Source organism: Schistocerca cancellata, chromosome 12 (assembly GCF_023864275.1).
Source record: "Schistocerca cancellata isolate TAMUIC-IGC-003103 chromosome 12, iqSchCanc2.1, whole genome shotgun sequence".
Lineage (NCBI taxonomy): Eukaryota > Metazoa > Arthropoda > Insecta > Orthoptera > Acrididae > Schistocerca > Schistocerca cancellata.
Window position 1 is genome coordinate 18074235 of NC_064637.1, and position 1153433 is coordinate 19227667.

Sequence of the window (1153433 nt, forward strand, 5' to 3'; positions counted from 1 at the left end):
TGTGGAATACTTAACTTTAATCCATAAATGGTGAACATCGCTCTTGATGGTACATGTTTTACAGCATCAATAGTAACTGGTAATGGCGCCTTGCTAGGTCGTAGCAAATGACGTAGCTGAAGGCTATGCTAACTATCGTCTCGGCAAATGAGAGCGTATTTTGACAGTGAACCATCGCTAGCAAAGTCTGTTGAACAACTGGGGCGAGTGCTAGGAAGTCTCTCTAGACCTGCCGTGTGGCGGCGCTCGGTCTGCAATCACTGATAGTGGCGACACGCGGGTCCGACGTATACTAACGGACCGCGGCCGATTTAAAGGCTACCACCTAGCAAGTGTGCTGTCTGGCGGTGACACCACAATCAGTCCCCTAGACTTAGAACTACTTAAACCTAACTAACCTAAGGACACCACACACATCCATGCCCGAGGTAGGATTCGAACCTGCGACCGTAGCAGCCCCGTGGTTCCGGACTGAAGCGCCAAGAACCACAGCGGCCGGCGACGAGGTAGGCTTGGTGCTTATGAATCTACTACAAAACGACAAACTACGGTATGGCTATGTGATGGTTCACCAAGATCAAAGGAAGTGCGATGCGACCGAGTTGAACATCCCAAAGGAGGACTCTTCTGACAGTTTCACATGGCTGTGTGAACGCCTGTGCTTTCTAATGAAGTGGGTATTGGAGGGGGGACACACTATGTAGAACACCTGATGCGCTGAAGCCGCCATCTTGATTTGCTCTATATTTTATTAATCCAGTCTCGAAACTCTTTGAACTCACAGTGTAGTCACGACTGGTCCCTTCTCACGTGACGTTATGTTCCGCCTGTAACTGGAGAAGACGCGTCCCAGACTTTGAAACTGATCCTGTATGTTTCAGGTGCTGCAGACAGCCATGCGGGCCCAGGGTGTCGCAGTGAGGCTGCAGCTGCTGCTGCTGGCGCTCCTGACGCAGTCGGCGGTGCGTATCCTGTCCGACAGCAGCTGCGCCGGTAAGTAGGCCACTCCCCATACTCTCTCTCCCGGCAGTGTCAACTCAAGAGTTGCGCAGGAGGCACACCACCGCCGTGTTTGCGCTGGAGAAACAACGAGGGCACGGAGGGAGATAGTAACAGCGCCCAGTTCACGGGCATACGAGGCGAATCAAAAGTCCTTGGACACCTTCTTAAGTTGGAAGATTAAAGACAAAATTGAAATGTGATCATGGGAACATAGGTCTGATGTGGGGCCGCAACTTTTGGAGTGAATGTCATTCATGGACGCCATCTTGAAATCCGCCATTTTGGATTCAAGTCATTATTTTTACATGGGAGGGGGTGTATGACACATCAAATAACACTCATTTGAGCACTGGAATTTAGTGGTGTAATTTGTTTTTGTCGTCTTGTACAGTTTAGAGGTTATTAATGTTCAAAGTTGGGAAATTACCTTCATACCGACTGGTACAACACATGTTCTACGTGTTGTCCATCCTGTGCAATGCACAACTGCAGTCGCCGCAACCACATTAATCACTTGTAAACCGTACAAGATATACAAGCCGGCCTGTGTGGCCGAGCGGTTCTAGGCGCTACAGTCTGGAACCGCGCGACCGCTACGGTTGCAGGTTCGAATCCTGCCTCGGGCATGGATGTGTGTGATGTCCGTAGGTTAGTTAGGTTTAAATACTTCTAAGTTCTAGGGAACTGATGACCTCAGAAGTTAAGTCCCATAGTGCACAGAGCCATTTGAACCATTTTGAAGATAGACAAAAACAAATTACACCACTAAATTCCAGAGCTCAAGCGAGTGTTGTTTGATATGTCATACACCCCCCTCCCCATGTAAAAATAATGACTTGAATCCAAAATGGCGGATTTCAGGATAGCGGCCATGAATGACATTCACTCCAAAAGTTGCGGCCCCACGTCAAACCTATGTTCCCATCATCACATTTCAATTTTCCCTTTAATCTTCCAACTTATGAAGATGTCCAAGGACTTTTGACTCGCCCTGTATTTACATTCTAATGACCTTGACAAAACCTGAGGTGATTTGTGATAAATGACTCGCAAAAATAGCATTTTACAACAGTTTTCGGATTAAAAGCCTGTAATACAGCAATTGAGGCTCATTATACAGCATGGTTCGAAATTCATGTTACCCACTTCTAGAGATCAAGTTTTACGTAGGGACCCATGTCTGCAAACATCATCCAACGAGGGTACCGAGCGTGTGTTGGAGGCGCCGGCGCCTCTAGACCAGGTGTCACCAAACTTTTTAGTCCGCGGGCCACATTGACTCCTCCAAGAAGTCATAAGGGCAGTGGGATTAAAGCACCCTAGCACTCCATGGTCACCGTAATGTAAGGCTAAGGGAGGATGAAATCACCAAAATCTAAGGTTGTGGGAATAGCTAGCACTGAAACGAACTACGATTTTTATTTAATTCCATAATTTTGATTGGTGGACGTACCTGACCGAAATTCTGGGGTATTTTATTCTCGCGAATTTCACCGACAAAGTATGTCACTGGATATTCTTCACGAAAGCGTCCTGCAAAGTTAACGAAGTCTCAAAATCATTGTTAGCACCAGTATTACTGCAAGACGTAACAGAGGTAGAGTATGTCAACGCTATGTTATTTCAAGCGGCGCAACAATAATTTTATTTATGTAGTCTTGTAACGAGTAGCAGAGCCAGAGCATATATTTGATAGTTCTGTTGCGTGATTGTGTCTATGTTTCGAGTGTCTCACGAGTTTTTTTAGTGTTTTTGCGGTGTACTAGTAGGTGAGACGACAAGTGTAGGACAATTCAAAGTTTGAATTCGAAGAGAAAAGGAAAATCTGAAACTCGAAATACGTATAGCACGATTTGAGTATTTTTCACTATTTTTTAGTGGAACTACAGTGTAAGTGTGAGTATTTTAGTTAGTAATTAAAGTACCTTAAAAATAAATTCATTGCATTTTGTTTAGACAGCTACTCCCTACTTTTATTAGTATTAAATAGCACAGTTTTATTTTCAGGTTATAATCTTTTGTGAAGTTCTGTACAAATATGGAAAAGAAACGAAAGGTTGACAGCGAATGTAGAATTTTTAAAGTGCAGTCGGGATGTCAGTATTTCGTGGTGGAGTCAAGGAACAAACCAATGTGTATTATTTGCAATGAAGCAATATCAGTCTTCAAAGAATACAATATAAAACGTCATTATGAGACTAAGCACTCTCAGAATTACTCCAAGTTTACAGGATGCGAACGATTAGAAATGTATGAGTCTCTGAAACGCCAGCTAATCATCCAGCAGTCGCTGTTTAAGAAAGTAAATGCTGAAGAACATGCAGCAACTCGTGCTAGTTTTCGTGTGGCTCATTTAGTAGCGAAACAGCGTAAGCCATTTACCGACGGTGAATTAATTAAGAACTGCATTATTGCAACAGCAGAAGAAATGTGTCCAGAAAAAGTTAATTTATGTAAAAACATAAGTTTGTCGGCAAACACTGTGGTCGAATAATATATGACATTGCACAAAATATATCAGCACAACTGCGTGACTAAAATCAAGACTTAGACTGGTTCTCTTTAGCCGTGGATGAATCAACAGATGTATCAGATACTGCTCAAGTATTACTTTTTATTCGAGGGATTGACAAAAATTATGAAGTGTATGAAGAGCTCCTTCACGTTCACAGTATTCACGGGACGATCACTGGCGAAGATATTTTTAAACGAGTTGAAAGGGCAGTTCAGAAAAACAATCTTCAGTGGAATAAATTAAAATGTATTACAACTGATGGTGGCAAAAACATGTGTGGGAAAAATAAAGGTGTTGTTGCTCTCCTTTCTAAGGCCGTAGAAAATGACGGTGGCTCAAAACCATTAGTAGTGCAATGTATTATTCACCAACAGTCTTTGTGTGGAAAACATTTAGATACGTCAGAAGTTTTAAAGCCAGTCATTTCAGTTGTTAATTATATCAGATCCCATGCACTCAGTCATCGCCAGTGTCTTGAAGATATTGAGGAAAGCGACTTGCCGTATTATACTGCAGTACGCTGGCTTAGCTGCGGTAAAGTTCCGACCAGTTTTTTTGATCTCCGAACAGTAATTGAAATTTTTTTGAACGAAAGGAATCGCCCTCTGGCTGAGTTACGGAACGGTGAGTGGTTATGGAAGCTAGCATTTTATACAGACTTAACTAAACATATGAATGACCTTAATTTAAAATTGCAAGGTGAAAACCAGCTTCTACCTATTTTATACACGCATGTTAAGTCCTTTCGATAAAAGATTGCTTTGTTTCAATCTCAGTTGAACAAAGTATGCTTCACGCATTTTAAAACATGCCAAACATTCAGTCAACAAACTGAGAGTGCGTTTCCTGTAACTTTCGCAATTGAAGCTTTGGGCGCTTTAAAAATTAATTTTGAATCACGTTTTTCAGATATCGATCCAAATTCAAACGATATCAAGATATTTCAAAATCCCTTTGACGTCGATATAGAAGCGTTACCCCCAGAACTTCAGTTTGAAATTATTGATTTGCAATGTAGCGACTTTTTTAAAGAAAAACATCCAAAGTCAACATTACTGGAATTTTATAAGTGTCTTCCATCCACACGGTTTCCAAATTTACATTTTTCCGCTTTTGGCACTACTTATTTGTGTGAAAAAACTTTCTCCAAAGTGAAACATGCAAAAAGTATTTACAGATCAAAACTAAGTGATGAGCATTTGAAGTCGCTGATGATTATCTCCACCAGTAAACTTGATCCACAACTGAAGGTAATTATGAAAGGAAGGTTACAGCTACATAAAAGTCCCTAATTATCACTAAGATGTTAAATTTCTTTACGTGAATACTCTAACACTGTGAGTTTTCAAGATATACAGTTATTTTTCTACAACCAATATCACTATGTACACCAGGTATTGTATTTTATTTAAATAGCCTGTAAATAAAAATATTTTATACGATTTACTTGCTATGTATTTTACAACGTAATCAAAAGAAAGTGAAACCTCGCTTAAGAAGCATCTTCCATAATGATCGATTACTAAGGCTAGTCGCCGAAGTGGCGTCCATTTGAAAGACTTGCACCAGACTCGTGAGTAGAATAAAATGCAAAGAATTTTTTTACTTAAAATGTTTTCGCCAAACTAGTCTGTTAACCGTTCTTTTTTTCCCCTATCGCACGGAGAATGGTCTGTCTGTTTATTGTGGATAGCCACAAGTTTAACCATGACCTTCCGCTTTCTAAAGACAGAGCTCCGACAATTTCGCGGTGTATTGGTCGTGATAGGCCTCGAAACTCAGTTGTTGCCAGTATAGGTGCCACCTCAAATATTTTGGGGGCCGGATACCGGGGGTGTCCGGACAGCTAACGCGGGCCGGTTTGCCGGCCCTCGCGGGAGACCCCTGCTCTAGACGTATGTATACGCTGGGGGATTCCGTGACTCAAACTTTCAAGGATGATGGTCAAGGATAAATGCATGAATTTGAGGTAAGAGGCCCTGTACCAGGAACGAACGAGTCGCAAGTTATACGCGAAAACCATTCTGATACCTCTTGACAGTGGTTCTGTTGATGCTAAGATTGTAGGGTAGGCAAATTTCAGAGTTGGTGGTACGGACAAAAACTACAAAAAAGGTCTGGTAAGGAATGGCTCTAACATGCATATCTCAAGAGCGACGTGGGGTTGTTAAGTAGAGGAGATACGTTTCACACCAGCGAAGACGAGTAAGTGTTCCACAAGCCGGCCCGGTTACCCGTGCTGTCTGACGCACGGCTTTCCGGGCGGGAAGGCATGCCGGTCGCCGGCACGAATCCGCCCGGCGGACTAGTGTCGAGATCCGTGTGCCGCAAAGTCTGTGGATGGTGGTTTTCCATCTGCGTCGGCGAATGCGGGCTGGTTCCCCTTATTCCGCCTCAGTTACTCCATGTCGACGACTGCTGCGCAAACGCTGCCTCCACGTACGCGTACACCACCATTACTCTACCACGCAAACACTGGGGCTACACTCGTCTGGTGTGAGACGTTCCCGGGGAGGTGCTGCGGAGGCCCAACCGCACAATAACCCTGGGTTCGGTGTGGGGCGGTGGTGGGGTGAGTGGACTGCTGTAGCCTGTTGTGGGGTTGTTAACCGCTGAGGGCTACGGCCGGGACGAAGCTTCTCCGTCGTTTCTAGGCCCCCAGTTCCATACAGCACAATAGAAGTGTGTCCACAGCTCCTCATGTATGCATTTTAGAGCCCGTGCTTACTGGACATTTTTTTCTTGTGGTGCATACTACTACCTCACAAAGTTGCCTACCCTACAATCTTAGCAAGAACATGTATTCCACTGTCAGAGGTATCAGAATGATTTTCGCTTATAACTTTCGACTCGTTCCTTTGTGGTACAGGGACGCTTACCTCGAACTGATACATTTATCGTTCTCCAACACGTTACAAGGTTTGTAACATCATCAACGAATCACCCTCTATATATATATATATATATATATATATATATATATATATATATATATATATATATATATATATATATATATATACACACATGTATTTACAGGCGCCGGCCCCAATAACTTTGACGCTCTGTAGCGTCGTAGGGTGACGTTTCCGGGCGTCAGTTTCTGTGTATAATTTCATCTACGAAATCTCTTCTACAACCTCTAGAACTGTGTGACATGATTTGTAGAACATCCTGTGTAATTGTATAAAATTTTATTATACAATTGAAAACTTAATAAATGGATAACATTTTAAAAATTCAGAACTACAGAAATCATTAAGATGTTCAACTACGTTTATTAACATCGTTATGAGCAATTACGTTATTAAAAAAAAAAAAAAAATTAGTTGTGTCCTGCCCACTCGTCTAATATCGGGTGCCTAGGAAACCTGCTTTCTCACATCGTTAGACAACAATTCAAGCAAATCGTATTAATGGATTTTTATTATAGTAAAATAAATGACAATACTTTGACAGTTTACAACGGTGTCGGAAGTAAATGGCGACATACAAATATGAAGTCTCTTCAGTATATACAATTCCAATACAGTGAAACAACACATTTCATAAATCGCTGCTGTCGAGTTCGTTGCCTGCCTAGACTTCAACTGGTCCGCTACCAGCTGATCTGCCTCACTTAAGAAACAGGACTAAAGCAGTTGCTGCAGAACTATTACTCCAGACACACTGATCAATGTCTGGGAAGAACTCGCCTATCGACCTGATGTGGGCCGTCTGACGAATGGTGCTCATATTGAACACCTATAAGAAAATCTATTTGAGTTGCTCTTTCTTTTGATGTATAATCTGTAATTATATGTTGAATGTAATAAATACTGGAACACCTTTAAAACATGTTGTGTACACAGTTCAGCGTAGTCAGCGCGTACACAACTTCCCCACTAGAGCGCGCCCCGCTCAGCACAACAGCGCAGGCGCAGCGCTCGTCCGTCTCCACACTACGAGATGGCGCTGCCTTAGAGACGGACCAAATTCTGCTTCCGCCGATCCGCGTATTAATATGTAACACAGCCAATGAGATTGCTGCTAACGTAGAACCTTTTCTGCTCGCGGATCACACTCACGCAGTGATGCCTGAACACGCGAGGTATTATAACGAGTGTACAGACCTCCGATTAGTCAGTCTGCATCAGTCTGTACCAGTCTGTACGAGTCTGCATTAGTCTGTACCAGTCTGCATTAGTCTGTACCGGTCTGCATTAGTCTATAGTCAAGTTTCAGTCTGCACCTAATAAGATTACCATATCCCTGTATGTAGCCATGAAGAGAAATGAACAGACACATTGTCAAGTATCAGAGATATGTGAGAATAAGATTAACGTACCAAGACCAAAGGAACTTCAGACTGTCAATTGTAAACAGCATCCAGAATCAAGTTACGTAATGTCTATATTTTTTATTATTTTAATAAATGTGTGTGAAAATTAATCAAGTTCTGTTTAAAGTTGGTCACCGTCAATCTGCTACTCTAAGCGTGCAAGTGGCATTTCTATCGTCTGACCTAATGGCAGAAGATAAACACACCACGATAAGACCACGAGACATATTGCTGACACTCGCCTACTTTGCTAGGGCGACAAGTCAAATAATCTGATGGTGTGTGTACCAAAGGTCTTACAGTACGCACACCACAAACTACGATACTGATTTTGAAACGCACCTTACTTTCCCAAACAATCAGCCGTTAAATGATAGTTTCCGCTAATCATAATGCTTCATTCTTTTGTCTTGTACTTTCTACTAATGAACACCATTATAATATTTTTATAACCTAGTTGTCTGAAAAGTTACTTTCAATACAGAGTGAAGCCAAAAGTTACGACTAAAATGCTCACGATCGTCGCTTCAGCTAGTAAGATGTCACGAATCACTAAGCTATACTTTGGGCGCTCTGGATCTTAATAAATCTTTTGCGTTGACCAAAATATCACCTTAACCAATAATATTAGCCGAAAATCTTTTCCCCAGGAGGAAAACCCGCGTACGGTGACAGGAAGTAAAGACATTTATGGGCACCTGTTTCAATGAAATGAACTGAATGAGGAAGAAATTAAATTTCCACGACAGCGAACACATTTCAAAACTCCGAAATTCTGTTAAATATAACCTGGAAAGCCGTTGCGATTTTGCCAACCCAACCGTCGTGTTTGACCGAGTGTCACTGAGCGTTTAACGCTAGGGAACGTAATGTCTGAGAGGCGAATGCTGACTCAATTCACACCTGCTGACCCCGCATCAGCTGAGCATTGGAAAATTCAGCCGAATAAGGACATACAAAGTAATTACGTCTACCTTCTTTTAAGATTATAAGGGGCCCAAACCACAGTTTCAAAATAAACATGTTTTTAGGGTTCCATACCGCAATCGGCACAAACGGAAGCTTTCTATGATCACTTTGTGTCCGTCTGTCTGTCGGACTGTTAATAACCCTTTTTCTCAGGAACGTAAGATCTATGAAGTTGAAACTGTCACATAGTAAGATCTATGGACCACTGACGATTTAGAAAAATTTAAGCATCTACCTCAATACAATCAAAAAATACGATCACGAGTCATGTATTTTGACACTTGCAAACTTACTCATCTAAGTCCCTTGGCCTAGAATGATGAAATTTGGAAAGAAGTAAGGTTTAGTACAGATACGGGAAAAAATCCGGTGCAAAACTATGCTTAGCGACAACGGTAGATCTTTGGAAATACAAAATCTGAAAATGCTCTTTGTGATCCAGTGCAACTCTGCAGAAACTGACGACTGACAGGGCGTGTTAACTAATTTGGGATGCAGTACTTTCAATAAGTGGTGTGCAGTAGGTAAAAATCGCGTTTTCTTCTCGCACTGTATTTATTTCTCCCAGACGCGTTTTGCCTTTTTTACTTTTAAGGTTGTATCAGTGGAATCTAGAATGATACAGTTTTGTTTTTATGTGTGTTATTTGTGGATTATAAAACAGTTCAAGTCTCATTTTTTATGTAAATAAGTGATTACTCACAGTTCTTCGTATTTTTGCTTGGCGCCTCTTGTCTGACCACACGCTGGAGCGTCGCACTACAGCTCTGTTCACGAAACATAACCATGTTTTTATGTTCCGAACTTTTTTCTTTCCATTTCTCATCTTGTTTGCCCTTATTGGAATGATGCACTATCAACCACTAATTATAGATATTTGATCGAAAAATGTGATTTCAAGACGTAACCTCTGTCATGTTTATTTAAACAAACATGACAGAAATTGGTAGACATTATTTTTCAGCGCATACTTCGCTAAGTTGGCAACATGTACCTAAAGAAACCAAACAGTAGTTACGTCTTAAAATCACAGTTTTCGATCAAATATCTAAAATTGGTGACAGAAGACTGATAGTGCATCACTACAATAAGGGCAAACGAAATGACAATAGACAACGAAAAAAGGTCGGAACATAAAAGTATGCTTAGAGCTGCAGTGCGGCCGCCAGCAGGTGACCAGATGAGAGGAAATGCAAATGTCAACAAAAAACACGAAGAGCTGTAAGTAAGCCCTTATTTACATATAAAATGAGATGTGAAGTATTTCTTAAACTACAAATAACACACATCAAAACAAAATTGTATCATTCTAGATCCCATTGATGACGCTTTAAAGTGAAAAAGGCGAAACGCGTCTGGGAGAGATAAAATAGAGTGCAACAAATATTTCTGTGCTTTCTGCGGAGGATGAGCAAACAAACATGGTTTTGTTGTTTAGCTAGTTGTTATTGTTTTCACAGTACTTGATGTTTTTTTCCAGACACATGCAGACATTGTTAAAATAAGTCCTAGTAAGTCTTAAAGACTTGGTCAGAAGCGAATTTTGTATTAAATGTTTTTAAATAAACGTATGTTGTTGTTGTTGTGGTCTTCAGTCCTGAGACTGGTTTGATGCAGCTCTCCATGCTACTCTATCCTGTGCAAGCTCCTTCATCTCCCAGTATCTACTGCAACCTACATCCTTCTGAATCTGCTTAGTGTATTCATCTCTTGGTCTCCCTCTACGATTTTTACCCTCCACACTGCCCTCCAATGCTAAATTTGTGATCCCTTGATGCCTCAAAACATGTCCTACCAACCGATCCCTTCTTCTAGTCAAGTTGTGCCACAAACTTCTCTTCTCCCCAATCCTATTCAATACCTCCTCATTAGTTACGTGATCTACCCACCTTATCTTCAGCATTCTTCTGTAGCACCACATTCGAAAGCTTCTATTCTCTTCTTGTCCAAACTAGTTATCGTCCATGTTTCACTTCCATACATGGCTACACTCCATACAAATACTTTCAGAAACGACTTCCTGACACTTAAATCTATACTTGATGTTAACAAAGTCCTCTTCTTGAGAAACGCTTTCCTTGCCATTGCCAGTCTACATTTTATATCCTCTCTACTTCGACCATCATCGGTTATTTTACTCCCTAAATAGCAAAAGTCCTTTACTACTTTAAGTTTCTCATTTCCTAATCTAATATTAAGTCATATTTTATTTTTATGGTCATATTCATCTAAGTTTTAAACAAATATGTTTTTAAATAAACGTATATAAAGTCATATTTTATTTTTAAGGTCATATTCATCTAAGGTTTAGGTCATAAATGCTTGCATATTTCGCTGTTTTTTTATTTCATTAGGACGAATTACCCAGTACTTCAGTCCCTTTAAACACATAATCATCATCATCAATTCATGTCATTAGAAACCGGGCCCTAATGATGGAGAAGTAGCCCACATGCAGTACTTTCGCATCGTTTGAATGTTGTCGCTTTACTGTGTGTTGTGTCACAGTCTAATATATACAGTCGCGGCACTCACTGCTGTGAAAGTTGTTACCATTTGACAGTTCAAGCGACACTAGCGCCCCTAGCGGCCAGAAAGCTCGCCTTCCTCTGACGGCAGATGCGACGTAAAAATAATGTTTGTTTTTAATTAGTCTTGTACGTAATTTACAAATTAGTTAGTATATTTTTGCGTCACAAGTGTTAGGAGAACAGCAAGTGACATAAAAAATCGTGAAATATAAGTAAACAGAGCACAAACTATTGAATGAAGTGAAATAAGCTGCAACATATTCTTGAAGAAATAATTAAGAAGTAGCATACAGTCGCACTTATTCCACTGAAAGTAAGAGAATACACACTGTATATCCCACATATAAAGTATATAGATGCTCTTCCTTGTGTAAAAATGAAGCGACACATCTCTTTTCATTACGTTCTGCTTTGCAGGAAGCCTGCTTACAAAAATACAATTTCCATCTTATTCTTTGTGGTATCAGGTTATCTCAATAAAAAAGCATGAATGTTTTAAAACTTTATTATATCCCATTGATACATTTAACGAAAATAAAATTAAATGAATTAGCCAGTCCTAACACTTTAGCAACCCAAATGAACCAGCTTCATCACTTTTTTATTTCTTCTCTTGCTCCTACAGACTAAGTCTTGATTCCTGAATTTAATAATATAAACAGTCTTATTAACAGCACCTTGGTTTCAGCACAGCACCCAGGTGGAAAATTGGGATGTCCATCAACATGTTCACAAAGGAAGCACCACAATTACTTATGTGAGCATATTCATCAAAAGTGGAAGTCATCTTAGTCTCACGATGAGTTAAAAATTCTTTGACATCTTCTGTACAAATAAATAGGCTTCTAAAGTTGCATTCATAACGTTTAAAATGACAAACTTTGTCATTTGCATCTAAGTCTTGGCTGCCATCTACAAGTACTGTCCTACATTTGTAACAGTTATGAATTGGAAGCAGTTTCTTTAATACATAACCAAACACATATCTCATGCTGTTTGCTTCTCCGAGGTCTGTTTGGACTTCCACATTTAGTAGTCTGATCACTGAACTCTTGTCACTGATGTCCAACAGAGGTGAAACAAGTAATTTGGGCGCTGCTTTCTTGTCCACTATTGTCTGACCGCAGTTGATCCGCTCACAATTGGAGGTAGCTACACTGTGTGTGTTCATTAATTTGCTTAAAGCACAATTATTGAATGCAGCACAAAACTGTCGTGGTGATGGGTTGCTACAAAAACAACCTTTATGCTTTATCGCTGAGATAACGTTTTCCAGTGGATCTTGATTAATTTTGCGTGTTAATAAATATAACTTGGTTCCATCCAAACCATCATCAACAAACACGTTCAAAGCGCTTATGTTACCTAGAAGTCCTAGATGAAAAATCTTTCCCATCAACATCTACAAATTTCCGTGACTGTATCCTTGGCTTCAGTGTCTTTAATATTTCTAAATGTCTTGAGGCACTTGTAATGCAGTTTCTTAAGGATACAGGCCCTTTAACACTAATGCATCAAATATGCCAAAAATATCATTTGCTTTTTGGCAATAATCTGCAGTAGCAGTAGCAGATGATATGGTGCCACAAGTAACAATTGTTTCAATGCCGTCTGCTACTGTATGACTCAACACACGAACTGCAGTGCTAACCTTCATTTTTGAAAATGCTGGCAGTTGGACAGCTCTTTTAGTGAGCTTGGGGGCCAACTCGTACTTCCTTTCACAATCACTTGAGTACAACTGACAAATGTCCTTCCATGAAGCAGTGCCAATCCATCCTTCATCTGTTGTGTGGATAATGTTATACCTGAATAAATTATTATGTAGGCTTTTTATCAAGTGTGGGGTGTCATAAAAAAAGTAGATCTTACTCCCTTCATGTACTAGGCATGGATTAACTGGTGTGATAACCCAGTCTGTGCCTCCACTCCACAAAATTCGAGCCTTGGTCAGTCACACATGTTTTTACAACCAAACCAATCACTGTGAGTTTTTTAACAACTTCAAAAATATGCGCGTCAGATGGGTGGCTCGTACTGGTCCTTTGGAGAAATAATATACTAATGCCTGTTTAAAATTTGAGAAGATGCCGTTAATCGTTATAACTAATGCAGTATTGGCAACCACAGATGTACGTATGAAACCCATGTCTTCAAATCCAATAACACAATCCCTAGAGCCGTCATATATTTTCCATTAGTGACATCTCATCCATAGGCAAATTAAGAATTATATCAGTTTCTGGTAACTGCTGAACTTTCTGCTTTAAAAGATGAAATATGTTATTATTTACCGCACAGTTTAATTGTATATCTTCCACATCCCTTTGTAAGGTATGTACTGATGGAAGGCTAAAACAGTGTGATAAAAAACTGTATGCCTGAGTACTATAATACAACAAATTAAGTGCAAATAATTCAGTTTCATCTTTCCATCTCGCACCACGTTTTCCATTCAATGGTATACTGATTTGGCTTATCAATAAATCGAGAGCATCTTTTTTCAAGTACTTGGAAGCAATACTTTTTAAAATGAGCTTGTCCTTTTGTACTTGTGTCCTGTGACGCTGCGGTTGAAGTTTATTCTTACGATGGGCACTTTCCTTGTCATGTAGTAATTTTGTACGAAGTCTAACGATTTGCACGTTTTTATATTTCACACGATTTTCCAACACGCGAATAATTTCACGAAATCTAAGCGTTTCATCTTCAAAAGATGTCTGTGTTGCAGATTCCGTTGTTAGTGATTTTATATATGTCTCTCGTGTAGGAACACTTGTGGTAGCTGTTTCTTCTGTGTCAGGAGACAGTTTTATTGTTTTTGCAGTAACACTTTCACGTTTGTATGGCAATTTTCTCTTCATCGTCGCTAGTTGTGGCTTATTCGGCACGTCAAATAACGTAGGAACTGCATTCCATACTAATGTCTTCTTTTCCGCGCTCATGAACCGGTTTGACTCGAAATGTAATAACTTCACGTTATTGTGCAAATGACATCTTTTTGCAGCAGGTCCTGTCTTCTACTATTTATTAACCATTTCTTGATCCTAAAAAAGAAAAACAAATTTAGTAATTCAATACAGTTCAGAAAAAAATCGTAAATAAAGAGCGCTCTAATGTGATGTTTCATACCTCTCAGGGTCCTTAGGAAACCTGAAAAATGACAAATGACAAATGTGGTGTCGTCTTCCTATTATTACTGCAGCTGATTGCGCTACATACGCTGCCTTTCGTAAAAACCATGTTAAAAATGAATATAAACGATACTGTTTACATTTACTGAGTACCGTATTCAGCAGCGTAGCTTGTACACCGCTTGGGGCGCTGTTGTCGCGGTGTAAAACAAAAATCAGCGAGACTGTCGCGACTGTATATATTAGACTGTGGTTGTGTGTTGTACGTTCCAATTGTTGCATGTTACAGCCTTCTTCACTGTTGTGCCGATGTTTGCACAACAAAGGTAAATGGGGCAACAAGCATAGTAAGTGGTAATTATATTATTACGTTAGAGCGAACCTCCGCAGACCGTAGGTCCCTTACACCAAGACACTCGGAATGGGTCCTTGAACCACCTTTTGTCGGTGGAGTTCTGGTTCACTCCGTATTATAAAAATGCCTTCTAACAAAGGCAAGTGAAATGGGCTATTCATGTAAACATTTACTCATAGGGAAAATAGTACTTAATTTTTAAAATACTGTCCAGTGAAATTGTTAGTTGGTGAGTATGTTAATCGACTACTTTTGAGTACTAGATACATTTCTAGACTCATCGAAATACTCTGTATCTAAATGAGAATACCGTAATTGGCTGTTTTCCTCGGGTCCACCGAGATTATGTTTAGTGTTAGCTTACAACTTGCGGGTCTAGTTTGGCACTCATGGACCGCTTGCCGTCTAGTCCACTTCTAGTGCACGTCTGCCTTACCTACACCACTAGTTACAGATTTTATTTTCTGGTTTTCTCGTGTATAGCTCACAGTTAATTATATGTGGGATTTTTTTTTATCTAATATTTACGATTGAAGAGTTGCAAGCTTTATATATTCCGCAGTTAACTGCAGGTTTCAGTTCCACCAACCAGAGCAATGGTCTGTAAAGATTGTTAGTGCCACTCTCTCGTCCTGATCTCTTCTGTGTAACGTATGTAAGTTGGTGCATCTGTGTGTAGTCATTTTTAATTTAGTTTCCTAGGATTTTAATGTCCTTTTTTTTGTATCTTCACAGATCATCAAGGTTGGGAAAATATTCTTTTTTGTCATTAATGTACCAGAACTTACACCTCTTTAATAAAAACGTTACAACCTATGAGGCACCGGAGGGATTCGAACCCTCGATCTCCTGTTTACTAGACAGGCGCTTTAACCAACTAAGCCACGGCGCCGCACATGGATCCGAACTTCCTGCACAGCAGACAGTTAAAATCGATACGCTATCGTGTTTTCATACATTAAAAATTTTCGCCCAACGTGGGGCTCGAACCCACGACCCTGAGATTAAGAGTCTCATGCTCTACCGACTGAGCTAGCCGGGCGGCTGGGAGTGCGAATGTTTGTAGCGCATAAGAGTTAATGAGATGCGCAAGTTGTATTTCCAAAGATGAAAGGATGTTGCATGCTAAATTACATGCAGTTGACTGTATAAATTAGGCTCCTCCCAAGGAACGAAAAGAAACATGAGAACGATACATAAACAATTATTAATGGTACAATATCATTTACATCAGCATCTCATAAACGTCGCCTGAAAAATGTATGTACCAAAGATATACTGCCGCCGCATTATCATGTATTTTGTCCTTAAAAACTAACATCACATTCATGTACTGATTATTAAACTCTGCTACTACTCGAAACAGAAGTTACAAAAGTATATGGACAACCGGTACCGTAACACTTCCTGCTGACAACACCCGTTTTAGCTGTCACGATCTATTTATCAACAGAATTAGGCATATATTGTAAAAACCACATCGTACTGCAACTAATGGAATAGTCTTTTAAATCTATACGAAGGTAATGTGATCGAGGAGCCGAATCCAAGATTTCGATTGGAAAAGGGGGGGGGGGGGCGGCAGCTGAACTAATACAAATATTCTATCACTGTACGGCAACCAAAATCTCTAAACTAAGGTGTTTTCTTAATCTACACTCTATTCAAAGACAAGTCGTCGTTCAGCTTTGTTACCGGTACCAAAAATCTCCAAGAATTTTTTTATATATTTACTTCGGAATGCTTACAGGATGCTTCAAGAATCGTTTTATTTGCAAAAATCTCGAAAAGTTCTTGAACGATTAACTCCATATTTTTACACGATGCTCTAAAGGTTCAGATCAACATAGGCTAATATTCATATTATATAAAACATGTAAAATATATAAAGGGGAAACACTGTTGGCAAAATACTCGGAAAAGTTATTGGCCGGTTACTGCAAATTTTTACACGATTTAACATTCAGATGGGCATAACCTATATATTCCTTTAAATAAGAATTTAAAGGTTGTCTGTTGAAATCGGCTGTGAGAAAGAAAATCCTATGATTTGCTGTGCTGTGAAAATGGGTAGTGACGTTTTCTTTCTTCTAGACAGTTTTAACTACAGTAGGAGCGCATTTAAACCATGAAATAATTGTTTTTGTCACTTATATATTCAGTCTCTTTTTATGTAACTTCAAACGAGAATTGTATGCACAACTATATGCTGTTTTGTGTTCATACTAGCAGTTAGTTTCAATAGAAAACAGGAAAGTAGCATTTATGGCTTATTGGCTTATGATGAGAATACTGCTAAGGAGTCTCAATCGTCAGATACTTCGTAATACTCCGCATTTGTAGATTAAAGCTATGCGAAATATTGTCACTGAATTCATTATTTCGGTTCTAGGCGCTTCAGTCTGGAACCGCGTGACCGCTACGGCCGCAGGTTCGATCCTGCCTCGGACATGGATGTGTGTGATGTCCTTACGTCAGTTAGGTTTAAGTAGTTCTGAGTTCTAGCGGACTGATGACCACAGATGTTAAGTCCCATAGTGCTCAGAGCCATTTTTTTGAATTACAAAGATGCAGCAGCAGAAGAGGTCTGTCATATCCCAATACCAATGATCCCAATCCGTTTACCCACTCAGTTTAATTGACTTCAATACCCAACCACAGTTTCGTCGCAGTAACAACAAACGAGGCTCCAGGTCAGACGAGGGGGGGGGGGGGGGGGAAGGTGGAGGAAATAGGTACTGAGAGGGGCGGGAAGTGGTGCAGCAAGGTAGAGGAGAGGAGGAGATGGGTAAAGGAGGGGAGGGGGAGAAAAAAGAGAGGGGGAGGAGATTATAAACCGACAGGAAGACAGAAAAAGATTAGATATCTAATTCCCATACATATTTAGCTATTGTGAAGCATTGCTGGGTTCGCTAGTCTGTAGTAATACCAATTACAACTTTAAGTATGAAAGAATTTTTTTATGAGTGGGGCGAAAATGGATGTAGTTATGAGGGGCAAATGGATGTAGTTATGAAGGGGAGGGGGAGGGGGCGGGACTGCAATCCCACATCCCCCACCTCCCACTAGATTCGATCTATTGTGACTAGGGCAATGCAAGGATTCTTCTTCAACGCTGCAGCAAATGGATTGAACAGAGTATAACGAACAACAGAACTCGTCTCTATAAACCGACAGTACTATGTGACATTTGGACAAAGTGGAACAGAACATTGATAGTAAGAAACAAGTGAATTCAGATTGTGTTTAATGAAATTTTCATAAACAGATAATACTTACGGCCATATTATGCTATTCTATTAGCTGCTGCATGGTGTAGGTTTTGCAGTCTATAACGTAGTTGTCTCGATAAATCAGTGTTTCCCAACCCGGAGCTAATTACCTCATAAGGGGTAACGCGAAATTTTGCAAAGGGTAAAAACAAAAGGGTTCGAACGCGTTTCACTCAGAAGACTAAAAATATTGTTAAAGATTGTTATCATTAGCGTTATTTCTTAAAATTGTAAAGTTACCAGTAATTCATTTTTTCACTTGTTGTCATCTAATGCGGTGGAGGTTACAGCTTGTGAAACGAATGTGTGAAACCGTGTGTATAGGACTTTGTCCAGGACGCGAACTTCGCAGAAGTGACACGGAACTTGATTGCGAGTCGCTACTGGGACCAGGTGCAGCACCTTCGCTCACATTTGTAAATAACATTAAACAGTCACTACGCACAACACAGCTCACGGTTCAATACTATATTCACAATGGCTGGTTATTCTTGCGGCGCACAATACAAACACGTGCGTAGCTAGTGTAGGCAACGACCGTAAACATTTCAGAGCGGCACGAAGTCAGCCGATTTCCACCCACCACAGAGGGGACAGGTAAAAATGCGCGATTGTGCAAAAATGCATTGTGTTCAGATTTGCAAAAACTTTCTTACACCAACAGCAGCAATACTATTTGCTAGAAACTAAAATTGAAATATTTGGAGAAAAATAACAGCCATAAATTTTAGATTCATAAGTACTTGAAATAACTTACACCGTCTTGACATCTAGAATGAAACAATATTCATTTACAGATATCTTCCGCTCTTTACAAATTCCAGCGATCTTTCTTACATTCCATCCCCCTTATAATATTTCATTTTCTAGGAAATCATTTCAATGTACAAATCTCTCTTATCATCAATCCACAAGGGTTCAGAACAACTTTCTCCACAAAAGAAAAAAGAAAAATGGGAAATTAGTAATAATTCTACTGCTCGTATAAAAGGCAAAGAATCATTATATCCCCATAATTACATAGTTGCCGCTTCACATTTAAACCTCTTTGATCCACTTTCACTCATAGATGTCACAGGCATGACAGAGGGCAATGCCATCGTCGATCTCTCTCTCTCTCTCTCTCTCTCTCTCTCTCTCTCTCTCTCTGTCTAGAGCGTGTATTATACATTTCGTTGCGCCATGGAAAATAAAAAAAAATTAACTTGCACCCCCTCATTTTCGCACACAGTTTTAAAAGCGTTTTACTTATATTTAGTTTGTGCACTGCGAGCAATTAACTGTATTTCTTTGGAGACTACCGTATTTACCTGAAAAATGAGACTCGAAATCAAGGGAAAAAAAATTCCCGAATCTAAATCTCGAAATCCAAGGGGAGAGAAAAGTTTTAGACCGCACCTCCAAATCGAAACAAAGTTGGTCCATTGTAACATTAGACACAATTTAGGTCGAATGGATGAAGAGACAGCCAGAGTAGTTTGGTTCGAGTCGTTAAGCTTTACCACGTAATTGCTATGCGTCAGGCCCTCCGTCCGTATTTATGCGAGTACCCTTCATTTTTGACGTGCTTCGTCTGGTTTGAATCGATTGCTTATTTTGCTTTGATCTGGTAAGTGCCGTTCTCTTTGTTATAGGCGTTTGCGTCACTCCAAGCTGAAAGTGCATTATTGTACTGTGTCATGCACTGTTTGTCGCATTCTGATGATGAGTTTACGGCCTGTCAGCTCGCGGCACGGCTTGTTTTGTGCGCACTACTGCCGCTAACAATAAAAAAAAGGAGGAATTGTCTCATTAGCGAAACAATGGCCACTTACACTGCTGCTTTTTTTTTTATAATGATCAACAAGAACCGAATAATAGGCTGCGTATGATAGAAGATGTTCTGAACGAGAGTTTAGCGAAAATTTTTCTCCGTTTGAAAATCTTTGCAGACGCCTCTTTAGTACATTACATTCTGCATTCATCTTAGATTTAAAAATCTAGTCAGTTGCCGCGATTCATTTTTGACTGCATCACTATTCAGCATAAGAATAGTAGAAATATAAACGTGACATGATATGTATATTCTTCCGCGTTTGCTGTTGTCTCACTCTAGTTTCGTAGTTTATTAGGCAGACAGGATTTAAATGAGATAGCAGCAAACACGAAAGAATGCATGCCATAATGTTTACATTCATATTATCCTTATGGTGAAGAGAATACTGCATGTGATTCACGATTCATAAAAGTTCCTATTAGCAACCGTCTCTTGTTACAGGTAGAAAAAAATTCAGAACGTAGAGTTGGCCATATTGACAAACATCCCAAACAGTCTTGCCCGTCGGATTTTAGTAGTAGATTTTTTGTGATGACGTCAAACGTAGAATGTGTTGTTGTCGTCAGTCCGTAGACAGGTTTGATGCAGCTCGCCATGCTTTTCTGTCCTGTGCAATGCAGAGTAGCAACACTTATAAAACAAGAGTGAAATTAAATTAGAAATTAAACGCTGAAATTTAAAACAACATTTTATTAGGTTTGTAATACATCTTATACGAAGTGTTTAAAATATCAGTCATGATTCTGAATCACTATCGCTACATTCTTTGTTGCTCATTTCTTCATACAGAGCATCGTCCTCCGTACCATATAGTGCATTGGATATCGAACATTTTTTAAATGCTTGTTGCACAGTCTGATTTGGAACACACTTCCATGCATCATAAATCCATTGACACACTTGCGACAAACTTGCGCGTTTTACACGTCCTGTCGGTGTCAGTTGTCTGTCGCTTTTCGAAAGCCAGTCCAAGCTTGTCCTTAAATGATTTATTCAAACAGACGTCAAGTGGTTGCAGAATTGACGTCATCCTGCCTGGAATTACTGCCGAGTCCGTTTTGCTTTCGTCTAATTTTCGTTTTACTGCAGGTGTTGTATGGCCTGCTTACGCATCTAATACCAACAGACTGCGTAAGCCAAGCATTGCGCCAGGACGACGATTCCACACACGCCTAATCTATTCCAGCACCGTATCCTCCGAAAACCACCCAGTTTTGTTTGCTCGTACAATTACAGTTTCTGGAAACACTCCCGATTTCGGTAAAGTCTTTCGCTTGAAAAATATGAATGGGGGTAACTTATGCGAATATTCTGTGCAAGCAAACACGACGGACATCCGCTGTTTCTCACCCCCTGATGTAAGAACACTTATGTCTTTCTTTACTTTGGCGTCAACCGTATAATTTGACGACATGTCTAAGTATACGGGAGTTTGGTCACCATATCCTGTCTGACCAAGAACGTATTGCTTTTCTGTGCGCCGCCTAATTATGAAGCGCTGAAATTCCACAAGTTTTTCTTCATAATTTTTCGGCAGCTTCTGTGCAACTGAAGTTCGCCTTCGAAGTGAAAAACCCCAGCGCTTCATAAACAGATCAATCCAGCTGCGCCTAACCTTAAAATTTTCGATTTTTTGCTCTCTAGCAATTTCATGTGGCTTAATTTTTAAAATTTCGGCATTCACAGACAGGAATTTCTGACGTTGTTCTTTAACAAATTCATTTAAAATCACTTCTAGTGCATGATATCGGCCACACTTTTGCCCACTAAATGCTTTCCTGCTACTTGAACATTCAAATAATTTGTCTCTCTGCAGTCGCCATCGGCTGACGTTGCTCTCATCAATCCCGTATCGCTGACCTGCAGCACGATTAGAGCTTTTTTCCGCAAAAGAAATAACTCCCGTCTTGAATTTGGCACTATAATGAAAACGCCTCGTTATGGTTCACTAACACCAACAAGCACTTCACAAAATTCCACGAAGCAATAGGTGCCGCTATGTGAAATCTTAATGAGCCCTAGCGAATCAACTCGTGGAACGCCTAAAGCCTTGCTGGTATTTCTGTGTAAAGATATTTATTTTTGCTGCTACGAATATTTGAAAGGCTGCTACATTCGAAGATGAACAATACGGAATTTCTATTTACTTCGTTGGATAATGTATGAAAACGTAGTGGTCGAAACTCGGGGCTGAGGAAAAAAGCTAGTTTTCTACCTTTCTTTTTAGTTATTTACTGACGCAGAGGTTTTGGCCCCAGTATTTATCTTTGTGCCTGCAAAGCATGCCTTTATAGGGCTGCATGCAGATATTCGACGGCAAAAGTTAGTTGTGGCGGCACCTACCAACATTTTTCAGAACTTCCGCTCACTTTGCAGTCGATTCTAAGCTGCAGGCAGTTTTTTGGATTACAAAAATCGGAAAAAAGTGCGGCTTAGATTGAGTAAATACGGTAAAACTAGCAACTTGCGAACGTGAATCGCGTAAAGGTTTCACTTACTTATCTATGAAATGCAAAATTGTGACATGCGATACACATACTAGTTGAAAAACATGATTAGTTGGTGTACGCAGCGTTGAACTACCGTCAACATTCCCGGAACTGGGATTTTCCCTATTTCCGGCGACGCTGCTAGTCTTTATATTCGGACTCGCTCGTATCCGTTCAGTTATACTGGGCGGCCGATTAGCTCGCCTAAACAAGCACAACGCTACACTATGACGTATCCGTGCCCAATTTCGATCGTTTGGGAGTCTATCGATTTTCATCGTCGTATTGTGCCGGAGAGTGGGGTCTGCCGTGTGCCGTGGCACGAAGCTAACATTTGTTATACGTGGTGCCGTAACTTTAGTGCGATTAAAGTTAGTTGACATTTGGCACACTAGAGGGAGACGTGACGCCGTTGTCCGGGGAACACCAATGGCGAGCAGGCTTTTCCCTACCACGCCACAAGCGGTTCGGCTGGTAAAGCGCCCCTGTTGCCACACCAAGAGTAAACAGTACCACACGGCATCACGTCAACGTTCGTCAGCTCTCGTTGTAAAGTCATATCTTGTGGCATTGAAATATTCTGTAGGAGTCAGGTATCGTGAAGAAGTGGGATTAACAACAACAGCGCAGTACATCTGAATAAGAGATCTGCAATAAAAGTGTCGTCCAGGATCACTTTTCACTGGCTGCAAAACATTCCTCGGAATTCGACAATACTAACGGACAAAACGCCATACCACACTGTTGTGATGCATAAATCTCCAACAATAAAGTGGAGGAAAGCTAGTGTTTTTTGCCCTGGGTCCAAAGAAATGTTCCATGACATAAAGTTGGACCCGCCATGTATAAAGCAAAGGGAATTTGTAGTGCTATATAAGCAGAAATTTCACGTTACCAGGTCAACTGGATAACCGCAAAGGACGTAGTTTAATGAGGCTTCCTTCGTATCATGGTCATTTAAATCCGACAGAGTATATGGGCCTAAGTGAATAGTAATGTGGCAAAAGGCAACAAGATCGTTCACTGAGATTGAAATGCTGGCACAAGAAGCCACTGCAAGTGTTACATAGCAGGACTGTTCTAGATTTTTCACCCATATCAAGAAGGTAGCTGAGCAGCCATTGAGGAATATGTAACTTCTCTTGTTGCCATGTTAGAATCTGCTGCCGGCCGCGGTGGCCGAGCGGTTCTAGGCGCTTCAGTCCGGAACCGCGCGACTGCTACAGTCGCAGCTTCGAATCCTGCTTGGGGCATGGATGTGTGTGATGTCCTTGGGTTAGTTAGGTTTAAGTAGTTCTAAGTTCTAGGGGACTGATGACCTCATATGTTAAGTCCCATAGTGGTCAGAGCCTTTTGAACCATTGAGAATCTGCTTTTTTTTTTTTTTGTCAAAACAGAGCAGAGTTTAGACATATTCATCTCAATAACTTTCTAATGCAGTTGAAATTGCAACAGAATATAGAAACTGTGTATTTTTGAACTACCAACTGGGTGTTAGTCAGGTCAATAGTTTATGAAACAGCCCATTTTCAGTATAAACATAAGCATGCAAGTTCTTCACTTACACTGTTGCTAAATCCACAGCGATTCTCGTTTCACCAGTTGTCGATGGCCCTCAATAATTACACTATTTCATTGAAAAAATGTGCAGTCGCTTGAATATCGCGATAGATACGGAAGTTTCGCATATTAATCATACGGCAAAACACTCTCGTATTACGTTTCAGGAATTACTGCAACCATTCGCCGTTTTTTCTTCAGTTTTTATTTATTCATGACCGGTTTCGATTCATCATGAGATGATACAATTTAGTTTGGAGTACTGTGGGGTCGTGCATCTGTGGCAAATACAGAGACGAAAAAGTGAGCACTGCATGTTGAAAGAATATTACGATTGTAATATTAATTTGATAGTATTACTCACTGTTTTTATTCTTGTGGCAGGCACTGCTCTGGAAAACATAATGTGTGCTTACCAGTGTCGTTAAATATCAAGTGAAACAGGCACTTTTCCACCGATGGCGACTCCCACATACTTCACAAAATATAAACAAACCAAAGAGTGTGACTGTTGTCTCCAAAGAGTTTTGTGGAGGCAGAGATTTTCTTTGCTCATTTATCGTTTTGTGTGGCATTCGTAATAAAATACATATTTGTTACGTTACTTTCTTTATAAAAAATATTATGTTTTTACATTGCAAAATTTTCTTTTGCTATTTACAGAACCTACAACAAAGTTTTTAGGACAATATTTCTGGTAGTGAAGTTATGTTTGGCATGTTTCTCATTGCTCAATAAAAAGGATAATATACATATGGGGAGGGGTGGGGAGGAAGGAAGGAGGGGGGGGGGGGAGAAGAGAGAGAGAGAGAGGGAGCCATGTAGCCCAAAATAGTCATTCAATCACAGATATAAAAACCAACCTTCACATTCTACACAATGTAGACAAAGGAATAATAATGGACCTCTTGGAACAATTAGAAATTTTCATACATAACAATAAAACACCCCACAGCATCTTAAATGAACAAATTGATTTAGCAAACAACCCATTCTTCCAAAATTTTAAAGAATCCTTAAATTTGAAAAACTAATAAATACTGTACTCATCCACTCCCATACCCATTCCGCATCTCGTTCATACCACACCTAACACCATCCTCTACCTCTTTTTACACACACACACACACACACACACACACACACACAATCTCTCTCTCTCTCTCTCTCTCTCTCTCTCTCTCTCTCTCTCTCTCTCCCCCTCCCTTCCTTCCCCCCTCCCATTTAATACGCAGGAACATGCAACCTAACACTCTCAACATAGATATTCATAGCGAAACCTATTTTTCACAGTAAACAAGGATTTTTTGGAATAGTTTTCCTGCTATCGAAATGCCACAGTAACTATAACCATTGGCGAAATGATAAGGGGGAGGGGGAGAGGTTCGTCATGAAGCTGACGAATTAAACTATGAGATGTGCGAGAATCAGAGTCTATTACGGAACAGTTTCTTTAAAATCGTTTGAGAAAGATCGCAGATCAGCTGGCTCGTGCGACTTGATGTTCCCGCAGTCAAGCGAGGCTGCGAGGTTCGGCGCCGAGTAGGCCTGCCGTCACCAGCCGATGCGCTCGGCACGCGCTGGCAACGGCGCTTCCCTCCACTCGCCCCGTACTGAACCGTCAAAAGTCGCAAGTTATTCTAAACTCACTATAATAACTCTTAGAAATAATGTTCTGATTGCTATTTTTAATATCTGATTAAGTCCAAGCGTGAAAGCATTGTGAGGCTAACCAGGTTACGATTATTTCTGAATTGCCATCTACAAATGCTCAGTCATTGTGCGTGCACCTCATAAGCGTTAATAAGTGGAAACGTTTTTACAGGTCGCGCATCGGCGGATAACTGACATCTTGAGTCATCTTATTTAATTTGACGTTTTATTGACTTCATTTCAGTTGATCTGTTTAGACATTCGAGGACCATATGCATAACGTAATGCCGCCTAATTACTATACAAAATTGAACGTCGTGCGCACACCAGGGCAATAAACGTAGTACTACCATAACACTCTTTTGAAACTATGAAAGGATTGTAAATACGGAGTATCGTTGTAGCATTCTTGTATACGAATTAAAGCAGCAACTCATTACCTTGGTGTACTCATTGTGATTTTGGACACTGTTGTTGCCTTTTTCTTTATTTCAAAGTGAGAACCTGCCAACTACGCACTCGTTATTTACAGATTTATTACATACCCGCCAGGGTAGCCGAGAGCGCTAATGCACTGCTTCCTGGACTAGGGTAGGCGCGCCGGCCCCGAATCGAATCCGCCCAGCGGATTAACGACGATGGCCGCTATGCTGGCCAGCCCGGATGTGGTTTTCAGGCGGTTTTCCACATCCCACTAGGTGAATACTGGGTTGGTCCCTGCATTCCGCCTCAGTTACACGTCTTGCAGACATTTGAACACATTCGCACTATTTCATGACTTACACTAGATGCAGAAAGCTGGGTTACAACACTTCCGTCCCACGGGGTTCGGGGTGGCGGCAGGAAGGGCATCCGGGCACCCTCTGCAGCTAACACTGCCAGATCCGTGATAACAAGGCCGACCCCGCGCTGGAGCTGGACAAAGGACCAAAGAAAGAAAGAAAGATTTACATATGTATTACGGAAAGTGCTTCATAATAATCCCTCTAAATGGTTATAGCGTGGTGGTTGTGTGAAGTATGTTCTAATTTTCACTGCGAGAAAAATAAGGTCCTTCCTTTGCTCTTGAAACTAACTCAAGGGGAAAAAGCATCAGCTGGAACATTCTTGTAGTAATACGAGAATACATTTCGTCTGAATATGCATTTTAACTGAAGATGTCCTTGCTTGGAAAATAAATCTAAAATTACTACCTCCTAAATTCTCTTTTACACTTTCTGGACGGCTAACACTAAGTTCCCTTTTTTGTTCTTTTCAAATGTATCAATCTTCCTTACCCTTTTTATTCTGAGTGGTACCTAGTTTGTTTTAGCAGATGATCAATGTCTTTGAGATCGCTACTGGAACTGACGTGTTTCATGCTTAACTTGTATATTACTGACAACGAAAACTCTCTCACAGGACAGAGCACTCTTACATGTATGATACATAACATCAAATATTACAGAACATACTTTCATGGAATTAAAGATAAGGTCACAACACGTAATAGAAAAAGGAAGGTAAAGAAAAAATATTTGAATTAGTAGACCGTGAACCAGTGCTGTTGCTTTCCCTTTCGTCGAAACATGACATCCCGACCAGTAGTCCTTCGTGGACGCTCCAAACTCGTGAGTTAGTTCCATACTAATACCTGCTGAAGACTTTACTCACCGATATATCTTCATTTTACATTTAATTATAACAGGATATACCAGTAACGACGAGAATACGAGACATTCCCAATATTTTGAAGCAGCATATATTCGTAGGACATACGTTGTAATTCAAAACCTATTGAACAACAAATTCAACTACACTACTGGCCATTGAAATTGCTACACCGCGAAGATGATGTGCTACAGACGTGAAATTTAACCTACAGCAAGAAGATGCTGTGATATGCAAATGATTAGCTTTTCAGAGCATTCACACAATGTTGGCCCCGGTGCTGACATGAAGAAGGTTTCCCACCGATTTCTCATACACAAACAGCAGCTGACCGCCGTTGCCGGGTGAAACGTTGTTGTGATGCCTCGTGCAAGGAGGAGAAATGCGTACCATCACGCTTCCGACTTTGACAAAGGTCGGATTGTAGCCTATCGCGATTGCGCTTTATCGTATCGCGACATTGCTGCTCGCGTTGGTCGAGATCCAATGACTGTTAGCAGAATATGGAATAGGTGCGTTCAGGAGGGTAATACGGAACGCCGTGCTGGATCCCAACGGCCTCGTATCACTAGCAGTCGAGATGACAGGCGTCTTATCCGAATAGCTATAACGGATCCTGCAGCCACGTCTCGATCCCTGAGTCAACAGATGGGGACGTTTGCAAGACAACAACCATCTGCACGAACAGTTCGACAACGTTTGCAGCAGCGTGGACTATCAGCTCGGAGACCATGGCTGCGGTTACCCTTGACGCTGTATCACAGACAGGAACGCCTGCGATGGTGTAATCGACGACGAACCTGGGTGCACGAATGGCAAAAGTGATTTTTTCGGATGCATCCAGGTTCTGTTTACAGCATCTGTGTTTGGCGACATCGCGGTGAACGCACATTGGAAGCGTGATGGTATGGGGTGCCATTGGTTACACGTCTCGGTCAGCTCTTGTTCGCATTGACGGCACTTTGAACAGTGAACGTTACATTTCAGGTGTGTTACGACCCGTGGCTCTACCCTTCATTCGATCCCTGCGAAACCCTACATTTCAGCAGGTTAATGCACGACCGCATGTTGCAGGTCCTGTACGGGTCTTTCTGGATACAGAAAATGTTCGACTGCTGCCCTGGCAAGCATATTCTCCAGATGTCTCACCAATTGAAAATGTCTGGTCAATGGTGGCCGAGCAACTGGCTCGTCACAATACGCCAGTCACTACTCTTGATGAACTGTGGTATCGTGTTGAAGCTGCATGGGCAGCTGAACCTGTACACGCCATCCGAGCTCTCTTTGACTAATTGCCCAGGCGTATCAAGGCCGTTATTGCGGCTAGAGGTGGTTGTTCTGGGTACTGATTTCTCAGGATCTATGCACCCAAACTGCGTGGAAAAGTGATCACATGCCAGTTTTAGTATAATATATTTGTCCAATGAATACCTGTTTATCATCTGCATTTATTCTCGGTATAGCAATTTTAATGGCCAGCAGTGTAAAGACACAAAAATCCAATATTGCTTCTCCCAGTTTTTCGAACTCGATACGACCACGAAAACCGATAGACATCCCAAATGGCCGAAACTTGGCATGTATGTACACGTCGCAGTGATGTGACCGAGGCGAATCTAACGTCTTCCGTTCTGTTGCTGTCGCGAGTAGGGTTCCACCTTTGGCAAGTAAAAAGCCAGGATACTTCAAACAAAAGGTAGTAAGTACTTAATCAGTAAATGTGCAGTTCTTATTAACGTTTGTCAGATTTTTTCGTCACACCAGAACGTAGCTACAAACACCATGTTCGAACCTTAAAATATTTAAAAATTGACTGTGTTTAATTTACACACTGGTGAAAATCAGTGGAGCTAGGCCTGGAACGTATAGATGTATTTATTGTCTAGTGTTGCGGCCTATAGAAGTTTCTTCTAATGTAGAACGTGCTGACAGAACTTTGAGAGAAGCTCATATTATAGTCTGTTTTTACAAGAAGTTCATTTTCAATACATATCACCAACAGTTTGTTTCCCTCATCAGTCCACAAGTCTTTATCAGGGAGAACACTCATTCTGCGTGTGCGCTGCTCAAAGGAATAGGAAAAACAAATCCCATTGTCTTTCGTAAGTTTGGAGCTGCAGTTTTACCAAAGAAATATCATTTTTGGTTCGCTGGTAAATCTAAAGTTTTAAAAGTTTGAATGACAGTTCTTAACGCAGCATAAAATAGTAGAATTTATCACCGTTTACTTTTGTACTATTGTCATTTACAATATCTATAACGCTATCCAAAGCCATCTCTCATTGCATGCATAGGACAGCGAATTCCTTAAAAGGCGAGGTTCGAATTAATTATTTAAATATGGGTCGTACTTGGAAAAACCATAAAATCAGCTTAATAGTAATAATGTTCTGCTCCTACGGAACGGCCGAAGGACGAAACAAGTCAGAACTCCTTGACTCGGTCGCTTGATAAATACACAACTGGTCATTAAAAGTGCTATGCCAAGAAGAAATGCAGATGATAAACGGGTATTCATTGGACAAATATTTAATACTAGAACTGACATGCGATTACATTTTCACACAATTTGGGTGCATAGATCCTGAGAAATCAGTACCCAGAACAACCACCTCTGGCCGTAATAACAGCCTTGATACACCTGGGCATTGAGTGAGAGCTTGGGTGGCGTGTACAGGTACAGCTGCCCATGCAGCTTCAACAAGATATCACAGTTCATCAAGAGTAGTGACTGGCGTATTGTGACGAGCCAGTTGCTCGGCCACCATTGACGAGACGTTTTCGATTGGTGAGAGATGTGGAGAATGTGCTGGCCAGGGCAGCAGTCGAACATTTTCTGTATCCAGAAAGGCCCGTACAGGACCTGCAACATGCAGTCGTGTATTATCCTGCTGAAAGGTAGGGTTTCGCAGGTATCGAATGAAGGGTAGAGCCGCGGGTCATAACAAATCTGAAATGTAACGTCCACTGTTCAAAGTTCCGTCACTGCGAACAAGAGATGACCAGGACGTGTTACCAATGGCACCCCATACCATCACGCCGGGTGATACGCCAGTGTGGCGATGACGAATACACGCTTCCAATGTGCGTTCACCGCGATGTCGCCAAACACGGATGCGAACATCATGATGCTGTAAACAGAACCAGGATTCACCCGAAAAAAATACGTTTTGACATTGGTGCACCCAGGTTCGTTGTCGAGACACCATCGCAGGCTCTCCTGTCTGTGATGTAGCGTCAAGGGCAACCGCAGCCATGGTCTCCGAGCTGATAGTCCGTGCTGCTGCAAACGTCGTCGAACTGTTGGTGCAGATGGTTGTTGTCTTGCAAACGTCCACATCTGTTGATTCAGGGATCGAGACGTGGCTGCACGATCCGTTACAGCCTTGCGGATAAGATGCCTGTCCTCTCGACTGCTAGTGATATGAGGCCGTTGTGAACCCACCGATTCCATATTCTGTTGACAGTCATTGGATCTCGACCAACCCGAGCAGCAGTGTCGCGGTACGATAAACCGCAATCGCGATAGGCTACAATCCGACCTTTATCAAAGTCGGAAACGTGATGGTACGCATTTCTCCTCCTTACACGAGGCATCACAACAATGTTTTAGCAGGCAACGCCGGTCAACTGCTGTTTGTGTATGAGAAATCGGTTGGAAACTTTCCTCATGTCAGCACGTTGTAGGTGTCGACACCGGCGCCAACCTAGTGTGAATGGTGTGAAAAGCTAATCATTTGCATATCACAGCATCTTCTTCCTATCGGTTAAATTTCGCGTGTGCAGCACGTCATCTTCGTGCTGTAGCAATTTTAATGGCCAGTAGTGTAAATAATTTAACTTTAGGACTCTGTATCTCAGAATGAAGAAAATGGACTTGTACCACTCTCGAAATAAGCCCTTCATGTGATCTGAATAGTGATGCCCTTCATACAACGTAGTGGTGAAGCATATACGCCTAACTGTGTGCAGTTTGCATCATTCAGGTCATTTGATAGCATATTTTTTCTCTAAGTATAGAAATCGCGACCTGCTGTACACATAACCTCACCTTTTCGCAGTCAGTACGCGGTTAACAACTTCGTGTGATAGTTGACGGTTTAGTACGCTCGGCCAAGTCTAAGCAGTACACCAATACCCAGAATCTTAAGATTCTTTAATCCATCGGAAAAATTCGCAATTTTTTTCTAAAATCCCAAAACGTCCGGAAAGGATCTCACCAGTTTCCGGGCTAGTACCTGTCTGTGCAGAAACAGATTACACCATTTTTACGAACTTACTAGAAGACCGAGCAACAGGTTCTGCGCCAGTAATGCTCAGTCACGACTCCTCGAGACGAGCGATCTGCTTCCAGAACACATGAAAGTTCTCCTTTTTGATTGGCTGAAATATAATTTAGCCAGGCATCTTCAGAGTTTTTCACGGACAGCACAATAATTTCCCTCGTTGACCAATCGAGAACTCTGAATTTTATTTCATTATTTCCCAAGCTTTGTATTTTTTGAAAAGCAAACACTCAAAACAACGTGATCTTTGTGTTCTTCTATAATCCTTAAACTAGCTACCTTACAGTAATTTCATGCATGTATGTGACTCTACACAATGTGATTCCTACTCTCATTCATCATTAACACATCTCAAAATTCACACGCCAAAGACGTGCTTCACTCCTCCTGATAGCTGTATAAATGAAAATTATAGTGTCAAACAACTGGAAGTAGTAATAACTGTTTGAAAACTCAAACCATCACATAACTTAACTATTTAGCAAAATGTTTAGTGTAGTTCTTGATCTGATGTATATGTAAGAAAAATATTAACGTTCAGGAGGTTGGCTTAAATAGGAAGATACAAAAAAATGGTTCAAATGGCTCTGAGCACTATGGGACTCAACTGCTGAGGTCATAAGTCCCCTAGAACTTACAACTACTTAAACGTAACTAACCTAAGGACATCACACACATCCATGCCCGAGGCAGGATGCGAACCTGCGACCGTAGCGGTCGTGCGGTTCCAGACTGTAGCGCCTTTAACCGCTCGGCCACTCCGGCCGGCGAAGATACAAAATTGAGGTTTTAGGTAATTTTGAATATCTCCCAGGAGGAGTGGTCAGTATTCCCGGATATGACAAGTACGATCATGAGAAGCCTACCCTATGGTGCTACTTCATCTTCGATAGTGTGACACAAATGGTTTCTACTGCAAGCTCTTTGCTTTCCATATTTTCAGAGGTGGCAGTATAGACTAAACCAAAAAAAAATACTTCAGTAAACATGGGTTTTGTAGTGCATGCCTTAAGAGTTGGGAGCACTTGTTCAGCTCTGATACTGTGAAACGCGTCTCGCCTACTGAACAGTTGCTTATAGCTTTTAAGACAGGCGTATTACAGCCATTTTCAGATAATTTTTTTCTGTTTTGGTCGATAGCAGCACCTCTCAAAATGTAGGGAGATTTGTTTCACGTTATCGAAGGCGTTGAAGTGCTCATAGCTCTTAAAGTATGCATTTTAGAAGCCATGACCCTGTTGCTTCAAATGAGCGTTCCTGACATGTCCCTGAATATTGACCTTTCCCCTGAAACACGCTGTATAACCGAAAAGTACAGGGTGCATACCTGTTGCTATACGTGAAATGATTTTATTAATTTGCCGTTTGGCGTGGGATTTAAAAGGATCTGCGAAGCCTACACGGACGTGGCTCGGCCTGCAATGTGCGGGCACAGGGAGGAGGCGCGCTGTGTATTGCACTGGGACGAACCGTCAGTAGCATATTGCTACGCCACACTCATTATTGTCCATGCTACATGTTTGTTCCGGTTCGTCGTGTTAACAATGAGGGGCGCAAAAGATTGGGTGCACTTCCTCTAAATGCGATGCACGTGTTTAATCCAATATCGAGGTTGTGATCCGGATGAATATGTATAGTCATTTTTACTGAATTTCATATGAAAAAAACTGATCTGAACAAATTTAAAACTATTTTCAGTTGATGCTATAGGCTGTTCCGGAAGTTGCTGTGCAGTTAGCACATACGTTTGAAATGATTCCCCCAGGCGACTATACAGGTCTGAACCCGTTAAATTTTATTGCAAAACACTTCCTGTACATCTGACTGTGATACACTATGTGATCAAAAGTATCCGGACACCCCCAAAAACATACGTTTTTCGTATTAGATGCACTGTGCTGCCACCTACTGCCAGGCACTCCATATCAGCGACCTCTGTAGTCATTAGACATCGTGAGAGACCACAATGGTGCGCTCCGCGGAACTCACGGACTTCGAACATGGTCAGGTGATTGGGTATAGCTCGTGTCAACCGTCTGTTCGCGAGATTTCCACACTGCTAAACATCCCTAGATCCACTGTTTCCGATGTGACAGCGAAGTGGAAACGCGAAGGGACACGTACAGCACAAAAGCATACAGGCCGACCTCGTCTGCTGACTGACAGAGACCGCCGACAGTTGAAGAGGGTCGTAATGTGTAACAGGCAGACATCTATCCAGACCATCACACAGGAATTCCAAACTGCATCTGGATTCACTGCAACTACTATCACAGTTAGGCGGGAGGTGACAAAACTTGGATTTCATGGCCGACCGGCTACTCAGAAGCCACACATCACGCTGGTAAATGCGAAACGACACCTCGCTTGGTGTAAGGAGCGTAAACATTGGACGCCTGAACAGTGGAAAAACATTCTGTGGAGTGCCGAATCACGGTACACAATGTGGCGATCCGATGGCAGGGTGTGGGTATGGCGAATGCCCGGTGAACGTCATCTGCCAGCGTGTGTAGTGCCGACAGTAAAATTTGGAGGCGGTGGTGTTATGGTGTAGTCGTGTTTTTCATGTAGGAGGCATGCACCTTGTTGTTTTGCATGGCACTATCACAGCACAGGCCTACATTGATGTTTTAAGGACCTTATTGCTTCCCACTGTTGAAGAGCAATTCGGGGATGGCGGTTGCATCTGTCAATACGATCGAGCACCTGTTTATAATGCACGGCCTGTGGCGGAGTGGTTACACGTCAATAACATCCCTGTAAGTGTGCTGACCTGAATCCTATATAACATATTTGGGATGTTTTGGAACGCCGACTTCGTGCCAGGCCTCACCGACCGACGTCGATACCTCTCCTCAGTGCAGCACTCCATGAAGAATGGACTGCCATTCCCCAAGAAACCGTCCAGCACCTGACTGAGCGTAACCCTGGAACAGTGGAAGCTTTCATAAAGGCTAAGGGTGGGCCAATACCATACTGAATTCCAGCATTGCCGATGGAGGGCGCCACGAATTTGTAAGTCATTTTCAGCCAGGTGTCCTGATATTTTTGATCACATAGTATATGCAGTTATGCAAAGCGTCCGTTGTTGATTGCAGTACATTGAGGATTTTTCGGGTCCCCAATGAAAAATATCTGGTGGATTAAGGTCCGGTGAGCGAAGGGGCGTAGGTTTTTTGAGATGACATTGATCGGAGAGATGGAACCTGGCCTCGTCTGTATAGGAGGTGACAGCTGTTGCCTTTATTAAGAGATGTAAATTATTTGCAGTAACGGTATCGCTTTCCATGACCAGCATCTTTCAATGCTTGCACTGCTGTCCATTTCTAGGCCTTACATGAATAGTTTTAATGTTTGCCTAACCGCTTTACGCTACGCCGGTATCTTTTCCTTTTGCCAATTTGTGCAATGGTTTTGCTGGGTTCTGCTTCATAGTCAGAAATATGCCACAACCTTCTTTTTCGATTACTTTTAGTGCGTTCGTTCGGCATCCAACACTAAGCCAGTCACTCGAAATTACTCAATAAATCGGAGAACCGTATTACGATCAGATAAAACAGTTTCCGGTAATTTTTCAGCAAATGTCTCCTACACTAAATTTGTGTACTCATCGCCTTATCGACTGAAGGTAAATACACTGAAGCGCCAAAGACTGGCACACCCGCCTAATATCGTGTAGGACCCCTGCGAGCACGCAGAAGTGCCGCAACACGACGTGGCATGGACTCGACTGATGTCTGCAGTAGTGCTGGAGGGAACTGACACCATGAATCCTGCAGGGCTGTCCGTAAATCCGTACGAGGGGGTGGAGATCTCTTCTGAACAGCACGTTGCCAGGCATCCCAGATACGATCAATAACGTTCATGTGTGGGGAGTTTGCTCGCCAGCGGAAGTGTTTAAACTCAGAAGAGTGTTCTGGAGCCACTCTGCAGCAATTCTGGACGTGTTTGGAGACGCATTGTCGTGCTGGAATTGCCCAAGCCCGTCGGAATGCACAATGGACATGAATGGATGCAGGTGATGAGACAGTATGGTTACGTACGAGTCGTATCTAGAGACGTACCAAGGGTCGCGTATCACTCCAACCGCACACGCCCCACACCGCTACAGAGCCTCGACCAGCTTGAACAGTCCCCTGATGACATGCAGGGTCCACGGATTCCTGAGGTTGTCTCCATTCCGGTAGACGTCCATCCACTTGATACAATCTGAAACCACCAAGCAACTTGTTTCCAGTCATGAACAGTTAAGTGTCAGTGTTGACGGGCCCAGGCGAGACGTAAAGCTGTGTGGCGTGCAGTCATCAAGGGTACACGAGTGGGCCTTCGGCTCCGAAAGTCAATATCGATGATGTTTCGTAGAATCGTTCGCACAGTAACACTTTTTGATGTGCAAGCGTTGAAATCTGCAGCACTTCTGTCACGTTGAACGATTCTCTTCAGTCGTCGTTGCTCCGTTCTTGCAGGATCTTTTTCCAGCCGCAGTGATGTCAGAGATTTGGTTTTTTACCGGGTTGCTGATATTCACCGTACACCCGTGAAATGGTTGTACGGGAAAATCCCAACTCCATCGGTACCTCGGTAGATGGTGTGGCCCATAGATCGTGCGCGACTATAACATCACGCTCAAACTCACTTGATAACCTGTCATTGTGGCAGCAGTAACCCATCTAACAACTGCGTCAAATACATGTTTGGCCGGCCGCGGTGGTCTAGCGGTTCTGGCGCTGCAGTCCGGAACCGCGCGACTGCTACGGTCGCAGGTTCGAATCCTGCCTCGGGCATGGGTGTGTGTGATGTCCTTAGGTTAGTTAGGTTTAAGTAGTTCTAAGTTCTAGGGGACTTATGACCTAAGATGTTGAGTCCCATAGTGCTCAGAGCCATTTCAACCATTTGAAACACATGTTTGTTTTCTTGTATAGCCGTTGCCGACGCCAACGCCGTATTCTGCCTGTTTACATATCTCTGTATTTGAATACGCACGCCAATACCAATTTGGTTGGGGCTTCAGTGTATATTCCTCTGTTGCTACCAGTATAATTTAAAAACAAATTGAACATTTAAACACCACACATCCCATTCAGTAGCTTTCATTAAGTGAAACAAACAGTTAAATGTTACGCAACAGTAGAACACATAAAAAAGCTTATCTATGAAAAAACTGTTCTGCCAACTTGTGTTCTACGAACTTTGTTTCCAGGTTTCGACGTAATGTACATCCGTATTCCGTAGTGCAGTGCACAGCGGCTTTCAGTGCACACTGTAGTTACATTAATTCAGACTGTCAGGGGACGAAATTCGTATTGATGACTGCTGTAAATAAAATTGTTGAGAGTACACTGTGTATTGCCGGCACTTTCCAAGAGAACACTTCGTTTCCAAAAACAGTGGCTTCACAGGTACTCTTGACTGGTGTATTCTGAACACATACGATGAGCGTTTTGTAAACGTTGCCTGCTTTCTAAACCTAACAAAGTCGAGAAAGATGGGTCATACACTATCTGGTAGAAAGCTCTCGAAGATTTTTTGAGTCTTGCAGAAACAATGTAGCATCTAAAATGTGTCGAATCCGATGACAGTTTTTTGAAGACACCAACGAAGGGAGAACAAACTATCGTGCATCAATTGAACAAGTAAAAGACACGTAAAGATGTTGACCGATGGAGAGTGCTTCAGTCGCTTGTGAAAAGTGCGAGTTGTAAGGACGGCAGGAGCTGGATCTTCGCGCTAAACACTACTCTGGGAATTAAAAGTAGGTGACAGAGGGCCAAATGATGCGAATCTTCGTTCTATCCTGAGTTTCCAGGCCGAAGTTGGCGATTTAATTTTGCAAGGCCATCTTCAAAATGGTGTGGGAACCAACAATACATCAGCGCTGGTATTTAAAACCAGATGGTACTAGAAATGAGTAGTGATGTTTGACCACAGTGTGTACAAGTGCTTCGCCGTACTTGCTGGCAAAATGACAGGCATCGCAAGAATTGAGCAACTAACTGTGTGTGATCGATTTACAGATTTGGAATTAAATATGATTCGTGAAGACTCACAGATGTCTTTTGTAACTGATTCAGACTTAACAGGACATGGGCTGTCAAACTTAGTATTGTCAAAATCGTGAATTTTTGATTCAGGACACGATGGAGTAGCGGCAATGATCAGTCATTTACGCGACGCGTTAACTTTCATTAGAAAAGAAAATCCAATGGCAGTTAATGTACGCTGCGGTCTCCACTGTTTAAACCCAACGTTAGGCCGAGCGGTTCTAGGCGCTTCAGTCCGGAATCGCGCTGCTGCTACGGTCGCAGGTTCGAATCCTGCCTCGGGCATGGATGTGTGTGATGTCCTTAGGTTAGTCAGGTTTAAGTAGTTCTAAGTTCTAGGGGACTTATGACCTCAGATGTTAAGTCCCACAGTGCTCAGAGCCATTTGAACCATTTTTGGACAGTACAAATCATAACAGACTCAGTGCTCTTGCTCTCCACTTTGCGCTGTAGTGAATCTCCGAACTAGTGAATCTTTTTTGCGAACTACCACGACAGATAAATACTTGCTGAAGATGAGCGCTAACAGCTACTCTTCGTTTGTTTGCTTTATACCGATAAATTTTTGGGATGAAATGAAGTAGCGGATTTGGCAGACAACCACCACCAGAAAAAATCCCGAATGCGTCCATGTACTATGACGCCAGACGACACACGAAATTCATAACAATTACGGTATTTGGCTCCTAGGGAGCTAATATAAAGCCTGACAGTTTGGTAAATTCACTAAACTGCTCTTGTCACAATGTGGCTATTTGCTAATCAGTTGAGTGCCTTGGACCTGAGCGTGAGATTATGCTGCAACACAAGAAAATTGTCTTCTTAAAATAATTTTAACCTATTTGATTGTCAGTTCTGATCCGTCGATTGTAATTATTACAAAAGAAAATTTACTTCATTTTCTAAGTATCAACTGTATTTCACGCGATCTCGATCTCGGACTCCAAGCAAAACACCAGAAAATCGGCTTTGAACGTGAAACGTAGATCGTGTGAAATAAAAAAAATGTTGTGCACCGTAGTCGGACAAATGTGTAGAGTTGTTGTTGTTGTCGTCGTCTTCAAACTGAAGGCATGTTTGATGCAGCTCTAAACGCTGGTATATATTATGCAGGTATCTTTATCTCTGCGGACCTATTGCAACCTACATCTAGTTGAAACCTTTTCTGTAGTAAAGCCTTGGTATCCCTCCGCAATTCTCCCCCCCCCCTCTCTCCACACACACACACACACACACACACACACACACACACACACCTCCCTTACGAGCCTTAGGATTCCATAATGCCTCAGTAAGTGTCAAATCAACGTATCCCCTCTTTTATTCAAGTTGTGCCATGAAGTTATTTTCTCTCGAATTCGATTCAGTACATTTTCAATAGTTACTCGATAGGTGTTCGTGAAGCAAAACAAGCGTCACACAAGGAATCAAGACGGATAAAGAAAGTGTACGAAGATGCAGAGTTGCTTCTGAGGGAGTTAGTTGCTACGTTCTACAAATAAACGTAGGTTTCCCCTTGCTTAACCCATCTTCTAAGGTAACTAGTGTTTCTACTACTCTCCGGAACCCATCCTCTTCTTCCCCGAGGGCGGCCCTACCGGTTGCTGTGTTCTCCCGTAAATACTTCGTATTGGTATTTTGCAGTCGTGACTTCATAGGCAGATAGTTCGGTAATATTCACATGTTTCACCATCTACCTTTTTTGCAACTCGATTATTACATTCTTTTTGAGGTCTGATGGTATTTCACCTACCTCATACACAGTGATTGCACAAAAATATGGAAACCGACGAAAACGAAAACGCATGCATGAAGGGAAACGCAGACGCTAATCAAGTCTGCAGGTTGCGCTTTTATACTCGATCACGAACGGCGCGCGAGCAATGTCCTCATTGTTTCAAGTGTGAGTCCTGTCAGAACAGTGTTCTGTGTTGTTGCGACTGCTTTATGTCGGAGCTAAGTGAATTCGAACACTGGGCAAACAGCTGTTGCACTTGTGGCGGGTGCTTCCGTAACCAAGGCAGCCGAAGTGTTTGCAGTTTCAAGAGGCGCCGTATCGAACATCGAACATTTTCATCGCGCTAGCAGCGGTTACACAGTCAGCTGTAAGGAAGCGTTAACGCCGAAACTTGCCGCCCATGCGTATGCGCCACCACAAAAGTTCTCTTGCGGCGCAAGCCACTTGCGGCCCAGCAAAACGGTGACAGAGCTCCGGTCCCTTAAAACTCGCTAGTTTACATTACGAAAAAAATTGTACGCCGATCGGTTTGCAAAGTACAAAATGTACAAGGAAAGGGAGTAAATATTTGCTCGACTTTTTGCGACATGGCTAGCCCGGAAAATATAATTATTTTGGTATGTATGGAGAGCCAGGAATGTGCTCCAATACGTCTCTGTAAACAACCGCCGGCAGGAGTGGCCGAGCGGTTCTAGGCGCTGCAGTCTGGAACCGCGCGACCGCTACGGTCGCAGGTTCGAATCCTGCCTCGGGCATGGATGTGTGTGATGTCCTTAGGTTAGTTAGGTTTAAGTAGTTGTAAGTTCTAGGGGACTGATGACCACAGCAGTTAAGTCCCATAGTGCTCAGAGCCATTTGAACCATTTTGTAAACTACGATTCGGGACTTGTTTTCCATGTATATGTATAGGTGTCCGGTTCTTGATTCACACGAGCAGCCAATGTAGAGGTGTCCGTGAGAGAAACATGGGGTCCCAAGATGATGAATACCTGCTACTTTTAACGTATGTACTTTAAAACTTTGAGCATAGCTGTTCAGTGACCGTGTCAGAATTATATTAGAACAAATAAGCCCTCGGTCACAAATATTAAGTCAAAATTGACCTGGTTTCGACGCTACTGTGAGCGTCGTCTTCAGAATTAAACTAACTGTTCTTAAACATTTTAGGTATATAATACATTAATAAAATTAAAGTTTGTACTGACTGGAAAGAGGTGCAGTACTTACAAGTCACATTTTAAAAAATCTAAGCCGGAAAGGCGACGTCATGAATAGTTGTAAATAAGATGGCGAGCCGCTGCTCGTACTCGAGTGAACAAAGGTTGCAACGAGACTGGTATTAATACTGTCTCTCTCTTGGCCCCACCGGTGGTGATGGAGGACTGCGCGGTATAGCTTCTCAGGTGCCGCCACTGCACAAAGATGGTGCATCCAGGTTACGCATCAATAAAACAGGCAAACCAACGTTCAGCTCCAACTTGTGGGACGGCATCCCGCTGTGCAACTGTCTCGGCAATTATTTATCAACCTCTTCAACCCGTTACGTCAAAGCGGTAGTGTAACACCTAGACAACGTAAGAAAAGGAAACGAGTGACGACAGAAGAGCGGGAAATTAACGTTCTTGCTGCTGTTGCACTCGATCCTCGAGTTAGCTCCCTCGCAATCGCACGAGGAGCCGGCATGAGTCAGGCAAGTGTCCTACGCATCGGCATAAGTTTCCACTCCTATCGCATCTCTCTCCATTAAGAGCTGCATGGAAATGATTATGAGGAGCGTGTTAACTTATGCACCTGGGCATTAAGACAGGGTATTCTAGATGTATGATGTATCTTTTTAGCGATGAAGTCACATTCCATCGTGGCCAGGTAAACCGCTTAAACATTACCAATGGCCTGTTGACGGTCCCATTGGCTTCGACAGGTGGAACGTCGGCGTCTATGGAAAATGTGGTGTGGGACAGTGAACCACCAGCTCATCGGCCCGTTTTTCATAGACGGAACATTGAACGCGCAAAAGTGTCGCAGCCCCCTAACGGACTATCTTCCACGGATACTGGAAGATGTTCCTCTGTAGACTAAGTGGAACCTGTGGTAGCAGCATGATGGCTGTCCAGACCACAGTGCACGAACTGTTTGCAGATAGTTGGATTCGATGCAGAGGGCCTGTACTTGGCCGGCCCCTTCTCCGGATTTGACGCCTGTAGATTTTTTCTGTGGAGAAAGCTGAAAGACGCTGTCTACAAGGACCTACCAACTACATCCGATCATATGCAACGCTGTATTACTGCAGCCTGCTCGGGAATCTCCGCTGAAATGGTAACAAGTGTGCAGCAGTCGTTCAATACCAGACTGGAAGCGTGTATTGCCGCTGCCGGTGGTCGTTTTGAACACAACCTGTCGTGGTGAGTTGTCCCGTCACTGGTCAGAATGCTCGTAACTAGTGTGTGAACCTGTGTTGTTCTTTAGTGTGTGCTACCACAGATAATGTACAAGTGGCGGTGCGGAAACTTTTCAAAATATAATATCTCGTAAACGACTCGCTTAAGAATGTTGCAGCACCATGGACATTCTAATTTACCATCATTTTAGTTTATTAATGTCAATAGGCATCGGTCCATTTAGAGAAGCGTGTGTCTGCACAAAAAGTTTATCTTTCATAACAAATGCTACTATCCCTATCACCTGCAGTCCCATGAATGCCACTTTGTTGTGACGTGGACGCTGTGCAGCTCTGTACTGTATTCCAGGACGATTTGTTGTCGTTGCACGCACACCGTTGATTTCCTGACACATGTCCAATGGACCTTTTTTCTTCCATTTCCAGTCAGGAATCCATCCTTGAAGTTTGTCGGTTTTGTTAATGATTACCGTGTATTTTAAGGGAGTGCTGAAGCTTATGGAGGACAAAGCTTTCCCGATGGTGGGAATGTGGCTCTCTGATTTCGGCATGCCCATCCCACAACGAGCGGGAGAGATGTCAACTTACTTGCTCAGGGAACTCAGTTACGACACGGGAGCCCTGAAAGCCCTAGTTCCGCAAACAGAGTTCCTGCTATTACCAGATCAAGGCACATTTTCTATAAAATTTTGAGCCGCGTGGAGAAAGGAGAAGGGCGGTCTTCATTTCTTGGACGCACCTGGGGCACTGGCAAGACATTCCTATTGACTTAGTTGCTGGCCCAGTTGCGCAAGGAGAGGAACGTCGCGCTGGCTGTTGCGTCCTCTAGAAGAGCTGCGACCTTGCGCAGCGGAGGAAGAACTGTAGAAGGTTCCTCTGAACTTTGCAAGTGAGGAAACGCCGACTTGCAATATAAGCCAGTGGTCGCGACACTCCATTGCGGTAGTGCGAACTGATGGTGTGCCACGAATGCTCGAGGTCACACAAGCGTGTGATCAGGTGCAGCGTGCAGAACACCTGCTGTAACCGAATGTCGATGCGCGGAGTCGTCGTCTCGCTCGCAGACGACTTCCGACAGACGCTGCCGGGCACTGCGGCGGGCGATATCAACGCGTGCCTCGGATCTTCGCCACTGTGGGCACACGTAGAAGGTATCCAGCTGATGACTAACATGAGAGTCCAACTCTACAACGACCGAGAGTCTGCAATCCTTGCTCAATGCTTCATCGAGATCGGCGAGAGCCACATGCCAATAACGCGGAAGGGCTAATAAAATTTGAAAGCCGCTTCCGCAATGCTGCAAGCTCGGATGATAATCTAATTAACGATATTGTTACCAGTTTACAGGAGTGGTTATGTGAAAGAGTTATCTTGGCGCCTGAGAATGGATCGGTGGGAAGCATGAATAAAAAATTGGAAATTTGTGGTAACGTCTTATGGGACCACACTGGTGAGATCATTGGTCCCTAAACTTACACACTACTTAATCTAACTTAAACTAACTTACGCTATGGACAACACACACACCCATGCCCGAGGGAGGACTCGAAGCTCCGACGCGGGGAGCCACGCGAACCGTGACAAGACGCCCTAAACCACGCGGCTACCCCGCGGCCATGAATAAAAAAATTATTGGTCAAGTACCTGGTGAGGTGACCACCTACATGTCAGTCGATACAGTGATTACGACGAAACGTCATGCCATGTAGAGTTTCTAAACTCTAATGAGTTGACGTTTATTGCTGCATAGACAGTACAAGATCGGACTACATTCTTCCTACACGCTCCGTACACTGTGTTCATGACTGCTTTTTCTGCGTTGGTAAATCCCACCGCCCACTCACGACCTAGTGCTTGGACTGACACACACTGACTGACTAGCAGTCGCAGAACACTCAAGGAACACACAAGCACACTGTAAGCAAACGTAACTTCGTACCTAGCAACTATGCAGGTTGAAACAAGTGTAGGTGCGGATCTCGTAAATGACTCTCACTGGAATCCTGAAAGAAACATCACTGACGTTCTAATTTTACTCTGCTTCTAGTCTGGTAATATCAATAGACATTGCTCACTTTAAAAAAAAGTGTCTGTTTGCACAAAAAATACTCTTTCTAAGTACCATTAAAATCTGTGTATTGGCTAAACAATATGAGAGCCTGAGTACCAGTCCATTCTGTGAAAGCCGCACATGAACAGCACGTTCCATTTCCGCAATATCTGCGGTGCTAGTTTTAGGTGATTCACACTGTACATTCATAACGCGATACATAAAAACGTGCAAATATAAGTACAAAGGCTTATTTCATCGTTTTTATCTGCATCCCGCAAGGCAACGGCGTTGCCGCAGTGGATACACCTGTTCCCGTCAGATCACCGAAGTTAAGCGCTGTCGGGAGCGGTCTGCACTTGGATGGGTGACCGTCCAGCCGCCATGCGGCGTTGCCATTTTTCGGGGTACACTCAGCCTCGTGATGCCAATTGAGGAGCTACTCGACCGAATAGTAGCGGCTCCGGTCACAGAAAACCATCATAACGGCCGGGAGAGCGGTGTGCTGACCACACGCCCCTCCTATCCGCATCCTCAGCTGAGGATGACACGGCGGTCGGATGGTCCCAATGGGCCACTTGTGGCCTGAAGACGGAGTGCTTTTATATCCCGCAAGCCACCTTACGGAGTGTGACCGAGGGTACGTTGAGTACCTTTTCCACTTTCCCCTTTTCCTGTTCCACTCGTGAATGTTTTGCTGGTGAGCCTCCGTGTGGGCTCCAATCTCTCTAGTTTTGTCTTCGTGCTGTTCCCGCGGGACGTGCGTAGGAGGAATCAGTGTATTAGTTGACTCCTGTGGAAATGTACGCTCCCGGAATTTTAACAGTAAATCACGCCTTGCTGGAGAACGCCTGCCTTGCAGCGAATGGCACAGGAGTTGGTTGATCGTATCTCAGACGCTTTCGCGCTTACTAAATGAACCTGTGACGAAACGTGCCGCTCTTCTTTGGATCTTCTGTATTTTCTCTATGCATGCTATGGGGTGCGGATCTCATGCTGACGAGCAATATCGACCGGTGCGAGACAGCAGACGGACCAATATTTTCGAAAAAGCTGCACGCGAGATCTAATTTTTCAGAGGGTCTTGTGTTCTGTTGATTTCAGAGATTAGGGGTCAAGTGCTGTGGATAGTCCGTGGCATAGTGACCATTTGTGTACGTATCGGAAGAACAGGCACTCTGTAGCTATGCTACAGCACAGCGCTAAAATTTAAACATTGCACACTTCCTCCGACCCAGGCAAATTGAGTACTTCGGTTGGTTCTCTTGCATTACGTGTGGTCTAGGATGGACCTTAGACGGCTTATACAATAAAACCACCATTTGTTCATTGACAGTTTCTGAGAAAACCCCGGAAACCCATGATTTTTCGGTACGAGAAGTACCAATTGTGGGAACAGCCACTTCTATTACGTCTATCCATGGTAGATTGTCGAAATTTTTACCATTTATCCTTAAGATAATATTCTCGGGGAATGTCGAAACTTTCTTCGATATTATCCGTTACCGAGATTCAGAAGCTCAAAGTTACCGTACTTATGAACGTAGAATATGCACGTAAGTTCCTGTCTCAGGCTAGATGTCGTTTTAACTGGCTTAGTGAAAATGTGGCAAAGGTTATAGGGACATCGCAGAGGTTGTAGGGACATTGCAAGGGTTCTGAGGTTACCGGACTATGTATTAGTCATCAAATTTCCATCAGTATTACTTCACGGCACTCTGCCTCTGTATGTTGGACACTTCAGGCCTGTACAAATATGCCCAAAGTGGTAAAAACTGGACTAAGAGGGTCTTAACGTGCCTGAAAAAGAACTTAAAATGACTGCCAAGTATTACGTAAAACTGGAAAGACACTAAATTCAGTAGAATATTTCTAATAACACTTTTACTGTTTTAATATGCGAGTCATAAGCGACGTGTTTTCTATAACTTGCAAACAGATGATCAAAGTATTCAGAAGAAAATGTAGAGCCAACGATCTTATGTTAACGTTATATTAAGAATACTTACTTGTTGTTGTTATGTATCAAAGTATATAAATTTATCGAAGAATATAAATTAAGTATAAAAAATTTAAACCACTGTAACATTCACACAAATTATAGAAATGTGTGTATGATTATTCCACATGTCCTCGTAAACCGTTTGACCGATTTCAACCAAACGTGGTACACGTTTCACACACTGTGGGCAAAGAATCTTTGGCTGCTAAGAACCACTTAGCTTTCAAAGAGGTAGCGGTATGGTTGAAAAAGAAGACTTTACTCATCCAGTATTAGAGAAAGGTAGTTAGTGGCTTGCAACAAAACTTTACACACAATTTCAGATCATTACGAAACTTTTTCTCGCTGACGACCCCCGCAATATGAAGAAAGCCTGAAATTTTATCGCTTACTACTTTTTCGGTGTTCATGGAAGAAAACTGCCACATTCGGCATGATGTCTTAATTTATTAATTCTTTAGTACTAACTGCATTCGTGACACATTGTGCAGACAGTATTCACATATATCACTGAATGTACCTGCAAAATTATGTCATTGTGCGACGTATAGTTCAAGAGATACGACGTCTCAATATTGAGATGCTTCAAAAACTGCCACATCATGCATGACGATTAAATTTGGTACTTCTTTGCTACTAAATGTATCCGAAACACATGTCGCACACAGCAACCAAATACACCGCTGCTAGCGCCTACAAATTTCATTGTACAGCACATAGTTTGGCAGATATGAACTACAGGGCTAAATTCACTAGAGATATACGGAAATATGTGTAAAATGTGTATGAAATATATTAAATATATGTGAAATTTATCTGACATGTGTGTATGCTGGTAAAGGTGCGGGTTAAAAATCCTCCTAAACACTTTAATCGAATTCAAACTTGGTACACATATTACTTAGTTTACTTAGTATATGGAAGAAACACGATGGGGTAAGAAGCAGCAACCTCCTATTAGGATGGGCGTGATAACGTGGAAAGAGAAGGGGAGAGGAAGAGATGGACGGACAGAGAGGGGGAAGCAGGACATGGACAAGGAGTTAGTCAGGAGGAGAGGGCAGAGAGAAGGGAGAAGGAGATGGCGTGATACAACAATGCCGGGTACTCAGCTGGCTCGTATTATACAGCATAAGCAGTGCACCCTGCTGCAGAAGGGAAAGGTAGTAACCAGCGGAAAAATGCGCCTGTCAGAACAGAAAAAAGGCTAATATACTCCTCTTTAAATGACTCTGACAGAAAAGTGGAGAACCAGCTGCCTCAATCCCCATTCCACCCTCTTCACCAAAAGTCTTGGCGAGCGAACACATTAGCGCTATTTGTCCTGAAGGAGAGCAGCAGAAAGACAGTGACAATGTGTGTGTGTGTGTGTGTGTGTGTGTGTGTGTGTGTATGTGTGTGAGAGAGAGAGAGAGGAGGCACTGATGGTGGGAGAGAGATAGTGGCAGTGAAAGAGAGAGGCTGATGGATGAAGACCATAGCAGTGGGAGCCAGAAAACGATGGGCTATTGATAGTCTGCGATAAGCAGTGACAGCAAGAGAGATGACTGGAGATAGTAGCAGTGGGAGCAAAAGAGATAGGCCGCAGCAGAAATAAAAAGAGAGACGGGTGGAGACCGTGCGCTTACATATAGGGGAGCGACCATTTTGGACCGAAATTTTGAACGCGTGGATATAGCGGAAAAAGTAAGTTGGATCTCCAAGAGTTTTTGAGCTGCTGAGGTGTGGTGAAGACAGTGGCAGCGGGAAATAAAGACAAAAGGAGACAGTGTAAGTGAGAGAGGAGACAACTGCACCGGGATATACTGGAAACCAATGGGAGAAAACGCAGACAGTGTGAGAGAGACATGTATAGACAGTTGCAGTGAGATGGGTATGCTGTGTATGAAGGCTTAACTACAAGGAGAGTCCAGATAAAAAGTTTTACAATATTCTTTGTGAAGAATGCGAATATATGCGCACGCAAAAGCTGTTGACTGGGAAAGGCGGAATGGGGAATGGGCCATCTGGTCGTACACTTCCCCGTCAGTCTTTTAAAGAGGATCATATTCGCCTTTTTTGTGCTCCGAGAGTACTGGTTGAATGAGTTTTACAATCTACCTCTTCTGTGCGTGTGCTTTATTTCCAGGGGACTGTATTGTAAAGACGTTGAAAAGTGGTATTTTTGACGCTGAATGTTACATATCGATCTGTGTCTTATCACAGCTTACTTGTTAAAAATGTTCTTTTAAAAACTTCCGGCTACAGACATGATCATGGCTGGCACATCACTACATGTGGCTTCTTGCCGTAATCATCTGTTTTGCAGCACTGGCGAGCCGTTATTCCTTTACTTTTCCGTAGATACAATATGTGATCAAAAGTATCCGGACACCCCCAAAAGCCGGCCTGGGTGGCCAAGCGGTTCTAGGCGCTACAGTCTGGAGCCGCGCGACCGCTACGGTCGCAGTTTCGAATCCTGCCTCGGGCATGGATGTGTGTGATGTCCTTAGGTTAGTTAGGTTTAAAGTTCTGAGTTCTAGGGGACTGATGACCTCAGAAGTTAAGTCCCATAGTGCTCAGAGCCATTTGAACCATTTATGAACACCCCCAAAAACACACATTTTTCATATTAGGTGCATTGTGCTGCCACCTGTTGCCAGGCACTCGATATCAGAGACCTCAGTTGTCATCAGACATCGTGAGAGAGCAGAATGGGCGCTCCGCGTAACTCACAGACTTCGAGCGTGCTCAGGTGATCGGGTGTCACTTGCGTCATACGCCTGTACGCGAGATTTCCACACTCCTAAACATCCCTAGGACCACTGTTTTCGATGTAATAGTGAAGTGGAAACGTGAAGGGACACGTACAGCACAAAATCGTACAGGCCGACCTCGTCTATTGACTGACGGAGACTGCCTACAGTTGAATAGGGCCGTAATGTGTAATAGGCAGACATCTATGCAGACCATCACACATGAATTCGAAACTGCATCAGGATCCACTGCAAATACTATAACAGTTAGGCAAGAGGTGAGAAACCTTGGATTTCATGGTCGAGCGGCTGCTCATAACCCACACATCTCGCCGGTAAATGCCAAACGACGTCTCCCTTGGTGTGAGGCGAGTAAACATTGGACGATTGAACAGTGGAAAAACGTTGTATGGAGTGACGAATCTCGATACACAATGTGGCAATCCCATGGCAGGATGTGGGTATGGCGAATGCCCGGTGAACGTTATCTGCCTGCGTGTGTAGTAAAATTCGGAAGCGGTGGTTTTCTGGTCTGATCGTGTTTTTCATGGAGGGGGCTTGCACACCTAGTTGTTTTGCGTGGCACTATCACAGCACAGGCCTACACTGATGTTTTAAGCACCGTCTTGCTTCCCACTGTTGAAGAGCAATTGGGGGATGGCTATTGCATCTTTCAACGCGATCGAGCACCTGTTCATAATGCACGGCCTGTGGCGGAGTGGTTACACGGCAATAACATACCTATAATGGACTGACCTGCACAGAGTCTTGGCGTGAATCCTATAGAACACCTCTGGGATGTTTTGGAACGCCGACTTCGTGCCAGGCCTCACCGACCGACGTCGATACCTCTCCTCAGTGCAGCACTCTGTGAAGAATGGACTGCCTTCCCCAATAAACATTCGAGCACCTGATTGAACGTATGCCTACGAGAGTGGAAGTTGTCATGAAGGCTGAGGGTGGGCCAACACCACACTGAATTCCAGGATTACCGATGGAGGGCGTCACGAACTTGTTAAGTCATTTTCAGCAAGGTGTCTGGATACTTTTGATCACGTAGTGTAGTTCTTCCACAGTTTTTCGAATTTCTCACGCTATGTCCCCATATTTTTTTTTTTTTTACGTATACAAAAGCTACTTGCAGTGTTCAGTTATACGGCCTACAACCAGTAAGTTTGCTTTTTTTCTGGATTACTTACAATATTTTTTAAGTGGCAATGCTAATGTCAAGTGCCATCCCAAGGTTGGGAGACCATATTGTCCCAATGGCCTATTGTTAAATTAGCTGTGTTAGTATTTCACGTTATCTTCTTCTGGTTTAGCTACCTGTAATTTTTATTAATTTGCTCCTATTCCACATTGTACGTTTTTGTAGATTTTTCACCTGATGATGCGACTCCATTATCGCGAAACCGACCATGTAGAATCTTAGATTATCAACAGTGAACGCAACTTCCAGAAATTATTTTCTCTGCTGTTAATATGTGCTGTTAAAATTACTGTTGAGATTAGTATGAAGTCGATTTGATGTTGCTTTACTTTCTTTTGCAATACTGAGTTTAATTCGTCGTATGACATACGACAAAGCTATTCCTCAAACTGAATTTTACTGAACTGGAGATCAGGCAAATAATTCTTTTAAATATATGAACTGTGAATACCGTTTTATTACTTCAGTCTTACATCAGGATATGAGTCGCATGAAGCGAATAGAAAGCTCGCACTTCAGAGCACACACGAAAAATGGCTCTGAGCACTATGGGACTTAACTTCTGAGGTCATCAGTCCCCTAGAACTTAGGACTACTTAAACCTAACTAACCTAAGGACATCACACATATCCATGCCCGAGGCAGGATTCGAACCTGCGACCGTAGCGGTCGCGCGGTTCCAGACTGTAGCGCCTAGAACCGCTCGGCCACCCCGGCCGGCAGAGCACAGACGTTACGAATCTCAGGCTGGGAAGCAGACTGCTCGATACTGTTGTTCGACGATGGTTCGCAACCGTCGTATTGTCGTTTGAATTGATAGAAAATTTTCTGGGCGCAGGTAGGCTTTTCCGAAGTGCAGGCTCTAACTTGCCACACTACTTTCTGACAATTCTTCCGTACCGTAAGCTAGGTTTCCTTTTAACAAGGATGAGAAAACCTGAAACTTCCTGGCAGATTAAAACTGTGTGCCGGACCGAGACTCGAACTCGGGACCTTTGCCTTTCGCGGGCAAGTGCTCTACCATCTGAGCTAACCGAGCACGACTCACGCCCCGTCCTCACAGCTTTACTTCTGCCTGTACCTCGCCTCCTACCTTCCAAACTTCTCATTCTAGAAACATCCCCGAGGCTGTGTCTAAGCCATGTCTCCGCAACATCCTTTCTTTCAGGAGTGCTAGTTCTGCAAGGTTCGCAGGACAGCTTCTGCAAAGTTTGGAAGGTAGGAGACGAGATACTGGCAGACGTAAAGCTTTGAGGACGGGGCGTGAGTCGTGCTTGGTTAGCTCAGATGGTAGAGCACTTGCCCGCGAAAGGCAAAGGTCACGAGTTCGAGTCTCGGTGCGTCACACAGTTTTAATCTGCCTGGTAGTTTCATATTTGCGCACACTCCACTGCAACGTGGAAATCTCATTCATGAGGATATCTCTTTGTGATTCGATGTAAGTTTTAAGTCAACTTGAATTTTTATTTTTGTTGAAATAGAATTATTATTCCATCACATGAATTTCCCCTTACTAATCAATTACAAGTGTGGGTAACATTTCATTTGCATACAACTGTTTTCGATCAGTTATCAGAACAAGAGTTTCAAACGTGTCTTACGCTAGAAACCCGGCTTCTTTCCTTTTCTCTCTCAAAAGCCACAGAGTAAGGAATGGTGCAAAGCAGAAAACAAAGACCGAGCACAATGCCCTCTCACAGACACCTCTCCATAAACATTGTGAGCGTGTGGGTGCTATTCTGTCATTCTGCACAAGGGATTAATCTGAGATGTATTCTTTACCCTGTGGGTCCTGCAAGATGCAATTTCCACCCCCACACTACTACAGAAGTCAGACAGACGCTCCTAACGTTCTAAAGAGAAAAGCCTGAAAAACTTTCAGCAATAAGTACCTTCTGGAGTCGTTCGCTGTAAGAAAATGACACAAAAATTCACAAAATTTCTTACGTAACTAGTGGGATACTTGGGTACTGGAGTAGTGCTGGTTAGTGTAAGAAAAACATGCAACTAACGAAAATTATTATTTATTTTGCAAAAATTCTGAGAAATCACAATGACACTTTTAGTTATGAACTGAACAACTTATTTCCGGGTTCTTTTCGGAATGTTAAGTTACCTCTTAAGGATGTTGTTGTTGTTGTGGTCTTCAGTCCTGAGACTGGTTTGATGCAGCTCTCCGTGCTACTCTATCCTGTGCAAGCTTCTTCATCTCCCAGTACCTACTGCAACCTACATCCTTCTGAATCTGCTTAGTGTATTCATCTCTTGGTCTCCCCCTACGATTTTTACCCTCCACGCTGCCCTCCAAAACTAAATTGGTGATCCCTTGATGCCTCAGAACATGTCCTACCAACCGATCCCTTCTTCTGGTCAAGTTGTGCCACAGACTTCTCTTCTCACCAATCCTATTCAATACTTCCTCATTAGTTATGTGATCTACCCATCTAATCTTCAGCATTCTTCTGTAGCACCACATTTCGAAAGCTTCTATTCTCTTCTTGTCCAAACTATTTACCGTCCATGTTTCACTTCCATACATGGCTACACTCCATACAAATACTTTCAGAAACGACTTCCTGACACTTAAATCAATACTCGATGTTAACAAATTTCTCTTCTTCAGAAACGCTTTCCTTGCCATTGCCAGTCTACATTTTATATCCTCTCTACTTCGACCATCATCAGTTATTTTGCTCCCCAAATAGCAAAACTCCTTTACTACTTTAAGTGCCTCATTTCCTAATCTAATTCCCTCAGCATCACCCGACTTAATTCGACTACATTCCATTATCCTCGTTTTGCTTTTGTTGATGTTCATCTTATATCCTCCTTTTAAGACACTGTCCATTCCATTCAACTGCTCTTCCAGGTCCTTTGCTGTCTCTGACAGAATTACAATGTCATCGGCAAACCTCAAGGTTTTTATTTCTTCTCCATGGATTTTAATACCTACTCCGAATTTTTCTTTTGTTTCCTTTACTGCTTGCTCAATATACAGATTGAATAACATCGGGGAGAGGCTACAACCCTGCCTTACTCCCTTCCCAACCACTGCTTCCCTTTCATGTCCCTCGACTCTTATAACTGCCATCTGGTTTCTGTACAAGTTGTAAATAGCCTTTCGCTCCCTGTATTTTACCCCTGCCACCTTTAGAATTTGAAAGAGAGTATTCCAGTCAACATTATCAAAAGCTTTCTCTAAGTCTACAAATGCTAGAAACGTAGGTTTGCCTTTCCTTAATCTTTCTTCTAAGATAAGTCGTAAGGTCAGTATTGCCTCACGTGTTCCAGTATTTCTACGGAATCCAAACTGATCTTCCCCGAGGTTGGCTTCTACTAGTTTTTCCATTCGTCTGTAAAGAATTCGTGTTAGTACTTTGCAGCTGTGGCTTATTAAACTGATTGTTCGGTAATTTTCACATCTGTCAACACCTGCTTTCTTTGGGATTGGAATTATTATATTCTTCTTGAAGTCTGAGGGTATTTCGCCTGTTTCATACATCTTGCTCACCAGGTGGTAGAGTTTTGTCAGGACTGGCTCTCCCAAGGCCGTCAGTAGTTCTAATGGAATGTTGTCTACTCCGGGGGCCTTGTTTCGACTCAGGTCTTTCAGTGCTCTGTCAAACTCTTCACGCAGTACCGTATCTCCCATTTCATCTTCATCTACATCCTCTTCCATTTCCATAATATTGTCCTCAAGTGCGTCGCTCTTGTATAGACCCTCTATATACTCCTTCCACCTTTCTGCTTTCCCTTCTTTGCTTAGAACTGGGTTTCCATCTGAGCTCTTGATGTTCATACATGTGGTTCTCTTATCTCCAAAGGTCTCTTTAATTTTCCTGTAGGCAGTATCTATCTTACCCCTAGTGAGATAAGCCTCTACATCCTTACATTTGTCCTCTAGCCATCCCTGCTTAGCCATTTTGCACTTCCTGTCGATCTCATTTTTGAGACGTTTGTATTCCTTTTTGCCTGCTTCATTTACTGCATTTTTATATTTTCTCCTTTCATCAATTAAATTCAATATTTCTTCTGTTACCCAAGGATTTCTACTAACCCTCTTCATTTTACCTACTTGATCCTCTGCTGCCTTCACTACTTCATCCCTCAGAGCTACCCATTCTTCTTCTACTGTATTTCTTTCCCCCATTCCTTTCAATTGTTCCCTTATGCTCTCCCTGAAACTCTGTACAACCTCTGGTTCTTTCAGTTTATCCAGGTCCCATCTCCTTAAATTCCCACTTTTTTGCAGTTTCTTCAGTTTTACTCTACAGGTCATAACCAATAGATTGTGGTCAGAGTCCACATCTGCCCCTGGAAATGTCTTACAATTTAAAACCTGGTTCCTAAATCTCTGTCTTACCATTATATAATCTATCTGATACCTTTTAGTATCTCCAGGGTTCTTCCATGTATACAACCTCTTAAGGATAGGATTCGCTAATGAAATTTCTATACAAAGTTTAAGATCGTTATTGACTTGGCAGAATGGCTGATAGGCGCGTCTACTCAACTTGAATAATTATCCGTTAGAATGTTGCTAAGTACAGTCGAGGCTGTCGCGTGTGAAATGCAATGAAGTGTACAGTTGTGGAGGTTCAAAAATGGTTCAAATGGCTCTGATCACTATGGGACTTAACAGCTGAGGTCATCAGTCCTCTAGGACTTAGAACTACTTAAACCTAACTAACCTAAGGACGTCACACACATACATGCCCGAGGCAGGATTCGAACCTGCGACCGTAGCAGTCGCGTGGTTCCGGGCTGAAGCGCCAAGAACTGCTCGGCCACCGTGGTCGGCTGTTGTGGAGGAAATATGGGGCTTGCAAGATCTGTAGCGCACAATACTGTAAGCTGCGATAACTGCTGTCTGTGCCGCTCGCTGCTGACAAATAAGATAACTCTCGTTCTAGGTGGATTGACCTTCGCCAATCACTCTCCTTACGCCTTCATGAAGTCAAGGACTCCTGTTCGCCCCTAGTCTAACTATTGGCGTGGTACACCGGTCAGATTAACCAGTCCACTGCAATGACAAAAATTAGCTCCCAGGCGTTTAACTATAACTCTGTCCATTCACACCGCACAATAAGTGTGGCGGCTAACACAGTGAACAACGCTTAATCACAAGGACTCGATACAGAGTCGCACACCAATTCACGCTTGACAGAGGTGCTCTCCCAGTGAAGTACTGAGGAGAGACTTGTTCCTCTCTCCAAGAGCGACAATGGAATGGCCCCTCTCCACGCCAGACGTGAAGGGGTATATCTTTTGGTCTCTTCCATTACTCCTTCAGCTCAAGGCGTCAGGAATATCGTCTGCCAATCAGCATTGCTCTTCTAAAACGGGAGAATGACGTTTCGTTTCAGGCGACCAATCCGGAAATCTGTAGCATCGGCGTCTGGCGTTTGCTGTCTCCCTGTGAAAACCTCTGGAACTGCGTGCTATGTTTGTAAAGAATGCGTAGGCTGGGCGCTCCCAAACAATGTAGCGGAATTTGCTTTTAAGCTGAACACTCTGTCCTTCTCCCTTTCACTTGGGCAAATGCTGTCTGCTCTATGGGCATTCGCCGGCTGACGTAGATAGGTTGACTCGTCCTTTGAAGGGACCGGCCCCCCGGCGTGTGGTTTACTTCTCCCGAACTAAAAGCCCCTGCGACCGTTGTGTCTTGAATGTGTGTGTGTGTGTGTGTGTGTGTGTGTGTGTGTGTGTACGACAGCCTCGAGTATTTCAATCTCGGTGCGCACTTGCGATTTACTAGTTACTTGCATATCGTTTACATGAATTCATACAACATTGGCTTTATCTTATCGAGTTTGGGTTAGAATGAAGCGTCTTGTGTGGAATATGATTGTGAGGGCGGAATATGTAAGCAATGAACATCAGGAGACCACGACGCCTTACAACATCATCTCTGGCGCATCGTTTACCTGATAATTCATTAACAATGTAGTACAAGATTCCTCTAGTGAGTCTCAATCTGCCATCTGTATTAACTTCCATTACCTCTATGCAGTCGTTTCGCTGTAAATATCCCGGTACATATACTCCTAAATACACCGAGGCGCCAAGGAAATAGGAATGCGTATTCAAATACAGAGATATGTAAACAGGCAAAATACGGCAGTGCGGTCGGCAATGCCTATATAAGACAAGTGTCTGACGCACTTGTTAGATCGGTTAGTGCAGCTACAGTGGCAGGTTATCAAGAGTTGAGTGAGTTTGAACGTGGAGTTATAGTCGGCGCACAAGCGATGGGACAGAGCATCTCGATAAAGTGGGGATTTTCCCGTACGACCTTTTCACAAGTGTGTGGCGAATATCAGGAATCCGGCAAAACATAAAATCTGTGACATCGTTGTGGCTGGAAAAAGATCCTGCAAGAACGGAACCAACGACGACTGAACAGAATCGTTCAACGCTACAGAAGTGCAAGCCTTTCCACAAATCGCTGCAGATATCAATGGTCACCAACAACAAGTGTCAGCATGCAAACCATTCAACGAAGCATGATCGATAGTGGCTTTCGGAGCCGAAGGTCCACTCGTGTACCCTCTACGACTGCACGAGACAAAGCTTTACGCCTCGCTTGGGCCCATCAACACCGACATTTGACTATTGATGACTGGAAACATGTTGCCTGGTCGTATGAGTCTCGTTTCAAATTGTATCGAGCGGATGGACGTGTATGGGTATGGAGACAACTTCATGAATCCATGGACCCTACATGTCAGCAGGGGACTCTTCCAAGTTGGTGGAGGCTCTTTAATGGTGAGGGGCGTGTGCAGTTTTACTGATATGGGGCCCCTGATACGTCTAGTTACGTCTCTGACAGGTGACACGTACGTAAGCAACCTGCCTGATCACCCGCATTCATTAATGTCTATTTTGCGTTCCGACGGACTTGGGCAATTCCAGCAGTACAATGCGACACCCCACACGTTCGGAATCACTACACAGCGGCTCCAGGAACACTCTTCTGAGTTGAAACACTTCCGCTGGCCACCAAACTCCCCAGACATGAACATTATTTCTGCATATCTGGGATGCCTTGCAACGTGCTGTTCAGATGTGGATCTCCACCCCCTCGTACTCTTACGGATTTATGGAGAGCCCTGCAGGATTCGTGGTGTCAGTGGCGGAATTCCCTCCAGCAGTACTTCAGATAGTAGTCCAGTCCATGCCACGTCGCGCTGCAGCACTTCTACGGGCTCGCGAGGACTTACACGATGTTAGGCAGGTGCAGCAGCTTCCTTGCCTCCTCAGTGTATTTTGTGGATGCAGCTGTTTTCAATGGTTATTTTCCAATTATGTAATCATACAAAATTGTGGTTTCCTAAGTATTTCCGAGATACGATACATTCGATGACGTTGGGGGTGAATTGCCACTTCCTGCACCAATCGTTGATCCTCTGCAGCTCTTCCTGCATTTCACTAGAATTTCCTAGCATCGCGACTTCGCTGTATACATCAGCATCATCCATAAAAGCCACGTGGAGCTTCCGACGTTATCCACTAGGACATTTAGTGATATTGTGAAAGCTAATGGGCCTACAACACTCCCCTGAGGTATGGACGAAGTTACTTTCACATCTGAAAATTTCTCCCCGTTGCAAATGCCATGCTGTGTTCTGTTTGCCACAAACTCTTCAGTCTAGTCAAACAGCTGATGTGACATTCCGTACATTCGTGTTAAAGACCTAACATTAAAAACTTTGAATCGGTACATCCCGTCTCCTCTATTATCGCTCCCCTCTCTAAATCTTTCCGACCGCTGCACACACACACACACACACACACACACACACACACACACACACAAAAGTTAATGAAAGATTCTTACCGACCGCTGTTTCCAACTTCCAGAGACAGTACTTGTGCTTCAGCTCGAGAAACCGCTCATCAGCTGTCGGCAGTATGTGGTAATTCGCAACAGATAACACCCGCGCAGAAACAACTGTACGTTAAGTCAGTTTTTCCTGCTTGTCGGCCTCCCTGCTTGCGCACCAGAAGGAAAGGAATATGCGGACTGTGTAAGAGACCGTGCGGTACACAATTCCCTGCCACAAAAGGATACCTGTTCTCTAGTCCTACATTCATTCCGAAACTTACTTCTGGATTAATCGTCAGCTCAAAAATAGTTCAAATGGGTCTGAGCACTATGGGACTTAACTGCTGAGGTCATCAGTCCCCTAGAACTTAGAACTACTTAAACCTAACTAACCTAAGGACATCACACAAATCCATGCCCGAGGCAAGATTCGGACCTACGACCGTAGCAGTCACGCGGTTCCAGGCTGTAGCGCCTAGAACCGCTCGGCCACTCCGGCCGGCAATCGTCAGCTCAGCTGAACACCCGAAAGCACGCCATTAATCAATCACACCGAGAAATCATGACAGCCACCGCATGATTTCGTGGCGCCTGAGTGTGCATTATAGCGTCGAAGAAGCACTTGATGGATTCTCGTCGGCCGATGGCAACGGCGGCTGCATTCTCGTTGTTTTCGATTCACAAGCAGCTATAATAGTTTCAGCGCGGAAAGGCTATAGCGAATATAGAGAGTGAAAAGCCGCGCACATAATCGCGGTTTAAGGAGGTCCGGGTGCTCGGTTCCTATTTGAGATAGCGACATGGGGTAAAAAAGTTTTGCTTTAAACCAGACCAGCGGCAATTTGTATAGCCATTCGAACGCCTTACTGACGCTGCGTTACAGCACATTAAGCAAGACTTGAAACACGAACCAGATCTGACGCCCAGTCAAATTGTGTGAATCGATTAATTCCTTTTGAAAAAGATTTTAATTAGGCTGAAATTAACACTCAGCTAACGGCACCATTTCCAAGTAGTCCGTTCGGATTTTACGTACAAAATCATGCAAAAATAAAAACATGTTTTTCTGGGATGTTTTGGGAGCGCCCACACTTTAAACTTGTACGAATAAGTTCAAACTTTACGCGAAGGTAGATAAATGGATAAGTCAAAACAATATCTTTAACCGGTAATCTTTATCCCTTGTCGAAATACAATGGTATAAAGTCGAACTAAATGCAGCACGTACAATTCGTTCTTACGTGAACTGAATTCGCGGAAAGGGTTTAAAGCGAATCAAATCAATTTAAAAAAATGCATTCTTACAATAAACTTTAAAACTCACGTTGAAAAATCTAGCTTCATTCATTTTACGCGCAAAAAACTTTTTTTTTCTTTTTTTTTGCGCAGAGTGCTTCTACGTTTCAAACTTGCGAATTGGTTCAAAATTCGTAGGAAAGTGGACATACATGTAGTTAATAGGCGTCCTGTTGCTTTGTGCAGCTTCATCCGTTGCCACGACATAAACAACATGGCTGGAAATAATCCTATACCGCATCAGTCGGCGCCCAAGTCAACAAAAATCTGCATCTGTTGCCAAACTGTGGCGGTCTAATGTCAAAATTATAGTAGAGTAAAAGCTGGGAACCAGAATGAAAACTGCTCCTATCATAGCGCAAAAAAAGGAGAACATAACCTGGGCAGAGTTAGGGATATAAAAGAAGGAAACTAAGCCGGCCGGTGTAGCCGGGCGGTTCTAGGTGCTTCAGTCTGAAACCGCGTGACCGCTACGGTCGCAGGTTTGAATCCTGCCTCGGGCATGGATGTGTGTGATGTCCTTAGGTTAGTTAGGTTTAAGTAGTTCTAAGTTCTAGGGTACTGATGACCTCAGATGTTAAGTCCCATAGTGCTCAGAGCCATTTGAACCATTTTTGAAGAAGGGAACTAACCTTTCGACTTATCTGGCAGCTTTAAAGAAATTTAAATCCAAACATGCTGACATGTTCGCACTTTTTTACGCCTTAACCCTACTTCAGTGAGCTTTATTAGCTGCAATGACTTGGTAAACCTGCATTTGCAATTTATAGGCTAAAGTCGCTGATCTTGGGCCGAAAATCCAGAATATTTGCCAGCCACAGTAAACAGTACATAATATATGGATGAAGATCATACATGTAATAGCTAAAATAGTTTTTCTAAGGGAATAAAATTTCTGAGGGTGGATTAGTTCCTGGGGAAACGCTAAAACAATTTTTTTATTTCTCTTTTTTTTGGCGGGGGGGGGGGGGGAGATTGATTTTTTTCCCTGAGGGGACTCTTTGTCCCCCAAACCCAATCCATGCCACATATATGGTGATGAGTGTAAGAACAAATACACAAATTGATGTGCTTCTTGAGAGTAGGATGCATCTAAAATAGGAAGTATCGAGAGTGGAGGTGAATCTATAAGATGAAGTATCGCAGAGTGGGGATGCATGCATCCTAAACTTTAATGACGCATTGTGTCATAATGCACGATATGACAAATCCTTTGTTGGACGGCGTGATGTTATATGACATGACATCATGTATCAGATTACTTTACGTGACACGATGCAATGTGTTACTTGATACGGGTACTAACACTAACAGGTAAAAAAGAGCCAAGTGGTAAGATGTTTTGAATTATATGCATTTGAAGCTGCCATATAAGTCGAAAAGCTAGTTCCCTTTTACATGCCTAACTCTGCCCAGGACTTGCCTTTCTTGTGCTGTGAAAGGAGCGTATTTAATTCTGATAACGTGTATAGTGTAATTAAAACGAAATGCTACTCTAGATGACCTTGGGTGTTGCAGGTGCTGGAGACGTCCGCTGTGTAGTGGACCATGCGGCGGACAACGGCAACGGCGTCGCTTCCAGTTCAGGTGAGCTGCCGCCACGGGCGTGCCACACCGCGCCTTACGTAAGGGAGCTACGCACGCGACTTGGCAGTCGTAAACAGCAGGTTGGGGCTTAGAAATCTCACTGCTATTATCATTCACTCGTATGAAATTACGGTAGAGGGCAACAACCAAACACGCTTTGCCCTTGCGTGACTGTGTGTGTGTGTGGGGGGGGGGAGGTTATTTTACTCCTGGAACGTGTAAAAAGTGTTAGATCAGAGATCGGCAACAGCAGGACCGTATACGGACCGCGGAAGGTCGAACCTCGGACCGCCAAATACGTTCCGACGTCCAACTAAGTATCCCGGCGCCTCGTTCGCACTAGGCTAGTAATTTAGTCGAGTACTGAGTAATTTAGTAAGTAAACGTGTCTGAAAAACGAAAGTAGATTAGCAAATCATTTAATCGAGCCGATCCATTTCATTCTATTTTTCTCGGCGTGTAGCGCCTCCCGCCAAGCGTCACCGCTCACTCGTTCATTTGTTAAACAAGTCCGGACCTGCCGTTTCAGTCAAAGAGAGCGCCGTGGGCGGTGGTCGGTCTTCACTTCGTTTCGTCAGTCGCACGCACGCCGCGAGGCAATTATTCAGTTGTTTTACGATTTGTCGTGTGAAAAACCTTTTCGTACATGCATACCTACGTTAATAATGGGTCCTAAAAAGGCCAAAAGTGGACACTCAAAATAGTAAATTTTTGACTGAATGGACTGAACAATATTGTTTTACGCTGCTTGATAGTCTTCAAGCGGTTCCAGTTTGCTTAATATGTAATAAAACTGTCGCTGTTATTAAAAGTGGCAATTTAAAGCGACAGTATGAAACAAGGAGGTGAAAACTCGAATTGCCATAGCGAAGGAGGCATTTAACAGAAAGAGGAGACTCTTACGTGGCAAATTAGATAAAGGACTAAGAAAAAGGCTTGGCAAACGTTTTTGTGGATTGTGGCACTATGTGGGGCAGAAACATGGACACTGAGACGAGAGGATGAAAAAAGGTTAGAAGCATTTGAGATGTGGATGTGGAGGCGAGTGGAGAGAATAAGCTGGATGGAAAGAGTGAGTAATGAAAGAGTATTGGAAAGGGTTAGTGAGAGGAGACGTCTGCTGAAGGTTGTAAGAGAAAGGAAAAAGAACTGGTTGGGACATTCATTGAGAAGGGAGTGTTTGCTAGCAGATGCTTTCGAAGGATTGGTTTGTGGGAGAAGACTGAGAGAAAGAAGGAGATACAAGGTGACAGACGACATAAAGGGAAGAGGAAATTGTGCGGACCTGATGGCAGAAGACCAGACAGCCTGGAGAACTACCATGTGAAAACCCGCCTTTAGGCAGAACACTGATGATGATGATGATGATGGTGGAACAACTCATCAGCAATTCCACAAAAACTTTCCTCTTGGCAATGAGGCTCGTAAAGAAAAACTTCAGGTAATATAATTCTATCATATAATGTATAAATGTGATATGTATAACTGCTCTGTAAACTTATCACGATAAAATTTAAATTTAAATTACAGGAAAATCTCACTTCTTACGAAAAAAGCACGAAATTGCTGATTCGCTGCATGAGTGAGCAAGAAAAATCGGCAGAAGCAGCGTTACGTGTGTGCTGGACACTTAGTAAACACCAAAAACCATTTTCAGATTCTGAAATAATGAAAGAATGTATGTTGGAAGTAGCCTCGGCACGTTTTGAAGAAAAAAAGGATGTTGTCGCTGCAATTCAAAGTATTCCAATGTCGGCAAGAAGTAATACAAGAAGAACGGAAATTTTAGCTACTGATATTAAAAGCACTGTGCTTGAACTTTTGGTTGGTTGTTTTGCGGAAGGAGACGAGACAGCGAGGTCATCGGTCTCATCAGATTACGGAAGGACGGGGAAGGAAGTCGGCCGTGCCCTGTGAAAGGAACCATCCCGGCATTTGCCTGGAGTGATTTAGGGAAATCACGGAAAACCTAAATCAGGATGGCCGGACGCGGGATTGAACCGTCGTCCTCCCGAATGCGAACTTTTGGAAAAGGCACCAATCTACGCCATTGCACTTGACGAATCATGTAACATTGTTGATAATGAACAAATATCTATTCTCGTGACATTTTTCGACACTGAAAATAAGATATTCAGGGAAGAATTGTTCCCAATATTGCCTTTGAAATGTAACACTCGAGGAGAAGATTTATTCAAAGCTGTTGACGAATTTATTAATAATTCCCACATTCGTTATGATAAAATAGAGTCGCTTTCAACTGACGGCGCCCCCGCGATGATTGGCAAAGAAAACGGTGTAGGAAAGAAAATCACGGATCAGAGTCCAGGTCTAATGTCGTATCAGTGTACAATTCGTCAGACTGCCGTTTGTGTAAAACTCAGTGCTACACTGAAAGAAGTAACGGACAGCTTGGTGCAGTTGATTAATTTGATGAGATATCATTCTTCTCTTTAGCTCTGAAAGTTCAAGAAGTTTCTTTCAGAATGTGATGCAGCGTATTCTGACTCGTTGCAATACAACAATGTTCGTTGGTTAAGTAAAGGTCAAGTTGTTGAACGTTTCTGGCTAATAAAGGAAGAAGTAACCTCCTCCTTGCAAATCTTGGATACGCAGGGAGCAAAGAAGCATAACAGACGAGCGCAATATGCTACCTGTGGCTTTTCTGAAGGATATTCTGAAATATTTAAATGCGCTCAACATAGAGTTACAAGGGCATGGGAAATTAATATGTGGTCTGATACAAAGCGTGTCTGCGTTTCCTCGTAAGCTGGATATTTTTGAGAAAGATATTGCAAGGCACGAAGTTATTGATTTCCCAACAATTTTTGAGTATAAAAAAGAGAATTCTGAAAACGACATTGCAGTGTTTGTAAGATTTCTGTCCGATCTAAGGGACTAATTTGCTACAAGATTTCAAGACTTCCCAGAAATTGGAAAGCTGTCTCAGTTCCTAAAAATTCGTTATGACGTTGAGGAATCGGCAGAATGGACGGATGTGGCTGGCTAAGTTGTTCAGCGTTTCAAAGTCTTCACTTCAAATGGAGATAATCGACTTGCAAGAAGATATTTCTTTGCAAATGTATAAAAAAGAATCCACTGAAGAACTTTGAGGTAAACATGTTTCAGAAAAATATGAAAATTGTAAGAAAGTAACTATCAATGTGGTCACTATGTTTAGTTCGACATATATATGCGCGAATCGTCGTTCTCGAAAATGAATTTTTCGAAGAACACATATCGGTCAAGGATGACGGACGCCCACCTCGGAGACATTCTTCGCATTTGCTGTACCCCTCGTACACCGAACTTTAAAAAACTGGCTCAAGACGGGCGATGTAATTTCTCACATTGAATATATTACAACATTAACTGAGATTAACGGCCGTCTTTATCAGGTACCACACCAGATTTCCGTCCTTTTTTTTCTTTTTTTTTTTTCTCCAACGGTATCACCTCAGAGTAGCACGTCCTCAATTAATTGCTGGATGTATTCCAATCTCTGTCTACCTCTACAGTTCTCACTCTTTACGGTTCCCTCCAGTACCATGGAAGTCATTCCCTGATGTCTTAACAGATGTCCTACCATCCTGTTTCTTCTTGACAGTGTTTTCCATGTATTCCTTAGCTCGCCGATTCTGCAAAAAACCTCCTCATTCCTACCATATGCGTCCATATAATTTTCAACATCCTTCTGTTGCACCACGTCTCAAAATGCTTCGATTCCCTTCTGTTCCGGTTTTCCACAGTCCTTGTGCCACTGCCATACAATGATGTGCTCAAAACGTACATTCTCAGAAATGTATTCCTCAACTTAAGACTTGCGTTCTTAACTAGTAGACGTCTCTTGGCCAGGTATACCCTTTTCCCCAGTGCTTCTCTATTTTTTATGTCCTCATTGCTCCGTCTATCATGGGTTATTTTGCTATGGAGGTAGCATAATTCCTGAACTTCGTCTACTTGATCCTCAATTCTGGTAAGTTTCTCGTTGTTGTCAGTTCTGTCGCTTCTCATTACCTTCGTCTTTCTTCGAATGACTCGGTTCGTATTCTCTATTCATTAGACTGTTTTTTTTTCTATTCAACAAGTCATGCAGTTATTTTTCATTACCACTGAGGATAGCAATGACATCAGCGATACTTATAACTGATGTCCTTTCATCTTGAATTTTAATCCCATTCTTGAAACTTTCTTTTATTTCCGTCATTACTTCTTCGATGGGTAGATTGAGCAATAGGGGTGGAAGGCTGTATCCCTGTCTTACACTATATCTAATGCGAGCATTTAGTTCTTGGTCTTCCAGTTTTACTGTTCCCTCATGCTTATCACTCGTAACAGAGGGGAATCCTCGGACTTAAAAGTATCTTCGGGCATTCCTTAATGCAATGTAGGAGCATTATTGATCGCTGTATATGTGAATGACCTAGTGGATGACGTCATCTCACGCCTTTCCTGATAAGTCAGGAAGTTGTGACAGTCCTGCCTGTTAATTAGTGCGCCTGACCTCGCAAGATAATGGAACAGTGTTAATAGGACTTGGCGATAGTTGTACCGAGTTACTCGGAGCTCGTAGCCTCTCCTTACTGAACACACAAACCGAGTCAATCCAACAAGTGTAACGCCGCCTGCGCGAGAAAATCTACCCTAGTGGCAAGATTGAAAGAAAATTGTCCTAACAGTCCTCTTGTAAAATTACTGTCGCTTGTGGCTACAGGCTATCAACACATTACTATATAAGATGAATATCATTGTTCAGCAGCCCAGCACCGTACATCCAGCACTGGAAACTCAGCAATAAGAAAGGCAAAGTATAAGTGTAATAGGTTTATTCGTAATTCCGACTACGAACGGCCGGCCGCGGTGACCGAGCGGTTCTAGGCGCTTCAGTCCGGAACCGCGCGACTTTTACGGTCGCAGGTTCGAATCCTGCCTCGGGCATGGATGTGTGTGATGTCCTTAGGTTAGTTAGGTTTAAGTAGTTCTAAGTTCTAGGGGACTGATGACCTCAGATGTTAAGCCCCATAGTGCTCAGAGCCATTTGAACTTTTTTTTTACTACGAACGTGCAGTTCGGTCGTACTAAGAGGACGTGGTGAAAAGAAATTCCTCCGATTTTTTTGCGTGAAAACTCTTAAAGCGTTTTAAAAAAGCACAAATGTTATTAACACTCAATATATTTATTCTTCGTGTGTACACATTTGTAGCACTCTACCGCTAGAAGTCTCTGAAGCGATGCGTGTAACATGGCAATGTGTAACGTAATTACACACATAAAAAAAATTAGGGTCACCCGGTTCCCTGAACTCCTGAAGATAGACGTTGACTGTGAATACTGTATCACAGACACATTTCGTTTGACTGTTCAGAAATGTCACTAAACCGGCCCAAAGACGTAAACAACCACGCATGAGCAGCGCCTATTAGACGGATGAGGTCCACAGTCGATCAGTTCCAGTCATTCCACCAGGAAGGAGGTAGACAGCTCTTGTTGTCTGTAGTTCAACCATGCCTAGACGGTCAATACCGCGGTTCGATCGCGTCCGCATTGTTACTTTGTGGCAGGAAGGGCTCTCAACAAGGGAAGTGTCCAGCCGTCTCGGAGTGAACCATAGCGATGTTGTTCGGACATGGAGGAGATACAGTGATACAGGAACTGTCGATGACATGCCTCGCTCAGGCCGTCCAAGGGCTACTACTGCAGTGGATGACCGCTACCTACGGAGTATGGCTCAGAGGAACCCTGACAGCAACGCCACCGTGTTGAACAATGCTATTCGTGCAGCCACAGTACGTCGTGTTACGACTCAAACTGTGCGCAATAGGCTGCATGATGCGCAACTTCACTCCCGCCGTCCATGGCGAGGTCCATCTTTGCAACCACGAGACCATGCAGCGCGGTACAGATGTGTCCAACAACATGCCGAATGGACCGCTCAGGATTGGCATCAGGTTCTCTTCACTGATGAATGTCGCATATGCCTTCAACCAGACAAGCGTCGTATTTGGAGGCAACCCGGTCAGGCTGAACGCCTTACAGACACTGTCCAGCGAGTGCAGCAAGGTGGAGGTTGCCTGCTGTTTTAGGGTGGCATTGGAAGGCGCGGTAACAGCTATATGATACGTGAATGCCATTCTCCTACCGATAGTGCAACCATATCGGAAGCGTATTGGCGAGGCATTCGTCTTCATGGACGGCAATTCACGCCCCCATTGTCCACATCTTGTGAATGACTTCCTTCAGGATAACGACATCGCTCGACTAGAGTGGCCAGCATTTTTTCCAGACATGAACACGCCTGGAATAGATTGAAAAGGGCTGTTTATCACGACGTGACCCACTAACCGCTCTGAGGAATCTACGCCCAATCGCCGTTGAGGAGTGGGACAATCTGGACCGACAGTGCCTTGATGAACTTGTGGATAGTATGCCACGACGAATACAGGCCTGCATCAATCCAAGAGGACGTGACACTGGGTATTAGAGGTACCGGCGTGTACAGCAGTCTGGACCACCACCTCTGAAGGTCTCGGTGTGTGGTGGTACAACATGCAATGTGTGGTTTTCATGAGCAATAAAAAGGAAATGATGTTGATCTCTTTTCCAATTTTCTGTACATGTTCTGGAACTCTCGGAACCGCGGTGACGCAAAACTTTTTTTGATGTGTGTATATCGATGCTTGAGAAACATAATTTTGTAATAGTGTTTTGCATGCGAAGAGTTGGCCCACACTTGCAGCACCACCCTCTTCAGCATGACAGTGCCAGGCCACACACAAACGCTTTGACATCTGTGAAAATCCAACGCTGTGGGTTCGCTGTCATCGATTATATTCCGCATAGTCCCGACTTGGCCCCATCCGATATTCATGTGCTTCCAAAACTTAAAGAGCACCTACATGCCTCCGTATGAGCCCTAATATCTCGTATCTTACCTTCGTGGCCCTTACACGCAGTGTTATGAAGACGACAGCAGAATGATTCGGCAGTCAACTTCTATTGCCGGTTCTCTAATTTTTCTCAGTAGTGTTCCTCGAATAGAACGTCGTCTTCCCTCCAGGGGCTCAGGGCTCACATTTGAGCTCACGAAGCATCTGTGTAACACTTGTGTGTTGGACCCCGTCACTGAATTACTTCGATGTCTTCTTTAATCCGACTTGGTTCGGATCCCAAACACTCGAGCATACACGAGACTAGGTCGCTCCAGCTTCCCATATGCGATCTCCTTTACAGATGAACCGTACTTTCCCAGAATTCTCCCGACAGGTCGAAGTCGACCATTCGCCTTTCCTACCACAGTCCTCACGTGCTCGTTCCAGGTACTTAACCGACGCGACTGTGCCAGGCAGGTCACTACTAATGCTGTAACCGAAAATTATGGGTTTTTCTGCACATCTCCATTAACTTTTCTTCTGCGTTCTTCTGCTTCTATTTAAAAAATTCTACCCTATTTTCTATACTGTGTATGGTCCACGTTTCACTTGTGTACAAGCCTACAGACAAATACGAGACAAGATTTCCTAACACTTAAATTTACATTCCATGTTAACAAATTTATCTTTTTCGGTTTCGCTTTTCTTGCTGTTGCAGTCTGCATTTTATATCCTATTTATTTCCGCCATCGACAGTTATTTTATTGATTGGCGACTCCATGTTGTCTTGTGCACTACGACCAGATAACAGGTATACTTGAAAAAAGAGACAGCATTGGTCGTATATTTTTTACTATCGCAAAATCGATTTTCTGTCACTGAGTGACCATCTTCAGTGCTATATTGTATAACTTAAATTAGGATGCACTGTTGTCACTAAGCTTACGGCAATCACATAGACTCACATAGACTATGTGATTGCCGTAAGCTTAGTGACAACAGTGCATCCTAATCTAAGTTATACAATATAGCACTGAAGATGGTCACTCGTGACAGAAAATCGATTTTGCGATAGTAAAAAATATACGACCAATGCTGTCTCTTTTTTCAAGTATGACAGTTATTTTGCTACTAAATAACAAGATCTATCCACTGGAGTTCCCCAAGATAGTCTTATAAGCACTTTGCTGTTCCTTACCTATATAAACGATTTGGGAGACAATCTGAGCAGCCGTCTTCGGTTGTTTGCAGATCGACTAATAAAATCGTCAGAAGATCAAAACAAACTGCAAAACGATTTAGAAAAAAATATCTGAATGGTGCGAAAAGTGGCAGGTGACCCTAAATAACGGAAAGTATGAGATCATCCACATGAGTGCTAAAAGGAACTCGTTAAACTTCGGTTACACGATAAATCAATCCAATCTAAAAGCCGTAAATTCAACTAAATAACTAGGTATTACAATTATGAACAATTTAAACTGGAACACATAAGGAACACACAAGGAACACATAGAAAATGTTGTGGGGAAGGCTAACCATGGCTGCGTTTTATTCGCAGGACACTTGGAAAATGTAACAGACTCACTAAGGAGACTGCCTACACTACGCTTGTCCGTCCTCTTTTAGAATACTGCTGCGGGGTGTGGGATCCTTACCAGATAGGACTCATGGAGTACATCGAAAAAGTTCAAAGAAAGGCAGCACGTTTTGTATTATCGCGAAATATGGGAGAGAGTGCCGCAGAAATGATACGGGATTTGTGCTGGACATCATTAAAAGAAAGGCGTTTCTCGTTGCGACGGAATCTTCTCACGAAATTCCAATCACCAACTTTCTCCTCCAAATGCGAAAATGTTTTGTTGACACCGACCTACATAGGGAGGAACGATCAACACGATACAATAAGGGAAATCAGAGCTCGTACAGAAATATATAGATGTTCATTCTTCCCGCGCGCTATACGAGATTGGAATAATAGAAAATTGTGAAGGTGGTTCGATGAACTCTCTGGCAGGCACTTAAATGTGATTTGCAGAGTATCCATGGAGATGTAGATGTATTTTTAGTCTCTTATTTCCTAATATAATTCCGTTAACATCGCCTGATCTTACTCGATTATATTGCATTACCCTTCTTTTAGTATTGTTGTCTTTTCAAAACAATTCCCATTCCGTTCGATTGATCTAAGTCCTTTGTTGTTACAACGTCATCGGTAAACCACGGAGTTTTATTTCTTGTTCCTTTAATTCCCATTCGGAAATCTTCCATGGTTCCTTTGCTGACTGCTCAGTGTACAGAGTGAATAAAATCGGGAATAAACTAAAATCCTTTCTCACTCTGTTGTCAACCACTGCTTCTCTTTCGGTTACTTCAGTTCTTATAATTGCAGTTGGTTTCTTTACAAGTTGTAAGTAATCCTCCGCTCTTTCCATTTTATAATTGCTACCTTTAAAATGCTGTAGGTTGCAGTAGGTACTGGGAGATGAAGAAGCTTGCACAGGATAGAGTAGCATGGAGGGCTGCATCAAACCAGTCTCAGGACTGAAGACCACAACAACAACACCTTTAAAATTCCAGCCAACATTGTGAGAGGTCTGCTCGAAAACTAATTTTTTTTCATGTGTGTATAAACTATATACACCTAGGTCTTCTTTTCTTCCGTCTGTTGTGTGATGAATTTCGTTAAGCTTGTATTATGTAAATAGTAATATTATTCTGATTAAGCAAATGGATCATCTTTTTAGTACCTAGGCATTGTATGACATAGTAGCGAAACAAAAAAAAAGTTTTCTTGTTTTTTCATTTGACCTTCAGCGTGAGTACACCATGTGACCATAAATGATTTCACTATTTAGCCATCAATAATAACAAAAAATTAACATTCTTAACATAGAAACGTGTTGCTTTAAAGTAATCAAAGAATTTGTATTCACTATTATCAAAGAAGGAAAAGTGTCGTAATTTCTAAGGACAGATGTAGTAATTAAATATTTCTCTACGAAAAAGGTCACAAAGAGATGTGCTAGATTAATTTTTTTTGATTGGCTACAGAAATAGTGATCGCAACCTCTCTGTAGGTTAGTATCAAATTTAGAAATTGGTAAGAAAAATTAATCTTATCAGGCATCTAAGAAATGCCTCATCGTTCTTTATTAGAAGATTTTTTAATGCTTGTATGAAATGACAATCTAAGTTTTCTTTGTTATGATAGAAATTGTTCTCTAGAATTTGGAAAAAGCCAAGAGTAGATGATTAATATTTTGAAAGTCTGAATTAATGCGATCAGAGTAAGTGTCTGAATATGTTATTTGAAAGCAGTGCAAATAAACAGCGGAGTTGCCGCGATTGAATCTCATCTGGGTGATTGTGAGACAGGCCTGCAGTGTACTTACCTGTTACGACGCTAAGGAAAGCGACCTGTGTGTAGTTGAATCCACCCCTAATACTGTACTTTCCTTTATTGCTTTTGTGTTTCCCCATTCTTCTTCCCACTGGGACCTAACCTCCATTGTTACTTGATATAAGTAACCTGTGAATGGTAACTGGATAACAAGGTAGGCACTCGATATAGCAGGCACGTTGGTCAACTGGTCTACTGATTCATTGTGCAAAATGCCTGTGTGAGCTTTTAACGAAAGCAAAATCAATATTTGTGTCATCTAGAACAATTCGTTACTTCGTGGGCCAAGTTTAATACTGTGTTTCCCCCAGTTCCTGCTCTCCATGGCACTGAGAATAGTTTTTGAACGAGAGATAATAAAACCTTCTCGTCGTTATGAGTTAGAGAATACTTGACGCCTTTCGTGAATGAATGAATGAGTGAGTTAGTAAGTAAGGATAGCAGAAAACTGGACGCCGTGTGACATCACATGTTTTCCTTGCAGATTTGCCCCACAACGAATCCAGCCATGACGTGGGCGCATTGCCAGACCTGGTGCGTCACTGGGGCTACGACGAGGACAACGGTGAGTCAGCTTAAAGCCGTGCTCACTTCCCTTCTTTTACTGATTCCAGTAACTACTACTGTTCGGTGAAGACTGTTTTATGAAAAAATGAAGGGACAGTCATTCTGCTGCGCGTTGTATAACGATTTCCACAATGTCCTACAAGTAATTACGCAGCTGATACCTTCCCCCACCTGGTCAATTAGCTTGTAGCGTCCGAAAGCTACTTACCTTATGCAACTTCAAGATTCTGTGGCAAAACGTTCACCAGAACACCTGGTAAACCGTTACAATTAAAGCACCACCTACCTTTCCATTTAATCCAACCCTGTACTATTAAGTCTCCTATATTTTCTAGTAGGCCACGTCTATCTCTGTTAGACTGACTGAGATTGCTGATATGGCTCATAACCGTTCGTCAGTCAAATAAAAACTGAATACATATAAGCCAGTCACATAAACAGATGAAATACATACAAATATTAACTCGCTATTTCTGAGGGTATTTCTCATCAGTTGTCACAACTGCAAGAAAATGCGTCGTTTTCTCACCAGACTCGTTTCGCTTGATTGATGTAAGTAGTAGAACAGTATGTTCTGCCCCACTTTCCATTGTTGCCAAATTTATTCAAGATGGCAGCGATAGGTATGGCAACATCACAATGACGTCATGGCGGGTAGTTCAAATTTTGGCGGGAAAGTACGTCAATTCTACTATTTCCACTAACGTAACCCCCTCCCCTCCGCACTCCCCTCCCCACAAAATGGCACGAAGTTCAAATTCCAGCAGGACAATGCAACACATCACAGCTACCTCCACCAACCTAAGAAAATGGTGGGAAGAAAGGTCACTTGGGCAACCTCCACTAACCTAAGTCATTCGACTGCCACCTCTTCCTAGGAATTGGCAGGAAAAGGACTCAACCTGTGGTGGATAGGATGGATGTAAGTCTTTATTTAGCAGGCAGACGTTAACTTAAACAATTTGAGACAGTAGCTCCATCCAATGTGTTCACCATGAGGTCTGGAGTCCAACTGTCCTGGTACACAGTACTGCCATCAGAAGGCGCCATTGTCCATCCTGTGACGTAATCCAAGATGGCGGTCTGGAGGGGGAAAAATGGCAGGAACCAATAGGAACCTTTAATCCAGTCATGTGTTAGACTTCAGCCAGTAAGTTGGCGGTATCTGGTAATGTCATTGGAGGGGGTGCAGCGCAGCTTCAGCAGCTCTGGGGCCTCAGTCTTGCTCAGCTCAGCCAGCAGCAGCAGCAGAAGAAGAAGAAGAACCATGAAGTATCAACAGCAGGCGCAATCCAACACAGCCTTGCAGAACAGGAAGAAACAGAAAAGTGAGTATCCCATATCATAGCTCTCTCTGTGGTTAGCATTACCATTACTATTATTATTATTGTTATTGTTTTTTTTTTCGCGTGTTGGTCCACGTGTAGCCTTGATGCATCCAAGCCCGCAGGCTTGAGCGCCAACATGCTGATCTCTGCTGCGTCCGGACCTGTAGCAACCTCAGCTGCTATCTTCTCAAGGCCTGCACGGACTCTGGTCCTGTGGCAGCGACAGCTTCCAGCATGTCTGAACCTGTAGCAACCACATGGGATCCTGTAGTGCACACAGCCCACGTGGTGCTGGAGCAGAACAAGGAGCTGTTGTTGTCTGTCCCACTCATCGATTTGTGTGATGAGGGCATGCAATCTGCTCCCAAGACATCGAATGCTGCTGGTGGTCCCAAACAACAGCAACATTGAGGACAGTACTGGTCACCAACATATGACCCATCCCAGCAGCACATCCCTGTACTAGTGCAGCCACAGAGTGGAACAAAATGTGTAAACGTTGGTATAGAAGCACATCATGTCTGGGAGTTGCATGCAAGAATAGAAATTGAAAATGCAACGAGCGCCAATTTCCGAGTTGGACTGGGACGAAATATGTCGTGCAGAGCGCTACATCGATCAGCAGATGGCTACAGATTATTATCCAATTCGGTCTGCTCCAGACATTCGCCTTACTTGTGTGACACTATACTTACAACAGTGTATGATGACTGTGCACTATGTGTGAAATTGGGTGACAACTGTGTTTCTCTAAGGCACACCTCAGTTATGAAGTTATACGATCTGGATACTGCACTACGTCTTGCTTTGGAGAGATTGAACCGTTGGTTGCCAAGCATAGACTCTGCATACAATGATGTTGTAAACTTCCTACGTGTGCATAGTGTACGTGTTGATGCTTTGAAGCAGTACCTTTGTTTGCACATGAACGCTGAACCGAAAGAGAAACAGATTAAATGTGCATGTGAAAAACCTGAGTACTGTGAGGCATCCATTGGCCTGAGGGAGATACGCGCGGAATTTACTGCATGTCAAATAGCTTTGTTTGGGAAATACTGTACAGGTGCAAAGCAGAGGATAAAGAAAAAGTCTGATGATTTGCTTGAAATATCGCATCCTATGTATGATATTTAAATCAATAAATAAATAATGTATATATAATCTCAAACCGTGTTTCTGTTTTGTTTCATACCTCTCTCATTATAGTAAAAGAATTACACTTATTAATATCATTATTTTTTCAATGCTACACCAGTTATTCACATACTGAATGATCAAGTTACTCTTCATGGGGAGTATATGTCTCAGTCGGTTAAGTGATGAGCTATAATGGCTACACATACTATTACTGTCCCTTCAAGAGTATCTTTTTATATATGTCAACTACTTGTAAGTACCTAGCATAGTTAGTATCATGGCAGGGTGGGTGAAACATCCTCATTACAAGGACTTTGTTGTTGGTGACTGGTCCTGTGAAGACGCAAAAGAAGACTTGGGCAGGAAGAAGAAGAACGGAATTCTCCTTCCTGATCATATACATGCAGTTATTGTAGGTCCATCCAGTTGTGGCAAGACTAATTTCATCATGACACTGTATGACATATAGATGGAGTCCGATTTGAACATGTTTATATATTCTCAAAAACACTGTTTCAGCCCAAGTAGCAGCTATTGCTGAAGATATTGCGTGGCATAGATGGTGTTACATACATGACATTCAGTGAAAGCACTGATATCCCTCCAATTGAAAAAGCGTATCCAAACACGGTCTTCATATGTGACGACGTTTCGAAAATATTTCTATTTAGGTCGTTATATGGGTGCTAAAAGGTATCAGATAGATTATATAATGGTAAGACATAGATTTAGGAACCAGGTTTTAAATTGTAAGACATTTCCAGTGGCAGATGTGGACTCTGACCACAATCTATTGGTTATGAACTGTAGATTAAAACTGAAGAAACTGCAAAAAGGTGGGAATTTAAGGAGATGGGACCTGGATAAACTGAAAGAACCAGAGACTGCACAGAGTTTCAGGGAGAGCATAAGGGAACAATTGACAGGAATGGGGGAAAGAAATACAGTAGAAGAAGAATGGGTAGGTTTGAGGGATGAAATAGTGAAGGCAGCAGAGGATCAAATAAGTAAAAAGATGAGGGCTAGTAGAAACGAGGATAATGGAATGTAGTCGAATTAAATCGGGTGATGCTGAGGGAATTAGATTAGGAAATGAGACACTTAAAGTAGTAAAGGAGTTTTGCTATTTGGGGAGCAAAATAAATGATGATGGTTGAAGTAGAGAGGATATAAAATGTAGACTGGCAATGGCAAGGAAAGCGTTTCTGAAGAAGAAAAATTTGTTAACATCGAGTGTAGATTTAAATATCAGGAAGTCATTTCTGAAAGTATTTGTATGGAGTGTAGCAATGTATGGAAGTGAAACGTGGACGATAAATAGCTTAGACAAGAAGAGAATAGAAGCTTTCGAAATGTGGTGCTACAGAAGAATGCTGAAGATTAGATGGGTTGATCACATAACTAATGAGGAGGTATTGAATAGAATTGGGGAGAAGAGGAGCTTGTGGCACAACTTGACTTGAAGAAGGGATCTGTTGATAGGACATGTTCTGAGACATCGAGGGATCACCAATTTAGTATTGGAGGGCAGCGTGGAGGGTAAAAATCATAGAGGGAGACCAAGAGATGAATACACTAAGCAGATTCAGAAGGATGTAGGCTGCAGTAGGTACTGGGAGATGAAGAAGCTTGCACAGGATAGACTAGCATGGAGAGCTGCATCAAACCAGTCTCAGGACTGAAGACCACAACAACAACAACATCAACATGGGTGCTGATGTATTTTATCTAAGCCTAACACATTCCATAATCCCGAAACCGTTGGTTGGGGATAACCCAAACTTCATTATAGCCTTCAAACAAAACATTCTCAATTTAAAACACATTTACCATGCATATGTCGGAACTCACATGTCGTTCAGTGATTTTGTAAAGATATGTGCTGATTGCTGGAATCATTCACAGTATGGGTTTCTCGTTATTGATAAAACAAGAAAACTGTATAATGGTGGGTACAGGCAAAACGTTCAAGAGGTTCTGCATTGTAAGACAGGTCAGTACATCAGTATATGCTGCACCATGGTCAAATTCGCGCTCATGTCTAGCCATCAACCTGAGAGAATGGGTGGGAGACAGAACATTCACCTGTACATGGATGCAAAAATTCTGGCTATTGTGCACAAAGTTGGAGGTATGCGCATGGAACTAGAGACATATTATCAGACTCTTTTGAGAATCGTGAATGCGTTAAATGAGTTGGTTAATGAAGTCGGTAAGAAAGAAATGGACTCAACTGAAAAGGTCGAGGGTGTTGAGGGGAAAAAGGATGTAGAGTTCCTTGTAGTTGAGAAGGGAGAGCAGGCACGTAATAAGAGGAAGAAGAAGAGAATATGTTTGTCTTGCTCATCTGACTTGCTTTTCTTCTCCAGGCCATAAACATGAACCGATATGCTGGTATTCTGTGCCTCAAATTTAAGTATGTCCTGGATCTTGCCAGGGAACTCTATACCATCAAAGTTATAACACGAACAAATATTATGTATGTATGTATTGGGACGCTCAGGATGATCCCTACAATCGTAATTTCTTTCACAAGCCATGATTGACCATGCAAAACAAGCCTGATCGTTTCTGTTTTCTAAATTAGCTTTTCTTCTATTAGCTTTATCTTTAGGGAGCTGACATGGCTTGATCCTCCATTTACTGGATCATAGACGTGTGTATGGATGTCCAGATGTAGCATTCAGCTGAGTGCTTCAGGTGACCCTCTGACCTCAATCACAGAAAACCGGACCAGTACAGCACTTAAGGTGGATTTACGAAACCACTCGGCGATTGATGTACTCCGTGTACCATTTTGAGTCCACCTCGTTGATGATGGTATTGAGTAGGGGCAAGCTGGTATGTGGTGAGGTGCACAGACCTTACGTATACATCGATTCCAGCTAGGCTCATGTGATGATGATGATGATGATGATGATGATGATGACAGAGTAGGATGTTGCGGTGTTACCGGGTCAGCACGATGGGAACAGCCAGGCTGTGGCAGTGGCTCTTGATGCTGTTGTAGACCCGACCCGGTAACTTGAGGGGTGGTGGTTCATTGCTCGGCCCGTGGACGCCACAGTGGCAGTTTCAGGGTGGTGGTGGCGGCGGCGGCTTCCCACACAGCGAGTAGCAACGCCCTTGTAGGTGAGGCGTGCCTTACCGGGCGCCACTTTGGTGAGGAAGACGGTTTGGCTGCCACCGGTATGCGTGCCACACCGTGTTGAGGTTGCTGTAGAAGAAGAGATAAAATAAATAATAGTTCAGTACATTGCTTACCGCTGTTGGCATGGTGAAAGAAAGAATTCTGACAATCACATGGTTATAAGCAGAGTGAGTAATTACCTTTTTCGCTCTGGCTCCAGGGCATTAACACTTGATTGGGCGACTCCACCGCACCCTCAAAAAAGTCATCATAATCATCATCTAATAGGGCCAGACCAGAGCGCCTTTGTCAGTCCTCGTCAGAATCTTGCAATCGGTCTGTCTCACCTACAACAACAACAACAACATTACTACTAACACTAATAGCAGAGGCACATACAAACATAATCTTTTTTTAAACTTACAAGTATGCTGCTCAGGCATCTCATTATTTGCTGATGGATGTGAACTCACCACTGGCGGCTGTCGCGATCCAGTCCCCTCCTGTCTCTCCTCACACCCCAAGACAAAATCCTAGAGTTGCACTATAACAAGAAGACGGAATTAATAAAGCGTATTTAACATACACACATGAAAATTTCCACTCAAAATAGAAATTAGTTACTCACTTGGTAATTCTGTCTACAGAACTCTAAGCCTCTTGCCGCTACACTCTAAAGCGTTGCTGCAGCTACCTCTCTTTATCTTGCGGAGAGTAAAGAACAAGTACACACGCAGAGAGACGGTGGAATGCACAATAAGGCGGACGGCAGCGGTCTGAGGACGATGGAGGCTGCTTGTGGGTTTATGTATAGACCAAGGCGACCAATGAGAAAGTTGCATTTGAATGTACAGCCAATAAAAAGCTTTTATCGAACTTCACTATTTCTGGAAGGGCATGATGCTACCATCATCTCTCTCTCTCTCTCTCTCTCTCTCTCTCTCTCTCTGTCGAAGTAACAAAAAATGCTTTTATGATTAATTATGTTTTCACAAGCGTGCACATACATGATGAAGGCTTTTAGCGGTGAGAAGTTTATCATTTCTGAGACTATGCTGAAAGCAGGTATTACGATTTCTGGGAAGGGTAACACATGATGCCTCGTTAGGACCATCAGGAAGAATGCAATCGGTGTTATTGTGGGCTATTTTCGTGAACAGGCCCTGTTAGGACGAGAATTTCCATTCAGAAAAGCTGAGACGTCACGAAAGCTACAACAAAAGCAACGGTTAACTATTTCTGTGACACTTTACCAAACCCTGTGACGTCAATATCCACAGATAGGGAGGTTTTGCGGCAGCAACAGTAAACACGTGCGTGCGCAGCTTATTGGCGCTTATTTTCATGGACATGTGACACAATAATACTCGAACTCTAACTGTAGACATGAATTTTGCTAGCTGTTGGCAGCAGTGTGACAGTGATGGCTTGCGTATAGCTGGCCGTGCAAAGCACGTGCATGCATTGGGACAGTTTGCTGACACATTGCTATTTTTAAGTACACTGAGTGCTTGAGCAATGCATTATTTTCGGGTGTTTAAGTGTTGTGAGCGTGTTTGCATAACGTTACATATGCATGATCTACGAGTAGTTTGCACGTCTATATGCTGTGTACTGCATTATTTCGGTAATTTACGAGTTGTTTGTGTGTCTGCACATGAGTGTACTCCATTATTTATGAGTAGTTTGATGGTCTGTAGGTTGTTTAGCACGACCTCAAGTACATCAGGGTGAGTGTTTTGTGTCAGTGTAGTAAATATACTATGTCAAATCAGATCCTAAATAAATTGTTTCGAAATAAATAAAGTACACTCCTTCCTCCAGCCCAGAACAAGCTGAGTCCTTTTCCCGTCATTTTTCCCCCTCCAGACCACCATCTCGGATTATGTCATGGGAGGGATGACAGTGCCCTCTGGTGGCAGTACTATGTACTAGGTCAGTTGGACTCCAGACCTCATGGTGAACACACTGGATGGAGCTACTGCCTCTAATTGCTTAAATAAAGACTGCCTGCAAAATAAAGACTTAAGTCCATCCTATCCAGCACAGGCTATGTCCATTTCCAGCCAATTCCTAGGAAGAGATGGTAGTCGGATGACTTAGGTTAGTGGAGGTAGCCCAAGTGATCTTTTTTCCCGCCATTTTCTTGGGTTAGTGGAGGTAGCCATAGTATGTTGCATTAGCCTGCTGGAATTTGAACTTGCCGCCATTTTCTGGGGATGGGAGGGGGCTAGGTTAGTGGAGGTAGCCCAACTGACCTATTTTCCCGCTAAAATTTGAACTTCCCACCACGACATCATTGCGATGTTGCCACATCTATTACCGTCATCTTGAATAAATTTGGCAACAATGGAGAGTGGGGCAGAACATACTCTGTTCTACTACTGAAGCAGAGCATCATCAGTGGTCTTTAATCAAAAATATTTACAATCTCATTTGTTTTCTAGGTCGGAAAACAGTTCATAATCAAATTGTTGGTATTTACTTACGGCAATTTCTGCTTGGTTTTTCGCCTACATCATGAAATGCAGACTGATAGCACGGTTTTGGTCCACTTCTTCGTTAGGCTTTGATAATTGTGCTCTAATTTTATACTGCTTTGCAGAACTTTACATTTGTGATTTTTCACACATCCGTATTTCATACATGAGTGTTCACTGTTTATTTGTGTACTTCTACGTACTGGTATGTGTCGTGTTTTGTGGTGCTCCCAACATCGCCTCTAGTTTTTCTTTGTTCTATGTATTTTTTCACTATTTCTAGTTTATTGTACGTGTGTTATTCTGTTTAATTATGTTAATGTGTAGTTCTGTGCTGTGCAAGAGTATTGAAGGAGCAGTAATGGAGACTAAATTTTGTGTAGTGGATAGGGGTGGGGAGAAACAAAGATGACTGGACAGGAAGTACATGTTTGTGTGAAGGAGAGTGTGTTGCAGAAAAAGGTGAGGGGCAAGACGTGAACTGAAATTAATGGGATGGGAGGGTTTAAGTGAGAAAGAGTGAGGGATGGAAAATACACTTTTTGTATGATTTTTTCAGTTACTTTATATATAGTTTTGTTTCCAACATTTAATTGGCCATTAAGCAATTTTTTTTTGTGTTAATTCTTTCTGGATGTTAGTCTTCCTGAACATTATAAGAATCAGCAAAGAGAAACAACTCCTCCCTTTCCAAGTAAACTTCCATATATAAAAAGCGTTAACACAAAACAAACAGTTGCTCATTGGCCAATTAAACACTGGGAACCAGACACTGTATAAATTAACTGAAAAAATCCTTCAATTCTCTTGCATAGAAATACACAGTAATAGAATTAAATAGAATAACACATATGTAATGAACTACAGATAGCGAGAGAAAAGATAGACCAAAGAAAAACTACTGGCGATGCTTGAACACTACAAAACACAATACACATTTAGAAGTACACAAATAAGCAGTGAACAATGGTGTACGAAATTGTGTTCTGTTATAATGCATAGTTGTGAAAAGCAGCGTAAAATTAGACCACAATTAGCAGAGCCTAACGAAGATGTGGACCAAAAACGTGCTAGCAGACTGCATTTCCTGATATAGGTGAAAACCAAGCAGAAATTACCGTAAGTAAAAACCAACAAATTGTTGACAAACTGTTTCTAGAAAACAAATCAAGTTATGACTATCTTTAATTACAGAACACCGATGATACTTTACTCCAAACAACAGGAAAGTGTCTTATGAGAAAAACACGCACTTTTTGTAGTTGTGACGATACACCAAAAATGCTGTCATAAACTGTAAAGCAGTTACTGGTAATTAATTAGCAAGTGCTGCTATAAAAATAAATTGCTCGGCGTTAGTGTTTGCTAATGAAGGTTGATATATGGGTAGGCAGTGCAACTTTGTTGCACGAAAACATCCCCCACTAAACTAGTAAATTTGATATGTATTGGCTTGTTAGTGTTAGCAGCTTAGACCTGTTAGTATTCAGTATGTCCTTAGTGAGGAACTTTAATTATTAAGCAACTCAATCAGGGAAATATATGATTCTTACTTAGAGTGAAGTTAATGTCAGTCCTAAATAACGAGTGTAGATCTGATTCGAAATGACGCACCTGTAAACAGGTATGCTTTAAGTAGCTGTTAACTGAAAATAAATGTCTCTATTACTTGCCGGGCACTAGCTTTAATAACCCGAATTCAAAGTATCACTAGAGCGAAATATTTCAGTCTTTATTCCCAGTGTCTTCACACACTATTAGTTAAATTATGGCTTTGGTGTTAATACGAATTAACTAACAGAGAACTAGTATCAGTTACGTCAACACACTTTGTCTGTGACAACTACGTAAAGTTCATTTATCGAAGTAGCTTTTAAGAGCACAAATGTTATTTTAATTAGAGGTGTAATTGGACAGGAACGGTTGAAAGGTAAGTCGAAAACAGCCTTGACCCTATGTAACACGCTTGAATAACATTTGTCTATCAGGAGTTTGTTTGTATTGATGCCCCGCTGCGTTGAAATGTCGGTTGACAGTGTGTGTGCAGAGATGTGCGTTCTACAGCTTCCTACCTGAGACGATTGCTGAAAGATCTCTGGTGCTGACGCTCCTTTGTCTCGTTGATCGCGCGTATGTCAGGATAAAATTTCGCTAGTTCAAAAGCAGAACGGGACAGGCCAATCGAATTAATTTAATTCGATGAACTAAAGACGATTTCCAGAAGCAACAGTGGGCGGCTGGCCGAATTCAACCCTGACGTGCCATCCGCCCGTTTATATTTTTCACATCACCGAAATTAAATTGTTTATGAACTCATCCTTTGCGCAGATTCCGTACAGTTCTGAGCACACGCAACCAGACAATACACAGTTTATTCCCCTAATGACAACAGAGTCCGTTTTTGCGCGTAGTATTTAACTCCATTTAGTTGCCACTCACATAGCTGATTATCGCTCCTCAACTGTCTCTCTTCGTAACGTTGTTCACAGATATTAATTTTCGTATAGAGGACAAGCTCTTTAAATTATAACGAAATTGTATGCATACATGAAAATACCATTAAACAATAAACAACAATATTGATTCTACATAATACATTACATTGCATCTATACTCTCGAAATCATTACAATCCAAGTAAGCAATGTCGACAGAGAAAAGGAAAATAAAATAAATAGAAAAAAAATACATATGAGAAATGATAATGTCGCTGATAGCTGGTAGAACTTGTATTTTTAATTGATCACACTACCGGCCTCGCGACTTACAGACGTATTTTCAGGTGCAACTTACATATTTATAACCTGATATATAATTGTGTACTGTTTTGGAAATTTGTGCTATTAAGTAAAGATTATTTGAAGACTTGTACTCACAAAATTATGAAATTAATCCATCATAAGTGAACCTAACGTTCTCGGTACCATTCAAATAATATTGTCGTTATTAAAAAAAAGTTGACGAACAAAGCAACTTTGGAAGGTGGCCCACGTACTATCGTCTACAGACAGATCGTACCGATATACTGACCATCCATTGCATGTTCAAATACCTATAAAAAGGTGCTGAATGCTAATACAGGTATCGAAGATATAGTTCAAACGTAATTTACGGCGAAATAGTGTCAGACTGTAGGTACAAAGTCTTAAACCAGACACGAAGGAGCAGCTTGCAAAGGTAGGCTCTGCCTACACCTTAGGTTAGTTTTAGCGTAAAATCGGTATGCAACGTCGAAAGCAGGTCTGTCTGACAATACCTCCTTGATCCCTGTGCGATTAGTGTGTGTTGAGATAAAAGGAGGTTGACTTGAGAAGTAGTATACAAGATATTCTCTGAATGCCAATACCTTGACTAGGAACATTGGATTTCTGCGTGTACAAGTCTTCAGATAATCTTTATATAATAGTAAAAATTTCCTATACAGTTTATAATTATATTCCGGTTTTTGAATAAATAGATTGCACCTGATAATGCGGCTCTGAGCCGTGAATCCGGCAGTACGGTCCACTAAACCCAAGCTTTACCAGCTTTCCGCGGTGTTTCCATTCATCATGACTTTCAGCAGCTGCGCTTTCTCTACATATAAAATTTTTTGCGAAAAAATTCATACATACTTCATTAATGTTTTACAGAACTCTAAACGATTAGCAGTATTAAATGCACAACACATATGCCAAATAAGTTCGTTCCAAGCCCTTCCTGTCACTCTCTACCAAAATCCCTTCTAATAGGCCTCATAGAGGTGCCTCTTCACACCTGTACAGAACTACTAGGTAATGATATTTCGAAGTAACAGGGCGCCCCGTGGAGCGAAACCAAGTTTGTATCTGGAGGTGGCGCAGCGGTGACACATAGGGTTGGTATTAGAGATGGGTCGTTCGCGAGCGACGAACAAATTCTAAGGAACGGTCTTGCATAGTTCACTTCTGTCGAGGCTTTCTACTTATAGTTCCCGGGAAAGGGAAACGGTCGGTCTCGTTCCCGAACGGCACATCGGCCGGTCTCGTTCCAGCCTCGGTGCCGTACCCGTCTGTCTCGGTCTCGCTCGGCCGGACTCGTCCTTCTTCACGTGACCACTCGTCGCAGTTCCACTGCCGACTGCTCACAGATAGTTCAGTATCCAGTTGTTATTCGTTTCGTTCAATGTACACGCCCATTCTAGATCTGTTTCAAATCTTGTTTGAACTCTGGACTTCTGGTTCTTTTCGTATTCTGTTCAGCGTCCACGACCGGTTATTACAATGTATTTTATAATTACGTAAATTACATAAACATTTCGTGGTATGTAATTCATAGATCCTTTCAGGTAACAAAACGGCATATCAGCTTATATCACCATTTCGATAAACGGCAGAAGAAATACTTGTAAAAAGGCAAGATTTTGTTGTTGTTACACATGCAAAGGAAGTCGGCACGGCATACACGAGTGTCCATTTTCCGTATTTTTTTTCCAAGGTAAAAGAGCATGTTCATTGTTATGGGATGCCGACCGACTCACAACCGAATGAAGCCCGCGTTCCATAATCGAGTGTCTGGTGTCACATTTTGTAAAAGGACTCCGTCGTCTCAGTCTAGGCAAAATAAAAGTTGCAGAAAATCACATGGTCCCAGCTGAAGAACTAAACCGATTCTTCACATCACCTACAACGAAAATTGAACCCAAAAAAAAAAAAAAACAGAATCATTGATTACTTCAGGGGGATGAACGACTGTAGCAAAGAAAAATTCTATCTACAGCACGTCACTTGCAGTACTGTCAAGAAAGCCATAATGCGGATTAGATCAGCATCTACTGGGCATGATGGTATCACTATCCAGATGGTAAAACTTATTATTGACCAACTACTGCCCTCTATAACAGACATTTTCAACGATTCATTAATCATAAGTGTTTTCCCTGAGGCCTGGAAACGGACAAATTAAGCCACTGCCTAAAAAGGACATCGCCACAGCACCCTCCGACTACCGCCCCATCTGCCTTCTTCCTGTACTATCAAAGGCCTTAGAATATATAGTCCATGACCAGCACACCAACTACGTAACTACTAACAACCTACTAGACGAATACCAATCAGGTTTCCGTAAACATCGAAGCACAACATCCGCTCTGATAAAGGTGACAGATGACCTGAAACTTGCCATGGACAGACAAGAAGCGACTATCATTTGCTTCTTAGATTTCAGCAAAGCATTTGATACTGTCGACTTCGACATCTTACTAGCCAAACTTAGCTGTCTAAATTTCTCACCAAATGCAATGCAACGGTTTCGCTCATACATGACGTCTCGTCAGCAACGCGTCCTGTCCGGGAATATAAAATCACAATGGCGGCAGGTAGTGTTCAGGCGTTCCCCCAAGGCTCAGTATTAGGTCCTACGCTCTTCTCTCTGTATGTCAAGGATGTGTCATCGATATTGCAAATATCATATGTGTGCTGATGACCTTCAGTTGTATCTGAGTGCGAAACCAAGCAATCTCAAGAAAGCTATTGAAAATTTCAATACTGACCTCGATGAACTGTCAAAATGGGCACAGGACGTAGGTCTAAAACTAAACCCATCTAAAACTCAAGCGGTACTTGTTGGTCACTCTAAGCTCATTAGCCCAAAACATCGGGAATCCGTACCACCTCTTATCCTAAATGGAACAAATATTAACTTCTCTCCCTCAGCAAAGAGTTTGGGAGTAATAATAGATGAAAATCTAAATTGGACAGAGCACGTAACTGCAGTGTGCAAAAAAGCATCAGCATCCCTTCATGTCCTACAAAAATATAAAAAACTCTTCCCTTTCGATCTGAAAAGGAAATTAGTACAAACGCTTATACTCCCAATCATTGACTACAGCGATATTATCCTACAAGGCCTCTCTCAGGAAAATTCCCGACGTCTAGAACTGGTCATGAATGCCTGCGTCCGATATGTCTGTGACGCTCGACTTGTTGATCACATTTCACCAGCATATGCAAAATTGTCCTGGCTGCGTGCAGACAAACGCAGAGATTTCCATACACTCTGTCTCATCTACTGCCTTATAAATGTACACTGTCCCTCATACCTCTCCTCGTCCTTAACGCTTATGTCGGAACAACGTGACAGAAACACACGTTCCCATTATAATAAAATCCTCTCCGTTCCACCGCATCGCTGAGTCACCTTCTCCAAGTCCTTTACAGTAGCGGGAACCCGACTCTGGAATAACCTCCCTCGTTATGTTAGAGAACTTAAAAACATGTTCGGCTTCAAAAAACAGTTAATGACGTATCTACTTAAGCAACAGTAATGCCTTGCTCTGTACATGAATGCACTTCACCTCATTACTTCCCTCTTTCCCTCTCCTTAAATCTCCCTTCCCCAAAATTCGCTATACTAGTAAACATCTACTTTACACACACCAAGATGTTATGTACATCTGCACAAACCTTCATTACTATTGCCAATCCTTCTCGTGTTTGTCATTATTATTTGATTTTTTTTTACTGTTATTATTATTGCTTTAATCATAATCTGTATGTATAGCACCTGTTGTAAAAATACTGCCGCATTTACTTTATTAGGTGTTAGTCACTACTCTTTACTCATATTGTCACTAGAGTAATCTAATTTTCTCATTTAAACTATGTTCATGATGTAACTCTGATGTGTGAAATGCTGCATGTGTGGAACACTGGTCTGATGTAAGAGAGGGCCTGATGGCCCTAATCTGATCAGGTTAAATAAATAAATACATAAATAATTCCTACAATATTATTTCAGTGGTGCATGAAAAATCGGCCCCGAGTACTACTCATTGTCGCCCACCAATCGTCATCTATTGTTTGGAAGTTGTTGTTTGCGTTAGCTTATTTGTTATTTCTTCACTGCCTAATTATTACATGTTTATCTATTCTGCTCGTAGCGGTCAACAAATCGTGCGTAATTGGCGTACTTGGGGCAGGTTTTTCGTGCGCCACCATATACTGTTTCACTGTGATCAGCCACATAACGCTACAGCTGACTAAACGATAGGTTGTGCAGAATCACGAAAATTACAAGTCTGTGAGAATTCTGTTATGAATAAAACTCTGTACTCTAGGGGGGAGGCAAATGCTCCCTCTTGGAGCCTTCCATCTTCAGTCACCTAGGCTACTAATTTTCAGTTTTCATAAGAACCATATACCAAGCACAAATGAACGGTGAACGAGTAAAAATGAACGGTTTCCAAAAAAGAGCGATCACCAGTGAACTAGTTACCAAGGATGAACGAGTTTGCCCATCTCTAGTTGGTATTCAGGATGACGGGGGTTCGTTTCTTCTCGCGGGCACTCAGATTTAGCATTCCTCTGGTCTCCTTAGGCCGGTTAAGGCGAATGCTGACATGTTTCGTTGTGCTCCATATCTGCCTCGTCGTCCGCGGGACATTAAACGCTGATCTCCCGTCCTTTCACTTCCAAACACGATTCACCATACAAAGTTGTTGAGGTTTTCGTGGTCACTTGCTTTTGTCTAATGATTTTCCTGATGTTTAGTCAGCGTGGGTGGCTGGCATCGTTAAAGGTTTGCCGCCCATTGCTGGTGGCTGATTGGAATCAAGCCCGCACCAGAGATGATTGGTCGGAGCACGAGAGTGCACGGACTAATACGTTCCAAAAAGCCGCGCGAGAAAACGCGATTATGCAGCGGGGTGAAATCTCGGGTGCAGTTGATCACAGAGATAAAAGGTCAATTGTTTTGGATGGCTCTTGGCCTAGCGACCAGTTGTATACCTATCAGGAGAACGGGCGTCCTGTACCTAACCGACAGCAGAGGGTCAGACGTTAAATACTACACACTTCTTCCAGCGCAAGTAAAGTGATCCAATCGGTTTGGTTCTTTTGCATTTGGTGTGGTCAAGTGTGAATCATAGACAAAATAAAAGCACCATGTGTTCACAGACAATTCTTGAGAAAACGCCGAAAAAAATCATTTTTTTGGGTAGAAAAAGTAGCAATTGTAGGAATGGCCACATCTATAATATCTATTCATGGCGGACCGTAGAAATGTCTATCATTTGTCCTTAAGACAGTACTATCGGAACTTCGAAACATTTTTCGATATCCATTGTCGAGATCCAGAAATTGAAAATCATCGCACTTGTGTTCGCAAAATATGCAGGTAATACGCGGTCCGAGTCGTAAATGTTGTTTAAACTGACGCATTGAACATATGGAAAGAGTTCTATGGTCATCACAAGGATTCTCAGGCCACCAAACTTTGTTTCAGTCAGCATTTTTTCAGCAGTAAAACTTAATGACGCGGTGTCTCCATATAAAAGGCACTTCAGGCTTATACAAATATGCAGAATGTGCTACTGAAGTGACAAAAATTTGGCTAAAAGGTGTTTTAACATGCCTGAAAAGAACTTAAAATGACTGCCAAATATTATTTAAAACTGAAAAGACCGAAATGTTAGTAAAATATTTGTATTAAAAATTTCAGTCTGAAGATTTGTATCGTAAGTTTTCGGTGAATTGCGATCAATGAGCAAAGTATCCAGAAAAGAAGGTAAAGCACACGATTTTATTTTGATCTTATAGTATGTGTACTCATCTGGTTTTTATATGTGTCAAAGTACATAAATGTGTAGAGATATATAAATAAATTGTCAGAACTTTATTGATATATATAATTCGTTTTACGTAGTCAGCACACTGTGAAGAAGCGAACCAATGGAAAAATACTCCTGTTGAAAAAAAGACTATGTTCTTCTTTAAAAGATGAAGCAGTACGCTGAATCCCATCCCGTCTTCATCATCAAAAATTTTGGCATGGAAAAGTATTCGCTAGTAACAGGGAGACAGTGACGGTGGAAGAGAGAAGACACAGTGTCACTGGGACATAAAGAGAGAGGAGACTGCGATGGCGGTAGAGAGAAAGTGGCAGTGAAAGAATAGGAGAGGTGGTTTTTGGGCAGTAGCAGTGGGAACAAAAGAGAGAGGAGATATTGATACTCAGTGAGAGATAGTGGCAGTAAAAGAGAAAGAGAGATGGATAGAGGAAGAAGCAGTGGCAAAAAAAGGGGGCCTAACATAGGTATAGGATGAGGACGCATTGTGTACCGAAAATTTAAACATGTGGGTTCGGGGGAAAAGTAAGTGGTATTTCCTAGAATTTTTGAGCTGCCGAGGTATGGTGGAGTGGCAGTGGGAAAGAAAGATACGAAATCTGTACGAATGAAGACAGTGACTGTGGAATATACTGGGATACAAAGGATACAGTAGAAGAACACATATAGACAGAGTAGTAACGAGAGGGAGATGCTGAGTATGAATGCTTAACTACAACGAGAGAACGGATAAATGCTGTGTCACAAGAGCATACATGCCAAATTTTTTGCTGAGGCAGCTGGTCCCCACTTTCCTGTCAGAGTCTTTTAAAGCGAAACAGATTCGCATTTTTGTGCTCTGACACGAGCATCCCACTGGTATGTAGGCTAGTGGCAATTAAAATTGCTACACCAAGAAGAAATGCAGATGATAAACGGGTATTCATTGGACAAATACATTATACTAGAACTGACACGTGATTATATTTTCACGCAGTTTGGTTGCATAGATCCTGAGAAACCAGTACCCGGAACAACCACCTCTGGCCGTAATAACGGCCTCGATACGCCTGGACATTGAGTTAAACAGACCTTGGATGGCGTGTACAGGTACAGCTGCCCATGCAGCTTCAACACGATACCACAGTTCATCAAGAGTAGTGGCTGGCGTATTGTGACGAGCCAGTTGCTCGGCCACCATTGACCAGACGTTTTCAATTGGTGAGAGATCTGGAGAATATGCTTGCCAGGGCAGCAGTCGAACATTTTCTGTACCCAGAAACGCCCGTACTGGACCTGCAACATGCGGTCGTGCATTATCCTGCTGAAATGTAGGGTTTCGCAGGGATCGAATGAAGGGTAAAGCCACGGGTCGTAACACATCTGAAATGTAACGTCCACTGTTCAGAGTGCCGTCAATGCGAACAAGAGGTGACCGAGACGCGTAACCAATGGCACCCCATACCATCACGCCGGGTGATACGCCAGTATGGCGATGACGAATATACGCTTCCAACGTGCGTTCACCGCGATATCGCCAAACACGGATGCGACCATCATGATGCTGTAAACAGAACCTGGTTTCATCCGAAAAAATTACGTTTTGCCATTCGTGCACCCAGGTTCATCGTTGAGCACACCATCGCAGACGCTCCTGTCTGTGATGCAGCTCAAGGGTTACGGTCTCCGAGCTGATAGTCCATGCTGCTGCAAACGTCGTCGAACTGTTCGTGCAGATGGTTGTTGTCTTGCAAACGTCCCCATCTGTTGACTCAGGGATCGAGACGTGGCTGCACGATCCGTTACAGCCATGCGGATAAGATGCCTGTCATCTCGACTGCTAGTGATACGAGGCCTTTGGGATCCAGCACGGCGTTCCGTATTACCCTCCTGAACCCACCGATTTCATATTCTGCTAACAGTCATCGGATCTCGACCAACGCGAGCAGCAATGTCGCGATACGATGAACCGCAATCGCGATAGGCTACAATCCGACCTTTATCAAAGTCGGAAACTTGATGGTACGCATTTGTCCTCCTTACACGAGGCATCACAACAACGTTTCGCCAGGCAGCACCTGTCAACTGCTGTTTGTGTATGAGAAATCGGTTGGAAGCTTCCCTCGTGTCAGCACGTTGTAGGTGTCGCTACCGGCGCCAACCTTGTCGAATGCTCTGAAAAGCTAATCATTTGCATATCACAGCATCTTCTTCCTGTCGGTTAAATTTCGCGTCTGTAGCACGTCATCTTCGTGGTGTAGCAATTTTAATGGCCAGTAGTGTATTTGGCGCGCCAATTTCATGTGATTCACGTCCAAACAGGGAGGTATCTGGGATCGACATCCATCTTCCCATCCTCCATTTCTTCGATAGTTCATTTGTGAATATCAGGTAGCGCTATACTCATAATTTGATAAAATGTGGTGACTGGAGTTGTCGTAGAAAGTCAGTGACAATGCGTTCAGTCTCACTCAACGCCGTATTCGCCTGTTGGGCCTGTGCGAAATAAGTAAATATCATTTGGAGAACGAATGGTGGAACATACTTAAACAATTATCCAAGAATCCTGTAGTGTGGAAAACATTTGTCGGACCATAGTTGAGCAATTCATTACACAACTATGTGCCAAATTTAATTATTTTCTGTGATTGCAATCATTGTTAATGTCAAGTGCTTCGCTTAGTCTAAATAGATTGCATAAATAAAGCACTCATCTTCTCTGGAAAAAGGTCAAACGTTTTTTGAAACGATTTGTCTTAAAGTAAGAAATAAAATAGGCTAGAGAAACATTTGCTGGACATGAGTTCTAGCATCGTTCAAAGGCACATCGAACGTTTCTTTAATGTGTTTTATTTCTTTTTGACAAATCATTTCACAAAATATTTGACCTATTTCTTTATCATTTTCTTTTATTTTCAAGGTTTACCTAGAAAGCATGATCTTAAATTTAGTACCTGATTTGAAAGAAGCCTTTTTGACAGTTAAATATCACACCAATGTGTCTTTTTATGTACAAAGTAGCTAGATCTGGAAGTGATGAACCTTTCGAGACTTCATTAACATAGCTTTCAGCAGCTGTTCGTGAAATATTTCAACTTTACCTCAACTCCGGAAGGTTTTATTAATTACTCTGATTACTTTCAAATAATTGAATGTATACAAACAGTCCTGTTGGAGGAACATCCACAACTGACAATTATACCAGAGCTTAAAAATACCGCTTCGGTTAGTTGTAAAGTTCTTTTATTATCGCACGACCGGTTCCGGGCTCTTATAAGCCCATATTCAGGTGTCGTAACTTGGTGCTGTGGCCCCCGAGTGCCGCGGTGGACGTGTACTACACGCTGAGCACAGCGTGCTGGCAAAACTAGGCACCAAGCTGGTCAGTACCATACCTCGATCTACTATTGGTTTGCCTGCGAAAATTCGGATAAAAACATAGGCACTAGAAAGGTAAACGCAAAGAACTGTGGGCGCCAGGAGAAATACTTCAGCTGGTCGACGAAATATGTTCAATAACGTTCAGGGATATAGCAATATAAGTCCTTTAAGCGAAATGGGGAAAGATCAGTTTGGATTTCGTAGAAATATTGGAACACATGAGACAATACTGACCCTACGAATTATCGTAGAAGCTAGATTAAGAAAAGGCAAACCTACGTTTATAGCATTTGTAGGCTTAGAGAAAGCTTTTGACAATGTTGACTGGAATACTCTCTTTCAAAGTCTGCAGGTGGCAGGGATAAAATACGGGAAGCGAAAGGCTATTTACAATTTGTACAGAAACCAGATGCCAGTTATAAGAATCGAGGGACATGAAAGGGAAGCAGTGGTTAAGAAGGGAGTAAGACAGGGTTGTAGCCTCTCCCAAATGTTATTCAATCTGTATACCGAGCAAGCAGTTAAGGAAACAAAAGAAAAATTCGGAGTAGGAATTGAAATCCATGGAGAAGAAATAAAAACTTTGAGGTTCGGCGATGACATTGTAATTCTGTCAGAGACAGCAAAGGACTTGGAAGAGCAGGTGAACGGAATGGATGGTGTCTTGAAGGGAGGATATAAGATGAACATTAACAAAAGCAAAACGAGGATAATGGAATGTAGTCGAATTAAGTCGGGTGATGCTGAGGGAATTAGATTAGGAAATGAGACACTTAAAGTAGTAAAGGAGTTTTGCTATTTGGGGAGCAAAATAACTGATGATGGTCGAAGTAGAGAGGATATAAAATGTAGACTGGCAATGGCAAGGAAAGCGTTTCTGAAGAATAGAAATTTGTTAACATCGAGTATAGATTTAAGTGTCAGTAAGTGTCGTTTCTGAAAGTATTAGTATGGACTGTAGCCATGTATGGAAGTGAAACATGGACGATAAATAGTTTAGACAAGAAGAGAATAGAAGCTTTCGAAATGTGGTGCTACAGAAGAATGCTGAAGATTAGATGGGTAGATCACATAACTAATGATGAGGTATTGAATAGAATGGGGGAGAAGAGGAGTTTGTGGTACAACTTGACTAGAGGAAGGGATCAGTTGGTAGGACATATTCTGAGGCATCAAGGGATCACCAGTTTAGTATTGGAGAGCAGCGTTGGGGGTAAAAATCGCAGAGGGAGACCAAGAGATGAATACACTAAGCAGATTCAGAAGTATGTAGGCTGCAGTACGTACTGGGAGATGAAGCAGCTTGCACAGGGTAGAGTAGCATGGACAGCTGCATCAAACCAGTCTCAGGACTGAATACCAAAACAACAACAACAAGCGAAATGGCTGTAGAAAAGATGCGAAGAAATCAAGAAAAAACAGAAAAGCCAAAAAACCCTCGGTGAAATTAAAACAATGGGTGGTGACGCCAAACTGCAATGGATTTCTATTGTTAAATGCTGACGAGAGTTCTGATAGGCTTAAAGAATACACTGAAGGCCTCTAACTGTAACAGAGGAAGGACTTGCCTGATTACGTGATGGAAGGAGAAATTGCACTCGACATGGAAAAGATAGGGGATCGACTATTAGAATTTAAAAGAGGTCTGGAAGATTTCAGGTCAAATAAGGCAGAAAGGCAATAACATTCCATCCGATTTTCTACAGTCATTGGTGGAACTGGCAACCAAACAACTATTCAAGTTGGTGTGTGCAATTTATGAGACTGGCGACGTACCATAAGAGTTTCGGAGAAATATGACCTATACAATTCCGAATACAGCAAATGCAGGTAAGTGCGAGAAGTACAGCGCAATTAGCTTAACAGCTCTTGCGTCCAAGCTGCTGACAAGAATAATTTACAGAAGGATGGAAAAGGAAACTGAGGATTTGTTAGTAAGACGATCAGTTTGGCTTTAGGAAAGATAAAGGCATCAGAGAGGCAGCTCTGACGTTGCATATGATAATGGAATCAAAACACGCTCATAGGATATGTCGTCCTGTAAAATGGTGCAAGATGTTCGAAATCCTGAGAAAAATAGGAGTAAGCTATAGGGAATGGCGGGTCATATACAATATGTACAAGAACCAAGAGGGAACAATAAGAGTGGAAGACCAAGAACGAAGTGCTCCGATTAAAAAGGATGCAGTATTTCTACCCTATAGTTCAGTATATAAATCGAAGAAACTCTGACGGAAAAAAAAGAAAGGTTCAAGGGTGGGATTGAAATTCAAGAAGAAAAGTTATCAATTTAAGAACCTTCAACATCGCAGTGCGTCAGCAATCGTTGGTTAATATATTAAAAAACTAAAAACCCGCCTCGATTGCGAAAAAAAGCACCTAGTGTTAAGTGTTAACCCAGGTTTCGGCGTAGATAACTACACCTTCTTCAGAACAACAATAAAACCCACAAGTTCCTAAGAATACCTTTGTCAATGATTAAAAGAACACCATAGCTATACATTTATAAACGAGAAAAAAATGAAAACACAAACAGTACATATGTACAAAGTCAAAACCATTACTTAACTTAATGGAGTTTATGGCGGGTCATGGCCCATCGAACATAGGCCGGTGTGAGGGGGAGCGTACTCCATTAAGTTAAGTAGTGGTTTTGACTTTGTAAATATGTACTGTTTGTGTTTCCTTTTTTTTCTCGTTTATAAATGCATAGCTATGGTGTTCTTTTAATCATTGACAAAGGTCTTCTTAGGAACTTGTGGGTTTTATTGTTGTTTTGAAGGTGGTGTAGTTATCTACGCCGAAACCTGGGTTAACACTTAACACTAGGTGCTTTTTTTCACAATCGAGGCGGGTTTTTAGTTTTTTAATAAAAGATATCAATGATAAGATTCGTTGATGACATTGCAATTCATAATGAAAGTGAAGATGAATTACAGGATCTGCTCAATGGAATGAACATGGTAGTGAGCACAGGATATGGATTCAGCGTAAACGGGAAAATAGACACGTAATGAGATATAGGAAAAATGACAGTGGCGAGAAACTTAAAATCAGAACTGGTGATAGTCTTCTAGTATCTAGTATCTTAACTTGAAGAAATTCCTCAGAAGGTACGAAGGTACGTTTTGAGCACAGCAGTGAAACATGGACCGTCTGAAAAGCGGAACATAATGGAATCGTTTGAAATATGGTGATACAGAATACTGTAGAGAGTTAGGTGGACTAATAAAATAAAGAATGGGGAATTTCTCTGCAGAATCTGCGAAGAAATGAACACATGGAAAACTTTGAGAAGAAGGGGACGTTTGATGATAAGACATGTGTTACGACATCAAGAATAAGCTCCAAACTATTGCGGAAGTCAGAGATTGGAAAACATTCAATAAATAACAGAGGACGCAGGATGCAGTGCTACTCTAAGATGAGGAGGTTATCGCAGGATAGGAATTCATGGCGGGTCACATCAAAACAGTTATAAGACTGTTGACTGAAAAGAAAAAAAAAAGAGTGCAGTTAATATGAAAGGAAGATACTTAGCCGGCCAGGGTGGCCGAGCGGTTATAGGCGCTACAGTCTGGAACCGCGCGACCGCTACGGTCGCAGGTTCGAATCCTGCCTCGGTCACGGATGTGTGTGATGTCCTTAGGTTAGTCAGGTTTAAGTAGTTCTAAGTTCTAGAGGACTGATGACCTCAGAAGTTAAGTCCCATAGTGCTCAGAGCCATTTGAACCTTTCTTTTTTTTTTCTTTTTTCTTTTTTTTTTTTTTTTTTTTTTTTTTTTTTTTTTTTTTTGAAGATACCGAAAATTATTGTAATTTAAAGACGTATTTAATACATGAAAAAAATACATTTCATATTTAATTAAAATCTGTGGCAGCTATACAGTGAAATATGTGAAAGTGGACCATTGTTGTTTGTTTATTCAGTATACGGCATCACTTTTTCTTTTTTTGTTTCTTTCTTTGAGTTGGCAGTCTTCTGACTGGTTTGATCCGTCCCGCATCGAATTCATTTCCTGTGCCAATCTCTTTATCTCAGTGCAGCACATACAATCTACGTCCTCAACTATTTTCTGGATGTATTCCAATCTCTTTCTTCCCGTACAGTTCTTACTCTCTATAGCTCCCTCTAGTACCATGAAAGTTATTCCTCGTGTCTTAACAGATGTCCTACCATCCTGTTCCCTCTTCTTGTCATCGTTTTCCACATATTCCTTTCCTCTCCGATTCTGCGCAGAACCTCCTCATTCCTTACCTTATCAGTTCACCTAATTTTCAACATTCGTCTGCAGCACCATATCTCAAATGCTTCGATTCTCTTCTGTTCCGGTTTTCTCATAGTCCATGTTTCACTACCATACAGTGCTGTGCCCCAAACGTACATTCTCAGAAATTTCTTCCTCAACGTAAGGCCTATGTTTGACACTAGTAGACTTCTCTCGGCCAGGAATGCCCTTTTTGCCAGTGCTAGTCCGTTTTTTATGTCCTCCTTGCTCCGCCCGTCATTGGTTATTTTGCTGCCTACGTAGTAGAATTCCTTAACTTTATCTACTTCGTGACCATCGAGCCTGATGTTAAGTTTCTTGCTGTTTTCTTTTCTGCTACTTCTCATCACTTTTGTCTGTTCGATTTATGCGCAATCCACATTCTCTACTCATTAGCCGGTTCATTCCACTCAGCAGATCGTGTAATTCTTCTTGGCTTTCAGTGAGGATAGCAACGTCATAAGCGAATCGTATCATTGATATCCTTTCACGTTGAATTTTAATTCCGCTCTTGAACGTTTCTTTAATTTCTGTATTGCTTCTTCGATCTGTAGGTTCAACAGTACGGGCGAAAAACTACAGCCCTGTCTTACACCCTTTTTAATCGGAGCACCTCGTTCTTGTTCTCCCACTTCTATTGTTCCCTCTGGTTTCTTATATGTTCTGTATATTACTCGTCTTTCCCTATAGCTTACCACAATTTTTCTCAGAATTTCTAACATCTTGCATCATTGGAGACTGTCGAGCGCTTTTTCCATGTCGACAAATCCGATGAACGTGTCTTGATTTTCCTTTAGTCTTGCTTCCATTATCTTCAGCAACGTCTGGTGCCTTTACCTTCGCTAAAGCCAAACTGATCCTTATCTAATAATATCCTCAATTTTCTTTTCCATTCTTCTGTATATTATTCTTGTCAGCATCTTGGATGCATGAGCTGTTAAGCTGATTGTGCGATAATTCTCGCACTTGTCGACTCCTGCAATTCTGTGAAATTGTGTGGATGGTGTTTTTTCGAAAGTCAGATGGTATGTCTGCCAGACACATGCATTCGACACACCCAATGATTTTAGAAATTCTGATAGAATATCTGTCCCTTTTGCCTTATTCGTTCTTAAGTCTTCCAAAGCTCCTTTAAATTCTGATTTTAATACTGAATCCCTGTCTCTTCTAAATGTACTTCTGCCTCTTCTTCTATCACATCAGACAAATTCTGATACAGGTCTTCAGTGTATTCTTTCCACGTATCCGCTTTCTTTCTCCTCTGCATTTAACAGTTGAACTTCGTTGCGCACGTAATGATACCACCCTGGCTTTAATTTTGTCGGAGGTTGTGTTGACTTTTCTGTATGCTGTTCTCACAACAATCATTTCTTTCTCGATTTCTTCACAGTCATCATGCAGTCCTTCATCTTAGCTCCCCTGCACTTCCGATTTATTTCTTTCCTAATTTACTCGTAGTACTGTATTCCTGAACTTCCCGGAACATATTTGTACTTCCTTCTTTGATCGATCAACTGAAGAATTTCTTCTGTTACCAATGGTTTTTTCGCAGTTACCATCTTCGTACCTATGTTTTTCTTTCCCACTTTTGTGATGGGCCTCTTTAGAGATGTCCATTCCTCTTCAGCCGTACTGCCTACTGAGCCATTCATTACTGCAGTATCTATAGCCATAGAGAACTTCAAGCGTCTCTCTTCATGCCTTAACCTCAGTTCTTCCGTATCCGACTTCTTTGTGTATTGATTCTTCCTGCCCAATCTCTTAGACTTCAGCCTGCTCTGCACAACTGCTACATTGTGATCAGAGCCTATCCCTGCTCCTGGGTACGCCTTACAATCCAGTATCTCATTTCAGAACCTCTGTCTGACCATTATGTAATCTGACTCAAATCTTCCCGTTCCTCCCGGCCTTTTCCCAGTATATCACCTCCTCTTGTGATTCTTGAACAGAGTGGTTGCTATTACTAGCTGAAATTTATTACAGAACTCAGTTAATCTTTCCCCTCTCTCATTCCTAGTACCAAACCCACATTCTGCCGTAACCCTTTGTTCTACTCCTTGCCATACAACCGCATTCCAGTTAGCCATGACTATTAGATTTTATCTCCCTTTACGTACTGTATTAGCCGTTCAATATCCTGATATAATTTCTCTATATCATCTTCAGCTTGCGATGTAGGCATGTATGCTTGAACTATCGGTGTCAGTGTTGTTTTGCTGACGATTCAGGTGAGAAAAACCCTATTACTTAACTCTTCACAATAGCACACTATGTGCCCTAAATTCCTATTGATAATGAATTCTACTTACGTTATGCAATTTTCTGCTGCTGTTGATATTACTGTATACTCATCCTACCAGAAATCCTTGTCTTCTTTCCAATTCACTTCACTGACTCCCGCTAAATCTACTTTACACGATTTCTGATCAAGAACAAACATCTAGGCCCTGTATAAATGACGTGTTGGATAGGCTGTCTCGGTGCGCCATACTCGTACGTTAGTGAGGGCAGCGTTCCCCGTGTAACAAGTGTATCTGAACGTCTTCCATGTCGCGTACCCAGTCGACTGAGAGCTAATTATACGTGGAAGGAAAGGAGAGATACTGGGGGTGAGAGACGAATATAGTTATAAATGAGGGGGTTCCAAGGAGTACCCATCAAGCAAAATGTTAACTGAACTGAGTACTGAAAATGACAGACTGTTGTCTGTGTCCAGATCCGCACTCCTTCCCCACATTAATTCTTCCTTAACTTAACTCCTCCGTGTTACCGCCGTCTCCGTTGATATTGAACATAGACCACATGCCGTGGGCCTAGTCGTGTTCTGCCGCTTCAAAGCAGAGCAGAGAGATTCTGTTACACTTCATTAACTCTGTATCTTGTGCGGATGTGGGTGTCGCACCACTGTTGTGGTGCACGGGGTCGCGAGTTCGTTGCTATTCGAGTGAGGCTGTAAAATAACTGCTGAGGTGGCTAAGGCTGTCAGTTCTACTAAATGATATGGTAAGTTCGAAATGGCCGGCCGCTGTGGCCGAGCGGTTCTAAGCGCTTCAAGTCCGGAACCGCGTGACTGCTACGGTCGCAGGTTCGAATCCTGCCTCGGCCATGGATGTGTGTGATGTCCTTAGGTTAGTTAGGTTTAAGTAGTTCTAAGTTCTAGGGGACTGATGAGTTCAGAGCCATTTGAACTAATTCGAAATTAAGGTTGCCAGAAGCTCTTCTGCTGGCGACACCTGAATCAGATAAAGTTATAAACAGCTAATAAGACGTTTTGCATATGTTCGATTACAAAGTGACACGGTTCACAGTTCATCAATATTTTTTTGTATTATAAAAGTAAGTGGACAAAAAGTTAAACTCAGAAACGAGTCCCGGTACGATCAAGGGAGTTGCGTGGTGTGGTAGTCCTCTATCCCCCTTTCATGAAGAATGTTCCCGTTTTCACCTGAAGGGCGTGCTTTCGAAAATATGGGGGCTGGGAAGTTTCGGCCTCTTGAAATTTCTAGAGCATTCCACAATATTTGAGAGCATTCGAGAACATTCCAGAACATTCGAGAGTATGCGAGAGCATTCCACAACATTTCAGAATGTTCCGTAATGTTCCACGATGATCCGGGATGTTCTGGAATGCTTGGGAATAGTATGGAACATTCGGAAAAAACTCCAGAATGTAGGGAACATTCCAGAACGTTGTAGAACATTCCAGAAGACACTCAAATGTTGTGGAATGTTCTGGAACATTGTGGACCAGCCTTTTGTGGATAGGCCTTGAAAAACTGAACACAGATCACTCGAGAAAACAGGAAGAAGTTGTGTGGAACTATGAATAAATAAGCGAAATATTCAAACTGAGTAGTCCATGCGTAAGATAGGCAACATTAAGGATGCTATGAGCTCAGCAGCGCCGTGGTCCCGTGGTTAGCGTGAGCAGCTGCGGAACGAGAGGTCCTTGGTTCAAGTCTTCCCTCGAGGAAAAAGTTTACTTTCTTTATTGTCGCAAAGTTATGATCTGTGCGTTCGTTCATTGACGTCTCTGTTCACTGTAATAAGTTTAGTGTCTGTGTTTTGCGACCGCACCGCAAAACCGTGCGATTAGTAGACGAAAGGACGTGCGTCTCCAATGGGAACCGAAAACATTTGATCGCAAGGTCATAGGTCAACCGATTCCTCCACAGGAAAACACGTCTGATATATTCTATACGACACTGGTGACGGCATGTGCGTCACATGAGTGGAATATGTTGTCGACCCAGCTAACTTGTACACTTGGCGAATGGGTAAAAAGATTCTCCTACCTTGCCCGATTTAGGTTTTCTTGTGGATGTGATAATCACTCTCGAAAAAGTGATGAAAACATAAGAGTTTGTCACTTAAACTGCAAGAAATGAATGCAACAGTTTCACAGTCGCACAGTTTTCCCTGTGGTCTGTCAAAACATATGTTTTTAACGTTTTCAAATTTTTCCATGTGTAGACTGTCAAATCCTGCATATGTCCAAGCAAATCTGAACATGTCCTAGAATTTTGGAGATCGAAGTTGATTGTGTGTGAGTGCCTGAAGTCTGATAATTGTCTGAAAATAAAAAATTAAACTTTTCACTCGAAGGAAGACTTCAACCAAGGACCTCTCATTCCCCAGCTGCTCACGCTAACCACGGGACCACGGCGCTCTGAGGTCACACTCTCCTTGATGGTGCTTATCTTGCACATGGAGTACTCAGTTTGTATATTTTGCTTATTTTTTTCATAGTTCCACACAACTTCTTCCTGTTTTCTCGATTGATCTGTGCCAACTTATAACCAAATCTGAGGGGGGTGCGATGGGGAGGTTCCCTTGTTAGTGTCCAAGGACCACCTCTGCTCCGGTACCGACTTTGTCGCCTTCCACTGTTGTGATGCTGCAGCAACAAAATTCTAACGGTTCGTATGCGTGTTTGGCGCCGTGCAGGTGAGCGCCACAATCAGGACTGCATACGACCGAGGCACACAGGGCCAACACCCGGCATCATGGTGTGGGGAGCGATCTCCTACACTGGCCGTACACCACTGGTGATCGTCGAGGGGACACTGAATAGTGCACGGTACATCCAAACCGTCATCGAACCCATCGTTCTACCATTCCTAGACCGGCAAGGGAACTTGCTGTTCCAACAGGACAATGCACGTCCGCATGTATCCCGTGCCACCCAACGTGCTCTAGAAGGTGTAAGTCAACTACCCTGGCCAGCAAGATCTCCGGATCTGTCCCCCATTGAGCATGTTTGGGACTGGATGAAGCGTCGTCTCACGCGGTCTGCACGTCCAGCACGAACGCTGGTCCAACTGAGGCGCCAGGTGGAAATGGCATGGCAAGCCGTTCCACAGGACTACATCCAGCATCTCTACGATCGTCTCCATGGGAGAATAGCAGCCTGTATTGCTGCGAAAGGTGGATATACACTGTACTAGTGCCGACATTGTGCATGCTCTGTTGCCTGTGTCTATGTGCCTGTGGTTCTGTCAGTGTGATCATGTGATGTATCTGACCCCAGGAATGTGTCAATAAAGTTTCCCCTTCCTGGGACAATGAATTCACGGTGTTCTTATTTCAATTTCCAGGAGTGTATTTGTCCAATGAATATCCGTTTATCACGTGCATTTCTTGTTGGTGTAGCAATTTTAGTGGCCAGTATTGTATTTTGGCATCAAGTGTTTGTGACATTCTCTTATCTCTCACTGGACTAAATAAACAGCCGTGCAAAACTTAAGGTTGAAAGTAAGGTTTGCAAGGTTTGTGAATGCCAAGTGACATAGCCCAGTGAACCTTGGACCATAAATAGAAAAAAATAGTACTGAATGTAACGAAAGATATAAACAATGATTACACTTTTATTCAAAGACAATAGTTGTACTGAAGATTTATGATGGTCCCGTGGACATCACTGGAGATAGGACACGGTTCATAATAGTGTGCATGATCACCAGAGACGACAATGCATTCTGTGCAACGTTTCCCCATCCTGACCACAGAGTTGGTAAAGAGTTCTTGTACTAGGGAATTCCATACCTTCACCAACGCAGTTGACAAACCTTGAACTGTGGTTGGTGCATGTTTAAGTTCTGCAGTACATCTCCACAATGCATCCCACATGTGCTTGAGAGGAATTGGGTTGGCCACTCCAGTCACCGAATATCCTCTTTTTCAAAGAGCTTCTCCAACTGTTTTGTTCGATGTGGTAGCGCCTTCTCATGCATAAAAATGAAATCAGGAGTGAATGCACCACTGAGATGAACCGCACAGGGAAGAACAACTGTGTCACAATAACTTGGACTGGTGACTGTACGGTACTCAAAGATCCGAAGGTCGGTACGCCAATCTAGCATTATGCCTACCCATATCATAACACCTGGACCACGTAAACGGTTATGTTTGGCAACATCCATATGTGCATTACATACCCTCATAAGGCGAGAGGTGGAAACCTGTAATGCACACAGGATCAATGTCCAGTTATGATCCTTTTGGTGCCTCGGGTGTGAGGCATAATGTTGCATGGTCCTATGGTTTCCTGATCTTTGAACGTGGCACACTCACTGGTCAGAGCTACTGTCACACTATGCTGCTTCCCCCTGTGAATATTTTCAGAAGTGCGTTCGGGCTCCAGAGTTTGTTATGGTGGGTGCAATTGGGGGAGAGAGAGAGAGAGAGAGAGAGAGAGAGAGTCCGTTTTTATCTTAGCTTGCCTTTTAGTTGTTTTATCGCATTTTCTACGTTTTAACAACATTCGTTTCAGTTGATCTTCGTATGCGCGCTGATAAGCTCGATGTTGAGTGTCGCTATTTCACAAACACACACATTCGGCCACCACTTCATTATTGTGCATGAAAGTCTTCGACCTCAACCACATCGAATAGCGCAGCTGGTGGAGCTCCAGCAATGAGCCCATATGTGACGAATGGGCCGACCTGCTCGTTCTCACAGCTTCAATCCCATCGAGAGTGGTGGTGAGATGCGGTGGGGAGACACATTGCAGCACCAGCGACCACCCAGCAATTATCAACAGCGCTGGTGGAGGAGTAGAAAGCCGTACCACAAGAACTCCTTGGCAAACCATGTCACCAACATGGTAGCTCGTTGCAGAGCATGCAGTACCGTTCGTGGTGATCAGTTTATTCCATTTATGCTCCAGATTTTATTGAGCTATGTTACTTGGTATTGACACATTATGGGAAAGTTACTTTCATCCTCAAGTGTTGTACACCAGTATGTTGGTCACACGTCATGTCCAATTCACTAGAATCTCTCAAAACCACACACCTCACCCTGAAAGAGAACTTAGCAATAAATCCTAAACTAAAATTAAACCCTCTATCAGGTAGAAGAATCGTAGTAACAAGATGTTTAGGGGCATCCTGAACGAACGTCGTAACTTTTTACGTCATATGGAGAAGACTGGCTGATAAAATACAACCACGGTGCACAAAATTATAACTATTGCAAAGAGACCATTTCAGCTTCCCTTGAAAACAGACATAACGTACCACTAATCTATTATAAGCATCAGTTGTAGGATACGGTGCGAGCGTTTGAGCTGATAGACTGCACCTTCTGATATCAACTTTACTATTCAGAAGAGTTCAACGAGGAGAGCACTCTCCCAAATGATGCATTGTTAGTAATTCTAGAAATATTCCCATTAGGCTTAGATATAAGGAGAAGGGGAACCTTTATTGGTTAAAGAAAGGCAATAAAAACTTCTGAAGCATACCTGCAACTAAGTCCAATACGAAAAACTTAATACAAAATCGCATATTACAACTTTGGCTAACTAAATGCTAGACTACAGGTACAGACAGAGGAACATACGAATTTCTGACATCAAGGAGAGACTAAAACCGAGATGTCTTCAGCCATCGAGTGGAGTGACACATTATATGACCGGTCGTGGCCCGTATGTTACGTATCCAGACAAAATCAAAAGAGAGACGAATGAGGGCGTCGCCTGCGGCAGTGTGGGCACGTCAGAGCTCAGGCTGCGTATCTGTGCGCTCTGCGAAGGCGCAGCGGGTACTGGCCGTGAGGCGTTGAGGTCGCTGGAGCCCAAAGCAGCTCTGAGGAACAAGGCAGCTGGCCGCTTGTGGGACGATACTGCAGCTGCGGTATCCAGGAAGGCCGCGGAAGACTTCAAGAGGCGTTCAACCGCACGGCAGCATGCTGCCATCCCAGCTAGACAACATGCTTTTCAGATGGTGAGAACAAGACCGAGGTCGGCGACCGCGAAATAAAATGGTTTCTCAAGACTTTACATTGCGCTGCTGCGAGTGACCACGGAAGTGTGGACTCGTAAGATGTTACAATGAGTTGTGGGATGATTCTTTACAGTGAAAACGCCGCTGACGTCCTGCCCTATGCCCAAGATATGCACCAGACAAAGGCTTTTGACCAGGTCAGTATAAGGGTGGATCCAGTAGCGGAAACAACGATCTACAGTTTTAATGCACCTCGAGAAATGAAGAAAACAACATCTTCGACTGTTGTTTTGTAATGGTAGAGAGTTGTAGTATTAGCAGTTCTGTAGGATTGGCATTTTTTTCCAAAATTTTGTTTCTATGGGGATCCACAGCCTCTAAATGTTTAATAAAAGAAAACATCGCCCACAATAGGCTGTAATGCAAACGAGCTTTATTTAAATCGTGCGATTAGCAAATTTCGTCAACTCTTCATTTTCAAGCACCTGTAAAAGCAACTTGGAAGGGTATCAGATTGCCTGCATACATGTCCATACATAGCCATCTGTAAATAACGCATTACACCACTCACAACTGTGGAGTACTTCTACTTCTATCCATGATATTACGTACTGCACATCGTAATTGTCAAATTATTTTTCCCTATACATAAAGAGTAGACTTTATATTCGATCCTTACATTGGGAATGGGTCCACGACAACGTTACGACCTTAAATGGCATATCTGTGACTTTGCTGTCAGTACTACAGCTTGACAACTAGCAGCAGCTGATATGATGTCGAAAATACATGTAGATGCACATACGGTAGAACTGTCGGTAGGAAGTGCCAGAGGCACATTACATACCAGGTGGTTATAATTAAACTTGCCCTGTTTAACACGTTGTAACAAGGAAACTAATTACCATACAAGGACCAAAGTTAGTAGCATTAATGTCAAGGACATGGGCAAGAGAAATAATACAGAATAAATACAGTTGAAACACTTTTAATACGCTGGTACGGTACATCACACCATCACATGCCGGCACCACTACTGCTACAAAAAGGGGCTCAATATGGCGCCCATCAGTGTCGAGAAGAGTCTGAAAGTGCAGGATTACATTCTGCACAGCAGAACGAAACATTTCGCTAGGTAAGCTGGCTACCTTTCTTGATATTCTCAACACACGCAGCTCATGTGTGAATGATTCCCTGGTAAGCCCTGTTTTTTGCATGAGGTACATCGAATAAAAAATATGAGCTGTTACAGTTTCCGTAACAGGAGAAACTAGGTGTTAAAGTGACAATCACTAACATTTTTTAGATAATACATCGAAGGTACCAGAAGATATGAAAACCTGTTAACATCTATCAAGCAGTATACAGTAAGAGGTAGGATGGCAAAAGAAATGGCACTTGCTATAGAAACATAGGAACCAGTACTGGGCACATCATGAAATTAAGGACTTACAGTATGTGACACTACCGTATAATAAAACAAACCAAAATACCTTAGGGATCAACTCAGTGTAAATATAAAACAACAAGGGAAGATAGCGTTGAAAAATGAAAACGAACGTCTATGCAGCAGAAGAGTTTGAACGAAGAATATGAGGCTATGTAAATTAACTGATTGCACGATTTAAATAGAGATCATTTATACACAGCATATTATGGACCATGTTTTCTTTTATTTTTGCAAAATGTTTGTAAACACCAGGAATCAACAATTAATACATTTATTAGTATCCACAAAAGGTGCCTGTGTGGTGTATAATAATTCCCTACAAAATAGGCTGTCATTGTGGAGATTAAATAAATAGTCCCTGTTGAAAGCGCACGTAGGTTTCTCTGGGTGGCGAGAAATGGAAAAATGTGCACAATTGGTACCAGCTGTCACGTGATACTCCACTGCTGACGTGAGCCGTGGCAGTTAAATACGAGGGCTATCCACAAAGTACATTACGTTTTGGAACTAAAAATGAATAAAGTATTGGAAATTTTTCTTTTTTTATATACAGATGAAAGCCACACTTAAATACTGCTTTTCTACATAGTTGCCATTTAAATTAAGGCACTTATCGTAGAGATGGACGAGCTTGGAAATTCCTTCGTCGTAAAATTCGGCCGCCTGCGCCTTCAACCACGTGGTTACCTCTTCTCGAAGCTGTGCGTCGTCATCAAAACGCTGCATAGCCAACCACTTCTTCATTGCTGAGAATAAGTGGAAGTCGCTCGGTGCCAGGCCAGGACTGTACGGCGGATGAGGAAACAACTCCCACTTAAAAGATTTGAGAACTTCACGAGTGGCATTTGCCGTGTGAGCCCGGGCGTTGTCGTGAATCGGCAAGATCTTTGAGCCCAACTTTCCCCTGCGCTTGTTTTGTATTGCTCTTCTGAGGTTGTGCAGAGTTTGGCAATACCTTTGAGAGTTTATTGTAGTGCCTCTTTCCAGGAAATCCACAAAAATCACACCTTTTGTGTCCCAAAAGACAGTCGCCATCACCTTCCTTGCCGACATTGTCTGCACGAATTTCTTGGGTTTTTGAGGGGAATTTGTGTGCCCCCACTGCATTGACTGCAATTTCGTCTCGCAGTTCATATGCTCAACCCATGTTTCGTCACCAGTAACGATGCGATCGAGTAATGAGTGGCCATCTTTCTGGTAAGCGTCAAAAACGTTAACGCTGCAGCCATTCGCTGATTTTTCTGAATCTCTGTAAAGATTTTTGGTATCCATCTTGCACAAAACTTGTGGTAACCGAGCTTTTCGGTAATGATTTCGTGCAACAAACTTCGTGAAATTTGTGGAAAACTCATAGAGAGTTCCGTTATTGTGAAATTACAGTTTTCACGGACCGCGGCATCGACTTTTTCGACAAGTTCGGCAGTCACTATGCTGGGTCTTCCACTTCGCTCTTCGTCGTGAACGTTAGTTCGGCCATTTGTAAATTTTATGACCCATTGACGCACTCCACCTTCAGTGATTATGTTGTCCCCATACGCTTCACAAAGCTGCCGACGGTGTACAGTTTTTTGCAGTCGGAAACCTTATTACAGCACGCACTTCACACTTCGCGGCATTTTCAATTACCGCTGACATTTCAAACTGTCACAGTAACTCAACGGAGTACAGCACGAATCTCTCACTAGCACAGCAGGATGCCGACTGAGCGGCTGAATGCCGTGACACCAAGATGGCCGCGCTAGCCCCGCCCCTAACGAACAGAAACGAAAACGTAATGTACTTTGTGGATAGCCCTCGTATCATGTGTGGAATCAGTGTAATAAGACGATTCGACGTACAGACGTGACACAGTGGCGCAAAAGAGCTGTCGTGTTTGGACGTGTCCACGACCACACGAACTTCTGACGTGTCTACAAATGCTGTACCACTCGCAGCCTTGTGACAAGTAGAGATGGGGGATCCGCTCTTGAACTAATTCATAGAGTTGAATCTTTCAAAGGAGTGAACAATCAGTGATTCAGAAAAAAAGAACGGTAGCTCCAAACGTTTCCCACGGCAGAGAGAGAGAGAGAGAGAGAGAGAGAGACGGAGCATATCAGCAGCGCCTCTGCTGGTCAGAGCACAGTGCACGCCACACAACACAGCCAGCGCCGGCCTCTGCCCTGCTTCTACCTTGGCCGCCTGCATCGTACAGTGCCCCATTGGATTTTGTGTTTCACATATGCCGTGCCGTCTCTGTGCGTCGTCTGCCGCGTGCAGTGTCTGGCGCAGCTTAAATTCGCATCGCACTCTGTCGGCGATCGTTTCAGTCGCACGTCCTGCCCTCTGGGCAGTTGATGCGAGCAACAGGACAGAGAGCCACCTAGCGGATAACGTAGGAACTACTTGCAACAATCTGCTCGCAAGGGAACGGACGATTTGTCTCGGAGCGGGTGAGTTCACCGCTCCCCCCACCCTCGGAACTCGCCCGCTCAACGCTCACCCCACCGTCTCGTCTCTAGCCAGAGCGTTGAGCAAAGCGACTCAGGTGTCACTCTGGTCTCTGCGGTCTCAGCTCACGCAGTAATACAGCTCGCGGCTCGACCTGCTCGACTCAGGGCCTCTGCATTGGAGTTCGTCCCTACTGGATATTGTTCTTTGTAGTAATACCGCTATGTATATTACATTATTATGTTATGTATACATCAATTGTTTTTATTTTATTTTTATTTGTTAAACTGATTAGATTAGGCTCCTGATGACTCCTCTTACTATAGGATTTTTATTATGGACACTCGAATTTACGCTTTAATTACGAGCGAACCGATAAACGTATCGCAAAATGTGATACACCAATATTTTCCTTGTTTTATTCTGCGTAAGGCTATATGCAGCACTTTCGTTTTACAGTCAAATGTATATATTTTTTTCTTATTCTGGTACGGATTTTGCGATTTTAGGCGTCTTCGGAAGGAAACGTTCACTTTAAAAATATATGGCTTGCGATGTATTTGTATGAGGTTAATGAAATTTTAATACATTATAGCCAAATATATTGTTAATGTAAATCTCAAGTTACAACATTTTCTGATCACCCAAAAAACCACGATAGTGCAAAATAAATCAATAATCAAAAACTTTGTCATATCGTGGAAATTTCAATTAACAATACAAAATTCTTACTCATTATCTGTGTTACTTCAAAATAGGATCAAATAAGATCAAAATACAGGTATAGTACTGGAATAAACCAAGTTTAAAGGGCAATGTGCCTTCTATTTATTTTCTATTGTAAATGAGTGGTGAGTCATGAAAAAGAGCTAATTCATTTCAGGGAGTGAACAGTTCTGATCCCATCTCTGAAAAGAACAGTTTCACCCATCTCTAGTGACAAGGCGCAAAAATAGCGAATGTAAAAAGACGCTGACCGACAGGGGGCGGGGACGATGAGAACTGCAGGTGTCAGTGGCTGCAGGCCCGTCTCGACCACTGTCCCAGTGAACGCTGCGAGGGTAACTGCGTGCAGCGGATATTTGGAGCCGGGGACCTCGCAAAAGGCACACACCGACAGACAAATCTGCACCTCATTATTAGGCCAAACAACAGCGGTGGCTGACCGTAGTCTTGTAGAGTGGTGCGAGGACCTGCAGTTAAGACTCTTTCCAAATGCTGAAAGGCACTGTGTGCAGAGACAGCCCACACAGCCGTTTAGTTAACAGCGTGTGGACGGTGTAGCTTAGGCCGCCGGTGTTTCTATCATGTTTTGAGGTTTTTTCGTACTACGATTTGGGTGCACATTCAAATTACCTAGAACTTGAACAAGGGTGTTCTTCTTTAACATTCTTGAAGGTCACGTGTTGCCTTTCGTTAGACAACTTGATGAGTAATTCGTGCCACCTTCCAAGATAACAGCTGTGTTAACAGGACTGCGATGCACTGGCTTCACACAGACTCAGGCACCCACCCTACCACACCTCGGCTGACCAGTTAAATCAGCCGATGTTACTCACACACAAAATGTCACGGACTTTTAACAACAATGCCTGAAACATAGCAATCAATACCCCTGCAATTTGGTAGTTGTGGTGGGATTTAATCATCAAGGAGTACATTCGGCATACCTCAATAATAATGCGGCATACCTGAATAATAATAATAATAGTATTTCTAGTTACTCGAATGCACAAAATTTGTAACCCTGTAACGGGTTTGGAGCTGCATTACTCGAATGAAATTAGCATTTTGCTATATGCATTTCATTTTGGCAAACACGTAACTGTTACGCTAATAACATGTGGATTGTAAAAAGAATATGAAGTTTGAGAAATTTTAATGGATTAGGAAATGAATTTAAATCACTGTACCGTGTTCTTCACTACAAAGGGGGGATGTACCGCTGATCACGCTGTCATAGAGCGGTAGTGTGGAGGTAGTGAGCTGTGTAGGAGGGCAGGTGTGTGTGTGGTGCTGCAGTGTCGGTGAAGTCGACGTACCTGAGCGAGAAGGAGGTGCCGCTGGTGTGGCTGTCCGACTCGCAGCGCCGCTACAGGCTGGACAGCGCGCACTTCCACTGGGGCGGCAGCGAGCACACCCTCAACGGAGAGAGGTACGTAGCTCAGCAGGGGCTCAGCGCGTGGTGGTTGATTAGCGAAGACACGCTAGTGTGTGCAGCAGTGGGCGCAACTTGAGGTCCGAAGTAACTTCTTGCGTGATGTGTCACTCCCAAGTAATATAGCTTGATGAAACTTCGGCCATACACAGAAAGAAGTGCTCGAGTACGGTACAGAAGATAACAGATAGAAATATGCAATAATACCAACAGAAATGACACTTCACAGATAAAGAAAAATACTGAGGGCAGTGCGATTCAAGATGATATCCAGGACATTACAAAAGACGGCCACGGTTCTTCAGAGGGTCTGCATTCTCTGCAACGTGCTCCCGTTTTGGGCACGATGTAGGTAAGGAGTTCTTGTGGCGGGCCCTACACTTCTCGGATGGCACGTGTGGGCGTGCTGCAGTACGCGTCATCAATCCACCCCACGTGTGCACGATACCGGGTGAATGCGCAGGCCACGCCATCCGCCGAGTACACTACCGTTCCAGGAGCTCCTCCACCTGTGCTCTGTGATGCGGCCGCGCATTGTCATCCTTAAAAATGAAGTGAGGGCCGAATGCACCATTTAAAAGACGCACACTGGGATGGAGTACAATGACTACTTAACGACGACCGGTGACTGTATCATTTTCCAAGAGGAGGTCAGTATGGCCGTACAACATTACACGGAGGTGACAAAAGTCTTCGGATACCTCGAAATATCGTGTCAGGCCTCTTTTTGTCCGGTGTAGTGCAGCAGCTCCATGTGGTGTGGACAAGTTACTGCCCTGCAGAAATACTGGGTGATCAAAAAGTCAGTATACATTTGAAAACTGAATAAATCACGGAATAATGTTGATAGAGAGGTACAAATTGGCACACATGCTTGGAATGACATGGGGTTTTATTAAAACCAAAAAAATACAAAAGTGCAAAAAATGTCCTACATATGGCGCTTCATCTGATCAGAATAGCAATAATTAGCATAACAAAGTAAGACAAAGCAAAGATGATGTTCTTTGCAGGAAATGCTCAATATGTCCACCATCATTCCTCAACAATAGCTGTAGTCGAGGAATAATGTTGTGAACAGCACTGTAAAGCATGTCCGGAGTTATGGTGAGGCATTGGCGTCGGATGTTGTCTTTCAGCATCCGTAGAGATGTCGGTCGATCACGATACACTTGCCACTTCAGGTAATCCCGAAGCCAATAATCGCACGGACTGAGGTCTGGGGACCTGGGAGGCCAAACACACGATCATCATCAAACGACGCGGGCAAGAGATCTTTCACGCGTCTTGCAATATGGTTTTTTTTATTCTAATAAAACCCCATGTCATTCCAAGCACGTGTGTCAATTTCTACCTCTCTATCTACATTATTCCGTGCTTTATTAAGTTTTCAAATTTATACTGACTTTTTGATCACACGGTATTTAGCCATGCTCCCTCTACAGCCGTCCGTAACACCGAAAGTGTTATGGATGCAGAATTTTCGGCACGAAATGACCTGTCACTTATGTGCCATAAATGTTCGATGGGACTCATGCCGATATGGTTGCCCAAATCAGTCACTCGAACTGCCCAGAATGTTCTTCACGCCAATACGAAGAATTCTGGCCCAGAGACATGGTGCATTGTCATCCACAAAAATTCAATGGTTGTTTCGGAATATGAAACCCATGAATGGCTGCAAATGGTCTCCCAGTAGCTGCACATAACCATTTCCAGTCGATGATAGGTTCAGTTAGACCAAAGGACCCAGTGCATTCCATGTAAACGCAGCACACACCATAACGAAGCGACCACCAAATTGGACAGTGCCTGGTTGATAACTTGGGCCCATGGCTTGGTGCGTTCTGCGCCACACTCTGACCCTACCGTCACCTCTTACCAACTGAAATCGAGACTCTTCTGGCCACGCCACGGTTCTCCAGTCTTCTAGGGTCCAACCTGTTGTGTCTAGACAAGACAGCCTAGATACAATGAGAGGGAGCCGAAAGGCACGCGCTTAAACTCACGCAGGCTGGCGTGAGGTCTGAAACAGGATACGTAATGAATGCTATAAAGAAAAGTACGTAGCTTCTGGAATACTTAACTTTAATCCGCATTTGTAGAACATCGCTTTTGATGATACATTAATAGAATCTCAATATCTATACTGCTAATGGCGCCTTGCTAGGTCGTAGCAAATGTAGCTGAAGGCTATGCTAACTATCGTCTCGGCAAATGAGAGCGTAATTCTCAGTGAACCATGGTTAGCGACGTCGGCTGTACAACTGGGGCGAGAGCTAGTACGTCTCACTAGACCTGCCGTGTGGCGGCGCTCGGTCTGCCATCACTGACGGTGGCGACACGCGGGTCCGTCGTATACTAGCGGACCGCGGCCGATTTAAAAGCTACCACCTAGCAAGTGTGGTGTCTGGCGGTGACACCACACAACCAATATGGCCACGAGTCCAGAACAGACACCGCAGGCGATGTCGTGCTGTTAGCAAAGGCATTCGCGTCAGTCGTCTGCTGCTGCTGCTGTAGCCCACTAACGCCTAATGTTTTCTATGTATTTTGTTCCTTGCAATGTTAAACTATTAATTATAAATTGTAAACATATTTAAACAGTTTAGTATCTATATATAAAATTAATATATTACATTTAGTTAAGATTACTACCCTCGAAGTCAAAAGACTGAATGTGATGGCAGAAAAAACGAGTATATGGTGAATTTAGTACGAAAATGTACGAAAAGAGTAGCATCTGCCACCTCAGTTCTCGCAAGAACAATTAACTATGTGGCTGTTTCGTTTCTCCTCTGTTGGAGCTCAACGATGCTACAGCTAATATCTAGCTGAATGTCAGCCGAAGTGAACGGAGCATTCACACAAATTCCTCCTCTGTGTCATACAGAGAATTATGCACCCCGTTCTGCACTTGACGCCAGTTTAGAGGAGAGTCCCCGAATTTTTCGGCCGTGTCTCTCTCGTAGCAAAACTGTCACCCCCACCTGGGTCCTTTCATGCTGCACGTCATGGCTTTTTTCCGACCAATAGGAACATTCCTCTTACTTTGTGGAAACTCTGTCAATCGCAAACGGCCTACCATTAAACTGCGCCGAAATTTCCGCACTTTACTCCTTCCTGATTCGTGTCAGCCAATTGGACATTTTGTGCCCGCTCCAGACGCCGAAAAGTTACATGCTTACATCACGAGCGTACTATGCGCAGTTCACGTGATCGACTGCGTCACTTGTTTGTTCATATCCATCTGTAAATTCCCCAGTGCAGTTTTCTAAAGCTTCTTTCCATACCGCTCTGGTGGCCCGCTACTTGCCCTTTCTGGGTGAGTCACCTGGCGCGTTCATTGTCTCTCGTCACGGGTCACTTTTAACAGCTTTCCATAGTACTCCACTTGTGACACACCCAAAACGTCGCCCTTTGCTTCCCAAACGAAACATTTCCTCCAGCAGCTTGTTTCATCTCTTGCTCATTGACATGCAGGATATAGGTTCAATGTCTTAATAGAGCCGATTCAGTGTCATGCCTTTGCATTGCATACTGTACATTTTTATAGGTAAATCTGCTCATTTTCGCCGAAGTATGTCAGGTGACATATTCACCTTCCCGTTACAATGTATAAAGACTCTCATGTAAGGTGTGAAACTGACCATCATTTAATCAGCCGCCTTACAACTTGACTTCGAATTTTTGTGTTCAAATCGTTTACGACCTTATTTTTTGCTGGCAAAATGGCTAGCTGGCTCAATGAAAAACGCTTTTTATATTCTGCAGCAGTATTTGGGACCACTTTATGATGTTGCGAATTGAAAAAAAAAAAACATTAGGTGGAAACCAGACGAGGCCAGTGAAATCGTCAACTGAAATTTTTCTATTGCCAGTATCGAATAATTGCCTGGTAAACACTTCCACCGACCCATCATTTTGTAGATTCGCATATTCGTTGTTAGCTTGAGAGTTTTTGCATATCTCCACAAAGTCGATGAATTTAATCACGTGTTTATTTCATCAGCAAGTGTTGACCTTCGAATAACTGGAAGCATTTGGCAAATCTCGCCGACCAGCATAATCATCTAGATTATTGTGGGTAAGCTCCAACATAGCGACTGTAACTCGACTGTCCGACATACTTGTCGTAAAGGAGTGTTACTATAAGTTAAATGTTCGACACTACAATAGTGAAGCCATATCACAGGACATAAAATTTTCCTTTAAAGAAAAATGGGGTTACTTTACTGGTTTCAATGAACTACATCGGCATTTTCAAATGTAAAACATCTGTTGTAGAATATATAACGTATGCTCACAATTCCCTATATATATTCTCAAACTGATGCTTTAGATTTTAAAATGACGCCGAAGTTCGTTGGAACAGGTAATGAAACACTTTAAAAAAAAAAATAAAAAGAAAAATTTGTGTACTGTGACTATGGCTTCAATGTTTTAGTGTTAAACATTCGACTGTATCCATTTTTCCTGAATCATAGTGGATCCCACTTCAGAGTTCCTTATTCGACTTGTCCCCCAAACACTGTCCACGCTCTTCTGCAGTCTCACTGACTCGACGATCACGTACTTGTAGTTGGCTTTTGTTGCGCATACGTCGACCAGTATTTCGAGTAAGTGGTGACTTTTTTCCAGAGAGATAAAGCACGAACTGAAATCAGGTGAATATTTGCAACAAAGCAAATTACCAGGAACAGATATCATTTCAATCTTAGCAACACACCAAAGATATGATCACCACCAATAACTCACTGAAATATCGCTTTCAACTGTCGTAAAACATGAATATTCGGTGTGGAATTTGTTATTAAAACAGGCGGCATCAAAACTGTCGAGCTGAACGTCACATTTGTATCGTTGAGATTTTCATACAAAAATACCGTCAAACTTCCGTCTTTTTTGGTGAATTTTCCAAAAATTTTCTTTCGTGCAAACCTTGTCCTAACAATTACGAACAAAATAAGAAAGAAATCAGCCAGATTGGTGGAGTCCTTCGCAAATTGATGTGCTTTCACACGTGCGGCAGTTTATTTTTATTTACATAATAGATACGGCATGCAGTTCAAAAGGAATTGCGTCATAAACATTGAGCTGCGTGAAAACGAAACTGCATGGCGAATTTTGGTACATATGCTGGTGATATATGTGTACGAATATGTGTGCAATATGTTAAATATATGTGGCAGTGGGTACGCGAGCAAAACTATGGGTAAAAAGGTCCTCCTAAACAGTGGATCGATCTCAGCCAAATTCGGTACACATCTTACTTACTAAGTGGAATAAATAGTGTGAGAGTAAGGATCGGCAACCTCCTATTGGTGTGAGGGCTATACCGTGGAGAGAGAATAGGGGGCAAGAGGTGGACTGAAAGAGAGGGATAAGGAGGAACTGGAGACAGATATGGGGGAGGAGGAGACAGAAAGAGAGAGGCGGAGGGGAAAGTTGTCAGAGAGAGGGGAGAAAAACATCAACAGAGAGAGGAGGAGGAGGATAGGGACTGGGAGAGATGGTCAGGGAGTGGGGGAGAAGGAAGTGGAAGGAAAAAGAAGATTAGAAGACGGACATAGAGAGAGGAGAAGAGGAGATAGACAGTGCGAGGAGAATGAGGAGATGGCTGGAAAGAGGTGGGAGCTGGAGATGGACAAAGAAAGAGAGAAGGAGGAATTGGTAAGAGGGGAGGGCAGGAAATGGACATAGAAAGGAAATGAACGAAGGGAATGGGAAGGAACAGATAAAGGGACAGAAGGAAATGAATGAAGAGATGGGCAGAAGCAGATGAACAGGAAGTTGGGGGTGGAGGTAGTGGCGAGAGAGGGGATGGGGAAGATAGAGGAAGCAGAAGATGGATTAAGAGGAGACTGGAATAAATACACACTCTAGCAACGCCAAGTACTCAGGCTGTTACATTTATAAAAGTTTTAAGAGAAATATTACCTGAAAAAATGTATACATTACTGTTACATATTTCTGTTCGTGTTGCAGTACATCGAATATGAAATTGATTTTGTTGCCATTATTGTGCATTTTTTGTCAACAAAGGTTCATCGTTTCCTCTCTTGGACTATCACTTTTTTAGATTAAACTACTAGTTTTAGAAAATGTGAGGGAGAATATGCTGATAGAGAACAGAGTTTGTGAAATGGTGCAGTAGGGGGCACTGGGGAGGGCCTGGGGGGGGGGTGGAGGGGTGGGGGAGGAGGTGGGTGGAATGTTTGTAAATTGTAAACACGCCGATTTTAAACTTTCAATTTGGGACACATTGAAAGCTTAGTTTTTGGAAACCATATTTAGATTAGCTATACAAAATCATACCATTTTTCTCTTCTCCTGAGTTAAATGTGACAATTGGACTGGTTGTGCAGGTTCGCTATGGAGATGCACGTGGTGACATTTGACAGGCGCTACCCATCGCTGGAGAAAGCCAAGAGCCAGAAGAACGGCATACTCGTGCTCGGCTACTTCTTCCGGGTGAGTAGCCCTGCTCTGTGTGTACGTTGATCGGGCAGCAACTCAGTGCCGGTCTCTGCCAACCGAGTCACTGGGGTGTTTGTCGAGACTAAAGCAGTAGGTAATACTTATTGATATTGTATGTTCACTGAGTTTATAGTCTTCAAAGTACACGATGATTTAGCTCATATGTTCACTTCAGATACTTCCTGAATCCTCTAAGATGTCGTAACTCTGTCTTCATCCAAATTAATTGTAGAAAAATCGTCACAAAATTATTTAAAATCTCTTTTCATAGCTCTATTTATTTCAAAGATATCGATATCTATTCCACTTTTTCGAATGGAACTACAGTCGTTTTCGCTGCTAAACAGCATAGTTCTTCTGCAAGAAAGAAATGCGGACGAGAGACAGACCCAGACTAACTTGGCTGACCAGCGGGCCAGACTCGCCCAGACTGCCAGGCAGCCCTGGCCGACCGGCTGCCTCCCACTGACTGACTGGCTGGCAGACTCCTCCTGCCGGGTTTTTTTTTCCTTTATTGAATTTCGATTCCCCCCCGAAGGGGGCGGGCTGGCAGCAGCTTAGTATGCCGCTCTTCAGCCTACAGACTTTGTTAAAAAGATGAAGACCATAAAAAATAAAAACAGACGATAAAATCGGAGACATAAAGAGTAACATGGCGAAAAAATCGTGGAACTTAAAACGTAGAACAAAGGGATGATGATGCTAATGAAATACATACGAAGCAGACAGGTAAAACAATAGACAGACAATTAAAAAACACGGCGACAGTCTGGTTTCTGTTCTCAATAGACATAAAATTCACACCCAGCGACAGCACGGTTTCTGTCCGCAACACGGGAAAAGATGAAACAACACTGAACATTCACTGGAACACTGCACTAAAAAGTTGGCAAATGTGACATACCACAGCCGAGAGCAGGTGGGGGGAAACTGGACAGATGATGGGAAAATGAAAAAGGGGGGGAAGGAGAGGAAAAGCGAAGGGGGGATGCGGGAAAGGAGCCAATGGAGGATGAGGACCCATAAGAGGGGAGGGGGTGCTGGGCAGACGCGACAGGGAGTGGGGAAGGCAGAGGAGGGGAATACAAAAGGACTCGGGGGGGGGGGGGGGGAGAAGGGAGGTAGGGAGAGGTTTGGTGGGGAGAAAACAGGATGGAAGGGGGGAAGAGGGAGCCCAGGGAAAGGACAGAGGAAAGGAGGGGGGGATGAGGATCACAGTTGATAGGAGGGATAGATGGAGGGAGTGAGGGAGTCATCCGGGAGGGGGAGTTGATGGAAACCACCTTGGGAAAGAATATGAAGGGTCTAGAGGTGGAGGGTAGGGGGGACACAACAGTGAAGGCGTGGCAGGGGGCAGGGGTTGGAGAGGAGACGAGCAACCAGGGGGTGAGGGGGATCAAGGCGGCGGGAGGTGTAGAGTATGCGGATATGTTCGAGGAACAGGAGCAGATGGGGGAAAGGAATGAGATCGTAGAGGATCCGCGTGGGGGACGGGAGGCGTATACGGAAGGTGAGGTGGAGTGCATGACACTCAAGGATCTAGAGGGACTTTGAGGAGTCGGAGGCGGTTGTGGGCTTTGGATTGGATGGAGCGTGGGGTTTGGATTGGATGGAGCGGAGATGAGGGATCCAGGTGAGGTGACGGTCAATGGTGAGGCCAAGGTAGGTGAGGGTGGGGGTGAGGCAGACAGGACGGGCGCAGATGGTAAGGGAGAAATCCAGGAGCCGGAAGGAGCGAGTGGTGCGACCTACGACGATTGTCTGGGTCTCAGAAGGATTGATTTTCAGGAGGCACTGGTTACACCGTGCGGCAAAAAGGTCAAGGTGATTCTGGAGAAGGCGTTGGGACCGTTGGAGGGTAGGAGCGAGGGCGAGGAATGTGGTGTCATCAGCATATTGCAAGAGGTGTACTTGAGGGGGAGAGGGGTTGGGGGATATCTGCCGTGTACAGGAGGTAGAGGGGAGGGGAGAGGACAGAGCCCTGGGGCACACCTACAGAGGAGTATAAGGTATGGGAATTGGCATTATGGATGGTAACATAGGAGGGGCGGCGGGAGAGGAAGGAGGCCACCAGACGGATGTAGTTGATAGGAAGGGCATAGGTTAGGAGAGTAAACTGGAGACTGGGATACCAGACACGGTCGTAGGCCTTTTCGAGGTCGAGGGAGACAAAAATGGCAGAGCGACAGGAGTTAAGCTGGAGGGAGAGGAGATGCGTGAGGCGCAGGAGTTGGTCATCGGCAGAGAAGGAAGGTCAAAAGCCACAATGGGTGTCGGGGAGGAGGTGGTGTTGGTGGAGGTGGTGATGGATGTGCCGGTAAAGGCTGGATTCCAAGAGCTTGCTGAACACCGATGTGAGACTAATAGGATGATAGGAAGAGGCATCAGATGGAGGCTTGTTGGGTTTGGAGAACATCAGGATATGGGAGGTTTTCCACAGGTGGGGATAGAAGCCAGTAGCAAGGATGACATTGTAGAAGATGGCAAGGACTGAAAGGAAGGAGGGAGGGAAGTGTTTGAGGTGGCAGTAGGTAATGCAGTTGTGGCCGGGAGCAGTGTTGCGTTTAGTGCGGAGTGTGAGGCTGATGTCCTGTGTAGTGATGGGAGTGTTGAGTTCAGATGGTGGTGTGTGGCGCAAGTACTGGAAGCTATGAGCAAGGGGAGGAACAGAGGTATTCGTTTGGTCCATGACGTCAGGGAAGAGGGAATAATCAAAGTGGGGATCATCTGGGAAAGAAAAAACATCTGAGAGGTGAGGCAAAGTGGTTGGCCTTACTGAGGCTGTCAGGAAAGAGACAGTGATCAAGGAGGAGAGGGTACTGGGGGTGGGGCGGTTCCCAGTAAGGCGGTGGAAAGCAGACCAATACTTGGAAGAGTTTATGGGGAGCATGGTGTTGAGTTGTGTACATGCGCCAGGCACGGCGTTTCTTCGCAGTAAGCAGGTTGCGGATGTGTCGTTGTAATTTCTGGTGGCAGGTAAGTGTACCCGGTCACGAGTGCGGAGAAAAGAGCGGTAGAGGCGGCAGGACTCTCGAAGAAGGAGGACAGCCTGTGGAAGCCAGGTGGGGTGGTGAGGGTGGATGGCTTTGGTGGGGATATGGGTGGCGACGGCGTCAGACAAGGTCTGGTGCAGGAAGGCAGCAGTGCGAGAGATGTCATCAGGAGATTGGAGGGTAAGGTCGTGACTGTCAACCTGGGTGTGAATGGAGTACCGGTAGGCATCCCAGTTGGCACGGGAGTAATCGTGGACAATTTTAGGAGGGATGTCAGGGCGAGGAGCGTTGCGGGGATGGCAACCATTAGAGAGAGTGAGGAGAACAGGAGCATGGTCACTGCCAGTGAGGTGAAGGACATCTGCGGTGATGCGCCCAAGGAGGTTGGGAGAGGCAAGGACCACATCGCGAGTGGTGTTGGATTCGGGTTGGGTGTGCTGAGGCAGGGGAACCAGGTCTCCCTGGAGAGTGGTGAGAAACTGATGCCACCGTTGGAGGTAGGCAGGGTCACGGCTGTGGATATTGAGGTCGGCGGCGATCACGTAGGTGGAGAAGGTGCGGTCAGTGTGGGCCAGGAAATCGTATGGGATGGGGGTGCGAGGGCGGACATAAATGGTGGCACAGGTGACGGTAAGGGTAGGGAAGAAGAGGTTGAGGGTGAGATGCTCGGCAGGATTGTTAAGGAGAGGGAGGTGCTCGAGGTGGCCTATAGCGACTCTGCCACACACCAGAGGGTACGGGTTATCGGTGTGGTGAAGGGTGTAAGGAGCCGTGGAGATGCGGGGTTGAAGGAAGGTTTCATTTAGGACGAAGGCATCCATGCAGTGGTGATGGAGGGTGTGGAGGAAGAAGAGTTTGTGGGTGGGCAGGGAGCGAATATTGTGGTACAGGATACGGTAGGGTTGTTGTACCATGGGAGGGGAGAGTTAGGCGAGGGTGGTGAGGGGGGTGAAGGTGAAGTGGGTCTGGTTGTGGGCTCCTGCCGAGCTCATGGCGCCCCCTAAATGCACGTGAACAGGCGTCTTTTCCCCTTTCCCACCAGAGAGAGACACCAGAGCCGCGATTGCCACAGTGGCGCCACCGCCAGCAACGGAGGGCGACTGCTTTACACTACGCGCTGCGGCGCGCTTTTCGAAACAGCAATTTTTACTACGGCTCACTAGCTTAAAGTAACTTACGCTAACGACGACACACACGCACACCCGTGCCCGAGGGAGGACTCGTACCTCCGACGGGGGCAGCCGCACGAACCTCGGCGAGGTGCCCTTCACCGCGCGGCGGACGTGAGAGGAGATGGGTGCGACGCGTTGCAGGCGGCGGCGACGGGCAGCGCGGCGCTGCAGCAGCTGGTGTCGCGGCACCTGCCCGCCGTGGTGCGGCCGCAGTCCTCGCGGCTGGTGGCGCGGCCGCTGCGCCTGTCGCGGCTCGCCCACCCCTTCGAGAAGTCCTTCCTGCTCTACCAGGGCTCGCTCACCACGCCGCCCTGCAGCCAGGTCGTCCGCTGGGTCCTCTCCAAGGACGTGCACTCCGTCTCCTGGCAGCAGGTAAGCACACCAAAAATACACTCCAAAAAAAAAAAAAAAAGGCTCAACGGTACCGACCGGCCGCCGTGTCACCCTCAACCCGTAGGCGTCACTGGATGCGAACATGGAGGGCGTGTGGTCACCATATCGCTCTCCCGGCTGTATGTCCGTTTACGAGACCGGAGCCGCTGCTTCTCGATCGAGGGCTGAGTGCATCCCGCTTGCCATCAGCGCTCGGCAGATCGGATGGTCACCCATCCGAGTGCTAGCCCAGCCTGACAACCCTTAACTTCGGTGATCTGACGGAAACCAATGTTACCACTGCTGCAAGGCCTTTGGCAAAAATACACTCTATGGATTCCATTTTCCACAGTATCTGTTCGCCAGGCCGTAAAAATTTAATGACTACACTTTGCACCGTCTTTATTCGCCATTGTCGAGATACATCGGTGTTGGTTACTCGTTACATTCGATAGCGAACGTCATTACTCATGCAGCCATTACAGTGGCATACTCTTGCTACTCACTGCACTGGCAAGTCACATTAATGTGAATACCAGCCTGAATATCACCTTTTACAGCAAGAACTGGTGCGAGATATGCAGGAAGAGTGTTCGTGAGGTTCTGGAAGGTAGCGACAGGGATGTGGAGACATGATGACTCCAGTACCGTGGCTAGTTGCCCTAGGTTTGTCGTTTCAGGATCCGTGGCGCGAGCAACCCCTTCGAGGTGCCGGCACAGATTCTCGGCAGAGATTAAATCCGGGGAGCTCGGTGACCGGGGTGGTATGGTATAGCTATGCTGCTGCTGTTCCAACCACCCGCCGATGAACAGCAGTCAGCAAGTGTGCGTGAACAGGGCTCCAGCTGCGGATGTCCACGTGGACGAACGGTCGTCGAGGGGAGCCTGTTGGTAGCCCTTTGGCGCCTCTACGTGGTCAGTTCCTCAAGAGTTGGACGTCTGTTCGCGGATACACATCTCCGCAGCCATCGTTCACCCCTTCCGTCTGTGGCCCGTGGTGCAACACATTTGCCTTCGGCTCCTTTATGGATAGTTCCATTTTGCCATGCGCGGTATACTTTAACCACAGTGGCAAGCGAACAGTTTGAAACTTAGCATTTCGGAAATATTTCCACCCTTGGCCCAAAAGTTAACGATCTTGCCCTTTTGGACTACAGATACATTGCTACCTTTCTGCATTACGAAAGCGACTGCACTGTTTCCCGTGGTACTGGGACGCTCCGTATAACCTCCATTGCTACTGCTGCCACGTGCCGCCTGTGAGTGTTTGCACGTTGACGTCGAACGCGGGCCGTTGTCACGTTAATGTCACTGGGTTGTGTGTGCACAACAGTCCTGATCGTATAAAAACACTTGTATTCATAGGTGGTGACAGGTTTCGATCCAATGTCGATCATTTTCGGCCCACATTCCGTAACTTAGAGTACAACAGAATACGGGAAAACATATGATTGTTCAATTTCTCCAGGCGTATTTTATGACGAAATAAATTTCGGGTGAACAGCCTGGTATGAGTGTGCATAGGACACAATATTTCGGCAATGGACCATCAGGTGCGCTGATGTACTGACCGGCGGTGGGCCGCCGCCAAGTATATATAGGACAATCCCCCTCCCGCTCCTCCGTCAGGCGCTTCCTGTGAGTCTGCGCGGTCCAGGTACAGCGTCCGTTCTCCCTCCGTCTGGTCGCTGCGCCCTAGGTCTTCTCGTTCAGGAGGGTCTGCCGCCACCGCTCTCGTTATTCTTCCCTCCTCCCCCGAAGTCGATACACTCTGGCAAATATCCTTCTTCTTCTTAATCCGGGTGATCGCGGGTTCCCACGCGTTGCTAAGGATGTAACCGCTGTCACGATTTACATTTGTCAGAGAAAGGTAGCCACAACTAAATCGTGACAGCGGTTACATCCTTAGCAACGCCAGAGTGTACCGACTTCGGGGGAGGAGGGAAGAATAACGAGAGCGGTGCCGGCAGCCACCCTCCTGAACGAGAAGACCTAGGACGCAGCGCCCAGACGGCGGCAGAACGGTCGCTGTACCTGGACCGCGCAGACTCACAGGAAGCGCCTGACGGAGGAGCGGGAGGGGGATTGTCCTATATATACTTGGCGGCGGCCCACCGCCGGTCAGTACATCAGCGCACCTGATGATGGCAACGTGGTCCATTGCCGAAATATTATGTCCTATGCACTCTCATACCAGGCTGTTCACCCGAGACTTATTTCGTCACGGGGAAACATGTTTTCTGATAAGTATTAAGTTAAAAATAAATTATACGATTTTATACCTAGTGATAACGTCTGGACACGATGCCTCGGAGTAGTAACTGTGGATGCTACCCACTGATGTCGAATGCTGATTATGTGGCGGTGCCACTCAGGAACCCCGCCCCTTTGCTTCTCACCAGACGCCGTATGCAGTCATTAGGCTATAGCGTAAGTTTCACCAGCTGCGACATATTCGCGAATATAAACACTGATCCAGGTACTGTCAAAGCCTGGAATAAAAAAAACATATAAGTTAACTTATATCTAAATAACAATTTATTTACGTTGTTGTTGTTTTTGTGGTCTTTGGTCCAGAGACTGGTTTGATGCAGCTCTCCATGCTACCCTATCCTGTGCAAGCTTCTTCATCTCCCAGTACCTACTGCAGCCTACATCCTTCTGAATCTGCTTAGTGTATTCATCTCTTGGTCTCCCTCTACCATTTTCACCCTCCACGCTGCCCTCCAGAACTAAATTGGCGATCCCTCGATGCCTCAGAACATGTCCTACCAACCGATCCCTTCTTCCAGTCAAGTTGTGCCACAAGCTCCTCCCCAATCCTATTCAATACCTCCTCATTAGTTATGTGATCTACCCATCTAATCTTCAGCATTCTTCTGTAGCACCACATTCGAAAGCTTCTATTCTCTTCTTGTCTAAACTATTTATCGTCCACCTTTCACTTCCATACATGGCTACACTCCATAGAAATACTTTCAGAAACGACTTCCTGACACTTAAATCTATACTCGATGTTAACAAATTTCTCTTCTTCAGAAACGCTTTCCTCGGCATTGCCAGTCTACATTTTATATCCTCTCTACTTCGACCATCATGAGTTATTTTGCTCCCCAAATAGCAAAACTCCTTTACTACTTTAAGTGTCTCATTTCCTAATCTAATTCCTCAGCATCACCTGGGTTAATTCGACTACACTCCATTACCTAGCATGTACGAATCTAATGCGCACAAGCTCTTTCCTTGAGAGTTAGAAACGTTTTCATGCCAATAATGAAGCTGAAGATGATAGGAGTTTCATTTATCGTATTATTGTGTTGCAGCTTTTGCTACTGTCACGCCTACAGAACGACAAGGGCAAACCGCTAGTGCGCAACTGGAGGCCCCTGCAGCCGCTCAATGGCAGGACTGTTACCAACGTCTTCTCACCTGCCCTGCCCAGAGGCATCTGGTGCTAACTCAACAGCAGGACTGTCACCAACGTCTTCTCACCTGATCTGACCTGGCCAGGGGCACTTGATGCCAACTCAGCAGCAGCACTGTTACCAACGTCTTCTCACCTGATCTAGCCAGAGGTGGCTGGTGCCAGTTCAATGTTAGTGCTGCCCAACATTTTCTGACCCAACCCAGCCAGAGGCACTTGGTACTGCCTGGACTGTCACCAACATCTTCTGACCCAATGTGGCCAGAGGTGGCTGGTGCCAGCTGAACAGCAGGGCTGGCACCGACGTCTTCTGACCTGACCCGGCCAGAGGCAGCTGAAGCCAGCTCAGTCGTGGTTCCACCATAAACGTCTCGTGATTTGAACTGTTATAACCAGGCAAGAAGAGCAAAGCAAGCATCATTTCAACAAGAACGGCATATTTCTTGTATGCATATACCAGACCTCTGCAGCAGCTAAATGGATACACTGTCACCTATGGCTGCAGACCTGAACTGATGACTGGCAGCTGCAGCCTCTAAATGAGCAGGCCATCACCCATGTCTTCAGGCCGAATCTCAATGCCTGGGCTGGAGCTGCTCGAAATCTGCACCAACACCTCCCTTCTCCTGATGTGAAATGACCTTGGGCCTTTTCAGCTACTGGCCTGACCTTCGCAGCCGCTGAATGGAGATGCCACCACCAACATTTACCGATCTGACTAGACCAGAGACACCTGTATCCTCTCAGACTTGGTCTGGACAAGGTTTGCGGCAGCCACTCGACAGAACACCTTCACCCATGAATGATGTAGTCTGGGGTCTCTACATTAGCTTCTACTCTCAACAAGGCCGCTGTTAGATGCTTGTCCCAAGCCTTATCAAAAATTTGGGATTGGTAATTGTGGTTGGTTAGGCAGACTCACCCCACAACTATGCCTGTAGTATAACTACTGCATTTAGTAAATAAGGAGACCGATTCGTGAACACGAGAGGGAATCTTGAAAAATTTGTCATTTTTCTAAGCAACTTAGCGCAAAGAATAAGAATTGCAAGCTCATGTAATGCTTAGCATCAGATCTTTTGGGAACGTTTTTGGTCCCACACTTTTGTAGTTTGTGTTGCAGGTGAAATCAAGCATGTTAATTATTTATGCACAGCGTAGGTACATATAACTCTAAATAAGAACAAAGTAGAAGTGTGATTTTTTTTCTGGAAGTTCTTCACACTAACGTATTTAAAGCAGACTTTTGAAAAGCTGTTGCTATCTTAAATTTTAATTCAAAACATTTTTAATAACGATTACCAAAAACTTCTGTAATTAACTCATGAGTTTCTTTAAAAAAGTCTTTAATTTTTTTAATTTAAGACAGAAAATAGTCTGATTTTTAGTTAAGAATGATTTAAGATTGTATACAAAATTTCAGCCGTCTGGCCTCACTAATATTTAACCATTGTGTACCAGGACATCGAAAAAGTGAGTTTACAGTAAATTCAAGTTAAATTTAAAACTTTTTTCTCTATCTGATGTGCATAACGCTAACGTATCCTAGGTCCAAATTCATCTTATTTCTGATGTTGGTCTTCCTCCCTTTTCTTTTCATACGCTTCTTGTTCTTGCTTCTATGTTGGCTTCCAAAACTCGGTTCTCTGCTTCAAAGAGTCTTCTCAGGTCAATGACAATTAAAGCTCTTTGCATATTTAGTGCATCAGACACACACATTAATTCCATAATCTGTGTCATCACTGAACCATAGGAGAGCATCCAGCACACTTATTTTCAAATTTTTACAAGAGTTTTTGGTATTCATTCCCATATACAGTTGTTAAAACTCTCATTTGGGTTTTGAGCCCTACTTTTCTAATAATCTTATGCCACTAAGCCCCCTATATACAGGTTTACACCTCTGTTTATAGCAAGAGGCAAAGACTGCTTATGTGTGTAGGTCTTACCTTGAATAATAGCCCTCTGGTAGCCACACCATGACTCACTGCCTGGTGGACAGAGTACGTGACACAGGTGGGTGTTTTGTGAAAGAAGATAGCCCATACTGCCTTTCTCAAACGTTAATTTTGAAAATTTGATAATTTCATCTACTACTAAAATACACATAAAATATTCTGAAGCTTGATGTAGGCCCATTCAGAACTACCACAAATAATTCCATAACTGTTAGCGGCAAAATAACGACTAAATTCTCTGTATACACAAAAGTGAAGCAACATTAAAGACTAAAAATTCGTAAAAAGACAGACAAGTGAGGACCAAATACTGTTCTTAAAAAACCTGTCTGCGTGACATGGGACGCCGTCATGTGTGCAGCCACTTTTAAATTCGTCAAATTTTGGGGCTTCCGATTGTTCCAACTTCCTCGAAGTAAACATGTCCTGGTTCAGAAAACTTAAGAGTATTTCTTAAGATAAAAATTTAAAAACTGTTTTTTACACTTTTCGCGTACCAGACCGTAAAGGGGACATATGTATGTGGACCAGTAAAGATATGTGTAGACAATCTCCTGAACACTCATGCTATGAGGACTGCTGTTGGTCAGTGCATGTACTGTGTATGCACCTGGTCTGTCGTAACACGCTCAGCCACATGCTCCGAGCAGGAGCATGCTTTCTTGTAATTAATTAATGTCTATAGTTCAGGGATAAAGGCTCAGCTAGAAATCATTAAAACAGATCTCAGGTAAAAGGTGTTTTATTGAGAGCAGGAGAAAATAAATGTGGCTTGCACTGTTAAGTCTATAGCCATCAATGCTTTAACCGTAATAACTAATAGACACAGTTTTGCAAATAACACGTAATTTTAATTTTGGTGTGTGTGAAGAATTCACAAAAATTGCTTAACACACGGTTATTGTTCACGAAAGAGCACATACCTATCATAACGTTGATGAATGTAGTCTCCTTGAGGCAATAATGAAGTGAATGTTCAGCCCCCCGACTAATAGTTTCTGTTGATCCATTGTGGACGTGGGACAGCGGCTGGTCAAATATTTAACAAAGAAATTCGCCAAACAGACGTGCAAATTGAGAAGTTATTTTATTTTCGCTACCAGTTTCGGTAATCTAGTATGCCATCTTCAGGCCCCATATGCGTCTCTCAAAAATTATCGGTATTGGCATACTGGGGCCATCTGTTTCTGGATGTTGTGAATTCTCAAGTGCTTCCTTCGAAGACTTGACTACAGTCACGGAAGCAGCAGTCAAATCTTGGAAGGAAGCACTTAATTCACGACATCCAGAGACAGATGGTCCCAGTTTCCCAATACCGATAACACTGTTCTACCAAAAAAAATTGTTTGTATCTCTGAAAAAATACATTGCGCTCATAGCTGTACTTCGAGTGCTGAATTCAAAACTGTTTTTAGTTTTTTCTGTCAGGGATTGTTTGTGAGTAATCGCAATTTTATTTCTCTTTTCCGTTTCTGATATAGTGCAGTAAACATGAGGTGAAATTCGATAAACAAATTCACGTTTTTATGGTCTTATCAGTTCATCTCATTAATGGAGGGTGAGACTAACACATAACACAGTAATCTTTGTGTATACGCTTTGTAGCATTCATTTGACATGAGAAATTACAGAAAATTGACAAAAAAAATGAGTCATTGTATTGTAATGTACACCACTTTTTTCTCTTGTATTGTGAATCTTTCTTCTCTTGAATGATATTCCAGCAATAATCTGCCAACGTAGAAGATACCCACTTCCCTTCATAACGCCTTTCTATGGTAGAAATGTCTTTATGGAATCTTTCGCCATGTTCATCCGATACGTCACTACAACTCTCTGTGAAGTAGTCCAGATGAGAGCCCATCATATGTACCTTCAGAGACATATTGCACCCCAGATCTCGATATGCTTTGATCTCGTCATTCACCATTGCTTTGTAGTTAATAGCTCTTCTTCTTCCGAGGAAGTTTTCTGACACCATCTTGAAACAGTCCCATGCTCTCTTTTCTTTGTCAGTTAAACGTGCATCAAAATTGGCATCTTTCTGCAGCTCCTTGATTTGTGGGTCAACAAATACACCTTCCTTTATTTTTGCAGCTGAAAGACGGGAATCTGGTAGCTAGGTATGCAAACCCACTGCCTGTTGGATCCATGGCCTTCAAGGATTGTTTCATTAGACCGAGTCTGATGTCAAGCTGTGGAAGTAGTATATCTTCACGAGCTACCAGACTTTCACTTTGTACATTCTTTTCGCCCACTTTCCATCTCCACCTAGGCCATTTAGTTTTTAAAATAGAGTGAATTTCTCTCTCGATCATTCCACTCGCAAAGAAAACAGGCATACCGCGTGTAGTTTTGTTGCTTTCCCAGTACCACAGCAATTACTTTGAAATGTGCACATAGTTTCCATTTATGTTCCTTGTATTGTAACGAATTTAGCATCCTTTGTACGAATTCGTGATTCACTGTGGTCAAGCTGGCGCAAGCTACGGGTACAGAGGGTATTTCATTTCCATTATGCAGCAAAACACCCTTGACACTAGTTTTCGATGTATGTATGAGAAGTCTCTACTCCTGTGAAATGCAGGTGAAGTTCAGTACTTTCATTAGGCCAGCAACGTCATTACAAAATGTCAGTGCACTGTCAGTTGCAGAATAGGAAATAGAGGCATCTCTCTGTGCCTGAACAAACTGATTTTAGTACATTGGTGGAGTAGATTATACTCTTGTAATCTTGAACTAAACAGCTGCGCCTTTTGTTTACTTAGTCACGTACTAAATCATTTAAATCTGCTTGTGTTAACAAATGTGGCGATAACTCATTTGTGCAGTGATATAAAGGATCACCACCTGTGCCTTCTTCAGTATCACAGTCTGTCTGTAAACTGAAGAGCGAGCAGCGCTTTTGGTGGGGGAAGTGGACTTTCCCGGAAAAACGCTGCCACCGGACTACAGGGGCGCCGAAAATCAGTTGCCCGTTCCCTGTCTAGCGGTGTAGATAGGCGTGCAGTGATATACGTCGTTTGTGTTCGTGGGATCTTAGTTGCCAGTGTCAGTTAACTTTGTATACTTACTGATATTCTTCGATATCCGGAAGTGGTGGATAATCGTCTAGCATTGCAAGAAAATGTGCAGAATACCAAGAAGAGGAGGTATCTGGGGAGTAACGAGCGTTCGATCGTCTCTAATGTTAGTACAGCGTGTATTAAAGAGGCGACCCAAAAGGAACTGTTGGCTTATATTACCAGTCCCAATCAAAGGGCTGCAATTTATGTAAACGTCTGCCTCATCCAGTTGGATGCATAAGTAAGGAACGGAAATAAGCCGCATGGTTTACTGGAATCGCCACGAAGGAAAACTAATAACTTTGGGCGGAAATCCATCGTTGTAGACAGGGAGCACTAAATCTCTATCTCACTCGCTATTCACCTGATTCGAAGACATATTGCTTAAAACATGTGCGCAATACCTATTCTAAACACTGCTGAAATTTCCTTCAAAACACATACCCCGATTGTGGACTTCTAAGCAAAAAGCTTGACATACGAGGTGCATTCACTTATTAATTTTAATTTTTTGGTAAGAACTTTATTTGTTAATCTGCAGCAATCTTATCCTCTTCAAAATATTCCCTATTACATAATATACAATTGCGCCAGTGCTTTTTCCAGTACCCGGAACATTTTAGCAACTGTTTCTTCAATATAGTTTATAGGTCTCTTAACTGTGCATTTTTAATCTCATCCATGCTTGTGAAACTGCTGTCCTTTAAGGCCTGCTTTGAAATGCTTATACCACTTGTCTGCCCTTGGTTCACTCATAACAGGCTCACCAAAAGCAATATTTACCATTTCATATACTTTATTCCATTCTTATAACAAAATTTAATACAGATTCTCTAATTTATTTTTATGCTACCAAAACACATGTAACCTTTCTGACAGCGGACAACAGAGTAAATACCCAATATGCATAACATTGTACACATACTTTTGAGGCATGTTTACGAAGACAGTGATAAAAAAGTAGTGCAAATCGGACTAATACAACACACAAAATTATAAATTTCTGCTTACTTTTTAAACACACTTCGTGTTGTAAGAATTGTTAAGTTTCGATGCAGTCCTTCAAAGAAAACTTCTACCTTTTAGTAGAAATACAAAATAAAAAGCAGCCTTAAATTCTACAGACTGATTGCATTATATGGGGTTCGTTTTACGAACAGCAATAGAGGCACATACACTCACATGAACAGGCATTTGGTTCTGTTTGTAGTAGAATCCTGACCTCCGTTCTTATGTTAGTATTATTTAATCTATGATGTTGTGTTTCGGAAGAATTTATTGTTTTTTGTTTTCCTTACGGTCTTAATGCATTTGTCTAAAAATAAACGCAGCCGAGACGTATCTGTACACGGCGTCGCCACAGATTTGAAGCGCGCGCCGCGGCAGAGGCGGCACTACGTTGTGAAACAGCCTGTAGAAGCGCCCTGTGACGTAGTTGGGTTGGCAGAGTGGGGACTCGCTCGCTCGCTCTTCAGTTTACTGACAGACTTATTCTTACTTCACTGTCACTCCGAATTTGACTTGGAGCTCTTGAAGGTTCTGGAAGGCTGTCAGAATGCTGGACTGGTATTCTCGCTGAAAGCAGATCTGGCTAAACAATGTGCCTCTTCGATTTTTTTCCTTGTAAAACCCTGAATTTTTGTTAGACAGAAATAACAATCAGTAACGCGGCCCTTGGGCTCTCTCCACACCACACCACATTCTCTTTACCTTTCCACCACTGAATTAGTTTGCAGCAACATGTAGCACAACAGAAATGTGGTGCCCATTCTTTATCTTGGTCTGCTACCTCTACTCCAAAGTAATGTTTATATGCTTTCTTGATCACTGTTGAAGTTTTCTTCCTATTTCTGACAAAGGTGAACTTCCCACAGATATAGCAGAAGTTATCTGGGTTATATTGACATCCACGGCGATGTGGCATTTCTGAAAATTTAAAAATACCTGTTCAGTAATAAACCTGTACTGCATTCATACTAGAGAAGCACTGTTATGTAAAAGCAAGCAGGAAATTTACCTTCAGCACCAGGCTAAATCAATTTAAACACAGGAACTCATAAGTTCAACCGTGCTGAGAAATATGACAGAGACGGTTACTTGTCAGCCAAAACACCCACTCGTTAAGATTGACACAAATTACGGCCAACACCGTTGTTGTAAACTTGATGCATCTGCCTCTGGGAAGTGTGAAATGTTTACTGCCGAGGCAGTGACCGGATGTCGCCGCTCGAGTTAATGAGCTATTGCAGGTGGTCTTTGACATAGGTGTGGTGGGGGATAACCCAATGACATCTGATTCTTCCCACCTGCTGTTGAACAAGAAATTTTCTCGTTGCATCGCTACTGGATGTGCCAACATCCCCATATTTCTCTATAACGTCCCTGTGTTTCCCTAAATATATTACATAAAAAGTATCCCTGACAACGATATTTTGTTTACATATTTGAATTTCCCACGGTAAACTGGTTTAGAAGCACACACTTTAATATCAGAAATAGAACCCTTGTCTAACAGTGTAATTTTTGAGAGGGGCATATGGGGCCTGAAGATGTCATACCGAATTCCCGAAACTGGTACTGAAAATAAAATGAAATAACTTCTGAGTCTGCATGGCTGTTCGGCGAGTTTCTTTGTTAAATACCCAACTAATACTCTCTCCCTTGCATTGATCTTGTACGGACTGAACCTTCAAGCCAGCACATGATCACGTCTCCTGAAAACCATCCCCACGCACCACGACATTACTCAAACATCTGAAAGTCAGTAACACTTGTATTACTATTGGTACGCATATTCCAGATGGACCACATAAATTGATTTCTTAGTATTATTACCTACCCTAAAAATAAGTTTGGTTGCTGAGCTGTTAGATTGGCGATCTGTGCGTGAGTAGTACTTTCTTGTGTGAATGAATGATTTGTGTTTCTCTCATTCTGACGGAGGCTGTGGCCGAAAGCTTGAGTGTAAGCGTATTCAGTAGCGCCTGTTTGCAACCTAACGTGTCGTCTTTAGGGTAAGTAGCAATCTCTCTTTTCCTACATTGTTGATATTCCTTCGAAGAGTTTCCATTGTTCCATTTCTTAGTATTATATTCTTCAGCATGGTTGGGACTGTTTGGAAATGATTGCATAATTCATTATCCCCTACCTACACAATAATGCACTCACTAGTTAATAATAATAATAATAATAATAATAATAATCGACACAGCTGCTTCAACAAACTCACTCGCCATTTAAATAACGAAAAACTGCAGCACTTACTTATTTTTTCATGCTTAGCACAACGCATTTGTTTGCATGAATATTTTTGTATGTTTGTGTGTGATATTTTACTTGTCTTGCGCTGTAGATGCATTTTGTCCAGTTTATCGATTGCAGCTTAACCTGAAAAAGACATTTGCATTGCGAGTGAGGCAGGAAATCACATACGTAGGCATTAAGAAAACTACTCATGTAAACAAATGCACTTAAAAAAATAAAAATAAATTCTCGGAATGCGTTGTGCTAGGCATGAAAAAACAAGTAATTGGTGCAGTTTTTCATTACTTAAATCATGAATGAGACAGTTGCAGGCTTTCCTAAAACAAAGATTATGACGGACGAAATTAAATCACATTCACTGTACCACAACATGGTATGAGTATATATAATGGACAGTGATATGCCTACATGCTTGTACACATAACTGATACATATTTATTGTCACTAGTGTTTCTGGTGTTCCTGTACGGTGTGCTTACATAGACCATCACAGAGTCTGATCATGGAAAAGTATTCTTTTGGTATCTGGACATACAGAAAATTATTCTGAATTTTGAGAATTGAAAGAAGAACTGAGTTCTATAAAAATTAAAGATAGAAGTAGGGCTGGAAATAACATACTATCACAAACTCCTCAACGTTATCTGAATATGTAATTCAGGGGCAAATATACCACTTAGAGGAAAACATAATCCGACATCCAGGAAGTTGAATGGGGCCTGGTGAAAAAGAAAACCAACATCTAAACACTAGGGCAACTAATGAGAGAGGTTGAAGAGGCTAATAATCTAGGAGAAATTTGTATTAATTTGTGATGAGATTCCAACTTCCAATACTAAATAAGCAATTTAAATAACTAAAGACTTGTTCTCCCTGTTTTTTATTATTAATTATTGTGTAGCATTGTTCTGTAAAACTATGTGATAATTAACTTGATATTTGAATGCTAGTGCATTAGAAGTAATTTGTGATCATGTAATGTAAACTATACAAGACACAGAAGAAATTTGTCATAATTATAATACTTATATGTGTTTCAAAATAAATAGCTCTGCTTATGGAAACAAAGTTGGGATAAGAACAACATTTCAATTACTTTGGTCCACCATTATTTCTCTTGTTCAGCAACATATATTATTAATAATTCCCCAACAATCATAAAATGTGTAGCCCCACAAATAATGTTGTGATCGCCAACACCTTGTAATCCATTAAATAATTTTTAGCAGAAGCAATTGATGTCTATATAATCAACTCTTACCATGTAAAACCTCATGTATCAATGCTAGACTCACAGTCGGTTGAATAATTTATGTCTTTGGAATGATACATAAAATTTGCTTACATTTTTCTACATTATTCATTGAGTAAAGTAATGTCTGCAGTATTATTAGCACATAATACTTTAACGATACTAATTTTTGTGTCATTCATTCCACTATTTCTAAAACACTGTGAAACTGAAATTTTTGTTATTATTGTCTTTTTAGTTGGTAATGGGTTTGTTTGCAAGCTTTATATTTTGTTTCTTTCACACATTTCTAAACGAACCATTTACATGAAATATAGTGACAGTAATGCTCATTCACTGTGTTTCTCTTCAATGACTTTGACAGTTAGCATTCTTGAACTTAATCAACCAATTACAAGTTTGCCAACTACAGAAGAATAGTTTCTAATATCTGAAGACTCATTGAAAACTTAGCAAGCTTTTGTAACTTATGTATTAATCTACACAATATTTAGTTATTTGAATTGTTGAAAGCGTAATTTTATGCTTAAAGTGTGTGTGCAATAGTGTTTCAGGTATATACCATATTTTTTGTGGTGAAACAGAAATAATTATGCAAAGTAAACATTACATAACTTTTATGACGTTGTATCAAGATTTTTATAAATGAATATAAAAAAAATGAGGAAAAGTCTTTCGTTTCACCAACTAAGTACAAAAAGAAATCGTTCACCTTCATATTCATAACTTGAAAACATCTATGGGAATACCTATTAAACATATCCTTGTGTTTATTTTACAGATGATAGCTCTAAAAGTGATTAATGACTGATAACTACAGTCACAATGTATCTTAGAAGATGAATACAATAAATTAATCAATAAAAGTCAAAATTTAACGTTCCTTAAAAAAGCTAGTGTATCTCTCATTGCACTCAAAGTGGATGTTAGTTGCCGACAAGGGAATCTTTCAATCTGACACGTCAAAATCTGCCCAGTGATATATCACACAGAAAGATTACACCGAAATAAATGCACTGTTGGGCGCACATTTTTTCCGCAGTCCTTCCTGCCAAGCGCGCGAATCGGCGAATAACCAGAAACAGCTGTCACAAGAGAACGTAGTGCCACATAGCATGAACTCTAAAATGTATTACACGACTTTTAATAAGATAAACCATACCAAAAATCTATCAAATCATTAATTTTCGTAATAACTTCAGATAATATTGACATCTAAACAGTGACTAGCAGATAAAAGAAAATCAAGGCAGTGTATGGTGTTACATTACAGATAACTTCTATTGATCGGTAGATTAATTTGTTGACATGAAATAGTTTACAATAATTCATGTAGCACAGTTCTTACGGTTTTATAATAATGTCTATTTTACTAACATTGAAACAGATCCTGTATGCATCACAAAAAATGCAAAGTGTCTGTTGGATGCCAAAAACAAATATTTTCTTTACATCAGGCACACCTAATAACAGAAAATTTGATGCATTCAGGCACTTCACACTAATTACTAGTTCTATTTAGGCAGAACAGAGATGGAGAAAGAAATTGTCGTTGCTATTGTTCCGAATATTGTGCTGCGTACCAGGCGTACTTGATCAGATTAATAGAACGTTGTGATACAGATTGACAATGCAGCGTAATGTCTGAGGTGTAATAACACTGTTCCGCAGATGAAACCTGAAATGACAAAGATCCACCGGAAGTTATACAGTCGGATAATTTTCTGAACAATGCTTTTTACACTAATGAAAAATTTCTTTATCAAGATGCTGAATCACACTATTACGTCTGGTGGGAATCCGAAATCTATTAAGCCTTTTGGGCGTCCACCTAGAGACAAATGTGTCATGTCCAGACCAAGAGCCCAGCAAAAGCAATGCATTACTTTCTGCTCCTGTTAAGAAGACGTTCCGGATGTAATCAGTGATCTACTCTAAGCACATCACGGGAATGCAGCCTGTTAAATCCTGCCAAGTCGTCGAATGTGGGGCGTCTGGGAAAATTGCTTTCTCGGATCGCTAGACAACATTCAAACAAATCGCATTAAGGTATTTTATTAAAAATGAAAAAATACAGTGTAACCTCCCAACAGTAAAAAAGAATACGTATGTATCATTAATTCACATTCAGCGTAACACAGTTAAAAATACCTCCCAACAGTAAAAAATAAGTATATATAACATTCATATTCAGTGTAACCTCTCCACAAAAAGTGTAACCTCCCGACAAAAAAAAAATACGTAACCTACCAATAGTTTATTATTCCGTAACCTCGCAATAATAACGTGATTAATCTTCCAATAAAAAATGTGACTCGTGTATAACATTTCAATAATTAAGTGACTGTGAATCTAAACTGGTAAATTTAGACGTCAGCAGTGCTGCGTCATGGCCCTGAAAGATCATACTGAATAAATTGAAAATTCTTTCCTCAATGAAGTCGCCGGATAACGCGTATCTATCTGCTCCTATAAGAAATTTTTCTGGCACAGCCGAGTGCAATGCTGGCCGCTAGATTTGTCATGTATAAAAAAAACTGATTTTTCTTTACAATAATCGGGATGGCCATGGATTGGAGAAATTAGTAAATTCTTTAAATTGAGATGAATGATTGTCAAAAGTTAATTTTTATAAGAAAGATTGTTATGAAGAGATTTTTTTAAAACATTTACATGGGACTTGATATAACAATAGTACCGGGTGATCAAAAAATCAGTATAAATTTGAAAACGGAATAAATCACGGAATAATGTAGATAGAGGGGTACAAATTGACACACATGCTTGGAATGACATGGGGTTTTATTAGAACCAAAAAAATACAAAAGTTCAAAAAATGTCCGACAAATGGCGCTTCATCTGATCAGAATAGCAATAATTAGCATAACAAAGTAAGACAAAGCAAAGGTGATGTTCTTTACAGGAAATGCTCAATATGTCCACCATCATTCCTCAGCAATAGCTGTAGTCGAGGAATAATGTTGTGAACAGCACTGTAAAGCATGTCCGGAGTTATGGTGAGGCATTGGCGTCGGATGTTGTCTTTCAGCATCCCTAGAGATGTCGGTCGATCACGATACACTTGCGACTTCAGGTAACCCCAAAGCCAATAATCGCACGGACTGAGGTCTGGGGACCTGGGAGGCCAAGCATGACGAAAGTGGCGGCTGAGCACACGATCGTCACCAAACGACACGCACAAGTCATCTTTCACGCGTCCAGCAATACTTTTTTTTTGGTTCTAATAAAACCCCTTGTTATTCTAAGCATGTGTGTAAATTTTTACCTCTCTATCTACATTATTCCATGGTTTATTAAGTTTTCCAATTTCTACTGACTTTTTGATCACCCAGTACATATGCACGAGGCTGCTTTTACCTCATACTACATCGCTCAGGCACCGCCATCGCTCCCCACGACCGGCCGAGCCAACTCCATACACCAGACTGCTCGCTATTACAACTGCTACACAGTTCCTAATGCAGCCAATACTGCTCTCTGGTCTGAGACTCTCTTACAGCTTACATATTGCAGGCAGCGCGTGAGCAATCCATCGATATTACATGTGCTCGAGTGCGCTAGCAATAAATTCCTTAATCATGGAACTCTTACAACAGTACTTAACTTTTTGTTACACAAATGTGTCGCAAGCAAAGGGCGACAGACAAAATAATAAAGTTTCTTCAGTATAGCAATTACTAATTATGATACATATAGCGTTCAGGCAAAGTAATGAGCCTTGACGCTTCTGTGGAAGTCGCTAGTCTTGCGGTTCGAGTGGGCCGCGACCAGCTGGGCGTGGCGCTTATGTCGTCTTCACACAGAGGCCGCTGCCGTCGCGTTGTCGTCCTGGAGAGGGGTCGGTCAGCGTGCGATTGGCTGACGCCTTCTCCACGGCCCTCTCTGCTCTATCGTTCCCATCTGGCGTGCCGCCGCTTCACTTTACGCCCTAACATAGCTGTAGTGTGACTGCAATTTTTGCTCTCGTGTACAGGTTGGAACCACCGTACAATGTTTCAGATGGACCTTGTAACGGAACCTATTAAAGGCTTTACTTTACCTAAGTATGCGATACACTCCAAATTCAACCATTTTAACGAGTATTTATGATTATAGAAAAGTTATTGTGTATGTTAACAATGATTGCATAACATGTCTCCATAAACAGTCAGCCAATTAAATTATACTGAACAACTGACCCACACAAAAGTTAATATCACTTGATCACTGATACAGCAAATGTCATCATGTAGAAACACTAAGTTCATCTTAAATAATTAATATGAAGTACGAAAAATAGTGGCCAACTTACGTATTTTGGATCTCCTTAAATAAAAATCCCCCAGTGAAACCTATTTGTTCGCTAGGACCGTTTTCACGCAGTATTCACGTAAACACTCCCATTTTAGACGAAAACCAATGTAATTCTTAATAAGTCATGTTATTTACTTATTTATGCAAATTAGAGAAGTCAAGTGACAAACTTCTAAAAAACGGCGTTTTTCTAACAAAGAATTATTCTTTTAAGTCCAGAAATCTGTCTGTCGTTTTAATAACCTGTTAAATTATGTCATTCGATATAAATTAATAACTTTTCTTCACAAATTACGATAAAAGATGCACATGTGACTTATAAACTATATCTCTTTTTAGTAGTTCTTTGACAAGGTTATAAATACAAGCAGCAAGAAGGGTCGGGAGCGGAGTCTGAAGGTCACTTTGGTAAAGTGTATGTGTGTTATTGTTCGAGGTGGATAAACATTGCAAAGAACATGTAAAAGAAGTGCTACTTTATGTTGTGTCATTATCTTTGGTGGACAGTGGAATTAAGATGGCCACCAGAGTAATAAATATTTGAAGTTTAAATATTTGTTGGTTTCGCTCATTATTTATCATCAAAAGCACATCAAAAACACAGGACCTCGTCTTTTTACCCCTAGACAACCTGATTTAGAGCCAGCATTAGCATCGAGACAGCAGCAGCGATCCAGCAAGCAGCAGCAATTACCACAATGCATTTTAATGTCGCCAACCTAACATCAAGTGCTAACAAGCTCCGTAAATGGGAGTGAAATAGTGCGATTATAGCAATATCTACGACTAGGCGACCATTATAACGGAGACAACCTGTGAAGTAATCCCAGGCGCCTGCAGGCAGCAATCTGGAGTTGGTGGGGTGTCAAGGGAGTTCCTGCCTGCAAGCGTCCAGGCGTCTCCGTACAGGTCCACTTCTAACACTCTCGATAGAATCTGGGCGGGTGTCACTGTGGCTTTTGTCGAAGTAGGGGGAGGGCGTCTTAGAGGGGCCCTCCGCCGTGTTACTCAGGCATGTGTCAACGCCGCACGTCGCCGTCATCACGCCACAGGAGGGCGCCATGACCTTGGCTCTCTGCTCTCAGTAGCATCGCCCCACCACATTTGAGACGACAAGAAGCAGCGTCCCGCGAACGGGAAAAGACTAATAACGTAAAGCCTTCCCAAAGGCTACCCGCCCAGGAAATACTGCTCAATCCACCCTGCACGCGTCTCAAATCAAGAAAACCATTCTGGACAGCTCGAGAACCCGAACCATTCACGATTGAAGATGTGTGGAAGGAGACATGGAAAAACTACACCAGCATACTTCGCCGTGGCCTCGAAGACCCTACTTGCGTACCAGGCTTCGAACTAGCTAGAAGAACCTGGTGTGTGCTCAACAGAATCTGATGTGGACGTGTAAGAACTACGTCCTTCACGTACAAATTGGGGTTCTCAGACTCCCCGTTCTGCGACTGTGTATTCCAACAGATATTTTACTGGAGACCGGAACGACATAATTAACGCCTCTTCAGCAGCACTGGGTTGGATAGACTCTTTGGATATCAGTTTGTGAGATAATTAGCGACCATACCCCTTGTACATTCCCTTTGTTATGTACAAATATCGCCGTAATTTGCCTGTGCATTTCCATACGACAGATAATAAATACAAATAAGGAGGACGCTAAACATAGGACTGAAAAAGTATAGGCACCCTTTGCTGCTTTGGATCGCGTTCAGAATTCGTCGAATAATATTGGACGGTCCCTAGTGGTTCCACCCTGTACACAACAATTGCGATCGCGCTGCAGTTCAAATGGGTGAGGGTCTGGTTCAGTGGTGTTGCAGCCCCGTGATGCCCATCGACAAGGTTCAGTCGCCCAGGAGGCATCAACTGTTAAAGGTTGTCGAGAACGTCGTCCTCTTGCATATCGCACTGCAAAATGTCGTTTTCGACCGCGAAAAGTGTGGGAATCAAAGCCGCAGGGAAAGCGGTGGTTTCATTGACGATCCTGAGCTCTCATCGTGTCGATACTGGTCCGCGGGGGTCTGACATGTTTCCATCGGCCATTCATAAGAAAATCGTGTGATTTCAACACTGGGTGTCGTGGTTCTGACCTCCACCGCAGAGGCGCCAAATGAAGGGGTGAAATGTGAATAAGAGGGTGCCCATTACTGAAACTTCCATGGCGGCGTTGGGCAGAATTGTGGTAAAATTTGGGGGAATGTGTCATCGCTAGCTCATCTTACAGCTCACATGAACTTCCGAGCTCTCGCCTTTTTCTCGCATGTGTCGACACCTTGCTATATGACGTGTTGCTGAGCCCGAAGGCGAAGTCGCAGGGCGCCATGCTTTTGGACCGTTATAGAGAAAGGGGGTTGGTACCTATGAGCCAAATTTCAGACTTCAGTGTCGCAGTTACAGGGTTTCCAAAAAGTTATCCTTTAATGCAGTTGCGCAACGTGTTTCGCTTTTTCGGAAACTCTCTTCTTACTATTGCCAGTCTGCGTTTTGTATCGCTCCTCATTCCTCCATTGCCGGTTATTTTGCCACCGAAGCAGCGATTTCATCCACTACTTTTCTCTCATGCCCTTACGTAATTTAGTTCGATGGGACTATGTTACTATTATTTTGCCTTTCTGGAGGTTCATCTTATAACTGCAAGGCACTATCCATTCCGTTCAACTAACCTCGTAACTACTTTACTATCTCCGACACAATTAAAATGCCATCGACAAAACTCAAAGAGTTGTTATTTATTTTCGCTGAACTTTTTAATTGCCTTGCCACATTTCGCGTTCGGTTCCTGCACTGCTTGGTCCACATACAAACTGAATGAAACTGGGCGTAGGTCGCAACAGTGTCTTGCAGCTTTCTCACCTACCACCTCCCTCCTTCTCTTAAACTGCAGTACGCTTTCCGCAAAAATTTCAGATATCCTTTCGCTCCCTGTGTTTTTATCCGTGTTATCTTGAGACTTTCCAGGTCAATGAATTTGAAACAATGATATTACCTGCTGAGTAGTCAACAAACTCTGAAAATTTTTGGTTCTATGTAAAATGAGTCGATCGAACAAAGTTCTCTGTCCGAGCACTCGTTGATCGTGATGTCACCAAAAAAGAAGACAATAAATGGAAGGCCGAAATACTAAATTCCGTTTTTCGAAATTGTTTCACAGAAGACAACTATGCTCTTTCTACGTGCGACCGTAGTACTGACCCAAAAGTGATTCAGAAGTAATAGCTGGAAAGCATCTCTGTCGCTCGATACAGGACGTGATGCGGCGCCCGATAGATTCCGTACGGAACATGCGAAGAAGTCACAGTTTGCCATAGCCCGCTGAAACAGCAGAGCGTGCCGAGTAAGTGGAAGAAGTAGCGGCGCGTTTCACTCTGCACAACTGTCTCACTGACGCCGATAAGTTTCAGAGTTATTGAACATAACGTTCTGTTTAAGTATGGTTACTTTCCTGGAAGTCGACCAACTACTGTGCATCAACATGCTTTCTGCAGGCACCGCCCGCTCGTACGAAGCTGAGCTTCCTCTGTTCGCTCATGAGGTTCAGGAGGCAGCAGGTAGGGGAGCTCAGGTTGATGCCGAGTTTCTTTGACTTCGAGAAAGCCCACAATACAGCTGGCACACAAAATGCGCACGTACGACCACCGGAAAAAATTCAAGAATTTCTAGTAAACAGAACTCAGTATAAGACACCTAATCGAGACTATATATGACCGTAGTATCTGTTCCCGAAAGAACAGTTACCGTTAAAGACCATGCAAGTTTGCTAGAATGATATGATAAGTAAATGGACACCCTCGCTGCAAACAGGCGCTTATATACTTCATTGGGTACATGTTGAAAATGTGTGCCCCGACCGGGACTCGAACCCAGGATCTCCTGCTTACATGGCAGACAGACGGTCTATCCATCTGAGCCATCGAGGGCACAGAGGATAGTGCGTCTGCAGGGACTTATCGAATGTAGTGGTGTGGACAGTTGGGAATGTGGGCCTCACGGGGAGCGTGCAAGGGATAAGTCCCTGCAGACGCACTATCCTCTGTGCCCGCGGTGGCTCAGATGGATAGACCGTCTGTCTGCCATGTAAGCAGGAGATCCCGGGTTCGAGTCCCGGTCGGGGCACACATTTTCAACATGTACCCAATGAAGTATATAAGCGCCTGTTTGCAGCGAGGGTGTCCATTTAATTATTTCAACCTAATCGCGAGTTATCATCGAAAGCGAAGGTTGCGTTTATCGTACCTCAAGGCATTGTGGAAAGGTCGGAACTATTCCCTATGAATATTGTGCAAAGTAAATAACTTAGAGAAGTATTTTTATGGATTTTGGTATTCTTACTTGCTAGTACATCTGCTCCTTAACTGTTTCTGTTAACCTAAAAAAAAATCAGACTCTGCCGAACCGTGATTTAAACAGTCACTATACAAGGCACAAATATAATTTTCTTGTCGACTCTCCCTCCTTGTCTACGGCCCACAGTGGAATTATGGACTCTTACGACGAGGCTCTCAACGATGTCTCATCCAACATGAAGTGAGAAGTACAGTTCGAAGGAGAAATAAAAGCACTCATTACCCGCTCTTTCTACAAATTACTTCAGTGTCTTGATTCAAGGATTGAAAAATTATGTTAGCTACATGTCAACTAGCAGTGTTTATTGAAATCTGCATTGGGAGTAGTAGTATACTGAAACAAAAATCAGTGTTTATAGATTTAAAAATACACTATGTGATGAAAAGTATCTGAGCACGTGGCTGAAAATGACTTACAAGTTCGTGGAGCCCTCCACCGGTAATGCTGGAATATGGTGTTAGCTCACCCTTAGCTTTAATGACAGCTTCAACTCTCGATAGCATACGTTCAGTCAGGCGCTGGAAGGTTTCTCGGCGAATGGTAGCCCATTCTTCACGGAGTGCTGCACTGAGCAGAGGTATCGAGGTAGGTCGGCGAGGCCTGGCACGAAGTCGGCGTTCCAAAACATCCCAAAGGTGTTCTATAGGATTCAGGTCAGGACTCTGCGCAGGCCAGTCCATTACAGGAATGTTGTTGTCGTGTAACCACTCCGCCACAGGCCGTGCATTGTGAACAGGTGCTCGATCGTGCTGAAAGATGCAGTGGGAAGCAAGAAGGTGCTTAAAACATGAATGTGGGCCTGTGCTGTGATAGTGCCACGCAAAACAATAAGGGGTGCAAGCCCCTCTTATGAAAAACACGACCACACCATAACACCACCGCCTCCGAATTTTACTGTTGGCACTACACACGCTGGCAGACGACGTTCACCCAGCATTCGCCATACTCATACACTGCCATCGGATCGCCACATTGTGTACCGTGATTCGTCACTCCACACAACGTTTTTCCACTGTTCAATCGTCCAATGTTTACGCTCCTTACACCGAGCAAGCTGTCGTTTGGCGTTTACCGGCGTGATGTGTGACTTATGAGCAGTCGCTCGACCATGAAATGAAAGTTTCCTCACCTCCCGCCTAAGTGTCACAGTACTTGCAGTGTATCCTGATGCAGTTTGGAATTCCTGTGTTATGGTCTGGATAGATGTCAGCCTATTACACATTACGATCGTCTTCAATTGTCGGCGGTCTCTGTCAGTCAACAGACGAGATCGGCCTGTACCCTTTTGTGCTGTACGTGTCCCTTCACGTTTCTACTTGACTATCACATCGGAAGCAGTGGACCTAGGGATGTTTAGGAGTGTGAAAATCTCGCGTACAGATGTATGACACGAGTGACACCCAATCACCTGACCACGTTCGAAGCCCGTGAGTTCTGCGGAGCGCCCCATTCTGCTCTCCCACGATGTCTAACGACTACTGAGGTCGGTGATGTGGAGTACCTGGCACCACAATGCACCTAATATGAAAAACGTATGTTTTTGGGGGTGCTCGGATACTTTCGAACACAGTGTATTTTATTGGAAAAACACCATTGTCATCAAGCGGATATTAAGCTATCGGTGGAAGATAAATGGCAGCTCTTGAATATGCACGGTAAGTTCACATTAATTTGACCACCTGTCAGAAAACTGAATAACAACCTTCTGTAGAGAGAGAGTAAGGTAGCGACAAGGATGTGGAGCCACGGTCGGCTAAGCGAGTTTCCTGGGTTACAGCCACACAGAAATGGTCCCACAGATTCTCGACTGGGTTTAAATGCCGGGAGTTTGGTGGCCAGGGGAGTCCGGTAAACTCAACGTGCTGCTCTTCAAACCAGGCACGTTCACTGCGAGGTGTGTGACACGTTGCATTCTCCTGATGGTAGATGCCACCGTACCGAGGAAAAACAAACTGCATGTAGGTATGGTCATGGTGCCCACGGATAAATGCAAACTTGTGTTGATCCATTGTACCTTCCACAATGACGATATCAGGCAGAGAACGCCACGAAAACACAGACCGTAACACTCCCTCCTGGTTAAAGCAATGAGCGATCGATAGTTTGGACAAAATAATACTTTGTAATACCTATATTCTTTTTGAAACATCCTGTATATATTGTAATAATTGAACAACAGACTTTTTGGTAAGCACCAAGTTTGCTGCAAAACCAGACATTCTAAAAATATACGTCGATAGAGTAAGAAAAATTATGCTAAATCTACATCTACATCCATACTCCGCAAGCCACCTGACGGTGTGTGGCGGAGGGTACCTTGAGTACCTCTATCGGTTCTCCCTTCTATTCCGGTCTCGTATTGTTCGTGGAAAGAAGGATTGTCGGTATGACTCTGTGTGGGCTCTAATCTCTGATTTTATCCTCACGGTCTCTTCGCGAGATATACGTATGAGGGAGCAATATACTGCTTGACTCTTCAGTGAAGGTATGTTCTCGAAACTTTGACAAAAGCCCGTACCGAGCTACTGAGCGTCTCTCCTGCAGAGTCTTCCACTGGAGTTTATCTATCATCTCCGTAACGCTTTCGCGATTACTAAATGATCCTGTAACGAAGCGCGCTGCTCTCCGTTGGATCTTCTCTATGTCTTGTACCAACCCTATTTAGTACGGATCCCACACTGCTCAGCAGTATTCAAGCAGTGGGCGAACAAGTGTACTGTAACCTACTTCCTTTGTTTTCGGATTGCACTTCCTTGGGATTCTTCCAATGAATCTCAGTCTGGCATCTGCTTTACCGACGATGAACTTTATATGATCATTCCATTTTAAATCACTCCTAATAATTTATGGAATTAACTGATTCCAGTTGCTGACCTGCTATATTGTAGCTAAATGATAAGGGATCTTTCTTTCTGTGTATTCACAGCACATTACACTTGTCTACATTGAGATTCAATTGCCATTCCTTGCACCATGCGTCAATTCGCCACAGATCCTCCTGCATTTCAGTACAATTTTCCATTCTTACAACCTCTCGATATACTACAGCATCATCCGCAAAAAGTCTCAGTGAACTTCCGATGTCATCCACAAGGTCATTTATGTATATTGTGAATATCAACGGTCCTACGACACTCCCCTGCGGCACACCTGAAATGACTCTTACTTCGGAAGACTTCTCTCCATTGAGAATGACATACTGCGTTCTGTTATCTAGGAACTCTTCAATCCAATCACACAATTGGTCCGATAGTCCATATGCTCTTACTTTGTTCATTAAACGACTGTGTGGGACTGTATCGAACGCCTTGCGGAAGTCAAGAAACACGGCAACTACCTGGGAACCCGTGTCTATGGCCCTCTGAGTCTCGTGGACGAATAGCGCGAGCTGGGTTTCACACGATCGTCTTTTTCGAAACCCATGCTGATTCCTGCAGAGTAGATTTCTAGTCTCCAGAAAAGTCATTATACTCGAACATTATTCATTTTTGCGCCTTCAGTAATTGTACGTTGGAATGTACTTTTCCTACACTGCGAGGAAGACTTCATGGCACCAGTTTAGTTTCAAGAAGAATACGTGCTTAAATTCCAGTACTCGAAATAATAATTACGTCTCATTACGTAACATTCATGCCGATTCAGACTCTTATGTTAGGTGTTGGGCTGCCTCCCACTACGGTTATTCCAAAATTGAACAACAGACGTACACACCTTCCTCTATAAGTTCTTCAAAGCAGGTCAGAATTAATTAAATAAAACATCCACAACTCTACGGCAACAGTAATCAAGCAGTACAAGAAACAGAGTTGCCCTCTTGAGCCTAGTCTGGATCTTCCGGTTTCTGTCTGGCGCTCAGTTTTGCCGCGGACGTGACTTTCGGCAGGTGGGTCGGGTCTTTGTCGGGGCGGGCAGACCTCGCCGCCTTGTTAGGACGAACTTTGCGGCGCTCGTTATTGGTTTGCGGATGCAATATTCAGGCCGTCTGGCGAACTTGCTTCTGCTCTCTCCTCTTACCCTCGCCTTCTCATACCCAGACCGCAGGTCGCCGCCCAGCAGAATGGTTCCGCGCCTAACACAACACCCTCCCCCCCCCTCCCCCCTCCCCCTCCCTCCCATTGTATCTCGTGTCCGCCCCCCGGTAGCTGAGTGGATCCCGTGGTTAGCGTGAGCAGCTGCGGAACGAGAGGTCCCTGGTTCAAGTCATGCCTCGAGTGAAAAATTAACGCCGGCACGGTAGCTCAGCGTGTTCGGTCAGAGGGCTACCTGCCCTCTGTAATAAAAAAAAACTCAGTTAATGGATCAACAATGAATTGAAATGGGTGTCTTTCGACCTCCGCCCAGAACAGATGTAACGAACGGAAACGAACAAAATGAGATAAAAAAAAGTGGTCAGCGCGACAGAATGTCAATCCAAAGGGCCCGGGTGCGATTCCCGGCTGGGTCGGAGATTTTCTCCGCTCAGGGACTGGGTGTTGTGTTGTCCTGACCATCATCATTTCATCCCCATCGACGCGCAAGTCGCCTTTTTTTTTTGGTCATCAGTCTACTGACTGGTTTGATGCGGCCCGCCACGAATTCCTTTCCTGTGCTAACCCCTTCATCTCAGAGTAGCACTTGCAACCTACGTCCTCAATTATTTGCTTGACGTATTCCAATCTCTGTCTTCCTCTACAGTTTTTGCCCTCTACAGCTCCCTCTAGTACCATGGAAGTCATTCCCTCATGTCTTAGCAGATGTCCTATCATCCTGTCCCTTCTCCTTATCAGTGTTTTCCACATATTCGTTTCCTCTCCGATTCTGCGTAGAACCTCCTCATTCCTTACCTTATCAGTCCACCTAATTTTCAACATTCGTCTATAGCACCACATCTCAAATGCTTCGATTCTCATCTGTTCCGGTTTTCCCACAGTCCATGTTTCACTAGCATTCAATGCTGTACTCCAGACGTACATCCTCAGAAATTTCTTCCTCAAATTAAGGCCGGTATTTGATATTAGTAGACTTCTCTTGGCCAGAAATGCCTCTTTTGCCATAGCGAGTCTGCTTTTGATGTCCTCCTTGCTCCGTCCGTCATTGGTTATTTTACTGCCTAGGTAGTCGCCTAAGTGGCGTCAAATCGAAAGAGTCGCACCCGGCGAACGGTCTACCCGACGGGAGGCCCTAGTCACACGGCATTTTTTTATTGTATCTCCTTAACTCTCTTTACGGTGTATGGCGGAGGGCAGCCACTACTAACATCTTCACAGTTCCTCAAAAGTATTTTACCCGTTGAATCATAATAACTTTTAATTGAACTGGAGTATTATGGTGCACCGGGAAATACTACGAACTGTTTCAGATAGCACCTCTCTGACACGAATCGAGGGGTGTCATCAGGGTAGGGTTCTGTATTAAGCTGTCATCATCATCCAACTGGCCACTAATGACATGTGGTGTCCCACGAGGTTCCAGACTAGAGTCCTTGGTGTTTCTTGTGTATATTAATAACCTACATCAGTAACATTGCCAGGTGCCAAGTTCGTTTTGCGAAATGTCGTTTACGAGCGTAACAGATCTGCACCAACTGGACCTACCGACAGGCAGTTCACTCCTTGGAATCCAGATGCTTGATGAAGCTACACAACGGAATTAATTTTAACACCGTCTGATAGTAAAATGGTCCCAGCATCGAATTCCAAGCTACCGAAATTTCTCTAACTTTTATACTGATTAAGCTAACGGAAGGGATCTACGTATTACGAAATTAAATACATGGTACAGTTAAAACTCTGTTTTATTGTAAGCTATTCTGTTTGCACAGATTAATAGAAAACATCGCAATGTTTAGTTAAACAAACTTCAAGAACATTTAACTGTTACATACAATTGCGTGCAAGAGAATGAAAAATAAGGGATTGTTGTCTGTTGAGGGTACATGCACTTCCCGACAGATTCATTAAACATAATGGAGCCACGTGACTTCAGTGATTGCATGAACAAAAGAAGGAAGAAGAACTACACGTGCACTAGGCTTTTGAATTCAGTCGTGGTGAGCCTGTGTGAATTTACTAGAGTCTAGAAGAACCCGTACCTTGTTGAGACCTAATATGCCGAAACTGCTGTACGATCTTACTACAATTGTAAGCTGGCGTGTATGTGGAGGTCCCCAGAATTCAGACTGTTAGTGTTATAACTGCATATACCGCCTTCGCCTCTCTCCATCTCCAAGTCCAAGACTGTCCTGCGATATCAGGAAGAGAATGAGTTTGGCACTGCCTAGCCTGTGAAGTGAACATTTCCCTGCCAACGTCGGCTCGCGCTTGTTGCCAATGGCCAGATGTTTCTTGGCTTACACCAACAGTATGCTTGTAAGTTTGCAGCTTTTCTTCCGACAAGATTGTACAAAACATAACTTGCGATCCGATGTCCGTCAGCGAGCTCCGTTCCGAGAATTCTGGCTCTCGGACGTCCGTCATGAAGGCGGTGGGCCAATGACAGGTCGTTTCGCATGGAACGATACAACAAAACGTCACTTTCTTCTTCAAGAGTTCCCAGGACGTTTTCTTCTATATGTGGGTGGCTATATTCCTCCCACATACTGTGGTGGTGGCGGCAAACAGTCGCCTCTGCACCTGGTGGTGAAAATGACACACAGGAAGTCCGTCAGAATGCTTTACTTGCTTACAGACTAGCAGAAAAATAGGCATATGTAGAAATGGACCTCCAGCTCCAGTCTTCCGCAAATTCGCCGAACGTACAACGAACTCCAAAAGACAGACCACAGCTGAACAGTGAAGCCCCTCATTCACGGTCAACCCCCCCCCCTCTCTCCCCCACCTAGCAGGTCGCTAACCTGTCTGACTGTGTCTGTATGTCTGTGCACGCTGTGACTATGTGGTGGATGCCACCTACACCGAGTCACGTGCCAGCTTCCACAGTGCTAAAACAGAGGGGAAAAGGGCAGAATGTGGAGTGGCAGGTAGCAGTCAGGTCTAGGAGGTACCGGTATGCCAGCGGAGCTGAGGCATCTGGACCGTCGACCCGACCAGCTGTCCACACAAAGGAGAATGTGTCGGGGCAGACGCACTCAGCAGGGGGGCTGGTGCGCTGGTTGGCCTGTGAATGGGCAGCTGCTTGGGTCATTCGCTACAGTCACGTTTAAATTGGTGGGATGGAGGTGAAAGTCTGCCAGTATTGTTGTTTAGCTGGCAGAAGTTGGCCCAAGGCGCCACAGTATGCCACACCAGAAAACATTCACTGGGCACGTACCTGACCTGTTCGACCCCGCCACTGGCCTCTGCCCTTTGTCGTCACATCTTCGAGCCGTGCTCGTACTCCACTGTAGATCCGTGCACGTGGGAGGATTATGGGGTTGCTACGCTACTCACGTTCTGCTTTCGCTGTTCTCCCAAGACAGCATTTCACAAGAAAAATACAGTGTCTACATAAGCCCATATTGTTAATTAGAGAGGAAGAAGAAGGTGACCTGGCCTTACAATCACTGCTATTACTCTCTTATTAAATCAGAAAAAGATTCGATTTATCTGAATATGATTTGTCAAATTATTAATTGGATTTGCAAATCAATAAAAAATGAGAAGAGCCAGCGACAGTAGCATGTCTCAGATCAGTTGGTGCGGTTTTTTTTTGTTTTTTGTTTTTTTTTAGATATATACATCTCTTCTTGTTCCATGACATGTTCTGCATCGTTGAGGATTTCTTCCCTGTCGACTTATGGAGCAATAATTAGCTTTTATCTAATCTAATCAAATCTTCCATACACGAATGATGTGCAGGAAGGATGCTTTTGGGAGGCAGCCCAACAGCTAACATAAGAGTGTGAATGGGCACGAAATTTACGTAATGAGAGATAATTATTATTTGCTGTACTGGAATTTAAGCATGGATTCTTGTTGAAACTGAATTGGTGCCATGAAGTCTTCCTCACAGTGTAGGAAAAGTACATTGCAACGTACAAATACCGAAGGCGCAGAAATGAATAATGTATCTAAGATAATTTCTCTTACTCTATCGACGTAGATTTTTAGGATGTCTGGTTTTGCAGCAAACTTGGTGCTTAGCAAAAAGTCAATAGTTCAATTATTACACATATATATACAGGGTGTTTCAAAAAGAATATTGGTATTACAAAGTATTGTGTTGTCCAAACTCTCGATCGCTGCGCCTCGGCTGGGCTATTGGAGTTCTAATATCTTGTATTTTCCTGTCATACATGTCTCGTGAGTTGTATGTAGTTGTAGAAGGAAGCAATGTGTTGCCTGTCTGTTTGTAATGTCTCCACTGGACTTACATAGTACGACCTAAGATGCCATCGATCTCTTCTTGAAATATACACTCCTGGAAATGGAAAAAAGAACACATTGACACCGGTGTGTCAGACCCACCATACTTGCTCCGGACACTGCGAGAGGGCTGTACAAGCAATGATCACACGCACGGCACAGCGGACACACCAGGAACCGCGGTGTTGGCCGTCGAATGGCGCTAGCTGCGCAGCATTTGTGCACCGCCGCCGTCTGTGTCAGCCAGTTTGCCGTGGCATACGGAGCTCCATCGCAGTCTTTAACACTGGTAGCATGCCGCGACAGCGTGGACGTGAACCGTATGTGCAGTTGACGGACTTTGAGCGAGGGCGTATAGTGGGCATGCGGGAGGCCGGGTGGACGTACCGCCGAATTGCTCAACACGTGGGGCGTGAGGTCTCCACAGTACATCGATGTTGCCGCCAGTGGTCGGCGGAAGGTGCACGTGCCCGTCGACCTGGGACCGGACCGCAGCGACGCACGGATGCACGCCATGGCCGTAGGATCCTACGCAGTGCCGTAGGGGACCGCACCGCCACTTCCCAGCAAATTAGGGACACTGTTGCTCCTGGGGTATCGGCGAGGACCATTCGCAACCGTCTCCATGAAGCTGGGCTACGGTCCCGCACACCGTTAGGCCGTCTTCCGCTCACGCCCCAACATCGTGCAGCCCGCCTCCAGTGGTGTCGCGACAGGCGTGAATGGAGGGACGAATGGAGACGTGTCGTCTTCAGCGATGAGAGTCGCTTCTGCCTTGGTGCCAATGATGGTCGTATGCGTGTTTGGCGCCGTGCAGGTGAGCGCCACAATCAGGACTGCATACGACCGAGGCACACAGGGCCAACACCTGGCATCATGGTGTGGGGAGCGATCTCCTACACTGGCCGTACACCACTGGTGATCGTCGAGGGGACACTGAATAGTGCACGGTACATCCAAACCGTCATCGAACCCATCGTTCTACCATTCCTAGACCGGCAAGGGAACTTGCTGGTCCAACAGGACAATGCACGTCCGCATGTATCCCGTGCCACCCAACGTGCTCTAGAAGGTGTAAGTCAACTACCCTGGCCAGCAAGATCTCCGGATCTGTCCCCCATTGAGCATGTTTGGGACTGGATGAAGCGTCGTCTCTCGCGGTCTGCACGTCCAGCACGAACGCTGGTCCAACTGAAGCGCCAGGTAGAAATGGCATGGCAAGCCGTTCCACAGGACTACATCCAGCATCTCTACGATCGTCTCCATGTGAGAATAGCAGCCTGCATTGCTGCGAAAGGTGGATATACACTGTACTAGTGCCGACATTGTGCATGCTCTGTTGCCTGTGTCTATGTGCCTGTGGTTCTGTCAGTGTGATCATGTGATGTATCTGACCCCAGGAATGTGTCAATAAAGTTTCCCCTTCCTGGGACAATGAATTCACGGTGTTCTTATTTCAATTTCCAAGAGTGTATGATATTGGAAAAGAAATAAGAGACATTCTAAAATTAATTGTAGAGCAAATGTTGTTACCACATAACAATCAGTTCTGCTCACAACTAGATGGGCTCCCCAAGCAGTAACCAGTCAGTGGACTCCTAGCCATTACCTTCCTTAATCACTCTGTGGACAAAATATTTGAAACCACTGCAAGACCCAAAAAATACTGAATAATACACTCATGTTCAGAAAAACCAGAACACCTTGAACGACTACACATAAGTCGTTGATATTCACAGGACATGTACATTAGTATGTTCTGCAGAAATGATTAGCATTTGAACCACGTTGACATGCAGTTTCAAGGTCAACATTGATATCATGGCGCAACACCACCAACTGGTAAAATTCCCTGCAGATCTGTAAACCGAATGTTGTGAGTCAATGTGACTTGAGCAGATGTTGAAGATGCCTCACAGATTTATGTGCAAACTGTACCATCAGATCAGTGAATCTGAAAGAGGGCGCAACGTTGGCATGAGAAAATGTGTAGCATTCATCGGGAAAATTGCTGCTCATGAAGGACAAAGGGTTTGGCAGTGAAATATGTGTGTGCAGGATGACACTGAAATTATGGAACAAATGGTAAATTTGCTAAAATTGATCACGCTATTAACTGCGGCGCATATTACAGTATATCATCCCATATCGATGGTGTCTTTCGCATCCCATCCGTCCATTAGTATGTTGTTGAATACCACATATTCATTGACTGACACCACTCGCTTGAGATGGAAAGAGCCTTGGAGGGACATTGGATATCTGCTACTTGTCACTCTTGAGCATAGGGTTAAATGTAGAGGCCATCACATTCAGACAGTTGTTTGGAATCTCTCTGCAATGCTGCAGACTTGTCCTGTTTCCATACGCTGTGATGCCCTGCACAGTTTTTTAACCAATAAGATACCAGTACCTCTTTCTATTTCTACTGCCTCACGCATGTTGTGAACAGCACCTTCCAGTGATGGTCAACACTGGAGCAGTAATCATGTACAAGATTGCAAAATGAGGAAACAATGCTGTTCATAATGGAACACCGAGACACCTGCTAACCCCATCACTGTGTGCGATGTGATTAGTTGTATACGTCATCAACTTCGGATAGCTGTTTGGAAACGCTCTACAATGCCACAAACTCATCCAGGTCCATATGTTGTGACGTCTTCCACATTTTTGTCAATGAGAAACGTTGCGACTGTGTTTTATTTCTGCCAGCCTGTGTGTTGTGGGAGTTGTGTAGTTTACACCATGCTATATTCAGCTTTCTGTGAAAGCCAATGGACAGAAACTTGTTAATGCTGTTTTAGCATCTGACACAAACCTCGCAGACATGGTGGAAAAACGAAGTGTATTGCAGTGTACAAGGCTGTAGTCATACACAGCTTAGATGTGTTACAGCTGGAAAAACAATGTATTAAACTGCTTATGAAAGAACAACACAGGACTCCTCTCTTCTGATTGATAGTCTGTTGGATATGGTCTTCTTCCAGTACAGTTGACAAACCTTTACGTAGGTTTGTGCAAACGACTTTGACGACTAGTCAACTGCTACAGTGGACTGATACGTGTATATGTAGTTGTGGTGTCACCGCCAGACACCACAGTTGCTAGGTGGTAGCCTTTAAATCGGCCGCGGTCCGTTAGTATACGTCGGACCCCCGTGTCGCCACTATCAGTGATTGCAGACCGAGCGCCGCCACACGGCAGGTCTAGTCTAGAGACACTCCCTAGCACTCGCCCCAGTTGTACAGCCGACTTTGCTAGCGATGGTTCACTGACTACATACGCTCTCATTTGCAGAGACAACAGTTTAGCATAGCCTTCAGCTACGTCATTTGCTACGACCTAGCAAGGCGCCATATTCAGTTACTATTGATAATGAATCATGTACCGTCAAGAGCGACGTTCACCATTAATGGATTAAAGTTAAGTATTCCACCAGCTACGTCCGTTTTTTTCTAAATTCAAATTTCCTTGTCCTGTTCCAGACCTCACGCCAGCCTGCGTGAGCTAAAACGCGTGCCTTTCGGCTTCCTCTAGTAACACGGTGTCGGCTAACCACAACACTAGTGTGCTCTATCTCAACATGCAGACGGCGTTTGTTCTTCGATATACACACTCTCATGCCCGAGGCAGGACTCGAACCTCCGGCGGGCAGGACCACGCAGTCCGTGAGATGGCGCCTCAAAACGAGCGGCCACTGCGAGCGGCAAGTCCTGCTTCGTCGGCTCTCGGGCAGGAAACGTTTGTTAATTCTCTGCAGAAGTCTGCTATGCAATGTGCACGTGTAGCAGGGGTAACAATGCAAGTGTACGAAGAATTCTGAAAGCTACAAAGTGGAAACTTTACATTCTACAATTCCTGCACGCGAATGATGATGATGATCCTGATCGACGAATGCAGTTTTGCGGATGGCATCAGCAAATGGAAACTGATGACGAACAATTTGTGACGGAGGTAGTGTGGAGTGACGAGGCACAATTTAAACTTAATGGAACCGTGAATCGGCATAGCAGTGTGCACTGGGCACCGGAAGATCCGCATGTTTATGTGGGTATAGCGGTCGATCTACCAGGCGTTCTTGTGTGGTGTGGACTATCGTCTAGGGGCTTAGTAAGACACTTTTTCTTTGATGCTATTGTCGCTGGAGAAGTGTACCTGGAAATGTTACGTATATCAGTTTTGCCAGACATACGTGCGCTTTATGGAGCTGATGAACAGGTCTTCTACCAACAGGATGGGCGCCACCACACACTACCACCTAGCCGCACGAGCTTTCCTGGATGAGAATTTTCCGGGGCATTGGATTGGACAATTAGGGCCCGTTGAGTTCCCTCCACAGTCGCCAGATCTAACACCTATGGACTTTCATTTGTGGGGAACTGTGAGAGATAACGCCTATCGACGTAAGCCACGCACGCTGGAGGAACTTCGCCAGGACATTACAGCGACGTGTGCCGCGATCTCCACTGTAACATTGAACGACATAGTTACGGCGACCGCTCGTCGCCAACGGTGAACATTTCGAACATTTAAAGTAACGATGTGCTAAACTGAAAGTTGTACAACATGTGTGATGAATTATTAAATGTAAAATAAACGTGTAAGTAATACTTTTCGTTCGTTAAAGTGGGTATACATTCTTCTGGCGGCCTCTGTGCTCTTACCAATGCTAGTATGACAATTGCCAAGACTACAGAAGAAGAAGAGATGTGTCAATGACCAGACGGATTGTTTATAATTTTGTGAAGAAAAAAAAATTGAGCACGTTGACGTTTTGAACACGTATCTCCTGAGTGACAATCCAACACCGTAACCACCCAACCACAATGCACGGTTTCTCGAATTCTTCACTGTTTCTGTTTCTATTTTGGTTCTTTTCCACAGTTCAGTACACCTTCCTCCTGTTTTCATGCTTGATCTGTGTTCAGTTTTTGACGGACAGTCCACTGGGCTATCTTGCAACTAAATCCGACGGGGGTGCGATCGGGAGTTTCCATTCTTAAGAGTTTCAGTTCTCTGCGACCGGTAGAACGGCCACCAGATCACGTTAGTGTTGTTCGTGTTTAGTGTTGTTACCGCGGCTGGTAGGATATACAAGGAGCGTGAACAGCGTCAGATGCTGAGTGATCACTGTGAAGGACACTCGTGTGAGACGGCAGTATCAGCACCTGACAGAGCCTGAAAGGGGTCTCATTGTGGGGCTCCATTTGGCCAGTCGAATTTTGCTGTAACCAGATTTGCGGAGCAATTAGATGTGGGAGTGGTCTGACTTCAGACTGCACGGGAATGTGAGGGCAGGCACATTCATCACCAAGAGCCTGATAGACCTCATCCGACAACCTCAAACGAGGGTCGCCATATTTGGCACCAAACATATCCTAACCTCTTCACCTCTGCACCTCCCATCCGAGGACAACTCGTGGACTCCCCACAACATTCTGTGCCAGCCCACACCACTACTCGGTGACTAGCATCAGTCGCCGGCCGCGGTGGTCTAGCGGTTCTGGCGCTGCAGTCCGGAACCGCGGGACTGCTACGATCGCAGGTTCGAATCCTGCCTCGGGCATGGGTGTGTGTGATGTCCTTAGGTTAGTTAGGTTTAAGTAGTTCTAAGTTCTAGGGGACTTATGACCTAAGCTGTTGAGTCCCATAGTGCTCAGAGCCATTTGATTTTGAACTAGCACCAGTCTGGCTGGGAGTTAGCGTCCTCTGCGTAGGCTCCCATTAACACCACAACACAAACGGCTGCGTTTGGAGTGGTGCCGTGACCGGGAAGCGTGGGCTGCCGATGAATAGCATCGCACTGTGTCCGGCAATGCATCGCAGTTCTGCACTCCCGTGGATGATCATAGTCGGTGGGTACAGCAGCAAGGTAGGGAGAAGTTCAATCCTTCCGGTGTTTTCGAGAGGCACAATGGTGTTACTCCTGGCACTGCAGTATGAGCAACCGTTGGGAGTGACTTCAGGTCACAGCTGGTAGCAAGGGCGCCCATACGACAGCTTGTAGTGAAAGCCTAGACCTAGCACTCTTTAATATTTTGGAAGATGAAAGTCACCGAGTGTGGTGTCACAGTGGTTAGCACACTAGACTCGCATTCGGGAGGATGATGATTCAAACCCACGTTTATCTGTCCTGATTTAGATTTTCTGTAATTTCCCTAAATCACTTCAGGTAAATTCTGGGATGGCTCCTGTGAACGGGCATGTCCAGCCTCCCTACCCACCTGATAGGACCAATGACCTCGCTGTTTGCTCCCCTCCCCTTAAGATCAACCAACCAACCAAGATGGACGTCAACTTGTAAGTAGCTATGCAAATTTTCAAATCCGACTATGTTCAAAACCTGTGTAATACGGACTTTTAAATTGTTTTCTTGAAACAAAACGCTTGACTGCATTTTTTTTTCTTTTGTATGGGGAGTACAGGTGCCCCTTGCCCACAGGTATGGCCCCGCTTAGCTGGTAGTGTTTAAGTGAACCCTGATGGCACAGTGATATGCCACAGACATCCTGCATCCTCATGTTTTACCTCTCATGCGAAAGTATCGTGGGGCCATTTTTCAACAGCATAATGCTCGTCCACACATGGTGCATGTCTCTATGAACTGTCTGCACGGTGCTGAGGACCTCCCACAGCCAGCGAGATGCGTAGATATTTCCCCAATAGAACACGAGTAAGATCAGTTTGGGTTACCAACTCTGCCCCAGTGCCGGCATCCAAGGTATCGAGGACCAGTTACAACAGTTCGATTGGAGGTCTGGGGGCTATGGCCGTTCACTATCTGTAGGAAAATGAAACGCCTACAGCGGTCCTTATGGTGTCATTTATTGTCTAGCTACCAGTTTCAGCACTTCAATGCGCCATCTTCAGGCCTTATTTGGTGCTGAATGGGTTATCACATTCCACATATATTATGGTTCAAATGGCTCTGAGCACTATGGGACTCAACTTCTGAGGTCATCAGTCCCCTAGAACTTAGAACTACTTAAGCCTAACTAACCTAACGACATCACACACATCCATGCCCGAGGCAGTATTCGAACCTGCGACCGTAGCGGTCGCAAACTGTAGCGCCTAGAACCGCTCGGCCACCCCGGCCGGCCCACATATATGGTGTATCAGTGGCCAACACAATTTGTTTAGGCAGACTACCTGTAACTGTGATGTCGTTTCTCCAACCACTAACTGTCAACTGACTGCAGAAACATTCGAAATAGAGCATACCTTCTTTTCATGACTGGTAACAACACTTTGCAACATTATTTACTATATTACGCATTGTCCTGTCACGTTGGTGGGGATTTAAGGTCTTACTAAGCTGTAGGTGATCTAAGTAAACCTGTTTTGAAAGGCAATCATATTTCTGATGTAAGTTCTTAAGCTCAAGTTTATCCTTAACCTGTCACTATTCTGGCCTATTTTCTATCCGATGTCGTTATCTCCTTTTATTCTCACTTGAGCGTAGTTGGGAGTGACGCTTCAGAGATACATCTCTTCTTGAAGTAGATGGCTGCTGCTACCTTCATTAGCTCGGTCCCGTTACGAATAAATCTTCTGGGCTGTGCCATTACGCGTTAAGGTTCGTCAAGTTTTTGTATGTCCATCCTTTGGACTGAACGTGGGGGACTACGGATGCTCACTATTTGTAAGAAAATAAACATCTACAGCCGCCCTTATGACGTCATTTACGAGGTGCATTCAAGTTCTAAGGCCTCCGATTTTTTTTCTAATTAACTACTCACCCGAAATCGATGAAACTGGCGTTACTTCTCGACGTAATCGCCCTGCAGACGTACACATTCTTCACAACGCTGACGCCATGATTCCAGGCGAAGGCTTTTTTAGGAGTCTGTTTCGACCACTGGAAAATCGCTGAGGCAATAGCAGCACGGGTAGTGAATGTGCGGCCACGGAGTGTGTCTTTCATTGTTGGAAAAAGCCGAAAGTCACTAGGAGCCAGGTCAGGTGAGTGGGGAACATGAGGAATCACTTCAAAGTTGTTATCACGAAGAAACTGTTGCGTAACGTTAGCTCGATGTGCGGGTGCGTTGTCTCGGTGAAACAGCACACGCGCAGCCCTTCCCGGACGCTTTTGTTGCAGTGCAGGAAGGAATTTGTTCTTCAAAACATTTTCGTAGGATGCACCTGTTACCGTAGTGCCCTTTGGAACGCAATGGATAAGGATTACGCCCTCGCTGTCCCAGAACATGGACACCATCATTTTTTCAGCACTGGCGGTTACCCGAAATTTTTTTGGTGGCTGTGAATCTGTGTGCTTCCATTGAGCTGACTGGCGCTTTGTTTCTGGATTGAAAAATGGCATCCACGTCTCATCCATTGTCACAATTGACGAAAACAAAGTCCCATTCGTGCTGTCGTTGTGCGTCAACATTGCTCGGCAACGTGCCACACGGGCAGCCGTGTGGTCGTCCGTCAGCATTCGTGGCACCCACCTGGATGACACTTTTCGCATTTTCAGGTCGTCATGCAGGATTGTGTGCACTGAATCCACAGAAATGCCAACTCTGGAGGCGATCTGTTCAACAGTCATTCGGCGATCCCCCAAAACAATTCTCTCCACTTTCTCGATCGTGTCGTCAGACCGGCTTGTGCGAGCCCGAGGTTGTTTCGGTTTGTTGTCACACAATGTTGTGCCTTCATTAAACTGTCGCACCCACGAACGCACTTTCGACACATCCATAACTCCATCACCACACGTCTCCTTCAACTGTCGATGAATTTCAATTGGTTTCACACCACGCAAATTCAGAAAACGAATGATTGCACGCTGTTCAAGTAAGGAAAATGTCGCCATTTTAAGTATTTAAAACAGTTCTCATTCTCGCCGCTGGCGGTAAAATTCCATCTGCCGTACGGTGCTGCCATCTCTGGGACGTATTGACAATGAATGCGGCCTCATTTTAAAACAATGCGCATGTTTCTATCTATTTCCAGTCCGGAGAAAAAAATCGGAGGCCTTAGAACTTGAATGCACCTCGTACTGTGCAGCTACCAGTTTCGGTGCTTCAATGCACCCACTTCAGGCCTAGTTGATGCTGTTCTACTTTGAATGTTTCTCCAGTTGACAGTTGATGGCTGGAGAAACGATATCACAGTTACAGGTAGTCTGTGAAAATCAGCCGTGTTAGCCACTGATGCATCACATATATGGATCAGCATCATCTAAGCCTTGAGGATGGTGCACTGAAGCGCCGAAACTGGTAGCTAGTCAATACATGTCATCATAAGCACGGCTGTAGGTGTTTCATTTTCTTACAAAAAGCTACAGCAATTGTGGGCAGCTTGCCTCAGGAGAGGATACGACGGGCTTCTGAAGCGAATCCAGGCCAGAGCACTGCCAACGTTGTACTGATAACTGGGCTCACATTGCCAAGTTCTCTGTAAATCTGACTCGATACTGTAATCGTGAAATGGCAATACGTACCCTCTCAACCCATAGAATCTCATTTCGATTTCCCTTACCTGTCTGCGTCCTTCACTTGTACTGTCAGGTAGGTTGGTATCCCACGTCTCCAGACACGTCTTCGCTGGTCGGGGGCACAGATGGAACCTGGACTCATCACTGAAAACAATTCTACCGCAGCCAATGAGATTCCAGTCCGAAGACGTGTTGGAGACGCACCAGACAGCTGTGGATACCAACCTGACTGTCACCTTCCATGTGGCCCGACAACCAGAAGTGTTGGCTGCCATTGCTTTGACAGAAAGGCCCGTTTGGTCGTCATCCGTGGCCCCCATACAGCACAGCAGTACGTCGATGTTGTTCTACTCCCCTACTACTTCGTGGCAAGCCATCCGGGGCTTACATTTCAGCAAGATAATGCCTGCCCGCACATGGCGAGAGTTCTGCTGCTTGTCTTCGTATTTGCCAAACCCTTCTTTAACCAGCAAGGTCGCCATATCTCTCCCCGACTGAGGACGTTCGGAGCAATATGGGCATGGCCGTCCAACCAGTTCTGAATTTTAACAAACTAACGCGCGATTTGGGCAGAATTTGGCACGATTTTGCTCAGGAGGACATCCGGTGACTCTATGAATCTGTGCCTAGCCGACTAAGTGCCTGCTTAAGGGCCAGAAGTGGACCAATGCGTTATTGGTTCAAATGCCTCTGAGCACTATGGGACCTAGAACTTAGAACTACTTAAACCTAACTAACCCAAGGACATCACACACATCCATGCCCGAGGCTGGATTCGAACCTGCGACCGTAGCAGCAGCGAGATTCCGGACTGAAGCGCCTAGAACCGCTCGGCCACACTGGCCGGCCAATGCGTTATTAACGTGCTCAATTTGGGAAGCTCTTTCTCGCGAATAAATCATCCAATTCCCATGAAATTGCAATCATTTTTTTGTCCATCTACATCACATTTACCGATTTTCGTCCCATTCCGATAATTCCTTCGTGGCGCCTCGTCTTTTTTTTTCTTAGAGTGTATATACACTTCACACATACGCAACACTGTAATTTTCGGCTAGGGCAGCGTTCACAACAAAGAACGATGTCCCAGTAATAACTCAGTAGGGTTTCAATTCCCCAGATCCGACCAGGGTTTTTGGGCGATTTCCCTCTGTGGTGTAGATGGTAGGCGTAGCGCTGGCACCTGCTCCCGACACTACAGAGGTGCTCCCCGCTGTCTGAGCATCGCTGGCCACGTCAGTGAGACGGCAGTAGCGAGCCACCGCCACGGAAGTTCGCACCACCTCGGCGGCCTGTCTTCAAACAGACCTACATACGGACCCGAGAGCAGTTCTGCGCCAGGCTATGTCCCAGTGAACGGCTAGTGCACAGCAAGCAGCGAGAAGGGTACCGTGTCCAGCCACAACGGAGACAACCGTTTACACTCTCCATCTTAAAGTCCTTGCCTATGATTGTGAACTGTGTCTTTAAAACAGTGCTACAAGGAAGAGTTTGTGTTAAACGGACAGAGCTGGGAGAAACAGTTTCTACTGAATAGTGCTTCGAGTTGTATTACCATCGACAGCCTATTTCAACTGGTTCTGACAATGTGAGACCTTAACTTTTCCCGGCGAATTGAATGTTCAAATAACTTACGGGTTTCCTGCCGGGTGACGTCTTCAACCACCGCCGATATTTCGACAGGGGCACACCCTGCCACTCTCAAGGCACAACTCCTAGGCACAAAAATTGTGCCAGTCGTTGATTTTATTAGTTCTATTGAACTGGCTGTTTATAAACAATCTTCCGAGGCTGCTGAAGAGGTTAAGAGGGAAGCTTGTCGTGTGTTGACTGCGGCCCGTCCACCCAAGTGTAACATCACAGCACCTGAGGCGGCTGCTTTACGTTCACTCAGAATGGATCCTGATATTATTTTAGCTGCGGATCAGGGAAATGCCACTGTTTTGTTGAACAAGCACGGTTACATTCAAAAGATGCAGTATCTACTTTCTGATTCGGCGTATCGCAAAATAGGTGCTGACCCTACTAAGAGTGTTGAGAGAAAGACTAATAACCTCCTGAAGAAATGTTCTTTGTCACAGGAGACTATCCAGAGTCTTAATTCTTACTGTGCTGTACCATCAAGATTATATGGTCTCCCTAAGATCCATAAAGAGACTGTCCCGTTAAGGCCTATTGTTTCTAATATTGGTGCTCCGACATATCGTGTAGCTAAACATCTTGCTAGTTTTTTGGGCCCACTAGTAGGTAGGTGTGAACACCACCTTAAGAACTCTGCAGATTTCTTACGCCGATTGCAGGGATTGCGTTTGAATGACTCTGATATTTTAGCCACTTTTGATGTGGTTTCTCTTTTCACTCGCGTTCCTCTCTCTGATTCGTTGTAGCTAATTGAGGTAAGTTTGGTGTCGAGTTAACAAATTTGTTTCGACATGTGCTAACTTCCACTTACTTTTTATTCAATGGTCAGTACTACGAACAGACTGATGGAGTTGCAATGGGAAGCCCGTTGTCACCTAGTGCGGCCAATTTGTCTATGGAGGACTTTGAGGAACGTGCATTGGAGTCAGCCACCTTGAAACCTGCGTGTTTTTTCAGATATGTAGACGATACTTTTGTTGTTTGGCCCCATGGTATGTGAGAATTTAAACCGGTTTTTGGAACACCTGAATTCAATCCACCAGAATATTCAGATCAGATGGAAAAGAATGGATGCCTTCCCTACCATGATGTTTTGGTGAGAAGAAAGACTGATGGCACGTTGGGACATTCTGTTTATAGGAAGCCTACCCACACTGACTTGTATCTGCGAGCTGATAGTTGTCACCATCCAGCTCAGCGTGAAGGAGTACTTCGCACCTTGGTTCACAGGGCCTACGTTATGTCTGACCCTGAAAGTTTGGCAGCTGAGCTAGCACATCTCGAAGTCACGCTTCGTCAGAATGGTTATAGACAGAGGCAGATCAAACGCGCGTTGCGCTATCAGCCTTCTGTGCAACGGGTGAGTGACGATAGCAACGAAGTGGCACCCAAGTCTACGGCCTTTTTGCCTTACGCAGGAAGCATTTCCAACAGGATTGGCCGTAATTTGCGGAAATGTGATGTGAAATGTGTTTTTCGATCTCCTAAGATTAAGGCCCTGTTGGCGTCCGTAAAAGATGATCTTGGTTTGCGTAAGGCTGGTGTCTATCATATTCCGTGCAGTTGTGCCATGTCATATATTGCTCAGACAATCAGGACTGTGGAACGCTTGAACACAAGCGTCACACACGCTTGCAACACCCGAGCAAATCCGCTATTGCAGAACATTGCCTTGACACCGGTCATCCTATGGAATACAACAACGCGGAGATTCTGGCTTGCACGTCCAGCTATTGGGATAGTGTTATTAAGGAAGCTGTTGAAATCTAACTATCAAGTAACCTTATAAACAGAGATGGTGGATTTTGTTTAACTGCTGCTTGGAATCCGGCTCCGTCTCTCATAAAAAAACAGAGGGACAGAATTAGTGCTACCTCACTTGTTGATTAATAGTCACTATCGATATTTCTTATGTTGGTTATCTTTGGTTGTGTGTTGACTCTGCGGTTACTTATTCTGTGTGTGGTATCTTCCTTGTGTCTCATCTGTGAGCCGAGGTATTAAATTCCCTTGCACATTGCTTGCTCCCTGCTAGTGATGGGCTAAACTGCGATTTTCCGATATCAGTGATTTCTGTGGATGCTACTTTTCAGTATCTGTTATTCTTAACTGTGATTTGTCGCAGTTAAGAGTCGCAGTTAAGGAACATTGGTCGTGTATCCCTCCGCCACTGCTATTTCTGCGATTTCTGCTACTTCCGCGATTTCTGCTACTTCTGCCATTTCTGTGACTTCTGCTACTTCTGCGATTTCTGCTACTTCTGCGATTTCTGTGACTTCTGCTACTTCTGCGATTTCTGTGATTCCTGCGATTTCTGCGACTTACCACCGTATGAAAAAGTTACATCTGTCAACACAGAAAATTGCATCTCAACAAACCTGTCATTGGCAAGTATGTTTTACGTTTTTTCTTCCGTTGGCTTTAATTTTGTATTAAAGAAACAACTGTGAAAATATTAATAGTGTAATTAATATGTAACTAGCCGTACAGTACCGTAATAGTTCATATTTAGAAAATGAATTCTAACATATTGTTATGTTCACAGGTACCTGAACTACATTTCAGTCACTCAGTAAAGTGATAACTCAAAATATCATTGTCAACAGATCTGAAGAAATTGCCACTGCGTCTTTAGACCGTTTTCGCCAGACGAGAGGTTAGTTTCTAAGCGTTTCGATGGACTTAATGACTTCAGTGAGACCGTTCTTGCAAATGTGATATTCATTATAGCAAATATTAGCAATCTACTCTGTCAGTTATATTGCTAGTAATTAATGACAGCAAAAATTGTTTAATAATCCTTGTGTTTTTGCAGACACAGTTCTGACTCTGAATACTGGTTGCTGTATGTATCTATCCACATCAAGGCTGTTTTTGAGAGAGACTCGTGAAGATTCAAGACAGCTGTTAGAGGATTTGCAGTTTAAAAGTGAAATAATTGTGAAATAAGTGTGTGAATGATTAAACTGTGTTTTATTGAAGTTGTTGTGCGATTTTAAAGGAATAATAAATGTCAAATACAGTGAGTGAATAATAAAAATCTCATTTTCCACATGTTTAAGCCGTCCTATACCCATAATTTTCCACCACTTACTTATTGGTAAACACTTGTTGGAGAGTGACATGCCGCCCCCCCCCCCCTTTCTCCACAATCTTGGTGTGACACTGACCTGTAACATATCCCGAAGTCTACAATATGCATTTTGAGGCTGTTGATATGAAAGTGGGAAGTACAGATCTTCCAGTTAAATCAGGAATAGCTTAAGTGCATTACTTGAAAGTACCACAGGAAAAGCTTACTTATGTAGGTGGTAGTAGTGTCGGCACAAAGTTCTTGTGTGTGAAGTTGCCATGTAGAACACCAGGTGTAAAACTTTTCTCCCGAGTCTTGAACTGTGTCGGAACAAAAGTGAGGCATTCATATGACTGTTTTCATTTCTCTACACTTATACAGATGTCTGAGTTCTGCTGTGTTAATATTGCAAAGTCCTGTAGGCATGTGGAGTATTAACCAAAACTGTCATATTGGAAGCAGAATCAAACACATTTGTTACATTACTTGATATTTTCAGGAGAAAAAGGCAATGTCGCTTCTTATTAATATAATACATTCAGAGTCACAGCAGTATTTGACCAACCATAACTGATGCTGAATGTGCATGTCGTCATATAATTTGAAGGGCTTATTTCAATAGTGGTACAAGTCCATTACCTCCACTTTTCTGTCTATAATGCTTCTGAAATTAGTGATCCAAACAAACATAAATAAAGGTTCATCTCTAGCAAGAAGCCATATGCTTGAATATTTCTGGTATCTCAAATGCAGATTTGTCAGCGCTCATTACACTTTACGACTCTGTATCTCAAAATGAACAAAAATGGACTTGTACCACTATTGAAATAAGCCCTTCATATGCACACACAGCACATCGATCTCGTTAGGCACGAGGCTCTCATAACGAAGTACATACGTTGGTCAACAGATGACACTAGGAAAAGTATGTTAACTGCGCTTTTTAGTTGCTACTTGCGACTCTTAGTTGCGATTTGTCACGGAAATCGCAGTTTGACTCGGTAGCGAATAGCGTAGTATGAACTTTGCTCAACAGATGGCAGTGCTAACTGCGCTTTTTAGTTGCTACTTGCGACTCTTAGTTGCGACTTGTCACGGAAATCGCAGTTGGACTCAATAGTGTATCGCAGAGATGGGCGTAGTACGAACTTTGACCCACAGATGGCACTGTTAACCGCGCTTTCTAGTTGCTACTTGCGACTCTTAGTTGCGACTTGTCACGGAAATCGCAGTTGGACTCCATAGCGTACCGCAGAGATGGACGTAGTACGAACTTTGGCCAACAGATGCCACTGTTAACCGCGCTTTTTAGTTGCTACTTGCGACTCTTAGTTGCGACTTGTCACTGAAATCGCAGAAAGCAGTGCTAAATTCGACCAATAGATGGCTCACGTCTTTGAATATGAAATACTACTTGCGACTGCTAACTGTGACTGAAATCGCAGTTAGATTCTGTAAAGTTGCTACTGTGATATCTGTGACTTCTCAGTCACTGTGATTTCTAACAGATACGCGATTTCCTGCCCACCACTACTCCCTGCAGTTGTGCCTTGAGAACGGCAGGGTGTGCTCCTGTCGAGATATCGGCGGTGGTCGACGACGTTACCCGGCAGCAAATCCGTAAGTTATTTGAAGGTTCTGACAATGTACATAAATGAACCTTTGCTATGAACTATTGTCACAGCAAAGAAGAAGTTGTATAACAAAAGATAGGTGTTCATTTTGACTGTATATTACAATTCTTACATTTTACAAGTGCAATAATCATTTATCACGCGGTATCCCTTGCGACAACCCATCACAACACCCTCGGTTGTAAGGCAAAAGCTCGGTTTGGTTAAGTCCCTGTCATTTATTCCCATTTACAATCCCTCATCTGCCCCATTATGAGCTTTTCCGATAATTGCGTTAAATGTATTCGCAATTGCGAATGTGGACAACAATCAGCTATATAATGGAATGATGACAATGAGAATTTGTGCCGGACTGGACTAGAAACCGAATTTCCCCCTCATGGCGAGCGCTCGCCTTACCGTCTGGCTGTGCGTGCACCACTCACGACCAGACCCAAACTTCTAAACAGGGTGAGCACAAAGTCTTGCCATGATTATAACAATTTGTAACAGAACAACCGTTTCACATAATAATTTACATTTGATGCCGTTACATAGGTTAATGTTAGTAGTTTTTTTTAAGACCACTTACGTTAGTGCCCGCATCTCGTGGTCGTGCAGTAGCGTTCTCGCTTCCCACACTCGGGTTCGATTCCCGGCGGGGTCAGGGATTTTCTCTGCCTCGTGATGGCTGGGTGTTGTGTGCTATCCTTAGGTTAGTTAGGTTTAAGTAGTTCTAAGTTCTAGGGGACTGATGACCATAGCTGTTAAGTCTCATAGTGCTCAGAGCCACTTAGGTTAGTAAACCTCAACGTGTGCTCCCTTGGTAGCTCGGAGAACGTCGAGGCGGTATTCCAGTTCCCGCCAGGTGTTTCGTAACATGTGTTCCGTCACGGTACCCACAGCAGCTTGTATCATAGCCTTCAGTTCGTCGACGTCAGCAACTGGTGTGACGAAGACTGTCCTTGATATAACCCCTGAAAAAAAAAGTCAAGAGGCATAATATCTGGAGAGCGGGGTGGCCAGGGTGTTGGACCGTTCCTTCCAATCCACCGATCCCGACATTACTCCCCTCTCCAGACATTACGCCCCTTGACTTTTATTTCTGGGGCCACATCAAGGACAGAGTCTTCGTCACACCAGTTGCTGACGTCGGCGAACTGAAGGCTGGGATACAAGCTGCTGTGGGTACTGTGACGGAACATATGTTATGAAACACCTGGCGGGAACTGCAATACCGCCTCGACATTCGCCGAGCTACCAAAGGAGCACACGAAAAAATAGTTCAAATGGCTCTGAGCACTATGCGACTTAACTTCTGAGGTCATCAGTGGCCTAGAACTTAGAACTAATTAAACCCAAGTAACCTAAGGACATCACACACATCCATGCCCGAGGCACGATTCGAACCTCCGACCGTAGCGGTCGCTCGGCTCCAGACTGTAGCGCCTAGAACCGCATGGCCACTGCGGCCGGCAAAGGAGCACACGTTGAGATTTACTAACGTAAGTGGTCTTTTAAAAAAATAAAAAAACAAAACAAAACAAAAAAACTACACTACTGGCCATTAAAATTGCTACATCACGGAAATGACGTGCTACAGACGCGAAATTTAACCCACCGGAAGAAGATGCTGTGATTTGCGAATGATTAGCTTTTCAGAGCATTCACACAAAGTTGGCGCCAGTGTCGACACCTACAACGTGCTGACATGAGGAAACTTTCCAACCGATTTCTCATAAACAAACAGCAGTTGACCGGCGTTGCCTGATGAAACGTTGTTGTGATGCCTCGTGTAAGGAGGAGAAATGCGTACCGTCAGGTTTCGACTTTGATAAAGGTCTGATTGTAGCCTATCACGATTGCGGTTTATCGTATCGCGACATTGCTGCTCGCGTTGCTCGAGATCCAATGACAGCAGAATATGGAATCGGTGCTTTCAGGAGTGTAATACGGAACGCCATGCTGGATCCTATCGGCCTGGTATCACTAGAAGTCGAGATAGGCATCTTATCCGCACGGCTGTAACGGATCGTGCAGCCACGTCTCGATCCCTGAGTCAACAGATGGGGACGTTTGCAAGACGACAACCATCTGCACGAACAGTTCGACGACGTTTGCAGCAGCATGGACTATCGGCTCGGAGACCGTGGCTGCGGTTACCTTTGACGCTGCATCACGGACAGGAGCGACTGCGATGGTGAACTCGACAACGAACCAGAGTGCACGAATGGCAAAACGTCATTTATTCGGATGAATCCAGGTTCTGCTTACAGCATCATGATGGTCGCATCGCGGTGAACGCACATTGGAAGCGTGTACTCGTCATCGCCATACTGGCGTGGTGTTATGAGGTGCCATTGGTTACACGTCTTGGTCACCGCTGGTTCGCATTGACGGCACTTTGAACAGTGGACGTTACATTTCAGATGTGTTACGACCCGTGGCTCTACCCTACCCTTCATCCGATCCCTGCGAAATCCTACATTTCAGCAGGTTAATGCACGACCGCATGTTGCAGGTCCTGTACGGACCTTTCTGGATACAGAAAATGTTCGACTGCTGCCTTGGCCAGCACATTCTCCAGATATCTCACCAATTGAAAACGTCTGGTCAATGGTGCCCGAGCATCTGGCTCGTCACAATACGGCAGTCACTACTCTTGATGAACTGTGCTATCGTGTTGAAGCTGCATGGGCCGCTGTACCTGTTCGCGCCATCCAAGCTCTGTTTCACTGAATGCCCAGGCGTATCAAGGTCGTTAGTACGGCCAGAGGTGGTTGTTCTGGGGACTGATTTCTCAGGATCTATGCACTCAAATTGCGTGAAAATGTAATCTCATGTCAGTTCTAGAATAATATATTTGTCCAATGAATACCCGTTTATCATCTGCATTTCTTCTTGAAGTAGTAATTTTAATGGCCAGTAGTGTAGTAACACTAACCAATGTAACGGCATCAAATGTAAATTATTATGTCAAACAGTTATTCTGTAATAAATTGTTATAATCAGGGCAACACTTTGTGCTCACCCTATATGTCGCCAACCATGCGTTCTCGACCTATGCTCGTACATCCATCATGTATATTCTGGTACAGGTGAGACATTGTCCAGCGTCGGCGAGTAAATACGACACTGCAGTGCATGTGTTATTCTGAATTCAAAGTTCGTTTAGATGTGAATGGTTGCTATATTGTATTTATCTATCTGTACGGGAATATGCTTGATGGATGTCGGAGCGCAGTCTGCAGACGCATGGTTGACGACGTATGGGCGTATGGGTTTGCCCGTGAGACATGCTCGGGTAGCCAAATGGCAAGGAGATAGCTCGCGATAAGCGGCAAATCCACGTTCGATTCCCTGCCCCACACAAATGTTCTTTGTCGCCATTCCATTCTACAGCCGACAATTCGCAATTGCGAATACATTAAATGTATTTCATACCGCCTGTAGTCGCCGCAGAACCTGTTCCTCTGAATATGCATGCACGTCTGAAGAAGCTTTGCATCGTAATTCAGACTAACACGGGCACTGCAGTATCGTATTTGTCCGATAATTGGCTGAACGGAACATCGACTTATTAACATACCGTATCTTTGCGCGGAGTGGAGAATGAAAAGAATAAAAAGTACAGCATCGCTGCATCGATCGAGCCAAGTGAAGCTGAGAACTGCAGTAGGCGTTACACAATTAAATTTAGGTGTGTGAGATCAGCCCAACCGATACTTCCATCTGTTCCATGTCACGTGCAGAAAAAAGAGCATGTTAAAGCCTAGCACAGGTACTGGGACTGTAACCCAGAGGTCCACGGGTCGAAACCACTCTCTGCTAGAATTATTTGCCCCCGTTTGCTTCGACGTTGATTATTAAGCCAACCATATGGGCTGATGTGTGTGCGCGTGGCTAGGGCTTCCCATTGGGTGGAACGTTGGTCTGGTGCAAATCTTTTTTGTTGACGCCGCTTTGGCGACTTGCAGGTCGATGAGAGTCGTATGATGAAGACAACACGACATCCACTCCCCGAGCGGAGACAAATCTTCGGTCCGCTGGGGAATCGAACCCGTGGCTCACATCTGGTATTCTGTCACGTTGACCACTTTTTTCTTATCTCATTTTGTTCGCTAAGGCTCGTTGCATTTTTTCGGGGTGGACATCCCATGACTTCCAGTCAAGTTCAGCTTAAATTTGTTCGTTCAGTTTTTTTATTACAGAGGGCAGCTAACCCTCTGACCGAACAGTCTGCTATCGTACCGGCGTTGTTGGTGTTGCCAGGGACGCCCGCAGGTTTTCATCTCAGCAAGGCCAAAAGATTTTCCCCATAGACGTGATTTAGAAAATTTTAGAGCATTGTTGTCTGCTCAACATTTTCTCCTAGTATGCTATACCTGTTACAAACATGTCAGTGTTATTAACATAAACAAGCTAGCTGTATAACTATAGTAAGATCTGTTTTTACTATCTCAGATCTCACGTTTTTATTTTGTTTCTCTTGTCTTAACCACTATCATCTCAGATAATTGTTTTCCTGTTCTTATAAATTTCATATCGATAACATTTCCCACATTTTGCGCTTTTGAATAACTACTAAAGTCTTCAACATCGATTTTCGGATATGTTTATGTGGAAATTACACCGTGTACCCGGTCTTACACAACGCGCAGCATAATGCACAACATGTAACCTTACAAATTGTTTCAAAATCTAAATAATTTTAGTTTTTATGAGAAATAAAGGTGGCATTTTTAAAGACACTTTCAATACCTTTGCTGCGATATTTCGTCAGCTGACTGTACTCTAAATTGTAAAGAATCATCAAAAACTACATTTGAATTTGTTTTTCCGCTTAAAGACAAGTCCTGTAATGCTCCGAACAGCATGCAGGTGAGTTCAAGTTGGCATGAATAGTTTGTCCTAATTTCGCAAGATTCTGATTGACTAGATCGTCTGTATTCTTACAATTAGTTTTGTTTGTAATCATATCAGAAAATTACTCGGTCTTTCAACTGCATCTTTGTGTCATTCGAAATTTATGCGTCGTGCCTGATTCATGAAACTTTTGCTGATTGGTACATGGACGGCTTAAAAATGCGCCATGATAACTGCCATGCATTCTACGTGACCAGAGTCTTTAACTGCGTTAGAAGAAACCAACTATGGATATAATGGCAGCCAGTCCAATAGACATTTTATCTTTATGCGATCCACGTCATTCCTGAAATTTTAATTTTTGTCAGATTGCCATGGGATCAGTGAAATTTATTTTTATTTTACTTGGTTATTTATTTAACCTGGTCAATCGTATTATAGAGACGTTCTTGCTCGGATGTGAAACTTATTTGCAGTAGTCATTATGAAATAATTAAATGAAGGCTGTTCTACAACAATCGCTTAATGAGTGTACCCCATGTTAGAGCGCATAAGCCGGTAGCAGTTGACCACGATGAGTTTCTACTTCTACCGACAAGTATTGATCAGCGACAACACGGTACAGCTACACAATACTTCAGGAAACGGAAAGAAACTTAACATAGTATGATATTCCAACATTTTTTCACCATTATTTGAATTCTGAAGGAGTAACGTTTTGTTGAGTGTGTGTTCTCGTTCAACTGCTTTGTTGCGTCATTAGCCATTTGAGGTTTATCAATAATTGCGCGTTCCAAGACGGAGGTGTCACCATGGATATCCTTTCAGTCGATCGGCACCTTCATTTAATTTCATTATTGCTTATCAGTATTGCTCACTATTTGTTAACGTGTAACCTTCCTTTCCTTACGAGCTGTCTATTGTTCACAAGCACTAAAACGCCGGCTATTCTGGCTATAGAAATGTGTACTTAATTTTTCATATTTCGTCATATAGTTACTGTACCCTACATTTTTACATGTTTTTGTTTAATGTCAATTTATGATGCAGCAATTTCTTCTTGTAACGTTGACAAAAACGTCAGTGCATTTGCCTCTAGGGCAAACGCAATAATGTATTAAAACATGTAAATAAATGGATGGTTCATCTGCCTATTTTCGTTGTCGCGTCGCATAACCAGTTATGCATACTGAAATGTACATATCGATATATTTATATCGATATTGTATCAAAAACAATGTTCATTTGTGAAATACCGAGTGTCGATTTTTTGGATTCATCCACGAAACTAAAGGAAAATATCAAAATGCACGCTCCTATTGTTTCGATAAATATTAAAAATATTTTATAACTACAAGCACTTGTCCGACAACAGACGTTTCTCACTTTCCAGAAGCACCGCATCCTATGATACACATTAATTGCTCTAAGATGATTATCCAACGATTTTCGTACATCTTCGAGGAATGAGTGCCCTTAAAGAAAAACATAGCAATTATAAATTGTCCTTCCAACCTCCTATGAAGTTAGCGTAATTATTTAGGCTTCTGCGGCCGGTGTTCGGTGATTAATCATATCCTATGACGTTTTCAGTTACTGTAGTTCCGTTTCATAACTCACTGTACATATATATAATATTTTACCTCCTTTTATCGATGTTTTCAGGTCATTTTAGCGGTAATTTTCAAAGTATTTTAGATCACAAATGTCCGGACCCTGCGGTTACAGGTCCTTCTTCATACTCGTAAACTAGAGAAATTCTCACAAGGCGCAGCTGCCTCACTCCTCCCCCAAATACCTTCCTCTGCAGGCAACCCTGGGTGTTGCCCAAACAAACCGTTTACTACGAGCACAGCATAGCATAATTCTGAAATAACGCCGTCTTGGAGACCGCAGTTCGAAAAACACTTTCGAAACTGAAACTATTTTTGTTAGTGTGCAGCGACTACACTCCTTCATCGTAAAGTTAATGCCCATGGTGTATAGCAACCAACCAAATACTTTTTTAGGTAACTTTATTCAAAAAATACTGTTACCGATTTCGAATTTGTACAGTTCATCAAAGACAGATTTTATGCTTTCTTGAAAGCATTTGTTGCGTTGGCTTACTTTTATGTTGCCGTGAAACGAGTACACTACGTATCATATCTTTTGACGAAAACATGAAAGCCTTCTGTTGAACTGTATAAATTTGAAAACGGTAACTGTTCTAATTGGACCAAGTAACCTACAACCAATGTGTGGCTGGTGCTCTGCACTACCAACAAGTTATTTCACTTAAGAGCCACGTTCGCCAACCATGCTCTTATTTGACAAAATTTCATTTAGTTAATAGTCTTTCAGGCCACACCTGCAACATTTAATGCTGTCTTGTGAAATAAAAATGGCGTCTCCCCGGCGGGGAATCGAACCCCGGTCTCCCGCGTGACAGGCGGGGATACTGACCACTATACTACCGAGGATTGGCCAACAGGCAATAATTGTCACCTGTACACATAGACTTTATATCTGTACACGTCAAATGAGTTTACCATGTGCTTGATTTGTGAGTAATTAAAAATCATACGCACCGTCCCGACGGGGAATCAGATCCCGATCTCTCGATAACATGCTGGGATACCCATCGCTATTTTGTCAACGGCGACGCAGCTTGGTGCATGAATTTGCCTATATAATAATTATATATTAATATATATAATAATTAGTGATAACAAAATAGCACATGGACAGGTCAGTGACACTGCAAATCAGCAAACAGCGGGAAGAAGCGTCAGTCAGTGCGAATTGAAGTGAGTCGTATATGACAGCCACAGAACTACAGTTGTCGTCTGTTGTCAGTCAGCGAGCATTATGTCAAAATTATTGTAATGTTACCGTCAAAACTTCCAACATATCCTTACTGTATGAGATAATACAGGAGCAGCGGATAAAAATCTCGGTACATTATCTGCGTATTTGGGGAGGAAGATATATTAGGGAAAAAAAAAAAAAAAACAGAATAGTCGAGCTTGTCTCGAAATACTTTAAATTCGAAACAAAACAAATAAATTATTAAAGCATATCAGCAGGAACAGTCCACAGTTGAATGTTTCAAATGAGGCAAAAAAAGGGCATGTAAATTGTAGAGAGCCTGGTATTACCAAGATTATGCTGAGCACATGACCTTTGAAACAGACTGATTAATTAATGACATAAAATTGAATCGTAGTACCGGTACGAAAGTGTTGATTAGCAAGGGTACTGAAACGGAATGAACTGTTGTAGGAGACATCAAACTAGAGACTTTTGATGGAGAGCAGTGTTATGACATAGTTTTTGGGTACATATACGTTTTTTATAACTATCTATTCCATGTAGCCTATTGTGTCAAATATCCACAGAGGTGACAGAACGCATGGGATACCTCCTAGTACCATATGATACCTCCTTTTGCCCAGTGTAGTGCATCAACTGGATGTGGCATGGAGTCAATAAGTAATTAAAAGAAATATTCAGCCATGCTGTTTCTTTAGGCATCCATTAATTGCAAAAGTGTTGCCGGTGCAGTATGATGTGCATGAAGAGTCCTCCTGATTACATCCCATTAATGTTTGATGGGATAGCATGGGTGTAGCAAAGCCTAGAAATTATTTAAGCCCAACAAAAAATCAGTGCGAGGAAGTCTAACGGGCAATACGCAACGTGATTTGTCTCACACACTGCACAGCTCTAGAAGATCAGGGTCTCTGTTCACGTTCAGAAGGGACTTCACCAGACGCTTCAGAAACCGAGAGATGATGGATATGGAGGAATCTTTCAGCAGGACTAGATGCTCAGAAGCTTTTAGTTCTGCGAGATGTTATGGGACTATGTCGTAGTCATGTAAGTGATGATCAGACAGTGTTTGTATACAGTGATCAGCAAGAAGAAATGAACATGAATCAACATGACAGATTCAGCTATGGTGCAAATAGAGTCTAAAGAAGAGTTTATACGACCTGAAACAAGCTCCTAAGAATTTTCTATTGACACTGCGATTTGTAAATTCTGATGATGATCCTTGTGTCCAAAACGGTGAAGACAGAAGCATCATTATAGCAGTGTTTATTGATGATGGACTAGTTATGGAAAGGAAGATAGAGAGCATTATCGAATTTTTAAACAAGCTAAATCAAAACTTTGAAATTACATTTGAAAGCATATTTTGGGATCGAATGTCGTATCTTGGAACTAAAATTAAAGTAAGTTTGTACTCGATTTTTGTAAATCAAAATATGTGTACAGCAGAAGTCCTAAGACATTTAAAAAAAAAGTTTGACATGTTTAAATCTAGTACTACACATATGGAATTCGTCATGGTAAGAGATGAAGAAGAACTTGTGATCAGTGAGCTGTTGGCAATATGTTGTACCCTGTAATAATATGTTTACTAGATATCAGTTTTTTAATTCATTACTAAGCAGATTTAGTAATAAATCATTGATGAGCCACTGGAAAGGGGCGAACCACATTTTTCAGTATGGTACCTAACTGAGGTCCAAAGTCTGGTATGCAGGTATTCTTTGTTGGAGGCTCAACACAACTTGCGTACACTGATACAAATAATGGAGCTGATATCTCAAACAGATGCTCCATAGTACATGGGATTACCACTGCACAGTACACTCAAAAGCCACATCTTATGGCAACTTTGACAGCTGAAGCGGAATACTTATCCACCATCTCATCAGTCGACCATACGTGTGCATACCACTCAGAGAAGAAATTGGAATTTCAGGCTTGAACAACCATTAGAACAACTGACAACTGTGCTGCCAGACATATATTGAAGAATACCTAAGATAGCAAGAGTAGAAAAGCATGTTGAAATTGCGAAATAGTTCATTCAACAATAAATCGTAAAGACTATGAAAGTAAAAAATTTGAGAGCCCAAATCACCTTGTTGGTACTATTACAAAAATATTGATACTTAAAAGTGTTTGAAGAATTAAGAAGGAGAAATAATGAAGGAGGACTGTTGAGAGTTAATTATTTTTTGAATATTGAATAAAATAATTTTGGGTGTTGGGCCACATCATTATAAACAACTAAAGCAACTAAATTGCTGATTTGCTGTGGTCATTTTCAGGGCAGTCGATGCATTTTCCTCTTTCCTTGTCTTTATTCCTAGTTTTTTATTTTATTTCATACATATTGTTCTTGGTACTTTAGTGTTATAATAACTACTCTTTAGTCAGTTTTATTAAGTAGGTATGCCGCAAGAAAATGTGCTCAGTCAAAGTGTTCTCCATTGAATATTGGATCATCAAAGTCAAACATGCTAAAATCTGTATGTGATCAATCTTGGGAAAACAGAAACTTTTAACAATATACAAGTCAATATTTTTGTATCAGTGAGACCCAAAAAAAGTCTAGAGTTCATAGTTCATAAAGTACAACAAATGATGCATTTGAAATTAAATAAACTGTTATATTTCAGTATAATTCCATTTACAGTTTCAGAAATATAAAATAACTAAGTTTTATTTTACACTATAGACAGATTTCATTCCTTTCCTGATCTAGTAAAAGATTGAGACACATAAGTAACTGAACAATGCTGGGCAATCAGCCACTATTAAGTAAAAAGAGTGGCACATTTATTGAGATCTGACATGTTTATATTTGACAAAAATATTTTTATATATTTATATGGGTACGGTGTCTGTTCTTTCGGAAATGTCCAAAAGAACAGACACCATATCCATATAAGTATATAGTTCTGGCAATACCGGCCATGACCTTCTTCTTCTGTGCAGATGCACACATATTCTCTGAATTCTTACAGGACTTGGTAAGAATCTCTTCCACGAGTAATGAGTGTGTTGGGGTGGAACACTATGAATGTTTTGAAGACAACTGGCACGTGTGTCAAATTCACAATATTTGATGTCACTGGGCTGAACGGAGAAGGTAAGTTTGCAGTTTCAGACGTTAATAGTTGTATTTGAAACTTTTATTCTATTTTAAACTTTTATTGTTACATTCCATCCTGGATTTTCGATTGTTTGATTTAAACTTTTATCAAGATATTTGTCATCAGTTATAAATTTGTATCACTAAAACGTGTACCTGTAAACATTTCACCTCCAGTGTCCAATAATCAAAGGGATAGAAAGAAAAAAAGAGAGAAGGGTAGGAGTGTTACTTGTAGAAACTAACAGCAGTTCACTGAGTATTACATATGTAACAGTGCTCAAAGATGACAGTTTTCTTACGAAAGCCATTCATAAAATGGAAATTGTAGATTATGGAGATGAAAGACCTGCACTTACAGCTCTGTATTCAGAGTATGCAATGGGGATGCAAGTCGTAATGTACAGCACACAATACGACGAACGGGAGTCTGCGTTGGAGCAGCCTGGAGTCACCCTATTGCTGGCACACCTGTTGCAGGTGAGCACTCTGTACTCTACATCAGAGGAAAATGTGTTCACAGTTAACAAGAAGCTGCAGGATGTGAGAGTAGCTTCCTGCACATCTACCTACTACATGCTTAAAAATATTTTGAAATTAGAATTAATTTAATACCTTCAGCTGCTGACGGGCATTGATATATATCATCGGGGACAGGTTAAAATGTGTGCCCTGACCGACACTTGAACCTGGGATCTCCTGCTTACGTGGCAGACGCTATATCCATCTGAGCCACTGAGGACAGAGAGGATAGTGCAGCTGCAGGGACTATCTCACGCACACCTCCCACGAGACCCACATTCTCACCTAGTATGTCGACACACTACATTCGAAGTGTCCCACCCCAACACACTTATTACTCGTGGAAGAGATTCTTACCGAGTCCTGTAAGAGTTCAGAGAATATGTGTGCATCCGCACAGAAGAAGAAGGCCATGGCCGTGTCGTCAGAACTTATATGGATATGGTGTCTGTTCTTTCGGACATGTCTTTCGGACATGTCTGAAAGAACAGACACCATATCCATATAAGTATATAAAAATATTTTTGTAAAATATAAACATGTCAGATCTCAATAAATGTGCCACTCGTTTTACTTAATAGTAGCTGATTGTCCAGCATTGTTCAGTTACTTATGTGTCTCAATCTTTTATTAGGTCGGGAAAGGAATGAAATCTGTCTATAGAGTAAAATAAAACTTAGTTATTTTATGTTTCTAAAACTGTAAATGCAGCATATAAATTATAAGATACCTATCATAAATTCATAGTGATATTAATTTAACACACAACTTGACAATAATCACTATTTTCAGTTTCCTGTTCATTTGCAAGAGTAAATAAATTCATTGACATTTCACCTCTTGCATGAGAGAAGCAAAATTGCCTGTAGAAGAAACATGACAATCTAAAAGCCACTCCCCAGTACTTAATTGACTGTGCCTGCAGTTCATTGATTTTGATTGAGAATACAATTCTCACTGGAAATTGTATTTGTATTTCTTTATTGGTCCTGTAAATTGTGTTTAGGTACATATTTTGCACAAACAAGGGACGACAAATCAGGTTGGTGTAGTACATACAACATCATACACATTTTTATTTTGAAAAGATAAATAATTAAAAATTATTCAATACATGTTGAATATTGATGACAAAATTAATATAATGAAATAAAATTATGGACTGGTTAAGAATATTTGAGCAGTTACACTATACTCCTCTGGTACTCTAAAAACTCTGAAACAGAATAGAAGCAGTGGTCAAGCAAGTACTCTTTCAGTTACACTTTAAACTTTTGTAAATTTTGCATCTGTTTCGAATAGGATGCCATGTGAGTGTACAGCATTATGCCAGTGTGATACACTCCTCTCTTACAAATGTTTGTACTTGCTGTATTAACATGCAAATAATGCTTCTGCCTAGTATCATGAGGGTGGTAATCACAGTTGTACTTGAAGATATTTCCAGCTTTTAAAATACTTCCTTTTGTGAAATTTAGTATTTAATACATATATAAGCAAGGAAGAGGCAGTATATTGAGATTTTTAAATATTGGTCTACAAGAGTCTCTGTACTTAGCTCGGTTTATTATTCTAACAATCTTGTTGTTTCTTACAGTTGAAAGGAAGAGTAGTATCTGTGGGTAAAGACTGTTTCACTCCCTCTCTGCCATGTTAAGACTGTCACTTCAGTTAATTTGTCCATTATCTGCTTTACACACAGAGTGGTCCAGTGTCGTGTGAGTGTGAACGTTTTGTAGTGGAGTGAAAGCTCGCGCAGTCGTCACTGACACGGATGAAGTGGAGCTAAGGAACTCTGCTCGGCAAGTGAACACACTAGTGTCTAGTAATAATGTTGTATCAACTGTGGCCACACCTGGTATCGTGGCAAGTATGTGATGGCTGATTCTGTGGATGTCATCATTTTCAGCTTCAAGAATGTCCATCACTTAAAACTGGTTCATAACTTTACAGTGCAACAGTACAGATGGCATCAGTTAACTCTTTGGTAGATGTCACCAGATTATAAAACTGGGATGATAGCTAATTATATTTGCTAAATGACCTGACTGCAAACTTACCTTCTCTATTCAGCTCAGTGACACCAAATATTGTGAATTTGACACAAGTGCCAGATGCCTTCAGGTATTTGTATACATCACTCCATTATCACCACTTCCCTCTATCCCAAGAGTTAAACCTCATCAGGACCATCACAAATCAGCCAAACAACACAAAAAATTATATATTTGACACTAAAATTTACCATTTTTTATGCTCTTACATGCTACCACTTCCATCTCCACTCCCAGCGGTTTTAGGCACATCTTGCCTCACAGTATTTTTTCATATATAGTAAGTAATATGTGTGCTAACTTCGGCTGAAATTTGTACAGGCATTCCGGAGTTACACTTATCTGTCTCATCCCTAAAGGATGCCTGGGTTGTCTCGTCCCAACAGTATAATTTCCCACATAGTAAGTCACGTATGTATGAATGTGTGTATCAGTCCGCTATGTCAGCCAAGCACCTACCTGTCATTTTGAAGTGCTGAAATCGACTCGTGACATTTGGTGTCAGGTGGCTGGCAGTTCCCAGGCCGAAAAGATGAGCTCAAGCGATGACCAGTTGCCTTCATCACTGGAACTGGATGCTATCTAATATATTAAAAGGTGAGAAAAATAGACCATCAAGTGGGCTGTGTAGTCCAGAGGCACAAAATACTGAAGTCCTCTTCTCATCAGCGAGAGCAGTGCCAGTTCTTATGCCTTTCTTGTATCTGGCCTCCCAGGTCCCCAGACCTCAGTCCGTGCGATTATTGGCTTTGGGGTTACCTGAAATCGCAGGTGTATCGTGCTCGACCGACATCTCTAGGGATGCTGAAAGACGACATCCGACGCCAATGCCTCACCGTAACTCCGGACGTGCTTTACAGTGCTGTTCACAACATTATTCCTCGACTACAGCTATTGTTGAGGAATGATGGTGGACATATTGAGCATTTCCTGTAAAGAACATCATCTTTCCTTTGCCTTACTTTGTTATGCTAATTATTGCTATTCTGATCAGATGAAGCGCCAACTGTCAGACAGTTTTTGAACTTTTGTATTTTTTTTGGTTTTAATAAAACCCCATGTCATTCCAAGCGTGTATGTCAGTTTGTACCTCTCTATCTACATTATTCCATGATTTATTCAGTTTTCAAATTTATACTGACTTTTTGATCAACCAGTATATTAAGTTTCCTGAGGAATATTGTGCCACCTGTGGGCAGTATTCACAGTATCCTTGTCACTCACTCACATTCTTAGTAGAAGTGCATCCTCTTGGCTTCTTTATCTTTGCTGTTGTGTTTATTGTTCAGGTCAAGGAACAAAGGAATGACTATGTAAAATATAGAACAGAAGTGAAGAAAGTACAGAAGAATGCAAAGAATAAAGTATGGAATAGTAGATGTAGACACACTGATCAGTGTACTAGAGGTGAGTGAAGCAGTGTAGCAGAGAGAACTCATTCCATTGGAAAACTGGAGGAAGTTATCTATTTACTGTTAACTGTCCAGAATTCTCTTAAAAAAAAAATGAGTTGTTTATCTCATATGCATCTCATTTGAGGACAAAATAATTATGACTGTAGAGGTCAAAAAATGGATGAGCTTTAGGTCTAAATGGATTGCCCATCAAATTGCTCAAAAGGGGTTGAAAAAAATTCTGGAATTAATAGTCTATGTTTTCAGTTGCTTCCTATGGGGGGAACAAGTATCAAACAAATGGAAAGCATATATATCCAACTTAAGTACCTAGGGTGACAGGAAGAAAAATGTTCAGATTATAGAGGAGTAAATTTAACAAATTCAGCCTCTAGATTTTAATGGAAAATCATCAAGGTGAGAATCGAATCACAGATAGTGGATGAAGAAGATCAGAATGGGTTCTGTGCTAGAAGACTGTGCACAGTAATATGTTTTGGGTAAAGCAGCTCGTGGAAAAAAGACTGGCCAGGAATTTAGAGAGCCATATTGTTTTCATTGATCTGAGCAAAGCCTATAATAATGTTTGCCTCTGTAAATTTTGGACTGCAGTATTAGAGAGTAAAGTGAGTAGTTTGTGTGTTCAAGTTGCTAGAACTTTATGCAGTAGCACAACTTTCAGAATTAAAGTAAGTACAAAAATATCTGAAGAGATTCCAGTGACCAAAGGATTATGACAAGGATGCACAACAGTGCCCACATTATTTAAAATATATTTGAATTCCATCTTATAGTTATCGAATCTTACTTGTTGTATGGGTGTGCCTATAAATAATGACAAGCTATTCACTTTGCATTCTGCTGATGATCAGGTCGTTTTTGCAGAGTATGAGAATGATGCGAAAAACATGGTGAGAAAGTTGGACAGAGAATATCAGAAATGGAATTTAACTTTTAATTTAGAGAAAGCAGAGCATTTGGTTTCAGGAGGAGTAGGCCAAGACCAGACTTTACATTTATGGGGTAGTAATGACTGTGGACTCATATAAATATTTGGGGGTAATTATTAACAAAGAAGGATGTTGTAAGAATGAAATTAAGAACCACATTGGCCAAGGTAGGTAAGGAACCAAATGTTTAAACGGACTTTTATGGTGTGCACTTATTAGATCATAAATGAAGATTATGATATTGAGCAGTATTGTAGAAACTACAGCAATGAATCTGGGAATCACTGTGGTGTATACAACAGAAACAAAATGACTGAGTTGATAGAGGCATGTAAGGAGTTTGGTTGAGGCCAAATGGCCTTCAAAGATGATGGAATGGATTCCAAATATTAGAGGAAGAAGAGGATGTGCAGAAACAACTTGGGAAGAAGGAATCAGAAGAGCCGTGATGGAGAGGAATTTATCAGTGGAAGACTGGAAAAAAAGATGACTCTGGAAGCTAGGATGCAAGAAACAACTATAATGTTGTACCAAATTGCAATGAAAAACTGCTAACTATCTCTAGACAGTGTACAGTGTATTAATGTCGTAGGACAGGCATCGAACATGAAGTAATAGTTGGAGCCAGGCACTTGGGGCATTCCATTTCGGAAATCATTAGGGATTAAATATTCCGAGATCCCCATTGTGGAGAGTGTGCCAAGAAAACCAAATTTCAGGCATTACCTCTCACCATAGAAGATGCAGTGGCCGACAGCTTTCACTTGTAACTGAGAGCAGGGGTGTTTGTGTAGAGTTACTGATGTAACAGACTAGCAATACTGCACGAAATAGACACAGAAATCAATGCAGGACATATGGCGAATGTGTCTGTTAGGTCAGTGTGGCAAAATTTTGGTGTTAACAGGCTACGGTGTGTGACAGCTGATGCGAGTGCATTTGCTAACAGCGCAATATCATCCACAGCACCTCACCTGGGGTCGTGACCGTGTCCGTTGGCCCCGAGATGTCTGTAAGAGCTGATGGTAGGATCTGAGTGTGGTGTAGACCCCATGAAGTGGTGGATCCAAGTTGTCAACAAGACGCTGTGCAAGCTGGTGGTGGCTCCACAATGGTGTGGGCTGTGTTTGCGTGGAATGGACTGGGTCATCTGGTTCAACTGAACCGATCATTGATTGGAAATGGTTATATTTGGCTACTTGGAGACCATTTGCAACCTTTTGTGGATGTCGTGTTCCCAATCGATGACGGAATTTTTGTCGATGACAGTGCACCGTGTCACCAGGCTACAATTGTTCATCATTGGCCTCAAGAACATTCTGGACAATTCATGTGAATGATTTGGCAACCCAGTTCAACGTAACTGAGAGGTCAGTTCGTGAACAAAATCCTGCACTGGCAACACTTTTGCAATTATGGATGTCTGTAGAGGCAACACGGCTCAGTATTTCCGCAGGGGACTTCCAACAACTTCTTGAGTCTGTGCCGTGTCGAGTCACTGCACTGCGCCCGTCAAAAGGAGGTCTGACACGACATAGGTTATATCCCATGACTTTGGGCATCTCAGTGTAAATAGATATCTTAATAACTAAGTCATCTACACAGGTGTTCTCATTAGTTTCGTATAATTTTATTAAGATCCTCAACTACGGCATAATTAGAAGTTTTGCTGAAGTAATGTGTGTGATTTCTTTGATTTCCTGTGATTTTATTATACAGTTTTACATCTTGATACAATACCTGTTTTGGGTCTTCCATTTATTTTTCCTGTCTAGATGAAGACAATGGTTTGATATTGTCCTATGGTTGTGAATACTGCTGTTTGTCCTATAATTTCACTATTTTTATTGGTGCACACTATGGTCTGGGATCTGAAATAATTCTTTGCAGTGAACCCATTTAGTGAAACTTTCCTAGCAGATTAAAACTGTGTGTCGGACCGAGACTCAAACTCGGGACCTTTGCCTTTCACAGGAAAGTGCTCTGTTGTCTGTTGGTAGAGCACTTGCCCGCGAAAGGCAAAGGTCCCGAGTTCGCGTCTCGGACCGGCACACAGTTTTAATCTGCCAGGAAAGTTTCATATCAGTGCGAACTCCGCTGCACAGTGAAAATCTCATTCTGAAAACATCTCCCAGACTGTGGCTAAGCCATGCCTCCGCAATATCCGTTCTTACAGGAGTGCTAGTTCTGCAAGGTTCACAGGAGAGCTTCTTAAAGTTTGGAAGGTAGGAGACTAGATACTGGCAGAAGTAAAGCTGTGAGGACGGGGCGTGAGTCGTGCTTAGGTAGCTCTGTTGGTAGAGCACTTGCCCGCGAAAGGCAAAGGTCCCGAGTTCGAGTCTCAGTCCGCCACACAGTTTTACTCTGCCAGGAAAGTTTCATATCAGTGCACACTCTACTGCAGAGTGAAAATCTCATTCGGAACCCATTTTCATAAGAATTTCCTCTGCTCTTTTGCATTTTGAAAACTGTTTGTAAGTTATGGATATTGCATCCATCACCAAAGACTGTATATCAGAGAATCTAAAGTCACAACTCTCATACGCCTCTCAAAATACACGCTATGCATGCTATATTTTGTAAGTAGCAAAGAAAAGTGAACAAGCACATGTTTATTTGTACATTTCCGGATCGTATGAATGAAGACACATGTGACACGCAAAGCGCTGGAACAACAAGATACGAATGCTAAGTTACACTGCCTGCCAGAGAAAACCCAGAAGAGGAGGAGGAAATAAAATCAAACTTATCAGTTTCAGGGGGTATGTAATGTTATTTGAGTGATTACAAAACTGAGCCAAATTTACAGTCCCATGCAGTCCGACATCGGGCCATCAGATTGCGCTGCAAATGTGGATGTTGCACAATTCAGGCAGTAGTCCAAATGGTGACCCTCAATGAGGCCTTTTTCAAACGCTTGTCAGTTGCTGATCATGCTGTCTCACACAGGTACCTGGCATCCCTGCATTCTTCGGTGATCGTTCATCGTCTGTTGCTGTTCACGCCCCTCATATATCTACCAAACCTGGTAACAGCAGTAAACAGGCATAATGTCAATATACTCTAGTGGTGTTTCTACTTGTCACAGGTCATTGCAACTCTAATCATTCACATAACTGCTGGAGGCATGTTAGTGTACGAAGTTAACGAGTCTTCCGGGTGCTTCAATTGTTTTGTCAGGCAGTGTACAATAAATGACCATAGAACTGTATAGCTCCGAAGAGTGAACTGTAGAATTGGCAGTCTTGGTCACATTTCGATTTATTTCAACAGATGAAGCATATTGTCTTTATTGCTCATCATCAGATCTTGAAAGAGTAGGGACACACAGGTAGTGTGGTCATTAACTTACAAAACTGCTGCCTCTTTAAAATCTGAGTGTGGTTGTAGAGCCAAACCCAGCCATCTGATCAAATAAATGAAAATGTAATCAAGATAACAATTATTACTACTTATTAAGATAGCGAGGTTATCACTTAGTTAGTTATTTCATTATCTGCATGTTTGATGGATGGATCCTAACCAAGTCAGATTTACAATTATAGACTACTTACTCATAAAAGTGCTGACCACTTATATGAGTTCTTAAGTTATGTATTATTTAGTGTGCATACAGTGGTTTTTAGTGAATTATATTCATTCTCACCATATATATGGTGAGTAGCAACTTTCCTCTCTAATATATATGAGAGAGGAGAATTAATATAATTCACTACAAACCACTGTATGCATGCTAAAAAATACATAACTTAAGAACTCATGTAAGTGGTCAGCACATTTCTGAGAAGGTGTTCTATAATTGTAAATATAAATATATTATATTCTGCAAATTTTAGAGAGGAAAGTTGCTACTCACCATATAGCGGAGATGCTGAGTCGCGATAGGCACAACAAAAAGATTAACACAGTTATAGCTTTCGGTCATTAAGGCCTTTGTCAGCAACCGACACACACACACACACACACACACACACACACACACACACACTGCTCTACACATGCAAGGATTATTCTATTGTTTTATATAGCAAGGTGATGTTACAAGTCAGCTTGTGGTTAATGAAGAGCACTTTCTTTCCCTCTTTAGTATCAGGTTCTTAGTCCTCTTTCATCAGTGTTCCTTTGTTTTTGTGTCACTTTTGTTGGTACTATTACTGCAGTCATGTATCCACATATTTTCATTCACAGCTTAACAAAGTGAGCTAATATAATGATCACTTAACATAAATTTTACACGCTGACACAACTACTTATATTAATAGTGAACAAAGGTATGCATATTTTTGGTACACAGCAATGTAGTTCTGAATAAAAAATCACAAGAAAAAATCTTTTCCTTTTAACATTGCTTTTATTTTGTAGATACCGTATCACAGACTTTTTTGTGTAAATTTAACAAGAAAAAACTTTCTGAAATTATAACAAGTGCAAAAAGTATAACAGGTGCAAAAAACAACATACGTACTTTGTACTATTTTGATATATAACATATAATAAATCAATTAACAAACAAAAGGATATTATAACATGATTCTATGACAGACAACTTATAACCAAACCAACAGTCAACAAATATAGAACAGGGTTAGTAGCTGCACAAATGAAATGACTGGATGTCTCATTCAAAGCTTCACTATAACCTAGGAACTAATGACCATTACTGAAATTTGTAGAAAAAATTATGTTTCTGTGCACTAAGTGGAAAATTCCATGCATCTCTTTTGTTTTGTTACTTCATGCCGCTTGTAATATAACAAGGTATTGTGTACTTCGTTTAGCAAGCATTACTTGTCACTGATACATCAATCCGTGAAGGAAAGGGTGCGCTCTACCCTTCCCACATTTTCAGTGATTTTAATCTTCCATTTTTGTTTTCTGTTTTATCCCATTACTACCAAAACAAGAATTAAATTTACAGACAATGAAATAAATACTGCATTCTTTTGGAACTGATATGCAAGTTAGGACATAACATGTCCACTTTCTAATGAATTACTGTGAATAGCTTCAAGAAAAGGAATTCACTACTGTACAGTGAAATGGTTGTGTGACTAAGCTGCAACATTGATGTAAACATAAGTAAGTAAAAGAAGACTCAAGTTTAACAACAATGACAAGGCAGTAATAATCAAAGCTCCTAGCAGTTCTTAAAAACTATGGAATACAAGACTGTGTTTCTATGGAATATATTGCCAGCTCTCAAACTGCTCCCTGACTCTTTTAAGCACCAATCAACCTCTCCCTTCAATGATGATAAACTTGATGTTTACATAATTCAGTAACCACCACCACCACCACCACCACCACCACCACCACAATATTCCTCCAATTTTTAATCCACTCCACCCTTCCCTTCCCCAAGAAACACAAACCCTCTCCTACCTTGATCATATGGTTTCCTTTCAATCTCTCCTCTTCCAGTACCTTATTTCCTAGTCCTTTATGCCAGTTAATTTCCTACTGTCTAAATTATTCTCTTCTCTAATTTCATATGCCCGAGTCCTATATTTCTGCCTCCTGTCCCCTTTATATCTCATGAGCTTCTCTTCACTTGGGTTCTGTGGGTGTTGCTTCCCCCTATCCCATGTCCCCTAAACATTGTCTCTTTTTGCTGCTTCAGAACAATCCTATGGTCCTGAACATTAATGATGCAGCTTTTTAAAAACATTATTTTTATTGCCTGTACAAGGAGCTGCACACCGTGAAGTATTCAAGTGCCCATATACATATCATAAAACATAACAAAGCTCCCAATTTAATTTTTATTTTTATACAATTCCTCTTGTGTAACTTGGTGAGTTAGTGGGTAAGCATCATACTACAATGTGAGACTTTAATTTCTCTCAGCATATACAATGTTCAAATAACTTACGAGAGTGCAGCCAGTGCTGCCAATATCTTGACAGGGGCACACCCTGCCACTTTCAGGGCAAAACTGCTGCAAGTGACCTCGGTTCACAGCGCCCGTGTCGTCTCGGAGCAGGAAGAGGAGGAAGGGATTAGTGGTTTGACGCACTATCGACAATGAGGTCACTATAGACTGAGCACCAGCTCAGATTAGGGAAGGATGGAGAAGGTAAGCGGCCTTGCCCCTTCGAAGGAACAATCCCGGCATTTGTATTAAGCGATTTAGGGAAATCATGAAAAACGTAAATCGGGATGGCCAGACACAGGTTTGAACCCTTGTCGTCCTGAATCTAAGTCCAGTATGCTAATTGCTGCCCTCACCTGCTTGTTTGCCACCTCGGACCCTGACAATTTGTCAGCTGAGTTAGTCCATCTCAGTCACCTTCCCATCAGAATGGTTATAACAGAAAACAGATCAGACATGCAGTGCACTATCGACCAACTGTGCACTCGACAAATGATGATATCGAGGTGGCACCAAAGTCTACGGCCTCTTTGCCTTACACAGGGGGAATTTCGAACAGGATTGGTCATACTTTGGGGAAATGCGATGTGAAGTGTGTATTTCGGTCACCATTGAACATCAGGGTCCTTTAAGGTTCTGTAAAGCATGATCTCGATTTATGTAAGGCTGGTGTCTACTGTATTCCTTGTAGTTGTGACATGTCATGTATTGGTCAGACCATCAGGACTGTTGTACTTAGCCCAAGTGGCATACACCCTTACAACAGCCATGCAAATCTGCCATTGCAGAAAATTGTCTTTGCAGTGGTCACCCTGTGGAAAACAACACTGAAATTCTGGCATGCACTTCCAGCTATTGGGATAGCGTTATTAATGAAGATGTTGAAATTAAGTGAGCAAGTAACCTTATAAATAGAAATGGTGAGTTTTGTTTAAATTCTGCAAGGAATCTAGCTCTCTCCCTTGCCAAAAAACATTTGTTAACTATTAATTTCGTTATCAATAACTTCCGACGATGACCATCTTGGTTTGTGATGGCACTAGTGTTTATAGTGTGTGAGGTTTTAAATTCCCTGGCACAGTTTTTACTTGTTGCAGTTTTGCACTGAAAATGGCAGGGTGTGCTCCTTTCGAAACATCGTCGGTTACCGATGATGTCATCCGGCTGCATTTCCATAAGTTATTTAATCGTAATACAAATCCAAAGGTTTGGGGTACAATTTTCAGTTGGTTCTAGCATTTTCTCTGTCATCTCTGGAAATGTCGATTTGAAAAATGCAAGTTTCATTGCGGTTCAGTGTCTATGTTAAAGTGTAGGTCCACCTACAACTAGCTGGAGCAATCAGTTCAAAGGTGAGACGAGAGCATTGCCATACCATCTCCATTAGGACAATGCCCAGTAAAACACAGTGGTGTTCAAACCAGCCTTTGGGCTTGAATGCTTTTACAATTCCTCTACAACAGTTTATGATAGATAAAGGCTACCTACACAATGCACCACTGGAGAAATTGCACTTATTAGCTGCCTGCAACCACTGGCCCCTCCATAGCTTGAATGTCAGCCAATACAGCAGGGTGCCTCGCATCAAATATTCGATTTCCTAATGCGTTAAAGACATTTGCATAAATGCTGCAGCAAGTTGCGAGCAAGAGCATGGAGTATTTATCAGCAGCTGACACTGGGAAAGAAGCTTCCTCCAACACACACGGATTGTGTGACATCATCACGAGATGCAGAGACAACTTTAAAATGGGAGATTTCAGTGTGAAGTGCAGAGAAAAGCACGCAGTAGACTGCCTAAATCATGTCCTGTGACTGCCACAGACCTCCTCACACTATCACCACACACAGTTCATGTGGCCATGTTTTGATCAAAGGTAAAAAAAAAATCATTAAATTCAGTTCATTTAAAATTTTCTTTCATAGCCGATTGTACAAATTTTGATGTTTGTCTTTAGTTAACTTCCAACAAAATAAATGAGGCTGCTTGACCTACACATTGTCCTCTCTAGTTATTCACCATCACATAAACATCTGTTTTGTACCTAAGAAATAAAACTATGGAATAAAGCTTAATATTCTTACTCTTTTGCAATGTTACAGTACAGCAATACCTAAATGTTTTGCCTAGTGAAGCTTTGTCAATGATTACCACCAGTCTTTTTCTTATCACAATACGTATTTCACGTGACCCATAAAGCATTCCTGGATAGCCGAGTCAGTAAGAGGTTTGTGCAATGCAGGCCTGAGCTTGATTCTGAGTCTCTAGATATAGTTTTGATCTGTCAGAGGAATTCAATGTGCATTTCGTTAAAATCTCATGTAAAATTTTGTCACCACACATTGAATGATCGAAATCAACACCTCTAATATATCTCTTGACTTTGGCTGCGACATGAAAGAAGAGTTTCTTTAGAATCAAAATGAAATGTCATGTGACTAGGGCCTCCCATCGGGTAGATCTATCACCTGATGCAGGACTTTTTAGTTCATGCCATTTCGGCGACTTGCGTGATAACGAGGATGATAGAATGATGCAGACAACACAACACTCAGTCCCCGAGCAGAGAAAATCTCCAACCAGTCGGGAATCCAACCCAGGCCACTCAGCTATTGCAGCAGATGGAGCTAATACGAATATAGCCCGGTGAAAGTAAAAGTTTGGCTATTTGAAAAATACCCCTCCACCGCCATGCACACACATAACCTGACTCCCACTTATAATACACTAATAACTGTAGGAGACTGATGACCTCAGATGTTAAGTCCCTTAGTGCTTAGAGCCATTTGAACCAATAACTGTAACTATTGACACAACAAATGATGTCTGTATTAACAACAAAAATAATTTAATACAGATAGACACTAATGATAATTTCATTAAAATAACAATTAATTCAAAATAAAAAAATATTCCTATTATTAAATAACATCAAATTCTGATATGGTCATAAATTCATTCTAACGAAAGAAATAAAAAGTTAAAACAACATTAAAATAATACAAGCAGGAACCAAGTGTCTGGACATGAAACTGAGACAGTGAACATAAACAACAGATCACACCTATCCTGAACATTGTATTTATTGTGCAGAGTGCTAATGAACAAAAACATACTACAGCATAACTCAAATCAGTGTAACAATTGGTTAATATATATTTATTTCTTGTGCTTTACTTTCATTGAGAATGTTATTCAAGTGTAAAAACTTCATATTTTGACTATAATTCTTTTTGTAACAGTTCCCAGTTTAACAAATCATGGCAGTTTTTGTGCAAAATTTTTCTACTTTAGTTCTTAGACTTCTAATATTGCACTCAGTTTCTTCTTCACTGTGCAGCTACTGTTGCTCATATGCACTATGTGATGTACTAACCTATTTAAAATGTGCATTTAAAATATTACTTAGTAAACAAAAACTAATCTGCAATGCAAGATGTCCTGTCATAAGGTAGATTATTAACAATTTACCACAGGTTAACAAACAATAATATAAAAATCACTTCTGTCCACAAGTAAATTTTATGTATGACAAAATAGAAAACTTAGAACTTTAAAAAGAAAGTACCCATTTGGCTCACTGAGGATTTGCAGTCGATGAAGTGAATGTTGCCTACTTTTTGCAAGTGAAAATGTTTTGTGCTTGTTGCACAGTGTCTTCCAGTTTTATTATCATTAATGTCTTATGCAACAGAAAGTTTGTCACGTGGTTGCAGATGGTGATGTCGGAGGGGAAGGTGGAGAAATATAAGAGGAGAGCAACAACGGGGCACAACTGTATAAGGAGCTGGGAACACAGGCTGTGCTAGTTTTCTGAACATAGTTTTTACTACACCACCACCAATCATTACTTCACGCTATGAGAAACTCAATCATTCAGTGGCACCAGAACACAATGAATGTCCCCTAAAGGCGTTTTTTTTTTTCCTCTGAAAATGAGCAATGGTTAACGAAAACTAGACAACCTTCACATCTATTCATCACTTGCAGACCCTCCACAAAATCAGTCACAACCTGCTTTTCTGCATTTTCTTCTTCATAAATCAAATAGATTTTTTTCTGTAGATTATCATTTAAATCAAGTCATGTACATGCATTATTTTTATTTTAAACATCATAGTAATATCAAAAACAATATGGAATTATATTTATTTTTACAGGAAAAACCATCATCAAATAACTCCATTTGCAAAATAAATGCATCTTAGAAAATTTTATATGCCCATTATACATATCTATTGACAGTTCAGTAAAAGCATCAAGTTTTTGTCACAGATAGTTTTAATGAACATTACAAATACAATACTTATTTTCAAACTATTTGAAATGGCTACAAGCAGGTTTTGCAAAAGTCATATATTTTTCTACTACAATGTACAGCAGAATACATGTGTGTCATCATGGGGCAGAGTCCAAAACTGTCACTAGCCAAAATTGCCTCAAATTTTAATTCTTACCCTGCTACAGACATACTCTCTACAGTCCGTGCTAAGCGTAGCTTTGTTGTGGCTGCACTGATCACCAAAAGCTGAAACCTGATTTTAAGAAAATTATTCACTGAAAAAATTTCATTTTTGCACATCTTACAGTCTAATATCTTTGCTTGATAAAGAACTGAATTACTTTTTATTATTGTCATGGTTACTGTGCTGCATCAAATTAAGTAAAACATTGCACGCTATTTTAAAGAGTTTGCAAAGGTAAAAGCAAACTGCGTAAACTTTGTGTATGGTTGATTTTAGGTCATACATTGCAGTGTATGAAAAGTAGATGAGGTATAAAACTTTTATTTGAAATTGAGAGCTGAATGATCTCCTTTTGTTCTCGAGTTATTGACTCTTACATCCAACAGAGTCACACACATTGCACCCATTTCCATCACTGAAATTTGGAAATTGTGTGGTTGTCACAATCATCATATTTCATAAACAGTTCAAGGTATTGAAACAAGGTTTTTGCAAATGGTAGCATGCAAAGATGCACATATATTACATGATAAATACTTGAAACTTTTTTATTCACAAAGGTAATTGTGGAAGTAGCTCATAAGCAACAGTGAGAGTTTGGCATGTGCTTACACACTTACATGCAGTAGCAGTGTAGGAAACCCCAGGCAGTGCATGTAAACGTGTCAACAGCACCTGGGGAACAGCGAAGCAAGACACTTATACATGTCCGCAGCAGCTAAAAGGTTAAATACTCTTGATGCAACCTGTTATAAATGAATTCACTTATTCTTCATATGAAATGTCATGGCACATTAAAACTGTGTGCTCAATAAGGGCTCAAATCCAGACCTTTATCCCGCACAGAAAATGCTTGTATGAAGATATCCAAGCCCTGGCCCACCCTCACATTTCCAATACTTAATTTTTAATTTTCAAATTTTACATACGCTCTACTGCATACTTTATACATTACCACTCCACAGAAGAAAGGATATCATGAAGAAATTACTTAGCCAAAGCCTGTGATTTGTTTCTAGAATGAAACGTCCACTCTGTTATGGAGCGGGCATTTTGTTCCATGGTATAAAGTAAAAATCAGTGCATAAATAAAAAATTGTAAGTAGCTCCAAACACCCATAAATAATTAAAGAATTAAAAGCATAAGAAGTCACATAACCAAACACTTTCTATATAAATCATGTACGTAACAGACAATGGATCCAAAAATAATAGTTTCAGATCTCACAAAATAATAATATCCTGCACCATGGGAAGTAATACAGGAGAAACAAAACAGACACACAAGAGATTCCATACAAAAATAAATGTCACTGAAAATCTATTCTTACTGTCCTATTACACAGCCGTCTCAAATGGTTCAAATGGCTCTGAGCACTATGGGACTTAACATCTGAGGTCATCAGCCCCCTAGAACTCAGAACTACTTAAACCTAACTAACCTAAGGACATCACACACACCCATGCCCGAGGCAGGATTAAAACCTGCGACCGTAGCGGTCACGCGGTTCCAGACTGAAGCGCCTAGAACAGCTCAGCCGGCCACAGCGGTCTCAATGGCATAACTTGCCCAGAAAGTGAATCTTACTTTTACTCATATTACTACATTGTGATGTAATTATTTTTGTACTTGTGTTTTCTACACTCTCTTAGATGTCAACGTTGAAACGTGTTTCCCTCACAATGTTACAATTGAGGTAACTATACCGCACCTACAAAATATAAAATAGTGACTGGTAGATATTTTAATTATTTCGAGGATAGTTGTTGTTTCAAAACCAAGTAAGCATTCCGGGAATAGTGTGATGGTGACCTTAGTATAAGGAGGTGATAGGAACAAGTTTCACAATAACAAAAACAGCAATGTCACAATATGTGAGGAATAAGGCACTTAAAACACAAATTGCAAAATAGGAATCAGTACGTGAAGCACTAGTACGCCAGTAGCTGCTCGCCGTTGTGCTAGTCACACACTAATACTGAAGAGCCTACGGTACAGGAACGATGACTCTGTCACCGACAGAGATCACAGTGCTCGCACTGTCGTGGTGGAGCTGGCTGAGGTATACACCGAATCTCATCTTGCCACAGAACACCTCGGACAGAGTCCTCAGCGGCTCCCTCGTCTTCTCGCCTGTCGCCTGGTCGATGCATATCACTTGGCAGCGTGTGCAGGGCCCGTCCACCTGTACAGAATTGACTATCTTGAAAATGACAAAAAAAGCTAATGGGCATTACAGGCTGGCTCTTATGTTTTCTTCATGTTTATAGGATGTGAAGGTCAATGCCCAGTGAACTATTAACAGGAGAGATAAACACAATTCCCAAACAAACTTGAAAAAATCTCCTTTGAAGGTTTTCGAGCACTGTTAAATACAACACAATTAGATGTTTTTAAAAAATCAGTTAGTAGCCAAGAGCATAGGTCTTGTAGTAATGCAGACACCAGTTTGATTCTCAGAAGTACATTTACATCTACACCTGCATGATTACTCTGCAATTCACATTTAAGTGCCCGGCAGAGGGTTCATCAAATCACTTTCACGATATATGTCTACCATCCTGCTCTCCAACAGCACATGGGAAAAATGAACACTTAAATCTTTCAATGCAAGCTCTGATTTCTCAAATTTTATTAAAATGATCATTTCTCCCTATGTAGAAGGGTATAAACAGAATATCTGGAGGAGGAAGTTGGTGATTAAAATTTCATGAAAACACTTCACTGCAACAAAAATGCCTTTCTTCTAATGATTCCCACCCCAACTTGAGTATCACATCCATTACACACTTTCCCATATTTCCCGGTAGTAAGAAATGAGCTATCATTCTTTGAACTTTTTCGATGTCCTCTGTCAATTCTATCTGGTAAGAATCCCACACTGCACAGAAATACTCCTGCAGAGTACATACAAGCATAGTGTAAGCAGTCTCTTTAGTGGATTTGCAGCATCTTCTAAGTGTTCTGCCAATAAAATGCAGTTTTTGTTTCACCTTATCCTCAACATTATCTGTGTAATCACCACCATGTAAGTAGTTCACTATTGCAATCTCTAAGTACTTAGGTGAATTGACAGCCTTTAGATTTGTGTGTTTTTATCGTGTAACCAAAATTCAATGGGTTCCTTTTAGTACTGATGGGGATGACCTCACACTTTTCATTATTTAGAATGAATTACCACTTTTCACACTATACAAATATCGTGTCAATCATATTGCAATTGGTTCAGCATAATCAACAAAAAATTTAAGATGGCTGTCCTAAATGATTTACACAGATTTTGAGATGACTTACACAGATTTTGAGCAGCAAAGAGCATACAACACATCTTTGGGAAATGATAGTTATCACTTCTGTTTTACTCAATGACTGTCTGTCAGTTACTATGAACTGTGACCTTTCTGACAGGAAATCATGAATCCAGTCTCGCAACTGAGACAACACTGCATAGGTACGGCTTGACTGGATGTAACTTTTTTTACTTTTGTTACAACTCTATTTTCAAACAGAATGTTAATCAACAAATACTTAAAAAGATGTTGTTATTGCTATTATTAAACAAGGTTATGATTATTTTTAAGTACCAATCAAATGAAAATGTAAAATGTCAAATAGAAAGTAAAATACTGCTCTATGGACGTTTAACAGTGTTGTTGGGATAGATAATTTTTTCATTTATGAATAAGGCATTTCACATATGTGTAACAAATTTTAATTTATACTTGTGTGATTAGTAATTAAGAATAATAAGAGTGTTATTTTTGTGAAAAAATTATGCAATATTTATTAATAAACATTTCCATTTGAAAAGAAATATATAGTTCAAATAAAAGTAAAAAATAAATCAAAGCAGTTACAAAACCCACATGCTATGCATTCCACAACTGGCAGCTCTGTTAAAATTCTCAAAATTTGTTTATGTAACAGTGCTCCAAAATCTTCAAACACAATTTTTTTTAAGTTCATTTGAGAACTGCATTGTACTGCTTTAGAAAATTTCTGTCTGGGCACTGAACTTTAAATCCCAAATTATGAGGAAATCAAAGATGGCAGAGCAGTTCATGAGATTCACTTGTAGGACAGTATCCAATAAAAGCTGTCATGCATAGAGAAACTGGAGATAAAGAGCAGAAGTTTAATATAGCTAAGGAAGCAGCAACTAAACATTATAATGGTAGTTTGGGGTTAATACAGTATACAGATCAAATTTCTAAAGAGTTTTTGAGGTGTTTGAGAGTAGCCAGGCATATAAACAACACTGAAAAACACTGCTGAGCTAATGGACAATGTCCTCCCTAGACCTAACTAATAAGAAACAAAATACACAAAAAAGAGTTAGCAGAGGAGGAGAACATTCTCTGAAAACTCAGTGATGTTTTTTTTTTATTAGTTTGTTACATGGTTTTTTACATATAGTCATCAAATCAATGGTGTTTGTATGCCAACAATGGAAAATCCAGGATAGAATAATGACAATATTATGAAAAGGATAGATTGCTACTTACCATCACACACACACACACACACACACACACACACACACACACACACACACACACACACAAAAACCACGCTCTCTGGCTGCCGAAGCTTGGTTATACACTATCTAATAAAAATTATCTGCACATCTATTAGTTGACATTAAAGTGGGATGTGTCCACCTTCCACTTTTATGATAGCTTCAAAACTGCTAGCAATACTTTCAATGAGGTGTCTGTTATGTCCCCAGAGGAATGGCGAATGGCAGGGCATCCTATCTCAATGGTAGTGAACTTAAAAAATGTTAACTTGTCCCAAAAAAGTTCCGCTGGTTCAGGTCTGGAGTCTGGGCAGGCCAGTCCAATTCAGGAATGTTTCTGTCCACAAACCACTGACTCATATGTGCTGCTTTATGACAGGATGCAGTGGCCATGCTGATACAACCAGTCATAATCTCCAAACTGTTTCTTTACTGGTGGCAGTACACGATGCTGTAAAATGTGTTCGTATCCTCCTGTATTTAGTATTTTATTAAACACAATAAGGGAGCTGCACACTAACCGTAGAAAATAACACCACCTTCTCTGTACTTCACTAATGGCACTACATACGGTGGCAGACATTCGCCAAACACAAACCCTCCCACTGGATGCTACAGGGTAGAGTGTGATTCACCTCTCCGAGTCACTCGTTCACAGTCTTTCACTGTCCAGTTGTTCTTTACACCACCTCACGCATTACTTAGCCCTACAACAGAAATGTGCCAATCGAATGTCGCACCTCATTCTCCTTAGCTGCCTACGGGTATTCACTGTGCGAGCTCGGCTGTTGGTAGCACTTCGGAACACACGAGTTATTCCTTCCACTGGTTTCGTTCAATTTTTTTATAACAACCCTCTGCAATGTTCGAGGACCCTGTCCGTCAGTAAGTGAGGTGCGTCTCTTGCCTCGATTTAGATGCAGTCGTTCCTTCACATTTCCACTTCCCCATCAAATCACGAACAGCCAACTTGAGCAATGTTAGAAGAGTTGAAATGCCCCTGACAGACCTGTTACTCACATGTTACTGACCAGCCCCCATAAAAAATCACTCAGGTTTCGTGACCCTGAGCCATTCTGCTGAACAGCTTCTCTACTGACAACACAATACTCCCTGCTCCCCCTTATATTAGCAGGTCCACCTCATGTTGGTTGGTTTGGGGGAAGAGACCAAACAGCGAGGTCATCGGTCTCATCGGATTAGGGAAGGACGGAGAAGGTAGTCGGCCGTGCCCTTTCAAAGGAACCATCCCGGCATTTGCCTGGAGTGATTTAGGAAAATCACGGAAAACCTAAATCAGGATGGCCGGACGCGGGATTGAACCGTCGTCCTCCTGAATGCAAGTCCAGTGTGCTAGCCACTGCGCCACCTCGCTCGTCCACCTCACGTTATATAGTGGTCAGTTTTGCATTACATACGGGTGCCCTGTTACTTCTTATCTGATAGTGTAAGCGCGAAAACTGCTGAGTACCTCAACTGTATGCAAGTGATTACTTTCCATTATTTGCATTCTATCCAGCACTTTCCAGTATCATATTAAGATTTGTTCATCTTTTGTAAATGCACACCTATACTTGTTCCTCTTACCAAAGGCTTCTCCTTCCCTCCTTCCTGGGAGTATCTATAGAACACGATGAATGAACAAAAGTCAGAATGATGGCACTCACAACAGGCATGTATACGGTGCCCCGGGAAGAATGGCCAGTACTGAGGGATATAACAGGAACAATCATTTGAAGCAAAACAGTGTAGTACATGTGGGCTCTAAAATGCATTGCTTAAGAGCTATGAGCTCCTCTTCATCTTCAATACTGTACCACATATCTCCTCTTCTTTAAACACTTTGCTTTCCATTTCTTGAGACGTGGTAGTATGGACCAAAGCAAGAAAACAAGTGTCCAGTGGACTCTAAACTGCATACCTTAAGAGCTATGGGCACTTGTCCCTCTTTACTACAAAGAAACTTTTCTATTCAGCAAGTGCTCTTAGCTTTTATGGTATGTTTCGTCAACTTTTTTACTTTGAATGATCACTCCTGTCATATCCCTGAATATTCACCATTTCTCCTGGGACATCCTGCATAAAAACACTATCATAGCTTTCAGAATTAACAGTTCCTTATGCTGAGGTGAGGGATAGGCTGGAGAAGGTTATGAAGGAAACAAAACAGGTGGGTCTCCACTCATCTTTACTGTCCCCAAACTATCCTTCTCTCCTTTCTGACTGAGGAAATACTAGTTATGAAAGCTAAGATGGTGTTGTGTATTTTTACAAACCATCCATCCAAAAAGTTAAAAGACTGATATTGTTTCTTGGTGCTTAAGTGAAATCTGGACAGCAACTACAATGGCAGCATGAACCAATAACTGTAAACAACACGTCACAGATCACAATGGAGCAACATCTCTTAATCGTGTGTTCTAGACATTCTCCAAAATGTTTTGAAAATGAGAAAAGTGTGAGCGAAATTCTCCCTGTACACCTCAGCTTCTGAACGAAAACAAAGACTTGTGAACACCTGCTGCAGCTAGGCTGAAATGAAAATGTGTACAATTCTTTTCGGAAAAAAAATCAACACGGTTCCCCAGACTTGGTGTTATCAATACAAATCTACACAAAATAACAAAGTGCAGAAATTCACATGAAGGACAATACTTTGACAACAAAACTGACATTCGAGCCAATGTCACGCACAAGTTGAACAATGTCCTGAAAAAGGACTTTTCTGGCAATGTCACATGGTTGTGTGATCATCCTGTGCATCATACTCACTTGGGGGAAGACTTTAGAATACCCGAAGCATTAAAACCACCATCCTAAGTTTTCTGTAATTTTTTAAAATTATTAATCCAATCTGAAACCTTCTGGACTGTCGGAGTATGTGGCTATCAGCAGTACCGATATTTTGCCTTCTGTCTCAAAATTGTATAGTTTTCTCCACGAATTTTTCCTTTTGACATACCTGAATGAGCTGATTGAAAATAAAATGATAAAAATTCAAACTTTATCTGAAGACATAAGATTAGTGGGGGTATAACAAAGCCAACAGGAATTCCAACACACATGTATCTCTACTAATTTTATGATTTTTCAAACACGACTATTTGCCAACCATCATTCATCTACTCGGTCTCACAGTTTTATGTAAAATATAGCAGACTGATGTGCAGAGTACACAAACACTATTCACACTTGCTTTTGAGCTCTCTCTCTTTTTCTAGTAAAAGTACACTCACATTTGCATATACAAGCACACAGACATCCAAATGCACTGTCTCTGTGTGGTTTATGCACAAATGTGCGTACTTCTGCTAGGAGAAGAGCAAGAGCTGGAAAGCTAGTGTGACTAGTGCTTCTATGCTCCACACATCAGTCAGCTATAGGCCAGTGGTTCCCTCTCTCTTATTTTACCTGTTGTTCCATCCAGAATTTCCGTAATTTTTTATAATGTTCTCAATTCTCCTTTTTTACATAATTTTAATGGAATCAGTAAATAAGAGTAAAAAACAAAGCTTTAAATAAAGCTAAATGAAATAGGGCAGCAGATAACATTAGCTTACAGAAAATAAATCGACATTTAACTGCAATTTAACACAATGCATGCAGTTTCTGACATGGAAATCTTACAGATTCAAAACTATACTGTTCCAAGGTTATCAAACAACCAGTGGAGTCAAACATCTTAAATTCTTAGGACTGAAAATAGATATTAAAAGCTCTCTTGTCAGTATCACAGTCAGGGTCTTGTGAAGAAACTAGATACTGCCTTCTTTACTATGAGTAATGTCCCCCCCCCCCCCCCACCCCCACCTTCTCTCTCTCTCTCTCTCTCTCTGACACTCAAATCAATAAGTTCGTTTACTTCAAGTATTTTCCCTCTATTATGTTCTATGGTATGAAAAGGACAGACTATTATTCAGTTGGGTTCCGGTGTCAAGAGACATTAGCCATGAGTGTGTCAGTTGTGTGTGTGAATGTGTGTGTTTTCTATTTCGGAAGGAGAACATTTTTGTCTGAAAGCTTACATGTCTAGCAGTCTTTTTCATTGTGCCTGTCTGCAGCTCAATGCTTCCTGCATGCAGCGAGTAGGAATGTATCCTCTTCATATTGTTGTTTTTTCTATTGTTTGATACTCTATGGAAGCAGTTTTCAAAGTGGAGGGCAGAGAATAGCAGAAGAGGGCACCATCTTTCACTGAAATATTTATATTTCAGATTATGTAAGAAAAAAATTTCCAGTGAACAAATGTTGCAGTGTCAGATTCTCATCTCCATGAACCATCATTAACTTGCCGTCTTGTTTCACAGGAACTGACCAGTAGATCCTGTCAGCAGGAATTCTGAGAAAAGCTATGAGTAATATTTCATCACACCGCCACTGTCAATGATCACTGCACAGTTAGCTAGCTACTTTTAACAACCAGTAATGACAATAAGTCAATCAAAAATATGCCCGCCACTGCCTTGCAACAACAACTGCAAGAATAGATTTTTAATCACGTCATTGTGACTGTCCACTCCATTTCTGGCAGACTTCCAGAGCCAGTTTAAAGGTAGTGAGATAACTAGAAGTTGAATTCTTGTGCATGTTCATTGGAAGTAGGTAATCGGATTTAAAATAAAGGGATACAAGTTCTGGCATTCTCATGGACGAGTGGCTGGTTGACAGTGGTAACAAGACATCCCATGGAAGTGATTCACCTAGTGTCTCTTCTCCTCAAAAGGATGCACTTCTGATAAAGAAAAAGATGCAATTCTAAAAAGGAAAACGACTCAAATTTAATCAACAAACATTCTTTCGCATCTTTCTCTGTTCATGTCAGTAATGTTAGTTCTAGATGCAAAACTATGTGTAAGTGTGTAAATATCAAGTTCATTATTTGACATACGCTTTACCAGCACACTTTTGAATGAATTACCACAGTGTGTTCTTTGTTGAGAGATTTTTGCCAACAATCGCTTGAAACCTTAATTAAGAGACATCTGCAGACAAAACTTCCAGATGACGTAAATACATCCATCGAATTTTTTTAAGTGTCATGAGCAACAACTAAAATGAAATATTAGGTACTTCAATAAAAGGGCACCAGTTACTAAAAAAGCCCTAAGAACATCCCTAGAGGTAGCCTGTTTATTTGCTAAACACAAATCATCACATAATACTGGTGAAAAGTTACATCCTCCTGCAGCTGTCAAAGTGTGCAAAATTGTACACAGAGAAAGGTTTGCCAAGAGTCTGAAGTTGAGACTACTCTCAGATGATAATATGGCTCATTGTATTGATGCAACAGCTGCTGACATGAAAAATCAGTTGCTGCTGCATCTTTGTGGTAGCCCAAAATTCGCCCTCCAATTTGGTGACAGCACTGCTATCAGTAATCCTCCCCATCTACCTGTTTTTGAATACTACCGTTATGAAAATGAAATGTTTGAGAACTACCTATTATGTTAAGTTCTGGAAGGAAGGACTACAGGTGAAGGTAATTTCTTTCTTGTGAATTCCATTTTTACTGGCAACGATGGGCAAGTTGTGTTTATATATGAACAGATGGGCGGCAGCATTTACCAGAACTAAAAGTGGGTTCATTGCAAGTGGGTGTACTGTTTCTCCCTCTGTAAAATTTACCCACTGCTTGATACACAGGAAAGCATTGATTTCTAAATAGTACAACCGGAAGTCAACAGGCTGATGAGTAATACAGTTAGTGTTGTAGATTTTGTGAAACCACGAGCTTCAAACACTAAGTTATTTTCCAATCTTTACAAGGATATGGGTTCTACCCACGATTGGCTCCCACTAATACTCTGTCTTGTGGTACAGTTCTTCGGTGTGTTTGGAGCTCAAGGATGAACTTGGTCTTTATCTATTGAACAGCAGTCCTAGTACACACATCAAAAAAAAGTCTTGCATCATCACGGTTCAGAGAGTTCCGGAACATGTACAGAAAATTGGAATAGAGAACAATATAGACATCATTTCCACCCTTTTTATTGCTCATGAAAACCACACACTGCATGTTGTACCACCATACAGCGAGACCTTCAGAGGTGGTGGTCCAGATTGTTGTACACACCGATACCTCTAATACCCAGTCCGGTTAAAGGTACATGCGACACTCATCGGTGAACAGAACGTGATGCCAATCTCGAACAGTCCATTCGCCATGTTGTTGGGGCTATCTGTACCATGCTGCATGGTGCTGTGGCTGCAAAGATGGACCACGCCATGGACATCGGGAGTGAAGTTGCACATCATGCAGCCTACTGTGCACAGTCTGAGTCGTAACACGACGTCCTGTGACTGTACGAAAAGCATTATTCAATATGGTGGCGTTGCTGTGAAGGTTCCTCTGAGTCGTAATCCGTAGGTAGCGGTCATCCACTGCAGTAGTAGCCCTTTGGCGGACTGAGCGAGGCATGTCATTGACAGTTCCTGCCTCTCTGTAGCTCCTCGATGTCCGAACAACATCACTTTGGTTCACTCCGGGACGCCTGGACACTTCCCTTGTTGAGAGCCCTTCCTGGCACAAAGTAACAATGCGGACACGATCGGACCACGGTATTGACCTTCTAGGCACGGTTGAACTACAGATAACACGAGCCGTGTACCTACCTCCTGGTGGAATGACTGGAACTGATTGGCTGTCAGACCGACTCCATATAATATGTGCTGTTCATGCATGATTGTTTACATCTTTGGGCGGGTTTAGTGACCTCTCTGAACAGTCAAAGGGACTGTGTCTGTGATACAATATCCACAGTCAACATTTATCTTCAGGAGTTCTGAGAACCAGGATGATGCAAAACTTTTTTTGATGTATGTATAGTGGCTTTGTTTCTGGATGAGAAATGGTTTCTAGTAACGTGTTACTTGTCGACGTTTTTGAGGAACCGAATGTCCTTATAGTATCACTTCAAGGCCGAAACAGAATTGTCAGAGTCAACATTTTTGACAATGGCATTATTTAAGATGAAATGTCAATGTCGATTGCAGCTGGAAAGGGATCTGTGAGTTGCAGGCTCAAAGATTCATTTAAGAATGAAATTTATTTCTTCACAAATTCAGGCATGCGCATAACACTAACTGTGAATATGTCTGAAAATTTCCAAATTTTGAACTTTGTACATTTTTACTCTTGTTTATTTCCTTTTTGGATGATCAGTTTGAATCAGATTTTAAACTGGCATTTAAAAGTTGACTATTGTCCTATTATCATTCATATGTTGTTATCTTTCAAATATTCAAACATTCTAAGCGAATTAAAAGAAATATAGATAGAAACAGTTAAACTTTAACTTACCAACTAATTTCTGAACTAATAATGCTCTGTTCCAATAACTATACATGCAGGCATGGTTATTTATGAACTAGTTATGGTTGTTAACTTTAATCCTCCATGAATAATGCAAATGCATGCTAATTAAAAACAATTAATTCTGACATCATCAAAAGACTCCCTCTCATCATTAACATTATTGTTGTAGCTGATAGTTTCAATAATTAGACAGAAGTAAATAGATACTGTGGACCATATTAAAAATACGTGATTGGGGGTGGGGGGGGGGGCAGCTGCAAAATAATTTATGTTTCAGAAAGTTTCTGCAGCAACTCTATGCATTCCCAAAGATTATTACTGGCCCAGAAAAGGGCAATCAGAAAGATCCATGGTGTCAGCTTGCAAACTTTGTGCACTCTGTGACAAAGCAAGCTGGGATAATTTTCTTCCCCTCTTGTTTAGCCATCTGTCTCCTTAAAATTCATTTTTTCATTTTGACTAATTACCATTAACATAAGTGAGTATAATCTGCATTTCCATAGTAGAGAAATGTTGGCCCTCAGTTTTAAATTTTGTGCTTAGTTTTATGTATGTAATTTATTTTCTAATTTATTTTGACTGTTCCTATTTAGTGTCTTTTATAGGGCAAAATCAGTAATTATTTTGTAACTTAAATTCTATTGTTAATGTATAAACAAATATAAATTCTGTATTAATTATAAACATTTGGAGGAACAACTATTAGTAATCTTACAGTACCTATTTGGCTCTCTTCAAAAACATGTTAGCAAAAGTAATTAACAGTTTTGTGAAAAGTATTGTTTGCATAATTTGTTAATTTCATGATTTAAACAAATAATTCAGCTTAACCTTCATAGTACAAGAAACTGTTGAAAATTGGAATTTTTCGATATATTCTGTTAATTTAATGAGTTAAGTTTTAATTGTAATTTTTGTAAATCAAACATCGAACAATGTGAAGATTCAGTACCTCTTATTGCGAGGATATATAAGGGCCCAATTTTTGGTCACGACACAGTCCACGGCCAAGTTTCAGACGATAAATCTGTGTCGGTTAGAATGACAACAATGTCTCAACTTAACTGTGAAATACATGTTACACGATTATGCCGGGTGCTTAAACAATAACAGTGTCTGCTCCATACGTACCTTTCTATTCTTCAAGAAACGTGAACTTTGTGGTTAGGTTTTTACTGCTCGTAGATGTTCAATAGTAAACTATTTTAGCAGTATGTGGAGGTTTGCCTGTTAACTATTAATGAGGCTTCTGGAAAGTTTAAACAATAGTGCACTGGTAATACATATATAACTGCGTGTTATTGGAGAGATGTGAACAGTGAAAGTAAGAGACTGTGAAACACAACTGTGCGTCTGTCGGCTACATCATTTACAGCAGACAGTAGTTGCACTCCCACAATCCATTTTTCAGCCAGTACATCGACACCGTGGAAAACGAACGAAGAAAGAAAGCATCCTTCATTTAAGCATCCCAGATTTACAACTGTAATTCTTATGCATACACTCCCAAACTTGTGGTTAATAATATGAACACATTCAAAAGGAGCTGCCACATTCATCGTCTGTATCACAAAACATTGACATTTTAAAGGTGCAGTGATTTCCTCATCCATTGTGGTGTCTTTGTGCTGCCTATCAGTCATCCATGTGTCACTGTTGCCTTTACTTTGTTTTTGTTGATATTCAAGCTGCCTTTGATTTCACAAGGTCTTCAATCTGTGCTGTCATATCCACCAATACGCTATTTAGTGGACTACTACACTTCTACTATTAGTCTTTTTGTCTGTTATATTTACCCTTTTTTTATAATTTTTGCTCATTTCTTATTCAGTTGTACAATGCTTCTTTGACCGCTGTACAGAATGGTGAGCACTATTCTGCAAGTTTTGTTTTACATAAGCTGCCAGCAGAATTGAAAAATCTCTGTGATGAGCCACAGATTTTTTCAAATCTGTGTTCAAAGGCTTCCTTGCAGCACTCTCCTTTTGATTTGTACAGGCCTAGCTTGGTGTAGCTTAAAGGGTTGCACTGTAACACATTATTTATTGTATATGGCCCCCACGAACCGTGGACCTTGCCGTTGGTGGGGAGGCTTGCGTGCCTCAATGATACAGATAGCCGTACCAGAGATGCAACCACAATGGAGGGGTATCTGTTGAGAGGTCAGACAAACGTGTGGTTCCTGAAGAGGGGCAGCAGCCTTTTCAGTAGTGGCAGGGGCAACGGTCTGGATGATTGACTGATCTGGCCTTGTAACACTAACCAAAATGGCCTTGCTGTTCTGGTACTGCGAACAGCTGAAAGCAAGGGGAAACTACAGCCGTAATTTTTCCCGAGGACATGCAGCTTTACTGTATGATTAAATAATGATGGCATCCTCTTGAGTAAAATATTCTGGAGGTAAAATAGTCCCCCATTTGGATCTCTGGGCAGGGACTACTCAGGAGGACATCGTTATCAGGAGAAAGAAAACTGGCGTTTTACTAATCGGAGTGTGGAATGTCAGATCCCTTAATCGGGCAGGTAGGTTAGAAAATTTAAAAAGGGAAATGGATAGGTTAAAGTTAGATATAGTAGGAATTAGTGAATTTCTGTGGCAGGAGGAACAAGACTTTTGATCAGGTGAATACAGGGTTATAAATACAAAATCAAATAGGGGTAATGCAGGAGTAGGTTTAATAATGAATAAAAACATAGGAGTACAGGTAGGCTACTACAAACAGCATAGTGAACGCATTATTGTGGCCAAGATAGACATGAAGCCCACGCCTACTACAGTAGTACAAGTTTATATGCCAACTAGCTCTACAGATGATGAAGAAATTGATGAAATGTATGATGAGATAAAAAATTATTCAGGTAGTGAAGGGAGATGAAAATTTAATAGTCATGGGTGACTGGAATTCGAGAGTAGGAAAAGGGAGAGAAGGAAACATAGTAGGTGAATATGGATTGGGGCTAAGAAATGAAAGAGGAAGCCGCCTGGTAGAATTTTGCACATAGCATAACTTAATCATAGCTAACACTCGGTTCAAGAATCATGAAAGAAGGCTGTATACATGGAAGAACCCTGGAGATACTAAAAGGTATCAGATAGATTATATAATGGTAAGTCAGAGATTTAGAAACCAGGTTTTAAATTGTAAGACATTTCCAGGGGCAGACGTGGACTCTGACCACAATCTATTGGTTATGAACTGTAGATTAAAACTGAAGAAACTGCAAAAAGGTGGGAATTTAAGGAGATGGGACCTGGATAAACTGAAAGAACCAGAGGTTGTACAGAGTTTCAGGGAGAGCATAAGGGAACAATTGACAGGAATGGGGGAAAGAAATACAGTAGAAGACGAATGAGTAGCTTTGAGGGATGAAGTAGTGAAGGCAGCAGAGGATCAAGTAGGTAAAAAGACGAGGGCTAGTAGAAATCCTTGGGTAACAGAAGAAATATTGAATTTAATTCACGAAAGGACAAAATATAAAAATGCAGTAAATGAAGCAGGCAAAAATGAATACAAATGCCTCAAAAATGATATTGACAGGAAGTGCAAAATGGCTAAGCAGGGATGGCTAGAGGACAAATGTAACACTGTAGAGGCTTATTTCACTAGGGGTAAGATAGATACTGCCTACAGGAAAATTAAAGAGACCTTTGGAGAAAGGAGATCCACTTGCATGAATATCAAGAGCTTTGATGGAAACACAGTTCTAAGCAAAGAAGGGAAAGCAGAAAGGTGGAAGGAGTATATAGAGGGTCTATACAAGGGCGATGTACTTGTGGACAATATTATGGAAATGGAAGAGCATGTAGATGAAGATGAAATGGGAGATACAATACTGCGTGAAGAGTTTGACAGAGCACTGAAAGACCTAAGTCAAAACAAGGCCCCTGGAGTAGACAATATTCCATTAGAACTACTGACAGCCTTGGGAGAGCCAGTCCTGACAAAACTCTACCATCTGGTGAACAAGATGTATGAGACAGGCGAAATACCCTCAGACTTCAAGAAGAATATAATAATTCCAATCCCAAAGAAAGCAGGTGTTGACAGATGTGAAAATTACCGAACTATCAGTTTAATAAATCACAGCTGCAAAATACTAACGCGAATTCTTTACAGACGAATGGAAAAACTGATAGAAGCCGACCTCGGGAAGATCAGTTTGGATTCCGTAGAAATGTTGGAACACGTTAGGCAATACTGACCCTACGACTTATCTTAGAAGAAAGATTAAGGAAAGGCAAACCTACATTTCTAGCATTTGTAGACTTGGAGAAAGCTTTTGACAATGTTGATTGGAATACTCTCTTTCAAATTCTGAAGGTGGCAGGGGTAAAATATAGCGATCGAAAGGCTATTTACAATTTGTACAGAAACCAGATGGCAGTTACAAGAGTCGAGGGGTATGAAAGGGAAGCAGTGGTTGGGAATGGAGTGAGACAGGGTTATAGCCTATCCCCAATGTTATTCAATCTTTATATTGAGCAAGCAGTAAAGGAAACAAAAGAAAAGTTCGGAGTAGGTATTAAAATCCATGGAGAAGAAATAAAAACTTTGAGGTTTGGCGATGACATTGTAATTCTGTCAGAGACAGCAAAGGACTTGGAAGAGCAGCTGAACGGAATGGACAGTGTCTTGAAAGGAGGGTATAAGATGAACATCAACAAAAGCAAAACGAGGATAATGGAATGTAGTCGAATTAACTCGGGTGATGCTGAGGGAATTAGATTAGGAAATGAGACACTTATAGTAGTAAAGGAGTTTTGCTATTTGGGGAGCAAAATAACTGATGATGGTCGAAGTAGAGAGGATATAAAATGTAGATTGGCAATGGCAAGGAAAGCGTTTCTGAAAAAGAAAAATTTGTTAACATCGAGTATAGATTTAAATGTCAGGAAGTCGTTTCTCAAAGTATTTGTGTGGAGTGTAGCCATGTATGGAAGTGAAATGTGGACGATAAATAGTTTAGACAAGAAGAGAATAGAAGCTTTCGATATGTGGTGCTACAGAAGAATGCTGAAGATTAGATGGGTAGATCACATAACCAATGAGGAGGTACTAAATAGAATTGGGGAGAAGAGGAGTTTGTGGCACAACTTGACTAGAAGAAGGGATCGGTTGGTAGGACATGTTCTGAGATATCAAGGGATCACCAATTTAGTATTGGAGGGCAGCGTGGAGGGTAAAAATAGTAGAGGGAGACCAAGAGATGAATACACTAAGCAGATTCAGAAGGATGTAGGCTGCAGCAGGTACTGGAAGATGAAGAAGCTTGCACAGGATAGAGTAGCATGGAGAGCTGCATCAAACCAGTCTAAGGACTGAAGACTGCAACAACAACAACAACTACATGGCACTGAATTATGTAGTGAATTGTTGCATGAACAAATGGCTTTGGCTTACATTGTCCCAAAGAATGTGCTGAACTAAATTAAAATTATAGCTTCTTCCACTCCTGTTTGGCAAGACAAATCCACATTGAAGAATGAGAAGAAAAATATAGGTATGAAACAAATTATGAGAAGTTTTACTGCTACAAATATCTCCTCAGAAAGCAGAGAAATTAAATGCAGCTGCCTTTATGATCAGAATATAGTCCATCACCATGCTTTACTTTGCATACTGACATTCCATGATGTAATATGGGGTATTAACTCATAAGCCTCATATAGTGCACTACTTAATGGGTGCTGTTAAAATCACATTCCCAAATATTATCTCTCTCATGAGATTTGTTGTTGATGACATACTTTTGTTTAGAAGTCACAACTGCAGCTATTCACAGTACAACATACAGAGAAACAGTCTAAAAGTGGGAAACACATCCTTCTTGGCCACTCAGCAAAGAATGTGTTACTCTTCAGAATACACTGATACACTTAATAATAAGCTGGATAGGTTGAGCCTAAATTTAACAATGCTGTTGGCTAAATCCTCTTATTTTCTACAGGGCATGCTCAAGATACATTTAATGCTTACTGTTATTACTGCAATTTACTAAAATTAAGAAAATCAAGGTAATATTGTCCTTGTAACAAGGACAAGGTAACTGGATTAAGGCATCATGAATCAAAATAATTCTACACAGAAATCATTATAGTTACTAATAGGCCACGGCTACTACCTTCACATTGACACTAATTTGAAATAAAAATTTTATTCGTATAGTGGCATATTCCAAACACATACCTTAAAATCCACTGATCCTATACGCAACGTTTTCCACTCATTTTCCTCAAATGCATCTGTACTTTCTACAACCAAGTTGCTGCGAAATCTTTCCAATAGACCTCCCTGGAACATGAAGTGAGCACATTGTCCCTTAGAAATACTATCTGACAGTAACACAAAGTATTTCAGCAATAGAATCAGGTTAAAACAATCACAATGAAACTTTTCTTTGAGTGTTATTTGAAACAGACCATTGATATGAGACTCAAAAAAGAAAATAAAAAAAAAACAAGTAGGAAAATAAACATAGCATTAAGCAACATTTGCAGATAATAAATATACAACTGAACTGCACCAGCATATCCAAGTAAGTATAGCTGAGGAGAAACAGAAAAATGAGGAAAATGGGAGCACCAGGCACTGCAGTCCTCAATGGTACATACATTGTTCAGGTGTGCTCTTGTACATAGAATGCTTTTAAATATATGCAGTGATGGGATTGGGAGTATTTGTAATTATTTAAAGAGGGTCCCACTGTGAATTCTTGCAGAGTAGTGCGTTATAATTTGAATAGTTCTTTTTTGTAGTTTGAAGGTATCTATTAAGTGTGATTTAGTTTTACCCCAGAATACTATACCATAAGACACAACAGACTGAAAGTAACCAAAATATACTAATCTAGCACACTCTAGATATTGCCCTCAATGCGAAACATACTGAACGGAACCTGTGGGATAAAAACTTGATACGGTCTTTCTGGCTTAAGTTTTAATCAATGTGCATACCCAGAAACTTTGTGGATTGCACAATCTCTATCTCTTTGTCACTCACTTTTAACCAGAGATCATTTCCTTGGTTTGCTTTGCCATGCTGTATACGATTTGTTTTACTTAAGTGTTAACTCGTGTGCAAAAAAATGTTCAAATATGTGTGAAATCTTATGGGACTTAACTGCTAAGGTCATCAGTTCCGAAGCGTACACACTACTTAACCTAAATTATCCTAAGAACAAACACACACACCCATGCCCGAGGGAGGACTCGAACCTCCACCGGGATCAGCCGCACAGTCCATGACTGCAATGCCTTAGACCGCTCGGCTAATCCCAATTCGTGTGCGTTAAATCCCTGTTGTATATATTTCAGACTATGTTAGTTGTAGTGGATAGTGATTTTTTTCATCATCACTTATAATTATGCTATTGTCATCTATGAACAACATAATTTTGGTAGCAATATTTGGATTCTTTGCCACTTATACAAAGCAAGAATAATAAGGGACCAAGAACACTGCCCCGTGGGATGCCTATTTCCACTTTTTTGCATCTGAAAACTATTTGATTTTATGGTTATTATGATCTGAGATGATTTCCACAAACTAAGCTCTGTCTTGAAGGTAAGATTCAATCCATTTCCACACAACTCCTCTTACTCCTATTGCCTCAATCTTGTTTAACAAAATTTGGTGATTTACTGTATCGAATGCTTTCAATAGATCTAAGTTAATTCCCACTGAACATTTTTTATCATCAAAATTCTTGGCAATCTCCTCAGTATAAGCACGGATGGCTGATTCTGCACTGTGGCCTGAATGGAAGCCATGTTGATTGCAGTTTAGAAGTTTGTATGCATCTAAGTAATTTATGAGTCTGATTTTTATTGATGTCTCTAAAATTTGGATAATAATTGGAGAAAGGAAATTGATCTGTAATTTTTTACCTTACATGGCCCTCCTTTTTAAACAGATGTCTAACCTTTGAGATTTTGAAACTCTGTGGAAACACCCCTTTATTGAATGACAAATTAGCGATATATACTCCTTTATAATTTGTTGTGCAACATTTCTAATTAGTGACACGGGCACTTCATCCAAACCTGCAGACATTTTTGGTTTTAGACTCTTTATCACATTTAATATTTCATTTTCATCTATGGGAGTTAACATCATACTTATGTCTACTTTTAAAGCTGTTAATTTCTTATGTTTGGTTACGTTAAAAATTGTTGGTAATGAATTTTGTCATCTTGTAATTCAATATTTTCACTATTTTCAAGTACTATTTCTTGATCTAAGAGGCTCTTACATGTTTCCCTTTCCACTGTTTCCCAAGTAGTTCTTGATTTATTGCCTGATCTTGTTATTAATCTAGTGTAATTTTATATATATATATATATATATATATATATATATATATATATATATATAGAGGGAAACATTCCACGTGGGAAAAATATATTTAAAAAGAAAGATGATGAGACTTACCCAACAAAAGCGCTGGCAGGTCGATAGACACACCAAATAAACACAAACATACACACAAAACTCTAGCTTTCGCAACCAACGGTTGCCTCGTCAGGAAAGAGGGAAGGAGAAGGAAAGACAAAAGGATTGGGTTTTAAGGGAGAGGGTAAGGAGTCATTCCAATTCCGGGAGCGGAAAGGTCTGTGTATGTGTGGATGGATATGTGTGTGTGTGCTAGTGTAAACCTGTCCTTTTTTCCCCCTAAGGTAAGTCTTTCCGCTCCCGGGATTGGAATGACTCCTTACCCTCTCCCTTAAAACCCAATCCTTTTGTCTTTCCTTCTCCTTCCCTCTTTCCTGACGAGGCAACCGTTGGTTGCGAAAGCTAGAGTTTTGTGTGTATGTTTGTGTTTATTTGGTGTGTCTATCGACCTGCCAGCGCTTTTGTTGGGTAAGTCTCATCATCTTTCTTTTTAAATATATATATATATATATATATAGTTATAATAGAAGGAAACATTCCATGAAGGAAAAATATACCTAAAAACAAAGATGATGTGACTTACCAATGAAAGTGCTGGCAGGTCGACAAACACACATGTTTGTGTTCGTTTGTGTGTCTGTCGACCTGCCAGCACTTTCATTGGTAAGTCACATCATCTTTGTTTATATATATATATATATATATATATATATATATACACACACACAAAGATTCCATGACTTACCAAATGGGAAAGCGCTGGTAGATAGGCACAATAAAAAACACACAAACACACACCTCTCACAGAAGAACCCCAAAAATGCCCCACTTGTGACAGGATACTTCCCGGGATTGGATCAGACTCTGAATGTGGCTCTCCAGCAGGGATACGACTTCCTCAAATCCTGCCCCGAAATGAGATCCATCCTTCATGAAATCCTCCCCACTCCACCAAGAGTGTCTTTCCGCCGTCCACCTAACCTCCGTAACCTCTCGGTTCTCCCCTGTGAAATCCCCAAACCACCTTCCCTACCCTCTGGCTCCTACCTTTGTAACTGCCCCCGGTGTAAAACCTATCCCGTGCACCCTCCCACCACCACCTACTCCAGTCCTGTAACCCGGAAGGTGTACACGATCAAAGGCAGAGCCACGTGTGAAAGCACCCACCTGATTTACCAACTGACCTGCCTACACTGTGACGCTTTCTGTGTGGGAATGACCGGCAACAAACTGTCCATTCGCATGAATGGACACAGGCAGACAGTATTTATTGGTAATGAGGATCACCCTGTGGCTAAACATGCCTTGGTGCACAGCTAGCACAGCCTGGCACAGTGTTACACCGTCCGGGTTATCTGGATACTTCCCACTAACACCAACCTATCCGAACTCTGGAGATGGGAACTTGCCCTTCAATATATCCTCTCTTCCCGTTATCCAATCTCCGCTAATTTCAAGTTGCCGCCACTCATACCTCACCTGTCATTCAACAACATCTTTGCCTCTGCACTTCCGCCTCGACTGACATCTCTGCCCAAACTCTTTGTCTTTAAATATGTCTGCTTGTGTCTGTATATGTGTGGATGTATAAGTGTGTGTGTGCGCAAGTGTATACCTGTCCTTTTTTCCCCCTAAGGCAAGTCTTTCTGCTCCCGGGATTGGAATGACTCCTTACCCTCTCCCTTAAAACCCACATCCTTTCATCTTTCCCTCTCCTTCCCTCTTTCCTGACGAAGCAACCAGGGGTTGCGAAAGCTCGAAATTTTGTGTGTGTGTGTGTGTGTGTTTTTTATTGTGCCTATCTACCAGCGCTTTCCCGTTTGGTAAGTCATGGAATCTTTGTTTTTAATATATTTTTCCCATGTGGAATGTTTCTTTCTATTATATATATATAAAGAAAGATGATGAGACTTACCAAACAAAAGCGCTGGCAGGTCGATAGACACACAAACAAACACAAACATACACACAAAATTCTAGCTTTCGCAACCAATGGTTGCCTCGTCAGGAAAGAGGGAAGGAGAGGGAAAGACAAAAGGATTTGGGTTTTAATGGAGAGGGTAAGGAGTCATTCCAATCCCGGGAGCGGAAAGACTTACCTTAGGGGGAAAAAGGACAGGTATACACTCGCACACACACACACACACACATATCCATCCGCATATACACAGACACAAGCAGACATAAAGAGAAAAAAAAAATGTCTGCTTGTGTCTGTGTATATGCGGATGGATATGTGTGTGTGTGCGAGTGTATACCTGTCCTTTTTCCCCCTAAGGTAAGTCTTTCCGCTCTTTCGTTTGATGTGGAATGGGTGGCAGCTGTCATAATGGAGGTACTGTTGCTTGTTGGTGGGTTTGATGTGGACGGACATGTGAAGCTGGCTATTGGACAGATGGAGGTCAACGTCAAGGAAAGTGGCATGGGATTTGGAGTAGGACCAGGTGAATCTGATGGAACCAAAGGAGTTGAGGTTGGAGAGGAAATTCTGGAGTTCTTCTTCGCTGTGAGTCCAGATCATGAAGATGTCATCAATAAATCTGTACCAAACTTTGGGTTGGCAGGCCTGGGTAACCAAGAAGGTTTCCTCTAAGCGACCCATGAATAGGTTGTCGTACGAGGGGGCCATCTTGATACCCATGGCTGTTTCCTTTAATTGTTGGTATGTCTGGCCTTCAAAAGGGAAGAAGTTGTGGGTCAGGATGAAGCTGGCTAAGGTAATGAGGAAAGAGATTTTAGGTAGGGTGGCAGGTGATTGGCGTGAAAGGAAGTGCTCCATCGCAGCGAGGCCCTGGACGTGCGGAATATTTGTGTATAAGGAAGTGGCATCAATGGTTACAAGGATGGTTTCCGGAGGTAACAGATTGGGTAAGGATTCCAGGCATTCGAGAAAGTGGTTGGTGTCTTTGATGAAGGATGGGAGACTGCATGTAATGGGTTGAAGGTGTTGATCTACGTAGGCAGAGATACGTTCTGTGAGGGCTTGGTAACCAGCTACAATGGGGTGGCCGGGGTGATTGGGTTTGTGAATTTTAGGAAGAAGGTAGAAGGTAGGAGTGCGGGGTGTCGGTGGGGTCAGGAGGTTGATGGAGTCAGGTGAAAGGTTTTGTAGGGGGCCTAAGGTTCTGAGGATTCCTTGAAGCTCCGCCTGGACATCAGAACTCCGGAGATGGGAACTTGCCCTTCAGTATATCCTCTCTTCTCGTTATCTGCCAGGCCTCAACCTCCACTAATTTCAAGTTGCTGCCGCTCATACCTCACCTGTCTTTCAACAACATCTTTGCCTCTGTACATCTGCCTCGACTGACATCTCTGTCGAAACTCTTTGCCTTTACAAATGTCTGCTTGTGTCTGTGTATGTGCGGTTGGATATGGGTGTGTGTGCGAGTGTATACCTGTCCTTTTTTCCCCCTAAGGTAAGTCTTTCCACTCCCGGGATTGGAATGACTCCTTACCCTCTCCCTTAAAACCCACATCCTTTCGTCTTTCCCTCTCCTTCCCTCTTTCCTGATGAAGCAACCGTTGGTTGCGAAAGCTTGAATTTTGTGTGTATGTTTGTGTGTCTATTGACCTGCCAGCACTTTCGTTTGGCAAGTCACATCATCTTTGTTTATATATATATATATATATATATATATATATATATATATATATATATATTTAAAAACAAAGATGATGTGACTTACCAAATGAAAGTGCTGGCAGGTCGACAGACACACAAACAAACACAAACATACACACAAAATCCAAGCTTTCGCAACCAACGGTTGCCTCGTCAGGAAAGAGGGAAGGAGAAGGAAAGACAAAAGGATATGGGTTTTAAGGGAGAGGGTAAGGAGTCATTCCAATCCCGGGAGCGGAAAGACTTACCTTAGGGGGAAAAAAGGACAGGTATACACTCGCACACACACACATATCCATCCACACATACACAGACACCAGCAGACATTTGTAAAGGCAAAGAGTTTGGGCAGAGATGTCAGTCGGGACGGAAGTACAGAGGCAAAGATGATGTTGAAAGACAGGTGAGGTATGAGCGGCGGCAGATTGAAATTAGAAATTAGCGGAGATTGAGGCCTGGCGGATAGCGAGAAGAGAGGATATGCTGAAGGGCAAGTTCCCATCTCCGGAGTTCTGACAGGTTGGTGTTAGTGGGAAGTATCCAGATAACCCGGACGGTGTAACACTGTGCCAAGATGTGCTGGCCGTGCACCAAGGCATGTTTAGCCACAGGGTGATCCTCATTACCAACAAACACTGTCTGCCTGTGTCCATTCATGCGAATGGACAGTTTGTTGCTGGTCATTCCCACATAGAATGCATCACAGTGTAGGCAGGTCAGTTGGTAGATCACGTGGGTGCTTTCACACGTGGCTCTGCCTTTGATTGTGTACACCTTCCGGGTTACAGGACTGGAGTAGGTGGTGGTGGGAGGGTGCATGGGACAGGTTTTACACTGGGGGCGGTTACAAGGGTAGGAGCCAGAGGGTAGGGAAGGTGGTTTGGGGATTTCATAGGGATGAACCAAGAGGTTACGAAGGTTCATCCCTATGAAATCCCCAAACCACCTTCCCTACCCTCTGGCTCCTACCCTTGTAACCGCCCCCGGTGTAAAACCTGTCCCATGCACCCTCCCACCACCACCACCTACTCCAGTCCTGTAACCCGGAAGGTGTACACAATCAAAGGCAGAGCCAGCATATCCTCTCTTCTCGCTATCCGCCAGGCCTCAATCTCCGCTAATTTCTAATTTCAATCTGCCGCCGCTCATACCTCACCTGTCTTTCAACATCATCTTTGCCTCTGTACTTCCGTCCCGACTGACATCTCTGCCCAAACTCTTTGCCTTTACAAATGTCTGCTTGTGTCTGTGTATGTGTGGATGGATATGTGTGTGTGTGCGAGTGTATACCTGTCCTTTTTTCCCCCTAAGGTAAGTCTTTCCGCTCCCGGGATTGGAATGACTCCTTACCCTCTCCCTTAAAACCCATATCCTTTTGTCTTTCCTTCTCCTTCCCTCTTTCCTGACGAGGCAACCGTTGGTTGCGAAAGCTTGGATTTTGTGTGTATGTTTGTGTTTGTTTGTGTGTCTGTCGACCTGCCAGCACTTTCATTTGGTAAGTCACATCATCTTTGTTTTTAAATATATTTTTCCTTCGTGGAATGTTTCCTTCTATTATAACCGTATATATATATATATATATATATATATATATATATATATATAGAGAGAGAGAGAGAGAGAGAGAGAGAGAGAGAGAGAGAGAGAGAGATGATGAGACTTACCAAACAAAAGCGCTGGCAGGTCAATAGGCACACAAACAAACACAAACATACACACAAAATTCAAGCTTTCGCAACCAACGGTTGCCTCATCGGGAAAGAGGGAAGGAGAGGGAAAGACAAAAGGATTTGGGTTTTAAGGGAGAGGGTAAGGAGTCATTCCAATTCCGGGAGTGGAAAGACTTACCTTAGGGGGAAAAAAGGACAGGTATACACTCGCACACACACACATATCCATCCGCATATACACAGACACAAGCAGACATTTCACATTTTCTTTTACCAGAGCTACAAAAATTTCTAAACAAGGTCAGCTTTTGAGCAAAGGAAATGGAACCTTATGAAGGTCTTTCTCTAACTCAAAGGCAGTACTAAATAAATTCATTTTTACTGACCTTTGGGAATGCTGCTCTCTCCTGCAGGATGTCTGCAAACCAGTTAATACTGGCCAGGTTAATCATCAGGTACTGTGCTTGATTTGACAGTGACAGTCCAGATGTATCTGAAAAATGTCAAAAGAATATTGTAATCTGATTGTTAAAGCATGGGCACATTTTTTAATCAGAAGGTGAAAACAATCTAATAAATGGATGATGTATAACAGAATACTAATTTTTTAATCCATTCTACAATGAAATGAGAAGAAAATGTTTAGAATTTCAGTATTTATACAATGTAAAAAATGAGTGAAGATATCCAATCCACTAGTAACACAAGAAAAACCACTCTACTGGAAAGTTACTACAATACTTGCTGCTTTGGAACTGTAAATTCTCAGTACATCTTGCTGTTTGATACTGATCTATTGACCATAAACTTTATGTAATGACCCTGCTAACAGTGACCATTGTTACATATTGATCTCAAAGATAAAGATGTAATGAAGCTCACTGAGTTATAAATAACACAATGGAAATGCCTTGGACAAATATAAATTATTTGTGGAGTAAAAATAGCAACTTGCCAAATAATTGAGGCACCACGCTGTCAAAACAAACATAAACAGGACTGAGAACACTGCTAGCTAATGGATGATTCTTTCCTTGAAGGTATAGAGTGTGCACACATGCATGCAGTGCCCCCCCCCTCCCTCCCCCACACACATACACAGATAAATTACATACCATGTAGCTGTAGTGCGAGTAATGTCTGTAATTGACCTTCAGAATTTCCCCATAAAATGGAAATTGTCCTATCCATCAAACAATGGAAAGTTCAGGATGGTATAACAACAAATTTATCAAAAACAGACATTGCTACTCACCATACAGAGGAGACGCTGAATTTCAGACTGGCACAACAAAGAGACTGCCATAGATTTAAGTTTCTGACAAAAGGCCTTCTACAGAAGTCGAAAACCCACACAAGCACAACATGACCAATACTTCTGGCCACAGTAGCCAGTGGCCATGAGTATGTGAATTGTGCTTGTGTGAATGTATGTGTGTTTTCAACTTCAGCAGAAGGCCATTTGGTGCAAAGGAGTCTTTTCACTGTGCCTGTCTGACTCGTGTCATCCATACAGTGAATATCAATGTATCCTTTTCACAATAGAATTATTCTTCCTATGCTGGAAATAAGTATTGTTTGCACCATTCAGGCACAGATAGAGAGATACCACTTGTGATAAGCGGGACATCTGGGTTCGAGTCCTTGTCCCGCAAAAATTTTCATTGACGTCATTCCAATATATAGCTGATGCTCATCCATATTCACAACTGTGAATACATTTCATGTATTTAGGCACAGGGTCCATAGATAATATTAATCATTTCAGTTGATCTGTAATATTACAATAATTTTCAGAATTTCACTGGGTGCAGAGTGTATTCTCTCGGAGAACTCTGCAACATAATGTGCTAAAAAGACATTTGCTACTTGTTTTACTAAGCAGTATGTGTACTCTGTAATTCCTATGGTTACTGTCTTGTGTTTCATACGTTAGCAATAATAATTAGAAATTTTAACATAATTCACCACATTGAAACTACGTGAATTCATAAACCACAGGAATATGAGACCACTCAGGAAAACTTACAAATAAATTAAATAATGAAATTGTAAGGCAACTGAATAGATAAAAAAAGTCTACTAACCAAGCAATGGCAAGAGAAGACACGTATAAATGCTGAAGAGGTTTTTTCCTGCCACTGCATGGTGAGTAGACTTCTTTTAATGTATCCAGTTACATTACATTTTCAAAAATTAATTATTTTCATTGATAAATAATGAAATTAGTTACTCATAATGGAATAAAAACTGGTTGTGTCAGGCATCCCTACCAGGTCAGATTAAAAGAGAGATCAAAGCAATTCAGAGGCATGCTGCTAGAACTCTTAACAATAGTTTGATGAAGACGCAAGTGTTGGGGAAATGCTCCACGAACTCAATACTGCCACCAACACCTACCTCGTGTAAGGCTAGTGCTGACCAGCTAAGAGAAATCAGGACTCTTAAGGAAGCATACAGACAGTAATGTTTTCCCTTGTTCCACTTGCTAGTGGAATATCCAAAGGGAGTTATTACCAGTGATACGAAGTACCCTCTGCCATGCACCATATCCTAACTTGTACAGTATGGACATAGACATAGACATAGACATAGACATAGATATATTCACATACTGCACTCCATAAATCCCACCATGAGGAAGAGCCTTTAGGGATGTGGGGTAAGTCAAATTATACATTACATGGCAGAAGCAGCAACTGACAGCTACTTCTGTAAAGTATACTAACAATCAATAATGACTTTACTAACACGGAATGATATCGCTTCTCTTCTTTGTCGTACTCTACTCAAATGCTGTTTGACAAGTTAAACACCTTCAGTCTTCAAGAAGAATGCAGGGTTCTCAATACAAAAAAGCAGTTGCTGTCAAATGTATTATAAAGTCATACATTTAAAAAGTCACTATTGTAAAATACGAACATGAATTTAGTGAGTGCAGTCTTTGTCTGTGAAGAACAGTGGCTGTTAGAAATTGAAATTGCAGAGCCGCCTAAGAGTCCTGTAACTTTTCTTTATTTTGATACGTTTCACTCGACAAACGTGCTATCTTGTGAATTGTGGAAATACTATGTGTTATACCACTACAGAATAAAATAAATTCACACATTCAACTTATAATGTGATAATCCACACTAAAAATATCAGGCTGTGTATAGTGCTGGTATGGCATCTACAAGCAGTAAATTGCTTGTGTGCACTTAATGTAAACTCTTTGGTCAGGAACACTGTGAGATTAAACAGCAAGACATATTATTTCTTGTTGAGTTAGTCAAAACCCCATCAATATGTGCTTTGGTTGAAACTTCCATAAGAGTGGTAGTTATAATTTCAATTTGTAATTTTACTATGTCTTTTCAAAACTATTTTAATAACCACATATGATGTTTAGATTTGTATTTGTGAATGCCCAAAAAAGCAGCAGTTATTTGCCATAGTTTAGTGATACTATTTTTTTATTACATTGTATTACAACGAGGACCATGAGGTAGTTTTAATCAACATCAACAAAAAGTAATATGGCTTGGTATTTACTCTTAGAATGTGCCTGATCAGAGAGTTTATATTATCTGTACACATCCTGCAGCTTACTTCACTTTATGTATGACAGAAGCACTATATACAGTCCGATGTTTGTAATGTGTGGCTCTTGGCTACCTAATGTACGTTACCACACTGTACGATGAATCTGTGAATTTTATTTTATTGTATGGTGGTGTCAAATTAACATCTGCATCTGAATCTACACCTACATCTGTATCTATATTTTGCATGACAGAGGGTGCATTTCATTTTACCAGTTATTAGAGTTTCTTCTCGTAGCATTCACATATGGAGTGTGGGAAGAATGACTGATCAAATGCCTCTGTGCCTGCAGTAATTATTGTAATCTTATCCTCATGATCCCTATGTGAGCAATGTGTAGGATGTTGCAGTATATTACTAGAATCATCATTTAAAGCCGGTTCTTGATACTTTATTAATAGACTTTCTCAGGACATTTTACGTGTCATCAAGAGCCTCCCAGTTCGATTTTTTCAGTATCTCTGTGATACTTTCCAATGAATCAAACAAACCTGTGAACATTTGTGCTGTCCTCCTCCATATACATTCCTATAGTCCTATTTGGAACAGGAACCATACACTTGAGCAATAGTCTAGAACCAGTTGCATGAGTGATCTGTAGGCAATCTCCTTTGTAAGCTGATTGCACTTTCCTAGTATTCTACTAGACCTGCTTTACTTACAGTTGACCCTATGTGACCATTCCATTTCATATCCCTACAAAGTGTTACACCCATGTATTTATATGAGCTCCCCGATTTCAGCAGTGACTCATTGATATTACAGTCACAGGATACTACATTTTTTCATTTTAGGAAGTGCATAATTTTACATTTTTGAACATTTAAAGCAAGTTGCCAATCTTTGCACCACTTTAGAATTTTACCGAGGTCTGATTGAATATTTATGCAGTTTCTTTCAGACAGTTCTCCACCATAGATAAGTATATCATCTACAAAAAGGGTCACTATTAATATTGTCTGCAAGGTCATTAACATACAACATGAACAGCAAGGGTCCCAACACACTTCCCTGGGGCACATCCAAAGTTAGTTCTCTCTCCATCCAAGATAACGTGCTGCGTCCTCCCTACCATAAAATCCTCAATCCAACCACAAATTTCACTTGATACCCCGTATGGCCATACTTTAGTCAATAATAATAGCTGTGGTACTAAGTCAAATGTTTTTCGGAAATCGAGAGATACTGCATCTACCTGATGCCTTTGATTGAAAGGTTTCAGTATCTCATGTAAGAAAAGTGCAAGTTGGGTTTCACATGATCAATGTTTTTGGAATCCATGCTGTTTGACCTCACTGTGTTTGCGCTCAGAATACATTCTAAGATTCTACAACAAACTGACGTCAAAGATACTGGGTGGTAGTTTTGTGGATTACTTCCAGTACCCTTCATGTAGACGGGTGTGACGTTTGCTTTTTTTTTTTCGAAGAATTAGACATGGTTTTTTGTTCAACAGGCCCATGATAGACTATAGTTAGAAGAGAAGCTGACTCAGCCACAAATTCAGTATAGAATCTGATAGGGATTACATCAAGCCCTGGAGCTTTGTTTAATTTTAATGATTTCAGCTGTTTCTCAACACCACTGACACTAATAATTATTTAGTTCCTCTTTTAAATGAGGATTAAATTGGGGCAATTCTCCTGAGTTTTCCTTTGTATTTCCACAGTTATGAAGCTGTTCACATTGGTAGAGTGAAACACATCAACATAAAGTTATATGCAACTTGTGGCTTCTCTGCTGTTTTAATTTACTAACAAAAACCCTCTACAGAAGAGTGGTATAATTGCTAAAAGATGAATTGGCGAGAAAATCAGTTTGGGTTCCATAGGAATGTGAGAACTCGTGCAGCAATATTGATCCTGAAACTTATCTTTGAACATGGACTGGAAAGAAATCTCTATTTACTGCATTTATAAATTCAGAGAAAATTTTGACAGTGTTAAGTGGAATGCATTTTTTGAAATTATGAAGGTATCTGAAATAAAATACAGGGAGAGAAACATCATCTGAAACTTTCACTGGAAACAGACTGCAGATATAGATGACATAGGACATGAAAGGAAGGTGGTCATCGAGAAAGGTTAGACAGAGTTATAGCCCATCCCTCACATCATTCAGTCTGTGTACAGAGTGAGGAGTGAAGGACGGAGTACTCTGGAATAACCCAGATTAAAGTGTGCTGGTAACATTGTAATTCTATCAGATAAGGCAAAGCACTTGGAGAACCAGAAGTTGTACGGACACTGTTGAAAGTAAAAAAGAAAATGATAATGGGGTTTATTCAGTTACGTCATATGATACTGTAGGAATTAGATTAGGATATGAGGCACTACAAGTGCTAAATGAGTTTGGCTTTTTGGTAGCTAAATAATGGCTGACTGCAAAAGTGAAACAATGGAAAATCCAGGAAATTGCACATTCTATGTGTGCAGAACAACAAACAAGCTGTCTGTCCACACAAATGGCCACCAGCAAACAATGGAATAATGATAATTTTATGAAAAGGATAGATTGCTACTCCCACTTAATAAAAATTTTGAGTCACAGACAGGGACAATAAAAGCACTGCTAATCAAGGAAGCTTTCAGCCAAAAGGCCTCATTCTACAGGAGACAACACACAAATTAACACAAGCACGATTCATAAATACATGACCACTGTCTCTGGCCACCGAGGCCGGACTATGAGTAACTGCGCATAATGGAAGAAGCAATCTGGGGGGTGGAAATACGGAGGATGCTGGGGTGGGGATGTGGAGGGATAGCAGGCTAGGGGTGGGGGAAGTAAAGTGTTGCATGCGGGAGTGTGCAGTAACTAAGAGGGACAGCTATGTGCACTTACGAGATTAGGCAGGGGTGGGGGTGGTGGGGGGGAGGGTAAGGATGAGGGGAGGGGGGGAGGGAACCGTCACCTGCATCACCCATCCCCTGTGAAAGCAGTCACGCGATTTACAAGCTAAGCTGCAACCACTGTGCTGCGTTCTACCTGGGCACAACAAGAGAGAAGCTGTCCATCCATACGAATGGCCACCAACAAACTGTAGCCAAGAGATGATTCACTTCAATGACTGCTTCACAACCTGTGCCATCTAGATCCTTCCTACTAAGACCAGTTTTTCTGAGTTCCACAAGTAGGAACTCTCCCTTCAATATATCCTCTGTTCCCATAACTCCCCCCCCCCCCCCCTCTACCTTCAACCTTTGTTAGTCCCTTCCTTCACCCACCTACACTCTCCCTTGCTCTCACTCTAGCACTATACAGCCTTCTACTCCACTAACACACCCACAGTCCTTTTACTTCTCTGCTTTCCTCTTTCCCCCCTCCCATCTCACCACCTGACTGCACCTAGCTTCCTACACTCTCCCCACCTTGTCCCTGTGTGCTTTCACAAGCAGCACTTTACACCACCCCGCCCCTACCCTACTATCCCACCCCATCCCCACCCTATCCTCCTCCTTACCCCCACCACCCAGATTGCTTCTCCCACCAGTTACTTGCACACCAGCCTTGGCGGCCTGCAACAGTAGTCATACGTGTGTGTGTGTGTGTGTGTGTGTGTGTGTGTGTGTGTGTGTGTGTGTGTGTGTGTGTGTCTTTTTGACCGCAAGCTCACTTGTTAAGCAGTCTTTTTGTTGCACCTGTTCGCAACTTAACTTTCCACCTATACATATTGCAGAAGTGACATACATATAAAATGTAGATTGACTATAGCAAGGCAAGATTTTCTGAAAAAGAAAAATACATTACTACTGAATAAAAATTTGTGTGTCTGGAAGTCTGAAAGTATTAGTCTGTGGTCTAGCCTTATACGGAAATGAAACATGGATAATAAACAATACAGATGAGAAGACAATAGAAGCATTTGAGATGTGGTATCACAAAAGAATGCTCACAATTAAAGGGGAATGTCAGCTAACTAATGAACGGCACAGAGGAAATTTATGACACAACTTAAGAGAAGAGACTGGTGATAGAGTACATCCAGGAGCACCAGAGAATCCTCAGTTTGGTAATGAAGTGGGAATGGGGTTAAAAATTCTGGAGACAATGTAAGCAGATTCAAACACGTGCAGGTTGGACTAGTTACACAGAGATGAAGAGACTACCGGAGAACAGACAGACTACCATGGAGAGCTCCTTCAACAACAATTAACTGCAAACTAAACATTTATCTAACACTGCACAGAACTCTATCAGCTACCACATACTGGTCATGATAAACACATTTTTAATTACCTGTAGTTTATATATGAAGAACTTAGTTGTAAACAACGATAAGGGGTAGTCGAGTTACTGCATGTAAAACATGGTATATGATGTGCTTTACACATATTAATTGATAGTTCCACTATGAACTGAGGAAGTGCAGCTGTATCTCTAATTTTAAATGCTATTCAGGGATTATTTGCACAAATTCGAGGGTGATGTGGATAACTATGACTCAGATAAGGGTCTGAATGTGTTCTTGAATGCAAATGCACTTCAAAAGTTGTTGCTTATCATGTAAATATGAATAATTTTGAGTAAGTAACAGTGTTAAGTTGTGCCCAATATGATTATTTATGTGAATTTACATGACAATGTGTTGATAAAAATGTTAAGGGCCATCCTTTACATTGTTTGTCTGCTGCAGTAAGTTGACAATAAAATTAATTTTCTATTGTGCAGAATTATAGGTTCGTTTTTGAGATTCTGATACTGTATTGTTGCCAGTGGCAAGTCAATGGTAACGCATGCTAAGAGTGATCAGTTTGCAATTAAACAACCTTAAATAGCATCTGATGTATTTTTAAGAATAAAATTTTGGATAGAATTTACGATTTTAAAAATATATCATTGCTCCACAAATATATGAAAACAATGACTTGTCTGCATAAAAAATCACAATGGGTGTACTTGAAGTATCTTATTTACAACATTTTATTGAAATTTTTCTCGCAATTTCTCAAAAAAAACCAACCTATCCCTTATCCTTGTTTTATAGCAGAGGTCTTTATATATTCCACTAAATTATAAGATGAGTGACTATAGTCCAATTAAAATGACTTGGCAGTTGATGTCCTTGCCACTGCAGTATTCCCACATCAGCTGCCGGCTACAGGCGACACACAAACATGGTGAGTCACTTACACGTGCTGTTAATGTGTAACAGTGAGCAATGTTGGAAGCAGCCGTCGAAAGGGATGTTGGAAATTCGAGATCTCTATCAACAGCTAATTTTAAGTGACCAACAACTGAACTGTGGCATACTACGCGCTTTGTAGTCCTGAATTTAAACTTGTGTTGTAAGTTAACGACAACATTGTGATGTGCACTGTATCTGAGAAAACAGTGGTTAACAATATTCGAGAGAAATAAAATTGTGATCATTTTATTCACTGTGATTCAGGCTAACACATACAAGTAAACTCAAGACAGAAAAAATTCAGTGCTAAAGGCAAACTGTAATTTCTGTGTGTCATTGGTCACCTGAATCTATCCTCACACTGACTACATGGACTACCTCATTACCAACCAATGAGCAGTCCTGGTTGGCATTTGGTTGCAGAGTATATGCGACACAGAGACATTCTGGGGAGGGGGGGGAGGGGGAGGGAGAAGATAGGAAGAAAAATAAGAGCAAATAAAATGGTCAATATGATGATGAAAATGATATGGCAATGAATTAGAAATGAAAAGAAACTACATTTAAAATAATTAATTGATAAAAAATAATACATCCTTTTAATCAGATTTAGAGATAAAAAAATTCAATACATTTGATGAGATTCGAACCTACAGCCTTCTACATGTCATGTCAGGTTTATACGCTAACCATTGCACTATGATGCAACACTGGGTTAAGTAATTATACTTATGACTGTGGTGACCAAGTCACAATGATGATTTGTAGCCTTCACAAATTAGGCTTCACACAATGTTCTGCAGGACTAACTTTGTGCGTGACACCAAATCGCATTTTGTGCAGAAGTATCATGTATTGTTTGGTAAGTACTGTGTATGAAACGTGTATGTCATTGGTTTCATCACATGTACGTGTTTTTAGTGTGGCTACAATGTCTGATGAAATATGAGATAGCAGTGGCACACCCATGATTTGGTATCCAAAGACATAAAAAAAAAAAAAAGTCGCTCAAGGAACTGGAAGTGAAGTGACCAATTTTTGTTGCAGTCTGGCAAAGGGAAACAATTTTGTCATCACACTGAGTGCTATGATTGGAGGAAAACAGCTCCAACACATGAAGGGTCAACTATCACATAATTTTAAACAACTACAGTAAGGTTCTCCTCTACTTTAGGTTTGAATATTTGAGGATTTCCAATTTTCTATTAAAGATTTATAAAACAGAATACACCTCATTTTGCTAAGATCTGAAGCTCCTCTTTTCATTCTTCCATGTTTGCGATTTAAAAACTGGGTTGTGTTTGCATAAGGGTGATTTCCAAAACAACCTAATTTTCAGTACTGTGGTTACAAATTGCACAGTTCCTGTAATTTTTAAAATGTTGGGTTACCAACTCTATACAATACTAGCTTAGCATCTGCTGCTTCGCACACATAGACTGTGTAGCCTGCACAGATTCTTTCCTTTTTTTTGCTTTTTTTTCTCTTTCATCAAATTTTTATATTGTTCACAAATTGCAACATCTTTTAAACTTTTTATGCCAATTAAGGCCACAGAACCATGGTCTTTTCCGATTGTACTTCTGACCAAAAAGTAATTGTGGTAGCTGAAGTTAAAGGCTTTTATTAGTCATACCTTTTGCATTTCTGTGGTGATATCCCATAGCAACTTTCATCTCCTAACACATATTTCTCTGTATCTAACTGAGAAGTGAAATACCAATTTTCATACATTTATCTTTAAAAAAATTTTAACATAACGAAAAAGTTTCTTACGAATTTTCACCCCTACTTCACCACCTTAGGGGTTGAATTACCAAAAATTACCAAAAACAGTGAAATACATTTTTTCTTATTTCTAATCAAGAAGTCAAATACCAGTTTTCATAGACATAGCTTAAAATGTTTTAGTAGTTCTTTAATAATGATTTCTTTTTCAAAAAGCTTTGACCTATTATTTTACTCCCTTAGTGGTTGAATTTGCAAAAATGCTGAAACACACATTTTTTATGACTAACTGAGAAACAAAATACCAATTGCCTTAGTAGCAACATATTTTCAAAAGTCCTTTCGTCCTGTATTTCACCTCATTAGGAGTGGAATTTCAAAACATTCTGTCATAAACAATGCCTACCATATAAGATCCACACCCTTTGCAAATTTCAAGTTTCTGTCTTTAGTGGTTTGGATACCGTGATGATGAGTCAGTGAAACAGTGTGGCCCTATTTCACACCCTTATGCGCTGAATTCCCAAAAACAGTAATACATGTCATTTTTACTTCTAGCCAAGAAATCCAACTGAAATTTTCATAAATTTAGCTTTAAAAATGCTTTCATAATGAAATATTTCATAAAATATTCATCCCCTACTTCACCCCCTTAAGGATGGAATTTTGAAAAATCTTGAAACACATATTTTTTAATTTCTAACTGAGAATTCAAATACCAATTTCCATAGATGTAGCCTTAAAAATACTTTTGTAGTCCTTTAATAATGACTTATTTTCAAAATAATCGCTCATTATTTTATCCCAAGAGGGGTATTTTTTTTTTCATCTGACTGAGAAACCAAATACCAATTTTCATAGGACTGTGTTCAAAATTGTTTTAATAGCTACATATTTGCCCCTATTTCACCCCCATATGTCTGTAATTTCGAAAAATCCCTTCTTAAACAATGTCTACTCCTATAAAATCAACGCCATCTGCAAATTTCAAGTTTCTATCCTCAGTCGTTTGATAATGAGTCAGCGAGTGAGTGAGTCAGTTGGGACATTTTCTTTATTTATGTATTCTTACTGCACATTTCTGTGAAATAAACTCATTTTCTTGAACATTAGTTGCATTGCTTGAGAAGATTATACTGTATGGCACTAGTGAGCGAAAGTATACTAGCAATCCCATCTGCATGGCAACACAATGAGAGAGATTGTAAATGCAAAGCAGGCAGACTCAGCTATTTGGCTAACTCATCCCCACGTTGATGTACCTCAGTTCACTATCAGGCCTCCAAGGTCTGGGCAGTCGCAGAGGGTGGGCTTATTGGTAGCTGGGAGCTCCAATGTTAGGCGCGTAATGGGGCCCCTTGGGGATATGGCGGCTAAGAAGGGGAAGAAATCCAGTGTGCACTCCGTGTGCATTCCGGGTGGAGTCATTCCTGATGTGGAAAGGGTCCTTCCGGATGCCATGAAGAGCACAGGGTGCAGCCAGCTGCAGGTGGTGGCACATGTCGGCACTAATGACGTGTGTCGCTTTGGATCTGAGGAAATTCTCTCTGGATTCCAGCGGCTATCTGATTTGGTGAAGGCTGCCAGTCTTGCTTACGAGATGAAGGCAGAGCTCACCATCTGCAGCATCATTGACAAAACCGACTGCGGACCTTTGGTGCAGAGCCGGGTGGAGGGCCTGAATCAGAGGCTCAGACGGTTTTGCAACCGTGTTGGCTGCAGATTCCTTGACTTGCGCCATAGGGTGGTGGGATTTCGGATTCAGGTCAGGAGTTCACTACACTCAGCTGGTGGCTACAAGGGTAGCAGAGGCTGTGTGGTGTGGTCTGGGCAGTTTTTTACGTTAGAAGGCCTTGGGAAAGTACGGGGTGGGCTGCAATCTCAAAGGGTGCATGGCAAATACAGGATGTGCTTGGATCAAGGAACAGTCGGAATTGTAGTTGTAAATTGTTGTAGTTGTGCTGGGAAAGTCCTGAGCTTCAAGCGCTAATAGAAAGCACACAAGCTGAAATCGTTGTAGGTGCAGAAAGCTGGCTAAAGCCTGAAAAAATGTCTAAAGAAATTTTTACGAAGTCTCAGACGGTGTTCAGGAAAGATAGATTAGGCAGAATTGGTGGTGGAGTGTTTGTGTCTGTCAATAGTGGTTTATCTTGTAGTGAAGTCGAAGTAGATACTCCGTGCAAATTGGTATGGGTGGAGGTTATACTTAACAGCCGACTTAAGTTAATAACTGGCTCCTTCTACCGACCCCTAGACTCCAATGATATAGTTGCTGAACAGTTCAGAGAAAATTTGAGTCTCGTAACAAATAAATACCCCACTCAAACAGTTATAGTTGGTGGGGACTTCAACCTTCCCTCGATATGTTGGCAAAAATACTTGTTCAAAACCGGTGGTAGGCAGAAAACATCTTCCGAGATTGTCCTAAATGCTTTCTCCGAAAATTATTTCGAACAGTTAGTCCACGAACCCACGTGAATTGTAAATGGTTGTGAAAACACACTTGACCTCTTAGCCACAAACAATCCAGAGCTAATAGAGAGCATTATGACTGATACAGGGATTAGTGATCACAAGGTCATTGTAGCTAGGCTCAATACCGTTTCTTCCAAATCCATCAGAAACAAATGCAAAATAATTTTATTTAAAAAGTGAATAAAGTGTCACTAGAAGCCTTCCTAAGAGACAATCTCCATTCCTTCCGAACTGACTATGCAAATGTAGACGAAATGTGGCTCAAATTCAAAGATATAGTAGCAACAGCAATTGAGAGATTCATACCTCATAAATTGGTAAGAGATGGAACTGATCCCCCATGGTACAAAAAACAGGTCCGAACACTGTTGCAGAGGCAACGGAAAAAGCATGTGAAGTTCAGAAGAACACGAAATCCCGAAGATTGGCTAAAATTTACAGACGCGCGAAATTTGGCAAGGACTTCAATGCGAGATGCCTTTAATAGGTTCCACAACGAAACATTGTCTCGAAATTTGGTAGAAAATCCGAAGAAATTCTGGTTGTATGTAAAGTACACAAGCAGCAAGACGCAGTCAATACCTTCGTTGCGCAGTGCCGACGGTACTGTTACTGACGACTGTGCCACTAAAGCGGAGTTATTGAACGCAGTTTTCCGAAATTCCTTCACCAGGGAAGACGAATGGAATATTCCAGAATTTGAAACATGAACAGCTGCTAGCATGAGTTTCTTAGAAGTAGATACCTTAGGGGTTGCGAAGCAACTCAAATCTCTTGATACGGGCAAGTCTTCAGGTCCAGATTGTATACCGATTAGGTTCCTTTGAGATTACGCTGATACAATAGCTCCCTACTTAGCAATCATATACAACCGCTCGCTCACCGATAGATCTGTACCTACAGATTGTAAAATTGCGCAGGTCGCACCAGTGTTTAAGAAGGGTAGTAGGAGTAATCGATCAAACTACAGACCTATATCATTGACGTCTGTTTGCAGCAGGGGAGCATATACTGTATTCAAACATTATGAATCACCTCGAAGGGAACGATCTATTGATATGTAATCAGCACGGTTTCAGAAAACATCGTTCTTGTGCAACGCAGCTAGTTCTTTATTTGCACGAAGTAATGGTTGCTATCGACAGGGGACCTCAAGTTGATTCCGTATTTCTAGGTTTCCGGAAAGCTTTTGACACCGTTCCTCACAAGTGACTTCTAATCAAACTGTGGGCCTATGGGGTATCGTCTCAGTTGTGCGACTGGATTCATGATTTCCTGTCAGGAAGGTCGCAGTTCGTAGTAATAGATGGAAAATCATCGAGTAAAACTGAAGTGATATCAGGTGTTCCTCAGGGAAGTGTCCTGGGACCTCTGCTGTTCCCGATCTATATAAATGACCTGAGTTACAATCTGAGGAGTTCTCCGAGGTTGTTCGCAGATGATGCTGTAATTTACCGTCTAGTAAGGTCATCCGAAGACCAGTATCAGTTGCAAAGCGATTTAGAAAAGATTGCTGTATGGTATGGCAGGTGGCAGTTGACACTAAATAACAAAAAGTGTGAGGTGATCCACACGAGCTCCAAAAGAAATCCGTCGGAATTCAATTACTCGATAAATAGTACAATTCTCAAGGCTGACAATTCAACTAAGTACCTGGATGTTAAAATTACAAACAACTTCAGTTGGAAAGACCACATAGATAATGTTGTGGGGAAGGCGAGCCAAAGGTTGCGTTTCATTGGCAGGACACTTAGAAGATGCAACAAGTCCACTAAAGAGACAGCTTACACTAGACTCGTTCGTCCTCTATTAGAATATTGCTGCGTGGTGTGGGATTGACGGAGGACATCGAAAGGGTGCAAAAAAGGGCAGCTCGTATTGTATTATCACGTAATAGGGGAGAGAGTGTGGCAGATATGATACGCGAGTCGGGATGGAAGTCATTAAAGCAAAGACTTTTTCGTTGCGACGAGATCTATTTACGAAATTTCAGTCACCAACTTTCTCTTCTGAATGCTAAAATATTTTGTTGAGCCCAACCTACATAGGTAGGAATGATCATAAGAATAAAATAAGAGAAATCAGAGCTCGAACAGAAAGGTTTAGGTGTTCGTTTTTCCCGCGCGCTGTTCAGGAGTGGAATGGTAGGGAGATAGTACGATTGTGGTTCGATGAACCCTCTGCCAAGCACTTAAATGTGAATTGCAGAGTAATCATGTAGATGTAGATGTAGATGCTTAGGATCTCGACACAAGGTGCCTCATCTAATGTGCTGCCACTGATCTGCATTTCTCCCACTAACATCTGTTTGTCCACCTCCACACCTGAGTGGACAGTGTGTGTGGAGGACCTGGATTTAATTCCAAATGCTGCCAGGGATTTTTCCTCACCTACTGTGATTTCATCTGAAGAGTGAGGTTCCAAAGTAAGGTCGATACTTCGCACTAAGAGAAGACGGTCACTGCAAGCCACGTCGACAAACTAGTGACGCTGGTGCAGCTGTGCCCGCAAATGTATCGCTACACCACTGTGACCGCTCTACTTGTGGCCGAACACAGTACCACTCGACCCCAGTTCGGGAGTGTCTACTAAGACGAAAGCATCATCTTCTAGTAGGCCAGATGTGTGATCAATCTCTTAGGCACAACTCTATGTCAAAGTTCTTGTTAAATGTAATCTGCACGAGAGACTTGTGTTTTGTCTGTATCAAGTGATACATTAATGTTCATAGACTGTTGTAAATACTCTTGACTTTAATGTGCAGAAAGTTAGGTAAATCATCTTATTTACTAATTTTTTATGAGTTGTAGCATCTACTCACTCTTCTTCTGGAGTAAAGTAAAGAACCCGCCACGGTAATGACGAGGGTATTTTCAACTGTTACAACACTGGGCGACTGGAACAGAGCACACTGGCCCTAGTGATGCCAACTGAGGAGCTACTCAAATGAGTTCTAGTGGTATGCTGACCACGTGCCTCTTGTACCGCGGCACACTGAAGCCGATGACAAACTGGCTGCTCAGCACTGAACGGTCCGTCGAGATTGGAGCACAGAGTTTGTATTTTTATTTTGTTGGAACTGCACAATTACATCTCTTTAGGGTTAAGGGTTAAACTGTTTGCTGTGAACTGGTTGTAACCTCATTAATCTCTGGTACGGATATGTTTAAGTTCTTTATCAGTATACTTCTATCATCCACAAACGTGACAGTGTCGGAGAGGAACTTCCTCGAAGATTAAAACTGTGTGCCAGGCCGAGACTGAAACTCACGATGTTTGCCTTTCACAGGCTCGTGCTCTACCAAATGAGCTTCCCGGACACTACTCACAACTTGTCCTCACAGCTTCACTTCCACCAGTTCCCCGTCTGCGACCTTCCGAACTTCACTGAAGCTCTCCTGCGAAACTTGCGGGTTGAACACTGCTGGAAGAAAGGATATTGTGGAAACACGTTGCACGCTCTGCTGTAGAGTGAAAATGTAATTCTGGAAACATCCCCCAGCCTGTGGTTAAGCCACGTCTTTGCAGTATCCTATCTTCCAGCGATGCTAGTCCGGCAAGTTATGCAGGAGAGCTTCTGAGAAATTTAGAAGGTAGGAGACGAAGTGCTGGTCAATTACAGCTGTGAGAGCAGGTCCCGAGTCTCTCTCAGATAGTTGAATCGGTAGAGCACTTGCCCACGAAAGGCAAAGGTCCCGAGTTCGAGTCTCTGTCTGACACACAATTCTAATCTGCCAGGAAGTTTCATATCAGTGCACACTCCATTGGAAAGTGAAAATTTCATTCAGTTTTAGAAGAGTCTTCCAATATACTTGATAAATCATTTACGTAGGTCAAGAACAAGAGTAGACCACGTACTGAACTGTGCGATACTCCGTCTGCGACATTTCCATTACAGTGACTGTGTTTTCTGTTGTTGAAATATGACCGCACAGCATTTTAATGTTCCTAGTAGAATTTTAAGATCAACAAAATAAGAACTCACCAGATGCCTCACGGTGATCCCTGCCTAGTTGTGTCACCACACCCCACCCCCGGCCACCGGCACTACGTACCTGCGCTGCCCTTCCCGTGGCGCCCGTCGTCGGCGCTCTGCCTGACCAGCCGCAGGCCGGGCCGGCCCAGAGCCTCCTGCAGCCAGCCGGCCGCCCCTTCGCCGCAGTCCTCGGCCCGCACGCGGTCGCCGCACACTTTGCTCTGGCACACCGACACTTGGCGCGGCACGCGACTCGCGTCGGTGTCTCCGATGCTGACGTCGAGACGCTCCATTCCTGGAACGCGATAAAACGATTCTGACTGAGACAGAAAAGAAGTGTACAGAATTTTCAGTAATTATGCAGAAGCCATAAATATCAGCACAGTTGAACAAAACGAGTTCCAAAAATAGGTGCAAAGAGAGGCCGAGAGTGCCTTGTTATCAACTATTAAGATACCTGAATACACTAAACGTTTTGTCCCCATACATAAGTGAACTAATTCTCTTTACATAAAACTATTGTGATCTTTTTTTATTAAATAATTTCCAGCATATGCACAGTACTAAGAGCCGGGCCACAGTGCACTGTTGCCATTTTTCGGGGTGCACTCAGCCTCGTAATGCCAATTGAGGAGCTACTCAACTGAATAATAGCGAATTCGGTCAAGAATACCGTCGTAACGACCGGGAGAGCGGTGTGCTGACCCCATGCCCCTCCTATCTGCATCCTCAGCTGAGGATGACGCAGCGGTCGGATGGTCCCGGTAGGCCACTCGTGGCCTGAAGACGGAGTGACTATGCACAGTACTAAGAGTAAAGAGAAATGCTTGCATCCTAGGTGTACAGCTTCTTGACCAAACTCCCAATACATGGGAATGAAGATTTGTAACAAACTAAGAGGGGAAAATATAAATAAAATTGAGAGTATTTTCTGAAGATAAAATAGTACTGCACCCTATTATTCAGTGAAGGGGGTTATTAAATGATATTTGAGCAGGAAACAGTAAAAGGAAATGAAATGTGTAGCTCTACAAAGAATTCTTTTTTTACAATGATTCAGTTTTCATGTAGTACGCAATATTAAATGATGTAATGTAGTTAGATTACACAACACCAGAACACTCTAAGACTATACTGCAGATGAATATCCCATAAGCCAATAAGTTTCTAATATAACTCAAATGTTGTGAGGCAATAAATTTCTGACACTGCCACATTCAGCGTGCAACATAGGTGCCATCAATACAATTTGGCCCTTATCACATTCACTGATTAAATAAAAGTGTTCACTAGAACTGTAAGACAAAGTCTCTGGGACATAATTTCTGACAAGAATTTTTTTCTTCATAAATCAGTCATTCACACATCCTATTTCACAATGACAGAGAGCCTTTTGGGGAGAGGGAATGAGTCACGTTATACATAGCTGACTACATCTGTAAAGTACAGTAACAACAAAGTGTGACTAGTGTTAATATGCTCACACTAATAATTATTTTTTGAATTAATTTACAGCAACGTATGGAGCAGGACAACATATGGTGGAGGGCACCTCGTACCACTGCTAGTCATTCACTCTACTCCCATTGCAAACAGAATGAGGAAAAACAACTGTCTATGTTCTTCTGTACAAGCCCCGATTTCTCATATCTCCTCATACCTTATGAAGTATGTTTGTCGGTGGCAGTAGGATCGCACTGCAGTCTGTCACAAATCCCAGTTCTCCAAACTTTCTCAATATTATTTCATGAAACGAACATCTTCTTCCATCCAGAGACTTCCTTTTCAGTTCACAAAGCATTTTCATAATACTCACATTTTCAAAGTAACAGATGTTTTAGTATATCGTAGACTAAAATGTGTAATATTTCTTACGGGTACCGGTCACTATTCCATCTGACAGTATGTCGAGAATATATCACTCACATATTGATCGAACCCGCTGGTAACAAATCTAGCAGGACACCTCTCAATTGCTTCAATGTCTTCTATTAATTTGAACTAGAAGCTGTCATAAATATGTACATATGCAAGCTATTTTAATAAACAATGATACTTAAGAGATTAATAGATTCATAATACCATGTTCAATAACATTAAAGTGACTCCCTGTCGAAAGAATGAATAACCACGTTTTGCAGTGCAAACTACAGTGACATGTGCAGGAAGAGGGTCAGCGAGGTTCTGGAAGGTACTGACAGATCGTGGAGCCACTCCTACTCCAGTGCCGTAGCCAGCTGCATTAGGTTTCCCAGTTGAGGATCCACGACACGAGCAGCCTCACCGAGGTGGTCCCAAAGATTCCCTACGTCCTGGTGCTGTTCGAACCACGTCCTGCTGGTAGATGCCATTGTGAAATGAAAAACAAACTCTGTGTAACAGACAACACGGTTTCCAAGAATAGATGCATACTTGTGTTGATCCATTGTGTCTTCCCAAATGACAAGTTCACCCAGGGAATGCAACAAAAACATTCCCCAGACCGTACTGCCCCTCCTGCACCCTGGTCCTTTCTGATGAATGGTATAGGGTGTTTGCTGTAAAGATGTTTCACGCCATACATGCCAATGGCCAACTGTCCAATGGTGTGTAAAACGTGATTCATCTGAAAAGGCCCCCTCTCACCATTCAGTGGACATCAGGTTGTGGTACTGGCATGCAAATGTCAGCCTTTGTCACCTATTAGGAGCAGTCAGGCACCCACTGCCGAGGCACATAAAAAGTGACGTTCACCGAACAGTCGTGGAGGTGACACTGTCGTTAGCCCTGTTGCTGGTCTCGACAGTCAGTTGCTCAACAGCTGCGCACATCTATCGGCCCGTAAGCGTATCGGCAGCTGTCATTCACCCCTGTCATCTGCGGCCCGGGGTACACCACAGTTGCCTTGGAGCCAGTTTTGGGTAGTGCCATTTTGCCATGCATACTTGAACCGTGGCAGCACACTAACAGTTTACAAAATTATCCATTTTGGAAATGCTTCCACACTCGGTCTGAAAGCCAATGATCCTGCCCTTTTGGACATCAGATAAATCCCTCCATTTCTGTGTTATGACAATGACTGCACTCTTTTCCACCTTCCTCCCTGATACGCTTTATATACCCTCCACTCTAGTGCTTTCTTCCATCCGTGAGTGGTTATTGTCTACTGACATCGAATATAGGTGGTGGTCATATTAATGTGATAGGACCGTGTAACACTCCAACGGATTATCCAAGTCTACAGTCAGTCACTGGTATTGTTTCCTTTATATGTTGGTAGCAAAATTAAATGACAGTACAGCATTATTGACTGGGACACCCAGTCTAGAGTTGTTCAGCCACCTAGTGCAAGTCTTTCCACTGATGCTACTTCAGTAATTTGCGTGTCACTGTGATGAAGTTGAGATGGAATGATTAGGACAACATAAAGAGTTATTCCCTGAGGAAAAAAAGTCTTTGAACCAGCCAGGAATGGAACCCAGGGCCCCAGGGTCTGGAGGCAGTAATGCTAACCAGTACACCACGAGCTGCAGGTACTGGTGGTTATCACTTGACAATGGAAAGCAGAAATACCTTCTGGGATTCATCTAAGTCAGAAGCCAGCGAATATCTACTTATTTATAGGGGGCGAGTGAGAAGTCGCTACCTAGTTTTAAATGTTCTTAAATTTTGTGATTGTTGACATTTATTACCGAATGAGGGTACATTTTGTTACAGGGTCCTTGAGAATATTTTGACTGTCTATAGCATCTTCTTATGGTGAATGCCAAGATGACAGGAAAGTTAACTTTACAAGAGAGCATTCAGATTGCTTCGTGGTCTAAAGTACGGTGACCAGTAGCCCTCGTTCAGTGATGGTGGCGGGATGTTTGTGGCCACTGTGCCACACTTGATGACAAAACCATTAGGAATTGTCGGATGACATCTGGGTCAGTTGTGGATGAACCGTGAGGATGATGACCTTTGTTCACTGAAAGAACATCAGGGAGTAAATTACAACCCATTTCTAAAGTGTTGTTCAATAAATGTGCAATCTTCTCATGTGATGAAGCATTCTATATTAATGTATTAATTCAGTAGAAGTGAGCATTAAGAATAATGAGTATAGTTGGTAACAGTGTATTTTGTTGAAGCTGTTAATACATTTACTCCTTACTGTTTTTAGTTCATGAGGGTAAAAATTCTTTTTGCAGTTAAGTCCCATAGTGCTCAGAGCCATTTGAACGGAAATAATTTTCATTCAGACATTCCTCCTTGTCCACGGTTCAGAGTGGAGTCATGTAGAGTCAGCCCGTCGTTCAACATTAAGGGGGATAGACCTTTTTGAAAATTTCTCCAAAATCATCTTTTTGGTTTAAAATGTTCTCTGGAATGTCTACTTTATTGTGGTGTTCATTCCAAGTTTGCCATAAACTCTGTTGTCAAGTTACAAGGCAACTGTGTGTCCAAAAACCATTCCCAACAGCAACAAAATAGTCAACACGTAATTTCAGTGACTGCCTAATAAGCACTATGGGAATTATGTATATGCCTGAAAGTGAGATCAAAGCAGCATGATACAGCTTCTCCACAAACGTGGACGAAAAGCATTTTGAGCAAACAGAGATCCATATGTCAGAAGCTGCCAAAGAGGGCTGCAGGACAACAGTGGACAAAAGGAAGATGGAGGAGAACCTCCTTTGGGATCTGAAATGGTTGCTGTATAGTCCAGGGATTGCTGACTAGAGGTATGTTTAACTTAACCACAAAAAAATGTAATCCAAAACTTTAAACACATTTTTCTCGAAACTGTCATTTTCAAGTTTGTGGGAAACATAAGTTGAGAATGGTACATATTATTTCAATCAGAATTTGATACCAGCATTCTAAATGGACTTCACTATCAGTGTAAATCGCCATTTTGTCATATCTTCAAAAGTCTATTTTCGGAGCACATTTTTGTCCTAATTCTTTGGGCGAAGAAAATGACGCCCCATCCCCACCACCCTCCCATTTTTTTTAATACGTCACCATTTTGCTAGAACATAATATTCAATATATGCTGATACAAAATGGAATAAAACTATATCATAAGATTTAGCATTACTCTCTTTTACTTGAAAAAGAAAATCACAAAAATGACCTATTTTTTTTGCCTTCAAAGAGAGCTACCCCCTTAAGTGGCAAATATAGAATCCTCACCATATTAAAAGAAAATTGAAAACATACTTCATTAGTTAATCTTTCTAAAAATTAACAGAAAATGTAATTGAGATACTGACAATATAAGGAACAGTTATATTGCTACTTACCATAAAGATGAGACGTTAAGTTGTAAACAGGCAGAACTGAGAGACACTTACACAATAGCTTTTGTCCACAGCCTTAATCACAAATGAAAAACACACTCATTCATTCACACAAGAAAGCGCACATCATGCGCAACTGACCACTATTTGCGGCAGCTCGGACCGGATACAACTCTCGTGTGAAGCAAAGCAGCAATCTAGAGAGGGCAGAAAAGGGGAAGGTTCAAAAATGGCACTGTGGGAGTTAACACCTGAGGTCATCATTCCCCTAGAACTTAGAACTACTTAAACCTAACTAACCTAAGGACATCACACACATCCACGTTCGGGGCAGGATTCGAACCTGCGACCGTAGCGGTCACGCGGTTCCAGCCGAAGTGCCTAGAACCGCTAGGCCACAGCGGCTGGCAGAAGGGAAAGGGATAGCAGTGTATGGATGTGGGGAGAGAGGAATACTATCTGGTGGAGCATTATCAGGAGATTGTCAGGCAGGGATGTGGGGGGAAAAGGTGCAAAAAAGGAGAGGAGCAGGGAAAGAGGGCCGGGTATTGGAAGAGAGAGTGGGAGATGAGAATAGGGAGGACAGGACAGGACAGAGGGGGCAGAAACTGGTGGATGGAGGGTAAGAGAACAGTATGTCACATCACTGTAGGTCGAGGCCAGAATAATTTTGAGAGTGGAGAATGTGTTGTAATAACACCTACCTGCACAATCCAGAAAATCTGGTGGTGCAAGAGAGGATCCAGATGGCTCTGTTAGTGAAGCAGTCATTGAAATCAAACTTCACTACCCAAGCCATCTGGATCCTCCCCTCTGATGTGTACAGATGGGATTTTTCCTTACAATACATCCTCCACTTTGAAATTCTCCCGGTCCCAGTGTACTGTAACCTACTGTCACCACACCCTCCACCCAACAGTTTACACTCCCCATGTCTTATTATCTCCTCTGTATTCTTGTCCCGTCACCCTCTGCCGACACACCTGCCTGACTTCACTTCCCCACCCTACAGCCTCCTGACACTGCGCCTGTTGGCATTCTAGTCACTGCACATTCCACCAGACAGTGTTCCTTCCCCTTACCAACCCCCACCCTCCACCCCCCTCCCCCAGTACAGGTTGCTGCTTCTGTTCCACATAACTGCTGCATTACAGTCCTAGATGCCAGAGATGGAGGTCATGTGTGCATGAGGTGTGCTTGCTTGTATGAATGAATGAGAGAGAGAGAGTGTGTGTGTGTGTGTGTGTGTGTGTGTGTGTGTGTGTGTGTGTGTGTGTGTTTCCTTTTCTGACAAAGGCTGTAGCCAAAAGCTAATGTGTTTCTTTTAGTTGTGCCTGTCTCCAACATAATGTGTCATCTTTACAGTAAGTAGCAGTCTATTTTTTCCTTACATGTTGATATTCCAATACGGAGTTTCTATTGTGTCGTTGAAAGATTGAGAAGTTCTGTTAGTTTCATGGCAAGTATCTGTGTTCACTGTAAAGCTGCTTATAATATTAATGTACTATACACATAACTCAATATTTACAGATGTCGCTAACTATTTTCTTTGATAAATACCAGTGTTGTCAGACAGGTATCAAGCTGTCAATAAAAGATGAACAGCGGCTGTTTAGTACAACTGAAGAGGTAGCAGGATTTTTTCCCAAAGCAGCAGCTTCCTTCCAAATTTACTAGAACAACTTCAAGCAGTGTAGTAACCTGCCCGGATAGCTACACACGTTAACATACCACTTCTGCGATTTGGGGGTGCACGCCAGCCCCAGATTGAATCCAATCGGCAGATTAACAACGAGTGCCAGTGTCCCAGCCAGCCTGCATGTGAATTTTAGGTTGTTTCTCATATCTGACTTGGTGAATACTGGGTTGCTGGCCACGGCCAACCTCAGATACACAACTCAGTACGATTTCAAAAATGTGCTCACACTTTGACAGGAATTACGCCACAGATGAAAGGAGTGAATCAGAGCTGCAGAAATATGTACAGGCAAATAGACACACATGTGTCGAACGCACGACCACCCAGGCAAACTGAGATGCTACCGACAGTGAATTCTCGATGACCGTTCAGTGAATGTTGCTCTGTTCGGGCCTCCGCTGCACGTGCCCGGTTCACCCGTGCTGTCAGCTCCTCATCAGTGACAAAGGCTGGAATTTGCACACTGATACTGCTACTATATGTACACCGAGTGATGACAGGTGGCCGTTTCAGATCAGTCACATTTTACGTTCCACCGGACAGATGGCCGTCGGTGTGGTCGGCCCTGCGACAATCGTCGGAAGAGTCTAGGCTGGAGTGGGGAGCATTATGCTCTGGGGAATGTTTTTGTGGCATTCCCTGTCATTCTGAAAGGCACAGTTGATTAACACAAATACACATCTATCACTGGAGACCGTGCTGACCCATAAACAAAATTCACGTTTCCTCTGCACAAAGACATCTACCAGCAGGACAATGCAATGTGTCACACAGCTCGCAGTGTACACGAGTGGTTCGCAGAGCCCCACAATGAGTTTACTGTACTCCCCTCGCCACCAAACTCCCAAATTTAAACACGACTGACAATCTTTGGGACCACCGATTGAGCTTTTCGTGCCATGGATCCTCACCTGAGCTGGCCACAGCACTGGAGTCAGCTTAGCTCCACACCCCTGTCGGTACCTTCCAGAACTTCACTGACTTATCCTTCGTTTCTCATAAAGTAATCTGCACAGCAAAAGAATTTGACAGGTAGTCATATTAATGTGACTCAGCAGTGTAGGCTGACCCTACGTATGTACTGTGCTATGTGTTTTTCTCCTTTTATGTAGCAGACAATTGAAAACTGATACAAAATCTGACAGACAATCATGCACCTCAAAGTAAAAATAAATAAACTACAGCAAACATGTTAGGACGACGTTGTTGTTGTTGTTGTTGTTGTGGTCTTCAGTCCTGAGACTGGTTTGATGCAGCTCTCCATGCAACTCTATCCTGTGAAAGCTTCTTCATCTCCCAGTACTTACTGCAACCTACATCCTTCGGGATCTGCTTAGTGTATTCATCTCTTAGTCTCCCTCTACGATTTTTACCCTCCACACTGCCCTCCAATGCTAAATTGGTGATCCCTTGATGCCTCACAATATGCCCTACCAACTGATCCCTTCTTTTAGTCAAGTTTTGCCACAAATTTCTCTTCTCTCCAATTCTATTCAACACCTCCTCATTACTCATGTGATCTACACAAATAATCTTCAACATTCTTCTGTAGCACCACATTTCAAAAGCTTTTATCGTCCACGTTTCACTTCCATACATGGCTACACTCCATACAAATACTTTCAGAAATGTCTTCCTGACACTTAAATCTATACTCGATGTTAACAAATTTCTCTTCTTCAGAAACGCTTTCCTTGCCATTGCCAGCCTACATTTTATATCCTCTCTACTTCGACCATCATCAGTTATTTTGGTCCCCAAATAGCAAAACTCCTTTACTACTTTAAGTGTCTCATTTCCTAATCTAATTTCCTCAGCATCACCCGACTTAATTCGACTACATTCCATTATCCTCGTTTTGCTTGTTTTGATGATCATCTTATATCCTCCTTTCAAGACATTGTCTATTCCGTTCAACTGCTCTTCCAAGTCCTTTGCTGTCTCTGACAGAATTACAATGTCATCGGTGAACGTCAGTTTTTATTTCTTCTCCATGGATTTTAATACGTACTCTGAATTTTTCTTTCATTTCCTTCACTGCTTGCTCAATATACAGAATGAATAACATCGGGGAGAGGCTACAACTCTGTCACACTCTTTTCCAAACCACTGCTTCCTTTTCATGCCCCTCGACTTTTATAACTGCCATCTGCTTTCTGTACAAATTGTAAATAGCCTTTCGCTCCCTGTATTTTACCCCTGCCACCTTTAGAATTTGAAAGAGAGTAATCCAGTCAACATTGTCAAAAACTTTCTCTAAATCAACAAGTGCTAGAGATGTAGGTTTGCCTTTCCTTAATCTTTCTTCTAAGATAAGTCATAATGTCACTATTGCCTCGCGTGCTCCAATTATTCACGATATTATTCATGAAAAAATGCTAATTTGTATTTTCCATGGTTGCTCCAAAATGTTCCAGGCAAATGCAAGACATCTTGTTGTCAGAGGTCTCCTTTCCCTTCCCTCACCCGTAGCTAAAAAGAGTATGCACACAGAAATGTTGTGCATGCAAGTAGGTAAAAACTTTTGTACTACTACCACCTTTGTCACACACTGCACACTCAAGCTGTTCCCTTTCATGACAACTAACAATGCTGGGGTATGTGGCTTGAAAGATACTGTTTCCATTTACCACCATCTCTCAAAATATGTATGAACATGGACTGATTCTGGTATCACTTATTAATATAATATTTATTGTGGTCACTTTATATCACCTGTTGTGAACATGTGAACAATACAACGGCAAAATCACCACCACACGCTTACTCTCACGAAAGTCAATGCCACAAAGCAGTCAGGAACAGCACAGTGACGCTACTGGTTGCGCCATCACACAGGATACTCCCTGTTCCTGCTGTGCATCTCGACATCACTTGCCTTCTCAGAAGTATGCTACTCTAAAACTTTTAAAATGTAGGAAATTTTTATACATACACAAGTTATTGCCATTATCAGTTAATTTCACTACATAATTTCATTGTTCTGCATTTTATTAATGTTTCTTTTTCTTTCAGTGCATTACAAGGAACCATTTGGGAATCATGAATGAAAATATACAATTTTGTCTGGGTGTCTTAGTTCTCAGTTTCAACTAAATCCATATTAACTGTTTCCAAGAATTGAGGCATCAATCCAATCGATATTACTACACAGAAAAGTACAGTGTTCACAATGAGATTTAGTGTCACCTAGTGGAACTGTGACTCACTGAGGAAAGTACAAGGGCCATTGTATAAAGAATGATGGTACTTCTCAAAGTAGTCTCCCATGAATGTAATGCACTTGGAAACCATTTTTTGAGAGGTCCTTCAAAATCGCCTCCACAGCCTTTATCACTGCTTCCGATGACTGATAATGCCTCCAATGAAGGTGTTTCTTCATGTTAGGGAATAGAAAAAAGTCGCATGGGGCTAAATCTGGACTATAAGGAGGGTGAGGGATGAACTTCACATTGATTTTTGCAAGATATTCAGAAACAACATTGGCAAAATGCGACTGTGCATTATCATGGTGCAGCATCCACCCTGCTTCATGCAAATGTGGTCTTTTGCGCCTGATATGGACTTGCAATGTTTTCAGGACATCCCTGTAGTATTGTCCAGTTACTGATCTGTGTGCAGGTACAACATGCTGATAAACCATTCCATGAAGATCAAAGAATGAAATAACCATAACTTGCCCAGAAGAAGCAATGAATTTTGCTTTTTTCGGAGTTGGTGATGAAGGAGATTTCCACTCTGAGCTTTGCTGTTTGCTCTCAGGATCAAAATGATGTAGCCAAGTTTCATCAGCAGTGATTACATTTGAATGAAACTCTGGAACTTCCTCTAACATCAACTTTAACTGCACGCAGACCTGCACGTGAATGTCCTTTTTGTTCAGGAATCGACAGTCTTGGAACCCATCGCACACAAACACGTGCCGTGTGTAATTTCTCTGTCACCAACGTGTGGGTGGCACCCATTGAAATGTTCAGTACTTGAGAAAGTGATCTTAAGGTAATTCATCAATCCTCTCTCACAATGACAGCATCATTGTTGATGTTTTCTTCCATAAGAGCAGAAATTGGAGCACCGGGTCCATCTTCCTTTGAAATTGATTGTCTCTCCTCTTCAAACATTTTAAACCACCTCCGAGCTGTGCTATAGGGAGGAACAGACTCTCCATAGGCCTCCTGTAACATTGTATAGGACTCAGTTGAAGATTTGTTGAGACAAAAGCAGAGTTTCAAAGCCGCATTTTGTTCCACGCGTGTTACCTCCATTGCAGTGGTAGGCGATACTGAACATGTCTGACCTTCACAGGTGGGAACCAGGAGTCCCAACAATGAGACTACTACAGCATGTTTGTTGCACATTAAACTAACAGACTATTGTAAGATTAAATTTTTGCGGAAGAAATTATTACCGCAAAACAATTATGATCATTCTTTACTGAACAGCCCTCGTATATTAAAAACAGCAGAGAGGAACGAGGAATCATTCTAGTGTCAGTACAGATCCCAAATGGCGAAATCTGTGACTCTGACATAGGGCATATAGTTGTGACCCAGCACCTGCAAATGAGCATCTCAGAAACAATGAAGCTAGTCCACTGTCTGTGCGCTGCTGTTTTGAGAGTCTATGAAAAATGTTTGAATAACAATCAAACCACAAGTCAGTGACACGGTATCAGACATCCAGACGCCATCACAGAATGTAGAGGTCGGAAGCTTTCCTGCTCAATAAAGTGGAATGGGCAATGATCTGGTGAAGGTACAAGCGTTTCACAGCACACCATACAGCACACACTGTTGAACACGGGCCTCTCTGCAGCATACCTACATGTCAATCTAATGACACAGTCAATTACTACTGCAGTCAGCACGGAAGAAGAGTGGCGCGTTTCGTCACAGGGTTATTTGGTAACCGTGATAGCGTTACGGAGATGTTTAACAAACTCAAGTGGCAGACTCTGCAAGAGAGGCGCTCTGCATCGCGGTGTAGCTTGCTCGCCAGGTTTCGAGAGGGTGCGTTTCTGGATGAGGTATCGAATATATTGCTTCCCCCTACTTATACCTCCCGAGGAGATCACAAATGTAAAATTAGAGAGATTAGAGCGCGCACAGAGGCTTTCAGACAGTCGTTCTTCCCGCGAAACATACGCGACTGGAACAGGAAAGGGAGGTAATGACAGTGGCACGTAAAGTGCCCTCCGTCACACACCGTTGGGTGGCTTGCGGAGTATAAATGTAGCTGTAGATGTAGATGTAGAATCATCGAGATTAGACTGTGGAGCAATCGAAATGAGTCACCCAGTCAGACAACACCATGTTGACAGTCGAGTCCGGATATGCCATTGTCGAGGCAAGTGGCCCTTCAAAGCGTGCAGCGTGCTATCGATGCAGGCCGGCGGCAGTAGTACTGCGGTACAAGTGACAGTCACCTGAGCTTCCACAGGACCTGTGGTAGTAATTGAAGGAACCGTGACAGCTGTGGACTGCATGAATATTATTGCGGATGACCTGCATCCCTTCACACTCTACTTCTTCCCTACGGCGAAGGCATCTCCCAACCTGATGATAACTGTCCATGTCACAAGACCAGAATCATGCTACAGGGGTTTGAAGAGCATAGTATTTGACTCACACTGATGTCTTGGCCACCAAATTCACCTGATGGAACACGTCTCATGACCCACCTGTTGACAATTTATGGAAATTGTGAGATCTGTGCATAGACATCTATATAGACATCTACATCTACATCTACAACCATACTCTGGAAACCACTGTGAAGTGTATGGCAGAGCGTACATCAAATTGTGCTACTTAAATTAGGGTTTCCTCCAATTCTACTCACATATGAAGGGTGGGCAGAATGAGTGTTTGAATACCTCCTGTGCATGCCATAATTAATGTTACCTTGCCCCACGACACCTATGTGAGCAGTATGTGACAGCTTGCAGTATATTCCTAGTTATTATTTAAAGTTGGTTCTCAAAACTGAGTAAGTAAACTTCCTAGTGACGGTTTACGTCTATGTTCATGAGAGTGCCAGTTGAGTTCCCCTGTTAGTGCTGTTTGGTGTGGGTCCTACACACTTTTCAAAGGCGGACTGACACACTATTAAGCAGGTGGCATTAAGAGATATTTGAAACTGAAAGCAACAACAGGCACGGAGATTCCATGCCACCAAAGTTTTTCACAGTGGTCCTACTAGAGATACTTTCAAAACATTACACTGGGAAAACAAAAAAGGCATGTGTGTTAATGGCACAAATCTGACCCACCTTCATTTTACAGATGACACTGTGCTATCTGCCCCTAATTCTGATAAGCTTCAATAATAACTTAAAACAGTTAAAAGAACTAATTACAGAAAAAGGCCTGAAAATGTAACAGTAAAATAAAGTATAACCAGATTAGAAAACTGCAGAAATGAAGTGCTACAACAGGGTGATAAGTTTTTGTACATATTGAAGCAGGAGGCAACAACTGGATGGAGAACAAAATAAATCAACAACCAGAAGAGAAAAAATGGTCTTGATTGTTTTTGGTAAAATTTCAAACGTCTGAAAAAAGTAATTACAACAGTAATGAGTTATGGCACTGAGCCATGACCTTTTAATGTGAAAATCAATCAAAACCTGATGGTTGCTGAGTAACAGAAAGTGGCATGTTGGTAATTATTAGGAGGTACAGAAAAGCAAAAAATGAATCTGGGAACAGACTCAAATAGAAAATGCACTGAAACATCTCGGAGGCATCCTTTATCCGGCGTTCAATGTCCAATAATGATGATGATGCAATAACAGAGTTAATGATGATTTGTTTACAGGGAGTTCTCTTTGGCACCGGCTCCTTACATAGCTCTCATTTATCTCAAATCTCATGCCTGACACAAAGACACGAGCAACTGCGAAAAAAAAAAGAAAAAGAAAAAAACACTGGTGACTCCTGCATATAAGAAGGGTAAAATAATGGACCCAAAAAATTACAGTCCAATATCCTTATCTATGGTTTGCTGCAGAATTCCTGAGCATATTGTAAGTTCAAATATAATCAGTTCCCTTCAGACTTCCATCCACAAATCTGCATGGTTTTAGAAAGTATCAATTGTGGCTGAGAATTTCTATTTTGTGTGACAAATGGCAGCTTCCACAAATCAGCATGGATTTAGGAAGCATTGTTTATGACTGTTGGAGGAAACAGGAGAATTTCTGCTTGGTCTGAAAAATGGCAGCTCCCTCTACATCTAGAAAAATGCAAATTAATACAAGTAAGTAGGAAAAATTATCCCATAATTTTCAAATACAGTATTAGTGGTGTGCTGCTTGACAGAGTCACGGTGAGATAAAACATCAACGTGTGACACTGCACAGCGATATGAAATGGAATGAGCATGTAAGGTTGGTAGTATGGAAGGCTAATGCTTGCATCAGTTTATTGGGAGAATTTTAGGGAAGTGTGGCTCAACCGTGAAGGAGACTGCATCGTAACACTAAAGCAACCCGTTCTTCAGTACTTGTCTAGTGTTTGGGATCCCCAGCAGGTCTGACTGAAAGAAAGACATCGAAGAATTCAAGTGCATGCTGCTAGATTTGTTAGGAGTATGTTCAATCAACACAAGAGTACTATGGAGATGCTTCGTGAACTTAAATGGGAATCCCTGGAGGGATGAAATTGTTCTTTTCACAAAATACTATTGAGAAGATTTTGAGTACCAGTACTTGCAGCTGACTCCAGAATGATTCTACTGCTGCTAACGTGCACTGCATGCGAGGAATGTGAATGCAAGGTAAGAAAAATTAGAGCTCATAATGGGGCATACAGACAATTGTTCTTTCCTTTCTCCATTTTTGAGTGAAACAGAATAGTAATAGCGCCACATGCCATGCACCGTACACGGTTCACAGAGTACATATGTAGCTCTTGATGTAGAATGATTGTGTGTACGTTGTAATGTGTCCTACGACACTTCATGGTTAACACAGATGTCCAGCTGAAATATACTGGAAATCAGCTCAGCCTAGATGCACACACCTGGAAAGTGAAGCTGCAGGATCCTCCCGTCGACATCGACGTGAGGCACGATGAGGCACAGCCGGGGTTCCGTCTTCTGCGTGAGGGCCACCCCCGCAGACGTCACCACCATCCACTGCCGGTCGTAGGCCAGGCCGCGCGCACTCACCTGCCACGTCGGGACGGCCATGGCGCCGCACGACTTCACTGGGTACACGAAGATGTGCCTCAGTGTTGTGACTGTTTCAGATTTCCTGGGCAGAAAAGTGAGTCCTGCTTTATGTTTAACCACACATAACTGATCAGTACCTTCATCTATACTCTAATGACCACGACAAAGTGCATTATTGTACCGTACATTCTATTCACATATGGAGGAAGTTAAGAATGACAGCTTATATGTCTCTGTCACCACACTGCTGCCTCAAACTAAACCTGTTCCAAGCCAACTGCTTCATAGTTTGGTACAGTATGTGATCAAAAGTATCTGGACATCCTCCAAAAAATACATTTTTCATATTAAGTGCACTGTGCTGCCACCTACTACCAGGTACTCCATATCGGCGCCTCAGTAGACATCGTGAGAGAGCACAGACTTTGAACGTGGTCAGGTGATTGGGTGTCACTTGTGTCATACGTCTGTACGTGAGATTTCCACCCCTAAACATCCCTAGGTCCACTGCTTCCATTGTGATAGTGAAGTGAAAACATGAAGGGACATGTACAGCACAAAAGTGTACAGGCCGACTTCATCTGCTGACTGACAGAGACTGGTGACAGTTAAAGAGGGTTGTAATGTGTAATAGGCAGATATCTATCCAGACCATCACACAGGAATTCCAAACTGCATCAGGATACACTGCAAGTACTATGACAGTTAGGCGGGATGTGAAAAAAACTTTGATTTTGTAGTTGAGCAACTGCTCATAAGCCACACATCGTGCCAGTAAGCGCCAAACGATGCCTCACTCAGTTTACGGAGCATAAATATTGGACAATTGAACAGTGGAAAAACATTGTGTGGAGTGACGAATCACGGTACACAATGTGACGATCCGATGACAGGGTGTGGCTATGGCGAATGCCCGGTGAACATCATCTGCCAGTGTGTGTAGTGCCAACAGTAACATTCGGAGGTGGTGGTGTTATGGTGTGATCATGTTTCATATGGAGGGGGCTTGCATCCCTTGTTGTTTTGTGTGACACTATCACAGTACAGGCCTACATTGATGTTTTAAGCACCTTCTTGCTTCCCACTGTTGAAGACTAATTCGGGGATGGCAATTGCACCTTTCAATACCATCGAGCACCTGTTCATAATGCACAGCTTACGGCGGAGTGGTTACACGACAATAACATCCCTGTAATGGACTGGCCTGCACAGTGTCCTGACCTGAATCCTACAGAACATCTTTGGGATGTTTTGGAATGCCGACCGACATTGATACCTCTCCTCAGTGCAGTACGCTGTGAAGAATGGGCTTCCATTCCCCAAGAAACCTTCCAGCCCCTGATCGAATGTATGCCTGCGAGAGTGGAAGCTGTCATCAAGGCCAACACCATATTGAATTCCAGCATTACCGTTGGCGAGCACCACGAACTTGTAAGTCATTTTCAGCCAGGTGTCCGGATACTTTTGATCACATAGTGTATCTTCCTCTTTTCACTCAAACCAGTATTTTTATTATTCTCCTTTCTATTTTTCTTCTGTCCAGTTGTGTCTTTGATAACTATTACTAGAATTCCTTGTCATCACAGTATTTGTCCCACAACAGTTTTCTTAAGAAGGTTTAGGAGAGTTCTGTGTTCCCTTACCCATTCATTACTTGCCTGTCTTTCATTTATCTACACATTTAATTTCTTCATTCTGCCCAAAACCCACATCTCGAATACTTAAATTTTGTTCATTTCTCACTCCTTCATTGTCTGGTTTTCACAGCCATACAGAAAAACACTCCACACAAAGAAATTACTCAACCTTTGCCTGAACTCCACCACCATTTTGGTACATAATAATCATATCGTTTTCTGGAAAGCTTGCTTTGCTACAGCAATTCTTGATCTTATTTGTCTTTCACTTGCCCAGTTTTCAGTTATCTGTACTTACAGCCTGTTCAATTTGACCATATGTTGTTTCCACTTTTTCAATCCTCCTTCAAGTCTGGATGGTGTTCTTCAAAGACAGATTGATATACTGTGCATCCACACGGTGTCTCCGCAGTAGTGAGCCTCAGAAGTATCTCCTTTGAGGGGTGTAAGATTGGCAGCATGTTAAAATCTTGCCTGCACGTGTTCTGTGGACGGGGGTAGTAGTACTGCGTGTGCATTTCAGGTATCAGTTGTGTTACTGTCTAGTTCTTGGGTACGCCGAGTGTAGTGAGAATGCTTACTATTGTGAAGAGAGTATTTTTAGTGGAAGGGGTTTTCCGTGCAAGGGGAAACTTGATGGAGAAACATTATGGAGCGTGTGAGGTGGCAATTTAGATTGCATCTTCCTGCTTCACAGTGTCCGCACCGTGACACTGTGGGTGATTTAATTCGTAAATTCCAGACGACAGGTTCAGTTCGTCATGAACTGTGAACTGGTAAGTCCAAAATTTTAACAGAACAGAAGCTTGATGACACGTCAGATATTGTATTGCAGAGTCCAAAAAAATTAGTGAGGAGATTATTGCAAGAGACTTAAGTCCGTAAACTAAAGAACTCAGAATATATCTGTATAAAATTAGTGCTGTGCAACAATTACATTGTATGCACTGTGAGAAATGAATAGCATACCGTGAATGGTTTAAGAAATTTGTTAACTGACATGGAGTTGGTGTTTTAGATCAAACCTTTTCCACCGATGAGGCTTGACTTCACCTATCTGGCTACATTAGTTCCCAAAATTCATGAATTTCGTCACCAGGAAATCCACATGCCATTCCATACAGAGAAAATTCGAGTGGGCTGCCACAATGCAAGCAAACATTATAGAGCCGATCTTTTTCAATACTACCATCACTTCTTATGTCTATTGTTCCGAGATAATTTACCCATTTATTGCTCTGCTGAATGAAAATGAGATTAATCATTCATTTTTCCAACAAGACAATGCTACTGATCATACAGCACACCAGTTCCTATAACTTTTAGATGAAATATCTGGAGACAGAGTAATTACAAAAAAGTCTCTGGCCCCTTCACTCAGTCCCTCCCTGAATCTTTCCTTTGGGGCACAGCTAAAACATTTGTGTATGAAAATAACCCAAAGATGATAGATGAACTGAAGACAAAAATAATTGATTATCTGTATTCGATTACACAAGAAACACTGGCAAAGGTGTTTGCAAATAAATGTAAACGTGTTGAACTATGCTTCGAGAATGAGGAAAACATTTCCAGCATCTACTGTGATATTGGTGAGTACAGAGTATTTAATTGTAATGGATATAATCAGTTAATTTCATTGTTTTAATTGTAATAATTTTGAACACCATCTCCCAACATAACTGCAGCCACTAGTAGTGAATATCAGACCCTAGCTTATACAGCAACACAAACATTCTGTCAACATTACGCACCCTGCAAGTTGAGACACAGGGAGCTCACTGGTGCAGAGAGACTTTGCGGATGCACTGTACCTCCGAGCAATAACACGTCATTGGCAAATGTGATGCTGTTGATCTTCTGGCTTCTTAAGCTTACTCCTTCCTTCTCTACTATAGTGTCCTCATTATCAAGTATTCAGTATACACAGTAAACAGAATTGGTAAAAATATAACATCACTGTCTTACTCCTCTTTTGATTTCAGACAGGTTTGTTTTACCATTTATTAGCTTCAAAGACTCTGTGTAAGATGTTATGACCCTATGGCTGCAGTGGACTGCTACAGCAATCTAACTGCATCCTGCCCTGACTGCAGTTGATTGCTACAGCAGTTGAGCACTGAGCTGCCTGTGGAATGGTTGATAGCTATGGATGTTTTGACACTTATGCTTATAGACGTTTGGACACTCATGCTTGTTCATATGTTCACAGTTACACTGTGACTGAATATGAGGCCCATTTCATCGTAGTACCACTGGCGGACTTTCACCATACTGCATAAGTTCTTCCAAATGTAACATATGGCACTTCAATGTGCCGAATATGATATCATTGTCGGACATCAGCACTTGTGGCAGAATTATACAGTGCTTCGTAGTTTGCTATAAATCAAACCCACGTTGCTTATAACATAACCAGCTCTGCCTTATACATGTTTCGGAATATTCATTTCAAACCAAAGCACTTTTTCACTGTGTTAATGGAACTGCAAAAATAGTGCTTTATCTTATTCGTAGAGAGACCCATTTACAAACACAAAAGAAATGCTGCATAGTTAATGCTGCTGTAGTGAGAAAACAGTTAGGGAGTGTACGTCATGCCTAATTTCAGTATCACCCAAAATATGGGATCACATTTTCAGGAACTCAAAAGCAGCTATCAGCAAATTCAAACTGCAAAAAAGGGCCATCAGAATCATGTTTGGATTTAAACCTAGAGACTCATGTAAAGTATTGTTTAAGATATCTGGTATTTCTCCTTTACCATGCATCTACACTACGTAAATACTTGTATTCTTTAAAATAAATGTAATAGGTGAGGACGGTAAATTCCAAAAGAACTGCTATGTTCATGATCATTTTGCCTGATGAAATGAAAACTTACATACAACTCAACACAAACACACCACTGTGCCAAAACAGTGCTTTCCACACAGCAGTTAAATTTTGTTAACAAACTTCCTGAGAACATAAAAGCAAATACTGAGGCAAAAATCTTTGGAAATTCTTTAACACTACTGTGTGCGCCTATGTATAAAGTGCACTGACTACAAATAACTTTGTTTTTTAGTGTTTCATTGTTGTTTTATAACTGCAAGCCCATACTTTTCCTTCATTATTTCTTCAGCTAACTCAGTGATAAGTTGTGTTGTCATATGTCCAAGTGAGCAGCAGTAATATAAAATAAACAGTGAGTTATGACAGAGAAAATTTATGATCCAGTATTATGAAAAGAATAGTTGCTACTCACCATATAGCAGAGATGCTGAATCACAGATGGGCACAACAAAAAAAACTGCCACAAAATAAGCTTTCGGCCAACAAGGTCTTTGTCAAAAATAGACAAAATATACACACACACACACACACACACACACACACACACACACACACACACACACCATCACAGTCTCTGACAGCTGCAAGGAAATGACCCATATTCTGAACCAGTAGGAGAATACCACACTGAAGCAATTGTCTACATGATGATTAGTAATCAAATAAGCAGTTGGTTTGGACCTGATGCAACTATTCTGTTTAATGCTCTGAGTGGGTCATTTCTGTTTGGTAACACTCTTATGTGACATCAGAATGATACAGTGAAAGTTTATTTATATGTAAGTAGTGTACCACAGCTGTATGTGTCTAGTGTAATCCATGAAATAGTGCTAACATGTTCAAATGACTGTGAGCTGTGTAACTGAGGCAGAATGTGGGGAACAGCCCGGTATTCACTGCCTAAAAACCACACCCAGGCTGGTCGACATACTTTCCCTTGTTAATTCGCCGGGTGATTCGATACGGGGCCAGCACGCCTACCGAGTCCGGGAAGCAGTGCATTAGCAGTCTCGGCTACCCTGGCAGGTATTAACAACATAAAAATAACTATTATTTATGTGTGTATGTAATGTGTCAAGTACCCACTCGTGTTATAGAAAGTATCATGCCTGCTCCATTGAAGAACATTTAAAAGTATGAAGTGTATTATATAAATATTTACAGTTATTAAGTTTATTACCTATACTTAACAACAAAGATGCTGTAACTTACCAAACAAAAGCGTTGGTATGTTGATAGGAGACAATAAAAAAGACACAAACACACACACAAATTTCAAGCTTTCGCAACCCAAGGTTGCTTCATCAGGAAAGAGGGAAGGAGAGGGAAAGACGAAAGGATGTGGGTTTTAAGGGAGAGGGTCAGGAGTCATTCCAATTAGATATATTTTTCCCACATGGAATGTTTCCCTCTATTATATTTATTACATATACTCCTATTCTAATCCCACTCCACATCCCCTGCCACAGGGATCATAGCTCTGTGGAAAACACTGGTGCAAAACTTGTCCAATTCACCCACCCAGTACTTTCCACTCCAGTTCTGCCACAAGCTTATCCTACCCCATCAAACGATGGGCTTCCGGTGAAAGCAGCCGTGCCGTATACCAATTCTGCTGCAGAAGCTGTACAACCTTTTATGTTGTTCTGACTACCGACCAGCTGCCCACCAGCATAAATGGCCACCTCCAAACTGTTGCCAAGAACAAAGTTGACCACCCAGTTTCCCCTTCCTCTCTCCTGTCACCCACCAGCTCCTAATTCACTGCTCCACATTATCATCACTGTGTACTCCCCGCACCCCCCAACCAGTGCACTGCTAACTGCATTTCCAACTTTGTGCATCCAACCAGTACCATGTAGTGTGTGTGTGTGTGTGTGTGTGTGTGTGTGTGTGTACTCTAATCTGAGAAAGGATTTGCTCCAAAAGCTACCAAATTTTCTTTCTCTTTTATGTGCGCCTGTTGACGATTCAATATTTCTGCTATTCTGCGAGTGGTCTCTTTTACTCCAAAATTATTTAATTTCGTTGTTTCTATGGTAATGTGTACAGAGAAGACAGTTGCACTGTCAAGAAACTGGATAAAAATACATGAATATATAATCAATCAATCAATCTTTAACACACACACACACACACACACACACACACACACACACACACACACACATTATTCTGTGATGAAAGGCAAGTAAAACATTTCTCAAAATCTCAACTTACACTACAACTGGAGTGTCAGATGTTCTACTATTTGGCATGCAGGCTACAGCTCATTTGCAAGGCCAAAAAGAGAAAATTTTACTTACCCACTCACGGTCTGTAGCAGTTTTTCTGGCTGTACAGTCAGCTTACAACAGTTCTCTTCAGTTTCATTATTAGCATCAATACTGCTGGCACCTCTGAACACTTTGTTCCTCGGAGGTCGGAAAGAGGAAGCTACTACTTTCTGCTGAAAAATCACGCTGTCTCCATTTGCTTCTTCTTCAGAAGTGTTATTGTTTGTATCACTGCAAGACCGTGTGAGGTTTTCAGTGGTGGGCAAAGGGGAGAGATGTTTACAAGTTTCTGGACACAACACAATTTCCTGTTTAGGATCCTCCACACCACATATCCCTCTCGGACTGTCAAGCCTGTCAGCAAAACCTTGCACGTCACTGAAAGAGTCCGGAAGTACTCGAGGTTTCTCATCACTAAGAAGAGGAAGTGACTTCAGTTTTTTGACTTCACAGATCATTTCACCTGAGCATTTCTCACGATCCTGCTCAGGTACATCTGTGCACCAACTGCTCCCATTAACCAGGTTAAATTCTTTACCTGCACCACCATTTCCCTCTTCTCGGAAGCGACTAGATACTACTTTGTCTTTTTCACGTCTAGTAACGTAACTTGTGAAACTGTACTTTTCCACCTTCCCTGCTTCCTGAGCACTAATTAAGCTACGTGACAAAGGTTCTGTAGAATTCGGCACTGTGATGTCAAAACTGTTGGGTACACAACTGGAATCCACCTGGAATTTTTGCCTGTACAATGTAACAAACTCTGGCCACCATTTCGGAGTCTCGAAAATCGCCGGGCCTCGTACAAAAGCTGACTCCACCATCTCCAGAAACCTGTCGACATCGTGCTCGGTTGACATGTAGCCAAAGGATATGCGAACGGATCCGGTCGGCTGACCGTCTATAAGGTCTCTTTCGTCACCACATACGTGGCCTGCCTGAAATGGAGGTCAAACAATAAAATTACAGATTTTCCAGAAATGAGTAACATGACATAATTTTTATTACACACGCACACACACACACACACACACACACACACACACACACACACACACACACACACAAAGACACAGCACAAAGGAATTATCTGAATGAGACAGAAATCAGTAGACGTGATTTGAATGTACAGACAAACAAACAGTTACAGTTCCAGAAAAAATGAACGGTTTATTCAAGAGAAAGAGCTTCACAAATTGAGCAAGTCAGTAACATGTTTGTTCACCTCTGGCCTAATGCAAGCAGTTATTTGGCTTGACATGGATCAACAGAGTTGCTGGATGTCCACCTGAGGAATATCGTGCCAAATTCTATCCAACTGGCATGTTGGATCATCAAAATTCCCAGCTAGTTAGAGTGCTCTGCCCATAGTGCTCTAAATGTTTTCAATTGCGGAGAGATATAGTGATCTTGCTGGTCGAGGTACGGCTTGACAAGAATGAAAACGGCTTGACAAGCATGAAAACAGCTGGCCGAGCTACGTCTTGACAAGCATGAAAACAATCAGTAGAAACTCTCGTCAAGTGCGGGTGGACTTTATCTTTCTGAAATGTAAGTCCACAATAGCATGCCATTAAGGGCAAAAAAAAAATGGGGCATTGAATATCATCAATGTACTGCTGTGCTGTAAGGGTGACGCAGATGACAACCATAGAGATCCTGCTATGAAAAGAAATGTCACTCCACACCATCACAACTGCTTGTCAGGCGTAGGGTGCACGATAGTTATACTGGTATCCCACCACTGTCTAGCACATCTTCAGAAACGACTTTGGCCTCGATCTCACTGACTGTAGCAAAATTCTCTCATCATTTTGCAAGCTTTCTGTCACTCCATCTTGTCCTGTTAGGCAGAGCACAGTCAAATTATAAATGCTACTGCTAAGTGGCTTGAAATCCTCAGACTGCTGTCAATTCTAAATTCAGGAGCCAAATATTCGAGCTAAAGTTTACAGTTCATGAAGGATCCTGTAATTTTTCTTCAAAAGTACTCAAACTATGTACTACAAAGATAATAACAACAATGAAGTAGGGCTTAACTCTGGTTCTTCAAATTGAAGTGCAGAACCCAACACACACAGCTGGATGGTTGAAGGACTCTGTGAATCCTACAGTACTCAAAGTCGATCACAAAGTGGCTGCTCTCGTGACATCGGGCCTCATGTTACTCCCCTATTTGGAGTCTGGCCTTATTCTGCATGTATTTTCCTCTACAATAGATGCGTATGTGTCACAACTGGAGGCACATTACTTACATTATTATTATTATTATTATTATTATTACTACTACTACTACTGAGAATTTGATGTTATCCAGTTTCTGATCATTTTTCTTCAGCAGCGCTGGCATAAACATGATCACAGGATAATCTTTATCCGACTCTTTACACATACAGGCAAAGTTGAAGGTATTGGTGGCTAAGACTCTTGTCTGCATTTGCACTGAACAATGAATTTTTAGACAGTTTCAACAATATTTAAAGCAGGTGACATTAAAAATGATGTGGTAACAATGCTTCTCACTTCATTTTTAGGTATTAATCTCATCATCTTAACCGTATGATTATTTTTTGTCACTAGCAAAAAGGGGCAAGTCGGCTGAAAACTGGATGACTGGTATTGTGGGCCTCTGGGACAATTATACTGTTTCATCCTGTAAGTGCCAAAACCACACTAACTGCAATATGCCTATACCTGCATAATGTGCTACAGTGACCAAAGTCATGAGAGCCGTAGCACGGTGATGAACACAAGTTGCAAATATTCTAAGAGAATTTACTCATCCCATACAGATCATGGACAAGTAACAAGATCTCTTCTCAAAAGATGATGAAGAGATGTATAATTTATGGCATAGTACAAGACTTCTCTTTTGACAATGGTTGACTATGAAGGAACACTTTCTGAGCTCCTATGTTGCTGCTGGATGATACTATTCACTTGCCACTGTAGACCACCAGGAAAAGTTAACGTTCAATAGCAACAAAGGCATAAGCATGGTCATGGGTAATGTTTGTGTATAATGTGTTGACATTATCTCCCTATACACTGACATACCCACACCCACGGACTGGCTACTACTGAACACTATGTTTCCCAACATCTTATGGACTCCAGACCCTCCAATCTCATTTCTAATACACTTGACAAATTATATACTTATTTACGAGGTCTGTCTAAAAAGTAATCGACCTTTGGCCAGAAAAACATTTTGAATGCCTGACAGGGTTGGGACCCTAATCCCCTGCAAAGTGCTTGCACACACGTAGCCCACTGATCCTTCCACAGCTGGAAACACCTCTAGAAGTCTCCTTTTGGAATGGTGTTCAGCTCCGTCATCGTGTTCCGCATTATCTCTTCTTTACTCTCAAAATGAGATCCTTTCGGTATCAGTGGCTTCTTCAACTTTGGAAACAACCAGAAGTCGCAAGGAGCCATGTCTGGAGAGTAGAAGGTTGGCGAATGGCTGTAATTCCAGGTTTGGCCAAGAAATTTTTGATCAAATGGAATGAATGTGCAGGGGCACATTCTTGATGCAGTTGCCAGTTTTTTGCCACCCACATGTCTGGTCTTTTGCACTCAACTGCATCACAAAGTCGCCAGAGAACATCTTGATAGTACTCCTTTGTCACTGTTTGTCCTTCCAGTGTGTATTCATGATGCACATTTCCATGGATATCACAGAAGACAGTCAGCATCACACCTGCTGCACTTTCTCTGGCCTTGGAGACTTGGCATGCTTCCATTGCAATGACTGTCTTTTTGTTTCAGGGTCATACCCGTACAGCTGTGACTCATCTCCAGTTATCACAGTGTTCAGAAACCCAGGATCATTGTTGGTGGTGTCCAGAAGGTCCTGTGCAATGTCAAAACGGAGGTCTTTTTGTTCCGGCGACAACAACAGGGGCACAAATTTCGCAGACACTCGGCACATGTTGATGCTGTATCTTTGCTCAACACATTCATTCATCTTGAGAGAATCGGTAATCTGATGAACACATGGTGTAGCAACTCACTCAGTGACCGACAGGCAGCAACTGACATGCTGGAAGGCCAGGACAAAATTCACGCATGCGCATAAAGGTCTCTTCCTTTACTGTGTACAGTGGCGCCACACTATCATCTCTATTTTGTGCGGGAAAATCAAAGGTCAGATACTTTTTAGACAGATCTCGTATAACTATTTCTCCTGTGAGAGTAAGATATACAAATATATCTGCAGCTTGGCGATAGGCACCTCAGGGCCATGAAAGGCAACTGCCATTCCTCCACATCCCTAACACAATCTCTCTCACCTGCTTCACATTGTCCAATTCAGCCCAATGTGCCACTTTCCTGGAATTTGACCTCCTATCTGATCGGGTGGGACATGTTCTGAGACATCGAGGGATCACCAATTTAATATTGGAGGGCAGCGTGGAGGGTAAAAATCGTAGAGGGAGACCAAGAGATGAATACACTAAGCAGATTCAGAAGGATGTAGGCTGCAGTAGGTACTGGGAGATGAAGAAGCTTGCACAGGATAGAGTAGCATCGAGAGCTGCATCAAACCAGTCTCAGGACTGAAGACCACAACAACAACAACAACAACAACTGATTGCTGCATAAAAACCTCTAACCATTAACAGTACTACACATTGACAGCTGCCATACCCTGTACAGTAAAAAGTCTCTCCCATGTAGTCTGGCCAACCGTAGATGGTCCACCTGCAGTGACACATAACCCTTTTCCTAGAATGCTGAAAGTCCTACTAACACCATCACAGGACATTAGCTACAAATCCAGTCCACAAACAGATTTCAAATGTCTTTATCCTCCCACCAACCCCACGAACTAGCTGCAATGGAGCACACAGCTGTCTGCAATCGATGAGGGAGGGAAAGTGGGGGCACTGACTCCCCTGGAATTTGCAATAAAGAGTTTTTTATTCATTGCAGAATTCTCATACATTTTCACCAAATACAGTAATGCTTTCACCCCACACTCTTCACACCCACTTCAACCTTGTGACGGCCGGGACCTAGGCTGTGCTAGTCTGCAAATCACCATCCTTATCGATGGCATATCCAGACATTTTAATTTCTATGGCTGCTTTTATTATGCTGTACCCAAAATCCCTTCATTCTCATAGTGACAGACGTTTTATCAAATATAATTTGATGTCAATTTTCAAAAGTGTGTTCTGCTACAGCTGATCTTTGTGGATAGCATAGGCATAAGCACCTCTCATGTTCCATCCGGCTTTGCTCCACAGTGCATACTGTTTGGCCAGCTTAGCAGCAGCCACATTGACACGATATCTTATACTCTCCAGGCATTGTGGTGTGAGCCCTACATCGTTCTTCACAGGCCTCACGAACTGTTGTATTTTTGCTAGGAGCCTGAACACTGATGAAATATTATGTCTCTTTAGGAGCTGGCTGATCTTTCCTGACGCCGTGCCACATAAAGGCAAAAATGCAATTTTTTTGCTCTCTTCTTTGTCAGTGTGCATCTCACTAGAAATAGCCTGTGACACTTGGTGGTGACTGTAGCTATTTTCCTGGAAGCCTTTTCAAAGGTGGTGTAGTTCCAGTGGCAGATTTTCAGCATATGAGATGACTTCGGCACAGTGGATGAGGATCTCCAGAGCACCATGTTTTTGCGCCAGTAGGCGGTGGCTGAGAGCGTGCAGATTCCAATCTGTGTGCGCATAGTTTCTGAAGACACTGTGGCTTAGATGCCTATTCATTTTCAGTGAATTAGGAGATCAAGTCAAGGGAATGCACCATTTATCACTACTTCCATTGTAAACATAATGTGAATGCCATTCAGTTGATCTAAGAATTCTCCCAATTTATCACATCCATGCGGCTGGATGATAAATGTGTCATCAACATAATGCTAAAAGCAATTTGGCTTATTTTTGTCCAAAGTGATGTCTTCAGCTTTCTGCACGACTGGGTACAGATGGAGATAATGTACTTCCCATTGCCATGCCATTCAGCTGGTCGTCATACAGGAAATACGACAATGTCAGTGTGTGCTTAAACAGTCACATGATTTTCCTACCAAATAACTGGGAGAGAAGATCTATACAGTCTTTGACAGGAACACATGTAATAGGTAGACCACATCAAAATTGACTATTGTATGACCTCACCCAAGACACTGATATTTCATTCGGTTGATAAAATTGATGGTGTTCTTGATGTGATACTCACAGTGATCCACATGCAATGAAAGGAGGTTGGCCAGATGTTTTGTTTGTTGGTGTTCACAATAACGTGAAGACGACACTCCATTTTTGTGGATCTTTGGGAGCCCACAAAGTGTAGGTGGTCTCAGTGGCTGAGGGAGGAGATTCTTATTGGTGGCCTCTTCCAGTGATGACTGTTTTAGGAGCTTTGATGCCTTTCTCATTATTTTCAACACTGAATCCTGAGGTAGTTTCTGTTAGACATCTTCCTCGAGAATCGACTGAATTTTAGTGTTCTATTCAGTTCTGTTCGTTCAGAATGTCAGATGCACTGCCCTTGTGTGCTGGCAGAGTCACAGTGTGGGGGTCACTGAGGAGTGCGTGAAGTCTGTTGCGCTCAGCCCTAGTCAAGTTAGTCGCAGGTCATTTAGATTTTGAAATAATCCAACACGTTTCGTGACAAATTTTGTCGGCACTCTCACTAGGCACCTTGCGGATCACTTGTTCAGTGCCACTTATAATATCACAGTAGGTACTGCTGTGAACTTCAGACCTTTCTTAAGTGGCAAAATGGCACCCACGTCAGTATCTCTCTTCTTTTTACCCAATGTGGCCGGAAGCCCGAAATGATTTTATTAACTCGTATTGCCGCAAGACCACGCGTTTGTCCACTATGTACCTCTGTGGGGAAGAAACGTGATGCAGCATTAAAGGGCAGGGGAAGCTGCATGCTAAGAAGGCTAACTGTTAGGCTCTCTAACCTTCCTGCTGCACTGCAGAGACGAGGATACGATTCCACAATCTACACGTTGAGCCATCACATCGACACCTCGGTGGCCAGAAGAATCTATCACTGTGCCAGTTTCGCCCTGCTGCGGGGAAGGTTACATTTCACTAGGAGGCAGCTGGATTCAAAAGGTCACGAGCTGCTGGCTGTCCATCTGCAACAGACAGAGGAACTCTAGGAAACAGACTGGAAGTGGATAGACGTTGCCACTATCGCACAAAAGGTGTCAATGCAGAAGAAAACCACAGAGAAACAGAAAGAGAAATTCATCCAACCCTCTCAACAATAACATTGTGCAGAACAAAAACAGAGCGAACTGTCATCAACATGACGGAGAGAAATATCGATGCAGTTGCCATTTTGATACCGGTGCCTCGGAGTACCCCTATCTGTGCTATTATAAATGAGGTCGGACAAGCGATCTGCAAGACGCCTAGTGAGAGTGGGGTCAAAATTCGTAATGAAGCGTGCCAGATTATCTCTAAATCTAAACCACCACCAATTCGACTAGCACTGAATGCGGCACACTTCAAGCACTCCATAACGACCCCTTCGTCACGGTTCTGCCGACTCACAGGGACAGAGCACCCGACATTCTGAATAAAGCTGACTACGATGCTAAAATTCGGTGCATCCTCGAGGAGGATACCTACTGGAAACTGGCAAGGGACCCGACATTGAGAATAATGAAAAAGATGTCAGAGCTCCTAAAACAAGACTGTATAGATCACCTCTCTCTGTTTTTTGATAGTACTATAGTGGGATTGTTTAGGCACACACTGACATCGTCATATTTCCTACGTGACGAACAGTACGGTGATGGGAAGTCTGTTAGCTCATCCGTAGCCAACCTTCGTGGAGAAATTTGAAGATGTGGCTTTGTATTATATCAAAGACACTTTTATCAACTGGCCCCACGGACATGATAAACTGAGAGAACTCTTAGATCATCTGAACGGCATTTGTGATGGAAGTACTGATAGATGGTGCATTCCCCTTTCTTGAAATCCTCATTTGCTGGAAAACCGATGAGCACCTCAGCCATAGTGTCTACAGAAAATCCACATGCACTGATCAGTAGGTGCACACTTTCAGCCACCAGCATACAGCCCAAAAACAAAGCATTCAGAAGACCTGCTGAAACTGCCACTGGAACTGAGCCACCTCCAAAAAGGCCTCCAGGAAAATGGCTACAACACTGCCAAAGAAGAGAGCAACAAACTTGCATTTTTGTCTCTGTGTTGCACAGCATCAGGAAAGATTAGCCACTCCTGAAGAGAGACAATATTTCGTAAGTGTTCAGGCTTCCAGCAAAACTACGACAGCTCACGAGGCTATCTAGGATCGTCACAAGGCCTGGAATGTATGAGATACCGTGTCAATGTGGCTGCTACTATGCTGGCCAACCAGTATGCACTGCAGAAAAATTCTGAATGGAACACGATGTACAATATGAATAACACCGGGGGTAAGCTACAACCCTGTCTCACTGCCTTCTCCACCACTGCTTCCCTTTCATGACCCCCCAAATCTCATACACATTGTAAACAGGCTTCACTCCCTATATTTTACACTTGCTACCTTCAGAATTTTAAAGAGAGTATTCCACTCAATACTGTCAAATACTTTCTCTAAGTCTGTAAATGCTATAAATATAGATTTTCCTTTCTTAGCCTATCTTGTAAGAGAAGTCGTTGGGTTAGAATTGCCTCATGTTTTCCTACCTTTCTCCAGACTCCAAACTGATCTACCCCGAGCTCGAATCCTACCAAGAATTCTTGTTAGTATTTTGCTACCATGATTCATTAAACTGACAGTTCAGTAATTTTCACAACTGTCAGCAACTGCTTTCTTTGGAATTGGAATTATTACATTATTCTTGAAGTCTAATGATATTTTGCCTACTCATACCATCTTGCACAGCAGACAGAATAGTTTAGTCATGGCTGTCTCTCCCAAGGCTACCAGTAGTTCTGACAGAATGTCATCCATCCCCAGGGCCTCGTTTCAACATATGTCCTTCACAGCTCTGTCAAATTCTTCTTGCAATTATCATATCTAGGTCATCTTCCCTGTCTACAACATTGTCTTCAAGTTAATCTCTCTTGTGTAGACTCCTCTATACTCATTTCACCTTCCATCTTTCCCTTCTTTGCTTAGGGCTGGTTTTCCATCTGAGCTCTTGATATTTATGCAGCTGCTTCTCTTTTCCCCAAGAGCCACTTTAATTTTCCTGTAGGTGGTATATATATTATCGCTAGTGAAATATGCTTCTAAATCTTTACATTTGTCCTCTAGCCATTCCTGCTTAGCCTTTTTGCATTTTCTGTCAATCTCGTTGTTTTTGACATTTGTAGTCCCTTTTGCTGCTCATTTGCTGCATTTCATATTTTCTCCATGCATCAATTAAATTCAATATCTCTTGTGTTACCCAAGGATTTCTACTAGGTCTCATTTTTCTACCTGTTTGAGCCTCTCGCTGGCTTCACTGTTACATCTCTCACAGCTACCCAGTCCTCTTCTACTCCATTCCTTTCCCCTTTCTTGTCAATCATTCCTCAATACTCTCACTGGAACTCTCAAGCACCTCTGGTTCTTTCAGTTTATCCAGGTCTCATCTCCTTCATTTCCTACTGTTCTGCAATTTCTTCAGTTTTAATCTACTGCTCATAACCAATGAATTGTGGACAGAGGCCACATCTGTGTGTGGAAATGTCTTATAATTTAAAATATGGTTACAGAATCTGTGTCTTAACATCATATAATCAATCTGAAACCTTCCGGTGCATCCAGGGCTCCTCCATATATACAACCTTCTTTCATTGTTCTTAAACCGAGTGTCGCCGATTATTAAAATATGCTCGGTGCAAAATTTTACCACATAGTTTCCTCTTCCATTTCTTTCCCCCAGTCCATATTCAACTACTATATTTCTTTCTCCTCTTTCTTCTACTAGCAAATTCCAGTCCCCATCATAATTAAATTTTCACCTCCATTCACTATCTCAATAATTTCTTTTATTCATCATATGTTATAGTACTAAGTAATAAAGCTACATGCGACAGAAGTTCAAGAAAAAGTATACAACAAAGTTTTGTGAAAGTTGGTAGTACTGACGTCATACCTGGAAATGTTTTCTGACATCATCTGAAGAGAGCTTGAGATGCACCTGACATGCCCCTGGATTGCAAAAGCATCCTGTCCTTAGCTGAATGTTGTGCAGATTTGCCATGTTGAGTACCTGTAACACAATAAGCGATGTGCTAATGAGAAGCTATCAGCTGTCTTACATAACATGTTTATTTATTGCAAGTGAAGAGTATGTTACATTTATGAAATCCTAGCTCTGTTATTTTAAATCTGCAAGAGCCTAGCTTCAGTCTACATTGAAGTCATGTAGAAATAATCATAAATGACTTCTGCTTTATCATCATACCATATGTTCCTAACAAGAAAAAAATATTTATTTGTGTTAATAAAAAATGAAGATGCCCGAAATGTACGAAACTGCCAAAAACAATGGTGCAAATGAGTGTCTTAAAGGAAACATTGCTTATTACCTAACCAATGAATAAAATTATATTAATACAGACTTTTCTGCTACTAAATACTAATCAAGACTCTACAATGGGCACATAAAAAAGAAGCACGTTTTCTCAATACCAGCAAACATCTGGAAGTGTAAGACTACCGTAAAACGGGGTGATTTCGGACAGTTTTGTCGTTATTTTGATTGTAACTTTCGTATATATTGTTAGATTAAATTGATTGTTATGGAAGTGGTAGGGTATATGTGTAACAAATAAAATATCCCAGAACCAGAAAGTGTATGTGTAGGTAAATTTATCTGAGGCAGTCAAATAAAGTATCCAAAGTCACCCCATGGATTGGGGTGATTTCGGACACATGTGTTTTTTAAATCTCTGTCTGAAGTTACAATATATATATGGCGAATTTGGACAGTTGCTGCCTTTTTTTAATATTCTACAAGTTTTTTATTTGATTTTGGTGACATTTTACACATTTTAAGGCAGCCCTTTGTTATGAATAAGTGATATGGAATGATATAATGAATTTTATATATTACAGATAAGTTTTTATTTTGCAAGAATTTAAATAAACAGTCTCTTTGCTCACTTCTGCTGCTCTCATTTAATATTTTCGCTTAAGCAAAGGGAAAGATCTTCTGACTGTCATTCGAGGAATAAAAGCACCCATTCTTCTCCTGGCAAATTATTACAAAATTTCTTCTCCTTTCGGCTAGATTTATCAAGGTAGCCTTTAACTAAAAATCTAATATCCAATTTAGTGAAGGGAAATCCCCAATGTGCAGCCCTCAAGATACCTTGCTTCAACATTTCTTCTTTATTTAACACTGGCTGTCCTCCCATTTTTTTCGGATGTGCTTCATGCACTTTATTTTGTAGGGTTGATTTAGGTATACCATACAAATCAAATGCTTTTCTGTACAATAATTTACGACTCTGAATATCACGAACAGCTTTATTTAAAAGTTGCAGATCATAATTACACCATACCGTAGCACATCTCCTGCTCTTATATGTTCTTGGCACTGTCCGAAATCACCCCACACAGTACACAGTTTTACAAAAACCGTTGTTATTTTATAACCTTGCATGAGAATCTCGACAAACTTGTTCAGAAATTGTCTCAATGCTGTTAGCTACTGAGTGCATTGAAAATTATGGTTACAATAACTTCCTGCTCGGCGCAACAACAGAAAGTTTCCTCTTTACAATAATGCATGGATTTTTAACACTGAGACTGTTCGTCAATTATTCACCTAGGGAAACAACTGATGCAAAATAAAAGTTGTGGAAAGCGATAAATACAATCTTGCGCTTAAAATAACTGGCGCACAGACGTTAAAATAAGTAACTCTTTGTTTCTATGCAGTAACAAAGAGCAAATAGCCATACTGTCCGAATTCACCCGGTGTCCAAAATCACCTCGTTTGATGGTACTCTGAAATTCACACTTCAGTGTTTGGCAAAATCACTTTCAGGCTATTCCACTCTCAAGTGACAAGAGGGAAAAATGAACACCTAAATCTTTCCATTTGAACTCTCATTTCTCTTATTTTATTACTACGGCCATTTCTCCCAATGTTGTAGGGAGCCAACAATATATTTACACATTCGAAGAAGAAAGTTGGTGATAGATATTTCATAAAAATATCTTGCCACAATCAGAAATGCCTGTGTTTTAATGGCTGCCACTCTAAATCGTGTATCTTATCTGCCACACTCTCTCCCCTATTTCATGATAACACAAAATGAGTACTGGTCGAATAAGAAGGATGATCCATTCTTTTCATGGAATTGAGCAGAAGTCATAATGAAGAATATACACCAAGCTCATTCTTTGATAAAACTGTCCCTGTTATTAATGAGAAGTAAAACCAATACTTTTAGAAATAAAGCACAAGACGTAGCAAAAAAAGACACTTTTTATGCCCTTGATGAGTACTTTAATAAAAACATGCATTTTATTTTTGTTAATTTCTCCAACATGTTCCTCAAATCACACAGAGGACATATGCAACTATTATTATCAATGGCCGGGATCCTGAAACTGATAGCAAAAATAAATACTGAAGTTGGTTTTAATCAAACTTTAGTTTTGAAATGACCACAAAATTGTGTAGCGACTGTCGCACATAGACCTATTCAGTTTCTTTTTCCTTTTTAAATTCTACACTTTCTTGAAAACAAATTACTAAAACACACTCACAGCAAAATCGTACACAAAAAACTAATGAAAGAAACAAAATTAACCCAATCTTCCTTCACCTCGACAAAACCAACGAATTCCCCCGTAGGCCGCAGCAGATTAAAGTTGACGACCGCTCCTTGGGTCTCGACGCTGCTGTAGTCTGTGTCTCCGTACAAGACGGCCACCGGTGCTCCGTTTGCATGGTGCAGGCGCAAGAGGTGGTAAAACACCCGACGGGCCAACGAGAGCGAATGGCGTGCCGCCGAGGCCCCTCCGCAGCCTCCCGGGACGAGGCGCTCCGCCGCTTCCAGGCCGTGCCGCACTGCTACGATTGACAGGAATGGCAGAGTACCGTCTTCAAACCTAGTTTTTACCATAGGAATCAGAATTATCATAACTGGTATTTTGAGAAAATGATATTTAAATCAAAGAAAATTTGTTTTAGTAGACTTCTAGGATTTTATACCAACACTTCAAACAGATATATTTCCAGATGTTACACAAAACAAAGAAATTTTTCGAACTGTCTTAGACACCGAGAAATAATTTTCTATCCTACAAGTTCCACAAACTGTAATCTCACAGTGTAGATTTCCTTGGAAAATAATATTTTTCTTTCTCTTTGTTGATTAAGTACAAGAAAATTGTTTTACTCATACATATGACTCATTTGGGGGTCCCCACAAATTTCCCAGGCGGAGGATGGGGGCTAAACTGTAAAATTTCCAGTTTTGGCATAAATGAGTTGGTCACTTGGTGATAAGAATTATATTTTATAGCTTATTATGTCTCAGTGAAATAATGACCATTCAGTTGATATATGAATAAAAACTCTGTATTCTAGAGTCTACAATCCATGGGGAAGTTGTAAATACCCCCTGTTGTGCCTACGCTTACAAAAGAAACAAGAAAAACTTGACAGTTCCCACCCATTAACTCAAACTGTATGTCCAGACACTCAACACACAAGAATAGGTATTTTAAATTAATTAAAAGGAAACAATTTCAGGCAGATAAAATCAGGTACACTGTACAGGAAGTTATATAGCACACCTGCATAGATGTGCTATTAGTCAGCAGAAGAACTTATGAAAGACTGACTGATAACTTGAGTTGTATCAAACTTGTTATTTATCCCACTAAGTAAATATAGCTATTTATTCCTAGAAACTGGGCTCGATATGTGATGGTATGTGCAGGTGTCTCGTACCGGTACCTCTGGGAAAAAAAATGTTAAAATAATGTACTACCACACCTAAATTTCAAAAAAATGTTCGCCGGTAGGTCACAGTACCATATCCTCTTTTTTATACAAATCAAGCGCTGTCTAGAAACATATTTTTATTGTTATTTAATTCTTTATTAGCATAAAAATTATGAGAACTAAAATGTAAATTTCTGATATGTCTCTTGTATATAAACCAGTTAGTTTGTAACTGTATCACATAAGGTAAATAAACTATGAAGGCTGTACACACAAGTGTATTTACAATGTAAGTACAGCTGACCTCAATCCAAATGCTGGTATGAATACCACAGTTCTTTATTAGGCCAGGCCTTTTAGAGCCGGCATGGTATTGCCTCTCTCCAAGCTCTGAACTGTTGAACAGGATCTACAGTTTAACACGGACTCTGGAACACGGCGCAATTCGGCCTCTGACATGTCGACAAACTCTGTCAGAGGTGAAAGCAGTTAGAAGTGACAGCCAAAACCGTAAAACTGACTGCGAATCGAACCTGAGCATTTGGGTCCAAATTCTGGCAATTCAGCATTGAGCTACTGATCCACATCTAGAAAATTAAAAACAGTAAAGATGGAAGACTTAAAGATCTCTATTGATCTTGCACAGTCATAGGGTTTTTCAGTCAAGTGAGTGTCTTAGTGGACGTACGTATGGACGTACTGGATGCAGATGTATAAAAAAAAAAAAAGAGACCAAAGAAAAACAAAGATGACAAACAGAAATATACATTCAAATTTAATAAATGAATTAATTAATAGACAAACATACATTTCTTAACTTTTATTGGTACTTCTCTGAAGATCCAATTTTATGTAGCAGAGTAGGCTCGCTTAGTACTGGGAAGTTCTTTCAATTTGTACTGAACCGTCAACAAACCTTTAACAGATTCGAGATTCAACCTGTTCCAGTCATCAATCCACTGTGTTGTAATGAGTGAAAATTGCTTTCTGCATTTGCCTTGTGCCCCAATATACTGAAAAAGTATTCTGCAAGTTATAATGATTCTGAATGACAATCAACAGGCTTACTTTCACAAAAATACTTGGCCCAATTTTTTTTTTAAAAAAGAAAAGAGCAATAGAATGAAAATAGTTGCAGATATAATTTTATTATGGGCAACTTTGCGAAAAAGGAGGACAATATAAAAATCTGCCAGGACTCCGAACAAAGAGATAAAAAGGAGGACATGTCCAGATTTATCCGGACGTCTGATCACCCTACATATGTATGATCCAGCTCTTCCACTGAATGCCTTTACAATGTGTGCCATGGCTTCACTCCAGTGTGTTAGTCACAAGAATGAGATTCTCACATGACCCACTGATGTAGAGTGTTATAACGTCAAGTTGAACGCATGTATTTCAAATACGACACAATACATGTAAGTCACAGAGCGAGTAGACAATGTAAGACACGTGTACACGGTAACAGTCAAATCAGCACTGAGTCCAAGTCTAGCAGACGCTGGCTGGCTGGCCGCTTAGGTGGCGCTGCTGCTGCATCGCTGGCAGACAGCGCCGCATGTAGAGGACGCGCGTAACTGCGCGGTGGCACTTTGAAAGATTGGAGAGTCACAAAACTTTTCCCCCCTTTGAATTTTTTGCACTGGTCTTGATGGAGGTGGCCTGTAGATTGCTAACATCCATAGGTGTTGTTTGACTGGCCGTAATGCCTCGAGGAGGCGGCTTCCTGTACGGACGGAAGTATCCCCGATGATAAAGCGGCCAGATGACAGGAGACGTGGGGGTCGAATCTGCTGGGGGCCCGTGCCCCAATCTGCCCGTTGTGGTGAGTCCGGTTGTTATAACAGGAGACACGGGCGATGTGTCCGCATCCGTAGGAGAAGGAGGCGAGTAGAGTTGCTCCGACAGATTATGGTCATCTGGTTCCTGCATGGGCACGTCTCCTGGTGGCGTCAGTTCTTGTGCTGGCACCGATATGATGGTGAGAGGGCTGCGTTGTGAGTAATGAGAGATGCCAAGATCCCGAGCATCAGGTAGAGCCGAAGGTGGTGTAGCGGCATTCGGAACAGGCATTGCCGGGACACGAGGCCGAAGCTGGTCCGAATGATGCACTGCAACACCTGTGTCTGTCTGGATTTCGTACAGGCGTCGGCCACGGTGTTGTAAGATGCGGCCAGGACTCCATTTTGGCTGCCTGCCATATCTCCATACCCATACAAGGTCACCGGCAGTGAACCGGTCGAGCAAAGGCACCCGCAGCTGTGAGGTGGAAGACCACAGAAGATGAAGTGGCGTGCGGGGCTGTCGGCCGTGTAAGAGCTCAGCCGGGCTGCAGTCGCCCATGGGGGTGAAACGGTAAGAAGCCAGAAATTGGAAAAGCGCATCATCAGCAGCAGCAGAAGTCAGGAGTTTCCTCGTCTGAGACTTAAATGTGCAGACCAGTCGTTCAGCCTCACCGTTTGACTGTGGATGGAACGTAGGGGCCGTGATGTGCATGACGCTGTGACAGGCACAAAAATCTGCAAATTCAGAAGAGGAAAATTGCGGACCAATATCAGTGACAAGAGTAGAGGGAAGGTCTTCCAAAGAGAAAATGCAAGCTAGAGCATTTGTGGTTGCCGTGGTGGTAGGCGACGTGCAACGGACAATGAAAGGAAAGTTAGAGTAGGCGTCAATTACGAGTGGCCAATAAGTACCTAAAAAAGGTCCCACGAAGTCAGTATGAATACGCTCCCAGGGCTTCTCAGGCAAAGGCCACAGTGACAAAGATGACTTCGGGGCGGTGGCCTGTGACGCAAAAGGGCCGCAGGCAGCGACCGTGTGTACGATTTCAGAGTCGATGCCGGGCCAGTACACATGACGGCGTGCGAGAGATTTTGTGCGAGAGACACCCCAGTGCCCTGGGTGAAGGAGGCGCAAGACTGAAGCACAAAACGACACAGGTACCACAACACGTGGCGAAGCATTGTCAGTGGAAAGGAGGATAACACTATCCCTAGCCGTGAGGCGGTAGCACAAAGCGTAGTAGTTCCGCAACGGGTCAGAAGTCTTAGCGGACGGACAATCTGGCCAACCCTTCTGAATACAGTGTAAAACCTGGGAGAGGGTAGGATCAGAACCCTTAGCAGCCGCCAGCCAGTCCCCGGTGATGGGGAACCCGACCACAACTCACTGCTCGGCAACATCCAGGTGGAAACACAAAAGTTTGTCCCTGTCGAATGCCAGATCAGGACCCATGGGAAGGCGAGACAGTGCATCAGCATTCGCAAGTTGAGCCGTCGGCCAGAAATGAATCTCATAACTGAAACAAGACAAGTAAAGAGCCCAATGCTGGAGGCGGTGTGCAGCCTTGTCGGGAAGTGACGTTGATGGGTGAAACAAGGAAACAAGTGGTTTGCGGTCCGAACAAGATGAAATTTGGATCCATAAAGAAAAACACCAAACTTATGAAGAGCATAAATAATAGCCAAAGCTTCTTTTTCAATTTTAAAATTTTTCCGTTGGGCATCCGTGAGCATTTTGGAGGCATAAGCATTGGGTTGTTCAGAACCATCAGAAAAACGGTGCGCAAGGACTGCACCGACCCCGTATTGAGAGGCGTCCGTGGCAAGAACAAGATGTTGGCCAGGTCGGTAAGTAGACAGCACGGGGCCTGTTTCAGCATAGTCTTCAATTTCTGGAAAGCCGCATCGCATGACGCGGACCAGTGAAAGGGCACGTTTTTATGCAACAGGCGATGCAATGGCTGAGCCACCGAAGCTGCAGACAGTAAAAAACTGTGATAGTATGCTATTTTCCCCAAGAAGGCCTGCACTTCCTTAACAGACGTAGGGCGAGGAAGAGCATCGATCACAGCAACAGTTTGATGAAGCGGACAAATAACATCCCGAGAGAGTTGGAACCCCAAGTACGTGATAGATTCCTGAAAAAATTTTGATTTCTGAAGATGACACTTAAGACCGGCAGTCTGTAAGACATGAAAAAGTGTGCGGAGATTCTGAAGATGTTCTTCAGTGGTGGAGCAAGTGACAACAATGTCGTCCATGTAATTTATACACCCAGGGACAGGGAGCAATAATTGTTCCGAGAATTGCTGAAAGAGAACAGGGGCAGTGGCAACCCCGAATGGCAATCATTGGTACTGATAGAGGCCAAAAGGCGTGTTAAGGACCAGAAACTGGTGGGAAGCAGCGTCGAGAGGAAGTTGATGATAAGCTTCTGACAGGTCAGTTTTAGAAAAATACTGGCCTCCAGCAAGTTCAGTAAACAATTCTTCAGGTCGGGGCATAGGGTAAGTGTCGATGAGGCATTGAGCATTTACAGTGGCTTTAAAATCGCCACAGAGATGAATATCACCATTGGACTTAGCAACGACAACGACAAGAGAGGACCATTCACTGGAAGTGACAGGAAGCAAGACCCCTGAAGCAGTGAGACGATCCAGCTCCCATTTGACCCGATCACGAAGGGCCACAGGAATGGGCCGAGTGCGAAAAAACTTAGGCCGAGCAGTGGGTTTGAGCATGATGTGAGCTTCAAAGTCGTTTGCATGGCCTAACCCAGGAGAAAAAAGGGACGAAAATGTCGTCGACAAGTAATCCAAGTGAGCATAAGGAACAGCATCAGAGATGATATTGACAGAGTCATCTATGGAGAACCCAAAAACGTGAAAGGCATCGAAACCAAAAAGATTCTCCACGTTACTATGGTCGACCACAAATATGGGAACAGTGCGAACAACAGATTTGTAAGATACCTCAGCATCAAATTGTCCCAAGAGAGAAATCTTCTGTTTATTGTAAGTCCGTAATTGCCTAGAGACAGGATTGGAGAACCCAACTGAAGATACATCTGAGAATTGATGATAGTGGCAGCAGAACCAGTATCCACCTGCATGCGAACATCTTGACCAAGTATTTGGACAGTGTGGAATAACTTCCCTGAAAGGGAAGAAGTACAATTGACAGACAATGCAGAATCAGAATCAGCATCATGTTCATGAACATTATGTATGCGGTCGGATTTGCAAACGGATGACACATGACCCTTCTTTTTGCAGTTGTGACAAACAGCACAATGTTTGGGACAATCCTCCCGTGAATGTTTCGTAAAACACTGCGGACATGAAGGAAGTTGCCAGGGGTTTTGCTGCAGTTTCTTACAGGTTTGTTTACGGTTAGGCTGAGGCTGCACTTGGGAGTGTATTGCGGCCACATCGGCCGGCGGGGACACATCGCACGCCTCGTCAACAGCGCGCAGATGCTGTATTTCCCCGACGTCACCCCATGCCTCTATTTGCGCTCCAGCGGCACGAGAAATTTCAAAAGACTGTGCGATGGATAGGACTTCATCTAAAGTCAGATTTGCCAACTGAAGGGCACACTGCCTAACTTCTTTGTCGGACGCTGACTGGATAATAGCATCCTGTACCATGGAACCGGCGTAGGATTCTTTCTGAACTTCAGTAACAAATTGACACTTTTGACTGAGGCCGTGAAGTTCAGCAGCCCAAGCGCGATAGGATTGATTCAGTTGTTTTTGACAATGATAAAAGCAACACGAGAGGCTACCACATGCGTATGCTTTTGAAAATATACGGACAGAAGGGAGCACATGTCAGCAAAGGATAAAGATGCAGGATCTTTCAAAGGAGCCAATTACGACAACAACCAATACATTTGAGGTGAAGTCCATGAAAGGAACAGAGACTTACATGTTTGTTCGTCGATGACGTGAAATGCCAAGAAGTGCTGTCGAAGACGTTTTTCGTAATCAGACCAGTCTTCCGCCGTCTCGTCGTAAGGAGGAAAAGGAGGTATAGACATCGATGAGAGACACCCCACATTGGATGCAGCGACAAAATCACGGATCGCCGATGTGAGAAGTGTTTGCTGTTCAATGAGACCTCGCAACAGTTGCTCTAAAGTAGCCACGGAAACCTGTGGGTCAACGATGAAAAGAAAAAATCCACTACCTCGTCACCAATTGTTATAACGTCAAGTTGAACACATATATTTCAAAGACGGCACAATACATGTAAGTCACAGAGCGAGTAGACAATGTAAGACACGTGTACACGGTAACAGTCAAATCAGCACTGAGTCCAAGGCTAGCAGCTGCTGGCTGGTTGGCCACTTAGGTGGCGCGGCTGCCTCACCGTTGGCAGAGAGCGCCGCACGTAGAGGACGTGTGTAACTGCGCGGCGGCACTTTGAAAGACCGGTGAGTCACAACATAGAGCACTTCTTTCTACATCACAGCATATTCTATTAAGTTTGGGCCAATGTAGCTAGGGAGAAGCAAGTCTGTTTAGCAAAAAGGTCACGGATGTTGTCACGATCAAAAGGATGTAACAGACTACCTTCATCGCCACGTTTTAGTAGGTGAAAAATACAATCAGCTAATTCTCGTACATCTTTGGCCGGGATTATTACATTTCAATCTTGTGGGAGCACTTTCTTCTGTTGCCTTACGGATGCAAGGAGAGCAGTTCTCCAGTCTCCTGGACATAATCTGAAATGGACATTTTGTCAAACCTATACTGTGGACCTAACTGTTATTTTTAAACAAACTTTTGATGTGTTCGGTTCCTAGTAGCTTAATTTTAAATTGGTGTCGCAATGAAGAAAATCATTACGGTGGGCAAATTTGAGACTTTCGTGCATTTATTTAGTGACCAGTTTCTCGCTATCCGACATGGCAAGCCAAGCTGAGGTAACAAAAATGGCTGAAATGCTGATTTTGGTGTCCTGGAGGCTTTCCCATGTGGACAGATATGAGCTGGAGAGGGAAATACTGACTGCTTCTCAGACAATGCACAAATTGTGTACAAGTGGGTGCACTCGTGACAAGACTGTACTTTACATGTTTCTGAGATAATTTCAATCAAATCAGTGAGACAGGAACACAGTTTGAGAAATTCTCTGTTTTCTAATCATTGTACTATCAGCACTCATTCTGATAACTCTTGTACCCCTACTCGAGCCAACAGCGTTTCCATTACGGTAACACCGGTTCCCGTCACACCACCACAGTTAAGCAGCATCAGGCTCGGCTGGCTCTCGTACGGGTGACTGTCCGGGTCTGCCGACTGCGGTTGGAAAGCGGGGTGCATTCAGTCCTTATGAGGAACTACTGAGGAGCTACTCGATCAAGCAGTAGCCGCTATGGTCATCAAAATTGACAAAAGGGAAAGCCCCTCCATATCCACATCCGATAGCATCTACGAGCTGAAGATAACACGGCAGTCGGTCAGTACCGTTGTGCCTTCAAGGCTCATTTGAATGGAGTTTGCCTGTTTGTTTGTTTATACCCCTACTTGAGGGACAATAACCCATTGCTAGGGTTACATAACTTAAAAGGGAACTGTAACTGTGGATTTACAGATGGTATACTTAATTATATCAAATAAGTGCACATTCACATGGTGCATGAACTTGTAAAATATGCCTCCGCTCTTTGAATTGTCTCCTTTTGCTAGCTTTAAGAGATGTAACTGCCACTAAGAGCGTCTGGCAGTGCCTGGTCAGTCCAGAAAAGTACACTGAGAGAAGTGTCAATATACAGTACTGTTAACGTTTCATATCTTCCGACAACTGACTGCTGCAGAAAAAGTCTTAAAGGTATCCTGAGCTTGTCAGAGGTCTGTCAGTGGACGCTCTATGAGTAGCCATGGTACAGGGGTGGGGATCAATGTACCAAGTATAATTCTAATTGTGACATATGGGCACCATTCAGCCATACACAAGAGCAATATTCAGTTTACGAATATACTAATGATAAAGTAATTGTTCGTAGCCTACTCGTATCTGCTTTCCAGAAAGTTTTGGCTCATCTGCCTCGGAATTCATCACAGCTTCAGAAGTTTAATAGTCGGTTTCTGAAGATAGTGCTGGTATGATAAGGTTATGTCTAAGGTTACACCCAGTTACTTTCAGACAGTACTGTACCGTAATGTGCAACTCCTGAACCTGACTCTAGGCTAGTAGTTTGACCCACTATTACAGAGCTATTTCTATCTTTAGTGGACAAAGTTCCAGGGCTGATTTTTGAAGTGATCTTTTGAAGGTAATAGTATAGGATGTCCTCCATGACAGTAAAATCTCTTCTTTCGATGAGACTGATGTTGTGAAGTTGATGAATTTGTGAGCTGCAGTTTCTGATAGGTCACAAATGTACGAGTTGAAGACAATCAAAGGAGGACTAAAGTATGTGGCAAGCCACTATGGAGTTTACTGAATCTGCTATGGACATTTTCTGCTTGGGTTTGCAAGAAAGCATTACTGATGTATGTGTGTGTGTGTGTGTGTGTGTGTGTGTGTGTGTGTGTGTGTGTGTGTGTGTGTGTTTTTCTTCTTTTTTTTCCACTGGACTCTATTTTCCAGGAAGGTCCTCAACAAAATAATCAAGAGTTCACAAAGAAAAAAACCACAGACTGTAATGGCACCTTTAACAAAATTACTATATTTTCTATATTAAAAACAGAGATTCCATGACTTACCAAACGGGAAAGCACTGGTAGATAGGCACAATAAAAAACACACAAAAACGCACACAAAATTTCGAGCTTTCGCAACCCCCGGTTGCTTTGTCGGGAAAGAGGGAAGGAGAGGGAAAGATGAAAGGATGTGGGTTTTAAGGGAGAGGGTAAGGAGTCATTCCAATCCCAGGAGCGGAAAGACTTACCTTAGGGGGAAAAAAGGACAGGTATACACTCACGCACACACACATATCCATCCACACATATACAGACACAAGCAGACATATTTAAAGGCAAAGAGTTTGGGCAGAGATGTCAGTCGAGGCGGAAGTACAGAGGCAAAGATGTTATTGAATGACAGGTGAGGTATGAGCGGCGGCAACTTGAAATTAGCAGAGGTGGAGGCCTGGTGGGTAACAGGAAGAGAGGATATACTGAAGGGCAAGTTCCCATCTCCGGAGTTCTGATAGGTTGGTGACAGTTGGTAATATATATATATTATTTTTTATTATTTATTAAATATAAGTATCTACATTTGTACTGCGCAAACCACTGTGAAGTGCATGGCAGAGGGTGCATCCCACTGTACCAGTTATTAGTTTTTCCTATTCCCTTCACATATGGAGCATGGCAAAAACAATTTTAAATGCCTCTGTGCATGCTGTAATTAATTTAATCTTATCCTCACAATCCCTACGGGAGTAATATTTAGGAGTTTGTTGTTATTGCTAGAGTCATCATTGAAAGCCAGTTCTTGAAACTTTATTAATAGGCTTTCTCAGGATAATTTCTGTCTGTCTTCAAGAGTTTGCCAGTTCAGTCTCTTCAGTATCTCTGTGACACTCTCCCATACATCAAAAATCCTGTGACCATTTATGCTGTCCTTCTCTGTATACATTCAATATCCACTGTTAGTCTTATTTGGTATCATGAAAAACCAAGACTAGAAGTCAAAGGTGAAACTTGAAGAAGAAACAAATGTGGATAAATGTACTCAACTGAGTGCTCCTAACACAAAAATATTCATAGAACATAAGCTTCAGAAAACACAGATTTCTCTATCAGGAACTAAGATGATATATGAGGAGAAAACAGAAATATGTGAAAAACAGAAAAGTACATTATAGAAAAGGGCTAGTGATGGCAAATATGCAAATACATATCAAAATGTATGCACAGTAACTGTCCTCAACAAATGCTGATGTCTTTCCTCGGGAATCAGAGTAATATTGGGAGAGTCGAGAAGTTTCAGCATACCAGGTGAGTGATACAGAAAACAATTAACATTGAGGATGAAACAGCACACAAAAATTGAGGTTGTTTAGTAAAAGTGGAGATTACAGTAAGAAGTTCATCTGGGGGAATAGAGTATCTATAATTTTTAATTCCTGTGTGTTGTGAAATAGAATTACATACTGAATACGTTAAAACACACACACACACACACACAGACCACCACCACCACCACCACCACCACCAACAACAACAACAACAACCCATTATTTCACACAACAAGGAGATTCTTGTGCTTCTACGGCTTGGAGGACCACAACCTGAGGAAAGTATGAGGATAGTTCAATAATTAAAGAGACAAATTGGTCTGAAAAAAAGTGTTTATTTTTACAAAACAATACTTCTTCTACTTTTCAACATAATCCCATTGAACATTTATGCACTTGTTCCAACGGGCCACAAGCTTTTTTATTCTGGTTACAAAGAGCTCTTTATCTTGATGTTTGAACCAATTTTCCACAAACTTTTTCACACCCTCGTTGTCCTGGACCCTCTTCCCACGTAATGTCTCCTTCAGTGCACCAAACAAATGGAAATCATTATGTGCTAAATCAGGGGGATGAGGCAGTACTTCCCAGCCCATTATGTTGATGGTTTCCTAGGTTAGTCGAGCAATATGAGGACATGCATTGTCTTGCTGGAGTATCACACCTTTCCTCTGAGATCCATGACGTCTCTCTCTCATGGCTTGTTTCACCTTGTTTAAAAGCAAATCCAAGTAGAATTTGGTGTTCATTGTACACTGCTCTTCGAGAAAATCACAAAAAACTGGACCTTCAGCATCCCAAAACTCCGTCAACATCACTTTTCCTGCTGATACTTGGCTTTTGAATTTTTTCTTGACATGTGAGTTGGTGTGCTTCCACTCCATGTTTTGTCTTTTTAATTCTGGCTCATAATAGTGAAGCCTAGTTTCATCACAAGTTAAAATTTTGTTGAGGAAGTGCTCACTTTCTCTTTCATAATGTTCCTTTAGCTCTGTGCACACTCTCAACCTTCTTTCGTGGTGTAGCCGCGTAAACTCATTTGGGACCCATCTTGCACATGTTTTGCAGTACTTTAGCTTGTTACAGATAATGTTATTAACTGTACCAGTACTAACTTGAACCTTATCAACTATCATTTCCACAGTCACACAGCGGTCGGTATGAATAAAGTCAGCAATTCGACTATCAAGTGATGGAGTTGAAACTGCAATGGTTGGCCAGAATGGTGTTTGTCAGTCACCAAGTTGCGACCATTTTTGGTGGTTTCTCGCCTTCAGCAAGTAAAAAACGAATAACAGAATGTTGTTCAACTAATGAGGCCATTTCAAGTGGACTTGAAATGTATTTTTGAGGCTATAAACAAAGCAATGTCGATACATCGGCTGATCAGGGCTCATCCCTGTGATGCCAGCTTAAAGCCATAACTAACAGTTTTCCCCAGACCAATTTATCTCTTCAGTTTTTGAATGACCCTCATATATGTCTGGCTAATGGAGCTCCCTAGTTTGCAACATGTCCAGTTGAAAGAGATTTTTGCAAGAGTGCTACACATTATCATACTGATAGCTGTTTAAGAAACTATTGATACAACAAATGTCAAGTCACTGGGAGCACAGATTTAACATTAAGATGTAGATTCTAAACTCCTTCCACCAAATTAAAGTATCCCTTTGTGGGAGAATATGGTAATGAATTGTATACAGCTGTAGCTGTACTCACCGCTCACTGATCTCTACTCGAGGCACGTGAAATCTCTCACTCGATAATGCAATCTGAACAGTCCCTCCTCCAAAGTAATCCCTTCTGAGGGCATCAGAACTGGAATTGCGTACAAGCAGAGCACCGAGACCAGTAGGGTAACCGAACATCTGCAAACAATGAAAATAATTTTCCAAGTGCAGTGAAACTGCTGTTTCCCACTATAAATGGTTATGAATGCTTAATAAGACCCTTCTCTTCTCTATAACACAAATAAAATCTTTCAGCACCTAACCTCATAACATGACGGACCATTCATTTGTGAAGTACATCCATTATATGTCAGGGTTCACAGAGAAATATGATTCAGTACTACTTTACCTGCTCTCTTTCGAAATTTGGAAGGTAGGAGATGAGGTATTGGTGAAAGTGAAGCTCTGAGGGAGGGTCACGAATTGTGCTCGAGTAGCTCAGTCCCTGCAAAAGGCAGAGGTTCCTTGTTTTAGTCCGACACACAGTCAGGGTGTAAACGAGGATAAGGAAAAAAAATTCCCGGATTTTTCCCGGATTTCCCAGCTAAAAATACACTTACTCCCGGGTGGAAATACACTTTTTCTGTATTAAGTTATTCTTCGGCACTGTCAAACTCATCAATCCTTTGAATGTTTATGGTTTTATATACAGACAGGATTTCCTGGCACTTTTGAAAACGAGACTCGGGGGAGAGGGGGGGGGGGGGGGGGGACACACGTTTATTAAGACCTTTGATGTGCAGCTACAAATTTTCGTATTACGAAGGTATAATAAACAATGCATGTCACTTTCCGAAGCATTGAAATCGAGATTATGATGCGCTTTTGTAGACCAGTCATAGCTCATGTCACGTGATGTCGGCAGCTGATGCCAGCATAGGTCACGTGATATAGTCAGCCAATAGCAAGATAACTCTTCAGTAGTGCAAACACACAAATAAGAAAAGTTAATGGTTTAAATTAATATACATAGCATTCACATATAATATTGGTCTCAAAGATTAATAAGCTGGAAGAGAAGTTAAGCTTCCATATATAATGTTGATCTTTTTTGCGCGTGATACACTTTTAGATACAGCACACAAATGTGACAGTAAAATTTTTAATTGCAACGTAAATGTCTGATTTGGGCTCGAAATTCTTCTATATGGTTGTCGTCAAAGAGTTGATTTTTAAATCAGAGGCAAACTCTTTGTGATTTAAGAAATTCATCATAGATTCTCGCACTTAGTTCATGTTGCGTAAAAGGAAATTTGCCTTGAATGTAACTATTTGATACCACCATTCGCAATATTCTCCCGCGACCTGTTAGAAATAGGTTCGTTTGATAAGTTGCAAGAGAGCTCCAGATAACAGGCGTCACCGCGCTTGCGCAGTTACGATGTCGCAGAAAGCCCATATATATGTTTGTATGTGTAAAACATTAAAAGATCTTACATTGCGTCATACAAGGATCAAGACATCAGAGGATACTTCAGGAGCATTGGAATTCCGTGAACCACACTAAAATGCATAATTCGGCTTAAAATGCACACTCGTATGTAAATTTTCTTGGAGTACCAGTACTGTATTATCTCATGTTTGGTTCTTTATTATGGCATAATGCCATACGTGCACTTAAAATGCAGCGAACAGTTGAAACTAACCAATAGTGTGAAATTAAATACTTCATTTCAAATAAATTGACTGCCTCAGCAGAAAAGATTAATGGAATCTCTTTTGCAAACCAGCAAAAATAACTTCATTGTTCTGCAAGGCGATTTTTGCTTGACTGTCAGAAAGGTGGAAATAATATCTGAAATTAATAACATATTTTGGCCTTCCATAATTATTCAAACGTATTTTAACTCATTTGATAGCTCCCAGCCACAAAAATCCGTTTTGTTATCATTTAACGTGAGAGCAACAAATGATGAGGAAACAACAAAGTCACTGAACGTAAACACAGGTCACATGGAGACGACCCACGTCCCCACCGCAACTCAGACTGCTCTGTGCATCAGCCCCAGATTTACTATTATTTCCCAACTGGGACAATATTAAGTAGTAGCACCCAGCTACACTTCTGTAACCAGAAGCGGGAGAAGGTACTACTCATACGTGACTCAACTGCGCATGTGCAAGAGCCAGCCCGCAACTGCTCAAATGAATCTAATTTAAACAGTTGACACATCACGCTCACCGGAGGCAATTTGTTGTTATGAAGCACTAAAGTCTTCCTAAAGCCTTTGACACACTTTGCAGTTGGCAGACACTTGTATGAGCACTGTTTTGTTGTTGTATATGGCGCATTTCCTTTGCAACTCAAGTTTTATTTATTTATTTATTTTTGTTTTTATTTTTTTTTCCATGTTTTGTTGCTGCAGTATTATTCTGCAGTAGTGGGATACAGTAATATCCTTTGTTAGAGTATTGGTTCTTACCAGTCAAAATCACAAAAATTTAACTGAAAACTAAAACAATGAAAAATTCCCAGAATACTAAACAATTCCCGGGTTTTTTCCCAATTTTCTCCCGGATGAAAAAATTCCCGGGTTTTTCCTGGTTGTCCCGGGTCGTATACACCCTGACAGTTTTAATCTGCCAGGAATTGTTTGTCCTATATATATTCTTTCTCCTTATATAAAATTTTAAATGAAATCTGTACACACAACAACATGTTATTCCATTTTATTCCTCGCAGTCAGTTTTAACAGAAGACAGGAAATTTTTATTTACAGTTTATCGGCTTATGATTAGAATCCTACTATAGAATCTGAATTGCCAAAAACTTTATAATCCTACCTGTCAGCAGATTAAAATTATGCAAAATATTGTCCTGAAGCTACTATCCTCATAGACACAGCAGCTGGAGAGTTCTCTCTTGTGCCCTGTTTACCAATGATTCCAACCAATTTAAACATTTGTTTTAACCAACTTCAGTTGCCAATCTAGGTTTACTTTGCAACACTAATAAAGAAGGCTCCAAGTCGTAAAGAGGAGGAAAAGTGGAGGTGAACACAGAGAGTGGGAAGGAAAAGATGGACAGACGGAGGGAGAGTAGGAGGATAGGGACAGAGAGAGGGGGAGGAGGAGAATGACAGAGAGAGAGAGAGGGGAGGAGGAGAGCCGGCCACTGTGGTTGAGCAGTTCTAGGTGCTCAGTCCAGAACCATGCAGCTGCTACGGTCACAGGTTCAAATCCTGCCTTGGGCACGGATGTGTGTGATGTCCTTAGGCTAGTTAGGTTTATCTAGTTCTAAGTCTAGGGGACTGATAACCTCAGAAGTTAAGTCCCATAGTGCTTAGAGCCATTTGAGGAGGAGAATGACAGAGAGGGGTGGAGGATGAGAATGACACAGTGACGGGGGAGGTGGTGGTAAAGAACACAGAAAGGGGGAGGGGGAGGAATGGAGAAAGAGAGGAGGGACAGAGGGAGGGCAGATACAGAGATTCGGATATACATTCAATTCCTATACAAATTTAGCAACTGCGAAGCATTTCTCGGTTGGATAGTAATAAATTTAATTAAATTTAATAAAAAATAATAAATTGAATTAACCAGTAGCATAAAAAGAGTAAACTGATTGCCAGATCAAACACCAGTGGTGCTGAACATATTTAATGGTTGTGCAGGTGGGCCCAAAGAAATCAGTCATGCATCATAGTTCCATTTTGGAACTGACAGTGATTTTATCTAAGAAAGCCCACAAACACTTGCATAAAAAATCATCTTAGATAATGAAATAATTGCCGTAAATGTGTTGAGTCTGTAAATGTTACAGGAGGGAAGATGAACAATGATCAGCACTTTTTTCTGTTTTTAAATATGTCCAGTGGTACTATTGCAATTTCACCTTTTGAAGCTAAATACTTGCCAGCCATTTGTCATTTTACAATTTTTTCAAATGAATTCTCCATTTGACACAATACATATAATGAGACATACGTAAAATGGTCTACTACCACACAAGTAAACTTCTGATATTAAAAGAACCGTAAAGCTACATAATTGCCACCAACAGTGTTTGCAACATCCAACAAGACAGGTGAATTTAAGATAACACCCATTAAATTTCAGCTGGTAAGGCTAAAATATGTTCAACAAACACTGTCTGCAAACTTTTGACTGTTAAAAAAAATATCTATTCTGTGATTTGTTTAAAGCCCTGATCTCAGTTTTTTGTGTTTCTTCTTAGTGGCCTATGAAAGAACACTGTACACTTCATAGAAGTTCTGACATACAGCCTCGCCTGTCTGTCTTTATCCAGTCAACAAGTACAGAAACAAAATTTCATTCAAATATGTGTTATGTGACAAATGTTGATGAAACTGAAGTTTATTATGAAAAGGGCTGAGACCTATCTAAGGTAAAAGGACAAAATATTATTCACCCCTAAAGAGAGCACACTGTTCTCTTTGGAACACTGGGCACAGCACAGAACTGGTTCCAGGCAGCCGCGTCCCCCTCACCTCAGACATAACTCACAAAAGTTAAGTGGCGTGTTCGTGCCGGTCGCTCGTATCGAGTCAGTATAGAAAGACAGGTAGACACCGAGACGTAACGGAACGGCAGAAAGGAGCTATCGCATTTCGACGTGCCCGTTACCGCACCGGCTACAAAACTATTCGATCTGTTGTCGTATCGACACGGACTATCCGACGTATCTACGAGGAACGGTGTACTGCCCACAAGCTGCGTAACGAGGCACGAGAACGTCGGTCACAACTGACCGTGGCCTGCAGATGAGAGTCACACCTTGTCAACGAGCACCAGTTTCGAACTTGAAAGGACTGTTACTGTGAGTGAATATAGGTCCATCTCTACGGGTTTACGACCAAACACTGTGAAAGCAACTGCAAGCAACTGGCGCTCGGAGCTGTGTATCTCAGAAAAGGCCACAGGCCACAGCTGCACACTTTCAGTCAGCTAAACAACACAGAGTGGACAGTAGACTGGAGGTCCGTAGTGCGGGCCGACGAGTCGTTACTCTGCCAGCTCACGAATGACGTGAAGCACCGAGTGCACAGCAGGAGCTGCGGTATGTGGAGGCTGCAGTTCAGGTCGGAGGCAGTACCATGACGACCCTCCATTCAGGTTACGATGAAAAAGAACATTCTCGGTAACTTTTATTTTATTTAATCGTACGGCTGGGGACCCCCGTCGGGCAGACCGTTTGCCGGGTGCCGGTCTTTCAATTTGGTGCCACTTCGGTGACCTGCAGTCGACGAGGACGGTAGGACGGTGGTGAGGACAGCACGACACCCAGTCCCTGGGTGGAGAAAATTCCCCGACCCAGCCACGAATCGAACCCGGGCCCAGAGGACTGACAATCCGTCACACTGACCGTTCGGCAATGGGGGCTCAGTAACTGAGTGTTGCCTTTCTTTCTGTATCTTCATTACGAGTACGTTTTTGATACCCCTCTGTTCCCAGAGCTCACACGTGTGTCCGGTTCGACGAACGATCGGACACACTGTCGTATCTCGACTGGCTCGCAAAATCGTCCGATCTTAATCGTGTAGAAAATGTGTGGGACTATTTGGAACAGAGGGTGAAACACTGCAGTGAATGTGTTTACAGTCTGGTAGTCCTACCAGATCTAATCACTGGTGGGTTTCTTCAGCTACACACAACATATCTGACGAAACTCACGGACAGCCTCGCTCGTCAATCTGTTATCGGGGTTTAGAGATGTGTGACTTCAAAATTAATTTAACAGTTCCAATTCCAAAGAAAACAGCTGCTCGCAGGTGTGAATATTATTGAACTATCAGTTGTTATTGTTGCAAAATACTGACACAAATTATTTACAGAAGAATACAAAAATTGGTAGAAACTGACTCTGGGGAAGGTCAGTTTCGATTCTGGAGAAATATAGCAACATGCGAGGCATTACTGACTATGAATTATCTTAGAAGATAGGTTTATAGCTACTGCGGATTTGAAAAAAAGCTTTTGAAAATGCTGACTGCAATATTCTCTTTGAAATTCTGAAGGTAGGAGAGGTAAAATAAAGCAAACGAAAGATTATTTATGCTTGTACACAAATCAGATGGCAGTTATAAGAGTCAGGGAGCACGAAAGAAAAGCAGTGGTTGAGAAGGGAGTGAGACAGGGTTGTAACATATCAAAGAGGATATAAGATGAATGTCAACAAAAGCAAAACAAGGGTACTGGAACATAGTCAATTAAGATCAGGTGATGCTGAAGGAATTAGATCAGGAAACAAGTCATAAAGGTAGTACACAAGCTTTGTTATTTGGGCAGTAAGATAACTGATGGTGCCTGAACTACAGAGGATATGACATTTAGACAGGCAACAAAAAGAAAAGTGTTTATGAAGAAGAGAAATTTGTCAACATCTGACTTTGCTACAGTTATTTAACTGGATTGTAGCTAGGGATTGGAGTGAAATGTGGGCGAGCAACAGTTTAGAGAAGAAGAGAATAGAGGCTTTTAAAACTTTATGCTACAGAAGAATGCTGGAGATTAGATGGCTATATAGTGTAACTAATGCGGAAGTACTGAATAGAAGCATGCAGAAAAGAAATTTGTGGCAGAACCTGGGTAGAAGAAGTGGTCAATTGATAGGATACATTCTGAGATATCAAAGGATCACCAGTTGAGTACTGGAGGGAAGAGTGGGGGGAAAAAATTGTAGAGGGAGTCCAAGAGGTGCATACAGCAAGCGGATTCAGAAGGATATAGGCAGCAGTAGTTATTTGGATGTGAAGAGATTAGCACAGGATAGAGTAGCACAGAGAGATTTGCATCAAACCAGTCTTTGGACTGCAGACCTCAACAACAACAACAACAACAACAATGAGGCTACAGGTGATGGTACATGGTATTATTGCAATGTTTCCTGGAGGGGGGGGGGGGGCTGTTATTTGTCCACTATGCTTACGCTTTGCTAGTACTCTTTTTACAAAAAATAAAGATTCAATTAATACACACTTCATTAATATATGTACTACATTACAGAACCAAGCGTGCAGCAAAAAAAAGAGAGAGAGAGAGAGAGAGAGAGAGAGAGTCAGTCTTCTCCCCCTTGACTTTATGAGTGAGACTTTGAGAGTACCTTGTAAAATGACACAGAAACAAAATCTGGTGCCACGTGCGACAAATCCAGTGATGGCATTGCTGCAGCATCCAGGAAACAGAACCACTTTGAAGAACCATTTGACCTGATACCAGGAAGCTTATTCAAACTGCCACCGTGCACACTTTCAACCCAAGATAGTGGGTAGCGCACACCACAGAAATTGCTCTGTGCTGGATACACAAAAAGGGAATTGCTGCTTGGTACCTCAGCTCCATGTATCTGTAAGAAAGAGCACTAAAATAATTCAGAGTGTCTAAAATAACTTTCCTGTAATGACCTCACTGGCAGAGAGGCAAATATATTGCAAGAGGTGTAGATCTGTAAACAATTGGAATTGCCTTTTTGTTCTACATTCATAGATGGTAATAAAACATGTCACAACATTAAGTGAGTAATAATTAAATGTATTTAACAATAAAAACAAAAAACAACAACTATACAAAATAACAACATTTTTCATCATATTATTATACAAGGTGATTCTTATTAACATACAAAAACCCCTAAGTGACATACATGGCGCTGAGAAAAGTAATTTAAGACACGTCGGGATGAAAATGTCAGGAAATACCCCAAAAGTGGATGACATACGTTGGACATGTGACGTCACCACCCATGAACTGGTGGAGCCTATCAGTCTGTTGCATCTGACCATCCCAACTCAAGTCAAGTATTCACATCAGTGTGGCTCTGGGCCTGCATGCAGGACTTCAGCGCGTGGCGGCTCAGGGTTCGAGTCTTGTGTCTAGCAGGCAGTATTTTTTGTATTGTGTTACACAATTGTGTGTTTACATTGAAGTAATATTTAGTATTGTATTTACCGGTCTCACAGTCTCTGCTGGTTAGTTGCAAAGTACAGAACAGAAACCTGCCATATTGTGTGACAAGAAAATAAGTATAAGCTTCTAAATTGCATCGCTAGCAGTAAATGATGTACATGTTCTTTGTAAATAAAGTCTGTAAACAAAAAAGAAGGGACAAAAGGAAAGAAAAACACAGAATTAGGACCAATTTTCTTGGTTCCAGTGAGGACAATAATGCTGTAACTTTTACTATGTTTTCAACACATAACATTCACCAAACGTGTTTGAAGACAAAGTAGCCTACCAGAGCAATGTGTAGTGCTGCCCCTACTGTCAATCGTAGGTAGATAAGCCCACTTGCTGCATGTGTGGTGAGGTATGTCATATGGTGACAGCACATGTTCAGCATTTGTCATCCACTTTTGGGGTATTTCCTAACATTTGCAGCTCCATGTGTCTCGTATAAAATTTCTTGTCTCAGTGTCTTCTACACTGTTTTGGAGCTTCCTAAACATTAATAAGAACCAACCTGTATAAAATGTTAATTTCAAACTGCTAATGACAAAAAATAAATGGGGAAAAGAACACTAATGGACTATTGTTAAAAGCCATCACACCATTCTCTTGAAATGATTTGAGAAAATCGAAAATCAGGGTAGCCACACCAATATCTTTAACTGCATTCATTTTTAAATCATAACCACAAACAAAGATAATTGCACATTAGATATACATGCACAGAGTAGAATGAAATCACTGTTGGACTGACAATTTGGTTAATGGTGACTAATCGATTAAATTTCAGGTGTGCAACACATAAACCTTGTTTCTTTTTTTTAATATTTCAGCTGTATACTAACCAGCCATCTTCTGAGTGAGCTGACAACCTGAAGCTACAGCACTCTGAAGATGGCTAAAAGGCATACTGCCCAAATATTAAAGTAACAAATAGCGTTTATGTGGTTGCAGAACCAAAATTTAATAATTCAGTCACTAAACTATGAAAAGATGAAGATGCACATAATATGACTAGTTTCAAACATCTTTGTCCATTATTGAGCTAATTCTGAGTGATTCTGAAATGTTTAGTGAAATAATATTTTTACATTTTGAGCTATTGACAGCTGTTCAACTACGAAAATTTGTGTCCTAAATGTAAGTCCCTGCAATACACCGAGCAATATCAATGCACATGGCTGAACATACAAATGCTTAGAAAAGTCTGGAGATTTTATGCACATGCAGATGTCAGATGAGCAATGGTTGTCTCTTTTATTTTTAAGGGAGCAAAACGTATACAGTGTGAGCCAAGAGGAAAGGTACATGCTTTGAGAGGTGATAGTATTAGTGATTCTGGACAGAAATGTCCAAAAATGTCATATGGATATATGTCCTATTCCAAATGGTTTTCAAGATTTAATATCATCAGAACCTCCAGTGAAAACGTGGCACAGTACAAAATTTCCTACAGAAAAGGTCCTACTTATTTTTTCTCTACGACTAACAGTTTGCATGTCATGAATTTTCTGTAGCTTAAGTAAGCTTCTGCTGGCCAATTTGAGGTAGTTCCCCAATTTGGTAGCCCACAAGTGCTCTGTATCATTGTTCGTCTCAACTTCCTCTATGTTACTCTAGTACACTATAAAAAACCACAATGTTTGAGTAAATACAAAAACAAATAACAATGTAAAGGGTGGATGAGAAGTCCCCATACCCCTGTAACCCCTGTTTAGTACAAAATATTATTGCGCAGGGTGGTAGCTATGTTACTTCTTATCAATTGTTGGAATTCATGTTGAACAGTTTTTTCACAGTCTCAGTCAAGTTTTAATTTGTAGCCATGGCAGATGTGAATGGTCATATTGAGGTGCGCTTAGGAACAAATGTTTGGGTGTATGAATAACAACACACAGGGGAGACAATGAGATAGTTAATGGGAGCATTCCAAGAAATATTTAATAATGCTCCCCCTTGAAAGGCAATACATCTGGATTGGGAAAGACAAGCTTTGGGTTTTGGTAGTGTTAAAGACAACAGAGTAGAAGGAAGAAGCCACGAGGAGAAATGTGCCAGAGTCTCTATGTGAAGTCGACACACAAATGTGCTTCAGAGCTTGGTATACTGAGGATGAAAATGCAAGAGTGCATGAAAAAAGACCTTATGGTCATAACTTTCATAAATAACATTCATAAATGATTTATCGGATGCAGACCGGAATGAGCATGTTTTAGCATGCTGCACTTTGTTTTCAGATGAATGTGTCATTTATCACACGTGTGCTAGAAATATTGTCATTTGGGTCAAAGAGAATCCTCGTTAGACAGAAAAGTTAGAAAGGAACTCGCCTCATGTAATGATATTGGCAGTGATGATATAACATCAGATGTTACACTATGTGAATGGTGCAAATTACTTCCAAATGTTATAAACATAGTTCGTACTGCAACTTGAGGAAAGAGGTCTCTCAGAATGCAGCAAGACATAGCACCTCCTCACTACACTCTTGCAGCGTGCGAATTCCTAAATGAACATCCATGGTTCCTCAGCAACACCAGCTCCCTTGAAATGACCACTGTAGTGTCGCGGAATAGTAAATAGTTGGAAACGTGGAATATTGTCAAAGTTTCATTGCCTATGACGAGAGCCAGAGGCAGTAGGTTAGCTAAGAGGTAAGAGGATTGCACATATATTGGAATGTGTCATCACGCAGGGGCAATGGCCTGGTTACACACAACAGGGAAGAGAGAATTGCTCAGCATGCGGAGACTGTCGTAGAGTGTGAGACAGAGGTATAGCGTCAACTGTACTGCATTTCACAACTTCGCGTAAGTCTACCGTAACAACACGTAACTCTGTCACAAGAACACCTAAGGGGCGAGTACGACAGGTAAATCAGCAGTATAAGTGGAACGAATGCATTCATTACAAACGAGCATGATGTCAGGACATCGCTCGTGCTTCCTTTAAATACGCCAGCTTTGATAGCAACAAGGACTCACAGTTAGACTTGCAGTTAGATGTGATGCATACCACTCAGCTCGGTGATCGACATATTAATCTTTATTAAGGAGATGTTGCAGTAAGGGCAGCCCATCCAGCAGCAGACATGAGGGGACAGTACCAGCTCTGGTCCTCTCTGCTGCCGCTATCAATCATCGACCTAGGATTAGCAGACATCGCAGCGAACTTGCTTGCCGCCAATGCTGACCACACAGGTGAGCCGTCGTCGAGATCGTGCGGGACCTAGGCCCCGTGCATCCACCGTCACAACCGGGTTAGCCGACGACGCTGGGGGACTGCAGCCCGTTCCGTCCGTCCACCGCAGACGAGCCACTAGGAGGAGCAGGGAAGAAGACAGGGTGGGATAGAGTACACTCCGCACTACGAGAACGCCTCTCGTGCCGACAGCGCCGGGACTCCAACCCGGAGCCTCCAACCTCGCAGCAGCCTGCTGTCCGCCGCTGAGCCGTCCGGCCAGCCGGGCACCGCCAGCCACGCATGCCCGAAGTAAGGGCATTCCACGCTACGTCACAGCACGCGGTGCAGCGTTAGCAAGACTGGTGCGGCCCGGAGCTGGTGTCATCGCTACGAGATAGCAAGGACTCGGGGAAGGTCGTTGATATCACCAAGCTCAGCCAGCCTGTGTTATGTGGGGCACATTGTACTCGGCAGAATAAAGGTGTCACGAATTAATAACGTTTCTTTGGTGTTTCTGACACATCCGCAGTCATTTCCTAGCATCCTGACAACTGGAGAGGTCACCGCTCAGCTTCCAGTCCACCGTAGGCGACCGGGACCACCGGGGCGCCTACACCACCAAGAACATCTGAACACACCACAACTGACAACTCATTACGGGGAGTCATTAAGACAAACGTATTTGTATATCGTTATACTACAAACAGACAACTGTGCAGTGCTCTTGTGGATGCGTTTCACACTGTAACACTAGACACAATTAAAAATATGTCATAAAGAACATGGTGGTGTATGGAAATGTGTTTACAGCACAGTGGGGAACATATCGATATATTGGACATTTAATACAGAGGGCACAGGAAGTGGACAGACGGACACCACCATTTTGACAGTGTCGCCCATTTGTTACTCAGGAACCGACTGGCGGCAAACACGTCTGATCTCACCTCTCTGTTAGCCTTGCTGAAGACAGAAAAAGCTTCCTCCTGGCTGATGCACGTGACTGAAGCACCTCGAGATGCTGCTAGTTCCCTCATCCCCAGTACGGACGTGTGGTTGTCCTGGAGGTAGGCGAAGGTGCCAGCCTGACCGTCCTCTCCCCAGACAAAGGACTCCGCTACCAGCTTCAGGGCTGCTGTTGCCCCAGATGTGAATATTACGCTGTACTCGTCTGGGTTGGCACTGTAATGCTGCAACACTCTGCAAAAGCACAACACAATAAACACTGAATGGCATAACTTACAACAACTATAATATAAAAAGTGTAACCCGTATTCTTACAGAAGATAGTACTGGTTAAAACTAGAAAAACTACACAGAAGAAGGCAAATAAACTGGTACATCTGTCTAGTATCTCGTAGGGCCCCTGCGAGCACACAGAAGTGCCGCATCACGACGTGGCACGGACTCGACTAATGTCTGCTAGAGGAAATTGACACCACAAATCCTGCAGGGCTGTTGATAAATCCGTAAGAGTATGAGGGGGTGGAAAATCTTCTGAACAGCACATTGCAAGCCATCCCATATATGCTCAATAATGTTCATGTCTGAGGAGTTTGGTGGCCAGCAGAAGTGCTTAAACTTAGAAGAGTGTTCCTGGGGCCACTCTGTAGCAATTCTGCACCTGTGGGTTGTCACAGTGTCATGCTGGAACTGAACTGGAAGTCCGACGGGATGCACAATTGACACGAATGCATACAGGTTATCAGATAGGATGCTTACGTATGTGTCACCTGTCAGAGTCGTATCTAGACATACAAGGGGTTTGATAGCACTTCAACTACATATGCCCCACACCATTACAGAGTCTCCACCAGCTTGAACAGTCCACTGCCGACATGCGAGATCCACGGATTCGTGAGGTTGTCTCCATACCCGTACATGTCCGTCCACTTGATACAATTTGAAATGAGACTCATCCGACCAGGCAACATGTTTCCAGTCATCAACAGTCCAATGTCAGAGCTGATGGGCCCAGGCAAGGTGTAAAGCTTTGTATCGTGCAGTCATCAGGGGTACACGAGTGGACCTTCGGCTCCGAAAGCCTATACCGATGATGTTTTGCTGAATGGTTCACACGCTGACACTTGTTGATGGCCCACCATTGACATCTGGAGCAATTTGCAAAAGGGTTGCACTTCTGTCATGTTGAACAATTGTCTTCAGTCGTCGTCGGTCCCATTCTTGCAGGACCTTTTCCTGTTTTCCTGATATTCACAGTACACTCACGAAATGGTCATACGGGAAAATCCCCACTTCATCGCTGTGTCCCATCACTCATGCATCGACTATAACACCACGTTCAAACTCACTTAAATCTTGATAACCTGCTATTGAAGCAGCATTAACCGATCTAACAATGGCGCCAGACACTTGTTATATGGGCATTGCCAACTGCAGTGCCATATTCTGCCAGTTTACATATCTCTGTATTCAAATACCCATGCCTGTACCAGTTTCTTAGGCACTTCAGTATACAAACACGTGTCCGGAATCTAATACTTATTGAGTACTGTCCATGTTCTTCCTGCTGATCCATTGCTCATTTCTTATTGCTTTTGTTTGTCTCTGTGCTTAATTCTCTGGCTGTGACACTGTTATTAGACATAGCAATATGTCATATTCCAACTATGAAATTAAATCTAAATATGAAAACTAGTGACTGTGTGTTCTGCTTCAGAGCAAAGTTTATTACACGTGAGATTAAATGGCACCGTGGAATGTACAATTCAAACTATATACAGCTAACATTTTGTCAGCGAATAATGTAGGCGTACTAAATGTTGCTTTTAACCAAAAAATTGCCAAGATTCCATTTGTGTGTAGTAATAACTGACAGGTGACATAAAACTTGGACACATTTTCAGAATTGCAACTTCTATTCTTGATGAACTTTATAAACACATTGGGAAAACAAGAAATACAGGACTTGTCCGAAAAACATGCAATCTGAAACTGAAACATTACTACAGATTTTCATATGAAACTGTGTTACAATTCGATGAACAGCATAATCAGTATATACATATTAACTACACTGGTTTACAAAATATATGACACTTACAGAAAAATCAAAAGGTTTATAATTATATGAATATAATAGAGGGAAACATTCCACGTGGGAAAAATATATCTAAAAACAAAGATGATGTGACTTACCAAACGAAAGCGCTGGCACGTCGATAGACACACAAACCAACACAAACATACACACAAAATTCTAACTTTTGCAACCAACGGTTGCTTCATCAGGAAAGAGGGAAGGAGAGGGAAAGACGAAAGGATGTGGGTTTTAAGGGAGAGGGTAAGGAGTCATTCCAATCCCGGGAGTGGAAAGACTTACCTTAGGGGGGAATTTTGTGTGTATGTTTGTGTTTGTTTGTGTGTCTATCGAAGTGCCAGCGCTTTCGTTTGGTAAGTCACATCATCTTTGTTTTTAGATATGGTTTATAATTATAACAATATTTAAATGTTGTTTTTAATTAAATGGCAATCACTGAATGATTAATGATATTACATTGTATTATTATATGCTTGAGCTTAGTGTAGTAAAAGATAGTGTCACAAATTACATTTGAGACAGAAAATACAAGTATGTTTTCGGTACATTCGACTCTAATTCTTGTATTTTCAATGAAACATTATCGGAATTAAAATGAACTTGTCATATTCACAAATAAACAACATATAAAAATGAGCAAAAACAGAAACTTTCAAATTTGATGGTAAAACATAATGCATCATCGTGTAGTTTCATAACTAAGTTATTGATCTCTTCACTATGGTATGTCTAGGTCTGCTACATCACGAGTGACCACTGTCTCCCATAGCAACCATTCTGTATGTATCACTCTGAGGTCTTAGGGTTGTGCTGGCATTATAATAAGACTATTGACTCCATTGCAAGAGAACAAACATGTAAACCATGAAATGGAGTTCTTGCCTGAGTAGACATGGACAATGGATGTGGCTTATGGACAATCAGGCACTGCTCCATTTTCTACACCTCACGCAGCAGTAGCTATCACAGACATTTAGCGAGCTATGGATTGCTAAAAAAGGTCCTGTAGTGTGGCCTCCATGTTCAGTTGACCCTAATGCCCTAAATTTTTTTCTACGGAAAAATTCATACGCAATAGTTTATTCCACAATCGTTGACAGTGTACACATTACAGCTACATCCACATTGTGCATCTGACTAAAACCGAGCTCCACCAAGAGTGTTCAGATGAGTTCATTTTTATTTGAGAAGCATGTGTAAGAATGATTAGTAACCATGTTGAGCATTTCCTGTAATGTCAACAGCCAGAGGCTATGAAAGGACAGAATGGTACATGTCTAAATGAGTACTTTTTTTCACATGCATGTTTATAGGACTTATTTTCTAGTTTCGACCAGTGCCGTCTTCTGTAAAAATGTAGGACACTTTTTTCTTAGCCCTGCGAAGATGTGGTAGAGTCAACTTGACCCCGCTCATTTTGTTTTGTTGTCAGTTCTTTGTTGCGCAGTTGCACATTGTCGAAGTTCTCAGTAGCTCTACTTATTGAACTCCCCTCCATAATGTGTGCGCGCACTCAGATGGCTGCCATTCGGGAAAGGAGAAAAATGAGTGCAAACGGTAGGAGGGTATTTTTGACCTTTCCACACCAACGAAGTAGTATTTCTGTGCCAATTTTCAATTTATCTTTTTTCATGAATGTTTTTTGGTGTTCATGAATGGTTTTTGGTGTTTTTAGTCAAAATGGACAACGAAGAATGGGAGGCTAAGGATATGTGAGAATAACTTTATGACAGATGACAGTGAAAATAAAGATTGTGTACGTGAGCGTAGCAGCAGTAGTGGGGCTGAGCAAGATGGAAGTGAAGGCAGTGACAAAGAAGATAATACACAACCAAATGGGCTACAAATGCTGCCCACAATGCTGCGTTACCAGAATTAGTCGAGCGATCGGAAAATCAGGTACGCAGTTCATTTTATTTTGGTGAAGATGGATCCAAGTGGCGCAAAAATCCACCTCGACAACAAGTTCAGACATGTTCTGAAAATATCATCATGCAGGTACCTGGTGTGAGTTTAGTGGCAAGATTAGCAATGACTGAGCTTGAATGCTGGAGTCTATTTTGCAATGAAAATATGCTTAGTATTATCTAGAAATACACAAACTTGCAAACTGCAAAAATGAAAGCAGCTTGTGAAGTAGTTGCAAATTACTATTTTATGAAGGAAATGACCATGAGTGAGCTGAAGGCTTATATAGGTTTGTTGTACATTGCTGAATTTTACCAATCTGGGAGGAAAAACACGATTGACCTTCAGGCTTCAGATGGAACAGGTGTTTAAAAATCATAAAAGTGAGTTGTGTTAATGGAAGACAGATGGAGATTAACGGTAAGACAGACTTTGAAACCAGATACAAAACTGGAATACATTTTCAGGTGCAGATGTTGACTCTGACCATGAATTACTGGTTTTGAACTGCAGATTAAAACTGAAGAAATTTCAGAAATGTAAGAATTTAAGCACATGGAACCTGGATAAAGGGAAAGAACCATAGGTCATTGACAGTTTCAAAGAAAGCATTAAGCAACAACTAACTGAAATAGAGATAAGGAACACAATAGTAGATGAGTAGATAGACTTGAGAGATGAAAATGTGAAGACAGCAGAAGGTCAAACACACAAAATGACAAGGCCCAGCAGAAATTCTCAGATAATGCATGTGATATTAAGTCTAAATGTTGAAAGGAGAAAATATAAAAATGTAAAGAGTGAAACAGCAGAAGGGAACACAGACATCCAAAAAATGAGATTGCTGGGAAGTGTAAACTGACAGAGCAGGAATGACTAGACAAGAAATGCTAAGCTGTAAAAGTATGCATGACTAGGGAAAACTAAACAAACCTATGGAGAAAAGAGAAGTAACTATATGAATATCAACACCTCAGTTGGTATGCCAGTACTAAGCAAAGGAGGGAAAGCTGAAAGGTGGGAGGAGTATATAGAAAAATTATACAAAAGATACAAGGTGTCCCACATACAACCAGCACACCTCACATACCATGTGATCATCTGTACTCGAATTGCTTGTGAAGTGACAACACTGTCTCAAAAGTTGGCTACACTGTGTTTTATCAAACAGTTGAGTGTTGCTGTATGTTCATGTGCCAGTTGCCATCAGGAGCTCATACTGCTAAGTTGTTACAGAAATGGGGTAGTTGGCATTAGAATGACAAACTGATATTGTGAAATGTGACATAAAGACAGGCTACATCAAGGAACGTAAATAAATAATTTCAAGTGGAGTATACTGGTAGGAAGCTCCCGACAACCAGCACTATTCAAGATCTGCACAAGAAATAGAGGACTTTAGGATCCATTCAGAATATGCAGAGGAATAGGCACCAACAGCAAGGACCCCTGAAACTGTAAAAAGAATTTACACGGACATTATGAGAAGTCCCCGCAAGTCAGTATGGGGGTTACGACACCAGGTTGGTGTATCTCGTACACCGTGTTGTCATGTGCTAACTGAGGATCAGGAGGGGGGGGGGAGTTGTTATTGTAACTGGCTATTAACATAAATTACTAACAGTTATTTGAACTCCTTGCTTTGCTCTTCATGACAGAGGCCTGGTTTCATTTGTCAGGTTATGTAAACTCCCAGAAAGGCAGATACCGGTCGCAGGACACCCCACATATTCTGCAAGATGGACCTCTCCACTCAGAGAAGATAGGTGTTTGGTACGCACTGTCCAGAATGTGCGTTATTCACTCCATATTTTTCAGTTACAGCTTAAACAGTGCCCAATATCTAGAGATGTTTCTATGCACATTAAAGACACGTAGGGAAGCTGCATGCAATATTCTAAAAATATGTAACAGCCGCTCTCACATCCAAAGTATAGCCCATGTCACCAACGTGTCCCCTGAAGACAGGCTTGTCGGTAGACACATCTGGCCCCTGAGGTTTCTGAACTTAACACTGTGTGAGTTTTATTTATGGGGCACACTAAAAAGCAAAGTGTATGCTGACAATCCCCACACAATAGATGATCTTAAATGGAACATTACTAGATAAATTAACATCACACCTGCAGAATTACAATGTGTTGCTCGTAACATCATCACATGAAGGCAGTGATGCCTGGATGCCCTTGGCCACCACTTACGGAACCTCTTATAAACAGTAACTACACGTTTTTTAACGTTACTATTATCTATTCTTGTTTAGTTAGTTGACTGATACTTGAATCTCTGGCATGAGTCGTATCGGTTTTATGTGAATATTACCAAACTATCAGTTTAAAAAGTGATGGTTGCAAAATACAGACAAAATTTATTTAGAGAAGAATGGAAAAACTGGCAAAAGCTGATCCCAGGGAAGATCGGTTCAAGTTTCAGAAACGTACAAAAACATCTGAACTCATACTGACACTACAACTTATCTTAGAAGATAGCCTGAAGAGAGGCAAACCTACATTTATAGCATTTGTAAAATTAAGGAAATCTTTTGACAATGCTGAATGGAATAAACTTTTTGAACTTCTGAACGTAGCAGGGGTAAAATACAAGAAGCAACAAGTTATCTACAACTTACACAGAAACCAGACTGCCTTGAAGAGCATGTTAGTCAGTCAGTCAGTTCGTTTGTTTCATGTTCCATGAATCATTTCAATGATAAATCCTAGACATGTGGAACAAATCATTTTACATTCACATCACAAATTAATTTGTAAATGTTGCTACATGAGTTAGTAACTCCCACCCACTACTTTTTACACATTACAGCAACAGAAATTATTACTGCAGGATAAAATGAGTTGTCAAGGAGAAAATACCTCAGTCTGTTTTCAAATTTTACTCTGCTGTCTGTCAAACATTGTATCACTGGGTATCAAAAATTTTAGCTGCAGCATTTGAACCCCTTTCTGTGCTAAGAACAACATTAATGTGGAGTAATGAACACCATTTTCCTTCTGGTATTTTAATTTTGTACATCATTGTACCTTTTCAACTGCAGTGGAACAAAAAATTTCATGAGGGAATAAATATCAGAACACCAAACTCCTTAAATAGATGTCTACAAGATAATCATGGGGGAGTGCCACATATTCTTATAACATATTTTTGAGCAATGAAGACTTTATTTCTTAAAGATGAGTTACCCCAAAAGATTTGCAATGATTCTAAGTGCAAATGTTCTAAGATTTCTACAAGTTTCATAAGGTTTTTTTTAGTTTAAATTCTCATCAATATTAACACCTAAGAATTTTGAAGTTTCCATCCTATTTAATATTTGCTCAGCATTTGTTGCACTTATCACTGGTGTAGTACTCCTACATGTACAGAACTGAATATGTTGTGTCTTTTTAAAATTGAGGGCAAAAGTATTCACAGAAAACCAGTCAATGATACTTTTAAGAGTTTGTTTGCCATTTCTTGTTTCTGTATGTATGCTGGGGTTGATTACAATACTAGTGTCATCAGCAAAAAAGAATTAATTATTCTTATTGTACATTAGATGGAAGATAGTTTACATGTATGAAGAACAATGGCGGACCCAAGACTGAGCCTTGGGGAACTCATATGCGATTTCTCCCCAGTTAGAATGATGTCCCCAGACTATATTGCTTTAATTATTAAGTACAACTTTCTGCATTCTTTTGGTTAGATATTACATTATCCATTGGTTGGCTATACTATCAATCCCATAAAACCTCAATTTATCTAGGAGAATACTGTGAGTCCCACAGTTAAATGCCTTAGTTAGATCACAGAAAATACCATCCAACACTATTTTACAATTTAATGCTTGTAAAATTTGTGAGTGAACATGTAAATGGCATTCTCAGTAGAGCAACTCACCTGAAATCCAATCTGTTATTTGCTGAGAATATTATTGTTGTTCAGGTGAGATACTATTTTAGAATACATCACCTTCTCAAAAATGTTGAAAAATGATATTGGCAGTGAAACATGTCAGTAGTTAATGACATCTCTCCTATCACTTCTCTTAAAGAGGTGTTTGACAATGGCATATTTCAGTCTTTCTTGAAAAATGCCTTCTGTTAGTGCTGCATTACATATTTTGGACAAGACAGGGTTTATTATACAGGAACAATCTTTAACAGTCTATTGGAAAAACTATCAAAATGAATTTTGGGTTGTCCAATCTCTTGTTTCAGTACACTCCATATAGCCTTAAGTCTGTTGCAAACTTACTGATTTCTGATATTATGTGCATGTTTCTTGATTTTTTCATAACTTTTTCTAGTAGTTTTGAGTAGTTTTGTAGTGTGCAACTACCGCTGGATCTCTACTTGCTCTTGCCAACAGATACACTTCCCTTTTCCTTTCACAAGATACTTTAATCCCTCTACTGATCGATGGCTTTTTTACATGGATGTTCAATGTCCTTTCACATTAGCTTATGTGAAAAGCTGTTCTCAAATAATGATATGAAGTTATCATGGAATAGATTAAATTTTATGTTAGTATTTGATTCATTATAAAAGTCATCCTGGGTCATCTCATGTAAACTGTTCTTAAAAGCATTTGTGTTGGAGTCACTAATTATTCCAACTGATTGCCACTGAGGAGTATCCATACTGCAAGGCACTATCTTATTTATCCTAACAGAGCACCATGATCAGAAAGTATTTGTTACTGGGTAAACAGTTATTTTCTTGCTTTGAGTTTTGCCAAACAAAACATTATCAGTCAAGATCCTTTACCCACCTGTGTTGGAAAGTTAATTACTGAGATCAAACTGTAGGACTCAAATAAGGTTTTCCTATTAAACTCCTCTAGAAAATTTACAGTGGCATCACCACAGACTATTAACTGCTTGCTGCTCTACAACAGATAGCATAATAAGTGAAATAGTAGTAGTTGAGAAGGAAAAGAGACACGACTCTAGCCTCTCTCTCATGTTATTCAGTCTGTACATCAGCAGGCAGAAGAGGAAACCAATGCATTTGTGCAGCAAAATAAGTGACGAAGGCCTTCGGTATCTGCCTAGCGCCTCATAATCCAGCCACACAACAGGGTGCTGTCAGCTGCCACCCTGTTAAGATGCCTGAAACTCAACTGCAGCCCATTCAGCTGGTGACAGGCACTACAGTATCTGCAGACACCACATCTGCCAGATACGGCGCCACTATGCCGGCACTAGCTTGCCTCGGCCAGCCGCGTCGTACTAGACAATTTCCTAGTTCTCCTCTGCTAGACGGTCTTTACAGAACACCGCATAGCAGCCAACATGAATTCCCATCCCGACAGTGACGTCTCGACTCACCAGCACGAGCGCAGCCAACCTACTTGTCAGAGTGCAGCACTCACCAGGGGAACTGCACGCAGTGCCCGTATCTCCGTACACAGACTCCGCCCACGGCAGTGTTACTCGAGCTGAAAACTTCACAACTGTAACTGTGTCAGTGACAGACTTTCATTGTATTGGGACAATCTTTCATTGCCTTCACTTGAAAGTGGTTTTCTGTTGTTACCCAGCACCAATGTTGGGGCAAACTGTCTGTGTCAGAAATAAAGTTCTATTTTTTTAGGGTATCTGAGCACATTTCTCTTCTAATGTGTGTATCACCTGTGATGGGATACTATGTGGCTGAAGTAAAGAGAATTTAAAATGCAGACTGGGAGTAGAGAGAAAATAATTTTTCAGGAGAGGGAAATTTGTTAACGTCGAAAAAGTGTAAGGGAATCTTTTTGACAGTATTTGCATGGAGTGTAGCCTTGTGTGAAAGTGAAATGTGGACAATAAGCAGTTCAGAAAACAAGAGAATATACGTTTTTGAAATGTGGTGCAACAGACAAATGCTGCACATTAGATGGGAAGATCGAATAACTAATGATGAGGTACTGAATTAAATTAAGGAAAACAGAAGTATGTAGCACAATTTGACTAAAGTAAGGGATCGATTAATAGGAAACATCTTGAGGCATCAAGGAATTGTCAGCTTGGTAAAGAAAGGAAGTGTAAGGATTAAAAATTGCAGAGGGGGACCATGGCCTGAATAGATTAAGCAGGTCCAAATTGAGTTAGATTGCAATAGTTATGTGAAGGTAAAGACATTAGCATGGACAATCACATTAAACCAGTATTCAGACTGAAGACGACAACAATATTTGTATTCTGTTGCTCTGCCCAATTTCAAAATAAATAAATAAATAAAAATAAAAAAAGCAGATTATTATCATATCACAGCTACCAAAAATAAATTGTGACACACAATGTTTCGTACTTACCTGAATCGTACTTGATCCACAACATCTGTACAATAGCGGCTGCATGTACTTAAAGAATGAGGATTTCCATACACGTTGGACAAAAGATCCTCTTGCACAGCTTTAATTTGACTCTCTGAGTATAGTGTCGCTCCCACATGGTCCAAGTAGCAAACATCTGCAATTTTCAAAACAGTGTCATTGGAAACGAAGTATTTTTTTTAAGTTTATACCCAAATTAATCATTATGAAGGTGATTTTACCGTGCCAAAGTCTATTCTTTGCTGTTTTAATACCTGATGCATGACAAAGGATTTAGGGTAAGCCAAAAAGAAATAATGGTGGAACTGGTGACATGTAAACCCAACTTTAATGTGATGGACACCAAAGCGGTCACAGATTTCATTAGTTTTGTTTGGCAATGGAAGTTCTGGTGGAAAATAAATAATTTAGGAGTAAAAATAACAACTCACCAACAAAACCATATCCCAAGGTTGTTTACATGCATTTGTTGACTTATCACTTCTATTATTAGGTGAGTCGTTTGTTACTCTTACTCTTAAATAAGTTTTGTTTGATGGAATATGATACTGGAATTCTGTGGATGGAATACTAATAATGCAGAGGACTTAAAAAAAAAACACTTAACATATAAAAGGTACAGGGGCGGCTGACAGGTTTACAGCTAAGGTTTTGGGCAATGTTCTTCTTCAGATGTAATTAATCCAAAACAAACATACATATGCACAGCTACGTCATTATCTCTGAACAGAGCCACTGTCTGGAAGCTCAGCTGCATTATCAGTCTAGTTTATATGCTCGGTGGCTGCTCCATGCCCCAGCTTTTGTTTGGTGTGTTACCTGATTCGCGGACTACTGTATATGCACAACAGTTCATTATGATGTATCAATTTGTTACATAATACACGAGAGACATATTACAGGTGTTTCCATGGTACCTTCTGACCATTACGATGTTTCTGCATCTACATCTACAGTCGTACTCTGCAAATCACTGCAAAGTGCATTACAGAGAGCATGTCCCATTGTACCAGTTATTAGGGTTTCTTCCCATTCCGTTCACATACGGAAGGTGGGAAGACTGATTGTCGGAATGCCTCTGTGTGCTATAATTATTCTACTCTTGTCTTCACAATCCCTATGTGAGTAATACGTGGTTGTAGTATACTGCTAGTCATCATTTAAAGCCGGTTCTTGAAACTTTGTTAGTAGATTGACTTGGGAAAGTTTAGCCCTGTCTTCAAGAAACTGCCAGTTCAGATTCTTCAGCATCACTGTAACATTCTCCCAGGGGGTGAAACAAACCTGCGACTATTAGCGCTACCCTCCTCTGTATACATTCAATATCCTCTGGTAATCCTACTTGGTTCACGTACACCTGAGCAACATTCTAGCGTGTTAGTAAGCGATCTCCTTTGCAGGCTTACTGTGCTTCCCTAGCATTCTACTAGTAAACCGAGGTCTACCATCAGCTCCAATGGTGACTCATTGATATTATAGTCATAGGACACTACGTTTTTTTCATTTTGTAAAGTGCACAGTCTTATGTTTCTGAACATTTAAAGCAAGTTGTCAATCTTTGCACCACTTTGAAATCTTATCAAGATCTGACTGAATATTTATGCAGGTTCCTTCAGATAGCACTTCATTGTAGATAAAGCACCATCTTCCAAAAGTCTGAGGTTACTATTAATATTATCTGCAAGATATTAATTTATAACATGAACAGTAAGGGCCCCAACACATTTCCCTGCGGCACACCCAAAGTTACTTCTACATCTGACAATGACTCTCCACCCGAGATAACATGCTGTGTCCTCCCTACCAAAAGATCCTCAATCCAGGTCACAAATTTTGCCTGATACCCTGTATGATTGAACTTTTGACAGTAAACATAGCTGTGATACTGAGTCAAATGCTTTTCAGAAATCAACAAATACTGCAACTACCTGACTGTCTCAATCCAAAGCTTTCAACATGTCATATGAGAAAACTGCAAGTTGAGTTTCACATGTTAAAGGGGGGCAGGACGTACTTAGTACGATATCGTCATATTAGTGTTTCTTCCTGTTCCAATTGTAAACCCTATGGCACCTGAGAAGAATGACTACTTAAATGTATCTGAGTTTGCCATAAATAGTCTAACTTTGTCTTCACAGTGCCTTTGAGAGCAATATGCAAGTGGCTGAAGAACATACGTACATTTTTCGATTAATATGGTAGGTAGGTTAAAGTTCAACGTCCTTTCAGCCGTGAAGTCATTAGAGATGGAGCACAAGTTCAGATTGACAAGGGGTGGGGGAGGAAATCAGCCATGTTCTTTTCAATGGGACTGGCCCAGCATTTGCCTGGAGGAAAATCATGGAAAACCTAATTCAGGATGGCCAGCTGGGGATGTGAACCATTGTCCTCCCGAATACCAGCCTAGTTGCTGACCACTGCACCTCCAATATTGATTTGACAAATTTTGATAGTAGGTACAAAGTTTAGAGCTTGGGGGAAGGGATGCCCTAAAAACAATAGCAAAAGAGTCCATGTGTTGTGACAAATTCATTTTAGCCAGGAGATCTTCAACATTATCTGGCTGCTTCTGCTTCTTGCCTCTAGATACTTGCCTCACAGCAACTGTTCTTTAGCACCATCCAGAGGACACAAGAGACTTAAGACAGATTACTGATAACTTTGAACTTCTAGAATTGAACAATATATTCCCCGTCCAGCAAATAAGATTTACAATCAAAGAATCCACTCTTTCACGACCAGGATTCCTCCTGAAAATGACTTCACTGCTATCGATGAATGCAAATGCTGTTGGCAACAAAAATGTCCTGCACAATACCTGAAACTGCCCTGCATCCAGTCAATGCCCCCTGGACTTGACCAGGCTCGCGCAATTTGCATTACCCTGAATCACGTCCAAACAGGCCATGGAAGATGTGCAGAAACATTCCACAAGTGAGGCAAATCAAGATCACCATTCTGTGACTGTGGTGTGTAACAATAAATAGTTGCTCATGTTGTATTAACATGTCCTGCATGTGACTACAAGAGTCCAAAGTGTGATAAACTATATATGAAATGCTTTGTATTAACTTACAAATATTGTCATTTGTATTATAACAGGCTGTATAGCTGTGCTGAAATCCTGATATTAGTAGTTTAGTAATGTTTGATTATAACTATTCTTGTGATCTGAGAAGCCTTAATATATGCCGCACCATAAATAAATAAATAACTACTGCACCACCTCGCTCAGTTTCAGTTAATACTGGGTCTTGAAATTTTGCATGTGGTGTTGTGATCTTCAGTCCAAAGACTAGTTTGATGCAGCTCTCCACACTACTCTATCCTGTGCAAGGCTCTCCATCTCCTAATACATCTCCTAATAACTACTGCAGCCTGCATCCTTCTGACTCTGCTTACTAAATTCAGTTCTTGGACTCCCTTACACACACACACACACACACACACACACAAACACAAACACACACACACACACACACACACACACACACACACACTCTCTCTCTCTCTCTCTCTCTCTCTCTCTCTCTCTCTCTTGCTCACTCACTCTCACTACATTGGTGATCCATTGATGCCTCAGTATCTGCCCTATCAACTGATTCCTTCTTATAGTCACGTTGTGTCACAAATTTATTTTCTCTCCAATTCTATTCAGTACCTACTCATTAGTTACATGATCTACTCATCTAAGCTTCAACATTAGCTTCTGTTCTCTTCTCGTCTAAAAACCTTATCGACCACGAATCACTTTCCTATATGACTACACTCCACACAAATGCCTTCAGAAAAGGCTTCCTAACACTTAAATCTATACTGATGTTGACAAATTTCTTTTCTTCAGAAATGTTTTTCTCACCAATGACATTCTATGTTTTATATCCTCTCTACTTTGGCCATCATCAGTTAATTTTGCTGCCCAAATAACAAAACTGATTACTACTGTAAGTGTCTTGTTTTATAATGTAATTCACTTAGCATCACCTGGTTTAATTCAACTACATTCCATTAACCTTGTTTTTCTTTTGTTAATGTTCATCTTATATCCTCCTTTCAAGACATTGTCATTCTGTTCAAACGCTATTCGAAGTCCTTTGCTGTCTCTGACAGAATTATAATGTCATCTGCACACCTCAAAGTTTTTATTTCTTCTCCCTGAACTTTAATTCCTACCCCAAATTTTTCTTTGGTTTCCTTTACTGCCTGCTCAGTGTACAGGTTAAATAACATTGGGGATAGGCTGTATCCCTGTCACTTCTCTTATCAACCACTGCTTTACTTTCGCACCCCTCTACTCTTGTAACTGCTGTAAATAGCCTTTCCTCCCAGTATTTTACCCTTGTCATCTTCAGAATTTCAAAGACAGTACTCGACTCAACATTGTCAAAAGTTTTCTGTAAGTCTGCAAATATTATAAAATTATATTTTCCCTTCCTTAACCTATCTTTTCCGGTATGTTGTAGGATCAGTATTGCCTCACATGTTCCTACATTTCTCCGGACTCCAAGCTTAACTTCCCCTAGGTTATTATTGCTTACTCCCCCAAGGCTATCAGTAGGCCTGAAGGAATGCCGTCTGCTCCCAGGGCCTTTCTTCAAGTTAGGTCTTTCACAGCTCTATCAAATTCTTTTCGCAGTGTGATATCTCCCATCTCATCCTCATCTACATCCTCTTCCAGTTCTACAATATTGCCTTCAAGTTCATCTCCCTTGTATAGACCCTCTATATACTCCTTCCATCTTCCAGCTTTCCCTTCTTCGCATAAGACTGGTTTTCCATATGACCTCTTCATTTTCATACAGCTGCTTCCCTTTACTACAAAGGCCTCTTTAATTTTCCTGTAGGTGGTATCTATCTTGCACCTAGTGATATATGCTTTAAATCTTCACATTTGTCCTCTAACCATTCCTGCTTAACAATTTTGCAATTCATACCAGTCTCATTTTTTAGTCACTTGTATTCCCTTTCACCTGCTTCACTTTTACATTTTCTCTTTGGATAAGTTGAATTCAATATCTCTTGTGTTATCCAAGGATTTCTACTAGGCCTGTCTTTTCATCTATTTTATCATCTGCTGCCTTCACTATTTCATCTCTCAAAGCTACCGATTCATCTTCTATTGTAGTCCTTTCCACTGTTATAGTCAATTGTTGCCTAATTCTCCCTCCGAAACTCTCAACAATCTCTGGTACTTTCAACTTATCCAGACCCATTTTCTTAATTTCCTACCTTTTTGAAATTTCTTCAGTTTTAATCACAGTTCATAACCAATAAATTGTGGCCACAGACCACATCTGCCTCTGGAAATGCCTTATCATTTAAAAACTGGTTCCAAAACCTCTGACCATTATACAATCATTCTGAAACCTTCCTGTGTATACATATCCCTTCCACACATACAACCTCATTTCATGGTTCTTAAAATGAGTGTCAGTGATGATTAAATTATGCTCTGTACAAAATTCTGCCAGGTGGATTTCTCTTTCATTCCTTTCCCCCAACCCATGTTCGTCAAGTATTTTTGCTTCTCTTCCTTTTCTGCTATCGAATTCCAGTCCCTCATCACAATCAAATTTTTGTCTCTCTTAGCAATGTGAATAATTTCTTTTACCCCATCCCAGATTTCTAAAATCTCTTCATCATCTGTAGAGCTAGCTGATATGCAAACTTGTACTGCTGTGGTGGGTGTTGACTTTGTGTCTATCTTGGCTACAACAACAAATTCACTATGCTGTTCATAGTAGCACATCCATATTACTATTTTTATATTCATTATTAAATCTACTCCTGCATTACCTATATTTCATTCTATATTTATAGCCCTGTATTCACCAGACCAGAAATCCTGTTCCTCCTGCCACCAAACTTCCCTAATTCCCACTATAACTTCAACTTATCCATTTCCCTTTGTAAATTTTTCTAACCTATCTGCCTAATTAAGGCATCTAACACTCCACCACTTCAGTCCTTAGAATGCATTGTTTCTCTTGATGATGACTTCCTCCTGAGTAGTCTCCACCCAGAGATCCAAATGGGGGACTTCTTTATCTCTGGAATATTTTACCCAAGAGGATGCCGTCTTCATTTAACCACACAATAGAACTGCATGCCTTCAGGGAAAATTACGTCCTTAGTTTCCCCTTGCTTTCAGCTGTTTACTATACCGGCACAGCGAGGACATTTTGGTTGCTGTTACAAAGGCAGATCAGTCAATCATCCAGACTGTAGCCCCTGCAGCTATTGAAAAGGCTGCTGCCCCTCTTCAGGAACCACACATTTGTCTGGCACCTCAACAGATACCCCTCCATTGTGATTGTGCCTATGGTACAGCTATCTGTATCTGACACACACACACACACACACACACACACACACACACACAAGCCACCTCACCAACGGCAACGTCCGTGGTTCGTGGTTGCGTCTACCTTCAAATATATCCAAATTCAGGGTTTTCAACATTTCCACGAAGATTTCTTTTGGGTCCAACAAACCTGTGACAATTTGCTTCATCTTTTCATGTACATGATCAATACATCTGTTAGTCCTATTTCAGCAGTATTCTAAGATGGAACATACAAGTAATTTGTCTGGAGTCTTTTTTTGCAGTATTTTGCCAGTGAACCGAAGTCTGCCATGTGCCTTACCTAAGAATTAGCCTTGTCACAATTCCATTTAATGTTCTTAAAAATGCAATACAGCAATCTACGTCCTTAAAGAATGAAATTATTACAAAATGCAGAGAAGCCATGGCAAAACGGCTGGTGGAAAAACTGTGAAAACATTGAAAAAGAAATGGTCATTGGGATAAATGATTCAGCAAACACAAAAGTCAAAACAAACTTTGGTGAAATTGATAGCAAGTGCAGCAACATTAATAGTGCAAGAAGAATTCACCATTAAATACAGAGGAGAGGATGAGGAACTGTCTGATCTAACGACAGAGAAAGAGAATCAATTTGGAAAACATAGGGGATCCAGTATTAGAATCAGAGATTAACAGAGCTTTGCAAAACATATGATCAAATTAGATGGAATACACCAATAACATTCCATCATAGTTTCTAATATCATTGAAGCAAGGGGTGGGGGCAGCCAAATGACTATTCATGCTGCTGTGTACAATCTATGAGCAATCTGGAGACATATCATAAGAGATATGGAAACCTTTAGCTACACACTGCCAAAGATGGCAAGGGCAGATAAGCACGAGAACTATCTCACAATCTGCCTAAGAGATCGTTGCATAAAAAGTTGCTGCAAGAATAGCGTACAGAGAAATGGAAAAGAAAATAAGGCTCTAATTATAGTAGGAAAGTTCTGGTAGAAAATGTGAATACTTCAGGAGTAAAGGGAACCACTCACTAGAGAGCAGAAAGCAAGGAGTTCTTGACAGCCACACAAAGAAAAGATGGAAAACTTGCTATCATTTGAAGTAAATCATTTCTTCAGCCATTTGAAGTAAATCATTTCTTCAGCTAGAGTACAAAAACACACACACATCCAACTAGGGTCCTACATAATGCCAGCTGGACACACAATGACTGGCCAACCAATTGTTTTTTTGTTCAGTTGTATTTTTTTTTAGTCAAATGAAATTAGCCTCTGCGGCCATGTCAGCTACACGAATGTTTTCACTCATTCACTGGGTTCATGTGGTTTCACTCAATGCAAGACAATTAACTGAAACAAGTCTCCATCGGTTGCAGCCATTATATGAATGTTTTCAATCAGTCTCTGGGTTTGAGACTGACATACATTTTCACCTTTTTCTGTGGGGCCATTGTCACCGTAACCTCCTCCGGTGGCTACCGAGGCCAGGGCCGCATCCACACGAGGTGGTGACGCGGTAGCCAGCGCAAGCACTCCACTGTCGGGACCTGCGCTAGTGGCGCCACCTCCTCGCACTGGCTGCCATCCCGGCCCTGGCAACTGTAGGACGCCGATGTGGAGCGTACACGACACGGGCGCTAATTTTAATTTCATTTAAGGACATCGTGACTTTTCAGTAAAACATAATGCAAACAGTCGGAAAAATGTGTCGACGTTCCTTTCCTCTTCACGTACCCCTAAGAGAAAGTCTGTGCTTGCTCAGTATTTTACTCACAATGAAGATTTATTAGTGTTGTGTTAATTGCAACTAGAACAATTTAATGCCTAGTAGTCTATTTATCAGTTTTAAATACTGAGAAAAAGAATGACTCTTTCAGTAAATAATGAAATGACTGTGTTTATTGCTCGTATTCATGTACAACTGAGGGTATGTGCACCCCAGTTTGTATTGTATACCTCTGATTTACTTCACCTAATTAAAGTATTACAGACTGGTTTCACTCAGAAGAATAAGTGGATAAGTCAGTCAGTTAAACCACTAAGCAGTGCTTTCAATTGAATGACCGAACAAATGCAAGCTTCAATAGACAGAAAAAACTGAAGTGTTTTCTCTTGAAAAGAAAAGAATAAATGACTTAGTCAGTAGCACGCAAAATGCCACTGGGCAGTGTTGACTGTTTTCATTTGGTTGCTCCCCGAGACTGGTTTCACATGAAAGGAATGAATGAATAAAAATCTCACTGATATGTAAAACTACAATCCACTCAGTCTAAGGCCACAAGTGAGCCATCAGGACCGTCCGACCACCGTGTCATCCTCAGAGGAGGATGCAGATAGGAGGGCGTGTGGTCAGCACACCGCTCTCCCGGTCATTACGACGGTATTCTTGACCGAAGCCGCTACTATTCGGTCGAGTAGCTCCTCAATTGGCATCGCGAGGCCGAGTGCACCCCAAAAATGGCAACGGTGCGTGGCGGCCCGGACGGTCACCCGTCCAGGTGCCGACCGTGCCCGACAGCGCTCAACTTCGGTGATCTCACAGGAACCGGTGCATCCACTGCGACAAGGCCGTTGTCTTAAACTACAACCCACTGATTTAATTGTTTTCATTTGGCCACTGTCATCATTAGGATGGGTAGAGCAGGAGAGAGACAGGAGGCAGGAAGAATGTTAGAAGGTGGGTGGCTAGCAGCTCACAGGGAGGCAACCAGTGTGCCGGCTGGGAATGTGCGAGGGGTGCGAGATGCGGAGGCTAACCGTGTGATGTGGGGAGCAGAATGTGATAGTGACACGGGGATGTGAAATGAAACGGGGCCTTTAAAGAGACTGCACAGGAAGTTGAAGATTTCGCTATGGTCTTCCCAGACAGGCACTACCCCCAAAACTAGTCTGCAAACAGGTTTTCTGTGCCGTATTCTTGTACAGACCCCAAATCCTCCTACCACCACCAAGAATCGAGCTACAAAGGAGCACTACCTCATCACTCAATATTTCCATTGGCTGGAAGAACTGAACTATATTCTTTATCAGGGCTCTGATTATTTATCATCGTGCCCTGAAATGAGGGGCATCCTACCCGAGGTCCTTCCCACACCTCCTAAAGTGTGAGACTTGCCCAATCCACCCACCCAGCAGATCCTATTCCAATCTTGTTACAGGCTTACCCTATCCCATTAGAGGCCAGGCCACCTGTGAAAGCAGCCACATCTTGTACCAACTCTGCTGCAAACACTGCACAGATTTTTATGTCAGCACGGGAACCAATTGACTGCGCATCAGGATGAATGGCCTCTGCCAAACTAAGACTGAGAACAAAGTTTAACATCCAGTGTCACAACGTGGAGCTCGCATAACACGCTCGGTTTCAATGGTTGCTTCACAACCCGTGCTATATGCTTTCTTCCCTCCACCGGCGTTTCTGAATTATGCCGATGGGAGTTATCCTTGCAGCACATCCTTCACTCCTGTATCCCTCCTGGCCACAATCTCTGGTAACCCACTACCCCTACACCCTCCACTGATCAGTTTCCTCTTCATCCGTCTGCTTTTGATGTCCTGCTCGCTCCATCCATCATTGGTTATTTTGCTGCCTAGATGCAGAATTTCTTAACTTCACCTCCTTCGAACCCTCAATTCTGACGTTAAGTTTTTTGCTGTTCTCATTTTTGCTACTTCTCATTACTTTCATCTTTCTTGAATTTACTCTCAATTCATATTCTGTACTCATTAGACTGTCCATTCCATTCAACAGATCACGTAATTCTTCTTCACTTTCACTCAGGATAGCAAGCTCGTCAGTGAATCGTTTCATTGATACCCTTTCGCTCTGAATTTTAATTCCAGTCCTGAATCTTTTTTTTATTTCCATCATTGCTTCTTTGATGTAAAGATTGAACAGTAGGGGCGAAAGACTACATCCCTGTCTTTTTAATCTGAGCACTTTATTCTTGGTTGTCCACTATTGTCATTCTCACTCGGTTCTGGTACATATCGTGTATTACCTGACCCTCCCTATAGCTTATCCCTATTTTTCTCAGAATTTGAACATCTTGCACCATTTTACATTGTCCGTTGCTTTTCCTAGGTCGACAAATTCTATGAACGTTTCCTAAGGCCAAACTGACCGTCATCTAACATATCCTCAGTTTTCTTTTCCATTTTTATGATATTACTCTTATCAGTAACTTGGATGCATGAGCTGTTAAGTTTATTGTGCAATAATTCTCACACTTTTCATCTCTTGCAGTCTTCGGAACTGTATGGATGATATTTTTCCAGAAGTCTGACCATATATTGCCAGGCTCATACATTCTACACACCAAAGAGTAAAGTCATTTTGTTGCCACTTCCCCAAATGATTTTAGGAATTCTGATGGAATATTACTGATACCTTCTGCCTTATTTGATCCTATGTCCTCCAAAGCTCTCTTAAATTCTGATTCTAATACTGGATCCCCTATCTCTTCTAAATCAACTTCTGTTTCTTCTTCTGTCACATCAGACAAATCTTCCCCCTCATACAGGCTTTCAATGTACTCTTTCCACCTCTCTGCTCTATCATCTGCATTTAAAAATGGAATTCCAGTTGCACTCTTAATGTTACCACCCTTCCTTTTCATTTCACCAAAGGTTGTTTTGACTTTCCTATATGCTGAGTCAGTTCTTCTGACTATCATTTCTTTTTCAATTTCTTCACATTTTTTTATGCAACCATTTTGTCTTAGCTCCCCTGCACCTCCTACTTAATTCATTTCTCAGTGACTTGTATTTCTGTATTCCTGAATTTCCCTGAATATTTTTGTACTTCCCTCTTTCATCGGTCAGCTAAAGTATTTCTTCTGTTACCCATGGTTTCTTTACAGTTACCTTCTTTGTACCTATGGTTTCCTTTCTAGCTTCTGTGATCGCCCTTTTTAGAGATTTCCACTCCTCTTTAACTGTACTGCCTACTGGACTATTCTTTACTGCTGTATCTACAGCCTCGGAGAACTTCCAGCATATCTCATCGTTCCTCAGTACTTCTGTACCCAACTTCTTTGTGTATTGATTCTTTGTATTGATTCTTCCTGACTAATCTCTTTGTCACTACCGCATTGTGAAGTGAGTCTATATCTGCCCCTGGGTATGCCTTACAATCCAGAATCTGATTTCGGAATCTCTGTCTGACCATAACGTAATCCAACTGAAATCTTCCCATATCATAGGGCCTTTTCCAAGTATACCTCATCCTCCTCTTGTGATTCTTGAACAGAGTATTTGCTGTTACTAGCTGAGGAGCTGAAATTTATTACAGAACTCAATTAGTCTTTCTCCTCTCTCATTCCTTGCCCCACGCCCATGTTCTCCTGTAACCTTTACTTCTATTCCTCCCCTCTACTGCATTCCAGCCCCCCCATGACTGTTACATTTTCATCTCCCTTTATGCACTGTATTACGCTTCCAATGTCATCATATACTTTAGTCATCTCCACATCTTCATCTTGTGACATCGTTGTCAGTGTAGGTTTGTTGTCAACGGATAAGAATAACCATATCACTGAACTGTTTACAGTAAGACACTCTCTGCCCTACTTCTGTTATACCATTTTTTTCTGCTGTTGGTATTACCCTATACTCATCTGACCAGAAATCTTTGTCTTCTTTCCATTTCACTTCATTGACCCCCTACTACATCTAGATTGAGCATATGCATTTCTCTTTTCAGACTTTTGGCTTCCCTATCACATTCAAGCTTCTGACATACCATACCCCAACTCATAGAACATCATCTTTTTGTCGATTATCCAATCTTTTCTCGTGGTCACCTCTCACTTGGTAGTCCCCTCCCGGAGATCCAAATGTGGGCTATTCTGGAATCTTTTGACAATGGAGAGATCATCGTGACACTTTTTCAATTACAGGCTACACGTCCTGTGGATATACGTTGTGTGTCTTTAATGCAGTAGTTTCCATTGCCTTCTGTGTCCTCATGCTGTTGATCATTGCTGATTGCCTTTAGGGGCAGTTTCCCACCCCAAGGGCAAAAGAGGGATCATATCCCTGTGGAAGAGCCAGGTGCAAGAACTGCCCAATCCACTTACCCAGTCCTACCACAGGCTTACCCTACCCCACCACAGGCAGGGCTACCTGTGAAAGCAGACTTCTCATGTACCAAAGCTGGTGCAATCACTGCACAGCTTTTTATGTCAGCACGACAGCCAACCAGCTGTCCACCAGGATAAAAAGGCACCGCCAAACTTTTGCCAATAACACGGCTGATCAACTGGTGGCACAACCTGCAGCTGAGCATAACATGCTCTACTTCAGTGGCTGCTTCAGAAATGGGACCATCTGGAGCTTCCCTCCACCACCAGCTTATCTGACCTACGCTGAAGGGATTTGTTCTTGTAACACACCTTTGCTCCCATATCCTCCCGGCCTCTCTCTCCAGTGACCCACTGACACAACAGTTTCTCCTTCCTCTATCCTATTATCCCCTCTCGACTCATGTTTCCACATCACCAGCATTGTGCTGTGTCCCCAATGGGACATGGCTAGCCCTTGCACCTGCCACCCCTCCCTCCCTCATTCCTAGCCAGCAAACAGTCTCCTCTACCTGAGCTGCTTGCCACCAGACCCCAACTGCTCTTACTGTCTCTCGCCTCTCTCTCCTTCTATCTGTTGTTGTTGTGGTCTTCAGTCCTGAGACTGGTTTGATGCAGCTCTCCATGCTACTCTATCCTGTGCAAGCTTCTTCATCTCCCAGTATCTACTGCAACCTACATCTTTCTGAATCTGCTTAGTGTATTCATCTCTTGGTCTCCCTCTACGATTTTTACCCTCCACACTGCCCTCCAATGCTAAATTTGTGATCCCTTGATGCCTCAAAACATGTCCTACCAACCGATCCCTTCTTCTAGTCAAGTTGTGCCACAAACTTCTCTTCTCCCCAATCCTATTCAATACCTCCTCATTAGTTACGTGATCTACCCACCTTATCTTCAGCATTCTTCTGTAGCACCACATTTCGAAAGCTTCTATTCTCTTCTTGTCCAAACTAGTTATCGTCCATGTTTCACTTCCATACATGGCTACACTCCATACAAATACTTTCAGAAACGACTTCCTGACACTTAAATCTATACTCGATGTTAACAAATTCCTCTTCTTGAGAAACGCTTTCCTTGCCATTGCCAGTCTACATTTTATATCCTCTCTACTTCGACCATCATCGGTTATTTTACTCCCTAAATAGCAAAACTCCTTTACTACTTTAAGTGTCTCATTTCCTAATCTAATTCCCTCAGCATCACCCGACTTAATTTGACCACATTCCATTATCCTCGTTTTGCTTTTGTTGATGTTCATCTTATATCCTTCTTTCAAGACACTGTCCATTCCGTTCAACTGCTCTTCCAAGTCCTTTGCTGTCTCTGACAGAACTACAATGTCATCGGCGAACCTCAAAGTTTTTATTTCTTCTCCATGGATTTTAATACCTACTCCGAATTTTTCTTTTGTTTCCTTTACTGCTTGTTCAATATACAGATTGAATAACATCGGGGAGAGGCTACAACCCTGTCTTACTCCTTTCCCAACCACTGCTTCCCTTTCATGCCCCTCGACTCTTATAACTGCCATCTGGTTTCTGTACAAACTGTAAATAGCCTTTCGCTCCCTGTATTTTACCCCTGCCACCTTCAGAATTTGAAAGAGAGTATTCCAGTTAACATTGTCAAAAGCTTTCTCTAAGTCTACAAATGCTAGAAATGTAGGTTTGCCTTTTCTTAATCTTTCTTCTAAGATAAGTCGTAAGGTCAGTATTGCCTCACGTGTTCCAACATTTCTACGGAATCCAAACTGATCTTCCCCGAGGTCGGCTTCTACCAGTTTTTCCATTCGTCTGTAAAGAATTCGCGTTAGTATTTTGCAGCTGTGAGTTATTAAACTGATTGTTCGGTAATTTTCACATCTGTCAACACCTGCTTTCTTTGGGATTGGAATTATTATATTCTTTTTGAAGTCTGAGGGTATTTCGCCTGTCTCATACATCGTGCTCACCAGATGGTAGAGTTTTTTCATGACTGGCTCTCCCGAGGCCATCAGTAGTTCAAATGGAATGTTGTCTACTCCCGGGGCCTTGTTTCGACTCAGGTCTTTCAGTGCTCTGTCAAACTCTTCACGCAGTATCTTATCTCCCATTTCGTCTTCATCTACATCCTCTTCCATTTCCATAATACTGTCCTCAAGTACATCGCCCTTGTATAAACCCTCTATATACTCCTTCCACCTTTCTGCCTTCCCTTCTTTGCTTAGAACTGGGTTCCCATCTGAGCTCTTGATATTCATACAAGTGGTTCTCTTCTCTCCAAACGTCTCTTTAATTTTCCTGTAGGCAGTATCTATCTTACCCCTAGTGAGACAAGCCTCTACATCCTTACATTTGTCCTCTAGCCATCCCTGCTTAGCCATTTTGCACTTCCTGTCGATATCATTTTTGAGACGTTTGTATTCTTTTTTGCCTGCTTCATTTTCTGCATTTTTATATTTTCTCCTTTCATCAATTAAATTCAATATTTCTTCTGTTACCCAAGGATTTCTATTAGCCCTCGTCTTTTTACCTACTTGATCCTCTGCTGCCTTCACTACTTCATCCCTCAGAGCTACCCATTCTTCTTCTACTGTATTTCTTTCCCCCATTCCTGTCAATTGTTCCCTTATATTCTCCCTGAAACTCTCTACAACCTCTGGTTCTTTCAGTTTATCCAGGTCCCATCTCCTTAAATTCCCACCTTTTTGCAGTTTCTTCAGTTTCAATCTGCATTTCATAACCAATAGATTGTGGTCAGAATCCACATCTGCCCCAGGAAATGTCTTACAATTTAAAACCTGGTTCCTAAATCTCTGTCTTACCATTATATAATCTATCTGATACCTTTTAGTATCTCCAGGATTCTTCCAGGTATACAACCTTCTTTTATGATTCTTGAACCAAGTGTTGGCTATGATTAAGTTATGTCCTTCTATCTACGCCACCCAATACAACTCGCACACCACCCTAGCCCACTTGCTGCACTGCAAGCCTGGAATTGTGCATGCAGCTGACACTATGTAGGAGATCAGAAGTGAGCGCGCGCGCGCGCTCGCGTGCGTTCGTGTGTGTGTGTGTGTGTGTGTGTGTGTGTGTGTGTGTGTGTGTGTGTGTGCGTGTGTGTGTGTGTAGCACTGTCAGAGCATTTGTGTGTGGTCTGCCATTGTCACATTCTGAAGCAGAGGGTGCTCCACATGTGGATGAACTCTGAATTTGTGCTTTCAGTTTACTGTGAATCTCACAGTATCTTACCAAGTTTATTGTGGTGTCTTTAGGCACGGATTCTAAATGCACCCACACTCTTGTTTTTGTTGTCAAAATTGTGAACCTAGCTTCCATCACCTGTCTCAGTGTTGTTAAGGAACACTCATTCTCACACCCAAAATGCAAATGAAATGCATATTTTCTGCAGTTAAAAACTCGATTACAACAAACTGTTTCTCACACGCCGACACAGTTACATTACACACCGCGATGTTACACCCTACAGTTTGGAGCCATCTAGTAGCAGAGGGTTGCAAATTGTGTGGGAAAGTCAATCAATTAATATGCACGACACGTAATACGTCAACCGATATCGAGAAAAGAATAAAAAAACTAGGGACATTACTTTTCCAGACATGCTGCCTCTATAGCCATCCACAATTGTGAAAGCGTTGTCATTGCAGGATTATGTACACAAATCGATCTCTCGATTACGCCCCACAAATGTTCGACGGGATTCGTGAACGGGCGATCCGGATAGCCAAACCATTTGCTCAAATCAACCATAATGTTCTTCAAACTGATCACAAACAATTGTGGCCCAGTGACGCGACATCATTGTTTGGGAACATTGAAGTCCAGGAATGCCTGCAAATTGTTTTCAAGTGCTGAACATAACAATTCCAGACAGTGACCAGTTCAGCTGGACCAGTGGACCCCGCCCATTCCACGTAAACGCAGTCCACACCATTACACTGCCGTAACAAGTTTGCACAGGTGCCTTGCTGACAACTTAGGTCCCTGGCTTCAAAGGGTCTACACTCTACCCATACCATCAGCTCTTACTGACTCACCTGGCCAGGCCACAGTTTCCACTCATCCAGGGTCCAACATATTTGGTCACAAGCTCAGGAGAGGTGCTGCCATTAGAAAAGGCACTCGCATCGGTCGTCTCCCGCCACGGTCCATTGACACCAAATTTTACCGCACAGCTCTGACAGATGAGTTCGTTATATGTCACACATTTATTTCTGTAGTTATTTCACACAGTGTTGCTTATCTGTTAGCACTGGAAACACTATGCATACGAGACTGTCCTCGGTCATTAAGTAACAGCCGTCGACCGCTGCATTACCCGTGGTGAGAAGTAATGCCCAAAATTTGGTATTCTCTACACACTCTCGACATTGTCAGTCTCGGAATACTGAATCCCCTAATGGCTCCCAAAATGGAATGTCCCACACATCTAACACAAAGTACCATCCCGCATTCAAAGTCTATTAATTCCTGTCGTGTGGTCGTAATCGCGTCGGAAACATTTTCACACGAATCATCTGAGTACAAATTACAGCTCTGGAAATGAAATGCCTTTCATATCTTACGTATACAATACCACTACCATCTTATATGTGCATATCACTACCCCCGACTTTTCTCACCTCGGTGTATATTTTCGTGTTGACATTCGTTGGCTTCACCAGCTCAAAACCAAACTGTCTCATTCCAACTTAATCTAGGCCTCGGGCTACGATATAGCTCAGTGTTTCGGCACATCTAATTTTCTTTAGTCACATTCATTGGCCCTCAACACATTGTCGTATTTCAATCTAACCTACGCCTCGGACTTCGCTACAAGTCAGTCTATCGGCACATTGAGTTTTTCTTCCATTCGGTACATAGTTACAGAAAATCAGTAACTGACCTTAAAACTCATAATACCTACATCTGCAAAAATTGTTCTGGGACTCACCTTATCAAAAACAAAAGTAATCAATTTGTATCTTCTGCTGTAATAAATCATTAGATTCAATGATTCTCATGTGTGCTATGACCTGACTGGCTACAACCAGTGTCAACAGATTGCCAACATCAGCCTGCATCAGGAAGAGCTGCTAACATTGTAAATGAAATGTAGCCCACTTCCATACTTCTAGTGCAATTGGCACTCCACTGAAGGAGAGAACAGCTCGAATCGTGTAGTACACGTACATAGGTCTAGTGGAGATTGTGAGTGTATTGAACATTGTGATACAGCCATCCCATTTTGACCAGGAACATCAGCAACGGTATTAATCAAAACTTCCTCACTATTTGACTATGGTCGATGAATAAAACTTTTTCCTAATGTTTCCTCTTCGACTGCAGGAAATGTCTTCAGAGGTAAAATGGCAGTTTCCCATTTTATCTCTGGAGATGACTGCCATCACTTAAAACTTCTGAGCTATTAGGCTGTGGTTGATGTATAAAACTTTCTCCTAAAATTTCGTCTCCGACTGTGTGAGACATCTTCAGGGGTAAAGTAGCATTTTAACTCTGAAGATGAACGTTAGGAGACAGTTTTATACATCAAACACGGCCTAGTAGCCTGGAAGTTTTAAGTGATGTCAGTACCAGCCGTGAAAGTTTACACTGTATGATCAACAACAGCATTTTTTTTTTTAATTTTTAACACAGGCTGCGTCTAGAACCTACTTTGCACTAACATTCACAAACAATATCTTCTGCAAAATACCTGGTAATTCATTAACAGAAAATGTCTTTCAAGCCAAACATCATTATCAGGGAAAGCTTCCAAATTTTCATATTCACCACAAGAATTGGCCACAGTTGGCCATGTACTTCCACTAACTGTAGCATTAAATAGTTTTGCAAAACCAGATACAGAGGTTGCTTTGGACAATCATGCATTAGTTGTGAGCTGACAAAGCCAACAAATGTAGCATGATTTTTTTTTTTTTGCATTGCACATTCCATAGTTACACCTGTGTTCCTGATTAAAATCCTGTATTTTCCAACTGTGACCCGATACTATATGACTTTTAATATGTTTGAAGGTGTCAATAACAAGAACATCCCACTGAAAACCCTCTACTCCTCTGGAAGGTTCCACAGGTCATTTCTTGAGACTTATCTCTGTCATGTTGATGGCATTATTGTCTGTTGGCAGACAATTGCGTTGTTTAATAATCCCATCTAACCTCATTAACTCCATCTGAAAATAGATTTCATGGTGGCCATGCAAAAATTACGTGTGTGCAAAGAACAGGTTTTAAGCAATTTCCTGAAATATTACTACCACCATGGGTATTTTTGCTTTTGAGGAAGCCAATAATGCATTTTATTCAAACAGTGGAAAATCTAGAATGGGATGTAATAATATTATGAGAAGGAAAGTACTCACGGTATAGTGGAGATGCTGAATTGTAGATAGGGACAACAAAAAGGCTGTTCCAAATAAAGCTTTCGGCCATTAAGGCCTTCATCAACAAAACACACACACACACACACACACACACACACACACACACACACACCTGCAGTCCCAGTTGGTCCTATAGGATTTTTTTCTGTTTCTTATCACTTATTTCACCTTTGACAATTATTCGTACAGGGTAATTCCTTATTAAATCAACACAATTTTGAACCTAACATTACTTTGACCTCTTAGTGTACCTAGTGTGCCTACACAACAGTGAATCAAAATCACAAAAAAGTATTCATTTCATTACAAATTTATTAAGCATGCAATCATCAAATTTTGGTTAAAAATTGCTGCACCGTAAACTAGTAAACTGCCATTTTCTCTGGAACCAGATAGGATACAGACATGGAAAATGTGTCTTTTTAAAGATATTTATATGGACTTTCATTTAGAATCAATCATGGTGTTTAATTTTTTTTTAATTTTAAATAAATTTTGAATTTGAAATTTCCAAAAAAGCCATGTTCTTAGAATTTTGAAAAATCACAAAATTCCTTGCCCTCGCAAAGTTTCATTTTGGGATCATCATGTGATAAACTCATACAAGGAGTAAAGGTTAACATGCATAGGGAGAAATAGGAACAGCAGATCTAGCATTGCCACAAAATTTAGCTCATGGTTAACATGAATTTCATTGTATATTTTCTAAAGTGCTTTTATTTATTTATTTATTTATTTGTTTAAATTCCAGGTGTTGAGGATTTAAGACAATAAGATAACAATATGAAGAAAAGTGACGTGTAATTTTACATTGCTTGAATCCTTTGGGTACAGTGAATCACAGCTGCCAAACAAAAGAACTTAGAACTGTTTCACAATGAATATGTGTACTTTTTCCTGAAATGCCAAAAATTGCAAAAATCTGTGACAGTTGTAGAAAAAAAATAAGAAAAGTAATTGGTAAACTTCAGAAAGAACATACAGCTGCACCAGCTGAAATGGGTGGTGGCCACAATACAGTGTCAGACTCCACTCAAGAATGAACTTTTACTTGTCACACACATTTTCCAATCCCTTCGAATGTTATGAGAATCTCCTGTAAATAAGAAAAAGATAACAAATACACACCACACACACACACACACACACACACACACACACACACACACACACACATCTATGCTCCCACAGGGTGCCAGCTGACAGTGTCGATGGTCTTTCGTGGCAGGTGGACTAGTTGTGGGAGGGTAGTGTCAGGTGGGGAAGGTGAAAGGAGAGGAAGGTGGGAAACAGGGAGAGGGCCTGGGAGTGGATGGCTAGTGGCTTGAAGAGAAGTGACTGGTTTGCCGGTTAAGAATATGGGAGGGAGGGGTGGCAGGCATATGGGTTAGTACCATTGTAGTGGCCAGTGGGGAATGGTACATGCTGAAAGCAATGTGGGGACATGAACTGGGAGGGGGTGACATGACAGCTGAAGGTGAAACTGTCGGGTGGAGGGTGCAGGGACAGTATGTTAACCAAAATTGAGACCAGAATGATTACAGGGGAGAAGGAGTGTTGTAAACCAAACTCCCATCTGCATAGTTCAACAAAGCTGGTGGAGGAGGAGAGGATACAGATGGCTCAGGTTGTGAAGCCATCGAAAAAGAGCATGTTGTGCTCTGCTACATGTTGGGTCATAGGATGATTAACTTTGTTCTTGACAACAGTTTGGCAGTGGCCATTTGTCCTCATGGACAGCTGGTTGGTAATCATACCAACTAATAAGCTATTTAGTTGTTTGCAGCAGAGATAGTCTACGACATGGCTGCTTTCAGTATACTTCCACAGAACCTAACCACCTGTAGGCGATGTATCTGCAGTGGCAAAAACATCCTGCCCTGTATGCTAAAGGCATCGCAAAGGCTTTCACATACAGGCAATTCCTCCATCTCCATCTCCTCACCTCCCCCCCCCACCCCCCCCCCCCCCAAAAAAAAAGACCTAGTTCACAAACAGATTTCCCATGCTGTATCATCCCACACCCACAATCCTCCGATCACCCAAGAATCAGCTAAAAAAGAGCACTCCCTCGTCACTCAGTATCACTCTGGACTGCAACAACTGAACTATATCCTTCGCCTGGGCTTAGATTATCTCTCTTCCTGGCCCAAAATGAGGCATATCCTACCCAGGATCCTTCCCGCCACTTCTAGAATGGTGGTTTGTCACCTACCCAATCTACACAACATCCTAGTCAATCCCTACGCCACTCCCTCTACCAAACCACCTGCCACAGGGATCATATCCCTGTGGCAAGCCCAAGATGCAAGACCTGTTCAATCTAACTACCCAGCACTTTCTATTCCAGTTCTGTCACATGCTTATCTTATCCTGTGAAAGTCGCCATTTCATATAACAACCCTGCTGCAATCATTGAACAGCTTTTTATGTTTGCATGACTACCAACCAGCCGTCCACCACAATTAAGGCCACTGCCAAACTGATGTCAGGAAAAAAGTTGATCACAGAGTGGCACGACATGCAGCTGAGCAAAACATGCTCAATTTCAATGGCTGCTTCACTAGCCGAATAATTAGGGTCCTCCCCTCCACCACCAACTTCTCTGAGCTACGCAGATGAGAGTTATCCTCACAACACATCCTCTGCTCCCATAATCATCTTGGTCTCAATCAAGGTTAACCAATCGTTATTGCACCCTCCACCCAACAGTTTCCCCTTCCTCCGTCCTGTCATCCCCTCCCAATTCATGAACCCGCATTGTCTGCAGTGTTTGCTGCTTCCACCAGCTTCTACAATCGTACCAGCCCATATACATGCTGCTGCTTTCCCTCCCGCATTGCATTTGTCGCCAGCAAACCAGCCACCTCCCTCTGAGCCGCTAGCCACCTCCACCCCTGTCCTCCTCCTGCCTCACTCTCCCTCCACCCACCTCACCTGACACCAAACCCCCCCCCCTCCCCTTCTCCTTGACAACCAGCCCATCTGCAACAAAAGAACATTGGCACTGTCAGTCTCGCTGGGACCGTGTGTGTGTGTGTGTGTGTGTGTGTGTGTGTGTGTGTGTGTGTGTGTGTGTGTGTGTCCATTGAGGGGTTGGAGGGAGGGACAGAGGGAGATTCTACAAGCACTTTCCACAACATTTGTGGTACCTAAGACCTATTCTGCAGGATAAAGAGAAAAATAACTGATGAAAAGAAATATGTTTGTCAATACAGGGTCTTCCGGAAGTGACAATGGGGTGTTTTAAACAATCTGAAGCCCAATTTCACAAACACAAGAGGCAGAAAAAAGAAAATCATAATTTCAACACGCCTGCCAGAACTGGAGTGTAAGAAAGGTAATGCAGGAGTTCAATGCCGTGAACTACATGGTCCGACAAGCAAAATAACTATTACAGAACAGAGGCATCTTGAAATGTCAGATACAAAACCAGGGAAATTTCTGTCAGTAGAAACTGCTCACACCATTTGGTCATTTTATGAGGGTGATGATGTAAGAAGGGCAATGCTTGGAACAAAGGATCGTGTTTCAATGAAGTACAGGAATGGTCAGAAAATTAAGGTTTCAATGAGATGGGTTCTTTGTAATTTAAAGTAGGCACACACATTGATTAAAGGAAGTTTTTCTAATATGCCTATTAGTTTTTCCAAATTTGCAGAACTAAGGCCCAAACACTGTATTCTAGCAGATTTTGGTGGCACAAACATGGAGATTGTATGTGCTATTTGCCAATATTTCAAACGTATTATTGAAAATGTAAGGTTGAACTCTGTAATAAGTGAATAAATACAAACATATTAACACTGCCTTGCAAAGGTTCTTTGCAGCCTGCAATCACTGTTGTAATTCATGTCCTGGAAATTAGGGGGAAAAAATGTTCAAATGTGTGCGAAATCTTATGGGACTTAACTGTTAAGGTCATCAGTCCCTAAGGTTACACACTACTTAACCTAAATTATCCTAAGGACAAACACACACACCCATGCCCGAGGGAGAACTCGAACCTCCGACGGGAGCAGCTGCACAGTCCGTGACTGCAGCGCCTTAGACTGCTCGGCTAATCCCGCGCGAATGGAAATGAGGAAATTTGGATTTCTGTCTACAGATGTAAATTAGAAACATTACAAAAATTAACAACAGAGCTCATCACTTTATTTTGCAAGGATCTGTCTCTGTTTGTCCTACTGCAAAACAGTTCATTTATGAAGCCTCAAGATTCACAGTTTGCTGTGTACTGTGATTTTTCGGAGAAGAACTAATTTTTGATAAGCTGAAGTCCAGAGCTATCATTGGAGCAGTAAGCAAGTTACTGTCCACCCATCTGTTGTGTACTACAAAGGAGAAACAGAGACAAGACATCTCAGTTATGTTGTTATTTCTGACTGTCTTGAACATAACACTGTGACTGTCTACTGCGTCCAGAAAAAGCTCATGGACTTCTCGAGACAGTAATTTGAACCTAGAAAAAACCATGCTACTTTTTTAATTGTTCAAAAATAAGAACAATTGTTTAAATTTATGTTTTCATCAAGCTTATTTTGGCATAGAAGCTGAATGGCATTTTTCATCAACAGCTCACGGAAAAGGGCCTTGCGAAGGAGTTGGTGGCACAGTCAAGAAGTTGGCAGCCCGAGAAAGTTTGCAACATCCATTTGAAAATCAAATTCTTGCACATTGGTGGTGTTTCACCTGGGCAGTGGAAAACACCTCTAGAGTACATTTTATGTTTGTAACTCCAGACAACTACATAGAGACAGGCACACTTCTAAACAGTCGCTTCAGCAATGCATTAACAATTACAGGGACTCAAATACAACAAAAATATTTGTCATAATATTCTTGTATGCTCCAACTTCACTTGAACAGTTGGCCACCAAATCTCAAGAAACACTAGCTACAGTGTATAACAACAAGTGGTAGTTGGAGATGCAGATGCAGTGGCTTGCATATATTTTGAGCAAAGATGAAGAGGATCTGAAAGTGACATTTCTTCATCTGTGTGATCCATCGCCTCCTTTTGCATACCTGGAGAAGCCAGATATTACGTGGATTCTTGCAGCAGATGTTCTGTGCAAGGTGAAACCTGTGACTCCAACAGATAAATATACATCTTGCCTGAAAATCATATGGTCAAAACCAACATCGCTTTTACAGTTAAAGTCCAGTATTAGAAAAGGTGATATGCATAGTTATTCATGAAAGTCATGTAGGTAAGAAAATAAATTTTTAAACAATTAGTTGTTGATTTCTTAATATAGAAGCTTCCCAAAAGTCATTTTTGACACATCTCTTGGAACTTGAAAGTTTTGCAACATGTGATCCCATGACGATCCCAAAATGGAAGTTTGGGAAGTGCATATAAACTTTGTAATTTTTTTAAAAATTTAAAAATATAACTCTTTATAAATTTAGAAAGATATTAAATTTTAAATACCATCATGTTGCATATCAAATGAAAGACCATCTGAAGCACTTTAAAATGACACTTTTCTAGGTCTGTATCTGATCTTGTTCCAGAGAAAATGGCAGTTTGCCAGTCCAGGGTGCAGCAATTTTTAACATAGCTTTGAAAAGTCAGAGCTTAATAAATTTCCAATGAATTGATGAAAAAAATTCTATAGTTTTCATTCACAACTATGCAGGAACACTAGGTACACCAAATTCCAACATAATCAGAGCATATCAGTATTAGTCACAGAACAACCCTATATGGAAAAATTTGCTGTCTATGTTAAACGGTAGGCCCTCCTATATCAGGCTAGATAAGCCAATACAAAGGTCAGTGGCATGCAAATGTATACCACCTTCATTAGGACCATGACTTGTAAAGCACACTGAGGTTCACAACAAAGCTTCAGACAGAGGCCAGAATTATTTATACAGGTACATGATTCTCTCTGCCAACAGAGTTCAGACCATTCCTCACACATCCTCACCTCCCAATAGCAGCAACTGGCACAGAACCACTGTGAGGTCTCTCAAAAATCAGCACCCTATTGCACTCCTAGTTGGCTTGCCCTAAAGTTTTATTATTCCAAGACTGATGTCATTGATTTGTTTGTGGAGTTGCTGCACAAAACAGGTCGTCACTCTTGCTGTTAAAAATAGTGCATTCTTGATCAGCTTATTGTCTGCACCTATCATAAAGTGGCAGCTGATCATTACTCAGGCCCACAGACGGTGCTTCAATTCCCTCTGTTACCTGGCACTGGTTTCACAGACACTCTACATTGTACTGAGATCCAGAGTATTCCCTGCATTTTTAGTCACTATCCCTTCAATAATTTAGGAACAGGAGATTCACTTGTTGTTTCAGATATATTTTGATCAAGATGGTGTTTGGCATCTTCCTGGTTTTTGCATAATTGTGCTGCTTTGCCCTACACTTCACTGAAGACAAGCACTCTGGTTTGAATGAATGAGATGTTTTTATAGCAGAAACCTCACTGTATCATTCTGCACATCTGAGAGGTAGCCAGTTATGAGAGTAGCCTGTAGTAAGTATATAAAACGGGAAGGCTTCAAGAAGAGTTGGTTACGGATCCGCACGTCATCAAATTCATATTATCTCGATTACAAAGCTTTTGCTGCGAGTATGTTTTGCGATGAATCAGACTTGTTTCTCAGAGTAGTGAGAAGATGAAAGCAAAATTGCGCGCTTACCTTTCAGTCTACTAAAATCTTTCTGTAAATTATTGATCGTTTCCTCGCTGTACATCGCAGGAGCCTCCGTAGCAGCTAATGCTTCAGGTGAGCTTGGTATACCATCAGTACTCCGACAAAACCGCATTTGCAAAACTGCAGATCCTGTTTATTCAACGAACAATACAGGTAATTTGGCGATGAGTGTACATATTCCGCATCAACAACCTTCTGATTGCAAGGAAATAATACCCCCCGCAGTGCATTGCGTAATCACGCTACGCTTCCTCAGACAGGTACATGGTTCATAATTTTACTGCGTGTTTTCGTTGCGCCACACGCTGTCAAGCTGCCTTTCCCGTGTTCCTCCTATCAATCAGTCGACGGTGCTCTTTCCTGTTTAATCGTGAATAACAACAGATTTTATATCTTTTGTAATAAATTCACTTCTTCGTTTCCGTTAATGTTTGCAACTGGAGATTCTATTTAATCAATTGCTACTAGTTGTGTGTATAAAACATGAAAAAGTGAATACAGATACTCTCATTTTTAGTAGTTAGTAATAAAAAGGATGAATGATTACGGACGTAAATATTGCTCACAGTTCTTAAAATCTGGATTTACATTACCAGCTCCAGCTTTGTTTTGTTACATGTCTTAATCGTATAATTTAATTATTGACCCCCAATTAAACACACAGAGAGTAACGCCTGTGAGCATCCCTAAACAATGCGAGAACATTAATTGGATATTTGCAGTAATTCCATGGAATCTGTGAAAACAAATGACTGGTTCTCTTGTACCATTCTCTGCACGCCTGGTCAAACGCTAGTGTGTGCATCAACATCTAACTTTTTGTACATCTAAAAAATATTTGAAAAGGTAAATGCGTAATGAGGGATTCATTTCGAAATGCAAATCCGCTGTATAGTGGTATTTAGTTGTAGATTGAGTGTAGCTTCAAAAATAGTCCCCGGTATTTCTCGATAACCTGGTTTGTAATACCAATAGATAATCCTATTGGATAACATTTTATGAAGAGCGTTACTTTTTTGTTTCACTAAACCGTTATAAGACAGTATGCCGGTTTAAAGCGAAAACATGTAGGATTTTATGATCTGCCCATGCTCGTAGACAAGCTAGAGCAATGTCTCTGACGTTCACTTTGCCCTTGGATCAACGCTGTCAGGCTGCCATTCCAGTGTTCCTCCATTTGTGACCTGTTTCTGTTTCCCAGAAACAATCCTCGTTATTCCTGGACCTGCCAGTATTTTCCTGAGTTTACAAAGGTATGTTTGTAACTTTTCCTTTATCCATTAATTGCATATGACTTGTATTCCAAGCTCTCTTCGTCACGATGAACAAGCTAGTGCAAACCGGTAGCCATGATAGTCAAGCGTAAATGATCTTTGTACGTGGGAGTGCTATTTTTGTTTTCAATAGTTAACAGTGAATTAAGTTTTATTCCATAACTATGAAACACAGCTACCAAAATAACTGCTTGTATATTACTCTCTCTTCGTCACTCTTGACCTTGACTGTGAATGTGCCGGGTAAGCAAACCTCAAAACAATAATACCGTGTGCCGGCTTAGTGATGCGTTGTTTAAAAGTAGCAACTGATAGAACATAAAAAGTAAACAAATTTATGTATGAAAGAGTAGCTTGTTCTAGTGACATCATAACCTAATCATCTTTCAGCAGTTTGCCCTCCCTTGTCCTTACCTTCCACGAAAAATTTAGATTGCCCATGCTTGACCTTCTCTTGTACCAGTACACAGTAGAAGGATCCCATCGTAAATTGCATCGTGCTACACCTGTTAGATCTTTTTGTCTACTTTGCCAAATTTTGTTGCGCAACTTTCACAGAGTTCTTAGAAATGCCCTGTTTTCTTTCAGCCAGCACAACTTTTATATTCCTGTTTCCAACCAAACCCCATGCCCTCCACGACTATAAAATTAGCTTTTTAAAATACTTTCCGAATTGTTTTAGTCCTTTCCACCTTACCTTCCAAGCATGTCCGGAGAAAAAAAAAATTGGAAACCTTTATAACTCCTGTTTGGGAAAAATAACAGCAGATGCTGTGCATATTGCTAAATTGATGTACCTCACCTTTTGTGAACCACCCGAACATTCTGCATACTTTTCCAAAGTCTCCATGCAAGCCTGACGGCATTGGAATGACTGTCAACTTGTAATAAAATAAGCAAGAAAATAAATTTTATTATTATTATATACCATTCCAAACACTTTCCATTGTTATCAGTCCTTCCGAATTCAGTCTGGTGGAAACCTTCCTTTAATTAAAGTGGTACTTCGCCAAAGGAAGGTAGAATGCAATGGTAAGTAGAACGAGAGGGCATGGGTGAGTGTTGGAGCAGGACTCTGCTGCGAATTATTTGCTTATAGTCTTGTATTGTATTACACATGGAATGAGAGAGTGTATAATAAATAAAACATCTTAATGCCATGGTTCAGAGTATTATTGAAGGAAATTTTTCAACAGTGGTTAATCCTGTACAGCACATAATGGTTTTAAAGCTGCAGTAGCCTACATTAATAATTACCATGGTCAGATGTCACATATTGGGAAATCTGCTTACAGACTTTCACATTAGATGTGCAAACAGCTGATCAAACCATATACAAAATTCTTTCAATTTTGGCCACTGGGAAGCAGAGTAAATGACCCAATCAGTTTGCTGTGATATCATACAATGCTGTTTAAACATGGCACCTTATCCGCAAATAAATTGCTTGAGTAAAACATTAATTAGAGAATCCACTTTAGATTGTCACTTACAGTGAAATGAAAATTAATGTAATTACAGATGACAGTAGAAAACACATTACATCTCGATGGTGTAAAATTTCTGTAGAGAACTAAGAAAAGGTATCAGGAAATTATTTTTATGCACTAATTGATTGGTAAGTTTACCTTTAGTCTTTCCATGTAGGCTATTATAATGCTGCAATGTACAGGGCTAGTTATTCTATATATTTTTTTTTTTCGTATTTTGCTGATATAGAAAGTTAGTTGCAACAAATGTTAGTGGCATGCAAACTACAAATCATAAAAAAAAGCAAAGAATGCATAAAAGTCATGTCTGTCAGAAGTCTTTTGAGCTGTAAGGGCTTTTCCCTTCTGAGCTTTTGTTTTACACTTGTGAGAACTTATCTTATAAGTTGTTAATGAAGTTGGTTTATGTGGTATCTTAACACCACAAGTGTCAGTAAAGCATGTGGTAGTCATAAAGTAAGGTTTCATCTAAATATTAATTATTTCAGTTACCAAAGAGAACTTGCAGCACTGTAAAACTCCAGTTGGTTTTTTACAAAATACAAACTGATGGCTCAACAGCAGTTGTATCTATCTACCATCACAGTACAGAAAATGGTCATGGTTTAAGATGCAGTAAACTTAAGAGAAGTCATGTTGCTTTACACATTTCACATTAAGAGGAATGGACCACGATTAGGCATACATGTTCGAAAGGTAGTGTGGGTGGAGAGAAATGTATACTCACTGTGTAACAGCAGATGGAAATATTTAAAAAGGGCATACAGTTGCTACCTTCCAGAGTCAGGAAATTCTTTCTGCAGGAGGAAGGAAAGATATGAAAAAGAGACTAGTAAGGCTTATGATGGTTGCATACAGAACTGGAAGCTTGACCATCATGCTTACCAGTTTTGATAGAGCTTGCTCAAATCCCTTTGGCCTCCACAAAGTGGATGCTCTGAATATGCCAAACTCAGATGTATGGTTCTTTTGCGTGTGTAACTTTCAGTTGTGTAAAGATTGGTCAGTGAAATTCAAAACATATTCCTGTGTTTATCTTCTTGGTGAGTTGGAAGGTGGATATATCTCAGAATGAACAGAAACTAGTTTGAACTTTGTTACTTCTGAATCCTTTAGTTGGAAAGCCAGATATCGTCATAAGACAAGCTGTAACAGCATGCTGAAAAATTACAACAGTTCTGTTTCTTGCTACATGAAGAAGTTATGAATACTTAACACATCTCTAATCATACTGTGTTCACTTGTATAATTAATACGTAGTATAGCAAGATTTATGAACCCTTTCCAATTCTTTGCTCTACTGCTGTAACTAGCCCTAAAGGAAATGACACTATGGTCTGCAGCAGGATCAGTTGCCATACATATTGTTAAAAGCAGATCATATGCAGCATTTTTCTTTACCTTGTGATTGGCTTTGGTTTTAATGCTGTTGAAACAAGGCTGGTTCTCGTAACTCTTCCAGTTTTTCACAATCAATACTCATAAGATAGACAAACATGTTTTCCCATATGGCAGTTAAAATTGTATACAATTCTTTGTTAGCTTCTCTGAAAAGCGTTCACTGGTTTCATCTAGGAGTAAAGGGGAGTACTCATCAAATAGAAGAAATGTTGAGTTATTGGCAGGCACACATAAGAGGACGAAAACTTGCTACATCCGTTGTCGAGCTACAGTACAATCGCACAAAGTAGGTGTGTGGGGGAGTGCATGTGTGCACCCACTATAGCATTATAAAATATTTATCCCAATGAAAACTAGCTAGGTTTCTTTATCTTTAGTGTGTACCTATTGGTGACTCAACAGTTCTGGTATTTGGTGGGTTGTCTTCTTTACTTATCAGTTATTTACATCCTGCCTAGAATTTTCTTTATTATGTTTCTGGTTTCTTTGGCAGATATATAAACATGGCATAACAGAATTTTTTCTTTAAGCACCTGTTTGCTTATGGTGACATTTTAGTGTTGCAGTCACTGAAGTTAAAGCTGTAGAACTTTAGATTTAAAAATGCGAAGCACTACTCGAGGAATGAGACATAGTTCCAGCTGACCTAATTAATGGTGTACACTTAAGTAATGTAAATGCGGAAAGAGAATAATACTCAACTGTGGAAAACATTGAGCTGTCAACTTGTGTGCTGTCCTTTATGCTGAAGAGGCAGTACTTATTAGTAAAATAGGATGTTTACTTTTTTACTTTGGAATTTGTGTCTCATAATTGCTAATAAAATTACTGTCAATATGGAACTTGCACATGCCGACTAAAACACTGTATTGGATTTTGTTGAAGGATATGAGTAAATGAATCAATGTTAATAATGCAATGGACTGCTGGAAATAAGTGAGCTATAACGTGAAGTTTTGCATTCTACTTCTTAGACAATACAGAAATACTCCTTTCCTCTATTATCAGGAATGAAAGGTAAGAACTTTTCAGGATATTTTCGCTATAATCACTCGCTTTGTCAAAACTTAGAAAAATAGTTTACTCCTTGCCATTCAGGAGCATCTTTGTCAGCACTAATACACACACAGTTGTGCACTGTTTACACACTTTTGTTTGTAGATATTGTTGTGCCCCCAAAAATGTTGTTTGATGCAGTGAAAGTGTTATAAAATTTCTTTTGGTGTCCCACAATAACACATCCCAAGTGGATTGAATCACCAAATGCATTCAATAAAGGGAGCGCATTTGAGTTCCCTTCATAAAAACAAGGAATTTCCATCCAATAAAAAATTTCAGAATGTATATGGTGGTTATGATTGAAGTACAGGTACTCGCAGAGGTCCACTGTGGTCTGTAATTACCATATGGTGGCAAAACTATTACCATATGGTGGCAAAACTTGGTAGAAGTGGTAATGCGTTATTGCGGAATGAGTAACGTTGGAAAAAGATTAGTTCCAGTTTTGAATGCAAGAAAAATGTATAGAAATGTTTCCATTTGTAATGCATTAGGAACAGGGTATGGGTTAAAAAGCTCGAACAAATGGGAAAAGCATAACATTTATTTTATTATTAACCACTGCTTACACAGGTTGTCCAACAGTAGCAGTGGAGATGTCGATCAGACGCTGCATCCATAAAACATTTGATTAACAGTTGCTTGTAAGAGTTCCAATGAATTTTGAGCAACTTTGTGCTGGGCTTAGTCAGGTAGAGGCGGAATGTCTCTCTGATAAACACATTCTTTTAGATATCTGCAGAGCCAAAAGTCACACGGACTCCGATCAGCTGCAGATTACTTGTTCATTAAAGGTTGCATTAAGCAGATCTTTCATCGGGCGAGTGACATGAAGCACTACACCATCTTGTGTGAAAACTTTGGTTTCCACACAGTTACATTTTTCCAAAGCAGAAATTGCATGCTGTGCAAGGTGGTCTCAATAATGGGCAGACGTCGCGATACACCTGACAGACCCTCCGGGTGTACTCTGTTCAAAGAGAAACAGACAGAAAATAAAGGTGTTTGCGAATCCCCCCACACAGTAACATATAGCGAGCACAGTGGCTCTTGGGGGCACAACATGCAGTTTAACAGTGCCGCACATTTGATGGTTCTGTGTATTCGGTGCAACTTTTAGTGTAAAATGTGGCTCGTCAGTCGTAAGAATATTGCTCAGCAATGTCACCAGTGTCAATCCGTGCCAGAAACTGAAGAGCAAATTCAGAATGTTTCTGTGGATCATGAGGTTTCAGTTGCAGCACCGCCTGGATCTTGTGCGGGTAGTGGTGTAATATAGACTACAAAAGTTCCTGTACTGCTCGAGCACTAGCTTGCCCGGGGCACATGCCGCACGGTCAGTTACGGCAACGGCGATCTCGTTATAACTTTAACCAGGATAGGACGCTTTACTCTTCCTGGTACCACGCCAGGCTCACTCGTGTTTTTGAATTTCATTATCATCTCCTTTAAACCATTTTATGACATCAGGCCTCACCTCAGACCTTTGTCGGTTATACTCTCTCAATGAATCACTGTAATTGACAATTGAGATATCGTAGAATCGTGCAAAAAGTGTACGGTACTAGATTTGCACTTGGTGGTAAAAATTGGAACTACTTTTTTCCTGTGTAAATCTGTTCCACATTTACGCATCAGTGTACCCACAAAGTTTCACTGCTATATGATAATTACAGACCACACTGCTCCTCCGTGAGCAGCTGCATTTTAGTTATAACCACCTGGTAGCTGATTCATTGCTATTCCTACTTTCTCTTACCTGTTTGAAATTGTATCAAATGTTGTATTGTAAAAGATTGCATTTGTGCAGTTTAATACATCACAATGTCAAATGTAGGGATACATGGCAGTCTATTGAGACATGGAACATGGCTCCACTAAATATGTGTAGCTGCTTGTACCTGTTCCTTTGAGAACCCATTATTTTTATATCTCTGGTGGTTAGTGGGAATTAGGCTGTAATCGAAAGCATATTTCTGAGCCTGATGTTTCGTGTCCTTGTGCTGGATATATCAACTGAGGGTATCAAGCCTTTGATAGTAGTTTCAAAGTTTAATAATCTCAACAAGTTTGAAACTACTATCTGAGTCTTTATAGCCTTGCGTGCTGTCTCCAGCATTAAACAGAGAAAAGTGCCTTGGACTGTGAGCTAATAACAGAAATTGCTAAAGATTTAAATCGGGTTGTGAAGGTCTACATTGTATGACTTGGTAGTTATCATTGGCATACCTTTGTGAAGTTTTGTGTAGGGAATATTTTAGGTTTAGGGCACATGCTATGTGATGAGTATTAGTGCTGATATTGTGACAGGAGAATCTGGAATAATAATTGTCAGCAGCAGAGACAGTTAATGTTAAAATTTCTTATGTTACAAAATACCTGTATCATTTAAGTTCCCCCCCTCCCCCACAAGGAGAGTACACACTTTATGGCATGTTTTAACAATGAAATTCAACATTATTGGATACTGTTAAAATATTTCTTAGAAGAAAAAAATGAGTTTCTGTTTAGTGTGTGCCTCTCTCCAGCCCATAACTTCATAAATTACTTACATCTCTCTTCATTCCCACCTAAAATATTTTTCCCATGTGAATGTACACAACTGGCACAGCCTTGCGAATATCTTGGTTACAGGGGCTCTGTTTTTTCATTAGATAGTTTTGAAAATGTGGAACAAAAATAGGAGTGACAGAATGGCTTTCAGTACTTACAATCAGAAGGTGGAATTCCTAATCCTAATACTGGCAGTAGAAACAGCAGAATATGATAATCATAGCTTTCAAAACTTCTATGCTCATTCTTCAGAAAGGAAAGACTGCCAGGCTGGGGAAGGTAAGAGGAGGAGCAGATCACTCAGATTCTAGGTTGAGAGGGACTTGCATCATCCTCACGACAGCTGAATTTCCTGTCTGTTTTTTGAAACCTTTCTCAGTTTATCCCTGCTTCCTCCCTGAAGAAGAAATGCCACATTATTCAAAAAGAAGGATCCAGTTTAATTAATTTTTATTGCTTAAAATATAAATTGGAAGTGAAAAATTTAAAATTTGCTGGAAATAAGAGCATCCAAAATTGCAATTACCGCCATTATAGTGTTACATCAAAGACTGTTAGGGTGCTTGTCGGTAGGCATTCAGTTCGCATTGGTTGTAAGGTAGCTACTCTACAGTGTAAGGTTTTCTGCGTTGTTCAGAAGTGAGTGAACAGTTTCAGTGCAGACGACATTTCGTCTCCTCTGTATTGATCTACCAACTAGGAAAAGCAGACGCTATTGGTTTAAGCAATTGTGGTCACTGCAAAGGATGTCTGATGTGCAGCAAAAGGGAGCTGAGCGAACATTTATGACTTGTTTGTAAACTTTGTCTTCCAGTTTCCATCTATATGTAGATTATTCATATCTAATTTATATTTTCTGAAATATAAATTACTAAAATGTATCCTTCTGTTTGAATAATCCTGTAAAGTTTGGAAAACTAGGATTAGTATTTTTCACTGCAAGTACTAGGAAACCGAAGGTAAGTACTGGCGAACTATTTTGTTCTCTTGTAATTTAACAAGTTTGTCTTTGGTATTTTCTTGAGATTTCCTCATGCGTAACAAGTGCTGTGTAATGTCACTGAACTTGCCGACTGGTCAGCAGCAGCTTATGGAGAGAAAAAAAGGGCAATCAAGTTTCTGTGCAACAATTACATTCAGCTGTACAAGGCAGTTATTGTGCAATATGTCTCGGTGGTTTAAAATTTGATTAAAGTTGAGCATATCTTAAACTAGTGGAGACCAGCTTACTTCCACCTCAGACAATTCTACTTGCACAGTCACTGCAATCGAGCGACCTTGTGACTTGCCTTGCTCTGCTGTTACATTTAATCTTGTGACTGCAAAATGCCAAACTGATTGCTAAGAAGGAAGTACTGTATCATGTTCCTGTAATATTAAGTGTCAAATTGCTATAGTGAAAAGGACAGAATTAAGTCAAGAACAGTTATTGCATTGCGCATTTAAAGTTGGAAATTACAAAAATTTCATGATTATTATTTTCGTGGTTTTATATTGGCTGTATTCTTCTTTGGACAGTGATAGTTAAGTTTCACCATATTATGTTATGACGAAATCTTCAGAAAAGGTCAAGGAAGAGATTACAAGTGTACTTCCTTAAAATTTTCTTAGTTTCCACAAGTCGCACATGTGACAAGAGTTTGCCATTTTTATCAGCTCCTTAATTGCCATTTTGATGACATGGGAAAAGTGTAGGATACTATTGGTTTTCTCCATTTGCAAGGAAGCAGTAGTGAAATCATAAGGCTGTGGGCATGCATTCATAACTTCCACCAAGACTTTGGTGAGCATATGAGCCAATAGGTCAACTGAAGCTGAAGTAGCAGTGTGCTATACAGTAAAAATATTGCTACAAGAGTCCACATCTAATGATCTACAGGTTAGCATTGCTGCCTCAGGATTACGAGGTGCTGCATTTGATTGTCAGCCGGGTTGAAGTTTTCTTTACTCATTGACCTGGTGTTTGTGTTCCCCCAGTCATTTCACCTCATCTTCATCACAAAAATGCACAAATCATCAAAGAGAAAGACTTTCAGCAGACAGCTAAACATCCCATATGGAGTTGCCCTGCTAATAATGCCGCATCATCATTTCATTAGTAGAAACAATCCCATTGGCTATGGCTAAGCCGTCTCTCAACGGTATTCTTTCTTCATGCTTTGCTAGTTCTACAAGATATGCAGGGGAAGTTTGTAATTTAGAAGAGAGGTGCTGTCACAAGTAAAGATTGTTAGTCGTGCTGTGATGGTAAAGCCGGTAGAGCAGTCGGCTACTAAAGACCGAGATTCCGGGATCGATTCCAGCTATGGGGTGCAATTGTAATCTATCAGGGAGTTTCAGTAAGTAGGGTGGCTAGCCCCTGCCAGACATAATTCGTCGTGAAGCTCTTCTTTGCCCAAGTTGAAGTTACACTACTTTTTTCCTTTGTGGTAGGTGACATAAAAGCTGTATGAGGTGTTAAGTTGGTAGTAAGTACTTCATCTGCATGTACGGGGTGTTTAACAATTATTAGTATTGCAGTCTTCTAGGGATTGCAGAAGGGACTGAGTGTGAGTAGATAAAAGTTCTGAGAAGCAACACATCTCTGGAAATGTGCTGTTTGGCTGCAAAATAGTTTGAAGATCGGCTGACTTTCAAATCTCCCGCTTCAAGATAGTCACTAACAGAGAAGAGAGCGCCGTCGCCAGTTGCTGTTTAACTGTGGCAACGTACCTATATCGACTCCGTAGCCGAATATTTATTGTTGTTGCCTTCGGTGCGGAAGCATCTGGGCTCGATTCCCGGTACCTCTTCAGATAGGGACGTCTGGAACAGAGTCCACTCAACCTCTTGGAACCGAAAAAGCTTCTGGAATAAGGAAGCAGCGGCACCATCAGGATTCATCTTCTGGCAATTATTGGTTGGAGGGAATAGCGACATGCTGATAACATGTCCCACGATCATAAATTGCTCCACGTATTGCCTTAACGACAGCAGTCGGAGAAGGCCCAGTCCTTGGGTGGTGCATACGTTACATCCATTTTCGTCAGACTACAATGGATAAGAGGAACTAGCCACGTTGGCAGCTGGGAGGGTTGACTTTAGTGCACTACGGACGTGCCACACACTCGACTGAAAAGAGACGACGACGACGACGACGACGAGTACTCGAAACATTGCTCATGCTATGGGCCCGTGTATAGCGCACAGCTCAGAATTGTTAGTATCAGCTCAGCGTTCCGTGGGCGGGAGATTCGAAACTGATCCGAATTTTAACACTTGTGTTGACAGTGTTTTACGGCACAGATATGCCGTCGCGAAAGAATCCTCGTAATGCTGCTTTCAAAAACTAAACTTTTTCCCTCTTTACTGTTGACATTGACAACTTTGTAACGCAGTTGCTAGAACCAAAAACAAGAAATTGCTGGGCACGATTTTGAACGTATTTGTGGTGATACAGAAAAATTAGAGAAAAGAAACGTGAACTTAGTTCTCAGCACAAGTGCTCTGCTTTGACTTTTTATAATGTCGGAAATATTCCTGACTCGTGTATAATCAGCTGGAAAAATTGGCATTTGCTATTCTCTCTTTTTCGGGTCTACATAGTCATGTGAAAAGTTATTTTAAAGCACCAACCTCATCGGGAGTAAATTAGGAAGTGATTATATTGATGAGAATCAAGAATCACGCTTAAAATGAAAAACAAAATACAAACCTTACTCTCCAAGGAAATTCAGGCCCATTGTTCAAATTAGTGTTTGCCAGTCATTGTCATAATTTAATTTGATGGATACCTTGTAATAGCGTTAAGTATGATGCCAAGTTTTATTTAACATTCCTATAGTTTAACTAAGACTCCAATCTTTACTCAAAGTTTATTGACTTAAATTTTAGGGAGCGTTGTGGAGTGAAAGAAGACGTAGTTTCCAGCATATGTTCAGAGGGTTTGGACATACAGAGAGGATGAACAAAAGGGGAGAGACGGAAATAGTATGAGTGTGGATGAGAGAGTTGGAAGGGATCGCTCTCAGCAAGCATAACTGAATGAGATTGAGGGTGTACGTTCATAGTTTAAGAAATTTGTCTTTCAGAAGAAAGTTCACTCATTTTGCTGTTGATATGTGGCACTGCTGACGAATGAGTTTGGGAAACAGTTGTCTTTATGCACCTGTGCCCACCAAAATCTTTTCTATCTCATCAAGATGCTTATGAGTGGTTCGAGGGTGGCAGTAGAATAGTTGCACCGTTGTCCTCGAATACCGGTTCTCTAAATTTATGCAGCAGTGTTTCCTGAGAACGACTACTACTTTCTTCTGTAGGTTTCTATTTGTGTTCGTAGAGCGTCTGTGTTACACTTTAGTATGAACTGTACGGACCTTCGCAAACTTTGGATGTATAGTGAACAATACGCTATCGTGGGACACACCGCGGAGTCGGTGCATCGGCGATGTGTGAAGTTGTAGGTGTGTGTCTGGACTGGTGTGGTGTCACGACACGCGGCAGAGGAGTAAATCTCGGGGGCCTGGGCCGGTGGTGATCACAAAGCGGCCGGCCTGATTTGTGGCTTGGCAGGCGGACCGCCCATTGTGGCGCACTGTGCCGCCGGCACGCCGGCCATCTTTATTCTCGCTGCGCGTAACCGGCAGTATTGCGCGGTATTAAGGAGGCGCTCGCTTCTATAAATAATAGGACCAGCCCGGGGACGGTGGCGCCGCCTGGACCCTCTTCCTCGTTTACACCTGTCTCTGTCGCCGCCAGGTGGCGTATTTCTGGCTCTTGGAGACGTCTGGACACTCGTGGACAGCAGTAAATGGTGAAACGCGTGCCGTGCCACTAGTTGGTATTACTTCCCAGAGATGTCTTCTGCACTCAGTGGCGGGCTTCGTGAATGTTTATATATACTGTGACAATAGCAAGGAAAACATCCCCGAAGACGATAAATGTGATAACATCGAATATAAATAACTCTTTCCGAAAGCGTTGGTCTGGAGTATGGCGTTATATGGAAATGTAACATGTTCGGTAAACAGTTCAGACAACAATAAAATCAGACTCGACCACACAAATAATACTGATAAGCATTTTTTGTCACAAAGAATGTGAATGGTAACACCAATTTTGCCTGTCGAGCTCAGTTTTCGGGATACGGTGCACTGTATCTATAAAACAACTTGAAAATACTGCATGTTGGTTGCTTTGAAATCGCGTAATTAATTCGCTGTTATTTATTTTTCACGGGGTAATTGTTGGTAAACAACAGAAATACACTGATAAGTCTTGGGGTTACCTCCTAATACCGTGTTGCACCTCCTATTGTCCGGCGTAGTGCAGCAACTCGACTCAAGTCGTTGCAAGTCCCCTGCAGAGCCATGCCGCCTCTATAGCTCTCCATAATTACCAGAGTGTTGCCGGTGCAGAATTTTATGCACGAACTGAGCTTTCGCTTATGCCCCATAAATGTTCAGTAGGATTTGTATCGGGCGATCTGGGTGACCAAATTATTCGCTCCATTCGCGAACAATTGTGGTCCGGTGACAGGGCTCATTGTTAGGGAACATGAAGTCCATGAATGGCTGCAGATGGTCTCTAAAGTAGCCGAACATAACAATTTCCAGCCAATGACTGGTTCAGTTGGACCAGAGGACCCACTCCATTCCATGTAAGCACAATCCACACCATTATTGAGCCACCACAAGATAGCACTGTGTCAGGTTGACAACTTGGGTCCACGGCTTCGTGGGGTCTACGGCACACTCGAATCCAATCGTCCGCTCTTACCAAGTGAAACTATGATTCGCCTATCGAGCCACAGTTGTCTAGGGTCAAGCCGATACGGTCACGAGCCCAGGAGAGGCGCTGTTAGCTAACGCACTCGCGCCATATTTCTCCGCAGTGCCCGAACGGATATGTTCATCGTACGCCCGACATTGAGGTAAGCGGTTGTTTCACGCAGTTTTGGTTGTCTGTTAGTAGTGACAACTGCACGCAAACGCTGTTGCTCCCGGTCGTTAAGTGAAAGTCTTTGGCCACTAATTGTCTGCGGTGAGAGGTGACGGCTGAAATTTTATGTTCTCCGCACACTCTTGATACTATGGATCTCTAAATATTGAATTCCCTAAGATTTCCGAAATGGAATGTCCGATGCGTCTAGTTCCGTTCCGTGTTGATTTCCATCGTGCGGCCATAATCACGTCGGAGACCTTTTCACATGAATTATGTGAGTATAGACGACAGCTTCGTCAGTGGACTGCCCTTTTATATCTCGTGTACGCTATACTATCGTTTTCTGTATTTGTGCATACCGCTATCCCATGACTTCTGTCTCCTCAGTATATACACAAGTAATTCCGTACGTGACCCTTAGTTCCACCTTTCATCGCCAGGATACAGAGGCGGCCGATGAGTCATAACCTTGCATGGTATTGCGCCGTGCTTGTTGTATGGTTGTCAGTTGTGAGAGAGCTCTGACCATGGGAAGTGAGCTGTATTTTCGTGAATGTTTGTGTTTTGTGCGAATCCATAAGAAGAAATAACTCGCACCTGTATAAATACTCCAAATTCTTTTTGTTATATCTGTGGTGGGTTAATTCCCAAATCGGAAAAATGGAAGCTAATTCTCTTATTAAAAAAAAAATCGTAAGAACTTTTGTTTGAGTGCGAGCTTGGCGGCCAAGACATAAATTGGTCCCACACACATGCTGTTTGACATGTTGTACTCCTGAAAGGATGGTTAAAAAGCATCACGTCACATGGCGTACGATGTCCCCATGATGAGAGGGAAACAACGGGTTACAGAAGAGTATTACTTTTGTGTGACAAAACTAGCTGGGACCACTTCTAAAACAAAGAAAACTTTAAATACCCTAATTTTCCATCTGCTGTTAAGACCTGTGTGTAACAGTTGTCAGACTGCTGCTGAACCTCACGAATGGAGGTTCCTGAGGCAAATAACCCTAGGAAATCAGGAAGAATATACAGCGTGAGCAGTAAAAGTCTTGCCCTGATTATAAAAATTTATAACAGAATAACCGGTTGACATAATAATTTACATTAGATGCCGTTACATTGGTTAGTGGTAGACTCTGTCGTTGATATAGCTCCAGAAAAAAAGTCAAGGGGCGTAAGGTCTGGAGAGAAAAGTAATGTCTGGATCGGTGGATTGGAAGGAACGGTCCAACACCCTGGCCACCACGCTCTCCAGATATTACGCCCCTTGCTTTATTTTTTTTCTGGGGCTGTATCAAGGACAGTGTGTTCGTCACACCAGTTGGTGACGTCGACAAACTGAAGGCTAGGGTACAAGCTGGCTGTGGGTACTGTGATAGAACACATGTTATGAAACACCTGGCGGGAACTGGAATACCGCCTCGACATTCTCCGAGCTACCAAGGGAGCACACGTTGAGGTTTACTAACGTAAGTGGTCTTAGAAAAAACCTACCAACACCTACCTATATAATGGCATTAAATGTAACGTATTGTGTCAAACGGTTATTCTGTTACAAATTTTTATAATCAGGACAAGAATTTGTGCTCACCCTGTGTTATTACGTATTTTCTCTTACGTTGCTCATTTCTTTTATTAATTTGTGTACACATGGTTTTGTTGTCCTTTTGCCCCACACATTCAGGGTGTTCTAAAATTCCCGTTACAGACATCTAGTACTTTTAGAGGTGATTTAGTAGATAATATTTTCAATAAGAAGCCATATCTGGACCGTTTGAAAACATGTTGGTATAATGAGACTACTTACGAGTAACTGATTAAACGTGACCCAGTACATCACTTGTTTTAGAATTTCGCTCGTTAACAACTAAAGAAATTGCTCGTATACTCGTTGAAGGGCTCTCTTCAACACGATGGAGTGCGGCGTCTTCCAGTTCGGGTGTGCGGCGTTATCTTTGGAGCACCACAATCGCGCTTGCTGAAGGTGAAGGTAGCCCGTTATCGAAGTCGTTGCGTAATTGTGGCGAAAAGGGTATGCGATAGTTGGACGTTGTGGAGCATGATCTTCATAAAAGCGATGAGTAGTCCTTCGGTTATCGTGACCTTCGCCTTTTATAAGGATCATGTCAGTATATTCTGCAAATGTGTGCTCAGCCATGTTGCTCTAATACTCAGACACCTGAATGAGGCTCGAACCAGATCAGAGGGGCAGGCTAAATGTCTAATGACGTCACAAAATATTATGTAAGCACTCCTGTCTACAAATCCTGGAAGTTCGTAATGGGAATTCCCGAACACCGCGTATAATGCTATAATACACTGGCATTTACAGAAACCAGTATCACTTGGACACTAAGGCCAATACAGAAATTCTGAAAATTACATCTGGATTCAGGGACGAACTATCTTCTAGGAACAGTGCGTTTTGTTTTTTGATATTTTTTTACCAGTGTAACCTATTGAAATAATAGCGAAATCTCATTTATTCATCCCTCTGTAATCCTGATGTTCCGATCATTCAGAACTATTTGTAGCCTTGGAGGTCTAGCGACTTTTCTGTGCGTCCAATACACAGGGGGCAGCGCAGTCTGTAGTTACAATTCCTTAATTTACAATCACGACCCCTGTTCCATTTGGCTCCAGATTAAATTACACAAGACAATAGTATTTTTTTTATGCTACGTTACAGGAAAATGTAAATTAGACTGTTAATAATGAAGATATTGAATTGGTCTTGGTGACACAACTTAACTGAAAGAGAGGTCTGTTGGGATTCATGCTGAGGCCTCAGAGTAGATAATTTGGTAATGGAAGTAACAAAGTGTGTGTGTGTGTGTGTGTGTGTGGCGTCGAGAGTTGCTTCAAACCAGTGTTCGGACTGACAATCACTAACAAGTTAAGATCGACAGCTTTCTTCCGCCTGTGGGCTCCACGATTCAGCTCGGCATACATGACGTGGACAAAAATATGAAAAAACAAAAACACAGCTCATTACGGTGCCTAATACTGTGTAGAAAAACAGTTGGCATTAGAAACAGCTTGCAGTTGTCACGGAATGGATAAACACAGGTCATGTGTGGTTTTCAAGGGAATCTCGTACCTTTTTCCTGCAAAGTAGTAGGTAGTTCAGATAACGGTGTTGGATGTGGATAGCGATCATGCACCCTTTCCTCCAAAGCAGACCACAAAGGCTCAGTAATATTGAGCTGGTAACTGTAGTGGCCAGGAGAGATGCATTTCGTCGTCGTGCTCACAAAATTGCTCCTGGACGACGCAAGCTGTATGAATAGGGGCACAGTCGTCTTGGAACACAGCACCGCCATTGAAGAACAGACACTGTATCATGGAAGGGGCCAGATCAGCCAAAATGGTCACATAATCCATGGTAGTAATTTAAACTTCCAAAGCACCCACGGAATAGCGCGATATGGCTCCCAAAATCATCACCTAACCTCCGCCGTATTTCACTTTTGCGACGTAAACTTCGCCCCAAGTTGGAAGAAGTGTGAAACACTCATCCGATAAAATAACATACTTCTACTGCTCTGTGGCCCAGATTTTGTGGCATCGGCATCGTGTTCTCCTTTTACGGGCATTTGCATCACAAATGCATGGTTTTTGAATTCCAACTCGACCTGCATTTTCTTTGTCCTGGAGCTGCCTTCGATTTTGACAGGCTTCGCGAGAGCTACATTCACTTCTGCAGTGATTTTCGACAGCTGTCGTCTTCTATTCTTCGTCGCAGCTGTCATCAGTGATTGTCCGTCACGATGACTCGACAAACATTTGGGCCGCTTAGTGTGGCCTAGCGGTTCTAGGCGCCTCAGTCTGGAACCGCGCCACTGCTACGGTCGCAGGTTCGAATCCTGCCTCGGGCATGGATGTGTGTGATGTCCTTAAGTTAGTTACGTTTAAGTAGTTCTAAGTTGTAGGGGACTGATGACCTCAGATGTTAAGTCCCATAGTGCTCAGAGCCATTTGAACAAACATTTGCGTTGCGTCCGCGTTGTGACTTAGCGGATGATACTTTATCTTGGATTCGGCGTCTCTTAAATAAAAAAAAGTATACTGCGGCGACCTCGGTTACGGAAGCATCAACAACTTGCTCACGTTCCAAGTCACTTACCTCCGACATAATGCGCTCTCAAATACATTGAGCGAAGTTCTGACTTTGACTGACACTTGGAAGGCATTGAGGACATTGTGCTGGCGCTGTTCTGGTCAAATGCAACAGCGCAACTTGCAGGCGTGGTTAGCATTTGCATTTATGTCCAAGCATGTTCTTCTCACAGACTTTCCATGGTTTTGTCTAACTCCTGTATCTCCCCTAGTAAGCCGGCGCCATGGTTATTAAGGAACACTTTTGACATTCGGAAAGAGTTATGGGAGGACATGAAGTGAACGTAAAGATTTAGATTTTCATTGTTTTTTGTAAATTATAAAGAAATATGTGTGAATCTGAGCCTGGTGCAAGCGTTTAGATTTGACGGCAGTTAGTGTTTTCCTGTCAATTGTCGTACTTCATTTATTAAACGGTTGCCCATGTAGCCTCACGGAGCTGGATGGCCATCGTGCCATACCTTTCTGTCCCAGAAAATCTTAAGATGCTTACCTAGAATCGAACTTAGGTGCTCCGCCTTAGTAGTCAACAATGTAAATCACAGAAGCTGTCACCTTAAACGACGTTTTGCTAATATCGGGATATCTCGTCTCTAAAAGTTTCCTACCCTGTGCTTATTGTAAGCTTTTAATTAAACCATTACCCGCCAGCCTCCCTCCCTTCCTCCCTCCCGCGCGCGCGCGCGCGCGCGCGCGTGCGTGTGTTGTATACGCACACAGTCCGTCATTTACGGTTTGTGCAAGTCATACACATTTATCAATAAGATTATCCCCATAATACGATGTCCATTTAGCTTATGGCCATAATCGCGTCACATTCAGGAGATTGGCTTGCTGCCAATCAAGTCAGCTTGTGTCCTATAATCGTGTTTTACATGTTGGTCAAAAAGACTTCATTGTAGTGTCACCACCATGCTCCTTTTACAATTATATTTTCTCTAGAAGGGTTCGTCGGAATTTAAACACTGGGTATAAACGTCTTAGTTTCGAAGTTTATTTTCTGGCTCTTCTCTGTCGTCTTGACGTTATGGCTACGAAGTCTTTCACGACGGCGTTCTTGGATTAAAAGTTCTCGGTGAACTTCCCGCACCGGATAGAAACCTTAAGCTTTCGATGATTACCTCCATGGTCGTCGTCTATGTATGGCCCGGTTTGTTGTGGCTGTTCAATGGAGATTTGTATCACCATTTGCCTCTTGTCCTTAAGAACTTGTAATTTTTTGTGTATGTTCCTGTGAAATGTGTGTTCCCAGTGACGACGCGTCTATAGAGGATCATGCGTCAGCTCAACTGAGAAGTTCCTTATGCGCTCCCCACTTAATACTCCAGTACTATGACGAAACTCATCTTTGCCACAGATTTGTAAGCTCAGTTTGTGGTGAGTGTCATTAGCATAACATACATTTAATAATATGCACATGGAAATATGATCAGCATAATAAAAGTCCACCGGAGAATAGATTTAAAAATGTTCCGTGCAGCACACTTCGCTAGCTAGCTTTTTCGCACTTTCTTTCGTAATCAACTATTAGAGAAAATGACGCACAACTTTTTCCGGCTGAGGCCTGCTGTCTGCAGTCGTGAAAGTTATTTTGGTACCGTGGCAGTGGGAGATGCGTCACGCAGTGAACTGTTCCGGGCATAGCGACATTTGCCAGGTTGTCGTTTACCGGGCCCTCTGTTAGTTGGAACCGTAGATAGCGTTATCATGATCAACTTGCTGCCTTACGGTTACAGTTTCAGCTTTTCTTGCAGAGCTCAGGCGGGTGATACGCAACGCAGTCACAAGGAGGTTGTGTAAGCATTGAGCGCAGCGCAGTGCGGTGCCGTGAGATGTTAGCAAAGGCGCCTAGTTGGCTTGCATGAAGAATAGCTCCTTAAATGTAAACTGAGCGAGCCAACCTACTTGCTGCGGCACTGGATTGGCATTCGGGAGAAACAGTTATACCACCTGAAATAACGTAAAATTTATTCTTATGAAAGGTACCTTTCATCAGACACTATCGGGAATAAAAACTTGTAAAACATGTGGCTTGTAGGTGACCACATTTCTAACAGGATTCCTAAAAATATTAAAAACCCCTGTATTAAAATGTGCCCAGTTCTTTTGAACAAATTCTGGCAAGTGGAAGCTGAAAAAAGTATACTTTATTTTTTTAAAATACGACTTACGGTGAACAGTCATTAAAGTTGTCAGTGCATTCCGGATCCATAAGTTTTGTTGTCTGCATCGTCTTCCATCTCACCTTGCAATGTCCCTTTTTCCCGCTCGTCTGTTTTGGCTTGCCCTTGTTTCAAGGTTTCTGATATCTGTCTGATGCCCTAACTCTTTCTTTATCTATGCTCAACATTTGTTTCACTGTGAAACGACTGACAGTTTGTCGCCGTCTTTTCAGGACCTCGCACCTTAAGTTTCCTTCATTGAACGTTGCCACTGCTATAAAGACACAAAAAATGCAGTGTACTAATTGACGCAAACAGTGTCTTGGGAACTCTGATCCAGATTACGGTGTTAATGGGGTGGACTCTTTAGAATTCTGGGTTCGGCCATGAAGACATTTCGTCAATAGCCTTACACCTGACAAATCTCTGAAAGTTTCAAGACCTCCACTATGCCAGAAGATATAGCTGGTTTGTAAATAAATTTGTCACCATTTTGTTGTGCTGTGTTTATTTGCACCATGGGTCGCTTCTTGTAGGACATAGCCCATGAATGGGTTTGTTGAAGAGGTGAAACAATACTGCCCATAACAGCTTTCCTCATATCTTCTACGGCTTAACATTTTGCATGATGGTAATTCCTTAATAATTTTGGATTTAGATTCTGTGAGTTTATTGTTACCATCTAATCTTCTGCCGTCTTCCAATTTCTTTCCCTTGTATGCAGTTTTCAGTTCTTGCAAAGTGGTACTTATTCGCTTTTATACATCACCTATGCACTCCAGTTTAGTGATATTTATATTTCCTCCGTGTGGCTTTTCTTCCTCATTTGCTTCGGAAACATTTGAAACCCCATCTAAAGATTAAGATCAATCAAAAAAATTAAATTTAAAAATTCAACTGGTGCGGAGCCACTGAAATGGCTGGATGGTCCGTTCGCAGAATAGCATTGCCGAGTCGCTGCGTCATCCGGGTTTTGTCAGAGTTTACGCTGAATCTCGTAATGTCGTGGTCTTTCACACAATATTAAGCCAAGTTATTTTTCTTAGAGGGATAGACGGAAACATGGGAAGTCCGTACAAGTCAGTCGATGCCTCGGGTATTGGTGAAGAGATGTCCACCAGAGAAAATAGATCCAGACACAATACTGTGTTTAATATATAAAAGCGAAAGAACTTTGGTGCAAAAAAATCATAAATAGTTTTCGTGCAAAAGTTCCTTATTAATGCTTATTTATCAAAGTGCAGTTGCGTTCGATCATGATACGGTGAACCCAAATAATGAAGCTTCATTAGTGTTAAAAAGTAGAAAGCACTGTTGATCGTCACTCATAACCGTTATACGTTGATCCTACTGGGGAAACCTCAGTTCGTGCGTGCTTGTGAGATGAGGTTACGATTTCTACATATACTGAAAAATTCAAATGACTCCAATTGGTAACTGATATTACACGAGAAATAACTTGTATGACTAGGCTTCTATTATGTGAGGATTGATCATGTATTTGTGGTTCCATGATACTGACCTTTCCTACTACCCTCTGTTACACATTTATTATTAAACATATTTTCGGGTGTAGGAGAAGAGCTATGTGCATCGTGCAAGTGATGCTGTCAGATGTCAATTTGTTTAAGTGCTTCGTTGTATGCAGAGGTCAATTTCTTATGGTTTGTGGATCCTACTTCGCGAATGAGGATCTACTATATTTCCTACGGAACATCACAATGAAATTTCAAATTACTTGAGAAATTCTGAATCAGGCTAACAGACCATTCTTGTTTTCCCAATAGAGCCTACAAACGCTAGATAAAACCGAAATATTGTGTTTGCGGAGACTGGGAAAAACACGTATTACTGTATTCTGTGCTCATCAAACCAGACGAGGACGTTTCATGCCTAAAACATTTAATCCCATACGGTGAAAAATGCGTGCGGACTTGAATGAACATGGTTACGCACACCACTGAACGAACATGGTTTCGCAGACTGTACCTGATAAATCTGTAGGCACAGAATTCTCAGAAAACAATATTTGATCACTCAAACAGTAACAGAACCGCTATTGGACTTACCCGAAGATTGTGCACTTCACCTGTTGTTCTGTATAATCTAATAGATCGTGAGGTAAGTAATAGTGTAATACCACATGACAACTTGCTGTTAGTAGTTAATCAAGCACTGTTCGCGCTCCATTGAAGCATGTACAGTACTTTGCGTTCATCTGGTTTCGAAGTACCAGCCCTATCGCTTGTTTTATGTTTATGTAATTATCATAGCATTATTTGTATGTGTAATGTGTTCTCGAAAGGCATATTGAAGTAAGTAGTCCAATCGAGAATGGTGGCTTAGTGGTGAAGACACTCGCTCTCCGGACGACGGTAGTTCAAATTGCTTTCCATCATCGATATTTAGGTTTTCCATGGTTTCAGTAAATCTGTTAAGGCAAATGTCTCGATGATCCGTTTGTAAAAGATATGGCCTATTCTATTATCCATCCTGTCCTAGGCCGCTTCAGTCTGGAACCGCGCGACCGCTACGGTGGCAGGTTCGAATCCTGCCTCGAGCATGGATATGTGTGATGTCCTTAGGTTGGTTAGGTTTAAGTAGTTCTAAGGTCTAGGGGACTGATGACCTCAGCCACTGATGACCTCGTCGTTGACGGAACGTTAAAGCTTCCTTTCTTCGTGGCAGTGGTCTGATTGGAGATAACTCTACTCAGCTGATTTTCGGCTGTCTCCATGGATGTACCAACTACGCGGGCACTTGTAGTTTTACCTCATTGGACGTTAGTACAGACCGAAGAAACATGTAATTGGAGAAAATTGTGGAAATAATCAAGGTGTCTCATTCGCATGAAGCCCATCTCCTTTCTTCCGTATTTTTGAGTCAGAAAAGAACAGCCCAGGCTGCAACATGTGACACTTGGTTTTTAGTTCTTGAATAACCGAGTCTCTTTCCGAAACTACAACAGACACTATCCCGCCCTCATTTTGTAGCTTGCTCGAGTTGTAGGTCAGAGCTCTATGATAAATAAACAAGAGCCCCATAACGAACAACTGTGTACCGGCGGCTCGAGACAAAACCAGATACGTTGTAATCCAAGAGACGTTGCTGCGTCACTGATGCGTTCCGGGAATGAGTGGTTTGATATCAGTCTGTGAAAACAATTCCTAGGTTGCCTCGTTTCAGACCGTACAAAGCAGTCTGAAGTGTCGGCTAACGGGCTCAGTGTGAAACCTAAGTGATCCCGATGCGCGCGGATGATAGCGCGCCAGTGTGTGTGAGCGGTGTGGAGCTCGGTGCTGACAGCTTGCGTCGTCGTTGCCCCCTGGACTCGATGCTGTCGGGCACTTGGCTCCCTCGGGAAATTAGTGCCGCGCTGTTGCAGGCGCAATTGCCCGACTGTGAACATCTGTTAGCCGCCGCCGCGCTGGCTATTGATCTGCCTGTGCACTAATAGGAGCAGGCTTCTGTTCAGTCCTGATTTCGACCATTCGAAATAACGCGTTGACGCAACTTGTGGACATTACTTTATATTCTGCATGTCTATCTTTTTAGAAATGGTTGCGGGACTCGGCCGTTCGTTGGAAGATGTCATATGAAATACCTTTCAGCCGTATTTTATTTGGCAACCAGTTTCAGCGTTGTACTACGCCGTCTTCAGGACCCTGACAGACACGCAGTAAGAATCTACCTCGGTTGTGTTCAAAACAGGGGTCTGCAATAGTGGTATTGGTAGATATGAGTCAGCGGGTGATGGTTGAAGTGATGACTCTAGCAACTAGACTGTGACATTCAAACTGGCATTCAAAATACGTCTCCACGTGTCCTCTGCTCCGTTGATTACCGTTGCCTTCGCCATATTTTTACATGTGAAACTTTCCAGTTCATTATCTAAGAAATGTCTTAGGATAAACATTTTGGCCTAATGAAGAGGGTTTGTGAGCTGTAACGACTTTTACGAGGATATTGCACGAATTTGTTCCCGGAGATAATGAAAAAAATGCTTTCGTTTTGGACCAAATGCTTTCTAATCAGTGAAGTTGATACTGCGAAAATATTATTTACGCAAAAAATTACCCATCCATCCCGTACCTCGCGTCGACATAACCACCTCGTCGCAGCGTATAGATCGTATATTTATTTAGCTTCGCAGTTCTTCAATTTTTCGTACGTAACATTCTAGATTGAAGACCACTCAATCGAAGTCTCTTTCATAAAATTATTGAATCGAAAGATTGTTTCTTACAAATGACGTTTTCCAACATTTTGTATTATTAGAATCGCGGCAGTAGAAGAGATGTAAAAAGATGATTCATCGGTCTATTTTGAAAGGCCTCTAGTGATATTGCGAAACTTCAGAAAACTTGGGTCTCGTTGTCTGTATGTGATAGGAAGAAAATTAAAATCTGTTTGTCGAAAACATCACACGTCATCGGCCAATAAATGCAACACCCCTTAAAAGGAAAAAAATAGTTTTAAAAGTCTGGGTCGTACAATGGATTGTTTTAATTGGACTCGCAGTTGGAAGGAGTGGGGTTTTATTACCCGTCCGGCTATCCAGACTTTGGTTTTCCGTGGTCTGGAAGGAATACGGGAATGGTTTCTTTCGCATGACTGCTGTCGATTTTATGGTCCAGCCTTGTCGGGTCCCCTCCCTAATGATCTCATCACACACAGACCATTGAACTGTGGTTGTCGTTTTTATTAAAGTGTGTAACAAGTCCGAAGTGACAGCTGCAATTTGTGCAGTGAGATGCTCAGGAGTGAAGACACGTTGACGGAGCAAACACCAATTCTGTTCACGAGAGATCTGTCTGCATTGCTACATAAAGTGCATTTAAGCCTCTCACGTAATTAAATCTTACGTAGGTGCCACGCTGTTTGTGTAGTTGTTTGGCACTACGACGAATAAGCAGGAAAGAACAGTTCTTTGTGAGATGCACGGCTTTACTCGAGCGTGTAGTGTGATTTGTTTCGTGAGAATCCTCTTGGCAACCCTTAGTTTTGCGCGAGTGCGAAGCCACGTAACGCGGGCTGCCCCTCTGCGCATGCCTGCAAACACACTCTCTGCCCGAGTTGGCAGCGAGTATTAAATATGTTAATTACTCGCGATGGCACCGCAAAGTCGCCGCCAAATGAGCGAAGTAAGGAAAACAACCGCAGCCGCATTTGCATTTTAATTGGCGGAGTTAACGAGATCTGCGCGTATTGCATTGTGGCGGCCGCCGTCAGTGCCCTCTGACCTGCCGTGGCGACGCTTAATCCTGAATCGTGGCGCGCCAGACCCCTCTAACTCCTACATTAATAATTTGGCGCAACTCCATTGCCCAGTTTATCTTCCTAAAGACCACCGTTCACCACTGTCTGCACCTGAGGAACTTCGCATTTATCGACTAGCTGGTGAACTGGCTTTGCTCTGTTACTTGCCCATCCCAATCTTATGCATTATTAGGCGCGAACAGAGGTAAAGTCTGTCCATAGTATAAAAACAAACTTTATTTATTGATGTGACTTACCAACACAAGGATAGCGTACCAATAGGGACAAGAAAGGAGGTATGAAAGGCGCCAAAAACAGAAATAACAATCATCCATTTATTGCACCATTACACACGCACGTCATGATATATGAGACATTATAATTGCTAAACTCAAATCTATTATGACAAACAATATGTGTCACGAAGGGCGCACACAATGGAGTTTAAGAAATTACCATGGCACATCAACTCCGCTATGACAGTGTCCATATTGAAGGCCGCACAATTTTACTGAAATAATACTAGCATAGAATTAACTAAAATGCCTTGAAGCAAATGTTTGAGAAGAACACGACGGAGCCGCAAGGGAGGAGGCAACACAATACTTAGGTACACCAGGCCGCGCCAACAACGGACACGTAAGGCACGCAGCTGCTCTCTCCGTTGCGGTTCCGCGCGTCCCACCCATGTAATAGCTACCTGAAACATTTTAATACTTGGAACAGTACACCAGTGATCAGCAAATTAAAAAAAAAACAATAACATGACATAAAAATACAATAATTTAAGAAAATCACATCATATGAATATGAGCTTAAGCTCTTTCGGTAATTAACAGATTACGAAACAGGTAAAGGGGCATGTGCCACTATTAAATCTTCCGTAATTACACTACTAAATTTCTCAGTACCCAAATTGCAATTAACCCAACAAGAATTAAATCATTTAAGTGACAATGTTACTTTAAAATAATAATAAAATCATTTCATACAGCAGAGGACCAAGAATGGCCCTATCGGTACTCTCCAGTGAAGCAAATCACACAAATGGTACTCCACGGCTCCGAGCACACAGTCCCATACAGAATGCAACACAACCACAGCGACGTGGCGTACTACCAGAACCACCAGGCAGTAAACCAAAATCGTACTAAGCCAAAACAATGACAGACTTTTAAAATAACGAGACCTAGCCGGGCCGGACAACAGACCGAATGCCGGGAAATCCATAAGAAACCTCAGCCAACTTAATACCAAAACAATAATTTATGAACAATATGTAAAACACAAGACCTCTCAGTCCAAAGGCTTCCGTTTAGACGCGAAGGTGGCTCCGACCCGCCTGCTGAGGTGCCAAGCGTCGTACGGAGAGCCGAATCAAGCTTGACGTTCGTTAACGGAAAGCGGAAGGACCACAGGACAAAATAAACTCCAATCTGACTGCGCAAGGCAAACTCTAAGGAGTGCCACTCGAAGACGATGCACTTGAAGATCAAACATAAAGCACCCAGGCTAACGTGCCGCTGAACGACGCACTTCCATCACCAGCGTCTAGTGGAGTACGGAGAGCAGAGTACCCCATCGATATACACTCATGGGACGGTAAAAGAGGATAGCAATCCCAGCGACGGAGAGACAGGACGACGAAATGACACCCCGCCGCACATAGAAGGTATTTCAAACTCAGGCTCGACAGGCGAGATTTTGCTCCCCTTGCGAATCAAGTTAAGCGGCACACCACGCCGCTGCCCACACTATTAACCGTAAAATCGCGGTCCGGTCTTCCCTTCGGGCCGCACTCGGCGTCCAGACGCAAACAACCCCAGCCGAGCCGAACTGTCTCCACGCCAAGGCAGCCCCCTCTTTCCTCCTCACACCTTCCAGCTAAGCTGCCGCCAGCGATCACACACGGAAACAACAGCCTAACGCCAAAGCGCAGTCTGAGTGAAAACTCAGCACTAAGATCGATACGAACTTGGAAATAAGCGAGCACCGTAACATTTATGTTTTTAAAAGATAATACACTTCACAGATTATTAAAGTAAGATGTTTTCATAGAGTAATTGTAACATTAAGCGCAAGTAGCGCTGTAATGTCTCCAATGCATTATCTTTTCATGCTACCACCTTCCAACTCCTGTGTATGATTTGTAATCATAAATTGTCACCACCTGCCCGGATAGACGCGCGTGTTAACGCGACCGCTTCCGGGACGGGGAGGAGCGCCGGCCCCAGTTCGAATCCGCCCGACAGATTAACAATGGGTGTATGTGCCGGCCAGCTGGATGTGGTGTTCAGGCGGTTTCCCACACCCCACTAGGTGTATACCGGGCTGCTTCCCAAGTTCTGTTTCAGCTCCACGCTACACAAATATTAATTAGAATATTTTCTCTCACTTGCACACAGAATTTACTCTGTACGCAGACAGATTGGATACACTGCTTCCGTCCTCGGGATCAGTAGGAAACTGATGACGTGTAACTAAATACTTACTCAGCATCAGCACTTGACACCACTCAAGGCCGGTGACACCGAAAACTGTGGATCACTGCTCGTAGAGATGCTAGATATGTGCTACCTCATCTCTTTCTTTCGTGGGTAGGAAAAGTTTGGTTGAAATTTCTCAATGTGTTACAAATAGCTTACGTGTCTGCACTTTCCCAACCCAACCTGACAAATAGAGATGTTTTGTAGCACTAAGAGTACATAAATATATGCAGCAAGTTTTGTTGGGGTTTTGAATTGCTACAGGCTTTTCGAAGCTGTGTTCGGAAACACGCACATGCGCGCGCGCTCTCACGTCTGCTTGAAACTCATAAAGAATTACTGTGTGGTTTGATAAACGGCTTTGTGTGTGCACCGCGTCATTGTTTAAAATGTTCCAACGTTCCTGCCGTAATTGCGGGCATTAGTAGTAAAGATATCCCCTGTGATAAAAAAACTGCAAACGCTCTGGAAATCTAAGCTCGTACTGTTGCAATCATTAACCTTCGTGTGGCCATCACGTAATCATCTACTTCTAGCCATGTACCTGTGACTTGAGGTGTAAACAGATTTCTGTTGCCCGCATCTCGTGGTCGTGCGGTAGCGTTCTCGCTTCCCACGCCCGGGTTCCCGGGTTCGATTCCCGGCGGGGTCAGGGATTTTCTCTGCCTCGTGATGGCTGGGTGTTGTGTGCTGTCCTTAGGTTAGTTAGGTTTAAGTAGTTCTAAGTTCTAGGGGACTGATGACCATAGATGTTAAGTCCCATAGTGCTCAGAGCCATTTTTGAGATTTCTGTTCTCTTGTCTTGGTAAATTTCTTTTTAATTCGCTTCGACGGTAAATGTCTTTTTAATTCGCTTCGACTAAGGCACTGTTTCAGGATAATGTTCGTTCCTATTTCAGCATTATAAGTTCTCCATTCTATCGCATGCACAGCATCAATTTTAATACTGTTTTAAGGAGCAGAGTAAATGGTACCTATGTTAGAGACAATTGCATTGGGTGGATAGTGCGAACTGTGTAGTGCAGTTTTCATTCTGCTGAAGCTTTTACTACCTGCGTCTAGCGTTGTTTGTGGAATGGAAGAGACGTAAAATTGGTCCGCGTACGTAATAAGTCACGCATGGTGTAAAATACACTACTGGCCACTGCTACACCACGAAGATGACGTGCTCCAGACGCGAAATTTAACCGACAGGAAGAAGATGCTGTGATATGCAAATGATTAGTTTTTCAGAGCATTCACACAAGGTTGCCGCCGGTGGCGACACCTACAACGTGCTGACACGAGGAAACTTTCCAACCGATTTCTCATACACAAACAGCAGTTGACGGGCGTTGCCTGGTGAAACGTTGTTGTGATGCCTCGTGTAAGAAAGGCGTACCATCACGTTTCTGACTTTGATAAAGGTCGGATTGTAGCCTATCGCGATTGCGGTTTATCGTATCGCGACATTGATGCCCGCGTTGGTCGAGATCGAATGACTCTTAGCAGAATATGGAATCGGTGGGTTCAGGAGGTAATACGGAACGCCGTGTTGGATCCCAACGGCCTCGTATCACTAGCAGTCGAGATCACAGGCATCTTATCCGAATGGCTGTAACGGATCGTGCAGCCACGTCTCGATCCCTGAGTCAACAGATGGGGGACGTTTGCAAGAAAACAACCATCTGGGCGAACAGTTCGACGACGTTTGCAGCAGCATGGACTATCGGCTCGGAGACCATGGGTGCGGTTACGCTTGACAGGAGCGCATGTGATGGTGTACTCGACGACGAACCTGGGTGCACGAATGGCAAAACGTCATTTTCAGGTTCTGTTTATAGCATCATGATGGTCGCATCCGTGTTTGGCGACATCGCGATGAACGCACATAGGAAGCGTGTATTCGTCAGCGCCATACTGGCGTATCATCCGGCGTGATGGTATGGGGTGCCATTGGTTACACGTCTCGCTCACCTCTTGTTCGCATTGACGGCACTTTGAACAGTGGACGTTACATTTCAGATGTGTTACGACCCGTGGCTCTACCCTTCATTCGATCCCCGCGAAACCCTACATTTCAGCAGGATAATGCACGACTGCATGTTGCAGGTCCTGTACGGGCCTTTCTGGATACAGAAAATGCTCGACTGCTGCCCTGGCCAGCACATTCTCCAGATGTCCCAATTGAAAACGTCTGGTCAATGGTGGCCAATACGCCAGTCACTACTCTTGAACTGTGGTTTCGTGTTGAAGCTGCATGGGCAGATGTACCTGTACACGCTATCCAGGCTCTGACTCAATGCCCAGGCGTGTCAAGGCCGTTATTACGGCCAGAGGTGGTTGTTCTGGGTACTGATTTCTCAGGATCTATGCACCGAAATTGCGTGAAAATGTAATCATATGTCAGTTACAATATATTTTGTCCAATGAATACCCGTTTATCATTTGCATTTGTTCTTGGTGTAGCAATTTTAATTGCCAGTAATGTAGTTAAGTGCTCATGAACATCCATCTACTTGTCGAAAGTTGTTCAGCAGTAGTTTTGTGAACGTTTCATACAGGGTTAAATGCTTAGTATTTATCGTAATAATTGTGCATTTATTGTGAATAAGGTGTAGTTTGTGACTTCAGATTGCTGATTCGAATACTATTTAGTTCATCAAGCAGATGGAAATATTTCAAACCATCTCCTGATTTACGTAGCGTCGCTTAGGCGTTTTATCAGTCAGCATTTTTAATGTAAAAAATTTCTCTCCTGGAAAACGAGTGATAGGAAACTCTTTTATGCGCTGAGTATATATTGCACCAAGAAGCAGAAAAGGAAGCACAAATACCTTTTGCTGGTCTCTTGGTAAAAGCTACACTATCTGATCAAAAGTATGCGGACAGCCTTATGTAATGGCGGAGTTGACCACTAATCGTCAAGAGTGGTGGACCATTGTAAAAGTAGTCAGGGAATTTGTCAGTAACAGCGGAATGGCTCTTTCTGAAAAGCTGTCACTTCGGACGCAGACTAGTCATTCGATGTCATCTGAGTAACGAATTTATCAATCAGGGACATTTCAACATGTCTAACACTGCTCATGTTGACCGTTCGTGATGTGGCTGTGAGGTGGAAGCGCAAAGGAGCAACTGCGGATAAACAAAGAACAGAGACTTTATGTACTGACGAACGGGGGGTCGTCGAGCTATGCGAAAGGAAGTTGTAAAATGTCGCGTGAAATCAGCGACGACACCAGGCTGAGGATGGCTGGAAACGGGTGCTTTGGAGTGATGACTCACGCTTTAGCCTGTAGCAATCCGATTGAGGGGTTTGGGCTGACGAAAGCCATCGTTTGTGGTGCTAACAGTGAAATATTTAGAAGGTGGTGCTGCGATATGCTTAGGGTGTGGTTTTTGTATTGTGCATAAGAAAATGAGCACATTTTATGGCATTGTGTACTGCGTACAGTCGAGCAAAAAGTTCGGAGACGATGATCAGCATGAGAATGCACCCTGTCATAAAGCAGCATCTGTGAGGCAGTAGTTTGTGGACAGTAACATTCCTGAAGTGAAGTGAACTGGCCTGCCCGGAGTTCCTACATGAACCGAATGGAACACCTTTGGCACGATTTAGACCGTGGACTTCGTTTTAAACACCAGCATCCAATAGGGCAGCTTCGCTGGTTTCGGCTATTGAGGGAGAATGGGCTGCCATTCCTTCACAGACATTGAGACACCTCATGGAAAGCGTCCCCAGTAAAGTTCAGTCATAAAGGCAAAGGATTGTTAATGTCCAATTATAAGTGTACTGATACTGTTGATCAGCTAGTGTATTATTCCCAATAAACGTTGGTAGGCACGGTCCACGCGTCAGTTTAGTAGAGGGGAGAAGGGATTCGTCGGGAAGTCAGGATTTACGAGTGAATAATTATATCTTTGTACTGCAACAAAACTTTAAATCTTTGATCAAGTGTACACCTGTCGTTTTGGGTTACAGAATGGCACAGCATTTTGTGTGTGACTTGAAACTGTGTTCCCGAACGCCCTTGTGCTGCTTTATCGTAGCCGTAGACGTTTTTGTTTGATCTCGCAGAGCTGATTTCAAAGGACTTCAGACGCCAGGTGTGTGGCTTTTTAACTCGAGAATGAAGGCTCGTTTACAAAGGTGTAACGTTCTCAGCTGAGGGAGAACATCTGCCGAGTAACTTGGCGGACAGTGTTCTCGCGGTGCGTGTAGCTTTTGGCAGCCGCTAGTCGGGATAGTCACGGATCCCAAACAATCCCCCAGCCTGGGCGTAAACGTTTAGAGTGGCGCGTCGCCTGCCATCGGCGCGGCCCCATTCACGAGGAAGTGCGCTGCGCGCGATGAGCGAGGCCGGCTGCTGTGGTCAGCACAGACTTTAATCGCGTTTACCTTCCTTCACTCACTACCGAAACTCGCTTACACCTGTTGCACACCCAGTAGATTCATCTTTGGTTTCCCTAAATGCCGTGATGGTTCCGGTGGAAGATACAGAGCAGATTGTCTCCCTCAGGTCGAGCTTATGTGCCGCCTGCGATGATCTTATAATCTACGTAACTCCAAATCTCAATTTTTCGCGTGCTGCTTCCTCAGAGTCTGTCTTCTTCTTGTGAGTCTTGAACATTGAATTGCTTCATTGATAATATTGTAATTCTATAAGCCCTTGAACCATACTAAATGAAGCCTGCAGATGAGGGTTTTCCGTCGCCTTTCAATAGCAATGGAACGTGTTTCACGCTACAATGCATTCTCATCCCCATTCCCAATTATACGTGCTAGTAAGTTAGCGGAGAGTTCGGATTTCCACTTAGTCATTAAGAAATTCTACTTAGTCCAACACATCGCCTGTGAACGTAGATGTCGAAGTTTAATTCGTCAGTTAAATTCAACGAACATGTTAGCATCTGTCGACAGCAGAGTATTCGCTTATATCGTACACGGTTCTAGTTCGTCCGTCTGTCTTATTTTCACCGAAGGAAAGAGCGCTGTATTGAAAAGACCAATACGACAAACCGCATGAAGTCGTTTGAGCGTAAGAAAAGTTGGAGCTCTGGGTAACCAAACAAATTATAGTCCCTTTTGAAAGGGCCTTACTCCAAATTTTAAGAAAATGTATAAAGAACGGTAACAGATTCTATACACAACGATACATGTTTGTGCTCGAGAAAGGGCTCCATTCACACATTGTAACACTGTTTTTGCGACTTAGCTACAGCAACGTCATTTTTGAAAGGACTTCACTACTGGAACAATGCCCATTCAATCGTGAACATCTTCGCATGCCCTCTATAGAGTACCTAATGCACTATACGTTTCGCAGTTCTGTTGTTTCTCAGAACCAGGTTCCAACCGTGTTGCTTAATGCTTATTTTGAACTTAGTGAGTTAGTTAGGTGCTGTGGCTTCTTGAATACATTGGAGTACAGGCGCATTCGTTCTATCTTTTATTTATGGGTACGTGTATTTTTTCAATTTTGAAAAGGCCTGTAAATGTGGTGGTGGTGGTGGTGGTGGTGGTGGTGGTGGTGGTGGTGGTGGTGGTGGTGGTGGTGACAATGATCAGTAAAACCATATTGTATGTACTTCGATTAAAATGACAGTACTGTGGAGATGTGGTAGTTAAAAAGGAAGCACTACTAAAAGTGTAAGTTGGCCACGCGTATTCTTTACTGCCTCAAGAAAAGAACCTTACTCAGATATTTTCCATTTACTTTTTTCAGAGATTGTAAAACTTAACAAATGTTGTAATGGTAAAAATCCATTTCATTTTGTCCTTTCAACATTATAAAGCCAATCCTTTTACATTTCATATACTCACCCGCTGTATGTTTTTCTTCGTTCCTGGAGTGAGGTCATTTCAAAAATGACTGTACAAATGTTACTAGCGTAAATGAATTTTCTTCGGGCTCTTCACTCACACGAAGTGTTAAATGTATCAACAGGGGATTTCAAATTGATTCCGTATTTTTGGATTTCCAGAAGGCTTTTGACACCGTACCTCACAAGCGGCGTGTAATCAAATTGCGTACTTCTAGAATATCGTCTCAGTTATGCGACTGTTCGTAGTAACTGACGGAAAGTCTTAGAGTAAAACAAAAGTGATTTCTAGCGTTCCCCAAGGCAGTGTATTAGGCTCGCTGCTGTTCCTTGGTATACGAACGATTTAGGAAACGGCCTGAGCAGCCGTCTCGAGTTGTTTACATATGATGCTTCCCTTTATCTACATAGATACTGTTGTCTACTAAAGGCATGAGAAAATCAAAACAAATTACAAAACGATTTAGAAATGATATCTGTTGTTGTTGTGGTCTTCACTCTTGAGACTGGTTTGATGCAGCTCTCCATGCTACTCTATCCTGTGCAAGCTTCATCATCTCCCAGTACCTACTGCAGCCTACATCCTTCTGAATCTGCTTAGTGTATTCATCTCTTGGTCTCCCACTACGATTTTTACCCTCCACGCTGCCCTCGATGCTAAATTCGTGATCCTTGATGCCTCAGAACATGTCCTACCAACCGATCCCTTCTTCTCGTCAAGTTGTGCCACAAACTTCTCTTCTCCCCAATCCTATTCAATACCTCCTCATTAGTTATCTACCCACCTAATCTTCAGCATTCTTTTGTAGCACCACATTTCGAAAGCTTCTATTCTCTTCTTGTCCAAACTATTTATCGTCCACATTTCACTTCGATACATGGCTACACTCCATAGAAATACTTTCAGAAACGACTTCCTGGCACTTAAATCAATACTCGATGTTAACAAATTTCGCTTCTTCAGAAACGCTTTCCTTGCCATTGCGTGTCTAAATTCGATATCCTCTCTACTTCGACCATCATCAGTTATTTTGCTCCCCAATAAGCAAAACTTGTTTACTAGTTTAAGCGTCTCATTTCCTAATCTAATTCCCTCAGCATCACCCGACTTAATTCGACTACATTCCATTATCCTCGTTTTGCTTTTGTTGATGTTCATCTTATATCCTCCTTTCAAGACACTGTCCATTCCGTTCAACTGCTTTTCCAAGTCCTTTGCTGTCTCTGACAGAATTATAGTGTCGTCGGCAAACCTCAACGTTTTTATTTATTGTCCATGGATTTTAATACCTACTCCGAATTTTTGTTTCCTTTACTGCTTGCTCAGTATACAGATTGAATAACATCGAGGAGAGGGTACAACCCTGTCTCACTCCCTTCCCAACCACTGCTTCACTTTCATGCCTCTCGACTCTTATAATTGCCATCTGGTTTCTGTACAAATTGTAAATAGCCTTACGCTCCCTGTATTGTACCCCTGCCACCTTTAGAATTTGAAGGAGAGTATTCCAGTCAACATTTTCAAAAACTTTCTCTAAGTCTACAGATCCCAGAAACGTAGGTTTGCCTTTCCTTAATCTTCCTTTTAAGATAAGTCGTAAGGTCAGTATTGCCTCATGTGTTCCAACATTTCTACGGAATCCAAACTGATGTTCCCAGATGTCGTCTTCTACCAGTTCTTCCATCCGTCTGTCAAGAATTCGCGTTAGTATTTTGCAGTTGTGACTTATTAAACTGATAGTTCGGTATGGAACGAAAATTGGCTATTGACCCTAAATAATGGAAAGTGTGAGCGAATCCACATTCGTGCTAAAGGGAATAAGTTAAACTTCGGTTACACTGTAAATCAGTCAAATCTAAAGGCCGTAAATTCAACTAAATAGCTAGGAATTACAATTACAAACAATGTAGTTCGGAAGGAACAGACAGAAAATGTTGTGGGGAAGGCGAACCCAAGACTGCGTTTTACTGGCACAACATTTATAAGACGCTAAAGAACTGCCTTTGTAGACAGGATTAACGGAATAAATCGAGAAAGTTCAAAGAAGAGCAAAATGTTTTGTGCACTACTGGCCGTTAAAATTGCTACACCAAGAAGGAATGAAGATGATAAACGGGCATTTATTGAACAAATATATTATACTAGAACTGACATGTGATTCCATTTTCACGCAATTTGGGTGCACAGATCCTGAGAAATCAGTAGACAGAACAACCACCTCTGGCCGTAATAACGGTCTTGATACGCCTGGGCATTGAGTCAAACAGAGCTTGGATGACGTGGACAGGTTCATCAAGAGCAGTGACTAGCGTATTGTGACGAGCCAGTTGCTTGGCCACCATTGACCAGACGTTTTCAGTTGGTGGGAGATGCGGAGAATGTGCTGGCCAGGGCAGCAGTCGAACATTTTCTGTATCCAGAAAGGCCCGTACAGGACCTGCAACGTGCGGTCGTGCATTATCCTGCTGAAATGTATGGTTTCGCAGGGATCGAATGAAGGGTAGAGCCACGGGTCGTAACACACCTGAAATGTAACGTCCACTGTTCAAAGTGCCGTCAATGCGAACAAGAGGTGAGCGAGACGTGTAACCAATGGCACCCCATACCATCACGCCGGATGATACGCCAGTATGGCGATGACGAATACACGCTTCCAATGTGCGTTCACCGCGATGTCGCCAAACACGGATGCGACCATCATGATGCTGTAAACAGAACCTGGATTCATCTGAAAAAATGACGGTTGCCATTCGTGCGCCCAGGTTCTTCGTCGAGTACACCATCGCAGACGCTCCTGTCTTGTGATGCAGCGTCAAAGATAACCGCAGCCACGGTCTCCGAGCTGGTAGTCCGTGCTGCTGCAAACTACGTCGAACTGTTCGTGCTGATGGTTATTGTCTTGCAAACGTCCCCATCTGTTGACTCAGGGATCGAGACGTGGCTGCACGATCCGTTACAGCCGTGCGGATAAGATGCCTGTCATCTCGACTGCTAGTGATACGAGGCCGTTGGGATCCAGCACGGCATTGCGTATTATCCTCCTGAACCCATCGATTCCATATTCTGCTAACATTCATTCGATCTCGACCAACGCGGGCAGCAATGTCGCGATACGATAAACCGCAATCGCGATAGGCTACAATCCGACCTTTATCAAAGTCGGAATCGTGATGGTACGCATTTGTCCTCCTTACACGAGGCATCACTACAACGTTTCGCCAGGCAACGCCCGTCAACTGCTGTTTGTGTATGAGAAATCGGTTGTAAACTTTCCTCGTGTCAGCACGTTGTAGGTGTCGCCACCGGCGGCAACCTTGTGTGAATGCTCTGAAAAGCTAATCATTTGCATATCACAGCATCTTCTTCCTGTCGGTGGTGTAGCAATTTTAATGTCCAGTAGTGTATTATTGAGAAATAGGGGAGAGTGTGACTGACATGATAAAAGATTTCGGGTGAACACTGAAACAAAGGCGCTGCTTGCTGCGTCGGGATTTTCTCACGAAATTTCAGTTTTCTCATCCGAATGCGAAAATATTTTGTGGAGGTCGACCTACACAGGGGGTAACTACCATCGTAATAAAACAAGGGAAATCACAGCTCGCACGGAAAGGTATAGGCTTCCGTTTTTTTTGTTTTTTTGTTTTTTTTTTTTTTCCCCGCGCGCTGTTAGTGTGTGGAATAGTAGAGCATTACTGTGAATATTGTTGGAGGAAACCTCTGCTAGGCACTTACGTATGATTTGCAGAGTAGCCGTGTCGATGTAGATGTGCATGTGTGTCCAGAGAGACGAATATGTAGAGGCTGAAAAGGAGGGTAGCGAGAACAGGTCCGCCGAGGCTGGCAACCAAGTGTGCAGTAAATGTGGGGTTTCCATATTGAGACGTCTTTAGCGAAAATGAGAAGCATCCAATAGCTGTCGCAGTGATTCAGAGTAGCACAGATGGGTGAAGAAGAGAGAGGAGGGGTAGCGCAGCGTCCAGTTGAGAGGGGCCGGCAGAGCTGAGGCGAAGTGGTAATAAGTTTTTGTGGGCGGGCGTGGCGCGGCGCGCCGCCTGAGTGAGTGGGGCAGATCGCGGAGCGGTCGGGCCGGGCGGCCTCCCGCAGAGTTCAGGGTCGCGCTGCGGCCTTGACACGGCCGGGACGCGCAGGCGGCCGTGATCGCCAAAACCTCTCAAAATAACCCGTTTCCGAAATAACAGATTTTCGGTTTTTTGTTGCTATTGTTTCCAGTAATAGACGTAGATATCGAACAATGCTCGACACATTCTAAGAGTCTCTCAGACTTTTGCATTATACGTTTGAAGAAAGCTGGAATCAAAAAATGATGACCCCTCTCCTCCGGGACATTGGATGCCGTTTCGTGACATTGCAGGCACGTGGCTTAGTAACAGAGGTGTGTAAGTGGAGCAAACACGGTGGGGGGCTCACCCTACCGAAGATATCGGCTGCAAATGGGGAAATGCAGTGAGATAAGCGACTTCGACAAACGGCAGATTATTATTACGCAGAGCCTGTGAGAGAGTATCTCGAAAACTGCGAAGCTGGTGGAATGTACACGTGCTACTGTCGTGAACATTTACGAGAAGAGGAAAGACAGTAAAACTACCACTAGGCGCTAAATGGTTGGACGTCCACGACTCTTCACAGAAGGTGACGTTCGCAGTCTTATCTGCTCTCTAAGGTAGGATAGATGATAATCTGTGCCGAAAGAGCACAATGCTGGTGCACGCACAAGTGTTTCAGAACACACCGTTCATCGCACGTTGTTGAACGTGGAGCTCGCAGCAGACTATACCTACGTGTTCACATGTCGACCCTACATTATTGTCAGTTATGATTGCAGTGGGCATAGTACCATCGGGATTCGACCGTCGATCAATGGAAACGTGTCGGCTATTCGTGTGAATCACATCTTTGCTATACTAGGCCGATGGTCGTCTCAACAAACGCTGCCGGCCGGAGTGGCCGAGCGGTTCTAGGCGCTGCGGTCGCAGGTTCCAATCCTGCCTCGGGCATGGATGTGTGTGATGTCCTTAGGTTAGTTAGGTTTAAGTAGTTCTAAGTTCTAGGGGACCGATGACCTCAGATGTTAAGTCCCATAGTGCTTAGAGCCGTTGAACCATTTTCAACAAACGGCGTCGTCGAGGTGAACGACGGCTCAAAACGCGCAGCGCGCCACGGACGCAGGCTGGTGGGATCAGTATGGGACAAGTTCTCCTGCGCTTGCGTGTCACCTGTCGTAGTAATGGAAGACACGCTGACAGCTGCGAACTACGTGCGTCCCATCATGATCCTTCCCTTCCCCGACGACCATGTCATGTTATAGCAGTATAATTCTCCGTGTCTCGGAAAACCACAACCATGCTACCTACAGTGGTTTGAGGAGCATTACACTGAAAGGTCTCTAGTTGGTGACTTCCCTGCATAGTCACTATAGGGTGGTATCAACTTTTCGCCATGAAGCAACCACAAAATGAAAGGTGTAGTTATTATCCCAAGTTTATGGAATGTCAATAAAAGTATAGGTATATCGACCAAATTTACCTTTCCTTCCAAAGGACATGTGGATTTTTTCTCCTTGTATAATGTTGCAAGACTGTTGTGCCTTCCCTCATTTTTAATTTTTTAAGGCAGATAGAACAGTGTACTTCACTGCTACCACACATTGAAAAATATTCCAAACTAGGCATGGTGCCATTCTTCTGTATAGACCAGATGGAGAAAGTCTTCCACACTACACGTACATGCATACCGAGTAATAGCACACTTCGTATGGCAAGAGGTACGTCATTGCCTTTGCGATGCTATACTGATATGTCTCTGTAGCTAGTTCTTGTCTGTGCCGGTTATTAATATAGCACAAATCACTTTTCCCAATGGTCGTTTTACTAATAAACATTTGTCGTTTTCTAAAAAAGTTTTATTTAAAAACAAAGAAATTTGCATAGCCGCTGTAGCAAACTGAGACCAGTTTTTACCAAGTTATTAGTAAAAAATGAAAAAGCCTGTTATAAACGAGATAAAAAAACAAAAAATATCGGTTATTTAGAATTATAATACCAGTATCGGTTTTAACCGGTCGATTTTTCCCATCCCTACCTCAGAGTTACTCTGCCAATCAGTGAGCGTTATGGAGTGGCGTGGCTGGCAGACAGGAATCAGACGAACCAAGTGATTGATAGCTAATTGTTTATAGAACAGCTACCATAGCAGCAACCAATCAAACGATGAATTCGGTCATGCCTCTCGTTCTGTTCGCCATTGCCATAGCGCTCTTCCACCTCAGACGGCGCTTGCAGCCGGTATTACGCGGACTTTAACGTGGAAGTTTCAGATGGGAGGTGTTTTGAACGATGGTTGCGTAAGATACTGGTAGAGGTCGGGCCGGAACTACCACGTTTACGACTCCGCCAACCTTAGCAAACAGTTTCGCTGTAGTCGTTTCGAGCGGTTCGTTCGAATGGGTTGGGGGGGGGGGGGGTTAGCCGAAAGAAACGAGTTTCTGCTTTTGTGCGCATGACGTCACTGAGGAACTCGTGGAGCCCATACTTGGATGTTGCAGGCTGTGTGATTTTGTTAATGTTATCGTTTTAGCTTAGTTGCATTTGTACAATCGATTGATTTGTAAGAAAATGTTTTGCGTATGTGCAAGGCTGTAAGCAGTGCCTTATTGACTGTAATACTAATCATCGTAAAACAAAGGGACTGAAGTAGTACTTCACATTTTCGCTCGCGATGCAAGTTCGAAAAAGATATGGCTGTCAAAATTACTTAGAGACGCTGTGCACGTCGTAAGCGCCGGAAAAGTGCTCATTTCGAAGAAATTTATTATGTTAAGAGACTTGTTAAATTTACCACAAAAAGGAGTGTTTAAGGCTGATGCGTTTACATGATGCAAGTCGTCTTGCAGTAGCGCGAGTAATAACACACTATGTGAAGAAGAAGAAGAAGAAAAATGAGATTCGTACAAGAAGCCTAGATATTTTAGACAAGGTTTTACAGTGGAAGAAGAGTGCTGTGAAACACACATTCACCAATGAAGTTGTTTATAAGTCTTCGGATAAAATGAAATGATAACCACTGTTCATTCAGAAATAATTTAAAATTTATGGCAGAAGGGAATCATCTATCCCATTTGCGCTAGTTGTAATCGAAAGAGAAGAGAAAGAAGACAAGAGGCAGTTCACCGTTGCGAACTGAACAATAGTATGCGAATTGTGTACGAACTTGAATTAGTATCAAAAGTGAAGCTCCTTCGTTACTGTGTGTGTTTGACTGGAATTTCAACTATGTAGCAAAAAGCACGGTAAGTGAAATCGCTAACGCTTTCTGTAAATCATATTTCGCAGTGCTGGTAAGTTCAAGATTTAATTCCCTTCTATATGAGTGAATTTAAACAATTAGGATCAGCATTCTCTACCCACTTCGACAAGAAAAATGCAAAGAAAAGTGTTGCGTCTAACAGCATAAAAGTGTGTGTCCGAGTTAGATTAGCTAATTCAGAAGCGTTGTAGAATTAAAGCACTTCAAATAACAGTGTACATGTTTCGCGTAGCATTTTTTTAACTTCTGGTGCATACTAAATTTAAAATTGAGCTATCTATACTTATTTTCACATTAAAGCTTTTCTCATAGCCAACTTAGATTAATCCATGCTCTGTCCAACATTCACGATGACAAAAACCTGCAAAAACATACCGAGCTTTGTGTGTGTATCAGTGAGATAGTTTCTCGAATTTTTTTTAAGTTAGCATTGGTTATTCCAAATTTTGGCAAGTTAAGTAGTGTGGCCTGAAAATAATATATATTTCATTATTTCTGTAGAAATTAAGGCGTTCCACAAATAAACTGTGGTATCGCATACACAAGACATTAAAAGGGCAGAAGATTGACAGAGCAGTAATTTACGTGAAAAGTTTTCCGACATGATTATACCTGCATGAGTTTAACTAACTTCGAACACGGAATGATAGTTGGAGCTGGACGCATGGGACATTACATTTCGGAAATCGTTAGGAAAGTATATAGTTAGAAATCCACAATGTCAAGAGTTTGCTGCGAATAACAAATATCAGACAGAACCTTTCACCACGGACAAAGCAGGGCCGAGGGCCCCCATTTAACGACAGAGAGCAGTGGCTTTTGCTTAGAGTTGTGATTTCATTTGGTGAGAGCTGATGGGGAGTGTGTCAACAAGGCACTGTGCGAGCATGTGGTGGCTCCATAAAGGTGTGGACCGTATTTACATGGAATGGTCTGGGTACTCCTGTTTAACTGTACCGATCATTCATTGGAAAAAATTCGGCTATCTGGAGACCATTATCAGCCATTCATGAACCTCTCAAACAACGATGGAATTTTTATGGATGACTGTGCACCATGTCAGAACATTTCGAAAAATTCGAATGAATGATCTGGCAATCGCTCGACATGAACCCTATCTAACATTTATGGAACATAGTCGAGAGTTCAGTTCGTGCACATCATCCTGCACCGGCAAAACTTCCGCTATTATGGACAGTTAATGGAGGCGGCTTGCCTGAGTATTTCTGCAGGTAACTTGCAACTACTTCATTGAGTCCATGCCATGTCGAGTTACTGCAGTACGCCGGACAAAAGGAGATCCGACACGATATAAGGAGGTATCCCATACATTTGTCACCTCATTATACAGGGTGTTTAAGGTACGGCCAAACTTTCAGGAAACATTCCTCACACACAAAGAAAGAAAATATGTTATGTGGACATGTGTCCGGAAACGCTTACTTTCCACGTTAGAGCTCATTTTATTACTTCTCTTCAAATCACATTTATCATGGAATGGAAACACACAGCAACAGAACGTACCAGCGTGACTTCAAACACTTTGTTACAGGAAATGTTCAAAATGTCCTCCGTTAGCGAGGATACATGCATCCACCCTCCGTCGCATGGAACCCCTGATGCGCTGATGGAGCCCTGGAGAATGGCGTATTGTATCACAGCCGTCCACAATACGAGCACGAAGAGTCTCTACATTTGGTGCCGGGGTTGCGTAGACAAGAGCTTTCAAATGCCCACATAAATGAAAGTCAAGAGGGTTGAGGTCACGAGAGCGTAGAGGCCATGGAATTGGTCCGCCTCTACCAATCCATCGGTCACCGAATCTGTTGTTGAGAAGCGTACGAACACTTCGACTGAAATGTGCAGGAGCTCCATCGTGCATGACCCACATGTTGTGTCGTACTTGTAAAGGCACATGTTCTAGCAGCACAGGTAGAGTATCCCGTATGAAATCGTGATAACGTGCTCCATTGAGCGTAGGTGGAAGAACGTGGGGCCCAATCGAGACATCACCAACAATGCCTGCCCAAACGTTCACAAAAAATCTGTGTCGATGACGTGATTGCACAATTGCGTGCGGATTCTCGTCAGCCCACACATGTCGATTGTGAAAATTTACAATTTGATCACGTTGGAATGAAGCCTCATCCGTAAAGACAACATTTGCACTGAAATGAGGATTGACACGTTGTCGGATGAACCATTCGCAGAAGTGTACCCGTGGAGGCCAATCAGCTGCTGATAGTGCCTGCACACGCAGTACACGGTACGGAAACAACTAGTTCTCCCGTAGCACTCTCCATACAGTGACGTGGTCAAGTTTCCTTGTACAACTACTTCTCTGACGCTGATATTAGGGTTATCGTCAACTGCACGAAGAATTGCCTCGTCCATTGCAGGTGTCCTCGTCGTTCTAGGTCTTCCCCAGTCGCGAGTCATAGGCTGGAATGTTCCGTGCTCCCTAAGACGCCGATCAATTGCTTCGAACGTCTTCCTGTCGGGACACCTTCGTTCTGGAAATCTGTCTCGATACAAACGTACCGCGCCACGGCTATTGCCCCGTGCTAATCTATACATCAAATGGGCGTCTGCCAACTCTGCATTTGTAAACATTGCACTGACTGCAAAACCACGTTCGTGATGAACACTAACCTGTTGATGCTACGTACTGATGTGCTCGATGCTAGTACTGTAGAGCAATGAGTCGCATGCCAACACAAGCACCGAAGTCAACATTACCTTCCTCCAATTGGGCCAACTGGCGGTGAATCGAGGAAGTACAGTACATACTGACGAAACTAAAATGAGCTCTAACATGGAAATTAAGCGTTTCCGGACACATGTCCAAATAACATCTTTTCTTTCTTTGTGTGTGAGGAATGTTTCCTGAAAGTTTGGCCGTACCTTTTTGTAACACCCTGTATATACCTCATTTCGAAGGTGAAGTTCACGACTGCAAAAAAATATCAAATTAATATATTGCATAACAATGAAATTAGAAATTACTGTATCAGTATCAAAACAGATTGTCGAATCTGACGAAAGGAAACATTGGTCAGCAGAGAGCCATCCCATGGGACGAACACGAAATGGAGGGGCGGACGGGCTGTCAGCAAGTAGCGCATCGGTAGGTGAAGCGCTGAGTGGCGACTTGGCAGGTGCGGGCTACCCGTTGTTAATTTACAGTCGGTCGTTAAACTGCGGAGCTGCTCTCGTCACTCGCTCCAACGTGCAGCACGGCGGGGGACGGGACTCAGCCGAGGCTGTGGTTCGCAAGGCCGAGAGGAAGGTCGTTCCCGACAAATACTTTGCTGCTCAGTACCACCCCTGTGGGGGTCACAGAGCGAATGTTCGTTTGGTTTCCCTGCTGCTGCACACGGCACCCAAGTCTTCAGCGCCCATTGTGAAATCTGATGAGGCGAGTTGTTAAATGAAAATTTTCGAAACTTGCATTAGATTACAAAACAAAATTTTCTCTCTCTCTCTCTCTCTCTCTCTCTCTCTCTCTCTCACTCACACACACACACACACACACACACACACACACACACATACACACACTGTTTCCTACACACACAGTAAAAAAAACCTTGTCAAATGTGAGTTCATTTCCTTTTTTAAGAAAGTTTGAACAGGAAGTAAAAGCAAAGTGGACGACTGTAGTTTACTGTAGCCCTGTCGCAGAATCGGTACACATGCACTACCTAGTACGTACCAAACTGACGCGCATAAAGCAGAATTTGAAACATTGTGACAGAAATAGTCTTCTTGACGAGGTACTTAGTCGTGTTTCAGCAATTATTTGTAATATAAGGTCTTCTTAAGACACAAATTACGGACAATATTGTGGAACGAGTTGACGCTACGATATAAAGGAAGAAAAAAATACGGTAGCAGATTGTAAGCTTTCTTGTTGAGAACGACATTTCTATGTCGTGAAATGTACATGATTGATGATAGAAGGAAAGGACGCAGACGGGAACAGACTAAAAGCAGAGCAACTTCTGTTTCAGAAGCGAAAATCTGTTGCAAATACATTTTGAGACAAAAGAAAAAAAAGTGCAGCATAAAGGAATTACCTGAATGGTGCGGAAATAGGTAGGTATGGCGCACCTGTGCAGACAGAGAGAAATGAGTACAATTTCAGAAAAAATGGATGATTCATTGAAGAGAAAGAGCTTCACAAACTGAACAAGTCCACATCGGTTCACCTCGAGCCCTTACGTTAGCAATTATTCGGCTTGGCATTGATTGACAGAGTTGTTAGATGTCCTCCTACGGGATATCGTGCCAGATTATGTCCAGTTGGCGCGTGAGATCGTAAAAAAAAATATTGAACTGGTTGGAGGGCCTCTGCCCAAAATGCTCCAGACATTCTCCATTTGACAGAGACTCGGCGACGTTGCTGGTCATTATAGGGTTTGGGAAGCACGAAGAAAAGTAACAGAACTTTTGTCGTGTGTGGGCGGGCTGAAATGTAAGCCGAGGACTGCTTGCCGTGAAGGGTAACAAAAAACAAAACATCGTGGACGCACCGCTGTGATGTAAGGGTACTGCGGATGACAACCAAAGCGGTCCTGCTATGAAAAGAAATTGTACTCCAGCCCATCAGTCCTGATTGTCGAGCCATATGGAGGGTATCGCAGCACTTGCCGGGATCTCTCCACACACATCTTAGCTGGTCACCGGAGCTCAGTTCGGGACAGAAATCCTCACTGAAAACTGTTCTAGTCCAAGTCAGTGAGATTCCAGGCCGAATGTCCCCAACACCACTGTAAACGGACTTGGTGGTGAAAAGTGTTCAGTGGTAGTCGGAGCTACCAGATTGTCGCCCACTATGCTGTCTGACAAGCAGGAGTGGTTTATAACAGGACCCCTTTGATTGTCGTCTGCGCTCCCTTACAACACAGAAGTGCGTCGACAATATTTCACGGCCCCTTTCGTTGTTGTGCTTCGTGGCAAGCCGTCCTGGGCTTACATTTCAGCAATATAATGCCGCCCGCACGCGTTGAGAGTTTCTGCTGCTTGGTGCTAGGGCCTAACCCGACCTTGGTCAGCAAGGTCGCCGGACCTCACCCCATCAGAGAACGTTTGTAGCATTATGGGCAGGGACCTCCAACCAGCTCAGCATTTTGACGATGTAACGCGTCAGCTGGCCAGGATTTGACACTACAACCCTGAAGAGGCCATCCAACAACTCTTATTAATCAACGCCAAGCCGAACAATTGCTTGCATAAGCATCAGAGGTGGACCAGCGTGTTAGTGACTGGCGCAATTTGTGAAACTCCATCTCTAGAATAAATAATAGATTTTTTCTGAAATTGGTATCATTTGTTGGTCTGTACGTGTACGCGTCACAGCTACCGATTTCCTCCCCCATTCGGATAATTCCTTCGTGGTTCGCTGTGTTATTTGTTTTACATGAAACGAAGGCCCCACCCTGAGATAATCAGAAAACCGTTGTTGTTGTTGTTGTTGTTGTTGTTGTTGTTGTTGTTGTGGTCTTCAGTCCTGAGACTGGTTTGATGCAGCTCTCCATGCTACTCTATCCTGTGCAAGCTTCATCATCTCCCAGTACCTACTGCAACCTCCATCCTTCTGAATCTGCTTAGTGTATTCATCTCTTGGTCTCCCTCTACAATTTTTACCCTCCACACTGCCCTCCAATACTTAATTCGTGATCCCTAGATGCCTCAGAACATGTCCTACCAACCGATCCGTTCTTCTGGTCAAGTTGTGCCACAAACTTCTCTTCTCCCCAATCTTATTCAATAGCTCCTCATTAGTTATGTGTTCTATCCATCTAATCTTCAGCATTCTTCTGTAGCACCACATTCCGAAAGCTTCTATTCTGTTCTTGTCCAAACTATTTATCGTCCATGTTTCACTTCCATACATCGCTACACTACATACAAATACTTTCAGAAACGACTTCCTTGCACTTAAATCAATACTCGATGTTAACAAATTTCTCTTCTTCAGAAACGCTTTCCTTGCCATTGCCAATCTACATTTTATATCCTCTCTACTTCGACCATCATCAGTTATTTTGCTCCCCAAATAGCAAAACTTGTTTACTAGTTTAAGCGTCTCATTTCCTAATCTAATTCCCTCAGCGTCACTCGACTAAATTCGACTACATTCCATTATCCTCGTTTTGCTTTTGTTGCTTCATCTAATATCCTCCTTTCAAGACACTGTCCATTCCGTTCAACTGCTCTTCCAAGTCCTTTGCGGTCTCTGGCAGAATTACAATGTCATCGGCGAACCTCCATGGATTTTAATACCTACTCCGAACTTTTCTTTTGTTTCCTTTACTGCTTGCTCAATATACAGAAAACTATGCTGTCATATTCGGGATGACGTAGTGTGCGGAAATCCTTGCATTTTTGTGTTTATTTTTTTTATCAGAACACGTAAATCGACATCTGATAATGTAAAGAGACGTGTAACATACTGAACAGACAGTAACTGATAACACTTCATGGGAATGGGCAATATTAGAATATTGGGGAACGAAAGTTGTAGTACAAATACGTTGGTTTACTGTTAGGTGATACAGTGATAATCTTCTGGTTTTATGGGGGCATAAAGTAGAATCCAAGCATTACGTTGTGTTCTCAGAGTTGTTGCGTTTTATGATGTTAAAATAATGATGATTTTGGTGGAAAATGCGTGCTCAATTTGCTTATCCTTGAAAAGTGACTTGTTGATGGCGACACCAGTTACACAGAAAGAAGAGGAAATTTAAATAACCGTATGGCGGTGGATTGCACAAGCAAATTGGTGAGTCTCTTACGCACATACTTCCTGACTAGTGACGTCTACCACGAGTCCAGTCGTAGACCACGATCTTCCGAAGAGAGTACGTTGAACCTTACATAATTCATACGGCCTTTCTGCTATATTTTTTAATATATATTTGTTGTATGTCGTCGCTTCAAGGTTGTCCCCGTGCTGTGAAATCGGGGTTAAGAAAGTGTTGTCCGCTGCATACTTCTGGAAGATGTCCAGTTATATGTTTGGTTCGGGGGCTTGGTGCTCTGGTATTCAGAGAAAGTGCACCGACGTTCAATACCTCTGTAGCGTAACCACCATCTGCCGTTCCTCCGTTTGAATCTAGTCAAAAAATGGCTCTGAGCACTATGGGACTTAACATCTGAGGTCATCAGCCCCATACAACTTAGAACTACTTAAACCTAAGGACTTCACACACATCCATCCTCGAGGCAGGATTCGAACCTGCGACCGTAGCGGTCGCGCGGTTCCAGACTGAAGCGCCTAGAACCGCTCGGCCACACCGGCCGGCAATCTAGTCAGTAGTTGGCGATTTATGAACGTGTGATATGCAGCCAGTTTCTTCTTTTCAGTTTGATGCGACGTATCACAGCATTAACTGGCTTTAGAGATATTGCAGGATCAAAACCTGATGGAGGTATGAAAGGAATGTTACGCAGTTAGACACTACAGTTGTGGTCACTTGCTTCATTATCTATGCACGTAAATATTTTATTCTAAAATTTAATGCATTTCATATCAAAGATCGCGATGTACTGCGATATAATAACTAGTGTGTATGGGGCCGCACCAACCACTGGTTGCCTCCTGTCGCAACCTTCCCTGCCTACAAAAAGGGAAAGGATGAGCGACAATAATGTCACCGGCAACACCACACGAGTAAAAGAAATGCCGAGATGAACAGATAGGGAAAATGGAATGAGGTCGATAACCTGGAACACTGTATGAAAGACGGGATAAGCAGCTAATCCATGATGCTGGTAAGCAGCAGCGCGGTTGATGTCGGTCGGGAGCTGGCAGAGACTGCATTGTAGTGGCCAATGTCAGCGGCTCGGGAGCCGCCCGCACTCAATAATTCAGCGGCCGATAACGGCTGATGGCTTTGGCGGGGCTCCAGCGCCATCTGGCCAAGAGGCGTGACTGACTGCTCACTCTTTCAGTCGGCGAGGATCTTCTGCGCTGTCCAGTCAGCTTGTTGACAGGCGTTACTCGCTGAATATAACTAATCTTAGGAATAGCAAATAAAAAAGTCGGAGCCGTCCACAAACTACTTTGGGAAAGGTGTGTTCCAGCATGACTGAGAATAGCGAATAAGCTTTCATTTTGTATGGATGTACGGCAACGTATTGTCCTTAAAATTATGCATATTACAGTGATGGATCTTGAAACGACAGCAGAATGTGGGTATTATATAAATTGAAAGTGAAGAGGTGAGAAAGAAAAGAAAAGGGGAGGGAAGGAACTAATGATACGAACTGCATCAGGACTTTATGCGGAATCAGCGACGATGAGTGAAAAGGTGCGACGGGCAGGGACTCAAACCCGGACTAGGCAGCTGCGTTAACTGCTGCGTCATCCGGAAACAGTGTTTATCGCAAATGCGCGAACTATCTCGGCACTTTGCCCGGCTGACCCACACTCCCACCTAGCGCCATCTAGCTGCCTTCATGCTCGCTAATTTTAGATTCCCACTGGAGGCCGAACGACGACGTGCCTCCGCACTGAAATTTGTGGATTAATTGCCAGTCGAGGCGAGTCAGTTATGTGAATGGGTGGTGTCTGTGCTTTCGGACATGTCTGAAAGAAGACACTACACCGAATCCGCAGCTGTGATACGTATTATGTTAATTGAAGGGGGAGGGGGGAGGAAAGGAAAAGAATGGAAATGAATATCTTCTGCAGCGGGACTTGCCTGAAAGAACAGGCACTGCGCATTCATATAAACTGATTCGCCTCAATAGGCAATGAGTCCACAGTCTTCGGTGCGGATGCATATTCACGGTCGACTTCCAGTGCGGTTCTAAAATGGGACATGGACGGAGACCGCGGGTAGGTGGTGCTAGGTGAGTATAGCGGTCAGGCGGGCATTTGCGATGGACACCGCGTGCGGGTGGCGCACTGGTTAACGCAACTGCCTAGTAAGCAACGGAGTGTAGCTTGGAGTCATAAAAGTCCGGCACACTTCTTCACTGGCAGCCATTCATTCCGCATAAAGTCCTGATGCAGCTGATATCATTGTTTCCTTTCCTTTCCTTTCATTTCTCCGCCTACACAATGCGTAACTTCAGCTGATTCCTCGTGGTGTCTGTTCTTTCAGACATGTCCGAGAGAACCGACACCACGAAGTTCAGCCATTATACTGTAGTATGGAAACACGTTACCGAAAGCTGTCAAACTACAGTTATGATTCGCCAATACATTTTTTAATTTCAATCTTCACCACACGCTATGTTTTGATAGCCCATTATGAAGTGTAGAAAGCGTCGTGGTTTGACTAGCTACTGTTTACTTGGTAGCTCACGGGAAAGGAGTCATTCCTAAATTTATTCAAATCGATACCTGTTGCTTTCGTGAGCAAGTACGCTGTGAGCATGAAAGCCGGGTTGTTAATGTTGCCCGCGAAACAAAGTAAAATCTTCTGGTGGTAGATGGTGCAACTCTGAAGACGTGTATTACAACAGTATCTCGACAGTTACTCATTTCGTCACACGACTAACTCAATCTGAATGTCAGGTAGGGGCAGCTACGCTGACAAGAGTGCCTGCCAGTTTTCGGAAACACTTTAGGCCGTGGAACTATTAATGTTTAAACCGGTCTTCGAACGCTAAACAAATTAACTTGCACGTAATTTTATTGTGTTTGAACTCTGCTGTGCGACACATTTAACTCGCATCCTGAGTGGTGCGTGCGTGTGGAAATAATGAACGCTGTAAACGTTGATGGCTCGAATTAATGCATTTGCGAAGCTGGTAATAGGATTTTATCATACCGGGCGTTAACATGCAATCCAGTAACAGGCCTTTGAACTCGACGGCGGAAGCGGGCCATGCGCAGCCGTCACCCGCGGCGCAAATGTAGCGTTCGTTATCGTGTCGTTGCAGGACTTCCTGCGCGCTCGCCCGAACCGCGATTGGCAGCTCTGAGCCCCTCTGCAGTTCGTTTGTGCTTGGCCCGATCACTCAGATTTTTTCCGCTGTATTAATCCGTTCATGTTCATTTTAGCAACTACATTAGTGGAATACTGAAAATAAGAAACACATGGCTCAGAAATACCGTATGATATTTTCACAGGGCAGGACTGTTCAGTATTTTCTTCTTCACCTATGATCCATCTACTGCTGAATGAAGGCCTCTTCCGTACAATGTGGTGACAAGACACGACATAGCGATATGCGCACATACAGGAGGCGACAGTACCGCGTAGCCGGCCGCGGTGGCCGAGCGCTTGTAGGCTCTGGAACTCCGCGACTGCTACGGTCGCAGGTTCGAATCCTGCCTCGGGCATGGATCTGTGTGATGTCCTTAGGTTAGTTAGGTTTAAGTAGTTCTAAGTTCTAGGGGACTGATGACCTCAGACGTTAAGTGCCATAGTGCTCAGAGCCGTTTGAACCATTTAGTACCGCGTACCCGAGATACAAAAGGGCAGATCATCGGCGGAGCTGTTATTTGTACTGGGGTAATTCGTGTGAATCAATTTCGTGCCTAATTATGGTCGCACGGCGGGAATTAACGACTTTTAACAACGCTGATGGTAGTTGGAGCTAGACGCATCGGACATTCCATTTTGGAAATCTGTAGGGAATTCAGTATCCCGAGATGCACATCTCTCACCTTTCTTTCTTCACAACTTGGGGTACAGCACCGCCTTGGCTCCGGCCCCGGACCTGCCTGCTCCGATACCTTTGTCAGTTTCCCAAGGATGGTACCCCTTCTCTTGTTTATCGTCGGGCGTTTGCTGCTCTATGCGCACAAATGAAGGATGCCACATTTATTTACACTGATGGCTCAGAAACATCGTTTGGTGTTGGGAGTGCCTATATTGTTGGCCACACCCCAAATCGATTTCGGCTTCCCGACCAGTGTTCGGTTTATACTGCGGAGCTTTACGCTGTTCTCCAGGCTGTCCAATACATTCGTCGCCATCAGCGGATACAGTATGTTATCTGCTCAGACTCTCTCAGCTCTCTCCTCAAGTCTCCAAGCTGTCTACCCTGTGCACCCTCTGGTCCACCGGATTCAGGACTGCCTCCACTTGCTCCACTTGAGGCGCGTCTCGGTGGCGTTCCTCTGGATCCCAGGACACGTTGGTATCTGTGGAAATGAGGCGGCCGAGATAGCGGCCAAGGCTGCAGTCTCCCTTCTTCGGCCCACTATTCGCATGATTTCCTTCGCCGATCTACGGAGCGTTTTATGTCGTCGTGTTGCTCTTTTATGGCACGCACATAGGTCGACACTTCCCCATAATAAATTGCGGGATGTGAAAGCTCCTCCGTGTGCTTGGACCTCTTCCTCCCGACCTCGTCGTCGGGAGGAGGTAATTTTAACTAGACTCCGGATAGGGCACTGTCTTTTTAGCCGTCGACATCTTTTAAGCGGCGATCCTCCCCCACTCTGTCCCCACTGCTCTCAACTGTGGACGATAAGACACCTTTTACTTGAGTGCCCCTATTTTACTCCGTTACGCGCCCGTCTACAGCTGTCGCCTGATATATCTGCCGTTTTAGCAGATGACACGCGATCAGCCGATCGCGAACTTGAGTTCATTAGTGCCAGTGAGATGACGTCAGTAATTTGAAGCTCTTTTTGGGGACAAACAACCCCCCTTCTATTGTGGTTTTTTAAGCTTTCCTTTTGTTTTTCGCTTCCCCACTTTTTTTTTAGTTTTGCTCCCTTTGCTGCTGGTTTCCAGTTTCGTTTTTAGCTTTTCCTAAGTCACAGACCGGGCGCTAATGACCGTAGCAGTTTTGCGCCCTAAAACCATAACATAAAAAAAACCACACAACTCTCACCACCGACAACGGAGTGACCGACGGCGCCCGCTTAAGGATCGAGGACAGCGGCGTTGGCGTAGAGTTGTCAGTGCTGACAGACAGGCAACACAGCGTAATACAACTGCAAAAATCAGTTTGGGACGTACGATGAACGTGTCCGTTAGTACAGTGCGGCGAAATTGGGTGTTAATGGGCTGTGGCAGCACATGACCGACGCGAGTGCATTGGCTAACAGCGCGAGATAGCGTGCAGCGGCTCTATTGCGCTCGTGACCATGTTGGTTGGACCTTAGACGACTGGAAAGCCGCGACCCGGTCATATGAGAGCCGGTTTCATTTGGGAAGAGCTCATAGTGGGATTAGAGTGTGGCGCAGACCTCACGAAGCCATGGATCCAAGTTGTCAACAAGGCACCGTTCAAAGAGGTCTTGGCTACATAATGGTGTGGGCTGTGTTTGCGTGGAACGGAGTCATTTTGGCCATCTGAGCCGATCATTCGCTGATGAATCCAATTTTGAAATATTCGGAAGTAAACGCCGTCAATTCTTACGTCGTTTACCCCATGAACGCTTGAGTTCTCAGTGCGGAATTCTGTGAAGCATGGAGGGGTTCGTCGATGCTGATGGGGAGGGGGGGCGGTGGTCTTTTGGCGGGATTAAAGTCGGAGAGTTCGTGAAAGTAGATGGAAAAGTGAACCAAAAGGATTATGATACAATCCTCTAGCGACATGTCAAGACATCTGGTTTGCTTGTGATTGCGAAAGGGTTTGTCTTGCAGAAAGACAAAGACTCGACAAATACATCCCGATTGTGTCGGAAATATGTGAAGTCCCTAGAGGGTCAGAAAATTTTGAGAAACATGAAATGGCCTCCCTAGCCCCCTGATAGTAACCCAATCGAGTTACTAAGGAATGAGTTGGACAGGAGGATCGGTAACGGGCAGTCGTGAGTGGAACGTACCTGTGGGAGGCCCTGCAGCTAGAGTGGGTTCCTACTGAAACCTTGGCAAAATTGACCCAAAGCAGTGATTGAAGCATGGGGGCGGATATTTTGAGGAATCTAAAATTTGCATAAACCTGTGTATCTTTTGAGCTTAATAAAAATCCAGAAATCAGTAGAAAGCAGTTTTATAGTGTTTTCCTTTCCATCGTCCATAATCATTAAGGGTTTCGAATCTTACGTAGGGCAACGTATGTAATGGATTTTGCACTTTAATTTTACTTAATTTCACTTTATATTAATCTAATGACGGATTTACCTTTCTCAGCAACTTTATCAAACGTAGATAAGATTCCGACTAGAACTTAATATACGAGATGTGGGGAAAAAATAGTATTGTTAACATTTTCTTTGCTTTCGCCAGTTTAGGTACTGTTGTCTTCGTATTGCCGCGCCTCCCCCCCCCCCCTCCCACCTCCTCCTCTTACCCCACTCCATTCTGGTAACATATCTTTCCAAAACTTCCCTCCACTGTTCGAATTCATTTTATGGGATACAATTTCGTCCATTCGTTGGAGCTATTTTTTTTTAATTTGATCAACGAATTAACTCATTGGTGCATATAACTTATTTAAATCGAATAACATGTCAGTCCTTGATACTGGATTGACAAGTAGCGTGATACGTGTTTTCCAGATTGAGGCTATTACGTCTACATGTTCATGTCAGATAGTTTTTCAGGGAATATTTGTTTCTTAGGATTTTCAAGCTTCTGCCATCTGATGCCGACCCAAATTTATTTTCTTTCAGCAAGCGAAAGACTAATTTTGTAATGGAGTGGTTGATGTGATATTTATCAGCTGAAATAAAGTACTGTAGGCAATGCTTTCCTTAGCTGCAGGTTCCCAAACGTCAACGGAAAATACGTCGGATAAGTATAAGTGATGTATTGCATAACCTATGTATTCGTTACTTACTAAGAGTTCGAAGTACCGATTCGTTACTGCCTGGATTATTTCGTTGCATATCTTCTTCCCCGCACTCTCAGTGCCGACTCCGTAGTTCAGTCCTCAGTTTTTATTCTCAGTGGAACAAGTCGTATCGCATCCATTGTCGCCGCCTTGTTTTCTTTCCTGAGTGCAGCAGAGCAGAGTGAGTAGTAATCGTAGTTTTTCAGTTCCTCAGCCCCTTTTTTATGTTTCACGCGTGCAACAGACGATCTGAGTTACTTTTTGCAGGAACTGTGTGTCTCCAGCTCCACGTACATCTTTTTTCTTTATATTTCCGTGATCTACTCTGAAAAAAAAATAGTGTAATTTATGTCGTCGATAATATTCAGAGGAGTAGGTCCAGCACAAATTTAGACAAAAATATTCTAAGTAACCTTGGTCTATCTATGATAATTTATTTCCATCAGGGCTGCAACATCTGCCACATGTTTCTACACTACCATTTTTCTTTCTTTGTAGTCGACAGTGTGTTAGGGAAAGTGGTACCAGTCTGTCTGTAGTGCAGTACGAAAGACCGTGTACGAAAAAGTCAAGTCAGACATCTGGCTTTGTGAAGGGGCCTACGAATATCGTACGAAAAAAATAATTATAAATTCCATCGCGATGTTCGCTGTGCTGGTTTCTTCGACGCTCAGCTTGTTGTCCCATTTTCGGCAACTTCGTTTTAACATATCGTACCAAAAGGATGCTCTTTTGATAGCTCTTCATTGTGCTAACGACCAGAAACATTTTTTTTGTCGGCCCCAAGCTATGATGCACAAACCATTTCATACGGTTACCGCGATATCTGATGTACAAAAAAATTTAAAAAAGAAGAAAGAAACGAACACGCTAAACGCTCAGCGGTTATGGTCTTTTGGGTGAAGCTTTATACGAAATGGGGTCCAGTAACGATTAACGAATACTTTGAAAAGGGTATGTATCTCGACAATACCAAATATATATACGATACAAAATTAGGTCTTTAGTTTTACAGCCGTTATGTAGTCGCTCTGAATGTCGCCACCTGGACTGTAAGGTAATAAGGAATAAAGAGTCAGAACTAATTGACTTCTACAAGAAAAATGTGTGTAGCTATTGTAAACTCACTCTGAAACGAAACAGTGACTAGCTTCAAAAATCAACGAGATTTCGGTCGCGTGTTGTGAGACACCATAGCTTTGGAACTGATGGATCGCTCAATCAGCAGTTCCCAAAATAGGGGATAATTTTTCTTTCAGGTGATAAAATTAAATTTCCTGAGAGTTAAATACAGAAGCGGGTTCAGTTACAGTTCAGTCGCTGGTCTGAAACAAAATGATTTGTATTATTCCGATTTTGTTCATTCTAACGTTAATATTTCGGGCATAGACCCAGATGCAGATTGTCCGTCTAACAGTTTCCACGGGCCACAAAAATTTAATTTTTAATATTTTTTATGATTATTAACCGAATTTAAAATATTAAATTGCTGTTATAATCTGCCCAATAAGAGATTTAATCTTATGTTAAAAGTATGCTGACGTCCACCGTAGGATCTCCGTACACCTTCTTCGGCGATGCAGTGGGCATCTTCGGGAGTAAAGAATTCAGTCGCATAATGCTGTCGTTTACGATTGTCGATGTCGGCCACTGTCTACGCTTATATACTGAGACAGCAGATGCCATGGGATACCTCCTATTATCGTGTCGGACCTCCTTTAGTCCGGCACAGTGCAGTAGTGAGTGGCATGGACTCAATAAGTCGTTGCAGGATTTCGTTCACGAACTGACTTTTCCATTGTGCCCCGTGACCGATGAGATTCATGTCGGGCGATCTGGGTGGCCAAATCATTCGCTCGAATTGTCGACGATGTTCTTCAGACCAATCGCGAACTGTGGCCCAGTGACATGACGTCGTTGTTGGTGAACATGAAATCCATGAATGGCTGCAGATGGTCTCTAAAGTAGCCGAACATAATATTTCCAGTCAATGATCGGCTCAGTTCGGCCAAAGGACCGAGCCCGTTCCATGTAAATGCCGCCCACGCCATTGTTGAGTCACCACCAGCTTGCACAGTGCGTTGTTCACAATTTTGGGCCATGGCTTCTTGGGGCGTGCGCCACACTCGAACCCTACTTTTACCAGCTGAAATCGTGACTCGTCTGACGGCCAGTTTTTCAGTCAAATGGTCGAAATGGCTCTGAGGACTATGGGACTTAACTTCTGAGATCATCAGTCCCCTAGAACTTAGAACTACTTAAACCTAACTAACCTAAGGACATCACACACATCCATGCCCGAGGCACGATTCGAACCTGCGACTGTAGCGGTCGCGCAGTAGTTTTTCAGTTGTCTAGGGTACAACCGATATGGTTACGAGCCCAGGAGGGCGCTCGAGGCGATGTCGTGCTGTTAGAAAATGCACTCGCGTCGGTCGTCTACTGCTGTAGCCCAATAACGTCACATTTTTGCCACTCTGTCCTGACTGATACGTTCGTCATACGTCCCGCATTGACTTCTGCGATTGCTTCATGCAGTGTTGCTTATCTGTTAGCACCGACAACTCTCCGCAAACGCCTCTGCTCTCTGTCCGTAAGTGGCAGTCAGCCACCGCTTTGCCCGTGATGAGAGGTAATTATGAGAGGCAATGCACACTCTTCCACTGTGCATCTCGGAATATTGACTTCCCTGGCTCCGAAACCTTTTGACATCAATCATCCGCATACAAATGACTCCGTCAATGCTCTACCTTTTTACACGTTTTGTTCGTGATAATACGGCCGTCTGTATATGTTCATATCGCTAGCCCACGACTTTTGTTACGTTAGTGTAGAGTGCTGCCTTTTGTCGAGTGTAACACGTGTAAGGGGGTGGTGTTCCTAGTTTTTTAATTCAAGCGTAATTAGTTGTTAATCATTGCTGGAGGTATTGGCTGATACCTGAACTCGATAAAGGGTAATGATCTGGTAGAGTCTGGGACGGCCCTTGTGTTCCGGTCCGCTCCGCTCCCCTCCCCTCGCATGGGGCCTGGAGGCCAGAGAAGACGAATCGCGCCGCTGTCGGCCGGACTTGGCACGAGCCGCTATTAAGGCGGCCCGTGGCCCGGCCCGGCACGGCACGCCCAGCCAGAGCCGCGCCGCGCCGCGCCGCTCACCTACAGACTTGGCTGGCGAGCCGTGTATTTTTGAGATCCAGAAGGACTCGCATTGTCCCCCAGTGCCAGGGCAGCCCCTTGGCCGTCGCCCGTATCTGATACGAAGCCGCGTTCCTCTGGTGTCGCCGATAGTATTTTTATTTCTGGCCATCCACGCTGCAGGTGACCCGCGACCGGCCCGCATTTTTTCACTTATTTTAAGGGGTGACTCGACGACGTTCTTAGAGGTTCGCGCTTTATTCGTCCTACAGGCAGTTCGCTTAAAACCGATTACTGAAGTTACTGACGAGCGCGAGATTGTGCCGAAAAACGAAAATAACTGGCTGTTAAAAACTAATATTTTACTGCTGTGTAACATTCGTTAACAGTGACAAATCTGAGATAAAGCTGTCCTCAACCTGAATTTTAGTTCAAATGCAAAAGTGCTTGACAAGACGTGGCCCTGTTTTACATGGCATCCCCTTCCTTTGAGCGGATTTCCTCAGTAGTTCGCTTTTTCGTGTCCAGAAACCAAGCGTAGTCTTTCAGCCCAGTATTGCGCCACGTCCTGGGCTTCTTTCTTGTCCAGTCACAAATCGCCAAGATTGGATCTGTAGTAGCAGTTTTGACATGGACAGGCCAGGGCGTGTTCCATGTCTTGCACAGCACCACAATCGCACTTGTCTCGACGTTGCCGTGACTCCAGCTGTCCATTTTTGTTTTCACTGGGACCGCGCCTGCTGTTATGCATTTCAGGGTACTCCGTGTTTTCTGGTTTGTTGTGGTCCCGCTAGGCAGTACCTGTGCTGGCGGATATTCGGGTCTTCAGTGGCCGTGATTAACAACCTTCCACGAGATCTGTCGTCTAGGCTCCCACATAATGCCAAACAGAGGATGTCGATCATCGATGACACTCAGTAAATTCGTGAAGTGTTCTTCGGGAGCTGGTACTCGAAATGCCAGCAGCTATGTACAGTTTTGGTAGTAGCGTGGGTTTCGTACACCTTGTTGTGAGTAGACGTGTTTCATTAAGGCTCATGTCAACCATTCTCGCGTGGTCTGGCGTATTAAGCTGCAGAGGAACGTAATGCATGGGCGGTGGTTCTCAGGATAGTAGGTTGTGCTCCCTATTTGCTGTTTACGAGTGTCCGCAAAATATTATTTCTGGCCGCCTTCTGACGGATCTTTTCACAGTGGTGTCTCTTTCAGATCTATCCATCGTAACACCGACATAGGTTGGTTTACTGTTTGTTTCTGTGTGATATTATTCTAGGAAACATTAGTGTGTTCCCTTTGCTTGGCGAGATAGAAGGTGGGAAGCTCTTACTTGAGTACTCTGAGGATTCGATTTAAGGGAGTTATTTTGATAGTATTTGGCAACATTGTGTGCTTTCTCCAGCTTATGCTCTACCTCACCACAAGTCCTCCCCCGAGCTGTGATTGCCAAGGCATCTGCATATAGGGAATGCTTAGGATGATTAAGTGTTGGCTGGTTGCTACTGTGTAGGTTGAAAAGGTAGGGAGCCCGAACGCTTCTCTGGACCAGTCCATTTCTTTCCATTGAGAACGGCCTAAAATTGTCTATCTTGTGAGGGAGACGAACAAAATGGAAATCTCTTTTCGTTACAGAGCTTCTGGAAGAGCAACTTGGGGTTAACTGTATCGTATGCAGAGCTGAGATCGACCAGTGCTATCCGAGTAACCATTTTATTTTTGTACCCTTCTTCTATCTGTTCTGTCAGGTACAGAATTTGGCTGCTACAATATTTCTCAGACGTACATGGACGCCAGATGTTTAACGTGCACACCGAACTACGTTGCAACTTGGAAAATTTTTATCACTTCGAAAACAATCAAACTGCAACCATGGAACATCCTTCTCTATACTTTTACCCGTCAGTGTAATACGTTTTCTCCAACAGTGAACGACTTGGGCGAGACCACGGTTGTAGACGTCTGAATTTTGGCTTTTCGGGAAACGTTCCACTTCGTAAACCAACTTATCATTTTGGAACTGCACGCACCATGCGTTCTTGTCCTAAGAAAAAGAAATAAGTCACTAGGTGCCATATTAGAATGATGCGTTAGGCGAAGCAACAGCCCAAATTGCAGCCTTTATGACTTGGCTTGCGCAGAAAGAGCTGGTGCATTGTCGTGTAGGAAAACGTGCCTTTGGACAGGTTCCTGCGACGGTTCGCGTTGATAGCCTCCCCCAAACCACGTACTGAGGTTTCGGTAGTATTCTGCTGTGACGATTTATCCCTTCAACCAAGGAAAGGCGACTATTGTGTAAGTGGTTCAGGCTTTCGAGATAACTTGACGTCGTAAGTACAATAATCATCGCCGTCACCACCGTAATCCATCGTCACCATCAAGCACAATCATCCATCAGCACCATCATTGTGAGCTCTTACCTTTCTCTGTCTCCCCTTCACCCCATCTCACTGTTCCTTTTCCTGAGCAGCAAAATCTACAAGAGACAGACCGCTGTGCAGGTAGCAGCTGTCCTTGATTGGTCGCAGAGTCCGCTTCTCGGCCAAGGATAGTGTGTTGTGGACAGAGGATACCCTCCGGATATTAACGTGTAGGATTTGTTGGTCAAATGGTTCAAATGGCTCTGAGCACAATGGGACTAACTTCTGAGGTCATCAGTCCCCTATAACTTAGAACTACTTAAACCTAACTAACCTAAGGACATCACACACATCCATGCCCGAGACAGGATTCGAACCTGCGACCGTAGCGGCGACGCGGTTCCAGACTGTAGCGCCTAGAACCGCTCGGCCACATCGGCCGGCATTTGTTGGTCACGTCCCTACAGATGCCACAAGATTATTCCTTCTGAGCGTCTACGTAGTGTTCGCAACCTATCGTACTGTATCCAGCAGAGGCCATGTAGTGTACCAGAATCATTTTCCCTGTTTCGTGTTCCACTTCCTGATTGTAATCAGGAAGAATGTCTCTGCATACGTCCGACTTTATCTGTTTCTACCATCTTGTCATACTCCAGATGACTGTTCGGGAAAATGCTGTATTGACTCACATGGGAAAGTCCAAATTTTTAAAAGTAAGACTCGTCCACGATGCACAACCCCTCTTATAGCGTACCCTTCCGGGGTTTGTTGAGCGTATCAGTAACATTCTCACACATGACAAATCGCTCAGTTTTTCGAATCTTGTCTCTGCATTCCATTCACCAAATCGCATCAAATGACCAGCTTTAGTCACAGAGGAAAAAGAATTGAAAGAGCATGGAAGTATAAAAATTGTGCTGTTTCTCTACATTTTAGAAGATCATACCAATCAATCATAGTAGCTGATATGTAAAAGAGTCATACTACTGATAAGTATGAAAATTGAGTTCACAGCAACCACAGCATTGGGTTTATAAAACTTGGTACGTCACCCAGCTATATCATTCTGATAAACTGGTCGAATGAATGTTTAAAAGTGGCTTTCCTTGGCAATAAATCTGTTTGGTATCTGCCTTTCCCACGGCTAGCCCTGTGGGCGTTTCGCATTTAAACGCTCCGAAGAGATATTTCGAAATGCTTGACGATTGTGGCGGATTGCAGTGACTTTCGCCAGTTGCACAATTAAACTATCTTGTCACCTATTTACACGTTTGACGTTTATTTACATGGAAGGTTATCTGCCAGTCCTTGCACCAAGTGCCAATAATTCGCAAATCCGCCAGCATTTCGTGACAGTTTGCCCGAGGTTTCTCCGTCCAGTACGTATCTCCGTCGTATGCGAAGCTTCCATTTTCAGACAGCAATTGTTCCGAGAAGTGTACCAGTATGGAAGAATGTGTACCAGGTACAACCAGATTGACAATCACCGTTTGGATTTTGGTTTATGTTCATTCTCGTAGTATGAGGAACCTGAGTTCCATTCGGTGTATACATTCGTCAGATAACCGACCAGTTGACAACCACACCTGGGTGCTTTCCCGTAAGTTGGTTGGAGAAGTTTGATGTTTTATTGTTTTTTTATGTGATGTTCTTTAAAGCGCACATACCCATTACATGCCTCTTGAAACCAAAAGTTTCAAATGTTTTGACAGAACAACAAGAAATTCATAGAAGAAATCATTTGTAAACGAGGACAAACTGTGATAGACTCTGGCCACACTAAATACACGAAAGGACAAAGGTGACGGGATAACCACCTAAGATCGTGTCGGACTACCTTTTGCATGCTCTGTGCAGCCACTCGACATGGCGTGGACTCGAGTCGTTGAGCAGAAATATTGAGCCATGCTGCACCTACAGCCGTCGGTAATTGCGAAGGTACTGCCGGTGCAGGATGTTGTGCATGAAATGACGTCTTCTTTATGTCCCATAAACGTCCGATGGAATTTATCATCCATAAAAATGCCATCGTTGTTTGGGAACATTAAGTTCCAATCAATGACAGTTGGACCAGAGGGCCCGGTTCGTTCCTTGTAAACATAACCCACGCTATTATGGAGCGGCTGCCGACAGTGCCTTGACGACAACTTGGGTCCATGGCTTCGTGGGGTCAGCGCCGCACTCAAACACTACCATCAGCTCGTACAAACTGAAATAGAGACTCGTTTGATTAAGCCGCTATTTCCCCAGTCGTCTAGGGCCCAACCAATACGGCTACCAGCCCAGGAGAGGCGTTGCAAGCAGTGTCGTGCTTTTAGCACTCGGTCGACCGTGTGCTGCCACACCCCTGAACGCCACGTTTTGCCGCCCTGTGCTGCGGTTGTTTCACGCGGTGTTGCTTGTCTATTAGCACTTACAACCTATGCACACGCCGCTGCGTTGACCGTGATAGAGAGAATGCTTGAAATTTGACTTTCTCAGCGCGCTCTTGATACTGTGGATCAGAGAATGATGAATTCCCCCAACATTTTCCGAAATTTAATGTTCCATGCATCTATGAGGGTTGACCAGAAAGTAATGCGCCGAATTTTTTCTTCAACAATTCTTTATTGAACATAATGAGAATTGCAAACACGAATGAATGATGTTTTATGTTACGACGTAAAGTCGAGCGCATAACGGGAACAACAGATAAGAAAAGGATGTGAGGAGTCAACCAATCGCACACTGACCGTACCTCCTTCCAGGACGACAACGCGACAGTAGCGGCCCCTGTATGGTCGCGCCCTAGTTGAAGAGTAGCTTCAAGATTAGGCACTTGTGTAGCAGCGACTTATAGTTTATACTGAAGGACATTGTTTATTTTGCATGTCGCCCTTTGTTTGACACACTTTTGTGGTAGTCAAAGTTAAGTATTGCAATCTTTCCTTTTTTTAATAAAACTAATTAATACGATTTGCTTGGATGTTGTCTAGCGATCCGAGAAAGCGGGTTTCCTAGACACCCAATATTTGATGACTAGGCTGGATGTAACATTTTATCTACACACCCTATTTTTCCACGTAATCGCCATCCCTTTCTATTGCCTTCCTCCAGCGCGAAACAAGGTCGTGTATGCCCTTCCTCGAATGGCATCTAATGACCCAAACAAGTGGACGTCCGAGGGAGCTAGGTCAGGTATGACAGCCATGGATGGTCTCTCCGACCATTGCAAATCGTGGAGCTCCGCCGCACGGCCTTCTCATGACCTCACCCTCCGTGCTTAGCGACTAACTGTACTTCTGTCGACGTCACATGCTCCAAAAACTTTGCACAGGCGTTTGTGAATATCCCCCAGTTTATTTCTCTGCAGTGACGACTTCAATGACGACACGTTGCTTGTAACGTACGTCATCTACAGACGCCATTTTCAAACTGTCATGCAGCTATGCTATCTGTCGGAAGTGACGGAAACTTGGCGTGCTCGCCCAGGAGACTTCAAATAATACATAAGTAACGTCTCGCATTCGTAGCATTGTTTTCGGCTGAGAAAAAAAAAATGCGGTGCATTACTTTCTGGGCAACCCTCGTAGCTGCAATTACCACTTCTCGTTGAAAGTCCGTTAAATTCCGTCGTGCGGTCGTAATTACATCGGAAGCCTTTTACATGAATCACATAAGTACAAATGGCAGCTCCACTAATGCACTGCCGTCTTCCACGTTGTGTAAGCGATGCTACCGCTATGTGTATACTGAATATTACTGTCCCATTACAGATTCACCTCTACTGGTGCACATCATGAGGGCCATTCCTCAGAAACTACCTATAATGGCTTGCTCCACCAAGAATAGTGTCCGCCCGCACGGAAATATTGCTATGTGTTGCAGCCATATTGCAGCAGTGGTGTAGTTACATAAAAGAAGGTAGCCGAAAATGAGATTTTTTTGAGTTGTGAAAGGCTGTACCAAATTGGGAAACAGTAGCGTTAGGAAGGAATTAAACATATTTAACGTAAGAAAATAACTTGAAATCAGATTGAACTGTGGTGTACTACCTTACAAAGTCATAAATTGTAAGCCGGTAGCCTGAAGAAGCCTGAGAAGGCTAAGGAAGAAATGGACAGCATAATTGGCAAAGGTCTAATATTTGAAGTGAAGAAGAAGAAGAAGAAGAAGAAGAAGAAGAAGAAGAAGAAGAAGAAGAAGGAGGAGGAGGAGGAGGAGGAGGAGGTTGTGGCAAAACGTTGCCGTGTAATATGGACCGTGTAAAGGCAGCTTTATGGTTCGAATAACTTGGCAGTCGGTGGTGGCAAGCGCGGTTTGTCAATGTGCGTTTTTCAGTTTGTCTCTGGTATATCACGCAAATCGGGCCGCGCCGCGCGACATTGGAGTGGAGTGGAGTGGAGTGGTAAACCGGGCAGGCGGCCTTTCCTGCGTGGAACGCGCGAAAGTGCCCGCCAAGATCTATTCCTGTGCGCGCCGCCGCCGCCTCGCGTGTGCATTGTCCTCCGCTCCGGAGCGCGCTCCAATCGAACTGCGCGACAGCCATTATTATTATTAGTCACATTCCTGCCGCCACTGTTTGTGGGTCAGCTGAGGACCTGGTCCGCTGCCAGCTGCCGTGTCTTTCGTCGTCTCCCTCGCCACTTTCAGTTGTTGTTTATTTTGTGCCCTCTAGGGACTGTTCCTCTCTATAATTTCCACTCACCGGTGGATGGCGAGGTCGCGATCTGATACATGACAATGGCTTTTCAAGGCCTCACGTCCTCAGTATCTGGTGTCCTGGTGTTGGACATACTGTATACCTTGACCGAACACTGGTACAGGGCTGTTTCCAGTAGAAGTGTGCGGCGAAAGGGTTGGAACAAGTAATCCTCGAATACGTAATAAGGAATGCACGGTACTAGAGAACAGGAAATATGACGACGCAGTTTGATGATCCTCGAAGAGTCGGCAGTAGACAGCGGGAAGAACTGACTCCACACCTCCCAACTCTCCTGATTTAAGCAGGACGCTACCTATTTTCTGCTTTCTATCCCGCGTCCCGTCCAATTTTTAGGTAATTATCCACGAACCAAGAAATTATCGTCAAACCAAGAAAATTTGTTTTGAAAACCCGCCACTTCATCTTTTTGGACAACGGTCTTTACTCCTATGCTCATAATTATATTTAATCTATACTAGTAGAAGTTTGTAGAAGCCTGGAAGTCACATGCGACCTTTTTGTCGATTGTCATTTAACCTCTTCCCCGAGCATTTTGGAGTATGTATAGGCTTACTCGTAGTGCTCGTTATTGTGCTGGTTGGTTGGTTGATTGGTTGATTTTTGGGGGAGGGGACCAAACAGAGAAGTCATCGATCCCAGCATATTAGGGAAGAAATGAGAAGGAAATCGGTCGTGCCTTTTCAGAGAAACCATCCCGGTATTTGCCTCGAGCGAGTTAGGGAAATCTCAGAAAAACTAAATCAGGATGGCTGGACGCGGGTTTGAACCGTCGGCCTCCCGAATGCGAGTCCAATGTGTTAACCACTGCGCCACCTCGCTCGGTGGTATTTTGCTTTATTTGGACTTGTTTGGGTATTGTCGTTCTGCTTAAGTGAAGTGGATTATTAATCGTTGTTGTTACAATCAGCATAAATGGATTGTCACGAGCGGTATTTTATCTGAAACACTGAAAGTCTTTATTTTCTGTAAGCGTGTAAAAAATCTGTGAACAAGCCGTGCGGCGCGAAGAATCGCGGTTTGTAGAGATGTTGTGCACTGTTCCTATTTTGGCAAGGGACATGGGATGGAAAGCATTTTGTTTAGCCCAGACCAGCGGTCATTCGTATAACTATTTGAACATCCTACTGTAGTTATGTTACAGCATATTGAACAAGATTTGAACGACGAAATGGAGCTGGCACCCACGGAAATCGTGCGAATCGATTACGACCTTTCGCAAAGGATTTTAATTGGGCGAAAATTAATGCTCCGCTAATGACACCAGTTGTGTGTGCACTGTAAAAAACAGTCACCCTAGATCGAATTTTACGTGCGAAAACAGTCACCCTTAAATAACTCCGGACTGTTGCGAGACTGATGATTCAAATTTGGACCACCTGTGTATCGGGCCTGAGTGTAAGATGCGTTCAAACAGTTTCAAAAAATCTTGCTTTGTTTTGATTCTACGTGCAAAAAAACACGTTTTTGTGAGGGATTTTTACGCGCGCGAAACTTCTGTGTTTCGAACTTGTGCGAATCGGTCCAAATTTTGTGAGGAAGTAGACCTGTTTTGCGAAAGCTTTCTCCGTAGCCACAATATAAGCAACATCGTTCGAAAGTCAATAAAAAAAACCTATACTTGATCAGGCGTCAGGCGACTCAGCAAAAGTGTATATCATTTATCAAGCTGTGGCAGTCTAATGTGAAAATTATGGTAGAGTAAAAGTTGGGAACCAAAATTAAAAAGATATCACTAACAAGGCGAATATGTCTCGGGCAGAGTTAGGGAGTAAAAGAAGGAACTAGCTTTTCAACTTACCTGGCACCATCAAAGACATTAAAATCAAAACATCTTGACATATTTACGCTTTCTTATGATTAACCCTTCCCCAGTGCAGTGAGCTCTCTTAGCTGCATGGTGTTGGAACACATGCATCTTGCATTTTAGAAAGTAAAACCCTGATCTTATGTCCAAAATACAGAAAAATCGCCAGCCATAGTGAACAATATGTAATATCATATGACCAAAGAGTGTACATGTTCTAGCGAAAAAAGTTTTTCTGGTAGGATGAAATTTGTGGGGGTGGATTAAAAGCGCGAATATGTCAAGGTGTTTAGATTTAAATGTTTTTGAAGCTACCAGATAAGTAGAAAAGCTGGCCCCCTTCTTAAACATTCCTAACTCTGCCAGAACATATTCGTATTTGCATTTTTGGTGCTATGAGTAACTGGGCTGTGCTAGAGATAAGGGCTATGGAATTAACGTTCTGGGTAGTTTATTTTTGTATAGCCGTTATTTAGCCTCGTGACGCCATAGGGAAAGATTAACATCAGTTGTCTCGATATAATACTGAAAATGAGTTGCGGTTTTAATCATTCATACATCCTGATTTTTAAAAGTGAAATCTCGTGGTATGTGGTTTTTGAAGATTGGCAGATTTGTGAGTGTGAAAATATGAGGCTGTCTCTTGAAGTCGAGTTTTATATCCCGTAGAAAAAATCACTCTGCGACATTCAGAATTGTTGATGGTGTTAAAGTTACATATTCATCCATCGATGGAGCACCATTTTATCCAACAGTGGATGATTTGTCGCAGACCTTGCCGTAGTCTGCATTTGATTGTTCAGAAAAAATTCCACCTATTAAATCACATGGCTGTCATTCTGGAGACGGCTGCCACGCAATGCGAAGAAATGAATACTGGTCACCTCGTCAGGAGAGCTCAGAGGCACCCGTACATTTTTCTTTGCACTTTGACATCTGCTGTGGGGTAGTGTCACAACGGCAGTCGGTCAGTGTCGCTAGCCGCTTCGTAGATCTTACTGTACTGAAATTTGTCAGAGTTGGCTCACATTGGATGCCAAAACAAAACGCAATACAGTCACGTCACGTCGTCCAGTGCTTATCTACGAGAGTAAAGTTATGACGGTACGTCCGTCTCACAAGAGTTTGGGATTTACTTTCTGCATTAAGAAACTAGGAATGGTGGTAAATGCATTTATGCTGGGCGAAAACAAAATTCTTGACTAACCTAGCATCCGTAATGATACACGATGCAAGTAAGAATCTGAAAGAAGGGAGAAATTCCGTAAGAATCCAGTTTTAATTTGGTCAAGAAGATATTTACCAATACTGAGAGCGATAATATCATGGAACAAGATCAGTTGCGAACTAGCCTGAAATATTCACTTCTTGCTCCAAAACATACAAATTTATAACGTGATTTCATCGTTCTGCCAATGTATTCTCAAAATAGCCCCGCATCCAGTGTTGACATTCCGTTATATGCTTTTAAAAACTGATATGACGCGTCCATTCGAAATTAATTTCCAAAAGTGTTCACCCTACCTTATGTTATGACATTGTGAGTCGGCCACCGGCTAAACCCAGCTGAAATGGCGACTTGTTGAGATATCGTAATACGCCAGGCAGCTGCATCAGGCATAAAGTGTGTGCTTATAGCCGGGATCTAATAAACCCGACCGCTGTCTACATGTGATCTGTCTGCTTGATGGCAGTAGGAATTTTTCTCATCAGTTTTGTTGACTAGCGATCTAGGCCGTTCTGTCTGTCTCAAATATACATTACTACAATAGTGACTATAAAATGGAATAAGGCGTCCACGTGGAACATACTGGTTATGTAAACTCTTTGGTCTTTTGTGGATCTGTGACATGAATTACTAAAATCACTGTTAATGAATGCCGTGAAATTCCGATAACGATAAACTGGACAGGAAAGAGGATTTGCTGCGTTTTAAATTTCAATGTGGTCTTTGTATTAAATTGTTGTCCCATTTATTTTATTTTTATTTTAAAGCTGATATAGCACTTGACAGTGGTACTACCGTGCAGGATTCTGATACATTGTGAAGCATTCGGTATGTTGCTAACAGTTTCCACTAAGACAGACTGTACCCTGCACCCTGTCTCGTGAGGTATCTTGCAAAGCGTATTTTACAGTTGCTGGAGAAATAGTCTGAGCTTTCGCTGTTCCTCGTTTGTAAGGAGTGCTACAGTTCAAGTCAGAAATAAGCCACGAGAAGGAATGTACGTCGTGAAGTTTCATCATAGTTCTACGAGTTCCGCACTCGGCGTTCATGGCTGTGCATGGGCCCTGTGGTGACGTGGCGGTCATAGGAGACAGAGGACATCAGTTAGAGTGAATATCTGAGGTTTATACAGTGAATGAAGGTGATGGGACTCAATGGGTTGACGTTTCCTGTCCGTTGTATTGTGCGGAATGTGTTGCACCTCACATGGAAATGTGATCTCTTCCATAACTCAATCAAGAAAGTCAATGCAGCATTCACATTGGCAGATAGGTGATTATTCATTGTGTCCACTGTGCACGGTTTTGCGGAACACTGATCGCACATCGCTTTAGTCGCAGTGCGACTGTTCTGTTTAATGGTGCGGTCCACCTGTCCTTTCAGTGCATGCGATGACGGTCTCCGCGATCTCGCAGCTTCACGAATGTGTATTCACCCGTTCGTCAATATCACCATCGCCCGTATTCTTTCGGACACCAACCGCTTTCGTAACATCTGTCTTTTTTCATCGTTATATAGGATCTTTTCATTACATACTGTTTTCGTATGTGAGTAGTATCATGTTATAATTAATAAACAAAATCTGATTTCATCCATTAAGATTTGTGTAACACATGAACTAGCGACCAGAAACTAATAAAATGTACGGACAATCCACGTGACTTAAATAGTTCTTCATTTTACGGGTATCTGTTTTTCGATTCTGTTTCGACACACACAATCGCTACGCAACCACCTGTGTAAAGGTGATAAAGTACACCTACATCTCAGTGCAATTCAGTATAGCGCGTTATGTCTGCAGTCGTGAACGGGACAAAGCGGCTGGTGTAAATTTTTCATTCTATCGTGCACGGATAGCTGCTTCAAGCTCAGATCGTACGCGCTTTGTCACTTTCCATCACTAACGGTTTTCAACAGGCAAACTTGGCCGCCGAATTGAGGCACGCCATTGCCATGGCGTTAAAACCTTCAGCTAGTGTTCTGCGATGCAAAGCACTGAAGTCTGCCTCGCTGGTCGTCCGCGGTCAACAGTGCCAACTGATGATCGCCAAATACAAGTCGTGGCTCGTAGATAAACCGACGAGGATACGCCAATGCTTTAGCTTTAAGCATAGCCTGTAAATGAGAACATAACTTCCTCTCCTACAGAAAAAGTGAACTTAAATCTCAAGACGTTGGGTGCGAAACTGCGCAAAGGAAGAAAAAAGGTTCTGAAACGGACGATACATATTTAAAAGTAATTAAAAAATTGAAATATCGCTTCCAGAGCAGCGGAACTGTGAAGAGGACTTGGTTACGTCTAGTTGCAGCTATGTCAGGTTATTTTAAACTTAAGTGAATGTAATGGAATGCGCTTAAATGGACGAGAGAGCGATATACCATTTGACTACGTTCGCGACGATTTGCGAATTTACAGCGCTGAAGTCTACAAGAGTTTTTGTTCAGCCTAAGGAAGTGTAACACACGCAAGAGAGAGATCGCATACAAAACCCTTTTTCTACCCAATCTTGATACTGTTCGTCGGTCTGATATCCTTTATCAAGATAGATTACCGAAACATCTGCACCATTTGTCGGGGCATTACTCAAACAGCGCCACAGTTTCTCAGAAATGCTCTACAAACTCGTTGCAAAAAAGGCGTTGTGTTTCACGGAGAGCCTTCCTCGCCAAGTGTAGAGTACCCACACTCGAAGACGATTTAAGAAACCTGTTACTGCTTCCAGCATATACGCTAAAGTATCCGGACACCTTATAGTGGCACTAACACGTGGCCTGTGCTTTGCTGGGGTCACTTACCGTGAGGTTTCTTCTGACTGTCTGTGCAGGAATGGCATCCCAATCTCCCTCAGAGCCGAAGCCAGAGGAGGCAGTGAAGTTGGCCGCTAGGTTCGTTCTGACACTCCCGATGTGTGTTACATTGGGTTCAGGCTCGGGCTCTGGACAGGCGAGTCCATTTTGCGAAAGTTACTGTCCACTGCTTCACAGATGATGCTTGACGACAGGATCCGTTGTCATGCTGATCCAGTCAATCGTCTTTTCTAAACTTTACTGTACGCTGAATGCTGTAAGATGTTTGTACCCTTCTGAATTAAACGTTTCCTTAAGCGTGCATTAAGGGAACCACACCGTAACCATTCCTTGTGGATGCAGCAGTGTATAGCGAGATTCATCACTCCAAATCAGCCGTTTTTAGTCATTGACGGCCCAGTGACGTCGCTCTTTATACCTCCTCAGTCTGTGGCCTTATGAATAGCTTCTCGACCATTGTACCCTATTCATTTTTTTTACCTTTCTAGGCACAGCCGTTGTGCTAGCTGGACTGCTGGTAGCATGTTGGAAGCCACAAATAATTCCTCCCTCTGACATACACGCGACTTTTTACAACCACCCTCTGCATTACTCTACGGTTACTAACCTGTCTTGGTTGACCTATTCCTCCGTGTTTCCACTTCGCAGTCGTATCACCAGGAGTCGGCTGGAAAGCTTTAGAAGGGTAAAATGTCCCTGATGGATTTGTTAATCAGGTGCCATCAAATGCCGTCCACATTATAAGCCACTGATCTCTCCCGACCGACACATTCTGCTGTTAATGCCTCCCGCCTTTGTACTGCTGGGTCGGCCTGTCGTGACACCAAGTGACAAATTCCGCATTACATAGCACTGTATTTCCCGTAAAGGCTACGACGGTAAAATTTGATAATTTACAGCTTATGTAGAGGGTATCGACATTCTTTCCTCTCGCCTACCATTCGAGAGTGGGACAGTGGTGCACTACATACACCGTACGGTGACGTGGAATCTTTCTCAAATGTATACTCCACTGGCCATCTTGTGCTGTGTGTTGTGTAGGGATCCTCGGACAACATTATGTTTACAAAGTCCATTCGCGAATGGTGCGTAGGGAGAACGACTGATTGTAAGCCTCCGTATGAACTCCAGTTTCTATGGTATTATCGTCGTGGTCACTTGGCGACTTGTATACGGAGGGATGTAATATGCTGCCTGAATTTTCTTTGAAAATTTCTGAATTTAAACAGTAAATCTACGTGTGATCCACTACCCTCTAACGTACAGTCTGCCACTGTAAGCCATCGGGCATCTCCAAAACGATCTCGTAACGAAACGCGCCATTGTATCTTCTCTACCGTTGTCAATCTGATCTGATAAGTATTCCAGACTGATTAGCATTACTCAGTAATCCTTCACTCAGTGGTTAGCACAGTAGACTTGCATTCGGGAGGACAACGGCTGAAACCCGCGTCCGGCCATGGTTTTCCGTGATTTCCCTAAATCGCTTCAGACAAATGCTGGGAAGGCTCCTTTGATAGGGCACGGCCGATTTCCTTCCTCTTCTTTCCTAATCCAAGCTTGCGTTACCTCTCTAATGACCTCTTTGTCGACGGGACGTTAAACAACAATGTTCCCCGCTCCTCAATAATCCTTCGAAAGAGTGTTATTCAAGCCAGTTCTTTCGTGGACGAACTAAATTTCCTAAAGTTCTTTCAGGAAACTGCTTTTCCCAGTAGTTTTGTGATAATTCTACTCGAGGGCGCTCGGGACGGTTACCAATAGATATTTCACAATGGATGGAATTACCTGTAATTCATTGCCAATAGTATAATGCTATGTAATTGATAATTAATTGCTCTCTCTGTCTCGTTACGCGTAGTGTTCCATTTATTTACGTCCAGGGTCGACTGCAAGTTGCTGCACTGATCGTCGCTACTCTGCAGACAGGTATCCAATACAATTTCTTAAAAAGACCTAGGCAAAAGCTTGGAAGAGTTCTTGCTGGCACCGGAAGGGCTGCAGTTGGCCTTTTCAATACACTTCAGACGACGTCTAAAGGGTTCATATCCGAAGACCTCACTACTATTTCTGCGAGAAAATTGTCCCCCTTATCAGCTCGTTGAGGACAGAAAGTATCGTCAACGAAGTGGAAAGCCAGATGAGCTATACTTTTGATATGTCTCACTTGGAAATTTTCTGCCTGTGGACGCTAACAAATTTCTTCCAATCAGCAAAGTAATACTGCAGCTTAGTACATCCATCCACTAAGATGATTTCACCACTATCAGACTAGTCTCTCTTCTAGGTTAATTGTATCTGCTGCCTCTCTCTCTCGACGAAAATCAGTACACATGAACTAATGAGGAATTTATTCGTGGGGAAAGCGGTCCTCTTTAATGGTGTAGTCTACATGGTGCTTACTTCACAATAAGCTAGTGAATCTGTTGGGAAACTGAGCCAGCTCTAAGCCCTGCGCAAGATAGCCTTACGAAGTGGCATTAGATTTCGCCGTGTAGCTACAGCCAGAAAACAGACCGTTGTACATTTATTATTCTTACTCTACACATTACGACGAACTTCTCAGTTGTCTCTAGATGACATCTTTTTGATATATTGTTGTATACTTCACCTAGAGGCTGCAGTTTTCTTGCAAAGAAAGTGGAAACACTACTGAAACGTTTTGAGAAAGTCCACCAGTGTAAATTGCCAGCTCATACTGTCAACACGAACTGCTGGCAGCGGTTGTTTCCCTGTAAGTTTTTTGTTTGAAAACAAAAGAGCGTGTACAACAGTGAAAATCGTATTTTTCGTCGGCATTATTTATATATATATATATATATATGATTTGACGTATCTAGCGTTAGTTGTTCCAATACTTGTGCATTGTTTAGCTCTCATAGGCGCTGTACAAACGATGACTGTATTACTACACGTGCATGAAGATAGTGGATTTCTTATTTTTTCCATCTTCTGTGGAAAACATATACTGCAAAATATTACACCTTGCGAGTGGTTTAAAACTGACGAATAAACGGGACACCATAAAAAAGAACGCAATTCAGAAATGTCGTTGCGACTGACGTGGTTTGCATCTTAAGCTGGGTGTTTCTTCTCGACGGGAGGTAAATATGAAACGTTAGTACCTGTTCTGTTCTTTTCTACCTCGATAAATTAATCCTGGTGGAACTAGCCTGAAAAATTTTAGGCCGACATCCGTACGACTGTGTCCCGCTGGTCATGTTAGGCTCTTATCGCACACATTCGCTGTAGTCGCTGTACGACGAGCCACGGCGGAACAGCTTCAACAGATGCGCTGATAAGATAACAACAGTATTGTAACGCAGCTGCGGACCCCAAGTTTGTTTTGCAACGTCCGCCCTAAGGTGCGGGCTGTGAAGGAGGCGCACAGTAAATATTTGGGGAAGACGCGGTTTGTTGGCAGAACTCGGTCATCAGAAGTAACATTGGAAGACGCCGCGTGTAGCGTCGCGCCCGACCACAACTAGGGCAGAAAGAGTATATTTAAATCTGTTTCAAAATTACAGAAACGCGTTGCTTTTTTCAGAAACGGATAGTGGATGTTCCTCCTATTCTCACGAGCAAAGGTTGCGGAGAGCGTCAAAACAAACTCTCCTGCCTTCGATGTGTGTGTGTGTGTGTGTGTGTGTGTGTGTGTGTGTGTGTGTGTGTGTGTGTGTGTAACAGTAATGCCGTTGCGGATGCTGAACGTTTCTACTTGGTTGCACATTCTACTCAAAATAAATTCCCGCGAATTATTTCTTTCCAGAGATCACAAGGGGACCGTATTATTGGTGCTTTATTTCTCCTTTGTGCCTATGTAGTAAATGTTACCCAGAGTCGTCGACTCTAGGTTGTCTCAACCGTTTCGGTGAATCAACTTAAAAAAATGAAGATAGATTGTGTTTAACGTCCCGTCGACGATGAGGTCGCTATGTATTGCGGCAGACAATAAAAGGAAATGTGCCATGTCCTTTTCAAAGGAATCATCCCGCCGTTTGCCTTAAGCGAACTAGAGAAGCCATAGAAAACGTAAATCTGGATGCCCGAGCGGGGATCGAACCGCCGTTCTCCAGACTCTTGAGTCCAGCACCTGAATCAGACGAAAAATTTGTAATTCGTGTAATTTGTATCTGTAGGAAGGATTTTTTTAAGCAACAGGAAGAAAGATTTCAAAACCCAGTTAGCAGAAGAAAACTCCCGTATTTATCTGTAAGTAGAAGCTATAAAAGACTTCAAGTCGATACGGATTAAATGCTGAGAATACAACATTGTGGTGTCGGGGTTACTGCGTTTTTCAAGACCCTAAATAAGAAACGGCTTAAAATATCCTTTGTAAATTTTGCAGTGGGTATATTCACAGTTACTGGCGATAAGGCGCAAGGCTTTCTAACGCAATGTGTGCACTTCGTAGTCCTTCAACCTTTTTAAAAAATAAACCTGGGATGGACTCAACGACTATAAATGAATAATCAGCATGCAGAGGCAGCTGTTTTCATTAATGCTGTTCGTTTTGCCAAGTTGCCCTTCATTTGCCTCTAAAGCTTTCATCCAATTTTCGTCTCTATCTTCGTTGTCGTAGGGACACTAAATTGCGAGTTCCTTCTTCTAGACCATTCTGAATGGACATTCTATGAAATCACTAGAAGCTTGAACCGATATATTTGCCGCCTTCTAACAAATTTCACAGTAGCAAACGTCACTGCATTTTCTCTATTTATAGCGTCCAGAATGACACTATGAGGGAAGAAGGTTCTTTGTACGAAGTTAAAGACCTAATTAAGATACGTGGAATCCAGTGAAATTCTCTTAACTGATAGTTGGAGGTTGTCTATAGCAATCCGGCGGTGCTCGTGTTGTGAGCGCAGAACTATGGCGGAATACCTGCTCTATTTAGAGAATACGAACAGAGATCTTGTAATTATTAACGAGGTAGGGACTGCGAGAAACAGCGAAGAATGTTTTTAATCGAGATTTTCGCCGAAATTGCTATAAGCAAGAATATTATTACCGCCAGTCAAGCTTTTTCTTCGGATAAAGTATTAATAGATCCAGTAAATTTAAGTTCCTCACAAAAAGACGTTATAGTTCATGACATTTTATGTTACTATTATCGTTCAAAATATCATTAGGGTAATCAACCGACATGAACATCATGTAAGTAAAGAAATGTGTGACGAGCTTTTGCTTCCAGCCACTCGACACGTAACGCGGTCTTTCAATGGTATGCCTAACAGCGCAGATGAACGATAAAATCAATAAGTTGAACATGTAACATTGAACTTAATCGCTGTTGCAAGTTGCTGCAATTCTATGATTTGCTCTCTTCTCCGTTTAGCGTGTTCATAAATAATAAGAATGGAATATGCCTGTTTCGTAAACACACAAGGTCTTTTTATTTATTCCCACCCCCTAATATTCCAACACGCCTGTGCCGTCTTCATTGAGTCCAAATCTCATACCTCAACCTTTTAAAAAAAAAAAAAAAAAACTTCTGCAGTTAAAATGGAAAAATTTGGCAAATACACCCAAGGAAAAAAAGACGAGCCACGAAGGAATTATCGGTATGGGACGGAAATCGGTATATGTGATGTACTTATACAAACAACCAAATGATTACAATTTCAGAAAAATTGAATGGTTAATTCAAGAGAGAGAGTCAGTAACTCGTTGGTCCACCTCTGGCCCTAATGCAAGCAGTTATTCAGCTTGGCATTGATGGATAGAATTGCTGGATGCCGTTCTAAGGGATACCGTTACAAATTTTGTCCTACTGGCGCGTTAGATCCTCAAAATCCTGAACTGTTTGGAGGGACCAGCCCTTATTGCTCCAAACGTTCTCGAGTGTGGAGAGATCCGGTGATCTTGCTGTCCAACTTAGGGGCTGGCATGCACGATGAAAAGCAGTAAAAATTCTTCGATGTACACGTGGACATTATCTTACTAATGTTAGGCCAGGATGGCTTGCTATGAAGGGCAACAAACCGGGGCGTAGAATATCGTCGACATACCGCGGTGCTGTAAGATTGCCGTGGATGACAACCAAAGAAGTCTTACGATGAAATGAAATGCACACTAAACGATGACTACTGGTTCTCGGGCCTTAGGGCGGGCGACAATCAGGTTGGAATCTCATTGACTGGAGTAGAACTGTCTTCAATGATGACCATAGCTTCTAATTGAGCCGCGATGACCGGCAAAGGCGCTCCTGACAGTGGTGGGATACGTACCTGACTGTCAACCGCCATATGGCCAGGAACCAGGAGTCATCGTCTGCGGTGCCATTTCATTTCATAACAGAAGAGTTTCGGTTGCCGTCCGCTGCACCCTTACAGCACAGATGTACGTCGACGATATTCTACTCTGTTTTGTTGCTGTTCGTGGCATTCAATTATGGATTTACGTTTCAGCAAGATAATACCCTCCTGCACACGGCGAGAGTTCTGCTGCTTTCCTTCGTTCCTGCCATACCCTACCTTGACCAACAATGTCGCCGGATCACCCCAACATTGAAAGCGTTTGGAGCATTATAGCCCAGGCCCTCCAACCAGCTCGGGATTTTGACGATCTAACGCGCCATTTGGATAGAATTTGACACGATATGCCTCAAGACACTACCCAACAGCTCTATTAATAAATGCCAAGCTGAATAACTGGTTGCACAAGAGCCAGAGGTGGATTAGTGCGTTATTGAGTTGCTTAGTTTGTGAAGCCTTTTCTCTCTAATAAATCACCAAGTTTTTCTGAAATTGTAATCATTTGTCTGTCTGTATATCTACATCACACCTACTGATTGCCGGCCGGAGTGGCCGAGCGGTTCTAGACGCTACAGTCTGGAACCGCGCGACCGCTACGGTCGCAGGTTCGAATCCTGTCTCGGGCATGGATGTGTGTGATGTCCTTAGGTTAGTTAGGTTTAAGTAGTTCTAAGTTCTAGGGGACTGATGACCTTAGAAGATAAGTCCCATAGTGCTCAAAGCCATTTGAACCATTTTTGAACCTACTGATTTCCGTACCATCCAGATAATTCCTTTTTTGTCTTAAGAGTTTGCTTTATGCTGTGAGTATTGAAAGTTCCGTTTTAATAAAACGTTCTATCTTTTCGGCTGAGTAACCTAAGACTTGCAATTGAAATAGAATTTCTTTTAAGCTTCGTCTAATCTTCAAAACGATCACGTCATTGCAGTTCATACACTACCCAACTGACATGCATGCAAGTCCTACAGTTCCACAAAGAAGTAACTACGGTAAGACTTAAATCAACGAAATGTGTATGCGCTAGTTTTCGTCTTCAGTATTTTTATTCAATTATTTTCGAAATTGAAAAAACTCTACTGATAACAGTACAGACCTACTAAAACATAAGCTGACTGGAAAAAATATTAGTCATCATCCGTAAAAGAACACACTTTTCACTATGGATCGCTGTAGATAGTGCGGAACTGATCTAGACGGATATGTAACGCTGGTGTGAATATTCCAGTCGTTTGTATGGAATCAGCCCAGTAGGGTTAGTTCCTGTGGAGACGTGACAGAATGGCAGAAAGGAGCTATCGCGTTTGTAAGTTTCGATAATCATTCCGCAAATGAAGTTGCCCAATTTGCTCGTGTATCCACACGGTCTCTCCTACGTGCCTACAAGGATTATGTACCAGTCGCAGCCATGTGCCACTGCATAAGTAGCGCTGTTGTAATATCATAACCTGCAGGGTTCTCTAGGACAATCGGTTGCCGCCTGTGAATGCAGGTCCATCAGAACAACTTTGAGTGAACGTTGCGAGGGAAACTGCGTGCGAAGGACGACTTGAGTCGGTTACCTCCCCAAAGGCGATATGTTGACGGCGACACATGAATCTGCACATCTTTAATGGGTCAAACAACACAGAAACTGGACAGTAGCTGACGGGAGTCGTGGAATGTGGTCCCACGAGTCAAGGTTGCCTCTTTTCCAAATGATGCGAGATGTCGAGTGCACTGGTGACTCAACAAGGCGTCTGTCGAGGCCGGGGATGGTCGTGAGACGTGTATGTCAGTACTCTTGGTGAGCAAGTTTTCCAGATCTTCTCAGTCTTCATGAACGAAGGGTTGTGGAGACTGCAAGACGACCAACAGCCGTGCCCACAGGCAATGAACTATCTGCTGTGTCACAAGAATTTGATTCGTATCTTGATATTTATAACGACAGCCTGGAAGTAATTTCGTTCGTTAGGCTATCAGGGTGACTGACACCCGTGTGCTTTCTGCAGCTGTAGGAGCGGAATACATCCGCAGGGTTTCCGCCCTGGAAGACACAGTGATGCCAAAGGACTAGGCTTAGAGGAAGCGGAAGGGGGAGCAAGAGAGACGAGAGCAATCACTTTCTTCCGCTGCGGTGACAATACGGCCTCCATGTCGGAGGCGTCTTTGGCGCGCCCGGGATGAGGAGATTACTCACTCTGTCGGGCCCCACCGCCGCTACCACCCCCACTCCTGCCCCCCCCCCCCTGCCCTTATCCGCGGCCCGCCCGCTCCGGGCCAGAAGTCGCGCAGCCAGCCAGCCAGCCAGCCGCTCATATTGCGGAACGTCCCAATTTCAGTGTAGCCCGCAGCGCGATGCAGCCGGCGACAGACCACCACACCGCAGACCTCCCCCGCCAATCTAGCATCGGGCAGGCAGTCGACGGCATTTCGAAACACGACGATCTCGCTATTTGGCAGAAGAGCAGTGGGCCAGTTTTTTTGGACGGATCGCTTTCGCGTCTGTGGATTGTGCTCTGTGAGACATTACCTGGAAATTCCGAGAATAAGGCGTCCCTCAATTCCCCAATTTTTCTTTCTTGTTTCGTGGATAAATCACCGACCTTACTGAAGAATTTCCTCTTCTAATGGTAGACAGAGTAACCTAAAAAAGGTGGAACATTAGGGTTTAACGTCCCGTGGACGTGAAATTATAAAACACGAGTTCGGATTGGTCGTCTCGCGATGTCGGACCTTTCCAAAGGTGCCATGCCGGCTTCTTTTTGTCTTGAGGCGTCGTTGCCACATATCCTAGCTGACGAACCAACGAAACAAAACCTCGTTTAAACTTATGTATGGGATGTAGATATTACCGCTTGCTTTAAAGCATTCGTTTTAGTAGATGACGAAAGCGGTGGAGTCGGGTGGAGAAAGAGAAGCGACATTTGCCGCTTGTTTTGCCCCCGTGATGACGCGACAGATATAATTTCGAAATCCTACCTCCCCATACTATGTCAGCTCCCCACACTGTTTCGAGTGTCATACTGAAAGCAGCGAGCAACAGTTTGTAAATCCCTTAATATTTTTCACAGAAACCAAATATATCATCCCATCCACAGACTTTTCCCCTCTCACTTTCCATTTCTTTGCACACATTTTCTCCAGCATTCTGTAAGTGAAAATATCCTAACGATATTCCTCCGTTCCAGCCGAAGGAAGACACTGCCGCACTGTTTTCCCGATATCCTCCACCGTCTCGTAGTGTTGGTCTCGCATCTGTTCCTTTAAAGTGCCGAGAAGGTGGAACTGTAGGGAGGATGTGGAAGTGTTTCCCACCCAAATGTTCTGCTATCCATTGTGATACAGACGGTGTGAGGACGCGCGTTATTTTGGTGCAGAGTGATCTTCTTTGCAGGGCACCTAACAGCGGGCAACATTTATGATTTTTCCAGATTCAAGAAAATCAACCACAATGCAAAACCCTGTGCATGTTATCCATACCCTTCCCAGCATATCACTCTGTCACCAATTTCTTCTCCGATGGCCAATCTAAATGGTGCCATTCCATGCTTCGGCGTTTTATTTCGCGCTCGTAATGATGAAATCAGCTCTCGTCACAATACTCGTCAAAAAAGTATCTTCATTTTGAACTCTGGGTAGGTTTTATCTGTTGGTTCTTGTCCGAAGTTTGTGGTCTTCGGTCAATAAACGTCGGACCCAAAGGACACAAACTTTCTACGATTTGAATCATTTCCGGCACAGCAGTGTGTCTTACTGCAAACTTAGCAGCGATTTGATTCACCATGACACGCCTGTCTTCTCTAACGACATAACCAACTCTTACCTCGTTGCGTTGCGGGGAGGCAGTTCGCGGGCGACCGCTACGAGGCTCAACTTCCCATCCTTGAAAAGCTTCATCCATCTGCTAACACTGCTAGTAACCGTGCAGACATCTCCATGGACACGTTGAGGTACATTTCAGCAGCAGATTTTTCCCTCTTTAACAAGGAATTCAGTGATATCGATATCCGCCATTTTGGAAGTTCTGCCTGTGGTTACGGGATAGTCGTTAATGACCTCACAATATGGCAACGTGGGGTGGAAGGTCTGTAGTTTACGCTCTTGCATTCTTTGTTCATTGTTCGAATTTGAATTTCAAGAATGGGTTGTTCATTATTTTCAGCATGACCCCCGTGTTTGTCCTTATGACTCGTAATACATTGTGTGTTTCTGCTTTTTTTGATGGTGTCTTTGGTGTTGACGCAGAGGGGCCAGCCAGTAGGAGATGGCGGTGTGCATCATCCGTCCCAACTCTTATTCTGGAGGAAACGTCACCTGCGCAATTCTTGTTACTGCTTTACTTCCGCTTGTGCATGTCGTACATCTTATTTTCTGGATTTTCTGACATAATGATCTACACAGACTGTGTACAGGATTTTTGTATATTTTTTTGTTACTGTGCTATCACTTTGGGTAGTTTGTAATGGTTACATGTGTCAATCATTTATTCATACTGCGGCGGCGCGGTTCCTTCTGTCCCTTTACGACGAACCTGCACCTACCTGTGAACATTCTCAGCATATCATCAGTAGGGATGCCGAGTGAAACCTACTGTACTTCGACGTGAACCAGGCTGCAATTAAAGTTACTAATCTACGTTTCGGGAGAAAGTTTTCACACGAAATGGGAGGTTGGAAATTTTGTCCTCAGTTAATATATTCTGAAACTTAACAAGTATCACTGCCAAGCCCGTGCTAGTCTTGACACAGTCACTCACAATCCCTTTCACTCACGTTAGCAAGTTTATGGTGTTGCATTTCCCGAAAAAGTAACAGCTTCAGAAATACTGATTGTTTTTGATTGAGAAAGCTCGCCTAATATTAAGTCCGTCGGTACCAAATGCAGTCACAGTTTTTAGCCACCGACCTGCTCAATACACCACGCTGAATATGTCTTTTCTCGTCACAAAATTCACTTAAAAATTTCGAAATTTCTACACGCCCACCGGAGTAATTATGCCGTCACTTTACCACACTTTTGACGTATGAAACACTGCTAGATCCGGCGACTTATCGTTTCCATCGGAACAACTACTGCACGCGTCCGAACTGTTTCATGGCTAGGCTCCCACTCTTCTCTAGAATATTCTAAGTCTTCTCTACCAGCAGAGAAAGGAGCGCGAAGAATATTGCTTTACTATTGGTCAGTTCACTCAACAGCCAATAGCAAAACAGCATTCTCCCGCGTCAATCAGCGCTTTTCATCAATAACCAATCGCAAAATAGTAAACCTAACGACTGCACTTTTTACCGATGTAATTATCTAGTATGCTGAAGTTTCGCTTATGCATAAAGTTAGTTACTATTCTTATTTATACCAGAATTAACTTCCCCTTTACCATAAACTTACTTTACAAATCTATTCTACAGAAATCCCCTTTGTCCATATCCTTACTTCTTCGAAATGTTCCCACACTAAATCCTACTACATAACTCGTTAAACAATTATCTTCATGTTAACCTTAAACCACACTCAGGAATCATTCATACTGCTAAAACACATTTATAACATTTTACATACTCAAAAAGACACAACACTTTATGAAAATACTAGAACAGTTTATGAAAAACATTCTATTACTTTAGTGGGCACAATCGAAACTAAAATCACAGTTCCCCTATCCAATATTGTCCTCTATCGGCTGATACATAAACTACGTGCGCGTCCAGTTTCGCGTCACCATCTGTCACTATCCAGCTCTGAGACACATCTCCCACTTAACCGCCCCCAAGGCAGGATCGTTAAACGGCGCTACGTCTCAATACCCTAAATATTTTTGTAAACAGCAATGCACTAAGTGTGTAGTAGAATAACCATTCTGAGTAAGTAGTTTCTTGTGACGGCGTCACAGCTCTTGTGGCCCAACTCTGTTTTACTCGCAAAAGTCTTATATTGGTTTTTTGAATATGACGATAAAGGGACTTACAACCATGCTGTTGAGTCCCTTAGAGAAACCGATTCACCATCATACTGGCATGTTCTCATCCACGATGAGAATATATCCGTATCACCAGCTGGACATTTGAACCTTTGCTTTTCTCCGAACTTGAGTTAAGTGGAAGCGTACAATACACGCTGTCTTCTTCCAGCTGTGGTTTGGGCGACGATGCCGTGTTTTTCAGTGGTTGCTACGGTTACTCAGACTGCCAATGATGGTCAGATCTGGGACTGTGCAAACAAAGGACGAGTGAGGGCACACCCGAAAGACTTCTGAACAATCAGAAGTAGGGCTAACGATTTTAGTGTGTACCTTTCCCGTTTTAAGGTGCCTCAAAGGTGCCGCACTTGACATGCGGAACTCTTGTAAACTGGTGATGTGGTGCAATTTCTTCTACCTCGCGGATAGCAGACGAGAGTGATGTATGCGGAGCAAGGACAAGACGGGCTGTATGGTGGCGGAGGCGTTCTGTTTGTAGGACCGTCCGTCCCGAGTGGGGGGGGGGGGGCTGTCAGCGCCTAAGTGCCTGCCTGCCAGGGCTCGTAATCTCTGCGTGGCGGCCTCGCCGCCTGAAGGCTGCCAAAACACTTGCCCTGCCCTAACTCACTGGCGCCGCGGCGCATCGGGACTCTGCTGTCATCGCCGTTCAACTCATGGCTGGATGTTTATTGCAGCGATCTAAATAGTTGGAACCGTCGTAAAACTATGAACAATTTTCTTATTGGGTGGGGTCCACATCTATCCCCAGTGCGGGCTGGATTAGATTACGGTGCGAACTCCTTCCACAATTCCATTAAATTAACGCTAAAGAAATTGGAATCAGGAGGGGACAGGTGCCTTATAACCCTGCCATTGCCCTTTTCCTCGTAGCAGCACAAATGATCCTCCGTACTGGGCAGTATTTCCTGTCAAATGAGTAAAAAGAACGGGAGAACGCGAAGGGCAGGTTTAGACGACTAGTTGGGAAGGTTCCCCCTCTGTCCTCACCGACAAGCACCTTACTTCTCGAAGTGTTACAGTTGTAAAGAATATCAGCGCACACTCCGCTGCAGAGTGAAAATCTCATTCTGGAAACATCCCCCAAGCTGTGGCTAACTCATGTCTCCCCTATATCCTTTCTTTCAGGAGTGCTAGTTCTGCAAGGTTCGCGGGAGAGCTTCTGTGAAGTTTGGAAGGTAAGAGACGAGGTACTGGCAGAAGTAAAGCTGTGAGGACGGGGCATGAGTCGTGCTTGGGTAGCTCAGTTGGTAGAGCACTTGTCCGCGAAACGCAAAGGTCCCGAGTTCGAGTCTCGGCCCGGCACACAGTTTTAATCTGCCAGGAAGTTTCATAGCAGCGCACACTCCGCTGCAGAGTGAAAATCTCATTCCGTTACAATTGTGTCTATAAATGTATCTGTTTAATGTAATACCGGCTGATAGGGCCTGACCGACCGCCGTGTCATCCTCTGCCAGTGACGTCATTGGAGGGCATGTGGTCAGCACAGTGCTCTCCCGATCGTTGTCGGGTTTCTTGACTGTGGAACCGCTACTAATCAGTCGAATAGCTGATCAGTTGGCCTGTAGAGGATGACTGCACCCCATGCCAGTCGCCCTACCAAGGAAAAATGCCTAGCAGCCACAGGGATCGAACTCGGTCCTCAGCATGGCAGTCAGCTGCACTGCCCACTTAGCTGCAGAGGTGGGCATCTGTTACGCTTAGAAATCAGTAATGGTGTGCGGCGTGTAGTTTAGTGTCATGTACGTCTTGGAGATGATGTGAAACCTGGTGCCGGCACAAGCCTATTCGACTAAACCTCACGAAGAGCACCAACGAGGCAGTAACCCTTAACGTCCCCATTGGACGGACGTATCACCATCAACAGTATCGCGTGCCCTCACTTCAAGAGACACTGCAGAAAGAGGTCTGGAATTCAATCCAGGATATTGGAGCAAAGATGAGTGATGAGGGACTTAACACCACCACCTCTCCTGTCAAAAGCACGCCGCGTACCCGGACGGTCAACCATCAAAGTACTGGACACGTCCGGAGATATTTAACCTCGGTGATCTGACGGGAAACGTCAAGTAAGTGAAGCAGAGAATCTATACTCCGGAGCATCCAATTGTCAGAAATCAGTTAACTGAAAAAAAAAAGAAGATTCTCCGGACAAGTTCCCCTTCGTTCCTGTCTCGAAAGAAACTCGCGTTTCTCAGAAATAATGGCTGCTTAAGAGGAACATTTCCTTTGCTATCCAACTCACCTGGTGAACCAGCACTTTGAAATTGTCTCTCATTTACTCGCTTCTTGCAGTAGCCACCCTTACTCTAAACGTGAAACACCAAATAATAACCACACATTCCCGTCAACCATACAAATCATATTATCACTTGAGATTAAAATAATGGCAGTTGTAAAACAACTGGACAACAGTATGTGGGAAGCGCCTTCTTTTACGGTGATTGCAGAGCAGGAGGGTCGTACTTCCTCCCTCAGGAAAGGTCAGTGTTAAACACAGGCCCAGCCGCCATCACGGAAGTTCAGCAGTTCGCTGCAACACTTTGCGGTAAACAAGATCCTAATATCTGGATGTAATACCGGCTCTCAACACTCCAACAAATGGAGGGACAATGACATTAATCTAGTGAGCTTTCGCGATATCGAGCTTCGGGAAAATTCTACGGATACCAGAACACAGCGCCATCCAAAAAAATGAGTATGGGCACCTCCTCACTGCGGACACAATGAACGAAAACCATGCGCTTCTTCCCGATTTCGGCACGTCCATCTACATCCTTGAACTTGGAGAGAGAGCATACAAGGAAGAGCAGGTACATCGCGATGCCACGGTGGCCTGCAGTACTGTAATCTAAAACTTCATATCGCCAGAAGATCTCCTTCTAATTGGACGCGCGATACACTGCATCTGAAGTCCATAACAAAGATGCGCTTCCATCACTGAAGCATCAGTTATTTCCACATGATAAACGCGAGAGACCAACTTTCGCCGGCCGCGGTGGTCTTGCGGTTCTAGGCGCTTCAGTCCGGAACCGCGCGCCTGCTACGGTCGCAGGTTCGAATCCTGCCTCGGGCATGGATGTGTGTGATGTCCTTAGGTTAGTTAGGTTTAAGTAGTTCTAAGTTCTAGGGGACTAATGACCTTAGATGTTAAGTCCCATAGTGCTCAGAGCCAGCCAGACCAACTTTCACGTGTGACTCGATATCAGATGGCGATTGGAATATTCCTTTAGTGCAGTTGTAATTGCGACCATTGACAACAGACAGTGAGTTGAAAGACGAATTTCCCACTACCATCACTAATATCCTTGCGTCGGAAAATACAAATATCATCACAGGGCTTAGATTGTGTCCTAGGCACAGTTAAATGTATTTCCGCGGACTGCTTCTGTATCGTGTACTCTGTATGTCCTCACGCTATTTATTTGTCATCAGTTGTGCTACAGGGCTAATGCAGTGACGTATTACACCAAACACCAATAAAATATACCCGGATCATTCTAAAAGTAAAAAAGTCTTAATCCTCACGAGCTCTGTAATTTTCCCTCCAAACCCGCTCTCCGGTAATAAACGTTCCTAATCGTTGGCGCCAGTAGGGCGCAGACAGGGAGCAGAAAGGGTCGTTTACTGTTTGTTTATTCGATTTAATGTGTGTATCAAAATGAACAATCTTGCCAAGTACGAGGTTCGTAGCGTAATACGGTTTCTGAATGCCAAAAAGTCCGCCGTATCGAAATAAAACGCACAGCCGTAGATTACTGGAAATATGAAATGAAAGAACCTTCAGCTCGAAATAAGTGCAGATTGTTGCGATTGACGAACTTACAGGATCGAGGAAAAAATGCATCAGGATGGACGTTTCCGTATTGACGGATCGAGCTTGTACTTTCCTGAAGTTTCACGATCATTTCTTTATCAGATTGTGAGGACTTGCGCTATAACAGATTGTGTGCCGGGTGGATTTCTCAACAACGTTGATGGAGGAGTGACTTGGGAAGATTTTGAACATCCCGAACTTGATCCCAAGTGTTTACCATCTTCTCCCAAATTTAAGGATTTTCTATTCGGATAGCATTATGGAAATGCCAGCAATCTGAAAGAGGGTGTTAGTCATTGGTTTAACAATTTGGCGGCAACTGATTATGCAGAAGGCGTGCGAAAACTGTGGAATGCTATAACAAATGCTTTGTTGAACGGCGGCTACATTGAAAAATAACTGAGACAACAAAATAGGTTGTAAAACAAGTTTTCGTTCATTATCTCAAAAATTCCTGAAGAAACAAACGTTCGTTGCTTTTAGAATGACCCTCGTACAAAAATTTTCATTAAGCTGCTCTACTCAGAATGAATATGTAATGAGAAATGAACTACAACGCTTGTCTGAAGTTTCTTCTGTCTTGTGGTACGCATTCATGGAACAATTTTAAGGACAGTATCTAATAGTGTAACATTCATTTGTGACTGTGTTTAGTGGTGAAACGGATAATCTGCGCAGTGTAATTGTTCAAAATGCAATATTGTAAAAACTTTGTACCGACAGAGCGTTAAAAAAAATCAGAGCAAAATAAAACCACCTGACATCAAACGTCACCCCCCCCCCCCCTCGGAAATCTTCATATCAACGGTAAAGCCGTAATTTGATAGGCTTTATTCAATGAAACACACACAACAGTGGTGTAATATTCCACAATATTTATTATTCGTTACACGAACTGGTTTTCGGTTGTAACGCCATCATCAGGTGCACAGATCAGTATGTGTTGCAGTGAATTTTTGTTGGATAAAAGATTTTAAACTTGTGCATGTAGACAGTATCTCCATTTCCAGAGATGACAAATGTTAATGTTAGAATTAGGAATCAAATAAGGACGATTTCATGTATGGATGGGGTATCAACACAGCTAGACTGCACACCTGACGACTGCGATGAAGCTCATTAAACTTCAGACCTCAACACGAGCGGTACAACCGTGTCGCAACCATGTGTGATGTGTGACTGTAATATTCTGTGAAGGAACACAAACCTAAAATGAAAATCGTCCAGGTAGATTGAAGGTTACCAAAAAAATGCCACTCTGTGATACGCAATAAGATAATATGGTTTCACCGTATGGAACCTTCACAAACAAAGTACAAAGCAATCGTCGGCACATCGGTGTAACCAGCTACACACAGTAAGTGGCCTATTCGTTAGCGCATTTGTCTTTTCTGACTGAAGGTCCTGAATTCGACACCTTTTGGCCATATCAGATATTTTCATTAATATAGGATATAAGGACTGCTCAGTATTGTGGGCTAGCTGACTGGCTGGCGAGCTGAGAAAGTAGCTACACTGAAAGGTAAGTTAAGGTGAAGTGCATGCTATACGCCACACAACATTTTAGATACAATAATAAGGAAGCGGAATACGCCTACAATGCTGATGAGTTTGATAATGCGCCTTTTGGGATTTTCATTCGAATTTGGAGAACACAAGCGAACTGCTACAGTAAAAGTGTCGCATGACCAACTGACTTGCACGAATCGTGAGGGAGAATGCTGATGGCTTTACCATAAGTTGGGGGCATTGTCTTTTCGTTTCGGGACATTAGACATCGACGTCGTTACTAAGCTGCTGGCGACAATAAGTTGCAGATGCCCCGTACTGTTCATCACAATATTAGGATAGTACTGCATTCTGCTAATGTTTTTCTTTCTGCATGGACGGGAGCGCTGCTTTCCAAAATATTTAAATATCTGTGCTCTTCTACGCTATGTCCTTTCCGGCCGTTTGAGATGATTTTTTTTTTCTTATCGCTTCTCAGTCGCAATGCACTGTTTCTTGTTTGTAGAAGCATGTTAACGCTGTTCGGTTTACTTCGTGTATTCTGTTTTATGTACATCGCAAGCCGCTGTACCTAAAACGGCAGAAGGCATTGTTTATCAGTAGTGTCCGCCCTCTCGCTTATGGAGTGAGGGACCAATGATTGTACGCTTCCATGCGCTGTTCCCTCAGTTGTTTGTGTCGTGATCTTTATATGTGCTGGACGTTGTTCAGTTGTTTTAGTCTACAGCAAATAAAGGTTCATCCGGCTTCTTTCACCTCTGGCAGTGGTTTCTACATGTGTAACATTTCAAGTTGCACCTAGTTTATGATCAGTGATAACTGTAACCCCTCTACAATTAAGTCAGCTCGAAGGGAGGAGCAAGGCACGGCATACCACCTGCAATGTCATGCCTAGTATAGCTCTGTGAAGATCGATCGGGTTGGACATACGCTGATAAAAACATCGCAACACCAAGGAGGAGTTGTGCGACATGAACGAAAGTTGGTAGGCGCGTTTGTTTCTACATCTAAAAATGGCTGTTCAAATTTCGCGCCAGTCGCACAACAGTACTGATAGTAGCGCTGCCATGAGGATGAAAATCAGGCTTGTTTTAAATGCACGCTGTAAAGGTCCTGAGCTTTTTTACCTTTGAGATTGAATGTGGTGAGCTGTTGATAGTCAAGAATGCCTTTAAGGCGACGAAGACTTGAACGAGGTCGTGCAATATGGCTGCGATACTGCAGAAAGACCTGGCAAGACTGTAGACATTGTACGTGATTGCTGGTGGCGGTGGTCACGATAATGCACGTTCGCCAGAAGGCTGGATTCCGAATGGCCACGTGGCACTGCCGAGGGGGAAGACCATCGTGTTCGGCGTGTGGCCGAGTCAGAAAACTGCTGCGGAAGCAAAGGGAACTTCACAGCAAACATAAACATAGCCAAAGCCTTGCAGACAAACAAAAATTACGCGAAGCGAAATGTAGTGTGAGGAGGGCTATGCGAGAGCCGTTCAATGAATTCGAAAGTAAAGTTCTATGTACTGACTTGGCAGAAAATCCTAAGAAATTTTGGTCTTGTGTCAAAGCGGTAGGTGGATCAAAACAGAATGTCCAGACACTCTGTGACCAAAATGGTACTCAAACAGGGGATGGCAGACTAAAGGCCGCTATACTAAATCACTTTTTCCAAAGCTGTTCCACAGAGGAAGACTGCACTGTAGTTCCTTCTCTAGATAGTCGCACAGATGACAGAATGGTAGATGTCGAAATAGACGACAGAGCGATAGAGAAACAATTAAAATCGCTCAAAAGAGGAAAGGCCGCAGGACCTGATTGGATACCAGTTCGATTTTACACAGAGTACGCGAAGGAACTTGTCCCCCTTCTTGCAGCGGTGTACCGTAGGTCTCTAGAAGAGCGCAGCGTTCCAAAGGATTGGAAAAGGGCACAGGTCATCCACGTTTTCAAGAAGGGACGTCGAACAGATGTGCAGAACTATAGACCTATATCTCTAACGTCGATCAGTTGTAGAATTTTGGATCACGTATTATGTTCGAGTATAATGACTTTTCTGGAGACTAGAAATCTACTCTGTAGGAATCAGCACGGGTTTCGAAAAGGACGATCGTGTGAAACCCAGATCGCGCTATTCGTCCACGAGACTCAGAGGGCCATAGGCACGGGTTCACAGGTAGATGCCGTGTTTCTTGACTTCCGCAAGGCGTTCGAAACAGTTCTCCACAGTCGTTTAATGAACAAAGTAAGAGCATACGGGCTATCAGACCAATTCTGTGATTGGATTGAGGACTTCCTAGATAACAGAACGCAGAATGTCATTCTCAATGGAGAGAAGTCTTCCGAAGTAAGAGTGATTTCAGGTGTGCCGCAGGGGAGTGTCATGGGACCGTTGCTATTCACAATATACATGAATGACCTGGTGGATGACATCGGAAGTTAACTGAGGCTTTTTGCAGATGATGCTGTGGTGTATCGAGAGGTTGTAACAATGGAAAATTGTACTGAAATGCAGGACGATCTGCAGCGAATTGACGCATGGTGCAGGGAATGGCAATTGAATCTCAATGTAGACAAGTGTAATGTGCTGCGAATACATAGAAAGAAAGATCCCTTATCATTTAGCTACAATATAGCAGGTCAGCAACTGGAAGCAGTTAATTCCATAAATTATCTGGGACTACGCATTAGGAGTGATTTAAAATGGAATGATCATATAAAGCTGATCGTCGGTAAAGCAGATGCCAGACTGAGATTCATTGGACGAATCCTAAGGAAATGCAATCCGAAAACAAAGGAAGTAGGTTACAGTACACTTGTTCGCCCACTGCTTGAATGCTGCTCACCAGTGTGGGATCCGTACCAGATAGGGTTGATAGAAGAGATAGAGAAGATCCGACGGAGAGCAGCGCACTTAGTTACAGGATCATTCAGTAATCGCGAAAGCGTTACGGAAATGATAAACTCCAGTGGAAGACTGCAGGAGAGGCGCTCAGTAGCTCGGTACGGGCTTTTGTTGAAGTTTCGAGAACATACCTTCAGCGAGGAGTCAAGCAGTATATTGCTCCCTCCTACGTATATCTCGCGAAGAGACCATGAGGATAAAATCAGAGAGATCCGAGGCCACACAGAGGCATTCCGACAATCCTTCTTTCCGCGAACAATACGAGAGTGGAATAGAAGGGAGAACGATAGAGGTACTCAAGGTACCCTCCGCCACACACCGTCAGGTGGCTTGCGGAGTATGGATGTAGATGTAGAACTGTGTTTTCTGGATCTGCCTCGGTGCCAGTGATGGCTGTGTGTTGTGGTTAGAGGCGGCCAGGTGAGCAGCTCCAACCACCCTGTCTGTGCGCTACACACTCTCGACCTGCACGTGGAGTTTTGTAGTCTGGGGTGCGATTTTGAATGACAGCAGGAGCACTGTCGTGGTTATCCCACGCAGTCTGACTACAAATTTGTACGTCGGTCTGGTTAGACGACTTGTTGTGCTGTCATTCATCAACAGCATTCCACGGGGCGTTTTCCAATAGAATAATCCTCGCCCACATACCGCCGTTGTAACCCAACGTACCTTACAGAGTGGCCGCATGTTGTCCTGACCTGCCCGATCACCAGATGTGTCTCCAGTGCAGCACATTGGACAGAACTCCAGCGTCATTCACAAACTGGATTAACCGTCCCTGTATTGACCGACCAAGTGCAACAGATATGGAGTTCCGTCCCACAGACTGACATCCGGCTCCTGTGAAGCACAGTGCAAGAACGTTTGCAAGCTTGCATTCAACACTCTGGCTGTAACACCGGTTATTAATTTGCAAAGGCTTAGCTCGTACTTGCTTTAACCTGCGATTTTGTAATGTTAATCACATAAATAAGTTACCTAGACAGATGTGTTCCCGAAATTCCGTTACTCTATATGTTGAGTATTTTTCTCGGTGATTCATTTACATCAAACTTTCACCAACAAGGTTTTTGTGATAACGTTGCCACTTTTGCACCAAAGATTGTCATTTACACTATTTTAATATCTTCTAACATTATAAATTGGACAAAACATACTTGTTACGATTAGGAAGTCCCTTTCTGAATATCTTCGATAAATGTTTTCTTTCCCAATTCATTAGGAACTCAACACTGTAACAGTACTCTAGATTCGATAGCGCTAAAGACTTGTGCGCACACACGCACACAAATGCTCTTGAATTTAAAGTGCGTTCTATTGGATATTACGAAACGATATGAGGCAATATGAGACGCTGGATTCGCGTTAGGGAATCTGCCCATCTGGATTTAGATTTTCCGTGGTTTCCCTAAATCGCTTGTAGTAGTTGCCAGGAGGATTGTTTTTTAATATGATGCGACCGATTTTCTTCCTATCCTTCCCCCATATAAATTCGGCGCCGTTCCTAACAACCTCGTTTCCGATGGAAAGTTAAACCTAAACTCCCTTTTTCATTAAATACCGCGTCTCACATAGATATTTAAAACATTAAGGCTGAAATTCTGGGTGGGATTTCGTTGCATTTATCTGTATTTAAAGAGGGGTGCATTTCCTTGCGAATAAGCAACACGCCTTGGCTGCAGAGAAAATGAATCTCGTCAGTCTGCAAGCCCTGTTGGTGAAGATAACTTTAGCAGAAACTTTCATATACCAGTGTATGTCACATATAAAGTGCTCATATGTATGGGCTTTGACTCAAGGAGAGAATAACCATCTATATTACTAACTAGTTAATCCGGTTCCTGGTCCCAGTTGTAAATTGCATGTCTAACGGCTTCCAGCGGCAGGAAAAACCTGATTTTCAGTATTTAGTATAATTATTGACTGTCTTTAAATATTTAAATGTAGTTACAACCAGTGTTAACGGCTTCATGGGTCAACAAACACTTGATTTTCAATATCTAGTGTAGTTATAGACTGAATTTAAAAATTTAAGTGTATTAAGATAGATAATTTTATGTCAAACGTTTGACGCAGTAAGTCATATGTTAGAAAGCGTGTAATGACTTGATGCAGCGTAACTCACAGCGCGCAGATCACACAAACTGTTCCCCCCGTATTTGAGAATGTAAGCATTAGCAAATTCCAATAGCCTTTACACGTAATTTTAAACATTTTCGGAACTTTTTCGCTCTGACGTCCCACACCAGATGCTGAAAGGAAGAAAGTCCGTCGCTAACTACATTTTCGCCATTCATGGAATAAAAATACAGCATCAAGCATGATGTTTTAATTTATTACCTCTTTACTGCTGACTCTATTGGCAGCACATTCTGCAGAGAGCGTCCAGACACACCATCATTGTACAGTAAATACACAGTTCAGTAGATATGACGTCATAAACATCGAGATGCGTGGAAAAACTATCTTTTCCTTAAAACGTAGCTCAAATTACTCAACCTATTTTCATCCAGTGTTTTGTCAGTGACATCATTTAGCGACTTCAACATTAAGATTAACTTCGCCTTTTCCAAACTTTTCTTGCTTGCATGCTTAATGTAAAACATTTAACACATTAACTCATTTGTAAAGTAATCATGCGTTTGAAGATACTTTTAACTGAGAATTAGATTGTTTAAGTGTCGGGACTTATGAAACTAAAAAAAACTGTCGAAAAAGTACACGAAATAAAGGCAACATAGATCAAACTATAAATTTTTGCATTTCTGTGAAATCCCTGCGATCGGTACCGTGCTGCACTGTTCTCAGCATTGTAGCACACCTCGATTCTCGTTGACATGCTGTTTGACAAGGTGGTCCCACAGTTTGAAATGATCCCAAGCATACTCAGACGGGTTCATGTCAGTGTGCACCGCAGGCCCCTCCATTAAAAACACGTGGCTCATCGACGAAGGTATTCCCGAAGTGGATGCAGTTTGCTCGTAAATTGTTGTCTCGAAAGACCACCCCATCGCTGAGATGTTGACTGTAGGGTGGAGGATCGTGCCTCTGTACTGCACAGCTCTGACGTCCGTACATGATTCCCCCCAAACATGACAGACCCCTCTCTCTGCCAAAGTAGTTGGAATGCGTGCGTGAGAGTTGCGTTCGCACCATGTGTACCACACCGTTAGTCGTCAGACAGATCCTGCACTCGTCCGTTTAGTCTTGTCGCTGTAGATCCAGGTTTTTATTTCAGGTGTTTCGTTGTCGATCTCCTCCGCCCACTACAGTGCAGGGGTGTTCGTACTGTTGCTCAAAATGGTCGAGGACATATTGGTCGTTTGGATTCGGTTGCGTACTGCCGGTTAAACACAGCCAGTTGCTTCTACATGGTCCAGTCGGATGAATACGATCACAGTCTACGTTCACCGTCAACATGCAGTAACCATTGACAGACGGCAGGTAGCAGCACTAGTAATGGAAAGTATGTAAGGCGCGTCCGGGGGACGCGGAAATCAGTGGAGTCATTGTCGTAATGCGAAAACAGCGATTTATCTGGCGCGAGGGATGGAAGCGTTTCTGAAACGGCTAACGTCGTAAACTGTTCTCGTGGCGCCGTTGCTTAAGTATACCGTGCATAGCAAATGGCTCTATCCAAACCCGGCGCAAGGGCAACTATGGTGTCAGGGATGAACGACAGCTGCGGAGATGTTTACGAGCGAATAGACGTGCAACGGTTGAGCACCCTACTTCCCAGATGGACGAACGGGCTACCAATACTGTCTCTTCAACGACCATTCAGCGAACGTTGCTGCTCTTGGGTCTCCACAGCAGGCCGCTGGTTCATACCCCATGCCGACTGCTGCTCATCGGCGACAAAGGCCGGAATTTGCGCGCCCGCTGAGTGACAGTACGTGGCCTTTTCAGGTGAATTACGTTTTAAGCTGCATCGAAGAGACGGCCGTTGACATATACTGCATTGCAACAATCGTCTGACGTGACCAGGACGGAGGAGCCAGCATTATGGTCTGGAGATTATTTGCACGGCATTCCCGGGGTGATCTCGTCATTCTGGAGACACAAAAGATAAACACAAGTCTGCATCTAACCATGTGGACTATGTAGACCCCCTACATGCAATTTCTCCTCGGCACGATGGCGTCTACCAGCACGACAGTGCAAAGCGTCACAGAGCGTGTATGAGTCCAAAGAACCAGGATGAGTTTACCACGCTCTCGCGGCAGCAAACTGCCAGGATTGAAACCCAATCCAGAACCCATGGGGCCACTTCGACCGGGCTGTTCGCACCGTGGATCCTCAAACGAAAACGTAACGCAGCTGGCCGCGACGCTGGAGTCGGCAAGGCTCCACATCTGTAAGTACCTTCCACAGTCTCACCGACCCTCTTCCTGCACGTCTCGAAAGGGCCCATGCTCCCTGGTTATTGACAGTTTTGACAAGTGGTAACATGAATGTAATTGGTCAATCTAAATGGCAGCTTGCAGTCGTTCAATTTTCCTCGGGACACCGGCAAGCTATAATTTGTAGCTAGCGGTCGTCAGTTATTGACTATAAACGACCTCTACGAGACATATTTTTCTGGACTTTGTCTAAGACGAGCACTTTAACGTTCGAATTACGTGGTTGTGATGTACGCCATTTTCCCGACAACTTCTGGGGCGGAGAACCCTTTTTTTGCCGTAAAATGACAATGCGCGCACGCTGTAAGCTTGAAACGACGTTTGGAGGTTTGACAGATTAAACAGTTCAGCTATGCCAGCTGTTTCGTCCCATTCAATTTTTGAGACCTAGCTGACTTGACAGAACTGCATTGAAAGAGGTATACTGTCAACTCTTAGTAGATAGCTGGCAATACCCAGCGCTTTCCTGTGATTGGTTGATCACTGAGAAAGAGGTTTCCGATACAAATGAATATTCAGGTCATGAAGTGGTGTTGTTGTTGTGGTCTTCAGTCCTGAGACTGGTTTGATGCAGCTCTCCATGCTACCCTATCCAGTGCAAGCTTCTTCATCTCCCAGTACTTCCTGCAAGCTGCATCCTTCTGAATCTGCTTAGTGTATTCATCTCTTGGTCTCCCTCTACGATTTTTACCCTCCACGCTGCCCTCCAATACTTAATTCGTGATCCCTGGATGTCTCAGAACATGTCCTACAAACCGATACCTTCTTCTAGTCAAGTTGTGCCACAAATTCCTCTTTTCTCCAGTTCTATTCAGTATTTCCTCATTAGTTATGTGATCTACCCATCTAATCTTCAGCATTCTTCTGTAGCACCATATTTCGAAAGCTTCTATTCTCTTCTTGTCCAAACTAGTTATCGTCCATGTTTCACTTCCACACATGGCTACACTCCGTAGAAATACTTTCAGATACGATTCCTGACACTTAAATCTATACTCGATGTTAACAAATTTCTCTTCTTCAGAAACGCTTTCCTTGCCATGGCGAGTGTACATTTTATATCCTCTCTACTTCGACCATCATCAGTTATTTTGCTCCCCAAATAGCAAAACTCCTTTACTACTTTAAGTGCCCCATTTCCTAATCTAATTTCCTCAGCATCACCCGACTTAATTCGACTATGCCGGCCGGTGTGGCCTTGCGGTTCTAGCGCTTCAGTTTGGAACCGCGTGACCGCTACGGTCGCAGGTTCGAATCCTGCGTCGGGCATGGATGTGTGTGATGTCCTTAGGTTAGTTAGTTCTAGGCGACTGATGACTTCAGCAGTTAAGTCGCATAGTGCTCGGAGCCAGTTGAACCATTTTGCCAATTCGACCACATTCCATTATCCTCATTTTTCTTTTGTTGATGTTCATCTTATATCCTCGTTTCAAGACGTTGTCCATTCCGTTCAACTGCTCTTCCAAGCCCTTTGCTGTCTCTGAGAGAATTACAATGTCATCGACGAACCTCAAGGTTTTTATTTCTTCTCCATGGATTTTAATACCTACTCCGAACTTTTCTTTTGATTCCTTTATTGCTTGCTCAATATACAGATTGAATAACATCGGGGACAGGCTACAACCCTGTCTCACTCTCTTCCCAACCACTGCTTTCCTTTCATGTTCCTCGACTCTTACAACTGCCATCTGGTTTCTGTACAAATTGTAAATAACCCCATTGCTCCCTGTATTTTACTCCAGCCGCCTTGAGAATTTGAAAGAGAGTATGAAGTGGTAGCAAACGTTTTATAGCAGATAACTGAAATGGAAGTTCGGCCGTACGGCAGCATCTTTCGGTCCAGGCCGGCACTGAGCAGAGCCGTCGGAAGTAGAGCGCGGCGGCGCGACGCGGTGTCAGTTGTCTGGAGGCGGCGTGTTCGCGGTGGAGCCGATGGGTTGGGGGGGGGGGGGGCGGGCGGCTCGGTCGGCGGCGATAAGCGGCGCTCATTGTGCGCCTGGCCAGGGGCAGGGGCAGGGGCAGGAGCAGGAGCGCGTGTTGCCGCGAGAGGAAGGGCGGTGCGCGGGCCGGCGTGGCGTGCCCCAGCCCGGCCACGCCGTGCTAAATGTCGGCCGGCAGCCGAGGCAGCGGCGGCGTGACGTAAGCGGCCGCGGATCGTTACGGGCGCGCGCACGCTCAGTCAATAGCGGCGATGCGATACTCGGGCCGCGTAGCTGCGTGCGGGCGCGCCGAGCAGCCGGCGTATCCCGGCACGGCGGCTCTGGCCCGCGGCGTGACGCGCCGCTCCGTGGCGCGGTTAGCCCTGCCTTTCTGCCGCACACTGTTAGACTTTTTTTTTTTTTTATTCCCCTTCATATACCACTCCGCTGAATGCAAGAACTTCCTTATTCGATACTAACGAATGACTAAAGTTTGATCGGGTTTTATAGTTCATAGACAGAATGGATTGTATTCAGATCTTTAAACCATTTATTATAACGGATCGGATGGGTGCGGCTGATCCCTGGGAGACAATCCATTGCGCCCAACCACCCTACAGACGTCAATATTTCTCTCAACTTATCTAGTATTATAGGTCCTACTGATGTCTGTCCGTCACCTCGAAGGGAACGATCTATTGATACGTAATCAGCACGGTTTCAGAAAACATCGTTCTCGTGCAACGCAGCTAGCTCTTTATTCGCAAGAAGTAATGGCCGCTATCGACAAGGGATCTCAAGTTGATTCCGTATTTCTAGATTTCCGGAAAGCTTTTGACACCGTTCCTCAAGCTGCGGGCCTATGGGGTATCAGTTGTGCGACTGGATTCGTGATTTCCTGTCAGGAAGGTCGCAGTTCGTAGTAATAGACGGCAAATCATCGAGTAAAACTGAAGTGATATCAGATGTTCCCCAGGGAAGCGTCCTGGGACCTCTGCTGTTCCTCATCTATATAAATGACCTGGGTGACAATCTGAGCAGTTCTCTTAGGTTGTTCGCAGATGATGCTGTAATTTACCGTCTAGTAAGGTCATCCGAAGACCAGTATCAGTTGCAAAGCGATTTAGAAAAGATTGCTGTATGGTGTGGCAGCTGGCAGTTGACGCTAAATAACGAAAAGTGTGAGGTGATCCACACGAGTTCCAAAAGAAATCCGTTGGGTGTTAAAATTGCGAACAACTTCAGTTGGAAAGACCACATAGATAATATTGTGGGGAAGGAGAGCCAAAGGTTGCGTTTCATTCGCAGGACACTTAAATGATGCAACAAGTCCACTAAAGAGACAGCTTAAACTACACTCGTTCGTCCTCTGTTAGAATATTGCTGCGCGGTGTGGGATCTTTGCCAGGTGGCATTGACGAAGGACGTCGAGAGGGTGCAAAAAAGGGCAGCTCGTTTTCTATTATCGCGTAATAGGGGAGAGAGTGCGGCAGATATGATACGCGAGTTGGGATGGAAGTCATTAAAGCAAAGACGTTTTTCGTCGCGGCGAGATCTATTTACGAAATTTCAGTCACCAACTTTCTCTTCCGAATGCGAAAATATTTTGTTGAGCCCAACCTACATAGGTAGGAATGATCATCAAAATAAAATAAGAGAAATCAGAGCTCGAACAGAAAGGTTTAGATGTTCGTTTTTCCCGCGCGCTGTTTGGGAGTGGAATGGTAGAGAGATAGTATGCTTGTGGTTAGATGAACCCTCTGCCAAGCACTTAAATGTGAATTGCAGAGTAATCATGTAGATGTAGATGTTTTTAGTCTTTTGACATTTTGCATTACGCATTTCCTCTCTACTCGGTTAGAAGTAAATTATTTATTGCGGTACAGTTTTACCCCTGCTTCAAGCCGGTACGACTCAGGTACATGAGTGGCCAAAAGTCTGGAAACAGCAAAAGCGTGACATTTTACCGTGGCTAATACACTGTAGGCAAACCGTCGTCGTTGGAAAGAGCTTCCAGTCATCTCAGAATGGATATATACAGATCCTGTATAGTTTTCAAGGAAATCTCATCCTTTAGAATGCACTCAAGCACGAGAGAAACTGGTATAGATATGCGTATTTAAGTACAGAGAGATGGAAAGAGGCAGACTACGGTGCTGCGGTCGGCAACGCCTATATAAGGCAACAAGTGTCTGCCGCAGATGTTAGACAGGTTATTACGATCGAAGTCTGTTTGAACGTCGTGTTATAGTTGTTGCCTGGTCGGACGAGTCTCGTTTCAAATTGTATCGAGCGGATGGACGTGCACGATTGTGAAGGCGACCTCATTAACACTCTAAGCGCCAAGCCCGTAAAATTTACGGGCCTGGGATCGCGCGAAAATCACCAAGCCCGTAAAATTTACGGGCCGCTACATTTAATTTCATTCAAAACACTGCAACGTTATTTCTACGGGTTTGGCCAGCGCTATACGTTTTTCAGATGTTTATTAACAAAATGCGTCCATAGATGTCACGGCAGCGCTGTAATTCATGTTAAAACTTATCTTTGCGTTCTCAGTCTGTATATCATTCAGTTGTTTGTCATCATGTTTCGGCGCGGTTTATCAGACGCAGAAATTGCGGATTTGATCAATCATAGCGACACTCTGGATAATGTAGAGAGTGATTCAGACGATTCTGAATGCAATGGTGTGTTTGAAGGTACGTATTTCCGAATTTTCCACGTAATTGTGCAGTACGCACATATCTGTTGAACATGTGTAAACGATGTATGTAGTTACACATAATGTGATATTCTTTTTAGAAGACGAGATTGATGACAGTTTGTCTTCAGATGAAGACGAGAATGATGTTGAAGGTGTTGCTTCAAATCCAGCAGCTGTGCCGTATCCGAAAGACAGTGAGTGGACTGCAGTTGACACCTACCGACCTCTGCCTGTCAACACGACACCCAGGCAGATACTAGTGGATATTGATGAGTCGAGTTCTGTACTGGATTGCAGTAAAGTGTTCCTTACTGACAGTGACGTAAATGAACTCAAGAGACAGACAAATTTGTATGCATCACAGACAATACAGAAGAAAAGAAGAGGAAATAATCTGAAGCCCCATTCAGTTTTGAGTTCGTGGAAGCCAGTGACTATAAGTGAGATGAGGCGTTTCTTGGGTATTATTTTCCACATGTGTGTTTCGAAAAAGCCCAAAATTGCGGACCATTGGAGCACTAATCCTGTTCTTAGTTGTAACTTTTGTCCCCATGTCATGAGCCGTTTGCGTTTCACTCAGATACTGTCATGCTTGCATCTTGTTGACAATTCAAATCAGAAAAAACCAGGCGAAGATGGATTTCATCCACTTTACAAAGTTTTGCCATATTATAATAATTTGAAGGAGCGATGTATCCAGGCATATCGTCCCTCAGAAAAAGTGACAATTGATGAAGGAATTTGCCCATTTCGAGGTCGTGTGAGTTTCCGTGTTTACATGCAAAATAAGCCTCATAAGTATGGACTGAAAGTATATGCTGTTGCTGAAGCCAGTAGTGGCTATGTTGTAAATTTTGAAGTTTATGCTGGTAAGCATATTGTTGACAATTCTTCGTCTGCGGTTATTTTGCGATTGTTGTCTGACAGCAGCTTGCTGAACAAAGGCCACACTGTGTATTTAGATCGATTTTATTCCAGTCCAGAGCTATTTCAGCAACTGGCAGAGAAAGGCACTGGAGCTGTTGGTACTGTGAACAAATCCAGGAAAGGATTGCCTAAAGATTTAGTATCTGCTAAGCTGAAAAAGGGCGAAATGTCTTTTCGGCGTAAAGATAATGTATTGGCAATGAAGTGGAAAGATAAGAGAGATGTGTATACATTGTCTACAAGGCATCAAGCAACATTTGGTACGCATACTAAGAGAAATGGGTCTGTAGTATTGAAACCACTTCAGGTACTTGATTACAACCTCAATAAAATTGGAGTGGATATTGGAGACCAACGCCTGCAGTACAATCCGTTCCAGCACAGAACTGTGAAATGGTGGCGAAAATTATATTTCCATTTGCTGCTTATGGGAGTATCAAATGCATTTTGGCTGTACAATGCAGTGCACAGGAAGAAAATTACAATAACAGACTTTATAACAGTGCTTGCAGTTCAGCTTGTTGAAGACGACACACTTGAATTCATTCCAAGAAATGAAGGAACTGTAGGTCGGCTAACAAAGAGACATTTTTTGCAGCACATACCTGCAACTACTAAGAAGTATGCTGCTCGTGTGTGTCACGTGTGCAGTTCCAGGAGCAAGAAACAGAGTGGCAAGGCTTCTCGCAAAGAGACACGATACGAATGTGAACAGTGTGGCGTTGCACTCTGCCTGGAACCTTGCTTTAAAATTTTCCACACTAAAAAACAATATGATTCTGTGTGAAATTTATATGTAATACTGTATACTATCAGAAACATGTAATGTAGTGCCACAATTTTGGTTAAAAATAAATCACAATTGTATTCCCTTATTCGTATGACTTTTTCTAAATTCTTAAAACATCTAAGTGATTTCTATAACTGTACCTTAAAGCTGTGCATTGTAAAGTAGTTTCTTTCACTCAGAATTAAAGTAGAAATGTGCAGCTTCAAGATGGTACCAAATTTGCCACAATCCAAACAGTAGATTTGATGCAGTAATTTTTTTAATATTGGTAAAATTGCCCGGTTTCTAGGGACGGGTGCATAAAATAGGCCTGGTACAGAGAGTGTTAATCCATCGACCCTGCATGTCGGCAGGGCATTGTTCAAGCTGGTGAAGGCTCTGTAATGGTGTGGGGCGTGTGTAGTGTGATGTGGGACCTCTGATAGTCTAAATACGACTGTGACAAGTGACACATAAGTAAGGATCCTGTCTGATCACCTACATCCATCATTGTGGATTCTGACGGACAGACAATTCCAGCAGGACAATGCGATACCCCACAAGTCCAGAATTGCTACAGAGTGGCACCAGGAACACACTTCTGAGTTAAGCGCGTCTGCTGGTCACCAAACATTATTGCTCATATCTGGGATGCCTTGCAACGCGCTGTTAGAAGAGATCTACATCCCCTCGTACCCGCACAGATTTACGGACAGCCCTGCAGGATTCGTGGAGTCCGTTCCCTCCATCACTGCTTCAGACATTAACCGAGTCCATACTACGTCGCGTTGCTACACTTTAGCGTGCTCACGAGGGCACTACACTTTATTAGGCAGGTGTACCAGTTTCTTTGGCTCTTCAGTGTAGTAATAAGTTCAGGTAACAACGATGGAGGTGGACAGAAATCACGCATCGTTCTCTCCAAAGTAGGCCGCAAAGTCTCAATAATATTGTGGCCAGGAAAGATGAGACAATTCATCATCGCGCTCACAAAACCTGTCCTGGACGATACAAGCTGTGTGAACAGGGGCGCTGTCGTCGTGGAACTCGTCAGCACCACTGGGGAACAAACATGGTGCCATGCGATGGACCTGTGTCAAAGTGGTCAGATAATTCGTGGCGGTAATCCGACCTTGCAGAGTAACCGCGCAGCCCATGGATACCACGGTATAGCTGCCCAAAGCATCACTGAACCCCCGCCGTGTTTCACTCTTCTTACGTAAACTCGGCCAGAAGTTGGAAACAATGTGCAACAAGACCAAATCACTTTCTTCCATTCCTCAGTAGTCCAGGATTTGTGGCTTCGGCACCATGTTACGGACATAATTGATGAGTGGTTTTCGAATTCCAGTTCGCTCCTGCAATTCCTTGTTTATGGAGACCGCTTCGCGTTATTTTGGTGCTGAGACGGTTCGCAAGTGCCACATTCAGTTCTGCAGAGACTTTCCTGATGTCGTGCTCTTTTGTTTTTGGACACATTCCTTTTCAGTGATCGTTCGCCACGATTACTAAACACAAAATTTCGTGTACGTTATGACTTAACGGATGATGTCTTTCCCTGTATGCGGGGTAAATATTCGATGCGTTGCCTCGTGAAAAACCTAACACTTCGGCTTCTGTGGTTGCATAAGCACCCTCCGTAACGGCACAAAAAATTTCCACACGTTCAAATTCACTCAGCTGTGACGTGGTGCTCTCACAACTACACAGAATACAGTCGTGATCGCGACTGTCACGTGCAACGTATTGAGGGGATCGCACAGGTGCCGTTCGTGGTCAAATACAACAGCGCCACCTGCAGGCCTGGTTAACATTCGTATTAATCCAGAATGAGATTTTCACTCTGCAGCGGAGTGTGCGATGATATGAAACTTCCTGGCAGATTAAAACTGTGTGCCGGACCGAGACTCGAACTCGGGACTTTTGCCTTTCGCGGGCAAGTGCTCTACAAACTGAGCTACCGAAGCACGACTCACGCCCCGTCCTCACAGTTTTATCAGCGCTAGCAGTTCCTGAATGGGAAAGATTCATGAACGTCTACCAGCAACACAGCGGTGAGAGAAGTGCATAACTTTCTGATCATTCGTTAATTCACCACCAAGTAATTGATCATAACGACACTATAGAAACTCGTGCTCAGTGAAGTGATTTGATCTGTTCAAGGAAATGTGGGGCCGATATAGTTGTCTGAAAACTAGGGTAGCGTTTATGGTGGAGGAAGTCGCCTTCCCCCGAGGTCATTACAGCAGCCAAACAGGATGACTAAGAATGAATTTCCCCTCTAACAGTGTAGAACAGTGTGCAGTGATTTGCGAAGATTTTTTCCATAAGGCTCACTTGCGTTAGTATTATTAGTAACTCATATGTGCGTTCCATGTGTGTTTACGCAATTTGTGAAAATAAACACCCCACGGGCATGTCTACGCACTGCGTCGCCTGTGATCCATAAGGCACGCTGTGGCGGATCGGTGTAACGTCGACCTACCTTCCCTCGCGTTTGTACCCGCCCCCTCTTCCAACCTTCCACACTGTTACACTCTTGGAACACAATTTATCCCTTAAAACAGCACCATTAGACTTTGACGTGGTACGTACATTGAATATTTGTTCTTAACCCACTACATTTGATCATTAGTTCTACCCCATTAAGACAATATTTTATTAACCTACGGTTTTTCTATTCCCTTGCAACGCGTAAAGAATTTATCCTGAGAAAAAATGAATAGCACCTTGTGTTTTTATTTTTAGGAATTTTAATGCGGTTTCATTCTGTACTGGGAAACATTTTCGCCTAAAGACATTGTTTTGATTTATCCAAAAAAGACCCAAAACTTAACTTTACGTCATCTCTCACCTCAACGCTCGCACCTCATCGGTCAGGATTTTTTGGTACTGCTTCCTACTACTGTGCAAAATTGGCGACTACACGAATTTCTCCCCTAATTTTCCTTGGTGGACTGGGCTAAACGAGGAATTAATGACTTCACACTGCCGCCCCCCCCCCCTCCCGCCCTCTCGCAGTCAAGCAACCAATTCATACGTTCGCAGACAGAAATGGAACAAAGTACTGGAACGTAGATTGTGTAGGCAGACTTATATGTTTTTTAGCAAAAAATCTGGGATGGATTCGCATGCGATAGTCTGAGTGTGAGTCGGCGAGTGAGAATAATTCTTCTTAAGGAGCTTAGTGGATTTCGTTGATTTTCGGTACAGAAACTGTACGAAGCATTGTTAAGTGCATTCCCTTTCGTGAGCGTCGAATTGTACCGAGCCATTTTCTGGGCGAGTGTTCCGGGGTAGTGAACGTGGACTTCTTCGCTGAAAGAGGCTGCCTAGCAGAGCCTTGATCAGTTAGTTAGCTGGAGGTGGTTTTGAATGAGAGAGACAAGCTTGGCGTAGTTACTTGATACCAAATAAATTTGTTTCCCTGCAAATTTGAACGTGACGTTTTTGTGTGACTCTTTCTCTATTGACTTTAAACTATTCCTGTTTTGTTGTGATTATCGGTGGGAGCTTAAGTGACCTCTTGGAGGTGGTCTTCGAACTGTCAGCGGTGTACATATTCCAGTCTAGTGGGCGAGCCTCAGAATGTTTCTAAAAGTAGTTTCATTACTCTGATCATTGACATTGCCTCGCGGGTCAGAGCGAGGCTAGCGATATTTAGACTGAGTTAATAGTGTAACAGAGCAGAGGATCAATCCGGGTCCGCAAATTACTGTTTCCGATTAAGTCCGCGGAGCAGGACGTCACGAAATCTGTCTCGCACGTCGCGTTTCCGGCGGCGACAGCAACGGACGAAAGGAACGTTTAAGGCTTGCGGAACGTATCTTGCCGCACGTTTACTTACAGATAATCCGTACAGAAACTTCACGGAAAAAGAGTAATTTGATAGTGGTTACGTCTTGGCTGTAGCAAAACACCATGTAGCTTAGTGGCACGAAACTTCATATTTCCGTTGGTGGTCGGGAGAACATACTTAACGTCCAAGAATAGAGAGATACGGTACTCTGATCACATGCGAGGCTTTTCAGAGGCGCACTTTACTTCAGTCTTCGTCGTGGGTGTCAGTTATGCCCATTTTTCTCGAGCTGCTGTGGCAGACGAATTTCACTCAGATGACGTCACAAGAACTGTCCCAGAAGCTCATAGGATTACTATAGAACACACACACACACACACACACACACACACACACACACACACACACACACACACACACACATCAAAAAAAGTTTCGCGTCATCCCGGTTCCCAGAACTCCTGAAGATAGACGTTGACTGGGAAATTGTATCACAGACACAGTACCTTTGACTGTTCAGAGATGTCACTAAACCCACCCAAAGATGTAAACAATCATGCGTGAGCAGCGCCTATTAGACGGAGGGGATCTGACAGCCGATCAATTTCAGTCATTTTACCAGGAAGAAGGTACACGGCTTGTGTTGTCCGTAGTTCAACAATGCCTAGACGGTCAATACCGTGGTTTGATCGCGTCGGCGTTGTTACTTTGTGCCAGGAAGGGTTCTCAACAACGGACGTGTCAGTGTCTCGGAGTGAACCAAAGCGACGTTGAAGCGATGTTGTTTGGACATAAAAGTAGGAGATACAGAGAGACAGGAACTGTCGATGGCATGCCTCGCTCAGGCCGCCCAAGGGCTACTACTGCAGTGGATGAGTGCTACCGACGGATTATGGCTCGGAGGAACGCTGACAGCTACGCTCCATGTTGAATAATGCTTTTCGTGCAGCCACAGGACGTCGTGTTACGACTCAATCTGTGCGCAATAGGCTGCATGATGCGCAACTTCACTCCCGACGTCCACGGCGAGTTCCATCTTTGCAACCACGACGCCATCCAGCGCGATACAGATGGGCCCAACGACATGCCGAAGGGACCGTTCAGGATTGGCATCACGTTCTCTTCACTGATGAGTGTCGCATATGTCTTCAACCAGACAACCGTCGGAGACTTTTGGAGACAACACGGTCAGGCCGAACGCCTGAGACACTCTGTCCAGCAAGTGCAGCAAGGTGGAGGTTCCCTGCTGTTTTGGGGTGGTGTTATGTGGAGCTGGCTTATGCCGCTTGTGGTCATGGAAGGCGCCGTAACGACTGTACGATACGTGAATGCCATCCTCCGACCTATAATTCAACCATATCGGCAGCATATTGCCGAAGCATTCGTCTTCATGGATGACAATTCGTGCTCCCATCGTGCACATCTTGAGAATCTTCCTTCGGGATAACGACATCGCTCGACTAGAGTGGCCAGCATGTTCTCCAAACATGAACCCTATCGGACATGCCTGGGGTAGATTGAAAAGGGCTGTTTAAAGATATGTGACTTACTGACCATTCTGAGAGATCTACGCCAAATCGCCATTGAGGATTGGGACAATCTGGATCAACAGGGCCTTGATGAACTTGTTGATATTATGCAACGACGAATGCAGGCATGCATCAATGCAAGATGACGTGCTACTGGGTATTAGAGATAACCGGTGTGTACAGCAATCTGGACCACCATCTCTGGAGGTCTCGCTGTATGGTGGTACAACATGCAATGTGTGGTTTTCATGAGCAATAAAAAGGGGCGTAAATGATGTTTATGTTGATCTCTATTCCAATTTTCTGTACATTTTCCGGAACTCTCGGAACCGAGGTGACGCAGAACTTTTTTTGTGTGTGTATTTTAAAAAGCGACCAATGTCAGCCCTTCAACCGCCAACGAGGACTCTTCCAAATCTCTGCGCAGCTCTCTATAATTTGTCTCAGTTGTAGCACATTGGACTCATATGTGGAGGGCGGCATGTCAAATCCACAGAGATTAAAGTTTTCTGTGGTTTCCCCAAATCTATGAAAACGAATACCGGCTTGGTTGCTTTTAAAGGGTCAAGGCCGACTTCTTTCCACAATCCGATCTCGTGCTCTACCTCTAATGATCTCTTCGACTATAAGACGTTTAACTTAAGACTTTCTTTTTGTTTATTAACTCTCACTCAGAAATAGGATCGATGTCCTTGAAGTACATCGTTGAAAACGTTACCTGTAATAACTTTTTATTTGTGCGATGGAGATATTCCAGTTTTTTACACTTGTGCATGTGTAAAATGTTTGAAAATTTATCGTATTGCGTATTTTCTATATTCTGTTCAATAAATGTGCTTTCATATTTTGATTAGTCTAAACGTTTGGACGAATGTGTGGATTAAACCTCTGTGCTAGGCCATGATTTCAACTCTTGACATTTGCGTTTCGGAGTTACCGTCTGCGAAGCGCGAAATCAAGAGCACATTTCGGTGCGCGGCTAAGGAAAATATCAGAGTTCGAATGTCAGCTCAGCGCACAGCTATCCTACATGAGTTCACATCCAGTACTCCGTGAGAAATGCGGACGTTTGAGTGTCACCAGCGGAAGCTTCTCCATCATATCACGTATTTTCTTATGCCCAGAAATTGTTGGTATGTCAGTAATTTTGTGTTGTAACTAAATACAAACTTAACAAACGTTACGTAGCTGAGCGCTTGTGGTATAGCTTGATCATTAAAGCGTTTACTGAAGAAGCTTCACACACGTATACAAGCTCGTGATAGCCAAAAAAATATCGTCGCATCTACTAGCGTACCTTCGTTTCTGCCGAAAAAAAGTCAACAAGTTTTTAGGTACTGCTCAGCTACGGAATTCTTAGATTTATTTCGCGAGTTGTTGATGTGAAGCAAAGAAATGTATGGTCGCCTGCTTGGACGGGCTGGTTTATACTTCGTGGCTTCTGGTCTACAGAGTTAACGTTTAGTGGAAGGTCGAATTGGCAGAAATGGGCCAGGAAATCGACCCTGTCCTTTCTGAAAGGAACAGTTCCGGCATTCAACCAGAAACTAAAGAATTCATGGGAGACCTGTAGATGGACGAAGATCTGAATTCCACTCACGTATGCCAATTCAGTATCTTGTCCCAACGGCAGCTTACTCGATGCATTTTTGGGGTGGGAAAGTTAACATTTCTCGTACTAGCAAGTAGAATGTAGTGTTCCCTTTACTTACACACTGACGTGCAGCCAGTCAATCGAATCGAATACATGCTGTCCTCTTTACAGACACATGTTACCCGTTGGTGTTAGCGGTGTCATTCATCGATTGTTGTGCGTAATCTCTTGCTTTTCGAGGTTGCGATAGTAAGCTACATGTTTAGAGTTGCTGAACGTGTCTCGCCCGACCGACTGCCTTCTGATAAATGGCGTGAACGCAAGCACCAGTCACCATTCTCCCTCCACAGAACAAATGAAACGTAATGTGTTTGTATTACGTTTCACCGAGTAATTAGACCATCTGGTCGTATGAACATATTGATAAAGATGGATGACATGTGTTGTAACGAAAGTGCCAGGGTTCGTACTGGTTGCGCGGAGCGGAAAAAAGATCCATTCAGAACATCATCGCACCTCGGAGCTCGGTTGAAAGGACTGCGTATGAAAGGAGCGACTCTTCCACGATCGTTAACCTTCCCCACTTACGTTCCGCACTCTGTGCATCTGTATATGCGGACCTCGCTTAACGGAGAGATTGCTTTCATATTTAGTTTTTCTCGTGCACAACACTTGGAACAGATCTTTGAGATTGTACGAAGGTTTCTTTAACTCGGCTAGCGTATCTTCGCTGATAGCAGAACTAGTAACACTAAGATAAAATTAAAGACTTTTTCACTTGTCAACTTTCTCGGCTGGTGCGGTACTTGCACATCAGATGCAGCGAATGTCTGCAATGTTTAGTATAGTTCCTCTATTCTCAAATCAGCGTATCTCAAAGGGTTTCCCTGTGACTTCTTTCCTCACCTATTACGGACGGTAATATAAACATTTTGTTCTTTATCCGACTGTTTCCTTTGTATCCTGATTCTGTAAGCACGCCATTTTAAATGTTCCTAGCGTCTGCCTTTTTGTGGCTTCTTTGGCACCAATTTACAGCGCTCTGCCCTAGAGGTAGACTTCCAGAAACGTGGTACGAACAACTTGCCGGGTCGTGTTTATTACAACTTTTTCATTGTCTAACCTAAATATCACTGTGTCGATGTTCCATTGATAACACTAACTTGTGCTGCTCACTATTATTTCTTTTTCATACAGCCTTAAACTATTTTTCTCCATGGCTTACGTATCGTATTCTGTTGTTCAAAGTGGTGGTCAGCGGCCTCAGCCTCACCGAGAAACCCCTTTGTTGTTTTCTTTAACTTACTGCCTTGCGAAAGATGGCATACTACAGAGCCGAATAACACTGTTTATGTTTCGCGGCAGCTAAGTAAATATTCCATGCCGAATATCGTGATTTGTGGCCGAGCGGTTCTAGGCGCTCAGTCCGGAACCGCGTGACTGCTACGGTCGCAGGTTCGAATCCTGCCTCGGGCATAGATGTGTGTGATGTCCTTAGGTTAGTTAGGATTACGTAGTTCTAAGTTCTAGGGGACTGATGATCACAGCTGTTAAGTCCCATAGTGCTCAGAGCCATTTGAATATCGTGATTTGATTCCCCGCGTCCTTTTGTAAATCACTTCAGCAGAATCATTTGTTTTATATTGCACATTCCTTTTATTAATTTCGCTCTCTACCTCAGTGAATAATAAAGTTAATTATTTAAAGTTGAACGCAGTCTGAAGGGCGGTTTGAATACCTCAGTGCTATATTGGACATGTTGGAGGTGATATGCATTTGCTTTCCGCCGACGTTTTGTAGTTTGACGTGAAAATCCCAGGATTGTGTGGGAGGGGTTAGAAACCCGGGCTTCTGGGTTTATTGTATGGCACTCAAATGCACCAACGGCCACTCTCACAATGAGATAGTTGTTTCACTTCTGAAGCTACTAGCAAGGCACTGTCTCACATTTGCAAGCGGGGCGGATTACAGGTAATTATTGCTGTTGTAAATACTTGAAGCCAGTTCTAAGACGTAACGCAGCTTCTGTGTCTTGTACCTCGTCAGGGTCAGTGGATAATTCACGCCAGGCAGCATCGCTTATGAAAGATCAGAGTTCACCATATAGGAAACAATGCAGTAAGTACTGACTGCGTTGTTTCACACAGCAAACGGATGAGCAAGTACGCGTAACTTGCTGCACCAATAAAATCGCGCAGCTTCCAGGAGGCGGTATAGGCAGCCAGGCGCAGTGGCGATAGTTCCTTGTTTTCGGCACGTTTGTCGTTCGCGATGATTGCTGTCGGTTTGTGTTGCCGGAACTGATTTTGTTTTGCCGAAGCAGGACGACGGGAAGTCGGGAAGGGACTACCTGCGTCGAGCACGACAGTCACTTGACATTAGGTTGTCGCAGCAGTTCCTTCGATTCTACCCCTCGGCACAGTTCCAAATTACGAGTAATGTGGTGCGACCTCGCAGCTCTTTGTAGTGTAGGAGGCTGTCCTTTGCTTTTCTATGGGCCATTTCTCACGAGAGACGTCCGACTAATACGCATAGTTGGCTGCGCTACTTGGCTAGTGTTTCCTCTCCTAGGCTTCGCTGTCAACGCTTTCTACCCCACCTCCAGTCTATCTCCATCGCCCAGCCCCCCTCGTCTCTCTCTCTCTCTCTCTCTCTCTCTCTCTCTCTCTCTCTCTCACTGCGGGAGGAAGCGAGCTGCTGTGATGATAGTTACACCACCGGCATAAGCATTTCTTCAGGGGAAATTACCGCTCCATGAACTTCCTGCACTTAGTGTGAGCGTTGTGAATCTTGCCAACTTTCGGCAGACTGTTATTCCCGTGAAGTTCTCCGCTAGAGTACTTGAGCTGTAACGGGGTCGTATATTAGCGGTGCTGCGAGTTAGCGCTACTGCTTCTTCCACCTGCCTAATATTGAATTCAATTTTGGCGGAAATCTTAGCTGCTAAAATGAGCAACGCAGACGAAGAGGCATATCGCTGGAGTCTTAGGAGGTCTTGATCTGCATAAGACGGACTCGAGCGCTATTGCGTTCTCTGCTGTACATAACAATCACTTCCGTGCTATGAATGAGGCTGCTGTTAAAGATGAAGCATCAGGCTACGGTGTTAATATAGGGATTAACTAGAATGAACGGATCTTGCGGTATACGGCTAAGCCCATTGTCTCTGAAGAGGGATATTGTTCGGAGGGGTAGCTGTGAGGAGGGAACAGTATCTATTTTGGTGATGGTAATTTCATAACCATCCGTGACATAAGATTTTTTATTGTTTAATTTGTATTTCAGCGATAGTTCAGTATCTCCACTCTACAGGAGAAATTGCTACTTTAAAGTTCCAGTTTTTTTGGTTGTATATTTTTTTATATTTATGGTACGTAAGTTCAGAACTCAAATATCAGTACCTATAAAAATTCGGCGCCTCTCTCAGAAACTCTCGATCAAGTATACTTTCAAGTTATCCGACCTATTTAATATCATAAAGTCGGGTAGATTATTTTGCAGGTGCCGTACTGTGTTCACCTCGGCCGGGGTTCGACTCCCAGCTGATAAGTTTTTAAACGAAGGTGCATCTTCTACGAGTATTTTCGTGAAGTGAAGAATACACAAAGTGAGAAATTTAGTTTTCAATGGTGTCTTATCCTAACAATCTTCATTAACTATTATTTATAAAGGACCGCTAATTAAGAATTTATATTGGGAGTGAAAACAGGATTCTTGGGTGCTATATATAATAAGAAATAAGAAGACGTGCAATTTTCATAAAAGTAACATTTACATATATGTTAATTAGTATGTGCAGTGTGTTCCAGCACAGCCGTTAAAAACTTCGGAGACATAGACCTAGACAATGGAAAATCACATGATCGGAAACGCTTTCCTGGCGTCGTAGTGACTACATAAAACGCAAACAAGAAAAGCTACGAGCAGGGGGAGAAAACATGTTTATTATGCTAAGTACAGCAGAAACCAAGAAATAAGAACAAAAGCAGGCAAGTCATCATCAAAAAAGGTGTTCGAAATTACGACGCCGACCGTGATAAGGCCTCATATCTCCGGCGCGTGGGGAGCAAAACAGGTCGTTAAGTCGGTACCGTTCGAAACACTTCGTGACGCCCTTCCTTTTTTATTTTTCTTTATTTTCCAGATTGTATGATGTGTATACACATCACGGAAATGCTCATAATACCTGCACGTTCTGTTAAAAACTCGTGTCAGTCAGTAATAGTGCCCAGACCCCACTATCCCTGGACATTCTTGCACAGAGCTACTACGTTGTCTGTTGAGACTTCAGTATTACTTTAGCATGTTACAGAAGTCCAGAAAACTCTGAAAACTCGAAGAAAGTTTGGAATGACTCAACGCGACACTTCATCTGGAAAATATGTGCCGGCCGGAGTGGCCGAGCGGTTAAAGGCGCTACAGTCTGGAACCGCACGGCCGCTACGGTCGCAGGTTCGAATCCTCCTCGGGCATGGATGTGTGTGATGTCCTTAGGTTAGTTAGGTTTAAGTAGTTCTAAGTTCTAGGGGACTTATGACCACAGCAGTTGAGTCCCATAGTGCTCAGAGCCATTTGAACCATTTTTTTTGGAAAATATATTCAGTAGGGTACTAAAATACGAGATGTTCTTCTTTTGTAGAAAAGCAATAGCCTTAAAGAGATAAATAATTAAAACATTGTTTGCGTAGAGCACTCACAATGTGTGATATATTGAAAGCGCAATGCTGTTGAATTAAGGAAGCAAGGAGGATTGGGTTTAACGTCCGGTCGACGTCGAGGTCATTGGAGCCGGAGCGCAGGCTCGGATTGTGTCGAAGATGGGGAAGGAAATCGGCAGTGTCCACGCATTTTCCTGGGCGATTTAGGGGACTACGGAAAATTTAAATGTAGATAGATGGCCAGACACGGGTAGGAACCTTCGTCCTCCCGAAGGTGAGACCACTGGCGCAACCCTGCTGTGGTGTTGTTGAAGTGAGAAACACGTGCCGAGCATGAATATTGTGTATAGCTACGTGAAGGATTGGCCTATTTGTCGAGCGTTGTGCTGTCTATATTAGTTGAAATTGTGGACTTGAATGTAAAGGCGGCGTCGACAAGCGAAACTCGATCAGTTAACAATGTTCCAGCGAGGCTTTATTTCGAGACTACGGCGGACTGGCGCTCGAATGGTTCTCGTGCATATCGTTATATGCGAGATGTCAGCTACATGTGCTAGAAAAGATCGAAGCAAAATGCACATACTCAGCGCCCTTATCGAGGTTTGTCGAGTCGCTGGATCCTGGATGGGAGACACTGTTGATAGCACAGCTACGGCAGTACGGCGGGATGTATGTAGCATGGAGGGTGCAGGTGGGACCGGTACAAGCTGTTTCGCGAACGAACGGGTGCAAAGGAACGGTTCAACAAGATGAACGAAGGGACCGAGGAACGAATTCCAAGGAACGATCGGTTCATACTTCACTTCGGTCGCGGCGGTCTACTTATAGTTCCCGGGAACGAGGAACGATCGGTGCATAGTTCGCTAGTTCACTTCGGTCGCGGCGGCCACTTCGACAGTTCTCGTTCCAGCCTCCGTCGCGTGCTCGTCTCAGTCTCGGTCTCCCTCGGCCGCACTGGCCGTTATTCGCATGACCACCTGCCTCAGTTCCACTGCCGACTGCTCCTCGTTAGTTCAGTATGCAGGTGTTCGTTTCGTTCACTGCGCTCGCCCATTTTACGTATGTTCCAAACTGTTCTTCCATGTGGCTCTGGCTATTCAGCGTCCACGACCGGTAATAAAAATTACACTGTATGTAATAGGTACGTCTTTTCACGTAACAAAAGGGCATATCAGCTCACTTCATTATATCGATGAACAGCAGAAGACATACTTATAACAAGGCAAGGTTTTTTTTTTTGCTATTCATATATTTTTTGGTTTCATCGACTTGATTTAGCAACTAACTTTCAATAATTTACTTAATTTTTAGTGTAAGAAAATTCATATAAAACGATTTTCGTGTATCTTTAATATACAAAATATTACAATTAGGAAGGCTCTAATTATTTTTAAATTTGGTTGTTTCCAATTTGCATTACCTGCTAGTTTGGTTTCTTTGGAAAAAAAGTGGGCTGTGGGTCATTTTGGCTCAGTAGAAAAAGCGGTGCCTCTCCATTTGAAAAGACATAGATTTCCATATAATCGTATTTACTTATTATCTCAAACATTTATTCAGAAGGAGCTTTCAAACCAAAAACTTTATTACTGCGAACTTATTATTATTATTATTATTATTATTATTATTGCTGCATTAACTTTAATAATGCAACATAAAAACCTAATTTTTACTAAGCGTGTGAAGCAAGTATGATGAGAAAACCACATTTTATTTTATGCTTCCATAAAGTCTACTTCGCCTACGAACTCAGAGACAACGTAAAGTATATATAGGGTTACAACGTAGCATAGCTATGTAGTGGAAGTCGAAACGAAGAATTTTATACAAGACACTTGTGGCCTATTAAGTTGGGAAACAGCTACCAACAGGTTTACAAGACTTACATGTGCTATAGCCCATGCGCGTCGCGTGAGATTTTCATGTTCTCTTCTCCAGCGCTCTACACATCGTCATCGATTGTTTCGCAATTGTTGCTTGCATTAGCTTGTTATTTCTTCACTGCCTAATTATTACATGTTTGTCTGTTTGTTGTATCTGCTCGTAACGGGCAACACATCGTCCGTAATTGGCGAGCAGTCTGTACTCGGGGCCGGTTTTCCGTGCGCCACGCTATATTATTTCCCTGCGATCAGCCACACAACGCTACAGTTGGCTAAACGAGAGGTTCTGCAGAATCACAGAAATTACTTCTAAAAGAGTGTAAGAATTCTGTAATGAATAAAAACTCTATACTCCAGGGGGGAGGCAAGTGTCCCCTCTTGGTCCCTCCAATCTTCAGTCAACTACACTACTAGTTTTCAGTTTTTCATAAGAACCATATACCAAGCGCGAATGAACGGTGAACGAGTAAAAATGAACGGTTCCTAAAAAAGAACGATCAGCAGTGAACTAGTTCCCAAGGATAAACGAGTTGGCCCATCTCTAGCTGTTTCCTCCAAGCTGGGTGCGACCAGACATTTGAGTGTGTTTTTATTTTATCAGTCAAGGAGAAGGTTGCTAAAGGTTATTCCTAACAATTTTATTTGCTGTGCTGTCTGCCAGTGCACGCGGTACGCTATGTAGTATGGTAATTAGCTCATGTATTACACAATTTTTATCAAAGAATTTAATCTGGCTTTTTTTTTTTACCCCGAAGAAGGGACAGTGCGAGCTCTGCATAAAGCTTGAAAACTCATCAAATAAAGAAAAATAAAAATTTACGGTGCAATATGAGAACCATTTGAAAGAGAGAGATCTATTATGAATTGAGAAAGATAAGAAATCTAGTAATATAGTAGCAGTGTATGACTTACAAGCTGTATTACCATGTCGTGTGCGTGATGCCTCAACGTTTTACTACGTTTCCAATCCGAACGTTTTCAATTTCACGATTTTTCAGCTTAACACAAATTCAGTTAATTGCTACGTTTGTCACGAAGGACAAGCAAATGGAGGTTCTGTTGAAATTACTTCCTATGTATGGCTTTATTTAGAACAACTGCATTAACAAAGGGGTAATGAATCAAGCAACGGAAACAGGTCATTTTGTATTCAGATAACTGCGCCGGTCAAAATAAAAACAAAAACATTATTGCTATGTACCGTAAAGCTATACTGAGTTTCAAGTGGATTAAAGTTATAATGCAGAAATATTTAATCTCTGGGCATACCCAGAACGATAGACAGTGTACATTCTGATATTGAGAAGCAGATCAGTAAAGCTCGAAAATCTAGTCCTATCGATCATTATGTGAGCCTAATAAGGTCGTCAGAAAAACCGGCGTGCATATACTGTGCACGAGCTTTGTTATGACTTTCAAAATGAAGGCATGGAGATCAATAAAAGGAATACTGACAAAGAAACATTAAAGATTTCTGAAGTTAAGATTTTTAGGATCGTCCGAGATAAACCGAATGAGTTGATGTTCAAGAACTCTTATAGTGAACAAGATTTTAAAGTAGTATTATTAACTAATAATCGTAAAACAACTCGATCAGAAACATCAGAAACTGGGAAGCAGAAGGCGTGTCCGGCAAAAGCCTGTACTGCTGAGAAAGGTGTATCAGATGCTAAAAAGACTGGATTGTTGCAGTTAATATATAAAAATATAGTTACAAAATTTTGTTTTGATTTTTTTAATAACTTGTATGTTAATTTTTCTGTGCTATCATATTTTATGTAAAATGTAAAACAAACCAAAAGACCTGAGTTGATTAATTTCTGGATTTGATTTAAATAATTTGTGCAGTGTTATGTTGTATTTTTTTATAAATAAATATTTTCTTATAATTATTTCTTTATTAAATTATTTGGCTCTGAGCACTATGGGACTTAACTCCTGAGGTCATCAGTCCCCTGGAACTTAGAACTACTCAAACCTAACTAACCTAAGGACATCACACACATCCATGCCCGAGGCAGGATTCGAACCTGCGACAGTAGCAGTCGCGCGGTTCCAGACTGAAGCCTAGAACCGCTCGGTCACACCGGCCGGCTTAAATTATTTATTTCATACCCTTTGCAGATATAAGAGCTGAAATTTATATTTTTATGTGTTACAAGTGAAAGCCCTTTAACTAAAGTTGATTTCTTTTTAGAAAAGTGTCACATATCGAAGCCCTTGGGGTTAATTTATGACTCAAAATGAAATAAAAGCTATATAAAAGTTACCTCTGATGATGTACTACTTGAAAAGAAAAAGACAGTGCTGATGTGATTTCATGGAGAAAAGTAATGTTGAGTGAAACTTTGGTTGTTATCCTTTAGTGGGGTTTTCTCGAAACTAGTGGTTTTAGAGATGTGCCGGTTTTCCTCCAAGGTAGCGAACTGTGTGAAAGATGGGCACTGAAGAAGAGAGAAAGAGAGAAAATAGAACAACTCATAAGAGTGGGTTTGGAAGAGAAAAGTATGTGGCTAAAGTAAAAAAACAATGAAGTTATGGAAAAGGTAACGGAGCAAACCTGTTTAAAAAGTGTATAGCAATGTGGATGGGACTAGTTTTAGCAACATCTGTTAAAGGTAGAGTGTAAGGACAGTGGGAAATAGAAAGGAGGATGGTGAAAATTACTGGATGAAGTGAAAACAGGAAAATAGTAGACTAAGAAACAGTTAGCCTGGAATGAACCAAATGGAGGCAGCAGGGGTGTTCAGGGTGCTGCCAGTGTGGGTAACACGTAGTGACGATTATGATGATATTTTTAGCACTCAGCTAATCTTCATTCAAGTCGTCCACCATCCCCTCCCAGCGCTCCCCATCACGACACTGGCAGTAAGGAGAGGCCGTTCGCTGTCGGCAGGCCAGGCCGATGCGCCAGCTGTGGCGGCGTCCAGCGCGACACGCCCGCGGCCGCCGTTCTATGTATATCGGCGCAGCGGAGCGTCGCGGCGCGGCCGCACGGCCCGGCGGGCAGAGAGAGGCGGCGCCTGATGCGATAAGCGCCGTCCACCGGCCACCGTCCACTGTCCAGCCGGGCGGCCGCTTTGTGCCTCACGCCCACCTGCCCAAAGAGTGCCGGCGTTTGTTTGCCCGTCCAGCGCCTACACTGTTTTCACGTTTTGTTACGTCACGCCCATGGAAGTTGCACAGACTACGTGGAACCAAAGCGGGCACGTTTACACTGAGGTGACAAGTCTTAGCGACATGCACACGTACAGGCGGAGGCAGCGTCGCGTACACAAGGTATAAAAGGGCGGTGCGTTGGCACAGCTGTCATTTGTACTAAGCTGATTCGTGTGAAATCGTGTCCGATTGGATTCACCAGACTTTCTGTGCTGAATAGTAGATGGAGCTATCTAGGCACGTGAAACATTCCGTTTCGGAAATCGTTACGAAATTTAATATTCAGAGACAAGCTGTGCAAGTCTGTACCGAGAATGCCATATTTCAGGCCTTACCTCTCACTGGAATACTCTATTTCAAATTCTGAAGGTGGCAGGGGTAAAATGCAGCGAGCGAAAGGCTATTTACAAATTGTACAGAAACCAGATGGCAGTTATAAGAGTCGAGGGACATGAAAGGGAAGCAGTGGTTGGGAAGGGACTGAGGCAGGGTTGTAGCCTTCCCCAATGTTATTCAATCTGTATATTGAGCAAGCAATGAAGGAAACAAAAGAAAAATTCGGAGTAGGTATTAAAATTCATGGAGAAGAAATAAAAACCTTGAGGTTCGTCGATGACATTGTAATTCTGTCAGAGACAGCAAAGGACTTGGAAGAGCAGTTGAACGGAATGGACAGTGTCTTGAGAGGAGGTTACAAGATGAACATCAAAAAACGCAAAACGAGGATAATGGAATGTAGTCGAATTAAGTCGGGTGATGCTGCGGGAATTACATTAGGAAATGAGACACTTATATTAGTAAATGAGTTTTGCTCTTTGGGGAGCAAAATAAGTGATGGTGGTCGTAGTAGACAGGATATAAAATGTAGACTGGCAACCGCAAGGAAAGCGTTTCTGAAGAAGAGAAATTTGTTAACATCGAGTATAGATTTAAGTGTCTGGAAGTATATGTATGGAGTGTAGCCATGTATGGAAGTGAAACGTGGACGATAAATAGTTTGGACGAGAAGAGAATAGAAGCTTTCGAAATGTGGTGCTACAGAAGAATGCTGAAGATTAGATGGGTAGATCACATAACTAATGAGGAAGTATTGAATAGGATTGGGAGAAGAGAAGTTTGTGGCACAACTTGACCAGAAGAAGGGATCGGTTGGTAGGACATGTTCTGAGGCATCAAGGGATCACAAATTTAGCATTGGAGGGCAGCTTGGAGGGTAAAAATCGTATAGGCAGACCAAGAGATGAATACATTAAGCAGATTCAGAAGGATGTAGGTTGCAGGAGATACTGCGAGATGAAGAAGCTTGCACAGGATAGAGTAGCATGAAGAGCTGCATCAAACCAGTCTCAGGACTGAATACAATAACAACCACCTCTCACTGCGGACAATGCAATAGCCTTTTGGCGGAGGTTCCAGTCCTCCCTCGGGCATGTGTGTATGTGTTTGTCCTTAGGATAATTTAGGTTAAGTAGTGTGTAAGCTTAGGAACTGATAACCATATCAGTTAAGTCCCATAAGATTTCACACACATTTGAACAGTGCAGTAGCCGACACAGTTGTTACAGAGCAGCGCCATTTGCGTAGAGTTGACAGGGCTAACGAGACAAGCAACCGTGCATAAACTAACAGCAGAAATGAATGTGTTATATATGGCGGACGTATCTGTAAGGACAGTGCGGCAAAATTTGTCGTTAACTGGCTGTAGCAGTAGACGATCGACGCGCGTGCATCTTGCTAACATCACGACATCGCTTGCAGCGCCTCTCCTGTGCTCCTGACTATACCGGTTGAATCTTAGACGACTGGAAACCGTGGCCTGGTCAGAGGAGTCCTGATTTTAGTTGGTAAGAGCTGGTGTGCAGACCCATGTACCCAAGATGTCAACAAGGCAATGTGCAACCCGATTGTGGCTTCGCAATGGTGTGGACTGTGTTTAGATGGAATGAACCGGATCTTTTGGTCTAACTGAAACGATAATTCACTCGAGATGGTTATGTTTGGCTACTTGAAACCATTTGTTGGCAAACAACGATGGAATTTATATGAATGAGAATGCGCCATGTTACCGGGCCACAGTTTTACGCGAGTGGTTTGAAGAGGGAATGATTTGGCCACACTGGTCGCCTGACATGAATCCCATGTAACACTCACGGGACATTATCGAGAGATTAGTTCGTGGACAAAATCTTGCACCAGCAACACTCGCAATTATGGACGATTGTAGAGGCAGCATGACTCAATATTTCTGCAGGGTACTTCCAACGAGCCGGCCGAGCGGTTCTAGGCGCTACAGTCTGGAACTGGGCGACCACTACGGTCGCAGGTTCGAATCCTGCCTCGGGCATGGATGTGAGTGATGTCCTTAGTTAGGTTTAAGTAGTTCTAAGTTCTAGGGGACTGGTGAGCTGAGATATTAAGTGTCACAGTGCTCCGAGCCGTTTTTTGAACTTCCAACGACTTGTTGAGTCTATGCCACGTCGAGTTGCTGAACTAGAACCGGCAAAAGGACGTCCGACACGATATTGGAATGTAAACCATGAATTTTGTATCCTTAGTCTATGCTTGCCCATGTTGATGAGAACACCTCGTAGACCATAATGACTGGGTCGTACATCTATGAACATTATTTTCGTGGACAATATTATCTTTATTTTGCTAGTGCTTCTACATCTGTACACATCATTGCACGTCATGCTATGTGACAATGTGTACCCTCATTCCTGTTTGTGTCTAGGATAGTCCGCGCGAAGAACGATTGAAGTTAATTAGTGCCTGACAAACAAAAAAGGTGCTGCACCAAGAAGGGGAGACGAAACGAAATGACACTTGACTCGTTGAGAGGGTATTTGATGTTATTCTGGTGATCACTACCTTAGCAGAGTAGTCAGTATGAGAGCACTTACCAAGACGACGTTGCACTCCTCTGGCCTGCATGCTTGCACTTACTCGGCTGGGAAGGGCGCCACCGAGCCGTCGTGTGCTCTCCCGAGGCAGGTTCGCAGGACGGCCTGTGTGAGGGTTGGAAGGTGGCAGACACCAGGTACTGGCGGAAGTGAAGCCGCGAGGACGGCAGGTCAGTCGGTGGAGCACTTGCCCGTGAAAGGCACAGGTCCCGAGTCCGAGTCTCGTCCGGCACCGGAAGTTTCATTAACATTGCTGTTGAAATTTATTTACCGGCTCTTTTGATCTTCAGTTATCGTGAAATTATTTACAGCTGCTTTCATGACATCGTTTTTGTAGCGTCTAGTAAAATGAAAACCATCCAGCTTCATTGGCGTCAAGAGTAGCATACATTATACAGTCAACAGTAAAATATACTACACACTTTATCAACATTCACTTACTGTGAGCAGGCTGCGCGGTCGCCAGTGGGTAGAGTGTTGGAACCTGACACTGACAGCATAAGAAGGTAACTGCATCGTTCATGCGCGGACTTCCTCCATTGCATCTGCCTCCCTACAATTAGTTGTAAATGGCCGTTAAACTTCAGATAGCTCCAGCGCATGCTTCCACATATTTAGGGGATTGTCACGGCCTGTTACTGTCTTAAGTTATAATGAAGCTTTCAAAGACTACTATGGTGACTTGATAATAAATCACAGTATCAAGTTTGCAAATTTGGCATTGTGGAAGTGATGTGAATATTTCGTATCAACGGAAAATTCATTCCGTGTAAAAAGTACTTCTTCGCAGCATGTTTTAAAATGCTTCTTGCGGTATGAGCAATCTAATCTGTTGCAGTAGGCTAATTTGTTCGGTAGCATTATGTCATATTAAGGTGGTGTCAAAATGTTGTCTCTAAACTATTGTTTTCTACTTGCAGGTGAGTTCTGTTGAGCCGCATCTGCCGCTCGAAACTACGGTACGGTAGGTTGATAAGAACATCAGCAGTAGTCTAGGATAGCTATCTTGTTATTTCGTACACACACTTGCGATCGCTGTACGCAGTTGTGGAGACTCTGTCTGTTAGATTTGCAGCTGCCGTTGGCTGTTTGAACTTGATCTCTTAAATTACAGTGCAGAAAAGACATGATCTAAAAGATACGAAAATATAACGATATTTGGCCGAGCCGAGACTCTGTGTACAGCTTTATACTGTGGTTATGAAGTGAGTAGTTGTCTTCAGAAACATGCTTTTCTCTTGTCAATTGAACCACTGTTTCGCAAGTTGTACCCTTCCTTTTGTTATGTTCTTATTTTAGATATGCTGTTGTAAGCTGATTATGAAGTGCTTTCCTAATGTGAGAACAACTACTTTCAAGCCCAAAGACCAGCCTCCGCCATTACGTCAAGGCCCCACACGTCCGTCTCATTTCGGAATTGTGTTGAATGCGTCTTGCACTTAGAGGTAACGAAGTGTCCCATGACGGAAGAGCCTAAGGTCGCGGTACCTGAGTGTGGAAATTGCTTCACTTTCACGGCCCCCTCGCTGGAAAAAAAGAAAAAGAAATTTCACCGTCTCATTGTGTGTGTGTAAATGTACATTGTCAGATCAGTGCGGTCATTATTGACATGTTTTGACTCTGTGGATGTGACCATATGTAGGATACAAACAAGACGCCAAAGGACTTTCAATTTTTACTGATGTACCGCGGCATTTCCATGTCCTCGGTGGTGCATACAGTTATGTTAACTTCAAGATTATGTTGTCTCTCAGCTGTTGTTGGACACTGTGTGTGAATACATGAAATTTTTTCGGTATTAAATCGTCCTGCCTTCGTTGAGAAGATAGTAAGTACAATACTAGTGACTGATAGTTGAAATTTTGTTTTATGAAATTTTTTTGTGGTCAAGAAAAAAAATTGGTGTTACAGATTCTACAACGATCACCACCGACATTTGGATGTGTTCTCCTTTTGTCCTTCTTGCATTTGTTGATTTTCTCCTTGAATCATTGTAATATTAATATTGCACAATAAGCCACACGAACGCTTAGACAGCAAGTGGGTTCCAATTGCTGCACTTTGTCAATTAATAGTTGTCCGTATTGATCGCACTTGATAATATAATGCACAACATTATCAGTTTCGGCTCTCTGCATTACACCATTAGACACACACTTCAGCCATGTGAAACATTTTTAATTAACGACCACGAATGTCCTGTTTTAAACTAATGAATCTTTGATGCTGGGCACTTGGGTTACTTCATCAATGGCCCCCTTTACCAGCTGTAAGTCGTGTTCACATAAATACAGGACGCTCTCATAACATTACTAGACTTATTCATCTACGTGCTTGTGCAAAGCATTTAACGTTGTTACTCTTACCAGATTACGCATAATGGTATGTTATGGCAGTTAACCGTTTTATCCTCAGTATGTATTGCTTGATTTCTTCTGTAAAATTGAATCTGGTAGCTCCCCAGGACGGTATCTATGAACTGAAGTCTGCTATTTTCCTTGACTGCACTTAAGCTCATGTTTCCATTCCATTTGTTACTAGTCTGATCTTAGAGATCTAACTGGATATTACGGCAATTTTCGCTAGGTAGAATTTCCTCATACGTAACTGCAAAAGCTGCCGAAAGCCTGAGATTGCCTATACACTATTTCCTAACACGTGACAGTTCCAAAGTACTTTCACGAAATCATTTCAGTTCTAGTTTTACTAAGGAGCTCATGATTTATTCATTGCTAGTGTTGTTAGGAAGCATATAATTTTTCTGTGTTTATTGAGCGCAGTTTGTAGAACGTTTAATATGACACGTATTCGTTGTTTCGGTGTTTTTGTGCAGAATACAAATTTCGAACAGTAGGCGCGAAATTTGTTGCGATTTTTGTGTTCTCTCATCGAAAACGCCTATTCCTATATCCTCGGTGGCTGTAAAATATTGGAGGTGGCCGCATTAGCTGGGACACGCTGCATAATGGACTGCCGGATGTCGGCGGGAAAGTATTGTACTCCGGAGACGGGGAACGCCGCGGGGGCTGTAAATCCCGCATATTGGCTCGTTCGTAGGCAATAAATAAGGCCGGCCTTTTTATTAATGGGCGCTTTTACTTAGCTTCTGCTTCGCTGTCACAACGACGCCACTGACGAGTAGATTATTATAAACTGGAGAGCAGCACGGCAGAATCGCTAATGTACCACAACACAGAATGTGCATCTTGCTGTCGAGATTAACGGGCCTGACCAGAATGATAGTTTTTGTTTCAGATGGGTGCGAAGCGAAATGTATCTCCCAGGTGTACTGGTGTTCTAACGTGGATCTTGACGTTTCATCGGCACTGCTCTACTAACAGTCACGCATTACACGTTAACTGCCTCCAACTTTTCTCGGATTTCCAGATGGGGTTACGCAGTCGGGCTTGCTTTCGCGAGGAGGGCGGTTCAAATCCCATTTCGGCCGTTCATTCAGGTTTTCCGTGTCTTGCCTAAATCGATTAAAGTGATTGCAGCGGTGATTCTTTTCAGAAACGCCGCGCCCGGTGTCTTCGCTCCCTTATCTTCTGCATCCGTAATGACTGCGTTTTTGACGGGACACTGAACCCCCAACCTTCTTCCCTTACGATACAGTGTGTGGTTCATTCGGTTCTTGGTTTTAACTATGCTGGAAAGAAGGAGCTGACATATTGGTCCAACTACAGGACTCTCTCTCTCTCTCTCTCTCTCTCTCTCTCTCTCTCTCTCTCTCTCTCTCTCCCCCTCTCTCCTTCCTCTTCCTCCTCCTCCTGCTCCACCCCCCCCCCTCCCCCGCCCTGTGTCACCCGTCACAGGTGGGGTGCACGTTCGATTTGCTGCCATATCCGTCCAATCATAGCTTCTGCTCTATTTCCTCTGATTTCTGAGATACGTTAATACCAATGCGTTTTCTCACGGCGGTGTTTGTGAGTAAATTGATTAGGTATTTTTACGGTGTCAGCTTTTAGATGGTGACAACTCAAGTTTTGGACGTCTTCCTGAGTGGTTTCGTGAGGGGCTGACCGTTTTATTTAGTACCCCAACAGTATTCTGTAATAGTCGGCCGTCAAACGTCATGGCGACGTCATGCAAATGCCAAGGAATTTACAGGCAGTACCGGATTATACCGGTTTCTGGGACGAAAGAATGTTGTGTCATCGGAATATAAACGTATGAGCATATTACTGCATAATCACTCGACATCGAGCGCCCTAAACTCTCCACCTCTAAGGGCATAGCTGCTGGTCCGGTCGTGGTTACGGTTGTTATTGCTGTTCTTTATTGTTATCTGAATGCAAAACGGCCTGTTTAATGCCAGTATGCCATTATATAAGATGGGATGGTGAGCAAATCGCTAACTTGACGAAATCCATATACTTACAGCTGTGTTTGCCTTCTGCACAGCGTTCTGGCTCTGTTAATATGTACTAACCAATATTACTTGATGCCGCACGCACAAGGAGAGCTCCGAATTTCAGGAACCATGAGACGATGATCGTCTTCCAGTTGAATGAAATTCCCTGAAATGAAATGAACGAAATCAGTGGCGGTGCAATGAAATGTAATATCAGTGCAGTGGCGCTCAGAAACGCTGAGATCGAATGTAATGGAGTTGTCGTGACCAGTGAAAGTGCGTGGGAGACTAGCTTTAAATTGCATTTCCTGCTTTTCGAGTGCAGTCGAATTAATCATTAGACAATAACCGCTCACCTCCACTTCTGACATTCATTACATTGCACATTTCACATCTCTGAACCGTTTTCAGAGATACAGCAGCATATTCACTGATATCAACGTTATTGACTTCAATAATTTCATTTTAGCAGTTAGAATTCGGCTAATTATGTGATAGTGAAGTGTTTCTATTTGTAAAAAAATTAAAATATCTCTCATCTTTGTGCTTGGTGCAAGCCTGTCGATTCGACGCCACTTCTGCGGCTTGCATTTCAGTTCTGTTACGTGTTCATTCAAGCAGCAGGTGACTTGCCCCGTCAAGAGTGAGTGGACCTCGTCCCAGAGTTTTCCCCGCAGGAATCTGTGAGGTGCCCTCTGTGTCAGAAGCCAGCGATGCAAACCAGCAGGCCTCGGGAGGACGGCTCCGTTCCGAGGCGTGTTGAGTCCCTAGGGACACTCGGATGCCCCTACTCAGCAACGACCTGATTATTTCTCTCATCTTATTTCACTCTTGTTGGTTCTGCAGAGGTCATTGCGTTTGTATCCTTTGCACTGTAGTATTATGGATGCCCTCTCCACCCGGCTGTAAGAAATTATTAGGTTTGTGCATAAGTTCGTAGCGTTTTTCCGTAAGTATACAAAACAGTTGATGTTAGTCATCGGTAATATTTTCTCCTTCACTATTTGCAACAATCTGCCAACGCTGGGGTAACTTTTCAATTTCGTCGCTATAGAACCACTTGGTTTTGAGGCGAAGAACTCGTCTAGCCACGTTCGGAGCCCTTTTTCACCCGGAAACGAAGTTGTCTCAAGGTTATTGGAGAGAGAGCGGAAAATGTGAAAATCTGAGGGCGCAAGATCAGGTTAATAAGGTGGGTATCGAATGACTTCCCAACCCAACTCCTATATAGTCCAGCAGAATGCGGGCGGACGTTATGGTGTAGTAACATAACTTCACGCAGTCGTCCTGGTCGTTGTTCTTGGATTTCGCCTGCAAGAAGTCTTAGTTGTTGGCATTAAATGTCAGCAGTGATGGTTACATCTCAGGGAAGCAATTCGTTTTACATCACACCATCGCTGTTCCATCAGACGCATGACATCATTTTCTGTGGGTGCGCGCAGGTCTTCGTACGGGAAGTTGCTGGTTTGTTTGGACTCGACCATTCCCTTCTTTTCCCTGCGTTAGCTTAAAGACACCAGTAACGATACAGGCGGGGAACAGCCGGTGCTGTTCGCGGGTCAATTGATGACGAGCGCGCTGAGATGTTGATTTTTGTGATTTTGGCTTAGAGCGTATGGTGCCCTTACATCCGATGTTTGAACCTGCCCCATTGCATGAAAATGTCGCACGATGGTGGACGATCGCAGTTCATCACATTTGCCAATTCTTGATTATAATGACGTGTATCAGTATGGATTAATGCGTTTAAACGATCTTCTTCAAACCCCGAAGGTGTACCTGAAGGTGGAATGTCAAAACGATCCTCCTTAAAACGAGAAAATCATTTGCTTGCTGTGCACTGTACAATGGCTTTATCGCCATACACGGCGCAAATGTTTGCCTTCGCTGCTCTCACGCCTCTACTGAACTCAAGCAGAAGAATATATCGGAAATGTTCAGATTTCTCCACTTGTCACTCCATTTTCTAGCTTCCACAGCTTCACTGAATATCTCCAGATGACAGTATGTAACCTCAAATACCAACAGTGAACTTCAAATAAAAAAAATCAGTAGCATCTGGAATACCAACATGGAAAACAAAACACGCTACGAATTTGTGATGCACCAACTTAATATTTATTCTGTCGCTGCCTTACTCCTGTCTCTGTTCTGGTGTCTGACCTGCTTACTTTCACCTCTCTCTCAATTATTTCTTGTCTGTGTCGTCGGTGCTGCTTTCAGTGCCTCAGTTTTACTCTTCCTACATCTTAATTCGATGAAAATGTTGGCCAGTGTCTCTGATACCAGATGGACTATACTTTGAAAGACGAACTGATAACGTCGTCGTTTGGTTTTCTAAAATGCCCAACCCCCCTCGTCCGCGCGCGCGCGCACCACACACACACACACACACACACACACACACACACACACACACACACACACACACACACACACATAACCAGTCCAGCAACGACCAGGGCACGGGGGCGGAGTAGCCGGCTTTATTGTTGGGTGTGGGTGGGAGGAGTAGGAGGAGGGAGAAGGATGAATTCTTGTTTCAGCGCAGGATTAGGAGATCTCCGAACATCCCCATTAGTCTATTCCGTGAGGCATTGAAACGGGAACTTTGGCACATTGCACGATGGTTCGGAAATATGCAGTATACGTGACTCCCTCTCGTCCCTTTGGCCGACTTGGTCAAGTCGTCTACGGCCGTATGGAACTCATCCTTGAGGGGCACGCGTAGGGACTCAGTTGTTCTCTGCCGTCTCCGAACTGGACATATGCGGTTGACTCCTTCGCCGTGAGAACCCGCCCAAGTGTCGCTGTGATGCAGGGCGGCCAGTGGTCAATCTTCTGATGGACTGCCCCCCTTTTAGCCCCCTTGCGGCAGTCCTTTAATTTGCCAGATGCACTTTCTTTAATTCCAGGTGACGATGCCTCTATAGCTGACTCAGTTTTACGTTTTATCCGTGCAGCTGGATTTTATCACTCGCTCTAGGGTGGGCGCTCTCGCACGATTTCTCAGGCTACACCCACTCCAGCGACTTTTAATTGTGACGTGGATACCAAATTAGTGTCTTTTATGGTAACAAGTTGTGTTGGTACCTCTCTCAACGCGTTCCAGCTGGAGGTTGTTCGTTTGTCGTTGAGTGGTTGACCTTCTACCTGATCCATCAACCACTGTAGTCTGTTTTACTCTAGCCAACTATTTGCTCTGCTCCTTTTAAGTGTGTCCTATTTTGTGTTACTGCGGTGTTCATTTTAGCTCTGTACCCCTTGGTGTTCCCTCCCTCTGGGTGCAGAGGTTACGCTTTTACTGTATAAGCCTTCTACAAGTACGTCTGTTTGGAACTGGGGACTGATGACCTCGATGTTTAGCCCCCATCAAAACCCAAAACCAACCAACCGTCCCTTTGCCCGTGAAAACCCGGATCGCATTCGCCTCAGCCTTCGTTTGCGGCCTCGGCTGTTAAGGCGAGAAGTTTGTGGGATTTACCATCTGGTTCGCGAACAGAGCTCCGAGTAAATACGTGTAATTGAAAGGAAAGCACCGACGGAGCCGTTTATCTGGGAGCTGCAATTTCGCCAGTGTCGAGTGCCCCACGCTGCGGACCGCGCAGAGCCAGCCCTAATTGCGATACTCGAACTCCGATAACTCGCATTGCGCTAACCGCCGGACAGGCTCACCAGCGGCTCCAGCGGTCCGGCCGTAAATCTGCTGCGATAGGCGCATCTGGCGCGCGGCCATTAAAGCGAAACAAACCGCTTCCGACGCGCGCCGTCAGCGGGAGAGATTGCGCTGTCAGCCCGCGACGCGGCGGGCGCGCTATCTGCCTCTGTCAGTCAGCCAGCCCGGCCGGTCCATCAGGGAGTGTGTCCTGGCCGAGGGGGCCGCACAAGAGCACGACGGCGGCGTGGCGGCGCCACACGTCTTACAGCGGGGACTCACAGTGTCTGAGAGTCAGGCCACCGGCAGTAGAGAGAGTAGGATGTAGGTAGTAATAATAATAATAAAACACTACATGGCAAGCACCCGTATCATCTAAGAATGATGACTGCAAATTATACTGGAACAGAACCATTATAACAGATAAAACAACACCACATAACAAACCTGACATCATACTCACCAATAAAAAGAAGAAATTAACACAACTAATCGAAATATCCATACCCAATACAACAAATATACAAAAGAAAACAGGAAAAAAAATTGAAAAATACATCCAACTGGCTGAGGAAGTCAAGGACATGTGGCATCAGGATAAAGTTGACATTATACCAATTATACTGTCAACTACAGGAGTCATACCACACAATATCCACCAGTACACCAATGCAATACAGCTACATCCAAACTTATATATACAACTACAGAAGTCCGTAATTATTGATACATGTTCAATTACCCGAAAGTTCCTAAATGCAATATAACATATACCGTACAGTTAAAAGGAAGTCACGCTTGATCAAGGTCCGCGTCACTGTCCATTTTTGACCAGACATAACGTCTGAGAATAGAAAGAAATAATAATGATGATGATGATGATGATGATGATGAGCGTATGGCATTGGTGGCCGGGAGACCCCTTGCGGGGCGGTTCGGCCGCCGCTCCACAAGTTCCTTAACGCCACTACGGTGACTTGCGAGTGAATGATAATGGAAGACAAACACCCAGTCATCTCGAGGCAGAGAAAATCCCCGACCCCGCCGGGAATCGAACCCGGGTCCCCGTGCGCGGGAAGCGAGAACGCTGCCGCAAGACCACGAGCCGCGGACTGTTGTGTCACGAAGCCAGTGTTAAGTGTTTCGCTTCGAGCAACGTCGATACCCTTGTATTCTACATGCTCTAGCCGAGCGGTCTAAGGCGCTGCAGTCATGGGCTGTGCGGCTGGTCCCGGCGGAGGTTCGAGTCCTCCCTCGGGCATGTGTGTGTGTGTTTGTCCTTAGGATAATTTAGATTAAGTAGTGTGTAAGCTTAGGGACTGATGACCTTAGCAGTTAAGTCCCATCAGATTTCACACACATTTGAACATCTACATTTTCCATCAGAAGGAAATCTTTTTTGTGTTGGTTGGCTCATTAGACATGCACTTTGATATGTCTCTGCGAATTACGGCAGTGAGATCTCAAACGCCAAATACACTGAGGTGAAAAAAGTCGTGGGGTAGCGATATGCACATACAGATGGTAGTAGTATCGCGTACACAACCTATAAAAGGGCAGTGTATTGGCGAAGCTGTAATTTGTACTCAGGTTTTTCGATAATATTATGGCCGTACGATGAGAATTATAGCGACATTGAACGCAGAATGGCAGTTGCAGCTAGACGCATCGGACATTCCATTTCGGAAATCGTTAGGGAATTCGATATTCCAATATCCACAGTGTCAATGTGCCGACAATACCAAAAGTCTGGCACTACCTCTCACCACGGACAACGCAGTGGCCGACGGCCTTCACTTAACAGCCGATAGCAGCGGCGTTCGTGCAGAGTTGTCAGTGTCAATACACAAGCAACACGACATCGCTGGGCTCGTGATCGTGTCGGTTTGACCCGAGACTTGAAAACCGTGGCATTGTCAGAGGAGTAGGAGCTGGTGGCGCAGACCTCTCGAGGCCGTGAAGTTGTCAGTAAGGCAGGTGGTGTAGGCTTTATCTACGTGGAATGGACAGGATCCTCTGGTCGAACTGAACCGATCATTGCGTGGCACTGGTTCAGTACGGCTATTTGGAGACATTTGCAGCCCCTCATGGACAACAGTTTTCCAAACGACGACGTAATTTTTGCGGATAACAGTGCGCCATGTCACCGGGGCACAATAGTTTCTGTTTGGTTTGAAGAACATTCTGGACAGTTCGAACGAGTGAACTGGCCACCCAGATCTCCCGACATGAATCCAATCGAATGTTTGTGGGACATAATCGGGAGATTAATTCGTGGACAAAATTCTGCACCGGCAACACTTTCGCAATTACGGACGACTGTAGAGGCAGCTCGAGTCAGTATTTCTGCAGCGGACTTCCGACGACTTGAGTCCGTGCCACGTCAAGTTGCTTAACTACGCTTGGCAAAAGGAGGTCCGAAACAATATTAGGAGCTATCCCACGACTTTTGTCGACTCGGTGTATGCCCTCCTCGCTAGCTGCGCGGTCAGCGCGGCAGATTGTAAAGCGAAAGTGCTAAGGTTAGATTTCCAGGCAGGTCAGAGATTTTCTCCGCTCGGGGACTGGGTGTTGTCCTTATGTTCGTATCGTCATAACTGACACTCCACTTTTGAGATGGCTGAAGGGACACGTTTCGAAAGCCAGTAAGTTGAGAAAAGAAAAAGCTTGAAGTCGCTGTAACATGGAGTTACCTTCCCATTGTTCGCTCTGAAACTGGTTGAGGGGTGACACTTGCCACGTGTCCCTGTCGGTTAGCATCTTTATACGACCACTGTTCTTATGCCGTGTTAATTGGTTGCAAGTGGTACACTATTTCTTGTACGCATGTCGGACGTACCGACCAGATAACGTTAAACATATTCCCTTTCTGTTATTCTGTCACGCCGCAGCTGTGATTCATCTGACTGAGCTGATTCTGTTCGACCAACTGTTACAGACATCCCACTTCGCTGCCATTAGTTACGCCAGCATTGGATCGTCACTTGACTACCTGCTACCAGCTGTGCACCACCTACTGCGATCAGTACGCTTACTGCGATGTGTAATATATCGTTCGATGAAATTGCTTTGCTATAGGGAACAGCATTGTCGGCGAATCATCTTACAGTTCTGCTGACTTTATTTGATTAATCGTTCATGTATTTTGAGAACATACGAGTTTTTCACACGTTGTTCTGGTACGTCCAATATTAATCTCTGTCTGTTCAACATCGCCGTCCACTATAACATGGTGGATTCCATTGAGCATATCCATCGAGACACTACATATGCGGTCGCCCGTTCGCTCGCCTTGTGTTGTTAGTGCATGATGTGGTGTAGAGTCGATTGGAGAGAGTTGGTCCCCCGTCCTAGGGTTTGTCAGACATCCGTCCTAGGTGCGTACCACGCGACTGGAAGAACGGTGTCATTCCTGGTGTTACATGAGAGTTGGTAAGGACTGACCGCTGAGCGACAGGCATGCACCATTGATGTTTGAAATTTTGATAATATGCAGAAGCACAAAGAGATGCGGGAGAGATATTTTGAAGTATTATCAAACACCAATAGAAATGTTGAAAATGAGCGTGAGGATTTAGAAGATGATGAGGTGGACCTAACCTTGACTGAAGCAGAGGAAGCGCTAAAGACGAGAAGAGAGGCAAAGCGCCTGGACTGGATGTAATAATGGTGGAAATTATGAGAGCAGCTGTTACTGAACAGTATGGAAAGAAAGGACAACTGAAGTCTGGAAAACAGGGACTCATCGTGTCAGTTTTGAAGAATGATGGCAGGAAGCTATGCCAAAATTTGTAGGGCAGATACTTTCATATGTGATGTTGTCAAATTATGTGAGAAGATCCTGTAAAAGAGAGTACGGAAGATAACAGTAGGAGGACTGAGAGAGGAACGTTATGAGTTTACACCAGGACAGTAGATCTAATTTTGGTCTAATGCAGCTCGAAGAGTGTCGCTATGGATATGGTAAGAATTTAGCAATGGTGTTCCTAGATGTTAAGGAGGAGGATGATAGTGCAAAACAAGCAAGATCGGGGAAGCCCTACAGAAAAGAAGATTAGGAGGGCTGACTACGAAAAGAGTAAAGAAAAGGTAACGAGGAAGTAGGAGTTCTGTAAGAATGGGAGAGTAAAGACTTAATAGAAAAAAAAATGTGATGAAGCTGTGGAGTGCACCCTCCCTTCTGTTTTTCATCGCCGTTGTGGATTATGCCAGGAGTGGCAGCGCGAATAGAACATGAAAATAGGAAAGTAATTCTGTTTGCAGATGATTTAATAGTGTGGGGAAATAGAGGGGGGAAGGTACAAAAAATGCTACCCGTGTCGGAGGAAATGGTGGGACAGTATGGATTGAAATGTAAGGCAAAGAAGTTGGAAATAATTACGACAGTGAAGAATAAGATAAGTGTGTCAATGGATATATTAGAGGACAAGTGCTATAAAAAGTGGAAAGTATAAACTATATGAAGATCATGAAGGAAGACATTGGAAGAAATGGTAAAGTGCAGTGGAAGGTTAAGGCAAGCATATGATGTCCTGCAAAATGTTAGAAGTCTAGTCTAAAGCAAAGATATACCATCGGAAAGCCAACAATTGTTATACTGAGTATATTATGCTCCAATAGTCATGTATGTACCAGAAACGTCGTTAATGAGTACAGGAATGCGAGCATCATACCGGCTTGCGAATGAATTTTCAAAGAAGTAAGATAAAAGCATCGGGAATGGGCAGAGTAAGGAATGAACGCCGAGAGAAGTAGTGATAGAGGCCCATGCAAGAGGCCATAGAAAGACGCTGTCGACTTGTATGGATACGTTAAAAGTATTGGAATTGGCAGCAAACACAACAACGGAACGAGACCCAGAGGAAGCTAGAGACATTGGATTTTGGAGCGAAGAATGTGTGAAGAAGAAAGAAGACTGCGACAGAGCGTGGAGTGAAACGTAGTGGGAGAACACGAAAGGATGGGATGACGATGATACAAATGAGTTTCTCGGCTCCTGTGGCGAAATCCGAAATGGATTTCAAAAGCAGCATACGTATAAAACAAACTACTCTTCCTCATTCATGTAACAAAAAGATTTTATACAGGTTGATTACGTGGCGATGATACAAAATTTCAGGAAAGATAGAGAAGGGTAAATGTATCAATTTGAGATAAGAGACCCTAGTCCAGAAATGAACGAGGCGAATGTTAGAAGCGAAAATGTACTAAAGTTCTGGCTTAAGCTCGCGCAGTACTCAAACTAAGGACTTAAACTTCTGGCATACATAATTCTCAATGAATACTCCCCGATACCCTCAGAAATTCCCCTGTTGGTGAACTAGTAATGGGACACATAACTTGATGTCAGAGAGCCCGAAAATCACAAGTCTACGATGCAGTAATAACGAATTCCATTTATCTGCATAAGTTTCAAAAGCTGCAACAGTTACAGCAATTATTAAATGGCGTCCCCCAGCGTCAGTGCAGGTATGGCGTCTTCGCACAAAGTTCTGTCATAACCTTCCTGTTGCAGGTAGCCAGAGTTCTTGTCAGGACATCATCTTCAGCGTCGACTGGCGTTTCGTACACAAACCTTCTCACATGGCCCCACAAGAAGTAATGAAGTGGCATGAGATTAGGTGAATGCACTGGCCACGAAACAGGACTTCCTCTGGCTATCCATTTCTCAGGGAATGTAAGATTCAGGTGTTACTGAACCCTCAGTCCAAAGTGAGGTTGGAGTCAATCACCTTGGAACCACATCCGTTGACTATATGTGGGATGTGTTCCAGGAACTTGGGAAGCATGTCTTTGATGAACACTGTGTGCACTGATATAGTTAATCGGGCAGGAAGAAGAAACGGTCCTAGTACATGATCACAGACAGTGCCTGCTTACACGTTGTTTCATAATGTTGATGGCTCTTCATAGTTGTAGCGTGGAGAGTCTCATTTGCCCAGATACGGCTATTGCGACTACGTAGCGTTCCGTCTCGGGTGAAACAGGCTTTATCCATGAAAAGTACATAACGCAGGAAAGTGAGGATCGAGTGTAGCTCCTTTTCCCGTTATATGCGCCACAGGGCACTGAGCGAAACACTGATTTCACGTGCAATTGATAATGGTAATTTCAAGCACTGCATCTTCTAAGTCGGCAGTTCGTGTAGTTCGTCTTCGGTCGTTGTACCAATTACCCTGTTTCACTTAATCGTTGGAACAGCCTTGGAAAGACGATGTTAGCCGGCGGTCTTCTTCGCAGATGTTTAGTTATATACAGCCTCTTCGCTTCGCTGCTACTTGCATTTTCATGTCCATACACGAAAATCCTGTCTGCAAGTTCCGTCATCGGATACAAGTCCATTTGGTCAGGGCTGATCGACGTTAACACTTCACCTTGTAAACAGACTACAGTCTACTACAGTGCAGAAATTGAACATCAGAATGGTTTGTATCCGTAAACAGTATGCCATCTACATTGTATTAGTCGCCTAGTTGCCTGCCTTACAAAATTAGCTACAACAGTATCGGTACATGTATGTTCATTTCGAAGCCTTGGGTATGTTAACTGCGTGAAATTAGGACAGGTTTCTTCACTGATAGTGGAAACAATTTTCTTGTGGGTTTAGTGTTCTGCGGCCAGCAGCATGCAGTTGTAGTCTGTTGGCCAAACGGGCGGTGCTTCGCCTGGCAACTAGGGGAGCAAAAGCTGGCAGAGGGAGCAGGGCTATCGATCAGGCTGGCAGCGAGGGCGGCGCGCGCAGCCTGTGTGTGTGTGTGTGTGTGTGTGTGTGTGTGTGTGTGTGTGTGTGTGCGCGCTCCTCTGCTGGACCACGTCACTCGGCGCTCAGCTCCCTGCGCAAAAGCAGTCCCCAACCCGAACGATCGCGAACTGGCCCAGTGGTTAACTCCGCTCGTATTCGCCGCATGGCGGTTAGAAATCTATTCAGATTTCGAGCTATCTCTGTTTTCCTGGTTCGCTTAGGGGTTCGTCTTCACAGACGCAGCCGTTTTATTATACTGCCTTTTTTCAATGGGAGCATCACCTCGACGGGACGTTAAACTCTAAACACTCAGCCCTCTTTCAACCTGAACTTCTGCTTAAACTCATCATTACTGTTCTAGACATGATCGTTGGGTCAGATGAAAAAGAGAGAAATGGTAAAAGGTAAGTATGTTTATTATTTCAAAAGAAATCCCCATAACACATTTATCCCACTGTGAGATGACACGGTCAGTGCCTGCATGAAAAAATGTTTGCGATTGCCTAGGGAACCATGAGTGGCCCAGTCTTGCTTCCAAGTTAACCGACTGCCACGCATGTCTTTCTTCAGTTCCCAAAAATGGCGTGGGAAGAGACCGGACCTGTATGCGGTATATGTAAGGGCTTCCCAGAGAAACTTCTGCTGCGTAATCTTTGAGTGCAAAGGCCCGTTGCTCATTGACTTTCTGGAACACGGCGCCACATTTAACGCACATCGGTACGTGGACGCTTTGCAAAAATTGGAGCGTGCCGTGAAGTCCAAACGCTCAGGAATTTTGAAGGACGGCATCATTCTGTTGCAGGGTAATGCCCGCCCACCTGTTGCCACGGTTGTCTCGAGTACGCTGCACAAGTTTCGCTCGGTAGCCCTTACACATCCTGTACTCAGTCTTGATCTCTCCCCACGCGATTTCAATATTTTTGGAGAACTGAAGAAAGACATTTGTGACTGTCGATTTGCTTTGAACGAAGAGGTGCACGCCTTGGTTGAATTCTGGTTCTGTAGGCTACCGCAAACATTTTTCCGTGAAGCCATTGACCGATTTTTCTCACAGCGGGATAAGTGTAGTAAGTCACGGAGATGGCTTCGCAATAAACAGTTTACTTACCTTTTTTTCCGTACGTCTAGTTTTCATTTGACTGCCCCGTATGGTATGTCTGTGCCTCCCATTACCTTGGAATTGAATTACCCAGCCCGTTACCGGGCGACCTGCTGTTTAAAGTGGACTGCTCACCTGGTCAGATACAAGTGTGTGATAAGGACATATGTGACTGAACGCATTTCTATAAGGCTCTAGTACACTACACACCAATAGTAAAGACAATCTAATAGAACATGTATGGGCACCGGGCGATCCGCGGGCCGGACGGAAGTTTTTAAGACAGCTCTTGTAAAACGTCGTAAGTAAGGTAACAGTGTTTAAGACGCACAAATAAATATAAACATCTCAATGAGGCGTGAAGATCAAAAATTTGCTCTAAAAAACGCGTGGTTTGAGGCCTAATTTGTTGGTGTGCCGTGTCGGGAAAGCGGTGCCATTCAGATATGTGCGTTATCCTATGAACACTAACATAGACTACACTGTAGTTTTGATTGCATGCGCTAAGAACGCTGCTGGTGCGTCACGTGACATGGTGGCACGCGCGGTTAACTATACGGATCGTGGCCACGAGTCACTGAAGGTTGTCCTTCCCATATATAGAATATGAACGCTGTATATGATAATTTCTTGATGGGCATTACCCTGCTGAAATATGGCACATGACTTTGCTTTAAAACTTAGTCGTGTAACAGTCGGCCTTAAGATTGCCTTCGATACGAATGGTTAAAATCGCATGTAGCATCCAACGGCATCCCAAATTACCACGTTTGGCGTTTGTCCACTATGCTGCTGAACATTGCAGGTTGCATGACTGCAGTCTCCAGTGTACCGGACCATCACTGTAGTACACGTGAAAGCGGAATTTTACAGAGAACATGGTTTTTCTGTTCGGGGCGTCGGTGATGTCGTTCTTGTTCCACATGCTTCACCAGGCGTCCTTCGCATTAATGGACAATGGAAGAAGACGGAATGGCACACGTACCACTAGTTCATTTAATTTGCCCTTCAAATCGATGAAGTGGCAGATTTATATAAATATCGTAGTTGATACAATGCTTATGGGACCAATTTTCGAGAAAAGCGCCTGTTCCAAGTGACTATTGCTAAAATATATATTGCGGAAAGTCCATTTCGTATTTTTAGTAGTTTCTATACTAAAAGTACAATAACCTCGGATACATTCATTTGAATATTTTGTGATGTTGCTTATGCAGAATTTGGAGGTCGAGCTGGATTACAGCAAATATTCGTAGCAATAGTTAACCTTTTCCATGTCGGGTGCCATAGCCATAGATTTACCAAAAAATCACTCTATCTTCCTCCTTAGCTGTATTATGATCACAGTCATTTGTTTCACACAATCAGCTGGATACTGCATGCACCTACACGAAGGGTTCTGAATAAGCATCTGAAAATGACACGGAACCGAAATCATGATGGAATCGGGTGGAAAGTGGATTTGTCTTTTTCGTAGCTCCTGCATAGGAATCTTTGTGGACTCTCACGAACCTCTGTGAAATTTTCACAGACTGCTGGAGATCGTATCTTAAACCGCGACAGTAAACGAAACAAAACCGCTGAAACGTATAATTTCTAAAATCCTTTGTAAAGAAATGGATTTGAACGCAATACTATATTGCTTCACCCAAATGCTTATTAGCATCAAGGAGGAAAGGTATACCCACAGAATGGGAACACGAACCTCTGACAGAAAATGGCGGGAATATTTAGCTTTTACTAAAGTGGTCTGTCTCACTGTATTTGAAAAGCTATATTCCCAGAGAACTTGGCTGCAAGGGAATGGAGCAAAAGTGCAGCTCTGTAAACTACATCAAGGAAGCATTTATACGAAACGTGGAATAGGGGAAAACAGTATGCAGAGTGATATTACGGTCCCGATCTCGATCCCCGACGGGGTCAGAGATTTTCACTTGCCTCGAGATGACTGGGTGTTTGCGTTGTCCTCATGATTTCATCATCATTCATGAAAGTGGCGAGATTGGACTGAGCGAAGATTGGGAATTTGTACGGGCGCTGATAACCGCGTAGTTCAGCGCCCCACAAACCAATCATCATCATCATCATATGGTTCAAGTGGCTCTGAGCACTATGGGACTTAACTTCTGAGGTCATCAGTCCCCTAGAACTTAGAACCACTTAAACCTAACTAACCTAAGGACATCACACACACCCATGCCCGAGGCAGGATTAGAACTTGTGACTGTAGCGGTCGCGCGGTTCCAGACTGTAGCGCCTAGAACCGCTCGGCCACTCCGGCCGACCATCATCATCAGAATGATATTATCTCTGTATGGGTATTACGAGTCTAGTGCTTTAAACGAACTTTAAAAGGGTTTACTTGGGTATCTAGCAATGTTAAAAAATGTGTTTCAAAGTCCTTCTGTTGCAATTTTATTAAGTTTCGTTGGCTTACACATCCCCGTTTGACTCGAGCAACTGTGACCATGAGTGATAGAGAATTAATGACACTCCAGTGGACAGAAAAATTAATGAAATGTTGCTTTCAGATTTATATAATATATGCGAGTAATGAATTCCCTGAGTCAAATGGCGGTGTTATAATTCCGTTCCCTAGAAATATGTGACCGAGCTTCGGCTTCTATAAAATAAAAATTCCGCTGTTGGCTAAACCTTTCGAATGAAGAAAGAGCAATCGTTTTGTATTTGAGACCACATTTTGCTCAAATGGGTTCTGAAAATCAGACGTTGATTATTGAATTTCTCAATGGTAAGGTAAATTGGGGATTGTTACTTTGTATGGACTCTGACAGTTTCTTCCCGAAGTCTGAGCTTGGACTGAGTCTGCAGTGACACTAACCTTGCTTCCTTCCTTTTTTTTCTTAAAACATGGAATATCATTTTATAAGATGATATTTTAAGTGCTTCAACATTTCACTCTAGTTATGTGTAATGTTATTTATTTTACATGTTCTCTGAATCATAATTATTAATTTATCATTAATAGAGTAAATACCAAATTTAATTAATAAAACACGAAGAAAAACAAGAATTTCTAACCTCAGAAAAATAAGAATCAGTTAGACAACAATTTTAAAAATAAAATTTGTAACACTTCTTTTGAATAAACGAGCATTCGTTTTGAAATGTTCAGAATATTGTAACCCTGCGGCTCCTTAAACACTCTGTTGTCGAAAGTGTAACTGACCAGTGAGTATATGATTGTCCTCCGTTCTGGGAGCAGTTAGTGCCCAACGCCAATTTCGTTGCTGTGAAACATTCCCCTTTCAGTATATTGTATGGTATGGATATTATCAGTATTAAAAAACAGCTGCAGAATATTTGGTCAGGAATGCCCACTTTTTTCTGTGGTAGTCTGCTTTTTATGTTTATATGTTATGATATCCGTCATAATAAGTTATTTTGCTTCCATGGTACCAGAACTTCATTAAAGTTTAGACACGTACTTCAGGTGCGTTGAGCAAGTGGTGACTCCGACCACAAAGAATTGTGCCTTGGTTCCTATTTACCAATGTTAAGACCAAATTAAAAGGGAGGTGGTTAGCAAAGGACACTGTTTTCCAAGAAGACTGGAGGTTGACAGCATTAAATTGTACCGTTTAGGAGGTGAGTGGATGGCTAGGGGATTATGTCCCTGAGTCCTAAGCAGATATACCATGGCCGCATGTACCACGCCACACCACTTTTTATATTATTATTTAAACATACTCAGTTATCAAAAATTTCATAAATTAAGTCAGCTTGACAGTGTGAAACCTCTTTCCAAAGAGGCGCGCCACGACGAATTTGAATTACGTCAGTGAAATAATGAGATTAACTTTTTGCAAGCTCGGAAGTAAGGAGAGACAAAATTTAAGCGAGTCTACGCATCATCAGCTCCAGAAAAGTTTCATGCCTTCCCGGAAATTAACACCTGGACGATTATCTCAGCCTCCAATGGCCCGATAAGATGCCTTCTGAGTTTATACGAGTAGCATTCGTCATAGCAAATCGGAGAAAGAAAATGTTAATATAGGATTAGTTAAATGCGGGAGCGTCTATGGAAAGGTCTCAGGAATAATCTTGCTTATAAACGCAAACAATGCCCACATAGTTCTTGAGACAGAAAGCTGGCTGGACCCTAAGGTTAATTATTAGCAATGAAAATCTGAAGTCCCAGTGGAATGTCGTCGCAAACATAGGTTGAACGCCGGTGGTAGAGGCATACCTGTAGCTATAAAAAATAAGATACTATCTAGTCAGATAAACCTATATCTCTGACGTCGGTCTCTTATAGAATTCTGGAACGTGTTTTATGCTCACGCACTATGACATTTCTGGAGACTGAAAAACGCCTCTGTAGGAGCCAGCAATGCGCCCAGGTAGATGTTAACTGATCCGCACGGCCGGCTACTAAACAAAATCACGAGCGGGCGGAATATCAGACCAACAGTGTGACGGGATTGGAGAATTTCTAGCCAACAGAACCCAACATGTCATTCTAAACGACGAGAAGTCTTCAGACGTAAAAGTAACATCGGGCGTGGCCCCGGGAAGTGTTAAAGTACCATTACTTTTCACACTATGTAGTAGGTAACGTCAGAAGTTGCACGAGGATTTTAGCGGATGATGCTGTACTAAACAGAGAAGTCCGACAAAAGGAAGTTGTAGCAACATGCAGGAAGATCTCCAGAGGATCGACGCTTGATGTGCGGAGTGGCAGTTGACCCTCAGCGTAAACAGATGTAACATATGGCTCCTACATAAATAGAAAGACTCATCATTGTATGATTACACGATAGAAAAACAATCACTGGAAGATGTCACTTCCATAAAATCTCTAGGAGTTGGCATACGGGACGATTTGAGGTGGAACAACCATATAAAACTAATTACGAGTAAAGCAGATTCCAGACTGAGATTCATCAGCTGAATTCTCAGGAAAGGTAGTCCATCAAGTTTGGAGGTAGCTAACAAAACACTCATGTACCAGTATTTGACAATTGCTCCCCAGTGTGCGATCAGTGCCAGGTAGTACTGATAGAGAACATCAAAAGAAGATCAGCACGCTTTGTTACATGTTCATTTAGTAAGTGCGAAATATCACAGAGGTGTTGAGCTAACTCCAGTGGTAGACATTGCAGGAGAGGCGTTTTGTGTCGCAGTTTGGTTTACTGTTGAAGTTCCGAGAGCGTTCTTTTGTAGAAGAGTCAGCCAATATGTTGCTTCCTTCTGCATATATCTTGCGAAAAGACCATGAAGGTAAAATTGCAGACATAACATAGCTTACTAGCAATCGTTCTTCCCCGAACGATTTGCGACTGGAACAGGAAAAGGGGGGAAGTGACTTGGATAGACAGGGTACCCTCTACTACACACCGGATGGTGACTTGTGGATCATAGACGTAGATATAGGTATGAACTATTGATCGTCGATTCACTTCAGACTTCAATAACTATAAAATTCTCAGCAAGACTTGATCATAAAAGGTCATCCTTCTCTTGATGAAATTATAATCAAGTTCAAATTACTATTCCCACTTGTGCATTCATTTTAGAAAATCATGGAGGATAAACAAGTAACTTCATTTCCACCTATGTATATTAATACAGCGTCTTTTATTGTAATTTCGATGTTAGCCGTATGGGGTCAAGACAAGGACTAACTAAACATAATTACATTTTTGATTTAAAAAAATGATCGTACTTTATTGAGTTTGATAAACGCAATTAAACCTGCTTAATCTCATTTAAATCGGAGGGCGCTAACACACGCAGACAGTATCTTCTTCCGCGCTATGACCTTAGCTTGGTGAAAAACAGCAGTCAGCTATTCGTTTGGCGGCAGCGCCGAGTATGTTGCCGACGTCGCATTACGCACTCTCGCCCACCATGAAACGGAGACGAAAAACCGATTTAAATACGCAAATCAAATTTTACAGTCGCACAAAAAAAATTGACTACAATCCCACTAAATATTTAATGTCATATATTGTTGTTGTGGTCTTCAGTCCTGAGACTGGTTTGATGCAGCTCTCCATGCTACTCTATCCTGTGCAAGCTTCTTCATCTCCCAGTACCTACTGCAACGTTACCCGCAAATTGAGCCGATAGCAAACAGGGTGCAACTCCTTTGATATTTGATTACACTGCAATGGGGAGGCAGCTTGTAGCTAACTTAATGAAGCAGAGAGCTGCGAGGAGACAAGATGTCAGTCCTTTGGTTGGTTGATTAGTTAGTTTATTTAGCCACATATAATTTCCAAATTAGGTGATCCGTGTCGCGCTGTACCCCCCCCCCCCCCCTCTCTCTCTCTCATATATATATAACAAAGCTGGTTAGTGTCCTCACCCTGTTGAGCAGAATAAACGTGCAAACAATTAAAAATTCTAATAGTGGATGTAACATATCTCGCTGAAGTAATGGAGTAGTAGAAGGGACCGTGAATAATACTGGAATGTGTGAAGTTGTGTTTGCGCTCCGATATTCAGACATTGCACTATTCGACGAAGCACTGGCAACCGTCTTAACGGGCCAGTGGAGGCGATCGCACATTAACTCCGAATGGACAGAATTCTCTCCCTCCCCCTTCTTGTCTCCCCCAATGATCGCTCATACACTGTCTGATTAAAAGTATCCAGACACACCGAATCAGTGCGGAATTGACCACTAGATTTCACGGGCCGCAGACCTGTTATTACAGAATTTGTCGGAGTTGGCTGGTGTCAGTAGGGAAGTTAACATCAGAATGGGTCGCTCTGTAAATCTGTGACTTCGGATGTCATTGAACGTGAGCTAAAAAATAAATCTACCAGGAACATTTTAACCCTTCTAAAGCTGCCCAAGTCGACTATAAATAAAGGCGTATGTCATGAATGGTTGCGAGACCACGAAGAGCAGCTTTAGCCGCCTAGTTGGAGAGATTTTCCTCGTCCTTCGCGCCCGCAGGCACCATTCGTTTGCGAAGTATGAGAGCTGTGTGCGTAATTTCCAATAAGTGTGTGTGACTATAATAGGTGTATGCTTAGTATGCGTCATGTTCGTATTGGAGACGAAGAGAAGGGAGAGGGTGAAATCCGGTGACGGTCCACAGCCTACTCCTTGTGAGTCGCAACAAGGGGCCGCCCAAGCATATCGTTCCATCCGATGGATGGATCGCCATCAGCAGCGTCACGTGCCCTCACTCCACGAGACACTGCGGAGAGGTTTGATGTTTAAACCAGGGCGTTGGCGCGAAATCTGGTGACCACAAACCTTACGCCACCGCGTTCCCTCCCCCCTGCCGACCACATACTGGCAGTGAAACTTGTTACCTACACCAGGGTTCGAACCGCCTTACCTCCGTGTCGAGCACCACCGCACAGGCGTGCGTTAGCGATCTCGACCACGGAGGCGGGTCCCAAATTGACTAATTATTATGTGATTGAGAAGTGGAAACGCGAAGAAACAACCACAACTAGACCAAGAGCAGGTAGACCTAATGTACTAACGAACAGCATTGCGGAAGATGGTTTTAAAGAAAATGGCATGAAATCAGCGGAAGAAATCAGTCATGAGTTCGACAGTGCTAGCAATAGCTAGCTGACGGTTCGAGCAGCTGCTTGTAAGTCATACATTCTTGTAGTCAACGCTGAGTGACACTTGAGGTTGCGAGAAGAGCAGAGAACATCCCTTGCCATCGTGTGTAATGTGAAGAACAGATGAGATGGTGTTAGTGTGCAGGTGTTTTCATGGTTAGAGTGCAGTCTCAAAATGGTTCAAATGGCTCTGAGCACTATGGGACTCAACATCTTAGGTCATAAGTCCCCTAGAACTTAGAACTAGTTAAACCAGACGAGAGCGTTCGCGCGGTTCCAGACTGTAGTGCCTAGAACCGCTCTGCCACTGCTGCCGGCTTCGGTGCGGGCGCTGGTGGGTTAGACCAAAGCTGTTTTAACTTCTCTGCCAAAATCAAATAAAAAAATAAAATCAATATGCCTCCTCGAGTATGCAATTTCATGCAGTACACAATGTGTGTTCATTACCTTCCAAATCTAGCGTTTTCTTAAGCGCAGTAAGGAGACTGCACTGCCGGCCGCGGTGGTCTAGCGGTTCTGGCGCTGCAGTCCGGAACCGCGGGACTGCTACGGTCGCAGGTTCGAATCCTGCCTCGGGCATGGATGTGTGTGATGTTCTTAGGTTAGTTAGGTTTAAGTAGTTCTAAGTTCTAAGGGTCTGATGACCACTGCAGTTAAGTCCGATAGTGCTCAGAGCCATTTTGAACCCGCATCGAAACAGAGTTTATTGTGCGGTATCGCTCTCTGTATATCTAGTAACCCCAACGATTGCCCTTAAATAGTGCAAGGAGTCCCTTTACTAGTTTTTTGTTAGTCGCAATTTCTTCGGATCTAGTTGTCCCGAAAATTCTGTCTCTCTTGCTCTCCAATGCCGTGCATTCGAAGATTAGGTGTGATGCAGTTTCTTCACCCTCATCACAGATCCTACATTTAGGGTCCTCTTCCGTTATACCCATTGTGTGTGTAGATGTTTTTGAAATTCCCATGGCCGGTCATCAGTCCAGTCATGAGTTCAATCTCTTTCTTGTTCAAGCCAAGGATTCCAGAGCTTCTTTTAAAACACGGCTTAGGCATCAGTACATTAGCATGTTTTTCTTTATAGACCTGGTCGATTATTCTATGTGCTGTTTTCTAAGCCAGTTAAGTAGTTCTATTTTGATCATAGCCTTGGTGATTGTCAGGACAGGTTCCAGTCCAATGAGTGAAGTCTTTGCCCCCATCCTGGCCAGTCTGTCGGCTTGTTCATACGTGAGAGGCAAGGGGCCCACACTAGGTTTACCCTATTGCTTCCCGCTAGCTCCACCAGAGCCCCGAAACATTCTGCAACATAGATCTTGTTGCATGAGCTCCCAATGATTTCAGTGTTTCCTGGCTGCGTGAATAGATGTAGATGCTACGGTCCTTGTAGCACCTGTGCATATTCTCTTCCACACACACCCTGATTGCAGTAATTTCAGCTTGGGATACCGAGGCCAGTTTTCCTAGTCTTGGCTGAACCCCCAGCGCCTTGGTCTGATTTTGACCCACCAGTGAACCAGACAATGTCCCCCGTTCAGTGTCGAACTGTGTTCCCACTGCTCCCTGCTTACAATTATTGTAAGGCTTGTTAAACAGTTGTATAGTCAGCCGGCATTTCCTCAGCCATTCCTATATTTACTTCATTATTTTAGTGTGCGATTCTGGATATCCCACTGAGATCCAGTTTTTACCAGTTTTGAGTCTGTATGCACAAGCTGCTGCCTCCATCTTGACCCAAAGGTGTAGTGGAGACGTGTCCAGCATGGCTTCTATCCCAACAGTTTGTGTGCTGTTAATCCCGCCTGTTATGGGGAGCCATATTGAGTCTCAACTTTATTTTTGATAAGGATAGAAGCTTAAGGAATGAACTGAAATTGGTGCCAATGCCCCGGCATTACTTGAACAAAGGTCTTCTGCTTACTAGGCTGATGTGTTGTCTACTAACCACCCTGGTGTTGTGACTAACACAGCTGCACAGACATGTATAGAACAATGCCCTCCCTAACACGAACCGCAATTCACGCCTCTGCCTACCTTGATTTTCTCTGTCCTGAGTCGGAGCCTGGAAAATACTGAAGATTTTAAGAAGGAAAATCTAGATAGGCTGAGGCATGAGTTGAGTTCCCTGTTAAGGAGGGCCTTGGACTAAGGTAATCCACGCAGCTGTGTTATCCACTACAGCACTCTTTCATTGCTACAAACACATTTTCCTAATAAGCAGGAGATGTGAGTACAGGTTCCGGCCTTGGCACAAATTTTAATTTATTCCTTCAGCTTGTATTCTTAACGACGGAAAAGTAGAGAACGGAGATGATGATTGTATCAACATGACATTGCACCATCTGAGGCAATGGCTTGTGGATAACAACATCCCTGAAACGAGCTGACGTGCCCAGAGTCTAAACATGCTACAATGGAACACTTATGGGATGTGTTCAAGAAGAATATAATAATTCCAATCCCAAAGAAAGCAGGTGTTGACAGATGTGAAAATTACCGAACTATCAGTTTAATAAGTCACAGCTGCAAAATACTAACGCGAATTCTTTACAGACGAATGGAAAAACTGGTAGAAGCTGACCTCGGGGAAGATCAGTTTGGATTCCGTAGAAATGTTGGAACACGTGAGGCAATACTGACCCTACGACTTACCTTAGAAAATACATTAAGGAAAGGCAAACCTACGTTTCTAGCATTTGTAGACTTAGAGAAAGCTTTTGACAATGTTGACTGGAATAACCTCTTTCAAATTCTGAAGGTGGTAGGGGTAAAATACAGGGAGCGAAAGGCTATTTACAATTTGTACAGAAACCAGATGGCAGTTATAAGAGTCGAGGGGTATGAAAGGGAAGCAGTGGTTGGGAAGGGAGGAGACAGGGTTGTAGCCTATCCCCGATGTTATTCAATCTGTATATTGAGCAAGCAGTGAAGGAAACAAAAGAAAAATTCGGAGTAGGTATTAAAAACCATGGAGAAGAAATTAAAACTTTGAGGTTTGCCGATGACATTGTAATTCTGTCAGAGACAGCAAAGGACTTGGAAGAGCAGTTGAACGGAATGGACAGTGTCTTGAAAGGAGGGTATAAGATGAACATCAACAAAAGCAAAACGAGGGTAATTGAATGTAGTCGAATTAAGTCGGGTGATGCTGAGGGAATTAGATTAGGAAATGACACACTTATAGTATTAAAGGAGTTTTGCTATTTGGGGAGCAAAATAACTGTTAATGGTCGAAGTAGAGAGGATATAAAATGTAGACTGGCAATGGCAAGGAAAGCGATTGTGAAGAAGAGAAATTTGTTAACATCGAGTATTGATTTAAGTGTCAGGAAGTCGTTTCTGAAAGTATTTGTATAGATTGTAGCCACGTATGGAAGTGAAATGTGGTCAATAAATAGTTTAGACAAGAAGAGAATAGAAGCTTTCGAAATGTGGTGCTACAGAAGAATGATGGAGATTAGATGGGTAGATCACATAACTAATGAGGAGGTATTGAACAGAATTGGGGAGAAGAGGAGTTTGTGGCACAACTTGACCAGAAGAAGGGATCGGTTGGTAGGACATGTTCTGAGGCATCAAGGGATCACCAATTTAGTATTGGATGGCAGCGTGGAGGGTAAAAATCGTAGGGGGAGACCAAGAGATGAATACACTAAGCAGATTCAGAAGGATGTAGGCTGCAGTAGGTACTGGGAGATGAAGAAGCTTGGACAGGATATAGTAGCATGGAGAGCTGCATCAAACCGGTCTCAGGACCGAAGACCACAATAACAACATGGGATGCGTTAGAACCTCTACTTTCCTCTAGACCCCAACATGCAACATCACTACCGTCTGGGTTCTGTGCTCTTGAGGAAGAACGGATTACCATTTCTCCAGGGACAGTCGCACCTCACTGGAAAGCGTCTCCATCAAAATTCAAAAATGGTTCAAATGGCTCTGAGCAGTATGGGACTTAAAACTTCTGAGGTCATCTGTCCCCTAGAACTTAGAAGTACTTAAGCCTAATTAACCTAAGGACAGCACACACATCCATGCCCGAGGCAGGATTCGAACCTGCGACCGTAGCGGTCGCGCGGTTCCAGACTGCAGCGCCTAGAACCGCACGGCCACCCCGGCCAGCAGCGAAATTCAAACCCCATATCGGTGCCCAAATATACAAATAGTGTACATTATTTGCATATGGATAATGGGATGCCCGCTATGCGCCAGCCAAGGCGCCCGCGTAACTGAGCGGGTTCACAGCGTCGCCGTGGAGCAGGTGAGACTGCGGCCGGCCGGGCAGGCGCGCCCGGAATGCCTGTGGGCCGTCCACGTGTTGCGCGCGCGGCCGCTCCACGGCACGTAGTCGCACCCCCACCCCAGCTGCGGGAATTCGGCCGTCACGTGCCGGCGCAGGCATCGGCTGTGCTGTGCTGTGCTCGCGAATAGCAATGCTGCCCGCGGGCAGCGACAGATTCCCCGCGTGGCGGAGCCGCCGGGGCGACGCAGCTCTCCGCTCCCACTGCCGACAACCTGGCCCGCTAACGTGCACTTAAGGAACAACTCGGGCTCGTCAGGGTTCCCCTGCCGCCCCAGTAGCATTGTTTAATGACCTACGTATTCAGTCTCTCAACTTGGCACGTCCAGTCTCTAAAGAGGGCATCTATGGCTGATAGCAGGGCTTCCCAACGTGTGGTCCGCGGACCCCTTAGGGGTCCGCGGCCATCCTTCACCAAATCGTGTAAAATAATGAGTAAAATTATTGAAAGAAAATGTGAAAACCAAATTCATAACTTTTTTCTTGTGAAAAAAATGTGAACTTTTACTTCAGGTCGTACTACGAAGCAGCCTTTGCGGTTCCTAAGTGAGAACGCTTACACAGTTTGGTGTCGGAGAACGTGGCTTCTCTGAACGCCTGTTTCGCAACAATACGGGGTCATATTGGAACAAATAAGCCCTCGGTCACAAATATTAAGTCAAAATTGACCTGGTTTCGACGCTACTATGAGCGTCATCTTCAGAATTAGACTAACTGTTCTAAAACATAAGGTATATAGTACATTAATAAGATTAAAGTTTGTACTGACTGGAAAGAGATGCAGTTCTTACAAGTCACATTTTAAAAAATCTAAGCCGGGAAGGCGACGTCATGAACAGTTGTGAGATGGCGAGCCGCTAAGGGCTGCTCGAACTGTGAACAAGGGTTGCAACGAGACTCTATATACCTAATATGTTTTAGAACAGTTAGTCTAATTCTGAAGACGACGCTCACAGTAGTGTCGAAACCAGGTCAGTTTTGACTTAACATTTGTGACCGAGGACTTATTTGTTCCAATATAATTCTGACACGGTCACTGAACGTTAGCAGCTATGTTCAAAGTTATAAGGGGTTCGTTTGTGCGCCAGCTCACGGCGGTAGATGCGCTGAAACCTTTTACGCATGCGCGGAGCGAGCTTTGTTGACCAATCACAGCATTCGCTGGCACGCATGCGGTCCCAGGCATCATTAAATGTTAAACTTGCTTTGTCAGTGCACTACCTATTTCATATGTCGAATACTTCTGGGGGCGGGAGGTGGGGAGGGGGGGGGGGGGGGTTCATTGGGAACATGGAACTTGCATTAAGAAGCTTTCAGTCGCCATGGGTTTCGCTCTGAAATTTAAAGTTATTGTGCTCTTGATTGACTAGGGGTCCGCCATGGATTTTCGACTGAAGAAGGGGTCCACCAGCTGAAAAGGTTGGGAAGCCCTGGCTGATAGTGAACACTTGGCGTGCAGTAAGCCTGTGACGTTTATTTTTATTTTATTATTATTATTTTTTTCAATCTCAGACAAGCTTAGAAGCTAATGAAGTGTGTATCGCAGAGCGAGGGGTGTGGCGGTGGGTGTACCAGTACCATTTTAGCCCCCCCCCTCCACGCTCTTCCGAATCCTGTTCTATTCGCGTATACACTGAGGTGACAAAAATCGTGGCATAATGACATGGTCATATACAGATGACCGTAGTATCGCGTACACAAGTTATAAAAGGATATAGCGAATTGACCGAGTTCTCGTATGTACTCGGGTGATTCATTTGAAAAGGTTTCCGACGTGATTAGGCCCCACGACGGAACGCGGAATGGTAATTGGAGCAAGACACATGGAACATTCAGTTTTGGAAATTGTATGGGGATTCAATCTTCACAGATCCATAGTTTTAAGTGTGTGCCAAGAATAAAAGATTTCGGGCATTACCTCTCACCTCAGACGACGCAGTGGCCATCGGCCTTTACATGACGACCGAGAGCAGCACCGTTTGTTCAAAGCTGTCGGTGCTAACAGACAAGCAACGTTGCGTGAAATAACGGCAGAAATCAATACGAGATGTAAGTCGAGCGTATCCTTTAGGACAGTGCGACGAAATTGGACATTCACGGGCTATGACAGCAGACGATCGGTGCGAGTGCCTTTGCTAATAACGCGACATCTATCGCCTGCAGCGCCTCATGGGCTCCGTGGCCGAATCGATCGGTGCCTACACGACTAGGATGCTGTGGCCTGGTCAAATGAGTTCAGATTTCAGTTGGTAAGAGCTGATGGTAGTGGTCGAGTGAAGTCACGTACCCAAGTTGCCAAAAAGGCACTGAGCAAGCTGGTGGTGGCTCCATAATGGTGGGCTGTGCTTACATGGAATGGACGGGGTCATCTGGTCCAACTGAACCGATCATTGATATTCTTCACGCGTTTGCAGACGGATCATGTCGTCGCCCTGACACAATATTTCGGCGGACCAACTGGCCGCCATCTCCAGGTGAGTTAATGCTAGTGCTAGTTCTGGCGAGGCAGTGCATTAGCATTAACTCACCTGAAGATTGCGGCCAGTTGGTCCGCCGAAATATTGTGTCAGGGCGACGACATGATCCGGCTGCAAACCCGTGAAGAATATCAGAAGTTATTACGCCGGGAAAGTCTATGAACCGATGATTGACTGGAAATGGTTATATTCGGCAAACTGGAGACCAATTGCAGCCAGTCATGGAATTCATGTTCTCAACCAGCGAGGGAATTTTTGTGGATGACAGTGCGTGATCTCACAGGGTCACAGTTGTCCCGTCGAACATACTGGGACATGATCGAGCGATCAGTTCGTGCAAAAAAACCCTGTACCGACAACAGTTGCGAAATTATGGACGGCTGTCGAGGCCCAATATTTCTGCAGGGGAGTTCAAAGAACTTGTTGACTCGAGTTGCTATACTACGCCGGGCAAAAGGATGTCCGACGCGATATTAGGAGAGGCGGTATCCCATGACTTTTGTCACCTCAGTATTGAACCGGGAGGACACTATCGGCATCCGCTCCTATATAAGCATGATCGTAAGGCGAAATTCATGTTGAAGGAAATATGTTTCGTGACTCATACTGAAACAGAGTTTTGTATTTCTTTCGAGTGATGAGAAACGGATCTCCTCTAGCGCCTCCCACTGCGGTTTACGGAGCCCACCACTTGTGAAGCCGAATGGTTAGCATGCTGCCTTCGGTTCGGAAGGACTCGGCTTCTGTTCGCAGTACGTCCTCGGATTTTTGTGGCGTAGTTTGCTCTGGAACGTGATTCTTTGAGCCTAGTGACAAATGAGGAGTTGCTTGAATAAGGAAGCAGCGACATTATCGGGATTTCTCTACTGGTCAGTAACGAGTGAAGGCATTGATGACATGCTGATCACATGTTTCATTCATCGTACTGCCATGCAGGTGACAATCGACCAGTAGCGACAGACCGGAGGCTTAATCTGTGAGTGGTGTTACAGATTACGTTTCATTAATTCTGTCTCACCCACAGATCAGACCTGTGAGTAGCGCGCTTCTCTTCTTTGAATCTGCTGTTGATCTGCCGAGGTGCTGTGTGTATCGGAGTCTATTCCCATATAACTAGCTGACTGAATCAGAACGAAACTCGGAAGAAGATCAGGCCAGACCACATCAAATAGCACCGAGTGTAATAAAGTAAAGTAATGCATTGCGAAGCTCCGGACTGAGGATAGTTTGCATTTTTACCGACAGTGTTCCAGTATAAGTCGCACGACGGTTTTGTAAGAAACGTCTTGTTTTTATTTAATATTTTAGGTGAAATACATACACTGCTTTAGGATTAGTCCCGTAGAGTAGATCGGAGGAAGAGGCCTAACTTGAGGTTTAGACGATGAAAACTTTACTTAGAATTGCGGGATTGGATTCGACACTAAATTGGTTTTCACTGAAGGGCCTTTTCTGTGTACAGGTCAGTTATATTATGCTACCATTACTAATTATGTGAATTAAGAATTTTTGTCATGATTAGTGTTGTTTAGGCGCCACACCCTCAGCATCGTGGTGAGATGGCAGTTACATCGGAAGCAGACTCAAACGCTAGTTTTGTGGCTTTATCATAATTCGGAAAGCAAATTTTATAGACTACAAAGAGGAAAATATGAAATACTTGACTGGATTTAGGAAACTAGCAAATAACACGATTTCTTCCACAGTAAATCAGAGTTCTTTTGCGCAGTTATTGCACAGGTTTTCTTATTTTGTACAGCTTCCATCCATCCACTTTTTAGACGTGACACGCTGAATCCAGTCTATCTGTCGTCCGTTTTTATTATAGTAGTTCATGGCACACTGAGCACAGTAGTCACTGTCTGTTTGTGACCTGCCTGTTTCGCAAATCCTCCATTGCATTGCAGTGGATTTCGTCGTTTTAGACGTGATTCGCTGTGACCTACCTCTTGCCTCTTCAATTGTACTTCTGCGTGCTCGCTGTGGTTCTACACGATATTTGGTAGGTGTGTTTCTTCAGTGTATGTCGTTGACCTTTTGGAACTAAATGATCGATATTAATGCACTCGTATTCTGCAATGCACAACGGCACTAATGTGAACGTTGTGCTGTTCCCGGTGTTGTGTTATGTGATTCTACCCTTCCAGTCCGTATGGTTAACTTCGATTAGTCAGTGTTTTAGTTCACTGTTAGATTGACGCCTATAATCAGAATCGAGGTTTCACTGCTAGACTTGCAGCTGTAAATGGGATGGAGGCTTGGAGGTTATATGGAATGGGATTTTTTTTTTTTGTTTAATTCGGGATCGCCTTGTTACCGGGACCGATGGGCGAAAAGGTGTTCCACCACAAATAAAACATAGGCACAGAGAGAGGAGCGGGCGGTAATTGAAGGTTCAATCCTGTAATTTCAAAACGGCCAGTTGTGAAGAACCGGCGAAAATAGCGCGTTTGTGAAGCGGTGACCCGAGCGGCGGCCGCGACCTCGCGGTTCAGCGGACTGACCTTTCACGTGACCCTCCGGCCGCTGCTGCCGCTCGATCTGAGGACAACAGGTGCGCGCGCGGGTCGCCGGGTCACCTAGGCTCGCTGGGGAGCCGCGCCTCGAGCAAGTGTGCCGCTGTGCGGACGTCGCCACGGTTTCACCTGCTCCGGAGGGCTGGGTCCCTTCTCTCCCCCTCCTCCTCCTCCTCCTCCTCATCGCTGTCGCCCAGTAAAGGTACTCACTCAGCCTTTCCGCTGGTTTACTCAACATAGGACCAAAATCTCTTTGGATTTTCTGCCACATTTCTAGAGAGACTTTAGTTGCGGAAAATATTAAATGCATCTCGCACTGAAATCCGCACCGAATTTCGAGCCTCAGTAACACTTCGCCAATGTTGGAGATTTTGCGATCGTCTAAATTGTACGTGCCTTTTTCGGTGTTCCTGCAGCAGGTTTCTGTCGTGGTTTGTGTACCGTGGGGGATCAGTTCCGTCTCTTATTAATTTATTTAGTACGAATCTCTCGAGTGCTGTTGATACTTTTTCTGTGAACTTAAGCCACATGTGTTCTTCACTTACATAGTTTGGAAGGATTGGAGACTGTCTCTTAGAAAGCCGTCAACGGAATTTTTAGCTGCTTTTATAAATAGATATATTTCGCGTTTAGTTTTGGTGAATTTCTTTGTTACGGATTCGAGGCTCGCTCGACTGTGTGTTCACTAATTCCTTTATCTGTCGTGATGCTCAGGATTATTTGTGGCTAAGAGGTCAAGTGTGTTTTCGTAACCATTTACAATGTGAATGGCCTCGTGAACTAATTGTTCAAACTAATTTTTAAAAAAAGCATTTAGAACAATTACTGAAGTTGTTTTCTGTCTACAAATGGGTCAAATGGCTCTGAGCACTATGGGACTTAACATCTGAGGTCATCAGTCCCCTAGAACTTAGAACTACTTAAACCTAACTAACCTAAGGACATCACACACATCCGTGCCCGAGGCAGGATTCGAACCTGCGACCGTAGCGGTCACGCGGTTCCAAACTGAAGCGCCTAGAACAGCACGGCTACACCGGCCGGCTTCTATCAACAGTTGGGTCTGAAAATGTATTTTTGGCAACATACGAAAGGTACATTGAAGTGAATGCCAACTATAATTGTATGAGTAGCGTACGTATTTGTGATGACTCAAGTCTTCTTTGAACTGTTCAGCAACTGTTTCATCCGAGACCGGGGTCGGTAAAAGGAGCCAGTTATTAATTTATTCCGGTTATCAAATATAACCTCTTCCCACACTAAGTCACAGGAACTATCTGCTTCAATTTCTCTTGCGAGCTGAAACACACATAACATTATTTTTCCTGAAGCTGTGCTTCTTGTTTCTGATGTAGTGCAGATCATTACAATACGGCTTTTCCCTCCAAAACCTAGGATGCTTTCTCTGCGACCCTGTAAATACCAGAGCTAAACAATGTAGAACAAAAACGTACGTTACAAGCATAGCACTCTGTATTACTTCATTTCCTTATTTCTAAAATTGTACATCGACTTTAGATGACATGTGAATTATAGATGTTCTTATCTCTATTTACTGAACGCATTTTCAGTTATGTTTGAACAGTGTCCCGCTACACTTTATTAACTACTGTTTCGCCGCAAGGGACATCGGATTTTAAGGAGTAAATTAATATCGAGTATGTCGTTCTTCTTTTCAAACATTCACATGCCCATTTCTTCTTTCCTTATTGTCTTCTGGGCATGTAGTTTGTAATGGTACTTGAATTACGCAACCATTACGGCACCTCAACTCAACCCCTCGATGCCAGCAATATTCTACTGTGTTTCTGTAAAGTAGTTGACATATTTCTCAGACAACATTCAGATTTGATTTCATTAATGTAGAGATACTTTGATACATCGATATGTTTACATTGCAATGATGTTATTCTTATGTGTATTCTTTCTTTTGCCACTATGATCTTTGTCGTACTTGTAACTCCGAATTTTGGGCGCGTAAGCGATTATTAGTTAGTTAGAGTCGGACCTTGGGAGGGTCAAGTCTTGGACGTCATGTTGGAAAGACGTATATTGTAGTCAGCTTATAAAATGTGAACTTTAACAGTGAGGAAGATGTTTTCAAGTATGTTTTGTATTGTGAAGTGATGTTTTGTGTGTTACGTGATATTGCAATAAAAGCAATTAAAAGGAAGTGTAACTTAAATTCGGAGTGCTAATTATTTTTTTTTTTTTTACATCACTATTGTGCTAACTTTGGAAGGTTTAATCTTCAAGAATGGTTTGTGAAGCGCATCTGCAAAACTTTTGAATATAGCAGAATAAAACCTAGTCCTCTTTGCATCCGAGCTTGGAATCATCACCGCCTAGATTTTCGACGATTGAGCCATGATTTTACAACGAGACGAGCGTGGGAAACACGAAAAGATGAGTGCCTAGTTTATTCATTATTACATGAAATGACTTTATTAACTGTGCTCTAATGACACCTGCAACATAATAACTTTGTTGTTGCCCGAAAATGCAGTATTTAGCAGCGGGAGCAACACCACAATCATTAAATTTTGACCTTTGTTGTGGTAGGGTTGTTAGAAGTTGTAGTAATTAAAGTAGGTACAAATGCAGTGATCAAAAAAGAAATGATTAGGTTACATTCGTATTCTCTTTACATCGTTCCTTTCGTGTTGCTCCCATGCCGATGGACTGTTTCTATCGCAATCAGTAAGCGTGAAAGGAAGCTACCGTACCGACGTACTTGGCAGAACTAATTACATACTGACATAATCGTCGGTATTGCTTTCGTTTCCCAAAAGTTATAAATATTTCGATTTCGGAAAAGAAGCTCTGTATTTCGCCAAGATGTCGAAGAAGGAGGTCCCTTACGTACTGGTTGTATCGAGTAAGATGTGGAGACGGCGGTCTGAAAGCGGATAGAAGTAGTACGAGGAAGGGCGTCCCTTACCTGAGGAATCGCTACTCAAGCTACCTGGCGAAGGGCAAGTGTGGCAAATGTCCGGCATTCGAGGAAATCTGCAGCTGTGCGGGTCGAAGGAGGCGTGAGCTCAGGAGGGAATGAGACACGTATGTACGCAGTACTCTGTGTGCACGGGCTGGAAGTGGACCCACCGTTCCAGGTGGATGACCAGAAATTTAAAATCTAGCAGTATGAGATACGAGAGGGGCAAAATCATTGAGGCTGTGTTACCACCGTGGCGCCAATTTTGGAAGCCCCAGCTCTTAATTTTCAGGTGGGGAAGGAGGTTATGTGATGTACGAGACAGACAGAATTACTCGAGAAAACAGTAGTGACACCACTTCGAGCATTATCCCGCACTTTTTACAGAACAAGCGAATCATAGTGAGAACGTTTAAACCTTTCAGGGTGTGCTCGGAATGTTGTCCAGCACACTGTAACATTGTTGTTATCGGCTTCAGCAATTTCTCGTGGACTTCAACGGAAATTTGCGCCGGAATGCGAGTACAAGCATCAACAGTCCTCTCCCTGAGGTATGCAAGGTTTCTGATTTTCACCGCATACACAATTACCTGCACATGTGCCGCCGCTGGTTTATGAAGACGGGAAATTTCCGAGCCTTGCCGTTATGGCTACACCGGTTCCCGTGAGATCACTGAAGCTAAGCGCTGTCGGACGTGGTCGGCACTTGGATGGGTGACCATCCGGGCCGCCCTGCGCTGTTGCCATTTTTCGGGGTGTACTCAGCCTCGTGATGCCAATTGAGGAGCTACTCGACCGAATAGTAGCGGCTTCGGTCAAGAATACCATCATAACGACCGGGACAGCGGCGTGCTGACCACACGTCCCTCCTATCCACATCCTCCCTGAGGATGACACGGCGATCGGATGGTCCCGGTAGGCCACTCGTGGCATGAAGACGGAGTGAGTGCTTTCATCACGGTACTGTCACATCCCGTTACGGACTAGACACCCGAGCGTACCTGGATGTACTGTTACCCTGAAGATGGATAGGACGTAAAATTCCTGTTGCCGTGGCTGCCGCATTCCCCACTTTTAAGTCCATTATATTTCCGTTTGTCGGGATATGTGTAGGCAGTTGAGTGTGGCGCGATAATTGGAAACCTTGCACACACGAGCGAGCAGATTGTTGATGTTTGTGCTGGCTTTCCGGTGCATGTGTTAGTTAAGGTATATGAGAAATTGGTGAAATGAATAATAACCACTTTACAACGTGCTGGACAACGCACCGAAAGAATCTACAGTCTTTGTGTCATCGCCAGCATTTACTTGTTCTGTATATAATGGACGTAACTTGGAGAATGAATAAATATATGCTGAAAGTAGTCACCACCAATTTCTTTTGCTCTAACACTAGCTGTTTGTTACATTAAGTGGCCCCCCTTCCCATTTGAGAATCACACTATATACATGCAGCTGCAGGATCAAAATGGTGTCCTTTCGGATATCTCCAAAAGAACGGAACCACATGTATGACTAAGGCGAGGACGGCCAATGATTTTTTCAGTGCTCAGGCATACCACACTGGAGCTCTGACGTGAATCGACGAAACTCCTCGAATTAAGAGGCTAATGGGTAGGGGCACCACATTACCAGTGCGTGTGTGTGTGTGTGTGTGTGTGTGTGTGTGTGTGTGTGTGTGAGTGAGAGAGAGAGAGAGAGAGAGAGAGAGAGAGAGAGAGTTCGGAATTTGGGTCTGACTGGAGGCCTGCTAGGGTAGTCCGCGCAGTTGCAATGGCCACTGTGTCCGGATGGCTGAGTGGTGACAGCATCTGCCTGGTGAGCAGGAGACCCGTGATCGAATTCCGGGCTGGCACAAATTTTCCTGTTGACGTATATCGGCGGCCACGAGCAGCTAAATGTCATTAATTTCTTGAGAATTACGAGCTGCATCCACCTTCAAAAATGTAGCTCCTGAGGGTTTTACCCCTCTCCAATCTCGTGCTATATGATCCTCCTCCTGATGGAAAATCACTAAGTGAATCACAGATTGCTTCCCAAAGGCCGCCATGATAGTAACATAGCTTCAGAGATGGCAACTCGTTTCCTGCTACTTGAGTTAGAATTTCTGTTTATCTGTTTGTATTTGCTTTAGAATCGTGGTTCCACAGCTGTACGTTAAGCAAGTAATAACGGAAACTAAGGAGAAATTTGGTAATGGAATTAAACAGAAGAAATAAAAACTTCGAGGTTTGCTGATGACATTGTAATTCTATCAGAACCGAAAAAGAACTTCAAATACCAGTTGACCGAAATGGGCAGTGTCTTGAAAATATATTGTAACATGAACATCAACAAAGTCGGAGTAGAATAATGGACTGCATCCGAATTGCCTCAAGTGAAGTTGAAGGAATTGAGATCGGGAACTGATCCACTAAAAATAGCCCACGAGTGTCGATATTTGGGCAACAGAATAACTGCTACTGGCAAAAGTAAAAATACAAAATTCATACTGGCAATAGGACGAAAATATCAGCTTCAAAAGAGAAATCTACATCTATACTTCGCAAACCACTGCTTCACGCATGGAGCGCGGAAATAATGATTGTTTAAATCCCGTCATGCGTACTCTAATGAACCTAAACTTGTCCTTATGATCGCTTCGGCAGCGATATGTAGGGGTCGTGGTACATTCCTAAAAATATGTTAATATCGAATACAAATTTCCGTGCTGGACAGTCCTTCCGGATTGTACTTGTTCGGAACGTAGCTTTGTACGGAAGTGAAACATACAGGCGATAAGCTGATGAATAGATGCTTTTGAGATGTGGAGCTACAAAATAATCCTAAACTTCAGATGAGTAATAAGTAGCTGATGAAAACTACCGAACTGAACAGAAATGACTTATATAACAGAACTCGACTAAAAGAAGGTATGGGTTAACAGGACAAGTCCAGAGTCATCAAGGAATTGTCCGTTTGGTAATGCAGAGGATTGTAGGTGACTAAAAATTTTAGAGGAGGATCGAGAAATGTCTAATGTTAGCACCTACACCCCAGTGGAGCTAAGGATACTTTTCTCTGCGACTGTTAGAGAATGTTTAAAGCTCCACCTGTCCCCTGCAGCTTTATCGAATAGCAGGAAAACCTGGTTCTATAAAGGCTAACTCAAATTAAAAAGCCTCTCTTTAGGAATTGTGTGTTTACATTGCTTTATGTTGTCTTAGTTTTCAGGGAGGAGGGTCATGAAATATGCGAAAGGCAACTGGGTCTCTGCTTCCCATGACACGTTTCAAAACCGCTCACCCATTTCTCAGTTGACATTTCAAAGCGATAATAGAATAATGATATCCAGAATTAAGAAATTAACAAGATATCGAAAGTGGAGATATCATTGCACACTCGAAAATCATTGGCTCCGGTAAAACACTCATTTGCCACCTACATCCGTCTGCGTGCATTACACACCGATAATTACTAGGTCGTAGGTGCTTAAGAAGTGTCAGGCTGGTCATAAAATAAGAAATACGAAACTAATGCTCTCGTTTGCTGAGCTTACTGCAATCCTTTTTGTCAGTAAATAAGAGCAACAACAACAACTTATGGAAATCGCAGAAAGAAAATTCTTCGTTGTGTTTCCAGAGATTCAATACATTACTGAGTCTGTGCCACCAACAGAACAACCTAACATCGTGCTAGCATGGAGACCTGGCACAAACAGAAAGCGCAGAAAATTTTCAATGCGAAAATTATAGAAATCTGCTTGTAGGGCCATCTGAACGTTATTTTTTTTTCCTTCGAATCGTCAAGGTCACATTTCTTCTTTCTCTTCTTATTCCTTGGAGTTTTGTACTTCAATGGATAAATTACTCGCAAGTAACGAAAACTATAGGAGGGGAGGCGTCAGTAACATCAGGACAGCGGTTGCAAGTCTCTGGACATTGCTGCGTTGATTAAAACGTAAATTTACTTATTCACATTTCAGTCTACAAAATCATAACCGAGAAGACCAACATGGAAACCAAGTCTTCTTAGCTTCATGAATTCAAGATCAAACCATTCACTCGCGCTGTTATATTTACAGACTTCCTGTAGGTAGTAAAGACACACAGAAACAGAGTATAACAAATGCCATTGGCATAACCAAACTTCACCGCTGCACAAACTACGTCATTGCAACACACAATCTGTGCACGCATTCTCAGATCAACACGTGTTGTACCGTCTCGTTTATATTTTCGACTTCTTTCGGACATTTACGACTACAGTAGCTCACAGTAAATCGCAAATACTTCACAGGATACAAACGCAACACAGTGGGATAAAGTAAGGTCTGATAAATAATTTCACTCAATATTATGTTTCACTTTCTTCATAGCGAAATCACTTCAGAATGCACCATTTTCAATACGATAAAAATTCAGCAACGTATTGACAATGTACCATGAAAACAGACTGCAGCATGATAAGTACACAAAAACATATTGCGACATGTGTGGATATATCACGTTCTTTAGCTGTAGGAGTAAAGACATCTTAATCTTAATCAAAGGATATACACGAAATTACGTGTATCTACTCAAGTAAAATGGTATTACTAGTATAATGAAAGGTAAATCAAAAGGACTGCTAGTAGACTGTAGCAACCAGTAATTTTCAAAACATATCACTGTGAATTATGCGTGTGAGCACTAATTTCAAAGCACAGCAGAGTACTATATAGCGAGCCTCGTGACGCTGCACTTAGTAATCTGTGTGATAGCAAATAGGGGAATTCGCTAACACCACAGCTAAATATGCGTGGAGTTCGATAGTAAACCCCCCGACAAATCATCGTAATGTACACACACATTGGCGATAGCCTGTTTCTTTATGGTGATTGGGTATAACTGAAGGTTTATAAGCACAGCAGAGTACTGCAGTGCTGTCCTCGTGGCACTGCAGTTAGTAATCTGTGCGACAGCATATGGGGGGATTCGCTAACACCACAGCTAAATATGCGTGGAGTTTGATAGTAGACCCCCCGACAAATCATCGTAATGTACACGCACGTTGGCGATAGCCTGTTTCTTTATGGTGATTGGGTATAACTGAAGGTTTATAAGCACAGCAGAGTACTGCAGTGCTGTCCTCGTGGCACTGCAGTTAGTAATCTGTGCGACAGCATACGGGGGGGATTCGCTAACACCACAGCTAAATATGCGTGGAGTTTGATAGTAGACCCCCCGACAAATCATCGTAATGTACACACACATTGGCGATAGCCTGTTTCTTTATGGTGATTGGGTATAACTGAAGGTTTATAAGTACAGCAGAGTACTGCAGTGCTGTCCTCGTGGCACTGCAGTTAGTAATTTGTGCGACAGCATATGGGGGGATTCACTAACACCACAGCTAAATATGCGTGGAGTTTGATAGTAGACCCCCCGAAAAATCATCGTAATGTACACACACATTGGCGATAGCCTGTTTCTTTATGGTGATTGAGTATAACTGAAGGTTTATAAGCACAGCAGAGTACTGCAGTGCTGTCCTCGTGGCACTGCAGTTAGTAATCTGTGCGACAGCATATTGGGGGGATTCGCTAACACCACAGCTAAATATGCGTGGAGTTTGATAGTAGACCCCCCGACAAATCATCGTAATGTACACACACATTGGCGATAGCCTGTTTCTTTATGGTTAATGGGTATAACTGAAGGTTTATAAGCACAGCAGAGTACTGCAGTGCTGTCCTCGTGGCACTGGAGTTAGTAATCTGTGCGACAGCATATGGGGGGATTCGCTAACACCACAGCTAAATATGCGTGGAGTTTGATAGTAGACCCCCCGACAAATCATCGTAATGTACACGCACATTGGCGATAGCCTGTTTCTTTATGGTGATTGGGTATAACTGAAGGTTTATAAGCACAGCAGAGTACTGCAGTGCTGTCCTCGTGGCACTGCAGTTAGTAATCTGTGTGACAGCATATGGGGGGATTCGCTAACACCACAGCTAAATATGCGTGGAGTTTGATAGTAGACCCCCCGACAAATCATTGTAATGTACACGCACATTGGCGATAGCCTGTTTCTTTATGGTGATTGGGTATAACTGAAGGTTTATAAGCACAGCAGAGTACTGCAGTGCTGTCCTCGTGGCACTGGAGTTAGTAATCTGTGCGACAGCATATGGGGGATTCGCTAACACCACAGCTAAATATGCGTGGAGTTTGATAGTAGACCCCCCGACAAATCATCGTAATGTACACGCACATTGGCGATAGCCTGTTTCTTTATGGTAATTGGGTATAACTGAAGGTTTATAAGCTCAGCAGAGTACTGCAGTGCTGTCCTCGTGGCACTGCAGTTAGTAATCTGTGCGACAGCATATGGGGGGATTCGCTAACACCACAGCTAAATATGCGTGGAGTTTGATAGTAGACCCCCCGACAAATCATCGTAATGTACACACACACTGGCGATAGCCTGTTTCTTTATGGTGATTGGGTATAACTGAAGGTTTATAAGCACAGCAGAGTACTGCGGTGCTGTCCTCGTGGCACTGCAGTTAGTAATCTGTGCGACAGCATATGGGGGGATTCGCTAACACCACAGCTAAATATGCGTGGAGTTTGATAGTAGACCCCCCTGACAAATCATCGTAATGTACACACACGTTGGCGATAGCCTGTTTCTTTATGGTGATTGGGTATAACTGAAGGTTTATAAGCACAGCAGAGTACTGGAGTGCTGTCCTCGTGGCACTGCAGTTAGTAATCTGTGCGACAGCATATGGGGGGATTCGCTAACACCACAGGTAAATATGCGTGGAGTTTGATAGTAGACCCCCCGACAAATCTTCGTAATGTACACACACATTGGCGATAGCCTGTTTCTTTATGGTGATTGGGTATAACTGAAGGTTTATAAGCACAGCAGAGTACTGCAGTGCTGTCCTCATGGCACTGCAGTTAGTAATCTGTGCGACACCATATGGGGGGATTCGCTAACACCACAGCTAAATATGCGTGGAGTTTGATAGTAAACCCCCCGACAAATCGTCGTGATGTACACGCACATTGGCGATAGCCTGTTTCTTTATGGTGATTGGGTATAACTGAAGGTTTATAAGCACAGCAGAGTACTGGAGTGCTGTCCTCGTGGCACTGCAGTTAGTAATCTGTGCGACAGCATATGGGGGGATTCGCTAACACCACAGCTAAATATGCGTGGAGTTTGATAGTAGACCCCCGACAAATCATCGTAATGTACACACACATTTGCTATAGCCTGTTTCTTTATGGTGATTGGGTATAACTGAAGGTTTATAAGCACAGCAGAGTACTGCAGGGCCGTTCTCGTGGCGCTGCAGTTGGTAAACGTTTCAACAGCAAATGGAGGGATTCGCTAACACCATTGCTAAATGTGTGTTCTGTCTGATAATAGCTTTCCCAATGAATTTTATTTTTCATTTTGGTAGTACTGCTATTGTTTACGTAGAACCAAAGTGCCTGTTATAAGAAAGAATACCCTACAGTGTCCGTTCATAAGAAAGAATACCCTACAGTGTCCGTTCATAAAGTTGGCTATGATTTTTTTGCGTATAGTTGCAGTTGCGTTGCCAGGCTGAAATAAAACTCGTAACAGCAGAATTCTGACAGTTTCACATGGTTGTATAATCGTTGTTGGCGGTTCTACAGGTGGTGGTGTCTCTAACAGCCACAGTATTAAAACCATCTTATTAATTTTTTGTTACTTTTTTATTAATTAAGTCTCTAAACTTTGTGGACTGGCGTTATATTTCTATGTAACCGTCCTGTGCCAAATGTTCTAAAATTATTGGAACTTAAGAGTTATTGGTATGGTACCTAAGCCTGAGTATTTTTTCTTTCCCATTCATTGTGTATTTTTCGTAATTTGTTTTTTTCTTTCTATTTGCATGCCTTCTTCTTTTACCAACTTGTATGTGTGACATAACTTTTATAACAATTCTGGTAGCGGTGTATTTCACTGAATAATAATAATAATAATAATAATAATAATAATAATAATAATAATAATAATAATAATAATAATAATAATAATAATAATAATCCTAAATTGATACAGTTCCTAAACATAGTAATGAAAAATTGGAAAACCACACTTAATAGACAAACAAATTCAAATAATATCACATCACAGCCAATACAGATTAAGTGTGGAATATACTCATTAAGTCCTTTCTGGTTCTGCCTTGCTCTGAACCCACTATCCAACATGCTAAATAATATGTATTATGGATACAATGTTACTGGAACCAACACAAAATCACATTTGCTATACATGGATGATCTAAAACTACTGGCAGCAACAAATCAACAACTCAACCAATTACTAAAGATAACAGAAGTATTCAGCAATGATATAAATATGGCTTTTGGAACAGACAAATATAAGAAAAGTAGCATAGTCAAGGGTAAAACACACTAAACAAGAAGATTACATATTGGATAACCACAGCTACTGCATAGAAGTGATGTAAAAAACAGATGCCTATAAATATCTAGGATACAGACAAAAAATAGGAATAGATAATACAAATATTAAAGAAGAACTAAAAAAAATATAGACAAAGACTAACAAAAATACTGAAAACAGAATTGACAGCAAGAAACAAGACAAAAGCGATAAAGCCATCAAATACTGACCTACTCATTTGTAGTAGTGAAATAGAGTAACACAGACCTAGAAGCACTCAATGCACTTACACGATCACAATGCCACAAATATAGAATACATCACATACATTCAGCAACAGGAAGATTCACATTAAGCAGAAAGGAAGGGGATTTATCGACATAAAAAACCTACATTATGGACAGGTAGACAATTTAAGAAAATTCTTTCTAGAACGAGCAGAAACTAGCAAAATACACAAAGCAATCACTCATATGAATACATCGGCTACACCACTGCAATTTCATAACCACTTCTACAACCCTTTATATCACATAACATCAACAGATACGAAGAAAGTAAATTGGAAAAAGAAAACACTACATGGCAAGCACCAGTGTCATCTAACACAGCCACACATCGATCCAGACGCATCCAACACGTGCCTAAGAAAAGGCAATATATACAGTGAGGCGGAAGGATTCACGATTGCAATACAGGATCAAACAATAAACGCCAGATATTACAGTAAGCATATTATTAAAGATCCCAATACCACAACAGATAAATGCAGACTTCGCAAACAACAAATAGAAACAGTAGATCACATCACAAGTGGATGTACAATACTAGCAGATACAGAATACCCCAGAAGACATGACAATGTAGCAAAAATAATACATCAACAACTTGCCTTACAACATAAACTTATAAAACAACACGTTCCCACATACAAGTACACACCACAAAATGTACTGGAGAATGATGAATACAAATTATACTGGAACAGAACGATTATAACAGATAAAACAACACCACATAACAAACCTGACATCATACTCACCAATAAAAAGAAGAAATTAACACAACTAATCGAAATATCTATACCCAATACAACAAACATACAGAAGAAAACAGGAGAAAAAAATTGAAAAATACATCCAACTGGCTGAGGAAGTCAAGGACATGTGACATCAGGATAAAGTTGACATTGTACCAATTATACTATCAACTACAGGAGTCATACCACACAATATCCGCCAGTACATAAATGCAATACAGCTACATCCAAACTTATATATACAACTACAGAAGTCCGTAATTATTGATACATGTTCAATCACCCGAAAGTTCCTAAATGCAATGTAACATATACCGTACAGTTGAAAGGAAGTGACGCTTGATCAAGGTCCGCGTCACTTTCCATTTTTGACCAGACATAACGTCTGAGAAAAGAAAGAAAGAAATGATAATATCAAAACCTCTTTATATGTTTATGTTTGTCGACAATTATTGCTAGATTCATGCAGTGATACCCTCTATAACGGGTAACACTGTCACAGTCGTTACAGAAGACATAAATGTAAACAAGATCATTCGCCAGTTTATTTCAAGATCTTATAGCATTAACAATTAACACTTCTAATACTATAGGCAACCGTCACCAATTTTTTCTAATTTTTTAAAACAGGTTTTATATTATATCGTAATCATGATGCCCGTAAGTATGTTTTCACGTGTATACTCAGTCATTAGTAAACTTTGACCGCAATTCTGCTGCTGTAATAAAGTCTGACTCCCAGCAGTGTGCACTGTCTGTGTGCTTTGGGTGTGTGGGAGGAAACGAGAAGGTTCCAGTAGTCTGTGAGTGCAGGCAGTGGCATGCATCACAGTACAACGTCTACTTAACACCGGCACCGGTTTACCTAAATTAGACACAGATCATTAAAGTTTTTTGTTGGACACTTAAGCATACTCGTACAGTACTTTACTTGTGCAGAGAGCACTTAATAGTGGATCGCTCGTTGTATTGATAACAACCATCACTGTTCAATCTCAAGGCAATCGTATCTGTTTTTCTGTAGCTTTAAATAATTACGTGATGACTGGGTGTTGTGTGATGTCCTTAGGTTAGTTAGGTTTAAGTAGTTCTAAGTTCTAGCGGACTGATGACCATAGATGTTAAGTCCCATAGTGCTCAGAGCCATTTGAACCATTTAAATCATTTTCCGGCTTGCGATACAATGACGTCGGCGAAAACTGGAAAAGCCACCAGGCAGAGCAGCGCAGGGCCAGTCAGCTAATGTGAAAATAATATGACACCCCAAGAGCGTGGTCCGAATTGTTGTAGGAAGAAATGAATATACAGTATCCAAAAATCAGAATTAATGTTAGAGCTTGATAGATTTAAAGGAATTTTTACTTTTTACCTTGGAGTCGCAGCTTTGAATTGCTTACAGAACGTCAAGTAAGGAACATATTGAGTTAGACGGATTGTAGAAGGTTGCTACAGGATACGCACTTCTCAAGAAAACTAATCCCCTGGCATTGGACATCATGAAAGCTGGTAAGGTAAAATATATGTGGATCAAAGGACACGCTAACATTGATAAGCCGAATATCAGTCATCAAAAAGAATTAGAGGGAAATGTTACGGACAGATGAAAACATTTTCTCGGAGCCCTGTTTCCACGCCATTGAGGCGAGTAAAATATTTTTACGTTCCATAATTCGTGTATAATTCCCAGTCATCGAACTGAATACACATCCGAGATAATCATTATTGTGAATGTAATGTAGTAACAATAGGAGATACGACACATTAGTGTAAATTGAATGCATACTGGCAAAATGATTTCATTCAGCAATTAATCAGGTCTCATATATCATTACCAACTAACATAGCAACTCCCTTCGTCAAAATTAACACACTGATTTGAAAATGAATCATGAAATGTGTAGATAAATGTAACCCTGCCCTGTAAAATTCCAAAACACGGAGAGGCTGCAGCCCGAAAGTCACAACTTTAAAAATGAAAAAAAAAAAAAAAGACTGGCCGGAATGTCGTCTACTGTATTGAGGAAATGACACAGAATATTGTAAGTAGTTGGAAATGGGTGTTCAACAAGACCCGTTCCACTTAATGCCTTTCCTCCATTGCCCAATAGTCTAGGTGTTACGCTTTCGGCACCCGTTTTCCTGTTACAGCATTTGCATCACTGGTGAGTGGTTTTCAAATACCGTTTCGCCCTGCAATTCCCTCCTTATAGACCACGCTTCGTATTACTTTGGTGCTGACGGGGCTCGCGAGTTTGACATTCAGTTCTGAATTGACTTGGATCTGTCGTCTTATTTTTCTGTCACAATCATTTTCAATTATGCCTGTCATGATCACTCAACACACACTTCTTCCGAGTTGTCACATGTTTCCCCGCTTTTCTTGTACACGATATAAGTCTTCGATACGGTGCCTCTTTAACCTCCAAACGCTTCGTGTACCTTGGTAACGGAATCACCCGCCATACGAGCAGCGACAGTTTGCCGACGTTCGAATTCACTTGGCTTCGATGAAATGCACTAACTATATTCAACACTGCTCTGACCACGGCTGACACTAGCAACATATGGAGGATATTGAACAGGTAGTGTTCGTGGCCAAATACAACAGCGCAATCTGCAGGCTTGTCTAGTTTCCGTATTTATGTTCAAGCACACATTTCTCCCTGTGTTCTCATATATTTGTCCAACTCCTGTATATCACATGTGTGTTACATGTCAGGCGAAAGAGCAGACCAGGGAAGGAAAGGTACCTGTCGAAGAATTCCTTCAGATGCCTCGCCACGTATGGCCGTATGTTGTCCAGCTGTAATTTGAATGCGCCTCGAGGAAGTACGAGGTGCATTCAAGTTCTAAGGCCTCCGATTTTTTTTCTAATTAACTACTCACCCGAAATCGATGAAACTGGCGTTATTTCTCGACGTAATCGTCCTGCAGACGTACACGTTTTTCACAACGCTGACGCCATGATTCCATGGCAGCGGCGAAGGCTTCTTTAGGAGTCTGTTTTGACCACTGGAAAATCGCTGAGGCAATAGCAGCACGGCTGGTGAATGTGCGGCCACGGGGAGAGTCTTCCATTGTTGGAAAAAGCCAAAAGTCACTAGGAGCCAGGTCAGGTGAGTAGGGAGCATGAGGAATCACATCAAAGTTGTTATCACGAAGAAACTGTTGCGTAACGTTAGCTCGATGTGCGGGTGCGTTGTCTTGGTGAAACAGCACACGCACAGCCCTTCCCGGACGTTTTTGCTGCAGTGCAGGAAGGAATTTGTTCTTCAAAACATTTTCGTAGGATGCACCTGTTACCGTAGTACGCAATGGGTAAGGATTACGCCCTCGCTGTCCCAGAACATGGACACCATCATTTTTTTCAGCACAGGCGGTTTCCCGAAATTTTTTTGGTGGCGGTGAATCTGTTTGCTTCCATTGAGCTGACTGGCGCTTTGTTTCTGGATTGAAAAATGGCATCCACGTCTCATCCATTGTCACAACCGACGAAAAGAAAGTCCCATTCGTGCTGTCGTTGCGCGTCAACATTGCTCGGCAACGTGCCACATGGGCAGCCGTGTGGTCGTCCGTCAGCATTCGTGGCACCCACCTGGATGACACTTTTCGCATTTTCAGGTCGTCATGCAGGATTGTGTGCACAGAACCCACAGAAATGCCAACTCTGGAGGCGATCTGTTCAACAGTCATTCGGCGATCCCCCAAAACAATTCTCTCCACTTTCTCGATCGTGTCGTCAGACCGGCTTGTGCGAGCCCGAGGTTGTTTCGGTTTGTTGTCACACAATGTTCTGCCTTCATTAAACTGTCGCACCCACGAACGCACTTTCGACACATCCGTAACTCCATCACCGCATGTCTCCTTCAACTGTCGATGAATTTCAATTGGTTTCACACCACACAAATTCAGAAAACGAATGATTGCACGCTGTTCAAGTAAGGAAAACGTCGCCATTTTAATTATTTAAAACAGTTCTCATTCTCGCCGCTGGCGGTAAAATTCCATCTGCCGTACGGTGCTGCCATCTCTGGGACGTATTGACAATGAACGCGGCCTCATTTTAAAACAATGCACATGTTTCTCTCTCTTTCCAGTCCGGAGAAAAAAATCGGAGGCTTTAGAACTTGAATGCACCTTGTATCTTGCCATATAAGAAACTAATAAAGTTTTGCTCTCGCTATTCAGATTGCTTCCGATACATAGGTGTCGAGGTCGTATGTTATGAACAGTGATGATGGTCTGAGCCACACCACCTCGAATTTGTGAAATATGCCGTTCACCGGCTGTCAGATTGCGGTCACAGCATTAGTATATTGTCATCGTTGAAGAAGACATGGCAGCGCTCTTGCGTCAAGCCATACTGTGGAAGATGTTGGGACGCTCCACACTACTACTGGCACTCCGTGCTGTTGCGACGTTACACACACAGCGTCAACACACACAGCGTAGAGTAGAACATGGCGGGGATTCGGAAATTTGGGCAGCCAAATTAGTATTACACGGGTCAAATGGCTACTCCGTAAAGTCGCATTACTGCCAACGATAATGTGACAGGTGATCAGGTCCATCACATGGTACAGAGTGTTTATTCCGCAACTGTAATGCTGTGTTTATAGACGACAGAGCCCCTGTCCACGCAGCTCGCGTCGCGCACGAGCATGAACTGTCGCACACCCGCTGCCCACCACACTTCCCAGGTCTTAACATTGTTGGGCCTTTATGGTTTGGAGAGAAGGATGCATCATCGTATTCACCTCAATCACAGTTACCTGATCTTTCCACTATTTTGCGAGAATAATGGTATAAGATTCTCTCTGAAACCATACAGCGCCCGTATTTATCCATTCCGAGACGGATGGAAGCTGTTTCGAATGCCAACGGTTTTTCTAAACCGTGTTAGGCATGGTAACATGTTGTCCCCCTGTAGAAGATGGGCAGCTCGCTCTTCACACTGCTGTAGCAACAACGATGGCGCAGTGGAGTTTCCGACCGTTACGTGAACGCGATTTTTCCGACCACAGATATTTTAGCCATGAGTGTTCCGACCGTCAATGCAAGTAGCAACAGGGGGCAGGTTCTGCGGTCCGTTTCTGTATTAATTTTATTTTCTCACTCAGTTTTTTGTAAGAAAGCCAGAGATTTTAAATATCTGTTTGAAGTTCCCCTTATAATATCCATTCACATTTTGCCAAGGACCCGTGTATCTTTTTATTCTTTTTTGAAGAGGAAGGCCAATAGAATTGTTCATAATGCCAGATGCAGCATTTGCTGCTTCCTCCTTCAACTTAGTTATCAGAAAGTATGCGTTAGTATTTTTGAATTGTAGAAGAGTTTAGTTTCCTCTACCAAACTTGGACAGCATACGTGCTGCTGATTAATAACGTTCCACATTTCAATTGGTATACTGGGATTTTCCATCCATTGATTGACCAATAATCTGCGAATTTCATGACCTTTTCTCCACTGGGAATTTCCTCTGTTTCAATCCACGCTTCAACAACACTGTCTGGATGGAAAACGTGCCACTGCAACACATGTGGGGCAAAGCAATCTGACTTCATCTCTTTCCCTGTAGTTCTCCGTTATTCCCAGTTCTTGTATTTTCTTCAACAGACATTAGCTCAAGAGAAAACTGCAACTGGAAAGGGACCTTTCGGAGAATACTTGATTCCATAGCCTTAATTTTAGTTGTTTCAAAGGGTAGCACTGCAGTTATCGGTCATCAATCAGGCGTCTTATTTTTTCAGTCCAGAAAAAAGTGATTCATACGTATGTCGGATTCTGCCTGCAAGCAAAGAAAATAAAATGGGAAATACCTTGGTCTCTTCTTTCATACTACCAATGTCAGCGTGTGTGGTGTACAGTTCTTTAAATTGTTTCGGACAACTGTCAGATGTCCATAGGAACAGTACCATTTTCACATATGATATTCTCTACTTCTTTACAAGTGAACACCAGGATTCTTTTGTCGGGAACAGACTCATGGTCAGTTTTCAAAAACACTTTTACCTATGGTTATTTTGAAAATGTCTTCGCTCATTTGAATCTTCGAGGTAGTGCCAGGATTCTGGGTCCTCCTAGTAGTCTCTCTTCTTGCTTTGCACAATGCAGTCTTGGAGATTCTTCTAATTTGACATATTTGCGACAAAATCTAAATCTTTATCTTTCAAATCTTGAAATTCCTAAGTAAAAATTTGGATAATTCGCACTGTGGAGTCTATTGCGGCAGATTAAGAATTCCTAACATAATATGCACATGTGCTTCGTCAAGTGGGCTAGAATGTGCGTGTTCAGCCATGATACTGCCAGTTGCAATTTTTAAACTGCGTCAGCATTGAGTCTGTGTAGAATTGACGGGTAACGAGCATGTGCACTAATGTGGCAAAAGTAATGGAATATCTCATGATATCATGTCGGACGGCGTAGCGCAGCAACACGATGTGGCATGGACTCGTAATGTCGTCGGAAGCCCCCTGCAGAAATATTGAGCCATGCTACCTCCCTATAGCCGTCCATAATTGCGAAAGTGTTGCCGGTTCAGGATTTTGCGCACGTACTGACTTCTCGATTATGTCCCATAAGTACCTGATGGTATTCACGTCGAGCAAACTGGGTGATCATATCATTCCCTCTAGTTGTCGACAATGTTATTGAAACCGGTCGCAAACTGTTGTACCCCAGTGACATAGAGCATTGCCATTCATAAAAATACCATAGTTGTTTGGAAACACGAAGTCTATCAATGGCGGTAAATAGTTATTTGCAGTCAATGATCGGTTCAGTTCGACTAGAGGACTCAGTCCATTCCATGTAAACACAGCCCACACCATTATTGAGCCACCAACAGCTTCGACAGTGCCTTGTTGGCAACTTAGGTCCATATTTTCGCGGGGTTTGGGCCGCATTGGAACTCTTATCATCACACTCACCTGGCCAGGTCACAGTTTTCAAGTTGTCTGGTGTCCAATCGATACGGCCACAAGCCCAGGAGCGGCGCTGCAGCTGACGTTAGCAAAGGCACTCGTGTCGGTCTTCTGCTGCCATAGCCAATTAATGCCAAATTTCGCCGTACTTGTTATAATGGATACGCTCATCGTACGTCCCACATTTATTTCTGCAGTTATTTTACGCCGTGTTGCTTGTCTGGTAGCACCGACAGCTCTACGGAAACTCCTCAGCTCTCGGTCGTCACGTGAAAGCAGTCGGCTACTGCGTTGTCTGAGGTAAGAGACAATGCCTGAAATTCGGTATTCTCGTGACACTGCTGACACTGTCGATGTCGGGATGCTGAATTCCCCAACAGTTTCCTAAACGGAATGCCCCATGCGCGTAGCTCCAGCCCGAATCACCCGAGCACAAATGACAGCTGCACCAGTGCGCTTCCCCTTTATACCTCGTGAATGCTATACTCTCATGACTTCCGTCACTTACTGTAAACTCATTACATTTTCTCTGCGCCCGGTAGCAGTGACCATCCATTTTCATTGTTGTAATTATTTCTGCCGGCTGTTGTGACCGAGCGGTTCTACGCGCTTCAGTCCGGGACCGCGCTGATGCTACGGTCGCAGGTTCGAATCCTGTCCGGGCATGGATGTGTGTGACGTCCTTAGGTTAGTTAGGTTTAAGTAGTTCTAAGTCTAGGGGACTGATGACACCTCAGATGTTAAGTCCCATAGTGGTTCGAGCCATTTGAACCATTTTTGAATTATTTCTATTACCCATAGTGCATAGAACTCGAGTAGCTTAGGGGTACGAAATTATACGGAAGTGCTGTTGGTGAGGGTACTGCCTGGCTGATGGTGACAACACATCCCCTGCTGGTGGACGACTGGCGTAAATCAGCAATGGGGGAGGCTCTGGTCGGAAAACCCGCGGTGCAAAGCTACTAGGCGGAAGTCCCACAGTATCCACTGCTCGTACAAAAGGGTCGGAAACACCACGACCAGAAAGCCCACGTGATCGTGCATATGGACTGCGCGGAGGGAGATTCCCAAGGAACTCATAGAGACGCTCTTCTGTTGTGTGGCAGGTTCAGCGTACAACGTATGGAGCCTTTACTACATGCGCTACAGAGTTCCTGATCAGAAGTCTCCTAAGACAGGAATGTAATCCTTTGCTGTGTTCCCAAATACGTAACCTGTTGCATAAATTTAATTTCTCAGTGACATGTATCAGTGCTTATTATTTAAATAGTCACGAGTGTTTGTGTAGCTTAACGAAAGTGACGTAGAATAGCATATGTAGTCGTCACTAATTGGGCGGTGCGTGTTTGAAGGGGAATGGTGAGATTGTGTGTATGTATCTATATAAAACCACTGAGAACCATAAGGACCGAAACCATACCGTCGTCAGGCTCACGTGGAAGTGTATATCAGAGGAATCGATGAGAGAGCGTCGAGAATGTTTATTTATGCAAGGGTGGGCCTACAGCACAGGTAAACCTGGGTAACCATAAAAACAACATACGTGAGAAGTATGGATACATGTTGCAATCTTAAAACTGGCGATCATGTTCTTTGGCAACACAAAGAAGAATTTGTTCGAGGTAGGATGCAAATCAGGTTTGCTTCAGATAAGCACTGTAACCCTCGTGAGCGTTAGTTGCCTCTGAGATTGGAGGTAGTGAGTTGTTAGTAAGGAAAGCCTTTAAGGCGACATAGGCGACATTATCAACAGCGCAGAATGTCTGGACATCTGTCGTATCAAGCGAGAGCTCATTTGAGGGCAGAATGGAGATCCGTTGTGTTTTCTGACGAAAGCCAGTATTGCCTCGGTGCCAATGATGACCGTGTGTTAAGAGGTTAGGTGATCTGCAATCAACCTGTCTGTGACTTAGACACAGTGGCTCTACATGGGAAGTTAGGGTCTGGGGAGCGATTTCGTATGATAGTTTTGATTATCCCGCGCACCTTGACTGCTAATTTGCACGTGAGGCAGGTGATACGACCTGTTGTGCTGCCAATGAACAGCGTTCCAGTAATAGCTTTCCGACAGGATAAAGCTCGCGCACACCATTGTTTTGCACCCAACGTGGTTTGCAGTGATGATGATGATGATGATTGGATTGTGCGGCGCTCAACTGCGCTCAAGCGCCCATACAAAGTCCCAGTTTTTCTCACAGTCACGAAAGATGAGGATGATGATGATGATGAAATGAGGACAACACAAACTCCAGTCCCCGAGCAGAGAAAATCCTCAACGTGGCCGGGAATCGAACTCGGGACCTCGTGATCCAGAGGTAGCAACGCTGGCCACTTTTTTTAAAATCTCATTTTGTTCTGTATTGTTCCTTGAATTTGTTCGGGGCGGACGTCCGATGACAGCCGTTCAGGTTCTTTGTTGATCTGTTCACTCAGTTTTTTTTTTATTACAGAGGGCAGCTAACCCTCTGTCCGAGCACGCCTAGGTACCGTGCGGCTCCACTAGACCACGAGCTGCAGACTGGTCTGCAGTGTGTCGACATGTCGCCCCAGCCTGCACCATCACCAGATCCGTCTGCAATCGAGCACGTATGGAACATCATCGGACACCTCCCGCATCATCTACAACCAGCATTAACTGTCCCTGTATTGATCGACCAAGTGCAGCAGGCATTGAAATCCAGCCACGGCACCTGTCGAACACAATGTAACTACGTTTGCAGCTTGCATTCAACATTCTGGCGGTTATTGATGTACGCGTATTTCACGTTTGGAAAGGGTTATCTCTCAGAAGCTCACTGCAGGGCGCATTGCTAGGCAGCTGCGTGCTGCGCCGGGGCATTAGTCGGAGCGGGGCCCGTCGGCGCAGCGGTGCTGGCTGGGTCTCGTGCTGCACGGCCGAGTTTTGAAACGGGGCGACGAAATAAGCGGGAGCGCCCCAGCGCGGCTCGCGCCGCTAAGCTGCTTAGCTTCCGCCTTTGTGTGCTGCCGCCACGGTGGGGCTTACTGCTCGCAGTTCTGTCCCTGTTTCATATTTAGTGCCCTCCGCCAGTGCCGGGGGACGGTGTCAAGGAGTTATTGCGCTGGTACTGCCGGGTGAACGGTTTTTAAATAACGAATTTATCGGCAAATCCGTCTCTCGTAAATTGAAATTGAGGGAAGGGGCTAAAAAATGATTGAAACGGAGAATAACGATGAACCTAGCAGGCAGCTGATAGCTGCGTGATCTGTGCCCTTTCTAAAACGAATCTTTTTTCACTTTTCAGTTTGTTTTTAAAAATTTTTATTAATTTATATATTTTTTCCCCTCTTATTGGAGTAAAGTCTTAACCTTATGAGACATTCTGTGGCTACCTTCAAGTTGAATTTCTGGCAGAAATAAATAACTCGAAGCTCACCTTGAAAATGCCTCTAAGGTTATCAGCCCAAGTATCGGAACAAGAAATACTACTGTAAAACTTTGAACATAGCTGCTAAGGTTCAGTGACCGTGTCAGAATTATATTAGAACAAATAAGCCCTCGAAGTCAAAATTGACCAGGTTTCGACGTTACTATGAGCGTCGTCTTCAGAATAAAACTAACTGTTCTGAAACATATTAGGTATATAATACATTAATAAAATTAAAGTTTGTACTGACTGGAAAGAGATGCAGTACTTAAAAGTCACATTTAAAAAAAAATCTAAGCCGGAAAGGCGACGTCATGAATAGTTGTAAATAAGATGGCGGGTCTTGTTGCAACCCTTGTTCAGTCAAGTACGAGCAGCCCTTAGCGGCTCGCCATCTTATTTACAACTATTCATGACGTCGCCTTTCCGGCTTAGATTTTTTTTTAAATGTGACTTGTAAGTACTGCATCTCTTTCCAGTCAGTAAAAACTGTAATTTTATTAATGTATTATATACCTAATATGTTTTAGAACAGTTAGTTTAATTCTGAAGACGACGCTCATAGTAGCGTCGAAAGCTGCCAATTTTGACTTAATATTTGTGACCGCGGGCTTATTTGTTCTAATGTAAATACTACTGTTCTGATTGCACAGCTGAAAGAACAGAGATTCTATCCGCCGGGAAAATTTCAAGAAACGGTAGCACTGCTATGAAACTTCCTGGCAGATTAAAACTGTGTGCCCGACCGAGACTCGAACTCGGGACCTTTGCCTTTCGCGGGCAAGTGCTCTACCAACTGAGCTACCGAGGCACGACTCACGCCCGGTACTCACAGCTTTACTTCTGCCAGTACCTCGTCTCCTACCTTCCAAACTTTACAGAAGCTCTCCTGTGGCTAAGCCATGTCTCCGCAATATCCTTTCTTTCAGGAGTGCTAGTTCTGCAAGTTTCGCAGGAGAGCTTCTGTAAAGTTGGGAAGGTAGGAGACGAGGTACTGGCAGAAGTAAAGCTGTGAGTACCGGGCGTGAGTCGTGCGTCGGTAGCTCAGTTGGTAGAGCACTTGCCCGCGAAAGGCAAAGGTCCCGAGTTCGAGTCTCGGTCGGGCACACAGTTTTAATCTGCCAGGAAGTTTCATATCAGCGCACACTCCGCTGCAGAGTGAAAATCTCATTCTGGTAGCACTGCTGTTAATATTGGGGCTTATTGGTCTTCGATAATTCCACAGAGCTGCATGTGACGAGTTAAAAAGTTAATATAGGGAGGAGGAAGGAACTGGAAAAATTAGACGGGTAATTAGACAACCGGCAGTCAGCAAGACTTAAGATTGCCATTCAAGGCATGTGGGGACCCTCTGTAAGGGTCTCGGAACTTAACAGATTTTTCGTAGCGTATGTAAGAGAGTAAACTCAACATTTTCTCCAGTCACATCGGTTTTCATGAATGTACCATCACATGAAACAACAAGATCTGTTCTAACATGACCAGAATCGTTCTCATCTAACGGGTCATTATCTACAACATCTTCTACTGTAGTTGCTATCATACTGTCCCCACGTCAAAAATTTTGTTTTCCAGTACACAGTTTGTATGAATCTCAGACACGGCGCTGGCATGTTCATTATTCCACACAATAAATTTCCACCTTCTCTCACAACTCCAATGCAAAAAAAAAAAAAAAAAAAGGGGGGGGGGTCTGAGCACTATGGGACTTAACTTCTGAGCCGGCCGCGGTGGTCTAGCGGTTCTAGGCGCTCAGTCCGGAACCGCGGGACTGCTACGGTCGCAGGTTCGAATCCTGCCTCGGGCATGGATGTGTGTGATGACCTCCAGAAGTTAAGTCGCATAGTGCTCAGAGCCATTTGAACCATTTGAACTTAACTTCTGAGGTAATCAGTCCCCTAGAACTTAGAACTACTTAAACTTAACTAACTTAAGGACATCAGACACACCCATGCCCCAACTCCAATGCACCTCAGTCCATAGATAAAACTCATATTACTTTCATAGTACCGGTTTTTACATTTAGAAGTTTTGAGTGAGTTATCAGCATCGCATTGTTTGCACACAATATGCAGATTGGCTGCCAAGCCTGCTCCCTTACCATCATCTATAATCTGAATGTTATCACTACCACACGCTTCTTACAAACACAAGAAAATTTCACTGCTGCAATCGATAATTCCAGGTCAGTTAATCTAAATCCAGTGTACCGAGATTCATCACTGTTATACCTACCATTCACCTCACCAATTTTTCGCTTGGAGCTGCTAGGAGACGAGTTCACATTTTCAGCAGATGTTCTGACTTCGGACGTAGCCTCATTGCTGGTTTGTCGTCGTTTATCACGTCTTCCATTCACTAACTTTTTCAAACGCAGTTTATCCAGTTTTTTATACACTTTTTGTGATAGTGGCATAACTGAATGAAGAAAGAATCGAACACTTGTATAAATCTCCGTCCGTATCACAATGCAAAAAAAAGAATGGCTTCGTCATAAACGATGCAGCTAGTTTGTTATTGTTTATAAGATACGGAACAGAGTCAAAGATGATCTATGAAAGCAGAGAGTTTGTATCCCAGCCTTCTAGATGCATCCCGCACACGTCTGGTTGAAAGTAATACACAGAATCATTGTTCACTGAGCTGGTATTGAAGTGCTGCTTCAAAACGTGGGCGTGGCAGGGAGGCCGCGTCACAATTAATTTTCAGGTACTTGGGATGCGATTTCAACATTGAAACTTTGGGGACTTATTGTATTAACAAATAAAAAATAAATCGAAAATTGACGTTTTTAATCAATTTCATCAACGTCCCCTCTTAATGGGCTGTGGCAGCAGACGACCGACGCGAGTGCCTCTGCTAACAGTAGGACATCACCTGCAGCGCGCCTTCTGGACTCGTGATCCTAGACGACGGGAAAACCGTGGCCTGGTGACACGAGTCCCGATTGCAGTCAGTAAGAACTGATGGTAGCCCTCATAGCTATAGAAGCAAGTTGTCAGCAAAGCACAGTGCAAGCTGGTAGTGGCACCGTAGTGGTGTGCACCGTGCTGAACCGACCATTGCCTGGAAATGATTATGATCGGCTATTTGGAGGCCATTTGCAGCCATCCATGGGCGTCATGTTCCCAAACAACGGTTTGAAAAACATTTTGGACAGTTCGAGTGAGTGATTTGGCCACCCAAATCGCCCGACAGGAGTCCCATCCTACATTTATTGGACATACTGGAGAGGTCTGTACACACATAATCTTGCACCGACAACACTTTGGCGATTATGGACAGGTATAGAGGCAGCGTAGCTCAGTATGTATGCATGGTACTTCCCAACGACTTAGTGAGTCCATGCCACGTAGTTCCAGCACTCTCACGAAATCCCTTAACTTGTCACTTCAGTGTATAGTGAATGATGGTGCTAAATTCTCTACGTTCTTTTCTCTACTGCGACGTTTAATTGTGTCAGTTGTTTTTTCATAATTGGGTGCATAGCCACCAACTATTGGTTAAATGAAGACATGTTTCTGCTGAGGCTGTAACATTATGTAACACTTTTGTTTATTATTGCCTAATTTCAACCTGGTAGTCATCAAACATTTCCTCATTTATATAGAATGGACAAACACGAATGAGGCACGTAACTTTAAATGAAGAGATAAATCCTAGTTAAAAGGCTCGTGTAATGCATTGATTATACCTTTGAAAACGGAGTACGTACCTGTAGGTGGTCGTACGTCTACTACTAACACCCAGTGAAGCGTACCAGATTAGGTGCAGATTCTTAAGAGTAACATTTCCTGCTACAGCTAGTGCCATGCATAATTATAATACGCAATCGATGTAAACCAAACTCATGACGACTCTCTTATAAAAACATGAAAGTATATTGCTTTTAATAGTGACTGGGCACAGCTTGTACTGATACGCGCAAGGACTTGTGCACACAAAATAACTGCTTCTCCACATAGGCGTAACTAGAAACCAATGCATCACCACCGCACCAACATGACACATCCGATCAAAAGAAACGTTGTCCCACACAAACGTGTCACAAATCATCAAATTATATTTAAGATGTGTATGTGAATGGAGAGTACAGAAGGGATGTGGGTAAATTTAAACATAATTATTATAAATCAATGCTATATTAGTATATGAAGGCAACCCGTCACTTTTTGTTTTAATGATACTATGAATGTGTAACCTAAGGCTTTTCTTTTTATTTAAACACTCGTTTATGTTGACGGGACATCCACAACTGTTGATACTCATCAACAGTGCTAAAAGTCGCTACAGTTGTAAAAGCTGTTTATTGCTAAAAAGGAAAGCACAAGCTGTGTCCAATCTTCAGGTGCGTCTGCAAAATTATAAATCAATAACGACGACGATCCACGTTGTTAACATAAGAAAAGCTAAACAGAAACAACACAAATTCTTAGAAAAAACTCTGGTACGTACATTAAAACGTGAATCCATAAAGAGTGCATAACTGACGTTAAAATAGTAATATATTTTAACCTCAGTTATACTTTCTTTATGGACTTGCATTTTAAGAGGTTTTTCTAACAATTGGTGTTCTGTTCAGCTTCTCTTATGTTAACAATGTGGATTTTGTTATTGATTTATAATTTCGTAAATGCACCTGAAGACGGGACGCAGGTCTTGAAACCGGCTTGTGCTTTTCTTTTTAGTAATAAATAACTTGTAAGAGTCTAGCGTATTTTAACAATGATAATGGTTTTTATTTACAATTACGTGGTCCATTCACGTTTGCCCGTTTTGGGTTACTTGGCATATACTTTATAATGACTGTGAGGTTGAAACTGACCAGTAGAAAATAGAGTAGGACATGCAGTTATTCGTTTAATTTTTTGCAAAGATGATGTAAAAGTGGTCCAATGAATTAAGTTCGTCTCGGGGGGTGGATGCTGGAAGAAGGTAATGCAGGAGGTGCCACTGCTAAATCAGACAGAATAATTCAGCAGCACACCCAAGGCGCCCCTGCTTTTTAGTAGAAGGGCACATTTGGATCCACGTATACTCTCATACCCTCCTATTGAAATGCTGTCATTTACTGAGTCAATGCGACTGGCTGGTCCGCGCCTGTTGCAGCGAGAATAGGCTGCAATGAGTTCCATCGCTCGGCCGGTTTCAAAAATAACCCGGCGGTCCGCTGGGAATGATATTAATGGGCGATACCTGGCGCATATTAACCCGTCGGCTGCCAGCGAAAACTATAAAAAGGAGCCATTGTGGCGCCGCGAAAGCTTTGTTTGTCGCCCAAATTGATTCCGCCTCTGTGTTTGCAGACAGAATCTGCGGGCTGGGCAGCTGCTCGCCTAAATGAGGCCTCTTCTGTAAGGCTAGGGCTTCCCATATCTATCTCTCTCTCTCTCTCTCTCTCTTGTGTGTGTGTGTGTGTGTGTGTGTGTGTGTGTGTGTGTGTGTGTCGGTTGGTTGGTTATTGTTACGCACTCTTAGGTTGTGTAATAATCAGTGAAGGATAGAAAAAAATCAGAAGACCTGACAGTAGTCTCAAAGATTTGTACAACGCTACGCACAGGTATTGGGTTTTTGGCAATAGGAAAAATGTGCGGAACTGTAGCATGGTAAACATTGTGGTGGTAGATTGCGGGAGGAGGGGGGGGGGGGTCGACGTCAGTGTGTGAATATTTACTTCAGTAGCGGCAGCTATAGTCGGATTAAAACTAATTGGTAATTGACACTTCACGCGTCTGAGTTGGTTTCCTCCAACAAGAGCGCTCTACGTCAAGCCCGAATCGTTCGCCGTTGCCAAACAGCCACAACAATTGGTAAGTTCGCTTCCAATTCGTTGGCCGGCGTTCTGTGTGATGACGTGTTTGGATCACGAATCGTGGGTCTGTAACTTTTATTTCATATTTCATCACACATGATAACCAGGTCAAACACCCGCCCCCCCCCCCCACACACACACACAAAGATGCAATTGAAATACACACATTTCGTACACAGCACTAACTAGCAATTACTGGATACTTCCGCACAAGACGTAATTTAGCGTCACATATACCGGGTGATCAAAAAAATCAGTATAAATTTGAAAACTTAATAAACCACTGAATAATGTAGATAGAGAGGTAAAAATTGACACACATGATTGGAATGACATGGGATTTTATTAGAACAAAAAAAAAGTTCACAAAATGTCCGACAGATGGCACTGGACAGCAAAACGTCAGTGACTGCGCATGACAATCGTGTATAAAAGGAGCTGTAATGAAGGAAAGAATCAGATGCGCCAGCAGTCGCAGAATGTTGACGTTACCTGATCGCAGAATGTTGACGTTACCTGAAAAAGCGCTTTTAGTGAAGCTGTATTATCAGAATGGGGAATGTGCTAGTTCAGCGTTACGATCCTATCGCCATACGAAGGGGATTTGAACGGGTAAAGGTCTGTTGACAAATGCAGCTGTGGCGAGAATGATTTCGAAGTTCGAAGCCAAGGGTTGTTTACACGATAGACCCCGTAGTGGCCTACCGAGCACAAGGCGTAATGCTGCTGAGACAGTTCAGGAAGAAATGGAGACTGTAGCGGGTTCGTCTGTGCACGGGGAAGTCAGCGCTCGTGCAGTCGCACGTCGCACCGGCATTCCATACACTACTGAGGCGTACCCTCCAATCCTATCCGTACGAAATCCATCGGCATCATGAACTGTTACCTGGCGATTTAGTGAAGCGGAGGGCATTTGTGGTGTGGGCGTTTCAAAAGATGGCGGAATATGACGATTGGTTGAGTAACGTGTTGTGGACCGACGAAGCTCATTTCACTCTCCGAGGGTCTGCCAACGCCCACAACTGCAGAATTTGGGCTACCGAAAATCCTAGAACTGTCGTGGGAACTCCATTGCAGGACGAGAATGTCACGGTATTGGTTGGATTTACCACATACACCGTTATCGGGCCTTTTTTTTTTTTTTCTAGGAAATGCGTGATTATGGTTTTGTAACTGCTACCGTGACGGGTGAGAGGTACGCCGATATGTTACAGAATCACATCATCCCCAGCCTGGCTGATAAACACCTGCTGGAACGTACGATGTTTATGCAGGATGACGCTCCACCCCATATTGCTAGACGCGTGAAAGATCTGTTGCGCATGTCGTTTTGTGACGATCGTGTGCTCAGCCGGCACTTTCGTCACGCTTAGCCTCCCAGGTCCCCAGACCTCAGTCCGTGCGAGTATTGGCTTTGGGTTACCTGAAGTCGCAAGTGTATCGTGATCGACCGTCATCTCTAGGGATGCTGAAAGACAACACCAACGCCAATGCCTCACCGTAACTCCGGACATGCTTTACAGTGCTGTTCACAACATTATTCCTCGACTACAGCTATTGTCGAGGAATGATGGTGGACATATTGAGCATTTCATGTAAAGATCATCTTCTTTGATTTGTCTTACTGTGTTATGCTAATTATTGCTATTCTGATCAGATGAAGTGCCATCTGTCGAACATTTTTTGAACTTTTGTATTTTTTTGGTTCTAATAAAACCCCATGTCATTCCAAGCATGTGTGTTAATTTGTATCTCTCTATCTACATTATTCGGTGATTTATTCAGTTTTCAAATTTATACTGACTTTTTGACCACCCGGTACATTTATCATAGTCACAGGGATCGGCTTACATTATATAAGAAGGCTGCAATTCATCGTTGCGCCCGAGGCATCACAGTCATAACTACCACTATTTAAGGGGAGCCGGAACCATGAAAAGGACAACATTAACGTTTTTTGTTTCCTTTTATTATAAAATTATTTGGAGTTTTCTGGATAAAACAAATGAAGTTTCACCCTTCTAAGTGAATTCTAAGTGTGTTTTTTTTTTTTTTTTTCGCTGCTAAGTTGACGCGCCGCGTAAGCAGTGGTAGCGACTTGGTGTGTCACCTGACGGCGCTGCTCGCTGGCTGCAAGCAGGGTATCTTTGCAGAATTAGACAGCGTTTCGTTTTCCAACGTTGTATGGCTTCATCTCTGTGACAAGTAACTGTTCATATCGGTAAACATAAACGCTATACCGTGTGTGTTGACTTGTGGTGTTGGCTCTGTGTTGTTCAGCTGTTCAATTTTGCGTATTTGACGAATTTTGCTCGTACCTGTTTTACGTATTTGGTTTGTGGATAGCAATATGCACCGTTTCAGCAATAGAGTGTTTAAGAAAAGGCACAATGAGTGGAAGAAGAAATCTTCTGTTGTTTCGAAGGGAGATGCTGCTCAGACTGCTTCACCGACTACTTCAAATGAATGTGACAGAACTTCTTCCAGCAAGAAACTTTGTGACAGCAAAGAAAAATTCGAAAACTATGAAAGTGACAGTAATGATGTGAATGAAATAATTACCATTTCCTTGCTCTCTAATATTTTGAAACATAACGTAGTATGCCAAGTTTGCAAAGAAAGAGGACTGGAATTGAAAATAACTTCACACATTGGTTTGACGTGTAAAATGTTATTGAAGTGTAACAAACGTGCTGCAGAAGTTCGTTTTCTTATTCTAACAGTATTCCTGGTAGTGGTTATAGTGGAAAGAAGGTGTATGATATAAATGTTAGGCTAGTGTATCGCTTGCGTTGCATTGGCAAGGGCAGTGCTGCAGGGACAGTGAGTGTTATGCGGAATTATGAACTTGCCAAAACCACCAACCAAGTTTGGATTTTATAATGAATTGGTGGGATCTTTTGCTGTGGCTTCTGCTCAAGCAACAATGAAGAAGCAGTTGAAGTTTTGACAGATAATGGGAATTGTAGAGATTTAACTGTTGCTTTAAATGGGTCATAGCAACGTAGAGGTCATAAACCTCTAAATGAAGTTGACAGCTACCAGTGGAGGCAGTTGCAAAGTAATTAATGTTGCTATTCTCTGAAAACATTGTAGATGTAAGGGCAATACCAAGGACGAACATAGTGAAAGTTGTGAAGCAAATTTTCACGGCACGAGTGGAGTGATGGGAGTAGAGGGACTGAAAGCAATTTTTTCCAGCTCACACGAGTGGTATAATGTACGATACACTAACTATCTAGGAGATGGTGATTCTAAGGGATATAAAGCTGTAGAGGACCTCAAACCTTATGGCAATGAAATTCACATTAAAAAACAGGAGTGCATTGGACATATGCAGAAGTGCATGGGGGGTCGCTTGCGCAAATTGAAGCAGACATTAGGATCCCAGAAGCTTAGTGATGGTAAGACCCTTGGAGGAAGAGGAAGATTGACAGATGAAGCAATTGATAGATTGCAGAGGTTTTATGGGTGTGCAATTAGGCAAAATACAAGAAGCATTGAGCATATGAGGAGAGCAGTATGGGCATTATTTTTCATACTGCAGCAACAAATGTGCACCCACAGTATGCACTGTGCCCCACAGGTGATGACTCATGGTGTAAGTACCAATCAGGAAAGGAATAAAAACAGATTGCCAAATGCTGTAATTGATGTAATTAAGCCCATATTCAGAGATATCACTGACAAACTTATTGGAAAAGTGTTTACACGGGAAAACAGAAAATTCAAATGAAAGTGTAAATATTTTAATTCGGATTAGGATTCCCAAAAAGAGTGTTTGTACAGATAATTGCATTTTGGATTGTATGATGCAGTGGCAACGTACAATGAATGAAACATTATCAAATGGGATGTGCTGAAACGTTTAGGTTTCCAACCAGGACACAACACCATTTCCACAATGCGCCTAATTGATGAAGAAAGACTAATAGATTCAGGAAGAAGAGACAAAAGCCTACAACATGCAGCAAAAGGGAAGAAAAGACCAGTGAAAAGGAAACCACTGGAAAAAGAGGAGGATGCTGATAATCCATCATATGGGGCAGGAATGTATTAAAAAACTTTGGAAGCCATTTCCCGTAACTTTAAAATTTTCATCTTTGAGGAACATTTTCTCAAAAACTGCTAACAGTATATCAGTGAAATTTATACACAATATTGTTTACTTCTTTTGCTTCATTTTTATAATAAATTGTAAAAAATATTGTACAATAAAAGAGTTGTAGAAGAAAAAGTGCAAAATTTTAGAGTAAAAATAAGCATCTGTTTAAAAAAATTGTGAAACAAAAAGCAATAAATATTTCTTAACATGGCATTACAGCTTGGTAGAGAAATATTCACTAAACATGTAGTCCAAATTTCAGAGCAATATGTTTAATGGTTTTAGAAAAAACGTTACTTCTATTTGCTAAAATTAACATGGAGGAGATCGATCGTTCCGGCTCCCCTTAACCCAGTAGTGTAATGGTTAGCTCGTAACCCTGACACGTAGGAAGTCATGTATTCGATCTTGTCAAATGTAGCATATTTTTTTATTGTTTCTCATTGTAATCAAAAAATTACTATTTTTATATAATTAACAGGACTAAACGTAATTCTTTGCCGCGTCGTTTCCATTAACTTGCTCTTATCTCCCTATCACTCTTTTTTTCGTTCGCAGTCTGGCTGTGGCGCCTATAACATACAGTCAAGTGCCAACTAGGACTGATCGTCGGTTGGCAACGCGGCACCTCGTGTAGCCGCTGTGAGATTAGTTCACTGAAGAAAGGTTTTAGTCTGCAGCGCGACACACTCCAGTTTGGTGTTGTCGTCGTTCTGGACTCCGAGTTAGCGTATAATCACTTACCGTGGACACACCTGGGAAACAGTAGTCACATCTTGTCTCCCAGGCAGTCTGGTATCTGGCTTCGCTTCCTTTGGCACACTTTCATCTCCTCTCACCGGTTATACCGACCACTCCTTAGTTTCTTGCGTGCTCTCAAGAATCCAAATTTCATCTAGTAACATTGAGAAACGTCAAAGAAACTTACATAAACGGGATCCTCATTTACAGGAGATTTTGATCAGAGGTTTAACAGGCGTGAACAGAAAGGTTTGTTGTGTAGGGTTTGTTTAAAACGTGGTGGACGAAGCCTGCAGATGTTCGCAGTGTCAGTCTGACTGCGCTGTGAATTTCATCCACATTCTCGTCGGCCGCGTACTTCCAGACCGACCATCGTGTGCAGTGGACACAGAGCACGCCTAAATGCGGCAGCTTACTTATTGAGCAGGTAAACTCAACTGGAGAATGGTTTCATATCGAATCTAACTTCTCTGTTATATACGCTGGGATTAAACACTCTAAAACGAATAACTTCGCCAGCACTCATAATTCACTTTCATCTACCTTTATACCAAGTCTTAACGTTTGTCTGTTTACACTGTTTTTACATAAAGGCAGCGAAACTAATATCGCTGGAGTTTCACAGTGCGTAATCTCGTCTTATTTTGAAAGTTTATACTATTTTAACCACATTCACGCCATTTGTGTGACCGCCAGATAAGTTGTAGATTGTCCTTTGTGTGTTCAGAATTGTGCTTATTCATCTGTATTCTTTATTACCACTAAAATACGTTGGCTACAACGCACATTTCTCCTGGTGACTGTTGGTGTCAGTCTGTCCATTTACAGAAAGTATACGGTAACCTGCCCTTCAAGAGCGCCACTTATTCGTGTGAACACGCTGACGTTGAGAATTATTTTGCGTCGTAGAATAGAGTTCCTGTAGACAAACAAATAGTCCTTACTACAATGAAATCCACTGAAACAGTAGAATATGAACAGTCTCGGAAACGAATTAATAGTAAAACAGGAAATGCTCATCTGTAAACAACTAAAACTCTGTTTTAATAGCAGTTGGGCTGTTAGATGTTAGAAAATCTATTTGTACGCGAAAGGGAGCCAGCCACATACCATGAAAATTGAAAATGAGGGAATAAGACAAAAATGTGATTAATTTGCTGTAAAAAGAAACGTGTGAATCGTAAGAGAGAAGTTTGGATGCATGTCGCACCCTTATGATAGTTTAGTATATTACTGCTCATTTGTTAAATGTAACGAACCAAACATTTATCCTTAACATTAGCAGTGCGCACTCCACTGCGCATTGAGAAACAAAAATTATTCTGGGCTCGATGATTGTTGTTTCGATGCAGTACTAGTAGAAAGTCGAAAGATATCTGTTCAGTAATTTGACATTCCAACCAGAGTTTCCTCGCCGTTTGAGTTGAATTGTTGCTCTAATGCGCGTAAACGTGTACACTTCTATGTTTGACGATTCGCTTTAACATGACGGCTGACGAACGTGCTGGCGCCATCTTAACGCTCTTCGTTGCTCGAGTCACAAGAGCCGGTTTGCCGATCGCCTACCCTTCTACGACTGTACCAGGCGTTAATTCAGTCCCGTCTCGATTATGGAAGCCTGGCGTACGGTCGGCATCGCCTTCCGCGTTGCGGTTGCTTGACCCCATTATTATTCACTGCGGGATCCGACTCGCAACTGATGCTTTCCGCACAAGCCCTGTAAACAGCCTACTTGTGGAGGCTGGGTCCCCCATTCCGGATCGGGCGCCAACGACTACTGGCCACTTACGCTGCACATGTTTGAAGCTTGCCCGGGCACCCAAATTACCGTCTCCTCTTCCCCAACTCGGTCGTCCATCTTCCAGAACGGCGGCCCCGGTCAGGGTGTACGATCGCGGTTCGCGTCTGGGCTCTTCTCTCTGGGCTTGAGTCTTTCCCTCTCCCACCTCTTTTCCGGGCCTATATACGTATACCCCCGCCGCCACTTTCTTTCCATCCTTGCCGCGTTACACGGCTCTTACGTATCTATACGGACGGTTCGGTGGTTGCTGTCTCGTTGGTTAAGCTTTTACTCTCTGGGATCGATCTGAAGAACGCTCATTGCTGGAAGGATGCAGTGTTTTCACTGCAGAGCTGGTAGCAATCATTCGCGCCCTAGAGTATATCCGCTCCTGTTCAGGTGAGTCTTCAGTGACTCCCTGAGCGGTTTACGAGCTATCGACCAGTGTTTTCCTCGCTCTCGTCTGGTGATGGCTATCCAGGAGTCCATCCATAGTCTTGCCCGTTGCGGCCGCTCCGTGGTTTTTGTGTGTACCCCGTGTCATGTCGGCATCTCGGGCAATGAACGTGTTGACAGGCTGGCCAAACAGCTTAGCACTGAACCGGCTCTGGAGATTGGCCTTTCGGAATGTGATCTCCAGTTACTATTGCGGCAGAAAGTGGGGTGATGAATGGCGCACCCTGCCTTCACTCGACCTTCGGGTTACCAAGGAGAGTACGGGTGTGCGGCGCTCCTCCATGCGAGCCTCTCGCAAGGACCCAGTTGTTACTCTGCCGGCTACGCATTGGCCGCACCTGGCTGACGCACGGTCATTTATTGCGCCCCGGGGACCCTCCTCTGTCGCTGTGGATCAGCGTTGACAGTGGTCCACATCTTGTTGGACTGTCGTCCGCTTTTAACTGCGCTCAGGCAGACGTTTGTGCTGCCTGATACGCTCCCTGCACTTCTAACGTATGACGCTGCAATGGCAGGCTTAGTTTTCAATTTTATTCGTGCAGGGGGCTTTTGTCGCTCCATCTGAGGGTTTGTCTCTTTCGTGTGTGAGTCTGGCCATTGGCCTACGGTTTTAGATTGGGGTTTTCAGTGTGTCTCTCGGTGGTCGCTTTTTCCTTTTTTTTTCCTTTTTTTCTTTTTTTCTTCCGTGGTCTGCCAACCACTGTAACTGTGTGCTTTTAATTCCTCTTTTTCTGGTCTTTGTCTATGTCTTTCTTGATCTGTGGCGTCCCTTGTCTCCGTTGCTTGTTTTTCTTCCCTTTGGGAGTTTCATGGTCGTGGAATAAGGGACCGATGGCCTTTGTAATCTGGTCCCTTCAACCCCCACAAACCAACCAACCTGACGGCTAACCCACGACTGTTAGAACTGTAGTGCCTAGTTCAGAGAAAATATTTCAAGGAGCTGTATTCTCCAACTGGGCACTGCCCAGTAATCTTCAGTGAGGTTAAAAATAAATCTGCGAGTAGTATAACTTAACCAATACTCAAGCCACTATTGTCATCTGTGCCATCCTAAAAGGCTCTCCATTTAATCTCTGAAATCCTACTATTGCAAACTCGGCAAGTGCGTTTCCTTGTTAATGGGGAAAAACAGTCGGTGTAGATTGTCCTAGCTGTAACTCTACCTAGCCTTGATACCTTGAAGAGTTGTCGGAGTTATTAGCGAAATAAATTTGAAGCTGTGAAGTATGCACGGTTAAAGCGTTTGTGTGTGTGTGTGTGTGTGTGTGTGTGTGTGTGTGTGTGTGTGTCATATCATTTGTGAGACTCTGGAGGAATAATAATGATTCGTATTTTAAATGGGGATGGAACCTACTGTTCATTCTAGCATAGCAGCGAGATGTGTTAGTGAAGCAAGAGCCAGTGTTCTCCAAGCCCGTGGAATATGGATGCTTACTTTTTCAGGTATTCTGCCATCACCATTATGTGTGAAATAATGACACCTTTTACCAGGAGTCTGCGCTTACCATATTAGTACTGACATTGGGAGAAAGGGAGTGATCTGGCTAAAAGGCTCGAGTATTTAAACCATTTCGGAAGTTCTTGGAGCCCGAACAATCTGGGAGTACTTAGAGCCCTTCTTGATGTAAGAGGCGAGTCGTGGGCCGTGTGTGGTGGAGGTGGCACTCGTTCGTGTGTAGTGCTCAAAGTGGAAATATTGTTCCTCCCTGTGGATGTTAGGTTATAAGAATTAGAAGGTGCCGGACGTGGAGTTGTCGACAGTTAATTGCGATGCCGTAGGCGTTTCGGCTTAACAATGGCGTGCTGTATTAGTCCGCCCGGAGCTCGCATTGGATAGTGTAGCTGTTAACGAGGTGGCGGAGGCGTTGACGGGAAAGATGGACGTGGCGCGATATAATTAGAGTGTTTCGTTCTTATGAAGATTTCTGCGCATGCTGCGAGGAATTAACTGGTACCGCTAGGCGGTGCCTTGACGGATGGCGGTGTGCGTTTTTCGGTCCAGTGGTCAGATCTTAGAATCTTGTTCAGTGCCGTTTCATAGCGTCAGGGCATTTACCATTGGAAGTGTGACTCTTTTAACCGTATCTCGCACATCAAAGCGCGGCTGAAGACCTTCACATAGAATATCCCTTCATTTTGTTGTCTGGGACATGTCGTCCCACAGATGAATTATAAACCGTTCAATCTCCCGACTACGCCAAAGTTTTTAAGGAGGTTTTCCTTCCTTGTAAAATAAATGTTAGAAGTGGAAGTCACCTCCGAAGCATTTCCCCGTTTGGAGTGTCTCTCTGCTACACTACCAGTTCGCTTCCAAAGTCCATCCCTACGAGGATCATTACACGAACAGGCGCGCTTTGTCTATCTAGACCATTAGTAGCATCGAACAAAAAAGTTTCCAGAATCGATCTTGGACCACTAATAAACGGACTTGCTGTAAGTAATACATCTGTTGAGCCACACATCACGAAGAGAGCGCGCATGACAGGCGAGGACGCTAGAGGGAAAGACGCATTGTGGACTTCCAGTCGGTTACGTAGCTGGATACTGAATACTGAGATTTAGCTGTAAATAATCAAAACTAGAAAAAACACCGTAACTTCAGTGCCTAGCTGTACGTGATCGACAAAATAAAACATCCGTTAATACCAAGTAATTTTATACAACCCTTCTTGCATGCAGTCTCGTATAGTTTGTGAGAAAAAAATATTGTTAAGAATACTAATGGAAAATATCCTATGGTCAAATAACGCCAGTGCGTTGATGAACTAAGTTCTAGCTTATCTTTGATGTACTTTAAAGGAACTCCAAAACAAGGACAGCTCAAGCGCGCCACTTGGTGTTTAACGTCGTGTCGATAGTGAGGGCATTAGGGAGGGAGCACAAGCTCGGGCTCATACAAGATGGGGAAGGAATTCGGCGGTGCCCTTTGGGAGGAACCATTCCAGCATTTGCTCGAAGAGATTCAGGGAAGGGAAACCTAAATTTGGATCTCCGGACGCGGATCGGAAGAGTTGCCCTCCCGAACGCGAGTCCAGTGTGCTAAATACTCTGTCGGTAGCTGTGTTTTAGCCGCGCCCTAGTAGTCAAAAACAACTTCATCCTAAGTTAGTGATGACAGGTTAGATTTTTGACAAACAGTATTATTCAAAACTTGTTTCTGTATATTTGTGCAGTGGCATGATGTAAGTAGTCAATAAATAGTTTTTAAGTTAGGCTTACGTAATTTGGCGTTTATGAACTTCCAATCCAAAAGCATCTTTCTCAGAGCTATATGAGGGAAACATAAATAAAATCCGAGTTGGAGTAACAGGTGACAGGAACACTTGAACCACGTACAATCCCTACATCTGATAACTAGCATGCAAAGGCTCAAATGTTGATCAGTCTTAAGCCCGAGCTCCTAGACCTCCCAAGCTGTACGGATTACTCTGCCAGGAAGGTATTACATTGATTTCTCTGATCTACAGGCTAGCCAAATACGAGGGCGAATCAAAAGTAAGATACACTTCCAAGTTATGGCCAATTATTAAACCACATACACATAGGCATGACAACATACGATGGAAGTTTACCTTTCCGCATATTCCCCAAGAGCGTGTAACCATTTCTCGGAACAGGTAACCAACTCTTCGACTCCGGATGCATAGAAACCACTTTAAGCGCTATGTAACCACCTGGATACAGCTGCTTTCACCTCCCCAACGTTCCGGAATCGTCGTCCACCGAGATCCTCTTTCTTCTTGCCAAACATACGATAATCGCATGGCGCTAGGTCTGTACTGTATGGAGGATGTTGCCATAGCTTCCACTTGAATCATTGGAGCGGTTCTGATTTTGGCGGGCCGAGAGCGGTGTTGCGTCATCGTGCAATAGACTAACAATGGCGCTCAATTTTCCTCGCTGCTTTTCTTTAATGGCCTTACGCAAACCGTGCAACGTTTGACAATACGAAGCAGAGGTAATTTTCGCGCCATCCAGCATAAATTCCACATGCACAATCCTGTCCATGTAATAGAACACTGTTGCCTTCACCTTCCCTGCTGAAGGTTGGTTTTGGCCTTCCATTAAGTGATGGAGTGTGCACCCATTCCATCGACGTTCTCTTTGTTTCCCGGGTGAAGTGATGGACCCACGTTTCATCCCATGTGATGATTCGCCGCAGAAACTCGTTGCTCGCCACAGAATACCATTCCAAAAATGCCAGCGATGCTCGGGAACGTCGACCTTTATGAACATCGGTGAGCAGCCGTGGGAGATACCTGGCGCGCAGTTTACGATATCTGGGGTGCTGGCGAACAGTGCAGAACACACTGACATACGAAATGTTGAGCGTGGTGGCAGCTAACTTCCTGTGGTGTTACGTGCTGATCGTCTCTGATGATCACATCCACACGGTCGACATTTGCAACGGTACTGAACGTTGTGGGCCTGACTTGGCGATATTCGTCAGAAAATGTGTGCGGGCTATGTCAAACTGCTCACACCATGTCACAGTGCCTAGGCGAGAGATTGAACGCTCACCGTATATAGAACAGTGATTTGATGAATGTGTGTGCAATTGAGCAGTTTAGCCCACAGAAATCTGATCGCTGCACGCACCTCCAATTTGGAGTGAACATCTGATTGACGCTCTGTTGAGCCTAGTCTGATCTGAGCACGCACCACGATGGGATACCACACCGATTTTCACCTACCTCGAGATGACTGGGTGTTTGTGTTGTCCTTATCATTTCATCATCATCCAGGAAAGTGGCGAAATTGGACTGAGCAAAGATTGGGTAATTGTACGGGCGCTAATAACCACGCAGTTGAGCGCCCCACAAACCAAACATCATCATCATCATCATCATCATCATCATCAGATACCACACCAGCCGCGCTCTCGGACGTGTCGGCAGTTACTGTCGCGTCACGACAAACAGCGTGCTCTCACGGCGAGCTAGTGTAACTTAAATTTTGATCCGCAACTGTATTTAACTAATTTAGTGACTCTGATAGTTGGCCGGTGCGCACATCACATCAAAAACGCTTAGATGTTCGATGAGAAAATTATGGAAGACATATTGAAACTGTTGGCAGAGCATTTTCCTCAAAAGATGAAGTTGTTGTGACATATCATGATGACCACCTACTTTTATGGTGATAGATCTTATGAAACGACGCGTAGAGTGGTGTGAGCTCCAGCAGTGGCAAATTTTTTTTTATGTATCATTTTGAGGAATGTGCATTAAATTTGGTTCCTGTTCGTCCATTTTCATCTTATTCTTACGTTGAAGACACATTTATAGTCTGGCAACACGGTGTAGCCCGCTACGGTCGCAAGTTAGTTAGGTTTAAGTAGTTCTAAGTTCTAGGGGACTGATGACCTCAGATTATAAGTCCCACAGTGCTCAGAGCCATTTGAATCATTTGAGCCACACGGCGTAGAAGCTGTTAAGCACTTCCTCGAACATATGAACAGCATCCATCCTAAAATCCAATTTACTGTCGGGACAGAGAAAGAAGGAAGGCTGCTGTTTTAAAATGTTTCGGTACAACGGAAGTCCGACGGCTGTCTCTATCACTCGGTGTACCGCAAGCCGACGCACATTGATTTATGTCTTAGCGCGCTGAGGTTTCATCATCCGTTATAGAACAAAGCAGTTTTAAATACATTGGTACACAGAGCAAAAGCTGTTTGTATCGAGGACCACTTGGATTTCGGAATTAATCATTTGCCGTACATGTTCCAAAAAAAACGGCTGTGGTTCACGTCATGTGAAGTCAGCGGTATGCAAGCAAGGGAAACGTGAAGCTGATGAACAGTCACGTGATGAGCCACCGAATGTATTTCCTCTTTCTGGGGCGTTACATCCAGTAAAATAAGTAGACTGCTGCGAAGACGAGATGTAAGACCTCTTTTCCTACCTCCTAAGAAGAGAAAGGAAGTGCTACGCCCAGTTACGGACAGTGTCGGCCTGAGGATCGTTGGGACTTATTAACATCCCTTGTGAGTGCGGTAGCAGTTACATCGCTCAGTCCATCCGCACCCTTTCCGACAGCTGTTCAGAACATCAACGGCACATTAAAATCGAGAACTGGAGAAATCTGCGCACACGCTCACAAAAATTTACAACATACTTGACGAAACGGAAGTTTTGTCCCAGGCTTCTACGTACTGGCATTCTGTAATTAGAGAGTCTGTAGATGTGTGGGAAGCATTTCAATCGTAACTGTGGATGTAATCGGAGCGGTGGCTGGAAACGAGGTCTGTATGCAGAGAAGAGGCAGAGGTATTCGCCGTAATGTTTCCGCTTCTGCGGGACCAGACGTTGACAGCATCTGCGTCAACAGTAGCGAAGTACTGATCAGTCAGATGCCGTCTGTGGGCTACCACAGCAGCAGTTCAAAAAATTAGTTGCCCTCACGAAGACGATGGAGGTAATTTTCAAAAGCTCTAGGTTTCACCCTGAATTGACACTCTAAGAAGTCCGAGAATGTTTTATACGATAGTGCATTCAGGAGAGACTTCGTTCTCGGCACAATAAATCGTTTGGAAATATTTTTAAAGCCACCAGTCCAGTTTTTGCTCGATTTCTTATGCAGCAGTTCCTGCACACGATCTGCCACAAACTGGAGTTTGTCCGGAACACTAGCGCTCTACGGTTTACGTTTTTGGGTGTAATTTGTTCTCTTAATAGCCAACGGAAATGTCATTCGTGTCGTGAATCCACGCCTCCGTAAGATGATACTCGGGTGCCGCAGAAAATGAAATGCGAGCTGCGAAAGCCATTGTGAATGCGACAGCTGTACGGTGACTACCTGACTGTTTTAAATAAAAAGCCGCAAGACAAGCCGGAGAATAATGCGGCCACTTAGGCCGCGCGAGGGAGAGCGGGACGCAGCCGGGTTGGCGGTAGCGCCAGGGAAGGGTTAGGGGTGGGAACCGCGAGGACAATGGTTGTTTGTTACCTTCCGGTCCCCCGGCACTTCCTCCCCCGGCGACGCTTTGTTCGCGAGCTCCTTCGCTCGTGGGGCCCTCCTGCCTCCTGCCGCCGTCGCCGTCGCCGGCTTTGGAGCCGCGCCAGGCACAGACGTGCCGGCCCGCCTCGAGAGCGCCGCCGCCTCGCCCACGGGGCTCTGACGGCCGTCGGATGAAACACCTGCGGGTGCGGGGGCTGGCGCCCGAGCAGCACTGGCGGCGTTCACTCACAGCTTACAGACTCCAGAAATTCGCGGAAAATATTGCTGCGCTGTCGCAACACAGTGCGGAATACACCACGGCATCTGGTCGCTTATACTGTGACAGCCGCTGTCGATGTATTGGTGGTGGGAATAGTCCAGCCCGGAGCATAGTGAATCTCACTTGAGATTATTATTATTATTATTATTATTATTATTATGAGAAGTTGCTGTTGTGGTCTTCAGTCCTGAGACTGGTTTGATGATGCAGCTTTCCATCCTACTTTATCCTGTGCGAGCTTCATCATCTCCCAGTACTTACTGCAACCTACATCCTTCTGAATCTGCTTAGTGTATTCATCTTTTGGTCTCCCCCTACGATTTTTACCCTCCACGCTGCCCTCCAATACTAAACTGGTGAGCCCTCGATGCCTCAGAACATGTCCTACCAACCGGTCCCTTCTTCTTGTCAAGTTTTGCCACAAACTCCTCTTCTCCCCAATCCTATTCAATACCTCCTCATTAGTTATGTGATCTACCCATCTAATCTTCAGCATTCTTCTGTAGCACCACATTTCGAAAGCTTCTATTCTCTTCTTGTCCAAACTATTTATCGACCACATTTCACTTCCATACATGGCTACACTCCATACAAATACTTTCAGAAGCGACTTCCTGACACTTAAATCTATACTCGATGTTAACAAATTTCTCTTCTTCAGAAACACTTTCCTTGCCATTGCCAGTCTACATTTTATATCGTCTTTACTTCGACGACCATCCTCAGTTATTTTGCTCCCCAAAAAGCAAAACTTCTTTACTACTTTAAGTGTGTCATTTCCTAATCTAATTCCCTCAGCATCACCCGACTTAATTCGACTACATTCCATTATCCTCGTTTTGCTTTTGTTGATGTTCATCTTATATCCTCCCTTCAAGACACCATCCATTCCGTTCAACTGCTCTTCCAAGTCCTTTGCTGTCTCTGACAGAATTACAATGTCATCAGCGAACCTCAAAGTTTTTATTTCTTGTCCATGGATTTTAATACCTACTCCAAATTTTTCTTTTGTTTCCTTTACTGCTTGCTCAATATACAGATTGAATAACATCGGGGACGGGCTACAACCCTGTCTCATTTCTTTCCCAACCACTGCTTCCCTTTCATGCCCCTCGACTCTTATAACTGCCATCTGGTTTCTGTAAAAATTGTAAATAGCCTTTCGCTCCCTGTATTTTACCCCTGCCACCTTTATAATTTGAAAGAGGGTATTCCAGTCAAGAAGTATGAGAAGTACAAACTATAAATTTAACAGGAAAAGTGATCGTGTAGTACTGTGGGCCGGGAGGCCCCATCGGGGAAGTTCGGCCGCTGGATTGCAAGTCTTATCTCAGGCGGCGCCACATTGGGCGACTAGCGCGGCGGCGGCGGCGGTGGTTGTGGTGGTGGTACAACACAACACAACATCCAGTCCACGAGCGGAGAAAATCTCCACCCCGTTCGGGAATCTAACCCGGGCCTGTTGCATGGTAGGCAAACACGTTACTACTCAGCTAAGCAGGCGGACCGATACTTAACACAAGGAACTCGATCGTTGACATCAGTGTATTATTCATTGGTTTACCAGAAATTGGCCACGTCGAGTGCATACAGTGTCGCCCCATCGGGTCTCTCATGCTGCGTGTGGCTGGAGATGAATACTGTAGTAGGTGGCTTGTAGTCTGTGTGTAGACATCTACCATAGTTGCAATAAAAAAAAAATCCAGAGGAAGGTCCCACTTCTGCTGGTTGGTCATGCTTCTCACGGTAGTAGAGTGCAGTCCATCGTCCACTTCTCTGAATGAACAGGAGGAACGCTTTCTACGCAACCATCCATTTGTCCGAATGTTGACTCCGCTACTTTGAGACCCTTATTCGCTATGGCGTTTCTGTAAGAGCTTTGGTAGTTGCCAAGAAGCTGCTTCTTGATTTCAGCCGAGGATGTGCTGGCTGACGACAGTAAAAAGGGTAGGCGTCCATAGCTGTAGCCTTGCTTTTCTAGGATCTAACAGCTACGTTGCGTCTGATTTCAGGAGTGGCTATGCCACCAAGACGGCGGAATTTATACAGTACAGAGTCACTCCTATATATTTCGGAGATACTGTTAAAGAGCAATTCCTTCTCAGATGTTTTGAACGGTTTTATCAGCTTGTTTGTTCCTGAGGTGGAATACACAGGTGTGAATTTTGGCACGATTCGGATTCAAGTGATTTTCGTTATACTAGGTAGTAAATTGGTCCAGAGCTTTGGACAGCGTTTGTTACACTTTTTCAAAACAGTCTAGCTTTAGTAGTGATTGCACAGGCACCAGAACAGACAAAACTCTGGGTTCCTCCAGGCAGTGGCTGATAGTTAGTGTAAAGGTTGAATAGCAATACTGCGAGAACACTGCCTTGCGGTAACCATTCTTCTGTGTTCCCCATCTGTCCCTGAAATCCCACAAAGATTCTCCCGTTCTAGAGTAGTTTTTTGATGTTGCACACGCGGTTGAAGTCTTTGGTGATGCAACTAGCCTGATTATTCGGACCAGAATTAAAGCTCAGTCACTAGATGACTTCTGTGTTGAGTGTGCGCTAAATGTTAACTTCCCTTCCATCATTCCTTTTAGGGCTGTCATCAAACGCAGTATATAACGGTTTTGGTGAGGAGCTGATAGTTGTCAGTTGCCAAAATAGCGCGGCCTCTAAGAAGGTACTCAAAGGTTGACTCGATTTCCACTTGAGAGTGTAAATACCCAGTTTTGTGTATAGCAGCATTATACGAGGCAGGTTGATTGACCGTAAGTGTATTTACAAACCAAACTGGCTGCCTTACGCACGAGCTTCGCCTCGCGGTGTACACACACTCTGAGATCTAGGAGAGTCGTTAATGGCAGTGTAGCGCCAGTGCGCTGCGGAAGGATGAGGGCTTGCCTTGTTTTCCGTCCGCTGAAATGTTGGACGAGCGCTGGCGATTTTGCGCGCCCGGATTGCGCTGATCAAAGCGTCCGTAGTGTTGTCAGGCCGGCGGCAGTCGGCTGTGAAACTGCTCGACCGCCGTGGAGCGTGAAATCGTCTGTACTGTGTGCCGGCGCGAGCTCAGCAGGCGGGCGGGCGTGCGTAGGCGGCGGCGGCACGAGCCGCGGCCGCTACCTGCTGCGGCTGTGCGCCGCCGGGAGCAGGAGCTGGGCGCGGCGGGCCGGCCGGCGCACCGCGCAGGGCCGCTCCAACGGGGTGGCTATACTTAGCACGAACTGCCGCTCAAAATGACGTCAGCTTCGACTGAATATCATCGAAGAAGGGGAGAAAAGTTATGGGGAAAAAAAGGAAAATTTGCCCACTAGATAGCACCTAAGACGTCAGAATATCGCAATACGACGGCTGTGGTGTGATTTACACATTGCACCATCCTTACTGTTCGGTATGCATGGCCACAGAAATTAAGCATTCAACATGGCGAACTGTTAGCTGGCACCATGCTGTCAGAGGCAACGAAATTATCGACCGTTGCTATTCACAATATACATAAATGACCTTGTGGATGACATCGGAAGTTCACTGAGGCTTTTTGCGGATGATGCTGTGGTGTATAGAGAGGTTGCAACAACGGAAAATTGTACTGAAATGCAGGAGGATCTGCAGCGAATTGACGCATGCTGCAGGGAATGGCAGTTGAATCTCAATGTAGACAAGTGTAGTGTGCTGCGAATACATAGGAAGAAAGATTCTTTATCATTTAGCTACAATATAGCAGGTCAGCAACTGGAAGCAGTTAATACCATAAATTATCTGGGAGTACGCATTAGGAGTGATTTAACATGGAATGATCATATAAAGTTGATCGTCGGTAAAGCAGATGCCAGACTGAGATTCATTGAAAGAATCCTAAGGAAATGCAATCCGAAAACAGAGGAAGTAGGTCACATTACACTTTTTCGCCCACTGCTTGAATATTGCTCACCAGTGTGGGATCCGTACTAGATGGGGTTGAGAGAAGAGATAGAGAAGATCCAACGGAGAGCAGCGCGCTTCGTTACAGGATAATTTCGTAATCGCGAAAGCGTTACGGAGATGATAGATAAACTCCAGGAGGGACGTTCAGTAGCTCGGTACGGGCTTTTGTCAAAGTTTCGAGAACATACCTTCACCGAAGAGTCAAGCAGTATATTGCTCCCTCCTACGTATATCTCGTGAAGAGACCATGAGGATAAAATCAGAGAGATTAGAGCCCACACAGAGGCATACCGACAATCCTTCTTTCCACGAACAATACGAGACTGGAATGGAAGGGAGAACCGATAGAGGTACTGAAGGTACCCTCCGCCACACACGGTCAGGTGGCTTGCGGAGTATGGACGTAGATGTAGATGTAGATGCTGGCCCTCAACTCGCCAGATCTGAACCCGGTCGAACACATCTGGGATGTGATTAAACGTGGCGTCAGAACTCATCGCCCCCTCCCCGGAATTTAAAGGAATTAGGTGACTTTTATGTGCAGACGTGGTGCCAACTCCCTCCAGCGGCCTAACCAGCACTGGAGTACACAGAGATATGGCGTCCCTTGTGTCCGTTGCTTGTTTTTCTTCCCTTTGGGAGTTTCATGGTCGTGGAATAAGGACCTATGGCCTTTGTAATCTGGTCCCTTCAACCCCCACACGCTCATGCAGCGGTATGTGGTAATATATTTGCATAATGTCTTCCTCTTGTTGGTACGACAGACACCACTTATTGTTTTTCAAGGTTCTGATATGCTGCGGCACGTCTTGCAGTAAGTCTGATAGAGGAAGCATGTTCCCGTGGGGGATGACACTGATAGCGAGAATCTACATCTACATCCATACCTACGTATCTGTTTTAAGTCTTCGCAGTGAAGTGGCGTGCATTTGTCAGTCGGATGTATGGAATCAGTGCACTGTGATGGAGACGTTGCCAGAATGCAGAAAGGAGCTATCGTGTTCGAAGGTGTCCTTAACACCACCGTGACTGAAGTTACGCGATTTGTTGGTATATGAAAGCGGACACTCCATCGTTTCTACGAGGAATGGTGTACCACTGGCAGCCATATTACGCTCAAAAGGACAGTGCTCGCATGAAGCTGCTAACCGACGTGAAAAGAATGTCTCGCCTTGTCAGTGACAATCCGTTTCAAACAGGACAGGTATTTCTACTGTCAGTTAATGCAGTTCCATCTCAACCAGTTTTAGGTGAACATTATGAATGGGACTGCACGTCATGGACATTTGGAGTCGCATACTCCGCAAAACGCCATCGCCCACAGCAGAGCAAAAAAGCTGCACATCTTCAGTGGATCACAGAACTTAGAAACCAGAGAGTATCTGACTGGAGTAGTGTAGTGTAGTCCAGAGAGTCGTGATTTTGGCTCTTGCCACATGATGCAAGATAAAGACTCCACCGGCAAAATTTAATCTGCATTGTGTAGAGGGTGTAGTTCAGGCCAGAGAGGTGGTTCTGTGATGTTTTGAGCGCATTCCTCTTACGGTGACAGGGTTGAAATGGTTCTGAGCACTATGGGACTTAACATCTGAGGTCATCAGTCCCCTAGAACGTAGAACTTCTTAAACGTAGCTAACCTAAGGACATCACACACATCCATGCCCGAGGAAGGATTCCAGACTGAAACGGTGACAGGGATGCACTCATTTAGCTGATGGTGTTTTTCAACGTTCTCGGTGACCAAGTATTGCCCGTTCTTAAATATCTTCGTAATGAATATGCTGTGGTCACTAGCATCTTCCAAGATAACAGCCGTGTTCATACAGCTGCACGATTACGATCTGGGTTTGACTGACCGTCATGCACCCAATCGCACCCCGCTTGCCCTCTAAAGCACCCGGTCTAAATCCCACAGAAAATGTCTGGGACTGTTTGGAACAGCGCGTGGAACGTAACTATCAGTAATCGCGCAATTTGGTACTGTAGCTCGACGGAATCTAACCGTCAATGAGTAACTTCAGCTTGATGCGTTATACATGAAGAAATTAGTTACTACCTTGACGATTTGAGGCCACTGCTAAAGCTGGAGTCGGTGTTACAGTCTGTTGATGCATTGTTTTGTGTTTATATACATTGAAAGTGCAGTGCCATTTACTACAACATCTAAAAATTGTTTGTGGATTTATGTTCGATTGTCCAGTTGCGCAATACGTTTCGATAGACGTCGTTAAGCCAAAAATAGAAATGGGTTCCTCAGTCTCTGATGAGACACTGTGTCCGATGTTTTATGACTAGTAGTAGAGTATTCGAAACTAGGTACTGGGACAAAGGAATGCGAAGCGAAGGAATATTCAGTTAACACGCAACGCCATTGATAATGAGGAACGATAATATATGAAACAAAACCTCAATCGTGAGCAGAAAGCACTGGCAAATGATTGCCAAAGTAGCGCAGTGCGCGGTGAACCGCTGCAGGAGCTCAGCTGTGTACGTAAATTACGCTGATGTGCCTGACAGTGTTGCAGGCGCGCGATGTGACGAGGAAGGTACACGCTGAGGTGACGAAAGTCGTGGGGTTCCTCCTAAACTCGTTGGAGGTCCCCTGCAGAAATACTGAGCGATGCCGCCTCTGTAGCAGTCTGTAGTTGAGGACGTGTCGCTGGTGCAAGAGTTTGTGCACGAACTCACCTCTCGATTATGCCCCATAGATGTTCGATGGGTTTCGTGTTCTAATAACCCTACCACAACAAAGGTCAAAAATTAATTATGATTGTGGTGTTGCTCACGCTGCTAAATATTGCATTTTCGGGCAACAACAAAGTTATATTATGTGGCAGGTGTCATTAGAGCACCGTTAATAATGTCATTGTCCGCGGCCCGTGGTCTTGCGGTAGCGTTCTCGCTTCCCGCGCACGGGGTCTCGGGTTGGATTCCCGGCGGGGCCAGGGATTTTCTCTGCCTCGTGATGACTGGGTGTTGTGTGTCTTTCATCGTCATTTCATCCCCATCGACACGCAGGTCGCCGAAGTGGCGTCAAGTCGAAAGACTTGCATCAGGCTAACGGTCTAACCGACGGGAGGCGGTAGCCACATGGCTTTTCCATTTCCAATAATGTCATTTCTTGAAGTAATGGATAAAATAGGCACTCATCTTTTCGTGTTTCCCACGCTGGTCTCGTGAACTCGTGGCTCAATCGTCGAAAATCTAGGTAGTGATGATTCCAAGCTCGGATGCAAAGAGGCCTAGGTGTTGTTCTGCGATATTGAAAAGTTTTATAGATGTGTTTCATAAACCATTTTTGAACATTAAACTTTTGCAAGTTAGCACAATGGTGATGTAAAAAAGTAATCAGCGAATTTAAGTTACACTTCTTTTCTTATTACTTTTGTTGCACCATCACTTCACAATATAAAACATACTTGAAAATATCTTCCTCACTGTTACAGTTCACATTTCGTTAACTGACTACAGTTTGCGTCTTTTCAACATGACGACCAAGACTTGACTCTCTAATAACCGCTTACGCGCCCAAAAATCAGAGTTACAAGTACGTCAAAGATCATAGTGACAAAAGAAAGAATACACATAAGAATAATATCATTGCAATATAAACATATCGATGTATGAAAGTACCTCTACATTAATGAAATCAAATCTGAATGTTGTCACAGAAATATGTTAACTACTTTACAGAAACACAGTAAAATATTGCTGGTATCGAGAAGTAGAGGTGAGGTGCCGTAATGGTTACGAAATTAAAGTACCATTACAGTGTGAAGCGATGTGGTTGGGCAAATTAGTCGCTCGAACTGCCCAGAATGTTTTTCAAACCAGTCGCGAACAATTGTGGCCTAGTGACATGGCGTGTTTTCACATGGTAGTTCTCCAGGCTGTCCGGTCTTCTGCCATCCTCTTCAGGTCTGCATAGTTTCCTCTTTCCTTTATGTCGTCTATCATCTCGTATCTCCTTCTTCCTCTCGGTCTTGTCCCACAAACTAATTCTTCTAAAGCATCTCATTCTCATCCAAAAAAGTTCCATCGTTTTTTTGTGAACATGATGTCTACGAATGGCAACAAATGACTGTCCAAGTAGCCGAACATGACAAGTCAAGAGGACCCAGTCCACTCACGTAAACTCAGCGCACGCCACCACCAGCTCGCACAGTGCCTTGTTCACAACTTGGATCCATGGCTTTGTAGAATCTGCGCCACACTCGAACCCTACCATCGGCTCTTACCAACGGAAATCAGGACTCATATGACCAAGCCTCGGTTTTCCAGTGATCTAGCTTCCAACCGATATAATTATGACCCCAGGAGAGATGCTGCAGGCGATGCTGTGCGGTTTGCTGCCACAGTCCATTAACGCCAGACTTCGCCTCACTGCCGTAACCGTTAATTTCGTCGTACGTCTCAAATTGATTCTTGCGGTTACTTCGAGCAGTGTTGCTCGTCTGCTACCACAGACAACTGCGCCAACTGGCTCTGCTCTCGGTCGTTAAGTAACGGCCTTCGCCCACAGCGTTGTCCTCTGTCGGAGGTAACGTCAGAAATTTCGTATTCTCGGCACTCTCTGCACACTGTGGATCTCAGAATACCATGTGTACCGGTACGAAATGAGCGTTTTTTTTTGTGAAAATGAAACACTAATTTTGAATTGAAAAGTAAAAAGATTTTTTCAAAGTACTGACCATTGCTTTCTATACATTATGACCACCTTTCTGGCAATTTGTGAGCACCACGCCAATAGAAATGTTCGTCTTGTAAAGCAAACCAATCAGACACCCAATTTTCGACTTCTTCGAAGGAATCTAAGTGTTCCTCAGCCATTGCGTGTCTCATGGATGAAAACAAATGGTAGTCGAAAGTCTGGTGAATACGGCGGGTGGGGTAGCAGCTCCCAGCCAAGTGTTTTGATTGTATCCTGAACCAGTTTCGCTTTGTGTGCAGGTGCATTGTCGTGTAAAAAAATACTTTGCCATGTCTTCTGGCCCATTCTGGTCTTTTTTCGATCGATCCATAGTTCAGATTGATCATTTGTTGCCTGTAGCGATTAGTATTCACAGTTTCACCGGGTTTTAGAAGCTCATGATACACCACACCTTTCTGATCCCACCAAACACAGAGCATTGTCTTCTTGCCGAATTTATCTCGTTTTGCAGTCGATGTTGATGGTTGTCCCGGTTAACCCACGATTTTTCCCGTTTAGGATTCTTACAATAAATCCATTTTTCATCGCCAGTAACAATTTGATGCAAAATTGATTTTCTTTCATGGCTTTGAAGCAAAATTTGACAAATGGTTTTTCGGTTTTCCATCTGTCTTTTATTCAATTCATGTGGCACCCATTTTCCACACTTTTGGATCTTTTCCATAGCTTTCAAACGGCCATTTGCTTCTGACTCAAAGTATCATCTTCAACCAGTAATGCTTGCAATTCGACGTCTTCGAACTTTTTTGGTGGTCTTCCACGTTCTTCATTTCTTACATCAAAATCATTATTTCTGAACCTTGAAACCATGTTTCGCATGTTGCTTCTGATAGAGCACGATCACCATATGCCTCGACAAGCATTCGATACGACTCTGCAGCACTTTTTTTTTCAAATGAAAACAAAAAATTAATACTTTCCGCAAATCATCACTTTCTGGTACAAAATTCGACATTGTTAACACCATGAAAACATATGATGTTGTTTGTTCCATGAGTTGATCTATACTAAATATCTTCGACAGATAACATACCAACCAAACAAAAAAAAAATTTAGGCTCGTTCACTACAAATGTTCCCTATCGATACATTTGTATCTTAAACATTTCATACCGGTACACCTGGTATTGAATTCCCCAACGATTTCCGTTATGGACTGTCCCATACGTCTAGCTGCAACTACCATTCCGCGTTCAAAGTCTGTTATTCCTGTGGTGCGGCACCAGTCACGTTGGGACTCTTTTCACGTGAATCATCTGAGTGCAGATGACAGCGCCGCCCTTGCACTTGTGTACGCGATACTACCGCTATCTCTATCCGTGCATGTCGCTATCCCGTGACTTTTGTCACATCGTTGTATAAGCGGGGCAGACACTTTCTAGTGACGACACGGGCTGCAAACGAAAAATCTAAGACTTTAAAGAAAGATCGTTATGGTGTGTGGTCAGGGAACGATTACCTCAGAAACGGCGCAGCTGGTCGGCTGTTCTCGTGCTACTGCCGTGAACATGTATGGGAAGCGGTTGGAACTCTGTGAAACAACGAGCACGCGACAAGGTGTTGGACGTCTACACCTCGTCATACAATGTGGAGGTGGAAGTCTTCCGCTCTGTAAAGCAGGGTTGCCAAACACGACGCCGGAGTACGATGTTGGTCCAGGCACAAGTGTGTCGGAGCACACTGTACAGCGCACTTTGTCGGACATGGAGCTTCGTAGCAAAAGGCCCCCGTCGGTTCCCATCTTGACCCATCGTTATAGCCAAATGGTTGCCGCGGCCACAGCATCATCAATATTGGGCGTGGAGCAATGTGGACCTATCACCTGGTGGAACAATGTTTCTTGTTACATCATGCCTATGGTCTTTTCTGGATACGCCGTCATTCAGATGGACGGCTGTTCGAAACACGTTGCGCACCACGGACGCATTGTGGCATGGGGGCATTCGCCTGGTCTTCCTTGTGACGTGTGGTAGTAATCGATGACGGTGAACTACGTGAACATTATTGCGGACCACCTGCACGCTTTCATGCTCGACGGCTTCCTCCAGCACGGTGACTGCCAGTGTCACAAGGCCAGAATCTTGCTGCTGTGGTCTGAGGAGCTGTACAGTGAACTGATGTCTTGGACTCGGAATTCGCGTGATCTGAACCTCATGGAAGATACATGTGACGCTATTGGGCGCCATTTTCGCACCCAGTAACCATCGGCCCATAGTTCACAGAATTATCCCGAGCTGTGTGTAATCATCTGCCGTCTCATACCTCCAGAAACCTACCAAGTAGTTTCTGAATCCACGTCGCGCAGAATTGTTGCTGCAGTGTTTTTTAATGATGGACCAACGACTAATAAGCTGGTGGTGGTAACGTTTTTCCATCAGTGTGTTCGGTTTCAGTGGCTGCAGCCGTGGCAAATGATATACCGTCGCCTTCAAGAAAGCCACAGACTGCTGCTACAGCTCGAGTAATGTGATAGCCGGTGGCTGTTTGCGCCTTTTTCTGTGTAGTGCAGGGGTCGTTTCCCTTCCTCTGCCCTCACCGACTCCTTGACAATTTCACTTCGAGTGATATAATCATCATCTGTCGGTGTTCATTTTCTTGAGTTGCTGTTCTGGTGTGCACACGGAAGATAAAGCGATGCTTTCGGCATTTCTTTTCGTTTTAGGTGGAGATTTCCTACATTTTGTTTAGTACCTCCAAGCATTTTATTTAGTTTCATATGATACCCTGTCCCGTTACGATTCGAGGTCAAGGGGCCCTGTCTAAACTGAGAACAACAGAGGCCCTGCCACTCGCTGTCGAAGACGTACGTGGCGCTTTGCGACATTAAATCAAGCGCTGATCTCTCTGGGTCGAGTCACTGTACTCTTGTCTTGCACCTTCTATGAAATATTTGCACATGACAGGATAGTAGAAAGTAGTCTAGAGGGTAATCAGGGGAATTACTTTAAAATGGAAAAAGAAAACTGCACAAGTGACAGTTCCTTCTGAGGTGTAATGAAGATGAAGAGACGTCCTGCCCATAGAAGTGACACCAACATGTGCGGTGGCGCTCGGGAAGTTTTTTGTTGAGCAGCACGTTCTACGTCGTGTTTGTTCCAATACGGGAAAAATATATTGTTTAGTCCAGATTCCAGTAGTGCAGTAGTCTGATTCCGGAAACACACAGCCTGTAGTGACCCCATTTGGATCGCTTATGTTGAATTCTACTTTAGTGTAGTTCTCTTCTGATATTTCTCAGCATAAGTGTAAGCGTCTTTCACCCAGTTTAAACTAATGTATGCAGATATGAGAGAAGCGTTTGGGGATTGATTTGTGTCGGATGTGTGCACTGTATTCATAGTTTAAAAGTTCAATGAGCATCTGTCCATTTTAGCGACTGTTACGTCGAAAGTTTTACCGTATCTTTAATGTTAAAGCTTTTCTAAAGTTCTGTATCTGACAGTTGGAGACCCGCTGTTATTCGTTATGAATGGAGACTGGAATCTACGATGCTTATAGTGAATTTTCTGTTCTCTTTTGTTTCAGATCGACAATAAAGCGGTCAGCTACTGTGTTAATGATTTTTGGTAAGTGAGGCTGTATTACTTTCTTCTCCTACCAACTTTTGAATGGACTGCATGTAGTCTTATTTTAATTCATCTTTGGTTCGTGTCCTTTGTTGCCAGTAAAAATGTTTTCTTTAACCGTAAATTTCGTTTGGCGATAAGATTTCGAATTATGTATCTTTCATGATTTCATTTAAGAACGTAGTTGCACACGATGGAGATTTTTGTTTGGCATTTAACTACGAAATAATTTGAACCTGGGAGAGAAAGAAATGTGACGCCACTTTTTTAAGGAACCGTTCCGGCATTCGCCTGACGTGGTGCATGGAAACCTCAGAAGACTTAAATCTGTTCGAAACATCCTAGTAAATTAAAACTGTGTGCCGGACCGAGGCTCGGAACTCGGAAACTCAACCTTTCGCAGACAAGTGCTCTACCGACTGTGCCACCCAAGCACATGGATCACGACTCTTCCTCACTTCTTCCTCGCCAGTACCGCATCTCCTACCTTTTAAACTTCACAGAAGGTCCCCTACTTACTTGCAAGACCAGCTCTGCCTAACTCGCAACACTTGTCGTGGAAGTTACGCAGCAGAGCTTCTGTGAAGTTTGTAAAGTGCAAGATATACTGGAGGAAATAAAGCTGGGTCGTGGATGGGTAGCTCAGTCGGTAGAGTGATTGCCCGCAAAAGGCAAAGGTCTAGCGTTCGAGTCACGGCTCAGCACACAGTTTCAGTCTACCAGGAAGTGTCCTATAAGCGCACACTCCGCAGCGGAGTGAAACTTCAAGGCCCAAAGGATGTCTTCCGGCTGCAGTGTCATCCTCTGGCTTGCGGCGTCATGCGGGTTCAGTATGGAGGGGCACGTGGTCAGTGCACTGCTGTGCCGCCCGTTTTCAGACAGTGGAGTCGCCATCAACGAACCTGTTCATGAACTAAGAACTACTTTAAGATAAAAGGCTACTTTTCTTGGTTTTGGTGAGCAGTCATCCAGACATGCCCTTTGCAAGCATGATACTTTACGTGTTTTCGGGACCTAATTGTCCGGCAACGGACCTGAATACACTCCTGGAAATGGAAAAAAGAACACATTGACACCGGTGTGTCAGACCCACCATACTTGCTCCGGACACTGCGAGAGGGCTGTACAAGCAATGATCACACGCACGGCACAGCGGACACACCAGGAACCGCGGTGTTGGCCGTCGAATGGCGCTAGCTGCGCAGCATTTGTGCACCGCCGCCGTCAGTGTCAGCCAGTTTGCCGTGGCATACGGAGCTCCATCGCAGTCTTTAACACTGGTAGCATGCCGCGACAGCGTGGACGTGAACCGTATGTGCAGTTGACGGACTTTGAGCGAGGGCGTATAGTGGGCATGCGGGAGGCCGGGTGGACGTACCGCCGAATTGCTCAACACGTGGGGCGTGAGGTCTCCACAGTACATCGATGTTGTCGCCAGTGGTCGGCGGAAGGTGCACGTGCCCGTCGACCTGGGACCGGACCGCAGCGACGCACAGATGCACGCCAAGACCGTAGGATCCTATGCAGTGCCGTAGGGGACCGCACCGCCACTTCCCAGCAAATTAGGGACACTGTTGCTGCTGGGGTATCGGCGAGGACCATTCACAACCGTCTCCATGAAGCTGGGCTACGGTCCCGCACACCGTTAGGCCGTCTTCCGCTCACGCCCCAACATCGTGCAGCCCGCCTCCAGTGGTGTCGCGACAGGCGTGAATGGAGGGACGAATGGATGAGAGTCGCTTCTGCCTTGGTGCCAATGATGGTCGTATGCGTGTTTGGCGCCGTGCAGGTGAGCGCCACAATCAGGACTGCATACGACCGAGGCACACAGGGCCAACACCCGGCATCATGGTGTGGGGAGCGATCTCCTACACTGGCCGTACACCACTGGTGATCGTCGAGGGGACACTGAATAGTGCACGGTATATCCAAACCGTCATCGAACCCATCGTTCTACCATTCCTAGACCGGCAAGGGAACTTGCTGTTCCAACAGGACAATGCACGTCCGCATGTATCCCGTGACACCCAACGTGCTCTAGAAGGTGTAAGTCAACTACCCTGGCCAGCAAGATCTCTGGATCTGTCCCCCATTGAGCATGTTTGGGACTGGATGAAGCGTCGTCTCACGCGGTCTGCACGTCCAGCACGAACGCTGGTCCAACTGAGGCGCCAGGTGGAAATGGCATGGCAAGCCGTTCCACAGGACTACATCCAGCATCTCTACGATCGTCTCCATGGGAGAATAGCAGCCTACATTGCTGCGAAAGTTGGATATACACTGTACTAGTGCCGACATTGTGCATGCTCTGTTGCCTGTGTCTATGTGCCTGTGGTTCTGTCAGTGTGATCATGTGATGTATCTGACCCCAGGAATGTGTCAATAAAGTTTCCCCTTCCTGGGACAATGAATTCACGGTGTTCTTATTTCAATTTCCAGGAGTGTACATGAAGCTACGGTACATGGAAGATTACTCGTTCAGACAGTTTAGGAATATCGAAAGGCTTCCTCTTTTAGTCCTCTTCAGCCCTTTCGTTATCCTGCTTTGATAAATAATGCTAGTGGTCGTGTACTGTATGACTTTGCTCAAGTATGAATATGGCATACGTCCTTAAATACTTGAAGTTTTGAGGTTATCACGGATAAAATAGAAGGATCGAAAGATTATGTACATGTTGTACTGCTAGTTGCTTACAGTTCTATGAGTCGGAAAAACGTAAAAGGGTATAAGTAGTTTGAGGGGAAACTGAGAAAGATACGACAAAGGACTTGGAAGATCAGAGAATGGAATGAACAGTTTGTTGAAAAGTTGTTAAAGATGAACATTAAGAGAAGTAAAGAAAGGACGCTGGGGGACGAGATAATTAAATTAAATAAGGTGAATATAGAAGTGTCCTACTTTTTGGGCAATAAAATAAGCCACATTGAGAGGAGTAAAGAGGATACTCAATGCAGACTAGAAGTAGAAACAAAAGCTCCTGCGTAAAAGAGAAATTTGTTAAAATCAAACATAAATTTCTGAATATAAATTTGTGAAAGTATTTGGAGTGTGGCTTTGTATGGAAAAGTAGACGAGAAACAGCTAAGATATAAGGAGAATAGAAGCTTTTGGAATTTGGTGCTACAAAATAATAATGACGATTAGGTGGGTAGATGACGTAACTAATGAAGGGGTACTGAATATAATTGTGGAGAAAAGAAATTTGTGGCACAACTAGATGTGGTACTACACCGAGGAATAGTTGATTTGGTGATGGAGGACAGCTGAAGAGAGACCAAGGGTTGTGACTACGGTCAACAGATTCAGGTATGTGTATGTTACAGAAGTGAACACAGACCAACGTGGAGAGCTGCGCCTTCGGACCGACAAAAACGTCATCATCAGCAACGCTCTTAAGATTATCGTGAATAGTGTGATTTCTGATTTTCTGCAGGTGTTCATAAGTACCGGTGCTCGGTGGACGTGTGCACGGTTGGTGCAGCTTACGAAGTGTTTAGCACAGCAGCCATTTCTTGCTTTCGAAGACTTTGACTTTCTGAGGTTCTTTGATTTATGCCCCAGTCTGGTCAAAATCTCGCCCGTAGGTGATTTGTTGTTACGCCGTGGTTGCATAATACATGAAATACCGTATTCTGGAGCGTGTTTGATAGCATGTTAAACGAAGGCGACAGTCCGTCAAAATTTCTCTATATTTCAGCGTAACTTGTATGTAGCACTTATGCCTTTAAACTCCAGAAACGTAAATGCGTTATCGTTTGCGAATGTTAATTTTTCAAATGACACTGAGAACTATGGGACTTAACATCTGAGGTCATCAGCCCCCTAGAATTTAGATCTACTTAAACTTAACTAACCTAAGGACATCACACACATCCATGCCCGAGGCAGGATTCGAACCTGCGACCGTAGCAGTCGCGCGGTTCCGGACTGAAGCGCCTAGAACCGCTCGGCCACAAAGGCCGTCATGTTAATTTTGATATGGCGCGAAGAGGAAAGATGTATACAGTTTTTTTCTGTAGCTTTTACTTAACATATTGTAATCTTACTCGCATGCTGTTAGGAGGAGAGTGCATCTTCAAAAATTATTATATGAAGGTTTCTCGAAATACTTTACTTGCAGTTTGTAAGAATTGGCACTTCGCCTTGTTTCTCTTAGCTGCGATGGATGACGTTTCCAAAAGTATTTGCGCATCGAGATTAGCGAAACCCTAATTGTGAATCAAAGTGAAACGAGTCGTGCCTGAGACAGAGATTTTTTTTGGTGGCAGACTGCAATGATCCGGTTCCGCAGCCGATATTGCATTCGACCGCTGAAAGTAGCGCAACCAGCATTCTCACGTAACAGCTTGATACCAACATCGATTGACGGTTGACATAATCAAACGAGGCGTGTCTATTATGTTACGCGCGTGTCATGTCAGTTTAAAATGAAGCACTATTATTTACAATGTTTGTGTTATTTTGTTCGGGAATGAATTTTAATAAAAGGCGGTCTCCTTCGCATGTGGGCCGCACGGTAGAGGAGGCATTGTGAACACAGTGAGAGATGAACTGAGTGGGCTAGCGCCGCCTGCGGACACACCGTTCACAATGGCAGTCATCACTTTGAGTGACAGCTACTCATCTGCCTAGCGACACGGCGCGTTGTGAGTGGCATCTCATAAAGGACACTGCTTTACGTTGCAGTCTGTTTATTGGCGTGCTTCAGTGAGGCTCTTCGTCTCTGATCTCCATCGCACGCTTGCATTGCTAACGCCTGCGTAACAGACCTGATTAGTACTGCTATTACTTAGCTGCGTATGGGGGACAAAATAGCCTATAAAGTGCTATAAAATTTCCAGCGAAGGAGATTCGTGCCGGCCGTTGTGGCCGAGCGCCTCTAGGCGCTTCAGTCCGGAACCCCGCGCTGCTGCTACGGTCGCAGGTTGGAATCATGCCTCGGGCATGGATGTGTGTGATGTCCTTAGGTTAGTTAGGTTTAAGTAGTTCTAAGTCTAGTAGACTGATGACCTCAGACGTTAAGTCCCACAGTGCTCAGAGCCATTTGAACCATATGTTTTATTTTGATTTAAAAATTATACAGTGTACGTTAACTTAACATTTTTGTTTAGTAATAATATAGAATTTAAATAAAACTAAAAAGGGACATTGTTGTTAACGAAACCTGGACCGGGGACTCCAGTGTCTACAAAATTTATGTGCCACGCTCTCAGCTACCAGACTCTGTGTTACAGGGTCGGAAGTATTTTATACGTGCCGACATTCGGAAATCTAATCTTCAAAGGCGTTTACTTCAACTGTCTACGAAGTTTGCGTCGTAATACTTTAGGAAATTGATGTACACGCTCTGACGTTCAAAATCTGTGAATATGAAGAAAACCGTAGAGTAGCCTTACGTAAGATGTCCTTGTAGAAGCGTAGTTCGCAAAGTTATTTCAGTAAACACTTGTCAGTTATATTTCTCTTTCAGCTAAGACATTACGACACAAGCCCAAATACATTTAAAGCGTGTTGCCCGAAGCCGACAATCGTAAAGGAAGGAAAAAAGTGAGTAGTTGTGCTCTTTCAACGCAAATACATCTTTTTGCCTCCCACCTTCTCCATTCGAGATTTAGTGTAGATTGTATAGAAACAATGAACAGTCGTCGCTACCTTTGAGCGAACGCGGAAGGAGCTACGAAGTGTTGAAAGGGGTCGCCGGGTGGGGCAAAATGAGGGGCGGTGAGTTGGCTCGTGAATATTTTATCCGGTTTATTACAGCTTCGGGCTCTGTGTCGAGTCGGAGCGGTGAGCAACGGGTGGGAGGCGGCGGCCGCCTCGCCTTCATTTTGAGCCCCCGCGTGTCCCCGGCTGTGGTGTGGGGCCGCGTTTCGAGCACCGGCGCGAGAGCTAAAGGTCAGCATCTCTTGAAGGAGCGCCCGCAGGGTGGCGGCCGCGCCTCGCCATTGGAGCGCTGGCGCGGTGACGTCAGAGCGGGGGAGGCGTGGCCTCGCGTGGGGATGTGGTAAAGCCGATTGGCAGGCGCGGCGGCCGGCCGAAGGGATGGCCGGGTGGGGTATGAGGGGGGAGGGGGGGGGGGAGAGCTGGCGCGAAGGCCGCGCAGGCGGCGGAGGAGGATTTGTAAACCGTAGGTAAAGGGAGAGTAAGTAATCACTTAGGGCGTGTTGGAAGGGGTGGCGATCGAGTCGAGGCCGGGCGGGTCGCGGCCTGCCGGGAAAGAGAAATAGGGTTAGCGGGGGAGGCGGAAGCGCGGGAGGCGCTGAGCGGCTAGAGAAGACTATTTTACGACTCTTTGGCTTCAGTCGGATCCTGGCACTTTGCGAACATTATTGGAATTTTAAATCTTTGAAGGCGTCAGGGCATCACTGGCGAGAGTGAAGCGATGGAGTCTGCAGTTGATGGATAGATCTGACTCACGGTCCACCCACCATCTCCTCCTCTCTCTCTCTCTCTCTCTCTCTCTCTCTCTCTCTCTCTCTCTCTCTCTGTCTCTCACGTATCCCGTCGCTCGTCCACGAACGCCCACGACACGGCAGGCGATACAGCGAAGTGGCACGATAGCGCATAAATTTCTACGAACTTCGGCACGGCAACACCGCTCTCATGACCACCGCTTCTGACAGCGTGGTTTTTCGCTGTCTTCGTGATTGCATCATGTCAGATATGAACGTCTCCTACAGTAGCTTGGTTTGCGGAAAGTGTAATAACGCAATAGAGGTACAGTTTATGCTTGTAGGGAAAAACTGCTTGCTATTAAGAACTTACGTAAGTCACTTCCGAGACGCCATTGGTAAGACACCAGTAATGTGCGTCGTTGTCTAGTCTCGTTTACATTACGTATTCTTTGACACTTGGCACATCAAACAGCTGCCATGCTAGGGAAATGGCGCTGTTGCCGCTGCGGCGATTCAGTATTTGCACGTAACACCTGACATTTGCGCCGGCGTTGGACCAGCCGTTTGACGGTCGCGCACAGTGGAGCAACAGCCAATACCTCGGTCTATTTCCTAGGAACCAGATACTCGTAGGGACTGTCCGTAAAGCTATACCATTACTATTCCATGTAAACCCGCCACGCCAGAATAAAACTGGCCCCGTTGTTGCAGCAGCGCATATTCCAGCAACGGCGCAGCGGATCTGCCCTCAGTTGGACGCTATGTTGGAACAACGCACAGTGCCTCTGCCGACCGCACAAAATTTAGCTTTGGCAGCGAACCGTGAGTGTTTCAAGTTCCGCTTGTGAAAAAGTAGATACTAGCCTCCAGCTGAGTCACTCATGCTACGAATTTATGCACTGTTAAACATGTTTCACTTCTTAACAGAGTAAAATAGTATTAAATTGAGACATTAAACGAATTTTTTAGCTGTATCAGTTTCCCTTGACATTTTGCAGCCTCACATTCCTCTTATGCAATTTGTAACAAGAGTTACGGAAGTAGCAGCATTACTAATAATGGATAACATTTTTATATGAACGCATAGGAGAAAGTCATAGTGTACGTGTCATGTTTACTTGTATGTCAGAACGTGATGGCCAACTGCTGACGGTATAATGTCCTAGGGCATGACATAAGAATTATTGGAAAACACAGGACAAATAACTGGAAAACGAATTGACAAATTCATAAAGTATCTGCGCAAATCAGACTGGAAATACATACAGAAACATCTGATGTTAGTCTAAAGTAAGGTAATGATACGCCACTTTCGAAAAGCCTCTTAAAAAAGAACCTGAGTATTCAAAATATGTTCAAGATTCCGAATGTCCCAGTTAGAACTAGCGTCAGAGAACCATACAAAACTAAGAAAATACTAACAGTTAACACCTAAGAATGCTGGTGATGACTGTTTGAAATCACATAGTCATATAGAAAAATCGATGCACTCGTCAGAGCACGAAACTCTTAGTATTTTCAATAAAAATGTTTCTACGGCAGCAAGTTAAGTCAATGTGGATCGAAGTAAGAAACGACAATAAAAACGAGTAAGAAGTGTGAAATCTCTTCGAAGTTAAATAAGAGATTATCAGAGAGCTTCAAAATTTCAAACCCATTCGCCAGTTTTTTTTTTTTTTCATTAGAAGCAGATAATTTAAGTTCTAAGCTGTGGGTTATTTTCTAAAGAACTTCTGAAAGAAAATCATACCGAATATAGTTTGAATAAACACATATACCATCTAAATTGTCACGAAGTTCTAAATGTTATCAACTGGCTTATTGCCGGATTATTGAAAGAAAGTAGACAGTACTCTGTAAAAGAGCTTTGAATGTTTTAATGACTGTTCGTTGTACACATACTATCTAAGTGTACGCGTGATCCTTCTAGGATGTTAGATCAAAATATTAATATAAACACATGTCGGTCATCTTGGTTTTGAGATGTTATATATGAATGTAACGTGCGAGAGAGGAGTGAAAATAAACGGCAATACTCGCAAAAACGCTCCAATAAACATATGTGCGCAAATGAGCCGTTAGCGAGATAACTCTGAATATGTGTGGATATCAACTGCCACTGACTTCAGCATCACGGATGTCATATTTAGTTCGAGTCTGTTTGAGATGTGAACTTTTTGGTTAAGTCCCCATTTAATTGGGCTCAAATATCATCAATTTCTTCAACAAGAATTACAATACAGCTTCAGTGCGTTATGTGCTCGAATTTACTACTACTGTATACCCAGCGTCATCTCGTACAGCTAGACAAGACTGTGTAATTCTCTCGTCCATTATTTCCACCATATCGAGGACAGTGCTGTACACTTCACTTTTGAGATGGAACGCCGTGTCATCCTCGGCCACTAACGTTGTCAGATGTCGTATGGAGGGTCACGTGATCAGCGCACCGCTCTCCGGGGCGTGAGTTGTCAAACAACCCGTCACTGGCAGCTGCTCGACGGATCACCAGCGGTCCCACGACGCCGAGTGCACCCCATGCCTGCCTTCCCACCACTCAGCTGCGGAGGCAGACAACTTTTGAGATGATCCAAAGGAAAATGAAGAACCAGAGGATTGGGGGAGGGGAGGTGGTGTTCTTGGAAGCCAAGGCACAGCGCTGCTCCATCTTGGAGCATGCGATGCGTTAGACGTCTCCTCACACCAGAAGCACGGAAGCAGTTTGTGCCTGTGTAGATGGGTCGTTTACGGAGCCGTATTCACTTAACTTTTTTTTATCGAATGCTTTGTCGTATCACTTTTCGCGATTAATTGTGTACAGGCTGTATATAAACCTCAAGTAAAAACATAGTGAAAATGAAGTGCGGCTTAAAGCGGTATAAATATGTCAACAAAACGAGGGAAGACGCTCGACCATCGCAGCAGGAGATACGTGCAGGAAGCCCCCAGCAAAAAAATTTTACCCGTCAACGTGTCGTTATACATATATACCAGGGCAGTTCAATAAGTAATGCAACACATTTTTTTCTCGGCCAATTTTGGTTCAAAAAACCGGAAATTTCTTGTGGAATATTTTCAAACATTCCCGCTTCGTCTCGTATAGTTTCATTGACTTCCGACAGGTGGCAGCGCTGTACGGAGCTGTTAAAATGGCGTCTGTAACGGATGTGCGTTGCAAACAACGGGCAGTGATCGAGTTTCTTTTGGCGGAAAACCAGGGCATCGCAGATATTCATAGGCGCTTGCAGAATGTCTACGGTGATCTGGCAGTGGACAAAAGCACGGCGAGTCGTTGGGCAAAGCGTGTGTCATCATCGCCGCAAGGTCAAGCAAGACCGTCTGATCTCCCGCGTGCGGGCCGGCCGTGCACAGCTGTGACTCCTGCAATGGCGGAGCGTGCGAACACACTCGTTCGAGATGATCGACGGATCACCATCAAACAACTCAGTGCTCAACTTGACATCTCTGTTGGTAGTGCTGTCACAATTGTTCACCGGATGGGATATTCAAAGGTTTGTTCCCACTGGGTCCCTCGTTGTCTAACCGAACACCATAAAGAGCAAAGGAGAACCATCTGTGCGGAATTGCTTGCTCGTAATGTGGCTGAGGGTGGCAATTTCTTGTCAAAGATTGTTACAGGCGATGAAACATGGGTTCATCACTTCGAACCTGAAACAAAACGGCAATCAATGGAGTGGCGCCGCACCGCCGTACGACGTTGGCTCCGACATCGACCAGTGGAATGGTACCGTGCAGGCATACAGGCCCTCATTTCAAGGTGGCGTAAGGCCGTAGCATTGAATGGAGATTACGTTGAAAAATAGTGTTGTGTAGCTAAAAGAGTGGGGAATAACCTGGTGTATTTCAATGCTGAATAAAACAACCCCTGTTTCAGAAAAAAATGTGTTGCATTACTTATTGAACTGCCCTCGTATATATCTACATTGTGTTCCAGAAATGGCGCGACACCCTTGGAGGGGTTTGAGAAGGGTGTCTCGAGGAAGAAATCGAAGGTAGGAACCCGTGTCCGGAACGTCATCCAACGACGCTACAGAGCTTCTTAAGTTATATGCGCCGGCGATTGCCACTGAGGCTAGGCCGTCCTTTTCGACAGCAAACGAGACTTTCTACGCTGTCGGACGGTTAGCGGATTTTCTTGCAATATTCTTCGTTGTTCAGGGATCGCGACTGATTGCGGAGATCACCAGTGGAGAACATGGTGCTAGCTGCTGCATAATTATGCCTTCTCTCCAATGAATGTGATACTGTGTCGTCTCAGTGGAGGATGGTTTTGCACGCGCGTTTCCATCTACTTTATTTTTCCCCTGGGATTATCTAAAATAATCAGTTTTTTCGGTATACGGGGAGAAATTGAACCGCAAAAGGAAATGCTCTATAGCGTCGTTGGATGACGTTTCCAGACACGGCTTCCTATCCTGTATTTGTTCCTCCAGACGCCCTCTAGAACCCCTCCAAGTTCGTCGCAACGCTTCTGTATATGTAGAAGAAGGGAGGGATACGGTCTGAAACTAATGAGGACCCTATAGCTGGAAAGAAAATAGCATTTAGAGAGCCGAGTATTTTTCAGAGATGTTAAGTTTGAAAAACAAATTTTTGGGGAAAAAATTAAAAACAAAACAGAAATTAATAAATTACATAGGGTAGAAAGTATTTTGTTGAAACCATATGCAAGAAAAATAATAGTGAACTGACCCATAATGCTTATGGTTTAATACTTGGTTGCATAGCCCTTTGCGTGCAGTACACCTGGTTGGCATAGAATCCACGAGTTTGGGCAATCGCACCTGAGGAACCGTCTTCCATTGCTCACACAATTCTTTCTAGAAAGCCGCCTTGTTAGTGGAGTTGTGTAGGCGATCACGTCTATACAGCCCGCCACCAAACATTTTCTATACGGTTTTTGGCCATTCGAATATCTTTACTTTGTACTTCTTCAGAACTGTCTGCACATAGCCATAAGTGTGCTTCGGGTTCTTGCCGTGCTGGAATTGCCAGTTGTGAGGCATATTTCGTCTTCCATTAAGGTATGGTGTCTTGTGCTTCATCATATTTCAAACTATCCATTACCCCATGAATTTCGACGAGAGGACCTGCATCACGTAGCGAGAAACCACACAGTGGTACTTCAACTTCCGTTGTCGGCCGGAGTATCCGAGCGGTTCTAGGCGCGTCAGTCTGGAACCGCGCGACCGCTACGGTCGCAGGTTCGAATCCTGCCTCGGGCATGGATTTGTGTGGTGTCCTTAGGTTAGTTAGGTTTACGTAGTTCTAAGTTCTAGGGACTGATGACCTCAGATGTTAGGTCCCATAGTGCTCAGAGCCATTTTTGAACCAACTTCCGTTGCTTCATGGTTGGTACTTTGCACTTTCTGTTATTACTCTTGTTTTTCGATCGTCGAAGGTACTGATCCCTCCTGAGAATATGAGATTAAATTTACTTTCACCATTCTACAGAATTTTTGACCAGTCTGCAGGGGTCAGTGACACAACGTTCGTAGCAAACTGTAGTCTAGCCTTCCCGCTCCGAACTTACCATAGGTTTTCGAGAAGCTCTTCTGCGGTTGAGCTCTATAGTTGCTGAAAGCAATGTCTAACTGCCGAAACATGGACCTTCACTCCGTGTTTCACCTGTACATCTTTTTGGCATCAGCCATCGATTGCCTTCTTTTGCGATGGTTTTTCGGGGCCGACCATTGCGTGCATTTTTCTCTATTGTCGCCTTCCTCCCTTTTTTTAAAAAGCCAGGTCGACACATTGCGAGCTGTTGTGAAACGCCAAACGCCTTTGCAACTAACGACTCAGTTTGCTATAGTTTCAGTACTGTTAAGACAGCTTGTCTGCAATCTACCGAATATTCTTCAGTTTTATGTACGTAGATGTTACAATCTTCCCATTCTACATAATAATTAACAACCTCTTGGGAACACTGTATACGGCTAAAGTCCGTCCTTACCTGCACTGAGCAATCAATACATATAATCGCGGCGAGGCAAGCAGTTTCTGTATGATCAAGCGGTTTGTTTTTATTCTGTGTATACATAAACACACTTACCAAGCTACTAGTTCAAGTAAGAAATTCTTGTGAGCGACATGGTAAGTGCATTGTATTCCTTGCTGCCTAAAGACGAGTAGCAGTGGCTCGAAACGTGTTGATACTGTTTCGTCCAGCGTCCGTACGTCAGGTCGGGGGAGAGGCGCTCGGCTGCTGCAGGCTGCGTGTCGGCCACAGAGCCGGCCGGTGGCTTTTGTCTGTCAGAGCGAGTGGTGCCGGCAAGTGTGACGGCAGCTGTCAGGCGGACCGGCGCGGGCGCAGGCGCGGCCGCAGGTGAGATAGCGCCGCGGGCCGCGCCTGCCGCCGCCAGATAAACCGGCCGCGTCGCGTCGCTCCCCAGGCTGACCGTAGCACCGGCTCACAACACTGGATCGCCTACAGCGCTTCGTGTGACGTCTACATTACTAAACGGCTGTGGCCCAGGGCCCGGATCGACAACGTACTCCAGGAGCAACAAAAATTTGATTTTCAGTACCCCCTTTCGTACAAACATCGACCGAATTTAAAAACTTAAAACGCTGTCGTGTTCTACTGCTTACAAGGGAACCTCCCCATCGCACCGCTCTCACATTTAGTTATAAGTTGGCACAGTGGATAGACCTTGAAAAACTAAACACAGATCAATCGAGAAAACAGGAAGAAGTTGTGTGGAACTATGAAAAAATAAGCAAAATATACAAACTGAGTAGTCCATGCGCAAGATAGGCAACATCAAGGATAGTGTGAGCTCAGGAGCACTGTGGTCCCGTGGTTAGCGTGAGCAGCAGCGAAACGAGAAATCCTCAGTTCAAGTCTTCCCTCGAGTGAAAAGTTTACTTTCTTTATTTTCGCAAAGTTATGATCTGTCCGTTCTTTCATTGACGTCTCTGTTCACTGTAATAAGTTTAGTGTCTGTGTTTTGCGACCGCACCGCAAAACCGTGCGTTTAGTAGACGAAAGGATGTGCCTCTCCAATGGGAACCGAAAACATTTGATCGCAAGGTAATAGGTCAACCGATTCCTTGACAGGAAAACACGTCTGATATATTCTATACGACACTGGTGACGGCGTGTGCGTCACGTGACAGGAATATGTTGTCGACCCACCTAACTTGTACACTTGGCGAATGGGTAAAAAGATTCTCCTACCTTGCCCGATTTAGGTTTTCTTCTGGATGTGATAATCACTCCCAAAAAAGTGATGAAAACAAAAAGAGTTTGTCACATAAACTGCAAGAAATGAATGCAACAGTTTCACAGACGCACAGTTTTTCCTGTGCTCTGTCTCTGTCAAAACATATGTCTTGTTTCGATGTTTGTTTACGTGTAGCGTCCCCATACTACAGTCCAGTTACCTCACGTCGGACGGACGGACAGATAATAATTGTCTGAAAATAAAAAAATTAAACTTTTCACTCGAGGGAAGATTTGATCCAAGGACCTCTCGTTCCGCAGCTGCTCACGATAACCACGGGACCACGGCGCTCCTCAGTTCATATTCTCCTTGATGTTGCCTATGTTGCCCATTGACAACTCAGTTTGTATATTTTGCTTATTTTTTCATAGTTCCACACAACTTCTTCCTGTTTTCTCGATTGATCTGTGTTCAGTTTTTCAAGGCCGATCCACTGTGACAACTTATAACTAAATCTGAGAGGGGTGCGATGGGGAGGTTCCCTTGTTAGGTGTATGACTGTACCTAACGGTTGCTGTTTAGTTCCTATTCTCAACAGCGAACCAGCTGCGTGTCTTGCGATTTTGGTACCTGGCTGTGCATGGCTCTCTTCGGAAAGAAGAGTTCCATGTAGTCATAGCGTCGTGCCGCACGCGTCTGCTTTCATGCCCACAGTTAATTTGCTGCGTATAATAACCTGTAGCTGTGATCCTGCAGCCAAATAGTCTGTGTATGCATTGGCTACAATTGCGAGTTAATAAAACACACAGAAATACAAAATAAAAGTTAAATCAATAATTTAATAACATGGGTTCTATTCTAGCGTCTGTAATTGGTGTATATGACAGAGTTATGTTGAATAATGTTTATTCCAGAAATGACATCTCAAATAAACAGGAAGTGGTCCTACGATATTCACTTAAAATACAGACATAAAATACCCTTATTAAATGCAGTAAAGTTATGTTCAGAGCGCTACGAGAATGGTATTAAAATATACAAACTAAACTGTAATCAAAATTACATAAAGACGAAGTCCATTTCATAATCACTATACATGAAATATTCCCTATCTTTAAACAGTTCAGAGTTCAACATGATGAATTAAGAACTTGTCACAAAAACCACTCACTGTGTATCCTCAGTTTTGTAATACAAGCGGCAAAGTCAGAGTCGTACTTTGGAGCACATTCAGACCTTTGAAATACAATGAAGCGCCAGAGAGGCTGGTATGGGCGGGGGTATTAAAATACACACACATGTAAACAGGCAGAATACACCGCTGCGGTCGGCAACGCCCATATAAGACAAGAAGTATCTGGCGCAGTTGTTAGATCGGCTACTGCTGCGACACTGGCAGGTTATCAAGATTTAAGCAAGTCTGAACGTGGTGTCACAGTCGGAGTGTGCGCGATGGGACACAGCACCTCGATAGCGATGAAGTGGGAATTTCCCCGCACGCGCATTTCACGTGTGTACCGTGAATATCAGGAATCTGGTAAAACGTCATCGCTGCGGCCGGAAAAAGATCCTGCACTAACGGGACCAACGACGACTGAAGAGACTCGTTCAACGTGACAGAAGTGCAACCCTCCCGCAAATTGCTGCAGATTTCAATGCTGGACCATTAACAAGTATCAGCGAATGAAACATTCAACGAAACACCATCGATATGGGCTTTCGGAGTCGAAGGCCCACATGTGTACCCTTGATGACTGAACGACACAAAGCCTTACGCCTCGCCGGCCGCTGTAACCGAGCGATTCTAGGCGCGTCAGTCCGGAACTGCGCTGTTGCTACGGTCGCAGGTTCTAATCCTGCCTCGGGCATGGATGTGTGTGATGTGCTTACGTTAGTTAGGTTTCAGTAGTTCTAAGTCTAATGGGCTGATGACCTCAGATGTTAAGTCCCATAGTGCTTAGAGCCTTTACGCCTCGCCTGGGCCCGTCAACAGCGACATGAGACGGTTGATGGCTTGAAATATGTTGCCTGGTCGGACGAATCTCGTTTCGAATTGTATCGAGCGGATGGACGTGTAAGGATATGGAGACAACCTCATGAAATCCATGGACCCTGAATGTCAGCAGGGGACTGTTCAAGCTAGTGGAGGCTCTGTTATGGTGTGGGGGCGTGTGTAGTTAGATATGGGACCTCTGATATATCTAGGTAAGACTCTGACAGGTGACACGTACGTAAACATCCATTCGTGTCTATTGTGCATTCCGACGAACTTGGGCAATTCCAGCAGGACGATGCAACACCCCACACGTCCAGAATTGCTACAGAGTGGCTCCAGGAACACACTTCTAAGTTTAAACACTTCCGCTGGCCACAAACTCCCCAGATATGAACATTATTGAGCACATCTGGGATGCCTTGCAACGTGCTGTTCAGAAGAGTTCTCCAGCCTCTCGCACTGTTACGGATTTATGTGCAGCCGTTCAGGATTCATGGTGTCACTTCCCTCCAGCACTACTTCAGAGATTAATCGAGTGCATGCCACTTCGTGTTGCGGCACTTCTGCTTGCTCACGGGGGCCTACACATATTAGGCAGGTGTACCATTTTCTATGGCTCTTCAGTGTATAAAGTCCCTCCAAACGTCAGAATGTTGCAGCGGCCATTCATCACCCAGAATCAATCAGTCATGCGACTAAATCACACACATTGCAATAGACGGGTCTTCCTTATTCCAGTACTCGACTTAAAATGTCCAGGATCACTCCCTTGAACTCTGCACTTGAAAAGTCCCAGTCTCCATGTGGGTGACTCCCATAGTGTTCCACTACTGTCTGCTTCCCATTGGCAGAAGGCCGTCCCCACCAAAAATAATTGTTGTTAACTTCTAAAGAAGTGATTTCACTCAACTTGACGACTAGCCCGGGCCGGCCGGAGTGGCCGAGCGGCTCTAGGCGCTTCAGTCTGGAACCGCACGACCGCAACGGTCGCAGGTTCGAATCTCGCCTCGGGCATGGATGTGTGTGATGTCCTTAGGTTAGCTAGCTTTAAGTAGTTCTAAGGTCTAGGGGACTGATGACCTCAGATGTTAAGTCCGATAGTGCTCAGAGCCATTTGAACCATTTTGAACCCCGGACTAAACTAATATATTACAACAGTAAGAAAAGAAATGTTAGGAACATTCAGTCACACTCAGACCTTTTACAATAAATATAAATAAAGCTTTGTCCATAAATACATAGGCCCGTTATATTGTGCAAGTGCGCTCGTGAAAAATGAAAACAGAGTGTCGTTAAATATTGTTTAAACGATTATTTGGACCGGCTTGTAAAAGTGTCTTTTGGCGTTCTTTTAGATAGATAGTGTCAGGTAACACATGCGATTGACCACTTCTTAACATTGACTACTTAAAGTACTGTGATTTTTTATCATCGGTTGTAATTAATATTTGAATACAGTTACTGCAAAATAGTGAACTGTGCTCCGGAGCTCGCCTGCAGCGGCCACATGACGTCCTTCTGCTGCCGATCCGCACCCAGCCAGCCAAATTCAGCTGTCCTCAGTGCCAGCACAGGATGGACGAATAACTGCCCACATACGTACACCTAACGTTACAAGGCTAAAGGTTTAACATAGCAAGACAAGTATTACAGAGATAAAATGTGTGCATGTAGGCACCGTACTCACGGCGCGCAAGGAGTTCGGTTCTCTAAAGGACCGTGTGAGTGGGTGTTTACGTGTTTAAACCAATATCCAAAACATATAATTATATTTCTTGAAGACAACGTGAATTAATCTTTAGAGTCTGCCTCAAACCTCCATATTATTAATTTCGCTTTGAAGTAACAGTGCCGGCCGCGGTGGTCTAGCGGTTCTGGCGCTGCAGTCCGGAACCGCGGGACTGCTACGGTCGCAGGTTCGAATCCTGCCTCGGACATGGGTGTGTGTGATGTCCTTAGGTTAGTTAGGTTTAAGTAGTTCTAAGTTCTAGGGGACTGATGACCTAAGATGTTGAGTCCCATAGTGCTCAGAGCCATTTGAACCATTTTTGAAGTAACAGTGCCTTTAGCATGAGACGACCAATGCTGTTGAATGGCAGAGGCATCAAGTGGTTCACTGGGGTACCTTTACGAATGTAATGCGTTGCAATCATTTACAACGTTGGAAGCAACAGTCGGCGCGGATATCGTGCTACGTGACTGTAAGAGTGGTGTGTGTGTGTGTGTGTGTGTGTGTGTGTGTGTGTGTTCTTGTAGTGATCATAAAACCACTGCTGCAGTATGTAGTATTGATACAAAATTTGTTTAATGTTAAGTTTATTTTTTGCCTGTTATTTAACGCTATAACTTATTTAATGCGTCATGAGCTCATGGGAGTTTCGAGATGTGGGATTGTGTCTAGCAAAATTGCGGAATTTCTTGGAAATATATCACAGGACTTGATGGGTAAAAATGGTATGTTTCAGTGGTTTCACAATTTATTGTTGACTTTTTGCTAATTCCTTCTTGTATTCGTGTGTGATAATAAAGGTTAATTTTGTGAAAAAATTAAAGTTTTTTCGTGTAGTTGGGAGTCAAAGGGGTAAAAATAAATATTTTATCCCACAACAAAAAACTGTTAAAAGTGGGTATGATTACTCCCCGTGGCTTGGTGGCTAAGAGTCTTAAAGTGTCAGACTGTAAATGCTCACAGTGCTTTGTAGAAATGGTCAGTCGTGTGTCACACATCACCCCCTTTCATTTCGTCTGCCGTTTCTTCTGTAGTGGTCAATCCAAGGATTGGTTTGCAACAGCTACAATGGCAGCTTGTCTACATTCTGTGCGTCTTTCAGCTTTTCTCTTCATTTCTTTATGGGTGTTACATCCCACATCTTTCACGATTTGATCCATGTACCTCAGCCGTGGTCTTCCTCTTGGTCTTTTTCCCTCGACATATCCCTCTATGATTGTGCTCAGGAGTCCTTTATGTCTTAATAGATGGCCTGTAAATCCCTATTATAGTCAATTTTCCACAGCTTGCGTCGCCTAGTCGTGAGTCTCGCTGCAAACGCCATTGATTTGATTTGATTTTAACAGGAGAGCTAAAGCAGCTTAGGTCTAACCCGCCACTGCCCGCACCGAAACTAGGTTTATTGTGCGGTATCGCTCCCTGTATATCTAGTAAACCCAACCAGTGCCCTTAAATAGTGCAAGGAGTCCCTCTACCAGTTTTTTGTTAGACACGATTTCTTCAGGTCTAGTTATCCCGAAGATTCTGTATCTTTTACTCTCCAATGCTATGCATTCAAAGATTAGGTGTGATGCAGTTTCTTCACCCTCATCACAGATTCTACAATACCCATTGTATGTGGGTGTTTGTTGAAGTTCCCATGGCCGGTCGTCAGTCCAGTCATGAGTTTGATCTCATTCCTGTTCAAACCCAGGATTACAGAGCTTCTTTTAAAACATGGCTTGGACATAATTACCTTACCATGTTTTTGTTTACGGACCTCGGTCCAATATCCTACGTGCTGTTTCCTAAGCCAGTTCCGTAGTTCTACTTTGATCATAGCCTTGGTGATTGTCAAGATAGGTTTCGGTCCAATAAATGAAGTTGTTGGCTCCATCCCAGCCAATCTATCGGCTTGTTCATTGCCACACATCCCTGAGTGGCCAGGGACCCACACTAGGTACACCCCACTGCTTCCCCCTAGCTCCACCAGAGCCCTGTGGCAATGTGCAACAGTCTTAGATTTCAGGGCTGCCTGGCTGTCTGAATAGATGTAGATGCTACGGTCATTGTAGCACCTACTCATATTCTCCTCCACACATGCCCCGATTGCAGTAATTTCGGCTCGGAATACAGAGGCCAGTTTCCCTAGGGAGATGCTGCTATCCAGTCTCGGCTGAACCCCGTACAACCCTGCCCCAATGCCTCGATCTGTTTTCGACCCATCGGTGAACCAAACGATGTCCCCCGTACGGTGTCGAACTGTTTTCTCCCACTGCTCCCCACTTCCAATTATTATATTGTAAGGCTTGTCGAAGCAGTTAGGAGTTGTTATATAGTCAGTGGGCATTTCCGCAGCCATACCCATATTTACCTCCCGCACTATGTTAGTGTGTGATTCTGGATATCCAAATGAGACCCAGTTTTGGCCAGTTTTAAGTCTGTATGCCCCAGCTGCTGCCTCCATCTTAACACAAAGGTGAAGTGGAGGCATGTCCAGCATGGCTTCCATTCCAGCGGTTGGTGTGCTGCTAATTCGAATAACGCCATACAATCATTTCATTTTTTTTTAAATCTTGAAATTCCGGAAACTGGTGTTCATTTACCGTGTGTGCCACAGTAAAAGTAGATTAGCGTATGTGGAGGTTAGCTGATAACTAGCGTGGCTCCACCAGCTCCTCGGCGATGCGCACCCAGAAGAGTTGAGAGCGGCTACTGGGCGCCGTTGCTACGCAGAAGAATGCGGGCCGCAGGTCTCCGATGCCGCCCGCGGGCTGTCTGCAGATTAATTAACCGGCGTCAGCGGCGCGGAAATTAAATTCCCCGGCCGTCCGCCCGCCGGCCGGAGGCGAGCGGCCGTTTCTCGCGGAGGCGCGCCGACTGCGGCCGGACACGCCGAGTCCCAGGTAGCGTACTCTGGGGGAAGGGGCAGAGGTATGTCAGCGTGTGCTGCGAGTGGTACAGGGTGGCCCGGAGAACGGAGTCCCGGCGTACAAAGAAGCACAGCAGAGGAAAGAAAATGCAGTTCTAAACTGACCGTAGCAGATGTTTAAAGTGACCGTCATTAGTCTCTTGGGACTTTTGGGCCCTAGTCACCAAGTTGCTGAAGGCGGATCGAAGCTGGACTCCTGGAATTGGTGCAATCTCATCCGAAATGTTGTACTGGCGTTCTTGAAGACTGTAAGGGTTTTTGCGAACACCTTAGACTTGGGGGCTCCCCACACAAAGTAATCGCACACTGAAACATCAGATGATCTGGATGGTCAGCTAGGGTCGCGACCATACTGGTCTTGGCTAACAACTCTGTCAGGCGTGAAGGTTGTGTAAATGTGCTCCAAGGTTCGACCGGCTGTATGGGCTGTTGCTCCATCCTGTTGGAAGTAACTGTAGTTATTTTCAGCCGCCGTTAATGCTGCGGCATATGGTTTCGAAATATTGGCATTGTAACGCACCAAAGTCAGCATCTGATGAAAGAAGATGGGACCAATAAAGCGCCGTCCAGACATAGCACACCAAACCCCAACGTGCTGATCATGCAACGGTGTTTCGTGGAGATTACGCGGATTCTCCGCTGCCCAGAACCTGTGATCCTGTGAGTTGACGTAATCACTCAGGCGAAACCAGAAAATTTTAAGTGCTCGTTTTTCCCGCGTGCCGTTCGAGAGTCGAACGGTAGAGACAGCTTGAAGGTGGTTCATTGAACCCTCTGCCAGGCACTTTATTGTGAATAGCGGAGTAATCATTAGATGTAGAAAGAACAGATCCATGTCCAAGCGGTTCATTATTACCTCGTGAACAGCCACGCACAAAACTGGAGGCGATGAGGAACATCTGCTGGTTTTAATGCACGAACAACAGACACTACCTAGGGATGTATGTGCAGGTCCACGATCGACGTGATATGCCGGTCTCTTACGGTAGGCGTCGTGTATGGCTGAAGCATTTTCTGGTGAGCTGGAGCAACATTTTCTGGTGTGCGGACACGTTTCGGAAAGTTTTTTTACTTGCTCAAATGAGATCCTCTCTGATGCCGTTTTCGGACTAAGCGTTGCATGGCACTCTATGCTGGCAATTTGACACCATTATACGTCTCAGCAAACAACTGACCCCACCGTTTCCACGCCTTTGTTGTTACGTAGCTTTCCACAACGAACTCTGCACTGCTTCACTCACACTGACACACAACGCTCTACGCTCTGAACCAGTGTGGACCACGTTGCGGGCGTAGACGTGATGTGCACGTTGCGGGGTGTGTTTATATTGCATACATTCACGTCCAATCGTATCCACTCCTCCGGCTCACTTTTATTTGCACCACCCTGTGCTTCGACGTGATGTTGAGAACACGTTGCTCTCGGCTGTTGAGTACTTTTTATCCCGCCGTGAAAATATTGGCTACCATGTTAAAACTTAGTCGTTCGTACTAAAGAGTATGATAATACAACAAAAAAAAATCTGCGGGAGGTATCTCTTTTGCCACTACTATAACATGTGGTAATGATGAAAATGCATCTGTGCACAGTGCATTGCAAAAGCACATTTGACCAGTGTTAACCATTCCCTTTACTGCTTCATTCGCGTTACGACTAGCGGTCAGGCGACTGTGTATATGCCTCTGTACGCACAACCGCTAAGCGAGACAAACGGCGGAGGCAGTAGAATTGTTGCGCAGGATGCATCCGATAGCGTTTCTCGAAATTCACCTGACAGAGTTCTGCAAGGGCGTTGTCACATTTCTTCGAATGATTCCCATATGACGCTGAGCCTCTATGTTACACTTCCGTATGCGCTACAGAGAATCCTCAAGCACGTCTAAGAATTCCTTAGCCGTCTTCAGTGAAACCGCTTGAATGAGGAAGAAAGCAAATTACGGGTTGAAGGTCTCTCCGACGACTGGACCACTCCATAGGGGCCTGAGGCGGCGGTGCAGTACTCCCTAGCCCTTAGTCTGCTGTTTCTTTCATCTGTCTCAGAATTCTATTGACTAATCTAGGTCTTCTGTGCATTCCGTGACGATGATTATCGAATACTAGTTCCATTTCATATCGCTTCCTAGTAGCCGTTAGTGATTTAAATCTGTCTCACTGTCAAATTTGGTCGAAATAAAGTATGTACTTAACGGCATTATACAAGTAATAAACAAATATGACTGACTAATTATGTAAAATGTCTGCTGTTGTTGTTGCGTACATAAATTTTAGTACCTAATAAGAGTCTAGAACTAGAATGAGGTGGAAAAGCAGTTGCCTGGAAAATGAAATTCACTCTGTAGCAACCTCACGTGATTAATAGACGATAGGTTTCCCTAAATCTATTCTGTTTGTGTGTACAAACTGACAATGGCTAGCTGCGAGTGGGGCACACGGTTCTCAAATGTTGGGAATATTTGGGAGTGAATTTCAGTTTCGACCATTTACCCTACTGCTAGCTGAAGGAATTTGGATTTTAAACGTATTTTTATACTTGTGATTATAAACGGCTCGTTCAGTCGTCCAAATTATGTGCACAAGATGGAACCGTCAATTTGGTTGCACACTAAAAGATGCCGTTAGAGACCGTGTAGATTACGCAGTATATTCTTGTACCTGATCTGATGATTTCAGCCACGTGCACGCTACTTGTTGTTGAAGTTCTTAAAAAGAAGTACTGAGTGCTGACCCGTAGTATCGTGTTGCCTCGAATATCCAATGAAAGGAAAGAAAGAAAGACACATTTGTATATAAAGTTGAGTCACGCTTTGTAATGTTTTTCGATAGATGTGAAAATGCATGTGTGTGTTTGATCGCTATTTACGCTAATACTTGAGTAGCTAAAAGTAGTTGGCTATAATGGTAGTAAGCAATGTTTACGGCTTCATTTACTGCATACGCCCTCGCTGTTTGTTTACAACTGTTTCAATTCTTGCCTAATTTCATGGCCTTTTAATTTGTCTGAACACTGTAAGTGAATTTAATGGGCGAAGGCACATAGCCAAATGTACCAGTTTCCTCCACGCTACATAAAACTAACCAACCGAAATACCCCTGCCCCCACCTCCCTCCCAACACACACACACACACACACACACACACACACACACACACACACACACACACACACTCTCTCTCTCTCTCTCTCTCTCTCTCTCTCTCTCTCTATCTATCTGGCGTGCACTTTCCTGCGTAGCCACGCAACAGAAAATCTGTGTTGCTGTAGCGAGCAGCGCCACAAAGCAGGTGATATCAAGAGTTTGGAACTTCTCTAATTTCAAAATCGGAAACGTTGTGGGAAATATGGTGTACAGCTCAGCCTACAACGCATATTGGGAGCACACTTTTCATATGGCATGTGAAGTCGGAGTAAGTGTGACAACGTTTTTAGCCCTTTCACCCACATTCGTTTCTTTTAATATTTGTAAAGGCGCCGATAATTTCTCCGTTGAGCGCCCGTGCACCCCAAAAACAGCAGCAACAGCAAAGACACTGGTCAACTTTAACAGGACGGCTGCCCACTGCGATACCGAGTGCCGCCTGGTGGGGCTGCAACCACAAATGGGCAGGTCCGCTGCCAAACAAATTTGCCAAAGGCAGATCGTCATCGTCTGGTGCTTGGAAACGGCAAACCTGGCCGGTTGTCTGGGTGCTGCTTTCGTAAACTTCTATGGAAAGTGGTCGGAGGACGGTGAAAGTACGAGTAGTGTGGGACGCCCACGCCTTGTGACAAGACCTGGATGTCTGCAGCTTGTCCGTTCTGTAAAGTAGGTTAGCTGGCGATCTGTGGAAGATGTGACAACAGAGTACAGTACAGTACAGTGCTGGTGCAGGCAGACACAAGTACAGGGCTATTACAAATGACTGAAGTGATTTCATAAATTAACTGTAGCTCCATTCATTGACATATGGTCACGACACACTACAGGCACGTAGAAAAACTCATAAAGTTTTGTTCGGCTGAAGCCGCACTTCAGGTTTCTGCCGCCAGAGCGCTCGAGAGCGCAGTGAGACAAAATGGCGACAGGAGCCGAGAAAGTGTATGTCGTGTTTGAAATGCACTCACATCAGTCAGTCATAACAGTGCAACGACACTTCAGGACGAAGTTCAACAAAGATCCACCAACTGCTAACTCCATTCGGCGATGGTATGCGCAGTTTAAAGCTTCTGGATGCCTCTGTAAGGGGAAATCAACGGGTCGGCCTGCAGTGAGCGAAGAAATGGTTGAACGCGTGCGGGCAAGTTTCACGCGTAGCCTGCAGAAGTCGACGAATAAAGCCAGCAGGGAGCTAAACGTACCACAGCCGACGGTTTGGAAAATCTTACGGAAAAGGCTAAAGCAGAAGCCTTACCGTTTACGATTGCTACAAGCCCTGACACCCGATGACAAAGCCAAACGCTTTGAATTTTCGGCGCGGTTGCAACAGCTCATGGAAGAGGATGCGTTCAGTGCGAAACTTGTTTTCAGTGATGAAGCAACATTTTTTCTTAATGATGAAGTGAACAGACACAATGTGCGAATCCGGGCGGTAGAGAATCCTCACGCATTCGTGCAGCAATTTCGCAATTCACCAAAAGTTAACGTGTTTTGTGAAATCTCACGGTTTAAAGTTTACGGCCCCTTTTTCTTCTGCGAAAAAAACGTTACAGGACACGTGTATCTGGACATGCTGGAAAATTGGCTCATGCCACAACTGGAGACCGACAGCGCCGACTTCATCTTTCAAGAGGATGGTGCTCCACCGCACTTCCATCATGATGTGCGGCATTTCTTAAACAGGAGATTGGAAAACCGATGGATCGGTCGTGGTGGAGATCATGATCAGCAATTCATGTCATGGCCTCCACGCTCTCCGATTTCTTTCTGTGGGGTTATGTGAAAGATTCAGTGTTTAAACCACCTCTACCAAGAAACGTGCCAGAACTGCGAGCTCGCATCAACGATGCTTTCGAACTCATTGATGGGGACATGCTGCGCCGAGTGTGGGAGGAACTTGATTATCGGCCTGATGTCTGCCGAATCACTAGAGGGGCACATATCGAACATTTGTGAATGCCTAAAAAAACTTTTTGAGTATTTGTATGTGTGTGCAAAGCATTGTGAAAATATCTCAAATAATAAAGTTATTGTAGAGCTGTGAAACCGCTTCAATCATTTGTAATAACCCTGTATTTCGGACCACACCGTTCAGCGCACATAGTTGAACTTGGGGCTTTACGTGTTCCCCTGTTGACCCAGTGTCATCGTCGAGACGGTACCGTGGATCAATGGAAACTAGTCGCGTGGTCGGATGAATAAAGTTTATTGTGACACCAAATCGATCGTCGTGTCTGGATACACCACGATCCAGGCGAACGATTGCTGGAAACATGCTCGCGGAATGGATGCAGTGCGCTGGTTACAGTATTGGGCTGTAGTGGACATTCACCTGTTGGAATCGACGGCACCGTGACTGCTGTGGACTATGTAAACATCACTGGGGACCATCTGCGTCCCTTCCTGTTTGATGTCTCCCCCGATAGCTATGGCATCTTTCAGCAAGATTGTACTACAGTGGTTCTTGGAGCATGGTAGCGAATTCACGCTGAGATTTGGCAACAAAATTCGCCCGATGTGAACCCACTGCAACACATGTGGGACGCCACCGTTCGCCAGCGTCGCGCCCACGGACCGCCGCCCCATAACTTGCGGGAACTGCGCGGTCTGTGCGCAGACATCTGGTACCGCTCCCTTCTGGAAACCTACCGAGGACTTGCCGTATCTATGCCACGCAGAAGCCGCCACTGTAATGCGTAATCAACAGTCTGGTAAGTAGGTGGTCATAATGTTTCGTCTCACTAGTGTAAGAAGTCGAGGTAGGCGGACGAAAGGTAAAGGACTACAGTTACACACGAACAATTAGAGGTGAAACAATGTTCTGATGCCGTCGGCGTAATTCTTTAACTCTCTTCCTTTAGTGATCTGAGTTTTGTTGACGAACTCGCACTTACATTTAGTGGGCGACAGTCTTTGAGATTCTGCTTCTCTGTACACAGTTGTAAAAAATGGGAGCAAAATGAGTAGAGCAGAAATTCCGGAAGTAAATCCAGTTTAGCTTTAATAAGGATTTGCCTCTCACTGTAAATGTTCGGGATAAAAGTCTCGGAAAATGCCACTTTCTGAGTTTGCCTCTTGTTGCTCTGCCAGCCGAGAAATTGAACTCACTTCGTCACAAACAATACCATAGATGGACGATGGTAATGTGGTCGCCTTTCTTTTTCTTTCCATACTACTAGTTGTGACTGTATTTCTTCCGGTGGGATCCTTATACTTATAGCCACATACGTAGAGTCATTATTTTTTTCACTGAGGGTGACTTTTCCTAAAATATTGTAGCAGATCGGAACTGCGTGTGGGCTGGGAACGCAAAAACGGTACTTTGCCCTTACCGAATGATACACTAAGGCACGACTCGTGATTCTTTGTTACGGCTTCGCACCTGCCACTACCTCCCCCCTGCTTTCCGAATTTCACCGAAGCTGTCCTGAAGTCGCAACTGGATACCTTAACAGGGAAAAGCGTTACACACGAAAGACTAGGATGATTCATATTCAGAACATACGAGGGTAGTATGAAAAGTTGATGGAAAAGAAACGACTTAAACCTCAGTGAAGCTTTTTTATTTTTCACTGTAGTCTTCCTGTACACTAACGCAGTGGGTCGAGCGATGTTCCAGTATATTGATCCAGTCTCGAAAATAAGGTTTATCCAGGCCTGCAAAATACCCATCAACTTCTGTTTTAATTCCAAGCACTCCAAAATTTCTCCTCTAAATTGTACCTCATATTTTGTACCATCTAGTGTTTCACTAATAATTGAACTGGTTTTGAGTTACAGAGCTCGTTCTTCCTGGATTCGGAGGAGACAGACTTACTATGTACTGAAGGTTTTTTAACCTATACAAATCCAAACACTATGTATAGAACTTTTACTGTCTGAGTTTTAGTCTCAGAATTAAATTTATTCTGCCGATGATTTATTTGATTAGATAGAAGGGCGTTCAAGAAAGATGAAGTACATTTTTTCCTAAATCAGGTCCACTCCAGTAGCTGATGTCTCACCCAACCTCTTGCAGTATCAATAACCTCCCCATCATCTACGTATCCCACCCCGCGGAGCACGTCCGCAGTGTGCCAAACAGATGGAAGTCGGATGGTGCGAGATCCGGGCTGTGAGATGGACGAGGAAAAAGAATCCAATAAATATTAGTGAGCGCTCTGGGTGCGCAGACTTGGTTGAGGTTTTGTTTTCTCACGGAGAAGGAGAAATTCGTTGGCATTTTTTTGGCGACAGATACACCGAAGTAGTTTTTTCTGTTTTCTGAGGGCAACTATGTGCGGTCGGCCGTCTTGCGGGAGAGGCCGACCTAGTTGCGATGATCACAGACGCCTCGCCCAACGACTCACCGTGCTTTTGTTTATTTCCAGACATTCTGCGATGCTCTGGTTTTCCGCCAAAAGAAACTCGATGACAGCGCTCTGCTTGGAACGCACCTCCCCTATTTTGTAGGCCACGTATAGCGCCGGCAAGTATCGGAACTTCGTGAAACTACGTAGGTTGGAACTTAAATAATGGCAACACTGTTGTGGAGACACTATGCAATGAAATCTACTACTATCGCTGATAGCACACTTTGTTGACATACCTACTTTGCCCCCGGGCAAGTGGACTCTCCCGTCCCACGTCACCGGCGTGCGGCGCACAGTCGAGGGAAACACAGTCACTTGTGATCGAGCGGTCTGACGTAACGGTGAGACTATGTTTTCTATACAGGAACAACGGAGCTGGATTAAGATGGAATGTACCAGAGGTCGTACAGCACGACAGCGTCACCAGTCTTCCAGAGGCGTGTGGCGAATCGTGCTTGCTGTTGCCGCGTTAGTGGACAGAGATCGACGCCATACGATTGGTGAGCTCGCCCACGAAACAGGATTAGCGCATACGACAGTGCTTCGCATTCTGAAGGAATGCCTGGGCATGCGAAAAATTGCATCACGGTGGGTTTCGCATGATGTGACGGAAGTGCAGAAATGGATGCGTTACGACGCTGCTAAGACGCATTTGGAGCGCTGTGAGCGCGAAGGAGAGGGTTTCTTACACCGTATCGTAACACTGGATGAGACATGGCCCACATCGTACGAGCCAAAACTGGAACTCCAATCCAACGAATGGCGTCATTATGGGTCACCGCGAAAGTCGAAAGTGCGTCAGAGCCCCACTGTGATGAAAGCTGTGGTGATTCTCGTGTACGACTGTGACGATGTTATCCTAACGCATTACGTACCTCCACGGCAGACCGTCAATGCACAGTATTACTGTTCGTTTTTGGAGCATCACCTGCGACCAGCTTTGCGAAAGAAGCGGCGACAATCGCAACCCACCCTTCATTTTGCACGACAATACGCGGACGCATACAGCACAAGTTGTGGCTGCTCTGTTCGGTCGATGGGACTGGGAAGAACTGTACCATCCATCATACTCCCCGGACTTAAGTCCTTGTGACTTTGATTTGATTCCGAAGATGAAGGAACCACTTCGTGGCATTCGCGTAAGGACTGTCCCAGAGATTCGACAGGCAGTAGACCGGTCCATGCGCACCACCAACAGATCAGGCTCTGCTAACGGTATACTACGCTTTCCACATCGCTGGCAACGGGTTCTACACAACGCTGGTGGCTATTTTGAAGGACAGTAACACGTGCAAACATGTAACTGTTTTGTATCGGTTGTGAATAAATAGTTGCCTCCATTTAAGTTCCAGCCCTCGTATAAGGGCTGTAGCGAGAATACTCCCCGATGGCCCACTAAAAATTCCGCATTATGTTGCTTTACTTGTATGTTCTCGGTCTCGAAGAAAGGATTGGACACAGTTACCTACTGTAACCGAGGTCGAAGAAGTATGCTACCGCTACGTCCGCCACGATCGACCTCGCCCCCGTGCTTCTCGAGCCAAGCTAACGGGCCGGCTGTAACGTCTCAGCCGCCCCTCGTTTCGTTTCGTACGTCAGGCAGGCGACTTGCCCGCCGTTCCGGGACACTTTCCGCGTCGACGTGAAGGGCCGGCGAGAGGACAGACGGCGCGGCGCCGCTGACGAGGAGCGGTAGGGCCGGGCGCGGGTTTAATTAACCGCCGATCGCCGACCCTTAGCGCGTCCGCGGGCGCTCCGCAGCCCGGATAAAGGAACGCGGCGCTGCCGGCTCCGACGCCGTAATTGAAAACGCGCGCCGCTACCTGACAGCTAATATATACACCCCACCACAGGCAGCAGGCAGCCGCCTGATTAAACAGCTGCGCCGTATTTATGTGCCGCGCGGATAGAGAGATCGCCCGTGGCGCTGCTGCCGAGCTACGCAGACCGGCCGCGAGAAACTCGTAGAATAATGTGCCTTATGAGCAGCTATTTTCAGCGTATGAACTGAATGAAACACACTGATGCGACAGAGGTTCGGGGACAGCGATATACACACATACAAACGTCTGGCCACCTGGGATGGCCGAGCGGTTCTAGGCGCTACAGGCTGGAACCGCGTGACCGCTACGGTCGCAGGTTCGAATCCTGCCTCGGGCATGGATGTGTGTGATGTCCTTAGGTTAGTTAGGTTTAAGTAGCTCTAAGTTCTAGGGGAATGATGACCTCAGAAGTTAAGTTCCATAGTGCTCAGAGCCATTTTTGAACAAATGTCGGTAGTACCTCGTACATGAGGTATAAAAGGGCAGTACATTGGCGGAGCTGTGACTTGCGCCCACGTGGTTCGTGTCAAAAGGTTTCCGATGCGATGATGGCCGCACGACAGCAGTTCAGACTTCGAACACTGAGTGGTGGTTGGACCTAGGCACATGAGACATTCCATTCCGGAAATCGTTAGGGAATTCAGTATTCGACCATCCACAGTGTGCCGAACATACCAAATTTCAGGCATTACCTTTCACCATTCCATTAGAACTACAGACAGCCTTGGGAGAGCCAGTCCTGACAAAACTCTACCATCTGGTGAGCAAGATGTATGAGACAGGTGAAATACCCTCACACTTCAACAAGAATATAATAATTCCAATCCCAAAGAAAGCAGGTGTTGGCAGATGTGAAAATTACCGAACTATCAGTTTAATAAGTCACAGCTGCAAAATACTAACGCGAATTCTTTAGACGAATGAAAAAAACTGGTAGAAGCCGACCTCGGGGAAGATCAGTTTGGATTCCGTAGAAATACTGGAACACGTGAGGCAATACTGACCCTTCGACTTATCTTGGAAGGTAGGTTACGGAAAGGCAAACCCACATTTCTAGCATTTATAGATTCAGAGAAAGCTTTTGACAATGTTGATTCGAACACTCTCTTTCAAATTCTGAAGGTGGCAGGGATAAAATACAGGGAGCGAAAGGCTATTTACAATTTGTACGGAAACCAGATGGCAGTTATAAGAGTCGAGGGACATGAAAGGCAAGCAGTGGTTGGGAAGGGAGTGAGACAGGGTTGTAGCCCCTCCCCGATGTTATTCAATCTGTATATTGAGCAAGCAGTGAAGGAAACAAAAGTTCGGAGTAGGTATTAAAATCCATGGAGAAGAAATAAAAACTTTGAGGTTTGCTGATGACATTGTAATTCTGTCAGAGGCAGCAAAGGACTTGGAGGAGCAGTTGAACAGAAGGGATCGTGTCTTTAAAGGAGGATATAAGATGAACATCAACAAAAGCAAAACGAGGATAATGGAATGTAGTCGAATTAACTCGGGTGATGCTGAGGGAATTAGATTAGGAAATGAGACGCCTAAAGTAGTACACGAGTTTTGCTATTTTGGGAGCAAAATAACTGGTGATGGTCGAAGTAGAGGGGATATAAAATGTAGACCGGCAATGGCAAGGAAAGCGGTTGTGGCGAAGAGAAATTTGTTAACATTGAGTATTGATTTAACTGTCAGGAAGTCGTTTCTGAAAGTATTTGTATGGAGTGTAGCCATGTATGGAAGTGAAACACGGACGATGAAGTTTAGACAAGAATAGAAGCTTTCGAAATGTGGTGCTACCGAAGAATGCTGAAGATTAGATGGGTAGATCACATAACTAATGAGGAGGTATTGTATAGAATTGGGGAGAAGAGGAGTATGTGGCACAACTTGAGGAGAAGAAGAAGGGATCGGTTGGTAGGACATGTTCTGAGGCATCAAGGGATCACAAATTTAGCATTGGAGGGCAGCGTGGAGGGAGTAAATTGTAGAGGGAGACCAAGAGATGAATACACTAAGCAGATTCAAAAGGATGTAGGCGGGAGTAGGTACTGGGAGATGAAGCAGCTTGCATAGGATAGAGTAGCATGGAGAGCTGCATCAAACCAGTCTCAGGACTGAAGACAACAACAACAACAACAACAACCTTTCACCAGGGGCAATGCTGCGACCAACGGCCGTCACTTAACGACAGTGAGCAGCGGCGTTTCGTGGCGTTGTCAGTGCTAACAGACAAACACAACACTGCGTGAAATAACCGCAGAAATCAGCGTGGGACGTACGACAAACGTATCCGTTAGGACAATGACGCAGAATTTTCCGTTAATGGGCTGTGGCAGCAGACGACCGACGCGAGTGCCTTTGCTGACAGCGCGACATCGCCTGCAGCGCCTCTCCTGGGCTCGTGACCGTTTCTGTTGGTGCCTGGACGATTGGAAAACCGTGGTCTGGTCAGATGACACCCGGTTTCAGTTGGTAAGAGCTGGTCGTACGAGTGTGACGCAGGCCTCACGGATCCGTGGACCCAAGTTGTTAACAGCCGACTGTGCAAACTGGTGGAGACTTCATAATGGTGTGGGCTGTGTTTACATGGAATGGACTTGGTCCTCAGCTTCAACTGATCCGATCATTGACTGGAAACGGTTATGTTCGGCTACTTGGAGACCATTTGGAGCCATTCGTGGGCTTCATGTTCCGAAACTGCGACGTCTCCGGCCCACGATAGTTGGTTTGAAGTACGTTCTGGACAATTCGACCGAATGCTTTAGTCACTCAGATTACCCGATGTGAATCCCATCGAACATTTGTGCTTCGCTGCCTCTGGATCACGGGGTCCCGGGTTCGGGTCCCGGCCGGCTTGGGGATTTTCCCTGCCCGGGGACTGGATGTTTGTGTTGTCATCATCATTTCATCCTGCTCATCATTCGTCATAGTGGCTAAAATTGGACTGTGTAAAGGTTACGACTTTGTACGGGCGCTGATGACGGCGCGGTTGAGCACCCCACAAACCATCATCATCATCATCATCATCATCATCATCGTCACCATAGAACATTTGCGGGACATAATAGAGAGGTCATTTCGTGGCACCAGGAACACGATCGCAATTACAAACGACTGTATAGGCAGCATCGCTAAGTATTTCTGCAGTGTACTCCCAACGACTTCTTGAGTGCATGTCACGTCCAGTTGCTGCACTATGCCGGGTAAAAGGAGGTCCAGCACGATAGTAGCAGGTCTTCCATGACATATCAGAAACGAAATGTTTGGATCGCTGAGGATGGAATCACCGAAGATACACTGTCATGAAATGATGTCAATGGAAGCCGGTGGGAAATAATGAATATGCTATGTATTGAATATGTCGTGAAAGATAGATGTGTGAGCCACACGGGGAACAGAGGCCAGATTTCCTGATTTCAAAATCTTAAACATGGCTGCGATTCAGCTTGCAGCTGAGTTTAACCATGATTTAAGGTAAATCACTCGTGCAAAAAACTCTGCCTAGCTTTGGAAGAAAGAATAGCTCACGCCCTGCCACAAGAAGTGTAGAGAGAGTAATGCACAGAACTATCGTCCATTATCATTTACAATCATCTGATGTAAGATCTTACAACATTGTATGAGCTGAAACATAATGAGGTTTGTTTAACACACAATGGACGAATGGACCTTGCCCACCAGCGTAGCTTGCGGAAACATCGGTCTTGCGAAATCTACAAATTTCCATTTTTACCATATACAACTCCGTCAAGTACCATGTAAGTTACTCTCTGAAGTGTTACATCACCCGACCCACTCTCGTAGTTGGTACGTTCAGTACATCCCTATCCTCGCCGATTCTGCGGAAGAACAACACGTTTCTTGTTAATATACTTAATTTTCAGCATGCTTCCGTAACACCACGTCTCAAACGTTGCTATACACATTTTCGTTTTGTCCAGTAGTCCAAGATATATTTCCGTACGTGTAATGTCATAAAATTTTGTCTCAAACAAAGGTGTATATTTGGCGAGGAACACACTCGTTGTATTCGTTAATCAGATTCTTATGTCAACTCTCTTACTTAATTTTGTTTCCAAGGTAGCAGAATTACTTTCGTTATTAACTTACTTCCAGTGTCATTTCTGCTACTCCGAATACTCTAGTCTTTCTTCCATTTACTCTCATTCCGTGTTAATCACATTCAACAGAATAAGATTTTCACTCTGCAGCGGAGTGTGTGCTGATATGAAACTTCCTGGCAGATTAAAACTGTGTGCCGGACCGAGACTCGAACTCGGAACCTTTGCGTTTCGCGGGCAAGTGCTCTACCATCTGAGCACCCAAGCTCCGTCCTCACAGTTTGGATGGTAGGAGACGAGGTACTGGCAGAAGTAAAGCTGTGAGGACGGGGCGTGAGTCGTGCTTGGGTAGCTCAGATGGTAGAGCACTTGCGCGCGAAAGGCAAAGGTCCCGAGTTCGAGTCTCGATCCGGCACACAGTTTCAATGTGCCAGGAAGTTACATTCAACAGATCTTGTAATTCTACCCCACTTTCGCATAGGGCAGTAATGCCACGATCTAATCTTATTATTGGCATCCTATCACTCCGAATTTAAATTCGCTTCTAAACCTTCCTTTTATTTCCTTCGTTGTTGTTTCAATATAAAAGTGAGCAGTAGAGTAGTAAGACAGCATCCATCCCTGTCTTGCGCCCTTTTTAAACCGTGCACTTCTATCTTGATTGTTCTTGTTGTTGCGGTCTTAAGTTCTGAACTTAATTCCTTCTAAAAACTTTTCTTTGAGCAAGCAGTAAGGGGAACAAATGTACAGATTGAATAATGTCGGGGATAGGCTACATCTCTGTCCCACTCCATTCTCAAAGATTGCTTCCCTTTCATTCCCCTTCGACTCTTAAAACTCCCGTTTGGTTTCTATACAAGTTGTATATGATCCTTCACGCCCTATATTTTATTCCTTATTATTTCAGAATTCCAAAAAGTGTGTTCCAGTCGATATTGTCAAAAGGATTTTCCAAATTTACAGTAGTTATAAACGTAGGTTTCCCTTTCCTTAACCTAATTTCTAAGACACGTCGTAGAATCAGTGTTGCCCGCGTGTTCCTACATTTCTCTAGAATCCAAACTCATCTTCCTCGAAATCGGCTTCTACAAGTTTTTGCGTTCTTTTGTTAGTATTTTGCAACCATGACTTACTAAACTGATAGTTTGATAATATTTACACCTGTCGGCACGTGCTTTCTTTGGAATTGGAATTACAAATATTACTGTCTACATGAAGTCTGAGGGTGTTTCGCTTGTTCATTCATCTTACATACCGAGTGGAATAGTTTGTTGTCGCTGGCCCTCACGAGAATATCAGTAGTTCTAAAGGAATGTCACCTACTCTGGGAGCCTTGTTTTAACTAAGGTTTTTCAGTGGCCTGTCGAATTATTCTCTCAGTGTCATATCTGCTATCTCATCATCTACGTCCTCTTATCTTTCTGTAATATAGTCTTTAAATACGTTTCCCTTGTATAGGCCTCCTTCCACGTTTCAGCTTTCCCTTTTTTGCTTAGTGTCGGTTTTCCATCTGATCGATATTCATAAAGCAGCTTCTTCTCCAAACGTCTATTTAATTTTCTTACAGGTAATATCCATATTCTCCTTTTTATATATGCTTTTATATCGTTAAATTTGCCCTTTAGCCATTCCTGCACAGCCAGTGTGCGTTTCCCACCATTCTCACTTTCTATACTTCTGTATTCCCCGTGTCCGGACTCTCAACATATACCCTCCGTTGTGACTGCACCTACGGTACCGCTGTGTGTACCGCTGAGGCACGCGAGCCATGCCACCACGTCAAGGTCTGTGGTTCATGTGGAGGTCTCTCTTGTTATCCATTCTTACTGTTTCCTCGTGCTTTTCGTTGAGATCGTATCTTACCAAGCTACAACTACAGCTCATTTTTCTGAGGAACTGAAACGTCTTCACCACTTTTTCTATGAATATCTTGCCTCGTTCGGAATTGCATCTCTGTTGCTCTTACGTTTACTATTATATGCGACTTCTGCTTTATTTGTACACAAGTCTCCCAAAATCCTGTGAATCTCGGACTCTCATATTAAGTCCTTCATGTCGACAAAGAACTGACGTATTATATATCAGATTGTATACCAACTATTGTTGCTGGAGTTCTTTTGATGTAGAATCTGATGGCAGCAACCGCGTCATTGAACTGAACACAGTACTCTTACGCTTTGCCTTACCTTCCTATTCATTACTCCCGTTACTCCATTTTCTGCTGCTATTGAAATTACCCTGTATTCGTCTGACAAGAAATCCTTACCTTCTTTCCATTTCACTTCACTGACCTCCACTATATCAAGACTGAGCCTTCGTATTTCCGTTTGCAAATTTTATAGTTTCTCTACCATGCACTCCTGACATTCCACACTCTGACTCCTAGAATGTTATCGTGTTGTTTTTAGTATATTCCTCCTTGCCACCTCTTGCTTGGCAGTTCGCTCACGAAGATCCAAATGAGGGACTAATCCCTAATGCCGATGGGATGTCGTTTACAGTTACTTGACCACTGGTTTCCTCATATTCAGATTTACATATTTTCTGATGGAAATTGGTTTTGCATTTTTTTAAATATCATGACACAGACGTTGTTGCATACAGCAAGCTATAGTGTACGCGTATATCCTGTAGCACAGTCCACATGCAATGGTAGCTTTTTTCGTATAAAATAAATAGATGTTTTCCAACTCTGGTAGAGTAGTTTTAGTCTACTTCCGTGGTCACTTTTAAAACAGTTTTTCTTTGACATAATTTTGAGGCTGCGGAAAAATCAATGACCCTCTGCATATTAAATACCCAAATGTGTGAGTGAAGGAAAAATGAGTATTGTCTTGCATAAAGGGGAACTTTCAAAAACAACAGTGTTTCTTTCCCTCTCGATACGGCTGTTCGTGCTAAATGCCTCACTCCACACTTATTAATCAACGCAGGCGAAGGTAGGAATGTGAATCGTAAAATGGCGTATATTCACACTTCCAAACCATTAACTAATACCATTTTGTCAGTCTTTTGGGAAGAGAACATATTATTCGCCAGGCGGAAGCTATCCCTCAGCAGAAAATTGTTGTCTTCTGGACAGTGTCTTCACTTTTGGAACAGAGGCAAAGTTATGTGTGTGTGGGCATTAAGACTTGAGGAATAGTGAATGTGCTTGGGTATTTCGGAGTGTTCTGCTTCAAAGTAGTTAGATGTTGGAGAACTTTATTGCATCGTTGCTGTTATGAAAGAACCTTCTGTCACGGATTTAGATAGGAAACGGAGGTCTTAGCTTTCTACCACTTTGAGTTCTGTTCCAGGTGCCCCGTATTTTAAGAAAATAATAATAGAGATTATAGCACCAGAAGTTATAGGTGGAGATTTTCGGATTGCTCTCACTTTCACGCACAGTGCTTGCAAGTTACTGTGCTGTATAATATCTTCGGAAGTAGAATTTGTTAAGTCTTCTCTTACCACGTTGTTGAAACAAATCGGTCAAAAGCGACGGCAAAAATAATACGGGAGACTTCACAAGTACTGCCAAGCCACAATCTAAAAGACTGTGCGATTGTGGGGAAAATGCCGGAGCAGTATACTGTAGTGTTGTGACAAGGCTCTTTGGAGCTTGTCTTGTGTTGGACACCCCCGTGTGATTGGAACGTCAGTAGATGTCGCTAATAGGCGGTTTTCGGTATAGATTCAGCTGCTGGCGAATAGCAGTGCAGTTTTCCTTGCGCTTCCCTACATTTATGTTAGACGGATGTCGCACTGGTGCGATATAAAAGCACACCCACACAGGCCCCGTGCAATAAGAATTTGATTTGGTATGGTCTCTTTCACGTACCTGTTGCTTCGATACTTGTCTCACCAATCTTGTCCCTCTCTCTCTTCCAGCATAACTCGCGCACCAATTTACAAGGTAGGAAAGTTGCAGCTTTTAGTTGAACACACACACACACACACACACACACACACACACACACAATGCGCGTATGTTTTAAAACTTTGTGGCAGACTAAAACTAAGAGTGGGAGTGGAACGTGGCTGGTAACTGAGCTACCCAAGTTTTGCTGCCAACCCTTCCTCACAGCTTACTTCCGCCAGTGCTGCTTCTTTTACCTTCAGAACATTGGGCACAGTTTACTCTGCGAGGAAATTTCAGTTCAGCACGAAGTAAAAATTGATTCTGGGCATGCGGTTTAGTTTTGTTATAAATTTATATAAATACTGTCACAGTGATAGAACAAACTCACTCATCGTGTTGCTGTTTGCAGTCCGGGTCTTTCGCTTCCACATTATTGAGCTTCAGCGGCATATGCTGCAAGCCTGCGACTTTAAAAGTTAAGCGCTATCCAGAGTACGGTCTCGTTCTGTAGAATGAAAAGGATTTCTAATAATATGATACGCACGAGACAATACAGGGTGAATCAATAACTATTGCCACCTAGAATAATTCCGAAATTATGACAGTAGGTGAAAAGTTTGTGGGACAAGTGTTCAATGGGACAACGGGGGCCATAGTATGACGTTGGTTTTTGTTGCTAGGTGTGGTCGTGTCAGATACAATGATGTGCAACAATAAGGTCTTTGAAGGTCAACGAAGGTTAAAAAAGTGGCATGCACTTCCATTTACAGATGGTGTCCAAAGTGATGACAATTGGTATCAATGCAGTGCTGCAATCTTCTTATCATGGATTGAGTGGCATTCCTCATCACATCGTCACTTACCGAAGCACAGGCTATGACAATTCTCTCTCGTATATCGTCCAAGTAGTAAATACACGCCGAATGCGGCGTATCCATCTAACGTGCCATTGACATGTCAACACCATTCGACGGTTTCGCAATACAACACTAATAGGAGCGGTAAGACTAGCATCGTCGAATCAAGAGAATGTGAATGATGTTCGAAGAACAAGTCGATATGCTTCTCGTTTATGGCGAACGCCAATGAAATTCAGTGAGAGCTAGATATTTATATGCTGAAAGATATCCTCAACGTACTCACCCTCCACGTCGTACATTTAAATATATGTATGATAAATTGAGAAAACTGGATCTTTAACGCATCGGAAACATATCCGGCAAAGGAAAGTTACTAACGAGGAAACTGAAGTTGGTAATCATGTCACTGTGGCTAGAGATCGTTGGGTTAGTTCGCCTCAAATCGCAAGGGAATCTGGCATGACTCAGAGCAGTGTTGTTCGTGTTGTGATTCGCCATAAATATCATCCTTACCATATGAGTCCCCACCAAGAATTAACTGGTACGGATTGTATATGTTGCGTTGAATTCTGCTGATGGGCTCAGTTTCACGTTCAGAGGGATGACACATTTATTAATTCGATTTTATTTACTGACGAGGCTACACCCACGAACCATGGAAATGTTAATTTTCGTAACATGCGTCAATGGGCAACTGGAAATCCACGTTGGCTGCGGCAAGTTACACACCAAAAATCGTGGCGGTGAATGTGTGGTGTGGGATTCTGGAGGACAGAATTATAGATCCCTATTTCATCGAAGGAAATCTTTGTGGTGTCACCGCCAGACACCACACCTGCTAGGTGGTAGCTTTTAAATCGGCCGCGGTCCGCTAGTATACGACGGACCCGCGTGTCGCCACTGTCAGTAATTGCAGACCGAGCGCCACCACACGGCAGGTCTAGAGAGACGTACTAGCACTCGCCCCAGTTGTACAGCCGACTTTGCAAGGAACGGTTCACTGACAACTACGCTCTCATTTGCCGAGACGATAGTTAGCATAGCCTTCAGCTACTTTTGCTACGACCTAGCAAGGCGCCGTATTCAATTGATATTGAGATTCTATTAATGTATCATCAAGAGCGATGTTCTACAAGTGTGGATTAAAGTTAAGTATTCCAGAAGCTACGTACTTTTCTTTGTAGCGTTCATTACGTATCCTGTTTCAGACCTCACGCCAGCCTGCTTGAGTTTAAGCGCGTGCCTTTCGGCTTCCTCTCATTGTGTCTAGGCTGTCTTGTCTAGACACAACAATCTTAATGGTAGGAAGTACACCACATTCCTGCAAGAAACATTAGGTCTGTTAGTGGAAGAAATACCTTTAGGAACAAGGAACTGAATGTGGTATAAACACGATGGGTGTCCGGCACATTGTTCGCTGATGGCGAGAAATGAGTTGCAGTGACAATTCCCAAATCGTTGGATTGAACGCGGAGGAGATGTATCGTGGCCGGTTCGTTCTCCAGCTTTGACGCCTGTGGATTTTTTCTTGTGGGGATTCGTAAAAGACATTGTTTATGAAGACGTTCCAACTACACATGAAGATAACCGATAGAGAATTGTCTGAGCATGTGCTTCGATAAATGACGAAATGGTAAGGAATACCACTCAAGCGTTGGATTGATACCAATGGTCATCACTTCGAACACCTTCTGTAAGTGGGCGTTCATTCCACCTTTGTGACCTTCGTTGACCTTCAATGACCTTACTGTTACACATCATTGGATTCGTCTCGATAGCTGCTATCAGAAAATAAGTACCAAACTACAGCAGCCCATTTAAAAGAAACAATGTTGACCTTCATATCTCTAACGCGACCCCAACTGGCAACAAAAAACGAACGTCATATTATGGCCCCGTTGTCCCATGCAACTTTTGTCCCACAAATTTTTCAGGTGCTATCATACTTTCGGAGTTTGTCTTGGTGACAATAGTTAGTGACCTCATCTTGTACGATCTGCGCTAGTGTGGTTGCATATGTCCCCTAAGCAACTAGTACGAAAAGCATCTTTTTCAGCGACTTAGTTTGCCGTTTCCGGAAACGCATTGCGTGTGGCCTTCATGCTTAGTACAGTTTTAGTCGCAACGTTAAAAAGTGTACTGCAACTTGCTGTCGCCACGTTCTGAAAAATTCACCGTTCAGGTTACGATGGCAACAAATGTCTACTATGGCTGAATGTTGCGCGTGATGCAGTCTGAGAGATCGAATTACGCGCTGTGCTTTCAAGCTTTTAGCTGCTCAATCAACTGGGGAAGTGAAAGTGCGGAACGGTATTTATTTGCATTAGTGGATGTTACTCATTTCCATTTGGTATTTGTTCCAGCAGTGGACAGCGCAGCGACTGCAAGAGTTTGTAGCTGCTGCACATCTCCCTGTGCTGAAATACTACCTCGGATGCTGGAAGGGGCACTACAGCAGTTGTGTACTGAATGCTCCTCGTTACGGCTGGAGCAATGTAGTACAAGAAGCAAGTGCAGTTACTTGTTTTTCGGAATTAGAAATGGTGATTGATACGGGCAGTAATACGCGCACATTTGACGGTGTAAATAATTGCCGGTTCTCCGCAAGTAATTTCCCGTTGTCTGGCAAAGTACGCAAGTTGCGTACCCTGCCGGCCGAGAGACAGGAGTGATTTAGGTGCCTTATATTATTTTAACCATCTCTTCAGACTGTACTATAGAGATCTCCGAGACTTCTGAACGTAAATACAACCACTCTCGAGGCTTCTTGGCTTTGGTTGGTTTCAAATCCTTTACTTATTGTTGGATATTGTCATATACCTCGTAAAATTTCATATCGATTTTCATAGTTCCAACATTTGAGACACTTGTATTTTTTGGGGAAGGATGTGCCTTGTTCCTTCTGTACATTGTAGCACGATCGGTAGTAACACAACATCCCACTCGAGAAGCATTCACTTTTCATATGGAGATTAACATTATTGAGACGCCGCTAAATCACGCAGGGCAAAGAGGTAATTAGGATTGTGTAAAGGGCCAAGGAAGCTGCGATGGGATTCATTTCACAATTGTAATTTATTAGCATTTAGTTCACAAATACACTTTTGAAATAATTAAATTTGCTTCGCAGCTGGAGGCCTCCAAACAATGCTTTAGAATAAGTTCAATTTTGAAAAGACATGACACACAGTTAAATTTACGAATAAGAGAAATCGAATACATATATGAGATCAGCATGCGGAGCGGCTGAAGGCCGCCGGATTAAATATTCAAAATTCCAAATATAGTATGATGATTACTGAAGGCAGAAGGCCACACTGTTTTAAGATGCTAACAGGGCTGATGGCCCACAAGGTGCACAGAGATAAACAAACGCAATAAGATGGCTGAAGGGCTGAAAGCTTAATTCTGCAAATTATATATTTCAACAATCGGTAAAACAGTACATTAAGTTTCAAAATTTCCTTTTTGCAATACCAACGGAGGAAGGCCCACAATAACTTGTAAAACCTTTCAGAGGAAATTACAATAACGTTTCAAGAGCAGAAGGCAATAGTGTTTCCAGGACTGAAGGCCCACAACTAACCTTGCCAGATTAAAAATATAATATACAGTTAAATTACAACGACATTAAGACTGCCAAAAGGATAGTTAACGGCACTCAGCAGTCTCCAGTGGATTGGTCTGGCCGCATTCACTTAGGCGAGACAGGTGGTGTGTCCAACTACACTTAGTGCGAGCCCAAACAAGGGACTGTTACGGACCGACCGACCAACCGCTTGCTTGCCACGACGGAACTCACAAGAATTTAGCCCCCCCCCCCCCCCAAAAAAAAAAACAAAAACAAAAAAAACTAGTGTCACTATCGCCAAACAAATGCGTATGTGAACTGAGCTGCCAAAACTACACACCATGTTGGGCAGCAACAACAGGTGAGGAAAAGACACTGCCTAAAAACTAAGTTAGCGGCCAGGGCAGGTAACCAGAACACTAACGACCACAAGGTTGAAAATTCCGCTGGTTCACTTAACTACGAAACAAGATAATACGGTTAACTTCACCCAAAATGAACACTCCCTGAATTTACGTTAGCGGCCAGGGCAGGTAACCAGAATACTGACGGCCACAAGGCAGAAAATTCCGCTGGTTCACTTGACTACGGATAAATCAATTCCACCTGACGACGGCTATCTCGAACACTTCACTCGTTGTTTGCTCACAGGGAAAACCTCCAGAACAGCAACACTGGAACCGACAACGTAATGCGCAAAACCACTCAACCTTCACGTCCTGGGTCGGCGAGCGACGATGCTCGTACTGATCGGCCAGCTCCAGACTGCCAGCGGGCCCAGTCGACTCACGCCGCACGGAGATGCTCTCGTACCGACCGGCAATCCACCCAAAGTGAGGCCCGGCTCAAGTGACGCGTGGCGGCGACGGTCGGGCGGGCGGGCGGTGTCCACGCGGGGCCCACTGCTGCTGCTGCTGCTGCGAGCCGGCGGCTGGCTGGCCCGGGCTGCGCTCCAGACTCGTCGCAGGTGACCGCCAGGGCCCAACTCACGACCCGAACTGCCGCCGTGGACTCTCCCTCTCGCACGTTCCGACTGACACCACGACAGATGACACAACCGGGAAGTAATAGCAGCCGAGCAAAGATCCTGTCAGAGGGGATATATCGATACGCGCTACTAGCGCCGACGACGGTCAGTCAGAACAGCAACTCAGTAACGCCAGTAATTTAAATCAACGTGGTGAGATGGAAATACGCTAAAACAGGGTGTAAAATACCAAATGGTGGGACGGCGAGCCATGCACGGCTCAATTAATACGAGGCTAACGTAAATAGTTTTTGTCTCAGAAGTGGCAGTGTTTTTAGGTCAAAGAACGCACTACTTTTTGATGTACTGTAGTAACTGTTTGAGTCAGTTCACTTATCTCAAAAATTTTGTAGTGTGTAAATTCTGTTTTCTAAGTGCGATTTTGACAGGTCCCACATATCACTGCCAGAATGCCTTCATTGCAGAAATAATGTTCGTACGTACAGCAGTTCGTGGAAGTCAGAGGGCACCAAACCTGTCGAATAGTTTAGATGTACTAGAATCTCTGCAGTTTACCTATTGCTGAAGAACGAGTTTGGGTGAATACACTGACCTGATAACAAGGGAGTTGTTAGATTGACTGTGTAATTCAGATATTTTTTTCCCTTTTTTCATACAGTAGTCATGCAGGTCAGCATTTCGCGCTTGAAACAAATGCTGAAGTATACGATCGAAAAGGAAAACGCCGAGTCCGCCATTGTGTTCAGTCTCTAATGACTTTCTCGCTTGCTGGACATTAAAGACTTAACCCCTTTTGTCGATCAAAATCTTCGAAATAAATAGTTATGCCTAAAATCCACATTATTGCAGTAGTTTAATTCCAGATTTCCTGGTTTTACATTCACTGTGCAATAATAAACGAAAAGAGAATTACTGCTGCCGACGTACGTGAGGGTAGTGTTTCTCGTGGCTGGGTGTTCCATCAACCAGATGCGCAGTACCGCATGACCCCTCGTTTCGGCATCGTACCTCCATAACTTCCCTGTTCTCTTGAAAGCCGTAATGAATAAATTCCCTTCGTCAGAGGAGCGTCCGTGCCGGTAACATTGTACTGTTGAAAGTGGCCACTACTCCAGGAGAAACGTGTCGGTTTGAGTGAACACCCGAGGAATGCTACAGTGTCTGCAATAAATTTGTTTCCGTTATTGATGTGCGGCGGATTAGTTGCCAAAACACTAGTGAAGAGCGGAAACAACATGTAAAATGTCTAGGATTTGTCACCAATTTACAGGCGGTTGCAGAAGTTGATGAACAGCGCTGAATTCATAACGTGACGAGGCTAGATGCTTGATGGATTGAAGAGTGTTGATATTTTTGATAGACCGGAACAAGAGATCATTTTTATGCAGTTCATGTAAGGTATCAAGCATTGATATATGTTGAACGCCTAGAAACATTCTACAGAAAGTAGTATTTCAGAGATACAGCCTTGTTGCTCGTCTCACAGCACTTTGGATCGGGTGTCGACTTTGGGCGATTTTGGGCAATCGCTGCTGGACAAGCGTTTTAGGAAACCCGCTGTGTTGATAAGTGGTTTTGGTGCTCAACCTCAGTAAAGCCTGACTTGGAGTTGAAAGTTTTTCCAAATTTTTCCAATACAGCTAATGGAGCTGGAATTGCTAGTTGAAGAAATATATTCAATTTCAGTAACAACACTAGCCTGGGAATACGAGAGACAGACAATTACTGGTAATTTTCTCCTTTTATATTAGTTTTAAGGGTCGCCTTCTTTTTATCGCTTACTTTTTTCAAATTTTAGCTCAATAAATGCTCGTGGTTTTTCAGCTTTGAAGGAAATGCGGACCGCGTTTGCTTATCGGAAAATTTTCTTCGTCCTATCCGAAATCATAGTTGCGCGCACAAGCAGATGTAAGACACCGTTTAGTTTAGCATACACTGATGAGACGAAACATTATGACAACTGCCCACCGCGAAATTTACTGCCGTCTTGTGGCGTTGATGGCTCGTGACGTGGCGAGTAACCATTGTAAGCGGAACAAAGACGAATGTGGGCCATTCAAATTCTGAAAACCACTGAATTAAGCGACTCTGATAAAGGGCAAATTGTTATGAACCGGTGCCTCGGAACGTGAAGTTCGGAAGCGGCATAGCAGGTAGACTATTCGTGTGATACTGTCGTCCACATCCATTGGAAATTGCTTGATATCTGGCGACAAGGTGTTTGACGTCCACGCATCACGTAGTGTGTATGTCAGAGACCTGCCTGCTCCTTAAAGCAGGATAGGCGGCGAATTCTGGGAAATCTGAAGACAAGAGAACAAAACTAATGTGGCACAAGTGTTTACGAACAGGGGCTCCGTAACATACGACCCCTACATTCCAATTTTAACTCAATGTCTTGTCAAACACGAATTTAATCGGCACGACATCATCGACATTGGACCCTACATCAGTGGAAGGGTGTCGCCTGGTTCGATGAATCACTGTTCTTGCTGCAGTAAATCAATGGTCTTGTTAGAATACGCCCACATTCACGAGAATGGCTGTTCGGAACATGGACCGCACCGTGGACACTGGAGGAATAGGAGGAGGAGAGGGCGAGTATTATGACATGGAAGCCGTTCACCTAGGCTTCCACAGGAACGTGGTAAAATTTGAAGGCATCATGACAAATTTGCACTACGTGAATATTATTGTGGACAATATGCATTCCTTCACGCTTGACGTCTTCCCCTACGGCAATGGCGTCTTCCTACTGGATAACTATTGGTGTTACAAGACCAGCCCGAATCGTGGTGCGGTGGTTTGAATTTGGCAACAAAATTTGCCTGATCAGAAACAAGTGGGAGACTTCTACGATGCTTTCGGTGGTCAGTTGTGCGTCTACAAATCATCGGCCCATAACCTACAGGATCTGCATGACCTATGCGAGATTCCTGGCTTCACATACCTCCCAAACCTACCAAGAACTATACCAAGCAGAATCGCTGTTGTACTGCCTTACCAAGGTAGAGAAACACTAGGTAGGAATTATATTGTTGATTCGTCATCGTACACGACGAATTAATCAAAGGTGGAGTACCATCGATCAAAAATGCACCCACAACTCTTGTTACTCCTTCCTCTATTGTGGGTGCTCTTATTTCTAGTGTCTGTCAGTGGTACAGTTGCAGCTGTGGGGCGCACGAAGTTACTCGCCCTGTACACTGACGACTTTTGCATTTACTATTGCTCCTCCACTGTCGGTGTTGCCGAACACTGAGTGCTGAGTGCCATACGAAAGGCACAGTCCTCGACTCACACCCATGCCGTCCGGTTTTCAGTCGCCGAGATACGCATCGTACATATACAGTCATACTCTCCAGCCTCAACCAGAACGACAACCAATTACGTCAATGTGGTAAAGTCTTATCGCTTTTTGGGACTGGACTTCGATGCCCAGTTGACGTGGCTTCCCTATCTTCGCCGCCTTAAGCAAACGCGACGGTCACATCTTAACGTTCTTTTCTGCCTCAGTAACACTTTTGCAGCTTTAAAGAGTTATGATCTTATTCCATCTTGATTATGGGAATCTGACACATAGCTCGGTGTTGCCTTCAGCACTGTGGGTGTTGGATGCAATACGCCGTTTTGGGAACCGACTTCCAACAGATTCCTTTCGGATCAGCGCTGTGAATAGCCTACATGCAGAGGTTGGCTTCCTCCCCCACAGATAGGAAGCCAATAACACCTGCTTAGCTATGCATTACATATTCACTGGTCCCATAAGCATCCAAACTAACGTGTCCTTCTCATTGGTAGGGATCACCTCCCACAGCAGGTGCTCAAGACCGGAGTCAAGATCACAGTTTGCATACGGTATCTGTGCTCTGAACTCCAACTTCCCCCACTGCCACCGCTTGCCAGGGAGCAATGGTGTACGCCCCCATGGTGTGTACCCCGTTCTCAGATCTATCTTTGGACACTCTGTTGACCCTATGGTTTTTCGCTGCCTGTTTCTGGCTGTCCTCCGTGCTTCTCCAGGTTCATATGTGGTCGACTGACAAACCGATTTTGCCCACACACATCGAAAGTGAAGTGAACTATGCAGCCTGCTGAATTGGTGGCCATTGCTCAAGCCGTCACTGACATGTATGTTCTTGCAGGAGTGAGACCTTCCTAATCAGCAGTGACTCCCTGCTTAGTCTTCAGGCTATCAATCAGTGCAACCCTCGACACCCATTGGTTGCGATTATCTAGGTTCTCCTTTCTGACTCCATGAAGCTGGATGGTTGGTCGTACATCTGGACTCCAGGTCACATTGGAATCCCAGGGACGAACATAATAATCGGTTGGCTAAGTTGGCTACCAGAATGACGACATTGGAGATTGGATACAAGACCATTGGTTGACTCTTCTCCATCAGTAGTTGGAGGCTTGGAACAAGAATTGTTGTGCCTTGGTTTTGTCTGAACAAAGAGTGAGCAATGAAGAGGACAGTGATCATGTGTCAGTCTTCCCTTTGTGCTTCTCGCAGAGGATCTACCATTCTGTCAGCTTAACACTAGCCAAACTTGGCTGACCCATAGTAACGTCCTACAACATGAGGTGTAGTGCCTATCTGACGGTGGCCCACTTTGCACTGAACTGCCCTAATTTGGCTGCCTTATGGCTGACACACTGCCTTTGGTGCTAACGTACAACGCTGAAGTTAGGTTTTTCCAGTGAAGGTGGTTTCTACTCCTTTCTTTGAGGTAGGTCACATTGGCCTTGTAAACCGCTTGAGGGATTGGGAAGGGGTGCTCCATCCACTGCTCTGACCCTGGGGGACCAAGGCTGTCCTCGCTCTTTGGTCCGGCCTGGCTCCTGATCTTCTTAATTCTTCTTATTCTTTTACATCTCTTGTTGGTTTGCTGTCTCGTCATCGTTCTTCTCTTTCCTGACATTTTGTCAACTTCTTAGGATTCCTAGTTTTCATGTAGTAATAATAATGTCGTGTGACGAGGGCCTCCCGTCGGGTAGATCGTTCGCCTGGTGCAAGTCTTTCGATTTGACGCCACTTCGGCGCCTTGCTCGTCAATGAGGATGAAATGATGATGATTAGGGCAACACAACACCCAGTCCCTGAGCGGAGAAAATCTCCGACCCAGCCGGGAATCGAACCCGGGCCCTTTGGTTGACATTCCGTCACGCTGACCACTCAGCTACCGGGGGCGGACCATGTAGTAATGGAAGATGAGGAAAGAGTGGTCGGAGGCAGAGGGTCCACCTCCCATTGCGCAACACGTCTGTGGGCCTGCGGCTGCTTTTTGGTGAGAGCAACTCGCCCATTTCCACCCTCTTACAACTCTGTCACTTCCACTTGCTTCTATGCCTAGGTTTTATTGATTGTCGGTTACAGTGAGGTTCATTAGGTTTGGCTTCTGTGTCCTTCCTCTCCGAGGACTCTGGACGACTTGACGCATGTAGTATGGAGGGACTGATGACCTCGTGGTTTGGTCCCTTCAACCCCGTCAGTCCAATCCTATGCGGTCCGAAGTGCCGACCTACAACGTCTGGCTTCACTCTTGAGCCAAAAATTTCGACGATCACCTACCAATCTTAACATTCCCTGGAAAATGGGTATACCGAAGTGGTCACGTTACTTGCTCAGCAAGGTGCATCGCCTGTGGCGATAATTTAAAGAAGTAGTTTACATAGAAAAAGTGAAACCAAGAAACGAATTAATCGTTCGGCTTATGAGTAATGGTGCCCCCATAAAAATAGAGAGAGACAACATTAGAAAAACTACAGATGATGTCGTCAAGAGAATTCCAAAGTGCGTTGAAGGTGGAGATGGAACTAATGACAAACAACTACGAACTTAATCTTTTGCGTTTGCTTAACACTTACTATGAATATTTGTTTGAGTTACATTCCGACATCTGGCCACTTGAAACTTCCTGGCAGATTAAAACTGTGTGCCGGACCGAGACTCGAACTCGGGACCTTCGCCTTCCGCGGGCAAGAGCTCTACCCACTGAGCTACCCAAGCACGACTCACGCCCTGTCCTCACAGCTTTAATTCTGCCAGTACCTCGTCTCCTACCTTCCAAACTTAACAGAAGCTCTCCTGCGAACCTTGCAGAACTAGCACTCCTGAAAGAAAAGATATTACGGAGACCTGGCTTAGCCACAGCCTGGGGGATGTTTCCAGAATGAGGTTTTCACTCTGCAGCGGAGTGTGCGCTGATATGAAACTTCCTGGCAGAACACTTGCCCGCGAAAGGCAAAGGTCCCGAGTTCGAGTCTCGGTCCGGCACACAGTTTTAATCTGCCAGGAAGTTTCATATCAGCGCACACTCCGCTGCAGAGTGAAAATCTCATTCTGGGATCTGGCCACTTGTTGGATGGAAAGTTCTATTCGAATTAGTCTGTATTAGCACTACCTAAAATATTTACTATTCCTCCAGAAATTTTCCGTGTAAATGTATCCAGTCGCATTTGGTCAGGGAAGGATTTCCCGTGTACGACACACTGCGGTGGTCAGACAGAAGGCGACAAGCAAAAGTTGAGCCGAGTGACTGAGGAAGATAGTGGGGAGCACGTGCAAAGCGACGTGCCGTGTAGGGTAATGAAGTGGAACGTGCGCGCGTGGCGTGGAGTACTGCTCGCCGAGGCCAGACCAGACGGGCGGCAGCAGCCGGCGCCAGGCAGTCTGTGCCGACGCGGACGCCCTTCATTGATCCCTCGCTGCCTGCGCCCTTCCTTCCAGTCCCCCCCCCCCCCACCTCTCTCTCTCTCTCTCTCTCTCTCTCTCTCTCTCCTCTCTCTCCTCTCTCTCCTCTCCTCTCCTCTCCAGCGACGCGCTGTGACGACACAGGCCCGCCTTTCGCTACACTCAGCCGGGGCCGCGTAACCTCGGTGTGTCACTCTCTGTAGGGCGGGCGCGCGTTTGCACAGTGCTAATCGTAACTCACCGTACCCGAGGTGCGTTCAAAAAAATAACAACTTCCATGTTTCAGAAATAACTTCATATAACCGTCTGCATACATGTAATCATCTCCAAACGAGACCTCGTTAGATATTATACACTTACGCCAGCAGCTTTTCGACTCCCTGAAACACTCCTGGAATTGTTGTTGTAGACTGGTTTGATGCAGCTCTCCATGCTACTCTATCCTGTGCAGTCTTCTTCATCTCCCAGTACTTACTGCAACCTACAGGGCTATTACAAATGATTGAAGCGATTTCATAAATTCACTGTAGCTCCATTCATTGACGACACACTACAGGTACGTAGAAAAACTCATAAAGTTTTGTTCGGCTGAAGCCGCACTTCAGGTTTCTGCCGCCAGGCCAGGAAGTGGGAGAATACAAGGTCTACCTGTCAGGAGTCAATGCAGGAATAGCACAATGGGGTGTAGGGCTTTACATGGCCTCCACGCTCTCCCGACTTAACCCCATGCGATTTCTTTCTGTGGGGTTATGTGAAAGATTCAGTGTTTAAACCTCCCCTACCAAGAAACGTGCCAGAACTGCGAGCTCGCATGAACGATGCTTTCGAACTCACTGATGGCGACATGCTGTGCCGAGTGTGAGAGGAACTTGATTATCGGCTTGATGTCTGCCGAATCACTAAAGGGGCACATATCGAACATTTGTGAATGCCTAAAAAACTTTTTGAGTTTTTGTATGTGTGTGCAAAGCAATGTGAAAATATCTCAAATAATAAAGTTATTGTAGAGCTGTGAAATCGCTTCAATCATTTGTAATAACCCTGTACATCCTTCTGAATCTGTTTAGTGTATTCATCTCTTGGTCTCCCTCTACCATTTTTACCCTCCACGCTGCCCTCCAATGCTAAACTTGTGATCCCTTGATGCCTCAGAACATGTTCTACCAACCGATCCTTTCTTCTAGTCAAGTATTGCAACAAACTCCTCTTCTCCCCAATTCTATTCAATACCTCCTCATTATTTGTCTACCCAGCTATCTTCAGCATTATTCTGTAGCACCGCATTTTGAAAGCTTCTATTCTCTTCTTGTCCAAACTATTTATCGTCCATGTTTCACTTCCATACATGGCTACACTCCATACAAATACTTTCAGAGACGATTTCCTGACACTTAAATCTATACAAATTTCTCTTCTTCAGAAACTCTTTCCTTGCCATTGCCAGTCTACATTTTATATCCTCCCTACTTCCACCATCATCAGTTATTTTGCTCCCCAAATAGCAAAACTCCTTTACTACTTTGTCTCATTTCCTAATCTAATTCCCTCAGCATCACCCGAGTTAATACGACTACATTCCATTATCCTCGTTTTGCTTTTGTTGATGTTCATCTTATATCCTCCTTTCGAGAAACTGTCAATTTCTTTCAACTGCTCTTCCGGGTCCTTTGCTGTCTCTGACAGAATTACAATGTCCTCGCTAATCTTCAAAGTTTTTATTTCTTCTCCATGGATTTTAATACCTACTCCGAATTTTTCTTTTGTTTCCTTCACTGCTTGCTCAATATACAGATTGAATAACATCGGGGAGAGGTTATAACCCTGTCTCACTCCCTTCCCAACCACTCCTTCCCTTTCATGTCCCTCGGCCCTGCCATCTGGTTTCTGTACAAATTGTAAATAGCCTTTTCGGTCCCTGTATTTTACCCCTGCCACCTTCAGAATTTGAAAGGGAGTATTCCAGTCAACATTGTCAAAAGCTTTCTCTAAGTCTACAAATGCTAGAAACGTAGGTTTGCCTTTCCTTAATCTATCTTCTAAGATAAGTCGTAGGGTCAGTATTGCCTCACGTGTTCCAACATTTCTACGGAATCCAAACTGACCTTCCCCGAGGTTGGCTTCTACCAGTTCTTCCATACGTCTGTAAAGAATTCGCGTTAGTATTTTACAGCTGTGACTTATGAAACTGATAGTTCGGAATTATGTCTCTGGAAACACAAGCAGCTCAATCGGCGATGCTATTCAATTTCATCTGCACTATTTGATTAAAAGTATCCGGACACCTGTTAGCGACCACTTCGCCTTTATGACGCTTTGGATTCTACTGGGGACACGTTAAATGAAGTGTCTGATTTCTTTTGAGGAATGGCAGCTCATTCTTCTTCAAGAGGTAAAACCGTAGTGAGATCAGGCTCTGCAGCCAATCAACGTTCCAACTCATCTCAAAGGTGTTCCATTGGGTTCAGATGGGGCCTTTGATCAGGCCAGTCCGTTTCAGGAAAGTTATTGTCCAAGACGATTACCTCACCTGCTGTTTTACAGCAGGGTGCATTATCATGCTGATACAATGAACCAGCCTCTCAGAATTGATCCTCTGCCGCACGTAGTACTGTCCCATCCCAAACGTGGGTGTTCTCGTGGATTGAATTAGCTGGTTGGTCTGTGTCAGAGGAAGTCTTGACCTGTCCATTTCTCCATGGAAAATAGGATGAGGATTGGACAGTAGCTTGAAGTGGTCCTCTCAAGAAGTGTTACACTTTATAGTTTATTTCCTAAAGTTACTTTTCTTCTGCTACTCTTACTTGTTAGGTTCCGTATCCACAGAGAGGCCCAGTCTTTTAACAGAGAAAGTTATCTGATGGCACTCTTCCGTCTGTACTGAATCAAACTGGTAACACACTGCGACAAGTAAAGATTGTGACTCTCAGACTCTTTATTTCTCTATCTCGATACTAATCTTGACACTGCTATTCACTCCAGGAGTGCCGTGCTCTCTAATTTTGTTCAGCATTTCCCCTTCAGCCTGATCTGTGTCTCCCATGACGTGATGCTGAAGGCGTGTTGCCTTCTCATTCGCTCTTAATTTGCACTTGTCCTTCGAAACTTTCCCGTAGGCTGGGTAGAGGAGGAGTCTGTCCAGATTCTCCGTTTCTAGCCGGTCTTCGCATGGCGCTTAGGTTCCCTTTCCAGAATACCTCCGTCGTCTTCTAGCCCTGTGTTCTGTTTCATCGGAAAACTTACCGTTCTCGTATTTTGACCTAGATGTGTGCTGAGAGTACTGGGCAAGGACGCGATATGGTGCTGCCGGGTTCACATCCCGTTCGGTGGTTGCCGCCATGCTGGCGCCGGCTGTGTACTCAGCGTCGTGTGAAGACTGCCACCCTGCTGACTCTCGCTACGGCATTCAGCTTGCCTCGAAGACTTGTGGATACGATAGTACATAGTGTTGTACAATGTGTTCATATCCTCATGCATATACACTCCTGGAAATTGAAATAAGAACACCGTGAATTCATTGTCCCAGGAAGGGGAAACTTTATTGACACATTCCTGGGGTCAGATACATCACATGATCACACTGACAGAACCACAGGCACATAGACACAGGCAACAGAGCATGCACAATGTCGGCACTAGTACAGTGTATATCCACCTTTCGCAGCAATGCAGGCTGCTATTCTCCCATGGAGACGATCGTAGAGATGCTGGATGTAGTCCTGTGGAACGGCTTGCCATGCCATTTCCACCTGGCGCCTCAGTTGGACCAGCGTTCGTGCTGGACGTGCAGACCGCGTGAGACGACGCTTCATCCAGTCCCAAACATGCTCAATGGGGGACAGATCCGGAGATCTTGCTCGCCAGGGTAGTTGACTTACACCTTCTAGAGCACGTTGGGTGGCACGGGATACATGCGGACGTGCATTGTCCTGTTGGAACAGCAAGTTCCCTTGCCGGTCTAGGAATGGTAGAACGATAGGTTCGATGACGGTTTGGATGTACCGTGCACTATTCAGTGTCCCCTCGACGATCACCAGTGGTGTACGGCCAGTGTAGGAGATCGCTCCCCACACCATGATGCCGGGTGTTGGCCCTGTGTGCCTCGGTCGTATGCAGTCCTGATTGTGGCGCTCACCTGCACGGCGCCAAACACGCATACGACCATCATTGGCACCAAGGCAGAAGCGACTCTCATCGCTGAAGACGACACGTCTCCATTCGTCCTGTAAGTAGGCTGTTTAGATTTTTATATGGGTAATGCCACGTAGCGCTCTATATGAAAATCACTGGCTGTGCTGTGTGCAGTATGTGGCTAGTTTGCATTGTTGTCTGCCATTGTTGTCATGAACTGCTACAGCTGGATGTGAACAGCGCGTAGCGTTGGGCAGTTGGAGGTGAGCCGCCAGCAGTGGTGGATGTGGGGAGAGAGATGGCGGAGTTTTGATAATCTGTAAGACTGAATGTCAATTATGAATATTAAGGTAAATACAGTGTTTGTTCTCTATTAAAATCTTTCATTTGCTAACTATCCCTATCAGTAGTTAGTACCTTCAGTAGTTTGAATCTTTTATTTAGCTGGCAGTAGAGGCGCTCGCTGTATTGCAGTAGTTCGAGCAACGAAGATTTTTGGTGAGGTAAGTGATTTCTGAAAGGTATAGTTTAATGTTACTCAGGGCCATTCTTTTGCAGGGATTTTTGATAGTCAGATTGCGTTGCGCTAAATAATATTGTGTGCCAGGTTAAGCACAGTTTTGTATAAATTGTTCTAATTGGACGTTTCACATGCAAAATTGTTCTAAGGGGACGTTTCATATGTCGACCCTTAGCCTAGGATACCTCACTGGAATCTTCTGATTTTTTCTTGTAGTTTGTGTATTTAGTGTAGCTTTTGTTTATTGCTAGCGCGTAATTGTAGAGAGAATCTCCTTTGTAGTTGCAGTCTTTCATTGTTGTACTGTAAAACAGTTGTGGCATGCATGTAGATTTGCACCAAGTATTTCGCAGCTGTGCTTGCAATTAACTACATATTATTTTCAGTGCTATGTTAATGTGTTCTCCTATTTTTGCACTTCAAATTGTGCTTTTCTGTGTTATCGAGTGAAATATCCTGACAATAATGGCGTGTGAAAAACGTAACACTAGGCTCCAAACTAAATTGAGAAATAATAGTGACGACGAGCGTAGCTTATCAGCGCCGCCGAGTAATGAATTTACTAATGTTCAAAGTAGTAATTTGGTAACTGTGCATAGGGAAATGGAGCGGGCGTCAAACAATGGCGTAGGCAGTGAAACAGGTAGTGAACAGGGAAGCATTATCGATCGATTGGTCGGCAACAGCTCGCCTCAGGAATCCGAAATGATAGGACACAATTTTGCAAATACTGTAGATTCAGGTTTTGCGTCCTCACCGTTTTCTCAAGTAAGTCAAGACACATTTTCAGCTTGTCAAAATGTGAATGTTGCCGGTGCAAATTCACTGCCGAAAAGCACTGAGGAAAATGTTTCAGACACCAATGCATTGTTATTACAATTAATGCAACAAATGGGAGAAAAGCTTCAAAAGTTAGACACAATGGAACAACACCAGAGACAAACACAGCAACAGTTAGACGCAGTGGAACAAAATCTTAAAAAGTTAGACACAGTGGAACAAAATCTTAAAAAGTTAGACACAATGGAACAAAATCTTCAAAAGTTAGATTCATTGGAACAAACTCTCGAACAAACACGTGAAGATTTAACTGCTGAGTTACATAACATTGAATCGAAATGTCAAAAAGTCTGTAATGATGTAAAAACACAAATTTGTGAGCATTTTCAACCTATTTTTTCGCGGCATGAAAATGCATTACAGAATCACGAAGCAGCCATAAAAGAGCTGCAAACCATTGTTCATGAAAATCATGAGACCTTGTGGGCTAAAATTGACTCAGTTGCATCTACCGATTCGGTTACGCAACTGGCAAAAACTCAGGAAAACTTAAAGAACACAGTAGATTCGATTTCAACACAAATGGACACTCTGAAACTTGGTTCAGAAAAACACACTGAGGAAATGTGTTCACTATCGGAGAAAGTAGCTGAACTTTCGGATCAGGTCACTAACTTATCTACAAAGGTAGATGATGATCTGAATGACACAAGACCCGTAGCCTTCACTGACACAGAAGAGTATGAACAAATTAGAAAATTCAGACAAAATCAAAATCAAATCAATACACAGTACAAAAGAGAAATCCGGGAAGTACAAGATCAGTTGACACAGGTGATACAAGAATTACATATTTCAGAGGACACTCGCACTCCAACACGGGAAGAGGAACTTAGAAATACGGAAAAGCCACAAAATAATAACACAGGGCATTTCGGTAATTATGAAAGAAATTGGCAAGGTACACCGAATTTTGAGATGGAACCGCCGGCACGACGTAACAATGACCGATATGCTACTCGCCGACACGATGACTTTGATTATAAGCTGTTCATTACTACACGTAAATTCAAAACATTTAAGAATTCTGGCAACGACATTCATCCACAAGCATGGCTCCATCAATTCTCTCATTGTTTCCCTCCCAACTGGTCATTGGAGCAAAGGTTAGAATTTATGTGTGGCTATTTGGAGAATGAACCAGCTGTAAGAATGCGATCGGTCATTCACGATTGTCACAGTGAAGGAGATTTTTATCATGCCTTCCTCTCAGCATATTGGTCTCAAGCTACACAGGACCGTGTAAAACATAACATCATAATGATGAAACATTTCGAACAATCTGAATTTTCCAGTCTTGTGAAATATTTTGAAGACATGTTGCACAAGAATCAGTACCTGTCAAACCCATACAGCCCCTCAGAACTCATCCGCATTTGTTTAATCAAACTGCCTGAACATTTACGACATATTATTTTAGCAGGACGTTGCAAAGACGACATTGAAGCTTTTCAGGGACTGTTACAAGAACTGGAAATTGACACTGACAATCGCGGAACGCGAAAACAGGAGTACAACAATTACAGGTCACATCTGTCACAATTCCGTGACGACAGAAACGATAACTGGACGCGACAAGGCTATTCTCACCACACAAATCGTGACCAAAATCGACACCACCCGTATGACAACCGTTGGCAGAGGAGTAATAATTACAGGGAAAGATCACCTCTCCGCAGTAATGACTATCACAGAGACAATCAGAGAAACAGACAATATGGGAACCAAAATAATTATTATCAAGGGAGACAGAATAACTTTAGACGCAACGGTCCAGCACGCAGTTACGATTCAAGAAGAAATTCTCCACCATGTGACCGACAAGAAAGAAACTATGGAAACTACCGACATGACGACAGACGATATGATCGCAACGACAGACCTGAATTGCATCAGAACTGGCGAGATTTAAACAGAGCAGAGCACTCTCGTCACGATGAATTTGTAGAAGTTAGGTCTCCAAATCCCAATAACGACGCGCGCCAACAAAGAGACAATAGGCAATGACTCACTCCGCTGGCAGCCACAATACATACTTATGGAACTGACGACGCAGCTGCCGTAGCTAGTAATTACGTAAAAATGGAAGACATTAGAGACATCTTACTCCAGGAACACGACGTAAAACATAATAACATTGCATATCCTGTGATTCACATTACTGTAAATGACGTAAAATTTACGGCAGTACTTGACTCTGGCAGTCCCATTTCAGTAATTAGTGAAACAGCTTTTAGCAAATGCAACAAATCGAACGATTGCCCCACACTTCCGTTACGTAAGATTAAATTACAAGGTGCAATCTTTGGAAAAAGTGTAGATGTACGCCAACAAACCAATTTAGAATTCTTTTGCCAAAGCCACAGCTTCTCTATGAACTTTCTTATTGTTCCATTATTGTCGACGGAAATTATACTGGGAGTAGACTTTTTGAATGAATACAAAGCAATCTTAAGCTTTCACGATGCTGAAATAAGTTTAGAGAAAGAAGGTAAGTCAATAGCTTTGAAATTTGAAGACTGGCTTTCAAACCATGATGAGGAAATTAATCGGCTTTACCTTCTGTTAGATAACAGTTCGGAATTTTCTACGGAACTAGACACTAACAATCACTCTGCAAGTACTGACAGGGATGACATCGACGGCATATTTGAAATTAATGAGTTAATTCAGAATAAAATTCAGACAATTGAGAATTGTAATGACACTGATAGGCAGGACCTTTTTGAGATTTTACAAGCACATTCCACAGTTTTTACTCACAAAACAGGAACAATCAAGGGATTTCAATACCAATTTCGTGTTCGTGAGCATACTAAATTTTGTGTTAGACCATATGTAATTCCAGCACATTATAGGGACCGTGTTAGAACAGAAATACAATCTATGCTTGACGAGGGCATTATTGAGCCTGCAGTAAGCTCATACAACAATCCGTTACATGTTGTTGAGAAGAAAAATGGATCGATCAGGCTTGTCTTAGATTCGAGACAAATCAATACTATCATCATTCCTGAAACAGATAGGCCACAGACGATGGAAGAACTTCTTCAAAATTTTAATGGTGTAAAAGTGTTGTCTTCCATTGATCTCAGATCCAGCTTTTATCAGATCGAACTTCATCCAGAATGCAGAAAATACACAGCTTTCCTTTGTTTCGGCGTTTGTTATCAGTTTCGGAAACTTCCTTTTGGTTTGAACATTTCTTCGGCAGCATTCATTCGTGGGTTAAATTCCATATTACCTGAGTTCTTAAAACGTCACATCACCTTATATGTGGACGATATTCTAATAGCAGAAGCTTCATGGGAACAACATAACGGCATCCTCAACAGTTTGTTACGTATTTTTGCAGAATCTGGAATTACAGTTAACTTGGAAAAGTCTGAATTCGGTAGGTCAAAGGTGAAGTTTTTGGGACATATTATTTCTTCTGAAGGCATTCAGCCGGATCCTGAAAAGTTAGAAGCAATCAGAGCGATTCCAGTTCCATCCACAAAAAAACAAGTCCGTAGTTTTCTAGGTCTCGTAAATTTTTACCGTCGTTTTCTGAATATGCAAATCCTAGTTACACCAAAACTTTGTTCTCTCACTGGAAAAAATACTATTTGGAACTGGGACGAACAAGCACAGTTGGAATTCAATTCTTTGAAAGAAGCGTTACTTCACGCGCCAATACTAGCTCATCCAGATCTGTCACAAGATTTCTGCCTTAGCACAGATTCTTCTAAAGTCGGTCTTGGTGCCCACTTATTTCAAGAAGCCATAGAAAATGACACTACTGTTCAGAAAACCATTGCTTTTGCTAGCCGAGTGCTAACAAAATCTGAAAAAAATTATTCCGTTACTGAATTAGAAGCTTTAGCTATCGTTTGGGCATTTAACAAATTCCGTTTCTTTCTTTCTGGTAAGCACGTAAAAGTATACAGTGATCATCGTGCATTACAATTTCTTATGTCTTCAAAATTAAATCATGATAGGTTAAAACGTTGGGCATTGTTTCTGCAAGAATTCCGCTTCACAATAGTCTACATTCCCGGCAAGGAGAACATTGTTGCGGACGCGCTGTCACGCGCACCGGCTGGGCTTGAGAAAAGTAACACAGAAGGCAACCTCGAGAAAAATTTCAGTATTCTTTACATTCAGAAAGTCGCCTTTGAAAACTTCATCACCACATCTTTAAAGGACATTGCTCGTGAACAAGATAAAGATCCGATTTGGAAAGACATCAAAAGTAAATGGCATGAAAAGACACACACTCAGATTCGGCATTATTACCTGGTTAGAAACAACATACTCTTCAAACGCTGCACTGTTGATGACAAGCTATGGGTACTTTGCATTCCAGACGATTTTGTTAATAAGCTCATTTGGTACATTCATTTCAGCTACGCACATTTTGGCCCACGAAAATGTTATCATATTCTTCGAACGACTTGTTATTTTAACAATATGGAAAAGCGAATTCGAAGAGTCTTGTCTATTTGTAAACTTTGTCAAAAGGCGAAACCATCTACTATCTCACATCGTGCTCCGTTGTTTCCTATTATTCCTTCTAAATTAAAAGAATTTGCTGCTGTTGATCTCTTGGGACCCCTTGTCAGAACATCGAATGGATTTTCGTACGTTCTAGTCGCTGTTGAACTTACTTCAAAATTTGTTTCTTTCACTCCGTTACGTAAAGCCACTGGACGGTCTGTATCCAATGCCTTTGTTAAAAATTTCTTACGTGAAGTTGGCCACATTGCTAAAGTCATTTCAGATAACGGACCGCAATTCAGATCTGCTGTTTGGTCCCGCATGCTTCGGAATCATAAAATCAAACCTGTTTTTATTTCATTGTATTCACCACATTGTAACCCGTCTGAACGGATTATGAAAGAAATCAATAAGCTTTGCAGACTTTATTGTCACAGAAAGCATCAGCATTGGGACAGATATTTACACTTATTTCAAAACGTGCTGAATGAAATGCCTCATGACTCCACTGCTTTACCACCTACTCTTGTATTGAAGAATGTAGAACCTCCGAACAGAATCAGAGAGCTTGTACCTTTCCCGAATACACGTAAACTTCGACACAAAGACATAATTGATTTGGCTCTTAAAAATATAAAATCTGCAGCAGACAAAAGGAGAAAACTACACGGGAAAGCAAATGCAAAGAAATTATATATTGGTCAGAAAGTTCTCATTAAAGCTCATTCATTGTCACATAAGAAGAAACACTTGAGTCACAAATTCTTTCTAGTTTACAATGGACCTTACAGAATCCGACGTATACCACATGATAATTGCGTTGAAGTTGAAACTCTGCGTACTAGGAAGAGTAAAGGTTTACACCACATTTCACATGTAAAACCGTTTATTGAAAGATAATCTGCTTTTAACTTTGTCTTTGCCATGAAACTTTTCACTTCACATTTCTAGTATGCTTTGTCAGACTTAAGAAACTGTTAACATGCAACATTTTGGTTTGCTTACGAGTGGATTCTGGATTTGAGGTGCTTTCTGTGAAATGCCAGATGACACAGTGGTTGGTTTGTGTGACACCTACACGATTATATCACGACGCTACTAATGAGTGACAATTTACAATGTTGCTTTTGCGGTGTTTCTGTTTTATATCTGCACAGTTTTTCTGAATTCTTCTGTAAAGTGAGACATGTTTTAGTGGTGACTTTTGTGCTATTGCTACAAGGAGACAGCCTTTTCCGTAGGACAACAATACGTTACAGCACAGTACTTTCCTCATCACGGCAATAAGCGTAATAACTAAGTTATCTATACCCAAAGCATATCAGTTTTGTGTATCATGAGGTAAGTACATTGACTTCTGCAGAACTTAGCTTTCGGAGGACAATAACTACGACACTTCCCAGAGATTATCTAACAGCAAGACGCATATTTAACGCTACAGGACACGTATTTGAGTGATTAATTTTGTACTTAAAACATTTATTTTTAAAGAGTTTTGAATTACACAGAAAGTTTTTTGTGATACATTTCATTCCATTGCGGTAATCTGTAACACCTGAGGGTATAATTACAATAATCCTCAGGGGGGTACACGCTTACTTTGTGTATCATGTGTTTGGCAAGCACAAGGAGCCCTAGCTAATATGGTATTTGCTTATACAACTTTACACATCGGTACCATATTTCTCTAACACATAAATTACACAGCTATCTGATCATTTAACTGAGAGAGACAAACCTTTTTACTACGTCAGTGACACATGTTTACGCAATTACAGAGTTGGATTACTTCACACTTAAGAAATTGTACTTTGTCTGCACTTTGTGAACTGTTCATAATTTTTTTGAAACCATTGTGATACTATGAGAACTTTGAATGATGTATTTGGTAAGGGAGTATGATTTTAAAGTACGTTGGAGGCAGGTGACACTTTTGACATGAGCAGAGAATTTTCTTTAGGTTTTTAAATCATTGGAGGAAGCTATGATGTTTTTGACATTTGACTGAGGTGTTATGATGTTATTTTTACGACGACGATGTGTATTATGCTGTTGAGGTATGTTTATGTCAATAAAATTCTTGACCTGTGAAATGTTTTTATATGAGACTGTCACTGTAGTGGAAACTGCTGTCGTAAATATTTCCATAAGAATATTAAGTGACCACCTGCATGTGCGTCGTGGGCACACAGCTGTGTCAGACACCTGGAGAACAAGCCATTAGTTTGAGTGCCTCGTTAGAAGCACAGGTAGAAAAAAACAGAAAGGGAAGGCCATTGTACGCGCTACTGAAAGCATACTGTGGAGCTCGTAATTTATGATATTTATTGAAATGCCTAATGAAACGATGCGAAACATTTCACAGCTATTGTCTTGCTAGTTGAGAAAAATGCCATATGGCTTGCTTTATGTATTTATTTACATATTTTGTTTAATATCAAGTTTCTAGCTGCACTGCAGCATTGGTTAAAATAAAATTTAATATATGTACTAATATAAATATTTTATGCCTACAGATCCAGTAAATAATTTTATGATCTATCCAAAAAATGAGGGAGCACAAAAAGACATTTCCCTTCACAGGAATTGCATAAATTATTTTTTATGATTTGGTAACTTATCTACTAGCGTAAGTTTTTGTGATGCATCACTCTAATGTTAAGATGTGACATAGGTATTAGACATGGCCATTTTAGTGTAATATTTTTTCTGCTTGCGCTATGTCATGTTTAGGTATAAGTTGCTGCTGTTTGCCAGGCATAGTGTTATTGAATTTGACTTTTGCTAATTTCTTAATGCTGCTTGCTTTGCAAATCTGCGTTTTTTTTCATTGCTGTTTATATTAACTGTGTTTTGTGATGCTGCATTGCCTCGTCCCTTGGTATATATCTGAGCTCAGTAGATTTAAGTTAGCTTAAGAGGGGGTAGACTATATAAGAAACTGACTATGGAGAATAGGTAAAGTATGCATTGCAAGGTTACATGAAAAAGATTTGGGCCCAAATGAGTGTTGTACAATCAGAAATAATCATTTTGAAAGAAATATGAATAGAATACAGGAAGGAGGTATAGGTAGGATTTTCTTGGAAATAAATGATGAGGTAAGCAATGTGTGAACATATAAATACAGAAAGCATGCTTAGATAGGATTTTTTTGGTGGAAACAAATGTTGAAATAAGACGAAAGATCTATCGAATGAAGTTGTGGGGTGGACTGCAGTACCAAATGTTACACTGAAAACAAACCCTGTCCTTTCCTTTTGTGTTATCCCACTATGTGTTTGGGTACCTGTGTGTATTTGTGTTTTTCCTGTCTTTATGTGTTTAGCTGATGAAAGCTATGCTGTAGAATTTTTCTAATACTCTGTTATTTTCTTTGTAAAGATGCTTAGACATTATTTATTCTGTGTTGTTTTAATGCTCATGTGTGAAGTTGATGTTTCAAAAGTTATTCTGATCGTTTATGTATGTACTCATGTCATCATTCCTGTAACACTGATGTATATGTTTATTTCTATTGTTTTGTAAATTCTGCACTACAAATATTATCTGTATTGTTATGTTTTTAATGATGTATTTTGTATCTTTGTAATTGTATTCTTATGTTATATAATTGTAATTGACACCAGTTCATCATGTTATTAACTTGTAAGCATTCATTTCACTGCACACTTTTCTGTTGGTCATACTATATGGACACTATGTGAGAAGTTGGGACTGTTAGTGTTTGCACGTGTGTTACTAATTCAGCAAGGGACTGGATAACAGCATTGCTGGTTCTAAGGACAATTCCAAAAACTTTGTGAGTGCACAAGTGGTGGTTATGGACTTGCTCTATTATCCGCAAGACTCTTCAATGGTGATTGTGCACCTGCACAGTCGCAACAGATGGCTGCTGGCCATCTCTACAAGGACTACAGTGGGTCTGCATCTCTGATGACCCACCAATACCATTATTTCTACAAGGACTACAGTGGGTCTGCACCTCTGGTGGCCCACCAATACCATACTCTCTACCAGGACTACAGTGGGCCTGTCCACAATTTCTACAAGGACTACAGTGGGTCTGCATCTCTGATGACCCACCAATACCATTATTTCTACAACGACTGCAGTGGGTCTGCACCTCTGGTGGCCCACCAATACCATACTCTCTACCAGGACTACAGTGGGCCTGTCCACAATTTCTACAAGGACAACAGTGGGTCTGCACCTCTGGTGGCCCACCAATACCACAATCTCTACCAGGACTACAGTGGGTCTACTCTGTGATGACCTACCTACCAATATTCTTCGAAACGTCGACTGACTCTGCTGTGGGTTTGCTCTGTTGTGGCCCATTACCTGTCAGCATGTCAAGAGTCAGCACTGTCTTACCGTTGGAAGGACAATACTACATCTTCAAGACTGCATGGAAATCCACTACTTCCGTGTGCATTGTATTTTACTGCTCAGACTTTGAGCAAACAAACTGCAGGTTTACTCTTATGATGAATGATCAGGACTGTCTTTATTGACTGTGAAAAAATTTTAGCTGTTGACCAACATTGTATCAATAAGTGTGTGCATTTGATATCTTTGTGATTGTAATTATGAAAAATTTTTTCAAATCTGTATTGGCCACTGCCCAAAAATATTTTGTAAAATTTTTTGTGGGGAGCATGGGGGCTATGTAAGTAGGCTGTTTAGATTTTTATATGGGTAATGCCACGTAGCGCTCTATATGAAAATCACTGGCTGTGCTGTGTGCAGTATGTGGCTAGTTTGCATTGTTGTCTGCCATTGTTGTCATGAACTGCTACAGCTGGATGTGAACAGCGCGTAGCGTTGGGCAGTTGGAGGTGAGCCGCCAGCAGTGGTGGATGTGGGGAGAGAGATGGCGGAGTTTTGATAATCTGTAAGACTGAATGTCAATTATGAATATTAAGGTAAATACAGTGTTTGTTCTCTATTAAAATCTTTCATTTGCTAACTATCCCTATCAGTAGTTAGTACCTTCAGTAGTTTGAATCTTTTATTTAGCTGGCAGTAGAGGCGCTCGCTGTATTGCAGTAGTTCGAGCAACGAAGATTTTTGGTGAGGTAAGTGATTTCTGAAAGGTATAGTTTAATGTTACTCAGGGCCATTCTTTTGCAGGGATTTTTGATAGTCAGATTGCGTTGCGCTAAATAATATTGTGTGCCAGGTTAAGCACAGTTTTGTATAAATTGTTCTAATTGGACGTTTCACATGTAAAATTGTTCTAAGGGGACGTTTCAGTCCCTCCATTCACGCCTGTCGCGACACCACTGGAGGCGGGCTGCACGATGTTGGGGCGTGAGCGGAAGACGGCCTAACGGTGTGCGGGACCGTAGCCCAGCTTCATGGAGACGGTTGCGAATGGTCCTCGCCGATACCCCAGGAGCAACAGTGTCCCTAATTTGCTGGGAAGTGGCGGTGCGGTCCCCTACGGCACTGCGTAGGATCCTACGGTCTTGGCGTGCATCCGTGCGTCGCTGCGGTCCGGTCCCAGGTCGACGGGCACGTGCACCTTCCGCCGACCACTGGCGACAACATCGATGTACTGTTGAGACCTCACGCCCCACGTGTTGAGCAATTCGGCGGTACGTCCACCCGGCCTCCCGCATGCCCACTATACGCCCTCGCTCAAAGTCCGTCAACTGCACATACGGTTCACGTCCACGCTGTCGCGGCATGCTACCAGTGTTAAAGACTGCGATGGAGCTCCGTATGCCACGGCAAACTGGCTGACACTGACGGCGGCGGTGCACAAATGCTGCGCAGCTAGCGCCATTCGACGGCCAACACCGCGGTTCCTGGTGTGTCCGCTGTGCCGTGCGTGTGATCATTGCTTGTACAGCCCTCTCGCAGTGTCCGGAGCAAGTATGGTGGGTCTGACACACCGGTGTCAATGTGTTCTTTTTTCCATTTCCAGGAGTGTAGTATTTTCTTAAGCGCAGTAATGGGAACACACTCTAACCACGAAGAAAACCTCCGAAACGTAACATCACCTCCTCCGTACTTCACTATCGATACTATGCACGATGACAAGTAATGCTTTCCAGGCATTCGCCAAACCCAAACTCTTCCGTCATGACTCCACATCACTCGTTTCCAGTCATTCACCGTCCAGTGGCGTAGCTCTTTACGCCCCTCGAGCGTCGCTTACTATTGACAGCAGAATGTGTGGCTTGCGAGGGACTGCTTGAGCACTGTGTTCCACTCTTTTCAACTCCCTACGCAACAGTCATTGCGCTAGCTGGACTGGTGGTAGCACTTTGGAACTCCTTCCGCTGGTTTAATGCCTTCTTTTACGCCTACCCTTTGCAGTGCTCGACAACCGATGTCCGTCGGTATATGACATCTTCCTGGTCTTGGTTTAGCTACAGCTGCTTCTTGGCGTTTTCGCTTAACTGTCGCATCACCAGCAGTCGACTTGGGCAGCTTTAGAAGTGTTAATGGATTTGTTACTCAGTCGACATTCAGTGGCCAGTGCACGTTGGAAGTCGCCGGCCGGAGTGGCCGAGCGGTTCTAGGCGCTACAGTCTGGAACCGCGCGACCGCTACGGTCGCAGGTTCGAATCCTGCCTCGGGCATGGATGTGTGTGATGTCCTTAGGTTGGTTAGGTTTAAGTAGTTCTAAGTTCTAGGGGACTGATGACCTCAGAAGTTAAGTCCCATAGTGCTCAGCCATGAACCACGTTGGAAGTCACTGATCTCTCTCGATAGAGCCATTCTGCTGTTACTGCTGCTCTACTCCCCATCTCGTTGTGTACTGGCGGTTTCACCTCTCGTGATATCTGTTGGTTAATTGCACATTAAGTAGGGTGTTCGGACACTTTTGACCAGATAGTGTATTTGAGGTAAATACACTGACGGAACGAAAATCGCATCAAAAAGGAATTAATGTTGAGTAATGAACTGCGGGACTACATTTGTCCAGCTAACATATGTGAGTGAAATTGCTAGCTAGATCGCAGGTTAATGCAAGCGCGAGATTAGCCATTGCAGATGTGAAATGCTGGGGAATTAATAACCGGTGCAACAGCCAGAATGCTGAATGAAAGCACGGAAATGTGCATGTATTGTGTTGTATAGGTGCCGGATGTCAGTTTGTGTGATGGAGTTCCATGCGTGTTGCACCTGATCGGTCAGCACAGGGATGGTGTATGCTGATTGTCGATGACGCAAGAGTTGTCCAATGAAGTCCCATATGTGCCCGATTGGAGAGAGTTATGGTGATTGAGCAGGCGAAGGTAACGTGTCTACAATCTGTAGCTGTGAGCGAGCATTATCCTGTTGGAAAACATCCCCTGGAATGCTGTTCAGGAATGGCAACACGACAGGTCGAATCACGAGACGGATTTTGTTGTCACGGTGCGTGGGGTAACCACGAGAAGCGCTCGTGTTGTCATAGCAAATCGCACCCCAGACCCTAACTCCAGACCGATGACCTCGCTGTCTGGTCTCCTTCCCCAAACAACCCAACCCCCTAACTCCAGGTGTAGGTCCAGTGTGTCTAGCGCGCAGACAAGCTGGTTGCAGGCGCTCAACTCGCTTCCTCCTAACCGACACACGGCCATCACTGGCACCGAGGCAGATCCAGCATTAATCAGAAAACAGAACGGACGTCCACCGTGCCCTTCACTCAGCTCTCGCTTGACCCGACTAAAGTCGCAAATGGCAGTCAGCGTGCTGCTGCAGATGCAGTACGACTCGACCTCTTTCAGAATTAGTGAGGTGGCTTTGTCGCCTTAAAGCAGTCTCGACTAACGTCAGCTCGCCATGCCCAGTCCCAAAGGTAACTAACGCTCACGACCGTAACGATGTGTATTTAAAGCAAACATGATTTGCATCCTTATAGTAACGCTACTAGTGGCATTCCTATGCGACTGACGCGAAATTTCAGACGTAGAAACACCCTTACCAACCTTTGTTTGTCTTACACAGCTCCTTCTTAGTGTCGGATTTTTTTTCCCGTTAGTATATTTATGTCTTCTCCTTGTTTCTCCTTTGTGCTCCCGACCATTGTATATATCATTTATGTGACGGAAAGCATGGATTCATAGTAGTACAGGTTAGACGTGCTGCAGCAAAAGGGGTATTTTTAACGACGGATAAGATACGAGCCGTGAAATTGGCGCTGCCGCCGGAATAGTTCGGTGAACGTTAACAATTTTTTTTGTCTTGTGTCGTGTTTGAAAGATGAGTGGAGCGCGTCAGGGGGTGATATATGAGGCGGCGCAGGTGGCCAGGGAGGCGACCTGCTGTACGTAACAGGCCACGGTGTGACGTGACGTGTAGCGTCAGGCGGCGCTGCGCTGCGATGCGCTGTGGAAAGTTGGCGCGGCGGCGCAAACACACACACACACACACACACACAGACTGCCGGGCGCGCAATAACGGAGCCCGCCCAAGTTGCACTCTCTCCTTAGACCCGCTGCAAAAACTGAAAAGTCTCTGTGGCCGACTGCTCTTGATAGTGTCCGATTTCAACGCACTGCTGCTGTTTGCTCCAGCGATGAATACCCTTGGGCCTACGTTGATAGGTCAGATTTACCGCGTCACAGTTGAATATATTATTCATATTACTAACGTAAACTGATCAAATTAGGGCATTGGGGTACTCTTGCATCGGACTGGTGCTTTAAGCTTAACAAGATACACTACTGGCCATTAAAATTGCTACACCAAGAAGAAATAGCCGGCCGGTGTGGCCGAGCGGTTCTAGGCGCTTCAGTCTGGAACCGCGCGACCGCTACGGTCGCACGTTCGAATTCTGCCTTGGGCATGGATGTGTGTGATGTCCTTAGGTTAGTTAGGTTTAAGTAGTTCTAAGTTCTAGAGGACTGATGACCTCAGATGTTAAGTCCCATACTGCTCAGAGCCATTTGAACCATTTTGAACCAAGAAGAAATGCAGACGATAAACGGGTATTCATTGGACAAATATAGTATACTGCAACTGACATATCATTCCATTTTCACGCAATTTGGGTGCATAGATCCTGAGAAATCAGTACCCAGAACAACCACCTATGGCCATAATAACGGCCTTGATACACCTCTGAATGGAGTCAAACAGAGCTTGGATGTCGTGTACAGGTACAGCTGCCTATGCAGCTTTGACACGATACTACAGTTCATCGAGAGTAGCGACTGGCGTATTGTGACGAGCCAGTTCCTCGGCCACCATTGACCAGACGTTTTCAGTTGGTGAGAGATCTGGAGAATGTGCTGGCCAGGGCAGCAGTCGAATATTTTCTGTATCCAGAAAGGCCCGTACAGGACCTGCAACGTGCGGTCGTGCATTGTCCTGCTGAAATGTATGGTTTCGCAGGGATCGAATGAAGGGTAGAGCCACGGGTCGTAACACATCTGAAATGTAACGTCCACTGTTCAAATTGCCGTCAATATGAACAAGAGGTGACAGAGACGTGTAACCAATGGCACCCCATACCATCGCGCCGGGTGATACGACAGTATGGCGATGACGAATACACGCTTCCAATGTGCGTTCACCGCGATGTCGCCAAACACGGATGCGACCATCATGATGCTGTAAACAGAACCTGCATTCATCCGAAAAAATGACTTTTTGCTATTCTTCACCCAGGTTCGTCGTTGAGTACACCATCGCAGGCGCTCCGGTCTGTGATGCAGCGTGAAGGGTAACCGCAGCCACGGTCTCCGAGCTGATAGTCCGTGCTGCTGCAAACGTCGCCGAACCGTTCGTGCAGATTGTTGTTGTCTTGCAAACGTTCCCATTTGTTGACTCAGGGATCGAGACGTGGCTGCACTATCCGTTACAGCCATGCGGATAAGATGCCTGTCATCTCGACTGCTATTGATACGAGGCCGTTGGGATCCAGCACGGCGTTCCGTATTACCCTCCTGAACCCACCGATTCCATATTCTACTAACAGTCATTGGATCTCGACGAGCGCGAGCAGCAATGTCGCGATACGATAAACCGCAATCGCGATAGGCTACAATCCGACTTTTATCAAAGTCGAAAACGTGATGGTACGCATTTCTCGTCCTTACACGAGGCATCAAAACGACATTTCACCAGGCAACGCCGGTCAACTGATGTTTGTGTATGAGAAATCGGTTGTAAACTTTCCTCATGTCAGCACGTTGTAGGTGTCGCCAACCGGCGCTAGCCTTGTGTGAATGCTCTGAAAAGCTAATCATTTGCCTATGACAGCATCTTCTTCCTGTCGGTTAAATTTAGCGTCTGTAGCACGTCATCTTTGTGGTGTAGCAATTTTAATGGCCAGTAGTGTATTTGCACCATAGTTTAAGTAATAATATTGTAGATGTTGTAGTAAATGTATTAAAATAATTGACAGGACAGCATGATTCCAAACTTGCCTACTCCTACCCATATGGAGTCACAGTACCCACAAGAAACTAAGGAACATATCAGTAATGTTACTCCTCCTCCTCCTCCTCCTCCTACTACTACTACTACTGACGACAATCAGATGCAATTAAAGTAAGTGTGTAAAAGCGCCGTATTACCGCGTAAAGAATTCATAGAAATTACGACAGACAGTTCCGGCTAGGAAGAAGCTGGAAATGTTATTTGAAAGTCCGGTTACCACTACTGAAAAGATTTTAGAAAAGTCATCTGTGTGAAGCAGTTGAGGTAGTTTCTAGTCGTGGTTGAGAATAAGTGTTCTCCTGCTGTATATTCGGAAAAGTATTGTGGTTCAATACAGATATGAGGTACAGTGTGCATTGATCAGACAGTAAAGCAGACTCTGTGTGTGTGTGTGTGTGTGTGTGTGGGCGCGCGGGCGCGCGCGCGCGCTTTTTCAGGGGACGTTCGTGACTTAACTCCAAGCATCTTCTGTACGGTAACATCGCTGTACTAACAGCTGGTATTAAAAGTGCTCGTTCAAGATTATTTTTCAGATTGTAACGGGAGAACTTCTAAGTTCTTTTAATGCGCGTTGTAATTGTATGTTGAGCCCATCTTAGTTTCTTATCTAGTATTACTTCTAGGTAGTTCGTTGAGGGAGACGGACTTGTTTGTCTAATTACTGTTTTTTCTCGTCGCAGGTTGAACAGTCTCCTGTGTTTTGTAGTCAAAACTATTTGTTGTAGAAGAAATACGTAATGGGACGATGCTGCCATTATCAAGCTTCTGGAATATAAATCTTGCTGAAAGCGTCTTTCATTGAAATCTTTCCATTTGTCACTTCTTTCTGTAAATTTAAATCATACCTCCTATTTTTGCATGGCGACGCAATACAACAGTCTCCATCCTTTTGTTTGCAGAAATTTTCTCCTCCTACACGAAGTTTTTTCAGCGTTCGGAAGTGGAACTAAGAAATTTTGAACTGAATTTGTTGAATAACTTCGGTTATAGACGACACGATGAATTTCGAAAAATGTGCAAGTACTTGGTAGAATAAGCAAGGTGGGAAGTCCTCTAAGAGAATATCATAGATACGTAATGCTAACAAGATGGGAAGTGTGTTGAGGTAGTTAATAAAACATTCTTGTTCAAATACTGCAGTTGATAATGTGAGAGAGATGAGCGATCAGAAACAGAATGTTTAGGATTTTAGGTTAGACTACATTACATGTCCCCCAGCTACTCTCCTCGTCTCACAAAGAACAGAAATCTGTAAACCGGTAGGCCATCACAGGAACGTGTAGTAGAACGTTCTCTCGAACAGCGAATTGAGCAGCGAGCGTAATTAGCACGAATTCTCTAAAGGTCAGAGCGAGATGTCAACTGGCGCGTTTTCTGGCGACCCTTTGGATGCTGTATCGCAGCGGAATCAATTACAGAATTTCAGGAGCAACAAACTCCTGCTTTTCATCACTCTGTTCTCGTCAGTTTCTCACTAACGTTGAAAAGCCATTTCAGAACCAAAATGCGTTTGTTGGGAAAAAAGAACGGAACTTAGATCCATTTAGATCATGTGGTCATCTATAAAGAACTAACGCTGTTTAGTATTTTAAAGACATTTTACATTCACATTTCTGATCCATAAAAGGCGCAAACGTAACAAAATATTTCAGAAAATACTTTGACATTTAAATTTATGTTCGATTCTAAAATATTTTTGTTTTCAGAAACTATTTTCTTGTTATTGCGTGTCTACATTTTATATCCTCTTAACTCTCGGGTCGTAGATTATTTTGATGCCCAAGAAGTAAAAACTCGTAAACTATTTTGTCACACTTCGTAATTGATTTCTTCAGCATCACGTAATTTAATTCAACTACATTCCATAAGTTCTTTCACTTCGATTCGTAATACAGGATAGAGGGCGTGGACTTTGCATCGCTGATGTTTCTCGTTTTCCAGTTTTCACCATTCCTGCTCAAAATGTAAAACACCAGCTGAAGCAGTTGTGCGCCAGCGATTACGACCGTCTGCTACGGCATGCCTATCACTCGGGTTAACGTTTAGTCTCTTAGGTTGTTCTCGAATTGATCCCAGGAGCGCTTCAGCGGAGAATCATAGAGCCTTCCTGCTAGTTGTGCTGCCATCAGTGTACAAAATTTGTCGAGGACGTCTGTCGTCTCTCATCTGCTGGATATGTCAAAGTCATCAGAGTCTATGACCAATGACGGTCGTTCATCATCGCCTTATCAAGAACTGTTATCATATCGGATATTCGGGAATCCATCCGGATTTTCGCGTCGTTCTCGCAAGATACTTCAACAGCGTGCCTCGCTGTCTTCTTCAGGTGCTACCTGAGACTGGTCCTTGGGTCGATCGAGTCCAGTATTTATGCCTGGGAGGAGCTGGGCGTTCCCTAATCGGTCCGCGCCGAGTCAAGTGTTCCATCTGTGGTCCGCGCCCGCAACACTCGGCTTCAACGGACCCCTCCAGTCGCGGATGTTCCGACTGCCGTCGGCGCCCGTTTTGGCCGTCCTCAACGGTTGTGGTTGTCATCTGAGGTGTGTCAGACCCGGTCTGAGACGTTGGGTACTCTATCTCCTGACTGTTACTATGATTTCCACTTCTGTTTCGTGCTGGGCGCTCCCTAATCGGTCCGCGCCGCGTCGTGTGTTCCGTCTGAGGTCCGCGCCCGCCAGACGCGGCTACATTGTCCCTCTCTGGTCGCCGGTGTTCCCTCCGCCGTCCGCGCCCGGCCTGGCCGTCTTCTGAAGTCGAGTTCATGATCTGGGGTGTGTCAGATCTGGTCTCTAAAGTCCGACACCTTGTCTCACAGCTGTTCTCTCGGTCTCCACTTCTGTTTCTTGTTGAATCCCAGTGTGTCCTGCGTTGAGTTTTCACAAGCTCAAGCGCTGGATTCCAGGCAGTGCTGATTTGGTATCCCGAGTCACGGTTGATTAGATTGTCTGTGACCTTAATCCCAATGGCTTCTTTAATGACACTGTCCCAAAATCTTGAGGTCTGTGTCACAATCTGGGTGTCATTGTAATCCACTGAATGACCATGTCTCTATATAGTGGCACTAAATACATTTATAGAGACACACATAAGTACATGGCTGTACACAGAGGTATTTTTATATTACTTGTTCACTTACTCAGCATTATTCGTCATAGCAGGAACTGCTGAGGTGTGAGTGGAACCATAGGAAATAGCTAGTGTTGCGTATAATTTTTGGCCGAATTTAAAAAAATTGAGATCTTTCATACACTACGCAGAAAGACTAGTATTACAGATAAAGACAGTGCGAATGTCTTGAGATAGCGTAACTTTACGAGTCCCATTCCCCGGATTGTGTTCACCCAGAGTTTCAGACTGAGACTTGCAACAAGCAATACACCTTTATGAAAATATTTCTCCTGACATCCGCCACAGAATGTTACAAGGAAAACAGTTTATCGCTTATTAAATTTTCACTGTTCATGTACCCTGTTAAATTTCATACACGTTCTCCCTTTAAGTCAGATATGTAGTTTTGTGTTGGCAGAAGAGCCAACACCGTGTTACTAGAGGAGGCCGAAATGCACGGGTTTTAGCTCACGCAGGCTGGCGTGAGGAGGGAAGAATTATACTGACGTGAGGTCTGGAATTAGAATTCAGAAAGCGGACGTAAGTAGCGAACGTCGCTCTTGACGGTACACGAGTCAATATTATCTGTTCTGAAGACATAGTAACTGAATATGGCGCTTTGCTAGGTCGTAGCAAATGACGTAGCTGAAGGCTATGCTAAACTGTCGTCTCGGCAAATAGCGTATGTAGACAGTGAACCGTCGCTAGCAAAGTCGGCTGTACAACTGGGGCGAGTGCTAGGGAGTGTCTCTAGACTAGACCTGCCGTGTGGCGGCGCTCGGTCTGCAATCACAGATAGTGGCGACACGCGGGTCCGGCGTATACTAACGGACCGCGGCCGATTTAAACGCTACCACCTAGCAAGTGTGGTGTCTGGCGGAGACACCACATGTAGCACATGAACTCATTTGTGAAGTAATCAAGCCTTTGAAGCTGCTTCATACACGGGAGTCCTATTGTTTAAAGAATCGGAGTGTAGTGGTAATCAGTAATAAGTAACGTTGCAGCTTAAAGGAAAACTTGCTCGTACATACAAAAATAATTGATTTGGGTAAACAGTCGCCACCGTGATATTACGCGATGCACGTGGCAGGGTTTCTGTACCTGCTGAGTGAACTGGCCAGTAGTGCAATATGGGCTGCAGGCTGGGCGACGGCTGGCCGTGTAGCGCGGGACTGCAGCGGCGCGCCTCATGTTGGGCGTCGCTCGCTCCGACACACGTCGCAGGCCGGGGGCGAGGTTGCGCGGGCCCGCCGGGGAGGACCACGTGTTGTCGGCGAGGCGAGGCGCCCTGCGAGGCGTGACGGTGTACCTGGACGCACGCATTTTCAGAGCCGAGTTTTGCTACGCCTGTCTGCTTCGTCGCCCTGGTACACAAGGTAGTTACCGAATGCGACTGTCACAGCTCTTCTGTTGTTATCTGGACCCGAACGTGGCGCTATTTTCGGAAGACCGAGAAAGCAGGAAGCGCTTGCCTGACACATATCCTCGCAAGAACAACCGGACAACGTGCATTCCAGTAAAGCGGTCCGCGATTGTTTGGAACGTCACAGCTCTTTCCGAGACATGGCTTTCCTTCAGATCAGCTGCACAGTTCCAGAGGCACAGTCAGCCGCACAGCTACAGAGGGACGTGAAATCTGAAAACAGAGCATTACCAGAAGTGAAAGACACAACAAACACAGACAGAAAAAACAATAGTATCAAACGAGGCTTTAGCCTTGCGCATTTGGCTGTACCTTGTATTTATCAGAATATCCACCAAACTATCGAGCCTCAGTCCAGTACTACAGGTAGAACATAAAGAAGGTAGGCGAGCACTTGTAAGGCAATTCAGCATCATCCATTACAGAGAAAATGTAGCGGGTTTTAAAGAGAAAGAGAGAGAGAGAGAGAGAGAGAGAGAGAGACCATTGTTAATCAGTGAGTGCTGGCGCAGAAAGGAAATAAGTCATCAGAATACTTCCTACACAAACATCGCTAGAGTATTTCTCAGCATTCTTTCCAGATGAATAAGACCCTATGTTCCTTATACTGCATATATTAACTGATGAGTACGCACAACAATAGCAGCTTTCTGTAGGCGGAACAGAATTACCAGTGGAAGTAGTACGCATCCCTTTCGGGGACCTGTCCATCTGGAGGTGGTTCCACTGTGGGGTTTACCGCGTCGCACTGCTCCGTCGCTCAACAACCGCGTTCACAGTCGCCATCGCTCCTGATGGAAACTTATTGGGAGCTTCACCTGTAGGGTCACACAGACGCTTCATAGCCACGTAAGCGGGTTGCAGCCAGCCAGAAATACTGCCACATGCAGGCGGTTCGTTGACAGCATTCGACACGCGACCGATTTCTGGCACCAGTAACAAACTGCTGCTGGGGCTCTTCCACGCCGCCGCCGCCGGTAGGGTGGTGGTGGTGGTGGTGGTGGTGGTGGTGAAGAATTTAGGGCGCTCAATGGCATCGTCATCAGGGCCATTTCTAGATATCATCATAAACGTGTCGTGAATTAAACGTGAGTGTTCCTGAAAGAGAAATTGCTGTGATGGTTTGTTAAGCACACACATTTCCATATTGCTTCACAATGTCTGACTACGGTGACATAAATGTGGTTCGTTTCGTCCAGTAATGTGGAAGAACGTCTGAATGATACTTTCCCTGTTTATATGGATGGCTTACTACTTACGAAACGGCGGTGAGGGGCCATCCATTCACAGCTCGTAGACTTCGTGTCGCCAACATTTTAAATAGGTTATTCGTCTAACTGTTTCGTCGGGCGTCGATCTGAAACATGTAAAAAATATTGCGTTAGTATTATTCTGCCATCAGCAAGGTGAGTGACGGTCGACGTTGGAAGGGGACAGTGTGGTCAGCGCACACAAATGGCTGTCGCAGCGACATTTGTGCACTCCAGTTCTGCGTGCGTTAACACGCTCCTCGCCGAGCCGTATTTGGTTTGCTTCGTAAGGTGGTAATTCTCTTACCGATTTCCTGCGCACTTTTGGAACTAGTCTGACATTCTGTCTTGGAAAACACACACACCGCGTAGAGAAACAGTTCAAGCAATGAAAAGCATTCACATTTTTACGTAACTAGCACGTGATTAGCAGAGCTACTCTCACGGGAGAAAACTCGCAGCAACAAAAAATAATTAATGTAGGTAATGAAATTTCGGCAATACATTTGTCAAGATAACATATTTAAGCAATGAACACTCCAAAATCACAGCGCGAGATGAGCCATTGAAAATGCGAAATGCTGGTACATTAATAACGTGCGTAACCGCCATAATGTTAATTGCAAACGTGCATGCGTTGTGTTGTATAGGTGCTGGAGGTCGCTTTGTGGGATGGAGTTCCACGCCTGTTGCACTTGGTCAGTACAGGGGATAACCACGAGAGTGCTCCTGCTATCGTACGAAATCGCACGCCAGACCGTAGTCCAAGGCGCAGGTCCAGTGTGTCTGGCAGACAGACACTTTGGTTACAAGCCTTCATCTCGCCTTCTCCCAACCAAAGCTCGGCCATCACTGGCGAGTAGGCAGAACCAGCTTTCATCAGAAAACACCCTGCCGTACAGTGAGCTCTGAAGTCGCAGATGGCGGTGGTTTGGGGTCGGGCACAGGGCGTCTGGCTCGGAACTGTACTTGAAGTAACCGATTTGTAACAGGTCGTTGTGTCGCTGTGGTGCCAACTGGAGCCCGAATTGCGCGAGAGCCGTAAGCCGAACACGGTGCTTTTGCTCTTCCCTCTCAGTAGCGCCACGAGGCCGTGCGCAGCCTTGTCACATTACGACAGTACATTCCCTAGACCACCGCTGCCTGTATTCACGTGCAGTGGCTACATTCCTGCCGTATCGCAGAAGGAACATCCAGCTCCTCGTTCTCTTGTTACAGCACGTCTTCGTTCCAACTCAGTGAGGTGTTGCTAATGGCATTTTGTCACCTTAAAGCCATTCTTGGCTAACGCCGATTCAGTATGTCCGATCTGAAAGGCAACTAACACTTACGACTGTTACAGCGTGTATTTAAAGTAAACCTGACACGCATCCTTATAGTGGCGCAACTAGAGGCACTCTTACGCGAGTGGGACGAAATTTGAATAGATATCATCTTTCGTTTATGCGTAAAACTACTTCCCAGTGTCGCGATTTTTTTTCCGTCAGTACGTATGGCAAAGTTGAACAGAACATGAGGCACCTCCTAGCGTATTTTCTGGATGGATGTTGCTATAGTAGTTTTCGAAACAAATAGCTGTCAATCACATTTTTGCTCTGATCCAAGTACAGTGGCGTTGTGGTGTCCAGTTTGTGGGTATCTCGGTTCTGTGACGTTTCTAAAATTCTCATACAAATAAGCGTTGGACTCGGCAGTCGCACTGGAAAACCGCTCCCGCTCGCGACTGCGTTGGCTTATCGGGGACAGAAACGTCGCGTTTGGGAGAAAACGATGTTAGTAGAGGACGAGTGAGAGGAGTGTGGGTCCGATGCCGGCGGCGAGAGCAGTGGGACAGCGGGGTGAGGTAAACACGAGGGCGCAGGCGTGCCGCACGTGCTCCCGTGCCGCCCCCGCCCCGCCCCCGCCCCCGGGCCCCCTCGCTCCGGAGGCGCCGGGCGTCGATACCGCGGCCGCCCCCCCCCCCCCTCTGCCCCCCGGCTGCCCCCCACCATGGCGACGTCCCCGCCTGGGCGCCCTGCCACCGGCGGCTGCCGCGTCCGCGCGCCAGTTCAGTTGTGTCTGCCCTCCCTCCAGTTTGTGTTCGCCCTGCCCCGTTGTTAACTGTATAGCGAACCAGCCAGCCAGCCACCGCTACCATCTCGCACACGCACGTTCCAGCCGGCCCGCCAGAAGCGCCGAAGCAGCACGCGGCCAGCTCCCGGAAGAGGCCTCCGGTACATGGCAAGTGAGGCCGGCGCCGAGTGCGACTGCTGCGTGGCTGTGTGTGTGGCTGCGTGCGAGCGTGCGTGCGTCAGGGCAGCTGCGAGGGCTCACAGCTTCACATGCACATAACTCCGTACCAAATAAGACGTCTAGCTGTTACGATCAGATTTCGAGTGCAGTCACATTTTTGTGCTAAGCCAAGGCCTGTCACATCGTTTTAATATTAGCCTAGGCATACTGTGGTGCGGTATGAAATGGAACGAATGTGTGAAATCGGAAGTGTAGAATTCCGATGAATACAATTCGTTGGGAGGGTTCAACGAAAATGAAGAGCAGTGTTACGAACAAAAAAATGCCGGAACGAACAGTTGGGAGATGCAATCCTTATCGAGTAAGCGTGGAAACAAACAACGAAGAATTTGAGAGTGGCGCGGTTGAGATCGCGACGAGTGTGTACACCTCTCGAGGTGAGAGGCTCTCACCCCGAACCCTGGTTTGTTTTACTGGACACTATGTTGTCACATAGTTGCACCCTTCCCTTCTGGCGACCGTTGAAATGTAGGGTGACCTACAGTATAACGTGGATTCTGAGCCGTGCGAGACGTGAAAGAAGCGGTAAGTGGCAGAGAACTGAGAATTGGGACCCAAACCTAAGTATGCGTAGACCGGCACGTGCCCACCTAGCGATTGAACCACAGCGTCGAAATATGAAATGGAGTGAACGCACAAAATCAGTACTGACGAACGCAAACGGAAGATTTGGGAGGGTGGAGGGTACCGGGAAAGCGCGACGAGTAAGAAAAGAAAATCTCACTCCAGACGCTACAGCGACCAATTCTAGATCAATGCTACGACGTTTGGACCGCTCACAAGGTAGGTATGACGATAGACTTTATTCGAAAATTAAAGTGCTGCTGTGTCGTTCCAGCCCACATGAAAGGTCAACATAGACGCTCAGGAAGCACAATAGCTAGTCGTTAGGTGAGAGACTGCGTTGTTCTTGTTTAACATCAAAGAACCGCTGTTTACCTCGACTGTGCAACGATTCGTCTGCTTCCGTCCCCATAGGGACCATCAAAATACGAGTGTAGGGTGCTTACGCCGCCGCACAGTTAGTTTCCCCATCCTCCGTATGCGAGTAGAATAGCGTTGTGAAGTCTAATATTTGCGGCGACTGCCCAGTTGGCTGCGAGGTATATATATATTGTAGATATAGCTAATGGTAGACGTAGAATCACTTCTATTTGGCTTTTCTCGTAGTCATGTCTTAAAGAGGGTCCCGTCACTCTGTGTCAAAAACGACAAAAATACTTTGGATTCCCAGTCACAATATCTTAATCCACACGACACGTTTCGAATGCTTGCCTTTTCTTCGATAGTGCAATATGCTCTGTACCTTGTCCTATCGAGCTGTGTGAATGCTAATGCTAGTGTCGACTGCTCCTATCGTGAGAGCCATGATGGCGAACATAAAAAATAATTGACTCTCAGTTGAAGTTTCAACTAAAAGTATAAGTAATAAACACACATTCCAGTGTCCGGTAACAGGGTTTTATATGCTGCTGTTTCAACTGCTGCATCCAAATTTTGATACTGTACGAGGCTGGTCGGCCTCAGCATTCACTGGCTAGCGGCACCGTGCCTGTGGCTTTTAAGTGTGCCGTTTTTGTCGATCTGATTATTCGCAGAATTGTGTATGCAATGGACCACTGCTACAGTAGAACGCCGCACCTTTTAGTAGGGAGACTTCGTTTAATGTCACACAACTGGTAAACCGCTTTCTGTTGTTATACTGCTGACGAGCTACTGTTGAAACAGGCCTCATGGACTTCGGACCTGTTTGCTATATACTTGACGGCGTATTACGAACTGTAGTAGTAGACGTGCTCCAACTGCGGACGGAAGAAATGTGATTAATAGTATGCCAGAGTTTCTTAGTCAACACACTGCATGAACGCTAAGTACCGCGATTAGGTAAGCCGCGTACATTAAACTTCCGTATCACTGCTTTCCGCCTGTCAAAAGATTTAGAGTAGTATAAAATATATGTGGGTGATTCCTCCACGAAACTGTCAAGACGGCAATCGACAGAAAGTAGTTTGCAGCTTCCCCTCTACGACCTATTTCTTCGAAGATCGTGTAAAGTAATGATCCGCAGAAACAGACTTCTTACGCCCTAGTTGAATAAAGGCATTTCCAGTTCCGTGTCCGACGGATGAGTTCAACCCTTCGTTGAGAGGGAGGACATCAGAAGTAAAGCGCTTGGTTATGAGTAGGGAAAAAGGCAGCTTCTTCAGAATCTGATACTGATGTTGGCAAATATCGCTTAGCTAGACGTAGATGTTAAACGAGAATTAAGGATAAAAGAAAAACGGAGTAACGCCAACTGTTTCGTACAACTTGATTCTTAAGGTGGCAGTTAAGGTTTGTTTCCTGGAAGCAATTGATGAGGATGAGAGGGCATAAACGCCAGCGACGAGGACGACCATGCAGAATGGGACTGTCACGCTGTTTGTGCCTGCCTGAACGCTTAGCGTTTTCCTTTCTTCGCATTCGGCTAGTACCGAGAAGATCCATAGGTGGATTCTTGCTCTTGCTGCAGCCAATAAATGGGAGCATTTCCGTTTATGCGGATACATTGCGATAAAGACTTGAGCTCCTGCTCTGGATTTGGCTCAGGTAACCAGCAAGATCTGCTCCGCGACTCGCCATTAACCTGACGTTTCGTAGCCGTGCACGCCCTTTCTCCGCGTGGCCGTGCTTGAATCTTATCCCTTCCGATTCCAAAAAAGTCGAGCGTTGTAATTTTCTATCACAAAACTCGCATAGCTATTGCGAAGAAGGTAACGACTGTGAACGAAGATGCATCTCTAAACGTTACTTTCATTTTTAAAGTATCTAACTGAAAGTGAAAAACAGCGCTGTGCAGTAAGGTCTCAAAAGTTCTCAACATGTAGGGAAAATTTAAGGGCCGTGGGCATCGTTCTAGTCTCACTGGTGGCATTGCAGCTTAGCTCTTCCTGTTTTTATACATTGTAGGTTATTTTCGCAGAGAGCACGGAGGAGCTGTTGCACAGAAGATGTGTCAAGACTTACACGTTCCGCAGCGTGTGTTTGGATCGCAAAGAAATTCATAAGCATGCACTCATTCAACTTCGACTCTCTTGGAATAGTTGTAGAAATGCACGTTTAGTACGGCTATCAATAAGCCACCATCGCAGTTAAACAAAAACCACGCATTGTTGAGGAATTAGATACTTTAAATGTCCAATAGCGTTTTATTATGGATTGCATTAACTACATGTCACCGGGGATAGCCGGACGCTGTCATTTGTGTCATCACGGACCGGCTGCACTTGGCAACAATATTCCTCCATACCTTGTGTTGCACAACTGGAACCTGCAGGCAGTGTTTTGTATATTAAATACAATAAAAAGTGTTAAAGACTTTTGTTATTTCTATTGTGTCGCCCAGTTGATAGAAGACGAAAATATTGGAAGCGTTACATAGCTGTAGATACGCATGTGGCGACTCTCTCTGTGCTGTCTCTAAATATCATAGTGCCAGAAACCTATAGCTTACCTGCCGCAAAGTATAGTTAACCTACTGTATTATTCGGCATGTGGGATTCTAAGAGACCTACGAAATGTTACCACTAAAGGGTTCCAGCTTATTGTTAGGCGCATTGAATGCAACCGTGTACGCATATGCGAAATCGTGTTGTAGCACTATTCAGCTTAGGTTCACACAACTCTTTTTGTCATGAAATAAGGTAAATCAGCTGTCAACCCGAACACAGTCTACAAAATTGCATCTATTATGCAGAGGTGTCAAGCTGTTACCGTGAACAGTTGGTCAGAAACAACATTCCTCTGCTTCGCTGTTGCAACTGCACTGGTATTATTGGGCGAAAAATGGGTAGCAACTTTTTTAGTTTCGTTACGTTGAGGAATGAAATACGCGTTGTATATGTTTCGCGAACCCTCTGTAACTTCATTGATATTCTCGGCTTCAGTTGGACTATATAGCCCATGTAGTACGGAAAAAATTATGAGAACACCGAAACGGTTTATTTTTCTTCAGGTAGTATGTACATGTACATGGATACTCTGCAAACCACATTTAAGTGCCCAGCAGAGGGTTCATCGAACCACCTTCACAATTGTCTATTATTCCAATCTCGTATAGCGCGTGGAAAGAATGAACACCTACATCTTTCCGTACGAGCGCTGATTTCCCTTATTTTGTCGTGGTGATCGTTCCGCCCTATGTAGGTCGGTAGCAACAAAATATTTTCGCATTCGGAGGAGGAAGTTGGTGATTGGAATTTCGTGAGAAGATTCCGGCGCAACGAAAAACGCCTTTCTTTTAATGATTTCCCGCCCAAATCCTGTATAATTTCTGTGATACACTCCCATATGCCGGCCGCGGTGGTCTCGCGGTTCTAGGCGCTCAGTCCGGAACCGCGCGACTGCTACGGTCGCAGGTTCGAATCCTGCCTCGGGCATGGATGTGTGTGATGTCCTTAGGTTAGTTAGGTTTAAGTAGTTCTAAGTTCTAGCGGACTGATGACCACAGATGTTAAGTCCCATAGTGCTCAGGGCCAACACTCCCATATTTCGCGATAATACAAAACGTGTTGCCTTTCTTTGAACTTTTTCGATGTACTCCGTCAGTCCCATCTGGTAAGGATCTCACACTGCGCAGCAGTATTCTAAAAGAGGACGCACAAGCTTAGTGTAGGCAGTCTCCTTAGTGGGTCTGTTACATTTTCGAAGTGTCCTGCCAATAAAACGCAGCCTTTGGTTAGCCTTCCCCACAACATTTTCTGTGTGTTCCTTCCAATTCAACTTGTTCGTAATTGTAATGCCTAGGTTTTTAGTTGAATTTACGGCTTTTAGATTATGTAACCGAAGTTTAACGAGTTCCTTTTAGCATTCATGCGGATGACCTCACACTTTTCGTTATTTAGGGTCAACTGCCACTTTTCGCACCTTTCAGGTATCTTTTCTAAATTGTTTTGCAGTTTGTTTTAGTCTTCTGATCACTTTATTAGTCGATAAACGACAGCGTCATCTGCAAACAACCGAAGACGGCTGCTCAGATTGTCTCCCAAAACGTTTATATAGATAAGGAACAGCAAGGGGCCTATAACACTATCTTGGGGAATACCTGAAATCACTTCTGTTTTACTCGATGACTTTCCGTCAGTTACTACGAACTGTGACCTCTCTGACAGGAAATCGCAAATCCAATCACATAACTGAGACGATATTCCGTAAGCACGCAATTTCACTACGAGCCGCTTGTGTGGTGCAGTGTCAAAAGCCTTCCGGAAATCCAGGAATACGGAATAGATCTGAAATCCCTTGTCAGTAGCACTCAGCACTTCATGTGAATAAAGAGCTAGTCGTGTTTCACAGCAACGATGTTTTCTAAGCCCATGTCGACTGTGTGTCAATAGACCGTTTCCTTCGAGGTGCCGGCCGGTGTGGCCGAGCGGTTCTAGGCGCTACAGTCTGGAGCCGCGCGACCGCTACGGTCGCAGGTTCGAATCCTGCCTCGGGTATGGATGTGTGTGATGTCCTTAGGTTAATTAGGTTTAAATAGTTCTAAGTTCTAGGGGACTGATGACCTCAGAAGTTAAGTCCCATAGTGCTCAGAACCATTTGAATCTTCGAGGTAATTCATAATGTTCGAACACAATATATGTTCCAAAATCCTGCTGCATATCGACGTTAACGATATCTTCACTGTCAGTTCACACTAACTTTTTTTCTATCAAGTAAGATAAATCCCTCCTCGGCGAAAAGGTTGCCTTCAGCCCTATTGGATTCCTGATTCAGCCAACGTCCTCTTCAATCCGGGTCATCAACAACGGTGGAGCAAAGTTTTTGACAGATACCGAAGTGAACGAAGAATCTTTTAGCCGCCTGATGACTGGAACCGGGACATCGGATTTTTAGTCAAACACATTCTCGCTAAGTGATTGAGTCACGTTTGTTGCTCAAAAACAGTCTTTGTTTTAGAACTAACTGAACGCCTTAGCCATGGATGCATATGAATAGGGTAAATATTATCTTCTACCTCCCTAACCCCCCTCCCCAAACCTCTCCCGGTCTCTCTTGTTAATTAAGACAGGGGCGCAAAATATAAGCTGTGCTTTCGGCTTTTACATTTGTTCTTTCCTGCTGTTACGTTTTCATGTACTGTCTTATGTCGCGTCACTTAGTTGTTACCTTCTGATATCTACTTCGCTTATACTCTGATGGGTTTTAATTGAATATCCCATATTACAGAAACGCTGACATTTATATAAGGGACAGTCAAATGAAAACGAGACAGTTGGGGAAAAATTAAGTGAACTGCCAGTTGTTTCAAAAGTAATCGTCCTAACTGTTATATATTTATCGCACTGAGAGACAAGACTGTCAGTGTCCTCATGGCATAATGTTCGCGGTTGCCTGCGGAACCGTGGTTGTACCCAGGAGGTCACCTCTTCATGCGAAGCAAATGGACGTCCACGAATGTCTTTGTTCAGGGACTTGAAAATATGGAAATCATGTGGGGAGAGACAGAGACTGTGTGGAGGATGTGTAAGGGCTTCCCAGCGAAACTTTTGCTGCACAGTCGAAACAGCCTTGGCAACAAATAAGCCCGCTTGGGTACAGTCATGGTTCCATAGGTAGCCGCAGACATTAGCACTGACCGTCTTGGGGAACAGTGGTATAGATGTATTAAGTTGTGGCGATTACTTTTGAAATAATAAAGTTTACTTTTTCCCCTCCTGTCTCGTTTTAGTCCGACTGACTCCGTACATGTTTCATTTCATTTTAATCAAGTCGCTTACCTCCATATGAAGAAAGACAATTTTAATTGCACTGTATTCTCTTCTTTTAGTGCATCGTCTTCCAGGAATACTGGTGACCAGTAGTATGATGCGCTGTTTGTCAAGGCTTTTCTGAACAGAGTTGTGTGCTCATTCCAAACCACTGTCGTAAGTTCTTCAGCATGGATAGTCTTCCAGAGGACGTGCTGAAAAGCATTTTAATATCGGTTGAGGTATTACATGTCCTGCGTAGCCGGCCGGTGTGGCCGTGCGGTTCTAAGCGCTTCAGTTTGGAACCGCGTGACCGCTACGGTCGCAGGTTCGAATCCTGCCTCGGGCATGGATGTGTGTGAGGTCCTTAGGTTAGTTAGGTGTAAGTAGTTCTAAGTTCTAGGGGACTGATGACCTAAGATGTGAAGTCCCATAGTGCTCGGAGCCATTTGAACCAATATTATTGCAGGAACAGACTATTCCATCCATTGTTAAATTGTCGACAAATGCCTTATGCCTCTGTTGATATGAGATGCTAACGCCAGTAGGAATTATATTCCACTGTTACAGCTGGGAACCCAAAAGTTCTGCTTTGACGTTGCTAAGTTCAAGATCCCGAACAAGGTCATAGAGTTCTTCCTGTGTAGGACGACGAATCTCTCACTCTGTAAAAGCTTCATCTTGTATCTCATGTTTATCAGTAGATGATAAATGTTCTTCTTCGTCGATAATCCAATGGACAGGGAAGATGAGGTAAAGACAAAATGGCTCTGAGCACTATAGGACTATGTGAGGTCATCAGTCCCCAAGAACTTAGAACTAATTAAACCTAACTAACCTAAGGACATCACACACATCCATGCCCGGGGCAGGATTCGAACCTGCGACCGTAGCGGTCGCGCGGTTCCAGACTGAAGCGCCTAGAACCGCTCGGCCACGCGTGCCGGCTAGGTACAGACAACTCTGAGCTGTTGGGAACAGGGCGAGGTGCTGATGGTAAGTATGGATGCACAATTCTTTCCTTTGTCATTCTCATACTTTTATTGATGGTGTTGCACAAAAATAATAGTAGTTCGTATGTTGTTTGGTTCTCGCCAAACCATGGCCACTGGAAGTCGTACAGATATATGCTTCCCATTCAGCCACTCCCTAAGATGCACAGCACGGGTATTACAGCAGAAATAAGGAGCCCATCCTTCACCCACCTTGCTTCCAAAGTACAGCTAAGCTTTGCGGAAAACAGGCGTGAGCTTCCTTGTCTGTGTAGTAAATATGAACTCGCCACAAATGTAACAGAAATTGTCACTACTGTTCATACAAGAGAGTGACATTTTATTGCAGAACTAGTCACTGGCTCACAGGGAATAACGCAAACCTGAAATGGAAAAAAAAAGTTTTATTTATATAATATAAAAGAGTATGGAGGTTTCATTATATAACTAACTAATTGAACCTAACATAACGCTTCGTCTCAGAAACTAGGACCCGTTAGTGATTTTTATCGGGAGTATTAAAATCAGTGCACCGAATTTAGTTCATAGCCGTTACTCCCATTTAGGAACCAAATCCATTGTTGACCAGTGCTATCAAACTTTCCTTGAAGTATTATTTGCAACATGTTATATTTGTTGTTGGGCGTTATATGGCCAATGTATTTAAATTTTCTTCTCATGATGGTATTGATAATTTCTAAATCTTTGCTGATACGCCAAAGTACTGCCACATTTGTGACCCTTTTATCCTTAACATTCTTCTATATGCAACATTTCAAATGCGTCCAATTTCTTACCTAAGTGTTCGTGACCCAACTCCATACATAGAGTAGGATAGTGAACATCTATGACCGAATTAATCGCAGTGCGAAGTGCAGTACTTAAGTCATGGCTAGTCAGAACTTCTGTGATTTTCTGAAAAGAACTTCTGGACTCTTCAATTCTACAGCAAATATCTTGAGAAAAGAACCAGTTACTTTCTATTAGACTTCCCAAATGTTGGTGGAACGCTTTCGATCTTATCATTACCGATTGCAATAGTGCCCCACGTTTCATCTCGGTTTCTGCTGATGACAACCGTCCGTGTTTATCTTCCTGACGTTTGAACGTAACGGTGTGGCATCACTTTCTTCAGTAACAGTGTAAAATAGTTCTTGAAAATCTTCCCGTCACGTTTCAAGTAAAACAGTATCACCAGTATATCTAATCCTTCAAATTTTCCATTTAGTGTCAACGAGTAGTAGTTAATGGATTTACCATCAAAAAGATCAGGTATTCTTATCTGCAAACCAGGCTGGATGCGCAAGAACTACTAAACACTGAAACACTGTTACGACCATGTATTGGCCGAGTACAAAACGGCATTCTTTACTATTGTTTGCAGTCTGTTTGTGTGTGTGAGTGTGGGTGTGTGTGTGTGAGAGGGGGTTCTTTTGCATATGGTTGAACACCTGTCGACACATACTAAACAGAAGGCTTAACTACACTGTAATCTCTCCACTACAAAAATGCAAGACAACTATAGCAGAAGATAGGAAATACTACGCCAAAACACCCCTCTCCATTATGAAACTGTTCTCCGTTCTGAAGGAACTGTAAATAAATGGAAAACATCGGGCAGGACTCGCGCTGTGAGGGTTCCGTACAAACTTAATTATGTTCATCCATTCCGGGAAGCGAGAATCTATGATTTTTGCCTATTACCGACATTGATACTCGCAAGACATTGGTCCCGGAGATGCTTTAATTTCAAGTTTGAAGTCGGATAACAAAGACAAATAGTTTTTTTTAACTGATATAGTTTTTTCCGTGCACATGTACTGTGAAATCTTTCTTCTTGCCAAATGTCATGATTGTTGGCCAATGGGAAGGTTTCGATGAGTGAGTTCGCGAGTATCAAAATATGTGACATAAATGGCCCTATCTTTTGACTGCATTGACGTAGAAGCTAACGTTCGTTACACCGCCAAGGGACCATAGTTGTTAGTTTGCGACATAAACTTTTACGTGATATGTCAACCCGTTTCTGAGAAAAATGGGTGTCGAACAGTCATACAGACAGACGGACAACAAAACGAACCTATAACTTTGTGTTTTTACTGATTCTTGTACGGAACCGTAAAGATAGAATGACACGAACCGAAACAAAATAGGTATCGTAAGTGGGAGTTACTTCATGTAGACGGGCCGGTCTTTCCCATGGGGTAGTAGAATAACCTCGACGGAATTGACTAATTGTTCGAGTTGATGATGAATTTCTAACACCAAATCTACCAACAGACGTAATTTACCTTTCGTTTAATAGCCGTATTATCGGATACAAGAGTGCAGTTGTGACATAGTCATACTATCAAAATAATTCTGAAGGTTTTGTGCAAATGGATGAAATACTGGCAGATTGATGTATGCAGAGAGAGCACAGCACAGTGCGAGAGTTGGATACACAATTAATAATGAAGATACTCTTTCTTACCTATGTTTGGTTTGATTACTCGAAATGAACTTAGAATCTGTTAAGAAAACGAAACTAAAAATGCAACATGTGCGATCAAAATATTTGCTGTCGCGCTGCCACGTGGTGGTAACAGGTCGGAGGGTATACATTGAAAGTACTAATTCTCGTAATGCGTATTGTTCCGCCCGGGTGTGGAAAGAGTGTGTGTGAGGGGGTGAGAGAAGTAGTGGGCGGTGGGCGGTGGGAGGGGGAATGGAGGGCACGGAGGTGGGCTACAACTGTGCGGGGCAGCCAGCGTCTGACTGCTTACCTATGCCGGTAGGACGCAACCGCGATTCACTACGCGAATACTGGAACGCTGTTCAGACAAGAAGTTTAGTGTCAGTCGGTCGTGAGCTTAGAGAACGTGGATGCTACCTAAAGCCGTCGGTACGCGGAGCGTGCTGAGCGAGGCCCACGAGAAAGACAGACCGCAGCGCGTACGTCACGAAGGTAGGCTCGCTCAACTCAACGTACAAAATGCGTTTCTAAACCTAACTCGCAACTGGGTGTATAGTACTAACGAGAATTACATCTTCTACTGGAATCTGCTATCATGAGGTCTTACTGATTACTAGTCGTCCAAAAAGAAAAAAAAAATTCTCGACATAAATGGTATAACAGCTTGTTTATAGCATTTAGTCTTTCCTATGTAACAGTCCTTGTTTCATATAAGATGTAGTGCTTCATGTAACTAACGATCGTTTTGGCATGATTTTCATTTTATTGTACTCCAGTACAGCCGTAACAAAGTGTTAGTAGCTCTATGGACGTCCTATCATTGTAGGACTATAACGGGAAGATTCCATAATAGTGGATTTCAGTAGAAGATGCAATTCTCGTTTGTACGTACACACCTAGTTACGAGTTAACAGGTGTAGAAACGCATTTGTCTGCTGAGTTGCACGAGCTTGGCCTATCTTCGTGACGTACGCCGCGGCCTGTCTTTCTCGTAGGCCTCGGTGCTGAGTCTCTGGCGTCATAAGGTGGAGAAAGCACGCTGCCGAACCCTTCCCAAGGTGCAGAGCTGTACCAGACATGTCAGATGCTCTGAACCAATGATATAAAATAATCTACAACTTACACGGGAGAGAGTTATAAATTTGTATGGTGTTAATGTAACTGTTATTGTACGTTTGAGTTACGAAAGAATCATTAAAATGCGCCGGAGAATGACGGAAACACTTGCAGAACAATGTTTCCGATGCTGAGTCGTGGATGCGAGCTCTGCGAGGCTGTGATCTAGAGTGTGTTGCTAGTTCGCCCTCGCCCTCATCGACCGTAGTTGTATCGCATCGCATCACATCACACAGCACGTCATACACCGTGTACCGCCATATCGATTGCGCGGGCTATGACGCACGTGGGCAGTGCGCGGTTATTGGGGGCGGGCGGTGCCGTCGGCGGAAATTGTCGAATAACCGCGCCGACTGGCAGGAACACGGTTCCGCTCTCCGCCGGTTCGGCCCAGTCCAGTCCCACAGCGCAGCGTATTCAGCTGCCCCTACCGTCACGCTTTATGCAACCCGCAGCGCCTTCAAATACCTTGCACAAGATTTACATTGTCTCTCGCTCGCCATGCGCGAACTGTTAGTCCTACAGAAGAAAACGAACAGCATCAATTCGTCGGAAAATCAATTTAGTTAAATTTTGTACTGGGATACATCTTCTCTAGTGGCTGCAGTTCGAATTATTCAAGAAAAAACGTATGAAAACGATCTTCAAACTCGTTTCTCTTGAACAATTCGAAAATTGTCGCTTCCAGCATAAACATATCTCATTACAAAAAATAAATGTAGTAAATTTCCGTCTAAAAGATTACGTTTATAGGAAAATCTCGCATGTGGTTTTCGAAGGCATTGTGTGCTGTATAAAACCCATTGACAGACCAGCTGAATCACCCCGTGCGTGCTGTTCCTAAGCACCAGCAACTTCAGGCTCTCTCAGAAACATGTGTACAACTTTTTTGTAATAAAATGGCGGGAAACTACACATTGATGGTTAAGAAAATTATTGTACCTTGTAGTTTATGAAAAATTTCCCATTTAAAGGCAATATCACATTGAGGAGCCAGCAAAAGTGCATTGTTCATGCCGGCCGGAGTAGCCGTGCGGTTATAGGCGCTACAGTCTGGAGCCGAGCGACCGCTACGGTCGCAGGTTCGAATCCTGCCTCGGGCATGGATGTGTGTGATGTCCTTAGGTTAGTTAGGTTTCATTAGTTCTAAGTTCTAGGCGACTGATGACCTCAGAAGTTAAGTCGCATAGGGCTCAGAGCCATTTGAACCATTTTGTGGCTGAGCGGCACTTCAGCCCAGAACCGCGCTGCTGCTACGGACGCAGTTTCGAGTCCTGCCTCGGGCATCTGATGGCCTCAGATGTTCAGTACCGTAGTGCTCAGAGCCATTTTGCGTTGTTCATGGTACATTTTGTTACAACTCTCAGTTAATAACACATCTACAGTTAAGGGTTTCAGAAGATAGTAAGATGCAAAGTATGGTCATACATCATTCATGGTCGTGTTTGCAGCTCACTTCATCCAAATATTTCTGTACTAACATTCGCATATTCTACTACTTCCTCATCCTTTCTTATTACTTTAATAGAAGTATATTCTACGCCATATACATATAAGTGCGCTCTTTCCGAGGAGTGAGCTCAATGAACTTTATAAGACAGTTTGGACTACTATGTACCAGTAATGAATTTTGCACTTTCTTGTTTCAAGTCTTGTATTTCGCATGTTATAAAGATTCTGCTGCGGAATAGGAACAGTGATTACGTAAGGATGACCTTAGGTTTGACTGAAAGATGAGAATGAAGAAACAGTTTTTTTTCCTTATGTGGAGAACTATTCTAAATTTGTATCGCCTTCCGTGTAATGTAACTTTCATAAGCCGATGTCCTTCCCTTTTCGACTTATAACATGTTCATGGATATTCAAGTTTTTATTTATGCATATTACAGATAAAGCAGCGTGAAGTAGCATATGGGAAATGGAGTAAATGTGCATTTTAATACATCCAACGTAGGAATTTTTCGGCTGTCCATTTCGTAAACAATGTGATTTGCGAGCCAGATAAGCCGCTGCGATGATGGCATATACCACGTTGAAGTACACGTGCCGCACGCGAAGTCTCATCGGTTCTGAGCGTTCAGCAGCGCCTCGAACTCGCCACGCTCAGCGGTGACGGTCCGTGTGCCGACGGCTTTATGGAAGTGCATTAACGGAACTATGGTTCACGACGTATGCAAGGCGTTTCAAAGTCCGCACATGAAATGTCTAGATGTGAATCTGTAAAATTCCAGGCCAACAACGTGGTCTTACTTTGAGAATTCACGGTTGATTGGAGATTTCTTGCTCGTTACGATTTACAGTCTCACGCAGCAAAATAGACGTAAACTCAGATGAGGTATCCGCCATTACACTTTGTAATACATATGGACCTAGAATTCTTGAGAGTCCCAATATTAACGGTAAAAAAGAAAATGAATGTACTGAAATCATGAAATTGTTGCTTCCAGGTAGTTAGTCTGTGTTCTCCCCTCTTCTGTACCCTCTTCTACCCGTTCCCCCAACAAATATTACCTACCCGTTCCCCCAACAAATATTACTTAGGGTCACATACTCGCTTAACTTGCCACAGGTAATGACAAAAAATATAGACAATAAGAAAAAAGGACGCACCACGAAGCAATTACCTTAATGGGATGGAAATAGGTAGATGTGACGTGCTTGTAACATGCAAACAAATGATCATAATTTCAGAAAAAATGGATGGTTTATTCTGGAGCAAGAGCTTCGCCAGCTGAGCAAGTGGGTAACGCATTGGTCCACCTCTGGCTGGTATGCAAGCAGTCTGACATTGATTGATAGGGTTGTTTGACGTCCTGCTGACGGATGTCGTGCCATAGTCCTTACAATTGTCGCGCTAGATCGTAAAAATCCCGAGCGGGTTAGAGGGCCTTGTCCATAATCTTCCGGACATTCTTAATTGGGCATAGATCAGGTGATCTTGCTGGCCAAGGTAGGGTTTGGCAAGCACGAAGGCAAGCAGTAGAAACTCTTGCCCTCTGCGGGCGAGCATTATCTTGCTGAAATGTGGGCCCAGGATGACTTGCCATGAAGGGCAGAATTGGGACATAGGATATGCTCGACGTACCATTGTACCGTAAGAGTGCCGTGGATGACAACCAAAGGGTTCCTTGTACAAAAAGAACAATGAAACCCCAGAGCATCACTTCTGGGTCTATGACAGTGAGGTTTGTGTCCCACCGCCGCCCAGGACGTCTCAGACACTTCTTCGGCTTTAAACCTCATTGAATGAAGTAGAATTGTTTTCAGTGATGAGTCCCGCTTGGAACTGAACCCCTATGACCGGTCAGGAGACGCACTGGAGAGCGACGGGACACCAACCTGACTGTTGCCCGTCATGCGGATCGACAGCCACGATCCATTTGTCATCAGCGCCACCCTTGCATAACAGCGGTACGTCGACGATATTCTACGCTCTTGTTTCGTTAGCCATCATGGCGAGCCATCCTGGACTTACATTTCTGTTTGTCTTCGTGCATGGAGACACCTAGCTTCGCCAGCAAGTCGCCTGATCTCTCCCCAGTTGAGAACGTTTGTAGCATTATGGGAATTTTTGACGATGTAACGCTCCAGTTGGACAGAATTTGGTACAATATCTCTCAGGAGGACATCCAACAGCTGCCAAGCCGAATAACTTCTTGCATAGGGCACAGAAGTGGGCCGACGCCTTACTGACTCGCTAAATTTGGGAAGCTCTTTCCCCTGAATAAATCGTCCAGTTTTTTTGACATTGTAGTTATTTGTTTGTCTGTAATTGTACGTCTCACAGTTTCCGTCTCATTCGCAAAATTCCTTCGTGGTGCTTCGTATTTTTTCTGATAGAGTATAAAATGTTTTCATATAAAAACGATTATTATTTGTTTACATCAGTAATTAGTACAATGCTGTAACATAACATCCAAGAAATTCAATTTAGAGAAATGTAACAATTGAAAAGCATCAATCTGACGATTTTAGGACAACTTACGTGATGTTATTAATTTAAGAACTAAAGTAATAAGTAGCATACTTTATTCGATGTAAAATATAAGTGTGCACTATTACTGGTATTCCACTTAACACTACTGCAGTGAACACAGGTTGGAAAACTATGGCTGTTTGAGCGTCTAAATGACGGCAATGACTTTCCTTCAGTCGTTTCCACTACGTCGGAGATGACGGTTTTGTTCTTGGTGGGGGTCTTTCCCTTTCTGTCTTCCTCTACTCAACTTTCTTAATAGGTTCTGCCCTTTCGGATACGTTGTTGGGAACAAGCACGCTCAGCCATCGAATGTGCGTCCGTGTCAGAGGCAAGGGTATGCTGATGAGTGCCTCGGGGAAGTGTGATAGACCATTGTTTTTCTGTATACACATAAATTATGTGACAGGTAGGGCGAGCAGCAGTCCACGACTGTCTGCTCATGTCGCTGCGTGTGCGGCAAAATGTCGTCTTAAGATGATTTAGACATAAATTCTGTTTGGTGTGACTAGTGGCAGCTTGCTGTAAGTGTAAAAGAAGCGTAGTTACGTGTAGATGAGTAAAAAAAATCCTGTAATGTTCGAACGCAAGTTTTAGTGATGTGCTGCTGGACATAGTCACGTCGATTAAATATTTAGACGTAACGTTGTACGACTCGAGATGGAACGTCTGTTGGTGGGCTTTTCACTGTATCATAGCTTTTTATTTTGTCTACGCCGCGGGACTACAGTAGTGTATCTACTCTATTACACTCCTGGAAATGTAAAAAAGAACACATTGACACCGGTGTGTCAGACCCACCATACTTGCTCCGGACACTGCGAGAGGGCTGTACAAGCAATGATCACACGCACGGCACAGCGGACACACCAGGAACCGCGGTGTTGGCCGTCGAATGGCGCTAGCTGCGCAGCATTTGTGCACCGCCGCCGTCAGTGTCAGCCAGTTTGCCGTGGCATACGGAGCTCCATCGCAGTCTTTAACACTGGTAGCATGCCGCGACAGCGTGGACGTGAACCGTATGTGCAGTTGACGGACTTTGAGCGAGGGCATATAGTGGGCATGCGGGAGGCCGGGTGGACGTACCGGCGAATTGCTCAACACGTGGGGCGTGAGGTCTCAACAGTACATCGATGTTGTCGCCAGTGGTCGGCGGAAGGTGCACGTGCCCGTCGACCTGGGACCGGACCGCAGCGACGCACGGATGCACGCCAAGACCGTAGGATCCTACGCAGTGCCGTAGGGGACCGCACCGCCACTTCCCAGCAAATTAGGGACACTGTTGCTCCTGGGGTATCGGCGAGGACCATTCGCAACCGTCTCCATGAAGCTGGGCTACGGTCCCGCACACCGTTAGGCCGTCTTCCGCTCACGCCCCAAACATCGTGCAGCCCGCCTCCAGTGGTGTCGCGACAGGCGTGAATGGAGGGACGAATGGAGACGTGTCGTCTTCAGCGATGAGAGTCGCTTCTGCCTTGGTGCCAATGATGGTCGTATGCGTGTTTGGCGCCGTGCAGGTGAGAGCCACAATCAGGACTGCATACGACCGAGGCACACAGGGCCAACACCCGGCATCATGGTGTGGGGAGCGATCTCCTACACTGGCCGTACACCACTGGTGATCGTCGAGGGGACACTGAATAGTGCACGGTACATCCAAACCGTCATCGAACCCATCGTTCTACCATTCCCAGACCGGCAAGGGAACTTGCTGTTCCAACAGGACAATGCACGTCCGCATGTATCCCGTGCCACCCAACGTGCTCTAGAAGGTGTAAGTCAACTACCCTGGCCAGCAAGATCTCTGGATCTGTCCCCCATTGAGCATGTTTGGGACTGGATGAAGCGTCGTCTCACGCGGTCTGCACGTCCAGCACGAACGCTGGTCCAACTGAGGCGCCAGGTGGAAATGGCATGGCAAGCCGTTCCACAGGACTACATCCAGCATCTCTACGATCGTCTCCATGGGAGAATAGCAGCCTGCATTGCTGCGAAAGGTGGATATACACTGTACTAGTGCTGACATTGTGCATGCTCTGTTGCCTGTGTCTATGTGCCTGTGGTTCTGTCAGTGTGATCATGTGATGTATCTGACCCCAGGAATGTGTCAATAAAGTTTCCCCTTCCTGGGACAATGAATTCACGGTGTTCTTATTTCAATTTCCAGGAGTGTAGTTACCTACGCTGCGCTGAGAAAGCGCTGTTTGAAATGCTGCTTCACGACCTCGTAAATGCGTAAGTGGCGGCAGAAGTGCCTTCCTCTTGTAACGCAGGCGTGCAGCAAGAGGCCGAGTACCCCAATAGTCCTGGCATCAGTTTGCCGGGAGCTGTACACCGTGCTTCGCGTCCGGCCTGTTAGCCGGCTTCCCCAGCCGCTGGTATGACGGTTGCGTTGTTTTTGTACATTACACGCACTGAGCATGAATGACGACGGGTTCATGGACTATAAGGTTTCTGTAGCAGGCCTTCAATATTTCCTGACAAATCATCGTACACTTTAGTCCTTCTGGTTCGTCAGAACTTTCGGAAAAATAAAGAATTCAAATGGGTCTGAGCACTATAGGATTTAACATCTGAGGTCATCAGTCCCCTAGAAATTAGAACTACTTAAACCTAACTAACCTAAGGACATCACACACATCCATGCCCGATGCAGGATTCGAACCTGCGACCGTAGCAGTCGCGCGGTTCCGGACTGAAGTGCCTGGAACCGCTCGGCCACTGCGGCCTGCTTTCGGAAATACAATGTGGGCGTAGTGGACCCTCTTGACACACGCACTGTATCGCTTAGCTTGTTTCTGCGATTATAGTCACCAGCTGAAAATGCTCCTGTCGGGGCGCAAAACAGGCGAATATGCTCCTCTGTAAAAGACTCTAACAGGAAAGTCGAGAACCAACTGCCTCAGTCCTCATTCTTCCTGCTTCATCAAAAATTTTGTTGCGCGACCATCTTCGCGCTCTTTTAACACAGCACTTCTTTGCAGTCAAGCCTTCATGTTCCTTTCACTGCCTCTAATATTTCTTCCTCCCACTGTATCCTTTTTCCCGCGGGCAGTTTCTCCTGTCTGTCTCTCCCATGTCACTTTGCTCTTCTCTTTCTTAAGCTCTCGCTTACCATCGCCCCTTCTGTGCCACCTACTGTCTCTCTGTTCCCCTGTCGTTTTCTCATTCTTTTTCTTTCTCCCATTGCCGCCATCTATTTCTTTCTCTCTTAGTCTGCTGTCTCTCTCTTCAACCACCATTGTCGCCTCTCCACATGGCCTTGGGAATGGTTTGCTTGGGGTTTTGACCCCCAGATGAACACTTGGATGTACAGGAAGGGGGAAAGTGGGCATTTTTTTTTTCGTGTGAAAGTCTGCCGGCCGGAGTTGGGTGTGGTCCAGACCTCCAAGCCTACGTATGGTCTCCACTCATCACTTTTTTGTATTCACTGTCTTTTGCTACTATCTCCATCCGTCTGTCTTTCTTTTTTACTGCCACTATCTGCCACTGACCACAACTACCTCGTCTCTCTGGCTGCGACTGATATTCTCTTCATCCTCCTTTTCTTCTCTTACACTGCCACTTTCGTTCTCCAACCATCACCGCCTAGTCTCTCTTCCACCTTCACCCGCTCTTTACTGCTCTTTTTCAGCGCGAAAATGTTCGCATTCTAAACTTTCGAGGAGGTTGGTTGGTTGATTTGGGGGAGGGGACCAAACAGCTAGGTCATCAGTCCCATCGGTTTAGGGAAGGGTGGGAAGGAAGACGCCGTGCTCTTTCAAAGAAACCATCCCAGCATTTGCCTGAAGTGATTTAGGGAAATCATGGAAAACCTAAATCAGGATTGCCGGACGCGGGTTTGAACCGTCGTCCTCCCGAATGCGAGTCCAGTGTGCTGACCACTGCACCACCTCGCTCGGTTTTTGATAAGGGAGGCGGAATGAGGTTTAAGGTAATTGTCAGATGCTTTTAAAGTGGAACATGTTCGCCTTTTTTGTGCTCCGACAGACATTTTTCAGCTGGTTTCCTTGTTTTCTCTGTTAACAGTGTGTGCTGCCAATGTAAAACGATTTCTGTAAGTTAAAAAAGTGTTGATAGTTCATATACTCCGGCACGTTCGCACACACTTTGACACACACAAACGACAAATAACCATGCAAATGAAAGGTTAGCACTAAATCGTCTCTCCTTCAACGCAAGTTCACTTTACACTATTTTACACAAAAATGCAGAACTTTTTTAGGCTACACCTAGTGTATTCTGAAAAAGTACAAAGAATTTCGTGTGATAAAATAATTTTTTGTAGGGTGCTCATGCCGAATGATTTGCAGGTCAAGAGTCTCTGTAGGCGTGAATTGCCCATTATGCGGAGACAGTGCATCATAAATTTTTATTGTTAAAAAAATTCTGACTAAGAACGTAGTTTGGTGAATTCAGAACCCTTGTCAGGACCCTAGAACCCTTGCCACGTGTTCATTGCGTCAGTTAAAACATTTACTCCTCGGACCGAATATTACGTGCATAAGCACGGTCACTTTGAACATCTGATTCTCGGTAACAGGTAAGGTTGTGAAAAATCGTTTCAAGGTTCCTCGATCAACATCTTCAGAATATACGGCAAAAATTTCGACGATTTGTCATGAAGAGAAATTATAGAAGTGGTTATCTCCACAATTGGTAGTTTTGGTACCCAAAATAATGGTTTTTCGGGGTTTTCTCAGGAACTTCACGTGCTTTTATGAGCCTCTAATGCTCACCTTAGTCAAACGTAATTCAAAGGGGCTAGTCAATTTGCTAACTTTTCCTGGGCTGGAGGAAGTGTGTAGTGACCCTGTACGGTAGGATATCTTCATTGTGCCCGTTCTTCGGACAAGTATACAAACGATCGCTAGGCCAAGGGCTCACCAAAACATCCGTGATCAATAGAACCCGAGATATGATACCCTGAAAAAATCGCATTTCGCGCGTTGCTTTTTGGAACTATTTGGTTCCGTGCACTGTGCGATCATAGCTCGATTTTATTTCTTTTCCTCTTTTGTCCCTAATACGTCATAATTTGTTCTCTCATGATGATAGTTTCGGTCCACTGTTAGTGATTGATAGTAATTGTTTCAGTAGCCATCGGGTTTGATTTAGCGACAACGTCACTGCTACATACTTAGCCATTTACGTTTATCACACAACTATGGAGTCTTTCCATGATTATGGATGTAACGTTTGTGCAATTTACATTTGAGTATTAATATGAAAATAAAAAAAGATGGACCTGAATATAACATTATATACAGCGAAGGTTTGATGATGCAAGCTGTGCAGATTTGCCAGTAAACAAAGGAACAGGAAGTGTTGCAGTCGTAACAAAACCTCCACTTTCCATGAAATAACCCTACAGTGGATTGATTAAATGTGTTTTATGGACGATCAGTCACCGAATGAGCCGAGGCCAATACATTACAAGATGTACGGGGAAGCAGAACATGTTGGTAGTGTTGTGAAATGTAAGGGGTAGAAGGAGAAAATGAGTAAAACTCCCTGTTATTAGCGAAATAATTGTCGAATCTAGCATGGGTGTGGCAGACAAAGCAGACCCACAAATCCCTCTTTGCCGTGGATCACACTGTTGTACAGGCAGGACGGAGGGAACGGGATTGTTACTAAAATGAAAGTTCCGTAATGGAGCTGTTTTCTTGGATTAATTGATTGTGTGATACGAAACTCCTACAACACGAAAACTGCTATTAGCCCAACTAACACAAACCCGTTAACATTATTGTTGTCAGAGAAATGGTTGAATTTGACGTGAATTACACCGAAAGCCATTGGACTGAGGAATCCGTTGCTGCTTGAAGTGACCATGTTGAATATTTATAAATATTCATCCGTCGCGACGTGGAGTGGTACCATCACATAAATAAGAAGAAGAGCAGATGCAAGATGTAGGATTTGTTCAAAGAATCCTACCGAAATGTATGAGGGTTGCCCAGAAAGTAATGCACCGCATTTTTTTTTCTCAGCCGAAAGCAATGCTACGAATGCGAGACGTTTATGTATTATTTGAAGTCTCCTGAGCGAGCACGCCAAGTTTCCGTCACTTCCGACAGATGGCGTAGCTGCAGGACAGTTTCAAAATGGCGTCTGTAGGTGACGTACGTTACAAGCAACGCGCCGTCATTGAATTTCTCACTGCAGCGAAAGAAACTGTGGGGAATATTCACAAACGCTTGTGCAAAGTCGATGGAGCATCTGCTGTCGACAGAAGCCTAGTTAGTCGCTCGGCACGAAGGGTGAGGTCATCAGAAGGCGATTTGCAGCGGTCGGGGAGACCATCCAAGACTGTCACAGCGGGCATGTCGCAGCGAGCAGCTGATGTTCGTGAGAGCAGGCGCATTACGACTCGGCAGTGGGCGCTGCATCTGTCAATTAGCAAAGAAAGTTAACATAGTGAAGCACTGGCTCCGCCACAGCGACAGAGCATACACGCCCTGGAGGAAAGCCGTGGAACTGGGTGGAAATTACGTGGGGAAAATAGGGTGTGCAGATAAAACACCATTCTTTCGTTTCGGTAATTCTCATTATGTTACATAAAGAACTGGCGAAGAAAAAATGCGTTGTATTACTTTATGGCCAACTCTCGCCTAACCGACTCTGTAGAATTGTTCGTCAATCTGTGACCCTTTCTAGCTATGATTAACAACGAAGGTAGAGAATTTCTCAAGAAGGGCGGCAGGTTCATTTAGCGCAAGAGCCTTCGCAGAGATTTTTTCCAAACTCCAGTGAGAGACGCAGCAGCAGAGAGGTTGGGAAAATTTGACAAAGCCGAGCTCATGTGGAGTCTTGCCGACGATCATTCTTCCCGCACACCATTCGCCTACAGGCCATGAGATTGAGAAGTAATACTGTTAATACGTACAGTAACGTGCCTTGTGTATTATAGATGCTAACGAAAGCCATTAGTTACTATTGTAGTAGGAATTGTGACTACATTTTACTTCAGATTGTTGTTGTTATTGTTGTTGTTGTTGTTGTTGTTGTTGGGGTCTTCAGTCCAGAGACGTGTTGGATGTACCTCTCCATGCTACTGTATCCTGTACAAGCTTCTTCATCTCCCAGTAACTACTACAACCTACATCCCTCGGAATCTGCTTATTCTGTTCATCTCTTGGTCTCACTCTACGATTTTTATCCTCCACGGCCGGCCGGAGTGGCCGTGCGGTTGTAGCCGCTACAGCCTGGAACCACGGGACCGCTACGGTCGCAGGTTCGAATCCTGCCTCGGGCATGGATGTGTGTGATGTCCTTAGGTTAGTTAGGTTTAAGTAATTCTAAGTTCTAGGGGAGTGATGACCTGAGATGTTACGTCCCATAGTGCTGAGAGCCATTATCCTCCACGCTTCCCTCCAGTACTAAATTGGTCATCCCTTCGTGCCTCTGAACGTGTCCTACCAACCGATCCCTTCTTCTAGTCAAGTTGTGCCACAAATTCCTCTACTCCCCAATTCTATTCAGTACCTCCTCGTCAGTCATGTGATCTGCCAATCAAATCAATCATCACCATTCTTCTGTATCACCACACTTCGAAAGCTTCTATTGTCTTCTTGTCTAACCATACTGTAAAGCTGCATGCCCTCGGGAAAAATGACGGCTGTAGTTTCCCCTTGCCTTCAGCCGTTCGCAGCACCAGCACAGCAAGGCCGTTTTGGTTGATGTTCCAAGACCTGATTAGTCAGTCATCCAGACTGTTACCCCTGCAACTATTGAAAAGGTTGCTGCCTCTGTTTAGGAACCACGTGTGTGTCTGGCCTCTCAACAGAAAGCCCCTCCGTTTTGGTTCCACCTACGATACGGCTCGGCTATCTGTATCGCTGAGGCACGCAAACCTCCCCACCAACGGCAAGGTCCATGGTTCATGGGGGATACTTAAGATTAGTCGAAGAGAATCCGAAAAAAACGATACTAGATAATACTTAGTACGACAAGCCTATACGCTCTGTCGACGCTCTCAACTCTTCCAATTAGTGATATTACGAGTTCGTTCCTTTTCATATCACTTCATTGTAGTTGCGTTTTGCTATTCCAGAGGCATTATCACTAATGCTGGAATCGAACCCACGCATTTTTGTGCGTAGCCGGTGACGGGGTAACGCGTAATTCCCCGCCCCGGGTAGACAGGTAGGACACGTACGTACCCCCTGGTAACGGCCAGGCCCAGGGAGGGGTGATTACCCGAGCTGATACCTTCCGAAAGTGCCGATTGGTCCCTCCGTCCGTTTGTCAGGAGGTGTGACCTGAGGTGTGAACAATCACCTAAGGCGGGAGTGCCCTCAGAGAGGGGCCCCCACAAGGGATGAGCGCGCCATTGGAGACGCCGGTAATCGTGGGGGATTCTTCCGCAATGGTTTCCTCACCTTCCACTATGTCTGCTCACAAGCGTAAGTTCACTGAGTCTCAGCCACAGACAGTTCTTCCATCGTTGCAACAGTTCCTTGTTGTTTCTCGGTCTGACGAAGGTCACGACTTCTCCACGGTCAACCCTTTCATTATTCAGAAAGGTGTCGATGCAATTGCAGGTCCTGTAAAGTCTTGTTCCAGATTACGGAATGGCACCTTGTTGTTAGAAACAGTCAGTGCCCTCCAGGCACAAAAATTGCTGCGTACTTCACTGCTACACACCTTCCCTGACCGGGTGGAAGCACACCGCACTTTAAATTCCTCGCGTGGAGTCGTATATACACGCTCCCTCGATGGATTGTCTGCTGAAGAAATTCAGCACTACCTGTCTGACCAGGGCGTAACGGCTGTTCATAGAGTTATGAAAAGGGCTGACACGAACATCATTCCAACCCGCACTGTCTTCCTTACATTTGACAAAGTTCAACTCCCATCGAAAATCAAAGCAGGCTATGAGATAATTTCCGTTCGCCCTTACGTCCCAAACCCTACGCCTTGCTATCGGTGTCAGCGGTTCAATCACACCAGCCAGTCCTGTTCCAATCCGGCCAAATGTGTTACGTGTGCCAAGGATGCCCATGAGGGTGCTTGTCCACCTCCATCCCCTCGCTGCATCAACTGTATGGGTGACCACGCTGCTTCCTCTCGAGATTGCCCCGTTTTTAAGGACGAAAAGCTCATCCAGGAAATCAGAGTGAAGGAAAAGGTGTCGACCTTTGCTGCTCGAAAATTATTCGCCAGTCGACAACCCACCGTGCCTCAGACAGGAAAATACAGCACTGTCCTTACTTCTCCTCGGCCAACAAAGGAGGCGGCCACGCAGACTTGCGACCTCACCTTTAGTGCCACGATCGTCAGATCGGCCAGCGCAAAGATCGCCCGTTCAACCTCACCACTTTCGCCTGCCCACTCTATGGCTCACCCTTCATCGGGTTCTGCTAAATCTCGAGCCCAAAAGTCAGACGCCAAGACTTCGAAAAAAGAGCATACTCATGAAGATTTTTTACGTACCCCAACTTCACAACCATCGGTTCGTCCTTCACCTAAACATCATATTTCCAAGAAGGCTACAAAGAAACCCAGTTCTTCTCCACCAAGGCGTGTCCCATCTACAGCACCACCTGGCGGAAATCGCCCTCGGCCGTCTTCTGTGTCGCCGAGGCGCAATGCTGGCGGCCGATCAACCGGCCGATCGCTGGTGGCAGAAGCTGCTCCTGAACAACCTATGGATCAGGATCTTCTGCCTTCAGCTGAATGCCATTCCATGCTGTCGGTCGCAAGCTCTGAGCAGTCGTTGAGTTGACGGCACCCTTGGTCACATTCCTCCATTTCCTATGTCTATTGTCCACTGGAATATCCGCGGCATTCGAGCCAATCGGGATGAATTGTCTATCCTCTTCCGATCCTACTCGCCGGTCATCTTGTGTCTTCAGGAAACAAAGCTGCGTCCCCATGACCGCTTTGTTCTCCCTCATTTTCAGTCCGTCCGATATGATCTCCCCTCTGTTGAAGGCACTCCAGCCCATGGAGGACTCATGATTCTTCTCCATGATACTCTCCATTATCACCCAATCCACTTAAACAGTTCCTTCCAAGCTGTCGCCGTCCGTCTTTCTCTTTCTGGATACACGTTCTCTCTTTGTACTGTATACATTCCATCGTCCACACCAATGGCACGAGCTGATCTCCTTCATCTTCTTGGTCAGCTTCCACCCCCCTATTTGCTGGTTGGGGACTTAAATGCCCACCACCCGCTTTGGGGATCTCCACATCCTTGTCCACGTGGCTCACTATTGCTAGACGTCTTCCACCAAGCGGATCTAGTTTGCCTCAACATTGGATCCCTACATTTTTGTCTGCCTCCACGACAAATTTATCTCATTTGGACCTTGCGGTCGGTACTGTTCCGCTAGCTCGGCACTTCGAATGGTTCGCCCTTGATGATACACACTCGAGTGACCACTTTCCATGTGTCCTTAGACAGCAGCCTCAACTGCCATATATGCGCCCGCGACGCTGGAAGTTTGCCCAAGCCGATTTGACACTTTTTTCGTCTCTAGCGACATTCGATGACCGTCACTTTCCTAGCGTCGACGATGAGGTCACTCATATTACAGACGTTATTCTTACAGCTGCGGAACCTTCAATACCACGCACCTCCGAATGGCCCCGGCGCCCCCCAGTTCCTTGGTGGAACGAGGCATGCCGTGACGCAATACGTGAGCGGCGACGTGCTCTTCGCGTTTTCCGCCACCGTCCTACTTTGGCCAACTGTATCCGCTATAAGCAGTTCCGTGCGCGATGCCGTCGTGTCATCCGCGATAGCAAGAAGGCAAGCTGGAAATTCTTTATTAGCTCATTTAACGCCTTCACTCCCTCCTCGGAAGTTCGGAGTCGGCTTCGACGGTTCTCAGGCGCGCCTAGTTTCTCCCCGGTCTCTGGGCTCACTGTCGCGCATGATACATTAGTGGACCCCGTCGCAATTTCTAACTCATTGGGTCAGCACTTTGCTGAGATTTCGAGCTCTTCAAATTACCCGCCAGCGTTTCTCCCGAAGAAACGTGCAGCGGAAGTGCAACATCTTGCTTTCTCCTCTCAAAATCACGAAAGCTACAATACTGTTTTCTCCATGCGGGAACTCCAACATGCACTCTCTTCTTCTCGCTCCTCCGCCCCAGGACCGGATGGTATCCACGTCCAAATATTGCTGCATTTATCAACACATAGTCTGCGTTACCTCCTTCTCCTTTATAATTGAATTTGGACCGACAGTGCTTTTCCCAGACGATGGCGGGAAGCTATAGTCGTTCCTGTTCCGAAACCTGGAAAGGACAAACATCTCCCCTCTAGCTATCGCCCCATTTCTCTCACGAGTAGTGTCTGTAAGGTTTTGGAGCGTATGGTGAATTACCGTTTAGCTTGGTGGCTGGAATCCCGCTGTCTTTTAACACCTGCCCAATGCGGATTCCGAAAGCATCGTTCTGCAGTTGACCATCTTGTTGCTCTCTCCACTTATATCATGAACAATTTTCTCCGGAAACGCCAAACAGTAGCAATATTTTTTGATCTGGAGAGAGCATACGATACCTGTTGGAGGACAGGCATTCTCCGCACACTATTCTCTTGGGGCTTTCGAGGTCGGCTCCCCCTTTTTCTTCGCGAATTTATGGCGGAGCGCATATTTAGGGTGCGGGTGAACACTACTCTCTCCCGTACTTTCTCCCAAGAAAACGGGGTACCCCAGGGCTTCGTGCTGAGTGTTGTACTGTTTGCCATTGCCATAAATCCAATTATGGACTGTCTCCTTCCCGATGGCTCGGGCTCCCTCTTTGTGGACGATTTTGCGATCTACTACAGCTCTCAACGGACCAGCCTTCTTGAACGACGTCTTCAAGGATGTCTCGATCGCCTCCACTCTTGGAGCGTCGAAACCGGCTTCCGTTTTTCTCCCAGTAAGACCGTTTGTGTTAATTGTTGGCGACGTAAGGAGCTTCTTCCACCCTCCTTACATCTAGGACCTGTCAACCTTCCGTTTTCGGACGTCGCTAAATTCTTGGGTCTTATGTTTGACACGAAACTGTGCTGGTCCTCCCACGTTTCCTATCTTTCGGCTCGCTGTCTGCGACCCCTCAACACCCCCCGTGTCCTGAATGGTACCTCCTGGGGAGCAGACCGAGTGGTCCTTCTCCGCCTCTATCGCGCCTTAGTGCGCTCGAAATTGGACTATGGAAGCATAGTCTACTCCTCTGCTCGGCCGTCTATTCTTCGGCGTCTCGACTCTATCCACCACCGTGGATTACGTTTAGTGTCTGGAGTTTTTTACACCAGCCCCGTGGAAAGCCTTTATGCTGAGACTGCTGAACCTCCTCTGTCCAATCGGCGAGCAGTCCTTCTGAGTCGTTATGCTAGCCATCTGTCTTCCATGCCTGCTAATCCAGCCCATAACATTTTTTTTTCGACGCCTCCTTTGATGTAGGGTACGCAGGCCGCCCCTCCTCCCTACTACCACCAGGAGTCCGCTTCCGTCAACTGCTCCGTTCTCTTTCCTTCCGCTTTCCTAAAACCTTCTTGAAAACTTGGGGTACAGCACCGCCTTGGCTCCGTCCCCGGACCTGCCTGCTCCGTGACCTTTGTCAGTTTCCCAAGGATGGTACCCCTTCTCTTGTTTATCGTCGGGCATTTGCTGCTCTATGTGCACAAATGAAGGATGCCACATTTATTTACACTGATGGCTCAAAAACATCGTTTGGTGTTGGGAGTGCCTATATTGTTGGCCACACCCCAAATCGATTTCGGCTTCCCGACCAATGTTCGGTTTATACTGCGGAGCTTTACGCTGTTCTCCAGGCTGTCCAATACATTCGTCGCCATCAGCGGATAGAGTATGTTATCTGCTCAGACTCTCTCAGCTCTCTCCTCAAGTCTCCAAGCTCTCTACCCTGTCCACCCTCTGGTCCACCGGATTCAGGACTGCCTCCACTTGCTCCACTTGAGGCGCGTCTCTGTGCCGTTCCTCTGGCTCCCGGGACACGTTGGTATCTGTGGAAATGAGGCGGCTGATATAGCAGCCAAGGCTGCAGTCTCTCTTCTTCGGCCAGCTATTCAATCGATTCCCTTCGCCGATCTACGGAGCGTTTTATGTCGTCGTGTTGTTCTTTTATGGCACGCGCATTGGTCGACACTTCCCCATAACAAATTGCGGGACGTGAAAGCTCTTCCTTGTGCTTGGACCTCTTCCTCCGGAACGCGTCGTCGGGAGAAGGTAATTTTAGCTAGACTCCGGATAGGGCACTGTCTTTTTAGCCATCGACATCTTTTAAGCGGTGATCCTCCCCCACTCTGTCCCCACTGCTCTCAGCTGTGGACGGTAAGACACCTTTTAATTGAGTGCCCCTATTTTAATCCGTTACGCTCCCGTCTACAGCTGTCTCCTGATTTATCGTCAATTTTAGCTGATGACACGCGCTCAACCGATCGCGTTCTCGAGTTTATTAGTGCCAGTGAAATGACGTCAGTCATTTGAAGCTGTTTTTTGGGGACAACCAACCCCTTCTGTAGAGGATTTTTAAGCCTTCCTTCTGTTTTTAGTTTCTCCAATTTTATGACTTTCGTTCCCATTGCTGCTGGTTTCCATTTTCAGTTATTTACTGTTTCTTAAGTCCCGGACCGGGCGCTAATGACCATAGCAGTTTTGCGCCCTAAAACCAAAACAAAACCAAAACAAAACAAAAAACGGTGTGTCTTCCCCTTTATTTATATGCATGCCATAACTTTATGCACCTTTAAGGCAAACTACATTTGGCTACAGCTAGCTGCAATATTTCTAAATCGCTCTGGGATTTCGCAATGCCTTCCAGTGATGATGCCACTACCTGCAGTGTGTTTGTGCTGCTGAATTTGGTTCAGATCCGTATCAATCTTTGGCTCAAACTGGTTCAAATGGCTCTGAGCACTATGGGACTTAATATATATGGTCATCAGTCCCCTAGAACTTAGAACTACTTAAACCTAACTAACGTAAGGACATCACACAACACCCAGTCATCACGAGGCAGAGAAAATCCCTGACCCCGCCGGGAATCGAACCCGGGATATCAATCTTTGTTCAGTGTAGTTTTCTTAAGTAATTTCATCCAAACCAGGGGAAGAAAGCGAGGAACAATGGTTGTCGCAAGAACTGGATGCAGATGGTGTTAAATTGGCGATTGAGTGCAGTGGAGCTCTGTGGAAAAACTCAGCGATCGACGAGTGGAGCATTAACCAAATTACACTGTCATCTGAAGGCTTGTTGGACAGGGCAAGTGATGGCGTGAACGGCAAGCAGCGCAGTCAAGAAGATGTCGTAGCAACACTAGGTTTACTTCAGCGTAAAATATTGGTTCATTTCATTGGTACTTTGTAATATGGAGTACTTAGAAGCATTGCAGGTCAACTTGAATTCACAATATATATTTATTACGTTTGCCAAGTACAGGAATACTGTCTATACTGGAATAGTACTGGAGAACAGTCACATCTCAGTGTACCGGTACATTTAACTTCGATACACAGTTCTGACTAATAATCCTAGCGCTGCCGGATCTGAGCTGTGTTGATGCTGCTGTCCTAATCGATGATCATAATACATTCCACTCTTCGAACGATACCACAGAAACTGTGGGGACGATTGCTGTGGTAGACTGCGAAAGATTGGGCGGGTAAGTAGGTAGGTTAGATTATGAAACGATGCCGATTCGAATTGGGGATGGGCCGGCCGCTGTGACCGAGCGGATCTAGGCGCTTCAGTCCGGAACCGCGCTGCTGCTACGGTCGTAGGTTCGAATCCTGCCTCGGGCACGGATGTGTATGATGTCCTTAGGTTAGTTAGGTTTAACTAGTTCTAGGTTGTAGGGGACTGGTGACCTCAGATGTTAAGTCCCATAGTGCTCAGAGCCATTTGAACCATTTCGAATTGGGGGGGGTGGGGGGGTGGAGGGAGATACTTAGGACACAGTGTGACAAGAAGAAGGGACGCATTGACTTCAAGAATTAGTTAAATTGGTGATGGACGGAAGTGCGCAGGATGTAACTTGTACAGCAAGATTACGCTCGACTACAGTAAGCAGTTCCGAGTGCGTAAAGATTGAATTATTTACGTGGAGGAGAAAGGACCTGCACAGAATAGGCTAGCGTGGAGAGCTGCGTGTCTGGGCGTAACGCTGGAGAGCGATAAGAAGCGGAACGAGCGTGTGAGGGCTCTGGCCGAGAAGGCGAATGATCGGCTTCGGTTTGTCGGCAGAGTCCTGGGAGAGTGTGTCGGTTCATCTGTATAGGACGCTGGTGCGACCTATTCTTGACTTCTGTTAGAGTGTCTGGGGTCCGCACCAGGTCGGACTAAAGTATTATATCGAACCTATTCAGAAGCTTCCTGTTAGATTTGTTACCGGTAGGTTCGAACAACATGTACTGTGTTACAGAGTTGCTTTGGGGACTGTTTACTCATTATAAATACATAAAACTGCAACTAGTAACTTTTTTGAAATATTTATTTATTTCATAAACTGGTTTTCGAACCTTTTCAGGCTTATCTTCAGATAGTGCACAGGATCATTACGCTTTGAAATAGACTGCAACCTCCTGTGCACCATATAAAAATTAGCCTGAAAAAGTTCAAAAACCGTTTTACGAAAGAACTATTTCAAAAAAGTGATTGGTTGCGGTTTTCTATACGTATATTAAATAAAATTAAGCTTATCGAAATGGTTGCTACATTACTTGGCGCAACAGCGAATAAAATTTCTTTTAGGGTTCAAATGGCTCTCAGCGCTATGGGACTTAACTTCTAAGGTCATCAGTCCACTAGAACTTAGAACCACTTAAACCTAACTAACATAAGGACATCACACACATCCATGCCCGAGGCAGGATTCGAACCTGCGACCGTAGCGGTCCCGCGGTTCCAGACTGTAGCGCCTAGTCTTTTTAGGGCCCAACAACAGATCCAGTCACTGTGCGACACAAACTCTTAAGTAATCGAAAGGCTGCTTTTGACGAATGCCATAAAGGTTCCACTTCCTTCACTCACACTTTTCCATCTTCCGTATTATTCCCTACGCACTTTTGGGAAGATCTGAGAACGAGCTATGAAAGATTGACAAGTACGATATGCGCACGCGATATATATATATATATATATATATATATATATATATATATATATATATATATATAGTGGTTTTTAATCGGATAGTTTGGTGATGGTTGTGAAACACAACGTCTTTCGGAGTAACTTTGCCGAGTTAGCGTCGTGGACTAGCTGCTCGAGTGGTCTGTGAGGAAGTGTATTAAAAGCCGTGTGGCCATTTAAATAGGAAGGTTTTGTGTGTGTGTGTGTGTGTGTGTGTGTGTGTGTGTGTGTGTGTGTGTACACGTACTCAAGACAGCTGCGCGGCCGCCAGATATATAAGCCGGAGCGGCGCGGCGCGGCGTCCCTGTCGCCTTGCCTGCCTGTGTCTGTGTCTGCGGCGTTGTGCTCCCTGCTCGCTGCTCCCCGGTCCGCGCTGTCCGCTATTAATAGTACGGGCAGCCACAGCCACAGCCACAGCCGCACTCCGACCCAGCCAGGCGGCCGCAGCCTGTCCTCTGCCACCTGCCGCAGGTCACCCCACCATTACAACTACTGCACGGCCGCTCTGCTTGCCCGTAAAGGTTCCCGTCTGACCTAAGTTTCCCTCTCGTATTCCGTACATTCATTCTCCAGAGACGCGAAAACGAATATGCAGGATACCCCAAAATTCCCCTACGCACTTCTAGGACTTGTAGAGGCGACTTAGCAGACAATATTTTGAACCGAAACCTGTGTCCGCAGACGTACCGTTCCCCTGCTACAGCCGTTTTAAAACAGGACAGTCGTAGTTGGGGTTGCTTACGTCGGATCGGTTGATCTCATTTGATATCTACCCTTCTCTCACGTGTTAGAGCGACACGGTTGAGTACACGTTTGCGGAATACACAGACATGGCCCTTCGGTATGGCAAAGCTCACGGTAATGGAAGAGCTGATCGTCGCCTTCATCGAGATCTTTCTCCACAACGTCCGACTCCATCGCATACCCTTTTCGCCACAAGCACGCAGCGGCTTCAAGAAAGGGTACCTTCGCCATCAGCAGGCGTTACTGTGGTGCTCCAAGGAGACGCCGCACACCCGAATTGGAAGAGGCCATCCGGTATCACATTGAAGAGAACCATTCAGCGAGTACACAAGCAATTCCGCATGCAGTGACATCCATTCCACGTCCAAAGGATACAGTCACTAATGCCAGTCAGCTTTCCACCACGCGTTCACTTCGATACGCAGTTTGTGCGCCTGGGCATCAACGAGCCTGTACTATTCCCACAGCATTCTCTCCACATGTGAATGTAAATGAACTTGCAGATGGAATCCCACATGCCACGCATGTCCTTGGATTCAAACTGTGGGCAGGTACTCTGGACGGTCACATGATCGGACCGTACATACTTCCACCCAAGTTCACGGGTCCCATCTACTTGAATTTCCTACAGCAGCTATTGAACGTCCATCAAGACATGTTGTTGTAGCATGACGGCGCCTCCGCTCACTCTTAACGTCTTGCCAGGGAACATCTTTACCAACGATTCGGACACAGATGGATAGGCCGAGGTGGTAAGGTCGCTTGGCCTCCACCATCACCGGATTTGACCCCATTGAACTTTTTCCTCTGGGGTCGAGTAAAGTTTGGCTTATGAGAGTCCTTCAAAGACAGAAGATGATCTGGTGCCACGCGTTGTGGATGCTGCAGGGCAGATTGCAGAAACACGAAGTGTGGTGAGAGCGTATGTACCACACCATCATTCGTAGGTATTTGTGTGAACTGAACTTGGTGGTCGTCACGTCGAAACTTAATAGTAGAGGATCAGAATGCTAACCCTCCTTTGAAATGGGCAAAAACGGTTTAATTCTAAACAAGTGTTTTTGAAAACTGATTACGTTTCCTTGTTGTTTCTTTGGTTATTAATGTTCTAGAAGTTTGTAAGGCGAATTTTAGAGCACCCCGTTTAAAACAAATTAGAGCAAACATCTGTCAGTTGGAGCCACTGAAAATTGTGTAAAATAAAGTAACTCCGCGTTTTCATAGGCCATGTATCATGTGCATACCACAGTTTGACACAAAATGACGCGAATAGTCCGCAGTTCGTGGTCGTGCGGTAGCGTTCTCGCTTTTCGCTTCCAGCGCCCGGGTTCCCGGGATCGATTCCCGGCGGGGTCAGGGATTTTCTCTGCCTTGTGATGACTGGGTGTTGTGTGATGTCCTTAGGTTAGTAAGGTTTAAGTAGTTCTAAGTTCTAGGGGACTGATGACGATAGATGTTAAGTCCCATAGTGCTCAGAGCCATTTTTTTACTGACGCGAGTAAAGAATATTTATTAATGACGTACCATAAATATCTGTTGTTGCGTCACTGTTATTTATGTGGTGTATAGTCTGTACTTCTTAAAACAATCTCTTACTGAAGAAAGAAGAAAGAATACCTTATGTTCAAAACGTCTCATTTTCGTCACGCTTGAATGACTCAGTCCCATTTACGTCTATCTGCTCTTCTTTTTTTTCAGTTGCCCTTTTTGTCGTGACAGAGTGCATTTATGATTCAGCAGTGGAAGAACAAAAGCAGTTTCTCTGTTCTCGTCATACGCTAAGCTTAGGAGAACGAAGAAATTATACAATTATTAAAGTAGATATAAATGTCTATAAGACAGACAAAATACTGGCGGACCGTCGAATGCACAGAGTGAAAAAGTATCGACTATGAATTGCTCATTGGAGTAAAACGTAGTCGCACAGACACAACGTATTAAGCAAATACGGTTTAGAGGGACTGAAATCAATATTCATTAATTTTTCTGTCATATAAATGAATTCAACATGAACATCTGTTTAGCACTGTTTTAGAAGTGAAAAATCCAACAATACTAACCTTTCTTTCCTCAACTGCCCGTAAACCACTAGTTACTAGTAGCTGCCGACAACATAACGGGTTGTTCTGAAAATGACGTGGCAATTCTCCTGATTGTATCGAATAAAATAAAAAAAACTTTCACACGAAATTCACAGTACTTCGCTAGGAAATTGCCGGAACTCATTTTACTTAAGACGCAAGGAACTGCAAGAGGTGAATAATTCCTTAGTGTTCCTTCAGTGTTCTCCACGTTGCAAAACACCATATAACCAGTGAGCTAGTGGGAAAGAGTACTACACTCAGAACGACTTGCTCGGATGAAACTGGACTTGGAGGAAGTGTTGAACAGTATAGCGGTAGTAATAAGTCATGTCATTGAAGATTGGGCATTACTAGGCCCAGCAGTGACCTCTTGTATTATCGGGAAAAGGTCAGATGTACACCAAGTGTAGTCAATGAAGGTTCGTCGAACCAAGTTGAAATCAGGAAACAAGTTGCAGTAGATTTTCTGGGCATTAAAAAACAGCAATATCTGAAGCACGAGATCGAAAGGAGCAGAATGAATGTCTCTCAGATGCGGCTTTGCCACGCCGAAACGAAGCGCGAGACTATGTCCGCATGGCGGTAACAGGCAGTGTAGGTTCGATAAAAGTGTTAATACGAAGCTGCGACACTGTGACGGGTGTGAACCAGTGTGCGTCGACAGGCACCACCTACGGGAGACTGAAGGTTTTCCAACAAGCAGTCTCAACAGTGCTGATTCATATACCGGGTAGACGCCATATGTAAGGATTTGGGCGTCATTGGATACGCTGTATAGCTCAGTGGATAAAGTGCCAGACCATTTACATTCAAAGGTCCCGGGTTGTATCCGCGCTTGGTCCAGAGATTGTTTCCTTTACTTACCACTTCTTGGTAAGTGTTGATATGAAAAATGCGCAGAGCATCTTGGAGAGCCAAGACTTCCTGCGTACATCATGTCAAAAGAGGGAGGAAGGCGAAGATTTACCACCTCCAGCAGGACAATGCCTAGTAGAGCACTGTGGCGGTCAAACCAATCTTCTGGTTGATATCATTACCTCTAAAGGATACGACATTCTTTCGGCACTCTTAGGGCAATACGCATTTGCTCACCGCTAGTGGGATATATGTGAATTAATTGAAATTCGTCGAAAAGAGAGGAAAGAGTCCAGCGATAATGTAGTCAACGATACCACAATATGGCACAAATTTTCGTTTGCCACCTTTTATAACTGCAATACAAAGGAGGCATTTCTGGTAGTGCATATCAGTGTATTGCACTTTGCTTCTACTCATTTGGTCTCGCCTTTTCGTCTGGTGGTGGTATTTGCGAACGGGAAAACGTTCGGAAAATGGGGCGAAAACGGAAGTGACAGTGAGTGTTTGGGTCGAGTCAGATAGACTAACTGGTTGAGGTGACTACTCAGGATTATCAAGAGATAGGATTGGTTGATTTGGGGGAGGGGACCAAACAGCGAGGTCATAGGTCTCATCGGATTAAGGAAGGATAGGGAAGGAACAATCCCGGTGTTCGCCTGAAGTGAAGTGATATAGGGAAATGAAGGAGAAACTAAATCGGGATGGCCGGATACAGGTTTGAACCATCGTCCTCCCGACTACCAGCAGTGTGCTAACCACTGCGTCACCTCGCTGGCTAGGTGGCCTGTGTTCGAATCCCAGCCCATCGTACTTTTATTTCGTAAAGAATATATTATGAATAAAATTAAGCCAAAGACCGAAAATTTGAGTCTGACCTTGTCAACATCAAGTGTTCCACTCCAACTCCTCGCGTAAGAGTGTTTCCTACCCTGCTGCCTCCTGTTTAGACAGGGAACTCTAGTTGCTCGTAACTTGGGCCGCCTCCCTTCTGTCTCGCTCTCTGGTGTCGCCATGGCAACGGCCCGACCCAGCCAGCCAGTAGCAGCATCGATTGCAGGCGGTGGTCGTGCTCCGGAGGGTGGGGTGCTTACGTCACGGCGCCCGTCCGGAATACAGATGGCGCGCCGGGCGGTATCTGGGCCGGCCCGGCTCCGGATCGGGCTGTCAACGTCCGCGTCCGCGGGGGAGGCCTTGGCCTCGACTGACGCCGCCGGGGGTTCACCGACGTGACCCAGCCTCACATCACCTGTGCTCTAGCAATTTCTTTAAACTTGCTGTAATTAATATTCTTGTTGTTGCTTCGGTCATGCACCACTAGGCGGGTCTGACGATCATCTCCATTCCTTTCGCCTCCCAGCTATCACCATGTAAGCAGCACTGCTGTATCCCACGTCATCGACGATTTGCCTTATATATTCACAAGTATTCCTTTCCGCGACATCTTCAACTAGTTTTTAGCCACGACTCAAGTGGTGATAAGTGCACAAACTTTGTACACGTTTTTGTACGTCCATCCGTGAGGTTGTTGGTCTGCTGGACACCGGCCGTTCACATACATAATGAGATTGAAACACCCGCAGCCGTCGCTTTGATGTTGTTTTATTATATTGCAACCAGTTTCGGTGATTCACACGACTCCATCCGTGGTTCCAGACATCTACATGGATACTCTGCAAAGCACATTTAAGTGCCTGGCCGAGGGTTAATCGAATCACCTCTCTTTTACAGTATTCTAAGGAAGCCAGCTCGTAGATTGAGGCCACTGATGGGATCGTGAATATGGTTGGTGTTCACCCTGTCAGTGCCATTTAAGGCCTGTACATGGTGTACTGAGTCACCGAAACTGATTGCAGTGTAATAAAATAACATCAAAATAGCGGCTTACGGGTTTCATCTTATTACCTTCGTGTATCATAGTTTCGTTACATTCTTTAGGTGCTGTTTTTCTCGTTGTCTTGTTGCAGAACGTTTTCATTCCCTACTCGATCAATTTATCTGACCTTCAGTACTCTGCTGTAACACAACATTTTCAATTCTTTCATATGTCTTCTCCTCTTTCTGCTCCAAACATGGCTGTTTCAAGCTTCATGTTTTTGGATGTTAACAGATCTTTTTCTAGAAAAAGTCTTACTTCCTGTACTTGTTGTTCTGCTTCTGCCGCATCCAGCTATCTGGTACGGGCGCAGTGCAGGGCGTTGGCCTTGCTGCACCCGCCGGAACAGCGCTATACAGTGTAGGGCAGACCATTTACTTACGACTTCAGCTCTTTAGCGCAACTCTGTGAGGATTTACTGTAAGCTTATTGTCAGTGTGAGTGCCGTATTTCCTTCGTTAAGATGCTATAGCCTTATCTTAATTTCTTAACTTCAACTGCAGTCGGTCTGAAGATATTCTACGAACGAAACCGATGGTAATACAGTAAATTATATGCTATCATTATTTATTAAAATTTCTGTTAATATTTGTCGTCTATGACAGAATTACTATGCAATCGGCAAACATTGGAGTTCTCACTTCTTCTCCCTGATTTCTAATCCCGTTCTCGAAATTCACCTTAGTTTCCCCTACGCTTGCTCTCGTGGCGGCGCAATTCGTAGCTCCGTCACGCACGAACCTGATTGGGCTCGTAAAATTTCTGCCCTCCAGGTAATCCCGGAGGGGGTGAAAATACTCTGTCGGTGCTCACAGAAATAGTGTTTGAGCAGATGTCTCTCCAGGTAAACACACATTCGTAGTGATCCATTGAGTGGAATGCCTTCTCCCACAGCCCCAGGAGGGAGTTAACACCCGCTGGATTGTCCAACTTCCTGTACAGATCGTGTTAGGCACACGTTGTGAAACTGTCTTAAACAGCTGGTGCAACGCGCAGAAACAATATTAATAATTTTATTAGTGTTAATGCCGAAATGTTTTGTAGGCCACAGCTTTTCTCTTTATCCGATGTTTGTTCGGAAAGTGTGAGAGGTTCATTCAAATGAAACCTGGTCAGTGCGTCTACTTTTCCCTTACACGTAAGGCGGCACCACGTAACTGCGGGTACGGTGGCGCCATCTATTGGTAGAGACGCTGACGCGTGCGCACCGCTTGATGTTGCATAGCGCCGGTGTGGTTTCATGCCGAAGAGAAGGTGCTCACACAAGTTATCGTCCACTACCGAACATCCAGGCGAGGAAGCAGGAACAACGAGCAGTGATTTGATTTTTGGCGGCGGAGGGAGTTGGAGGTGAATGCTGCGCACGGTGAGTACAGTCCGAGTCGTTAAAGTGTTGTGGAATGTCGCAAACGATTCCTCGAGGGGCGCGAGTCACTGGAAGACTATGCTCGTCCCCGACACGCTCATCGTGTCATCACACCGGAAATGGTTGCGGAAGCGAATGCTTTAGTATTGGATAACCGTAGAAACACCACAATGCAACACTTGAACTTTCGAAAAATCTGTGCGCAGTGGGTTCCCCACCAGCTGACCGCCAAACAGGGCAGTACTCCAATGGCGCTCTTTTTGAGTCATCTGCGGCGTTGTCATGAGGAGGAATACGGCTTTCTATCGCGTATTGTCACAGGTGACGAAACGTGGTGTCACCATTTTGAGCCGGAAATCAAGCGTCAGATCAGGCAGTGGAAACGTGCGACTTCACCAACTCCAAAGAAACCGAAGGCCGTGCACACCAGTTGTGGTAAGTTCATGATGTCCTTTTTGACCACAAGTGCCCACTGCTTGTCGAGTTCCTGGAACGGGGAAACACCATCAATGCTCAGCGTTATCAAGCCACTTTACAGAACCATCAAGTGGAAACGGCGAGGCATCTTTCCCAATGGCGTTATCCTCCGGCATGATAATGCCCGCCCACACACGACATTGCGGCAGTTTCCGGTGGGAAACGCTGGAACACCGTATAGTCCCGACCTCTCACCGTGTGACTTACGTGCGTTTGGACCTCTAAAACAAGCTGTTCGCGGACTTCGATTCGCAACGGATGACGAAGTGTATGAATGGGTCCAGGCCTGGATTCGACAGCAGCCTAGTAGCTTCTTCGAGCATGGGATCCACCGGCTAGTGTCACAGTGGGATAAATGTGCCAACAGTTTTGGCAACTATTCATGAGTATGTGTACTTCGTATAATTACATTTTTGAGTTAATAAAATCGTTACCGTTGCTTTACATTAGTGATAGGGCTACATTTGAATGTCCCTTATATGTAATAGTTAGTCCCAGGGCATAATAGATACAAGGAGGAGGCGGGGAACATTTTATCCTAGAACATGGTCTCGTAAAGCATCATCTTTGACGTGTTATGGCCTTTTTTCATCCGTGCAGCATTACGCTGGTAGTGTCATGAAGTGCCAGAAAAAATTAGCAGCGAGGAGCCCATCTCGAATCCTGAATATGCACACCAGTTCAACCATAATGTGGTTTGTAAGCTGCTTTCTGCGCATACGTAAACTTCGCAGTACCACTTACAAACTTCATCACGTTTCAGCAGCGGATTATTAACGACAGTGAAACCACCCATGGATACCTGTTTATACAGTAGACCGGTTATTGATGACTCAAAGAAACTAAAGTTGTCCGTCTGGTCCCAGAGTACACCCGACTGGGGTCAGTGTTCGTCGCACCAGCTGAACTTTTTCCGTGATTTCCTGCTAACTAGTTTTATCGTTGGGGACAAGTCTCACTAGGACTGGCTTGGGATCATGTTTCAGTCCTGAACTACTGCTACTACTCCTACTCCTACTCCTGTTCCTCGACCCCTTCTCTCTCCATTTCCTTTTGCAGTGCTTGTCGTTGAGTGTCGTGTTAGGTTGTTCCGAAGACTTCTGGATCAGTGAGACTACGTCCATGACGAAGCACTTTATAGTGATTCTCAACGAGGAGGTGAGCAAAGTGTAACCTTTATATCTCTCCTGCAAATCCTTGTAACTGAAAGGTGAAGAGGTGCAAAAAGAGCAGGATTCCAACCTCCAAAAGAGCGTTCTGAATCGGGGTTTTCATGTTTTTTATAACATAAGAATGCAGACGTGATTCATTAACAAGGCCACGGCCGGTTTTATGCCGTCCTCTCTCAACTAAGACAGAGTTCCTTATCTAATGCCGACGATACGTTATCAGCTTATCGTGCTTGCAACCGACCTGTGTTTACTAGGAGGCGGCATTGCCACAACCCTTGCTTCAGCCGACAACAGAAATTCCCTGCCTGCTGCCAGTCGTAATTATATTATTTCACTAATATTGCAGCTCTTACGCTTGCTGCCAATTTACGAATGAGACCCGAAATGCAGTAACAGTGTTAGTTACTGAAGACTTGCAATCGGTAAGTTAGTGGAAGAATGGATCTACAACAGACAACGTGCAGAAATTTGAGAGATAATTCATTCCTTCGTAAATACGGGAGATTTCACTCGGACGGAATTCTGATCACCGGTTGATAGCACGCGGCATGGAGTTTCGTAGCGTTCTTCAGCGAAAAGTGAGATTATATGCGATGGTGATAGGTTATATCAGAGCCTTAGTTGGTATGTCTTCGTTTACAGGTCTGTGCGACTACACGCTTACTATCGAGACGTAGCAAATGAGTTCTTCGGAGGCTGCGAGCCATTAATTTACCGTATCGTTCGATGTAACACTGAAGGAAACTTCAGGCAGATGGTAAGGCAATAACAGAACGTATCGTGTATAGGAATTTCTTGGTTATTGGACGCACTTTAGGTATAGATGTTGTCCACGTTCTCTTTGAAAATCATAGACAGTAACTATACACATAAAATAAAGTTGTTTCGTTTTCGTACTGCCAACTACTTCAAGGCGGATGATTCGTTCTAATTCTTTAAATTAAATTTCTTCTTTTAGGGTTGTGATGGACATCGGGTACGGAAGGAAGGAAGGTTAGAAGGAAAGAAAGATGGAAAGAAAGTAATAATCAGAAGTAGGCCACCTCCCGGCGTAAACTCGTGTAGAAGTGTGGATGTATTCACATAAAAAATTTCAGACAATTCACCAAAAAGTATTTATTTAGAAATTTAATTTCTATAGACTACTGTTGTAAAGCTGGACGTCGAAAGCAGAAATGAGATGATGATATGGCTAAAATTAGTGGATTTGTGAAATACATAGCTTAGAATATCGCGGGAAAGAAGTGCAAAAATGATGCGTTTACAAATGCAGCGTGTTCTGCCACAGATGGAGAAAACTGATTCTGTCGGTGTTTGAAGAGCACCAGCACTTCCCTGATGTGCTCTGTAGTTCAGGAAATGTGAACCTTTAGTTAGTGTCCAGTATTGCAGTACTATCCTATTGGGAAATACGTGTAGCTCACTATTAGCGTCCTTCCGGGTGTTATGCCGAGTCAGGTGTTGCACGTGGAGGCGACGGTTAGGTCGGTCGTCGAACATCCACAAACGACGAGTGGTCAACTGCGCCGAGGAAGTCTCACAGTTCCGCTGTGAATGTGTGGACTCGTTCAGCCACGTTTTGCTGTTAAGTAGTTGTAAAAATAAGATGAAAAGGAAAATTAAGCTGTGTATTAAAATAAATTGCTTTAACTGTCAAAATTTAACAGGAGATATTTATCGAATTACGGCAATAAGCGGTGGCTGCCTTTGTTACATCAGTGCCACAGTCACGAGGATCAGGGTAAAAGTAAGTTAGAGAAGGCACGAGGTCACGATGCTACCAACAAAGTTAAGGACTTTTTTTCCGAATTCACAACTTTGAATCTGTTAAGGAACCAGTAGTCAGAAATGAAAATTTTGAGCAGTAAGGAGTCTTGAGCGAGTAGTCCATTTACAGCAAGTGTTTACAAATTGCGTATGTTTCACGACAAAGAACCGTCCGCCAAAGCGACGTTGCTGTTGCTGCCTTGACGCACAATACACAAGCGTCCGTGATGTGTCCACATCATGTGTGCAACTCAAGTACAAACTGACGAGGTGTTCCCTCCAACCTGTCTCATCGTACAACAGTCAAGAGGGATATTTGACAGACCGGCACAATATTTCACTGCTCTTTATTGCCGTCATAGAGCTTGGCAGTCATCACTTTAGTTTGCAGGAGGTTAAATGGTTGCCTTAGTCTATAAATTGCTTATGCCAACAAAAACACTAAATGTTAATATGCGACCATTACTTCCTTGCTTTAAACTACTCAGTTGAAGGCTATCTATCTTGTTTACAGTTTCGACCCTGAAGTGGAGACGATATGCATGTATCAAGGGGTAATTCTTATTAGTAAATGGTTCAGATGGCTCTGAGCACTATGGGACTTAACATCTCAGGTCATCAGTCCCCTAGAACTTAGAACTACTTAAACCTAACTAACCTAAGGACATCACACACATCCATGCCCGAGGCAGGATTCGAACCTGCGATCCTAGCGGTCGCGCGGTTCCAGACTGAAGCGCCTAGAACCGCTCGGCCAATCCGGCCGGCTCTTGTCAGTAGATCAGGCTGAAACAAGTAATGTAATGTAAGACACATGGGGCCGCAAATGTCGGCAAATACCCCAAAAATGGATTAGTAAATATCATCAGATGTACGTCGCAGCATGTGCAGCAATTTGTCTTGTCGAACCTATCCTCGCTGGTAGGGGGCAGGGCTAGGCTACCATGTTTTCGAACACCTTCTATAAAAGTGATCTGTTCTAAACGTAGAAAATACAAAATTGTCCTCGCTGCAACCAAGCAAAGACTGCTTGCATTGTGTGTTCCTTTCCTTTTGTCCCTTCTTTTTTTTTGTTACAGACTTTATTTACTAAAGAACATGTGGGTCATTTACTGATAGCGATGATTTACTTCTGATGCAATATAGTACTGCCGGTAAATAATGAATATTACTTCAGTTTAAACACACAGTTTAACATAATGCAAAAAAATACTGCCTGGCAGATGAAAGACTCGGGCACTGAGCCGCCCGCCCTGAAGTCGAGCACACGGGCCCGCAGCCACGACGACGTGAACACCTCACCTCACCTCACCTCACCTCACCTCACCTCACCTGACCTGACTTGACTTGGGTTGGGACGATCTCTTGCGACAGACGGATTGGCTACACCGCTGCACGTGCGGCGACGTATGTCATCCGGTGATGTCACATGCTCACATGCTCAACACATCCATTTTTAGGATATTTCCCGATATTTGCGGCCCCACGTGTCCTTTAGTGAATTACTTATCTTGGCGTCATCCACGTCGCATCGAGTTTTTTTTTTAATGTTAATGAGAAAGATGTGGACAGAAGTAGCTGATACTGTCAAGGAGGCCGCAGAGAAACACATTCCCAAGAAAAGGAACAGCAAGAACGCTAGATGGCTATCAGTTGAGGCACTGCAAGTTGAAGAACAACGAAGGACAGCAAAAATCAAGGGAGATAGATCAGCTATGTTTGAATTAAATAAAGATTTTCGGAAATTAGCTAGAAGAGATAAAAATATATTATTTAATGAACAGTAAAAGGAAGTTGAAGATAGTAACAGAATGGGGAAGACAAGAGATCTTTATAAGAATATTAGAGAAATTAAAGGAAAATACCTGGCAAAAATTAGAGTCATAAAAGATAAAAACGGGAAAGATCTGAGTGAAGCAGAGGATGTTAAGGAAAGATGGGCAGAATATGTAGAAGACCTATACAAGAAAAAACTGCATAATGACAGGGCTCCTACTGCTGATGTTAATGTTAATTTGGAACTAGAGCCAGATATTTTGAAGAGCGAAATCCAGTCGGCCCTTGAAAATGTGGCTGATAACAAAACTAGTGGACATGATGAAATACCAGCAGAATTGTTTAAAGTCACTGGAAAGGATGCAGTGAAAGTGCTGCACTCAATATGTCAAAAAATATGGATCACGCAGCAGTGGCCGGAAGACTGGAAAAGGTCAGTATTCGTCCCTATTCCAAAGAAGAGAAGTTCTAAAGAATGCTCAGATTACCGATCAATCGCACTTATCTCACATGATAACAAAGTCATGTTAAAAATCTTACAAAATAGACTTCGCCAATATCCAGATCGAGAGCTACCAGAAGAATAAGCTGGAATTAGGAAAGCAAGAGGAACTAGAGATCAAATTGATAACATTCGGTGGATTATGGAAAGAGCAAGAGAATTCCAGAGAGATGTGTACCTCTGCTTTATTGACTACGCCTAAGTATTGACTGCGTCGATCACAACAAATTATGGAACGTACTGAAAAACATGGGTGTACCAGATCACCTCATTCATCTAATACGGAGTTTATACCTTGACCAAGAAGCCACGGTGAGAACTATGTATGGAACAACGAAATGGATAAAGATTCAGAAAGGGGTCCGGCAAGGCTGCATACTGTCACCGTACTTATTCAATCTGTCTGCAAAACATGTTATGAGGAATGCGAGACTAGATGAAGGAGAAACAGGAATTAAAATAGCTGGAATAAATGTAAACAACCTCAGGTACGTGGATGATACGATCCTGTTGGCAGAAAGTGAAGAAGAATTGAGAACACTCTTGGTGAAGGTGAAAGACGAAAGTGAAAAGGCCGGTCATAGGCTGAATGTGAAGAAAACGAAAATTATGGCAACTACACCTACCAATTCGTGGGATATATCAGGAGAAACCATGGAGGTAGTGACCACATTTAGTTATCTCGGTTTCCAGATCTCTGCTGATGGCGACTGCAGCCATGAAATCCGGAGACGTCTGTTGCTTGGTAGACAGGCGATGTCAAAGGTTATGCGGTCCAGACATATAACACTAGCAACAAAGATCCGTATTGTGAGGGCTATGGTCTTTCCAGTTGTGATGTATGGATGTGAGACTTGGACCTTTAGAAAGGCTGAACGGGGAAGAATTGACTCCTTCGAATTGTGGTGTCGGAGGAAACTTCTTAGAGTTCCGTGGACTGCAAAGAGAACCAACAGATCAATATTGGAGCAAATAAAACCAGATTTCTCCCTGGAAGGTCTAATGTTAAAACAAAAGCTGACCTACTTTGGACACACAATGCGAAGGCATGCCTCGCTGGAAAAAACATTAAAGCTGGGGAAGATTGAAGGAACTAGAAGAAGACTACGTCAGAGGATGAGATGGATCGATGGCGTCACAGAAGCAATGTGTTCCAACCTGGAAGGTCTACCGGAGAAAGTGCAAGACAAGAAAAAGTGGCGTGATTTGGTTCATGGGGTCACGAAGAGTCGGAACCGACTAAACGAATAGAGAGAGAGAGAGAGAGAGAGAGAGAGAGAGAGAGAGAGAGAGAATAATGACGCTGTATAGTTACGTATACAGAAACAGGACATGATGGAAATGTAGTGTGTGCAATAGTTCCACGTCGCCACTTGTCAGTCGTGACGCTTCCTGGCAGACTGAAACTTTGTGCCGCACTGGGTCTCGAACCTGGGACCTTCGCCTCACGATCCGCCCTCAGTGCTTTACTTCCTGCGGAACCTCTTCCTACTATCGAAATTTCAGAGATTCTCCTATATACCGTCTGGGACTACACTCATAGCTATGGTGAAATGCTTAGGCAGACTAGGGGATTATTTCCGAAATGAATTTTAATGTTGCAGCGGCGTGTGCTCTGATTTTAAACTTCTTTACAGTTTATAACTGGAAACAATGACCTAGGCTGTAGCTATTCCATTTCTCCACTGTGTCACTTCTTCCTGGAGTGCTAGTCCCGCACAAGAAGGTAGGTGGAGGGGGTAGTGGCGGAAGTAGAGCTGTGAGGGCGGACGGCGAGTCGTGCTCGGATAGCCCAGTGGGTGGAGAGAGCATTTGCCTGCGAAAGGCAAGGGTCGCAGGTGTGGCTCCCAGTCTTGCACACAGTTTTAATCTGCCGCCGCACACTCGGCTGCAGAGTGAAAATTCAGATTTATCGATCGTGCTCTAGATGAGAAAGGGCCTCGACTTTTCGATATTTGTTTATTTGGTTTGAATATGAAGGACTCGACCAGTTGAAGATGTAAGCGCAGGCGGCACAGAGAAGACGTGAGACGCGAGACGCGGCTGCGCGCGCGCAGCCGGCGGAAACGGCGGCGGCGGCGGAGGCGGCAGACGGCAGACAGCGTGGAGGCTGCTGGATCCTCCGACGCGGCGGCGGCGGTCGATACGGCCGAGCGCTCGGCCCGACCTGGCAGCGCGCTCGATAATGGCGCGGCCTGGCCTGGCCGTGCCGCCTGCTGCCAAACACCTGCACACCTCGAACGCTTTCCTCATTAGTCTTGTCACAGTGCAACTTGAGTCTTCAGGAGTGGTTCAAATCGCTCTGAGCACTATGGGACTTAACATCTCAGGTCATCAGTCCCCTAGAACTTAGAACTACTTGAAACTAATTAACCTAAGGACGTCACTCACATCCGTGTCCGAGGCAGGATGCGAACCTGCGACCGTAGCAGTCGCGCGCTTCCGGACTGAAGCGCCTAGAACCGCTAGGCCACACCGGACGGCTACTTGAGTGTTCCGATGATGAATTGTAAGGGCCGAGCCTAACGGTGACCATTTCAGTTAGGCTGGAAATGTTCAACCATTCGCAATACATCGGTCGCAAAATCGCTATTCAGGTGCGTAAGTACTTTCGTGAACAAAGTGTGTTGGAGCTCCATCCTGCTGTAACCACACGTGATCCACGATTCCCTTATCTTAGAGACGGAGACATGACCAGATGAGAGTTTCCGTTCATGTACCCCTACTGAATAGAATGTTCAAAGTTATGGAGAAAGAGAATTAATAAAGCAAAAACAAAAGTAATGGCATCCGACAAAAAGGATCGAGTGAAAGTCCAAGTTCACGTAGGCAATCAACTGCTTGAACAAGTTGATAAATTTACTTATCTGGGCAGTTATATTACCAGGGATGGAAGGAGCAAGGCACAAGTTAGAAGTAGAATTGCTCAAGCAAAGGCTGCTTGTAACAACAGAAAACATCTTAACATTTAAGAGCATCAGCCTTGAAATCAGGAAAAGATTTTTGGAATCATATGTGTGGAGTGTGGCATGCTATGGGTGTGAAACATGGACTCTCGGGACAGAGGAAGACCAGAAGCTAAATTCTTTTGAAATGTGCTGCTATAGACGCATGCTCAAAATAAAATGTATCGACAAGGTCACAAACGAAGTGGTTCTGGAAAGAGCAGGTGAGAAGAAAAGCTTCTGGAGTTTCATTGTTAAAATAAGAGTGCAATTTATAGTCCATCTATTAAGACATAAAGGACTCCTGAACACAATCGTAGAGGAATATGTGGAGGGAAAAAGACCAAGAGGAATACCACGGCTGAGGTACATGGATCACATCGTGAAAGATGTGGGATGTGACACCTATAAAGAAATGAAGAGAAAAGCTGAAATACGCACAGAATGGAGACAAGCTGCCATTGTAGCCGTCGTAAACCAATCCTTGGATTGACCACTACAGAAGAGAAGACGACCCGTAAAAAATGGTATTAAAAACTGCAGTGGCATTCCAGTACATATCGTAACATGAGAAGAGTTCCTTTCAACCTCGTGCACATAATGGGGATTTTTCCGTACACCAGACTGATCATGCAATACTAGCTGCAGGAGACTTTAACCTGCTGAGTATAGACTGGGACGTCTATGTATTGATTGCGGAGGGTGCAGTCAGTCAGTCAGTCAGTCAGTTCAGTCAGTCAGTCAATCTTGCGAAGCAGTTTTGAACACGCTTTCCAAAAACTATCTTGAGCAGCTAGTTCAGCAGCTTTCACGCAGTGAAAATATCGTAGACCTTTTAGCTACAAACAGGACCTCATTGATGGTGCCAGTATAAGAGACGGGGATTAGTAATCGTGAGGTCGTCACAGTGACTGTGGTCACGAAGGTTAATAAACCAAAGAGGCTAAAAGAGTGTTCCTTCTACAAAGAGCAGACAAGAAGTTGTTAGCATCTCACTTCGACAATGAATTGCAGTCGTTTAGTTCCGGTATCATGGACATAGAGGTAATACGAGCAAAGTGTCAACAGGTTGTTAGTCGTGATGTGGACAAGTATGTTCCTAGTAAGTGGATTAAGGACGGAATAGATCCTCCATGGTTGAATAACGAGATTCGGAAAATGATGAGGAAGCAAAGGCTGTTACACTCTCTGTTCAAAAGAGAACGTGTAAATGATGACAGAAAAAGGCTGGTAGAGATCCGTGCATCTGTGAAAAGATCTGTGCCTCAGTCATACAATGACTACCATCGTTCTACCTTAGCAGGAGATCTGGCGGGGAACCCGGGAAAATACTGACCCTACATAAAATCGCTATGCAGGTCTAACGATTCTATCCAGTCCCCTTCGTGACCAGTGTGGCGTGACAGTTGAAGATCGCAATAGAAAAGCCGAAGTTTTAAATTTCACGTTCAAGAAATCGCTCATACACGAGAATCGTACAAACATGCCATAATTTGACCATCGAACAGACTCGTCTATGGAGGACATAGTGTAATAAACATCCATGGCGTAGCTAAACAACTGAAGGAGTAGAAAGCAAATAAGTCACCAGGTCCGGATGGAATCCCCATTCGTCTTTTCAAAGAGTACCCTGCAGCACTGGCCCCTTACTTAAGTTACATTTATCGCGACTGTTTGCTCAGCTAAAAGCCCCAAGCGACGTAAGAAAAGCGCAACTGACTGATGGTATAAGAAGGGCAAAAGGACGTGCCCGCAAAATTACAAACCAATATGGATAACTTCGGTTTGATGCAGCATCCTTGAACATTTTCTTGAGTTCGAATATAATAAATTTATTGATTGGCGACTCCATGTTGTCCTGTGCACTACGACCAGATAACAGGTATACTTGAAAAAAGAGACAGCATTGGTCGTATATTTTTTACTATCGCAAAATGTATTTTCTGTCACTGAGTGACCATCTTCAGTGCTATATTGTATAACTTAAATTAGGATGCACTGTTGTCACTAAGCTTACGGCAATCACATAGACTGATGTGATTGCCGTAAACTTAGTGACTACAGTGAATCCTAATTTTAAGTTATACAATATAGCACTGAAGATGGTCACTCAGTGACAGAAAATCGATTTTGCGATAGTAAAAAATATACGACCAATGCTGTCTCTTTTTTCAAGTATATAATAAATTTTCTTGAGCCGACAGCTGCACTGGATAAGCCGAGCTGTCTAGGGCGCAACGGTCATGAACTGTGCTGTGCGGCTGGTCCCGGCGGAGGTTCGAGTCCTCCTTCGGGGATGTGTGTGTGTGTGTGTGTGTGTGTAAGCTTAGGGACTGATGACCTTAGCAGTTAAGTCCCGTAAGATTTCACACACATTTTAACATTTTTTTTGAGACCGATAAGCGTAGGTCCACCAATCGGCACGGTTTTAGAAAGCATCGCTCGTGCGAAACTCAGCTTGCCCTTTTCTCACACAGTGCACTGCAAACTATGGCTGAAGGGCAACAGGCAGATTCCATATTTCTAGATTTTTCGGAAAGCATTTGACGCCGCGCGGTCTAAGGCGCTTCGCCACTGTTCACGCGGCTCTCCCCACCCCCACCCCCCTCCCCCTCCTCGGAGATTCGAGTCCTCCTTCGGGCACGGATATTGTCCTTAGAGTAAGTTTGTTTAAGTTAGCTTAAGAAGTGTGTAAGCGTAGGAACCGAGGACCTCAGCAGTTTGGTCCCATAGGAATTTACCACAAATTTTCGAAAAAAGCATTTGACACGGTGTCCCATTGCGGGCTGCTAAGGAAGGTACGAGCACATGGAACAAGTTCACAGATATGTGAGTGGATCGAAGACTTCTTAAATAATGGGAAAAAATGCTTGTCTATAGTTAACGTTGTTGGATTTTTATCGATAGAAACTGTAAAATTCTTCGAGAATCTGGACCGTAGTTCTATATACCCACAAACTGGTGTAATAGAGTAGGGGGTTGGCCGATGTTGACGCTAGTGCATTAATGTAATTTAGATACTGTTGCTGGAATATTAAGGTATTCCCATTCCATGAATATGGCTTTGGACTTTGGCCTTTTATTTATCTTTATCATACTTATAGGTCATTGATTCGGTCTCATTTCCATCGTGATGGAGGAGTACATCTTAGACTTAAATAGTAATCCAGAAGTTCCCGCTGTCGGTCCTGACAGTATCCTCCTTTTGTGACTCATAAGGAAGCGTCAAACTAAGAGTTCTGTGTGTTACCGCAACTGAACATAATATGTTCCGTTTACATTTTAACTTGGAACTACTGCTGTCGCAATCATAAACTCTACATCTCATCATGTATTAATGGTACCAGCGTGACATTTTTGGTAAGAATCAGCGCTGCTATCACACATACTTCAAGTGAAACGCTTTTAAGAGAAATGTTTTATCTGCTGATAGTTAATACGGTGGATAAAACAAGGGCATGTTCGGAACACAACCGTGTTAGCGGCTTCTGTTTAGCTCAAACGCCAAGAGTTCCCGAAGAATTACGGAGAGTTTAATGTGCACAACGCCGTTTACTTGAGTAAGCTAAAACGTTGGCGTACGGCTCTGCAGTACTCACTTCCACGTGATGGAACTACTCCCACGTGCCATTCGCTGTCGATTCAAATTCCACTCCATTCGGGGCTCCCATGAGAACTTCGCAGAAACAAATCGAGCCATAGAACAGGAACGGATACGTAGGTAAATTTTCTGTGAGTGCTCAGAATCACTTCAGATAACGACATGGCGACAGTCACTGCCGGCCGTTGTGGCCGAGCGGTTCTAGGCGCTTCAGTCCGGAACCGCGCTGCTGCTACTATCGCAGGTTCGAATCCTACCTCGGGCATGGATGTGTGTGATGTCCTTAGGTTAGTTAGGTTTAAGTAGTTCTAAGTTCTAGGGGACTGATGACCTCGGATGTTAAGTCCCATAGTGGTTAGAGCCATTTGAACCATTTGAGCTACAGTCATTCTGCAAACAGTCCTACAGACTTGGGCCAAGCCACGTATCTGCAGTATCCTTTTTTTTTTTTTTCTCCAGGAGAGCTAATCATACAAATTAGAAGGAGAACTTGTGTAAAGTGTGGAAGGTAGGAGGTTAGACAATGGCGGAAGCAAAGCTGTGAGGAGGACGGATTGTGAGTCGTGCTCGGATAGCAAAGTTCGCCAAAGGCAAAGCTTGAGGGTTTGAGTCCCCGGTCAGCACACAGCTCTAGTTTGCCAGGCAGTTTCACGGATATGGGTAAGCTGTATAGGGCACCCTCGATTTCTTAATCCACCACTGTGGAATCAGAACGACCCCTCTGACTTAACCTGAAGTAAAACAACTCTCTTCTTACAAGAGATGATCCGCTTTTTATATGACGGTTGTTAACAATTTTGATCCTAGACGCTTCAAGCAGCTGGATACTTATGTGAAACGTTTTCTTCAGTCGAGTGTAAAGTTTTGTCTGAAAGAATTCCTAGGAAACTGTTTGTCCGTGAAATTTGTACGCTCTAATTTGAGGTGCGTTTGTGGGAAATAAATAATGCAAATTGTCTGCATTCAGAGCTAACGAACAGCGCTAGCTACATAGCCCGTAGTTAATTGGAAGCGGCGTGCTGTGGTGAAATAGTGCCGGTAACTATTTGGAGAACAAGGTCAACGTCGTCTTGGGAGATAGCCGGGAATCTACATATTGCGCCATTTGTGTTCGCGTGTCTCGTAAACGTTCCGTTAGCCAGTTAACGACGGAAACGGCCGCGAAAGTGCGCAAACACAGTGGAGTACTGTATCCACAGGCATCTACCGTTGTAGCGGCAACCAGAAGCAGCAGAATCCAAATTGCGGGAAAGGGAAGTCAAGCACTAGTGGAGAAAGGATTGGAAGATTAAGAGATTGCAAACACCCAGAAACAAGCAGCGCTTTACAGCAGAGATATTTGTGTCAAGGAACAGCCGTAACTGCTCTGGAATTCTGTTAATCGTTAATCATTAAGATGTACACGGCGATTTCCCCGTTCAATCTTTTTAGTTGTAATTCGTATTGTCACAGAGGTCTTGAATTGACCATAACGTGTGTTCAAACGTGTGTGAATTCCTAAGGGACCAAACTGCTGAGGTCATCGGTCCCTAAGCTTACACACTACTTAAAGGCACTTAAACTTACTTACACTAAGAACAACACAAACACACATGGCCGAGGGAGGACTCGAACCTCCAGCGGGAGGGGCCACGCAGCCCGTGACATGGCGCCTCTAACCGCGCGGCGCGAAAAAGGATGTCCATTGTGAAATGAGTGTCCAGAAACTTGACTTTTTCCACCCGTTAACTGGCTCCTCATGTAAGATCTTAAAATATTTCTCTTCCGTTAACAACTGCTTGAAAAATGGTTTAAATGACGTATCTTTAAAAAGAAATTCAAGTATTAAGGGAATTGAGATATAGCTCAAACCGCATGAGTTGAAGCTGTGACGTGTATGAGCTAAGCAGGGGGAGAAAAACTTCGTTCCAGTGTTATATAACAGTTATGGGACTCGTTTGTACCAGGCAGGGAGTCTACAGTGTGATTTTCGTGTATTACCAAGTATATTTTCTAGTTGCCATGCTTGGCAAGGATTAAACATAGATCTGTATCTGACAAGGATAGATCCCCCAGAGGTGGGATCGAGTTCTTGAAAGCACTTACACGGTGAAGTAGCTTATGACCCTGCAGCCCTTCACCCTGGCGGGCCATTGTTTGCGAGTAACCTGAAAACAATCAGTATTTCATGTGATCCGCTAGATCATAAGCAAACAACGTTGTCCCTACCGTCCACTTGTGGGCGAACCAGCTTTCATTGTGGCTGGTAGGTGGTAGAGGTTTCAAAAATAATTTCATTCGGTTTTCGTAAAATTTTGTTATAAAGTGTTTCGTAAGTAATTATTATTGTACGCTTTAACTTGCTGTAACACTGCTTTATAAATTTTATAAAGTAAAGATACCTCCCTACTTCATAAATCACGAATACCGTGGAACCTACCGGCGTTTAAAAAATTATACAACGAAAAGATACAAAAGTGGGCGGTTAGTAAAAAAAGTTTACTACCCCTGCACTAGAGGTCTGGAAATTGCAGTTCAGTAATTGTACCATACTGTAGCGTTTAAGATGTGTGGCTCGTATGCAGAAGACATAGCTTCCATTTCCATTGGTTTCTATCTTTTTTTGCATCGAAATGGCTATGATCATAATTTTCATTCAATTCGCTGGTAGAAATATATTTTTATTTTGCTAATTTCTTCTTATTCGTTTTTCATTCGGAATCTTTCCACGTAGTGATAATTATCTTTTAATGTATCTATCGAAACATTAAACATATAAAAATGTCGATCTATCGATTAAAAATAAGAGAGGGAACAATATATTTATATTGGCTGTGCAATGGATCAAAATTTTCTTTATTACTGAGTTTTAAATTTTTGGATTCTAATCGTCATACAAACATATAAAACATAGATTCTTGGCGCACCATGAACAAAATAACGCAGATGCAGATTTAAATGGAACAAGTTTCATAAATAAAACGAAATTCAAGCAAAATGAGTAACAGACATAACGTTTGCAATGACATGGACGAAAATGTAAAATGATGAAAAGCTATATCGACGTGTATACAAATTATCACTGCCATTTCGATAAAGATATAAAAAAATAGACAAATAATGAGCCTCGAACACTTAATCTTCGACACACCAACCAAATAACTGACACATTAGTACCTCGAGAACTTTGACCGTCGTGTCTCAGAAACGGTCGAGTATATGTGGATAAAACGAGACATGTGTTCGCTTGCTTTGAGTCCTACTGAGCAAAGTTCCTGGGAAATCGAGTGATGGCACTTGTCATGTTCTCCTTTTTAGTAAATGAATCTCTGACGAAACGCTGACCATCTGTATTTTTTTTTCTATCAGTCCTTTCTAGTGTGTGTCCCAGTCTGATGATCAATAGAGCGATAGTCAAGCATTGGTCGAACGAGGTTTTTGGAAGTAACATCTTTCGTGGATTGACAACACTTCATGTGCACGTCTTTACACGTTCTTCTAGATACCTAACGCATGTGAGTTAATGTTCTGCAGTCGCATTATCTGTTCTATCTGCCTGTCTGCAATACGTTACATTTGTTTATATTGAGAGACCACTTCAGTATCCATCACGGCGTTCCGGACGGAGAAGAGGGCGAGGTGTACGTTAGTTTCCTCGCCATCTTTTGGCAACAGCTGCGGCCGACGGCCCGTAGTACCTGCGTGCTCTCCACGGTATGTTTTATCATTTCTGTGTATTTTCTACTGTAAAATAAATTACACATTTAGTCATTGAAACGATTTTTGTCGTAAAGAAAAGCTCTCAGGTTGATGTACTATTTCTTGACTTACGAAAAACAGTTGTCTAAGTACCACAGCTATGTTGGTTAACGAGTCATAATTGGAATCAATCAACTCCTACAAATACGAAGGTAGTTCAGTAAGTTATGCAACACATTTTTTTTCTGAAAGCATGTTGGTTTTGTTCAGGATCGCAAAACACCGAATTATTCCCAAATATTGTGGCTACAAAATCCTGCTATCCAACATAATCTCCTTTCAAAGCGACGGCCTTACGCCAGCTTACTGGGGGGGCCCGTATACCCGCAGGGTACCAGTCTACTGGTTGACATGGGAGCCAACGTCTCACTGCGTCAATAACCTCCCCATCATCCACGTACTGCTTCCCACGGAGTGCATTCTGCGTTGGCCTAAACAGATGGAAGTCGGAAGGTGCGAGGTACGGGTTGTAGGGTAGTTGAGGAAGAACTGTCCCGTAAAGTCTTCAGAAGTCCTCTCGGGTGCGCAGACTTGTATGACGTCTTACGTTGTTATGGAGAAGGAGAGGTTCGTTTGCATTTTTGTGGCTACGAACAGGCTGAAATCGTTTCTTCAATTTCCTGAGAGAAACACAATACAGTACAGTGTTGCACGATGAGGTAGGAAATCAAACAGAATAAGCCGCTCAGGGCCCTTGAAGACTGTCGCCTCGACTTTAGCGGCTGAGGACTTTTTCTGCGGAGGAGTAGCGCCAGTTCACAGGTTGCCGTTTTGTTTCCTGTTCGAAGTGATGAACCCATGTTTCATAGTCTGTGAAGATGTTAGACAAAAATTGTCACGATCAGTCTCGTAAAGGTCAAGCAGTTCCGCAAAGATGGTGCGTCTTCTGTCTTTGTCTTCTGTTACGTGGCAAGAAACCAAACGGGCACACACCTGTGAGTGTGTCGGCACAACCCACAGAGACGTGCAGCTGAGCAGGGAGGACGAGAGTGTCGGCCCGCGCCAGCACTGCAGGAGTCGCCGCTCTGCGCGGCCGGCTGGCACGCGAGACGTGGGACAGGTTTGTGCGATGACGACAGGTGCCTCGTCCAACAACTCGTCGTGCTTTTGTTCACTGCCAGATCTCTATAGGCATTCTTCAAGCGCCTATGAGCATCTGTGATGCTCTGATTTTCAGCCAAAAGAAATTCGCTTCCGTCACATATGCTATTTTGAAGGCTACATTTAGAGCCGTCAGCAATTGGAAGTATATGGGGCTGAAGCGGGAATATTCGACGATGGTCCACAGCAAATTTCTCATTTTTTCAACCGATATTGGCCAAGGTAAAAAGTTCGTTGCATTATTCATTGAACAACCCTGACACATGCAGTGATGTAACAGTTTATAGGGATATGAAATGGAATGATCGGACAGGCTCAGTCGTTGGTAAAGCGCATAGCAGAGTTCCGTTAATTGGCTCAATGATAGGGAATTTTAGCCATTCTAGAAAGGAGACTGCTTAGAAAACGATCATAAGACACATTACAGAAATGTGTGGGGGGCACATACCAAGTGAGATTAACAGGGAATATTGATCGTATACAGAGAAGAGCAAAGTGATTGGTAACAGCTTATCAGTGCTGGTTCTGCCTTTAAACGGACACTTATCACATCAGGTGTCAAGTTACATTCTTGTCTGAGTTACGCCGCCCCTCTCCCCCCCCCCCCCCCCCTCCCCAATCTTTCTCCGTGGGGAACCACTAGGACCTGATTAAGGTCACCCACGGGAAACCCCCTACAGGCATTAAGCCATTACGCGAGCTATATACAAGGTCATAGCTTAACTCGATAGTGCTCACATGATCGTACCCACTCAACGTAGGCAAGAGGAGTACTTATATTCAACGTCATGGCGTGACTATATTGTAATCACAAGACATAAAAATGCCGGGAAAGGCCTCCCATACCCCTCTCTCTCTCTCTCTCTCTCTCTCTCTCTTTCTCTCTCTCAAAACAAACACAGTCTCTGTCTATCTATGTGTATACTTCAGTTATTGCTCGAGTGGTTCTCTGCTGAGAACATTTTTTATATCATTGTTATTATTTACAAACCGTTTCATTGCAGAGTACAGTTGACTATACTCGTGCAGTAATTGAGAGAGAGCGAGAGAGAGAGAGAGAGAGAGAGAGAGAGAGAGAGAGAGCGAGAGAGAGAGAGAGAGAATTATTGTAAGGGAGGGGAGGAGAGAATTTGATTCCTATTCGTCCATTGTGTTTCCCTCCATTTTATTGTGGTCCCATTGGCTGAGGGAGAGGGGGAGCGGTTTTCGGTCATTTTATTGTGTCGCGTGAGAGAGGTAGGGCAGGTACGAGGATTTCCAGCCATTTTTTACATCGTGTGGCCACTATCGAGTTAAATAGTGTTGTTGAGTTATAAGTAGTCTACTTGCCTAAGTTGAGTTGGTGGGACTGTGTGTCCATATCGAGTTACGTCATGACCTTAAATGTAACTCACACCACTGCTTAATACTTGTGGGTTGTTGCCCATTGGTGACCTCGATCAAATCCTTGTGGTTGCCCCGAAGGGAGGGTAGTGGGATGAGCGAGTATGTAACCTGACACCGGACGTGACAGGCGTGCCTTGAAATCCATAACCAACACCGATAACCTACTAATGATGACAGCGTGGGAGAGTGTCACGGAGACCCTTGAAGTCAGAAGTAGCCTATCCGGAGAAAACTACAAGAACTAGCATTAATTGATGGCTCTGTGGATATACTGCAACCTCCCCCCCCCCCCCCCCCCCCCCTACGTATCGTTCCCGTTAGAGATCGTGGAGACAAAATAATACCAAATACACCGCGCACAGTGGCGTTTAAGCAATCATTCTTCCCACGACCCCTATCCAAACACAAAGATAAATGATGGAACAGAGAGTAGCGTCTGTCGTGCACTCGGCAGTAGTTTGCAGAGGGTGGATGTGTTTCAAATGGATGCAGATGCAGACGGAGAGAGAGGCTAGCCTTCGTAAAGCAGCTGGCAGCAGGGTGAGGAGGCACGTGCTGCGGCTGTGGGGGCCGGGCAGCGGCCGCCCCGCCGCCCTAATTGCGTTACGGCCGGCAGAGCAGCCGGCCGCTCGCTTGCTGATGCGCCGGGAGTGTTCCGGCCCTCCGCCCCCACCCCACCCCACCACCCTCCGGCCACGGCGGCGTTGCTGACGTCACTAGCGGGAACGAGTCTCATTACACTGCATTAGGACTCTCCGGGATGTGGAAAGAGTCAAAGGTTTTTACTCAGATACGTGGACATTGTACAATTCCAATGCAGGCAGAGTTATGAGCTGTAATCCTTGTGTAGATATTCATCGGTGGAGTAGGAAGAGTTCGCCAACAGGAAGTTTTTTAGTTCACTCTGGAACCGATCTTTATCAGTTACTAGACCTTTGATATGCCCTGGTAAGTTATTGAATGTGTGACTGCCCATGAATTTGACACCTTTTTGTACTAAGGATAAGCTTTTATAGTCCTTATACAGACTTTTTTGGTTCCGGTATTATAATCATGTTTTACACTATTTTGTGTAAAAATTGACGTGTTGGAAATGGCTAAGGACATCAGTGAGTGAGTATATGTACTGAGAAGTAGTAGTTATAATACCAAATTTATTAAAGAGGTCTCTGCATGACGATCTGGAACCGACACCAGATATAATTCTAATGACTCGTTTCTGAATTTTGAAAATGTTTTCTTTGTGATAGAAGTTTCCCCAAAAGAATATTCCATAACTCATTAGTGAGTGGAAGTAGGCCTAATAAACTAACTTCTCAATCTACTACTCGTAGCAAGTGAACTTACTGCAGCGCCTCACTTGTCACGAATGGTCTGTTTAGTTTACATGCGGGCATCGAAATGTCATCTCGCGTGATAGCTATCTGCTGCGTCACAAAAGTTACGGGATAACGATATGCGCGCGCACACACACACACACACACACACACACACACACACACACACACAGATGGCGTAGTATCTGGTACACGAGATATGAGAGAGCAGTGTAGTTGCGGAGCTGTCATTTGTAGTTGCGTGATTCGTGTGACCATGGCCAGGCGACGGTAATTAACGAAACCTGAAAGCAGAATAGTGGTCAACGCTAGAAGCTTGGGACATTTCGCTTCGGAAATCGTGAGAGAATTCAATATTCCAGGACCCACAGCTTCAAGATAGTGCCGAGAATTCCAAATTTCAGGCGTTACCCCTCATCTCGCGACAGAGAGCAGCGGCGTTTGCGTAGAGTTGTCAGTGCTAACACTGCGTGAGATAACGGCGGAAATCAGTGTGGGACGTACGACGAACGTATCCGTTAAGACAGTGCGACGAAATTCGTCGTTACTGGGCTGCGGCAGCAGAAGAGGGGCGTGCGTCCCTTTGCTGACAGCGCGACACCGCCTGCAGCTCGTCCTGTGGGCTCCTGGCCACATCGGTCGCACCCTAGACGGCAGGAAAACCGCAGTCTCGTCACACGACTCCCGATTTCAGTTGGTAAGAGCTGATGGTAGGGTTCTAGTATGGCGCAGATCGCGTGGAACTGTGGACTCCAGTTGTCAACAAGGCTGTGCAAGCTAGTCGTTGTTCCATAAAGGAGTGGGCTGTGTTTACGTCGATTGACTGGTTCCTTAGGTCCAGTTGTACCGATCATTACTGCAAATGGTTATGTATGGCTACTTCGAGACCATTTGCAGACATTCGTGGAATTCACCTTCCCTAAGAACGATGGAACTTTTATGGATGACAATACGCCTTGTCAGAAAATTCTGAACAATTCGAGCGAACGATTTGACAACCTAAATCGCCCGACATGAATCCCGTCGAACATTTATGGAACGCAATCCATTGGTCAGTTCGTGCACAAAATTTTGCGCCGGCAAAAAGCAGCTATGGACAGCTCTAGAAGCAAAATGGCTCAATATTTCTGCAGACAACTTGAGACGACTTGTTGAGTCCGCGCCACGTCGACGTGAGGAGGTCCGACACGACGTTAGGAGATACCTCCTCATTGCAGTTTGGCACCACAGCGATAAAAGTCACAGTGCATCGTGAGTTCATAATCGATGCGCAGTTCGCCATTGTGGCAGCAAATAAAAAAGACGTGGACCAGTGTGGGCAATAATGCCATACGCACGTTTCATTTTTATCCTGCTTACGAAACAAACCAAATGTGGTAATAGTATGTGTGAGCAAATAATAACGATGTAGGTTATTAATGAGCAAAGCAAAATTCATAGTGAATTCCAGAAGTATCGTCCTAGCGTGTCACAACCTCTACATTTCTTTGTTGAAGAAATATGCGTTTACACACACATCAAATAGTATTTTGGAAGATAGTAAGCACCGCTTTTTTTTAAACATTATCCTATGTGTCCTAAGTGCCAAATAACACACAAAATTCTTTTTCTCGTTAAATAATAAGACTTTTCCACTGTTCAAACAATGTTAATTAAAAATATTTGTCTATCTGCTTCCTTATTATTGCGTAGCTCAGACTTTTTCTTCGAACAAGTATTATAAAATGTAAATACCATTTTACTTTCAGTTATCTCCGTTGTGGGAGAACGCTAATAGGGAAAAAAGTAGGTTCTCTTGCAGCCTTTGCAATGTCTCACGAAAACAAAGCAGTCAAGAGAATAAATATCAAGACATACGAAAGCACAAAATCCATTATTATAACAGGGGTGGGTTCGCCGAGAATAGGTTAATTTCTTTCATAATAATCGACGTCTTCTTATTTTAATTTTTTTGTTATTATTATATTAGAAAATCAAACAGTGGACGTAATATATTGCATGTGTGTAATATTCATTGTAATTGCGGAGGCTCAATACTTTATAACCTCAAAACTGTAACTTCGGTCCAAGAGGCAGAAAATCACACATGCAAACATCATAAAAAATCCAGAATGAGATTTTCACTCTGCAGTGGAGTATGCGCTGATATGAAACTTCCTGGCAGATTAAAACTGTGTGCCGGACCGAGATTCGAACTCGGGACATTTGCCTTTCGCGGGCAAGTGCTCTACCATCGGAGCTACCCAAGCACGACTCACGCCCCGTCCTCACAGCTTTACTTCTGCCAGATTTAGACAAGGTATCTGCAAATGTAATTTCATTCTGGGTTCAGGAGCGTGGTACAGCGGTTGGTCGGGTGAAATGTAATGATACTGTACCAACACCTCTTATTTTGATATTATTGAGCAACCAGGTTAGACGTTCCAATGACGTCATCTTCAGGCCTGTCGCATCAGTGACACAAAGTACCGCTCGGGCATGTATAACTGCAGTTGCTATCACATGTGTGAAGAGCACGCGCACTCATTAAGTTCGGATATCGCGGGACCAGGTACAAATATTCGTGCCTTGTCTTACATATGCACAAGTGATATTTCGTGTCATTCATGCGACAAGCTTGAAGGTCTTGAAGGTGACGTGATTGGAACGTCCAAGCTGGTTACGTAATAAAACAATACCAAAATAACGGCTGTTGGTACAGTATTGTTACAGATATCTGCAAGGGGCAAAAGATTGAACACAAAAAATCGGTTAAATTTTGTTTATAGCATAAATCACACGAATATAAAGGGGGCTGTTGATTCCAGTAAATATCTAGGGATTACAATTCCGAACAACTTAAACTGGAGCCTTCACGCACAAAATGTTCTGGGGAAGGCGAGCCAAAGACTTCATTTTATTCGCACACAGCAAGAAACTGCAACAAACCTACTAAAGATACAGTCTGTACGGCACTTGTCCGTCCTGTCCTGGAGCAATGTTGCGCGGTGTTGAGTCATGACCAGACCATGTTGACGAAGTGGTTCAGAGGAGAACAACTCGCCTCGGTATTGTCACGAAATGAGAGTCATGGACATGATAAGCAACTTCGGGTGGCTATCACTAAAACAAACGCTTTAAGTTGTGGCCGAAATCTTTCCACGGAACTTCAGCCACAAACTTTCTCCTCCGAACGATAAAATATTTTGTTGACTCCCACCTATATAAAAAATGTTTCATCGTGATACAAAAAGAGAAATCTGTGCGAACACAGAAAGATTAGGTGTTAATTTTCCCCACGTGCCAGTTTAACGGTAGACAAAAGTCTGAAGGGTGTTCTGTGCATCCGCTACAAAACCATTTAAGTGCGATCTGCAGTTGCAGATGCATATCAGGGCCCGAAAGAGAGAACCTGTTTTTCGCGCTTAGTTTAATATGCTCTTCTAATAGATTTCTGACTCTAGCACCAAACGTTATCCCATGTGGTACGTGGAAGTAGCATATATATCCTTACAGCATGGTAATCCCCCAAACGTAGTACTTTCGTGTCCGTCTTCAAAGGCGGTTCTCATGGTCTGCATGGGATGCTGCGCTACTTAAAGAGAAAGACTACATGGGCGTCGCCGACAGCGAAACGTACCAACACTGGCAAACTCTAGTTGCTGTTACTGCGGAAGCGCTTTAGGTTGATGTCCAGATGGGTTGTTCTATCCTGTCAAGCTTATATCTTTCGCTCGCTATGTATTGGTTTTTGATCATACATGGGTTGCGGTACACATTCTTACCCTCACCGATTCTTTTCAGTGATTACAGATACTTTCTTCGTAGTATTTTGCGTGAAATCAACAGGTGTCTGTCGTTTGCTAAAGATAAACAGCATCTGCTTGCAGTGGCAGGAGTATATTAGACCATTCATGCCTCCCCGAAAAAACACGTCGGGATGTGAGGATCTTCGTAAAACTCAAAACCAGATACTGACAACATTTTGTTTTGACTGAACGTCCCTTATGCGTATCCTACATTTCGTTTATTCATAAGCTTTATCTTCCACAATTGTTTCACCTCCTCACTCACTCACTCGTTCGTTCGTTCGTTCGTTCTTGCCTGTACCGATGTGGTGCAGTGGTTAGCACATTGGACTCGCATTCGGAAGGACGACGGTTCAAACCCGCGTCCGGCCATCCAGGTTTACGTTTTATAAATCGCTCCAGGCAAATGCTGAGATAGTTCCTTTGAAAGGGCACGGCCGATTTCCTTCCCCATTGTTAACACAATCTGAGCTTGTGCTCCGTCTCTAATGACCTCGATATCGACCGGACGTGAAACCCAAACTTCCTTCCTTGCTTCCTTCCTTCCTTCCCTCCCGTTCTTCACTGTCATAAACTTGTCGACGAGATAAAAAATGAAGGAAAATTTTATTTACACGACAGGTCAGTTGCACTTGATTTGCATTTCTGCGCTGTTGCACTGTGTATACCGAAACACTGCATTGTGTTCCTAGCCAGTCGAATTGAAATTATGCTCTTGGAGGATATTAAAATTTTGTTACAAGAAGCGAACGGCCAGAAATAAACATTGGAGACTGTGCGATGTCTTAAATCGACAATTCGTGTGGTGTTTCCTAACGAACAGTCTCATCGACGTTAGAGGCGCTAGAAGGAAAAAAGTGCGCCGTGTATCCACTCCATAGTTTACCACTGCTTACAGTTTCTGATGGTTCCGGAAGTATATTTCTTGTCATAGAAACTTTTACTGGTGAGATTGTCTGTTGCGGCAGGGTGTTGGGCCCGTATAGCGGAATGGATGTGCAGCGTAAAGTTTCGCGACAGGCGTCAGCCTAATTGCAAGAAATTTTCCTGTTGAAGACAATACGTCTTAGGGACTGCTTTTGGTTCAATAATAAATCGTCGTCTGAATCAATCGATAAGATTTTTATTTTCATAAACGGTTTTTTTCTGTTGCGCCGATCAGCTTCAGATCCAAAACTAGTGCTGCAAACGCAGTTTGTCGAAAAGGAAGAGCGACATAAGCAACACCAACTTTATATTTGAAGATTACTTGCGCACCCTACCCAAATCATTCATCAAATAAAGAATATAGTGACTGACTTATTATGCAAAATTTCTTTTCTGCTCTACGGAAACATCGAGTAGAAATTTAAATGTTACGAAGTCTTTTCTGAAGGTATTCATGTAGAGTTTAGTGTTCTATGAAAGTGAAAGGTGAAAGGAGAACAGTCGAGACAAGAGAAGAGTAGAAGCTTTTGAAATCTGGTGCTACAAAAAATGCTGAAGATTAAGTGCGTAGATCGAAGAAGTAACGTAGAGAAACTAGATCTAATTTGGGAAAATCCTGAGAAACCAAGCATTAGTCAATTCGGTAATGAAAGGAAGTGTGGGTGGCAGGGATGAAAATTGTAGAGGGGAAATAAAGGACTGAATACCGTAAACAGGTTAGAATGTATGTAAGTTGTAGTAGTTAGACTGAGATCGAGAGGCTTGGACTAGTGGCTGCACCAAACTGGTGTTGGGGCTGTAGACAACAGCAGCGCAAGAAACTGGACGTCCAAGCAATAGAATGTTGGCCAGCATTACTGGAAGAGTGTTGTTCGCTTAGTAGTCTGATTAGGTTATGTTGTATAATTCATCAATAAGCACTGCCAGTGCGGTTATTAACCGCTCACTTTCGAGAATACAGGTGGTTCAGGAATTACGTCCCAATTGCAAACATCGTGTTCAAGTAATGAGGTCATATATTTTCAGTCCTGTCTACGAATAACAAAGTGCATGCTTTGAAACTGGCCCTCATCACTTTGAACACTATGAGCGTAAGTTGTTACTATAAAGCGTAATTTGTTCGTGGCAGTTAAAAACTAAATATTTGTTTCGAACCATTACTTTCTTATGTTACATTACTGAGGTTAGGATTCTATAATTTTGACCGGAAAGATTCGTGACAACCTGTCCAAAGACAAATAAGTCAACTTTAATCAACATAGAATTACGTCTACAGAAAGGTACCAGTCTGTTAATGCAAGGTGTTTCTGCAGCGCAAGATCTACTTGGAAATGGCACCAGCGAAGCGTCGTCAATTCAGATAACAGCTGGCAGGATCTATAAATTCGAACTAGGAGAATGATAGACCACTTAGGACACTGGATTCGCAACTGTCTATTCCTATTTAGGTTTTCAACGGTTTCTCTGAACGGGATCAAGCAAATGCGGGGACGGTTTCTCTCAAACTGATTTCCTGCCGAGGTCGTGAGCCATCCAGAAAGCCCTAAAACGTTCGATCCATCGCTAGATAATGTGCTTCCAAGACGACGTAGATCCGCATGGTATAATGACGTAGGCTTGACTTGTAGCGTTTATTTTTTATTTTTTAGAACGTAAGTTCTCTTGTACAACAGTTTCTATCCGAGAAAGAGGCCTTTGTCAGCAGTTCTCCACGAAGAAATATTCTGCCTTCCCTACGGGAGCAGAGTCGTCCATTTCTGTAGATGTTGTTGGGAGTGTTTTTCATTTCGCGCCTGGTGCGGGATTAAACGGCTACCGTAACGTTCTCAAATGTTTCACGTCGAACAGTAGCGCGCGTAGGCGGGAAACTGAGGTGGTCTAATCACAGAAAGAGGGTGAGGACGCGGTGTTAGTGCGGTTTCGATTGTAAGGTGTTCATCAGGGCGAGTGCATTCACGAGGACTCTGCCCTCTCCCTCTCCCTCATTCAGTCAGCCCTATTGTTACCGGTATAGTTCAGATTTTAACGCATGCGGACTACCGTATCTAACGTTAGCAATTTCTCTCATTGGTGCTGTGACTGTAGACATTGTCTCTTGTACTTAAAGTTTCGCAAGAACATTTATTTTGCAAACGCCTATTTCAATTTAAATTGAATTTACGTATGAAAGCAATCTGAATCTTCGAAATTCGTGGTATCGTGCAAAATAGGTAGCTGGGTACCATTTTCTCATACTGACGTGAATAATGTATGGTATCACTAGATTAAGCCATGTTCGGATTATGAGAATGAGCAATGCACTTGAATACTTCAATTAGATAACAGCAGATTGATATCCGCTGTCAAATACCTGTTCCTTTAATTAACTTCAATTATGATGATGCCCCTTTTTTATCTTTACAGAAGAAATTAACGATATCTCTACGAGATAAATTTCTGCAATTTTTAAGTATTATGTTCAAAGTCAATTGCCAGATAATCAGTGAGGATACAGTCGGTGATGGGACCCTGCTTTGGAATACTACACTGTAGAACACAGGCGGCCTGGCAAATAAGATCGGCATTCTTCCATTCGCGGCGCAAATCACGGTTAGCGCGGTTTGAGGTTGCCCTAGCTTGCTTCCGCGGCGTTGCAGCCCGCAGGCTGGCTTTGGGACTCGACATTCCGGTTTGCAGACACCGGCTTTCCTGAACTGAACTGAACTTGTCCTGTCCGTGATCAGAGCCTGACTTGCTCCTGCTTGGCCGCAGACATTGCACCCTGGTGCACGTCACGTTCTGCTTCACTGTGCACAGACCCGCACTGCAAAAGTTCTCGGAGAAGTCTTCTCTAAAAGCTAGGACCACCACCCGACTACTATAAAAGATGTGATAAAAGTGCTCCAGTAGACCGTCGAAGAATTTATAAAACGTCTTTCGTAAAACATGATGGACTGAGTTGTTTCACAATGTAATACAGGCCTGCGGTAGTGGGCTTCAAGTGGGACAATTCCCTTAGTCACCATATTCACCGTACGTGATATATTGAAACAGCAACACGTATTAACTGACGAGGAATGCATTTTAATCGAACTTTTATTGCTGTTTCGTGAGCTGCTCACCATATACCGCGTCCACGAGTTATTCCGGGGAAGGGGGGGGGGGGAGGAAAGTTAACCTTTCGCAGTTTGGAACGTTTGAAGAATAAATTCATCTGAGTTCTGTTTTATTAAACAACATTTTACGAACTATTAATTAGCACAAGAGATATTTGGTTTCCTTCTCCGGCCTAGAGCATATTTTTATGAACTCGCGGCACGACGTTGCCGACTGACAGCGTTTGGTTTCGTGTCGTTGATTGATATTCGTATCGGAGTTTTCCACTTTTTCTCCTAGATTTTCTTAAATGCATCGCAGCTTAGGCGTGGAGGTGCCCCTGATGGCTTAGCAGACCAATCCAAGCGTACACATAAATACAGGACAGAGGGCTGGGTCGGTCGTAATTTGCATCTCTTACGTATCTCATTTTCCAGTTTTTACCGGTCATGCTCAAAAGGTAAGACAGCAGCTGAAGTAGATTACGATCTTCTCCTGTGGCACACCAATCACTTAGTTCAATGTTTAAGCTCTTAAATTGCTCTGGAGTTGATCCTAGTATCGCTTCAGGGGAGAAACATCGAGCGTTTCTTCCAGCTGTGATCACTTCCCTTACAAAATTTGTCGAGGAAATGTTTCATTTTACATCTGCTGGAGGTTCCCAATGTGTCTTTGGTGAGCAATGACGGTGGTCTACAAACCGTTTACCTTCGCCTTCGCCTTACGTTTTATATGAAGTAATTTCATTTGCTGTTCGTAATCTATCGAACCTTCTGCTGGCTGGAACCTTCTACGATCACGGCCATCCAAGTTTCGCTATCACAGAACAGGGAAGAAACAGCAGCTGCTCGATACGGTTGGTGCATAATGTCAGGTTTTTATTCAGGAAGACCCGATGTGTGAGACGTCCAAATGCAAAATGGACAGCACGGATTGTATTCTACACATCCTTTTGATTAGCAGTTAGTTGGTAATGTGCTTCCTAAGTAGAAAAAGTGAACAACTAGTTCCATGGCGGGCTAAATACATAGATATTCAGACCCGAAAAGGCGGTTACAGGAGTAGTCTTGGCGACTGCATTTATTTCTGGGATGTGTATGGTCAGGACAGACCTCTCATATACACTACTGAAACAATTCAGACAGTTGCGGCTCTACGTGTGTATGAGCTGGAGAAATATCGTCGTCTTGACACTGCAGTTGAGTTACCTGGGTGAAACGTAGGAGCCTTTTAAAATGAAGTCCGGACTCATTACATAATCCTCTGTCAAATCTGTATCTACGGTTCTACACTTGCCTTGTTCACAAGCGATGCCTCATAAAACATGGCTGCAAGATATAGGGCAAATAATGTATGACACCATTAGTAATAGGCGATTTACCATATGCTACATTCCGGTATAGCACTTGACCGAACATATTATCATGGAGAGCTTGAAACAGTGTTCAGGGCAGCCGAAACATATTAAGAACTTCCACTTAGCATCTCTGGACACTGTATCAAAGGCTTTTTGTAAGCCATAGAACACTACTAGTAAAGACTTACCTTGTTCTCTGCTCTTGTCCTGCTGTTCTTCGCGCACAGATCACATCAATATTGCCTCTGGAGTCACGTAATCAGCACAGGGATTCGAGAAGTACCGTCTAGAAGAGAGTCCGACAACGATTCAACAGAATTATAGCAAAAATCTTGCCAGCCACGGATTGCAAATGGTTCAAAGGGCTCTGAGCACTATGGGACTCAACTTCTGAGGTCATTAGTCTCCTAGAACTTAGAACTAGTTAAACCTAACTAACCTAAGGACGTCACTCACATCCATGCCCGAGGCAGGATTCGAACCTGCGACCGTAGCGGTCTCGCGGTTCCAGACTGCAGCGCCTAGAACCGCACGGCCACTTCGGCCGGCACGGATTGCAAGTATATGCCACGGTAATCATCACTAGTGCTTCGGTCGTCTTTTTAGATGGTCAATGTTTTTCTTGTCAGCTGGGATTTTCCATGATACTGACAGAAGAAATGGGGAGAAGATTCTGGTTTTTAGAGGCAAGCCACTTGTTTGAATGGTTTCCAAGAGGATATCAGGTCCGTGTGTCTTACTCAGTTTCATACTATGTGGAGCAGTTGTCGTATTCCCCCACCCCCTCCCTCCCTCCCTCCCTCCCTCCAGCAAGAGGCAATACTGACAATGTAAGGCGGCACCTAGGGCCTCATATGTAGCGATCTTATTATTAACTGATAACGTAGGTAACCAGTACGTTTCGAGCCTGCAGTAGACCGGGTAGATGGTAAGCTGGCGGCCGGTCCCAAAGTACTGATAAAATTCCGTGTCGGCTGGTCTCAGAGCCAGACCGCTGCCACTCTCAGCGACATGCCATTTTTCTTCTACTCTTTTCAGTGTAGTACAACAGCCGTAATTTAATTTCACATACCTTGCAACAAATATACACAGCATTTGAAGATAACCGTATCTTATAATGCGCACTGAAGAACCCGTGTTACTTCTATGTGAAATTTAAACCATAGCAGCTGATCGACACGAAGCACACACGCCCGTAAGTTGTCAGCACTGGAAGACACAATAAAACAGTTCCCCTCTCACACTCTCTAATCCTGCAATGGCTGCACTGCTTATCCCTCTGCCCATGACGTAAGCCGCCAGCTTTACTGAGCTCACGTCCGAATTCACCAACGTCAGTTAATATTAAGCACATCTTAAAATATTAATATATCTCCATAAGCATTTACGTTTGTTGCTGAGCAGGGTAACTACATTCTAAAGCAGCTAATAACCCTAGCTGGAGTTTTTGGATTCGGCCTTTAGTAACTAGATGTATGTTGTTATATAACAAAAACTGATTGGGGCTGCATGCGGCCCATGGCTGCCACTGATCTAGAGCCTTGTCTGATTCCTGAAATATCGGCTGGACTGCCGTTCGAGGTCGAGCTGGGTGTTGGGGGGAAACAGACAGTAGCACTGTGGCTACGGCTTAAGGGTGAGCGTAAGTTCTCTTTCCAGCCCCTCGAGACGTTCTAAGCGTCATTGGGGATGGTCGTCTCTCGGCAGCTTTCAGGGTTGCTGATGGCGAACGAACAGGTCACAACGTAACCTCGCAAATTCCTGGCATCTGACAAACTTTGGAATCCCATAATTGCTTATTTCAGTTTTGACAGGAACACTACATTATGACAAAGATCTAAGAGAACCCTGAGATGAGTCCAGTGAGGCAGATTTTACGATGTGGATCCTGAGTGTCCACTTCTTTACGTAATTCACACAGTCATCAAAAAATGTCTGGAATCAACATTTTCTGTAATAATTCCTCCTTCCACAAGATTTTCCAACAGTTATATAACTGTTCTTATGAATCTGTTGACCTTTATAGAAATTATCTTTTGTATAAGATTGTCAATCAAATTAGAGGTTCCAGGGAGTAAGATAGTTTCTCAACTTTTTAATGGTAGCAACAAAAAATTTCTAACTGATCTGCTACAAACCTCAACCGTAATGGGAAAGAGCTCTTAGAGAAGACATTTACCAAAATTTCAGGGCAGTTTTCAAGGGGCAAAAAGTATGACTTACATCCTGCGAAAATATCCAAGAAAAATATATGCAGAATATACAGGAAGAAGAGGGAGCCAACGAGCTCTGCTGTTACTTAATAGGGACTGTCTTCAACACCTGTAAACTCACAGAATTCTTTTGAGGCATGGTTTCTAACAGTATACGTTTCAGAATATTTGTAAATTGGCGGACCATGCTGATTGAACACCATCGTGCAAAACATGAGCACACAGCTAACACCAACAAGAGAATTACTTCATTTTGCTTGGAGATCATGGTAAACGCAGTGGCCCATTACGGCGGGCTACCCTAAAATTGGTATTTTAACTGCGTGCAGAAAATGCAATTACTTCGTCAATTGCTTCATATTTTGTCAAAATTTTCTCAGTAAATGGAATTTGTCAGCTGTTTCGCTTGGAAAATCGCTAATATCCAAAATTTCGATTTTTATGCTGAAACCAGGAGTGTAATATCGCATCACTAACCTAATTATGATAAAAAACAAATTAAGGGCGGACACCGTAGGGTGAAGATGTAGTGCGGCCATAAAATCGGAAATTTTGTGACAACTACGCCTCAAAAAACTGCATTTACTTCAGTCTTCTGATTAAAAGCTTGTAACGCAGCATTTAGGTCTACTGTTCCACTCTTTGAAACAATTTTATACAATTGTTTGATGAGAATAAAAAATTTGGAAAAGTGCGAGGAGGACTGACGTACTGAGGCGTCTATAGAAACTTAAATTATGTACGGTATGTAGATAGTTCATCCATTCCTGGAATCTAGAATTTTGACGATTTTTGCCTGATATCCATGTTGATACTTGCAAAATATCAAAATGTGTGACAAACGGCCGTATCTTTTGATTGCATTGACGTATACGTTGAAATGTATTGTACCACAAAGGGACCGTGGACGTTAGTATGTGACATAAATTTGAAATTGGTACGTCTCCTCGCTATTAAGAAAATGGGTCTTAACCGACGGACAGGCAGACAGACGGTCGGATAACCAATGACAAAATCTTTTTTCGTGTGAAATAATTGCATATTAACAACTTAGAATTTTTTTTTCCTTTAGTTGTACCGTAAAACTTTGCTTCTTGCCAAATACCATGATTCTAGCCAAAGGGAAGTATCCTATAGGTTTTGATGAGTGAGTTTGTATCAAACTATGTGACGCAAATGGCCGTATTTTTTGATTGCACCGACTTCGAAGCTTCACGTTTTTACACGCCAAGGGATTATAGATCTCAGTATAAGGCATAAATTTCAACTTGGTACGTGAACCCGTTCTTGAGAAGAAGAGTTTTTGAGCTGTCGGACGGGCAGACAGACAAACGGACAACGAAGTGATCCTATACGGATTCCGTTTTTACTGAGGGAGGTATGCAACTCTAAAAAATGAAGAGAATGTAAACTATTAAGATTTCGACACGATTTATTTATATTGCTACATTTTTTACAGAAAAAGGAACATAAATTTTGCCATTCCTGTCCATGCAAAAATCAGATTTTCGATTTAAAAAATTACATATTATAACTACAAGCAATTTTTAATAGTACAACGACTGTGACCAGAACGTTTCCTACAAAAAAGATTCGTATTTTTTTTAAAAAAAGCATGTATTTATTTGACGTCTGAATTTGCCGCGAAAAGTGTGACGGAGTCGCATGATTTTACTGTAAAAAAAAAAAAGTCTGTCGGCAAACTCAGGAACGAGCAGCGCTCCTTGTGGGGGGGGGGGGGGGGGGATGGATGGCCTTTCGAGGAAGGACGCTGTAACTACCCGATGGGAAGAGGCAAAGTCAGTTGCCCGTTTCCTGTCTCATAAGTGTCTTGCGGCGTGCGCTGACTTTTGTTGAGTCTGTTCGTGGCGTTTTAGTACTAGCATCAGTCAATTCAGTTTGTGTATTTTGTGACACATATATTCAGGATTGATGAATAAGCGTAGTACATCTCAAGAAAATGTGCACAATACAAAGAAGAGGTATTTTCAGAGTAAAGTGCACTCGGTCGTCTCTAACGTAGTAGGCTGGTTTGAAAAGTTCTCGGAATCACCACGACAGGTCAGCGCTAGCGCAAAAGATTTGTTCACATGATATTGATTGGACTCTTGCTTGTAATGCCACGTCAGGGCTCTTTGAAGCGAGCTGTGGCGGTGACGTGGTTCTGTTGTTCCCGCGTTTTCGATATAATCAGATTCGAGCAGTGACTAAATACTTCCTAAAGAAAGGTATGAAAGCAAAGGACATTCGTGCCAATTTTCAGAATACACTGGGGGACACTGCTCCTTCATATTCAACTGTTGCCAAGAGGACAGATGAATTTGAAGTACGATCGGGAGAGCTTACATGATGATCCGCATAGTGGTCGGCCAAGATGAGTCACTACTCCGGAAATCATTGCAAAAGTGCACAAAATGGTCACGGAGAATCGCCGATTGAAAGTGCGTGAAATTGCTCACGCTTGCCAGATGTCATCTGAAAGGGTATATCTCATTTTAACTGAAGAATTAGAAATGAAAAAATTATCTACAAGATGGGTGTCGCGACACACATGTGCCGTCGCCATGGCAAAATTACACGAACTATGGTATGAATTGTTGCCACACCGGCCTTATTCACCTGATATGGCTCTGCCAGACTTCCATCTCTTCCCAAAACTGAAAATTTTTCTCGGTGGACAAAGATTCACTTCAAACGAAGAATTGATAGCCGGAGTTGACAACTATTTTGCAGGCCTGGAGGAATCTCATTTTCCAGATGGGATCAAGGCACTGGAATATCGCAGGACCAAATGCATCAATCTACAAGGAGACTACATTGAAAAATAAAAAAAAGTTTCAGAGATGTATTTTTTTTCTATTCTGTTCCGAGAACTTTTCAAACCACCTGCGTAATTACAGCTTGTATTAAAAAGTTGAAAGCGAAAGAACTGTTGGCTGATGTTGCCAGTCCCGTACAAAGGGCTGCATTTTATACGAGGTCTGTTCAAACAATTTCGGAACATTCGTAATTTTGCGCCAGTGGTGAGTTGGAGCAAAATGCCGTTTGCTACCCCTGCACACGCCTACCTGTGTTTAATGTGTAACTACCAGAAGTTTCACTGTTGTTTGTTTGTTTGTTAGTCATTGTTCAGTGCTGAATTGACCAGAACGTTGTGTCGCACAGTTTGCGAATTTCGAGAGGGCAGATTTAGAGGATGAACGCGTCTGCATTAAATTTTGCGTGAAACTCTAGAAAAACCGTCATAGCGACACACCAAATGATGTAGGAAGTCTACGGCGATGAGTGCTTAACCTGTAGTGCGTGTTACGAATGGTTCACACGGTTTAAAAATGGCCGGACGGAAGTTAAAGATGACTCTCGTTTAGAACGCCCTTCGACGTCTATAGACGACGCTCATGTCGGGAACGTCAAAGAAGTTGTGCGTGCCAATCGAAGACTGACTGTCCAAGACATTGCAGAAGAATGTAACATTTCATGTCACGAAATAAAATGCTGACACAGCATTTTGGAATGCGTGGTGTTGCCGCTAAATTCGTCCTACGGCTCGTCAGTCAAGACCAGAAAGGCCTTCGCCTCGCAATATGTGAAGAACTTTTTGATTGCGCAGATGAGAACGAAATGTTCCCTAAGAGAACCACAACTGATAATGAGACCTGGGTCCACGGTTATGATGTTGAGACGGGATTCAAAATTTCACAGTGGGTCATTGTCGGGAAAGGTTTTCCAAAACGAAAAAAAGGCCGTCAGGTCAAATGTCAAAGCCGTGCTGATAGTTTTCTCCGTCTTTGAAGGATTAGTTCATCATGAATTCATGTCACAGGGAAAACTGTTAATCGATGATATTGTCGGGACGTGTTGCGATGCCTGCGAGAAGAAAACGGCCTGAACTGTGGCGAGACAATTCGTGGGTCTTCCTTCACGATAACGCACCCGCACACTCATTCCTGATGGTTCGTGGCTGTTGTACAAAAAACATCACTGTGGTGCCTCGTTCTCCGTACTCTCCAAACCCGGCCCCTGCGGACTTTGGAAATTAAAAGTTGAAACCCCCCCCCACCCTTGAAAGGTCGAAGATTTGCAACAATAGACGAGATGAAAGAAAATTCGCAGACGGCGCTTCGCGCTATCCAGAAAGAGGCGTACCGAGACTGCTTCCGGAAGTGGAAACGGCGTTGAGAGCGGCGTATCAGTTGTGCAGGAGACCACCCACAATAAGTAAAAGATAAGCATAGAAAAAATTTGTGGCCAAACTTCTGGTTTGTTTGAACAGCTTTGCCACAAAAGGACGCATCAAAAAGAAATGCGAAAATAAAGCAGATCGTTTACTGGAATCGCCAGGAAAGAGCGCAGATAATTTTAGGACGTAACTCAGTGTGAATATTGGATCAAATGCTGGTCTGTGTCGAAGATGCGAGCGTCCGGTGTCCACGTCAGTGTTATCCTCTTCAAAATATTCCCGTTACATAATATACTTACGCTCGCGCTTTTTTTCAAATCCCGACACACTCCTGGAACTTCGTTTTTGGGACAACTTTTAGGCCTCTCAGCGACGCGTTTTTCATCTCATCTATGTTTGTAAAAGCCTACTCTTCAAGTTTATTTTTGGAAACAGAAAGAGCCTAGTTGAGTGGATATAGTTTTTGGGCAAAAATTCACGAACGCGCAACGAAGTTCGTCAACGCAGGTGGCGTTGAATGTGAACAGGTGCTGTACCGTGGTGCAAAAACCATGAATTCTTCCGCTAAAAATAGAGACATGGATTGCTGCGTGCAAACAACGTTGAACATGTAAGTAGTAATCCTTATTGTTCGTTTCTGGTACACCGTAATGTTAAAATACCTGACCGCACTTGTCGAGCTTTCTTTCCGACTTGGCAATCCGGGTTGCTTCACACTGAGACGATGGAGCCTTAGTTTTCTTGTCGTATGCATCAACTCAAGCCTTTCTGCCATTATGACTCTTTTCAGTAGGTCTGTGTCGCTGTTGGCTTCATCTTGTGACTCCGACCAATTTGCATTCTGTCAAGTTTTTCTTCAAAATTCAACAGTTTGCTGGAACGTCCGAAAGAATTCCATGACATCAGCCAGTTGTTATGCCAGTTTCATCACCTACTTCCCTGATTGCGATTTGGTGATCTTTCTCTGTCACTTTTCCACGATTTCATCGATCGATGTAGTGCGTCGTCCAAGGCGCTCGTCATCTTCGACGTCCTCAAGGCCTTTTTCGAAACGCTTGTTTTACTCACAGCAGGCTCACCAAAAGCAGTATTTAACATTCCTAATATTTTGGTGTGATGTATTCCGTTTTATAGCAAAGTTTAATTTAAGTTGTTCTATCCATTTTTATACAAAATAAGAAATCGCCGATAATAGCAAAACACTTGTAACGTTTCTGACGGCCGACGACAGACGAAATATCGCTCTGCACTTTTCAGACATGTTTAAAAACACAGTGACAAAAAGAGGTTCGAATAAGAGTAATACAACGCGCGAAATTACAGTAGACACCCCTCGTGCAGCAAGAATTGTTGCGTCTCAATGCACCTCGTCAAAGAAAAGATCTACCACTTTGTGACAATACAAAATAAAAATAAGCCTTAAATTCGACAGGGTAACTACACTTTATGGTGTTCAAAATTGTATCAGAATAAATCCATCGTTTTAGGAGGAAACAGTAGACGATCATCATTCAGATGAGCAGGCATTCGGTTCTATATATGCAGTTGATGCATGAATCCTGATTTCCGTTCCTACGTTAATATAATTTATAGTGTTCTGTTTCGGAAGAAGGCAATCGTCTTTTGCATTCCGTATGGTGTTAATGTAGTTACCAAAACAGAAACGCTGCCCAGACGTATCTGTACTCGTCGTCGCCACAGAACTAGAGCGCTCGTGAAACCCCTTGTACAAGCGCTAGTGGCGCCTTGGTCTTGAGCTTACAGACTAGGCGCGGTCAGAAGCAGTCTGAAAAGCTTGTAAGTGCTGTGCTGTGAACTAATTGCGAAAAAAAGTTCGATACGTTGCGCCGTTCATTAGCATTAGCCAAACAGATCGTTACGCGCACAGATTCAAGAGGTCCGCTAGACATAGTTAGTTTCAGTTGTTCTCGTAGCGTAGTGATAGCGCACGAGACTGCTCAGCCTTCGGTTCAGCTTCGATCCTTACTCCCACGTCCAGTTTCTGTATCGCTCTCTTGTTCGATTTTAGGAAACCAAACGACATACACGTTCGACGACGCCGTCTTTAGCGGGCCACTTGAAACTGCACGCGCAACGCGCCTGAATTATTAACTTCGATGCTAATTAACTCGGCAAGAGCACAACGTATCGAATTTTTTTTCATAACACAATTACAAGCTTTTACCCGAAAACGATATTCCCCAGCTTCTCATTTGGATAAAATGAGATATGGAAGAAGGCAGCTTTCCACGAAATCGAACTCATTCCAGAATGCCCCAATTCCGATACTCATTGCTTTAAAAGTATTCCAAATTTTGGCCACAATTCCCACGCGTTTGACCGGCCGCCAACAGCAATATGACGTTAGGGAACACGGGGTTTGACAGATGAACGCCTACTTAATTCGTATCTGCCTTCCACTGAGAAATATAGCGGAATAAGCCCATGCAAAATAATTACGGTTACGTCTTTTCCGATTATAGAAGGACCCGCGCCACTTTTGCTTGTTTAATTTTTGTGGTGCGGGCGCGCAGGCTGCAGGCAAGATAGCCTGCACGTAAGACTGGCTCTGGACACGGGTGGCATTGACTCGAGGCCATAACGTGTCGAAAAATCGCACGGCGAATTAGGCCTACCGCACTGGATGTCAGTCAGATGCGTGGTAATGATATGTTTTTGTTATTATAGTTAGTGATAAATTGTGAACAGTGGTGATAACGCGGTGGCTCTCTCTCTCTCTCTCTCTCTCTCTCTCTCTCTCTCTCTCTCTCTCTCTCTGTGTGTGTGTGTGTGTGTGTGTGTGTGTGTGTGTGTGTCCAGAAAAACCAGGAAAGTTGATAGCCCTTAACGCAGGCCTCGGCCAGTGCTCTCCATCGAAAGAGAGCTCGTTAAAATCTTCCGCTCCTGTTGTTCTGAAAGGCAGGCCGTATTTCATAAAGTAAATTGCTCACTGACAAAGGGCCTGCGCACACTAACAGGGTGGAAGGCTGTGTTGCAAACTGCGCGAAGACGCCGGACTAATCGGCGTGCCTTCCAGCTGTTTACCTGCCAAAGCTGGTCAGGGGGCCGTTTAACTTTGAAATAGGGCGCCACTGCTGTTTCCAGACCTTGTGCTGTGTAGACGTCCATTACATTTATCACTGTAAACGGTTCCACATAAACATTGATAGCTTCTCAGCAAGTAACAGGCGCTCCATTGAAACAGGCGATATTAAAACCTCCTCCGACACAATTTTATTCACAGTGATATCAAAGAAATCCATTGAGGTGACAGAAACCGTGGGATAGCGGTATCCGCATGTACAGATGGCGCTACTGTCGCGGACACAAGGTATAAAAGGGCTGTCCATTGGCGGAGCTGTCATTTGTACTCAGGTGATGCGTGTGAAAAGGCGTCCGACGTGACTATGGCCGCAACGACGGGAATTAAGATTTTGAACGCGGAATGGTAGTTGCAGCAAGACGAATTGGACATTCCATTTTGGAAGTCGTTCGGTAATTCAATATTCCGAGATCGACGATGTCAGGAGTGTGCCGAGAATACCTAATTCTACACATCACTTCTCACCACAGACAACGCTATTGCCGACGGCCTTCACTTAACGACCGAAGGCAGCGGCGTTTGCGTAGAGTGGTCAGTGCTAACAGACAAGCTACACTGCGTGAAATAACCGCAGAAATCAGCGTGGGACGTACGACGAACGTATCCGCTAGGGCAATGCGACGGAATTCAGCGTACTGAGCCATGGCATCAGACAAACGACGCGAGTGCCTTTGCTAACAGCACGACACCGCCTGCAGCACCTCTCCTGGACTCACTACCAAACCGGTTGGTTGGACCCTAGACGATTGGTATATCATGTCCTGATCAGATGTGTCCCACTTTCAGTTGGTAAGAGCTGATGGTAGGGTTCGAGTGTGCGCAGACACCACGAAGCCGTAAACCCAAATTGTCAACAACTCAGTGTCCAAGCTGGCGGTGGTTCCATAATGGTGTGGGCTGTGTTTACATGGAGTCGACTGGGTCCTCTGGTCCAGCCGAACCGATCATTTACTTTAAATAGTTATGCTCGGCCACTTGGAGCCGATTTGCAGCTTAATGCGTCGTATTCCTAGACGACAATTGTTCGCGATTGTTCGAACAACATTCTGGACAGTTCGAGTCAACGCTTTGGCCACTCCGATCGCCCGGCATGAATCCCACTAAACATTTATTGGGCACAGTCGACAGGTCAGTTCGTGCACCGGCAACACTTTCGCAATTGTGGGTGACTATAGGGGCAACGTGAATCAATATTTCTGGAGGAGACTTCCGAGGACTTGTTGAGTCCATGCCACGTAGAGTTCCTGCACTACGTCAGGCAGAAGAAGATCCGAGGCGGTATTGGGAGGTATCCCACGACTTTTATCACCTCAATGTGCACACATCAACAGAAGTTTTGCATCTCCCTTGTACCCAGAACTCCTGTAGATAGACGTTGACTGTGGATATTGTATCACAGACGCAGTCCCTTTGACTGTTCAGAGATGTAACCGTCCGAAGATGTTAACAACCACACAAGAGCAACGACTATTAGACGGAGGGGGTCCGACAGCCGATCAGTTCCAGACATTCCACCACGAAGGAGGTACACGGCTCGTGTTGTCTGTAGTCCAAACATGCGTAGACGGTCAATACCGCGGTTCGATCGCGTCCGCATTGTTAATTTGTGCCAGGAAGAGCTCTCAACAATGGAAATGTCCAGGTGTCTCGGAGTGAACCAAAGCGATGTTGTTCGGACATGGAGGAGATACAGGAACTGTCGAATGACATGCCTCGCTCACGCCGCCCAAGGGCTACTACTGCAGTGGATGACCGCTACCTAGGGATTATGCCTCGGAGGAACCCTGACAGAAACGCCACCATGTTGAAAAATGCTTTTCGTGCAGCCACAGGACGTTTTACGACTCAGTATGCGCAATAGGCAGCATGATGCGCAACTTCACTCCCTACGTCCATAGCAAGGTCCATCTTTGCAACCACGACGCCATGTAGCGCGGTACCGATGGGCCCAACAACATGCCGAATGGGCCGCTCAGGATTGGCATCACGTTCTCTTCAACGATGAGTGTCTCGTATGCCTTCAACCAGACAATCGTCGGAGACGTGTTTGGAGGCAATCCGGTCAGGCTGAACGCCTTAGACACACTGTCCAGCGAGTGCAGCAAGGTGGAGGTTCCCTGATATTTTGGGGTGGCATTACATGGGGCAGACGTACGCCGCTGGCGGTGACGGAAGGCGCCGTAACGGCTGTACTATGCGTGAATGCCATCCTCAGACCGACAGTGCAATCTTATCGTCAGCATATTGGCAGGGCATTCGTCTTCGTGGACAATAATTCGTGCCCCCATCGTGCACATCTTGTGAATCTTCCTTCGGGATAACGACATCGCTCGACTAGAGTGGCCAGCATGTTCTCCAGACATGAACCCTATCGAACATGGCTTGGATAGATTGAAAAGGGCTGTTTATGGACGGCGTGGCGCACGAACCACTGTGATGGATCTACGCCGAATCGCCGTTGAGGAGTGGGACAATCTGGACAACAGTGCCTTGATGAACTTGTGGATAGTATGCCGTGACGAATACAGGCATGCATCAATGGAAGAGGGCTTGCTACTGGGTATTAGAGGTACCGGTGTGTGCAGAAGTTTGTATGGTGGTACAACATGCAATGTGTGATTTTCATGAGCAATAAAAAGAGCGGAAGTGATGTTTATGTTGATCTGTAATCCAATTTTCTGTACAAGTTCCGGAGCTCTCGGAACCGAGATGATGCAAAACTTTTTTTGACGTGTGTAGTACCGTGTTGGTATTTTTCAACATATAAAGTGTCTCATATCAGTATGACATTTAGAGTTACATATTTGTTGTACGTACCTATGAAAAGTTACTTGTCCTCCTTTCACAGACTTCCCTTTACAGCCATAGCAATAGCAATTCTGCACCGTAGCTCAAACGTGCAGGAACGTTTGTAAAACAAGGCGAATACATGTAATATTCAGGTTTCGCTATTACCACAAATTGTAGACAGGCATCGCCGTCCGAAAGTCACCTGACTAGCCCGGTTTCATGTTGAGGACACCCGCAGTAATCTATGCTCACTCCGTGTAATGGGAAAGGTTTGCTGTAACTTTTACAGGTTATTCTCCGAACACTGGCAGCGTCGACCAGCGCGCACGTCTTTGGCTTTGGGAAGCCGCACAGGTGACGTGGACAGGAGTGCAACTAGCACGGCTTCTGGTCGCTTCGTATTGCACAGAGGGTGGGGGGGTGGGGGGTGGTAAAGCTGCACAGCTCGACAGCGCCTAGCCGGCGGGTGGCGAAAGTCGAGCTGTGCTGCGTGTGGCCGCTGCGTCAGGCGAACGGCTCACCGGAAGTCGACCGCTGCGAGCCCTTGGCTGCCGTTGTTTACTGTGGCTCGTCACAGTCGTCGGCAGTTTGCAGCTAAATACTTGTTCTTCTTACCTTCCTTCGTATCCTGAATCTACGAGGCATTTTATTGGGAGGGCACATGATACCGCGTATTGAGCGTGGCAAAATTGACTGTCTCTGCGTACGTGTCGTTACACTGATCAGCCGCGCGGGATTAGCCGAGCGGTCTATGGCGCTGCAGTCCTGGACTGTGCGGCTGGTCCCGGCGGAGGTTCGAGTCCTCCCTCGGGCATGGGTGTGTGTGTTTGTCCTTAGGATAATTTAGGTTAAGTAGTGTGTAAGCTTAGGGACTGATGACCATAGCAGTCAAGTCCCAGAAGATTTCACACACATTTGAACATTTTTTACACTGATCAGCCAGAATATTATAACCACCTACTAAATAGCGGGTATGCCCACCTTTAGCAGCGATAACGGCGGCGACGCGTCGTGGTATGGAAGCAATGAGGTCTTGGTAGGTTGCTGGAGGAAGTTGGCACAACATCTGCAGACACAAGTCAATTCCCGTAAATTCTGGGGAGGGGAGTGATGAGCTCTGACGCCACGTTCAATCCCATCCCACATGTGTTTGATCGGGTTCAGATTTGACGAATTGGGGGGGGGTTAGGAAATCAATTGGAACTAGCCACTGTGCTCCTCGGACCACCCCATCGTCCTCCTGGCCTCTTTACATGGCACATTATATTGCTGAAAAAATGCCTCTTGCACGTGTTCGTCATGAAAGGGGTTCACGTGGCGTGCGACCAGAGTACGATACGCCTCGGTCGTCATTGTGCCTTCCACGACCTCCCACGTGTTCCAGGTAGCATAATGGAGCCGCCACCGCTTGTATCCGTACGGCGATACAGATGTCGAGGAGCTTTTCTCCTGGAAGAGGACGGATTTGCACCCTCCCATCGGCACGATGAAGAAGGTATCGGGATTCATCAGACCGTGCAACGCTCTGCCACTGCGCCATCATCGAGTGCCAGTGCTCACTTGCCCATTTCAGTCGTAGTTGACAGTGTCGTGGTGTTAACACCGACACTTGCGCGGGTCGTCGGCTGTGGAGGCCCATCGTTAGAAGTGTTTGGTGCTGTGTGTGTGTTCAGATACGCTTGTACTCTGCCCAGCATTAAAGTGTGACGTTAGTTCTGCCACAGTTCACTGCCTGACCTTATTGACAAGTCTACGGCATCGGAGGGGTGGCCGCCCAACCCCACGACGTCTGGACGTAGTTTCTCCGTGGTTTCGCCACGTGATGAAGACACTCATCACAGCAGCCCTCGAACACACGAGAAATCGTGAAGTTTCCGAAATGCTCGTGCCGAGCTTCCGGGCCGTCACAATCTGCCCCCGGATCAACTTCGATAGATCGCGCGCTTTCTCCTATCTGGAAATGGGCAGCACTCTCACTGATACTACATGTACCGTGCGTGTGCGTGTGCGTGTGCGTGTGCGTGTCTGACTGGAAGGCGTTCCTTGCCCCGTGACGCTGCTGGCTTTATGTCGTTAGTAGGTCGGTGGTCATAATGTTCTGGCTTATCAGTTTACATCCCTTATCTCATTCTCATAATCCCTTATCAAACATAGTTCCGCAAGAACTGCTTGTGTATTCTTCCAGGAATTCCCACTTAAGTTCTCCGAGAAGTTCCGTTACACTTTGACATGGCCTTTAGCGATCTGCCACGATCCTAGCAGTGCGTCTCTGAATTCGTCCGATATCTGCTGTCTAACCTGTTTAATGCGGACTCCAAACGCTGGAACATTACTCTGCAGTTGGTGGCAAACTTTCTCTGGACCTGTACAATAAATCTAAATCTTCCATTGGTCTTTCCTAATATTGATTTTACGTGATCGTTCGTTTCATAGCCTATATTAGTACTGCGATGGGAAACATGAATTTCCATCTATCATTGCTTTGATAGCTGGATTAAGGAAATAAAGCTTCATTCACAGAATTATTTGTCGGTACTTGACAGACACGGCACTGATAATAAAAAATAATATTTGCAGAAAACACCAGGAAAACGTTTACTTTTTAATATCAAATGACTTTCATTTTTGCTACCGTAGTATCTCTAGTTCCTGTGCAAACGCTTTATTCGTTCTGATAGTGACCTCTGATTCACTACAATGCACCAGTATTGTTTTCGTCTTCATAGACGTTTGGCTGCATTGAGTTAAAACGTGTTTATTCCTGCTACAATGACACTTACTTATCGGCATGGTTTTGTTCGAAATTCAAAAACAAAGCACTTGTCAAACTACTAACATAGGGTCCACGCACTTTGGGGAATTACCATATCATTTCCTCTCTTACATCGGGATCAGCTGTCTGCGTGTAGGTATCACACGTATTTAAGTTTTTTATAGTGGTTGTCCTGCACCTCTTTTATTTGAATCACTACGCATTTTGTACATGTTGCTGCACACATTTAAATCTTGTGTACTTCCGCACATCTACAACGTGACCGCTATTTCGCTGACAAAATTTTGGAGGTTGTCCAGGAATATTTTAAGTGTGTTCTTCTATAGGGGATCCGTGGTCTTCTGTGGTTCGTTGCATGTAATGATGTAGTCGCGATTTATTCAGTTTGTCACCCCAGCTACCTTTATTTATGGGAAGATGCCTTCACAACAGTAACAAAGCTGGCAACACGACAAGACTAAATACAGTAATGCAACAATCCTCAAGCAGATGCAAAAGCGGTGTAATGGGGTTGTCGCTGTTGGGATAACATCTCAGCATAGCGTGTGTTCCATCCGTACTGCTGTGTATCACAGTTAAGGACCAACTAACCCAGCCGAAAGCAAAAACAGACATAACCGTGGACTTTACTGTTGTCAACAAAAAGGTACCATGACTGAGTGGAACAAAAGTTTAATGAGGGCAGGAAATCAAACGAAATGCAATTACTCTTGTCACGAGCCACTGGCGACCACGGATCCATTAAAAAAAATGCACGGAAAGTATCTCCAAAGGACCTCCGAAATTTAGTCGGTTTAGCTTTGGTTCGCCCTGTATATCTGTTGCATTGAGGTTGACAGTGCTGGGTTTGAAGAGTTTAAGTCCACTTACTTTGGCTTGCTTAGTGTTGACGTATGAGGCAGATTTTGCTTTGTTTACTCTGTCGAGTGTCTCCTTACTTCAAGCTGTTTGCTGTGTGTATAATTATATACGTAAAGTGTGAGTTCTGGAAAGAAATTTCTGAAATAATGACGCGTTGTTGTCAAGGAAATAAACTGCGCTTAATTGAAGATCTAAAGCTGAATATATTTGGATTATGAAGTTGATCTTTAACGCATAAGGCATCAACCTGCGGTACTACTGCTCCACTATAAGCTGTGTGTTTCGTACGAAAGTCTTTCAAAAATGTTGAGACGGTCGTATGACTTGCGCAGCATTTGGATAGAACAGAGTTTTCACGATAGTAGATATTCTTCGGTGAGACTTACTAATGCATATCTCTGATTGTGCCAAGAGACTTACTTCGGTCATAACATATTGTCTAGAAGACTATATTACTTCTTTGAGTTGGTCAAAGATGTGCAATCCTAGCCTGTGGCGAATTACAATATTTTGCTGTATCTGACGCTATTTTATTTTTTGTTTCATCGCCACTACTTGTTAAGAGGACATTCTGATAACCACGTGCCTTTACATTGAATTATGTTTACTTCTTAGCTGTTGCTTACGCGTGGATTACACTGTCATTTTCAAGCCGAAAAATTTTTAGCATGGGAGTGACTCAGATGTGGCAAGTGCAACACATACTTGCATGAATGTTTCGTATGTAACACTTTCGCACGCGTCCGAAACTGGCTCGTGCCTATAGAAAAAGCTGCCGTGTAAATTTAATGCGAAGTCACCTTAGCAAGAGGGCACTGTGCTCATAAAATACCTACTGCCACGGTTATTTAGGTCTCTCATTCCTTTGGATATACAGTCGCAAACCATACAGGTATGAAATACAAGGTCACGGAACAAGTTATACGTCGTAGAAGGAATAAAAGAAAAAATGAAGGAAAAATTCGGGCTTGGAATATAGGTTCAAAAAGAAATACCTACCAATGCTAAGTTTCGGAACAATAGAGCCCTTCTGGCAGGAGGTAACGAGGGCAGAAGATCTGTTGAAAGGAGGGGAGGACGTACTGGTCACGGAATTCGGCTTACGGATAAACATAGCTAAGACTAAGCTGCTGTGGAACAGTAGAAAGGAGGATAACGGCTTGGGTAGCATCGCTGCTGGAAACGACACAGTAGTGGAACAGGTATGTGAATTCTATCTAGGAAGCAAGGCTACAAAGAATGCCAGAAGCAAGGAAAACATCAGAGCTACATTGGCACAGCCTAAGAAAGTTTTATTCAACAAGACAACTTGATGCAGAATAGAAGAAGAAAGTGAACTTACGGAGCACAGTGGAAGCCTGCTATGAAGGTTACGTGACTCATCTTCTCACTCGTTTTTTCAGTCGGCCGATCATACGCATTTCTTCAGCAGCATATTAATACCTAATCGTGACACAGTTCTTAATATTCTTCGACAGCAGAAGTTGTTATTTTGATTTTCGACGTTTTAAGTTTCACTTCCACACTTTCGAAGAAAAAAAATAGCACACTTTTAACAACCCTACCACAACAAAGGTCAAAAATTAATTATGATTGTAGTGTTGCTCACGCTGCTAAATATTGCATTTTAGGGCAACAACAAAGTTATATTATATGGCAGGTGTCATTAGAGCACAGTTGATAAAGTCGTTTCTTGAAGTAATGGATAAACTAGGCACTCATCTTTTCGTGTTTCCCACGGTGGTCTCGTTGTGAACTCATGGCTCAATCGTCGAAAATCTAGGTAGTGATGATTCCAAGCTCGGATGCAAAGAGGCCTAGATGTTATTCTGCGATATTCAAAAGTTTCATAGATGTGTTTCATAAACCATTCTTGAAGATTAAACTTTTGCAAGTTAGGACAATGGTGATGCAAAAAAGTAATCAGCACTCCGAATTTAAGTTACACTTCTTTTTTATTACTTTTGTTGCAATATCACGTAACTCGTTCCAAAACATCACTTCACAATATAAAACATACTTGAAAATATCTTCCTCACTGTGTTTCACATTTCATAAACTGACTACAATTTGTGTGTTTTTTAACATGACGACCAAAGCTCGACTCTCTAATAACCGCTTACGCGCCCAAAAATCAGAGCTACAAGTACGTCAAAGATCGTAGTGACAATAGAAAGAATACACATAAGAATAATATCATTGCAATGTATACATATCGACGTATCGAAGTATCTCTACATTAATGAATTCAAATCTGAATGTTGTCACAGAAATATGTTAACTATTTTACAAAAACACAGTAGAATATTGCTGGTATCGAGAGGTTGAGGTGAGGTGCCGTAATGGTTACGTAATTCAAGTACCATTACAACCTGGAATGATGACGCGGATTTTGACCCAATGACGGCAAATGTCACCTGAGTGATAGTAGATGAACTGATAAAGGTTTCAACAGCGTCCGCCAACGTATAGCGTAGTAGTATAGATATCAAAGCGCCATCTGTGTCTACCCTTTAACAGGGAATTCTGACTGCCAGAAGTTCAGTGTAGTGCAAACGTGTGAGGCAAGCAGGCAACCATGCCACGGACGCACTCGTACTTCCTACAGCCATTTCAGCGAGTTTGAGAGGGTCCAAATTGTGGCCATCCCAGTGGCGGAATTGTCCTTTCGGAAAATTGCCGGATGTTGGGTGTGCTGCGTCAGCCGTGCAACGATGCTGGTATCAGTGGTCAGGTGAACATTCTGACACCCATAATGAGGTTCTGGACATTCACGCAGCACAGGCGCCCACTATGGTCGCCGTATTGTAAGGGCAGTAGTGGCAGATGGTAGAGCTACGACGGCAGAGTTAAGAAGGCTCGCGAGCCTAGAAGTGTCAACACGAAGTGTTGCTAACCGGTTATTAGCAGTGGGACTACGGGCACGCACACCTCTAGCCTGTCTTCCACTCACGCCACAGCTCGACTGGTGCCATCGGAGGGCACTTGGAAGATAGAATGGCGCGCCGTGGTCGACAGCAATGAAATCAGATTCTGCCTGGATCTGGTTTAGTAGTCGTTTCGCTTACGACGTAGCCCGCGTGAGTGCTGTTTCATAGTGCATTCGTCCAAGACACAATGGCCTCAGGTCAGGCCTTATGGTTTGGGGTGCGATAAGCTACAACTCCCATTCAATTTTGGTTTTCTGGAGGGGACCTGGTGTTTTACCGTTCGTGAAACAGCAAGGTGACGCGTTGTTTCAACAGAATAATGCTCGCCTACACACTGCGCGTAAAAATCGGCGTGCTCAGCTAGATGAGCAGCAACTTACGTGGCCAGCACAATCTCAGACAAGTCTCCAGTCGAGCATGCGTTGGATATGATGAGACGAGAAGCGACTCTTGCGACTCGTCAACTAACAGCTCTTACAGAACTACGTCAACAAGTCGAGCAGGCATGGCATAACGCGTCCCAGGGCAGTATTCGCTATCTGTACGATCGACTGGACGCCAGAGTCGGCGCGCTTACGTTGCCGCCCGTGAAGGACATATGGGTTGTTTCGGCGTGGGTCGAGACCTGGTGCCGCAGTATCGCTTGGGTTATTGATTTGTAAATGTAATCATTTCATTTGCTCCACATGCACTGCTGCAACAATAAATCGCGAGTGAATTGAGGTGTAAAATTTTTTTCCAGCAGTGCATATTATGCTGTTACGAGAAGCGTACATCCTCGCACGTCACATTATTTATCCGAACATTCTAGGAGATTTAGTTGGTAACAGTGATGGATCACAAAATTTGTTTGTTGGATTTGATCCTTCTACCAAAAAAAAAAAAATTTGAAGCTACAGTTTGATACATAAAAATCCCATATGCCTCAAATGATGAATTTCTACACGCTGAAACTTCGGTTTAATCATTCGCATTGCGGTTACAGTATACCCGAACATAATCTCGATATGGGTGGAATTTCACCCGGGTTATATCAACAGACCGCTGCTGACCAACTGGGACTGAAACGTATTACGCCCTGTGCGCTCACGAAACAAAAACTGCCATTCGAGTATCGGTCCGGAATGCCTGTTCCGACAGGCCGACTGCTGGCTACAAGAAAGTGCGAGGAGCGGTCTGGGATCCTGGAGCGTGTGGTCGGCAAATCGCCAATCTCTCCAGCCGTCATTCCCAGTAGATGAATGTTGCTAGTGTCGCTGCATCTTTATTCAAGCAGCTCGTCATTTCAGACCTACCTACCTCAGAGAAAATTTGAGGAGGCGCACCGGGAACCAAACCCGGGTCATTCCGCACAGCAATCAGCGACGCAAATTTTTTTTTTTTTTATTCTGTGGCCGAGCGGTTCTAGGCGCTCCAGTCCGGAACCGCGCTGCTGCTACGGTCGCAGGTTCGAATCCTGCCTCGAACACGGCTGTGTGTGATGTCCTTAGTTAGGTTTAAGTAGTTCTGAGTCTAGGGGACTGATGACCTCAGCTTTTAAGTGCCATAGTGCTTAGAGCCATTTTTTCTGAGAAAATATTGGATTTTACCCACAATAGGTATTACCAAAATTTTACTTTGACTTCGACAATGGAGGCAGCCTGCACAACGATAATTCATAAAACATTTTCAGGGGCCAAAGATATTTTTACTGCTGGGTACAGCGTAACTGCATGACTGTCGTTACTCGATATTCAGCCTGCGCCAGTTTTTCGGATAAATTGTGACGTTTGCTCTTGGAGTAGAAGAATGCGTGCGTCTTCTAGTAACTAACTAGACTTGTGATGAACGTCCCTGTAGATCGTTTGCTAGCTTAACTCGGTGGTGGGGAAAGTTCGATGATAGATATCACAGTGTGTCGACGAGGAATGAGGAACTGGAGTAGGGTAGACATTGAACGCAATTTAGCATGAGAAACAGTGGCTTCCTAATCTTTCGTATAACTGATTATAAGAGACGTTGTGTGATCATGCGACTCGTCATGAATTTCTTTACTGCAGTCTCAGCCAGCTTGAAGAGCGGTGTACTTGATATTGCAGGTTTTCTGGGCGAATTTCACTACAGAAATATTTTAAGGTGACAGCGTCGTTCTGAGGCGACGTTTCAACGAGTTCCGTACTCGTTATCCGCAGTTTTGAAGACGTCGGCCTAGCGAGGTGGCGCTCTGGACTCGCACTGGGGAGAACGGCGGTTCAGGTTCCTGGACAGGCATCCTCAGTTACCTTAAATCACTTGAAGGGAATGCCGGGTGGTGCCTGCGGAAAGACCGCCGCAGATTTGCTTCACCATCTTTGTCCTGGTCCACTTTCTGATCTCTGTGTAGACGGGACATTAGAGCGTGATCTTGTTCCTTCCTTTTTCTGGATGTGACGAGTAGGAAACTTGTTGAAATGTTGCGCCTCTAGACAACGTTGCTAACCTATTCTTGAAGCAGGGCGACGACTGCTGCGACAGTTGAAGTCGGAAGTGCTGCTGTTAAGTTCACCTTTCCGACCGACACTGAACTGAATATTCACGTTACCGTAGGCTTTATATATTTCTGGTAATATTTCTCGCATTAAACAAATTTGAAACTGTATGATGACACATGTTTCTCCTGCACAAGTCTCTGGACTGTAATCATTACGGAAATGAAGGACCGCTCAAAAACCTCTGTAGTGTTACAATAAACTGATTCTGCTTTACTATCCGCCCTCATGGTATGAAAACATAAAAACGCTGTCTTAAAGCAGTTAAAACGCGTTAATACATTGTTTCGCACCACTTCCTTATCTTTAGTTATTTTAAACATTCCACTTAATTTCCCGCGCATCTTCCGTTCGATATGGCCGAATGTGGAGCTATTCTGCTGCAACGTCTCTGATTCATCTCTTGGTGAAATTGTTCTGGCTTCTTCATCTTCTTCTTCTTCTACTACTACTATCCGGAGTTTTCCCTTGAATTCTAAGTAGTGTTGAGAGCCGTAGATTGTGAGCGTGTTTGTTGCACTGAAGCAAAGCAGTGAGTAGTGTGATTTGTGCAATTGTTTAGGATCAATGTCTTCGTGCAGTTCGAGCGTAGACCTGGCGCCTTTAGCTTTTCAGCACTTTCGTGTGAACACTTCTCCATAATATGCAGGCAGTCTAGTTATTGACGCAACAACGCGTAAATCCAAAGTTTATCATCCCGGCCGAAGAAACATAGTCTCGTATCATTACGTGAGCCCAGCGTGATTTGCTGTGACTGAATGTTTTATTTTGCGATTCTCCGCTGGTCATGCCGTGTAAGTTCGATTTGCAAACATTTAAATTTTACCCTCATCTGTATATACATTATCTGCCCACCGGTCTGGATCCTTTTCTAGTGTGGCGTTTTTCTACTTGCAGTCGTTTTGATATCGTGACATCGCTGATGGTTTTGATTTCCTTTCGTTTTTTCTACTCGTCCACTGTAACTTGGTACAACACCCCCGTAAATACGTCTGAGTGTCCTTCCTTGCCACTCGTTTCATAGAGTTCCGACCCTATTTCAGGCGCTCACAGATCTGTTGGACTTCAGGACGAGAAAAGAGGCAAATCTGTATTTTTTTTTCCATTCAAGCAATCGAAGACAGTGTTCGTGAACTCCGTGACGGCAACGAGCAAACGTTGATCAGCACTTTCTGGTGTAGTATGTTTGAACCTGTGCTGATTCAAATAAATCAATAAATGTTTGAATTCTGATATTTTCGTAAAAATCAGTTGCAGTATGCCGTCTTGGCAGAAGATTTAGATGGGTAGGTCGATTAACTGTTGTTGTTGTCTTCAGTCCGCAGACTGGCTTCATGCAGCTCTCAACGGTGGTGTGACAGTCCCATTTCCGAATAAATGCTCTAACCTACATCTATTTGTATTCATGCCAGGTCTCCCGCCCCAACTTTAGCCCCACTGACGATTTCTTGATCCCGCGGGATATGGAGTGCGCTGGGGGGGGGGGGGGGGGTATTCATGGCAAAGCTGAGTAAAAGAAGGAATCGATCTATAGGACGTACCTTGAAGGATCAGGGAATCGTTAGTTACGCAAGGAAGGAAATGTATGGTTTAAAACTGTAGTTGGAGGCCGAGAGATGAATGTAGGAAGTAGGTTCAAATGGACGTAGGTTGCAGTAGTTGCGCTGAGATGAAGAGGTTTACGCGTGAGAGGAGGATCCATTCTTAACACTAAAACCCCAACGTAATAGTCTGTGTAATTTTTCTGAAATATTCGAAAGGAATGTACACGTAAACCGGTGGGTGCTGTCTCGGGCTGGCGACTGGAAGCGCAGCCGTCGGTGACGAACCTCCGGCAGAGTTCATTACTTCCGCCCCAAACACCCTCGAATTTGGCCACTCGGGCGCGGCGGCGAGCGCTCGCGTGGAGAGGAGAGGAGAGAGAGAGAATCCCGGGAGACAATGCGGGCGGGGCTGTTGGCTCGCGTCATTAGGGCTGCGCCCACCTGCCCTCTTTTAATTCTCGCCCGGCCCCTCTGTTCCCTTTGTCTGCGGCCTTTGTGCCGGGAGGACGCGAGTATCGACCCCGCCGCCCGCCGCTGCTTGTTGGCGAGCGCGCCTGGCGCCGTGCCGCCTGCCGCCTGCCGCCTGCCGCCCGCCCGGAGGGCCGCCGGTTCGCTGCCAGCGCACTCGCCCTGCCCCTGATACCCTGGCCGCCGGCCAAGGCGCCCGCGCTGCTCAGCTCTCACGCCTAACCTCGTCCGCACGGGGGGCACCGTGCTGTTAAACCCAAAACTGTACAGACAGTCGACTCTTCTGACTTGGTCCCCGAAAAGTCGTAGACACGATATTGGTTTTAGTATAACAGACTGGATCACGTTTCTTTGTTACTCAACAGTGCCTAACATACTGTGGCATACAAATGAGCTGGAAAAACAAAAAAATATAAATTGCAAACTTTTGCCAAAAAAGAACCATGTCGTTGAGGCCGTGGAACGCGGAGTGAGAAGGAAAAGGAAAAAGGAAAAAAAAAGAGAGATGCAGGGGAAAGTTTCAGGTTTTCGTCATTCAAGCTGTCGACACGAAAAGCCCATTAACCAACAACCTTACCGTGCCTCACACTCAGCGATACAGATAGTCGTAGCGCAGGTGCAACAAATCGGAGGGGTAGCTATTAACAGGCCGGACAAACGTGTGGTTCCTCAAGAGGCCAGCAGCCTTTTGAGTAGTTGCAGCGGCAACAGGCCGGATGATCACTGATCTGGCCTTGTAACATAAGTCAAAAACAGCCTTGCTGTGCTTGCGCTGTGAACGGCTGAAAGAAAGGGGAAACTAAAGCTGTAATGAAACTTCTTGGCAGATTAAAACTGTGTGCCGGACCGAGACTCGAACTCGGGACAACCTTTGCCTTTCGCGGGAGAGCTTCTGTAATGTTTGGAAGGTAGGAGACGAGAAACTGGCAGAAGTAAAGCTGTGAGGACGGGGCGTGAGTCGTGCTTGGGTAGCTCAGTCGGTAGAGCATTTGCCCGCGAAAGGCAAAGATCCCGAGTTCGAATGTCGGTGCGGCACACAATTTTAATCTGCCAGGACGTTTCATATCAGCGCCGACTCTGCTGTAGAGTGAAAATTTCATTCTAAAGCTGTATTTTTTTTTTCTCGAGCCCGTGCAGCTCTACTGTATGATTAAATTGGTGAGGGCATCGTCTCGAATAAAATATTCCGGGAGTAAATAGCTCCCCATTCCAATATATGGATGGAGACTACACAGGAGGATATCGTCATCAAGAGAAACAAAACTTCCGTTCTACGGGTCGGAGCGTGGAATGTTAGTTCCCTTAATCCAGCAGGTAGGTTAAAAAATTTTATATAAAGGAAATGGATAGGCTGAAGTTAGATATAGTGGGAATTAGTGAAGTTCGGTGGCACGAGGAACACGACTTCTGGTCAGGTAAATACCAGATTATAAATACGCGGTTAAATTACTGTCAACAGCATAGGGAACGCATTACGCATCGATAAGCTGCTTGTCTGTAGCGTTAAGTGTTCACCTATCGCAACTATAAAAGAAGACGGAAAACACAAGTTATCGCTCTGTTTTGCCAGATATTGGTGAGCAACTTCCTAGCCATTCGCCGTAGCGTGATCAGTTTTCTCATCTTCACTGGTCCCAGTGTCTGTATCAGATGGCTGACCCAAGGTAGATGACAGAATGCGCGACTTCCTGTTTCTTTAATTTACACTTTTACGAATCTTCCGGCTGGAAGGCTTGCTTTGTTGTGTAACTGTCTTCACCCTAAATTGGATTGGCGGTGGTCGGATATGAATGCGGGTTCCTCTCGCTACAGATGACCTGTGGGAGACGCCTCGTCTCCTGTGACACAAGTACAGGCCGAAGCTGTATAATTTTACTTTTTTAAATTTTTTTAACCTCTGGCATCAGTATTGCTTTCAAAACCTCGATTTTACCACGTTTGTGGTGGACATCACCAACTCCAGTTGAACAACCTTGTAACCGAAGGGCTGTGACATCGCTGTTCCGTGCGTTACCTCCAACCAACCACGAACCAGTCAACCATCCAACAGATGGAAAAAAAGGAATATCAGTACAGTAAGGGATAGAAACAGCTTATTTCTGCAAGATTAATCGTAGCTACTTTTTTTTATGTGGGATTCTCGTAGTAGTTTTCACAGACTACCTCCAAAAGAGCAGAACCATCAAGAGCGTGTTGCACTCCTCTGGTGGGCAAGCTTGAGGACGTCATGCGGGTTCAGTGCCCTCATCTTGGAAGATGTTTTTCGATCTAGGGGTCACAACGCGACCTCACACACGTTTCGTATCGCTGTCTGCATATGCAATGTAAACGCCGAACTTAGCTTTAAGCTTTCCCAAATGTACTTTTGACCAAAAGCTAAGTTTTTTTTCCCCAAACGTGATTAAAGGATTGCTTCGAGGATAATTCACATAAAACTAGTGGCCTGCAAGGAGACCACACCGCAATCTAGTTTTTTAATTATTTTGTTTGCTCTTTAAGGCACATGCAGTTCAGCACTCAAATTTCAATCTTCCAAAGCATCTCGATCCAAGTCTTAAAATTTCTCGAGAAAATCCGCTTCGATATTTTCCGAAGTCCCTCTTTCGACAGGCTACACGGTAGATCGCTACGTGGCTGGTCGAGATCCGATTCCACGCTAATGCAAATTTTCAGACATTAGTGCATGTTCTATGAGCATTTCCGTAAAACATGAAATATATGAAGATGGAAAGAAATCAGTAATACTAGAGTCAGGTAATCGCTGATTCGAGTCTCGCTCGGTGTCTTTCTTCGTTCAGTTGGAATACTTACGTCATTTAAATATATGATTAACCAAGTATATGCTGATTAACAGATACCTAATTGTATTTTTTTATGAAAAATGCACGTCTTTCTAGTGACACATCACACACAAAAATCCAGTGTTCATTGGAAATACAAATTATTAACATTCTACAAAAGACTGTGTTAATAAAGATTGTTTAAACTGAAACAACGTTGCAAATTAAATATATTTTTTCGCCTTTGTGAATTTTACTGTACACTGAAACTTGGATTCTTTGTTTAAAAATTTGCCACAGCTTGGTGTCGGTCCTGGGCTAACCACATGGAAGGTGAGAATTCTACCACGGAACCATGTCGCACCTCCAGGTACTAGGGTTGCGGACACGGCTTCGCTCGCGTAGACGGTTATTATTTGCACACGTGTTTTTTGGTTTTTTATCGATTTTTTATGTTCGCGAATTGCAACACCTTCTAAACTTAAAACGTTAATTAAGGCCATATAAGCTTGGCTTACCCGAATGTTCTTTTGACCAAAAAGCGATTCTGGTAGCTTGAGCCCAAAGTTTCTGTTAATCGTGCCTTTTAAGTTCTTGTGGCGAATTTCCTTAGAAACTTTCATCCACTAACCCACATTTCTTTATATCTGGCCGAGAAGTGGAATACTGATTTTCATATATTTAGCTTAAAATTTTTTAGTGTAACTAAATATTTTCCTAAAAAATTTCATACCCCGTTTCACCCCCGTCGAGATTGAATTTCCAAAAACAGTGAAACATGTTTTTTTTAAATTCTAACCGAGAAGACAAATTCAAATTTACATAGATTTAGCTTTAAAAATGCTTCCATAGTGAAATAGTGTCAAAAAACATTTCCTTCCCTATTTTACCCCGTTAGGGGCTCAATTTCCAAAACCACAAAGACACTTATGTTTTAGTTGTATCCGAATAATCAAATACTAGTTTCCATAGGTCTAGCTTTAAAAGTACTTCAGTAGTTCTTCAATAATGTTTTATTTTTAAAAAAATCAAAGAACGGTGAAAAATGTTTTTCTTTATTTCTGACCTAAAAACCTAATAGCAGTTTTCGTATCTCTAGCTTCAAAATTGTCTTAATAGCAACATATATTCAAAAACCCTTTCATCTCGCGTATCACTCCCTTAGGAGTGGAATTTCGAAACATCTCTTCCTAAACGAAGCCTATAGTATAAGAACAATACCGTCTCCAAATCTCAAATTTCTATGCTTAGCGGTTTGGGCTGGGCGAATTTTACATGAGATATGAAAAAGTTGTAAAAAAACTCATCACAATAAAATGCTTTCATCTATAGGGTAATTACGATAAAAATAAAGTTCTCTCTTTAAGCAGTGTTTTTCCACACTCGGTAGCAGAATGTGGTGATAGTCTCTCAGAACCGGAAATTTTGAATAATGATTGCCAAATTTTATTCTACCTGCTACATAGATTTAGCAAGTCTATACTCTTCTATCACCGATCATACTTTTGTCACAACCTGAATGCATCCAGATACCTTTGATCCAACTACTGTGATACGAGCTTGCTGCCTCTTTTTGTCTCTGCTTAACCGTCGTCTGATATAAATCAAATGAAAACGTGTAAGTAAACGTTGTCGCTCCCAGCCCGGTTAGCCGCTTCTGCGGCGTTCGTGTTCTAGAAGTTTCGCTATCGAGCAACTTCTCATTTTAACCAACGGGGCTGAGCTGACTCCGTCCGAGGCATTTCCACCACATAAAAATCTGAGCTGGTAATTTGGAAACAAACACGAGACATTCGTGTTAGTGAGCAAAAGTGCGAACCGTTAGAACAAGGAGGCGATCAGTGTTTTATGGAAAGTGTACGTAATGCAAATACGGCTAAAAGACAGAATAATATATATTGCGTACAAACCACTTTATAATGTGGAAATAATCCTTCGAAATGGAGAACAACAAGAAATGTGAATGGGTACTCTAATTGGAGTTTTCAACTGAAATAATAGCTCGATTTCAATGCGTCGGCCACTCTGTCGTTCCTTCGTATTTGTGGACTCCGTGGTAAACAGTCATTATAGAACCGTGGAAACCACTTGGTTGTCCGCTGTCTGGACCGTTTTGTCTGCTCTGCCGTGATGCGAGTCAGAGTTGGTAGCTTGCCCAGTTTGCCCTTAATGGCCTCTTTCTGTTCATTTAAGACAAGTGTACTGGATTCAGGTACTCTACTTTGCGACCTGAATCATCCGGGCACACTGGAAAGAAATATTTTGACTTTAAATCCGGCAGTTTCTCTTTCTTACTTTTCCGGTCTTTGCATAGGCTCTCCTGTATATGTTGTTTAGTTGTATCACGAAGGATACGACGGAGAATGGCGCTTCCGGAGCCGAAGGATTGTTCCAGAATCTTGTCTCATGCTGCTGCCTGTGGTAAAGGAAAACCATCATTCGGTAGCTGCTGAAAGAAAAGCGATTTTCGGTTTTTGAGAAAACTTTTTAGTAAAGAAAATACGATTTTTTGTATCTTACAATCTGATGTCACAGATTGATAATGAACTGCTGGTTTTCTTTTCTCTAATGCCCATAGTTATTGTAATATTTCGAAATCGACACTGAGCACATAATTTAAAAATTTGCAGTAAAATATATAAGTAGTCAGTTTGGTGCGTTTTAGGTCGGACAGCGCTTGGTACCAAATCTAGCAAACATATCGAAATCGTTTTTATCGCAGGAAGAAGAGCCATACCTCTTTCAGGCCTCGAGTTCATACTTGACATACTCGTCGGATAGCGATAGCCTCATGTACAGCTGGCGGTAGTATCACCACAAGCTATGAAACGGCAGTGCATTGGCGGTGCTTTCACTCGTACTCAGGTGATATGTGTGAAAAGATCTACGAGATGATCATGGGAGCACGACGGGAATTAATAGAGTTTGAACGCGGAATGGTAGTTGCAGCTAGACGGATGGGACATTCCAGTTCGAAAACCTTAATTCAATATTCTGACATCCACTGTGTCAAGAGTGTGCCGAATACCACATGTCAGGCATTACGTCTTGCCGCGGCCAGCACAGTGGCCGGGGACACGGAACTGCGCGAGCCAGGTTGCAGCGTGTCTTACGGCATATCGTATCGTCCCAGTCAGAAACGGTTGGTGCTCCTCTGGCGCCCCAAGCGGCGGCATTTCTCACTTGGACTTCGAATCCGGCTCCTTGAACAGAGTACAGCTGTAGAGCTCTAGGCAAAATGACAAAAAAATTCTCGTTATATAGGATGTATGAAAAAGAATCATCCGATTTAAAAAAACATAACTATTACGTTATTTGAGAAATATGCGTGAACAACGTACTGTTGGAAAGAGAAAACTCTCGAGATCTACGTGGTTTACATGGTTCCCGCTAGGTGCGGGAATTTAAAAATCAAAGGATTATTGATCGATGGATCGGTCGCACTGGACCAAATGACTCAGCCTCACAGTACTTGCCTCCAAGGCCACCGGACCTGATTGTATGTGATTCCTTCTTGTCGGGGGTTTGTAAAGGAGTCTGTTTCTGTGCCTCCGTTACCAATAACAGTGAATGAACTGAGACATCACATAACATCAGCTGTGGAAGCTGTAACTCAACACACGCTCGCTGCAGTGCTGGAACAGTTTGAATATCGCATCGACTTATGCCGTGTATCTCAAAGGGGGGGGGGGGGGGCATATTGAACACCTACGAGAAGGTATGAAAAAAAAACTTTCTGGGTTCCCCGTTCCTCAAAAAACAAGATTTATTTTATATGTTTATTAGTTTCAGAAATGTAGACGTGTTAAATCGGACGATTCTATTTGATACACCCTGTACTATTAATCCACCACAGAAGGCTCACTTTCTGTTTTATTTACGCAGTAGATCGTGTCAAGTAAAACTTTGCCCCCCCCCCCCCCCCCCCGCCCCAGCTACAAATAGTCACTTATTTACTTTAGCTTTTTCGGGTGTTTGCTCGTCCTCGGTGTCTCAGATGGCGCAAATCGGAAGTTTTCCGTCAAATTGCTCGCCTATCATACCCAAAAACAGTAGTCAATTAGCAGCAAGCGTTGTACAGTTGAAAATGAGCGAATTGTGTAGGCGGCAGCTGTGTGCACTGTCGCCAGACAGACGATGCTGCCGTTTCTTCACGATGCTGCTTGGACATAGACACTCCGTGGGCGTGACACTGAGAACTGCGTGCGTATACATTCGCGGACCGAGGGAAAAATTTCTCGTACATTGCTGTGCCGCTACCGGTTAACTGTCACACTGTCTTCCTTGTTTTTGCTTAGATTTTCTCCCGTTCTATTTGTGCTCCCTCGGCAGTGGCCAAGCTCGCAAACCTCTCCATATGGCCCTGATTGCTCCTGTATGCTTTCTATTGACGGGAAGCATTGTGCGTCGCCGATAAATTTTCTGTTAAAATTTCTAGAGAAAACGTTCCAGGAAGAGCATGTTACATCTTCTCGCGACAAGGAAATTCATGAATTCGAACTCGTACGCAGACGGACGGCAGTTATCTCCTAAGCGCGACTCTGAAATGGAACTAGAAACGGGTGATAATTGAACCAGAAACTTAGGGGACAATGCAAGTGTTATCGTAGATATCCTCCGCCACCGCACATCGAAAAGCCTGTTTCAGACGAGCGACTGTCTTTTCTAAACTTACTTCCCGATAATGGGTGCGCGTTACGTGTCACCCTTAAATCGGCCGTCAGTCAAGTAACGATTCGATATGTGACGCCTGTCAGTACAGAGTATTATAATTCTAAAAAGGGAAGCTCCCCATCGCACCCCACTCAGATTTAGTTATAAGTTGGCACAATAGATAGGCCTTGAAAAACTGAACACAGATCAGTCGAGAAAACAGGAAGAAGTAGTGTGGAACTATGAAAAATATAAGAAAAATATACAAACTGAGTAGTCCATGCGAAGACAGGCAACATGAAGGATAATCTGAGCTCAGGAGCGCCGTGGTCCCGTGGTTAGCGTGAACAGCTGCAGAACGAGAGGTCCTTTGTTAAAGTCTTCCTTCGAGCGTAAAATTTTATTTTTTATTTTCAGACAATTATCAAAGTTCAGACACTCACACATAATCAACTTCCCTCTCCAAAATTCCAGGACATGTTCAGGTTTGCTTGGACATATGCTGGATTTGACGGTCTACACACGGAAAAATTTGAAAACCTTAAAAACATATGTTTTGACAGAGCACAGGGAAAAGTGTGCGACGGTGAAACTGTTGCATTCATTTGTTGCAGCTTATGTGACAAACTCTTATGTTTTTATCACTTTGTTGGGAGCGATTATCACACCCACAAGAAAACCTAAATCGGGCAGTGTAGAAGAATCTTTTTACCCATTCGCCAAGTGTACAAGTTAGGTGGGTCGACAACATACTCCTGTCATGTGACGCACATACCCTCACCAGTGTCGTATAGAATATATCAGACGTGTTTTCCTGTGGAGCAATCGGTTGACCTATGACCTTGCGATCAAATGTTTTCGGTTCCCATTGGAGAGGCACGTCCTTTCGTCTACTAATCGCACGGTTTTGCGGTGCGGTCGCAAAACACAGACACTAAACTTATTACAGTGAACAGAGACGTCAATGAAAGAACGGACAGATCATAACTTTGCGAAAATAAAGTAAGTAAACTTTTCGCTCGAGGGAAGACTTGAACCAAGGACCTCTCGTTCCGCAGCTGCTCACGCTAACCACGGGACCACGGCGCTGCTGAGCTCATAGCATCCTTGATGTTGCCTGTCTTACGAATGGACTACTCAGTTTGAATATTTTGCTTATTTTTTCATAGTTCCACACAGCTTCTTCCTGTTTTCTCGATTGATCTGTGTTCAGTTTTTCAAGGTCTATCCACTGTGCCAACTTATAATTAAATCTGAGGGGGTGCGATGGGGAGGTTCCCTTGTAAGCAAACTGAAGGGGTGGGGTGGGGTGGGGTGGGGGTGGGGGTGGCGACAACTGCTAACGCCGTTAAGTTGGCCAGTTCCCACGGCTCTCACGTTATTCGCGCAGCCGCCCGATGTCTCCGTGTGGTGCAGCCTCCAGACAGTAGCTGATTACCATTGTTTGCAACAGAACATCTAGAAAATTCTGTAAAAGCATTCACCTTTCGCTGTGAGTCTTCCTAAAAGCCAGATAGGGAATGTGCCCTCTGTTGAAATGCCGCCAAAGGGAAATGCCTCCGCAATAACGATGGAGTAATCGCCGTAAAATACCGGTCTGACAAGTAACTAATACGAAGTAAGTTCGTTCTCAATAGCAGCTGAAACGATTCGTTACTGAGGTTTTGTAAAATTTTCCTTGTGTTTGAAATGTTGCCATCTTTGTTTAATTCCGTCCTTCATATTTATTTACGCAACTGCTGCTGTTAATCTTATCTACTAGCAGAATATCTTACAAGAAATGTGTTATAAAATTCAACATTGTACTATAATTTTTGAACTGGTGTGCAGCACGGGCCATGTTGGCCGTCGACACGCGGACCGTGCTTTAGAGCGCCATTGTTGAGCGCGCAGAGTTCAACGCACTGCTGAGCGCTCGCAAGGGAAACCCCCCACCCCCCTCAGATGTAGTGGTAAGACGGCACTGTGGACAGCCCCCAAAAACAGATAAAGTCCGAAGATAGGTAGAAGGTGTACTGAACTGTCAAAAACAAAAGGAAAATAGAAACAGTGAACGGTCTAAGAACAAGAAGTGCGATATAGAGCTGCAGGAACAAGTGGCGTCGTGGTTAAGTGGAGACGGTTTTGGACTGTCAAGTGGGCGAGCCGGGTCAATTTATTTATTTACTTTTTTCCCGCTGTTCGCTTTATTCAAATTTGTGTCTGTGTCGTGGTGTAATGTCCGTTTGCAATAGCGAGGTGTAAGGTAGGAGGAACCTATAATGACCGTTGATTCCGCACAATTACTCTGTTGGCAACCGAAAGGAAGTGGCTTTCAAATGGGAACCGCAATCGTTTGAGACAGGGCGACAGAATCCTCCGCCGGAAAACACGGCTGGTGTTTCATACGCAGCATTAGTGACAGTACGTGTGTCGTGCGATAGGAATACGTTGTCGACGCACCGAATTTGTACGACTGGTGTGGTGGTAGTTGTTAGTGTTTAACGTCCCGTCGACAACGAGGTCATTAGAGACGGAGCGCAAGCTCGGGGTAGGGAAGGATTGGGAAGGAAATCGGCCGTGCCCTTTCAAAGGAACCATCCCGGCATTTGCCTGAAACGATTTAGGGAAATCACGGAAAACCTAAATCAGGATGGCCGGAGACGGGATTGAACCGTCGTCCTCCCGAATGCGAGTCCAGTGTGCTAACCACTGCGCCACCTCGCTCGGTTTGTACGACTGGTGAACGAGTGAGATATGCCTCCTTGCCTGCTATAGGTGTTCGTATGACTGTGAATGTGATCACTCCGAAGGAAATGATGAAAACGTAATAGTTTGTCACATAAGCTCTACAGTTTCACAATCGCACAGTTTCTCTGTGCTCTGTCAAAACATACGTTTTTAACGTTTTGTTCCGTTTTGGAAGTCTTTACTCATGAATTCCTTTGTTGTAACATAGTTAACACCAGTTTATTTGTTGTTTTCATTTGTGTGAGACGTCCATGTGGTGTTTCACCTACTCCCACTATACACCACGTTTACTTGCGACGGTAAAATATTGTTTCCACATGACTCATATTTTATAACCAGTGTATAGTATGGCAACTGCCGAGACTACAGAAAAAAACAGACATTTCAATGACCGGACGGACAGTTCATACTGTTGTGACAAAAGGAAAAAGGAACGAGGAAGTTTTGGATACGGCTCGCCCGCTCGGCAGTCCAGCCCGTAACCAGTTAACCCACGACACTGTTTCTGTAACTCATTGTGCTCTCTGTGCACTTTTCTATTTTGCTTTCTTCACAGTTCAGTACTTTCTTCCTGTGTTCATTTTTTGACGGGCTATCCCTGGGCCATCTTACCCCTAAATCTGAGGGAAGTGCGACGGGCAGTTTCCCTTGTCTGAAAAGATGCGACTTGGGAATGCGGCGTGCCTCGTCGTGGTACTTATTTTACGGACTGTAAGATGCACCTTAATTTTTATTCAAATTTTTTAAAATTAAAATTTTACCTTTTTTATTATTAGATTGCAAATTGCAAACCCTTAATTTATAAAACCGAACTGACCCTAAAATCGTCATTTCAACTTCCTTCTTCTTTCTCTTGGTCCTCGTCATCCTCTCCACATACAAGATGGTCTTCACTGCCATCGAGAGCGTTACTTCCGCAGCACTTCTTGAATGTTTAAAAAAAATGTCCTCTCTCACTATAGACCACGACTCTCTCATCCACTGACACACTTGTTTGATTGTAAGTCGTTTCAAAGTCCCCTTCGGCGCGAATACATGTTGGGGATCATCCATTTGTTCCATTCCTCACTCATATACACTTAAAATGGTTTATTTATCGAGACATGAAGAGGTTGCAGTTGTGAAGTAAGTCCTCCTAGAAGAACAGCAAGCTCCGCACTTTCCCGTCGCACTTAATCTTTCGCAGAATTTTTCAAATGACTACTAAACTGATCTAGCAAATAAGGGAACTTTTCTTCAGTAAGAAAGCGCCTTTCCCTCTCTCCTACACTCCGTTGGTCCCTGATTTCATTCCAGCCTCGTCCATCCAACCCTCGTCATGTACGTGAACACCATAGCCTGGTGGAATTTCAGGAGGTTTTGACATTGTTCGGCACTTGAAAATGATCATTGGTTTAAGTTAAGTACCGTCAGCACTACATGAAAGGACAATAGTGTAGTGATTTTTTTCATATCAAATTGTTTTTATAGTTTCAGTACTTTTCATTGCAAACAGTTCTATTACTCGGCACATCAAATGCCGGAGGATCTTCGTCCGTATTCGCTATTTGGCCTAGTTCCACACTGGCTTTCTTTCGATGTTGAATAATAATTCGATGGAAAGATAATGTTTTCTCTCCATATTCTTGTTGCATTTTCTGAGGTATTTTGGTTTTGTCTGCATGCCAAACCCATGATGCCTCATAAACCTGTAGCACCAACCAACTCCACGCTTAAAGTCTGTTAAGTTCCACAGTAGCGATACCTTACGAGCATGTATTTGAATATTTTTATATTGATTCCAGTGCTGTTTTGACGGTGTCCTTGAAACCATTTCAATACGTCATCTTCTAATTTTGGCCATTTTGCATTTAGTCCTCTATTTCCGCATTTTTTCAGTTCTTTTTTACTAGGCCGCCGACCGCGAGAGTTTTTTTTTCTGTTGGTGGAGGGCCGAAATGCTGCTCAGCTGCCCAACTTCCATGTTCTTCTGCCGATGCTACTACTTTCAATTTATAGCCCGCATCATAAGAATACCTTTTAGTTTTTTCGTTACGAAACTAGCTACTAACAAAAATACTGTACCTTTACCGGTAACAGAAATCACTTTCAATTCAAGTTAACTGGCACCGTAGACTGCTATGACGCATCATAGAGTAGACAGTGTTCGAGGTCTGTGGTGGCGGCGTGGGTGGGAGACGGTGTCAGCAAGCTCGTGAATCCCAGGAACTCACGTTCGCCGCATCGGTGCACTGCTGCTGCCAGTTGAATTCAGAGTTGCCATACAGATACAGGTTTCCCGCGGCATCGCATATATAGCCATTTTTAAGACAAGCGTGAATTTTAAGTCAATCACCGAACATTTTTATATTAATTTCGAGTATAAGAGGCACCTGAATTTTGGAGGCAATTTCTCGAAGAAGAAAGTGCGTCTTAGAGTCCGTAAAATACGGTAAACACGATAGCAGCGCGCTCCAGCGGCAATTGTCGCCTATAACTGACTCGCAAATGACACTCTTTGTTTAGGAAAAGGACGCGTAAAATTCTTACTTTAGCTCTATTAAAATATACACTTGCTCCTTTGTCCGTGTTATAGTCTTGTCGTTCTATCCGTAGTATACATAAATCAAAATTTCAGTATCCATGAACATGTATAAGACAAAAACGAAAATATCATGTCCAGTCAGTAAGGACAGCGGCTTATAAAAGTTCTATTACAAATATTGCGATGAAATTTACAATAGTTCTCAACATACCATGAAAATTATTCCATCATCCTCACCTAACGTCATTCGTACTTGATCGTTGTTCCTGCTCAGTAGCAAAAGCTTTACAACATGTGAAATAAAAAATTTGAAACAAGAAAGCCGAAAATATTTTCTGCAAGTAGTGGAAGCCGATCTTGTAGATACAGCCGATCCAAGAAACTCACTCCTCAGAAAGATCATTCTTACATTTACATAACATCGAATATTATCATTATAATATAATTTAGTGTTCTGTTGAACTAATAATAAAGTGTCAGAACCTATTAGAATACGTTAATGTTAGTAAAAAAAAAGTATTTTATCCAGTGCAACCACCCTCTGTTGCATTGTTCACCCGCGTCTCTACTCATTACGCTAGACAAAGGGCGCCCATAATCCGGGGGCAAGAGGGGGCCACACCCACCTCCCCTGACTCCCAGGGAAAGGGAAATATATGGTGTAGTCGGGCGTTTTTCTTTCAAGAAAATTGTTTAAAAATGGGTATAACGCAGGTTTTTAACAGGGTGGGAACTGAGACTCTTTTTGTGCCTACTTACAAGTCCCCATTCGTCTTCCAGAATACGGAAGATACTTCATATAATTTCTCCCCCCCCCCCTCACCCTTACATACAACAGTAGGGGTGCTCTAGCGCTACACCGACCATTAGTGATTTGCGACCATAGTATGTGCCTTATCATTTGCTGCAAGCTTTAATCGTAGATATTACTTTGAATAGCATTTAATTACTACAAATTGTACCAAGGACAATTCGTTTGTCATGCATCCTCAATATTCCGTTGTCTTGAAACGGAAGTTACAATAATTCTTTATCCACCAAGATGACTGACGTTTCCCGGCATTCTACTCAAACGAACACTCAGATTTGATTTGATTAATTATTCATTCCATAGACCCACAAAAGAGGGGATCCTTCTGGTTGTGGACATGTCAGATAAACACATTACAAAAATGTAATTAGAAAAACTTGAGTTTCATTGATTTTAATGATCCTCAGTAAGATGCATGGAGAGCTGCATCAAACCAGTCTCAGGACTGAAGACCACAACAACAGCAATGATTCCCAGTAAATAAACAGTTAAATTGTGTACATGGATTAAAATTGAACTTCTAATATTTACAGGCTTCATACTTATGTCTGCTTTCATTAAATCCATCATTCACACAGTTGTTAGTTACTTGGCTATTACACCCAAGTATTGTCAAAAATTAAAATAAATTATTCATTTCAATGATCCTCAGTTAGGGAACAGTCAAATTATGTACAAGATTTAAAATTAAACTTCCACTATTTACAGACTGAAGGCTTACATCTGCTTTCCATACATCCATCATTCACGCTGTTACAACCAAGTATTGTCAAAAATTAAAGTATAAAAAACTTTCATTAAAATGGTCTACTGCACTTGTTGAGATACTAATGGATGGAATAAAAGGAGACGGCTTACAAAAATTCTTTTAAATTATGTTTAAATTGTGCCTTGTCTGAAACTAAACTCTTAATGGTTGCTGGTAACTTATTGAAAATATGCGTTGCTGGACTCATTTCTGGGCAAGAGTAAGTGATTTTAAATCTTTATGTATATTGTTCTTATTCTTAGTATTGATACTGTATACTAAGCAGTTAGTTGGAAGAAGAGATGCATTATTTACAACAAACTTCATTAAGGAATAACTATACTGAGAAGCTGTGGTTAGTATGCCCAATTCTTTGAATAGGTTTCGACATGATGTTCTTGGCTTTACAAAATGGTTCAAATGGCTCTGAACACTATGGGACTTTTAACTACTGAGGGCATCAGTCCCCTAGAACTTAGAACTACTGAAACCTAACTAACCTAAGGACATCACACACATCCATGGCCCTGGCAGGATTCGAACCTGCGACCGTAGTGTTGGATTTACGCTACACATTACTCTTATTATACACTCCTGTACTCTAAAATGTTTTTCTCTGTTTGTGGAGTTACCTCAAAATATGCCAGTTTTTTTTTTTTATATCTCCTATGTCATACATCATTCGCAATGCAAACACAGACTTGTTTAGGCGCTTTAGCAGTTCGTTAGTATGTCGCTCCCAACTGAATTTATCATCACGTTGTGATACCAAGAATTTTGCACTCTCAACTTCTCCTATTTCCATGTCGTCATATTTTATAAACACACTAGAAGGAAATCTCTTGGAAGTTCTGAACTACATATAGTGAGTCTTTTCAAAGTTTAATGACAGTGGATTGGCTATGAACAACTCACTATCAGTAAAAATTTGATTAGCTGCCCTTTCTAAATTTATATTTAATTCACTATTTATTGCAATGTTTGTATCATCTGCAAATAAGACAAACTTGGCATGACAGGTCATTAATGTACAGAAGAAAAAGTATTGGACTTAGTATGGAACCTTATCTGATTGCCTACTGCTGAAGTGTTACGTAATGATATCCTTTGTTTTCTATTAGTAAGATATGACTGAAACCATTTTGCAGCACTACCAGTGATGCCATAATATTTTAATTTACTTAAAAGACTGCTGTGATTCACACAGTCAAAACCCTTTGGCAGGTCACAGAATATGCCAGTTGCCTCTAACTTGTCTAATGAATTAAGGACATTTTCACTGTAAGTGTAAATAGCCTTCTCAATATCTGAACCCTTAAGAAACCCAAACTCTGACTTCGACAGTCTGTTATTTTCACTAAGGTGCTTAAGTAGACGCTTGAACATAACCTTTCCAAATATTTTCAAAAAAGCTGGCAAAAGTGAGATCGGTCGCTAATTTGACATTTCGTTGTCCCCTTTCTTGTGGAGAGGTATAGCTTCAGCATATTTAAGCCATTCCGGGAATGTTACTGTGATAAGTGATTGATTACACAAATAACTTAAGAGATGACTAAGCTCACATGAACACTCTTTTATTAACTTTGTTGGTATGTTATTGTAACCACTAGAGTGCTTTGATTTCAAGGACCTTATGATGAATCCTATTTCTTTGGGTGAAGTAAGTGTCAATTCCATTTTAATGAGATTGCTTGTGTGTACTGGTCTCAGATATTCCATTGCATTATTTACTGGACCTGACAACCCCATGCTATCAGTAACAAAGACAAAATACTTGTTTAAATGGTTTGCAATACAACATGCGTTTGTTGCCAGGGTTTCATAAATTTTTAGAGTTATTTGTCCCTCCTCATTTCTGGTCCTACCTGTATCTGCCTTAAGTATATCCCATATCTGACATGCTAGATATTCCTGTGCACGTTAGAAAAGACTCCTGAACATGATTTTTCTATGCTATGACGTCAAAACTCAGTTAAAGTCACAGTCCGTGCGCCAACGGCTTATTAGGTACCCAGACTACAAAACAAATTTATGAAGACGGACTCGTGGCACGCAGTTACCATGGCACCTATTGGGGGCGTGCAGAAAATGGAACCGGAAGAAAGAAATGCTGCTCCTTTGTACGAAAGCTGTACAAAAAGTTTTATTACTTCATTTTATTTACAACCAAGTTCATCTTAAAATTCAAGCTAGAACAACCTTTTAAGATTTAAACTGTGGACTTGTTTTGCCAAGGCTCTGATCGGTAACAGTACTAGACTGCAAAATTGTCACTGAAAAAGTTTCCGCTTGTGATTCCCATGTTCGACATGCAGACATACTTGTCAATGGACACGTCAGTCTGTCCTCAAAGTTGTAACAATCAAAAATACCTACACAGTTATGAAGTACAATAAATAAAATATTCACATCCTTTGCCTGGTGCAAAACCTGCTATTATTTGATAAAATGCCAAATGCGCATTTAATAAAACGTTTGGCTTTTTACAATCTTTAGTTGAAAACATTTTTTCAGGCGTCAAGTGTTTTGCTAGATAAGGTCTTTTGCGGTTTTTGCGTAGGGCGAATGCCTCGTCAGCCAAAAATACAAATGGAAGAAGTTTACCGGTGGGACAGTTTGGAAATAAATTCCGGTTGTGGCAAATTTACGGTCTTTGCAAAGACCTTGATCAGTTGCTTTGAACAAATTTGAATCTTCTTCATCCACATAGCCTACCACATCAGTGTATCTGAAATAGTAACTGCTGGCTGTCACAGCTATTAGGACAATCGAAAAGAACTTTTTGTTGTTGGAAAAAATCTCTTGCCGATTCGCATGGCTTTATAATTATGATGTGTTTCGCATTAATGGCTCCCACACAATGAGGGAAATTGATCTTCATTTCATTATTTGTACTGATTTCTACCCAGTCTTCAGTGATTGGTTGTTTCATCAACTCTTTTACAAGCGTCTCCCATATAGCCACACCTGTCATAACTAATAATTTCTGCAACCGATGAATGAATGATCAAGTAGCACTCGAAGTAAAGTGAACGTTTCCTGATTCTAGATACCTCAAAATTATTTGAAAATTATCAACGTGTAATAATGTGTATAAATTTTATTGTAGGTAAGGAGGTACAGAAACGTTGGAAAAGCTTTGAGAAGCTTAAAATTGCAGGAAGGCAGAAGTGGAGATGCAGCGAAGAATAAGTACCGTTATCATAGCAAGTAAATTACCTTTCTCTAGTTTTATGTTCAGATATCTGTTACCTGCTGCTTCGCTCGCGTAATTGTAGTTTTGTTATGAGTGCCGGTGAGCAAGAAGAGGTAGTAATTTTACGAGATATCTGTGTGTATATAGTGGTGTGGAAACGTATGTATAAGAAATGCGTGCAGTGCCGTTATATAAGAAGACAATGAATGTACTTCTATTATTTTGGTGTATGTAGAGTCTGAGAGCACGCGCTATATTTTCTAATTACATGTAAGAATTTTCGTCATTACATTCGTGCAGAAATGTAGTTTTTAGGGGTTTCTGTGGTTCACTCTTACTGGATGCGAGATTTTGCCATCCGAGCTACACATACCAACCGCTTCTCCCTTCCTTTTTAGTACGTTGTGGTGCCAATACTTTTTTTTTAACCAGTCCTCCTATGATGACTTATTTATGATTAACACAGTGAGTTAATAAATCATAAGAAAATGCAGCCTCACCCAAAGCCTCCCGCGTTCCACATGTAAACGTACCACTCTCTATCGTACAGCCGTTGTTCGAGCCTCTTGAAAGCTGTAATGTACGCGTGAGCTCAGCGTCTCAAAATGCGACGGCTTGTCACTATTCTAATGTCTCTGTAGCTCTTAAGGCCGCCCGACGGTCTGCATCCAAGTTCCGGCGGACATGAGTTTTGTTGAATTCGAGTCACATTCTTAGAACTATGCGCTAAATCAGTTTAACGTTCTCAGGCTTGTAGTCATAGTTTTAAATATGGTTCTCGGACTTACCGACCGATTTTATTGTTGTATCTCCATCGGAATTCTCCAGCCATGACAGTGGCGTAGGAACTCAATTACATAAGCCACGCGCACAATAACATTGGATTTGCAGTGTCAAGGAGTAATGGATTTGCACTGTCAAGGAGTAATCTATAGACACTGAGTCGCCGACCATCGGGTTAGCGTCGTCTGCTGGCAATCACGTATACCATATTCACAATACCATTGCAATTGGTTCAGCAGTGTACTCATGAAAGCACAACGGAGTGAGTAACTTAGGAAATAATAATGTAATCATACTGGAGTTAGTATGGAAGTATGGATTAATCGTTGTGTTAATTACGTAGAATCATATTACGTATAAAATATCAACCAGCAAACCCATTATCACAAATATGATAAAGTTTAAAAGTGAAAGAGTAATAAATAGCCTCTATGGTAAAGTTTAAAAGTGAAAGAGTCAATAGCCTTTTCAAAGAGTAATTATTGTTTCATATTTCGCGTTACAAGTGTAACAGACAAAGTTGCTTTTGCATTTGTAATAGTAATATGCATTAAGAGAGAGAGTCATTGGGACATATTGAATGTTCCATTAGTTTTGATCACTCCAATACGGAAAAAATGATTGCGGGACAACAGTAAGCAGCGAGGAGTCAGTTGCAGCAGTCGACGAAACTGCGCCATTTCCAGGTGTGTTTCAGCTGCGTTTGCTTACTGCTTCGGCGCGTGTACGTGCCACTACACGGCAAGTTTTCCTGCTCTGTGTGGCCGCCACGCTTGCTGAAATATTCCTGCCACGTTTTTTCCAGCTCGTATACCGCAGTAAAGGAGACGCGCGGAACCGTAGCCTGATACGTAGCACGAGGCATTCAGGATTTGGGTTAGACGCAGTGTTAACATTGTTCCAGAGAAGCATAACACACGCCATGTTACATACAGTGAGTCCAAAAAGTATTCGTCTGGTTGTAATTATATGTCACGTGAAAGGAAGGGAACATAAAATGTGATCGTCCAGTCATATGCAACGAACCTTAGTAAGTCATCTTTATTGGTGGACAAGGAAATAAATACATCCGTAGCGATAAAAAAAAGACAAAATGGATAATTTATTGAAGGGCTGCTTCAAAAAGTACTCGTCCACTCATATTTTTTTTAATTTACAGTCTGAAAATATGATTTCAATCATAAAAATTAATATTTAGTTGGGTTTCCCTATGCAGCTATTACTGCTTGTAGTCGTCTGGGCATCGACTTGACCAAATTTGCCGTCAGAGAGGCTGGAATTTTGTCCTATTCTTCTTGAAATGTTCCTTTAAGGTTTCTCTTGTTAGAAATGTGTCTTCTCCTGATGCTATCTTCCAGTACTTTCCAAAGATGTCAACAGGATTAATGTCTGGGCTATGAGGAGGGGTGTTAAGTTGTACAGGAGCCACAGCCTTGTATTTAGAGCCGTATGCTTTGGGTCGTTATCTTGTTGAAAAATGTAATTTCCTTGCAGACCTAATTTTTTGGTGCTAGGATTCAGATTGTCCTTTAAAATGTTGATATACATATGGTGATCCATTGTACCTTCTATGAAATGTAATTTTCCAACACCTGCAGCACTCATACAGCCCCACACCATCGGGGAGCCACCAAATAATTTGCCACAAGATTGTGTGGCGGCGTCTCCGCATTCTTCTTGCGCCACACCATTCACCTGCCATCCGACCCGAATACGTTATATTTACTCTCGTCTGAAAATATTACTCTAGTCCAGAAGTGTTCCTTCTTGAATCTTTCGATTCTGTTAACTGACCCAAAATTTCTTGCGCGCTACCCGGCCGTGATACCCATACGTGTTGAAGGTATTTCTGATGGTGTTGGCGCACACCTTCTCTCCCCTAGACTCTAACTTACCAGCCAACTGATTTTAGGTTTATTCTTCACTTGCCTCACGATAAATCTCACAGCAACATCAATCAAAGTGTGAGGACGTCCGGTACGTTGTTGGTTTTTTAATGATTTAGCTGCGCAAAATCGATCTATTATCGACAACCGTCGATCTAGGTATACCGACTACTTCAGCAATCTCGCAAGATGATTTGCACTCACTGTGTAAGCGCAGAACAAGTTCCCTTTCGATCAGCGTCGTCCCACTATCCTTACGGCCCATGGCGCTAATTGCACTGTGTTGGCGCCGTTCAGAACCACAGGGCTGTAAGGCTAGTTCGCGTCCGTAGTAGAATACTACACGTGCACCCTGGGTAACGCTAAATGAACTAGCACTAAAGGCAACCAGATAATCCAGATAATCTTGTGCTGGATCTCCTGGTAAACACATCATGAGTGATACCGACCAAATGAACGATGAAGAATTGACTAGAGCACTCGGACCGTCCTTCCGAGTCTGCCACCTAAACATTGAAGGCATAAGTAGGAGCAAATGTGAATTTCTCCAGAGAGTTCTCACTCAAAACAAAATCGACGTAGTCGCGATACAAGAGACTCATGCGGAAAACATAGATCAGCTGGCCTCTAGAGGAAAAATCCCTGGATTCGACATACTGGGAGCCACCTATCACCGCAATTACGGTGTGGCAACCTACATACGAAATAAGATAGAAAATGCTTCCCTGTGTAAGATATCTACAGACAACAACATACATGAAGTTGCTGTCAAAATTGGCGAGACCACTATAGTTAACATCTGTAAGCCTCCCGGCTGTACATGGCCTCCAGAAGTACTCCAAGAATATCCCCACCCCGCTATCTACGTAGGAGACTTTAATAGTCACCATGAGAACTGGAAGTACGCACGAAACGACCAGAACGGTGAATCCCTGATGAGCTGGAGTGAGGAGACTAACACCCACCTGATTTTCGACGCTAAGGACCGCGGAACATTTCGATCAGCAGCATGGAGACGAGATTATAACCCTGATTTATGTTTTGTCACTAAAAACAAAAACAACCAACGGCTAGCCGCAACTGGTGAAGTCCTGTCTGATTTCCCACATAGCCAGCATCGCCCTGCTATCTTAGAAGTCGGAATTAACATCCCAATCATAAAATCTTTTTCTCACCCACGATGGAATTTCCAGAAGGCAGACTGGGCCACCTTTGCAGAAAACCTTGACAAGTGTCTAGGTTGGATACCCCCGACTAGGGACAACTATGACAGATTTGTGGGAGCAGTCATCGCCACGGCTAAGACGAATGTACCCAGAGGCTACCGGAAAGAGTACATCCCAGGCTGGAATGAGAGATGCGAAGACCTGTACCAGGAATTTACCGAAACCAACGACCAAGAAATCGCGGACGAACTGTTGTACAGTGTGGTACCGATTGAACAGGCAGGTTTTCGACCCAACCGCAGTTGCACCGACCAGATCCTCTCCCTAGCAACTCACATAGAGGCGAGCTTTCAGAAAAATCTCAAAACATCAGTAGCCTTTATTGACCTATCAGCCGCTTATGATACAGTTTGGCGACAAGGCCTGATATTTAAGTTGCTGCGGGTCATACCATGTAACAAGCTGGCCAACCTCATTGATAACATGCTCACAGATAGAAGTTTCAGAGTCATAATGGGCGACTTAAAAAGTGACCAAATGAAGCTCAACAATGGTTTACCACAAGGCTCCGTTCTGGCGCCATTGATGTTTAACCTCTACATATCTGATTTACCTGAAACCACTTCTCAAAAATTCGGATATGCCGACGACTGGGCAATTGCTGCAAGAGGCAGATCAATGGAGGCAACGGAAAACACATTAACTGCGGATCTAACAAAGCTGGGAGATTACTTCCGAAGGTGGAGATTACGGCCAAACGCGACAAAAACGGAGGTGACATGCTTTCACCTCGACAATGCCCAAGCAAAAAGAAAGCTCAACGTTCATTTCGAAAACAGGCTGCTAAACCATAATAATTACCCCAGATATCTAGGCGTCACCTTTGATAGAACCCTAACATTCAAGGAACACCTACGTAATACAGCCGCAAAACTTAAAACTCGAAATAATATCATACAGAAGCTATATGGGACTACGTGGGGCTCTTCCGCGGCTGTACTGAGATCTTCGGCTCTGGGACTAGTCTACACAACAGCAGAATATGCCGCACCGGTATAGCGAAACAGTAAACACACAGGCTTGATCCATGCTCAACTAAACTACACAATGAGGATGATATCAGGAACAATAAAGCCAACGCCGTTACACTGGCTACCTATACTGAGCAACATTCTCCCACCGGACCTGCGCAGAGAGAACGCTCTCTTACACGAGTATGGAAAAGTGCTGAACAACGAGAAACTGCCAATCCATAAGGATGTTCCTGCCCTGGAGATGAACAGATTGCGCTCCAGACACCCCTCTTTAAAAAAGGCAAAAAATACGCATCCTCTCAACCCGGATTATGGCAACCTCTGGAAAACGCGGTGGAGAGAATCTGTGCCCCAAAACCTGCAGAATATGCCATGTATCAATGTCCAACCACCAGGATTCAATTTGCCAAGGAAAACTTGGACGACCTTGAATCGAATTCGGACAAATAACGGCAGATGTGCAGACAGCCTCCACAGATGGGGTAAAATCACCTCCCCGAGATGTGACTGCGGTGCGGACCGGCAGACGATTCGTCACATCGTGGAAGATTGCCCTCTGAGACGTTTTGCAGGAGACCCCAATGAGTTTCTGACCGCGACTGAAAGTGCAATAGACTATGTCACAAATCTGGATGTTTGTTTGTGAACTTTTGTTTGTTATATACACTATTTTAAATACTTTTATATCTACAACTATATGTTATACACTGTGACTACTCTTTATTTCTGTGTCTTATGATTCTTATGTCTTTTTTTTTTATATGATGTGTCACATGCCATAGGCTAAATAAATAAATAAATCAGAACCACAACAGGCGATAGAGTGGGGCCGCGCACCGTTGACTGTAGTTTGTGCCGTGGGTCAGCGTTAATCACTGCGCGTAGAATTTAGGCATGTTCAGATGGTGGACGAATACTTTATGAACTAGCTCTTCATTTTCTGTCTTGTTAACCATGCTGTCGATTTGGACGTATTTCTTTCCTTGCTTTTCAACAACAATGATTTACCGAGGCACTTCTTACATGACTGGCTCTTAAGATTTTGTATACATGTCTTTTCATGTTACACAGACTTTGTTTTCTAAAAGATATGCAGCCAGAGTCACTTTTTGGAGTCACTGTAGATGAATGACTAAGACTTATCAGAGATCTCGCCGAACACTGAATTTGAATAAGTCAGCTAAGCACAATTGGTAATACCAGAGCTCTTATCTAGATTTCGTAGTAGAGAAACAAAGAATTAAATCTTGAAACCCGTATCGATTATATAGACCCAGAAAAAAGTTTCCGATCGAATTGATCGAAATAAATTATGATCACTAATGAATGAGAGTGGTTACCTGGCATACCGGTACCTCATAAGGGCAGTCAAAAGCTTATATTGTGAAACAAAAATAGTATAGTACAGAATACAGGAAAGAAAGGAGAAATGAAAGTCAGTGGAGGAGTGAGACAGGGTTGTTGCTTTTGATCCACTCTTCCTAACGTTTTCCTTGTAAGTTAGAAATCAGTTCATTATTGAGAGATTAAATTAAGCAAACACGCTAATTTAATTGCTTTGCAATTATGCTCAAGTTTCAGGCAACATATGGAACAAGAAACAAAACCCTGAATAACGAAACTCTAAAAGATACAAGAATTAAATCCTGAACTGTGAAGGTACCATTACTTACTTCTACTCATTAGATGAATTTTTGGATATAGTAAGTGGGTAATTTCCCCAACACCCACAAAAATTAAAAATATTGAGTGTCATGTAATATTTTGTTTAATGTAATATCTTGTATAGACACCTTTTACGAACCTGACGCGTTCCACATCATTACGAAGTGTCGAATTCATGATCTATGGAACAAGTACTAATATAATCTCATCTAACTTGGAACAAGTAATCTTGCCATTACTGTTGTATGGAAGCAAGAGTTATGTAATAGAAAATAAGATGATAAAATACAAGCAGAATGGAAGAGATTCGTGAGGATACTCTCCTGCACTAAAAGAGACTTATTAAAGAATTAACACACTTGTTCGCCCACTGCTTGAATACAACCACCGGTGTGGGATCCGTACCAGATAGGGTTGATAGAGGAGATCCAGCGGAGAGCAGCGCGCTTCGTTACAGGATCATTTAGTAATCGCGAAAGCGTTACGGATATGATAGATAAACTCCAGTGGAAGACTCTGCAGGAGTCTCTCAGTAGCTCGGTACGGGCTTTTGTTGAAATTTCGAGAACATACCTTCTCCTAGGAGTCAAGCAATATATTGGTCCCTCCTACGTATATCTCGCGAAGAGACCATGAAGATAAAATCAGAGAGATTAGAGCCCACACGAAGGCGTACAATCTTTGTTTCCACGAACAATACGAGACTAGAATAGAACGGAGAACCGATAGAGGTACTCAAGGTACCCTCCGCCACACACCGTCAGGTGGCCTGCGTAGTATAGATGTAAATATAGAATATTAAGGCATAGGTCGACTAAGGAGACCACCGTTATAAACTTTGTCAAGATGGAACAGCATATGCCTAATCCACAGTTTAAACACTATGTAAGACGACGACGACAACGACGACGAATAATTTTACATGTCACTATACTGTGCACCGAGGTTCAAGGTACAATGGAAATGCGTTATTGTAATTGCATTCACCGATGTGCCTCTCTGCGTTATTAGGATCGTACCAGCAAGTTTTAAAGACGAATAATATTTTAAATTCTTGTTGGCTTTGTGCTCAATTTTTGGCTGTACTGGCATACATTAATTGTTAATGGGGCCTTCTGTCAGCTTGGGCATAGTGATTCTAGTGGTCCTCGTTCCTCTATATCTGGAACTACTGGTATAAGTTCCTTTGGTACATTGCGACTTTGAACGCTACCGTGTTGTATTAATATCAGCGGTGGCGAGTAGATAGTCTGCACGGTGGAAGGTCTTTGTACCGGCGGAAGCTTGGGCGGCATAGCGTTTTCGAAAAATCGTGGGTATTTTGTTTGCGGAACTTGCATATGCGGAGTGTAGGTAAGAAGACACAACTAGTAGTTTCGCGCTTTACTTTGTACATTGTTTGAACAAAAGCCTTGAAGTGTATCGGTAGGTATTATTCGTTTGTCTTGAGTGCGTTTAAATACACCTAAGTAACGTGCGTGGTGCAATTACATATGTACATGACAATATTTTGCCCCGTAACTGTGATTTATGGCCCACTGTGTAGAGAAGGTCTCGAGCATGTTTAGCAACATAACCCAACTGTGTGTAAAATGCGGGCATGGCGCAGGAAAAGAAGAGGGAAGACAGTCAGAAATTATGGTTAGAAGTTAGTCCTTGCTAGGATGGATGCCGGGTCGGTAGTTAAGTTTGTAGAACTTTGTATGTGCGTAGAGTTGTCAACATGTGTTTCATGGTAAAAGGCAGGGTGAGTTTCGCAGAAGTAGTAGGATACTTGATTGTATAAGATTACTTTTTAAACATTTACCGTTTCACGAATTGCAGGTTTTGAAAAGCATCGTTTCTGGTTCTTCTTGGGCAAAGCTACGATCGACATCATATAGTTGCTGCTTGCAGCCCCTACAGAAGTCTGTTTTATGAACTTTTTCGTTTTTGACCTGCAATCCTGTTATGACGGGTTAGCACTCTGGGGTTTCGCATTCCTGTGGCTAATCTGCTTGCAGCGTGCTGATGTTGTAAGGCATCTTGGTTGCTGTAAGGCTTTACTGACACGAGGAACTACTGCGGTTTGGAATCTTGTTAGTAGTTACGGTTTGTTAGAACCTCCCCCAGACCCATTTCAGCTGCCCTGAGGTGAGGAGCTTTTGTCTGTGCTGTAAATAATTTGTACTATCGTGGAGGTGTGTACATGTTTGTTCTTATATGTACGCGCGCATTGTGTCATACTACCACGTAATTGTGTATTAAGTTTATAGTTTCAGTAGTTAAGCTGTTTATATGTGTCGAAGGGATGTTCAGAAATTATTCTCACAGTCCAATGGTTTTGTACAGAGTATTGTGATTGTATTTTCAGTGACAAAGCATTACAGAACATTTTAAAATTATCACATATTGCACATCAGGCAGGAAGGTAGGTTTGCATCTACGTGACTCTGTTAAACTTTCTGAACAGCCCTCATATATGTAACTTGTGATTCACCAGGGTAGTAAATCCAAGCCCACTCCACTTTAGTGGCATATAGTTGTTACCCTTGCAATATGTATGCTAACTTTTAGGTGAATTGCTAACTGCATGCTTCCGAGGCTAATTTATCTTGACAGTCTGATAGAATTTTGAAACATATCTATTTTGAACATTGGAACTCTTCTGCAAATTTGGGAACTAAGACAGCTGCTATAGCAGTATGTTGGAAACCTCTTTTTGTTACAAACCAATTATATGAATTACATGCCCCAACATATCACTGATAAAAGATGCATTTAGCAAGCTGTTCACCTATTGAACCCTTACATTTACCTGTGAGATTACTCTGTCTCATTGTGTTGTTCATTTGTTGATTTTATTTTTCTCATTGACCTGTGTAGAGTGAGGCGAGTTGACCACGTGCCACACCACAACCACCCCTGTACCGTTCTAACCGTCTCACCAACAAACCCGCAACCACCGCCAGCCAAGTAGAGCCCATCTGTTGTGCCAGTCATGGACTCCATGGACAAACCTCTGCCCAACGATGATCCCTCAGTCACCCTGACCATTCGACTTATTATGCAAGGCAAGGTAAGTTGGCTTCCCTGTTTGCTCTGGTACTATATTACCTCAGTTGTAGTGGGTGTCATGACTCCAAATAATAAACTGAGTGTTTGAAGCAAATATTGCTAGATACAGCTAATACCCATACACAGGAGACATTTGTTTCACCCATTACCTTAACAAGAGAAACATAAATATTTTCATTGTGTAAGAGAAAAGAAATAGGAAAATGGGTACTTAACAGACAGTACGTTCCGGTAAGTAAAATATTTCATTGTAGGTTTATTAATGTACTGCGTAATAAACATTTTATTCAAGTTATTTGGTTGTATTATACCATACTGTGATAATGCTCAGTTTTTAGCATTAGTTATTTGGAAATTCAAATAAGTTATTTATATTCTATTTGATAAGTATGCATAGGCATCAGACACCAGATACGAAAACTGACCCTCAAAAATGTTAAGCTGTTTTCATATAGAGCGACTTGATGTATTAAATCCTTTGATTTAATGGAAATTTCTTGCAGGGATGATAATGAAGACTTTTGTGGCTATATTAACAAAGGGTGTTTTTCAGACCATGAGGCAATACCCTCCTCCATACACAGGAAATGGGTTTGCATTGTGGTAGTGCTACTGAGTGACCCGCAAAGTGCTGCCATTTTTTAAATTTTACTTCTCACTGAAAACTTCAAAAATGCAGGATCACTGTTTTTTGTGGTCTTCATTTCAACTTTTTCTTTGCAGCACAAAAAATCAGAAAATTCATGAATGTGTCACTTTCACACCATACCAAGAAGCCCTCATTGTAACAGTCCAAATTTGGCTTTGAGCTTTTTATTTTCAGCATTTGTGAGATGATGCAGTGCCATTTTTTTGTGTTCCCATTAGGTAACCATTTATATTTTAATCTGTTTTTCCTGGCAATTGTGAAATTTCACTTTCTATCAATCTTTGCCCTGTACTTAAAATGACTGACAATACTCCAATTCATATGCTGTATTATTCAAAGTATAAGCTGTAATTATCCAGGTAATTGCGTGCACAGAGATAAAAAGTATGATAGGGTCAATAAACCATTGCATCCTTACCGAGTCGCGGTAGTGCTTGCATTTCCAGTATGCAGAAAATGGTAGGTAAACGTTAGAGTCCAGTCTATCTATAACATTTAGTTTTACTGGACTTTCCAAAATCATTTGAGGCAGTTTCCACATCACATAATAGCTGCTTCATTTCCTCAACTTTGCCAAACTGTTGTGCTCTGTGTATAATGTTATAACTATTAAAGGATAGGAACACCATAGCCAAGGAAATCATTTTGCAGTTCTATATATTGTTTATGCATAAATAACTATAGACAGCTCTAAAACAAGGCTGCAAGTTGTGCTAGGTGTGGCCCAGTACATGAAACACATTTTTCTCAATTTCTATCACATGTTTACTGCAATTTTTCACTTAATGTTTATTTTCCTAGCCTTACATTGCTGAATATAACATGCAAGAACAGAATTTATTTACAAGAAATGAAAATATCACAGATAATTAAGTAGTACAAAAAGTTTTGGGTTAAAGTGCACTTGTGGTATACAACATGTTTTCTGTTCTGTGCTGCAATTGCTAAATTAAGATTTGGGCTAGACAGTATAGCAGAACCAATGAGAAAACAGTGTTCAATAAATGTCATGATCTTGAGTGTATTACCGTATTTACTCGAATCTAAGCCGCACTTTTTTTCCGTTTTTTGTAATCCAAAAAACCGCCTGCGGCTTAGAATTGAGTGCAAAGCAAGCGGAAGTTCTGAAAAATGTTGGTAGGTGCCGCCACAACTAACTTCTGCCGTCGAATATATGTAGCGCTACACAAGCATGCGTTGTGGGCACAAAGATAAATACTGGCGCCAAAACTTTTTTTCTTTTCCACCCCGAGTTTTGACCACTGCATTTTCATACAATGTCCAACGAAATAAATACAAATTCCGTATTGTTCATCTTCGAATGTAGCAGAATTTCAATGTACTACGAAAATCCGACTGGCAAGACTGTTAGGGATGTTTGTCAATACGGCCAACTCTACGTTCCGAGTTTTTTCCTACCCGTGAGAAGAGATGGTTGCTAATAGGAACCTGATGAAGTGTGAATCACATGCAGTATTCTCTTCACCATAAGAATAATACGAAAATAAACATTTTGCCATGTATTCTTTCGTGTTTGCTGCTCTCATTTAAATCCTGTCTGCCTAATAAACTACGAAACTAGAGTGAAACAACAGCAAACGCGGAAGAATATACGTATTGTGTCATGTTTATATTCGTATTATTCTTATGCCTAATAGTGATATAGTCAGAAATGAAGCACGGCAACTGACTAGATTTTAAATGTAAGATGACTAATTTCTGTGCAGAATTTGATGTACTAAAGAAGCGGCTGCAAAGATTTTCAAACGGAGAAAAATTTGCGCCTAACTCTCGTTCAGAACATGTTCTATCATACGCAGTGTGTTATTTGGTTCTTGTTGATCATTATCAAAGAAAGCAGCAGTGTAAGTAACAACAAACTGCAGTCTCTTGCCATTGTTTCGCTAATGAGACGATTCCTCTTTTTTAAGCGGCGGTAGCGCGCACAAAAGCAAGTCATGCCGCGAGCGGCGACAGGCCGTACACACGCACTATCAGAATACGACAAACAATGCATGACACAGTACAGTAATGCATTTTCAGCTTAGAGTGACGTAAACACCTATAACAAAGAAAACGGCACTTATAAGATCAAAGCAAAATAAGCAATCGATTCAAACCAGACGAAGCACGTGAAAAAGGAAGGGTGTCCGTATAAATACGGACGGAGCGCCTGACGCATAGCAATGGCTACCTGGTAAAGCTTAACTGCTAAGCTTACGACTCGAACCAAACTGCTGTAGCTGTATCGTCTTTCATTCGACCTAAATTGTATCTCGTATTACAATGGACCAACTTTGTTTCGATTTGGAGGTGGGGCCTAAAACTTTTCTCTCCCCTTGAATTTGAGTCTCAAATTTCAGGTGCGGCTTAGATTTGGGAAATATTTTTTTCCTTTATTTCGAGTCTCATTTTTCAGGTGCGGCTTAGATTCGAGTAAATACGGTAAATTACATAGTGACATTAAGGGCTATATTGTGCAGAATGCTATTGTATAAGATAGAATATTTAAAATTTAAACTGTAGTCTTAAGTTCCTGCCTAAACAGCACCCCGGAAATCGGGACAATCAGGAAATACCTCACAAATATTTTAAATGATCATCGGTCTATGCTACAAATCGGCCCATCATCACAGCCAGATTTTTCCTTTCCTATTCATTGGCTTTGTCAACTTGCAACCAAACTGTAACACTGGCGTTCAAAACAATATTACAAGAATCTTGTTATATCTTCAGAAATGTACAAGAAATGGATACAAAAACCAGTAACCAAATTTATGATCTGTAATAGCCATATTATTGTCAATCTCGTACTTAATTCATACTTTCCACCAAAGACAGTCATTAAATTCAGTAATAGTCATTGGCTAACACATACTATTACTGGATTGGATATGAGCATAGATAATGAATTGCCAGAAGCGCCACAAAACAGGAGAGCTGTGGTACTCAGTATAAGCGCTCTTAACCCACTTTTCCAAGTTTTGTAGCGTTATGTTCAGATTCTGCCCATGGCACATTAAAAAAATAACAAAGTGACATGTCTGTTGTAAAATAAGAATCTCTCTCTTCTGGGGTTCTGAAAATGAACAGTATATGCCCAGTGCTTCTTACTGCACTAACTGATCTGAAAGCTCAGTGCTTGGATTTCTTCCAACACAAATATGCTTGTTTGTCGTAAAACACTGAGGTATGGTCTGATCTTGCTGTGTAAAAATGAAAAAAGTTTGTAAGCAAAGTAAGACAGGAAAGTGGAAGTAGCACATATGGATTCACACTTAAAGCAAGTTTTGATGAAGGTAATGCACCTCCGTTTTCTACACTTCACTGCAGACATTATTCCGAATCTTCAGAAAACATGTATCTATTGTTGCATTGATCATAGAATGCTACCATTTACACATGCTCCTGTTGAATGCGACAGTATTCTCTTGAGGAATCATCTCCCATTCTTTCAGGAGGTTCTCTAGGTTCTCAGAATGCTGCTGATGAGCCCTTTTCCGCAGCTGGTCCTGTACATTCTCAGTGGTATTCTAATCAGGGCTTCAAGCAGGCCAAGACATAGCATGAAATTCCATTTGTTCAAGAACTCTTGGGCAATTCTCACAAGATGTGGGTGTGCACTGTCGTGCATTAGTGGAAAATTATGACCAATAAATGGAACAGAGGGCAAACATGGTCTGAAAGGATTTGTTCCACATACTAATGTGCTGCAAGGCCTCATGTTCAGCAAAGACCAAACCCAACTTGACAATCATACTGATTCCTGCCCATATAAGAAGAGATCCTCCCTGTGAAGGTGTCCTGGATGAAACTGCATAAAGGGAATACCCTTCTCAAAGCCCTCCCTCCCGCCATTTGATTTGCAGGCCAAATCACAACTTGTCGGTGAATAGTACTTGATTCCATATTTATTATCTCTATCAGTGATATTCTATTTCAAAACATAGTAGAGCTGTGTGATTACATGTGGTGAGTTGTGGGCGTGGCAGGTCTGATGGGTTGAAGACTGCCTGCAACCAGTGTTTTTTGGATGATTCTTTCAGTAACATTGATTACTCTGAATTGACTTTGTGTCAGTGGCATTGTTGTAATGGTTACAGAGAACTTGAACGTGTAAGAAGTGATCATCTCTTGACAGTGTTGCTGATCTTGGACATATTGGTTTCCTTCCACAGTCTTCAATTTCCGTAATTTTATTACCTCAGATCTGTGTTTTTTCAGGTTATGTGGGAAATAACAATTAAGACTAATGCATTAAGAAATTGACACTTGTTTACCTGCAAAGCAACACCAGTAACATACCTTATCCTTAAATGTAGGGTAAAGTGCAATTCAATATTTGCTACGTTTCACCTTTTTGAGCTGGTCGCTGTAGTTGGATTTGGTGGCTGTTAGTCTCTGTGTTGTGCGAGGAATGCATTCAAAACTTCTTGTGTCTAGTAAGATGCTTGTTTCTTTGTTCGAGTTTGCCTTCGGTGTGCGGTCAGTGCATTTAAAACGGGTGCTTCAGATAGTGCGGAGGTGTGTTTTATATGTGCTGGGAGTATGGTAGGTGGTTATGTGGTTAAAATGAAACAAAGATCTGGAAATATTATTGCAGTCCAGTAAGGATAGGTCAATTGCAGCACATCGTAAGTTGTTAATTGGTCTGACAGTAGTTGAAGTGCACGGTTCTTATCAGAAGTAGTACAGTAATCCAAAATTGATTAGATTGTCTTTGATAAAGGCCCTGTGCTGCCAGCATCAAATCTTTGATCGTACAAGAAGGTATTTGATTTTAATGAAGACTGCTTTTATTGTGGTGAGAAAATTGATACTAATTGGGAGAAACTTAGCAGCCTTAACTATGCAAAGTGAAGTGAAGTAAGTTATGGAACTTGAATTAAGAGGTACTGTTATTAGGGTAGCTGAAAGGTGAGGTGATGACTGGACTGCAAAGTTTTGGAATGTGTCCATGATGTGCACCTTTGTGCTAAAGGTGCTCAATATCATAGGTTTTGTCAGAGGCATTTTTACTGTCCGGTATAGGGTGGGCGAAAACGAGGAAGTTCTGAATCCACACAGACAGATGAAGCAATGGAAATTATTTCTTCCTACCTTGAACAGTCAGAAGGGGAGTTAAGGGACCAAATCACTGATGACTGGTAAGCAGATCTCTCTCTCCCTCTCCCTCCCCCCCCCCTCTCTCTCTGTCTCTCTCTCTCTCTCTCTCTCTCTCTCTCTCCCTCCCTCCCTCCCTCCCTCCCTCCCTCCCTCTCTCTCTCTCTCTCTCTCTCTCTCTCTCTCTCTCTCTCTCTCTCTCTCTCTCTCTCCCCCCCCCTCCCCCCCCCAATATCAGAGTAGCACTTGCAACTTACATCCTCAATTATTTGCTGGATGTATTACAATCTCTGTCTTGCTCTACAGTTTTCACCCTGTCCTAACAGATGTCCTGTCATCCTGTCCCTTCTCCTTGTCAGTGTTTTCCACATATTCCTATATTTCCGTCATTGCTTGTTCGATGTACAGATTGAACGGTATGGCTGAAAGACTACATCTGTCTTACACTCCTTTTAATCTGAGTGCTTCGTTCTTGGTTGTCCACTGTGGTTATTCCCTCTTGGCTCTTGTACATATTTTGTATTACCCATCTCTCCCTATGACTTCACCCTATATGTCTCAGAATTTCGAACATCTTGCACCATTTTACATTTTCAAATGCTCTTTCTAGGTCAACAAATCCTATGAACATGTCTTGATTTTTTTTTTAGTCTTGCTTCCATTATAGCAACAAGGTTAGAATTGCATCTCTGGTGCCTTTACCTTTCCAGAAGCCAAACTGATTGTCCTCTAACCATTCTCAGTTTTCTTTTCCGTTCTTCTGTGTATTATTCGTGTCAACAGCTTGGCTGATTGAGCTGTACAGCTGATTGCATGATAATTGTCACCCTTGTCAGCTTTTGCATTCCTTGGAATTGTGGATTTTTTCCAAATGTCAGATATTATGTCGCCAGACTTGTACGTTCTACACACCAACGTGAATAATTTTTTTGTTGCCACTTCCCACAGTGATATTAGAAATTCTGATGGAATGTTATCTATCCTTATACCTTATTTGATGTTAAGTCTTCCAAAGCTCTTTCAAATTGATTCCTGTTTCTTCTTCTGTCACATCAGACAAATCTTCCCCACCTATCTGCTCTCTTCTCTGCTTTTAACAGTGGAATTCTCATTGCGCTCTTAATGTAACCACCATTGCTTTTCTTTTCACCAAAGGTTATTTTGACTTTCCTGTATGCTGATTCAGTCCTTCCAACAATCATTTCTTTTTTTGATTCCCTCACATTTCTCATGCAGCCATTTTGTCGTAGCTTTCCTGTGCTTCCTATTTATTTCATTCCTCAGTGACTTGTATTTCTTTAATTCCCTGAACATTTTTGTACTTCGAAACTTCCTGGCAGATTAAAACTGTGTGCCCGACCGAGACTCAAACTCGGGACCTTTGCCTTTCGCAGGAGAGCTTCTGTAAAGTTTGGGAGGTAGGAGATGAGATACTGGCAGAAGTAAAGCTGTGAGGACCGGGCGTGAGTCGTGCTTCGGTAGCTCAGATGGTAGAGCACTTTCCCGCGAAAGGCAAAGGTCCCGAGTTCGAGTCTCGGTCGGGCACACAGTTTTAATCTGCCAGGAAGTTTCATATCGGCGCACACTCCGCTGCAGAGTGAAAATCTCATTCTGGATTTTTGTACTTCCTTTTTTCATCAATCAGCTGGATTATTTCTTCTGTTACTCATGGTTTCTTCAGTTACCTTCTGTGTACCTTTGTTTTTCTTTCTACCTTCTGTAATTTCCATTTTTCAGGGATGTCTATTCGTCTTCAACTTAGCTATTCCTTATTGCTGTATCTATATCCTTACAGAACTTAAAGTGTATCTTGTCATTCCTTAGTACTTCTGTAGGCCAGTTCTTTGTGTATTGATTTTTCATATTGATTCTTCCTTACTAATGTCTTAAAATTCAGCCTAATCTTCATCACTACTACATTGTGATATGAGTCTATATTGCTTCTGGGTATGCCTTACAATCCAGTATATGATTTTGGAAACTGTATGACTGCTATGTAATCTAACTGAAATCTTCCCATGTCACCTGGCCTTTTCAAAGTATGTGTCCTCCTCCTGTGAGTCAGAGCATTCACTATTACTAGCTGAAATTTATTACAGAAATCAGTATTTGTCCTCTCATATTCCTTGTCCCAAGCCCATATTCTCCTTCAACCATTTCTTCTACTCCTTTCCCTAAAACTGCATTGCAGTCCCCCATGACTATTCGATTTTCATCTCCCATCCAATATCCTCATATACTTTATCTATGTCCTCATCTTCAGCTTGTGACACCAGCACGCATACCTGAACTATCGTTGTTGCTGTTGGTTTGCAGTTGACTCTGATAAGAACAACCCTATCACTGAACTTTCCACAGCCACACTCTCTCTGCCCTACCTTTCTATTCATAATGAATCATATTCATGTTACACAATTTTCTACTGCTGTTGATATTACCCTATACTCTGATCAGAAATCTGTGTTCTTTCTATTTCACTTCACTGACGCCATTCTGTATCTACATTCAACCTCTGCATTTTCCTTTTCAGTTTTTCTTGCTTCCCTACCAGCTTTCTTTGGTTATTGAATCTTTCTCTCATGGTCGCCTCCCATTTGGCTGTCCCCTCCCAGAGATCCGAACTGGGACTATTCCAGAATCTTTTGCCAGTGATGAGATCATGACACTTTTTCAATTACGGACCACATGTCCTGTGGAAGCACAGTGGTGCAGTTGTTTTCCATTGCTTTCTTAATCCTCATATCTTTGATCATTGTAGATTCGTCTGCCTTTAGGGGTAGGAATTAGGGTCACTTTCCTACCCCAAAGCAAAGAGTGCCCTGAAACTCTGTCTGTTCTTCCGCCCTCTTTGACAGAATAAGGAGGACTTCTTACACCAGAAGTCCTCAGGCACCAAGGCTGATTATTAATCAAAATTTAAGCAGTAGTGGGTTTAGAATCCGGGACCAAGGACATTTTGATTACTAATCAAAGACACTACCTCTAGACCATGTGTGCACCCGGCAGGTGTAACGCCCATAAAACCCATACTCTTGTGGACATATGGTGAAGAAATAATGATTGTTGACAGACATAAAAGACCACGCTAGTAATTCTTTCAGTTTTGATCCTGCATTTGTCCTTTTAAGCCATGCCTTCACAGATGTGATATCAGATCCTCTTTTTTGGCCAAGAAATAGGAAAATTACTGAACCTTTCAGAATGACAGAAGAAAAACTTATCAGGCTGCTGAATTAGTTAAACCCTCAATCCTTCGAGGTGTAATAGCATAGGCAGAATAGCATAGGCAGAATAGCTGATGATGTTACCACTGTATGGTAATTCCAACTGCGCAACTTCGGACTATCTCAGGTACGAGTATTTTGTAATGTCTGCACCAAGAAAGCCTTTCAAATCTGAAAGGCTACCGCCAACGTCGGATGCAGCAAGGTGGCACACTCATTGCGATCCTTCCATCAAGTTCAGCATTGGCTGGGGAAGAGAACTGATCCACACCAGTGGGACGGAAAGAAAAACTTATCAGCTTATTTCCCATGGCAATGACGAATTATGTGACACCACACACACTACTTAAGATCGTTTCCTGCACATGCAAAACAAGATGCACAGCTTTATGTGGATGTTGCAAATCTGAACTGAAGTGCTCCTTGATGTGCAAAAACATCGCAGCTTATCTTGTGAGAACACTCCAGAAATTGTGATTGACAAGGATGAGGAGGAGATCAAAGGTACATTCCAGAACGGAAGTTGGTTAAGACGCTGCTATGGATCCTGAAGATCGGATGCTGGGCAGGGCCTGCCACAGTCTCCAAACCACCTTGATGGAACTGAAATTTCATAGAATGTGACTCTCTCATATTTAAGTGGTTTTTTTTTTAAGTATTGTTGTGCTCTTTTATTTGTTCATTTGTACAAATTTTATATTACTCATATGTTGATACATATTGGCCATTACTGTGTACTTAGTTTCCATTTTAGTGATCCACTCGTATCACTCGAGGCATGGATAAAAAAGAATAAAAATACACATGAGTGAAGAATGAATTAAACAGATATACATAGAAAACACACGTGTCCCCATTTGAGAGCTATTTTCCAACTGCAAATTTCATTCAGTTGGATTACAAAAAAAGGTGGATTGCTTTGGCTTTAAAGTGTATGAATGCTTACTAGTGCCTAAAACTGAAAAACTAGATGCTTTTATAACGTGAAATTTTGTGCTCTACAACTTTGATAAGTTAATATTTTTCATTTGAAGCCGGCTTTTTAATAAAACTGATAAAAATTACAACTTACTGTGGTCAGATGGCTGCACTGAATTTTTACGTTTAAGTAGGTCATTTGACGCAAAATTTAATGCTCTATCATTTTGGTAATAGTAAAATTATACAGTGTTAGAGGTGAAAACCTGAAAAAAGTGTCAAAATTACGTAGTTTTTTGGCCAAAAGGGTTGTCTCAAAGATTTTGGAAGTTGAAAACGTGGGTTCAGCAGACTCTCAACTAAGTGCGCAAGATACAAAAATAAAATCTCAACCTTAATTTTTGCAAGCAAAAAATAGTTCGTTACTGGACTAATTGGCAGGAACTGCAAATTGGTACTAACTGCAGTTGTAAAATTTACAAGGATTTAGTAATCCGGGTTTATTGCAACATTTTGTACCTGAGGTAGGGTTAAAGGCAATTGCATGTTTCTGCATGGATACATTTGGTCTAAAAACACACACACACACACACACACACACACACACACACACACACGCGCGTCACGCAAAGGTAACGAAGTTTTATTCTCTTTCGTCTGTGGGCTTTTCGTTTCTAAGATATAAAGTGGGACAAATGATTTACTTCCTTGTTTTGTGCAGCACTGCTACCAACACTTGCCATGAGGTAATGTTGGGAAAGAAAGTGGTTGGCAGCTGCTGATTATTCACAGCCAATGAGAGAGCATTGCGCAGACATCTTTCGCATTGTCGTATCAACATAGATGTGAAATTTGCTACGCATTCGGAAAGGAATAGTGGTGTCACTTATGACCACTGAAATCGTGATACATTTGGGGACAAAAGTCCAAATATTTGTGACAACCAAGATTATCTTACTGGCTTCACGCAAAAGATGCATTGCCAACCTATGAGCAGTACAGGAACACCACTACCTGGCACTGGCCACAGTATAGACTTTAGTATCCTCACGAACTTTACTTGGCATTCACATTTGTTGGCTTCAGACTCGCAACCTGAAGCTTCTCTACATATCATTCTGTTGGAACAACCAAGGTTTCAGCGAGTGAGGCAGTATAATGCTCTAGCTGAAAATTGCATTCTTTTGTGGAAAAAAATGTTTATCATTGGCAACTGGAAAAGATGTGTATCATTGGCAACTGAATTAAGAAAAATTACATGCAGAGATTAAAATAGACATTGTTGTTGACTTGTTTTTGTTGTAACAGTGGAAAACTGAATTAATACTTGCAATGACAAGGCTTTCCTCTTGATTTCTTTCTGTGTTAGGTGTTGAGTGCAACCATTCTCATGGTATTAGTTTTACTACATATCTTCTCAGGGCGTGAACATTTTAAAAGTGAGTACGGAAGGGTTCTGTGTCCTGTGTAGTAGAAGTCTCATGGTGAAGAAATTGCTGAATCATCTCTACAGTGTAAGCTCTGTCTCTCCATAATCACACAGACCTAATACCATTTGTTTTCACTGTTTTTTATCCAATTTGTAAATTTTCTCCACATAATTTTTTGCCATAAGACTCGTCTTAATTAGATTTTGACATGTTTGTTGGTTTGGCTCAATACCACTTGATTAAAAGATGTGACAATAGTGCTTTGTGTTTAAAATTGGCTTTGTGTTTGTACACTCATTGAAAAGTATTGAAATTGTTTTGTGTGGGCTTCAAATAGTGCTGCACAGGAATCTCGCATCCACTGATTGCATTTTGATAATGTAGGTAATTGCTTTTGTCAAAATGTTATTGATGTGTAATTTGTAGAGATTGCCTTTCCCCGTAGCACTGTTAATTGTGCTGTCACTTATTTTTGTTACTATAGTTGATGAACCAGTCCCAGAACTAAGCTCCGACTGCTGGAACATATGAAAGCTGCTGTTCTGTGTTCTTCGGTTGTGACAGTTGTGCCATTAACAGCAGCAGCAACTGTTCTTGAAACCTGTTAGTGTACCATTGTTGTTAATGTGTTGTGTGTTGTAATAAGTTAAAAAATGTACACATTAAATAATGCTGTGGTTGTTCTGAGTGCACCCAGAAAGAGAATAGTGAAAAGTGTTGGGGGGGGGGGGGGGAATCCTATAAGTAAAATGTTAGAACACTGCAATGAAGTTGGGTTATTAGTAGATAGATATTTCACAGTTTACTATATGAACTTCCGTTTTATTTCTTCGGCTGTTCTAAATGACTGTTCTCTCTGAATGTTGCATGGTCTCTTGTATTAGTTTTGGAGCAGAATTTAGCGTGAGGGTCTATAGATGATAAAATATTCTGGAAACTGGTAGTTTTGCAGCTACTCTTTTTTAAAATTTATGTTGATTTCATTGCTATTGGTGTAAGGGCTGCAACCACATTGTCAAGTGCATGTACGCATGTAAATAAGTTGCACCAAGACTGGATCTTCGTATCGTGACAAAAAATAAAAACACCTATAGCCGTCCTTATGATTTTATTTTATTTTGTGTTGTCAGTTTCAATGCTTCATTGCATCATCTTCAGGCTGTTTTGATGCGGTACAGGTTGATACGATCCCCATGCATAACCCATCCATTGCCAGCAATCCTGGATACACAGATGATCTGAAACTTACGTGTCAGCACTCCAACAATCAACCTGTTGATGGTTGGAGTACTGACATGTAAGTTTGATTATCTGCGTATCCAGGAATGCTGGCAAAGGATGGGTTATGCATGGGGATCGCATCAACCTGTACCACATCAAAACAGACTGAAGATGACGCAATGAAGCGTTGAAACTGGTAGCGACAGAATAAAATTAAATCATAATGACCACTGTAGGTGTTTTTATTTTTTGTCACAGTGGTAAATGGCTCTTGTCCCAGAGACTTCCTGCTAAAAGGATGGACATACAAAAGGATCTTTGTATGTGTGTGAGCAGTGATGACGCCTGCAACTGTGAGGCTTGGTTAATATAAGCAAGAATTAGCACTAGAGATTGAGGCTGTGACAGTGAACTATTACCTGAGAAACACAGAAATAAAACAAAAATACATCTCTGAATGTGGTTGTAAGTGATTTTAAAAAATCCTGCAAGTATCTGTTGCTTACTGTCAAGGATGTGGAAGACTGGATTAATCAGGAGAAAACACAGTGGCTGTGTCCCATAATTTTTGTTGTTGTTTTTCTAATGTATTTAGCAGTTGGAAGATAACCTGTGCCTTTTTCATATTATTAAACTGGCTTAATCTGCTCTCACTCGCGTTTATTAATTCACCTCACCCACCGAAAACCAAATAGAACCTTGTGTACCAGTAGATTAATGCAGATTTTAAAAAGGGTAGGGATATGAATGATCTACAGTGCTTCATTTCCTGCTGTCACGAAAGTCTGAGCCATGTTGTATGTCAGCACTCTTAATAATGGCAGTGGCAGTAACTTATCTCAGATTGCTCAGAGTTCCACATGCATGTTCACAAGCTGCATTGTTTTTACAGCTCTGACTATTATTGTCCCTTGCAAATATTACTGCAGTGTCGGACTACAGTGTAGTGTAACAACTATTCCACATCATGAGGTTTGTTACAGCAAAATTGATATCAGTTCAGATATGTAGGTTTAGAAACTGCAGCACAGATCAGATGCTTGCCTGTGGCTATTAGGTGAGTAGAAGTGATTGTAGCCAAGAAGCTAAATTTAGCAATGGAACCAGACGTTGGAGCCAAGTCTAGGGTCAGGTCAATTTCAGTAGTGTGCTACTCTAAATTGTCTTGCTTTCCTTGCCCTCTTCTGACAAGTGAGTGAATAAATTGAAGGAAGCATGCAAGTTCTCTCTCTCCCTCTCCCTCTCCATTAGGTCATTGTCTTGGTCTCTTATCTCCTGGTATTTAGCAAAGAACTCCTTAGGTGCATCTTTCACCTATTTACTTGACTACATGTCATACAAACTTATATTTCAATCTGAATGCAGCAGTCTATTCCATTGTGTTTCCAGATTGTTTGTCGGGTTTGGAGTCTTTGTTGGTTGCTTTGTAAATGCCGTTGAACAACCCCCAGTTTTGTTTGGTTTTGTATAAGTACCAGAAATCAAAGCTTCTAAAACATTATAGCTCCCATTCCTGACTCATTGGAAGTTTAGTTTTGTATGCCGGATTTAGTGTATCAAAAGCAGTCACATTGATTTTTAATATTTTATTTCTTTGGCTCTGCATCCATTTATTGTCTTCACCTGTCCTAAATACAAAAAGCTTTTTACGATTTTCTGATTTATTTTTTACAAATTAAAAATTTGTTTTTAATGTTTTCAGTGTGTTTTCCTGTTTTGTTGGAATTGATCCTCAGGTCAGACTTGTTCTGTAAATTTCATTTAGTTTGTTGTTAAAGCTTATCTGCACTACAGGCAAATTGTAAAAATGTTATCAGCAAAATTAAGGTTTTTTAATTGAAATCAGTTTTTGACTGTTGTAATAAAGTTGAAATCGTTGCACTGATAAAACTAAAATTCATTTTAAGTATATTAAGTATTATGAAGAGGCCAGTGAAAGTCTATAAATTGAAGGAAAAGTACATTCTATTATGAAACTGCATGTAACAGACGAAAATGACTTTTAATTGAGTCTGAAGCAGTTGTGGGAATAAAACTAAAACGTAACTGGCAGTTGGAGAATTGATTTCAATAAAATAGTTAATAGTTGAATAATAACACGGTCGCTTGAAGGGCACGCTGCCTCCTGTATGAGACAAAATTTAAGGAGATTTATAGTCCCTCAGTCTTTCTTCAGTCGGAAAACTTATTTTTAGAATGGAGAACAGTTTTGATCATGCAGAATTACCCTCCTTTCTCACTGCTCCCCCCGTCACCTCTGTTTTGTGTCCTGACAGTCCAATTAGAACTGAAGCCTTGCTTGATGATGATCTTCAACATGTTAAAATCAGATGAATTGGAGTGGTTTCTCAGAGAAAGTAGAGATCTTGTTGTAACTAAGTTATAAAGTTTCTCAATTTAAAAAAAAAAAAAAAAAAAAAAAAAAAAAAAATTAATTCACCTACATCCACATATATACATTTCACATGCCAATCTACAGTGTGTGGCAGTGTGTGCATCATACCAGTGTTAATTATTTTTTTTCTTTCCTTTCCCATTTGTAATTGAGTAGTGGAAGATGACTATGCACCTCTATACATACACTAATCTCTGCTGCATTACTTTCACATACATGAGTCGATGGTGGCAGCATAACAACTGTATGGTCTCCTTTCGAAATGTTCCCATTGGGTTTTGATGAACATTCCTGCCACACCTTGTGCGATATACAGTTATGTTAGAGATTTGGCAACGCTCTCTGAAATCATTTAGTGCTGTTGTCGTGTGTACTTGACAACCTTAATCATTGGAATAGTGCTCTAGAATCGATTGCACTGTTGTCTATGATTTCGTGTAAGGCCCACAACACTTTCCCGGAACCCTGCCAACAAGTCGGTCTCTTCTATCCGCCCTCTCTCTCTCTCTCACACACACACACACACACACACACACACACACACACACACACACACACACACACACACACGATGTAAATAGAAGGTAAAAACATCCAGCTTTGGGGAATCTTCTTTCTAAATGGACATATTACTTTGCCCCCACCTTAAACCATTTCTATAGAAATGCCTATCTTCAGGCATCTATCGTTTTTTACACCTCAGATGACTTGTACAACACTTCTGCTGTTGTTTTGCCCGTGGTGAATCTTGTTGAAACTCTGTGGCTCTTATTCACTTGAGGAATGTTATTGTTGTCGTCATTGTTTTTTCTGATTCATCTCTTGAGCCATCAAAATGTATAAATACTCTTTCCAATGCTTTTACAATTTCTCCCATGTTATTGTGCCACCGTAATTGTAGGTATTTGTACTCAACATAAGTATTTGTTTGCCTTCTGTAATACTACATGGAATACATTTACAAATTCAAGAAGTTCTTAACATTTTCTTGAAACTTATACCATCACTTTAATAGTGCCATGTTTCATTTCAGATTTTCTTTTCTTTTGCCTTCTTTGTGCTTGCAGAATTGTTTAAGTAGAGCTGTTACATAATTTCCCACTTTATCTGTCTGCATAACTTTTTAGCCTTATACCTGTTATTCAGCAACTTAAATCTATGATAAGATGCAGTTTGAAACAGTGAAAACTGATAAAAAAAACTGAAGAAATTGTCTTGCTTGTTTAGCTGTTATTACAGTGTAAATGGAAAATTCATGTAGCCGACATCTTTGCAAACTATACTCTTTCATCAGAGTGATTCTTATGGTTAAAGTTTACTGACATTTCAAACTGAAAATGAAAGGAAATAATAATAATTTCGTGAAAATCATCATCTTCTGAAACCTTATCAGCTGAACCAGCACATTAAATTAAAGTTTGATGTAATTAAGATTCCCATAGGCTTCCATTGGTGTAGAGATGAGGACTCCAGTGCGTGGGATATACAGTTACTGGATAGAAAAAACTTAATCCTTTTAATTATACTCTTTTGTTTTCTTCTTCCACATCCTTTCTCAAGAATAAATTTAGAGAAACCCTGAAAGAGATTTGTACTGTATTTCTCCAATTCAATTTTTGCTATTTCAGTGATTGTTAAGTGAGCATTATTTCTCAGAAAAACTTTTTCTATATTTCACCAGTCACATACCATATGATTCTTGACACATTTTTCCTGCAGTACCTTCAGTTTCCATTCTGTGAAGCTCTTCAGGATTTTGGAACAGTACCTTGCATTTGGACAAAATTACATTTTAAAACTCCTATGCAGTTAGACTTACTATCAAATCTCTTTTGAATAACTTTTGGTCATAAACTATACTTTTATACCATTGCAACAAAGGTCCGACAGTTTCCATATCGTACGAATGTAAACCTAATTTGTGATACAGTTTTCTGTTTCACAAAGTTTGTACACAATTGACACTGCAATTGCAACATAGTAAATTGGAGCTTAGGGCTTTTTACGAGATGTAGGTATTGGGCAGAAATTTCTCACCTCTATGCCTTGTCTTTCACATTATTGTGTTTTTGCATTGTGGATATGCCATTGTAGCTGAAGATTATCTTGTCTGTGTAGGAGAATGCTTACTCATTGTTTTATGTCTGTCTGAACTGTTGATGAATTTTAATGCTTTCCTTTTTCTTTGCAGGAGGTTGGGAGCATCATTGGCAAGAAGGGTGAAATTGTTAAAAGATTTAGAGAGGAGGCAAGTATTTGCACTCATTTCATTAAGATAGAAATGAAACTTCTACTGAATTTGACTTGTATTTTTATTTTTATGAGGCCAAAAAGAAAATAGAAATATTTTATATGCTTGTGGTATGTTGGCAAATACAATATTTGTGTGGTAATAGTCCACATTACTGAATATTCTGTTGACAGTTCTGACAAGTTAACTTTAATGACCAGTGGTGGTAGTATATGATTTAGTTGGATTACACAATGTGAAACACATGTTGTTAACAATACTAAGATGAACCATCTACATCTACCATCACCCACCACACCTGTTTTTTTTTTTTTTTCCTCCCCAGTTTTTGTTTTTTCACACGTTTTGTCAGATACTAAACGTCAACTGTAGTAAAATTGCTGACTGAACTATGAGAGTCAATCTGATGTCCAATCATACAGGATATTAAATGAGATTATACACTGATGAAAGTACTTAACTCACGATTAAGGTGAAGTAGTAGTTGTTTTCCACTGTGATTGTTCTATTTAATGGTTTCTAACGTTTGCTAAATGTCACTGGATGAATGTCTGAAACATAAGAGAATGTCTTCAGCTTGTTGTTATTCTGCCTAGTCTACACTTGCTTTGTGTAATCGAAGACTTGCTCACTCTGAGCCACACAGTTATTTCATCTGAATATCAGCATTGGTAACTTTTTCTCTTACAGAGAGACCAAATCCTGTGAACCACAATTTCTGACGCTAATCGGCATACTAATCAGGACCACATGAAAGTAACTCCTGTATAAGTGTCTAGATCACTACCATTTTTGAACAAAAATCCAGATTGGAGATGGACCAGTTGGAATTGAAATAACCCTATAAAGTAATGACTAACAGTATGGAAAGAATAGATTGCTACTCACCATATAGAGAAGGCATTGAGTAGCAGAGAGGCATAATGGAAAAATACTGCCTGCGATTTGACGCCCACTCTATATAGTGAGTAACAGTCTGTCCTTCCTATATTGTTGTTATATTCTAGACTTTCCATTGTTAAAAAATGTAAGTTTTTTTTACATATGTCAGGTTTGCAACGTAATTGTTTCCAAGAAATTGAAACATTGATTTCAATTATTGTGGGTATTCTTAGGAAGGTAAAAAACTAACTCAGCCAGTAGTAAATTGTTGTAAGGCTTGAGTTCCTGTCACAGATTGGTTGGGCATAGGTTTGAACTGCACTCCTTGCAATATATTTTACTTATTCAAAAGAGAAAGTGATCAGCTGTGAAATTTATATATGGTCAAAGTAAAACAAACTTTATTGTGAGTTTCAAAGGGTTGTGTAATTTTACTAGAATCTCACATCTTTTTGTTTCTCAAAGATGTACTAATTGTCATTTTGTTGTGGTAAGCCTTTGGTGTGCTGTACAATACTTATCATAGAAATGGAAAAAGCGTATAAATCCCCTGTACCAAGCACAGTTGAATACAATTTCTTGTAGAGTGAGATCTCCAACCCAGTGCCTGTTGGACACCAAACTTCATTTATGTTTATACCTTGACGGTGAATTTCGACGCATCGTGCATGTGATATAAATGGCATGTGTTACTGGAGCTGACAGCTGATTATGCAAGAGGTTTTGACTTACTATGTGTAAAAAAAATTGTAGTTTGAACCAATGCTCATCCAGTCTGATAGTGATTGTAACACAGGTGTTACAGCTCATAACTAAATTTTGTCTATTTTTTGGACTTTTAACATATCCACTTGGCTTGAAACAGGCTGGATATGATGACCTTTGACGTAGGGCTAAAAACAATGAGTGTAATGATCTAACTTCTTTCTTAGAAGTTACTTTTGAATGACCACTGAGTAGTGAAAGTCACTCTGTCACATTGTTATGAAATTTCTTTCACTCCCATCATTTCAGCAAGAGAGATGTTCAGTTTTTATTCTGCTGTTTTTGTTGCATGCACATGGTTTTTAGAATGCTCTGCATTATCCCCATTCATCAAAATATTGTGAAGTTTATACCGTATCTCTAGCACTTTTATAATCCATTTTACCTTTCCTGAAGTCAACCAAACTGGTCTTTCTCATGCATATGTCAGGTTTTCTAATTCTGTATAATTATCAAGTCAGCAGCTTACTTACAAAAGATAACAAACATTATAAAGTAGTTCTGATCTTTGTCCAGTCATTGTCTTGTTGTGAATATTTATGGGGGAAAAAAAGCACTCAGTCTTCAGGCCACGAGTGGCCTACCGGGACCATCCGACCACTGTATCATTCTCAGATGAGGATGCGGATAGGAGGGGTGTGGGGTCAGCACGCCGCTCTCCCGGCTGTTTTGATGGTATTCTTGACCAAAGCCGCTACTATTCGGTCGAGTAGCTGCTCAATTGCCATCACGAGGCTGAGTGCACCCCGAAAAATGGCAACAGCGCATGGCGGCTGGATGGTCACCCATCCAAGTGCCTGCCACGCCCAACAGCGTTTAACTTCGGTGATCTCGCGGGAACCGGTGCATCAACTGTGGCAAGGCCATTGCCATATTTATGGGAATCTGATAGAATTATCACGAGAGACATATATCGGTGTTGGCAAAAATCCTAATTCCTAAAATTAACTGTTTTTAGTGTGCTGATGATATTCCACTGATTTCAGGTGACTTATTTGCCTCCATGTGCTATGTCAAAACTGGCAATTTTATTCGGCTGTTTATTGCTTTCACATCAGACAGTATGTATTCAGGAATTAACTTTCCTCAGATTTTTGAGGTGCTGCTGCCACTCATCTTTCCTTCCTTCTCAACTTAAACGTATGCTTTCTACATATTCTTAGTATGTTGACCTAATTTTAAACTTGGTGCAGTGAAGTTCAGACACCCTGCGTCCAAAATCAGTTTTCTTTCTTTTTCTGCACCCACTTCTTTTGCCATGTTGTTCTCATACATTCTGCTTTTACTTGTTTTTATTTTGTGTTGATTTCGTTTGCTTAATCTGTAATGCTTTTATCAGTTTAATATTTACTTGCATAGTTCCTGGGTCAAGCATGGATTTTATGCTGTGATAAAGTTTGTATCCTCAACTAGTAATGACATAGTGAGATGGCAGAGTGATAAGACACTGGACTAAAAAAACAACTTGGGAGGCAGTGGTTCAGATCCCTATCTGGCCATCCACATTCAGATTTCCCACAGTTTCTCTTAAAGTTTAAGGCAGTATCTGGATTGCTTCTCTGACAAGGCCAAGGTAAATTTCCTTTCCCTTTATTACCCAATCTGAGCTTGTCCCCAGTCTCGGATGGTCTTGTTGTCAGTGGGACATTAAACCCTAATCTCTCCCTTCTTGAACAGTGTTTGTTATGCTATCCAATATGTGGCTCCAGAATCTTTGTGTAAACATTATGTATTCTGTACTAGAGCTGCACAGTAACTGTCTGTGAGATGTGAAAACACTGAGGTATTGCCAAGTTTATAAAATCACGGTTCATGAATCATTGTAGTAGGCAGGCAAAGCTGTCATCAGTGTTCTGCTCCAGTTGGCAGGGATCAACTTATGCCAACTCAGCTGTTGCTGATTTCATCATAAATGCTCAAAGCATATCAAAAGTATATCTACTTGTTGTAAATTTTGAAGTTAGTTACGACCAGTTGACACTTGTTAATGAACTCCAGTAGATGGCTCTTATAATGTCAGTGTCTGTTCCAGATCCCTCTATTGTTTCGTTGACTAGTGATGAGTGGTACTTGAGCAGGTTGTGTAAGTCACATTGCCATGCGGCAAGACAAATGTGCACGTGTGTGTTAAATGTAACAATGAGTTTCTTGCGTACAACAGATGCTGTTGTTTTGCTTCACTTAACTAGATGTCTGATTCATAGTTTGTAATTGCGGGGCAACCAAACGTGTGAAGCGAAAATAGGAGGAGAAAGAATGTTGCATAGCAAAGCCCACAAACTCGTGTACTTGGGAGGAAGTATTTTGAGAAAGAGAATGGACATGGTGAGCTTTTATTTCCTGTTGCCCAGGTCATAAAGAGGACCAAGGCATCTTTAAAAGTAAACAGAAAGATAGTTGTAATGATAGCGAAAGAACAGTATAATATAGACTGACGTGACAAAGCTGCAGTCACCATGAGAAAACCCAAGAGAGCTTTGGACAGTTTTCAGAGATACATACTTCACTGTCCCATTTGTAAGTGATAGCATTGGCCATTCCCTTCCCTTAACAATCAATGTTGCTCATGTAGCTTCAGAACGGCGATCTTAAAGGCAGCAAATTTTCATTGTGTGCAGCGGACAAAGACTAAGGCTTCAGCTAATCCATTATTAACGAATGTAAAATATTAACAGAAAGGGCAGATATTGCTACATGGTGGTGCAGATTTGTGGAGGATCGAGGGTGCGAAATTCAAAAGTTTTTTGCAGTTAGATAAAATTTGGGTTAGTGCCAATGATAGTTAAAGCAGTGCAGAAGAAAGTCACTATAGTATCTTGACAGTGATGTGAGTGGTGATTCACATTGTATTTTCTTCTGTTTATAACTGTTAATATATTGATAAAGTCTTTGTTGCTCATTGAGGAACAGTGCAGTTATTTAACTATGGAAAGAAGAACTGCAAATATTTGGTCAAACTGTGAAAATAGTTGGCATTTCTGTTGTGAATACAGAGAAGTTTAATTAAAAACTTTCGCTATTGAGAGGGCCCCCATGAAAAAAAAGAGAGATTGTGGAATAGTGAAACTTTGTGAAAACGTTCACAAGGACATGCGGAAGGAAAATAATGAATCAACTATTGAAAGAAACTCGTTTTAACTATCACATGAGAGTGTAACATTTGTTTTCCATGCCAGTGTTTATGTTACTGGTTACAAACATTGGTCAATGTGATAACTGTCTACATCCATGACAACCTGGAACTGCACTGTAGATAACATTTCACAGTTGTGTGCAGAACTTTTCAAGCTGTAGACCATGAAATGTTCACCCTGTCGTGACACACTTCATGCACGACTTGAAGATCACACATTGCGTTCAGCGTTCTCAGCCAGAGCAACAACAATCTCTTCAATAATTAGTGGTGCAATTGGCCGTCTCCCAATAGAAGTTCTCAAATTGCCAATGTCTAAATCATTTTCTTCAATCCCAGTGTGGAAGAGAGACCTCTCCATATTCCTTTAAAGCATCAGTACTTGCAGAGAACAGCAGCACCATTGCTGTTGCTGTGATAAAACAGTTTTGCCAGTAAAGTTGTCCTTTTCACATTGTGAAGACCTGTGTTGCCTGTCTGCAACTGTAACGCACACTGATGCTTGTGTTACAACCCTATGTCGTCGTATCAAAGTCCACCCTCGGCCATGGGTGTGAAGCCTAGGGACCGATGACCTCAGCAATTTGGTCCCACAGGAATTTACCACCCACCACCGCTACCACCAGCCTCTTCTCAATTTTTTGAATTTATGTATTACTTCCCTTATTTTTCCGCAAGAATATGCGAGCTGTAGTGACATTATTGTCACCTGACCACGTTAACTGTCAATATCGTCCGTTTTTCTCACGGCCTATAGGTAAGGAATAGATAGTGTAGCACAAGATTTCAAATGCCCACAAGATTAAAATTTGCTTTCAGACCGGAAGTGTTTTGAAAATACTGTTAAACATATGACTACACAGGAAAATTGTGTTATTCACAAAATTTCTTGCAGCAACCAAGGTGATGTGTGTATGTAAGATTAACATGCTCGAACCTCTGAACTCTATTTGCATAAAAAACCAACCACCCCTCACACACACACACACACACACACACACACACACACACACACACACACACACAGATCCATGTGTTATAAACAGAATGTTTAACACTTAATTATTAACTAACGTGTGTGAGTTCTAAGACTTTGTTTCAGTGTATCTGTTCCTTCTCTGTACAGATCCAAAGTAAACATTGCCCCAGTAACTGGATTGGTCACCTATCTTTTATTTATTTACATTTTTACTTGGACATTACAGTAATCATTGTCGTCTCACCATTGAGTGATTCGACAGAGAAATTTGCATACACTATCTGATCGTAATATCTGGACAGTAATGTAAGGTGTACACCATTTGCCTTCTTGATGGTTTGGACTATGCTGAGGACACTTTCAATGAGTTATTTGAATGTCTGTGGAGGAATGGCAGCCCATTCTTCCTTAAGAGCTGAGCTAGTGACATTGGACACTGGGTCTGGAGCAGAGTTGACATTCTAACTCTTCCCAAAGGTATTCCATTGGGTTCAGCTTAGTACTCTGGGCTGCTCAGTTTCTTTCAGGAATGTTGGTGTCCACTGACCTTTGCCTCACAAATGTTGTTTCGAGAGGATGTTTAATCCTGGTGATACAGTATTCTCTAAAATGTTACTCTGCTCTATGTAGTACACAGTGATGTAAAGAGTGTGTTCATATCCTTCTGCATGTAGCATTTTCTTCAACACAATGAGGAGACCACGTCCTAACCCTGAAAAAAATCCCCATTACACCACCTCCAAAATATCAAATTCCCGTACAATATAGATCTCCATACTGTCTTTCAGCATGTCAAAATAATTTTAATTAGGACAAGAGTTACAGTAATTTTTTGTAACAAATTAAATTTTCCTGTTTGTAAACAGCTTCCAATTAATCATGTCTTGTTTCGAAAACTATTCATCTTCCAACAGTACTTTATGTTGCTTGTTGCCTACCAAAATTGCTTGCTTGGCAACAAATTCTTTTATAATTTTTGTATTGTGTTGTTTTTCCTGTGTATATGCTTCTGGAGAGAGCACTTTTATGCAGTTCTCACTATTTGACTTGTTAAAAGTACGGAGTTTAAAGACACACACACACACACACACACACACACACACACACAAATGTAAAAATTCTGAAATTTATGTATGGTATCAATCTCAGTGGTATCTCTAAGCAAGTCAAAAATCTTTTCTTGATTTTTAATAAGGCTTGGTATTACGTTGGTTATTGAAATAGTAATTTTTGCACTGGAAGAAGTTTCCTCCTTATCATTGCATGTATCAAAAACTGTTACACACATGAAATAACCTCTTGGTGTTTACACAAAATGAAATATATCTAAAATTCTGTTTAACTTACCATAAGGAGATGATGGGAGCTGGTTGAACTATATTCCTTAGTTCTCACTAAAGGAAAGAGAAAGTGATCAAATAAATTCACAAATGCAAAACTTCAGTGAAAGTGAGATGTTCATTAAAGTATGCACTAATCGGACAATAGGAAAACTGCTTAATTCAGAGTCGGTCACTTGAACTATCGGTGTCACTGCGCAAATTGACCGTATTATCAAGTCTTAGACATACTGTTGTAACACACCTTCATTGTTCTGTGCTTCCTGTAACACTAGTTTCACACATTCCACTACCTTTTACCAGTCTTCTTGTGTCACTTTCTCATTTGCCCCTTCAAAAGGCATTTCCCTTTAGCCAGTGTAAATTTTAACCTCACTCCAAATGAGTTTTATTGCATTAAAATAGCAGTGGTAAGGAGGCATTCAATGTACTTAATGCCCATAATTTTTAGTATTTCATCCACAAGACAAAGTGCACTTTTCGACTTGTTTCAACACAAGTTCCTAGTAATTTTGCCCTTGTCGAGTACTGTTAAACTGTAACTCACAGTTCTCTCGCCAGCAAACAATGTCTTTTTTTATTTTTTTCATTGCCTTTGAGTGCCTTACCTTGTATAATCAAATGATACGGTGCGTTAACCATAACCTTGACACGACTCGTAGCAAGGACGGTTTACCAGTGTGTAACACATCTGCTGCTGCAAAGGTAGCATGTAGCTTTCTGAGCTTTTTTCTTGAATAATGTGTGGTGTGTATATTTCATGGTGAATTGCATATTCCTGTAATGAGTAGAGTTTTGTGACCATCTCCTTGAGGTACCTCTTTCCGGTGTCACCAGTACAGAGGACTTCTTCTGCTGAAATCTTCTTGCAGATTTGTAACACTGATCCTTCACCAATCTGCTGAGCAACTACAGTTTGCCCCATTATTGAATCCAGAGGAACAAGAGGCAGTCTTGCCTGTTTGCCTCTCTCTCAAAACTTTCTAACGTTTTCTAGGGTTGTGCAACTTCAGTCTGTTCCTCTTTTGATTAGGTTTGTCACACAATGTAAGGCATGCGAACCACTGCTCACTGAGGACTGGCTGGCACAATGCTTTAAGAAGTGCATGACACTGCCAGCACAGTTCTCATTGGTTTATTTTTGGTGGTGTCCTTCATTGAACAAATGGACCCATCTCCTTACCATTGAATCACTTATTGCATTTTCTGTGTAAATCTTTTGACAAATGTTGACTGGCTTGCTGTTCTTTGCATTCAGAAAACGAATTAACATATTTATTCCCACAAGCCGTGGGATATTCAGTATCCTTTGCCATTCTACAAGAGTGCTATACAGCATAAACACACAGAGAACTGAAAATGATGTCATCTTCTCCTTTACTCAAAGTGACTACTGCAATTGTAGCATGCCACAGAGAATATAAACGGAATTTACTTGCTGGATATACCTCATATTACAGTTTCACATAATACGAGACTGTAATGTTATCCACGTGTCGGGTTCTTGCTGTCAACATGGTCTTATCTTGGAATGGATTAAACAGTTCAAAAAGCATAAGGCAGCACAAGTGCCACATCATCGGCTGTGGGAAACAAACATCTGTGAAAGTATGATTGAGGAGGGTGGCGAGTGGCAGAATGAACATTGTGTGTTACTTGCAACAGTTTGTGCTTGGTATTAGTATATGTTGGTAATTAGTCTAAGAATTACTGTAGTTGTCAGCGACTGCAAAGTCTCCTGGGTTGGCTCCTCTGTACTGATTGTACCTCTGACAAGCCAGAGTTACTGTAAGTGACCAATTGATTCCCAAACTAGTCTTGTGTGTTAGGACTGTTTGTCTGATCGTGTCGGTGGCATCCATGTTAGATAACTGCCAGTTTTCATCATAGGCCAGCACTGCCAATAGTTGTGCTACGCCACTTTGGTTTGGCACTACATAATGTCTGCAAAATGTTTACTGTTGGCCACAGGTGGCCAGTTTTACCAGTGAATGTTGTTTTGGCTGATTGTGTTCGTGGTTGTAGTTAGCCATATTTATAATGAAAGGGGTATAGTACATTTTGAGTGTCTGTACATTCTTGCATCAAGTTTGATTCCTCAAGAAGTTGGAGGTGGAACATAAAGTGCATATCAGTTTACACATGTCTAATGGAGCAGTTCTTATAATTTCTAAAACCATCAAAATCTTTGAAAATGTTATTTATAAAGATGCCGCTCATCCTCTGTGACAACTGTCAGAGGTTTGCAGAGTCCTGAGTCTTCTTCATGCAAACAGCACAAATATTGCACAAGCCAATGACTATGGATCAACCTTTTAGAAAGCCTCGATTGGAACGCTGTAAGGACATAATAAAAACTGAAAGGAACAAGCACTAGAAACCTTTCACTATTTTTCTAATATGTTCGATTCAAGATTCAGAGGAAGAAGATTAACTGCTGAACAAGAAGAAAGTGCAAAAAAAAAAAAAAAAAAAAAGGCACATAGTGATGCATGTACCTTTGCAAGCATAATGTGTTTACGATTACTGATTCTGGTTATTTTCCAGCCGCTGTGTTTTCTAATGGAATTGTTACAGCTACAGGCAAGCAGATGGTGGAAAGTAACATAGGTGAAAACAGCAAAAGAAAAGGAAGATTTATTGAGTTTGTGAAAAGCTTCATTTCTCACTCTGCCAGCACTGCATCCATTGAAAGAATCTTCTGCACTGAGGGGCTTGTAAGCCCAAATTAAGAAATACTTGTAATTTAGGACAGAGCAGAACAGAGGCGAAAAATTATTTAAGATCTAGGAATTTCTGCACGATTCCAAAAAGGACTAATTTGTACTTAGTCATAATGATTCTACATAAAGTTCTTTTCTGGAAGTCAAATGTTTAACTGTTTCTTAAATTGCAAGAAAATTTTAAACAATATTAATAAATTCTTGAGCAGTAAATAGTTGGCTTCAATAAATATGATGGCTCTTTCTAATTTGTCTAGGGCTATGTAACATTTTGTATGTTAATTAAATTTAGTTGCATTTTTGGCATTTAAAAATGGCTTTTTAAAAATAGCTTGTGGTTTTTTGGGGTCAGGTGAAATTAAAACAACCTGTTCATTCCCCATGGTCACTAATTTAGGAATTAGTATATTCCAACTCTGAAAGAAAGTAATCTTGTCATATTAATAACCTGGTAGGAATACCACTGGGAGTAATTGCATTTTATAAATTTTGCAATTTATTTTTACATAGCACTTACTAACCTAAGTATTCATGTGCTTTAGAAATAAAAATATGACTCGCAATTGTAGCAGCTCTGTTACTACAGTAACCTCTGCCGCTTCATTTTAATATAATTTAACTGTGAGTGCATAGATGCACACGTCTTACTGACATATAATCACTTATTAATACGCATAAAAGTCTGTTTACACAGGCCATAAAACTTCTACTTGTTGCCTGGAAATGTTTGCAGCACTAAATATCTGTGCCAGAAGTGTTTCAGGGGGGCCACAAAGTGGACAAATGCAAGATAGTGGGAATGAGCGTAGCTGTATTACTTTCGCATCACATGAGGGACAGAGTAAGAATGAGAAATTTTGCTTCACAAGTGTGTTCCGTTTTAAAGTAAGTGGAATGTTTCAGAAAATTTAACTAGTAAGTTGATGTTGTTACATACCTGTTGCAAAATTTTAAGGTTTCAAATATCTTGTAGAAGCAATTTGCCCAAGAATTGCTAAAACCAGTACAAATATGAAAGAGTATATACCACTTAAAACCCAATTATCCGTTACCCTTTGGGGTTTAGCAACTGGAGATTTGTACAGAAGTTCAATGTACCACTCTGGACTTCATTAATCACCAATAAGCCTTACGGTACCAAAAGTATGCAATGCTTTGATAGTTCTGAAAGACTTTATTAAGGGAGGTTTCAAATAAGAATAAAATTTTTATCCTAATTTTATTTTCGTTGTCCAGTACACACTTTTTAAACTACAAATTCCTGTTTCTTGTGCGAGTAAATATAGTATGAAACCTGAAGCAGCCTACATCAGTTATATGGCAAAATTTTTTGTCTGTCGCAGCCCAGTTAAAGGCAGTGTTGTTGCGGCCGAATATTGCCGTAAAATGGGGTGCTTCTAAACACAATTCAAGAAATTGCGATAGAGTATGTCAAAGTGCTCAAGAAATACATGTTCGGTACTATTTTAGACAGATAGCTCTCTTAGAAATCGTTTTTAATTGTACAACATTACAATCCTCCCCACCCCTCTAAAATTAATTCCAGTTTGAAGTTTTCGCCACTGTTCATTATTTGCTACATTGTCATATGCACAAAGTTGCATTGTCCCAGTACAACTTAGCTGCAATAAGAAATTGTCAAATGGTGTAGGTTTGAGGAACGTGAAGGAAACTGGGTGTAGTAGTCTTAGGGCTCGGTGTTGGGGTCACCGCGAGGGAACAGGATAGGCATTTTCATCTGGTGAGCTTGTCTAGGTACCGACTGGGGAGGCTGCAAGTGGTATATGATAAAATAACATGTGGTGCAATCTGGGAGGGTGGTAGGAATGGGGGAAAAGGCAATAGAACCGACTGTATAAAACCTAGTGGTTGTAGATTTATGGATAAAGGTATCAAACTAGTGTGAAATGGTGGGGACTGTTGGTAAGTGGGGAGGAGGCGTTACAGATTCATATGCTGAAGCTGAGAGCATTGTGCTCAAGAAAATATGCTCGGACGCTATGTGGTTTACTTAGCTGTTTGCCACAATTTGATATTCAGGTAAATAGCTGTTTGGTGACAGCATGAAAGGCTGTAAAAGTAAAGTCGTATGCAGTCCCGGATCTAAGATATTTCTGAACTGTGGCAAAATATTGATAGTGGTGCCTCCCCCTCGAGTGTTTGTCTAGGCGCAACAGAATGTGTGTGTGTGTTTGTGTGTGGGGGGGGGGGGGTGGAGAGAGAGAGAGAGAGAAAGGGGGGGGGGTGTTGATACCTGTTGCTGGCACATAGCTTACTCCTGTTGAGTAGCACCAAGGTGGCTGCCGAGCTAAATGTCCCCATCTGAAGGACAGTTCGACATCACCACCACCATTGTAACCTGCACTCACTTCATGATGTAGTGTGGAAAGATTTGCAGTTTAACCTAGGGAATTGGTGAAAAGTCTGGATATCATGAACTTTGCACCACCACCCCTCCTTCCCTTTGCTGGAAAGGCAATGGGAAAATTCGCAACACCCGGGGTGATTTCACAGATACTGGTCATGCCAGGTGTTGCTTAATTTCAGTGATCTTACGGCAATCGGTGTATTTGACGAGGTGAGGTCCTTTGCGTATAAAAGGCAGAGTGTAAGTTTAGTAAGGTCAGTATGACCCAACCATGCGCACTGGTAGCCTGCCTCAGATAGGGTAGGGTATGCCTGTGATGTGACTTGAATAGTATGTTCTGGATTGATGTATAGATCAGCTTTTGCGTACTGGTCTTCCACAGGGATATGGTTCATGTTACAAGGAATTGGAGGTAGGCGTCGTAAAGAGGTGTGGGGAAAATTTAATTGAAGGAAATGAATAGAAACTTCTAGAAGGAACTGAAAATGTAACGATTTGTGTACCCAGATTTTTGTGTTAGTAATAGCCACACGGGTTGATGAAATTCTATTCGAACTTATTAAACTCCTTGATGAAGAAGGTATCAAAGTCTTAAACAAACTGTTTAACAAAATTTACGACACTGGTCATTACCCTGCTGAATGACTATTATCAACTTTCATTCCCTTACCACAGAAGAGGAATACGAGAAGATCGGAAGATCACATTCATTAGTCTTATGAACCATTCTCTGAAAATATTTCCGAGAATCATCGATCGGAGACTAGACGAAAAATATGAGAAATTAATTAGTGAGACAATATGGATTTAGGAAAAGTTTAGGTACAAGAGAAGCAAGTCACACTAAAAGTTCTAGTACAAAACTGCTACGATCAGGGTAAAAATGTAGGCCTCTGTTTCATTGACCACGAAAAAGCATTCGATAGAGTGCAACATCATAAACTCGTGGAAGTTCTTAGAGAATTCATAAGATGAGAAAGATATCTGCTGCATAGAGAATTTATATTGGAATCAGAGAGTGCAGGTTAAAATTGATTATGAGGTCACAGATTTGGTCGATATCTGTAGAGGAGGCCGACAAGGATGCATACCCTCACCCCTGTTATTTAACTTGCACTCTGAGAGTATTTTTCAGGAGGCACTTCATGTAGAAAAAGGCATAAAGGTTAATGGAGTGTGTATAGACAACATTTGCTATGCTGATGACACAGTATTGATAGCTGATAATTTAGATGACCTTCAACAACTCGTCAACATAGTAGGAGATTACAGCAGTACTCTAGGTCTGAATATTAACTTCAAAAAGACTAATTTTATGATTGTCAGAAGAGAGTCTGACTCATTTAAAACATGCAAATCTAAGATTTCGAGAGTCTGTAATACAAAGAGTCAACGAGACTAAATATTCGGAATGTGGCTTTGTGAAGACTGGCAAACCGACTCTGAAATAAAATGTCACGTAGAGAATGCCCGAAACACCTTCATAAAATTTAAGAATATTCTTACAAGCACAGACGTAGACCTAAACATTAGTCGGATTTGTAAAATGCTACATCTGGTCCGTGCTTCTATACAGCTCTGTAGGACGGACACTAATAAATATGACAACAACGAAGAAGTTAGAGGCCTACGAAATGTGGATTTATCGCAGAATGCTTAAATAACAGTGGACTGCAAGAATAATGAATGCTGAAGTAGTGGGACAAATGAACGAGCGGTGAGAAATGTTGACAGTGCTTCAAAGAAGAAAACTGCATGCCTAGGACAATTGGTACGGGACACCAAATGTATGCTTCTACAGTTAAAAATAGAAGAGAAGATTGAAGGAAAAAGAAGACAAGGGTGAAGATAATCATCCTGGTTGTCCAATATAAAGCAGTGGACAGGACTACGAAGTGTAGACCAGCTATTGCATACTGCGGTTCACAGAAGAAAGATGCAGCGTGTGGTTGCCAACACCCATTAATGGATAAGCAGTAGCAGCAGCAGCAGCAGAAGAAGAAGAAGAAGAAGAAGAAGAAGAAGGACTAAGAGATGAAGGTGTAGCTGTGTTTGATGATAAAACCCGCACTGTATGTTGGCTTTTACATTTGGTAGTTTCTGCTTTCTTTTGTGATTGTGATTTGCCGCATTGATTTGCAAATTAAGAAGTAGTTGATTTGTTTGCATCTGTTACTGTTATAACAACACAAATCCCTCTAATGAAATTTCTCCACACGTAGGCCATGTATAACATACGCAGCTACTCACTAACTTAATAAATTCATTGTATAGAGTGCTAGTTTTGACAGGTAAGGCTGCATCATATCTCCCCTACGGAACTGCCTGCTTTAGTATAATAGTAATTTCAGTGCATAACTGGACTCGAAAGTTCTGTTTTACACTTTGGGCAGACACCGCCACAGCTGTTCTATAGGTGGCAGCTGTTGTTGAATAGTAGTGAAATGTCTCAGTGAAGCCGGAATGAACTTATTATTTAACATGATTAGATGAGGGTGTTCAGACCTCTCAAATCAGGCCAAGATTTTACACATACATTTCAGGTGCATAAAGAGTGATGATTTTAATGTGATACATACTAATGAAATAATATACAGTTAAAATTATTTGAAATGATAATTTATCTAATATGTTATGGAGTGAGAACTGATGGTCTAGTACACTGTTAGGACGACGACAACAGTGGTGACAGTAAAAGGTGCAAAAGAAAAGCGAGATGTTATGACGAGCCAGTACTGAGGGAGGGTACTTATTGTAGTGAGATAACAGGTGTATACATAACAAGGACAGGAGTTATTTAGTGCTCTGAAGTAGTGAGGGAGGATATTTTGGCTTGGTTCCTGCTGTGGGTGGTTGTTGTAATGCTACAGAGAATGTTTTGGAGTTGTAGGTTATAGAGACAAAATTTTACAGTATATTGAGCAGTTCATTAAACTTTGTATGAAATTTTATTCACTTTGTCAGGTACCTGTGTGAATCAAAATAAAATTTGACGAGTTGTTTCACATCCTCTACTTATTTGGTTTAGTTGTAAGGAGAGCGGAGGGATACAGTGCACTGGATTTTAAACCTTTCATCACCGAAGCAATTGACCTGTTGTGTACATGGGCAGTAGTAAGAAGAGTGAAAACATTTTGTTGCATTTGGCAAAAGGCTAGTTTTCCCACGTGAATATTTGAAACCGTAATCTTTGTGGTCAAACCAGTTGCTGCCAATTAAGTTGCCCTTCAAAATCTCTAGTGCCTACGGTCCACGCAGTAGTACCTATACGTAGGTGTTTCTTATTGTTCCGGTCTTGTAAGCTGCCGTACGGCCGGGATAGTGGTGTGCCGACCACTGGCTCCTCTCTATCCACATCCGGTAGTGCCTCTGGGCCGAGTTGGTCCTGTCGGGTCTTCGGGTGGAGTGTTGTTTTGTAGTATTAGTGGTTTTCTTTGTGTGATGTGAATTTTTAAACTTTTTGGTTCCAAATTTTTATGTAGTGTCTCACAATCTTGAACAACATACCAGGTGTAAAAGGTGCTTAAGGCTTATTTGGTATGGTACCATGTTAATAAAGGCCATCCATTTTCATGTGCATAATTGAATAGTTAAAGTGAAGTGCTTCTTTTTCTTTTTGTAGTCTGGCGCAAAGATCAACATATCTGATGGCTCTTGTCCCGAACGAATTGTCACTGTCACTGGACCGACAAATGCAATTTTTAAAGCTTTCACCCTTATCTGCAAGAAGTTTGAAGAGGTAAGTAGAGATCTTACACACACAGTGCTGTGGGTAGTCAGATCTGTGCAATTGTCATCTTATAATTTGGAGCTAGTTTAATGGACATCGTCATTGTGAAACAGACAGAAACATTTTTGAACTAAAATGAGTTGGTAATGTAAATTTGACATAGTTGTCTTTTCTTACATATTCTGCTCACTGTTTGAAGTATTTCCGTGTATTTATAATAATTACAGCACAGTTATATTTTCAGTAATATTTCTGGTGGATGTGTATGAAAGATGTTAAAAATTAACTAGCACTAAGTTATTTCCTTAGAGTGTAATGGAAGGTCTTTCTCTTCTTCAAGAAATAAAATAGATTAGATAGTGTTGCTTCAACTACAGATACTGCATTCATAATTTGTGCCTCTTAATTGAATGTGCATGCATCAGCTACACCCTTGCTGCTATTACATACTTTTACAATGCATGATCTTGGAGAGAACTGTTTTCTGTCTTAATGTGAGTTTGTATTGGTAAATTTGTTCCCTCATTAGTGTTACTGTTTGTATTCTTCTTTCTGTTGGATAGCTTGGATTATTTACATTGGATTCTGCAGTGTAACTTTCATTCCAATGCCAACATTTAGCTTTGTTTAAAGACCATAAATTTCATCTTCTCTGTGTAAGGTAAATCAGAAATTACTGCAAGGGAAACAGTTACTGTAATTAGATTTTAAAAGTGGAAAGAACTTGATATCCCTGTTAAATATCTTTTTCCTTGCCTTTGGCTGCTTTGGGAGATTTACTGTGAAATGCACTTGCACGTATTTTTTATCAGTTTCATTTTAATTAAACTTATGTGCCCCATGTATGTTTCTTCATATTTAAAGTTGGTCTGTAGCTGCATGGTGATTTTACAGAGTTCAGTTTGTAGATAGCATGACCTCAGAAATGATATTCAACTGGGATATCAGAAAAAAGTATTTTAGTTATTTTTTTGGTTTGTTGTGTTTGTATAATTTTCAACTCCCCTTCTTTCTTCCTCAGTAATTTATTTTTTTATATGTATGCTCTTGGTTCTGTGGCTATGGAACACACCTTCGGGATAACTCTTCATATTTCTTGATCGGTCTTCTTTTGTTCTTCAGATAAGTGTTGTTGTATTCTTCCTGTGTCGCAGCCTTAAAATGGACTTTCTTTGCTATCATCCTTTACCAAAAAGCTCTAAATAATGAACCGACAACATATCACATTTTTTCTAATTGGATTCGCACTGCCTTTACTACTTGCATTTTGTCTTTAATTTTTGTAATTCTTGGAACTTGGAAGTTCTTAGTTTTGTTTCTACTCTGTATTTGGAAAATACTTTCTGTAAACTGGTGTTGGGTTTTGTTGTAGTGTGTGTACAAATAAAACAGATATATTACAGTGATGTAAAATTGTAAAAGTATGGCATATAGACTGCAACAAACCTTAGGGATGAAGTTGCACAGGGTTAACAGAATACGCGGGCAGCTTAAATTGTTGTAAGTGTACTTACTGCACAGACTGTGTCCATAGCTTCAGGAACCAGGGAGAAAGTTGTCCTAGTAGTGCAGAATCTTGTCACTATCCTGTTGTCATATGCAGTTGCTGTTCGCACACCCTTCCAGCATATTGCTTTGACAAACCACAACAAACTCTGAATGCTGCTTGTCCACAGTTGGAACACTATCTAATAACACACATGTTGGTCTTTGAACCCCCAGTGGTGTTACAAGTTCCAGGAGATGCAGGGTGGAGGAGGGGGCGGTTCGGGCATCCCCCGACCTCCGATTACCCTGCGGCTCATCGTTCCCGCCTCACAGTGTGGATCCCTCATTGGAAAGGGTGGCTCAAAGATCAAGGAGATACGAGAAGTCACGGGAGCATCCATCCAGGTAGCATCGGAGATGCTGCCAAACTCGACGGAACGTGCTGTCACCATCACGGGTACCAGCGAAGCTGTCACTCAGTGCATCTACCACATTTGCTGCGTCATGCTTGAGGTTAGTTTAAATTTTTTTCTGTAGTTTCTATAATGAAAACGTCTGTTCCACGGTAAATCACAGATTTTTAGTGGCAGGAAACTGGCGTATTTATTGTGACCTGTCTGTTTCTTTCAGGAGGAGGGTGTCTACTTTTGTATCACTCCCACATTGTCAGTAGGCCATGATACCTGAAAGTGTTTTTTTATATGTTTATATATATAATAGAGGGAAACATTCCACGTAGGAAAAATATATCTAAAAAGAAAGATGACGAGACTTACCAAACAAAAGCGCTGGCAGGTCGATAGACACACAAACAAACACAAACATACACACAAAATTCTAGCTTTCGCAACCAACGGTTGCCTCGTCAGGAAAGAGGGAAGGAGAGGGAAAGACAAAAGGATTTGGGTTTTAATGGAGAGGGTAAGGAGTCATTCCAATCCCGGGAGCGGAAAGACTTACCTTAGGGGGAAAAAAGGACAGGTATACACGCGCGCGCACGCGCACACACACACACACACACACACACACACACACACACACACACACACACACACACATATCCATCCGCATATACACATTCACAAGCAGCCTTTACAAATGTCTGCTTGTGTCTGTGTATATGCGGATGGATATGTGTGTGTGTGTGCGCGCGAGTGTATACCTGTCCTTTTTTCCCCCTAAGGTAAGTCTTTCCGCTCCCGGGATTGGAATGACTCCTTACCCTCTCCATTAAAACCCAAATCCTTTTGTCTTTCCCTCTCCTTCCCTCTTTCCTGACGAGGCAACCGTTGGTTGCGAAAGCTAGAATTTTGTGTGTATGTTTGTGTTTGTTTGTGTGTCTATCGACCTGCCAGCGCTTTTGTTTGGTAAGTCTCATATATATAGGAGTGGCATGCTTTCTGTGCCGATGATTTTTGACACAAGTTAGGAGACTCAAAGCTGATGGTTCACTCAATGAGCAATTAAGTTTGCTAGCTTTGTTTAGCTGACAGCGAATATTGAGAGTAACAATGAGTAGAAAATGTTCACAGGTATGCAGTCTGCCAAGAACAGTAGCAGTTAGAGTAAAAGAAAGATAGGAGCCCACAAAAAAAATAAATAAAAAAAATAAAAAAAATAAAATATCGACTATTGGTAAGAGAATACTGCAAGAGTGAAACACACCTTTTTAATCTCGTCATGCCCCCTGCATTTGGTGTTGGCCTGCACTTCGTAAAAAAAATGTGTGTTGAGGGGAGAAATGAGAAAAGCGGTAATTGTGCTAAAAATCATAGGCACCTTCCACATAAAACTTCTTTTGCTAAACAGTAGCTAAGAATACTCCATTGCAATAGCAATGCATAAAAACAATAATTCAAGCAAATTCATAGTATCTTCCAAAGATGCAGTGGGTATTGTCATTAAGGATTTGCAGTTTGATCAGAAACACAGACATTGTTGAACTTGGGAAGTTTATAAACACAATTTCTTTCTCCTAGTCACTGCATGCGAGGTGCGTAAAGTATATCTCAGCTGGGTGACTGTATTCAAGATTTTCTGTCAGAAAGGTCAAAGTTTGTAGTAATTGACGATACTATCTGGTGTTCTTCAAGAAAGTGTAGTGTCACAGGCCTTCTGCTGTAGCTAATGTATGTAAATGGTGTAACAGACAATCTGAGCAGGCATTAGAAGATAAAATGCAGTTTCAAAATGATTTAGACATGATATTTGTTTGGTGCTAAGAGTGGCAATTGACTCTAAATAATGAAAACTGGGGTCATTCACATCTGTATTACTAAGCGACTACTCCCCCGAGAACACCCCCCCTCCCCGCCACCCCCCCCCCCCCCCCCCCCCCCCCCCCCCCCCCCCCCCCCTCTGCAACTCCACCAGGGAGCTTGCCACTCTGTCGGGTTCGAGCTTGGCTACCACGGGCCCCCAGCCTTTCCAGCATCTTTTCCCTTCTGTGCTGCATGTCTGTCCTCTCGCTATTCTTTTTCCACTCCCTTGGGGAACGTGTCTGTGATTTTTTTTGGAATGTGTCCTGCATTTTCAGTAGCCTGACATCAGAGCATTCTCTCCATTGTTTTTCGTTCTTTTTGTCCTTTCTGTGTTCCCCTTCTCCAATTCTTCCTCCACTTCGGTATTTGTGGTTTCTCTTTTTCTTATTCCTTCCAGTTCACTCCTGAGTGACTGGATAATGACTTAATTCCTAGTGTAGGGTTTGCACATTCCCCCTGTTACAGGCCAGGCCCATGGAGGGGTGATTGCCTGAGCTGTTATCTTCCCAAATCACCGGTTGGTCCCTGTGTCCAATGTTCGGGAGGTGTGACCTGAGGTGTGAACAATCACCTAAGGAGGATAAGACCTCCTCTGAGGCAGGCCCCCAGTGGGAAAGAACACATCATTGGAGACCCTGGCAACCCTGGGGATTTTCTCACAATGAGCTAACCATCATCTTCACAGTCTACGTCCACAAAATGCAAACAGAACGAGAGGCTAACGATTCAGAGACTCTCCCAGCTGCACCACGGTTCTTCGTGGTCTCACATACTGAACTGAACTGCCTGTCCTTTGCTACGCTAATTCCATTTATTGTCAGAGAGGTGTTGATTCAATTGCTAACCCTGTGAAATCCTGCTCTCGTTTATGTACTGGCACTTTGCTTTTGGAGACTACTACTGATCCTCAAGCACGGAAACTGCTTGCACCTTCTCTCATCCACGGCTATCCATTTCGTGTCAAGGCCCATAAAACACTGAAGTCTTCATGTGTTGTTGTTTACACTGCGCTGCTTGATGGTCTGACAAAGGCAAAAACCAGACGTACCTCTGATCAGGGCATCATTGCAGTCCATTGGATGAGAAAAAAGTTGATGCATCCTTGGCACCCACACGCTCTCTTTTTCTGCCATTTGATATAGTAGTGCTTCCATCTTGGATCAAAGCAAGCTATGAAGGAATCACAGTCTGACCGTACATACCAAACCAGATGCGCTGCTGCCAGTGACATCGTTACAATCGCACTAATTTTCTGTAGATATCCGACTACATGTGTAACATGTGGTGGGGATGCTCACGAGGGCGATTGTCCTCCTCCTCCTCCTCCTCCTCCTCCTCCTCCTCCTCCTTGCTGTGTCAGTTGCAATGATGACAGTGCAGTCTCCTCCCGAGATTGTCCCATGTATCTCTATGAGCGGGCCGTCAAGGAGATCAGGCTGAAGGAAAAAGTGCCTTACGTGGTTGCTAGCAAGTTGTTGGCTAGTCTTGAAAAACTGCGTTTTACCATCCAGCACTTACGGTATTGTTCTTACTACATCTCGCTCCAGGAAAGACACTGCCACACAGACATGCAACCTCAAATTCAGTACCGCAGCTGTAAAATAGCTCAGTGTCACTGTAGCATTCCCCATCTCCTCCTCCAGCTGTGCAACAAGCCGTCAAACTTACACCTCGCAGGACAAAGTTGCCTGCTACACAACCAGCAGTCCAGAAAGAACACAAGGAATACTCCCACAAATACATTTTATGTCCCTCCAGTCCACAAACATCTGACTTGTCATCTGCCACTCGCAAAGGTTCCAAGAAATTAAAAAAAAAAAATGTTCTTCTCCTTTGCCAACTCAGAGATCCTCTTCAACGGTGTAGCCACACGATACCCTCACCAAGCCGACATCTGTACTGCTAGTGCACACCGCCAACCATTTTTCTGCCTTGGACTCGGCAGACCGACAAAGGGAGAGTTCCAATGTCTCTGTAGATCTCGTGGAGCAGGATCCATCAGCCTCTGCGCCCTGTTGCAGTTAATCTTCGAAGGCTGGCACTTGGCAACCTCCGAGGTGACACCTCTTCCTTTTTCTCTGCTCCTGTTTCCTCGTCATGTCTCCTTTCCGGTGGAATGTTCACGATCTATGATTCTACAAAGAGCAATTACGACTGCTCTTGGAATTGCAGTGTCCACTTGTTCTTGCCTTCAGGAAACAAAATTTAGTCCTCACAAACGCTTTGACCTCTTTCAATTCTGTGGGGTCCAGACCTTCCTGTGGAGGATGGCATTCCATCTCGTGGAAGAGTCAAGCTGCTCATCCGGAATGATGTTCGTAGTCAAACCATCTCCCTGACTGCCCAGCTTCAAGCTGTTGCAGTCCACATTTTCCTTTCTCACTTCACCTTTTCCCTTTGTGCCATTTACATCCCTCCATCATTCTGTGTCACCAGGGCAGACTTCCTCCAGATTATTGGACAACTCCCTCACCCCTTTCGGTTGCTCGGTGACTTTAATGCACACCATGCCCTTTGGGGTTCTCCCAGAACCTATCAGAGAGGGTCCCTCATGGTAGACCTTCTCAATCAACTTAACCTCATTTGTCTTAACACAGGAGCACCCACATTCCTTTCAGGCTACACACACACGCACGCGCGCACACACACACACACACACACACACACACACACACACACACACACTGGTTCCCATGTGGACCTCTCCTCCTGCACTGCTCAGCTTGCCCATTGCCTCAAGTGGTCTGTTCTCTCTGAAACATACTCTAGCGACTATTTCCTCTGTACTTTGTTTGCTGACTCCTACTCCACCTTAGTGCACATCCAAATGGCAGCTTTCTAAGGCCGACAGGAGGCTGTACTCCTGACTGGCGACCTTTCACGAACAACATTGCCGCAGTTGTGATGATGAGGTAGAATACCTTATGAGCATTAGCCTTACCACAACAGAATGTTCCATTCCTCGCACTTCATCTTTACTGCACTGTGTCCCGGTCCTTTGGTGGACTGAGGTGTGCCACGATGGGATTGCTGCACCCAGATGTGCTGTCTGAATTTTTGACCATCATCATATGATGGCAGACTGCATTTGTTATATAAACAGTTGCGTGCACAGTGTCATTGTATAAAAGCTAGCTGGATTTCATTTACTAATTCTTTTAACAGTTCCAGTCCCTTTTCCGTCGCGTGGGTCAACCTCCGTCGGCTCTCTGGAACAGAGGTTCATTCCCCAATTTCTGGTCTGACGGTAGCAGATGACATCATAGTAGACCCTGTTGCTATCTCCAACACCTTGGGCTGCTATTTTGCGGAGATGATCACATTCAGATGTTGCAGAACCTTTCTCTTGTGGGCAGACTCTTCCTGCTTCATACGTACAATGGTAACTGGTCAGAGGGCACGTTTCCCCACATGCTGGCATGAAGTCACTGTTGTAACCGTACCTAAGCCCAGTAAGGACAAACACTTTCCTTCTAGCTACTGGCCCATTTCTCTCTCCAGCTATGTTCGCAAGATGATGAAATGTTGGATTCATGCACGATTTGTATGGTGGCTAGAGTCTCGCAATTTACTAACCAGTGCACAGTGTGGATTTTGAGTGCACTGTTCTGCAGTTAACCCATGTCAAGAATGGTATTTTGTGAAAATACCCGACTGTGGCCGTGTTTTTTCGATTTTAAGAAGCCTACGATATTTGCTGGAGTACTGGTATCCTCCTTACTCTCTACATATGGTGTTTCCGAGGCTGCATGCCCCGTTTCCTTCAGGAATTTTTAAAACCACAAGTTTTCTAGGTACGTGTGGGTTGTCCTTGTTGGACATCTTTATCCAGGAAAACTGTATGTCCCAGGGTTCCATTCTGAGCGTCGTCCTTTTTGCTATTTTGCCATTAACCCTGTTACGTCCTGTCTTCCACCAGGCATCTCTGGCTCCCTTTTCGTTGACGATTTTTGCCATCTATTGCAGTTCTCTACAGACCTGTCTCCTTGGGTGGCAACTTCAGCACGGTCTCGATCTCTGTACTTGTGGAGCATCGGCAATGGCTTTCGCTTTTCCACTGACAAAACTGTTTATATGAATTTCTGGTGGTGCAGTTGGTTTTATACACCGTCTTTACGTCTTGGCCCATTTGCTCTTTGTTTGTTGAAACTAAGAAATTCCTGGGCTCGTGCTCGATAGGAAACTTTCTTGGTCCTCCCGTGTGTCTTACTTGGCCACCCCCTGTACATGATCCCTCATTGTCTTGTGTGTCCTCAGTGGTGCTTCCTGAGGAGCGGATTGGACCACCCTCATCCATTTGTACCGGTCCCTTGTCAATTCAAAACTAGATTCTGGGTGTTCAGTTAATCCATCTGCACGTTTGTCCATTTTACGCCGTGTCAATACAATTCGTGGTGGCAGCCATTTGGTCACTGGTGCCATTTACACTAGCCCGGATGAGTGTCTGTATGCAGAAGCTGCCGAACCGTGCTGTCATACTGCCGTGATTTTCTCCTCAGCGGACACATGTGCTGTTTGTCTGCCGTGCCTGGCCACCCATCTGATGCGTCCTTCTTAGATGACTCCTTTGATCACCAGTGTAAGGAGTTCACTTTCAGCTCATCTGGCAGTTTTTAAGTTCATGCTACCTGCCACTTTCCCAATGGATGTGAACATTCACCACCTTGGCGTCATGTGGCAGCCCGTGTTCACATTGGTCTTAACTCTTCCTAAGGACACTACACCAGACTCGATCTTTTGCCGTAAGTTTTTCTACATTCATATGGAACTTACCGTAGTACCTTTGTGTACACTGATGGCTCTCGGACTGACCGCAGTGTCGGGTGTGCCTTTGTTGTTGGTACTGACAGATTTTTGGTACCTGCTTCCAGAACACTGCCCAATAGTTACAGCAGAGCTCTTCATCCTGTATCAGGACACACAATACATCCGGCGAGACAGGCTTTTCAATTGTCGTCTGTTCAGATTCTCTGTGCCCTTCAGAGCCTCTTGTGTTCTGTACATTGTCCATTCCTTAGTGCAACGGGTCCAAGAAAATTTTAACTTTCTCACTCTTGATGGAGTGACTGTGATGTTTATGTGGGTTTCTGGTCACATTGGTCTGACGGAAAATTAGGCCACTGACGCTGCCGCCGAGGCTGCAGTCCTCGTACCTCGGCCTGCTAATTCTTCCATTCCCTCCAATATAATCAGTTTGTCGTCTGTCAGTAGGTGGTGTCACTTTGGCATCACCACTGGTCTTCCCTTCATGGGAACAAGCTCCTGAGAAATAAACCTCTCCCAGTGGTTTGGCCAACCTCCTCTCAGCGCTCTCACCACAAGATCAGTATTTAGCTAGGTGGCATATTGGACACTGTTTCTTTAGCCGTCGCCATTTGTTCAGTGGTGACTCCCACTACTTCGTGCTCATTGTCCTCCTTTGATGGTTTGCCATTTCCTGACAGTGCACTTTTTTTAATCACATATGTTCTAATATATGTTTGCTATCTGAGTTATCAGCCATTTTAGTGAATGGCACGCAAGCTGTCTACCGTGTTGTGCTTTTTATCTGTCGTAGCAATATGGCGGAGTATGTTTAATCTTGAATTCAGGACTTCCGTTGTCTCTATGGCATCTTTTAAGTACCTTTCTCCAAGCCCCTATTGTTAGCTGTCTTTCCTTCCCTCGATTGGGCTTAACTTGTAGTCGCTTTTAACCCCTTTCTCTCTTTGTGTTCTACGGTTCTGGCATAGGGATGTATGACCCTAGTTGTTTTTGTGGCCTAAAGCAAAATAAAACCAGAACATGGTACCAGTTGCAAGGGCAGCAAAAATTTGGTTCTAAGTATTTTCCATAATGATTGATTGAATTTAAAAATTTTAAATGCTGTCATAACCTATTCATTAAGAGGTATAATCTTAAGTTAAATGTTTAACACAATAAGATGGGTATTACAGCTAGAAACTGTGTTTGTTTTCAGGCAGTATTAGAGACAGTTCACAAATACCTGGGTTTTATTCATCCAGTATTTAAGAATGAGAGCACTTGACGACTTCCAACAAACCTCAAGGATAATTTCAAACCTTTTTGCATGTGCATGTTTGTCAAATGTTAAACATATTAACTCATTTGTAAAGCAGACAGATGTTTGAAGCCATGTTACAAATGTGATTTAGATTCTTTAAACAATTAGTTTGTGTTAAATTTTGGTTACATGAACAAATGCACGAATTTAAGGGCTGTCAGTCCAACTAAATAGTTAGTGGCTACAGTTACAAATTATTTATTTATTTGGGAGAACACTTGTAAGGTGGAACAGGTCTACTAAAGAGGCTGCTTAAACTGTGCTCAACTGTCTTCTTCTGTACTACTGCTATGCAGTAAGGGATCTTCCAGATAGGGTTCATAGAGGACATTGAAAAAGTTCAAAGGGCACGTCATTTTGTATTGTCACAAAATAGGGGGTCAGAGTGTCATAGATATAATATGCAGAATGAGTTGGTAATCATGAAAGGTGTTTCATTGTGGCAAATTCTCTTCACAAAATTTTAGTCACCAAATTTCTACAGTCTTCAAAAATACAGTACAACCCCGCTTATGTTTCCGGAATTAACGTTTTCCCACCGTTTGACATTTTTTTTATCACTTCCGTCAAATTTCCTATGTTCACAATGTTAATTCGCAACCGATTTTGCATGAACAAATTTATAAATTTTCTTTGATTTACACTTTATGAAATAATGTTTGTGTGGAGAAAAAACTGGCGTAAATTCATGCTATGATGATGTTGGGTGTCAAGTAGTATTACCAAACATTGTGTATTTTAAGTTTGTTGACACCAGGGTGCTCTACTCAGCGGATTTGAATCTGTAAATGTCACTTTGTTTGCAGGGGCTACCCAATACTGGATTTTGTGAACAGATTTCCCAATACAACTTCTGGGTGGTCATGTAAACACTCCATAATCAGTTCTGGAAATCTGCTTCCAATAGCTGGTTATCCAATTGTGCTATTGATTTTCACTCTCATGTAAATGCAACTGATTTTGAAATGTGCTTGGGCTGTCAGGTTTCATCTTGTCTTAAAAAAAAATTGGGCTAATATGGATGGAGTGGCTTTTTGTACAGTGAAGGATTAGAAGAAATATTAGACTGAAGTTGTTTATATCTTTTATAATTGAAGAGAAATAACAATTGTGCTGATTAAATCATAACCATATTTATCTGGGCTAGCAAATCCACTTCAGACCTTAACGTGTAAGCACGACAGTGAAAAACTATTTCTGACATTCAGTTTTCTTCGTTTGGAAGATTTGTCTAATGAAAATGTAGTGCGTGCAAAGTGGGAACAATTCATGCTGCATCTCCTGTCGCTGCCAAGCTCTTACTCACCATGCTGGCTGATGGGAGTAACTATGTTCGTTCGAATAAAGATATCATGACCAATCACAACCATTTCCAAACTGTCTATACTGCATGTGCGTAGTTTCAGGATTTTTGTGATTCTCGTGACACCTTCGTTGAATCATATTTAACGTGTTTCATTGTTTGGTCACTAGTAGCACTGGTTGACACCTTCACTCACTCTGCATTGTTCAAATGTTTTTGATTTATAGACAGTGCCAGTTATGTATTTTTTCATGCTGTGCAGAACGTTTTTGGATAATGTATCCTCATTGTCAAGTCCAGTATTTACGTATGTATTTTGTGTGATGTTACACGAACAAACAGTGTGAATGATAGTTGGATGATAGTTGGCATCTGTATGGTTTTCTACATTACTGAGGCGGCACAGTAGCTGATAACCTCAAAAAGACTGTTACAGTACAACATGTATGCAAACACCACACAAAATACTTATGTAAATATTTGCACTTGAAGACGAGAAAAAATTCTCGAAATGCATCGTGCTAAACATGAAAAATACGTAACTGATGCAGTGTTTCATTATTTTAATAATGAATGACAGCTGCAGACTTAAATGAAAAATTGATTATGACCTATGAAATTGGTCCAAACATTTCTGCTCCCTAGACAGTTATCGGTTCCAGTTGCATTAGTGGTTTTTATTAATTAATAAATCTTCAGTAGTTAATAAACAAGTTCCTGACAAGTGTTTTGATGCTTATTACATATACATGTATCGTACATGAAGTGTGAAAATAGCTTAAAATATTACTTTCCACATTTTACATTTTCCCGCAGTTTACACAATTTTTTTTTAAGTGCCTTGAAAGTTTTTTAAGTGGGGTTTCATGATATTTCCCCAAATACATAAGCACAACAGTACCGTAATATTTCACAGTGCCAAGTCATTTGATTGTACTGCGGTTGAGTGAAACAGACATTCTTCATTTCTTTCTAATTTGGAGACTCCTCTCTGTGCTGTGCATAAAAGACACCTAATCTCTATATATAAAAGGCAATGTCCTGACTGACTCGTCATCGCCTAGTCCAAACTGCTGAGGATAGAAACTTGAAATTTGGACAAGGTGTTGCTGTTATATTGTAGATATCATTAAGAAGAAATTTTCGAAATTCCAGCCCTAAGGGGATGAAGAAGAGTCTTTCCAAAAACGTTGCTATTAGGCAGTTTTGAAGCTAGGCCTGCAGAAATTAGTATTTGGTTTCTTGGTCAGAAATAAAGAAATTATGGTTTCAGCATTTTTGGAAATAAAACTACTAAGGGGGTAAAATAGTGGGTGAAATTTTTTGAAAATTAATACTAAAGAATTGATAAAGGATTCTTATAGCTACATCTGCGACAGTTGGTATTAGATTTTTGAAAATATTTCGTTACATTAAAAAGTTCTAGAGCTAAATTTATGATTCAGTTCTCAGTTAGATATAAAGCAATATTTGTTAAAGGGGCGAAGGTGCTTTCGAAATACCTCCACAAAAATGCAAAAGGCATAATTAACAAAAACTTGGTCTCCAGCTACCAGAATCACTTCTTGGTCAGAAATAAATTTGGAAAAAGACTTTGCTGATATGGCCTTAATTAGCGTGAAAAGCTTAGAAGGCAATGCGGTTTGTGAACATCATAAAATTCAATCAAATAAAAGCAAAAAAGTCTACAGGCCATACTGTCTATGCGAGCGGAGCAGTGGGACCTAAGCTAGTGCGTTAATAAAAGATGGCAGTTTCGCCATGATTTTGACTTTTGGCTACTATGTTACTTATCACAATATTTGAATGTATGGATAAACAAAACCCAGAATTGCAAAGCATGGTTGACCTTCCTTAAAACTGACAGCATGTTTTGATAGCCCTTTGCAAAGAGTTGTGGCCTTAGTTTCTAAAACAATTACGAAGTTCGTACTGAAATGGTTTTTCCCCAACTTTTGATGATAATCCCACATACTTCAACTTTTAAATTAGATGAAATGCTCGGACAATGGCTCAGCTGTAGCACATTTCTTGTGGATGACATCACCATTATGCCTTTCCCTTCAGAGAATATCTAGATAATGTATGTGGCTTCTGTCATTATTGACCAGCTGTAGCTTAAAAGTAGAATCAAGAGAGCAGTAACTAAAGTGGATGATGACATTTGGTGAAGCATCAACTACAGCAGGATTCGACAATATTGCTGTAGAAACTTTATAATTGAATTACACAATGCAGCAGTAAAAACTTTTTTGCTGATGTAGGTGTTCCTGAATTCGAAACTGATATTCAAAACATTTTGTCGTCTACAGTTTCACCAACATTGTCATATACTTAAGTAGTATAAGGCACACTAATCATACATTAGTGAAACAAAAGTTTCAAACAATAACATATTGAAATATGCACACAACAGACAGGTGCATCCAGAGAACAGGGTAACAAAGATGCATTTATCACATTCATTACATGCTGTATTAGTTGTATGGAAAACCCCCACTTTTTCTCACATAAGGCATTTGTGTGTGCTTACACTGAAGCAGACAGCAATAGTTGCCCATCCTCTGAGCATCGCTTCACATCCTTCAGAATGCATTTACCTGTGTAATGCAGAAGAAAAGAACATACTTAATTTGGTTCTTTGTTACCATCGTTTTCATTATGAGGTAAAAATGACCACCTCCTGATTTTGCATTACGAATTTCAAAAACATTGAGCGTTAACTATTGAAGATAAACCACCACCTGCACCAGAATATTGGACCGTGAAATATTTTGCGTATAGTCAAATGTTATAGTGGCAAGATACTCCCTTTCTTTGCACAGATTCATTGAAGCTGCTGAATATTGTAAAATATTTAGCTCTTCTTTTGTGAATCATTAATTCTGCTTCAGCAGTGTTTTGCCTTCTCTCATTAAGGTATGGGTTCTTTAGTTTCTTTTCCAGAAATTCACATGTACAGCGGGTACCTTCCTGAAGCCTCCCAAAACTGATGTGAAAATGGCCTTTCAAGTTTTAGCATAGTACTGATTCATAATCTCTACATGAGGATGTTTTTGCTTAAAAAATGGAAACACAATTTTCACATATGACTTTGCATCAAGGCAATTTTTCACTTTGGAGGAATAGTGAGTCTATTTTCTTGGAGAAGCCTCAATATGTTGATGAATGGGCATCTTAATTTTGGCAGGCTTTGAATTTGCTGGGGAGGGGGCTTCCTCATAAATGACAGCTGTCTTTGGCAGACCACCTTCCTTTCATCATTACGTGTGATGAAGTACTTCTGTGGCTACACTTGATGGACGACACATTTTTAGATGGACAAGGTCTTTGTACTTTGTTACAGGTGATCAGAACTTGTAAGTATATATCCTGTTCATCTGTGCTCTTGAAATTATTTAATCTATCTCACAAAGATGTCTAATGAAATATATCAACATTAACAAAACATGCTTTCTTACAATGACATTTCTCACCTGTTTTTCTTTCCAGAATTTTCAGCTGCATATTTCATGTTTTCACTTCCTTGAACATGTGCTCTTTTAATCACCTCACTCTTGTATTCAACCTGATTCCTTTCACCCCTCTTTCATTTTATGAAGTTTACAGTTTTCACAGAACTTTAAAATAAATCTATCATCCTGCACCTTGTAATTGCATAAGATAACTAAGACCAAGAATTTTCTGTTCTGTCAGAGACAATCAACTCTTCAAAATGACAAAGCTTATTACTAGAATAAAGAGACTGCCCTGTACTGTGAATGGAATCAACATTGCTGCCACATTAAGATTAGAGACACCAGGAGTTATGTTGTTTCTAAAACTGATACAAAGTTACCAGATGCAAAAAACATAGACAGGGTGATGGATATTATGTTGTTTTTTGTACAGAACGCTGCAGCTACCCTTAAAGAAGGCCTGTACACAAATGACAGATTTTGCATAAAATGTGGAGTTACATTGTTTCTAAAATGGTAGATGCATTTTGAATTTTGTCGCCATGTTCTCAACTGTATCGATATACTCTGGGCTAAGATTGTTTCTCAAAACGGTTTGAACCACACACTTACAGGCAGTCCAGGTTTCTTGCTCTGTGGCATTCATTGAATGAAATGTAGCAATTATTTCCAAAAAGGGACCAGCGAACACACCCTTTAAGAACTTTGCATTTGGAGGTTGTGCAACTTGTAACATAGATAAAATGTTTGTTTGCGTGCTCTGCAGCAAGCACAGAAATACTTGTCTTGTAAATAAAACCGCCTTTGCTTGCTGCAACGTAATTTATCTTTCCCAGACGCATTTCGCCTTTTACTTGCTCTAAGGCATCACCAGTGGGATCTATAATGATACAGTTTTGTTGTTGTTGGATTAGCAAACAGTTCATGTTGCAATTTTTCATATAAATAAGTAATTACTTAAGCTTTGTTGTGATCTGAGTTTCCTCTCATCTGGTCTGGAGGTAACACTACCACTTTGTGTGTATGTAATAAAGTGGTAATGCAACCTCCAGCCAGATGAGAGGAAACGAAGATCACAGCAAACCACAAGTAATTACTTAATTACATAAAAAATTGCCACATGAACAGTTACAAAACTGTATTGCTATAGATCCCACTGATCATGCCTTAGACTAGGCAAAATGCATCTGGAAAAAAATAAATTACATTGCAATAAAAAAAAGGTTATTTTATTTACAAAACAAGTACTGTAACATAGATATTTGAATCTGTCACACTTTGGAAATGCCTTAGGTAATTGCTTCATTGTGCCCAATTCGATTTGTAGATAATGCCATAGGATTATTCCCTTTTCAACCTTCAGGGCCACTACTTTAACTCCCAGTGTTTGTCAGTAACTCGTGTATCACATTCACAGATGAAATTTGGGAACTTAGTGTATCCTGATCGTTGTCCTAGAAGCATACTCAGCACTTGCAATCACCACGCCCCATCCAGTCGCGATCGTCATTGTGATGATAGTAAGAAGAACCTTTGTTATATTTCCTACAGGTGCACAGCAGTCAACAGGTATTGAGGCATTCATGTTGTTGTTGTTGTTGTTGTTGTTGTTGTTCAGCAGAATTGCCTTAAAGCTTCTTTTAGATAAGAGAATAAATGGTCTTCCCTCCCCAGGTGTGTACAGTATATTGAATTGACTCACCAAACCTTGTACATCACTGCAGTTCACTAACAAGTCGTTTTGACCAAAATATTGTGTGAATATCAAGTTCATTTTTCTGTAAAATTTAACAGATGTATAGTCCGCACAGGATGCCATACCTGGTAGGGGCACAGACGGCGGGCATTGTAGGGGTAACACTGAGTGCTGGAGGGGAAGTGCTGTTCTAAACTGAAGCCTGCAGTCACAATTCTTGTAAATATTAAGTGGGACTCCTCCACGCCCACACTTCAGCATGGTGACCATTAAAAAAGATTTGCTGTCACCTCTGTTTTGATTAATATTTAGGAAGAATTCTGCCGAAAATGCAGCTATTTAGTTTCACCTGGCGTGTTAATCACTTGGTACTTAGAGAGAAGCATCATGAATTGCGAATTTTGAGTAAAACCTACACATTTCCCTGGTTGCCATGTTGAAATTTGCTTCTTTTTGCTAAAACACAGTGGGGTTTACACAGTCTCACCTCACTAACCTGTGCAGATGCAGTTGCAAGAGAATTTTGAAGCAGTGGTTTATTAAATGAGGAAAAATGACAGTAGCTTACGGAAAGTCACATCCTTGGTACAAAATAAATGTGTAATGTCTTCTCATATGTTGCTCCAAATACCCATAGCATTTCTCATTTCATCAGTTGTCGATGGCCGTTAAAAATTACTTACCTTCGTGGAAAAAGTCTGTAGTTAGTGGATAATCACTGTAGATAATGCAGATTTACATAAGAATGATATGGCAAAATATTCTTCTCTTTGCATGCTATCATTTGCAAAAATCTCATTTCGAAATAAGAGACCATTTATGAAGTGTGAGGAATGTTGTTGGTAGTTCACTCTGGCTTTGTCACTGGCATGACGCAAGTGCAAGTGAGTGTGCTATTTCATGTGGCCTCCCCTTTATATCATTTACATCTATATCTATATTGCACATGCCACTGTGATGTGCATGGCAAAAGGTACATCCCATTGTATCAATTATTAGGTTTATTTCTGTTCCATTCGCCTATGGAGTGCGGGAAGAATGATTGTTTGAATGCCTCTGTGTGTGTGTGTGTGTGTGTGTGTGTGTGTGTGTGTGTGTAGCAATTATTCTAATTTTATACTAACAATCCCTATGTGAGCAATACATGGGGGGTAGTAGTGTATTCCTAGAGTAATCTTTTAAAGACGTTTCTTGAAACTTTAACAGACTTTCTTGGGATAGTTTATGTCTGTCTTAAAGAGCCTTCCAGTTCAGTTGTTTCAGTATCTCTGACATTGTCCCACAGATTAAACAAACCTGTGACCATTTGTGCTGCACTTCCCTGTATATGTTCAATATTCCCCTTTAGTCATATCTGGTATGTGTCCCACACACTTGAGCAGTATTTAAGAACAGGTTGCATGAGTGATTGATTACGAATCTCCTTCGTAGACTGATTGCACTTTCACCTGCTTTGCCAACGACTGAACCTGTCGAGTTCATTCCATTTCGTACCCCTACGAAGTGCTACACCCAGGTATTTGTATGATTTGGCCAATTCCAATAATGACTCATTGATACAATAGTCATAGGATACTACATTTTTTCATTTTGTTATGTGCGAAATTGTACATTTCTGAACATTTAGAGCAAGTTGCCAGTCTCTGCAGCATGTTGAAACCTTATCAAGATTTGACTGAATATTTAAGCAGTCTTTCTGATATTACTTCATTATAGATCACTGCATCACCTACAAAAAGCCTGATATTACTATTAATATCATCTGCATGGTAATTAATATACAATGTGAATGGTGAAAGTCCCAGCACACTTCTAGGGGTGCATACCCAAAGTTACTTCTACATCCGACAATGACTCTCCATCCAAGATAACATACTGTGTTCTCACTTCCAAAAAGTACTGAATCCAGTCACAAATTTCACTTCATACCCCATATGATCGTAGTTTTGACAGTAAGGATAGGTGCGGTACGGAGTTAAAATGCTTTTCGGAAATAAAGAAATATTGTATCGTTGCTTTGGTCCAAAGCTATCAGTATGTGAGAAAATGTGATTTAGGTTTTTCATGATCGACATTCTTGAAATATATGCTGGTTGGCGTGGAGGTGGTGATTTTCTTCAAGATTCCTCATTATGTTTGAGCTCAGAATATGTTCTAAGATTCTACAACAACTCGGTGTCAAGGATATTGGATGGTAGCTTTGTGAATCATTCTACTACTATTCTTGTAGGCGGGTTTTAACAGTGCATTTTATTAAGAACTGGGAATGGTTTTTTGTTCAAGGGATCTAAGATATAGTGAGAAGGAAGGACCCAATTATTTTATGCTCATCCCTGATGTTGAGTCTTGCCCAGATGATCTCATGTGTAACTTCAAGTTCCACCTCAATGGAATTGGGTTCCTTCTCTGCTGTGCGAAATACAGCATCTTCATTTCCCATTTGTCTATCCTTTCAATATACACTCAAATTTTCCCCAAAAATCACACTGCTATAAATTTCAGGTTTCAGCCAGTTTTCTGTACTAGTATTATGAGCTCCAATGCTTTTCATGAGCATTTCAAGCTCTGGCACTTTATTGCGGATGCTTCGGCAGTTTGCAATTAGGATTTTAATGAATGAACTCACAGAGTGCTTTGGACGAAAACTGGTTGTTGCGCATCGGCTAATATATTGTGCGCAGACTCCACCAGCTGCCAACATACATCTTTCCTAGGAGTTCTACTTGATAGTCAGTCCCAGATGACAGACCGAATCATTTAGATAGATTTGTGAGTAAATAGAAGAGAGCCCTCATCTGTGCCTGCTTCAAAGTCAGTATGCTCCATCTCCCGCGTGGTACCTCTATCATCACTGCCATCCATATCTGATGTTGGTGACGGCTGTAGTACAGGTGTATCAGAGCTATGTAGAACAGGACAAGTTGCTGAGTGAATGTTGTTTGTATTGTCAATAGTCTTCCTGTTTTTCTTGTTGAAACCAGTAATGTTACACGAGGACAAGTAACAGACATTGGTATGATTCTTTTGTTCCCACCAGGCGACAGAGATGTCGAATCGTAATGCCTTCATCTTTACTGCTGCCTACAGTCCTGAATCTTCTACATGTGCAGTACCCAAGGCCTGCGAAGCCCATACTTTATTGATGTCACTGTTTCACTCTGAAATAGACATGATAGAACTTTCTCAAGAAAGCGGTAATTTTCCCCCACCACAGAAACAGATGGGAAAGTTTACACAGGCTTCCTTGCACAAACTTAACACAGTGATGGACAAGTAGTGCCATTTGCAGTGTGACAGTTAGTTATCTCCAGCTAGGTGTGCAAGTGTTGCACAACGCAAACCAATGTGCCACTTCTGAACTTCGTTTGGTGTTTTGGTGTGTAGTCCCGTTATTGCTAAAGTAAGCAATTTGTGCAGAAACTGTGGGTGAAATAAGCTTTGGGTATATTTTTGAATTCAGGCAGTTGAAATATATAAAGAATGCCTACATTTTCAAAAAGTTTTTGTGAACTAGCAGTTTGTTGCGTTGTGTTATCAGAAGATTGTGGTTTATCCTTACTTATATATTTTGTTGGATCATATCTGGTTAATGATAGACAGGACCAATGCCACTTGCTAAATAGCTAAACCTGTGTTCACTTCCAGAGTCTACATTTACACGTTCTCTGCAAACCTATGAAGTGTGTTGCAGATCATTCTTCCCCTTTGTGTCAGATTTTCTTGTTATTCCATTAGCATATGGAGTGTGGTAAGAAATGCTTCTTTCTGTATTGTAAATAGTTTAATATTAATCTTTGCAATCCCTGTCAGAGTGTAGGTATCGCAAAGAATCTTTCTTGTTCCTTAAAGCGGTAATGTTCCTCGTAACGGTACACTTTCATATGATAATGGAGTAATTGGTAATCATCTTACAGTGTCTATCAAACCACTTTACAGCATTTCTGTGACACACACCCGTGAATCAAACAAACTTGTATCCTGCACTCCACATCATACATAACTACAGACACAGAAGTAGTTAATTGTATTGTAGGTACTACAGTTTTTCTCTCATAATGTTCTCTTACAAGCCCCTTACTATTCTGTTCGGTTTGTGCCTGATACATATTGTCAGTTGTATGCCGGTAAACATTTGCTGCATATATCTTGCACTAGGCTGCACAGTTTTTAAGAATGAAATGGATGTTTTAATAAATTTATAGGTTTTATTCACTCTCAGCAATATTCTATTAAGAAATGATGGTTATAATGAAATATAGCTGTTGTTTGAAAGCATTCTTCAACTGTAGAGCCATTGACGAGTGAGTGACTTCGGGTATGTGAGAAAATGTATGTTACGAAGGAGCCTGTAATTACAGTCCGAATTCTGTATGTGATCGTACACTGCTAAAATTGAAAGTCATCGTTATGTACAATTACATAGTTTTCTCCAGTATGTAGTTTTTTGACTAATTCTTCCGTTTGCTGTTGCAGTCACCACCGAAGGGCGCCACTATCCCGTACCGGCCCAAGCCGCAGGTTGCGGGACCCGTGATCCTGGCTGGTGGTCAGGCTTACACCATCCAGGGTAACTATGCGGTGCCGGCCCACGCTGCCGACGTAAGTACAATGCCCCTGTTGCACCGTGCGGGTCCGGGGCCGGCGATGCCGCCCGTGCCCGTGTCAGTGTCGCTGTCGGTCCCCCCCGGCGTGGGGCACCCCCACCCCCAGTTGGGCCTGCCCCCCTCCCCTGCACTGCTGGCCGCCGCAGCCACCGGGCTCGCCGACCCGCTGCTGAAGAACGGCCACCTGGCGGCTGCTCTGCCTCCCGCCCACCTCGCTGCCGACGTAAGTCCGGTCGGGCCCCCTGCCGTCTCCTGAGTGCCCCGAATCCACCCTTCGACCGTGACACGGTGCCCCGCCTCTGCCGTATCGACCCCTCCCCCCCCCAGCCCCCCGCCCCCCACCCCGACCCCTTTTGAAATTCCACCCCGGCCCACCTACACACCGACACTAGGGGGTTCCGTATCTTGGAGCAGGTTTGCACAGTGGCAGCTGTATTAATATGTGCACCACCATAGTCTCTATTTAGTACTGTGTACAAATTTGGGTTTCTTATGCAAGACCAGTCCCCAAATCACTGCCATCCAATGCCAGTTGTTGTTTCCACATATGCATTCAGAATTTTTACTGGCAGAGCTTTTAATATGGTGTCAAATCAATTGATTTGTGTGCGAACATTAGTGTAGCTATGTGTATGTGGAAAATAATTTCTTATTGAAATCATTTGGGGATAAAATGATTTTGTCAACAGTTCTGTCTTTAATTCGTGATGCTGGGTTGTCATAGGTGCTGTGGATATGTTTTAATGTAGTTAATTTTGCAACCAAACTTTATTCCGTTGTTCAGAACAAAGTTATCATTCAGCAGTTGTGCTACTAAGAACACCATTGTCTTTAGAAGTAATTTTATTAGATTTAAATTTCTAAAGGTTGCTAATATAACTGTTGTCACTTCATTTTAATATTTATATTCAGTGACAAAAGCAAAAATTTGTTGCTCCATTGGAATCAAAATAAATGTGAAATATTGACAGTTATGCAGTAAATTGAACTTCAGGAAGACCATTTCTTAAAGTTAAAATGCTTTTGAAACACATTACAGTTGATATTACTTGACTTTAATACCAATGAGTACTTAAAGGAAACCATTGAAGAGTAGAATGAGATTGAGATGACTTTCAAAGAGTTAAAGTAAATTTTGTTCCCTGAACAAAAAAAAATGTTCGTTTCATACATGCAAAATATGAAATGATAAACGCATGTACACAATAGAGTTCCGTGGTTGAACCAATGAGGGCAGAATGATGGCAGTTTCTGAGTAGCGGGTGTTGTTGAAAATCTTTGATGGTGATGGTGGTGATGATGCAACAGGAATGTAGTGAGAGTACTTCTATGACTTCTTAGATCTGTGGCAATGTCACTGTGGCAAGAGGATGTTTCCACGTGCAAGTTGAGTAGAATGAGTGGTGATGGGAGTATGTATGTGTAAGCTTTCAAGGTCTCTATTAATTTTCTGCTCTCTGTTGTTCGCTTTGACTTCCTGTAGGAATTTGTATTTCTGGAGGAAGTGATCTATTTAATTAGCTTGTAAATAAAATTCTGACAATTATAAACAATAATATGGTCATATTTTTTTAAAAATAGACATCAATAATTTGTTACCTTATGAATGGACACTCTTAGAGGCACAAATTACTAACGGGGTGATAGAGTTAGTATCATTTGTTGTTGCTCCCCATGGTTATATTTAGCAGGCAGAAAGTCTTAATTTTGGACATTTTAGTTATGCCACCAGTTTGTGCTTTTCCCCTTCCTATACACAGGGTGAACCAGAACTCCACCAACAAACTTTCAGAATTGGTACTATGGATCAAAATAAGAAAAAAGTGTCCAGTAAACAGTCTCTGAAATGTATACCTTCAGAGGTGCGAGCACTTCTTCAGGAGAACAGATGTTTCACATAGTGAAGATGAAAACTAGCTTGTAACTTATAAGGTATGCGTTTAAGAGCCCATGTTTGCTGACAGTTTTTCCTTTCAGATCTCCGACAGTTTGTTTAATTCTGGTTCATCCTGTTTGTAACTTGGTTGAACCGGCTGATAATTATACTGTTGATCTTGTTGATATTTACACATACATATGCTAAGAATATTACTTTTAGAATTTTATAGCGTGGGTCGCTCTCATTGTATGTCATTTGGTCTCTGTTAAATATGTTGTTCTCAGTCAGGAGAACATACAGCAATTACAATTACTCCAAAGTGCCTTCAGATATTTCTGCTAGTGAGCTGAGGTACAAACCTTTTCAGCCCTAGTTTAAAATATCATCTGATATATTTCCGTGCATTTCGAACAGTCACTGCGACTTTGGTGGTGTAATCCTGTGCTGTCAGATATTATATGTTAAGTGAGATCTCTAAACAGTGGTTCATTTAGTGTCTCAAGGCGTGAACTATACGTAAGAGGGGCATTTCAAGTTGCGTGTACCTGCTTTCTAAGATATGGCATTCCTTTAGTGTTCCATTCATGCACTCTTTTTCTAACTTCTGCACACAACACTAACCTTCAAGCCATCTGTTGAACTACACTGCATTGTTAGAATGTTACTGTGTTTTTCCTTGGGATCATTTCTTATGGTTATAAGAAAGTTGCAGAACAATCATCATGGCCTGTTGGCAGTATTTTGCTTTTAAATTAGGATTATTTATTTCTCTTTTTTTTCCTTTTTGAATGAAAGTAGATATTGCGCATTGTTTTATTTTCTGATTTATTAGCTGTAAGTAGTTCTTTCTCCCAGTAATGTTGAGGTCTGTTAAACATTCATGATGATCGTTCTGTCTACATTGCTGAATAGTAGACTAATTAAGCTTAAGTTTCCAGGAATATCTTAACTTTCTCTTCTGTGGTTATTGTGATGAATGTGCTTCTAATAAAAATATTGCAGTTGTTTCTTTCTATTGCATATCTGGTATGCCAGCAAATTTCTTCGTGCACTGCTTCTATTTAATTGCCTGCCACAGTTACAATTCCTGGGAACTGGAGCAAATATTTGCTTGTTTAGTTGGGAAAAAATTGTTTTATTGCAACCATGTCCTCAGTTCTCCTGTAGTGTTTGCATGAAGATGGAGCATGATGAATGTGAACTGCATCTTTGGATCTTCCAGGTTACCCTCAGAGGTCACATTAAAAAAGCTTGTGTTATGTTGAGATTCCAGGTGATTTGCTTCATGTTAAATTTTGTACATGGTTCAGTTGCTGTTTAGTTTAGCTAATACACTCTTGCTGTTTGTGCTCCATCTTCAAGCGAAGATATCTAGGTTTTTGGGGAAGAATCTGTAATTTTTGTAGCTTTTTAATTCATTTAATTTATGGTGCCAGTAACAAAATGCATAAGTTGGAAATATTTTTTGGCAACCATTTTGATTTAATTTGGCACTTCTTTAGCTTTGTCAGAGTTCTTTTTCTGGTAACAGTTCGTAAATAAACAGAGCTCATTTGTTGAGAACCTTGGAAATAAGTAACCTGAAATTAGCTTAAATAGTTTCACATTGCCTGTGGAGTTCATGCATTGTTCAAAGATAATTAATCTCTTCTGGCACTCTTTGAATTTACCTTATCCAAAGAAACCTCCATAATCCTAATATCTAGAATGAAGCCACACCCTTCCTTGTTATAAGTCCTCTTACTGGACTCGTATGTATGCCTTCAAAATTTCTCATTAGAGTTCGTATAAATTTGTACATATAACATTTTATGCATGGCTTTTTTCGTGGTCTTTATCGCACACCATCACTTTCATTACTTGGCTTATACATTTGTACGGCACTCAGTTTACAGTAAAACGAAATGCTGATTGACGGCTGTTGATGGCAGATTTCCTTAAATTTTTCTTTCAGGGGAGGGGGACTGTTGCCATGTGGGGATGTCCCTCCCGGTAAAGGCCCAGGGATCAATCTTTTTAGTTTTATTAATGAAATGATTTATATTGGTTAACATGTATTGATGATGTTGTAAGTGTCCACACTTCAGAACTTTACACACCCACTTTATTAGCCCCACCTAACCTGTCACTTTTGAGCAACTTGTTTATGTTCATCGTAGTTGTGGTACTGTAATGATGTCAGTAGTTAAAACGTTGTTCTGAGTGTTTTATGCAGGCTATTAATTAATTGTAATAGTTAGATTTGTTCACTTCGTTATCTTTATTATTTGTACTTTCTTAGGTTCTATTTAAATTCAAATGTAGCAGATGGTAAATTAAGGGAACTGTAAATGCTACGCTGCCATGAAGAGAACACAGGTTTAGAGAATGATACTGCAGTATACAGTTTCCTCCTTACTTACCTCCTGCCACATTTCCATGCTTTTGTTAAAGCGTAGTGAACAAATCTTTCTTCGGCACAGAACTAGAACAGAACATTTTTTTTTCCTTGTGGAGGCAAGTCAATGTCTTGTTGATAGAATTTTTCTTATAGGATCAAGAATTTCATGGACCGTTTATTTTTATTGTTATTTAATTCTCAGCTTTTTGTTTCTTTCATTTAATCTCATTTAAGCTTGCGTTGTCGGCTGGTACCTAAGCGGAAGGCTTAATGAGTTATTTATTTCTTTAATTGAAAGTTCATTTTGTGTTTGTCTATAGCCCATTGCTCCACCCCAAATACATACCAGCCATATACCAGAAACAGTCATATTTATTCACCATACCTGTCTTCCATTATTATTAAATGAAGTGTGGACATTTACATGTGTCATTCAGTGTTTTACGTAGTAAATCTTTGTAGTTGATAAGTTTTTACTTGGAAAAAAAGAGATCATTTGTTGATTGCCAATGTAACTTACTTCTCCTTAACTTGTTAGATCTCTTCAATCCGACCAATCGACCCATCCTTGAACGCCAGAAGATAAAGTTGGTTGGTTTTTATGTAAGAGGAAATTTGAACTGTCAGAAAGGAACCAGTTTCTTAGATGTGTATATTGTTCTTGGTTTCACTATGTGTTCTTGTTGTTGTATTTTCCCCAGTGATTTAGTTTTGTGTGTTGTGAATGAACTTAAGTGTTAATTTTTTGAATGTGCATTACAAGTAATTTATGGATGGTTGTTGAGTTACACTGTTAGCCCCCCTTTTCTCCAAGCATATTGTGATCTATTGTTACTGACTACATTCAGAGGTTTTTTTTTATTTGAGATTTCACATTTTTTTCTTGCTGTTTTTGCACAGTATTGGTGTTGATTTTTCTTGATGTCTTTTTGTACCTTTTTGATGTTTGGCTCGTATTTGACCGTGTAGGATGATAAACTGGATGATTTTAATCCTTCAAACCTTGAGTGCACGTGCACCAACAGTAGAGTGATTTCCCACTTCATGAATGTGTACCTCCTGCTTGTTGCTGAAAGAGAAAGCTACGAAACAATTGGTAGGATTTTTAAAAAATGTCCATAACACAGCACGATTATTAGAATGGAAAGTGTTAAAACTAAATTCCTTCCTTTCTTGTAAAATTTAATTCTTGGTGGAAAATTGACTCTACAATAGGTGTCAGCTTTTTTGAAGGAAACTGAGATGCTTGAGCCAGTATTTCCCCATTTTGTTTTGCAATGTCAGTTTGAAAGAGAATGTGAATAACATGAAATCAATGATATATTCAGAGTATAAATATGCGTGAGTAGTGTGTGTACAGAATAACGTGGCCAGCATGCCAGAGAGGAAACCGAATGCTGGTGAGAAAGTGTCATCCCAAACTGAATAACTAAACGATTTCTGCTAAAAATTCAACAAAAGTGACAGTATATTTTCACCTGACAAGTTAAGTTTTCTAACTTTCAGAGAAGCATCACAAATGATGAATTCTGATTGAAACCTACATCTCTCTTTTTGCTCTATTAAGATTTGCTTCTTTTGCCAAAACACAGAGTTCCCACAGTTTCACCTCACTAACATGTTGTGCAGGCACAATTGCAAGAGAATTCTGAAATGGTTTATTGAGTGAGGAACTGACAAGTAAGGTCAGTAGCTTATATAAAAGCACATCCTCGATACAAAAATGTAATGACTTCACATATGATGATCCAAAACCCATAGAATTTCTTATTTCACCAGCTATCAATGACCCTTAAAAATAAATTCTTCTATTGGAAAAAATCTGTAGTTCGAGGTATAACGCGGTAGATAATGATGTTCCGTATAATAACCATATGGCAGACAACTCTACTCGTTTCGCGATATCATTTTTCAAAATCTTGTTTCAGTGTCTCAAACCATTTGAGATATGAGGAATGTTCTGAATATTTCATTCTGGCTTTTGGCATTTGCATGTTCGATCGAAAATGCGTGCTCTACTTAACATTAGTTTTCTCAAGACAGTGACATCCAATCAAGCTAAATAAAAATTCAATATGTTAGCTAAATTTTATAAACAACAACATATTATGTAATATGCACCAAATGCATAATTGTGATCCCTATTTATTAATTGCAAAATTTTTTGAGTTTTGTAATGTCTGTCTTACATGCAAATATCACAGTAATTATGACCATTAATGAAATGTGTGCCGTCATGAAGCTGACATATAAAGCTATGAGTAACACAGAAATATTTTTTTTACTGTATAGTACTGTAGAATCGTTTGAGGAAGATTACAGGCTGTGCGCCTTGATTTCGTCAGTGCAGCACATTGCCAAATGGCTGAAAGTGGGCAAACAATGTTTGCCTTACCTTCTGAACAAACAAATGAACTTGCCCAGTGCTTCGGACAAAAATTGGTCACTACGCACCAGCCACTGTATCTTAGGCGGACTTGACCCAATGCTTGCTAGTAATGTGCAACAACTGACTGTGACCTTTAAAAGGTATGTCTTTAATGTGTTCCAACTATTGGGGGGAACAACTACATCTTACTTGATTAAGAAGATATACAAAAGCAGTACTCGCCTTTTATTGAAAATGTGAGCTAACCAAGATGAGTAAGCCTGGAAACTGAAAGCTGAACAATTATAGTGTCACTCCTAGCCGCCAAGAATAATCTGGCGCAAAGAGATTTTAACTTTAATTCCATTTTAAGAGCATTGTAACTGTTTATTTTGTATTAATAAATCACACAACCAACCCCAATTGCATTCATTGAATGGTGTTGATACTTCTATTATAAATGTGTTCAGGAGTCAGTGTGGGGCAGTGGGAACCATATTGCCATAGCAAGACACATTAAATATGCTATTGAGCTTAATTTGTCTGTTAATATTTTTGATGTTATTGTATCAGTGATTAAATTTTCAACATACTTGTTTCATAAAAAATCTGCCGTGTCGGTTCTTACAGACTGTCAATGATATAGCTCTTCCTATGTGTAGAGTTAGTAAAGAAAGTTCTTTAGTTTTGTAATACTGATGAAGCATTACTTCAATTTAGCTTCCATATTTGGTAACTGTTTATAACTCCTTAGTTTACAAACTTAACACTTCTGTTCTCATAATACTTTATACCTGCAACATAAGACAATATTTTTTTTTTCATGTGGCAGAAGGTGAAAGTAACATTTTTGTTAATGTACTCACATGCATGAAGTGGGTAATTACCTACAGAGAAACAGTTTTTACCACATGATTTCTAAATGTATGTTCTTTGCCTGGAAATAATAAGCACTAAGTAACAACGTATATTGCATTTTGGAGCAAATTCTTGTTTTATTTGTAATGAAGTGTTAACATAAACTGACATCTCCTCAGAGGAGTTGCTTGGCTATAGAAATGTAATTCAGTTACAGGCAGTTCAGTTTTATAAATTAGTGAAATACAGGTTTATTGCAGTTACCTAGTGCTTAATTGTTCCTTTGATTTGTATGTAATTTTTTTTGCTAGAGTTGTAGAATGTAAGTTTTGAAGTGCCTGTGGCCAAGCACTTGGTTGTGGGCCATTGCTGTGGATAGAGTACCCTTATGTGCATGCTTCCAGAAGATGGGGATGGGCAATTCCCCATTGGCTGGCCTGGCTGCTCTCGGACTCGGTGGCCTGAACGCTGGCACAACAGGCGGCCTCAATCCAGCAGGTGAGTGTAAGTGTTGACAAGTCATTGTTGTCATCAGCAGGGAAAGCTCCACTCAGGAAAGCACACTTCAGCCAACTCCTCTATGTTATAATCAGTTATGCTCTTTCACCAGCCCCGTACCAGTCTGTAATGTTTACATTAATAAGCACGCGTAATTATTTTAGTAATTCAGTCTCACAGCAAACTTAAATTTTCTCCACATCAGTGGAGTGTTTTGTGTGTCTAGTTTACCACTGCAGCACAGGAGCTAGAGGATTTCCTGAACTTCCCACAGTGGTGAAATATTCCTTTCAGTCAAAAGCAATTGAAGTGTTTGATGCATGGAGACAGCTACACTTTTTCCAGTTTGTGGCAAATTTTAAAAAGGTTTAAAAATTCAGTTTTCACCAAAACCAAAAAATAGTCAGCCTTGTGTTAAGTTATGGGGTATCTAATACTACTGACCAGAATAGACAGAAATGCATGCACTCAGGTACATGCAGTGGAGTCTTGAATTTTGGAGCTGCCTACGTTTTGCTCCAAAGTAAATGAAAAACAGTTTGTAGGGCCATTTTCTCCATAATTAACCATATTTCAGATAAAAAAAACATTTATTAATAAAGAAAGTACAACATTATTGGCACAATACATCAGTATGTACAGTTTTTCTTCAGTCTTCTAGCTCTCCCTCAGTCTCTCAGGATCGTTTGAAGCATCAGATGTCAACTGGTCGTAAAACCAAATTTGGTTTTGCCCAATATACTTTCTGGCCAGCTCTTTGACATCATTAAGCTTTTGGACCTTTGGAGAGAAGAGAGCCACTTGTATGAATGTCAAGAGCTCAGATGGTAACCCAGTTCTAAGCAAAGAAGGGAAGGCAGAAAGGTGGAAGGAGTATATAGAGGGTTTATACAAGGGCGATGTACTTGAGGACAATATTATGGAAATGGAAGAGGATGTAGATGAAGACGAAATGAGAGATAAGATACTGCGTGAAGAATTTGACAGAGCACTGAAAGGCCTGAGTCGAAACAAGGCCCCGGGAGTAGACAACATTCCATTTGAACTACTGATAGCCTCGGGAGAGCCAGTCATGACAAAACTCTACCATCTGGTGAGCACGATGTATGAGACAGGCGAAATACCCTCAGACTTCAAGAAGAATATAATAATTCCAATCCCAAAGAAAGCAGGTGTTGACAGATGTGAAAATTACCGAACTATCAGTTTAATAAATCACAGCTGCAATATACTAACGCGAATTCTTTACAGACGAATGGAAAAACTGGTAGAAGCCGACCTCGGGGAAGATCAGTTTGGATTCCGTAGAAATGTTGGAACACGTGAGGCAATACTGACCTTACGACTTATCTTAGAAGAAAGATTAAGGAAAGGCAAACCTACGTTTCTAGCATTTGTAGACTTAGAGAAAGCTTTTGACAATGTTAACTGGAATACTCTCTTTCAAATTCTGAAGGTGGCAGGGGTAAAATACAGGGAGCGAAAGGCTATTTACAGTTTGTGCAGAAACCAGATGGCAGTTATAAGAGTCGAGGGGCATGAGAGGGAAGCAGTGGTTGGGAAGGGAGTAAGACAGGGTTGTAGCCTCTCCCCGATGTTATTCAATCTGTATATTGAGCAAGCAGTGAAGGAAACAAAAGAAAAATTCGGAGTAGGTATTAAAATTCATGGGGAAGAAGTAAAAACTTTGAGGTTTGCCGATGACATTGTAATTCTGTCCGAGACAGCAAAGGACTCGGAAGAGCAGTTGAACGGAATGGACAGTGTCTTGAAAGGAGGATATAAGATGAACATCAACAAAAGCAAAACGAGGATAATGGAATGTAGTCAAATTAAGTCGGGTGATGCTGAGGGAATTAGATTAGGAAATGAGAAACTTAAAGTAGTAAAGGAGTTTTGCTATTTAGGGAGTAAAATAACCGATGATGGTCGAAGTAGAGAGGATATAAAATGTAGACTGGCAATGGCAAGGAAAGCATTTCTCAAGAAGAGGAATTTAACATCGAGTATAGATTTAAGTGTCAGGAAGTCGTTTCTGAAAGTATTTGTATGGAGTGTAGCCATGTATGGAAGTGAAACATGGACGATAACTAGTTTGGACAAGAAGAGAATAGAAGCTTTCGAAATGTGGTGCTACAGAAGAATGCTGAAGATAAGGTGGGTAGATCATGTAACTAATGAGGAGGTATTGAATAGGATTGGGGAGAAGAGAAGTTTGTGGCACAACTTGACTAGAAGAAGGGATCGGTTGGTAGGACATGTTTTGAGGCATCAAGGGATCACAAATTTAGCATTGGAGGGCAGTGTGGAGGGTAAAAATCGTAGGGGGAGACCAAGAGATGAATACACTAAGCAGATTCAGAAGGATGTAGGTTGCAGTAGGTACTGGGAGATGAAGAAGCTTGCACAGGATAGAGTAGCATGAAGAGCTGCATCAAACCAGTCTCAGGACTGAAGACCACAACAACAACAACAAGCTTTTGGTCTTTAAGTGGGAGGAGACAGTCACAAGCTTGATGAAGGTGGTCCATTGTTATGAGGATCGTAGGTCCTTGGTTGCAAATTTGCACATTATTGAAGACAGTCATCCCTACATTCGCACTGTGTTGAATAATCCCTTTACCGATGTACGGTTGTTCACAGAGGAATATTTTGTACTTGATGATTAAATATTTCTTCTTTCCTTGTTCAATAATCATATGTAAGAGTACGTTAAACAAAAGTTCTTCAGTTTGTCAACAAATTTGAAATTAAATACCTGGTCCACTTCAGTGACTTGAAATTTGGGGCTGGTTCTTCTGATGATGTGAGAATAGTCCACTGGTAGAGAAACACTTTCCGTCTTCCTGAAACACTTCTCTATGTGACCAAACGCTCTGTCGCGTGGCATAAAGCTGTGGCCTGGTTCTGGGAATTGATGAACAATCTTTGTAAATTGACCAGCTACTGCATTAACGAATGATTTTTTTATTTTGTGACACACAGTTACCAGAAAATAAAACAGATAAAAGTGTTTTGGTATCATCTGTTAGAACATAGTTGATGTAGTGATGTATAAAACTGATTGGCTCATCGGACGTCTTTTTTCTGATGGTTTCATCATAGAGATAGAAATAATGTTTTCCAGTCTTAAAAGACAAAATCGCGAAGTTATAGACCCACAACTGGCGTTTACAAAATGCGAACCCTAGAAGAAACTTTCGGGAGGGGCATATTTTGTTGGTAGTTGAAGCACATCATCTTGGTGTCATTATTATGGTGTGAAAGTGCCATCTTGTCTTTAATATCTTCATAAAATGAATCCACCCAACTTGATGAAGTAGCTTGGCATCCTGGAGCTCCTTACGTCTCTAATCTGAGGTAGAAGAGGCACTGAGTTCCTTTTGTGTGTTTTTGAAATGTGTGTGATCTTGGATGCCTGAATCTGATATTGAAGGTGTTTTGAACTACCGAAAGCAAAAATCATATTCCACTGGAGATCCAGAGTGCTTCTCTATGTACAAATGATGCATTTCTTTGATAGTGAGGTTGGCAGGCAAGTAAGTATTGTCTGTTGCCATTGTCTAGTCGACTGTAATGTGATTCTCACCTTGGAAAACTGTCAATGTGACAATGAACCTTTTGCACAGTTTCATTTGGAATTTTGTCATGTCTTGTATTATGCTTTCCCCTACCATCTGGTTTTGGTGTGAGAGTTTTGTAAAAAAAAAAAATTCTTTGTGATGTTTTCTATTCGCTTTGTGGACACACCGCGCAGTGACGCAAACACTGTTTTACAGACTCTTGCATTACTTTCACCACTCACAGTATAAAAATTTGAAAATGCCCTGGGCTTTCCTGTTCCACTTTTTGGCCTATTTCTTTTAACAGGGAAACCTTTAACGCAACCAGCCAAATACACATGTTGGATAAAATTACTCGTTAGGCCATTAAAAGCATTAATAATACGACACTGTGCGTCAATGTCGAATTCAGTAAAATGCTTGAATTTGCAACTGCAATCATTACCTGTAGTCCAGCAAGGCATGTTTTTTCCACTCGTGCTATTGTGCTGCTTTCCGTCAACCTTCTGCTGTTTTCGTATGTCCGTACCCATTGTTCCTTGTATGATCCTTTTTTCCTCTTCATTGGTCCAACAACTGTGCTTCTGCTTCTAGAATCTTCGGTTGGTTGGTTTGTGGGGGTTGAAGGGACCACTGGAATCTTCTTCTGAATCGGTAGATGTCTCATCTTCACCTGCCTTGTACTTTCCTCAAGAGGCACAATTAAACAGTCCTTCCTCTCCTGATTCTTTCATATTGACAAAAACTGTGAAATCAAAGGATGAAGTCACAAAGCAGACTGTAAGCCTGTTAAAAATATCCCTCACACAGAATGTGCAATGTTTACACTACGTACTGTAACATCCTTTCTGCTATCATTTGGGGGAAGAATGAGGCAGTTCCCGGGGCTGTTTCAATTTTCACGCAAACCTGGAGTCCAGGCAGCTCCATCTGTTGGATTTCTCCGGAACTAGTGGGTGGAGCTGCCTCCTCCTTGCACCAAACTCCTCAATTGTCATCATTAGACAATTATACTTTTCTGTGATTGGGTGTTATAGAAAGTAACAGTCAACAGCAAAATTATAATCTCATATTGAAGAACTTCTTTAATGCATAGTTTGCATCACGTGACTGTGGCAAATATACCAGAACAAGACACATCTACATCTACATCTACATCCATACTCCGCAAGCCACCTGACGGTGTGTGGTGGAGGGTACCTTGAGTACCACTATCGGTTCTCCCTTCTGTTCCAGTCTTGTATTGTTCGTGGAAACGAGGATTCTCGGTGTGCCTCTGTATGGGCTCTAATCTCTCTGATTTTATCCTCACGGTCTCTTCGCGAGATACGTAGGAGGGAGCAAAATATACTGCTTGACTCCTCGGTGAAGGTATGTTCTCGAAACTTCGACAAAAGCCTGTACCGAGCTACTGAGCGTCTCTCCTTCAGAGTCTTCCACTGGAGTTTATCATCTCCGTAATGCTCTCGCGATTACTAAATGATCCTGTAACGAAGTGCGCTGCTCTCCGCTGGATCTTTTCTCTCTCTTCTATCAATACTATCTGGTACGGATCCCACACTGCTTAGCATTATTCAAGCAGTGGGTGAACAAGCGTACTGTAACCTACTACCTTTGTTTTCGGATTGCATTTCCTTAGGATTCTTCCAGTGAGTCTCAGTCTGGCATCTGCTTTACCGACGATCAACTTTATATGATCATTCCATTTTAAATCACTCCTAATGCCTAATCCCAGATAATTTATGGAATTAACTGCTTCCAGTTGCTGAACTGCTATATTGTAGCTAAATGATAAGGGATCTTTCTTTCTATGTATTCACAGCACATTACACTTGTCTATATTGAGATTCAATTGCCCTTACCTGCACCATGCGTCATTTCGTTGCAGATCCTCCTGCATTTCAGTACAATTTTCCGTTGTTACAACCTCTCGATACACCACAGACAGCATCATCCGCAAAAAGCCTCAGTGAACTTCCGATGTCATCCACAAGGTCATTTACATATATTGTGAATAGCAATGGTCCTACAACACTCCTCTGCGGCACACCTGAAATCACTCTTACTTCGGAAGACTTCTTTCCATTGAGAATGACATTCTGCGTTCTGTTATCTAGGAACTCTTCAATCCAATCACACAATTGGTCTGATAGTCCGTATGCTCTCACTTTGTTCATTAAACGACTGTGGGGAACTGTATTGAACGCCTTGCGGAAGTCAAGAAACACGGCATCTACCTGGGAACCCGTGTCTATTGTCCCCCGAGTCTCGTGGACGAATGGCATGAGCTGCGTTTCACATGATCGTCTTTTTCGAAACCCATGCTGATTCCTACAGAGTATATTTCTAGTCTCCAGGAAAGTCATTATACTTGAACATAATACGTGTTCCAAAATTCTACTACTGTTAGACGTTAGAGATATAGGTCTATAGTTGTGCACATCTGTTCGACGTCCCTTTTTGAAAATGGGGATGACCTGTGGCCTTTTCCAATCCTTTGGAACGCTACGCTCTTCTAGAGACCTACGGTACACCGCCGCAAGAAGGGGGGCAAGTTCCTTCGCGTACTCTGTGTAAAATTGAACTGGTATCCCATCAGGTCCAGCGGCCTTTCCTCTTTTGAGCAATTTTAATTGTTTCTCTATCCCTCTGTCGTCCATTTCGATATGTACCATTTTGTCATCTGTGCGACAATCTAGAGAAGGAACTACAGTGCAGTCTTCCTCTGTGAAACAGCTTTGGAAAAAGATATTTAGTATTTCGGCCTTTCGACTGTCATCCTCTATTTCAGTACCATTTTGGTCACAGAGTGTCCGGACATTTTGTTTTGATCCACCTACCACGTTGACATAAGACCAAAATTTCTTTGGGGTTTCTGCCAAGTCCAGTACATAGAACTTTACTTTCGAATTCATTGAACGTCTCTCGCATAGCCCTCCTCACACTACATTTCGCTTCACGTAATTTTTGTTTGTCTGCAAGGTTTTGGCTATGTTTATGTTTGCTTTGTAGTTCCCTTTGCTTCCGCAGCAGTTTTCTAACTCGGTTGTTGTACCACGGTGGCTCTTTTCCATCTCTTACAATCTTCCTTGGCACATACTCATCTAACGCATATTGTACGATAGTTTTGAACTTTGTCCACTGATCCTCAACACTATGTGTACTTGAGACAAAACTTGTGTTGAGCCGTCACGTACTCTGAAATATGCTTTTTGTCACTTTTGCTAAACAGAAAAATCTTCCTACCTTTTTTAATATTTCTATTTACGGCTGAAATCATCGATGCAGTAACCGTTTTACGATCGCTGATTCCCTGTCTGCGTTAACTGTTTCAAATAGTTCGGGTCTGTTTGTCACCAGAAGGTCTAATATGTTATCGCCACGAGTCGGTTCTCTGTTTAATTTGGAACCTACTTCAGAAGCATCAGCATTTGTCAGTTTCAATTGGAATCTCTTAACACATCAGACACTATTGATTTACAGTAATTGGTTCATTTTCTAAAGAACTGCTTGCCCATGTCTTACAGTATGCAACACTAAAGAGAGGTTTGTCCGTAGCTTGTGGTCTAATGGCTAGCATTGCTGCTTCTGGGTCATGGGGTCCTGGGTTCGATTCCCGGCTGGGTTGGGGATTTTCTCTGCCCATGGACTGGGTGTTTGTGTTGTCCTCATCATCATTCGTGACAGTGGCTCGATTGGACTGTGTAAAAATTGAGACGTTATACGGACGCTGATGACCACACAGTTGAGCACTTCACGAATCCATCATGACCACCATCACTAAAGAGAGGTGTGCTGTAGCACCCTGAGCATTCCTAGTCAAATCAAGGAAATGTTTAGTGCACACATTATGCAGCAGTTGACACGCTGGTCTACGTGATAGTATCTTTTATGTGTGAAGTTTGTAGCATTTCCCAGCTAATTGGCTACTGCACTATTCTGTTACTGTTGTTTCCTGATACTGTCTTCATTTCCATCAATTTCTGTAAAATGCTTGTATGGGTATGGTTTATGCCATTATCGGTGTGGTCAGAGCATATGTTAGGTAAATTACTTCATCAGGAGCATTTTTAATACCTGCATACTGAGTAGAAGAGAGTGTGTGCCAACTCCCCTAGTTCACCAGTTCTGCTGCGAGATGTCCGTTGCTCCACTTGTGACCCACGGCAAGCACAGTACACAGTCTCATCCATTCATGAAATTTACATTGAAGATTGGATTGTGCTTCTGTGAAGTTATGTGGTTGTTGCAAATGTGTAGCTTTTAGCTTACATATGATTTCAACGACAATTCACATTTATGTTCAGTTTACACAGGAAGATAATGAAAGGTTTGCTGGAATGAAATACACTGTAACATATGCAATGTGAGGAAGTGTATTACTGACAGATGACATTGCAAATCGGAGACCTTAAGGTACGAGACTGATATTCCAGCACATCCTTACTAAACTTTGCTGTCAAGAAATAAACTGAAATTCTTCTCCGTGCCATGAGATATTCATAAGGTACTTCCAATGATTACTCATAGACATGGGAGTTATTTTGGAAGCAAAGCTCCTACTTTTATTGATGAGAATGTCTCCATTTCATTAACATTTTGTGGCCTCTGAATTTTTTGTACAATGCATCATTGCAGAAATAAGTGTGTCTACATAGTTGTTCATACTGTCTGTGTAAGGAATGACCCCACTGATTTGTTGTCTTTGAATCATATTACTTAAAATTCCCTAAAAAATTGTATTTGGTGGCCATTGAAATTACTACAGAGCTAGTCTTACATTTATTTGTTGAAATCACCTTGAATCAAAATGAATGGAAATTAACTTGGTGCAGACTTTCGGTCCAGCAAATTCAGGGCAAGTAGCTTTCTGATAAACTCATTGATAAAAAAATTATAGTTGGTGACTGTCATTAAAGTACACCTGTTTATCACAGAATTATTTCTTACACACTTCATTGCGTGATTTTTGTTCGAAAATACATTATTGTGGTTTTGCCAACTGGATTTGATTAGGCCAAGTAACTTTATTTTTTATGCCAGGAATTTGTAGACATTGCCAGACATTTTTATTCAGAAGGTTACTGTAAGATCCAAATGCAATGATTCTCTTTCCAGCTTGCTCCAGTTGAATAATTATATGCTTCAATATCTGGGAGCTGATGACCTCATTGGTAGGATGTTGAACCTAATAAATTACCTTCTATGGGATGCTTGTATTGAAATTATATTGTTATTTGGTGGCATATTGAATTGATTCATGGTTTGCGTGTCTGTCTTTTAGAATCATTACTAGGATGAGAATACTACTTCTTTCCTTCAGGGTAAAGAGAGATTACATTGAAAATTAGTAAATGCATTTGGGCTTACACTTCATTTTAATTGGCATTAATATATTGTTGACATAAAGTTACTATATGTATGGAAATAGGACACACTATGCTACAGACAACGTGGAGGAATAATTGCCTTGTTGAAAAATATGCCACTGGATATACTATAGCCTGTGTGTATTGGCTCTGTGCAGTGTACCTCAGTTACATGAAACCATAATTAATTCCTATATCTCCATTGAGAATATACATAATGTCTGAAACACTTCAGTGGCAGCATGATGAAAAACATGGCCATCACCGAACTGGCACAAAAACGTATTTGTTCTGCATCATATATCGAAGGCAGAAGCAATTTTAGCTGTAATGATTATCAGCACAGTTCATATTGCACTGTGCAAGGAATGCTTTGATCTCTTATGATGGGGACAAATTGTGTAATTATTTTTCTAATATTATCTGCAGCATTACTAAAATGGTTTCATTATTTTGAAGTACAGGCACTTAAGAAACTGAGAATGTTCTTTAGCATTGTATGATCCTTCTTCAGAACTAATACACATGCAAGACTACATTGTCTCGGCGGACACTGTTGTACCAGCACTGAACAAACAGGTGCATTAGTGCACGTGCTTGGAGCAGGATTTGTCTGAAAGCTGGCAGTGTTCTGGCTCAGATATACAGTGAGTTGTTAACATACTGCTTACATTATGTATATTCAATCAGGAACTTCTGCTTAAAATAATTGGAAGGTAGTGAGTCATAAAATAACCTCATATTTTCTTGACTAAAGAGACAGTAACATGTAGGTAAGAGAAGCACTTTCACCGTTTATTAACTGTATACTCAGTTTCTTTTAGATTGAATTCTCATATTCATTCTCATCATCAGTAGCAAGAAATGATTACATATTTGGTTGGGGAAAAAGAAGCTTCTTGTACATTATCAGTCTCAAGAGCAAAGTTTTGCCAACAATTTGCTAATATTTCAAATCAAAAATTAAAGTTTTTTAACGTTTCTTATTTTTGTAATACAGTATAACCCTTATAACCCTGTTTTGACTTTCTCACACTTAACTTTTTCCCCCACCAGAGTTTGCACTAACATATTTTCCTGTGATTTATGCTTTGAGACAATGTTCTTGGAGAAAAACCTGATGTAGTTGACATAAAATTACACTGGCATCGCATTGGCCTCCAGTTAGTGTTTACACGGTTTAGTTTGAATCCAGGGTGCTCTCATTTCAAGCCACACTTTAGTCAAATCAAATACAGCTCCTCATATCCCATCTCTCTGGGATTTGTGGGGAGTTGAACTTACTTGTAGTAATTCACATGGAATTAAACTTAGCTTGTTGGACATTTATGTTATATTGCACTGACAGCAATGAGAATTCACATCTGTCGAAATTATCCGAGTGGGACTAGGGCCACTGTGGCCATTAAGACTTTCATAGACTGTACCACAGCGTGTGTTAGTCATATGTCAGTCTTTCCATATCACATAAATGACACCTGAAGTATTTTTTTCTTCTTTCAATGGAATACAGGGTTTTCATCCCAGAAAGTTACATTTTGTCTTGACACAGTTTCACATTTGATTTAAAGGATATACACTGGGTGAAGAGCAATCCATATATTCAAGGTGCTGATTTGTATTGTCTGTTGTAGAGGTTAGACAAGGTACTTCATTAGATACATTCTGAACAATATAATTTGTTTATACAGAATCATTTCCTACACTGCAGCATCTCCTATGTATGTCAATGTTGTTTGACAAACAAATTCTGGCATAGCTGCCTAGAATACAGGTGGCCGTAATAGGAACTACGCGCAGGTAGGCTGTGATAGGTGATGTGTCTTGCTGCACTGCGTAGTTACACAATTGGAATTTATTATTATGTTGCAAATAGTGGCAGCATTGAGAGATGGCTTGATGTATATAGACATGTGCCGAGAGGTTCTGAACAGAGCTGAAGCTGTTGAAACATGGAACTGTGCTTACCACGCTTGCCATCTTCTGCAAGTTTCTTAAAAATGTACATTTTGATTGTGTGTATTTACAAAGATTTATTGTTATTGCTACGAAAACCTGCTAAATTCAAAGATATTAAATTTAAATTCCCTCATGATAAAAGATAATTAACATTCAGTACTGGACGAGGTGGTGCAGTTGTTAGCACACTGCACTCACATTCGGGAGGAAGATGGTTCAATCCCGCGTCCGGCTATCCTGATTTAGGTTTTCCTTGATTTCCCTAAGTCCCTCCGGGCAAATACCAGAATGGTTCCTTTGAAAGAGCACGGCAGACTTAATCCAATGAGACCGATGACCACGCTGTCTGCCCCCCCCCCCCCCCCCCCCAACAACCCCCAACATTCAGTAGTCAAAATGCTGACACACAAGCTTATGTGGCAGAATAATTGTTTACGGCAACTTCCAGCAGCATTTTTCAGAACTTCCTTAGGCTGCGCCCCTGAATCTAAGGTGTAGGCACATTTTTAGAGTGTGAAAGTTGGGAAGAAATGGTCAGCTTGCATTTGGGTGAATACAGTGAATTGGTTCCTCATCCACCCTATTTACCAGACTCCAGCCAAAGTGACTTCTTCCTGTTCCCTAACTTCAAACTTTGTTTCACTGGGAAGAAATTTTCATCAAATGAGGAAGTGATAGTTGCACCCAGTGAGTATCTTTCAGAGTTTGAAAGGACCTATTTTTTTGATGGGCGGGAGGGAGGCTATACCAAATGCATACTCCTCAAAAGGAGTTTTTTTACCAGACTTATCAAAACCCCCCTTGTTCATCTGTCCAAATGTTTCAACTGTGTATTAAATTAGAACTTCGTGACCATCTTAATAAACAGTAGTCAGTGATGGTTATTTGAACCTTTGAAATAACAGGATTGGTCATCCAGACACCTGTTGGGTAGGATACAACATTTGGGGGGGGGGGGGGGGGGGGGAAGAGAATTGAGCAGTTATTCGATGTAGGAAAATGACACTGCATTGAGTTAATAGACTCTTGAAAGTGTATGTTGTGACACTGCTTCCTCAAATTTAAGCAAGCAGATCAACTTACTGACTGGGCAGAATAGAAACTTTGATGCAGGTAGCTGTAATTTTGTTTCAAAAGGAATGATACTCTGTTCATCAATTGTTGTTCAGCCATATGTTTCCTAACATTGCATTGGCTAAAAGTGAAAGTCTTTGTGCAAAATGGGCATCCTTCAGGCTTTCCTGAACATTGCAAGTAATCATTGTATTGCTGCAGTAGAAATTTTAGTGCTGTTATTGTATGATGTCTGTTATTTCCTAGTTTGATAGAAGAGTTTCTTGAGGGTGAAAGCAATTTCAAAACACCAGGGACATTTATGGTTACTGTTGAGCTGCATTAAGTACAGAACAGTTGCTAAGTGTTTTTGTTGTCATGTAGCTACACCTTAGAAAGTGTTAGTTTTCAGTGTCACAATCACAGACAACAGTCCTATTATAAAAAAAAAAAAATTATACAAATTTTTAAATATTTGATTTCTGCATACCTAATGTTTCCTATTTCCTGCACTGCAGATTTGTGTGTTCTATGCAGCACATTAGAATTTCGTAGTCTGTCTATAAACTTCACCTACCTGGAGGAAAGCTTGCCCATTTGTGCTAGTGATTGGGACTGCATGTGACATTCCACACTTACATATGCAGTAGTTTTAATGCATTTTTGATTCTGTAAATGATTCTGTCCACACTTCTTCAGCAGTTGTTTTGAATTCAGCTTTGGCCGCCCTGGCGGGAAGCCAGCTACGCACGAACAACCAGAACCGTGCACAGCCTGGAGCTAACCAGCAGACCCACGAGATGACAGTCCCAAATGAGCTGATTGGTTGCATAATTGGAAAGGGTGGCACAAAGATTGCAGAGATTAGGTGAGTGTGACATTGTTCTATAGATTACGATTGAAATAAAGTTTTGTTTAATGAAAACTCTAAACATGCACAGGTGCAAATACTAATGTTGCATTAATGTTGGGCTGAGAACAAAAGTTGCTGTTTGGAAGCGTGCAAGTGTACAGTGTACCCCAATACCCCAACTGTGTGTGAATGCAGTTAGCTGCAAAATTTTTAATGTATTAGAGAAAAAAGAATAAACCAGTGTATCTGTGTAAGATTTACAGTACACACGACATGACTGCCTCCTTCCTGTATCTTTTGATGAGTGGTTCAGTGCAGTTTTGTTTGTGTATGCACAAAACAGAATAACTACTAGTTACTGATAGTACAAATAATTGAGCTGGTCTACTTCACTTTGGAATTTTTCGGTTAGTTACAATGGACAAAATGAGAGGGGGTGGAGTTTCCTGAATTAATGTTTTGGCCATGTAGCTGTTGCAGAAGTGTTTGTCACAGGTGAACGTAAAAAATTGACCATATGTATAAACGTGGAATTGATATGAAAGAATGTAGGTAACGGCTCACAATTTCTTGAAAGAATGACTTTGTTAGTTCATTTATAGTTGACAAAACATTCATTTTTCACTTTCCAGATTATAAAACTTGAAATGTGCAACTACTTAACTCTAGTTATGAAATATGCTGAAGTTCATGATAACCTACATACATCCATAGATGCAACAAATATGTTAAATGTACATGTTCCTGGATACAAAAATAGAGAAAGCTCAATTGAGTATAATCAAGTATAATTGGGGCCATCTTACCAGTAGGTCCTTGATTTTGCACAAGTTTCCCCATTTGGCTTGATTCTTTAAGTCAATCAGCAAATGAGGCTTTCACAGACAGTTCAATCAGAAATGAATTATTTTCACATTCCCTCTGTATGTCATATGTATTTTATGTGAATTTTCAAGCCAACAGAGTGCTGTTTGTTGTAATAGATGCTCCTTCTTGTTCTCATGCAGGCAAATTAGTGGTGCTATGATCCGCATCTCAAATTGTGAGGAACGTGAAGGTGGGCCAACTGATAGGACCATAACAATCACAGGCAATCCAGACTCCGTCGCACTGGCGCAGTACCTGATCAACATGAGGTAGGGAGAGTCACATAATTTTCTCTCCACAAATAGTGAATTTCTGTTTGGTGTTCTCAAGGTATACAGTGAAATAACATCAGCGTGTAGTTTTCACAAGAGCACTTGGCTGCAAGTTTTCTTTTTAACTTTCTGCTGACGTGAAAAATTTTATTGTTTTGTATCTCGGGTGCTACAGACTCTTAACAAATTGTTACATGCCTGCTAAGGCCCTAATGAGAATTTACACACTTTACTGGTTTTCTTGTTCCATGCATACAAAAAGAAAACAGGAAAAATAACTTTAAGAAAACCTGTGTTTTTGTATGTGTCGATGGTTCCTCTTGACTGAAGAAAAGAGGTAATCGATTATTTTCTCAGTTACTATGTTTTAATGTTGTCATGCTAAAACTACTTAACTTGTAGGCTTATTTCTGAACATTATGAACCAGCAGCCTGGTTGTGATTGTGTTCTGCACTAGATGTTATTCCTTCATTTTTCTTGCCCTGTGCTGCTGCCTCTAAGGTCTTCATTGGCTTGTTTATTGTTTCATAAACCTGTTGTCCGTTGCCATTTGCCCAGATGTGTGTTTCTAACTTTTGTATTATTATGCAGATTTTTGCATGTTTTGTTCCTTGTTAGCTGTTTAAAGTATAGCAGGTAACAGGTTCTCAACTGGAGAAGACATCGCATCAGAGAGGAAATCTGCCCACGGATGAGCCGCCACCATTTTTCTTACCTCTCTTTTATGTCCAGGTCCTTCATCTCTTTTCTGCATTTGTTTCCTTAACAGAAATTTGTTCCTGCCTGTTTGCCCGATACCAAAATGAGAACAGCCATTCCAACGGATTCCCTGTGATGGAAGTTAGAGTAAATATCCTCTCTCTCTCTCTCTCTCTCACTCACTCACTCTCACACACACACACACACACACACACACACACACACACACACACACACCTTTCCACATATTAGTGATGCCCAGCTAAAGACCTGTCAAACAATTTCACAGTGGGCTGTCAGTTTTTTCTGTTATTACTTGTGGTGAAATACTGGCTGTTTGCCTAAAAGTTTGTGGGTTTTTCATTTCGTAAGCATTAGTTCAAGATGTATATCCACCTGCTAGCCTTTCTGCTTCATACAGTGCAGAATTTCATACATGCAGTGTTCATATGTGATCAATAGCATGTAAAGCTCAAATGGGCTTAGCAGAAATATTTGAAATAATTGTTTCTGAGGAAAAGTTATGAACTCTTATCAAAGCTCCAATTTCTTCTCCTACTTCTCTGCACTACAGATTATATTATTGCATTATTAACTAAGACTGACTAGGACTGTATTAACTAAGACTATGTCCCAGTCAGTTTGTACAGCTGGAATTCCTATTACATGGACTTTGGTTGAAATGGAAATTTCCTGTAGAGTTAGCTTACAAAGCACCTCCTTCAAATGTATTGTTCTCTTACTATTGACCTCATTAGACAAGATTTGAAATTTTCTTGTTTGTCCAGGAATGTGTAAAGAGCAATAATTGCAAAACATGATTGAAAAGCTGCCTAGTTTTATGTTTTAACATTTCCCCTTTTTCGTTCTTTCTTTTTATATGAAAGGACTTGAAACAGTTGACTTTCAGTGCCTAATGATTTGTATCAAGGCATGAATGTCACTAAGAGCTGTACTACTGTACTACTGTTCTGTATAACATATGTCACTTCATGATATCCAGCATTATAATTAAGTCCATAAGTTTATAAATCCCTATATATCAAACATTTCTGAGTGATCGCCACTTAAAAGTGCTTTCTGCAGCTTCTACGTTTTTCGGTCATTGGACCTTTTATTTTTGTTAAATTTTATTTGTTTATTAGTGTTGTTGATTGTTGTAAGCCACTGTTAACAGCTACAATTACAGGTTGTGCATTTTAAGTGGTGATATTCAGTCCCTATTATGGTAAAAACATGACTGTGGCTGATTACTGTGCTATTTTGATTTTTTAGAAAAATAAACCTCTAGTTCTCTTACATGGCACATAAGCCACTACACTTGTATTAATAGCATCTCCACGTGGTGCACGTATATCCAACAGCTTCAGTTACTGTTTTTATTTCCCAGTCTCCAGCTAGTTGCTTCCAAGTTCGCACTCATTGAAAGACAGAACTCATTACTCATTTTCGGAGGCAATTTGTTTTTGCTAGCAAGACTGCTGCCAGTAATTGTACATTCAGGACTCATCATTGTAATTTATCAGCAGCAAATGAGTCCAGTACTTTCACTAAAATTTTCAACTTCAAGAAATATTTAGAGAAGCCTGCATATAACTGCAGGTTTTTTTTTTATTTTATGGCACATTGCCAGTATGTTCAGGCTGTAAGCAGAGAAGCAGCTGGCTGGAATCACCATGTATGTTTCTTTTAATTGATTTCTTTCATTTTTTCATTCTCTTTTTAACCATTTAAAGCCCAGTGTGAAACAACACAATGCCGTCAGTTACTTTTCCCCGCACCTAAATATGCCAGCAACCTTTTCCTTAGTGTGATGGGGAGAATCAGACTTGCTTATTCTTTCCCATTATCCCATACGAAATGATCCTGCAGTCTGGCTGCATACAGCTATAAAACAGATGGAATTCCCTTCTCATTGCCAGTTGCCATAGTCCTATAAAGTGATTCAAAAGAAATTCTTATCCTCCCTTTTTTCTCCTCATTTGGTGCTTAGGTGTATCAGTGTGGTACCAGTCCACAGGAAATTATACCAGATGATGGCTGTGTACCACGTTATTGTCAAAAATTAGAGGCCATTATGTTTCAACTCGCATTACAGTGTATATTTGAATGATTTTTACATATTAGTTTTATTACTATACAAAATGTCATAAGACTGACATTATCTTTGATTTATCCGAGTGAGTGTATGCAAAGTGAGGTAGTGGTGGTGGGGTTGTGTCTTAGAGAATATGTAATCGGATGTCAGTTATTTTGCTGTGGGAGACATAGTGGTGGGATAAATAAAAGTGCAACTGATCCATAAAAAATTCTTGGAACAGTTAACTTTCGATCAGAGGAGAATTTTAGTTAAATTTCAAAACACTTTGTTCAAATGTTCATTTTCGAATATATTATTTTCACAGGACATTAAAAGATTTGGCTTAATGGTACTGTACAGCCAATTTATTAGTAAATGAACTTGAATTTTCTGCGCAACTGTGCAAAGTGTGTATGTTTTCTTATTTCCGGTTCTATTAATTCTAACGCGTAGGTGACTTTTGGATTGCACCATTGTAAATAAGTAGCTGGCTCAGTATTATCTGCAGTGGAAACTTTTATTTCTGCAGATTTCGAGATTAGCTTTGACGGCCTAGCTGGGCTCTGACAGGTTAAGGAGAAAAGGCCTGTGTTTTTCTGCCATTCCTATCACACCGAATACCTGGTACCAATATCTCCAGTGTCTCTCTCTTCTGTTTCTCCCACCAGTGTTGAACTGCAGAAAGCTAACCTTGAAGCCCAAAATCCTGGCTCCAACCCTGGTGGTGCGGGTGCGGGTGGTCCTACCGGCGGCGGTGGTGCAGGGGGAGCAGGTGGGGCACCCGGCAGCGGCGTGTCGCCTCTGGCTTCGGCCATTCCACTGGCACAGCTGCTCTCGAAGCCGGGTGCACTCAATGCTCTCTCTTCACTCACGGCCCTCGGAGGCCTGACCGAGCTCCTCGGAGGAGGCGGCGCCGGTGGGGGCGCACCTGTCCGCACTACCGGGGTTCACCGCACGTCGGGTGGTGGCGCGGGAACAGGGGGTGGTGCGCACAAGCCGTACGCCCCACGTCTGCGCAGTCCCGCCTCGGGCCAAGGAGTTGGCCAGGATTCCGGCAAGATGAAGACGGAGCGCAGCAAGTTTGCTCCCTACTAGGCGAGTGCCTGCAACAGGGACGTCACCGGCGTCTCGACACATCGTTTCGCCGTGGGACGTCGTCAGAAAATGACAGTGTTACTAGTTATACTGATTACTCGTGTCTGTTCGGTACTGTTATTGAATTTTTTTTTTTTTATTTTTATTTTTTTCTGTAACCTCTCTATTTGGCCACAGGAGACAGGACAGTTCTCTTATAAGTACACGAGACGCCATTTGTTTCCATTTCTCTGTAAGTGTTACGCACTATTCTGACTCGTCAGACACAAGTACACTACTGCTGCTCTGTCGATTAAATTCACGTATGCTATTACTTCTCAAATTTTCCCTCTGTCTTTCCCTGCTTCATTGTATTTACTGGTGAAAGTTTTGGCTTTCCTTCTAAAGATGGGAATTAACATATTTTAAACATCTTGTGAAATGTTTCATTTACAGAGGTTTGTTCGCACCTTAGTCTTGTAGTTCATCCTCTTCGAGAAGGTGAAATTTTATTTTCTGGACAGCTTATCTTAGTTCTGAAGATATTTGTAATAGAACAGACATGATTGTTGTATTAGATGGAGTGGTAGGCAACAACAACATAATTAGATCTCCACTAAAACAATATTCACACATTAGGTTATTATCTGTCATTTCATCCAACTGTTAGTGACATTTTTTAATATGCATCACCTATAACTCCCATATTTTAGACTTTTTTGATGCCAAGTAAGTACTTTGCGTTGAGTGACGTGTGTTTTTATATTCTGTATTGGCGTAGCCAAAATCGTAAGACTTTCTAATTTTTGATACGTATTTTCTGTTGGAGATATTTTCAAGTAACTGAATTTCCTCTTGGATATTTTTATGTTAGTGGTCAATATGTTTTCCCCAATTCTTATGGATCATGGGACAACTACATTATACAGTTTATTTTTACGTGGACTGATAATATATAATTGATGAATGTTTATTGAGGGATCAAGAAATATCACTCATTTTTGAAACAAAATAGTGTTGAGCCACATTTTTGTGAGACGATAATCTGTACTGTATTGCCAGAATTTTGCTTTCCAGTGTTACAACATTAGTGACAATATTGTGTGTTTTTATTATTGTGATAGCATTTTCAAAGATTGTACCTTCTTTCACGTAATTTTCTCAGATTTTATAGTAATTTCTCTCCTCCCAGTTGCCTTATTTGTTTTTTATTAAAGGAATTTCTTAGAGTTTTGTCATTTTGGCAAGAGTATGATAACATATCAGTACAACTTTGTCATACACTATTTGTGAAGATTTTCTTGGATTCATTTGCTTTATCACATCGTGGAGACAGAATAGAAACCGTTTACATATTGTAATGTCATTTGTTGTACAACTTTTCTTATTTGACTGTAGACATTATTCAGAAGATTGTGACTGAGAATTGTAAAGTTAATGAATAAAATACAACAAAAACACATGTTTATTGGTCAGAAGGCTTTCTTTTCTGTTTTAATTTTCAACCATGTGTTCCCAGAGATATTAAACTAATCTTACAATTTGTAATCAAACTTCAGAGTTAACACGTCTCTCTCTCTCTCTCTCTCTCTCTCTCTCCCCTTTCTTTCTATTCTCTGCTTAGAAATAGTAGTAGTCTATATTAGGTGTCGGACTATAACTAAATCTACGGACTCCCTTCTTGTATTCTTATTATTCTTCTGTTATGTGGTCAAGGTATTGATCCCAATTTAAGTGGAAGTTTGGTGATAATGTTACCATTTCAGTTTAAGTTTACTCTTAAATAGTACAAAGTTCTCGAAATATACTTGAAAATGGTGGTCATTATTGTAAACTTTATGGCATGATGTAAGTAGGAAAAGTGGTTAGTGTCAGTATTTTTTTGTTGGGATCAATCGATTTGAGGAGTTTCTTGCTTTTCGATCACAACTGCTGCAGCTTGTGGTACAATAATTTGTACTTGCTAAATTAATCATTATTTCTTTCTTTCTATTAAGAAATTTAGTGAAAAGAAAGATGACATAAACTGTCCCCATCTGCAAAGTGGACATTATTTAGAAAGCAAGTAGTCACCTCATTCTTAACAAAGTATAACTGCATCTTGTGTTTGGCATTAAACGGCCTATATTTGTGAGCAGAAATCGTACAGTGACACTGAAGAATTGTTAGGCGGTGGCACTTCATGTACCAAAGACAGGACAGGTATGAAACTAAAGTGAAACTTAAATGAGTAGAGGTGAACACTTGCAAATGATAATCAGAAAAATTATTCTTTTCCTCCCCTCAAAGAAATGACAGTTAAATGTAACTATTCTCCCCCAATTTTTCCCCTTGGTATGAGTGGTGATCTCAACATATTTTGTTGGTTTTTTCCATACTCAAATTTCTATTAATTGTATTTGATGTAATGCTCTCATATTAGGAAATTTTGAGGTACATGTCATGTATGATAAATTAGTATCTGTACATAGAAAAAACTAAATGCTTATCAATGTGTGGGAGTTATGTGTGGTTATCTGTCTGCCTTTATATGAAATCTCAGGTCGAGAGTTGGGTGGGTGGTGTCACTTTGTGAGGCATTATTCACTGGTTGGACATTAGTGGTACTTAAACCTTTTGTTGTAAAGAAAATTTTCATTTGCATTGCTGTTGTTAGGTAAAGTATCAGAAAGATTATAACTATGTGTAATGTGCAACATTTTAATCATTGTGGATGATAAACAAATGCTGTTGTGAAATTATGACTAGTCAGATATAACATGGTAGATTGTAACAACATTGGTTTGGAGGTAATGTGAATCATAACCTTTCATATATGGAGGGCAACTATTTTTCTGTCCTCAATTGTTAGAAAACAGCAAAGTTAGTGTCAAGTGGTATTGAAGTTTTGAAGAGATGCTGACTGAGACTTTTAACCAATAACCACGGAAGAACCCCATCCTCCTCACCATCCAGCCTGTGCCAAATTGTCCGGTAAGCATGTTACTTTTTTCCTTTATGTACCTTCATTACTTTAATCCCTTGGAGAGATTTGTCACAATCATATTTTTTATTCACTGAACAAGAAACCTCTTAACTGGTTGTGCAACAGTTCCATATCTTAGATATGCAGTTGCCGAAATAGTCTGGTAAATAGCAACAACAGATAGTATAACAAGCAAGTTGGGTGAGGTGTGTGTGCGGTTTTTTTTCCCCCTCTGGATGTTTGTCGGATGGATACTTAATGTAACAATTAAGTTTTGATGTATCCCCCCTGCTTGCATAGCCACTTTATGTAGAATATGTTGTTACTTATTTTATCAGCAGAACCACTTTTTGCTAAGTTTAGCTAGGCCATCATGGTTATGTTGCTCTAGAGTGCTGTTACATAACTTCTTCTTCTTCTTCTTCTTCTTCTAATGCACTTACTTCCAAATGAGCACACTTGTTCCCAGAAATACATCAAGTGACAGCAAAATTAAGAATGCTGTTTCCTTGCTCATTGTATGTTAGGAAATGGCAGAAGAAAGCTTTTGAAAAGGTGATATTCTAATTTGATTTCAGTAATCGTGCAGTGTAGACAGTCTTAGTTAAACTATATTTGTATAACTAACGGCATACGTTCTGCTTTGAGAAATCTCAAATCATTTTCAAGTGTCTGAGAGTCATTTTTGAGTTTTGCTGTCTAATACACAGTGATGGCTCAAATACACATACCTTTTTGTACAGCAGTTTAGAAAAGTTATAAACAGAAGCAAAGTAACAAAGGTCTTAATACTTTTTTATGAAAATTCAGGGAGGGAGGTTAAAACATAAATGTCATTACATTCCAAAGATAGTGACATGATTCTACAAGGTTGCAGGTTTGCAGTTTCTGTGTATAATTTAAACAAATGCAGAAATGAAATTATATGTGAAATGAAATGGATGGTGTAAATAAGTTTTCTTTGTGAAGACATCCCAGGATCATATGTTGTCCATTAAACATTAGAGTATTTACTGTGACCTCACAGCAACAAGTGTTTGTAGTGTAGTTTTATTTCTCTTCATTTACGTACTTTTGCAGATTATAAACCCAATTATCATTGAAGACTGTGTAAGAAACTGCTTTATACATCTGGAACGTTTTGTTTTGTCAAGCTTCTTCAGCAGATTTTACATTCTGTGAAAGTTTCACCTAGCATAAATTGTTTATTATTTCCTCACTTCTATCCTTTATCAACAAGTAAGCACACATTTGTCACAAAAATGGCTATACAAAGTAAGTTCAAATAGGATCACAGGTGTAGTAGTCTCAGAAGAATCACTATTGCAGACATACAGTGTGTGATATATCAGGTACTATCATGCATCTACCAGAACGAAAGAACTCTAATTTATTAAAATGGTGCAGATTGCTATTTCACTGAAAGATTGAATATCTTTGCACCACCACTCTGGGTTTTTTACCCTCAAGTTTGCTTTCGAACTTTGTGTCCTATACTGGAACCCTTTGTATTTGCTCAGCTAGTGATAAGTGATCAGTTTTAGGGCTGTGCTGTCAAATTGTTAAACAACATTCTGCCTTAACTCCAGTGACTTGTGTATAGATTTTTTTTTGTTTTATGTAGAGGTATCTAAGTAGTGCAGTAGTGGGAAATGTCCCATATTCTGTGTTGAATAATCCATTATTTCATGTTGTGTATTCTTGCATATGTCGAGCAAAATAGTCTTACAGGTGCTTAATGGCAATTTTAAAATTGCTGCTCATAGCTAAGAGTACAGATGCTATTTTCCTTCCAGATGGTCATATTTTGTGCTACTTGCCAGACAATTACAGGCAACAGGACCCTTGCACGAGTCACGGTTATTTTATTTTATCGCTATTCTGCCTCCCGATAAAATAACGTGGAAAAAAATTTCAATATTGAATTTGTTCCATGTTGGAGGAAACACATTTCCCCATCTTCCTGAACCTAAAAGTAATTCTGAAAGAGCCATGAGTAACATTTTGGTCGTGGATTCCTGATTTTACCCAGTTAAGAGGTTTACCGTGTGACATGGTGTTTTACCTTTATATATTTTTATAAATCATGATTGAATAGTATTGAGTGCCTCATCTGAATATTGCACATCATAGGTTGATCTACATGGAAGAAAATAGTTTGTTGTTGCTATGGTATCATATTAAATATACAGTTTGCCTAACTTGCAAGGCACCATTAAGAAGATTTTATGTTTAAGCCGTGTAAGAGGGGAAGTATGTCCTGAGGGGGAGCATTGTGCTTTTCATTGGTATTCCAGGCTGCTACTTGTGCAGCCAATCTCACAGGTTCAGAATTACCTTACAGAAAGTTTATGTTCGTGGATAAGTGTCAAAATTCCTAAGATTTTTTGTATGCTGTGTTAAAACATAGCACTTTGTGAAATAAACTGAATGATTGGAAACCTACTAGACAGATAACATTTAGATGGTGCTTTCAATAGATATGTTAGGGTAATTGATAAGGGCAATCTATTATTGTAAGATTGAAAAGTTTCCTGCGATTGAAAAGTTTCCTGCCCCTCTTGTTATTTAGAATATTGACATTTAGTTCACACAGAGGTGTGCTTATTTCAGGGTAATAAAACAAAAGTGTCAAGTGTTGGTTCCAATCTGATATTTTGCTTTTAAATATCACATATAGAAGATTGTCTCAGATAATCGCCTGTTTTTTTATGGACCTTGAATGATTTAGTAGCAAAACTGGTCATACTATTTACTTATTTAGGATGCTTGCTTTTTTAATGAGGTGTGATTTTCTACCTCCTCTGCAGCATATTACTTATCTGAAATTTAAGTATATATCTTCACGTGTTTATTGAAGACTGTGTTATATTTGTCTGTTGCAGGATATCTATGGAAACAGCTGGGATGCCACTGCCAGGTTACCATTACATTGCACCAAATCATATTGTCAAAGCTCCAATTCATTAACTAAGATGGTATATTATCTTAATTTGACTTCCTGATAGGAATGGTCTTCAAAAGTCATTTAAAGCAAGTGATGCAGCACTCACTGTACATTGTTAAGTTTTGGTAAAGTTGATGCACATTAAGAGACATAGTCTACTGTATACTGTTTATGATAAAGAAGTGAGGTTCAGCAGAAATATCTGTGAAAATTGGAATTGTAGCAAACTGACTTTTGTGTGTTTATTTTCTTTGGAAAGCCATGGTAAAGTCAAACAAGAAAGAACGGACTTAAGTTTTAATACAGGCAGAGCTTTAACATCATTGGCAAGTTGCTATCCCATTGTATTATTTATTTTTAACACAGTAAGTTATTCAAAAATGTTTTAAATTAGTGGAATGACAATTTGCCATGTGAAAATTTAGCTAGGAGGTAAAAGGGGATCAAGCCAAAGATTTTTTTGTTTTGTTTATTGTATGTAATATTTTACAGTGGTTACACTCTTAATTGCTCCTGTTATTGTCATTTAATGGCATTCCCTTGATGATGAAGTTGTTAATGTTAGCAGTAATGATTAGCTATGATAAGTGTTTTCTTTTCTAGAAGAGCAAATTCTCACTGCCCAACAGAAAAGTAAACCACTTAATGGGCTTAGAATGAAAAAGATGTTGTTTGTTCAGTGCCCTTGTAATTTTATTGTACTGTGACATATTACACTGTCAACACAGTTGTGGCACAGTATTGTGACTGGGTAGTGAATCAGTTGGCAAACATTTTAGTCTTCCTTGACCTGTTGAAATTTTCATCAGTTTTATACGTATCTTAAATCTAGCCATATCAGTGTTTCATCTTAAAACATAATTGATTGCTATAAGTGATTTGTACTGAAATTACATGGAAACTGAATCAGTATTTTAAGATATGGTGTTTCTCAGTACACTCTCACAAAAGCTGCTCAAGTTTTTCAGTATTGGCATAAGAGTGCTGGTGAGATCAGTGTGTAAAGACTATACACACATAGATAAATTGGGAACAGTTTGGGAGTGGGGGTGAATAATAAAAATTACACTGTTTGTTGGAGTTCTCAGTCAATACTTTACATAATTGCTATTGATTCATATCATTTTGGGGAAAGAATCATATCACACTAGGGCACATGTAAAATATTTTATTCATTTTCTGTGATGTTTTGTGAACATCTTGGTTATAAAAAATGTTAGCAGTTTACAGATGCTCTGTGCTTACAATTATTGTTAAGTACTAACTGAAATAAGCATGTCATTAAAATGCTTTTTTACAATCATCTAGTCATGAAGGCAGCTGATTAAATATTGCAAAATACTGATTTAAGAAGTTGAGTGCTGTTGAGTAGGTATACTGAGTATAAAGTAGGGACTGATAACTTGAAAAGAATGCAAACACATTAGTACGATACCACATATCCCCCTATTAATACAGTTGTCAGATTTGCTTCCATTACATATCCTGAGCACTAGTTCATGTGCCAAATTATTTACAGTTTTAAAATTTAAAAACCATATAATGCACATTTTAAGTGTTCTAGTAGAAAGACTTCTATTATTATACCAATATATACTTCATTCTTCTGTAAAAGCGTACTGTGAATAGTTAGTATATTTTGTGTACTCTGTTTATAAAAAAAAACTGTCAAAGCAAACTGAAGTTTTATGCAAACCAACTTGTATGCAGAATGACAGTAAATTATGGAGATATAAACTTTTTATATTGAGGAGGCTCCTTTTGGAGTTGTGTAGTTTTGTGTGTGTTTATTTAGGTATCTGTCATTCAGTTTCTAAGAATTGTATTTTTAAGATCTGGATAGGACCACATTTTTGCTGTATCACATACTGTAATTTGTGTTCATTAGCTACTTTTTTTTATTGAAAATTAACTTTTACAAATCATTCTAATTGGATATAACATACTTCATATTTTGCGTTTTATCTGGTCAAGTGCTTATTGTGGTGATACATTACAGTTTGACTCTTATATCGGCATATAGTCCTTGTTTTGTAATAAGCAATTTGCAAGGAATTTGGTTGTTTGCTACTCATTTAAGTAATATATTGAATTACCTTGCTGGTTTGTAAATGCTAAAGCTTCACCAGTTGCCATTACATGCATTTTGTTTTAAATATTGTATATTATTATAAAAAAAATTGTTTGTGTCTGAAAGTAGTTGGAGCTGATAATCATACAAAAACTACATTAATTTGTAAGAATATTTTTGTGATGGGGCTTGGAATGCGTTACTATGTGTGCTGTTGTGGCACAGAATTAGTATCAGTGAAGAAGGCTGGTCAGTGTGTCACCTAGTTTCCTTCTAATCTAGTCATTACAGTAGGGATACTGATATGGCAAATCATAATACTACAATAAACACTTCGTGCCATGTGTATACACTTACAGTACAAAATAATTTTGTCTTTGATTCTTTAAGATTTTTGTAAGTATGCATTGGCAGACTTCATTACTTAAAAATATCAGATCTACATATCTTTTAGTATACTTATTTATTTTAATAACTGATATACCATTGTTAGCACATTTGTGCTGATCTTGATGTGACAGAGGGTAAATGATACATAAAAGATATGTTATAATAACTTGTGTACAATAAATACTTCTCTCTGATACACAGTAGTTCATAGGTTATTGTAAAACATTCTTAAAAATAAGAGATAGAGTTGTTGTCATTTGGCATCTGGACAATCGTCAATATTTAGTAGGGATGAATGTTTTTAAGTGCACTACGCTCATAAATATTTATGTAAGGCTGTTTATACTAAACTATATGTCAGTTATCTCTTGTAGGTTTATAAGCTTAAGTATAATTTTCAATGTGTTTGTTTTTTAGAAATTGTGAGCATTTAAAAGTTCACTGCACTGCATATATTTGTTGTAAAATTATTTGCAATAACTTATAAATTTTAGTGTTTTTTACTAATGCAGATAGTGAATATCTTTCAGAAGGTATTTTTATGCAGAAGGAGCAATGTTTTTCTCATGCTAGTCTAAAAAAAGAAATAGCTATTCTTGTTGAACAATAGTTTCTTCCATGTTAGACAAGTGCATTATGTGTTTGTTGGTAAACACTTTTTGAAGAGCCTCCAGATGGCTCTTCAGTAAAGTGAGGTGTACATTTTGGAGAGTGAGCATTAGAGAACTGTTAATATATTTACTAAAAACTATCTATATTAAGATAATGTGTGTGCCAAAAAAGAAAAAAAAACTGCAGTTGATTCACAATTGAAAATGTTCAGTGCCAAAGTACATTTCGTAGTTTTCAAAAGAAAATTACTTTCATGCAGTTTAATGTAAAAGATAGTCTTGTGAATTGTAAGATTTCATAATATATACTATATAATATATAAATATTTATATTTCGTACAAGAACTTTGTTTTTGCTATGCATTTTATTTAAAAAGGAAGTAATATACATAAAAGTGTAATATATATACATATATCTATATATGGTCCGTACCGAAAATGAAGAGTTTTGCTTCAGACGTTATAAAACAAGTAACTTTACTCTTGTCTTTATCTTTATATTTAAATTGGTTGTATTGGATGTCAGAGCAAGCTTTCGTAGTATCTATGAACTTCTCAACAATAATGATCGTTTCTAAACGGGTTAGGAAATAAAGGGTACAAACTACCTGTGTTTTCAGGGATTAAGAAGACTAAAAAGTCTGTCTACCCTTCATGTCACAATGTTTCCTGCCCTATTGTCCTTCTTATCTCAAGCTTTAGGTCCTGTTTTTTATTTCTCAGTGTGTTGGTCGGTTCCCTAGGAATCCTTTTTTCGCCAGAAACTGTGGCTAGTGCATAATATACTGAAGATGGTTAACATTAAGCATCCAGGAAAAACCTATTCTTCCAAGAGCCAATAATGATATTGTTTTACCAACTGTGAATTTGATAAACCAGGTAAGGTAGATAATCCATCCCTCTGACCTCCCTAAGTGTATAACTGTAGAGAAACCAGGTGTGAAAATAGGATGATGATCTTGTAAACCCACGTATCCCCCTGCATGTAGAAAAGGAAGTTGAAATATGATGCTGCTTCATCAAAGAAATTCAGTTGGTCTTGCTTCATAGAAGAAATTCTGTTGGTCTTTAGTCATGTTCACACTGTACTAACTAGTAATAATAATTGATGTCTTTGATGTATTAAATCATGGTTTTTCACAGGAATGTTAGCTTACCAGTTTTCTTATTTTTATGATTTGTCAGTTAATAACCATGTGATTTAGCACTTTGTTGTATTTTCAAGCTGTTCTTTTGTTGCATTTTTGTTTGCAGTATCATTTATTTCAACTTTCTTACGCTCCTGATTGAGGCATTTGATATGACCTGGATTCTGATGCATGTGCAATAAGATGTCCCTCTTTGTAAGTTATTTAAAGCAAATACTGTTGAGGAAAGGGTAGGCAGAAACTAATAATATTCTTAGAGCTCAGAGCAATAATGAGGAAATATTTTGAGTTGAATGTGGAACATAATTACTTGTGAACAGTGTTACAGGGGCCTTATATGTTGAGACACCCATCTTTGGTGACTGAGTATGACTTTCCAAGCTTTGTCAGTGGTTGCGAAAGGGGGTGGATTGCTGTTCTATTTGCTTATGAAATATTGGCAATGTCACGAATGTCATTGCTTCCAAAATTTATCAGTTTGAGGAAAATTTTCTCTCTAAACAAGAAAAATGAGTTAGTTTTCAGTTGTTTACAGAAAAAATATTGAAAACTTTTCCATTTTGGGCTTAGTCTGTACTTTCCTAAATGCCCAATAAATAGTTTATTGAATAAAGTAACGGAAATTTCTTGTAAGAAAGGCAATCAAGTACTGTTAATAAATAGTTCTTTCTTCCATTGTAAACTTTTAAAGGTGTTTTAACAGATGTTAAATTCTCTAATATAAATATAATTTAAACAAAATTTTAAAGATATCTTTTATAAAATTGTTGAAGTTTTTGCCTGATATTGTGTCATTTTTTATAAAATGAGACAAAAGTGTTCTGTGTTAATTTAAAAAGCTGGTCTGGTAAATTTAACAATAAGAATTTTATTCAGGTTATGATTTACAATTACTGCTAAAATATCAGTAATTTTTATCATGAAGTTATTTTGTCTTGGTCACGGCTACAGTGTGTAAAAATTGGGTCTATGTTCTGCTAGAAAGTTTTAATGCTTTTCAATTGTGATAACAGAACACTTCTAGTTCTTTACTGAAAAAACTGATATTGTGATGGATGACTTTCCCAGTGGAAACTACTTTGTGTAGGCTGTGCTATGAATCTCATATTGGCTACTAGGTTGCAGCTTGTGGCTCATCTCATGTGAAAAGCGTAATAGGAAAGATAAGTTTCCACTTTTGTAGTATAAATCATAACCTAAATAAGTGTCTCCCTCTCTACAGCAAATGATGATTAAGCCTGTGTTGATAATTCCAGTGATTATTTTTTATGATTTTAATAATTAGTAAACATTTGAGTGTATTTGTGAGGTTAGAGTAAGAACCCAGTATGAACTTTCAGAAAAGTATCCATTGGATTACTTTGTACAGAAGTTTAAATTTTTTGGGTGGGTCCTTAATGAATTTAAGGCTCTAGTCAAATTGTATACACAAATTTTTATCCCATATTTTCTCTCCAACATTGATTGTATGTACTGAACTATATGTCTGTGATGCAAATGCTGCTGCTACATGATCACAAAGAGCAACATTCCAGATTTTTCATTTTTAAATGTGCGTTTTCCTTTTCCAAATTTTGGACTGAACCTTACATGTGAATCTGTTTGAATTTAAACTGGTTCCAAAGCCACCTAGTAGCCTGTTGTGTATATAAGTGAGGTGCGTTAATATTTATATATAATATAAATGCAGTGTTAACTCAGGAAATGTGCGTATGCCCTTTTGTGCAGTTATAATATCCTTGAGCGCTGTGTTGCCACATGTTTATTCACTTGTAACTCCTGAGCAGCATATTGTGCAGAAACTGCAGGAACAGTGTTTTTGAGTCACAATTGTAACATTCAAGTGGACCATGTGGTAACCTGGGTTCAGAAACATCAACAACAGACCAGATACACCCGTCAGACTAGAGTAACCACATTGTCACCCAAGTTGAAATCCATTGACAGGACACCCATTTTTCTAAAAAAAAAAAAAGAGACGATGGAAGAAGCTTTGTCAGTTTACCATCACAACCGGTGTACTGGCCGGTTACCAGTTCCCTTTAGTGTAAATTGAACGTGTGTTAAGAAAGTTTTAAAATATATATTTACTACTAGCCTTCAAATGAACAGGGTCAAAACATATTCAAACAATTAAAAATAATTTTTAAAGTAGGTAGTTGTACAAAAAAGCTGTGTTTTCATATGTGAAATGCCATATCTTTGTATAAAATAAAAAACAGCAGTATTGTTTTTTCATTTTGTGATTTTTGTATTATTTATAAATATAAGAAATGGGAGGATGTGGGACACTATTTAATGGTGTTCCAAATCTAAAATCAGATGAGAACTTTATATAAGTAGGGACTATGTAATGTAATTTGGACAAATTTTAAGATCATGCCATCACTTAATCTGTCATTTTGCAGGACAAGCGAGTGATAGTGTGAGCCAGAATGTCTCATTCACTGTAATTAAAGCACTGTACAAATTGAAAAACAGGTTTATTTTACTAACGGTTGAAATATGAACAAACGATGGATGTATTTCCAAATTTAGAAAAATAAAAGTTCTCATGTGGTTGCACTGGTATGCAGTAATGCATATAAAATGACTCATTGATTGATGGTAGGTGTATTTGCCGGTACTTGTTATTTGATACCAAGGCAAACACGTCTGTGTTGTTTGTTGTATACTCGTATCGAGGAAGATAAGGCTGCGTGGCTTTTTGGGGAGGGTAGAAGGATGGTTAATCTCTTGTAAAATAGGGGGTAAAATAGAGATAAATATGAGGGCTGATTTACTATTGGCATTAATTGACAATTGTGATGAACAAGAATTTAAATCTCGTATAATTTTACTGCAGTGATCATGGAATTGTGTAAACATTGCGACGTGTGATAAAATTCCATGCTGTTAGTGCTTTGCTTATATTATAGTCCTGTACTTAATACCCATTTCAGGAAAAAGTCAGAAGCCTGAAAAGTAGACTTTTCAGGAAACAAAGCAAAATTAGTGAAATCTTTTCAGTAACTTTTACATTGGTGCAAATAGAAAAAAAAAAGAAATTGTGCTTTAGGTTCAAGTGAGAAATGATTTAAGTGGTGAGAATGTATTGTATTGTGATGTGTAAAGTACTCATAAAATAGTTTCCTGTTTTTCAGAGGCAATAACTGTTTAATTTAAATTTGGGCATTAAAAAAGACATGATTTTTAGATAATGCACATTCTGTCTTGTATTTTCTGTCATGTTGGTATTTAACAGTTTATGTAAGTTTGAGTTCTGATTATTAAATTATGTATATTTAGAAAGTCATCATGGGCATTTTTATTACACCCACTTTTTTATGAATAATTTGTTCATATTTAGTGTAATAATGGCCATTTTTTTATTGCATCTGTTTTCTTATTGTCATCTTAAGCTGACTTTCCGTGTAACAGATAGACAGGAGAAATAATCAGGGAGATTAAAATTTGTGCACTCACTCCCCTTCCCATCCATCACTCCTTGGCTGTTGAACAACTTCATGATGTTAGGGAAAGGATACACATAACGTGTTTTCAAAAGCAGGAATTTGTACTTACTTTCAATATCTGGTCAGTGCAGGAAGTGAGGACTTTATTATTTGAAGTTCTATAGTTAAAATTTTTGTACTTTCCAAAAATTTCAACTGGAACATGACCAGTGATATGGAAAGAAATGTTGCACATTGCCCACGCAAGACTTAAAACAGAGCATGCTAAGTAGGAAGTTCAGTTTAACAATATGTTAAATTTTTATTTTTCTGTAATTTAAAATTCACTTGAAAGATTATTTTGATTGATATTGTCTAGAAACATAGAGCTGAGAGTTTCACTTAAAAGCAATCTAGTCACGTATCTGTGCTGTTCCTATTGCTGCAATTTGAGAGTTAGTCATCTCAGTGATGAAATTCATATAGGGACTTAAGGTAACATGCCCTTAGTTTGCTGCCACACCACTTGGAGCTCTCAAAATTTGTCAGTCCATCACTCGCTTTCTTATTGGCTAATTTTTAGTCTTCCATGTCTATTTTCGTTTCATTCAGTCAACAGAAATTGGTTTCATTGGTGTGCTTCCAATTAAGATTTCGAGTGTGCATTGCACTCTTTGAATTGCGTTTGACCATGTTACTTGTATTCCGGTTTCATTCTTGTTGCATCAGTTAATATTGGGTGTGGTAAATGATTTCAAACTTGTTCCTGTTTCATGTGAAACAGAAGCTGCTTTCATTGCTTGGTGTTCTGTTAACTTATTTTTATGTTTTTGCTTACGAATGTGAGTGTGAACTGCTAGATTTAAGACCATTGTAAGTATATTGTCCGTATTCTATGTAATCCAACTTTCTCACATGTAAAGGAAAACTCAGTTTTAGCAGATTTTGACAGTATTGCTATTCAACTTCATTATACTTCGCTACGGAATGGGTATGTTTTTCTGCTTGGAATGGTGTTGCTTCTTGCCACTGAATGCTATGCAATCCTGGCGACCAGAGCATTCTTCCTTGTAAATGGGATGGTAGTTCTGGAAATGTTTGCACACATTATTAACAGGAGTACAAACAGTACATTTAAGCAGAAGTCAATAAAAATTTCGATGGCCTTCATTAAATGAGAAAGTATGAAAAACAGGCGGTATCAAAAATAATATAGAATATGAGCAATATACTTACAGTGCTATTAAGTCAGCAGTTTGCACACATTCATAAGCAGTAACAAATAGACAAGAGGTTACAGAATACCATGCGACGAAACCAGTTTGTTTCATATGAAACAAAAACAAATATGTAATCATTTACGTACCCAATATTACGGATGAGAGTAAAAACTAAGCTGAATATGAGCAACGAATCTGCATTACAGTTCAGAGTAAAGTCATATAAGATGGTCGTTATTGGGATTATAATTTCCACATGATAACGCAGTCGAAATTGCAATATTGGGTTTTACAAATAAAGGCTTTTGTCACCAGACTCTTCCATATACCAAATGAATAATATCATCTAGTACTAATATTTTGAAAAGCAATCATATGAATTTTGCTCACCATATTTCTTGTATTCATGGCTCACTGTTTCTATTTCATAACATGGGCCTAGCATTTTAGATATTTCGATCTATGATGGGGGCACACACACACACCATTACCTGCACCTGAATATAAGAGGGAAGGACAGATTATCAGTTTTTGTGGTTAGAACCTATTAAAGCACACTGTTTCTCATGCACCAACGTAGTTACATTACATACCACCATGTTACACCCTGCAATTCGAAGCTCTGATGAGGCAGAGGGGTTCCAACTTCCATCGCTGGGTAATATCAACAATGTATAATTCTTCAAATTAATATTGAGAATAGAATAAAAAAATTTGGAGGCATTATTTTTCAGCACACACTTATAAAAATTGGACAGTCAAAAATACTGAAACAATCAGTTTTTGTGTAGATCAGAACCTTGAAGCATGTGCTTGCAAGTTATTATAGTCTGATTTAAAGTAGTTGTCACTTGATGTTTGCGCTGCGAAGTTGCGGCGTTGTCACAAGCACTGGCTGGAGGCAGCCGCCTCAGTGCATCGCTACCCCCGGCGATAGAAAATTGTATTAAAGCCTGTATCTTCTACAAAAAGTAAGTAAAAAATTTCAAACCCACATATGATGTATATTTCGACAATGTCTCTCAATCTGTCAAATGTCTAGTCTTAATTTTAATTAGGACAAGAGTTATGTTAATTTGTTTGAAACCATTTAAATTCTTTATTTCGCAAACAGCTTCTAACTTATCACGTCATTACTGAAAAACTATTGGTGTCACAGCAAAATATTTTTTTTTCCATTCTTTACCAAAATAATGCACTCGGAAAAGAATCCTTAAAAGTTTTCATAGTTCATTACGTTTCCTGTATATAAATTTCTGAAAACAGCGTTTTTAAGCAACCCTAAAAGTACTGAACTCGAAACAAGTATGACGTTTGAAATCTCTATCTCCTGTAATTATTATGTACACATTTTGAAATTTACGTACAGAACCAGTCTCAGTGGTATCCATAAGCATATCAAATATCCTTTCTTAATTTTAATTAGGGCCGTTGTTACATTAACTATTGAAGTGTGAGAAATTTTCGCGTCCGGAAAAGTTTTCTTCTTTAGATTGCAAATCTCGAAAACTGTTACACATATTGAATAACATCTTGGTGTTTATAAAAAAAGGAAATAGAATTAAAATTCAGTCTAACTTACCGTAAGGAGATGACGAGAGCTGGCTAAACAGTAATTCTTAGTCTCACAACAAGAATAAGAATTAATCGAAATAAATTCACAATCACAGTATTTAATGGCAGTAAGTACACTACACACCAATCAGACAATGCGAAAACACCACTTAATTCAGAGTCAGTGGAACTATCCATGTCGTTGCTCGTATTGACAGATATAATCAAATCTTCAACACTTTGTTGTAAGATACCTTCATTGTTCCATGCGTCCTGTATCACTCCTTTCACGTGATGCACTATCTTCTGCCAGTCTTCTGATGTCACAATTTAAACTGCCTCTTCCAAAAGGCCTTCCACTTCGGTTAATGTGAATTTCTTATTTTCTGCAGCAATATGCTGTTTAACCTGAGCCCAAATCAGCTCTATTGCGTTGAAATGGCAATGGTAAGGAGGCAATCTGAGCACTTTATGCCCGTGTTTTTTTGCTACTTCATCCACAATGTAAATCGGGTTCTTTGGCTTGTGTTGCAATACATGTTCTAATAATTCTGTCCTTGTCAAATTACTGTCAAACTGTACCTTATGTTTCTGTAACCAGCTAACAATGTCGTTTTTCCTCGTTGCCTTTGTGGGTGCTTTATCTTGTATTACTGAGTGATAAGGAGTGTTATCCATAACAATGATAGTTTTTTGTTAAGTTCTGGAGCACACAGTCTTCAATCCATTTCACGAAAGGATTGTGGTTCATCACTTCGTGGTAGTTGGAGGTATTATTTGAACTGAATAGCAGCATACAATTTGGGATAAAACCTTTTGAATTTCCGGCATGTGCTACAATTATCCTTTTTCCTCTGCCGATCGGAGCTGCCATACTACCGCTGATGGTATCGTCTGTCCAGCCTTTTTTTAAACTGTGTCCTGCATGGACCCACGTTTCATCAAGCCAAACAATATCATCAAAATTTGTCCCCACTAATTCTCTAAGAAGCGGCATCGCCAGGCTGCAATATCTTGGCGTTCCATTAGTAACTTTCTGCCAGAGATGGCTTTACAGGGGAATCCTAACATTTTCACGACTCATAACAAAGACGATTTACTACCCTGAAACAGGTCAGCCGCTGTGAGGGTAGTATGTAGTTTTTTGAGTGCTGGCTACTCCTTCCTCAAATAAAATGCGTTTATTTGACGACGAATGCCATCTTCCTGAAGAGAGTCAAGTTTTGTGACCCTCTTCTCTAGTCGCCTCTTTTTCCCAGGTGTCTCCAATTTAGATGATTCACTTGAGCCTTCTTTTGTGAATTTCTCCTTTCAGATTCTTATTGCTGATCGTTCGCTAACTTGCAGAGCAGCTGCAGTTCGCTCCACCACCCTTATCCAAAGGAACGAGAAGCCCTCCTGCATCTCTCTCTCTCTCTTCTCTCTCTCTCTCTCTCTCTCTCTCAAAATACTCCCAGCGCCGGCTGCCCATTCGTTTATTGGTGGCGGGAGTCTGCAGCCCGTTGCCTGTCAAGTGACAGCTACTTTAAATCAGACTATACTGCAGAATACTTCTCTTGTAATGGTCTACAGGTCCCTTTTAGTAACCTCTCTGCTGTTTATGAAAACACTAATGAACCCGACAGTACTTCGAAATTGCTAAATATGTGTGGAAATTGGATATACGTTGCCCTTCTATCCCCCCTCTCTCTGTCCCACCCTCCTCCCTCTGTCTCCTGCTCCTGCTCCTGCTCCTGCTCCTGCTCCTGCTCCTGCTCCTGCTCCTGCTCCTGCTCCTGCTCCTGCTCCTGCTCCTGCTCCTGCTCCTGCTCCTGCTCCTGCTCCTGCTCCTGCTCCCGCTCCTGCTCCCCTCCCGCTCCTGCTCCTGCTCCTGCTTCTGCTCCTATTTCTATCACCCACCCCCTACTCCTTTTACATTTCTTGCCCCACACTCACTCTAGCCATCTCCTTCCTCATCTTTGTTCGTATCCTTCTTCCCCTCCTTTATATCCATCTCCTGCCCAACCCTCCTCTCTCTGTCTGTCTCCTCCCCCCCCCCCCCTCCCCTACCGACATTTACTGTTGCTGTAGACAGAACCTTGATTGGAAATAGGTCAAAATCGGTTGGTATCAGTACACAGGGTATGAGAGAAACGTTTCCAATTGCTGGGCCTGTGAGGATAGTATCTTAAGTGACAGTATTTTACATGGTATTAATATACAAACAGGTAGGAGTATAAAGTTACTCCAAGATTTCTGTTAAAATTACTGCAAAAAGGAAAATAGAACTGCACATTTTCACAGCACAGCTTAGCATATTCTTTCTCAGTTTAACAGAAGATGTTTATTGTATATCTCCATTAGTTGAGACTGTGCACGGTGTCTCACTCATCTGAATCTTTCCTTGAATTTGTGTGAATTTATCAAAACTGTTTCACTAAGATCATGAATTTATTGAAATGAAGAATCTGAATTCATTGTTCTGGAGTCATCATGGATTGTGCTTGAGAAATTTTTATTCAGTGTGCCTCCAAACACTGTCTGTTCTCTTTTTCAGTCATTGACTCTATGATGTATACTTAGCTTATGTTGCACATATGCCAGCTGTTTTTTTGATGCCTTGCTGGTAACATTTTTCTCCAGAGAAATAAATCTCAAACTGAAACAACTGAATGTTTACAACACACCAAAGATATAACCACCACAGATAACGCACTGAAATACCGCTTTCAATTATATTCTTTTTCACAGAAATCAGTATTCAATGTGGAATTTGTTGCTATGAAAACATGCTACAGCAGAACTGCCAAACTGAATGCCACATTTCTTTCACTGGTATTTTCATACAAAAATGCCATCTAAATTTCTGACTCCTGGTGGATTTTCGAAAGATTTAAATTTCTTAAGGCTGTGACAGGAAAAATGAAATGGGATCATTGTTTGGGGACCTCACAATTGATTATGTAACATATTACAAAATGTCTCTTTGGCAGGAAGTTTAGCCTCCCACAGGGAGAAAATCTTTGACTTGGTGTTTGGTGTGAGTAATTGTATCGTGTGCACGATTTTTTGCATGTCTGTGTTTAGTAATAAATTGTGTTAATTTCATTTACTAGCATTTTGTTTCTTCCTGTGAATGTTCCCATATCTATTTGGCTGTTTCAGTCTGATTTCAGTAATGAATTTACCCAACGAGTGTGTGACAAGGTAACAGGATCCTGATAACATTTTCACGGACAGTGCTCAGGTTCAGTTAATTATGGTTACAAAACATGTAATTATGGTCTACCCAACTGGTAAAGGAAATGTGATCATGATGCACAATTAACAGAAATAAACAATGTAGCACATTACAGCTGCTCAGACAAAGCACTGAGGCTCATCAATGAGAACAGGGCACAATGTTTAGGGACAGTAAGTTAAGAGATGGTGTGGGATGAGGTACATGTAGAGAAAGATGCTAAAGTCAGGTTCAATTTATTCCACAGTAAATTTGTGTCAATATTTGAAAGTAGCTACCTGAAAAAGTTATCCAGAAAAATCCATTAAAAAAACAAGTAACTCAAGGATAATTAAGGGAATTAAAATCTCAATACAAGAGGAGGAGACAAATTTTAATAAAGACCAGAGTTAGTCAAGATATGACATTACTGGCAGAAGTAAAGCTGTGAGGATGGGTTGTGAGTCCTGCTTGGATAGCTCAGTTGCCTTCAAAAGACAGAAGTCCTGCTTCCAAGTCTCAGACCAGTTCACATTCTGTTGTGGAGTAAAAATCTCATTCTGGAAACATCCCCCAGGCTGTGGCTAAGCCATGTCTCCACAATAACCTTTCTTCCAGGAGTGCTAGATTTGCAAAGTTTGCAGGGGAGCTGTGAAGTTAGGAAGGCAGGAGATGAGGTACTGTTGGAAGTAAAGCTGTGAGGTTGGGTCATGACTCGTGCTTGGGTAGCTCAGTTGTAGAGCACTTGCTTGCAAAAGGCAAATGTCCCGAATTAGAGTATCGGTCAAGCACACAGTTTTAATCTGGCAGGAAGTTTCATATCAGCTAGCACTCTGCTGCAGAGTGAAAAATCTCATTCAAGATCTAATATTACTTTATATTTTAAAGAAAGTCATTAAAATGTCCAGATGTATGCACCACCTGACAATAATGCAGATAATAAAATTAAAACTGGAACTTTGTGAGATACAAACTGCAATGTGGATTCCAGAAGGGTAGCTTGAATGAGAAGCCTTTTTTTTTTTTACAAAGTTTTTGTGTAGATTGTGCTGCTTTCTCATAATAACTTAAGTTTTATGAAACTGATGCTTTGACGCACAATTGATTTGCATCATACTTAACAGCCAGAATGTGAACAGCTGTGCTTTGTAATTCAAAGAATGTTGCAAGGAGATAACATTTTCGTGATTGGAGAATTTCCTATATATGCAAATGACCTCACGGTTACCAGTAATTGGTACTTTTGCAGACGATACTAGTCTTATAATAAATCCTATCATAGACAGTGCAGCAGAAGAGATTTTGGTTATTATATTTCAAATAATTATTAAGTGATTGAAAATGACTCTCACCAAATTTGGAGAAAAACGCTATATTTGGTGCTGTGCAACAATTAATCTTACCAACAACTGATGTAGCACATGAGCAGGAGCCAGTAAACTAGATGGAATGCTCCTTATTTTTGAGTGTGTGTACCGATGAAAACTTGAAGTGGAAGAAGCATTTTACTGATCCATTGAAATGATTAAGGTTAGCTACTTCTGCTGTTCATGTAATTACCAGTCTTTGAAACAAATGATCAACCTAACTTATTTTGTATACTTCCACTCAATAATGTCTTAACAGAATAATTTTATGGGTAACTCATATGTAGAAAGAAAGCAACGATTTTACAAAAATGAGCAGTAAGAATAATATGTGCTCTTCACCTGCAGTCATGGTGTAGGTACCTCTTCAAGGAGTTGTGCATTTTGACTGCTTCAATACAGTACATATATTCACTAATGAAATTCATCATAAATTGTACATTGCAATTTGAGAAGAATAGTGATGTCCATACCTACTACACTAGAGGAAAATGATCTTTATTACCCATTATTAAAGTTGCCAGTGGCTCAGAAGAGAGTACAATGGCACAACCTAAAATTTTTGATCATTTGCCCAATACCATAAAATGTCTTCACAGGTAGCAAAGCAAGTATTAAATCTGATCTAAAATCATTTTTCCTGGACAACTATTCTGTGGAGTGATTTTTCTTTAGAAACTGGTAGTCTGTAAAAAAAGCTATGTATAGATATACGAGAAGTAGTAAAAAATAATATGTTAATTAATATTTACACCAATCAAGCATACCTATCTTGTAAACTGACTCGTTCCATGTCATTTCGATAAGAGATCTGTTTAAATGATTATGGGACATCACAATTAAATAAGAGTATACATTGCATGTTTAGTAACTAATGTAGGTGCAGGAATGGTAGAATGTGCGTTGCATTAGTGTTAATTCACAAGCGTCAGATGCTCGTATCACAATATAGAGACATAAAATACTTCCAACCATTACAAGAGCTTATGGAACCACACGTTTTGCATTGACGGGAGAAAAGAAATGGAGGAGAGACGAACTGTGCCTTTCAGAATGGGTAATCAGGTGAGAACATATCTTGTACTAGCTTTGTAATTAATAGTATTGCACTGATATGGGAATGTGGAGTATAGATTTTTAAAAAGGCGAAGCAAAATTTTAAGTTTAAGTGTATAATGGGCAAAGGAAATTTATAGTACAAAAATAATAGAGGCAGTTGTACGTCGTATGTTGGTGCATGATGTAAATACCCTGCTGAGGACAAAAAATGCAACACTTTCAAGGACAACGTCACTTTATTGACAGGTGAGGTTACAAGCTGATATAACACATTCAAACCAAGTGGAAGACATCACAATAAAGGGTGTTACATCAGTACACAGCGTACCGCGTACTCCTCTCTGGTGGCAATGCAGGTGTGTGCGTGCACTCGCATGTAAACAATCGTGAAAGTGCCACCCAGTGACATCCTCTGATAGACTGTCATAAGCATGTTGCATCTTTTGTTGCAGTTCGGCAACAGATCTCTGAGGCCGCGAAGAACGAGTAGGTTCCCACTTTGTCGTGTTCTGTACGTGTTCAATTGGCGATCTTGCTGGCCGGGGCAACTGTTATGAACCACAAAGAGCACAGTGTCTTTCACCCGATGTATGTGGACGTCACTGTCCCACTTACAGACACAACATACTGTCATCACTGAAGACAACAGAGTGACAATCCACTCTCCAGTCAACCCCCTGCAGGCCCGGGGGTTAGAATAGGCCCGAGGTATTCCTGCCTCCCATAAGAGGCAAATAAAAGGAGTCCCACAACTTTTGGCCTTTATGTGATGGTCCCCTGTAAGATTTGACCTCCATTTTTTAAAATTTTCCGTAAGAGCCAGCCAATTGGGGAAGGGCACCTTACATGGTGCATCATGTCCATCATGCATTGAGATCTTTAGCCCACTTTCTCGTCGTGTTATTGCAGTTCCACTCATCTTCTATCTCTTGAGCGAGGACACCTTCCTGGGTGCATTTTATTCCACCCACTATGTAGTGTCATTTTCTGTGCTGACGAGGACCATGGAATTCTTTGCACCTCATATTCGGCACCGTAGCCAGTCCATTGTGGTGGGGCTGCCATGTACCCTGTTGGTTGTAGGCCCCTGACAACACAGGGATCACTTTGCTGATGCCTGCACTGTTAACTCCCCGTGTATGCCATGGAGTAGATGCCCATCACCCTGGGGCACCGGGACTCGCAGCAATGGCCATCCTGCCAAGAGGCCCTTGCTGAGGCTGGGTGGCGCCCGTGGGGAGGGTCCATGGTCGGAGTGGCTGGCATCAGGGTGGACGACATGCCACAAGTCGTAGTATGTCATCTCTTGCTGGTGGTCTGCCGCCAGCAGTCTCTAAGCGGGCAAAGTCTAACTTCAGTGGTAAGAAATATGACCCCAAATCATTTCCCTCCTGGCCTTACCATGGGAGGAATGCCAGGCTAAGAATGGTAATGAAGCTTATTCACCCCGGTACCTTGTATGTACGAGAGTTGATGGGGAATCTTCATTGTCCATGAAGCCTCAGTTTTTTGTGGAGCATTTGGAGGACAAGTTTGGGGAGGTGGAGGGCTTGTCCAAAATGCGCTCTGGATCAGTCTTGATGAAAACAGCATCCGCTGCCCAGCCACGGGCATTACTCGCTTGTGACAAGTTGGGGAATGTTTCTGTCACCATCATGCCCCATAAGAGCTTAAATATGGTCCAGGGTATTATATTCAACAGGGACCTTCTTTTGCAGTCTGACGATGAGCTGCACGCAAATTTAGAACAGCGAGGTGTTCATTTTGTCCAGCACATCCATTGGTGTTCGAGGGATAATCAGGTTGCTACCGGTGCCTTCATCTTGGCCTTCGAGGGTGACGCATTGCCCGAAAAGATCAAGTTGATGGTCTACCACTGTGGCATCAAGCCATATATCACTCCCCTAATGCGGTGCTTTAAGTGCTGGAAGTTTGGCCATATGTCTTCCCACTGTACTTCCAGCGTCACATGTCAAGATTGTGGACGTCCATTCCAAATACTCCATGTACCCCACCTTCCATCTGTGTCAACTGTGGAGAGCGTCATTCTCCTTGCTCGCCAGACTGCATGATTTTACAGAAGGAGAGGAAAATAATGAAATATAAGACCATGGATCGACTGACCTACACTGAGGCTAAGAGGAAATTTGAGTGCCTACATCGTGTGGCTATGACCTCCTCTTACACTGTCGCTAGCAGAACAGTTGTCACCCCATCAGTTCCTCGCATTCTTGTCACTTGTCAGAACCAGAAGCCTACACCTGCCCCCTTGATTGTGAGGGACACTTCCCTCCCTGTTGTTCCCGCACCACCTTCTCCGGGAGCAACACCCCCCACCCCCCTCCCCCAACCGTTGGGGATACCAGTCCCCACTTCTGAGCCGGAGAGCGTAAGTCTTCTTCGGCTCCTCTCGCTAGGAAGGGGTGCTTTGGGTCACTCCCTTTCCGGGTTTCTGCTAGTGGGAAAGATAACACCCACCAGTGGCTGAAGAACCCAAAAGCAGCTGGTCGTAGACATTCACGATCATCCTCGGTCCCGAAGATAGAATCAGTGAAGTCCTCCCAGCCAGGTAAGCTCCAGGAGCAGCAAGAGAAATCCAAAAAGAACCTCCCCAAGACCAAGGAAATTGGAGTGGCACCCACACCACTGCTACCTACAAGCTCTGCGTCTGCGGGTGAGGTGTAGATTCTGGTGCCCGCTGAGGACCTAGATCTCACCGGACATACCAGACAATGTACTTCCAGTGTCTGCTTTTGACCCAGAAGACAGTGTTGGTAGCTTGCTTACAGAATTTCCTGAACTATTTTCAGAAGGAATGGGAAAAGCTAATAACTTTGCAGCGCATGTTACATTGAAAGACAGTGAATAGCCTGGTGTTTTTCCTAGCCATGTTCCAATTGCTTTAAGAGACAAAGTAGCCAGTGAACTGAAAGAATTGCAAGATAATGGTGTAGTTACTCCCATTCAAGCTCGTCAGTGGGCAAGTCCTCTCATTTTGTTGCCTAAGCCTTGTGGTTGCATCTGCATTTGTGTTGACTTCAAGTCTACGTCAACCCACAGATGGTAGTTAACACTAATCAGTTACCTCACTCTGAGGAACTCGTGGACAGGTTTCGTGCAGTGCATTTTTATGATGCCTACTTGCAAACTCCATTGGCTGAAGAATCACAGAAAGTGTTTGTTGTAAATACACACTTAGGACTGTTCAAGTACTTTCATTTGTCCTTTGGCAGTGCTTCCACACCCACCATTTTTCAACATTACTTGGAGCAGCTGACTGCAGAACTACCATTTTGTTCAAACTACTTTGACAATAATGTTGTCTCAATTCGTACACCAGAGGAACACATTGCCAATTTTTGTACTCATTTTACGAGTGATGTCAGAAACAGGACTCAAGTGTTGTCTAGAAAAGTGTGACGTTTTTCAAACTGAACTACAGTACTTAGGTTGTATAATAAACAGTAAGGGTGCGCACCTCCTCCAATCTCATTTTCTTGCAATCCATGACTTGCCTGTTCCTCGCAATGCATCTGAACTGCAGTCAGTACTAGGCAAGATGATGTACAATGTCCAGTTCATACCAAATGCCGCTCAGGTCATGGCTCCATCGCATCACTTGCATCGTAAAAATGTGCCTTTTGTGTGAACTAAAGACTGTCAAGATGCATTTCAGAAACTCAAAAATACTTTGCTTAATGGCAGATGTCTAGTTCATTTTGACCCTGCTAAGCTGGTAGTTTTTCAAGTCGATGCTTCTTCCTACGGAATCGGCACGGTGCTTTTGCACAGAATTGGTGCACAAGACAGACCTATTGCTTTTGCCTCAAAGTTGTTAACTCAAACTCAGTGCAATTATTCTCAAATAGTACAAGAGGCTCTCTTATATTGTGTATGGTGTGACCAAATTTCATCACTATTTGTATGGTCACAATGTTCTATTTAGTGACAGATCACAAGCCTTTCCAGTCCTTGTTTCATCCATCAAAGCGGTTCCTACACACACTAGTCAAAAATTGCAACATTGGACTTTGTTGCTTTAGTGTTATCAGTATGAAATTTTGTACAGACCTATGGCAAAGTATGGCAGTGCAGATTTGTTTTATTTTATTTTTATTTATTTATTTTCGAGTTTCGTTGATCCTTGATGCGAGTGTATTGCTAGGATGTAGAATGTGTAGATGATCATGAGGCAACCAATTTAACATATATAAGCAGATACATGAAAAAGGACATCCACATGTCAAATAATTACACACAAAAATTCAGATAACAACATAGGTAATAGTGCAGTAATGACACAGATGATTACATAAACAAATTTAACGTAATTCATCAAAAAAATATTCTGCCAACAAGTGATATGCTAAACTAAAGAATCAGTTCTATTAGAAATACAGGAAATTAAACACAAATTCAATAAGTATTACACATTATATAAGAATTCCTGTAAAGAATAGAATGAATTATCCAAAAGATAAAGTTTTAGCTCTGTTTTGAATTTAGTAAGATCCACAATGACTGATTTGATATGGACAGGAAGTTTATTGAACGCTTTTATACTTGAATAATGAACTCCTTTCTGTACCATGCTGAGGTCTCTTAAATCTTTGTGAAGATCATGTTTTCTTCTTGTATTGTGATCATGGTACGCACTATTCATTTTGTAAATTGCATAATTTTTGTTCACGAAGCACATTAGTGACAAGATATATTGAAAAGGCATGGTGAGGATCCCCAGCTCTTTGAATAAATTTCTGCAAGAAGATCTAGGATGCACTCTACTTATAATCCAGATAACGCTCTTCTGTGCAAGAAAGACTTTATTTGCTTGTGGTTGATTTCCCCTGAATATGATGCCATATGTCATGTTGTTGTTGTGGTCTACAGTCCTGAGACTGGTTTGATGCAGCTATCCATGCTACCCTATCCTGTGCAAGTTTCTTCATCTCCCAGTACCTACTGCAACCCACATCCTTCTGAATCTGCTTAGTGTATTCATCTCTTGGTCTCCCTCTATGATTTTTACCCTCCACGCTGCCCCCCAATGCCAAATTTGTGATCCCTTGATGCCTCAGAACATGTCCTACCAACCAGTCCCTTCTTCTTGTCAAGTTGTGCCACAAACTCCTCTTCTCCCCAATTCTATTCAATACCTCATCATTAGTTACGTGATCTACCCATATAATCTTCAGCATTCTTCTGTAGCACCACATTTCGAAAGCTTCTATTCTCTTCCTGTCCAAACTATTGATCGTCCATGTTTCACTTCCATACATGGCTACACTCCATTCAAATACTTTCAGAAACGACTTCCTGATGCTTAAATCTATACTTGATGTTAACAAATTCCTCTTCTTCAGAAATGCTTTCCTCGCCATTGCCAGTCTACATTTTATATCTTCTGTACTTCGACCATCATCTGTTATTTTGCTCCCCAAATAGCAAAACTCCTTTACTACTTTAAGCGTCTGATTTCCTAATCTAATTCCCTCAGCATCACCTGACTTAATTCAATTACATTCCATTATCCTCGTTTTACTTTTGTTGATGTCCATCTTATACCCTCCTGTCAAGACACTGTCTGTTCTGTTCAACTGCTCTTCCAAGTCCTTTGCTGTCTCTGACAGAATTACAATGTCATCGGCGAACCTCAAAGTTTTTATTTCTTCTCCATGAATTTTAATACCTACTCCAAATTTTTGTTTTGTTTCCTTTACTGCTTGCTCAATATACAGATTGAATAACATTGGGGAGTGGCTACAACCCTGTCTCACTCCCTTCCCAAGCACTGCTTCCCTTTCATGTCCCTCGACTCTTATAACTGCCATCTGGTTTCTGTACAAATTGTAAATAGCCTTTCGCTCCTTGTATTTTACCCATGCCACCTTTAGAATTTGAAAAAGAGTATTCCAGTCAACATTGCCAAAAGCTTTCTCCAAGTCTACAAATGCTAGAAACGTAGGTTTGCCATTCCTTAATCTTTCCTCTGAACTAAGTCGTAAGGTCAGTATTGCCTCACGTGTTCCAATATTTCTACGGAATCCAAACTGATCTTCCCCGAGGTTGGCTTCTACCAGTGTTTCCATTCGTCTGTAAAGAATTTGTGTTAGTATTTTGCAGCTGTGTCTTACTAAACTGATAGTTCGGTAATTATCACATCTGTCAATACCTGCTTTCTTTGGGATTGGAATTATTATATTCTTCTTGAAGTCTGAGCATATTTCGCCTGTCTCATACATCTTGCTCACCAGATGGTAGAGTTTTGTCAGGACTGGCTCTAATGGAATGTTGTCTACTCCCGGGGCCTTGTTTCGGTTCAGGTCTTTCAGTGCTCTGTCAAACTCTTGACGCAGTATCGTATCTCCCATTTCATCTTCATCTACATTCTCTTCCATTTCCATAATATTGTCCTCAAGTACATCGCCCTTGTATAGGCCCTCTATATACTCCTTCCACCTTTCTGCTTTTCCTTCTTTGTTTAGAACTGGGTTTCAATCTGAGCTCATATGTCATAAGTGAATGGAAATAACCAACATATGCAGTTTTGATTGTTTCCATGTCACAAACAGATGCAATTGAGCGAACAGCAAATGCTGCTGAATTCAGTCAGTGATGCAGACAGACCAGTTTAGTTTGTTTTCAATTTGTAGACCCAGAAATTTGGAAGATGCAACTTTCACTATTTCTTTGTCTCCACATTTTATTTCAACATTTTCCAATTTTTTGTTTACTTTTTGAAACTGAAGGAAATGAGTCTTATTAACATTGAGGGACAGACCATTTGCAGTGAACCAATCTAGAACTTCTTTGAATGTAGGGTTGCAGTGTTCTCTAGACTGCAGTTGGGTACATAGTCAATCGGTTGTGTCATCTGCAAATAGGGTGCAGTGTGCTTCTTGGGTCACACACCGTGGGAAGTCATTTACAGAGATTAAGAAAAGTAAGGGACCAAGCAACGAGCCCTGCTGCGCTCCACATTTTAATGTACCCCAATCTGAGCTGGCAGGCACCTTTGCACAATTGTTTAATACTACCTTCTGATTTCTGTCATCTAGATACAACTCAAGTCACTTCCCTACTTTATCTTTTAAGCCATAATGCTCAGGGTTTCTTAGTGGAATCTTGTGGTCCACACACTCAAATGCTTTTGAAAGATCACAAAAAATTCCAAACGGTGGCATTTTCTTGTTTATTGATTCAAGGAGTTGGTTGAAAAATGAGAAAATGGCTTGTTCACTCGAAACACCCTTTTGGAATCCAAACTGGTTTTTATTAAGGATGTTATATTTATTAAGGTGAGCCATGATTCTATTGTACATTAAGTTTCTCAATGATTTTTGAAAGACTTGTTAACAATGAAATCGGGCGGTAGTTAGAAACCTCTGCTTTATCACCCTTTTTGGAGAGTGGTTTAATGACTGCAAATTTTAATCTATTAGGGACAGTACCTTGCTTTAGAGATTCATTAAATACGTGACACAGATCTTTAAGAATATATCTGTGGCAGTGTTTCAGTACTTTGATAGATATATTGTCCACACCAGTGGAATTTTTGTTTTTCATTTGGCATATCACCTCAGTCTCATCTGCTGTGATGTAGGGTACATACATCAAGCTAATTTTTCTCTGCACTGCTTTTTGTAGAAGGTTCATGGCTTCATTCGTAGACCCTTTACATCCAATTTGATCCGCTGCTGTCAGAAAATGATTGTTGAAGATATTGGCAACTATTTCCTTTTCATCTACCATGCTTCCATTCTGACACACTTGGATACTGTCTATATCCTCTGAAACTTTCCCTGTCTCCATTTTTACCACCTTCCAGATTGTTTTTATTTTATTATTTAATCTGTCAATTTCAGATTTGAGAAACATACTCTTGGATTTTTAATAACATTCTTTAGGATGTTACAGTACAATCTGTAGTGTTTCCTATCCTGAAGTTTATCAGAATTTCTGAGTGAAACATAAAGCATTCTCTTTTTTCTACATGAAGTTTTTATTCCCTTAATGAGCCACTGTCTCCTACAATCCAATTTGTGCTTTTTGAAATTTTCTTAGGAAATACAGCTTCAAAAAGGGTAACAAATTCATTTAGGAAAAGGTTGAATTTATAATTTACATTTTTAGCCTGATATACTGCCTCCCAATCTACCTGCTCCAAATGCCTACTGAAGGTTTCCAGATTCTCACTGTTGATTAACCTTTATGGTCTACTGATAGACCTGCTCTTGTTAGCAGGGCTTACATCGTGTATTTCCAACAGCTGCCCATCATGGTCAGAGAGACCATTTAAAATTTTTGTTACAAATATATTTTCTATTCTATTATTATCTACAAAAATATTGTCAATCAGACTTGTACAGTTCTTTGTTGCCCTAGTGGGAAAGTCAACAACTGCCCTCAGATTGAAAGAATTCATTACATTGTCAAACTCTATTCTATCATTGCCACAGGTAAGAAAATGTACATTAAAATCACCAAGCATTATTATTTCTTTGGTTTTTGAATACAAGTAAGTTAAAAGTGATTCTACTTGCTTGAGGAATACACTGACCTTTCCTGATGAAGCTCTGTAGACAGCAATAACATAAATAGGCAGTGTATTGAGAAGGACTTCAATGCAACGAGCCTCAAAATGCTGGTCAACGCAATATTTTTTTACATCTATAGATAATAAATAATACTATATTATTTCTAACATGCATTATCACTCCTCCTTTGTCCATTTTACTTCTAATATAAAAAGTTGCTAAGGTGTACTTGTCTAGTTGCAGCATTACAATCCTTTCCTTCATATGATGTTTAGTAAAACATAAAATACGGCCATTGTCATAAATGCAAATAGACGACTGGTCCAGTTTGTTCCTTAGACCCATAATATTTTGATGAAATAAGCAAAATTTGTCATTTCCTAAACTCTTTGATTCAATGGCACTGCTTTGTTGTAAAGTGCAATTAGAGATTATAGCAGGTCTACCTGAGGATATCTGCCTTATGTTAGTCTTGGAACTGAGGCCGGGTACCAAAAATCCTGCAGAGTTGTATGTTTCCTGGCTCTTGGGCTTCTTCTGTTTGCTTCTGTTACTGCTCATGATGGTGAAGCTGCTGAAAAGTCTTTCACTGTTGAAGACTGAGGAGGGGCCAATACTGATGAAAGGTCCTGAAATGCTGACGAAACATCAACAGCAGATGGAACTTTTGAATCTGCTGCTGACGAACACAGGGGGACAGTTTCTGTTTCTGCTGCTAGTGAGGTTGGTCCCATACAAGGAATTGTTTGGTTCATTTTCTCTCTGCTTTCAACAATTTCGTTTACCATTTTACATATAAAGTTCTTTCCTTCATAATTCAGATGTGTCCCATGCCTGGTATGCTGGCATCTGTCCAATTTGCCGATTTCAAGGACGCTGCATTTTGCGAACAAAGAACACATTTCTTGTATTTTCATGTTAGTTTTTCATATTTCTTTGTTGAAAGATGAATGATACATCAAGTCATATCTGTGTGGTAATGTTGAGACAATAGTATCATGTTGTTCATTTTGTTCTAGGAATTTCTTTCTCTCTGTTAGGCAGTTATCTGCTTCATTTTTTGCGACATCATTTGAACCCGAAATACACACTACAAAGTCAATTTTTGTTAGCAATTTTTGATGCAGATTGACGCCAATAATATTTTTTGTTGCTGCTCCAGGCTTAACAATAGTTGTTGCGTAGCATTTCCTGTGTTCTTTGAAAAGTTTTGTCACCTTTTGCCATGGCTGTCGGTTAAAAATAATACACTACTTTCATAAACATGCTGTTTTACATTTTTGTTGATAGTGTTCTTATCATTCGTTTCATTTTTATGTGCAATGGATGGCCTACATACTTTTTCACTGTCACTGTTTTCCCTAATGCTGGATTTTGACTTTGTTTCAACTTTCTGTCGACACTCTTGGTTAAAAAGTCCATTTTTACTTTCCGGTATTAATTCAGTTCCTTCACTAACGGAAAGAACATGAAATTTATTTTCAACTGTCAATTGATCGGTGTTTCACTTAGTGGTGACTTTTTAATGATCAGATTTCTGTTTTTATACAATATTTTCGACCACTTGTTTGAGGTTTCAGATGGAAAAGAACTACACTTTTGTTTGGCGAACGGCACACACATTTCCTTCCTAAGTTGCGACATCTCACTACTCAGTGAGCTGATGATTAACTGCAGAGTAGAGATACACTCATTTAGCTTAACTATTTCATTCCTACAACTCACCTTCCAATTGGCCCAGACTCTGATTTTGACACATCTGCTTCATATTGTTGCCAAATCGATGTGCAGCACTCTGAATTGCTGGAATCTTTGTGGTGGTGTAACCTGGTGCCAGCACACCAGGTGGCAAACAGACTGCAAAAAGATCGATAGAGGCCAAAGACAGACTTGCAGGAAATGCGCTGCCAATGCCCTCTCGGCTGCCAGTATTTCCGTCGCTGTCACGCCCACTCAGTTCCTGTCTGCTATCCAGTGAGTGTCCGGCCCCGGTAGCTGAGAGGTCAGTGTGACAGGATGTCGTTCCTAAGGGCCTGGGTTCGATTCCCATCTGGGTCAGAGATTTCCTCCGCTCAGGGACTGGGTGTTGTGTTGTCCTCATCATCATCATTTCACCCTCATCAACACGCACGTCACCAAAGTGGCGTCAAATCGAAAGACTTACACCCAGCGAACAGTCTACCCGATGGGAGGCCCTAGTTACCCGACATTTCATTTAATCCAGTGAGTCACTGAGGCATCAGTCGCAGCCCAGTCACCTGCAGTTGCAGACAGTCGCAGGCAAACAGAGGAGTGACTTGTACTTCACCAGCAGTGAGGCTAATGTGGACTGTTACAGAGAGCTTGTACCACAACACCTGGACTATCTTGAGTTAAATTGCTTTCTTATTCTTATTAATAAAGAACCCAGTTAATACTTGTGTGCAGTTTGTGTTATGGAAAGAGGATACCGGTCACCAAACAACATCCTCTCCTTGCTTCTCATGGTACAAGCCCACAGTGCCAATGAGACTACACAAAAATATCCAATACCTCTATGTCATTTCAGATTTATGAGCAGAACAATACTATTAAACTTCAGTCGTTTCTGCATTGTCAATCTGCATGACTACATTTTACGAACTGGAAGGAGTATACCTGATACTCAGCATAATATGCTGAACAGCAGCCATGGCCATTTCTTATTCCATCCCAGTTCTGTGTAAATAAAACTAGTAATCAGTGAGAAGTACATGAATGGACTGATGTTTTTGTCAGGTGTGCCTGCTGTAAGAAGAATGTTTGTTTTTGTCATCCAATAGATGCTCTGCACTTTTGTGATGATTATGACGATTAGAAAAGGAACTGTTCCATTGTTAGTCAAAAGTACATTATTCAAAAATTATCATAAGAACTGTGATACAGGAATTGTTATAAAACATTTAATGCCAACAAATGAAAGTCCCAATTGATGGAAGTGTCTGTACAGAAAGATCATACATTGGCTTGATTTTCTTTCCTTCCTCTATTAGTCACTTGTATGACAGATACATCTGCAAGAGGGTGTTCATTATTCAAAAAATTAATGATTTGAAATGTGTTCAGTATGGTTTAAGTCAAAATTCATGTGTGTGCACTTCAGATTTAGCACTACGCAGCACTGTGTTCTCGTGTCACTGCTGCATCTGCTTATTCATCGATCATGTGCTAGCAAGAAAGGGTTCTTGACGCATGTGTGTATGTTTGTGTTTGTTTGTGTGTCTATCGACCTGCCAGCACTTTCGTTTGGTAAGAAGCAAATAACCAGAGCCACTTCCTCATCCCCTCAAACCCAGAACCTCCCACAGAAGAACCCCAAAAGTGCCCCATTTGTGACAGGATACTTCCTGGGACTGGATCAGACTCTGAATGTGGCTCTCCAGCAGGGATATGACTTCCTCAAATCCTGCCCCGAAATGAGATCCATCCTTCAGGAAATCCTCCCCACTCCACCAAGAGTGTCTTTCCGCCATCCACCTAACCTTCGTAACCTCTTAGTTGATCCCTATGAAATCCCCAAACCACCTTCCCTACCCTCTGGCTCCTACCCTTGTAACCGCCCCCGGTGTAAAACCTGACCCATGCACCCTCCCACCACCACCTACTCCAGTCCTGTAACCCGGAATGTGTACACGATCAAAGGCAGAGCCACATGTGAAAGCACCAACGTGATTTACCAACTGACCTGCCTACACTGTGACGCATTCTATGTGGGAATGACCAGCAACAAACTGTCCATTCACATGAATGGACACAGGCAGACAGTGTTTGTTGGTAATGAGTATCACCCTGTGGCTAAACATGCCTCGGTGCACGGCCAGCACATCTTGGCACAGTGTTACACCGTCCGGGTTATCTGGATACTTCCCACTAACACCAACCTGTCAGAACTCCGGAGATGGGAACTTGCCCTTCAGCATATCCTCTCTTCTCGCTATCCGCCAGGTCTCAATCTCCGCTAATTTCTAATTTCAATTTGCCGCCGCTCATACCTCACCTGTCTTTCAACAACATCTTTGCCTCTGTACTTCCGCCTCGACTGACATCTCTGCCCAAACTCTTTGCCTTTAAACATGTCTGCTTGTGTCTGTACATATGTGGATGTGTGTGTGTGTGTGTGTGTGTGTGTGTGTGTGTGTGTGTGCGCGCGAATGTATACCCATCCTTTTTCCCCCTAAGGTAAGTTTTTCCGCTCCTGGGATTGGAATGACTCTTTACCCTCTCCCTTAAAATCCATTCGTCTTTCCCTCTCCTTCCCTCTTTCCTGACGAAGCAACCATTGGTTGCGAAAGCTTGAAATTTTGTGTGTGTGTGTGTGTGTGTATATATATATATATATATATATATATATATATATATGAGACTTACCAAACAAAAGCGCTGGCAGGTCGATAGACACACAAACATACACACAAAATTCTAGCTTTCGCAACCAACAGAGTCTGATCCAGTCCCGGAAAGTATCCTGTCACAAGTGGGGCACTTTTGTTTTCTTTCATGCCGATCACCTGCCACCCTACATAAAACCTCTTTCCTCATTACCTTAGCCAACTTCCTCCTGACCCACAACTTCTTCACTTTTGAAGGCCAAACATACCAACAATTAAAGGGAACAGCCATGGGTACCAGCATTGCCCCCTCGTATGCCAGCCTATTCATGGGTCGCTTAGAGGAAGCCTTCTTGGTTCCCCAGGCCTGCAAACCCAAAGTTTGGTACAGATTTATTGATGACATCTTCATGGTCTGGACTCACAGTGAAGAAGAATTCCAGAATTTCCTCTCCAACTTCAACTGCTTTGGTTCCATCAGTTTCACCTGGTCCTACTCTAAATCCCATGCCACTTTCCTTGACGTTGACCTCCATCTGTCCAATGGCCAGCTTCACACGTCCGTCCACATCAAACCCACCAACAAGCAACAGTACCTCCATTATGACAGCTGCCACCCATTCCACATCAAACTGTCCCTTCCCTACAGCCTAGGTCTTCATGGCAAACGAATCTGCTCCAGTCCAGAATCCCTGAACCATTACACCCACAACCTGAAAACAGCTTTTGCATCCCGCAACTACCCTCCCAACCTGGTACAGAAGCAAATAACAGAGAGCCACTTCCTCATCCCTTCAAACCCAGAACCCCCACAGAAGAACCCCAATGGTGCTCCACTTGTGACAGGATACTTTCCGTGACTGGATCAGACTCTGAATGTGGCTCTCCAGCAGGGATACGACTTCCTCAAATCCTGCCCTGAAATGAGATCCATCCTTCATGAAATCCTCCCCACTCCAGCAAGAGTGTCTTTCCGCCGTCCACCTAACCTTCGTAACCTCTTAGTTGATCCCTATGAAATCCCCATACCACCTTCCCTACCCTCTGGCTCCTACCCTTGCAACCACCCCCGGTGTAAAACCTGTCCCATGCACCCTCCCACCATCACCTACTCCAGTCCTGTAACCCGGAAGGTGTACACGATCAAAGGCAGAGCCTCGTGTGAAATCACCCACGTGTTTACCAACTGACCTGCCTACACTGTGAAGCTTTCTATGTGGGAATGACCAGCAACAAACTGTCCATTCGCATGAATGGACACAGGCAGACAGTGTTTGTTGGTAATGAGGATCACCCTGTGGCTAAACATGCCTCGGTGCACGGCCAGCACATCTTGGCACAGTGTTACACCATCCGGGTTATCTGGATACTTCCCACTAACACCAACCTGTCAGAACTCCGGAGATGGGAACTTGCCCTTCAGTATATCCTCTCTTCTCGTTATCCACCAGGCCTCAACCTCCGCTAATTTCAAGTTGCCGCCACTCATACCTCACCTGTCTTTCAACAACATCTTTGCCTCTTTACTTCCGCCTCAACTGACATCTCTGCCCACACTCTTTGCCCATACAAATGTCTGCTTGTGTCTGTGTATGTGCGGATGGATATGTGTGTGTGTGCGAGTGTATACCCATCAACTCCCATCCTTAATAAAAGTCCTCAATCTTTCCTCTCCCACATCCACACCAGCTGTTCAGAGCATCCTCCTACAGGTCAACCGCAAATTAGAACAGCATGCCACCCTCCACCTCAAAAAACTATCCAATCTCCTGGTTTCCTGCCTCCGGAAAGGCAACTCACTCACCCTTCACAACCTTTCCAGCAAACCTCAGCCTTCTCTCATTGCACACAAACCCAGTCTCTCCCATCTACTCAATCTCCCACTTCCAGCTCCACTCCCTCCAAAACCTCAAAATTCCAATCAACACAATCTGGAACCACAACACCCCAATTCAGCAGTTAACCTTTCCTCCAAACCTCTCTCTCAATCCGAAACCTCTGTCCTATACAAAGGCCTCACCTTCAGCCCCACTCCCAGATCTAACCAAACAGCCCTCGTCAAAGATTTACTGTCCTACACCCATACTCTCTGCTGGAAATATCACTTTGCCACGAAGAAAAATGATCCTAATCCTACTCCTAATGATCCAACTCCCCAAGACACTATCCAAATTGAACCATGCCTGGAACAGTTCCATCCTCCGTCACAGCGGGACCCACCTCCTCTTCCTCGAAATCACCCTCTCCTAACCTTCCAGGAATTTCTGACTTCCAGCCTTGCCTCTCAATCCTTCTTAAAAAACCTTAATCCTACTCCCAACATCACCACTGCTGAAGCCCAGGCTATCCATGATCTGAAGGCTGACCAATCCATCGTCATTCTTCCGGCGGACAAGGGTTCCACGACTGTGGTACTTGATCGTCGGGAGTATGTGGCTGAGGGACTGCATCAGCTTTCAGACAACACTACTTACAAAGTTTGCCAAGGTAATCCCATTCCTGATGTCCAGGCGGAGGAGCTTCAAGGAATCCTCAGAACCTTAGGCCCCCTACAAAACCTTTCACCTGACTCCATCAACCTCCTGACCCCACCAACACCCCGCAGCCCTACCTTCTACCTTCTTCCCAAAATTCACAAACCCAATCATCCCGGCCGTCCCATTGTAGCTGGTTACCAAGCCCCCACAGAACGCATCTCTGCCTACGTAGATCAACACCTTCAACCCATTACATGCACTCTCCCATCCCTCATCAAAGACACCAACCACTTTCTCGAACGCCTGGAATCCCTACCCAGTCTGTTACCCCCGGAAACCATCCTTGTAACCATTGATGCCACTTCCTTATACACAAATATTCCGCATGTCCAGGGCCTCGCTGCGATGGAGCACTTCCTTTCACGCCGATCACCTGGCACCCTACCTAAAACCTCTTTCCTCATTACCTTAGCCAGCTTCATCCTGACCCACAACTTCTTCACTTTCGAAGGCCGGACATACAAACAATTAAAGGGAACAGCCATGGGTACCAGGATGGCCCCCTCGTACGCCTACCTATACATGGGTCACTTAGAGGAAGCCTTCTTGGTTACCCAGGCCTGCCAACCCAAAGTTTGGTACAGATATATTGATGACATTTTCATGATCTGGACTCACAGTGAAGAAGAACTACAGGATTTTCTCTCCAACCTCAACTCCTTTGGTTCCATCAGATTCACCTGGTCCTACTCTAAATCCCATGCCACTTGCCTTGACGTTGACCTCCACCTGTCCAATGGCCAGCTTCACATGTCCGTCCACATCAAACCCACCAACAAGCAACAGTACCTCCATTACGACAGCTGCCACCCATTCCACTTCAAACGGTCCCTTCCCTACAGCCTAGGTCTTCGTGGAAAACGAATCTGCTCCAGTCCGGAATCCTTGAACCATTACACCAACAACCTGACAACAGCTTTTGCATCCCATAACTACCCTCCCGACCTGGTACAGAAGCAAATAACCAGAGCCACTTCTTCATCTCCTCAAACCCGAACCTTCCACAGAAGAACCCCAAAAGTGCTCCACTTGTGACAGGATACTTTCCGTGACTGGATCAGATTCTGAATGTGGCTCTCCAGCAGGGATGCGACTTCCTCAAATCCTGCCCTGAAATGAGATCCATCCTTCATGAAATCCTCCCCACTCCAGCAAGTGTGTCTTTCCGCCATCCACCTAACCTTCGTAACCTCTTAGTTGATCCCTATGAAATCCCCAAACCACCTTCCCTACCCTCTGGCTCCTACCCTTGCAACCGCCCCCGGTGTAAAACCTGTCCCATGCACCCTCCCACCACCACCTACTCCAGTCCTGTAACCCGGCAGGTGTACACGATCAAAGGCAGAGCCACGTGTGAAATCACCCACGTGATTTACCAACTGACCTGCCTACACTGTGAAGCTTTCTATGTGGGAATGACCAGCAACAAACTGTCCATTCGCATGAATGGACACAGGCAGACAGTGTTTGTTGGTAATGAGGATCACCCTGTGGCTAAACATGCCTCGGTGCACGGCCAGCACATCTTGGCACAGTGTTACACCGTCCGGGTTATCTGGATACTTTCCACTAACACCAACCTGTCAGAACTCCGGAGATGGGAACTTGCCCTTCAGCATATCCTCTCTTCTCGCTATCCGCCGGGCCTCAATCTCCGCTAATTTCTAATTTCAATTTGCCGCCGCTCATACCTCACCTGTCTTTCAACAACATCTTTGCCTCTGCACTTCTGCCTCGACTGACATCTCTGCCCAAACTCTTTGTCTTTAAATATGTCTGCTTGTGTCTGTATATGTGTGGATGGATATGTGTGTGTGTGCGAGTGTATACCCGTCCTTTTTCCCCCCTAAGGTAAGTCTTTCCGCTCCCGGGACTGGAATGACTCGTTACCCTCTCCCTTAAAACCCACATCCTTTCGTCTTTCCCTCTCCTTCCCTCTTTCCTGATGAGGCAACAGTTTGTTGCGAAAGCTTGAATTTTGTGTGTATGTTTGTGTTCGTTTGTGTGTCTGTCAACCTGCCAGCACTTTCATTTGGTAAGTCATATATATATATATATATATATATATATATATATATATATATATATATATATATATATATATACACACACACACACACACACACACACATATATATATATATATATATATATATATATATATATATAGTTATAATGGACACAAACATACACACAAAATTCAAGCTTGGAAAGACCAAAGGATTTGGGTTTTAAGGGAGAGGGTAAGGAGTCATTCAAATCCCGGGAGCGGAAAGACTTACCTTAGGGGGAAAAAAGGACAGGTATACACTTGCACACACTCACATATCCATCCACACATACACAGACACAAGCAGACAGCCCTTCTTCAAATTATAACCTGTCGTAGGTCTCTCAAACTAAAAACTGTGCCCAGTAGCAGAGGAAAGCACAAGTAACACCACTCTACAAGAAGGGTAGTAGGAGTAATCCACAAAACTACCATCCAATATCTTTAACCTCAATTAGATAGTTAGTTAAATGTTCCATAGATCATTTGAACGATCCTTTTATCAAAATGATGTGGAACGAGTCAGTTTACAGGATATGTTTACATGATTAGTGGTGACATTAATGAACACATTATCATTTTATTCCTACTCATGCAACTTCACTTAACAATAAACTTTTTCTTCTCCTTTCTCCATTTGGGTCATCTAAGGACCACACACCAATTTCAATGCTTCCTTCTTTGTTGTTCTTTCTTTTTCCTCCAGTCTTCTTTCATCTTTTCACTGTGTATCCTTTTTCTCTCCTTGGACCATTTTGGCCCCATCTTCTTTTCCCTCCTACCTTGGAATCCTTCCATTTGTAACACTTTCCTCTTGAAAATCTCTCTTTCTGATTTATCTTTTTCACTTATGATGTGTCTTTCCAAACCTTTCCTAACTGAATCCAAGGTTATTGTTGACTTATTGTCACAAAGATATTTAAAAATCTGTTCGGTTAACCTGTTGCTGTTCATTCTGTATAAGTGTCTAAAAAAAATAGCAGTCACCTTTTTGTAGTGTTTCATTTATGTTGCGATAAACTTATTCATTGTTTCTTAATTTCCATACCTCTGTATTTTTTGGTGGCCAAGTATTTTTCAAATGATTTTTCTTTCCAAGACTTCACGTTTGTGTAGTTTGTAGTTCAGTACCAAACATTCACTTACATAAAGACATTCTGGTTTTACTACTGTGTTGTAGTGCTGTATCTTCAAAGTTTTAGACAGACAGACAGACACCTTTTGCTTTAGACATTCCTAGTTATTCCATAAGCTCTCTCCACTTTATGTAGTCTTTCTTCTACAGCGAATTTTTCTAAACTGTTTTCTTAGATAATTTCTCCCAAATATTTAAATTTATTTACCCTCTTTATCTGGTCAATATTTGTTGCTAAAGATGCTGGAGCATTTTTTATATTTTTCATAAATTTTGTTTTTTCTACAGATATTCTTAAACCTGCTTTATTGGATATTTCTTCTAAGAAATTGATTTGTATTCCAGCATTTCTTAGGTTTTCAGAAAAAATGGCAAAATCATCTGCAAATGATAAACAGTGGATTTCAATACCTTTGTTTTTAGTTCCCAGTCTGATTGGTGATAGCTTCTGTTTTTCAATTTTTTCTTTCCATTCTCTTACTATTTTCTCTAGTAAGCAATTAAAGAGGAGTAGAGACAGGCCATTATCCTACCTCACACCTGTTTTTATGTTGAATGACTTCGATATTTCACCCCAAAACTTTACTTTTGATTTAGTGTCTGTGAGTGTTTCATGAATAAGTTTTGCTAATTTAGATTTGATGCCAAATTCTCTGGTCACTTTGTCTAGTGTTTCCCTATCAACTGAGTCAAATGCCTTTTTAAAATCTATAAGTGTTACAACTATATCTTTGGAATTTGTAAGTCTGAGACGAATTATGGACTTTAGGTTGAAAATCTGTTCTGAACAAGATCTGCCCTTTCTAAATCCACTCTGATATTCCCCTCAAATGGCTGTCAAGTGTTGCTTCTACCTTGTTTAGTAGTATTGTTGAAAATATTTTATAACCTACTGGCAACAAAGATATACCTCTGTAGTTATTTACATTTTGATTATTACCTTTCTTGTGCAAGGGATGGATGAGAGCCACTTTCCAGTCTCCTGGTATCTTTTCAGTTTCTCATGTTTCTTCAAACACGAGCTGAAGGTTAGTTATAATTTTTGGTTGAGACTATTCAACGAATTCAGCTGTAATAGAGTCTTCTCCACTGGCTTTGTTGTTTTTTGGGGTACTTATTGCTTTTTTAATTTCTTCAGCTGTACGTGGTGGATCTGCTTCTTTATTTTCACGGAGATCTGGCAATTCTAGCTTACAGTTTGGTTCTTCACAGTTCAATAATTTTTCAAAGTACTTTCTTAGTATTTCACAATTCTGGCTGTTGCTTAGGCCTGCTTTACCATTTTCATATGTGAAGCAAATACTTGGAGCTTGGTAGCCCTTTAGTTGACTTTTAAACATCTGATAGAAATTCTGGGAGTTATTTTTTACAAAGTTGTTTTGTATATCAGGAAGTTGTGATTGCTCAAAAGATCTTTTAGCACTCTTTATTATTCTTGCTGTTTCTTTCCTTTGTATTCTAAATTCATCAAGATGTTCAGGCTTCCCAGAACATTTCCATTTCTTCCACTGTTTTGTTCTTTTTGTAACTGCTTCTTCACAGATTTCATTCCACCAGACTTTCTTCTTCATTTTTAATGTTTCAAATACATTTTTTGCTGCCCTGTTGATTTCTTTCAGTATTTCTCCCTGAAAATTTTTTATTGCCTCTTTGGTGATGTTGAGCCGATTAATTAATTTTTGCTCTCTCTTTTGGTTTTTATTGAAGAGGAGTTTCAGTTTAATTTTAGTCAGGTAATGATCAGAATCAAATTCCGTGTTTCCTGCTACTTTTACATTCATGATTTCTTTGAAATTGCTCATAGAAATAGCCACATGATCTAACTGGAACTGCCCTATCATTGGATTTGAAGAGATCCATGTTTTTGCCTTTCTTGGTAATTTTTTAAAGAACGTTGACATTACCTTCAACTGAAATGTTCTACAAAGACTGGTTAGTCTTGTGCCATTTTTGTTTGTCATTTTATGGGGTGGATAATATCCTACTTCTCCTTATTTCGAATGGGCCTACTTTGGACCAAGCTTGTTCAGCTGTTGGGCTTTGATCTTTGCCCAGTACTGTCGCATCCTCTGTCAGTGTAACTCCTTCCTTTCTTCTGTTCAGGGGGTACCTTTTCCTTTTCTTCAGGGCTTTTTCTGAAATCCTCAGGCTTCCTTCAGGGTGTGTCTCACAGACTGTCTGTTCTGGAGATCTTTTATTCCCAGTTCTTTAATGTCCTCCAAGGTTTCTGTCAGCCAAGTGGTACGAACCTTCTTGTTTTGCTAGAAGGTGAACAGATGGTTGGTCAATCTGTTTGGAGGCAATCTTGCAGCATGGCTATAGAAAGCTACCCTTCTTTTTCTTGCATAGCCTCTGGATACGTATGTAGAGCTCCGAGTTATGCCGCCTTCTGAATTCCCCAGCTTCTTCTACTGGGTCGAGGATCTTCCTGAGGATTCTCCTCTCTCTGACTTCCAATTTCTCCATCAGACCTCTCCAGTTCATAGAAAGACATTCCATGGCATACAGGGCTTCTGGTCATATGACTGATGTGTAGTGCTTAAGTTTCAGGTTGCGTGACAGGCATTTCTTGTTGTAGGTGTTCATAGTCAGTCCGTAGGCTAGTTCCAACTTGTTGACTCTCGTGAATAATGACGTTTTTTCTGATAAGTTGGGTTCAATCCATCTGCCAAGATACTTAAATTTCTCAGTCCTTTTGATCTTTCCCTGGTCTAGTAACATCTCTTTGTTAGGTTCTTTGATGTTGGTGAAGAACTGTTTTCTCCAGCGACACTTGAAGATTCACTTTGGCTGCGTGTTCTCTGAGGCAATTTACTTGCATTGTTCCCATTTGAAGAGAATCGGCAATCAATGCCATGTCGTCTGCAAAAGCCAGGCAATCTACAATCAGTCCTTTGTTCTTATGGCGATACAATGAAGGATAATATACTACTATTTTTCGAAACGATATCTCCCTCCCTTTTTGTGCATTAAAATCCCCTTTAATATAATAACATTTGATTTTGGAAGTTTTGATATTTCTTCTTCTAGAAGTTCCCAGAATGCTTCTACTTTACTCGGATTTTTCTTATTGTCATCATTGATTGGAGCATGACAATTACCAAAGGTATATTGTTTATTTTTGCATTTAACTGTGAGAAGAGATAGTCTTTCTGAACTGCATTTGAATTCTGTAATGTTATCTACTAATTTTTTATGCATGCCTTTCATGATTTTTTTTGCTGGTTTACCCTTAAAAATTCTATGGTTTTTGATTTCTGTAACAGTTTCATCCAAAAATCTTTTTCTTGAATTGCTAAAATATGTATTTCATGCTTATCTAACAGAATTTCAAGTTCTTTTGTTTACCAATTTTCATAATGAGGTGCCTGCAGAAAATTTCCTTTTGAACTTGAGTTTGGAAGGATACCAAGGATGCTCCGACTCATCCCTAATGCAGATGTTGGGATTCCCCAGAACCCTAAGTCCCAATGCATTGCATTAAGCAATGGTAGATTCCTCTTCCAAGTTACCACCTGGGGTAGTGCTTTCTTCTAGTGGACTTCCCATTCTGCAATTGAAGTTGTACATTTTACATGCTGGGAAATAAACTCCAAGGTAAGATCAGATTGTTAGTCCGAAATGATTATTTTCCATGATTTTTCCATTAGGTTCCTCCAGTCTCTGTGCCATTGGAAGTTAGGATTTCTCTCCCACCTTTGAGATTCCTTCCTCTTCACTTGTGAAATGAGGCCCTGTGCTTGGGACCGGCAGTGGTGGAGTTAATAAACTTTTTATTCAATTTAATTTTATTTTATTTTTTAATCACTACCAGTTCTTCAATGGAGTAGAAGGAGTTGTTCAGAAGAAATGATTTTAAATTAGATTTAAAGTGTGCTTCACTGCCTGCCAGACATTTTATGTTATTGGGCAAATGATCAAAAAATTTTATTGGCGCATATTGAACACCTCTCTGAGCCAATGAAGGCTTTAGCAACGAGTAATAAAGGTCACTTTTCCATCTAGTGTTGTAGGTATGTAGAATCTATGAACATATTCTGAGCTCAGACATAAATAGGTATCTTGAACAGAATTACTCCTCCATGCCAACCAGCAGTGATTCTGAAAACATCAATCCTGTGATACTCAACTTACATTTTTCTCACATGACATAGTGAAACATTTGGATCACGATAGCTAGGCAGACACAGCATTTCTTAAGTTCCGGAAACTATTTGACTCAGTACCATAGCTATACTTACTGTCAAAACTTCACTCTTATGTGGTATCATATGAAACTTGAGACTGGATTGAGGATGTTTTGGTAGGGAGGACACAATATATTATCTTCGATGAAGAGTCATCGTCAGATGTAGAAGTAACTTTGGGTGTGTCCCAGCCAGGGAAGTGTGTTGGGACCCTTGCTGTTCATGTTGCATATCAATGACCTTGCAGACTATATTAATAGTACCTTCAGGCTTTTTACAGCTGATGCATATTAGAAGGAACTTTAGCAAAGAAAATTTGCTAATATTTAGTAATAAGCTAAAAGAGAAAACATGGCCTTTTGATCATTGTAACTCAAGTGATGAAAACTTTGAGAAAGTCCTAAATAGTTCTCATGGTGTTTTTAATGAAACTTTTCCACCTAGACTCTGTGAGCAATAAAATGACAAATAAATTAAAGTGTATTACCCAGTACATAAAAATTTCCATGTAAGGAAAAGGCAACAGCACAGAGAATTAAAATATAATAAAGATATAGATTTCATTGAATATGTTAAGACTCTATAAAACCATATTTAAAAGAGTTGTCAAGACAGCAAAACAACTGGTGAATAACAGCCTAATTTTAAGCCATAAAAATAAGACAAGGGCTGTGTGGTCAGTCATTAAATCTGAGTTAGGTGTTAAAGCCTGTAACCAAGACATTTCAAAAATTGCAAGTCCAACTCAAATACCGGAGTACTTTAATGAATTCTGTATAAATGTAGCAAAGTCTGATGTAGATGTAACAGATTATCACAACAAAGTAAATCCCTATGACGCATATGAAAACACTGAAAACTTTACATAATTTTTAAAAGTTTCTGTAATGGATGTAGAAAATGCAAACCTAATATTAAAAAATAAAAAATCTGCAGGTTGGGTTAGAACACCCACCAGAGTCATTAAAGCAGTACACTATAAAATTTCAAACCCACTAGCTCAAATATTAAATCAATGTTTTGCAGTGGGCTGTTTCCCAGAGTTACTGAAATATGCTGAAGACAAACCACTTGTCAAGAAGCAATCAAGAGAGATCATGGGAAATTATCATCCTATCTCAATTGTTCCAGTCATATCTAACATATCTAAAAAATTTGCTGTTGCCCAAATCCAAAACTTCATTGCAGAATATTCTATTATTCTAAACAATCAGTTTCATTTCAAACAGCAGAAAAACTGCATAGCTGCAGTGAACAGTTACATTGAGAAAATAAGTACATCATTAGATAAGAAAAATAAGGTGGCAGGAATTTTCTGCAACCTGACAAAGGTGTTTGATTCTGTAAACCATGCCTTGCTTATTTACGAACTTGAAAAGTGTGGCATTAGTGGCAGTGCCCTACAATGGCTTAAATCTTACTTATCAAACAGAAAGTGAAGAGTTAGCAAATTATTTTTCTGACTGTCCCACAAGGCTCAATATCAGGTCCAATCCTATTTCTCTTGTATGTTAATGATTTACTGTTAAATATCAGCTCACCATCAGTTGTGTTCACAGATGACACTTCTGTCATAGTTGAAAACCAGGATTCAGAAAAAAATTCCAAATCTGTGATCAGTACCCTCGGTACCATAGAAACTTGGTTTCAGCTAAATGGGTTGAATCTAAACATATCTAAGACTCACATGATGCAATTCAAAATCAAACAGTCAAAATATGAGCAGATTAAGATTGTTCACAGCAACCAAGATATAGAATAAAGTGACTCAGTCAAATTCTTAGGTAAATAGAGTTAAAATTTGAGCTGTCAGGAACACATTGAGTACTTAGCAAACAAACTGAGCAGCTTTGCATTTGGAGGCAAATATTATCAACTGCAACTGATATGGGCATATGAAAAGCAGCATACACAAGCTACTTTGAATCCATTATTAGGTACGGTATTGTTTTTTGGGGTAGTTTGGCGAACATAGTGTAGATACTAAACATACAGAAACAAAATCATTCGAAATATGTGTACAGCAAATCATGAAGAACCGTGTCTAGAAAACTTAAAATATTATTCGGCCATTCGTATAAAAAAATATTTTTGTACAGTGAGTGGCATGAAGGGCATCAATGAAGCCTCCCCTTTTCCTGGGGCGTTGATTCCCATATATTTCGCAGTCGGAGGTGACAGTTTGTAGTGTGATAAGCAGTGGGAAGATGTTCTTAACAACCTTTAACACCCTCAGATGTTTCAACCCTTCTCCATAGTGAGTATTCTTCTATTCACTATGCCTTCTCTAAGGACATTGTGCGGCTGCATCTCCATCGAACGTGATTGCACTAATTTGGAGCATTCAAAGCCATTCCACGAAATCTGAACGTGATCCGAAGCGGCCAAGTGTGCTTATGCTTTTTCAGTGCTCCTATTTTTATGTCCTCTTTTGGCAGGATCATGGGGGGACTGGCATTGACAGATGAATGAATAAAATGGCAAAGGATCTCTCTAAGACCCCCAGTGTGGCAGAACCCTCAGTGCCACCCAGTTGCCTGTATTTAGCACCTTAAAAATTTACCTGTACAGACAGAACCTGTGACAAAAGTACCAGCTGCCTGCAGGAGGCTACACTGTTGCTCATTCGCCACTACAATCCTGTTCTTGCATCTGATAATAGACTATACAGAAGGGGTTGCTGGTCTGTAAACACATAGACCTCTATCATGGGTTCTGTCTATACTAGTACATTTTCAAAATTCTCAAAATGAAGTAGCAGGTGCCATTGGGGGCTTTGCCAAACTGGAGGGTCTCGGGGAGACTCTGCCATTTCATTTGTGTGTGTGTCAGTGTCACATCTCCTAGTGATCACACCACAGGACGACACTAAATAGAACTGCTGGAAAAGCTTTGGATCACAATAGAAGTTTCATCAAATGGTTTTGAATGCTCCCTAGCAGTTTCAACCAATACATGAGAGCAAAAATTGAGGTCACACTGCCTTACAAATGAATATGATCATGTTTGATGTGGAGGCAGCACCACAGTGTCCTTAGAGAAGTGTTGGAACACCTGAGGGTGTCAGTAGTGTCAAAGGTTGGAAGAGCATCTTCCTGTTGCTCATCGCACTGTGAACTTTCATTTCTGAGCACAAAATTGGCGAAATCATCTCACCAGGGAAAGGATGGTTTCATTGACAGCCACTCATAGGAAAACCTTGTGATTTCAAAGCTGGGTGTCACGGTTCTGACCTCCACTGCAGAGGTATCCAAAGAAATGGTGAAATTTGAGTAAGAGGGGTGTGATGACCTTCCGATCATGTGACACATCGACGGCGGTACTGTGTCATCATTAAACCCCCCTCCCTCCCCTTCCCCCTCCCTACACATCACTTGAGTTTCTGAACTGTCACCGTTTTTTCATGTGTTGACATCTTGCTGTTTGAAGCATCGTCATACTGGAGGATGACATTGCGGGGCACCATGTTCTTTTTGCAGTATTACAGGGGAAGATTGTAGGTATCTTAGAGGGAAATGTTAAACTTAAGTGACGCAATGAGTAAAAATAAGGGGATTTTGAAAAAGTAATTCTTTAATTCTGTTGCGCAGTTTAGTTGTAATATCGAAAATTCTTTTCTGGTATTTCAGTAATGCAATAAAATTCTTTAGAATGTGGAACATACAAGAGTTTTCTTAAACTCCTACTTAATGATGGACAAAGACTGAAATATAGGAACATCTGTTATTTTCTGGAAGTCTCAGACGGAATTACAGTTCAGAGCTCATTACAGGATGTGTGAAGAGAAAGGTCGTATAAAATATTTGACAGGCAGTTATCCAAATGTAATAGGCTGTCCAACGTTTCCACCAGAGCTGATATGATTACTTTGCAGTGCACTGTGCTTATTAAGGGATAGAATACATCAGTGACATAATGAATCAAGTTGTGCTGATCTTACACTTGTGTCTGTTATACAGATCTGACACACCTGTTAAAGTGTGAGGGATATAAAAAAAAGAACAGGGTATTTCGTAGCTTTGGCAAGTGCTGAATATAACACTGAAAGTGGTAACATGAATATATACAATTGCCAAACGTGTCCTGTTTCATTTGCTTCAGAGATGTATGTGTCACTGACTGCTAGAGTAATGCGAGGTAAAACTGCAGTAAGAGTGCTTTTACTTGGAAGAGGCTCTGCTGAGTCTGTTATAGTTTCTGTAGCTGATAACTTGTGAATGGCAGCATTTCCGTCCTACACAGCAACCTGGAATTTCTAGGATGGTTTCCACAGGAAAACACTTGCAAGAAAACAAGGGTGAGTAAAGGTATGTTATTGTTGCTGTTTGTGTAACGTAATGAACTGTCGAACACTGTGACAACCTTAGCTGTAGTAAAGTGTGGGCCCTGTTGTTCTTGTAGGCGAACACTAAATAATGTAAATGTTGGTATAGTACACAATCATCCCTCTGGCCATTATGCACAATTAGCCATACTAAATAAGAATGGCAGTATATGGAATGGTTTGGAAGACGCAATGAAGGTAATAAAAGTATCAGTATTTTCAACTGTCTTAATGAAATCGTGGGAAAACTGAGGTATAAAAAATTGGTAACACCTGAGGCATGCAGCATTTTATCAACAGTGGACACTTAATTATTTGTGAAAAATCAATCACATTACAGGAAAACCCATATGTGTCATTGTGTTATAAAGATGCAAGACGGTTAATGTTCCTGAGTGCCGTTTTCAAGCAATTGTTGAAAATCTATGTACATAAAAGTAATGGTATGGAAATGTTACATATCACTTGTTACACAAGTTCTGTTTAGAATTACACAGAAACCAGTACACTAAAAGACAACAGTTTTGCAGGTCAACACCTAATCAATAATATAAATGTTTAGCCAATAGTGAATGGCCTCTCTGGCCACGACGCACGAATAGCTGGGCTAAATAACTTATCTGATTACAATGTAATGATGTCAACAAATGACAACAAAAAATTTTAAGCCAGCAACTTCACAGGAAACTGGCTGGTGGGATGCGCATAATGTGAAACATGCTAATCCCAAACTTAATATATTTATAGGTGGGTTTCTAAAAATAATTAACAGTTGCTTTCTCAAGAATTGAACTTAATAAAAGCCCTGGATTACAAATGGAATCAAAATATGTGCAAGATAAAATGAAATCTGGTTGTTTCTTTATTGGCGATAGTCAAGAGAAACAAGGAAATCAAGTTAGGAATGTGGGGACTTTGATATTAAAGAAAACAGTCAAATAACAAATGGCAGCAGTTAGCAGTTGAGATATGTCATAATCACTTGCTTTATGTACTTCAGAAGACTGTCGTGCACAGTTCACGGGATGCATCAATAGAATATATCAAGGATCAGTGCCACATACTTATACACAAATCACAGTTACTTCATGCTCCACTGAAGAAATTCTCTCTCTTGGAGCAGATATCTCTAGTCAAGTACGAAAATTCTGTTCTTCACACTGTTATCAGTTTCTGATTTTTAGCAACTGGAATTTAGTGTGATGGCAAACTGTAAAGCTGCTTTGGGTGTTAATCTGTCAAGTGTTTGGTGGATATAATTAGTAACTTCACTAGTTTTGTCGTGTTCAAATGTAGGGGCTGAAAGAATTTTCAGTACGGTAGGCCAATTATAAAAAAAAACAAAACTTCATAATAAAATACCATAAGAAGTTTTAAACTCAGTAATGACAATAAGAGCAAACTTAGTTGGGAGGGAAAGTGTTGTCAAAACAACAAATTTCAGTGGGAAGGATTAAGCACAGTATGAACTATGGCTGTACCTTTGTTTCTATCGATTGCAGAACTTGAATTTAAACTTGATCATACAACAGAAATTTAAATGAGGTAATCAACACTTTTGTCATCTTGTATGGTACTACAAATGTAGTTCTATGTCTTTTACCACCTATAATAAAATGTCCATACAACGTAGCTTGTTTCAATGCAAAATAGTTTATTTGTGAAAGCCTTTTTGCAACATTTTCTCTTGGGCATTTGGCAATACTGGATTGTTGTTAAACTAGTAACAAAGGAAGATAATTTAAGTGTGTAACTGGGGACAATAAAGAGAATAATTGGAGGTTGTAGTACAACTCTAAAACTGATTTTCTAATAAAAAAGTGATGACATGGATGAGTTTTAGTTAGAATGGATAAAAGTGATGGGGTATTTATCCAGTGAAGGGTACAAACTGTAAGTCTTTATCTATTCCATGATTATGTCAACTCACATCTTTAAAATCTGTCTCATGATGGTGATAAGTATCAGCATAGAGTAATTAAACTGTGTACTGATGTCCATCAAACAAATTTCACTATGCTAATTGAATTCGATGTACATGAACTGAATTATTTAAGAATAAACCTTAATTACCTTGATCACTATATAGCAGTTAGTAGCTGTTTGAAGATTTATATGTAACACGTTATCAGCACTGGTGATTCATTTGCCAATTCAAAAGAAACAACTACAATGCTGGAATTTCTTTAAACATCGACTGAATTTGCTTTCTTTATTCAAAATGTGACTGACTGTGGCAACATTTTTCCTCTTTTGGCACATTCCTTTCATTACCTATGAGCTGTATGTCAGCTGGTAATCAGTTCCTGGCAAAAGCATCTAACCCAAAAAAAGCAACTGAACCAAGTTCCACACCCGAAGATATTCAAGATACAACAAGATGAACTTGGCAGTGAAAACCAGAAGCAGTACCCACAGAAGACCCACTAAGGACATCAGCAGATCCAGTCATAAAAGTATCACCAAGGACATCTAATTTTACATGTATCAGTGAACACCAACAATCAACTACTACCACCCCAGCAACAGGAGGAAGTTCAGCAATTCCAGTGAGAAGATTATAAGGTGACCGTGTCATCTACAAGATTTTTTATTCCCAAAAGGCCTCAAGACCAAATTAGGATAACTAGTGCACCTATCAAAACCATCTCCAGTAGCAGTCCTTGCAGAAAAAACAGAAACCACCTCAACATCGACCACACAAGAGAAATGACCAAAGAGATGGAGAACTGCCCCTTATCACCATTAGGACATTTTCTTATGACCAATATAAAAAACCAACTCACGCTTCAAGGTGAGAAGGAAGATTTCCCACATAATTTAAATTCAGGAATAAAGGTAAGTGGTCAACCAAGTACAGTCAGAACAAACCTAAAATCTCACCAGGTTACTCTTCTTCATCAGAATATACAGTCACTTAGGAATAAAGTAAGGGAGCTGGAAATCTTGCTATCACGCGAACTCAGATATGTTAATATACTTTGCTTAACTGAACACTGGCTGAAAGAAAATGAGTTAAAGACATTGAAAATAATGGATTATGTGTTAGCAGCACAAACTTGTAGAAATCAGTTTACACATGAAGGGAACTGCATATACATAAAGAAAGATATCAAATTCAATAACTTAGACAATGTTGAATCCTTAAACACAGAGAGATTTTGAAATATCAGGCATAGAAATTTCAGCATTCAATTTAATTGTAATGTGTTTATATAGATCTCCAGATACCCACCTAAAAAATTCAACACTCGGCTTGATGCTTTACTAAATTAACAAATCAAAAAACAGTTCTTATATGTGGAGACCTAAATGCAGACTTAAATAAGCAAAGCAATTCGAAATCTGAACTGATGAACATATTAACAGCCAATAATTGGGAGATTACAATCCACTCCCCTACATGTGAAACGAATCATTCTAGTACTACTATAGACCAAATAATAATTAGCTCCAAAACAAAATATAAATCAGTTGTACTTAAAGCTGGACTGGCAGACCATCACGCACAGGCTATAAGCTTTTGTGTAAACACTAATCCATCCTATAATTATATGAGGAAGACTACACACAGGGGCAGAACTTTCAGTAATACTGCAGTACACATTCCAGAATTATCTCCAACAAGAATCATGGAAGCTAGTGTACAGTACAGAAAATATTTCTTATAAGTTTCAGGTATTCATGAATATTTTTAAATAGTTTTTAGATCTTGCTTTTCCATTGAAAGCTAAAACAACCCAATCTACTAAAAGCAACAAGTGGATTACTAGTGGTATAAGGAAAACTTGTGCTACAAAATGGTACCTTCACAATATTGCAAGAAGCTACAACACAACTCAGGAGTTTGATAGTTACATTAAAAAATATAAATCTATCTCAAATAAAATAATAAAGGAGGCAAAGAAATGAGACAATGACAGATACATAGAAGATGCTTCAAACAGAACAAAAAGCAATCTGGCAAGTTGTAAAGAAAGAAACCAAATCTTACAAAAATAGAGTTAATAACATTGTATTAAAGGCTGGCTTGGAAAACATTAATAACCCACAGGACATAGCTTATATATTTAATAACTATTTTATAAATGTAACAGAGAAACTACTACAACAGACCTCCAATAAAAAACAGCATACAGAAACAGGGGAAAAAGTCTCAAGCAAATCAATGTTTGTTCCCAAGTAGTACAGGTTACAATAAAAAGTCTCAAAATGAAACATTCTGCAGGCATACATGATATATTTGATTTCATTATAAAGAAATGTGGGGACTTGGTCACTGAATCCTTAACTCACCTATGTAACCTATCTTTTGCTACAGGAACTTTTCCTTCATTTTGAAAATAGCAAAAGTAAAGCCCTTACACAAGAAAGGAAACAAAGATGATATTTCCAACTATAGACCACTGGAACTTCTGTCTGTTTTCTCAAAAATATTAAAAAGGCTCTTCAGTAAGAGTCTAACAGACTTCCTGGAGGATATTGGCATTCTGTCAGGAATCTCAACATGGATTTAGAGCAAATCATTCAACCAAATCAGCAGTTCACTTCTTTCTATTAGAGGCACTGATAGCATTAGGCAGCAAAAAACTTACCATGGGCATATTATTATATTTGTCAAAGGCATTTGATACCATAAATCACGAGAAATTGCTACACTAGCTAGAAAATCTTGGCATTGGGGGAACAGCTAACAACTGGCTTAGCTCTTATCTTACAGGGTGTTTCAAAAATGACCGGTATATTTGAAACGGCAATAAAAACTAAACGAGCAGCGATAGAAATACACTGTTTGTTGCAATATGCTTGGGACAACAGTACATTTTCAGGCGGACAAACTTTCGAAATTACAGTAGTTACAATTTTCAACAACAGATGGCGCTGCAAGTGATGTGAAAGATATAGAAGACAACGCAGTCTGTGGGTGCGCCATTCTGTACGTCATCTTTCTGCTGTAAGCGTGTGCTGTTCACACCGTGCAAGTGTGCTGTAGACAACATGGTTTATTCCTTAGAACAGAGGATTTTTCTGGTGTTGGAATTCCACCGCCTAGAACACAGTGTTGTTGCAACAAGACGAAGTTTTCAACAGAGGTTTAATGTAACCAAAGGACCAAAAACCGATACAATAAAGGATCTGTTTGAAAAATTTCAACGGACTGGGAACGTGACGGATGAACGTGCTGGAAAGGTAGGGCGACCGCGTACGGCAACCACAGAGGGCAATGCGCAGCTAGTGCAGCAGGTGATCCAACAGCGGCCTCGGGTTTCCGTTCGCCGTGTTGCAGCTGCGGTCCAAATGACGCCAACATCCACGTATTGTCTCATGCGCCAGAGTTTACACCTCTATCCGTACAAAATTCAAACGCGGCAACCCCTCAGCGCCGCTACCATTGCTGCACGAGAGACATTCGCTAACGATATAGTGCACAGGATTGATGACGGCGATATGCATGTGGGCAGCATTTGGTTTACTGACGAAGCTTATTTTTACCTGGACGGCTTCGTCAATAAACAGAACTGGCGCATATGGGGAACCGAAAAGCCCCATGTTGCAGTCCCATCGTCCCTGCATCCTCAAAAAGTACTGGTCTGGGCCGCCATTTCTTCCAAAGGAATCATTGGCCCATTTTCAGATCTGAAACGATTACTGCATCACGCTATCTGGACATTCTTCGTGAATTTGTGGCGGTACAAACTGCCTTAGATGACACTGCGAACACCTCGTGGTTTATGCAAGATGGTGCCCGGCCACATCGCACGGCCGACGTCTTTAATTTCCTGAATGAATATTTCGATGATCGTGTGATTGCTTTGGGCTATCCGAAACATACAGGAGGTGGCGTGGATTGGCCTCCCTATTCGCCGGACATGAACCCCTGTGACTTCTTTCTGTGGGGACACTTGAAAGACCAGGTGTACCGCCAGAATCCAGAAACAATTGAACAGCTGAAGCAGTACATCTCATCTGCATGTGAAGCCATTCTGCCAGACACGTTGTCAAAGGTTTCGGGTAATTTCATTCAGAGACTATGCCATATTATTGCTACGCATGGTGGATATGTGGAAAATATCATACTGTAGAGTTTCCCAGACCGCAGCGCCATCTGTTGTTGAAAATTGTAACTACTGTAATTTCGAAAGTTTGTCTGCCTGAAAATGTACTGTTGTCCCAAGCATATTGCAACAAACGGTGTATTTCTACTGCTACTCATTTATTTTTTATTGCCGTTTCAAATATACCAGTCATTTTTGAAACACCCTGTAAGAACAGGGAACAAGATGTGGAAATAGATCAGGAAAGGGATAATGTCATTAGGAAATATAATTCCAAGCTACTGACTGTTAAATATGGACTGCCACAAGGATCAGTAATAGGTCCTGTTCTGTTCTTACTCTATGTAAATGACCTAAACATAAGCAATGACAGCAGTAAAATATTTCAATTTGCTGATGATACAAGTGTTCTAATTACAGGAAACTCAGAAGAAACTCTTGTAAAAAAACATAAAAGAAGCCAGTGACAGGCTAACATATTACTTTGATAACAATGACTTAATAATAAACACTGGAAAAACTGTAGCTATGGATATACATAGCACAAACAAAAAATCTGATATCACCCAATCTAGAGCTATACGGACAGACAATTGCCAAAATAGCCAGTACCAAATTTCTTGGACTTCATCTACAAGACAACTTGAAATGGAATGCACATATTGAGCAAATGGAATAAAAATTAAGTACTTCTTGTTTTGTGCTGCATACATTAAAAATTGTACCAGCTACAACACCCTCCAGTGTGTATATTATGCAGTTGTACACTCTCACCTCTGGTATGAGATTATGTCCTGGGGAAATTCTGGAGATGCCATCAAAACATGCAAAATTCAAAAAAAAAAATTATAAGAATAATGGAAGGGATAGATAATCGTAAATCATGTACACCATTGTTTCAAAAATGGATGATCCTGCCACTTCCTTGCATATATATACTTGAAAATATAATGTGTTTAAAGCAAAACTTACATACAAAATACCACTCATCACTAAAAATCACACAATACACAGCTATGATACAAGACAAAAATTGGATGTACATGCTCAAAGGGCCATCCTAGTATCAAACTATACAGTGCCTTACCAGATACCATTAAACTTATACAAAACATTGGTCACTTCAAATCTAAATTGAAGTCATACTTGGTTGGTCACTGCTTTTACACAGTAAATGAATACCTACAAAAATAAATTTTTCTATGTTAACCAAATGTAGTCTCATACAGAAGAACATTTGTATGTTATCTCTCTGTAAATAGCATAATAACATTTATTTAAGTATTCATCATTAATTGATATATTAATGTGTGTTATTATGTACAAAGGTATATTATATGTAAAACTGTTAATATTAACATAAAAATCCAAATATCTCTTGCACATTGTGCAGCTGTAGATGGAAATGGATCAATAAATCAAATCAAATTCAAAGCTGACACAAAATTATTCATTCTTTTTCCTTCCCAGTGGCAGTGGTGTGTAAACACATTTACATTGTCTGTGATTAATATTTCAATAAAATAAGGTTGGGTCATTCCATGTCATTTCAACCACCCCATGACACCCTTGGTCTCGGATTGTAGTATAACTTAGTGTGTTTATGTCATTTGTGGGTTTAAGTAGGACTCTAAAATATTTTTGCTTTGTTCCAAATGGTTTGCGTTTTAAAGCCAACCAAAGTTTTTGAAATTTCACAACCTATGGTGGTCGGACGCAATGCGTTCAGATATACAAAATAATTGATATCTCCTTACTAAGTAAAGAATGCTAAAAAATTTTTTTTATATGTGCTTAGTGTGCAAGATGAAATCTTCATGCGGCCAGGAAAAAATCCTAAATTGCTGTTTTCAGTTATTTGAAAACCAAATGCAGAGAACAACAGTAAGAGCAATATCATTGAAAGGGAAAAGGATACTCCAATGCCCTTTTTTTTTACTCTTATTCTCTTGAGTTTGCTCTAAAATAAAATTAATAAGTTTTCATTCTTTCATTATATATTACTTCATATATGAAAGTAATTAACAAAGTTCACAAGCGTACTTAACAGCATGTTTGCCTTTCCTTTGGTTTAACAACAACCATTTTGAGTACTTTAAACAAGATTAAATTGAGAAGGCGATCAAAAAATCTCCGTTTGAGGGTTTTGCTGCAGTGTAAACGCAACGCAGCATGACTCTGATGCACGTGATAAGCACTAACACCTAGACGAGGGATTAGTGCAGCATTTGTGTCTTTTCGACGTGTATGTGGTAAATGCGCAAATGTGAACTGTGATGACGACATTGCAAATGTGTCCAAACAGGATTACTGTGCTGTTATCCATTTCATGGCTACCAAAGGAAAAATGCCAGTAGACATCCGCTGGGGCAGCACGTCTGTTGCAGAGAGCCTTGTGGAATGTGTGCCAAGTTCCATGATGGTCACGATTCGACACGAGACACTGGTCGATCCCATATAGCAAATGTCGTTACACAGAAGTTACTAAAACTCAAATGGGAGACACTAGAGCAGCTATAATCCTGATCTCTCCCCACGCGATTATCGTGCCTTCAATTTCTTAAAAAATGCTTCGAAGGGTCGACAATTCCTGTCGGACAAGGATACACAGCAGGCATTTACAGACCTCTTCACACAGTGGGACACGGAGTTTTACCGGACGGAATCCATTGATGGGATGATTGCCCCATTGCTGATGGTGATTTTGCCCGACTGACATACCAGTTCTGAACTTTGCGGCCTTTGAACGGAAACTTTTGACCACACATTATACGTTCCTTGAGGGAACATGATTTTAAACAAGGAAACTGACATGGTAAACACATATCCTGTATTAAATCTGATGTATTATGACAGAAATCACTATTAAAATAATTCTAAATTGTAGGTCATTGTTCTTGTATCTTCATTTTCAAATCTTGAATATTAGCGTATATTCACTCTTGAGTGATTCTGTAAGTTCTCCCAGTCATTTTGTTTGAGAGGATCCATAATCACCATACATGAATCTTCTCTCTCAGGCCAGGAAAATGACTCCAGTGGTCCATAAGGATTGTAAAAAATTTATAAACTCATCTTTCTCTTTGGAATTTACATCACTAATCATACCAAAATACAATAAATTGTAAATGCAATCTGTAGATCATCCACAATGTAAATCATCTAGTTTCACAAATAAAGTTCGTTTCCTGTTACATAAGTTGAATATGAGAGCTAGTTTTGCTTCTCTGCTGATTCTACAAGCCTCAATCATTCCGAGGCCATACACTGGTGGGAAGTCGTGAAAAGTTCTTCCTGGAAGATTTTCAATGTTTTTCATAAGAATCTGCAAAGTCTGATGAGCTACATCAACCATTCCTTTAGAGGTAAGTTTGCAGTTAATATTTGTAATATTGTTATTATTTGCCAGTCCAGATGTAACTGTGGACTTCCTAGCTAAGCGTTTTACTGTTTCCCTGTATCGCCCCATCTTGTTTCACCGTGACTGGTTGTGTAAGTGACTACTGGGCTTTGAGTTGAAAGTCCTTCTGATGCAGACACAAATTCATTAAATTTTATTTATTTTTGTACAGCCAGGCTAGCCATCACTGAAGTAGTAAATGTTTGTTGTGTAGTTAGTTCTCTTTCAGAAACATTAATGTTTATCTGATCCCATGTACCATAACCCTCATCATGTTAACAGTCATCAGAAATGCTGCATAGTGGTAAAACAAGTGTTTCATTGCTTGCATCCCTGCCACGAATCATGGCAAGATGAATAGTGCACGAGGCCCAGTGGTAACCTCGAATCCTTTCTTGTATTGTGAAAGCAGTGAAATCCACTGTGCTTGGGCAAGACATTCCCTTTCAATGTTTAAAGAAATGAGGCTTGTGCTTAGCTATGTATGTATAAGTATGTATGTGGTATTAACTCGTTTGCTTGCCACACTAACTCATCAGTGAAGTCCCCCACTGGGCTTGACCATCATATCATTTCAGCTCAGTCAGTTGAAACCCACTGACTGTACTCAATAGAACCGTGTTCATTGTAGTTCTCTAATTTTCATTGTAAAGAGCTGATAAGATTATCTTTCCGTGGACACTTGTCACAGTGCCTCAGCATACATTCCACGCCTGCTCCTTCCCAAAGAATGTACAACGTAAGTCCTTTGTAATTCTCTCTAGCCCCGTGAATCGATGAAAGGACATTTTAACATCCGGTGCTATTGCATACTAAGTGTGTGCCACCAGCACCAGCCAAAAGTACCATGCAGCTCTCAGAGAACAAATCTTTGAAAAATCTCCTAAGCCAGGAGATTTCAATTAAAAATTGAGTATACCTCATGCAGATTACATAAAATCAATCATTTATCTCCTGTATACATCTACATCTACATTTATAATCCTCAAGCCACCCAACGGTGTGTGGTGGAGGGCACTTTACATGCCACTGTCATTACCTCCCTTTCCTTTTCCAGTCGTGTACGGTTCGTGGGAAGAACGACTGCCGCAAAGCCTCTGTGTGCGCTCGAATCTCTCTGATTTTACATTCGTGATCTCCTTGGGAGGTATAAGTAGGGGGAAGCAATATATTCGATACCTCATCCAGAAACGCACCCTCTCGAAACCTGGACAGCAAGCTACACCGCAATGCAGAGTGCCTCTCTTGCAGAGTCTGCCACTTGAATTTGCTCAACATCTCCGTAACGCTATCATGCTTACCAAATAACTCTGTGATGAAACGTGCCACTCTTCTTTGGATCTTCTCTATCTCCTCTGTCAACCCGACCTGGTACGGATCCCACACTGATGAGCAATACTCAAGCATAGGCCGAATGAGTGTTCTGTAAGCCACCTCCTTTGTTGATGGACTACATTTTCTAAGAACTCTTCCAATAAATCTCAACCTGACACCTGCCTTACCAACAATTAATTTTATATGATCATTCCACTTCAAATCATTCCGGAAACATACTCCCAGATATTTTACAGAAGTAACTGCTACCAGAGTTTGTTCCACTATCATATAATCATACAATAAAGCATCCTTCTTTCTATGTAATCGCAATACATTACATTTTTCTATGTTAAGGGTCAGTTGCCACTCCCTGCACCAAGTGTCTATCTGCTGCAGATCTTCCTGCATTTCGCTGCAACTTTCTAATGCTGCATCCATGACACCAGCAAAATTCTGGGCTGTTCATCATTGTGATAAAAATTATTACTGATTCAGTAGTTTCAGGACTCAAATTTTTTCCAAGTCTGCAATCAAGTTGTACTAAAAACCCTTATCTTTGCTTTACGAGCAGAATAATCCAATATATTGAATGTCTCCATAACTTTTCTCCTAGACTAATTTAGTCCTGGCGGAATTGTCAGCACCTGTACCTGTTTGTTTCACGGTGTAGTGGGTAACTCATTTTTAGTTAAATCAACAAGCTTGCCCGTATCTTCAGATTTTGTTCCAATGCAGAAAAAGCAGACAAGCTCGTGGTGTACGGAGAGTGTAGGAAGAATGCAGTTCATTCTCGTAATGTGCATGCGGCAAGATATCCCAATAGATGTCAACCGTCTCGGCAATTATTTATCGACCTCTTTGTCCATTTATGTAAAAGTAGTAGTGTTAACTTCCAGATAACGTAACAGTAGGAAACAAGGGATGATAGAAGAGAGGAAATTAGTATTCTTGCTGCTGTTGCAGTTGATCCACACGTTAGCTTCCGCGCAGTCGCACGAGGGATTGACACGAGTCGGGCTGGAGTCCTATGCATTCTCCACCGACATAGGTTCTGTCTCTATCACATCTCTCTCCACCAATAGCTTCAGGGAAGATATTATGAGAATTATGTTGACTTCTGTACATGGGCATTAAGACAGGATATTCCAGATGTATCGTGTATCTTGTTTAGTGATATCCATGAAGTGTAAATGTGTGGCACTCAACAGTGAACTATCAGCTCATAGGCCCATTTTTCATAGACAGAACACTGAACATGAACAAGTCTCGAAGCCTCCTAACACACCATCTTCCACAGATGCTAGAAGATGCTCCTCTGTAGACTAGGAAGAACCTGAGGTGGCAACATTTTGGCTGTTCAACCCATAGTGCACAAAGTACTGCAGCATGCCTTCACAAATTGTTTCCACATTGTTCAATTGGTTGCAGAGGACCTGTATCTCGGTTGGCCTGTTCCCCAGAGTTGACGCCTGTAGACCTTTTTCTCCGGGGAAAGCTGAAAGACACAAAGACATACAAACTACACCTGATGATATGCAACGATGTATTACTGCAGTCGTTCTGGACATCTCCACTCAAATGCTGGCACGTGTCCAGCAGTCGTTCCTGACTGGACTGGAGGTGTGTATTGCCACTGCTGGTGGTCATTTTGAACACAAACTGTGATAGTCAATTGTTTCATCACTGGTCAGAATCCATATAACCACTGTGTGCACCTGTGTTGTTCTCTAGTCTATGCTACTACAGGTATTATACAAGTGTCGGTGCGGGAACTTTTCAAAATATGATATCTGGTGAAAGACTTGCACCAGAATCCTGCAACAAACACCACTGACATTCTAATTTAGCCTAGTTTTAGTCTGGCATTATTCCATTTAACGAGTGCATGTTTGCACAAAAATATACTTTCTAAGGCATAATCCATATCACTTCAGGCCGGGGGGTTACCTTCATAGTCTTGGATGTTATTGAATTTAGCATATGTTAAAATTCAGGAGTAAGTAAGAAACACATATTTTTTTGCTTTCTCTCTATAAAAAAAAATTTCCTGTCCTGAGATACAGGTCTCCAAAGATGACACTGAACACCATTTTCATTTTTAAGCTGCGAATTTTGGAAAAATTTTTTAAATGCTGTCTCTCTAACAGTTCTAGATATTTTGTTGAGTTTCGTTTTTATTTGAAAGATAATTGATTTATGATTACACAATGGTACCCTCCGTTTGGACATACCTGTTGAAGTCCTTTTACTGTCACCTTTTTAATTTTTTTTTTATAATTTGCAGAAAATTTTATTTTTTCCAAAAATGCGAATCCAGAAAAGTTAGATTTTTTTCTGTTGATTAGTGCCATGCAGTACTATATTCTCGGTAAGGGAGAGCTTCCACATTTAAGTTGAACAGGTTTTATTTTAAAAAATCGTTTTTTTTAACTTTCAAGGGTAATGTATCTTCACTGAAGTTGTTCCTTACTAATTTCTTTGTTACAATGTTTATTTATATTGTCTTTGTTGCAGTCATTTCTTCTCACTTTCATTGTTGCAGATATTTCTTACACTTTGTTGAAGTTTCTTGTCAGTTTGTTTGTCATGGCTGTTCATTGCACATTTCTGTATTGTAGTTGTTCAGTGGAAGAGACTTCCAAGAAATCTGAGACCATCCAGCGAGTTCTGTGTTTTTGTGAGGAATTTGCCAGTTGACACAGTTGCAGTATGTTTTTGGAAAAGGACTGAAATTTCTCCTGACTGGGGTCACAGGAGAGCGAAATGTGCTGACTATTTGCATATCCATATAAGAGTGATATATACGGCAAACAAAAATACAGACTTTGTTCAGGTTGGGAATAAGTGTTCTCATTTGAAGACTCTTGTTTCAAAGTGAAGATTTCCCAGTGATGACTTTTTGTGTTCGAAATGTTTTGACAGAACAACAACGATAGTATCTAAACTAGGTGAAGCCTCCCATGAATCAGTCAACTACAGAGGTACGTGTTAGCCCTGTTAAGAAATCATGTTCAGTGAAGTTGAGTCATAAGCTCTATGCATCACAAAAGTGCAGAGGAATTACTAAAGCTATGGATGAATACACTATAGAAAAACTGAACACACTCTTCTAAGTAGAAATTCCATCTTCAGAAGAAAATGAACAAAAGCATTCTTGCCAGGAATTTTTCACAAATATCAATTCAACTGTTGAATATTGAGCATTCTACAGTGAAAAGGTGCAAGTTTTAACTATTATTCCAGAGACTTTTTCAAAGAAAACAATTCTGAACCATGCTCTGTCAGTATCAAAGTACATGGTAGACAAATCAAGAAATGTGAGACCTGTAAAAGGGATCTTTGGAAGACCAGATCTCTATTATGGTCATCCTGTAGAAGCAGCTCAAGTTCAAATAGTGAAGTCATTTTATCTGGAAGATAAATGGGACTGCTCACCCCAGAGTGCCAACAAAAAAGACACTATGACTGCAACAATTGAAGGTAAAAAAGTTGTGAAAGTGAACAGGTACATGACTCGCAGCATTAAAGAAACTTTTGCAATTTATAAGAGCAACTATAAATCTTCACGTATTGGAAGATCAAAATTTTATGCACTACGACCTAAGAGATGTCTGTTTATGTGTGTACTGCGTAAATTTCAAACTGTGTGTGGTAAGTTTGAGGAACTTACTTGAGCACATGACATATGACACCTTGGTTGGGCATGTGAAGTCATTAGTAGTCTGTGACGTAAAGTGAGATACTTGTTTGTTTGAAGAATGTGGTGACTGCCCTGCAAAGGGAGGACTGTCTTTACAGACACTTGGCCTGGAGGAAGTAGCAGATAACTCTGCAGAAATTACATATGCAACATGGGAGGAAAATAAATTAAGAAAACTGTTGCCTTTGACAGTTTCATTGATGAGCTTGGTAAATGGTCAGTGAAAGCAGCAACACACCAGCATCTGAAAAAATTGCAACAACAACACGTTGCAGAAGTGAAAGGGTGTGTACAGGCTGAAGAACTATGTTTAGTGCTTCACTGTGATTTTGCTGAGAACTGGTCTCTAATTCTCCCACACGAAGTACAAGGGTATCATTGGAGTAATGACCAGGTTTCAATTTTTACAGGAGTGACATATTTTCAAAACAAGAACACAAGTGTTGCAGTTATAAGTGATGACACAGGACATGACTCAGTACATGCTTTGTTAGCAATACGCAAAATTCTTCAACTGCAGTTAGGGCAGAGAAGATCATTATTATTTCTGATGGTGCTCCTAGTCATTTTAAAAATCAGCACCAGCTGTTTGAATTGTGTAAGTTGCTTGTGCCAACTGACTCGTTATACAGTGCTACTGGTCACGGGAAGGGGCCTCGTGATGGTGTAGGAGGCCTGCTGAAGCACCATGCTACAAAACAATCTTTCCTGACCAAATACAGCTGCGATTCTGAATGCTGAGGATTTTATGAGAGTTGTGAAATCTTACACATCCACAGCCCTCATTCTTTTGTCCAAAGAAGAAATCAAATTCTGTGAGCGGAGGAAAGAAGAATGGTCCAAACAAACTACTCCTGTGAAAGGAATTCAGAAGACACATTTTTTGACTCAAAATGATGGGCGAACTCATACTGCACGCACTTTAAAGAGCAAGAAAGAAGAAATTTTGTTCGTTTGGCAACCACCTCAGAAACAGCAGGATAATATTAAGATTCACAATGTGAGAAGGGGGATGTTTGTGGCGTGTGTGTATGACTGTGACTGGTGGATTGCAGAGATTATAGACACCAGTTATGAGTTAAACGAAAGTGTAGTGAACTTTATGCTACCACATGGACCAGCTGCTGGATATAGGTTTTCAGCTGAAGAACAGCAACAATACCATCGGTGCTCACTTCCCATTCACAATGTTTTGAAGATTGGAAGTGCTCCAGTTCCTATTGTTTCAACAGGAAAGCATCACTATATATCAAAGGAAGATAATGAAACAGTGGAACACATTTTTAGTTCATTGACTGGCTAATTTCAATACAAAGCAGAGTGCACAAAAGTTGTATAAATTTAAACCTTTATGTTTTTTGACCTTTCACATACATTTTGGAACCATTTGAAATGCTTGAAAAATGAGTCTCTTCCTCATCTTTCAAAACTAAAATTATGTTAAATAAGGCTACGTTTTGATTTTTATGAGCCTGTTATGTGATAATAAAACAGGTTTTATGTATGGCAAAAATTTAAATTGTTTATAAAAGCTGTTCTACCTAAAAGTGGAAGCTCTCCTTTTCAGGGAATGTAGAGCTCCTACATGGTACTAATCAACAGCAAAAAATCAAAATTTTATGGATTGGCATTATTGAAAAAAAAATCCATATATTATAAAAAAAGTTCAGAACACTATAGTAAAAGAACTTTGACAGAAAAGTCCAAATAGTGAGTTTCTTTGTAATCATAAAGCAATTATCTTTCAAATAATAATAATAAAAAACATATCTAGAACTGTTGCAGAGACACAGCATTTTAAAATTTTTTCCAAACTTTGCATCTTCAAAATGGTATGCAGAGAGTAATCTTTGGAGGGCTGTATCTTGGAGCAGAAATTGTTTTGGAGAAAACAAAAGAATACATGATCCTTACTTAAACTGTCATTTTAACATATGCTAACTTCAATAACATCCAAGACTATGAAGGTAAGAGTTTTTCCTAGCCTGTCTGAATTGAATGAGTATCATTACAATCTGTTTCTTGGCAACAGTATGAGCCCCTGACTACCAACCCATTCTGTCAAAACCACACCAATAGCACTTGCCATTTCCACAATATTTGAGGAGCAAGTTTTAGGTGATTCATGCTCTATATATATATTTATATATAAAATATATCTAAAAAGAAAGATGATGAGACTTACCAAACAAAAGCGCTGGCAAGTCGATAGACACACAAACTAACACAAACATACACACAAAATTCTAGCTTTCGCAACCAACAGTTGCCTCATCAGGAAAGAGGGAAGGAGAGGGAAAGACGAAAGGATTTGGGTTTTAAGGCAGAGGGTAAGGAGTCATTCCAATCCCGGGAGCGGAAAGACTTACCTTAGGGGGAAAAAAGGACAGGTATATACTCGCACACACACACATATCCATCCGCATATACACAGACACAAGCAGACATTTGTAAAGGCAAAGAGTTTGGGCAGAGATGTCAGTCGAGGCGGAAGGACAGAGGCAAAGATGTTGTCGAAAGACAGGTGAGGTATGAGCGGCGGCAAATTGAAATTAGAAATTAGCGGAGATTGAGGCCTGGTGGATAGCGAGAAGAGAGGATATGCTGAAGGGCAAGTTCCCATCTCCGGAGTTCTGACAGGTTGGTGTTAGTGGGAAGTATCCAGATAACCCGGACGGTGTAACACTGTGCCAAGATGTGCTGGCTGTGCACCGAGGCATGTTTAGCCACAGGGTGATCCTCATTACCAACAAACACTGTCTGCCTGTGTCCATTCATGTGAATGGACAGTTTGTTGCTGGTCATTCCCACATAGAACGCTTCACAGTGTAGGCAGGTCAGTTGGTAAATCACGTGGGTGCTTTCACACGTGGCTCTGCCTTTGATCGTGTACACCTTCCGGGTTGCAGGACTGGAGTAGGTGGTGGTGGGAGGGTGCATGGGTCAGGTTTTACACTGGGGGCGGTTACAAGGGTAGGAGCCAGAGGGTAGGGAAGGTGGTTTGGGGATTTCATAGGGATCAACTAAGAGGTTACAAAGGTTAGGTGGATGGGGGAAAGACACTCTTGGTGGAGTGGGGAGGATTTCGTGAAGGATGGATCTCATTTCGGGGCAGGATTTGAGGAAGTCATATCCCTGCTGGAGAGCCACATTCAGAGTCTGATCCAGTCCCAGGAAGTATCCTGCCACAAATGGGGCACTTTTGGGGTTCTTCTGTGAGAGGTTCTGGGTTTGAGGGGATGAGGAAGTGGCTTTGGTTATTTGCTTCTTACCAAACGAAAGTGCTGGCAGGTCGATAGACACACAAACAGACACAAACATACACACATGCATCAAGAAACCTTTCTTGCTAGCACATGATCGATGAATAAGCAGATGCAGCAGTGACACGAGAACACAGTGCTGCGTAGTGCTAAACCCGAAGTGCACACACATGAATTTTGACTTAAACCATACTGAACACATTTCAGATCATTAATTTTTTGAATAATGAACACCCTGTTGCAGATGTATCTGTCATACAAGTGACTAATAGAGGAAGGAAAGAAAATCAAGCCAGTGTATGATCTTTCTCTACAGACACTTCCATCAATTGGGACTTTCATTTGTTGGCATTAAATGTTTTATAACAATTCCTGTATCACAGTTCTTATGATAATTTTTGAATAATGTACTTTTGACTAACAATGGAACAGTTCCTTTTCTAATCGTCATAATCATCACAAAAGTGCAGAGCATCTATTGGATGACAAAAACAAACATTCTTCTTACAGCAGGCACACCTGACAAAAACATCAGTCCATTCATGTACTTCTCACTGATTACTAGTTTTATTTACACAGAACTGGGATGGAATAAGAAATGGCCATGGCTGTTGTTCAGCACATTATGCTGAGTACCAGGCATACTCCTTCCAGTTCGTAAAATGTGCTGGCCAGCACATCTTGGCACAGTGTTACACTGTCCGGGTTATCTGGATACTTCCCACTAACACCAACCTGTCAGAACTCCAGAGATGGGAACTTGCCCTTCAGCATATCCTCTCTTCTCGCTATCCACCAGGCCTCAATCTCTGCTAATTTCTAATTTCAATTTGCCGCCGCTCATACCTCACCTGTCTTTCAACAACATCTTTGCCTCTGTACTTCCACCTCGATTGACATCTCTGCCCAAACTCTTTGCCTTTACAAATGTCTGCTTGTGTCTGTGTATATGCGGATGGATATGTGTGTGTGTGCGAGTATATACCTGTCCTTTTTTCCCCCTAAGGTAAGTCTTTCTGCTCCCGGGATTGAAATGACTCCTTACCCTCTCCCTTAAAACCCAAATCCTTTCGTCTTTCCCTCTCCTTCCCTCTTTCCTGATGAGGCAACCGTTAGTTGCGAAAGCTTGAATTTTGTGTGTATGATTGTGTTTGTTTGTGTGTCTATCGACCTGCCAGCGCTTTTGTTTGGTAAGTCTCATCATCTTTCTTTTTAGATATATTTTTCCCACGTGGAATGTTTCCCTCTATTATATTTATATATAAAATGACTGTTATAAATGAAATGAGTTAATTTCAAGTGGTTTAATGTTCAGGCCATAAATATATATGCTACATCTGAATATGGGGGAAAATTAGGTTTGAGAAACACAGAGCTCTTACTGAGATGTAAAAAATGAGAGAGCAATTGAGTGCTTGTGAATGAGTGGTGATTTGGAGAGAATTATTTCACAGTTATTAATGGTGGTACAGAGACTTGAGTGTCATCGTTAGTGTGGACCTTGGTGGGGAGTTTCTGTCAGTAACTTCACACTGAGGAAACACACACTGTGTGTGTGTGTGTGTGTGTGTGTGTGTGTGTGAGAGAGAGAGAGAGAGAGAGAGAGAGAGAGAGAGAGAGAGAGAGAGAGAGAGAGTGGGAGGGAGGGAGGGAAAGAGTGCATAGTTATAGTTTAATTTTAGTTTGTTTGTTTGGTAGATATAAAAAAAAAGTTTCCATGAAGCTGGAAGCTAAAATCTTGCTTCATTAAATTGCAACCCAGATCCATTGAAATCAACACATATGTGGAAGTGCAGCTCCATCCTGTTTAGGTCCCCCAACTAACAAACTACATTGAGGCACAATAACTGGTCACCGTGGAAGAAAGAAAAATTATAAATATATTACTGTTTCTCATTTTATTAAAGAAAACAAGAAAATGACAGTGCATTACAGTACAGGAGAGTATAACAATCTGCGGCGATAAATATTAGGACCTTTTTGTACTTAAAGTGTGCACCGTCACGGATATAACTTCGGAGTTGAGTAAACATTAAACAAACAAAAAAATGGTACAAAACATTAAAACAACATTTTATTTACAAATACTATTGAACATACATAAATAGACACAAGCACAACAGCATTGCCCAAAATCCTCTTCTGTTTTCTCCTAGACGAAACATTCAACTGTACTTGTTACGGAACTGCAATTATAGTGCATTTGTTTAACAATTTTAACATTTTAACTATGTGGTACAGAAGTGGAAGATGAGCATAGCTGTATTACCACTGTCATTAAAACAGTGACAAAAGTGACCGGTTTGGAACATCAGAACACCAGTTACAGATAGAGATAGAGCTACCTCTAATAGCACCATCACAAAGACTTTCTTACACATGACTTGAATCTTTAGCATGCCCATCACATCTTGTGACCCATTAATTCCTCTTCCAGATAATAGTTAACCAAGGGGAAGAAATGATGGGGAGATTTAGAGCATATCTACTGAGAAAGATCAGGTATTACAAATGATTGTGAGAGTTGGTATCTTAAATATTCTCTTAATATGATATTTATGCAAATGCTGTGTGCACTGTGCACAAAGCCTCCATGTTTTTAATGGGAAATACACAGTATCTGGCTGATCCATCAATAATACACAAAGTATGGAAGAAAATAGGTCATGTTCAGTCTGAATTTACCTGTCTTTAGATCTGTCATGCAAATGATGTGAAGGAGGCGCACTTCGGATTTTATGTGAGAAGGAAGGGAACAAACTGAAAGTTTCTGTACTGTCCCACATGACAGTCAGAACAGATAAAGTTAAACCATTTGACAACAATTGGAGAAAGAGTCACTTCTAAATAAACAATATATAATAATAATAATAATAATAATAATATTGTTACATTCCATCCTGGATTTACCATTGGTTGATTTAAACAATATAGAATTTTGACACAGGATTCAACAAATCTTTTTTGTTGCATCTAAAGCTGATGGCTCCTTTCTCTTTTCAATGAGTTGAGCAGTTCTTCATTTGTATAAAGAGATTTAGAATTCTGATATTATTTCAGCTAAAGCAATAATAAGATCACCGGACAAAAAACTAGTCACCACAATGCGCACACACAAATGAATCGTAGACCTTTACAAATGGTGCAGCAATCAAGTGACATGCTCAACTGTGCACTGCCTCTATGTCAGCATCTGGAAGTATTGATCAGTGAGACATTTATGTTTCGAATGGATATTGTACATAAACATGTGTCAATGTAAGAACATGACAGAGTAGCAAAAACAGGCAATCATGTTTGACCGTGCCCATGGCCATGTAGAATGTGTGAAGTTAAGTTGCTGGATCTGTTGGTTTGCAGTGGACCATTCAATTTGCCTACATCAGTGGTATAATGAATGTAGCCATGAAACACAATGTCAGAAATGTGGTTGGAAAAATATCCTGACCGAGAGTGACTGGAGACATGTTTCACGGCTTGTGAATCAAAATTGCTTCCAAACCTGATAGGAATGGCAGCAGGTAATGCATGAAAGTCCATCCCCATCTGTTAGTGAGAGAACATTGTGACAGGAACTGCGTGTGACAAGCATTTGGAGTCAGTCATCCCACAAAAACTGCATGTCTTATTTCACTGAACATATACAAAACACACAGAAACAATGTAGTTAGTTGGGACAAGCTAACTGTGTGCGCAGACAACTGTGTGTGTATGTTTGTAAGGATACACATTAGTGTGGTTTTGTTAGTTAGCTCTGAAGTAGGTGGTAGACCAAAATCTCAGCAACATTTTCAATCTTTCAGATGTCTGTGGACTGAATGCACCTTCTGTCTTCACTCCACATTCAACACATTACACAGTTCAACAGCACTGTTTCTCAGTTACAGTTTTATACACGACTAGATTGCCGAGGAGGTACGGTGATCTTCCTTATTAGCAACATTAAAGAAAACACGAAAGAGCACAGATCAGTTTTGTGACAGCATGAGAATTAGTTAATTTCCAGAAAACAACAACCATTTTGATTACATTTTGGCTGGTTAAAATTCTGTGCCTCTTCATGAGGAATGCTAATGTGGCACCAGTCTGGAGAAACTTTTGTGGATATTGTAAAAAAGAAGGATTAGGGGGTTTATGTCCCATCAGCCAAATTATAGGTCGTTACAGACAGATCACAAGCTCGCTGTGGGGACGGATGGGAAAATAAATAAGCTGTATCCCTTCCAGAGGAATCATCAGGGCATTTGTCCTAAGTGACTTAAAGAAATCATAGTAAACACAGATAAGGCTGGACAGGGATTTGCAACATCACTCTTTTTTAATTGAATCCTGTGTCTCCATCATTGCCTTAGCTACCTCACTCAAGACTGAAGTACAAATATGTGAGAAGGAGCTTACAATTGTTGCTTCTGGTCTGATCCAAAGGTGTATCCTGACAGCTCAGCTAACTGCCCACATCTCACGGAAAGTGTGCCTACAATGGGTTCTGGTACTGCAGTATAGTTTACAGTGTTCATCATTTACTTTTGTAGACTCCACTTTTCCAGGTCAATCTAACAGTTTCAGCTGTATTTTCTTCATCACACATTGGCTAATTTTCTATGCAGGTGGACCATTGTGTATTGGATGGATGACGTATTTGAGCAATCTGCCAGCTTGGGAGGTTCTCATGTGTAATGTCAGCTGCAGCCAGGACAACTTTTGCAGTATTTCAAGAGGATAATTACTCGTCATCTTCAGGTGTGACTGTGGGGAGGTGTAGCAGCAGAGCAGCATACGTGCTAACTCGCTGGCTAGGAAAGCAAAGCAACTGAGAGGTCGGTTGGGAATTGTGGGCATCACATCAGTGCAAGAGAACTGGCTTCCAGAGAGTCCGGCTGAAGAAAGACGTGACCGCGCAGAGCCTCGCATACGTGACGGGGCGAGCCACCGGCACCTGGGCGAGCTGACCCGGCTCCGAGGTCCAGTTATCGGGTCTGTTTCCCCGATTTTAGTGTGATGACATCAGTTCCGACAACTTGCTGAACTGAGTTCCTACATCTGTCAATTGAATCATTTGGGAAACTTATTTTGAATGGTTCTCTGGTAGTGGAGTCCCAATAGGTCACAGCAGACCACATAATCTTATACTACCACACCAGGCTAGATCAGCCAGAAACTTACGCTGTTGCCAACCACCACCTAGGTACAGGACCTGACACAAACTGCAGATGGCTCTGGAATTCCGCATCCACTGTGACGGTTTGAAAGCCCCTCCTACGCAATTCTAGTGAGGACTGCCACCACAGCTCACCACAGTCTCATCACAAGAGGACAAGCAATTGCTCCATTGAGATAATTTACAGTTTTCACAAGAGCATCTGACACTACATCTGAAAAACTTTCAAGCAATTGTTACATCAGGAAAGTGTCATACAGCACATTATATTGGTCCATTACATTCTGGGCATGCAACTGTTAAGGTCCTATTTCTTCACCTGATATCTTGGCCATATATCGTTTGACCACCTTCCAACCGATATGACACACTGACGCTATTTAACCACTGTGCATGCGGCAGATACACGAGTGTTAGAGATGTCATTTGGCGTAAAGAGCTATGCGTAAACTGAATCTGCGGTCAGTTGGTTGACGCGTGCTGAGATATCGACCTGTCTTTAGTTGCAGCACTGTAGTAACATCTTTGGAAGTTTGTTAAAGAAAGTGCTGGATTCCATGCTGAAATCACTATGTTTGTTAATTAAGTTCTTCACTAAATTTGTAATGTATCCTTCACCACTGAGCCTGCATCCTTCACCATTGAGCCTGCATCCTTCACCACTGAGTCCCAAAAAGATGAAGAGCCTGCCATAAATTCGGTAACATCATGCTACACTGAGAGAATGGTGTAGATGCAGTGCTCTGTCACAACTGATTTATTGGGCTGTAAGGGAGGAGCATGCTTTCAGTTCAGTGCACCTTTCACAGACTGTAGGCATTATCCCCCCAATGTATGAATGGCCACACTCACACGGGATCTCATAAATCCCACCCGTGCACAACATCAGGTTACCTCCGGAGGACCTCGAAACGACTGCTGTGTTTGGCGAGAGATTAAAAACCACTTTAACTTTGCACTTGGTGGTGATGAAACAGTTTGAAGATAAATTGCCATATACAGCATGAAAGCCACTGATTTTAATCTCTCTGTATCACCTCCCTCATTCCTTAAGGGGAGTAGGACGTCAAACGTGCCGACTTGCAGCAGGATACGCACCAAGAACATTTTATTTCCACTGTCTATACTTTTACAAATAAACTCATAACACTTTGTCAGCATGACCAGGAAGGATTCAGAATTCACACTCATAGCAGTGGAAGTTCGAAAACATAATGTAGTAATTTTTTTACATGTGAAATTTCATCATTTTTTTTTTACACTTACTAATGGCAGCATTTGTTGCTATAGGTACACATTTCTTCATAAGTAAGAGAGATGCTTCAATGAATTTTGCACAGCATACAAACCATACTTAAAGGTGTATGAAACTCTAGAATTTTCGAAATCTATTAAAACTGTGGTAAAAATTGAGGTAATTAACTATAAAATTTGTGTTTTTTCTTAACATGAAGTTTAAAAATATAACAGCTCATTCGTTTTTTCATAAATTAAATAAATTCTAGAGTTTCATACACCTGCAAGTATGGTATGTATGCTGTGCAAAACTCATCGAAGCATCTCTCTTACTTATGAAGAAATGTGTACCTATAACAACAAATGCAGCCACTAGTAAGTGAAAAAGTGATGAAATTTCACATGTAAAAAAAAAAAAAATTACTTCATTGTGTTTTCGAACTTCCACTGCAATGAGTGTGAATTCTGAACCCTTCCTGGTGATGCTGACAAACTTTTATGAATTTATTTGTAAAAGTATAGACACTGGAAATTAAAATATCCTGTGATGCCTCTCCTGCTCCAAGTTGGCCCGTTTTACCTCCTACCCCTCTCGAGTTGATCTTTTGTTTTTATCTCTGATGCCTTACGAAATCTGTTGTGGATAGTACGCAGTTCATTCTGCAGACAGCTCTCATCTGTGGGTTTAAAAAGGGTAGATCAGGTACTGTAGCTTCTGTCTGTCAGCTCAGTCAGAAGATGGACAACAGATATACAGTGTAAATATCAGACGAAGAAATAGGGATTTAACAGCCGTTCTTTCCTCGGCGCCAGGGACTCCTGTCGATGCACACTGGTGCAGGTGCACACTAGGTGTGTAGCCTGCCCGTTCACCGGTAGTCCTTGTCCTCGGCAGGGTAGGCCAGGTAGTACGGGCTGGGCCCCAGCCCCGGCCCCGGTCCCGGACCCTGCAGGTACGGCGGCACCTGCTGTGCGGGCGCCGGTGCGACCCGCAGGTGACCGTGCTTGCCGGGCAGCGTGTAGTACACGGGGGGCGGTGCCAGCGGCACCGGCGGTTTCACACAAGTACACGTAGAACCGGGCGCCGAGCCGGGGCCGCCCCCGCGGTACTGGGACGACGCGGGCCGGCCGCCGGCACCGTTCCCGCCCCCGCCGCCGCCCCCGCCGCCGCCGACTCCGCGCCCGCGGATGACGCAGACCCCGGCCACCAGGATAGCGATGAAGGCGACGACACCCACCACGATGCCGATGATGAGCGTGTCGTCGTTGGGTCGCGGCTGCACCGGCGCCGCCGCAGCCGGCCCAGGCACCGTACCGGGCGCGGCCGGTTTCCCGCCGTCCCCTTCGCCGCCGCTCGCGCCCCCCTGGCCGGCGGTGCCGCCGGGCCGTGAGGCTGGCTTGGCCGTCCATATGATGTCCGGCTCGTCCGCCGGGGGCGGCACCGTGGAGACGGAAGCGGCGGGCGCCTCCGTCGCGGCGGTGCTGGAGGCGGCGTCGCACGTCAGCTCCGAGTCGTCCACGTCCGACAGCAGGCGGCCGGACAGAGAGGCGGGGCTCGCGCAGGTGACCTGTGGCCGAACAGAGCACAGGTGCTTTCCTCAGTTGTAAGGCGACTGACGGTGTATGCGATTATAACATTCTAGACAATGTGTCGGACACTACAATACTGGGGTAGCTTATGTATCAGATAGTACTATACCTACTGCTGTGTTTTGGGTACTTCAATTGAAGGTGCATGTTCTAATCTTGATAAATAAAACTTGTAAATGAAGAAATGGGCATCAGAATACTGTCTTTGACATTTATATACTTCTATAATGTTCTGAATATAATAGAAAGAATATGTCTGCTTGTGTCTGTATATGTGCGGATGGATACGTGTGTGTGTGTGTGTGTGTGTGTGTGTGTGTGTGTGTGTGTGTGTATACCTGTCCTTTTTTCCCCCCTAAGGTAAGTCTTTCCGCTCCCTAGATTGGAATGACTCCTTACCCTCTCCCTTAAAGCCCACATCCTTTCGTCTTTCCCTCTCCTTCCCTCTTTCCTGATGAGGCAACGTTAGGTTGCAAAAGCTTGAAATTTGTGTGTGTGTCTGTGTGTTTTTTATTGTGCCTATCTACATGGAAACAGAAAAGAGATTAAGATATGTGAACACAGAATAAGCAGTCTTGCATATGCGGATGACTTAGTTGTGATGGCAGATTCGATTGAAAGTTTGCAAAGTAATCTTTCAGAGCTAGATCAGAAATGTAAGGACTATGGTATGAAAATTAGCATCTCCAAAACGAAAGTAATGTCAGTGGGAAAGAAATATAAACGGATTGAGTGCCAAATAGGAGGAACAAAGTTAGAACAGGTGGACGGTTTCAAGTACTTAGGATGCATATTCCCACAGGATGGCAACATAGTGAAAGAACTGGAAGCGAGGTGTTGCAAAGCTAATGCAGTGAGCGCTCAGCTACGATCTACTCTCTTCTGCAAGAAGGAAGTCAGTACCTAGACTAAGCTATCTGTCATCATCATCATCTTGGACAGTTTCCAGCCACTGGCTGGGTCTGTCGGGAACACAAGCCTCTCCATCGTGTTCTGTCTTTCCACCATTCCCCCTCTTCCACCTTCGTCCAGTTCTCTCCTCTTCTCGTCACACATTCCTTCACTCCCTTCACCCATCTATCTCTTGGTCTTCCTCTGGGCCTCTTCCCCTCCAGTTGCAGATCAAACATCCTCTTAGGAATTCTTCCCTCATCCATTCTCTTCATGTGTCCATACCACTGCAGTCTTGATTTTTCTATCCTGTCCTGTACTGGTTCCTCCTTTAGTCTTTCCCTCACATACTCATTTCGCAATCTGTCTCGTCTTGTTACACCCAACCTGCTCCTCTGGAACTTCATTTCGCTAGCCTGTATTCTACTTTTGTCGCTTTTGTGCATTACCCATGTCTCACTTCCGTATGCCAATATGGGGACAAAGTAGGTTCGGTATATAATTCCCTTGGATTTCTGTGGCACCTCCTTGCTCCAAATAAGCCCCCTAATGCATTTGTAGAACTGCCCTGCTTTTCTGCACCTTTCATTTATTTCCATTGCGTTTCCCCCCTTACTTTCAATCACGCTTCCCAGGTACTTGAAGTTCTCTACCACTTGTAGTTTTTCCCCTCCACAAGTTATATCCACATTTGGCCTATTCGTCTTCCTTGTTGTGACAATTATTTTACTTTTCTTTGCAGAGAAATGCATTCCATATTGTGCTGCCGTTGCCTCCCATGCATCTAACTGCTCTTGCACCTCCTTCTCGCAATTTCCCCATAACATCAGGTCATCGGCAAAAAGCACTGCTTTCATTTTATGATCTCCAATTGCATCTGACACTTGCTGTAGGATTTCATCCATAACAATAATAAACAATAAAGGCGAAAGTGCACTTCCCTGTCGCAGCCCATTTTCCAGCTTGAACCATGCAGTACATTCCCTCCCCACTTTCACACAACTCTCACTTCCCTCATACATTTTTCTGACTTTTCGTGTTATCTCTTCATCTATCCCTTTTGCGTTCAGCACATCCCAGAGCTTGTCCCTACAGATACTGTCATACGCCTTCTCAATATCTAAAAAGGCCATGATTAAGTCCTTCCCGTACTCATAGTGCCTTTCCTGCAGTTGCCTTACCGCAAATATGAGGTCCGTTGTTGATCTTCCCGGTCTGAAACCATACTGCTCCTCTTGCAGTCTACTTTCAATACTGCTTCTTATTCTCTTCTCCAGGATCTTTTCATAGATTTTTCCACAGTGGCATAGCAGGGTGATTCCTCTGTAGTTCTCACATCTCCTTTTATCCCCTTTCTTGAAGATCGGGACTATAATTCCTTTCTTCCAATCCTCAGGAATTCTGTTCTCCTTCCACACCACCCTCAGCACTCTGTATAGCCACTGGGTTCCTACTTCCCCTGCTGCTCGTATCATATCCACTGTTACTTCGTCCCAACCTGGTGCCTTGCCCCCTTTCATCCTCTTTATGGCTTCTTCCACTTCATTCCAAGTTAGATCATCAATTTCCCCACTATTATCATCGTCTGCTGCCTTAGGCTCTCCATCGCTGTTAGTTACCCGCTTGGCGGCATTCAACAGATCTTCAAAGTACTCCTTCCAAATCTTTTTGAGCTCATGCATTTCCTCCACAACTCTTCCATTATTATCCATGATCCTCAGGCACTCGCTTCTGTCCTTCCTCTTATTTCTTACCATGGTGTAAAGTACTTTTTTGTTCCCTTCACTGTCCTCTTCTAACATTCTTGTCCATTTTTTCATCCACTTCTTCTTCTCCGCCCTTACTATGGTCTGTGCCGCTTTCTTGCTTTCCTTATATTTTACCCTAGCTTCCTCTGTTCGGGTCTGGAACCATTCTCTGAAGGCTTTGTTCTTTCGAAGTACTGCCTCTTTACATATGTTGTTCCACCATGGGGTTTCCTTACTTCTCCTCTTTGTGCTAGTTCTTCCGCACACAATCTCAGCTGCCTCAACTAGGGCCCTCTTAAAATCTCCCCATTCTTCTTCCACTGTTCTCTGATCTTCCTTTGGCAGCTTCTTCCTGATCAGTGTCTGGTACTGGGTCCTCCGTTCATCCTCTTTCAGCATCCATGTCTTCAACCTTTTCTCCTGTATATCTATCTGTGCACCGTTCAATCTTTCGAGCAACTTTGTTGTATGGGAGCGAAAGCTGGGTGGATTCAGGTTACCTTATCAACAAGGTTGAGGTTACGGATATGAAAGTAGCTAGGATGATTGCAGGTACTAGTAGACGGGAACAATGGCAGGAGGGTGTCCACAATGAGGATATCAAAGAAAAACTGAGAATGAACTCTATAGATGTAGCAGTCAGGGTGAACAGGCTTAGATGGTGGGGTCATGTTACACGCATGGTAGAAGCAAGGTTACCCAAGAGACTCATGGATTCAGCAGTAGAGGGTAGGAGGAGTCGGGGCAGACCGAGGAGAAGGTACCTGGATTCGGTTAAGAATGATTTTGAAGTAATAGGTTTAACATCAGAAGAGGCACCAATGTTAGCACTGAATAAGGGATCATGGAGGAACTGTATAAGGGGGGCTATGCTCCATACTGAACGCTGAAAGGCATAATCAGTCTTAAATGATGATGATGATGATGATGATGATATCTACCAGTGCTTTCTCGTTTGGTAAGTCACCGCAGCTTCTTTTATAATGTTCTGTTTATTTTATCGCAGATTCATAATGAAAAGGGAGGTTTTTAATATGACCATGTTGGTGACATAGTATCTTGAGAAGCAGTTTGGTTGTGGTTAATGTGTGATTTACTTTTACACTGACCACAGAGGGTGAAAACTGAAAAGCCAATGTTACTACTAAAGAATACAAATTGACACATCATTTGAAGAAACATTTAGTATCAAAAGTTACATACTTAGCTACAGTTACTACATTTTCATAATTTATATTTCACTGGAAGGCCTAGACTACGTTCAAACACAATGCGCTGTAACGCACGCACCTGCATGTCACGCCCAGTGGACCCGGTCAGCCACCTCCTCAGGGGCCGCGCGTGGCAGTCGCAACGCACCGGATTCGAAGCCAGGCCCCTCAGGGAGACACCGGCCCGCCGTTCGTCCAGTGCCGACAGCACGGGGGCGCCGAGCGACGTCACGCGGCTGCCCGTCACGTCTAGCAGCACGCGGCTGGAGCGCGGCAGCGCGAAGAAGAGTGCGGGCGGCAGTGACGATACAGACGTGTTGCGCAGCCACACCTGTGACAGGGAAAAAGTGAACTGTCCTGGATTTAAGCTCTCACTGATCCACCGACTACGTACTAAATATCAACTCAGGGAATTTTAACCTTGATGTTTCAAGCTCTGTCTTAGAAACATAATAACATGTGTGTGTGTGTGTGTGTGTGTGTGTGTGTGTGTGTGCACGCACGTGTGCTTTGTCTGATTCTGGTGAAGGCCTGTTTGGCCAAAATATTTGCTTGACAGTCTTTTTGTTGCACCTGTCTGTGACTTGGTATCTCTGCTATATGATGAGTAGCAAATACCCGTTTCATTATGTTGTAAATATATGGATTAAGTGCCTACGGTGTATTCATCTTACGTTATTCTATGCATTGACTCATTCCGTGTTCCCGAAGGTGCTCTTCAGTGTGACCTATAGAACATTATGAATGAACCAGAACAGGTGTGTTACTATCATAGTGCACGAGTCACGAGTGTGACAAAGGTCAAGGGATACCTCCTAATATCGTGTTTTACCCAGCATAGTGCAGTGCCCCGACAGTGCACGGACTCGACAACTCTTTCGAAGTTTCCTGCAAAAATACTGAATGGTGCTGCCTCCGTGCTTGCAAAAGTATTACTGGTGCAGGATTTTGGGCACACACTGCCCTCTTTCCACAAATGTTTGATGGGATTCATTTCGGTGGTCTGTGTGGCCAAACCATTCACTCGAACTGTCCAGAATGTTCTTCAAACAAATTGTGTGTCCCTTTTCTCCTTTGTCAATCTGAGACAGTCTTTGATCTTCTTTAGTCGTTTACAAATACTCTTTACGCCATGTTTGTGCAATATATGGCTGATTTTGTTTGTCACTATGGGAATGTATGGCAGAAAGACTGTACCCGGCATTTCTTTTTCTGATGCCGAGTCACATAATGATCGTGATTGTAACTGTTGTTATTATGCGCTGGGTACAATTTTGCTTTCTGTGATTACTGGTTTGTGCACTAATGGTAACTACTGCTACCCACAACTTAGATTGCTCTGTATTCGTGTGTATTCAGTGTGCTATTCAAAGGGAGTCTTAATGAAAGTCACTTCAGCAGCTAATATTCTATTTTCTTGTACATAATATTTCAAATTAATGTGCCTACTCGGGCTGGCGACCGTTCGATTTTTCATTCGTATATGAACTTTACTACTTTTATTGTCCCCAAAGTAAAAGCCTGTTGAGTTTTTCTATTAATTTCAATATATTCAGAATTGCTGTCCGATACCTTAATCCATTAGACTTGCACGCGGTCAGGACTCAAAATCCTCCCAGAGGGTAACTTTGGTTTGTATCAGGATAGGCGAGTGTTATAAGTTGGAGCAGAGGAGCCAGTCCACTGTATGTAAACACAGCCCCCTCCATTATGGAGCCACCACCAACCTGCACAGTGCCTCGATGACAACTCGGTTCCCTGGCTCCGTGGGGTCTGTGCCCCACTTGAGCCCTACCGTCAGCTCGTGACAACTGAAGCAGGGACTCGTCTGACCAGACCGCAGCTTTCCAGTTGTCTAGGGTCCGACCAATATGCTCGTGAGCCCACAGAAGGTGCTGCAGGGAATGTCGTGCTGTTAGTAAAGGCACTCACATCAGTTTTCTGCTGCCACAGCCCATTACTACCAAGTTTCACCACAGTGTCCTAACATAGATATCGCCGTCATACGTCCCACGTCGATTTCTGCAGTTACTTCGTGCAGTGTTGCTTGTCTGTTAGCACTGACAACTACACACAGATGTAATCATTTGAGGGAAGGCTGCTAGCCACTGTGATGCCCACGGTGAGAGGTAATGCCTACACTTTCATATTTTCGGAACACTCTCGAGATCGTAGATCACGATTTCTGACACAGAAAGTCCTATATGTCTGCCTCCAACTGCTACTGTGCATTCAAAGACTGTTAATTCCTGCTGTGCAGCCACAATCACATCGGAAACCCTTTCACGTGAATCGCCCGAGTACAAATGAGAGCTCCGCCACTGCACTGCCCTCTTATACCTCAGGTACACGACACTACCGCCGCTGGCACATCACTTTTGTCACCTCGGTGGATAATAGCGACACCTACATCACCGGTGCCAAACACAAAACAGGAGGGCAACGATTTACCACAACGTGGATCACCTCGATCGTCGTGATAAATGAAATCTGCATAAGATCGAGACTTCCGTCCTCCTTACTGCCTTAACTGTGCAGAGTGCCACGGGAGCGTGCCTCCGTACCTCACTCAGATTTTTGTTGCCTGTTGCTTCCAGCTACAGTTTCTGAACACAGCTACCAGAGGTTGCTCCACAGGGTATGTGGGGACAGGACAGCACCACACGGGGAACAGAGTCTGTGGAGGGCCGTGGCTCACCTCACTTTGCTACAGACATGCAGGCTCGATACTTGACCTGGCACGTGCTCGGCATTTCATGTCGGCGAATGTAATTTGCCGTATTTATTCGAATCTAAGCCGCACTCCAATCTAAGCCACACATGAAAAATGAGACTCGAAATCGAGGAATAAAAATTTTCCCAAATCTAAGCCACACCTGAAATTTGAGACTCGAAATTCGAGGGGAGAGAAAAGTTTTGGACCCCACCTCCAAATCGAAACAAAGTTGGTCCATTGTAATATGAGACACAATTTAGGTCGAATGAATGACAATACAGCTACAGTAGTTTGGTTAAAATTGTAAGCTTAGCAGTTAAGCTATGTGTCAGGCGCTCTGTCCGTATTTATACGGGTACCCTTCCTTTTTCACGTGATTCGTCTAGTTTGAATTGACTGCTCATTTTTCTTTGATCTGATAAGTGCCGTTCTCTTTGTTATAGGTGTTTACACCACTCTAAGCTGAAAATGCATTACTGTACTGTGTCATGCATTGTTTGTTGCATTCTGGTGATGAGTGTTTACAACCTGTCACCGCTCGCGGCACGGCTCGCTTTTGTGCGCGCTACCGCCGCTTACAATAAAAAAAAGAGAGGAATTGTCTCATTAGTGAAACATTGGCAAGAGACTGCTATTTGTTGTTACTTACACTGCTGCTTTCTTTGATAATGATCAACAAGAACCAAATAATAGACTGCATATGATAGAAGATGTTCTGAATGAGAGTTCATCAAAAATTTTTCTCCCTTTGAAAATCTTTGCAGATGCCTCTTTAGTACATTACATTCCGCACAGAAATTACAGTCATTTTAGATTTAAAAATCTAGTCAACTGCCGTGCTTCATTTCTGACTGTATCACTATTAGGCATAAGAATAATACGAATATAAACATGACACGATATGTACATTCTTCCACGTTTGCTGTTGTCTCACTCTAGTTTCATAGTTTATTACGCAGACAGGATTTAAAAGAGATAGCAGCAAACTTGAAAGAATACATGGCAAAATGTTTATATTTGTATTATTCTTATGGTGAAGAGAATACTGCAAGTGATTCACAATTCATAAAAGTTCCTATTAGCAACCATCTCTTCTTGAAGGTAGCGCAAAATTCAGAACGTAGAGTTGGCCATATTGACACACATCCCAAACAGTCTTGCCAGTCGGATTTTTGTAGTACATTGAAATGCTGCTACATTCGAAGATGAACAATATGGGATTTGTATTTACTTCGTCGGATAATGTATGAAAATGCAGTGGTCCAAACTCGGGGCGGAGAAAAAAAGCTCGTCTTTCACCTTTTTTTTTTTTTTTTCTTTAATTTATTTACTGACGCAGAGGTTTTTGTGCCAGTATTTATCTTTGTGCTTGCAAAGCACGCCTGTGTAGCGCTACATATATTTGATGGCAGAAGTTAGTTGTGGCGGTACCTACCAACTTTTTTCAGAACTTCCGCTTACTTTGCACTCGATTCTAAGCCGTAGGCAGTATTTTAGATTACAAAAACCGGAAAAAAAGTGCAGCTTAGATTCGAGTAAATACGGTAGTCAATCTCCTGTTAAGAGAGTTAGAAACACTGTAATAGCTAGAAAATAACAGTTGGAGACCTATCGTGGTCACCAGAGCTCAAAACTACCAGATGAGCCTATGAGAAAGACGACAGTAACTAAGCACCTTCTGTTGGACTCCTCAGCAATATAGTGAGGTTATTATTAAAAAGGAGAGGAAAGCTGCTCCAGTCTGGACACAAACGGGCCAAGCGATCGCACCCGACCGCCGTGTCATCCTCGGCCGATGACATTGTTGAGAGATGCAGTACAGAGGGGCGTGTGGTCAGCACACAGCTCTCCCAGCTGTCGTCCGGTTAGCAGAGCTCAAGCCACCACTAGAGTACCCGGAGCATCCGATAAGTAATGCGACACATTTTGGTTGAAAAAATGCAGAATTTGCTGTGGGACATTGTGGAATACTCCTGCTTCGTCAGCCCCTATAATTCCAATAGGTGGTAGCCTGAAAAATGGCATCTGTAACAGAGCTGGCATCGAGTTTCTATCGGTGGAAAAACAGAGCATTGCAGATATTCACAGGTGCTCACAGAACGTCAACAGAGACCTGGCAGCGAACAAAAGCGCGGCGAGTCGTCGAGCGAGGCGTCTGTTGTCGTCGCAAACTCTTCCGATCTCCCGTGTGTCGGGCGGACGCACACAACTGTGACTCGAGCAGTGTTCGAATGTGCGGTCACTCTCGTTGAAGACGGTCGACAGAAACCCTCGTTGCTTAACTGCGTGTCTGTGTGGGTAGTGCTGACACTCCCGTCCGCCAGTTGTGTTGCTCGAGAGTGTGTGCTCGCTGGGTTCCTCGCTGCTTAGTGGAGGGCTGTGAAGAACAATGAAGGACAATCTGTGTCGAACTGCTTGCACATTACAAGGCTGACTGTAACACTTTTTTGTTGAATATTGTCACAGGAGCTGAAATGTGGGTTCATCACTTCGAACCAGAACAGGGTGTATACGCGGACAAGGAAGAAAAATTCCCGAATTTTTCCCAGATTTTCTGGTTAAAAATACACTTTCTCCTGGCTGAAAACACACTTTTTCGGTGTTAAGTGATAGTATATTTTCCCTTATCAATCCTTTGAATGGTTAAGGTTTTATACACGGGTGTAGAATTTCCCGGCACTTTAGAAAACGAAACTCAGAGAAAACAACGTGTACATTGCATATTTTCGTATTACGAAAGTATACATTGGAATTCCACCGAACACCGCACGTTACTTTCCGAATCATTGAAATCGAGATTGTGATGCGTTTCTGTAAGCCAGTCATAGCTCATGTCGTGTGATCTCGGCAGCCGATGACAGCGGACATTCAGAGCATAGGACACCTGATGTATTCAGCTAACAGCAACATCCCTGTTACGTAGCGTGAACACACAAACAGGGAAAGTTAATAGTTTAAATTAATATACAGTGTTGCTACAAGCAAAACAAAGCTTTCACATATAATATTGGTCTCTACGGTTAATAAGCTGCAAGAGAAGCTAAGATTTTGCATATAATGTTGATTGTTTTTGCGCTTGTTACACTTTAAGGATCACACAAATGTGCCAGTAAAATTTTTAATAATGACAAATGTCTGATCTTACAGAGTTCAAAATTCTTCTAAATGGCTCGTCATCAAAGAGCTGATTTTTAAATGAGAGTCAAATGCTCTGTGGTTTAAGAAATTCATGGTACATTCTCACACATAGTTCAACTTACGTAAAAGGATATTTACTTTCAAAGTAACGCTTTTCAAACCACCATTTGCAATAATTTCCCGCTACCCATTACAATTAGGTTTGTTTGAGCGCAGATAACAGGCGTTACTGCGCTTGCACAACTACCGTGACATAGGAAGCCCGTATGTACGTACGTGTAAAACATTGAAAGATCATACATTACGTCATAAAAGAAACAGGACATCAGAGGATACTCCAAATGCATTGGAATTTCATGAACATTGTGTGCACATTTAAAGTGCATACTTAAAGTGCACATTCGTATGTTCAGATTCCCAATCAAGCAGACCTCGACCTGATATTAAGCTTTTCAGTGTGGTTTTCGGGATGCAAATTTTCTTGGAGCACCCGTACTGTATTATATCATGTTTGGTTCTTTATTATGGCATAATGCCATACATGCTAGAAGATGAAAACATGCACTTGAAATGCAGTGAACAGTTGAAACTAGCCAGTACTGTGGAATTAAACATTTTGTTTCAAATACATTGACTGCCTCTGTGGAAAAGGTTAATAAAAGTCAAATTTCTTTAGAAGACAGACAAAAATAACTTCATTGTTCTGCAAGGCAATCAATGCTTGACAGTCAGAAAGGTGGAAGTAAAATAAAATCTGAAACTAATGACATATTTTGGCCTTCCGTAATTATGTGAATGTATTTTAATTCAATTGATGGCTCCCGGCCACAGATATCTGTTTTGTTTTCAATTGACGTGAGAGTAAACAAAGGGGAAACAGCAAAATTGCTAAATGTAAACATGGGTCACGGGGAGACTATCCACTATATCTCAGACTGCTCTGCGCATCAACTTCGGATCTACGATATTTGCAAACCGGGTCAATACTAAAAAACAATTGAATTTTCAAAAATATGTTCATCTTGTAGTGCAAATCTTTCTGAAAAGTCTGAAACATAAAACATATGTGTTCGAGGAAATGTAAGACATGTTATTTGGTCTTAAGTGTGCCAAAGTGCATTGCCCGCCTCTTCATAAACCATTCTTCTATCGCACGTCACTGTATTTTGCTCTGTGGAATTGAAAAGTGTATATTTTGTAATGGATGCCATCAAACTATATTAAGAACAGTGGAAATTGAAATGTCCTGCAGAAACAAAAGGGCAATCCGTGAGTGGCCCCACACCACCTCTCCTCCAGAGAAAAAGTACAAAGCCACACCCTTAACTGATAAAGTCATGGCAACCGTCTTCTGGGATACGGAAGATGTCATTCTGTTTCATGTCCTCACACACGGTGCAATGACCAACTGTGGAGTGCATCGTGCTACCCTCAGGAAACCGAAGAAATGACTTCAGCACGCTTGTCGCCACAAAAATGCAAAGGAACTTCTCCTTCTCTGTGACAATGCCAGGCCTCACACAGGTCTGTGCACCCGAGTTGAGATCACAAAACTCCATTAAATTCTTCTTCTTCATCCACCCTACAGCCTGGATCTCACACCTTCTGACTTCCACCCGTTTGGCCCGAGGAAGGTGGACTCCACGGGAAGCAGTAAACGGATGACGGGAAATTACTGACACACAAAGACGTTGGCTCCGACATCGACCAGTAGAGTGGTACCAGGTTGGTATATGGGCCCTCCCAGTAAAGCAGCGTAAGCTGTCGCATTGAACAGAGATTATGCTGAAAAATAGTGTTTTGTAGCCAAAAGAGTGGGGAATAATATGGTGTACTGGGATCACAAACAAAACCCCCACACTTTCAGAAAAGAACGTGTTGCATTACTTACTGAAAGCACCTCGTAAACTCCTCGTTTGGCATCATGAGGCCCGGTCTGACCCTTTCCAGTCCTCCCACTGAGGAAGAATCCCTGGCAGTATTGAGAATTGAACCCAGGTCCCCCGCATGGTACTCAACTCAGCTGATCACTTAGCTACAGATGTGGACTCATTATTAGAACTACGTTACAGTTCGGTCCCAGTTCACAAGGGTTATGACTTGCAACCATCACCATTTTAATAGCTACAAAATAATGTAGTCCTATAACTCTTTCCAGAGCATAAAACTTCCAAAAACTCCCTCAAAAGGAGCAATAGTATTGAATTGTCTTCTGTTGGGATCCTCAGTAACATAAAAAGGTCATTATTAAAGCGGCCATACAATTCTGGCACAGTCGGCGGGTGATATGACTCGGAACTGTGATGTACTAGAGGACCAAACATTATTTGTCATCTGTCATTACCTCTTCAGGAACACTGCTACAGCAGTACGGCAACAGCCACCATCACATCACAGCCAGTGGAAAAAACTTGCAAATACAAATAATGAAAAGACCGAGACACATAAAATGATGCATGTGGTGTGAAGAGTTACACAGAGACCCATACACCTGTACTGGGTAATGATATCTGGTCTGTACAGATACAATAGTGTTCAAAGAATCTACCACATTTGTTTTTAGCTAGTAGGGAGAGGTCCCCAGGGGTGGGACTAACATTTTCAGACTGCCTTTTACAGTTGTGTAGGTCAGGTTCCCAGGAATCACACCTTGGTGTGCCCTCATTTGCAAGTAAGTTACAAAAAAGTATTTCAGAAGTTCTCTTGATCCACTAGGGCCTTAAGAATAGCATTAAGTTTCAGAATGGCATTGTAGCATAGCGGTTAAATTATTTGGGTAGTATGCTGAACGCTGTATATACAGGTTTCATTGGGTACTACTTATTTTTTATCTCTTTATCTACATGACTGTGATCATTACTTTCATTCAGTTAATTGTTTAAGCACTATTTCTTTCATTTATAATCATTTGCCACATCATTCTAATCATCTTATTTACTTTCAGGGTTCTGTACTTCAATCGGTAAAAACAGAACCCTAATAGGATCACTTCATTCTCTGTGTATCTGTCGGTCCGACTTTTCAGAACCCTTTTTCTCAGGAATGGATAGACATTTCAAGCTGAATTTATGTCACACATTAAGCTCTAAGGTCCCTTGGTAATGTAATACAGTGAAGTTTCTAAGTCAGGGAAATCGAAAGATACAGCCAGTTATGTCACATATATTCATACTTAGGAATTAACTTATCAAAAACCTATATTCTTGAAAGTCTTGGGATCCCTCAGACTAATATCCTGACAGTATCAGTGTTGACAACAGGCTAAAATCATTGAAATTCTTGATTCTTGGAATGAATGAACAGTCTATGTAGGTAATTAAGTTTGTACGGAACCTTCAGTGTGTCAGTCCCACTCACATCTGGCCAATTCTTCATTTTCGTTTCTTGTACCCTTTTTCCTTTTGCAATCTTTTCCCGTGTTTTTAAGTTATTTTTTTTGTGTTTATTAAGATTTAATTTCTTTCTTTTCATCACTTTATATTTTCATATGTGTTATTAAAATTGTTAACTGTGTTACGCATTTTGCTTCAGTTTCATTTAATTTAAAAAAAAACCTTCATTTAAACCTTCATCTGTATTATTTTGTCAGTGCTATGACAAGAATTTATGTTTTAAATCCTTGTCTGGTGATTACCAACTGAAAAATTATATCTTATAATGATGAGTAAATACTTGGCATCATTGAACTGCCAATACAAATAAATTATTTCATTTTCTACTTTTTAATCATGTCATCAGTGTTTTTAAATGTGTAAAAATTTTGACAGATAAATAATCGCAAGAACATGATTTTTCAAGAAGAGAAATTTGTTAATGTTGAACGTAGATTTAAGTGTTAGGAAGCCTTTTCTGAAGGTATTTGTCTGGAGTGTAGCCATATGTGGAAGTGAAACATGGATGATCAGCAGTTTAGTCAAGAAGAGAGTAGAAGCTTACAAAATATGGTGCTACAGAAGACTGCTGAAGATTAGATGGGTAGATCACATAACTAATTAGAAGGTACTGAATAGAACTGCAGAGAAAAGAAACTTGCGCACTTCACTTCATATCTACAATGCACGTTGTCTACGGAGCTAATAAAAGTAAGCAAATAAATGAAAAATTAATTCGGCAGCCACTACGCTGTCTTACAGTAGGAAGGGTGCACTGCGGTACCTCGAGGCCGGATGCACGGAGCCCGGCCAGTGCGCCCCCGGACACCTGTCGCAGCGCGCGGCCGTGCAGCCCGAGGTGGCGCAGCCGGGGGTGCAGTGTGGCCGCCAGCTGGTCGCTGCCGAGGGACGCCTCCGTCGCCTCCAGGTCCAGGCTCTCCAGCGGGGGCAGGCCACGCAGCACGGCGCGCACATCCAGGAAGCCCAGCCTGGAGAATGCTCAGATTTATTAACAGACAAGTAACGGATTCGGGCACGGTGTACTGGTCCAAAAGAGTTTTGACTTAGACTGTACGTAACAAAAAAAGGTTGGAAACCGATCTTTCATCTGGAGCACTCTAAATCAAAAGTTAAAATTTATGGTATATGGATTTATAACTATTGACAAGTTTCCATTAGTGTCACACATGCCCGCTGGGGAAAAAATTGTGTACAGTACTTCTTGTAGGTTCTGTTACACTGTTTAATCTATAGGAATAACTTTCCACTAAATTCTAATTTGCTCAAAGCATTTACATTATTCTGGAGGCACATAAAAAGGTTATCCCTGGTTCACTTCAGAATGTACCTACTGCATGCTGAAAGTTATCCTAAAAATGTATGAGTAGGCTCCTATCAAACCTTTGAATTGGCCCATCCAGAAAACCTACCTGTTTCTTCGAATCACAATACAATGGTACTTGTCATGTCTACAATAACTTTATCATACTGATACAGAAAAGTATCAAATCAAAGTTAGAGAAACATATAAAGGCCTAAACCCATCCGGCCAACCTCTGACACTAACACTGCCAAATCCGTATTAACAAGGCTGACCCCACATTGAAGTGTGACAGAGGCCATAAGAAAATGATGTTGGTGACAATGCTTAAGGCCTAAACTGTTGTAGTAAATACCAGCATTCATTTTGGCATTCGCTGAAATTGTTGGTTCAGCACCAAAGAATTTTTTTTTCTGACAATCACACCACTTTCACCACATTGTAGAGTCACCACACCACACTCAAATACATATCATTTGGGATACAGACAAAACAGTCTATGCATGTTCAGCTGAAAGCACATCACATCACATTCTGTGTTCACCAGTGTTCCTGTATAATTGGGCCAGCTGGTTAATGAAATACATACAAAATCCATAAAGAAGCAGGCGATACACACTTCAAGTAAAGTGAGTGACACATTGTAATTTTTACTAAGTTAATGTATATTTACCAATACATTTCTTCCTGTTGTACATATTAATCATTATTTAATATCACTTGAAGTAATGTAATTACCTGCAGAAGACAAAAACCATTATCAGAAAACTTCAGGTATACATGGGTCTCTTCAGTCAGTTCAGATTTTTCATATCTTGGAAGGCACAAATTTGTTTTTAATGCAATTTTGGACAAAAAAATGGTTCAAATGGCTCTGAGCACTATGGGACTTAACATCTATGGTCATCAGTCCCCTAGAACTTAGAACTACTTAAACCTAACTAACCTAAGGACATCACACAACACCCAGTCATCACGAGGCAGAGAAAATCCCTGACCCCGCCGGGAATCGAACCCGGGAAAATTTTGGACAATGTTGTAGAATTATCACATAGAAATTTCCAAAAAAGACTGTAAAATTTCATAGTTATATGTTCAAAATATAAACATTTCGAACATAAACAGCATTTAATTCTCAAGATGGGATGCTGTTTTCCAGAACACGAGCAGGCATGCGGTGTACTTTGTACCCCCGTAAATAACAACTGTCTTTATGTTACCGAGGTAAACATGTATGCACAAAATCACAGTTCAATCTTAGTTTAGTCAAACAATGATAAAATAAACTTACATTATATGAGCTAAAGCATGGTTTAATTAAACAATAATAAAATAAGCATCCATTATATCACACTGTTGCAATATTCAGGTGTTACCCTGCAGTAATGACTCAGTCAGAGCATGAAACAGCTCAGTTGCATCATATCCAAACCAACCACTTATTTGATTATCTCTTAGACAACTGCCTCATTATGAGATTGTGCTGCTAGCTCGTAGTCACGAGTCATTTTCTAGCATGGATCGTAAATTTTTTCTCACCTAGCTCACTGTATATTTTTTATTGCTGATACTCCGTTGGGCATATGACAATGCAACACATCATTGTGTTAGCTGAAGCAATAACAAAGGAAAATGCATGGACTCACAGTTAGAAAACAACAATGGAATTGCACAAGACAATATTATTTGCAGTTGCTGCACTTTATGCCTAGGGACACCCATGCTAAGGTTAAACTAAATTGAAAGGCATTTGTTTGTATCAGCTAACAAATCTGTAGCATTAAAACATATGACTTAGTACCACACGTACACTTATTGTCAAAAGTATGATCATATAGGATATCAAGTGAAATTTGTTACTGGATTGAGAACTTTTTGGTAGGGAAGATAGAGCATGTTACCTTGGATGGAGAATCATCATCAGATGTAGAAGCAACTTTGGATGTGCCCCAGGAAAGTGTGCTGAGACTCTTTCTGTTCATTTTGTATGTTAATCAACTTCAGGACAATATTCCTAGTAACCTAAGATTTTTCATATGATGCAGTTATCCGTAATGAAGTACTGTCTGAAAGGAGCTGCATAAATATTCAGTCAGATCTTCATAAGATTTCAATGTGGTGCAAAGGTTGGTAACTTACTTTAAATGTTGAAAAATGCAAAATTTTGCTCTTCAGAAAATGAAAAAAAAACATAGTATCCTATGTTACAGTGCAATCAGCCAGCTCGTATAAAAAAAAATGGCTCTGAGCACTATGGGACTTAACTTCTGAGGTCATCAGTCCCCTAGAATTTAGAACTACTTAAACCTAACCAACCTAAGGACATCACACACATCCACGCCCGAGGCAGGATTCGAAACTGCGACCGCAGTGATCGCGCGGTTCCCGACTGTAGCATCTAAAAACGCTCGGCCACCATGGCCGGCTAGATCATATAAATATCTGGGTGTAACACTTTGTAGGAATATGAAATGGAATGATCACATAGGCTCAGCCATGAGTAAATCAGGCGGTAGATTTCAATTTGATTGTGTAATCAATCTACAAAGGAGGTAACTTAGAAATCACTTGTGTGACACCTTCAAGAACATTGCTCAAGTGTGTGGAACCCGTACCAAATAGGACTAACAGGGGATATTGAACATATACAGAGAAGGTCAGCACAAATGGTCACAAGTTTATTTGACCAATGGGAGATTGTTACAGTGATGCTGAAGAAACTTAACTGGCAGGCTCAGAAGGTAGACATAAACTATCCCGAGAAAGCCTACTAACATTATTTCAAGAACTGGCTTTAGATGATGACTCTTGGAATATACCGCAATCCCCTACTTATTGCTCACATAGGGACTGTGAAGACAAGGTTAGCGTGCACAGAGGCATTTAAACAATTCTTCCCATTCTCCATATTTGAAAGGGGTAGGAAGAAACCCTAATAATTGGTACAGAGGGCTGCACCCTCTGCCACACACTTCACAGTGGTTTGCAGATTGTAGATTTAGGGGGAGATGAAAACGTATTTAACTAGAATAGTTAATAGAAACTTGCAGGTACCAAAAATGACTTTTAAAAGCCAAAATTTTATGATATTTTCTATGTGAAAGTTAACAATACTCATTACTTCAGAAGTGTCATTTGTTTGTAAATAACATATTGTGATAATTAAAGTTTTATGAATTTTTAATTCTTCTCTGTATATCACGAGAAGTTAAAACTGTAGTAATAAGAAATTATATGTAATTGTATAGGCAATGGAAGGCCAGGCACAGGGCTCATGAGTCATTTATTGAGAAGTCGTCAGTTTGAATCTGTTGCGTGGCACATTTTGAGGCTAAAATGCACTATTTTTGAACCAGTTCAGTTAATGAATTCTTCATGTTGAGCTTGATAATGAGACAGTACAAGTTTTTGTCATATTCCACAGGTTTGAGTTAAAATCTGGAACTCTATCAACAGTGTGCCAACCTCATCAGAAAAGTACGCTCACGTTCAGAATAAACAGAGCACCTCGAACGACTAGAGACTATATTCATATTCACAGGACATGTACATTAATACGTTCTGCAGAAATGATTAGCATTTGACCAATGTTGGCCCGTAGGTTCACGGTCAACATCGATATTGTGACACTACCTACCGGTAAACTGTTCCTACTGCTCTTGTCGCTATAAACTGAAGGTAATGGATCAGTGTGACTTGAGCAGATGTGCAGGATGCCTTGCAGATGTACGCACAAAAAGTGCTGTCAAATCATCTAGTTTGAAAGATGGCACATTATTGGCACGAGAGAATATGATGCATACATCTGGGAAACTGCTGCTCGTGTGGGACAAATTGTTCTGGCAGTGCAACGGGTGTGTGCAGAATGCTTCACAGAAGGCCGTAGAACACGTAGAGACGAGTTAGGTCGCACTACCCAGACCACCCACTGAGAAGATCGACACCTCATCCGAACGGCATTGCAGGACTACCCTTCTCAGCTCTGGCACAATAGTGGAATAGTGTAACACATCGTACACTATCAGGGTGACAGTCCGTCACCGGTCGTTACGGCACAGGCTACGCACGTCTCGCCCAATTCTCCACCCGCCTTTGAAAAATGTTCAGAAATGTGCTAAACGGCAATGATATACGGAGCAATGTCATCGGGGAATGGAATGGCACGAGATAATGTTTTCTGGTTTGTTTGTTTGAAAATGGTGGCTGCACTTGGGCTCTCCACAGACAGGAAGAGCGGCATTGCTGTCACTGCTTTCGCACAAGACCTTGTGACCCGATGGTGAGGGTTGTTGTTGAGTTCTACCACAAATCACAGATGGTTCTTGTCCAGGGCACCGTGATCAGTGTGACCTATGTGAATGACATCCTGGAACCTGTAGCCATACCCTTTCCGCACAATGCCCCAGATGGCATTTTTTAAGCAAGACAATCCACTACTACATGTTGCTGCACGAACACATGCTTTCCTGGTGTCACAGGATGTCAGCCTTTTGCCCTAATGACCAGATCACCAGACTTGTCGTCAGTCGAAAAAGTGTGGGATACGGTCCAAAGAAGGCTGCAGTGCTGTGACCCAATGTCAATCCTCACAGACGAACTTTGGAGGCAGGTGAATACAACACGGACGGTCTATACCCCAGAATGCTACTCGTGTCTTATACACGTCAATGCCATACTGCGTGGAACAAGTTATTAGGACCCGTGGTAGACCCTGTGTCTACTAAGCAATAGGAGACACACTGAACTAATCTTCATACATCCATATTGAAATTGGACGAAGGTGGGACACAGCTGGTATACTTTTTATTAAAAATGGAATTCCTCCAGCTGTACTTAAGATTTTTTTATATTTACTTCGTCACTACTAGTTTCGACGTTGTGTCAGTGCCATCTTCAGGCCTGTACACTTTGATGAAATCAGTTGTGTGTGGCTCAGCCTAGCAGTCCGCAGTGAGACCAACACGTGCTCCACACGGACGGCGAGCAGACTGCCCACCGTCCACGTGCAGCACGTGTTGGTCTCACTGCGGACTGCTAGGCTGAGCCACACACAACTGATTTCATCAAAGTGTACAGGCCTGAAGATGGCACTGACACAACATCAAAACTAGTAGTGACGAAGTAAATATAAAAAAATCTTAAGTACAGCTGAGGAATTTCATTTTTAAGAAAAACACTGAACTGAGATGACTGAAATGTTAATCATTTCTGCAGAACATACTAATTTACATGTCCTGTGAATGTGTACGTCATACCTCTAGTCGTTCAAGGTGTTCTGGTTTTTCTGGACATGTGTGCATTTATTAAGATTTTTTATATTCCTCCTGTTGCAACATTAAATGCAAACATGATTATTTTAAACTGGTAGCACTTTTGGAGATATATATTTGGCTGTAGATAATAGGATAAATTATACCTTCTAATACTACATGGGCCAACTTCATTTGCAGTAGGATTTAGCAATATATACATAATAAAATACCTCAAAGAAATCAATCTATTGACATGTGACAAACAGGGTTTCAGAAAATGTCATTTTTGTGAAACACAACTGACTCTTCGTTTTGACAAAGTGCGAGTGCTGCAACAGGGCATATCGAGTTCACAGTTTTAGATTATCTGAAGGCTTTTAATACTGTTCCTCACAAGTACCTTGTAACAGAATTTCATTCCTAGGGAGCATCAACTCAGTTGTGTGACAGGATTCATGATCTATCAGAAAGGTCACAGTTCACAGCAATGATGGGAAGATGTCTACTGAAACCTGCTGTTCTTAGCCTATAGAAATGATTTAGAAGACAATTCGAGCACCTCTATTATTTTGTTTACTGGACATTAACTTACAGCATCACCTGTATCAGTAGAGGACCAAAACAAATTGCAAAATGATGTAGACAAGATATCTGCATGATGCAGAAAGTGACAAGTGACCCTAAACAACACAAAGTTAGAGATTGTTATGTGAAAAATAAATAAATAAATAAATAAATAAACACACACAAATTTATAGGCAGTTGGTTGAACTAAATACGTGGGTATTACAATTGCAAAGAATTTATATTGCAACTACCATACAGAAATTCTTGTGAGGGAAGGCAAACCAAAGGTTGCATTTTATCGGTAGAACACTTAAAAGATGTAACACACCTGCTAAGGAGTTGCCTGTACTATGCTCGTATCTCCTCTTCTGGAGTGTTGCCGCATGGTATGGGATCCTTACCACATAGGATTGACAAATAACATCAAAAGAGATCAAAGGAGGGCAGCAGGTTCTAAATTATTGAGAGATGGGAGAGCGTGTTATGCATATGATAAGCTAGTTGGGGGTGACAGTCAGTATTACAAAGGTGTTTTTACTGTGGAGAGATCTTTTCACTAAGTTTCAATCACCAGCCTTCTGCTAACAGTGCAACCAATGCAAACATATTTTACTGACTCCGATCTACATAGAGAGAAATGATTGTGGTAATACAAGGGAAGACCAAAAAGTGCTGTTGTTGTGGCCTTCAGTCCTGAGACTGGTTTGATGCAGCTCTCCATGCTACTCTACCCTGTGCAAGCTTCTTCATCTCCCAGTACCTACTCCAACCTACATCCTTCTGTATCTGTTTAGTGTATTCATCTCTTGGTCTCCCTCTACGATTTTTACCCTCCACACTGCCCTCCAATGCTAAATTTGTGATCCCCTGATGCCTCAGAACATGTCCTACCAACCGATACCTTCTTCTAGTCAAGTTGTGCCACAAGCTTCTCTTCTCCGCAATCCTATTCAATACCTCATTAGTTATATGATCTACCCATCTAATCTTCAGCATTCTTCTGTAGCACTACATTTCGAAAGCTTCTATTCTCTTCTTGTCCAAACTATTTATCGTCGATGTTCCACTTTCATACATGGCAACACTCCATACAAATACTTTCAGAAAGGACTTCCTGACACTTAAATCTATACTCGATGTTAACAAATTTCTCTTCTTCAGAAATACATTCGTTGCCATTGCCAGTCTACATTTTATATTCTCTCTACTTCGACCATCATCATTTATTTTGCTCCCCAAATAGCAAAATACCTTTACTACTTTAAGTGTCTCATTTCATAATCTAATTCCCTCAGCATCACCCAACTTAATTCGACTACATTCCATTATCCTCGTTTTGCTTTTGTTGATGTTCATCTTATACCCTCCTTTCAAGATGCTATCCATTCTGTTCAACTGCTCTTCCAAGTGCTTTGTTGTCTCTGACAGAATTACAATGTCATTTGCAAATATCAAGGTTTTTATTTCTTCTCCGTGGATTTTAATACCTACTCCGAATTTTTGTTTTGTTTCCTTTACTGCTTGGTCAATATACAGATTGAATAACATTGGGGAGAGGCTACAACCCTGTCTCACTCCCTTCCCAACCACTGCTTCCCTTTCACACCCCTCAACTCTTATAACTGACATCTGGTTTCTGTAAAAATTGTAAATAGCTTTTTGCTCCCTGTATTTTACCCCTGTCACGTTTAGAATTTGGAAGAGAGTATTCCAGTCAACACTGTCAAAAGCTTTCTCTAAGTCTACAAATGCTAGAAACATAGGTTTGCCTTTCCTTAATCTTTCTTCTAAGATAAGTTGTAAGGTCAGTATTGCCTCACGTGTTCCAACATTTCTACGGAATTCAAACTGATCTACCCCGAGGTCATAATTTTTTTACCAAAACCTTTAATAAGTAAAAAAAATTGCAAATGAACTTACATCTTTTATGTACTTTTCTATATAATCACCAATGTTCTCAACACATTTCTCCCATCATGGTACCACTTTCACTACGGCCTGTTTGTAGAAGTCCATTTGGCTGGAGTATAGCCATCTGCAGTTTTGGATTTCACTTCTGCATCCATCGCAAAGTGTTGTTCGGCCAGGAATTTCCTCACGGGACCAAACAGATAACACTCAGGTGCCACAAAATCCTGACGGTACGGTGGATGCCGGGGCACCTCTCACCCGAATCTGGCTATTTCCTTCTGAACAGGAGCAGCAACACGGGGGCGAGCGCTGTCACGAGGAAGAATGACACCGTCAGCTTTAATGTTGTGGCACTTGTCACAAAGGGCACGGTGAAATTTAACCACACTTTTAATGGAAGTTGTAGCATATCAGTGCTCCCATGTTGTGCAAAGCCCACCAATAACAATCCGTGCAGCGCTGCAGCTCCCACTGCCCGCTCGGAGTGCGGCGAAACACTAAGTTTCGCGAGGCCCTCTCGGAAGAATGCACACCACGTGGAGACATTACTACAGTCCCTACAGCTCTGTAGGACAAACTTGTATTGTTGTAAAATTTCAATATTCCAGCTGCAACAATGGGGGAGAAAAAAATTATTGCGCATTACTTTCAGACCCTCCCTCATAAAATAAGACAAATCGGGTTTTGGAGGGAAGACTTGTGAGTTCATTTTTCCCACGTGGTATTCAAAAATTAAATGGTTGGAAAATAGTCTAAAACTGGCTCTCTGATTCCGATGTCAAACACTTCAGTGTGTTATTTACATAGATGATGATGGACGGCCATTCGAAATTAGACCAAAATCGTTTTTGTGAATGAATAATTTGGTGTCAGCTGTATTACGTCACCAACATGTAGAACATCTGTACCCAATTCAGCTGATGCCAAGTTATTTAGATCCATTGAATATTTTTTTATGTACTTGCGTGTCAATTACAGAGTAGTCGAGGAGACATAGATGTTTGTGCTATGCTAAGCAATGCCAAGCATTTATTCTTGACATTTGTGGCTTTCAGGTAAGAGCACGACGAGGGCATTTGCAGAGACTTCCGTCGCACGGGGAAGCAGAACCCAATATCCCTGACGAGCAGTCGGAGTTTGTCCGCAAGTTCCCCACGACACGTCAAATTCTGCAGCACTGCGATCACAGACCTGGGGTATCCGTAGACGGCGAGCTCCTGGAGGGACCTCAGCCCGCGGAAAGCGGCAGCCTCGATGCGGGTGCACTGTGGCAGGTCGCTGGCATCTAGGCGGGCCAGGGTTCGCAGCCCGTCCAGGTCGCCGGCTTGCACTGCCGCCACCGGGTTCCCCGACAGCCGCAGCTCCCGCAGTGCCGGCAGCCGCCGCCACGTCTCACGGTCCAGCCTGCCACACAGGTGAGGTATTTCTACCTGTACGGTTGTCCAGTCGTGGGTGGATGTTTCGGTTGGAGTTGAGGAATAAATGCACGTATATACTTTATATTTTATTCCAGTCCAATTATTTATGCACTAAATTGTTGTTTAACCTCTTTCATATTTGTTATTGTAAAAACAACTGAATTTTTACACTTAACACAGACATAAAAAAAAGTGCTCCATCCATACAGGGTGTCCTATTTATCCTGATTACCTCAAATAATTTTTTATAAAGAAGAAAAATAAAAAAAATAAATGTATCAAGCACATGTTGAACAGCAGTACATCTTTTTAAAAGAGTACCCTCTATTTTTTTTATCCAGTAATGTACTTTGTCTCTTCTTTTCAAAAATGTATTACAATGTACTTTACACATAAACATGGCAGTATGTAAAATGTAATAGAAACCTGACTTACACTATTGTGTACTAAACTACGCATCATTTACGACGGCTGCCGAGTTTAGGTTCATTCTGCGTATCTGACGTCACAAAACACAGTCAGCTAATGAACAGAGAAAGATGTTGCCAGAGCTCGACTGCAGTGCAGAGCACGGACGAGTGTCTTCAGTTTTAGAAACATTCAGTCATAAATAAAGTAATTGAACAAAAGCAATGTCTTGATAGCAGATTTTCTTTTATAGAAAGTTTGGAAAAAGCATTCTTTATACCAATTGCTTCATATTCTATTAATTAATTAAACCAAACAAGCAATAAGCCTCCTAATTCAGGTGATAGCAAGGAAAGGTGTTTGTATCATTCTAACTAACCGCTTTTTCGCAATAAAGAACAGCGGTAATTGTTTCTTTCCTACTGTACTTTGACGAAACGTGAGTAATTCATAGTCATACGAACAGTGTTTGTCTGCATTTTGCGTGCTAGTTTAAAGTTCTTCAGAAGGTCTACTGGATGACAAGTTACATTAGCATAATGATTAAAGTGTTTAGCTGCTAATTGAAAGGTGCCGAGTTCAAACCTTCCTCGGTGCTTCATATTTTCTTTACTTTAAAACAATATCGAAGTGTCTTACTTCATGAATTTTATTCGTTTGAATGTAATTTTTTGAAATTTATAGTGACAACTAAAATCAACCATATGAAAAAGTATACACTGTGGACTTTTACCTTTGCAAACTCTTTAAAATTTTGTGCAATGGTTTACTACATCTAATGCTACACAATAACTGCGTTGAACATCGAAATAAAATTAAGTCATTTATGGGGGGGGCAGCTATCAGTCAAGAAGATGTGTAAAAATCAATTTATTTGGCCAAATGCTTTTTGTGAAATCAAATGATAAAGTGTGTCAAAGCAGTCGAAACACCATGTGTCTGCACAGGCGAGCAGTGCATAGATGACAAAATCGCGCACAGCGCGGAATGCGGAGAGCACGTCTCTGTAGCAGCAAAAGGGTTAATGCGGCCGTGGTGGCTTTACTTCATAAACTGCGTGCTCCCCCCTAAACGTAAGATTGTGAACTATACTATGGCGCTACTTCTCTTGGCGCATACAACTGTAAACGTACCAATCTCCCGCGTCTGGGCGGGCATGCGCGAACCGCCAAGATAAAAGAATTGAAGTATTGCACACAGTACACGTATCCCAGGTAACATAACCTGTCCACTTGCTGGCGTTGATAGTAAACAAATGGAAACACAATGAAAATGCACATCAGTCAATAATTTTCAGTCAACAAGATTTGTGTGAGTACAGTGTACACCAATGAAAAGAAGATACACAAAATATCATTTAAAAGTACTACAGTACTGTACTACATGTATCCATACCTGTATTTAAAAAAAACTAAATGTTGATAGTTCTTCACTGAGTGCTTTGAAATTCTGACACAAATGCATATCTTTTTATACTCCTACTGAACTCTCCCCCCCATGAACCATGGACCTTGCCGTTGGTGGGGAGGCTTGCGTGCCTCAAAGATGCAGATGGCCGTACCGTAGGTGCAACCACAACGGAGGGGTATCTGTTGAGAGGCCAGACAAATGTGTGGTTCCTGAAGAGGGGCAGCAGCCTTTTCAGTAGTTGCAGTGGCAACAGTCTGGATGATTGACTGATCTGGCCTTGTAACACTAACCAAAACAGCCTTGCTGTGCTGGTACTGCGAATGGCTGAAAGCAAGGGGAAATTTTTCCCGAGGGCATGCAGCTTTACTGTATGGTTAAATGATGATGGCATCCTCTTGGATAAAATATTCCGGAGGTAATATAGTCCCCCATTTGGATCTCCGGGTGGGGACTACTCAAGAGGACGTCGTTATCAGGAGAAAGAAAACTGGCGTTCTACGTATCGGAGCGTGGAATGTCGGATCCCTTAATCAGGCAGGTAGGTTAGAAAATTTAAAAAGGGAAATGGATAGGTTAAAGTTAGATATAGTGGGAATTAGTGAAGTTCGGTGGCAGGAGGAACAAGACTTTTGGTCAGGTGAATACAGGGTTATAAATACAAAATCAATTAGGGGTAATGCAGGAGTAGGTTTAATAATGAATAAAAAGATAGGTGTGCAGTTAAGCTACTACAAACAGCATAGTGAACACATTATTGTGGCTAAGATAGACACGAAGCCCATGCCTACTACAGTAGTACAAGTTTATATGCCAACTAGCTCTGCAGATGATGATGAAATTGATGAAATGTATGATGAGATAAAAGAAATTATTCAGGTAGTGAAGGGAGATGAAAATTTAATAGTCATGGGTGACTGGAATTCGAGAGTAGGAAAAGGGAGAGAAGGAAACATAGTAGATGAATATGGATTGGGGTTAAGAAATGAAAGAGGAAGCTGCCTGATAGAATTTTGCACAGAGCATAACTTAATCATAGCTAACACTTGGTTCAAGAATCATGAAAGAAGGTTGTATACATGGAAGAATCCTGGAGATACTAGTAGGTATCAGATAGATTATATAATGGTAAGACAGAGATTTAGGAACCAGGTTTTAAATTGTAAGACATTTCCAGGAGCAGATGTGGACTCTGACCACAATCTATTGGTTATGAACTGTAGATTAAAACTGAAGAAACTGCAAAAAGGTGGGAATTTAAGGAGATGGGACCTGGATAAACTGACTAAACCAGAGGTTGTACAGAGTTTCAGGGAGAGCATAAGGGAACAATTGACAGGAATGGGGGAAAGAAATACAGTAGAAGAAGAATGGGTAGCTCTGAGGGATGAAGTAGTGAAGGCAGCAGAGGCTCAAGTAGGTAAAAAGATGAGGGCTAGTAGAAATCCTTGGGTAACAGAAGAAATATTGAATTTAATTGATGAAAGGAGAAAATATAAAAATGCAGTAAATGAAACAGGCAAAAAAGAATACAAACGTCTCAAAAATGAGATCAACAGGAAGTGCAAAATGGCTAAGCAGCGATGGGTAGAGGACAAATATAAGGATGTAGAGGCTTATCTCACTAGGGGCAAAATAGATACTGCCTACAGGAAAACTAAAGAGACCTTTGGAGAAAAGGGAGCCACTTGTATGAATATCAATAGCTCAGATGGAAACCCAGTTCTAAGCAAAGAAGGGAAAGCAGAAAGGTGGAAGGAGTATATAGAGGGTCTATATAAGGGCGATGTAGATGAAGATGAAATGGGAGATACGATACTGCGTGATGAGTTTGACAGAGCTCTGAAAGACCTAAGTCGAAACAAGGCCCCGGGAGTAGACAACATTCCATTAGAACTACTGACAGCCTTGGGAGAGCCAGTCCTGACAAAACTCTACCATCTGGTGTGCAAGATGTATGATACAGGCGAAATAACCTCAGACTTCAAGAAGAATATAATAATTCCAATCCCAAAGAAAGCAGGTGTAGACAGATGTGAAAAATACCAATCTATCAGTTTAAATGATTAATGGAAAATCTCATAAAAAGATGTGAAACAAATACTAACAAAGAGATAGAGGGGCTGGCCAGTACTTACCTCAGCTCAGTACAGCCGATAGATACACATAAAACAGAACCGAAAATTTACGTTCCTAGCTTTCGGAACAAATGTTCCTTCATCGGGGAGGAGAGAGGGGAACGAAAGGGAAGAAGGGAAAGGAGATTCAGTTACTCACAACCCAGGATATGAAGCAACAGGGAAAGGAAAATAGGGAGGGTAGCAAGGATGGAGGCATGGTTGTCAGAGGGAAGCCAAAGATATTCTACTGTAAGTACTGTGCCAGCTTCAAACCAAAGAGGATGCATACAGAAGTAAAGAGGTATATAGTATAAAGATAAACACAACTATGCAGGATGAAAAGATGTGTGAATGGCTAAAGAGGTAAGGGAAAGAGGAGAAGACTGAAGAGTGAATGGGAGTGAGGTTGTTTACCGTAGGTTCAGTCCAGGGGGATGGCGGGATGAAAGGATGTGTTGGAGTGCAAGTTCCCATCTCCGCAGTTCAGAGGGACTGGTGTTGGGTGGGAGAAGCCAAATGGCACATACAGTGTAGCAGGCTCCTAGGTCCCTAGAATTATGCTGGAGGGTGTGCTCCGCTACTGGGTATTGGGCATCTCCTAGGCGGACAGTTCGTCTGTGTCCGTTCATGCGCTCAGCCAGTTTAGTTATTGTCATGCCGATGTAAAAGGCATGTCCCTTTCCCCTTTAGCCATTCACGCATCTTTTCATCCTACATAGTTGTGTTTATATTTATACTATATACCTCTTTACTTCTGTATGCATCCTCTTTGGTTTGAAGCTGGCACAGTACTTACAGTAGAATATCTTTGGCTTCCCTCTGACAACCATGCCTCCATCCTTGCTACCCTCCCTATTTTCCTTTCCCTGTTGCTTCATAACCTGGGTTGTGAGTAACTGAATCTCCTTTCCCTTCTTCCCTTTCTTTCCCCTCTCTCCTCCCTGATGAAGGAACTATCAGTTTAATAAGTCACAGCTGCAAAATACTAACACGAATTCTTTACAGACGAATGGAAACACTGGTAGAAGCCGACCTCGGGGAAGATCAGTTTGGATTCCGTAGCCATGCTGGAACACGTGAGGCAGTACTGACCTTACGACTTATCTTAGAAGAAAGATTAAGGAAAGGCAAACCTACGTTTCTAGCATTTGTAGACTTAGAGAAAGCTTTTGACAATGTTGACTGGAATACTCTCTTTCACATTCTAAAGGTGGCAGGGGTAAAATACAGGGAGCGAAAGGCTATTTACAATTTGTACAGAAACCAGATAGCAGTTGTAAGAGTCGAGGGACATGAATAGGAAGCAGTGGTTGGGAAGGGAGTGAGACAGGGTTGTAGCCTCTCCCCAATGTTACTCAATCTGTATATTGAGCAAGCAGTAAAGGAAACAAAAGAAAAATTTGGTGTAGGTATTAAAACCCACGGAGAAGAAATAAAAACTTTGAGGTTTGCCGATGACATTGTAATTCTGTCAGAGACAGCAAAGGACTTGGAAGAGCAGTTGGACGGAATGGACAGTGTCTTGAAAGGAGGGTATAAGATGAACATCAACAAAATCAAAACGAGGATAATGGAATGTAGTCGAATTAAGTCGGGTGATGCTGAGGGAATTAGATTAGGAAATGAGATGCTTAAAGTAGTAAAGGAGTTTTGGTATTTGGGAAGCAAAATAACTGATGATGGTCGAAGTAGAGAGGATATAGAATGTAGACTAGCAATGGCAAGGAAAGCGTTTCTGAAGAAGAGAAATTTGTTAACATCGTGTATAGATTTAAGTATCAGGAAGTCGTTTCTGAAAGTATTTGTATGGAGTGTAGCCATGTATGAATGTGAAACATAGTTTGGACAAGAAGAGAATAGAAGCTTTTGAAATGTGGTGCTACAGAAGAATGCTGAAGATTAGATGGGTAGATCACATAACTAATGAGGAGGCATTGAATAGAATTGGGGAGAAGAGGAGTTTGTGGCACAACTTGACAAGAAGAAGGGACCGGTTGGTAGGATATGTTCTGAGGCATCAGGGGATCACAAATTTAGCATTGGAGGGCAGTGTGGATAGTAAAAATCGTAGAGGGAGACCAAGAGATGAATACACTAAGCAGATTCAGAAGGATGTAGGCTGCAGTAGGTACTGGGAGATGAAGAAGCTTGCGCAGGATAGAGTAGCATGGAGAGCTGCATCAAACCAGTCTCAGGACTGAAGACCACAACAACAACAACAAGTGAACTCCATACATACACTGCCCACCACGACACTGAATGCTGCCTGGCGAGGTTGCAGGCGCGTGGCACAGTAATAGAAGTATGTAAGTGGAGCAGACATGGATGGCTACAAATGGGGAAATCCACTGAGATAAGCAACTTTAACAAAGAGCAGATTATTATTACACAGAGTCTGTGAAAGAATATCTCAAAAATGGCAAAGCTGATGGAATGTTCATGTGCTACTGTCATGAGCATCTATGGAAAGAAGAGATAGAGGGACAGTGAAATTACCACTACGCACTAAGTGGTTGGATGTCCACAACTGGTCGGAGGCTGGTCTGCTAGGTAAAGTAGGACAGATGGTGATCTGTAGCATCTTTGCTGAAAGAGCAAGATGCTTGTGTGTGCACACGTGTTTCAGAGTGCACTGTTGAACATGGAGCTCTGCAGCAGACCAACTGTACGTGTTCAGATGTTGATCCACTGACATCATGAATTACAATTTCAGAGGTCACGAGACTATCAGGGTTTGACTGTCAACCAATGGAAATGTGTCGCTCTTTAGGTGAATCACATTTTTGCTACACAAGGTTGATGGTCATCTCCACGAATGCTGCCATCGAGGTGAACAGTGACTAGAAACGTGCAGCATACCACAGACTCGTGTTGGTGGGAGCAGTATTATGCGACGGGAGACATTCTCCTGCAGTTGCACGGGGACCTGTGGTAGTAACTGAAGACACGCTGGTAGCTCCATCCATTCATGCTTGATGTCTTCTCCAATGGCAAAGTCATCTTTCAGCAGTATAATTGTCCACGTCTCAGACCCACAACTGTACTACAGCGGTCTGGCGAACATTAAAACTTGTGTCGATGTCTCGGCAACAAATTTGCCTGATGTGAATCCTATGGAACCAATGTGAGTTACTATCTAGCACCATTACCACATACGCAAATCAGCGGCCCATTATTTACGCAAATTACATGACCTTTTTGTAGACACGTAATACCACATGCCCCCACAAACCTACCAACAAACTGACGGATCCCTGGTACTCTGAATCAGTGATGTATTTTGTTCCAAAGACGGACAAACATGCTATTAAGCAGGTGGTCATAATGTCTTGGCTCTCAGTGTATACGGAGCTCCCATAGCTTTATAAAAATGCGTGTATTCAAATGCAACATTGTGAAATAAATCCGTGAAGAACATACATTTGCACCTGTATAAATAAAAATGTAAATGTTCATTACTTCAAAGCTGTGGGAGCACACAGACGAATAGTTGCGTGTGCACAGTACAGGGGCAGTGGAAAGACTCTAGTGTGCACATAATCATTTACTTTTTGCTTTGTGTTTGTTTTTGTCTTAAATGTTCAATGTTAATGTCTGGCTCATTGTTTCACAATAAAGTTAAACATTAAGAATACGAATCAGTCTATCATTAATAGAATGGATCTATGTAGTGACTACAAAGTCTTAAATTTCTGAAAGTTTACTGATTGCTTTCAAACTTTGAAACAACATTGCATTCAGGTATGTGTGTTTTCTTACATACCTGTTTTTTTAAATATATGTAATGTACCAATAAATATCTAATATACAAACAGGAGTTGTTATCACCAAATATCTAAAAATTTTCTCAGTTGATTTACTTAGAATTTTTACACATTACCATAACAAACAGTCACCCACATATATATTGCATGCACAAACAGGGTGTTGAAAATTTTCATTACAAACTTTTAGGACCTGTAGGCAGGAGTGAGTGCATAATGTTTTGAAAAGGAACCTATATCTGGGAACAAATCATTCTGTTCTATAACAATATCAGTTCAGATGTCTGTGTGTCCACATCTGCTGGCAGAAAGAGTGTGTCAGATTTACTCGTCCTAGCATGCAACAGGGTAAAGAGGACGATGTGTACTACTTTTGGGGTCGTATGCAAAGTTTAATTTGCGAGACAGCTGTAGAGACAGAGAAAGATCTGCTGGCACAAGTTCTGACTACCGCACTAGAAACTAGAGAGACACCAGATGGGATGGAGTGGGTATACAAGAACAAGCTCTGTAGGTACAGTGGCTGTAATAATGCCGGTAGTGGCCTCTTTGAGCCACTGTTGTAATGAATCGGTACTGTTCTGTTCGTACAGTGCACTGGGTTCTTTTTTGTTTTGGAATGATGTACACACATAACGTTTAAGTGTTAGTAAAAATAAATGACCTTCAGTGATAAATGGATATTTCGTTATGTTTCCTTTAATTGTACTGTGTCAAGCCTAATTCAGTTTCTCCAGTCAGACACGGGTTTCTATTCAAAACAACATGTACTCATTCTCCTTTGCAAGTCATATATAATAGAGGGAAACATTCCATGTGGGAAATATATATATTAAAAACAAAGATTCCATGACTTACCAAATGGGAAAGCGCCGGTAGATAAGCACAAAAAAAAAAAAAAAACATACACACACACACAAAATTTTGAGCTTTCGCAACCCCTGGTTGCTTTGTCGGGAAAGAGGGAAGGAGAGGGAAAAATGAAAGGATGTGGGTTTTAAGGGAGAGGGTAAGGAGTCACTCCAATCCTGGGAGTGGAAAGACTTACCTTAGGGGGAAAAAGGACAGGTATACACTCGCACACACACACATATCCATCCACACATATACAGACACAAGCAGACATATTAAAAGGCAAAGAGTTTGGGCAGAGATGTCAGTCGAGGCTGAAGTGCAGAGGCAAAGATGTTGTTGAATGACAGGTGAGGTATGAGTGGCGGCAACTTGAAATTAGCGGAGATTGAGGCCTGGTGGATAACGGGAAGAGAGGATATATTGAAGGGCAAGTTCCCATCTCCGGAGTTCGGATAGGTTAGTGTTACTGGGAAGTATCCAGATAACCCAGACGGCGTAACACTGTGCCAAGATGTGCTGGCCATGCACCAAGGCATGTTTAGCCACAGGGTGATCCTCATTACCAACAAACACTGTCTGCCTGTGTCCATTCATGTGAATGGACAGTTTGTTGCTGGTCATTCCCACATAGAAAGCTTCACAGTGTAGGCAGGTCAGTTGGTAAATCACGTGGGTGCTTTCACACGTGACTCTGCCTTTGATCGAGTACACCTTCCGGGTTACAGGACTGGAGTAGGTGGTGGTTGGAGGGTGCATGGGACAGGTTTTACACCGGGGGCGGTTACAAGGGTAGGAGCCAGAGGGTAGGGAAGGTGGTTTGGGGATTTCATAGGGATGAACCAAGAGGTTACGAAGGTTAGGTGGACGGCAGAAAGACACTCTTGGTGGAGTGGGGAGGATTTCATGAAGGATGGATCTCATTTCGGGGCAGGATTTGAGGAAGTCGTATCCCTGCTGGAGAGCCACATTCAAGTCTGATCCAGTCCCGGGAAGTATCCTGTCACAAGTGGGGCACTTTTGGGGTTCTTCTGTGGGAGGTTCCGGGTTTGAGGAGATGAGGAAGTGGCTCTGATTATTTGCTTCTGTACCAGGTCGGGAGGGTAGTTGCAGGATGTGAAAGCTGTTTTCAGGTTGTTGGTGTAATGGTTCAGGGATTCAGGACTGGAGCAGATTCGTTTGCCACGAAGACCTAGGCTGTAGGGAAGGGACCGTTTGATATGGAATGGGTGGCAGCTGTCATAATGGAGGTACTGTTGCTTGTTGGTGGGTTTGATGTGGACGGATGTGTGAAGCTGGCCATTGGAGAGATGGAGGTCAACATCAAGGAAAGTGGCATGGGATTTGGATTAGGACCAGGTGAATCTGATGGAACCAAAGGAGTTGAGGTTGGAGAGGAAATTCTGGAGTTCTTCTTCGCTGTGAGTCCAGATCATGAAGATGTCATCAATAAATCTGTACCAAACTTTGGGTTGGCAGGCATGGGTAACCAAGAAGGCTTCCTCTAAGCGACCCATAAATAGGTTGGCATACGAGGGGGCCATCCTGGTACCCATGGCTGTTCCCTTTAATTGTTGGTATGTCTGGCCTTCAAAAGTGAAGAAGTTGTGAGTCAGGATGAAGCTGGCTAAGGTGATGAGGAAATAGGTTTTAGGTAGGGTGGCAGGTGATCGGCGTGAAAGGAAGTGCTCCATTGCAGCGAGGCCCTGGACGTGCAGGATATTTGTGTATAAGGAAGTGGCATCAATGGTTACAAGGATGGTTTCTGGGGGTAACAGACTGGGTAAGGATTCCAGGCGTTTGAGAAAGTGGTTGGTGTCTTTGATGAAGGATGGGAGACTGCATGTAATGGGTTGAAGGTGTTGATCTACATAGTCATAGATACGTTCTGTGGGGGCTTAGTAACCAGCTACAATGGGACGGCCGGGATGTTTGGGTTTGTGAATTTTAGGAAGTAGGTAGAAGGTAAGAGTGCGAGGTGTCGGTGGGGTCAGGAGGTTGATGGAGTCAGGTGAAAGGTTTTGTAGGGGGCCTAAGGTTCTGAGGATTCCTTGAAGCTCTGCCTGGATATCAAGAATGGGATTACCTTGGTAAACTTTGTATGTAGTGTTGTCTGAAAGCTGATGCAGTCCCTCAGCCACATACTCCCGACGATCAAGTACCACGGTCGTGGAACCCTTGTCAGCCGGAAGAATGATGATGGATTGGTCAGCTTACAGATCACAGATAGCCTGGGCTTCGGATGTGGTGATGTTGGGAGTTGGATTAAGGTTTTTCAAGAAAGATTGAGAAGCAAGGCTGGAAGTGAGAAATTCCTGGAAGGTTTGGAGAGGGTGATTTTGAGGAAGAGGAGGTGGGTCCCGCTGTGATGGAGGACGGAACTGTTCCAGGCAGGGTTCAATTTGGATAGTGTCTTGGGGAGTTGGATCATTAGGAGTGGGATCAGGATTATTTTTCTTCGTGGCAAAGTGATATTTCCAGCAGAGACTACAAGTGTTGGTGCACGGCCAGCACATCTTGGCACAGTGTTACACCGTCCGGGTTATCTGGATACTTCCCACTAACACCAACCTGTCAGGACTCTGGAGATGGGAACTTGCCCTTCAATATCTCCTCTCTTCCTGTTATCCACCAAGCCTCAATCTCCACTAATTTCAAGTTGCCGCCACTCATACCTCACCTGTCATTCAACAACATCTTTGCCTATGCACTTCCGCCTCGACTGACATCTCTGCCCAAACTCTTTGCCTTTAAATATGTCTGCTTGTGTCTGTATATGTGTGGATGGATATGCGTGTGTGTGCGAGTGTATACCTGTCCTTTTTTTCCCCTAAGGTAAGTCTTTCCGCTCCCGGGATTGGAACGACTCTTTACCCTCTCCCTTAAAACCCACATCCTTTCATCTTTCCCTCTCATTCCCTCTTTCCTGACGAAGCAACTGGGGGTTGCGAAAGCTCGAAATTTTGTGTGTGTGTTTTTTTTTTTTTTTTAATTTGTGCCTATCTACCAGTGCTTTCCCGTTTGGTAAGTCATGGAATCTTTGTTTTTAACATATTTTTCCCATGTGGAATGTTTCTTTCTATTTTATATATGTGTATGTGTGGATGGATGTGTGTGTGTGTGTGCGAGTGTGTACCCGTCCTTTTTTCCCCCTAAGATAAGTCTTTCCGCTCCCGGGACTGGAATGACTCCTTACCCTCTCCCTTAAAACCCACATCCTTTCGTCTTTCCCTCTCCTTCCCTCTTTCCTGATGAGGCAACAGTTTGTTGCGAAAGCTTGAATTTTGTGTGTATGTTTGTGTTCGTTTGTGTGTCTGTCGACCTGCCAGCACTTTCATTTGGTAAGTCACATCATCTTTGTTTTTTTATATATATATATATATATATATATAAATATAATAGAGGGAGACATTCCACGTGGGAAAAATATATTTAAAAAGAAAGATGATGAGACTTACCAAACAAAAGCGCTGGCAGGTCGAAAGACACACAAACAAACACAAACATACACACAAAAATCTAGCTTTCGCAACCAACGGTTGCCTCGTCAGGAAAGAGGGAAGGAGAAGGAAAGACAAAAGGATATGGAATTTAAGGGAGAGGGTAAGGAGTCATTCCAATCCCGGGAGCGGAAAGACTTACCTTAAGGGAAAAAAAGGATAGGTATACACTCGCACACACACACATATCTCCATCCGCATATACACAGACACAAGCAGACATTTGTAAAGGCAAAGAGTTCGGGCAGAGATGTCAGTCGGGACGGAAGTACAGAGGCAAAGATGATGTTGAAAGACAGGTGAGGTATGAGCGGCGGCAGATTGAAATTAGAAATTAGCGGAGATTGAGGCCTGGCGGATAGCGAGAAGAGAGGATATGCTGAAGGGCAAGTTCCCATCTCCGGAGTTCAGACAGGTTGGTGTTAGTGGGAAGTATCCAGATAACCCGGACGGTGTAACACTGTGCCAAGATGTGCTGGCCGTGCACCAAGGCATGTTTAGCCACAGGGTGATCCTCATTACCAACAAACACTGTCTGCCTGTGTCCATTCATGCGAATGGACAGTTTGTTGCTGGTCATTCCCACATAGAACGCTTCACAGTGTAGGCAGGTCAGTTGGTAAATCACGTGGGTGCTTTCACACGTGGCTCTGCCTTTGATCGTGTACACCTTCCGGGTTACAGGACTTGAATAGGTGGTGGTGGGAGGGTGCATGGGACAGGTTTTACACCGGGGGCGGTTACAGGGGTAGGAGCCAGAGGGTAGGGAAGGTGGTTTGGGGATTTCATGGGGATGAACTAAGAGGTTACGAAGGTTAGGTGGACGGCGGAAAGACACTCTTGGTGGAGTGGGGAGGATTTCATGAAGGATGGATCTCATTTCAGGGCAGGATTTGAGGAAGTCGTATCCCTGCTGGAGAGTCACATTCAGAATCTGATCCAGTCCCGGAAAGTATCCTGTCACAAGTATATATATATATATATATATATATATATATATATATATATATATATATATATATATATATATATATATATATATATATATATATACATATATAATAGAGGGAAACATTCCATGTGGGAAAAATATATCTAAAAACAAAGATGATGTGACTTACCAAACGAAAGCACTGGCACGTCGACGTGCCAGCGCTTTCGTTTGGTAAGTCGCATCATCTTTGTATATATATATAAAACGAAGATGCTGTGACTTACCAAACGAGAAAGCGCTGGTAGGTAGATACAGTAAAAAACACACATACACACACAAATTTCAAGCTTTTGCAACCCACGGTTGCTTCGTCAGGAAATAGGGAAAGAGAGGGAAAGACGAAAGGATGTGGGTTTTAAGGGAGAGGGTAAGGAGTCATTCCAATCCCGGGAGCGGAAAGACTTACCTCAGGGGGAAAAAAGGACACGTATACACTCACACACACACACACACACACACACACACACACACACACACCCATCTGCACATACACAGACACAAGCAGACATTTGTAAAGGCAAAGAGTTTGGGCAAGAGATGTCTCTTTGCCTTTACAAATGTCTGCTTGCGTCTGTGTATGTGCAGATGGATATGTGTTTCCTTAGAATGATCCACAGCAACATGTCAACACATGACTGGGAGCACTTAGTTGTAAATAAGTAAATATTGTCACTATTACTATCGCCCACAGATGAGTAGCCTTTCTACCCTCTCTTCATCAAAGCTGCAGCTCCAATATCAAACACTGGTACTCAGCGACCATAACAGAATAGGTGGCATGCCTGCAGGTGTGTGGAGTGGATCAGTGCCCCCCCCCCCCTCTCAGACATACACTGCCCCCACTCACCTGGAGAGCTGGTTGTGGGAGACGTCGAGCACCTCCAGCAGGGTGGCCCGCTCGAAGGCGGCGGGTGGCAGGCGCGCCACGGCGTTGCCAGACAGGTCGAGCTCCCTCAGGAATGGCGTCTCCAGTGGGCCGGCGGGCAGTGCCGTCAAGTTGACGCGCGACAGCCGCAGCCGCCGCACCGTCTTGGGCTCCGACAGCACTGCCGCCACCGCTGCTGCACTCAGCGGGTTCTCCGACAGGTCGAGCTGCTTGATGTTCACCTGCGGAGTGACACGGCTGCTGACGTGCACCGCTCCTGCAGACTCGTCACACGCCTCTACCCTAACCTATAAGGTACATACTGTCTGTCTGTACTACAGGGTACAGTCAGTCGCCCGGAAGGTTCTGTAGCTCTATGTTCACTGGCAACAGTGCTCGCATCACCCCAGCTCATAGCTGGCAGAAGCTGTGACAGCTAAACCACACAAGCAATAAAATGATCATAGACCTCTACCTGATAACGATTTTTTCTGCTTATCGGTTGATGCACCCCTCTACAGATTCTTGTCCTTTGCCACCCTCTTCATTTCAGAGTAAGCCTTGCACCCAGGTCCTCAATTATCTGTTGGATACTTCTATCTTCCCCTACAGCTTTTACCCTTTACAGGTCCCTCTGGTATCGTGGAAGTTATTCCTTCTTGTCTTTCACACATGACCGATCACCATTTTTGTCAGTGTTATATGAGTGTTCCTCTCTTTATTGATTCTGTGGATCACCTCCTACTTCACACCTTCTCAATCCATCAGATTTTCAACATACACTATGCGATCAAAAATATCCGGACACCTGGCTGAAAGTGACTTACAAGTTCATGGCGCCCTACATCGGTAATGCTGGAATTCAGTACGGTGTTGGCCCACCGTTACTCTCACAGATATACGTTCAATCAGGTGCTGGAAGGTTTCTTGGGGAATCGCAGCCCATTCATGATGGATTGCTGCACTGAGGAGAGGGATTGATGTCAGTTGGTGAGGCCTGGCACGAAGTTGGCATTCCAAAACATCCTGAAGGTGTTCTATAAGATTCAGCTCAGGACTCTGCAGGCTAGTCCATCACAGGGACGTTACTGTTGTGTAACCAGTCTGCCACAGACCGTGCATTACTAACAGATGCTAGATCGTGTTGAAAGATGCAGTCGCCATCCCCGAATTGCTCTTCAACAGTGGGAAGCAAGAAGGTGCTTAAAAGATCAATATAGGCCTGTGCTGTGATAGTGCCATGCAAAACAACAAGGGTTGCAAGTCACCTCCATGAAAAATATGACCACACCGTAACACCACTGCCTCCGAATTTTACTGTTGGCACTACACACGCTGGCAGATGACTTTCAGCGGGCGTTTTCCATATCACACCCTGCCATCGGATCGCCAAATTGTGTACCGTGATTTGTCACTCCACACAATGTTTTGCCACTGTTCAATCGTCTGATCACTCCTTACACTGAGCGAGGCGATGTTTAGCATTTACTGGCATGACGTGTGGCTTTTGAGCAGCCACTCGACCCTGGGATCTGAGTTTTCTCAGCTCCTACCTAAGTGTCATAGTACTTGCAGTGGATCCTGACACAGTTTGGAATTCCTGTGTGATGGTCTGGATAGATGTCTGCCTATGACACATTACAATCCTCTTCAACTGTCGGCAGTCTCTGCAAGTCAACAGACAAGGTCAGCCTGTACGCTTTTGTGCTGTACTTGTCCTTTCACATTTCCACTTTGCTATTAGATTGGAAAAAGTGGACCTAGGGGTGTGTAGGAGTGTGCAAATCTCACATAGAGATGTATGACGCAAGTGACACCCAATCACCTGACCACGTTGGAAGTCCGCCAGTTCTGCAGAGCGGCCCATTCTACTCTCTCAGGTTGTCTAATGACTACTGAGATCACTGATATGGAGTACCTGGCAGTAGGTGGCAGCACAATACACCTAACATGAAAGATGTATGTTCCTGGGCGTGTCCGGATACTTTTGATCAGATAGTGTACCTCTTGAACACCACATCTCGAGCACTTCAACTTTCTGCTTTTCTGGTTTTCCCCATCCTCAGTGTTTCACTTCCTTCCCCAAATGCCCTTTTTGTGTTTTATAGTCTGTTTTCCATATCATCTTTGCTTTGCCCACTACAATTTATTTTCCTCCATAGTATCAGAACTCGTACCCTTTATCTGCTTATTCATCCACAATTTTAGTATTAAGTTTATCATTAATCTCATTTCTGCTTTGGTCGTTCTTCACCTTACTCTCGGTCAGTATTCTGTTCCAATTAGACTGTTCATTCCATTCAACAGGCCCTGTAATTCACTGTCACTGAGGATAGCAATGTCATCAGCAAATCTTATCACTGGTATGCTTTCGTCCTGAATTTTAATACTACTCTTCCATATACAGAGTGAACAGTAGGAATGAAAGATTGAACTCCTGTCATACACCTTTTTTATCCAATTACTTTGTTCATGGTCTTGCACTCATATTTGTCTCTATTCATTCTCATACATACATACATTCACGCCTCCACGAACCATGGACCTTGCCGTTCGTGGGGAGGCTTGCGTGCCTCAAAGATACAGATAGCCGTACCGTAGGTGCGACCACAATGGAGGGGTATCTGTTGAGAGGCCAGACAAACGTGTGGTTCCTGAAGAGGGACAGCAGCCTTTTCAGTAGTTGCAGGGGCAACAGTCTGGATGATCGACTGATCTGGCCTTGTAACACTAACCAAAATGGCCTTACTGTGCTGGTACTGCAAACGGCTGAAAACAAGGGGAAACTATAGCTGTAATTTTTCCTGAGGGCATGCAGCTTTACTGTATGATTAAATGATGATGGCATCCTCTTGGATAAAATATTCCGGAGGTAAAATAGTCCCCCATTCGGATCTCCAGGAGGGGACTACTCAAGAGGACGTCGTTATCAGGAGAAAGAAAACTGGCGTTCTTCGTATCAGAGTGTGGAATGTCAGATCTTTTAATCGGGCAGGTAGGTAAAATTTAAAAAGGGAAAAGGATAGATTAAAGTTAGGTTTAGTGGGAATTAGTGAAGTTCAGTGGCAGGAGGAACAAGACTTTTGGTCAGGTGAATACAGGGCTATAAATACAAAATAAAATAGGGGTAATGCAGGAGTAGGTTTAATAATTAATAAAAAATAGGAGTGCAGGTAAGCTACTACAAATAGCATAGTGAACACATTATTGTGGCCAAGATAGACACAAAACCCACACCTACTACAGTAGTACAAGTTTATATGCCAACTAGCTCTCCAGATGATGAAGAAATTGATGAAATGTATGATGAGATAAAAGAAATTATTCAGGTGGTGAAGGGAGACAAAAATTTAATAGTCATGGGTGACTGAAATTCAACAGTAGGAAAAGGAAGAGAAGGAAACGTAGTAGGAGAATATGGATTAGGGCTAATAAATGAAAGAGGTAGAATTTTGCCATAACTTAATCATAGCTAACACTTGGTTCAAGAATCATGAAAGAAGGTTGTATACATGAAACAACCCTAGAGATGCTAGAAGGTTTCAGATAGATTATATAATGGTAAGACAGAGATTTAGGAACCAGGTTTTAAATTGTAAGACATTTCCAGGGGCAGATGTGGACTCTGACCACAATCTATTGGTTATGAACTGTAGATTAAAACTGAAGAAACTGCAGAAAGGTGGGAATTTAAGGAGATGGGATCTGGATAAACTGACTAAACCAGAGGTTGTACAGAGTTTCAGGGAGAGCATAAGGGAGCATTTGACAGGAATGGGAGAAAGAAGTACAGTGGAAGAAGAATGGGTAGCTCTGAGGGATGAAGTAGTGAAGGCAGCAGAGGATCAAGTAGGTAAAAAGAAGAGGGCTAGTAGAAATCCTTGGGTAACAGAAGAGATACTGAATTTAATCGATGAAAGGAGAAAATACAAAAATGCAGAAAATGAAGCAGGCAAAAAGGAAGACAAACGTCTCAAAAATGAGATCGACAGGAAGTGCAAAATGGCTAAGCAGGGATGGCTAGAGGGCAAATGTAAGGATGTAGAGGCTTATCTCACTAGGGGTAAGATAGATACTGCCTACACGAAAATTAAAGAGACCTTTGGAGAAAAGAGAACCACTTATATGAATATCAAGAGCTCAGATGGAAACTCAGTTCTAAGCAAAGAAGGGGAAGCAGAAAGGTGGAAGGAGTATATAGAGGGTCTATATAAGAGAGATGTACTTGGGGACAATATTATGGAAATGGAAGAGGACGTAGATGAAGATCAAATGGGAGATATGATACTGCGTTAAGAGTTTGACAGAGCACTGAAAGACCTGAGCCGAAACAAGGCCCCGGGAGTATACAACATTCCATTAGAACTACTGACAGCCTTGGGAGAGCCAGTCCAGACAAAACTCTACAATCTGGTGAGCAAGATGTATGAGACAGGTGAAATACCCTCAGCCTTCAAGAAGAATGTAATGATTCCAATCCCAAAGAAAGCAGGTGTTGACAGATGTGAAAATTACGAAACTATCAGTTTAATAAGTCACAGCTGCAAAATTCTTTACAGACGAATGGAAAAACTGGTAGAAGCCAACCTTGGGAAAGATCAGTTTAGATTCTGTACAAATGTTGGAACACGTGAGGCAATACCGACCCTACGACTTATCTTACAAGAAAGATTAAGGAAAGGCAAACCTACGTTTCTAGCATTTGTAGACTTAGAGAAAGCTTTTGACAATGTTGACTGGAATACTCTCTTTCAGATTATGAAGGTGGCAGGAGTAAAATACAGGGAGCGAAAGTCTATTTATAATTTGTACAGAAAGCAGATGGCAGTTATAAGAGTTGAGGGACATGAAAGGGAAGCAGTGGTTGAGAAAGGAGTGATACAGGGTTGTAGCCTCTCCCCGATGCTATTCAATCTGTATATTGAGCAAGCAGTAAAGGAAACAAAAGAAAAGTTCGGAGTTGGTATTAAAATCCATGGAGAACAAATAAAAACTCTGAGGTTCACCGATGACATTGTAATTCTGTCAGAGACAGCAAAAGACTTGGAAGAGCAGTTGAACGGAATGGACAGTGTCTTGAAAGGAGGATATAAGATGAACATCAACAAAATCAAATTGAGGATAATGGAATGTAGTCAAATTTAGTCGGGTGATGCTGAGGGAATTAGATTAGGAATTAAGACACTTAAAGTAGTAAAGGAGTTCTGCTATTTGGGGAGCAAAATAAATGATGATGGGTGGAGTAGCGAGGATATAAAATGTAGACTGGCAATGGCAAGGAAAGCATTTCTGAAGAAGAGATATTTGTTAACATCAAGTATAGATTTAAGTGTCTGAAAGTATTTGTATGGAGTGTAGCCATGTATGGAAGTGAAACATGGACGATAAATAGTTTAGACAAGAAGAGAATAGAAGCTTTCGAAATGTAGTGCTATAGAAGAATGCTGAAGATTAGATGGGTAGATCACATAACTAATGAGGAGGTATTGAATAGAATTGGGGAGAAGAGGAGTTTGTGGCACAACTTGACTAGAAGAAGGGATCGGTTGGTAGGACATGTCCTGAGGCATCAAGGGATCACCAATTTAGTACTGGAGGGCAGCATGGAGGGTAAAAATCGTAGAGGGAGACCAAGAGATGAATACACTAAGCAGATTCAGAAGGATATAGGTTGCAGGAGATACTGGGAGATGAAGAAGCTTGCACAGGATAGAGTAGCAGGTGAGCTGCATCAGACTAGTCTCAGGACTGAAGACCACAATAACAATAACAACAACATACATTCAATATAGCACCCATATTTTTCCACAGCTTACACTTATTTTTCTGAGAATTTTGAGTGTCTTGCACCACTTTACAGTATCAAACCATTTTCCTGGGTTGACACACCCTATGAGGGAATCTTAATTCCATTATGAAGTGCATCATCAGAAATGCATCTCTGGTGACTTTACCTTTCTTAACCCCAAACTGATTGTTCTCTAAGAGATTCCCAGTTATTTTTTCCATCCTTTTGTATATTATTCTTGTTTGTAACTTGGATGCATGAGATGTAAAGAAGATTGTGTTTAACGTTGTCATCTTTTTAAATTACTGTCACCTTTTTAAGCTCTTATAGGAGGAAAGTAAGTTACTTACTTTTGTTTCCATGTTTTTTCTATATTCATTTTTATTAGTTTAACCTTTTGGAATACTCCAAAGATGAAAATAGATAAAATGTAACCTGATGGGCTTCTAAAATTTGAGTGTGGTTGTTCCATTTTGTTTGGGTGTTTTTATAATTTGTGCAACTATTATTAATGTCAAATATTCCTTTGTTCAATTTTGAAAAACTTTTTGAAATGGGAAAATTTTTATACAGAAGGTTTCCATGCAATTTTAACCACTCGCTTTATTGGCCCATCAGATGCATGAATTAAAAAAGTGTTTACGCTTTTACATAGTGGTTTCCAGGAAACTCTGAGGCAGAAAACTTATAAAAATCAGAACTTGCAACATTCATACAATGCATAATGCCTATGTAAAGGCTTTGGGGTGTTTAGGTGAAAAATTATCAAAGTTTCACACCTCACAAAACACATTCTAGAAGCATTAGATAAAGGGAACTACACAACAGGCATATTTCTTGATCTAACTAAAGTGTTTGATACAGTAGACCACAACATAATGTTAAATAAATTAGATGAACTGGGAATAAGGGGACTTGTGAAAAAGTGGTTCCAGTCATATCTAAAAAATAGAAGACAGATAACTGAAATCTCACATATTTCAAGCTGCTCAAACTATATTGTAAAGTATACTTCAGACCCAAATTATGTAAATATAGGTGTCCCACAGGGTAGTGCTCTTGGCATGTTGACAGTCAGTTAAAGTGGGAAGAACATATTAAAATACTTACTAACAGAATTGCTACAGCGTGCTGTGCTCTTAGAATTCTGACTGCAGTGTGTGATACTACATGTGTCAGATCTGTATATTTTTCTTATATCCACTCTGTTATTACCTATGGAATAATATTTTGGGCAGTCAACAGTAAAAACATTCAAATAGTTTTCAAATTACAGAAAAGAGAAATTCGTATAATAACCAGGAGTAGCAGTAGGCTCACTGCCTTGAACATTTTCAAAAGCTGGAAATCATAACTGTCCCCTGTGAATGCATTTTTCAAAGTATTATGTATGTAAAAAAATATTTACTGCTATGTTAAAAATTCTTTAGTACACAGCTATGAAACTAGAAACCAATACAATCTGCATCTAGAGAGGAAAACTAAAGTTAAAACTCAGCAGAGCTTGTTGTACAATGCCGTTCAATTATATAATAAATTATCCCAAAATATAAAAGATATTGACACAATTGGACAGTTCAAACAAAACTAAAAAAAATTTTATTAAATAAAAGTTATGACGCAGTAACGGACTATCTGAATTAAAACATGTAGCATAATTAAAGTAGCCTGCATTGTAATACATGAGGAAATAATTATGATATGAAATCCAGAATTGTACAGCACTATAAGAAAATTATATAAGGATATAAAACTAATGTAAGATACTTTAAAACTGTGTGTAAATATTAATTTTATGTGTATAAATTGTAGGTATATTGTACTGTATATGATTTTGCTGACGAAATCCACACAATGTAAATTGTTACATGGATTAATAAAGAAATCAATCAATCAATATTTAACCATTATTTTGATGGTTCACTTGTTTGCTAGGAAAGTATTTGATGTTATTCAGTCTATATTTAACATTCTCTATAACAAATTTTTTAGGTGTACAACCACTTTCTTAGTTTCTTAAGCATATATATCTCTAAAAAAGTATTTGGCTACTGTCCAGTTCAAGTCATACAGTGCCATTGCTAATGCTTTAAAAAAACTTTTGATGAAAGCAGAACCTCATTTCATAATTTCATTTGGGTTTCGAAGGTTTCTGCTTTGAGCACAACTGAGAGCGTTCCTGAAGTTCATCATAATATTTCATAACATTTTCTGATTTGCTTCCTCTCGAACAAGTGGTTATTACTGGGTAGTAACAAAAGATCTTAGTAAGCTGGAAGGAGGTGACAAATTGTCGTTTCTAAAGAATGGTCAAAAACATTACATCGCAGCTTGCACATGTGATGGAAAAGATGTGCTTGTCAAGAGAACCACTGAAAAGTTTTAGGTTTTTAAACCTCAAAGAAAGAATAAAAAGAAGAAGTTGCAGTGACAGGTTAAAGGTTGTAAAAATGAACTGTTCAGTGTCTGGAAAGAATACTTATTAGACGAGTGGAAGGTTCTACAATTTGAAAAAGATCACCTGCTGTAGCTAGCAAAGATACTGGCAATTACTGGCAACAGCACATCTCACAAAGAGACTCATCATCCATAGAGTTAAAGTATTCAAACGTTTCAAAACTTGTTAAGGCTTCTCGTACATCACCACATGGAAATGAGGACAGAAAGAGAAGCTATTCCACTTTGAAGCACCTAGTACAAGAAGACAAGCTATCAATGACAAAGATTTTGAAACAATGTTTTGACTGCAAAGGATGCTTTGGGACAATTCTCCCATTTTCCTTCTGTGCACATTGACTCATGGTGCATTAAGTATGGTCAGCAAACATATGCAAATTTTACTGCTCATACGGAAGGGTGTAAAAGGAAAAGAAAATGTGAATTAGGAGAAAAGCAAAAAGAGGATCAAAACTTATGGCATCTTGAATGGAGATTAGAAAGATAAATATCATTAAAAAATAAACTATGACACAGCTTCTGTGAAAGAAAAGAAAAAAGGATACCAGGTATCTGAGGAAGCACGAGAAGAACTTCTTTCTTAAGATAAACTGAAGAGAGTACTTTAAAAAAATGATTTAGCGGCAACAAAATTGGTCTATTCTATGCTCGCGTATGCACAAATCGTGAAAGTAGAAGAAAGAGTGAAAGAAAAGGAGGTGAAAACCATTCAAAAAATCTTGAGAAAAGAAAATCTAGAATGATTACTTTAGTTTTTGCCAAGATTCCTAAGGAATAGTAATCCAAAAATATATTGTTGATGTCTTTCAATTGAAGTGCATAAGTCATTAGTTGTAAAAATGTCATTTACATTTTGTTTGGGAATTAAGATTACCAATATTGAATTACCATAACCAAATTACCAATGTATCTGCATATACTGGTATTAAGAAATTTGTATGAAGGGAAAAAATGGCCATAACCCATCCAGATTCATAACAGACATTTTACTATGGTCTTAACCAGCCTTTTTGGTAGGGCATTATCAAAAATGAAAATAATTCATTTGTGCCATATCTGTTTATTGAATCTACAGGCACACAGATTCTTCAAACCGATTTTAATGGTCATTTGGTTGCCACTTCCCCAAACAACAGTATAAATTGTGCAGGGATGTTATCTATCTGTTTGCCTTATTTTACCACAAATCTTCCAAGGTCCTGTAAACTCTGACTCTATCAGTGGAATTCCTATGCCTTCCATTTCAAGTCCTATGTCTTCCTCAGGCATGTCATCATCGAACAGCTGTCTCTCTTCATAGTGTCCTTCAGTACACTGTTTCCAGCAGTCCACTCTCTTTTCTTTGTTCTAACAGTGAAATTCCTGGTATGTCAACACCATTGCTTTTAACCTCACAGAACTTTCCTTTAACTTTTCTGTATTCTGAATCTGGCCTTCCCTCTTCCTATATTTGCTTCCTAAGTGATTTGTTGTTGTTGTTGTGGTGGTCTTCAGTCCTGAGACTGGTTTGATGCAGCTCTCCATGCTACTCTATCCTGTACAAGCTTCATCATCTCCCAGTACCTACTGCAACCTACATCCTTCTGAATCTGCTTAGTGTATTCATCTCTTGGTCTCCCTCTACAATTTTTACCCTCCACGCTGCCCTCCAATCCTAAATTGGTGATCCCTTGATGCCTCAGAACATGTCCTACCAATCGATCCCTTCTTCTAGTCAAGTTGTGCCACAAACTTCACCTCTCTCCAATCCTGTTCAATACCTCCTCATTAGTTACGTGATCTACCCATCTAATCTTTAGCATTCTTCTGTAGCACCACATTTCGAAAGCTTCTATTCTCTTCCTTTCCGAACTATTTATTGTCCATGTTTCACTTCCATATATGGCTACACTCCATACAAATACTTTCAGAAAGGACTTCCTGACACTTAAATCTATACTCGATGTTAACAAATTTCTCTTCTTCAGAAATACATTCGTTGCCATTGCCAGTCTACATTTTATATTCTCTCTACTTCGACCATCATCATTTATTTTGCTCCCCAAATAGCAAAATACCTTTACTACTTTAAGTGTCTCATTTCCTAATCTAATTCCCTCAGCATCACCCGACTTAATTTGACTACATTCCATTATCCTCGTTTTGCTTTTGTTGATGTTCATCTTATACCCTCCTTTCAAGATGCTATCCATTCCATTCAACTGCTCTTCCAAGTCCATTGCTGTCTCTGACAGAATTACAATGTCATCGGCGAACCTCAAGGTTTTTATTTCTTCTCCATGGATTTTAATACCTACTCCGAATTTTTCTTTTGTTTCCTTCACTGCTTGCTCAATATACAGATTGAATAACATCGAGGAGAGGCTACAACCCTGTCTCACTCCCTTCCCAACCACTGTTTCCCTTTCATGCCCCTCAACTCTTATAACTGCCATTTGGTTTCTGTACAAATTGTAAATAGCCTTTCGTTCTCTGTATTTTACCCCTGCCACCTTCATAATCTAAAAGAGAGTATTCCAGTCAACATTGTCAAAAGCCTTCTCTAAGTCTACAAATGCTAGAAATGTAGGTTTGCCTTTCCTTAGTCTAGCTCCCAAGATAAGTCGTAGGGTTAGTATTGCCTCACATGTTCCAATATTTCTACGGAATCCAAACTGATCTTCCCTGAGGTCGGCTTCTACTATTTTTTCCATTCATCTGTAAAGAATTCGCGTTAGTATTTTGCAGCCGTGACTTATTAAACTGATAGTTCGGTAATTTTCACGTCTGTCAACACCTGCTTTCTTTGGGATTGGAATTATTATATTCTTTTTGAAGTCTGAGGGTATTTCGCCTGTCTCATACATCTTGCTCACCAGATGGTAGAGTTTTGTCAGGACTGGCTCTCCCAAGGCCGTCAGTAGTTCTCATGGAATGTTGTCTACTCCCGGGGCCTTGTTTCGACTCAGGTCTTTCAGTGCTCTGTCAAACTCTTCACACTGTATCGTATCTCCCATTTAATCTTCATCTACATCCTCTTCCATTTCCATAATATTGTCCTCAAATACATAACCCTTGTATAGACCCTCTATATACTCCTTCCACCTTTCTACTTTCCCTTCTTTGCTTAGAACTGGGTTTCCATCTGGGCTCTTGATATTCATACAAGTGGTTCTCTTTTCTCCAAAGGTCTCTTTAATTTTTGTGTAGGCAGTATCTATCTTACCCCTAGTGAGATAAGCCTCTACATCCTTACATTTGCCCTCTAGCCATCCCTGCTTAGCCATTTTGCACTTCCTGTCGATCTCATTTTTTAGACGTTTGTATTCCTTTTTGCCTGCTTCATTTACTGCATTTTTATATTTTCTCCTTTCATCAGTTAAATTCAATATTTCTTCTGTTACCCAAGGATTTCTACTAGCCCTCGTCTTTTTACCTACTTGATCCTCTGCTGCCTTCATTATTTCATCCTTCAGAGCTACCCATTCTTCTTCTACTGTATTTCTTTCCCCCATTCCTGTCGATTGTTCCCTTATGCTCTCCCTGAAACTCTGTACAACCTCTGGTTTAGTCAGTTTATCCAGGTCCCATCTCCTTAAATTCCCACCTTTTTGCAGTTTCTTCAGTTTTAATATACAGTTCATAACCAATAGATTGTGGTCAGAGTCCACATCTGCCCCTGGAAATGTCTTACAATTTAAAACCTGGTTCCTAAATCTCTGTCTTACCATTATATAATCTATCTGATAACTTCTGTGATTTATATTGCCGTATTCCTGTCTTTCAGTGAAGATATGTTTACCTGCCTTGTACCTATGTTTCTCTGTCCAACTTCCGTGTTTGCCCATTTTAGAGATGTTCAATTTAACAGGCTACTGAGATATTTATGATGGATGTATCTACAGCCTTGGAGAATGAACTTCTCATCATTCCTCCGTATCTGATAACCTCACTTCTTTCCACGTAGATTCTTCCAGTGGTTCTCTTAAACGTGAATCTACTGTTCATAGTCACTAAATTGTGATCTGAGCGTACATCTGTTTCTGGTTATATGAAAATTCGAGTTGATTAGTTGATGGTCAGACAGATTCTGAAATCAATATATATACAACAAATAAGAGAGGAAGTTGGGTGTAGGTGCTTCTCAGAGACAATGGGATTGACACAGCAGAGAAAATTGGGGCAGGCTGCTGAAGTCATAGGAATGAAATGAGGTGCAAGCCACTTGACCAGTCTAGTGGGTATCAGGAATTTTATCATTACTTTAAAATTTTTACTACTTTAATGTTTGCTCTCGTACCTATTATTGTAGTCTATGTGCCAGATTAGCTGAGAGCACTAATGCACTACTTCCCGGACTCAGGTAGGTGAGCTGGCCCCAGATCGAATCTGCAAGGTGGATTACCGACATAGGCCGGTGTTCCAGCCAGCCTGGATGTGGTTTTTAGGTGGTTTTCCACATTCCACTAGGTGAATACTGGGCTGGTCCCCACGTTCTGCCTCAGTTACACGACTCGCAGACATCTGAACTTGTTCGCATTATTCCACGGATTATACGAGACGCTGACAGCTGGGGTACAGGGTGGTGTCTGGAAGGGAATCTGCCCATCCCTTAAAAATTAACCTCGCCAAATCCGACCCTAACCGTGCTGACCCTGTGAGACTGTGGGACAACGGCACGAGCAAAAGAAAAAGAAGACCTATTATTGTGGCCTAAGTAGTCAGCAGAACCACCGATACAGTAAAAGTTGTTTTTGTGAAATATGCTGAGACAAGTTTCCTGCACTACTTCTGGTGGACTTAAGAGTGAGGGTAGAGGGAGGTGAAGGGGCATTGGGGAGGGGGGGGGGGGGGGAGGGTGAACGGTGTGCCTGCTGCCGTATGCAGCCAGTGCATCTGGCTGACAGAAGGGTTCTCTCTGGTTCTCAGTTAAAAATAACATCCATCCTCTGCTTTTGCTCGTGATTGCTAACAGACTTCTCTCCGCTGCAAAATGACATCTTCCGTAACCACCACCGCCAGCAGGTGGTCGGTTCTTCTACCTCAGCTCGTACTCGCATACCATCACCTCGAGAACACTCGGCAGTGATTTCGAAACTACTTCCACGATTTTGACTACTCCCTTCGGGTGCCCGCACTCCTGACAACTCTACATTTACCACTCTACAGCCGTACAGTAGATGTGTGCCAGCAGGCGGTACTCACCAGGGTGCTGTCGTCGGCAGGCAGGTCGCGGATCTGGTTGGCAGACAGGTCTACGGAGCCGAGGAAGAAGTACTGCCGCTGGAGGGCGCGCAGAGGCGCCTCCTGGAAGCGGTTCCTGGCCAGCGCCACGTCCTCCAGAGCGTGCAGCCTTGCCCGCTCGAACACCGCCTCCGGCAGCTCCGACAGCAGGTTCCCGGACAGGTCGAGGCGCGCCATGCGCAGCAACCCTTCCAGCAGGCGTTCGCCGATGCGCTCCAGACGGTTGTCCGACAGGTCCAGCTCCTGGAGGAATACGGGTTCTGGTCAGTCGATCCAAACATTGTTCAGGGTAGTATCAATTGCCCTGAAGGCGTGCACTACAAACAGTGTACCCTGAAGCATCCCTACACAAAATACGTACGGTTCTGGGCCTTCACTATTCATTTTATAGAAGTAGGTTATGTAGTATCCAGTTCAACTAAATATTAGAGTGCTCCCCATCAGGCATGTTTGTTCCATTTTGTGAATGTGCCAGGGAATTTGGGCCAACAATTTGGAACATTGCTTTCCATGTCACAGCCACATTTTGTTTCAGTTCAGTATTTACTTGTTGTTGTTGTCGTGGTCTTCAGTCCTGAGACTGGTTTGATGCAGCTCTCCATGCTACTCTATCCTGTGCAAGCTTCTTCATCTCCCAGTACCTACTGCAACCTACATCCTTCTGAATCTGCTTAGTGTATTCATCTCTTGGCCTCCCTCTATGATTTTTACCCTCCATGCTGCCCTCCAATGCTAAATTTGTGATCCCTTGATGCCTCAGAACATGTCCTACGAACCGGTCCCTTCTTTTTGTCAAGTTGTGCCACAAACTCCTCTTCTCCCCAATTCTATTCAATACTTCATCATTAGTTATGTGATCTACCCATCTAATCTTCAGCATTCTTCTGTAGCACCACATTTCGAAAGCTTCTATTCTCTTCTTGTCTAAACTATTTATTGTCCACGTTTCACTTCCATACATGGCTACACTCCATACAAATACTTTCAGAAACGACTTCCTGACACTTAAATCTACACTCGGTGTTAACAAATTTCTCTTCTTCAGAAACGCTTTCCTTGCCATTGCCAGTCTACATTTTATATCCTCTCTACTTTGACCATCATCAGTTATTTTGCTCCCCAAATAGCAAAACTCCTTTACTACTTTAAGTGTCTCATTTACTAATCTAATTCCCTCAGCATCACCCGACTTAATTCGATTACATTCCATTAACCTCATTTTGCTTTTGTTGATGTTTATCTTATATCCTCCTTTCATGACACTGTCCATTCTGTTCAACTGCTCTTCCAAGTCATTTGCTGTCTCTGACACAATTACAATGTCATTGGGGAACCTCAAAGTTTTTATTTCTTCTACATGGATTTTAATACCCACTCCAAATTTTTCTTTTCTTCCCTTTACTGCTTGCTCAATATACAGATTGAATAGCATCGGGGAGAGGCTACAACCCTGCCTCACTCCCTTCCCAACCACTGCTTCCCTTTCATGCCCCTCGACTCTTATAACTGCCATCTGCTTTCTGTACAAATTGTAAATAGCCTTTTGCTCCCTGTATTTTACCCCTGTCACCTCTAGAATTTGAAATAGAGTATTCCAGTCAACATTGTCAAAAGCTTTCTCTAAGTCTACAAATGCTAGAAATGTAGGTCTACCTTTCCTTAATCTTTCTTCTAAGATAAGTCGTACAGTCAGTATTGCCTCACGTGGTCCAATGTTTTTATGGAATCCAAACTGATCTTCCCCGAGGTTGGCTTCTACCAGTTTTTCCATTTGTCTGTACAGAATTCGTGTTAGTATTTTGCAGCCGTGACTTATTAAACTGATAGTTTGGTAGTTTTCACATCTGTCAGCACCTGCTTTCTTTGGGATTGGAATTATTATATTGTTCTTGAAGTCTGAGGGTATTTCGCCTGTCTCATACATCTTGCTCACCAGATGGTAGAGTTTTGTCAGGACTGGCTCTCCCAAGGCCGTCAGTAGTTCTCATGGAATGTTGTCTACTCCCAGGGCCTCGTTTCGACTCATGTCTTTCAGTGCTCTGTCAAACTCTTCACGCAGTATTGCATCTCCCATTTCATCTTCATCTACATCCTCTGCCATTACCATAATATTGTCCTCAAGTATATCACCCTTGTATAGACCCTCTATATACTCCTTCAACTTTTCTGCTCTCCCTTCTTTGCTTAGAACTGGGTTTCCATCTGAGCTCTTGATATTCATACAAGTGTTTCTCTTTTCTCCAAAGGTCTCTTTAATTTTCCTGTAGGCATTATCTATCTTACCCCTAGTGAGATAAGCCTCTACATCCTTACATTTGTCCTCTAGCCATGCCTGCTTAGCCATTTTGTACTTCCTGTCGATCTCATTTTTGAGACGTTTGTATTCCTTTTTGCCTGCTTCACTTACTCCACTTTTATATTTTCTCCTTTCATCAATTAAATTCAATATTTTTTCTGTTACCCAAGGATTTCTACTAGCCCTCATCTTTTTACCTACTTGATCCTCTGCTGCCTTCACTACTTCATCCCTCAGAGCTACCCATTCTTCTTCCACTGTACTTCTTTCTCCCATTCCTGGGAGCCCTTATGCTCTCCCTGAAACTCTGTACAACCTCTGGTTTAGTCAGTTTATCCAGATCCCATCTCCTTATATTCCCACCTTTTTGCAGTTTCTTCAGTTTTAATCTACAGTTCATAACCAATAGATTGTGGTTAGAGTCCACATCTGCCCCTGGAAATGTCTTACAATTTAGAACCTGGTTCCTAAATCTCTGTCTTACTTATGTTTCTAAGAAACGTTCTACATTTTTGGTTACATAATATGGCTTACACACTCTAAGACAAGAAAAGGGACTGCACCACGAAAGAATTATACAAACTGGTGACAAACTGATATTCATATAGATATTGACAGAAAATTGTAAACTTTGGTGGCCAATGGATGAATGCGTGACAATGCAACGCAATTTCACTGTGGAGCTGGCAAGGATAGTAAGCAGGGGACATGTTCATACCAGGGCATAAAATCTGCAAATTTCATTCCATGTACTCAATTGGACAGTAACTGACAGACAGGCGTCTGAACAATATATGTAAATGTCAGCATTTGAGAGAAGACACGAAGTTGGACTCAAAGTAGCCTTTCAGAGTAATTGGCGAATCACTCGATATTTGAATATCGGTGATGTCACTATTTGTCAATATTGGCAGCAGTGGGTCAACCGTGGCTGAACAGACTGTGAACAAGGAAGCAGTCAACCTAGAGAGGTGACAGAATGTGAGGACTGATCGATCATCGGAGAGGCACTCGAAGCCACAGAATCGTAATTCTCATTCATGTAATGTGCAACTGGAGCTGCAGTGACCAAAAGCACATTAGTAGGCAGCTCACAGGGAGGGCGCTCAGCTCTCGGCACCTCATGCACCACCTACCACTGATCTCTGTACACCAGCCAGCCTGTTTGCAGTGGTTTGGGCATATTCGGCCTGGAATCTCATTGACTGGAGTATAATTGTCTTCAGTGATGTGTCCAACTTCCAATTGAGCCCTGATGACAAGTATAGACGTGTCTGGATACACCCTAGGCAGTGCCGGGTTCCCATCCTATAAGCTGCCACACGGCCAACAACCACGAGCGTTGGTCTGGGACGGCATTTCCTCTCCTCTTGTCATCCACAGTAGCCTTACAGCACAGCCGTTCATCAACGATACTTTATTGCATTTTCTTTTTTGTTGCCCTTCATAGTAAGCCATCTGGGGCTTACATTTCAGCTAGATAATGTTTGTCTGCACATTGTGAGAGCTTCTACTGCTTCTCTTTGTGCTTGCCAAACCTTACCTTGGTCACCAAGGTCTTCACATCTCTCACCAATTGAGAACATTTGAAGCATTATGGCACGGCCCTGCAACCAGCTTGGTATTTCCGTATGCTAATGTGGCAGTTGGACAGAAATAGGCAAGATATGTCTCAGGAGGGCATCCAAAAACTCATCAATCGGCGCCAAGCTGAATAACTGCTTGCATACGGGCCAGAGGGGGACCAATGCGTTATTGGCTTGCTCAATTTGTGAAGCTCTTTCTCTCAAATAAATCCTTTGATTTTCCTGAAACCGTAATTGCAAACTCAAATATTTCACACTTTTTAAAAATTCTGTTATGGAATAGAAGCAGCAAGCTTTCAGTTTTACTAAAATGTGAGAATGCTGAAATAATTTATTTCATAACAGGAAGCCTATTGTAAATTTGTATTGCATGATTTGTAATTTGTAATGGACATTTTGAATGGTGACACCCTTACTGACTGGGCATAGAGCAGTTCAATTTGCCTTAGCATATTGAAGATTTTATCTGCGTATACCACAAACTAAGCAATATGGCTGGCATATGCACAAGGGAGAAAATGTGTATTTCAACAGACCAAGCATACTAATTTTACACGTATTTCTTTTTGTAAACAAATTACACGATTTGCAAGCCAGATACAGCTGATAACTGCCACTGGACAGCGCTGTGATCACGAATTGTGGTGAGGATCACATCACGCCCACCGTTAAGTGCCATCTAGTTTTTAAGTATGGCTGAATCGTGATGTAAATCATATCTGTCATGCAGTATGACAAAACATATTTACTTGTGAGGATGGCTTAACTGTTGTTCTCAGCTGCCCATAAAAAAATTGACAGGGCATCATAATCATTCTGCTAGCTTTTTAACAGTCTACTTTCGAGTAATTGGCTGAGCTGTTATCTCGATTTCGTGCACAATATTTCAATGTCTGCCCTGTTGCCTTCTTTATGTGTTCTGTTCTGGATGGGGTCCTGGAAACAAATACACATAAGAGCAAAACTGGCAGCACTATTAGAAGATGAGTGGGTTTCTGTTTGGAAAACTGCACACGAAATGGAAACGAGAACTCGGTCGAATACACAGAAAACTGCCATTAATCAATCACGCTGAGAAAACCTGAAAGATCACATTATTTTCTTTTTGTTTTATTTTCATTGCAGCATTCATCCTGCTCAAAACATTATTGGGAAACTAGTGTCGTTTCCAAAGTGACATATTTTCTTTCTCTGTTTATTAGCAGACTGTCACATTTATGCACAACCGATTAAAATACTTGGGAACCCCTTATAAACCTTATGGGTGTAATGTTACAAGTACTATGCTGTCCTCATTCATTGGACACCATATCTAAAGTCCTCAGTATCTGGCAACATTACACACTGCTTTTACCATTCCTTAATACACTGTCTGTCAGCAACACCGATTCCCTCACTCTCCTCGAATCAAAACACCGAATAGTAAGGCAGCTTATACTTCTTGCAGCTGTTGACACTTTCTGCCGAAGCTGCGGAGTTTCGCACTGTCCCTCATCACTCGGTGCAGTGTCTGCCTTGCGGGTCCTGTTGCGAATTCCAGTCTGTGAATGGGAATGACTAATGGCACGAATGGGTATTCTACTATGCTCAGTGCAGATTTACACTGGTCAGCCGTAACATTACAAGATTTACGCTGATTGGCCAGAACATTACAACCACCTACCTAATAGCCAGTATCTCCACCTTCAGCACAGATAAGAGTGGCAAAGCACCGTAGCACGGAAGCAACAGTGCCTCAGTAGGTCGCCGGAGGGAATTGGCACCACATCTGCACACACAAGTCAGCTGGGGAGGGGGGCGATGAGCTCTGATGCCACATTAAATCACATCCCAGATGTGTTTGATTGCATTCAGATCTGGCAAGTTGAGGGTCAGCACACCAATTGGAACTGGCCACTGCATTCCTCAAACCACTCTGTTGTACTCCTGGTCTTATGACGTGGTACATTATCTTGTTGAGAAATAATACTACCATAGGGAAACACGATTGTCACGAAGGGCCATCACAGTGCCTCGCACGAGCTCCACTGGAGCCGTAGATGCCCACACGAATGTCCCAGCATAGTGTAGCTGTTGCCAGGTTGTCTCCGTCCCACAGAACAGATGTCGAGGAACTGTTCCCCTGGATGACGATGGATCTGAGCCTTCCGTTGGCACGATAAAGAAGGTATTAGGATTTGTCAAGCCGTGCAATGCTCTGGCACTGTGCCAACATCTACATCTACATCTACATTTATATTCCGCAAGCCACCCAACGGTGGGTGGTAGAGGGCACTTTACGTGCCACTGTCATTACCTCCCTTTCCTGATCCAGTCACATATAGTTCGTGGGAAGAACGACTGCTGGAAAGCCTCCGTGCACGCTCGAATCTCTCTAATTTTACATTTGTGATCTCCTCGGGAGGTATAAGTACGGAGAAGTAATATATTCGATACCTCATCCAGAAACGCACCCTCTCGAAACCTGGCGAGCAAGCTACACCGTGATGCACAGCGCCTCTCTTGCAGAGTCGGCCACTTGATTTTGCTAAACATCTCCGTAACGCTATCACGGTTACCAAATAACCCTGTGACGAAACACGCCACTCTTCTTTGGATACTCAAGTATAGGTCGAACGAGTGTTTTGTAAGCCTCCTCCTTTGTTGATGGACTACATTTTCTAAGGACTCTCCCAATGAATCTCAACCTGGCACCTGCCTTAAAAACAATTAATTTTATATGATCATTCCACTTCAAATTGTTCCGTACGCATACTCCCAGATATTTCACAGAAGTAACTGCTACCAGTGTTTGTTCTGCTATCATATAATCATATAATAAAGGATCCTTCTTTCTATGTATTCGCAATACATTACATTTGTCTATGTTAAGGGTCAGTTGCCACTCCCTGCACCAAGTGCCTATCCGCTGCAGATCTTCCCGTGTTTCGATGCAATTTTCGAATGCTGCAACTTCTCTGTATACTACAGCATCATCCACGAAAAGCCGCACGGAACTTCTGACACTATCTACTAGGTCATTTATATATATTGTGAAAAGCAATGGTCCCTTAACACTCCCCTGTGGCACGCTAGAGGTTACTTTAACGTCTATAGACGTCTGTCCATTGATAACAACATGCTGTGTTCTGTTATCTAAAAACTCTTCAATCCAGCCACACAGCTGGTCTGATATTCCATAGGCTCTTACTTTGTTTATCAGGCGACAGTGCGGAACTGCATCGAATGCCTTCCAGAAGTCAAGGAAAATGGCATCTACCTGGGAGCCTGTATCCAATATTTTCTGTGTCTCACGAACAAATAAAGCGAGTCGGTTCTCACACACGATCCACCTCACACGTCCATTGCCGACGGTCACGGCCCATTTCAGTTGTAGTTGCCGATGTCGCGGTGTTAACATTGGCACCTGCAAGGGTTGTCAGTTGCAGAGGCCTATCGATAGGAGTGTTCGCTGTACGGTCTGTTCAGACACATTTGTACTCTGCTACGCATTAAAGTCTGATGTTAGTCACATCACAGCTGGCCACGTGTCCTGTCTTACCAGCCTACGACAGCTGACATCTGTAACGAGCGGTGGCTGGTCGACCCCGAGACATCTGGACACGGTTTCTCCCTGGCTCCAGTTTTACCTCATGTTGAAGGCACTCACCACAGCACTCCTCCAACACAAGAGAAGTTTCCAAAATGGTCACACCCAGCTTCCTTGCCACCACAGTCCACCCTCGGTTTAACTCCGATAGATCACATGCCTTCCCCACAGACAGCACACTCACTGCTACTATATGCACGGGTCTGACTAGCTGTCATTCCTCACCAGGTGATGCTGCTGTCTCCTAGAGGGGTTTCTATCAATAGTAGATTGGTGGTCATACTTTTCTGGTTGATCAGTGTATACAGGATGGTCTATTGATTATGACCGAGCCAAATATCTCACGAAATAAGCATCAAACGAAAAACCTACAAAGAACAAAACTTGTCTAGCTTGAAGGGGAAAACTAGATGGCGCTATGGTTGGTCCGCTAGATGGTGCTGCCATAGGTCAAACAGATATCAACTGCATTTTTTAAAATAGGAACCCCCAGTTTTTATTACATATTTGTGTAGTACATAAAGAAATATGAATGTTTTAAAAAAATGGTTCAAATGGCTCTGAGCACTATGGGACTTAACATCTGAGGTCATCAGTCCCCTAGAACTTAGAACTACTTAAACCTAACGAACCTAAGGACATCACACACATCCATGCCCGAGGCAGGATTCGAACCTGTGACCGAAGGGGTCGCGCGGTTCCAGACTGTAGCACCTAGAACCGCTCGGCCACTCCGGCCGGCTATGAATGTTTTAGTTGGACCACTTTTTTCGCTTTGTGATATATGGCACTGTAATAGTCATAAACATATGGCTCACAATTTTAGATGAACAGTTGGTAACAGGTAGGTTTTCTAAATTAAAATACAGAACATAGGTATGTTTTAACATTTTATTTCGGTTGTTCCAGTGTGACACATGTACCTTTGTGAACTTATCATTTCTGAGAACACATGCTGTTACAGTGTGATTACCTGTAAATACCACTTTAATGCAATAAATACTCAAAATTATGTCCGTCAACCTCAATCCATTTGGCAATACATGTAATGACATTCCTCTCAACAGCGAGTAGTTCGCCTTCCGTAATGTTCACACATGCATTGACAATGCGCTGACGCATGTTGTCAGGCGTTGTCGGTGGATCACGATAGCAAATATCCTTCAACTTTCCAGATAGAAAGAAATCTGGGGACGTCAGATCCGGTGAACGCGTGGGCCATGGTATGGTGCTTCGACGACCAATCCATCTGTCAGGAAATATGCTATTCAATACCGCTTCTACTGCATGCGAACTATGTGCCGGACATCCGTCATGTCAGAAGTACATCACCATTCTGTCATTCAGTGAAACATATTGTAGTAACATCGGTAGAACAATATAGGAAATCAGCATACATTGCACCATTTAGATTACATCGATAAAATGTGGGCCAATTGTCCTTCCTCCCATAATGCTGCACCATACATTAACCCTCCAAGGTCGCTGATGTTCCACTTGTCGCAGCCATCGTGGATTTTCTTTTGCCCAATAGTGCATATTATGCTGGTTTACGTTACCGCTGTTGGTGGATGATACTTCACCGCTAAATAGAACGCGTGCAAAAAATCTGTTATCATCCCGTAATTTCTCTTGTGCCCAGTGGCAGAACTGTACACAACATTCAAAGTTGTCGCCATGCAATTCCTGGTGCATAGAAATATGGCACGGGTGTAATCCATGTTGATGTGGCATTCTCAACACCGACGATTTTGAGATTCCCAATTCTCGTGCAGTTTGTCTGCTACTGATGTGCGGATTAGCTGTGACAGCAGCTAAAAAAACCTACTTGGACAACATCATTTGTTGCAGGTCGTGGTTGATGTTTCACATGTAGCTGAACACTTCCTGTTTCCTTAAATAATGTAACTATCCAGCGAAAGCTCCGGACACTTGGATGATGTCGTCCAGGATAACCAGCAGCATACACAGAACACGCCCGTTGGGCATTTTGATCACAACAGCCATACACAAAACAATATCGACCTTTTCCGCAATTGGTAAACGGTCCATTTTAACATGGGTAATGTATCACGAAGCAAATACCGTCCACACTGGCAGAATGTTACGTGATACCACGTACTTATATGTTTGTGACTATTACAGTGCCATCTATCACAAAGCGAAAAAAGTGGTCCAACTAAAATATTCATATTTATTACTGTACGAATATGTAATAAAAAATGGGGGTTCCTATTTAAAAAAATGCAGTTGTTATCTGTTTGACCTATGGCAGTGCCATCTAGCGGGCAAACCACAGTGTCATCTGGTTTCCCCTTCAAGGTAGGCAAGTTTCGTTCTTTGCAGTTCTTTTGTTTGATGCTTATTTCGTGAGATATTTCGCCCGGTCACTATCAATGGACCACCCTGTATATCACTCCTTTATTCTGCCTTATGTCAACTTCTGAAGGCAGTTCGGCAGTGACAAACAGTCACAATATACACACAATTGGCATTGTGCATCACCAAAATGACACACAGTACTCTCTGCCTAATTGTACATGCCTGCTTATTCAGATCAAACTGTCTAAAGTTGAACAGTTCAATTAATACCTTTGCTTCTTGTGGGCACCCACTCAATTACATCGCATCCTACATCTACATCTACATGGATACTCTGCAAATCACTTTTAAGTACCCAGCAGAGCGTTCATCGAACCACCTTCACAATTCTCTATTATTCCAACCCTGTACAGTGCGCAGGAAGAATGAACACCTATATCTTTTCATATGGGCTCTGATTTCCCTTATTTTATTGTGGTGACCATTCCTCCCTATGTAGGTCAGTGTCAACAAAATATTTTTGCATTCGGAGGAGAAAGTTGGTGATTGGAATTTTGTGAGAAGATTCTGTCTTTTAATGATGTCCAGCCCAAATCTTGTAACATTTCTGTGACTCTCTCTCCCATATTTCATGATAATAGAAAACGTGATGCCCTTCTTTGAACTTTTTTGATGTACTCCGTCAGTCATATCTGGTGAGGATCCCACACTGCGCAGCAGTATTCTAAAAGAGGACGGACAAGCATAGTGTAGGCAGTCTCCTTAGTAGGTCTCTTACATTTTCTAAGTGTCCTGCCAATAAAACACAGTCTTTGGTTAGCCTTCCCCACAACATTTTCTATGTGTTCCTTCCAATTTAAGTTGTTCGTAATTGTAATACCTAGATATTTAGTTGAATTTCATGCTTTTAGATTAGGCTGAGATATCGTGTAACCGAAGGTTAATGAGTTCCTTTTAGCACTCATATGGGTGACCTCACACTTTTCGTTATTTAGGGTCAACTGCCACTTTTTGCACAATTCAGATATCCTTTCTAAATCATTTTGCAGTTTGTTTTGGTTTTCTGATGACTTTATTAGTCGATAAATGACAGCGTCATCTGTAACCAACCGAAGACGGCTACTCAGATTGTCTCCAAAATCATTTATATAGATAAGGAACAGCAAAGGGCCTATAACACTACCTTGGGGAACACTAGAAATTACTTCTGTTTTACTCAATGACTTTCCATCAACTACTACGAACTGTGACCTCTCTGACAGGAAATCACAAATCCAGTCACATAACTGAGACGATATTCCATAAGCACGCAATTTCACTATGAGCCACTTGTACGGTGCAGTGTCAAAAGCCTTCCATAAATCCAAAAATATGGAAACGATCTGAAATCCCTTGTCAATAGCACTCAACACTTCATGTGAATAAAGTGCTAGTTGTGTTTCACAAGAACGATGTTTTCTAAACCCATGTTGACCGTGTGTCAATAGACCATTTTCTGCGAGGTAATTCATAATGTTCAAACACAATATATGTTCCAAAATCCTGCTGCATATCGACATTAACAATATGGGCCTCTAATTTAGTGGATTACTCCTACTACCTTTCTTGAATATTGGTATGAACTGTGCAACTTTCCAGTCTTTGGGTACGGATCTTTCGTCGAGCTAATGGTTGTATATGATTATTAAGTATGGAGCTAATGCATCAGCATACTCTGAAAGAAACCTAATTGACCTGGACCAGAACACTTGCTTTTATTAAGTGATTTAAGTTGCTTCACTACTCCGACGATATTTGCTTCTATGTTACTCATGTTGTCAGCTGTTCTCGATTTTAATTCAGGAATATTACTTCATCTTCTTTTGTGGAGGCATTTCAGAAGACTGTGTTTAGTAACTCTGCTTTGACAGCACTGTCTTCAATAGTATCTCCATTGCTATCGCGTAGAGAAGGCATTGATTGTTTCTTGCCACTAACAGACTTCACATACGACCAGAATCTCTTTGGATTTTCTGCCAGGTTTCAAGACAAAGTTTCGTGTGAAAACTATTATAAGCATCTCGCATTGAAGTCCGTGCTAAGTTTCATGCTTCTGTAAAAGATCGCCCATCTTGGGGATTTTGTGTCTATTTAAAGTTGGCATGTTTGTTTTGTTGTTTCTGCACAGTGTTCTGACCCATTTTCTGTACCAAGGAGGATCAGATCTGTTTGTTAATTTATTTGGTATGAATCTCTCAATTACTGCTGACACTATTTATTTGAATTTAAGTCACATATGGTCTGCACTTATATTATTAATTTGGAATGAGTGGAGGTTGTCTCTCCAGGAAGGTGTCAAGTGGATTTTTATCTGCTTTTTTGAATAGGTATATTTTTCACTTATTTTTCAAGGATTTGAGAATTACAACATTCAATCTTGCTACAACAACCCTGTGTTCACTAAACCCTGAATTGGTTTTGATGCTCGTTATTAACTCTGGATTATTTGTTGCTCAGAGGTCAAGTATGTTTTCACAACTGTTTACTATTTGCGTGAGCTCATGAACTAACTGCTTGAAATAATTTTCAGAGAATGCATTTAGCACAACTTTGGATGATATTTTACGTGTACCTCCGAAATTGAACATGTATTTTCGCCAACATATTGAGGGTAAATTAAAGTCACCGCCAACTATTATTGTATGAGTCTGGTACATGTTTTAAATCAAACTCAAGTTTTCTTTGAACCTTTCAGCAACTGTATCATCTGAATTGGGAGGTCGGTAAAATGATCCAATTATTATTTTAGTCTAGTTGCCAACAATGACCTCTGCCCATACTAACTCACAGGAAGTATCTACTTCAATTTCGTGACAAGTTAAACTACTTCTAACAGCAACAAACACGCCACCGCCAACCGTGTTTAGCCTATCCTTTCGGAACACCATTAGGTTCTTTGCAAAATTACCGGCTGAGCTTATATCTCACTTTAGCCAGCTTTCAGTGCCTATGACAATTTGAGTATCAGTGCTTTCTGTTAGCACTTGGAGCTCTGGTACTTTCCCAACACAGCTATGACAATTTACAATGGTTCCTGTATCTACGTTCTTCCTGTGTTCAGCCTGCACCCTTCGTGACTGAAGCCCTTCTTGTGTTTTCCCCAGACCCTCTAACCTAAAAAACCACCCAGTCCATGCCACACAGCCCCTAATATCCGTGTAGCTGCCTCCTGCATATAGTGGACACCTGACCTATTCAGCAGAACCCAAAACCCAACTACCACCCTTCGGCACAAGTTGAGGAATCTGCAGCCTACACAGTTGCAGAACCGTCTGAGCCTCTGATTCAGAATCTCCACTCAGCTCTGTACCAGATGGCCGCAGTCAGTCCTGTTGATTATGCTGCAAATGGTCAGCTCTGCTTTCATCTTGCAAGCAAGACTGGCAGCCTTTACCACTTCTGTTAGCCACTCAGTATTCTGATACAAAGTGACACACATCAGTGGTACCGACGTGAGGAACCACCTGCAGTTGGTTGCACCCTGTACTCTTCATGGCATCCGGGAGGACCCTTTCCACATCTGGAATGACTCCACCTGGTAGACACACGGAGTGCACATTGGTTTTCTTACCCTTCTTACAGCCAAGTCCCTAAGGGGTCCCATAACGTGCCTAACGTTGGAGCTCCCAACAATCAATAATCCCACCCTCTGTGATTGCCCAGATCTTGCAGGCTGAGTAGTTTCCTCTGAAACAGGACAAGCGACAGCATCTGGCTCAGCGAAAATGTCAGCCACAGACAGCACACGGAACCTGTTTGTCAGACCAATTGGGGAAGCCTTACGTGCGGCTGCCTGGGAAGGCTTTCACTGCCTGCTTCACCTTCCACTCGACCACAGGTGAGGGGTCAACCTCAGTGCCAGCAATAACTGGGTCGGCCACTGGTGAGGACCAATCGGACGACTCGGATATTCTGGACATCCGTTGGATCCCCATAGCCGGCCAACAACAGTGATGCCCATCCACTGCAGCCTCAAGCTGTGTAACCGAAGCCATCACAGCCTGCAGCTGAGAGCAAAGTGTCACCAACTCGGCTCACATCCGCACACAACAGTTGCAGTCCCTGTCCATACTAAAGACGGTGGAAAATTAAACTGTGCAGATAAACAGACTATCAGCACGTGCTGTGCAACTCTACTGTAGACCCTGATGAAAACGCAGGAACTGTGTCTAGTAATGTGCAGATATTCAAAAACCTAACTACCGAAGCACTCAGGTGGAACTAAATGTTTCGCTCCTGGGTAGGAACTTGCAATGTGTCACAAAACTGGTTTACTTTCCGACGCAAACAAAAACGCGAAAACAGTGGCTATTAGATATTAAATTTACATGCAGAAACTCAAGAAATTGAAATATTAAAGCACACAGATGATATAATAAAATTCGCTCTTGGTTAGGAACCCGTAAATGTCACTAAAGCGGTTACTTCCCTGTTGCTGCATCTGTCTTGGTCGGCTACTACAGATGCCTCTGGATTCCATCACTCCACTGACTGTCAAGGCTGACATTGTTATAACTTTGAACTGAATGGTATGAATCTTTTGTAAACTCTTGTGGGTGATTGGTTTCACAATATGATCCCCAATTATTATTAATGAGTTGTATTTATTACAGGTTTTTGTATCACTGTGGTATCTCGCTTTGTGGTCACTGACTCTCTTGGGTTTCTGAATTGTATGTATACAGGGCGATTCAGGAAGAAAGGTACACAAGTACTGGAGTGACAATATTGTCTGTTCCAAACAGAAAACTACAAATGAACATATGACCGTTTCTTAACCGTATCTGATATACAGGTGTTTGAAACTCACAGGCATAAGACGCATGTCCTTCTTCGTAAGCATTCGTGTACAACCAAATACTACCAAAGTGTCATTAGGCTACACAATGTCATCTTCAGTGACCTTTACAGTGCTCTGCACATTCTGTACGGCCAGTGACACAGTACCTCGCTGAAATGTATCCCGGGCATCGGGTCAGTCACAGTGGAGTTTCTCGGCCACCGACGTCACCCATCTTACTTAATGTTTGTGAGGTTTGCTTAAGAGTGAAGTCTACAAGCATACACGGGCATGAAAGAGAACTTCTCGCTCATATTTTACATGCATGTGCTCAAGTAAGAAGCCACATGAATGAACTTGGCTACATGTCAACTGTCTACAGGAGCAGCAAAATATTTGCAGTTGACACAGGACATTTTGAAAATCTTTTGTGAGGAAGTATACAAAATTAAACAAAACATTAGATCACAATGTTGCATTTACTATCACCATGTATTTGTCTGTTCCTGTTTCCATCAGTTTCCTTCCAAACTCTTACAAACAGGAAATATATTTGTATGACATTGTGTTCAGAACACACACACACACACACACACACACACACACACACACACACACACACACAGAGGGTGTTCACCTTAAGAGCCATCAGGCTTATTTTCTCTGGTGTTTCAGCAAGTATTTGCAATTCTGTTTTTGCTATGTGTAGCTGAAGTAAGCCCAGACATCATTACGTCTTTTAAGCAACACCCAGTTTCGAAGGAAAGAGTCTGTTTATTTCCTGCCACAAACAAAATTATTTTCAAAGTGGCATTTACGTAGTCATTTGACAGAGTGGTCCAACTTAGTCTTGTGCAATGTTCATTTGATCGACATGTTTTAATGTTGTTGTTGTTGTGGTCTTCAGTCCTGAGACTGGTTTGATGCAGCTTTCCATGGTACTCTATCCTGTGCAAGCTTCTTCATCTCCCAGTACCTACTGCAACCTACATCCTTCTGAATCTGCTTAGTGTATTCACCTCTTGGTCTCCCTCTACGATTTTTACCATCCACACTGCCCTCCAATACTAATCCCTTGATGCATCAGAACATGTCCTACCAAGCGATCCCTTCTTCTGGTCAAGTTGTGCCACAAACTCCTCTTCTCCCCAATTCTATTCAATACTTCCTCATTAGTTATGTGATCTACCCATCTAATCTTCAGCATTCTTCTGTAGCACCAAATTTCGAAAGCTTCTATTCTCTTGTTGTCCAAACTATTTATCGTCCATGTTTCACTTCCATACATGGCTACACTCCATACAAATACTTTCAGAAATGACTTCCTGATACTTAAATCTATACTCAATGTTAACAAATTTCTCTTCTTCACAAACGCTTTCTTTGCCATTACCAGTCTACATTTTATATCCTCTCTACTTCAACCATCATCAGTTATTTTGCTCCCCAAATAGCAAAACTCCTTTGCTACTTTAAGTGTCTCATTCCCTAATCTAATTCCCTCAGCATCACCCGACTTAATTTGACTACATTCCATTATCCTTGTATTGCTTTTGTTGATTTTCATCTTATATCCTTCTTTCAAGACACTGTACATTCCTTTCAACTGCTCTTCCAGGTCCTTTGCTGTCTCTGACAGAATTACAATGTCATCGGCGAACCTCAAAGTTTTTATTTCTCCTCCATGGATTTTAATACCTACTCCGAACTTTTCTTTTGTTTCCTTTACTACTTGCTCAATATACAGATTGAATAGCATCAGGGAGAGGCAACAGCCCTGTGTCTCTCCCTTCCCAACCACTGCTTCTCTCTCATGTTGCTCGACTCTTATAATGCCATCTGCTTTCTGTACAAATTGTAAATAGCCTTTCGCTCCCTGTATTTTACCCCTGTCACCTTTAGAATTTGAAATAGAGTATTCCAGTCAACATTGTCAAAAGCTTTCTCTAAGTCTACAAATGCTAGAAACGTAGGTTTGCCTTTCCTTAATCTTTATTCTAAGATAAGTCGTAGGGTCAGTATTGCCTCCCGTGTTCCAGTATTTCTACGGAATCCAAACTGATCTTCCCCGAGGTTGGCTTCTACCAGTTTTTCCATTCGTCTGTAAAGAATTTGCGTTAGTATTTGCAGCTGTGACTTATTAAACTGATAGTTCGGTAATTTTCACATCTGTCAACACCTGCTTTCTTTGGGATTGGAATTATTATATTCTTCTTGAAGCCTGAGGGAATTTCGCCTGTCTCATACATCTTGCTCACCATATGGTAGAGTTTTGTCAGGACTGGCTCTCCCAAGGCTGTCAGTAGTTCCAATGGAATGTTGTCTACTCATGGGGCCTTGTTTCGACTCAGATCTTTCACTGCTCTGTCAAACTCTTCACGCAGTATATCTCCCATTTCATCTTTATCTACCTCCTCTTCCATTTCCATAATATTGTCCTCAAGAACATTGCCCTTGCATAAACCCTCCATATACTCCTTTCACCTTTCTGCTTTCCCTTCTTTGCTTAGAACTGGGTTTCCATCTGAGCTCTTGATATTCATGCAAGTGGTTCTCTTTTCTCCAAAGATCTCTTTAATTTTCTTGTAGACAGTATCTATCTTACCCCTAGTGAGATAAGCCTCTACATCCTTACATTTGTCCTCTAGCCATCCCTGCTTAGCCATTTTGCACTTCCTGTTGATCTCATTTTTTAGACGTTTGTATTCCTTTTTGCCTGGTTCACTTACTGGATTTTTGTACTTTCTCCTTTCATCAATTAAATTCAGTATCTCTTCTGTTACCCAATGATTTCTAATAGCTCTCGTCTTTTTACCTACTTGATCCTCTGCTGCCTTCACTACTTCATCCCTCAGAGCTACCCATTCTTCTTCTACTGTATTTTTTTCCCCCATTCCTGTCAATGGTTCCCTTATGCTCTCCCTGAAACTCTGTACAACCTCTGGTTTAGTCAGTTTATCCAGATCCCATCTCCTTAAATTCCCACCTTTCTGCAGTTTCTTCAGTTTTAATCTACATTTCATAACCAATAGATTGTGGTCAGAGTCCACTTCTGCCCCTGGAAATGTCTTACTATTTAAAATCTGGTACCTAAATCTCTGTCTTATCATTATCTTGTTCCTCCTGCCCCTGAACTTGACTAATTCCCACTATATCTAACTTTAACCTATCCATTTCCCTTTTTAAGTTTTCTAACCTACCTGGCCGATTAAGGGATCTGACATTCCATGCTCCGATCCATAGAACGTCAGTTTTCTTTCTCCTGATAACGACGTCCTCTCGAGTAGTCCCCACCCGGAGATCCGAATGGGGGACTATTTTACCTCCGGGATATTTTACCCAAGAGGACGCCACCATCATTTAATCATACAGTAAAGCTGCATGCCCTCGGGAAAAATTACAGCCGTAGTTTCCCCTCGCTTTCAGCCGTTGGCAGTACCAGCACAGCAAGGACGTTTTGGTTAATGTTACAAGGCCAGATCAGTCAATCATCCAGACTGTTGACCCTGCAACTACTGAAAAGGCTGCAGCTCCTCTTCAGGAACCACACATTTGTGTGGCCTCTCAACAGATACCCTTCCATTGTGGTTGCAGCTACGGTACGGCTATCTGTATCATTGAGGCACGCAATCCTCCCCTCCAATGGCAAGGTCCACGGTTCATGGTTAACAGGGCCGGTAAATCACAAAGAATAACCAGTACTGCAGCCAGTGACAGTGTTGCCCTGCACTGACTACCACCACCTCGCAGCAGTACTGCTCAGTTGCTGCCGCAGTACCAGTTATTCTTCTTGTTTCTGTGTCCTTGTTAACACCTATGTATAAAACAAAAATCACACTAGACTATGAGGAGGAATCCAAAATTTTCAGGCCTGGTGCTGCCATCTGGAAAGTAGGAATAGTACATGTACGCACCACTAGGTGGCGAGAGCTGCATATCTGACGAGTCGGTGTGCTGAGTGGCATTCAGTGGGGGGGACATGCTGCGTGCCCACAGTGATTTCCATAATACTCTGTGTTTGGTATGTGGCAATTTTACGATGGATCCGTGAATGGAACGGCGCGTGTTTACCAAATTCTGTGTGAATCTCAGGAAAAGTGCTACAGGTATGTATGGTTACGACCCGGAGACAAAGCAACGATCGTCCCAGTGGAAGAGCCTGGGCTTACCGAGACCCAAAAAGGCGAGACAGGTGAAGAGCAAAGTGAAGAGCACGATTGTCGTTATCTTTGATACCAAGGGAATTGTGCACAAAGAATTCGTCCCACCCGACCGAACAGTGAATTCCGCATACTACTGTGACTTCTGCGGCAGCTCCGTGAAAACGTCGGAGATGACGGCCCGAACTTTGGCGTCGAAGGAACTGGCTGCCGCGTCATGAAAACGCGCCCTGTCACATGTCCTCGCTCACCAGGGCCATTTGGCAATAAACAATATGGCGGTTGTACCCCACCCACCGAACTTGCCAGATTTGGCACCTTGCGACTTCGCGCTATTCCAAAAACTGAAAATCGAGTTGAAAGGACACTCTAGAGAGGATCTGAGAAGCATCACTGGCAGTGATAAACATCCTCAAAGAACAGGATTTCCAGAAAACGTTTGACCGGTGGCAGAAGCGCTGGGACCGCTGTGAATGTGTGGAAGGAAACTACTTCGACGGTGACGGTGACCATTAGTCCAAAGGTAAGGTTTTCAACAGATGGCAGTACCAACCCCAAAAATTTTGGATAACACCTCATAATTTAGGAACACTCTATTGAATGAGCACATAAAATTCTGCTTTAAAAAAAATTTTGTTCGTGACAGGAAACGAACTGGTGCTTTCTGTTGACACTGGTTGTCACGTGAAAGATGTGACTGGCAGTATTTGTTTGGGCTGACTCCAGCTACATATTGCAAAAATGAAATTGCAAATATCTGTTGAAATATCAGAGAAAATGTGCCCGATGGCTTAAGAGCATACCGCTACAGTGGCAGTGCCTTCAGTGCAAACTAGTGAGAGTCATTTAAAAGTTGTGCACCGGATGAGCTCATCCGGCATTATCGCCTATAAAACGTGGCATTGTGGTATCGACCTGAAGACTCAAAGTAGACCTAGTTATGTATATAGTAATATGGCATTTACATTATATACACGTTCGTGTAGAAAAGTTAGTGATGATGAAAAAATTCATTAATGGATGAAAGGACTTGGTGTACTTGCTGAAAATGTAACTGTAACTGGAGGTATTACTTTGTACTATAATTATTAATAAAGTGTGATCCTTGACCTCAGTAAACTAGGGGCTCAAGGATGCAACAGTTTTCAAAAAATTCAAAAACATAGTGCAGCACTGCCCGCCAATTGCCTATCGAGTGGGTGACGCAACCCGCTCGACTCGGCTCGGCACCACGTGGCCCGGACGCACCGGCTCATCCGGTGCACGACTTTTAAATCACTCTCGCTAGTTTGCACTGAAGGTGACTTGACCCGGTGCATTACCTCATAATGAAAATGATAGGAAAGAGCTGTCAGTTTGACAGAGAGCGCACCTGTAGCTGCGTGGAATTGTGGAAGGCGGCCTCGCTGACACTCTCGATGACGTTACGCGCGAGTAGCAGCCTGCGTAGACGGGGCAGGCGCGCGAAGTCGAGGTCGTCGACAGTTTTGAGGTTGTTGCCGGAGAGGTCGACCGTGTCGAGGAATTGCAGCGACGAGATGAGCTCCGCCGCAGGGAAGAAGCTGAGCCTGTTGTCGGCGGCGCGCAGTTCACGCAGCAGCGGGTGCGTCCTCTTCAGTGCCGACGGGAACACGTAGCTCAGCTCATTCCTCGACACGTCCAGCTCCTCGAGTGCAGTCGGCTCCGTGCCACGGAAGAACTCCCCCTGGACAGACAACAGAGTTAAGGCACGGCAGATATACAGGGTGTTACAAAAACCTACAGCCAAACTTTCAGTAAACATTCCTCACACAAAAAGAAAGAAAATATGTTATGTGGACATGTGTCCGGAAATGCTTACTTTCCATGTTAGAGCTCATTCTATTACTTCTCTTCAAATCACATTAATCATGGAATGGAAACACACAGCAACAGAACATACCAGCATGACTTCAAACACTTTGTTACAGGAAATGTTCAAAACGTCCTCCGTCAGCGAGGATACGTGCATCCACCCTCCGTCGCATGGAATCCCTGATGCGCTGATGCAGCCCTGGAGAATGGCGTATTGTATCACAGCCGTCCACAACACGAGCACGAAGAGTCTCTACATTTGGTACCCGGGTTGTGTAGACAAGAGCTTTCAAATGCCCCCATAAATGAAAGTCAAGAGGGTTGAGGTCAGGAGAGCGTGGAGGCCATGGAATTGGTCCACCTATACCAATCTGTCAGTCACCGAATCTGTTGTTGAGAAGCGTACGAACACTTCGACTGAAATGTGCAGGAGCTCCATCGTGCATGAACCACATGTTGTGTCGCACTTGTAAAGGCACATGTTCTAGCAGCACAGGAAGAGTATCCCGTATGAAATTGTGATAACACACTCCATTGAGCGTAGGTGGAAGAACACGGGGCCCAATCGAGACATCACCAACAATGCCTGCCCAAACGTCCACAGAAAATCTATGTTGATGACGTGATTGCACAATTGCGTGCGGATTCTCGTCAGCCCACACATGCCGATTGTGAAAATTTACAATTTGATCAAGTTGGAATGAAGCCTCGTCCGTAAAGAGAACATTTGCACTGAAATGAGGATTGACACATTGTTGGATGAACCATTCGCAGAAGTGTACCCGTGGAGGCAAATCAGCTGCTGATAGTGCCTGCACACGCTGTACACGGTACGGAAACAACTGGTTCTCCCGTAGCACTCTCCATACAGTGACGTGGTCAACGTTACCTTGTACAGCAGCAACTTCTCTGACGCTGACATTAGGGTTATCGTCAACTGCACAAAGAATTCCCTCGTCCATTGCAGGTGTCCTCGTCGTTCTGGGTCTTCCCCAGACATGAGTCATAGGCTGGAATGTTCCGTGCTCCATAAGACACCGATCAATTGCTTCGAACGTCTTCCTGTCAGGACACCTTCGTTCTGGAAATCTGTCTCGATACAAACGTACCGCACCACGGCTATTGCCCCGTGCTCATCCATACATCAAATGGGCATCTGCCAACTCTGCATTTGCAAACATTGCACTGACTCCAAAACCACGTTCGTGATGAACACTAACCTGTTGATGCTATGTACTGATGTGCTCGATGCTAGTACTGTAGAGCAATGAGTCGCATATCAACACAAGCACCGAAGTCAACATTACCTTCCTTCAATTGGGCCAACAGGCGGTGAATTGAAGAAGTACAGTACATACTGACGAAACTAAAATGAGCTCTAACATGGAAATTAAGTGTTTCCGGACACATGTCCACATAACATCTTTTCTTTATTTGTGTGTGAGGAATGTCTCCTGAAAGTTTGGCTGTACCTTTTTGTAACACCCTGTATAGTGGTGCACGCGTGCTCTGGGTCACACAGTACGTGAAGATGCCAGAAATAAAAAGACGAGCCAAAACATCGGTCTACCTTCTGAATGGACTATGGCAGTGCTTCTGCATGTCACGGACCTGACGAGTACTTGCTCGGTTTCTGGAGCCGAGTGTCTTAGATGCAACATAATTCCCACTGTAATGTGGCAGAGTGAGAAGCACATATTGAATTATTCGATACTTCATTTAATAAACTACTTGATCCATATTTTGTTACAACTGTAGATATTCCAGCTTGTGACATTTGGTAAAATATGTAAAAGTGTAACCAGTTTTGCACACTGTCACGTTTTTAATTATGCAGTAATTTACAGTAGTGATATAAAAACATTAATTACATGTTTAATTAAAGATTGATGATTCTTGATCATTAAAATTGTTGTCTTCCAAATCTGAAACTAAAAATGTTCAACACTCAGTACGCTGTCACAGCCAGTCTGTTTCGCACTTTATTATGTGTCTCCCATTTGATTAATAACCTAACTCTGTGATCAGAGATTCTTCAAAATTGTAATATTAACAATAAGTTTATTGATTTCAATTATTATTATGTATATGCTCGGGCAGTGGTGACCGCAAGACAAGTTGTCATTGACAGAAAATCACTGCAGGTAATTTTTTAGTTCAGTTGTGCACACCTGACAGTACTGGTCAGACTCTGCAGAAAAAGTATTTTAAACAATGGAATATCAGCTCGGAATATCGACGGTTTAAGGAAAAGATAGACACTCGACGTAAAGAAGGCACCTTGAGCTGCAGACGGGCACAACGAGAAGACACTTACTCGTTAGCTTTTGGCCAGCACCTTCTTCAGAAAAAGAAACACACGCACATACATTCATTCGTACGAGCTAGCACACCACACGCACACACACACACGACCGCCATCTCGGGCAGCTCAGATTGATCCGTTCGAGCTGCCAGAGATAGTGGGCGTGTGCGCGTGAGGTGTGCTTGTTTGTGTCTTTCCTTTTCTGAAGAACGGTATGGACAAAACATAATGTTTTAAGTGGTATTTTTGTTGTGCCTATCTGCAACTCAATGTGTTGTCTTTATGGTGAGTCTATCATTTCCTTATACTGCTGAAAAGTATTTTATGCTTATTAAATTTCAGTTAAAGTTGAAAATTGTGTGGTCCTTCTTTCATTGCAGTGTCAAACCAGTTTCCATTGCAATTAAAACCCAAAAGGGAAGAAAACTGCCTGAAGTAATATCAACACCTGTCTTTGATGTATTAATGAGAATGCAGAATGAGTATTTTTTTATGAGGGCTATCCACAAAGTTCATTACGTTTTGGAATTAAAAATAAATAAAGTATTGGAAATCTTTTTTGTTATAGATAGATGAAAGCCACACTTAAATACTACTTTTCTACATAGTTGCCATTTAAATTAAGGCACTTATCGTAGCAACGGACAAGCTCGGAAATTCCTTCGTTGTAAAATTCAGCCGCCTGCGCCTTCAACCACGTGGTTACCTCTTCTTGAAGCTGTGCGTCGTCATCAAAATGCTGCACAGCCAACCACTTCTTCATTGCTGGGAGTAAGTGGAAGTGGCTTGGTGCCAGGTCGGGACTGTACGGCGGATGACGAAACAACTCCCACTAAAAAGATTCGAGAACTTCACGAGTGGCATTTGCCGTGTGGGCCCCGGTGTTGTCGTGAATCGGCAAGATCTTTGAGCCCAACTTTCCCCTGTGCTTGTTTTGTATTGTTCTTCTGAGGTTGTACAGAGTTCGGCAATACCTTTGAGAGTTTATTGTAGTGCCTCTTTCCAGAAAATCCACAAAAATCACACCTTTTCTGTCCCAAACGACAGTCGCCATCACCTTCCTTGCCAACATTGTCTGCATGCATTTCTTGGGTTTTTGGGGGAATTTGTGTGCCCCCACTGTATTGACTGCAATTTTGTCTCACAGTTCACATGCTTAACCCATGTTTCGTCACCACTAACGATGCGATCGAGTAGTGAGTCGCCCTCTTTCTCGTAAGCGTCCAAAAACGTTAACGCTGCAGCCATCCGCTGATTTTTGTGAATCTCTGTCAAGATTTTTGGTATCCATCTTGCACAAAACTTGTGGTAACCGAGCTTTTTGGTAATGATTTCGTGCAACAAACTTCGTGAAATTTGTGGAAAACTCATAGAGAGTTCCGTTATTGTGAAATTACGGTTTTCACGGACCCCGGCATCGACTTTTTCGACAAGTTCGGCAGTCACTATGCTGGGTCTTCCACTTCGCTCTTCGTCATGAACGTTAGTTCGGCCATTTTTAAATTTTATGACCCATTGACGCACTCCACCTTCAGTGATTATGTTGTCCCCGTACACTTCACAAAGCTGCCGATAGATTTCTATTGGTGTACAGTTTTTTGCAGTCAGAAACCTTATTACAGCACGCACTTCACACTTCGCGGCATTTTCAATTAACGCTGACATTTCAAACTGTCACAGTAACTCAATGGAGTACAGCACGAACCTCTCACTAGCACGGCAGGATGCCGACTGAGTGGCCGAATGCCATGTCACCAAGATGGCTGCGCTAGCCCCGCCCCTAACGGACACAAACCAAAATGTAATGTACTTTGTGGATAGCCCTCGTATTATTTTTGTATCTCGCATCTACCATCCTCTATCTATTGTGCAATAAACTTTGTTCTGATCACTCTAAAGAAGCACATCACTTTGTGTACTATTAAAATGGTAGCATGTAAAATTTTACATCATACATTACGACCTGTAATTTGTGGGTGTAGATCTGGTGGCCAATACTGTCCCAGATGTGTTCCATCATGGTCAGATATTCTTTGACTTGTCTGCATTTTTTTGCAAATGTGCTGTGGAGGTAAAAATGTTTGCTTGCATGCAGAGTTGTTTGCATGTGCTATACCTATGTGCTATCTACCAATCGCTGGTAACAGGACTGGGGTAATCTGTTTTCAAAAATTGAACAAGTGCATGAAAATGAGTCCTTAGAGCTCAAAATGTATCGGGTATTGAAATAAAAATCACAAAGCAGTAGAAGATGCTTTTCTTCTACCAAAGTAATACAGGCAGTTATGCTGACAACACTGACAATATTGGACAAAACTAAGTATAATAATGAATACTTTTCCCAATATGAACCTAATGAAAGAAATTTATCTATGTGGCTAAGCATCAAGTCTGTTGCTGAGCTCAGTGAGACTAATTAGGCCCCATATAAGTACTTCAAGTGCAATATACTGTGTTTGAACTGAATGACTTATATTATTGCTAATACTCATTAACTTAAATACAGTTCTCTACAGTTACAACGTGCACAGTCCCCACATTACACGACAGCAATCTGTGAATCTGGTCTAATGAACCCACCTGCTCATCCAGTTGCCAAAGCTTGGGTGAACATTTACTTTGAGGAGAATACAAATGGAGTTTGACTTTTATCGATAAAACCAGTAGAGGACAATGAATGGCCAAATAATCCTAATAAACATAAGTACAGACACCAATGGTTTCCCTGATACGATATACGCACAACTGCAGTCGTGCACAAGCAAACTGATTATTTGGATAAATGAAAGGCCTACAACCCACAGTATTTTAAATGCAAGTGGGCTGATTTTAATTTAGATTAATATTAAAGTTTTGATTGTGGTTCTGCACAATGGACAAAATTAAAACAACTCTGAAGGAATTTAGGGCTTGTCTCAGTGTGTGACAGCTGAAGCAAATGGAAGTAATGTGAATGAAATCCATCAAACTGTAATGTCATGAAGTCACAGCAGTGAAGTTATGGAATTGGTGTCACAACTCTTGCTTTTGTCATATTCATCATGACCAGTGTACAGAATGTCATATTCCAGCAGGGTAATGCATTGTAGATCACACTACTTATGTCTCGAGGAATAAATCGACATTACTGGCCTGACCAGTTCCCCAAATTGTCATCCACACAGAGTGCCTAGGATTTGATGGTGTACAGCCAGTAGCCCTCATGAACTGACTCAGCACGTTCTACATATTGCAAGAAATTCCTCAAGATACTTGGAGGCTTCTACGCCCTGATGAATACGAGAATGTAATCGTGTCTGTGGAGGTCACACTGTAGCACCTGAAAGTCCTGAGCGACTGGAAAAAAGTGCAGGTGACACCCGTATATAAGAAGGGTAGAAGGACGGATCTTCAAAATTACAGACCAATATCCTTAACATCAGTTTGTTGCAGGATTCTCGAACATATTCTCAGTTCAAATATAATGAATTTCCTTGAGACAGAGAAGTTGCTGTCCACGCATCAGCACGGCTTTAGAAAGCATCGCTCCTGCGAAATACAAGTCGCCCTTTTTTCACACGATATCTTGCGAACGGATGCCATATTCCTTGACTTCCGGAAAGTGTTTGACTCGGTGTCCCACTGCAGACTCCTAACTAAGGTACGAGCATATGGGATTGGTTCCCAAATATGTGAGTGGCTCGAAGACTTCTTAAGTAATAGAACCCAGTACGTTGTCTTCGATGGTGAGTGTTTGTCGGAGGTGAGTGAGGGTATCATCTGGAGTGAGCCAGGGAAGTGTGGTAGGTCCGCTGTTGTTTTCTATCTACATAAATGATCTTTTGGATAGGGTGGATAGCAATGTGCAGCTGTTTGCTGACAATGCTGTGGTGTACGGGAAGGTATCATCGTCGAGTGACTGTAGGAGGATACCAGATGACTTGGACAGGATTTGTGATTGGTGTAAAGAATGGCAGGTAAATCTAAATATAGATAAATGTAAATTAATGCAGCTGAATAGGAAAAAGAATCCTGTAATGTTTGAATACTCCATTAGTAGTGTAGTGCTTGACACAGTCACGTCGATTAAATATTTGGGAGTAACATTGCAGAGTGATATGAAGTGGGACATGCATGTAATTGCAGTTGTGGGGAAGGCATCGGTTCATTGGTAGAATTTTGGGAAGATGTGGTTCATCTGTAAAGGAGACCGCTTATAAAAGACTAATATGACCAATTCTTGAATAGTGCTCGAGCGTCTGGGATCCCTATCAGGTCAGATTCAGGGAGGACATAGAAGCAATTCAGAGGCGGGCTGCTAGATTTGTTACTGGTAGGTTTGATGATTACGCGAGTGTTATATTTTACGGAAAGACCTCAAAGATAACATAAGAGAGATTAGGGCTCGCACAGAGGCATATAGGCAGTCATTTTACCTTCATTCTGTTTGGGAGTGGAACAGGGAGAGAAGATTCTAATTGTGGTACGAGGTACCCTCCGCCATGCACCGCACGGTGTATTGCGGAGTATGTACGTAAATGTAGATGAATAACAGGTGATCAGCATGATACAGTACTGTTAAGTCTTGAATGGAATTAAATTGTCAGTTTGTCACCAACTCAGACAAAATTAATTAAATGGAAAGGCGGAGTATGGTCGATCACAAATGCACCTGCAACTCTAGCACTTCTTCCTATTATTATTATACAGATAAAGTACAGCCTACCTGCAAAACTGGCTGTCTCCTTGTACATTCAGCATTGGGTTTGCAAATGAAAACAGGTGTTTCAGTTGAGGTGTGATAAAATTATTTTGGAACAGGGGAGGTCTTACAGAAGCAACAGAGATACTGCAATTGAATTAAAATCAGTGTATTACTCTTATTACTAAGACAGAGACAGTCTTTGGGGAAAGCCACAAAAGCACAGTTCTGAGAAAGTACAGGCACAAGCAAGCTATCCACAGAAAAAGAATACGTAAATTACACAAGGAAATAACAGTGGGAGTTCATCCAGGATTTAGAGAAATCCTGGATGAGAATGAGATTTTCACTCTGCAGCGGAGTGTGCGCTGATATGAAACTTCCTGGCAGATTAAAACTGTGTGCCCGACCGAGACTCCGCTGCAGAGTGAAAATCTCATTTTGGAAACATCCCCCAGGCTGTGGCTAAGCCATGTCTCCGCAATATCCTTTCTTTCAGGAGTGCTAGTTCTGCAAGGTTCGCAGGAGAGCTTCTGTAAAGTTTGGAAGGTAGGAGACGAGATACTGGCAGAAGTGAAGCTGTGAGACCGGGCACTTGCCCGCGAAAGGCAAAGGTCCCGAGTTCGAGTCTCGGTCAGGCACACAGTTTTAATCTGCCAGGAAGTTTCATATCAGCGCACACTCCGCTGCAGAGTGAAAATCTCATTCTGGAAACATCCCCCAGGCTGTGGCTAAGCCATGTCTCCGCAATATCCTTTCTTTCAGGAGTGCTAGTTCTGCAAGGTTCGCAGGAGAGCTTCTGTAAAGTTTGGAAGGTAGGAGACGAGATACTGGCAGAAGTGAAGCTGTGAGACCGGGCGTGAGTCGTGCTTCGGTAGCTCAGTTGGTTGAGCACTTGCCTGCGAAAGGCAAAGGTCCCGAGTTCGAGTCTCGGTCGGGCACACAGTTTTAATCTGCCAGGAAGTTTCATATCAGCGCACACTCCGCTGCAGAGTGAAAATCTCATTCTGGAAACATCCCCCAGGCTGTGGCTAAGCCATGTCTCCGCAATATCCTTTCTTTCAGGAGTGCTAGTTCTGCAAGGTTCGCAGGAGAGCTTCTGTAAAGTTTGGAAGGTAGGAGACGAGATACTGGCAGAAGTGAAGCTGTGAGACCGGGCGTGAGTCGTGCTTCGGTAGCTCAGTTGGTTGAGCACTTGCCCGCGAAAAGCAAAGGTCCCGAGTTCGAGTCTCGGTCGGGCACACAGTTTTAATCTGCCAGGAAGTTTCATATCAGAGCACACTCCGCTGCAGAGTGAAAATCTCATTCTGGAAACATCCCCCAGGCTGTGGCTAAGCCATGTCTCCGCAATATCCTTTCTTTCAGGAGTGCTAGTTCTGCAAGGTTCGCAGGAGAGCTTCTGTAAAGTTTGGAAGGTAGGAGACGAGATACTGGCAGAAGTGAAGCTGTGAGACCGGGCGTGAGTTGTGCTTCGGTAGCTCAGTTGGTTGAGCACTTGCCCACGAAAGGCAAAGGTCCCGAGTTCGAGTCTCGGTCGGGCACATAGTTTTAATCTGCCAGGAAGTTTCATATCAGCGCACACTCCGCTGCAGAGTGAAAATCTCATTCTGGAAACATCCCCCAGGCTGTGGCTAAGCCATGTCTCCGCAATATCCTTTCTTTCAGGAGTGCTAGTTCTGCAAGGTTCGCAGGAGAGCTTCTGTAAAGTTTGGAAGGTAGGAGACGAGATACTGGCAGAAGTGAAGCTGTGAGACCGGGCGTGAGTCGTGCTTCAGTAGCTCAGTTGGTTGAGCACTTGCCCGCGAAAGGCAAAGGTCCCGAGTTCGAGTCTCGGTCGGGCACACAGTTTTAATCTGCCAGGAAGTTTCATATCAGCGCACACTCCGCTGCAGAGTGAAAATCTCATTCTGGAAACATCCCCCAGGCTGTGGCTAAGCCATGTCTCCGCAATATCCTTTCTTTCAGGAGTGCTAGTTCTGCAAGGTTTGCAGGAGAGCTTCTGTAAAGTTTGGAAGGTAGGAGACGAGATACTGGCAGAAGTGAAGCTGTGAGACCGGGCGTGAGTCGTGCTTCGGTAGCTCAGTTGGTTGAGCACTTGCCCGCGAAAGGCAAAGGTCCCGAGTTCGAGTCTCGGTCGGGCACACAGTTTTAATCTGCCAGGAAGTTTCATATCAGCGCACACTCCGCTGCAGAGTGAAAATCTCATTCTGGAAACATCCCCCAGGCTGTGGCTAAGCCATGTCTCCGCAATATCCTTTCTTTCAGGAGTGCTAGTTCTGCAAGGTTCGCAGGAGAGCTTCTGTAAAGTTTGGAAGGTAGGAGACGAGATACTGGCAGAAGTGAAGCTGTGAGACCGGGCGTGAGTCGTGCTTCGGTAGCTCAGTTGGTTGAGCACTTGGCCGCGAAAGGCAAAGGTCCCGAGTTCGAGTCTTGGTCGGGCACACAGTTTTAATCTGCCAGGAAGTTTCATATCAGCGCACACTCCGCTGCAGAGTGAAAATCTCATTCTGGAAACATCCCCCAGGCTGTGGCTAAGCCATGTCTCCGCAATATCCTTTCCTTCAGGAGTGCTAGTTCTGCAAGGTTTGCAGGAGAGCTTCTGTAAAGTTTGGAAGGTAGGAGACGAGATACTGGCAGAAGTGAAGCTGTGAGACCGGGCGTGAGTCGTGCTTCGGTAGCTCAGTTGGTTGAGCACTTGCCCGCGAAAAGCAAAGGTCCCGAGTTCGAGTCTCGGTCGGGCACACAGTTTTAATCTGCCAGGAAGTTTCATATCAGAGCACACTCCGCTGCAGAGTGAAAATCTCATTCTGGAAACATCCCCCAGGCTGTGGCTAAGCCATGTCTCCGCAATATCCTTTCTTTCAGGAGTGCTAGTTCTGCAAGGTTCGCAGGAGAGCTTCTGTAAAGTTTGGAAGGTAGGAGACGAGATACTGGCAGAAGTGAAGCTGTGAGACCGGGCGTGAGTTGTGCTTCGGTAGCTCAGTCGGTTGAGCACTTGCCCACGAAAGGCAAAGGTCCCAAGTTCGAGTCTCGGTCGGGCACATAGTTTTAATCTGCCAGGAAGTTTCATATCAGCGCACACTCCGCTGCAGAGTGAAAATCTCATTCTGGAAACATCCCCCAGGCTGTGGCTAAGCCATGTCTCCGCAATATCGTTTCTTTCAGGAGTGCTAGTTCTGCAAGGTTTGCAGGAGAGCTTCTGTAAAGTTTGGAAGGTAGGAGACGAGATACTGGCAGAAGTGAAGCTGTGAGACCGGGCGTGAGTCGTGCTTCAGTAGCTCAGTTGGTTGAGCACTTGCCCGCGAAAGGCAAAGGTCCCGAGTTCGAGTCTCGGTCGGGCACACAGTTTTAATCTGCCAGGAAGTTTCATATCAGCGCACACTCCGCTGCAGAGTGAAAATCTCATTCTGGAAACATCCCCCAGGCTGTGGCTAAGCCATGTCTCCGCAATATCCTTTCTTTCAGGAGTGCTAGTTCTGCAAGGTTCGCAGGAGAGCTTCTGTAAAGTTTGGAAGGTAGGAGACGAGATACTGGCAGAAGTGAAGCTGTGAGACCGGGCGTGAGTCGTGCTTCGGTAGCTCAGTTGGTTGAGCACTTGCCCGCGAAAGGCAAAGGTCCCGAGTTCGAGTCTCGGTCGGGCACACAGTTTTAATCTGCCAGGAAGTTTCATATCAGCGCACACTCCGCTGCAGAGTGAAAATCTCATTCTGGAAACATCCCCCAGGCTGTGGCTAAGCCATGTCTCCGCAATATCCTTTCTTTCAGGAGTGCTAGTTCTGCAAGGTTCGCAGGAGAGCTTCTGTAAAGTTTGGAAGGTAGGAGACGAGATACTGGCAGAAGTGAAGCTGTGAGACCGGGCGTGAGTCGTGCTTCGGTAGCTCAGTTGGTTGAGCACTTGGCCGCGAAAGGCAAAGGTCCCGAGTTCGAGTCTTGGTCGGGCACACAGTTTTAATCTGCCAGGAAGTTTCATATCAGCGCACACTCCGCTGCAGAGTGAAAATCTCATTCTGGAAACATCCCCCAGGCTGTGGCTAAGCCATGTCTCCGCAATATCCTTTCTTTCAGGAGTGCTAGTTCTGCAAGGTTCGCAGGAGAGCTTCTGTAAAGTTTGGAAGGTAGGAGACGAGATACTGGCAGAAGTGAAGCTGTGAGACCGGGCGTGAGTCGTGCTTCGGTACCTCAGTTGGTTGAGCACTTGCCCGCGAAAGGCAAAGGTCCCGAGTTCGAGTCTCGGTCGGGCACACAGTTTTAATCTGCCAGGAAGTTTCATATCAGCGCACACTCCGCTGCAGAGTGAAAATCTCATTCTGGAAACATCCCCCAGGCTGTGGCTAAGCCATGTCTCCGCAATATCCTTTCTTTCAGGAGTGCTAGTTCTGCAAGGTTTGCAGGAGAGCTTCTGTAAAGTTTGGAAGGTAGGAGACGAGATACTGGCAGAAGTGAAGCTGTGAGACCGGGCATGAGTTGTGCTTCGGTAGCTCAGTTGGTTGAGCACTTGCCCGCGAAAGGCAAAGGTCCCGAGTTCGAGTCTCGGTCGGGCACACAGTTTTAATCTGCCAGGAAGTTTCACACTCAGACTTTAATGACTTATTTAAAATGTGAGCCTGGCTTCAAAGCAATGAAGTCCAGTACATTCTGGAACTACATGGTGCTGCACAAAATGTGTCACCAATTGTTTCTTTCACAATTTACGACGCACATTAGATATCTCGCTGGTATCTCTGCATCAGTACCGGCAGAGCTTGGAAAAACAAACGAGTTATGAAGTGACGTGTAATTCGTGATACTGCCATTAGGAGACTAGCGAGCAGCAATGGCTGATAGTGGAAGACTGACGACACAGCAACGGTCGGCAATTGTGTTACTTTTTCACGAAAGGAAAAGCCTCGTTGTGACTCGGAGGCGTTTTCGACAACAGTTTAACACACGGTGGGTCCCTTGCGAGATGACCATCCACAGGTTGTACGATAAATTTGTACAGGAAGGAACAGTATTGGAAGCGAAGCGACCTCGGACTGAGCCTGTTTGTTCGCCGGAGAATATTGAAGCGGTACGAGTTGCTGTACAGAGAAGTGCCGAGAAATCGTGTAGAAAGGCAGCAGTGCAACAGGGAATATCCAGACGCTCCGTTTGACGCGTTCTTAAAAGTGACCTCCGTATGTACCCGTATGAGATGACCTGTGCGCAGAAGCTCACTGAAGAACACAAGCAGCAGAGACTAATGTTTGCTCAGTGGGCAGAGGATAGGGAAGAAACTCTCAACAACGTTTGGTTTTCAGACGAGGCGCATTTTCATTTAGACAGTGTGGTTAACAAACAAAATATTTGCTTTTGGGCCACTGAAAACCCACAAGTGTTTCACAAATGACAACATTATGCTCCGAGGATTACAGCGTGGGCAGCAATTTCCAGTCATGGACTTATCGGACCCTTTTTCTTTGAAGAAACTGTGAACAGCGAGTGTTATTTGAGCACGCTTCGCAATAGCTTCATTCCACAGCTTCTCGCTACTGCCTTGCCCTTCAACACGCAGTGGTTCATGCAAGATGGAGCAAGGCCACACACTGCAAACACTGTGTTGGAGTTTTTACACGGGCATTTCGACATGCGAAATATTTCACTCAGGTTTCCGGGTCACTTCAATGACAGGCAAAATTGGCCCCCCAATAGTCCAGACCTCAATCCGTGTAACTTTTTTCTTTGGGGGTACCTAAAGGAAAAAATTTTCCTGAAACATCCACGTGATTTAATGGAGCTCAGAAGACTTATTCTTCAAGCTCGCAGTGAAATTACGGAAGACATGTGCCGTAGGGTAATCACTAACTTCAGGGTTCATTTGAAGGAAGTTGGGAAATGAAATGGTGGACATATTGAGCATGTGCTGAGTTAGAGCAAATCTCCACGGACGGCTCTTCATTGTAGTATATGTTCCTTTCAGATTGTATAGACAATAAAGTTTATATTCAAAAACAAAATGGTAACACATTTCGTGCGCCATCCTGTACAAATGGTAGCTGACTTACACATTAATCTTCCAATATATTATAATCGATGGACTGTATATAGATGCTGCTTCTGAGTGGGTCTCTACAGTACGTGTCCCTCAATTTTATTACATCAGTGGTGACAAAGCAGTAATTCTGTATTGTCAACCTGACTCGACAGGTTGCACTGTCATTCCTGGGGCAGTTCAGTTAGAGATGTGGGGACACCACTGGTCATTCTGAGGAGGTTGTGCCAAGCTGTTCATCCCTCTCCCCCACTCTCTCTCAGCCCAAAACATAAGGTGTCCCTCCACGGAGCTGTGCCTGCGAACCAAGTACGAGCGTAACAGCTGAAGTCTTCCTGTGCAGCACACTGCCGTATTGGGACTATTTTGCTAATGTGGCTTCCAGAAAACTGAAAATTACGCAAACTGTCTCATCCGGTGATGCTATATCCTGGCAATGTTGGGTCGGTTCAGAACTGCTGTGAAAATTAGTTATTAGGGTGTAAATTTTCTACAAGATTTAACAGCTCATTAATTACACACATAATCGGACACATTACGGACACTTGAAACTTCCCATTAGATTAAAACATCCGCAAGCGAGAGCTCTGGCAATTGGGCTTCCCGAGCGTAAATCGCGCCCCACCCTCACAGCTGTATTTCCGCCAGTGGCTCATCTTCTAGCTTCCAAACTTCACTTAAACTCTCCTGTATACCAGGTGTAGACGTACGGAACCACAATTTGGTTGCAATAATTACACATCTGTTGTCTGAAAATGATAAACAATATTTTATCCAAAATAATCTCCCACACCTCCAGTAGGGTACGTATGCCACACCAAAAAATCTGTTCTTCTTTTGAAGCGACCCAGTCAGCTAGCCGTTTTTGTACATTTTCGTATGAATTGAAGTATTATTCAGTGAATATCCCAGTGATACAAATAGATGATAACTGGATGGAGCCATGTCTGGAAGAATAAGACACATGCCCTAGTATTTTCCAGAGACATGCCTTTTCCACAACCTGGGGAAATGTTTCCAGAATGATTCTTTTCCTTCTCTATTCTGGAAACAATCTCCCAGGCTCCGACTAAGCCACATCTCCTACCCGCGAAAGGTCCCAGGTTCGAGTCCAGGTATGAAACGCAGTTTTAATCTACTAGGAAGTTACATATAAGCCCGTGCCATTGGACAGTGAAAAATTTACTCTGGAAACAGTGATTTGATTTGTCATCTCCCTTACAGTCCGAATCTGTACTCTGCTTTTAAATTGACCAAATATTTCGTATCTCTTCCATTGTAAGGCTCAACATAACTTATCTTTGGGTCTCTCAATATGAGTGTGTGTGTGCACGCTATGAAAGTCTCCTATTTACAATACCTCATACCGATTTTGATTATGGACAACAGTTCCAAATGGAACAGAAGGTTAATCATTTAATACTGTTACATTACGAAGGTCTCCACCAAATTTGATAGATATAGCATCGGTGTTTCACGGTGAAAAATTTTCCATTTCCGCCTGTGTTTCAGTCGATATGGACAGTACCATCTACGGAACTCGGTAGACCCTGCGCACTAACTGTGGTAGCCGTGCCTTATAATACACTGGGCCCACCTTGAAGGCGGAGATCCTGTTGCCCTGGAGGCGCAGCACCCGGAGTGACGACAGCCCGGAAAAAGCGCCGGCCCGCACGTTGAGGATGGCGTTCTCAGACAGGTCCAGTGTTGTGAGGTTGCGCAGTGCCGCGAATGCTCCCTCGGGCACCTCCTGCAGCTGGTTGCCCTGGAACACACGACACAGATCAGCAGTCAGCAGGTTAACAACTTCACACACATTTGGATTTCCAGCGGGTTCAGATCAGCTACATTTTCGTAGGGACAGAAATGTGTCACAGCGTATTGTGGATTAGGCTCGTGTCCTCGGCTGTCCGATGCGGGCCACAGGAAGCTGCACATCGGAATGTAAACAATGAAGAGTTGTGTTTTATAATTTGGTGATTGCATATGATAGTGATACCACAACTACCGTCTGACACCTTTTAATTCAATGAAAATTTTTGCCTTCTGATACCTTTTAATTCAATGAAAATTTTGTGATACTGAAATAGAGAAATATTCAAGCTTTTAAGAAAAGTTGTTTTTTTTTTTTTTTGCTTCTCAATACTTATCATGCCATATCTCCTAAGTTACATGTCATACAACAAAATAATTTTATAGTTGGCATCAGTAGTATAAGTTGATAACATCTGCAAATTTTATGGCCAGTAGAGTCAGTAATAGCAAAGTAATATATTAAAATCTCATATCTGAAGCAGAAATTTTACCAGACCGGCATCTGAAATATAGTAAGCAACAAACATTTTCCCTTAACATTTTTTTTTGTTGCGGAGTGAAAGCGAGAAAAAGTTTTCGAAAGGTTCGAATGAGTTTTACAGTTTGTTGGAAGTCGGTGTGTGCTACAGGTCGTCCTCGATGACAGGACTGTGGTGTGGTTCACTGGGACAACACAGGCTCCAATGTGCTCTGCAGAACATTTCGCTAGGAGTGGGGCAGTGCGGTACCAGAGTAGTAGTAGTGATGGCAAAGGCAAAATATGCAGCAGAGTGCTAGACTCTATTTAGCACTCTGAAAGTAAATGAAAATTAGGGAGAATGAGGACTGTATATTATTGGGACGAGGACTCGAGAAGAGTTGTTCACAGTACTGGCCACAATAACAACATCCAACTCATTAAACTATGGTTAAGGAATCAGTAAAAATATATTTACATATGTGGCAAACGAATCTGCTCCAGTCTTGAATCCCTGAACCGTTACACCAATAACCTGAAAACAGCTTTCGCATCCCGCAATTACCCTCCCGACCTAGTACAGAAGCAAATAACCAGAGCCATTTCCTCATCCCCTCAAACCCAGAACCTCCCACAGAAGAACCCCAAAAGTGCCCCACTTGTGACAGGATACTTTCCGGGACTGGATCAGACTCTGAATGTGGTTCTCCAGCAGGGATGCGACTTCCTCAAATCCTGTCCTGAAATGAGATCCATCCTTCACGAAATCCTCCCCACTCCACCAAGAGTGTCTTTCCGCCATCCACCTAACCTTCGTAACCTCTCGGTTCGTCCCTATGAAATCCCCAAACCACCTCCCCTACCCTCTGGCTCCTACCCTAGTAACCACCCCCGGTGTAAAACCTGTCCCGTGCACCCTCCCACCACCACCTACTCCAGTCCTGTAACCCGGAAGGTGTACACAATCAAAGGCAGAGCCACGTGTGAAAGCACCCACGTGATTTACCAACTGACATGCCTACACTGTGAAGCCTTCTATGTGGGAATGACCAGCAACAAACTGTCCATTCACATGAACAGCCACAGGCAGACAGCGTTTGTTGGTAATGAGGATCACCCTGTGGCTAAACATGCCTTGGTGCACGGCCAGCACATCTTGGCACAGTGTTACACCGTCCGGGTTATCTGGATACTTCCCACTGACACCAACCTATCAGAACTCCGAAGATGGGAACTTTGCCTTCAATATATCCTCTCTTCCCGTTACCCACCAGGCCTCAACCTCCGTTAATTTCAAGTAGCCGCCGCTCATACCTCACCTGTCATTCGACAACATCTTTGCCTCTGTACTTCCGCCTCAACTGACATCTCTGCCCAACCTCTTTGCATTTACATATGTCTGCCTGTGTCTGTATATGTATGGATGGATATGTGTGTGTGTGCGCGAGTGTATACCTGTCCTTTTTTCCCCCTAAGGTAAGTCTTTCCGCTCCCGGGATTGGAATGACTCCTTACCCTCTCCCTTAAAACCCACATCCTTTCGTCTTTCCCTCTCCTTCCCTCTTTCCTGATGAAGCAACCTTGGGTTGCGAAAGCTTGAAATTTGTGTGTGTGTTTGTGTGTTTTTTATTGTGTCTCTCTACCAGCACTTTCTCGTTTGGTAAGCTACAGCATCTTTTTTTATATATACATAAGTATTACAACGGACATAATAAAGGCTTTAGCTGTTTTCTTTATGCTTCTTCCGATTTCTGCCAAAATTACGTCCCATTTCATTTGGCTTTTCTGCTTGGCATCAGCCATGCTCCACCAAATATGCTGTTTGGGTACAACATGGTAACATGCTCATATTCTGAGGCAGAGAAGTGACGAACTGACATTTCTGGTGAATGTTTCAATAATTAAGTCTGAAGAATTTGTTACTCTACTGCTGACTCTGCTCATGAAACAATGAAGAATTAGCTGCAGTATTGCTGACTCTCCTCATGAAAGAAATACTGCAGCTCTCACCCAGCAGTTTGCTGCTGTTTAGTGAAGCCTTCCCGACTTGTCCGACCGAGCAAATCATTTCAACGTACAGGACAACTTCTCCTGAAGCATGCAAGCACTCCCTGCAGGTAGAGCACACAGCGGCATTAAATTGTCTGCACCATAGGAAAGTGCTCTGGCACATTTGCATTGCCCGAGGAGTGGGGAGTGCAGTCTCGAACGCATTTTATGCAGCACATTATGGGAAATTCCTACAGATAGGAAAATGTGGCTTTAGCTATGGTTCCTCTTCTCTTATAATATAGAGGACGTCTGGAGCTGTCAGGAACTTCTCCTATAATGCCTCAAATTTCACCTTGGAAATGGGGAACCAAAAGTTGAGTTTAATTGCCTCCTGGGAAGGAATAACATTTGAACTCTGTGCAGCTCCAAAGTAGACCATACTTGGTATTTTAAGCTACCACAAAGCTGAAAGTGGCTGCCAAAAGCATTGTGCACAAATTCAGAACAACAGCCTAGAAACGCTGCACAAAAACTGGCACACTGCAACTGTGAATACACTATTAGTAATATAGTTTGTGCCCATCAGATATTATTGTCCTGTACAGGGGTTCTCTTTACTATCTTTGTGAAGGTAATCGTATACAAAGGTAGTGGAAATTACTGGACAGGAAATATCAATCAAACTAGAGCTAAAATTATGGAAATTGCACAAGTGGCAATGATGCTACTACAACAATACAACTGGTTGCGTGCAGAGTATAAGGCATACTTTCAGATGTCAAGGAGAGGATGTCTGTGAGCCACGCAAATCCATCTGGAAGCATGATGCACTGACAGAGAGGTGACTGAATATTTATAGGATAAAGAAACATCTGTTTGATTTCCTCTTTCATTCCTTATCCCTACAACATGTTTTTGTACTACACTCTAATGGGGGGTGGGGAGTGGGGGGCGAATGCACCATGAAGGAACAATCTGAATGGTACAGAAATCAGTAGATGTTATCTACACGTACAGACAAACAAATAATTACAATTTCAGAAAAATTTGATGATTTATTCTAGAGAAGCTGCCTCACAAATTGATAAAGTCAATGACATATCGGTCCACCCCCACCCTTTATGCAAGCAGTTATTCAGCTCGGCATTGATTGATCAAGTTGTTACATATTCTTCTGAGAGACATTGTGCCAAAGTATATCCAATTGGCATGTTATATTGCAAAAATCCCAAGGTGGGTGGAGGGCCCTGTCCCTAATGCTCCAAAAGTTCTTAATTGAGGACAGATCTGGCAACCTTGCTGGTCAGGGCAGGATTTGGCAAGCACGAACACAAGCAGTGAAAACTATTGTTATGTGTGGGTGCACGTTATCTTGCCGAAATGTAAGCTTTTGGAACATCTACAGACACGTTTTCTCTGGTCTTCTGGGCTCTTTTTGAGGTGGGACTCGTCACTGAAGACCGTTCTACTCCAGTCGAGGAGATTTCAGGCCCAGGTGACAGCGGCCTAATGCGGTGGTCAGCAGTGGGATACCAACCTGACAGTCACCCGCCACACTGCCTGAAAACTGAGAGTAATAGTTTGGAGTGCCATTTTATTTCATAGCAGGGTCCCCGTAGGTATTATCCACAGCAGCCTTCCAGCAAAGTGATACGTCAGCAATATATGCCCCATTTTGTTTTCCTTCATACCAAACCATCCAGAAAGGTAATGCCCGCCCGCACTCAGTGAGAGTTCCTACTGCTCGTCTTTGTGCTTACCAAGTGTTACCTCGGCCAGCAAGGCCGCCGGATCTCTACCCAGTTGAGAACATTTGGAGCATTACATGCAGCGCCCTCCAATCGGCTCGGGATCCTGACGATCTAATGTGCCAGTTGGACAGAATTGGGCATAAGAACATATAACAACTCTGTAAACCAGTGCCAAGGTAAATAACTGAATAGCTGCTTCGATAAGTGGCAGAGGTGGACCAAAGAATTATTGACTTGCTCAATTTATGAACCTCTTTCTCTTGAATAAATTATTCATTTTTTCTGAAATTGTAATCATCGTTTACCACTCCTCCTCATCCTTTTCCTATTAATAAATTCAAGTGTCCCACCACAATATCATTTTCGTCTCTCTTAAGTAGCAAATAAATTCTTTTATCTCACCATAGATTCTTTCAATTTCTTCACCATCTGAAAAGTACTTGTACGGTTGCAGTGGGTTCTGGCTTTGTTTCTATCTTGGCTATGATAATCCATTCACTGCACTGTTGAAAGAAGCTTACCCATACTCCTACTTTCTAATTAATTACTATACCTACTGCTCCATTATCTCTATTGGATTACGTATTTACAACCTAGTAATCGTGATGAAGCAAGCTGGGATATTTTTACTTCCTCTCTTGTTTTTACATCTGCTTCCTTAAATTTGTTTTTCTCACTTTTAACTAATTACCATTAACATACGTGAGTATGTTGGCCCTCAGATTTAAAGAATATAACAGTAGATCTAATTTTGTGCTTAGTATTATGTATGTAATTGATTTTCTAATTTATTTTGAGTATTCCTAGTTAGTATCTTTTGTTACAGAGTGAAATCAGTAATTATTTTGTAACTTAAATTCTATTGTTGAGATATAAACAAATATAAATTCTGTACTAATTATAAACATTTGGAGGAACAACTAACAGTATTCTTTAAATATTTATTTGGCTCTATTCCAAAATATTTTAGCAAAGCCAGCTCTTAATTAATACCAAAGTAATTAACAGTTTTGTCAAAAGTATTGTTTGCATAACTATATAACGTATTTACTCGAATCTAAGCCGCACTTTTTTTCCGGTTTTTGTAATCCAAAAAACCGCCTGCGGCTTAGAATCGAGTGCAAAGTAAGCGGAAGTTCTGAAAAATGTTGGTAGGTGCCGCCACAACTAACTTCTGCCGTCGAATATATGTAGCGATTCATATGCATGCTTTTCAGGCACAAAGATAAATACTGGCGCCAAAACCTCTGCGTCAGTAAATAAATAAAAAAAAACGATGGAAGACGAAATTTTTTCTCCGCCCCTAGTTTCGACCACTGCATTTTCATACATTATCCAACGAAGTAAATACAAATTCCGTATTGTTAGTCTTCGAATGTAGCAACATTTCAATGTACTGTACTACGAAAATCCGACTGGCAAGACTGTTTGGGATGTTTGTCAATATGGCCAACTCTACGTTCTGAATTTTTTATACCTATGAGAAGAGATGGTTACTAATAGGAACTTTTATGAATTGTGAATCACATGCAGTATTCTCTTCACCATAAGAATAATACGTATATAAACATTTTGCCATGTATTCTTTCGTGTTTGCTGCTATCTCATTTAAATCCTGTCCGCTTAATAAACTACGAAACTAGAGACAACAGCAAACGCCGAAGAATATACATATCATTTCATGTTTATATTCGTATTATTCTTATGCCTAATGGTGATAGTCAGAAATGAAGCACGTCAATTGACTAGATTTTTAAATCTAAGATGACTAATTTCTGTGCAGTATGTTATGTACTAAAGAGACGTCTGCAAAGATTTTCAAACAGAAAAATTTTCGCTAAACTCTCGTTCAGAACATCTTCTATCATACGCAGTCTATTATTTGGTTCTTGTTGATCGTCAAAGAAAGCAGCAGTGTTAGTAACAACAAATAGCAGTCTCTTGCCATTGTTTCGCTAATGAGACGATTTCTCTCTTTTTCTTTTTTTAATTGTAAGCGGCGGTAGTGCGCACAAAAGCAAGCCACGCCGCGAGCGGCGACAGGCCGTAAACACTGATTATCAGAATGCGATAAACAGTGCATGACACAGTACAGTAATGCATTTTCAGCTTAGAGTGACGTAAACACCTATAACAAAGAGAACGGCACTTATAAGATCAAAGAAAAATAAGCAATCGATCCAAACCAGACGAAGCACGTGAAAAAGGAAGGGTACCCGTATAATTATGGACGGAGCGCCTGACGCATAGCTATGGCTACCTGGTAAAGCCTAACTGCTTAGCTTACTAAGCGAACCAAACTACTGTAGCTGTATCGTCATTCATTCGACCTAAATTGTGTCTCATATTACAATGGACCAACTTTGTTTCGATTTGGAGGTGCGGCCTAAAACTTTACTCTCCCCTTGAATTTCGAGTCTCATATTTCAGGTGCGGCTTAGATTCGGGAAATTTTTTTTCCCTTGATTTCGAGTCTCATTTTTCAGGTGCGGCTTAGATTCGAGTGCGGCTTAGATTCGAGTAAATACGGTATGTTAATTTCATGATTTAAACAAATAATTTGGCCTAACTCTCGCAGTAGAAGAAACTGTTAAAAAGAAGCAATTTTTCGATGTATTCAGTTAATTTAATGAGTTAAGTTTTAATTGTAATATCTGAAAAATTAAACTTTGAACAATGTGCGGTTTCAGTGCCTATTATTGTGAGGATACGTAAGGGCCCAATTTTTGGTCCCGAGACAGTCAGTCACGGCTGAGTTTCGGACGAGGAACCTGTATTGGTTAGATCAACAGCAATGCATCCGTGAAATAAGTGTAACACAATTAGGCTGTGTGTTAAAACAATGACAGTGTCTGTCCCATACATACCTTGTTATACTTCAAGAACTGTGTGGTTAGGATTTTACTGCTCGTAGATGTTCAATAGTAGTAAATTATTGTAGCAGTATGCGGATGTTCGGCTGCAAACTATTAATGAGGGTTATCGAAAGTTAAAAAATTGTACACTGGCCTTATTAAATGTGTATATGGGGGGATGTGAACAGTGATAGTAAGCAACTGTGAAACGCAAATGTGCACCTATTGGCTACATCATTTAAAGTACTCTGTGTTTGACTTCCACCCCCCCCCCCCCCCATTTTTCAGCCAGTATAGCAACGCAGTATGTCGACACCGAGCAGAACAAACGAAGAAAAAAAAAGCAAGCAAACATCGCATTATCATTGGACCGAAAGTGTCATTCTTCCAGATGGACAGCACTTTGCCAATTACCACTATATCTAGCTTCAACCTACCTATTTTACATATTTTAGTATACTTACCTGATTAAAAGTGAGGGGTCACTGTGGTGTTATCATGAGAGAGAGAGGAGAGGGAGAGAGGGAGAGAGAGAGAGAGAGTGAGAGAGAGAGAGACCTTATGCTGGGGCAGGGCTGTAGATGCTGAGTGACATTTTAAGTCCTGTGCAGAATGTGTCTAGACAAGGAACAGGAAGAAAGGGACAGACTTTACCTTCACCTGGAGACCGAGAGTTGGCAGATGGGATAGGTCTATAGTGGCAGTGATCCAATGTAACTGAGCCTCCGGGTAGACAGACCTCGACTGGTCACAATAGAAGGACAATTGTGGTCTCACCTTCAGATTGATAGTGATCAGATAAGGACAGAGCTCCAGTAGTACCCGAGTGATGTCGTTTCCCTCGGCACGGACTGAGCGCTGAGGGAGAGAATGTGTGAGAGCGAGGTCAAACCAGAGCCGAGTAGTTCCGTGCAGTGGACACATCGAGGTGTGAACTAGTGAGGGTGGGAGGTAGTGAGCTCTTACCGTGAAACAGTCCACACGTTGGGATAGCACTCCAGCAGCATGGAGATCTAGAACTGGTACAGCAGGAAACGCAGAGAATGTGGCCTACCACTGAGATTCGTGGTCCTCGAGATGGGACACACCTTCGGTAGCACTAGAGTGAACGTATGGACAGGGACGAGAAAGAGAAGAGAGACACCGATCTGCGTTCTTACCTTGAGACTGACGGTCCGCAGGTTGGGACAGGTCTCGAGCAGTGCCGGAGTGACGTGCTTGAGCCCCACGGAGGACAGGTCGAGCACCTGCAGCTGGTGCAAGCTGCGCAGCGCGCTGCCCCCGAGTGCCGGCCCCAGCTGGGGGTTGGAGCTGAGGTTGAGGTGCAGCAGCGACGTCAGGTTGGACAGGGGTGGCACCTCCGTCAGCCTGTCGACATACGTGCAACACGCCTGTCAACAGCACGTCGAAATAGACTCTGCCGGTACCATTAGAGGGGTCCGACCTGTAGACCCTTCCCGACAGAACTATTAAGCGTGCGAAAATGAATCAGTATGCACCAAATTGAGAAAATGAGAAGAAAATGCAGAAAGTTCACCCTTGCTGCAATGAGACTACACATGTACGATTCTGGAGTACGGTAGTAGGTGATACAGATGTAATCAATCGTGCAAAATGATACCGCTTTTGCCCTGTAAATAATTTGTGACACCAGTAATGTATATTTTCTCAATGTGAATTCACTGACTTATTTTGACGTTTGGGTCCTATAATTTAATGCTTATGCATCTTCCATTTATGTTTTCTTTGGCTAGTAGTAGTAGAAGTAGTAGTAGTAGTAGTAGTAGTAATACAAGAACAGAGTCAGTTGTGAGCTGTGATGGAGAGAAGCTGAAATGTAATGTGTTTCTGATGTATAGTTGTGGGATGTATTCTTAATGTTTCGTAAGCGTGGAAAAACTGATCTGTAGTAATTCAAATGTTAATAATACATGCTAAGTGACTCAAACTGGTTTGATTTCAAAGAAGTTACATTTTGTAGCTGTTTACATCATTTTGATGACATGTGGGAAATTCAGTATTGAAGGAAGAAATTTTGCCACAATAGTGACAGCAGCAACAAGATTAACATATTGTTCTTGAACACTTTAAGATCCTGGGAACCTAGCACTGATATCATACCCTGTTTAGTTTCCACAGCAATGAGCAACTAGTACAGCAGCAACAACTATTGCGTCGAATAAAAATATGTGTGCTGTTCTCAAATAACAACTCTGCATGATTTCCAGTGTTATCAAAAATCGTTCTGGGTTCCATACCCTACAGTTGGCTTTAACCAAGTCTAACTATGCTTTCATTAAAAAACATAATTAATAATATTTCAATTGTAGGCAGGACAGGGTTCCATTAGGTGTCTATTCCTGTATGTCCAAGACACTCATACTTTTTCATGATAGAGATCAGATATCCACTAACATCAGAGAAAATTGCTAGAAGGACACATGTAAGTGAAATAAATTTTACACTCTACCAGTACAAGTATTTTCCTGTGGGGTGAGTGTCTTACCCCTCTGCCCTGCTTATGATTACTGACTGACTTCTCTCTGACATGCCTGGTTCTTATATCACCTCTGAGCTACCACAACGCCACGTGATTAAGAATGTTGTGTCTCAAGGCCTATAATGTTTCTGTTGCGGCACACGAAGCTGTCAAACTTTATCGAAACAAAGATAATTCTCCCTAGTTACGGTTGCAGTAACGTTATACGGTGACACGAGGATGATACAATGTACACTTACTGCCGGTCACCAGCTCGTGATACCTTTACTTTGCCTAAGAGTACACCACATCCTGTCGCCTCCAGCTCAGCTGACCACATACTTACGTCGTCCACCCACATCGTACCTGTCTCAGTTTGTCCAGCCACGACAGTGGCAACTAGTTCGGACGAGAGACTGTAGAGCTGACTAGAGGCAGACACCCACCTGTTGGCGGAGATGTCCAGCAGCCTAAGCTGCGGCAGGTGCAGCGGGCCCTGCAGTGCCGACAGCCGGTTGTCCGACAGGCGCAGCCGCGACAGTGTCGCCCCCACGCCTGACAGCGCCGCGCCCCCTGTTGTAGAAAATGACAAACAGGTAGATGTGTTTAACTTCTCACGGTTGGGATTCACAGTCATATAATATTTCTTAAAAGACATCATAGGCACCATTGACCGTATAAAATATTTATTGTTACTATTGCAATTTCAGCCTTATGGCCATTTTCAAGTAAACTGCAAAAGTTACCTAAACACAAAAATACAAAAGTGAAGCACAGAGTGCATATACATAATTAAGCAAACATTTCATGAAGAAAGTAGCTCAATTATAAAAATTGGAGGTAAATGTACATTACGTACATTCTGTCAGAATATAAAACTATCTGACACGAGTACATGCCGTTGTCAAAATGCAGCCTTTTGAATGTGAGAGTCCCACAAGATCCGATGAGTACGACACTTATTACATTGTAATATGTTGTTAAATATATACTGAACTGTCGATATTACCATTGTTCTAATAATCTATCACACATACAAGTTCAGGTGCACTGACAACATGTGGAGCTAAGTCATTTGGCGCAAAAATACATTTACTAAAGATACTGCCTGTGCACGTAGCAAAGATAGTGCACACCAAGGATACAACTTATAAGCTTTATATCAGAAAGTCTTTTCATCTGTCGACTTCGTACAGCTTACTAAATAGTGCTATGATTGTAATGGGCAGTAGGATAGGATGGAAGATAATACATGTGTTATTTGTTAATAAGCTCTCACATTGACTTAAGTGCTCGTAAATGAGATGAAGACAGAGCTCTGATATATAATACTTGGTATGCGTATAAATTTTACGAATATGAATGGCATAAAACGCTCGCCAGCAATCCAATTCACTGTGTAGCACCACAAATTCCAACAAAACATCACAGTACCTCTGCACAAATATAGGATGCATCCTTCAACCTGGCTCTATTATAGCAAACAGGACTAAGTAAATATGTTTAAAATGTTTTCAGTAAGTGTCTAAAATAACTGTACAGTTCTATGAATAGCTGTTGAAGTAGATGTATACAATAAATCACATTCTTCAGATACAATGAAATATGGAGGCTACATTTCATTTATAAAACATACGAAAATAAAATACTTTGGACTATGCTTTTCTTCCCTCATTACAGTCCATAAACTTTTCTTTGCAGTAAAATACACCAGGATTATTGGTAAAATTTGTTACTTATGATTTAAGATAAAACTGATCAGATACATCACATCTCTTATTTTATGTATTTTCAGATCACCAATTTTTATGATTTAAGACAAAACTGGTCAGATACATCACATCTCTTATTTTATGTATTTTAAGATCACCAATTTTTATGTGATGTATCTGACCGGTTTTGTCTTAAATCATAAGTAACAAATTTTACCAGTAATCCTGGTGTATTTTACTGCAAAGAAAAGTTTATGGACTATAACGAGGGAAGAAAAGCATACTCCAATGTATTTTATTTTTGTATGTTTTATAAATTAAATGTAGCCTCAACATTTCATTGTATCTGAAGAATGTGATTTATTGTATCCATCTGCTTCAACAGAAATTCATAGATCTGTACAGTTATTTTAGACACTTACTGAAAACATTTTAAACAATTTTGATGGAATAGTATACATATTTACTTAGTCCTGTTTGCTATAATAGAGCCAGGTTGAAGGATGCATCCTATATTTGTGCAGAGGTACTGTGATGTTTTGTTGGAATTTGTGGTGCTACACAGTGAATTGGATTGCTGGCGAGCGTTTTATGCCATTCATATTCGTAAAATTTATACGCATACCAAGTATTATATATCAGAGCTCTGTCTTCATCTCATTTACGAGCACTTAAGTCAATGTGAGAGCTTATTAACAAATAACACATGTATTATCCTCCATCCTATCCTACTGCCCATTACAATCATAGCACTATTTAGTAAGCTGTACAAAGTCGACAGATGAAAAGACTTTCTGATATAAAGCTTATAAGTTGTATCCTTGGTGTGCACTATCTTTGCTACGTGCACAGGCAGTATCTTTAGTAAATGTATTTTTGCGCCAACTGACTTAGCTCCACATGTTGTCAGTGCACCTGAACTTGTATGTGTGATAGATTATTAGAACAATGGTAACATCGACAGTTCAGTATATATTTAACAACATATTACGATGTAATTAGTGTCGTACTCATCGGATCTTGTGGGACTCTCACATTCAAAAGGCTGCATTTTGACGACGGCATGTACTCGTGTCAGATAGTTTTATATTCTGACAGAATGTAAGTAATGTATATTTATCTCCAATTTTTATAATTGAGCTACTTTCTTAATGAAATGTTTGCTTAATTATGTATATGCACTCTATGCTTCAGTTTTGTATCTTTGTGTTTAGGTAACTTTTGCAGTTTACTTGAAATGGCCATAAGGCCAAAATTGCAATAGTAACAATAAATATTTTATACAGTCAACGGTGTCTACAATGTCTTTTAAGAATAAAGGTATATGTGTGTCTGTCTGCCACCTCACTCACCTCAGAGCCCTCAGGATGGGTTCACCAGTACATTGCAAAGTGTCCAGTGCTCTCTTGAATAAGGAATGTTGCACTGTGCTGCCTGTGTTCTCCATAGATTTTCCTTTGTCTCCGTAAATTGCCTCAAGATGGTACTACCAAGTTAGATGTCTCTTACATGTTTCCAATTTCAGTTCACGATTACAGAGCAAGTGGTAATTCACTGAACTTGTAGTCCAGACTTAGGCTACACTAGGCTTTCCTGAACGTGGCAAATGCCAGGGTGGTTCCTTTAAAAGAACATGGTCAATTTCTGTCCTCATTCTTTTCAACCTGAGCTTGTTTTCCACCTGTAATCACCTCATTGTTACCATGACATTAAACTGTAAATGTGTGTATCTATTAGCAAGTAAACTTCCAGACAACACTTGTAAAAACTACTTCTGCACTTTCTTTGACACGGAAACACCACCAGCAAATCAATTTCCGGGTAGTTCCTCAGGTTCCAAAAGTAGCTTATGGAAGTTAGTAGAAACATTTTCTTATGTCTTACTGCAATTACATGGAAAACTTGCCAGTTGCCTGAAGTTTTTTTCCAACTTGAAGTTCTGTGTGTTCAGTACCAGTACAAAAATGCCTTTGTCAAGAAATAGGGAATACTTGTGGAGCAGTGAGATAGTGTAATCGTTAATTCAGAAAGTGAAGTGGTTTACTGTATTGTTGAACAGGAAACACACAGAAAATAGTGGCAGATTTTGAGACAACAGATGCTGAAGTATCCAAACAGAACTCACAAATTGCAGATGCAGTATGAACAACAAATTAATAAAGCCTTTCTTGAAAATTTAAATATGTATCCATTTCTCCACCTAAACACTAGTTTTTTTCTTCATTTTTTTTTCATAATTTTTCTTTAATAACAACAGTTACACGGTAATGGTGGCACATGCTCCGATTTTTAAGCATGACATTGTAAACTTCCAATAGCCTATCTCATCACGTGACTCTAATAGAAACACTTGCGTGACAAGTACTTGCAGTGAGTTCTTGAAGTATACTTGTCTGAGGGACTTTGTTGCAATTCAAGTACCTCAGCAAGTGGAAACAGAAAAAATGTGCAGAAGTTACTTGCTAGTAAACACAAGCCTTAATCTTATGTCCTCGTTTCACAGCTGTGTGAGTATGTCGTGTAACATAGACAGGCTAGCTTCACCCACCCCTCACAAAACACCAGTGCTGTGTCTCAGCAGTGGAAGCAGACAATGACCCATTTCCATAAACCATGCCACAAGTTAAATTACAAATCTCAGCTGTTATGTATCTCTTATTACAAAAATATTACAAAAAAGGTGGCACAGTAGGAATGCACTGGACTCAAAAATTTTCTTCTGACAGCAAAATGTCGCAGGCTACAAGACGAAGATTGTGCAGTACTTCATAATAGTCAATGTTGACATACTTCGGAGATGTTGTTGTTGTGGTCTTCAGTCCAGAGACTGGTTTGATGCAGCTCTCCATGCTACCCTCCCTGTGCAAGCTTCTTTATCTCCCAGTACTTACTGCAACCTACATCCTTCTGAATGTGCTTAGTGTATTGATCTCTTGGTCTCCCTCTGTGATTTTTACCCTCCACACTGCCCTCCAATACTAAATTTGTGATCCCTTGATGCCTCAGAACATGTCCTACCAACCGGTCCCTTCTTCTTGTCAAGTTGTGCCACAAACTCCTCTTCTCCCCAATTCTATTCAATGCCTCTTCATTAGTTATGTGATCTACCCATCTAACCTTCAGCATTCTTCAGAGATGCCATATTGAATTTTGCTATATTTCATTGTTTTCATATTATAACCTGCATGTCATGTGGTATGCTGTTTCAAGCCAACAGAATATTGAAGGTTTCTCACAGAAACGTCACTCTTGGTACAATTTGCTGTAATTAAATGCCATTTATTGGCACATAGACAGTAAAAGCCTTCAGGAGATTCCAAGATGAAAGACGCAGTAGCATAAATATTTTTTTGTGCATCTCTGTATTTGTGAATGATTCTAGAACTTTCTTATTAATGTAACAGAAGTACATTCCGCAATATTTGATGAAATTTACATATAAGAGTGCTCTTTCTAACGAGAGTGAATTTGTTCAAGTTTGTAACTTCAGTCTGATGAACAAACGTAAGATGAAATGGCTTGCTTGTCACAAATCTTTAGTGATTTTTTCTTGTTTTTTTGGGTGACTGTGGGGGGCGGGGGGGGGGGGGGGGGGGGGCGTCGTAATTACTGAGGGTGTGCAGCTGAAGAGTACAGTTTAAACTGCTGCTGCAAGTAAAATGACCAGCAATGAAGTCATACTCTTCCTCGTTGCAAATATCTGGCTGTTTATTTCTGAATTCGTCGCAATTTCCGAGGATCCTCTCACACACACCTTATCTACTCACACCACCATTCACAATTACTTTTGCGCAATTTCAGTTATAAAGTGCAAACAGTCGTGATGTCGTGCTCATCCAAAGCAGTCCACAGTTACCAAGTACTGCACTATCTTCGTAATAAAGCCTCTGACGAATTTTGCTGTCAGCAGACGGTCATTCAGACCTGCAGCGTCGCATCACACAGCCAGAGCTGGCTACCGACCTTGGAGGGCACCGGCGAGTAGGTTGCCGCTGAGGTCGACGGCGGCGAGGTGTTCGCAGCCGGCAAAAACGGCAGCCGGCAGCTCCCTGACGAGGTTCCTGGCCAGGGAGAGCGCCTCGAGTCGCGGGCAGAGCGGCCGCAGGATGTCCGCCGACAGTGCCGCCACGCGGTTGAAACCCAGCTGCAGGTGCGACAGCCGCGGCAGGCGCGACAGCGCTGCGGCCGGTAGTAACAGCACGTTGTTGTCCAGCAGAGAGAGGCGCGACAGCGCCGGCAGCCCCTCGAACGTACCGTCCTCCACCTGCGACAGTCCGAGCTCTGCTGCACTCGCTCTCCTGTATTCTGCCGGTGAATACTGCCATCGTGTGTCAGAAGACGGCACCCACACGAAAAAGGAGGTTAATGAAGACTTGAGAGCCATGTTAGATCTGCTCCTGTTCAGTAGCTACTCCACAGTATCTAAGAAGGAAAGCAGCTGTTGTAAAAGTGTACAAGTGCATCAATTCTTACAAGGGAACCTCCCGATTGCACCCCCTTCAGATTTAGTTATAAGTTGGCACAGTGGATAGGCCTTGAAAAACTGAACACAGATCAATCGAGAAAACAGGAAGAAGTTGTGTGGAACTATGAAAAAAATACGCAAATTATACAAACTGAGTAGTCCATGTGTAAGATACGCAACATCAAGGATAATGTGAGCTCAGGAGCACCGTGGTCCTGTGGTTAGCGTGAGCAGCTGCAGAACGAGAGGTCCTCGGTTCAAGTCTTCCCTCGAGTGAAAAGTTTACTTTCTTTATTTTCGCAAAGTTATGATGTGTCCGTTTGTTCATTGATGCCTCAGTTCACTGTAATAAGTTTAGTGCCTGTGTTTTGCGACCGCACTGCAAAACCGTGTGATTAGTAGACGAAAGGATGTGCCTCTCCAATGGGAACCGAAAACATTTGATCGCAAGGTCATAGGTCAACCGATTCCTCCACAGGAAAACACGTCTGATATATTCTATACAACACTGGTGACGGCATGTGCGTCACATGACAGGAATATGTTGTCGACCCACCTAACTTGTACACTTGGCGAATGGGTAAAAAGATTCTTCTACCTTGCCCAATTTAGGTTTTCTTGTGGATGTGATAATCACTCCCAAAAAAGTGATGAAAACATAAGAGTTTGTCACATAAACTGCAACAAATGAATGCAACAGTTTTGCAGTCGCACAGTTTTCCCTGTGCTCTGTCAAAACATATGTTTTTAATGTTTTCAAAGTTTTCCGTTTAGATGTAGCATCCCCGTACTACGTCGCAGTTCCTCACATTGGATGGACGGACGGACAGATAACAATTGTCTGAAAATAAAAAATTAAACTTTTCACTCAAGAGAAGACTTGAACCAAGGACCTCTTGTTCTGCAGCTGCACACGCTAACCTCAGGACCACAGTGCTCGAGCTCACACTACCCTTGATGTTGCCTATCTTGCGCATGGACTACTCAGTTTGTATATTTTGCTAATTTTTTTCATAGTTCCACACAACTTCTTCCTGTTTTCTTGATTGATCTGTGTTCAGTTTTTCAAGGCCTATCCACTGTGCCAACTTATAACTAAATCTGAGGGGGTTGCGATGGGGAGGTTCCCTTATTAGAATAAGGTCCACCAACAACTCATCTCAAAACATGCTAACCACCCTGGTTTGGTTCAGAAAATATCAGTTCTGTCAAAGTGACCTAAGTCTGGTGACAACACTGGAATAAACACCTACCCATCAATGCTCAGCTGGTTCAAGTTCCAGCAAAGAAGATTCATGGGTCACAACTATTGCGCCAGACCTAGTTGCAGCTGAACTGCATTATGATTGGTCAAGGGTGCAAGAAAAGCAAAAATGTTGTTAGCTATAAACTTTCTCCTTATTTTGTGGGAGGTCGCAGAGAGAAAAAGCTTCAAACGGGTTTGAAACTACGTTTGATGTGCAGATACTGACAAGGCTGAGTCCCACCAAGCCATCTGTTGAAGACGTCTCGGCTGCGTAACACTGACATGAATTCTATACAGAAGGGTACAAAGCCGACCTGATGCAAGATCAGTTTGGGTTCCAGAGAAATATAGAAACATGCAGAGTAATATTGCTCCCATGACTTATCTTAGAAGATAAGCAAACCTTCATTTCTAGCATTTCTAGATTCAGAGAAAGTTTTTGAAAACACAGGGAGCCAAAGGTTACATACTACTGGTACAGAAACGGGACTGCAGTTTTAGGTCATAGATCTTGAAAAGGAAGCAGTGGTTGAGAAGTGAGTGAGTGAGACAGGGTTGTAGCTTATTCCTGATATTATTCTTGGGAGAAAGAGCACTCTTATATGTAAATTTCAACAAATATTGCGGAACGTACTTCTGTCACATTGAGCAACCAGTAATGGACACCGAGGAGAAATTTGAAGAATGGATGACAGTCCATGGAGAAGAGATAAAAACTTTGAGGTTTGCCAGTGACGGTGTAATTCTGCCAAAGACAATAAAGGGCTAAGAAGGGTAGTTGAGTGGAATAGGCAGTGTCCTGAAAGGAGGATATAAGATAAAAATCTACAAAAGCAAAACAAAGATAATGGAATGTAGTTCAATAAAATCAGGTGATGCTGAGGGAATTAGATTAGGAAATGAGACACTAAAAATAGTGGATGAGTTCTGGCATTAGTTCAGCAAAACAGTGTACGGCTGCTGAGGTAGAGACAATTTAAAATGCAGACCGGCAATACCAAGCAAAGCATTTCTGAAAAAGAGGAGTTTGTTAATATCTAATATAAATAAAAATATTAGGGAGTCTTTCCTGAAAGTATTTGTTTGGATTGTAGCAAAATGTTGACAAACTGTTCAGGCAAGAAGAGAATTGAAGCTTTTGAAATATGGTGCTATAGAAGAATGATGAAGATTATATGGATAAATCACATAACTAATGAGGAGATGCTGAAATGAACTGGAGAGAAAAGCAATTTATGGGAAAACTTGATTGAAAAAAGGGATTGGTTGATAGGACACATTCTGAGATATCAAGGGACACCAGTTTAGTACTGGAGGGAAGTGGGGGGAGGGGGGGGGGTAAAAATCATAGGCAGAGACCGAGAGATGAATACAGTAAGCAACTGAGAAGCATGTAGGTTACAGTAGTTATTCGAAGACGGAGAGGCTAGCACAGGATACAGGAGCATAGAGAACTGCATCAAATCAGACTTTGTACTGAAGACCACAACAAAAAATAACAACAACTTTTGTCTTAAGATTCTTAACAAAACAGTACTCTCTTAAATTACTACTGCATGTTCTAAATGCCTGTAGCTGTTATACTGATAAATTAGTTCTGCCTCTCAGAAACCATTTCACGTTACTTATTATGCTATTTGAAAGCAGAAAATTCTTTATGTATCTTGTGCTAGTTGCCGTGATTGTTAAATATGTAAACTCAGCTATACTGCATACAAATCAGTTAGTTTCTGCAGGTGAAATTTAAAGCCAATGACAAAATATTTCAAAACAATGAAAAGATCCTTAATGTGTACTCCTCAAAAACTGCAGAACAAAACACAGAGTAATGCAACAGTTCTCTGACGCGAAATAACTGTAATGACTGATCAGGTTGGCATCATGGTGGGAACCATTGAGCACAGCATAGTCGTGCCACTCTTCCACTAGGTGTACATTGGCCAACCCTCCATCAGTAAACTCGTTCATAGCACTGCTGTGTATCGCTGTTAACGCACAACTAACGCTGCAGGACAGAACTGAATGCAAGTTTGAGGGTGAGGAGCAAAGTATGATTTACTGTTGTCTAGAGTGAGTGGAACAAGTTTGTTTTGAAACAAGACACACACCACATACTGCAAATATTTGTAATATTGTTCATATACAACGAGGTGAAAAAGTCACGGGAGACCTCCTAATACAGTTTCAGACCTCCTCCTGCTCGGTGTAGAGAAGCAACTCGACGTGGCACGGATTTGACAGTTTGCTGGATCTGTGCATGAACTGCCATCTCAATTATGTCACATAGTGTTCCATGGGATTCACAATCAGGTGATCTGTGTGCCAAAACCATTTGTTCAAATTGTCCAGAATGTTCTTCAAACCAACTGAACACAAGTTTAGTCTGGTGACATGGCACACTGTCAACCTGTAAAAATTCCATCGTCGTTTGGGAACGTGCGGTCCAGGAATGGCCGCAAATGGTCTCCGAGTAGCTGAACATAACAATTTCCCATCAATTATCAGTTCGGTTGGACCAGAGGACCCGGTGCATTCTGTGTAAACACAGCTGACACCATTATGGCGCCACCAGTAGCTTGCCCGCCCGGTTGGCCGTGCGGTGTAATGCACGGCTTTCTGGGCGGGAAGGAGCGCCTGGTCCCCGACACAAATCCACCCGGCAGATTTGCGTCGAGGTCTGGTGAACCGGCCAGTCTGTGGATGGTTTTTAGGCAGTTTTCCATCTGCCCCAGTGAATGCGGGCCGGTTTCCCTTATTCCGCCTCAGTTGCACTATGTCGGCGATTTCTGGCCAAACAAGTTCCCCACATACGCGTACGCCACCATTACTCTACCGTCAAACATAGGGGTAACACTAAAATGTAGACTTTCATGGCCGGAAATATGAGCAAATGGATGGCGTGGCTATGGGAAGCCCCCTAAGTCCCGTAATTGCAAACTTCTTTATGGAGAAATTCGAAGAACAGGTCTTAGGTACTGCCAGCAAGAAACCAAATGTAAGGTTACGATATGTGGATGACACGTTTGTGTTGTGGAGACATGGTAGGGAGGAAGTAAGCCGGTTCCACGAACATCTGAAGAGTATAAACTCAAGAATTTAGTTTACAATGGAGGAGGAGGTAGACGGCAAACTACATTTCCTCAATGTGCTTGTGTTTAGAAATGAAAATGGTAGTTTGGGCCACTCAGTGTACCGCAAACCCATGCACACGGACCGTTATTTGCACCGGGATTCAAACCACCACCCACAACAGAAGCGGGCTGTTATCAAGACGTTAGTGGACAGAGCTAGAAATATTTGTGAACCTGAGTTGGTCGACGCTGAGATGGAACATCTCCACAATGCACTAACGAAGAACGGATATTCGCCCGCCGAAATAAAACGTGCGTTGAGGCAGCCATGCAGAAATCATATTGACGTACAGGCTACTGCAAAATCTAAGGTTTTCCTGCTGTTTGTTAAAAATGTAACGGAAAGAATAGGGAGGATCTTGACGAAGCGGAATATTACCATAATTTACAAGCCCACCAGGAAGATACAGGAATACCTTAGGCCTGCCAAGGACGCTCGCAAACCATTGGAAAAATCTGGAGTGTATAGGATCCCATGCAGCTGTGGTGATGTTTATGTGGGTACCACTAAAAGAACTGTTTCTAAAGGTTTGGAAGAGCACAAGGGAAATTGTAGAAGAGGAGAAACGGAACAATCAGCTGTTGTGGAGCATGCTTTCCAGCCAGGGAACCACAATATTTGTTTCGAGGAGACGCAAGTACTAGAGGCCACGAGCGGATATTACGAAAGGCTCTACAGGGAGGCAATCGAAATCGCTAAACACCCAAATAATTTCAACCGAAAGGAGGAGGGCGTCAAATTAAATGGTATATGGATGCCGGTGTTACAGAAGATGTGTACCACTCATCCACTACTGGCTGAGGGCAACGGCGATCGACGGCGACAGACAGCGGCCAATTGCACTGACGTTTTCAAAACACGTGACGTCACGCCGCGGCGCGGGGGCGCGCGGACACGGAATTTAGCGGCAGTCAGTAGCGAGCCAGTGTGTGTGTGTTGGACCTTCCATCGAGCTACGGACCCCCTTGAAGATGTCTTCTCCCACAGTCGGAGACGAAACGTTGGGAATCACCACAGAATTCATCAACCAACCACGGCATAACAGCCCGGATAATTATAATGGACATAGGGGTTAGACTCTTCTGTTGTGAGACGTTCCCTGGGTGGTCCACCAGGGGCCGAACCGCACAATAACCCCGTGTTCGGTGTGGGGCGGCGGAGGGGTGAAGTGGACTGCAGTAGCCGTCGTGGGGTTGTGGACCACTGCGGCTGCGGCGGGGACGGAGCCTCTCCGTCGTTTCTAGGTCTTCAGTTAACATACAATACAATACAGTAGCTTGCACAATTCCTTGTGACAACTTGGTTCCATGGCTTCGTGGGGTCTGCTCCACACTCTAATCTTATCGACAGCTCTTACCAACTGGAACTGGAACTCATCTCACCAGGCCACCGTTTCTCAGAGTCCAACTGACACAGTCACGAGCCCAGGTGAGGCACCACAGGCAATATTGTGCTGTCAGCAAAGGTACTCGTGTCGGGGCACTCGCGTCGGTCCTCTGCTGCCACAGTCCATTAATGCCACATTTCCCTGCACTGTCCTAACGGATGAGTTCATCGTTCATCCCACATTGATTTTAGCAGTTATTTCACAGCGTTGCTCATCTGTTAGCACTGACAACTGTACACAAACACCACCACTCTCAATTGTCGTGTGAAGGCCGTCAGCCACTGCTTTTCGTGTGGTGAGAGGTAATGCCTGAAATCTGGTATTCTTGCCCCACTCTCGACACTCTGGATCTCAGAATATTGATTTCTCTGACAACTTCCGAAATGAAAGACCACACATTTCTAGCTTCAACTACCATTCTGCATTCAAATCTATTAATTCCCATTGTGTGCCCATAATCACATTGAAAACCGAAACTTCCCGGCAGATTAAAACTGTGTGCCCGACCGAGACTCGAACTCGGGACCTTTGTGTTTCGCAGGCAAGTCCTCTACCAACTGAGCTACCCAAGCACGACTCACGCCCCATCCTCACAGCCTTACTTCTGCCAGTATCTCATCTCCTACCTTCCAAACTTCACAGAAGCTCTCCTGCGAACCCTGCAGTACTAGCACTCCTGAAAGAAAGGATATTGCTGCAGAGTGAAAATCTCATTCTGGAAACATCCCCCAGGCTGTGGCTAAGCCATGTGTCCGCAATATCCTTTCTTTCAGGAGTGCTAGTTCTGCAAGGTTTGCAGGAGAGCTTCTGTGAAGTTTGGAAGGTAGGAGACGAGATACTGGCAGAAGTAAGGCTGTGAGGATGGGGCGTGAGTTGTGCTTGGGTAGCTCAGTTGGTAGAGCATTTGACTGCGAAAGGCAAAGGTCCCGAGTTCGAGTCTCGGTCTGACACACAGTTTTAATCTGCCACGAAGTTTCATATCAGTGCACACTCTGCTGCAGAGTGAAAATCTCATTCTGGAAACATTGAAAACCATTTAACATGAATTACCTCAGCATGAATGGCAGTTCTGCCAATGCATTACCCTGTTATGTGAGGTGTATGTGATGCTGCTGACAACTGTATCTTTGGCACATCGCTATCCCGTGGCTTTTGTCACTTCAGTCTACATTGGTTGGATAAAAAGCAGAGAAAATACAGTAAAATGCATACCAGACTTTATTGACAGTTGTTCACCATACCTTCAATACAGTTGCCCTGCACCTCAATTTCCTTCTCCCACAGACATGGAAGTTGTACTTTGTCAGTGTATCTGACTGTCGATATCTCACAATGAACATCCTACAGCACGGGGGATATCTTCTCACATTGTAGGTCATGCCACAAAGAGGTTCCTTCATTTTGATGAACAGGTCATAAACGGACAGACTCGTATCGGGTGAATATGGGCATGTTCCAGTATCTCCCACCCTCGTGTACGCACGGGCTCCTGCTTGAGGTCGACTGTGTCACATCGTGCGTTGTCACAAAGGATGATGGGAAGCGGTGCCAGAAGTAAACACTGTTGTGCATTCCGACCACATACTATGCCAATCTTCATCCGTGCACGTGGTTTAGGTTTCCGAAACATAGGGTGCTCGAACTGGCCTCCTGCACTTTCAAACAGCATACTGCAACTGACTCAAACACAGCCATCGCCACTCACTGCACTATTTCAGCTGAACTTCCGCTATCTACTGCTATAGTGGGCAAGCCATATGATGCACATCCTTCATATTACAGCAGTGTTGCCACTACTTTTTATCTGACCTGTGTTTCACTGCGCTATGGGTAAAAAGATAATAGGTATAAGAAATCAAACATAGTGCATGGCTACAAAGTCTTTTGCGACATATTTCTTGAATAAAAATTGGCTCTCCTACGTACAGGCTTGCAAAACACTTAACTAAATTGTTGGCGCCTATAGTTGGTCACTACCTACATCCAATTAAGAATTGAAAAATGTTTGTTGATATCATAAAACAGATGAAGATAGGCCCAAATGATATCATTGTCAGCCTCGATGTGGTTTCTCTGTTCACCAAAGCACCTGTGGATGACACATTACAACTGTCGGCTGCTCCTTTTTCCTCAGAAATTTTGAAGTTGTTCCGGCATAACTTGACGACCACTTACTTTTTATACAGTGCAAATTATTACGAAATGACGGATGGAATAGCCAAGGGTTTGCGACTATCACCAACAATAGCGAATTTTTTCATGGAGGATTTTGAAAAATGAGCGTTGAGCAGTGCTCGCTCACCTATGCCCATCATGCTTCTACAGATACATCGACGACCCTTTTTTAATCTGGCCACATGGCAGTGACACACTGCAGTAGTTCGTCGAACATTTGAATGGTGTACATTCAAACGTAAAATTTACAATGGAGGTAGAGAAGGAAGGGAGGTTACTTTTTTTAGATGTGTCGTTGGAGCGAAAACCGGATGGACGACCGGGCCATTCTGTGTACAGGAAGCCAACGCATACAGACTTATATCTGCATAGCCACAGCTTCCACCATCCGTCTCAGAATAGAGCTGTGCTGAATAGTTTAGTACCCAGAACCAGGACTATTTACGACAAGGACCACCTCGGTCGCGAGATTAACCATTTGATGACTGTTTTCAAGAGGAATGGTTATTCTGCCGGTGAAATTAAATCGGTATTGTCCACGAAAGTAAGACACAATGCCGTCCATAAACAAGAAGAGGACCGACACATAGCGCGGCTTCCATTTTGCGGATCAACAACGAGCAAGATAGACAGAGTTCTAAAGAGGCAGGGAATAAAACCAGTTTTCCGACCACCTAGGAAAATTAAGGAAATGTTGAGACCAGTCAAAGATAGTGTCGGCTTAAGGGTGCCGGGAATTTATAGTATTCCTTGCAAATGTGGGAAGAATTACGTGGGCCAGTCAGTAAGAACCGTTGCCGACCGTTGCACCGAGCACCATCGCCCCCTGAAATACAGGTATTTGGAAAAATCAGCGGTGGCTGAGCATAGCCTGCTTAACAAGCATAAGACTTTATTTGAAGAAACGAAAGTAATAGCCCACGCATCGAATTACTGGGACTCCGTGATCCAGGAAGCAGTAAAAATTAGAGTCAGTGATAATAACTTTAACTGAGACAATGGCTATGCACTTAGCAACACCTGGAAGAGTGCACTGGATAAAGTAATCGCAGAGGAAAACTTCCCGCACTTTACCTTCCGACTCAAGAGATGGCACTGCAAGCAACGCGGGATAGAAACTACAGCTATGGAAGTAGAGGGCACCACTTCACTACACGCCGTATCGCTGTTGCTATGACGTATTCTAGCCAATCAGAAGCCGTCCTTTACATATAAAAGTGGGAGCCTCACTAGTTTACGACTTCCTTAAACCTGGCAAACCGCCATCCGCCGTCTCCTCCTACCGTCCCATCAGCCTTACCTCGGTCTTCAGCAAGGTCCTGGAATCTATCCTCACCCGATGCATCCACCAGCATCTCCGCCAGCACTGCCTCCTTCCCGTTACCCAGTGTGGCTTTCGGCCGTCCTTCTCCTCCGACGATCTTCTCCTTCACCTCACTCATCTCCTTTCCGAACAGCTCAATTCCCGTCGCTCCGCAATCTTCCTCTCCCTTGACCTCGAACGCGCTTATGATCGCGTATGGCATTCCGGTCTCCTCTTCAAGCTCCAAACCTTCGCCCTTCCCATTAACTACATCCGTCTGATCGGCTCCTTTCTCTCCCGCCGTCCTTCCTATGTCACCATCCATAACACGGATTCCTACACCTTTTTCCCCTCCGCCGGTGTGCCCCAAGGCTCCGTCCTCTCCCCCGTTCTGTACCTTTTGTACACGGCGGACATGCTGCCGCCGTCACCCCCCGTCCACCTTCTCCAGTTTGCCGATGACACCGCCTTCGTTGCCCTTGCCCCCACCCTGCAACGCTCCCAACACCTTCTCCAATCCCATCTTGACCGGTTCACCGCTTGGTGCAACCAGTGGTTGCTCAAGGTCAATCCTTCCAAAACCCAGGCGATCATTGTAGGCAAAACCACCCCTTCCTTCCCCCTCCTTGATTTCTATCTCACCGTCTATAGCCGTCCTATCGCCCTCACTCCTACCCTTAAGTACCTTGGCATCACCCTCGACCGTCGCCTCTCCTGGACTCCCCACCTCCAGACAGTCCAAGCCAAGGCACGCTCCTGACTCAGTCTCCTCAAGCTCATCTCCGACCGTACGTGGGGTCTGGACCCCTCCACAATCCTCCACACCTATAAATCCCTCATCCGCCCTATCCTTTGTTACACCCATCCAGCCTGGATCTCTGCCCCCCCTACCTTTTATAAATCCCTCCAAATCCTTGAACGCCATGCTCTCTGCCTCGCCTATCGCATCCGTCTCCCCTCCCCCATGTGGCTCCTGTATGATCTCATCCCCTTCCCCCACCTCCTCCTATTCCTTGAAAGGATACAGATCCTGTACACCTCCCGTAAACTTGATCCTCCTCACCCGCTCGTCTCCCCGATCCTCTCCCACCCCCGCCCGCTGCCGCGCCTGTATTCCCACGTCCCACCCAGTCTCCATCTCTCCACCCTCCTTACCCTCTCCCAAGGTGGCTTCCGCCAGCTCCCCCTCCCTGATGATGTCCTCCTCCCCTCCATCTACCCCTCCTATGAACTTTGACCTTCCCCCCCACCTCCTGTGTCCTTTCCTTTAGGCAACCTCCCTCCCTCCCTTCCCTTCCCTTCTCTTTCCTCTCCCCCCTTCCTCCTCCCCTCTTCCCCCCGGGCTTCCCCTCCCCCTTCCTCCCTCCCCCTCTCTCCTCTGCCCATGGAATCTCTTCTCTCTCATTCCCCTCCTCCTCCTCCTCCTCCTCCACTCTTGGCAGGTCCCCGGACTCGTACACGCTCAGTGGACTTTCACGCGCCGGAGATCATCGCCATCTGTGTGTCGTGTGTGTGCCTCGATTTGTGTTTAGTGTTCTGTCCCCGTCACGCATCAACTGTTCACATGTGCCGTCGCCGTCATCCGTGTTCTGTGCGCCGTGTCACCAAGTGTTTCCTGTTTTTTCGTGTCCAGCGTGAACGGCTTCATGTTTCTTGTTTTTTGTATCTCCTTTTTTTTTTTGCCCGCCGTTTTTACTGTATTGTCTGTATCACCTATATGTCTTGTTATTGTTCCACTTAAGGCTGAAGAGCAGCGTACTATGCTGCTGACAGCCCGCCTGTATGAGGTGATGAAAATTACAATAAAGAAAAAAAAAAATAGTTTACGACAATCAGTTTTAGCCCTGACAATGACCATGGAGGTAGTGGTCGAAAGCTTGGAGTTTTATCCTGAATTGACGCGTCATGTACACTGAGAGATTTTTATTCAAACATAGTGCAATTACTCTGTAATGATCAAGCAGAGACTTCGGGCCCCTTATGTCAAAATATTCAGAAAATATCCCTGAACAACCTCTGAAATGCTGTCAGCGGAGTTGTGCCTTGTAGTGTATATCCGGGTATGCTACCTAGTTGGAACACAGCAGTTGCCTTTGAAACAAAATTCTTCTATTGCACCTTTCTCTCACTTAAAGATGTTCATAATCAGTTTTGATTTGTTTAAAAAGAAATGAAAACAGAAACAATAAAATTCTAGAAAATGAATTTAACAAACAGATTCTCCTTTTCACAATTACAGCAGTTCATTACATTACATAGCACCTCATCAAAGTATAGCTAAAGAGGCCAAGAAAGATGTTGCCAGTGTATGTACTCGCACTCTGAATGGTGTAACTGATGTCTACAGTTAACTACGTAGCAGTATAATTCGTGTAACTCTTAAATCACAAATATAAATACAATTTTGACATAGTCAAACTGATGCGAGAAATACACTATCGGATCAAAAGCATCTGGACACACTATGTGATGTGGACCTGACCACAAAAGGTGGATACGCCAGCATAAAAGGAGGGGGGGAGTGTTGTGTAGTCAGTAGAGAAGCTGTAACAGGAGAACAGGTTAGCCTAGAGCACTCAGTGACTTCAAACCTTGACCAATCATTGAATGTCACCTGAGTAATAAATTTACTAGGGATATTTCAAACTTTCCAAAGCTGCAAAAGTAGACTGTTGGTCATGTGATTGCGAAATGGAAACACAAAGGAACAATCAGCTAAACTGATACCGGGTGGATGTTGCATACTGACAGACAGGGACTGTCAAGCACTGAGGAGAGTGGTTGTAAAAAACAAAAAATCACACGAAATTAGTGGAAAGAACATACGTGAGTTCCATAGTGCTACCAGCAGTTTAAGTAACACAGTCACTGGAATGAGATTTTCACTCTGCAGTGGAGTGTGCACTGATACGAAACTTCCTGCCACATTAAAACTGTGTGCCGGACCGAGACTCGAACTCGAGACCTCTGCCTTTCATCGGCAAGTTCAAGTCTCGGTCTGACAAACAGTTTTAATCTGCCAGGAAGTTTCATATCAGTACACACTCTGCTGCAGAGCGAAAAATCTCATTCTGGAAAAATCCCACAGGCTATGGCTAAGCCACATCTCTAAAATATCCTTTCTTCCAGGAGCGCTAGTTCTGCAATGTTTTCAGGAGAGCTTCTGTGAAGTTTGGAAGGTAGGACATGAGGTACTGGCAGAAGTAAAGCTGTGAGGACGGGCCACGACTCGTGCTCGGGTTGCTCATTCGGTAGAGGACTTGCCTGTGAAAGGCAAAAGTGCCGAGTTGGAGTCACGGTCTGGCACGCAGTTTTAATCTGCCAGGAAGTTTTAACACAGTGACTGTCTGTACGGAGTTTAAAGGAACAGGTACAATGCTCGAGCAGCTCCTCATAAGCCACACTTTTCTGTAGTCAGACGAACGATGTGGTGTGAAGTTCGATGCCACTGGACAGTGGATGACTGAAAATGAATGATTTCTGTATGGTTAACTGACAGAAGGGTTTGGTCAATGCCTGTAGAGCATTGCAAGCTATCGTGTGTAGTGCCAAAAGTGTAGCACAGAGAAGGTGGTGTTACAATACAAGGGTGTTTTCATTGTTAGGGTGTGGTCCCCCGATTGCACTTACGAAAATGCTTAATATGGAAGGATACGAACACTATGTACTGTAGAGGAACAGTTTGGAGACAACATATATCTGTGGGTGTGCGTGCATGTGTGGGTGTGGGCGAGAGGGGCAGCTGGGCCGCCTTACCGTGCGCAGCATGTTGACGCCCAGGTCGAGCATTCTCAGCTTGCCGAGGCCCCGGAACGTTCCGGCAGAGATGCTGGCGATGCGGTTGCGGCTGAGATCCAGTGACTCCAGGTCTGGCAGCGAGGCCAGCTGGCTGTTCTCCAGGGTCTGCAACCGACAGGGGCGTCGTTTAACATCCCGAAACAGCTCTGACAAGTTGCCGTGCTCCTCTACAACTCGGAATACCGACTGACTATTTGTGGCATTCTTTACAGAGAAATTTTCAAATTATATGGCATGTTCCGGTAGCTGTCTACAATAGGTTATATAAGCTCATCTTGCACCACATGTCAACAGTAACAATTTTAAGACATTCATGAATGTTTTGCAGCATGATACAATAAAAATAATAGTAATAAGAAAAGAACAAAAGTCTAAGGAAAAATGAATAACAATTAAAAGAATGATTGGAAATAAAAAATACAATAAATTAAAAATACCTCGATTATGACCCAAATACAATGTACATGCCCCACCAGTTTTTAACCCTTCAGACCTGAATTTTTTTCTGGAGTTTATGTGGTAATGCTCTTAGATGACTTTTTAAATGATTTTAGATGCAAGATTACTGTACCCATTTTCAAAACATACTTTGTGCATGTGGCCTCATTTTAAGGACTACAATAACTAATTACAAAATATTCTCTATCGTAACAAATAGTAAAATGGTCATTTAATAATTACCGTGAAAAACAACAATATTCAATTACGTGGTGGAATATAGAAAACCGACCGCATACGTGTACACTAGTGGTCGCCACTTTACACCCCCCCCCCCCCCCCTCCTGTCCTTTGCCATAGAGAATGGACTTTGAGTTGAGCCCAGTACCTTTGCCTTTTGTATGCAACTGCCCTACTGATTTGGATCCTGTGATGTATTTCCGTATAACTCATTGCACTTTTCATAAATCTAATATTGACTGTGGCCAATAGATTTATTCCAAATGAAAATGCTGCAAATGAAAACTGTTTTGTTCATCATAATCTGACATTCCAGTCGATTGCCTTGCCTCATTGGATACATCAGGTCTTGTCAGACCACCCAAGTCAAGCAATGCTGGGGTAACTAGTATTCAGACGGGCAACTGCCTGTGAACACCACGTGCTGTTCGCTGCTTTCACTTCGTCTTTATGGCAAAGTGCAGGAGAAGTTGTGGGTTAAAGTGCCCGATTGTCAGCCATTACACTAGTGTCCTGGATGAAATTTTGAACCTCACCGTGACACTGTCGATGCTGATCTGTCCCTCGGATGGGGACTTTATGCTTGGCGGTCACCTCAGTGATGTGAGCAGTGGCTTGTGTACTGGGATTGGGTTTTACCCTCTCCCTTCCCTTCATCCGTAACAAACCCAATACTAGACTGTAGTCACATCCATTACACCCACATATGCTCTACAAAATGTGATGACGGTACTCACAACTCCAGAGAGTACCGCACCACAATCGATAAGCCACTCTCCAAATGCTCTTTGCACAGCAGCTGTATGGGTCTGGAGTACAAACTATGTCAAGGTCCGCCAGGAGCCGTAGCTGCCATCACACGTGTGGACAGTGGTCGGTCACTGCCTCATCGAATACTGGAACACTGAGCTATGGTGGACAATTCTCTTCAGTGTGCCAAGTCGCTTATAGTAACCAGTTACCACCGAGTCTAAAAGCTTCAATGTTCGTCTGTAGTCTCTGAGACTTACACTCCATAGACATCATAGGCCAGGTTTCGACTCTGCGTATCGTATTTACTCGAATCTAAGCCACACTTGAATCTAAGGTGCACCTGAAAAATGAGGCTCGAAATCAAGAAAAAAAATTTTTCCCGAATCTAAGCCGCACCTGAAATTTGAGACTCGAAATTCAAGGAGATAGAAAAGTTTTAGGGTCACCTCCAAATCGAAACAAAGTTGGTCCATTGTAATATGAGACACAATTTAGGTCAAATGAATGACAATACAGTAGTTTGGTTCGAGTCGGAAGCTGAGCAGTTAAGCTTTACCAGGTAGCCATTGCTATGCGTCAGGCGCTCCGTCTGTATTTATACGGGTATCCTTCCTTTTTCACGTGCTTTGTCTGGTTTGAATTGATTGCTTATTTTTCTTTGATTTGATAAGTGCCGTTTTCTTTATTATAGGTGTTTACGTCACTCTAAGCTGAAAATGCATTATTGTACTGTGTCATGCATTGTTTGTCGCATTCTTATAATGAGTGTTTACGACCTGTCGTTGCTCGCGGCATGGCTTGCTTTTGTGCACGCTACCGCCGCTTACAATTTAAAAAACAAGAGGAATCGCCTCATTAGTGAAACAATGGCAAGAGACTGCTATATGTTGTTACTTACACTGCTGCTTTCTTTGATAATGATCAACAAGAACCAAATAATAGACTGTGTATGATAGAAGATGTTCTGAATGAGAGTTTAGCGAAAATTTTTCTCCCTGTGAAAATCTTTGCAGACACATCTTTAGTACATTACTTTCTGCACAGAAATTAGAGTCATCTTAGATTTAAAAATCTAGTCAATTGCAATGCTTCATTTCTGACTATCACTATTAGGCATAAGAATAATACGAATATAAACATGATTTGATATGTATATTCTTCCATGTTTTTTGTTGTCTCACTCTAGTTTTGTAGTTTATTAGGCTGACGGGATTTAAATGAGACAGCAGCAAACACAAAAGAATACATGGCAAAATGTTTATATTTGTATTATTCTTATGGTGAAGAGAATACTGCATGTGATTCACAATTCATAAAAGTTCCTACTAGCAACCATCTCTTCTCACAGGTAGGAAAAAATTCAGAATGTAGAGTTGGCCATATTGACAAACATCCCAGACAGTCTTGCCAGTCAGATTTTCGTAGTGCATTGAAATGCTGCTACATTTGTATTTACTTCATTGGATAATGTATGAAAATGCAGTGGTCGAAACTTGGGGCGGAGAAAAAAGCTCGTCTTCCACCTTTTTTTTTTAAATTTATTTACTGACGCAGAGGTTTTGGCGCCAGTATTTATCTCTGTACCTGCAAAGCATGCCTGTGTAGTGCTACGTATATTCGACGACAGAAGTTTGTTGTGGCGGCACCTACCAACATTTTTCAAAACTTCTGCTTACTTTGTACTCAATTCTAAGCCACTGGCGGTTTTTTGGATTACAAAAACTGGAAAAAGGTGCAGCTTAGATTCGAGTAAATATGGTAGGCCTCACTCAGAGGTACAGTGACAGGACTTTAATATTTTAGAGGACTTCCAATAATTTCAAATTTAGAGGACTTCTAATAATTTCTAACATCTAATTGTGCTGGACATTTCACAAGAAGAAGCACCATTTAAGTCTAGTATTTCTTCATATTTGACAAATATCATTTTATTACTAATTATTGAGAATCTTTCTGACTGAAGATGAGCTACGCCATCCTGCTGCATTCCAACACAAAATATACTCATATGACACACCTCTTACATATTTGCAAGGAAAGGTCCAGTGTGTGCAGTGAAAGAACAGTCTTTCCGACAGGCGGCTCAACCCGCCCCGTGGGATATCCGAGCCGACAGTGCCACACAACATTTACATACTACCTCATTTTGTCTGGTGAAGTAGCACAATTTTACATTTCTGAACATTTAAAATGAGATTCCAATCTTTGTACCACTTTCAGATCATATCAAAATGTGACCGACTGTTCGAGCAGCCTTTTTCACACAGGATTTCATTGCTGTGCGAAAAATCTGAATTACTTAGATTGGTAGCAAGGTCATTAATACAGGGTGTCTCAAAACCTGTTGGGTCAAATTGAAACAGGTGATAGTGGGTCCACAACTGATAATATTGATACAGGGAACAAATGGCCAGAAATGCATATTTATTGTGTTACGAACATACACAGCATACGCCACGTATTAACAGTGTAGCTCATAGTAATTGTTCAGAGCAATGATCACTAGACTCACTGTGTGTACTGCAGCGGCACACACAATCCTGTCACGCTCTCGCAGAGATCCCGGGTGTCTGTTGTTTACTGAAACAGGCAGTGGGGATAAACAGTGTACACCTCTGACTGCCAAACAGTCGTGTGCAACACACCAGTGCATTAACCTGTGCCGCATGCACACCACTATCCCTGGTGTCATTTGTCCATTGCATCAGACAGCTTGTGATGTGTCCACGGAGAGGTGCATTACTCAGTACAGTGCACGACACACGGTCAAAGATAGAACGTTACTGATGACGAGAATTGACAGACGCGCATTTAAACTGCTGTAAAGCGGTGTGAATGTACAGAGAACACTTTCCCAGCAGGCATCATTCTAACTGGAAGAAGTTTATCTCCACGGATACCAACTTATCACAGATGGGGGTCATTCCGCCACAGAGAGCCGGTGAAGGTTCCCGTCAGAGACATACCTGAACACCAAACTTTGAGGAGTGGGTGTTGGGTCATGTGGTGAACCACACAGCATTAAGCACCTGCCAATTTGCCCATTAAATGCCTATTTCAAAGCATACGGTGTGGAGAGTACCGGTGGAACAGCTGTTACGTATACAATGTGTGCAGGCACTGGGACCATCAGTTCACTTCTGTCAGTGATTATCTGCTATAGTGTCAGACATTGTACAGTTTGTATTGTTAATTTATGAGGTCTTATTCACCCACAGAGGTATTTTCAACAGCTACAGCGGTCATGTCCAGAGTGAGGACCATCCCAATGCCACACACATCGGTGGCCACCAACAATTGATTCTCTCAAGATGTGGGCAACCATTACTGTCTCTCTATTTCACTGGTCCACAATACCTGGTGTACCTGTGTGATGTGCTCGTACAGTTCTTGAAAACTGTACCACTTGTTGTCTGCGAAAATATCTGGTTTCAACACAATGCTGCAACATTGAATTTCAATATTAATGTGTGCAATCACCTAAACAACATGTACCCTCAATCATTGGATAGGAAGGGGAGGTACTGTCCCACAGCTAGCATGACTGGTAGACATCACAACTCTGGACTTTTTCCTCTGGGGTTACTTCAGGGTATTGATGTATGAAACCTGCATAGAAACAGATGAAGACCTTACTTCAAGATGTTGGTGTACGAAATCTGCATAGAAACAAATGAAGACCTGCTTGCTAGGGTACAAGCTGCCCATCTCCAGGTGCAACAGGTACCAGGAATCTTTGAGAAAATTAAGTAAAACCTCATGTGCAGTTGTCATGCATCCATTAAGACTTACGGTTGTCACACTGAACAATTACAATGAACTATGTTGTTGTTATGCGGTGTATGCTGTGTACATCTCTAACAGAATACATATACATTTCTGATCATTAGTTCCATATCCCAATATAATTGGTTGTGGACTTTTTATCAATTGTTCCAATTTGATCCAAAAGGTTTGAGACATCCAGTATATAACAACAATAGTAAGCAAGGGTCCCATTAACTTCACTGGGCACACGAAGTTACTTCTGAATCTGTCAATGACTCACCCTCTAAGATAGTGTGTTTTGTCCTCCATATCAAGAAATTCTCAAACCAGTCACAAATATCACTTGATACCTCATATGATCGTATCTTCATTCGTGTAGAAGATATACTGATGAGTAAAAACATTGTCACCACTTGCTTAATAACATGTTGGTCCACATTCAGAATGCAATACAGCAGCAGTCGTGTGTGGCTTGGATTACACAAGTCCTGGGTAGTTTGTGGAGCTACGTAGTACCAAAGAGCACTGTTGATATTTTTAAAAATATCGAAAATCCGATATACTGATATTAAAAAATATCATTGTCGGCTCTCGATCTGTGAAAAAAAGGTATCGCTGCATCGATAGAGATAATTCATTTGCACATAGTAAATATGTTGCCAATCTTAGAGCTGTTTAAGTACTAATTTATTATCAGATATTCTGCACATCAACAAGCTAGCAGTCTGCCTCTCCCCCTTGTAGCAAGAACTTAAAGGAAAATGATGCACGTTTACATTTGGCGATAACCACTTTGCTAATATTGGTAAGTGCATGTGAGTGGGGCAATAAAAGGTGTCCAATGGGTCTATCATTTGCTTTTGTCACATTTCAGATTTGTCCAGAACACTTCATGCTAACTTCCCTATTTTTTCAGCCGGCCGTAGTGGCCGAGTGGTTCTAGGTGCTACAGTCTGGAACCGCGAGATCGCTACTGTTGCAGGTTCGAATCCTGCCTCGGGCATGGATGTGTGTGATGTCCTTAGGTTAGTTAGGTTTAAGTAGTTCTAAGTTCTAGGGGACTGATGACCTCAGAAGTTAAGTCCCATAGTGCTCAGAGCCATTTGAACCCTATTTTTTCAACGTCAGCAAACTAGCAGTTGTAGTATCAAAATTGCATGGCAGAGCTAAACGCTACAGTTTTTGTTGAAAGCACCGAGTGCCGACTACTTCAGCATTTCCTCTCATGTTTCCATCCACCACAAACCAGTCTAGTTATCATTTAGATTTTTGTTCATCATTTTCAGCAGCTGTTTCTGAAGAATGCTGATGTGAAGAAATAGCACACTAAGTGCGTTAAAAATTGTTTTTTAACATAACTGGTGGGCTATTTCTTCACATCAGAAATCTTGTTATTCCATTCACATCACCCACCTGTGCAATCAGACATTTTCTTTTGTCCCACCTACACTTGCTTCACACTGTCAAAGAGAAAGACTGGACCTGATGAAAACTCAAAAAATAGTAAGACTTCTTCACACAGTGAAAGTAAAATTATGTACTATCACAATAAAAAAAATTAAAAAAAATAATAAAAAAAGCAAGTTCAAATATCTACCAAAAATTGAGAAAAATATAATATAAAATAAAATTATCAGCACTCTATATTGCCATTTTGATACCAATATATTTTTGGAAAAAATATCACCAATATAAATCGGTATTTTTTGGAAAAAATATCAGTATATCAATATTTTATCAATAGCCCCAGTACCAGACGTCTATGCACATATCATGCATTCCTCCAAATCACAGGCCGCTGGTTTGTGGTTATGGAGCTGGCACACAACAGCATTCCAGATGTGTTCCACATGTGAGTGTGCTTGTCAGTGGCTACACTATTATGCTTCTCAAACCAATTAGGAAATTTCTGGCCTAGTGACATGGGCTTTTATCCTGCTGGAAAATGCCATTGCCATCAAGGAAATCTTCAGGTATGAAAGAGTCAACAGCTATCGAGGCGCATTCGATTACTATCACAGATCCCATGGAAGCCCAGGTGAATGCCCCCCCCCCCCCCCCATAGAATAATACTGCCTCCACTGGCCAACAACAGTGCTTGTATTGTGCAGCATTGGCCTGGTCGATAGCATGATAGGTGTCTGTTATATGAGGATGGTTTACAAGTCTGGTAAATTTCCATGAAAGACTGGAAAATTTTTGTTACACTTCCACTCCCTCATATGAAAAATTCTAACACTGTACAGCATACAGTTAATTGACAGCAGCCTGATTTTAAATGTGTTCGGACAAGCAACAAAGACAAAGTGTCAAGGCTGTCCAGTTGAGAGGGCACCACAATCGAAACCAATGACAAAACTCATGACATGCTAATGCAAGACTGAATTGGTGACACTGCTGAGACTGTAGGTGACTGCATAATATCCTGCACGGAGAACGTGCTATGAAGAAGCTATGTGTCAGTTGGGTGCCACAATTGCTCAGTGTTGATCAAAAGCTCATCCAGAATAATTTCTGGCAATGTGTAATCATAATCCACAAGACTTTTTGTGTTGATTTGTGACAGTTGATGAAACCTGGATCCATCATTACACACAAAAGCCAAATCAGCAGTTGAAACAATGTACAGAGGCTAATGAAAGTGCACCAAAGAAGGCAATTTGTCGGCTGGTAAAATTATGGCCACTGTTTGTTTGCATTTCCAAGGAATAGTTGCACAGATTACTTGCGAAGAGGCTGAACAATAAATGGACTGTATTATGCTTCCTTGTTCAGTTGTTTGAAACTTGCACTCGCTGAAAAAAGACTAAGGCCGGCATACAGAAAAGTGCTCTTTCACCAGGTTAATGCATCATCACTCACGTTGGTGATAACAATGGTGAAAGTTGGCAATAACAATGGCAAAAGTGCAAGAAATGGGCTTTGAATTGGTTCCTCATCCACCCTAATCATCAGACTTAGCTGCAAGTGACATTTTCTACATCTACATCTACATCTACATTTACATTTATACTCCGCAAGACACCCAATGGTGTGTGGCGGAGGGCACTTTACGTGCCACTGTCATTATCTCCCTTTCCTGTTCCAGTCGCGTATGGTTCGCGGGAAGAACGACTGTCTGAAAGCCTCTGTGCACGCTCTAATTTCTCTAATTTTACATTTGTGATCTCCTCGAGAGGTATAAGTAGGGGGAAGCAATATATTCGATACCTCATCCAGAAACGCTCCCTCTCGAAACCTGGCGAGCAAGCTACACTGCGATGCAGAGCATCCCTCTTGCAGAGTCTGCCACTTGAGTTTATTAAACATCTCCGTAACGCTGTCACGGTTACCAAATAACCCTGTGACGAAACGCACCGCTCTTCTTTGGATCTTCTCTATCTCCTCCGTCAACCCGATCTGGTACGGATCCCACACTGATGAGCAATACTCAAGTATAGGTCGAACGAGTGTTTTGTAAGCCACCTCCTTTGTTGATGGACTACATTTTCTAAGGACTCTCCCAATGAATCTCAACCTGGTACCCGCCTTACCAACAGTTAATTTTATATGATCATTCCACTTCAAATCGTTCCGCACGCGTACTCCCAGATATTTTACAGAAGTAACTGCTACCAGTGTTTGTTTCGCTATCATATAATCGTACAATAAAGGATCCTTCTTTCTATGTATTCTCAATACATTACATTTGTCTATGTTAAGGGTCAGTTGCCACTCCCTGCACGAAGTGCCTATCCGCTGCAGATCTTCCTGCATTTCGCTACAATTTTCTAATGCTGCAACTTCTCTGTATACTACAGCATCATCCGCGAAAAGCCGCATGGAACTTCCGACACTATCTACTAGGTCATTTATATATATTGTGAAAAGCAATGGTCCCATAACACTCCCCTGTGGCACGCCAGAGGTTACTTTAACGTCTGTAGACGTCTCTCCGTTGATAACAACATGCTGTGTTCTGTTTGCTAAAAACTCTTCAATCCAGCCACACAGCTGGTCTGATACTCCGTAGGCTCTTACTTTGTTTATCAGGCGACAGTGAGGAACTGTATCGAACGCCTTCCGGAAGTCAAGAAAAATAGCATCTGCCTGGGAGCCTGTATCTAATATTTTCTGGGTCTCATGAACGAATAGAGCGAGTTGGGTCTCACACGATCGCTGTTTCTGGAATCCATGTTGATTCCTACCTAGTAGATTCTGAGTTTCCAAAAACGACATGATACTCGAGCAAAAAACATGTTCTAAAATTCTACAACAGATCGACGTCAGAGATATAGGTCTATAGTTTTGCACATCTGCTCGACGACCCTTCTTGAAGACTGGGACTACCTGTGCTCTTTTCCAATCATTTGGAACCTTCCGTTCATCTAGAGACTTGCGGTACACGGCTGTTAGAAGGGGGGCAAGTTCTTTTGCGTATTCTGTGTAGAATCGAATTGGTATCCCGTCAGGTCCAGTGGACTTTCCTCTGTTGAGTGATTCCAGTTGCTTTTCTATTCCTTGGACACTTATTTCGATGTCACGCCATTTTTTCGTTTGTGCGAGGATTTAGAGAAGGAACTGCAGTGCGGTCTTCCTCTGTGAAACAGCTTTGGAAAAAGGTGTTTAGTATTTCAGCTTTACGCTTGTCATCCTCTGTTTCAATGCCATCATCATCCCGGAGTGTCTGGACATGCTGTTTCGAGCCACTTACTGATTTAACGTAAGACCAGAACTTCCTAGGATTTTCTGTCAAGTCGGTACCTAGTATTTTACTTTCGAATTCACTAAACGCTTCACGCATAGCCCTCCTTACGCTAACTTTGACATCATTTAGCTTCTGTTTGTCTGAGAGGTTTTGGCTGCGTTTAAATTTGGAGTGAAGCTCTCTTTGCTTTCGCAGTAATTTCCTAACTTTGTTGTTGTACCACGGTGGGTTTTTCCCGTCCCTCACAGTTTTACTCGGCACGTACCTGTCTAAAACGCATTTTACGATTGCCTTGAACTTTTTCCATAAACACTCAACATTGTCAGTGTCAGAACAGAAATTTTCGTTTTGATCTGCTAGGTAGCCTGAAATCTGCCTTCTATTACTGTTGCTAAACAGATAAACCTTCCTCCCTTTTTTTATATTCCTATTAACTTCCATATTCAGGGATGCTGCAACGGCCTTATGATCACTGATTCCCTGTTCTGCGCTTACAGAGTCGAAAAGTTCGGGTCTGTTTGTTATCAGTAGGTCCAAGATGTTATCTCCACGAGTCGGTTCTCTGTTTAATTGCTCGAGGTAATTTTCGGACAGTGCACTCAGTATAATGTCACTCGATGCTCTGTCCCTACCACCCGTCCTAAACTTCTGAGTGTCCCAGTCTATATCTGGTAAATTGAAATCTCCACCTAAGACTATAACATGCTGAGAAAATTTATGTGAAATGTATTCCAAATTTTCTCTCAGCTGTTCTGCCAGTAATGCTGCTGAGTCGGGGGTCGGTAAAAGGAGCCAATCATTAACCTAGCTCGGTTGTTGAGTGTAACCTCCACCCATAATAATTCACAGGAACTATCCACTTCTACTTCTACTTTTCCTGTTGTCTACCTCGAGACTTTGGCTTGCTGTGAAAGGAGGAGGAGGATATTAGCGTGTAACGTTCCGTCGACAATGAGGTCCTGAGAGATGGAGCGTGAGCTTGCATTAGGGAAGGATGGAGGAGAAAATTGGCCCTGCCCTTTCAAATGAACCATCCTGGCATTTCCATAAAGCAGTTTAGGGAAATCATGTTGTTGTTGTTGTTGTTGTTGTTGTTCTGGTCTTCAGTCCTGAGACTGGTTTGATGCAGCTCATGCTACTCTATCCTGTGCAAGCTGCTTCATCTCCCAGTACTTACTGTAACATACATCCTTCTGAATCTGCTTAGTGTATTCATCTCTTGGTCTCCTTCTATGATTTTTACCCACCATGCTGCCCTCCAATGCTAAATTTGTGATCCCTTGATGCCTCAGAACATGTCCTACCAACCGATCCCTTCTTCTAGTCAAGTTGTGCCACAAATTTCTCTTCTCCCCAATCCTATTCAATACCTCCTCATTAGTTATCTGATCTACCCATCTAATCTTCAGCTATTCTTCTGCAGCACCACATTTTGAAAGCTTCTATTCTCTTCTTGTCCAAACTATTTATAATCCATGTTTCACTTCCATACATGGCTACACTCCATACAAATACTTTCAGAAATGACTTCCTGACACTTAAATCTATACTCTATGTTCTCTTCTTTAGGAACGCTTTCCTTGCCATTGCCAGTCTACATTTTATATCCTCTTTACTTTGACCATCATCAGTCATTTCGCTCCCCAAATAGAAAAACTCCTTTACTACTTTAAGTGTCTCATTTCCTAATCTAATTCCCTCAGCGTCTCCCGACTTAATTCGACTACATTCAATTATCCTCGTTTTGCTTTTGTTGATGTTCATCTTATATCCTTCCTTCAAGACACGGTCCATTCCATTCAACTGCTCTTTGCTGTCTCTGACAGAATTACAATGTCATTGGCAAACCTCAAAGTTTTTATTTCTTCTCCATGGATTTTGATACCTACTCCAAATTTTTCTTTTGTTTCCTTTACAGCTTGCTCAATATACAGATTGAATAACATCGGGGAGAGGCTACTACCCTGTCTCACTCCCTTCCCAACCACTGCTTCCCTTTCATGTCCCTCGACTCTTATAAGTGCCATCCAGTTTCTGTACAAATTGTAAATAGCTTTTCATTCCCTGTATTTTACCCCTGCCACTTTCAGAATTTGAAAGAGAGTATTCCAGTCAATATTGTCAAAAGCTTTCTCCAAGTCTACTAATGCTAGAAACGTAGGTTTGCCTTTTCTGAATATAGCTTCTAAGATAAGTCGTAGGGTCAGTATTGCCTCACATGTTCCGATATTTCTACGGAATCCAAACTGATGTTCCCCGAGGTCGGCTTCTACCAGTTTTTCCATTCGTCTGTAAAGAATTTGCGTTAGTATTTTGAGGCTGTGACTTATTAAACTGATAGTTCAGTAACTTTCACATCTGTCAACACCTGCTTTCTTTGGGATTGGAATTATTATATAAGTCTGAGGGTATTTTGCCTGTCTCATACATTTTGCTCACCAGATGGTAGAGTTTTGTCAGGACTGGCTCTCCCAAGGCTGTCAGTAGTTCTAATGGAATGTTGTCTACTCCCGGGACCGTGTTTTGACTTAGGTCTTTCAGTGCTCTGTCAAACTCTTCACGCAGTATCATATCTCCCATTTCATCTTCAGCTACATCCTCTTCCCTTTCTATAACATTGCCCTCAAGTACATCGCCCTTGTATAGACCCGCTATATACTCCTTCCAGCTTTCTGCTTTCCCTTCTTTGCTTAGAACTGGGTTTCCATCTTAGCTCTTGATATTCATACAAGTAGTTATCTTTTCTCCAAAGGTCTCTTTAATTTTCCTGTAGGTAGTATCTATCTTACCCCTAGTGAGATAAGCCTCTACATCCTTACATTTGTCCTCTAGCCATGCCTGCTTAGCCATTTTGCACTTCCTGTCGATCTCATTTTTGAGATGTTTGTATTCCTTTTTGCCTGCTTCACTTACTGCATTTTTATATTTTCTCCTTTCATCAATTAAATTCAATATTTCTTCTGTTACCCAAGGATTTCTACTAGCCCTCATCTTTTTACCTATTTGATCCCCTGCTGCCTTCACTACTTCATCCCTCAAAGCTACCCATTCTTCTTCTACTGTATTTCTTTCCCTCATTCTTGTCAATGGCTCCCTTATGCTCTCCCTCAAACTCTGTGCAACCTCTGGTTTAGTCAGATTATCCAGGTCCCATATATCCTTAAATTCCCACCTTTTTGCAATTCCTACAGTTTTAATCTACAGTTCATAACCAATAGATTGTGGCCAGAGTCCACATCTGCCCCTGGAAATGTCTTACAATTTAGAACCTGGTTCCTGAATCTCTGTCTTACCATTATATAATCTATCTGAAACCTGTCAGTATCTCCTATCTTCTTCCATGTATACAACATTCTTTTATGATTCTTGGACCAAGTGTTAACTATGATTAAGTTGTGCTCTGTGCAAAATTCTACAAGGCGGCTTCCTCTTTCATTCCTTCCCCCCAATCCATATTCACCTGCTATGTTTCCTTCTCTCCCTTTTCCTACTGACGAATTCCAGTCACCCATGACTATTAAATTTTCGTCTCCTTTCACTACCTGAATAATTTCTTTTATCTCGTCATACATTTCATCTATTTCTTCATCATCTGCAGAGGTAGTTGGCATATAAACTTGTACTACTGTAGTAGGCATGGGCTTTGTGTCTATCTTGGCCACAATAATGCGTTCACTATGCTGTTTGTAGTAGTTTACCCGCACTCCTATTTTTTATTCATTATTAAACCTACTCCTGCATTACCCCTATTTGAATTTGTATTTATAACCCTGTAATCCCCTGACCAAAAGTCTTGTTCCTCCTACCACCAAACTTCACTAATTCCCGCTATATCTAGCTTTAACCTATCCATTTCCCTTTTTAAATTTTCTAACCTACCTGCCCGATTAAGGGATCTGACATTCCACGCTCCAATCTGTAGAAGGCCAGTTTCCTTTCTCCTGATAACGATGTCCTCTTGAGTAGTCCCTGCCCAGAGATCCGAATGGGGGGACTATTTTACCTCTGGAATATTTTACCCAAGAGGACACCATCATCATTTAACCATACAGTAAAGCTGCATGCCCTCGGGAAAAATTAGGGCTGTAGTTTCCACTTGCTTTCAGCCGTTCGCAGTACCAGCACAGCAAGGCCGTTTTGGTTAGTGTTGCAAGGCCAGACCAGTCAATCATCCAGACTGTTGACCCTGTAACTACAGAAAAGGCTGCTGCCCCTCTTCAGGAATCATACGTTTGTCTAGCCTCTCAACAGATACCCCTCCGTTGTGGTTGCACCTACGGTACGGCTGTCTGTATCGCTGAAACATACAAGCCTCCCCACCAACAGCAAGATCTATGGGTCATGAGGGGGGGGAATCATGGAAAACCTAAATCAGGATGGCCAGATGAGGGTTTGAATCGTCATCCTCTCAAATGTGAGTCCAGTGTGCTAAGCACTATGTTACCTCACTCAATTGTTGGGAAGAAATTTTCATCAAATGGGAAAGTGATAACTGCAGTCAGTGACTATTTTGCGGAGTTTGAAAAAAACATTTTTTCTTGGTTTTTCCCAGACTTATCAAACCCCTCTCACAATTTTCTATCTGCCATATAGAGTGGGGTGACAAAGGTCACGGGACACCTCCTGGTATCATGTTAGACCTCCTCGTGCCTGACACAGTACAGCCGTTCAATGTGGCGTGGACTCAACAAGTCGTTAGAAGCCCACTGCAAAAATATTGCACCACGTTACCTCTGCAGCTGTCCGTAATTGTGAAAATATTGCCAGTGCAGGATATTGTGTACGAACTGACCTCTCAATTATGTGCCATCAATGTTAAATGGCTAGAGGACAAATGTAAGGATGTAGAGGCTTATCTCACTAGGGGTAAGATAGATACTGCCTACAGGAAAATTAAAGAGACCTTTGGAGAAAAGAGAACCACTTGTATGCACATCAAGAGCTCAGATGGAAACCCAGTTCTAAGCAAAGAAGAGAAAGCACAAAGGTGGAAGCAGTATGTATAGGGTCTATACAAGGGTGATGTACTTGAGGACAATATTATGGAAATGGAAGAGGATGTAGATGAAGATGAAATGGGAGATACGATACTGCGTGAAGAGTTTGACAGAGCACTGAAAGACCTGAGTCGAAACAAGGCCCCCGAAGTAGACAACATTCCATTGGAACTACTGACGGCCTTGGGAGAGCCACTCCTGACAAAACTCTACCATCTGGTGAGCAAGATGTATGAAAGAGGCGAAATACCCTCAGACTTCAAGAGGAATATAATAATTCCAATCCCAAAGAAAGCAGGTGTTGACAGATGTTGAAATTACCGAACTATCAGTTTAATAAGTCACAGCTGCAAAATACTAACGCGAATTCTTTACAGACGAATGGAAAAACTGATAGAAGCCGACCTCGGGGAAGATCTGTAGAAATGTTGGAACACATGAGGCAATACTGACCCTATGACTTATCTTGGAAGGAAGATTAAGGAAAGGCAAACTTACATTTCTAGCATTTGTAGACTTAGAGAAAGCTTTTGACAATATTCACTGGAATACTCTCTTTCAAATTCTAAAGGTTGCAGGGGTAAAATACATGGAGCAAAAGGCTATTTACAATTTGTACAGAAACCAGATGGCAGTCATAAGAGTCGAGGGGCATGAAAGGGAAGCTGTGGTTGGGAAGGGAGTGAGACAGTGTTGTAGCCTCTCCCCGATGTTATTCGATCTGTATATTGAGCAAGCAATAAAGGAAACAAAAGAAAAGTTCGGAGTACGTATTAAAATCCATGGAGAAGAAATAAAAACTTTGAGGTTCGCTGATGACATTGTAATTCTGTCAGAGACAACAAAGGAGTTGGAGGAGCAGTTGAATGGAATGGACGGTGTCTTGAAAGAAGAATATAAGATGAACATCAACAAAAGCAAAACGAGGATAATGGAATGTAGTCAAAGTAAGTCGGATGATGCTGAGGGAATTAGATTAGGAAATGAGACACTTAGAGTAGTAAAAGAGTTTTGCTATTTGGGGAGCAAAATGACTGATGATGGTCAAAGTAGAGAGGATATAAAATGTAGACTGGCAATGGCAATGAAAGCGTTTCTGAATAAGAGAAATTTGTTAACATCGAGGATAAATTTATGTGTCAGGAAGTCGTTTCTGAAAGCATTTGTATGGAGTGTAGCCAAGTATGGAAGTGAAACATGGACGATAAATATTTTGGACAAGAAGAGAATAGAAGCTTTCAAAATGTGGTGCTACAGAAGAATGATGAAGATTAGATGGGTAGATCACATAACTAATGAGGAGGTACTCAATAGAATTGGGGAGAAGAGGAGTTTGTGGCACAACTTGACTAGTAGAAGGGATCGGTTGGTAGGACATGTTCTGAAGCATCAAGTGATCACCAATTTAGTATTAGAGGGCAGCATGGAGGGTAAAAATTGTAGAGGGAGACCAAGAGATGAATACACTAAGCAGATTCAGAAGGATGTGGGCTGCAGTACGTACTGGGAGATGAAGAGGATTGCACAGGATAGAGTAGCATGGAGAGCTGCATCAAACCAGTCTGTGGACTGAAGACCACAACAACAACAACAAATAGTAAATGGTATAAATGGTGATCTAGGTAGCCAAATAATTTGCTCAAACTGTCCAGAATGTCCATCAAACCAATCGTGAACAATTGTGGCCCAGTGACACGATGCATTGTCACGCACAAAAATTCTGCCATCGTTTGGAATGTGAAGTTGACAAATAGCTGCAAATGGTCTCTGAGTAGCCGAACATAACTATTTGCAGTCAATGATCAATTCGGTTGGACAAGAAGACCCAGTCCAGTCCGTGTGAACCCAGCCCACTCCATCACGGAGCCCCCATCAGCTTACACAGTGCCTCATTTACAACTCGGGCCCACGGCTTTGTAGGAACTGCGCCACACTCCAACCCCACCGTCAGCTCTTACCAGCTGAAACCGGGACTCACGTGACCGAGCCACAGTCTTCCGTCGGTCTACGATCCAGCCGATACGGTCACGAGGCTGGGAGAGGCACTGCAGGTGATGTCGTGCTGTTAACAAGGCGACTCGGTTCAGTCATCTGCTGCCGTAGCCTATCGACGCCAGATTTCACTGCACTGTCCTAACGGACACCTTCGTCATACATCCCACATTGATTTCGGCAATTATTTCATGCATTGTTGCTTATCTGTTAGCACTGACTATGTGAATGCTGCTGCTGCTGCTGCTCTCGGTCGTTAAGTGAAGTCTGTTGGCCTAGATTGTCTGTGGTTAGAGGTAATGCCTGAAATCTGATATTCTCAGCACACTCTTGGCACTGTAGATCTCAGAGTATTCATTTCTCTAATGATTTCCAAAGTGGAATAAATCTTGAACTACCATTCTGCATTCAAACTCTGTTAATTCCCATAGTGTGGCAATAACCACATCCAAATCCTTTCGACACGAATCACCCAGGTACAAATGGCATCTCCGCCAAAGCACTGCCCTTTCATTCCCTGTGTACATGATACTACTGCCATCTGCGTATGCGCATCCAGTGACTTTTGCCACCTCAGCAACAGGCTCCATGGCTATTCCATATAGATTGCTCTGGAGCGAAAATGCGTTTAGATCGTGCATTATATGGTGTTCTTTTGAATGAGACTGCATTGAATTACACTAAGAAAGATTAATAGCAATAACGAAAAGTGGTTTATGGTTTGTACACATGCAGTGCTACTGGTATTGAGAATCTACATCTACATCTACAGCTACATTTATACTCTGCAAGCCACCCAACAGTGTGTGGTGGAGGGCATTTTACGTGCCACTGTCATTACGTTCCTTTCCTGTTCCAGTCGCATATTGTTCGCGGGAAGAACAACTGCCGGAAAGCCTTGGTGAGTGCTCGAATCTCTCTGATTTTACATTCGTGATCTTCTCGGGAGGTATAAGTAGGGGGAAGCAATATATTCGATACCTCATCCAGAAACGCACCCTCTCCAAACGTGGACATCAAGCTACACCGCGATGCAGTGCGCCTCTCTTGCAGAGTCTGCCACTCAAGTTTCCTAAACATCTCCGTAACGCTATCACGCTTACCAAATAACCCTGTGACGAAATGCGCCGCTCTTCTTTGGATCTTCTCTATCTCCTCCGTCAACCCGACCTGGTACGGATCCCACACTGATGAGCAATACTCAAGTATAGGTCGAACGAGTGTTTTGTAAGCCACCTCCTTTGTTGATGGACTACATTTTCTAAGGACTCTCCCAATGAATCTCAACCTGGCACCCACCTTACAAACAATTAATTTTATATGATCATTCCACTTCAAATCGTTCCGTACGCATAATCCCAGATATTTTACAGAAGTAACTGCTACCAGCGTTTGTTCCGCTACCGTATAATCATACAATAAAGGATACTTCTTTCTATGTATTTGCAATACATTACACTTGTCTGTGTTAAGGGTCAGTTGCCACTCCCTGCACCAAGTGCCTATCTGCTGGAGATCTTCCTAAATTTCACTGCAATTTTCTAATGCTGCAACTTCTCTGTATGCTACAGCATCATCTGCGAAAAGCTGCATGCAACTTCCAACACTACTCATTTGGAATACTTTCTGTACACCAACTCCAGAACACAAAGTAACGTGTTTCTTTATTTTATGACTTGGTGAGGTGTATCACAACAGTGTGGTCACTCGGGCAATGTTATCAAATTAGTAGCAGAGTAGTACTCACCATTATGATTAATGTGGGGTAGGTCCTATTTTGTTTATGGGTCATTTCCGATTCATGAATGGCTATCACAAGCCGGTATCTCATTCCCAAAAGGTGAATGAGATATATGGTTTTCAAATCTGTGTTATGGAACAAGTCTTGCTACAATTGTTATTAGGGCATAACGTGAATCGTGACTGTTCAGTGTAAAATCTTTGTAGTCTTAGGATCCAATGATAATTGCTAAATCGACAGATGATCACAAACCTTGTTTCCTGTTTAGGCTCATGCCAATGAATTTCACCATTTGCATCTGTATCGTCACTAGAACGATATCCTCATTCGCCTCTGCTGCTCTTGTATACTACCCATACTACGTCGCAATGATGCAGTGCCACCAGGCGGCATGCAGTGTCACAGAGGCTCAGTGGTCATGTTTTGGCTCATTGGTGTGTGGTCTTGTGATTGATTTGAGTTTTGATTTGATTTGATTTTAACAGGAGAGCTAAAATAGCTTACCGGTAAGTCTAACCCACCACTGCCCACACCGAAACTAGGTTTATTGTGCGGTATCGCTCCCTGTACATCTAGTAAAGCCAACCAGTGCCCTTAAATAGTGCAAGGAGTCCCTCTACCAGGTTTTGTTAGACACAGTTTCTTCAGGCCTAGTTGTCCCAAAGATTGTGTATCTTTTACTCTCCAATGCCATGCATTCGAAGATTAGGTGTGATGCAGTTTCTTCACCCTCATCCCAGATCCTACATTTAGGGTCCTCTTCAATTATACCCATTGTATGTAGGTGTTTTTTGAAATTCCCAAGGCCGGTCGTCAGTCCAGTCATGAGTTTGTTCTCTCTCCTGTTCAATCCCAGGATTACAGAGCTTCTTTTAAAACATGGCTTGGACATAATTACCTTACCATGTTTTTGTTTACGGACCTCGGTCCAATATCCTACGTGCTGTTTCCTAAGCCAGTTCCGTAGTTCTAATTTGATCATAGCCTTGGTGATTGTCAAGACAGGTTCCGGTGCAATAAATGGAGTTGTTGGCCCCATCCTAGCCAATCTATTGGCTTGTTCATTGCCACAGATCCCTGAGTGGCCAGGGACTGACACTAGGCACACCCTATTGCTTCCCCCTAGCTCCACCAGAGCCCTGTGGCAATCTGCAACAATCTTAGATCTTGTTGCAGGAGCTGCCAATGATTTCAGGGCTGCCTGGCTGTCTGAATAGATGTAGATGCTACGATCATTGTAGCACCTACTCATATTCTCCTCCACACATGCCCTGATTGCAGTAATTTCGGCTCGGAATACAGAGGTCAGTTTACCTAGAGAGATGCTGCTCTCCAGTCTTGGCTGAACCCCGTACAACCCTGCCCCAACACCTCGATCTGTTTTCGACCCGTCGGTGAACCAAACGATGTCCCCCGTACGGTGTCGAACTGTTTTCTCCCACTGCTCCCTACTTCCAATTATTATATTGTAAGGCTCATCGAAGCAGTTAGGAGTTATTATATAGTCAGCAGGCATTTCCCCAGCCATACCTATATTTACCTCACTCACTATGTTAGTGTGCGATTCTGGATATTCAAACGAGACCCAGTTTTGGCCAGTTTTAAGTCTGTATGCCACCGCTGCTGCCTCCATCTTAACCCAAAGGTGAAGTGGAGGTATGTCTAGCATGGCTTCCATTCCAGCTGTTTGTGTGCTGCTAATTCCGCCCATTATGGCTAAGGAGACCAATCTCTGCACCTTAGCAAGCTCTTTAGCAGCAACCCGCTGTTCTACCTGTGGTCATGTGTAGTGGAAAGACTTTTTGAAACCCTTCTACATCTTACTCCAGGAACTAATCCCACCATTGTGAAGTGGAATGTGTCTACATGGTGCAAAGACACTACACACAGCATAATTATATACCAGCTACTCACCTGTATGGTGTTGGCAGAGAGGTTGAGGTGGCGGAGGCTAGCGAAGGCCTTTATGGCGGCGGCCGGCACCTCCTTCAGGAAGTTCTGCGACAGGTCCAGCTGCTCCAAGTTGTCCGCACCTGCAAAAAGAGCGACAATGTACATTGCACGGTGAGAAGGACTTTACATGTAGAAAAGCGGAACAGAGTTCTCGTAAACTCCCAAATGGTCCTTAGTTCTTCCCCAGTAGAGTCTTAGTGAAGATGGCCAAAAGCGTATGATGTCGAAAAAGAAAGCTTTCCTTTGGAGAAACTTAAAATTTAATTGCTTTTGAGGTGTAATGAGCAAGTAGTTAACTTCATATTGAACTGACAGGAAGGAGGATAGATGTCTCGCACACCTCTCATGATGATTTTTCTTCTGGATTAAGTTCTGAGACCACTTATGTTCTTGCTATAAACAGGTATATACACAGTGAAAAGTATTTAAGCTGACAAACTGGGAGGTTGTAGGATATCAAAACAAATATTTTTCCCTAATGTCATTGCACGTAACATGGAGACGAATCAGACGAATGTAAGAACAGTCCTTCGAGAGCAATTGTTATCTCCATTTCACTTACAGCGTGTCCACAACCTGGAAGCAGTTGATTTTACACCCAGAGCATTGCCAGAATTGCTGGAAGACATTCCACTCCCTCCAAGACAACTTACGTGGTTCTAACATGACAGGGCGCTGGCACATTTCAGTCGTTGTGTGCGTTGATTCCTGGACCGACTGTTCCCAGAAACGTGGATTGGCAGAGGTGGTCCTGTACCGTGGCCTGCTCAATCCGCAGATATGTCCCGTCTGGACTTTTTTGTGTGGGGAGAGATGCACGACCTTGTTTACGCAACTCCTGTTGCATCACAAGAGGATCTGGTTGCCCAGATAGTGGCAGCAGCAGGAACAATTCAGGATACTCCTGGGGTTGTTGCCCGTGTCAGACAAAACATGATCCGATGGTGTAACCTTTGTTTACGTGTCAATGGAGACATTTTTGAAAATCTACTGTAATTGAGATTGGGTCATGTTAATGTGTTGTCTCTTGGTCATAAAAAATGGAAAAGTATTTAATTTTCCACCAGAGAAATCTTCCTCTACCGGTTTAAATACTCCTCATAGGAAAAAATGACATTAGGGAAAAATATTTGTTTTGATATCCTACAACCTCCCAGTTTGTCAGCTTAAATACTTTTCACTTGGGGCACTTTAACCAGTGTGATTTCCTTTCTTGCAATCTGTTTGTTACGAAAATATGAACAGCAGTACATCCTTCATAAATAGTACGGAGTATTTTTTTATTCAGTAATCCACATTGTACTCCCAAGACACTTGCAAAAACGTGATGTTATTACAAATGGCAACACAAAAGTGACCGACTGTGCTTTACCAGCACACAGTCCAGGAACCCGGGCTGACAATAAGTAATGCAGCACTTTTTTTTTCCTGGTCCAATTTTGGTTGAAAAAAAAATGCAGAATTTCTTTTGGGACATCGTGGAATATTCCCAGTTCAGCCCCTGTAGTTTTGTGAAGTTCTGACAGGTGATGGCACTATACATAGCCTTCAAAGCAGCATTTGTAGCTCAGGTGTGTTGCAAGTAATGAGCTGCATTAAGTTTTTTTTCGCAGAAAACAATAGCATCACAGATATTCAGAGGTTCTTGCAGAATGTAGAGACTGAATAACATCGTGGATAGGCTGAGAGCATGCCTCATTCCCTTCTCAGCCACTGCTTCCCTTTCATGTCCTTCAACTATTACAACTGCTATCTGCTTTTCCTGCTACCTGCAGACAACTATTCAATCTCTGTATTTTATCCATGTCACCCACATAATTCTAAGTGTGCAGTCCAGTCAACACTGTGAAAACCTAGAAGTGTTATAAACATTAATGTGGATTGTAGAAGCAGTCCATATTTCTAGTGTTATATTTCTGCACCTACTATTTATTTTCAAATACTGCCTGCTTCTTCACTCCAAACTTCATCAGACAGTAAATGCATCATGAGGTTGTCATTAGTAGGCCTAATAGTTTTAACAGTTGCTTATGTGATGTTTGATGATGGACAGCAGACATGTATCCGTACATCACATGTTTGTGCAGTGAATACTGCACATCTGCATGTGGAACTGCCCAGGAAAAGTATTCTGTAAGACATTGACGAATCGAAGTGCGCAAAGTAAGGTAGTTTTTTGATGCTTTCATCACAGGAATCAGCAGTAGCATGTAGAGCAAATGTTGCTGAAATCGAGAATGTGTTTTCCAGTTCAAGTTCTGATCGATGTGCTCGCCTAGGAATTTTAAATAATCAGTTTTAGACATACTTCCCTTCCCCGTGCTGTATTTTTATTGATTATGATATTCCATGGCTTGTACATGATTGAATGAAATGTGTTCCCTTTAATTTAAGTGATAGACTATTCACCAAGAATTAATGAATAAATAAACTGTATCGTGCAAATTTTCTTTGGCTTTATTGTTCTCCAAGATACAAAGAACAATAGTCTATGTCTTTTTTAAACTGCATGCTACATTTTTTATTCAGTAATCCACTCGGTCTTTCCAAGATATCCTGAGAAATGTTTCACAGTATAGCATTCACGTAAACCTGACATTACTAAAAACGTGATACAGAAGTGACTCTGACCCTCCTGTATAGCACACAGGGTAGGTACCGAGGTTAACATAACTTCTCCACTTGCTGCAGTTGATGGTACACAAACAGAAACAAAAGGAAAATGCACACCTCTTTCAGTCAACCATCTTGCACAGTGTACACTAACGAAAGGAAGCTAGAAATGCTATGCAACTATGGAGAATGTACACTCCTGGAAATGGAAAAAAGAACACATTGACACCGGTGTGTCAGACCCACCATACTTGCTCCGGACACTGCGAGAGGGCTGTACAAGCAATGATCACACGCACGGCACAGCGGACACACCAGGAACCGCGGTGTTGGCCGTCGAATGGCGCTAGCTGCGCAGCATTTGTGCACCGCCGCCGTCAGTGTCAGCCAGTTTGCCGTGGCATACGGAGCTCCATCGCAGTCTTTAACACTGGTAGCATGCCGCGACAGCGTGGACGTGAACCGTATGTGCAGTTGACGGACTTTGAGCGAGGGCGTATAGTGGGCATGCGGGAGGCCGGGTGGACGTACCGCCGAATTGCTCAACACGTGGGGCGTGAGGTCTCCACAGTACATCGATGTTGTCGCCAGTGGTCGGCGGAAGGTGCACGTGCCCGTCGACCTGGGACCGGACCGCAGCGACGCACGGATGCACGCCAAGACCGTAGGATCCTACGCAGTGCCGTAGGGGACCGCACCGCCACTTCCCAGCAAATTAGGGACACTGTTGCTCCTGGGGTATCGGCGAGGACCATTCGCAACCGTCTCCATGAAGCTGGGCTACGGTCCCGCACACCGTTAGGCCGTCTTCCGCTCACGCCCCAACATCGTGCAGCCCGCCTCCAGTGGTGTCGCGACAGGCGTGAATGGAGGGACGAATGGAGACGTGTCGTCTTCAGCGATGAGAGTCGCTTCTGCCTTGGTGCCAATGATGGTCGTATGCGTGTTTGGCGCCGTGCAGGTGAGCGCCACAATCAGGACTGCATACGACCGAGGCACACAGGGCCAACACCCGGCATCATGGTGTGGGGAGCGATCTCCTACACTGGCCGTACACCACTGGTGATCGTCGAGGGGACACTGAATAGTGCACGGTACATCCAAACCGTCATCGAACCCATCGATCTACCATTCCTAGACCGGCAAGGGAACTTGCTGTTCCAACAGGACAATGCACGTCCGCATGTATCCCGTGCCACCCAACGTGCTCTAGCAGGTGTAAGTCAACTACCCTGGCCAGCAAGATCTCCGGATCTGTCCCCCATTGAGCATGTTTGGGACTGGATGAAGCGTCGTCTCACGCGGTCTGCACGTCCAGCACGAACGCTGGTCCAACTGAGGCGCCAGGTGGAAATGGCATGGCAAGCCGTTCCACAGGACTACATCCAGCATCTCTACGATCGTCTCCATGGGAGAATAGCAGCCTGCATTGCTGCGAAAGGTGGATATACACTGTACTAGTGCCGACATTGTGCATGCTCTGTTGCCTGTGTCTATGTGCCTGTGGTTCTGTCAGTGTGATCATGTGATGTATCTGACCCCAGGAATGTGTCAATAAAGTTTCCCCTTCCTGGGACAATGAATTCACGGTGTTCTTATTTCAATTTCCAGGAGTGTAAATTAACAGAATGGTAACCCCACCAGTGATTTGCTAGTTTACATTGTGGTAAATTATACTGACCACCGAGAATATTATGACCGCCGACCTAGTACTGATATAAAGGCAGCCAGGTGATAGCAGTGTCACCTGCTGAGGAATGACTGCTAGTCAAACACAAGCTGTCAGTGAGTGTACTGTCCTTGTGTAGAATGGAAAAGGTGCGTGATCTACCTGAGTACGACCACGGGCAGATTGTGACGCTCCGAAGGTTTGGCACGAGCATTTTGGAAACTACACGACATGTCAGATACTCGAAGGGTGCAGTGGTGAATGTCTTCAACACACTGTGAAACCACCTGGGGTTCGGTGGCCAGCCCCGAGTACAGATTTCAGATGTCTTAGGCTAGGCACACTGGTAAAACAGGACAGGCAATGAACAGTGGCAGAATTAATGTCTGACTTTAATTCTGGACAGGGTACAAATGTCTCCGAACACACAGTGCACGGAACACTCCGAACAGTGGTCCTCTGCAGCCGACGACCGATGTGTGTGCCAATGTTAACACCACGACATTGGCAATTACTGAAATGGGCACGTGACCATCAGCACTAGACATTGGTGCAGCTGCAGGGCACTGCACGGTCTGACGAGTCCTGATACCTTCTTGAATATTCCCAGGTGACGGCGCAAATCCGTGGTCTTCCAGGGGAACAGCTCCCAGCACCTGTACTGCGGGACAGAGACAAGCTGGCGGCAGCTGCATTACACCCCGGGGAACATTCACACGGTCATCCAGGTGTCCAGTGGAGCTCGGCAAGGCACCACGACAGCCGAGGAGTATCGTACACTGGGTGCAGACCTCGTAACCCTTTAACATCGATCGTGTTTCCCGATGGCGGCAGCATTTTTCGAGAAGATAACGCCCCGTGTCACAAGTGCGGGAGTGTGCCGGAGAGTCCGATCAGCCACGTGCTGGCTGGCCACAAACAGCTGCTACTCCTGCAGTGTTGGAGGTGGACACTCATTTGAAGCGACTGATCACAATCGAACAACTCGCCGCTCAACTGGGCGTCTGTCAATAATGCTGATACACTCATCAACCAGCTCAGGTATTCAAAGATTTGTGCCCACTGGGTTCCTCCCCCACCTCATAGAAGACCACAAAGGGCAGTAAATGACCACCTGTGTGGAATTGCTTGCGTGTTGTGAGGCTGATCGTGACAACTTTTTGCCAACATCGTCACAGGCGATGTAATGTGATCCGGAAACTAAACGGCAATCCGTGGCGTGGCATCGCACCACCTCTCCACCGAAGAAAAATTTAAGAGCCGCACCCTCAGCCAGTAAAATCCTGGCACCAGTCTTCTGCGACTCTAAAGTGGTTATTCTGTTTGATGTCCTACCTCGTGGTGCAATGATCAACTGTGAAGTGTATTGTATCACGAAAATGCAAACAAACTTCTCCTTCGCCATGACAACACACGGCCTCACACAAGTCTGTGGATCCGAGAGGAGCTGGAAGCAGTACACGGATGATGGGCAGGTTATACAGCTGCAGCAGGACGTTGGCTCTGATGTCAACCAGTAGAGTGGCACAATGTGGGCATACAGGCCCTCTCAGTAAGGAAGCGTAAGGCAATCACAATGAATGGAGACTGTGTTGAAAAATAGAGTTTTGTAGCCAAATGAGTGAGGAATAATCTGATGTATTGGAATCCTGAATAAAACCAATCTGCCTTCAGAAAAAAAATATTCCATTACTTACTGCATGCCCCTCGTAACTTGTCCACTTGCTGGAACAGACAGTAAACAAATGGAAACAAAGCTCTTTCAGTTAGCTATCTCCAGTCAAAGGTTTGTGTGAGTGCAGCATACCCCACAAAAGAGAAGGTAGTAATGCTGTGCACATGTGAAGAATGTACTGCCAGAACATTACAACCACCTACCTAATAGCTGGTATGCCAAGCTTGGGCACACATAATAGCAGTGATGCATTGTAGCATGGAACCAATGAAGTCTTTGTAGATAATTGGAGGGAGTTGGCACCACATCTGCGGATGCAAGTCACCTAATTCCGGAGAGGGGGCCGTGAGCTCTGACACCACGTTCACATTCCAGATATGTTCAATGGGATTCAGATCTGGTGAACTGTGGGGCCAGCACATCAACTGGAACTTGCCACTGTGTTCCTTGAACCACTCCATCGCATTCCTGACATTATCTTGTTGAAAAATGCCCCTGCCATTGAGAAACGTGGTCGTCACGAAGGGGTGTACGTGGTCTGCAACCGGTGTACAATAATCCTTGGCCGTCTGGTGCCTTGCACGAGCTCCACTGGACCTCTGGATGACCACACGAATGTCTCCCAGAGTATAATGGAGCCGCCACCAGCTTGTCTCTGTCCTCCAGTGCAGGTATCGAGGAGCCGTTCCCCTGAAAGGACACAGATTTGCACAGCCTCATTGGAATGACAAAGGTATTGGGATTCATCGGACCGTGCAACGCCCTGCAACAGTGCCACCATCTAGTGCTGACGGTCACGTGCCCATTTCAGTCGTAGTTGCCAACGTTGTTGTGTTCACACCGGCACGTGCAGAAATTGTCGGCTGCAGAAGACTGTCATTGAGAGTGTTTAGTGCACTGTGTGTTCGTGCACACTTTTACTCTGCCCAGAATTGAAGTCTGTTTTTAGTTCTGCCACAGTTCACTGACTGTCATGTTTTATCAGTACGCCCAACCTGTGACACCTGTGACATGTGTAGTGAGGACTGACTCCCAACCTTACAAAGTCTGGACATGGTTTCACCATGTGTTGAAGGTGCTCACCACTGCACTGTGTGCACACCTAAGAAACTGTGTGGTTTCCAAAATACTGGTACTCAGCCTCTGTGCCATCACAACCTGCCCTCGGTCAAACTCAGACAGATGGCACACCTTCCCCATTCTACACAGCGCTAATACTGATGCACTGATACCATACGCAGTGTGCGTGTCTGACTGGCAGTCATTCCCTGACGGGTGACACCAGTATCACACGGTCATAATGCCCTGGATGATCAGTGTAAGTTACCGCAACATACGAGGTGCATTCGAGTTCTAAGGCCTCCGATTTTTTTTCTAATCAACTACTCACCCGAAATCGACGAAACTGGCGTAACTTCTCGACGTAATCGCCCTGCAGACGTACACATTTTTCACAACGCTGACGCCATGATTCCATGGGAGCGGCGAAGGCTTCTTTAGGAGTCTGTTTTGACCACTGGAAAATCGCTGAGGCAATAGCAGCATGGCTGGTGAATGTGCGGCCACGGAGAGTGTCTTTCATTGTTGGAAAAAGCCAAAAGTCACTAGGAGCCAGGTCAGGTGAGTAGGGAATCACTTCAAAGTTGTTATCACGAAGAAACTGTTGCGTAACGTTAGCTCGATGTGCGGGTGCGTTGTCTCGGTGAAACAGCACACGCGCAGCCCTTCCCGGACGTTTTATGTTGCAGTGCAGGAAGGAATTTGTTCTTCAAAACATTTTCGTAGGACGCACCTGTTACCGTAGTGCCCTTTGGAACGCAGTGGGTAAGGATTACGCCCTCGCTGTCCCAGAACATGGACACCATCATTATTTCAGCACTGGCGGTTACCCGAAATTTTTTTGGTGGCGGTGAATCTGTGTGCTTCCATTGAGCTGACTGGCGCTTTGTTTCTGGATTGAAAAATGGCATCCACGTCTCATCCATTGTCACAACCGCCGAAAAGAAAGTCCCATTCCTGCTGTCGTTGCGTGTCAACATTCCTCGGCAACGTGCCACACGGGCAGTCATGTGGTCGTCCGTCAGCATTCGTGGCACCCACCTGGATAACACTTTTCGCATTTTCAGGTCGTCATGCAGGATTGTGTGCACAGAACCCACAGAAATGCCAACTCTGGCGGCGATCTGTTCAACAGTCATTCGGCGATCCCCCAAAACAATTCTCTCCACTTTCTCGATCGTGTCGTCAGACCGGCTTGTGCGAGCCCGAGGTTGTTTCGGTTTGTTGTCACACGATGTTCTGCCTTCATTAAACTGTTGCACCCACGAACGCACTTTCCACACATCCATAACTCCGTCACCACATGTCTCCTTCAACTGTCGATGAATTTCAATTGGTTTCACACCACGCAAATTCAGAAAACGAATGATTGCACGCTGTTCAAGTAAGGAAAACGTCGCCATTTTAAGTATTTAAAACAGTTCTCATTCTCGCCGCTGGCGGTAAAATTCAATCTGCCGTACGGTGCTGCCACCTCTGGGATGTATTGACAATGAACACGGCCTCATTTTAAAACAATGCTCATGTTTCTGTCTCTTTCCAGTCTGGAGAAAAAAAATCGGAGGTCTTAGAACTTGAATGCACCTCGTAAATCAGCAAAACATTATTGCAGTTTCCATTCTGTTAGTTTACATTCTCCATAGTTGGTAGCAATTATAGCTCCCTTTAATTGGTGTACACTGTCCTCACGCAAACCTTCAACTGAGAACAGTTGACTGAATGAGCTGTGTGCATTTTTCTTGTCTCTGAGTGTGTGTACTGTCTACTCCGGCAAGTGGACGAGTTATGTTAACCAGGGTACCTGCTCCGTGTGCTACCACAGAGTCACTCCTGTGTCTCGTTTTTACTAATTTCAGGTTTACGTGAATACTACACTGTGAAACATTTCTCGAGAGGTCTTGAGAAGACCAGGTGGATTACCAAATAAAAAATGTAGCATGCAGTATAAAAAAGACATAGACTATTGTTCTTTGTTTCTTGGAGAAGAATAAAGCCAAACAAGATTTGCACGATAGAGTTTTTTTTATTCATTACTTCTCGATAAATGGTCTATCACTTAACTTAGAGAGAACACATTTCATTCAATCATGTACAAGCCACGGTTTATCATAACCAATAAGGTTATATGTCTAAAACTGATTATTAAAAATTCCTAGGCATGAATATTGACCAGAACTTGAATTGGAAAACACATCCAAGATTTTGGAAAAAATGACATTTTGTCCATGGAATGAGCGATTGATTATTTTGCAAAAATAAACAAAAAATTTTCACATCCTTGATTTCAGCAACATTTGCTCTACATTCAGTTGCTGATTCCTGTGACGAAAACATCAAAAAACTACCTCAGTTTGCACATTTCGATTCGTCGATGTCTTGCGGAGTTCCAGGTGCAGACGTGCCATGTTCACTGCACAAACATGTGATGTAAGAATACATGTCTGCTGTCCATATTCAAACATCACACAGTTAACTGTTAACACTATTAGGCCTGCTAACGACAACTGCATGGCGCATTTACTGTCTAATTAAGTTTGGAGTGAAGATTCAGGCAGTATTTGAAAATAAATAGTAGTGTAGAGAAATATAACCCAAGCACATTAGTAGCTTCTACAATCCACAATTACATTTATACCATTTCTAGCTTTTCTGAGTGCTGACTCTTAGAATTTTATAGGTGGCACGGATAAAATACAGGGGCTGAATGGTTGTCTGCAGGTAATAGGAAAACCAGATAGCAGGACATGAAAGGGAAGCAGCAGCTGAGAAGGGAATGAGGCACGCTTGCTGCCTATCCCTATCAGTCTCTACATTCAGCAGGCCGTGACAGGAAGCACGGAGAAATACGGACAGCGATTTATAGATCAGGGAGAAAAAATAAAGTCTTTGAGATTTGCTGACGATGCCAGAGACAGGGCTTTTGAACACCAACAGCTGAACAATGCAGGGCATTAGAGAATACTGTAGGGCATAACAGGGTACTACAGGACATTATAGGATGCCACAGGACATTATAGGATACTATAGGACACAAGGGTGCCACAGGGCACTGCAGGACACAATAAGACCCTGGAAAACAATACAAAACATGACGTACCTTGGAAGACATCACTGTTGAGCTTATCCAGCCGATTCCTGGAGAGCCCGAGGTAGCGCAACCTGGAGAGCCCGGTGAACGCGCTTCCCTCCAGCGTGGTGATGGAGTTGTTGGCTAGCTCCAGCCGCTCCAGGGAGCTCTGCCCGGAGAAGGCACCGGTCGGGACCGCCTCTGTGGAGACACACAAACCATGGCAGATGACACGTGGTCAATGTCAGGATCTCTAACTGCCTGCTTTCATTTTCTGGCAGTAGCAGTCAAAAGCTTTTCAGTGTGCAATTATCAGCTTCAACCCAGCAGTGGTCGCCACCAGAAAGTGCAAAAATTGATGCAGCATACGGCAACCTAAGGTTTTACTGCTTTCTCAATGTAAGCTCATCAGAGTATTAGTCTCCCCCTTAAGGGAGCAGTCTCGTCGTTCTGTAGCCCTCAGTACGTTGTAGAACTAGTACCAGCTGCTGATGTGAACTTCCACTGCTGGTGTAAGTTGTAACAGCGAGGTCCGATGTCTGCACCAATTGGATGTATTCAATAAGCACAGTATGATAAGTTGCTGTGGAGACGTGAGACAACAGCTATCGTGTTTAAAGTATAAAAATATAGTCCTTTTTAGGCACCATTTTCTATAAAAGTATAAATGCTACTTTTATGAAACTTTACGTGTGATTTGTATGGTATATTTTTGAGAACTATGAGAAGAATTACGTCTTTAGCGCAAATATTTCGTGTGTTGTAATGCGGTATGTTTGACAAAGAAGTTACGAGGGTGCTTTGATAAAGTCTGATAAAAAAGCACAGGAAAATGTTTGTTTCATTAACTACTTACGTTACTTCTCAACACAGTTTCTTTTGATATACAGGTGGTCTGGCGGCCCTCCGGGTTTTTCATCCCATTGTAAAAATAGGTTAAGTCAAACTGCAAAATACTCGTTGATGGCAACTGTCACTTCCTCATTTGGGAAAATTTCTTCCTGCAAGCCTAGTTTCAAGTTAGGGAACAGGAAGAACTGACTTTGTGCTAAGTCTAGTGAACAGAGTGGACGAGGAGCCAATTCAAAACCCAATTCATGCACTTTCTACATCTATATCTACATCCATTGTCCGCAAGTCACCTGACGGTGTGTGGCGGAGGGTACCTTGAGTACCTCTACCGGTTCTCCCTTCTATACCAGTCTCGTATTGTTCGTGGAAAGAAGGATTGTCGGTGTGCCTCTGAGTGGGCTCTAATCTCTCTGATTTTATCCTCATGGTCTCTTCGCGAGATATACGTAGTAGGGAGCAATATACTGCTTGACTCCTCATTGAAGGTATGTTCTCGAAACTTCAACAAAAGCCCGTACCGAGCTACTGAGCGTCTCTCCTGCAGAGTCTTCCACTGGAGTTTATCTATCATCTCCGTAACGCTTTTGCGATTACTAAATGATCCTGTAACGAAGCGCGCTGCTCTCCGTTGGATCTTCTCTATCTCTTCTATCAACCCTATCTGGTACGGATCCCACACCGGTGAGCAGCATTCAAGCAGTGGGCGAACAAGCGTACTGCAACCTACTTCCTTTGTTTTCGGATTGCGCCCGCATCTCGTGGTCGTGCGGTAGCGTTCTCGCTTCCCACGCCCGGGTTCCCGGGTTCGATTCCCGGCGGGGTCAGGGATTTTCTCTGCCTCGTGATGGCTGGGTGTTGTGTGCTGTCCTTAGGTTAGTTAGGTTTAAGTAGTTCTAAGTTCTAGGGGACTGATGACCGTAGCAGTTAAGTCCCATAGTGCTCAGAGCCATTTGAACCATTTTTTGTTTTCGGATTGCATTTCCTTAGGATTCTTCCAATGAATCTTAGTCTGGCATCTGCTTTACCGACGATCAACTTCCTATAATCATTTCATTTTAAATCACTCCTAATGCGTACTCCCAGATAATTTATGGAGTTAACTGCTTCCAATTGCTGACCTGCTACATTGTAGCTTTCTACACTCCTGGAAATTGAAATAAGAACACCGTGAATTCATTGTCCCAGGAAGGGAAAACTTTATTGACACATTCCTGGGGTCAGATACATCACATGATCACACTGACAGAACCACGGGCACATAGACACAGGCAACAGAGCATGCACAATGTCGGCACTAGTACAGTGTATATCCACCTTTCGCAGCAATGCAGGCTGCTATTCTCCCATGGAGACGATCGTAGAGATGCTGGATGTAGTCCTGTGGAACGGCTTGCCATGCCATTTCCACCTGGCGCCTCGGGTGGACCAGCGTTCGTGCTGGACGTGCAGACCGCGTGAGACGACGCTTCATCCAGTCCCAAACATGCTCAATGGGGGACAGATCCGGAGATCTTGCTGGCCAGGGTAGTTGACTTACACCTTCTAGAGCACGTTGGGTGGCACGGGATACATGCGGACGTGCATTGTCCTGTTGGAACAGCAAGTTCCCTTGCCGGTCTAGGAATGGTAGAACGATGGGTTCGATGACGGTTTGGATGTACCGTGCACTATTCAGTGTCCCCTCGACGATCACCAGTGGTGTACGGCCAGTGTAGGAGATCGCTCCCCACACCATGATGCCGGGTGTTGGCCCTGTGTGCCTCGGTCGTATGCAGTCCTGATTGTGGCGCTCACCTGCACGGCGCCAAACACGCATACGACCATCATTGGCACCAAGGCAGAAGCGACTCTCATCGCTGAAGACGACACGTCTCCATTCGTCCCTCCATTCACGCCTGTCGCGACACCACTGGAGGCGGGCTGCACGATGTTGGGGCGTGAGCGGAAGACGGCCTAACGGTGTGCGGGACCGTAGCCCAGCTTCATGGAGACGGTTGCGAATGGTCCTCGCCGATACCCCAGGAGCAACAGTGTCCCTAATTTGCTGGGAAGTGGCGGTGCGGTCCCCTACGGCACTGCGTAGGATCCTACGGTCTTGGCGTGCATCCGTGCGTCGCTGCGGTCCGGTCCCAGGTCGACGGGCACGTGCACCTTCCGCCGACCACTGGCGACAACATCGATGTACTGTGGAGACCTCACGCCCCACGTGTTGAGCAATTCGGCGGTACGTCCACCCGGCCTCCCGCATGCCCACTATACGCCCTCGCTCAAAGTCCGTCAACTGCACATACGGTTCACGTCCACGCTGTCGCGGCATGCTACCAGTGTTAAAGACTGCGACGGAGCTCCGTATGCCACGGCAAACTGGCTGACACTGACGGCGGCGGTGCACAAATGCTGCGCAGCTAGCGCCATTCGACGGCCAACACCGCGGTTCCTGGTGTGTCCGCTGTGCCGTGCGTGTGATCATTGCTTGTACAGCCCTCTCGCAGTGTCCGGAGCAAGTATGGTGGGTCTGACACACCGGTGTCAATGTGTTCTTTTTTCCATTTCCAGGAGTGTATGTATTTGCAGCACATTACACTTGTCTACATTGAGATTCAATTGCCATTCCCTGCACCAAGCGTCAATTCGCTGCAGATCCTCCTGCATTTCAGTACAATTTTCCATTGTTACAACCTCTCGATATACCAGAGCATCATCCGCAAAAAGCCTCAGTGAACTTCCGATGTCATCCACAAGGTCATTTATGTATATTGTGAATAGCAACGGTCCTACGACACTCCCCTGCGGCACACCTGAAATCAGTCTTACTTCGGAAAACTTCTCTCCATTGAGAATGACACGCTGCGTTCTGTTATCTAGGAACTCTTCAATCCAATCACACAATTGGTCTGATAGTCCATATGCTCTTACTTTGTTCATTAAACGACTGTGGGGAACTGTATCGAACGCCTTGCGGAAGTCAAGAAACACGGCATCTACCTGGGAACCCGTGTCTATGGCCCTCTGAGTCTCGTGGACGAATAGCGCGAGCTGGGTTTCACACGATCGTGTTTTTCGAAACCCATGCTGATTCCTACAGAGTAGATTTCTGTCTCCAGAAAACTCATTATACTCGAACATAATATGTGTTCCAAAATTCTACAACTGATCGACGTTAGAGATATAGGTCTATAGTTCTGCACATCTGTTCGACGCCCCTTCCTGAAAACGGGGATGACCTGTGCCCTTCTCCAATCCTTTGGAATTTGGAATGCTGCGCTCTTCTAGGGAGCTACGGTACACCGTGGCATGAAAGGGGGGGGGGGGGGGGAGGAGGGCAAGTTCCTTCGCGTACTCTGTGTAAAATCGAACTGGTATCCCATCAGGTCCAGCGGCCTTTCCTCTTTTGAGCGATTTCAATTGTTTCTCTATGCCTCTGTCGTCTATTTCGATACCTACCATTTTGTCATCTGTGCGACAATCTAGAGAAGGAACTACAGCTAATACGGTCCTGGAAAATGAAAAACGAAGCCACTGACGCAAGTGAATAAGACCAGCCACACTTGCACTGCACACTACGAGTGCACGGTAGAAGCGGCGATCAAACGCGCAGTGCTGCGGACACACCGGGAACCGCGTTATGGGGAGTGGAATGTTGCTGGCTGCGCAGCAGTTGGTCACCGCCAGAGCCACTGGCTGCCTGTGACATACGGAGCTCGGTCTGTGTCTACAATACTGTTAGCATGCTGCGACAGCGTGTATGTGAACCGTTCGTGCAACTGACGGAGTTTAAGAAAGGGCGTGTAGTGGGCCTGCAGAGGCCAGCTGGATGTACTGCAGAACTGAGCAACGCGTGGGGCGTGAGGTCTCCACGGTGCATCTGTGTTGTCACCAGTGGTCAGCAGAAGGTACAGGGTGTCCGAAAAGTCTTTCCCTGATTACATAAATTGATAACTCAGGCTAGAGTAATATACAAATATGAAACTGAAGTCTAATTGTTTAGAAACTATCAAAGTTTTTTCTCACACATCAGTAAACTTCCACATGAGCACCCTCGGCAGCACGTAGGACATCTAGGCGATATTCAGTTCCCGTCCACACATTAGCCAACATCACTGGAGGGATCGATTCAACGACTGTGGTTATCCGTTGCCGCAGGGTTTCAAGATCTGGTACACGTGTTCGGTAAACCTCGTCCTTGACATAACCCCATAAAAAGAAGTCTAATGGGGTTTTGTCAGGAGAGCGTGGAGGCCAAACCGTTGGCCCATCACGACCAATCCGTCGCCCAGGAAAGGTCGTATCGAGAAAGGCGCGGACGTCCAGATCCCAACGAGGCGGTGCACCGTCTTGCTGAAACGAGACATCGGGGTGATACTGAAGAGGCCGAGGAACAGCATACAGTTGTGACATGTCCAGATACACTGCAGGTGTGACGGTAGCCTCAGCGAAGAAGAATGGCCCGATAATTCGATCGTGCAATAGCGCGCACCAAACATTCACCTTTGGACTTCCTCTGGTGCACTCCGTGACCTCGCCAGCGGGTTGTGAACCCCAAATGCGCACATTGTGGCGATTCACTACTCCACTGACAAAAAAGGTCGCTTCGTCGGAAAAGGCAATTCGTCTGAGATAACCATCATTGTCCTCAATATGTGATAGCATTTCGACCGCAAAGTCATATCGACGTGTACTGTCATTGGGCAACAAGGCCTGAACGATTTGCACTTTGTATGCACGAAACTTTGATAGTTTGTAAACAATTAGACACCAGTTTCATATATGTTTCTTACTTCTAGCGTGAGTTATCAATTTATGTAATCAGGGAAAGACTTTTCGGACACCCTGTACATTCCTGTCGCCCTGGTTCTGGACAGCGGCGACGCACAGAAGGACGCCAAGACCGTTGCATTCTACGAAGTGCCGTACTGGACCGCACTGTCACTTCATAACAACTTAGGGACACTGTCGCTACAGGGGTAGCAGCAACTGTCTGAATAAAGCAGGGCTACGGTCCCGCATACTGTAAGGGCATCTTCCGCTCACGCTGCAACATCTTTCAGCCCGCCTCCAGTGGTGTCGCGATAGGTGTTTATGGAAGGACGAATGGAGACGTGTCATCTTCTCTGATGAGAGTCACTTCTGCCTTGTTGCCATGCATGTGTAGCATCGTGCAGGTGAGCGCCAAGATCAGGAGTGTATATGACAGAGACACAAAGGGTCAACACCAGACATCATGGTGTGGGGAGCAATATCCTACACTGGCTGTACTCCTCTGGCAATCGTCGAGGGAACATTGCACGGTACATTGAAACCGTCATCCAAGTAATCACGCTACTGTTCCTGGACCGGCAGGATGATGTGCTTTACCAACAGGACAATGCTCGGCCAACCCTGTGCCGACCAACGCGTTCTTAAGGCATACGCCAACTACCGTGGCCAGCATGATCCCTGAATCTGTCCCCCATTGAGCATGTTTGGGACTGGATGAAACTTCACATTGTGCGATCTGCACGTCCGGCACAAACACTGGCCCGACTGAGGCACCAGGTGGAAATTGCATGCCAGGCCATTCCGCAAGACTACATGCAACACCTCTACGATCGTCTCCGTGGGAGAATTGCAGCCTGGATTGCTGCATAAGGAGGGTATACACGATACTTGGGTTGACATTGGCCGGCCGGTGTGCCCGAGCGGTTCTAGGCGCTTCAGTCGGTCCTTGCTAATATCCCCCCAAAAAAACAAAAAACAATGACCATCACCTTACCAGCTGACAAAATAGTGTTTGCCTTCTTCAGTGCAATTTCACCAGCCTTTGTCCATTGTTTTGACTTCCTTTTTGGTTCTGATGGATCCGGGTTTCATCAACAGTCACAAATCGGCGCAAAACGTCTTACAGACTGCGATTAAACATCCCTTGGTATTGGGTTGAAAAATTGTGCCGGGTGCAGTTTTGGTCGACTGGACCAATCACGGCACCCACCTTGCACATAGCTTCTTCATAACCAACTGCCCATGTAGGATACTATGTACTCGCTCTGTTCAGGCGTCTACAGTCTCAACAAACTCACGGATTTTTATTGGGCAGTCTCGTATTACCATGTCATGGATTTTGTCAATGGTTTCATCTGTGTTGACCTCAACTGGACATTTAAATTCATTAATCCAAAAGCAAATAGTCTTCAATGACGGTGCAAAGTTCGCGCGACCTTCATCAAATTCTGTTTTGACTTGTGCGGCAATCCAACCCTTCAAATGAAGATTTTAAATAAAAGCACAATACTCAGGTTTCCATTTTCAATCGCTGTCGACACACTGACCAATTCACACAGCTGTCAACAATTAACTATATGCTGCACATTGTTGAAATTCTTTATACAATCCTTGCAATAATCAAGCTTACCAACCACGAAGGGCAACAAACATGTTCTATTCTTTCATGGAAATTTAGCATACATGCAAACCACCTTCGTATTTGTATTGCTTTTCTCTCACAAAACACCATATAATACCTACACTATAAACTTTCAAAATTTTAAATTCGGTGCAAATATAGTGTGGATTGTCTAAAATAATTGCGCCTAATCTCATTTTTTTTCTCTCGTAGTTTTTGACAAAATGACTCCTAAATAACCAAAAATGCAACTTTTAGCAGTACTCACTTCAGGAAATATTCCAGCTGCATAACCATTTTGATTTGCGTCCTGACGTTGCTCTTAGCTTCTTTAAGTGTTTTCTTCACTCTCGCCTGCTTTGAAGAAGCCTCCGTAGCTCCATCTGCCAAGACTCAATCGTTCATCAAGCTGGCAAAGAGCTTCGGTTGTGCTCATTCCTGATTTCATAGAAAATTTGTGTTCTGCATTGGCACCACTACAGAAACAGAAAGCTACGTCATACACCCCAAACTGCTTAGCTTTCAGCTCAACAAATACACTTTTTGGCAGACGCTTCCATACACTGTTGCTGAAGCTTTCGTTCAAGTTCTAAGTTCTGGCTTCGACGGTGAAGGCGTTTTTTCTAGCAACTTCTCGCCCCTCAGTTGCCGATACACAGATTTTATTGTCTGGATGACAGCACAAGGAAACGAGTGGTTGTGCTCGTACATTTCAACAGCAACAGCTGCACCCTGAACATCACACCAAGATTCACTTCCTCATGGGCACAACGCATGTTGAAATTTTGCGTCTGTTGAAGCTTTGCGCAGCAATGTAACCCGTACTGCAGCTTTCACAGCTACTAAATATTTTATATTACGTCTAGGGCAATTACGTTAATAAATTTGCAAAAGATCTATTTCTTTGCCTGTAAGTCAGTCAGCCACTTGTTGTCGCTAAGTTTTTGCCACTTTGTGACTTCAGTTTTCGTAGTCTTCTTCCATCCGTTTTTTCACGTACCCTACACACTCCAGTTTTATAGTTTCAACTACGTCACCATTCGGCTTTGACTCATTAACCTTGGTGTACGTCTACATACCGGGTGATCAAAAAGTCAGTATAAATTTGAAAATTGAATAAATCACGGAATAATGTAGATAGAGAGGTACAAATTGACACACATGCTTTGAATGACATGGGGTTATATTAGAACCAAAAAACACAAACGTTCAAAAAATGTCCGACAGGTGGCGCTTCATCTGATCAGAATAGCAATAATTAGCCTAACAAAGTCAGACAAAGCAAAGATGATGTTCTTTACAGGAAATGCTCAATATGTCCACCATCATTCCTCAACAATAGCTGCAGTCGAGGAATAATGTTGTGAACAGCACTGTGAAGCATGTCCGTAGTTATGGTGAGGCATTGGCGTCGGATGTTGTCTTTCGGCATCCCTAGAGATGTCGGTCGATCACGATACACTTGCGACTTCAGGTAACCACAAAGCCAATAATCGCACGGACTGAGGTCTGGGGACCTGGGAGACCAAGCATGACGAAAGTGGCGGCTGAGCACGCGATCATCACCAAACGACGCGTGCAAGAGATCTTTCACGAGTCTGCAATACTTTTTTTTGTTTTGTTCTAATAAAACCCCATGTCATTCCAAGCATGTGTGTCAATTTTTACCTCTCTATCTACATTATTCCGTGGTTTATTAAGTTTTCAAATTTATACTGACTTTTTGATCACCCGGTACATACTCTGCATGCCACCATAGGTGCGTGAGCAAGAGATCTTTCACGAGTCTAGCAATACTTTTTTTTGTTTTGTTCTAATAAAACCCCATGTCATTCCAAGCATGTGTGTCAATTTTTACCTCTCTATCTACATTATTCCGTGGTTTATTAAGTTTTCAAATTTATACTGACTTTTTGATCACCCGGTACATACTCTGCATGCCACCATAGGTGCGTGGCGGAGGGTACCCTGTTCTACTACTACAGGTTTCCTTTCCTATTCCACATAACAGAGCGAGGGAAAAATGATTGTCCGTATGAGCGCTAATGTCTCTAATATAATCATCGTGGACCTAATGCGAGATGTACGTCGGCGACAGCAGAATTGTTTAGCAGTCAACCTCAAATGCCGGTTCTCTATATTTTCGCAATATAGTTCCCCAAAAAGAATGCAGCCAGGTTCGTCGTCGAGTAGACCATCGCAGGCGCTCCTGTCTGTGATGCAGCGTCGACGGTAACCGCAGCCATGGTCTCCGAGCTGATAGTCCATGCTGCTGCAAACGTCGTCGAACTGTTCGTGTAGATGGTTGTTGTCTCGCAAACGTCCCCATCTGTTGACTCAGGGATCGAGACGTGGCTGCACGATCCGTTACAGCCGTGCGGATAAGATGCCTGTCGTCTCGACTGCTAGTGATACGAGGCCGTTGGGATCCAGCACGGCGTTCCGTATTACCCTCCTGAACCCACCGATTCCATATTCTGCTAAAAGTCATTGGATCTCGACCAACGCGAGCGGCAATGTCGCGATACGATAAACCGCAATCGCGATAGGCTACAATCCGACCTTTATCAAGGTTGGAAACGTGATGGTACGCATTTCTCCTCCTTACACGAGGCATCACAACGACGTTTCACCAGGCGACACCGGTCAACTGCTGTTTGTGTATGAGAAGTCTGTTGGAAACTTTCCTCATGTCAGCACGTTGTAGGTGTCGTCACCGGCACCAACCTTATGTGAATACTCTGAGAAGCTAATCATTTGCATATCACAGCGTCTGTAGCACGTCATCTTCGTGGTGTAGGAATTTTAATGGCGAGTAGTGTAGAAATGATCCGTGTAACGTGAAATTCAGTGGGTACCGCCTTCCGCTGGTCCCCCTTTCTTTTCCAAACCCTGGTGCCATTAAGGCGCGGTGGCGCCCCTACCTATGCGGTTGCCGGACAGCGACAGCACAGACAGCGCCCGGGGTCCGTTGAGGGACGAAGACGGGACCTCAGACAGCGCGTTGCCGTCCAGCAGCAGCTCCTGCAACACACAGGGGAGGCCGACATGTCAGCAAACACACCTCTACTCAGTTCGCCGGGTCATCGCGAATCCGAGCTGGACTGCGACCGTCTATTGTTTCAGATGGAAACTCCTTTAGAAACTACATTGCTGAAAAAAAAAAAAAGTTAACACCCTCATGCACTAGGTCACTCTACAGGGTGGTCCATTGATAGTGACCGGGCCAAATAGCTCACGAAATAAGCATCAAACGAAAAAACTACAAACGACGAAACTCGTCTAGCTTGAAGGGGGAAAGAGAACGGGCAAAAGTTAGTAGAGATTCTTGCTGCTGTAAAAAGAGCGATGCGCGAAGTATACAACTACTAGCACCGTCATACCTTAGCAAAATATCTTGCTGAAAACCCAAGGAAATTCTGGTCTTACGTAAAATCGGTAAGCGGGTCGAAGGCTTCCATCCAGTCACTCACTGATCAGTCTGGCCTGGCAACGGAAGACAGCAAAACGAAAGCTGAAATTTTAAATTTAGCAGTTGAGAAATCTTTCACGCAGGAGGATCGTACAAACATACCGCCGCTTGAGTCTCGTACAGATTCCCGTATGGAGGACATAGTGATAGACATCCCTGGGGTCGTGAAGCAGCTGAATGGGCTGAAAATAAAAAAATCGCCAGGTCCTGATGGGATTCCAATTCGGTTTTACAGAGAGTACTCTACTGCATTGGCTCCTTACTTAGCTTGCATTTATCGCGAATCTCTTGCCCAACGTAAAGTCCCGAGCGACTGGAAAAAAGCGCAGGTGACGCCTGTATATAAGAAGGGTAGAAGGACGGATACTCACAATTACAGACCAATATCGTTAACATCGGTTTGTTGCAGGATTCTAGAACGTATTCTCAGTTCGAATATAATGAATTTCCTTAGACAGAGAAGTTGCTGTCCATGCATCAGCACGGCTTTAGAAAGCATCGCTCCTGCGAAACGCAACTCGCCCTTTTCTCACACGATATCTTGCGAACCGTGGATGAAGGGTATCAGACGGATGGCATATTCCTTGACTTACGGAAAGCGTTTGACTCGGTGCCCCACTGCAGACTCCTAACTAAGGTACGAGCATATGGGATTGGTTCCCAAGTATGTGAGGGGCTCGAAGACTTCTTAAGTAATACAACCCAGTACGTTGTCCTCGATGGTGAGTGTTCATCGGAGGTGAGGGTATCATCTGGAGTGCCCCATGAAAGTGTGGTAGGTCCGCTGCTGTCTTCTATCTACGTAAATGGTCTTTTGGATAGGGTGGATAGCAATGTGCGGCTGCTTGCTGATGATGCTGTGGTGTACGGGAAGGTGTCGTCGTTGAGTGACTGTAGGAGGATACAAGATGACTTGGACAGATTTGTGATTGGTGTAAAGAATGGCAGCTAAATCTAAATATAGATAAATGTAAATTAATGCAGATGAATAGGAAAAAGAATCCCGTAATGTTTGAATACTCCATTACTAGTGTAGCGCTTGACACAGTCACATCGATTAAATATTTGGGCGTAACATTGCAGAGCGATATGAAGTGGGACAAGCATGTAATGGCAGTTGTGGGGAAGGCGGATGGTCGTCTTCGGTTCATTGGTAGAATTTTGGGAAGATGTGGTTCATCTGTAAAGGAGACCGCTTACGAAACACTAATACGATCTATTCTTGAGTACTGCTCGAGCATTTGGGACCCCTATCAGGTCGGATTGAGGGAGGACATAGAAGCAATTCAGAGGCGGGCTGCTAGATTTGTTACTGGTAGGTTTGATCATCACGCGAGTGTTACGGAAAGGCTTCAGGAACTCGAGTGGGAGTCTCTAGAGGAAAGGAGGCGTTCTTTTCGTGAATCGCTACTGAGGAAATTTAGAGAGAACCAGCATTTGAGCCTGACTGCAGTACAATTTTACTGCCGCCAACTTACATTTCGCGGAAAGACCACAAAGATAACATAAGAGAGATTAGGGTTCGTACAGAGGCATATAGGCAGTCATTTTTCCCTCGTTCTGTTTGGGAGTGGAACAGGGAGAGAAGATGCTAGTTGCGGTAGGAGGTACCCTCCGCCACGCACCGTATGGTGGATTGCGGAGTATGTACGTATATGTAGATATTTCTTCTCTCTGAACGCCAATTCGCTTTCCAAAATTGTACTTTGTTTCCTCTGCTCTTTGCTCACTATACAGACTGAATAACATCGGAGGTAAGCTACACTCACAGCACGTTTTGTCTCGCGGCTAGCGTGATAATTGCCTCCGGCAAGCAAGTTCGCACAGTGTCGGCCCGTTGTTCCTGACGTGACGTGGAATGAGATCGCCTGGCGCTTTCCGCGCCTGGGAACTTCGCGGGAATAAATAAGGATGTTGCCACTTTCCTTCCTTCCTCCTGAGGCTCCCACGCGCTGAGGCGCGTATGCAAACCGGAACCGGAAAGCGTTATTCAGATGGGCGCCTCCAGAAAGTAGTCCAGCTGCTGGAGGATGTGCTCCGGCTCCCGTGACGACGGCTCCGAAACACGAAAAGGGACGGGCCTGGTGGTAGCTGTATTGCTGGACAGACCCGTATACGGTCTGTTTATTGGCTGGCGTTCAGGACTTCGCAAGGAAGATAGGCTGGTCGTTAAGCACCAACTGTCATCTGTCTACGGTCAGGGCATCGCGTTCTTACAAGGCGGTAGCGCCAGTTCACTACAGCTTTGGAAGCTAGCACTGCCTTTTCTTACTGCTTAACTGGGAACGTGCAAACTTCATTCTTGCAACATTCATTTCGAAAATTAAAACCACCGTCTCTCGCTGCAATTTATTTAATTTCTCCCAGACGTGTTTCGCCTTTCACTTATAAAGTTTCTTCTTCACAATTTACGAGGGTGAGTCAAATGAAAACCTTAAATTTGTAATAACAAATCGAAATTTCGCGCCGTTATCCTGTAAGTTGGCAAGCGTGCTACAAACAGCATGCAGAACGGCCTGTAGGTGGCAGCATAGTGCAGATGCACACATACCGTCGCAGTATCAGTATAAAGATGGCTGCGCCACTTAAACTTGCACCAGGGAAGAACAGCGTTCTGTTATTCGGTTTTTGCGTAGTGAAGGTGGGAAACCTACTGAAATTCATCGACAAGTGTTCAGTACGGTGATGCGTGTTTTTCACGGCAGCAAGTCTACGAATGGAGTAGGAAGTTCGCAAATGGTGTGACTTCGGTGGAAGATGTTCCTCGTCCAGGTCAGGCACAACGAGCTGTGACTCCACAGAACACTGCAGCAGTTGAAGCCATAGTGAAGGAAAACCGCCGAGTGACACTGAATGACATTGCAGCACGTTTACAGGTTAGTCATGGGTCAGCACACCACAGTGTGCATGATGCGCTCCAGTTTCACAAACTGTCTGCAAGATGGGTGACACGGCAGCTGACTTCTTAAATGAGGGAATGACGTGTCGATGCTTGTGAAGAACTTGTTCGGCGCTTTGACGATGTGATGGCTTCCTTGCAAGAATCGTTACTGGGGACGAAACCTGGGTTCACTTCCACCAACCGGAAACGAAGAGAGCGAGCAAGGAATGGCGCTATTCCTCATCACCAAAACCAAAGAAGTTTCGAACAGAACCATCCGCAGGGAAGATTATGCTGACTCTATTTTGGAACGAAAAAGGCGTCATTTTGGAGTATTACGTGCCTAGAGGGACCACTGTCACCAGTGCATCATACACAGATCTCCTAAAATCATCTGTGGCCTTCAATGAAATCAAAGCGACGTGGATTGCTGTCAGCAGGTGTCCTTTTGCAACATGACAATGCAAGGCCCCACACTGCCCGTACAACAGTTGCAACAATCGCAGACCTGCATTTTGAGTGTCTTCCTCATCCACCATACTCACCAGACCTTGCCCCAAGTGATTTCCACATGTCTGGACCACTCAGAGACGCAATGCGAGGAAAGAAGTTCCGTTCCAATGAAGAGGTACGCCACGCACTGCATGAGTGGTTGCGCGGACTACCAAAAGAATTTTTTTCTAAAGGAATTTATGCACTTTGTAAGCGCTGGAGGACTTGCATTGAGCGTGGGGGAGATTATGTTGAAAAGTGATACAGCTTTGTACCACTTCTGTACAATAACTAATATTTAAAAAATATTTAAGGTTTTCATTTGACTCACCCTCGTAAATATTGCTTTCCCTAATTGCTGTGGAGCACTATTACTCTTCTGTCACTTGCTGTTGATATTTTAGCGAAAATTGTGCTTTTAAAGTCTAAACTACTGTGTTCACTTTGTCTCATCCTGTTTCGTTTGTTTACGTACCAAAAACGTGAAGAAGTGTAGCATTGACAATGCCTTTCAGCAAAAGGCGAAACACGTCTGCAAGAAATAAAATAGCATGCAGCAAGAAAAGACGCCATTTTTATTTAAAATACGAATACTTATGTGCTTGCTGTGGATGATGCACACACAAACAACCTTCTTCATACTCGCAACTTGCATGAGTTTCATAGGAAGAAAGACAAGGAGTGACAAAAATATAAAAACAACGAATACACATTACTGTGTCTTATACGGTGTGGGAAACCCGCTGGCATTAAAATTAGGTTTCAGTAGTCTCGGAACGGGTAAACAGTTAAATGCAGGTTCTGTAAGGTTTTCACGGCAATTCTATACCATTCTTGCTGCAACACAGTGGCCACTGTGACGGAGGGGGGGATAGCGAACGTGCACGCTTCTCTCCAAAGCAGATCACAAAGGCTCAATAATATTGAGAACCGGTGACTGTTGTGGCCAGGGCAGATGTGAAAATTCACGCTCGGGCTCACAAAACCAGTCGTTGACGATGGGAGCTGTGTGAACAGCTGGAATACACCATCACTATTGGGGAACAAACGTTGTGTAGGGGGGGGGGGGGGGGGCTCAAAAGCACTGGGAATTTTGGAATGGAGATTAATAGGTGAGCACAGCTATTTTACACATATTTATATTTCCGTCAGTGTATAGCCCAGAGTATGTCATTATCGTCTGTCAGAAGCATTTTTATCTATCGAACATCACATCCGACAGATGATCTTCTCTCAACGCACACATTCCTGTAGCCTGGTAGGAACGTTATGCGAGGCTCGAGGTAACATTTCGACAGCAATCCTGGAGATTTCCTCTCGTATTTTTGCTCAAAGTTCTGCGGTCGTAGCGGACCAAATACTACCGTAAACCGTGCTTTTAAGGTAGCACCACAAAAGGAACATGGCACGGTGTCGGGTCAGCCATGCAGTGTCACGGAGCCTTCAAATGACTCGGCCAACATACAATCGACGCGCAGCTTCCATCGATATCCGCGCCGTGTGTGGTGTTGCTCCGTCATGTCGAGACCAGCTGTTGGCACGTAAATTGGGCACTTCATGCGCAACAAAACTTTCCATCGTGGCAACGAACCGAACAGATTCTACAGTGGTTCTGCAGCCTTCGTCATCTTCAAAAAAGTAATAACGCCATTCAATGACATGGCGCACCATACAGTAACCTTGGTGCTGTGCAATGGACCACCGAGCGAGCTGGCGCAGTAGTTAGCACACTGGACTCGCATTCGGGAGGGTGACAGTTCGAACTCGTCTCTAGCCATCCTGATTTAGGTTTTCCGTGATATCCCTATATATCGATCCAGGCAAATGCCAGGATGGTTCCATTGGAAGGGCAAGGGCGATTTCCTTCCCCATCCTTGAAACAATCCGAGCTTGTCCATCTCTAATGACCTCGATGTCGACGGGTCGTTAAATGCTAATCTCCCTTCCTTCCTTCTGCAATGGACCCTCGTGTAGCTGACGCGACCTCCACACTTCCGTTCTTGTCACAGGCTTTTACCGCACAAGCACGCTACACACTGTTCCGTGTTTATTGTTTATTAAATGGCGATTCAGTGCGACCAGCATTCTATATATCATTCAATGCCAACTACCTCACAGTGTTGCCACAATACGTTTCAAAATTTCCCAGTCTTCTAAGTCACCCTGTACCATGGGATAGGCCTCATCAGCCAAATGCAGGGATGGTTCGTCTGAAATGGCGCAGCCGCTTTCCCTCCCCATCCTTGAAACAATCCAAGCTTATTGTCTGTCTCTAATGGCAACAATGCGACCGTAGAGCCCATCGAATACCACCATATGGCTCCCCCTGTAAGGTGGCAGAATAAATTGTCAGATTTGCACATGAGTCCTTTATGCATCACAACGAGAAGATGAAGATACCAAACATAATTGGGTTGGGGTTGGGTTGTTTGGGGAATGAGACCAGACAGCGAGGTCATCGGTCTCATCGGATTAGGGAAGGACGGGGAAGGAAGTCGGCCGTGCCCTTTCAGAGAAACCATTCCGGCATTTGCCTGGAATGATTTAGGGAAATCACGGAAAACCTAAATCAGGATGGCCGGACACGGGATTGAACCGTCGTCCTCCCGAGTGCCCAAACATAACTCGGCGGTTATGAGAACATTTGCCTATCAGTATGTAATGCAAAAAGGGATGACAGTCAATCGACAGTAATTAACACAACGTTCCTATATAATGCATGTCTTTGAGTGGAAGGTGGAACAGGCAACGCAAGTTGCTTTTAGTTTTGAAAAGCCAGCTGTACAATGGCGTAGCGAAGGCGCGCTGCAGGGGTTATGACAGAAACCACTTAAAGGGGTGGCAGGAAAAGGTCAGCAACCCCGGGCCACGTGATTCGGGCCGGAGGACCGTGTGTAGCGGCACATCTTCCACAAACGACAAAGAATAAGCTTTAGAAAGCTGCGTTTTGGATTCCAGTGGGACACCAACAAGAGCCAGTGACGCATTTTATCCAGCGAGCGCGACACACGAAAAGGTCAAAGTACTTTAGGTGTCTAAAAAGGGCACGAAACGTCCGATTGGCAGAAACGCACAAGGAAGGAGAAAAACACTGAAGTTTCGATGCAGTTTGATAGAAGGGACTTTGCAATTGGTAGAGAGAGCTTTTACAAAATAAGAGGAATGCCTCTATTAGTCGAAAATGGCTGTGACGTGAAAAACGAATGAACCCAAGAAGGGGGAGGCAGTCCTGCCATGATTATGACAAGAGAGAAATTTTTGTGGACTCTTCTCGGACCTGGCGTCAAATGCAGAACGGAGCATTTAGCGTTCTGTACAGCGCAGAGAAGAAATTTGTGTGGACACTGCATTCACGGCAGCTGCACTCCAGCTAGAAATTAGCTCTAGCAACATTTAGCTCCAACTGTGGAGAAATGAACCAGCCAAATTAGTTAATTGTTCTTGCGAGAAAAGAGAGGGCACCATAATATGCACGCTGCTTTTTTTTTCTTTATTGATGTTCAATTCCCCCCAAAGGGGGCGGGCTAGCAGCAGCTTACTACGCTGCTCTACAGCCTACAGACTTTTTTTAAAAAAAGGAAGAAGAAAGAAACAAGGAAAAACAGGCGATAAAATGGTGATTTAAAGTGTAAAATGGCGTAAAAATGCGGAAAGTTAAAACAGAAAGGAAAAGGGGAAGGCAATGTTGATAAAATACACAGGAATCAGACAAGTAACATAGTAGACACACAATTAAAAAAACATGGCGACAGTCTGGTTTCTGTTCGCAAGAGATAAAAAATCACACCCAGCGACAGTATGATGGCTATTCGCTACACTTCCCAAAAGACACAACACAGAACACTCACTGGAAAAACACACCCTAAAACACTGCACGAAAATGGCGGCACAAATACGGTACTCCCGATCCAAAGGCAGATGGGGCGGGGGACTTGGAGAAGGGGGAAAAACAAGAAGGGAGGAGAGGAAAAAACGAAAGGGGGGGGGAACAAGGAGGGAGAGGACTAATAAAGGGGGAGAAGGGCAGACGCGAGAGGGAATGAGAGGAGGCAGAGGAGGGTAATGTAAAAGGACTCGGGGGAGAGAAGGGGCAGACAATTTCATATGAAGTTAGTTTGGCTTTAATTTTATTATCTTTAATTATTTTAATTGGTAGTTTTAACATGTTTGATTTTATAAATTATCAGCTTTATTGTTGATTTATTATTATTTCTTTTCCTTTAGCTTTAGCTTGTTTTGCTTCTTGTTTAGCTGAAACTAACCGTACTCCTTTTGACTTTGCCGAAGGTGAATCTGAGTTAGTTTCAGGTTTTAATATTGAATATGGTGCAGGTGGATTTACTTTAATTTTTTTAGCTGAGTATACAAGAATTGTTTTTATAAGAATATTATTAGCTTTAATTTTTTTAGGTGGTGATTTTTATTCTTTTATATTTTTTATTAAGATTGCTGTAATATCCTTTGGGTTTATTTGAGTTCGGGGGACATTACCACGTTTTCGTTATGATAAGTTAATATACTTAGCTTGAAAAAGTTTTTTGCCTTTATCTTTAAATTTTTTTATTTTCTTTGTCGGTTTAAAGATTTTATTTATTTCATTTATTTAGTGAAATTTTTTAAGAAAAGTTAATAGAAGAGTTAAACTTCTAGTTTTATGTTTTCAAAACATATGCTTTTCCTAAGCTAATTAACTTATTATTCCTTAATTAGTTTATCTCATGCGTTTGCAATATGTACATTAATTAAGAAGTATGTAAAGTAGATAATTGTTAAGATTTGTCCTGTTATAATGTAAGGTTCTTCAACAGGTCGTTTACCAATTCATGTTAATAAGCATACAACAACTACTATAATTCAGAATAAAATTTGAGTAATAGGATAGAATTGAATACCTCGAAATGGTGTTTTGTTATAAAATGGTAAAATTATTAAGATTCTAATTGATAAGAATAGTGCAATAACACCCCCTAGCTTATTAGGGATTGATCGTAGAATTGCATATGCAAATAAGAAATATCATTCCGGTTGAATATGGACGGGAGTTACTAATGGGTTAGCAGGTACAAAATTATCTGGATCCCCTAGAAGGTAAGGATTAATCAAGCATAATATAATTAATAATGATGTTATTAATACAAATGTAATAGAGTCCTTGAAAGTAAAGTATGGGTGAAATGGGATTTTTTCAATATCTCCATTTAGGCCTAAAGGGTTATTAGACCCTGTTTGATGAAGGAAAAATAAATGAATTGCTGCCATTGCAGCAATAATAAACGGTAGTACAAAATGAAATGTAAAGAATCGGTTTAATGTTGCATTATCAACAGCAAACCCTCCTCATACCCATTGAACTAAATCTGTTCCTAAATATGGAATTGCTGATAATAAATTAGTAATTACTGTCGCACCTCAGAATGATATTTGACCTCAAGGTAAAACGTATCCTATAAATGCGGTTGCTATAACTAAGAATAGAATTACTGTACCAATTATTCAGGTGTGCATATATATGTAGGATCCGTAGTAAATCCCCCGTCCTACATGTAAATAAATACAAATAAAAAATATAGAAGCTCCATTTGCGTGTAAGGTTCGAATAATTCAACCATTATTTACGTCTCGGCAGATGTGAACTACACTACTAAACGCTATTTCAATATTTGATGTATAATGTATAGCTAAAAATAGTCTGGTTACAATTTGAATTACTAAACATAACCCTAGCAGGGATCCAAAATTTCATCAAAATGAAATATTTGTTGGTGCAGGTAAATCAACTAAAGAGTTATTAATGATTTTAATTAAAGGATGTCTTAATCGTTAGGGTTTATTCATTAGTAAATTATCTTATTTTACGAATAGGCCCCTGGTTAATATTGGTGATTTTAACAACTGCTAATAGTGCCAAAAATAAATAAATTATTATTATTATTGTAATAATAAATGTTGGTCTATTATATAGTTTTTCTAAAGATATTGTTATTTCTTGATAATTGATTGAGTTATCAATATTTATAGTTTCAGTATTTTTGAAAAAGTCTATAAATATTGTTATATCTAGAATAATTAATATTGATATAATAAATACTCATATAGTTAAGGTAATAATTATCGTAATTGATTTAGGTTGAAATATTTCATTTGATGCAATTCTCATAATATAAATAAATAGAACTAATATACCACCAAGAAACGTTAAAAATAAAATATATGATAATCAATATCTTTCCATTATTGTTCCTGTTATTAGCCCGACTAAAAAGGTTTGTAGGATAATGAAAAGCATTATTGATATTGGGTGTCTTAATTTAATAAAATTAATATTTATTACGATTGATAGTGATATAATTATTATTTTAATCATTTCAGGGGTTAGTTTATTAAAATATCGGTTTTGGGGACCGATGATGGAAAGCCTCTGAAGTTTTAAAAGTGGGGGCTGAACTTATTTCCGGTTTACAAGACCGGCGTTTTTTTAAACTATTAAAACTAATGTTTATATTCTCTGTCTTTACTTCTTTATTGATTTATTTTGCTGGTGTTTATGTTTTTCCCTCTAAACGTAAGCATTTATTAACGGTTCTTTTGAGATTAGAATATATTGTTCTTTCTTTATTTATATTAATTATTGTTTTTCTTATTGAGTTTGATTATGATTATTTTTTTCCTGTTATTTTTTTGGTTTTTTCTGTTTGTGAAGGCGCTTTAGGTCTTTCTATTTTAGTTTCAATAATTCGTTCTCATGGGAATGATTTTTTTAATTCTTTTGGTTTGTCTTTATGTTAAAGTATTTATTTATAACTATTTTTTTGATCCCTCTTTGTTTGGTTAATAATTGTTGATGATTGGTTCATTCTTTAATGTTTATGTCTAGTTTTGTTTTTATGGTTTGTGTTTATTCATATGCGGATTTGAATATGATTAGATATTATTTTGGTGTTGATTATTTTTCTTTTAGTTTGATTTTCCTTAGTTTTTGGATTTGTTCTTTAATAATTACTGCTAGAGGTTCAGTTTATTTAAGTTATTATCATTCTAATTTTTTTGTCTTTATGGTCTTAATTTTAATGATTATGCTTTATTGTTCTTTTGCTAGATTGAGTCTTGTTTCTTTTTATATTTTTTTTGAGGCTAGATTAGTTCCTACTTTACTTTTGATTTTAGGTTGAGGTTATCAACCTGAACGTTTACAGGCTGGTGTTTATTTAATTTTTTACACTCTGGTTGCTAGATTGCCTTTATTATTAGTTTTATTTAGGGTTTATGATTTTTTTAAGACTTTGTATTTTCCTTTATTGGTTGATTTTGGTTCTTATTATTTTATATTTTATGTTTTTATAATTCTTGCCTTTTTAGTAAAGATGCCTATATTTTTGGTTCATTTATGGCTTCCTAAGGCTCATCTTGAGGCTCCTATTTCAGGTAGAATGATTCTTGCTGGTGTTTTATTAAAGTTAGGTGGTTATGGTATTTTTCGTGTTATGAAGGCTATTTCTTATTTGGGTTTAAAGTTTAATTATTTTTGATTGTCTTTAGGTTTATCTGGAGGGGTTATTGTTAGATTTATTTGTTTTCAACAGGTTGATTTAAAGTCTTTAATTGCATATTCTTCTGTTGCTCATATAAGAATAGTTATTGGAGGTTTGATGACTATGAATTGATGGGGTTGTATAGGTTCTCTTTCTTTAATGGTTGGTCATGGTTTATGCTCTTCTGGTTTATTTTGTTTATCTAATATTATTTATGAGCGTTTAGGTAGACGAAGATTATTGATTAACAAGGGTATAATTAATTTAATACCAAGAATGGCTTTATGATGATTCCTTTTGAGTTCTTCTAATATGGCTGCTCCTCCTCCTTTAAATTTGGTAGGTGAACTTAGATTATTAAATAGAATTATGTCTTGATCTTCTTTTAGATTTTTTGTTTTAATTTTTTTGTCTTTTTTTAGAGCTGTTTATACTTTATATATGTATTCTTATTCTCAACATGGTAATTATTATTCTGGTGTTTATACTTGTTCTCTTGGTTATTTTCGTGAATATCATCTTTTACTTTTACATTGATTACCTTTAAACATTCTTTGTTTAAAGGGGGAGTATTTTTTTGTTTAGGTTGCTTAAGTATTTTAATTAAAAATGTTGTTTTGTGGAATCAATTATATGAGTTTTTTCATCTTAGGCCATGAATTTGTTTTCTATTTGTTCTTTGAGTTTTTTTTCTTTATTTTTTCTAGAACTATAATTTTTATTTTGGGTATTTATTATTTAATAATTGATTATAGAGTTTTTGTTGAATGAGAACTTTTTAATTTAAATGGTTCTATGGTTGTTATGACTTTAATTTTGGATTGAATGTCTCTTATTTTTATGTCTTTTGTTATATATATTTCTTCTTTGGTTATTTATTATAGAGAGGATTATATATCGGGAGAAAAAAATATAAATCGTTTTATTATTATTGTTTTAATATTTATTCTTTCTATAGGGTTTTTAATTATTAGTCCTAATTTGATTAGAATTTTATTAGGATGGGATGGTTTAGGTTTAGTTTCTTATTGTTTAGTTATTTATTACCAAAATGTGAAATCTTATAGTGCGGGTATATTAACTGCACTTTCTAATCGTATTGGTGATGTTGCTATTTTAATTTCTATTGCTTGAATATTAAATTTTGGTGGTTGAAATTATATTTATTATTATGATTTTATTTCTAATTCTTTAGAAATAAAGCTTATTACTATATTAATTGTTTTAGCAGCTATAACTAAAAGAGCCCAAATTCCCTTTTCTTCTTGGCTTCCTGCTGCTATGGCTGCTCCTACTCCTGTTTCTGCTTTGGGTTCATTCTTCTACTCTTGTTACTGCTGGTGTTTATTTATTAATTCGTTTCAGACCAATATTAGATACTTATAATTGTGGTTGATTTTTGCTTTTAATTGGTTGTATAACTATATTTATGGCTGGTTTAAGAGCGAATTTTGAATTTGATTTGAAGAAAATCATTGCTCTTTCTACTTTAAGACAACTTGGTTTAATAATAAGAATTTTGGCTATAGGTTACCCAAAACTTGTATTTTTTCATTTATTAGCTCATGCTTTATTTAAGGCTTTATTGTTTATGTGTGCAGGTTCAATAATTCATAATTTAAAGGATTCTCAGGACATTCGTTTTATAGGTTCTATTGTTAATTTTATGCCTTTAACTTCAGTTTGTTTTAATGTCTCTAGTTTGTCTTTGTGTGGTATACCATTTTTAGCTGGTTTTTATTCAAAGGACTTAATTCTTGAAATGGTTTGTTTAAGATGAATTAATTGTTTAATTTTTTTCTTTATTTCTTTTCTACCAGCTTAACTGCTTCTTATTCTTTTCGTCTTTTTTATTACTCAATGTCTGGTGATAATAATTTTTATTCTAGATTTTTTGATGATAAGGGTTATTATATTTCGTTTGGTATGATTGGTTTATTATTTGTTGCTGTTTTTGGTGGTAGTCTTTTGTCTTGATTAATTTTTCCTATTCCTCATGTTATTGCTTTGCCCTATTACTTAAAGTTTTTAACTATTACTGTAGTTGTTTTGGGTGCTTATTTAGGTTATCTTATTTCTAATTTTGATTTTTCTCAAAATTTATTTTCTTTAAGTATACTTTCTTTTGTCAGATTTTCTGGTTCTATATGGTTTATACCTTTTCTTTCAACTAAGTTTATTAGATATATTCCTTTAAAATTGGGTTATTATTCATCTAAATCATTTGATTATGGTTGGGGTGAATTATTTGGTGGTCAAGGTTTATATAGACTATTCATTTATTTAATTGGTTATATACAAGGTTGATATGATTCTAATTTTAAGATTTATCTTTTAACTTTTATTTTTCGAATGTTTATTTTGGTGGTATTATTTTTCGTTTACTTAAATAGCTTATGATTAGTGCGTAGCACTGAAGATGTTATGGAAGTATTTTTACTTTTAGGTATTTATAAATATACATATATTATTTTTACAGTGAAAATGTAATGTTTTATTTAAACTATATAAATTTTAGAAATGTTAACGGAATTTAACCGCTAATATAAAAATTTAGCAGCTTTCATATTGACTTTACATTTCCTTAATTGGAACTTTATAGTTCAATTATATTATTAACAGTAATACGCCTCTTTTTGGCTTCAATTAATGAGAATAAGGGTATTTTATTTACCAACTTTCCAGGTCGAAACTGACTGCAATATTTCGCTTCTTATTCTATTTAAGGTTGATTGATTATATCAATACTTTTTGAATGCAACCCAAATGTTATAGTTAACTACAACCCTTTATTCTGCTCATTGTACGGCTCCTTGATTTCATTCATGGTATAGTCCTCCTAGTAATACTATAATAAAAAATATTGTTGATATTGTTCAGATTATAATATCTGAAGTTTTAAAAATAATTACAATTGGAAGGATTAGTGCGATTTCTACATCAAAAATTAAGAAAATCACTGCAATTAAGAAGAATCGAAGTGAGAAGGGTATTCGTGCTAATCTTTTTGGGTCAAATCCACACTCAAATGGTGATCTTTTTTCTCGGTCATTATTTAATTTTTTTGATAGTGTTGTTGCAAGGATTATAACAATTATTGGAATAATAAATCTAATAAAAATTCTTGTAGATAAAATTAGGATTGTTTTTCTTGATTAATATCAAGCTTTTTGATTGGAAGTCAAACGTACTGTTTATACTAGAAAAACAATTATCTACCTCATCAATAAATGGAGATGTATAAAAATAATCACACTACGTCTACAAAGTGTCAGTATCATGCTGCTGCTTCAAATCCAAAGTGGTGTCTTGGTGAGAATTGGTTTATTGAATGTCGAAGTAGACATGTTGATAAGAAGATTGTTCCAATAATTACATGTAGTCCATGGAATCCTGTTGCAACAAAGAGTGTTGATCCATAAACTGCGTCTGCAATGGTGAAGGGTGCTTCTCAATATTCATATGCTTGAAGTATAGTGAAGTATAGTCCTAGTAATACTGTGAAGAATAATCCTTGTAGTGCTTGAGTATGATTAGATTCTACACTCCTGGAAATGGAAAAAAGAACACATTGACACCGGTGTGTCAGACCCACCATACTTGCTCCGGACACTGTGAGAGGGCTGTACAAGCAATGATCACACGCACGGCACAGCGGACACACCAGGAACCGCGGTGTTGGCCGTCGAATGGCGCTAGCTGCGCAGCATTTGTGCACCGCCGCCGTCAGTGTCAGCCAGTTTGCCGTGGCATACGGAGCTCCATCGCAGTCTTTAACACTGGTAGCATGCCGCGACAGCGTGGACGTGAACCGTATGTGCAGTTGACGGACTTTGAGCGAGGGCGTATAGTGGGCATGCGGGAGGCCGGGTGGACGTACCGCCGAATTGCTCAACACGTGGGGCGTGAGGTCTCCACAGTACATCGATGTTGTCGCCAGTGGTCGGCGGAAGGTGCACGTGCCCGTCGACCTGGGACCGGACCGTAGCGACGCACGGTTGCACGCCAAGACCGTAGGATCCTACGCAGTGCCGTAGGGGATCGCACCGCCACTTCCCAGCAAATTAGGGACACTGTTGCTCCTGGGGTATCGGCGAGGACCATTCGCAACCATCTCCATGAAGCTGGGCTACGGTCCCGCACACCGTTAGGCCGTCTTCTGCTCACGCCCCAACATCGTGTAGCCCGCCTCCAGTGGTGTCGCGACAGGCGTGAATGGAGGCACGAATGGAGACGTGTCGTCTTCAGCAATGAGAGTCGCTTCTGCCTTGGTGCCAATGATGGTCGTATGCGTGTTTGGCGCCGTGCAGGTGAGCGCCACAATCAGGACTGCATACGACCAAGACACACAGGGCCAACACCCGGCATCATGGTGTGGGGAGCGATCTCCTACACTGGCCGTACACCACTGGTGATCGTCGAGGGGACACTGAATAGTGCACGGTACATCCAAACCGTCATCGAACCCATCGTTCTACCATTCCTAGACCGGCAAGGGAACTTGCTGTTCCAACAGGACAATGCACGTCCGCATGTATCCCGTGCCACCCAACGTGCTCTAGAAGGTGTAAGTCAACTACCCTGGCCAGCAAGATCTCCGGATCTGTCCCCCATTGAGCATGTTTGGGACTGGATGAAGCGTCGTCTCACGCGGTCTGCACGTCCAGCACGAACGCAGGTCCAACTGAGGCGCCAGGTGGAAATGGCATGGCAAGCCGTTCCACAGGACTACATCCAGCATCTCTACGATCGTCTCCATGGGAGAATAGCAGCCTGCATTGCTGCGAAAGGTGGATATACACTGTACTAGTGCCGACATTGTGCATGCTCTGTTGCCTGTGTCTATGTGCCTGTGGTTCTGTCAGTGTGATCATGTGATGTATCTGACCCCAGGAATGTGTCAATAAAGTTTCCCCTTCCTGGGACAATGAATTCACGGTGTTCTTATTTCAATTTCCAGGGGTGTATTAAACTATGATGTGCTCATGTTACTGTTACTCCTGATGCTAAAAGAATAGCTGTATTAAGTAATGGAATTTGTATAGGATTAAAAGGTTGGATTCCTATTGGAGGTCATAATATTCCTAGCTCAATAGTAGGTGCTAGTCTTCTTCTAAAGAATGCTCAGAAAAATGAAACGAAGAATAGTACTTCTGATGCAATAAATAAAATTATCCCTCATCGTAATCCAATTGATACAAATCCCGTATGTAGTCCTTGGTATGTTCCTTCTCGTACTACATCTCGTCATCATTGGATTATAGTTAATAAGGTAATTCCAAATCCAATTATAAATAAGTTAATGTTAAATAGGTGAAATCATTTTGCTAATTCTGATACTAAAACTATTGCTCCAATTGCTCCTGTTAATGGTCAAGGTCTGTAATCTACTAAGTGGAATGGGTGGTTTGAGTGAGTTGTTAACATAGGTTTAGTATACTTCTCTAGAGTATAGAGTTTTTAAAATTGAGAAAACATAAGCTTGAATTATTGCTACTGCTGATTCTAGAATTAATAGAAGTATTTGTCCAATAATTAATAGTGAAATTAAGTTTATTGCTATAGATGGTCCTGTATTTCCTAGTAGTGTTAATAGTAAGTGTCCTGCAATTATATTTGCTGCTAGTCGTACTGCTAATGTACCTGGTCGAATGACATTTCTAATTGTTTCAATTAATACTATAAATGATATTAATGCAGGCGGTGTTCCTTGAGGAACAAGGTGTGTAAATATATGGTTGGTATGATTAATTCATCCAAATAACATAAATCTTAATCATATAGGTAGAGCGATTGCAAATGTTAATGCTAAATGTCTTGTTCTAGTAAAAATGTAAGGGAATAATCCTATGAAATTATTAAATAGTATTATAATAAAGATTGAAATGAAGATGAATGTTGTTCCATTAAATGAATTTGGTCCTAGTAATGTTTTAAATTCATTGTGTAAGGTTAAGTTTGGTTTATTTCAAATAATATTAATTCGTGATGGTGTAAGTCAAAACATTGATGGGATTAATAATAATCCTAAGAATGTTCTAGTTCAATTTAATGATAAATTGAAGATGTTAGTTGATGGGTCAAATGTTGAAAATAAATTTGTTATCATTTTCAATTTAAGTTTTTTATATCAATTGTTCTTTTTTCTGCTCTTTTAATAAGATTTGGTTTAAATGAAAAAAGTTTATTTGATTAAATAAAATTAATGTAGCCGAAAATATAGTGAATAGGGAGAATCATATGAGAGGGGATATTTGAGGGATTTTGGATTAAATTTCCCCATCAGAAGTAGTCGTTAATTTACTATTTTTTGGTTTAAGAGACCATTACTTACTTTCAGTCATCTGATGTATTTCAAGGTGTACTAATTGTTTAGTTATTTTAGATTGACACTCTAATGTTATATATTTTAACTAACTCCTTAGATTATCTTAGATAATCACTTGATAAATAAGTTTACTGAAGTTCTTTCAATTACAATTGGTATGAATCTATGGTTTGCTCCACAGATTTCTGAGCATTGTCCAAAGAACAATCCAGGTCGGTTTATTGTAAATGTTCCTTGGTTTAGTCGACCTGGCGTTGCGTCAATTTTAACCCCTAATGCAGGTACTGCTCATGAGTGTAGAGCGTCTGATGCTCTTGTTAATACTCGTACTTCTGTATTTATTGGTAGAATTGTTCGGTTATCTACATCTAGGAGTCGAAATCCATCATTTTCTAGGTCTTGTTCTGGTGTTATATAAGTGTCAAATTCTACATCTATAAAGTCTGAATATTCATATCTTCAGTATCATTGTCGTCCAATTGTTTTAATTGTGATTATTGTATCTACTGAATCATCAAGTAAATATAGTAGTCGTAATGATGGGAGTGCAATAAAAATTAGTGTAATTGCTGGCAGAGGATTGAAGGAGGGGGGGAGAGGGAGCCCGGGAAAAGGACAGAGGAAAGGAGGCGGAGTGAGGATCAGAGTTGATAGGAGGGATAAATGGAGGGAGAGAGGGCATCATCCGGGAGGGGGAGTTGATGGAAGCCACCTTGGGAAAGGAGATGAAGGGTGTAGAGATGGAGGATAGGGGGGACACAACAGTGAAGACGTGGCAGGGGGTGGGGATGGGAGAGGAGAGGAGCAACCAGGGGGTGAGGGGGTTCAAGACGGCGGGAGGTGTAGAGGATGCGGATATGTTCGAGGAACAGGAGCAGATGGGGGAAAGGAATGAGATCATAGAAGATCCGTGTGGGGGACGGGAGGCGTATACGGAAGGCGAGGTGGAGTGCATGACGCTCAAGGATCTGGAGGGACTTATAGAATTTGGGGGGGGGGGAAGATATCCAGGCAGGACTGGCATAACATGGGACGGATTAAGGATTTGTAGGTGTGGAGGATGGTAGAGGAGTGCAACCCCCATGTCCGGCCAGAGAGGAGTTTGAGGAGGCGGAGGCGGTTGTGGGCTTTGGATTGGATGGAGCGGAGATGAGGGATCCAGGTGAGGTGACGGTCAATGGTGAGGCCAAGACAGGTGAGGGTGGGGGTGAGGCGGACAGGACGGGCGCAGACAGTAAGGGAGAAATCCAGGAGCGAGGGGTACGACCTACGATGATGGCCTGGGTCTTGGAAGGGTAGAGTTTCAGGAGCCACTGGTTACACCATGCAGCAAAAAGGTCAAGGTGATTCTGGAGAAGGCGTTGGGACCAGTGGAGGGTAATGCACGCTGCTCCAACCATGCGCATATATATCGCCACAGAACAAGACTAGGGCTGAGTACACGTTTTCTCGCATAATGAGAAACATAGGGAAAATTTCTGCTGGAAAGTGCAGTAAAGGCCAGATTATTTTATAGGAATTTCAGCGGGAGAGAGCGACCTTGCAGACAGCAGCACGTTGCAGCTTAAGGTAAATACCACAAGCAGAGGCGTAAACTCTGACGCTTCACCAGCTTGCGTCCACTGTAAACTCGAGCGGCCGTGGGTAATCTTGTGCTCAAATTTTTCACATAACTAACCATCCACCGTAGACTTGATTGTCATCCTAAATAGTACCGAACTTTGAAATGGAATCGGACGATTTTCGTAGTACTGACCAACATCATAATGTATGTGTAGGAGCAATTCTGTAAAGAAACTTCCAAGTAAACTTTCACATTATTGTGCTTAGGATTAATGTAAAGAAACTTCCAATTACACTTTCATAATACTGTGCTTAGGATTAATGTTCTTCCAGAGAGTTAATATTTAACATTTTTATGTATAAGATTATGTCACTTTTTGATGTTGGCAAGATGTGTTATCCATTGCGCTGTTTTATGTTGTCGAGTTGAAAACTGTGAGAAAGCTGTAATTTTGTGCTAAAGTTTGCGACATTTCACCCTACACAGTTGTTCTGAAACCTCACCTTACACCTCTAATCATGGTCGACCCCCTTGCCACGTGTTACTCTCGAGACATAGACTCGGCCATAAGTTGCAAGAAGTGCGAAACACTTCTCACCCGACCAAATGACTTCCTTCCACTGCTCCACAGTCCAGGTTCCGTGACTCCGAAAGCACGTTTGTCCTGCTACGAGTAATTCCCACCACTGATGAGTGTTTTTGGCTTTCCAGTTCACCCTGCTCCTGGAACTCTCCTCCTCTCCGTATTGTTTTGGTGCCGACTGGGTCGCCAAGTGGACGCTCAGAGCCTTCACACAGCCTTTCTACAGTATGTTGGAAATATTTCTTCAAATATTCCAACGTTAATGAAGAGGTACAAAGTGGATGTGATGTTTCTTTCACCGCCCATTGATAGCAGGTCTTCTGTGATCTCTGAAGGATGATATGCTTTCACTAGAGTTGTAAAACTACCGTAGATTATTATACGTTAGTGCAAACTACGGTAGTTCTCCTAGTTACAATCGTAACCACATTACCAGTACCTTGAGTGTGTTGCACATATATCGGGCGCTACCTCATTTCGATCACTTTGATTCCGTGTCTTACTACATTCCCCTAAAACAAGAAGTGGTGAACCGTCTAGAAACTGAGTCAGGGTTTCTAAAGGGCCACATAACCTGTGGAACCTTTTTACTCCACATACTTATGCTCTGTTCTACTACTTAAAAATAAACATTGAAATTGTCAATGTTTCACTCAGGTTTCACTCGAAAATGGTTGATTTGTAATGTGAAACAGAGGAATATTATAGACAAAAACACGGATTTATGATACAGCGTAAGACAATGCAATTACCCAGACAAAAGGTACAAAAACGCAAACCAAAAACATGTCAAATATCGCTTCAATACTTTCTCGAGCTTGCATTAAAACGTGTTTCTGTTATTCATAAACGACTTTCGCACTTATCGGTAATAACAGGAAACTGTTGCCTTTGATGAGGAATGTCCTATTGAGTACAAAACAAGAACAAAAATTTTATGTCTGTACATGTAAACTGTACTTGCATCCTAAGTAATTGCTTTGCTTCCATAAAAGTCCAGAAGTTACGCGATCAACCAGTTTCTTTACTTATAATACGTAATTTATATTTGATACGGGTATAAAATACACAGTGGACTAACGCTGAAAGATGTGCGGTTTAACACTGAACGATGTGCGATTGTAATTACGTGAAAAAATAGAGGGGTGGGGGGAGGGGGGGAGAAGAGAGAAATTGTCGGCTCCCAGTTTTTCTCAGACAAATTCATTTGTTTCTTTCCGTACCAGTATTACTGGTAATCCTACGATTTACTACGTCATTTACGTACTGTACCAAAACTATCGCCGGCCGTTGTGGCCGAGCGGTTCTAGGCGCTTCAGTCTGGAAGCTCGCGACTGCTACGGTCCCAGGTTCGAATCCTGCCTCGGGCATGGATGTGTGTAATGTCCACAGGTTAGTTACGTTTAAGCAGTTCAAAGTTCTAGGGGGCTGATGACCGCAGATGTTAAGTCCCATAGTGCTCAGAGCCATTTGAACCATTTTGAACCAAAACTATCGAACCGTAGAGCGCAACTCTAACTTTTACTAAAGGCTGGTGTATTTTTAGTTGTTTGTCAGTACAGTAAAAAGTACGAAGGGCATACTACACGAACTGTACAGAACGTTGCATTGAACACCAGCTATGAACACCTTGTTCTACAATGCAATACATCTGCAGAGGCTGATACTGTATTTCCACAGGACATTCCACCGAATATGGGAAAGTTAAAATACTGGCTACAGCCTGAACCTACTGGGATTCAGTGGTCAAGGAAGCTGCGGAAGTGCAATTAGGAGACAACCTGCTCACGCGAGACGAGGGTTTCCACCACAACAAATCGTGGAGACCACCTCACTTGACATACGTGCTCTCCACCTGACGTCCCAACATGTGCCATCCATAATAATTAGCCACATATTTCGTAAGTACTGTGGATTCGCCGACCGCGCCTTTTATTTATTATGGTGTTACATGCATAAAGTATTATCAACGACTGACATGGACACTCTTCTTATCAATAGTGTTATAACTGGAAGTTTGGACATACCTTTTTGTTACACGTAGGATTACCAGGTTTTCTAACTGAAAATAAAGGAGATTCTAAAAAGTCCTAACACGTTACACGATGTAGGATGTAACACTACCCTATCGACGTTTCCTATACTATTTAAATTTTTAGCTTTAATGAGTCTAATGGAACTTTTAATCTCAAGCACTTAAAATACATCAAACACCTGAATTGTCCAACAAGGTTACAATCTAATTTGCATTCGGAAAGAAACGGATCATCATCTTTCACATATTTGTAAAAAATCTTAAAAGGTTATATTGAAATTCGTTACAATTTGCAGCTCAGCTTTAATGAGTTGGACAGAATTTCTGTTTCTCACATCTGTTCACTAAACACTTATAACTGAAAACACTCTGTGTGGGCATTAGATCTTAGGACACTCATAAGAAAACACAGCGACTTCTTTTTCAAATTCTGTTCGCTAATTCCTTTGTATTTAGGATCACAAAACACAGATTCGTATTTCTCACAAGCTTTTCCAGCAAGACTGACTTCATTCTTTAAAATTTCCATCACACTTCAGAACTCATCATACAGTACATCTCCATTTACATCACGTTCAAAATATTTTAAAAAGTCTTATGGCGCACTGAAATTAATTTTTCTGGCTACGCAAACAAGATAGGAGTTAAGTAACCTGCACACAGTATTATATTTGAATGAAGTCCGGGAGAAATGTTCTTAGACACCTGCGACAGGAGACGGGGAAAAAAATAAAGTCAAAATACGGGAAAACTAGGGAAGTAAAGGGGACCTATCCTAGTTCAAAAATGGTTCAAATGGCTCTGAGCACTATGGGACTTAACATCTGAAGTCACCAGTCCCCTAGAACTTAGAACTACTTAAACCTAACTAACCTAAGGACAGCACACAACACCCAGTCATCACGAGGCAGAGAAAATCCCTGACCCCGCCGGGAATCGAACCCGGGAACCCGGGCGTGGGAAGCGAGAACGCTACCGCACGACCACGAGGTGCGGACGACCTATCCTAGTTGTTGTTGAGGTCTTCAGTCCGAAGACAGGTTTGATGCAGCTCTCCATGCTACTCTATTCTGTGCACGCCTCTTCATCTCAACTAATGCAACCTACATTCGTCTGAATCTCCTTAGTGTATCCATCTGTTGGTCTCCCTCTACGATTTTTAGCCCTCACACTTGCCCTCCAATATTAAATTGGTGATCCCTGGAGGTTTCAGAATGTTTCCTATCAATCGATGCCTTCTGCTATTCAGGTTGTGCCACCAATGTTTTTTTCTCCGCAATTCTAGTAAGTATATCATTAGTTACGTAGCCTACCCGTCAGCATTCAACTGTAGCATTACCCTTCAAAAGCCCCTGTTCTCTTCTTGGCTAAAATGTTTATCGTCCATGTTTCACTTCCATATACTACAGACGAATACCTTCAGAAAAAGACTTCCTGGCACTTAAAAGCTACAATCAAAGAAATTTCTCTTTTTCAGAAACGGTTTTTTTGGCGTTGCTAATCTACATTTTATAACCCCTCTACATCGTCCATCATTTATTTTGCTGCCTGAATAGCAAAACTTATCTACTAATTTTAGTGTCGCGTTTAACAATCTAATTCCCTCAGCGTCACTTGATTTAATTCGACTATATGTCACTATCTTTGTTCTTCTTTTGTTATTTTTCGTCTTATATCCGTTTTTGAAGACACTGTTCATTTCATTCATCTGCTCTTCCAAGTCCTTTGCTGTCCCTGACAGAATTCCAATGTCAATGGAAAATCTCAAAGTTCTTACTTCTTCTGCTTGGACTTTGATTCCTGCTCCAAATTTTTCTTTGCTTTCCTTTACTCCTTGCTCAATGTACCGATTTAATTCTCTTCACAGCCAATGTTTCCCTTTCATGCCTCTCGACTGTTATAGTTTTTACACCTTGTAAATAGCCTTTCGCCGGCCGTTCTGGACGAGCGGATCTAGGCGCTTCAGTCCGGAACCGCGCTGCTGCTACGGTCGCAAGTTCGAATCCTGCCTCGGGCATGGATGTGTGTGATGTCCTTAGGTTGGTTAGGTTTACTTAGATCTAAGTCTAGGGGACTGATGACCTCAGAAGTTAAGTCCCATAGTGCTCAGAGCCATTTGAACATTTTTGAATAGCCTTCCGGTCCCAGTATTTCGTCCCAGCTACCTCCAGAAGTTTAGTGAGAGTATTGCAATCAACATGGTCAAAACACTTCTCTGACTAGAAATGCTATAAATGTAGGTTTGCCTTTCGGTAACCTATCCTCTAAGATAAGTTGTAGGGTCAATACTGCCTCACGTATTCTGCGTTTCTCCAGAATCCCAACTGATCCTCCCTGAGGGCGCCTTTTACCAGACTTTCCATTCTTCTGTAAGAAATTCGCGTTAGCATTTTGCAACCGTGACTTATTAAAGTGACGGTCCAGTAATATCCACACCTGCTAGCACCTGCTTTCCTTGAAACTGGAATTAGGAAATGGCTCTGAGCACTATGGGACTTAACTGCTGAGGTCATCAGTCCCCTAGAACTTAGAACTACTTAAACCTAACTAACCTAAGGACTACACACACATCCATGCCCGAGGCAGGATTCGAACCTGGGACTATAGCGGGCACGCGGTTCCAGACTGTAGCGCCTAGAACCGCACGGCCACTCCGGCCGGCTGGAATTATGACTTGCGCCTTGAAGCCTGGGACACACCAGATGGAAGAGTCTTGTCACGGCTGGCTCTCCCAAGGCTATCAGTAGTTCTGGCAGAATGACGTCTACCCCCAGGGCCTTGTTACGACTCAGATCTTTCAGTGCTCTGTCAAATTCTGCTCGCAGTTACCATATCTTCATCTAGGTCCTCTTCCGCCTTCGAGTTAATCTCCCTTGTACAGGCCTTCTATACTCCTTCCGCCTTTCAGCTTATTCGCTTATGACTGCCTTTCCCTCTGAGCTCTTCATATTCATGCAGCTCCTTCTCTTTTCTCCAAAGGACTGTTTAATTCTCCAGTAGGCGGTATCTATCTTTCCCCTGTATTGTATTGTATTGTATGTTAACCGCAGGCCTCGAAACGACGGAGAGGCTCCGTCCCCACCGCAGTGCTCCACGACCCCACGACGACTACCGCAGTCCACTTCACCGCTCTGCCGCCCCACACCGAACCCAGGATTATCGTGCGGTTCGGCCCCCGGTGGACCCCCCAGGGAACGTCTCACACCAGACGAGTGTAACCCCTATGTTGGCGTGGTAGAGTAATGGTGGTGTACGCATACGTGGAGAACTTCTTTGCGCAGCAATAGCCGATATCGTGTTATTGAGTCGGAATAAGGGGAACCAGCCCGCATTCGCCGAGGCAGATGGAAAACCGCCTAAAAACCATCCACAGACTGGCTGGTTCACCGGACCTCGACACAAGTCCGCCGGGCGGATTCTTGCCGGGGACCAGGCGCTCCTTCCCGCCCGGAAAGCTGTGTGTTAAGCCGTCGGCACACGGACCGTGCATCCGAACGTTGAGCGTGCCGAGTTTCTGACGTCATAGCGTGGAACAGCACGCTCGGGAGTCTTTCCGAACGTGCAGAGCAGTATCTGGCATGTCAGATATTCTGAGCGTGCGTCTGAGCGTTGGCCAATGAGATGGCACAACACCACCTACGTCACACGCACGCCGTCTCCCTTCAGTACGGAGTTGTGAGGCGCCATATTGGCATTCATTTCAAGCCTATATGTATATATGCCGTTTCTGAGCACCAGCAAATTGAGAATCACTGGAAAACCCGTTGTTAACTGTGTTATTCGTTCCAATAAAATAACGAGAAACATCACATTTGTGGCAAAAGAATTATTGTAACTTACGTATTATGAGTGTAGGCTATTTGAAGGCAGCGACACACTGAAGATCCACCCAAAACGCATTGTTCTTGGTACAATTTGTTATAGTTAAATTTCAATTAGTAACACAATTATCTACGATTGATGTTTTTAGCAAGGGGTAAGACCATATGTATAAGCGCCAGGAATTTGTTGTTGGTGTAGCGTAATGAGTAACGTCTCTGTACAGGGATTGAGTTTCTGTTGGGGCGCTGGTCCGCGTCGTAACACTTCCAAATTTTTTTTTCCTAACGTTCACGTTTTTATTAGGTTCTGATACTTTATTATTAGTTTCATATAAGTATATGTTATAATATTTGACGTTATATAAATAAAAGCTCACCTCTTTTTGAGGGGTGACTTTGTTCGATTGGCTTAATCTACTAGACAGCTTGCGCTACTTGTATAAAGATATTTTGCTCGTTTTTCTTTTACACTTCGTAATTCACACGTTGCAAAGATTCTGCTACTGGGTAGGAACAGTGATCAAGTAAGACCGACCTTGGGGTTTTACTAAAATGTGGGAATGATGAAATACTGTTTATCTTATGCGGGGAAGTATTCCAAATTTGTACCGCACTGTTTATAATGGAACTTTTAAAAGCCTGTGTCCTTATTGATTGGACATGGTACTTTCCTTTTCGTGGACGATGAAGGAAATGTACGTTTTAATAGAGCTAACGTGGGAATTTTACGCACGCCCGCTGAGTAAACAGTGTGATTTACGAACTAGAAACATCCCTCAACTGCCGCTGGAGTGCGTTGCGATACCGTATACCACGCTGGGGCCCACGTACCGTATGCACGAGTCGCATCGTTAAGCAGTCGGGACACGGACCTTGCTGCCGAATGTCAACGTTGAGCGTCCCAAGTTCAACGTGCTGCTGAACGCTCAGGAACGATGCGACCTGTGCATACGGTACGTGGGCCCCAACGTGGTATACGCGATCGCAACGCACTCCAGCGGCAGTTGAGGGATGTTTCTAGTTCGTAAATCACACTGTTTACTCAACGGGCGTGCGTAAAATCCCCACGTTAGCTCTATTAAAACGCACATTTCCTCCATCGTCCAAGAAAAGGAAAGTAGCATGTCCAATCAATAAGGTCAGGCTTATAAAAGTTGCATTACAAATAGTGCGGTACTAATTTGGTTCTTGGTTATTTCATCATTCCCATATTTCAGTAAAACCCCAAGGTCAGTCTTACATGAGGACTGTTCCTACCCCCCCGTTGCAGAATCTTTGCAACTTGTGAATTACGAAGCGTAAAAGAAAAAGGAGCAAAATATCTTTATACAAGGAGCGCAAGTCACCCCTCAAAAAATGGTTTACATAACATCAAATATTATAATATACACTTGTATTGAACTAATAATAAAGTATCAGAACCCAATTGAAACGCGAATGTTAAGAAAGAAAAATACGGAAGCCGCCCCCATTAACACCTCAGCACGGGACGCTGACGCTACTCGTCACGCTACGCGAACAACAGATGACTGACCTCCAATTACTTTATGTTAACCGTTGCTGAAAACCTTAATCGTAGATATGTTACTAACTGAAATTTAACTATAGGAAGTTGTACCAAGAACAATGCGTTTTGGGTGGATCTTCAGTGCGTCGCTGCTTTCAAATAGCCTACTCTCATAATACGCAAATTACAATACTTCTTTTGCCACGAAAATTAAGTTTGTCATTATTTTACTGGAACGAATCACACAGTTAACAACGGGTTTTCCACCGATTCTCAATTTGCTGGTCCCCAGAAACGGCATATATACATATAGATTTGAAATGAAAGCCAATATGGCGCCTCACTACTCTGTACTGAAGGAGGATGCTAAGTTCACCCAACCTGGATATGATGTGACGTCATTATGACGTATATACGCTTTAGTCGATTAACACACCTATCGACTTTTACGAACGTTCGAGATTCTAAACTGTCGTCAGCTAGTGGTTTGTTTTGACACGTTCGATTCTGATAACAGCTCAGTGTGGCAGCGTATATGTATTTCGCCAAAATAAAAGAGCTGGATATTAATAGAAATATTCCTGACCGTGGCCTTGAAAACACCACGGACAACACGTTTCGTAAAAAAGTGAAGTCTTCTTATGTCCAGACCAGATTAGATTGTGTGATTGTTGTATTGAATGCTTACGCCGAAAATAATATTTATTTATTATCGATATTTTAGTATGGTTTCATCGAATTGGTCTTGTCAGTACATATTAGATTGTAGCAGCATACTCTTGCTGACTTTTTTTTCTTAATTTATATAGCTGAAAGAGAACTCGTGCAAGTTTGTTAGTTAAGTAATTTATATGTCCATCCCAAGATAGTCTTTTATCAACCACAATTCCAAGTAATTTTACACTCGGACCGCAGAGACACGTACCTTAGTGTCCAGTAATGACTGGTGTGTAGAATGATTGAATTTAGAACTTAAAAAGAAAAATATGAGGCATTGTTGAAGAAAAATCGTCGACCGGAGATGAAATACGAGGGGAAGTGGATTTCTCAATGTAATCTTAACCAAAGGTTAGTGTCTTGACGCATCTAAAGATTTTGGCTGCTGAGTGCTTCTTCTCACCGAGTACGAATAACCGACGCACTTCAGCTGGGTCAGAAGTACATCAATTTCTGCTTGAGATTCACAATAACCACGCAATTGCCCGTCGTCATCGATGCTGAACTCTTTTCAGCTTTTCTCTCATTAGTCTCTCGAATGCCGAACACATAATTAGAGACGAGCAACGAAAAACAACGCACAGGACACACACAGAGTACAATACACGATTTAAACGCAAGGAACGCAAAACACATTTAAACGAATGGCGCAGAGCACAGCGCTACCCTGTCACAACCTCTCGAAAGTTCACAAAAGTCGAATAGTCGATGTACGGTTTCTATCGTTTTCGATGTAGCGTGATACGTCATAATGACGTCACATCGTATCCAAGTCCGGTGAACTTAGCATCCTCCTGTGCTGAAGGGAGACGGCGTGCGTGTGACGTAGGTGGCGTTGTGCCATCTCATTGGTCAACACTCAGACGCACGCTCAGAATATCTGACATGCCAGATACTGCTCTGCACGTTCGGAAAGACTCCCGAACGTGCTATTCCACGCTATGGCGTCAGAAACCCGGCACGCTCAACGTTCGGATACACGGTCCGTGTGTTGACGGCTTTAGACTGCACGGCCAACCGGGCGGGCTATCTTTCCCCTAGTGATATATGCTTCTAAATCCTTATGTTTGTCCTCCAGCCATTCCTGTTTAGCCATTTTGCACTTCGTGTCAGTCTCGCTTTCAATCCCAGTTGCACCCCGTATATCAGATGAAAACGTCGCGACAGACAGTGTGTTGTGGCGGGCAGCGTCAGGCCAGAGTCCACTTCGGCCACGAGGCCTTTCCCGAACAACAGCCGGAGCCGTAAATCCCACGCACGCAATGTGGGTCACGCAGCGGCCTGGAATGCGTGCGCGCGTCATTAACAGCTGCCTGCCGTCCAAACTACCTGCTGCTCGCTGCCTCCCTCCCTCCCTAGGCCATCAGCACACACGACCGCGTCAGGGTTTCTCGGCTGGACCCTCTGCACCTTCAGCCCCCCCTAAACTGTCAATAATATTCCACAGTAGTTCATACTGCGCACTACTGTTGGGCGTCTATACGACGGGTGGACCCCAAAAAAAAAAAAAAAAAGATAATTAAAAATATACGGAAATTTGTCAGAACGTCTTTATTCCTTAATATTTTCAAACCAGATTTTTATCACCTTCAAAGTATTCTCCACTGGCCACAACGCAACTTCTTCAAACGGTCCTTCCTCTGTTCAAAGCTTTATATATACACCACTGGGCATTAAAATTGCTACACCACGAAGATGACGTGCTACAGACGCGAAATTTAACCCACAGGAAGAAGATGCTGTGATATGCAAACGATTAGCTTTTCAGAGCATTCACACAAGGTTGGCGCCGGTGGCGACACCTACAACGTGCTGACATGAGGAATGGTTCCAACCGATTTCTCATACATAAACACCATTTGACCGCCGTTCCCTGGTGAAACGTTACCTCGTGTATGGGAGGAGAAATGCGTACCATTACGTCTCCGACTTTGATAAATGTCGGATTGTAGCCTATCGTGACTGCGGTTTATCGTATCGCGACATTGCTGCTCGCGTTGGTCGAGATCCAATGACTGTTAGCAGAATATGGAATCGGTGGGTTCAGGAGGGTAATACGGAACGCCGTGCTGGATCCCAACATCTACATCTACATACACACTCCGCAATCCACCACACGGCGCGTGGCGGAGGGTATCCCGTACCACAACTAGCATCTTCTCTCCCTGTTCCACTCCCAAACAGAACGACGAAAAAATGACTACCTATATGCCTCTGTACGAGCCCTAATCTCTCTTACCTTTGTGGTCTTTCCGCGAAACATACGTTGGCGGCAGTAAATTTGTACTGCAGTCAGCCTCAAATGCTGGTTCTCTAAATTTCCTCAGTAGCGATTCACGAAAAGAACGCCTCCTTTCCTCTAGAGACTCCCACCCGAGTTCCTGAAGCATTTCCGTAACACTCGCGTGATGATCAAACCTACCAGTAACAAATGTAGAAGCCCGCCTCTGAATTGCTTCTATGTCCTCCCTCAAACCGCCATGATAGGGATCCCAAACGCTCGAGCAGTACTCAAGAATAGGTCGTATTAGTGTTTTGTAAGCGGTCTCCTTTACAGATGAACCACATCTTCCCAAAATTCTACCAATGAACCGAAGACGACCATCCGCCTTCCCCACAACTGCCATTACATGCTTGTCCCACTTCATATCGCTCTGCAATGTTACGCCCAAATATTTACTCGACGGAGTATTCAAACATTACTGGATTACTTTTCCTATACATCAGCATTAATTTACATTTATCTGTATTTAGAGTTAGCTGGCATTCTTTACACGAATCACAAATCCTGTGCAAGTCATCTTGTATCCTCCTACAGTCACTCAACGACGACACCTTCCCGTACACCACAGCATCATCAGCAAACAGCCGCACATTGTCATCCATCCTATCCAAAAGATCATTTAAGTAGATAGAAAACAAGAGCAGACCTACCACACTTCCATGGGGCACTCCAGATGATACCCTCACCTCCGATGAACACTCACCATCGAGGACAACGTACTTGGTTCTATTACCTAAGAAGTATGACTAGCAGTCGAGATGACAGGCATCTTATCCGCACGGCTGTAACGGGTCGTGCAGCTACGTCTCGATTCCTGAGTCAACAGATGTGGACGTTTGCAAGACAACAACCATCTGCACGAACAGTTCGACGACGTTAGCAGCCGCATGGAATATCAGCTCGGAGACCGTGGCTGCGGATATTCTTGACGCTGCACCACAGACAGGAGCGCCTGCGATGGTGAACTCGGCGACGAACCTGGGTGCACGAATGGCAAAATGTCATTTTTTCGGGATGAATCCAGGTTCTGTTTACAGCATCGTGATGGTCGCATCCGTGTTTGGCGACATCGCGGTGAACGCACACTGGAAGCGTGCATTCGTGATCGCCATACTGGCGTATCACCCGGCGTGATGGTATGGGGTGCCATTGGTTACACGTCTCGGTCACCTCTTGTTCGCATTGACGGCTCTTTCAACAGTGGACGTTATATTTCAGATGTGTTACGACCCGTGGCTCTACCCGTCATTCGGTCCCTGCGAAACCCTACATTTCAGCAGGATAATGCACAACCGAATGTTGCAGGTCCTGAACTGGCCTTTCTGGATACAGAAAATGTTTGACTGCTGCCCTGGCCAGCACATTCTCCAGATCTCTCACCAATTGAAAACGTCTGGTCAATGGTGGCCGAGCAACTGGCTCGTCACAATACACCAGTCACTACTCTTGATGAACTGTGGTATCGTGTTGAAGCTGCATGGGCAGCTGTACCTGTACACGCCATCCAAGCTCTGTTTGACTCAATGGCCGGGCGTATCAAGGCCGTTATTACGGCCAGAGGTGGTTGTTCCGGGTACTGATTTCTCAGGATCTATGCACCCAAATTGCGTGAAAATGTAATCACTTGTCAGTTCTAGTATAATATATTTGTCCAATGAATACCCGTTTATCATCTGTATTTCTTCTTGGTGTAGCAATGTTATTGGCCAGTAGTGTATGAAGATCGTATCTGTTCCATCTTCATATAGTTAAAGGCTAACCAGCCATTGACCTCCTTCTTCTGTGCTGGATGCACACGCACTGCCCGAACTCTTACGGCACTCGGTAAGATTGCCTGCCACGAGTACTGAGTGTAATGGGCAGGGCCACTGCGAATGTGGTGTGTGGACAGTAAGTTGGGGGAGCGTGCAAGGGATAAATCCCTGCGGTCGCCCTTCCTCTGTGCCCTCTGTGGCTCAGACGGATGGAGCGTCTGCCATGTAAGCAGGAGATCCCGGGTTCGTGTCCCAGTAGGGCCACAAATTTTCAATTGTACCCGTTGATGTATATCAACGCCTGTCGGCAGCGTAGGGTCTTGATTTAATTATCATTTCATTCTAGAGCGCTTCATGGTCGCCGATGGTATCTGTTCTTTCGGACATATCCGAAAGAACATATACACAGAACTCGGAGAAATGGTAATTTAACGGTGGTATGCTGCAAAATACTAACACGAATTCTTTACAGACGAATGGAAAAACTAGTAGAAGCCGACCTCGGGGAAGATCAGTTTGGATTCCGTAGAAATACTGGAACACGTGATGCAATACTGACCTTACGACTTATCTTAGAAGAAAGATTAAGGAAAGGCAAACCTAGGTTTCTAGCATTTGTAGACTTAGAGAAAGCTTTTGACAATGTTGACTGGAATACTCTCTTTCAAATTCTAAAGGTGGCAGGGGTAAAATACAGGGAGCGAAAGGCTATTTATAATTTGTACAGAAACCAGATGGCAGTTATAAGAGTCGAGGGACATGAAAGGGAAGCAGTTGTTGGGAAGGGAGTAAGACAGGGTTGTAGCCTCTCCCCTATGTTATTCAATCTGTATATTGAGCAAGCAGTAAAGGAAACAAAAGAAAAAGTCGGAGTAGGTATTAAAATCCATGGAGAAGAAACTTTGAGGTTCGCCGATGACATTGTAATTCTGTCAGAGACAGCAAAGGACTTGGAAGAGCAGTTGAACGGAATGGATGGTGTCTTGAAGGGAGGATATAAGACGAACATCAACAAAAGCAAAACTAGGATAATGGAATGTAGTCGAATTAAGTCGGGTGATGTTGAGGGTATTAGATTAGGAAATGAGACACTTAAAGTAGTAAAGGAGTTTTGCTATTTGGGGAGCAAAATAACTGATGATGGTCGAAGTAGAGAGGATATAAAATGTAGACTGGCAATGGCAAGGAAAGCGTTTCTGAAGAAGAGAAATTTGTTAACATCGAGTATAGAATTAAGTGTCAGGAAGTCATTTCTGAAAGTATTTGTATGGAGTGTAGCCATGTATGGAAGTGAAACACGGACGGTAAATAGTTTGGACAAGAAGAGAATAGAAGCTTTCGAAATGTGGTGCTACAGAAGAATGCTGAAGATTAGATGGGTAGATCACATAACTAATGAGGAAGTATTGAATAGGATTGGGGAGAAGAGAAGTTTGTGGCACAACGTGACCAGAAGAAGGGATCGGTTGGTAGGACATGTTCTGAGGCATCAAGGGATCACCAGTTTAGTATTGGATGGCAGTGTGGAGGGTAAAAATCGTAGAGGGAGACCAAGAGATGATTACACTAAGCAGATTTAGAAGGATGTAGGTTGCAGTAGGTACTGGGAGATGAAGAAGCTTGCACAGGATAGAGGAGCATGGAGAGCTGCATCAAACCAGTCTCAGGACTGAAGACAACAACAACAACAATGCTGCTGAGGGGCACACATGGTCAACTCGCGAACAGCGTTTTTGATGTGTGGCAAATCGCAATTTAAAATCGCTATTACCGAAAACTAGCATACACAAAAATCATTCATACCGGAAAGCCACAGTTTAGTCCAGTCCCTAAATACTAGTTAGCAGATATACTTGACAGTGTCTGTTAGTTGATACTTGCGACTGATCACAGTGTGATATTTACGGTGATACGTCGCAGAAGTTGGAGAAATAGCAATTTAACGTTGGTATGTGGGGACGCGTGGTTATTACGATTTTATAGGGTGACAAATCGCAATGTAAAGTAGCAGCTACCGAAAAGTAGCACTCACAGAAATTACTGATACTGGAAAGTCACAATATAGCCCCATCCCTAAATACCGGTAAACAGATATACTTAGCAGAGCCCGTTAGCTGCTACTTGCGATTAATCACAGTGTAACACCTAAGCAGAAGTCGGAGAAATTGTAATTTAACGTTGGTACGGTGGAGAAGGATGAAAGTTGTGAATTCGTGAACTGCAATGTTAAAGTGTGACATACAGGAATCTAAAATCACACTTACTGAAAAGCAGCATCCATAGAAATCACTGATATCGGAAAAGTCACATTTAGCTCATCCGTATGGCCGGTATTACACTATCAAAATTCTTTGTCCAATATCTTTGTCAAATAAATTTGATGGTGTAATAGGGAACTTTGTCAAATGTCGTCAAATATTTGATCAAATCTAGGGCCTCACTGTAGATTTGATCAAAGAAGTCGCTTGTCTTCTGTTCACTGCAATGTGACATGTTACCACTTGGAGGGCTAGCGTCAGTGCAGCGTTCTGTAATCTGTAGTGTTTTTATAAACATTGCTGGTAAATACAGTTGGTGTGTACCGACAACTACAAAATTAATAGAGATGTATGAAGCTGATGAGGCGCTTTACAACGTGAGGCACGCTGAATACAAAAATAGATTAAGAAGATTGCAGACCTGACCTAACCTAACTCTCTCCTGTAGCAAGGAATCGGAGTATTACAGTGAGCCTGTCTTCTGCAGATGTGGCAGTTCTTAAGTGAGTATCGTTCTTTGCGATATGAGGATACACTTCACTGAGCACATACAGAAACGTATGCTCATCCATTCTTAAGTAACTGATGTACAACTTGACGTCTCCCACTATAAGCTCACGTCACAAGTTTTGTTGAATGCTTTTATCGTCTCGTCGTAAAACCCACGGCTTCACCCAGGTACGTTTCCCTTTTTTCTCCGCTTCTCTTCCACATGTGCACACAGTGCAGTTGTGGTACATGCAACTGCTGCGGTTAATAACAAGTTGTTGTTGTCAGCCGTCTTGAAGTTTGACGAAAAATATGATGACAGTAACACACCTTTTTAGCGCCACGTCAGAGATCTTCGGGTAATTTCCAAGAATGATTGCCTATCGAAGTCGCGGGTTCCAAAGGATACATATCGAACGTGCGATCGTAAATCGATCATGCCACTCTGCCGGACGTTATGAGTATGTCTACGCTGGTCACTACAGCACAGACAAAAGAAGAGCGTTACAAAAATTGTCGTCGTGTGAAAGTCCATTACGGTGGTGTGGCTGGGTAATTTGGAAGAGACGAACCATGTGTTCTTCCTGATACTCGTTCGTTTTTCGCACTGTCCGCAATGAAACTGTAACGGTATTTCAGCGTCGAAACTGTTCTTACGAAGTTTTACGTATTTCGCACCACCACAGTCTACACAGTCCCTTCTTTCCTAGTCCGGTAGTACTCCACATTTGCTACAAAAAGTCGAACAATTTTCTACACTGCACAAACATCGAATTAGATTCTTTCATGTGAGAGAATCCGCCGAAGAAACGTCAAGAACACCAGACATCCCACTCACTAACGACATAAATTGTCTGGGTTTCCCTAGTAACTCACAAATAATTCGCGGAGATATGTAATTTAGAGCAAGTAAGGGAACGACGGAAAACGGATAAAAATGACGATCACAACGCCCGCCACCGGGCTCGCATGATCGATTTACGATCGCACGTTCGGTATGTATCGTTTGGACCCCGCGACTTCGATAGGCAATCATTCTTGGAAATTACCGATCTTTGTCAAATATATTTGACGAATATTTTATCACATCTTTGATCAAATCTTTGACAAAAATACCGGCCTATGTCAAAGGTGAGAGGAAAGGAGAGACGGGCCGCGTGTTTTGAGGCAGGCTAGTGACCCGGCAGCCCCCCTACCTGCACATAACGGCGCTGAGACGTGGCAGTGGGTGCGGTCGGCCATTCAGACCAGCCAACGTCGTAGTGGTGTGTGGGAGGGGGGAGCAGAGGATGGAGGGGGGCGGAACATGTGTACCCCCCCCCCTCCCCCCGGCCGTAACCACAGAGGAATGCACCTCGCTGGAGGTGAGCGGAGGCGAACGTGAAAGAAGGCCTCAGACCTGCAGGGCCAATGCGGCACGTGTCCAGTGGCGTGCGCCACACTGTAGCTCTTACAGAGTTCCAGCGACCATCTCCAGCACATGATGAGTCACTCTTTCAGTCTAGTTCAGTGTTGTTATTTTACCATGTTGGATCTTATGAACTCCGCGGTCGTTAATGATACTTGGTGAATGACGCAACCAGCCACAATACTTCTTAAATGTTTTATTGTAGTGCCATAACCAGTTTTGGGGTGCCATGCCCGTCTTACCTCAGACCAGACCTTCCAAGTGGCATGTAATGGCAGTTGTGGGGAAGGTGGATGGTCGTCTTCGGTTCATTGGTAGAATTTTGAGAAGATGTGGTTCATCTGTGAAGGAGACCGCTTATAAAACACTAATACGACCTATTCTTGAGTACTGCTCGAGCGTTAGGGATCCCTGTCAGGTCGGATTGAGGGAGGACATGGAAGCAATTCAGAGGCGGGCTGCTAGATTTGTTACTGGTAGGTTTGATCATCATGCGAGTGTTACGGAAATGCTTCAGGATCTCGGGTGGGAGTCTCTAGAGGAAAGGAGGCGTTCTTTTCGTGAATCGCTACTGATGAAATTTAGAGAACCAGAATTTGAGGCTGACTGCAGTACAATGTTACTTGCGCCAACTTACATTTTGCGGTAAGACCATGAAGATAAGATAAGACAGATTAGGGCTCGTACAGAGGCATATAGGCAGTCGTTTTCCCTCGTTCTGTTTTGGAGTGGAACAGGGAGAGAAGATGCTGGTTGTGGTACGAGGTACCCTCCGCCACGCACCGTATGGTGGATTGCGGAGTATGTATGTAGATGTAGATGTAGGCAGCGAGGCATCGCAGCTGACACACGCCTGTTAGAACCTCGGCCGGTGGACGCCCAGTTTAGCACTGAAGTGCCTCTCTGTGACCCGCCCATCGCCTCGAATGAGAGTGTCCGCACGTTCCAACACTGCAGGAGTCGCAGCTGTGTGCGGCCGGCCGGCACGCGGGAGGTGGGACAGGTCTGCGCGAACTTCATGCGATGGTGACAGGCACCTCGCCCGAGAGCTCACCGTGCTTTTGTTCACTGCCAGACCTCTGCAGGCATTCTGCACGTTCCTATGAGTATCTGCAGTGCTCTGGTTTTTCGCCAATAGAAACTCGATGACAGCTGTCTGCTTGGAACGCATCTCCATTACGGACGCCATTTGGAAGACTGCATATAGCCCCGCCACGCATCGGAGCTTCATGAAACTACAGCGACTCAGACGGGCATGTCCCACCATGTCCGACAACAAATTCCACATTTCATCGACCGAAAGTGGAAGAGAAAAAGATGTGCCCCCCGTACAGAACAAGCCCAAATGAAGGATGTCATTCTTCGAACATTTGGCTAGAATGGGTGGTGAGCGACTGAGGAAGCAAATCATTAGCTGAAAGGGCAACCAACATGGTTTACACAGACATTGAAGGACCTGACAGGAGCAAACATGAACATAATGGACGCATGCAACAGGAATTTGGTTAGGAACAAAAATTCAGAAAAGGATAAAGAAAACATCCTCAAAGCATCGAGCAGCGAAGAAGAACGACAGTGGATGCAGCAAGAAGTAAATATGGATTTCACGTGCTCTGTAAAAAGTCTGTTCGCATAAATAAATGGCATTATTTTAAACACATGTCACTTTCATGAGAAATGCTTCCTAAACGTTCGAGCTTTTGTCGCCGGCCGCGGTGGTCTAGCGGTTCTGGCGCTGCAGTCCGGAACCGCAGGACTGCTACGGTCGCAGGTTCGAATCCTGCCTCGGGCATGGATGTGTGTGATGTCCTTAGGTTAGTTAGGTTTAAGTAGTTCTAAGTTCTAGGGGACTTATGACCTAAGATGTTTAGTCCCATAGCGCTCAGAGCCATTTTTTTGAGCTTTTGTCAAATATGCAGTTCTGAAGCTTCAGCCAAAAATGTTCAAATGTGTGAAATCTTATGGGACTTAACTGCTTAGGTCATCAGTCCTTAAGCTTACACACTACTTAACCTAAATTATCCTAAGGACAAACACACACACAAACACCCATGCCCGAGGGAGGACTCGAACCTCCGCCGGGACCAGCCGCACAGCCCATGACTGCAGCGCCCAAGACCGCTCGGCTAATCACGCGCGGCTAGCTTGAGCCACCGTCATAAGCACATGTTTTATTAATGAAGTACAGAAACATAAACATTTAAAGAGGGAAAATAGTACGGAAAACAGACACCATTATGCAGGAATCCTCATTTGCTTTGTAAAGTCAGTTCCTTGTACCGCCGTATATTACGCAGTTTTCTCTTATTTTACAATAACTGTTTGTTTACGTATTTTCTGAAGTGTCCTTTAGCACAAGTGTCGTTCCCAGAAATTGTTTAAACTCTTCTGTATCACTGGTGGTGGTAGGAACGAAGTTTTAAATTAATCTTATATAAATGTTTGAAAGAATTGTGCCCTGTGAAGACAATTTGTAACATTACATCAGATAGCAGATGTAATGTGTGCCTACACAGGTTAAGTAAATGTGAATTGACGTTATTCTTCATCCTAACTGAACCACTGGCAGCAAGCACTTTACATGTATCACATCGATTTATAAATTTCAATAAACATTAATATGTAGTCTCCTATGTACAACAGTATTGTCCATTCTGAGAAGTTTCTGTAATGTCGTGTCTATACGAATGGTACACTGTGATACGTTTTCTAGCAGGGCTTGACGAGAGAAAGTAAATTATCAAATGAGAAATGTGGATTGCGAATACGTTTAATGTAGAAGTTTACCCTTTTCATAATAGTGTTGTTATTCTATCTTGGTGTCCGCCCCCGGTAGCTGAGTGGTCAGCGCAACGGAATGTCATACGTAACGCCCCAGGTTAGATTTCGGGCTGGGTCGGAGATTTTCTCCGTTCAGGGACTGGGTGTTGTGTTGTCCTAGCCATCATCATTTCATCCCCACCGACACGCAAGTTGCCGAAGTGGCGTCAACTCGAAAGACTTGCACCAGGCGAACGGTCTACCCGACGGGAGGCCCTAGTCACACGACATTTACATTCTACCTTGGTCTTTCCCTTCTATAAACTTATCGTTAGACACATGCTGTCTGAAATATTGTGTGGGTGCAGAAGTTCGTAGAGTTTTTTCATAAGTTTAATGAACACAAAAGATATACTGGGTGATCAAAAAGTCAGTATAAATTTGAAAACCTAACAAACCACGGAATAATGTAGATACAGAGGTGAAAATTGACACACTTGCTTGGAATGACATGGGGTTTTATTAGAACCAAAAATTAAAAAAAACGTTATCGGGCCTTTTTTCTTCCAGCAAATGCGTGATTCTGGTTTTGTAACTGCCGCCGTGACGGGTGAGAGGTACGCCGATATGTTACAGAATCGCAGCATCCCCAGCCTGGCTGATAAACACCTGCTGGAACGTACGATGTTTATGCAGGATGGCGCTCCACCCCATATTGCTAGACGCGTGAAAGATCTCTTGGGCGCGTCGTTTGGTGATAATCGTGTGTTCAGCCGCCACTTTCGTCATGCTTGGCCTCCCAGGTCCCCAGACCGTGCGATTATTGGCTTTGGTGTTACCTGAAGTCGCAAGTGTATCGTGATCGACCGACGTTGCTAGGGATGCTGAAAGACAACATCCGACGCCAATGCCTCACCATAATTCCGAAGATGCTTTACAGTGTTCACATTATTATTCCTCGACTACAGCTATTGTTGAGGAATGATGGTGGACATATTGAGCATTTGCTGTAAAGAACATCACCTTTGCTTTGTCTTACTTTGTTATGCTAATTCTTGCTATTCTCATCAGATGAAGCGCCACCTGTCGGACATTTTTTGAACTTTTGTAATGTTTTTTGGTTCTAGTAAAACCCCATGTCATTCCAAGCATGTGTGTCAATTTGTACGTCTCTGTCTACATTATTCCGTAATGTATTCAGTTTTCAAATTTATACTGACTTTTTGATCACCCGGTACATAATAGAGAGTTTAGTGATCAATAATACAGGGCGTTTCAAAATGAATGCACGGGTTCGAAGGCTCTGTAGCATTTATTACATTCAAGTTACAATTATAAATAATACATCAAATGAAAGACCAGCTGATACTGTTTCTCTTACAAATGTTCAATGTGACCACCATTCGTCTGACATCGAGTCGGTATGGGAGTTGGTCCCAAACACTGATCCGTGGGTGTGGTGTTAATTGTTGCAACGATGCTTTGGAGCTTGTAGCAACTGCTAACGACAAGGACGTAATTGTAGGCGTCTCCTTAAGTCTACACACAGGTGTCACTGGAACTGCTAATTCATGAAAAGCCTTCCGAACTGATTTATGGGGCCTACGCGTGAAAGACTCTCACTCGTTCAAGACGTTGTTCAGTCACTCGTTCCATTCTCTTCCCTTTGCATACAGGTACACAAACAAAACTGTTTGAGCTGCTCTTTCATTTGATGTATTATTTATAATTGTAAAACACTCCGTCGTCAGGCCACAAGTGGCCTACCGGTACCGTCCGACCGCCGTGTCATCCTAAGTGGAGGATGCAGATAGGAGGGGCGTGGGGTCAGTACACCGCTCTCCCTTTCGTTATGATGGTATTCTTGACCGAAGCCGCTACTATTCGGTCGAGTAGCTCCTCAATTGGCATCACGAGGCCGAGTGCACCCTGAAAATGGCAACAGCGCATGGCGGCATGGATGGTCACCCATCCAAGTGCCGACCACGCCCGACAGTGCTTAACTTCGGTGATCGCACGGGAACCGGTGTGTCCACTGCGGCAAGGCCGTTGCCCATTTGTAATTGTAAGGTGAATGTAATAAATGCCACAAAGCCTTAAAACCCGTATGTTCATTTTGTAACGCCGTGTATATTCTCCTTCATATTTGCAACTCTCTGCCAACGCCGGGATAACTCCTCGATTCCGCAACTGTAGAAAGCACGCGGTTGTGAGGCGAAGCCGTATTCGGAGCACGTTTTCATCTTTGGCGGTTGTTCGATACAGAGCGGAAGATCAGGTGAAGAGCTGTGGGCGCAACATCGGGTGTATACGGTGGGTAGGGAACGACTTTCCAAGCCAACTCTTGTATGGTGTTTGTTATCAGTCTAGTAGAGTGCAAGCAGGCGCTATCGTGGACTGGCATCACTTCACACAGTCGGACTGCGTGTACAAGACGTCCCAGTTCTTGACAACAGATGTCAGCAGTGATGGGGAAGCAATTCACAGTGCACCACATCTTCACTGTTACGAGGCGTGTTTTTTTTTAAGTAAGCACCGTTTTGAAATTAAAAAAAAGACGTGCTAAGATATATCAATAATTTTATTTTTACTTGAAAGCCTGTAACTTAATCTACTTTTATACATAATTTCCGTCAATATTGAGGTACTTGTCATAGCGTTGTAACAGTTTTTGAATACCCTCCTCATAGAAGTCTGCTGCCTGACCGTCCCATCGCCCTCACCCCCACCCTTAAGTACCTTGGCGTCACCCTCGACCGTCGCCTCTCCTGGACTCCCCATCTCCGGACAATCCAAGCCGAGGCACGCTCCCGACTCAGTCTCCTCAAGCTCCTCTCCGGCCATACGTGGGGTGTGGACCCCTCCACCATCCTCCACACCTATAAATCCCTCATCCGCCCATCCTGCCTGGATCTCCGCCTCCCCCTACCTTTTATAAATCCCTACACATCCTTGAACGCCATGCTCTCCGTCTCGTCTATCGCATCCGTCTCCCCTCCCCCACGCGGATCCTGTACGATCTCATCCCCTTCCCCCACCTCCTCCTTTTCCTTGAAAGGATACGGATCCTGTACACCTCCCGCAAACTCGATCCTCCGCACCCGCTCGTCTCACCCATCCTCTCCCACCCCCGCCCGCTGCCGCGCCTGTATTCCCACATCCCACCGGATCTCCATCTCTCCAACCTCCTTACCCTCTCCCAAGTTGGCTTCCGTCAGCTCCCCCTCCCTGATGATGTCCTTCTCCCCTCCATCTACCCCTCCTATCAACTTTGACCCTGCCCCACCCCCCACTTCCGGTGTCCTTTCCTTTAGGCACCCCCCCTCCCTTCTCTTTCCCTTTCCCCCATCCCCTCCCTCCACCCCTCTTCCCCCGGGCTCCCCCTCCCCCTTCCTCCCTCCCCCTATCTCCCCTGCCCGTGGCATCTCTGCTCTCCCCTCTCGCTCTCCCACTCCTCTTCCTCCTCCTCCTCTCTTGGCAGGTCCCCGGACTCGCACACGCTCAGTGAACATTCGCGCGCCGGAGGTCATCGCCATCAGTGTCTCGTGTGTGTGCCTTCGTTTGTGTTTAGTGTTTGTTCGCCGTCACGCCACCACTGTTCACGTGTACCGTCGCCATCATCCATGTTATGTGCGCCGTGTCAACTAGTGTTACTGATGTTTCTCGTCCAGTGTGAACGGCTCCATGTTTTTTTGTTTTTTAGTGTCTACATTTTTTGTCCGCCGTTTTGATTGTATTCTCTGTGCCCCCTATATGTATTACTTATTGTAAAACTCAAGGCTGAAGCGCGGCGTACTCTGATGCTGACAGCCCGCCTTGTGTAACGTGATCAAAATCACGATAAAGAAAAAAAGAATCTGCTGCCTGACTTGTCAACCACTGCATCACCACTGTTTTGACTTCGTCATCGTCTTGAAGACGCTGACCGCCCAGGTGTTTCTTCAAGTCCAGGAACAGATGTTAGTCACTGGGCGCAAGATCGGGGCTGTACTGAGGATGATCTACAGTTTTCCATCGAAAATATGTGATGAGATCTTTGGTCTGATTCGCCACATGCGGACGGGCATTGTCTTGCAGCAAAACGATGCCCTTGCTCAACTTCCATGGACCGTTTCTTTGATTCTGTTGTGACGTAGGCCACCAACGTCTCATCGCCGTAACAATTTGGCTTAAGAAATCATCACCGTCGTTGTGCTACCTCTCGAGGAAAGTCAATGCACTGCCTAACTGTTTGGTTTTGTGCACATCCGTCAACATTTTCGGTACCCAACGTGCACACAATTTTCGGTAATTCAAGTGCTCGGTCACAGTGCCATACAAAACACTACGAGAAACATTAGGAAAGTCATTCCGCAAGGAGGAAATCGTAAAGAGTCTGTTTTCTCTCACCTTATCGTCCACTTCATGGACCAAACTTTCATTAACGACCAAAGGACGCCCACTCCGTTGTTCATCATGCACATTTGTGCGGCCATCTTTAAATGCTTTCACCCACTTTCTTACCATTCCATCACTCATAATGTTTTCTCCGTAAACTGCACAGATCTCGCGATGAATATCAATCGCTTTTAGGCCTTTAGCACTAAGAAATCTTATAACAGCCCGTACTTCGGTTGGACTCACGATTATCGGAGGCATCTTAAACACTCAGTACACAACGTAAACAAGGAAAAATCAGACTGTAATGGCGTCAGTGCGTAGATTAAGGTACCGGCTGTCATGCAAAAATAAAATTATTGAGATATCTTAGCACGTCTTTTTTTTAATTTCCAAACGGTACTTACTTAAAAAAACATGCCTCGTACACCAGATGCATAACGTGAACTTTTGTGGCTGCACGCAGGTCGTTTTATGGGGAGTTGATGCTTTGTTTGGGCTCAACCATTTTCCCCTTTTCGTTTTGTTAACGTAAAGAGACAGCACTTCTCGTCACCAGTAATGATACAGGACACGAATGGTCGCTGTTGTTCACGAGCCAATTGATGACGAGTGGGCAGAGATGCCCACCAGCTGTTTCTCGTGACTTTGGCTTAGAGGACGCAGCACCTGTAAACCTGATTTTGGACTTTCCCCACTAGATACAAACGCCGACGATGGTGGAATGATCACAGTTCATCACAGTTATCAGTTCTCGAATACAGTGATGTGGATCATTGTGAATTAATGCTTTTAAACGATCTTCATGGGATCCCCGAACGTCTTCCTGAACGTGGAGACTCGCCAATGTCCAAACGATCCTTCTTAAAACGAGGAAACCATTTTCTTGTCTTTTCTGGTTCAAAAATGGCTCTGAGCACTATGGGACTCAGCTGCTGTGGTCATAAGTCCCCTAGAACTTAGAACTACTTAAACCTAATTAACCTAAGGACAGCACACAACACCCAGCCATCACGAGGCAGAGAAAATCCCTGACCCTGCCGGGAATCGAACCCGGGAACCCGGGCGTGGGAAGCGAGAACGCTACCGCACGACCACGAGATGCGGGCGTCATTTTCTGTTCAATGTCATTATCCCCATACACGGCGCCACGTTTCTGGCTGGCTCCGCTGTTGTCACCCCACTATTGAACTCAAACACAAAAAAATGTCGGAAATGTTCCGATTTTTTCGCTTGCACTCCATTTTCTAGCGTTCGCAGCTGCACTGACTATCTCCAAAAGGACAAAATGTTAACTGAAATAACAACAGTGAACTACAATGAAAGGTCTCTGTTGGATTCCTTTCATGTTAATTTCTTAAATCTGTTGTCATTTACGGCATAAATTCCTCTTCTAAATTTACTGTGGCGTTTCTGACTATCTGGGAGGAGACTGAGTAGTGGAACGTGTTACTTTTACGCATAAACAAGAACGATCTGTCACACTACCAAACTTTAAAACAGAGTTTATATGTAATTAATGTCACACAGTCTAATACGGAACCTACATCCGCTTTCTTTTATATACTGTATATGATAAGATACTGTCATCCCCCTTCCCTTCTGTGTGAGAGGATGAAAGACCAAATGTATTTCTAGTTGCATGCTTGAGGGTAGCAGACAAGCCTGTCTGCTAGAGAACAGTAGGACCAACGTCGGAACAGGTAGCTACGCTTTCTAAAAGCAGAGAGGTTTCTATCTTTAGTATGGTCCTGTTCATCCCTTGTCATGTTGGTATAGGAAGCTGCCCCTCTGGCCACTTCTGATCGTATCTGTGAGGCACCCTCAGGAAGGGACCAGGTCAGTCTGTCCGTGGCGAGCATCTGAAGTGGTAAGATCTCCGGCTAAGCGCATGTCTCCTAAGCCCATAGGACAATGGATTTCTTAAGTTCAGCCTAACTGAAAATTTAATCACCTTTATTTCAGGTTTAGCTCTAAAATATCTAATGTTATCTTAAATTGCAACGCAGTGTAGTTGCTTTGTCACTACTTTGTGAGTAAAGTGGAACCATGTGTTGATCAGTAACTCTAATTAAGATCATCAATCTTAAATGCGAATGTGCGTGAGATTATAACATCTCGTCTTGACAATATTTTTCAATATAGCAAATTTTCTTTATGTTCAGCCCACGTGGCGTGTACTTTGTGAGACCAGTACCACGTGCTTATACAATTGTTTGACCCATCAGGTTAATAGTAAGACGACAGTAACCAGTTCGAGGTTTTTCTTTTGTAAATTGCTTTTCGATCTAATTTATTTTAATTATCAAAATTATTGTGGAGTTACACACTTTGTGTAAACCAAGTTGACCACGTGGTGTAATCATCAAAGTAGCCCTCAGCTATTTTTTTCGGGAAGATTTCACATAGAGTTAGTATGAATTTAGTATACCAATGTGTGGTAATTACATGACGGACAGGATTGTGCTACGAACGTAACTTCTTTGGGTGAAAATTGAATCGGTTGGTTGTGGTTAATTTCCATTGCATATGTTTCAACGTTCTTCGTGTGTTATTTTATGAATGCAGTGTTGTATGCAGTCTCCCAATATTGGCTCCCTATTTGATGTGTTCTGTAAGATTACAAACTCACATTTTCACAGTCCTAAATAAGGCACCAGCTTAGTTATGACTCACGTTTAATATGCTGAAATTTCAATGATCAATGTTAAAATAAATTTCCAAATATAAACTGATTTATTTATTTTCAGTTAAATTCTCAAGATGACTATTAAAAGATTATAATTAATGTTAGTCTGGTTGGGAATTTGGTAAGCTAGACTGGATACCTGGTGAACCAGTTGCTCAGTAATGCGAGGTTAACTTCCCCAGACAGCTCACAGCTTTTAACCCGCTTTTATTGGCTATCAGCACCGCTTTCAAAGAAAATTAAAGCAACAACGTTACAACAAACAGAAAATTCCGATCGATAAGTAAACCCATAGCAACTGGAATACCAACATGCGAAACACAAAAACTATAAACTTATTGAGCAGCCTAATACACTGAAGCGCCAATGAATCTGTTAAGGGCAGGGTATTCAAATACAGAGATGTGTAAACAGGCATAATACGGCGCTGCGGTCGGCAATGCCTATATAAGACAAGTGTCTGGGCAGTTGTTAGGTCGCTTACTGCTGCTACAATGGCAGGGTATCAAGATTTAACTCAACCTGAAGGTGGTATTTTAGTCGGCGCACGAGCAATTGGACACGGCATCTCCGATGCGATGCAGTGGGGATTTTTTTGTACGACCATTTTACGAGTGTACCGTGAATTTCAGGAACTGGATAATACATCTACGACATCTCTGCAGCCGGAAAAAGACCAACGACGACTGAACACAATCGTTCGACTTGACAGAAGTGCAACCCTTCCGCAAATACTGCAGATTTCAATGGTGGGCCATCAACAAGTGTCACCGTGCGAACCATTCATCGAAACATCGTCGATATCGGCTTTCGGCCCCCTCGTGTACCCTTGATGACTGCACGACACAATGCTTTACACCTCGTCTGGGCCGATCAGCACCGACGTTGGACTGTTGATGAGACGAGTTTCAAATTGTATCGAGCGGATGAACGTACACGGGTATGGAGACAACTTCATAAATCCATGGACCCTGCATCTCAAGCTGGTGAAGGCTCTGCAGTGGTGTGGGGCGTGTGCAGTTGGAGTGATATGGGACCCCTGATACGTCTAGATACGAGACTGACAGGTGACACGTACGTAAACATTCTGTCCGATCACCTACATCCATTCATGTCCATTGTGCATTCCGACGGGACTTGGACAATTACAGCAGGAAAATGCGACACCCCAGAAGTCCAGCGTGGCTCCAGGAACATTCTGAGTTTAAACACTTCCGCTGGCCACCAAACTCTTCAGGGATGAACATTATTGCGCATATTTGGGATGTCTTGCAACGTGCTGTTCAGACGAGATCTCCACCCAGTCTTACGGATTTATGGACAGCCCCGCAGGATCCATGGTGTCACTTCCCTCCAGCACTACTTCATATATTAATCGAGTCCATGGCACGTCGTGTTGCGGCACTTCTGCGTGTTCGCGGGGGCCCTACACGATATTAGTCTGGTGCACCAGTTTCTTTGGCTCTTCAATTTACATATAGCACTAGCATGAATCCTTGTCGTAATACAGTGGTACCTTCCCGTGGTTTCACAGGGAGCTGGGCCGGACATACCTGCAACTCGGTGCATCCCTCTAGCAGGCCCGGCTCCAGCGCCCGCAGCTGGTTCCTGGAGAGGTCCAGCAGGGCGAGGCGGCGCAGGCCGCGCAGCTCCTGGCTGGAGAACACGGGGTTGAGGCCGTCGCCCAGCAGGTTGTCCGCCAGCCGCAGCTCCACCAGGGAGTCTCGCAGGCTGCCCAGCAACCTGCACCACACACACGTCCTGCAGCACCTCTACATCTCAACATTACAAAACGAAAGTCGTGCACTACTGGCAAAAATTCCGACACAAAGTGGCCTACCGAACATGCCGCACCGCAACTTCACAGAAAGTTCTCCGTACAGGTATGTCTATGTACAGGGTGTATCAAAAAGAATCATCCGACTTTTAAAAAATCATAACTATTACGTTATTTGAGATACGTGCGTGATCAGTGTACTGCTGGAGAGAGCAAACTCTCCAGTTTTACCAACACCGACTCAAAGGAAGGCCTCGGCGCTTGTTCGTGACGTCACGTCAGCTAGGCACGGCGAACGCCAGGTCTGTTGCAGGAATACTCATAATGGTGTGTGTGGTGTGCGTACTGTAAGACCTTCGGTACACACACCATCAGATTATTTGACTTGTCGCTCTAACGAAGTAGGCGAGTGTCAGCAGTATGTCTCGTGGTCTTATCGTGGCGTGTTTATCTTCTGCCGTTAGGTCAGACGATAGAAATGCTACTTGCACGCTTAGAGTAGCAGATTGACGGTCACCAACTTTAAACAGAACTTGATTAATTTTCACACACATTTATTAAAATAATAAAAAGCATAGACATTACGTAACTTTATTCTTGATGCTGTTTACAATTGACAATCGGAAGTTCCTTTGGTCTTGGTACGTTAACCTTATTCTCACATATCTCTGATACTTGACAAAGTGTCTATTCATTTATCTCCATGGCTATGTACAGCAATATGGTAATCTTATTAGGCGCAGACTGGAACTTGACTATAGACTGGTACAGACAAATGCAGACTGGTACAGGCTGGTGCAGACAAATGCAGACTGACTAATCGGAGGTCTGTACACTCGTTATAATACCTCGCGCGTTCAGGTACCACTGCGCGAGTGTGATCCGCAAGGAGAGAAGGTTCTACGTTAGCAGCAATCTCATTGGCTGCCTTACATATTAATACGGGGATCGGCGGAAGCAGAATTTGGCCCGTCTCTAAGGCAGCGCCATCTCGTAGTGCGGAGACGGACGAGCGCTGCGGCTGCGCTGTTGTGCTTAGTGGGGCGCGCTCTAGTGGGAAAGTTGTGTACACGCTGACCATGCGGAACTATGTACACAACAGTGTGTCTACCTCTCTGTCACAGGAAAATGTCAAACTATTGGCGGTAGTTGACCAACACACATTGCTCTGAGAGATTTCTGCAACCAATTAATTGTGCAATTCATTACACTTCTTGACAAATAGTGTACTCCTGAACTTAAATTTCCACCTGTTTTAAGGATTGACATACAAAAAGAACTTCATGGTCCAGAAGCAACAGAATTTGTGCTTCTTTACTTTATTTGTAAATCTGAGGAAGTTACGTTTGTACTGGGTTGCTTTTACAAGAAACTGAACATATTGGTGCTCTTCTCTAGGTATCTCGGTTGACTATGGGCTGAGGAGCACTGAATGTTAATGAAATATCTTGCGATTGTACACGTTGGGGGAGGGGGTGGGGGACAGAAGAAGAGGGAAAAGAGACATACTTGTTTCATCAAATAAAATTTTTTTATCTTATAAAGTTTCTCCTTTCAGTTGCAAGAGGGGAATATTTATCTTTTCTAATGTGCACGTTTAAAGAAGTTTAAGCTCAGCAGTATTTTCGATGTATGAAGCTATTTTGTTTCCTCTTCAGAATTTCTTTCGTTGAAAACGACTCTAATCTAATGTATGGCAACAGTTGGACATTTACACATGTAAATTAGTTCACGATTCCAGTGACGATGTCAAACGAAAGTAAATAAATAAATAAAAGAAACGAGTTAATTGTAAGGGGGTTGGAGTAAGTTTCGATAATAAAATGGATCAAGTAAATATAGTTGCCTGAATGTAAACTTTCCGAAGCTTGCAATGGGGCAAATCATCTTCTCATATTGATCTACGTTTGTTTCGACAGGATTCAGTAATACAGAACTATGATCTTCATTTGTAGCTTTACGATAGTAAGAAAATCTTTCATCTAAATAAAACTGCAGAATCCAAAACAGTACCAAACATTTTGTCCAAAAATAAGAGATTTATAGTGATAAGCACGCCCAGGCGTTTCTGCCTGCAACAGACCTGGCGTTCGCCGTGCCTAGCCGACGTGACGTCACCAACGAGCGCCGAGGCCTTCCTTTGAGTCGGTGTTGGTTTTACACGGTTTCCGCTAGGTAGCAGCAGCGTGCGCCCACTTCTAGTAAAAATGGTGTGGGGTCAACAGAAAGCGTTTTGTGTTCTACGTTATGCGCAGTGCGGTTCAGTAATAACTGTACAGTGTCCAGGTAGGGTGTGGATCCTCCTACAGCATGCACCATTAGACTATGGCACGTACAATTCCGAGGGACGGGTTGTCTGTGATTTCGTTCTTGGCACGATGGAGGATGACAGTTTTCTTCCACGCTTAGTGTTTTGCAGACGAGGCAACATTCCATTTAAATGAAAATGTGAACCTTCATGATATCATCCCTCACCTCCTTGCGCCTGGCAGATCCTCTGTATGGCTCATCGTCAGTGTGCCACATCAGTGTTGTGTTCAGTGCTGTTACTCGTGTGCGTCAAGAGGTGTGATTTTAATTGTGTCCTGCCTTGAGGTTCGCCGTCAGTGTTACGTTATGTGCTACGCCATCCGTCGCTACTTTTATGCTCCAGGCATACTGTGCCTTGTGTTCTTTTAACCGTCGCAGTGTGTGGCTTTTTTTTTAAACAGTTTTTTATCTCCATTTTACAGTCACCCCGTTTTTTGTCTATTGCCTTCCATGCTGTTCCCCCTTTTTTATATCTATGTTCACCTTATTCTCTCCTTTGCTGTTTTTAAATGTCTTCTATTGTTTTGTTCTATGTCTTTCGGCTGAAGAGCAGCGCCTATGCTGCTGCCAGCCCGCCCCGATGGGGAATTGAAACACAATAAAGGAAAAAAAAATATTCATGATATCAGAATATGGGGTACGGAGCAACCACAGTAAGTTGCACAGTAAGTTGTACAACATGAGAGGCACTCTGCAAAATTTAATGTGTTTTGTGCAGTTTCATGGGAAAAGGTGTACGGTCCATTTTTCTTTGCTGAGAACACTGTCACAGGAAGCACATGTCTCGATATGCTCGAGAACTTCCTTTTCTCACAGTTGAACACTGAGTGAAACGCCTTCATTTATCAAGAGGACGGCGCACCGCCACACTGGCATATGGAAGTGCGGTAATTTTTAAATCAAAGGATTACTGAACGATGGATCGGTCGCACTGGACCAAATGATTCAGCCTTACAGTACTGACTCCACGGTTCCCGGACCTGTATTGCTTGGGAGGGTTCATAAAAGACTCCGTTTAAGTGCCTCCGTTACCAACAACAATGAATGAACTGAGACATCGCATAACAGCAGCTGTGGAAGCTGTAACACCAGATATGCTCCTGCAGTGTTTCATCAGTTTGAATACCGCATTGCCACATGCCGCGCATCTCCGGGGTCGTATATTGAACATCTATGAAAAGGTATGAAAAACACTTTGAGTTTTCTGTTCATCAAAAAACAAATTCATTGTACTTGTTTATTAGTTTCAGAAATATATGGTTCAAATGGCTCTGAGCACTATGGGACTTGCACACTGGACTCGCATTCGGGAGGACGACGGTTCAATCCCGTCTCCGGCCATCCTGATTTAGGTTTTCCGTGATTTCCCTAACTCGTTTCAGGCAAATGCCGGGATGGTTCCTTTGAAAGGGCACGGCCGATTTCCTTCCCAATCCTTCCCTAACCCGAGCTTGCGCTCCGTCTCTAATGACCTCGTTGTCGACGGGACGTTAAACACTAACCACCACCACCACTATGGGACTTGACTTGTGAGGTCATCAGTTGCCTAGAACTTAGAACTACTTAAACCTAACTAACCTAAGGACATCACACACATCCATGCCCGAGGCAGGATTCGAACCTGCGGCCGTAGGGGACGCGCGGTTCCAGACTGTAGCGCCTAGAACCTCTCGGCCACTCCGGCCGGCTCAGAAATATAGACGTGCCAAATTGGATGATTGTTTTTGATACACACTGCATATTCAGCGCATTTAATCCTAAAGCCGAAACATCTCTTAACCATGTGTAACTACGAGGCTAATCGGGATAGTGGCGTTACAAGAATTTTTTGAAGTACAAAAAATTAATTTATTTTAATAAAATTTACATGCATTGTAGCATAGGTCTTGCATTATTTTTTCGCCTAATCACCATTTACCTCAATACGTTTTGTCATCCGTGGGACGAGTTTTTTTTATTCCTGTGTCATAGACGTCTCCCACCGCCTTTTTCCAGCCAGTTCTTCACTTCGATTTTCACCTCGTCCTCGTCCTTGGAAAAGTGTTTTCAACGAAGGTGTTCAATTTAATGAATATATGATAGTCAGTACGTGCAAGATCGGGGCTGTCAGAGAGGTGGCTTAAAACGTCCCAACCAAACGAAGTCAACAACTCTTGTGTTCCGAGCGGTGTGCGGACGTGCGTTCTGATGGAGACAGATTGCCGTTGTCAGCATCAAATGTGTGTGTGTGTGAAATCTTATGGGAGTTAACTGTTAAGGTCATCAGTCCCTAAGCTTATACGCAACTTAACCTAAATTATCCTAAGGACAAACACACACACCCATGCCCGAAGGAGGACTCGAACCTCCTCCGGGACCAGCCGTTGTCAGCATCCCGCGACGTTTGTTTTCTACGGCTCGGCACGGTTTCTTCCTGGTCTCAGAATATCTTTCAGCATTTATTGTTTCACCTCTTTCCGAAAAATCAACAAGGAGAACCCCTTTTCTGCACCAAAAGATTATAGGCATGATTTTCCTCTCTGTTTGCTGAGTTGTGAATTTTTTGGCTGAAGGAGAATGAGTAAGGGTGAACTGTATTGATTGAAGCATAGTGATAAGCCCAAGTTTCATCTCCTGTCACGATAGAGTTCAGAAAAGCCTCCCCTTCAAGTCTCGAAACGGTCAAGAAATTCGCGAGCGGCACTGAATCCGTTCATTTTGTGTGCTTCGGTAAGCATCGTGGGCACCCATCGCACCCACAACTTGCGATAATTTGGTCGATCAGATGCGATTTCGTGAACAGCAGTTCGCGAAATGTTTGGACAAACCGCAGGCGGGTCGTCAGTTGCCGAACGGCGATCAGAGAGATGATGACCTTCAATTTTCTGCAGTACATCATCAGTCACAACAAACGGCCTTCCGCTTCTGTCTTCACCGTGAATTTCCGTTCTCCCAGAACTGAAATTCCGTACCCATTTGGTCACACGCTGCCTTGACATTACGTCTTCTCAGTACACTGAAACAATTTCGTGATAAATCGCAGTGGTGTTCACGCCCTTAGCATTTAGGTAGCGAATTACAGCGCGCTCTTCGCCCCACAACACAACTCAGCTGCATGGTCTTAGGCGCCTTGCCACGGTTCGTGCGATTCCCCCCCCCCCCCCCCCCCGCCGCCCGTCGGAGATTCGAGTCCTCCCTCGGGCATGGGTGTGTGTGTGTGTGTGTGTTGGTGTGTTGTCCTTAGCGTAACAGTTAGATTATCACTGTTCGATATGGGTTCTATTTCTGATATTAAAGTATGTGCTTCTAGACCATTTTACCGTGGGAAATTCAAATATGTAAACAAAACATCGTTGTCAGGGATACTTTTTATGTAATATGTATATTCACAATTCATGGCAAACACAGAGACGTTATAGAGAAATACGGGTATGTTGCCGCATCCAGTAGTGATAGAACGTGATAATTTCTTGTGCAACAGCAGGTGGGAAGAATCAGACATCATTAGGTTATCCCCCGCCACACCTATGTCATTAAGACCACCTGAAACATCTCATTAACTCGAACGGCGACAGCCGGTCGCTTCCTCGGCAGTAAAGATTCACGCCTCCTAGGGGCAGGTGCATCGAGTTTACAACAGTGGTGTTAGCCGCAATTTGTGTCAGTCTTAAAGAGAGGGTGTTTTGGCTGACAAGTAACTGTCTGTCATATTTCCGAGCACGGTTGAATTTTTTAGTTCCTGTGTGTAAACTGATTGAGCCTGCTGCTGAAGGTAAAACGACTGCTTGTTTTTAGACATCAGTGTTCCTCCAGTTCCCTACTATTAATTTAATACAGGTGTATTACCAAAGTGGTATTTTTAAATTTGCTGAAATGCCACGTCGTCGTGGATGTCGATATAAGCCAGACAACTTCTGCTACATCTGTGGGAAGTTCACTTTTGCCAGAAATAGGAAGAAAATTTCTTCATTCATAAAGAAAGCACACAAACATTACTTTGGAGTAGAGGTAGGAGACCAAGATAAAGAATGGCCACCACATTTCTGTTGTGTTACATGTTACTGCAAACTAATTCAGTGGTGGAAAGGTAAAGAGAATGTGGCGTTGTTTGCTGTTCCCGTGGTGTGGAGGGAGCCTAAGGACCATGTTACTGATTGTTATTTCTGTCTAACAAAAATTCAGGGTTTTACAAACAAAAAGTCGAAGAGGCACATTATTTACCCAGATCTGCCTTCAGCTAGAATGCCAGTGCAGCATTCCGACAACCTTCCCGTACCTTCAAGAGCTCGAGGTCAAATTCCGAGTGATAGTGAAATAAGTAGTACTGAAGAAATCACAGATGATGATTCTTTATATCACTGCACAAGTGAGTCATCGCCACATTTGTTAATACAGGCAGATTTAAATGATTTAGTACGTGATCTAGGACTAAGTAAACAAAAGGCGCAGCTGCTTGGTTCAAGATTACAAGAGTATAATCTACTGCACCAAAGTACTAAAATCAGTGTGTTCAGGCACAGAGAACATGCCTTTATTTCTTATTTTTCAATTAACGAAGCATTGACATTTTGCAATGACGTTGCTAGCCTGATGAAAGTGCAGAACTTCACTCATATTTCACACGAGTGGAGACTTTTCATAGATGCACCGAAAAGAAGTCTGAAGGGTGTTTTGCTCCACAACGGAAATAAAATACCCTCTGTTCCAGTAGCTTACGCTAGTTTGACAAAAGAGAATTACGAATTCGTACAAAGGATGCTAAATTCATTAAAATACAATGAACCAAATGGAAAATATGTGCAGATTTTAAGGTAATTGGTATGGTGCTGGGAATGCAACAAGGCTACACAAAGTATGCCTGTTTTCTTTGCGAGTGGGATAGTCGAGACCGAAATTCTCACTACGTGAAAAAGAAATGGCCTAGGTGAAGATGGAAAGTTGGCGAAAAGAATGTACAACGTGAAAGTCTGGTAGCTCCTGAATATATACTACTTCCACCGCTTTACATCAAACTTGGCCTGATGAAACAATTCGTGAAGGCCATGGATCCAACAGGCTGTGGGTTTGCATATCTAACTACCAAATTCCCCCGTCTTTCAGCTGCAAAAATAAAGCAAGTTGTATTTGTGGGCCCACAAATCAGGGAGCTGCAGAAAGATGCAAATTTTGAAGCATGTTTAACTGATAAAGAAAAAACCGCATGGGACTGTTTCAAGATGGTGTCGGAAAACTTCCTTGGAAGAAGAAGAGCTACTAACTACAAAGCAATGGTGAAGGATATGATCAAAGCATATCAGGGTTTGCGGTGCAATATGTCTTTGAAGGTACATATGAGGGACTCTCTTCTGGACTACTTCACAGAGAGTTGTAGTGACGTATCGGATGAAAAAAATAAAGACATTTCTACCATAGAAAGGTGCTATGAAAGGAAGTGGGTATCTTCTATGTTAGCAGATTATTGCTGGAATATCATTCGAGAGAAGAAAGATTCACAATACAAGAGAAAAAAGTGATGTGCATTACAAGGCAGTGGCTCATTGTTTGTCAATTTTCTGTAATTTCTCATGTCAAATAAATGCTTCAAATTGTATACACAAAGGTTACTGTGTTATATGTTAGATCCCACCCTCCATTAATGTGATGTGCATTTGTTTGTCGAATTTCACCTCACGTTTGCTGCACTATATCAGAAACTGAAAAGAGAAATAAAATTGCGATTACTCATAAACTATCCCTGACAGAAAAAAAACCAAAAACAGTTTTCAATTCAGCACTCAAAATACAACTAGGATCACAATATTTTTATCAGAAATAGAAAAAAAGGTTTTTTTTGTAGAAGAGTGTTACGTAGTGTGCAAGCCTAGGGACCGATGACCTCAGCAGTTTGGTCCCAAAGTAACTCACCACAAATGTCCAACAGTAATCGACGGGCTACTGATTGTTGGGAATGCTCGTCCTTTTCGCTGGCTCACCGTAACACGGCAGTGGTACCAACTCCCCATCCACCCCCGCCCGCCCCTCCCCAAAGGGCATTCCATGCTAAAGTTGCATGCCTTGTTACTTTAATTTCTGGATAACCCTCATACAAACATGCAGTCTTGTAGCCCTATTAATATTTTTTATCAGCTAATTCCAAATTAACTGTCAAAAGTTAAGTGAATAGTAAACTATTTTCTATTATAAGCAGATGAAATACTACGCTTCTACAGACTTCATTGATTTTGTTATTCAAAATGAACACGAATCATCAACTATATATAGTCTTGAAATTACTGTTAGTATTGTTAAACCAGCCACGATATTTATAAGTACAAATTAAAATGTAAGCGAAAGTAATAATAAAGTGACCTGAAAATACACTACTGGCCATTAAAATTGTTACACCAAGAAGAAATGCAGATGGTAAACGGGTATTCATTGGACAAATATATTATACTAGAACTGACATGCGATTACATTTTCACGCAGTTTTGGTGCACAGATCCTGAGACATCAGTACCCAGAACAACCACCTCTGGCCGTGAAAACGGCCTTGATACGCCTGGGCATTGAGTCAAAACAGAGCTTGGATGGCGCGTACAGGTACAGCTGCACATGCAGCTTCAACACGATACCACAGTTCATCAAGAGTAGTGACTGGCGTATTGTGACGAGCCAGTTGTTCGGCCACCGTTGACCAGACGTTTTCAATTGGTGAGAGATCTGGAGAATGTGCTGGCCAGGGCAGCAGTCAAACATTTTCTGTGTCCAGAAAGGCCCGTACTGGACCTGCAAAATGCGGTCGTGCATTATCCTGCTGAAATGTAGGGTTTCGCCTGGATCAAATGAAGGGTAGAGTCATGGGTGGTGACACATCTGAAATGTCATCTGTTCAAAGTGCCGTCAATGCGAAGAAGAGGTGACCGAGACGTGTAACCAATGGCACCCCATACCATCACGCTGGGTGATACGGCAGTAAGGCGATTAAGTATAGACGCTTCTAATGTGCGTTCACCGCGATGTCGCCTGACATGGATGCGACCATCACGATGCTGTAAATAGAACCTGGATTCATCCGAAAAAATGACGTTTTGCCATTCGTGCAGGCAGGTTCGTCGTCGAGTACACCATTGCAGGCGCTCCTGTCTGTGACGCAGCGTCAAGGGTAACCGCAGCCACAGTCTCCGAGCTGATAGTCCATGCTGCTGCAAACGTCGTGAACTGTTCGTGCAGATGGTTGTTGTCTTGCAGGGATCGAGATGTGGCTGCATGACGCGTTACATCCATGCGGATAAGGGACTCCATCTTCAGACAACAAGTGCCCATTGGGATCAACCGACCGCCGTGTCATCCTCCGTTGACGATGTGGGTAGGAGGGCCATGTGGTCAGCACACCGCTCTCCCGGTCGTTATGATGGCTTTGTTTGACCAGAGTCACTACTATTTGGTCAAGTAGATTCTCAATTGGCATCAAGAGGTTGGGTGCACGCCGAAAAATGGCAACAGCGCATGGCGGCTGGATGGTCACCCATTGAAGTGCCGGCCACACCGGACAGCGCTTAACTTCGGTGATCTCTCGGGAACCGGTGTATCCACTGCGGCAAGGTCGTTGCCTCTATGCGGATAAGATGCCTGTCATCTCAACTGCTAGTGATACGAGGCTGTTGGAATCCAGCACTGCGTTCCGTATTACCCTCCCGAACCCACCGATTCCATATTCTGCTAACAGTCATTGGATCTCGACCGACGCGAACAGTAATGACGCGATACGATAAACCGCAATCGCGATAGGCTACAATCCGACCTTTATCAAAGTCGGAAACGTGATGGTACGCATTTCTCCTCCTTACACGAGGCACCACAACAAGGTTTCGCCAGGCAACGCCGGTCAACTGCTGTTTGTGTATGAGAAATCGGTTGGAAACTTTCCTCATGTGAGCACGTTGCAGGTGTCGCCACCGGCACCAAGCTTGTGTGAATGCTCTGAAAAGCTAACCATTTGCATATCACAGCATCTTCTTCCTGTGGGTTAAATTTCGCGTGTGTAGCACGTTATCTTCGTGGTGTAGCAATTTTAATGGCCAGTAGTGTATTAATGCGTATAATTTTTGCGCTCTTGATTGACATTTCAGGCAAATTGACTGACCACATTTGGTGCACGTACAGCACAGCTTATACGCCTTTTTCCTTTTCTTTGACGCAGGACACTTCATACACAGCTTCCTCTTTTCCATTGTATCAGTTGGTATATCTGTAACACGTCTTCATCATATAATTCTCCTATATTCGAGATTTGGTGGGCGTTTGGCCAAAAATTCGACTTTTGATTTAGTTCTAGTGTTCCTCCTTTCACAACGTTGTGTAATGGTGTTTTTCTTGGTCTAATAGTCTTTGAACATAGAGACTTCAGATTATCTTAGCAAAAAGTATCGTATTTGCTGTGAATAATTATGTGTGGTACAGGTCACAGCTGGCTCCTCTTCCAATGAAGCATTTTCTTCGCTAGTATCATACAGTGTTTCATGCTGACCACTAGCTACCAGAAAATGAGAATGAGCACGAGAATAAAAAATGTCATCGTCGCTCCCATTATCTGCCCACAGCATCTTCTTCCTGTCGGTTAAGGGGCTCCGGAAAGGCTCAAAATCATGAAAAGTTCAATTTTTACTTTTTTGCGTTTTCTGAATCTGCAGACTATTACGTTTTAATAGATATATAATTTATTCAATTCCGAAGACTACAACTATTTTTAATTTTTTTTTGAAATGTGTTCTACATGGGCGTGACCTACTGTGGCGCTGTTAAACTGCTGTCAAATGGTGTTATTATTAACGTCCGTGTTCATCAGGTACCTTTTAGTGATGTGAGATAAAGTATGTGTTGTGGCTAACCTATTTTCAGAGACTTAGCAGCACCTGAACTGTTGAAAAAGTGTATTCACGGAAAAACTCAAAACCCCAATGAAAGTGTAAATAGTGTTATATGGTCGAGAATCCCCAAGACTGTATTTGTTGGAATTGAAACACTTCACTTTGGTGTGTATGATGCTGTTGCGACTTTCAACGATGGCAACATTGTAAGGTGCAAGGTATTTAGAAATATGGGAATGAAGATAGGTTCTAATATGGTACGAGCGATGCTTGCTTTAGACAAGGATGGCCTTCAGGCTGCAGACAGGGCTGTAAAGAGTCTAGAAATACAAGCAAGAGTAAACAGGAGGAGGAACAAGAGGAAGCTGGAGGAGGAGTTTGCAGAGGATGAAGATAATCCATCCTATGGACCTGGAATGCACTAAAAAGTTAATCCAATATTTGTCGCTCGATTCCCAAAGCTTGTATTTTCTCATACTAATTACATGTTTTCTAAGGATCTTCCAAACATATTTGTTTCAAACTTTCAGTAAATGTTACACAGTACCTTCTGCATAATTTAACACAGCCTTTTTCCAAAAAACTGTATATTTTTGAATATATAAATAAAAAATTGCCAAAAAATGTTGTGAATTTTCATTACAATTGAAAAAAAATCATCTTTAATAACTGAACTAAAATTTTGTAAAATCCCTGTGTTAAGTTGTAGCCCATATTCGAATAAATAATCTGTAAAAAGTTCAACTTCCTACCTCAAATACTTTGTGAGGGAAGATGTAATTTATAAGCGTTATTTTAACGTTGCAAGTGTAGGGCGTTCCGGAGCCCCTTAAATTTCGCGTCCTCGTGGTGTAGCAGTTGTAATGGCCAGTAGTGTATTTTGTTTACATCAGTGAGCCGGCAGAGCACCTTCTGCGGGCTGTTTACGTCAGAATTGTTTTGTTTACCTCTCGGTGAGCTATCGCAGCAGGTTGTGCAAGAGGTTGAGCCCGTGCAGCAGCAGCCACCCCCTTTGTTTACATGAGAACTATTTTGTTTACATCAGTGTTGGGGTGTTTGCCTCTTCGTGAGCCGGCAGAGCACCCGTTTACGTCAGAGTTGTGTTGTTTAGACTGACCTCTCGGTGAGGCGGCGCAGCAGGTTGCGGGAGAGGTCGAGCGTGCGCAGCGGCGGGCGTCCGGGCGCGCCCAGCGCGTGCTGCGGCAGCGCCTGCAGGCCGGCCGCCCTCTGGCTGAAGGCGACGACGGGCGCCCCCGGCGGCAGCGCCGCGTCCACCGGCCACGCGACGCCGTCGCAGTCGACGGCCAGCCCGGGCCCCGCGTCGCCTGCCTCGGGCAGCAGCACGTCGCAGCGGCACGGCGCGCGCACACCGCCCGCCAGGATGTCCGCGCAGGGCCGCGTCGCCCCGCACCTCGGCGGGCTGGCCAGCACCAGCAGCAGCGGCAACACCTGAAAGCAAGTAGTGGCGTGCACACTGGGGGGCTTCACCAGGCTCCTGACAATAAGCGAGGAAATTTCTGTACCCTCGTCGTCTGTCCATTATACGAGGTGCATTCAACTTCTAAGGCCTCCGATTTTTTTTTCTCCGGCCTGGAAAGAGATAGAAACATTCGCATTGTAGCAAAATGAGCCCGCGTTCATTGTCAATACGTCCCAGAGATGGCAGCACCGTACGGCAGATGGAATTTTACCGCCAGCGGCGAGAATGAGAACTGTTTTAAAGACTTAAAATGGCGACGTTTTCCTTACTTGAACAGCGTGCAATCATTCGTTTTCTGAATTTGCGTGGTGTGAAACCAATTGAAATTCATCTACAGTTGAAGGAGACATGCGGTGATGGAGTTATGGATGTGCCAAAAGTGCGTTCGTGGGTGCGACAGTTTAATGAAGGCAGAGCATCGTGTGACAACAAACCGAAACAACCTCGCGCTCGCACAAGCCCGTCTGACAACTGGATCGAGAAAGTCTAGAGAATTGTTTTGGGGGATCGTCAAATGACTGTTGAACAGATTGCCTCCAGAGTTGGCATTTCTGTGGGTTCTGTGCACACAATCCTGCACGACGACCTGAAAATGCGAAAAGTGTCATCCAGGTGGGTGCCACGAATGCTGACGGACGACCACACGGCTGCCCGTGTGGCACGTTGCCGAGCAATGTTGACACGCAACGACAGCACGAATGGGACTTTCTTTTCGTCGGTTGTGACAATGGATGACACGTGGATGCCATTTTTCAATCCAGAAACAAAGCGCCAGTCAGCTCAATGGAAGCACACAGATTCACCGCCACCAAAAAAATTTCGGGTAACCGCCAGTGCTCAAAAAATGATGGTGTCCATGTTCTGGGACAGCGAGGGCGTAATCCTTACCCATTGCGTTCCAAAGGGCACTACGGTAACAGGTGCATCCTACGAAAATGTTTTGAAGAACAAATTCCTTCCTGCACTGCAACAAAAACGTCCGGGAAGGGCTGCGCGTGTGCTGTTTCACCGAGACAACGCACCCGCACATCGAGCGAACGTTACGCAACAGTTTCTTCGTGATAACAACTTTCAAGTGATTCCTCATGCTCCCTACTCACCTGACCTGGCTCCCAGTGACTTTTGGCTTTTTCCAACAATGAAAGACACTCTCCGTGGCCGCACATTCACCAGCCGTGCTGCTATTGCCTCAGCGATCTTCCAGTGGTCAAAACAGAGTCCTAAAGAAGCCTTCGCCGCTGACATGGAATCATGGCGTCAGCGTTGTGAAAAAATTGTACGTCTGCAGGGCGATTACGTCGAGAAGTAACGCCAGTTTCATCGATTTCGGGTGAGTAGTTAATTAGAAAAAAAATCGGAGGCCTTAGAACTTGAATGCACCTCGTAGTTATCCGGGCTATTATGCCGTGGTCAGTTGACCACGCCGGCCAGGGTGGCCAGGGTGGCCGAACGGTTCTAGGCGCTACAGTCTGGAGCCGCGCGACCGCTACGGTCGCAGGTTCGAATCCTGCCTCGGGCATGGATGTGTGTGACGTCCTTAGGTTAGTTAGGTTTAAGTAGTTCTAAGTTCTAGGGGACTGATGACCTCAGCAGTTAAGTCCCATAGTTCTCAGAGCCATTTGAACCATTTGAACTGAATCTTACGTTTGCATTTTTAAGGGAGTCATAAAAATGTTGTTTTGAGTGGAGTGTTGAAGATCATCTAATTTATCAGCAATCAACACTATATCATCAGCATTGCGAATGGTGTTGATGACTCCATTAACCGTTATACCTTTTTGTTTATCGCCAAGTGGTTACTGAAAGATACTCTCTGACATTATCTCAATTTTTCGTCGATGCTTCACAGAACAGGGTAGTAATATTACGGGAAAACACTAATGTTCTGCAAGATTATATTTATTGGGCCATGAACAGGCTTCTGAATTCTCAAGCCATCTTCACAAACACAGATAAACATGATGCGGGGCTTTCACAGATATTATTAGTACAGACGATACAAAAATGACAATAAGTTTACACAGGAAAATATCACGACATTTACATTTACTAAAAGAAAGGTGGTAAACAAAATTTTTATGTGGAGTTACATATAACAAATGATGAGAAATAAAATGAATTTACAGTTTGGATCTAGTACTTGTAACAGAAACTTAATTTAACAAGGGGGAAAATGGAAACTGAGTCATGTGTTTGTTAATTTCTAGTAGGATCATGTTTCTGTTTTTTCTTTGACAGGATTTAAAACTTTGCATTCTACATCATATGGGTGCTTTTCTGCTAGAAGATGATGAGAAACGTCGAATTTTTCTTCTTTAATCGCCAGCTTCTCTCGTGTTCATGCAGCCTAATTGCCGCGGCTCCGCCTGATTGACCAGTACACATTTTTTCACAGTGCTTGCAAATGATTTTAAATACACCAGTTCGTCTTTTTTTATATGTTATATCAGTTTGTCTTTACTACTGAATAAAATTTTTGATATGTTATTAGTATTAGAAAATTCAGGTCTGCAGTTGCGAGACTAACTTTTTTGCAAGATTGTCTGAAAAGTTGCCAGTACATGGAATTTTGCACAAGGCTTTGAAACATAAGTGGTGTAATTTTGTTTTCTTTTTCCGTAGAATATTATCAATCAGGGCAGAGCTATAGCCATTGCTGGAAGCGATTTGTTCGAGGATGAACACGAGAGAAGCTGACGATTAAAGAAGAAAAATTCTACCTGTGCTGATCACCTGTTAGCAGAAAACCGTCCATACGAAGTAGAATGCACAGTTTTACACTCTGTCAAAGAAGAAACAGAAACATGACCCTACTGGAAATACTGGAAATCAACGAACACAAGATCTAGAATTTCACACTATTATTTAGTGATCATACACAGTTTCCATCTTCCCTCTTGTTAAATTAAGTTTTCGTTACAAATACTAGATTCAAATTGTAAACTCATTTTATTTCTTATCATTTGTTATATGTATCTCCACATAAAAAATTTATTTACTCCCTCTTTTAGTTAATGCAATTATCGTAATATTTTCCTATTTAAGCACTTTGTCATTTTCATATCTTCTGTACAAATAATATCTGTGAAATTCGCACATCATGTTTATCTGTGCCTGTGACATTCAGTTATCACCTGAAGACGGTCTGACAAACCGAAGGCCTGTTGTTCACTAAATAAGTATAATTCTGCACAACATTAGGTAGCGTTTCCCTTTTTAATGTTATGACACTCTGTGAATACAAATTGAAAGACAGGGGTCACACGACGCATCGTTGTGGGACTTCTCTTCAAATATTAACCATGTCGGTGAGCTCAGTATGAAACTTAACCTGTGCTCTCTGATTCCGATGTAAATTCTTTACACAGCGGATTTCCTTCTGATCTGTACCAATTCTTTTGAGATTTTGCATGTGTTTACAAATACAGTAATAGAAAAAAAACGATCTTCTCTACTGAGAATCCATGGCGCATAAAGGAGTGAAATACACAGCCGTAGCACTCTTTGACAATCAATCCATGGAAATAAGATACCTGACAGGCAGAAATACTGATCTCAAACATAAATTTGTACATTGAAATTTAACAACTTCTGCTACCGCGTAGTGGTATTCTGGGGTAGAAATAAGTGGTAAGCAGCATGTACATTACAAATGTTATCTTTTCAAAATGTCCACGCAACCTTTTGTGCAGTGCGCATCGTAATGTTTGTCGTGAATATGATTTACAGAACATGCAGCCAACACACTAGCTGCACTGTGGTTTAAGATGGCTGCCATCTGATGTTTAACGACAGAAGTTGCGAAATATCGCTACAAGCACTGTCTGCAGTTCTCCGCGACGATAGAAAAACGCTTTGGAGTCTCTTGTCTCCTACAAAAATTAAGTCCAAAAAAAATTTTAAATTAAGTTATGCGCGAGATCTCTATAGCGTCCCTGAGACTGCCAAAACCTGTTGTTAAGTTTAATTAGGACCCGCGCTACATTAATGATTTGAAATGGACGAAAATTTTCCATCTGGGTAACAGCTTCCAGCTCGTGACGTCATGTGTCGAAAACTAAGAAACTCACTAAGATAGGTTTTTTTTCACGGAGTACAAAAATACATTGAAGAGCCAAAAAACTGATACACCTGCCTAATATCGTGTAGGGTCCTCGCGAGCACGCAGAAGTGGCGCCACACGACGTGACATACCACTAAAACTGCACACGCCCCACGCCATTACAGAGCCTCCAGCAGCTTGAACAGTCCCTGCTGAGAGGCAAGGTCCATGGATTCATGCCGTTGTCTCCGTACCGTACACGTCCATCCGCTCGATACAATATGAAACGAGACTTTTCCCATTAGGCAACATGTTTCCAGTCATCAAGAGTCCAACGTCGGTGTTGACGGGCCCAGGCGAGGCCTCGATCGTGCAGTCATCAAGGGTACACGAATGGACCTTCGGCTCCAAAAGCCCATATCGACGATTCCAGAATGAGATTTTCACTCTGTAGCGGAGTGTGCGCTGATATGAAACTTCCTGGCAGATTAAAGCTGTGTGCCGGACCGAAACTCGAACTCGGGACATTTGCCTTTCGCGGGCAAGTGCTCTACCATCAAGTCTCGGTCCGGCACACAGTTTTAATCTGCCAGGAAGTTTCATATCGATGGTGTTTCTCTGAATGGTTCGCACGCTGACACTTGTTGATGGCCCAGCATCGAAATCTGCCCAGTTTGCGCAAGGGTTGCACTTCTGTCATACTGAACGACTATGTTCAGTCGTCGTTGGTCCCATTCTCGCAGGATCTTTTTCCGGCCGCAGCGATGCCGGAGATTTGATGTTTTATCGGATTCCTGATATTCACGATACAGTCGTGACATGGTCGCTCGGGAAAATCCGCGCTTCATCGCTACCTGGGAGATGCTGTGTCCGATCTCTCGTGCGCCGACTATAACCTAAGGACACCACACAACACCCAGTCATCAAGAGGCAGAGAAAATCCCTGACCCAGCCGGGAATCGAACCCGTGCAGTGAAGGGTCTTAGGAAGAACGGAAGCAGGACAGTCGCAGACTGATGTGCACCGATAAATCTTGATAACCTGTCATTGTAGCAGAAGTAACCGATCTGACAACTGCGCCAGATATTTGCTGCCTTATATAGGCGTTGCCTACCGCAGCGCCGCATTCTGCCTGTATCGGAATACGCATGCCTATGCCGGTTTCTTTGGCGCTTCAGTGTGACCTTGCTCCGCAATGGGTCTTCTCAACGTTTCGGGCTGCATTGAGTTTGCTGTCAATACTCTTCGCAAAATGGCCTTTCTACGCAATTCTGCCAACATTAAACTTCTAACAAGTTGAAGTTTCCCACGCTTAGCGTATTGGGATACTCAGGACAGCATTACGTAATCGATGTTTACGTAAGAATTGGCGAGAATTCAAGGCACACGCTGGTATGGCCTTACATCGTGGGTAAGAATTATGTTCGTAATTTTTTAAGTAAAATGTCAAAATGATAATTTAATGAGTACCTTTGACTTGAGATAATGTTAAGTCATAGACAGAAGACGCTGCACATCTCTGCCTAGTTTCTTTCTTTTGTCTTCCGATGAGGAAGACGGCGAGTGTTAATTTGCAGTCTGTAGAGGGAGCGTGTAATGCTCCGCCTCTATACAAGAGCTCACGTAAGTGGTTGACAGTCGCAACTGCAGCAATCTACTGAATTAAGCAGTATGTTGATTAAGAATGATTACATTAACCAGCCCGTCTAATGACGACTTGTACAGAAATGAGTAGTTCAGACAAGAAAAGAACAGCAGCTTTTGAAATATGGTGTTCACAGTAGAATGCAGAAAATTAGGTGGGGGGATGGAATAAGTAATGAGAATGCAGTGAATCGAATTGGGGAAAATAGAAATTGGTGGAACAACTTGACAAACTGAAAGGATCAGTTGATGGAAAACAATGTGAGACATCAAGGGATCACCAATTGCGTATTGAAGGGAAGTCGAGGGAAGGGGGGATTAATAATCGTAGAGAGATCATGCGATGAATTCAGATGGATGTAGGCTCCAATGATTATTTTGAAGCTTGCACGGGGTAGATTAAAATGACCAACTGCATTAGAGCAGTCTTTGGACTGAAGATAACAACAATAACAACATGTTAATGATATAAAAGATTACATTGCTCATACTGAACAATTTACGTGCTACTCTCCAAGAGAAAATAAAATCGAAAAGATGTATTAAGTATATTATTATTATTTTACAGACCATATTGTTGTTGTTGCGGTCTTCAGTCCTGAGACTGGTTTTATGCAGCTCTCCATGCTACTCTATCCTGTGCAAGCTTCTTCATCACCCAGTACCTACTGCAGTCTACATCCATCTGAATCTGCTTAGTGTTTTAATCTCTTGGTTTCGCTCTACGATTTTTACCCTCCACACTGCCCTCCAATACTAAATTGGTTATCCCTTGATGCCTCAGAACATGTCCTACCAACCGATCCCCTCTTCTGGTCAAGTTGGGCCACAAACTTCTCTTCTCCCCAATTCTATTCAGTACCTCCACATTAGTTATGTGATCTACCCATCTAATCTTCAGCATTATTCTGTAGCACCACACTTTGAAAGCTTCTATTCTCTTCTTGTCCAAACTAGTTATCGTCCATGTTTCACTTCCACACATGGCTACACTCCATACAAATACTTTCAGAAACGACTTCCTGACACTTAAATCTATACTCGATGTTAACAAATTTCTCTTCTTCAGAAACGCTTTCCTTGCCATTGCCAGTCTACATTTTATATCCTCTCTACTTCGACCGTCATCAGTTATTTTGCTCCCCAAATAGCAAAACTCCTTTACTACTTTAAGTGTCTCATTTCCTAATCTAATTCCCTCAGCATCACCCGATTTAATTCGACTGCATTCCATTATCCTCGTTTTGCTTTTGTTGCTGTTCATCTTATATCAAGACACCATCCATTCCGTTCAACTGCTCTTCCAGGTCCTTTGCTGTCTCTGACAGAATTACAATGTCGTCGGCGACCCTCAAAGTTTTTATTTCTTCTCCATGGATTTTAATACCTACTCCGAATTTTTCTTTTGTTTCCTTTCCTGTTTGCTCAGTATACAGATTGAATAACATCTGAGATAGGCTACAACCCTGTCTCACTCCCTTCCCAACCACTGCTTCCCTTTCATGCCCCCTCTACTCTTATAACTGCCATCTGGTTTCTGTACAAATTGTAAATAGCCTTTCGCTCCCTGTATTTTACCCCTGCCACCTTCAGAATTTGAAAGAGAGTATTCTAGTCAACATTGTCAAAAGCTTTCTCTAAGTCTACAAATGCTAGAAACGTAGGTTTGCCTTTCCTTAATCTTTCTTCTAAGATAAGTCGTACGGTCAGTATTGCCTCACGTGTTCCAATATTTCTACGGAATCCAAACTGATCTTCCCCGAGGTCGGCTTGTACCAGTTTTTCCATTCGTCTGTAAAGAATTCGCGTTAGTATTTTGCATCCGTGACTTATTAAACTGATTGTTCGTTAATTTTCTTTGGGATTCGAATTATTATATATATGACATTGTAATTCTGTCAGACACAGCAAAGGACATGAAAGAGCAGCTGAACGGAGTGGACAGTGCCTTGAAAGGAGGATACAAGATGAACATCAACAAAAGCAAGCCGGCCGGTGTGATCGTGCGGTTCTAGGCGCTTCAGTCTGGAACCGCGTGACCGCTACGGTCGCAGGTTCGAATCCTGCCTCGGGCATGGATGTGTGTGATGTCCTTAGGTTAGTTAGGTTTAAGTAGTTCTAAGTCATAGGGTACTGATGACGACAGCAGTTAAGTGCCATAGCGCTCAGAGCCATTTGAACCATTTTTGAACAAAAGCAAAACGAGGATAATGGAATGTAGTCGAATTAAATCGGGTGATGCTGCGGGAATTAGATTAGGAAATGAGGCGCTTAAAGCAGTAAATGAGTTTTGCTATTCGGGGAGCAAAATAACTGATGATGGTCGAAGTAGAGACGATATAAAATATAGACTGGCAACGGGAAGGAAAGCATTTCTGAAGAAGAGAAATTTGTTAACATGGAGTATAGATTTAAGTGTCAGGAAGCCGTTTCTGAAAGTATTTGTATGGAGTGTAGCCGCGTATGGAAGTGAAACATGGACGATAAATAGTTTAGACAAGAAGAGAAAAGAGGCTTTCGAAATGTGGTGCTACAGAAGAATGCTGAAGATTAGATGGGTAGATCACATAACTAATGAGGAGATGCTGAATGGAATTGGAGAGAAGAGAAATTAGTGGCACAACTTGACTAGAAGAAGGGATTGGGTGCTAGGGCATATTCTGAGGCATCAAGGGATCACCAAGAGATGAGTACACTAAACAGATTCAGAAGGATGTAGGCTGCAGTAGGTACTGGGAGATGAAGAAGCTTGCACAGGATAGAGTAGCATGGAGAGCTGCATCAAACCAGTCTCTGCACTGAAGACAACAACAAAAACAACAACAACAACAACAAGAGACAATTGTAGGTTTCGAGTGCTCGCAGACCCCAGAAAGCAATGGACCCAAGTTGTCAAGAAGGCAGTGTGCAAACTGGTGACGACCCCATAATCGTGTGGGCTATGTTTAGATGAAATGCACTGGATTCTCTGGTCAACTGTTCCCATCATTGACTGGAAATGGTATTTACAGCCATTCATCGACTTCATGTACCCAAAGAACGAGGGAATTTTTATGAATAACAATGCGCCACGTCATGGGCCACAGTTGTTGAAGACTGGTTTGAAGGACATTAAATGCCGCTCGAGCGAATGATTTGGCCCCAAGATGGCCGGACATGAATCCCCCCGGAACATTTATGGGACATAACCGAGAGGTCAGTTAACCCGCCAGGGAAGCCCAGAGCGCTAACGTGCGCTGCTTCCTGGACTCGGGTAGGCGCGCCGGCCCCGGGTCGAATCCGCCCGGCGGATTAACGACGAGGGCCGGTGTGCCGGCCAGCCTGGATGTGGTTTTTAGGCGGTTTTCCACATCCCGCTACGTGAATACCGGGCTGGTCCCCATGTTCCGCCTCAGTTACACGGCTCGCAGACATCTGAACACATTCGCACTATTCCACAGTCAATGCAGACAGCTGGGGTGCACTACTTCCGTCCCGGGGGGTACGGGCTGGCAGCAGGTAGGGCATCCGGCCACCCTTTAAACATTAACATTGCCATATCCGAGTAACGATGGGTGACCCTGCGTAACTGTGGGTCAAGGCTCAAGCGATAGATAGAATCGAGAGGTCAGTTCGCGCACAGAACCCTACAGGGGCAACACTTTTGCAATTATGCGCAGCTATGGAGGCAGCGAAGCTCAGTGTTTCTGCCGGGGCCTTGCGACGGCTTTTTGAGTCCATACCACGTCGAACAGCTGCACTACACTGGTCAATAAGAGATCCGACAAGATATTAGGAAACGTCCCATGACTTTTGTCACCCCAGTGTAAAATTGCCATTGCTGATACAAGTGGGTTGTTCAGGTTCGAGACGAGTCATGCTACAAGAACTAAATTTTACAGCTGACATAAATAAAACTTATTACATGTTCCAGAAGTGTTCGCTATACAAAGAAGTGTATTAGAATGCTGTAATGGACGAAAACTCTGTATTACATATCCCAGGGTGTAGAGGTGGGGAGCAACTGCGCGCTCTTCCCTCTCTACGCCTGCAGTTAAGCATGGAGGATTTCATCCTGGATGGAGAGTTATCGAGACAATGAGATATACCCTAAGGCAAGCCCAAGGTAAATGTGCTGCGACTTTGGAACTCCTGTTGTTAATGAATTGCAAACAATATTAACTCTTGTAACACTAATGTATTTTCAATTAAAAACGTGTCTTACTGGGGCGGGAGGGGGGGGGGCGGCGGCAGGGAGTGCGGTGGTGTACATTGTGCCTAACCCAAAAAAAATCATTAACTATTCTTCTCTTATATTTAACAACATGCTGATGTATAAATGGGGTCCAGGACCTGAAAATATCTTTTAGTACAAATTTGACAATAACAGTGCATTATGCCATAAAGTGTTCACCGAGGGCAGGGATGCCTTATGTACCCCACAAAAAATTTAAAAATGCAAATTTCGTTATTCGTTTTGAACTTTCACCCTCAAGATACTTTTTAAAGAGGTAACGATTTATAAGTGGGATCCTGAACCCGAAAATACTGAATATCACATTCACTCTGAAAAGTACATCAACCAATTTCAGTATGTTAGAATACTTCATTTAAACAAATATTTTTTCAAAATATAAAGTGCTTGACTAGACTACAATATCTTTGGAAGCATCCCCTCCTTCTCCTTCGTATTGCGAATATCAGTAACAAATCAGAATTTTCGTGTTTGATGTACTTTAACTATTATGTAGAGACGAGTCGTAGTTTACCGTTGTTACCAAAAATCTCGAAAAGTTCTTCATCGAAATACTTCAGATTTTTGCACGTTACTCTATAAACGTACGGGTGGATATGGGCAACATATTTCTTAATATACATACATATAACTATGTGTATACACTATATGAAGGGAAAATGTTGTTAGCAAAAATCTCAAAAAAATCCTCATCGATTTACTTCAAAATTTTACACGACACTCTAACAAACGTTCCAACAGACACGAGCTTATGTTTAAATGTGAAAGGTATATGTAATAAATAAACGGAAACCGTTATTACAAAAAATTGCGAAATATTCCTGACTTGAAACTTCCTGGCAGATTAAAACTGTGTGCCCGACCGAGACTCGAACTCGGGACCTTTGCCTTTCGCGGGCAAGTGCTCTACCATCTGAGCTACCGAAGCACGACTCACGCCCGGTACTCACAGCCTTACTTCTGCCAGTATCTCGTCTCCTACCTTCCAAACTTTACAGAAGCTCTCCTGACTGTTTTAGTTCAAATTTTTGCATGATGATGCAACAAATGATCGGTCCAACATAGACTACGTATCATATAAAAAAAACGTAATATAAAATGAATTTGTGTATATACGTGTACAAAGAGAAACCATTGGCAAAAATCTCGAAAAGTTATTGACCAATTTACTTCAAATTTTTACACGTTAATCTAATAAATATTATATAAAATATGGAATACATAGAGTGGAAGCGTTTCTAGTAAAAATCTCGAAAATTATTAGACAGATTTAGTTCGATTTTTTCCACTACGCAGTAACAAATATTCGTACTAACTTAGCTTATATTTTTTTAAACAACAATTTTGCAAATTTTCTGTTAAAGCTAACTGCGAGAAAAAAGGTGCTCTGTTGTGAGAATGTGCAGTTTCGTTAACTTTTTCGCAGTCAGTTTGAACTATGATAGCAGGGCATTTAAACCATTAGGTTTCTCTCAAATATATTCTTTCTCCTTGCATATAATCTTTCAAAAAAATTTTATACACGACACTGCGCAGTTTTCCTTTCTTCCTCATAGTTGCTTTGAACACAAAATAGTTTCTATGGCTTATTACCTTTTGATTAGACCACCACGGAATGTGAATCATCCGAAACGTTGTAATCCCACCCGTTCAGAGATACTGTCACTTAAACTACTATCCTCAGAGACCCAGCAGCTGGATAGGTCTCTCTCATATGATGCGTACCAGTGATAGCAACCATTTTCTCATTAATTTTAAGCAAATTCACCTCCCAATCAAGGTTTCGTTGAATAAACAAGGCCAGGTTCAGAGAGAGGGTGGAAGAGGAGATGGACAGAGGGGAGACGAAATGCACATAGAGGGGGAAAGCAAGAGATGGATGGAAACAGAGGAGGTAATAGATAAGGGAAGAGCATGTGGACAGAGAGAGGGGAGGAGGGGAAGGAGACAGAGAGCGGAGAAGGAGGGTAATGAGACAGAAAAAGGAAGAGGACAGGGAGGAGACAGAGAACAGGGGAGGAGGAGGGGAAGGAGATGGAGACAACAGGATGAGGGAAAGGAGGCAGTGTGAAGGGGAGATGGGGAAGGAGGTGGACAGAGAGAAGAGGAGGGGAGAAAGTGTCAGACAGAGAGAGGGTGAGTAGGAGAAGATGATGAAAAGAGGGTGGGGGAGCAGACACAGAGAGATGGATGAGAGAAAGGAGACAGAGAGGTGGAGGAGGGAAGGGAGACAGAGAGAGGGGGAGGAGGGGAAGGAGATTGACAGGGAGAGAGGGAGGTTGAACAAGTGATGGACAGGGAGAGAGGGAGGTTGAACAAGTGATGGACAGAGAGAGGGGGAAGAGGGAAAGGAGATGGACAGGGAGAGAGGGAGGTTGAACAAGTGATGGACAGAGAGAGGGGGAAGCGGGAAAGGAGATGGACAGGGAGAGAGGGAGGTTGAACAAGTGATGGACAGAGAGAGGAGGAAAAGGGAAAGGAGATCGACAGGGAGAGAGGGAGGTTGAACAAGTGATGGACAGAGAGAGGGGGAAGTGGGAAAGGAGATGGACAGGGAGAGAAGGTTGAACAAGTGATGGGCAGAGAGAGGGGGAAGTGGGAAAGGAGATGGACAAGGAGAGAGGGTTGAACAAGTGATGAGCAGAGAGAGGGGGAAGTGGGAAAAGAGATGGACAAGGAGGAGGAGGTTGCACTAGTGATGGGCAGTGAGAGGGGGGGGAGGGGAATAGACAGAGAGAGGGTGGAGAAGGAATGAAGACAGAAAGAGAGAGGGGGAGGAGGGAAAGGAGAGGGACAGTGAGTGTGGGAGGAGGGGAAGGAGATGGATAGAGAATGGGAGAGAAGAGGAACTTGATGGACAGGGAGATGGGTAGGAGGGGAAAGTGACAGACTCAGAGAGGGCTGACGAGGAGATGGACAGAGAGAATGGACAGAAGGAGATGAGGGACGATGTATATCCAATTCCCAGATTTATTTAGCAGTTAATTGCGAATCATAAAATCTGCAAAACGGTACAAATATTTAGTCAGATCTCAAAGTGGTGCAAAGATTGGTATATTGTTTTAAATGCTCAGAGACGTAGAATTGTGCGCTTTACAAAACGAAGAAAAGTAGTGTCGTATGACTCCAATATCAACGAGTCACAGCTGTAATAATGTCATCTCGTACAAATACCTGGGTCTAACACTTTGTAGGGGCAAGAACTAAGATGATCACATAGGCTCAGTTGTGGGTAAAGCAGGTGGTGTACTTTGTATTATTCGTAGATTAGTGGGGATATGCAATTCATCTACCAATGAGATTGCTTACAACCAACTCGCATTCCAGACGCAATCGAACACGAAGAAACCACAACATCTGCTAGAGTGCTAAGTAACTTCTACCAAGCGCTTCACAGTGGTTTTCAGACTGCGTTAGATGTGAATGTAGATGTGGAAGTGAGAATCAACAGGGGTTGGTATAGACACAAATAACGGACATTCAGATATACCAAAGACAACTTCGTTACTATGCCTCACACAGCGAGCTTTATACTAAAGTAACAACTAAGAATTTTTTTGAGTTGTATGTTATTCGTGTTATAAATGAGACTTAAATTTTATTGGTGGCGTAAAACTAAAATTAAGTCAGAAGCCACCTCCGCGAATTACTATTTCGTTGTGCGAAGCAGAAGTTCTTGCATTCTGTTGCAGACAGTCAGATACTGGAAACTGCGGACCGTTGCGCTCCAAATTTTCTGAAGTCCGTGTAACCTCCAGCAAGAAGAGATATCAGTCAATTGCAGCCACCGTCAATGAAGAATATCTAGCGACCACTCTCTCTTTTTACTGCAAAGAGGAGATGCTGGTGGTTATGAAGTAACGAATTTTTCTGTGACATTTCTGGACACGTTTAACAGGGCTAGGAGAAATAAAGTTAATTGTTGGGTGTTATTACCGGCCACCAGGTTCCACCGTGACAGTTCTAGAATCATTCAAAGGGAGTCTACACTCTGTATCGCAGAAGTACCCGGACGCGACTTCAACCTACCTAGTATAGAGTGGGATGTCTATGGATTCATTACAGGTGGTGCAGACAAGCCGTAGTGTGAATTACTTTTGAACACATCATCCGAAAACTGTCTCGGGCAGCTATATCAACAGCCATCGCGTAGTGAAAATATTTTAGATCTGGTAGCCACGAACAGACCAGACCTCATCGACTGTGTCAGTGTTGAGACAGGGATTAGTGATCATGATGTTGTCATTACGACTGTGGTTATGAAAGTTAAAAAGTCGGCCCAGAAGGCTGGGAGAGTATTCTTACTAGAAAGAGCAGATAAGCAGTTGTTAGCATCCGACTTAGTAAATGAATCGACTTCATTTACTTCCGGTACGATGGACGTGGAAGAATTATGGACAAATTTTAAACACATTGTAAATCACGCTTTGGACAAGTATGTGCCGAAAAAGTGCGTTACGGACGGAAAATACGAACCGTGGTTTAACAGCGCAATTCGGAGAATGCTCAGGAAGCAAAGACAGTTGCACTCGCGGTACTAGAAAGATCGGGAGAATGAGGACAGGCAAAAGTTAGTAGAGATTCGTGCTGCTGTAAAAAGAGCGATGCGCGAAGCATACAACCACTACTACCGTCATACCTTAGCAAAAGATCTTGCTGAAAACCCAAGGAAATTCTAGTCTTACGCAAAATCGGTAAGCGGGTCGAAGGCTTCCATCCAGTCACTCATTGATCAGTCTGGCCTGGCAACGGAAGACAGCGAAACGAAAGCTGAAATTTTAAATTTAGCATTTGAGTCTCGTACAGATTCCCGTATGGAGGACATAGTGATAGACATCTCTGGGGTTGTGAAGTAGCTGAATGGCTTGAAAATAAATAAATCGCCAGGTCCTGATGGGATTCCAATTTGCTTTTACAGAGTGTACTCTACTGCATTGGCTACTTACTTAGCCTGCATTTATCGCGAATCTCTTGCCCAACGTAAAGTCCGAGCGACTGGAAAAAAGTGCAGGTGACGCCTGTATATAAGAAGGGGAGAAGGACGGACCCTCAAAATTGCAGACCAATATCCTTAACATCGGTTTGTTGCCGGATTCTCGAACATATTCTCAGTTCGAATATAATGAATTTCCTTGAGACAGAGAAGTTGCTGTCGACGCATCAGCACGGCTTTAGAAAGCATCGCTCCTGCGAAACGTAACTCGCCCTTTTCTCACATGATATCTTGCGAACCGTGGACGAAGGGTATCAGACGGATGCCATATTCCTTGACTTCCGGAAAGCGTTTGACTCGGTGCCCCACTGCAGACTCCTAACTAAGGTACGAGCATATGGGATTGGTTCCCAAGTATGTGAGTGGCTCGAAGACTTCTCAACTAATAGAATCCAGTATGTTGTCCTCGATGGTGAGTGTCCATAGGAGGTGAGGGTATCATCTGGAGTGCCCCAGGGAAGTCTGGTAGGTCCGCTGTTGTTTTCTATCTACATGAATGATCTTTTGGATTGGGTGGATAGCAATGTGCGGCTGTTTGCTGATGATGCTGTGGTGTACGGGAAGGTGTCGTCGTGGAGTGACTGTCGGAGGATACAAGATGACTTGAACAGGATTTGTGATTGTTGTAAAGAATGGCAGCTAACTCTAAATATAGATAAATGTAAATTAATGCAGATGAATAGGATAAAGAATCCCGTAATGTTTGAATACTCCATTAGCAGTGTAGCGCTTGACACAGTCACGTCGATTAAATATTTGGGTTTCACATTGCAGAGCGATATGAAGTGGGACAAGGATGTAATGGCAGTTGTGGGGAAGGCGGATAGTCGTCTTCGGTTCATTGGCAGAATTTTAGGAAGATGTGGTTCATCTGTAAAGGAGACCGTTTACAAAACACTAATACGACCTATTCTTGATTACTGCTCGAGCGTTTGGGATCCCTATCAGGTCGGATTGAGGGAGGACATTGAAGCAATTCAGAGGCGGGCTGCTAGATTTGTTACTGGTAGGTTTGGTCATCACGCGAGTGTTACGGGAATGCTTCAGGAACTCGGGTGGGAGTCTCTGGAGGAAAGCAGGCGTTCTTTTCGTGAATCGCTACTGACGAAATTTAGAGAACCAGCATTTGAGGCTGACTGCAGTACAATTTTACTGCCGCCAACTTATATTTCGCGGAAAGACCACAAAGATAAGAGAGATTAGGGCTCGTACAGAGGCATATAGGCAGTCATTTTTCTCTCGTTCTGTTTGGGAATGGAACAGGGAGAGAAGATGCTAGTTGTGGTACGAGGTACCCTCCGCCACGCACCGTATGATGGACTGCGGAGTATGTATGTAGATGTAGAGTGAAATGTGGGGGATAACGATGTGTAGTACGGGCAGAGGAGACAGGGGGGGGGGGGGGGTACTCGGTCGCGGCAGGTGCGAGATGCTGGCTTTTCTAAGGCCAGGGCGCTTCATACACAGGAGAGGAGGATTTCTAGCAGCGTGAATCAGCGCCAAACCCGGCTTGCTGTGACCTTTCGCGTAATTCGCAGGATAGGCCGTCTGCGTGGCATTTCGTTTCAGGGTTTCGGACATCGACGTTGCTGCTGCGGATCTTATACACTACTGGCCATTAAAATTGCTACACCACGAAGATGACGTGCTACAGAAGCGAAATTTAACCGACAGGAAGAAGATGCTGTGATATGCAAATGATTAGCTTTTCAGAGCATTCACAAAAGGATGGCGCCGGTGGCGACACCTACAACGTGCTGACATGAGGAAAGTTTCCAACCGATTTCTCATACACAAACAGCAGTTGACCGGCGTTGCCTGGTGAAACGTTGTTGTAATGCCTCGTGTAAGGAGGAGAAATGAGTACCGTCACGTTTCCGACTTTGATAAATATCGGATTGCAGAGCATCACGATTCCGGTTTATCGTATCGCGACATTGCTGCTCGCGTTGGTCGAGATCCAATGACTGTTAGCAAAATATGGTATAGTGGGTTCAGGAGGGTAATACGGAACGCCGTGCTGGATCCCACCGGCCTCGTATCACTAGCAGTCGAGATGACAGGCATCTTATCCACGTGGCTGTAACGGATCGTGCAGCCACGTCTCGATCCCTGAGTCAACAAATGGGGACGTTTGCGAGACAACAACCATCTACACGAACAGTTCGACGACGTTTCCAGCAGCATGGACTATCAGCTCGGAGACCGTGGCTGCGGTTGCCCTCGACGCTGCATCACAGACAGGAGCGCCTGCGGTGGTGTACTCGACAACGAACCTGGGTGCACGAATGGCAAAACTTCATTTTTTCGGATGAATCGAGGTTCTGTTTACAGCATCATGATGGCCGCATCCGTGTTGGGCGACATCGCGATGAACGCACTTTCGAAGCGTGTATTCGTCATCGCCATGCGTATCACCCGGCGTGATGGTATGGGGTGCCATTGGTTACACGTCTCGGTCACCTCTTGTTCGCATCGACGGCACTTTGAACAGCGGTGCAATTATGACCATGCTGGAAACATCAGGTAGTAAATTATGCGACATTTTTGTGGGAATACTGTCAGATGGACAAAAAAACAACTTTCAGTCACCTGAAGCGTCACACAAGACGAAGAAATATCCATCAGGACTGAGTGTTCTTGTCGGATTATCGCTGTCTGTAGAGAACCTCTGTCTGAGTAGCATATAGTCTACCTTCAAGTACAATAACAGAAAAGCAATGATGATGCAGGTTTCAATGAAAGACTGCTTTCACTCTACACACCTTCAAGTGAAGATGGTTGACTGACTGGCAGGTGCCTGTTTTCCTTGTGTCTCTATTTGTTTACCATCAAGTCCAGTAAGTGGGCGACACAATTTTGGATCACCTGTCCTGTGAATCGTACACTATAATACGTTTCTGGACAGTCGTGAGAGACAGTGGGTCAGCAAATACAAAGATAGCAGTTATCCCCAATTATTTAGACAATCAAACTACCATGCGTAAAGCAGCTCCGAACGTCTGATTACTTTACAAATGATTTGATGCGTGAAACATTTTAAGTTCAGAAAAAGTTTAGGAAACGTTTGAAATTACGCTTGAAGTTTATAGAAAGTCGCCAAGTGCTCTCATTATAAGATATTGAGTAGTTATGCCAGGTGGTTATCCTTAAAATGCAGCTACTGATTGAGGTTCAGCCAGGGCTGTATAATCGTATGGCAGCGAAACTTGGTAGATGAGTTCATCTGTTAATGCGGTATCGATTTACGTTGGAAAAAATTAGTACCACTTTTCGCCACAGGTGCTGGCGCTGGACACTGTCTTTATGACAGTATGACAGGCAAGCTGTCATTTGACAAGCCATAACGTGAGAGATTAGTACGGCTACAGAGAAGAGAGATGGTGCGCTGCTAGTGAAACAGTTTTATGTGAACGGCAGCGATTACGGTGCTGCATTGAGAGAGTATCGCCGAATGAAAGATCAAGGAGAGAATCGATGTCATTAAACGGTTCAAAGAAATTGGTAATGAAATTTTATAGCAAGGGTGAGCTAGGTGTCGTACCTCCAAGACAAGGCGTCTTATCCCAGTGGAAGTTAGTGACATCTACATCTAACATCTACATTTATACTCCGCAAGCCACCCAACGGTGTGTGGGGGAGGGCACTTTACGTGCCACTGTCATTACCTCCCTTTCCTGTTCCAGTCGCGTATGGTTCGCGGGAAGAACGACTGTCTGAAAGCCTCTGTGCGCGCTCTAATCTCTCTAATTTTACATTCGTGATCTCCTCGGGAGGTATAAGTAGGGGGAAGCAATATATTCGATACCTCATCCAGAAACGCACCCTCTCGAAACCTGGCGAGCAAGCTACACCGCGATGCAGAGCGCCTCTCTTGCAGAGTCTGCCACTTGAGTTTGTTAAACATCTCCGTAACGCTATCACGCTTACCAAATAATCCTGTGACGAAACGCGCCGCTCTTCTTTGGATCTTCTCTATCTCCTCCGTCAACCCGATCTGGTACGGATCTCACACTGATGAGCAATACTCAAGTATAGGTCGAACGAGTGTTTTGTAGGCCACCTCCTTTGTTGATGGACTACATTTTCTAAGGACTCTCCCAATGAATCTCAACCTGGCACCCGCCTTACCAACAATTAATTTTATATGATCATTCCACTTCAAATCGTTCCGTACGCATACTCCCAGATATTTTACAGAAGTAACTGCTACCAGTGTTTGTTCCGCTATCATATAACCATACAATAAAGGATCCTTCTTTCTATGTATTCGCAATACATTACATTTGTCTATGTTAAGGGTCAGTTGCCACTCCCTGCACCAAGTGCCTATCCGCTGCAGATCTTCCTGCATGTCGCTACAATTTTCTAATGCTGCAACTTCTCTATATACTACAGCATCATCCGCGAAAAGCCGCATGGAACTTCCGACACTATCTACTAGGTCATTTATATATATTGTGAAAAGCAATGGTCCCACAACACTCCCCTGTGGCACGCCAGAGGTTACTTTAATGTCTGTAGACGTCTCTCCGTTGATAACAACATGCTGTGTTCTGTTTGCTAAAAACTCTTCAATCCAGCCACACAGTTGGTCTGATATTCCGTAGGCTCTTACTTTGTTTATCAGGCGACAGTGCGGAACTGTATCGAACGCCTTCCGGAAGTCAAGAAAAATAGCATCTACCTGGGAGCCTGTATCTAATATTTTCTGGGTCTCATGAACAAATAAAGCGAGTTGGGTCTCACACGATCGCTGTTTCCGGAATCCATGTTGATTCCTACATAGTAGATTCTGAGTTTCCAAAAACGACATGATACTCGAGCAAAACACATGTTCTAAAATTCTACAACAGATCGACGTCAGAAATATAGGTCTATAGTTTTGCGCATCTGCTCTACGACCCTTCTTGAAGACTGGGACTACCTGTGCTCTTTTCCAATCATTTGGAACCTTCTGTTCCTCTAGTGACTTGCGGTACACGGCTGTTAGAAGGGGGCAAGTTCTTTCGCGTGACGAGGCTGCTGTCACTATAGCTGACCACGCAGCACGGGCCCTGCACAGCGCTACTGCTCGTGTAGTGTAACGAGCATTGTCCATACCACGGTCACCAGTACGGAAAGTTTTAGATCTATTTCATCACTCTCAGTACCGGTGCAATACTTGTCCGCAGAATCCAGGCAATTCTACCCGTGTTTCAAAAATTTATATGTGCATCGAACATACAAATACAAAATTAACACTATTTTAAGCCCATTTTGACTTCTTTAATATGCAGCTACGAACAATATCCTGTCTGCTACAACATGGACAACTTATCTTATTATACACTGAAGAGCCAAAGAAACTGGTACACCTGCATAATATCGTGTAGGACCCCCGCGAGCACGCAGAAGTACCGCAACACGACGTGGCATGGACTCGACTAATGTCTGAAGTAGTGCTGGAGAGAAGCGATACCATGAATCCTGCAGGGATGTCCTTAAATCCCTGAGAATACGAGGGCGTCCAGATCTCTTCGGTTGCAAGGCATCCCAGATATGCTCAATAATGTTCACGTCTGGGGAGTTTGGTGGCCAGCGGAAGTGTTTAAACTCAGAGGAGTGTTCCTGGAGCCACTCCGTAGCAATTCGGGACGTGTGGGGAGTCGCATTGTCCTGGTGGGATTGCCAGAGTCCGTCGGAATGCACAATGGACACGAATGGATGCAGCTGATCAGACAGGATGCTTACGTACTTATCACCTGTCAGAGTCGTATCTAGACGTATCTGGGGTCCCATATCATTCCAACTGCACATGCTCCACACCATTACAGAGCCTCCACCAGCTTGAACAGTCCCCTGCTGACATGCAGGGTCCATGCATTCATGACGCTGCTCGATACAATTTGAAACGAGACTCATCCGACCAGGCAACATGTTTCCAGTCATCAAACAGTCCAATGTCGGTGTTGACGGGCCCAGGCGAGGCCTAAAGCTTCGTATCGTGTAGTCATCAAGGGTTCACGAGTGGGTCTTCGACTGCTAAGCCCATATCGATGATATTTCGTTGAATGGTCGGCACACTGACATTTGCTGATGGTCCAGCATTGAAATCTGCAGTAATTTGCGGAAAAGTTGCAGTTCTGTCACGTTGAACGATTCTCTTCAGTCGTCGTTGGTCCCGTTCTTGAAGTTTTTTTTTTTCTGCCGCAGCAAGATTTGATGTTCTACCGAGTCCCTGATATTCACGGTACACTCGCGAAATTGTCGTACGGGAAAATCCCCACTTCATCGCTACCTCGGAGATGCTGTGTCCCATCGCTCGTGCGCCGACTATAACACCACTTTCAAACTCACTTAAATCTTGACAACCTGCCATTGTAGCAGCAGTAACCGATCTAACAACTGCGCCAGACACTTGCTGTCTCATATTGGCATTGCCGATCGCAGCGCCGTATTCTGCTTGTAATGAATAAGCAAGCCTATACCAGTTTCTTTGGCGCTTCAGTGAATGCGGCATTGTTTTCGTAGAATTAAAGAAGTCATATATTCATATACGTAGAGCAAGTGAGGTCAAAAATCTATAATGATCAGTGCTAATTATCGTATTTAAATACGACGCCATTTTCTACACGGATTTATACTGTGTTTTGGTATGAAATATTTTAATACAGGGTTCCATACACAACGCCACACAGTTCAGTTCATACTGATATCGGGTCTCCTTGTCAGATGCTTTCGCACTTCCTTTTTTTGATTTTGAAGAACAAACAAAACACGCACGGGAGGCATATTTTTCGCTTGTAGGTGGCAACTGTTGCAGGAAACGTCTCTGTGTCAGTCAGCATACACGTCCGTTTAGGTTATTTGGAGCTGTTGCCAAGATTGGTAATGAAGTCCGTTTTTGTTATTTCCTCGATCTGAAATGATCTGCGTAACCAAAATGCATTCGATACTCCCAGTAACAGCAAATGAAAAAAACAGTTTTCGCCGCCATTTCACAGTTCTGTGCCTCCACATTGTACTGCAGTCGCCTTCAAAGACACCTGTGACGTCCAAATCATCTTCACTATCTAGAGCATCAACAGTGTCTTCAAAATTCAGTAAATTGGCAATATCGTCATCAGACAAACAACGGCGCGTCATTTCTCTTACACAGAATAACAATAATGTGCTCCATGTGCGGTTCTAGGCGCTTCAGTCTGGAACCGCGTGACCGCTACGGTCGCAGGTTCGAATCCTGCCTCGGGCATGGATGTGTGTGATGTTCTTTCCTTCATCTACATCTACATTTATACTCCGCAAGCCACCCAACGGTGTATGGCGGAGGGCACTTTACGTGCCATTGTCGTAATGACAATGGTATGGTTCGCGGGAAGAACGACTGTCTGAAAGCCTCCGTGCGCGCTCTAATCTCTCTAATTTTACATTCGTGATCTCCTCGGGAGATATAAGTAGGGGGAAGCAATATATTCGATACCTCATCCAGAAACGCACTCTCTCGAAACCTGGCGAGCAAGCTACACCGCGATGCAGAGCGCCTCTCTTGCAGAGTCTGCCACTTGAGTTTGTTAAACATCTCCGTAACGCTATCACGGTTACCAAATAACCCTGTGACGAAACGCGCCGCTCTTCTTTGGATCTTCTCTATCTCCTCCGTCAACCCGATCTGGTACGGATCCCACACTGATGCGCAATACTCGAGTATAGGTCGAACGAGTGTTTTGTAAGCCACCTCTTTTGTTGATGGACTACATTTTCTAAGGACTCTCCCAATGAATCTCAACCCGGTACCCGCCTTACCAACAATTAATTTTATATGATCATTCCACTTCAAATCGTTCCGCACGCATACTCCCAGATATTTTACAGAAGTAACTGCTACCAGTGTTTGTTCTGCTATCATATAATCATACAATAAAGGATACTTCTTTCTATGTATTCGCAATACATTACATTTGTCTATGTTAAGGGTCAGTTGCCACTCCCTGCACCAAGGGCCTATCCGCTGCAGATCTTCCTGCATTTTGCTACAATTTTCTAATGCTGCAACTTCTCTGTATATTACAGCATCATCCGCGAAAAGCCGCATGGAACTTCCGACACTATCTACTAGGTCATTTATATGTTAGTTAGGTTTAAGTAGTTCTAAGGTCTACGGGACTGATGACCCCAGATGTTCAGTCCCATAGTGCTCAGAGCTATTTGAACCATTAATTTTTTTTTCTCGATGTGCAGGCGAAAACAGTGCCTGCTGCATCTAGATACGACTCTGACAGGTGACATGTACGTATGCATCCTGTCTGATCACCTGCATCCATTCATGTCCATTGTGCATTTCGACGGGTTCGGGCAATTCCAACAGGACAATGCGACACCCCACACGTCCGGAATTGCTACAGAGTGGCTCCAAGAACAATGTTCTGAGTTTAAACACTTCCGCTGGCCACCAAACTCACCAGACATGAACATTATTGAGCATATCTGGGATGCCTTGCTGTTCAGAAGAGATCTCCATCCCATCGTACTCTTACGGATGTATGGACAGGCCAGCAGCATTCACGGTGTCAGTTCCCTCCAGCACTTCTTCAGACATTAATCGAGTCCGTGCCACGTGCTGCGGCACTTCTGCGTGCTCGCGAGGGCCCTACACAATATTAGGCAGGTTTACCAGTTTGTTTGGCTCTTCAGTGTAAATAGGGCTAAAAAAATCGCCATACGCTTTTTTAAATCTTCGTAATGAACAGACACAGAAAGGGAATCGTGCTGGCCAATGCTGCCTGCTAGTTAAAAATCATGCTGATTAATTCCCTTGTTATAGTGAACATAAATTAAACCGACAAAATGTAGGGACGGATTGCTGAGTGGAAATGGACATGTGTCCGGAAATGCATCGTTGCCACAGATGGCGCCGACGAATGACTGTTGCTCCGACCACGTGCTGTGTGTTCATGGGGCGTTGCACACTGTGTGATTGACGAAGCGTACTGTAAGCATCAGAATGGTCCGGTATTCATGTCGAGAACAAGCCGAGATGGTGTCTGTGTACGGCCAAACAGATGAAAACGATCGAGAGGCGGCAAGGCTGTACCAAAACAAGTTCCTCCACAGACTCCAACCACAGTGCCTAAGACTTAAAGCCCTTTTTGGGCGTTTATGTGATCATCGGTCGTTTCAGACGTAGGAACGTGCAGAGAGGCGTCGGACTGTGGATACACCAGATTTGGAGGACCGGGTTCTACAGCATATTGAGACGGACCCCTAGTACAAGCTCGAGAGAAGTGGCCCGCCAACATGGTGTAAGCCAAAGTACGGTTATGTGTAATTTGCATGACAACCTGCAACGTGATGATGATGATGATTTTTGGTTTGTGGGGTGCTCAACTGCGCGGTTATCAGCGCCCGTACAAATTCCCAACCTTTGCTCAGTCCAATCTCGCCACTTTCATGAATGATGATGAAATGATGAGGACAGCACAAACACCCAGTCATCTCGAGGCAGGTGAAAATCCCTGACCCCGCCGGGAATCGAACCCGGGACCCCGTGCTCGGGAAGCGAGAACGCGACCGCGAGACAACGGGCTGCGGACACCTGCAACGAGGGCAAGCATTATCAGCTACGGGTTTCCCTCTACGGGAAGGATTTTGTCGATGATTTTTACATAAAACCATCACATTTATGGGATATCTGTCATCAGTCCTTTGGTGTTGGCAGAAGAGCCAACACCGTGTTACGAGTGGAGGTCGAAATGCACGCATTTTAGCTCAAGCAGGCTGGCGTGAGGAGGGAAGGACTATACTGACGTGAGGTGTGGAACATGACAAGGAATTAGAATTCAGAAAGCGGACGTAATTACTTTGATACTTAACAAACGTCGCTCTTGACGGTACATGATTCACAATATTATCTGTTCAGAATACATTCTTGAATATAGTACTTATAGTAACTGAATATGGCGCCTTGCTAAGTCGTAGCAAATGACGTAGCTGAAGGCTATGCTAAACTGTTTTCTCTACAAATGACAGCGTATGTAGACAATGAACCGTCGCTAGCAAAGTCGGCTGTACAACTGGGGCGAGTGCTAGGGAGTCTCTCTAGACTAGACCTGCCGTGTGGCGGCGCTCGGTCTGCAATCACTGACAGTGGCGACACGCGGGTCCGACGTATACTAACGAACCGCGGCCGATTTAAAGGCTACCACCTAGCAAGTGTGGTGTCTGGCGGTGACACCACAAGTCCTCTTTACCGACGAAGCAACCTTTACCACAACGGGCAAAATCAGCCTGCTTTATCGTCATCTGTCGTCTACAGACAACCCTCGCGGAATGGCTGAGGCGCCTCATCAGCACCACTGTGTGGGCAGGGATTCTTGGCGACCACTGGTTGGTGTTCCACAACGCCTCAGCGTAGGAACGTGGCCGGACTGCCTGAGGAATACTCTGCCTGGGCCGCTAGGGAATGTGCCTCTGGCAATACGACAGGTCATGTGGTTTCTGCGTGACGGAACACCATTCCACTTCCGCATTACAGTTCGCCGACATCTCAACATCTTCCCCGGACGTTGGATAGGACGCAGGGGCCCTGTAGCATGGCCTGCTAGATCACAGGACTTACATCCCTTGAATATTTACCTCTGGGGGCATCTGGAAAGGATCGTGTATGCTGAACCGGTTCCTGATGTACACACCCTTCGACTGTGACGCTATTCGAAGAGAGGCCTGAACATCCGAAAGAGTACGGCAGTCCATGATATGACGTGTTAGCGCGTGCGTTGTATCCCATGCAGATCACTTTGACCACCTGGTGTGACGCGGATGCGATGCAGCTCTGTACTGTGTTCTGGGACGACTTGTTGTCGTTGCACGCACACCGTCCATTTCCGGACACGTTTTCGAACGACCTTTTCTCCTCCATTCTGAGTCAGGCTTCCGTCCCTGCAGTTTGTCGTTCTCATTTATGTTCACCCTGTATATACAGGGTGGTCCATTGATCGTGACCGGGCCAAATATCTCACGAAATAAGTGTCAAACGAAAAAACTACAAAGAACGAAACTTGTCTAGCTTGAAGAGGGAAACCAGATGGCGCTATGGTTGGCCCGCTAGATGGCGATGCCACATAGGTCAGACGGATATCAACTGCGTTTTTTTAAAAACAGGAACCCCCATTTTTATTACATATTCGTGTCGAACGTAAAGAAATATGAATGTTTTAGTTGGACCACTTTTTTCGCTTTGTGATAGATGGCGCCGTAATAGTCACAAACGTATGGTTCACAATTTTAGACGAACAGTTGGTAACATGTAGTTTCTTAAATTAAAATATAGAACGTAGCTACGTTTGAACATTTTATTTCGGTTGTTCCAATGCGATACATGTACCTTTGTGAACTTATCATTTCTGAGAACACATCCTGTTACAGCGTGATTACCTGTAAATACCACATTAATGCAATAACTGCTCAAAATCATGTCCGTCAACCTCAATGCATTTGGCAATACGTGTAACGACATTCCTCTCAACAGCGAGTAGTTCGCCTTCCGTAATGTCCGCACATGCATTGACAATGCGCTGACGCATGCTGTCAGGCGTTGTCGGTGGATCACGATGGCAAATATCCTTCAACTTTCCCCACAGAAAGAAATCCGGGGACTTCAGATTCGGTAACGTGCGGGCCATGGTATGGTGCTTCGACGACCAATCCACCTGTCATGAAATATGCGATTCAATACCGCTTCAACCGCACGAGAGCTATGTGCCGGACATCCATCATGTTGGAAGTACATCACCATTCTATCATGCAGTGAAACATCTTGTAGTAACATCGGTAGAACATTACGTAGGAAATCAGCATACATTGCACCATTTACATTACCATCGATAAAATGGGGGCCAATTATCCTTCCTCCCATAATACCGCACCATACATTAACCCGCCAAGGTCGTTGATGTTCCACTTGTCGCAGCCATCGTGGATTTTCCGTTGCCCAATAGTGCATATTATGCCGGTTTACGTTACCGCTGTTGGTGAATTACGCTTCGTCGCTAAACAGAACGCGTGCAAAAAATCTGTCATCGTCCCGTAATTTCTCTTGCGTCGAGTGGCAGAATTGTAGACGACGTTCAAAGTCGTCGCCATGCAATTCCTGGTACATAGAAATATGGTACGTCTGCAATCGAGTTGATGTAGCATTCTCGACAGCGACGTTTTTGAGATTTCCGATTCTCGCGCAAATAGTCTACTTCTGGTGTGCGGATTAGCTGCGACAGCAGCTAAAATACCTTCTTGGGCATCATCATTTGTTGCAGGTCGTGGTTGACGTTTCACATGTGGATGAACACTTCCTGTTTCCTTAAATAACGTAACTATCCGGCGAACGGGCCGGACACTTGGATGATGTCGTCCAGGATACCGAGCAGCATACATAGCACACGCCCGTTGGGCATTCTGATCACAACAGCCATACATCAACACGATATCGACCTTTTCCGCAACTGGTAAACGGTCCATTTTAACACGGGTAATGTATCACGAAGCAAATACCGTCCGCACTGGCGGAATGTTACATGATCCCACGTACTTATACGTTTGTGACTATTACAGCGCCGTCTACCAGAAAGCGAAAAAAGTGGTCCATCTAAAACAGTCATATTTCTTTACGTAGTACACGAATATGTAATAAAAAATGGGGGTTCCTATTTTAAAAACGCAGCTGATATCCGTTTGACCTATGGCAGCGCCATCTAGCGGGTCAACCATAGCGCCATCTGGTTTCCCCCTTCAAGCAAGACGAGTTTCGTTCTTTGTATTTTTTTTCGTTTGATGCTTATTTCGTGAGATATTTGGCCCGGTCACTATCAATGGACCACCCTTTATACAAAGTGATTCACGAAGATATGCAAATATGTTAGTATGTTATTCTACAAGTACAACTAAAGAAAAAAGTTCATATAAACATAGGTCCGCAAGTGTTTACTTAAACGGAGTTACGGCTAATAAAAGATTTTGCTGAAATTTAGCAGCTTCTTTAACATGAAGCCGTCGCAAGACTGTTCTTGGTTAAAGTAAAGCACGATTTGTATTTATTTTGTTGGTATTGGTCTGGCGAATATAATAAAACATGTCCCAGACGTGTATGTGCAGTAGTTTTCCAGAATATCCAGAGAAGCAAAGAAATAATTTCGTAAAATTTTTAATTTATTAACTACTAGGCTCAATTTGTTTTTTAAATTCCAGAAAATTGTACAAAGTTTTCAACAGAAGTCGTAGAGAATTTAATTTTGGAAAAATGATGGCAATAACGTTATCTGAAACTGTATGAATGTGCCAGATAATCTGTTTTTACTAATGCTAAAGCACACGTGACTTCATGTTAAGCCGCAAAAAACGAAGCCCAGTGTTAAGGAAGTTGTACAGTATACATACAACTTCACGATACACTCACAGTAAATGTTTCAAAATGTCTCCATGGAGTTCAATACATTTAGCTGCAAGTGTATGAACAGATTTTGTTGCTCGTTTCAATTTCACAGAGTTGTTCTTAATTTCGTCTATGGCATCTATAATGCGAGCAGTAATGCCTCACCTGTATTGACTCTGTCCTCATGAACTATGTCTTTCATCCATCCCTATGTCCGCCCGCGGTAGCTGGGTGGTCAGCGCGACAGACTGTCAATGCTAAGGGCCCGGGTTCGATTCCCGGCTGAGACGGAGATTTTCTCCGATCAGGGACTGGGTGTTGTCCTAATCATCAGTATTTCATCCCCATCGACGTGCAAGTCGCCGAAGTGGCGTCAAATCGAAAGACTTGCACCAGGCGAGACGTCTACCCGACGGGAGGCCCTCGTCACACGACATTATTTATCCATCCTTATACACAAAAATCCATCGGCGTTAATCAGGCTATCTGGGTGGCCACAGACGTGTAGCACCATCCCTGTTTCATAAATAACATACAAACTACAACAGTAACTATGGGGTTTCGCTTAAATACACTGTTGTTATTATGTTCTTTCACTGAACAATAAAGAAAGCTATCTCGTTTCAAGGTTAGGGAAAGATTGGAACAACTCACTAACGATTGCCAACAACGAAGTAAACGTTTTTACATTCTTGATGGAAAGTAAAGAAATTTACTTGTATAATAATCTTTGCTTCTCTGCTACCGCAGACACAAGGCTGGAACATGTTTTATTAGATTCACCAGATCAATAACAACAAAATAAATGGGAATTGTGCTTTACTTTAATCTCGTACAGTTTTGCGATGGCTTCATACTAGCGAAGTTGCTAAATTTCAGGCAAAAGCTTTTATTGGACCTAACTCCGTCGAAACATTTGCGGATCAATATTTATATGGACTTTTTCCTCTGGTTTTACTTGCAGAATAACATATTAAAATATTTGCATATCTTCGTGAATCACGATGTATATCTGAACAGCTTCCAAAATTTTGTCGGTGGACTTGGGCTTCACCAGGTGTAAGCAGCAATGTACGGTGTGCAGCAGCGGAGGATCGGCTTGTTGCTCCAGCTGCTTTGATCTCGATGTCCGCGCTCTCCCTAACTCGCTGGCGCACACCGCTTGTGCCCGAGAAGCGTTTCTCCAGCAGGGCAGTGGCCTATCGCCGGCTCCAGCCGGGTGGCGTCTGGAACCGGGCGCTGGAGCCACGTAGCGGCAACTCTGCACAGCCGCGCCACGCCCCTTTTACGTCACTCGGGTCACGGCCGCCACGCCGCGCCAGCTCCAGCTGGGTAACTGGAGCCTCCAGCAGGGACAGACGGGCTCGGCGCCAGTCCAGAGGAATTCGCCAGTCGAACCCGCGGCGGTGCCGTTCATGACTTCCACGCCGTTTTGCTGCGCACCTACTAGAACTTGCAGTAGGTGACGAGCGAATTCTGTTAACACACGGTAGCGAATACCACAGCACTTGTGGCGGGGACGCTTGCAGAACTCATGCATCTCTGGAAGGGAGGCGGGCGGCGTTGTTGTTACGTCTGCCACAGAAGGCCGCTGCCGGGCAGACTACACTCAAGACACCCCTGTGTACCATATAACATACATAAACACTTGCAGGCGCAGCCAAGAGGAAAACAATTCTTCAAAACAAACAGAACTTGCTAGAGACTAATGCGAACCTTTTTCTCCTCACAGATACAGGGAAAGTTGGAGTACTCCGACGACATCCGCCGGCTTTATAAGGCCAGCGCAGCAGCAGTACAGCCACTTCCTCGCCAAGCTAGGACCAGCTCCGACGGACCTCATCGACTCTCTACAGGTTACTTCATTTCTTTGTGTGTATATAGTGATTGTTCGAGAAGTGTACTTCAGTTTCAATAAACGACATTATACTGAGTGTTCTACAATTCTTAGTATTCTCCAATTGTCTCGTCGAAACTGTGTTGAACAAATTTCGAGAAGCCATATTCTAGGGAGACTGTCCCAGCTGTCCAGTCGTCACCATACTGGATGTCCGACAAGTCGCCCTAACACTCGTGATTTTCTGGTATGAAAAGCAGGGCTGGCGGTTGTCCCTAAAACAACCGGTTTTCGGTTGCACCGGTTTTTTCCGTCTCCATTGTAATTAGACCCTTAAAATCGCTCAAAATAACCGGTTTCTTATTGCTGTTATTTCCAGTGACGCATTTAGCTTCTAGTGAAGCTGAAGGAGTAGGAGCTCACGATTGAGATGGGGCCGAGGTTCAGGCAGAAATCTGTCTCGTCTCTAACAATAATTGAGAAGGTGATGATGATGATGATGATGTTTGGTTTGCCGGGCGCTCAACAGTGCGGTCATCATCGCCCGTACAAAGTCCCAATTTTTACACAGTTTAATCTAGCCACTGTTACGAATGTTGACGATGATGATGGTCAAATGATGAGGACAACACAAACACACAGTTCCCAGACAGAGAAAATCCTCAACCCGACCGGGAGTCGAACACGGGACCCCGTGATCCAGAGGCAGCACTAGACCACGAGCTGCGGACAATTGGGAAGGTGAAGGAGACGGTTGGTTGGTTGTTGGTTGATTTGGGGGAGGGGCCAAGCAGCGAGGTCATCGGTCCCATCGGATTATGGAAGAAAGTCGGCCGTGCCCTTTCAAAGGAACCATCCCGGCATTTTCCTGAAGCGATTTAGGAAAATCACGGAAAACCTAAACCAGGATGGCCGGACGCGGGTTTGAACCGTCGTCCTCCCGAATGCGAGTCCAGTGTGCTGACCACTGCGCCACCTCGCTCGGTGAAGGAGACGGGCGCGGCGATATCGAGAACGGAAGGTTGCAAGTTGACTTTTCTGCCTCGACCCTTTTGGATGGTATCAATTTCTCACAATGAAGTGACCACAAAATTAAGGCTACAGTTATCATCCTGAATCTATGGCGGACCAGTATGTCACTCAAATGTATCTTCTCTTCCAAGGCATATTGTGGATGATTTCTGCTTGTATGACATCGCAAGTTTCTTGTGGCACCTCCCGTTCTTAAGCTTTTAAGGGGGGACGTTGATGAAATTGAGCAAAAATGTCAATTTTAGATTTATTTTCTGTTTGTTAGTTCAACTCATGGTCAACAAGTTCCCAAAGTTTTAATGTTGAAATCGCATCCGAAGTGCCTGAAAATTAATTAAAAGTGTGACGCGGCCTCCATGCCACGCCCACGTTTTGAAGCAGCACTTCAATACCAGCTCAGCGAACAACGATTCTGTGTATTACTTTCAACCAAACGTGTGCGGGATGCATCTAGAAAGCCGTGATACATACTCTTCGGTTTTATAGTTATCTTTGACCGATCCTGCACTTTCTCAGAAAGGGTGTTCATAGCAAAACCCAAAATCCAAATGAGTCTCTAAATTCACTCATGTGGAAACGATGCCCTAAAAACACATTTGCATCTGCTACAGTTGTCACAATTGCAACGTATGATGCAGTTATTGTATCGAATGATGGGAACGTCGGCAGGATGAAGATATTAGATAGAGTGGGCTTCAAGATAGTAATTTTACTCTAGACATTCTGAGAAAAATAGATTTACAGCTCGTCTCTTCAGCTGAAAAGTCAGTTGAAGACCTGGTAAAGGAAAGACGACAGGCAACAAGAAACCAGAAGAGAAGCCTTGAAGGGAAAGACGACCCAGAGTACGAACGTGGTACCTTCTGAAGAAGAGACGTAAGGAAAAAAGTTAGGTTGAACTTTAAATTGCGTTTCCTGAAGAGTATGTTTTTTTAAGTTTATGTACCTTTTCCTCAGATTCTATGAATGCTACAATTATGAAATTTTGTACACATATTTATGGAAACCTAATAAACGTTGTCTCAAGAGTAAATTTAGAAATTATGATTGCAAGCTGAGATATGGGGCAAAGTACTTCGAATTTTGCATGAATTTAAAATTGTACTTGTGGAATTATAATTAAAAAGTTATGGAAATTCTGCCATTTGACCTATTCCAAAAGCCTCATTAGAGAAGCTTACAACATATAAAGAGATGAAACAGAGAAAGTTTTGCAGAAATCTCTGTAATACTTTCTGAGAAAGTATTTCATTCAAAAAAAGTTGAATATATATAATGAAAGGATTTTATATGTAAATCTGATACTTTCATGTAAAGCGTGGTGCAAAATTTCATTGCCATTCTCCAAAACTGTGGATTTTGTGCATTATTCAAATAGTCTGTGTTTTTCATCAACATACCCCCTTAAAGCAAATGGAGCACTGTACTTCAGTGCTACAACTCTTCGTGAAATACTTCAAAACTAGGCATGGTCCCGTTGTGTAACATATCCGGTGTCCCAGGACGACAGCGAGAAACTACCGTATCGATGGGGACAACTCTAGCACACCGCCTAATAGGCCATGCCACATGGGGACTGGTACAGTATTACATAACTAGTTTTTTTAAAAAAGTTTTATTTAAAAACCAAAAAATATAGTACTGCTGCTGTAGGAAACTGAAATGACGCTTTCTTTACCTGATTATTACTAAAAAATGGAAAAAGGTGTAAATCACTCAATTTTTCCCATCTGTAATGGAAAATAGACATAATGACTGGTGCCTATTGTGAAACTGGCGGTTGTGGGCCCGCGACGCAGTAGGGAAAAGTATAGGGGGCGAGTCAGCTGCCTCTACCGATGTCATTTTATGCAGCCCGCAGTGTCAGACGCGCCCTTCTAAAACCACGCACGAGACGTTCGCATTCTCTCACTCGCTGCGCGGAAACTACTGGTCGTACAGAAAAAGTAAGCAGGACCTTTTTGTAGGAAATTTAACGTAGTTACACATCGTATTCGGATGCGTTTTCACTAGAAGCCGAAGATTTCGAATTATTCAAGAGAAACATACTAAACTGACCTTCGAACGCACCCCCACTCCCACACTCAGCTCCCACTAGTCAGGATTTCTAGTATGGTGTTCGTAGCACTCCCTCCTATCACTATACAAAAATTTGCGGCTCCGCGAATTGTTTCCCACATTCGACCTTTTTTTATCGGCATTGACTGGCCTCACTACGCCACCGAATAAGTAGAGCACTCACAAATTGTAAACTCACGTTTGTCCAAATTTGTGAACTTTAACAGCTTAACATAAGCAATCACATCATCGATTAGACTGTCATCCATATGATGCCATTGTGCGCAGCGACCTTTGAATGTAGACAATGGACAAAAGAATGGCAACAGTTTGCGAAATTCGTTGTTTTATTAGAGCAGGTCTAGATTTCAACTGTTACATAGTCATCTTCACTGCACTGTACTGAACGTCACCCGTCGTTGTGTGCACCGAAAATGGCTGTGTAACAACTGAAATCGAGATCTGCCGTAGTAAAACGACGGACTTCCCGATCGATTTAAACAGGCAGAAAACGCCGCTGCGGTCGGCAGCGCCTGTATAAGAAAACAAGCGTCTGGCGAAGTTCTCAGATCGGTCACTGCTGCTACAGTGGCAGGTTATCAAGATTCAAGCAAGTCTGAACGTGGTGTTATAGTCGGCTCATGAGCGATGGGACACAGCATCTACGAGGTAGCGATGAAGCGGGGATTTACCCGTACGACCATTTCACGAGTGTACAGTGAATATCAGGAATCTGGTAAAACATCAAATTTCCGACATAGCTGCGACCGGAAAAAGATCCTGCAAGAACGGGACCAACGACGACTGAATTGTTCAACGTGACAGAAGTGCAACGCCTCCGCAAATTTCTGCATATTTCAATGCTGGCCCATCAACACGTGTCAGCGTGTGAACTACTCAGCGAAACATCGAAATGGGTTTTCTGAGCCGAAGGCTCACTCCTGTATCCTTGATGACTGCACAAGACAAAGCTTTACACTTCGCAAAAACAGACATAATGTCTTATGGGATAACAGCAATCAGTGATTTTATAATGTTACTTAAAATCCGTCTTGATTGCAAAAATTTTTTTTATTATTCATATGACCGGTTTCGGTTCATTCAGAACCATCTTCAGATCTGATATTTCAGTTACATGATGTGACGTAGCACGTGAAAGTTGCTGGATTTGGACGGGTTACTCCTGTAACTGAAATATCAGATCTGAAGATGGTTCTGAATGAACCGAAACCGGTCATATGAATAATAAAAAAATTTTTTGCAATCAAGACGGATTTTAAGTAACATTATAGCTTTACACTTCGCCTGCGCCCGTCAACATTCACAGTGGACTCTTGATGGCTGGAAGCATGTTGCCTGGTCGGACGAGTTTCATTTCACTTTGTATCGAGCAGATGGGCATGTGCAGGTATGGAGACAACCTCATGAATCCATGCACCCTGCATGTAATAAGGAGACTCTTCAAGCTGGTGGTGGCCCTGTAATTGTGTGGGGGTGTGTGCAGTTAGTGACATGGGGTATGAACCTATTAGCTTGTTTAGCTTACCTTTTTACGTTAAGATGTACGATGCACATTAGTTTTTGAAACTGAGGGGAGGCTCCTGATAGTCAAGAAACGACTGACAGGTGACACGTACGTAAACATACTGTCTGATCACCTCCACCCATTCATGTCCATTGTGCGTTCCGAAGGACTAGGGCAAATCCAGCAGGGCAATGCGACACCCCATACGTCCAGAATTGCTACGGAGTGGCTCCAGGAACACTATTTTGAATTTAAACACTTCATCTGGCCACTAAACTCTCCAGACATGAAAATTATTAAGCATATCTGGGATACCTAGCAAAGTGCTGTTCAGAAGAGATCTCCAACCCCTCGTACTCTTACGGATTTATGATTTATGGCCAGCCCTGCAAGATTCATGGTGTCAGTTCCCTCCAGCACTACTTCAGACGTTATTCGAGTCCCTGTCACAGTGTGTTTCGGCACCTCTGCTTTCTGGCGGGTGCACTACACGATATCAGGCAGCTGTACAACTTCCTTTGGCTCTTCACTGTGTATAAATGTCTCGAAGTACATAAAATAACTGTCAGAACTTTACTGAGCTAAAGGACTCGTTTTTGTAAGTAGCACACTACACTGTAGTAGGGAAAGGAAGGGAACTAGCTGGAAAATGCTCCTGTCAATACGAATTTGCTCCTCTTTAAAAGACTTCCACAAGAAAGGGTGAAGCAGGTGCCGCAATACGCATTTCAAAAAAATTGTTCAAATGGCTCTGAGCCCTGTGGGACTTAACTTCTGAGGTCATCAGTCCCCTACAACTTAGAACTACTTAAACCTAAGGACACCACCACACACATCCATGCGCGAGGCAGGATTCGAACCTGCGACCGTAGCGGTCGCGCGGTTCCAGACTGTAGAGCCTAGAACCGCTCGGTCACTCAGGCCGGCTACGCATTTCACCTTCCCCACCAAAACTTTTAGCATGCGAACATATGCGCGCTTTATTATGCTGAATCAAAGAATCAGAGAGACAGTGACGTAGGAAGAGAGAGGAGACGATGGCCGTGAGAGGGAAAGAGAGAAGTGGCAGTGACCGTGGAAAAAGAGAAAGTCGCTGTGAGATTTCGAGAGTAGGAAAAATAGATGAAGATAATGGCGGTGGGAACCACAGAGAGAAGAGGTCAGCTGACCTTGGATGGGAACGCTGCAGCGCGACTTCTGTTCGTCCCTTGCGGCCGACCCATCGCTGAAGCGGCTGATTCTTACAAAAATCACTGAGCACAGTTCCAACTGAATTCCCTCTTTTGGAACAGAGAAGGCAAGAGTACCGAATACGGATTAACAGTGGATCGAAGAAACACGAAAGTAACGAGAAGTAATAGAAATGAGAACAGCGAGAAACTGAATAAATTGTAACTTGATATTTAGAGGGGGCTTTCTGATTATAATTTTAAATCTATTTCTTTTTAAAAAAATGCTTTTAGGCACTAGTAAAGTGAATAAAATTCCCATTTGTTAAAGGAATTTGGTTATGATTTCATCAGTTATTCTCTGGCAACTACTTCCATGCTTACATAGTTGTGATTAAATGTGTTAATGTTCTTGATCAATCGCTAGTAAATAAAATAAATTCTTAAGTATATTCTTTGCAAATAAATCACGGTTCAGACAGTCGGAGCAAGGACATCAGAAGCAGACTAGCATCGGCAAACCGGCATTCCTGGCCAAGAGAAGTCTGCAAGCAGCAGACAAAGACCTTAATTTGAGGAAGAAATTTCTGAGAATGTACGTTTGGGGCACAGCATTGTATGTTTTTTTTTGTCATCAGTCTACTGACTGGTTTGATGCGGCCCGCCACGAATTCCTTTCCTGTGCTAACCTCTTCATCTCAGAGTAGCACTTGCAACCTACGTCCTCAATTATTTGCTTGACGTATTCCAATCTCTGTCTTCCTCTACAGTTTTTGCCCTCTACAGCTCCCTCTAGTACCATGGAAGTCATTCCCTCATGTCTTACCAGATGTCCTATCATCCTGTCCCTTCTCCTTATCAGTGTTTTCCACATATTCCTTTCCTCTCCGATTCTGCGTAGAACCTCCTCATTCCTTACCTTATCAGTCCACCTAATTTTCAACATTCGTCTATAGCACCACATCTCAAATGCTTCGATTCTCTTCTGTTTCGGTTTTCCCACAGTCCATGTTTCACTACCATACAATGCTGTACTCCAGACGTACATCCTCAGAAATGGCTTCCTCAAATTCGTGACCATCAATCCTGATGTTAAGTTTCTCGCTGTTCTCATTTCTACTACTTCTCATTACCTTCGTCTTTCTGCGATTTACTCTCAAACCATACTGTGTACTCATTAGACTGTTCATTCCGTTCAGCAGATCATTTAATTCTTCTTCACTTTCACTCAGGATAGCAATGTCACCAGCGAATCGTATCATTGATATCCTTTCACCTTGTATTTTAATTCCACTCCTGAACCTTTCTTTTATTTCCATCATTGCTTCCTCGATGTAGAGATTGAAGAGTAGGGGCAAAAGGCTACAGCCTTGTCTTACACCCTTCTTAATACGAGCACTTCGTTCTCGATCGTCCACTCTTATTATTCCCTGTTGGTTGTTGTACATATTGTATATGACCCGTCTCTCCCTATAGCTTACCCCTACTTTTTTCAGAATCTCGAACAGCTTGCACCATTTTATATTGTCGAACGCTTTTTCCAGATCGACAAATCCTATGAAAGTGTCTTGATTTTTCTTTAGCCTTGCTTCCATTATTAGCCGTAACGTCAGAATTGCCTCTCTCGTCCCTTTACTTTTCCTAAAGCCAAACTGATCGTCACCTAGCGCATTCTCAATTTTCTTTTCCATTCTTCTGTATATTATTCTTGTAAGCAGCTTCGATGCATGAGCTGTTAAACCGAGCGGGGTGGCGCAGTGGTTAGACACTGGACTCGCATTCGGGAGGACGACGGTTCAATGCCGCGTCCGGCCATCCTGATTTAGGTTTTCCGTGATTTCCCTAAATCACTCCAGGCAAATGCCGGGATGGTTCCTCTGAAAGGGCACGGCCGACCTCCTTCCCCATCCTTCCCTAATCCGATGAGACCGATGGCCACGCTGTCTGGTCTCTTCCCCCAAACCAACCAACCAACCATGAGCTGTTAAGCTGATTGTGCGATAATTCTCGCACTTGTCAGCTCTTGCCGTCTTCGGAATTGTGTGGATGATGCTTTTCCGAAAGTCGGATGGTATATCGCCAGACTCATATCTTCTACAGACCAACGTGAATAGTCGTTTTGTCGCCACTTCCCCCAATGATTTTAGAAATTCTGATGGAATGTTATCTATCCCTTCTGCCTTATTTGACCGCAAGTCCTCCAAAGCTCTTTTAAATTCCGATTCTAATACTGGATCCCCTATCTCTTCTAAATCGACTCCTGTTTCTTCTTCTATCACATCAGACAAATCTTCACCCTCATAGAGGCTTTCAATGTATTCTTTCCACCTATCTGCTCTCTCCTGTGCATTTAACAGTGGAATTCCCGTTGCACTCTTAATGTTACCACCGTTGCTTTTTTTTTAATGTCACCAAAGGTCGTTTTGACTTTCCTGTATGCTGAGTCTGTCCTTCCGACAATCATATCTTTTTCGATGTCTTCACATTTTTCCTGCAGCCATTTCGTCTTAGGTTCCCTGCACTTCCTATTTATTTCATTCCTCAGCGACTTGTATTTTTGTATACCTGATTTTCCCGGAACATGTTTGTACTTCCTCCTTTCATCAATCAACTGAAGTATTTCTTCTGTGTTACCCATGGTTTCTTCGCAGCTACCTTCTTTGTACCTATGTTTTCCTTCCCAACTTCTGTGATGGCCCTTTTTAGAGATGTCCATTCCTCTTCAACTGTACTGCCTACTGCGCTATTCCTTATAGCTGTATCTATAGCGTTAGAGAACTTCAAACGTATCTCGTCATTTCTTAGTACTTCCGTATCCCACTTCTTTGCGTATTGTATGGTAGTGAGACATGAACTGTGGGAAAACCGGAACAGACGATAATCGAAGCACTTGATATGTTCTGCTACAGACGAATGTTGAAAATTAGGTGGAATAATATGACAAGGAATGAGGACGTTCTGCACAGAATACGAGAGAAAAGGACTGTATCAAAAACACTGTGAGCCGTCATGTATTTTACGCACTGTTTGTAACGTACTTCCACTTCACTACGTTAATTTAAATTACTACTGTCACTGAGTTGCTTTTTCTGGCCGTGAGTGGCGCTAGCCGCGCGTATCAATATATCCCTTCTAGTAGTATCTTTGCTCGGCTGCTATTACTTCCCGGTCGTTGTCTGTCGTAAGCAGAGTTCGGGTCGCGAGTTCGGGCTTCTAGTGAGTCGGAACGCGTCTGGAGCGCAGTCCGGACCTGCCAGTCGGGGAGTTGCGATGCGGCACCAGTGCAGTCGGGTTGGAGCAGCAGTGAGGTCTGCATCGGTGTGGCTCGCCCGACCACTGCCGCCACGCATCACGTGAGCCGGGCCACGGTCTCCCTGGATCGTCGGTCGGTCGTCCTGCCGGAAGACGCGTTTTGGCTCGCCGATCGTTCATGAGTCGGCAGTGTGTGTGCATCGACTCCCGATTTGTCTTCGTGCGTGCTTAGTTACTGTTGCGTATCGTTGAGGTCTTCGTGCAAGTGTTTTGTCAGTTTGTGTGTGTAGTTGGCGTTATTTCCACTGACGAGTATTTTAGATGTTGTCGGTATTTTGAGGGGAGTCGGCCGGTTGCTGCGGACCAGGGAAGTTTTTACCTCCGCGCGGTGCAGTCGGCCGGGTCCGCTGGCGTTCCCTGGGCAGTGTCGGAGCGTGTGTGGAGCTGTCCGATCGCTACGAGCTTCGTGGTTCACCGAATCAGGGCGTCAAAGTTGAGTAGTGGTTTCAACTACCAAAGCCACGTCCAGTCATGTTGTGTGGTTCGTTTCGGTGATTCGCTGTTGGGGAGCTATTATTGTGAGCAACACCGATTGTTGTATTGCTGAAATTTAGCCGCCATGCGGCGGAAATAACTATATTAAATGAAACAATAAGTTTACTGTTACCAGTCACCGTTTTATTTATTTCCACGACGCGTTTCGAAGGTTTAAACCTCCATCATCGGGTGGATTTACATTAGTTAGTATGGCATTTGTGTGTGTGTGTTGTGTTACGATTTTTTGGAGTAACTTGTGGCACTGCCTAGTGGAGAAACAAGACACTATTTCAGAATATGGTTTAGGACTACTTTTGACAAAAAATTAAACTGATATCTAATGGTAAACATCAAATAAGTAAACTAGAGTACCTCCAGTGGTCACAGTTTCATTTTGCTGTCGTAACACATCACATGTATACTGCCACATTTGTAAACAAATATGGCGTCTGGAATCAACTGGGTGCAAGGTTCGTATAGCAGAAGAGAAGACATAATCGCAAAGAATATACATCGTAACATTATTACAGAATAATTGTTTAGAGCATTTGGAGGTGTTTGTTTTGAGGTGTCGAATATGTGTGTGTGTACTTCAGGTGGTATGTAAGTCCACTTTTGACAAGTTAAAACAGCTAAACATTCGTACTCGTTTATACAATCAGGTGAAATGTTAAAATGGCTTAAACTTCATACTTGTTAATAACAATTAGGTGAAATGTTACAGGCTTGAATTACAATGACTATATTGGCTATAGCAGTAAAATCATACATAGATGACACTCTTTGATTTGGATTAATAAACAGATGTGAGGGGCTAGAGGCAGAAGGAGAGGAAGAGAGAGAGAAAGTGTGTGTGTGTGTGTGTGTGTGTGTGTGTGTGTGTGTGTGTGTGTGTGTTTGTGTGTGTGAGAGAGAGAGAGGGGGGGGGGCGGGGGGAGGGAGGGAGGAAATAGTGATTATATGAGAGCAAACATTTACATCGCAAGGAGTCTTAAGATTACATGTTAATATATTAGCTGCCTAAATGTTGGTAAGAGTAAAGTTGTTGTTTCATTTAATGTCAGTAACAGTCACGGTAAAGCCTAACCTAAAAATGTTCGCATTACACTTTAACTATGTTAGTTGACTACAATTCAAGTGCACCAGCGGAATTTTCTGCCTTGTGGCCGTTAGTGTTCCGGTTACCTATCCTGGCCACTAACGTAATTGCAGGCAGCGTCCTTTCCTCACCTGTTGTCACAGTCCAACACGGTGTGTAGTTTTGACAGCTTAATACATAAACATATTTGATTGTGGATAATTACGTCCGTAACATTTTGGTGTTTGAGTTCTTCTGTACTGATTGGTGGCAAGCAAGTCGTTTGTAGGTCGGTCCGTGGCTGTCCCTTGGTTGGGTTACCGACGGATCACGCGTAGTTGGGCTCACCACCTGTCTCATGTAAGTGAACGAGGGCAGACCGACCTCCCTGGAGGCTTCTGAGTGCAGTTCACTTTACTGTCCTCCTCACCAGTGTTTAATTGTCCATTTATAATCTATCATAGCCAATGATTTAAAAAATTCTTGGCTTTACTGTGTGTGCTTTTGAAATGTGGTGCTACAGAAGAATGCTGAAGATTAGATGGGTAGATCACATAACTGATGAGGAGGTATTGAACAGAATTGGGGAGAAGAGGAGTTTGTGGCACAATTGACTAGAAGAAGGGATCGGTTGCTAGGACATGTTCTGAAGCATCAAGGGATCACGAATTTAGTATTGGAGGGCAGCGTGGAGGGTAAAAATCGTAGAGGGACAGCAAGAGATGAATAAACTAAACAGATTCAGAAGGATGTAGGTTGCGGTAGGTACTGGGAGATGAAGCAGCTTGCACAGGATAGAGTAGCATTTGGAGCTGCATCAAACCAGTCTCAGGACTGAAGACCACAACAACACACTGTGTTTCATGTAAATCAATTTATGTAAATCAATTGTGGGCCTTCGGCCGCTTAAAACTTTATTCTTAAATTTAGTTATTGTCGTTGCGTTGCTTCTTCATTTAGTGTGCGTTCGGCCATTGAAAACTTAAAGGTTAAGGTATTTATGAATTTTTGGAAAATCAACTATGGGCCTTCAGCCGCTTAAAGCTTTATTCTCTACATTTTCCTTGAGCGAAAACATTGCGGCCTTCTGCCTTAAAAGATTATGGTAATATATTTTAAAATTTAATTGCGGCCTTCAGCCGTTTGTATTGCATTTTGTATGTGTTTCTTCTGTCCACTTTTGCTTTAAGGCTTTCCACCTAGATGGGAGATATATATTCCATTTTTAACTGCATTTTTATCCTGTTGCTTTTTAACATTTCTTGTTTGGAGGCCGTCAGCCGTGAAAGAATTGGACTTTGAAACTCTTAATTGTAAAGGTTCTTAGTCGAGCGGTCTAAGGCGCTGCAGTCATGGACTGTGAGGCTGGTCCCGGCGGAGGTTCGAGTCCTCCCTCGGGCATGGATGTGTGTGTTTGTCCTTAGGATAATTTAGGCTGAGTAGTGTGTATACTCAGGGACTGATGACCTTAGCAGTTAAGGCGGTAAGATTTCACACGCATCTGAAGATTTCTTGTAAAGGTTCGGCTATGTGCCGTTTTGGTTTAAAGGTGTTATTAAATTCCAATAAATTACAATTTTAAAGTGAAACTGACCGGCGCCTTATTTGGGCCTTTCCACAATCCTAACCACCTGATCTGCCCTGCGGGTTTAGCGGGCGTTCCACACGGACAAGAAGTGACAGGACGGTAGGGCAACTGTTCAGGATCAGCGAACTAGAGGGAGCTGTAGTTGGCAAAAACTGTAGAGGAACAGGATGACAGAGACTGGAGTACACCCAACAAGCAAAAAAGCAACTGGAATCACTCAACAGAGGAAAGTCCACTGGACCTGACGGGATACCAGTTCGATTCTGCACAGAGTACGCGAAAGAACTTGCCCCCCTTGTAACAGCCGTGTACCGCAAGTCTCTAGAGGAACGGAAGGTTCCAAAAGATTGGAAAAGAGCACAGGTAGTCCCAGTCTTCAAGAAGGGTCGTCGAGCAGATACGCAAAACTATAGACCTATATCTCTGACGTCGATCTGTTGTAGAATTTTAGAACATGTTTTTTGCTCGAGTATCATGTCGTTTTTGGAAACCCAGAATCTACTATGTAGGAATCAACATGGATTCCGGAAACAGCGATCGTGTGAAACCCAACTCGCTTTATTTGTTCATGAGACCCAGAAAATATTAGATACAGGTTCCCAGGTAGATGCTATTTTCCTTGACTTCCAGAAGGCGTTCGATACAGTTCCGCACTGTCGCCTCATAAACAAAGTAAGAGCCTACGGAATATCAGACCAGCTGTGTGGCTGGATTGAAGAGTTTTTAGCAAACGGAACACAGCATGTTGTTATCAATGGAGAGACGTCTACAGACGTGCTGGCGTGCCACAGGGGAGTGTTATGGGACCATTGCTTTTCACAATATATATAAATGACCTAGTAGATAGTGTCGGAAGTTCCATGCGGCTTTTCGCGGATGATGCTGTAGTATACAGACAAGTTGCAGCATTAGAAAATTGTAGCGACATGCAGGAAGTTCCGCAGCGGATAGGCACTTGGTGCAGGGAGTGGCAACTGACCCTTGACATAGACAAATGTAATCTATTGAGAATACATAGCAAGAAGGGTCCTTTATTGTATGATTATATGATAGCGGAACAAACACTGGTAGCAGTTACTTCTGTAAAATATCTGGGAGTATGCGTGTGGAACGATTTGAAGTGGAATGATCATATAAAATTAATTGTTGGTAAGGCGGGTACCAGGTTGAGATTCATTGGGAGAGTCCTTAGAAAATGTAGTCCATCAACAAAGGAGGTGGCTTACAAAACACTCGTTCGACCTATACTTGAATATTGCTCATCAGTGTGGCATCCGTACCAGATCGGGTTGACGGAGGAGATAGAGAAGATCCAAAGAAGAGCGGCGCGTTTCGTCACAGGGTTATTTGGTAACCGTGATAGCGTTACGGAGATGTTTAGCAAACTCGAGTGGCAGACTCTGCAAGAGAGGCGCTCTGCATCGCGGTGTAGCTTGCTCGCCAGGTTTCGAGAGGGTGCGTTTCTGAATGAGGTATCGAATATATTGCTTCCCCCTACTTATACCTCCCGAGGAGATCACGAATGTAAAATTAGAGAGATTAGAGCGCGCACAGACGCTTTCAGACAGTCGTTCTTCCCGCGAACCATACGCGACTGGAACAGGAAAGGGAGGTAATGACAGTGGCATGTAAGTGCCCTCCGCCACACACCGTTGGGTGGCTTGCGGAGTATAAATGTAGATGTAGATGTAGATGAAGTTATTGAGGACGCAGGTTGCAGGCGCGACTCTGAGATGAAGGGGTTGGCGCAGCAGAGGCGTCTTGGCGGGCCGCATCAAACCAGCCAGGAGACAGATGAGTTGAGGGGGAAAAAATATGCAAGACGACTTTTGTTGCTGTGCCATCGCTTTCTCGACGTCCAGAGCAAATCAAACACATGTGCCACAGGGAAGGGTGGCCAAACAGTAACATCAATATATCGGCTGATCAAAAAGTCAGTATAAATTTGAAAACTTAATAAACCACGGAATAATGTACACAGAGAGGTAAAAATTGACACACATGCTTGGAATGACATCGGGTTTTATTAGAACCAACCATATTGGTAGACGCGTGAAAGATCTCTTGCGCGCCTCTTTTGGTGATGATCGTGTGGTCAGCCGCCACTTTCTTCACGCTTGGCCTCCCAGGTCCCCAGACCTCAGTCCGTGCGGTTATTGGCTTTGGGGTTACCTGAAGTAGCAAGTGTATCGTGATCGACCGACATCTCTATGGATACTGAAAGACGACATACGACGCCAATGCCTCACCATAACTGCGGACATGCTTTACAGTGCTGTTCACAACATTATTCCTCGACTACAGCTATTGTTGACGAATTATGGTGGACATATTGAGCATTTCCTGTAAAGAACATCATCTTTGCTTTGTCTTACTTTGTTATGCTAATTATTGCTATTCTGATCAGATGAAGCGCCATCTGTGGGACATTTTTTGAACGTTTGTATTTTTGTGGTTCTAATAAAACTCCATGTCATTCCAAGCATGTGTGTCAATTTGAACCTCTCTATCTACATTATTCCGTTATTTAACAAATGTATACTGACTTTTTGATCACCCGGTAGGTGTGTCGCGCCTCTGACGGCAACGCAGACGTGTATCATCGCAAAAAACGAGCACAAAGGCGGCGAATTGATTGTCCCTAGCATGTTACGCCTTCTGCTGCAAAGTTCCCGCTTCGTCACGTCCCACATGTGTTCAGTTGGCGAGGGATCTGGTGGTGCCGCTGGCCAGGACTGTGGTTGTACACCACGAAGAGCACGTAGCGTTGGGGCTGCCGCATACGGATGTGCGTTGTCATGCTGAAAAAGCACACCATCTTCCCGTCGGTGAAATGGCAGTAGCATGAGGATAGCAGCCGGTACATTGTAGCGGGTACAGGTCACTTTACCTTTATTCCGCCTCAGTTACACTATGTCGACGATTGCAGCGCAAACAAGTTCTCCACGTACGCGTACACCACCATTACTCTACCACGCAAACATAGGGGTTACACTCGTCTGTTGTGAGACGTTCCCTGGGGGCTCCATCAGGGGCCGAACCGCACAATAACCCTGGGTTCGGTGTGGGGCGGCGGAGGGGTGAAGTGGACTGCGGTAGTCGTCGTGGGGTTGTGGACCACTGCGGCTGCGGCGGGGACGGAGCCTCTCCGGAGGCCCCCGGTTAACATACAATACAATACAAAACACTTTACCCTCCAAAACCACCATACGTCGCCGCCTGTTGTAACTGACGGCACATCATGAAGCCTCGGATGGGAGCTGCGTGTCGTGGGCGAATGCACCCTGGAATAGGCAGCTCACCCGGTCTACCACGCACACGTGTCCGTGCATCTACAACTACATCTACATAGATACATACTCCGCATCCACCATACGGTGCGTGTCGGAGGGTACCTCGTACCACAACTAGCATCTTCTCTCCCTGTTCCACTCCCAAACAGAACGAGGGAAAAATGACTGCCTATATGCCTCTGTACGAGCCCTAATCTCTCTTATCTTATCCCTGTGGTCTTTCCGCGAAATATAAGTTGGCGGCAGTAAAACTGTACTGCAGTCAGGCTCAAATGTTGGTTCTCTAAATTTCCTCTGTAGCGATTCACGAAAAGAACGCCTGCTTTCCTCCAGAGACTCCCACCCGAGTTCCTGAAGCATTTCCGTAACACTCGCGTGATGATCAAACCTACCAGTAACAAATCTAGCAGCCCGCCTTGAATTGCTTCTATGTCCTCCCTCAAACCGCCATGATAGGGATCCCAAACGCTCGAGCAGTACTAAAGAATAGGTCGTATTAGTGTTTTATTAGCGGTCTACTTTACAGATGAACCGCATCATCCCAAAATTCTACCAATGAACCGAAGACGACTATCTGCCTTCCCCACAACTGCCATTACATGCTTGTCCCACTTCATATCGCTCTGCAATGTTACGCCCAAATATGTAATCGACGTGACTGTGTCAAGCGCCACACTACTAATGGAGTATTCAAACATTACGGAACTCTTTTTCCTATTCATCTGCATCATTAACATTTATCTATATTTAGAGTTAGCTGCCATTCTTTACACCAATCACAAATCCTGTCCAAGTCATATTGTATCCTCCTACAGTCACTCAACGACGACACCTTCCCGTACACCACAGCATCATCAGCAAACAGCCGCACATTGCTATCCACCCTATGCAAAACATCATTTATGTAGATACGAAACAACAGCGGAGCTACCACACTTCCCTGGGGCACTCCAGATGATACCCTCACCTCCGATGAACACTCACCATCGAGGACAACGTATTGAGTTCTATTACTTAAGAAGTCTTCGAGCCACTCACATACTTGGGAACCAATCCCATAAGCTCGTACCTTAGTTAGGAGTCTGCAGTGGGGCACCGAGTCAAACGCTTTCCGGAAGTCAAGGAATATGGCATCCGTCTGATACCCTTCATCCACGCTTCGCAAGATATCGTGTGAAAAAAGGGCGAGTTGCGTTTCGCAGGAGCGATGCTTTCTAAAGCCGTGCTGATTCATGGACATCAACTTCTCTGTCTCAAGGAAATTCATTATATTCGAACTAAGAATACGTTCGAGAATCCTGCACAAATCGATGTTAAGGATATTGGTCTGTAATTCTGAGGATCCGTCCTTCTACCCTTCTTATATACAGGCGTCACATGCGCTTTTTTCCAGTCGCTCGGACTTTACGTTGGGCAAGAGATTCGCGATAAATGCAAGCTAAGTAAGGAGCCAATGCAGTAGAGTACTCTCTGTAAAACCGAATTGGAATCACTCACATACAGACAACACGTGCCCTCATCAGTGAAGACAGCAGAGCTCCATTCCCCTCTCCAGGCAAATGTTTCACGACAGCTGAGTACATATGCTACGGGGTGTGGTGGTGTCAGTGGTTGCCTGACCAGAGCCAGAGACGTGATCATAGGAAGACGGTTCAGAATGGTCCCTGATGACAGCAGGTACAAATTATGCCCACATTTCATCCTTGGATCATGTTCGGTCCGTCAGTGCTGCTCTCGCAATGTGTTGGTTCAAATGGCTCTGGGCACTATGGGACTTAACATCTGAGGTCATCAGTCCCCTAGAAGTTAGAACTACTTAAACCTAACTAACCTAAGGATATCACACACATCCATGCCCGAGGCAGGATTCGAACCTGCGACCATAGCGGTCGCGCGCCTCCAGACTGTAGCGCCTAGAACCGCTCGGCCACCCAGCCGGCTCGCAATGTGTTGATTTTGGCTTACATCTGTACTACGGGGACGTCCTGAATCTGGTTTACTGGTGTGGGAATGTTTCACAAACCGCCGGCCGGAGTGGTCGAGCGGTTAAAGGCGCTACAGTCTGGAACCGCACGACCGCTACGGTCGCAGGTTCGAATCCTGCCTCGGGCATGGATGT

At 42.8% G+C, this 1153433-nt stretch overlaps 4 protein-coding genes, 4 non-coding genes and 1 pseudogene across 17 annotated transcripts; 2 read left to right on the forward strand and 7 right to left on the reverse strand.

Annotated features, from left to right (window-relative positions):
• The first annotated feature begins 896 nt into the window (after positions 1 to 896).
• LOC126109832 (putative carbonic anhydrase 3) lies at positions 897 to 124303 on the forward strand. The gene is made up of 7 exons (XM_049914892.1): positions 897 to 993; positions 60370 to 60438; positions 71195 to 71275; positions 109693 to 109825; positions 116197 to 116302; positions 120615 to 120845; positions 124169 to 124303. The coding sequence occupies exons 1-7, from the start codon at positions 897 to 899 to the stop codon at positions 124301 to 124303; spliced, it is 852 nt and encodes a 283-aa protein (XP_049770849.1).
• Positions 15646 to 15719, reverse strand: Trnat-agu (transfer RNA threonine (anticodon AGU)). The gene has a single exon. It is a non-coding gene; the product is annotated as a tRNA-Thr (tRNA).
• On the reverse strand, positions 15797 to 15869 carry Trnak-cuu (transfer RNA lysine (anticodon CUU)). Its single transcript has one exon. It is a non-coding gene; the product is annotated as a tRNA-Lys (tRNA).
• Positions 124304 to 173785: 49482 nt separating the features above from the next.
• On the reverse strand, positions 173786 to 173857 carry Trnad-guc (transfer RNA aspartic acid (anticodon GUC)). Its single transcript has one exon. It is a non-coding gene; the product is annotated as a tRNA-Asp (tRNA).
• A 12735-nt stretch (positions 173858 to 186592) lies between these two features.
• Positions 186593 to 330383, reverse strand: LOC126109833 (molybdenum cofactor sulfurase 2). Its single transcript, XM_049914893.1, has 13 exons — positions 330138 to 330383; positions 304642 to 304798; positions 294326 to 294578; positions 289354 to 289596; positions 282280 to 282428; positions 269673 to 269958; positions 266984 to 267100; positions 256924 to 257831; positions 249992 to 250224; positions 235081 to 235296; positions 218496 to 218602; positions 210613 to 210717; positions 186593 to 194775 (listed from the first exon to the last, which is right to left on the reverse strand). Exons 1-13 carry the CDS (start codon positions 330262 to 330264, stop codon positions 194578 to 194580), a joined length of 3099 nt encoding a protein of 1032 aa, XP_049770850.1. The 5' UTR covers positions 330265 to 330383; the 3' UTR covers positions 186593 to 194577.
• Positions 330384 to 331273: 890 nt separating this feature from the next.
• On the forward strand, positions 331274 to 815975 carry LOC126109572 (poly(rC)-binding protein 3). Of its 10 annotated transcripts, none has more exons than XM_049914594.1 (11): positions 331274 to 331405; positions 539094 to 539134; positions 734564 to 734756; positions 751887 to 751943; positions 767759 to 767875; positions 769589 to 769867; positions 788610 to 788963; positions 796630 to 796723; positions 809385 to 809535; positions 810528 to 810656; positions 814108 to 815975. In XM_049914594.1, the coding sequence occupies exons 3-11, from the start codon at positions 734679 to 734681 to the stop codon at positions 814532 to 814534; spliced, it is 1686 nt and encodes a 561-aa protein (XP_049770551.1). In that variant the 5' UTR covers positions 331274 to 331405; positions 539094 to 539134; positions 734564 to 734678; the 3' UTR covers positions 814535 to 815975. The 10 variants fall into 10 exon arrangements, with proteins under 10 accessions (XP_049770551.1, XP_049770559.1, XP_049770560.1 ...); XM_049914602.1 differs by having other exon boundaries at positions 788610 to 788735; XM_049914603.1 differs by having other exon boundaries at positions 788610 to 788735; positions 796633 to 796723.
• Positions 507567 to 507641, reverse strand: Trnas-cga (transfer RNA serine (anticodon CGA)). Its single transcript has one exon. It is a non-coding gene; the product is annotated as a tRNA-Ser (tRNA).
• Positions 815976 to 883209: 67234 nt separating the features above from the next.
• LOC126109837 (chondroadherin-like protein) lies at positions 883210 to 1105704 on the reverse strand. Its single transcript, XM_049914896.1, has 18 exons — positions 1105696 to 1105704; positions 1105268 to 1105599; positions 1092789 to 1092978; positions 1045212 to 1045311; positions 1035087 to 1035257; positions 1024935 to 1025053; positions 1004363 to 1004509; positions 990862 to 991162; positions 985633 to 985759; positions 983868 to 984075; positions 975435 to 975602; positions 960381 to 960713; positions 940198 to 940479; positions 926751 to 927010; positions 912632 to 912844; positions 903174 to 903378; positions 893244 to 893495; positions 883210 to 889292 (listed from the first exon to the last, which is right to left on the reverse strand). The coding sequence occupies exons 1-18, from the start codon at positions 1105702 to 1105704 to the stop codon at positions 888594 to 888596; spliced, it is 4116 nt and encodes a 1371-aa protein (XP_049770853.1). The 3' UTR covers positions 883210 to 888593.
• On the reverse strand, positions 1086106 to 1086223 carry LOC126110075 (5S ribosomal RNA; annotated as a pseudogene).
• Positions 1105705 to 1153433: the final 47729 nt, after the last annotated feature.

Coding starts and splice junctions, on each gene's coding strand:
- LOC126109832 (XM_049914892.1), top strand. CDS start 897: ATGCGGGCCCAGGGTGTCGCAGTGAGGCTGCAGCTGCTGCTGCTGGCG. Junction 994..60,369: donor GTCCGACAGCAGCTGCGCCG/GTAAGTAGGCCA, acceptor TGGGTGTTGCAG/GTGCTGGAGACGTCCGCTGT. Junction 109,826..116,196: donor CACACCCTCAACGGAGAGAG/GTACGTAGCTCA, acceptor CTGGTTGTGCAG/GTTCGCTATGGAGATGCACG.
- LOC126109833 (XM_049914893.1), bottom strand. CDS start 330,264: ATGCGGTTTTGTCGGAGTACTGATGGTATACCAAGCTCACCTGAAGCA. Junction 269,959..282,279: donor CGAGTAGAGATCAGTGAGCG/GTGAGTACAGCT, acceptor GGTAAAAACTAG/GTTTGAAGACGGTACTCTGC. Junction 235,297..249,991: donor CCTGCAGCTTCACTTTCCAG/GTGTGTGCATCT, acceptor ATCGCGTTCCAG/GAATGGAGCGTCTCGACGTC.
- LOC126109572 (XM_049914594.1), top strand. CDS start 734,679: ATGGACTCCATGGACAAACCTCTGCCCAACGATGATCCCTCAGTCACC. Junction 769,868..788,609: donor TTTGCTGCGTCATGCTTGAG/GTTAGTTTAAAT, acceptor TTGCTGTTGCAG/TCACCACCGAAGGGCGCCAC. Junction 809,536..810,527: donor ACAAAGATTGCAGAGATTAG/GTGAGTGTGACA, acceptor GTTCTCATGCAG/GCAAATTAGTGGTGCTATGA.
- LOC126109837 (XM_049914896.1), bottom strand. Junction 1,035,258..1,045,211: donor GCTGTCCGGCAACCGCATAG/GTAGGGGCGCCA, acceptor GTGTCTCCACAG/AGGCGGTCCCGACCGGTGCC. Junction 1,025,054..1,035,086: donor CAACAGTGATGTCTTCCAAG/GTACGTCATGTT, acceptor CTCTTTTTGCAG/GTGCGGACAACTTGGAGCAG.